This window comes from Ovis aries, chromosome 9, assembly GCF_016772045.2.
Source record: "Ovis aries strain OAR_USU_Benz2616 breed Rambouillet chromosome 9, ARS-UI_Ramb_v3.0, whole genome shotgun sequence".
NCBI lineage: Eukaryota > Metazoa > Chordata > Mammalia > Artiodactyla > Bovidae > Ovis > Ovis aries.
Window position 1 is genome coordinate 3,509,541 of NC_056062.1, and position 1,005,426 is coordinate 4,514,966.

Here is a 1,005,426-nt window from a genome sequence, read left to right on the forward strand (position 1 = left end):
CTAGAAACCATGATCACTGATATGTTTTTAAAACTATTTAAACAACAAACATCTAATCAATGAACCATGATCATAAGAGCAATTTTCCCTTAAAAACAACAGTATGATTATGAATAAGAATGAATACTTTGATAAACCCAGAAGATTATTCAAACTTATAAGTGAAACTTCTTTTAGTTAAAAATAAGAAATGAAAAGAAATACAAGAAAAAAGTATGGTACTTTAAATTCAGAACCAAGGAATGTCAAGATGAAAAAATGTGTGTAGCAAAAATACAGGGTGAATAATGCATTTACATTTTCCAGTTATAATGCACTTGGTATATTATTGCTTATTCAATTCAAAAATTTTCATATGTTTTTTTAAAAAACAATTATGGAGCATAATGAAATATGTTTTAACATATGCAAATGATATAAATTATAAAAATAGTTCACAAAGGTATAAGTTACACAATCACACTGTCCTATAAAGTTAATTAACATAGTCTATCCAATTATAAATAAAAATATACCTCTAGTATTCTGAAAATAAGCAACTGTTTTAGCTGTTCCTCTAGATAGTCATTTGTTCATTTATTAGCAGCAGAGGCAATAACACAATGCTAAAAATAAACATGCATCAATTTTACAATACATATTTACAAAAGCCTTCTATCACAACTGGTAAATGCAAATAGACCTATCTATCTATCCTTAGTGCATTATCATTTTCACAAGTAAAACAGGAAAGGAAAATAGTGAATTTAATGCTATTCAGCACCTTGAGTAAAGTCAAGAGACTTAACATCTCCATATATCAAAACATTTGCATCTGTGTCACCAAACATGTAAAGTTAATTATTTTGTTCCATGAATTATTATATTTACATTACTCTTTAGTTCAACAAATTTTAGCAATATTTAAAAATTATCTAAATTCATAAAAGTATTTCATAAATTTCAACATTTAATTATTATGTACATACAAGGAAGTCCATGAAAAATGTAAAGAAATGTACTCAGAAAGTTCAAGCAACATTACCAAATTCAGCAAAATTCCAACCAAATCAAGGCAGAGGGCATTCAAACATTCAAAAAATCTCTAGATGCTGCTAACATGAACATGAAAAGTTCCAGTAATAAAAGTCAATATGAGAAATAATGTTGAAATCACCTGTAGAAAATATATTTTAATAGGCATGACAGATGTTTACTAGCCACAGTAATAATAACTTTTTATAGAAAACTTTTATAACATTGTCATATATGAACTACCCGGTTTGAGAGGGCAAAATAGTTGATTTCAAAAAATATATTTTAGCAGCCATAACTTTATCTCCAGTTAAACATAGTAAAATGTTAAAAGTAAAATTTATGACTAACTAAATAATACCCCCATAGTAGAAAATTTAAAATCCCATGCTATTCTAGCAATTCAGTTCAGTTCAGTCACTCAGTTGTGTCTGACCCTTTGTGACCCAATGCACTACGATACACCAGTCTTCCCTATCACCAACTCCCAGAGCTTCCCTGTCTAGCACGTTGAGTCAATGATGCCATCCAACCATCTCATCCTCTGTCGTCCCCTTCTCCTCCTCCCTTCAATTTTCCTAGCATCAGGGTCTTTTCCAAGGAGTCAGCTCTTCACATGAGGTGGCCAAAATACTGGAGTTTCAGCTTCAACATCAGTCCTTCCAATGAACACCCAGGACTGATCTCCTTTAGAATGGACTGGTTGGATCTCCTTGCAGTCCAAGGGACTCTCAAGAGTCTTCTCCAACACCACAGTTCAAAAGCATCAATTCTTCGGCGCTCAGCTTTCTTTATTGTCCAACTCTCACATCCATACGTGACTACTGGAAAAACCATACCTTTGACTAGATGGACCTTTGTCAGCAAAGTAATGTCTCTGCTTTTTTAATATGCTGTCTAGATTGGTTATAGCTTTTCTTCCAAGGTGCAAGCGTCTTTTACATGGCTGCAGTCACCATCTGCAGTGATTTTGGAGTGATTCCAGCAATAATGGCCTTTAATATGATGTGTCTGATGTAAAGATTGCGGAAAGCCAATAATAAAACAATCACACATACATATGGGCTTAAAGTTTCACTGAAATACTTATGTAGCAAAATATATGAAAAAGTAATAGAAAAGTAAAAAGATGAAATTAAAAAATATTGCACAGGCACATTACCTAGAAAGTAAAGTTGATGTTTAAAAAGCTCTAAAGATGGATGATATAAATTATCTTCCATATAAAAAGGTATAAATATTTCTTAGAACTTATCAGCATCTATAGTTTATTATAATAGATTATCTAAATCATTGTTGAATGAGGTAATTGTCAAGTCTCTACCAATGTTTTTAATTCTATTGGAAATATTTGAGGGCAGCAACCAGAAAGAATTTCTCTAAAAATATTTCTGAATCCAGAACAGCTATATGTGCAGCTCTGCCAATGAGTGAATCAGCTGTATTGGGCAATGCATTGATGACATTATATCGAACCAAGTTACAGTCCTTGCTTTGCAGAACTGGGCGAAGTAAGTTGTGGATCATTTCTGAATAGATCTGTCCTATGGGACAAATATAAAAAAGGAAAATCAGTTCACAAAAAGAACTGAAAAAAATTCTTCTCCAACTTTTATATAATTTAAAACATTTAGTTACATTATTTCCATTTAAAGCAGAAAAATGTCTTTTAAAAGGATTTTTTGCTTGAATATAATTTTTGAGACTATTGTAGAGAAAATATAAATGATCACATTTTAGCCAACTAAAATAACAAATTTATTATACAGTTTTTATCAACTTGATATTAATTAAAAATAATGAATATAATAGAGCAAATAGTTTTCTTCAACATGAAGTCTCTTAACAACTGTAGAGCAGCCATGATGAGACATTCTGACAAGACTAAATTTAAAACCTGAGTCTAGAGCAAACACTTTAAAAAAGTTTCCATAGCAGTTAACATTATTCCATATATTTCCAAATTATTTTGAGAAAGAATAGTAACTTTCCATAATCAGAAGAACAATTTGAGTTAGCTCAAAGATCAAACAGAATTCTTTTTATTTTTTGGCCTGGAGGTTTATTTAATGCTTGGTTTTGGTTTTAATTTCAAAGCTGTGTTCCTTTCTCTCTTTCTGGTTAATTCTTACAATGGATTTATTGAGAGCATGCAAAGCATAAATAATAAAGTTTACATACATATACACATAAAAGCACAAACTGCCTTAAAAGGGGCAAGACCATTTTTAATGCTCATACATTACTTCATTATTAACAGATGAGTGCTAACATATATCCATCAAACATGAATTTTAGGGATGAAGGTATTAAATTTCAGAGAAGAGGAAGGATGTAGTCTGGAGGAATGATGAGAAGGGAATAGTATACAGAAGTATATTTGGAGAAAGAAGAGAGACAAGTGTTTAAAAGAGGGATTAATATCATACAGATTTACAAAAAAGGTTTTAAAAATTTCTTTTTAAAATTGAAGTATAGTTGATTTACAGCATTATATTAGTTTCAAGTATACATTGATTCTATATTTTCATAGCTTATACTCCATTTAAAGTTACTATAAAATATTGGCTACATTCCCTGTACTGTATATTACTGTGTCTTCTCAGGTAGTATCAGTGGTCAAGAAGCCCCCTGCCAATCCAGGAGACATAAGATACATGGGTTCGATCCCTGAGTCGGGAAGATCCCCTGGAGGAGGGTATGGCTACTCACTCCAGTATTCTTGCCTGGAGAATCCCATGGACAGAGGAGCCTGGTAGGCTAGAGTCCATAGGGTCACAAAGAGTTAGACACAACTGAAGCGACTTAGCATGCATGTATATTCTTATAGTTTGTTTTACACATAGTAGTTTGTATCTACGCATGTCTTGCCCCTCCCCCATCCTTCTCCCCAGTGGTAATCACTAGCTTGTTCTTTGTAGCTGTGAATTTGTTTCTTGTTATATTTAATCATTTGCTTTATTTTTTAGATTCCACAAATAAGTGATAACATGTTGTATATTTATCTTTCTCTGACTTATTTCACTAAGCATAATGCTTCTAGGTCCATCCACGTTGTTACAATGGCAATATTCCATTCTTTTAAATGGCTGAGTAATATTCCACTGTATATATGTATCACATCTTCTTTATCGATTCATCTGTTAATGGACACAGGTTGCTTCCATATCTTGACTACTATAAACAATGCTGCTATGACTATTGGGTGCATATATCTTTTGGAATTAGTGTTTTCTTTCTCTTTGGCAATATACCCAGAAGTGGAATTACTGGATCATATGGTAGTTCTATTTTTAATTTTTTGAAGAAACTCCATATTGTTTGCCACAATGGCTGAATCAGTTTACATTCCCACTACAAATATATAAGGGTTCCCTTTTCTCCACATTCTCACCAACATTTGTTATTGTGATCTTGATTTGCATTTCCCTGATGATTAGCAGTGGTGAGCGGCTTTTCATGTACCTGTTGGCCATCTGTATGTTTTCCTTGGAGAAATGTCTGTTCAGGTGTTCTGCCCATTTTATAATCGGTTTGTTTTTGTTTTTGATGTTGAGTTGTATGAGCTGTTTATATAATTTGGTTTACTGGTCACATCATTTGCAAGTATTTTCTCCCATTCAGCAGGTGGTCTTTTTGTTTTTTTGATGGTTTCCTTTGCTGTGCATGAGCGTTAACACTGAAAGTTTTATTTAGGTCTCATTCGTTTATTTTTGCTTTTGTGGCTTCTTTACCACTAACGCCACTTGGGAAGCCCATTGAGAGGAGACAGATGCAAATACTGCTATGACTTGTGTCGAATAGTGTTCTATTTTTTTTTTTTTCCTATGTTTTCTTATAGGACTTTTATGGTTTCTGATCTTGTATTTATATCTTTAATCCATTTTGAGTTTAATTTTTTATATGTTGTGAGAAAATGTTCTATTTTCATCTTTTTACATGTAGCTGCTTAGTTTTTCCAGTACCACTTATTGAAGAGATGATCTTTTCCCCACTATATGTCTTTGCCTCTTTTGTCACAGATTAACTGACCATAGGAGTGTGGGTTTATGTCTGGGGACTCTATTCTGTTCAGTTGATCTCTGTGGCTGTTTTTTGCCAGCACCATGGTGTTCTGAGTACTGTAGTTTTATAGCATAGTCTGAAGTCAGGGAGTGTGACTTTCCAGCTTGGCTCTTTTTTTTTTTCCCTCACGATTGCTTTGTTTATCTGGGATCTTTTTTGGTTCCATATATGTTTTAGGATTATTCGTTCTAGTTCTGTGAAAAATGCCACTGTATGTTGATGAGGATCATTTTGAACCTGTAAATTGCCTGGGGGCAATAAAATAGACATTTTAACAGTGTTAATTCTTCTAATCCATGGATATCTTTCCATTTCTTTCTATCATCTTCAACTTCTTCATCAGCGTTTCATAGTTTTCAGAATATAGGTCTTTCATCTCATTGGTTAAGTTTATTTGTAGGGATTTTGTTTTTGATGCAATTTCAAATAGGACTGTTGCTTTCTCTTTCTTACAGTTCATTATCAGTGTATAGAGAAAAGCAAATAGTATCATGACATCTGCAAACAGTAACAGTTTTACTTCTTCTCTTCTAGTTTGGATGACTTTTAATTTTTTTTCTGTCTGATTGCTATGAGTTTTACTTTTTAGTCGCTCAGTCATGTCCGACTCTTTGCGACTCTGTGCACTGTACCATGCCAGGCTTCTCTGTCCTTTATCATCTCCTGGAGCTTTCTCAAACTCATGTTCATTGAGTTGGTAATGCCATCCAACCATTTTGTCCTCTGTCATCCCCTTCTCTGCCTTCAATCTTTCCCAGCATCAGGGTTTTTCCCAGTGAGTTGGCTCTTCGCATCAGGTGGCCAAAGTCTTGGAGCTTCAGCCTCAACATCAGTCCCTACAATGAATATTCAGGATTGTTGTCCTTTAGCATTGACTGGTTTGATCTCCTTGCAATCCAAGGGACTCTCAAGAATCGTCTCCAAACCCACAGTTCAAAAGCATCAATTCTTCAGCACTCAGCCTTCTTTATGGTCCAACTCTCACATCCATACATGACTACTGGAAAAATCATAGCTTTGACTACAGGGGCCTTTCATCTGATTGGTTAAGTTTATTCCTAGGGATTTTGTTTTGGATGCAGTTTCAAACAGGACTGTTTTCTTGCTTTCTCTTTCTTACAGTTCATTATCAGTGTATAGAAAAGCAAACAGTATCATGACATCTGCAAACAATAACAGTTTTACTTCTTTTCTTCTAGTCTGGATGACTTTTACTTCTCTTTCTGTCTGATTGCTATGAGTTGTTGTTTCTCAGTCACTCAGTCATGTCCGACTCTTTGTCGGTAAAGTAATATTTCTGCTTTTAAATGTGCTGTCTACGTGCGTCATAGCTTTTCTTCCAAGGAGCAAGCATCTTTTAATTTCCTGGCTGTAGTGATTTGGAAGCCCAAGAAAATAAAGTCTGTCAGTGTTTCCACTGTTTCCCCATCTATTTGCCATGAAGTGATGGGACCAGAGGCCATGATCTTAGTTTTCTGGCCTTTCAATACTATCTGAATAAAAGTGGCAAGAATGGATTTATTCCTCTGAGAGGAAATGCTTTTAGCTTTCACCATTGAATATGAAGTTAGCTTTGGGTTTTGTTTCCCATAAATGGGCTTCATTATGTTGATATATTCTCTTTATACTCCCTGTGGCGAGTTTTCACCATGAATGGATGGTGAATTTTGTCACACTTTTTCAGCATCTACTGAGATGATCGTGTGTTTTTTATCATTTGTTAATGTGATGTATCACATCAATTAATTTGCAGATAATGAACTATCCTTGCATCCCTAGGATAAGTCCCACTTTTGATTTGTGATCCCTTTAATACATTGCTGAATTTGGTTTGCTAATATTTTGTTGAGGATTTTTGCTTCTATGTTCATCAATGATACTGGCTTGTAATTTTCCTTTTTTGTGGTGCCTTTGTCCAGTTTTGGTATCAGGGTGATGCTGGCTTTGTAGAATAATGTAAATCTTTCTTCACATTCAATTTTTAGAATAGTTTGAGGATAGCTATTACCTCTATTCAAACTTTTGGTAGAATTTACCAATGAATCTGTGTGATCCTGTATTTTTATTTGTTGGGAGGGTTTTTTTTTTCTGATTAAATTCCACTGCTCAAATTATGTTCATATTTTCTATTTCTTCCTGTTTCAGTCTGTGGAGATTTTACATTTCTAGAAATGTATCAATTTCTTTTAGGTTGTCCATTTTATTGGTGTATGATTGTTCACAGTCTCTTAGGATCTTTGTATTTTTGTGGTGTCAGATGTTGTAACTATTCTGCTTTCATTTTTCATTTTATTTGGTCCTCTCTTTTTTTTCTTGACTTGTCTGCTTGCTGCCAACAAGTATAGTTACTTTACTCTTTGACTAAAAGTAAAGCATTGCCAAACAGGCAGCATGACCTTTACTGCAACCACCAATCCCAAGAAACCAGAGGAAACTGAAGCATAAATTACTTCTGAAGCAGTAAAATGGAGAAGCATTTGTAATTATATGAAAAAGGGATTTCAAAAGAACAACTACTGTTGTTCTTACATCTTACATGGCAGAAGAAAACAAATGAAAGAAAATGGAGAAAGGATAGCTGTTACTATCAGCAGGTGGAAAAGGAAGTCAGAGGAAAGCAAGGACAAGAGAAAGCAGAGAGAACATGAATGCAAGAAAAATTTGGGAGAGACTCATATGTAGACAGAACTCTCTTAAATATTTCTAATTTACTTCATTACCTGACTGTTTGTCCTTCAAAGCTGTCTTGCACATTTCAATGCGGGCAGAATGATAAGGAACATAGCGATCTTGCAGAGATCCCACTAATACAACATTTCTGAAGTAGTGAAGCCCTGTGAAGAAAAAAATACTGAGTTACAGTGCAATAATTAACCAGATTTTAAGTAACTTACTAGTATCATATTAAGTGACCATACATGTACTTTCTCAGTAGTATTAAGTTTATGCCTTTTTAAGTACCTGATGAATTCCTTCTCCAAATTTCTAGGTATTCTCTATCAAAACTGCCAGTTTCATTTACGTAGTTTATGTGCTGATATGAGAACTGTGTGTCTGCACTGAGAGAGGGCAAGGGTTGTGGTATGGGGGTGAGGGAGGAACTGGATATGTGGACTGAAATTTTACCATAGTGTTCTTATTTCATAATCTTATTTCCAAAGGATATTCATCAATATTCAGAATTATTTCCCAAGGTAACAAAAGTACACTCTTCCATAAAAACAAAACACTCTGTACAAAATCATTTAAGCTGACTTTTTACTTTAAGTTTGCATTTGACCCTTGCCCAATATTACTTATATTTTCTCCTTATTTAAGCATGATGTCAAGATGATAAATACTTTGAATTTTTAATAAAAAATTTTATGATCCATTCAATAGACTTTTTAATTAGGTCTATTTAAATTTTTTAATTTTTCAGTAAACTAGGTGAATTTAGGGCTTTTGTCCTTGGGATGCTTTGCTAAATAACTCATTTAAATACTGAAACTACATTCCTGACCACTTTAATACTAGTGATGTTCTAATTTTACTATCTGGCTCAGATCAGTAAATACAAAATCAAATTTTATGTGATTAATTAAATAAGGTACAAATAGATATTAGTAACACATTATAATTGGTTATTTTGTACATAAAATTTTGTTTTGGAATGTTCCAGAATAAAATTTTGATACTTTTTGTGCCCTGAAATTCAGATTCTTAGAGACAGTCGATTGTGGGGACTACTGTGGATCCAGAATATAAAAAGCCTTCATAGAAGCTCCCTGTCTTCCCTGGAATTTAAGGACCCTAATGATGAGAAGAGTTTAGACTGACACACAGCCAGGTGAAATGGTATATACCTTCTGTGCCAAATGTAAGGTCATCATCCCTTCTTTTGTCTATGAGAAGATACTACTTTGTGGCCACTTGAATATATAAAATTCTAGGAATGTAAGTGAAATAACAGAATGGCTATAATAGGAATTAACTCAGTTGCATAAACATTTTAAAAATTATATTTTAGAAAGATTAAGAAAAAAATTTCCCCTTCATTCTCACATTTCATGAGACAAATTCATTTCCCTCTGACATTATTTGAAACCAGTGTCTTCACTGGCACAACTCTGGGAATCATCTGTGTGAACTAAGCAGAGGTCTTCAAGCTGGCATACACTTACCCTTTGGGGTAATTTAAGACTCCATGGGGCAGATGAACATTTACATCTTTAAGAAAACTGGTTTCTAGATCCCAGCTTCCATATGAGCACTTTTCTAAAAATGATTTTTCCTTCTCCTACCTTATGAGAGAAAGATATTTCTCCAATCTATTTCAGATCTTCTCATGGTACATACCCAGGGAGAATCAAGCCAAAAATGAATGAAGTCTTATTTTCTCTTACAAAAAGTTTGATCGATTGTTTGACAGTTAAGAAATGACTGTGTCAATTAGATGTCACGGCACATATTTCCCACAAATGAAATGAGCTAAATTTATAGCTCTAAATCTTTACATTTTTATGAAAATACAATTACAGTAAATGTATACTACCTCACATGCCAGAAAATATATCCCTCGCAACTATTTAAAATTATAGAAAATAGTTGTAGGTATCACTATAAATATATACAAGGGGATACAAACTGTTTCAAAATTCTTTTAAGGGGTCAACAAGCCAAAAAATGTGAAAGCCACCATCCCATGGCACATCATTTTCACTTCTAACCCAGTTAGGTGCTGTGCTTCCTAAATCTGACGCTCTGAACTGAAACTTTATCCTGAGCTGCATGAAACCAGCCATGTAATAGCACAGTTGGCTTTTTCTATTACCTAACATGTGTGTCCTCTATAAAGGCAACCACACTGCACAGCTCCGGGGGCATCACTCCCATCACATTGACAGGAATGATGCTGCACAGCCTGTGGCAGCCTTGCTCAATAACGGTCATTTCTGTACTTTTTCTTAAAACACCAGCATCTTTTAAATTTTTACCAGTATGTAAAATATTACATCTCTCTCATGTTAAAAAGAGTCACTCATTCAACAAATCTGTCCTTGGACTTTATGCTCCCTTCCAATTACCACCCCATTTACTGGCACTGTATTTCTATAGTTTATATTATAAAAATTATAGTCATTAAATTAAAATTTAAATATATTTTCCCACATAGTCACTCTTTGCAGAGATTCTGCTGTGTTTCTACAGAAATAATGGCATTCGGGCTCAGAATCACTGCTTTAGATGATTTAGATCCTTTAGAGGAGCGCTGGTGTCTCCTAGGTTCAGGCAGCTTGGTAGAGTGAAAGTATGCAAACCAAGAAAAGAAGAGGGGGTGTTCAAGAAACCCTTACGCTCTTTGATTCCATGATGATAAAATAAATACAATCAAAGACACTAACATTGATATAGATACACAATACTGTTGTATTTTAAAATGTGATTTCCAAGATAGCACTGTACTTTAAAAAGGCACTGTACTTTAAAAATGCATTTTAAATTGAATTATTTTAATAACATGTTTTCAACAACAATGTATTTTTTACTGATAATGAGCATCCTATATGGAAGGCCTGCTTTTTGCATTAGCCAAGTGAAACAGACTCTGGCCCCTTTTTTGAGTCTTCTGTTTCCATTCCTGTGTAGCAGTGTTGGCTGGAGAGGGCAAAAGCTCAAAGAGAAACATGCTGGTCCCCGAGGTGCAGTGCTGGTGGGAATCACTGCAGCACTTCATCTGAGCAAAGTCCAGCTGATGGACACATCTCAGGGCTGTGTTTGGGGAGCCTTGTACTGTAGGTTCATCCTCTGTGCACCTGCACTGACTCTACCTGCTCAAAGACAGCCTTGTCCACTGACCTTCACTCAGCTCAAGGTGACTAATTCTTGGTTGAAAAGTTACCTCTAACTTGGTAAAGTAATACTCTTTTCCCATCTGTAGAATGAGACAGTTTAACTAGAAACATTTCTAAATATTTTAGCTGCTTTTCAGGATTGCCATGAAAAAGATAAAAAGTAAATGTTCAAAATTTTTCTAGACTGTATAATTACATGACTTATGTATGAGTGAACATTGTAATAGTAAATTTCATCTTCATTATTTTAGTCTTCCTGATACTTTTGACTGCTCATTTGTTTTTCCTGAAAAATTTAATGAGCTTTAAAGCAATTCACTGGAGAATCCCATGGATAGAGGAGCCTGGTGGGCTATAGTCCATAGGGTCATAGTCAGATATAACTGAAGCGACTTAGCACTCATGCACAAAGCAATTCATATTGACTCATCTCTGTTTATTTTCTGGAATTGACAAAAATAGCTGTTTTGAACTGGTGGTTTTGCACCTCAGGGAACATTTAGTAGTGTCCAGAGACAATGCTGTTTCTCACAAGCAGGGGCTAGGACATGAGGGGCTAAGGTATGTGTGCACTATTTATTGGGCAGAGACCAGGGATGCTGCTAAATGTCCTACAATGCACAGGACAGACTGACAACAAAGAACATTCCACCCAGAACATCCAAAGTGCTGAGGGGTTGAGAAATCCTATGCTTTCTAAAGGGACATATTCTACACAATATTAAACTGTTCTTATTTTTACTCATTTATTTTAAACACATTTGAAAGAATTCACTTCTTAAAATGTGAGTTGATACTGATGCTTTCCTATACTTTCAGAAACAATACTAATGTTAATTACAAAGCAAATCATACCTATTATTACACGTCTCTGTAATCTGCTGTAAGAAAAAATTATTTTGTGCCAAAGTGGTACTGCAAGAGACTTCTTTAATTGTTACATTTTATTTGTCAGAATTCAACAGCTGGTAAAGAGAGTCTAAGCAGATGTATTTAGGAAGATCTTAAAATAAGGATATTTTGTTTCTGAAATTCTAACAATGGATAGTTTGTTCTTTGGCTATTTTTGAGGCCTCATCATGGAATGCTGGGACCATCCCAACTCTTCTTTCTCTGTGATGCTGACCATTCAGTACCACTGTCACCTAATCTACAGTTTACCTTCCACATTGCTCTAGTTCTAGCTTTTGATTAAGGAAAGTTATTACCCAATGATATGTTGCAGAGATAAAAAGACTGTTTCAAAATGAAGACCCACGGGGGGGGCCTTGCTTAAATAAAAAAGGGAAGAGGGTAGGATTTTGCTTTAGACAGGTGATTTTAGGCTTTCTCAAAAGAACAGGAAACTGGCCATTCAGAAGAAACAGAAGCAATAATCGGACCAAGGCATCCGAGACTTTGTATTTAGCTTTAGCAAAGTAAAGTATAACAGAACAGTTATCACCAGGGCTCCTGTTTAAAAATACCTGAGAATGGCATACTGGCTAAGTAAATCAGTTAAGTACATGCTGCTCTATGTTTTCCTGTTTATTAATATTTACTTAAAGTTTCTGATGTGAACCCATCTATTTCTATCTTGTGAATAAAGAATTATATGTACATATATAGGTGTAGAGGTTTCCTAGGAATTGACTACTCATATTTCATTGAGATGATCCAAAAAAAAGGGGGGGGGGAACATAGCTTGGAGAGACTTGCTCCAACTTCTATGACAATATTATAAGTTAAAATCAATTAATGAATATTTGTTGATATTTAAAACTAAAATTAGAAAAACCTTCTCAAACTCTTGAAAGCACACATTCCTGGCTTAGCATGCCTGCTCCGGCCATGTGGGCTGCTACTGGGTGGTGTGCAGCGGCAGGTGCTAGGCCACTTCTCGTGTCTGTGTCTCAGCTGCAAAGGGAGCAACGGGGCTCCTACATCACAAAGTTAAACACATTCACAGGTATGACATGCCAGTATTTTAATAAGGCATTTGAATAATTTTCTAGGTAGCAATATTGACAGTTCTGCTAAAAAAACTCCCCAAACAGATTTATCAATCCATAATACTATTTTAGTTCAGGTACTTCTTAATGTAGAGGTGTTTTTACTAATTAATATTTACTGAGTTTTGTATTATTCAGAATGCTGATTATTTTACATGAATTATCTTGTTTAACCTTTAACAGTCTTGTGAGAACAACAGTATTATTCCCATTGTACCACTGGAAAAACTGAGTGTTATTTAGATTAAGTAAACTTGTCAGTGTTTCTGCTAAAATTAGAATCTACGTGTGCTTTCAAAGTTTGGCTCCTAAACAGTGCTGGTACAACCAGAGAGGAGATGAAAGTCCTGCCACACATTATAAGGCAAATAATAAATCAGTAACTTGTAAGCAAAATTATAACTAATTCTTAGAAAAGAATTCAAGTGCAAAAGATCTATTCAGATCTACAAATAATTATGAAGTAACGTAAATATCTTTTCAGAGGGGAATGCTATAGGTTACAGAATGTTTACAGTAAAATTTTACAGTTATACTCTCTCTTGTGTTTTTATGTTGCTATTATTTTTCTTGTTTTCACTAAGTTGTGTCCAACTCTTTTGCGACCCCATGGACTGAGGCCATCAGGCTCTTCTATCTATGGGATTTCTCAGGCAAAAACACTAGAGTGGGCTGCCATTTTCTTCTTGAGGGGATCTTCCCAACACAGGGATTATACTTGCATCTCCTGCACTGTAGCCAGATTTTTTTACTGCTGAGCCACAGGGGAAGCCCTGCTATTATTACTATTGCTAATTACATGTTACTTTGTAAAATGCAGTATAAATACACAGACCCCAGGGAACATTTACATTCAGTTTTGCCTTTCATATATTTCCTACCCTGTTCCATCACTTCACGACAAATAGAAGGGGAAAAAGCAGAAGCAGTGACAGACTATTTTCTTGGGCTCAAAAATCACTGTGGATGGTGACTGCAGCCATGAAATCAAAAGACTCTTGCTCCTTGGAAGGAAAACTATGACAAACCTAGACAGTGTATTAAAAAGCAGAGACATCCCTTTGCCAATAAAGGTCCATACAGTTAAAGCTATGGTTTTTCCAACAGTCATCATGTACTGATGTGAAAGCTGGACCATAAAGAAGGCTGAGTGCCAAAGAATTGATACTTTCGAACTGCGGTGCTGGAGAAAACTCTTAAGAGTCCCTTGGACAGCAAGGAGATCAAACCAGTCAATCAACTCTGAATATTCACTAGAAGGACTGATGCTGAAGCTAAAGTTCCAATATTTTGGCCACCTGAGCCAACTCATTGGAAAAGACTCTGATGCTAGGAAAGATCGAAGGTCAAAGGAGAAGTGGGCAGGAGAGGATGAGATGGGTAGAGAGAACAACTGTCTCAATGGACATGAATTTGAGCAAATACCTCAGGAGACAGTGGAGGACAGAGGAGCCTGGCATGCTGCAGTCCATGGGGTCACGAAGAGTCAGACACAGCTTAGTGACTGAACAACAAACCTTGTCAGCAGCAGTAGGACAAACTCCATAGCTACACACAACGGTTCTAGTCAGTCTAAGTTTTTCCACATGAGAACTATGTGATCTTGTAAGAATATCTTGTGATTTTGTGAATCAAGCACACATTTCTGTATACTGTGAATAACTCATTACTTTGTACCCTTAGAAACAAAATCATAAAACTTCACCGAAAAAAGAATCTTTCTTTCACGGATTCTAATAACCAATAACACATGAAATAACCATTTCCAATTATCTTCCTCATATTCATAATAGTATTTAAGGCAGAATCCTGAAAAGGATAAAATAAGACTCAAATGAAGTGCACTGTATTCAATGACTAAATCTGCCTGGTGTTCATATCAGATGTTTCAAGAGCAGGAGGAGGACATGGTGATAGGGATGAAGATGAAAAATAGATTTAAAAGGCTAGGGCTTAAGTTTACTAGTTTAACTTACTTAAGAAACATGGGTTTGATTTTCAGCTTACCATACAACATTTGACCTGCTTTTGGATACTGAACATAACATTGAAAAGATCACTGATTTAATGGCTTTGTAGCCAACACCCTACTGGGAAGAACTATGCTAAGTGGTTCTTGAGGGTACTGTAAGTAGTATTGAGGGCACATGTAGGGGGGTGGGTGGGAAAGGGTTGTCATGACAGATCCCACTCAGGGAAAAAAGGCCAAGAGACATAAAGATGACTGACATGAGATAAGCTGTAATGAGTATAATAAAAGTGGTACATATGTAACGTTAGAGCAGCTCACAGATGACACTCAACTCGGGATGTGGTAAACACAAAGAAGTAGGATCCACCACAGATGACACTGAGATGTTTCACACCAAGTCATCCAGAGGACAAGTACCATTTAGAAAAGGTTGAAAGAAGAGGAAGCAGCAGAAGAAAACACGTTCAGTTTCAGACACATTTAGTTTGAAATGTAAGCACAGACATCTATCAGGTAAATGAGGACTGGAATGAGGGCTGTCCAGAGACAGAAGACTCAGGATATGAAGGTATATACTGGGTACTAGTTGTGCGTGACTCTCTGCAACTCCATAGACTTTAGGCCACCAAGCTCCTCTGTCCATGGAATTCTCAAAGCAAGAATACTGGAATGGGTTGCCATTCCCTTCTCCAGGGGGTTTTCCTAATCCAGGGATTGAACCTGGGTCTCCTGCATTGCTGACCGATTCTTCACCATGTGAGCCACCAGGGAAGGAACATTAAATCAGACAAGGCATCAAGGAAAGCTCTGGATAGGTGATGGTGTGGAGTATAATTTCAGAGAATGAAGACGATTAGTTCTGCAAAGATGTGCAGTCACAGTGAGGAATGGTGGTAGAAAAAGCAGGGAACGTGGGAAGCACAAACATGTATGACGTGACTACAGCAAAGGAAGAGTGTGTTCAAAGAAGACAGGGTATTACAGCGACAGAACGAAAAACTGGTTGAAATTTCAGGGTAGAGTGTAGCCACGTGTGGTTTCACAGTGGAGTGGAATGGAACGTTACCAGAGTTGAGAAAGGCTCTTTAATGCCTGATAAACCATTTAAAGAGCTGCTTGTGGAATTATCAAATTGATGCCAGGATTAAGCATATTAAGATCCCAAAAATATATTTTCCTAAAGCATAACTGTGCAGTTAATATTTGTCAATGAACTCCTACCAAAGTTCTCAATGACCATGCAAGGAGGGACCAGGCAGGAGGTCATCATAACTTAAGAAGGCAGCAGAGCCTGGGTGGGATAAGCCTCACAGGAAGCAGTTTCATGTGACGGTGGAGGAATAACTGCTGTGCTGGGATGGAGAGCAAGAGGACGCGCTCCCCGTCCAGGTGGGCCTCAGTAACAAGAAATCAGAAGTCCAGCTGCTTCTACAACAAAGGTGGTACAGTGTGGCCTGTGTGATCTGGACTGCTGCCTTTTTTACTTTTTTCATAAACAAAATTTGTTTGAAACGTAGCCACACTCACTCATCAGCTCATGTGTTGGCTATAGCTATTTTTGTGCTACAATGCTATGTTGAGTTGTTCCAACTGAGACCCCACGGACTACAAGCCAAAATGTGTACCGTCCAGCCTTTCAGCGAAAAAGTGCGCCACTCCTCTGCTCGGTCACCAGGGGGAGCAGGGAGCTGGGGACTGCAGGCTGGGGAACTTTCTGCAGGAAGCAGAGATCACAATCTGTGCAGAAGACACAGATGAATGCAGTCTGTTCTCTGCAAGTGGAGATTTCAAAGGACACTGGAAAGAGCGTGCCGGGAACACACGAGTACGAGGATAAGCCAGGGAGAGACGAAAGGTCAGAGGTGAGGTCACTTAGAGAGAGTGAGACTGGATGGGGAGAGACCAGCTGGGGACTTCTAGGAGTAAAAGTTTAGAATATTCATGCAAGATAGGGAACATATTTAATAACTAGTTAATGCCCCCTGATAGCTCAGTTGGTAAAGAATCTGCCTGCAATGCAGGAGACCCTGGTTTGATTCCTGGGTTAGGAAGATCCACTGAAGAAGGGACCACTCCAGTATTCTTGGGCTTCCCTTATGGCTCAGCTGGTAAAGAATCCACTTGCAATGTGGGAGACCTGAGTTCAATCCCTGGGTTGGGAAGATCCCCTGGAGAAGGAAAAGGCTACCCACTCCAGTATTCTGGCCTGGAAAATTCCATGGACTGTATAGTCCATGGGATCACAAACAGTTGATAGAACTGAGCGACTTTCACTTTCTTTCACTTAATGAGAGATGATTAACCAAATTCATCCAGTGGCCAGAATTTGCAGAACGAATAACTACTAATAGTTTGAAAGTGAAAATGTTAGTTGCGTACTCATGTCTGACTCTTTGTGACCCCACAGACTGTAGCCTCTATCCATGGAATACTCCAGGCAAGAATACTGGAATGAGTTGCCATTCCCTTCTCCAGGGGATCTACCTGACCCAGGGATCAAACCCAGGTCTCATGCACTGCAGGCAGATTCTTTACCATCCGAGCCACTGGGGAAGACCCGAGAATACTAGAGTGGGTAGCCATCAGTTTCTCACATTTTCCAGAAATACTTATAATAATAAAGTAAAAAAATATGTGGCAGTTTAAAACAAGGGCTGAAGATTGGGGTTGGGGGCACCTAGAAGCACATGAACCTAGTTCAAAAACTAACTCATGGTATGAATTATAAATGCTAAAATTTTTAGGATAATCTCAGACTAGCTGTGCAATGCACAAGAAATAAATACAATCATACAAAAATTAAATCATGCTATCAATTGTTTGCTTTTGTGAGTTAATTTCATTAAGAAATTACAACCAATTGATAGTTTTTTAATCACCAGAAACACATGTTAACTTATTTGCTAAAGGTTTATTTTAAAACAGGTTTTCAAGTGCATATTTTTAAAACTGTTACTATATACTTACCCGCTTTGTTACTAAGCTTGTATAAGAAAGTTTGGCGAGGGTCTGAATGATCACGACATGTCAATTGTAAAAGAGAACCTGATTTTTTCCACTTCTGCATAAACCACAGACCTAGAAAGTTATTAATGATATGAGATATTTGAGAGTTATAAACTGGAAAACATAGTACCATATAACAAGGTTAATTTTAATATACATATTTCACTTTAAAATGATATTCCTCAAATTAGCATTTTGTTGAATAAAAAATATATTTGCAAAATATTTCCATTTTCTAATAATAAACAAACACAAACACACTGAGGTTAACAATGGGTTAATGGTTGACAGAAGGCTTTAATGGTTGACAGAAGGCTTGCTATTTCTATCTCATTTACTAATTAAACAGGTAATGGTCTCTGTAGAACAAATTTGGGGATATTACACCTTTAGATATACTCGTTCAAATTAAGATGAAGTGAAGGGGGATAAAACTTCAAACACAGTCGTAGCGCCACATGCCTGAGCACCGAGGCCTTACAGCAACCACAGCTCAGTCCTGGGATCAGAAATTAGATGTTTTCTAATAACACAGATTATAATTAAATTTTCATATTTAATTGTATTTCTTTATATTATCAGTTTTCTGTATTTATTTTAAAATATTTATGTATTTATTTATTTTTGGCTGTGCTGGGTCTTCGTTGCTGTGAACGGGCTCTCTATTGTTGTGGCTGGTGAGGGGTACTTTTCGTTGAGGCATGCAGGCACTACAGCATGGGCTCAGTAGCTGTGGCACATGGGTTTAGTTGCTCTGTGGCATGTGGGATCTTCCTGGACCAGGGATCGAACAGGTGTGCCCTGCATTGGCAGGCAGACTCTTAACCACCAGACCATCACGGAAGTCCAATTTCCTGTATTTAAGTGCATCTTCCCCTTAAGTAAAATCTCAATCACCCTGGAGCTGGTTTTTAAGACTACAGACTATTCATTTGTACTTTTGTTGATTCTAACATTACTGAGGTGAACAAGGAAAAGAGGAAAAAACCTTTTAAATGATTAAAGCTGCTAACTACAATCCTATCTGGGGAAAAGTTTAGTGAAGGAATAAATTTAAAGGAAATAAATTTAAAGTACTGCATCTTATTCATGCTGGATTCTACTTTATATTATTTATATGTTTCATTTTTTTTTTCTCTTGCCCTCTTTTGAAACTGTAAAAATCTAGAACAAGCCAGATTTTGAAAACCACCCTTCAAAATGAGTTTCAAATGAAAATGTGGTTTATTTGTCAATGAAAGAAGTAGAGTAGAAAATAGAAATAAGAGTCTCAAGGCTTGAGGAAAGAAAGTCAGGATGAAACCTAATATATTCTTTCAATGAGAATCAACTGACTATACTAGAAAAGCCATTTAAAAATTCTAAGGGAAAAACAAAGCCAAATAAGCGTAAATCAAGTACAAGATCTTTTTAATGAGAATATTTATTCTAATTAAAATTGAGGTCTTAATTTTTATTTTAAAAAGTTTAGAATTTATTTTCTCATAATATTCCTTTACTGTTATCAAGTCAAAATCAGAGTTAACATTCTATATAAAATATTTTATAACTTTATAATATGTTAATTATAGATATATGTTATCTGTTCAACTAATAGAATAACAGAATAATCTGTTTATAATACTAACATTTACTGAAAATAATTGCGTAATGAAAACAAGAGAAAAAAATGCTCCTATGGCTTGACAAATATCTCAATAGAATGTCATTTTCTGAAATGAGTTTTATCAGCTTATTTCTTATGCATGATAAAATAGAAAAATAGCTGCATCTTTTGTTTTATGAAATTCTATGTATGTGACAAATTGGCTCTAAAATAAACACCAGAAAATATTAAATTTGGATTTAAATCTCCCCAGGCCATATTTTTTATACTGAACAATAAAAGTTGTTACCTGTATTAACAAGAGCACTGCTATTGTAGAGTGTACCAAGGTGAGGTCCAGAAAGTGAAAGAAAGGTATGAAGCCTGCTGAGGTAATATTTAAACCGTGGTCTTGTAAGCACTGAACGGATTATTAAATTGCCCAACGAATGTCCAATAAAGCTATAAGAGAAAAAAAATGACATTTCTCCCATAGTATTAGTTTTAAAAACAAAAGTCAAAGCTGCTATCACTATACAAAGATGTGAAATACTAAGAATATAAAATTTTCTAATACGTTTTAAAACTATGATATTCTGAAATGATGTAAGTACATTTTATAGGAAAAAAATGTGAGAATGTAGCAGAAAATTCCTATGATTATATAATTTATATATTTAATCTATAGAAAAAAGATATTACTTACCAGAAAATCTTTACTCCTAGTTTGCAACTGCTTAGAAATATATTTAAAAAGTAATAATACATTGACTACATGATAAATTTTCCTTTTTAAGTATACACAGCAATTACAATAAACTGTGGAAAATTCTGAAAGAGATGGGAATACAGACCACCTGACCTGCCTCTTGAGAAACCTATGTGCAGGTCAGGAAGCAACAGTTAGAACTGGACATGGAACAACAGACTGGTTCCAAATAGGAAAAGGAGTACGTCAAGGCTGTAATCGTCACCCTGTTTATTTAACTTATATGCAGAGTACATCATGAGAAAAGCTGGGCTGGAGGAAGCACAAGCTGGAATCAAGATTGCCAGGAGAAATATCAATAACCTCAGATATGCAGATGATACCACCCTTATGGCAGAAAGTGAAGAACTAAAGAGCCTCTTGATGAAAATGAAAGAGGAAAGTGAAAAAGTTGGCTTAAAGCTCAACATTCAGAACACTAATAGATCATGGCATCCGGTCCCATCACTTCATGGGAAATAGATGGGAAACAGTGGAAACAGTGTCAGACTTTATTTTTGGGGGGGCTCCAAAATCACTGCAGATGGTGGCTGCAGCCATGAAATTAAAAGACGCTTACTCCTTGGAAGGAAAGTTATGACCAACCTAGACAGCATATTAAAAAGCAGAGATGTTACTTTGTCAACAAAGGTCTGTCTGGTCAAGGCTATGGTTTTTCCTGTGGTCATGTATGGATGTGAGAGTTGGACTATAAAGAAAGCTGAGTGCAGAAGAATTGATGCTTTTTAACTGTGATGTTAGAGAAGACTCTTGAGAGTCCCTTGGACTGCAAGAAGATCCAACCAGTCCATTCTAAAGGAGATCAGTCCTGGGTGTTCATTGGAAGGACTGATGCTGAAGCTGAAACTCCAATACTTTGGCCACCTCATGCGAAGAGCTGACTCATTTGAAAAGACCCTGATGCTGGGAAAGATTGAGGGTAGGAGAAGGGGACGACAGAGAATAAGATGGTTGGATGGCATCACTGACTCAATGGACATGAGTTTGGGTGGACTCCGGGAGTTGGTGATGGGCAGGGAGGCCTGGCGTGCTGCAATTCATGGGGTCGCAAAGAGTCAGACACGACTGAGCGACTAAACTGAACTAAAGTCATGATTTAAAACAAAATAATGAAATCGTATCAGTGAGGATGATTTAGGAGACATTACATCTCCATTTCTCTTATTTTTGGTCCACACTCCACATTGGGGGAGTTCTTTGACTGAATGCATTTCAAGACACATGAAATATACATGCATTTTCCTACTTACGTATAAGATTATACCAAAATTATAACTAATACAGAGGACTTCATCTTTACTAAGGAATAGCTTAAATCAAAACAGCCTTTTCTGCTTCCCATTATTTTACAATAGACAGTACATGAATCCCTGGGGACAATTAACAGTGAAAGAAGAGAGCCTGAGAGCTGTCTCAGCAACGGGTTGTAGACAACGACTAGGGAGGAGCTGACAAATTTCCTGAAGCTGGGAAGGCAAGTCTGATATCAAATGGTTGTCAAACAGCTAGATCAAGCTTCTGGATTTTATGGCTCACTATAACTGACAATCTAATCTAAAAGAGGCATACTCTTGTGGATGAATTAAAAAAACTGAAACAACAGACTTACTTTCGCATCATAAAATAACAAATTAATAAAAGGAATAAAAGATGACTACAGAAAATTTAGCAAACAAATGAAAATCCATAAATGACAAAATTAGAAAAAAATCTCTTCTCCTCCACCCCCGACAGCATACTCACAATTCCCACCATATTCTAAGAGAAACATTTTTCTAAAATGACTTCAGATAAAAGCCTGCTTCTCTCTGCTCTTTGTCCCTACTCTATACTAACTGCAAATGGACTGAACAAAGGCCTATAGTATAAAGAGCTAGCCTCCTCCTCTCACCTACCTGGGATATGACAACCATCAGCTTATTCTACTCTTTTGAGTCAAGAAGATTACTTTTAGTTTTTTATTTATTTCTTACTGGAATAGAAGAAACAATCACTTTTCTCTCTCTCATTTCTACTCACAACATGTGATTAAAGAATGAGACATACTGGTTTCATCATCATCTCTTGCTTGGGTACTCTCAAAGTATAGTCATGACACTGAAAATATTCTTACAGTTTCATTTCTTTACATATATCTCCCTGCAACTTTTCTTTTTGGGAGCAGTTTTATTGCGATATAATTCATACACTGTACAATTCACCCACTGAAAGTGTACAATTCAATGGTTTTGAGTGTATTTACAGAGTAGTGCAGCATCACTATAAAAAATTTTAGAACATTCCACCACCTTTAAAGGAAACCCTACATTCTTTACTTATCATCGGCCCCCATCTCCTTCTCCCTCAGTCCTAAGTAATCACTAATCTACTTCTCTCTATATAATGCTGCCAATTCTGGCCAATTCACATAAACAGAACTATACAATATGTAGTTATTTCCCTAAAATCTTTTAATTTTTTTCTCTTTATATTAATTTGAATTGCTGTCTACTATATTTTAGAATAGGACAAAAAATTTCCAGACTGTCTGTGTAATTTTTCTATAATTCATAAAGACATAAAAGTAAGTTACATAAATTAGAAAAGTTACCTTATTTTTGAGACTGTTAGACTATATATCTGAATATATTGTATTATCTCATCCAGAAGGCGATCAGTCATGCTATCAAAATCAGCAAAAGTATCATTCTAAACAAAAGCAAAACATACACATTATATACACAGGAAAAACTGAATATAAACATTACCTTTAATTTGGGTACTGAAAATATGTTAAACACAAGTTTTTTTTAGAGAAGTTAGTGAATATAATATTCATTATACTAAAATGAACAAGCAGTGAATTTCCAGGAAAAAAGGCTCAGTTTTCTCATTAATACTTTGTTTAGACTGTTTAGCCCACTAATAGAACTGAACATAAGGTTATTTTAAATGGTTTAATTAATGAATTATTTGCATAGAAATATGAAATACTAGAAATTTTGCATATGTAAAGAGCTCAAAAACTGAGTTATAAATCATTTCAAATTCCTTAAGATATGCATGAATGTTAAATTTTATAGAAATCAGAAAAATTATTTCTACTATTACAGACATTTTGCAGTAAGCAATATTTAGGTAGAAACTGGTAGAAACATGTATGCTTTCACTGAAAACACAGCCATACTGTACCTGATTTCTTTCAGACATAAGAAAATCAATTCTTTCCCCAGGCAGCCCAAGTTCAATGTAAGTTTTTACTAATCGGAGATCTGCACTGTTACCTAGAAAATGAAGAAAACAGAAATTCTGTCTAAAGGACAAGATAAAGCAAAAGGTGCAGCACACATCCTCACAGGTTGCTAACCATTCTGAGGATAAGAGGAGGGCCTAAGTCAGCTGTGAAGAGACAAGGCCCTGTGCACCAGAACCCACTGTGTTCATGTCACGGCTGATCACCATCAGCAGACAATGTCCAACAGCCAACAGCCTGTGTCTTCAGAGGTCTGGATGTACGATGCTATCAACCCCTCATGCCCACTCCGGCTCCCCCTGTATCTGTCCCATGGTTAGCACATGCTGTGACCAATGGCGGCTGTGAGTGACCAACTGACCAACTTGTCACCATCACTCTCCGCATGAGCATGTAACCAAACTTGAGTGCATTTTCGATTTAATCTGTTGACTTTTTCTTTGGCAGTACTAGGTCAGACAAACAGAAATAAAAATCCATTTAAATAATCTAAAGTAGTTTAATTACTAACTTAAAAGATAGATATAAATATAAAATATTTATAATAGCTATCATACATAAATATAAATAATTAGTATATACATATATAATACATAAATATAAATAATTAGTACCTTTAAAAATTAGTTTAATGGCTTTTCAGTTAATTCTTTTGGCTTACTCAGGAATATACACATATTATCAATTGCTGAACTTTTACTTTATCCCTCTTTTTAGCTATGTCATGAACAGACAGAATTAACTGTTTTATTTCTGATTTTTAAAAGAAATGTCTCTAGCATCTCACTACTAGGTATATGTTTCCCATGAGCTGTAAGTATATATGCTTAATTACATTAATGAATTAGACTAGTGCTATTTAAGGTTTAAAGTTTGATGCTTACTTGTCATAACTGGAAATGAATATTGAATTTTATATTACTTGATTTACTAATATAGTATATTTTATTAACAAATTTCTTTATATTTACCTATCTTTGCATTCTGGGAATTAAATTATATTTGCTGTAGCTACTTTAATATATTGATTCATTTGCTGGAGGGTTTGGGGAGACATTTAATCAATTAATGAATTCATTTTTCTACAATGTTACTAGAGTCTTATTAAGTATATTTATGTTAGATTACTCCACTTTTTTTTGGAGTGTCAGTGTTACATCTTTTTCAGATTTAATAACAAGGTTAGGTTAACTTCAAGGAATAAAATAGGCTCCATTCCATCTTTTTTTCCTATTATTCTGGACCAATTTCTATAACATGGGATAGTGTTTCTTGGAAATTTCAAAGAGGACTATATCAGAGATTCTATTAAGCCAAGAAACTTTTCTTGGAGGATAATTCTTTGCAAATTTTATCAGGGGAAGAAAAGAGGTTAGTATTTGAGGCATTTTATTTCTTGGGTTGCAGTTTTTTTTTAATTAAAAATATCCAATTTAATGAGAATTTACTAGTTTAGACCTGTGGTGGCTCAGACAGTAAAGAGTCTGCCTGCAGTGAGGGAGACTGGAGTTGGATCCCTGTGTTGGGAAGATCCCCTGGAGAAGGAAATGGCAACCCACTCCAGTATTCTGGCCTGGAAATCCCATGGACAGAGGAGTCTGGCAGGAGTCTACAGAGTCTGTGGAGTCGCAAAGAATCGGACACGACTGGGAGACTTCACTTGAGCATTTTTATAATCCATAAAACCTTTTGTTACTTTGCTATTACAGAATCACATTATAACACAGCCCACTCCAGTATTCTTGCCTGGAAAATACCATGGACAGAGGAGCCTGGCAGGCTACAGTCCATGGGGTCGCAAAGAGTCGGATACGACTGAGCGACTTCACTTGACTTGACTCTGCTAGTCTAGAGATATCTGGTATCTTCTAACGCAGTTCCTAACCAAGAATAACCAAAATAGCTGTCTTAAAATTAGAGCAAGTAAAAACAGGTATTAACAATTTAAATTATACTCTAATTAATCAGTGAATCTTTTATTCTTAGGTATTGATTTTTCTCATCCATAAAGTTTAAAGCACCAAGTTAGACATTAGCAGAAAGACAACCAAAGGGAGACAAAATGATTGCCATGAATGACAGCTAATGCAAATAACAGTAAGAGAGCAGACAGAAAAACCCCAAGTTAATATAAGCAAAATGTCGGCATGTGGATATCAATTCCAAGGAAAATTTGCTTTAAAAAAATCTAATATTATTCTCAGCAAAATTAAACATACCTCTGCTTTAGAATGTATTTAAGATAATAATTAATATCAGCAATTTAGAAATCTTTCTTCAGGTCAATGATTAAATAGAACCAAACGAGATCTACTAGGAAAAGAAGATATTGAGTTGGTACAGGTTATATCCACAGATGTTACACACCATCTAGGCCGTGCACACAGACAATGAGATGCACTCCATTTTCACAATGGTCCTCCTCCTCCTCCTCCACGCAAAAATAAGGGACTGAAGATGCCAGCAGAGGAACATCGCTGTACATGAACCCGGGGAGTTTAAGTTGCTTCAATTCATCTTTTGCCTGAAGGAAGCTAGAGCAAAATGTTATAAAAGATATTCTTTACTAAGAATTACATTCAGTTTTTAGAAACAAAAAGATAATCTGCTGAATTTAGAGAACTACAGAAAAGGAAACCCAGAAATATTTGGTTTTGAAATACTGAAATATGTGGGATCACCTAAATGATTTAGAAATTACACAGTGATTTTCTTTACTAGGGCTTCCCTGGTGGCTCAGCTCATAAAGAATCTGCCTGCAATGCAGGAGACCTGGGTTCAATCCCTGTTTTTTAGTACATACTCTGATCAAATACAATGAGTAATTACACGCTGACGTCACTTAAAATATTCTTTTAAATTTGAAATCCACTAGAAAATATTAGGAATGGAGTTATGCTTTTTACAGAACTTTATATTGTATGCATAGAAAAGCTGGGAGAAGTACCACGAAGAGTAACAGTCTGATGCTGATCCTGTGACCAAATCTTACCCTCCTTGCTCCTTTTTGTGCTATATGTACTTAGTCACTCAGTCATGTCCGACTCTTTGCGACCCTATGGACTATAGCCTGCCAGACTCCTCTGTCCATGAGGACTCTCCAGGCAAGAATAGTGGAGTGGGTTACCATGCCCTCCTCCAGGGGAATTTCCCGACCCAAGTTTTGAACCAGGGTCTCCTGCATTGCAGGCAAATTCTTTACCAGCTGAGCTACCTGGGAAGTCCCTTGCTCCTTTTTAATCTTACATAAATGGGAAAAAAGGCACTATTCTACACAGTGTACTGGTGAGAACGGCAGGTATTATATTTAGTAGATTAAGTTATTTGTATTTTTCTCTAAAAATATCAGTAAAAAGGAATAGAACTAAGGGGGGATGTGATTAAATAAAATTGGCACAAACATATCTATTCAACTTGGGGATTGAGAACATGAAAAATTAAGAACTATTTTAATATTATATCATTTGGGCTGATGAAAGTAAAACTCAAGTAAGCTGCTGAACACTAAACTGAGGGGGACACACTGGGTGAGGAATACTGCTTTCATGTTTGATTCAGAAAGAGACTGAGCTGCCAGGAGGTGGAACAACCTTTAACTTCCTAGCACATCTGTCCTTGTTTAGTCACTCTGTGTCCAGTTCTTTGTAAACCCATGGACTATAGCCTGCCAGGCTCCTCTGTCCATGAGATTTCTCAGGGAATACTGGAGTGGTTTGCCATTTCCTTCTCCAGGGGATCTCCTGGACCCGAGGATTGAACCTGTGTTTCCTGCACTGGTAAGTGGATTCTTCACTGCTGAGCTACCAGGGAAGCCCCCTCCTAGCACATTATAATTCAGTAGGCTCTTCTCACCTGGTTCAAAATTGGGAATGACGTATGTCAAGGCTATATATTGTCACCCTGCTTATTTAGCTTCTATGCCGAGTACAACATGCAAAATGCCGGGCTGGATGAAGGACAAGCTGGAATTAAGATTGCTGGGAAAATATCCATATCCTCAGATATGCCGATGACATCACCCTTACAGCATAAAGTGAAAAGGAACTAAAAAGTCTCTTGATGAAGGCAAAAGAGAGTGAAAAAACTGGCTTAAAACTCAACATTCAAAAAACTAAGATCATGGCATCCAGTCCCATCACTTCAAGGCAAACAGATGGGGAAACAATGAAAATAGTGACAGACTTTATTTTATTGGGCTCCAAAATCACTGCAGATGGTGACTGCAGCCATGAAATTAAAAGATGTTTGCTTGTTGGAAGAAAAACTATGACAAATCTAGACAGCAATATTAAGAAGCAAAGACATCACTTTGCCGACTAAGGTCTGTAAAGTCATATATGGCTGTGAGAATTGGACCATAAAGAAGGCTGAGCACTGAAGAATTGATGCTTTCCAACTGTAGAGCTGGAAAAGATTCTTGAGAGTCCCTTCCAAGAGGTGAAATCAATCAATCCTAAAGGAAATCAACCCTGACTATTCCTTGGAGGACTAATGTTGAAGCTGAAGCTTTGATACCCAGGCCACTTGATGCAAAGAGCCAACTCACTGGAAAATAACCTGAAGCTGGGAAAGATTGAAGGCGAGAGAAGGGGACGACAGAGGATGAGATGGTTGGTTGGCATCACCAACTCAATGGACATGAGTTTGAGCAAACTCTGGAAGATCACGAAGGACAGGGAAGCCTGGCATGGTGTAGTCCGTGGGGTCACAAAGAGTTGGACATGGCTGAGTGATTGAATAACAATAAATTCTCATCTTAGTGGGTTCACTAGCTGTAGGCGCCATGGATCTCACTTATGTGCACATATCAGAATAATCTGGGAACTTAAAAAGCCACAGTAGACAAACCTAGACATTTTACTCTAGGGATTACAATTCCATTTGGAGTAAGGTAGTAGACAACTGTGCCATACTAGTAAATCTATGCCATCTTCAAATTTTTCTGGATTTTTTTTTAACTGGACCATTAAATCTCAATTCTGGAACCACTGACTTAGCTGAGGCAATCTGAGTCTGGTAGGCTGACGAAGTTTCTAGTAATTATCTAATGCTGTCCTTAATTGTTAGATGTCCTTATAAAACCTAAGTCTGGGAGTAAATGGGGGAGAAATGATGGGGAAAAAAGGGTTTTAAGCTCAACTATTCCACACTTTTACCACACAACTACCGATGAAAAGTTATATCAGGGATGTGTAGCCTATAGAACAGGACAATCATACAGGAACCTACAGGTCTGTCTCAGGCAGCATACTGAGTTCACTTCTCCATTTTGGACAACTAATCAAAGAAATACTTTCTGTATTACAGAAGTCAGAGAATGTGAAATATGCATGTTTCCAGAGAAAGATATACACGTTCCCTCTCTGGCAGCACGTGCCATCGCACTCCACTACTTACGCTTGTATCTGAGGCTTTGGCGAGTTTTCGTACCAGGACAGCGACGAGGTGCAGCTGTGGGAGGCGCTGCTCGGCTGCTTGGTAACAGCATCACACTTACTCTTAGAAGAGTACTTAACGCCACAAGGGGACTCTCGTGGTGCAGACGGGAAGGACAGACAGCCAGAAGTACAGACAGTAGGCACGGTGATGCCATCCCTCAGATAGTCGCCGGCCAGCCTTTCAGACTTGGCAAGTCTTTCTTCTCCCAGGTCAGCTCCGTCTGCACAGTGGGCATCTCCTGCAGCCTCCAGAGCGGAATAATCTGCCTCCTCATAATACCCGTTTTGAACCATTTGTTGATCCTGCTCTTCCTCTTCCTCATCTTTACCCTGATCCCGCTGAGGACTACTCATTTCTTTTCCAGAAGTTTCTTTCTGAGGGCTAACTGAATGGCTGTAGCTAATAGCGCACATGTCAGAAACATCTGTACTGCTTTGACAGCCAAAATAATTTTCCACAAGCCCTTGCTTTACCATATCAGGACTGGCTGAAAAAGCATCACCTGTACTCAGGTAAGTTTCATCTTTAACTGCAGGGGCTTCTGAACACATTTGTTTGGGATTTAATGCATCGCTGTTTTTTCTTTTCACAGTTCTATCTCCACTGCTATCTGCCCTGGTGGAAACGGAACCTGAAATGACACAAGGGGTGCCTGAACAAGCCAGTTCTGAACTTAATGGAACTGTGGTTCCTACAGAGTCACTGGATTTATCAGGACTCTGGGAGTCTTTACACACAGTGTCCAAGTTAGGTTTGGAGCTGCAACTATTTTTCACATCACTGGAAGTATCTTCATCTGAAAAAGCAAATTGTAAAGGGTCTTTAGTGCTTGAATTTAAGGAATGTATTTCTATAGTTTCACTGTCCGAATGCCCTGAAAATATGACACTCTGCTGCTGCAAAATAATACTTGACTTTTTCCTATCGTCACATTTTGGCACATCAGTTGTTCCTAGATTTAACACAGTTTTGCTATCACTTAGGTGACATTCAGATACAGCAGATTTCTTAGGATTTTCATCAGGTGACAGCTCGTCATCAGAAGGCAGAGAATTTATGGAGGTTAAGGACGACTGGATCTCACTGAAAGCACTTGTACTCTCAGTACAGTGACTGCCTAGTGAAAACTTTACATTACAGTCAGGCTTCATCAAAAGCTGAGGAAATAACCTCTCACTGATGTAAAGACCCTGCCCTGGTACAGTTTCAAAGACTATGTCAGGGTTTGGATGTGCTGCAACAGAACTTGGTTCACTTTCCACACCTGAGTCTGAGAACCGAGATGAGGCACACGTGGCACTAATGTCCGGTAACTTAATGGCATCTCCACTCACTACAAGGTGGTATTCTCTTGTAGAAGTAGGTTGATTATTTCTTAACTTAGCTAATGATTCTCCGACAGAACGACACTTAGCTTCCTGCAAAGCTTCCTTTTCAAGTGTTATTTCCATAGGTTTAGATTTACTGTTAGAGTCTAAGGACTCAAAGTTGGGCAGTTGTAAATTATCCACAAATATTTCATCTTGTTGAAGCTCTGTCCAAGGTCCTATTTTAATAGTTACTTTCTCTCCACTGAAACAGTCTTTATTACACGGCTTAACTTCAATTGTCCTAACTCCTGAAGTGGGGGCAGACTGACGATCATGGCAATCGTCTGATGAGCTTCTGGATGCCACACTGTGTTCCACTTGTGCAATTTCACTATCATCCTGGGAGATACCAAGTTTACCTGAAATGGACAAATTTGCACAAACATTTAGGCTGCCAGAGTTCAAAGGATCAAACAGGTCTGGTTGCATATTTTCAATATCTGGAGACTTTTGTTCAGTTCTTTCTGTATTAGCTGGCAAATAGCTAGCTTCCTTTTGACTTGTCTGTCTGATGTAGGTCTTTGGATCAAAATTATATCCATATATTGTGGGGTCCAGACCTTCCTTCTGCCTATGTGTAGGGTTGCCTTCAAAGCTTTTAAAGAGATCATTTGATGCTGTATTTTTCAAGCATTTGTAGCCTACCAAAACCACCAAATCCTTAGAGTTCTGTTTTATTAATTTTTTTGTGTTTTCAGGTTTCATTGTTTTCATGAGCTTAGTAACCTTAACCTTGGATTTATTTGATTCTTCATTCTTTCCTTTTAGAGACTTTGTTAGCTGCTTTTCACCTTCTGTAGACCAAACACTGGAGGTCCCAGCAGGTCTGACTTTCAACTCTGGGCTGGAAAGTCCAGCTAGAGCGCTTTCTTCAGTCTCACATTTATCCATTCTACTGGACTCTGATCTCTGAAGACTCTGAATTCCCATCCAGGGTGCATCTAAGTCTTTTATCCAAAGAAAAAGAAATTCAGATTTAAGACAAGGTGTAAGAACTTATATGATTAAGACTACTTTTTCTGACTATAACTTTCTAATATCCTCAAAAATAAATAAAACTGGAGGTGGAAAAAAGTCCCACATTAAGGAATGGCTTTATGTATAGTAGGTAGAATATACTGCCAATGACACATAGCTTACATATTATAGTTAGATTACACTTACCTTCAGTAACTGAATCTAAATACCTATCTTCAAAGATAATAGGTAACGAATTGAGATCTCCATCTAATTCACTACATTCAATAGGCAGGGGTGGGAGAGAGCTGCAGAAGGAAGTGTTTTTGATAGCGGTGCACATCTGGAGATGACTCTGAGCACTGAAAAACATGTCTCACATCAGACTGCAACCGAGATAATCTCACCAGCTCCACCTCATAGTCCCCCAGGCACCATCCCCTCATCAGTCGTACGCTCCCCACCACTCAAGACACAAGCACCTGACAAAGGAGTTCCTTGCTCAAGAGATAAAAACTGCTACAATGAAAATTATTGACTTATAAAAATTATGGTTTACTGACAAATGTTATTTCAAAGTGCTTTATCTGTACTCAATATATATGCACTTCTAATTAGCTGAGAACATCATAGAAGAGAAAGACCAAAAGCTCAAATGCCTACTAATGATTTGATGATAATGTTGAAAAAGTGTTCCGTTCCTACTGCTTACTTAACATATACTGATAAACACAACAGCTATTTTTAAAAAGGTATATACTTTTCTAATATAAAAGATTTTTTAAAAAACTTTTTCTTATGAAAAATTTCCTAAACAAATCAAAGTACACAGAATAGCATAATAATCCCGTCAGCTTCAACAATGAGGATTTTCCTTCTTGCTTTGTCTGGACCTCCACTCACACACCCTATGATTATTTACAGTTCTCTTTTGTGGTACAGTTCACAGGCACTGAAACAAATACACCTTAGCTGTATGGTTCTGATAAGTGGACACACAATCAGAACATTTCCACCTGTCTAGAGAGTATTCTGTCATCCCAGGCAAACTCTCAGCCCAAGTCAACACCAAGACAACCATGGTCCTGACTTTTACTTCACCTTAGTTTTATGTGTTCCAGAACTTCACATAAACAGAATCATATATAATTTATTCTTTTATGTCTCACTTCTTTTCACTCAGCATAATGTCCTCAAAATATTCTTTAAAGCCAAAGAAAACCAGATCTAAAAATACTCAGTAAGGAAAAAGGAAGGCATCTACTCTGGATATTTGAATTATAAATCTTTTACATAACGGCAAGAAGTGCCAATCAGACTACTTTTGAGAACCTGCAATACATAATCGTAAATGTAAGAGATTCTGACCTGTGAAAATAGAGATACAACTAGATGACCAAATGGAAGGCTGGAGCCAGGGCCTTGTGGGATGGGTAGATCTCATGTGTGGGATGGGATAATAGTGCAATGTGATCCTTTACGGAAGGCAGGGGTCTTTTGTGAAGCAATTCACAAGATTAAACACATCTGACTAAACAGGAGATTTCTGAACTTCAAATTCTCATTTCTTTTGCTGTAAATATTGTATATTCCATCATGATAAATTCTGAGATGATATCTTATATAAAAGGAAACAAAATCAGTTAAGCTTTGGATTTGTGCTACTCACTGAAGTTCCTGGTATGCAATGGCAGCTTCTCTTGGATGTTCAAAACAAAAGAAGGCCTCAGAAAACCTGCGCACCTGAAAAATTTCAAAAGGTAGTATGAATAACACGAAGCATCTAATAAGTCATGAGGTTTTAGGTGGTAGGAAGAAAAACACCCTCCGCAAGGGCCCCCATAACCGCCCCCATAACCACCCCCATGAAGATTAACCTCTCTCCTCAGTGTTGCCAAACCTCTGTATGTTGGTACTTACTGCATGAGTTAAAAGAAAGAACAGAATGCAGAGTAAGAAACTTCGGCTTACATTATGGATTCACCATTCATCCTCCTTGAAGATGGGGATTCTGTCCCTCACACCAAGAAGAGTGCCCAGCACACGAAAAAATACTAGGACCACCTAGCTCCTGCTCCATGCTATGTGCCAGGCAGCCCAGGACACATCAGGTGAGCTGATGGGTGGACTCACTGACACTGTGACCTCAGGCATTTCACCTTAGGAGCCTCGATGACTTGCTTTCAATTACACTTAATACTTAGTCTACATACGGGGTTATTGTGAAGAGTAAGCATAATTACATGTTTGATATTTCTTTTTTAAACTGGAAGGTATATGTAAATATAAGCTATGACAATTACTATTGTAGCATTCACCACATTTTTCCTTAAAATAATTGTTTATGTGAATTGTCTCCCCTCTTAATGTGTGATATTCTTTAGAGTAGGAGCTATGTTTGGGATGATCTTTGCTATCTATCTAAAATATATCTTGGTATGTTATAAAAGCAAGTGCTTCATAAATACTGGTCAAATCTAGTTGAGTATTTCTTCCATCATAGTCGTATTTTGACCTTTTCATTTCTAATTATTCAAAGGCTTTGTCAGCTACGGACAGCAACTGAAGCACCAGTAAGGGCACGGAAAATATATTTTGTTTGAAGGGTACGTGGGAGAGAGAGAAATCAGATTATAGCTAGGAATTACATTACACTGAAACTTTTTTCTAAAGGGAAAGAAGACTTGAGGTTCTTTGGTTTTAAATACACCGTGAATTGGAGAAATGCTTTATTCGTCATCAAGATACAGCCAGTTAAGTTTCTGATTTCCTCAGCCTATCTCCCTGAGTTGGTGAGACAGGATCTTCAGAGGGACAAGCGGAGGCATCTGTGAGGGAAGGATGTAACTGTGTCTTCACTTCAAATGCTGCAACTGCCACTTCTTGCTCTCCAACACTAGCGGAGAGATAAGGAAAACCATTTGCCTGTCTGTCAGAGAGGTTTTCCTGAGGGCTATAAAGTGTGAAGAAATCCAGCCTGAAGTGATCTGCGGCTGCAGCTGGGCCTGCCTTCTCAGACTCCTACGATAAGAGCCATCATTTCTGGACAGCAGCCACCCTCATAAGCTCTATGCTAAGCACTTTACTTTTTTATTCTTTGATTTAAACCATATGAAAACCCTATGAAGTGAACATATTTTCATTTAACAACTGAGAAAACAGGCAGAAAGAAGTTAATTACTTGGCCAAGACAACAGAGCTGGCCCGTGACATACCTGGGTTTTCAAATAAGGGCTCGAGAAAAAGCGTTGTCTTGTGCTCCAACCACTGAGCTCTTCCCTTCTGCATTAAGAATCCCTATTGCCAGCAAGTCTTTTCTTCCCTTTCCTCTCTGAGCCCAGATGGAAGTTCTGGTCTAAACTTTCTCCTGCCCTGATTTTCATGCAGTGGCAACACGTGATGAATAAGGCTGGTGACTATACTGAGGCCATGACTAAGGCATCACTGCCACCTGACGGCAACACAGCTTAGTTCTGGGCAAAAGGCATTCATAGAAAAAATGTTAAATTTACAAATTAAAACTCAGGATATGAGTAATAGATATTAATACTCTGGTATACATAGTTGTGGGCATCCCAGGTGGCCCTAGTGGTAAAGAACCCACCTACCAATGTGGGAGACATTAGAGATGCAGGTTTGATCCCTGGGTCAGGAAGATCCCCTGGAGGAGGGCATGGCAACCCACTTCAGTATTTTTGCCTGGAGAATCCCATGGGCAGAGGAGCCTGGTGGGCTACAGTCCATGGGGTCACAAAGAGTCGGACACAACTAAAGTGACTTAGCATGCATACATGATTGTAAAAGAAGTTTTGAGTATGTACCCTAAAGAACCTACTCATTTGGAAACATCAACTAGTCAAATTTAACCAGGAAGTTAAAAAAAAAAAATAGCCTTCAAGGGTTCAAAATGGGTGTTTATAGTGCTTTACAGAATTAAATGTTTATCTGTGTTCATCCTGATATGTTGCTTATAGTGCTAAATAATGTTTATCATGATAATTTTAACTAGTATTTGTTATCAGTGTAACTATGTTTATTACAGTTATTAAAATTAATTATAAAGTAAATTATTTTATTAAATATTATTCAATAAATAATTGAATATTTGTTATTAAATATAATATATTATATTAAACAGAATTATTCAATAAATATTTAGCAAATAATTATTAAAATATACTTTATCAAATATATTATTAAATATAATACTTATATTTTATATTACTAAATATCATATTTCACTAATTTTAAATTATTAAAACATTATTTATTAAATAGAATATGTTTATTATCATAAATGTAATACTGTATTAAATATGACATTTACATAATTTTATATCAAAATATACTTTAATATACATTATTATTAAAACATATTATTAAAAATAATTTTATACATCCACATCCAAGAAAGAGTCTAATTATTAGTGTAGAGTCTAAATATGTGATGTATTATTTATGTTGCTTTGAAGAAAAAACACATCTCACAAATGTTTACTGAACAATATTCTTTGCATTCTTGCATTGTGCTCACAGTAGGATACTTTAGAGTCCACTTTTTATACAAAATTGATTTATGCTTACTATTAGATACAATTTTAAGTTACCTGGTTTCCCATTCCACAGTACATTAAAAGAGCAAATGAACCAAGGGAAAAGGAGAGTTACAGAATATAGATTGTGTACAGAGGCATTAAGTGTATGTAAGTATATGAGCCAAAAGAAACTTGATGCTGAAACAAAAATGCCTCCCTACACAAGGTGCATAATGATAACTAACTCATTTTCAAAAGGCTAACTTAGGTTCCGTACACTCTACTTCAGAAGGTAGGGAACCATGAGGCACATTACAAAGTTTCCATGTAAAATGTTCAGAAATAATTTAAGAAAAAATTAGCCCTTTAAAAAGCACATATTGGATAAAAACAAAGTTCACTTTTGGTTAGACTTATTTCCTGAAAACCCCTTCATGGATTACTGCCTCGTCATGGTGAAGAGGCTTGTGTCTAACTCAGTGACGATATGAGGCATGCCAAGCACGGCCACCGAAGATGGACAGGTCACAGTGGAGGGTTCTGACAAAATGTGATACACCGGAGGAGGGAATGGTAAACCACCCCAGTATACCTGCCGTGAAAACCCCATGAACTGTACAAAATGGCAAAAAGATATGACACCAGAAGATGAGTCCCCTAGGTCTGAAGCTGTCCAATATGCTACTGGGAAAGAGCAGAGGACACCTACTAATAGCTCCAGAAAGAACGAAGCAGCAGGGCCAAAGTGGGAACAACACTCAGCTGTGAATGTGCCTGCTGATCAAAGTAGAATCCGATGCTGTAAAGAACAGTATTGTATAGGAACCTGGAAAGTTAGGTCCAAGAATCAAGGGAAACTGGACGTGGTCAAGTAGGAGATGACAAGAGTAAATAAACACTGAGATCTTAGGAATCAGTGAACTAAAATGGACAGAAATAGATGACTTTAAGTCAGATGACCATTATATCTACTACTGTGGGCAAGAATCCCATAGAAGTAATGGAGTAACCCTCATAATCAACAAAAGAGTTTGAAATGCAGCACTTGGGTGCAATCTCAAAAACAACAGCATGATGTCTGTTTGTTTCCAAGGCAAACCATTCAACATCACAGTAATTCAAGTCTCTGCCACAACCACTGATGCTGAAGAAACTGAAGGTTGATCAATTCTATGAAGACCTAGAAGACCTCCTAGAATTAATGCCAAAAAAAGATGTCCTATTCATCACAGGGATTGCGAAGAGTTGGACACGACTGAGTGGCTAAGCACAGCACAGCATTTATCATAGGGGATTGGAATGCAAAAGTAGGAAGTTTTGCATGGACTTGCCTGGAATAACAGGCAAGTTTCCCCTTGGAGTACAAAATGAAGCAGGCAAAGGCTAACAGAATTCTCCCAAGAGAATGCACTGGTCATAGCAAATACTCTTTTTCAACAACACAAGAGATGATTTATACATGGACATCACCAAATAGTCAATGAGAAAATCAGATTGATTACATTCTTTGTAGCAGAAGAAGCTCTGTATAGTTAGCAAAAACAAGACCTGGAGCTGACTGTGGCTCAGATCATAAGCTTCTCATAGAAAAATTCAGGCTTAAACTAAAGAAAGCAGGGAAAACTGCTAGGACAGCAAGGCACAACTTAAATCAAACCACCTATGAATATACAGTGGAGGTGACGAATAGATTCAAGGGACTACATCTAGTAAACAGAGTGCCTAAAGAACCATGGATAGAGGTCTGTAATATTGTACAGGAGGCAGCGAACAAAACCAACCCAAAGAAAAAGAAAAGCAAGAAGGCCAAGTGGTTGTCTGAGGAGGCTTTACAAATAGCTGAAGAAAGATAAATGAGAAGCAAGGGAGGAAGGAAAATGTAAACCCAACTAAAGGAAGAGTTCCAGAGAATAGCAAGGAGAGACAAGAAAGCCTTCTATGAACAATGAAAACAAATGGAGGAAAACACCAGAAGGGGAAAGACTAGAGATCTCTTTAAGAAAATTAGAAATATCAAAGGAACACTTCATCCAAAGATGGGCACAATAAAGGACAGAAACAGTTAAGGCCTAATAGAAGCAAAGAGACCAAGAAGAGATGGAAAGAATACCCAGAAGAACTGTACAAAAAATATCTCAATGATCTGGATAACCGTGATGGTGTGGTCATTCACCTACAGGAAGACATTCTGGAGTGTAAAGTCAAGTGGACCTTAGGAAGCACTGCTTAGGAAGCACTAACTGTCAATAAAGTTAGTGGAGATGATGGAATTCCAGCAGAGCCATTTAAAATCCTAAAAGATGTTGCTATCAGAGTGCTGCACTCAATATGTCAGCAAATTTGGAAAACCCAGCAGTGGCCGCAAAACTGGAAAAGATCAATCCTCATCCCAATTAGCAAGAAGGGCAGTACTAGAGACAATTGCACTCGTATCCAATGCTACTAAGGTTATGCTCAAAATCCTGCATGCTAGGCTTCAGCATTATATGAACTAAGAACTTCCAGATGTCCAAACTGGGTTTAGAAAAGGGGAACCAGAGATCAAATTGTCAACATTTGCTGGATCACAGAGAAAGCAAGGGAATTCCAGAAAAAAAATCTACCTCTGTTTCATTGACTACACTAAAGCCTCTGACTGCGTGGATCATAACATACTGTGTTAGAGAGATGGAAATACCAGACCACCTTATACCTGTCTCCTGAAAAACCTGTATGCTGGTCAAGAAGCAACAGTGAGAACTTTGTATGGAACAACCAACTGCTTCAGGATTGAGAAAGGAGTATAACGAGGCTGTTTACTATCACTCTGTTTACTTAGTTTATACATAAAGTGCATCATGAGACATGCTGGGCTGGATGAGGTACAAGGCGGAATCAAGATTGCTGGCAGAAATACCAACAACCTCAGATATGTGGATGATACCACTCTAATGACAGAAAGAGAAGAGGAACTAAAGAAACTCTTGATAAGGGTGAAGGAAGAGAGTGAAAAAGCCAGCTTAAAACTAAATATTAAAAAAACTAAGATCATGGCATCTGGTCCCATTACTTCACAGCAAATTAGAAGGGGAAAGGTGGAAGCAGTGACAGATATCCTCTTCTTGGGCTCTAAAATCACTGTGGATGGTGACTGCAGCCATGAAATCAGAAGACAGCTGCTCCTTGGCAGGAAAGCTATAACAAACCTACACAGTGTGTTAAAAAACAAAGACATCACTTTGCCAATAAAAGTCTGTATAGTCAAGGCTATGGTCTTTCTAGTAGTTACATACAGTTGTGAGAGCTGGACCATAAAAATGGCTGAGTCCAAAGAATTGATGCTTTCAAACTGTGGTGCTGGAGAAGACTCTTGAGAGTCCCCTGGACAACAAGGAGATAAAACCAGTCAATCCTAAAGAAAATTAACCCTGAATTTCATTGGAAGGACTGATGCTGAAGCTGAAGCTCCATTACTTTCACCACCTGATTAGAACAGCCGACTCATTGAAAAAGACACTGATGCTGGGAAAGACTGAAGGCAGAAGAGAGTGACAGAGAATGGAATGGTTGGATGGTATCACTGACTCAATGGACATGAGTCTGAACAAGCTCTGGGAGATGGTGAAGAACAGGTAAGCCTGGTGTGCTGCACTCCATGGGGTCGCAAAGAGTGGGACGTGACTGAGCGACTGAACATTTACATATGTGTATGTGTGTGTGTATTATCAATGGATATTACTCAGCCATAGAAAGAATGAAATAATGCCACTTGCAGAAACATGGATGCACCCCCGTATCACACTAAGTGAAGTAAGTCACAGAGAAAGACAAATACCCTATGATATCACTTATATGTGGAATCTAAAATGACACAAATGAATTTATCTGTGAAACAGACTCACAGAGAACAGACTTGTGGCTGTCAAGGAGGAGGAGGACAGGAGGTGGGAAGAACTGGGAGTCTGGGATTCACAGAGGCAAACTATTATACACAGAACAGATAAACAACAAGGGCCTACTGTATGGCACAGGGAACAATATTCAATATCCTGTGATAAACCATAACGGAAACGGAAAACAAACAGGAACCAAAACAAAAATGTACTCTTTCCACAGGCAGATACAACCTGCCTCGAGGGAAGACAGGCTAGATTTCAGTTTCCACTCCCCCTAGCAGAATCCTCTTATTTAGGGAAAGGCCTAACACTGTTCTCAGGGGACACAGTGGTAAAGAATCTGCCTGCCAAGCAGGAGACACACGTTTGATCCCTCAATCAGGAAGATCCCCTGGAGAAGGAAATGGCAACCTATTCTAGTATTCTTGCCTGGGAAATCCCACAAAAGAGGAGTATGGTGGGCTACAGTCCACGGGGTAGCAAAGAGTCAGACGTGACTTGGTGACTAAACCACCACTACCACCCAAACGTTAATCAATTAGAGAACTTAAAAAATTCTAGCCATGTCTGGGCCCCATTTAGCATTGGTAATTTTTACAGTTCCCAAGGTGACTCTAATACACAGCCAAAGTTGAAAAGCACTATTTAACTTCAGTGAGACCAGGACAGAGAAACTGGTATTGGATTGACTCTACTGGAAACAACTTACAAAACTGGACAAAATACATGGAGCAACTGCTTCAAGCCCTGAAGGATACCCACTGGATATGCAAAGAAGTGGGAAAATGTACCTTACAATCAGGAGATACAAGCAGTTTGTTGAAATAGACTCCACACTAACCCAGCTGCTAGAAATAGCAAGCAAGAATTAAAAAAAAAAATTAAAACTGAAGTTTTTTTAAAGAGCAGTTTTAGAGAAAAATTGATCAGAAAGTATAGAAAATTCCAATTATACACCAAGCACCCACGTTTTTCCTATTACTTGCGTCTTGTATTTGTTATAATTTGATGTTGTTGGTCAGTCGCTAAGTTGTGTCCCACTCTTTTGCGACTCCATGAATTGTAGCCTGCCAGGCTCCTCTGTCCATGGGGTCTCCCAGGCAAGAATACTGGAGTGGGTTGCCATTTCCTTCTCCAATAATTTGATGCATTTGTTATAACTGATGAACCAGTGTTGACACATCATCATCAACTAAAGTTCATCACTTCATTAAGGTTCACCCTTGGTATCGTGCATGGTATGGGCTCTGACAAACGTATAAAGACAAATACCTTCCATCACAATGTCACAGAGAACAGTTCCACTGTCCTAAAGATCTCTCGTGCTCTACCCATCTGACTCTCTCCCAATTTCCCTGAGCTCGTGGCAACTACTGATTATTTCTTTAGTTTTTCCTTTTCCAGAATGTCATACAGTTGGAATCATATAGTGGTAACTCTCTTCAGATTGGCTTCATTTAGCAAAAATAAATTATTAAGGTTTTTCTATGTCTTTTCATGGTTTGAGAGTGCATTTCTTTTTATTACTGAAAAAATTCCATTATATGGATAAACAAAGATTTATTCATTCATCTGATGAAGAACAGTTAATTAGTTCAAGTTTAGGCAATTATGAAAAAAGCTGCTATAATATATGTACAGGTTTTTGCATAGACCTAACTTTCAATTAATTTGGGAAAAAAATAAAAAAGCATGATAGCTGGATTGTAGTGTAAGAGTATGTTTGGATTTGTATGAAATTGCCAAACCATCTTCCAAACTGGCTGTACCATTTTGCATTCCCAACAGCAATGAATGAGAATTCCTGTTGGGTCCCCATCCTTATCAATATTTGGTGCTGTCAGTGTTTTTTATTTTAGTCATTCTTACAGGTGTGTATGGCATCTCTGATAATGTTAAGGTGAGAATCTTCTTTCCCCAAGTCAATGGCTAGAGAGGGCTAGAATTGGGTCCTCCAGGTCAGCTGGGCTCAGAAAGAGCTTCTGAGGAGGAAGGTCTTGTTAAGAAAGATAGAATGTTTTGAATGTATCTACAAATGACTATTTCCATCTCTCCCTGCATGAGGGGATTACTCTGATCATCATTATGCAAATCTGGTAGGATTCGAGCTAAAACTCATAGAAGTGTGGGTATCCCCTAAGATTGGGTCCTCTGGAGTTACTAACTCAAACTTGTCCAAACTGAGCCTCCAGAAATTTGTCAATTACAGTGTAAGTTCTGCTCCCCTGGTACTGGCTCCTGGTGACTTCTGTTCATGGATATGTTTCTGCTTTAGCAAGATGTGATTCTCTGTAATTGGCTATCTCTCTTTACAGTTCAGGTGAGATAGGCTGAAGTTTATCATGCAGCCTCAATTCTCAAATGGATATAAAAAGATGTGTTGACATTTGGTTTGTTCAGCTCTTTTTTTGTTGGTAGAAAGGAAGTGATGAAGTCCAAGTCTCTTACAAACCAGATCAGAAACCAGAACTCCAGGCAAGTACTTTTAGGCAATAATTATACACTACCAAATGACTGAGAGCAGCTGATCATAATGAAGGAAGAGATGAGGAACCTCAGCAGAAAAATGAAACCATTAAAAAAAATACCAAGGGGAAATTTTGGATGTAAGATAATAATGTCAGAAATGAAAATTTTATTAGATATAATTTAGACCAGATCAGACACTACAGAAATGAGTTAGTGAATTCAAAGATAGAATAACAAAAATTATTCACTCCAAACAACATAGAGAAAAAAAACTAAAGACCCCAAAATATCAAAAGTGTAACAAGTGATATGAGAGTGCCAGAGAGAGAGCAGAGGGAAAAACTGGGGCATAAAAAAATTTATAGTTATGGCTAAAATTTTGATAAAAATATCACACTGCAAATCTAGGAATTAAAGCAAACCCTAAGGAAGATAAATTAAGAAAATACAAGGCACATCAAAATTAAATAGCTAAAAAACAAAGATAAAGAGAAGATCCTAACAGCAGCTGAGAGAAAACAATGTAAATCAGTGTTCCCAACCTTTTGGGCAGCAGGGAGGGACAGGTTTAGTGGAAGACAATTTTCCCATGGAAGGGGGTGGTGGTGATGGTTTCCAGGTGATTCTCATAGGAGGAGCACACTCTAGATCCCTTGCAGGCACAGTTTCACAGTAGGGTTCCTGCTCCTATGAGAATCTAACGCCACTGCTGACCTGATAGGAGGTGGAGCTCAAGTGGTAATGTGAGTGATGGGGAGATGTAAACACAGCAGCAGCTCTGGTCACTCACTTGCCTCTCACCTGTTGTTGTGCAGCCCTGTCTGCGGCCCAGGGGTTGGGAACCCTGACATCAATGACTGATTTAATATCACAGAGTATGGAGGACAGATGATAACGGTATGTCTTTAAAATAGCAAAGCAGAGACGAAAAAAATGGCAACCCAGAATGCTGATTAAACAACCCTATGAATCAACATGACCCAAGTTAGATTTATAATATACTATACCTGTAAGTTTAGCAGGGTCATAGGATATAAAATCAATACGCAATAATCAATTGTACTTTTACAACTCTAGTAACAACCTTTAAAAAAATGAAATTAAAAGACCATTTATAACATCACATAATATAATGGCATAAAAGGGTTATAAATAAATAAAAGAGACTGAAAACTACAAAACACTTCTGAAAGAAATTAAAGACCTAAGTAAATGGGGAGCCAAGCCATGTTCACAGATTGGCTCAATATAACTAAGGGGAAAATTCTGTCTAAATTGATCTATAATTTTACTTAAACTGAAATGCCAGCATTATTTTTTTTCAGACTAAACTTTTTATTTTGTATTGGTTATAATATAGCCAATTAACAATGTTGTAGCAGTTTCAGGTTGGAGAAGGCAGTGGCACCCCACTCCAGCACTCTTGCCTGGAAAATCCCATGGATGGAGGAGCCTGGTAGGCTGCAGTCCATAGGGTCGCGAAGAGTCAGACACGACTTCACTTTCACTTTTCACTTTCATGCACTGGGATAAGGAAATGGCAACCCACTCCAGTGTTCTTGCCTGGAGAATCCCAGGGACGGCGGAGCCTGGTGGGCTGCCGTCTACGGGGTCGCACAGAGTCAGACATGACTGAAGCGACTTAGGAGCAGCAGTTTCAGGTGAACAGAGAAGGGAATCAGCCATCTATACACATGTATCCACTCTCCCCCAAACCTCCCTCCCAACCAGACTGGCATATAATGTTGAGTAGACTTCCATGTCCTTGTTGGTTACCCATTTTAAATATAGCAGTGTGTTCATGACCTTCCCAACTCCCTAACTATCCCTTCCTCCAGGCAACCATAAGTTTGTTTTCTAAATCTGTGAGTCTCTTTCTGTTTTGTAAGTAAGTTCATTTGTATCATTTGTTTTTAGATTCCACATATAAGGGATGCCATATGATATTTATCCTTCTCTGTCTGACTTACTTCACTCAGTATGACACTGTCTAGGTTCACCCATGTTGCTGCAAATGGCCTTATTTCATTCTTTTTAATGGAATAATATTTCATTGTATATACATACCACATCTTCTTTTTTTAAAAAATTAATTTATTTTAATTGGAGGCTAATTACTTTACAATATTGTGGTGGGTTTTGCCATACATTGACATGAATCAGCCATGGTTGTACATGTGTCCCCGATCCTGAACCCCCTGCCACCTCCCTCCCCATCCCATCCCTCAGGGTCATCCCAGTGCACCGACCTTGAGTACCATTTCATGCATCGAACTTGGACTGGTGATCTATTTCACATATGATAATATATATGTTTCAAAGCTATTCTCTCAAATCATCCCACCCTCGCATTCTCCCACAGAGTCCAAAAGTCTGTTCTTTGTATCTGTGTTTCTTTTGCTGTCTCATATATAGGGTCATTGTTACCATCTTTCTAAATTCCATATATACGCATTAATATACTGTATTGGTGTTTTTCTGACTTACTTCACTCGGTGTAATAGGCTCCAGTTTGGTCCACCTCATTAGAACCGATTCAAATGTGTTCTTTTTACAGCTGAGTAATAGTCCATTGTGTAGATGTAACACAGCTTTCTTATCCATTCGTCTGCTGATAGACATCTAGGTTGTTTCCATATCCTCGCTATTGTAAACAGTGCTGCAATGAACACTGGGGTACATGTGTTTCTTTCAATTCTGGTTTTCTCAGTGTGTATGCCCAGCAACACCACATCTTCTTTGTCCATTCCTCTGTCAATGGACATTTAGGTTGCTTCCATGTCTTGGCTATTGTAAACAGTGCTGCAATGAACACTGGAGTGCATATATCATTTCAAATCATGTTTTGCTCCTGATACATGCTGAGGAGGAGTGGGACTGCAGGGTCATACGCTAGTTCTATATTCCAGTTCAGTTGCTCAGTCGTGTCCGACTCTTTGCAACCCCAAGAATCACAGCACGCCAGTCCTCCCTGTCCATCACCATCTCCCTGAGTTCACTCAAACTCACGTCCATTGAGTCAGTGATGCCATCCAGCCATCTCATCCTCTGTCGTCCCCTTTTCCTCCTGTCCCCAATCTCTCCCAGCATCAGAGTCTTTTCCAATAGTAGCTCTATATTTAGTTTTTTAAGGAAACTTCATACTGTTCTCCATAGTGGCTATACCAATTTACATTCCCACCAACAGTGTAAGAGGGTTCCCTACTCTCCATGCCCTCCCCAGCATTTATTTTTTGTCAGTTTTTTGATGATAGCCATTCTGACCAGTGTGAGGTGGTATCTCACTGCAGCTTTGATTGGCATTTCCTTAATAACCAGCAGCATTGAACATCTCTTCATGAGTCTGCTGGCCATCTATATGTCCTCTTTGGAGAAATATCTATTCAGGTCTTCTGTCCATTTCTTGAGTGTTCTGTTGGTTTTGATGCTGTTAAGCATCACAAACTGTTTGTAAATCTGGAGATTAATCCCTTATCAGTTCAGTTCAGTTCAGTCGCTCAGTCGTGTCCGACTCTTTGTGACCCTATGAACCGCAGCACACCAGGCCACCCTGTCCATTACCAACCCCTGGAGTACACCCAAACTCACATCCGTTGAGTCGGTGATGCCATCCAGCCATCTCATCCTCAGTCGTCCCCTTCTCCTCCTGCCCCCAATCCCTCCCAGCATCAGTCTTTTCCAATGAATCAGCTCTTTGCATGAGGTGGCCAAAGTATTGGAGTTTCAGCTTCAGCATCAGTCCTTCCAATGAACACCCAGGACTGATCTCCTTTAGAATGGACTGGTTGGATCTCCTTGCAGTCCAAGGGACCCTCAAGAGTCTTCTCCACCACCACAGTTCAAAAGCATCAATTCTTCGGCGCTCAGCTTTCTTTATAGTCCAACTCTCACATCCATATATGACCACAGGAAAAACCACAGCCTTGACTAGATGGACCTTGGTTGGCAAAGTAATGTCTCTGCTTTTGAATATGCTGTCTAGGTTGGTCATAACTTTCCTTCCGAGGAGCAAGAGTCTTTTAATTTCATGGCTGCAATCACCATCTGCAGTGATTTTGGAGCCCAGAAAAATAAAGTCAGCCACTGTTTCTACTGTTCCCCATCTATTTCCCATGAAGTGATGGGACTGGATGCCATGATCTTTGTTTTCTGAATGCTGAGCTTTAAGTCAACTTGTTCACTCTCCTCTTTCATTTTCATCAAGAGGCTCTTTAGTTCTTCACTTTCTGCCGTAAGGGTGGTGTCATCTGCATATCTGAGGTTATTGATATTTCTCCTGGCAATCTTGATTCCAGCTTGTGCTTCCTCCAGCCCAGCATTTCTCATGATGTACTCTGCATATAAGTTAAATAAGCAGGGTAACAATATATAGTCTTGATGTACTCCTTTTCCTATTTGGAACCAGTCTGTTGTTCCATGTCCAGTTCTAACTACTGTTTCCTGACCTGCATACAGGTTTCTCAAGAGGCAGGTCAAGTGGTCTGGTATACTCATCTCTTTCAGAATTTTCCAGTTTATTGTGATCCACACAGTCAAAGGCTTTGGCATAGTCAATAAAGCAGAAATAGACGTTTTTCTGGAACTCTCTTGCTTTTTCAATGATCCAGCGGATGTTGGCGATTTGATCTCTGGTTCCTCTGCCTTTTCTAAAACCAGCTTGAACATCTGGAAGTTCACAGTTCATGTATTGCTGCAGCCTGGCTTGGAGAATTTTGAGCATTACTTTACTAGCGTGTGAGATGAGTGCAATTGTGTGGTAGTTTGAGCATTCCTTGGCATTGCCTTTCTTTGGGATTGGAATGAAAACTGACCTTTTCCAGTTCTGTGGCCACTGCTGAGTTTTCCATACTTGCTGGCATATTGAGTGCAACACTTTCAAAGGGTCATCTTTCAGGATTTGAAATAGCTCCACTGGAATTCCATCACCTCCACTAGCTCTGTTTGTAGTGATGCTTCCTAAGTCCCACTTGACTCCATATTTCAGGATGTCTGGCTCTAGCTGAGTGATCACACCATCGTGATTATCTCAGTCACATCATTTGCAAATATTTTCTCCCAATTTATGGGTTGTCTTTTCATTTTGTTTATTGTTTCCTTTGCTGTGCAAAAGTTTTTGAGTTTAAGTAGGTCCCATTTGTTTTTATTCCCATTATTCTGGGAAATGGACTGAAAAAGATACTGCTGTGATTTATGCCAGAGAGTGTTCTGCCTATGCTTTCCTCTAGGAGTTTTACAGTGTCTGATCTCACATTTAGGTCTTTAATCCATTTTGAGATTATCTTTGTATATGTTCTATACATATACAAAATGATCTAACTTCATTTTTTAAAATATGTATTGTCCAATTTTCCCAGCACCATTTGTTGAAGAGACTGTCTTTCCAACATACTTCATCATCAATTAACTGACCACAGGTGAATGGGGTTATTTCTGCATTTTCTATCCTGTTCCATTGATCTATATTTCTAGTTTTGTGCCAGTACCATACTGTTTTGATGACTGCGACTTTGTAGTATAGCCAGGGAGCCTGATTTCTCCAGCTCCGTTTTTTAAGCTTGCTTTGGCTATTTGGGATCTTTGTGCCTCCATACAAATTTTGATTTTTTTTTTTTTTGTTCTAGTTCTGTGAAAAATGCTATTGGTAACTTGATAGGGATTGTGTTGAATCTGTAGATTGCCTTGGGTACTATAGTCATTTTGACAATATTGATTCTTGCAATCCAAAAATATGGTGTATCTTCCCATCTGTTTATGTCTTCTTTGATTTCTTCCATCAGTATCTCACAGTTTTCAGAGTACAGGCTTTTTGTATCCTTAGGTAGATTTATCCCCAGGTATTTTATTCTTTTTGATGCAATGGTAAATGGAATTGCTTCCTGAATTTCTGATTTTTCATTGTTAGTGTAGGGAAATACAACAGATTTCTGTGTATTAATTTTCTAACCTGCAAATTTACCAAATTCATTGATGAGTTTTAGTAGTTTTCTGGTAGCATCTTTAGGATCTATGTATAGTATCATGTCATCTACAAATACTGATAGTTTAACTTCTTCTTTTCCAATTTAGATTCCCCTTACTTTTTCTTCTCTGATTACTATAGCTAGGACTTCCAAAACTATGTTGAATAAAAGAGGCGAGAGTGGACATTCTGGTCTTATTTCTGATCTTAGAGGGGATGCTGCCAGTTTTTCACTATTGAGTATGATGCTAGCTGTAGGTTTGTAGAATATGGTCTTTATTCTGTTGATTTATGTACCCTCTATGCCCACTTTCTGGAGTGTTTTTTTTTAAATCATAAATGGGTGCTGAATTTCATCAAAAGCTTTTCTAGCATCTACTGAAATGATCATATAGTTTTTATTCTTCAATTTGTTGATGTGGTATATTACCTTGATTGATTTGTGGATGTTGAAAAATGCTTGTATCACTGGGATGAATCCCACTTGATCACAGTGTAAGATCTTTTCAATGTACTGTGGGATACAGATTGCTAGTATTTTGTTGAGGATTTTCGCATCTATGTTCATCAGTGATACTGAATTATAATGTGTGTGTGTGTGTGGTATCTTTGGTTTTGGTTTCAGAGTGATGGTGGCCTCATAAAATGAGCTGGGGAGTTTTCCTTCCTCTGTGATTTTTTAGAACAGTTTCAGAAGGAGAGGTGTTAACTCTTCTCTAACCATTTGATAAAATTTACCTGTGAAGCTGTCAGGGCCTGGACTTTTGTTTGTTGGGAGGTTTTTTAAAACAGTTTCAATTTCAGTGCTTGAGATTGGTCTGTTCATGTTTTCTATTTCATCTTGGTTCAGTCTAAGGAGACTGTACCTTTCTAAGAACTTGTGCATGTCCTCTAGATTGTCCATTTCATTGGCATACAATTGTTCATAGTAGTCTCTTATGATCCTTGATATTTCTATGGAGTCAGTTGTAACTTCTCCTTTTTCATTTCTAATTTAATTGATTTGAATCCCCCCTCCCTTTTTTTTTCTTGGTTTCTGGCTAAAGGTTTATCAATTTTGCTTATCTTTTCAAAGAACAAACTTTTAGTTTCATTGATCTTTGAGATTTTTCTTTGTCTCTATTTCATTCATTTCTGCTCTAATTTTTATGATTTCCTTTCTTCTGTTAACCATAGGTTTGCTTTTTCTTCTTTCTCTAATTGTTTTAAGTATAAGGTTAGGTTGTTTGAGGTTTTTCTTGTTTCTTGAGGCAACTGCATATTGCCATAAACTTTCCACTTAGAACAGCTTTTGTTGCATCCCATAAGTTTTTGACCATTGTGCTTTCATTTTCATTTGTCTCTAAGTTTTTTTTTTTTAATTTCCTCTGAGTTTTTCAGTGATCCAATAGTTTCTGAGTAGCATATTGTTTAGCTGCTACGTATTTATGTTTTTAAGAGTATTTTCTTGTGATTTATTTCTAATCGCAGAGCTTTGTGACAGAAAAAATGATATAATTTCGATTTTGTAAATTTACCAAGACTTGTCTTGTGGCCCAGCATGTGGTCAATCCTGGAGAGTGTTCCATGTGCACTTGAGAAGAATGTAAAGTCTGCCACTTTTGGGTGAAACACTCTATAAATATTAATTAAATCCAACTGATTTAAACTGTCATTTAAGGTCCGTGCTCCTTATTAATTTTCTGTCTAGAGAAAGTGGGGTTTTAAAGTTCCCCACTATTATTCTCTTACTGCTGATTTCTCTGTTTATATTTGTTAGTATTTGCCTTACATATTGAGGTACTCCTATGTTGGGTGCATATATATTTATAATTGTTATATCTTTTTCTTGGATTGAACACTTGATCATTATGATGTGTCCTTATTTGTCTCTTAGAACATTCTTTGCTTTAAAGTCTATTTTGTCTGATGTAAGTATTGTTACTCCAGCTTTCTTATGAATTCGCTGTGTGTGGAATACCGTCTCCCATCCCCTTACATTCAGTCTGTAAGTCTGTGGTGGGTCTCGTGTAGACAACACATCTATGGGTCTTATTTCTGTATCTACCCAGCCAGTCTATGTCTTTTGGTGGTGTCTTTAATCCATTTACATTTAAGGCAATTATTAAGGCAATATGTATGATCCCAGAGGTCTCTTAGGCTGTCTTCATTTCTTTTCATTCTTTTTTCTACATTCTGTTTTGCAGCAGTGATTTCCACCATTCTATCTTCCAGGTCACTAATCCGTTCTTTTGCCTCAGTTATTCTGCTATTAATTCCTTCTACTGTATTGTTCATTTCTGTTTGTTTGTTCTTTTGTTTTTCTAGGCTTTTGGTAAACATTTATTTCATCTTCTCAATCTTTGCCCACCATTCTTTTTCTGAGATCCTGGATCATCTTCATTATAATTATTCTGAATTTTTTTTAAGAATTTTCAGAACTATTCTGAATTCATCTAAGACCAATAAATCAATATATTGAGATAAAAGAAAACTCCTTGAGAAATATAATTTACCAAAATTGATTGAAAAATAAATAAAATGTAGCATTCCCACTAATACTATAACATCTAAATCTAATCATAATGAAATTGAAGACCAGATTGAAGACTGGTCTAAAAATTACTGGCTAAAGTTGTGAAAGGCGAAGAAAATAAAAGGAAGAGTGAAGATTAAGTGAGTCTGAAGAGTTTAAGGGGATGTGATAACTGATTGCAATGTGTGACCCTGAGACTGATCCTGGTAAAGGTTGTCACACAGGGTTGTTATTAAGACAACTGACCAGATTTAAAAATGAATCATGTAGTAGGTATCAGTATTTCAGTACAGTTCAGTTACTCAGTTGTGCCTGACTCTTTGCGACCCTATGGACTGCAGCACACCAGGCCTCCCTGTCCATCACCAATTCCCAGAGATTGCTCAAACTCATGTTTATCGAGTTGGTGATGCCATCTAATCATCTCATCTTCTGTTGTCCCCTTCTCTTCCTATCTTCAGTCTTTCCCAGTATCAGGGTCTTTTCCAGTGAGTCAGTTCTTCACACCAGGTGGTCAAAGTACTGGAGTTTCAGCTTCAGCATTAGTCCTTCCAATGAATATTCAGGACTGATTTCCTTTAGGATTGACTGGTTGCATCCCCTTGCAGTCCAGGGACTCTCAAGAGTCTTCTTCAACACAGTTCAAAAGTATCAATTCTTCAGTGCTCAGCTTCTTTTTATAGTCCAACTCTCACATCCATACATGACTACTGGGAAAACCATAGCTTTGACTTGATGGACCTTTGTTGGCAAAGTAATGTCTCTGCTTTTTAATATGCTGTCTTTAACAGGTTGGTCTAGCTTTTCTTCTAACGAGCAAGTGTCTTTTAATTTCATGGCCGCAGTCAGAATCTGCAGTGATTTTGGAGTCCCCCCCCCCCCTCCCCCAAATAAAGTCTCTCACTGTTTCCAATGTTTCCCCATCTATTTGTCATGAAGTGATGGGACTGGATACCATGATCTTCGCTTTTTGAATGTTGAGTTTTAAGCCAGCTTTTTCACTCTCCTCTTTAACTTTCATCAAGAGGCTCTTTAGTTCTTCAGTTTCTACCATAATGGTGGTGTCATCTGTGTATATGAGATTATTCATATTTCTCTTGGCAGTCTTGATACCAGCTTGTGCTTCATCCAGTCCAGCATTTTACATGATGTACTGTGCATATAAGTTAAATAAGCAGGGTAACAGTATACAGCCTTGACATACTCCTTTCCTAATTTGGAACCAGTCTGCTGTTCCATGTCTGGTTCTAACTGTTACTTCTTGACCTGCATACGGGTATCTCAGGAGGCAGGTAAGGTGGTCTGGTATTCCCATCTGTTTAAGAATTTTCTACAGTTTGTTGTGATCCACACACGTTAAAGGCTTTGGTGTAATCAATAAAGCAGAAGTAGATGTTTTTCTGGAACTCCGTTGCTTTTTCGATGATCCAGCGGATGTTAGCAATTTGATCTCTGGTTCCTCTGCCTTTTCTAAAACCAGCTTGAACATCTGGAAGTTCACAGTTCACTTACTGTTAAAGCTTGGCTGGGAGAATTTTGAGCATTACTTTGCTAGAGTGTGAGATGAGTGTAATTGTGCGGTAGTTTGAACATTATTTGGCATTGCTTTTCTTTGGGATTGGAATGAAAACTGACCTTTTCCAGTCCCGTGGCCACTGCTGAGTCTTCCAAATTTGCTAGCATATTGAGTGTAGCACTTTAACAGCATCATCTTGTAGGATTTGAAATAGCTCAACTGGAATTCCATTACCTCCACTAGGTTTGTTCATAGTGATGCTTCCTAAGGCCCACTTGACTTTGCGTTCAAGGATGTCTGGCTCTAGGTGAGTGACCACACTGTCATGGTTATTTGGGTCATTTAAGATGTTTTTTGTATAGTTCTTCTGTGTATTCTTGCCACCTCTTCTTAATCTCTTCTGCCTCTGTTAGGTCCCTGCCTTTAGGTTTCTGCCCTTTATTGAGCCCATCTTTGCATGAAATTTTCCCTTGGTATCTCTGATTTCCTTGAAGAGATCTCTAGTCCTTCCTTTTCTATTGTTTTCCTCTATTTCTTTGCACTGAGGAAGGCATTCCTATCTCTCCCTGCTATTATTTGAAATTCTGCATTCAAATGGGTTTATTTTTCTTTTTCTCCTTTGCCTTTAGCTTCAGTATTAAATGTCTTAAAGTTGATCACTGTACTGTGGTTAAGTAAGAGGATATCTTTGTTTTTAGTCAATATGCCCTGAAGTATTTAAGGAAAAACGAGTATAATGTCTATAACTACCAAATGGCCCAGGAAAAAAAAAAAAAAAACAACGTGTGTGTGTGTATATTTATATGGGTGCTGCATCTGTCTAGTCAAGGCTATGGTTTTTCCTGTGGTCATGCATGGATGTGAGAGTTGGACTGTGAAGAAGGCAGAGTGCCGAAGAATTGATGCTTTTGAACTGTGGGTTGGAGAAAACTCTTGAGAGTCCCTTGGACTGCAAGGAGATCCAACCAGTCCATTCTGAAGCAGATAGCCCTGGGATTTCTTTGGAAAGAATGATGCTGAAGCTGAAGCTCCAGTACTTTGGCCACCTCATGAGAAGAGTTGACTCATTGGAAAAGACTCTGATGCTGGGAGGGATTGGGGGCAGGAGGAGAAGGGGACGACAGAGGATGAGATGGCTGGATGGCATCATGGACTCAATGGACCTGAGTCTAAGTGAACTCCGGGAGTTGGTGATGGACAGGGAGGCCTGGCATGCTGCGATTCATGGGGTCGCAAAGAGTTGGACACGACTGAGTGACTGAACTGAACTGTGCTGTGCTTAGTTGCTCAGTCGTGTCTGACTCTTTGGGACCCCATAGCTGTACCCCACCAGCTCCTTTGTCCATGGAGATTCTCTATGGAAGAATACTGGAATGGGTTGCCATGCCCTCCTCCAGAGGGATCTTCCCAGCCTAGGGATTGAACCCAGGTCTTCTACATTGAGGTGGATTCTTTACCACCTGGGCCACCAAGAAAGCTCCAGAATACTGGAGTGGGTAGCCTTTTCCTTCTCAAAGGGAATTTCCTGACCCAGGAATCTAACTAGGGTCTCCAGAATTGCAGAAGAATTCTTTACCAGTTGAGCGACTGGGAATGTGTATCTATTGACAAAAAGAAGGAATGATGAAGCAAATGTGCCAAAATGGTAACTTGTGATTTTGACTAAGAATATAAGGGAGTAAGTTGTACTACTTCTGCAATACTTCTGATAGTTCTCTACTATATTTTAGAAACTTTATGATTTTGCCTTTCATGTCTGTTTTTAGTCCATCTGGAACTGAATTTTATATAATACAGTTATATAATACCCAATTGTCCCAATATCATTTATTGATAATGTCATATCTTCCTTGCTGATCTGTACATATTATGTCCAAATACAGGTGTATCTCTGTCTGGCTTTTCTCCTGTGTTCCACCGACAAATTAAGGCCTCTACTTCATCAAAAGACACCATGAAGATAGTGGAAAAGATCATGAAATGAGAAAAGATTTATAAAACATTCAACAAAGATCAGTACTTAGAATACACAGAAAACTATTATAAATCAAGAAGAAAAAGAAAACTAATCTGACAGAAAAATGGGCAGCCAGTTTGGACACGTACTTCACAAACAGGAAATCTACACAGCCAACAGTCATAGAGAATGGTACTCAAGTCATCAAAAAATAGAAATAAAACCAAAATGATATACCATTTTACATCCATCTTATGAAAGTTTAAAAGTCTGCCAATATCAAGAACTGGGGAGGAGGTGGAGTAAGAACTTTCATTATGGTGCTTGTGGGAGTGGAAATAAGCACCACTTTGGAAACCAGGGTAGCATTATATAATAGAATTGAGATTATTTGTACCTTATGACACAGCAATGTCTTTCATAGGTAAATACATCACAGAAACTGTTATGACAGGAAATATGTATAAGAATATTCACAGCAGCTTGGTTTACAGTATCTACAAATCTGAAATAATCCAAACACTTATCAACAGTAAAATGGACAAATTGTAGGTATATTCAAATGGAAACATATTATAGCAATGAAAATGAGCAAGCTACAGCTACTAACAACAAAAAAATAGATTAATCTCCAAAACAAAATCTCAACTGAAAGAAGCAATATACAAAAGAATACACACTGTATGAATTCATTTATGTAGAATTCAGTAATATAGGCTGAACAACTAAAAGAGAAAGAAGGAACTTACTGAGAAGGATGGCGATTCCTTGTAAATGTCATAAAGGGGTAGAAATTGGAACAAATACATAGAACACATCTGTGGTATTGACAATATTCTATTTCTTGATCTGGGTGATCATTAAAAGGGTATGTACTTTTAACCACTTGTTAAAATGTGCATGTTTTATGAACTTTGCTGATTTTGATTATATATTGTGCTTTATGTAGTAGCTCAGATGGTAAAGAACCCACCTGCCAGCAGGAGACCCCGGTTTGATCCCTGGTTTGGGAAGATCCCTTGGAGAAAGGAATGGCAACTCACTCCAGTGTTCCTGCCTAGGGAATTCCATGGAGGGACCATGGGGTCACAAAGAGTTGGACACAACTGAGCGACTAACACTTTCACTTGTGCTTTATAGTTAAGAAAAGAAAAACCAGAAAAGAAAAGAAAATACACATGATGTTTTGTGGAACTAATTCAGGAAAATTAGTGTGCATACAGAGTACCTAAGGAGATAAGGCTAAAAAGACAGAGATTTAACACCTTGAAGCCTCTTGACACAATGAAAAATTGTACAAAATTTTCTGCATAGTGTCCATACCAGACCTATAACAACCCCCATGTCTAGATTACTCCCTCAAGCCTGCAAAGTTCATAATATATATCTCTAAATGAGGTGAAGGAAGGAGAGAGGAAAGGAGGGAGTATGAGGTTTGGAGAGAGATATTCTGTCTATTCTGAGATGGCTTTTTAGTTCTGGTTTCTTTTTCTTAAGAGATCTGGTAATAATTCCTGTTCCTGGATTCCAAGAGCTATCCTTTATTGTATATTTTATTTCATATAGGTGGTATCTGTTAGTATCAAGGGTTATAACTGAGATAGGTCATATATTCAACTGTATTCTTCTATTCTTAACTTTAGGAATCAAACAATAACACAGTGATAGATGTCTCTTTTCTCATTTAGGAACATATTAGATAAAAATCAGCATTTTTATTCATAAGAAATTTCTAAATATAAATGACAATACTCATTAAAATGTTCTAAATCACTTATTTTTATAACTTACCCTCAGAGTATGGTGCTCTTGTGCTAGTAATAGTCTTAGTTCCTCATGTAGTGTTATAACTTCCAGAAATTGTCCCCATAAAGCCATTAAAAGTGAGCAAAGTTGTGCAAGATTCATATTTATAAGTTCTGCCAGTTCATCAGGATTTTCTATTTTCTGAAATGACAAGAAAAAAAAAAACTGCTCTCTGAGAATTACCATAACACATATATTACCGAGAGTATTAATACAAAGGCAAATTTTTTCGTTTTAAAATATGTACATCTGTGCCCGCTTGCATGTGTGTGTAGAGAGAGACTAACTGACCAATGGCTTTTTTCCTATCTTGATAGTAACTTGGTAGTTACATTTTAGACAACTTAACCAATATTTCAATATCTGAAATATCAGATATATTCTAAAGTTACAAATCAGGATTCTATAGAACATGATCAAATTCAAACACTAAAACTAGGAATTTTAAGCACAACAAATCCTGATCAAAGTTATAAAATTTTTGAAAGACTGTGAAATCTTAAAATATGATTTATTTTCAATCAGTTAAGTAATTCAAAGGTCACGTGCTCCTCAGAAAGGATTGAGATTCTCGCTAAAACTGCTCTTCCTTCACATCTCTGCTCCTAGATTTTATTTTGCTCACAGAAACCCTTTCCCAGAGTTGTAAAATACTTCTTTCTTCTTTTCTAACAATTCATGCATCCAGTATTTATTGAGCACATTTTACATGCTAGGGGGCTACACTGTACAGACACCAAGATTAATATGAAAAGATCACAGTCTAATGAGGAGAGAAAAGTGGGTAAACAAATATATATTATATGTATATATATTATGAATGTTTAAATAGTGATATTAAGTTGTTCTGTTTATTTAAATATTCATCTTAATTGATGACAGAAATTAAGAGTACTGAATGAAATGTAGAATTTTCTTGAAGGCTTTTAGTTTTCTTCAATTGAAAAAGTAAGAACTTCTGAACAAAGAATAACAAAGACTATAAAGCAGAATGATGTTTCTCATAAGGACGTTTTGTCCACTAAGGCAGCAGTCAGTTTCTACGCAGACAGAATCTTGATGCAAAAATCTGTCTTTAATTATTAGTTAACATCAGGAAATCTACTTTAAATATATACATGGGTGCTGATTTCACTTTCCTACCGTAAATATGGGGAAGTCATGTATTCAGATTGAAGTTAACAGCCACAGCTCATCTCCACCTGCACACCAACCACCACTATATCTGTGTCTCTGGATCAAGTATCCCTGATGTCTAGACCCAACAACTATTGGACAACTGGGCTTGGACAATTCACCATGTCCCCAATTATACTCATATATGCACCAGTCCCCTTCTAAAAAACAAATGAAACCCCTAAATGTTGCTCATCATATATGATACTCTCAGGCTTCCCTGGTGGCTCAGAGGTTAAAGCGTCCACCTGCAATGCAGGAGACCTGGGTTTGATCCCTGGGTCGGGAAGATTCCCTGGAGAAGGAAATGGCAACCCACTCCAGTATTTTTGCCTGGAGAATCCCATCGACGGAGGAGCCTGGTGGACTATAGGCCATGGCGTCGCAGAGTTGGACACGACTGAGCGACTTCACTTTCACTTTCACTTTTGTTTATACAGACCCCTTTCCAAAGTCTGAAATTCAGCAGGCTTTTCTTCCCTGACCCAAACCACACTTCAATTTATCTTCTTAACTCAGAGAACACATAAAACAAAAACTCAGCAAAATAAGTAAGAAGGGGAGGGATCACGTCTTATTCACTTGTGTGACTGGTAACCAGTACACAGTAGTCACTCAATAGATATGTACCAAACGAATGAATGAATGAATGAATGAATAAGGAATTACAGGCTTCAGATAAGGAAAAAGTCCCCAGAATACAAGGAGAAATTCAGAAAATACCGACAAATTCCAGAATTACAGAATGGAAGCTAACGAGTCAACAGATGATAAATATTGACTCAACACAGAGAGAAATTCTACAGAAGGGTTTTGCCTCAGAGATGATGTATAAATATTATTAGAAATAAAGCTACCAAGTTTTTTATGTCTCTTAACACATAGAAGATTAAAATGGAGTATAAATAAGCTGAAACCTGTAGTATGGTTTCAAGAATGAGTTTAATGAAGTTAGGAAAAGAAGACTAGAGTAAGTATTTGACAGTAATTAAAGAGTACTGTGTAAGGCAAGCAATACTACAGCTGGTATAATCTACACACAAGTAAAAATAATTCCCCCCAGAAAGCAAGGCTGTCTAGATACCCTGTATTTATTAACTGTATTTCTCAGGGAGTATGGCATCAAGTTTCTGAGAAAGGATTTTTGGTATTTTCATTATTGGGAAAAGCATCCTATAAACAAATTACTCCTTTGGTTTATATAACTCTTCATGATAAGTGTCAAAATATAAATAATAATCCTTTTTTATATTAAAAAGAAAACTGGAATTAAGTTTGACAAGATTTTTATATATATAAATGTAGGAATAATAAGACATTTATACTTCTATACTATTTTTTAAATAAATTCATTATTTTGTTTTATATAGATGTATACCTTTTCATAGCATTCATTGACCTTTTTTGATTGAAAAAAAATAAAGTTCATTTTAGTATACAGTCTTCAATTATTTTCAGTTACAGAGAGGAAAAAACCAAAATCATATTTTTATGCCATTTTCACTGAATAACACAGTATGAGTATTTTCCTACAACATCAAATATTTGTTGAAAGCATCACTTTTAAGGTTGCACAATGTTTTTATGAGTGTCCCATGATTTGTTTAACCACTGTCTTATTGTTGGGTATTTACTTAGGTTAATGTTTTACAATATCACCAATTATGTTACACATGAATTTCTGATTGTTTATTTGGTATAAATTGAGAAGGAATATTTTTTATGGCGTTGGATACACACTGCCAAATTCATCTCTGAAAAAGATCTGCAAGGTATGGGAATCTGTATCTCACCATAACTCAACAAAGATTATATTGTTATTAAAAAAAAAATCACAGTCATGCAGAACACCAGCTGACAGAGGACAGGAGTACCTGACCAGCGGAAAAGAATATATAGAACCATGCAAAACTTGGTAGTACAAAGGGACTACCAGGAAAAACAGGAGTGTTAGTATGACTAGACCTGCCCTCAGCAGGTGAGGGAACTGAAGCAGGGGTCCAACCCCACATCGGGGCCATTGTCTGAGTCAGAAGAGAAGCATTTAAGGCTGAGAGTGAAACAGCTGATCAGTGGCATCCTAAATGGAATGAGAATCAGACAGTCCTTGCCATAGCCATACATACCCTGGACAGGGACACTGGTCCCCTGGAAGGTGAAGTGGCTGGGAGCTGGGATTTAGGGATTGCAGAACAATCCAGGGAGAGGGCTGCTGTGGACTGCAGAGAGACGGATTGAGGGGTTGTGAGGGTGGAGATCGTGGTGGGAAATGCCTGTGGAGGAAAGCCAGGCAGCCATGGAAGCAAGGAGATAATGCTGAGTCAGCATAGGGGGTGGAGCCATCACCATAGCCTCTCTCTCCCCACATGCCAGCAACAGCAGCTGAACAGTAGAGAGGTGGGCCCATCAAATGCCTGATGCACTGAACTACCGAGCAGGACCCCACCCAGGGTGCTCCTTTAAGTGCCTGATGCACCAACCTATAGAGTAGGACCACAGCAAGGGGGGCCCCTCTATGTGACTGAATGGGCAGAGCTACAGAGAAAGACTGGCCAAAGAGGCCCTCTGATTGCCAGCTACAGGAGGCTCGATAAAAGACTCTGATCAGGCCATAACTCCTGCAGTGGAGGCAGTCCGTGTTCCTGGAAACTTTGCACCGCCAGGGTCCCCGCAAACCAAGCAGGTGTGCCACCTTCATGCTCAACCTTCATTGGGGCATAGCTGCCACAGATAAAAGAAGTCTTGCATCTACACACACAGGGTTGCTTTGGTTGTGTCCAACTATTTGTGACCCTGTGGACTGTAGCCTGCCAGGCTTCTCTCTCACGGGGTTCTCTCCAGGCATGAATACTGGAGCGTATCAGCCAAATACAGGTTGCCATACCCTTCCAGACCACTATATTTCCTGCTGCCCTAGCTGCCAACTCCTGAGTACCTGGTGCTGCCAGGGCCCCTGTGACCCAAGCAGCTGCACGATTTCTGCACCTGGCCCTCACTGGGGCAGACCCAAGTCCTCCAGAGCAGCCTCAGGAGCAAACCCCAGTGGACAATTCAGTGGCTATCATCAAAAAGTCTACAAACAATAGATGCTGGAGAGGGTATGGAGAAAAGGGAACACTCTTGTACTGTTGGTGGGGATGTAAACTGATACAGCTACTATGGGAGAAGGTATGGAGATTCCATAAAAAACTAGGAATAAAACCACATGACCCAGCAATCACACTCCTAGGCATATATCCTGAGGAAACCAAAACTGAAAGAGACACATGTATCCCACTGTTTATTGTAGCACTATTTACAATAGTTAGAACATGGAAGCAACCTAGATGTCCATCAACAGACGAATGGATAAAGAAGTTGTTGTCCATATACACAATGGAATATTACTCAGCCATGAAAAGGAACACATTTGAGTCAGTTCTAATGAGATGGATGAACCTAAAACCTATTATACAGAGTGAAGTAAGTCAGAAAGAGAAAGATAAATATCATATTCTAACGCATATATAGAGAATCTAGAAAAATGGTACTGAAAAATTCATTTACAGGGTACCAGTGGAGAAACAGACAATTAGAATAGACACCAGGAGAGGGGAGGAGAGGGTGAGAAGTATGGAAAGAGTAACATGGAAACTTACATTACCATATGTAAAACAGATGGCCAATGGGAATTTGCCATATGACTCAGGAAACTCAAACAGGGGCTCTATATCAATCTAGCGGGGTAGAATGGGGAGGGAGATTGGGGGGGAGGTTCAAAAGGGAGAGATATATGTATACCTATGGCTAATCTATGTTGAGGTTTGACAGAAAACAACAAAATTCTTAAAGCAATTATCCTTCAATTAAAAAAAAAAATCACAGCCAATCTGATAGGTTAAAAATCATGTCAGAATATTTAAATTTTTGTTTTATAATTAAAATTTTTCACATACTTATTAGCATTTTATAACTGGATAACTGGGTGTCTAAGCTATATTAATACTAAAAATGAGATATTACAGGATTTTTTTTGCTGATTTATAAGACCTGTTTAAATATTATTCCATCATCTGTCTACTCTATCTACCCTAGTTTATATTACACTTAAATACTGAAATTAAGAGTACATAAAATTCATTAGTAATATCTGAGTACATATGTATTTTTTAAAACTTAATATAGATGGAAATAGAGTAAAGAACAAATATTATCCTTTAAGGCCTCATTCTTCATGGTATTCCTTTCTGTATTATTACTTATAGTTGAAATGTGTATATGTGTATGTATCCTTTCAAATATTTTATATGCAATCTAATCACATAAACATGATCAAATATTTACATAGCTTTTCTAACATATGAAAATCGTATTCATATTTTTCTCCAATTTATTTTTTCAATTAATATATCCTAAAGAGGTTTTCAGCATGGAAACAGTACCCTGCATCATAAAGGAATATATATTTCTTGAGTTAAAAAATCCATGTCAGTGTACAGAGATTCACCTGATTCTTTTAAATGGTTACATGGTAGTTGATAACGCTTTATATTTGTTTGTTGAAATGAACTGGCACTTTTTGTGGTATACATTTCTAAATAAAAACTATTTTGTGGCAGAGCATGTGAGTGGTTTTGGAACAGATGATGAACTGACCTAAAAAATGTACCATTTCTACCCTCACCAACAGCCTATGCAGACACTAGTTTCCTCACCACCTTACCAACAATGGAGATTAGCAATCACTTTCATTTCTGCAAATTTCATGGTTAAAAAAGCCCACTTTATTGCTTAAATCTACATCTCCTTGGTCTTCAGTAAGAATGAGTGTCACCTAGGCAGCAAATTTGTTCTAAGAACTGCATTTTGTACATTGCCTCTGTGTGTACCCCTTTTTCCCAGGGGTGATACATAAAAGTTCTTTATATATTTTCAGTATCATTTGTCAGTTTCAGGTACTGCAAATATTTTGTTCCAGTCTATTGCTTCCTTTCAATTTTATATTTTATTTTGTTTTAAAGAAGTTTTAAATCATTAATATACTGTTTACTGTTGCCCTGAAGAAGTTTATCTCATAGTCCAAGGATAGATTGCTTATATATACATGTATACATATATTTGTCTTACAGATTTTTTTGACATTTAACTCTTCAAGTCCATTTAGAATTTGCTTCTATAACATGTTATTTTACCATACTACTATGTAACTGAATGTTCATGAAATTTTATCACTCATTTCTTACACATATTTAACGACTGTTCCAGTGCTATTTAGTTCCATTGATTTGTCTTTCTGTTCTTTTAGAGAAATCCTACTCTATTTCCATTACTGTAGTTTTTAAATGTATTTCAGCATCCACTTGGGCAAGTCCCTCTATATTATTATTTTTTTCAAAAGTTTTTCTTAGTCATTCTTACCTTTCTTCAAGTGATCTTTAAAGTAAGTTTAATTTTGAAGTTTCCAACAGGATTTTGAATACAGATGCATTAATATCATTAACTTGTGAAAAACTGGGTAGCTGTCAATGACCTTTTCATCTGGGAGTATCATATGTTTATTCACTCAAATTTCCTTTAAGGTCAGTGAATAAGTCAGTAGATTTTTTCTACATTTATCACAAACATTATTTCTAAAATCCTTTGGGACAACTATTATAGTGAAATTAGTGATTTTTTTTTAAGAAGACACTTAGCTTACTTAAACCGTGGGGAAAGTTTCTAGAACGGGATATGAAAGTGTCTCATCTATGTATAATTTTACAAGGAGAAGGTAAATACCTTTTTCAAAAGGGTCAAGTTCTCATTTATATTTACATACAGAAATATATCCCAAAACATTTTAAATGGTAAAAAAAAAAAAGAAATATATCCTAAAGTCAAATATGTATTTTTGTTTGATTCATGTCTCTGATATCTCCCACTAACATAGCTAAACAACAGTGAAATACACAGGGCTCCTCAAATAGTCAAAACATTTAGTTCCATGGGGAAGAAAAGGAAAAACAAAGATCTATTCAATTTAATTGCAAGAATGAACTGGTAGAAAAATAGCCCAAGAGAAATTCATTTCTTGAAATTTTAAAATAAATTTCCATTTCTAAACAATATCATTTTATAAAAGTATGTAAATTTGGGCAATGCTTAAAAAAATTTGTCCAGAATGTTTTTGAGTTAACTAACAGGAGGAAAAAGCACACTTCTGATCAGTTAATTGTCTCTGCTATTTCATTTATATGCAGAATATCCAGAATATCCAAGTATCTATGGGCAATTTATCTTTAACAAAGAAGGTAAAAATATACAAAGGAGAAAAGACAGTCTCTTCAATAAGGGGTCCTGGGAAAACAGGTTAACTATGTGAAAAAGAATGAAATTAGAACACTTCTCAACACCATACACAAAAATGAACTCAAAATAGATTAAAGACCTAAATGTAAGACCAGAAACTATAAACCTCTTTGAGGAAAACACAGGCAGAACTCTCTTTGACATAAATCTTTGACAGCAGGACCCTTATAAGATCCACCTCCTAGAGTAATGGAAATAAAAATAAAAGTATACAAGTGGGACCTAGCTTTTGCACAATTAAGGAAACTATAGCAAGGTGAAAAAGACAACCCTCAGAATGGCAGAAAATAACGGCAAATGAAACATGTGACAAAGGGTTAATCTCCAAAATACACGAGCGGCTCAAGTGGCTCAATACCACACACACACAAAAAACCCAATCAAAAAGTGAGCGAAAGACCTAACCAGACATTTCTCTAAAGACATACATATGGGTAATAAACACATGATAAGATGCTCAACATCACATATTACTAGAGAAATGCAAATCAAATCTACAATGAAGTATCACCTCACACAGGTCAGAATGGCCATCATCAAAAAAGTCTACAGACAATAAATGCTGGAGAGGGTGTGGAGAAAAGGGAACTCTCTTACACCGTTGGTGGGAATGCAAACTGATACAGCCACTATGGAGAAGAGTATGGGAGATTCCTTTAAAAACTAGGACTACAACTGCCATATGACCCAGTAATCCTACTACTGGACATATACCCTGAGGAAACCATAACTGAAAAAGACACATGTATCCCAGTGTTCACTGCAGCACTATTTACAATACTAAACCTGGATGTCCATCGACAGATGAATGGATAAAGAAGTTGTGGTACATGTACACAATGGAATATTGCTCAGCTATAAAAAGGAATGCATTTGAGTCGGTTCTAATGAAGGGGATGAACCAAGAGCCTATTATACAGAATGAAGTAAGTCAGAAAGAGAAAGACAAATATTGTATATTAATACATATATATGGCAAATCCCATGGACGGGGGAGCCTGTCCCATGGGGTTGCTAAGAGTCGGACACGACTGAGTGACTTCACTTTCACTTTTCACTTTTATGCACTGGAGAAGGAAATGGCAACCCACTCCAATGTTCTTGCCTGGAGAATCCCAGGGACGGGACAGCCTGGTGGGCTGCCATCTCTGGGGTCGCACAGAGTCAGACACAACTGAAGCAACCTAGCAGCAGCAGCAGCAGCATGGACTCTAAAAAGATAGTGCTAGGCGGTCCTAAGATGGCGGAGGAATAGGATGGGAAGACCACTTTCTCCCTCACAAATTCCTCAAAAGAACATTTCAACGCTGAGCAAACTCCACAAAACAACTTCTGTAGGCTGGCAGAGGACATCAGGCAACCAGAAAAGCAGACCATTGTCTTCAAAAACAGGTAGGAAAAAATATAAAAGATGAAAAAGGAGACAAAGGAGGTGGGGAGGGAGCCCCGTCCCAGGAAGGGAAGCCCATCCCGGGAAGGGAATTTTAAGAAGAGAGGTTTCCAAACACCAGGAAACACTCTCCCTGCCGAGTCTGTGGCGAGCCTTGGAAACACAGAGGGCAACATAACAGGAAGGGGAAAATAAATAAATAATTAAAACCAAGAGATTACAAGCCCAACAGTAACTCCCCCAGCGGAAAAGCAGCACAGACGCCTGCATCCGCCACTAGCAAGTGGGGGTAGGGCAGGGACGCACGGGAGGCGTGGGCTGCAGTGCTTTGTAAGAATCAGGCAGGAACGCCCCACACGCAACCAGAACGATCTAACTTGGGCTAGCAAACCAGACTGTGGGATAGCTACCACGAGAAAAGCTCGAACATAAGACACCGCCAGGACCGAGCACAGAACAAAGGAAGGAATGGAAAAAGCCGGCTGCAGACCATCCCCCGCCGGGGACAGGCATCCAGAGCTGTAAGGACTAGAAAGGGGCAATTGCAGACCCGGAGAGACTTTACTTAACAAACTGCAAACAGGCTTCTTTACTAAGACTTCTGGGGGTGCTGGACAGTCACCATCTGCCTCACAAGGGGCGCCAGCGGTCCACCCAGAAAACTGAGCAGCAGAGGCAGAAAAGGCGACAAGTCGCAGCGATCGTGCTCGCCAAACTCCTGAGCTACTCGGACCCGGGAAGGGCACAAAACGCAGTCCCAGCCGAATCTGTGCTTCTGAGGGCTACCTGAGCGCCGAACCTGAGCAGCTTAGACCGGGGAAGTGCATGCAGCCTAGGGCTGGCCTCAGACGGTTCCCGGCTGAGCATCGTAGAGCCGGAGGGGACTGTATGCGCAAGAAGGGACAGGTCCAGCGGGGCTGAGACACTGTGTGCACATGAAAGCGCTATTTGTTTGCAGCATCCCCCCTCCCCACAGTGCGACTGAACTAGTGAGCCTAAAAAGCCAGCATAAAGAAGAAGTTAAACAGAGGGAACTGCCTTGGAAGTGACCCCACACTGCCCACAACATCAGAGAAGGGCTAGATATATTTTTACTATTTTTAAAATCATTCCTTTATTTTTTGTTGTTCTAATTTTTTTTAATAGTTAAGTCTTCTATTTCTCCTCTAATTTTTATTTCTATAACCTATTATTACTATTCAAAAAAAAAGACTCTTTTTTTTTTTTTTTTAAAGGCAAACACCATATATAGTCTTTGGGTGGGTATTGGTTTTTTTTTTCTTTTCTTTTTTTTCCTTTTTCCCTATTTCCTTCTGCTTCTTTTCCTTAATATTGTATTTTTGAAAATCCAACATCTACTCTAGATTTTTAATCTTTGCTCTTTGGTTTTTGTTGTCAATTTTGTACATTTAAAAACCCAAACTTCATTACCCAATTTTACCTGAGAGCGAGATTACTGGCTTGACCACTCTCTCCTCCTTTGGACTCTCCTTTTTCTCCACCAGGTGTCCTCTGTCTCTTTTCTCCCCCATCTCTTCTCTATCCAACTCTGTGAATCTCTGTGTGTTCCAGACGGTGGAGAACACCTAAGGAACTTGTTACTGGCAGGATTTGTCTCTCTCCTTCTCATTCCTCTCTCTTATCCTTCTGACCACCTCTGTCTACTTCCTCCCTCTCCTCTTCCCTGTATAATTCCGTAAATACCTCTGAGCGGTCCAGACTATGGAGCGCACATAAGGAAGTGACTACTGGCTAGCTTGCTCTCTCCTCTTTTGATCTCACTGCATCTCATTCCAGTCACCCCTAACTACCCCCTCCCTCTTCTCTTCTCCTTGTAACTCAGTGAACCTCTCTGAGTGTCCCTCCATGTGGAGAAACTTTTCATCTTTAACCTAGATGTTTTATCATCGGTGCTGTACAGATGGAGAAGTCTAGAGGCTACTGTAAAAATAAAACTGAAAACCAGAAGCAGGAGGCTTAAGTCCAAAGCCTGAAAACATCAGAGAACTCCTGAATTCAGGGAACATTAAGCAACAGGAGCTCATCAAATGCCTCCATACCTACACTGAAACCAAGCTCCACCCAAGGACCAACAAGTTCCAGAACAAGACATACCACGCAAATTCTCCAGCAACACATGAACACATCCCTGAGCTTCAATATACAGGCAGCTCAACGTTACTCCAAAACCTTTGACGTCTCATAACCCATCACTGGTCACTCCACTGCACTCCAGAGAGAAGAAACCCAGCTCCACCCACCAGAACTCCAACACAAGCCTCCCTAACCAGGAAACCTAGACAAGCCACTGATATAACTCCACCCACAGTGAGGAAGCTCCATAATAAAGAGAACTCCACAAATTACCAGAATATTAAAAGGCCACCCCAAACGCAGCAATATAATCAAGATTAAGAGACAGAGGAATACTCAGCAGGTAAAGGAACAGGAGAGTTGCCCACCAAACCAAACAAAAGAGGAAGAAGTAGGGAATCTACCTGAGAAGGAATTCCGAATATTGATAGTGAAAATGATCCAAAATCTTGAAATCAAAATGGAATCACAGATAAACAGCCTAGAGACAAGGAATGAGAAGATGCAAGAAAGGTTTAACAAGGACCTAGAAGAAATAAAAAAGAGTCAATATATAATGAATAATGCAATAAATGAGATCAGAAACACTCTGGAGGCAACAAATAGTAGAATAACGGAGGCAGAAGATAGGATTAGTGAAATAGAAGATAGAATGGTAGAAATAAATGAATCAGAGAGGAAACAAGAAAAACGAATTAAAAGAAATGAGGACAATCTCAGAGACCTCCAGGACGATATGAAATGCTCCAACATTCGAATTATAGGAGTCCCAGAAGAAGAAGACAAAAAGAAAGACCATGAGAAAATCCTTGAGGAGATAATAGTTGAAACCTTCCCTAAAATGGGGAAGGAAATAATCACCCAAGTCCAAGAAACCCAGAGAGTTTCAAATAGGATAAACCCAAGGCGAAACACCCCAAGACACATATTAATCAAATTAACAAAGATCAAACACAAAGAACAAATATTAAAAGCAGCAAGGGAAAAACAACAAATAACACACAAGGGGATTCCCGTAAGGATAACAGCTGATCTTTCAATAGGAACTCTCAGGCCAGGAGGGAATGGCAAGACATACTTAAAGTGATGAAAGACAATAACCTACAGCCTAGATTACTGTACCCAGCAAGGATCTCATTCAAATACGAAGGAGAAATCAAAAGCTTTACAGACAAGCAAAAGCTGAGAGAATTCAGCACCACCAAACCAGCTCTCCAACAAATTCTAAAGGATATTCTCTAGACAGGAAACACAAAAGGGTGTATAAACCCGAACCCAAAACAATAAAGTAAATGATAACGGGATCATACTTATCAATAATTACCTTAAACGTAAATGGGTTGAATGCCCCAACCAAAAGGCAAAGACTGGCTGAATGGATACAAAAACAAGACCCCTCTATATGCTGCTTACAAGAGACCCACCTCAAAACAAGGGACACATACAGACTGAAAGTGAAGGGCTGGAAAAAGATATACCATGCAAATAGAGACCAAAAGAAAGCAGGAGTGGCAATACTCATATCCGATATAATAGACTTTAAAACAAAGGCTGTGAAAAGAGAGAAAGAAGGCCACTACATAATGATCAAAGGATCAATCCAAGAAGAAGATATAACAATTATAAATATATATGCACCCAATATAGGAGCACCGCAATATGTAAGACAAATGCTAACAAGTATGAAAGGGGAGATCAACATTAACACAATAATAGTGGGAGACTTTAATACCTCACTCACACCTATGGACAGATCACCTAAACAGAAAATGAACAAAGAAACGCAAACTTTAAATGATACATTAGACCAGTTAGACCTAATTGACATCTATGGGACATTTCACCCCAAAACAATGAATTTCACCTTTTTCTCAAGTGCTCATGGAACATTCTCCAGGATAGATCACTTCCTGGGCCATAAATCTAAACTTGATGAATTCAAAAAAACTGAAATCATTCCAAGCATCTTTTCTGACCATAATGCATTAAGATTAGATCTCAATTACAGGAGAAAAACTACTAAAAATTCCAACATATGGTGGTTGAACAACACACTTCTGAATAACCAACAAATCACAGAAGAAATCAAAAAAGAAATCAAAATATGCATAGAAACTAATGAAAATGAAAACACAACAACCCAAAACCTGTGGGACACTATAAAAGCAGTGCTAAGAGGAAAGTTCATAGCAATACAGGCATACCTCAAGAAACAAGAAAAAAGTCACATAAATAACCTAACTCTACACCTAAAGCAACTAGAAAAGGAAGAATTGGAGAACCCCAGAGTTAGTAGAAGGAAAGAAATCTTAAAAATTAGGGCAGAAATAAATGCAAAAGAAACAAAAGAGACCATAGCAAAAATCAACAAAGCCAAAACCTGGTTCTTTGAAAGGATAAATAAAATTGACAAACCATTAGCCAGACTCATCAAGAAGCAAAGAGAGAAAAATCAAATCAATAAAATTAGAAATGAAAATGGAGAGATCACAACAGACAACACAGAAATACAAAGGATCATAAGAGACTACTATCAGCAGTTATATGCCAACAAAATGGACAACGTGGAAGAAATGGACAAATTCTTAGAAAAGTACAATTTTCCAAAACTGAACCAGGAAGAAATAGAAAATCTTAACAGACCCATCACAAGCACGGAAATTGAAACTGTAATCAGAAATCTTCCAGCAAACAAAAGCCCAGGTCCAGACGGCTTCACAGCTGAATTCTACCAAAAATTTTGAGAAGAGCTAACACCTATCCTACTCAAACTCTTCCAGAAAATTGCTGAGGAAGGTAAACTTCCAAACTCATTCTATGAGGCCACCATCACCCTAATACGAAAACCTAACAAAGATACTACAAAAAAGAAAACTACAGGCCAATATCACTGATGAACATAGATGCAAAAATCCTCAACAAAATTCTAGCAATCAGAATCCAACAACACATTAAAAAGATCATACATCATGACCAAGTGGGCTTTATCCCAGGGATGCAAGGATTCTTCAATATCCACAAATCAATCAATGTAATTCAACACATTAACAAATTGAAAAATAAAAGCCATATGATTATCTCAATAGATGCAGAAAAGGCCTTTGACAAAATTCAACATCCATTTATGATAAAAACTCTCCAGAAAGCAGGAATAGAAGGAACATACCTCAACATAATAAAAGCTACCTATGACAAACCCACAGCAAACAGTATCCTCAATGGTGAAAAATTGAAAGCATTTCCCCTAAAGTCAGGAACAAGACAAGGGTGCACACTTTCACCACTACTCTTCAACATAGTTCTGGAAGTTTTGGCCACAGCAATCAGAGCAGAAAAAGAAATAAAAGGAATCCAAATTGGAAAAGAAGAAGTAAAACTTTCACTGTTTGCAGATGACATGATCCTCTACAGAGAAAACCCTAAAGACTCCACCAGAAAATTACTAGAGCTCATCAACGAATATAGTAAAGTTGCAGGATATAAAATCAACACACAGAAATCCCTTGCATTCCTATACACGAATAATGAGAAAGTAGAAAAAGAAATTAAGGAAACAATTCCATTCACCATTGCAACGAAAGAATAAAATACTTAGGACTATATCTACCTAAAGAAACTAAAGACCTATATATAGAAAACTATAAAACACTGATGAAAGAAATCAAAGAGGACACTAATAGATGGAGAAATATACCATGTTCATGGATCAGAAGAATCAATATAGTGAAAATGAGTATACTACCCAAAGCAATTTACAAATTCAATGCAATCCCTATCAAGCTACCAGCCATATTTTTCACAGAACTAGAACAAATAATTTCAAGATTTGTATGGAAATACAAAAACCTCGAATTGCCAAAGCAATCTTGAGAAAGAAGAATGGAACTGGAGGAATCAACTTGCCTGACTTCAGACTCTACTACAAAGCCACAGTCATCAAGACAGTATGGTATTGGCACAAAGACAGAAATATAGATCAATGGAACAAAATAGAAAGCCCAGAGACAAATCCACACACACATGGTCACCTTATCTTTGACAAAGGAGGCAAGAATATACAATGGAGTAAAGACAATCTCTTTAACAAGTGGTGCTGGGAAAACTGGTCAACCACTTGTAAAAGCATGAAACTAGATCACTTTCTAACACTGTACACAAAAATAAACTCAAAATGGATTAAAGATCTAAACATAAGACCAGAAACTATAAAACTCCTAGAGGAGAATATAGGCAAAACACTCTCAGACGTAAATCACAGCAGGATCCTCTATGATCCACCTCCCAGAATACTGGAAATAAAAGCAAAAATAAACAAATGGGATCTAATTAAAATTAAAAGCTTCTACACAACAAAGGAAAATATAAGCAAGGTGAAAAGACAGCCTTCTGAATGGGAGAAAATAATAGCAAATGAAGCAACTGACAAACAACTAATCTCAAAAATATACAAGCAACTTATGCAGCTCAATTCCAGAAAAATAAACGACCCAATCAAAAAATGGGCCAAAGAACTAAATAGACATTTCTCCAAAGAAGACATACGGATGGCTAACAAACACATGAAAAGATGCTCAACATCACTCATTATTAGAGAAATGCAAATCAAAACCACAATGAGGTACCACTTCACACCAGTCAGAATGGCTGCAATCCAAAAATCTGCAAGCAATAAATGCTGGAGAGGGTGTGGAGAAAAGGGAACCCTCCTACACTGTTGGTGGGAATGCAAACTAGTACAGCCACTTTGGAGAACAGTATGGAAATTCCTTAAAAAATTGCAAATAGAACTATCTTATGACCCAGCAATCCCACTGTTGGGCATACACACCAAGGAAACCAGAACTGAAAGAGACACATGTACCCCAATGTTCATCGCAGCACTGTTTATAATAGCCAGGACACGGAAACAACCTAGATGTCCATCAGCAGATGAATGGATAAGAAAGCTGTGGTACATATACACAATGGAGTATTACTCAGCCATTAAAAAGAATACATTTGAGTCAGTTCTGATGAGATGGATGAAACTGGAGCCAATTATACAGAGTGAAGTAAGCCAGAAAGAAAAACACCAATACAGTATACTAACACATATATATGGAATTTAGAAAGAGGGCAATGATGACCCTGTATGCAAGACAGTAAAAAGACACAGATGTGTATAACGGACTTTTGGACTCAGAGGGAGAGGGAGAGGGAGAGGGTGGGATGATTTGGGAGAATGGCATTGTAACATGGATACTATCATGTAAGAAACAAATCGCCAGTCTAGGTTCAATACAGGATACAGGATGCTTGCGGCTGGTGCACTGGGATGACCCAGAGAGATGATATGGGGAGGGAGGTGGGAGGGGGGTTCATGTTTGGGAACGCATGTACACCCGTGGTGGATTCATGTCAATGCATGGCAAAACCAATACAGTATTGTAAAGTAAAATAAAGTAAAAATAAAAATTAAAAAACAAATAAAAAGATAGTGCTGATGACTCTATTTGCAGGGCAACAAGGGAGAAGCAGACATAAAGGACACACTTTTGGACACAGCGAGGGAAGGAGAGGGTGCGGTGATTTACGAGAGTAGCACTGAAACATATACATTGCCATATGTTAAACAGACAGCCAGTGGGAATTTGCTGTATGACTTGGAGAAGGCAGTGGCACCCCACTCCAGTACTCTTGCCTGGAGAATCCCATGGATGGAGGAGCCTGGTGGGCTGCAGTCCATGGGGTCGCTAAGAATCGGACACGACTGAGTGACTTCACTTTCACTTTTCACTTTCCTACAATGGAGAAGGAAGTGGCAACCCACTCCAGTGTTCTTGCCCGGAGAATCCCAGGGACTAAGGAGCCTGGTGGGCTGCCGTCCATGGGGTCGCACAGAGTTGGACATGACTGAAGCGACTTAGCAGCAGCAGCAGCAGGGAACCCAAAGCCTGTGCTCTGTGACAACAAGACAGGTGGGGTGGAGAGCAAGGTGGGAGGAAGGTTCAAGAGGAGGGGACACATGTATACCCATGGCTGATTTATGCTGATGTATGGGAGAAACCATCACAATATTGCAAAGCAATTATCCTCCAATTAAAAATAAAATAAAAATTTTTTAAAAAGATTCTAATCAATAATGATTAGGAAAAAGATAATTTAACTTCACACTCAAGTCAAATGTTGTTTGATCAACTAAGTTGTGTTTCTACCTAGAATCAACAATTTTACCTTTGCATTTGAGAAAGGAAAAATAATTTTCAATAAAGTATTTAAAAAGGAAACAGAATCCATTCAAATAATTTGGTAATGTGAATTTTAAAAATCCAAATACCTTAACTTCTTCACATAATTCAGTAAGTCGAGCTTCTACATCCATTTCCTCTGAAAGGAGTAAACAGTAATTAAAGTAAGTATTTCAATGTTATATATCTGAAAATTATTTTTGAAATTTTATAAGTAAATTACTTTTAAAAATCTAGGAGGTTACAAAATATCTGGACTATATTAGATGAATTGAATTTCAATGTAATATATTTCCATAAATACATTAAACAGGTAATGTGATGATTATTAAATTATATGTTCAGATTACCGGCATACCTCAAAAATACTGTGGTTCAGGTCCAGAACACTACAATTGGGCAAATACTGCAATAAAGCCAGCAACATGAATTTTTTGGTTTTTCAGTGCATATAAAAGTTATGTTTACACTATACTGTAGTATATTAAGTATACAACAGCATTATGTCTAAAAAAACAATGTATATACTTTCATTAAAAAATACTGTATTGATAAAAAAAAAAGTGCCAACCATCATCTGAGCCTTCAATGAGTTGTAATTTTTTTGGTAATAGTTATATAAAAAAAAAATCACTGATCACAGATCACCATAATATAAGGATAATAATGAAAAAGCTTGAAATATTGGGAGAACTACCAAAATGTGACACAGAGACACAAAATGGTGCCAACAGACTTGCGTGGGACAAGGTTGCCATATATCTTCAATTTGTAAAACCACAGTATCCTGAAGCGCAATAAAGTGAAGTATGCCTGTATTAAATTAAGAGTCAAACACTGTCAAGAAGTACTGACTACAGGCCTCAAGTAACCAGCACAACTGCATCATGGAAAAGATAAAACATATAACTAAAGTTTTACTGTATTTCACATATTAAAAATTCTAGTAATCTTAGTATTTTGTATTACATATACACATACTTTACCTTTTATAAAAGCTATTTCTAAAAAGTTCAAGTCAAAATAATAAAAACATACCTGGAATATAAGCTACTGAATGAAAATGAATGACAAAATTCTTTTCAACAAAAATGTAAGTTTATATCTTAGTTCAATAAATTTAGTTTCCTATAAGGCAGTCTAAAACCAAGGCCATTTTTTTCTATATAATCTTGATTTATATTTAATGTATGCTATAACCATTTACACAGAGGGGATGCAGATCAACTTACAATTAAAATGGTAATATTTACAAAGGAATACAGAAACCAACAGAATAGAATCAGTTATTTTTTGCAGGGAAAAGATTTTGCTAACGCCTAAAATATCACGTTTAGATACACTTACTTTTATCTGAAATCAAACTAAAATGAGTTTTTCTGGGACAACTCTAACAGCATAGTTACCAACACACAAGATTCCATAATCTTGCTGCTAGAGTGACTTTAATTGATCATTTTCACTCAAAGACAAGAAAACATTTTTGTGGTATCTTTGAATTCATTCCTCAGCTCACTTATCTCATAAGGTATACTAAATATTTACTTCTTGATAAAAGAATGGTAAACATTTAAATTTGATAAAATAAGCAGTTACACTGCTGAGAAAAAAAACAAACTATGATCTGAACAATAAATACTCCACTGATAACTAAAACCCGTAGGATACAAATGTTATATAATTCACAAAATATATATAAATAACCACTGATAACTAAAGAAATTTGCTTCAATTTCACAAATCATTTCACTATCAGATAAATCAGTGGCTTCTAATGTTATGTTAAAAAAAAAAATCTGCGACAGACCCTGTGTTAAAATCGTAACTTTCATATGCCAACATCTATTTTCATATCACTCATGATGTTTTCCTGAGATGGAAGAAAATCAGCAAAATTGATCTCAGTAGGTTACATATCCTATTAATGTTTTAAAAATGAGCATAAACTTTGTAGAGTTTGATACACTTTCGTCACCTTTACATACCAGAGCTTAAATGCAGAAACTGGTCTATGCATTATGATTCTTGAGAGCTACTTCAATGCAAACACCTTAAGGGATGCTTAAATGTAAAACTTAACTTCAAAATCTTTGGGTTGAAATGACTTAAAAAATAATTTAGGATTTTAACTGAGTTTAATTTTTTTTAATGCCTATATACCTATTTATATAATTTTCTAGAGATTTACATAAATTTCTAGAATAACAAAGGTTATTAATTTCTAACTTTTTTTTTTTTTTTGCCATGTCATGTAGCTTGTGGGATCTCAGTTTTTCCACCAGGTTTTGAACTCAGGCCATGACAGTGAAAGCCCAGAATCTTAGCCAGTAGGCCACCAGGGAACTCCCTACAAACTTTTTAAACTTGGCTCCTCTTGCTAATCCAAGATGGCAACCTAGAACACATCCTTCCATATTTTCAAATATACACATATATAAGATCTGGAGTTACTGTTTTATAAAAATGGGCTGTATTTTACAAACTTTCTGCATGATATCTCAGTAGTATTTCATACAAATCTGATATGCAGCTCTAAAACACTTTTTAAAAAATGGCTATATAATATTCCTTGGTGTAAGGACCTCATAATATTCTTCACACTCTATTCTTTGCTGAATGATGGACATTTATCTGTGTTTTCAGTGTTTTGTCACTAAGAATACTGTGATGAACATGCATGGACAAATACCATTACAAAGTAGTAATCCTTTCTATGCTACAAAAAACTAGTACTCCTTTCTATGAACAAAAGTGCAACTGCTAGAGGTCAAAGGGTAAATGTATCTTAAATTTATTTTCTAAATTTATTTACCCACTCATCTATTCATTCATTCAATAAATATCCTAATACAATGTCAGGAATGAAGGATAAAAGATATACACATATTTTTAGAAGAATTATTTAACTAAGTTCATTATGTTTTAGTTTTGAATCAAGTTTTTTCCTATCCAACCAAAAACTGGGCCCTTCTTTATAGAGAACTTATTAAATGAGCAGCATTTTAAAAAATCATTTAGAATGCTCACATGTAAACTGATAGGCTGGCAATGCAACAGGAAATGAGTAGTACAATTTTTTGCTAAAGAGAACACTAAAATATGTCATAAATGACCATAATTTCATACCATGAGTTCTTTAACTTTATACTTAAGTTACTTAATGAGAGGATTAAATTATGTTCCAAGACAATGATCATAAATAAATCTTCAACTTTTCTTTATTCCTTCCTGGTAAGTTTCTAGCTTAACAATTTTAATGAAAACTGACCCAATGGAAATATTTCTGAGCTAATTTTCATCTGAGAAATGTGGAGAAATATTTTGGCTTCTTAATTTCCTTTTGTCCATACTTTTGAAAACTGAGAGACAAATGCTGTGATTTAATTTTATTTTTTATTCTATAGCTTTTCATAACTTTTAAAAAATGTTAATTGTGATGGTCTACTCAAACTAAAAACTTTTAATATACTTAGGGAAAGATAATAAACTAAGTACTATTGTTATTCAAGAACAAAAGTCTAAAACATATAGAGAAATATACCAATGAAATAATGAAATCAGAATATCTCTTTTCAAATATGTAATATATCTGGGTAGCAGTGATTTGATATTCCTATATTTTGCTTTTTAAATTTAGAATAAAAAAATAAATGCAAACTGACTCAAAAAACAAAACCAGATATTAAAGATGTTTCTCTGTTTATTCTGTAATACATGAAATTAGCTTCAGTTTTCAAACCACATTTTATTACCTTTAGCCCTACCCAAAGACAAATTGACTTTGAACAAATTTAAGTCATTATCATTAAACTAACAAATTCTGGCAATGAACATAGTTTCTAAAAAGTGCTCTTTGCAGGAACTCTAAAATGAATATGGAAAAAAACCAAAGAAATCTTTGCATTTAACATTTCCAATTTTAAATGTTCCAAAATCCTGAACATACTAAGAATTAACCAAAGCTCAACTACAAATCAGGTTGATTCTTAAAGTAAGTTCTTAAGTAAGGGTGGCAGGAATATACAATATTAAAAAATACATATTTATGAAATTTGGTACTAAATTAAAGCAAAGTTTCTTATTGATTAAAAGGGATTATTTACTTAACCTATTTGTGAACGTACCTAGACAGGTGTCTTTCTGGGTTGCTGGCTGTTTTCTTCTGAGAAGGCGCTCATAAAGGACCTGCATGTTGGCTTTGGCTAGTTATAAGGATTGCACACAGCACTAGTTACTATACTCCTTTTACAACAAAATTTACTAGAATTTTCCACTTTGTGATTAATAGATTTAGTATTGACTCACTAGTGCAATTGGATTAGAACACCAAAGCAGAATCTTTCAGTTAGTTGATTAGCTTATTAGAATTACAAATGATGTACATTCATGTTTATGTTACTTTGTTCTTTTTTCTAAGTGCATGTGCCACTCAACATTTCATAATCCAATATTATTTTTATGTTTTACTATCTAAACTCAGAATTTTAAGAGTTGGCAGAGGTGTCAGATATCAGCAAGGTCAATCCTCTGCTTTTACAAGTGTAGAGACTGGGGCCAAAAAGGTTTCATAACTTGCTAAAGCCTAGATTTCAGAATTCATAATGCTCATTTTCAAAAACAGTTCTTTACCAAACCAGTATTTTAACTGAATGTCATTAAAAAAAATGTACATCATTCATCTATGAGAAAAGAAAAAGACACAAGCAAAATGGAATTCAAGGCATTATTTTTAAAAAGGGAATGGAGTTTAGATAAACTCTTCATAGCATGGCAGAATTTGAAGACTTTATTAGACTTATTTGAAATACAGACTTACTTAAAATATTGACTTTAGACTTATTTGAAAACCCGAGAAAAGTGCTAAATAGGAGAAGGAACCAGAATACACCCTCTAACCAAGAATTACTTTTTATAAACTTAATAAAACTGGTGGATATACTAATATTTAGTGAACAGTGTTTTACAGAAATATCTGGTATCTAACAAAATTTAGTTTTGCTAGGATAAAAATAAACAATGATAACAGTTTAGAAAGTGCAATAGTTTTATTCTGAATAGTTAACAAAAATTTTAGATTTTTTTCCTTGAAGACACATTCAAGAATAAACTAAAATTCACAACAAATAGAAAAGAAAATATAAATAATAATGAAAAGTTTAAGGATAACCCGAAGTGTTACTAATAAATATTTATTGAAGATGAATTTTGATTTTTAAAAATCCCTAGGAAACTACTATAAAGTATATGCTGATGCCTATGTACCTTTCAATTGTCAACAAAATCTTCCCCGTGCTATTTCATTCACTTATCTATTCAACAAATATATTTTGAGTAAATACTATGTGTAAGGTACTAATAATTTTAATCTATCACTATTATCTACTTATCTAAAATTTAAGTCGGGGTTTGCTTTAGAATTTTGTTTTCTGGTGAAATATTTTAAGCAAATAATTTGGAATAAAATTGATATTTACTCCTGAAATTAAATATAAGGGCTTTTTAAAATTATGATATTTTCTATATTATATTTATAAGCTCAAAATAATACATGTGTCATAAAAGCCATCTTTATCTGAGAGAAAGTTAAAAAGCATATAAATAAATGAATTATCAAATTGAGGTTAGCTAAGTTAGTGATAAAGTGCTAATACTATCTATGCTTTGAAATAAATCTTTGCCTTTGACAAGAGATGCCTGTTTAAACACTATTTCCTTCTGAAGAAAAATATTTTTTTCTTAGTTAAAATGTGGTATAAGTGTTTTTCATTTGAAAATATTACACGTTAAAACTATTTGACAATTACACAGGCATGGACAGGCCCACTTCACTTAGGGCGCTCTGTACTGAAACCACAAGGAACGCCCCTTAGCTGGGCTGCTTCTCTGGCCTCTCTCAACGCTGGACTGACTCCTCATTAAGGGAATGGGGAGGTCAAAGCTCTCCAGAGACAGAGACCTGCTCTTTCCTCAGCACCCTGCTCAGCCCGAGGGAATTCCTCCATTAACAACCTCTGCTTTCTGCATGCCCTCATCTTTCTTTCTGACACACTCTGCACATCTGGATCCCATCAATCCTCCTGCCCTTAGAGGAGAAGTCAGTTTGTATACTCAGCCCCAGTTACTTACCAGTAGTAAGGGACAACAGTGGTGCAAACATGCAGTCCTAAGTACTACATGACGGTGCCTCTGTGAATTCTACAACATTCAACACCTAAACTGTTCACAGATTCTCCTCAGAAATGGCATTACACGTGGCTTCTGTGTTACCCACTACTTTTCAGGAATATGGTATTGTCCTTTAATAATATTATGGTTTCACAGTTTTGTGGCCTGACCATTAAACCTAAATTAACCAAAATTCATCACACAGTTCTCCTAAGAAAATGTGTTTGAGCTCCAAAGGACAAAATTTAAAAATAAATGGAGTACAATTTACCCATTAATTGAGAACAAGTAATAGCCTAAATTAGTTCTATTCTACAAACAATTCTTTCATTTTCAAAAAACAACATTTTTAAAAGTTCACATTTGAGGCAGTAGTCTCTTAAAGAACTTTCCTAAGGAAAGCAAATGGATGCTAAGTATATAAAACAGCAAGGAAAAAGAATATTTTAGAAAAGAGTAACCAAAATGTTTCTGTGCTACTGTTTTTGTCTTGAGGAAGAACACATGAGCAAAAAAGAACAAACGCTTTCCTACTGCTTGTAAAGGGGCTACACTGAGACCCTTGAATGAAGCACTCTAAATAGTCAACTGAGTAAAATCTGTTTAATGGAATATTTGAATAATGGAATTATCAAACCCACTGGAGCCGCTGCTGATAAGTAGGGGTACAACAGCCAGCCTGTTCTCACAGCTGAATTTAAGTGAGGTACAGATCATTTCACTTTCTTTTAATTCTTTTGTAGCTCAAAGTAGGCAATTATAAAAGTGGGCTAGTTAGTCTCAAAGACAAGAATTATTTTCAGTAACAGTGACTATTTTGATAGTGCATCAATATTGTTAAAAGACTAAGATCCTTGAGAAACAAATAAATAAGAACAGTGATCAACTTCAGTAAAATTTAAAAAGCAATTTCTCATTCATTCAAGTATGATGAAAATAATTTATTCCAAAGAAATAATTAAAATATGCTATTGATGAGCTATTAGCTCATATTTGAAAATAAAAGCTTATAAAACTTTCATAAAATGTCTGAATAAAAACATTTTCATAAATCAATAATCTTGTGTGAAATGATATATGTATTTTGCAAACTATAAGTGGTATACAAAATCAACGCAAATGATTTTTTATTATGTGTTACAACATACAGGTATATACTGATGGACTAAAACTGAAGACTGATCTTTAGAAATTATTTAAATTATTTTCAAAATGTTAAAACTGAGTAATGTTATTATTTGCTGAAGTGAAATAGAAGAAAGAAGATCTGAGATCACCTAAAATCAATATATTTTACAAAAGGTTCCAAGTACATATAATCTGCTTAGACTATTAACTATTTGGAAGTATGGATTTAATTTATATTACCTAATCTATTGAATTTATCTTCCCTAATTTATCTTCCTATGCAATAATTCTATGGATAATTAAATTTGCTTTCTAGTACATTTTTCTGGTTATATTCTAAGAAGACATACTGTTAAAAAAATCTATCAAAAGACTCATCACAAACTTAGCACCAAGAAATTATTTCTCAATATCATAAAATTTTTTAAAATTTCAGTAAGTAATTATCAAAGCCTGAAAAAGACGGAGTTGAGAGAGAAGTAAAGGTGAAGCACATAAAGCAAACTAGCTATACTAACTAAGTACAGAAACTATGGCCAAGCTGATAACAGCAGTATGAGAATGAAGAGGTCCTGGCTACTTTCAACATACCCAGTTCTAGTTTCTGACAAGAGGGGAGCTCTTCTGTTACCGTAATGAAGTAGCTGTGCAGCCCCTTGAAGGCCAGCAGCAGGGCAGCGCAGAGGGTGTAGTGGAAACGGTAGGCGTGACGCAGGAAGGAATCTGCGATGACAAAGCTGCAGCCCTGAACAAAGAGCCGATTTGGGACACAATGTTAGTAACCAGGGTCTAAAAATAGCACACTGAAACTTAGAAAAATAAAGGATTTACTAATCACAGTTATTCTAAAACATGTAAGAAGTCTAGCAGCATCTTAGGAAGTTACTCTCATTCATACAGGTAACTTAAACACAGGAAATGTGATTTGAAAAATCTTAGTTTCATTGGACTTTAAAAACAAGCAGATCAAATGATGATTTTTGAAAATCTGACATTCAGATTGCATTTCAACTGAGGGACACTCTGTTCTTATAGTATGAACCCTCTCTTCCTTTAGGGGAGTACAGCTATACTTATACTGCTGCAAGTTAGGTCTCAACTCTGGCAGGGGTTCCTCACAGGCTCCTCTGGAATGATCCTACCAGCTCCATTAAGAGAGCAGGAGGTGACAGGAACAAGTTAAAAAAAGCAATGCCTGTCAAAGATCCCAATTCACAAAACCTTGTAAAATCTTGAAGCATCAGGTTCGTTTTCATAAAAAACACTGGAACCAATCAACTTGTGAAGATTATGTTTAATTAGATCTGTAAGTCGTTGAGCTCAAATAATTAATAAAAGAACTACTACATCCACAGATAACAGTGAAAACACATTTCATTCAAAACAAGAGAAAAGAGGCTTTATAAAAACATCAGTTCTTACGTCCGGTGATAACTGCTTTGTGTAGTTAATACCAAAGACCACACTTTCAAGAGTAGGAATCACAGAATCTTTGTTTTGTGCTGGTGCATTTCTGTTTAACCAAGTCGTCTTCACAGGACGAGGGAAACTGGAGGAACAAGCATCACATTATTGTTGTCATAACAGTCTATTTATAGAGTGCTAAGTTAAATGTTTACCAAAAAAAAGTCTTTGAGGAATAGAATAAAAAGCAAGGACTTTGCAAGATTATGATTTCTATTCTTTAAGTAATTCTACAATTTTTCCTTTAAAATCTGAATTATTATTAAAAAAAACCTCAAGATTAGATGCTTGAGACTACTTCTGTATTACTGGGCTCTGGGGAGGGATAAAACAGGGTGGGATCAAGAGTAGCTCAGGGACCAATGAGGGACCAGCTTTAATTTGGAAATACTAACCTGTCAGAACTGGTGACCAAATTCACAAAGTTAACAGTCAAATATAGGTGCTGCTTACAGAAATAAAGAGGTCCCACTTAAAGGCAGAAAAAGGAAAACCACGAGTCTACTTGTTCTCTCTCTTCTTCAAAAACAAGTTATTTCCTTTCTCTTCACTAAGTCTATAAACTCTAAGATAACCTAAGTAAGTGCTTCAAGGCACTACCTCAATCACATAGGGTATGAACCACTGCTGTTAGTACTAACATTACATTTAATATATCACAATTTCTACAGAATAAGAACCATATTCTGCTTGAATGTTTAAAAATCATAGACAAATTTTTTTCTAAGATTAAGTACTAGCTAATTATAAGAAGGCCAAAGCATTTGACTGTCTGGCAGTTTGGCAAAAGGGGTAAGGCAGGAAAGTGAATCAAATGTACCAAAAGCAGAGGGCAGCCTTTATGTGCAAAATCAATTTGCTTTGCAACAATGAAATCTCTAGATCCTAGCCAAGAGGGTGTAGCAAGGCAATGGTAAATTCCACCTGCTATGACAGAACTGAGTTTCTCAATATTGAGTCAAAGAAGCTGTACTTAAAAAAAATATCAAGTATAAGAAAAAAGTTATGCAAAAAAAGCAAAGAAAGAAATCCTAATCCCAGTTACTTAAAATAATTGATTTATATCTACAGTTGGGTTAATCATAGAAATTGTTTTATGTAAAAATAATGTTTAAAAGGTAATCTTATAAATTTTTTTTCATTTACTTTAGAGGATTAAAAAGTCCAGCCATAACGAAACTTCAGGGGAAACTTGTCTTCGCAGAAACACGGTGAGGAATGTTGCTGGTAACAGGGCCCTCTCCCACATGCCACCAGCAGACGGCCTTCTCCCCCTTGCCTTGCTTTCCTTCCCTACCCAACCATCAGGTGTGCAGGCCAAGAAGCGCAGGAAGGCACTGCTCCCTCTAGGGCACAGCTCCAGCGGCAAGAGAGGGGACTTCAGAGCCCAGGCAACAACGGAAAGAGGAGCAACCTCAGCTGTTACGGGCACCCCAGTCTCCTCTCCCATCACTAACCAGAGCCAACAGCTAATACTCTTGGCTTCTGATTCTGAGCCAAAAGTGTCTTCTCCTTCCAGCAAAAGGTCTCTAGGACACGAGCTGCCTCTTTCCCCTACTAGCTTGTGGCAAAAACAGCTGTGTTGCAAGAGGAAGCACACACTGATGTTACCAGGATGAGCTCTATATAACCAGGGACTAAAAAGCAGCACTAATAACCCGAGTGAGTCTCAACAAACAGTTCCTACATTTTTTCAGAAAAGAAACTAAGCCATAAATGTATTTATTTGTTATAAAGAAAAAGGAATGGTTGGAATAGTATAGTTCAGGATTCTTACTGAAATTATAAAAATAAATTCAGAAGACTACAGGAATGTATTGTATAAACAGATAAAAAGTTAATTTCAAAACCTAACACATAATTCATACCAAATATACTACTTATTCAAAAGCTATATTTCAAAAAATATACTTTCCTATCAAAGAAGTTTCACTGAGTTATCGTGCTATTAAATATTAATTTATTTAATCAACATCTAAAATTGTTTTGAAGATGTTTATAATAAAATTATGTATAATAATAGGAACATTTTCCTGTTTACAAAGTTATAGCAACTGAGAAGAAGCTCTCAAAGGTCTAATAGGAAAGACAAGACTTGCACAATAACTAGTTACAGATCTTACTACAGAATAAGGAAGGCAAAAGTGGGTCATCAGGAGAAACACTCTTCCTGGCCCCATGCTCTAAAGACATCACGGGACAACACAGGGGAAGATGTGCTCACAATTTTTACAGCTTAAAGATACGCAACAGGGTGTTACTACGGGGAAAATTTGTTAAAGTGTCTTGGTTTTCTATAAATTCGCAGGGTAATTCCCAAAATCACCTACTTAGTTTTCTGATAAGTCAGTTTAAAATCATAACCCTTGAGCATCATTCCTAATATCAGTTGCTGCAAAAAGATTTATGCCAGCAATCATAAAGTAGTTCAGAAATCAAGTCAATTTGGAATCTTTTCACATAAGTTACTGATTTAAAAGTGTCATTTCTGTTGCCCCTGCCATAAGGATGATGGTTTTTTGAGAACTAAAGAGTTCGAACTGTATCCTCACATTAACGAAAGACAATTCATCTCCCCATGGAAGTGAGCAGAAAAAACAATTATCCCAGTGCATTCATTATAATCCAGAATATTATATACCTTTAGGCTAATATGCAATAGTTTAAAAAGATCCATAAAATTGGTTAATAACTTAGAAAACAAGAACTATTGTATAGTACAGATTTAAGAAGATAAAACTAAGTCCATTCAGAGAAAAGACAAAAAAAAGCTATGAAAAGATGAATATACTTTCCCAGAGAATGAATAATTATAGTGTAGCATTACATAAATGCAATACTAAACAATGCTATATGGTTGCTTCCATATCGCATTATTTTTTCTGGTCAGCTTGCCAAAGATTGCTCCATATTTTTGCAATAAAAAAGTCATCAATTTAATATTTCTATGCTCTTAAATTTTACTAACACTTTAGTATAAAAACGAAAGTATTAAATAAGTGTGACTTTAGAAATTCCTATTTCAGTTATCTTCACCAAAGCATATGCTTTCATTATAAAAATAAAAGAAACTATATTAATCAGGTGTGGTGTTGGAGAAGACTCTTGAGAGTCCCTTGGACTGCAAGGAGATCCAACCAATCCATTCTGAAGGAGATCAGCCCTGGGATTTCTTTGGAAGGACTGATGCTAAAGCTGAAACTCCAGTACTTTGGCCACCTCATGCGAAGAGTTGACTCACTGGAAAAGAGTCTGATGCTGGGAGGGATTGGGGCCAGGAGGAGAAGGGGACGACAGAGGATGAGATGGCTGGATGGCATCACTGACTCGATGGACGTGAGTCTGAGTGAACTCCGGGAGTTGGTGATAGACAGGGAGTCCTGGCGTGCTGCAATTCATGGGGTTGCAAAGAGTCGGACACGACTGAGCAACTGAACTGAACTGATATTAATAAGGATCAGGGAGCTGGTTACATTTACCTTATCAGTGGCTGGTGTAGCGCAACCAGTGACGCATGGACTGTAACAGACACAACAGAAAGGTGGAAATAATCAAACATGACGTTAACGTGATGATGGAGGCCTCTCTGGAGGCTGAAGTGCAGCTTCAGCGTGCGGCTGCTTATTAGCTGCAAGGCGTTCAGATCATCTGCCCTATGAAAAGCAACCCGTCTGTGTGTTAGTACAGAAATTTAGTGAAGGCCAACGTTTTATAAACTATCAAAACATTTAATTACTTAACTAATTTTTAAAAACAAAATGAGAACAATTTTTAAAGCATCACATTTGCATTAGACAGCAATATGAAATCTAACAATAAAGAAATAACCAGATCTTACTTACAGTTTTCTATCTGTACTTACAATTTCCATGTTAATGGACTGTTTTTCACTACTGTGCCTACAAAATGAGTCTTTTTTTGATACTTTAGGAAATACTCTCATCCTAAAATTTTACTCGAGTAGGGAATACTGTTTATAGTGAAGCTGCAGTATCATGTAGGTCAAATCCTATTATGATAAATCCCAAAAGGTATGTATAGTACAAAATTTTGTTATTAAATGTTGCTCAAAAATAAGCAAGTAATTAGTATATACTCTATCATTGATATTTAGTCATTAGATTTGTACATACAAAAACTGAAACAATGCCATGAAAATTATTTCCAAATATATACATATTTTTAACCAATACGTACCTACAGCTATGAACTATGTACTCATTTCAGCTTACCCTACTTATAGAATTCTGACTTGGTTTAAGAAAGAATTCCCTCAAGGACTTTTTGCAATAAACAAGTATTCCAGAGAAGCAGCAGCTACCATGTAAAGACTCTTATTCCTCTGCAGTGGTAGAGGGCATCTCACATCAGACCTCTCAGTATTGTGGCTGCCTAGACATTTATGCCGTAAGCAGTCTGAATTCGTATACAATTTTCAAGAAGCATTTCTACAAAAGTAGAATAGTAAAATGGATCTCTGTTTCTTGTTTTAAATGGATACAAGCACAGCTTGTCCCTAAAATGTGTGACTACTTGTGCAGATGTGTGGACGAGTTTAGGGTTGTTTTAGTCACTAAGTCATGTGTGACTCATGGACTGTAGCCCGCAAGGCTCTTCTGTCCATGGGATTGCCCAGGCAAGAATGCTGGAGTGGGCTGCCGTTTCCCTGTTAGGGGATATTCCTGAACCAGGGTAGCCAGTCCGAAATCTTCCTCATGGACTCTGGAAACAGCTGTCAGGTCTAAGAGTCATGAGTCTCGGTAACTCTCTGAAGATCAAGAAGGCCCCACCTGAAGAGGGCATCACTCACGCCACCAAGAAAGAGTAGCCAGTGACGCAGTGGAACAGAGCTGAGGCAGGTTTAAAGGCCACAAGGCAGTGGTGCTGTGTCAACAGTGCAATGTCCAAGAGTCTCAGAAGCTGTTTCGTGTTTCTTCAGCTCATCTGGCTTTGCTACCTGCAGCTCCTGGAATCAGCATGAGCACAAAAAAGCAGGACTAACCATTCCCATGAGACTCTCCCAGGGGGGGAGAACTTCAAAATAAAGAAGAAGAGGGTAGGCTGGGTTCCAAGAAGAAAATGGGACTTTAATAGGGACAGATAACAGTCACACATGACTACAGACTTTCAACTGTTTGATTAGCCTACTCACGAATAATCTCCATCTGTGAAGTGTAGATCCAAGGATAACAGAAAATTCATTTCCTCAAGGGTTTCTTCAATCTGAAGAGAAATCAGACTATGAAATGCCTTTTGAATATTTTATAGAAAGTTAGAAATATGCCTTGAGGCTTCATGAAAATATGTATCTAAATATATATGAAGAAATGTTTACCTTTTTTTCATCCAACAACATTTTAACTTTGAAGATCATGACATCATTTAAAACAACCTCCTCATTTTTATATAGAATTTGAAATGTTTTACTGCAAATCAGAGAATCGTGAACTGAAGCTGGAAAGGCTAAAGTCACACCTAAAATAAATAAGATATGCAATTGACAGGTAAAAGGCAAAATACAGTATAATTAAAACTTGTGGTTACTTCAAAATACTATATGTTAGATTATACAACTGAACACCATTATTTTATATATTAGTATAGGAACATTTCTGAAAGTTTATTAATTACTCTGATAAAAATGAATAGATAAGAACATTATAACCATTACAGAACTCTTGTACAACTAATTTTAATCTGAGAAGGTAAATGAGAAACCTCAAGGTGGATTTTAAGAGTAAACAATTAATTCATTTGCCAGAGGAATCTGGTTGGCTTTTGTCCTGGTTGTTAGGAAGTAACTTCTAAGCCCTGGGAATAAAGAAGTTACCAAATTCTTTGGTAAATTCTTTCTTTTGGCTTTTCTCCCTAATTCCTGAGAGCTAGCCTCTAAATCCAGAATTTCTCAGTGACAGAAGTGTCTGTTATTCATGGTAGCCCAGAAGTAAATGATGAGGAGATGACTCAGGACGGGGACTGGCCACACCCGTAAGACAACTATGTGACTGGAAAGTTGGGGTTTTCAGCCGCATGCTGTACGCCCAACGTCCAAGAGGAAAGGGGGCTGGAGACCAAGTCATGTGGCTGCTGAGCCAATCAGTCATGCCCACGTAACGCAACACCAACAAATGCAAGACACTGAGCCATGGCCCCTTCTCTCTGTGTTATCACACAGGCTTCCTGGGCAGGAAATGTATTCCTGACTCCCTGGGGAGAGAACGATGGGAGCTTCACAGATCTGAGGCCCTTCAGACCTGGCTGAATGTATCTGTTCTCCTGGATGGCTCTGCTTTGTATCTCTTTGCTGTAACAGAATTTTAATAACAAGTAGAGTTGTGTGAGTTACTAGTCAATCATTGAACCTGAGGGGAGATCAGGACTCCCAACTTGCAGCCACATGATCAGAAGTGAGGGTAGCCTGTGGATCCTCCAGTCATAGCTGGTGTCTGAGATGAGAGCATCTTGCGGGAAACTGCTGGAAAGGGTGGTCCACCTCCAGGCTGTTGGTGTCAGCTCATCCCGTCAGCCTACTTGCTGTCTTATTACTCTATCCTCCAGAAATGGTGGTGGTGGTGGTGGTTTAGTCACTAAGTCGTGTCTGACTCTTGTGATCCCATCGACTGTAGCCCTCCAGGCCCCTCTGTCCATGGGATTCTCCAAGCAAGAACACTGGAGTGGCTTGCCATTTCCTTCTCCAAGGAAATACCCTCCAGAAGTAACATGATGGAAAAAGCAGTCATAGAAGCTAGAGTTGGTCAGTGGGCACCTCTGCGGGCAGAGAGCTCAGAGTGTGACACCGGAGTCCACCTAGAACAAGGAGGGTGTCCCCGTGGGGTGATGTTGGCGCCTCTGTAGGAAGGGATGGCGGTCCAGGCAGAGCAGGGTGCTGGGCACTCATGTGAGATGAGGGGGCAACTGCACGAGAGGGCACCTACGGCTTGCAGGGGAGGGGGTCCTGGCAGAAGGGCACCCTGGCAGAGCAGCTACAAAAGGATGAAACTTCCACCTGAGTGTAAAGGTGAGTGTGGGCAGTGGCAGCCTGATACACTCCAACAGGGCTGGAGAGAGGAGAACAGACTGCCTGCAGGAAGACAGAGAGGCTCAGTTAGGGTGAGGAGGGTCACAGGGACGGGAGCTTTGTGAGGGGCTGAAGCCCCAGAGGCGCGCAGACGTGTCCACGAGGGAGCAGGCACGGGGCAGCAGCCTGCTTATGGAAGGGGTTGACAGGGAACCAAGGACCTCAAGGACAGTGATAGCCAGCTTCCTCACGGAAACTTCCAGGCAAAGGAGGGACACAAACAGAAAGGAGACCCAACTGCAGAGTGAGTCCTGCAGCACTAGATAAGAATTAGAAACACTGATGCGAATTCAAGGTTTTCTATACGCCTAGATAAAGAAAAACAGGCGTAAACATGTCCATATATGTATAAATACATGTGTGTGTATACAGATCCTCACCAGCTTTGTCCACTCAAAGGGGCTGAGAACACAACCCCAGTACTGGCTCCTAACACTGTTCTCATTAAGAGGAACCAGGGCTTTGGAGAAATGGCTGACTCCAGAGCTGGGCACACACAGGACAAGACAAGCCTGGCCCATCATTTCACACCAGAAAGTAAGTGCTAGAAAAATGAGGGGACACATCAAAAGAACAGGAAGCGACTTCACTTTCACTTTTCACTTTCACGCACTGGAAAAGGAAATGGCAACCCACTCCAGTGCTCTTGCCTGGAGAACCCCCGGGACGGGGGAGTCTGGTGAGCTGTCGTCTATGGGGTCACACAGAATTGGACACGACTGAAGTGACTTAGCAGCAGCAGCAGGGCATCTACCCACGGACACCCCCTGGACAAGCTCCCCATTTCTCTGACCCCCTTTCTGGCAAACGCCTCAAAGGATTCTCTGCATTTAACATCCCTGCTTCATCTCCTCCCTTTCTCTTTTAGCCCATTTCATGACAGCTGGTCTTCAGGATGCCCCCACCCTGACTCTCACCTCATGGCTTTCACATCCTTGTGTCCGCTTCCCACAAAGTCTCTGAAGGATCTGTGTGGACACAGCAGAGGTAACAGACTGCAACCTCTCGAGACCCTGAGCCAGACGTAATCTGCTAAGCAACATTCAGATTCCAGATCCAAAGAAACTGCGAGATAATGCTTGTTGTTTTAAACTAAGTTTGGGGGTAAATTCTTACACAACGATAATTCATCCACACTTAACTAGACTTTGGGCAAGTAACTGCTCTTATCAAGACCAAAGAATGACCTCCACTTTGCCAAAAGGAATGCTCTGTTCTTACAGTTCATCTTGGTTGACTTACAATCCGCCTCTGATCAGTGACACAGTCCTTCCTGAAGGCATCCTGGATGTCCCACTTTCATGGTTTTGCTCCTACCTCATGGGCCATGCCCTTTTAGTCTTTTTTTTTTTTTTTGCTGTTGTTTTCTTATCCAAGAAGCATAGTCTCATGGTTAAGGACAGACTGGTTGAAATTCAGGCTCTGCCACTTATTAGCCCTAATTCGATCGTTACTAATCTCTTATGCCTACATCCGATCTTCAGTAAATCCCACTAGCTCTGCCAACACACTATGCACATCCAGCACTACTGAGTGACAGTCACAGGAGTGCTTGAACTGAAACAACCCCACTGTTAGGAGTGCCCTGAATGGGACCCTAAAGTACAGGGTAAGAAATTGCACACAGAATAAATTATCCTAAGCTGGCTTGGAATGACAGTAAGTAACCTTCTGTGAGGGTCACCTCTGTCTCAATTAACATCAATATTTAAAGCTTTCAAAAAGATGTACCAATGATTTACATAATAAACTTTTTAAATTTTATTCTCAAATCAGGAGCCAAGGGCAAAAGGTGGCACAATCCCATTCATTTATTCACTCATCCAGTCAGCAAGTGTTTACTGAATACCTATTACAACAGCGATTATTATAATCCATTAGTCATCACATAATACTTTCTAGGTGTTAAGAGATAAACAGTAAAATAAAAGAGATAAGAACCTCTGACCTTTTGGAGCTCACATCCTAATGGGAAGGGAGACAGAGAATAAAAATAGTAAATAAGAAAAATGATACAGTGTATTTGAAGGCAGTTAAGTGCTGCACAGAAAGGTAAAGAGAGGAAAGCAGGTGAGAAAGGCAGCGGTTTTAAACAGAGAAGCCAGGCAACACTTAATGGAGAAGCTGACCTCTCAGGAAGGAAGGGAACGCACTCCCACATCCTCTCCCTGCTATGGGCTCCCTTCACCTGAGAAGTCTAGAAGCTTGTTCCCTGGAGAGGGTGAAACAGAGCCCTCTGAATGGGCACACCTGGCAAAGCAGAGAGCATCAAGGTATGAGCAGAGGGATCCTGATCCTGGATGCAGAAGTTCGCAGAGCTCTTCCTCCTTCGGTTCCCAGAAGGCTGGCAGTTAGAGTCTTCCTTTCTAGGAAGGAGACAGGCTAGCCTTCTCTGGTATCTGAGGAACTGTGGTGAGTCTAAGATCTAACCCTACTTGCAAACCAATAAGCTAGCTGGCCACAGTGTCATGGTGCTGGCAGGAGACACGGGATTCCTGGGCCAGAGACACACAGCAACAGCCTGAGTTTCAAGTTCACCTCAGTTCCCCTGTTCTCACTCCCCAGGAACATGGGGGTGACACAGGTCAATACTATTCATGCAGTGAGGTTCTGGTCACAGTTGAGGAACTCTAAGCTTAGGAAACCTCAATCTTTTTTAAGGGGCTATAAGAAAAACCTAAAATTACTGCAGATGGTGATTGCCTCATGAAATTAAAAGATGCTTACTCCTTGGAAGGAAACTTATGACCAACCTAGACAGCATATTTAAAAGCAGAGACATTACTTTGCCAATAAAAGTCCATCTAGTCAAGGCTATGGTTTTTCTAGTGGTCATGTATGGATGTGAGAGTTGGACTGTGAAGAAAGCTGAGCGCCGGAGAATTGATGCTTTCGAACTGTGGTGTTGGAGAACTCTTGAGAGTCCCTTGGACTGCAACGAGATCCAACCAGTCCATTCCAAAGGAGATCAGTCCTAGGTGTTCATTGGAGGGACTGATGCTAAGGCTGAAACTCCAATACTTTGGCCACCTCATGCAAAGAGTTGACTCATTGGAAAAGATCCTGATGCTGGGAGGGATTGGGGGCAGGAGGAGAAGGGGACAACAGAGGGTGAGATGGCTGGATGGCATCACCGACTCGATGGACGTGAGCTTGAGTAAACTCCAGGAGTTGGTGATGGACAGGGAGTCCTGGTGTGCTGCGATTCATGGGGTTGCAAAGAGTCTGAGCGACTCAACTGAGCAACTGAACTGAACTGAACTGAAGAAAAACCTATGTAAACTTTGAACTGGAGCCAGACCTTATCTTTGTCAGTGTGTATGTGTGTGTCAGTTGCTCAGTCATGTCTGACTCCTTGTGACTCTATGGACTGTTGCCTGCTGGCCTCCTTTGTTTATGCCAGGCAAGAATACTGGAGTGGGTAGCCATTCCCTTCTGTAGGGGATCTTCCTGACCCAGGGATCAACCCCTGGGTCTCTTGAATTGCAGGCAAATTCTTTACTGTCTGAGCCACTACCTATACCTCCCAAAGCTCTTTACTACAGCAACATCTTTAAAAAGATGATTTGGAACAAAAGCCTTCCAGTGTCTCTGCTCACAAGATGTACAGAAACTGGGAAGCCATGGAGAATTAGTTTCAACAGCTTACAAGGTAACATCTGATTTTCCACAACTCTTGACATGGGGAATCTGACAAGTCGGTATAATAGATGTATTATGTAAATTTATTTTATTAGATAAGATCTGTAGATGCTGACTTCACAGATTCCTTAGCAATCAGCTCACCAACATCACCGTACTCTGAAGCTCAAAGACACAAGTCCCAAGTATGCTTTACCAAACGTCCAATCAGCTTCCTTGTCTCCTCCTGCAGACACCTGAGGACAATCAGACATCTGAAGAAGGCTTCTAACATGCAAGTCAGAAACCAAAGCAGAGGGAAAAGCAACTTGCAGAGAGAAATTTAAAAAAATCTATCAGTGTTGTTCTTAGAGAAAAGACATTGCATTCATGAAATAAGAAAACGCTGCTATAACTGGGGGGCGAGAGAGGGATGGATTTGGGAGGCTGGGGTTAGCAGATGCAAACTACTGTATATAGGATGCATAAACAACCAGGTCTTACTGTACAGCACAGGGAACTATATTCACTATCCTGTGATAAACCATAATGGAAAAGAATATGAGAAAGAATGCATATAAATACACATATATGTATGTATATATATCAGCTTGCTGTACAGTAAAAACTAACACAAGACTGAAATCAACCATAGTTCAATACAATAAATTTTTAATAAGGAAAATGTTGCTACAACAAAGGAACAGTCACACAACAAAAGAGCATTTGAATTTTAAAAGAAAAAATGGGGCAAGAAGGAGCAAGGAAAAATTGGGAAGTGAGGAGGGACAGAGAAAGAAAAAGGGAGAAAAAGAAAGCCAAAAAGCTAAAAAAAAAAGAGTTAAAGTTGAATTTAAAAAAACCTATTAAATGCAACAAAAAGACAGAAATAGAAAAAAAGTAAGAGGAAAAATACTAAAAACTATGAGAACCAGTGAAGGTGATCAACCATCTAAATGACAGAAGTTCTATAAAGAAAGAACACAGAAAACAGGTGGGAGAAAATAACAAACAGAACATTTCTCTGAACTGAAGTCCATGTGCTTCTGGAAGAAAAGGCCCAGTGAGCCTCAGAGACCACAGGGGCACCATCACGTGCACTAGGGCCGCAGAAAAAGAGAGAGGGTCCCACAGGATTCTTGACAGGGGAAGGATCACATCCCTTGACCAGCAACTAGAGCTTTGGGGTGCTCAACAGCTAAGCTGCAACCCCAAAACACAAGAGGCCAACATTCCCAAAATTCTGAAGGAAAGAGAATTCCTTTCCAACCTAGAATTCCATGCTCAGCTAAACACATGTAAGAGTAGAATAAAGACATTTTAAAGATTAAAGGTTTCAGTATTTATGTCTGAAAGAAAAGTATGCCACTTTTCCCGACAAGATGCTGGAGAACAGGCTCCACCAAAATGAGACAGAAAAACAAGAGGAAAAAACAGGTGGAAGGAAGAAGACCAATGCACAAGGGAGGCCGAGAGAATGGCAGGAAGAGGCTGAGGACGCTTCCAAAGACGTCCTCTGTCTTAGATAGAGGTGATGCAGCAAGATAGGATCAGTGTGCTCAGAGTAGACAGCTATCTGCTGCCATGTGCTTTTTTTTTTTTTTTTAATAACCTAAGGACAAATTAAAAGCTTGGCCAGATTCCTTTCAGCACTAGCTGTGTTTGTGGATATACTCAGGACATTTCTGCCCTATGAGAGGCTAGATCATACAAGGGTAGTCTTTGCACCTCACAGTGGCTTTCTGCTTTGCCTTACTCCTAAGAGCTTCAGGAAGGAAAACTGAGCGCTAAGTGGAGATGCACACCAGCCTATCTCATACACTGCACATCCAGTGCTCCATCACATCATAGCCTTGGTGGGAGCCCTGGATGTGTGAGCTCTGTGTTTCATACAACTCACTCCTGACCGTGCCTACTAACCCCCCTAGAGGTATCCTGAGGCCCCTGAGGATGCAGAAGCACACCACAACCAGGGACTACTTGGCTTTCTCATGGATGCTTCTTTTAAATAGCAGTGTGACTACAGCATCCCTTACACCAGGCTTGTGCTATTACTCAATTCTTCCAAACTCAACCAGACCTGTCCATGGCAGACACTTGTAGGCCATGAAAGCATAAACAAATAAAAAAGAATGATTAACACAAAAGTCAGGAGAGGTGTTCAGGATGCCTTTATGGTACTAGTAATATTCCATTTCTTAAATGAAGGGTTAGGTACCTGGGTGTTTATCACTTAATAAAATAACGTTTTATATTAGCTTCAAAAATGTCTGAACATTTCACAATAAAATTTTAAATGCTTATTGTAAAGGTACTCTATGTCATGCATTGTTCTAAGCTAAGTAGATTAAACCAAAAAACCACTCTCTCTGCTCTCACCTAATTCTGTAAATTGCATTTCCACTAAATTTTACAGAGGAGAGAGCCATGACATCTCATAAGATGAGGATGAACTTGGTCAGTGGAGTCAGGAAAGGCTTTAGTGGCAATATAGTATTTGAGTTAAAATATTTTTAAAAAGTTTGTCAAATCAAGATGGAAAAGAAGAAAATTTCAAGAGGAAGGAGCAGAAATTTCATGAAGGCAAGGTCCACAGTCAGCACTTGTGGAGAAATGGGAACTTGGGTGCATTGTTGGTGGGAATGTAAAATGATATAGCTATTGTGGAAGTAGTATAGAGGTTCCTCAAAAAATTAAAAATAGAACCACCATATGGTCTAGTAATCCTACTTCTGGGTATTTATACAGAAGATTTGAAGACATAAATATCTGCATTCTTATGTTCACTGAAGCATTGTTCACAGTACTCAAAAGGTGGAAACAACCAAAATGACCATCAACAGATGAATGGATAAAGAAAATAAGATATAAGACAATATTTTCAGCCTTAAAAAATAAAGGAAATCCTGTCATATGCTACCACACATATGAACGATGAGGACTTATGCTAAGTGCATGCAACAGGTCAGACAAATACTGCCACGATTGTACTTACACAAGGGCTCTCAAACAGTCACTCACGGAAGCAGAAAGCCGAGTGGATGAAAGGGCCTGGGAGTTGAGGGAGATGAGGAGTTTATGTTTCACCATGCTCAACTTACAGTTTCAGTCATGCAACAATGTATACAATTAGAAACACTTACTGAACACTGAAAAGATTGTTACTAGAGATTTCACGGTATGCACTTTAAAAAAAAAGCATGATTTACTCTGGAGTGTTAGTAACCTACATTGTTGTTCAGTCACTCAATCATGTCCCACTCTTTGCCACCCCATGGACTGCAGCACACCAGGCCTTCCTGTCCATCACCATCCCCCAGAGCCTGCTCAAACTCATGGCCATTGAGTTGGTGATGCCATCCAACCATCTCACCCTCTGTCGTCCCCTTCTCCTCCTGCCTTCAGTCTTTCCCAGCATCAGGGCATTTTCTAATGAGTAGGCTCTTCGCATCAGGTGGCTGAAGTATTGGAGTTTCAGCTTCAGCATCAGTCCTTCTAATGAATATTAAGGACTGATTTCCTTTAGGATGGACTGGTTTGATTTCCATGAAATCCAAGGGACTTTCAAGAGTCTTTTCAAACACCACACTTCAAAAGTATCAATTTTTCAGCACTCAACCTTCTTTATAGTCCAACTCTCACATTCATACATGACTACTGGAAAAACCATAGCTTTGACTAGATGGACATTTGCTGGCAAAGTAATGCCTCTGCTTTTAAATATGCTGTCTAGGTTTGTCATGGCTTTTCTTCCAAGGAGCAAGCATTTTTAATTTTATGGCTGTAGTCACCATCTGCAGTAATTTTGGAGCCCAAGAAAATAAAGTAATCTATGGCAATTTATTTAGACAAAAGCTTTGCGATTTCTGTCCTAATGTAAAGTGTTAGTCATTCAATCATGTCCAACTCTTTGTGACCCCATGGACTGTAGCCTGTCAGGCTCCCCAAGGTTAACATTAACATTTCCTGACATTGTGCTTTGGGCCTGGGGTGCCTGGCTGACTTGATTACAGACCTTTAATTTATCCCTGTTTTCAGGCCCCCATCTCACTTTCCTTTGTCTGCTATTCCTGTCTATACTCTTTGGGGGAAAAGTGTCCTGAAAAGGTCATTCCGCTCCCACTCTGCTTCCTGTCCTTCAAAACTCACTTTAATATTTTTGTTATTCCTTCTTATACTTCTCTATTGCTATTACCAAGAAGTCTCAGAAACAAGAAGACCCAGATATACACTGTACTCAAGTTCATTGTCTTGAATTAGAAACTTTCCCTACTTTTCAATACTTATTTGATAATAGCCTCTCTCCATGAGATTAGGAACCACATAAACATTTTTCATTGCTCTAATTTGTGAGTAAGAACCATGTCTTACACATAATAGATATTCAGCAAGTATTCATTGAATGAACTTTCATCAAACATCTTAATTTAGTGCCCTATTTCCTTGTTGAAATGATTCTATTTTCACTTTGCCTATCAGCCATCTAACCCCAAACATCAGTCCTACACTTTGAAAGACTTTATTTCCATTAAATCATGACAATTCAGATTTTATTCTTATCACCATCTTTGTGCATTTCCATTTCCTTTCATTAAATAGTGAGCATTTCTATCCCTTATTTATTCTATGAACAAGCGAACATTCATTCAACCATAATTTGCCTCTAAAATATCAGGAACTAAGAGATATGAACACAAATAAGAATACTGCTCTTGTTTTCAGAGTTCCCAATCTAATTTGGATAGAAACATTCAAGCAAATAATTGCAGTACAATGTGATAATCTCCTGACTCACTATTTCCGGAGACCAAAGCAAATGGTGTTGTAATTAGCACTCAACCAGGTAAAAAGACAGCAAATGGCAGTGACAGAGGAAGCTGCTGAACCCAAGGAAAGAATGTGGAGGCTTGTGCACCAAATGGATTCAAGTTTCACAATCTATGCAGAGTCTACTGCAAGATTTAACTTTATGCTGTTTTCCTTTCACAGTTGTTTCTTTTTTTTAATTTTTAAAATTTATTTATTTTATTTTTTCACTTTACAATATTGTATTGGTACAATTATTTGATTACTGGTAAGCTGGAATCAAGATTGCCAGGAGAAATATCAAGAACCTCAGATATATAGATGACACCACCCTTATGGCAGAAAGTGAAGAGGAACTCAAAAGCCTCTTGATGAAAGTGAAAGTGGAGAGTGAAAAAGTTGGCTTAATGCTCAACATTCAGAAAACGAAGATCATGGCATCTGGTCCCATCGCTTCACGGGAAATAGATGGGGAAACAGTGGAAACAGTGTCAGACTTTATTCTTTGGGGCTCCAAAATCACTGCAGATGGTGACTGCAGCCATGAAATTAAAAGACGCTTACTTCTTGGAAGAAAAGTTATGACCAACCTAGATAGTATATTCAAAAGCAGAGACATTACTTTGCCAACAAAGGTTCATCTAGTCAAGGCTATGGTTTTTCCAGTGGTCATGTATGGATGTGAGAGTTGGACTGTGAAGAAGGCTGAGCACTGAAGAATTGATGCTTTTAAACTGTGGTGTTGGAGAAAACTCTTGAGGGTCCCTTGGACTGCAAGGAGATCCAACCAGTCCATTCTGAAGGAGATCAGCCCTGGGATTTCTTTGGAAGGGATGATGCTAAAGCTGAAACTCCAGTACTTTGGCTACCTCATGTGAAGAGTTGACTCTTTGGAAAAGACTCTGATGCTGAGAGGGATTGGGTGTAGGAGGAGAAGGGGACGACAGAGGATGAGATGGCTGGATGGCATTACTGACTCAATGGACATGAGTCTGAGTGAACTCCAGGAGTTGGTGATGGACAGGGAGTCCTGGCGTGCTGCAATTCATGAGGCTGCAAAGAGTCGGACACGACTGAGTGACTAAACTGAACTGTACTGAACTGAACAGTATTGGAGAAGGCAATGGCAACCCACTCCAGTACTTCTGCCTGGAAAATCCCATGGACAGAGGAGCCTGGTAGGCTGTAGTCCATGGGATCACTAAGAGTCAGGCAGGACCAAGCGACTTCACTTTCACTTTTCACTTTCATGCACTGGAAAAGGAAATGGCAACCCACTCCAATATTCTTGCCTGGAGAATCCCAGGGACAGAGGAGCCTAGTGAGCTGCCGTCTATGGGGCTGCACAGAGTCGGAGACAACTAAAGCGACTTAGCAGCAACAACAGTAATGGATTAATGACATAGTATGAATTGCCTTCACCTATATATTTCTTTAAACTTCCTTCATTTTTAAAAGCATTTTTATTGAATGATTCTTACTGTTTGTTTGTATTAGAATTCCATTTATGAACTGGAAAAAATTTACAAGATGCTAAGCGCTGAAAGAGATCTATAGAAAGTGCTATGACAACAGGGCCTATCGTCACTGCTTATGGGAGTCATTTGCGGGTTAATAAAGGACACAATGAGGACGAAGGTGCACAGAATACAAGGGAGGTGAAAACCCAGCAAATTTGTTCCAGAGAATTCACAGGGACAATGGTAGGAAATAAAAGTCAGACATGTAGGATGGGGTCAAGTCATGAAAACCTTCACAATTTAGCAAAACTGTCACAACATTTCAGTTACTCTCAAAGGAAGGCCCTAAAAGGTTGGTGGGTAGGCAGAGCTTAAGGAGACAGCTAACAGGGGAGAGAGAGATGGTTCTTGTAGCAGCATTCCAAAATGCTGATGTTTTATTATAAGTGGTCAGTTAGCTGCTCCCAAGGCAAAGCACTGAGCCAACCCTTCCTTACTCTGATAACTAGCCCTCACTTCCAGACTTCCTTTGTTTCTTGACAATAATTTTTTTAACCACTATAAAAGCACTGGGTGGTAGTAGGTAGGAAGAAGAATGCAACATATATACACACAAAGAATCTTATCCAGAAGAGATGGCCTTAGAAAAACACCGGTCAAATATAAATAGCTGAAAATTTCCTTTTGTTAAACCAGGTTGGTTTCTCATTAGTACAAATGTTTATCTAGTTTTGAAGCTGCTATCAAATTGGAGAATATTCTTTTTTGGTAATAAGACTCCCTGCATATTACTGCTTGAATTTTGTACAATTTCCCTTTCTTCCTCCTCAAAAATGGCAGTCATACAGAAGAACTAAATTGATTTTTTTCCAAAAAGAATGCCAAAATGGCCAACAGTCACATAAAAAGATGCTCAACATGGTTAATGATCAGAGAAATGCAAATCAAACCCACAGTGAACCTCACACCTGTTAGAATGGTCATCATCAAAAAATCCACAAGCAGTAAATGCTAGAGAGGGTGTGGGGAAAAGGGAACCCTCACAAGATGTCAGTGGGAATGTACACTGGTCTGACCACGGTGGAAGACAATATGGAAGTTTCCCCAAAAATTAAAAATGAAAAAACAATCTGATTTAGAGAAATACAGGAAAAAAATTTAAAAAATAGATCTGCCATATGATTCAATTCTGGGCATATATCCAAAGGCAATGGTTGTGGGATTTTTAAAAATATAAATTTATTTATTTTAATTGGAGGCTAATTACAATATGCGGGATTTTGAAGAGATCTATGCACTCCTGTATTTACTGCAGCATCATTCACAATACTCAAGACATGGAAACAATCACAGTGCCCACTAACAGATGAAAGGATAAAGAAGGCGTGGTGGACATATACACAATGCAGTGTTATTAAGCCACAAGAAAGGAGGCTATCCTGTCACTTGCAACAACATGGATAGACCTTGAGCCCATTATGCTAAGTGAAATAAGTTGAGGGTAAAAATGAGTAGTAAATAAGTCATACAGATCTACTACACAATATAATGAATAAAGACAATATGCAAGACAGGAAAAAAGACACAGATGTGTATAACGGACTTTTGGACTCAGAGGGAGAGGGTGGGATGATTTGGGAGAATGGCATTCTAACATGTATACTATCATGTAAGAATTGAATCGCCAGTCTATGTCTGACGCAGGATACAGCATGCTTGCGGCTGGTGCATGGGGATGACCCACAGAGATGTTATGGGGAGGGAGGTGGGAGGGGGGTTCATGTTTGGGAACGCCTGTAAGAATTAAAGATTTTAAAATTAAAAAAAAATACTGTACTATAATTATGTAATGTGACAGATGTTATTACAATGGCAATCACAATATACAAATGTATCAAAGTAACTTGTACATAATGTTAAACTTGCATGTTACATTTATTCAATAAAAATGTTAAATTCATTCAATAAAAAGAAAAATAACTTACTTTTAATTACCTCTTATTTTTTATTCCTTCTCACTACAGCTACTAGCTATCACTGTTAGAGCACTTAGTATGTGTCAGGCACTGTGTTTTACATATACTGTTGTTAATCCTTCAGGCAATTTTACAGGGCAGGGATTAATTTCCATGTTATAGATACCAAGGCTCTGATAACATAAATAATTTGTTCAGGAAGTAAATGCCACTGCTGTTTGCTTCACAGGCTATGCCTGGCCTCTATGACGCACTGAAAAACTAGTTCAAACACGTATGTGCAGTTAACTCTTAATGCTTACCACAGAACACCCATGCTAGAAGGGAAAAGTAGTCTCACTGGGGAAGGAAAGACCCAAAGATGGTTCTAAAGAGGGCAAAACCATGTCAATCAGCTCCCCAGTGCACAAGCAAGACTGGCCCTTACACACGGCATAGGGAAAAGCAGGAAAATGGCCCCAGTCAGCTTCCTCTTCATTCAGGGACTGTCTCTCCCAACATCAACACGTGCTGAGATCCTAGAGTTTACCTCTTCCAGTTTTTTAACATCTAGGGCAATTAAAATAAAAAGAGAAGCAGGACAAAGGCATCCAATGTTCACAGAGCACCACACTGGGCCTCTCTACTGAATTTTCTCATTTAACTTTCAAAAGCAAACTATAAGACAGGGATTATTTCCATTTCACTAATTAGGAAAGGCTCAGAGAAACTGAGTAATTTGCTTAAAACTATACAGCTAGTAAATGGCAGAGTAAGACTTGAAACTAGTTATGTCTAAATTCAAATACTCTCTGCACATTAAGCTGGTTTTATATGAATAGAAATGGAAGCCCAAGGACCCAGATCTCCTTTGTAAGTCACAGAGTCTAAGGTCTTTCTGAGGTCTCTTCCTCCCTTGTGTTTTCCCTCCCTGACTTTGGTCATTCTGGTTCATACTTCTTATCTAAGAAATGGTTTATCAATTTTAAAAAATTAGATTTACTTATTAACATGAGATACGCTATACTGCATAATAGAAAATATAAAAATCATAGGAAAATATCAAATTAATTTTAATGTAAGTTTCAGCTCTTTGCAATATTATATACCTCACAAACAGCATTCTAGACAGCTTCTTACTTTCTTGTATTAATAGAAGTCCATTAATAATACCCGACATGTATATGGTCCTTCACAGTTTGCTATGAACTTTCACTTATTGTAAAGCAGGTTAACATTTTGCAGATGAGAAACGAAAACTCACAGAGGGTGAGTTTTCCAAGGTAACATAAAAGCAAGCTGGTATCCTGATTCCACATAACTACTTTCTTAACCACAACAAAGCTGCATCTCTGACTCCAAAACAGACCTATATAGCTATCTCGATGTCACAGGTGACCTGATCAATACCAAAACAGGAATTAGATTTGTCTTGTCTTGCCAGAAACTAAGACTCTTCTTATGTTGGAAACTCATTTCAATTTTTATAAACCCTTTCCCTCTTGTGTTACCATAAAAATGCAAATGTTGTTTACTTGTTTTTAAAATCTGGAAAAAACCCATAAACAAAATATATAAGATTTGACTACAGCTCCAAATCTGAATATGAATGTTAGCAATCTTGATAATGTAAAACAAAGGATATATCTAACAGGTTGAGAAATTGAGAGAAAAAGAAACTTTGAAAAAAGAGGTAAGATTATGTATATCTTTACTTTTCAAAATGAGGGGTCTGTCATATTTAGCTTTAAATGTATCATATGAAGTTCCAGTGATGATCAATGAGAGATGTGGGATAATGGCATCTCTTTTTAAAAAGCAGGAGGAGAGGAAGTTGTGAGTTAAATTGTCATTTATCATCACTGGATGTGGAATGTCCATAGAGAGGAAACCATCAGGACTAGAGAAACAGTTAAAAGTGGATGCATTTAGAGAAGCAGTTATGCTTTTCACTACTAATCTTTCTGGATTAACGGATCTTTAACTATTTGCATATATTATTTACAAAAAATTTTGTTTTTCAAAGAAAAGGGATGAATATCAAAAAGCAAATAAAACTATATATTTCTTTATAAAAAATACTATCACTATTAGAAATGGCTAGTTGTTACTCAACTTTTTATCAAAATTGCACACAGTCTTCTAACCTTTCAAGCTGGGGCCAGCTTCCATGAATCAGCAATGTCCTCTCTGTTGTAGAAATCTCTGAATGCACTGTTATTATTCCATTCCCAACAGCCCATAAATACGCATTGTCTTTCATGACTGATGTTACTACAGATGACAGCTATGTGCTGACCCAAACCTCTCCCTGTCAGCACAATCTCACGCTGGAAATAATTTAAATATGTTGCAATACAATTCCCAACCCGTCTAACCTGCCCTACTGCAACTCACAGACAAAATCATTTTTTCTCTTCTTTCCAAAAGTTTTCCAGAAATATACACAAGGTGTCAGATATGGTAAAATAAAAACCTGGAAAGAAACAGTCTTGAGATAAAACACAAATCTAAATTAGAAGAAAAATAGGACATGTTAATAAAAAGTACAGAGAAAATTCAAGCCCTTGGAAGAAAAAGTCAACTATTAAGGAACAGAAGTGAAAAGAGACTTAACATAAAGATATTTATGTTGTTTTCAAGGATGAGTCTAGAAGTGAGTGGTATATATTTATTAAAAGAAAGTCAAATACATAGGAGTAATCTCTGAAGGCAGAAAATTTTTGAAAGGATACATGTCCCTAATAAATTTACTAAAATTAAAAAGTTACAAAAATAAAAGGTACATACATTTCAAGGACTCTTAAAAATCATTTTAAAATAGAACAAATCTTGGAGGAAGAAGGATAGAAAGAAAGAAAAGAACCTCTTAGACTGGAATAAACTGGCAGGCTGCTATGCATTTTGCTTGTCAGATTGTTGGTGAGGAAACTCGCCTGAACATGAGAACACAATACTGCATCTACTATACCTGTAAGCCTCTAATAAGTCACCACACTGCATCAACCATCATTCTCTATAATTTTCATATTAACTTAAACATTCCACATAATAGGCTATTCTGAGGTAGCATGGCAGGAAATACAACTGGAATGACAGATTTATATCACCATGCAGGTTTCAGAGAATGGTTCAGGAGCTGTGGAACATGACATACACACGAAAGGTAACCATTTCCGGTACTAGGCAGGAAAAGCAGCATATCTCACAATGCATTCAGGGCTACTTTACTGGTAAATGTTGACATCTTTCTGTACCATAAAGAACAAAAATATGACATTCCAAACTAGAGTTAAAGAAAACACACTGATAAAACATTTGGAATAAAAAAGATCTTGTGTAATCATATTAGGTTCAACATTTCAGGAATGAGAGACAGAAGTTGGCTATTTTTTTAAAAAGTGACAAAAAAGTGTGAAAAAATGTTTACATATTTTTTTTTCTGCTGTCAAAAATCTAGTTCTTGTGTTTGCCATTTTGGCTGCTATAATTTAATTAAAAATATACAACAGAGGAGCCTGGAAGGCTACAGTCCATGGGGTTGCAAGAGTCAAACATGACTGAGTGACTAACATTTTCACTCTTTCATGCAACCTCTTAAAAATTTTCTGGTATAATGTTTTATTTATACATACATACATACATAATGTTTTCTCTATAGGTTAAAATTACATATCATGGATGTCTACTGTTTTCCAAATCCTGGTGTCTCTTTTAAAAACTGGTATTCTGCTATAAACAATTTATTTTTAAGATACTTTATTCTGAAAACTAGCAAGCTATCAGGCCATTGACATTTCACAGTCAATAATATACAGTTGACTGTATCAGAAACTTGAAACTGAATTGGTAACAATGACTAAATCTGGACTTATAACTAATAAAAATCAAAATAACAGTCCCTAGCAAAAGGCACTTAGAAAGAAGGCTCATCATTTAGGTATTTCTGAAACACAAATTTTCACAATGTCAGGATAACATTACTCTGCAAGAAATATTAATTACATGTAATATTTCTGTCATACCAATGATCTGGAAAGGTCTCAAACAACATAACCTCAAGAAACTAGGAAAAGAACAACGAAGCCCAAAGTTAGCAGAAGGAAGGGAATATCCAAGATCAGAGTAGAAGTAAATGAAATAGAGGTAAGAAAGATAACAGAAAAGATGAATGAAACTGGGTAGGTTTTTTGAAAAATAAACAAAATTGACAAATCTTTAAAAAGAGAGATGGCTCAAATAAAGTTATAAGTGAAACAGGAGATATTACAACAAATACCACAGAAATACAAGGAATAAAAGACTATGATGAACAATGACCCCAATCAGTTAGATAACTTAGAAGAAATAGATAAATTCCTAGAGATGTGCCTTACCAAGACTGAGTGATGAAATAACAGAAAATCTGCACAGACCAGTAATGAGTGAGGTATCTGAATCACCAATAAATGTCCCAACAAAATAACAGTCCAGGAACAGAAGGCTTCATAGGTGAAATCTACCAAACATATAAAGAATTAATACCAATCCTTCTCAAGCTCTTTCAAAAACTGACTAGCAAGAAACACTTCCAAACTAATTTACAAGGCTAGTACCACCCTGATACAGAAGCCAGACAAACACACTTTGGAAAAGAAAATTACAGGAAAAGAATCTGAAAAAGAATAGATATACACAGATGTTTTGGCAACCCATTCTAATATTCTTGCCTGGAGAATTCCCATGGACAGAGGAGCCTAGAGGGCTGTAGTCCATAGGATCGCAGAGTTAGACAGGACTGAGTGACTAAGTACAGCACATAAATATATGTTTAACTGAAAGGTAAGTCAGGTCCCTGTTACTTTATTTGGTCAGAAGTTCAAGTGGAAAAGAGTTATATTCTCTTGCGACCCATCATGAATTTCATAAAGACTGAAGAGAATACGTCATTCAGTGCTACAGGAAATGACCAGAGTACCACATCTGCAGCTTCAAAGATCAAGCCCTGAGCCTTTGGAGTGGAAACACTGACTCCAAGACCCTAGATCACCAGAGAACTAATCATAGGGAGTATCAAATAGTGAGAACTCATGCAAAGGAAACCACTAGAATACAAGACCTGGCATCACCCAACCACCAATAGCACCTCCTGCAGGATGTCTCATCTAAACAACAAACAAAACAAAAATACAATCCCAATCATCAGCAGACAGGATTACCAAATCACTCAGCCTTGCCCATCAGAGGAAAACAAACAAACAAACAGAAACTCAGCACAAATCTCACCCTATAAGAAGCTTACACAAACCACTGGACCAACCTTAGAGGGCAGAAACCAAAAGGAAGAAAGAATTCAACCTTGAAGCCTGGGAAAAGAAAACCTCAAACACAGTTAAGTTAAAAAAAAAAAAAAGAAAGAAAGGCAGAGAAATACTACACAAATGAAGGAACAAACTAGAAACACAGAAATCCAAATAAATGAAGAGGACTTAGGCAAACTACCTGAAAAAGAACTCAGAATAATGATAGTAAAAATAATCAAAAACCTTGTAGGCAAAATGGAGAAAATGCAAAAATCAATTAACAAAGACCTACAAGAATTAAAGAATAAACATGCAGGGACAAACAACACAAATACTGAAATTAAAAATACTCTAGAAGGAATCAGTATCAAAATATCTGAAGCAGAAGAACGAATCAGTGAGCTGGAAGATAAAATGGTGGAAATAACTTCTGAAGAGCAGAATAAAGTGAAAAGAATGACAAGAGCTGAGGATAGTCTCAGAGACCTCTGGGACCATATCAACCGCACCAACATTCAAATTATAGGGGTCCCAGAAGAAGAGAAAAAGAAAGGGTATGACAAAATTTTTGAAGAGATTATAGATGAAAATTTCCCCAACATGGAAAAGGTAATAGTCAGTCAAGCCCAAGAAGCACAAAGAGTCCCATACAGGATAAACCCAAAGAGAAACTTCCAAGACACATACTAATCAAATGAACAAAGACTAAACACAAAGAAAGAATATTAAAAGCAGCAAGGGAGAAGCAACAAATAACATACAAGGGAAACCCCACACGTTTAACAGCTGATCTTTCAGCAGAAACTCTGAAAGCCGGAAGGGAATGGCAGGATATATTTAAAGTACTGAAAGGGAAAAATCTACAACCAAGATGACTATACCTGGCAAGGATCTCGTTCAAAATTGATGGAGAAATCAAAGGCTTTTCAGACAAGCAAAAGTTAAGAGAATTCAATACCACAAAACCAGCTTTACAACAAATGTTAAATGGACTTACATAGTCAAGAAATATAAGAGAAGAAAAAAGATCTACAAAATCAATCCCAAACAATTAAGAAAATAGCAACAGGAACATAAATATCAATAATTACTTTAAATGTAAGTGAATTAAATGCTCCAACTAAAGACACAGACTGGCTGAAATTGAAAGTCTCTCAGTCATGTCCAGCTCTTTGCGACTCCATGGACTATACAGTCCATGGAATTATCCAGGCCAGAATACTTGAGTGGGTAGCCTTTCCTTTCTCCAGGGGATCTTCCCAACCCAGGGATCGAACCCAGGTCTCCTGCATTGCAGGCAGAATCTTTACCACCTGAGCCACAAGGGAAGCCACAAGCTGGCTGAATGGATACAAAAACAAGAGCCACACATATGCTGTCTACAAGAAATCCACTTTAGACCTCAAGACACATATAGACTGAAAGTGAGAGGATAGAAAAATATATTCCATGCAAATGGGAAGCAAAAGAAAGCTGGAGTACCAATCCTCATATCAGACAAAACAGACCTTAAAATAAAGAAGATTACCAGAGATAAGGAAGGATACTACATAATGATCAAGGGATCAATCCAAGAGGAAGACATAAAAATTGTAAATATCTATGCACCCAACACAGAAGCACCTCAATACATAAGACAAACACTAACAGACATAAAAGGAGAAAATGACAGTAACAGAATAATAGAAGAAGACTTTAACAGCCCACTCACACCAATGGACAGATCATCAAAACAGAAAATTAAACACAAGTCTTAAATGATATATTAGATGAGATGGATCTCATTGACAGTTTCAGGACATTCTACCCAAATGCAGAAGAACACACCTTTTCAAATGCACATGGAACATTCTCCAGGAGAGACCACATCTTGGGTCACAAATCAAACCTCAGTAAATTTAACAAAATTGAATTTGTATCACGCATCTTTTCTGACCACAATACTGAGACTAGATATCAATCACATGAAAAAAACTGTAAGAAACACAAATGCATGGAGATTATACAACACATTTCTAAATAACCAAAAGGTTACTGAAGAAATTGAAAGGGAAATAAATAAATTTCTAGAAACAAATGACAATGGAAACACGACAACTCAAAACCTACGGGATGTAGCAAAAGCAGTCCTAAGAGAGAAATTTATAGCAATAAAATCTTACCTCAAGAAACAAGAAAAACATTAAAATAGCCTAACTTTACACCTAAAACAACTGGAAAAATAACAAAAAAAATCCAAAATTAGTAGAAGGAAAGAAATCATAAAGATGTGAACAGAAATAAATGAAAGAAACAATAGTAAAGATTAATAAAACTAAAATCTGGTTCTTTGAGAGGATGAACAAAATTGACAAACCTTTAGTCACACTCATTAGGAAAAAATGAGAGAAGAATCAAATTGACAAAATTAGAAATGAAAAAGGAGAGGTTACAACAGACAATGCAGAAATACAAAGGATTATAAGAGACTATAATGAACTCTATGGTAATAAAATGGATAACCTGGAAGAAATGGACAGATTCTTAGAAAAGTTCAATCTTCCAAGACTAAACCAGGAAGTATGAACAACCCAAATACAAGCACTGAAATTGAAGCTGTGATCAAAAATCTCCCAAAAAGTAAAAGCCCAGGACCAGATGGCTTTACAGGAGAATTCTATCAAACATTTAGAGAAGAGCTAATGCCTATCTTTCTAAAACTCTTTCAAAAAAAATCACAGAGGAAGGAACACTTTCAAACTCATTCTACAAGGCCACCATCACCCTGATACCAAAACCAAACAAAGACAACACATAGAAAGAAAACTACAGGTCAATATCACTGATGAACTTACATGCAAAAATCCTCAACAAAGTTTTAGCAAACGAAAGTCAGCAAAACATCAAAAAGCTCATACACCATGATCAAGTTAGCAAGCATTCTTCAATGTACACGAATCAATGTGATACACCATATTAACAAATTGAAAGATAAAAACCATATGATAATCTCAATAGATGCAGAAAAAGCCTTTGACAAAATTCAGCACCCATTTATGATTAAAACTCTTCACAAAATGGGCACAGAAGGAACCTACCTCAACATAGTAAAGGCCATATGTGATAAGCCCACAGCAAACATTATTCTCAATGGTGAAAAACTGAAAGAATTCCCCCTAAGATCAGGAATAAGATAAGGGTGTCCTCTTTCATCACCATTATTCAACATAGTTCTGGAATTCCTAGCTACAGCAATCAGAGATGAAAAGAAAATAAAATCAATTCAAATCGGAAAAGAAGTAAAGCTCTCACTGTTTGCAGATGACATGATACTGTACGTAGAAAACCCTAAAGACAGTATCAGAAAATTACCAGAGCTAACCAGCGAATTTAGCAAAGTCACAGGATACAAAATCAATACAAAGAAATCATTTGCATTACTATATGCTAACAATGAAAAATCAGAAAGAGAAATTAAGGAATCAATCCCATTCACCATTGCAACAAACAGAATTAAATATCTAGGAATAAGTTTACCTAAGGAGACAAAAGAACTGTACACAGAAAATTATAAGACACTGATGAAAGAAATCCAGGTGACATAAACAGATGGAGAGATATTCTATGTTCCTGGGTAGGAAGAATCAATATTGTGAAAATGACTATACTACCAAATGCAATCTACAGATTCAATGTGATCCCTATCAAATTACCAATGGCATTTCTCACAGAACTAGAACAAAAATTTCACAATTCATATGGAAACATAAAAGATCCCTAATAACCAAAGCAGTCTTGAGAAAGAAGAATGGAGTTGGAGGAATCAACCTCCCCGATTTCAGATTATACTAGAAAGCTACAGTCATCAAGACAGTATGGTACTGGCACAAAAACAGTAATACAGACCAATGGAACAAGATAGGAAGTCCAGAAATAAGCCTATGCACCTATGGGTACCTTATTTTTGACAAAGGAGGCAAGAATATACAAAGGGGCAAAGACAGCCTCTTCAATAAGTGGTGCTTGGAAAACTGCACAGCTACATGTAAAAAGACTGAAATCAGAACACTTCCTAACACCATACACAATGATGACCTCAAAATGGATTAAAAAACTAAATTTAAGACTAGAAACTATAAAACTCTTAGAGGAAAACATAGGCGGAACACTCGATGACATAAATCAAAGCAGATCCTCTATGACCCACCTCCTAGAGTAATGAAAATAAAAACAAAAGTAAACAAGTGGGACCTGATTAAACTTAAAAGCTTTTGCACAGCAAAGGAAACTATAAGCAAGGTGAAAAGACAACCCTCAGAATGGGAGAAAATAATAGCAAATGAAATAACTGACAAAGGATTCGTTTCCAAAATATACAAGCAGCTCATACAACTCAATACCAGAAAAACAAACAACCCAATCAAAAAGTGGGAAAAAGACCTAAACAGACATTTCTCCAAAGAAGACATACAAATGGCTAACAAGAACATGAAAAGATGCTCAACATCCCTCATTATTAGAGAAATGCAAATCAAAACTATAATGAGATATCACCTCACACCAGTCAGAATAGCCATCGTCGAAAAGTTTACAAATAATAAATGCTGGAGAGGGTGTGGACAGAAGGGAACCCTCTTACACTGTTGGTGGAAGTATAAATTGATACAGCCACTATGGAAGACAGTATGTAGAATCCTTTAAAAACTAGGAATAAAACCACCATATGACCCAGCAATCCCACTCCTAGGCATATATTCTGAGGAAACCAGGGTTGAAGAAGACACATGTATCCCATTGTTCATTGCAGCACTATTTACAATAGCTAGAACGTAGAAGCAATCTAGATGCCTATCAACAGATGAATGGATAAAGAAGTTGTGGTATATATACACAATGGAATATTACTCAGCCATGAAAAGGAATGCATTTGAGTCACTTCTGATCTAGTGAAGTGAGTCAGAAAAAGAAAGATAAATATTGTATTCTAACACACATACAGAATCTAGAAATACAGTTCGGAAGAATTTGCTTACAGGACAGCAATGGAGAAACAGACATAGAGAATAGACTTATGGACATGGGGAGAGGGGAGGAGAGGGTGAGATGTATGGAGAGAGTAACACAGAAACTTAAACATTAACATATGTAAAATAGATAGCCAATGGGAATTTGCTGTGTGGCTCAGGAAACTCAAACAGGGGCTCTGTATCAACCTAGAGGGGTGGGATGGGGAGGGAGATGGGAGGGAGGTTCAAAAGGGTTGGGCTATATGTATACCTACGGCTGATTCATGTTGAGGTTTCGTAGAAAACAGCAAATTCTGTAAAACAATCATCCTTCAATAAAAAATAAATAAAAAAGAATGTGGGAAAAAAACACAAAATTGGTGAATTTTTATATAGTCATTTTAATACTGAAGATAAGAAAAAAGCAATATGTTTGCCATATTATGTTTATTTCAAGAAAGGTATAAATATAACTGAAATGCAAAGATTTGTGCAGTTTATGGAAAAGGTGCTGTGACTAATCAAATGTGTCAAAAATAGTTTGCAAAGCTCGTGCTGGAGATTTCTTGCTGGACAATGCCCCACCATAGGTTAGAGCAGTTGAAATTGATAGTGATCAAATCGAGACACTAATTGAGAACAAATTAATGTTATACCACAGCCAACATACTCAAAATATCCAAATCAAGCAGTGAAAACCATTTGCACCAGCTTAGTTAATCACTTTGATTTGGGGGTTCTACATAAGTTAAACAGAAAAAACCTTCTTGATGGTATTTCTGCATGACATTCTCTACTTAAATGTAATGAAAATGGTCCATTTTTAAAACAAATTATGATGGTGATGAAAAGTGGATGCTGTACAATAATCTGGGACGAAGAGATTATGGGGCAAGCAAAATGAACCATCACCAATCATACCAAAGGCTGGTCTTCATCCAAATGATCGATTCCAACAAATACTGCTAATTAGACAAACTTGATGAAAAGCATCCAGAATCAGTTAAGAGAAAACACATAATCTTCCATCAAGATAATGCAAGGCTGCATATTTCTTTAATAACCAAATACTGTTACAGCTTGGCTGGGAAGTTCTGATTCATCTGCCATAATCATCAGACCTTGTACTTTAATGTTCATTAATTGTGGTTTTTACGATATTCTCTTAACGGAAAAAAATTTCAATTCCCTGAAGACTGTAAAAGGCACTTGGAACAGTTCTTTGCTCAAAGAGATAAAAAGTTTTGTGAAGATGGATTATGAAGTTGCCTGAAAATTGGCAGAAGGTAGTAGAACAAAGTGGTGAATACATTGTTCAATAAACAAAAAATTTTCTCAGTGAAAATGAAAAATATGCCTTTTATTTTTACTTTAAAAATGAAAGGAAATTTTGACCAACCAATATCTAACAAACCAAATTCAAGAGCATATTAAAAGGATCATACACTATAATCAGTGAGATTTGTCCCTGGGAAGCATGGGTGGTTTGACATATGCAAATCAATAAACATATACCACATTAAGAAAATGATGATAAATGAAGGATAACAATCATATAATAATCTCAAAAGATGTGGAAAAATAATTTGACAACATTCAACATACTTTCATGACAAAAACTCTCAATAAATTAGGTACAGAAGGAATGTATCTCAATATAATAAAGGCCATTTATGACAAGCCCACAGCTATCATCCTCAATGGTAAAAAGTTGGAAGTGTTCCTTTCAACTCAGGAACAAGACAAGGATGCCCACTTTCATCACTCCTTTCTGACACAGTACTGGAAGTCCTAGCCACACACACACACACACACACACACACAGGAAATTAAATGTATCCAAATAGGAAAGGAAGAAATAAAAGTGTCTCTCTGTGCAGAAGACATGATCTTACACACAGAAAACCCTAAAGATTCCACCAAAAAGCTGTTAGAACTAATCCATGAATTTAATAAAGTTGCAGGACACAAAATCAACATACAAAAATCAATTGCATTTCTATACATTAACAATGAACTACTTGAAAACTCTCACACTAGCATCAAAAGCAATAAAATACTTAGGTATAAATTTAACCAAAGGAGATGAAACACCTGTACATTAAAAACTGTAAGATATTGAAGGAAGAAACTGAAGAAAACACAAAATAAATGGAAATTTAACCTATGTTCTTCGATTGGAAGAATTAATATTGCTAAAATATCCATACTACCTGAAGTGATCTACAAATTCAATATAATCTATCAAAATTCCAATGGCATTTTTCATAGAAATAGAAAAAATTATCCTAAAATTTGTATTAGACCACAAAAGTCCCTGAATAGCCAGAGCAATCTTAAGAGCAAAAGAACAAAGCTGGAGGCATCACATTTCTTAATTTCAAACTACACTGCATGGCTATAGTAACCAAAATAGTATGGTAGTAGTATAAAAATAGGCACATAGATCAATGGAAGGAAAAAAGAGAGCCAGAAATCAATCCACACACATATAATCAACTAATAACTGACAGGGTGCCAAGAACACATAATAAGAAAGTCTCTTTAATAAATCACACTGGGAAAACTGGATATACACATGCAAAAGAATAAAACTGGACTCCTATTATATATTACTCAGAAAAATTAACTCAAAATGGGTTAGACTTAAATTTTAAGACCTGAAACCACTAACTTCTAGAAGAAAACATAGGGAGAAAGCTCCTTGACCTTGGTCTTTGGTGATATTTATGTTTGACACCAAAGCAAAGGCAATAATAGACAGGTGGGATTACATAAAACTATAAGGCTTCTGCACAGTGGAAGACAGCACCAACAGAAGAAAAAGCAATCTACTGAATGGAATAAAATATCTGCCAATCATACATCTGATAGGGGATAACATCCAAAATCTATAAAGAACCAAGCAACTAACTAGCAAAAACAAGCAAGCAAACAATCTGATTTTAAAATGAGAAGAAGAAATGAACAGACTTTTTTTCCCAAAGAAACCATAAAGCCCTGGTGGTCCAGTGGCTAAGACTCCATGCTCCTAATGGAGGGGGGCCAAGTTTGATCCCCGGTCAGGGAACTACATCCTACATTCCACAACTAAGAGTTCACACAGTGCAACTAAAAGATCCCACATGCCACAAGGAAGATTGAAGATCCTGCACGCCGCTAACCAAATAAATGAATAAGTAAAAACACTAAAAAGGAAGACATACAAATAGCCAGCGGGTACATAAAATGGTGCTCAACGTCACTAATCATCACAAATTATTGATTTGTAGGGAAATATAAACCAAAAGCATAAGAGCTATCTCTTCATCCTTGTTAGATTATTAAAAAAAAAAATCCAGAGATAACATTTGTGAAAAGAGATGTTAGGATGTGAAAAGAGAACACTTGTGTGCACTGTTGGTGGGAAATGTGAATTGGTGCAGTTACTATAAAAAACGGTATGGAGGATCCGCAAAAAATTTAAAACAGAATTTCTGCATGATCCAGCAATCCCACTCCCAGATATATATTTGAAAGAAATGAAATCAGTATCTCAAAGAAAGTTTTGCATGCGCATTTTCATTGCAGCATTATTCACAATTGCCAAGATGTGGAAATGACCCAAGTGTCTGTCAGTGGATGAACAGATAAAGAAAATGCAGTGTATATATTCACAATGGAGTATTATTCAGCCATAAAAAGATGGAAATTCTGTCATCTGCAGCAATATGGATGAACATGGAGGGCATTATGCTATACGAAATAAGTCAGAGAAAAGACAAATACTGGCTGTTATCAGTTACATGTAGAAACAAAATAAAATCAATTTTGGGGACTTTTCCTGATGATCCAGTGGTTTAGACTCCTCACTCCCAATGCAGAGAGCTTGAGTTCAATCCCTGCTAAGAGAACTAGACCCTGCACATGACAACTAAGATCCAGCACAGCTAACTTTTAAAAAAAAAAAAGTGAATTTCAGAGACAGACAACCAAATGGTGGTTGCCAGGGGCTGGGGTGTGAGAGAAATTGTAAGATGTAGTTCAAAGGGTACAAACTTTTAGTTATAAGAAAAGTAAGTTCTGAGGATCTCATGCATAGCATTATAACTATAGCTAGTAATAAAGTACTGTATACTTAAAATTTGTTAAGAATAAATCTTAAGCCTTCTTTACCACAAACACACACACACAAAAAACAATGTGAGGTGATAGATGTGCTAATTATCTTGATTATGGCAATTTTTTCACATTGAATCTGTATAACAAATCACATATTTATATGTATTATATAGTATATATATGTAGATATATAAAACAAATCATGTTGTAAACTTTTAATATGCAAAACTGTTTAATTATTCCTTGATAAAGCTGAAAAAATAAGCAAAGAAAAAGTCCAGAAAAAAGAAGTCTTTCTAGCTTTTTTTCCAACAGACAACTTTAAGAAATACAATAGAGCAAGACATTTAGTTTACTAGATGAAGGAAGTTCAAAAAGGGAGGATCAATCCATCTTATAACACTAGTTGTTTTAAACTCTGTTTCCTAGAAAGTAGACTTACAAAACACCTATTGACAATAAATATATACATTAACATGTACAAAAGGCCAAGAAGAAAATTTATTTTTTCTTTTTAAAAGAAACATACATCTTTTTGGTCATAAGCAATATAAGCATTTTGACAGTCTTCAAAAACATAAACTTTTCATCACATGAAATTCATTAAATTTTTAACATTAACCAGCATTTTAGTATCCACAGTATGCTAAGATGGATAATCTTCAGCACATCAGGTTGCCAGAATATACTTTTAAATTTCAAAAATGAACTAAATTGTGCTCAACATAGCTTTATGCTGTTGTTGTTCAGTCAGTAATTGTGTCTGACTCTTTGCAACCCACATACTGCAGCACACCAGACTTCCCTATCTTCATTATCTCCTGGAGTTTGCCCAAGTCATGTCCATTGAGTTAGTGAAGCCATCCAATCATCTTATCCTCTGTTACCCCCTTCACCTCCTGCCCACAATCTTCCCCAGCATCAGGGTCTTTTCAAATGAGTCGGCTCTTCACATCAGGTGGCCAAAGTATTGGAGCTTCAGCATCAATCCTTCCAATGAATATTCAGGGTTGATTTCCTTTACGATTGACTGGTTTGATTTCTTTGCTTTCCAAGGGACTCTCAAGTCTTCTCCAACACCACAATTGGAAAGTATCAATTCTTCAGCCCTCAGCCATCTTTATTGCCCAGCTCTCACATCCCTGCACAACTACTGGAAAAATCATAGCTTTAACTAGACGGACCTTTGTTGGCAAAGTAATGTCTCTGGTTTTTAATAAGCTATCTAGATTTGTCATAGCTTTTCTTCCAGGAGCAATTATCTTTTAATTTCACGGCTACAGTCACCATTTGCAGTGATTTGGGAGCCCAAGAAAATAAAATCTGCCATTGTTTATACTTTTCCCCAGTTTATTTGCCATGAGGTGATGGGACTGGATGCCATGATCTTAGTTTTTTGAATGCTGAGTTTTAAGCCAGCTTTTTCACTCTCTTTCACCCTCATCAAGAGGCTGTTTTGTTCCTCTTCACTTTCTGCCATTAGAGTGGCATCATCTGTACATCTGAAGTTGCTGATATTTCTCCCGGCAATCTTGATTCAGCTTGTGATTCATCCAGCCCAGCATTCCACAGGATGTATTTTGCATAGAAGTTAAATAAGCAGGGTGACAATATACAGGCTTGACATACTCCTTTCCCAATTCTGAACCAGTCCATTGTTCCATGTCCAGTTTTAACTGTTCCTTCTTGACCTTCATACAGGTTTCTCAGGAGACAGGTAAGGTAGTCTGGTGTTCCTATCTCTTTAAGAATATTCCACAGTTTGTTGTAATCTACACAAAGACTTTAGTATAGTCAACGAAGCAGAAGTAGATGTTTCTCTGTAATTTTTTTTTTTTTTTTTTGTGAGCCAAGAGATGCTGGTAATTTGATCTCAGGTTCCTTTACCTTTTTAAAATTCAGCTTGTACATCTGAAAGTTCTTGGTTCACTAACTGCTGAAGCCTACCTTGAAGGATTCTGAGCATTACCTTGCTAGCATGTGAAATTAGCACAACTGTACAGTAGTTTGAACATTCTTTGGCATTGCCTTTCTTTGAGATTGGAATGAAAACTGACTTTTCCCAGTGCTGTGGCTACTGCTGAGTTTTCCAAATTTGCTGGCATATTAACTGCGGCACTTTAACAGCATCATCTTTTAGGGTTTGAAAGAGCTCAGCTGGAATTCCATCACCTTCACTAGCTTTGTTCATAGTCATGCTTCCTAAGGCCCCCTTGACTTCACATTCCAGGATGTCTGGTTCTAGGTGACTGACTGCACCATCGTGGTTATTCCTGTATAGCTCTTCTGTGTATTCTTGTCACCTCTTTTCAATCTTTTCTATTCTGTTAGGTGCCTGTAGTTTCTGACCTTTATTGTGCCCATCTTTGCATGAAATGTTCCCTTGGTATCTCTGATCTTCTTCAAGAGATCTCTAGTCTTTCCCATTCTACTGTTTTCCTCTATTTCATCACGTTGTTCACCTAAGAAGGCTTTCTCATCTCCACTTGTTATTCTCTGGAAGCTTGCACTCAGTTGGATATATCTTTCCCTTTCACTTCTCTTCTTTTCTCAGCTATTTGTAAGGCCTCTTCAGACAATCATTTGCCTTCTTGCTTTTCTTTTTCTTGGGGATGGTTTTGGTGACTGCTTCTGGTACAATGTTAAGAACCTCTGTCCATAGTTCTTCAAGCACTCTACCAGATTTAACCCCCTGAATCTATTCATCACTTTCACTGTATACTCATAAGGAATTTGATTTAGGTCATACTTGAATGGGCAAGTAGTTTTCTCTACTTTCTTCAGTTTAGGCCTGAATTTGGCAATCCAAGTTCATGATCTGAGCCACAGTCAGCTCCAGGTCTTGTTTTTTCTGACTGTATAAAGCTTGTCCATCTCTGACTGCAAAGAATTAATCAATCTGGCTTTTTGGCCAGAACTGCCATCTTCCAGTAATTCGCCAAAATGAGCAACACAAAGGGAAAGAGGAGGGGCACACGCTACATGATCTCTAGGCCTTTCAGAAAACATGGAGTTGTCCCTTTGGCCACATACATGCGACAAGAAGGGTGATACTGTAGATATCAAGGGAATGGGTACTGTTCAAAAAGGAATGCCCCACAAATGTTACCATGGCAAAACTGGGAGAGTCTACAATGTTACCCAGCATGCTGTTGGCATCATCGTAAACAAACAAGTTAAGGGCAAGATTCTTGCCAAGAGAATTAATGTGCGTATCGAGCATATTAAGCACTCTAAGAGCCGAGATAGCTTCCTGAAACGTGTGAAGGAAAATGATCAGAAAAAGAAGGAAGCCAAAGAGAAAGGGACTTGGGTTCAGCTGAGGCACCAGCCTGCTCCACCCAGAGAAGCATACTTTGTGAGGACCAATGGAAAGGAACCCGAACTGTTGGAGCCCCTTCCCTATGAGTTCATGGCCTGAGGGGTATAAAAATAAAGACCTGGGCTATACAAATGTTTCCCTTGAGTAGAGGTGGTGTGTCCAAATTCAGTGGGTGATGTCTTTCCAAACTTAGTGTTTTTTCTTCCTGAAAGATGTGAGATAATTTGTTGTTCAGTATGCTCCATTTTTTAATAAACTGCCAAATATTATTTTAAAAAAAGAATTAATCAATCCGATTTTGCTATTGACCATCTGATGATGTCCATGTATAGAGTAGTCTCTTAAGTTGCTGGAAGAGGGTGTCTGCTATGACCAGTATGTTCTCTTGGCAAAATTCTGTTAGCCTTTGTCCTGCTTCATTTTGTACTCCAAGGCCATACTTGCCTATTACTCTAGGTAACTTGAAAGTGGAAAGTTTCATTTCCGCTTTGGCCTAGCCTCTTCATTCTTTCTGGAGCTCTTCTTCTGTTCTTCTCCAGTAGCATACTGGATACCTACCATTCTGGGGGGCTCATCTTTCAGTGTTATGTCTTCTTTCTTTTCATACTGTTCATGGTGTTCTTGAGGCAAGAATACTAAAGTAGTGTGCCATTCTCTCCTCCAGTGGACCATGTTTTGTTCAAACTCTCCACCATGACCCATCTGTCTTGGGTGGCCCTGCACAGAATGGCTCATAGCTTCATTGAGCTAGCTTTATATTAGGTATTATTTAATGTTTTGTGATGCACTGAAAACTATTAATTCATATTAGAAAGGAAAACTCTCAGGTATGTTTCATTAATCACTGTATTTTCTAACTGCTTAATACAGTATACTGTATCAAGAAAGTTGAAAAAAATGCCCAGTGATTACATAGGGCCATTAGGTTTGGTTCAAATCCTTTAATGCTAGAGTGTCTCCTTAGAATATGAGTAAATAAAAGAGCTGTTATATCTATTTTATACTTTCTGACCCTTTCTCATTAATCAAGTAAAATAAAAGTAGGTGAAAAAACAATCTCAAAATGCATACTATAAAATTTTATCAGAAAACAGCTTTGTGATCATATGTCAAATTATGTGTTCACATTCCCTATGCATTTGTTAAAAGTACGTATTACATGATATAATTGATATCACCCTTACTTATGTTTGTTTCAGGAAATTTCACATACTTCCTTTTACTTGCTCATCCTAAGAAACCTAAGATGGAGACAAGGAATATATAATCAAGCCTGTTTTACTGAGGCCTCAAATATATTTCTTATATGAAGTATGAGAATGATGCTCTTTGGCATCTTGTGTTCATAATTAAAAGATAAAAACAAAACAAAAAAGATAAAAACAATTATGAAAAGTTATTATTGGTCATTATAATCTTGCTTCAGTTTTACTTTTTTGAATTAAGAATATTCCTTGGCTTACCTGCTGCATGCAGCAAACTAGCTTCTACTCTGTGCGGAACTCTTGGTGGAATTTTCATAGATGCACGAATCTGGTAAAAACTAAAGCAAAAGAGACAAAAGAAGTCACTTCGAAACATTTAAAAAATATGCAATGCCCCTATTTCTATATATCAATATGTATTAAAAAATAAGGTTCATCTGGTTTATCAATCTCCCAGTTGTTACTATTGGTGGAAAAGTGTACCAGATCCACATACAGATCAAACATTACAACTGCATTGCATATAACCCAAAGAGAAACAGGCACGTGTCAAGACAGAAACAATCTTACTTTAAATAAGAGAATATCATAATAGGAGTTACTGAGGATTCTAAGGATTTCACTGCTTGATCTGGTTTATTTTTTTTATTTAAAAGACAATAAAAATATTCTTAAGCACAATTTTGAGAAAACACAGGATTAATAACAAACAGTTTTAAAAATTGGTTTCATACATAAGACATGTATTATATTGAAAGAATTCACTTTCATTCAACGTCAATGCTACTCCATTTAGTTAATGTACTTTTACTTGCATTAGAATATACGTGTGTGTGTGTTATAAATCTACCAGTCAGTAACAATCAGTTTAAATAGAAAAAATTACAAGGTAAAACCAAATGCTTTTCTTTTAACATCATTACACTATAAGTTTGTGCATGTAATGGAGGATATATGTATCTACATATACAAACACACATACACAAAGGGTTCAGTTCAGTTGCTCAGTCGTGTCCGACTCTTTGCGACCCCATGAATTGCAGCATGCCAGGCCTCCCTGTCCATCACCATCTCCTGGAGTTCACCCAGACTCACGTCTTTCGAGTCAGTGATGCCATCCAGCCATCTCATCCTCTGTCATCCCCTTCTCCTCCTGCCCCCAATCCCTCCCAGCTTCAGGGTCTTTTCCAATGAGTCAACTCTTCACATGAGGTGGCCAAAGTATTGGGAATTTCAGCTTTAGCATCAGTCCTTCCAAAGAAATCTCAGGGCTGATCTCCTTACAGTCTAAAGGACTCTCAAGAGTCTTCTCCAACACCACACTTCAAAAGCATCAATTCTTCGGCGCTCAGCTTTCTTCACAGTCCAACGCTCACATCCATACACGACTACTGGAAAAACCATAGCCTTAACTAGACGGACCTTAGTCGGCAAAGTAATGTCTCTGCTTTTGAATATGCTATCTAGGTTGGTCATAACTTTTCTTCCAAGGAGTAAGCGTCTTTTAATTTCATGGCTGCAGTCACCATCTGCAGTGATTTTGGAGCCCTCAAAAATAAAGTGGAAACACTGTTTCCACTGTTTCCCCATCTATTTCCCATGAAGTGATGGGACCAGATGCCATGATCTTCGTTTTCTGAATGTTGAGCTTTAAGCCAATGTTTTCACTCTCCACTTTCACTTTCATCAAGAGGCTTTTTAGCTCCTCTTCACTTTCTGCCATAAGGGTGGTGTCATCTGCATATCTGGGGTTATTGATATTTCTCCCAGCAATCTTGATTCTAGCTTGTGCTTCTTCCAGTCCAGCGTTTCTCATGATGTACTCTGTATAGAAGTTAAATAAGCAGGGTGACAATATACAGCCTTGACATACTCCTTTTCCTATTTGGAACCAGTCTGTTGTTCCATGCCCAGTTCTAACTGTTGCTTCCTGACCTGCATATAGGTTTCTCAAGAGGCAGGTCAGGTGGTCTGGAATTCCCATCTCTTTCAGAATTTTCCAGTTTATTGTGATCCATTCAGTCAAAGGCTTTGGCATAGTCAATAAAGCAGAAATAGATGCTTTTCTGGAACTCTCTGGCTTTTTTCGATAATCCAGCGGATGTTGGCAATTTGATCTCTGGTTCCTCTGCCTTTTCTAAAACCAGCTTGAACACCTGGAAGTTCACAGTTCACGTATTGCTGAAGCCTGGCCTGGAGAATTTTGAGCATTACTTTACTAGCGTGTGAGATGAGTGCAATTGTGTGGTAGTTTGAGTATTCTTTGGCATTGCCTTTCTTTGGGACTGGAATGAAAACTGACCTTTTATAGTTCTGTGGCCACTGCTGAGTTTTCCAAATTTGCTGGCATGTTGAGTGCAGCACTTTCACAGCATCATCTTTCAGGATTTGAAATAGCTCAACTGGAATTCCATCACCTCCACTAGCTTTGTAGTCATGCTTTCTAAGGCCCACTTGACTTCACATTCCAGGATGTCTGGCTCTAGGTGAGTGATACCACCATCGTGATTATCTGGGTCATGAAGATCATTTTTGTACAGTTCTTCTGTGTATTTTTGCCACCTCTTCTTAATATCTTCTGCTTCTGTTAGGTCCAGACCATTTCTGTTATCGAGCCCATCTTTACGTGAAATGTTCCCTTGGTATCTCTAATTTTCTTGAAGAGATCTCTAGTCTTTCCCGTTCTGTTGTTTTCCTCTATTTCTTTGCATTGATCACTGAGGAAGGCTTTCTTATCTCTTCTTGCTATTCTTTGGAACTCTGCATTCAGATGCTTTTATCTTTCCTTTTCTCCTTAGCTTTTCGCTTCTCTTCTTTTCACAGCTATTTGTAAGGCCTCCCCAGACAGCCATTTTGCTTTTTTGCATTTCTTTTCCATGGGGATGGTTTTGATCCCTGTCTCCTGTACAATGTCACGAACCTCATTCCATAGTTCAACAGGCACTCTATCTATCAGATCCAGTCCCTTAAATCTATTTCTCACTTCCACTGTATAATCATAAGGGATTTGATTTAGGTCATACCTGAATGGTCTAGTGGTTTTCCCTACTTTCTTCAATTTAAGTCACTAAAAGCTAAATGATGATTATAAGTCAGGGATGAGTTTAGATGGACACTAGAGAGTTGAACATTTACTCTTCATTTTTTCTTTAATGATTTCCTAGGCAAGAGTATAAATCTGTAAATAATACAAAGATTATTTAAAATATATTTTTATTACTATGATTTCTAGGAAAGCATGGCACGGGAGAGAATATATGGACAATACCAGATTTAAAGAGTGAGAGAAAGAGTGGTCAATTAAATTTAGAACCTTTAAAATCACAATTTGGCCTTAAAGAGAACTGGCAAAATGCCACAGATAAAGATGCTGAGTTAAGATTAAGATGAGGTCACCCTGAAAACATGAGATGACTGAGAATAAAAATCAAAGTGGAAAAAGCAGGAACTTTGGCATTAGATAGGAAAGTTTTAATTTTAATTAAAGATTAAAAGAAACATTGATATTTTAAAATATTCAGGTATGCCATATAAGAGCTAAGAATAAACAACTGATATGTTTCATTTTAAACTTTTTAAACACAGGAACTATGACCTACTTATAAGTGTACACCCACAATTATAACAAATTTGTACACATTAGTTCAAAGACATTTAAACAACACTGCATTTACTGTATACCATTAGAGTATCTTATTTAAAATTTCCTGATCTTAAAAGTGCGTGTGTACATATAATACATACATGTACCATTCATTCATGACTTATAGAGGACCCACCAATGTGTTAGCCACTGGGCTAAGTACTAGAGACACAGGGAAAACAAACCACTGGTAGTAACTACATATGTTATTTTAAACGATGTTCCTTTTGCATTTGTAACAGCAGCCTACTATGACTCTAAACACATTTTTTAAATTAGAATTAATGGTACTTTAAGGTACAAATCTCCAAAAATGAGGAAAACTTTCAATTGTGTGTGTGTGTTAGCTACTTTCAAGACTGTGCATATGTTAACTATTTTTTACATAAAATATCAAGGAGTAAAATTTTTAAAACACAGGATAAAATAGTTCCTTTTTAAGGGCCATGGTAAGCTAGGCTATTTAGAACTTCTTGCTTAGAAAACAACCCAAACTGCCAAATAAAGATTATAAGATTATTGAAGAAATAACAAAATAGTATGGAATTATTAAAAAAATTCAGTCAGGCAGGCAAGGCAATGAAGCTGTTTCTGTCCTGAGGGAATCTGCTGATCCATTCAGACAAATCTTACTTTTACTTTTAAAAACCTGGCTTATATTCCTAATATATAAAGAGCATCTAAAAACAGAGACCAATAACCTAAAAAAAGGGGGAAAATATATTAATAAATAGTTTGCCAAAAAAGAAATGCATACATGAAAAAATGTTAAACCTTACTTATAATTTAAAAAACCACAAATTAAAACTTTAATGAGCTATCTTTCCTCATCTATCACACTGAGGGAAATTCAACAATTTGACAAAATACTCTGTTGGTGACAGTCTAGGCAAAAAGTAATTCTGCACTGCTGGAGAGGTAAAAGGGTGCAAGCCCATGTGGAATGGAATTTAGCCACAGAGACCAAAAACATCCATATTTACTCTCTGACCTAGCATCACACTTGTTAGAATATCTCCCAAGGATACTTTAGCAAAAATTTTCAATGAGGTAGCATAAGGCTATTCACTTAAGTATTAACTGCAACAAGAAAACTCGAGAAAAAAATGTCTATCAATAAAGGACTGGCTGAATAAACTACAGTGCAGCACCACACAGTTATAAAACATAAGCTTATATACATATATCTATATATGTGTGTGTGCATGCTAAGTCACTTCAGCTGTGTCTGACTCTGCAACCCTGTGTATCATAGCCTGCCAGGCTCCTGTGTCCTAGGGATTCTCCAGGCAAGCATACTGGAGTGGGTTGGCATGCAGGGGATCTTCCCAACCCAGGGATCAAACCCATGCCTCATATGTCTCCTGCACTGGCAGGCAGGTTCTTCACCCCTAGCATATCTGTATTTAGCATATCTATATATACTACAAAGCAGTGATCTCTAAGATACATTTTTTACAGACAAAATCAAGTATAGAATATGTATATTATGCTACCTTTCTTTGAGAATAAAGGATATGATTATGTATTTTTTGCCTTTTAAAAAAAGTAATAAGAAGGAAGGACATACACAAAACTAATAAAAAATAAAATGGCTTTTATAGGTGGGGAGACAGGGAAATGGGGGTGAAGAGAAGGAACAGGGATGAAAATAAGGTCCTTTTCAATAAATGTACTTCAGAGTTTTTATTTTGGAATCATAAAATCTTTTGATAAAAAAGCAAAATACATTAAAACACAATCCCTTAAACCACCCTAAAATAACTGAACTTAATGTGCATCTACTTAATTGCAATTTCACAGAGTACTTTCAAGTGATTTTTAAAACACAGCACTTTCAGTGCCTGTTCCTCGGGGATATACAATAAAAGAAAACCCCAAACAGGTTCCAAACAACATTAATAGTCTTGCTGGTTATGTTGCTACCATTATTTTGAAATTATCTTAGATATATCTACACATACATGAATAAAGCAATGACTAACTATGTTATTAGGAACCAAGACTTTCAGTGTAAGTGAAAAGAGACAGAAATATAAAATTTAAAAAAAATCAAAAGTTAGAACAGGAAAATAGTAAAAATTTATGAAGTATTTTTCTTTAAAAAAATTTGTGTCAACTGAGGCCTAGAAACAATGATTCAATAAAAATGTGTACTTTTAACATATATATTATGATCTCTAAACACTATTTCCCATCAAAAGGAACTAGAGCCCCTCGGCTGAGTCTAAATCTAGAACAGGGAATATCACTAGAGTCTGAAACAACTAGCAATAGTAGGAGACGATCACTGCCTGGATTATCCCAGGAGAAGTTTGCAGAAATCACCCCACAGGGCTCCTCTGAACATAAGAGTCATGATGCAGTATAACCCAAGTATGATAAAAATACTTTGCCCACCTGATTCGAAGAACTGACTCATTGGAAAAGACCTCGATGCTGGGAAAGATTGAAGGTGGGAGGAGAAGGGGACGACAGAAGATGAGATGGTTGGATGGCATTGCTGACTCGATGGACATGAGTTTGAGTAAGCTCCGGGAGTTGGTGATGAACAGGGAAGCCTGGCGTGTGGCAGGCCACCGGATCACAGTGAGTCAGACATGACTGAGAGACAACAACATCATTCACAGATATTTTATTTTTTAAAAGTTGAAGGTTTGTAGCAACCAAGTGTCAAGTGTCTATTGGCATGATTTTCTCAATAGCATTCACTCACTTTGTATCTCAGTGTTATATTCTGATAATTCAGGCTGTATTTCAAACTTTTTCATTATTATTGTATTTGTTACGGTGATCTGTGATCAGTGAACTTTGATGTTACTCTTGTCGTTGTTTTGTGGTACTAGGAACTACTCATATTAGGCAGTGAACTGAAACTTCTCTGACAGTCCAGTGGTTAAGAATCTGCTTCCACTGCAGGGGACACAGGTTCAATCTCTGGTTGGGGAACTAAGATTCCCCCATGCCACGTGGCCAAAAAGTATAAATAAACAAATTTTTAAAATTGGGCCAAATTTTTTTAACAGAAAATTAAAAAAAAAAAAAAGACACTGAACTAATACATACTGTGTGTGTTTTGAGAGCTCTACCAACTGGCTGTACCCCCACCTCTCTCCCTCTCCCCAAGCCTCCTAGTTAAGACACACAATATTGAAATTAGGCCAATTAACAATCTTACAATGGCCTCTAAGTGAAAGGAAGAGCTGGTTGTTTTTCACTTTAAATCAAAAGCTAGAATTAATTAAGCTTAGTGAGGAAGGCACATTCAAGGCAGAAAACTCGGCCTCTTGTGCCAAACAGATAGCCAAGCTGTAGATTCAAAGGAAAAGCCCTGACAGAAATTACAAGTGCTACTCCAGTGAACACATGAATGAAAAAAAAGAAAAGCAAACAACCTTACTGCTGATATGAAGAATGTTATAGTGGTCTGAAGAGAAGATGAAACTAGCTATACTATTCCCTCATGCCAAAGTCTAAAACCAGAGCAAGGCCCTGATGCTGCTGCTGCTGCTAAATCGCTTCAGTTGTCCGACTCCGTGCGACCCCATAGATGGCAGCCCACCAGGCTCCCTCGTCCCTGGGATTCTCCAGGCAAGAACACTGGAGTGGGTTGCCATTTCCTTCTCCGATGACCAAGGCCCTAAGTACCTTCAATTCTACAAAGGCTGAGTGAAGCAAGGAAGCTGTAGAAGGGAAGTTTGAAGCCAGCAGAAGCTGGTTCAAGCCATTTAAGCAAAGAGGCCAACTCCATGACAGAAGTGTAAGGTGACGCTGCAAGTCACCCAGGAGATCTAGCTAAGACAATTCATGAGGATGGCTACTCTAAACAACAGATTTTCAATGCAGACAAAAGTCTTCTGTTGGAAAAAGATGCTATCTAGAAGTTTCATAGCTGGAGAGAAGAAGTCAATGCCTGGCTTCAAAGAGTCAAAGAACTGGCTGATTCTCTTGTTAGGAGCTAACGCAGCTGGTGACTTAGCTTGAAGTCAATGCTCATTGACCATTCTGAAAGTTCTAGAGCTAAATCTCTGCTGGTGCTCTATATATGAAACAACAAAGACTGGATGACATAACATCTGCTTACAATATAGTTTACTGAATATTTTAAGCCCACTGTTGGAACCTACTGCCCAGAAAAAAAGATGAACTTGAAAATGTTACTGCTCACTGAAAATGTACCTAGTTCCCTAAGAGCTCTGATGAACAACAAGATTAAAGTTGTTTTCATTACTGATAACATAAGATCTATTCTGTAGCCTATGGATCAAGGAGTAAGGCTATAGCTTCCAGAGACAGTAATTCCTCTGGCAGATCTGTGCAAAGTGAATTGAAAACCTTCCAGAAAGAATTAATCATTCTAGATGCCATTAAGAATATTCATGATTTACGGGAAGAGGTCAAAACACCAATATTAAAATAGGAGTTGGGGCCTTCCCTGGTGAGCCAGTGGCTAAGACTCCTCGCTCCCAATGCAGGGAGCCCAGAGTTCGATACCTGGTCAGGGAATCAGATCCCACATGCTGCAACTAAAGATTCTGAGTGTAGCAACTAAGATCCAGTAAGGCCAAACAAATAAATAATGTTTGAAAAAAATAAGGAGTTTGGAAGAAGCTGATTCTAACTTTCATGGATGACTTTGAGGGGTTTGAAACTTCAGTGGAGGAACTAAGATGCAAATGTGGTTAAGATAGCAAGAGAACCAGAATTCGAAGTGGAGCCTGAGATATGCCTAAATTACTGCAATTTCATGATAAAATTTTAATGGAAGAGGAGTTGTTTCTTATGGATGAGCAGAGGCAGTGGTTTCTTGAGATGGAATCTACCAAAGATGCTGTGACATCTTTGACAATAAAAGATTTAGAATATTAAGCTTAGTTAATAAAGCAGGGATAGGGTTTGAAAGGATTAACTCCAATTCTGAAAGAGGTTCTATTGCAGATAAAACGGTATCAAACATTGTTAAATGCTACAGAGAAATGGTTGGTGAAAGGAAGTGTCAACCAATGGGGCACCCTTCACTATCTTATTTTGTCATATTACCATGCCAACCTTGAGCTATCATCATCCTGATCAGTCAGCAGCCATCAACACTACGGCAAGACTAGCAGCCAAAAGATTACAACTCCCTGAAGGCTCACAGGATGGTTGGCATTTTTTAGCAATAAAGTATTTTTAAATTAAGGTACGTGCATTGTTTTTCTAGACACAATCCTATTGCACATTTAATTTTTTAGACTATAGTATAAACAACTTTTACATGCTCCAGGAAATAAAAAAATTTCTGGGAATGTGTTTATTGTGAAATTTGCTTTATTGTGATGATCTGGAACTGAACTCACAATATCTCCAAGGTATGCCTGTACTAAATAAAAACTTAACTATATTTGAAAGATGCTAGGGCAATAACTTAGCAGCAGCAGCAGCAGCAGTAGGGCAACAACACAATATTCTGAAAACTAATAAATAAAGAAAGGAATAAAACATCTGCCATGCCTTTCTTTCTAAACTGTATTTCAAAGTAACCAAATAGTTAATGAGGTAAAATTCATCACAGAATTACAGCCAGTAAGTGCATAAGAAATAACAGAATATCATCATTTTGTAAGCCTTAGTAATATAAAACAATGACTCTGGACAAAAGTTATCAATACGTACCACCAATTAGGTGATTGGAACGCCATAATGGATGTATCAGGTTGACAACACCTTACTCAAATTTATGAAAAGAGACATTTTATGCCCTCAGGTGTAATGTAACAGGAAAAACACAGTATCACCTATGAACTGCTGCTGCTGCTGCTAAGTCACTTCAGTCGTGTCCGACTCTGTGCGACCCCACAGACAGCAGCCCACCAGGCTCCGCCGTCCCTGGGATTCTCCAGCCAAGAACACTGGAGTGGGTTTGCCATTACCTTCTCCAGTGCATGAAAGTGAAAAGTGAAAGTGAAGTTGCTCAGTCACGCCAACTCTTAGCGACCCCATGGGATTTTCCAGGCAAGAGTACTGGAGTGGGTTGCCATTGCCTTCTCTGCACCTAAAACTATTGGAATTTAATTAAGCCTAAACTGAGCAATTATAAATTTAAAAAAAAAAATTAAGAGACATTAACATTCAACTGCAACCTATAAATTTTGGTGGGATACTGAATCAAACATAAATTATAAAAATACATTTATAAGATGACTGAAGAAATGATAAGCCTGTTTTATTTGATATCAAGAAATTATTTTTAAAATTTCTTTAAGTGTGATAATGACTTTGCATATTTTCAAAAACAAAAGCCTTCCTACATTAAGATATCGAAAAAATAAATAAGGAGGTAAAATAAAGAGGAAAAAACTTTGATAATTATTGGCTAGATGGTTGGTTTATATGTGTTTACTGTACTTTGATGTATTTCAAAATTTTCCTTCAAGAAACAAAAGGTGGTCCTAGATTGCTATTTTCCAAGGGCCAGACATAAGAAAAGGAAAATCTCTCTCAAAGAATAAACCTGAATATCTCTGCAGAAATCAGAACATGAAAAAAAGAAAGAGAGAAAGAGATGGGGAAAAAAAATATAACAGGGTATATAAAAAGCACAAAATATAAGATAATGGATAGAAAAACAAACATTATCAACAATCACATTAACTATAAATGGACTAAATGTTCCAGTTAAAGAATGCTCTAAAGAATGAAAAAGGAAACACCACTGTATGTTGTTTACAACAGACAAAGCTAAAATACAAGGATAGAGAAAGTCTGAAAATAAAAGAATGGTAAAAGGTACACTTTGCAAATGCTAACCAAAAGAAAACTGATGTTACAATATTAATATTAGAACAAAGTTAACAGCAAAAAGCATTATTAGGATATAAAAGTATTTTCATAAATGATGCAATAAGTCATTTCAGTCAAGTCTGACTCTCTGCAATCCCATGGACTCCAACCAGGCTCCTCTGTCCATGGAATTCTCTAGGCAAGAATACTGAAGAGTGGGTTGCCATTTCTTTCGCCAATCATTTCCCTTCATAACGATAAAAGCTTCAATTCATCAAGTAAGAATTTTTAATTTGTAGGCATTTGTTCTCAAAACATGGGATATTTAAAATCCAAAAGTCTACCTTTACACAGGAAAACTTAAAACTATTTTGAGTTTTATGGTCACAATAATTTTAAATGTTTGTATTTGTCATCTTATTCTATAGTTTTTGATGTTACTGATGTTTTCCATTCTTTGCTTTGCTATGTTAATGCTGGTTAGCCTGCTTACTTTTTTTCCCCAATAACCACATTTAACCTTTAATTTCACTAGAAAGCAATTAAGTTTTTCAGAAACATTAGTATACAGGTATAAGATTTTATAGAAATACATTTTTTAAAATTGTGCTTTACATTTAGATAAGATGCCGAATTTAACAATTACTTTCCTACCATCTTTCTCCTTTTCCATTTTATTAATAACTCTAGAAAGCCAATTCAATAATCTGTTCAAAATGAGCAAAATTTAAAGAACCCTAAGATTTAACTTAACAAATGTATTATTTGACTTATTTTATCATTTTAATATGTTTCAAAGCCAATTTCCTATTACAACTTCCTTAGAGTTCTAAAGTTTTACTCCCTCTCCTGTTGTTCAGAACATATCACAAGTAATATATTCAAAAAGAGTAAATAAAGAGTATATTTTCTAAGATGCAGAATTTTCTTAGAATATCTTCCTACAGTTACTAAAGACAGAATACTGTGGTCACTGTATTTTTCCTGAAGGGGATATTGTGTTATTGTAGGATCGTGAGTAATTTTAAGAAAAAAGTTTGAGTAGATTCATATTTCTTTTTAGGTAAAATCTTTTGAAACCGGATACCTAGAGAACTCTTTTAATTTTTGAAATGCAAACTTTTTACCACAATATGTTAACATTTAAAATCTATCCTTTAATATTGTCAAGAAAATAAAGGGCTCACTTGTCGTCTCAAAAAAGTTTTTATTAAGATCAGGAAAGATTTATTCTTGTTTATTACTGAGCTGAATTTGTTGGTTACCTGTTTGAGAACATCTTGTTGTTTACAGGTGGAACTCTCATAAAATCCATACAGATAGTCCCTGGGTTAAATATTTGATCCATAAATAAATTCATCTTTGTGTAAACTGTTTCATACTTTAATTATTTGCAGTAATATGGGAACATTAAATTTGAATTTGTGAGTACACAAACTCATAAGTTTCATGTTTCTCCTCCCACAGGTGTTTGTTTGCATTGCATGAAAGTCATTTATGGTTTGATTTTCGTGTAGACATTTCTTATAATAAAAACTGTCCTTTAATGGAAAGATTTCCTTCTAGTTAGTTGACAACATTAACATTACACTATTTTTCTGTTTTCCATATTTTTTTCACAGTTCACAATTTAATTTTTCTGTTTATTTATACTCCAAACACAGGTCAATCAAGGCCAGTACTGGCTAATTTGGGGGATCCCAATCACTATCAAATTGTTATGATTCTTCAAAGAATGCAGATGTCCTGTTTCACACAGGTCACAAATGGCAGACCTATACCATGGCATCACTTTTTAAAAATGAGATAGGACACAACAATGAGAGAAATCTAAAGATTTAGAAATAGTCTAATAACTGATGCAAACTGCTTTTGAGAAAACTAACTTTCTGACTATAGAGTGGCTGATTCATTAATATGAAAAACTGATTAACTTCTTATAGAATATTCTCAGTTCTTATACCTTACTGAAAAAACAGACAATTTTAGACACTTTCGAAGGCCTTGAAGAAAACTTGAGGTGGTTTCTTGTGAGTCCCAATCAGTACCACTTAATCATAAGTCCCCAATTTTTGAAATTTACACAACATATACATGACATTATAGGCAAGGGATTATCTTTTCCAAGGTTGTAATCAATGTCAATAATCCAAAGAAATCAGCATGCAATTTTCTCTTTTGGCTGACAGTCATTTTAAAATCAAACTATAAACTTCTCATGAGTTCAACAACCTCAGAATCATAAATGGAAGGATTTAAGATTTATTTAGTTCAGAGCATTTAAAGACTGTTGTATGGAATCTAGTTTCTAGGGTTCCACAAACCTTTCCTAAGAGGATTTCAGTTCCACTATCTTGCGATGTTACTACAATTTAAGAAAACAATTCTAAGTCCATATCCTTGTTCTTCTTTATTTCCAGATCATAATATATTACTCATCTTGCAGTAATATAGCTTATGACAAGGAAATGGTGTAGGACTGAATGGGAAAAGCAGTTGTAGCTACAGGTATGTAATTAAACTGGTTTAGGAGAACCTATATACTAAAGAAAATAAAAAACAACAGTATTACTATCAACACTGTTTCAACTATCACACACTAGTTTCCCTTACTTGCTTTATGCCGATTACAGACTATCCCCAAAACACCTGCAAACAAATTGATAACATCTCACTTGCTTTTCAAAAGACTGTTACAACATGTTAACACTTTGTCATGGTTCTCACACTTGCTAAATATTTGAGAATACCTAATGCTAGTCCCAGTTTGCCAAGTGGTGCTAGTGGTAAAGACTCTGCCTGCCAATGTAGGAGACGTAAGAGATGTGGGTTCGATCCCTGGGTTGGGGCGATCCCTTGGAGGAGGGTATGGTACCCTCCTCCAGTATTCTTGCCTAGAGAATCCAATGCCGGAGAGCCTGGGGGGCTACAGTTCATGGGGTCGCAAAGAGTCAGACATGACTATAGCAACTTAGCACCATGCACGCATGCAAGGCTAGTCCATTTGCCTCCTTCTGAAATGAATTAAACTCAACTTCATTCTAGAAGCCATTCACTAATTCTAAAGCTGTGTTCTTTAAACTGTGGTATGTACACAGGTGCATCTTTGTGACATGTTATCAATCTGCAGTGAAATAAAGTAAATCAACCCTATCTCAGAGCACACAATTTTAGTTAGTCCTTTTTTTTTCTTTAAGCAAGACTTTCTCATTGAAGAAAGCAGTGCATTAATTTACATTTTGGCAAAAGTATTTCACCTTTTCTTGAATTAGTAACAAACTGTGCAGATGACTATGACAGATAGCAATATCCTAACGAATTCCAGAAAAAGAATGTTCTAATAATTTTGCAGTGGTCTCCAAAGAGAGGAAATTTCCCCTCCAGTTTAACACCTAACTTTAGTTGTTATATCTTCAATTTAATCCCACTTTCATATCCTTTATGCTGCTGAGAGCAGATGTCCAAACAACAATCTTCCACGTATATTTAAAAAGCAAAATTTCCTCTCCACTTTAAGCCCTTTTAAGAAATGAATTTTGAAAGAGTCATTTGGGAAGACCACCATCTTGAAATCATATACTGCTAGTAAATAAACTCAAAACAAGTTAATTATACTGAGCTCTCACAGCACTCATTTATAAGACATATATCCACATACCATTAAATAACATCAAATTTATAATCAATGCTTTAGAGTCTCATTTTGTTTTCAAGAGTTTACAATCTACTGTATTTTAAAAAAGAAAGAACAGATTAAAATGAAAATAAAGGCAGTTTTTCTTTATATTGTTAGTATCTTGACGATTTGTTTACCATTTAGGACACAATGATGTAATTACAGAAAAAAACAGACCTAATCAGATGTCACATGTTCTCTCTCTGTGCCTGCCTGGAGTTTCAGTTCAGTTCAGTTGCTCAGTTGTGTCTGACTCTTTGCGACCCCATGAATCACAGCACGCCAGGCCTACCTGTCCATCACCAACTCCTGGAGTTCACTCAGACTCATGTCCATTGAGCCGGTGATGCCATCCAGCCATCTCATCCTCTGTCGTCCCCTTCTCCTCCTGCCCCCAATCCCTCCCAGCATCTGAGTCTTTTCCAATGAGTCAACTCTTCACATGAGGTGGCCAAAGTATTGGGAATTTCAGCTTTAGCATCAGTCCTTCCAAAGAACACCCAGGACTGATCTCCTTTAGTATGGACTGGATGGATCTCCTTGCAGTCCGAGAGACTCTCAAGAGTCTTCTCCAACACCACAGCTCAAAAGCATCAATTCTTCGGCACTCAGCTTTCTTCACAGTCCAACTCTCACATCCATACATGACTACTGGAAAAACCACAGCCTTGACTAGACAGACCTTAGTCGGCAAAGTAATATCTCTGCTTTTTAATATGCTATCTAGGTTGGTCATAAGTTTCCTTCCAAGGAGTAAGCGTCTTTTAATTTCATGGCTGCAATCACCATCTGCAGTGATTTTGGAACCCCCAAAAAACAAAGTCTGACACTGTTTCCACTGTTTCCCCATCTATTTGCCATGAAGTGATGGGACCAGATACCATGATCTTCGTTTTCTGAATGTTGAGCTTTAAGCCAACTTTTTCACTCTCCTCTTTCACTTTCATCAAGAGGCTCTTTAGTTCCTCTTCACTTTCTGCCATAAGGGTGGTGTCATGTGCATATCTGAGGTTACTGATATTTCTCCCAGCAATCTTGATTCCAGCTTGTGCTTCTTCCGGCCCAGCGTTTCTCATGATGTACTCTGCATATAAGTTAAATAAGCAGGTGGCTAACTGCTTTCTTATCGTGTAAAAACAGTGGCAAAATTAAACACTCAGCCCTAGGGATGTGCAGGACAGGTACTGTCACCAAACATGCACAAATAGTGTTTATTCACACTTCACTTCCATTTAGTTCCTGCTGGGCTATGTGACTCCAGTGCTATTCAGGTATTGATGTTACTTTTAAAACACTGAAGTAAAATACTCCACAGGACTGCAGGCAGATCTCATTTTATCACATTTCAGTTACTGCACCTTGTGGATCATGTGTTTTTTACGAATTGAAGTTTTGTGGTAACTCTGTGCTGAGCAGCCTATTGGTGCCATTTTCCCAACAGCATTTGCTCACTTTGTGTCTCTGTGCCACAGAAACTGTGGTAATTTTCACAAAATTTCACTTTCATTGCTATTATATTTGCTATGGTGATTTGTGATAGGTAGTCTTTGACGTGACTACTGCAAAAAGATTATGCTTCACCAAAAGCTCAGATGATGGTTAGCATTTTCTAGCATTAAGGTACTTTTTACTTACAGTATGTACATTGTATTTTTAGACGTAACAGACTACAGTTTAGTATAAACATCACGTTTATATGCACTGAGCAACCACAAACTTCACGTGACTTCATTGTTATACCCACTTTCCTGCGGTATTCAGAACCTGAACCTGCAGTATTTCTGAGGTCTGCCTCCATTTCATTACTTGAATTTTTAAGTTTCTTATCTCAGTCTCCTAAAAAGTCATTTCACATACAGAACATAAACTGGAAAAGACATATTTTATTTCCTAGCATTTAAATATAAATTTAGATAAATGTATCTATTTATATACCAAAGCTGACAGTTACTTAACAGCAAACACAAGCTCCAAGTTAACTGACTTATATGGCAAAGGCAGTAAAGGCTCAATAAGAAGCATAAAGAAAAGATTTAAAAGGTAGGAACTAATTAAATCAGAATAGAAAAAAGACTAAATTATATCCTTGAAAACATTCTTACAAATAAACAAGTCAAGTAATATATCTAAAAACAATAAGCCTCTAATTTCTAGATTTTTCAAAGATCAGTAACTACATTCTTCAAGAGTCCTCAATGGATGTGGAAACTAGATTGCAGAATAACAAAAAATAAATGAAAGCAGCAATCATACATGCTATGCTTATGATGGCTGACAGTAAGATGGAAGAGCAATTCACTTAGACCGTATTTCCAGTTCCATATCTTCAATTATGAACTGTCTCTACTTGGATCTTACCTCACACCCAACCTAACAAAATGAACCAACCTTAAATTCCACACTACGATCCCTTGTAACTTCATTATGTACATCAGTATCACTAATATTGTCCAAGTCAATGTGATGCAAAACTTCAGCATTATCATTTAAATTTTTTATTAAAAATTCCAAATTTGTAAAAAGTAGAGCAGTGAACTCAACCCCCACTGCCCATTTTCCACCAATGAAAAAGATTTTGCCATATATGATTCATATGCAATTTTTTTCTTTGCTGAGCTATTTCAAAGTAATCCTCGACATCATTAAAGACATACCTCCACATACATATTTTTTAATGTTTTTTCTGTCTCTGTAATATCCTCCACATGGAATCAGTCATTAAATCCTACTCTTAATAACCTCATAGCTCAGGTGGTAAAGAATCCACCTGCAATGCAGAAGACCCCGGTTTGATTCCTGGGTCAGGAAGACCCATTGGAGAAGGGATAGGCTACCCACTCCAGTATTCTTGGCTTTCCCTGGTGGCTCAACTGGTAAAGACTCCACCTGCAAGGCAAGAGACCTGGGTTTGATCCCTGAGTTGGGAAGATCTCCTGGAGAAGGGAAAGGCTACCCACTCCAGTATTCTGGCCTGGAGAATTCTATGGACTGTGTAGTCCATGGAGTGACAAAGAGTCAGACACAACTAAGCAACTTTCACTTTCACTTAATAACCTCAGAAGGTCTCACAGAAATCAATAACAATCCCCAAAAAACATTAAAGTATGTGGGAGACTGACTTTTAAAGGTCCTCAATTTTTTTTTTTCACCCATCCTCGTATCCATGCCTCTCACAGTAAGATTTTCAACAACAAGTGGGTTGGAGGTCCCCATCCCTTTGGGCTGGCCTGACCACTTGTTTTAGGCAGTATGCTGTGGCAGAGAAGACAGTGAGCTAGTGCCAAGCCTAGGTCTTTTTGTAAGGTTTCTCTGTCTCTCTGGACTCCTGCCTCCTCGGTGATAACAACACTGCAGGATGACAGGTGACAGAGCAGAGCTGAGTGCACCCAGGTGAGTCCGTTCTATACCACACAGCTCCCTGCCAGCCGACTGCAAGTGAGCCCAGCCAACCCAGATCAGCACAACCATCCAGCTGGTCCACAGATCTGTGAACTGAAATAAATGTTTACCGTTGGGATGCCACTGAGGCTTTGGGTTTTTTGTTAGCTGCATTACTGTGGTAATAAATAACTAATACAGAAATTGGTACTAATAGAAACAAAATACATGTCATTGACTTTGGGACCAAAATAGTAGTTACAGTTACAAAGGCAAGAAAAATAATGAGGAAACTATATGAGACTTAAAAAAACAGTGACCCATGTTTTGCAGTGATAAATTTTTGGTGACTATGCTTTCAAACAATAACTTAAAAGAAGTTAGACTGTATCTAAAAGAAACTTTTTGGCTTGAGCAAGCTAATTTTCTGGCAGAATGCTGAAAATGTCACTTGGTTGCTCTGAGTCAAGTACAATAAGGTTCTGCAAGAAAGAGATGAGCTAAAGAAACACCTGGTCATTTTATAAGCTGAATCTAGAGAAAACAGAGAGGAATCAAGACTTCCTGGTTTGGAAAATAAAACTTCATACAAAGATCTAACCAAGGGTGTAGCTGTAAATCCCTTTCTTAAGATCTCCAAAAGAGCTAAGGGCAGTGTCTAAGTAGACATTTTCAGCCTGACAAACGGCTTTCAGGAAGTTCAAATGCAGGATCCCACAGAATTCTGATCTCCACACAGTAGTGATTCATCTAGAGAGCAGTCATGTCTCACTAAACAACTGTGGGTATGGGTTTCAGAGCATGGAATCAACCATACCAGACACGCAGAATTCCCATCAAGTTTTACAGAGGTTTCACTGGCCAAAGAGCCCCCAGCCAAGCCCTGGGAAGGCTCTGTGTCAGTGCGGGTCCCTGCACCTTCTGGTTGCTCTCCTGGATGGCCCCTCTGCCAGGGGGGCAACCCAGGCTGTTCTGCTGATGGGTGAGAGACCATGTGGAGCAGACCACAGCTGTTTTTGTTTTTTCAACAAGATGGCAAAGCCGAATAAACAATCAACAATAGGATTATTTATTTCATCATCTCCCCAGTCATGGCCCCACCACTACCATCCCCAGCGTAGAGACTCAGGTTTATGTCCTGAGATATTATGAGCCCCTCTACCCTGTCCCTGGGCCTCTGTTTCTTCTGCTGGACCATCCATTCAGTATCATCATGCTCTCCATATGCCAGTAAGTACTAACTGTAATAATGGTGACCATGTCATCCGTTCCTGGAAACCACCAGTGGCTACCCCAATCCCTGGTATCAACTCTTCTCCAGACAACAAAAGCCCTTCACAACATAACCTCTCCTCTGCTGTCTTTTCTTCTGCAGTTCTACCAGAAAATATCCAGCCTCTCAGGACTCTAAAATAACATGCTCATTCTTGTTTCCAGGACTGGATTCACAATGTTTTCTCCCACCAAGAGGGTCTTTCACCTTTCCCTCTCCTTATCACTCTTATCCATGCTTTGACCCTATCCCCCTGTCATGGGCCTTTCCTGATATGCTAGCCCAGAAAGAGGTCTTTCGCTTCTGATTCCTAGAGCACTTTCTATACATACTTTTTAAAGACTCATCATTTTGTATTCCTACTCAGCTATTTTGTGTATGTATATTGTGTGTGTATATTCCGCTTTTTTGAAAGCCCACACACTGTCATCTTTTAAAAAAGCAGAAATGAAATCTTTCTTATCAATTTTCAGTGAAGTCCTTGCAATGCTCAGCACAAATTCATAAACATAAGTTAAATATATCCAGAATCTTCATTAAATCCATAGGAATAATACTCATTTATTTAGAAATAACATTTCACTAAGAAAATCCTTGAACATAGCTCATTATTTTCTTTATATATGCTCAAACAAAAGTATGTACTTAAATTTAAATGAAAACTGTACAATGTATCTTATGCAAAATACATAATTTTCACATTAAAATACAAACCCTCTCTGAAATAAATCCACATTGTAGAACTTGTTTAGCTCCACGGAGAATTCTACCATTGCTTGAACTTCAGTCATTTTCAGTTTATACTCAGAAGACAAATCTGGTAACAGCACCTTGGTTAAAGTAGGGGAAAAAAATCATGAGAAGCACAAAAAAATGCCAACTTACAAAATCACTAACACTAAACATATTTCAGAGTATGATACACAGGCAGGAAATAAATATGAAGACAATTCATTTAGTGCTCCTAACTTAGCATGATCTGACTGTACAGAACCAGAATCTATACGTAGGTACTCACTATACATATGTACTAAGGAAATACTAAATAGCACTACCCTAGAAGATCTGCCCGGTTTGAATGCTTTTCTAAGATTTGTTTCTCTTTGTGACAACTATGCGATAATAAATAACACAGCAAATTGTTAAAAGTAACTCTGGACTTTATCATAGGTAAAAAGTAACTTTTTAAGAGAAAAATTAAGTTACCTAATTATTCTCTTCTAGTTCTACACTGCACTTCACATAAAGGCAACTCAGAGTCAAAAAAAGAATTGGCATTCTTTAATTCCCATTTAAACTTATGAAGCCTTTTATCTGTCAGGTGAAGTTCTTAAATGACTGCTCATTTTTTAATTAAAAACAATTTTCCCTTCATTACGAAAGTCTAAAGTGTTCATTTTCAAGAGGTCAAAAGAGAGAGACAAGCAAAAAAGAAAACATTTATAATTCTATCCATTGAAATACATACTTGGTATATATTCTTTATATGTGTGTGTATTTGTACAATTTCTATAAAAGTAGGATCAAATTACGTATACATTTAATTTAATCTGCTTATTTCATTTATTTTTACCAATATCTATGTTAATAACTATTATACTGTGATATTATAATTTAAACAATCTCCTATTGTTAGGTTTCAATAGTTTCCATCTTCACACCATTTCAAAAAGCATCACTGCAATCATCCTTATCAATAATACATACTTTAAAAAGCAATTTGATGTAGTAAGAAAGTGTCGAAAGACAGTTCTGAGAGTCCTTATGTTTCTGCACGTCTTGCAAGCAGAGACACTGACTGCCTTTATTTCAGACTATTTTTCAAGGACACGTTTAGCAGAGCATCAGGAATCAGGGACAGTGTCTCATACTGGAGTTAAGGGCAAATCTTTTTACTGTCCCGTGTGATAAAGTCTCCTCTGAGGCATAAATCAGCAGGCTCACTGTCCCTCACGAAAGATTCAGGTACCTCAGCTCAGGCGTCCTCTCATGTAACACAAACTACTCTGATGCAGGCTGCCTCATACTCTAGCCACTGCTACTGCCCCGCATACAAACTGTCCTTTTCTCTGACCCAGGAGGAGTCTTGAGTCTTCTGCTGACATCCGTGGTGCTTGGGAAGGCTAACTTGTTATTTGCAGGTGGGATAATATTGACCCTTCGCATTTCTTAAAACAGTTCTTCATCGAAATCTAGCAAATATTTTGATCTATTATGAATTAAATGCAAAAGAAATGCCATAGTCTTACCTCTGCTGATCAAAACTTCATTTTAATATCATTAAATAACCAATGCTGCACTTCCAGTTAGTGATTCTTGCTAAAATAATAGCGTTCCCCCTATGAGAAAGAAAAAATAACATCTCAAACAAAATAGGAGGCATGCAAATGTCCATTTTAAGGAAACCTATGCTTTTTTAGTTACTTAGTACTTTCAATTTATCCAAAAGATCCATATCCTCCGTAAGGCTTAGGAATAAGGGTTAGAGATTTGTTTTCATTCAGTTTCACACATCAATAGTAACTATTATCTTTGTTATGATTCACTTGTGTACACTTCAAAGTACAATAATAAATAGAGGAGTATTTTCTTAGTTCAGTGGTTCAGAAACAATCCTCATGAAATACCCAAAACAGTATAAGCTTTTCACTTTTTTAAGAATTTTCTGTTTATTTATTATTTTTGGCTGTGCTGGGTCTTTGCTGCTGTGCGTAGGTTTCTCTAGTTGCGCCAAGTGAGAGCTACTCTCTAGTAGCGGTGCACGGGCTTCTCACTGTGGAGCACAGGCTCTAGGCATGTGGGCTCAGCAGTTTTCACACATGGCTTAGCTGCCCCACAGCATGCGGAACCTTCCTGGACCAGGAACCGAGCCTGTGTCCCCTGCACTGGCAGGTGGATTCCCAACCACTGGAACCACCAAGGAAGTCCTAAGCTTATCAATTTTTAAGATGTAGAACTCATCATTTTAAAATATGTCATTCCCTTGGAAGAAGAAATGATTTCTGAAACTTCACACACAGATAAATAGATATGAAACGTGTGTGTATATACATACACACATATGCTATGAGCTATTTAAAATATTTTGACCAAAAAGGTGCCTGGATACACTGTGGATAGTTTTTTTCACTCCAAATATTTATTGCTTAAATTTTAAAAAAGTCTTTTGCCTTTGGTATAATTATTTTAGGTACTAAAAATGTTAGAATGAAGACCACATTCACACTTCACAGATTTTTTTCTTCTTTCCATCATGTATATATAGACTTTACCACCTTCCTTAATTGTTAAAGCTTAATAATCACATCAAAAGATTTTTACAGTAACTATTTGTAAGGAGATCAAAATGATACTGCCTTTATATATTTCCTGTTCATGGAAGTAGTCTCTTCTCTAAGACAGCTTCTCCTGTACATGTATTCTTGTGTTCTAGCCCTGACTGTGTGTCAAGTTTGGTTAGATCTCTATGCCTTAACTTACTCAGAAAAAAATAGGTATTCATTCATTCATTCATTTACTAAACACTTACTATAAGCTAGCAAATGCAAGAGGTCAAGGCCCAGGTAAGTTCCCGACACCTCAAAAAGCTCACTAGCCACCAGGAAGAGATTAATATAGATTAAGTACAGCACAATGACTAAAACAAGGCTTAGGATCTTAGTCCAAATGCAACATTTTGGTAGTTTACCTCTCACGTCTTCATTTCCTTCATGGAACATAGCATCTCTATCACCTCTACCAGTAGGCCTGTTACCTGAGGAAGAAATATATTTTTTCCTCATTTAAGCTATTTCACTTTTGTATCCCTTTACAGCAGCCTGTTCTTCAATACAGAAATTAATACCAGAATTAGAGAACTGTCCTAACAAAATTCTAAAATATGTGGCACTGGCTAAGTCACTGGGTAGCAGGCAACAGAGTCACACACAGAACTATTAAGAAAATAATGGTGACCCTGGTTATATTGGAGCAAAACATGCCAGAAACTGTTGCCGACAGTAACTTACAGAACGTGGTGCCCATAAAAACCTGAGAACTTCAAGGTAAGAATATGAAAAGAACCACAAGGTTCATGTGTGCCAGTGGTTCTTTGCTGCCTTTACTCAGGCAAGAACTGGCCAGTTGGCAATGAAAGATGGAAAAAAATAGAGTAGAAATGGGTCCCTGTACTCAACTCCTTCAATATTTGCATTATCAGGAGATAAGATTCCCAAAGACTTCTATTAAGACATTTCTTCCAAACAAACTTTTTATTGAAGTATAGTTGATTTAAAATGTATTCATTTCAGGCATACAGCAAAGTGATTCAATTACATATATATTCCTTTTCAGACTCTTTTCCATTATAATTCCTTACAAGATATTGAATATAGTTCCTTGTGCTATACAATAGGTCCTTGTTATTTATTTTATATATAGTGGTTTTTTTATCTCCTATCCCAATCTCCTAATTTATTCCTTTTCCCCCAACATTTCCCCTTTGGTAACGATAAATTTGTTTTCTATGTGAGTCTATTTTTGTTTCGTGAGTAAGTTCATTTGTATTTTTTCTTTTTTAGATTCCGCATATAAGAGATACCATATGATTATCTGTCTTCCTCTATCTGACTTACTTCACTTAATATGATAATCTCTAGGTCCACCCATGTCTGCAAATGGCATTATTTCATTATTTTTTATGGCATCACCAAGTCACTGGACATGAATTTGGGTAAACTCTGGGAATCAGTGATCAACAGGGAGGCCTGGTGTGCTGCAGTCCATGGGGTCACAGAGTTGGACACGACTGAGTGACTGAACTGAACCGCATATGCCAATGTATATATGTACCACATATTTGTCCATTTATCTGTTGATGAACATTTAGGTTGCTTCTATGTCTTGACTACCATAAACAGTGCTGCTATGAACAGTGAGTTGCAGGCATCTTTTCAAATTAAGAGTTTTCATCTTTTCCAGATGTATGTGCAGAAGTGGGACTGCTGGATCATATGGTAACTCTATTATTTTTAAGGAAACTACATACTGTTCTCTATAGTGGCTGTACCAATTTACATTCGCACCAACACTGTAGAAGGGTTCCCTCTAATCCATGCCCTTGCAAACATTTACTGATGATGGCCATTCTGACTGGTGTGAGACAATACCTCATTGTAGTTTCTTTCTATTTTTTATTGAAGTATAGTTGATTTACAACATTGTGTTAACTTCTATGGTATAGTAAAGTGACTCAGTTATACACACATATATCCACTGTTTTCCGTTATGATTTATCTCAAGATAATGAGTATTATTTGTTCCCTATGCCATACAGCAGGACCTTGTTGTTTCTCTACCCTATATGTAATCGCTTGTATCTACTAACCCCAAACTCCCAGTCCATCCTTCCCCAAACCCTCCCACTTGGTACACAAATCTGTTCTATATGTCTCTAGATAAGTTTAATTTTAAATTCCACATATAAGTGATTACCATATGGTACCTGTCTTTCTTTTTCTGACATACTTCACTTAGTATGGTAATCTCTAGTTGCATCTATGTTGCTGTAAATGGCCTTATTTCATTCCTTCTTATGCTGAGCAGTATGTCATCACATATATATGCATATGTATACACACACACATATATATATTAATATACACACACATACCACATCTTCACCATTCATTCATCTGTCGATGGACATTTAGGCTGTTCCCATGTCTTGACTATTGTAAACAGTGCTGCTATAGAACACAAAGATGCATGTATCTTTTTGAATTATAGTTTTGTCTGGATATATAGCCCAGGAGTGAGATTACTGGATCATATGCTGCTACTGCTAAGTCGCTTCAGTCGTGTCCGACTCTGTGTGACCCCATAGATGGCAGCCCACCAGGCTCCTCCGTCCCTGGGATTCTCCAGGCAAGAACACTGGAGTGGGTTGCCATTTCCTTCTCCAATGTATGAAAGTGAAAAGTGAAAGTGAAGCCACTCAGTCGTGTCCGACTTGTAGCGACCCCATGGACTGCAGCCTACCAGGCTCCTCTGCCCATGGGGTTTTCCAGGCAAGAGTACTGGGGTGGGTTGCCACTGCCTAGTAATTCTATTTTTAGTTTTCTGGGGAACCTCCAGCCTGTTTTTCATAATTGCTGCACTAAGTTACCAATCAGTGGGAATGCTTTCTCCACACCCTGTTATTTGTAAACTTTTTAATGATGGTCATTCTCATCAGTATGCAGTGGTATTTCATTGAGGTTTTGCTTTTCATTTCTCTAATGGCTGACAATGTTAAGCATCTTTTCATTTGCCTATTGGCCACCTGCATGGCTCCTTTGGAAAAATGTCTATTTAGGTCTTCTGCCTGTTTTTTGATTTTTTTTTTTTTTTTTGCTGTATCACATGAGTTGTTTGTATATTTTGGAAATTAGGCCCTTATCAGTTGCATCATTTGCAAATATTTTCTCTCATTTTGTAGTTAAATCTTCATTTTGTTATGGTTTCCTTTGCTGTGTAAGTTTATAAGTTTGATTAGGTTCCATTTGTTTATTTTTGATTTATTAGAGTGTTTGGTCTGTTTTACTCTAGGAGTTTTATAGTATCCAAACTTACATTTAGGTCTTTAATCCATTTTGAGTCTATTTTTGTATATGGAGTTAGAGAATGCTGCAATTTCATTTTTTTACATGCAATTGCTGTTTTCTCAGCATACTTATTGAAGGGATTGTTTTTTCTCCTCTGTATATTCTTCTTCCTCTGTCACTGATTAATTGACATAAGAGAAAGGGTTTATGTATAGGTTTTCTATTCTCTTTCATCAATCTATATGTCTGTTTTGCTGCTAGTACCATACTGTTTTGATTATTGTAGCTTTGTAGTATAGTCTGAAGTCAAGGAGTATGATTCCTCCAGCTCTGCTCTTTTTTCTCAAGATTTTTTTGGATATTTGAGGTCTTTTGTATTTCCATACACATCTTAAAATTTCTGTTCTAGAAAACCCTAACAATGCTACCAGTAAACTAATGGAACACATCAATGAATTCAGTAAAGTTGCAGGGTACTAAATTAATATACAGAAATCTGTTGCTATTTCTATAGACAAAAGTGAACTATCAGAAAGGAACAATCCCATTTATCATTGCATCAAAAAGAATAAAATGCCAAGGAATAAACCTACCTAAGGCGACAAGATCTGTACTCCAAAAACTCTAAAACACAGATGAAAGAAACACAAGTCAACAAAAACAGATGGAAAGATATACCATGTTCTTGAATTAAAAGAATCAATATTGTTAAAATGACCATCCCACCTAAGGCCATGTACAGATTTAATGCAATCCTTATCAAATTACCAATGGCATTTTTCACAGAACTTTTAAGACTTCCTCATGAAACAAAGAAATACAGCACTGTGGATAAGATTATATTAGGGTGCTGCCATCCCTCTCAGCAATGCCTCCTGTTTCAGATGCCTTCAAGACAAAGAGAAAGTGCTGCACAGGAAAGCAAAAAATAAGTCAGGCTTAAGAACCACAGCAGGAAAGAACTATTTTGCCATAGTGACTGGCACCAGAACTGAATGGAGACAAACACAAATGAATTCTACTATATTTTTGAGAGAATTGTATTTGTAAATGTTTGCTAACCTGCAAACACCTATGACTGTGTAACTTGTAGGATGGCAAGCGTACCATAGCACAAAGCTAACTATGAAAACTAGATGCCTTCCCAACTGCGAAAATTTTCAATACCAACTTCAGATGTGATCTCGGAGGTTAACATAAGGAAGAAACACCGGACACCAAAGATAGGTCAGAGTACAATGAATATAGGCATTCTTACCATAAGAGCTGCTACACCATTACTGCCCAGCATTACCCTCAACCAGTGACTTCTCTCATTGTCTGCTTACCCAAATAGAAAATTTTATTATTCTTTTCCTGTTTTTGATCCACCACTATATGTCAGGTGTATGAGGGAGGGGCAAGGGAGGAACAGTAACTGTGTTTTGTCTCCAGGTCACTGGACTTGCAGATCTAACAGGTGGATCTGCTCTCTCAGTTGGATTAATGTAACAGGAGGATGGATCCGGGGTTGTCTCCTTTGGCAATGGGAACTGGAGTATTTTCAATAGGCAGGATGAAGGATACACAAAGATACTTTAGTAGGTGAACTGCAAGACTGTGGTTGACAACTTGTCATTTCTGTTTTCCTCTTCTTTTCCTGCTGAATGATCAGCAATCCTAAGATAACATTTCCCAACCATCCCTGAGGTAAGTGTGGCCAATCCACCCTTTCTGTGGACTGCAAAATGAAGTCCACAGACAGATATGTAATGTCTGCCTCACTTGTTTAAAAGGAAATTCTTGGCTCTGGATTTATTGCTTCCTTTTTCTACAAGCTGTAATACCATCTTAATAGTGATCTAATATTGACCACACAGATTAAGACAGAACCTTGAAAAATGGTAAAACAGAAAGATGGAAAGATTCTGGATTCTGGAATGGTTTCATAGAGCACAGATGTCAAATTTATCTAGACTGCTCAGACTTTCATTTTATGACTCTTTATCACAGCAACTGTACCTAACCTCTACCCTAAGTAACATGTCTTCCCTTCAGGCTATTTTCAAAGAAGCAGGCAAATGATCCTTTATATTACATATGTTAATTAATAATCACATATTACATACAATAACAATAAAATGAAATGCTATATGACAATATACATGATTTGAAAATAATTCAAATCGTCTTACTTCCATTCCAAACCCCCAATGGCTTCCCACCATGTTCAGTAGCACTACCTTACAATGGCCTATATGACGACCTTACAGAACCTGGTTCTTCCACCACCTCTCTGACCTCATCTCCTAAGTCAGCCGACTCCAATCACACTGCTTACTATTTCTCAAACATACCAAAGAGATTATGCTTCGGGGCTTTTGCAGTTTTGCAGTTGTTGCCTCGGATATTCGTCCCTCCAGGATATCCAAATGACTCACCCATATACCTCCTAGTCTTGATTCACTGACTTCCCTGGTGGCTCAGACGGTAAAGCGTCTGCCGACAATGCGGGAAACCCAGGTTCAATCCTTGGGTAGGGAAGATCTCCTGGAGAAGGGAATGGCAATCCACTCTGGTACTCTTGCTTGGAATGGAAATCCCATGAACAGAGGCGCCTGGTAGGCTACAGTCCACGGGGTCACAAAGAGTCAAACACAACTGAGTGACTTCACTTCACTTTCTTCATTCACTGAGTGAGACAAGGCTGTGATCCATGGGATCAGTTTGGTTAGTTTTCTGTGATTGTGGTTTTCATTCTGTCTGCCCTCTGATGGATGAGGATGAGAAGCCTGTGGAAGCTTCCTGATGGGAAGTACTGGCTGTGGTGAAAACTGGGTCTTGCTTTGGTGAGCAAGGCCATGCTCAGTAACTCTTTGATCCAATTTTCTGTTGATGGGTGGGGCTATATTCCTTCCCTGTAGTTTGGCCTGAAGCCAAACTATGGTAGGGGTAATGGTGACTTTCTGTAAAAGGACTTAGGTCAGCACCCTAGGACTGTTGTAGTCAATGATACTGACCCTGTGGCAAGCCACTGTCAACTCACATCTCCACTGGAGACTTCTGGACGCTTTCAGGCAAGTCTGGCTCAGTCTCTTGTGGGGTCACTCCTCCTATCTCCTGGGTCCTAGTGCATAAAAGGTTTTGTTGTTCCCTCCAAGAGTCTGTTTCCCCAGTTCTGTGGAAGTTCTGTAATCAAATCCTGCTGACCTTCAAAGTCAGATTCCCTGGGGGTATGCAGTTCCTTTGCTGGATCCCAAGGTTGGGAAATCTGTTGTGGAGCCTAGAACTTTTGCAACAGTGTGAGAACTTCTTTGGTATAATTGTTCTGATCACATGGATCACAGCCTTGTGTAACTCAATGAAACTCTGAGCCATGCTGTGCAGGGCCACCCAAGACGGATGGGACATGTTGGAGAGTTCAGACAAAACGTGGTCCACTGGAGAAGGGAACAGCAAACAACTTCAGCATTCTTAATTACCTTGAGAACTCCATGAAGAGTATGAAAAGGCAAAAAGATATAACACTGAAAGATGAACTCCCAAGGTCAGTAGGTGCTCAAGATGCTACTGCAGAAGAGCAAAGAAATAGCTCCAGAAAGAATGAAGAGGCTGAGACAAAGCAGAAACAATGTCCAGTTGTGGATGTGACTGGTGGTAAAAGTAAAATCCAATGCTGTAAAGAACAATACTGCACAGGAACCTGGAATGTTAGGTCCATGAATCAAGGTAAATTGGAAGCAGTCAAACAACAGATGGCAAGAGTGAATTTTAGGAATCAGTGAACTCAAATGGACCAGAATGGGCAAATTTAATTCAAATGACCATTATATCTACTACTGTGGGCAAGAATCCCTAAGAAGAAATGGAGTAGCCATCATAGTCAACAAAAGAGTCAGAAGTGCAGTACTTGGGTGCAATCTCAAAATGACAGAATGACCTCAGTTCATTTCCAACGCAAACCATTCAATATCAAAGTAATATAAGGCTAGGCCCCAACTACTAATGCCGAAGAAGCTGAAGTTGAATGGTTCTGTGAAGACCTACAAGATCTTCTAAAACTAATAGCAAAAAAAAAAAAAAAAAATGTCCTTTTCATCATAGGGGACTGGACTGCAAAAGTAGGAAGTCAAGAGAAACCTGGAGTAACAGGTGAGTTTGGCCTTGGAGTACAGAATGAAGCAGGGCAAAGGCTGACAGAGTTTTGCCAAGGGAACACACTGGTCATAGCAAACATCCTCCTCCAACACAAGAGAAGACTCTACACATGGACATCACCAGATGGTCAATACCAAAATCAGACTGATTTTATTCTTTGCAGCCAAAGATGGAGAAGCTCTATACAGTCAGCAAAAACAAGACTGGGAACTGACTGTGGCTCAGATAATGAACTCCTTATTGCCAAATTTAGACTTAAATTGAAGAAAGTAGGAAAAACCACTAGAACATTCAGGTATGACCTATATCGAGTCCCTTATGATTATAGAGCAAAAGTGACAAAAAAGATTCAAGGGATTAGATCTGATAGACAAGAATGTCTGAGGAACTATGGACGGAGGTTTGTAATATTGTACAGGAGGAGGTGATCAAAACCATCCCTAAGAAAAAGAAATGCAGAAAGGCAAAACAGTTGTCTGAGGAGGCCTTACAAGTAGCTGAGAAAAGAAGAGAAAGGCAAAGGAGAAAAGAAGATATACCCATCTGAATGCAGAGAATAGCATTCAGTTAATAACTATTCAGAATAGTTCCAAAGAATAGCAAGGAGAGATAGGTAAGCCTTCCTAAGTGAACAATGCAAAGAAATAGAGGAAAACAACAGAATGGAAAAGACTAGAGATCTATTCAAGAAAATTAGAGATACCAAGGGAACATTTCATGCAAAGATGGGCACAATAAAGGACAGAAACCTAAAGGCTGGGACCTAACAGAAGCAGAAGAGATTAAGAAAAGGTGGCAAGAATACACAGAAAAACTATACAAAAAAGATCATATATGACCCAGATAACCACGATGGTGTGATCACTCACCTAGAGCCAGACATCTTGGAGTGCAAAGTTACATGGGCCTTAGGGAGCATCACTACAAACAAAGCTAGCGGAGATGATGGAATTCCAGCTGAGTTATTCATATTCTAAAAGATGATGCTGTGAAAATGCTGTACTCAATATGTCAGCAAATTTGGAAAACTCAGCAGTGGCCACAGGACTGGGAAAGGTCAGTTTTCATTCTAATCCCAAAGAAGGGCTATGTCAAAGAATGTTCAAACTACTACACAATTGCACTCATTTCACATGTTAGCCAAGTAATGCTCAAAATCAAGTTAGGCTTCAATAGTACATGAACCAAGAACTTACAGAGGTTCAAGCTGGATTTAGAAAAGGCAGATGAACCAGAGATCAAGTTGCCAACATCCATTGGATCATAGCAAGAGAGATTTCCAGAAAACTCAAGATAATTTTTTTCAAGAGAATTCCAGAAAAACATCTACTTCTGTTTCATTGACGATGCCAAGCCTTTGATTGTGTGGATCACAATAAAATGTGGAAAATTCTTCAAGAGATGGGAATACCAGACCCACCTTACCTGCCTCCTGAAAAACCTGTATGCAGGTCAAGAAGCAACAGTTAGAACCAGACATGGAACAACAGACTGGTTCCAAATGGGGAAAGCGATACGTCAAGGCTGTATATTGTCACCCTGCTTATTTAACTTATACGCAGAGTACATCATGTGAAATGCCGGGCTAGATGAAGCATAAGCTGAAATCAAGATTGCCAGGAGAATTATCAATAATCTCAGATATGTAGATGACACCACCCTTATGGCAGAAAGCGAAGAGGAACTAAAGAGCCTCTTGAAAGTGAAAGAGGAGACAGAAAAAGCTGGCTTAAAACTCAACATTCAAAAAACAAAGATCATGGCATCAGGTCCCATGACTTCATGGCAAATAGATGGGGAAACAATGGAAACAGTGACAGACTTTATTTTCTTGGGCTCAAAAATCACTGCAGATGGTGACTGCAGCCATGAAATTGAAAAACGCTTGCTCCTTGGAAGAAAAGCCATGACAAACCTAGACATCCTAGAAAGCAGACACATTACTTTGCCGACAAAAGTCCATGTAGTCAAAGCTTTGGTTTTTCCAGTACAGATGTGAGAGTTGGACCATAAATAAGTCTGAGCAGGGAAGAATTGATGCTTTTGAACTGTGGTACTGGAGAAGACTCTTGAGAGTCCCCTCAATTGCAGAGAGTTCAAACCAGTCTATCCTAAAGGAAATCAACCTTGAATTCTCACTGGAAGGACTGATGCTGAAGCTGAAGCTCCAATACTCTGTCCATCTGATGGGAAGAACTGACTCACTGGAAAAGACCCTGATGCTGGGGAAGACTGAAGGCAGGAGGAAAAGGGGACGACAGAGGACAACTGATTTGGTTGGATGGCATCACCAACTCAATGGACATGATTCTGAGATGGTGAAGGAGAAGGAAGCCCAGTGTCCTGCAGTCCATGGGGTCACAAAGAGTCGGACATGACTGAGCAACTGAACAACAATAATTCCATAAATACTGTTATTTTATATTTAAATCCAACCAACTTGAAGAAAGGAATTATTACACTGATAAACTGGAAACAGACATGAATGAACAAATCTTTATGATAAAATTAATTACCAGTATAAATCCAAAGTTTGTTAGTAATTTCCTTCACTTTTCCTTTCATATCCTGCTGTGCTTTTTGTTCTTTAGTTGCTGCCTAATTTTTCTCAATTTATCCCTTTTTACTGACTATTCCCTAAGTGGAAACATACAGCACAGGTACAGATATATACAGAGTAATACTAATAAATTTATTTTTCATCCCCCCACAAAAAAAATTATTTTTACATAATGGTAGAAGAAAAAAATTCAAAGAAGAGACTAAAGGAAATGGAGAGTAGACAAAAGAGAAAGGAAAGAGAAATTCAGAGGACTCTCAGAGTCCAGGGGCTCTATGGGACTCTCTCCTTTTCCCTATTTTACGGAAGGACTGCCACTCAGCTCGACACAGTCCTGGCTAGCCCAGCATGATCACAGGCTTCTAAATTTTCAAGTAGAAATTGAAAATGTTTTTTCTAAGAGTTTTCACCTAAATTTCTCCTAAATTTTAGATGTTGCCGACTAGTTAAAAAACAAACAAAACAAGCAAACAAAACCTGTGCAGTTAAAATCAAATTCCTCTACAGGACAAATTCATTCCAAGTTTGCAATCTTCGACTTTGCATAGGTTCTCATGCCACTCAGTTAATCAGGCAAAGATGTTTCATCAAACAGGGAAGTTCTGGCCTGTCTTCTCTCAAGAGTAAAAGAAGCTCAAAGAGAGGACTTCTTTCCTTTTACCCAGACGTGCCTGGGAAACTTTCCACTGTCAGGAACTCCCTTCACTACGGCCTCTTTCACAGTCTGCTGGCAGGCTCAGATCTGTCACTTTCATCTGAGCCTGTGAAGCTGTAGGAACCCTGACTTATCTGAGACTGATCATCCGCTCTATTATGTTGGCCCTGGCAAAGTGGCCTAAACAGAGCAATCTGAGAGGTCTGTTCAAGTAGGCCCCTGGGTCATTTCCAAGGTCCCTAAGAAAGAACTTAGCTAAACAGACTATAACCCTCAATCCAAAGATGTCACAGGGGAACCTCAAACAGGAACTGCCCTGATACGAAACGAGAACCGTTCACTGAATGGCTCGGAGATCTAAGGAGATATTTCTCTGACAGTCAAACCTGACAATCCCCTTGTAATACCTCAGGGAAAGGCAGACTGCTCCCAAAGAAGCAAGATCATCTGTTGGTGTGAAAGACAGTTGGGCCCTTGAGAGCCAGTCCATCCTACACCATGGCCACAAGCCACACGTGGTCAGTAATTTGATTTACTGCACAATCAAAACTCAACTAGTGTGACTGAAGAAATGCATTCAAAATTTTTACTTTTACATTTACATCCAAACACTGAAGCAGTGTAAATATTTTTTAATTAAACATAACTTTATTGCTGACAGGACTGTATTTTACTTAAACTGTTACAGATGTAGTTACTAATTGAGACATGCTGTAGATGTACACACTGGGTTTCAGAGACTTAGTACACAAAAGAATGTAAATATCTCATTAATGTTTTTTATACTGACTACCTCTTGAAATACAGAGAAGAGAATGGCAACTCACTCCAGTACTCTTGCCTGGAGAATCCCATGGACAGAGAAGCCTGACAGGCTACAGTCCATAGGGTCACACAGAGTCGGACACGACTGAAGCAACTTAGCATGCGTGCATCCTGAAATAATATTTTGCATACGTTGGATTAAATAAAATATATTATACAAATTAATTTTATCCGTTTGTTTTTATTTTTAAAAATGCAGCTCCTTGGACATGTTTTATTACACATCTCTCTCAGATTTCTACTGGACCTGAGCCTAGGAATGCCAATCCACCTCCCCAACCATTAGAGGGCACAGTAACTGTACCAGAAACAGCGCTGGGTGCTTAAACACTTGGCCTAGCTTCTAAGACCAGGGCTGTTCACTCGCATTGGATCAGTTGAGACCTCCAGTATCTGCAAGGGGAGTCCAGGCATGGCTATCTGGAAAAATATGGAAGATGCTCCTGTACCACCCACACCATCCTGAAACAACAGCTAACCATTCTGAACTTAGCCTGAACTCTGATTGTTTCAGAAACCTAAAAAGAGGACACGGACATGTCTGAAACTGAGAGGCACAGCTCAGAGGTTCCTTAAAATAGACTGGAGACCACAGGCAATGATGAGATCCTCTCTCAGAAATCAAAGAGTGAACAACAGCCTTGACTCTTGAACTACAAACCCAAAAAAGATATCTTGAGGATGTTCCTTCTCCTAAAGCTGAGGGTAAACAAGCTAAACAAACTGGAGATTTCAGACACTCCCTTTGTCAACCCAAGAAATAAAGGGACCAGTTCTGTCAATTATGAAGCCAATGGCTCCAGCTTCTAAATCCCATTCCCAGGTTAGCAGTCATGGGACAAATGGGTTCAGAGCCTGTAATACTGACAGTCCAAATAATAATGTCCAGCTGTATGCAGAAGTTAGGTACTAAAGACACCATATAAGGCAAAAATCATCTATGGACCCACTTATCTGTAGAACAGCTCCACATTAGCAATCAATACATCATTTCTCAATGAGTAAAGCGCATTCATTTTTTTCTTTCAGCTTTAGGAAAAAAATTCACTAGGTTTTTAGATGAACACTATATAATGTAGTAAACCTGCACTTAGGAGACAAAGTGTACAAAAACCTACATGTCTTTAAATGTTCACACTCAATGTAATGAGATGCTCACATTCAGACAGACACACAGGAACTGAAACCAAGTGAGGCAACATCAAGCTAAAGCCCAACCAGATAAGGGCTCACACTATGACAGACATCTAGGGACTGAGAGTGACATCGGGATCTGGGACCAGTGAAGGGAAGGGCATCTAACCTGACAGGCACATTTCAATTACAGTTTTTTAAATAGGAATACAATGGAACAAAGAGATCTTTTAGATCCTAAGATCATTAGATCCTTTTAGAAGGCTAACTCAATCCATTTAATAATACTCAATTTTGGGTCCATTCTGGGGGGGAAGGGGGTCTTCTCCCAATGAATAAGCAGGAAGTCCCAAAGAAGGGCACCCCAGAAGCCTTCAGAATGCTGTTCTCATAACTTTGTGAATAATATTTCTGTAACATCCAAGTTCTGTGTGAGAGTAGGAAGATCCATCTCTTGGACAAAGTATCCTCAGCCACCACCTTTCCTAAGTACCACTAACTGAGGGCACAGCAGAACTCCAATACACAAAAGTCAGGCCCTTCAAGGCCCTCAAGCCTTTGAGCTAATCTTGATCAAGTCAAACCAGACAGCCATAAACTGAGAATAACCAGCCAGTGACGTCTACAGAGTTGTGCATCTGTAATCCTGCTATCTGGTGTAACTCTGGCCACCTAAATTGATTAAGTTTGCATTGGTTGGTTCAGTCTAAATATCTAGCCTATGGTCCTGTTTCTGGATTTACATTCAGTTCCCTTTTGGATTGACTGAGGTCTTGACACCCTGATCAGCTCTGAAAGCTCCCTCTTTCTGGAGCTAAACACACTACGCCACTGGATTACATCCTACTCTAAAATGGCCAAGTCACCTGGCACTCTCCTGACTCAGGATCACCATCACTCAGGTGGCTTTTAACCTTTTTGCCTTCACAATTATTCACACATGCAACACCTTTTCATCAATAACATCTCTCATCTTAAAAGGTGATTTACAATGAAGAGGAGCTTAAAAGAATTGCTATGAATAAAGGGGACATGGAAAGTAAGGAAAATCACTGGTCTAGAATCTTTTGCTGTCATTTAATCACTCAACACAATAAACTCCTGAGGGCCAAACACCACACTGCACAAGTTATATTTAGAAATATTTAAGAAAAGAATAGAGTACTAAGTTCTTCTCTTCTAGGGCGAGGGTAAGAGGGAGATCTTCCAGAGGAAAGATAAGCAGAAAACACTGACAAACTATATTTTAAAAAGCTATGTTTCCCTGTTGATACCAAATGCAGACCAAATAGCAATATCAAATACAAACACTGAGAACTTGTTGGAGCCCTTACTTTTATACAAGTAGCTCTTATTAACATTACTTCATCTCACTCTCATAAAAATCTGAAAGACCTATTATTACTCCATTTTACATGTGAAGAAACAAAGGAGCAAAAAGTTTATAAAATTTATCCAAGGTCACATGGTTAGAAAACAATGGAAAAAGCACAAAACCTTCAAAAGTGTCAAACTTCACAGCCTATATTTAAACTTATATAATTCTAAAGTCTACACCTTAATTGTTTTAGGAAACAGATTCAATAGTCAACAAGCCATGAAATAAATATGCCCCTACTAAAAGAAAACCTGAAATCAGAATGCAGTGTTGATTAAAAATATATATATACTTGATAAATTAACTATATTCCGTTTTCCATGTAATTAACATTATTCCCTAATCATGAAAATTTCAAATTCCTCACACCCACAGATACAAAATCTGAAGTTTAAAGGCACTGACATCTCCTGTATGTGTGTGTGCTTAGTTGGGTCCAACTCTTTGCAACCCCATGGACTGCAGCCCACCAGGCTCCTCTGTCCATGGAATTTTCCAGGCAGGAACACTGGAGCAGGTTGCCATTTCCTCCTCCAGGGGATCTTCCCGACCCAGAGATGGAATCTGCATCTCCTGCATTGGCAGCCAGATTCTTTACCAATGCACACCGGGAAGCCCTACTATCTTCTAATTTCTTAAAAATCTGGGTTTAAACAGTTGGGTCTAATAATAGAGAAATATATTACTTCTCATCTTAGAACTGACACTTAATAACCGTGTTAATATGAGAAAATCAAAGTGTAAACCTAATGTAGAAAGAACGTCAGCAGCCTCTGAGATCATTTCGATGGCTGACTTACTGCAGGAAGCACAGAAAGCAGAGGAGAACCCCTCCTGTTCATTACGGGACACCTAATAAAAGGCGCCCCGGGAAGGGCAGGGCTATTGAAGAGCAGCTCACGTCAAGTTTTCGTGCTGTTCATATGCCATCAAATACACCTGACAGTGACGCAACACAGAATGCCTTTGAGTATGTCATGTTATTTTATACCTTAAAAATTCCAGAAGAGCCCAGAGAACCAGAACTAGTCACTCCTTTTAACATGAAAAGAAATTCATTATTTCACAGTCATTATCTGTCAGCCAGTTCCGGGATCTGCCCAGCATTTCTCAAAATATTTCATCAACAGAGAACAAAGCTCAGAACCTAAAACAAAAAGTACAATCCCCTGTCTAAAAAATATTCCAAGAAACAAACAATGTTTTCTTTAAAGCTTATGCTTTCATGCTTTCTTCAGTACATCATTAACTTGGTAGCAGATAGACCTGGATTCTAATTCAGACTCTCTAAGCCTCATTTTTCTCAAATGGAAAGATTTATAATTTCTACATTAAAAGGACCTGACATTTTTCATATTTCCATTAAGAAAAAAGAGGCTCATTGTTATCAAATTTAGAACATCACTGACAACCAAGTATGAACCTATTAAAAAATGCTAATCTTTAAAAATAAAACGGTAAAACCCACTGTGAAGATGTTTCACTATATTCCTTCTGAAAAATCTAGACCTGCCTAACAACTTTTGCTTCCCAACTTCTCTGAAAATCCACTGGGCCCATTAGGAATGCTTTTTCTGTACTACCACTTTGCTTCTTACTCATACTCATTTCAAAACCTCCTTCCTGACAAACAACTCAAGGAAAAAAAGGAAACAACATTACTCACTTCAGACATATCCTCCCATCTTCATTCATTTATTTATACACATAATAGAACATATCACAAAACTCACTTTTAATTATTCTTAATACTTCGAATCAAAGGAAATTCTTGGCTTTTCTATCCCCTAAAGAACCTCTACTCTCAAATGTCTATATCTACAGGAAACAAAGATAAACTGTAAGACAACAGAAATTCATGGAAGTTACCAAAACACTGTCAACTTTACATTTTCAGTGTCAAATTCTGGCAAACATAGGGCAAACATACTGAATGTGGCAGTGTCTGTTTCACTGCATATGAAGATTCATCTAAACTAGTCCACGTTTATAACACATGCTACTAAATTACACCTAAATTACAGTGATCTAGGATTTAAGCATTCAATTCTACTCTTATGACAGTCTAAAAGAGACAAAACCTAAGTGTTTTATATAGCAATTTTTGTCTGTGGTGGCCCTAAGCATGCTTAAATGATTAGGGTTTACTTTGCTTTTCAAAGATTAGTGGGTAGCCACTTGTTTACTCATATATTATAAGGAGAGACACTGGAGGCACACAGGTTAAGTGACTTCTACAAATTAATGTCATGAGTCATCCTAAGAGTGTAGATCCTCTGACATCCAGCCATGTGCCCACTGTCCGCCACGAATCTTTATTTTCGTTTTTAAGAGCACAAAATCAACTTACTATAAATACTAACAAAAATGTCTAAGCATTTACTTTTTAAATAAATAGTTACCTAGAAATAGAAAGACTCGCCTTTGAAAGACGCAAAGATTTCCTTCAGAAGCAGCAGTTATCTCTACCTGCACTGGAAACATCATTTTTAAAAATCTTAAAAGCTGAGTTCATCACCTCCTACCATACACAACAACTGCTGCTTCTTCCAAAAGAGGTGTGGTTTCACAACATCAAGTTCTACCTTTATACTAATATCATATCAAATAAGAAACTACACATTTTTGTCTTGGTGCTTCCCTTCTGTACTACAGAAACAGAAAAATTCAATTTCTACCTGACAGAGAAACATAAGGAAGAATTTACTGTTTGTGGGCTGCTTTGAGATTACAGAATGAAATACATAATCCAGTTGCTCCTTGGCCCTAGAATAAAGGCAAACTTCACTGAGAGTGACTGCTTCAGCAGATGCCTTCAAAATAAGATCCTACAGTGTTATTTAGAGAAGTTTTTTATAAGCCAAATTTTGATCACAATGAAATGGAGGGGAAAAACGTCCCCAACTGTTTAGAAAGTTCTTTTACCCAATTCACAAACTTAATACTTCTATCCCCTTACTAAATTTCTCCTTTAGTAAGGACACTAATTCCCTAAGATAGTAAAAATTGTTAGCACTTATTGAAGAGAACAGAGACCATCACAAAAACGATGCGGTCAACTACAATGGCAAATGTATAAAGTATCAAATTAACAACTAATTTTTTTAATTATTGATAAATTTCACTTAATATTTGTTCTTGGACAATTGTATTTCCTGGAGGACAATAAAATCTACAGAATTTAACCTTAGGTCTGGAGGTTAGCCTTTATATTTTCACCAAGCCTCTCCTCAAGTTGCTGCTTCTTGACAGGTCAGGTAAACACAATTCTTGAAAATTAAAGGTTCGATCAGTTAAGTGTAACAGGTTATGGCTACTGCCACTCCTGTTGGTACTTCCAGTCAGTGAAGAAAGAAAGATTTCATGAAACTGTCAACTGAACTAAGTATACTGAGGAGTTACCTAGTTTAGGTAGAAAGTAAAAGAGACTAGAACTCTTCAGAGATTTCATAAAAAGTAAAATGGACAGGAGTTAAGAGACTCTACCTATGCAAATGGGAAAAAAACAACAGTTTTAGTGATGAAAAAAGATCAAGGTTAGAGAGTTAAGGGTTGGGGTCAGGATGGAGAGAGGCGGGAGAAAGGGAAGGACCGTCAGACGGAGAGGCGGTTAAGTCAAGGCAGAGAGAAGGATTCGGGGCGCCGGGGCCTCCGAAGATGAAGTCCTGCGCCGAATGATGCTGAAGCAAAACCCTGTCAGAAGCTAACGCAAGACGGGGAAGGCAAGAACCGAAGGAGTGAAACGGACAGAGCGAGCCAAGGGAGGAATGACAGGGGAGCGGAGAAGGGAGCCGGCGGCGAGCGAAGAGCCGGCCCGGGGGGCGCCCAGAGGAGGGAGGGGACGCAGGGGCACCCCGCCTCCCACGGAGGAGCCGCCGGGGATGAGGGGCGCGGCGCGGCAGGGAGCAAGGCGCGAGGACGGGCAGGGGGCGAAGAGCGGCCGGGGGCTCGGGGGACCCGCGAGGGTCGGGCCCGAGGCGCGGCGGGCAGCGCGGTCCACAGCCCGAGCGCGCCCGCCGGCCGTCCCCGCCGACCTTCAGCGGCCCGGCGCCGGCTCCAACCCAGAGCGGCCGGGAAGGGCCGGAGCCGCGAGCGGGGACCGGGCGCAGAGCAGGCCGCTCCCAACTCGGCCGCGGGGAGGGGACACGAAGAGGGTCGCGAGGGTCGCGGGCCGGGACGGCCGGACGTCGAGAGCTCACCTCTCGCCCGGCTCGGCCTCCGCCGCCGCCGCCGCCCGTCGAACCGAGAAGCCCGCGGTCTCGGTTGAAGAAGGCGGCCCCGCCCGGGTCAGCACCATCCCGCCGCGGGCCCCTCACATCGCCGTCGCAGCACCGCAACCTCCGCCGCTGAGGAGCCGGCTCGTAACCGCCTCCCGGCGAGCAGCCCCGCGCGGCCAGCGAGCATGCGCAGTGCGCCGGTGCCCGAGGGAGCGCCGCGGGCCGCAGTACCTGCGAGCCACAGGTCCCGGCCGCGGCCCCGCCCCCTGGCCGCCCTGCCGGCCGCGCCCTCCCCTCGCCAGGCGTGGCCCCGCCCTCCCCGGCCTGCGCCCCGCCCCCCGCGCGCCGGGCGCTCCCGGGCCTCGGTTCCAGACCCAGCGCCGACTGAGATTTTGAGAGCTGCGTCCACCCTATCGGGCTCAGGCTCCCAAGCTCCCGCGAGAACGGGAAGTTGGCGTCAATAAAAGGCGCTGGCCCCTGGGATGGGTCGGATTGCGGGCGTGAGGAGGGTGAGAGCTACGGCTCGGGGTACGAAGGAGGGCGAGGAGAGCGACTGCTGGGCTGTACTTCTCGCTTTGTCGTTTATTCTTCCCTCTTCCTCACCTTCTGCCTCCGGTCCGGGGTGAAGAGCCTGGTCCTTGCGCAGTAGGAGGGGAAGGGACAGCTGCCGCTGGCGGGGGTGGTGGTGGGGGGGGGGGCGCCGCTCAGTTGCTGCGTTTGAGGGGAGGTATCTGTGTTGCTATGGTTGCTGCTTGGTGACGGACGCCTGAAGATGGATCCCGAGAAGTATAATCCTTTACTTCACTCTCCCTAGTTTCTGAACCTTTTGTGGTGCGGAAAGCTAAGTGTGTTACAAAAGCAAAGTTGAAAAGAAGGAAGTTGCGGCTGCAGCGTGTGTTTTACAATTGAGGGTGTTTAGTGGTTATGGCGCTTAATAACACTGAACTGCACTTTTTAAAGTGGTTTTAAGTGGGGGAGAGGGACGGATAAATTCGGCATTTTTGAGTAACAGGTACATACTACTATATATAAAATAGATAACCAGTTAGGACATGCTGTATAGTACACGGAATTATACTCAGTATTTTATAATAATCTGTAAGGGGAAAGAATCTGAACCACTTCACTGTAAACCCGAAACTAACACCACATTGTAAGTCAACTGTACTTAAATAAAGAATAAATTTGGTTAAAATGGTTGTATTTTATGTTACGTAATGTAGCAATAAAAATGGATTGGAAAGAAAAAGGTTTGTGCACCAATTTGGGAATAAAACCGATGCCTTGTAGTGTAGGCCATTTGGGGGGCAGGTTTTGAATATAGTTTAACCTCTGTTTTTTCTTCATCTTAGCCTGTGTTGTAAACATGCTTAAAAGTGCCTTTTTGTCCTATGATAACCAATACATTAGCATTTACGTGAAAGTCTTGCCATTGTAGTTCCTAATCACTGTCTTCTTAAAAAAAATTGCCAAACAGTGTTTTACTGTCCTTTTACATAAAAGTTTGTTTTGTGATTTGAATGTAGCCTCACAATTGAAAGCCTTTTTCTAGTTTTTTTTCAGTTCTGTCTTAGGAAAATATACTGAATATCCAATTATTTGCAGTTCCATATCTATACTTTCCTTAAACTTTACCCTGTGCCAAGATTCCTTCTCTATTAATGTATTCTTTTTGTTCAAATCCCATTTTAAAATCATCAGTGTGCCTGAGTGTACTAATCTTAGAGATTCCAACGTGAATAAAACAGAACTTGGGTGCAGTGTCTATGGAACTGCCTCATAATGTGATGTGTGTAGTGTAGAGATGCATGCACAAGGAATTACTGGAGCTCAGAATAGGATTAATCCAATTTAGATTGGGAGAAGTCATGAATCAGGAAAGACTTCCAGGAGGAAATGATTCCAGAGAGTTAATGCAGTGGAATATGTGTGTGTTTGAGGGCAGAGTGTGGTAGGGAGAGGTGTGGGTAAAAGGGTTGTTTGAACAAAACCATACAACCAGAAACTGATTGCGCAGAAATCTCATTGCACAGAATGAGATTAAGCAATTTTGTGCCACAATTTGGGGGTATAAAGCTAGAGAAGCAGGCAAAGTCCAGATCATGGTGCCCCTTTAAAGGATTTCAAGGAAAGATCAATTTAGTATTTTTCCATTACTTATTCAATGTGTGCCAAGCACTGAGCTAGTTACTAGGATGCAATGAGTAGCGAGTCATTCCCAACTCTCAGGGAATTTACAATCTAATAAGGGGACACAGGTACTTCACAAGTCAAAATATTGTATCAGAGTTAAAATTGGGGTAGGCAGAGGTCATCTGGGAGCCCAGAAGAAGAGCTCCTTTCTAACTAACCTAGAGGGTTAGACAAGACTTCTGGAAATGATTTGTCAAGAGAAAAATATAAAATACTCTCCTAAAAATTAGAAAAAAATGTATCTCCTGACATATTATTAGAGTGCAGAATGCCTTGATCTAGGTGTCAGATTACCTGGTTCAGGTTCTAGCTCTGCAGTACACTAATTTGAAGAGTCTGTATAATCTGTGTAATCCTAACTTCTCTAGATCTCAGTTTCTCTTGTAACAAGAGAATCAAATTATATTGTGTCTAAGGTCTTTTAGAAATTTTGTGACTTTCTTTTTTTTAATTATTTTTACTTTATTTTACTTTACAATACTGTATTGGTTTTGCCATACATTGACATGGGTCTGCCACAGGTGTATACAAGCTCCCAATCCTGAATCCCCCTCCCAGCTCCCACCCCATATCCTCTCTCTGGATCACTTCCCGTTTATCTCCCCAGGTTTTGAGTCAGTCTTTATGCTGATGATTAATGGTTTTGTGTCACACTTAACACGCTTACATTTAAACTATGTCATGTTATATATGTCATTTTCTATCCAAGCCATGCATCCTCAACGGATGCAAAGTTGGGATACTTTTTATCCCATGGTTTACTAGCTATGGTCTACATGATTTAGCTTTGGCATAGAATGTATTCAAACATTTCCTAAGTCCTTCTAACTGGAGTGTTCTCTTAAACTTCTACACAGTCGCACAATATTGGCTCAGCTGAAGACTGAGAGGTTAGAAGAAATGAATATTGTGAATCTGGAAATAGCCTAGTGGATAGATATCTATTTGTTGCTAGACATCAACTCACTCAGCAAGTAAACTTACTTTTTCCTTCTTGGGATTTATGATGACTAAAATACTCCTGTTGCTTTAAGGAGGTCACTATCAACTGTAAAATTTTAAATTAACGTTAAGATGTAGTCAAAATAATTCCACAACATTTTCCAGGAATGTGATTCTTTATGGCATTTTATACATGGAATTCTGACTTCCTTTAAACAATTTTTGTTTTAAGAATTGGATTATTTTCTTATAAGTAAAGTATTATAATATTAATAAAGTACTAAACCCCCTTCTGGGGCAACCATTCTTGAGTCTGTTTAAAATACAGATTTAATCATTTGCAAACACTGAGAGCACTCTCACTGTACTCAAGACAATTTTTTAAGGTTATATAATATTACCAAATATGAGATGGGGCAAAACAAAGTTTCATTATAAGACTTCCTTCATGGGTTAGTAACAACTACAAACCAGAAGGGCAAACGTATTACTTCATAACTTAGTGTCATAACATTTTTTCATGACTTAATAATGATGCAGGAACAATCACAATATAAAACTCAGTCTTCTCTGTAATACAATAGTAACCCCTCAAAAAAAAAAAAAGAGGCAGTTTTCTTTCTTTCCTTCTTTCTTTCTCTCTCTCTCTCTCTCTTTTTTACCAGATAATATTGGTTGCTTCTGATAGGGAAACTTGGAGGGCTGGGCTTTCGGTGAGGGAAGGGAAAGAAGAATTTCTATTGTATATTCGTCTGAGTTTGAACCTAGTGAGTATATTAAAGGAAAACGTGTTTGAATCTATATTAAACAACACAGTTTTTTAAATGTATGTAGTCTTTAATAATGATACTGCGCTGGGATGACCCAGAGAGATGATATGGGGAGGGTGGTGGGAGGGGGGTTCAGGATTGGGAACGCATGTACACCTGTGGTGGATTCATGTCAATGTATGGCAAAACCAACACAGTATTGTAAAGTAAAAAAAAAAAAACAACGCAATAACTACATAATGGATAAAAATGCAAATAAGTTTTTGCGATACAGTGTGAAAGGAGCAAACAGTGACTCCTTGGATGCAGCTCTGGTAATCTGGATTTCCTAAAGCCAGAGTGTCTGCTTGGGTTATTCAGAGAGACTCTGTTAAGATGTTCCTCCTACCACCACCCCCACTGAATCATTCCTATGAAGAATAATTATCTAGTACCATGTGACAGTACTGAAATGATTTCTGAATTATTCTCTTCCTCATGTGCTTAAAGCATACCATGATGTTTAAAAAATAATAATGTTTATATTAGTTACAATTTGATCTGTGATAGCAAACATATCAGGGCAACTGTCTCTCTCTTCTAGTGACTCACACAGTCTTATCTCAAGTCCCGATCCTTAACTCTAGCCACAAAGATTCTTTCTGCCTCCTATCAGACCTTGTCACAGAGCTCTCCTGCCAAAACTCCCTCTTACTCAACGCACCCCAGACCCATCTTGCTCTCCTCTCCCCTCACCCACAGCTCCATCTCCCTCGCCACCTCCCAGCATCTTTTAATGATCTTCCTCCCCTGCCATAAATATGGATTGAACACATAATCAAACATTCAAAATAGTATTCTAACATCTACAACATATATTTGCATAACTTTCTTTTCTAGCTTCTTGATCTGTAAGATGGGTATCATCATAAGAATCTACTTTATGAGAATGTGAAATTGTGTGTGTGCTCAATCATTAATTTATGTCTGACTCTTTTCAACCCCATGGACTCTATCCCACCAGGCTCCTCTGTCCATGGGATTTTCTAGGCAAAAATACTGCAGTGTGTTGCCATTGCGTCCTCCAGAGATCTTCCCAACCCAGGAATTGAATCCCTGTCTCCTGCATCTCCTGCACTGACAGGCTGATTCTTTACTACTGAGCCACCTGGGAAGCCCTATGAAATTATTACAAAGATCTTTTACCAAAAAAAAAAAAAAAAAAAAGAAAGGTGCATATTTATGATTATTCCTGGCACTGGAAGGAAATAATGATAAGTCATGGGACATTCATAGGTCAATTTAACTTATAGTAAGCATCCATCCGTAATTAGTATTTAATTTCCTCTTTAAAAAAACACATACAATTCTAAACTTCATTACAATTTGTGGACTGTAGAGAATGCAAAATCAACCTCTTATGTTTAAAATCTCTTCACCATAAAACTCTTCTTTCCACTTCTTAGTTTTTACATTGGAAAGATTGATGGGAACACAGTAGAAGGAAAAAAATCATTTTTCTATGTTACAGTTCTCATTATGTTTCCCCCCGCCCCTTGTCAAGTGGAAGTCTCTCAGTCGTGTCCAACTTTTTGTGATCTCATTGACTATAGAGTCCTTGGACTTCTCCAGGCGAGAATACTGGAGTGGATCCCTTCTCCAGTGAATCTTCCCCACCAAGGCATAGAACTGTGATCTCCTGCATTACAGGTTGATTCTTTACCAACTGAGCTATCAGGGAACCCCTTTTCCCTTGGGTAACTACCAAATTTATCTATCCTTAGATTTATTTAAAGTGTTTAGCAGTTGGCAAATTTCTCTCAGGTATTGAAAAAATAAAAGCTGCTTTCTTATTTATTTTGTTTATTTAGTATTTTCATTATGTTTTTAAAAGCTATCCAAACCACTATTTTTTAATTTTCAGGGGAAAAAAAGCAGTTTAAAGTGATCTGGGAGGTGAAGAAATAGTTAGCTTTTGGATGATTCTATTTGTAGAAATTCCTTGACAAGAACATATGCCCTTGTACTTGTTTTTACAAGTTAAGAAAAAATTTTCTTGGCAGTTGTTTTTCTTTTTTCTTGCTTTATCACCATGCAGAGTTTAAGAACTGAAAGCTAACAGAAGATTTTACTGTAACTCCTTTAAGAAAATATCTTCTACTCATTTTTGCTAGCAAAAAAGTGCTCAAAATCCTTCAAGCTAAGCTTCAACAGTCCATGAACCAAGAATTTCCAGATGTACAAGCCAGATTTAGAAAAGGCAGAAGAACCAGAGATCACATAGCCAACATTGGCTGGATCATAGAAAAAGCAAGGGAATTCCAAAAAAATCTACTTCTGCTTCATTGACTTTGCTAAAGCCTTTGTGTCAGTTCAGTTCAGTTCAGTCGCTCAGCCGTGTCCGACTCTTTGCGACCCCATGAATCGCAGCACGCCAGGCCTCCCTGTCCATCACCAACACCTGGAGTTTACTCAAACTCATGTCATCGAGTAGGTGATACCGTCCAGCCATCTCATCCTCTGTCGTCCCCTTCTCCTCCTGCCCCCAATCCCTCCCAGCATCAGAGTCTTTTCCAGTGAGTCAACTCTTTGCATGAGGTGGCCAAAGTACTGGAGTTTCAGCTTTAGCATCCTTTGTGTAGATCACAATAAACTGTGGAAAATTCTTCAAGAGATGGGAACACCAGACCACCTTACTTGTCTCCAGAGAAACTTGTATGCAGGACAAGAAGCAACAGGTGGAACTGGACATGGAACAACAGACTGGTTCCAAATTGGGAAAGGAGTACATCAAGACTGTATATTGTCACCCTGCTTATTTTACTTAAATGCAGAGTACATCCTATGAAATGCCTGACTACATGAATCCCAAGCTGGAATCAAGATTGGGGGGAGAAATATCAACAATCTCAGATATACAGATGACACCACTCTGACGGCAGAAAGTGAAGAGAAACTAAAGAGCCTCTTGAGGGTGAAAGAGGAGAGTGAAAAAGCTGGCTTAAAACTCGACATTCAAAAAACTAAGATCATGACCTCCAGTTCCATCATTTAATGGCAAATAGATGGGGAAACAATGGAAACAGTGACAGGCTTTATTTTCTTGGGCTCCTAAATCACTGCAGATGGTGACTGCAGTCATGAAATTAAAAGATGCTTGATCTTTGGAAGAAAAGCTATGGCAAACCTAGACAGCATATTAAAAAGCAGAGACACCACTTTGCCGACAAAGGTCCATACAGTCAAAGCTATGGTTTTTCCAGTAGTCATGTACAGATGTAAAGACTGGACTGTAAAGAAGGCTGAGTGCTAAAGAGATGATGCTCTCAAATTGTAGTGCTGGAGAAGACACTTGAGATGTCCCTTGGACACCAAGGAGGTCAAAACTAGTCAATCCTAAAGGAAATCAACCCTGAATATTCACTGGAGGGGCTGATGCTAAAGCTCCAATACTTTGGCCACCTGATGCAAAGAACTGACTCGTTGGAAAAAAAAAAAAATAAACCTGATGCTGGGAAAGATTGAGGGCAGGAGGAGATGGGGGCACCAGAGGATGAGATGGTATCACTGACTCAATGGACATGAGTTTGAGCAAACTCTGGGAGACAGTGAAGGACAGGGAAGCCTGGCATCCTGCAGTTCATGGGGTTGCAAAAGAGTTGGACACAACTTAGAGACTGAACAACAACAATTTTTTGGTGGCTTAAATTGATTATATAAATATGACATTGTCAAGATTGAGATCTGTAGATGAAAATTTTACAAGGTTTAAAGTGAAATTTTATTAGATTTTAAAATGGCTTATTGAGATAGAATTGACAAAAATTGCACTTATTTAACATGTACAATATATGTTGATGTTTGTAACATCATCAGAGTAATCAAGATAAGGAGCATGTTTAATGACCATGAAAAGTTTTCTTGAGCCTCTTTGTAACTCTATATCCTATCCCTTTCCCTACCTGTGCTAAACCCTATGCAAACCCAAAGCAATTTATTTCGCTATAGGTTAGATTTCATTTTCTAGAATTTTATATGAATGAAATCAATCATACAATGCCTACATTTTTTGTCTGGCATCTTACACTCAGTGCAATTATTTTGAGATTCATCTATATTGTTGTACATCCCCAAAATTTATTCCTTTTTATTATTTAGTACTACTCCATTGGATTAATCACCTCTGGCTACAACAGAACACCATAGATTGGGGGGCTACAACAGAACTTTAATTCCCATAGTTCCAGAAAGTCCACGATCAAGGTGCTGGCATGTTTGGTTCCCGATGAGAGCTATCTTTCTGGCTTGCTGAAGGCTGCCTTCTTGTTGTGTCTTCACATGACAGAAAGAGAAAGAGCAATATCTTCTTCTTACAAGATCACCAATGCTATTGAATTAGAGTACCACCCTTTAAACCTCATTTAACCCTAAATGCCTTGTAAGTCTTATCTTCAAATACAGTCTCATTGGGGGTTAGGGAATCAATGTATGATCTGGTGATGGCAGTAGTGGTGGAGTGGTGTTTCCAGTTTTGGATTATTACAAATTAAACAGCAGTGAACATTTTTACATGTATTCATATGAATATATACTTTCACTTTGATAATATCTAGGAGCGGAATGAATGGATCATATGGCAGGTGTATGTTTAATTTTTAAAGAAACTATCAAATTGTTTTCCCAGTGATTTTATTAACTTTCATTCCCACAGTGTTTAAAAGTTTCAGTTGCTTTAAATCCTCTTGAACTTGGTATGGTCAATCTTTTCTAATGTTAGTATCTTAATAAGTATATAATGATATTTTATTATGGTTTTAATTTATATTTATCTAATAACTAATGTGTGGAGAGAGACTTTTGTCATGAGTTCTTTGTCATCAGGTAACTTTGATGAAGTGTTTGTTTAACTTTTTTTCACATTTTGTTATGGGTTGTTTTCATGTTATTGAGTTTTGAGAGCTTTTTATATATTCTGGACATACTGATCTGAAGATCACAAAGATTTTCTCCTATGTTTTGTTATAAAAGTTTTAACATTTAAAGCTAAAATCTACTTTGAGTTTATTGTTATATGTAAGATATGGATTGACATTCTTTACTTTTTGCATATTGAAATCCATTTTTTTCAGCACCATTTGTTGAAAAGACAATTCCTTGTCCATTGAATTCCTTTTCACCTTTGTTGAAAAATCAGGTGATGATATATGACTGTTTATTTCTGAACTTCTATCCTATTCCATTGACCCATTGGCATATATTTATGCTAATATGGCTATGTTTTGATTAGCTTTATTTTTTACTTTCATAAGTCTTGAAGCTAGGTAAAAAGTTTTTCAACTATATTCTCTCTCAAAATTATTTCTGCTATTATAAATCCTTTGCATTTTCATATGCATTTAATTAGTTTGTCAGTTTCTACATTAAGACTTGCTAGAGTTTTGATTTGGTGGTATTTTGAATCATTAGATCAATTTGCAAAAAAAGTGACATCTTAATAATATTAGTGATTATCATATCTTCTCACTTCTTTGGGTCTTCTTTGAACTCTCTCAGCAATATTTCCAAGTTTCAGAGTCATACATATATTTGTCAAATTTATCCCTAAGAATTTCATATTTTGATACTATTGTAAATTTTATTGTTTTTATTTAAATTTCCAATTGCTATTTGTATATAGACATACAGTTGATTTTGTAAACTGTTATATCCTGCAACTTTGCCACACTCACTTAAAGGTTATAATAGCTATTTGTGTAGATTTCACTGGGTCTTCTATGTAGATGATAACATCATCTATGAATGAAGATAGTTTTACTACTTTTTAATCAGAAGGCCTCTCATTTATCTTTCTTGCATTATTGCACTAGCTAGAACCTCCTATACATTGTCGAAGAAAAATAGTAAGATCACCATCCTTATCTTATTATTAATCTTAGAAAACAATATTCCGTCTTTCATATGAGGTTTAATATTCAGTTCAGTTCAGTTGCTCAGTCATGTCCGACTCTGCAACTCCATGGACTGTAGCATGCCAGGGCTCCCTGTCCATCACCAACTCCCAGAGCTTGCTCAAACTCATGTCCATCTCATCAGTGATGCCATACAACCATCTCATCCTTTGTTGTCCCCTTCTCCTCCTGACTTCAATCTTTCCCAGCATTCAGGTCTTTTCCAGTGAATCAGGTCTTTGCATCAGGCGGCCAAAGTATTGGAGTTTCAGCTTCAGCATCAGTCCTTTCAATATTCAGGACTGATTTCCTTTAGGATGGACTGGTTGAATCTCTTTGCAGTCCAAGGGACTCTCAAGAGTCTTCTCCAACACCATAGTTCAAAAGCATCAATTCTTTGGTGCTCAACTTTCTTTGGAGTCCAGCTCTCACATCCATACATGACTACTGGAGAAGCTATAGCTTTGACTAGACAGACCTTTGTTAGCAAAGTAATATCTCTGCTTTTTAATATGCTGTCTCCATTGCTAAAAAGCCTCTTGATGGAAGTGAAAGAGGAGAGGGAAAAAGTTGGCTTAAAGCTCAACATTCAGAAAATGAAGATCATGGCATCCAGTCCCATCACTTCATGGGAAATAGATGGGGAAACGGTGGAAACAGTGTCAGACTTTATTTTTTGGGGCTCCAAAATCACTGCAGATGGTGACTGCAGCCATGAAATTAAAAGGCACTTATTCCTTGGAAGAAAAGTTATGACCAACCTAGATAGCATATTCAAAAGCAGAGACATTACTTTGCTGACTAACGTCTGTCTAGTCAAGGCTATGGTTTTTCCAGTGGTCACGTGTGGATGTGAGAGTTGGACTGTGAAGAAGGCTGAGCGCCAAAGAATTGATGCTTTTGAACTGTGGTGTTGGAGAAGACTCTTGAGGGTCCCTTGGACTGCAAGGAGATCCAACCAGTCCATTCTGAAGGAGATCAACCCTGGGATTTCTTTGGAAGGACTGATGCTAAAGCTGAAACTCCAGTACTTTGGCCACCTCATGCGAAGAGTTGACTCACTGGAAAAGACTCTGATGCTGGGAGGGATTGGGGGCAGGAGGAGAAGGGGACGACCGAGGATGAGATGGCTGGATGGCATCACGGACTCCATAGACGTGAGTCTGAGTGAACTCCGGGAGATGGTGATGGACAGGGAGGCCTGGCATGCTGCGATTCATGGGGTTGCAAAGAGTTGGACACGGCTGAGCGACTGAAATGAACTGAACTGAACTGAACTAATTGGTCATAGCTTTTCTTCCAGGGAGCAAGTGTCTTTTAATTTCAGTGTTAACTGAAGTTATTTGTTTGGTTTTGGCTTTTGTTTGTTTACTCTTTTTGGTAGATGTCATTTCTCAGGTTGAGGAAGTTCTATTCTTGGTTTGCTGAAAATTTTTATCAGGATTGAACATTGAATTTTGTCAACTGCTTTTTCTGAATCTATTGAGATGAATATATAGTTTTTCTTTATTAGCTTGTTAATATGGTGAATTACATTGAGCAGTTTCAAATATTAAACAAATCTTCCATTCCTGGATAAACCCCAGTTGGTCGTGATGTATCGTCTTCTTAAAATATAGTGTCAGACTCAATTTGCTGTAATTTTGTTTATATTTTTTGCATCTTTGTCAATGAGGGATATTGGACTATAGACTTTCTTTTTTATAATATCTTTATCTTATTTTGCATACGTGCTAAGTCACTTCAGTCATATCCAATTCTTTGCAGCACTTTGGACTGTAGTCTGCTAAGCTCCTCTGTCCATGGGATTCTCCAGTCAAAAATACTGGTGGGGTGCTGGGCATACACACCAAGGAAACCAGAATTGAAAGAGACACATGTACCCCAATGTTCACCGCAACACTGTTTATAATAGCCAGGACATGGAAACAACCTAGATGTCCATCAGCAGATGAATGGATAAGAAAGCTGTGGTACATATACACAATGGAGTATTACTCAGCCGTTAAAAAGAATACATTTGAATCAGTTCTATTGAGATGGATGAAACTGGAGCCGATTATACAGAGTGAAGTAAGCCAGAAAGAAAAACACCAATACAGTATACTAACACATATATATGGAATTTAGAAAGATGGCAATGATGACCCTGTATGCAAGACAGGAAAAAAGACACAGATGTGTATCGTGGACTTTTGGACTCAGAGGGAGAGGGAGAGGGAGAGGGTGGGATGATTTGGGAGAATGGCATTGAAACATGTATACTATCATGTAAGAATCAAATCACCAGTCTATGTCTGATGCAGGATACAGCATGCTTTGGGCTGGTGCACAGGGATGACCCAGAGGGATGTTGTGGGGAGGGAGGTGGGAGGGGGATTCATGTTTGGGGTCGCATGTACACCCGTGGTGGATTCATGTCAATGTATGGCAAAACCAATACAGTATTGTAAAGTAAAATAAAGTAAAAATTAAAAATTAAAAAAAAAAATACTGGTGGGGTAGGTTGCTATTCCTTTCTCCAGGGGATCTTCCCAACCCAGGGATTGAACCCCAGTCTCCTGCATTGCAGGCAGATTCTTTACCCTCTGAGCCACCAGGGACGTGCTTGTCTTGTTTTAGTATAAGAGTGATACTAACTTCATAAAATGAGTTGTAGAATACTCCTTCCTCATCAATATTCTGGAAGAGTTTGCATAGAATTGATATTTTTATTTCTTCCTTAAATGTTAGGTAGAATTCCCCAGTGAAGCCATCTGGGCCTGAGGTTTTCTTGGTGAGAAAAAACGTTTTAATGACAAATTTATGTTCTTAATTTTTTTATAGATTTAAGGCAGTTATGGGCTTTATCTTCAGTAAGCTTTGATAATCTGTGTTTTTCAAGAAAAATTTGTTAATTTCATTAAGTTGTCAAATTTATTGGCATACAGTTTTTCATAATGCTCTCTCAAGGCCCTTATAAAAGCAGCCCAAGAAGGCACCCTTTTCCTTCCCACAGTGCAAGGGCAGAGTGAAAGGATGCCATCTGTGAACCAGGAAGAGGGCGCTCACCAGACACTGAAGCTGATAGTGTCTTAGACTTCTAGCTTCGATAACTATGAGAAATAATTTTATGTTGTTTACAAGTTACCTAGTTTATGGTATTTTGTTATAATAGTCCAAACAGAGTAAGACAAAGACTTAAGGTTTTCTAGTCTCGTACTAAAATAACGGAACTTCCAGTTTCCTAGGTAACACTTCATATGTAGTGTCCTGAAACAGGAAGATGTTAATCTTCCTTTGAGTTTTACATGACTTAAAGATTCCTTTAAGGTAGAAACCATGTTTTGTTCTTCCTTCTATGACATAGTGCCTTGCACAGAATGGGCTTCAGTGAATGTTCTCTTTTGTATCTATGCTGTCACATACTTTGTTTCATTTCATGAAATAACTCATTAAGAATGTACGTTAAGATGATATTTACTTTAAAATTCTGGGCCTCTGAAAAAAATTGAAATAGAACTCACTTACCTATTTTTTAATCCTTAAGAAATTAATACTTAGCGGTAAAGAAACCACCTGCCAATGTAAGAGATGTAAGTCATAAGGTTCAGTCCCTAGGTCAGGAAGATCCCCTGGAGGAGGGCATGACGATCCACTCTAGTATTCTTATTTGGAAAATCCCATGGACAAAGGGGCCTGGTGGGCCACAGTCCATTGGGTCACAAACAGTTGGACACGACTGAGCACCTTAGCACACTGCACAGACACAGCACAATATCAGGGCAATAAAACTAGTCCTGCTTGAAATCAGCTAATGAATCTTTTGTAAACAAATGAATAATCTGGCTTTCTTACAGGTAGACAGAGAGCACAAGATTTTAAATTGAGGATTTTCAAATTTGATAAAGATACTGTTATTTAGCCCATCTCCTTCTTTCTGTCCACAAGCAAGTAAAAGAGCTTTGACATTCTGCAGCTGATATGTTCAAGGTCCCTTGAGTCATTTGTCCAAAACTGTCTCTATTTCACTGATACTAACAAGGCCGCTGATTAGCCCTTCTGTTTTTTCTTCTTCTGTTTCTTTTTGTTATTTTTAGTTTACTCTGAATATCTGCAGCTTTCAGTTGATGCCCCTTCAAGGCATCTCCCAGTGAATTTTCTAACGGCAAATTTCATTGTTGTCAAGCTTGTGCGAAAATTCTTTGGTAGCTATCTAGGGTCAAGTGTAGATTTCTTAGCAAGCCCTCTACAGACTTCTAAAGTCTGAATCACAGATGGGAATGATATAGGCAGAAGGAGCAAAAAGTGCCTGGGGCTCATGGGGTCAGGAAAGGTGTTTAAGGAAGGTGACTTTAGTTGGCTTTTACAGAGATGAGAATTACTACTCATCACCCAGTAGAGATCAAAGTTGTTTAGATATGAGCTTTTCGGTTGTTTGTTTCTTGTTCTTTTCAGCAGCAACCACCCTTTATAACGGCAAAAGAACCAAAATAATAGGATGAGGATGAAAAACAAAAAGTAGTTGTGTATATGAAGTGAAGCGCCTTGTTAACGCAGTGATGTATTGCATGTATATTTAAGGGAGGGAGATGGGAAGATAATTTGTCGTTTATAGGTGTTCAGATTCTTGTATATTTCAGGGAGGGAGATAGGAAGATAATTTATCATAATTTATAGTTGTTCAGATTCGCAGGCAGCATCTTTACCTGATGGAAAAAGAGCCTTGCTTGGAGATCCTTGATCCTGAGTTGGATACAGTGACTGAATGGGATTTTGAACTGTTTTCTTTTGGAGGGGTAAGTAGGGAAGACGAGTGAAAGACTATGTCATGCCCAGGTAGGATAGACCAGGGAAGGTTGCTTCGCTGTTTAATCCTATTTCTCTCTCCTCCTGGTACACGTTACTTCACATTTCCAGCCTCCCATAGTAGAAGCAACCATGTGACTAAGTTCTATCAGCAGGATGTTAGTGAAAGTGATGGGTACCATTTCCTGACCTAGCCCATAACAGAAGTTTCCCATGTGTGATTTTCTCTCTCTCCCTGTCTGCTGGAAAGATGTTAGTTCTCTGGTAGCCTCAGAGGTCACGTATGAAGACGGCAAAGGCCCGTAGTGATGAGGTGGACAGTACATCCCACGTTACCCCTGTGGTTACTCAAGGCATCATCAAGGTAAGAATTATGGCCAGAATTTTCGCCAGATAGGTATTGAGGGACTTACTTTTTCACAAATGTATTTCCATGTAAAATATTTCACACTTATATAAAAATACGGAGAGAAGTAGAAAAAATGCCTGAGCCTTCACATCCATTTTTGTCAAATCTTAATCTGTTTTTTTCCCCTTTGTGATTCTCAGTGGTTTGCATTTTGGCTACTATGAGGTTTTTGTGTAGTGGTCTACACGTGCATGTGTGTATACTTAGTTGTATCTGACTCTTTGCAACCCATGGACTGTAGCCCACCAGGCTCCTCTGTCCATGGGATTTCCCAAGCAAGAATACTGATGTGGGTTGCCATTTCCTCCTCCAAGGGATTTTCCTGACCTAGGGATTGAACCCATGTCTCTTGCACTTGTAGGCAGATTCTTTACCACTGAGCCACCTGGGATTGTTTTAAATTACTGATCTCAATTTCAAATCCATTTCTAAAACCACGCATTTGTACAGATGATTTTACTACTTATGTCTTTTAACTTCCCTCCTATCTTTGTGTGTGAAAGATTTCCTACCTTTATTGTGTGTTTCCTTTACCAGTGAGTTTTTAATTTTGTAATTTTATTCTTTCTAGGTGTGGCCTTTTGTTTTTTATCTAGAGAAGTTCCTTTAGAATATGTTGCAAAGCTGTTTTGCTGGTGCTGTATTCTTTTAGCTTTTGCTTGTCTGCAAAGCTTTTGTTTGAACTGAATCTTGATGTTGCTGGTATTATGAATTTTACCCATGTTTTGCGAGTTATTTCTTATTGTGGTAGAATATCTACTTTGAAAGTTTCATTTTATGGTTTTTTTAATTATAAAATTTTTATACCAAAATATGCTATTATATATATGTGAAAGTGAAAGTGTTAGTCACTCACTCGTGTCCAACTCTTTGCGACCCCATGGACTATAGTCTGCTAGGCTCCTCTGTCCGTGGAATTCTCCAGACAAGAATACTGGAGTGGGTTGACACTTCCTTTTCCAGGGAATCTTCCCAATGCAGGGATCAAACTTATGTCTCCTGCATTGCAAGTGGATTCTTTACCATCTGAGCCATCAGGGAAGCCCCTTATATACATATATATATAATACCGAGTAATTTTAAGCTTAGATATGCAGGCTGCATGCTAGTCACATTAGTTTTATTTAAACGGTTACTAATAGCAATATAATGCACTTGTCAATAGTTTTGGCTCTTAAAAACAAACAAAACTTTGCTTTAAATTTTGGCTCAGCTGTGGAACTCTGGGCAAGTTACTATCCAAACTTTTTTCCTCTGTAAAATGGTGAAAGAACAGCAACGTTTTGGAATTGTGAGCTTTGTTCATTGCAAAAGCATATAAGGTGTTTAGCTCAGTACCTACTGCACAATAAAGTACTGAACACAATTCAGGAGAATGTTTTTTCTGCAGAGGATTAAACTTCCCTCGTGTCCTTATATTTCAGAAGTGAGGTCCCCTTCATGGTGTTCTATGAATTACAAGCATCCTCAGGTCCTGAGCAGGTGAGCAATTATTGTGTTTGCCCTGATGATCAAGGAGAGGTGCTACCTTGCTGTTGTCTTCCTCCTCCTGGCCTCCAGGTTCTGCTCTGAGTCAGGTGTGTGCCTGGCTGGTGGGAAGAGTATCCCAGAGCTGTCTTGCCTGCACAGTCACACCGCAGGCTGCCGTAAGGAAAACACACCAGGGAGGCTAGGCTTTTCTCTGAGTGGAAAGAGGCAGATGCTCCCGGTGCTGTTTGTCTTCCAGGCAGAGGAGGCACTTCTCTGGTTGTGGTCCCACTTAAACACAGACACTCACTTCCTGTCCCCCACTCAGTGAAGGTGCTGCACTGTGCCTTATGGTAACAGCTCACAGCTTCATCAGTGGTGAGATGGACAAACACTTATTGACCCTTTATAACAAATAAGGCAATGCTGTTTAAAAACAATAAAACATAGTTCTGTTGACAATGTACTTTTCTCCTGTTATCCTCAGAGTTTGTGTCATGATGGAGACATGATGGCAAGGTTTCCAGGACATTCAGCCTTCAGCACAGTGCTCTGGGATTACTGGTTTGCTGAAATATGAATAGAAAAACACCTGACTCACCCAATTATTTCCTAGAATAGTTAGCTGGGTGGAGGCTCCCCCGAGTTAATAACTAAACCCAACCCTCAAATCTATTGGCAAAGGGCATGTTTAAGCTTAATGACTCTGTATCCACCCAAAGAGATAAAGGAGGCTTTGATATCCTACTCAGTAGGCTGGGGGAGGGGCATGAGTCATTAGGTACCTGGGAACTGAAGGTGTGGCCTGTACTGGGAATATTTTGAAAGGTGAGTTGATGTACTAGCCTAGTCCTTCAGAGACTGTCCCACATCAAGCCTGAGGCAGCTGAAGATTCAAGAAATAGGACTTGAACAAGAGAAGATCTTGTGCAAGAGGAGCATAGGGCAGAGCAAATAATCTCTGCATTATGACATGTGGGTCAAGAGTTATGCTGGCTCAGGATCCACGATCCCACTCCAGGGCATATAGCTGGACAAAACTGCAATTCAAAAGGAGGCATGCTCCTCATTGTTCACTGCAGCACTATTTGCAATAGCCAAGATGCGGAGGCAACCCAAATATTCACTGACAGAGGAATGGATAAAGAGGATGTGGTGTATGTATATATACACACACATACCAATATATGGAATATATACTGTTCCCTTGTATTTATATACAATGGAATATTATTCAGCAATAGAAAAGAATGAAATAATGCCATTTGCAGCATCTTGGGGGCCTAGAGATTGTCATACTAAGTAAAGCAAGTCAGACAAAGAAAAACAAACATCATATAATATTGCCTATATGAGGAATCTCAACTATGACAGAAGTGAACTCAGCTACAAACAGAAACAGGCTCATGGACATAGAGAAGAGGCTTGTGGTTGCCCAGAGCAAGAGGGATGGGGGACAGATGGATTGATTATTCGGGATTAGCAGATGCAAACTATTATACATAGGATGGATAAACAACAAGGTCCTGCTTATAGAACTCTATAGCATAGAGAACTAGTCAACATCCTGTGAAAAACCATAAAAAAGAATATGAAAAATAATGTATATATATATGTGTGTGTGTGTGTGTATAATGGAATCAGTATGCTGTACAGCAGAAATTAACACAACATTGTAAATAGACTATTAGTTCAATTAAAAAGAGCTATACAGGTTTAGAAAAAGAAAATTTCCACAGCTTAAAAAACTTCCTATCTAATCATACTGTTGAATGACCTACGGTATGTGAAGTGTCTAGCCTAGTATCTGGCTGGCATATAGTGTCACTCAATCTGTTTCTTCCCTTCATCTATGATCTTTGCTTTTTATTTTATTTTTTTAAGAGTAAGAGTACTTAAAGATGGTATCTCTAAAAGTCTTATGTAAGATCATATTTCTAAGGTATTAATTAGTACCTAAAGTCTAGCTCTCATTGGTTTCACTGTGAACAATAATGAAACATGAGAGCAAATTTAGTCATCTGTATCAAATTTCTGCCATATGGTTCAGAAATTATTTGGGGAAACATTTTGGAATGAAGACTCAGATCACTTTGGTATCTTACCATGGTCTTGCCAAAAAAAAAAAAAAAAACCCACAAAAACCCTGTACATATAGCCAAAATATGAATTTTAAAACATCACTGGTAACTCCATGTAGTTACTCATTTTTGAATACTAAACTACCAGAGTGACATTTTAAATTTAGGGCCAATCTTTCCAGTTCTTTTCCTGAGAAAACAAATTATGCTTTGAAGTATTAGTAAACTAGAGAAACTTTTCAGCTGTTCCACAATAAATTATTCCACAAACTAGAAAAAAAATCATTTCACAAGTCCTAGTAAAAGTCACTGTATTATACAAGGTCCTGTTATACAGCACGGAGACCTATACTCAATATTTTATAATAACCTATAAGGGAAAAAAATCTGAAAAAGAATATATACATATATTCCTAACTGAATCACTTTGCTGTATATCTGAAACTAATACAACAATGTAAATCAACTATATTTCTATTTTAAAAAGCCACTGTATCCTGAATAGGGTAACAAACACTCTAACATTAAAAACCCAATGTATATAAGGCATGGACAATATAAAATATTTAAGAGCATCTTTTTCAACTCCATCTAGTCACCTATTTCATGTTTTCTTAATGTGTCTATGAAATAATTCTATATATTTAAGACTTCATTAAACCTAAGTATATGCTGCTGCTGCTGCTAAGTCACTTCAGTCGTGTCCGACTCTGTGCGACCCCAAAGACGGCAGCCCACCAGGCTCCCCCATCCCTGGGATTCTCCAGGCAAGAACACTGGAGTGGGTTGCCATTTCCTTCTCCAATGCATGAAACTGAAAAGTGAAAGTGAAGTCGCTCATTCGTGTCTAACTCTTAGCGATCCCATGGACTGTAGCCCACCAGGCTCCTCTGTCCATGGGATTTTCCAGGCAAGAGTACTGGAGTGGGGTGCCATTGCCTTGGTATAAGAGGTAACTTCAAAATAATGTTTTTGTCAATAATAGTTAATCATGCATCTTTCATTTAATGATATTTTATTAAAGTCAAGTTTTTCTTTTCTAGAATATGCTAATATTATTATCTTCTAGAACAAAATATCAGTAAAAAAGAAAAAAGGATTTACTTGACTGAGTATTATGAAATTTTGATAGGCTGGATTTTAACTCCTTGAAAATTCACTTTCCTATTGCACCTCTCCCCTCCCCCACACCCCTCTGCTCCAACGCGTACCCTTTGGGGCAAGTTTCCTTTTAACAGATACAGCCTTGTTGTTGGGCCAGTCTGGCTACAGACAGGATGTAACTTGTAGGAAGGAGAAACCCTGGTGTCCCAGAAAGACTGAGGCTGCCAGTGGAGAGGCCAGCCTGCCTCTTCCCTTTGCTTTGCTAGACAGAGTGTGTTCTGGTTTTGGGAGAAGTGGCCCACTGTCACCCAGGAGCGTAGGGAGCTGTGACCCTGGCCAGGCTCTCTGCAAGGAAAAGGGGAGAATTTAGGACGCAGTACAATTCAAGGGCAGGACGTGCTTCCAAAGGAGGAAAGAAGAGCCAGAAAGGGTGATTTGAAGACTTCAGATAATTTGGCAACTTTTTACCTAGGGCCTGTGAGTGTGTGTGTGTGTGTGTGTAGGAAGGAAATAGCATTGTGAAACATCCCCACGTAACACTGGCCAGCCTCCCTGTCTTTGAAAAACAATAAAAAACAAACTACTTTGAACCCTTTCATAACAGGAAATAACATACTGGAAACTAGAAAATTGTGATGTAAAAATAAATCCAAGAACTTAGAACAATAGAGGCTAAATAATTTATTAAAGTGGTTTTTATAATAAAAGTTGGGAATAATAGAACAGAAGCACCCAGTTTAGTTGACAAGGCATCAAATAAGGTAGCGAAAGTAGCTGAGAGCCACACATTTGCCGGTTTTCAAACATATCCAAGGATTGTCAGCGCTCTCATCTCCAAATATCATTGTAAACTAAGTTGTCTTCGCATTGCAAGTTTCGTAAATTGAAATAATAGTAGTAAAGAACTGACAAAGGATCAGTTGCATAGATTTCAGAAGAACAAGTTTTGATTTCCCTCTAGTAAGAGACTCTAGTAAAGAAAAATGAGTTCTCATAGAATAAAAAAGACATGTTTCAAATTCCACTGTAGTCAAATCAGAGGGAGTTTCTCTATAACGAGTACAGGTGATGCATATGTAATGAGTTATTAGAGAGCCACTGGTATTTTGTGATATGATATCCACTTAGAACATGATTCTGAAAATTGTTTATACCCACATCTAATGCACATGGTGCCAGCCAGAAGCATTCAGAAGTCATCTCTCGCCACACAGGCAAACACCATGATGCTGAGGAGAAAGGGTCTTCCCCCGCCACTCCTAGCTAGTTTATTATCTTCTCAGTCTAGCTCTCTGGAGAAGGCAATGGCAACCCACTCCAGTACTCTTGCCTGGAAAATCCTATGGATGGAGGAGCCTGGTAGGTTGCAGCCCATGGGGTTGCTAAGAGTCGGACACGACTGAGCAACTTCACTTTCACTTTTCGGTTTCATGTATTGGAGAAGGAAATGGCAACCCACTCCAGTGTTCTTGCCTGGAGAATCCCAGGGACGGGGGAGCCTGGTGGGCTGCCGTCTTTGGGGTCGCACAGAGTCGGACACGACTGAAGCGACTTAGCAGCAGCAACAGCAGCTAGCTCTCAGGACCTGTGTTTCTTCTTCTAGACACAGAACACCTCTGCTCTCTTATCATGAACTCACCCACGTGAACCTTCACTGTTTTTCATTTGACCTGACTTGTTTTCAGATAAAGAGTCACAGAAGGGATGAAACGAAGAGAAGGGACCTAAAGGGGTGCTCCAGTTTTGGCCCTCTCTCTGGTGGAGAGCCCTCTGCGGCTTCCAGAGCTGATAGATGTGGGTCTGAAACTGATGTCCAGAGGTGGCTCTTCATATACTCATTGTTGAGAGTTTGTTTATTTTGCAGAAGTTGCCTTACAAGTTTGCTTATAAAATGCACCTCTTACTTGCATTTATCCACTTGCTATGACTAATCTTTAGTCTCATCTTTTTGTTTTTGGCCTCAGTTTGATTCATTGTACTTCAACAAATTGTTCAAGTGACCCATTTCTTTAACATAATTTTTTGTATACCCATTTTTAAACTTTTTTTTTTTTGTATAGACAACCAAATCCTTGAAAAGAGGTGAAGTAATGATTCTTTGATTAGAGAGCTCTACTGTCACTTTTATGCCCTAATGTTGTTTTGTGAATGATATTTAAAGTATTTAATAAATTGTGTCTTTAATATGATCATGGAAATGATTTCCTGGTTATACTCCAATTTACAACTACTGAGTGCTGAAAGTGAACAGAAATGCATTTATCTGTATAAATGACTTGAAATAATTATATCTAAGATGTCTTTTTTATGCTGTGTAGTGACATTTATGGGAGTTTTAAGCCATTCAGCTGAAGGATAAAAAATCCTCCAGACGTTTATACTAAGTATGAAAACCCAGGTATGAGACTGATGATTCTATGACTAAGCCTTCTACTTTATATAGCGTGTTATACAATCAGTTTTGGAATCTTTTAGAGTAACTGAGAGGATATTAAAACAATAATCGTTCCTTTTCCAATAACTCGCTTACATGTTAATCAGCATATTCAAGCTTCCTTCTCATTAGTTTTAAAAAATTCTAGGAAATACTTTCCATTGTATGTTATGAGTGATTTTATTAAAGGATTAAAATCCTTTCAATAGACAATAGGGATATGAAGCTGGATACAGGTATTTTGTTTTCTAAGCCAATGCTCCAGTTCCAGGTAAATCTTGAAAATGACTCAATTTAGTTATTTTAAACTTTGTTTTATGGCAAAAGTAGCCATGTAATAAATTTTGCATGCCACATCTTACCTCAAATTCTCCATCTTGGCTCTTGTTTCTACATTCAGAACACTGGAAAAATTGCTGAGGAAAATCTCTGGCCAAAAAAATTTTTTGCTTGCAATACTAGAGTTCATACTTTTCATTGCATGTCTGCTGAGTCCTTGATGAGAATTTTTTTTTTTTCCCCTTTGAGAAGGGACACCTCCGACCACCCTCCCATCGTTAGCTGACCCTAAGCTCCACTTCTGCACTGACTTCCTGTACGTGGCCACAGGTGGCCTTGCTCTTACTTTATAGACAAAACTGAAGCACCAGATGGAAACTCTCTTCAGCTTTACCAGCGACAGTCTACACACTTCACTTACCGGCTCCCACACATATCCTCAGGATTTTCTTTCTCATGGGAGGAGTGTCGTTCTTTGGATGGAGGTTAGTCATTTATCTGTGTTCCCGATCACAGGCTCTCCAAAGCCCCAGTGCTGTGTGGCATCACTGTCCGCCTCGTCTTTGTTCTGCTGCTGCTGCTGCTGCTGCTGCTGCTGCTGCTGCTGCTGCTAAGTTGCTTCAGTCGTGTCCGACTCTGTGCGACCCCACAGACGGCAGCCCACCAGGCTCCTCCATCCCTGGGATTCTCCAGGCAAGAACACTGGAGTGGGTTGCCATTTCCTTCTCCAATGCACGCATGCGTGCTAAGTCGCTTCAGTAGTGTCCGACTCTGTGCGACCCTATGGACGGCAGCCCACCAGGCTCCTCTGTCCACAGGATTCTCCAGGCAAGAACACTGGAGTGGGTTGCCATTTCCTTCTCCCTTTGTTCTCCACTGGCCCCTCATCACAGCCCTTAGCCCTCTGCCCAGGCCCCAGGTGAGGATGTTCTGCAGTTCAGTGCTTACCCTTTCCTTCTCTCCTGGGTGCCTCACAAACGAGATCTCACCCACATCCCTGGCTTCAAGCGCTCACTAAAGATGTCTGCATCTGGCTCTAGCCCTGACTGCTCTCCCAAGAGTGCTCTCCCAAGAGCTCTACTCATCTGTCCAAAGATGCCTCCATCATAAAATGTTCAAAATGAATCCATAGTTGGGGACACTTTTATAATCTTATCTTCGGTATTCTCCTTGATAATGAATGGGGCTATGAATATCCAGGCTTGAAGCCTAGAAGTCATCTTGATCTCTTCCCTTGCTCTGACTCTCTACTTTCAGAAAATTACGAAGTTCTGTGATTTAATAATAATTAATTGCGCTTAATATGGGCTGGGCATTTTTCTAAGAGGATTAAATATATCGTCTTAATCTTCATCATTACTGTATTCTGCGGGTGGCTATTACTTTTATTTATTTATTTTTTAAAGTACCATTTTATTTACTTATTTTAAAAGCACGTATTTATTTGGCTGCATAGGGTCTCAGTTGTGGCATGCAGGATCTTGTGTTGCAGCGCAAGGGCTTCTTTCTAGTTGCAGCCCTTGGGCTCAATTGTCCTGCAGCATGTGGGATCTTAGTTCCTCCACTAGGGATCAAACCTGTGTCCCCTGCATTGGAAGGTGGATTCTTAATCACTGGACCACCAGGGACCTCTGCCACCAACATCTTAAAGGTAAGAAAGCTGAGGCACAGAGAGGCAAAACAATGTCAGGAGACAGGGTAATAAAGGGTAAGGCTGGGGTCTAATTACACAGCCAGCTTTCAGGCTTTCAACAACCACTCTCTGCTGCCTTCCAACATGTTGCTGCTGCTTAGTCATTTCAGTCGTGTCTGACAGTTTGCGACCCTATAGACTGCAGCCTGCCAGGATCCTCTGACCATGAGATTCTCTAGGCAAGAGTGCTAAAGTGGGTTGCCATGCCCTCCTCCAGGGGACCTTCCTGACCCAGGGATCAAACCCAGGTCTCCTGCATTGCAGCCAGATTCTTTACCACTGAGCCACCTGAGAAGTCCACCTTTCAGCATGTCAGGACCCTAAATATCCTGAATTCATTTCCTCCTATTCTTTCTTTTCCTTTATTAATTAATTTATTTTTTATTGAAGGATAATTGCTTTACACAGTTTTGCTGTTTTCTGTCAAACCTCAACATGAATCATCCATAGGAATACATATATCCCCTCCCTTTTGAAACTCTCTCCCATCTCCCTCCCCATCCCATCCTGCTAGGTTGATACAGAAGCCCCTGTTTGAGTTTCCTGAGACATACAGCAAATTCTCATTGGCTATCTATTTTACATATGGTAATGTAAGTTTCCATGTTACTCTTTCCATACATCTCATCCTCTCCTCCCCTCACCCCATGTCCATAAGTCTGTTCTCTATGTCTGTTTCTCCATCGCTGCCCTGTAAATAAATTCTTGAGTACCATTTTTTTTAGATTCCATATATATGCATTGCTGCTGCTGCTAAGTCGCTTCAGTCGTGTCCGACTCTGTGTGACCCCATAGACGTCAGCCCACCAGGCTCCCCCATCCCTGGGATTCTCCAGGCAAGAACACTAGAGTGGGTTGCCATTTCCTTCTCCAATGCATGAAACTGAAAAGTGAAAGTGAAGTCACTCAGTCGTGTCCGACTCTTAGCAACCCCATGGGCTGCGGCCTACCAGGCTCCTCCATCCATGGGATTTTCCAGGCAAGAGTACTAAACTGGGGTGCCATTGCCTTCTCCGATAAATGCATTAGAATACAGTATTTATCTTTCTCTTTCTGACTCCCTTTACTCTGTATAATAGGTTCTAGGTTCATCCAGCTCGTTAGAACTGACTTGGATGTGTTCCTTTTTATGGCTGAGTAATATTCCATTGTGTATATGTACCACAATTTCTTTATTGATTCATCTGTCAATGGACATCTAGGTTCCTTCTGTGTTCTAGCTATTGTAAACAGTGCTGCAATGAACATTGGGATATATGAATCTCTTTCAATTTTGGTTTTCTCGGGGTTTATGCCTATGACTGGGGTTCCTGGGTCATATGGTGGTTTTATTCCTAGTTTTTTAAGGAATCTCTATACTATCTTCCATAATGACTGTATCAAGTTGCATACAGTGCAAAAAGTGCAAAAGCATTCCCTTTTCTCTACACCCTCTCCAGCATCTGTTATTTGTAGAATTTTTGATGGGAGCCATTCTGACCAGTGTGAGGTGATATCTCATTGTAGTTTTCATTTGCATTTCTCTAATAATGAGGGATGTTGAGCATCTTTTTATGTGTTTGTTAGCCATCTGTATGTCTTCTTTGGAGAAATGTCTGCTTAGGGTTTTTTTTTTTTCCCACTTTTTGATTGGGTTTTTTGTTTTTCTGGTATTGAGTTGTATGAGCTGCTTGTATATTTTGGAAATGAATCCTTTGTCAGTTGTTTCATTTGCTATTATTTTCTCCCATTCTGAGGGTTGTCTTCTCACCTTGCTTATAGTTTCCTTTGCTGGGCAAAAGCTTTTAAGTTTAATCAGGTCCCACTTGTTTACTTTTGTTTTTATTTCCATTAGTCTAGGAGGTGGGTCATAGAGGATCTTATTTGATTTATTTTGTTGAGTGTTCTGCCTATGTTTTCCTCTAAGAGTTTTATAGTTTCTGGTCTTACATTTAGGTATTTAATCCATTTTGAGTTTATCTTTGTGTATGGTGTTAGGAATTATTTTAATTTCATTCTTTTACTTATAGCTGTCCAGTTTTCCCAGTACCATTTTTTGAAGAGGCTGTCTTTGCTCCATTGTATGTTCTTGCCTCCTTTGTCAAAAATAAGGTACCCATAGGTGCATGGGATTATCTCTGGGCTTTCTATCTTGTTCTATTGTCTATATTTCTGTTTTTGTGCCAGAACCATACTGTTTTGATGATTGTAGCTTTGTAGTATTATCTGAAGTCAAGAAAGTTAATTCCTCCAGCTCCATTCTTTCTCAAGACTGCTTTGGTTATTTGGAGTTTTTTGTGTTTCTGTATGAACTGTGAAATTTTTTGTTCTAGTTCTGTGAAAAAAATGCCATGGTAATTTGATACAGATTGCATTAAATCTGTAGATTGTGTTTAGTAGTATAGTCATTTTCACAATATCGATTCTTCCTACCCAGGAACATGGAATATCTCTCCATCTGTTTATGTCATCTTTGATTTCTTTCATCAGTGTCTTATACTTTTCTGTGTACAGTTCTTTTGTCTCCCTGTGTAAGTTTATTCCTAGATATTTAATTCTTTTTGTTGTAATGGTGAGTGGGATTGATTCCTTAATTTCTCTTTCTGATTTTTCATTGTTAGCATATAGTAATGCAAGTGACTTCTGTGTATTGATTTTGTATCCTGCAAGTTTGCTAAATTCACTGATCAGCTTGAGTAATTTTCTGATACTATCTTTAGGGTTTCCTATGTTCAGTATCATTTCATCTGCAAACAGTGAGAACTTTAATTCTTTTCCAGTCTGGATTCCTTTTATTTCTTTTTCTTTGATTGCAGTAGCCAGGACTTCCAGAACTATGTTGAATAATAGTGGGCAAAGAGAGGATACTCTTGTCTTGTTCCTGATCTTAGGGGGAATGCTTTCAGTTTTTCACCACTGAGAATGATGTTTGCTGTAGGCGTATCATATATGGCCTTTTACTATGTTGAGATAGGTTCCTTCTATGCCCAGTTTTTGAAGAGTTTTAATCATAAATGGGTGCTGAATTTTGTCAAGGCCTTTTCTGCATCTGTTGAGATGATCATATGATTTTTATATTTCTGTTTGTTAATATGGTGTACTACATTGATTGATTTGCATATATTGATGAATCCTTGCATTCCTGGAATAAACCCAGCTTGATCATGGTATATGAGCTTTTTGATGTGTTGCTGAATTCTGTTTGCTAGAATTTTGTTGAGGATTTTTGCATCTATGTTCATCAGTGATATTGGCCTGTAGTTTTTTTTGTGTGTGTTGTCTTTGTCTGGTTTTGGTATCAGGGTGATGTTGGCCTCATAGAATGAATTTGAAAGTGTTCCTTCCTCTGCAGTTTTTTGAAAGAGTTTTAGAAGGATAGGCATTAGCTCTTCTCTACATGTTTGGTAGAATTCTCCTGTGAAGCCATCTGGTCCTGGGCTTTTGGTTTTTGGGAGGTTTTAAATCAAAGCTTCAATTTCAGTGCTTGCAATTGGGTTGTTTATAATTTCTATTTCTTCCTGGCTCAGTCTGGGAAGACTGAACTTTTCTAAGAATCTGTCCATTTCTTCCAGGTTATCTATTTTATTGCCATTTAATTGTTAATAATATTCTCTTATAATCCTTTGTATTTCTGCATTGTATGCTGTAACCTCTCCATTTTCATTTCTAATTTTGTTGATTTGATTCTTCTTTTTTTTTTGATGAATCTAGCTAAAGGTTTGTCAATTTTGTTCATCTTCTCAAAGAACCAGCTTTTAGTTTTATTAATCTTTACTATTGTTTCTTTCATTTCTCTTTCATTTATTTCTGCTCAGATCTTTGTGATTTCTTTCCTTCTACCAGTTTTGGGGATTTTTTCGTTCTTCTTTTTCCAGTTGATTTAGGTGTAAAGTTAGGTTGTGTATTTGATGTTTTTCTTGTTTCTTGAGGCAGGATTGTATTGCTGTAAATTTCCCTCTTAGGATTGCTTTTGTTGCATCCCATAGGTTTTGAGTTGTCATGTTTTCATTGTCATTTGCTTCTAGAAGTTCTTTGATTTCCCTTTTGATTTCTTCAGTAACCTTTTGGTTATTTAGAAACATGTTGTTTAGTCTCCATGTGTCTGTGTTTCTTACACTTTTTTCCTTGCAATTGATATCTAGTCTCATAGCACTGTGGTCCAAGAAGATGTTTGATACCATTTCAGTTTTCGTAAATTTACTGAGGTTTGATTTGTGACCCAAGATGTGGTCTCTCCCAGAGAATCGTTCATGTCCATTTGAGAAGAAGATGTATTCTTCTGCATTTGGATGGAATGTCCTGAAAATATCAATGAGATCCATCTCATCTAATGTATCATTTAAGACTTATGTTTCCTTATGAATTTTCTGTTTTGATGATCTGTCCATTGGTGTGAGTGTGGTGTTAAAGTCTCCTATTATTATTGTGTTACTGTCAATTTCTCCTTTTATGTCTGTTAGTGTTTGTCTTATGTATTGAGGTGCTCCTATGTTGGGCGCATAGATATTTACAATTGTTATGTCTTCCTCTTGGATTGATCCCTTGATAATTATGTAGTGTCCTTCCTTATCTCTGGTAATCTTTATTTTAAGGTCTGTTTTGTCTGATATGAGGATTGGTACTCCAGCTTTCTTTTGCTTCCCATTTGCATGGAATATATTTTTCCATCCTCTCACTTTCAGTCTACATGTGTCTTGAGGTCTGAACTGGGTTTCTTGTAGACAGCATATATATGGGTCTTGTTTTTGTATACATTCAGCCAGTCTGTATCTTTTGGTTGGAGCATTTAATCCATTTACATTTAAAGTAATTATTGATATATATGTTCCTATTGCCATTTTCTTAATTTTGGGGGTCAATTTTGTAGATCTTTTTCTTCCCTTTTATTTCTTAACTATCTAAATCCCTTTAACATTTGTTGTAAAGCTGGTTTGATGGTGCTGAATTCTCTTAACTTTTGCTTGTCTGAAAAGCTTTTTATTTCTCCATCAATTCTGAATGAGATCTTTGCTGGGTACAGTAATCTTGTTTGTAGGTTTTCCCCTTTCAATACTTTAAATATATCCTGCCATTCCCTTCTGGCCTTCAGAGTTTCAGCTGAAAGATCAGCTGTTAAATGTATGGGGTTTCCCTTGTATGTTATTTGTTGCTTTTCCCTTGCTGCTTTTAATATTCTTTCTTTGTGTTTAGTCTTTGTTCATTTGATTAGTATGTGTTTTGGAAGTTTCTCATTGGGTTTATCCTGTATGGGACTCTTTGGGCCTCTTGAACTTGATTGACTATTTCCTTTTCCATGCTGGGGACATTTTCATCTATAATCTCTTCAAAAATTTTCTCATACCCTTTCCTGTTGTCTTCTTCTCCTGGGACCCCCTATAATGCAAATGTTCATGCATTTGATATGGTCTCTGAGACCGTCCTCAGTTCTTTTCATTCTATTTGCTTTATTCTGCTCTTCAGAAGTTATTTCCACCATTTTATCTTCCAGCTCACTGATTCGTTCTTCTGCTTCAGATATTCTAATATTGATTCCTTCTAGAATATTTTTAATTTCAGTAATTGTGTTGTTTGTTTCTGTATGTTTATTCTTTCATTCTTCTATGTCTTTGTTAATTGATTCTTGCATTTTCTCCATTTTGTTTTCAAGATTTCTGATCATCTTTACTATCATTATTCTGAATTCTTTTCCAGGTAGTTTGCATATTTCCTCTTCATTTATTTGGACTTCTGTGTTTCTAGTTTGTTCCTTCATTTGTGCAGTATTTCTCTGCCTTTTCATTATCATTATTTTTTTAAGTTACCATGTTTGAGGTTTCCTTTCCCCAGGTTTCAAGGTTGAATTCTTTCTTCCTTTTGGTTTCTGTCCTTTAAAGTTGGTCCAGTGGTTTATGTAATCTTCTTATAGGGTGAGATTTGTGCTGAGTTTTTGTTTGTTTTTCCTCTGATGGGCAAGGCAGAGTGAGGTGGTAATCTTGTCTGCTGATTGTTGGGTTTGCATTTTTGTTGTTTAGATGAGGCGTCCTGCACAGGGTGCTATTGGTGGTTGGGTGATGCTGGGTCATATGTTCAAGTGGCTTCCTTTGTGTGAGTTCTCACTATTTGATACCCCCTAGGGTTAGTTTTCTGGTAGTCTAGGGTCTTGGAGTCAATGCTCCCACTCCAAAGGCTCAGAGCTTGATCTCTGGTCAGGAATGAAGATTCCACAAGTGGTTTGTTATGGCATTAAGTGAGATTAAAACAATATCCAAAAAGGAGAACCAAAGATGATCTCCAGACAAATGGTAGTTACAAAATCAGGCAAATAATAATTAAAATAATGGAATATACAGATACACATATACACCCATGAGCAAAGTGAAAATAGTCCAGCAAAAATAAAGTACAGTAGATTGACCCAGAAAACAAAGGAAATAAAAAATTATATTTACTAGTTAAGAACAAAACTGACTTAAGCACTAACTGGAAAACAAAGCTAAAGCAAGTTGCCGAGTGGGGAATAAAGCAATGAAAATGAACAAATATGTTGAGAGGAAAGGAAAGAAAGAATAGTTATGCAAAGTTAGATAGAGGTAGATAAAGAAGATTTATATACATTAAAGGTTAACTGCAAGGGGAAAAGAACAGTAGGAAAGGCAAAATATGTAGGGAAAATATGTAGGAAAAAATATAATAGGTTAAAAAAATTAAAAATTAAAACTGTAAAAAAAGAAGAAAACAGAGGAAGAAAGAAAAAAGAGAAACTCCACAGAAACACAAAAGCCCAGTGTAGAAGCAGAGGTTTATAACGGTAGAAAGCGTGACTGAATATACGTATATACATATACACCCATAAGCAAAATCAAAACAGTACAACAAAAATAAAGTACAATAGATTGACCCAGTGAACAAAGGAAACCAAAAATTATATTCACCAGAACAAAACTAATTTAAGCACAAACTGAAAAACAAAACTAAAGCAAGGTGCCAATTGGGGAATAAAGTAATGAAAATAAAACTAACAAATGTTTTGAGAGGAAAGCAGAGAAAAGAAAGAATAGTTATTCAAAGTTGGATAGAGGCAGATAAAGAATATTTATATACATTAAAGTTTAACTGCAAGGGGAAAAGAACAGTAGGGAAAACAAGCAAAGGAATAAATGTAGAAAAAATAATAGTAAGTTTAAAAATTAAAATTGAGAAAAGACAAAAGCAAAAAAAGGAAAACTCCACAGAACTGCAAAAGCCCAACATAGAGGCAGATGTTTATGACAACAATAAAAAATGTAACTGAGAAAAAAAATAGCTCAAAATCTTAATTGGATTTCTTGGTGCCAATAAAATTGACAACTACAATAGAGGAAGAAAAAAGGAGAAAAAGGAAGGAAAATAAATCCAAAAGAATCTACAGAGCAAGTTAAAAAATAAGAGTAATAAATGTTTTTCTTGAGTCACTGCTGTCAGAGTCCTTTCCCTCGCTGGGATTTACAGTCTACCTCATCTCCCTAGGATGCCCTCCAACACTGTGCTGATCTCTGGACCTGCTGAGGGGGCAGCTCAGATTCTAATCTGCTCCTACACCTATGTGTTCTTGCCTCCAATGTCCACAGCTATCAGAACAAGTGCATTTTCTTTTGTGGGAGCTCTCAGTGGCCTTTTATGTATTCCATAGACACAGAGTCTGCCTAGTTGATCATGTGGATTTAATCTGCAGCTTGTACAGCTGGTGGGAAGAGTTTGAGTCTTCTTCCTTACCCACACTGCCCCTGGGTTTCAATTGTGGATTTATTTCCACCTCTGCATGTGGGTCATCCACTGGGGTTTGCCCTTGAGTCTGCCTTGGAGGACTTGGGTTTGCCCCAGTGAGGGCCAGGTGTGGAGGTGGTGCGGCTGCTTAGGTCGCAGGAGTTCTGGCAGCACCAGGTACTCAGGGGGGTTGGCGGCTAGGGCAGCAGGAAATACAGTGCTCTAGAAGGGTATGGCAACCAGTATTGGCCCCTACACTCCTGTATTCTTGCCTGGAGAACCCTTCTCTGACAGAGAAGCCTGGCAGGCCACAGTCCACAGGGTTGCAAAGAGTTGAACACAACCAAAGTGACGCTGCGTGCATAGATGCAAGACTTTTCTGCCCTGTGTCAGCTCTGCCCCAGTGACAGTTCAATGTGATGGTGGCGCAGCTACTTGGCTTTCAGGGACCCTGGTGGCACTAACTGTACAGGGACATGGACTGCCTCCACTGCAGGGGTGATGGCCCGATTAGCGTCTTTTTCTGAGCCTCTTGTAGATGAGCAGAAGGCCTTTTCGGCCAGTTTTTCTCCATAGCTCTGCCCATTCAGTCACTTAGAGGACTCCCTTGCCTGGGGTCCTTCTCTGTTGTTTGGTGCGACAGGCACATAGTGGCTCGCCTGGCTGGGGTCCTTCTCTGTATGTCAGTGCATCAGGCACATAGAGGAGCCCCCTAACTTGGGTCCTACTCTGTATATCGGCACATCAGTCACTTATAGAAGTACCCTGGGTGGGGTCCTACTCTGTAGTTCAGTGCGTCAGGCGTTTGATGGGCCCACCTCTCTACTGTTCAGCTGCTGTTGCTGGCATGTGGGGAGAGAGAGGCTATGGTGATGGCTCCACCCCCTATGCTGACTCAGCATTATCTCCTTGCTTCCATGGTTGCCTGGCTTTCCTCCACAGGCATTTCCCACCACGATCTCCTCCCTTACAACCCCTCAATCCATCGCTCTGCAGTCCACAGCAGCCCTCTCCCTGGGATTGCTCCACAATCCCTAAACGCTAGCTCCCAGCCGCTTCACCTTCCAGCGGTCCAGTGTCCCTGTCCAGGGTATATATGGCTGTGGTAAGGACTGTCTGATTCTCATTCCATAGAGGCTGCACTGATCAGCTGTTTCACTCTCGGCCTTATTTCTCCTCTGACTCAGACAATTGCCCTGATGTGCGCGTAGGACCTCTGCTTAAGTACCCCCACCCGCTGAGGGCAGGTCCAGTCCGACTAACACTCCTGTTTCCCCACCAGTTCCTTCATCCTGCCGAGTTTTGCATGCTCCTATATATTCTTTTCCACTGATCACGTACTGTTGTCCACTCTCAGCTGGAGTTCTGCATGCACTTCTGTGTCTGAAGGTGTATTCCTGATGCATCCTTGGAGAGAGATGTTCTCCATGTCCACCTACTCCTCTGCCATCTTGTTCTCCCACACTCTCTTGTTCTTTCTTATTTTAGCTGATTTTCATGTGCTTCCTTATTTCTTGCCTGTGTAACTTACTACAACTTCCCTCCTCAAATCCATTTTCTGGGATATGTCTGATTAAGTAGTCCTAGTCAAATTTTCTGAAGTGTTGGCTTAGCTATGTCTTTGTAATTTACGGATTTGAATCTTTATTTCAGGAACATTTATTCAAATATATTGTTGATTCTCCCCCTATTTCGTGAGCTCTTTTGAGAACAGTGATAATTTTACGTTGTCCCATCCCTGTTTGCCATCTTCTTCCTTATTTTATGTTTGTTCTTTTTCATTTCATTTTGTTATTTCCTCAAGCCTATTGTCTTTGTTTCTGGATATGCTTTTATCCATGTCTGTTTTCCTTTTGTGGGGGTCTAAGGAGAAATTCATTTCCGTAAAGTGTGTTAGTCACTTAGTTGTGTCTGACTCTTTGTGACACCACGGACTGTAGCCTGCCAGGCTCCTCTGTCCATGGAATTCTCCAGGCAAGAATACTGGACTGGGTAGCCATTTCCTTCTCCAAGGAATCTTTCCAACCTAGGGATTGAACCCAATTCTCCTGCATTGCAGGCAGATTCCTTATCATCTGAACCACTAGGGATGCCTCAATATATTTTAACTATATTTTACTATTTTACAGTAGACCAAATAGTGCTCAAATTGACTGTGGTCATGGGGGCAGACGGGCTGGTAAAATTTTTGGATTGTCCCTCTGGGAAGGTGGAGTCTTTGTTTAATCTAAAGAGTCTGAAGGGGTAAAGAAAATTGCTAGAGTGGGGGCAGGAGTGGAGAAAGTTGGGCTCACCCTTCCCGCCCTGAATAATTTCATATTCAGAAGAGTTCATTCCTGAGATCCATAAGCTCATTTTTCATCCCTGTTCTCTCTTTATCTCTTGCTTGATCACCTGTTTTTCAGGCTTATTTTGTCAGGAAGGGCAACTTGGTTTTAATTTCTTTGAATATTAGATGCACTATTTGTTTGAAATTGACCTATTTTATAGGAAAGGCCCTGAAATTCTGTATTCTTCATTTCACTTTTGTTTGTTTTTTTCCTCTCTTTTTCTTCAGTATCTCTGCTTCCATCAGGGAGATGGATATTTCAGAAAGAATGAAGAATAAAAACAGGTGATAGCTTCTGAAATATAAAAATAGTGAAAAATGCTCAGTAAGTTTTGAGAGAGAATTTTGTGTGCTCAGTTGCTCTGTGACCTCATGGACTGCACGACACAAGGCTGCTTTGTCCTCTCTTCCAGAGGTGGCTCAAATTCATGTCCATTGAGTCCATGATGCTATCTAATTATCTTATCCTCTTCTGCCCCCTTTTCCTTTAACCTTCAATCTTTCTCAGCGTCAGGGTCTTTTCCAGTGAGTCAGCTCTTCACATCAGGTAGCTAGAATATTAGAGCTTCAGTTCAGCATCAGTCGTTCCAATGAATATCCAGGGTTGATCTCCTTTAGGATTGACTGGTTTGATCTCCTTGCAGTCCAAGGGCCTCTAAAGAGTCTTCTCCAACACCACAGTTCAAAAGCATCAATTCTCTGTCACTCAGCCTTCTTTATGATCCAACTCTCACATCCATACATGACCACTGGAAACACCATAGTTTTGACTATACAGATCATTATTGGCAAAGTGATGTCTCAGCTTTTCAACATGCTGTCTAGGTTTGTCATAGCTTTCCTTCCTAGGAACAAGTGTCTTTTAATGTCATGGCTTCAGTCATCAGCTGCAGTGATTTTGGAGCCCAAGAAAATAAATCTGTCACTACTTCTAGTTTTTCCCCTTCTATTTTCCATGAAGTGATGGGACCAGATGCCACAATCTTAGTTTTTTGATTATTGAGTTTCAAGCTGGCATTTTCACTCTCCTCTTTACCCACATCAACCAAGGGCTGAATCTGGATGACCCAGCACATAGATTTCTCATGGAGTTTTAAAAAGATACACCTTCAGCCAATGATGGCAAAAATCTTTATATCAGATAAGTAGAGGCCTGCTTTCCAACAGAAGGAAGATATGATATAGGTAACTTTCAACAAAAGGTTGCTTGTGTTCCAGCATAGAAAGGAGGAGAGAGAAGTGAAGGAGGGAAGAGATTTTGCAAGCATGTGTCCTAGCTTTGCCCTAATTACATGAAAGGGTGAAGGGCTTCCACCTCAGTTTCCTGCTTAGGATTCTGAAAGAAGCTTACCTCAGACTCTCCTGTGGAAATCTGGGTACTTCACAGTCACGCTTTTGGAGGATCTTATGTTTTGTTTCCCTGTTGTCTTATATACCCCTTCAGAGGCAAAGCCAAGGAAAGGATTTAGATACAGGAAGATTTACTTGGGGCATGTTCCCAGGAAACACCAATAGGTTAGTGGAGAAGTTAAATATAATGGAAGAAAGCCAATAAGGGTGCAGTGCTGGAATCCTCCATGGTCCTTCCCCTGTGTGTCTCCTTCACTTATCACACCGAACACTTCACTGTGACACTTCTGATCACCACACGTGTGGGGTCCTTTCCACATGCCAAGCAATTCTCCATGACACTAGCTGAGTGTCTCACAATTTAACTGAACTCTGACCCTGTCAACTGGAGGTGGTGTCAGATCCCCTAGGTTAAGTTCTTGGTCCCCCGAGACTGCCTGAGCCCTGTTCGAGTGCCAGTTACAAGGAGCAGATCCTCAGGGCATCCAGCACTTCTGTCTGACTTGGCCGCTAATCAAGGTTCCCATGATGCCCTCCTCAGATTCCATTAATTCTAGAGCAGCTCACTGAGTGGAGGGAGGCACGTACATTTACCAATTTGAAGGATGTTTTAAAGAATACAGGTGAGCAGCCAGATGAAGAAATACCTGGGAGGGTCCTGAGCACAGGAGCTCCTGTCCTGGCGGAGGTGGGCTGCCTTACACTGACCCCCCTCCAGGGTGGATGTGCTCACCAACCTGCAAGCCTCTAAACCCACAAATATTGGGGTTTTTCTGGAGGCCTCATCATGTAAGCCTGACCCATCATTAACTCCATTTTCAGTCCTTCTCCCTTCTCAAGATAATGTGGGGGTAGAGCTAAAATTCCAAGCCTCTAACTATCTAATTCCTAGCTTTCTTGTGACAAGCTCCACCAAGGAACCACCTAGGAGCTCACTCAGAGTTACCTCACTGGAACAAAAGACCCTCCAATCACCCAAGAAATTACAACAGTTCTCAGGAGCCCTACATCAGGAACCAGAATCAAGGACCAAATATTCGAGCAAGGGAGGTTCCCTTTGCTCTTATCACTTTTAGGAAATTACAAGGTTCTCGGGATCTCTGTGCCAGGAGCCAGAGGCAGAGACCAATATACAGAATTTCTATTATCTCACAGATGTGCTGTCAAACAAGTTACCACATGAGCAACTGGCATCTAACCTTGCTGGGGAGGCTGGGGAGTACATTAGAACACGTATCTCAGATGACCCACACCTCGGCAAAGGGGCTGAGGTCTTTATCTCCCAGACAGTCATTGGCACTGCTCCCAAAGGATGTTAATTGTCCAGTGTTTCCAGCCTGTTGTGTGCCTATGAGTAGCCACTGGTGTCCAGAGAAAGTCTTCAGCCCTAAAACCAAGTTGGCCAGTGAAGTCAGGCTGGCGTCCATGGGAATGGCAAGCATGCCTGGACAATGGTCTTTCACTTCCACGTGTAAGGATGCTGACTCCATGTGGTGTCCTGATGGTAAGGCTCTGTGACACCTAGGCTCAGGCAGAGAGGGTCCAGGCAGAGACTGGGGGACCCTTAGCCAGGAGGGCTGGGGCAGGGGCCGCCTGAACTGGAAAACAGAGGCAGGAACTTCAAGGCCCTGTGGGCTCACACTGCAGTGTAGTTATGTGGAAGGAGACGTGGCCTCTTTATTTCTGTCTGTAACAAGTCTTATCTGAAGCCTCTAGGTTCTGATTGGTAGGAAAAACAGTCCCATGTTAAGCCTATTACATTAAAAACCTACTCTGGCCCTAGAAGCTAAACAGTGTGTTCAAGTGAAGTTCAGTCCATTGAAGATATGCTCAAGCTGCCAAGTCACTTCTCTTCCCATGTCTGCCACTTGCGATGCCTCCACAAGTGACACCAGGCACCTGGAGAGAGGGGTGTCCCTTCCTTGGCTTCTTGCGGTGGAGGAGTCAGGGTGTGACAGGCGTGTCCTCAGGTGTGACATCCTGTGTGATACTTTACACGTCATGTAAGGTTTGGCTAAGGTTTATTCTATCTAGCCATCATCCCAGTTATAGTCATTGTTTCTATTTTACAGCAGTCATCAGCTCACCATGTCACCCCTCTTCCTTGATAACCAAGCTCCTAACTGTCCACCACATAAGTGGTCCTGTGACCCCATCAGAAGGCCTCACCCACTGGTCACAGGGATTATCAATCTAAGGAATGAGCTTGGACCCCAGGCTGGCTCAGTCCAGCTCTCATTAGGATTGTTCAGTCTGGAGCTGATACGTTGGAAGGAAGTGAATCTGGAATTACAGACGACAGTGTCCCTTCCTTGGTGGAGAAGCTGCTCAGAGAGAATGAGGCAGGCATCACTGGGAGGCAGAAATGAGAGCGAGAGGGACAGTCTTGATGGAATTAAAATTCCCACTTCTGGTCACACCTAAAGCCAACCTTTGGCCTTTCTGTAGCATGGTGTGAGCCTGACAAGTCGCTTCAGAGTTTGCTTCTATTACTTGTAAGCAAGAGAATCTGCAAGGGAAAGTTACTACTGCTGTGTAACTCATAATTGAGTAAGTGGGAGTGAAAAGCAAATTCAGACATTTAAGAATGTAACTGTGTACAACCACTTGGGAAAAACAATTTGACATTATCTGCTCAAGTTAAAGATATGTGTGCCAATGATCTAGGAATTCCGCTGCTAGAGATTCAATCATGAGAAACTTGCACGTGGGCAAAAGGCATGTCTAAGAATGTTAATAGCATCATTTTTGGTAACAGAATAAAACCCTCAAACTGGAAACAACCCAAATACCTTTTACATGAGAGTATGAATCAGTGCTTTATGATATATATTCAGAAAATTGCATATAGAACACTGAGAATGAATGAAGTAAGATACGCTTGTTGACATGGTAAATATAAAAACAAAGGAATGCTGAATAAATAAAATTTATTGAAGATGCTGCTACATGATTTCATTTATTTAATGCTTAAAACCTCTGGAGCAGGAACTGGCAACCCACTCCAGTATTCTTGCCTGGAGAATTTCATGGACAGAGGAGACTGGCGGGCTACAGTCCATGGGGTTGCAGAGTCAGACACGAATGAGCGACTAACACACATGTTTCAAGTAATTGTATGTACTACATACACTTGGTAAAATTTCAGAGAAAAGCATGGAGTGATAGTCATGAAATTCAAAATAGTGTTTCCCTCTTATGGACGAGAAAAGGAACAGAGATTTTGATCTATTTCTTAAGTTGGGTGGTAGGTACATGAGTGTGTGTTTTGTTATTATTTTTTTAAGTGTACATATAAGTTGTACTCTTGTTCATAATGATATACTTCATTAAAGTAAATCCAAATAATTAATTTTGAAGTACTATGTTAATAAGTTAGGTCGATTTTCAGATAGTAAATCACAGGAAATTAAAAAACATGTTAAGAATTCAGTTTTGTGGAAGCAGTTGTCATCAACTCTGATACCAAATTGTTTCTAAATATTCTATAACTTAAGATAGCACACATGGGCACACCGCCCAAAACTGTCTTATCTAGATGTATTAATAGTGTGAATCAATTCAAACAATGAAATGGTAAGCCATTGACTATAACTTCATCTTCTGACATCTTCAAGTTTTAGTTTAGTTCCTGGCTAATCACACCTAAATCAAAATAAATTCAAGATTTTTTTTTAAGTTGCAAAATGACAGCCATTGCCATTGTAAAGCTCAGAAAATTACTCATCTTCCCCTTTAGGACATATATTTATTTCTCCATGTTTGGTTGGGAATCATAGATACTACAGCTGAAAACATTGGTGGATCAAGTAAACATGACTATTTTAAAGATGATTTTTAATATGGTCAGCACGAAATGTGTAAGTCATATGGAATTAGATGGGCACTATATTTAGTGTTGAATGAATCCTGGCAACCTCCAATCAAATGCCTTCCAATTAAACATCATAAGACCTCTGTGGTGTAAGCTCTCTGGGCTGGTACACAGACAAATATTTACACTAACCGGAGGCACAGCTGGACTCTAATTTTAGCAATTCATGCAGAGATGCAACCCTACATCTATACTGGGAACCTGTATTATCTCCCTCAGGCTTTTGAAATCCTTTACAAATTTTTATTGCTAAATATTAGTATAACATATATTCAGAGAAACATACAACACAAAAAGAGACAAGTGTTTGAAAGGGGACACAGATGTAACCACCTCCCAGGTCAAGAAATAGAATACAGCCAGCATCCCAGAAGTCCCCCACGTGCCTTTCCTTATGGCGGCCCCCCACCCCATACTTTTTAGCTGGAACCAATATTCTGCTAATTTTTTTTTTTTTTTTTTGCTAATTCCTTGCTTTGTTTTCTAGCTCTGCCCTCCGACTATGCATGGCCAAACAATATAGTTTAATTGTGGCTGTCTTTGTTCAGCGTTACTTCTTTTACTTGATATTATATTACATGAGCTGCATTTGTGTTATTTTATACTGTTGTTTTGTCAATCAATCATGTCCAACTCTTTGTGACCCCATGGACTGCAGCACGCCAGCCTTCCCTGCCCATTACCATCTCCAAGAGTTTGCTCAAACTCTTGTCCATGGAGTCGGTGATGCCATCCAACCATCTCATCCTAGGTCATCCCCTCCTCCTGCCTTCAATCTTTCCCAGCATTAGGCTCTTTCCAATGAGTCGTCGACTCTTCTCATCAGGTGGCCAAAGTATTGGAACTTCAGCTTCAGCATCAGTCCTTCCAATGAATATTCAGAGTTGATTTCCTTTAGGATAGAACTGGTTGGATCTCCTTTCAGTCCAAGGACCTCTCAAGAGTCTTCTCCAGCACCACAGTTCAAAAGCATCAATTCTTTGGCACTCAGCTTTCTTTAGGTGCTCTCTTAAAACTTCTAAATCTTTCTGATATCCTCTATCTGCCCTAGTTTTTAATCTGTACAGCACTCTAGTGATGGGAAGGATCAATAATTTTACTTTGATGTGTTTGTAATTAGAATCTCCCTGACCTGCCTACCACATAATAATATTTTTTAAAATTATAACATTTTTTGAGTATCTACAGTGTGCCAGGACTGCATGAAACAGAGTTCAAATAATATTAGTATATTCTTGATAATTCTTCACAGTGTGTAGGTTAAGCGTATTGTTTTTACAGATAGGAAAGTGAAACTCAGAAAGATAAGTAAGTTCAGGTCTTTCCAAGATTTAGTCATCAGGAGCGCAAATTTTGTTTTTATTTTTTTTATAAAGTAAAGGTTTTTTTTTTTAAAAAAATCAAGACTAAAGGTTCTTTACTATATAGGTTATTACAACATATTGAGTAGAGTTCCCATTCCCAGGGGTATACAGTAGGTCCTTGTTTATCTGTTTTATATAGTGGTATGTATATGTTAATCCCAAACTCCTGATAAATCTCTCTCTTCCTTCCTGTCTGGTAACCATAATTTAGTTTTCTGTGTCTCTTATTTTGTTTCTGATTTGTAAATAAGCGCATTAGTGTCCTTGTTTAGATTCCACATAAGAGTGATATCATATGGTATCTGTCTTTCTCTGTCTGACAGCATAATTATCTATGGGTCCATCCATGTGGCTGCAAATGGCATTATTTCATTCTTTTTTAATGGCTGGATAATACTGATCCATGTCAAAGAATGAAATGAGAGCATTCTGTAACATTATACACAAAAGTTAATTAAAAATGGAGTTTTTATTTTTATTTTTTACATTTGTGCTCATGTAAAGTGAGTCATGAGTGAACTTGCCATTTCAGAGTGATCTCTGTCTGTCTCTCCAAGCTCCTGGCACTTGGCTTTAATGCTGTTCGGTGCTGGCATCCTTTGTCCACCCCTGAAGGTGAGAGCTTTTCTGCTGCTTTTGGCACAGAGGTAGATTCCTTCTCATCTGTGGCACCTGGAGAGAACTGGGAGTGTCCCTTCCAGGAAGCACTAGAGAGGCAATCGCTCCTGCCTTAGGGACCTAGCAGGGGAGCAGTCCAGACCGGCAAGGTATCGGGATGGGGAGCCCCGAGCTGAGAGTGAGGCTCCATCGCTTCTGCTTGGCCATCATTAGTTGTGATCCAGCTGTACAACCTTGGGAAAGTCCTTTAACCCCCCTGGGGCTCAGGTTCATCGTGAGTATGTGAAGAGGTCAGCCAGGAAGTTCCACCCTGAGCTCAAGGATCACCCTGAGCTCTTGTGTTAAATGCAGATCTGGGGATCTCATGAGAACCTTCCAGCTGGGGAATCTCCATGTGATTCTGCGGCTCGCCTTGAGCTGGAGCCGACAAAGTAAGGAATTACCTGATTCTTCTCTGATTTTAAAGTTTTAGGATAGAACTTTCTAGAATAAGTTTTGGTACCTTATTATCTTTCATTAGAGCCAAGTGCCTACTTATTTCAAAGAGCTCTGTTTGCTTTTGTTAATAAAAATAAACACAGGCGCATTAAAATTTAAGATGCTAAATAAATCCTGGCTCTGAGTGAATGACAATAATACATGCAGGTATTAGTCATCAAAACAGCTTGGGACTGTTTGGTATTCATAAACTGAACAAAAAATTATTGCTCCAGTGAAACTGTACCCATATCATTAAGAACTATTAACACAGCATAGCAGAAAACACAGCCAGCCTCTCTGGAGGACATGGTGGCCTCAGAATGATTGACAATGAGGAAGACACAGAGTTCCATGAAGTCACAGGAGGAAACAAAGTAGTTTAGACGCTCAAAACAGCTTTAAAGTCAGCTTATTTAATTATAAATATGCTAAGTATATCACCCAGCAGATTGGAGACAGGCTGCTGACTTAGTTTTCACTTGGATATTGCATTTCTTACATATTTTTAAAATTTTGCATGGCAGTTTAAGGGGAAAATTTCCTTATACTTTTAAATATCTTATGAGGGTTGTTCCTTATAGTCTGTGGAGCTGGAGTCACCCAATTAATTGCTTTCAATTTTCGGTGGGGATTCTCCTTATCACTGGAAATAACCAACCTGAGATTTTGTAAGAGGTCTGCTGTTTCCTACCCCTTGTGCTCTGTGGTGGGCTTCCCTGGTGGCTCAGATGGTAAAGAATCTGCCTGCAATGCGGGAGACCTGGGTTCAGTCCCTGGGTTGGGAAGATCCGCTGGAGGAGGGCATGGCAACCCACTCCAGTATTCTTGCCTGGAGAATCCCCATGGACAGAGAGGCCCAGCGGGTTATAGACCATGGAGTGGCAAAGAGTCAGACATGACTGAGCGATTAAGCACAGCACAGCATGCTCTGCAGTGATTCTCAAACCCATACAGGAGGCAGTGGTACATCCATCCATGAGAAGACTCACAAGCTAGGGGTTCTCAAGCAGCAGGCTAGCCCCCAAGGGAAGTGATAACAGAATCTTCAGGAGCTTGGGTAATTTCAAAAAGCTCCCCAGGTATTTTCCTCTAATGCTTGAATTGCAGCACTCGTTTCAAAACTTGCCAACTAGCAATTGTTCACATATTCAGCAGAAAGTTGGAAATGTTGAATCCAGGAGTTGCTATTTTACTAAAAAACAAGACATTACTATTTGAAGTAAATGGGAAACTTCAATATCAATAGCAAATGATTGCTTTCAAAAGTGTATAGTTACTGATCACTATATTCATAGAGACATTGTTAGTTATTTACTTAATCATTTTACCCTTCTCCTCTTTTAAAATTTTTATTTATTTTTTACTTTTTGCCCACGTAGCTTGTGGGATCTAAGTTCCCCAACCAGGGGTTGAACCCCTGACCCCTGTAGTGGAAGCATGGTCTTAACTGCTAGACTGCCAGCAAAGTCCCTACGCTTCTCTTCTTCCTAGACCACCTGTAAGGTAGAACAGACAAAATTTTTTAGTAATTATTCTCACTTTCTCTTCTTCCTCATTTCTCATAGAAGACTTGAAAATTAGCTTGGCTTAGAAGGACAGGTGCGGTTGATTACCTGAGAGGAGGCAGACGGGCAGGTGGTATCCCAGCCAGCTTAATGGATTGTGAGCACAGTGAGAAGTCCATCTCGGCTGAAGCAGGTGGGAGGTGGTTATAGGATGAATGGATGAGGATGATCTTGCCTGTCAAGTGTCAGATGGCAGGCTGAAGAGGGGGTAAGAATGAGTGAGAACTCACTGAGCTTGTGTGTGTGTGTGTGTGTGTGTGTGTGTGTGTGTGTGTGTGCAGAGATGTATTTTTATTGAGATACAAGTGACATGTATCATTATATTAGTCTCAGGTGTATGACCTCATGATTTGATACTCGTATATACGGTGAAATGATCATGCAATAAGTCACGTTAACATCATCAACTCACATAGTTATGAATTTATGTGCGTGTGTGGTGGGGGGTGGGTGGGTGAGAGGGAGACAGAGATGAGAGCTTTTAAGGTCTCCTCTCCCACTGGAGCTTTCAAATGGACAATCCCATGAGGTAACTGGCATTCTAGAAGATTAATCTGGCATTCTATTCACTTAACTGTCTCCTCACGCTACCAAATTCTAATCTATTCTAATTTGTATGATTGTATGATTTTGTCTTCCACAGCAAATCCCAAAGCTGCAGCTTTGCCACATGGCTCTCCTGAACCACAGAGCTATGTTTCCATTTTCTAGATGTCTCCACTTGGATGACTTATAAACATTTCAAAATCAACATGTTCAAAACTGAACTCAATATATCCTCCTCCAACACCTGCTTGCCCTTTTCCCTTCCCTGTCTCAGTTAATGATCTTGCTGTCTAACTGTTTGGCTAAGCTAAATCTATCTGAGCGTCTCCATTAATATTCACGCACAGTGCATTTTGAGTCATCCTGTGGATGCTACTTCCCTCTGGACCTTCCCTCTGCCTTTGTTCAGGTCCATGTTGTTTCCCAGGGAGACTCTTCCTCGTGCATCCCAGTACATCCAGTTTCTCTCCAGTCCAGTCCATCCTTCACATCATTACGTTGGAGACATTTTCTAAAACAAATCCAAATCTATATTCCACTGTATTCCAAGTGTGCTTACATATAGTGGCCAGCCTCTCTGTCTTAGCAGAGAACCCAAGCTTCTCGTTATGGTATTCAGGGAATAATCTGACCACAAACAACTTTTCAAACTTATCTCAACAATGCTCCAACGCTCAGTCTGTGCTTCATGGATGCTGGACAACTATGTGAACAAAAACCTTCCTTTCCTGCCCGTGTGGTTTTGCATATTTCATTCCTACAGTGTTCCTCCTGAATTCTTCAGCTAACAAACTCCTATTCTCTCATCAAAGTGCAGCTTGAATCACCCCACCACCTTTGCCAACATTTTAGGGTGGCATTGCCAGGGATTTAAAGTCTCCTCCTCAGTTTAGCAAGACATATTGACATTTTCTAATCATTCAGATTCAAGAGGATTGATTCACATCAGTTAGACTCACGGCATTCACACAAGTATGACTTTTTTTTAAAATTTATGTTTAATTGAAGGATACTTGCTTTAAAATATTGTGTTTTGTTTCTGCCATGCATCAACATGAATCAGATATAGGTATAATATGTCCCTTCCTTTGAACCAATTTATTAATTTACTATGAAAAGCATAGCTATCAAGTGAATTGCAACATTCGTGATATAGCATGGGCACTAATGCATAATGTTCATGTAACTAGTGTGGGAACTCACTGCTCCCAGGAGGCTACCTGGCTATCAGCTTGTTAGTTGGATGCAGAACCAGGATAAGATTAACATCATGATCCCAGTGGCAGCTGCCACCAAACCAAGAGAACTTGATGCATCCCTCTGTGTTATAAGGATATTTATGCCCTGCAACAGACTGAACGTGAAAATCGCCAAGAGGCTGCCTATCTGGGCTAATTCTGGAGACAGACCAGAAGAGCCTTGCCCCCTTTTCTAGACTGCACAGACACTATGTCCACTTTGCCCCTCGTCCTTTCTCCACGTCCAGGAACATTGGATATTTTAGCTGTGATTATGATACAGTCATCGTGGTCACATTGCCATAGATCTTCCTGCCTTAACCCCTGCTCCACCCTCCAGCCCCAGGAACTTCCAGGGGCGCTTCCTTGGGTTCATACACAAGCCTTGGACATCCCTGTGTGCCAGAGTCATCTGTGACCTTCAGACCTTGATGCTTCCCAAGGGGAGCAGGTCTGTTTTGGAATCCTGCCGCTTGGACACTGATGGATCGCACTTCTCCTACCTGGCGACTCCAACCACCATCCTTTCCTGCCTGAAGTATAACGTCTTCAAGTTCTCCCTTAGTCCAGGCGTGTCCTCCCAGACTCGACTCTCCATAGAGCTGCCAGAGTAACTGTTCAAAGTCGTGTCCAATCCCGTCACTCCTTCCCTTGAAACCTTCCACTGGCTTCTCACCTCGCTCAGAGAAAGACCTCTGTCCTTCTCTGCCTGGATGACTCTGCTCTAACCCCTGGCCTCCTTGCTCTCTGGACACACCAGGTACACCCTCACCTCAGACATTTATAGCTGCTGTTCCCTCTCCTGGTATTTCTCCTCCCCTGCTACCCTCCCAGCCCTCCCCAGCCCTGTATTTAAAGCAGCAGCCCTCTCTATCTCCCTTCCCTGCTCTGTTGTTCTTCATCGCACTTGCACCGTTGAATCCATGATACAGTAGTTTATTTGCCTATCATGTGTATCTTGCCACCGGATGACAAACTTTGTGAGGGCTGAGACTGAGTCTCTTTGGTTCTCTGCTGCACCCCCATGGGGCGGGGACAGTGCGGGGTCTGCTGTGTCAAAGGTGCTCCGTAAGTGCTCGAGTAAATAAATCCAAAAGCTTTCCCTTCATTCGTAAGGCAGGTATTAGTCTTCATGTCTCTCTCTCTTTTTTTTTAGGAGGAAAAAAACCCTGCTAAGGCAGGAGAGATAGTGTTTCTCTTTGGTGGTTGTATAATATATAAAGCATGAAAGGAAAAATGTTAGTTGCTCAGTTGTGCCCGACTCTTTGAGAATCCATGGACCACAACCCACCACATTCCTCTGTCCATGGGATTTTCCAGGCAAGAAACTGGAGTGGTTTGTCATTTCCTTCTACAGGGGATCTTCCTGACGCAAGGATCAAACCTTTGTCTCCTGCTACTGCAGGCAGATTCTTTACCGACTGACCTAAATAAAAAGAGAGAGATTTGGAGGAATTGACCCCTGTGATTGTATGGGCTGGCAAGTTCAAAGCCGCAGGATGGGCTGGAAACTCAGGTAGGGTTTCCTACCTGGGAAACCAGGTAGGTTTCAAGCTGCAGCTTGACTCTGAAGGCAGACTGCAAAGAGAATTACCTGTTCTTCTGGGGAACTTCAGTCTGGTCTCCGGAGGCCTTCAACTAATCAGACGAGGCCCACCTACCACCAGAGGATAAACGGCTTTACTCTAAGTCTACCAATTTAAATGTGAATATCATCACCCTGGAGGAGGAAATGGCAACCCACTGCAGTATTCTTGCCTGAAAAATTCCATGGACAGAGGAGCCTGGCTGGCTATAGTTCATAAGAGTGCAGAGTCAGATACAACTGAGCAACTAAACACACACATAAGCACATCATTAAAATAAAAATACCTCCTCGGCAATATCAAGATTGGCACTGGGTCAAATATTTGGGTGCTTTGGCCTCATCAAAATAGCACATAAAATTAACCATCACAGTTCCACAGTCCTGGGTCTTCAGGCTTCTGTGTGGACAGGGATGTGCTGAAGGAGAGAACCATTATGTATGCAACCAGATGTTGCTGGTACTTTGTATTGAACTTTGTGGTGGCTTTATTTTTCTGTATCAGTAGAAAAGTTATTCGTTTACCAGCTTACTAGTTTAATAATTACTAACTTGTTCCTGGGCTTCCCTAGTGGCTCAGCAGTAAAGAGTCTACTTGGAATGTAAGAGATGCAGGAGACATGGGTTAGATCCCTGGGTCTGGAAGATCCCCTGGAGGATCATGGCATGGCAACCCACTCCAGTATTCTTGCCTGGAGAATCCCATGGACCGAAGACCCTGGTGGACTGAGTCTATAGGGCCACAAAGAGTCAAGCACGATTGAAGTGACTGAGCATGCATCCATGCAACCTGTTCCTTCCTTATCTTCCCAATCTTTTTTGATCAATAGCTTATTTAAGATCCCATAGCAATGAATTCTTAACTCACAGAGTAGGAAAAACCTATTTTGATATAGATTACTTTTTGAAAGCTTAAACTTTGAAAATCCACAGAAGTAAAACTATGGGTTTAAAAACAGCAACTGAAAAAGCATTTTGGACATGATGTGAAAGCACAACTTGATCTTATACTCTGCTATTTGCTATCTGAGTCTTCAATAATATACTTTTATTTTCAGAAATACTGTTCATCTCATCATTATTCTTGAAAATGGCTTTCATCTTAGCCGTTATAATCTGCTGACTATAGCCTCAAGGATTTCAGAGTCATGAGTTCAGTGCGGACATGCTCCATCTAGCCCCACTTGCTCTGCGAGCTCCAGCATTTTCTAGGTGTCTCTACTGCTGTGCAAATGCTTGGTTTGGAGCCCACTGGGCACTATCTAAAAGAGTACAGGGTGCAACATTGTTAATGAAAAATCAGTTGGAAATCCATCACCCTGATTACAGTGGTTCAATGGGGTATACAAATGCACATTGCAAAAAAAGTGCTTTTTAAAAAATTGATATTTTCAAATTATTTATTTGTGTTTTTTCCCCTCAAAACAGAAGAAAAGAATTAAAGGAAATTTCCTTTTATATTCCTCCTCCTAGACATTCTGAAGATTTCTCTAACACGTCATGTAGTGGGTTGGCCCAAAAATTCATTCGGGTTTTTGATAACATGTTATGGAAAAACCCAAATGAACTTTTGGGCCAACCCACTGTTCTTTTTGAGAGTGACCTGTGATTTTCAAATGAATATCATAATCTCTCAGATTTTCCTTCTGAACACCTCCCATAAGGTTGGCAAGATGTCTATAAGGTACATAGAAAAAAATATTACTTCATCTTATGCTTCCAGAACATTTTTAGATTAGGTCATGCTTTTGGAAAACTTTGAGATATCTGGCATACAAATAAGTACATTTCTCACTATTCTTTTTTCTTATCTTTTCTTTTTTTAAAAAAGAATGTTTTGAAATTGTGATCTATATTCTGATAAGTGATTGCAGAAATTTTGGTGTGAGGTTAGAAATTTCAGTTATATATTGAGTATCTCCAGGTGGTTTGAAAGGTGATGAAGAAATGACAAGGTAGATGATGATTTGATATTTGATACCAGTGATTTTCCTGTTTGTTCACTGCTAACTTTTCACTTTTTCATGGAGTTCTCATTGGAGAAGAGCCTGATGCTGGGAAAGATTGAAGGCAAAAGGAGAAGGGGGTGGCAGAGGATGAGATGGCTAGGTAACAGCATAGACTCAATGGACACGTGTTTGAGCAAACTCCAGGAGATAGTGGAAGACAGAGGAACCTGTCATGCAATAGTCCATGGGATCTCAAAGAGTAGGACACGACTTAGTAACTGCACAGCAATAACCACTGCTGACTTATTGTACTTATTAGACTTTACGGGTTTGAAGTGAGGGTTCCCTATCAGTACTTCCACTGCAGTTAAGCTCTTATCAACTTTCTAACAGGCACATCTTTTCAGATTTTATCAAGGTTGCTGAGAAAGAGCTGAGAACAGTCCATCTTTTGTTGAGAATGGAAACTCTGCTGGAACCTAGCATTCTCTGTTGATGCAGCTTGCCCATGTAGTGGGTTTAGACACATCTTATCCCCTCCCACTTCGGTGAAACAATGGATGGCTGGGACCGCAGATGTTTTGCATCAGAATTTGGTAGCATGAATATGTTATCCTTTAGCCATGATTTCCATAGATTCACAAGTTGGTAACTGGGCAGTATCTTCCCTTGTCTTCCCGATAGTTTTCACAGTACCACAGTTTCTTATGATATATGTTTTCCCTTTCAAGCCTTTCTTCATATTTTCCTATGTGTGTAGAATAAACATATTTGGGAATATAGTCTGTGTGGGCATCTACACCTGAAAATATATCGTATTGTCCTTGTTTCTATTTTAGATTTTTTTGGTGCCCAGCGTATTTATTATTTGAGTTTTGCTGCATGTGGTGAGATTTATCTGTGGACTTTGTCATACTGCAGACTTCCTTTTCCTTACTTATCAGCTTCCCACACATTTCTAGTGATAACCTTTCACGTTTTCTTTTTATTTTTGGCCCCATGATATAGCACAGTGTGATAACGCCCTTGTAATTCTCATATACCATATCTTATCACCAAACGTAGTCTAATCTCAGCTAGCAGATGAGGGCTGGGTCAAATCAAATTGGCCAGGAACAATGCCTTCTCTTGCACTTTCCACTGTTAGTTTGGTGGCCATCACAGATGTTTTAAGTGGCCTGGAATGTCTGTTAGGGTTTTTGGAAAAAAGGAGTTTAGTTTCTACCCTTCTTTTCTTTCCTAGAGTCGTAGAGGATTTGAGGATGCTGGCAGTCAGCAACTGTCTTGAAAACCTCTCCCTGAAGCAGAATCATTGTTTCGTTCAAATGGAAAAGACAGGTCAGTTGTCAACAATACGCTACAGCCAGGCCTTGTAGTAGATTTGTTCTTGTGAGCATGCATACATGCTCAGTTGCTTCAATCATGTCTGACTCTGCAAAACTATAGACTGTGGCTGCCAGCCTCCTCTGTCTGTGGGATTCTCCAGGCAAGAATTCTGGAGCAGGTTGCCATGCCCTCCTTCAGAGGATCTTCCCAACCGAGGGATCCAACCTATATGTCCTGAGTCTCCTGCATTGCAGCAGATTCTTTACCTCTGGGCCACTGGGGAAGGCCCATATTTGTTCTTAATAAAAGTTAGATAAAGCCCAGCATTTGTAAACGGCCTCATCTTTAAATGGAGTAGAGGAGTGTCTCACCAGGAATTGTGATTGCAAGACACCCAAAGGATTGGATTTCTCTAATCCTGAGTGTCCATGGTCTCTTGTTCCTTCTTTTTGGTCTCTGCCTTCTCCTGCCTTCATGCTGGCCTTGCTTCCCATCTTCCCCATGCCAGCCTGAAACCCCCAGTTTCCACTCCCCTGGAACTAGAAACGCTAGGCTTTGTCTTGCTCTGTATGGATTTGAGCTCTCTCTCCACAGCCTCTCAGTCCCAGAACCAAGAACAAGTGGGCTCTGTATTCGTTCTGTCAACCCTTTGACCTGCCTATAAGTTAGCCAGCCCTGTGCAGTCTTGGCCCAGTCACCTGTGTCTTGGGGGTACTGTGTTATGCTTAGTCTCTCAGTCACGTCCGACTCTCTGTGACCCCATGAACTGTAGCCCGCCAGGCTTCTCTGTCCATGGGATTCTCCAGGCAAGAGTACTGAAGTGGGTTGCCATGTCCTTCTCCAGGGGATCTTCCTAACCCAGGGATTGAACCCAGGTCTCCCGCATTGCAGGTGGTTTCTTTACTGTCTGAGCCACCAGGGAAGCCCAGGAATATTGAGTGGGTAGCCTATCCCTTCTCCAAGGAAACTTCTGAGCCAGGAATTGAACTGGGCTCTCCTGCATTGCAGGCAGATTCTTTACCAGCTGAGCTAGCTGGGAAGCCTGTTTGGGGGTAGGATATGAAAAGATATGGTACAAACATGGATAGCTGGGCTGGTTCCTTGGGTGGGATTAAGGTAAGCGTAGTTTGCAGAGACAAAGGCTGAGGATGGAGTCGGCACCCCTAGACATGTTGGCCACTAGGAGCATATACAACTATTTAAAGGAAAAGTCCTTAGGCGAATCTGGCAAAATAGGTCATTTTTTTCTTTTTCGTGGAACAATTTTCTGTACCTAGAATCACCTGGTATGATTAAAATTGTTGGACTGCACAGTCTAATGTGATGATGGGAACATTCTCCAGAGGATGCAAGAGGGAAATGAAAGAGGGAGTTTTTCTTTCATTTTAATTTCAATTCTATTAGATTTACATTTTTTCTTCTGTTGTACAAAAATACACATCTGAATTATGCTGTGCAATTTAAGACCTTATCTCATGCATTTAACTCTTTTCTTTCTGCTACCTGTACAGGTGAAACTTCTGCAAGGTCTTTTGGTTCTACCTCTAAACTACGCCCTGAACCTGACCACTTGGGCCATATCCGCTGGCCGTGTTGTTCCTTTGCTTATGATCCTCTAACGTCGCCTCCCTGCTGTTAGAGGCACCTTGCCACAGCTGACGAGAGACTGCGCGACCCCAGACTTCCCCTGCGCACCTCCTTCCTTCCCCTCTGCGTCCCATCCCCTGAGCATCTTCCTCCAGCTGCTCATTCTCATCCCTGTGCATCTTCACTTGCTCTGTTTGTTCCTTTGACCTGAAACTCCCTCTTTGCAGATCTTGGCATAGTTGGCACCTTATCAATTTTTTTTTGGCATAAGTACAAATGTAACCTTTACATAGAGACCTTTTCTGACTCTCTGAACCATATTAACCCTTCCCTCTCATAACTCTTCATCATCCTTATAGCTTTTTTTACCATAAAAAATGAGCTTTAAAAAAATTTTTTTAGGTGCTCTCATCTGTGTCTATTCATTGCAAGTAAAGGCCCCAGGTGCAGGAATCTTGTGTTGATAATAGATGTGTCTCTGGTGCCTCAGATAATGTCTAGAGTTTAATCACCACTCTCTAAATAGTTGCTGAATGAAGGAATAAAAAGAAAAATAACTGAATAAGTTGTGTCAAGTTTCACATGGTGTTCTGTTTCTTACAGTTACATTCATATTACGATATTGGGCGGGCACATGTTTTGAACTAAAAAGTGTTATGTGTCCCTGGGTCTCCTCAGTGTTACCATTTAGATTGTAAATCTGAATCTCATCTATATGTCTGCATGCTAAGTGGATTCAGTCGTGTCCGATCCTTTGCGACCCCATGGACGGTAGCCTACCAGGCTTTTCTGTCCATGAGATTCTCCAGCCAAGAATACTGGAGTAGGTTGCCATGCCCTCCTCCAGGGACTCCTTCTGACCCAGGGATCAAACCAGCATCTCTTATGATTCCTGCACTGGAAGGCGAGAGCAGTACCACTAGCACCACCTGGGAGAAATGTTTATTTAACCCAAAAGTAGAATATTAAAAGGGGCTTTCTTGGTGACTCAGACAGTAAAGAATCCGCCTGCAATGCGGAAGACCTGGGTTTGATCCCTGGGTTGGGAAGATCCCCTGGACGGGGGCATGGCAACCCACTTCAGTTTTCTTGACTGGAGAATCCCCATGGACAGAGGAACCTGGTGGGCTACAGTCCACAAAGTCACAAAGAGTCGGACATGACTGAGCGACTAAGCACAGCATATTAAAAAACCAAAAACATTGCCCTTTGCTTAATTCCACTTAAAAACTACATATCAGTTGCCAATAAGATTATTCACGTGGTGCTCCATGCTATTTGGAAGTAATATTGTTTCAGTGATTTTGATGTATTTTCATATACAAATTAAAAAACTTTCCCATTGTAATTTTGGTTTTATGCACAAATATAAAGGTATGTTACAGTCCATGGGGTTGCAAGAGAGTCTAGAGACACATTTATTAAATGTCCATTGCTATCTCCAAAGGACACCTTGGAGAGGCCAAGCATGTTGTCCTTGGAGTCAGACAGATCTGGATTTGAATCCAAGTTCAGTAGCTTACTGACTTGGCCACTGTGGCTTAGCATATGTAAAATGCCTGGTCCAATGTTCAGTAATGGATGGTAACTGTCCTCATCACATTGTACATCAGTTTTTATTGAGTAAGTTCATAAGACATTCTGTGGGTCACCTGCAGGTGCTACTAGCAGATTGAGGTCAATTTTGAGAAACAGCCTTCTTGAGAAATAAAAATAAAATTTCAAGCAAACTCAAATTAGATGCTGTTTCAATGTAGGTAGTCTTCGAAAAAAGTTTATACTAACACCTTTATCAAGAGGCAAAATAAACAGATGCAAATAAGAATTTAGTGAATTTAACAGTGTCATATCTTAGACAATTTGAGGATTTTATAATTTGCAAGTAAAATGTACAAAATCAAAATGAAAAGATATATAAATTGGCTTTTGAAAATAGGAAAAGGCAAAGAGGTTTGTATGTTTATTCATTAATCTGAGTGTCTATTGAGGCTAGGCATGGTGATATGTTGAAATCACAAATTCATTTGAAATGTATAAATGAGTAGTAGTCTTTGTTTGAGCTTCAGAAAAGCATCTGGAGCAATATCCTTGATTTTGCTTCCAAATACATAGACATTATTTACGTTATAATATGTTGCTTGGACCAGGACAGTTCAACAGTTGGGCAATTACAGTCTGTTCAACAAATGGTGCTGAGACAACTAGATATTCACATGCAAAAGAATAAAGTTGGACTCAAACTTCACACACACAAAAATTCGTTCCAGATGAGTCATCAACCTAATGGAAGAGCTACACAATCAAAGTCTTACAGAAAAGCAGGAGTGAATCTGTGACCCTAAGTTAGACAATGGCTACTTAGATATGACACCAAAAGCAAAAGTGAGAAAAGGAAAAAATGGAAGATTAAGCCATGGGGCAAAGACTTTTGTGCTGCAAAGGGTGCCATTAGAAAGTGAAAAGGCAAACCTCAGCATTGGAAAAAACATTTGCAAATCATATATCAGATAAGGGACTTATGTCCAGGATATATAAACAACACACAGAACTCAATAATTAAAAAGACAACCCAATTACAAACAGGCAATAAATTTCAATAGATACATCTTTAAAGAAAGTATATAAATGGGCTAGTGGTGCTAGTTGTAAAGAACGCATCTGCCCATGCAGGAAACATAAGAGACCTGGGTTCAACCCCTTGGTCGGGAAGATCCCCTGGAGGAGGGCATGGCAACCCACTCCAGTATTCCGGCCTGGAGAATCCCATGGACAGAGGAGCCTGGTGGGCTACTGTCCGTGGGGTCACAAAGAGTCGGACACGACTGAAGCAGCCGGGCATTAGCACGAGTGGGAGTACGAAATGGCAGAGCCACTATGGAAAGCAGTTTGGCATTTCTGCAAAAGGTTAGACTTGGAATTATATGATCCAGGAATTCCACTCCTAGGTATAACCCCCTGAATTTGAAAACACATATACTTGTATGCCAGCGTTCACAGTAGCATTATCCAGAATCGAGAAAAGGTAGAAACAACCCAGATGTACATCAGCTGATTAATGGATAAAATGTGCTCTGTCTTATCATTATATAATATTATCAATGTGGAATATAAAATATTTTATATTTTCAGTAATAAATAGAAAGGAATAAAATTCTGATGCATGCTACATCATAGATGAATCTTGAAAACATTATTCTAAGTTTATGAAGCCAATCTCAAAAGACCACATATTGTTCGATTCCATTTATATGAAATATTCAGAACAGGCAAATCTATAGAAACACAGAGTAGATTAGGGTTTGCTGAGTTGGGGGCTGTAGTGACAGTCAGTGGGTACATGGGGTTTCTTATAAAGGAAACAAAATGTTCTAAAGTTAGATTGTGGTGATGGTTGTATAATTTTGTGGCTTTATTGGAAAATATTGAATTTACACAATAAATGGTTGAATTATACGGTATACGAATTTTTTTCCAGTAAGTTGTTAAAAAATGTTGTTTGGAGTGAAAATTACCATTATATTTAAAGACATTTAAGTCATTCGATATACCACCAGATGGTTTCAATTTAAATTCAGCCAAGTTGTTAATCTGTAAGTGTATGTTTCTAATAGTTGCAGATATATATTCTGTGTTCATTCCAAAGTGGGTGGAGGGGAGAATCATGGTTTTAACCTCTGTATTTCTCCCTTATGCTATTCTGTTATAATATTTATCATAGCTAAAAATAAACAGTTTTTAGGGAAAATATCTTTCTTTTCCTCCACCATTTTCTTCCCTTTTCCGATGTGTGCCAACTTGTTAAATTCCAGTATCCTAAATTTTCATATGGTAAATATGAATCTGGCATAAAGAAAGACATTAATTATTTGACCCAAAGTATTATAAAAACTTTGCTGTATGCCTACCATTCCCAGTCGTGCCCAACTCTTTGCGACCTCATGGAATTCTCCAGGCCAGAATACTAGAGTGGGAGCCTTTCCCTTCTCCAGGGGATCTTCCCAACCGAGGGATCGAACCCAGGTCTCCTGCATTGCAGGTGGATTCTTCACCTACTGAGCCACAAGAGAAGCCCAAAGAAAGGCAATGCCAAAGAATGTTCAAACTACCACACAACTGCACTCATCTCACACACTAGCAAAGTAATGCTCAAAATTCTCCAAGCCAGGCTTCAACAGTACATGACCTGAGAACTTCCAGATGTTCAAGCTGGATTTAGCAAAGGCAGAGGAACCAGAGATCACATTGCCAGCATCCGCTGGATCATCAAAAAAGCAAGAGAGTTACATAAAAACATCTACTTTTGCTTTATTGACTACATCAAAGCCCTTGACTGAGTGGATCACAACTAAATGTGGAAAATTCTGAAAGAGATTGGAATACCAGACCACCTGACCTGCCTCTTGAGAAATTTGTATATAGGTCAAGAAGCAACAGTTAGAAGTGGACACGGAACAACAGACTGGTTCCAAATTGGGAAAAGAGTATATCAAGGCTGTATATTGTCACCCTGCTTATTTAACTTATATGGAGAGTACATCGTGCAAAATGCTGGGCTGGATGAAGCACAGGCTGGAATCAAGAATTCTGGGAGAAATATCAGTAACCTTAGTTATGCAGATGACACCACCCTATGGCAGAAAGCAAAGAACTAAAGGGCCTCCTGAAGAAAGTGAAAGAGGAGAGTGAAAAAGTTGGCTTAAAACTCAACATTCAGACAACTAAGATCATCGCATCCAGTCCCATCACTTCATGGCAAATAGATGGGGAAACAATGGAAATAGTGAGACTTTATTTTTGGGGGCTCCAAAGATCACTGCAGTTGGTGACTGCAGCCATGAAATTAAAAGACACTTGCTCCTTGGAAGAAAAGCTATGATCAACCTAGACAGCATATTAAAAAGCAGAGACATTACTTGGCCAACCAAGTTCCATCTAGTCAAAGCTATGCTTTTTCCAGTAGTCATGTATAAATGTGAGAGTTGGACTATAAAGAAAGTTGAGCACTGAGGAATTGATGCTTTTGACTGTGCTGTTGGAGAAGACTCTTGAGAGTCCCTTGGACTACAAGGAGATCCAACCAGTCCATCCTAAAGGAGATTAGCCCTGAATATTAATTTGAAGGACTGATGTTGAAACTGAACTCCAATACTTTGGCCACCTGATGTGAAGAACCTACTCATTGGGAAAGACCCAGATGCTGGGAAAGATTGAAGGCAGGAGGAGAAGGGGACGACAGAGGATGAGATGGTTGGATGGAATCACCAACTCGATGGACATGAGTTTGAGTAAACTCCAGGAGTTAGTGATGGACAGGGAGGCCTTGTGTGTTGCAGTCCATGGCGTCACAAGGGGTCGGACACGACTGAGCAACTGAACTGAACTGAACTGAACTGAACCATTCCCAGAGTTTTAACTACTTTTAGACTAAGGCTGAGTCGCCAGGTCTCTGCCATCTAGTGGCAGTATTGAAGAGCTACTGCTGATTTCCTACAGAGCTCTGAGTGCACAAACGTTGGTAGACGTCCAAGAGACTGTTAAGAACCATCAGCAAATTAGTGACTGATCTTTGTGTTTACTCTTTAGATCAAAGTACTGAGCTATATGTTTACACAAAGTTTTTATGACTTTATCAGTCATATATTTTTTTGATGTTCAGTTCAGTTCAGTTCAGTTCATTTCAGTTGCTCAGTCGTGTCTGACTCTTTGCGACCCCATGAATCGCAGCACGCCAGGCCTCCCTGTCCATCACCATCCCCCAGAGTTCACCCAGACTCAGGTCCATCGAGTCCGTGATGCCATCCAGCCGTCTCATCCTCTGTCGTCCCCTTCTCCTCCTGCCCCCAATCTCTCCCAGCATCAGAGTCTTTTCCAATGAGTCAACTCTTCGCATGAGGTGGCCAAAGTACTGGAGCTTCAGCTTCAGCATCATTCCTTCCAAAGAAATCCCAGGGCTGATCCCCTTCAGAATGGACTGGTTGGATCTCCTTGCAGTCCAAGGGACCCTCAAGAGTCTTCTCCAACACCACAATTCAAAAGCATCAATTCTTCGGCGCTCAGCCTTCTTCACAGTCCAACTCTCACATCCATACATGACCACAGGAAAAACCATAGCCTTGACTAGACGGACCTTAGTCGGCAAAGCAATGTCTCTGCTTTTGAATATACTTTTTGATGTTAGCTGCCTGAAATACTCTTGCCTGAAAAATCCCATGGACGGAGGAGCCTGTAGGCTGCAGTCCATGGGGTCGTGAAGAGTCGGACACGACTGAGCGACTTCACTTTCACTTTCCTGCATTGGAGAAGGAAATGGCAACCCACTCCAGTGTACTTGCCTGGAGAATCCCAGGGACGGCGGAGCCTGGTGGGCTGCCGTCTATGGGGTTGCACAGAGTCGGACACGACTGAAGCGACTTAGTAGCAGCCTGAAATACAAAAACCTGGGACTTCAAGGCATGCTAATTTATTACTAGTTTCTAATCACTTATAATTTTAGGCAGATTAGATTTTACAAAGTCATTTCTGTTTGCATAGAATTGAAGAATTTGTTATTTCTTGTCAGTTTTTGTAATACCTACATTCAAGTTTAGTTCTTAAGTTCTGAAATTTTTCATATTAAACATCGGTTATGTTCACCATTTTAAATTGTTTTAATTTAATATACTTCCCTTCAAGTAATAGTGATGGATGTCTATAATATGGGTTATCTATAGGTTGAATAACCTTATGTTTGTCATGTTAAAGCTCAAAAATGATCCCTTATTCCTTTAGGATATGTAAAATCCATTGCTGGTAATGTGTTTATTGGCAATATTTAACAAAGTTTTTAAAAAGCCATTTTATAACAAGTATATTACATTGCTAATGATAAGTTTTGCTTACTTGAGAGTGGACTGCTTTTATAAAACTGGCAGCATAAAGTTTGATTTAGATCAGCTAATTTTATTCAATGACAGAAAAATCCTTCTTTATTAAAAGTGGAAAATGCCCAAGGTTAATTTTTAAAGTAAAATAAATTATGATTATATAAAATAGAAAAGAGATGATTTGTTTACCTCACTTCTGAGTAAATGTTAAATTTTTTTTTAAAAGAAAATCCTGTCGGACACGTAAGCAACACATTCAGTAATAACTTGGGTGAGGGTTTTAATAAATTCTGCTTCCAGATACTCAGTTATAGCATTTATATTCAAATGAACCAAAATCTCATTATTATGGATAGATTCAGAGAGGATAAGCTTAGAACTTAATCCTCCACAGATTATGGGGTTTAGAGCTGACACTGGCATGCTGTGAATCTGTCCATCTCTTTAGAAAATAGAATTAGCATACGTGTGTATATTTGTAATTATAAAGCTATTCATCTTTTGATGGGGTTGTACAGGGGAGGGGTGCAAAAGCTAGTGAAAACCACGTGGCTAGTGCTTTTTTCTGCCCGATAGCTGCTGAGTGGTTTGTAATATGTACATGGACCAAAACCCTATTGTTTTGGTTTGTGTATATGTTTGCCTGTTCTTTGAGTCTGATCAACCATAATTTTTCCAGTGCTGATGAATTTCCAGCAGAAGTTTGCTGGATGCACACATAGGGAGAAATAATCTAATCTTCTCAGAAAGATCTACACAGTTTGTCCCTTAAAACCTGGATCTTATATTTTTGTAATTCTAGGGCTGGGCCAGACAGCCCACTGAATGTTTAACTCCAGCCCAGAAATCTATAAATAAGAATTGTGAAAAGAGAGAGAAGGAACAATGCAGGGGTGGAGAGGAAAATGCAACACAGGTCTTGGAATGGAAATCTACCACTTCCGCTGAGGCTGTTGCTTGAAAATCTGTAAGGGGATGGTTTCCCCACGAGTGAATATATGAACAGAGAAGAGTCCTTGAACTGTCTCTTTTAAGACAGTCTTTATTAAGGAAGAAGAGGAAAGTCAGGAAAGGACTCACAAATGTCCACAGACATGTTAGGAAGAGATCCAGGAGAGATGGCTGTCCGTGAAGCCAGAGCACAAAGCGGGAAGACCTGCCCACAGTACAGAGGAATATGCCGAAGCCAGATTTCCGGGACCTCGGGTTCCCTCGTGGCTCAGATGGTAAAGCATCTGCCTACAATGTGGAAGACCAGGGTTCGATCCCTGGGTTGGGAAGATCCCCTGGAGAAGGAAATGGCAATCCACTCCAGTATTCTTGCCTGGAAAATTCCATGGACTGAGGAGCCTGGTAGGCTACAGTTCCTGGGGTTGCAAAGAGTCGGACACGACTGAGCAACTTCACTTGGAAACTGGTCCAGAGGATGGGGCCTGTGGAATCATTACCACTTTATAACAGGAGGGGGCAGCAGAGAGCCACAGAGTAGCCAGGTGGCTCAAAGTCAACTTCGAGGGGCCAAGGATGCAGAAGACAGAAGCGGGGCTAGAACTCTTCCCCATGATGGTTACAGGAGCTCCAGCGGGGCTGGCTAAGGGGTGAAGGCCTGCAGGCGACGCACCTGCACGACCCCCAGCCCTGGAAGGCTTTCCCTTAAAGGACCTTCAAACACCCACCCTAGCGGGGCTGCAAAGGCGTGGCCCAGGTCCTAAGAGACTCCGGGCTGTGTGGAGTGCTTTGCCTGGAGCCCGTCGGTCACACTCAGCTGTGTGAAGCCAGCTGTGATTTCACCAGAGCGTGAAATTGGCTGTGGCTGGAGACCTTCCCTATGGCCCCTCATGGCTCGAGACTGTCCCCAGGAGCCACCCTTGACCTCAATTTCTGCCTAATGGCCACTGAACTCCGTCTGGGAACTTGATCTCAGTGCTATTAATTTCAGGACAATGGAAGAACTGAAGCAGTGGAAATCTGGGACTTCCATTGAGGCTGTTAAGACAGTTTGTAAGGGGATGATGTCCCAGCTCTATTTGGGCCAGTGTTTAGGTCACTCTCGTCCCTGGAGTGTGATGAGACCCCGCTGTGAGGACCAAGGTCAAGTTCAAGGTCGTGAGCCAAGGTCAGAAGGAGCTGGCTAGTGCTCTTGCTTCTGGAAGGTGGGATTTAGTCTCTTTTTATTCTTCTAGGAAGCCAGCACTGGCTAGCAAAATAGATGAACTATCTTACTTTTTGCCATGGATGGGGAGCTCTGGCTCAACCAAGACTGAATGTGGGGAGGCTGAAGACCTTGCTGGTGGGCTGGTTGTAGGTGGATTCACGAGGGGCTTCCTTCCCCTTTTGTTCCTGACCCCAAGGGCCATTTCTGTTATTCCACATCCATATCCTGACAATTCCTGAAATGCCACGTGTGGCCACAGACCTAATTCTCTACCCACCTGAGCAGGGTGTTGTGCGGAGCGTTTGGAAATTAATTAGGGGAGAAATTGTACTTTCACTTGGTCCTTAGTGTCTATTGTCATGTCTGGAACAGAGAGGTACGCAGTGAATATTTATTGAATGAACACATGAATGACTAGGAGCAGAGCTGACCCAGCGGAAGATGTACTTAGGATGCAGATTTGATCTCACTTCTTGCAGGTTGAGTTTGGATTTTGCCCCTAGATTGGTGGTTCTCAGCCTTTTTTAAGGCCTCAGGGAGGATGTGGAAAAAAAAACTGGATATTCTTACCAGCAAAACAATACACAGCATAAAAAAGTTGGCCCAGAATTTCAGTGTCTTCCAGTTCAGTTCAGTTCAATCGCTCAGTTGTGTCCGACTCTTCGCGACCCAATGAATCGCAGCATGCCAGGCCTCCCTGTCCATCACCATCTTCCGGAGTTCACTCAGACTCACGTCCATCGAGTTAGTGATGCCATCCAGCCATCTCATCCTGGGTCATCCCTTTCTCCTCCTGCCCCCAATCCCTCCCAGCATCAGAGTCTTTTCCAATGAGTCAACTCTTCGCATGAGGTGTCCAAAGTGCTGGAGCTTCAGCTTCAGCATCATTCCTTCCAAAGAAATCCCAGGGCTGATCTCCTTCAGAATGGACTGGTTGGATCTCCTTGCAGTCCAAGGGACTCTCAAGAGTCTTCTCCAACACCACAATTCAAAAGCATCAATTCTTCGGCACTCAGCCTTTTTCACAGTCCAACTCTCACATCCATACATGACCACAGGAAAAACCATAGCCTTGACTAGACAGACCTTAGTCGGCAAAGTAATGTCTCTGCTTTTGAATATACTATCTAGGTTGGTCATAACTTTTCTTCCAAGGAGTAAGTGTCTTTTAATTTCATGGCTGCAATCACCATCTGCAGTGATTTTGGAACCCCCCCCAAAAAAAAAACAAACTCTGATACTGTTTCCACTGTTTCCCATCTATTTCCCATGAAGTGATGGGACCGGATGCCATGATCTTCGTTTTCTGAATGTTGAGCTTTAAGCCAACTTTTTCACTCTCCTCTTTCATTTTCATCAAGAGGCTTTTTAGTTCCTCTTCACTTTCTGCCATAAGGGTGGTGTCATCTGCATATCTGAGGTTATTGATATTTCTCCCGGAAATCTTGATTCCACATTGTGCTTCTTCCAGCCCAGCGTTTCTCATGATGTACTCTGCATAGAAGTTAAATAAGCAGGGTGACAATATACAGCCTTGACGTACTCCTTTTCCTATTTGGAACCAGTCTGTTGTTCCATGTCCAGTTCTAACTGTTGCTTCCTGACCTGCATACAGATTTCTCAAGAGGCAGGTCAGGTGGTCTGGTATTCCAATCTCTTTCAGAATTTTCCACAGTTTATTGTGATCCACACAGTCAAAGGCTTTGGCATAGTCAATAAAGCAGAAATAGATGTTTTTCTGGAACTCTCTTGCTTTTTCCATGATCCAGCGGATGTTGGCAATTTGATCTCTGGTTCCTCTGCCTTTTCTAAAACCAGCTTGAACATCAGGGAGTTCACGGTTCATGTATTGCTGAAGCCTGGCTTGGAGAATTTTGAGCATTACTTTACTAGCATGTGAGATGAGTGCAATTCTGCGGTAGTTTGAGCATTCTTTGGCATTGCCTTTCTTTGGAATGAAAACTGACCTTTTCCAGTCCTGTGGCCACTGCTGAGTTTTCCAAACTTGCTGGCATATTGAGTGCAGCACTTTCACAGCATCATCTTTCAGGATTTGAAATAGCTCTACTGGAATTCCATCACCTCCACTAGCTTTGTTCGTAGTGATGCTTTCTAAGGCCCACTTGACTTCACATTCCAAGATGTCTGGCTCTAGATTAGTGATCATATCATCATGATTATCTGGGTCGTGAAGATCTTTTTTGTACAGTTCTTCTGTGTATTCTTGCCACCTCTCCTTAATATCTTCTGCTTCTGTTAGGTCAGACCATTTCTATCCTTTATCGAGCCCATCTTTGCATGAAATGTTCCCTTGGTATCTCTAATTTTCTTGAAGAGATCTCTAGTCTTTCCCATTCTGTTGTTTTCCTCTATTTCTTTGCATTGATCACTGAAGAAGGCTTTCTTATCTCTTCTTGCTATTCTTTGGAACTCTGCATTCGGATGCTTATATCTTTCCTTTTGTCCTTTGCTTTTCACCTCTCTTCTTTTCACAGCGATTTGTAAGGCCTCCTGAGACAGCCATTTTGCTTTTTTGCCTTTCTTTTCCATGGGGATGGTCTTGATCCCTGTCTCCTGTACAGTGTCATGAACCTCATTCCATAGTTCATCAGGCACTCTATCTATCACATCTAGACAAAGCCTATCTGTTAATACCATGACATAGGCCCTGTAACACACAATGGGGAAACATGGAAAGATTTTAGGTCTGGGAAAGACATGGTGAAGATGATGATTCAAGGAGGTGTTCAGCGGGGACTGGAGGGAAGGAGCCGAAGACCTGGAGTATCTGAGTATAAGGTGAGGAAGGGCTAGGACAAAGTGTGGTACAGCGGGTGAGGAAACAGGTGCAGGAAGGGAAGGACAGCGGGGCTTGAGTGTGACTCATGTGGAGGAGCCACCTACCAGTGACTCTGTGCTCCTGAAGAAAGATCCCTGAAGCCTCATTTACTGACAAGATGACACAGTAATCATTGTGTTTAGAAAAGTTTATTTTATTGGCAGATGGTTAATTTAAAATGTTGTGTTAATTTCCACTGTACAGCCAAGTGATTCCGTTATCACATACATATTCTTTTCCCCACTCTTTTCCATCATGGTTTATCACAGGATATATTGGATACAGTTCTCTGTACTACCCAGTAGGACCTTGTTGCTCATCCATCCTATGTATAACAGTTTGTGTCTGCTGATCCCAAACTATTAATACATTCCTCAACCATACCTTGTTTTTAAAGAGTGATACAGGCACACGTGAATTATTAGTTCTATATCTGTTGACTCATGCATCGGGAACAGTGGGTTTGCACACTCCGTTATCCACTGCCTTGGGCATTACTGGCTTAGGAACTTAGTGGGAGAGAGCAAAATAGGAGACAGGGTGTCTTAGACAGCTTTCCAGAGATTTTAGAACTGGAGACTCTCCTGCCTTCCCTCTCTCCTCCTACCCCTCCTTCCCTCCCTTCCTTTCTTCTTGTCTCTTTAATATAAAGCAGAACACTTTTCTGTAGCTTACATTTTTCCAACCATTTTTTCTTTTCAAATTAAGCATGCCTTTCCTTCATGTTTGGTGTTTGACACAAACAAAAGACGCCTGCCTGCAACAGCTGTGGACAGTGACCTTGCGCTTCCATTGTCAGGCTGGAAAACGCTCTCCTACCCCACAGTTCCCAATCTAAATGTATGAAGTTGCTAGTGTGCATGGAGTAAGCATAGGAGTGACCACTCTGATTTGGGAGAAAGGCATTGAAATATGTATAATATCATATAAGAAATGAATCACCAGTCCAGATTCGATGCAGGATACAGGATGCTTGGGGCTGGTGCACTGGGATGACCCAGAGGGATGGTACGGGGAGGGAGGTGGGAGGGGGGTTCAGGATGGGGATGCACACGTGTACACCTGTGGTGGATTCATGTTGATGTATGGCAAAACCAATACAATATTGTAAAGTAATTAACCTCCAATTAAAATAAATAAATTTAAATTTAAAAAATTAAGAAAAAAACATGGAAGATTTAGAAGACATCAGGCTTAGAGTAAATTAAGACAAGGTATTATGAGTAGTCCATAGGGATGAAGCTGAATACATTTAAACACGTGAGACAAGATGAACACAATCTCAGCCATTTGGAAATTCCCTTGATTATGTCTCCATCAGAAGATGGGAGAAAGTGCTCCGTTTTGCTATTGTTAGGTTTTATTCCACTTTTAATCATTCCTTTTCTAATTTCTTTGTTTCTTCTCCAAACTTACTTTTGCTCTTGTCTTTGAGCAAACATTCCTTCCAAGACTTCTCTCTTCATTGGTGTCTTGAATGTTAGTCTTTCATTTCTTTTCACAATGACGACCTCTCCTTTCCTCCTGTCTTTTATTGCATCGCTAGTGTCTCTCTTTCTTGTCTCCTTCTCACCTGGATACAAACTCCAGTGGACTCCAACAGGCTTACTGTCTTCTCATGCAATCACCCTGTCTTTCTCTCTTTTTTTGCAGGGGGGTCAAACTCAGTGTGCTGTGCTTAGTCGCTCAGTCGTGTCTGACTTTTTGCGACCCCGTTTACTGTAGCCCTCCAGGTGCCTCTGTCCACGGGATTTTCCAGGCAAGAATGCTGGAGTGGGTTGCCATGCTGTCCTCCAGGGGATCTTCCCAACCCAGGGATCGAACCCAGGTCTCCTGCATTGCAGGTGGATTCTTTACTGTCTGAGTCACCAGGGGAGCTCCAAACCCAGTGTAACCTACGCCTTTTGCTCCACCTTGCAGTCTGTCTTTGCATTCATCAGGATGCGGGACAGGTGATGCTGTGATAGCAGACGTGCATGAACTCTGCAGGCTTACCAAACAGAGATAGGCGTCTGCCCACTGCATGGTCTGACCTGGGCTGTGCTGCGTGCATCTCTCCTGAGCCTGACCCAGAGAGCACCGCTACATCCCGCCCCTCGCTGCCCTGCCAGAGTCTAGGCCTCGGTTCCCCTTAGGCTCCGCCTTAGGAGAGCGCTAGTCCCGCCCCCACGCGGATGCACCGGGCTGGGAAACCTTGAGCGTTGAGTACTGATGGACGTGGTGAAGCCCGTTTCTCAAGGCCGTGTTTCTGTTCCACGTCTTTGAAGGAGAGAAAAGCAGATCGTGACCTGGCTACACACCAGGCCTTCAGGCTGCACGTGGCAGTGCTTGGGAAGATAAGGCCACGGATACTAAACTGAATATATTAATAAGACTGGAGAAGCACTTTAAGTTGAAGTATAGTTGATTTATAACTTTGTGTTAATTTCTGCTGTACAGCAAAGTGATTCACTTATACACACGCATTCTTTTTCGTATGATTTTCCGTCATGGTTTATTACGGGGTATTGAATATAGCTCCTTGTGCTATAAGATTTGTAGATCAGATTTTTAAACTGACCTAATCTGGACTGGCGGAGAAGGCAGTGGCACCCTACTCCAGTACTCTTGCCTGGAAAATCCCATGGGCGGCGGAGCCTGGTGGGCTGCAGTCCATGGGGTCTCGAAGAGTCGGACACGACTGAGCGACTTCACTTTCACTTTTCACTTTCATGCATTGGAGAAGGACATGGCAACCCACTCCAGTGTTCTTGCCTGGAGAATCCCAGGGACGGAGGAGCTTGATGGGCTGCTGTCTATGGGGGTCGCACAGAGTCGGACGGGACTGAAGCGACTTAGCAGCAGCAACAGCAATCTGGACTGGATGTTTAAATATCCAAAGGGAACCAGGAAGCTATGGGGTCTGCCTGAGATGTTATTAAGGGTCAGAAAAGAATTACAAAGTATATTTGAAAGCAGTGACTGGGAGAAAATGAACCAGTTAATATTTGTATCACACTGTGTCCAAGGCTGTCCAATACAAAACCTGTGTTTAGTTTGGAGAATAATATCAAATATAAATAAGACTATGCAATGATTTACTGTTCAATGTAAGCTACATGAAGAAACCAAAGATTAATATTCTTTTCTTTTTGAATGAGCTTAAACAATGACTTTACATCAGCTCAGATAACAGGAAAATGAATTTAATCACATTTTAAATTAAATTCAAAGATAAATCTAAAAATAATTGAAGTTTGGCGAATGCCTTTCTGCCAAGAGTGCTCTGAAACTCTCATAATTAAATTAGCATGTTTAATTCCCCTGGAGTGTTGCAGCAGGTGCGAATCAGCCCTGTTCATAAAGTACATCCCATTCAAACAAACTAAATGCCCTTTAATGTCCTTGCAATGACCTCTGGGTGGAGTTTTCCAGTTCTCATAAATTCTCATACATGATCTTAGCTTCTAGGGACTTTGGCATGAATTATGATTCAAAGATAGAGTTTGATTAATAATGCATGTCCATGGATAATTAAAAGAGCTCTTCCTTTATAGAAAAAAAAATACTTGAGTTCTGAAGAAAATGTCTCAGATGATGTTCAGAGAGCTGGGATGTGCCTGCCATGTCATCCTGTCATCCTGCTTTCTAAGTTGCCCCACCGCAACTGCTTTGTCTTTAAAGAGCTCCAGAGAAAGATGCTAACGCCACTCAGTTCAAGCGTCCTTCTGGCCACCGCCAAATCAGTACATTGTGAATCACACTGAACAGTCTTTATTACATATTTCTTAAAGCCAAGCCTTTTATGTTCTTACAAATTTTCTTATCACTTATTTGTGCAAATTCTTTATTCGAATATTTTCAAGTTCCTTCCTCTTTTCAAAGACACATCCTTTATTTATTATGAAACAACACATGGTTGGAATATAAAATAATGTTTGGATTGGAAAGACATTTATTGCATAATTTTAAAATTGGAAAGACCCTATAGAAACAACTATGAAATTGAAAGTCGCTCAGTCATGTCCGACTCTTTGCAACCCCATGGACTATACAATCCACGGGATTCTCCAGGCCAGAATACTGGACTGGGTAGCCTTTCCCTGCTGCAGGGGGTTTTCCCAATCCAAGGATCAAATCCAGGTCTTCTGCATTGCAGGTGGATTCTTTACTAGCTAAGCCACAAGGGAAGCCCAAGAATACTAGAGTGGGTAGCCTATCCCTTCTCCAGGGGATCTTCCTGACCCAGGAATCGAACTGGGGTATCCTGAATTGCAGGCGGATTCTTTACCAACTGAGCTATCAGGGAATATCTATGGTGCCACCTAATTTTACAGAATCTAAATTTGACAGTCTGCAAGTTCACTTAGTGGCAGAGCTAGAACTCAACTAATTTTGGGCTGGTGCTTTGTGCCTGATAAAATAATTTCTCCAAAAGGGAACCCTCTTACACTGTTGGTGGGAATGCAAACTAGTACAGCCACTATGGAGAACAGTGTGGAGATTCCTTTAAAAATTGCAAATAGAACTGCCTTATGACCCAGCAATCCCACTTCTGGGCATACACACCAAGGAAACCAGAATTGAAAGAGACACGTGTACCCCAATGTTCATCGCAGCACTGTTTATAATAGCCAGGACATGGAAGCAACCTAAATGTCCATCAGCAGATGAATGGATAAGAAAGCTGTGGTACATATACACAATGGAGTATTACTCAGGCATTAAAAAGAATACATTTGAATCAGTTCTGATGAGGTGGATGAAACTGGAGTCTATTATACAGAGTGAAGTAAGCCAGAAAGAAAAACACCAATACAGTATACTAACACATATATATGGAATTTAGAAAGATGGTAATGATAACCCTGTATGCAAGACAGCAAAGAGACACAGATGTATAGAACAGACTTTTAGACTCTGTGGGAGAGGGAGAGGGTGGGATGATTTGGGAGAATGGCATTGAAACATGTATAGTATCAGGTAAGAAACGAATCACCAGTCTATGTTCAATACAGGATACAGGATGCTTGGGGCTGGTGCACTGGGATGATCCAGAGAGATGATATGGGGTGGGAGGTGGGAGGGGGATTCAGGATTGGGAACTCATGTACACCCGTGGCTGATTCATGTCAATGTATGACAAAACCAATACAGTATTGTAAAGCAAAATAAAGTAAAAAAAAAAAAAAAGAAGAAATCCAATATGTTGTTCCTCAGAGATGTATAAACTTATTTGGTCCCAGTTCGGGGATGCCAGAAATCATTGTGGTTTAGATGATACCTGTTTATGATTGACACAAATAAACAGTCACAAGAGTACAGAAAAAAAAATTCTCCATTGTGTACAGCTCTTTACATACATAGAGGGGATGGTAAAGCTGATTTAAGGTTTAAGCAAGCAAGAGTAATAGCAATAGCTAAAAAGTACTATGGACAAATTGCTTAGAGAATATAGACAAAATAAAATCCAAATTATTGTTCATAGTTATGTACTAATTTATTTTATTATTCACTGAAGGGACTCTTGCTAAAACTGATGCTCCAATACTTTGGCCACCTGAGTCAAAGAACTGACTCACTGCAAAAGACCCTGATGCTGGGAAAGATTGAAGGCGGGAGGAGAAGGGGATGACAAAGGATGAGATGGTTGGATGGCATCACCGACTTGTCGGACATGAGTTTGAGTAAGCTCTGGGAGTTGGTGATAGGCAGGCCTGGCGTGCTGCAGTCTATGGGGTTGCAAGGTGTCAGACACGACTGAGCTACTGAACTGAACTGAACTGAATATCTGTTTGATCCACTAAATTATAAGTGCCAAGAGAGCAACAATTACATTTTTTAATATAAATTTATTTAATTGGAGGTTAATTACTTTACAATATTGTATTGGTTTTGCCATACATCAACATGAATCCTCCACGGGTGTACATGAGTTCCCAATCCTGAACCCTGCTCCCGCCTCCCTCCCCATACCATCCCTCTGGGTCGTCCCAGTGCACCAGCCGCAAGCATCCTGTATCCTGCTTCGAACCTGGACTGGTGATTCATTTCATATATGATGTTATACATGTTTCAATGCCATTCTCCCAAGTCATCCCACCCTCTCCCTCTCCCACAGAGTCCAACAGACTGTTCTATACATCTGTGTCTCTTTTGCTGTTTCACATACAGGGTTATCATTACCATCTTTCTAAATTCCATATATATGTGTTAGTATACTGGGTGTTCTTTGGAAGGAATGATGCTAAAGCTGAAACTCCAGTATTTTGGCTACCTCATGTGAAGAGCTGACTCATTGGAAAAGACTCTGATGCTGGGAGGGATTGGGGACAGGAGGAAAAGGGGATGACAGAGGATGAGATGGTTGGATGGCATCACCGACTCGATAGACTTGAGTTTGAGTGAACTCCGGGAGATGGTGATGGACAGAAAGGCCTGGCGTGCTGCTATTCATGGGGTTGCAAAGAATCGGACAGGACTGAGTGACTGAACTGAACTGAATGGATACTGTATTTTTAAATTATATTTTAATTTAAAATTTTGATAACAGGCATATAATTGTCCTTGTAAAAAGAGATATTTAATTTGATAACTTATAATTCCTCTTTAAATATTTCTCTAATATTATATGAACTGTTCTACGGATAATTTTCAAGGTCTGAATTTTGTGAATTTTATGTATATTTCTTTTTCATAAAGTCATCCTTTAAAGTAATTGCTGAACTTTATATATTTTTCTAAATGTCATCAGAAAAGCTACATTTCAGTACTTTCTTGAATTTTTGACATTGTTCTAAAGGATCTTTTCACGGTGATAGTTGTTAATTATGTCACTTTAATGTAGAGAAGTGAATCAGTGACAGTCTTCCAAATTGAGAGTGAATATTGATGAAACTGGGCTTCCCTGGGGCTCAGCAGCAACGAATCTGCCTGCAATGCAGGAGACCCGGGGTTTGATCCCTGAGTTGGGAAGCTCCCCTGGAGAAGGGCATGGCAACCCACTCCAGTACTCTTGTCTGGAGAATCCCATGGACAGAGGAGCCTGGTCGGCTGCAATCTACGGGGTGGAAAGAGTCGGACGTGACAGACATGACTGAGCATGCTCACAGGCACTGATGAAACTGACATGATGTCTTTCACCGATGGCTGGTTTGACCTGCAGCTGGTCTGCTCCTGAGTCTAAGAGAAAACTGAAACTATCACTGTAAGTGAGCTATAGGGCTCTTTCCCTGGATTTATTAAAAATAGCAGTTGCAGAGCGAAAACTGAAGTTCTTCCTTACAGCTGTCTTAGTCTGCTCAGGTTGCCATTACAAAATGCCGCAGACTTGACAGCAGACGTTTATTTTCTCACAGTTCTGGAAGCTGGAGGTCTGAGGCCTGGGTGTCAGCACAGCGGGTTTTAGTGAGGGCTTTCTTCCGGGTCTGCAGATGGCCGTTTTCTTGCTTTGTGCTCACAGGGTGGACACGGGAGAAAGCTCTCTGGTGTCTCTTCTTGAAGGACACTCATCCCATCGAGAAGGCCTGCCGTTATGACCTCATCTGAAGCCAACTACCTTCCAAGACTTCCTCTCCAAATTACATCACAGCAGGTGTTCGGGCCTCAATGTGTGAACTTGGGAGGGGAGACACACTCAGTCCATAGCAATAAAACTGGTGAACGTTTGTGTGTGTGTGTGCTCAGTTGCTCAGTCGTGTCCGACTCTGTGACCCCATGAGCTGTAGCTCTCCAGGCTCCTCTGTCCATGGGATTTCCCAGGCAAGAATACTAGAGTTGGTTGCCATTTCCTATTTCATGGGATCTTCCCAACCCTGGGATTGAACCTGCTTCTCTTGAGTTTCCTGCATTGGCAGCCGAATTTTTTTTTTTACTGCTGTGCTTCCTGGGAAGCCCCAAACACTCTACTTTCGTCCTCTCTCAGCCCTCACCCTTTCCAGATAAGCCTCGTCAGAGGTAACATGACCAGCGAGTGGCGTGAATTCTTCTAAGCCCACTTGTGGACTGTCTTGGGCTCTGTGTTTGGTGACTGGGTTCGTCAGGGGAGTGACGCTGTGGCACGGGGTATATGGAACGCGAACGGCTGAGCCTGCTGGACTGCTCTCCTCCTGGCATCTGCCCCCTCATGACCTCACTGAGGCTTACCAGGCTTGTAGGTTGCAACCAAGCAGCTCTTCATCAAGGAAGCCCCAGAGCCCCCACCCCTTTTGTTCTAGAGGGAAATAAATGAGACGTAGAGAGGCAAATGGATTTCCAAGAGGCTGTCTAGCTGTTTGGTATCAGAGCCGGGTCTGGAATTCATGCTTCTGAATCTTGCTGAGAGCTCTCCTCCAACACCACTTTGATTTTCTGGAACTCAAACTCCCCACCTAAGATTTAGGGGAGAAATTCATAGGATTTGTCTTGTGCTTTGGCTGATTTTGGAGAAGTATATTTTAGATCTTGAGTCTTTTAACTGACTCTTCCTAAACACAGCAGCAAAATAATAGAGACCATTTTAGTTTGGGGCGCAAGACACAAAACAAATGTTTGAAATTACTTTATGTGAAAGATGGGGTCATTTAAAATGATTTTTTGATTTTAGGTTCTATGAAGGTACAGAGGGACCATACTATTATTATGTCTGACTCTTTGCCAGCCCATGGACCATAACCTACCAGGGTCCTCTGTCCATGGGATTTTCCAGGCAAGAATACTGGAGTGGGCTGTCATTTCCTTCTCCAGGGGATCTTCCCAACCCAGGGATTGAACCCAGGTCTCCCACATTGCAGGCAGACGCTTTACTGTCTGAGCCACCAGGAAAGCCTTTAGAAAAGCAGACAGGATCATATCTTTATAACAAGTTAAATCTGACAGTGTAAGTGAATGTGTATTAGTTGTCTGTTGTTATCACAAACTCAGCTGCTTAAAATAGCACGAATTTATTACTTTGCAGTTATGTAGGTCAGAAGCCTGCCAGGCTCAGCTGGTTTCCCTGCGAAGGGTGCCACAGGCTGAAATCAAAGTGCTGGTCAGCCTAGAGTCTTACCTGAGGGAGAATCCACTTCCTTGCTCATTTGGCAGATTTCAGTTCCACATGGTACAGTACTGAGTCTCTCATTTCTGAACCTGTTGTTGGCTGAGGTTGTTCCCTGCCTCTGGAGGCTGCCTGCATCCCTGGCTTATGGCCTCTTTCTTCATCTTTAAAGCAGCCTTGGCAGCCCAGTCTGCATTTGTGACCTGTGGCCTCTTTCCCCATCCTTAAAGCAGCAATGGCAGTTCAGTGTTTCCTCATACTTATCTCTTGTGACTTCTCCTTTTGGCTTATCTTTCCTGCCTTCTTTTCTGTTGTATCTCTCTTATTAACTCTTCCATTTTCCTCTCCTGTGTTTAAGCATCTTGCTTAAGAGTATATTAGGTCCAGTTGAATAGTCCAGTATAATATGGCTATTTTAATGTCCATAACCATAACCACATTACAAAGTGATTACGCCTCCATTTTGCCACACAGAATAACGTTCTGGCAATTACTCTTTGGGGAGTAATTCCCAAATTTGGGGAGCTTACTCTTCTGCTTACTTAGCCTACCTTCCGGCACGCAAAGATTCACATCCGCCCCACATAACAAAATATAGTCATTGCATACAAAGATCCCCAACGATCTCTTCTCATTGCAGCAAATTTAAAATCTCATCTCCTCTAGAGTCTTAAATCTAATCACCTGACTCATCTAAATCAGCTATGAGTGAAACTTTCTTGGAGCACAGTTCCTCTCCATCTATATCTCTGCGGAACTAAACAAACAAGCTGTTTCCTCCAAACATAGAGTGATGTGATGGGCATCAGGCAACAGTTTCAGACATTCTGGTTGACAAGAAGAGAGTCACCGGTGACCCATAATTTTGAAATCCCTTCGTGCAAACTCCATTAGATTTCAAGGTTTGAGGGAACCTTGGTTCTGGGTTATACCCTCTGGGCTCTTGCTTCGTGCTTTCTTTTTCATGAAAGGCAGCCCTTGTTTGCACCTGAGTACTTTTATCAGTCTGTTTCCACAGGTAAAATTGTGGGGGTTTGCCAGCCCCTGTCAGTCCTATGCGGTGGTGTTTCTGCTGCCATAACACCCTTAAGGACTTTGTGTGTCTTCCATATATGTCATGGGGATTTGCTTGCACACAGATCTTTCCTGGATAATCTCATCTCTATTTATGGTTTCTGCTGGTCTGGCTGAAAGGATCTATGAATATAGAGACTTTTAGTCTCTTCAAACAGCCCTTTATGCAACACTCTGAACTTTGGAGATTTCTAAGGTATTAGCAAAAAGATTTTACATACACAGTTGAGCTTTTCCTCTGTATATGTCTTCTTGAAAAGAGGATTTCTTCAAAGCCAGCAGTGGTGGGTCAAACCCTCCTCAGGTTTTGATTAGCTCTTATCTCCCCTTCTGTCTCAGGCCTGTTCTGCTTCATCTCTCTGTCTGACTCCAGCCAAAGAAATCTCTGTACGTTGAAGTGCTCAAGTGATTAGAATGGGCACATTTTCCTAATCCAAGCGAATCTCCCTAATTCAGGATCCATACCATTATTTACATTTTCAACATCTTTTGCTTGAAGCGTAACAGTCACAGGTTCTGGGAGCTGACAGTGGAAATCTTTGGAGGATCGTTATTTTGCCTGCTACAGAGCATAACCCTACACTATCTATCATGTCACAGGTAGGAATAAGAGAGGGGAGATGGCAACTGAAGAGGAAACAACTGGAAACCAAAGGATGTGGGAAAGTGTCCAGCATTATTTGGACCACAGGTATCAGAGTAACCCAGACAAACTCTTCTGGTTTGAACCAGGAAGGCAAACTTAGGCAGCAAGGGAGCTCAAGGAGAAAAAAAAAGATTATATCTTTAGTCATCATGAACAAGTCTGATCAGGAGTCTGACTGTGAAAGGAGAGAGATAGGTTGACTTCACAGACCAACATCAAACTCATGTTATGGTAACTAAGTGTTTTAATTTAGTTCTGAGTCCAAATAAGCTTGTTTCATCTTGCAGACATTCTTGTGAATGTAAGAGTATGGATGAGTCATAAACCAAAAGCATCAAATTCTCTGAAACCATTTGCTAGGAGAGCTCTATATAGCAGTGGCTCAGCGGTAAAGAATCTGCTTGCAATGCGGGAGTCACAGGAGACGTGGGTTTGATCCCTGGGTTGGGAAGATCCCCTGGAGGAGGAAATGGCAACCTATTCCAATGTTCTTTCCTGGAGAATCCTATGGACAGAGGAGCCTGGAGGGCTACAATCCATAGGATTGCAAAGAATTGGACATGACTGAAGTATCTGGGCTCACGCACAGGAGAATTTCTATTAGGGTGTCAGAATTTTACCTGGTTAGAACACAGAGCCATAACAGCTACCATCACTTATCAGAGTAGCAATACGGTAGTTGGGTATTTTTTTCTGCAGTACACTCTTTCATCTGGGTCATACGAATTACCCACCCTCTGACCTGGCAGTTCAATAGCTGTAGCTGATACCCACAAGTAACTCACATTAAGATAGGCACTGGTACTCAAACAAGACAGTTCCGAATCCTGGAAGAGTGTGCAGGAATCTATTTAAGGACTCTGCCATTTCCTTCTGCTTAATTTAAATTACATTGCCAGTGTGACAGTCAAACTGTCTTGTACTAGAAAATTAATCCAAGAACCTCATTTGTGTCAGTTTGCTTTTCAGTGGCATTGGCTAGCAAACACAGAAGGATGATGAGATTCCATTGTTAGCCTAGCACTTAAATCAAGGCTACAGGCTCTCTTAAGTATAGATAGTGATTTTAGTGAGTTAATACTCCTTTCCTTGCCCTGACAGCTTGCTTTCTAAATGAGATTCTTTCCAAATCCCTTACATAGAGGGAACTCAAAGCAACTTAAAATTTGAAACAAGCCAATGTCTAGTAGTTCACGCAACATATTTAATCAGGAAGCTAAATCTTAAATGTAAAGAATTTCCGATTATCGTGAATGTAGACTTGGGCCACAGTAATAACTGAAAGGTTTCTTTTATTTTTGCTTTTGGTGGTGAAATAAAGACTGTGGTCTGGTAATAGAGTTATGCATGTGTGTGTAGGGGAGGCAGTTATTGGCCATTTTTCTCATTTATGTCTTTCATAATGCTGGTCTACACTTATTGTACTCAAACCCCATTCCAGCGCACCATTTAGTCTTACATGGAAGTGACTTTTCTTCATTGTGCCATGATCCCCTAGGACAGTGTGGAGCGGGGCTGGACAGTGGGAAAGAGTCTGCTTTTTCGCTTACCTAAATTTATGCCCATTTAATTTTCAGGTGACCTTTCCTCAAATGTGCCCACTCCGCCCCAACCCCTGCCATGGAAACTTTCAGTCTTTCTACTAACCATGTGAATGTACTTTTTTTGGGCAGGGGTGGGGGGGATGGAAACTGATGAAAGGTTTGTATTTTCTGTACAAATTGATGCCTAGTGAAATAGAGACACATCTGTGGATGCAGAAAGCCAAGGCAGAAGAGGTCTTGGGAATATTTAGTTCAGTTCAGTCACTCAGTCGTGTCTGACTCTTTGTGACCCCGTGGACTGCAGCACGCTTGTCCATCACCAACTCCTTTGGAGCTTACTTAAAATTTGGAGCTTACTCAGATTCATGTACATTGAGTCACTGGTGCCATCCAACCATCTCATCCTCTGCTGTCCCCTTCTCCTTCTGCCCTCAATCTTTCCTAGCATCGGGGTCTTTTCCAATGAGTTGGCTCTTCACATCAGGTGGCCTAAGTATTGGAGCTTCAGCTTTAGCATCAGTCCTTCCAGTGATTTCCTTTAGGACTGAATGGTTTGATCTCCTTGCAGTCCAAAAGACTCTCAAGAGTCTTCTCCAACACCACAGTTCAAAGGCATCAATTTTTTGGTGCTCAGCTTTCTTTGCGATGCAACTCTCACATCCATACATGACTATTGGAAAAACCATAGCTTTGACTAGATGGGCCTTTGTTGGCAAAGTTATGTCTCTGCTTTTTAATATGCTGTCTAGGTTGATCATAGCTTTTCTTCCAAGGAGCAAGTGTCTTTTAATTTCATGGCTGCAGTCACCATCTGCAGTGATTTTGGAGCCCAAGAAAATAAAGCCTATCCCTGTTTCCACTGTTTCCCTATCTATTTTCCATGCAGTGATGGGCCTGGATCTTCTTTTTTTCGAATGTTGAGTTTTAAGTCAACTTTTTCACTCTCCTCTTTCACTTTCATCAAGAGGCTCTTTAGTTCCTCTTTGCTTTCTGCCATAAGGGTGGTGTCATCTGTATATCTGAGGTTATTGATATTTCTGCCAGCAATTTTGATTCCAGCCTGTGTTTCATCCGGCCTGGCATTTCTCATGATGTACTCTGCGTATAAGTTAAAGAGTCACCTGAAAATCAGCAACATCCTGGGGAAGGCCTGGGCAGAACAGAGCACTTTCATCAAGAACTCAGGGAGTGGAGAGACCCCAATTACAATCTGCATGTCGCATGTTAGCTCGATAAAGCACTTAAAGGTCACTGTCAGAACCATTGTCATCAGACACTGGTGTCAGTTAAAAGTTCAGCTCAACAGAAGAACCATCCCTGAGAAGGCTTCCCTGGTAGCTCAGATGGTAAAGAATCTACCTGCAGTGTAAGAGACCCAGGTTCAATCCCTGAGTTGGGAAGATCCCCTGGAGGAGGAAATGGTAACCCACTCCAGTATTCTTGCCTGGGATATCCCATGGACAGAGAAACTTGGTGGGCTACAGTCCATGGGGTCGCAAAGAGTTGGACAAAGAGTCAAACATGACTGAGTGACTAACACTTTTGCCTTCACTTTCATCCCTGAGAAAGGACTCAGCACAGAGGTGATCCTTGCCTTCCTGACACTCAGCTCCAGACAGTGGAGAACAATCTGGCGAGACTTGGAAAATTGAACTCACGGCTTCTTCCTGGTGCGTCGAAATCAAATTCCAATCCTTATACCTTCGTCCTCTCACTCCGATTTGTACTTGAATATTACACAAAATGAGATGACCTTGTCTGCCAGAGGTGGAGTCTGATTTACAACTAACTGCTCATCCCGGGGAGCGGCCACGGCCAAGCATAACCACACGCTGCTATGCCTTTGGCATCGTGCTGGCAATTTCACAAACTGTCATCAGCACAGTCCTAAATATGCCAGGAAATCTGCAGTCTCAACACTGAAGGTCTGTTGTGTCTTCAGGATCTGTGAACACACATCTGGGAGGAAGGGGTCAGCCACGGGTTTGCTTTCGGGCAACTGTATGGTCAAAGTCGTTTTAAATATAAAGCGGGCTCTGAGTTGGTAATCTCTCAGTGAAAGAAAAGCTTTTTGCTCTGACCTACTTAGGCTGTACCAAGGAGACTGCGGGACAAACAAGAACTGTCCTTGTCTGCTGTAGAGACGCCAGAAAAATGATGAGAAGGGCACACCAGGTCCTTTCATAAAATAAAACTGTCTTAAGCCACAACTCGTAGAATTCCTATTCGGCTTTTCCAGACTTCACATACTTCTGCAACATTTGAAGAAACATTTTTAAAAATATGTTAAAAATTTCTCTAGATTTTAGCTGTTTTATCATTTGGTTCTGTAGCTAAGATATAAATAGAGAGTTAACATATGTGTGGGAGTTACTGGTTTATTTGAACACCATATTAAGAAATCTTTTGAGATGTATAAAGTCGTGGCTATAAATATGTTGTTTTTAGAGCCGGGGATGTCATTGATGGGTGCTACACATCTTGAAGTTACTTGAAATGAGATTTTCTGCAGTGATATATTTGTTCTACCTAACTTTCCTGTGCTATCAGGTACTGAAAATAAGGAAAGAGTAACACTATATGAGCAAAGATGAGAGAAATATATATTTTCATATATATATATACACATATAAACATACCTATTATGTAGAATATGCCTACTACATATATAATATAATATAATATAATATATAATACGTATTATGTATATGATATACATTTTTTTTTATATAATGAGGCTACAATAAGAAAAAGAAAAGTTGGCAGACCGTGTCAAGATGAATCTCATGTCTTTTGAGTCCTGGTGGAATCATTCTGGCTTTAAAGTCTTACATTTTGATGATGGACAGATTTGATTTAGCTCCCTATTTTTGGCTCATCCATTATAAATCATTATAACCTCATCTTGTTTTCTCCACTATTTTCTACAAGTTACAGAAATTTCTCCTCTTAAAATACGACTTCAATCCTAATTGAATAATAACATCTGACATGTATTGAAGGCTTCCATGGGCATATGCAAAGCAGTTTGATGTATTATTTCATTTAATCCTCAGAACAACTCCATGTAGGAGTATTATTAACCCTATTTTGCAAATGAAATTATTCATATTCTGTGAGGTTAGGTAACTTGACCATAAGGCTAGCAAATTGTTGAACTAGGATACAGTAATAGCAAATGTTAATCTCAAACTCCGAATTTATGCCCCCCTTTCCCCTTTGGTAACCATAGTTTGTTTTCTATGTCTGTGAGTCTATTTTTGTTTGTAAATAAGGTCTTTTGTATCATTTTTGAGAATGATTTTGGGATTAATAAATACACTCTGCTATAAATAAAAGGGCTTCCCAGGTGGAGCTGGTAGTAAAGAAACCTCCTGGCAATGCAGGAGACCTAAAGAGATGCGGGTTTGATCCCTGGGTTGGGAAGATTCCCTGGAGAAGGGCGTGGCAAACCCCTCCAGTATTCTTGCCTGGAGAATCCCATGGACAGAGGAGGCTGGTGGGTTACAGTCCATAGGGTTGCAAAGAGTCAGATATGACTGAAGAGGCTTAGCACACACCCATATGTAAAATACATAATCAACAAGGATCTATTGTATAGCGCAGGGAGCTATACACAATATCTTACAATAACTTATAAGGGAAAACAAGCTAAAAAAAAATGTGTGCGTAACAATCACTTTGCTGTGCTCCTGAAACTAACACAACATTGTAAATCAACTGTACTTCAATAAAAATAAACTAAAAACCCACAGTTGCTAAGATGTATATAGCATTTATGTAACACATAGAATCTTCACATCCACCCAACAATGGGGGAGAAAAGAGTAACGAGAATAACTCGTGAAGGCAGCTGTTTAAACCTTGTCAGTTTGACTTCAACTCTGAGTGTTTACTGTTTGTTACTATTAAGATATAAAGGTGTGCTGTCCACATGGTTGCCACTAGATTCACACCATAATTCAAATTTAAACTAACAATTTCAAACAGTCCCACTGTGTAGTGGTACTAGCTCCATTCAAGTGCCCACGGCAGATGCTACTGGCCCAGTGGAACCCATTCAAATCACCTTCTTCCCTACTTTTCTCTACTATGGAGCCTGGAAAGCGAAAAGTAATTTCTCTTGCTGCTGGGTATGGTCATGTTATTTATTCAGATCAATAGGTTAAAGGTAGATATCTGAGAAAGGCCTGTCTTCTTATCTCCCAAGGAGAAAATAAGGAAAGTTTTGTTATTTACACTACCCTTTCTTTTTTCTTCTTGGAACGTGGATATGATGCTTAGAGTGCAACAGCCATTTTGAGGACAGTGTCCACAAGCAACTGACAATACAGCAGGAAAATAGTAGAGACTTCTGGTGATTCTCATGACAACTTCTTCAGCTCTGAGCTGTCTGCTTTGGGAATTCTTATTGAGTGAGAAACATATGCTCCATACTTGTTTAAACCACTATTTGCGAGTTTCACTGTCACTGTTTGTGGTTGCCCTCCTAACTGATTTGAGATGCATATAAAATCTAGAATTAAACAACAGCAACAGCATCAAACAAGTGCCCAATAGCCATATGTGGCCTCATCCTGGATAGCACTGCTTCATTTATTTCCATCACCACACAACGTTCCTTAGAACAGTGCTGATCTATACTCTACACAATGTTTTCCTGAGGAAATTTTAGTCAAATAGTGTGAACTCTAGAAAGAGACTCAGACAGTAAATTGTTTGCCTGCTATGTGGGAGACCCAGGTTTGATCCCTGGGTCGGGAAGATCCCCTGGAAAAGGAAATGGCAACCCACTCCAGTATTCTTGTCTGGAAAATCCCATGCATGGAGGAGCCTGATAGACTACAGTCCATGGGGTCGCAAAGAGTCATACACGACTCAACGATTTCTTTTCTTTCTAAGTTTTATTGCCAACACATGAGCTCATCATCATTTGAGATGGATTAATTTAACTGATGGATTGTTTAATTTATTTTTATTCTTTTTATCATAAATTCCATATGGGAGAAATTTCTGGTTGTGTCCCTAAATTCTGGAAATTTTGTGTCCTTATTTCAAATCTGTGACTCCCCTTCCAGGGGCTATGTAACTCTTAATAAGTTTCCATTTCAGAATGTCAAGTGGTTAAACTATTTTCAAGGGGAAGAGAGGTGCGAGAGAGTATTAAGAATTGACTCTGGCCTTCCATGGTGGTTCGGGGTTAAGAATTTGCCATGCAACGCAGGGCACACGGGTTTGATTCTGATTTGGGAAGATCATACGTGCTGGGGAACAGCTAATCCCGTGCACCACAACATTGAGCCAGAGCTCTAGAGCCACGAGCTGCAACTCCTGAGCCCACATGCAGCAACTCCTGAGGCCCGTGTGCCCTAAAGCCGGTGCTCCTCAACAAGAGAAACCACCAAGCTGAGAAGCGTGCGCCCTCTAGCTAGAGTAGCTCCTGCTTACAGCAACTAGAGAAAAGCCCCTGTGCACCAGTGAAGATCCACCACAACCAAGATCAATCAATCAGTCTTGAAAAATTCACTCCAAAGATTGGAGTTCTCCCAATAAATAAATATACAGAATTCTTTGCTAAGGATAATGCTGTTTAAATGAACCATCTCCCCCACATTGCATTCCGCTTAGTTATTTTAAATATACCTTGTCTTCTCTGGATGGTGCGTATAGCTTTATTTTAATGCTATTTCAAGAATAAAATAATCAAGAAGAAATGTTCTTACTTTGACTATTTTTGGTATTTTTATGCATATCTCAGTTGGGTTCTTCTCTCTTCATTTTTTGACCTGAAAATGAGAAAACGCAGCTTGCTGCCTAAATGCTGAAGTTCTGGGTACCTGTTGGATTTGTTCCAGTTTATAACAGTGCTCTGAATGATAATTTCAGAATTGACTGGATGCATTTCAGATGGAAACCTGTTTCTATGGCAACATATTGGATTTACAGACTGAAAGACTATTCCAAATAGCATTAATTAAAACTGCACATGCATGACACAAGTCCCCTTCTTCCCTAGAAAGCTCATTAAAAGGAATAAAAAGCTAGAGCAGGCTGAACCCAATTATCCAGTTGCCTATAGGTTGTCCATCCTACCCAGCCTAGAAACAAGCAATTTCGTGGCCAGTATGTGCTGAAGGGAGGGTGTTCCTTACTAGGGCAGCTTGGGTGCCAGCACTAGTGAGGTTAAGGAAGCTGCCACTGGTTACTTGTGGGAGCAACTTGCTGGGGACATGAGCTAGGCATTGTTTCAGCAGGTGATGGAGCCTTGGGCCTTGTCTTCTTTTTTTAAAAATTTATTTATTTTTAACTGGAGGATAATTACTTTACAATATTGTGTTGGTTTCTGCCATACAGCAGCATGAATCAGCCACAGGTATACATGTGTCCCCTTCTCTCGAACATCCCTTCCACCTCCCAGTTGAGAGACTAGCAGTGCAACATATATATCACCGTACGTAAAAGAGCCAGCCAGCAAGAATTTGCTGTACGATGCATGAAGCTCAAATCCAATGCTCTGTGACAACCTTGAAAGATGGGACGGGGTGGTCCTTGTCTTTGAAGAAAGAACTCTACAAAGAGACCACGATTCTAAATTGAGCACAGAGTTTGTTAGAAGTACAGTACATGTGGGAGAGCACACAGAGAAGCAGTTTATTTAAGGGAGGAGTGAAAAGCCAACCAGTCCATCCTAAAGGAGATCAGTCCTGAGTGTTCATTGGAAGGACTAATGTTGAAGGTGAAATTCCAATACTTTGACCACCTGATGCAAAGAACTGATGCATTGGAAAAGACCCTGATGCTGGGAAAGATTGAGGGCAAGAGGAGAAGGGGAAGACAGAGGATGAGATGGTTGGATGGCATCACCGACTCAATGGACATGAGTTTGGGTGAACTCTGGGAGTTGATGATGGACAGCTAGGCCTGGTGTGCTGCAGTCCATGGGGTCGCAAAGAGTCAGACACAACTGAGAGACTGAACTAACAGAAAATCATACAGTCAAATAAGAGTGTGAGCATCCTCGTGAATAGTGGTACCTTAGGTTGTTAGTATGGGGTTAATCTTCCAGGGTTTGAGTGAGGGTGAGTCTCCTTTCCTTCCCCTAGGATTGCATCATCAGTGGTTCCTCATTTGGGCTTCTACCAGCCATCATTTTGAATCTTTCCTGTGAGCACCTAAACAAAACCTCCGTCGGCGACGTGTGGGGTGTGGGTGGGGCAAAACCACAATTCAAGTGATATTATGACATTGTAATGTGACCAAGGTTACTAGAGGATGGCTTGAGACCCCCTTCAGTGCTTGTGTCAGGCTGGGCAATCTGCTTGAGCCCAGAAATGAGGGGGCTGTGGTGAGCTGCTTTGTCTTTTAACCCCGTTATCAGCAACCTGTGCCTTTTCATTTGTGCATGTTCCACCGCTTCCAAGGTCAGAGTTTCTTGCTCAGATGCCACAAAGTTTCTGTTTTAGATGCCATTCTGTGCATCATGGCCTCATTAAGTGCTCCTCCTTCCCTTAATGCCTGTAGGTGAGGAGGCTGTCCTTGGTCCCCGCCCTGTCTTCATGCCTCAGGCAGGTGACTCAGAAGCCCGTTTCAGAGCTGGGGCTGAGAAGGAGGAGTCCAGGCACCAGAACAAAATTAAGGACTGGATTCAGTGCAGAGAAACCGCTGGGGAACAAAAGGAAAAACACGCGGCCATCTGGGACTGGAGTGGTGAGGAGGATGGTGCTATGCTCAGAGGCCTTGGAAGGCAGAGATACTTCTCTGAAGGAAAGCCAAGTCTGTTTGTAAAAGTGAAGTGAAAGTGAAAGTCGCTCAGTCGTGTCCGACTCCTTGCGACCCCATGGACTGTACAGTCCGGTGGAATTCTCCAGGCCAAAATACTGGAGAGGGTAGCCTTTCCCTTCTCCAGGGGATCTTCCAGACCCAGGGATCGAACAAGGGTCTCCTGCATTGCAGGCAGATTCTTTACTGACTGAGCTATGAGGAAAGTCTGTTTACCCTGCTGTGTAATAGGTGTGTCTCCCTCCAGGGTCAGGCCTGCCGGGCTGACTGCACGCTTTAACTGGGGTTTCCTAAGCTCTCCTGCAGCACGCTCCATCCCATATGCAGGCCTTGCCTGGCCATCTTCATGCTGTCTGTGGGAACTGGAGCTCAGGGCCCAACATAAGTGCTGGTTCTCTGGCTCCAGCCACGGAGAGTAAAGCTGTTGTGTGTCTCTGAGCCCGCAGTCTCCCGTCTCTGCCAGTATTGTCCTGTTAGCTTGCCAGGGGTTAGAATTTTAGACCCTTGACAGGTCTCAACAGTCAGTAGGGTTTGGAAGTGCTCTTCACCTTCCTTACCTTGAGCCCTGAAATACTTTAAAAGAGACTGCAGTCATTCAAGGCACCAACAGATGTGGCCTCAGGCTCTGCACGCTCTCCTCACTGTAGCGAGCATTCGGTGGGAAGAGCCTTGGCCTTTGTGAGTAGGTCTCTGGCATCCCTTGCTGCCCTGTTTCCCAGGGTCTCTAGCATAAAAGATGGAGAGATTTAATTTCTAGTTGCACACATGTAATCAGATTTTGGATTTGATAATGATGCCTAGTTTCAACCTTTTTTGTCATGTTTGTGCAGGATCATTGTATGATCATTTGGTTTAGATTGTGCAATTTTTGTCATCAGTGGTTACTACCATCTCACATGGATATTGACACCTGCTTTGAACTGGGTTTGACGTTTTCTGTGCTTCCTTAGATTTGGCTGCCATGAAACATGTCATGCATGTTTACGGCTTGCCTGGAGGTGACGCTTTGCATGACAAGCTAATATCCCTGAAAGCGAAAGTGTTAGTCACTCAGTCGTGTCCAACTCTTTATGATCCCATGGATTGTAGCCCACCAGGCTCCCCTGTCCATAGGATTTTCCAGGCAAGAATACTGGAGTGGGTTTCCATTTCCTATTCCAGGGGATATTCCAAATCCAGGGATCAAACTCCGTCTCTTGTATCCCTGCATTGCAGGTGGATTCTTGACTACTGAGCTACCAGGGACGTCTCATTTTTGAGAGAGTATAACATTTCAATGTGCTCTCCAACATAAAGCCTCTACAGGTTTTCCTCAGTAAAAGCGCTTTAAAAAAATGATACAAATGAACTTATTTGCAAAAGAGAAATAGACTCACAGACATAGAAAACCAACTCATGGTTACACAATGAAATAGGGGTGATGGGAGATATAAATCAGGAGTTTGGAATTAACATATACATATATATAAAATTGATAAACAACAAGGATTTACAATAGAGCACAGGGAACTATATTCAATAGCTTGTATAAACTGTAATGGAAAAGAATATGAAAAAGAAAACACACATATATAAAAATAACTGAATCACTTTGCTATACACTTGAAACTAACACAACATTGTAAATTAACTATACCTCAAAAAAAAAAAAAAAAAGATCTTTATGGAAAGCATGGAAATGTGCCATGTCCAGGATTTCTCTGAGAAAAATGTATCCTAAAGATGGATGGGAACGGTATTGTAAAGACATTTTATTAAACTTTTCCAGATGTCAGCAGCGTTTCATAACACACAGTATTGGAGAATTTGGAAATAATTGAGACCCTGACAATTTTAGGTCTGGTTGTTGATTCTACCACTTGTAACTCTGGTTATCTAACTATTTTTAAGATTATTTTAATTTTTTAAAGTCACTGAATAGCCTTGTTTAGCCACTAAGTCGTGTCCAATTTTTTGTGACCCCATAGACTGTAGCCCCCCAAGCTCCTCTGTTCATGGATTTTTCCCAAGTAAGAATACTGGAGGGGGTTGCCATTTCCTTCTCCAGGAGATCTTTCTGATTCAGGGATCTAACCCTTATGTCCTGCTTGTCAGTTGGATTCTTTACCTTGAGATGATGTAGCTTAGGGGCACACACTAAAAAATGAATTAAGGGTTAGCACCAAAAACTCTGCCTCTCTGCCAGTCTATTCAGAGAGTCACAAGGGACTCTACCACTGGTTGTCAATGGTCAAGACTCACTCTCATTACCACTGACAGATGCCAGTTCCTTTTCTCCACGTGTAGCTAGTAGGAGGAATTCTCCTTTGGTTTATGCTTTACCAGTGGTCAACTGTTAGGAAGCAGATGATAAGACTGACATATAGGGAGAAATTTGGAGTATAAAACATTGTTAAGAAAAAGACAGCAGACATGAATTGCTTCAGGAACATCCTTGCAATTATGCTGGACCCAAAATATGTGGTGCTATAACTTAGATTTAAATATATGCTGAGAACAAATACACACAGCTAAAATGTAAATTATAAATCAACAGTTTTTATCTCTTTCAGACAGTTCTTCATAGCAACTTTATGATTCTATTTTTCTTTGGAAATATATAGGACAAATTGAAATACCAAAACTTAAGCAACAAATCATATTTATACAAGACATTATTATTCACTCTAAGGATAAATAATTAGGAACAAAATATTTCATACATATGAATAGAACATCCTTTTTGCCTAAGGTCACAGTATTTATCTGAATACTTTCAAGGATATTATAAAGTTTATGAATTTGACTTGGGGCGATTTGTAATCCATCAATTAGCTGCAGGTTGTTTTGTTTATGCCTCACATTTGATTGAATTCATGTAGAGTCTAACACTTTGTTATTTCCACTCTTCCTCCATGTTTTATTACTTAGTTTAGCTTAACTCTTGTAAAATCTTCTCTATGTAATTCTTCAGATACATTATGCACGATGGGCTTCAGCCCACAGGAAACACCAGTGTGGTCTTAGGTTATTTGATTTATCAGAGCTTTGATTTCTTTACATTATAATATTGAAATTAGAACAGTTTTTGTGCAAACCACTGGAAGGATTCCAGATGATACATACAGAGCATGGTGGCAGCTTCCACGGTGGCGGTGAGGGTGGGCATGGGGGAGGCGACTGGTGGATCGAGCTACCCCCCTCTTGGGACCCCTCCCACCTGCACTCCTGGAAGAAGTGGGAAACTGGTCACACGATGTCTCCATCTTTAGCGAACGGACTCAACACGGGTCACAGAGGCCGATACTTGCCTTTCTTCCTCGCCCACAAAAGCTTTCTTCCGCGACTGGTCTTCCCGACAAAGCCCTGCAGGACCTGTATTGAACTTGGGAGTAAGTGCTTCTTATGAATGGACCTAGGAGTTCAGGCTTTCTTCCTTGAAGATTTAATGTATAGCCCTTAGGAAACCAAGAGGAACAGTTTTCATAGGAAGAGAGAGAAATATGAACTTCAGGGATGGGTTTGCTAAGAGGGAAGGAGAAGAAAGGAAAGAATACCAAAATACAGGAAAAAAGGCATTTTTGCTTTCTCTTCCCTAAATAAACAAGATCATCTACCAGGGTCCTGCCCTCGTTGGATCCAGGGTATCCGAAGCAGTTGGTGAGGCGAGAGAGATATTTATTTAATTAGAGATATAAAGAAAGATTAGGAAAGAATAGTGTAGTGGAGAAAATGGAGGAGAAAAGAGGCTGATGTTCCTTGGTTTACACAGAAAATCAATAAAGTCTTGAGGCAAGAGACTTGCACAGTCTATGTAGGCCGCAGGTGCCCTCCCGGTCTCCCGAGGGAGTGAAGATGCAGGGTGCCTTCCCGTTCAGATCTTAGAAGCCCAGGCAAATAAATAGACATGGCGGACCTCTGTGCTCCAGATGAGAACTAGCCTGAAAGAAGAGTAAGAAAGAAAAGATGACACGGGGAAACCAGACTTTCGAGAAACTGGCCTGTCTCTTTATTTTTCAGGAAAGCTTTTATACTTTAAGTTGTACGTAGAGATAAATGTAAGAAGCAGAGTCATGCAGGGTCAGCTGCTCTGACCCTAATCTAAAGACAGAGTGTTTTTTGCATACCTTTGTTCTTACAAGGGTCTTACGTTTGTTTACAATATCTTCTGGTCTGAAGACCGATTAACATTTTACGGCCCCATCTTTCTTTCTATTGATAAAGGTTAGTCAATCAGAAAACTTGTTTTCCCTTAAGATCTACTTAGTCTTAAGATAGTGATAAAGTTACATTCTTACATAGCAAGGATACAACGATTTATAACAAAGAAAGAGGAGTACAGTGATTTACAACAAAGAGAAAATTCATTAACTCAAAAGTCTAGTATTGCTAACATCAAAACTATTATACTTCTTTTTCTACATTCCAATTACATTGATTAATACACTCCCAGGTGCCTGAGGATATGGAGGCCTGGTGGCAATCATTAACTCAGCAATGAAACCATTCACCAACATGACTTTTATCTTTAGAAAAACCCTATGCTAACTAAGACTTTCAAAATACTCCAAACTCCCTGTGCTGTTTATGGTTGAGAGATTGTAAACAATCATGTGTGTAGTAGCAGGAGTGTGGATAATCCTGTCACACAACCTAGTCTGCCAGCAGAGAGGTTTGACCTAAGACACTCCTTTTATATGCAGGAGACTATTAACTGGAGCTCTAAGTTACTTTTTCCAGAGAAAGGTGGTCAGGGATAGCCCCTGTTAATGTCAGAAGAGTGTAGTATAACAGACAGATTTTGGTTTCAGGGGTAGATGCTCCAGCAGATCTAGGGACCTCTTGAGTCCTGATCTTGCCTACATGACCTTGTCATGGGTGGGGCTGGGGAGTCCCTTGAGTCCTGACCCGCCTTTGCCAGTCAGGGCTGTTCCTCATGACCTTTGCCATGGGTGGGATCTCCTGTGCTGGCTCCCGGCAATCATCAATAGCAACAGAATTTTTTAAATCAATAATTTGAAGGAAAGTTACATTAAGAGTGAATGTAAAAGAGTTCAAATTAATTAATAACTTAGCTTATGAAAATGACAAGTAAACCAGTATGATGGTGTAATCAGATTATTCCTTAGATATCCAGGTGATATTACAGGGCAAAGTTGTGAATCCCTAACACAGGAGAGCCAATGGCAGGAGACACATGCTACCCGGTGGTCCCAGAGGGATGTGGCTGTGTTCTAAGTCCTTAAGTGGTGGTGGTGGGAGATGGGGTAATGAAAAAGGGAAGGAAAAAGGGTTAAAGCATGTCCTAAAGGTACTGAAACCCTTCACCAACATGATTTTTATCTTTAGAAAAACCCTATGCTAACCCATCCGAAAAGACATAGGGTAGTTAACCTGCAGAGAGCTAAATCTGAGGCAATATTAACAGTGGTCTGAGTTTGGTTGGGTTTAATTTTGTCCCCTTTAAAAGATACACACACACACACACACACACACACCAGGTGTAGATGGTGGGGGAAAAGGAGAAATAAGACACCATTCCTACTCTCAGGATTTTAACTTTCTTGGAAAGCTTATTTTTACATAGAAGACATAAAGACTAATTAAAGACAATATAAATCAGTAACATGATTGCCTATTTTTGTACTGTTTAGTTTTCTGATTTCAAAGAACATAATGCCTATGATACAGAAGCTAGGAGTTGAAAACTGTGGAGAGGAAAATGCTGATCACCCCTAATCCCTGAGCAACCTCTCTTTTGAGTTCAGATAGCATCTCTGCTCTTTCTCTGGATTCTGACTCCTCCTTCTCAGCCCACAATTATGGTCAGACTTTTCTCGTCTCTACAGAGGGGACAACTGTATCCTTCTCTCTGTTACTGTGAGATTAAATACGTTAATACAGATAAAAAGAAGAGTGCTCAGCATGTAGCAGACACCACACACTTGTTATTTTAAAGTTATTACCATTTTTAAAAGTTTATTTATTTTTGGATGCCCTGGGTTTTGGTTGCTGGGTACAAGCTTTCTCTAACTGCAGTTAGCGGGGGCTTCTCTTGTTGCAGAGCAAGGGGGGCTTCACTAGTTGTGGTGCAAGGGCTTCGTTGCCCCACAGCATGTGGGATCTTCCCAGACCAGGGATCAAACCCGTGGCACCTGCTTTGGCAGGCAGATTCTTAACCAGTGGACCAACAGGAAGTCCTAAAGTTATTATTTATAAAAGAAGCAAACAAGAAATCTGTTGAGTAGATCCTATCATCCTGGAACCACCACCTTAGCTTCTCCATCCCTGATTCCCTGACTGTCTTGACACCATTCTCTTCCCTCCCCTCAGTGGTCAGGCAATGCAAACCCACTCTCATGCTTTCCCAGGGCAGCTGAGCCTCCATAGTTACCTCCACTCTCCCCTAGCATCTGCCTGCCTTGCTACCCTGGTCGGTCCAAGTCCACATCTGAGCCTTTTCACTTTTTCTGGGAAAAAAAAAAAACAACAACAACAACCAATCTTTAGCAACAATGCTCTGCCATCTCCTGTCAGACTTTACCCATGGGCATCTAGGCTTAAGCCCTGTCTGTCTGTCTGCCCAGACCTAATCCATGCCCAGTAAGCTCTTTCTTTATGAACTTTATCAACATCTGCTTGTACTGGCAGTGTCACTGTGTGCCTGCCTGTCCTGCCAAACAGACGACAGAGACTCACAGTGCTTACTTTTGTATCTCAAGAGCTTATATCATGGATGTTGGTCAAACTGAGTTAAAGTCATGGGGTATTGCTTAGGGAACTTACTATTAATATTTGTACTGGGTCAGGTATATAGTCTTCACTTCTCTGCTCCATTTTAAGGTTCTTTTTTTTTTCTTTTTGAGAGTTGGGAGTTTGCCTTCTTCAGTCGTGATTGCTATGCAGTGTTTAAAACTGTGGTCCTACATATCATAGGTGCTTCCTAAATATTTCTGAAACGATAATTGGTTTACCTTTGTAGGGCACTTGACACTCTCCTGCCTGGATGAGCTTGGGTCTCACAGTGAACCCCTGAGGGGGTCCTTACTGGACAGAAAACGAAGCCACCTCTGTGGTTTCAAGACCAGTGAAGGACATTACTGGTGGAACAAGGGGGTAGCAAGTCTAAGTCTCCTGATTTTAGGTGCTTCTGCCTTTTCCACTATACCCTCCTGCCTGGGGAATGGAGTGTGACATTATTCATTGCAAATAGCTTTTCCCATGAGCAATCAGAATGCAGAATACAGAAACAGCCGAAATGTCCAGTGACAGATGAATGGATAAAGAAGATGCGATGCATAAACACAATGGACTATTACTCAGCCATGGTGAAGAATGCAGTAATGCCATGGATGCAACTAGAGATTATCACGCTAAGTGAAGTAATCCAGAAAGAGAAAGACAAATGCCTTATGATGTTACTCATGTATGGAATCTAAAATACGACACAAATTAACCTACCTATGAAACAGAACCAGGCTCACAGAGGTAGAGAATAGACTTTGGTTACTGAGCAGGGGTGTGGGAGAGGGATGAACTGGGAGTTGGGGATTAGCAGATGCAAACTATTATATATAGAATGGATAAACAGCAAGATCCTACTGTACAGCACAGGGAAATATATTCAATATCCTGTGATAAAGTATAATGGAAAAGAATATTTTTAAAAGTATATATAGTTGTAAATATATGTACACATATATATATAATGGAATCACTTTGTTGTACAGCAGAAATTAACACAACATTGTAAGTCAACTATATTTCAATTTAAAAAATGCTCAAAAAGAAGGAGAGCAGAACACATGGCTAGAGTTTAGGGTAGAAGGAGCTTCATGTAGGTGGGTGGGCTTACTTGACAGGGACTCTGAAGGGTGCTCAGAGGGAAGATATATCCATGCAGGGGAAAGTCTTGTATTAAAATTGCTTTCACTATTTTTCACTTGATAAAACAATGGTACTTATTTGATTTATTTTTAAGTAAAATTTATTTTTAAAGGTGGCACATGAATGGCTAGTGTACAAATTACAGTTGAATTTGTTGCCAATGACTCTGAACACAAGAGTGACAGAGTGATAGGGCTTTGTAGGCAATGCAGCAAAACCCTGAGGCTTTTTATAATCTTTCCATTTCTTTTTTAAAAAATTTTATGATTATTTATAGTCCAGTGAGGGTCACCTTACTTGGTGACTTTTCTTTTTCTTGTAAAATAACTGCTCTCAATAACACACCAAGGAGCTGTCATTGAGCCTCTGGATATGACATCAAAGTTATTTATTTCTTGCTTTCTGTGTTTATAGTGTGTATTTATGGACAACTTTATTATAGTACAAATCTGTAGCCAAATGACATTTCCCAAGTATTGTACCACGAGACAGATTTCTAGTGGTTACTCCTGTTATTCTTTTAATAATGTTTTACACGTTCTTCTGACTTTCAACAGGGTCCTGTCAGATAACAAAGCTTATAAGAACATCTATGGTGATGAAAGCCTTGTGGGGCTGCAATTTCTCCACTTGTATTTCTGAAACCAGCCCTCTGTAGCAAGTTCTGCTGGAAGAGGCCAATATTTCTAGGTCATTTATTCTTTTATTGCTTCTTTGCTGTTTTGTTCTACTTGACAGAATAGGTTTTAGGAAATCCGCCATGGGCATGCTGATTTCCACTTGGGTTGCTCCGGCTATGCTGCATTTTCCTGGCCTCCCTTTTGAGCTACACTCCAGAACTCATTTCACTGTTCATAGCAACTTCAGTTTCAAATCTCCTCCCTGCACACAACACGTCTGGTGTTCTTGGCCATTTGCCTTCACTCTTGCAGCCTGAAGCCATCACTTAGCATGTACCAGGATTCTTTTAGGCTGTTATTTTTTTAAAGTAAGTGAAAGAGTACGTCTCTCAGTTGTGTCCGACTCTTTGTGACCCCATGGACTATACAGTCCATGGAATTCTCCAGGCCAGAACACTGGAGTGGGTAGCCTTTCCCTTCTCCATGGGATCTTTCCAACCTAGGGATCGAATCCAGGTCTCCTGCATTACAGGCAGATTCTTTACCAGCTGAGCCACCAGGGAAGCCCAAGGATACTGGAGTGGGTAGTCTATCTGTTCTCTAGGGGATCTTCCTGACCCAGAAATTGAACTGGGGTGTCCTGCATTGCAAGTGGATTCTTTCCCAACTGAGTATCAGAGAAGCCCTTTTAAAGTCATGTAGATCTTTATTTACTGATCAGCTTTTCCCCAAGGAAATGATGGCATTGCTAACTGGTTGTGCCATTGACCCTTCCTAGCCTCTGACTTCAGGCAGACTGCCTGACTACAGGCAGGCTTTGTAGTCTAATGCTGATACTAAAGGGAAAAAATAACTTGCAGTTGAAGTGGCAGCAAACACCTTGTGTGTCCTAGGGAAGGCATCATGCTTCCTTTACCCTGGCTCCTGGTATCAGGCACCTGGTGGTCCTCATGTCTTGATGGAATTTTCAAACTGAGAAGGCTTTGCGGACAACAGTTAAGTTTCTCCTGGAGCTGTGCCAGCCTAGGTCTTACTTCTACCTTCTCCCTGGCAGCAAATGGATTGCTGATTTATTTTCCAGTAAGGAAATATGAATGTGATCAGCAGCCTAATAAAACAGTCATAAACATTGTTAGAGTCCTCATTTATTTATTTACTAAATGTGTAAATTAGTTTTCCTAACCCCTAAGTCCATAATGACACACAAATCATATTTCAAAAAGTGAAGTCATTTTTTATATATGTACATGTATACCTGAAACTGTCACTACTATGTGCTGTGCTTAGTTACTCGGTTGTGTCTGACCCTTGGCGACCCCCTAGCTAGTAGCCCACCAGGCTCCTCTGTCCCTGGGGATTCTTGAGGCAAGAATACTGGAGTGGGTTTCCATGCCCTCCTGCATCGAACCCAGGTCTCCAGCACTGCAGGCAGATTCTTTACCATCTGAAGCACCAGGGAAGCCCAAGAATACTGGGGTGAGTAGCTTATCCCTTTTCTAGCGGAACTTTCTGACCCAGGAATTGACCCAGGAGACTGGGGTCTCCTGCATTGCAGTTGAGCTACCAGGGAAGCCCTAATTGACTATGCTGCTGCTGCTTCAGTCGTGTCCAGCTCTGTGCAACCCCATAGATGGCAGCTCATCAGGCTGGGATTCTCTAGGCCAAGAACACTGGAGTGGGTTGCCATTTCCTTCTCCAAGGCATGAAAATGAAAAGTGAAAGTGAAGTCGCTCAGTCGTGCCCAACTCTTAGCGACCCCATGGATTGCAGCCTACCAGGCTCCTCTGTCCATGGGATTTTCCAGGCAAGAGTACTGGAGTGGAGTGCCATTGCCTTCTCTGCTAATTGACTATAATGTAATGTAAAAGTTAAAAAAGGTGAAGTTATGCTTTGACATAATTCAATACATGCCTCTCATCACGATGCCTCTGAGGTTCTGTCCTCCTTATTCCCATTGTCTTGTCACTCCTTATAGCCTTGTCTGCCTATAAAATCTGATTCATTACTCAAGGTCAAGTTAAAGTGTCACTTTGTCTGTGAAATGTTCTAGAATCTTTCTGGAAAGTATCCATTACTTTTGCCTTTCTGTCTGTAGAGCACTTTCTGGTTCTACTTATTTTCATTGAAGGTTCCTTTAAGGCTAAAGTGTGCTTTAGCCTTAGTTTTAGGGTGTGTGTGTGTCCTTCTTCTTTGAGGACAGATAAGGCATTATTTGGCTCTGAAGGTTTCTTTAGTACTCAGCACTGTGATTTAAATATGCTGTTGGCTGAAGTGTTGACTGGTGATGAATATACAAGGCTGGCTGCAGGAGGTCATAAAGAAAGAGAGATTGTAAATAATCAAGTCCCTAACCTGTGAGAGCATAAAATTTGAGACAAATTTTGATATGAATAGAACCACTCGAAAATATAGAAAAGATCTTTACTACCACTTTTTGTAGTTTCAGCAAAAGCACCCCTGAAACAAATCTTTGGACACAGTTTGCTCAGTGAGGGCACCAAATTTGTGGTCTGTACAAGGACAAATTTTATCACCTCTTGAAGGGGTTTTTAGCTTGGGGATTTATTTATTCACTTTTTAATATTTCCTATATAGACCATACTTTTATACTTTTAAAATGTGAACAAATGAGTGAAACTGGGACGTAATTACACTACCATGGAAGCTTGGGGTTTGTGAAGAAAGGAAAATAATTGTGTAGGATTAGATGCACGGTAAGGTGAAAAATGTACTTAAGATCATTGCTCATGTGTGTGAGTGTGTGTGTGTGGACTCAGAAACAACAAATTATAGGATGGACATTGGCTCTGGTGTCAGATAAACCCAAGCCTAGTTTTGGCATCTCATCTGGAGTGTCCTTTAGCAAGTTTTCTAACGTCTTTGAGCCTCACCTCACTTATAAAATGGCGATAATGGTGAGCTGAGTAGACTGAGGATAACACATTTTCAAGCATGAAGCAGTTCCTGGCATAGCAGAGGGATCTCTTCTCCCACTCCCTCTTTATATTGCACTTTTATTTTTTTTTTTATTTTTTTATTTTTTTTTTTATTTTATTTTTTTTTTCACTTTATTTTTTTTTTATTTTTTAAATTTTAAAATCTTTAATTCTTACATGCATTCCCAAACATGAACCCCCCTCCCACCTCCCTCCCCATAACATCTTTCTGGGTCATCCCCATGCACCAGCCCCAAAGCCCTGGAAGCCTCGGAGAAGCCTTTCATGGAGACAGACTGGGGTGACACCAGTGGTCCCCCTCTTAGGCTCTGTCAGCATCATGTACTCTCCGCCCAGCAGTCCTGCTGGTCCATCCTGGATGGACATCTGCCTGGAATCCCTGAGTGCTGTATTACTAGAGCCCTTTCAGCTTGTGGGGGCTCTAAGGTCAGCCCTCGAGGACAAAGACTCTTTATCACCTGCCCACGTGTCAGTTGCCATTGCTATTCCTGGCATCAGTGGTGGCTCCAAGGGTATTTGAAATGCAGGGAAAGCAAGAGGCAGGGCTCCCCCGTGGTGGCCCTTGGTGCCTCCAGAATGTCTGCCACGCCTCTGCTGCTTTGCGGTTAGTCAGTTGGTTGTGCTTTTAAGGTCCCATGTGGCTTTGAGTGAGAAAAGGAATGTCTTTCAAAAAACTGTGGACTGCTGGAAGAATCTGCCCCAGTTACTCAAAGGTTCCTTTCTCTACAGTTATTTTCTCTTTCGAGGTTACTGCAGTTAGAATTAAAAGCTGTAATCTTGACTTCAGGGCTAAGTTCTTAAACTGGACTTTGCTTTCTATTCTGTACATGACACATCCTTGCATTTAAATTTTGGGAAAGAAAGTGTGTAAGTTCTTTGCAACGTGCGTTTACGGAAATCATGAAGCTGTGTAGAATATGACCACAACTTGCACATAGAAGAGGAACTGGAAAAAACATTCTAAATGGTAATAGTGAGTTGTCTCAATGAGTGATTTCCCCCCCTTTTTTTTTTCTTTCTCTATCTCTATTTTCTACTTTTCTATGTGTGTTGTGCTTAGTTGCTCAGTCATGTCCAACTCTTTGCAACCCCATGGACTGTTGCCGGCCAGGTTCCTCTGTCCATGGGGATTCTCCAGGCAAGAATACTAGAGTGGGTTGCCATGCCCTCCTCTAGGGGATCTTCCCTACCCAGGGATTGAACCTGGGTCTCCCGCATTGCAGGCAGATTCTTTACCACCTGAGCCATCAGGGAAGGCCTTTTCTATAGTAATCACATATTACCTAAAATGAAGAAACCAAATATATAGAGAGAGGGTAAGGAGAGAGAGTAAGCAGCAGTTTCACTGTTTCATGGTGATGGATGACATTGCCTTTTCTTTGTATCTGCTCAAGATTCAATCAATAGACTGGGGTACCTCTGTTGTCACCATGAACTTAGGCAGTTCCCTTCCACCTTCACCCATTTATTCAGCAGGAAAACAGGGCGGTCACATCTGTCTTGTTGGATTGCCTTGAGATACAAAAGATTATGATGATAAATGTTCTTGAAAAACCACGGTGCTTTATGAAAGACAAGGTTTTACTGATGCTCAAGTGACCTTATGGAGCTCATTAAGAGCAGTTTTGTAGGAGGAAGAATCATAAAAGTGTAGCAAACAGTCAAAGATGTGCATATGGAAGGGAAGAGGGGGCTTTCGATGGGTTTACTTTGATCATCGTGGGTGGATTTTCCACCAGTGGTATAGCATCTAGGAGTTTTTAGTTTCTAGCACAACCACACAACCCACACAAGGAAAGCTTTTCTAAGGTGATCTCAATGAGCCATCACTTGTCCCAGCAGAGTGGGACTGAGTGAGAGAATTAAGTAGAGGAGAGTGAATTACAGCAACAAAAACATTTATGGCTGAAATTTATTGTGTTCCAGTCACCGTGTTAAACTCTAGTTTAACTCTTATAATATATCTATTAGGTAGATGCTTTTATTATTCATGTTTACACATGGGAAAGCTGAGTTACAGGGAGATTAATGACATCTTCAGGGTTTCCCAGCTTAAAGAGGTTAGTGGTGAGATTTGAACCTAACTAGTTTGCTCTATAACCCACACTGTTAACCTTGAGGATGACTTGCTTAATGATAAGGCTCACTTTGGTGGTGGTGAGAGGTGGAGAGAGCAGATGACTCACCTTTTGGGGCAGAATTAAATTTAGTTTACTTAGTGTTTACTTAGTGTCTTTGTCCTTCAATAGACTTTCTGAACAATCAGCGTGCATTGTATTTGTACATTTACTCTGAGAGCAACTCCAAAATGGAATCAATTATAATACTCCACTGCATATATTTAGAAAATAACCAAGAATGGGATGTTTGCTTAAAATCAAAAGTTGTCTCCTTTAAGACTGGAAATTAGATCCTAGTCTGATGCCTTAGTTTAGGTTTCAAATTTCAGGATTACACTGCCATCTAGTGCAGACAAAACATTTTCCCAGAGTGTGGAAGCTAGTGAATATATATAAAATTTTGTGGGATGCAACATTAAAGGATTTTATTCAAGGGTTCTTTCATAAAAGAGAAAGAATGATTTCATAATCAAGGACCTTTCTATATATACTGATACAAGATAACATGGAATTCAGGGATACATTTTCTATTTAATAGGTGATAATAGTATAGAAGGGAAGGCTTGAGTTCCTTTACTTCATTTAATTTCAAGTAAATTTATTTAACATATACCCAATAAAGAAATTAGTGCAGTTTTTTTTCTCCCATGAGCTTGAAAGTTCCTGCAAGTCTTATGAGTTCAACTGATAATTATTTTAAACATTTATTCTGCAAATACTTATTAAATGCTACAGCCAATGTTAGCTGTGAAAAGGAAAAGTAGCTTAATGGAGCTGAGAACATTTCTTTTATGAGCAGCCTTTCTTGGCCAGTAGCACCAGTGGCACCCAGGAGCTTGTTAGAAATGTAGATTCTCATGCCTATCTAAAATCTCCTGAATCAGAACCCCAAGGCCATTCAGGTGGTTCTGGTATGCCTTTGGGAACAACTGTTAGAAAAGGAAATTATAGTATGTAGAAAAATATGCTGAGGGACCAGAATGTGAAGTTATTTGGAAGTAGAAGAAGAGGCTCAGGACGTGTATTAGCTTCCACAAACTGAGGACCCACAAGGTAACAGATATAGCAGTATGTATTGGAGGCACATATACGGTGGAGTGGAGTTGACTTTTCTCTTTCTTGGGGACATTCAGTTCAGTTCAGTTCAGTCGCTCAGTCGTATCCGACTCTTTGAGACCCCATGAATTGCAGCACACCAGGCCTCCCTGACCATCACCAACTCCTGGAGTTCACTCAGACTCACGTCCATCGAGTCAGTGATACCATCCAGCCATCTCATCCTCTGTCATCTTGGGGACATGGAAATGCCCATATTAATATTTCAGAGGAAGCAAAAGTAACATGCTGAAAGGCTTGGGGTGGGGATGGGGTTTGTGTTAAATAACACATTCTTGTATTAATGGTCCATGACAAGAACACATGTATTTGTGAGGGATTTCAGAGAGAAATGGCTTTCATCGTTGGGCTTGCTACATATGATTAGGCTATGATTACAAGTATAGAATCAAAATAAGTGGATTAAAAATAGCTCTTTGATTGTGGAGAAATTTCTTTATAGTAAAGGTAACCTAACTCAAAACTGTGGAGGTCCTAGTTTTAGCAACTCTCTGATTATTAATCACCTTTCAGACAGATTTCTATGATAAATTTCAGGCTCTCACTGTGGCTAATCTGTGGCAACCTCACACAACTGGTATGTGCCCTTAGGCATTTTGGGTCTTTTATTTTTAAAGACAAGAGAGATGGAAGAAAACTTAAACCTAGATACTATTTGGAAGCCAGGTTTTAAAGTGCCTCTTCTTCTTTGTTTTAAGGCTTCCCTGGTGGCTCAGAGGTTAAAGTGTCAGCCTGCAATGTGGGAGACCTGGGTTTGATCCCTGGGTTGGGAAGATCCCCTGGAGAAGGAAATGGCAACCCACTCCAGTGTTCTTGCCTGGAGAATCCCATGGACGTGGGAGCCTGGTGGGCTACAGTCCACGGGGTCACAAAGAGTTGGACACAACTGAGCGACTTCACTTCCTTTCTTTGTTTTAAGCTATAATGTAATTAAATGTGGGACTCGTGGCATCTTTAATGTTATAAGTTAATGGCAGTGTCACTTCAAATGGATACTTAAAAAATTTTTTTTATTATTTTTATTTTTTAAAATATACATTTATTTATTTTAATTGGAAGTTAATTACTTTACAACATTGTATTGGTTTTGCCATACATCAACATGAATCCACCACAGGTATACATGTGTTCCCCATCCTGAAACCCTCCCTCCTCCCTCCCTGTACCATCCCTCCAGGTCTTCTCAGTGCACCAGCCCCAAGCATCCAGTATCATGTATCAAATCTGGACTGTCAATTCGTTTCACATATGATATTATACACGTTTCAATGCCATTCTCCCAAATCATCTCACCCTCTCCTTCTCCCACAGGGTCCAAAAGGCTGTTCTATACATCTGTGTCTCTTTTGCTGTCTCACATACAGGGTTATTGTTAACATCTTTCTAAATTCCATATATATGCCTTAGTATAATGTATTGGTGTTTTTCTTTCTGGCTTACTTCACTCTGTGTAATCAGCTCCAGTTTCATCTACGTCATTAGAACTGGTTCAAATGTATTCTTTTTACTCTCAGCCGAGTAATACTCCATTGTGTGTATGTACCACAGCTTTCTTATCCATTCATCTGCTGATGGACATCTAGGTTGCTTCCATGTCCTGGCTATTATAAACAGTGCTGCGATGAACATTGGGGTACACGTGTCTCTTTCCATTCTGGTTTCCTTGGTGTGTGTGCCCAGTGGTGGGATTGCTGGGTCATAATGCAGTTTTCTATTTTCAGTTTTTAAGGAATCTCCACACTGTTCTCCATAGTGGCTGTACTAGTTTGCATTCCCACCAACAGTGTAAGAGGGTGCCCTTTGCTCCACACCCTCTCCAGCATTTATTGTTTGTAGACTTTTGGATCGCAGTCATTCTGACTGGCATAAAATGGTACCTCATTGTGGTTTTGATTTGCATTTCTCTGATAATGAGTGATGTTGAGCATCTTTTCATGTGTTTGTTAGCCATCTGTATGTCTTCTTTGGAGAAATGTCTATCTAGTTCTTTGGCCCATTTTTTGATTAGGTCATTTATTTTTATGGAATTGAGCTGCAGGAATTGCTTGTGTATTTTTGAGATTAGCTGTTTGTCAGTTGCTTCATTTGCTATTATTTTCTCCCATTCTGAAGGCAGTCTTTTCACCTTGCTTATAGTTTTCTTTGCTGTGCAGAAGATTTTAATTTTAATTAGGTCCTATTTGTTTATTTTTGCTTTTATTTCCAGTATTCTGGGAGGTGGGTCATAAGGATCCTGCTGTGATTTATGTCAGAGATTGTTTTGCCTATGTTCTCCTCTAGGAGTTTTATAGTTTCTGGTATTATGTTTAGATCTTTAATTCATTTTGAGTTTATTTTTGTGTATGGTGTTACAAAGTGTTCTAGTTTCATTCTTTTACAAATGGTTGACCAGTTTTCCCAGCATCACTTGTTAAAGAGATTGTCTTTAATCCATTGTATATTCTTGCCTCCTTTGTTGAAGATAAGGTGTCCATAGGTGTGCGGATTTATCTCTGGGGTTTCTATTTTGTATCATTGATCTATATTTCTGTCTTTGTGCCAGTACTATACTGTCTTGATGACTGTGGCTTTGTAGTAGAGCCTGAAGTCAGGCAGGTTGATTTCTCCAGTTCCATTCTTCTTTCTCAAGATTGCTTTGGCTATTCGAGGTTTTTTGTATTTCCATACAGATTGTGAAATTATTTGTTCTAGCTCTGTGGAAAATACCACTGGTAGCTTGTTAGGGATTTCATTGAATCTATAGATTGCTTTGGGTAGTATTCTCATTTTCACTATATTGATTCTTCCGATCCATGAACATGGTATATTTCTCCATCTATTAGTGTCCTCTTTGATTTCTTTCACCAGTGTTTTATAGTTTTTTATGTATAGGTCTTTAGTTTCTTTAGGTAGGTATATTCCTAAGTATTTTATTCTTTTCATTGCAATGGTGAATGGAATTGTTTCCTTAATTTCTCTTTATATTTCCTCATTATTAGTGTATAGGAATACAAGGGATTTCTGTGTGTTGATTTTATATCCTGCAACTTCACTATATTCATTGATTAGCTTTAGTAATTTTCTGGTGGAGTCTTTAGGGTTTTCTATGTAGAGGATCATGTCATCTGCAAAGTGGGAGTTTTACTTCTTCTTTTCCAACTTGGATTCCTTTTATTTCTTTTTCTGCTCTGATTGCTGTGGCCAAAACTCCCAAAGCTATGTTCAATAGCTTTGAACAGTGGGCACTCTTGTCTTGTTCCTGACTTTAGGGGAAATGCTTTCAATTTTTCACCATTTAGGACAATGTTTGTTGTGGGTTTGTCATATATAGCTCTTACTATGTTGAGGTATGTTCCTTCTATTTCTGCTTTCGGGAGAGTTTTTATCATGAATGGATGTTGAATTTTGTCAAAGGCGTTCTCTGCATCTATTGAGATAATCACATGGCTTTTATTTTTCAATTTGTTAATGTGGTGAATTACATTGATTTGCAGATATTGAAGAATCCTTGTATCCCTGGTATAAAGCCCACTTGGTCGTGGTGTATGATCTTTTTAATGTGTTGTTGGATTTTGATTGCTAGAATATTGTTAAGGATTTTTGCATCTATGTTCATCAATGATACTGGCCTGTAGTTTTCTTTTTTTGTAGTATCTTTGTCAGGTTTTCGTATTAGGGTGATGGTGGCCTCATAGAATGAGTTTGGAAGTTTACCTTCCTCTGCCATTTTCTGGAAGAGTTTGAGGAGGATAGGTGTTAGCTCTTCTCTAAATTTTTTGTAGAATTCAGCTGTGAAGCCATCTGGACCTGGGCTTTTGTTTGCTGGAAGATTTCTGATTACAGTTTCAATTCCCATGGTTGTGATGGGTTTGTTAAGATTTTCTATTTCTTCCTGGTTCAGTTTTGGAAAGTTGTACTTTTCTAAGAATTTGTCCATTTCTTCCACATTGTCCATTTTATTGGCATATAATTGCTGATAGTAGTCTCTTATGATCCTTTGTATTTCTGTGTTGTCTGTTGTGATCTCTCCATTTTCATTTCTAATTGTATTGATTTGATTTTTCTCCCTTTGTTTCTTGATGAGTCTGGCTAATGGTTTGTCAATTTTATTTATCCTTTCAAAGAACCAGCTTTTGGCTTTGTTAATTTTTGCTATGGTCTCTTTTGTTTCTTTTGCATTTATTTCTGCCCTAATTTTTAAGAAATCTTTCCTTCTACTAACCCTGGGGTTCTTCATTTCTTCCTTTTCTAGTTGCTTTAGGTGTAGAGTTAGGTTATTTATTTGACTTTTTTCTTGTTTCTTGAGGTATGCCTGTATTGCTATGGACTTTCCCCTTAGCACTGCTTTTACAGTGTCCCACAGGTTTGGGGTTTTTGCGTTTTCATTTCCCTTCATTTCTATGCATATTTTGATTTCTTTTGTGATTTGTTGGTTATTCAGCAGCATGTTGTTCAGCCTCCATATGTTGGAATTTTTAATAGTTTTTCTCCTGTAATTGAGATCTAGTCTTACTGCATTGTGGTCTGAAAAGATGCTTGGAATAATTTCAATTTTTTTGAATTTACCAAGGCTAGATTTATGGCCCAGGAAGTGATCTATCCTGGTGAAGGTTCCGTGTGTGCTTGAGAAAGAGGTGAAATTCATTGTTTTGGGGTGAAATGTCCTATAGATATCAATTAGGTCTAACTGGTTTATTGTATCATTTAAAGTTTGTGTTTTCTTGTTAATTTTCTGTTTAGTTGATCTATCCATAGGTGTGAGTGGGGTATTAGAGTCTCCCACTATTATTGTGTTATTGTTAATTTCCCCTTTCATACTTGTTAGCATTTGTCATACATATTACAGTGCTCCTATGTTGGGTGCATATATTTATAATTGTTATATCTTCTTCTTGGATTGATCCTTTGATTATTATGTAGTGTCCTTCTTTGTCTCTTTTCACAGCCTTTGTTTTAAAGTCTATTTTATCTGATATGAGTATTGCTACTCCTGCTTTCTTTTGGTCTCTATTTGCATGGAATATCTTTTTTCAGACCTTCACTTTCAGTCTGTGTGTGTCCCCTGTTTTGATGTGGGTCTCTTGTAGACAACATATATAGGGGTCTTGTTTTGTATCCATTCAGCCAGTCTTTGTCTTTTGGTTGGGGCATTCAACCCATTAACGTTTAAGGTAATTATGATCCCACTGTCATTTACCCTTTTGTTTTGGGTTAGAGTTTATACACCCTTTTTTGTTTCCTGTCTAGAGAAGATCCTTTTGCATTTGCTGGAGAGCTGGTTTGGTGGTTCTGAATCCTCTCAGCTTTTGCTTGTCTGTAAAGCTTTTGATTTGTCCTTCATATTTGAATGAGATCCTTGCTGGGTACAGTAATCTGGGCTGTAGGTTATTTTCTTTGATCACTTTAAGTATGTCCTGCCATTCCCTCCTGGCCTGAAGAGTTTCTATTGAAAGATCAGCTGTTATCCTTATGGGAATCCCCTTGTGTGTTATTTGTTGTTTTTCCCTTGCTGCTTTTAATATTTGTTTTTTGTGTTTGATCTTTGTTAATTTGATTAATATGTGTCTTGGGATGTTTTGTCTTGGGTTTATCCTGTTTGCGACTCTCTGTGTTTCTTGGACTTGGGTGATTATTTCCTTCCCCATTTTAGGGAAGTTTTCAACTATTATCTCCTCAAGGATTTTCTCATGGTCTTTCTTTCTGTCTTCTTCTTCTGGGACTCCTATGATTCGAATGTTGGAGCATTTAATATTGTTCTGGAGGTCTCTGAGATTGTCCTCATTTCTTTTAATTCGTTTTTCTTGTTTCCTCTCTGATTCATTTATTTCTAACATTCTATCATCTAATTCACTAATCCTATCTTCTGCCTCTGTTATTCTACTATTTGTTGCCTCCAGAGTGTTTCTTATCTCATTTATTGCATTATTCATTATATATTGACTCTTTTTTATTTCTTCTAGGTCCTTGTTAAACCTTTCTTGCATCTTCTCAGTGCTTGTCTCCAGGCTATTTATCTGTGATTCCATTTTGTTTTCAAGATTTTGGATCATTTTCACTATCATTATTTGGAATTCTTTATCAGGTAGATTCCCTATCTCTTCCTCTTTTGTTTGGTTTGGTCGGCATTTATCCTGTTCCTTTACCTGCTGGGTATTCCTCTGTCTCTTCATTGTGTTTATATTGCTGAGTTTGGGGTGTTCTTTCTGTATTCTGGCAGTTTGTGGAGTTCTTTTTATTGTGGAGTTTCCTCACTGTGGGTGGGGTTGTACAGGTAGCTTGTCAAGGTTTCTTGGTTAGGGAAGCTTGTGTCGGTGTTCTGGTGGGTGGAGCTGGATTTCTTCTCTCTGGAGTGCAATGAATTATCCAGTAATGAGTTATGAGATGTCAGTGGTTTTGGAGTAACTTTGGGAAGCCTGTATATTGGAGCTCAGGGCTGTGTTCCTGTGTGGCTGGAGAATTTGTGTGGTATGTCTTGCTCTGGAATTTGTTGGCCCTTGGGTGGTGCTCGGTTTCAGTGTAGGTATGGAGGTGTTTAATGAGCTCCTGTCAATTAATGTTCCCTGGAGTCAGGAGTTTTCTAGTGTTCTCAGGGTTTGGACTTAAGCCTCCTGCTTCTGGTTTTCAGTCTTATTTTTACAGTAGTCTCAAGACTTCTCCTTCTATACAGTACCATTGATAAAACATGTAGGTTAAAGATGAAAAGTTTCTCCATAGTGAGGGACACCCAGAGAGGTTCACAGAGTTATATGGAGAAGAGAAGAGGGAGGAGGGAGTTAGAGGTGACCTGAGTGAGATGAGGTGGAATCAAAAGAGGAGAGAGCAAGCTAGCCAATAATCACTTTCTTATGTGCACTCCGCAACTGGACCGCTCAGAGATGTTCATGGAGTTATACAGAGAAGAGAAGAGGGAGGAAGGAGACAGAGGTGGCCAGGAGGATAAAAGGGGAAATCAAAAGGAGAGCGACAGATCCAGCCAGTAATCGGTTCCCTAAGTGTTCTCCACTGTCTGGAACACACACAGGTTCACAGAGTTGGGTAGAGAAGAGAGGGGGTAGAGAGGAGACACAGGAGACCTGGAGAGTCTCAAGGGGGAGAGAGCAGTCAAGCCAGTAATCTAGCTCCCAAGTAAAAATGGGTACTGAAGATTGGGTTCTTAAAGGTACAAAATTGATAACAAATGCCAAAAAGCAAAGATTAAAAATCAGGAGTAGAGTTTGGAAATTTCAAAACTACAATATTAAAGAAAAGAAGAAAAAAAGAACACAAAATCACAAAAATTATAAAAAATATATATATATATGAAGTTTGCTTTTAAAAAATATGGTCTTTTTTTTTTTTTTTTTGCAAAGTAATAGTAGGTTAGAAAAGTGAAGATTAAAAGAGTAATAGAGGACTTAAAAGAAAAAGAATGATCGTAAAAATAGTAAAAGTATATCTAGGACTTTCTCTGGTGTTGTTGTGGGTATTGTGGGGTCAGTTCATTTTTGGATAGTTCCTTGGTCCGGCTTATATTTCTCAAGATTTATAGGCCCCTTCCTATGTAGTCGGTACTAATGACAGGGTTTTAATCTATTGCGCTTGTCACTTCCAAGGTGGTTCCCTCTGTGTTAGCTTCTTCTGTTTGCTGGTCTTTTCAGTGTCTGATTTCTGCTCTGACACAAAGGGGGTGGTGGTGGACACTTTTTTTAGGCTCACTTGTTCAGTCGCACTGTGGGAAGGGAGGGACACTGCAAACAAATAATACTGGTGTGTGCTCGCAGTGCTTCAGCCACTCTGGGCCTGCCCCTGCTCACGGCATGTGCACCCTCCCTGCCCACACTGCTCAGGCTCTAGGTTGCTCCCCCGGGAACCATCCAAGACTGGCCCTGGGCTACATGCACCTCCCACGTCTAAGCCGCTCAGGTTCAGGCACTCGGGTAGTCCTCAGAGGCACAGACTCGGTGGGGCCTGCGTTTTGTGCCCTTCCCAGGTCCGAGCAGCTCAGGTGATGAGGTTTTTGGTGAGCACGGTCACTGCAACTTATCGCCTTCCCCGTCCCTACTGCTCGGTTTTCTGGATGTACAACTGGCGCACCTTCTCAGGCAGATGTTGACTGTCCAGAACCCCAGGAAGTCTTAGTTAGCAAAGAAGCCTGCTTGCAGTTTGGTAGATAATGTCTCTCTGGGGCTGCAATTGCCCCCTTCCAGCTCTGGCTGCCTGTCACTGGAGGGGGATGGTCTGCAGCCAGGTATCTCTGCAGTCCTTTGTTCTGTGTGCCCGTCTGGTGGTGTCTTAGGGCTTTTCGCGTGGCAGCTATCCCAAGGTCTGGTTTGCTAGCCCAAGTTAGTTCGGTTAGATCGTCCTTGGGGCTATCAGGCCTGATCCTTATTCTAAGCAATGCAGCCCGTGCTTGCCTGCCCAGCCCCCGCTTGCTGGTGCTGCTTCTCTGCTGGGGGAGTTACCATTGGACTCATAATCTGTGGGTTTTAATTATTTACTTATTTTTCCTCCCTGTTATGTTGCCCTCTGTGCTTCCAATGCTTGCTACAGACTCGGCAGTGAGAGTGTTTCCTGGTGTTTGGAAACTTCTCTCTTTTTAAGACTCCCTTCCCAGGATGGAGCTCTGTCCCTACCTCTTTTGTCTCTTTTTTTGTCTTTTATATTTTTTCCTTCCTCCTTTCGAAGACAATGGGCTGCTTTTCTGGGTGCCTGATATCCTCCGCCAGCGTTCAGAAGTTGTTTTGTGGAATTTACTCAGCGTTTAAATATTCTTTTGATGAATTTGTGGGGGAGAAAGTGGTCTCCCGTCCTATTCCTCTGCCATCTTAGGACCGCCCCCTCCAAATGGATACTTTTTAAAAAGACATTCATGTAAAAAACTAGGAACTTGTCCTGCTACTCAAGAGTCTTATTGGGCATCTCAACTATTGTGCCCCATACCAGAAAATAAGAGGAAAGATACCTCATGGCATTTCTAGTGCTTACTATATCTTAATCCAGTGTTTTTCAAACCATGGGGTGCAACCCATTAGATGGTCCTGAAATCAGTTTATTGAGTTGATCATCATCACTAAAAAATGTAATAGGATAAAGCAGAAAACAGAACATACCACAATTACATATGTAAGTACTGTCTTCTGAAACTTCTGTTACAGTTGTGCATATTTATGCATATTTATCAAATCCATTCGATCTATCTTTCAAGAAATGCCCGAACCATCTTTCTGAAAACACACCTAAAAAAATTGTTCTTGTCCATAACCTCGTCACTCATTTGCTTGTGTGTGTGTGTGTGTTAGCTGCTTAGTAGTGTCTGACTCTTTGCAACCCCAGAGACCGCAGCCCACCAGGCCCCTCTGTCCATGGGATTCTCCAGGCAAGAACACTGGAGTGGGTTTAGAAAGAAAGAAAGTGAAGTCACTCAGTCCTGTATGACTCTTTGTGACCCCATGGACTGTAGCTTATGAGGCTCCTCCATCCATGGAATTTTCCAGACAAGAGTACTGGGGTGGGTTGCTTTTTCCTTCTCCATGTCACTCATTTGCTTAACAGCCAGAATTAAAGTCCAGACTCTAAGATTTTCAAGATCCCCTACTCATATCCTCCTCTATGGTCCTAATTGCATTTTAGAAAGTATCACCATCTACTCAGTTACTGAAACTTCTACTCCCTCATCCAGTCCTTTTCTAATGTACCGCTCATCAGTCTTATCTCTTCACTCTCACCTTGTCTGAGTCAAAATTTACCCTTTCAGATAAGACTTTTCTCACTCCTCAGTCTCAACCAGCCTCTAAAACAACCCCTCCCTTCCTCTAGCATACTTTGCCATCTTTTATAATTTTGAAAATGACAGTTCCAGCTGAAATTATCTTGTTTATTCTTGTAAACATATTTAGTATTTGTCTCCCCACAAGCTCAGTTGGTAAAGAATCCACCTGCAATGCAGGAGACCCTGGTTTGATTCCTGGGTTGGGAAGATCCCCTGGAGAAGGGATAGGCTACCCACTCCAGTATCCTTGGGCTTCCCTGGTGGCTCAGCTGGTAAAGAATCCACCTGCAATGCAGGAGACCTGGGTTTGATCCCTGGGTTGGGAAGATCCCATGGGGAAGGGAAAGGATATCCACTCCAGTATTCCAGCCTGGAGAATTATGTGGACTGTATAGTCCATGGGGTCTCAAAGAGTCAGACATGACTGAGTGACTTTCACATACACACATCCCCAAAAGCATGTAAGCTACCCAGGGCAGGGACCTGGTCTTGCTCTGTGCTATTTATGTGCTGAGGTCAGTTCAGGGCTCATGGTAGAAAAGTCAGAAACAAGTATTTACCAAGTGAGGAACTTCTCTGGTGTTCCAGTGGCTAAGACTCTTGTGCTTGAAATGCAGGGGCATAGGCTCAATCCTGACCAGGGAACTGGTCATATGCCACAACTAAGAGCTTGCACGCTGTAACTAAAGATCCTGCATGCTGCGATGAAGATCAAAGATCCTGCATGCTACAACCAAGACGTAGAGCAGCCAAATAAATAAATAGCAATATATATATATATTCACCAAGCAAAAGAGTTCCAGAACTAAACTAGCAAGTTTAGTTCCTGAAATATTATTTGACCTTTCTGTCATGATATCTATTGTTTCTTCTGCCCCAAATGTACTGTACTTGTTTGTTCTCTTAGTAGGCATCTATTCATCCTTAAAGATTTCATCTCCTTAAGAGTTCCTGGCTCAAGATAGCAGTGTAGGAAGATCTTGAGCTCACCTCCTCTGTCAGACACACTGAATCTGCAACTACGCATGGAGTAGTTTCCTCTGAAATAGACCTGCAGATTGGGTGAACAGAGCCTCTGCAACAAGGGGTAAAAGGGAAGCATTGAGATGGATAGGAGAAGCAGAGACACAGTCACACACACACACACACACACACACACACACACACACACACACACACCTCGCTCTAGGAGCAGTGATCCAAAATGGAGAGGTATCTAAAAAAAAAAAAAACAAATTTTCCCTAAGGAGTGAGGGGTTCATGTTCCACATTAGGAACCCCAAAATCTCATGTCCTGCAATAAGGGAGAAGAAGTCTTCAAATGGGATTGAAAAACAATGGGAATTAGGAAGACCACAGTTTTGTAGGGAAAGAAGAATCCATTCTTAAAGGGGTCATGCACAGATTCAGTCACCCTGGGATCCAGAGTAAGAAAACCAGTTTGAAAAGTGTCTGAACCATACATGAAGGAGCCTCACTTACTAATCCTAAAGCATCAGCTGTACAGACAGGGACCTGTCGTGACTCTCTCTGGGACAGAGACACAGGTGGGTATCATTTGTGATATCATTCTACCTACTAATGCAAGTTCTGATAGGAGCCACTTTGTAACTCTCTTTCCAATGTGCTAGTGCTGGGAAGTGCGCCTGCTGAGTACCCCCAAGCATGCCAATGCCACAGCTATGTCACAGCTGAGCTAGGTGAGAGCACCCTCCACGCCCACACCCATGCCACAGGAAGTAGGCATGCCCAGACCACACCGGGGATGCCCCTTGAGCACCCAGCTCTGGTGGCTAGGGTAGGTTGTACTTCTGAGCACCATGGGACTTTAACCCAAGGCCACTCCTTCAAGATTGGCTGAAGTAGCTGATTTGCCTAATACATAGAAACAAGTACAGAGAGTCAGGCAAAAGGAGGAAATACAGGAATAAGTCTTGAATGAAAGAACAAGGCAAAACTTCAGGAAAAAAAATCTTTATAACATGGAGATCAGCAATTTAGCTGATAAAGGATTCAAAATATTGGTCATACGGATGTTCACCGAACTTGGAATGGAAGAATGGATGGATCACAGTGAGAATTTCAACAAAGAGACAGAAAACATAAGAAAATAGCAAATAGAAGTTACAGAGTGGAAGAATACAATTACTGAACTGAAAAATACAACAGAGGGGTTCAACAGCAGACCGGAAAAATGGAAGAATAGATCACTGAACTGGAAGAGTAATGGAACTTAGAGCAGAAAAGAAAAAAATAATTTAAAAAAGTAAAGGTACTCTAAGGAACCTTTGGGACAACATCAAGCAGACTAGCATTTACCTTATAGTGGTCCAGAATAGCAAAGAAGAGAGAGGGCCATAAAACATTTGAATAAAAAAGTGGTCTAGCCCCACACCATAATCTTGGGAAGGAAATAGACATCCAGGTCTAGGGACCCCAGAGAGTTCCAAATAACTTGAACCCACAGAGACAGACTAAGACATATTATAATGAAAATGAAAAGAAATAAAGATAATGAGAGAATCTTAAAAGCAGCAAAAGGACTGCAGCATGCCAGGCCTCCCTGTCCTTCACCATCTCCTGGAGCTTGCTCAAACTCATGTCCATTGAGTTGGTGATGCCATCCAACCATCTCGTGCTCTGCTGTCCCCTTCTCCTCCTGCCTTCAATCTTTCCTAGTATCAAGGACTTTCCTAATGAGTTGGCTCCTTGCATCAGGTGGCCAATGTATTGGAGTTTCAGCTTCAGCATCAGTCCTTACAGTGAATATTCAGGATTGATTTCCTTCAGGATTGACTTGTTGGATGTCCTTGCTGTCCAAGGGTTTCTCAAGAGTCTTCTCCAATATCACAGTTCAAAAGCATCAGTTCTCTGGTGTTCAGCCTTCTTTATGATACAACTCTCACAACCAAACATGCTTACTGAAAAACCTAAAGCTTTGATTAGATGGGCCTTTGTTGGCAAAGTAATGTCTCTTCTTTTTAATATGCTGTCTAGATTTGCCATAGTTTTCCTCCCAGGGAGCAAGCGTCTTTTAAGTTCATGGCTACAGTCATGGTCCTCAGTGATTTTGTAGCCCAAGAAAATAAAGTCTGTCACTATTTTCATTGTTTCCCCATCTATTAGCCATGAAGATGTCCCATTAGTGATGGGACAAGATGCATGATCTTAGTTTTTTGAATGTTGAGTTTTAAGCCAGATTTTCCACTCTCCTCTTTTACTTTCATCAAGAGGCTCTTTAGTTCCTCTTTGCTTTCTGCCATAAGGGTGCTGTCATCTGCACATCTGAGTTTATTGATATTTCTCCTGGCAATCTTGATTTCAGCTTGTGCTTTTATCCAGCCTGGCATTTCTCATGATGTTCTCTGCATATAAGTTAAATAAACAGGGTGACAGTATACAGCTTTGACATACTCCTTTCCCAAACGAAAAAGAAACAGTACTAATAAATAATAAAAGACATACTAAAGTAAAAAAATCTTACCAGAAAAGGTAATTATATAGTAAATGTAATGGATTAATCACTTATAAGGGAAGTATGAAGGTTAAGAGACAAAATTACTAAAGTGAACTGAAACTACAATAATTAAGTGATGTATTAAATGAAAACATATAAAAGGTGATGTCAAAAATACAAAATCTGGTGGGGGAAGTAAAAATGTATAAAGTTACAGAACATGTTCAAATTTAAGTTATCAACTTACAACAGACCATGATATACATAAAATATTATAGGTGAACCCCACAGTGACCATAAATCAAAAATGTATAGTAAAAACACACAAAAAATGAGAATGCAAACTAAACATTATATTAGGAAGAGCGCTCAAACCCCAAGGGAAGAAAGAAAGAGAAGAAGAAAGGAACAGAGAAGAAATACAAAAATGGCCAGAAAAGATTAACAAAATGGCAGTAAGCACAAGTCTGTCAATAATTACTTTAAATGTAAATGCAGTAAATTCTCCAATTAAGACATAAAGTAGCTAAATGAATAAGAAAATAAAACCCATCTATATGTTGCCCGTGGTAGACTCACTTCAGAAGGAAAGCCACACTCAACTGAATGTGAAGGAATGGACAAAGAGATTCCATGACAAGGGAAAGGGGGAAAAAACTGCCAGAGATATATTTATATCAGACAAGATAGACCTTAAAACAAAGACTGTAATAAAAGTCAAAGGAGGGCATTGCATAATGATGATGAGTCAATCCAGAAAGAAGATATAACACGTATACATATATATGAACCTAATATAGGAACACCGAAACAGATAAAAGCTAGTGAACTTATAGGAAGAAATTGACAGCGGTACAAAAATAGTGGGGGACTTTAACACACCATTTATATCAATGAATAGTGATCATCATGACAAAAAATCAGTAGGGAAGATTTTGCCTTAAGTAGCACATTAATCAGATAGACTAAATATATGAAAATGAGGAACAGAGGAAGAAATACAAGAACTGATTAACGTGTATTCTGCTGCTGTTAGACAGCATGTTCTAGCAGAATACATATTCTTCTCAATTGCATATGGACCGTTCTCCAAGAGATCACATTACTACTGCTGCTAAGTCACATCAGTCATGTCTGACTCTGTGCGACCCCCTGGATGGCAGCCCACCAGGCTCCCCCATTGCTGGGATTCTCCAGGCAAGAACACTGGAGTGGGTTGCCATTTCCTTCTCCAATGCATGAAAGTGAAAAGTGAAAGTGAAGTCGTTCAGTCGTGTCCGACCTCAGCGACCCCATGGACTGCAGCCTATCAGGCTTCTCCATCCATGGGATTTTCCAGTCAAGAGTACTGGAGTGGGGTGCCATTGCCTCCTCCGAGAGATCACATTAGGTCACAAAAAAAGTTTCAATAAATTTAAGAAAATTGAAGTCATATCAAGCATCTCTTCTGATCACTATGGTATAAAATTAAAAATTAATTACAAGAAGAAAGCTGAAAAAAATGTGGAGATTAAACAATATGTTCTTGAATTACCAAAAGCTCATTCAAGAAATCAAAGGAGAAATTAAAAAATACCTAGAGAATAGTGAAAAGAGAAATATGACATACCAAAATCTATGGGATACAGCAAAAGAGGTTCTAAGAGGGAAGTTCATAGTGATATAGACCTATCTCAGAAGACAAGAAAAGATCTCAAATAAACAATCTAACTTTTATCTATTAATAAAAGATCTAGAAAAAGAACAGATGAAGCCTTAAGTTAGTAGAAGGAAGGAAATAATAAAGATCATAGCAGAAGTAAATGAAATAGAGACTAAAAAGACAGCAGAAAAGACCAATAAAACTATTAATAAAAGTTGATTCTTTGAGATGATAAACAAAATTGGCAAGCCTTTAGCTAGACAAAGCAATAAAAACAGAGTGACTATTCAAATAAAATTAGAAATGAGAAGTTATAACCGATACCATAGGTATACAAAGGATCGCAGGAGACTAGTATAAACAGTTATAAGCCAACAAATTGAACAACTTGGAAGAAAAGAATAAATTTCTAGAAATATAAAATCTACCAAAACTGCACCATGATGAAAAAGAAATTGGAATAAACTGGTTACTAGTAATGACATAGAAATCAATGATCAAAAATCTTCCAGTAAACAAAAGTCTAGGACCAGATCTCTTCACTGATGAATTCTACCAAGCATTCAAAGAAGACTTAATACCTATACATCTAAAATTCTTCCAAAGAATTTAAGAGTAGAGAATGCTTCCAAACTCATTTTATGAGGCCAGCATAACCTTGATACCAAAACCAAACAAGGACAACACAGAAAAGAAAATTACAGGCCAATATTTTAGATGCTGAAGAATGGATGCTTTTGAACTGTGGTGTTGGAGAAGACTCTTGAGCATCCCTTGGACTGCAAGGAGATCCAACCAATCCATCCTAAAGGAAATCAGTCCTGAATATTCATTGGGAGGACTGATGCTGAAGCTGAAACTCTGATACTTTGGCCACCTGATACGAAGAACTGACTCATTTGAAAAGACCCTGATTTTGGGAAAGATTGAAGGCAGGAGGAGAAGGGAATGACCGAGGATGAGATGGTTGGATGGCATCACTGACTCAATGGACATGAGTTTGAGCGAGCTCCAGGAGTTGGTGATAGACAGGGAAGCCTAATGTGCTGCAGTCCCTGGGGTCACAAAGAGTCGGATATGACTGAGCAACGGAACTGAACTGAATTGTTATAGACACATATATGGACAGTTAATTTATGACAGGGGATCCAAGGAGAAACGAGAGTCTCTTCAATAAAGGATGTTAAGAGAACTGGACAACCACACACAAAGAATGAGGCTAGACACCTGTCTTACATCACACACAAAAATTACCTCAAAATGGGTTAAAGAGTTGAATATAAGACCTGAAATCACAAAACTCCTAGGAGAAGACATATACAGTAAAACTCCTTTTGTGGATCTGATTTCAAAGGCAAGAGATACAAAAGCAAAAGTAATCATACGGGCTGTATCAAACAAAAAAGCTTCTTCACAGTGAAGGAACCCATCATCAAATGAAAAGATAATCTACTGAATGGGAGAGGGTATTTACAAATAAAATATCTGGTAAGGGCTTAAGATGCAAAATATGTAAAGAACTCATACAACTCAACAACAAAAGAAACAGACAACCTGATTAAAAGTAGGCAGAGGATCTGAATAGACATTTTCCAAAGAAGTCATACAGATGGGAAACAAATACATGAAAATATATTCAATATCAGTAATTATTAGAGAGATGGATATCAAAACCACAATGAAATATCACCTCACACCTATTAGAAAGGCTATTCTTAAAAGATAAGAAGTAACAAATGTTGGCAAGGATGTGGAAAAAAAGAAAAGACCCCTCTTAAACTGATGATGGGACTATAAACTGGTTGCAGCCACTAACTAAAAACATATACTTACCCCCGTGTTTGTTGCAGTACTATTTACAATAGTCAAGATACGAGAATAATCCATATCTATCAATGAATGAATGGATAAAGATGGTGTGTTACATATATACAGTGGAATATTGCATACTTAGCTATAAAAAGGATGAAATCTTGGCATTTGTGACAACATGGATGGACCTGGAAAGTACTATTCTAAGTGAAACAAGGAAGAAGAAAGACAAATACTATATGATTCACTCATATATGGAATCTGAAAAAACCTCAAACAAACAAAAGAAAAAAAAATCATAAATGCAGAGAACAAATTGGTGGTTACCAAAGAGGCAGGGGGTTGGAGGGTCAGCAAAATGGGTAAAGGGTCAATTGTGTATTTTTTTTTTTTTAAACTGAAAAATTTCTCAGTGCTCCTGGACTGAGTTCATACTTGTTTTCAGTGATGGTGCAGCCTCTTTCACTTGTTATTTTACAGTCATTCTTACACTTGATTCCACACTGAGCCATGATCTTCCTCAGGGCAAGGTTGTATTTATTCGTACTTTTGCTATCTTTAACTCCTGACACTTGGTAGCAGTGACATATACTTGGGGGTACACTTCTTGATTCAAGAAGTGTTTGTCAAAAGACTGAGTGAACAAATGAAGAAAGTAGATGATCAAGGAAGATGATTATTTGTGATGATATTCCCTAATTTAAACTGTAAATAAATGAAATTCTGGATTCATAGAAAGGAAAATATCAGTGTGTATATATGTTACGTAGAGCACAGTGTTTTGAGGGGGGGTGGTTAAGAGAGGTTAAAGTACAATTATTCTATATCAAATACTTTTGTTTTAAAATGGATCATTTAAAATATCAAGGTGTCTTGGTGCATTTACAGCCTGACATAAATAACCAGATTTCATTTCCATATGGTTTTTCAGGATTCGAACTATTAAGTATAGTGAGGCAATAGAGTTAATGATGAAAAAACTTGTATACCTATGATTTTAGGGTGCGGCATGACCAGATGGGAGTAGTGTAGGGTTTGTACTTCTCCCTTTGAGACCCTAATGTCGTTAAGAGTCGTTCAGTCGTGACCAACTCTATGTGATCTCATGGACTGTAGCCTGCCAGGCTCCTCTCTGTCCATGGGATTCTCCAGGCAAGAATACTGGAGTGGGTTGCCATTTCCTTCTCCAGGGGATTTTCCCGACCCAGGGATGGATCCTGGGTCTCCAGCATTATAGGCAGACTCTTTACAGTCTGAGCCACAATGATAGTAGTTAATGTCATATTAGGAAATATGACTAATAGAAAATGAGGGTGGGAGGAGGAGAGAAAAAGTGTCCTTAAATATGCGTGTTAGATAAAAATATCTTTTTATCTTTAAAAATATTTTATATTTATATATATTTTAAAATATATTTTTTCTCTGGATTTTCCTTTTTTTCTTAATATAGTAGTTGCTTGCTCTTCACCATCTTAAATAAAACTGCAAAGCTGGAAATACACCAAACCACTTATAAGCAAACCCATTTTCTTCTGTATTCTTATATCTTTTTATTAAAAGTTTGCCTTCAGATCCCAGCTATAGAAGATTGTTCAAAGTGGGATGGGGCAGGAGAGGTGAGATTTCTAAAACATTTAACAAAAGAATTTCTCAAAAATCATAATTCCATGGGGAACCCTGCCAGTTCTTTCCTGGAGTAATATATTAGAGGACTTGTTTAGCAAATAGATCATTTCAGTGGAGAGGGTGCCTGCGGGGGGCCAGCCCCGGTGGATCCAGGGAATTCGAAGCAGGGATGGCGTTGGCGAGGAGAACTTATTTCTTTATTAATATAGAAATATAAGATTCGATTAGGAAGAAATAGTGTAGTAGGAAAATTAAGTGGAGAAAGAAGGCTGAACAACTTGGTTTACATGGGAAGCCAATAAAGTTCCAGACAAGGAGCTTGCACCATCTACGTTAGGCCACCAGCGTCCTCTTGAATATTGGGGGGTGCCCCGCCTTGGGCTCCCCCTCGCCTGGATCTTAAAAGCCGGGACAAGTAAGTAGACATGGTGAGCCTCCACGCCCCAGATGGAAATTCAGCCAGAAATTAGAGAGGAGACATGGGGGAAACCAGTCCAGCGACTGGCCCCATCCTCTATTGTTCAGAAGGCCTTTTATACTTTTGATAAAACATGGAGATCAATGGGTAACACAAAGTTATGCAGCATTAGCAGCCCAGACTCTTATCAAAACCAGGCTTTTCTCTCTGCATACCTAGTTGTATACACAAGTCTTAGGTAATTTACATCATCTTCCGGCCAAAAGGGCCAATTAATATTTTACAGCCTTTTTTTCTGATAAGGGTTTGTCAACCAGAAGACTTATTTGTGTTGATCTTCCCAAAGTCTGGTGCCCCTCTCAGAAAGCACTAAATAAAGTTACATTCTTACATAGCAAGGACACAAGAGGAGTGCAGTGATATATAACAAAGAGAAAAGTAATTAACTCAAAAGTCTAGTGTTGCTAACATCAAAACTACCATATATCTTTTTCCATATCCCGTTTACATTGATTAACATCCTCCCAGGCGCCTAAAAGATAAAGAATATGGAGGCCTGGCAGCAGTCATTGAGTCAACAGTGAAAACCCTCTACCAATATGATTTTTAACTCTTTAGAAAAGGCTCTGTATCTTTAAGATGCTTTAAGCCTTGTGCCTCTCGTGGTTGGGGGGCTGTAAGCAATTCACAAGCTGTAAAGAGGTCCCGGGGAACCTGTTAGGCAAGCTAGAGAGCTATCAGAGGGGTTTTAACTGAAACATCTCTTTCAAATGCAGAAGACTAAAGCCCTGATTTGACTTTTTCCAGAGAATATTAGAAGAGTGGAAGAACAGGCAGATTCTTATTTTTTGGAGGGTGGATGCTCAGGAAATTCCAGGGGGGAAACCTGAGGTCTGATTAGTCTTACCATCAGAGCTCTGCCGCATGACCTTGTCACGGGTGGGATTCCTCACGCTGGCTCCTGGCAGGTGCCTTTGGAGAAAGCCCCTTTCCCTATGGATCTAGGGTTGGCTTACCTTGTGTGATTTTGGGATGTCAAGAAGTCTCCTTTGATGTCCTACCAGTAGATAGTCAATTCTTTTCTTTTTTAATCATCATTTTCTCTGAATTTTATTAAAGCAATTTAAAAGTTTCTTGGCAGCAGATAAAAGCTGATATTACAACCTGGTCTGTGTTGGTTTCTGCCATATAAAGGAGACCTAACACTGATTTTGTACAGGAAGCATATGCCCCCTGAATTACACAGAGCATAATTAGGTTACTAACAGGAGAACTGGGACTCATATGGCCCTTTAGAAGCAGAAGTCAGAAGGTAACGGAGAGGAGGATTTCTGTGCTTTCTAGCTGAGATGCGGTGCCATAGAAGGTTCTTTTTATAACTAGAAACCAGTGCAGAATTTCATCATTTCATTTGGCTCATTCAAAAGCTTTTTACATTGTTCTAAGAATGGTTGTGATTATGCAACCCCCACTTTGATCGTTTTGACCCAGTTTGTCATATTTGTGGAATAGCACTTACTGGATTGCATCTTGATGTCACTCTTTATTTGCTCATGGAAATATGGGCTCTTTTAGGTCAAGGGCTCCAGCTTATGCAGTGGAGTTTTTCTGTCCTCAGTCCGAACACACTCTTACTTAAGAGTGAGTCATTGTTCATGTCTCTAAAGACTACGTGAGGTTTATCTAGAGAGTCAGTTCTCTAGGCTAGTAAATGGCTCCATTTATGTAAGATAAGGCCTGGTTGACTTTTAAGAGTAAGGAAGCAACAGTTAGAACTGGACATGGAACAACAGACTGGTTCCAAATAGGAAAAGGAGTATGTCAAGGCTGTATATTGTCACCCTGCTTATTTAACTTATATGCAGAGTACATCATGAGAAACGCTGGGTTGGCAGAAACACAAGCTGGAATCAAGATTGCCGGGAGAAATATCAATAACCTCAGATATGCAGATGACACCACCCTTATGGCAGAAAGTGAAGAGGAACTAAAAAGCCTCTTGATGAAAGTGAAAGAGGAGAGTGAAAAAGTTGGCTTAAAGCTCAACATTCAGAAAATGAAGATCATGGCATCTGGACCCATCACTTCATGGGAAATAGATGGGGAAACAGGGGAAACAGTGGAAACAGTGTCAGACTTTATTTTGGGGGGCTCCAAAATCACTGCAGATGGTGACTGCAGCCATGAAATTAAAAGACGCTTACTCCTTGGAAGAAAAGTTATGACCAATCTAGATGGTATATTCAAAAGCAGAGACATTACTTTGCCGCCTAAGGTCCGTCTAGTCAAGGCTATGGTTTTTCCTGTGGTCATGTATGGATGTGAGAGTTGGATTGTGAAGAAGGCTGAGCGCCAAAGAATTGATGCTTTTGAATTGTGGTGTTGGAGAAGACTCTTGAGGGTCCCTTGGACTGCAAGGAGATCCAACCAGTCCATTCTGAAGGAGATCAGCCCTGGGATTTCTTTGGAAGGAATGATGCTGAAGCTGAAGCTCCGGTACTTTGGCCACCTCATGCGAAGAGTTGACTCATTGGAAAAGACTCTGATGCTGGGAGGGATTGTGGGCAGGAGGAGAAGGGCACGACCCAGGATGAGATGGCTGGATGGCATCACTGACTTGATGGACGTGAGTCCAAGTGAACTCCGGGAGACGGTGATGGACAGGGAGGCCTGGTGTGCTGCGATTCATTGGGTCGCAAAGAGTCAGACACGACTGAGCAACTGAACTGAACTGAAGGCAGGACCATCTGTAATTCTGTGACTCAGCCAAAATGGCTGCCCAAGGAAATCGTCTTGGATAGATGGAAGGAGAATGACAGGGATGCATGGGAAACTCCAAACAACATGAGGGAATGGATGTCCCAGCACTGTGGGGAGACGGGACTCCAACAGGCAGGTCACGAGTAGAAAAACAATGGAAAGCAAATGGGTAGTGGAGTTTGCCTAGCTCCCATCTCCTCAACCAAACCCTTCAGTGAGCTGAGGGAGGCAGAAGAGGAAAGGATTTTTTTTTTTTTGAGGTGGGCAAGGGGAACAAACAAAACAGAAGAAGAAACACTGCTTATTTTGCAGTGAAACAAAAATTTAGTTTATTTAAAAATTAGGGAAATGTCGAGGAAGCAAAACTACTTCATGCTAGATACCATGGCTCATTAGGATTTTTAGATCCTGTGTCCCTGAAAGTCCTTGAGTTTGGGCTGGACTGTCCTGAGTGGGTGGGGTGGGGACTCACTCGACCTGCTCAGGTTCTGGGAAAAGGTGGGTATGTCTGACACGGGACTGATAGAAATCTCTCTCTCCAGATCTGTGTTCCTCCTAACTTGCACTCAACTTGTTTTTGGAGCATAAAATGTTGCTGATTTCCAAGAATATTCTGCTCAACTCGTATTGTAACTATAGAGTTTAGGAAGAAATAAGACCTGGGGCTTGAGATTTTATCAGGCTCTCCAGACATCAAGTGTTGAGTAAATTAGCCGTGCAACTTTGCAGTTACAAGTTACTTCATTTTCTGTGCCTCAGTTTTCTCACCTCTAAAGTGGGAATAATTTTAGTCTTACCTTATAATGTCACGAAAACTAAATGTTATCAGGCTTCAAGTACTTTCAATAGAGGGGAACACATGGCGAAATATTAACTACAATGACAATGATGATGGGAATAATGATGGTTCTCCTGAACCAGGTGCAAGACTCTGCTTGCTATCCAGTCTAATTCTCTAAACAACTGTTTGGGGGTAGCTATTTTCAACTTGTTTTGCAGTTAAGGCCACAGAGCGACAGACGTATTAACTAATTTGCTGGAGGACATACAACTGAAGAGCGTCAGAACAAACGGAGATTCAGAACAAGGTTGACTGGGCACTGGGGCCCCTGTGAACCCCCACATCCCTACTTTCCTCTAAAAGCTTCCTCTGTATTCCTATAGCAGTTCTCAAAGTTTCCACTGTGTCCTTATAGCAGCTTGCCTGTGAACTTCTCCACATCCTGATTTTTTTTTTCTTTTTGGCAAATGTTCCCTTGCTAGTCCCTCCTTCAGTAGAACCTCATTAGCTTTGGGAGCACACCCCTGACTAGGCCTGGCCTTACTGGGCAGCATCTCCCCACCCCTTCCCTTTGCTCTGCCTTAAAGTAGCCCTGGATGCCTCTGGTCCACTTCCTTTGCTGTTAGCCCTCACAAGGGCAGGAGGGACCAAAGCCGGCCCAGAACTCAGCCCTGGGGTGGCGCTGAAGGGGTCTTGGGGGAGTATCGACTCCCCTATAGTCCCACCTTCACTGGGACTGTTGGCAACGAAGGAAAGCCAGTTGGGAAAATGAAGAGCTTATGGTAAGACTTTGAGATGGAAAGCAGTGGTGGGGAGACTGGACTGGGGGCGCTCAGAGCCAGGGGTCTGTGTTTTTACAGTAGAGGTAGGAGGGGAGGAGAGAAGGGGGAGAGGGGAGAGGAGGGAGACAGAGAGATAGATGAGAGAGCAAGAAAAGAGCGAAAATGAGAGAGAGAAGAGGGACAGCCGCCAAAATGGAGAGGCAGAAAAAGAAGATGAAAGAAAGCAGAGACAGAGATAGAGGTGTAGAAACAGCAACACAGGTAGGTATGGAGAAAGCGAGACAGGGAAAACCAGTCATCTCGCGATCATTTTAGGAGTTGGGAAATTGAGAATTCATTAACTCTCTCAATTGAATTTAATAAAGCAAATGGAAAAAAGTAAACTAGACTGAGGACCAGTCACCTGCATTCATCAGGTGCGCCGCTTTTAAAATAGTGCCATGGTCCCCACCTGGAAGGACTCCTGTTTGAGAAATTTTTCTTCTCTCCTCTTTAGGAAAATTCCAGTTCTCTTCGTTGTATGCAGTTTCCTGGGGACATGGGCATCAGTGACTGTCAAGCGTCGCCCAAGTAAGAGGTCCCAGTTTCTCGATTTCAAAATACTACTTGTTCCCTGAAAGGACTGGGCAGGCCTGTGGCTGAGTGAGGCAGCCAGGGTCCTCCACACCCTCCTTCAACCCTGCTTTGGCTGTGGGTATATTTTATGGCTGTGTTCAGTGCTGCCTATGGAGAAGTCCTGGCTGTGACCACAGTTGGGCAGGAAACCTAACCTGTGTCTAGCCCAGAAGCTACCTGGTTCAGATGGCAGTTGGTAATGTTAGATGGATGAATGGGTGGATGGATGAATAGATAGAAGCCAATAGTCTGAAGTCAGATGAGGTAGAAAGAGTGCATTTGATGTAGTGAAATTGCAGGCCAAAGCTATGTAACTGGAAAACGCTTTTTCTGAAATCTAGGAAGTGTCTGTCACCAGGTGAGTCCCAGAAGGGCACTGGGTTTGGACAGTTACAAGAAGCCTTTTGTGTTGTTGAAAAAAGTGGCCCTCCCTACAATCTTTTACTTACTAAGAAGCACCAAATTTCATTATAGGATTTTTCATCCCTCTTGTGATTGAGGGTTTAATTCGCATGATTTCTTTTCTTCTCCTCACTACTCTTCCCCATTCTAAGATGCTGGTAGTATTCTAGTTGGAACAGTTATTTGATCTCTTAGAAGAAATTTATGAAATCAAGTGCATTCTATTTATCTAGGCTTAGGGAATCCTCAGCTCCTTCCTCTACTTGACAAAGATTCTTAAGAACTGCACTCTTCAGAAGTACCATTGAATTGGCTCTGGATTCTCTCAGGATTTCTAAAATTTATGGTGCTTAAAGCAATATATCCTAGCCCAAACCAAATAAGCTCTGACACTGTGCCATTCAGAACATCATGAAGATGTGGTTCCAAAAAGAACAAATTCCAAACTTCCCCAAAGGGAACACTTTCCCAACACACGTTATTAAAGCAACTTTGTGTCTTCAACCCAGGATGGGTTGAATACGAATAAATTATAATCGTAGAGTTGTAGAGTTAAAGCCAAATATACTACTAGTAATGAAGCTGTTTAGTATAACATTGCACTTTAAATAGTTGCTCAGCTCTTATTATTATTGGTATAGTCCTATGATCTGTGTAGGGGTTGAGGTAAGATGACATGCTATCTCTTTTGCAGGGTTCCCTGTTAATTCAAATTCCAATGGTGAAAATGAACTCTGTCCAAAGGTTAGGATTGGACAAGATGATTTACCAGGTGAGTAGCAGTGTATCGTATTGACAATGTATGCTTTCTATAAATCTACCTGATACCTCTTTTATTTGGAAAGGCTCTGGAGAGGAATGAAACCAGTCTCATTTTACTTTTATCTTGTGTTCCCTTTCTGTAGGATTTGACTTGATTTCTCAGTTCCAGATAGATAAAGCAGCATCCAGAAGAGCTATCCAGAGGGTAGTTGGATCAACTGCCTTACAGGTGGCTTACAAGTTGGGAAATAATGTAGACTTCAGGATTCCAACCAGGTAATATAAAAAAAAAAATACTTGATTTAGTTATTTGCTTCAAACACAGTTTAAAAAATGAAAATCTATCCAATGTTAGAGAGTCTTTCCCAGCTCAATAATTCTTGGATCATGATTTTATTTAAAGATGAAGGAATTTATTTACCTACCTATCTTTAGTGCCCAAATATGTGAATGCTTTTCATGTTTTCAGTGTGTAATTTACTTTCCATTCCAGGAAAAAAAAAAAAAAATCACTGAGACTATTATACATTGATTCAGGACATGTTCTTATTACTTTGCTCTCTGTTTTTCTATAATTTGTCTGGTTTTGCCTGAAAGGACCCTCTGTGAAAAGTTCCAGGGGTTAAGCATAAATTTAACTAGAAACCACCCAGTGGTTAGAAGGCTCACAATGGCGCTGTTCAAGTATCCCGGTGCTGAAATAGATCCACACATCCAACGCTTGGCTCCTGGCAGGACCCAGACAAAACTAAAACTAGAATAATGATAAGAAAAACAATGGAAGCAATAATACTTTAAAAAATTCTGTATCTCCTTCTCTGGATCTAAGCTATTTCTTCTTTAAATAATTTATAACTGAGATGTTTTAATGCATGTGTAAGTATTGAGTCATGATATTGTTATGAATGAGCTTCAGGGCTTCAGCTTTATATCACCTAAATACCTTAAATGTGATGTTGATGCTAATGGAATGTTTTAGGTAAAAAATATGGTTAAGATTTCTTTAGTATATGAACAAGAAAATTAAGACATCGATAGAAATTAAGATGTAAAGGTAAATAATGACGAATTAGAATAGCAAAAGAATATCACAGAATTGCTAAGTGTTTATAATAATGAAAATTTTGGTAAAATTAGAATATTCTGATATAGTTCCAGATTGCATATAGAAATTCCTGTTTTGAACATATTATATTTTATAAAACAATAATAGTACACTGTATAAGCTCTTTTTCTAGTTTTACCAATCAACATCAAATTGCATCCTTATTACAGTTTTGTGGTGGGGACATTTTTATCCATATTTCATGGAGGAGCAAACTGAGGCCAGAAAGTTTAAGTTGCTTGCATAACATCACAGGGTGAGGAGGTGCTGAGAGGATTGAAATCCAGGCAGAATTGATTCAGGGGCTGTGCCTTTAACCACTACCCCATAGTGACTCTGGAAACCAGTTGTGTTTGGAAAGATCAACATTTGAATTTTCATATATTTTCTTTTCATGTACTGAAGAGATGGATGTATTCTTAAGTAAGCTTTAGAATACTCTGATTTTTATTTCTTTAATAAAATAATTGAACAGGACACCAGACCCTAATGCTGACCTTTCTTCTCTAAATTTAAGGTACTGTCTGGACTGTCATTAACTCTAAGTTCAGAGGTGAAGGTCATGCAGCCTTCCTTCCTCCTGCTTGTCTTGTTTTTCTTTAAGCACCTAAGGTGGTCACGAAATATTTTTCATAGGCTACAACTAATGTCCCATATTCTCTATCTTTCTGACTCCCTGTCCCCACAAAGACTAAAGGCTCTTGTTTTACTTATTAAGATATGAGGGAAGAAGGAGGAAGGAAGTAGAAGAAGACAGTAGGAGAAAGAAAAAAAAGGGAAGGAGGAGAACCAGGGCTGAGATGGATGGAGCCCCTTGGGCAAGTTGCTTAAACTGTCTTTGACCCAGTTCCCTCAGGTTAGAATTAGGAATAATAATAACAGTGCCACTGGTTGCCATGAAGAGTAAATGTTGCTAAACTGAGAGGGCTCCAGGAGAGCCCGGTGCACAGGGGCATTGGTGAAGTGTTTACTGTAATAGCGGAGAGCTCTAGAGGGCAGAGGTGCTGATGGGGTCTTTTCACCTTAGTGGACTCTTTCTTTTTGAGTTACCCTGCATCAACCAGCTGATGTAGCTCAGTCGTGTGTGACTCTTTGCAACCCCGTGGACTGTAGCCTATCAGGCTCCTCTGTCCATGGGATTTTCCAGGCAATAGTACTGGAGTGGGTTGCCATTTCCTTCTCCAGGGAATCTTCCCAACCCAGGGATCAAACCTAGGTCTCCCGAATTGTAGGCAGATGCTTTACCATCTGAGCCACCAGGGAAGTCCAAGCAGTCCTGCTTAAAAAAGGCAGAAACTGGAATTGTTCTCAAATCATGCATGCAGTAGACCATTCTGACTTGGATTTCTCTGCTGGAGAATGTAGGCCGATTTTCGTGGGAGAAAGACTATAGCACACGGAGCTAACATGATAGAATAATAATTTGTGGTTATCTTTTCAATTTTTTAAAAATATTCATAACCACATAATTTTGATGCTTTTAATTCTTTGTTTTAGGCATAAGAGTTTTACATTCTCGTCTTGTGCCTCAGGCATGTCGCGTTTGTTTGCAGCAACAAATACAATTTTTAGCTTTTCATGGGTTAAGGTCATAAACAAATGTTCCACGGTCCAAGGACTTATTTTTTATTCAAACTGTATGATTCTCCTTTTAAGATATTCTGTGCAGATTGTAACATAATGAAATTAATCATTTATAGACTCAGCCTCTTTTAAATTATGTATGCTGTCAAGTTTACTTACCGATGTGCATAGCATATTTTCAAGAACAGAATCTTAGGGATCTGAAAAAGACAATGGGACTAACTGTTCTATGAATTAGACTTGTGAGGACTCTTAAATGGTCTTAGGTATATACAAGCACATGTACATATATAACCAATTTGAACACTAAAATGAATTTTCTCTTCTTATATGTTTCTCCTCTTACCTTTTAATGCATTAACTTAGCCTGAAAGATTAATAACATTACAATCTTGATTATATTTGTATACACACACATTGTTTTCACATATATATAGAGAGAGTTGGATACACTTGACTTAATATGTCCATAAATGAATTGTTTTCTAGTGACCCCAACCATCTCCCATTAAAAAAAAAAAAGTATCATTACATGACCAAGTCAGAAGTAAATGAAAACATTTTATCATACCCTACCTTCAACATAACCTCTTTGCTTATTTAGCAGGAAAAATCTGATGAAGCACAAATTGGGAGAGATCCCTCAGTTAACCTCCTAATGTCTTTGTGAAGGAGTCATGTGAAGATGTTACTGTGACTTCTAGAATCAAAACAAATAGAGTTGTTTTCTTTGATGAAATTCTACAGCCTTCCCCAGTACATCTTTAAACAAATAATAGGTAACACAGAGTTTTTTAAAAGCCTAGGAAGTTAATGGTTTAAGTAAGAAGAGACAAAGCATGAGGGTTTATCCTTTTTCTTGGAAAACCTCACACCTCAACAACAACTATTTTTAACTACCTGCCCCAATTCTTTAAGTATCCAGTTAAATTCACATGAATTATTGAAAAGAATACTCAAAAGACTATATCTGTAATTTAAATTGCAAAATTGCCAAATTTCACTACTGAATAAAACTTTCAAAATGTATCTCCTAGTTCTAAATTAACTTAGTTGGTTAAATGAGATGTATAATGTTCTGTAAGATTTCATAATTACACAGTAGGCAGTATCTTAAACTGTCATTAGTGAACCTCTTATTTTAGAGGGCTCTCTGGAATAGGTATAGTCTGAAAAATCTTAAGTCAAAGGAAATAACATATTAAAAAATATTGAAATATGTATGTTAGACATCCCCATCTGGGGAAAATAGGATAGTGAATAGTTGCTGAATATGGTTTTTTTTCTTTATCTCCAAAGTGAATCTTTTTAAATGTGCATGTTTAAACCTCCCATGCACATGACAGATATAAAATATACGTAGAGAATTGAAAGCCTTTCAAAGGGAATAATAAGCATCATCAGTAACCAGTTAAAAACAAAAGCTACAAAGGAAATCCACCCAGTCTTATGAATAAAAGCCAGTCATGTTAGAAAACAATGGTTAAAAGAAGTACTTGGACGCTGCTGCTGCTGCTGCTGCTGCTGCTAAGTCGCTTCAGTTGTGTTTGACTCTGTGCGACCCCATAGATGGCAGCCCACCAGGCTCTGCCACCCTTGGGATTCTCCAGGCAAGAACACTGGAGTGGGCTGCCATTGCCTTCTCCAGTGCGTGAAAGTGAAAAGTGAAAGTGAAGTCGCTCAGTCGTGTCGACTCTTCGCGACCCCGTGGACGGCAGCCTAAAGGGTGCTCTAAAGAAAAGTTCCCAATTTTTGTTAGTTTTGTAAAACTAACAAAACAATGACATTTGTTGACCTAGTTGACCCATTTTATTGAAGATTTGCAAAAATATTTGAAGTGAAAAAAGTTATATGTTTGCTTATGCTATAATAACGATGATAACATTCTATAGCTAAAGACAGAAAATCATAGCGAGTTGAATATTTTCACTTATAGCTAAATATTCTTGGAACTGAGGTATTTTTTGGTTTAGGAATTTCTGACCCCAACAATATATCTTCATGTAACTGGCATTGCACCTATGGCAACACAACACATTTATACGTGTTGGGGCTTTCCAAGTGGCTCAATCGGAAAACCATCTGCCTGACATGCAGGAGACCTGAGTTTGATCCCTGGGTTGGAAGGATTCCCCCAGAGAAGGAACTGGCAACCCACTCCAGTATTCTTGCCTGGAAAATCCCATGGACAAAAGAGCCTGGCAGGCTACCGTCCATGGGGTCGCAAGAGTCAGACATGATTTAGCGACTAAATGACCACCACCATATTAGTTCGTAATAAATAAATCACTATCCACTTAGATATTTCTTCTTATCTTTTCTTCTTTACACAGAAGAGGGCTATAAACTGGAGTATGATCTGAAGGAAGGTTATCTGAGGCTTTGGGTCCTGGTCCATAACTGTTTTAAGCAATGTCAAACAAAATTAATTGGCATCTAGTTTTCCTAAACCTCCCTTGTGGCTCAGATGATAAGGCGTCTGCCTACAATGCAGGAGACCCAGGTTTAGTCCCTGGGTCAGGAAGATCCTCTGGAGAAGGAAATGACAACTCACTCCAATACTCTTGCCTGGAAAATCCCATGGAAGGAGGAGCATGGTAGGCTAAAGTCCACGGGGTTGCAAAGAGTCAGACACAACTGAGCGAGTTCACTTTTCCTAAGATTTATCCTTCGCTTAATAATTTTTCTATGCTTATGAGGAGCAAAGTAGAATGATACAACCTTGAAGATAGAGATGTGAAGGTGATATTTACATTTACTAGGTCCTGATTTTTAAAAGTGTGGTCTTCAGCCTTGAGCTGCTTGGTTTCAAGAGAAGACCACCCAAGTAGCTGATGGTGCTCCAGACGGCTGCCTCCAAAGATGAGGAGGATGCAGGAGGGACACTAACGTCTTACTGCTGCCACTTAAAGCAGTAAACTAGGAAGGCGCCACTGTTTTAACTGGCAGATTGGGGAACAACTGGGTTGCAATAGAGAAGTAAGAACTGGTCACCTTTCCCCTGTCGCACATCCACTGAGAAGCAACCAGCTGTCACTTTAACTTCATACTTTGAAGTTCCTGGAAAAGACAAACATGCTCAGTGTGAAGGGACTGATATCACTGGTCTGCAAGTGACTGGTCCTCAAAATGCTTATGTGAGTCTAGGTTATATTTGGGGAGGAAAAGATCCAAACAATTATGAAAATAACAATTAATCCTAACATGTTACATCAAAATAAAAGTTTAAGAACCTGCTTTAATTAAACATGTAAATTGGTAGAGCTGATTTGGATTTCAAATGTTCTCTTCTGTCATTTGTGGAAGAATGTCGCCAAGAACTTTGCAAGAATGTGTTTTTTGGCAGAATGTGTTTTTGAGGTGGGATTGCTGAACAGTAGCTCTTTAGGTAGCATAAATAGTAACATTGTTGAAATTATGTGGCATTTGGGGACCTTACTTAGCTATGAGGGAGTTTTGTATTTAATGTGTATTTTAAGATGGAACTTTAATGCACATGAATGGACTTCAGTAAAGGTCTTTATGAACAGTCATGAAAGAACTACTAGCACATGGGTTTCACACTGTGGTGTTTCCGTAGGTCTAGAATCTAAAATAGCATAACTAGGAAATATGGTAATACTCCTGAGTACAAAACACAAGAGTTATATTTACTGTCTTAAAATTTTACTCAGGCATTTATATCCCAGTGGGCTGCCTGAAGAATACTCCTTTCTAACCACTTTTCGGATGACTGGAAGCACACTTGAAAAGCACTGGAGCATTTGGCAGATTCAGGATTCCTCAGGGAAGGAGCAAGTTGGCGTGAAGATTAATGGCCAAACAAAATCTGTTTCATTTTCATACAAGGGGCTGGATGGAAGTCTCCAAACTGCAGCCTTTTCGAATTTGCCCTCCTTGTTCGATTCCCAGTGGCATAAGATCATGATTGGTGTGGAAAGGAGGAGTGCGACTCTTTTCGTTGACTGCAACATGATTGAGTCCTTACCTATAAAGCCAAGAGGTCAAATCGACGTCGATGGCTTTGCTGTGCTGGGAAAACTTGTGGATAATCCTCAAGTTTCTGTTCCGGTAAGTATACAGCCACGCACTAAGGGAGCTTAAAACGAATCCAGAATGGTGAAAATTAAGACCTCAGCATCTTTAAAAATCACCTGAATATCTTAAACAATGGGCAGTTATTCATTTTTAAAAATGTTTTTCAATCAGTTTTTCAAAATGTCTTTAATGCCTCTTTTGAGCGTAGTATGGAATGGGGGCAGAGCCAGTTGAGTAGACAGCTCCTGGTCTCGAGTAGCTGAAAGTCTACTTGGAAGATGCTACATGACCACCTGGAGCACCCAGAATCCTTTGAGGCAACCTGCAAAAACCCACACTGGTGTCATACATAGTATGTATAAATAACCAATGGCCATATTCAAAGTAAGGTTAAGATGAATGGTAGATTTAGTTAATCAAGAATCCCATTCTTCTCAGAAGCAATGGAGCTTGACATGGAAGGATTTGAATTGGTAAAAAAAAAAGAGGAGAAAGTGCATTCTAGCTGAGAGCAAAAGAAGGAAAGAAAAAAGAGATAGAGAGGAAATAAACCATGTTCAAAGATTGGGAGCTTGGATGGTTTGGAAGAAGTGTACATGTAAAACTGTATGGGCGTGAGGGGGGCTTAGAGAGGGTCAGAGGTAGTAATTGCAGCACGTGAGAGGTGAGGTTAGGAAGTCATATGGCATCTGACCCAGGAGATGTAGAAATGACATAGATGGCACAATATTTCTTTATTTAGAAGCAGTCAAGTCTCGCTTGACATATTATGAAAGCAAAGGATTTTAGAGCTCTGTTTGTGATTTTGCCATAGAGACATATGGACATAAGGATAAGGAATTACGTAAGGACACATACACTTGTGCCAACTAGTACCATATAGTTCTATCATTTTGAATTGTTAAACTTGCACTGAGTTATCCTTTAAAAGGATATTATATAATATTACAGAAAATTAAAAACGAAATCTTACAGGGCAAGTGATCTTTTGGAAAAAACTCAAGAATTTAGAGCTCAATAAATAAATGCTTGATCCTCATACTCTCTGCTCTCTCTCTGGTACAGAGTTGTTAAATTCTAGTCACAGAACTCACATCATGGAGTGTAGCAGGGGTGACACAATGATTTTGAATGGTTCCTGCACGCTTCTCCAAAGAAAGAAAGGTTATCGGGCACCTTAGTAATGGAATTGTTCAAATAACCTATTTTCAGGGGAAGAATTGTGATTAGTGTGAAGGGTAGTGTGAAATTTCTATATTCTGTGATGGACAGGAAGCAATTTATAACTGCCACATTACTGCTCTGGCTTGTAGACACTTGAGCAAGTATTTCTCCAGCTAATGATTTATCACACCTCAAGTGGCTGGGTTAGAAAGCCAATGGGACCACTGGGGCGCCATCTTGACATTTTGTGCAGCAAGATCTTTGCAATGGCACTGGGGTGGCCTTCAGACAACACAGTCTCTGCCATGTTTGTGTCACTTCTGGACCATAAGCAAGGGGAAGGAGACTTTAGAGTACATCCTCACTGTGATGAATATCAATCAAGCACTTGCATAATTGATTTAATTTACTGTTCTTGAAAAATATGTCATCATTATAATTCTGAAATCTACATGCTAGGATGCTATTAAGCTGGCTAATGGCCACAGCAGTAAAGTCGTAGTAGTATTAATTATGTTATAGTCTAGCCAGTCACAGCTAACTGTGGGTTATCTGCCAAGTATAGTCTCACCTCATGGTGGAGAACAGTTAGGACAAGTTATCTTTGATTTTATTCTGCCATGTGCAGGAATGCAACAAAATCACCTGGCAGCTGGAGTTACGTTTGCTTTTGGTCCACCAAGGAGCTTTTCAGAATCAGTACATTGTCCATGTTAAAAGTATTTGCAACAGGCATGAGCAATTTTTTCCTTTTATGCTGAATTCTGACTCCATCACAAGGAAACACAAAAGAGACTTGAGCGTAAAGTCTCATTAAAGTTCCATATTTGATGATGTGGTGTGGTGACTAAAATAGATCAAGGTTATAGGCCCTCCAAACCCTACTTACACCCAAGGATAGGCAGTGACAATGTCAACTTCAAAAGTGAAGGTGAAGTCACTTAGTCGTGTCTGACTCTTTGCGACCCCATGGACTGTAGCCTATCAGCTCCTCCATCCATGGAATTTTCCAGGCAAGAATACTGGAGTGGGTTGCCATTTCCTGCTCCAGGGGATCTTCCCAACCCAGGGATCGAACCTGGGTCTCCTGCATTGCAGGCAGACAGTTTACTATCTGAGCCACCTGGGAAGCCCAGAGTTGTCACCAAAATGTATTCCTCAATTTTTACCCTGTATAAGACAAAGAAGTAGAAAATTCTACATAAGTAAATCCTGTTTATGTGTTTTTAGCATTTCAATATCTCTAATACACCAATTTAAAGTTTTAAAAGTGCTTTTTTTCCCTCTCATTAACTTACTTTATCCTTTGAACAATTTCATAAGATAACAAGCACAGATAGGATTAGCTCCATTTTTTTAGTTGAAGACACAATCTCACATAGATCTCTTGGCTTGTGAGAAACAGTGATGGGCATAAAACTTCTCATCTTCCCTATTTTCTCTGTGCCAACTAACTTTCCTTTGAGAAAAATAGAAATATGTGTAACCATCTACTGTTCTTTGTAAAGGATATCATCATTTTCATTTTGGAAGGTATTTGTGATTTGCATAAGTTTTTTAGAATCTACTTGGCAGGACAGATAAGACTCTTTTCTAAAAGAAGGAAGTTTACACAGTGGAACACATGTCCTCAGACATCGGTCACACTCGTGCTCACTTAGTGAACTCTCACTGGGTGCGTCTATACTGGGCGCACGGCGTGCAAGCCACAGGTCTCCTTCTCCCGGTTCCTGGGGGGTGAGTGGCTGAGACGAGTGAGCAATGATAATGGAACTTGACTAGGACCAGGAAAGTGGACGAAGGGACAGTCTCCTCACTCATGTCAGGGCGAGCAGGCATAGGAGGGAAGTCCAGGGCTGTTTCCTAGGGGAGGGGTCTGTAAGAGGAATTTGGAGGTGAACAGACTTATCCAGGATAAGATAAATCCAGTGTTCTAGGGAAAGGGACTCTCACATGGGAATTCCTGTATTTATGAACTCTCCTCTTTTCTAGCTTCATTAATTTCCCTGCACTCCTCCTCACTCTTCTAGACTAAGAATAGTCAAATACTCATGCGAGTCTCCAGACGAACCCAAATGCCCATGAGTTGTCCCTACACTCTTGTTTTTATTTTAGTTTGTGGTCTGTGATTGTCTCCCTTTGCCTGTAATCTGAAGTTGCTGGCAATTACTGGTCCCTTGGAAGACTTACGGTGGTGAATGGTGCTATCTGACTGTACTGCTGGGGCACTTCCCTCTTGATTGGAGACAGTGAATATTCAGTGTTACTTACGAGAAATTTTGAATTAAAATGATATATGCCAATAGCATGAAAGCGACAAGTTGCAGAGTATTTTTCCATTTTTCTTCATGAAATTAGATTCCTTCTAATCTTTGACACTCTACATGAATTGAATACTTTTTTCAGGATCAGCACTTGCTTTTCTTTAGAAAAGCAAACATTCCTTCTAAAGGTATTAATTGATGTCAAAAGGTAGCCCTTGGAACTGCATAATGAAAATGCAGTGGAAAATGACATTTGATGGAGCGCTGACACTAAGAGACTCATTTATATTGCTCTCGTTTGTGATTTCTCCCAATCTAGCCCAACTTTTATCTCTTTCTCTTTTCTAAATTGGAAAAGGGAACCAATTTCAGGAGGTTTCAAGACAGCTGCTCACATGCACGACAACTCAAACGCCTTCACGTCATTCCATGGTTATTTAGTGGGCTCAAAGCGTTTATATTTTTCCCAACCTACTGCTATAATACATGGTTAGTTTGATTTCATAGCAATAAATTCCATATTTTCTATTTGCCTTTGTGCCCATATTTTAGGTTGGTGCCGTTTATTTCACTGCAAAGCTCAGTTTCCTGGCATCATACCATAAAAATATGTGATTTTATGGCAGGTTCTTTATTGTTTGTTGTCAGCAAGATTGCCCAGGAGAGTTTTTTGGCACAGCTCTATTAGAAAACAAAGTTAGCCTTTCTACCTTTTCAGGATGTACACTAGGGGTTTGGGCTTATTTGAAAGCCCAAATGATGAAAGCCCAAAGGATGAAAGTATATATGGCTTTATAAATAAATGATTCAAATCCTTTATCTTATGCATGTTTTGAATAAACCAATGCAGAAAACATGATTAATCAGACAGATACAATGCTTTTAAAAGTATATTTCAAATGGGTTGCACTACGTTACTTTTGTTAAATTCAGAGAAAATATGATTAGCAAAACTCGTGATGCAGAAGCCACATCCTTCTCTCTACCCCACAGAATTAAATCATACTAACTTCCCAACTGTAAAAACAAACAGAGCTTCATGAATGATAACATGGGAAAAATAAACTATGAGGTTGTGGTTAATATTATTTCTGGTGTTTGAAAATATTATAGGAAAGTTATGTTTTTAGTGGTTTAAGAAATGCATGATATCTACTATACAAAATATCTAAGCTATTAAGTTTGCTTATTATGTTGTTTTTGACAAATACTTTTAAAAAATCTTCTTTCAATTGGAAGTATTAAATACAAGAGAAATGATAGTGTTACTTGTACATGTCCATCAGTTCAGTTCAGTTGAGTCGCTCAGTTGTGTCTGACTCTTTGCGACCCCATGGACTGCAGCACGCCAGGCCTCCCTGTCCATCACCAACTCCCGGAGTACACCCAAACCCATGTCCATTGAGTTGGTGATGCCATCCAACCATCTCATTCTCTGCTGTCCCCTTCTCCTTCCGCCTTCAATCTTTTCAAACATCAGGGTCTTTTCAAATGAGTCAGCTCTTCGCATCAGGTGGCCAAAGTATTGGAGTTTCAGCTTCAACATCAAAATACTTTTTATAACACTTTGGTGTTGTGATCTGATGAGAATATTTTTGAATACTGTCAAGTTTTTTGAGATAAAGCCTGCTACACTATAGACCACATTAACAACATCAGCTAGATTTTCCACTAGGTGGCAATGAAACAGGAGGGACACACAGAAAAAAGAGCTGCTTACAGAGAAGAAGCCATGATGGGCAAAGGTGCTAAGGATAACTAGAGTAAAACCTAAATAATGGCCAAACTTGCTTTCAATGGAAAATTGAAAATATGAAAATTTTTACTGGTCTCAGCTATGCCCAGACTGTTGCAACTGAAAATAATCAGTGTTATTAGTATTTCTATTTTTCTTAAAATGTATACAGGCTAAGAACATACAAAAATCTTTGTCGTGTCTTCTGGGTGGCTAGAAGGCAAGATATTAATTCAATGACATTTTTTACTTCCCTTCATGTCAATCTCTGTGTGGTTAGTTTCTTAGGTTACAACATGGTTTCCAGAGAATCCTGATCTTTCAAAGATATATAAAACTAAGTCTATGACTAAGTCTATGTAGTTCAAACCTCTCAGTTTATACATGAAGGACTTGAAACCCAGACAGGGGAAGGGGCTTTCCCTAAGCTGTAATCGAACCAGAAGGCAAATACTACCAATTCTTTCTTCATTTTAAAAATCAATATCTATGTGTATATTTAATATTCAACAACTACTTATTAAACATCTGCTAAGTTATAGACGGAAATTGAAGCTACAGTGGTGCTTGTACTCATCCTAGAGAGAGGAGACAGAGATAGGTGAGTAAATGAGTACATTTATATTATTACCAGGTAGTCATAAATGGTATGGAGAAAAAAGCAGAAAATTGGACTTCTTGGAGAGAGGACCTCCTTGAGGGAAAAAAACCTTATTTAGTAGAAACCTGAAGGAGTTGGGGGAGTGAGCATATATATGTGGTCTAGGGGAGGAGGATTTCAAGGAGAGGGAATGAGTTAAAAACCTGGTGTTGGTGTTGTCCACTGTGTCTGAAGCAAGCCTGGATGCCAGCGTGTCTGGGATGAGATGGAGAGAAGCCAGCCCTGAGGCTGGAGAGGGACCAGACATGAGAGTGGGGAGCAGGTCAACACGCCGGCTTTTAGGCCTCGTGTGAGGTGGAGAGCTGGCAGATGATTTTGAATAGATAAGAAACCTGTTTTCTTCTTTTTAAAGCATCTCTTTGGCTGAATTTTGACAATGTATTGTAGGGGGAGGAAAGGACAGGGCATTTAGGGGCATCTTAGGAGAAGGCCCTTTTTTTGAAGTATAGTTGATTTGCAATATTGCATTAGTTTCAAGGGCGCAGTATAATGAGTTGGTCTTTTATTGAGATAGTCTTTTTTCCTCTATAGGTTATCAGGAGATGTTGGATGTAATTCCCTGTGCTGTACAGTAAATCCTTGTTGCTTATCTACTTTATGTATAGTAGCTTGTGGGCTTCCCTGATAGCTCAGTTGGTAAAGAATCCACCCACAATACAAGAGACCCCGGTTTGATTCCTGGGTTGGGGAGATTCGCTGGAAAAGGGATAGGCTACTCCCTCCAGTATTCTGGCCTGGAGAATTCAGTCCTATACAGTCCATGGAGTTGCAAAGAGTCGGACACAACTGAGCAACTTTCACTTTCACTGGTATTATATTTTTAGATTCCACGTAAAAGTTACATTTGTCTTTCTCTGTCTGACTTACTTCTAAAACCGTAACATTCTGTGGGCCCATCCACGCTGATGCAAATGCAATATTTCATTCTTTTTTGTGGCTAATATTCTATCGCGTGTGTGTATGTGTGTACCACATCTTCTTAAGCCAATTGTCTGTTGATGGGCACTTGAATTGTTTCCACATCTTGGCTATTGTAAATAGTGCTGCTAGGAACACTGGCTTTACACTTTTTCTGGGTATATACCCTGGAGTAGGATTGCTGGATCATGTGGTAGGTCTATTTTTGCTTTTTCAAAGGAAACTCCATACTGTTTTCCTTAGTGATCGAGCCACTTTACATTCCTACCAACAATGTAGGAGAATTCTCTCTTCCGCACACCCTCTCCAGCATATGGTACTTGTAGACTTTTTGGTTGGTGATGGTCATTCTGACCAGTGTGAAGTGATATCTAATTGCAGTTTTGATTTGCATTTCCCTAATAATTAGCGGCATTGAGTATCTTTTCCTGTGCCTGTTGGCCATCTGTGTGTTTTCTTTGGAAAAATATCAGAAGACCTAAGTAGACCAACTCATTTTTTGATTGGATTGCTTGTTTTTTCCATATTGAGTTACATGAACTGTTTGTATACTTTGGATATTAATCTCTTGTAAGTTGCAGTTTTTGCCAATGTTCTTTCCCAATTTCTAGTTTGTCTTTTCATTTTATGTTGGTGGTTTTCTTTCTGTGCAAAGGCTTGTAGGTTTGATTAGGTCCCATTTGTTTTCTTTTGTCTTGGGAGACTGATCTAAGAAAATATTGCTATGATTTTTGTCAAAGAATATTTTGCTTATTTTCTCTTCTAGAGGTGTTATGGTTTCAGGTATTATATTTAGGTCTTTAAACTATCTTAAGTTTTTTTGTATATGGTATGAAGGAATATTCTAATTTCATTGATGCTCATGTGGCTGTCCAACTTTCCCAGCACTGCTTGTTGAAAATACTGTGCTTTTTCCACTGCATTCTTACATTGTTTGTTGTGGATTAATTGCTTATTGACTGGTTTATTTCTAGGCTCACTATTCTGTTACACTGAGCTATGTGTTTGCCTTTGTGCCAATACAACACTGTTTTTATTACTGTAGCTTTGTAATATAGTCTGAAGTCTGGATGGGTTATATCTCCAACTTCGTTCTATTTTCTCAAGATTGACTTAGCACTTCTGTGTCTTTTATGGTTTCGTCTAAATTTTAGGATTACTTGTTTTAGTTCCATGAACAATGTCATGGGTATTTTGATAGGGATTGCATTAAACCTGTGGATTGCTTTGGGTAGTATGGCTATTTTAACAATATTAATTCTTCCAATCCAAGAGCTTGGGATATCTTTCCATTTCTTTGTATCACCTTCAATTTCCTTATCAGTGTTTTATAATTTTAAGAGTATAGCTCTTTCACCTTCTTGGTTTAAGTTTATTCTTAGGTATTTTTTCTTTTGATGCAATTTTAAATAGGATTTTTTACTTCCTCTTTCAGACATTTTATTGTTAATGTAAAAAACAAAAGATTTCTGTATATTAATCTTATGTCCTATTATCTTGCTGAATTCATTTCTTAACTCTAATAGATTTTGTGTAGAGACTTTAGGGTTCTCTATGCAGAGTATCATGTCCTCTGCAACTAGTGACAGTTTTACTTTTTCCTTTCCTAATCAGATACTTATTATTTCTTTTTCTAGTCTGATTGCTGTGGCTAGGACTTCCATTAATATGTTGAATAGAAGTCATGAGAGTGGTCATCCTTGACTTGCTCCTGAATTCAATAGGAAGGCTTTCAACTTTTAGCTTTTGAATATTGTGTTGGCTGTGAGCTTGTCATAAATGGCTTTTATTATGTTGAGATATGTTCCTTCTGTACCAAATTTGAAACACATTTTTTTCATGAATGGATGCTTAATTTTGTCAAATGCATTTTCTGCTTCTATTGAGATGATTGTGTTATTTTTATCCTTTGTTTTGTTAATATAGTGCATTGCATTGATTGATTTGTGTATGTTGACCCATCCTTGTGACCCTAGAATCAATCCAACTTGATCATGGTGTATGATTCTTTTTATGTGTTGTTGGACTTGATTTTTTAATATTTTGTTGAGGAAAACAAAATATTTTGTTTTTGTATATATATTCATCAAAAAATGGCCTGTAATTTCCTTCTTTGGTAGCATCTTTGTCTGATTTTGTATCAGGGTGATGGTGGCCTCAGAGAATGAGTTTGGGAGTGTTCTCTCCTCTTCAATTTCTTGGAACAGTTTGAGAAGGTATAAGTTCTTCTTTGTATGTTTGGTAGAGTTCCCCAGTGAAGCCATCTGGTCTTAGATTTTTGTTTGCTTGGAGTATTTTATTATTATAGAGTCTATTTCACTTCTAGTGATATATCTGTTCCAATGATCTGTTTCTTCTTGACCTAGTCTTGTCAGGCTTTATGTTTTTAGAACTTGTCCATTTTTTCTAGGTTCAATTTATTGATAATAACTGTTCATAGAATACTCTTACAACTTTTAGGATCTCTGTGTTATTGGTTGTTATGTCTCCTTTTTCATTTCTTTTTTGTTTAATTATATCTTCTCTCTTTTCTTCATGAGCCTGGTTAGAGATTTATCAATTTTGTTTATTAAGAGGAGCTGTTAAGAGACTACTAAAATAGTTCTGGCAGGGATGGTCTGGGGTTAGAACAAGCCTGTAGTGATGGAGGTGTTGCAAAGTGATCGGATCCTGATATAATACTTTTGGAGTAAAGCAGATGAAATTTTATGTGTAAGAGAGAAAGAGTCATGCACAATTCCAATATTTTTTGTGTAATTGGAAGCATAGAGTCTCCATTTATTGAGACATAAAAAACCGTGGGGGAAGAGCAGGTATCAGTGAGAATATCAGGTGTTGATTTGGAATATCTAAGTTTGATAAGGAGATTGATACCTTAGTGAAGATCCTGAGCAGGTAGTTAGATATGTTCTGGAGTTCAAGAGATAGGTCCAGCTGGGAATAGAACTCTGGGGGCTGTAAGTATATATGTACTTAAAGCCATGGACCAAATGAGAGTTGAGTGTAATGCTGCCACTGCTGCTAAGTCACTTCAGTCGTGTCCGACTCTGTGCGACCCCATAGATGGCAACCCACCAGGCTCCCCCGTCCCTGGGATTCTCCAGGCAAGAACACTGGAGTGGGTTGCCATTTCCTTCTCCAATGCATGAAAGTGAAAAGTGAAAGGGAAGTTGTTCAGTCATCCCCGACTCTTAGGAGACCCCATGGACTGCAGCTTACCAGGCTCCTCTGTCCATGGATTTTCCAGGCAAGAGTACTAGAGTGGGGTGCCATTGCCTTCTCCAGCTGAGTGTAATAGAGAGACTCTAAGGTTGAGGCCCCGAACGACCAACAGTTAGAATTTACTGAGGTGAGGATGATTCTGTCAAAGAGACCAATACGAGCAGCCCATGGTGGAGGGGAGAGCCAGGATATTGTGGTACTTGGAAAGCTGGTGGAAAATAGTATTCCAGGGAGAATGGAAAGGTCAACTCACTCAAATGCTGTAGATGGGACAAATAAGATGAAGACTTAGAGTTAACCACTGGATTTAGAAACCAATGGAACTGATCTTGAGAAAAGGTCCGCTGGAGTATTGGGAGTGAAAGCCCATCAGAAAGGGTTAAAGAGAGAACGGAAGGGAGAGGAATTGGAAGCAATGAACATAGACCACTCTTTCGAGCTCTGTATGAACTGGGGAAGGAAACAAGATGGTAGCTGAAGGGGCATGTGGCGCGAGAGGAGGATAGGCAGGACACCTCACCAGAACTCAGAGTGCAGCTCTTCTTGTTACTCTGCTACGGTAATCGCCTTAGGCTTCAAAGAACCAGCATTTATTACCACATCATCTCCCTCAAATGCCCTTCTAAATTAAGGCCACCTTCCCTCATCTCATCCCTATAGCAAAAAACTTTGGTGACAATCCCCTAATTATCTACTCAATAATATTCAAATCATTTTCCTTAGAATTCAAGGGGGAAAAATTCTTTGCTACAGCAAGTCTGTCCCTTCTCTCTGCATAACTTTCCTTGTACCTAATTATTGTCACCTCCTTCACCTTCCTGATCTCTGCTTAGGAAAACCTTACATGCCCTTTAGGTCCCTACTCAAGTATTCCAGATGATATGACCCCCCCTTGTTGATGGCCTTAGCCAGAAATATATCTTTCTCATCTCTACTACCATTGTATTTATTGTCAAAGCATTTTTCAGCTTAGTTAGTGTCCTATAGACTAAACGTTTTTGTGTCTTCCATATCAAAGAATGTGAAGCAGATGAATGAGTTATATGAAGATATGTTGAGTTAAAAATGAGCAAATGTAAAACATATTTAACCACATTCCAGCACTATGTCTGGAACTGCATGGCCTAGCCTACATAGACTTAGGGGGATTTTTGACTTCGTGGCAACTCAGAGCCTCCTGCTCAGTTGCCACAAAGCCTCACCTAGAGGAGTTCCCTTATGATGGTAGAAGCCAACATTTCTTCATAAACTAAAAAGAAGCGTGAAATCTGTGAATTCAAGTAATTTTTCTAAACCTTTTTTGTACTGTCTAGACAAAAATGTTAATGAAATATATCTCATGTTTAAGAATTTATCTTTGAAGAGCTAGTTTTTAGGCATTGTGTATAAAATTCAAGAATTCAGTTTGCAAAAGAAATTAAGCCTTGTTCCATTCTCTTTAATATTGAGCTAAGTCCTATAGTTTGTCATTAGAATTCTCTTTCAGGAGGAAAAGATAGTTGTCTGCTATTAGTTTTTGTTTAATTTTTATGAAAGGCTTAAGTACTTTATTAATATTTATTGATAGCCTAGCAAAATAAGTAAAAATCTCTAGCCCTAATAAGAGTTAAGAGTTGGGGCCAAAATTCCATGTTTTAATGTGTTGTCCTCTGGACCCTATTCTAGCTTAGGGGATTGAATTACACCTTTTATGGAAAAGAATTGGGTAATGATGAATTCAGGCAGATGTAAGGTACTTGCACTCACACAACTATTTTTCTTGAAACAATGCATAAGTATTTTATATTGAGAAAAATAGGTTGGCCTAGGGCACCTTATGTTCTGCTTAACAGATTAAAATAAAATAACAGATTAAAATTAAATTAAATTAAAATAAAAAGCATGTTACTTTTCTCTTCTAGAATTTTTTCTCAACTGTCACATTCTGTAATTCCATTGTGGAAAGGAAAATATCTGTGGTTTCTCTAGAATATTTCCTTAGTGCTTGGCTTCTACTGGGACTAAATTAAAATATTTTTCACACATATTTCATCCATGGGTATTCAAAGAGAAGAATGATTGCAGGTTTGAAAATGAGATGTGTGGAAATCAACATTTCAGATGTATAATGAAAGTGACTTTTACCAGGAAACTCTGCCAACTGCCTTCAAAATAATTAACATGGAAATTGGAATTAATATTGCATGCCCCCAAACAGTTATTGCATAGTGCGTAGGTGGTGGTTATGTGGAAGCAGAGATGTGTTCAGAAACCTCTGACCTGGGTGACACTCTGTCACAACCCGCCTGTATTCACAGATGAATTCCATCTCATTCCCTTTTATCCTGCATCACAACTGCCCCGGGCATACTTACACAGGTGTACCCATTTATCCAGAGAGGACTACACTTCTGAGAAAATAGCTTAATAAACTATTTTGCATTTGCAATAAGTAACTTAAATGAACTATCTATACAAAGAATATAGGTTTCCTGGTTAGTCATATAATTAAACTTTCTCAAGGTGTTTAAGGTATGAATTATTTTTGAGAATCAAAATATCACATGTATACAATGAATGCCAGTTTGGTATCAATTTCTGAAGGACTTAGTGAATAACATTGTATGAGTGGTCTCTTGTATTTTGAGAGTTAGGGATGGGGAGACACCTTTTCTTATTTTGGTGAAATACTTATCTGGTCATTAAGGAAGAAAAATCATGTTTCCTATATGTCATCTTTTGTCATACACATGAATATGTAACTGCATTTAGAAGCAGCTGCTAATTTGAGGAGCAACAGCAGAAATTTTGTTTCCGGATATATTTCTATAAGAAGCATGCAAATAGGGATTTTTTTTTTTTTGTCTTACGGAAATTTCTTAGTCTAGTTCTGAAGTTTTCTAGTACATGTTGGAAACAAATTTATGTAGTTTTTATTTCTAGATCTGTCTTTTCTATTCATCTTTAATGCAAATGTTCAATCACCAAGTGCTAGGGTTACCTGCTTAAAAAATCATACTTCATTCTGGAGATAGGATGTATTCTCCCAGGAGGCTAACCTTATTTTCAAGTCAGGCACATTTGGAATTCCAGTTCAGACATTTACTAGCTATGTGACCCGTGGCAAATGATTTAACCTCTCTGAGCCCCTTTACCCATATATGACTGGCCTCCAAGAGCTGTTGGAGGTGGTGCCTCGTGTTTAGCAATCATTAAGGGAAAGGCTGGTCCATTACTTCTTTTATCTTCCTTTTAAAACTTCCACTGCAGTTTAGAACAGAACCAAAATAAAATCCCTCCCAAGCAAACAAGACTAATCTGATTAAAAAGAAAGTGTTTGATTAAAGTGATTTCCTTAGCTGCAAGACACTGTGTGGTTTGGAAAGCAGTTCCTTTGTAGGATGTCAATATACTATTGAAAATAATTCACATCAAGAATACACAACTGTGTATGCTGATCTGTCATCATTTTCATACAATTCGTAGATACCTTTCCATCTCCAAATATGTCTTTTAGCTTTCTTTTCATCCCAATTAATTCATTTTCCTAGTTGGCCACCTTTTCTGGAGAAAAGGCATGGGAGGGTTGAGGGAAACAAGAAAAACAGGAAAAGGAGAACTCCAGGGCAATTAGAATCATGTGAGAAGGGGCATCAGTGTGGGAACATCAAAGCTTCATGTCTTATTTTCACCCCTTTATAAAATGAAAAGCCTCCTTTTGTTTAACTTTCCCTTCCTCTGTGGGCAGAAGGGAAGGAGTTCATCTTTCATTCTTTTCAAACTTGATCTTTCATCTAGTAACCTCAACTCTGGCAGCTTTTGTAACAATGGGAAAATGCATCTAATAATTCTAGATCCAGTACACTGAGTCCTTTTGGCAAGAGGGATGGAGGGCAAATCACTATTGGATGAGAGAAAAGAGATCACTTTAACTTATATTACTTTACATTTAGATGTATTATGTTTAGCTCTGGGACCTGCTCACTTTCTTAGACATCTGCATAATGCCAGGAGAATCAGCTGATCCAGAAATACAGATTTGATTGGAAATGCCTGGTGAGGAACTTCCTCAATGAGGAGGGGCCAGAGTAGTATCTAGTGGCAGGCTTCCCTTGGGTACACCAATTTTTTCTTTTATACCTTCTGGCTTGAGGCTTTCAGATTCAGACCTGGCCATTCTTTTTTCTATTTCTTTCCTGTCCTACTTTTCTCTCTCCCTTAGCACCTGCTAAAATGTAAGAAGCTGTCAGGACACACCTGACTTTTAGTTGTCTAGGAATTTTATCTCTCTTCAACAAATGAAAATGTTAGTATTATGCAAAGTTCAAGTATTTTTTATTTTCTTGTTTTTTTCTCTGGGTCTTAGATTTCTCTCATTCCTTCCACTTCTAGATCTTATTTGCATTTTAGGCAGAGACACCCCATGGCCAATATCTATCATGTATATTCTCCCAAGGACCAATTTCCCTTTTTCTATTTCATTCCTGGTGCCACCTCTTTGCTGTCTGTTTCTAATCTTTTCCTGAGTGAAATCTTATTGAATATGTCCTCTGTGAAGTTCAGTAGGCCTCGGTTCCCATCCAGACTCTGACATTTATTAGCTTGGGCCTACAACAGTTACCTCTTCTCTCTGAGACTCATTTTAATAGAATCTACCTCTTGAAGGCTGTGTGGGAACAGAAATAGGAAGTAAATATGCCTGGTGGGTTTCCTGCCTAGGGCTCTGCTGGAGCAATGCAAAGCTAAGTCATTTACATCCAAAGATAGGAGAAATGTGGGAAGGATTTCCAGCCCATTCCTCCTGGAAAAACTGTATTCAAGGAAAGAGAGTCCTAGTCCGCTGAGATGAATTGATGACCTGACTCAACAGTTGGACCGCATTTACCATCGCATCTCCCTTTTAAATGACCCACTTTTGTTCTCCAAAGAGACCTAACTGACTGGCTGCTGTCTTTCTCCAGTTTGAACTTCAATGGATGCTGATCCATTGTGACCCCCTGCGACCCCGGAGAGAAACTTGTCATGAGCTGCCAGCCAGGATCACGGTGAGTCCCTAGACAATCTGCAAAGGCCACTTGCAGCCAGCTTACCTCTCTACACCGCCGCAAACTCTCCCCGTCCTCACTGTTTGTCTAAAAGAGTCCAGGCTTTTGCTGCACAGACCAGATATTGAAGAAGCGCGGGTCCCACCCACAGTCTGGCGGGTAGAAACCACTTGCGCGGGGGAGGGGGGCGACTGAAGGGGTATGGATCCAGCTTGGGTGGCTTATGATCCTCCCCAGCCCCCGGACCCCTCACCTCCCAGCCTCTCTCCAGGAAAATGCTGGTCACTACTCAAGCCCTCGGTGGCACACAGGCCACCTGAGAAGACTCTGGGGACCGCGAGAGGTCCCCAGGGGCGGGTGGGGCGGAGGCGGGGAAAGGGTTAAGGGGGACTGTTGTCATTCTATCCGTCCTCTGGCCCGCCAGCTCTCCTCCAATCCCCGGGACCCTCTCGGGGGCGTTCATATACAGGAGGAACTCACCCTCCTGGGCCGGCGCCCCCTCGCATCCCCGGCTCCCGGGGGCGCTCCTGGCGGGGACTAGCGCCACTGCGCTCGCTGCGGGCATGGCCTGGGCGGCGTCGGGCCGCAGGGCCCTCGGGCTGCGACTGCTGCTGTCGGGGCTCTGCTTGTGCGCAGCTCAAGTAAGTTGTGCGCGGGTTTAGGGGGCCGCCTTCTCACTGTCTCCCCCCTCTTTTCTTTCCTCCAGACCATCGACCAGGTAAGCCGGGGGCGAGAAGCGCTGGCGTGTTCCAAGTGCGCTCAGGGCGAGGCGGGGGTGCAGTCGCCTGGGGAAGCGCGCGGAGATGCGGAGCATCCCGCGGGCCGCGCGGCTCCGTGCATCCTCGGGCCACGCACCTGCAGCGAGCAAGGTGGGAGGCGGGGGCCCGAGGGGACACCCCGAGGGTCCAAGAACGGGCGCCCCCTTACCGACCGGGCCCCACACTGCAGGCTCGGGCCGCGGAAGCCCGAGGAGGCTGGAGGCCGGGGCTTTAATTTTCAGCCTTGCTTCCCTCCGCACTCCGTCCCCTCCCCGCCCCTGGTCCTGGGCGGCCCGGCCCGGGGGAGGCGCGATCCCAGGCAACCTCGCATCCCGCCTGCGTGGACTCGGCGGCCCGGGCTCACCTCGGAATTTCGGCAGCACCGGGCAGAGGCGGGCGGGGTAGGGGGCGGCGCCGTTTGAGGTTTCACTTACAAAGACCTCATTGTAACCTGTCTGGTCACCGGGAGTTTAGAAAAACCAAGGTTTCCTTGATGAAAGAAGCCTTTTTTTTTTTTTTTTTCTTCCTTCCATTCAGAAGAGAAAAAACCTAAAATTCCCACATTTCCTAAAACGCGTCCAAACTTTCAGAGGCCAGCCTTCCATCGAGCGCCATCAAAGCGGAGCTATTTGCAACAGATAAAAGGGGTCACGCTCGGGGGTCCGCCTGAAATTTGGCGTCTTTCTGAAATGAGGTGCACAGACCTCCTTCAAGAGGAGGATCTGAAGAGGTCGGGCCCTCGCTGAGTTTCTCGGCCTCGCCTGTCTCTCCCTAAGAGGGCCCCCTAGTTTTCTTCTGAACGCAGACAGATCTACAAAACCATCCTGGAGTTGATCTGGTGTGGCTCGCCTCGGTTCTGAGCTGCCTCACTTTATCCAAAAGGCTGACCTGCATTTCTTGATTAAATTCAGGAATTCAGTGACCACCATCTTCATGATCCAACCCCATGAGTAAGAGGCCCCCTCTTCCCTACAAGCCCCGTTGGGTTGAAAGCTCCGTAGATGGGAGGATCCCACTCTGGGGGCCCAGATTCTGCTCTCACCTCACTGTCAGCCTCGTTCAGAACCTCGAGGACGGGAAGCAACTGCATTTCCTTGGAAGTCTGGTCTCAGCGTGTTATGCTGGGCTTGAACCCGGCCTCCACAGGCACTGACTTTGCGGGGAGGCGGCGGGCTCGGGCCCACCTTTTCGTCCTTGTTTCCCGTGCTCCCCTAACCCGCATGTGCTCTTTTGTCAGAGGGGCCCCCCAGGTGAGCAGGGTCCTCCGGGGCCGCCAGGTCCCCCTGGAGTCCCGGGCATCGACGGCATCGACGTAAGTGTCCACCTCCAGCCCCTGCCCCTCTCCCAGCGGCCCGGGTGGGGTTTTCGAGAGAGCCCGTAAGCCCTCTACCCAGAGGTGGGACGGGACGTGTGTGAGGGCTGGGAGTGGGGCCCAGACGCCTGGGGACTGCGGAGGGAGGCAGTCCTGCGTCCCGTGGCCCGGGCGGTTGATCACAGCCCCGCACCATCTGTCTTGTCCCTGTCCCGGAGGGGCCCCAGCACCCTCCACTCACCCACTGCCCTGCTTTCCCTCCTGCCTTCCAGGGTGATCGCGGTCCGAAGGGTCCCCCGGGCCCCCCTGTAAGTACATCAGCGCCTTGGCTCCCCACTTCCTTCCTTCCAATGTGGTCTGCAGACCACACAGCATCCGATGAGGCTCAACTTTGCCCCATTTTCTCTTCCTTTTCTCCCCCCTCCTCGCCCTCTCCCTGCCCAGGGTCCCCCTGGAGAGCCGGGGAAACCAGGAGCTCCAGGCAAGCCTGGCACACCGGGTGCCGACGTGAGTAGTGGGGGCTGGGGGCATGAAGCCAGGCCGTGTGTGTGTGTGTGTGTGTGTGTGTGTGTGTGTGTGTGTGTGTGTGTGTGTGTGTGTGTGTGTGTGTGTGTGTGTGTGTGTGTGTGTGTGGCGCTGAGACGCGGTTTCTGCGCGAGGGTCTGCGGAGCGTGGGGGGGCCCCGAGGAGAGCGGCACTGGCCTGTGCTCCTTTCTGCTCTGCGGGCAGGGGAGGGACAGAGTCCCCCTAAACCCCAAGGAGGAGATCAGAGAAAGAGGCTGGGGGAGAGCCTGCCCGGGAGGGAGTGTGGGGCAGGGCTGCTCCTACACCACACGCGCAACCACGGGTGATTCGTGTCACTGGATGGCAAAAACGCTACAGTATTGTAATTAGCCTCCAATTAAAATAAAAATAAAACCTAGAGAAATCCAGCTCAGAAGACTTGGACTTGATGGTTTCTAAAATGTAAGTAAAACAAACAAAAAAACAAACCTAGCTCTCTGTCTTTCCTCCGGTGTTTCCTTGGTTCGCAGTCACTGACAGAAACAAGCTGACCAGGGTTGCTTGAAGCCTGGGAACCAGCTGCCTCTCCCCAACATACCCAGCCACACACCTGCCTCTCCCCATGGGAGGCAAGCTCAGATGCTGAGCTGTGTGATAAACCCAACACTAGTCAACATTTCTTCAGGGAAAAGGACTTCAGGGCTCTCATCTCTTCTCTCCCTGCATTGGACTGTTGAGAGTTTACTGAGGGCCACTCCTTGACTTTCCGGCTGGGATAAAGTAAAGTGATATCCGGACCTCTGCTCTCAGAAAACAGTGCTGGGTTCCTCAAGTTATCCTTCAAGTTACCAGCTTATATGATTTCCCCAAACTAAAGACTTTTCTAAATCAAAGCCCTTGAAAACCTATGATTATAGATTCTGAGAACTTTTGGCTAGAATTTAAGACAGAGTCTTCATTTTGAGAAAAAGAAAAATAGCTAGATGTTAGTGATTATTAAGATGTGCTTTCTTTATCAAGATTAGTATAATGGGGATATTTGTCTATGCTAGGGACTAAACAGCAACAGCAACAACAATTCATTGCTTTAGGAGACTGACTTTGTTTTATACCTAAAAGACCCTAGTTTGAACTTCCTATGTAGGCAAAGTGGCAGTGCATGAGGTCACTAGGGACTAACGTTTGGACAACGCAAACTGAATATCAGCCTAATATTTGTATAATATGAACAGAAATTATATAACTTGTTTGCTATCAAACATCTCTTTGAAATACAGTAAATTACTTGGAACTGGCACATCCAAATAAAAAAGTCTGATGAATGCAAATAAACCAGTAGGTTAGATTTATTTCTGCATTCCTTTCAACCTTGGACCTTGTTTTATGTGAAAAGAAAATGGATGATTAAATGACTATATTATTATTAATTTTTGTCATGGTTGAAACATAAATGAACAACCTGAAGTCTTGTCTTACAACTGAGTTGCATAATCTCAGACAAAGGACTAGACTTGTCTGTGTTTGGGTTTCATGGTGCTTTTGTAGTAGGCTCAACAAATTATTCTTCCTCTAGTACCATAAATTCATAAAGGCAATGCCTGGTTTTACTTTATAAAGTAATTTCCACACTTAAACAGAAATAGGATAAAAAAGAAAATTGTTTAAAATCTTAAGAAGTACAATGTAACTAATAATTGCAAGTACTTTTTTTTTGTCTATAACTGCAGTATCATAGCATAGATTTCCATTTCCAAATAAGATTTCCAAAGTTAAAAGGTGTAAAATAGTAAGGCTTCTTACATCATAGAACTTTGACTCTGTAAGATCCTCAGGGAGGAACTGATGAGGGCATTGAATCAATTTTCTGAAATGGCAGAGAAAAGCAACAGAAAAAGAAAAAGAGAAAGGAAGGAGAGAAAAAAGAAAAAGAGAAAGGAAGGAGAGAAAAAAGTAAGAAGTTCATGCATGTGGCAGTATTTTAGACATTTCTTAGAACTAAGCAAAAAATTAACTATACTGATTTGCATTTGTGTAGAACTTCTTTTAAAGTGCAGTCACAAACATGCTGTATTTTTTTGGTAATGTTAACAAATGGTCAATCAGATGGTTTGTTTGGAAGAATCTGAAAAGAATACGGCTTAAAGGTTATTATCCTGAATTAAGTGGATTTTTGACAGAAAAGGTAAATGAGTCATGGCAGCTAGTCTTGTAGGATTATGGCTTGGGTCTCCTGAACTGAGTGGTGGAATGCTGGAAGGAAATTAATAGTGAGGGCTGCTTGCTTTGCCAAGCAGCAGTGAGAAATTTCAGAATACAGTGGGCTTTAATTTTATCCCATATAGAACCTTATCTTCATAAACATTCATATGAAAGCAATTCTTTCTGCCACTGGCAATATATTCCTCTGTCATTTCTTTGACAGATAATAATGATTGCAAATTGGATTTTTATGCGTATGTTTGTAAATGGAAGTTGTGAGAGACTTATATACATATATATAAAACTCTTCTTTTTTTTAGTTTAACTTCATTCTTTTCCCTTATAGACACATAACATTAAGGAAATCCAAGCTTGGTTGCAAGCTCTGTACTCAAAGGGCAACTGTGCTGTTATCATTAATAACTTATACTCTTACAGGCACTTATGCTGTGGCATGCTTAGTGAGCTCTAAGAGCTCTAAAAGAGTATTTTTTTTCATTCTTATAGCATCTAAGATACAGAAAAGAGGAATTACAATTAAGTACATGAATTATAGTTACGTTATGATATGTTTTATAGGAGAGAGATTAGAACATCCTCTGAATGTATACAACTATTATCTGTGATGTTATATGATTATTCTGAAAGGCACTGTAAGGGGAAATAGTTAGGCATCAGAGAAATGTGAGGGGGCTGTGAAGCACAGTGCCTGTGGTTAATACCCAGATTTTTTCCTTTTTTTTTTTTTTTTTTTTGGCAAAATCTCTTCTGAATGAGATTTTAAGCTCCCAGAGAGCAGGAAATGTTACTTCATTAGCTTCTAGGATAATCTGACTACATAATAATGATAATACACTCTGTGTACAATATCCCAGTGAACCTTCAAAGTTGCCATGTGAGGTAGATATTAACATTATACCTGTTTTACGGATTAGGAAACTGAGGCTCCATGCAGTTGAGTAACTTGCCTGCAGTGGCCTAATACTAAGTGGCAGAACTGGCATTTGAACTAAAAATAAAGATGATGTGGACCGACAGGTGTGAAATCCCTCCACCCAGTAGGCTAGCCCAAATCTTCTGTTCAGTAGCCTTTTGTAATCTTCTGTGCTGCGTGTGTTAGATGCTCGGGCAGTGTGCTCAGATTGTAATGGACATGGAGTCCTGTCCTCACAGAGCCTATGCTTTAATGCATGGCTGTGTCACAACAGAGTTCACTAGATCGGATGCCAGAATACATTTTCATTAACTCACAGCCTCCTCGTGATTAGATGTGGTTTACCATGTCTTACAGAAGACAGTTGAGACAAGAAGTATCTGGAAGCAGCCTCCAGGTTATCCAGCCACTGTGCTTCCTTATTATGCAGCTGAAGTTCTGCCCTCCAACTTTGCCAGTGGTTTTAGCCCCTGATTAAAGGTGGTTAGTTGGCAGTGTGTGTGGGAACTGACCAGGACGGATCTTGGAGGGCATATGTGTGAAGTGGGCATTGGAAGTCCCTTTAGTCAGACCTGCCCTGAGGTTTATAAAACCCTTGTGCCATATGTGTTTACAGAGAGCTCCTGGGGTATGGTTTATTTGCTCACATACAGAAGCCAGTGTTCCATTACCACAGGTGCTCAGCAACTAAGATGTTAAGGCCTGTTCCCAAGTTAGAGCATTGTAATTATACTAGAGAGACTGAAAAGCAAAGTCTGTCAAAAATCCTTCCACGTGTGTTTAGTAGCTTTCTTCTTTGGTAAATTTCCAATAATTAATATTGTCAGCTCACTCTTTTCTCCTTCCTTTGATTCAGTCTTTGGAGTTATGAAGGAAATTAATTGATGCAGAGAAATGTAAAAATGGTGGCTGGTGAAATAGTTTTCTATATAAGTTATATGAATGCATTTTATTGATATTTATGCAGACTGACAGATTAAATATGCACTTTGGTGATTCATTATTAATTCAGACTTTCATATTTTCAAGGAACTCCTTGATTAATATCATTTTAATTTTTTTCAAAATCTTGCTAATAGATTTTACAAGTTATATGCATGTGTATATACGTATGTGCATTAAGTATGTATATATCTACATATATAGGTACATATAGCTGTATTTTGTAGGGTATAATTTCAATATTGTATCATAAATGACAGCATCTAAAGTAAAGGAAAAACTAAAAAGATAAAAATGTGTCTTCATCCAATGTGGAAATTCAGATGTACATGTAGTATTATCATGGTTTGATATCTATTTCATATTATTTTATATTATATTTAAATTATTTTATATTAGGATGATGATAAAATAAGTACTGGTGGGGAAAGCAACAATGGTTGGAAGTGATGCTTGAATAACTACTTTAGCATTACATGTGACGTTATAAATGTGTTTTACAGTAATGGACTTAGAGCCTACATACTGAGTGGTACACATGAAAATGTATATTTAATTATAGCTATTTCACTAAAGGAGATAACCTACAAACATGCTCTCAAATGATTCAACTTTAAAAGTTAATGTTTTCCATAAGCAGTTGTCATTGCTAGGAGGTAACTGAGGGGCTTTAGGTGGCTAAGAGGCGACAATGAGATTGATTAGTTTTAATCACTATTGAAGGAACATTTTAACTCTCAAGATGTTATTTGAGAGCTACAGAGACATACACATATAAAACATTTTGCTTTATAAATGAAATCAAGAGATACATCACATGGCTAAGTGGCAAAGCCAAGTCCTGTTGTCCCATTCAGTTCAGTTCAGTTCAGTCGCTCAGCCGTGTCCAACTCTTTGTGACCCCATGGACTTTAGCATGTCAGGCTTCCCTGTCCATCACCAACTCCCGGAGTTTACTCAAACTCATGTCCATTGTGTCGGTGATGCCATCCAACCATCTCATCCTCTGTCATCCCCTTCTCCTCCTGCCTTCAATCTTTCCCAGCACCAGGGTCTTTTCAAATGAGTCAGCTCTTTGCATCTTCGCATCGGGTGGCCAAAGTATTGGAGTTGTCCCATTAGACTTATCTATTAGAACACTGTAATTATTACTTCCCATTTTTTCAAAGCAGAGACAAAAATACTAAATTATTGAATCCTGTGATAGTGCATTTAGTGGGAAGTTATGAACAGGGTACAATTTATTAACAGAAAGTAACTATAACAGTCAGATGTCATGTCAAACATTACCCTTGAGTAGGAATATAGAAAGGTTTTTCTTTATAAATAAGACTTGCACCATACATAGGTAAACTATCCTGCATGTAATTAATAAATAAAATGGAATTATCCACTTAGTGGCTTGCCTAAGGATGTTGTATTAGTTCTAATATCATTTTGCTTTGTTAGGGATTAACAGGTCCTGATGGATCCCCCGGCTCTGTTGGACCAAGAGGACAAAAAGTAAGTTAGCCACCTGGTATTAATTGCTGGTATCAATTAAATGCTGAAGCATAATTTTATTGTAGTATTTCCAAATCAATTAACAGATTAGTTGTGAAGTGGCTGAAATACACTTGTTCAACCAAAATCATGTTTTATAACAGTTGAACTAAATTGCATTCAAACACTAAGATGGAGTGTTTTAATGATTTTAATATTTATGCAGTTTGCATACTTACTTACTCATTCTAAAAAAGCGAAGTACAATGGAGCTATTTTTATTTTTAGGGAGAACCTGGTGTGCCAGGACCTCGTGGATTTCCAGTAAGTAAATGCGAAGTGATTTATAGTCTGTCTTTAGGTAAAATTCTGCCACTGTGAAATTTTTCAATTTAGTTTTCTACATAATATACAAAACAAAGAGATTATGGCTTTTCTGCTATGATAAGCATTCTGACTATGAGGAGACAATTTCAGAGCAATCTGAATGTATGATGCAAAATACATACATCTGTTTGCAGGTGGCATTTACCAATGGAAATAACCCTCTCTTTGTTCCCATTGACTTTCCCTGGTGGCTGAGATGGTAAAGCGTCTGTCTGTAATGCGGGAGACCTGGGTTCAATCCCTGAGTCGGGAAGTTCCCTGGAGAAGGAGAAGGCAACCCACTCCAGTACTCTTGCCTAGAAAATCCCATGGACAGAGGAGCCTGGTGTCCATGGGGTCGCAAAGAGTCGGACACAACTGAGCGACTTTACTTTTCACTTTGTTCCCATTGATGGAAATGGAAACTGTTTCTCATGTAACAGCAGCAGATCTAGGTGTTCGGTGTTTAGACCTCGGCATCACACCAGTTTCTTCACAACTGGTTTTAGGTCTAATGAAATACCAGCCATATTATCACCCACCTGCTCCCCCGGCGAGTCTTTTTCCACGTTGCGCAATCCACCAGACTTGGGTTATTTCTAGTCAGAGGAGAACTGGATTCTCAGCCTGCTTTTTTTTTTTTTTCTATCTGTTCTTCATTCCCTTTTTGTTCTTGCTATTAATCTGTGTGTTTCCTCTTTGTTTTCTATTTGCACTGTTTCCTTTGCCATATTTCATCTTTTCCATTATAGGCCTATTTTCAGAGGTGAATAGTTTGCTGGCTTCCTTCCCACATTTTTAACTCAGAGCTCAACATCTTATAGAGATGCCTTTTAAAAAATTCATCAAATCTCTAGGTCTCTTGATAATGAAATAACTTATTGATTACTTTGGTATCTTCAAGCATAACATTTATTTTCCATATTGATCCACATATTATAATGTTCAAATAGAAGTGATTTTTCAAAGAATGCCTTGAAAACTCCCCATTTACCATTGAAACATATTACTCATGTGAAATTCATGCTTGTTGTGGCTGCCTAAATAATTAGAAATAATAGCATCATTATCAGAGGATGTGATTCCCCTGGATGCTTCATATATGGATGGATATTTTAGAAAATATCTATCTTAGATATTTCTATCTAGAAAATACGAAGTCTGGAAGTACAAGCTGTCAGGAATATGGTGTCAGAGACAGCTGTGCATAAGAGGGATTCAAGCGCACAGAGGAGAGAGAGTGATGAGAAGGCCCAAGGCTGGGAGACTGCGTCCTGAAGGCAGTGGTGCTCAGTTTTATTAAATTCAACCAGCACAGAGTTAGAGCTCGTTGTGTGCTAGGCCCTGTGCTTGGAATTGAGGCTTGGAGGCTGCATAAGGCATCGTTTCAATCCCTGGTTACATGCAGTTTGATGTTGCTCAAGAGATAGTAAATGTAAGGGAGTGGGAGACAGAATGATTGGTTTTAAAATAAAATTCAGCATAAATGAGGATCCCACTGGAGGTCATTTCAGGAGTGACACTGTTTTGTTTTCCATTTCTACTGGATTTGGTGTCTGGATACATAGCCTTACCTGTCAAGGGGTATGTTCCTAAACACTTTGGTTCTCTCCTTCCTCTCTGTGCTAAATGTTTGGGCAATTTCCAAATATCATATTATAAATTTTAAAGCAATATTGTCTTACTTTTAATGTCACTTTCTTATAAAACACGACGAATGATATCATTTATATGTGGAAGCTAAAATATGCTACAAGTGAACTTCTTTACAAAACAGAAATAGACTCACAGGCATAGAAAACAAGCTTGTGGTTACAAAAGAGGAAAGGAAGGGAGGGATAAATTAGGAATTTGAGATTAACAAATAGAAACTACTGCACATAAAACAGATAAACAACAAGGACCTACGGTATAGCACATGTTCACTATTTTGTAATAAACTGTAGTGGGAAAGAATGTGAAAAAGTCCAGTTGTGATGTGCCTCTTTGTGAGGAATGGTAAATTCTCCTGACAGCAAGCATGGATGACCTCTTTACTTGCTGTGCTAAGTCACTTCAGTCTTGTCTGTCTCTGTGCGATGCTATGGACTATTAAAGTCTGCTAGGCTCCTCTGTCCATGGGTTCTTCAGGCAAGAATACTGGAGTGGGTTTTCTTTACTTTGCTTTTCTTTAAAAAAAAAAAAAAAAAAGTTTGAAAAAAATACTACCGGCTAGCTTAGACATCAAAAGAACATTTGAGGAGCTGAAGCAAGCTTCTTCATTTAGAAGTGGAGCCGAGTTTGCTTTCTCTACTGAGTCCGTTCTTTTCCAATGAGCATCTTGTGTTTATTTAGTGATAGACTTGGTAGTTTATTTTCGAACTGAGTTAGTTCTGTATTTACAGAAGTAACTTCGGTATTCACTTCTGTAACTACTGTATTTACGTGAAGTATGGGTCCTATATCGTAACAACTTTTATTTTAACCTTTTAGGGCCGTGGTATCCCTGGACCTCCTGTAAGTGTCGTCTCTTGGTTTGCGTAGTCTGTAAGAACAGCCTGTTTCTCAGATCCCAACCTTAGTCTCCAGTCAGCACTCTACCAGTGGTGTTGACAGTGTCCTCCCTTAGGGATCTTAGGTGGCTACTATGACAGCACCCCTATTCTACTAAAAATATTTTATTAATTTAAGAAATTTCTGTTAATTTAAGAAATTTCCATTTTAAGTACTTACTCTTCAGTCAGATGAGTTGTCTCATTGGAAGCCAAAGCTAGCACAGATACATCATTCTGAGTCAATTGTTTATTGTATTTGATATCACTTGTCATAAATTGTGAAAATGTCATAAATCACCATGTCCCTCTAATTTGTTGACTTCAGGGTCCTCCTGGGGGAGCAGGACTCCCTGGAGAGCTTGGCCGTGTTGGACCGATTGTGAGTACCAGACACACAAACACAGCACATTGGTAGATGTTTGCTGACTTAATAGGAGATGTTACTGGGGATGGCTGCCCTATGTGTGTTTCCTCCTGCAAATCCAAGACATGGCAGATAAGTTTAATTCCAGTTTATAATGCTGATGAGGACCAGGGTAATAATGCTATCTCTTTTTTGTAGAGAGATTTTACTTTTTTCCCCCAAAGTTCTCAGCTGAACTTTTTCTTCCCAACTTCTAGAATTAGTGATTAAGCCAAGAAGTGTCACCTTCATTTTACAGACTCAGCTGGGATTGGGGTCCAGTGTCTTTTGTATGAGTTTCTCTGTATGAAATGAGTGAATAGACTAAAACCATTCCCACGTGCCTTTATGTCAGCATCGTAAAATCATAATCGAACCGACAGAATTTTAGTCAATAGAGAGCTGAACTGCATGGGAGAAATTGATGTTAGTATTCAATAAATATTCCAAAAACTTGAAGTAGTGGTGTTATCTGAAGACTCGATAATAGTGAATCCATTGAAAGTGGGAGCCACATATATATACCTATCTAGCTTCTCTGTAGGTGCTGCTGTTTGGCAAATTTATTTACTGAATGCAAGAATGCATATAAAATGATTATAAAGTGGATTGTAAGATGCTTTTGGTTTATGATGGAATATTAGAGGGAAAAGTATGCGGGGAGGAAGCGCTGGTGATTAAGTCTAACTGGAATCCACTTTCATCTGAATGGCTTATTTAGCCATCTTTGCTCTTCTTGTCGCATTTGCAAGTGCGTGCGGTGACAGACTGAGGGACAGCTTCTGAGTGAAGAGTCCAGGGCTGACTGGCCCTGCAGAGCTTGCCTTCCTGTTTACAGTGTCAGGCAGGCGTGAGCTGCCCTTAGCTGGGCAGCACTGGCAGCAGTGACTGTTCTGATTCCCCTGAAAATCAACTAGAAAAATTCGTAGTGTTTCCAGAGTAAAGCGATCAGTGTATAGAGAAGAACTGGCTCTTTTCCCCAGGTCTCCCTCCACCTTCTCTTACTTTGATGAGGCTGGAACTCCTTTATTCTTCTAGCTTTGTGGAACTAATTGGATTGTGGGTCACCCATTGATTTTGGTGGCAGGTCTATGCAGGCTGAGTTCTGCAGGGTTTGTAGGAATGGCAGTTTCTCATACCTCACCTGTTTTGTGCACTGTGTTTTGACGTGTGTATAACCTCTGTGTCACAATTTTCAAATAACTTAGGGCGACCCTGGGAAAAGAGGACCACCGGGACCCCCTGGCCCCCCAGGACCCAGTGTAAGTTATTTGCAGTTTGAATTTCTCTGTGTCTGAAAGTTGGGATTATAGAACCCTAAGAACCAAAAATGAAAGGACTTTTAAATTGAATCATTGTCCTAAAATTTCAAAATGGCTGTGATATTTTCACTCATTCAGAGCTTGGTCTTTTAAGGCCAGTATAGTTGAGAAATCACAATAATTTGAAAGGTGATTTTCAAGGGAATGGTTTATGCATTATATTTGAAGTGCTTTGAGGCTTTTGACTTCTCAAATGCTCAAAACTTGGACATATAAAAGGAACACTTTCAAATGAACTAGTTTTTATGAAGGATTTACACAATGAGCAATTTAAAAAATGAGGTTAGTTGGGAGATAATCCATACTTTCAACTTATGATTCAGAATATTTTCTATCCTGTCATTTTACTTCTCTTCAATCGTGTGAAAGAAATAATGTACTAAAATTTCGATTTCTCCAAACAGAATAGACCCATGAGTGAAGTGTCTAGAATATTAGCATATCTTAGGCAACTTATTCCTTATAGCTTATTCAAAAAATACATTTACTGTATTTGTCCAATAAGCATTTTATTATTAGTAGGATGAATTAAATATTTCACTATATTCTTAACTTTAACATTTTCTTTACTTTAGGGAACAATTGGCTTTCATGATGGAGATCCATTGGTAAGACATTTTCCTTTGAATAAAATACAGTATTAAGTCAAAGACCAGGAATTCTCTTTAGAAGATGAATTTTCTTTAAGATGATCTTGATAGAATATGTTGTATTTTCATGTTTTATTTTACTCAGATGGCAGAGCAATTTGTTGGACTGATGGACTGGTCACTTAAACCTACTCACACTAACTTTTTCATTATAGAATTATCTTTCTTTTTCCATAATCTTTTTTACTTTATGGAGGAGACCTGCTTTTCACCAGAGCACTCCAATTTTAGAAGATCCAAGTCCAATAATACTCTCTGAGACTTGTTTTACTTATAGACTGATATTCAAACAGTGTAGGAAAACTGCACTAAATGCAGTTTTGGTCCACTTATTGGCGGGGTGGGGGGGATGTGACCTTTAGGACAGAGCTGTTGGATTGGAGGGGGAGAGGTTGGTCTGCAAATGTTTTATTTCTTGAACAAATTGAGTCTGAAATAATATGGCAAAATAGTAGTATTCATTAAATCTGGATGGTGGATACGTGGGGAAAGGGTTTGTTATGTTCTCTGTATGTTTTGTAAGCTAGGAATATTTCTGAGTTTACAAGTAAATAAAAAGGAAAGAGTAGCCAGAGTTATTTAATGAATAGACTTCCACTGGGGTTCTGCAGCTGGAAACCCTAAAAGATGTATCACTTTATCACGAAGCAGAGGCTCTTGGTTACTCTCTTTCTGTTTCTCTGGCAGTGTCCCAATTCCTGCCCACCGGGTCGTTCGGGACACCCAGGCCTGCCAGGCATGAGGGTAAGACAATAACGTCCGTGCTGTATTCTATCTTCAAGAGTACAATCCATACGAAAAACAGAGGCTTTCCCTGAAGCATTGGCCTTGCTCGTGCACAGACCCCACTCTGATGGGTTAGGCAAGTCTGTCGCTTATTCGGTGGCTTTGTCTGTGGTCCCTTTTCAGTCCTGGAGGTTCCCGCTGGTACGCTGACAGCTATTCCTAACAAGACGCAGATACTTGGCTATTCAGTGCTTCTGTTTCTCAGGGAAGAGATATCAATGAAACGTGCTAGATTGAGAGACTCTAGAACACAGATGAAGGTTCAGAAATTTACTCCAATAGTGACAGATGGGGGTCAGGGACTGTACATATAATGTATTTTAAACTGTTTTAGTCAAAAAGAAATTGGAAAAACTGTCCAAAATAGAGAAAAAAAAAAGTCACTTTCCAAATGTGTTTTTCTCTCACTCTGCCATCATAATTGCTTCAAAATTGCCCACTGGAATAAAGAAATAAATACCAAATGCTGGGGTAAATCGGCTTTCTCTCTCTAATCTATGAGTCTGAAATGATTTTGAAAAATTCCAGATCAGGGGAGCTGTGCCAAGGTCCAAAAGACTCTGAGGCACTGGGTTTCCCATTGCAGTTTTCTCTGAGGTTAGCTTGGATGTGCGCCCACAATGCAGAAGATGGGAGCCTGGATGGGTGTCTTATTTTTCATGGAAACTTGAACCTTGGAACAAGAAAGGTTTTCAGGACAAAACTCTGATAGACAATGTTTGGAATGTTTATTTCACATTTATTTCATGTTACTGATCCAAAGTGTTAGGACAGGTGTCCTGACAATGAAAGATGGGAGTTTCTTCCTGTGCTCTGTAGCCTTTGCTGACTGCTGTTTATAGCTGTCTATTTGCACTTAAAAAGCAGAGACATTACTTTGCCAACAAAGGTCCGTCTAGTCAAGACTATGGTTTTTCCAGTAGTCATGTATGAATGTGAGAGTTGGACCATAAAGAAAGCTGCTGCTGCTACTGCTAAGTCGCTTCAGTTGTGTCTGACTGTGTGTGACCCCATAGACGGTAGCCCACCAGGCTCCCCTGTCCCTGGGATTCTCTAGGCAAGAACACTGGAGTGGGTTGCCATTTCCTTCTCCAATGTGTGAAAGTGAAAAGTGAAAGTGAAGTCACTCAGTCGTGTCCAACTCTTAGCGACCCCATGGATTGCAGCCCACCAGGCTCCTCCGTCCATGGGATTTTCCAGGCAAGAAAGGAAGCTGAGTGTTGAAGAATTGATGCTTTTGAATTGTGGTGTTGGAGAAGACTCTTGAGAGCCCCTTGAATTGCAAGGAGATCCAACCTGTCCATCCTAAGGGAAATCAGTCCTGAATATTCATTGGAAGGACTGATGCTGAAGCTGAAACTCCAATACTTTGGCCACCTGATGTGAAGAACTGACTCATTTGAAAAGACCCTGATGCTGGGAAAGATTGAAGGCAGGAGGAGAAGGGGATGATAGAGGATGAGATGGTTGGATGGCATCACTGACTCAATGGACATGAGTCTGAGTAAGCTCCGGGTATTGATGATGCACAGGGAGGCCTGGTGTGCTGCAGTCCATGGGGCCACAAAGAGTCGGACATGACTGAATGACTGAACTGAACTGAGTTTGTACTTAAACTGTGCACAAGAAGGGGCAGAAAGTTGTACATCTGGGGAAGCCCTTCTTCTGCCTCGAGTAAAGCCATGGGTGCAGAGGAGGAAGAGGGTTTTCAGAGGAGGCTCCGGAGAGCAGGGGGCAGCTGGTCTGGTGGGTCAGCGGTCCACCTCTGGAGAAAGAGTTACTGATGTTGGAGGAGACCCAGCTGTGAGAGGAAGTTGGGGAAGAAGGGATCTAGACACCCGAGGGCAATGTCATTATCTAGTTACTGACCTAGGTAATGGAGAATTTGCTATTCCAGGAGAGAGTTTGCTAACTGAAACTGATACCTATTATATATGCTTGTGTAGTACACATGGTGTTTTAAAATTCTTCTAAGGCTGTCATTTCTTTGTGACATAACCTTTTCTCTTAGCAGCACGTTGACTAACATTTAGGGGAGCAAGGTCACTTTATGAGCCACCTGACCACTTTCTGTGTCAAATCCAGCACATTGATTTATTTCTTTACTTATGTATTTTTGCATTTGTTAGGGTCATAAAGGAGCTAAAGGAGAGATTGGTGAACCTGGAAGACAAGGTCACAAGGTAAGGACAAGGAATATTTAGTGGGTACATTGTGATTAAGAGGTTGTAATGACTTTCATTGTAAGGGCTTATAAAGAATAACAAAGCATGATTTTTGCCCCTTCCTTTTCCAGTGATGACTGACAAGTTCTCAGTAGATGCATCAATATTCTGACTAAGCATCATATCCTAAGGTTGTTCAGTTACAAAAAAAGAACAAAGAAAGCACCACCCACTTTCTTTCCTTCCTGCGTTGCTGGCCCTCGCTTTCCTTTTCTAATCAATAACACTCAGCTCTTTTCCTTGAGGCTTTTGATAGTCAAATGTTATTCAAGCTGGTTGTTCCACTCCACTAGACAAAATTTTATAACAAGTGTAAAATTTGATGACAAGTGTTGCTGAGACAAGCAAACAGGGAAGTTGATAACTGGCTTATAGCTTCTCAAGTTCTGAAATAATTTCTGTTTGTTTCTGACTTCATTTCAATATAACTTAGGCTTTGAGTCATCTGGAAGTTAGCAATAGCACTTATATTGTTTTTTGGGTAGAAACTTGGAATCCACAGCACAACTTATAGTGGAGCTAGTGTGTCCTGCAAGGCTGAAATTTAAAGTAAGGTGATCTATTTGTCTTTTTTCGTCCACCAGGATGAAATCGCCTTAAAGTAATTAAGAATTTGACTAAGAAGTCAAATGGTAGACTATACCTCTACTATGGTAGAATATTTGTCCCTGTAAATTCCATATTTTTACAAAGTCAAACTGTTCTTATTAATGTGGGCCATCTAGACTTTGTTGAATATGTCCATTTACACCTTTACAGGGTGGTAGAAGTCTGTCTTTCGAGGTTAAGAGCTTGAGAAGAGATTTTTTAATATCTTCAGGCACTAATATTCTTGAATTCCTTAGGAAAAACTATCGAACAATCTCAGATAATGAAGATAAATAAACCAATTTCCTGTATCTTATTACAGTGTGAACTTACATTTTAAAAGTTTTTTATTACTTAGGCTCTGAATAGTTGAGCCATTTTATTCATCTGGCATACCACAGGTGGATTCTTGATGACAAATTGGAGAAGATTATAAAAACATCAAGTACTTTGGATGTTTTTCTGTATGCCCGTTCCTCCATTGAATTTTTAAATTTGTAACAAAAAAATCAACAAATATTTATTAATCCCTGTTATGTGCCAGGATTTATTCTAAGCGACTGGAGTGGATTGCCATTTCTTTCTCCAGTGGATCTCCCCGACCCAGGGATCGAACCCAGGTCTCCCACATTGTAGACAGACGCTTTACCGTCTGAGCTCCCAGGGAAGTCCTGCTAAGGGCACAGAAATGAATAAATATGTCTGATGTGGCTAATTTGAGTATGACATATCCATATAATAGAATATCACCTAACCACAGAAACCCAATATTAAACCACACTGAAAGACACCTCGAGGTAGTACGTATAGTAAAGCAGATTTAGTGGACTTCTGCTGTTTTGATGCCCTGTATCCTTTTCTCTCTTTTTTTTTTTTGGTGACCCTTTCTCTTTGGGAAACTTCCACTCCCCCATCCCATGGGGTTTGGGAATGAAATAGTCAATCAGAGGTCTCACTACTCACCCATGAAACTAGTATTTTTGAGACCTATGCAAGCTAGTTATCTGGACTTCTTAAGTGGAAAACCTGCAAAATTCTTGGTGTGTTAAGCAACTGCCCAAAATTTTCATGAAAAACCTTTCCATAATTAAAATTGTTGACTGTTCCTTTATTTCGCATACATATGTCGCTTAAACTTTCAGTGGCTGTCTTTGAAAATTGATCTATGAAGATAATATAACTCCTTGAAAAATGAAACCTGAAAGGGCTAATGGATGCATTTAGTTGTGAACTGAAAACAGAATGATGAAGAATTAAGACCAGGGTCTTGAAGTTTGCTTTCAGATTCACAATTCTGCATTGAACTTACTCCACAAACTAGTTAATGAATATTTAAAAAAAATTGGTTATGAATCTAAGAATGAACCATCAGAAAAAAACTTTCAGTAAAATGATAATAAATTGCTCTTCCTAAATTTGTCATTTAGCTTTATGGTTATTGATTAGTTACTGTGTGCTATTCACCTGTTGGTAAAATATTTAAATCAACTATGTTACTCTACATTTTAACAAGAATCAGTGGGAAAATACCCCAAGCTCTGCTAATGAAAAATTATAATCAATGTTGTTTTTATACTTAGGTGGGAAAATACAAGTAGTATTTAATTATACATGTTTTGATTATCCACTCCATGAACTAACAAAAATACAGTATAATAGACTGTTAGAGTTTATTCAGAAATGAAGTGTAAATGATTTAGGCATAGCCTAGTTCTTTGCTTTGTGTGGCCAGATGTTCTATATTAATACTACTACTAATTTTTTTTGGTATTTCTTTGTGTATGTGTGGAAAAAAAAAATCTCCAAATACAAAGTTGCAGCCTGTGGAACAAGAAAATGAGTGAATTGAAGCATGTAATAAACAATAGAATTGGATTTTAAATCTACTATTATGTACATATATTAAAAATTAAGATATTTTTCTAATAACTAACTTCACAATTTAAGTTATTTGTTACCATAGCAAATGTAGGGTAGTGTATCTATTATAAAAAGCAAAATCCTAGTCAAAGAGAAAATGACTTTCTCAGAGTCCATAAAGTAATCTTTCTGTAAGAAATAGTAGTACTTGGATTTCTGTTTAGAATATCCTAACATTTAAAAATATATCAGCAGAAAAAAAAAAAATATCAGCAGGACTGCCCTGGGGGTCCAGTCCCCGGGCCCAGTGCAATTCAGGGAGCCTGAGTTTGATCCCTCGTCAAGGAGCTAGATCTCACATGCTGCAGCTAAAACCTGGTAAAGCCAAATAAATAAATAAAGTAAAAACACATGTATCAGAGATCATATAACTGATATAAAAAGTCAAAGGAATAGTTAAAAAACATGATGAAAGAAGAGTCCATTGGTAGTAGCCACCAGATAGTCAAAATACCTTAGAACACACTTAAGTATTCAATTTGAAGAAAAGAACAAAACTTTAGTGATGGAAAGAAAAAGGAAACATTTTGATCAAATCAGAAGATATACTGAGTTCCACAATGGAAAGATTCAGTATTGTAAAGATTGTTTCTCTATACAATCTGTTAATTTAATGAGGCTCTAATACAAAACAAAGCAAGCAGCCTTTTTTGGTGAAGAGCCGCCCAACAGTTGTAAAGTTCATGTCTAAGGGTACATACATTTAGGAAAACCTGAAAAATAAGAGTAACTGTAAATGAAAAAGAAGAGTAAATGGTACGGGGAGGGAGGTGGGAGGGGGGTTCAGGATGGGGAACACGTGAACACCCGTGGCGGATTCATGTTGATGTATGGCAAAACCAATACAATATTGTAAAGTTGCCGACTAAGGTCCGTCTAGTCAAGGCCATGGTTTTTCCTGTGGTCATGTATGGCTGTGAGAGTTGGACTGTGAAGAAGGCTGAGCGCTGAAGAATTGATGCTTTTGAATTGTGGTATTGGAGAAGACTCTTGAGAGTCCCTTGGACTGCAAGGAGATCCAACCAGTCCATTCTGAAGGAGATCAGCCCTGGGATTTCTTTGGAAGGAATGATGCTAAAGCAGAAACTCCAGTACTTTGGCCACCTCATGCGAAGAGTTGACTCATTGGAAAAGACTCTGATGCTGGGAGGGATTGTGGGCAGGAGGAGAAGGGGACGACCGAGGATGAGATGGCTGGATGGCATCACTGACTCGATGGACGTGAATCTGAGTGAACTCCAGGAGTCGGTGATGGACAGGGAGGCCTGGCGTGCAGCAATTCATGGGGTTGCAAAGAGTCGGACACAACTAAGCGACTGAACTAAAATAAATAAATTTGAATTAAAAAAAGAGTAAATAAATTCTCCCAACCAAAGATTAAAATGTATTATAGAATCTCAATAATTAAAATGTTGTGGTATTGACAACATCGTATAGTAAACCAGTAGAGCTTAATAGGAAGTCCACAAACAAGTATATTTATCAATTTAATATATGTTAAAGATGAATTTTCCAACCTATGTGGGGAGAATTTATTATTCAGTAAGTGATATTGAATGGAGTGCCAGTAAGAAGGAAAGTAGAAGGGAAAAAGGGGAAGCAATGACAGATTTTCTCTCCTTGGGCTCTAAAATCACTGCAGATGGTAACTGCAGCCCTGAAAATAGAAGATGCTCGCTCCTTGGAAGGAAAGCTGTGACAAACCTAGACAGCGTATTAAAAAACAAAGTCATCACTTTGCCAACAAAGGTCCATCTAGTGAAAGCTATGGTCTTTTCAGTAGTCATGTATGGCTGTGAGTGTTGGACCATAAAGAAGACTGGGTGCCAAATAACTGATGCTTTCACACTGTGATGCTGGAAAAGACTCTTGAGAGTCTCTTGGACAGTGAGGAGATCAAACCAGTCCATCCTACAGGAAATCAACCCTGAATATTCACTGGAAGGACTGATGCTGAAGCTGAAGCTCCAACACTGTGGCTACCTGATGCAAAGAGCCAACTCATTAGAAAAGACTGATGCTCGTGTTCTGTAAAGTAATTAGCCTCCAATTAAAATAAATAAGTTTATATTAAAAAAAGAGGGAGGGGACATATGTATACTTATGGCTGAGTCATGTTGATATATGACAGAAACTAACATAATATTGTAAAGCAATTGTTCTCCAGTTAAAAATGTTTAAAAATCTAAAAAATTAAAAATGGATAAGTAATAAACTGATTAATTTATTATTAAAAAAAGACTAATGCTGGAAAAGATTGAAAGCAAAAGGAGAAGAGGGTGGCAGAGGATGAGATGGTTGGATGACATCACTGGTTCAAAGGACATGAACCTGAGCAAACTCTGGGAGGCAGTGAGGGACAGGGAAGCCTGGCGTGCCTCAGTCCATGGAGTCACAAAGAGTCAGACACGGCTTAGCGACTGAACAACAACAACAAGAAGGAAAAAAGAGATTTCTACTTTGTTTACATCAAAATAAATTACTGATAATTGAAGATTTCTACATAAGAAATTAAATGATATATATATAAAATTACTAGAATAAAATATACATAGATGAATATTTATTTATTTTTGGGAGACAGATAAGGCTTTTCTAAGGGTGACACCAAAGGTAGAAGTCATGGAAGAAAAGACTGATTTAAATAAATTAAAAAATTGTGCATGGTATGAAAACTGTAATAAAAAAATTAAAATGAAAATCGTAGTAGAAAATAGTTTATGGAAAAGTTTGTGTAGTGTGGTCACACTTCCCTAATAATACACCCACAACACACACACACACACACAGAGTACCTAAATGCATACACACCCTTCCTCTGTGTCTCTGTGTCTGTCTCTTCCTCCCTCCCTCTCCTCCTCTCTCCCTCTTTAGAAAAATTTTGGAAAGGATAGCATCTAAAATGTTACTGGTGTTTATAGCTGAGAAGTGGGATTGGGGTGACTTTAATGCTATGCTTGTTTGTATTTTCTGAATAGTCTTCGATTAATATGGATTACTCTTATAAAATGATTTAAGAAAGTATAATAGACTAATTCAGGGGATGCAGAGTTAGACTGAGCCCACTTCAGGTCAATTCCTGGAATAGCATTTGATGCCCTACTCTGTGTTGCTTTTCAGGGTGAAGAAGGGGACCAGGGTGGACTGGGAGAAGTTGGAGCTCAAGGACCTCCGGTTAAGTATTTTTCAGTCTTACACTGTGTGATCCCAGTGGTCATTGGAGGATATCATTACTTCTGCAGTTTGGGAGAGGACACGCAAAAATATTTCTGTAAAATTCAGTTCTTTCACTTTTTATATAAAAAACAGCATCTGTCAAGGAACACACAGATTTGTAAAAAGTATGCTTTTTGGAATATTTATGCAAAAGCTCTCCTTGAGAGATAATACATGTCATTCCCATATCTCTGCTATTGACCCAGATATTTCTGGAATTCTTTTTGATTTATGTTCAGAGTCAGTCAGTGAGCCACAGTCAGTAAGGGAGCCTCTTTAATCTGATTTGGCCACGTCTCATTTTGTGTCCTGAGCTGGATCATCTTGAATGTATATTTCAGGGCATTCCTAACTGCTCTCCAGAGACTAGACTGGGACTGACCAGGATGTAAAACAGAGCTGGTTGTAGGGACAGTGAGAACACAGGGAAATGATTGGCCTAGAGCCCGTTTGTCCTAGGCCAGTGTGGACAGTTAGCAAGTTGTCTGGAAGTGGCCAGCCTGCTTTCCCGATGGCGTGTCTCCCCCTGTTGTTTCCCAGGCAGCATGTCTACAGCATCTGTTTCTGGATCCCTACAGCTGTGGGGCCAGAAGTCTAGAATGGTGACATTCAGGATTGAAGCGGATTCTAGAAATAACACCCTGCATCCTCAGTTTGAGGATTACCCACTGCTATGCCCGAGAAGGGATAAGATGGGTTCCTACTGCCCCAAACAGAAACTCAGAGTATCTTTTATTGTAGAAACAGTGTGACAAAGAGTGATGGCAAGTGGTTGATGGAGACCCCAGCTATATCTATAGGAAGAAGCTTTCCTGGGCTACCTTGGGAGCCTAATTGCCTTGGATGGCATATATTGGTGGGGAAAAGTTACTCCAAGGTTTAAAATCACTACCCTGTGACATGTAACCAAGTTACAAACCACAGAGAAGGCAAAGGAGGCAGTGAATTCTGTGTGTGAGTTAAAAGTCAAATACTTTATCATAATTCTTTTATGCTAATGGTATTTTCTTTTTGTGTTCAGTCATTATTCCAATTCCAGATTTGTATAAGTCTCCAGAATTAAAAAAAAAAGAGTTTTACCATCAGCAGAATTCCTTTTGGATTTTTCTTCTAAATTAGGAAAGTGTGCCTCTCTTCTCATTGTTACCTTTGGTTATGATAGCATCCTTCTTCTGGATCAGCTTTTGTGATGACATCAAAGCATATGTGCTTCGGCTCAAAGAATGTACTTCTCTCTCTTTTTGTTTACTTTTCAAGGGAGCTCAAGGTTTGAGAGGCATCACCGGCGTAGCTGGCGAGAAAGGGGAAAAGGTAAGATGATGATGCTGGTCGTCAAAATAAAAACACATAAATGTTTATGTTTGCGGCCATTTCAGAATATCTTATCTTCAACAGCATCACTTTTTATTTCTTACTGGGGGCTTTGTAGAAGTTCGGTTAGGTTCTTAACATTTCTGTTATAAACATAGGTGATAGAAATGAGTCATCCACAGGACATTTGTTATGTACTGCCTGCATCTTAAGTTACTGAGGGTGAGCAGGAGTCAGCAGGCTGTTGGATGTCATATCTTGTCACTGTCAGTAGTTGACACTGACACAGAACCTGGGGTGCAGGGCAGAGGCGGGGGAGGGTGGAGAAGGGTGGGGGAGGCAGAATGCCTGGCCAGGAGGTGTTGTCATTGGTGGAGAGGGCAGGGCAGGGAGTGCTTGGCTAGGTGGATAGCAAACGTGAAAACAGCTCAAACTTGAACCTTCATGATGAGCTCAGAAATGTTTCTTGCTCTGTGTGTGTGTGTGTTTACATGAGTGAGGGGGTGTGTCTAACCTCTCGGATTTTAAGAAAACCGTCTGCACTTTTTTAGAAAGTCTATTAAGAAAACCAATTTGCAGGGCTCCAGAAAGTTAAGAAGAAGGCACTTTGCCCATCACCCCGTCTGACCCTCACCTTATTCTTCACAAAACCTCTGAAACGAATCCTTGTTGCTCTAGACAGAAGCACACAGCCTGTCATTCACAACCAGAAAAGGAAAATGTGCACACTGCAGGCGCTCAGTAAAAGAACTCCAACTTTCTAAGAAAATAGATGCACAGTTTTGTGGATTGAAGGAATTGCTTTGTGAATAAGCAATTCATTGAATTATAATTCAGTGAATAATTCCTGCAGTGTCATTTTTTTTTTTCAACTTTTTCTCTGTCTCTTTAGGCTTTCTCATTGTCCTTGGCTCCCTCTTCCATCTCCTGTGGAGCATTTCTTTTCTAAAAGCATTGTGTTTTTAAAAACATATTTTTATATTTCTGTATTCATGTTACCTTAGGTCACATTTTGTCGATGCTGTTCTCTTACTAAGTTATGAATCCCATTTATTTTGAAGTTGCGGATACCCAGGCTTTTGCTTGTTTTCTGGGTTTAAACCATCTAAAATATGTGACCCTTATTTCGGAACCAGTTACCGTTGTTGACATGCTCTTTATTTGAGGTATTTTGCAACTTGATAGTTTCCAAAATTTTCTCGTTGCCTCTGACTGTGGTCAGGTTGCTTCAGTAAAAAGAAAAAAGCTCTTCTGGTGAACTCAGACCCATGCAGTGGTTACCTAGTAACAGCAGTTTGGGTCTGAGCTGCCGCTGAACAGCAGTGAGAGAGAGAGAGAAAGAGAGAGAGGCATCAAAGCCTTTCTGTAATACGAGGGCCGGCTCTGCTACCTCCCAGCAACACGAGCTATGAATTCAAAGGCTTTTTTCAGGTCTCCCAAACCTCTTCCTTCCTGGTGGATGGAGAGCACCTTCTGCTCTATTCCAGTTTTTAGGGATGAAAGACTTTCAAGGCTCTGTAGGTATCGCTGCTTCTTCTTTGATTCTACCCATGTCTGAACCTTCTATCAAAGGTTTTCTAATTTTTAATTCTTAATGCAGACACCATCCACCTGGTTTTCTTGGCTTAATATCTACCCAATACCTTTCTGACTTTTTTTTAAAAAATTTCTTTCATCATCTCCTCCCAAGCCTGTTCATTAGGAGAGGGATTATTCTCTTCAAGTGCCCATCTGCCTTCTCATACAAGTGGTAAATGAGAAAAAGATTTCAACAAGGGGAGGGGGCTGTATTTTGCCATGCAGCGTAGATGGAGAGCACTGAAATCCCCATATTTTTGTTTTGAAATCATGTTTTGATCCTTATAATGAAAATAAGGAGGGGATGTGTACCACAGATAAAGAAGTCAGAGATAATTTCAGGATAATTAGATTTATAAAGCTCTGTAATTTTTAGCCAGCATCACTTGGTAGGGTGAAGCTATTATGGAGAAAACAGATCATTTCACTTTACACAAACTGAACCTACTGTTTACTCAGGGTGGAGGAGGGGATGCTTACATCCTTTTTGCAGTTTCTTCCTCCAAATCACAAGTCTGGAGTCCTGATTATAAATCTGGGTGGGAATCCAGAGTCATGGAAATCTCTCTCCTGGGTGTGGCAGCTGCAGGGTCCAGGGCAACTGTTATTTAGGTGGCGCCTTGGTCTTCATCAGCAATGAATTCCCACTGGGGTCCTGGGAACCCCAGAGCATGATAATCAAACCTTCCCAATAGGCTTTCCAGGTTCTCTCAGTAAGTAGCTCACATCAGCAATTAGGAGTGGGTGTTGTGTTTGTTCATTTAGGATATCCAAGGTGGTATCAAAGATTGGGTGTAGTACTTTTGATGGAATGAGAAGATGTAAACCAGTGTTTTCACCACTGAGGTTTCTGATTAAATACTCCTTGGTTTCACTGATGAATATCAGTATATACTGCACCACAAGACACAAAGCCTCTTTCTTATCTGGCTGTTGAAATTCTTTAGACAGACTGAAGTACCCTTAGCATGCATCACTGATCTCAAGTTCATTTTCATTGTCTTGTTTATTTGTAGGGCGCTCGGGGCTTAGATGGAGAACCTGGGCCTCAAGGGCTCCCTGGTGCACCAGTAAGTACTTTTCTTGGGATCCACTGATAGATTTTTTAAGCAATGATCAGTGGTAGATTTTTTGCTATTACTATATATATGTATGTGTGCAGGTATTGTTTATATATGAATCAAGTGGAAAAATGGGCAATAGTTTTCATATTTATTAAAATTTTAAAAATTAAGTCAAGCACCTTTATTTTTTCTTTCGTACAGAGAAATGTTCTTCTGACTTGACATGGGTCTTGTTTTTCTCATAAGTTTAGTCAAATTGTTTTTTTTTGCTTGCTGTGTTTTTCCCTTTCACTCTGGTTGCCAGGATGTCAGGAGTCACAGTAACTCTCACTTTAATTTCTTGGGTAGTTCTATGCTTTTCCTCTCGTATGATTTCTGATCTCATTATTTGATATTTTAATGGCCATGTGTAGATGTGTCCTTAATGTGGACTGCCTCACACCTTTTCTGGAAGTAAATAAACCAAAAAATGGTTCACTGATACTCACTCATACCACATAAAAAGTAGAAAAAGTATAAGTGAAATAGAATTTCCAACTGTCAAGGTCCAAGGGGAAAGAAAGAATGTAATTGGAGGATAACATCATAAGATCACGCTGCAGACATGGTGTGCCAAGCAGACCTTAGAGGGAGGTGGACCTGCAAACATGTGTGAGGTGGGATAGAGCAGCGAGGGCAGGTGGGGAGCAGCCCTGTTGGGGTGATGGGGGCGTGGTGCTCTAGAGCTGCCACTGCCTGAGTGTGGAGCTCCTGTTAGAAGATGAGCTGGAATAGACAAGGTGGAAGCACGTTATGAAATGTTTTATGCCAATCCGGGCAATCGTAAGCGATCTGGTAGCAATCGGAAGCTGTTTGAGGTTTCAGAGCAGCTCAGCAATTCAACCAAAGCCATATTTTAGGAAGACACGTCCTCTCATCTGTTACTGCCTGACCATGTATCAGCATCAGCTGGATAGTTCTGACAGAAATCATTGTTATTGACTTGGAAAGTAAGTAAAATACAGAGAAAAGGTTAGCACCTCATCCAAACCTCAACCCACCATGATAGTCAGTGAGGATAGAGGATGTGTGGACAAAGTTCCTGATGTCAAGGCTACCTGCAGTGTGGACCTTGATTTTATTATACCTGTTTATCCAAAGAGTGCAGAAACATTATGAATTTACAGTGAAATCAATTGACATGTAAGTCTTGGTGATCTTTATGGTAATATCAATTTTTAGGACAATATAGTTTTTATAAAAAGGTTTCTTGAGGCATCCATGATAAATCAAAGCCATTGAGATGAAAGAGCAATGTAAGTTAATTTGGATAGAATTTTATCATTTCAAAAGCCTATCGATAAGTTACTTCTGCTCATATGAACACAATTTTATTTTCGTGCAGGGTGACCAAGGACAGCGAGGACCTCCAGGAGAAATAGGTCCCAAGGGAGAGAGAGTGAGTCGAATCCGCGTTAATCACCGCCAGCATGGAGGTCGTGTGGATCTCCTTGACGTGACCTAAGTACACGCGGTAACTGTCTCTGTTCTGTCTCCTCCCTCTGCCCTGCAGGGGCCTCAAGGTTCTCCAGGAATTCCTGGTCTCCCTGGGCCCAAAGGGGACACGGTAAGTCCTGAGCTGTAGTCATCAAGCTCATTCTTCAAAGTGGTTATTGTAATAAAACTTTAGAAAATAATGACAGGAAGAGGGATGTGTTTCTAAGGGACACTGTGTTTCTTTGTGCATCTTTAGGGCTTGCCAGGTGTGGATGGCCGTGACGGGATACCTGGAATGCCGGGAACAAAGGTAGCCGTGCAATTTAGTCTCAGGGTGATGGGGTGGTCTCCGCCCTGGCCCGCCAAGGAGCTTCCATCACTATGTCACTGGGACATTTATTGAGCTGGCTTCAGCTTTTTTCCCTCCTTCTAGTTTTTTACATCAAGGGTCAATTCAAAATACTTCTTAGAAGTCAGAAAGAGAAAGGCAAATATCATATAATATCACTTACATGTGGGATCTAAAATATGGCACAAATGAACTTATCTGCCAGCCAGAAACAGACCCACAGACATGGAGAACAGACTTGTTGCCACGGGGGAGGGAAGAACTAGCAGTTTGGGGTTGGTGGATGCAAACTATTTTATATAGAATAGATAAACAATAAGATCCTACTCTATAGCACAGGGAACTATATCCAGTCTCCTGGGATAAGCCATAATGGAAAAGAATATTAAAAAGAATCTACATATATGTATATTAGTCACTTTGTTGTACAGCAGAAATTAATGCAACATTGTAGATCAACTGTACTTCAATTAAAAAAGCACAAAAAACAAAAAGAATGTTTGCTTATTTTCAGAAGCTCAGTAAAACTGCCTTGTTGATGAACATAGGCAGAAGGAAATCACATATTTTGATGGCGTTTCCATCCTAAGTCCTATTCCACCTTCCCATCCTGAGCAAGGTAGTGTTATAAAAGTGCACGTAAGGTCAGCTATGCAGATAACCCTTTTGCTTAGATGGTTTTTGTCTTTCCTTTTCTTAAAAGAAAGACAATAGTTCATACAGGATCAACAAACACTGTTTTTTTTCAGGGGGAACCAGGGAAACCCGGGCCTCCTGGTGAAGCAGGTTTGCAGGGGTTACCTGTAAGTATTTGCGTATTTAAATATTGATTGGTTTATATACATATTTTGAACATATGCATTTGGGGTAGAAACATGTATGTTTTGATAAGTTCTGGGGAAGAAAAGATGCTTTAATTTTGTGTTTTTACAGTTGTACATTTTTGTACTTTTTCTCTGAATAACTAGTTATTTCTCCGATAACCACACCAACATTTAACTATATCTTTTACTTCCATTCCTCTGTTTAGTTCACTCAATTTTCTTTATATCATTTCACCAGCCCTGAGCCGTGGTCTGGGCTTTATACTTCCTCCTACTTTAACTAGTTGTGAAGCCCTAGGACCAGGGTTGAGCCATAAGGTTAAGAGTATGTTTGGGGAACCATGTGAGCTATAAGATTTCATCTTCAGATTGTGTGCTATTTTGAATTATTCAGATTGGTGTTTTCCTGCACTACTGTGGCAGGAAGTTCATGTAGATTATCCCATGTGTTTTCTTGGCTCTTTGGAGGCACATATTTCAAGTTAAAGGAGCTACTTGGTAATGTTGAGGACTGTCCTCTGGTTTATTATGATATCTGACACTTTAAAAATAATCAGAGAATATTAGGCCTCCAGATAGCACCAAATCTCAGTTAGGCCCAGGATTTTCCTGCCATCCTGTTTTTCTACTTGCAGCTGAGCTTTATTGACAGGTTCCTGTTTTGTATTCTGTACATGAGATCATGCCAGGAAGAGTTCCTGTTGACCTGAATATAGTACCAGATTCTAATTTGGAAGTTCATCCTTAAAAAGTAACTTTAGTTTAGAGCTAGAATTTGCTTCCAGGGTGTTCAGACATAACAAGCCGAAGTCTCATGGCTTGTGGATAGGTCTGTAGCTTGTAGATAGGTCTGTAGTCTGTGGCTTGTGGATATTGTGGATAGGTCTGTAAGTTCAGAATTGGGAATCTAGGGAGACTCTCCCCTACACTGCAGCTTTGAGGTTGTCATGATGCCCTCAGCCCCTTGGCAGTGTGCAGTGGGCTTGGCATCTCACTGGTTGTCAGATGAGATGACTGAACACATGTTCCATGTACATTCTTTCAGGGTATACCTGGAATTCCTGGCGCAAAGGGTGTTGCCGGTGAAAAGGTAAAAGATGAAAACTTTGCAATTAGTATTTTTCTCTATTTTTATTCTTTTACTGATCTATTTTGTTTATCATTTAAAATAGTTCCAACCTGCCTTTGAATTTATATTTGACCTTAAGGGGAAATCAAAGAGAACTGCAGCTGCAGAAAGAGTACTTTGACAAAGTGTTACTGATCAGACTTCCTCTTGAAAGAGTCATCCTTTGCCACTATAAAACAGAGGTTTCATTGCTCTTTACCACTTAAAATAGGGAAGGTATTATTAAGCCACAGAGGTTTTGTCAATTAATATTAAGATGATTTAGCTGAAACTTAAAGATATTAAGCATATTGTTCACAGAATAATCAGTGTTAGGTGCTTATCTGCAAGCACTTAAAAACAATAGTTGAAAGAAAAATTTGCAAAATATAGCTTTACTTTAAATAAAATACTCTGTGACTAATGTAGAAATTGGTTATGATTGAATTACGTGGCTCCAGCGTTTTGGTCATAGTGGCCCAGACAATCTTGGGCTGAGGTGCCCCCCCCCCCAGTAGCAGACCATGAGCAATTGATGGTGGAGATGGCATCCCAGATACCTGCTTTCCCCAGAGCTTGCTGGCACATCCCTTGTTTCCTCATGCTGGCATGATCCTTTACAATTTTAGTGGTGTCACTGTTAGGTTCAAATGGCTCAAAGAAGTGTATTGGAGGTGGAAATGATAAAGAAAGGCATATATAACTAATATTGTAAAAAAAGAAAAAGCCTCTCTTATTTTTGTCTGGCTAAAGACCTTTTTTTTGACATTTGACATTTGACTTTTAACATTTTTGACACCTTATCATATGTCCGGGAATGACAAAACAGTATCCTAAATCTAAAGAACTTTGATGTATACACCAAGAGAGTTTTCATTCTCCTAAGTTCTCAGTGTAAAATCAGGAAGTTAATGCTGTGTAAGTGTAGGGAAGACCCGGTCTGCACAAGTCAGGTTGATCATTCTGCTTATTTACTTTCTGAATTAGTCTGAATTGCTGTTTTCTACCTTCAGGGTAACACAGGTGCTCCAGGGAAGCCCGGTCAATTGGGGAATTCTGGCAAACCGGTAAGATGTCCTAAGCTCCCTGTTCAGGCCTAGTAACCTGTTGTCATGGCGAAGCAAAGGGTTAGGGAGTTTAACTCTTTCTCTGCCTGCCTTCTTCATAACAGGGCCGCCAGGGGCCGCCCGGAGAAGTGGGACCCCGAGGACCCCGGGGCCTTTCTGTGAGTATTCCTTCTCTGCAGACCCCTCCCAGACTGCCTCCTCTGCTCCCCCCTCCCTCCTTCCCTCCCTCCTTTCTTCCTTTATTCACTCCTCCAGTCACTCATCCACAAATGCCTCCTGACATTTGCTAATCCAGATTAACCAATGAAACAGGAATGCTATTTAGATATACAATATGCTTTTTTTCTCCAGAAAGTGGAAATAAAGATGAAATATTTAAAAAAAGAAACATGATGACCCTTTCTACTCTCATCCCATGTTGAAGGAAGTATTTTACCATAATATAAAACAGCTCTACTGAGATATTATTCATATACTATATAAGTCACCCATTTAAAGTGTACAATCCATTGAGGCTAGTTCATTTGCAGACCTGTGCAGCCTGCTCACCACAGTCTGTTTTAAAGTGTTTTCATCAGCTCAGAAAGAAACTTCAGATCCACTTGCAGATTTAGCATCTCCCCCCCTTCCCTTTTAACACTAGAAAACCACTCATCCACTTTCCATGGAATTGCCTGTTCTGGAAATTTCATACAAATAGAATCATGCAATATGTGGATTTTTTCCTGACTGGCTTCTCTGAGCATAATGCTTCACGGTTCTTCTATGCTGCACCGTGTATCAGTACTTCATTCCTTTTTATTGTCAAATAACTTTCAATTCTATCAGTTCTGTTCAGTTCAGTCACTTAGTCATGTCTGACTCTTTTCGACCCCATGGACGGCAGGACACCAGGCCTCCCTGTCCATCACCAACTCCTGGAGCTTACTCAAACGCATGTCCATTCAATTCTATAGACATACCTTATTTTATTCATCCATTCAGCCATTGATGGGCATTTGGATTATTTCCACTTTTTGGTCCTTACGAATAATGCTGCTATGAACGTTTTTCTACAGGTAGAAAATGTAGACTTTTTTGCCCAGACTTGTTTTACTTCTTTTGGGTACCTGTATAGGAGAGGAGTTTCTGGGTCATGCAGTAACTGTACGTTAATCTTTTGAGAACCTGCCACGCTTCTTTCAGTGTGAGTTTGTGCATTTATTTTGCAGCAAATATAGCTATGTATATTTTCTCACTAGATACATTCCTAGTGATCTTAGAGAGTGACCTTAACCCTTAGAGAGGAACTGATACACTCAATTTTAACTTTAAACGATTCCTCCTTGTCTTCATTTTAAGTTCTTGTTTTCAAAGCCTGCTGGGTAACAGAAACAACTCCAAGTGAGGACACAGAAATGTTTCCAGGCATCATTGTTGCTTTTTTCCCCACTTTATTTATTTTTTTGATCGAAGGATAATTGCTTTGCAGAATTTTGTGGTTTTCTGTCTACACCAACAAGAATCAGCCATAGGTACACCACCATTACATTTTGAAGAGCGTTTCTTGAGCATGTGAGTGAGGATTTTCGTGCTTCAGAAAAGTGAAATATCCCAGTTGAGAGTGGAGCTTCTATCAGGAGGTTTCTCTGCAGCCAAACAAGCTAGCTCCTGCCCCTCACGCCTCACTTCCCTTTTCTCCTCTGTTGCTGGAAGTCTGTGAATTTCTAATTAAAATACTTTCCCTAAATTGACAAAGGAATGAGGTCAGAGCTCGATCGCATTTCTAAAATCACAGGCAGATTGAACACTGTGGGGGAGAGGTGCTGGAGCTGGAGAAAATTGGACTGGAATGTGTCATATTCGTGCAGTACTGCTGATGGCAGGACCCCCTGCAGATGGTGGGCCCCTGACGATGGTGGGACCGCACACTAAACACAGGCCTCGCTGGTGGAGGGGGCTTGGCCCATCCCCAGCTCCGGGTTATGGGGTGTAGAAACCGATGGACTTAAGCTGGGCTGCAGAAGGAGATGGGTTGGGGACGGTGTTTCATCCTCCTATGGTGGGGAGGCAACGCAGAGGGAGTGATGGCTGTGTAAGTTTTCGAGCCTCACTGCAATTTTGATTGTTCAGTTTCTGTAAGCATCTGTATTCTTCCCACCATTGCCCTTGTGTGTGCATACTTAGACACTTCAGTCATGTCGGACTCTTTGCCATCTGGGCTGTAGCCTGCCAGGCTCCTCTGTGCATGGGATTCTCCAGGCAAGACTACTGGAGTGGGTTGCCGTGCCCTACGCCAAGGGATCTTCCCAGCCCAGGGAGCGAACCCGCGTCTCTTAGGTCTCCTTTGCTGGCAGGCAGGTTCTTTACTGTTCGCATCACCTGGGAAGCCCTGTCTCCTCACTGAGGCTCGAAGCTACGGTGTTCCTCCTTCATCACGTTCCCACCCACAGGAGGACCTGCTCATCCGACCACCGCGTCCGCCTCCCATCTGCCTCTTCTTTTGAAGCCCACCCGCCTCTCCCGGCTCCCGGCCCTCCCGTGCCAGCTCAGGCGGTTCCCCGCTGCTTGCTGACTTGCCTTCCCTGCTCACATCTTTCCTTCTCTGCCCGCGTCTCCCCGCGGGATGCTGTTGGTCTTTAGGCCAGGATAGTTGTTCCTGCTCCAGGACTCTGGCACAGGGCGGGAGTGTCCTGCATCGCCTGAACTCCAGTGTGTCCCCACAGTCCTGGGAGCAAACACAAAAGCCTGGAGAAGTGTAGGACTCCACATCTGCACGCACCTCCAGGATGATCTTTGCAAAGCACAGTTTCCGTCATCACTTCTCTCCTTCGTTTAAAAACCTTCAGTGGGTTTCCACGGACAATGAAAGAGTCTGAAATCCTACAGCGTCTGTTTGTCCCCTAGTTTTATTTCCCCTTTCTCCCTTGCTCAGAGCCCGTGTTCCAGCTAAGCTTGACTTTGCTAATTCCCAAACACTCTCCACGCTTCTTAGTCTGCCTGTTTATACTTTGTGATACCCTGCAACTGGGATGGGTTTTTCCCCTATTTTTCTAACTCAGCATCCCATGTGTCCTCCTAGATATGACTGAAGTGTTAATTCTGCAATGGAGTCATCTCTTATGATGCCCTATTCCTCTGAGAGACACGATCTCTCCTTATTCTGAACCTGTAATCCTTGGTCTCTTGTTTCCCCCATGGTGTGGACACTGCAGAAAGGCTGGGACAAGTCTGATCCCTGTTTGTGTTCCCTGTGTCTTTTTATTCAGGGCCCACTGTAAGGTTGTGCTCAATAAAGATTCCTTGAAATGCATTGGGTGGGAGGAATGATAACTCTTGCCATGCTGCTTCTGTTCATGATAACTGACTTCTCACCCACTATAACTTTTTCAGAAGAGTATTATGGGAGGTTATAAATATTATAGTTCTGGAGCAGAATTTTAACACCAAATCTACTTACTGAAAGAGGCATTTGTTCTTTCATTTTACATCATTAAATTCATTTTCATAGGTAAGTTCATGCCATGTCAACTATTTTTCACAAATTTGATCAGTTTTTCCTGCAAATCTCAAGTTGGGAAGCTGAGTAGAAGAAATGAAACCCACTTCTGATGTGTCCTAGTAAAGAATCAGGGCTGACTGAAATATGTCTTTGGAGTTAAGTTGTGTTTCCCACTTTCCTCGCCATTGTTCCACCAACTTCTGCCAACGCCACAGCAAAAAAATATTGGAGTTTCGGCATCTCTAGTGAGTACACACGAGCACACGTCTTTCCTACTTGGCTTGCGTTTCTGGCTTTTTCCATTACACTGCACTGCAGGGTCTACACCTGCATCTGGGGGACTCCTGGTTCAGAGCCCGCAGGTGGCTGGGACCTCTGCTTTGGTGTTACTGAGTAGTGGCTCCTGGTCCATTTTTCTCTTCCAGGCTCCTCAGAACTTGCCGGAGCGTTTGTCTAGTGGGTTAGGTTTGCTCTGCTCTTGTGATTTTGACTGGGATGAGTGCCATGCTGATCTGTCCCAGGTTTTCTGAAGTTTATGCACTCCTGGAGTGTGCGTAGAAGCCTGTCTCCTTTCTCTTGAAGTCCCCTACCGTGACCCCATCAGCTTCAACACAGAGGTCCCACTTGGTGTGCTGTTGAGTGATCTACGCCACCTTCCTGCCCCACCAGGCTCTGGAACACTCCAGAACATTCCTCTCAGTGCTTTATGGACCAGCTGTGATGGTTATAGTGTGAGCAGATTGTGGTCTGCCTCTGTGTGTGAGGAGATATTTAAACCTACATTAGAGAGAAGTATAAACTATCCAATGCGGTAAAATTGAATAGATTAAATAAATATTTTTATGGCAAAATTATCCTTGTAGTAGGACTAATATGATCTTCAAGTGTTACTATGAAAATGATTTGTAAAAGCAACAGTCTTTAGGAATCATAACTGATCTTCTAGGTTAAACATACTTTTGCCAGAAATCGGCACTTAGGGCATAATGCAGACTAAGTATAGCGATAGTTTCCCTCTTCTGAAACTGCAGAGGTACTGAGGATAATGTTCGTTCTTCAGCTAGTTAGCATTTTGGGTAATCGAGCAGATGTATCAACCAACACAGTCTAGAGCACAGCAGAGTAAAGCCCACTCTTCTGGTAAAATAATTATGACTGCCCAAATGTAATAAAATTGATTCTTTTCTGTGATATTTTAGAAGTCTGATAGTTCCATTTTAAAAGGGAGACTTCTTTATTGAAGTATCCATTTGTATTTATTGAAATGAGCTTTGCAAAGTAGCTGGTAGTGTTTGCTTATAAAAAGAGTACCTTCTTGGTGATCAATGGTCTTGACAGAAACTCAAAAAATGAGGACTAGAGACATTTTTCCCCAAGCACGACTTGTGCTTTTAAAGAAATTTGGGAGGTTTGAAAAGCAAAGAACATGTAATGAATCATTTGATTGAAAACCATAGTTTTGACTGATGTCTTTATTCCTTGGATAAAACCTTGGATGAGCATAGTAACTAGCATATCTGTGGTGCTTACTATGAGCTGGATATTGTACTAAGTGCTTCATGTATCTATTTAATCCTCTCAAAACCCACTTAACACATGAGGAAACAGATGAAGAGCTTCCCTGTAGCTTAGATGGTAAAGAATCTGCCTGCAATGCAGGAGTCCCAGGTTCGATCCCTGGGTCGAAAAGATCTCCTGGAGAAGGGATTGGCAACCCACTCCAGTGTTCTTGCCTGGAAAATCCCACGGACAGAGGAGCCTGGCAGCTACAGTCCACGGGGTCACAAAGAGTTGGACACGACTGAGCAGCTAACACTGTTGCTACTAGCACAGAAGGGTTGAGTTGCCTGCCTGGACTGAGCTGGTGCACAACAGAGCTGGACTTCAGACCTGGTGTCCAGGTCCTCACCTCCACCCTCCAGTGCCTCCAAAGTCAAGGCTCTGCTGGATATCTTTTGTTTAAAGTTAGCTTGGCAAATTCTAATAACACAAAACATATTTAGCAAATTTAAGAGTTTAGTGTTTATGGAACTTCTGCAGTGAGCAGTCAACAAAAGTCTAAGTAAAGCTGGTGAAGATATTCAAACAGAACACAACCCCCAACAGATTCCTGGGTCTTACCCAGACCTTCAGAATCAGGACTGGGGGCTGAGGAGTGGGCGGTGGAGGGGAATGGGGAGGTGGGGTGGTGAAGACACCAGTGAAATATATTTCTAACAATTCCTTAGGGGATTCCGATGCGCAGGCAGAGTTGGCAATTACTGGTAAAAGTCTGCATCTTTTTTAAAGCTTTGATTGCCTTCTTAAATAGAGATGAATTGGCAGATGTATCTTAACATGTTGGAGATACATACGGTGGCTCAGAGCACTCAAGAGAAAAAATAGAGCATTTTTTTAAATGGTCTTCACATTTTCAGTGGTAGGATTTTGCTTATTGTTCTGGTTCCTTTCAATTCTCCTGTTAAAAGCCGTGATTTTTGTCGTGAGGTTTGCAATATAAGCCATGTGGCAGAATAACTATTTCCCTACCAACCTCCCTGGCCACATCTGAAAATATGGTTTCACTACAGCTTTTGAAACATTAGAGATTTATCATTTATTTAGCACACGTGTGGTTACCAGGTTAGGGTGAATGGCTCCCTGCAGGATGTATTTATTTTAACCTGTGTTTTTAAAGATTACTGTTTCTATCTTGATTGCTCATGCTCATCTTAGTTACAGGTGAAATTAAAGAACTAAGGGGAAGAATATCCATGTTTTTAGAACACATAGAAATCTTCAGAATGGCCATGAGAATAACTTGCCCTAACATTTGTAGCTGTTTGGTCATTGTGAAAATAAGCAGTAACTTTTTTTTTCACAGTGAATTAATTTCTATAGAAATGCCTAAGTTCAGAATGGCAAAGGATTTATAGGACAGAAGTAAAATAAAACCAAAGACCCACATGCCATGTATTTGTGCAAGGGCAGGAGAGTGACTGCTCAACACTTCACCCAGCCCTCCCTTGGTCCTAGGTGTGTGGCCCTGTTGTGGCTGTTGGTCAGCAGAGTGGGCTACCTAGATTGGGTTCTGAGCTTTTCACTGGTTTTACCAAGGGCTGCCAGGGCTTGGAAAAGACTAGAAACTGAATAATACCAGCTCGTGAAAGACAGAGAAAATAAGATTCTAGCAGAGAATCTTTGTGTTTGCCTGAAAAGATGATTAATCTCTCCAAAAAGTAAGTGAAAGGTTTCATAATCCGTTATTTTCAATTAGCCCTTTGGTTTGTGGAAGACAAAAAAAGGTATATCAATCATCTTTGTCTTGGATAGGATGGCATAATGGTTCATTTACTTAGAAATGAATACTTGAGGTTGTGTCAAGAAACTTGCTTTCCCTTTCTGACACGATTAATTATGTTTTCCACCAGATTAATTGTTCTGTGAATTAAGGTCATTTTATCCCATTGATATTTAGGATCTTAATCAGGACGCAATTCAGAAATAATTAGAAAATGCCAGCAGAGCAGATATACCGAAGAAAATCTACCTTGAACTTCAAAGTGCTGGAGCAAAGTAATGGGGTGAAACCTTTATGTGTAGAGACACAAGAATCTATCATAGTGGCTGACTTTCACCTGACTTGACTCTTTCCAGCATCTGTCCTCATGAGGCACTGCTTTGGGCTTCCAGGCTGCTCACAAGGGTTAAGGACCAATGTGTCATTCAAACTCACACATTAGACAGAACATTCATATGAAAGTTTTTGTAAAGCACTTAACCGTCCTTCTCAATCTCTCAGAGTTTGCTCAAACTCATGTCTGTTGAGTTGGTGATGCCATCCCACCATCCTCTGTCACTCCCTTCTCCCCCTCTCCTCAATCCTTCCCAGACTCAGGGTCTTTTCCAATGGGTCGGCTGCTCTTCGCATCAGGTGGCCTAAGTATTGGAGCTTCAGCTTTACCATAAAGCGCTTAAGAGCATTTTGTTTAAATCACCTATAAGTCATAAGAAATGGCTGTCATGAAATTATAGCTCATAGAGGCTTGTAATTTGGGTGACATTTCTTGATCCTTTAGAGCAATTGGAAATGCAGAGAGTTTATGGATCTTGACATTTTGTTCTTTTTATAGATGAAGGAATAGCGTATGGGTCAGATCAGGATAATCTTATCAGGAGCATTTATAAATATCAAGCATTAATATGTTGTCATATCATTTTAAACACAAACAAACTCAAAAGACTACTTTCATTGTCATGTACCTCATCCAGGAAATGCAATTATTTATCCAGCAACCTCAATGTTCAACTTAGTTGAACATTCATTAGAAGTGAGACAAGCTTTTAGCAGATTTCAAAGAAGTGTATGAAATTCTCAGGGAAAGAAATGGAAGAGTTCATGTGATTCCTTTTCTCAAAGGGCTTAGCGTTTCCAATAAAAAAATTGAAATTAGTTCACAGAATGAAATTAGAGTGTTCTTTTGGTGCAACTACGTTATAAATTGTACTTTCCAAAGTCTTTAATCTTTTAAGACATATGTGGAATGAGTGGCGCAAAGAATTATTTTGGAAACTTTATGAGTTTCTTCTGCGTGTGTCCTTTTGAAGTCGCAGAGGTAATTTAAAGGCAAACATCTCTGTCCTGAGTCTTTTCACTCTTCTGAGGTTCAAGGTCATTTGCCAGCTACTGCTTTAAAATGTACTGTAGACCTGAGATTTACTCTGGGTTTTAGACAATTATGTGGAATTCAAAATGTTATTATGCCTATACCTCTAGAACACATAGTCTAAATGAGAGGATAAAGCATGTACACAAATAACCGTAATCTAAGTTGGAGGGTGATGTGCATGCTGAAAATTCCTAATTGTTACTTCCTGTTGATGTTTCAGGAGTGATGTCTATCGAACAGTCTCTAGTCACAATGAGCAGTGTTAGGCCTGTCAGAGCTCAGGATGAACACTGAGGAGGCTGCAAACAGTTTATATAAAGGTCTCTGCCTTCAGCCGAAGACGGGGAGAACACTTTGGTGACCTTTATATATGTGTAAACAAAAACCTAGGTAGCTTGGTTGCTTTGTTGATGTAGTAAACATACATTTGCATTTTGGCAGACTGCCTGGTTGACTGTCCTGCTTGTGTGTTTCTAGGGCAGCAGAGGTGAAGTAGGACCAGTGGGACCCCCAGGGCCACCAGGTAAACTGGTAAGTAGCATTTCTAGTCCTCAGCAGTGGATTTGCTTTATGCAAAACATAATAAAATTTTTAAAGGGAGCAAAGAGAGAAAAGCAATTTGCAACAGGTAATTGAATCATCCTTGTTTGGTTTCTGTTCCTATGTGAATGTGTCAAATGTAAATGGGGAATTTCAAATTAAATCTAGGAGACCCTCAGAGGGTATTTTATTCAGTGTGGTTTGTAGCATTTATTTTAAAACTGGGGGAGATACGAAGTGCTCCATTTGGCCATGGTTGTTCTTGGACTGGAGAGAACCATGTGTGAAGGCTGCCTTTCACTTCTCCAGCGGTGATGTTTACACAGCTGAGGAGGCAGGGACTCAGCTCAAAGAGCCCACTGTTGGGAAGGGGTGCAAACCTGGGAATTGGGGAGCTCAGAAGTGGGATGGAGGAGGGCCTGACTGTCTTCTCCTGAGATCTGGGAGAGTGGGAAGTCTGAGCAGCAGCGTTAAACCAACCGCAGCACTTCTTTCCTAGGCATGAGTTACATCTGGTGTGTGTGCTCAGCATCGCAGTAACAGTAGGTCTCGGGGATGTGTTTTATTTTAGGGTTCTCTTGGCAGCCCCGGCCTCCCTGGCTTGCCTGGCCCCCCTGGACTTCCTGGGATGAAAGGTGACAGGGTAAGATTCCCAGCCCTCTGGAAAGTTCCTTATTTGGAAGGGTGATTTCTACTATGTTGAGAAACCAAGCTTGCTTTTGGCCCAATGGAGTATTTTTCTAGACATTGCCATAGAGAACTATCAAGAAAGATTTCTAAAATTATGGAAAGCTGAGATTAAGAAGCAAACGAATCTATTAATCATTTATCAGATGGACGAAAAATAAAAGCCGAGTAAAGGAAAAATTTCAGCTGTAATCACACTTCTGATTCAGTTCTCAATTTCTGTTCTTACTCGTCACATTTTACATGAATGTGGTCAGAGGGCACTTCAGGTCACCAGTGATTTTGCACTGTTGTGAGTTTCTCCAGGTCTGATGTGACTCTGGCTAGAGAGTGAGGAGATGGAGAATATTCATCCTTGTTCCTGTTCACCAGCCCAGTAGTGGAGTTGGTTCACTTGAGACTGTATAGTTAAAACCCTCAAAAGACTGAAAAAGCGTATTTTATTCATTGCAGGGTGTAGTTGGTGAGCCTGGTCCGAAGGGTGAACAGGTAGGTCCCGGCATTGGAATCCTGTGAAATGTATGTTTAACTAATGTGTTTCACCAGCAGGGGGCACGGGCTGATCTGCTGGTGTGGGTAGACTGTGGAGGCTCCAAGGGCTTTATTTATTGATTTTAATTGGAGGCTGATTACTTTACAATACTGTAGTGGTCTTTGCCATACACTGACATGAATCACCCATGGGTGTACATGTGTCCCCCATGCTGAAACCCCCTCCCACCTCCCTCCCTCATCCCATCCCTCAGGGTCGTCCCAGTGCACCAGCCCTGAGCACCGGGTATAGTGAGTGAGACCCAGGGTCTAATTAGGTCTGTAACCTTATCTACTGTTTTAATAATCCAAGCTAACGGTGGCCCTGCCTTCCAGAATACACACTATCCTTCCTTTGAAAAGAGTGGCCCTCTCTCTCATTCACCAGATGGGTTTACTCCAGTCTGATGGAGCCTCCATAGCCTCATCACAGTGTTTTGGCTTTTCTTCACTAAGAACTTAGCAAATACAATGCACATTAATTAGAGTTAGTTTTCATCCTGAGGTTCCCCCCCCCCAACCCCCCGCCACCTATAAGAGCCGCTTTTAAGTCTTACCTAATTATCCAGTTGCTGACACAGTCATTCATCCTTAACTTTAGCTGAAATTCATCTTCTGGCTTTTCTCTGGTCTGTGTCCCGGGTTGGACTAGCCCCTGACAGCTAGACTGGAAAACCATTAAGGACATGTTGTATTTCTGTGTGACCTTGGGAGCACTGTGGGAACTTCTGAATTTTTTTCAGTGTTGACTGGGTAAATTTGAACCAAGGGACTAAGAACTTTTAAAATGTGACTTTTAATTTTTAGGGTGCCTCTGGTGAAGAGGGTGAAGCTGGAGAAAGGGGTGAACTCGTAAGACATTTTTCCTGGATGTTGGTGGAACCTCACTGGTTTTAAACTGTCTCAGATATATTTCCTTCTTCTTTCCTCTGGCCCTGCTATCCTGCTGACTTCTTTCAGGGCTAAGATGTTTCTTACATAAACTCGCAAACCACCCCTCAGAACTGAGCCACGGTCAAGCAAAAGGCAGGGGAAATACTCCGGCATTGGTAGACCTGGCCTAAAGCACTGAGAGGACCAAGTGTTCCCTTTACAGGGCACATTTGCTCATTTTTTTCCATCTAGAAATTCCAGGTGATTCTTATAAGACTGCAGAAAGTCTATGAATAGTGCCTATCATGGAAATAAAGCTAAAGCTTTATTGTGGTTTATATTAATAGTTTATTGTAGATAGAAAGCTGTGGCTCGAAAGCTTGACTGCGGGTGTTTTCCACGGTCTTTTGGAGTCTAAAACCAACTCCAGAGGAGGCTTCTGCTGAACCTCCAGGAAGGCAGGGAGAAGGAGAACAAATCGTCACTGCCTCCAGCACTTCTGTCTGTGGGCTCTTCCTTCCGGTTACAATGCAATCAAACAGGACCTACCTAATGTGGAAAGTCACATCTGGTCCTTTGCTGTGGGACTGACAGAATTCTCAGAAAGTAGTTTCAGAGGGTTTTTGGTTCAGGAGAAAATGCTGAATAATATTTTATTCAGGTTTTTTAGGATTTAGAGTTAATATAAATGTAACATCTGAATTAGACAAAGCTTCCTAACTATTAGATAAACTAGAAAAGGATGACTTCAATTTTATATTCTGTTGAAACTGTTCATTTTATAAGCTAAGAGAATGTTGAAAAATCATCTTGTTTTGTAATGAACATGCACCAATGTGCTAACGTGAGCTGAATTCATACCTAGAGCTAGTGGTAGGAGATATGCAAGCTTTTTTTTTTTAAAGCATGCATATTTGATTTGATAGACTTTGAGGGATTTTTAAGAACACTGCTAGAATTTAAAAAATGAAGTCATCTGATTTAAATGTCTATTATGTTTTATAACAGCATGCTAGTTTAATATCTTTTGACTTACATGTTTTAATTCTCAGCACTTAGCATTTTAGATCTGGATGGAACCTTGGAGAGCCCTGATTCAACCCTACTATTTAACAGATGAGTTAGCCAAAGGCTGGGGGTTTACAAAGTTTACACAGGGTCATGAAATTAAATAGTAGAACTGGGACCAGAATCCAAATTTTGACTCATATTTTTTTCCTGCAGTGTCAGGCTTCTTCTGTTCATGGTTTTCTATTGACTTTGGCAGCATGATAACCTTTTCAGTGTTTTTTAGTAAACTATCAAATGTGAATACATTGTTCTAATATGATTTCATTTTATTGATTTAGGGAGATATAGGATTACCTGGCCCAAAGGGATCTGTAAGTATAATGAATAGTAATGGTATAAAAATAAAATATCAACAAAGCTATAAAAACAGAATGCATTACTTTATGAAATCATTCTGTAAAATTCAATTCTAAAAGGACTTACCTTTAAGGAAGTTAATGTCTGAATTTATGCTTTAAGTAGTGAATTAGTTCAAAGGAGAAAAAACTCATAAGTGTAAATGGATCTGCCTTTTGACCTAACCACTCTAAAGGAAGTTTTTTTTTTTTCATATTGTAAATGGCTCACTGAGTATATATTGTAATCTCTTCCACAAATGGATTGTTTTACAAGAACTGACCTGTGCTTTGCAGTGACAAGAACATAACTGAATTTCATTGTCAGTCATATCGTTGCAAATATTTCAGTAATTTTCATAATATCCTGTGTGTTGGAGGATTTTCATAATATCCTGTCTAGTTGGAGAAGTAAGATATAGGCATGGTACACAAGAAAATATGGATAACTATTAGGGCTAGAAAATGATCAGCTCCTTCAGTTTATCACTTTTCAGAAACTAATCTGATGTTCATAGAGATTAGATATATTCAGAATTATATAATCAATTAATAGCAAACCTAGAATGACTTGCTACTTTGAAAGGAATATACACCTTAATACAATAACAAATTTAAGATATTACAAGGAGAAAGGATGAAGCTCAGACTTCAGTGTCAAGGGCATCTATCAGGAACTTCTGTTAATCCCCAAGACCTTCCTTTGTCTGGAATCCCTGCCGCTCCTCTCTGTCCAACAGATGACAGTCAGTGACATCTAGATTAAAAGAGAAAGCTTACACATCTATCCCTCCTGTGCTTAAAACCCTTCAAGAATAGCATTTGTAGAATAAAATCAGACTCTTGGCAAAGAATACAAAGCCTTCAATGAAGTGGTTGCAGCCTCCCAGCCTCATCTCTGACCTCTCTGGATCTCATCTCTTTGTGGTTCATTTTACTTGGCATATGCTGTTTAACGACATGTGCTGTTCTCCTAGTTTGGGGCACTCTTTCTCTTTCCTTAGATTACCAACATTTAGCCCAATCTTCTACCCAACCTTCTCTGGAAGGACACACCCCGCCTTGGTTACCATGCCCCACCCAGGGCTCTTCATGCAGCCTCGATATGGAAAGTTTTATATTATCTTTCCTGTGTGCATACTGGACTTCTCTGGTGGTTTAGACGGTAAAGAATCCTCCTGCAATACAGGAGACCTGGGTTCGATCCCTGAGTCAGGAAGATCCCCTGGAGAAGGGAACGGCTACCCACTCCAGTATTCTTGCCTGGAGAATTCCATGGACAGAGGAGCCTGGTGGGCTACAGTTCATGGGGTTTCAAAAAGTTGGACATGACTGAATGACTAACACACACACACACACACAAATGCACACACCTGTGTACATACAACCTCTAAACACCATGTGACAGTCAAGCTTCAAAGAACATCTTTATGCTTTAGAATCTTCGACAGAAATGGTTTAGGATTGAGAAACACTGTAAAGGGTAAGCCTGGATAGAATCTGACAGTGGAACTCCTCTTCACTGTCTAGAAATAATCAGTAATGTTTGAAGGTGAGAATTCAAGTTATAAAAGAAAAAGGATGAACAAGGCAGGTTCAAAGTGAGTTAATTTCATTTAAATTTGGATGCAGTACTAGGAATTAGCTCTTGATTGATCACCTCCCTTCCCACCCCATCTTTTCTGTCCCTACCCAAGGAATACTGATGAAATTAAAATGTAGCATCTGGGCTTCCCCGGAGAAGGCAATGGCAACCTACTGTACTCTTGCCTGGAAAATCCCATGGGAGGAGCCTGGTGGGCTGCAGTCCATGGGATCACTTAGAGTCAGACAAGACTGAGTGGCTTCACTTTCACTTTTCACTTTCATGCACTGGAGAAGGAAATGGCAACCCACTCCAGTGTTCTTGCCTGGAGAATCCCAGGGATGGCAGAGCCTGGAGGGCTGCTGTCTATGGGGTCGCACAGAGTCGGACATGACTGAATCGACTTAGCAGCAGCAGCAGCAGCAGTCTGGGCTTCTGAGGTGGCACTAGTAAAGAACTCCCCTGCCAATACAGGAATGTAAGAGATGTGGGTCCAATCCCTGGGTTGGGAAGAGCCCCTGGAGAGGGGATGGCAACCCACTCCAGTATTCTTGCCTGGAAAATTCCATAGACAGGGATCTGGCAAGCTATAGTCCAAAGGGTCACAAAAAGTTGGACACGACTGAGCACACACACACTGGACTTTTTTAGAAGTTGCTATATTTTGCATTCTAGTGACCTGACAATACCCAGCTTTAGTTCCACAGCACATCCTTAGCTTTCTCCCTTGAGCCTGACTCTCAGGAAATCTTTTTAAGCCATAATTTCTTCAAGAAGCAATCTTGACAAGTTGGCTTAGATGAATATCATCTTTTTTTTTTTTTTTTGTACAAAGAGATTGGAAAAAGCATACTCCTTGAGCTTTCTTAAGATGTGTCTGGTGGAAGCATTGCTTCATTACCATTTTTCCTTCAGGTTAAAACATCTGAGTGTTTGAATGAGTTGACTTTTCCTAGAGAAACGGTATGAAAAGGAAGCCGGATGGAGCAGCTTTATGAATATCAGATCTGGAGCAGTGGCATTCCCCCACGCTCTTTCACTTTTATCCTCTCATTTTTATTCTGTAAACAGCAGTCACTGTAACTATGTCACAAATTCCACTGGAGGTAGCTTAACAAAAAATGAATTAATTTAGTTTCTCTTTAAAACAGTTTTTGTAGTTGAGGACTATAAAGATGCTTTTAATGGTCTGCTTTCAGAAGAAAACTGTAACTGGTATATGGTTTTATTTTAAAGAAATAATTGATTTGCTTTTTTAAGCATCTTTATTTTTTTGATAACAGTTTTATTTTTATTTTTAAGAATTTTATTCATTTTAATTGGAGGCTAATTATTTTACAATATTGTAGTGGTTTAAGCATCTTTAATATTTAGATTTTTAACTTCCTGTATCCTTAGATAAATTATGGACTCACCCTTTTTGTTCTGGTATTTTAAATGCAGCATTTTAAATGTGTTGATTTAATTCACGTTAGTGTTTTATAATTCCTGGATACATCTGGCTTCCTTCCTCAGATTCTCCAAAGAATGTTATAAAGGCTAAATAACTTATGTTCTTGGAAATGTCTTTATTTTATGCTTTCGTATTGGTGATACACAGCATAACATGTCTTGTGAACTCTAGTCTTTCTGTGGCCCCAAAGAGGTAACACGTTTTATCAAAAACAAACTTGCTCTTAGAAATGGCTTAAAGTATGAAGAACGTGATTTTAAACTGTGTTTTTTCCATTAACATTTAGAAATAATATCTAGGCCCCAAAGAACGATCTTTAAGGTGTTTACTTGAATTGGAATTCTGAGAGACTGGAGAGTTAATTGTGTGGCATTACGTGTGTTCACCTTGAGGCTTTGTAACCTCTGAGCCAGCACCTATTGGTGCTTAGATTTTCAACTTGGGAGGCAGAGTGTCGGTGAACCTACAGTTTCACGTCAGTGCTTCTTTCAGCCTGAAGCAGGCGCCCTTCTTGGGTTCAGCCTGGACTTACGTGCGCCGCCCCTGTGTTCCAGGCGGGGAACCCTGGGGAGCCTGGCGTGAGGGGGCCCGAAGGCAGCCGGGGGCTTCCCGGAGAGGAAGGACCCCGAGGCCCGCCCGGCCCGCGCGGCGTGCAGGGGGAGCAGGGCGCCACGGGCCTGCCCGGGATCCAGGGCCCCCCGGTGAGTGCGGGCCGGCTCCGCGGTTTTCCCCTGGAGGTGCCGCCCCTTGGCGGGGCTGGGAGCTGGGGGTTGGGGGCTGGGGGCTGGGGACTGGAGGGGTCTGGGGGGCTAGGGGGCTGGGGGTGCGGACAGGCGTTTGGGAGGGACCCTACCTCTGCTCCGCAGCGAGCGCGGGGCCAGTTCTCCTGTAAGTCCAGCCACTGGTCCCGTGCCCAGCCTGTCGGTTTTCCATTCAACAATGCCCTCTTTGTGGGCTTCGTTCGTGGACAAACTGGCTTTTGTCTTTTCCGTCCCAGGGCAGAGCACCGACCGATCAGCACATCAAGCAGGTTTGCATGAGAGTCATACAAGGTAAATAAATCGTCATGGCTTGACTTTTTGTAGGCTTTAAAGGGTGGGGGATTTTGAATAGTGTTAATTTCACTTATGTTCAGTAGTTTGTTGCCATTTGCTTATAGCCTCAAGGAAAAGTAGTACATTTCTGGGTCAGCCTACACGCGCGCGCGCACACGCACACACACGCACTTTTCCCCTTCCTTTGGAAAATAAGTTCTCAGGCTCTTTCCCTTCTAAATGTCCTACCCCTTGGTGTGTCCCTGGCATTGACCTAGGCTCTCTTTGCAGATTATATGAGAAACGATCAGTAGACTTCTGCCCTTAAGAAGCTTAAGGCCATTATTTCCATTCATGCACCACATAGGTAGAAAATCTATAACTGGAATTTTGCCAAAATGGTGATATATATTTTCACATTTCTTAACCTTTATCTAAATTCATCTGTAGTTATGGCAATTCCTATTTATTGTCCGATTGTAGTTGGAACTAATTCTGTCATGAAGAAACACTTACCTTTTATGTGTTCATGAGATAGTCTAGCTTGTCAAGTATATGTAGAGTTTTCCAGGATGAAATTGTCACCTCTATATTTGGAAACCAATATTGAAGACATCTTATTTTGAAAGGATATTTCCATTTTAAGCATTTCATGTTGAGAAAAGTACGACTTCATGCTAACCCTCACTTAAATAACGCCCACCTAGGGTATTCACATGTGACCAATTTAGAAATTTTGGTGAGAAATATGTTTCAAATTCATTTTCTCCTTCGCACCCAAAGCTTTAAAAAATATTACACTAGAATATTTCCCTTAGAGTATTTTAATGGGAAAATGTTCTTATTCTCTGGTTTTAGTAGATGATTCTTGATCTATTTAATGGATCCTGAAAAAGCCTACACAGTTATAAATTTTTTAAGACAGATTGTGACCATTCCCAAGAAGCAGGCTCTCTTTAACATCTGGTGTATCTTCCAGGCATGAAAAAAACTCAAGAAGGAGAATTATTAGCAAGTCATGGATCCTCAGGATGTTTCACATAAAGTAGTATGTTCAAGCTAAGGACATGAGCCCAGGTCTCAAACGGTGTCTTAGTACTGATTCTGGACAATGTCCTTGGCTTTGACACAGCTTCAGGATGTCCACTTACAGCTGTGTTGCATCCTGGGTTTTCAGATAACCAGCCAGGTTCTGGGTGACACACTCATCCTTTTGGAAACGGCTGGGTCCTGAAGGTTAAGGTTCTCTATCTCCTCCCCTGCCTCAAGGCAGCAGGACCAGCTCTCCCCGCAGAGGGCTGAACACAGCAGCATCAGTGACACCTTGGGGCAGAAACCAGCCGAGCTTTATTCATCCCTCACCCCCAGTTCTGAAGCTCTGGTGACGCATTTAGAAAAAAGGCACCTGAAATAGTTCGCATTTCCCTTGAATAGCCTATGTGTTTCTGACTTCCCTGGGTGGTTTTGTTTACTGCCTTGTAGAGCACTTTGCTCAGATGGCTGCGAGTCTCAAGCGTCCAGACTCCGGAGCCTCGGGCCTCCCTGGACGGCCTGGACCCCCCGGCCCCCCGGGCCCCCCTGGAGAGAATGGCTTTCCAGGCCAGATGGGACTCCGCGGCCTCCCGGGCATGAAGGGTCCCCCTGGTGCTCTCGGTGTGAGGGGCCCTAAAGGTAAGGCCTTTTACTCACGTGGAGCCAGGAACACACACTGGCCTTTTTGTTTTTTAGGTGAATTCACTTGTCCTGGCACGTGCCGGGTGTCTGTGACGTGAAATTATCGTTCTGTTCTGTGGGGCTGGTGAAGATTAAAGCACCGTCATTTGGTATTTTCTTGACCTTGGTGTGTGATGGCAGTAGAACCAATACCAGAATTCAGATTCCTTGACTTTCACTCTTGATCTTTTCCACTCATGCTGCTTTGGTTGTAGTTCAAGATAAACTTCAGGATCGTTCAGATTTTTTGTTTGTTTTTTGAGACCCTGAAATCACTGTAGAGGTCTTCTAAGATGGCGACTGGCTCTGGAGTGTTTGTATCTATTACTTCAACTAATGAGGCTTGTTAGCAGTTCTCATCTCGAGTTAAAGCTGCCTCCCTCTTCTTTTATTTATTTGTTTTTGGCTCTGCCAAAAATATGCATATGGGGTCTTAGTTCCCTGACCAGGAATCACACCCATGCCCCTTACACTGGCAGAGTCTTAACCACTGGACTACCAGGGAAACCCCCCTCTCCTTTTAAAGAGTGAGATTGTATATCAGTTTTGATGGATTATTTTTTTCAGCTCTGAAGTACAACTGTATTCCTTATTTAACATGTTGAGAGCGTGTGAGAGAGTTTGTTTCTTCTTTTATTTAAAGCAAGTTAAGCTCTTGAAACCGGTGTCTTGTAGGAAAATAGGATTATGAGTGTGTTAGGTATTCTGCAGAATTTGCAGAAGAATGGGCTGCCTCAGATGGTGCTTGCTAGTTCAGGTGAGTAGGTCAGGTTGGGGGCAGTGTGCCCCAGATAATTTACCAAAAGGATGCAAAGTGTGGAGTTTCTGTATCACGATGAGTGACTGACAGCTTTCTAGGAACTTCAGAAAAACGTGGTGTCAAAAACAAGAGAGGTTTCTGAGCCATACAGCAAATTGTCATTAGCTATCTATTTTACATATGGTAATGTAAGTTTCCATTTGACAGAAAACAACAAAATTCTGTAAAGCAGTTATCCTTCAATAAAAAAACAAAACAAGAGAGGGATTTCTGTTTTTTAGACAGTGATACTCCAATTAGGGATAAATATGGTGCAAATGGTCAGAGGTCAAGCAAGCTGTCTTTCTGGATCTATAATTGAATGGGAGATGCATTTAGCTCACAACACCCTCAGCTGGCACAGTTGTTGTTCACTACTTTTTTTTTTTTTTTTTGGCATGTGAAAAGCTGCATGTTAAAAAAAAAAAAAAGAGCTCTAATTGGGGCCTCTTGTGAATTTGGCACAGTTGCCATGTTTTTGGAGGCTGGACAGGTCACCTATGCAGAGAGCTGTGAGTTCAGCTTACAGAGAGCTGGACCTCTTCTCTGAAAGGATCCTTAGCCATTCATCTCGGTCCCGCTCTGAGCTTCTGTTCAGGGATTCATACCAGAGGTACTCCCTGTGATCACGCTGCACTCACCCGCAAAAGTAAACCATTCTAGGGAAGCCCATACCGTGGTTGGCCCGTTGGCTTAGCTGTCTCTGTTGTGCCCCAGCCCACGGTGACTCCTCTGCCTACGTGCCGTCACTAAAGGGAGCCAAAGAGTGGTGATTCACAAGAGTGGTCCCCGTGGCCTCAGCATCACCAGAGACCTTGTTCAGAAGGCAGATCCTCCCGCCCACCCAGGCTCCCTGAGTCAGAGACTTTGGAGAGGGGCCCCCAGTGGAGATGTGCTCGTGCAGGGCAGTTGCCTGTCTTCCCTGGGAAGGACCGCCTTGTAGGGTGATGGGGATCACAGCCCTGTTTTCTCCGGCTCTAAGGAAGCCCCCATTTTGGGGGCTGAGCTTCACCTTGAGTTCATAGGTGCCGGCTCCTGAAGTTCCATCTTCCGTCTAAGGAAGCCTTCAACCCTGCCCATGTCTGCAGCCCCTTCCCAGATACTGTGATCCACTTGGCTTGGTTACTTGGTGCTAAGTCACTTCAGTCTTGTCCGACTCTGTATGACACTTCGGACTGTAAGCCCACCAGGCTCCTCCGTCCGTGGGATGCTCCAGGCAAGAATCCTCGAGTGGGCTGTTATGCTCTCTTCTAGGGGATCTTCCATACCCAGAGACTGAACTCAGGTTTCCTCCGTCTCCTGCATTGGCAGGCGGGTTCTTTACCACTAGCGCCACCTGGTTACTTGGTGTCAGACTTTAAAAATATTCTGCAGGTGATCTGAATGTGCACGCAGGACTGAGGAGCACTCCTAACACATGGGACATGACCTGAGAACTTTCCGGGAAGCTGGGAGTCGAAGTGCAGAGTTGTGTCCGGGTGGGGCTGGATGGGCCTCAGCACGTGAACCTTATTTTGGAGGAAAGAAAACTATATTTCTATATTTGAAACCCAAGAAGTGTCTCTGGCACTGAGTCCATCCATCAAGCAGAGTTTGACCGTATTTGGGACTTCCCTCTGTTTCCTGGGATTCATGACATAATTTATAAACTAGAAGTGAGGCTGTTCTTTTCTTTTTTCTAATGAACGTCCTCTCCCTGTCCTTCATGCCTTTCTTGGCATTGGGTTCCATTAAAGCAGCATCTTCTCTCAGTTTTACTTCTTAAAACTGGGATGAGGGCAGAAAGGAATAATCAGATTTTCTATATCATTCAGTGCTGACACATGTTTGAAGATGTACGGTTCTAGGTAGCTGGCCGCGACCTTTCTTGTCCTCCACAGACATTAATAGTCCTAATAGTCCTACTTAGTAGAAAACACATGGTGTTCTAATGCCCAAAGTTTAGAGCTCAAATTTTCCCTGAGAGTAAATACTCCGCTCTTGAAACTTTACCATTTTACTGATCAGAGAAGAGATGTGTTTCTTTGCCTTTTTCTTCATCCTTAATAAGAGAAGGGATGATGGGAGTCTGGGTTTGCCATAGTCATTTTGAGGGTATTTTCCAGGGAAATTCGTATGCAGACAAGTTTAACTATTAATAAATCAGTTTTACTAAGCTTTTAACAGTTCAGGCTGTATCTTAATCAAATTACTGTTTTCTTCCTTAAAAGTTACTTTGAAAAACACAGTGGAACATTTTTAACAGGAGCTGGTAGAAATAAGCCTCAGACCACACTCAAAGCTTCCATTGTGTTTGTATATTTTGTTTTTGTCGACATGTTTTACACACTTCTACACAAACGTTGTTAGAGCTGTGTGCTCCTTTCATGGAAGGTGACCCTTGACTGGACCTGGGTTCACTTTGCTTAGAATTAAATAAGTCTTTCTTGTCATAAATACTCTTTATAAATGTTTGTGGTTTGTTACTTTTAAGCCCCTTTGAGACAGGCTGTGTGTATCTTTAAATCTTTTAGTGGGCCTCAAGCAGACATGTCTCTGTGTTAGTGAAAGCTAGGGAAGGTATACCCGGCACACCTGAGGCTCACCTTTCCCGGTGTTGATCCTCACTTGAAGATGGAGCATCGATTATGGCTTCCAAATAGATGAATTCAGTAGCAATTTTGGAGCAATATGAATTTCTCTAGTTTTCCCCACTCTGAACATAAAAAGCTATTTTTCTACTCAAAGTGTCTATCCCCTTCATGCTGTATCCAAAGCATCTTTTATATGCTTTTTACATGTCCTTTCTGACACAACAGGCTAATAAAGGTGGGCTTTAGTTCCCAGGCCAGGTCTCCTACATCTTGGAGGCTGTGGCCAGTGTTTGCTGAAGCAGAGTAACCCTGCGGGTAGCAGAGCCCACACACCGTAGCTGCTGCAGGCTGCGGTGTGGCTGTGTCCTGGGCCTGTCGAGAACGTGTTTTTCCATGACTGACCTCCAGAAACAGCATCGAAGATAAGACAAGGGTCTTTAATTTGTAAAAGATTTTATTCTACATATCATACAGTGTTGTTAATTAACGTTACCACACTGTGTTCCCTTCATTCTGCAGTGTCCAAATATGCTGGCGGTTCCATCCAATGAGTTTTTACTTTCAGATCTTGTATTTTTCAGTTCTAGAATTATGATTTTTTGTTAAGGCTTTTCATATCTCTCCAGGAATGTCATATCACTTCACCCATTATATCTATCTTTTCCTATGACTTGGTTTACACACACATATATATATAAGTTGTTTTAAAGAGGCAGTGGTCTTATTCCTTGCAAACATTTTGAAGTTGGTGTGGCTTCATGCTGGAATGTGCTTAACTGTCACTATCGCTGTGAAAGTTGCATTTTAATTTGTAATCTTCATCTCGTGTTTTCAGAAAGTGTGGCACTTTCTCACTGCTGGCCTTGAGAATTACAGTCAAATAACATTTAAATTGCTGAGTTAACAAGAGAGCATAAGCTGTTAGTTTTTAAAATGCTAATTGTCATATCTTCCTACTATAGTAATGTTATATTGATGATGGGTGTAAAAAATAGCTAGTTTATATATATGAGTTCAAGCTGAGCTTGAATATTATGTATATCCTTACATAATATTTATAAAATTTAAATTATCTTCAAAATGTTGATTCATCATATAAATGTTCACACAAGGACATTCACAGCTAAAGTCAAAGTATGATTACTAAACGTTCATTTCTTAATTAGAGGCTTTTGACTATTTGACAGATGTACAGATGGCTGTACAGATATTCTTCCTGTTTTTTTTCTGTGCGTGATTTTGTTTTTTAAATTGTAACAAACCTGTCGGTATTTAATGAGGTTGGATTGATACGAATATTTGGATAAAAAGATGACGTACAGAACTTATTGTGAAATGCCATTGCCTCTTCTAAGGATATAGTATAATAATCGCATACTACTGTGCTAATGGGGTAATAGAAGTTGTCTTCTACTAGGTGTAGTCGATGTCATTTAACACCTGTTAACTAAGGTATTAGGGTGTTTTGTTAATGAGGCCAAGTTTCCAAGTCTGGCCTCTGCAGGGGCCAGGATAATGAATACAGGTTTTGTTCTGTGGCTGCTGAATTCCTGAATTCAATCAACGGTCTTGCAAAGGCACATGGTTGGTTGCAATCCAAAGGACATTCCCTATAAATAATGAGACAGAAATGAAATGTAGGCACTGTGACAGCACACTTTGCATTTTGAAACTTCATTAATTTATTTTTGGTGATGCTGAATTTACATGGTTCAAGAGTTTTTAAATGTATAAAAAAATACTTAGTGAAGAGTGTCTGTCCCATCCCTGCCTCCCATCTGCCTGGTTTTCTTTATCCTTCCATCAGGGAGTCGCTGTTCTTAGTTTCCTACATACCCTTACCAGTGACACTATAAAGGATCTATGAATATATATATATATATATTTTTCCCCATGTCCTTTTAGGAGCAAATCACATTGTCCTTTAGTAAGTCATCTGGGCCTTGCTTTTTACACTTAACAATGTCTTGGGCATCATTTCACAGACCTTCCTGATTCTTCTTTCTGTTGTTGTTTATATATATAATGAATATTGATTTCCATGCATTTTATACCTCGCTGAATTCTCTTATTGTCTATAGCAGGTTTTGAGTTGATTGTCTAGGGTTTAAGAAAACAGTCATATCACCTGAAAGCAGGGATGGCTCAAACCAAATAATAGTGATAAAGTGGGCATGTTTGTATTAATAATGTTCTGACTTCAGTGAAACTGCTGCTTGTGTTTCTTGTTAAGCTTTGTGCCAGCTTCAAGATTGAGATAGATGGACTTTATCATGTTAGGGAAGTAGCTTGGTACTTATTTTATTGAATGTTGTATCAGTGGCTTGTCAGCATCTACTGATGATCATTTGATTTTTTCCCCTTAGATATCTTAATATAATTAACTCGATTTTTGCCTCGCTATGTGCTTAGTAAGACCTAGTTTGTGACAACCTCATGACTTTTTGGTTTCTGAATGTGGGCTTTGCTTTAAGTTGAATTTATGTTTATGCTTTTTGTTCATTTTTATAGACATATAGAAAAATAACATTTCTTTAAATGACACACAGGTGATGCAGGAGAAAGAGGGGATCGTGGCCCCCCAGGAAGAGGTCCCAAAGGTTTGCCAGGAGCTCCTGGTCTCCCAGGTAAGGATGAAGGCAGGATGAGGTGGGAAGTGGTATCGAGCAGGCGGTCTGAACTGGATCACACTGTAAAGTATGGCTCTTTGATTACCTCTGTTTATCATGTGATAATAATGACCGGCATCGATTTTTGAAGACCACCTTTAATGAAGAGTTAAATAGTCTGTAAATCATGTCTGTATTCCTTGAGAGAAGAATACATGTCTTGAAATGTTACTTTCTTAAATAAATACTTTAAACATTGCTGTGGAGGTCCAGCCACAATGCACTTGTTATAAAACTCTGGATGAATGGGGCCCTGTCCATTTCTAGCCCAGTGGTAGTTTCCTCTTTTTTTTTTTTTTTTTTTTAAACTAAAACGTCAGAGCAACAGGAAGACGAATCCAAGTTTTCGGCTATTCATGTTGCACAGGGAATAACTGAAATTTTATTCTGAAAGCTTCTCCTTCAAACACCCGGACCCTCCAGAAACCCATATCCCAAAATAAATAAACCTGCACATTCCTACTCGCAAAAGTCACTCCAAGAATGTAGCCCAGCTGGGTAGACTGAGGTGACACAGTCGTGTCTGTGTGAGAGTGGGCACTCTCACTGGGTGTCTGCTCTCCTTACACACCGGCTACTCTGTGGCTGAGGTCCAGGCTGCCCCACGTGAATCCGCTGGATGCGACCGCCAAGTCCAAGCGCAGAAGCGGCCTCCTGGGGGCTGAAACCCAGTTCAGGTGAAGAGCGTGAATAGCCTGAGCCTCCAGTAAACGCTCTGAGCGCTTCAGGGCCAAGGCTCAGGAAGGCCCCTGAAGTCCCTGAGGAAACCGGTCAGGGGAGGGGACTTGTGCAGAAGGAGGGTGGCCCACACTCCCGCCGTGGATCTGAAAAACTTGGTTGAGGGAAATCAAGCAAAGAAATGATCGTTTTCTAATTCTGCCGGAGGCTTAGGTAGTCAATCATGGCTATAATTGCAGCCCCCAAACATCATTGCTTTCTAATTATCCATTTCATTACTCCTGGTGATCACTTTCTCATTTAAAAGAATTTTCAAAAGTATGAATGCATTTGGAGATAGCTCAAACGCTGTCTTTCTAAAATGGTAATTGGTGGGCCTGTCAAGATGTTTTCACAAGTTGATGAATTTTTGTGATTGGAAAAGGAAGCCTTTGTGATCAGAAAAGGAAAGAAAATCTGGCTGGAGTTGAATGGGACCCAGGGAAGATTTTAATAAACAGTAGTCTGGATTCACTGATGGACGTCTAGCAGAAAGAAAAGGAAAACAGACTTTACTGACGGCTCGTCTCTCTTATCCGTGGTAGGAATAGAGTGTTTGAAGGCTAATAAAATAACATCATTACGATTTACCTAATTATCTATGTATTTGAAGGAGATCCTGACAATTTCTCCTTCTCCCATTTTGTTGACAAATTACAGTTCCTGGATCAGCAGCTTGTACTACTGGCACAATTTACCAAAAATACATAATCATATCTGGTGACTTCTGCTTTCAAAAAAATCTGTTGATAAATCCCATTTTGCATTTAAAAATAGGAAGGTGGAGACCAGCTTGTATTTGTGCAATTTGCATGGTGCCCCGGGACCCTTGCTTGGCCTAGAAGGGGCTCCCTGGGTTTGCTTTTTAGAACACCAGCCATCCGTGTGTGGGCGAGTGGTCAGGTAGGGCAAGTCACCCCCGGCAGCTCTACATGACCCTCAGCTGGTCTTCCTTGTGAAAATGACTACATGTTGGTCTTGGAGTTAAGGCTTAAACCTGATTTGTTAAAGTCAGGTTTGTCCAGGGCTTGGAAGCCTGCCCTTCTCTGTTTCCTTGCTGCATTTTTCCAACCCTCGCCCCTCCCTTCCTGGTTCTACCCATCTGTGGTTTTCTGTGCTTTAGGTACATTTTCGTTGGGGGGATATTTGACATTACTTAGGGTGAAGTCAGTGGAGAAGGCAATGGCAACCTACTCCAGTACTCTTGCCTGGAAAATCCCATGGATGGAGGAGCCTGGTAGGCTGCAGTCCATGGGGTCGCTAAGAGTTGGGCGCGACTGAGCGACTTTACTTTCACTTTTCACTTTCATGCATTGGAGAAGGAAATGGCAACCCACTCCGGTGTTCTTGCCTGGAGAATCCCAGGGACGGCGGAGCCTGGTGGGCTGCCGTCTATGGGGTCACACAGAGTCGGACGCGACTGAAGCGACTTAGCAGCAGCAGCAGCAGGGTGAAGTCAGTTACAGATTAGTTTTTAAAGAATCAAGGCTCACTTTCCAGAGCACGCAGTTGGATCTGTGTCTACCATCCGCTTTGAGGCACCAGCTGGATCGTTGGTTTTGGGTTGGCTCATATCCCCGTGTTTCTGCCTAAACATACTCAGGAACAGTTTCCCAGATCCATCAGGTCCCTGAACAAGAGATTTTGGGGCCATTATGCCTCTAAATCGAGTCCTCTGAGAGTGGGCCCTTGGGAGTGTGGGCTCTGTAATTCAGATATCTAGCTTTACACCTTGACCGTCACTCCCGAGCTTTATGGCATTGGGCTAGTTCCTGACTGGCTCCATGCCTTGGTGTCCCCACTTACAAAAGAGAGATAGTAATCAACAATCCCATCTCCCAGAGAGTCTAATTCTGAGAATTAAAGAACAATCAATCCATGAAAGGAGCCTAAGACAGTTTCTGGCTATAGTGGATGCTCTAGAAATGCCAGTTATTAGAACTATTATTAATGTAACAAATGCAGTTTGTTATTTTGAGGTGACTGAAGTGCAGAGCTGGACCCTGGCTCAGCCTTTGTGGATTTTTCTTGACCTTCTGTCAGTCAGCACTGCCCCTAACACCTCAGACCCTCCGTCCGCTGAATTGCTGTGACTCCAGACCACAAGTGCAAAGCGCTGGTCCCAGGAAATCACGTCACTAAGTAGCTGGGCTGCTTTAAATATCCTTGGGAGAGCTTGGAGTGTGGGTAGGAACGTGATTTCTGGTCCCTCACAATCCTGATGGTGGGTGGACTTTAGGACCCTTCACCAGGGCTGTGTTCAGGGACTTGTCTGGAGCCTTGTAGATAACACACATCTTAAGTAAAGGAGGGAACTGGCAGAATAGGATATTCTGCGACCTGTTGTTGAATCTGGGACTTGGGTCCTTCTAAATGGAAAGAAGATCATTTGGTCATTCTTGGGCTTCCCTGGCAGCTCAGATGGTAAAGCATCTGCCTGCAATGTGGGAAACCTGGGTTTGATCCCTGGGTCAGGAAGATCCCCTGGAGAAGGAAATGGCAACCCACTCCAGTACACTTGCCTGGAAAATTCCATGGATGGAGGAGCCTGGTAGGCTACAATCCATGGGGTCACAGAGTCGGACACGACTGAGTGACTTCACTTTCACTTTCACTTTCTTGGTGCTAACATAGCTGATGTATTGGAAGACGTGCAATACCTTCATTACCGGTCAGTTGTCAGAATGGCTCTGCTCTTTCTGGACTGTTTCTGCCCGCTGTCTGCCCTCCTTCCCTCAGCATGTTCACTGTGAAGTACTGCGTGCCCCTTGGGGGTGTGATGGTCCATCGTCTGATACAGACCTTGGGTTCTTATCATGACAGTTGCAGGGACTGCCGTTTTGGCTGTAGCGCCCTGTCGTCTAAACGTGGACACAGATCGTTGAGTTTGAGTCTCACAGCCAGAGGTGGGCAGGGCAGGTGTGTAAGAGGGGCGGGCTGTGGAGCTGGGCTTCCCGTGCATGGATAGACCCTCCTCACTGAGGAGGATCTGTGGATGTGTTAATACCTGGAAAGCACTTAGCATAGCACCTGGCTTACGGCAACCATTCTGCACCTTTAGTTATTATTATTCCTCCTTTTATGTTTGAGGAAATACAGACTCATGAAGGTCACGGGCCTTGACAAAGATCTCTTGGGTAGTAAGTGACAAGGCCAACATTCACGTGTCCAGGTTCTTGCTGTGATGTGCTGTGATGTTCTTGAGTAACGTGCGGACGGTCCAGGTGTGTGCTGAGTCTGTCTTGCCATTCTGGCCCCTGACTTTGGCACATTTCCTTTTCTGCCGCTGTCCCAGAGCTGTGGGGACCACACTGAGCAAGGCCTCTGGGACCTTACACCCTGCCCCCTGCCCTCACCTCTCCTGTGTCTGTCTCTTAACAGAGACCTTTGGGGAGTGTCTCTCCACCAGTAACTCTTTGCCTGTCGCCACTGAACTTATTCACTGGGGACCAGTTGCTTCCCACTCTGGGGATTTGAAGAAAAGATATTTACGAGTGGGCCCTGACTTCGTGTATCTGAATGTGCTGGGAGAACGAGGACCTTAAATGATGGTTGTGTGTGAACACGAACCCGGATGTTAGACTGACTTGCACTTATTGCACCGGGTTTCCTGTTCAAGGTTTGCAGATAGATGAGCTTTGCCTGTGGATCCCGAGTGAAGAAGTTCCCAGGCAGAAAGAGCACACTCGCTTTAAGCTTAAGTCTGTGTGTGTGCTTTCTAAGTCGCTTCAGTCATATACGACTCTATGCGACCCCATGGACTGTAGCCCACCAGGCTCCTCTGTCCATGGGATTCTCCAGGCAAGAATACTGGAGTGGGTTGCCACGATCTTCCTGACCCAGTGATTGAACCCAAGCCCTTTACGTCTCCTGCGTTGGCAGGCGGGTTCTTTACCACCAGTGGCACCTGGGAAGCCCGGGCTTGAGTCTGGCATAGTCATTTACCCCTGTTCTGCGGCTGTCCTGTCTCCACTCTTTTACTGGGGTGTGGGGATCTTACGTAAACAAACCACTTTATACACGAGTTCCTGGAGCATATGTGCTTTGTCAAGCACTCAGAACAAGGTGAGAAATGTAAGAAATTCCCTATTGAACGCTGGAAATGATTTCCATGTTTTGTTTTGTTTTTAAAGCCTGTGTCTTAGTCCCTTATATTGCACTGCAGATGTTGTTAGGGCCGAGAGGCTGGGCCTCTGTGTGTGTAACACGACTGCCCTCTAGTGTTAATACAGAGAATTACACAGACATTCATTTTTTTAAAAATCATGAAAGGTTTGGCAGTAACATTTTATAGGTCCTTGAAATTTCAGAAAACTCTAAATATTAGGCTGCTAGTGTAGCTCAGACACCCACGAGGGAGGCAAAGCAGAGTGAGAGCAATTTCAGTTCGTGCTTTCTCTTCCCCGTAAGAGTTGAAAAGAGGTTTCTGCCGTACAACTATATATATATACACACACACACACACGTTGCGTATGTAAGCATATATATGCATATGTGCATAAGTATACACATACCCCCTCCCTCGTGAACCTCCCTCCCGCTCCTCCTCCCGTTCTCCTCCAGGTCGTCACGAGGCAGCCAGCCGAGCTCCGTGTGCTATACAGCAGCTCCTGCTGGCTGGCTGTTTAGCGTGGTCACGTTTGTGTCAATGCGGCTCTCTTCCTTTCCCACCCTCTCCTCCCCCTGCTGCAGGACCATGCTTTTTGAGCCCTGAGGGCCAGATGGCTTCTGCTGCAGCCCAGACCTGTGCTTTGTAGTGCCGAGCTGCCAGGGCAATGTGCAAACAGCGGACACGCTGTGTCCTGATGACACTGTTCACAACCCTGCCATTGGCTCATGGGCTGCCGTTTGTCCAGCCTGACCACTTAAAGGCATTTATATCTGGCCTCTCTTTGTAAGCCTTAAAAGACCAACTCAACCTTTAACTGTTTCTGTGCCAGGAAATCTGAACAGGCTCTGCTTAAAGGCAGGGTTCTGCTAAAGCCTTGTCAACAGAGGCTGTGGGTTAGGGGTAGACTTTGTCTTGAGAGGGAAACACAGAATTACCTGCTTCATCACTTGTTGTAGTCAAATGAAGGCTTATGAGATAAATGAAGGGAAATTACTTATATCTGCTTGTCTACAGTCTTGAGATGTATAAAGCTTCGCTATATTTTGTCCTGTAATGTGGCTATTTGTGGACCTAATAGTAAGTATAATGGGAAGAATGTTATGTGTAAAGCAGTGTCTCTAGTGTAGTTTCCTTCTAAAAGTATGTGGGCTGTGTAATAAGGCAGCTAAAAAAGACCAGATCACTGCAACAAGACCAACAGAAGGCAAATGGGATAAATAAGGTTTTTCTGGGCTCCAAAATCACTGCAGATGGTGATTGAAGCCATGAAATTAAAAGACTCTTACTCCTTGGAAGGAAGGTTATGCCCAACCTAGATAGCATATTAAAAAGCAGAGACATTACTTTGCCAACAAAGGTCTGTCTAGTCAAGGTTATGGTTTTTCCAGTGGTCATGTATGGATGTGAGAGTTGGACTATAAAGAAAGCTGAGTGCCAAAAAATTGATGCTTTTGAACTGTGGTGTTGGAGAAGACTCTTCAGAGTCCCTTGGACTGCAAGGAGATCCAATCAATCCTTCCTAAAGGAGATCAGTCCTGGGTGTTCATTGGAAGGACTGATGTTGAAGCTGAAATTCCAATACTTTGGCCACCCGATGTGAAGAGCTGACTCATTGGAAAAGACCCTGATGCTGGGAAAGATTGAGGACAGGAGGAGAAGGGGATGACAGAGGATGAGATGGTTGGATGGCATCACCGACTCAATGGACATGGGTTTGGGTGGACTCCGGGAGTTGGTGATGGACAGGGAGGCCTGGCATGCTGCAGTTCATGGGGTCGCCAAGAGTCGGACACGACTGAGCGACTGAACTGAACTGAAAATAGGGACAGAAAACTAAAAACTGCCAAGAAACAGGGAAAGGAACTAAATCTAAGTGAATATAATTGAACATATAGATTTTGTTTTCACCTTTTGGCTTAATAGCCAGGTTAAGACTGTGGACACGAGGAGAAATGAAAGTGTTAGTCACTCAGTTGTGTCCGACTCTCTGTGACCCCATGCAACCCACCAGCCTCCTCTGTCCCTGGGATTCTCCAGCCATGGCAGGTTGCCATGCCCTTCACCAGGGGATCTTCCTGACGCAGGGATCGAACCTGCGTCTCCTGCGTATAGGCAAATTCTTTACCATTGGAACCACCAGGGAAGCCCGGACCCAAAGGAGGATCTCTGTAAACACTGTGTTATCCTGGCACAAAGGATCCCTTTTACATGCCTCTGGTATCACCACCTTTGCAGGCATCGTGTGACAGCATGCTGGTGCAATGGAGAGAATGTTCGCAGAAATGTGTCTCTTTGTTATGGGGTCTGTGACTCCACGCCTCACTGGTTTAGGGAGGAACCAAACAATCTTTGGACTTGACAAAAGAAAGAAACCCCCACAAGAGCTTAGGGCACTGTGTCGTTCCTGTTGGGGTATAGCTCTGATGAGAAGGATTTCAGGGAGCTTTGTGGGGTGCATTGCACAGTCTTCTAAGAGATACGAAGCAATAATTTTCTAACAGTCATTCATCAGGTGCATTCAGGCAGAGAATATAGTTCTAAGGCAGGCATCATCCATCTTGTGGATGAGGAGACAGGGAGATGAGTGACTCGTATGGCAGAGCTAGGCCTTCCAGCCACCTGTCTGCATCTTCCAACCACCCAGGGGCACGTCTCCCTGCCTGGAACTTGATCACCCTCTAGAAATAAGGGTGGCTGCTACAGGAGCGTGGTCTGAAGAAATACAACGTGAGGCGCAAACGCGAGTTGGCGTGTATGATTTTAAATCTGCTAGTAGCCAAGTTAAGAAAGTCAGAATCAGGTGAAATTCATTTTAATGATTAATATACATATGATGATGGAATAACTGTTTAACCCACTGGGTCCAACATAATTTCATTATGTAATAAGTACAAACTGTATCGATGAATTATGAAGAGATTGAGGTCCAGGTGTGTTTGGCATCTGAGTCGGCTTGTTCCTGGGCTCAGCAGACGTCTGTGTGGAGAGGCTGCTGTATCTGGCAGATGGGAGAGGGGATGAGAGATTCTGGGGTCTCCTAACACTTTTAATTTTTCAGCGACTCAACTGCCATGAAGGGATCCTGTCCCACCATCCAGATCTGGTTTGGCCATCCCGTCGTTTCTACGAGCGTCTCTCCAGGCCCTCTGCAGACGCTGCTGGGCTGGGGAGGGGCCCAGTGCCTCCTGCGTCTGCGGGTGTCCTGCTCACAAGCACGCCCTCTGTGTGTTTCAGGTGACCCGGGTCCTGCCAGCTACGGGAGGAATGGCCGGGACGGCGAGCGAGGGCCCCCCGGGGCGGCGGGCATCCCTGGTGTGCCCGGCCCCCCAGGTCCCCCGGGCCCCCCTGGTTTCTGCGAGCCAGCGTCCTGCACCATGCAGGCCGGTCAGCGGGCATTCAACACCAAAGGTCCCAGTCAGTGAGGGGCTTGGTGGCACGCGGCTGTCGGTGTACACCACGCCTGAAGGAGGCGCCTGGGGGAGAGACGGCCCCTTCAGTGGTACCCTAGAAGTCCCATCTGAGCATCAGGTTTAGGACAATGGTGCTATTCAGCAAATCCTCTCTCCTTTCTCTTTGAGGGGAGCCACAGAGCAATGGATCAGACAGACAGACAGACAACACCCCTCCCTTTGAGTGAATCGGCAGTCCCGTCCCCAGGCGCTTGAACTCGCGTGTGCTATCTGTGTGTGGTATGTCACGGCCACTGTGCCAATAAACAGAGACCGCGGTTTGGTTTACCTCAGTTGCAGTAGTTCTTCCATGTTGCAGTGAGCGCGTGTCCTGAGACGCTCGTTCCAGCTCTGCAGGGATTTACCAGACTAGCTAAGAAGCGGCCCCATTCCTGTCAACAGAATTGGTGCTTAAGATCCCCATCACTGCGCTCCTGGGGACTCTGCAGTTGCTGTGCCACTTGAGGTGGTTTCCTTACACCCGTGGGGTTCTCAGCGTCAGCTTGCCTTTCTGCTGAACTGTCCTGTATCCAAACCCATTTGTATTTTGGGCTCGTCCACATGAAAGCAAAGAAAGAATCTTAATACCCCACCGTTCAGTAGTTTTATTGATGAGATTATTTATTTTCAAGGTTTGAGGTCACGTCTCTGGTTGTACCAAAGAAGCAATAAATATGGTTTCTTACTCTCTTGCATGTTTTTTTTTTATAGCTGTGTTCAATGAAAAGGAGTCACTTACAGTTGTTCAGATACGTAAAGCTTTTTCTGCAGGCCTGTGTTTATAATGTTAGTGCTTTGTTCTGCAGAGAAATTAAAAAGCCCTTACTGCTCCCCAGAGGGTGTGGCCTTGTGACAGAGTTCTTTGTGTGTTTGTGTATGGTGGGGGTGGAGCGTGGCGGGTTGGGGGAGGTGGTAGGGGAGGTTTCATGGACCTTTTAGAAATAAAATGAGAGTTCTGAACCCATCCTCCAGAAAAATGTACGAACGCACTTGCACAAATCTGCTTGCATGCTACAGCAGATTGCCCGGGCCCCCCAAGTCCAGCCTTGCTCGGGTTCTGGGGGAGAAACTGCTGCCTTCATTTCAGTGCTGTCCTGTTTAGAACGTCACTGCACAAATGACTTATCTTGTACTCAATTTTTTCTTATAAGCTGTATAAAGGCAGCTCAGCTAAAGCACTGTATTCTTATCAATAAGATAGGTATTGCCTGGCCCCTCCAGCACTCCGTTACTATGTACATAATCACACTGGCCTGCTGTTTTGTCAACATCTGTGTTGACTATCGACCAGCCTTAACATAGTTTGTGTCACAGGGCGTATGATTACCTGTCCCAGGCCAAGCACAGTGCGCCGGTCAGGATCTTCTCCGTTTATGGAACTATGTTCTCTCAAGTCAAGGAGAGTGAGCCCTGATAGGTGTGATGCCTCACCTCACTGGTGAAGCATTTCTTCCCTCAGCTGGACTCCCTCAGCATTTTAAAATCTTAGCCCCATTCGTTTGGTTAAATCAATCAACATGTAACATGTATTTGGGTTTCTTTAAAGCCACTCACAGCCTTGAGTCCCGTGCTCCTGGTGTGGACTGTGTAAGGGGAACAATTCCAGCTTGGTTGTGTAGGTCAGTGCCATCTACATGCCAGGGAGGACGGTCCTCCTCCTCATGGAAGAGAGAATCTTTGCAGACGAGACAGTGGTCATAACTACTTACATGATCTCCACACGGATGGCGAACCTTTTCAGGTGCTGTGACATGTAATCCAATAAATGCAAAGAAATCGCCTTTATTTTCACCAAGATGGTTTTATTTTAACTGGAGTGACACAGTCAGATACAACAAAAGAAAAATTAGATGAATAAATACATTTCTCAGTTCCGATAAATAGGTTTATCAGATTCATAAGAAAATTTAAAAAAAATAAAATTTCAAGGAAAAGTTGAGTCAACTGTTCTACAGACTTGATATACAAAAGGCTGTACAGCAAGCTCCATAGACACAGCAAACTGGAAACCACCACTTACAAAGCGATTGTGCGAAATGAGCACATCCCCAATGGTGGGAGTAATCCATCGTAAATCCAGTTCAGAAACAGCTTACAGAAGCAGTGTAGACTTGATGGAGAAATTGCAAAGAAAACATCTCACTGATCCTCTCCATGAAAGAATGTTGATAAATCCTGAATTAGACCAAATCTCTCTCTCCAGCAAAACAGAAATCCTCCAGACCTCAGGGAAGTTGGAAGGTGTCTGAGTTGCTGAGAAAAGTGTGGAGTAATTACAGGTGGTTAGAAACGTGCGTGTTACTTACTCAAGGGCTGATGATCTAATTCTAAGCCAGTGCGTCTGTGACACTGTGACCTGATTTCCATCCCACAGATCTGACAGGTTGGGTAAGAACTGTGGAAATCACTTCCCGGTGACTGAGCACATAAATTCCCCAGCACAGTCTGGGATCATTGACTTTGTCTAGCAGAAGGGGATGAATGAGTAGTTGTATCAGTTTCTTGATTGATTTTATTATTTATGAACACACTATTTCAAGCTAACTACATGAATATTGCTATCCTTAAACATCATAAGTAAAATCTAATTTACTTGCAACCTAAAATAAGCTTAATGTAAATCCCTGCTTTAGAAGATAAATCTCTGTATTCTTTAATTTTTGGCTGTTACAGCTTCTCTGATAATTAACATGTCTGAGTTTAAAAATAAACTAATACAGGGGGAAGATCACTAGGAATACATACAGTCACACTAAATATCAAGAAAATGGTTTTTAAACATTTTCTGGGAGCCCTGGCAAAAGGTGTGAAAAGCCGATATTAAGAAAAGCACTAGCCAACAAGTAATCCTGCTGTTTACAAACAGGGAATGGATGTAAATTATTTAAAATATCTTTTTAGAAAAAGAACATTTGTTTTCAATAAATATAGGTCAAGTCTCTCTCTCTCTCTTTTTTTTTTCCTAGAGTAAAATTGATACTTTTCAGCTATGTACTGACTCTTTGTTAGTGAGTTTGATCTGGGACATGGCAGTATTAATTCATATGGCTCAGTAAATATTAAATCAGAATTGGTTTACCATAAGAACATATGACTATAGATACACATGCCCAAATGCTCTTTAAAGAACTAACTAGAGGAAGTATAATGCATCAATTGGTCATACAGTTTAATGTATCTGGTTATCAGGAAGAGGATGCTGACTGATCCTAGTTTTGATCTTAATAAATGGGAATCCATGCTAACTTTCCCCATAACGGACCCTTCACATCTCGCTCTTGAGGCCAGATTTTCTAAGAATACCCACAAAGAAAGCGAATGATGGGAACTGGCTCCAGGGAACTTTCTTTTAAGGTTTGTCTGAATTTGTCTCTGGCCTCCACGTTGAAGATTTTTGTGCGAAAAGACTTCAGACTATCCTGTAGAGAGCACACGGCTACTTTACTCTTCATGATGGACCTGAGGGTGAAGATAGTTAAGAACTCTGTAAATCATTTCTCAGTCTAAGCAGGAATCTAAATCCGCTGGCAGGTTTTGATGGGATTCATTTCTGTTAAAGAGACATGCTGTGTATTTAACCTAATGGCCCATCTCTCAGGATGGAAGAGCTTATGTTTCTGAGAAAAGTTAACTCTGACATTTCTCATCTTGCTCAAGCCCACATGATTTAGTGAGGAAATCACCATGTGCGACCAAAGTCACAAAGGCCTGGATATTCTCTGGTTTCTGCTTTTAATTCTCATCCAAATTCATCAGACCAAGCTTTTTATGAGCTGCCACTGAGCTGGGCTGTGAATGTAATTCTTACAAGCTAAGTGTGGATTCATGTGACAAACGGAAGTATGATTACGAGCGTGGTATTGACATAAGCCCTGCAACAGGCCAGTCTGCACGCTTCTTGGCTCCCGTGGGCTCATGGTTGGGAGGTGAGAGTGCTTGCAGCCTCCCTGTGGCTGACCCCCGTCAGCAAGCCTGAAATGTGGAGCTTCAGCTAAAGAAGCGATGCTGCTAACAACCGCACCTCAGGACTCCCTGATCGAGGGTCAAATCCTTTATTGCTGATTAACTGACAAACTCATTCTGCAACCCAAAAATACAGGATTCAACTCCTCAAAGCAGTATAACAACGTGGGATTTAGCATAAACCTAGCGCCATTCCACTTAACAGCAGTATGTTGGATTAAACCTTACGTAGCTTGATGAGGTAAGACAGACAACAAAGAGAATGGACAAAATGCACCCAAAGTCTTATTTTAAAAATAAATAGTTTAAAAATATGTCATAAAACAATCTGAATTTAAATACATTAATGCACTGAAAAATATTTACCCCTAAAATGTACTTTAAATAAAAGAGCAAAATAAAATGTTGTGATGCAGTTAGCATCTTTACACCCATATGCTTATCCTTGTCAGGCGACACACACCCTTCTGATAAACTCAAATCTTACTAACTACCCCTAAATTTAGTGAAATCTCTTACTTTATTAGTATTCTCTTTTGACAAATTCATGAAGTAAGTAGCTAACTCCTGGAGCTGTAACCTATATCACTCACTATTGGCTCTGAAAATGAAAGTTGCTCAGTCATGTCCAACTTTTTGTGACCCCCTGGACTATACAGTCCACGGAATTCTCCAGGCCAGAATACTGGAGTGGGTGCTACTGCTACTGCTAAGTCACTTTAGTTGTGTCCGACTCTGTGTGACCCCACAGACGGCAGCCCATCAGGCTTCCCTGTCCCTGGGATTCTCCAGGCAAGAACACTGGAGTGGGTTGCCATTTCCTTCTCTAATGCATGAAAGTGAAAAGTGGAAGTGAAGTCACTCAGTCGTGTCCAACCCTCAGTGATCTCATGGACTGCAGCCCACCAGGCTCCTCCATCTATGGGATTTTCCAGGCAAGAGTGCTGGAGTGGGGTGCCATTGCCTTCTCCGACTGGAGTGGGTAGCCTTTCCCTTCTCCAGGGGATCTTCCTAACCCAGGGATTGAACCCAGAGTCTCCTGCATTGTGGGCAGATTCTTTACCTGCTGAGCCACCAGGGAAGCCCAAGAATGCTGGAATGGGCAGCCTATCCCTTCTCCAGGGGATCTTCCTGACCTGGGAATTGAACCAGGGTCTCCTGCATTGCAGGCAGATTCTTTACCAACTGAGCTATCAGGGAAGACTATTGGCTCTGAACAGGGCATTTTTTTCCATTTAGATTTTTCTTAGACAGCTTGGTTTTATAAGCCTGCCCTAAATTTGAGAGTCCCTTGGACTGCAAACTGATCCAGTCAGTCCATCCTAAAGGAAATCAGTCCTGAATATTCACTGGGAGGAATGATACTGAAGCTGAAACTCCAATACTTTGGCCACCTGATGCGAAGAACTGACTCATTTGAAAAGACCCTGAAGCTGGGAACGATTGAAGGCAGGAGGAGAAGGGGACGACAGAGGATGAGATGGTGGATGGCGTCACCGACTCAATGGGCATGAGTTTGGGTAAACTCTGGGAGATGGTGATGGACAGGGAGGCCTGGTGTGCTGTGGTTCATGTGGTCACAAAGAGTCAGACATGACTGAGCGACTGAACTGAACTGAACTGAAATTTGAGGTAAATTTTTGCTATTCTGGGTCTGCTCCTGTGGATGAGTTTTCTCTGTGTACACCTGGTTTTTCATCCAATTTAACTAACTCGAGCAGTTACTCTGGCACAATTTTGCTGAGTGAAGTGTTTGGGGTACTGCTCCAGCCACAGCACACAAGACTGAGGTCATTAATCTGTCTTATTTCCTGAGACTCCCAGTAGTTAAACACGTTTCATGTCATGAATGCTACCTTTACCAGTCAACTCATGAGTGAATACAATTCAGTGGGCTATTTCAGTTTGAAACAATAGGCATAAAAGACAAAAATTCAATTCAGTCTCTACCTCTCCCTCTTGGAAGGCTGTGTAAGCTGTATGAGAGAGGGCTATAACAGGGGGTCCAAGCCTCCACACTAGTGTTTAAGAATGGACACTGGGAAACAATGACATTAAACTGTGTGTCTGAAGAAGGTGGACACGGACAAATGTGAAAAATAACAACAAGAGCAATGAAAAAATGTGCAAAACTATTCTGAGACGTCACTGGAAAAACCTTAAGCATAACTTAACCTGGAAATTCTCAATATCAGGATATTGCCAATGTTAGGAAAGTTTAAATGGTATTTTGAAAACCCGTGTTTCTTATCTTAACTTTTGTAAATAGTGATACATTTCTAAAAATATATAATTATACAAATCTAATTGTAAACTTTTAAGTGCTTTGAACAATATGAAGATTTGGACATTGTCTAATTCTATGTATGGTCTACTTCTTGGGATAAGCTAAATTCTTTTATTTGCCAAAAGAGACTTTCTATCCTGTTTAATAGGTAGCATGATTACTCAAGTGTTTTCATGTTACTCACTAAAATATGAGGGTAGCATACAAACTGAAAATACTACATTTTCCAGTTAGCTAGCCATATAAATATACTTATGAAATAAAACTGAAACAGTCAACAAATCAAATGTGATTGTGCCTGCTTCATGAAGATACTTGAGGTGAGAAAAGCAAAAATTAACAAAAAAATTACAAAACATAAATCAACAAGTTATTTACAAAAGTAAAAAAGAGTAAGTGCAAAAGCAAAGGTTTTGATGGAGTTTTCTACTCAGCTGTTTCTAGCCTTTCGTGTTTCTGCAAATCTGTTCAATTCTTCTAATAGAAATTGCTTAAGACACCATCTTGTGGACAAAAAGTGATATATCACAGGTTCTCCGCAGTGGAGAAAGACTGCAGAAAAGCTCAATCTTATTTAACTCCTAAAACATACTCCTAAGAAATCATTTTAAAATCCAAACATCAAATGACATCTTTCACAGATAATATATCTTAAGATAATTACTGATGCTCTATCATAAAAGTGTCTAAAATTTTAAAGTTTCAACGTTATGAAACATAGAAATAAGCATATAGGATTATCAATACTTTAAAGTCATTAATTAAACTACTTTGATAACAAGGTGAAAATTTTCAAAGGTTAAGACTGGTTGTGTTTCTGTTACAGTTATGAAAAATGGTTAATGTCTTCAGCAGAAAAGAAGAATAACAAAGTCATGAATTATTCTTCCTTTTTCTAAAGGCCAAAAATATTAAGTGAAGTCAAATCTTATTCTTTGCACAGAAGGATTTCTATCTGACAGTGTTACCTGATCTTGACACAAAATGTTAGACTGGAATTCAAACATACTTCTGTAGGGCAAACACACAACTTGTAATTGCCATCATGTGTGTGCGTGCTAAGTGGCTTCAGTCGCGTCTGCCTCTTTGCGACCCCATGGACTGTAGCCTGCCAGGCTCCTCTGTCCATGCGATTCCCAGACAAGAATACTGGAGTGGGTTTCCATGCCCTCCTCCAGGGCATCTTCCCGACCCAGAGATTGAACCTGCGTCTCTTGTGTCTCCTGCATTGGCAGGCAGGTTCTTTATCACTTGTGCTACATGGGAAGTCTGTTGCCATCATGGCCTGCAATTACTTTGTATTTAAACATACTTTGTTGTGTGGAGTCCAGACAAGAGATAACTCATGAAATGCGGCCATTCTTTTTCTCTGCTGTGGACACTGCTGACTTCTGTGTGGAAGTGAACAAAGGTTCTGGAATGGAACAAAATGAGACAAGAGAGCTGGCCACCACCACAGCAGTTAGGGGAAGTCTTCGCACCCTGTTTGGGGCCTTAATTATCCACTTTCTTTTTGTTAAAAGAATCAGGCAACTGCCAGGTCTTCACTTTACTGGTGCTGTGTTTGCTGGGCGCAGCCCTTCTTGCTGCTCTTTGCTGCATCTCCTGCACAGGTAGCCAAGCAGAGTTCATTCCGTGTGATGCAGCTCTTTCCTCTGGTTATGCCCAAGTAGGACTGCATCACACATGTCACTTGTCTAGAAAGGACCTGAGTCACTGTGACAACTCAAGTTTATAATTGGCATCAACTCCTCAAATCACCTGACTAAATCCAGACCCTTGAAACAGGAATAAACCAGTCCAGCATTAATGGAATTTAGAAAAAGAAAGGTTCTGAAATACTTAATTTGTAAAAAGGACACATGAAATATTCTCTGGAATTAAAATGAGCAGAATTTGTAAAACAAGAAAATGAACTGAGTCTTCTTGCGTCTGTGAAGGGATCGACTCCAAGAAAACAATGCATTGATCACCATTGACAAGAGTTCACGAAAGCAGTAAAATGCTAAAATAAATACTTCTGGATTAACAAAGAAGCAAAACAATAAGCAAACATATGAAATATGAAAAAATAATCTTTGAAAACCTATAAAATGTTTTTAGCTTTATGACAAATTCAAGTAAATTAATAAATGGCAGAGGAGTTGTAAGCGTTCAGAAAATTCAACAAATTAAAGCTCCACAAATTAAAAGCTCAAGATATACACATAGCACCAGATTTTAGACCTCTGTACATTTTGTGGGGATAAATGATCATTTTACTAAGAAAATGTATATGTATATTCTGATTGTGTCAGTCTAAAACACAGCACCATTGTAGGTATTGCACAGGAAAGAAAATGAAGGAGAAAATAAATTTAAAATTAACAACACTTGAAATAAATAAAATGACCTTGGAAATGAAAATAAATAAACTTGGAAGTGAAATATACAGCATCTTTCAACATGAAATAACAAAAAGGTTGTACGTATGCACAGCCATGTACATAATACCTGACCATCAGTTCATCCAACTATAATGAAAACCAGTTCAAACCCCGGGTGCATTTGAACAAAGCTGCCTCCATGGAGGCATGCTGCCCACAAGACCACCCTCACAGCTTTTCACAATCTGCCCCAATGGCAGATGTCTGGGGCGGGGTGGGGGCTGGGAGGGTGGACACTCTCGGCATCCCTAGGACCCGCCACTCAGATTTCAACAACATCCTCCTGCCCGGCCCCAGGAAATCATTTTCAACCAACAGTTTCTCAAAATAATGTACGGCCGGGCCATGAAACTACCATTCGGCTGTTTGGTTGGCAATCACACGTTTTCATTCCGGGTCAGAGGATGTGGTCTGGGCAGTGTCTGTGCCCCTGAAGTGCGTGGACTCTCACTCGGTCTCATGGATTTCCTTCACGGCCCTGAACCTCTAGCTGCAGCTTCTGAGAAGCATCATTCTTCCTATAAGCTTCCAGGCTTCAGCTTGTTGATATGCATTTGTGGATACCACACGCTCACCTTCTAGCACAAGGAGGTTTCTTTCCAGTTGCTAGAAGTCCCATCCTTTGTTATGATGGATGGTTCTTAATGTCTGAGAGTCTTGAGATCAGAAGGCTAATGGACTTGGGCCCAAAGACTCTGCGAGGCCCTTTAAACTTTGAAAGTACTAAAGACAGCTGGGTGCCTTCGCCACCAGACACCTCCCAAAAATATCAGCTTTCCGTTTCCCAAATGAGAAACTTGGCAAAGGGGCCGCAGTGCTGGGCCTTGACTTCGCTTCTTCTTTCTTACGCAGGACACACTCATTCTGGTGGGACCACTTTGACTGGAGCTCATTACACAGGAGCAACAGAATCATTTCAGTAGTTGGCTCTGGTAGGATTTTGGGCTTCCTGATAAGACAGCCTCCTGAGTTTTCTTCCAGAATCTAAATTATGAAGGTCTTATTGCCTATCTATTTCTCTACATAAGTAGAATGGATAAAGGATGGTATAAGAATTCTTAAGCTATAAAAGTAGTCAAAAACATTCAGCAGGAGCAATGCACTATATCAAAAAAGTTAATGAAATTGTCAGCAATGATAGTAAATTTAAATACCAAGGAAACTTCCAGATAAGTCTGAAACGTTAAAATTCAGAAATGAAAGGCCAAATACAAGTTGATAAGACTACAAAACGTACATCACCATCAGTCTACTAAATCATAAGATATCACTTTCTCTTAAAGATGAACAAATGATAAAATGTGCTTGCATATTTCATAGAAAACCCTGAATAAAAATCATAATAATGGTGAAGCAAGACATGGAATGAATTTGGAAAAAATTCTAAAAAGGCTGATATCGCAGTTACTATAGGAATAGGATTTCAATTTTTGTTTTTAATGTCTGGCCTACACCAAAAAAAAAAAAAAAAAGAAAAAAGAAAAAGTCACCCACGATCACGAGGGTCTGACAGTATTTAGAAAGCTCCAACAGCAAGGAGAGGTGACTGGCATCAAGTCTTCCTGGGGTGTGGTTACTTCCCACCTGTTCGCTGTCGGGCATGTGAAATGGGATACAGGCAATCTTCTGGGTTACATCTTCCACTAGGTCCTGGGGGGCCCTGGGGCCCTGGGGCACCTGGTGAGCCTGGCAAGCCCGGAGCTAATGAAATAAAAGACCCCATCGGAATACAGGTCAACATACAGATCTTCCTCCCTCCCTCCAACCAACATGAGTCATTCAGTGTCAACTGGAGCAACACCAAAGGGCCACAAGGAGCAGGCATGGCTCCGATTTTTGGAGGCTGGCTCATGTTGCGAAGATAATATCACTATTACCTGAAGTCCCAGGAAGACCCGGGCTCCCTGGAAGCCCAATTCCCGGTTCCCCCCTTTCTCCCTTCTGTCCTCGGTAGCCTAAGGAGGAGATAAACAAAAAGAGAGACAAAAAAGTAAGCGTGTTCTCTGATTGATATGCATTCAGGAGATACTTTGAGGTGAACGTGGAAAATATACCCAGTGGAATATCTCCACACATTTATATCTGAAGACTATGCTACAGACACTCAGGACAATACTGGATGCAAAACAACAGTGGCCTGAACAATATCCTAAATTGATACATATTCAAATGTGGAAAGTCACCAGGATTTCTTTTCTATAGCTGACTTTCATCTAACATATGTGAACAATAAGGAAAAGTGTTTGTAGTTAGGTAGGTCATTTGAAAGTACTCTTCCAAATCTCTATTTAAACATTTCTGCAGTAAAATAACATTTACTACCTGGGGTGTATTTAATAGTTCCACCCAGTTCCCACTATTACAGAGACCTTGTTAAGCTGACTCTCACTAAGTCATCTCAGTGAGTGCTTAATATCACAGGCTAAAAAATTAGGAAGAAAGAAAAATAACTGAATAAATATGAACTTTTCATTAACAAGGATTAATAACATGGAACATAATTCCAAAAGAAGAATATATCTGCTAAAAGCTATGTATTTGGGGCTGGTGCATGGGGATGACCCAGAGAGATGTTGTGGGGAGGGAGGTGGGAGGGGGGGTCGTGTTTGGGAACGCATGTAAGAATTAAAGATTTTAAAATTAAAAAAATAAATAAATAAATTCAGTTCTCAGATTTTAATATAATGCAAAATAAGATTATTCCACATGAATCTCAGTGCATATGAGGTGTCATAAAACAAGAAAAAATAATTTATGCATTTGTAAATCACAGTAACATTTATATGTCTCCTGTCAAATGTTAAAATGTATTTGTACAAAGCTCTCATATCATTAGGTTAATACCGGCCTGCTATTAATAGATAAAGGTGTTGAACTGCACAAAGCACATGAGAAATTTTTACTCCAATTTCCTATTAAGATCCCAAGCTCATTCCTTATGAAGTCTTTCCCAAAGCCATAGGGTCTTATTTTATAATTGTTTCACAACAAAATTTCATACAGGAATGCTAATAAGGTCAGTAACAGCTTCCCCATTTTTCTAGAATATGTGTTTCACCCCTTTAGGGCAGGCCTCTTCTGAAATTTGGAACAGACTTGAAGGCTGGTCTGTCTGCAAAGAGACATGTGCCTGCATGGCCTGTCGGTGCAGGATGACAGTTTGGTATCAGTGTAGCTTCTGTAGGAAATCAGAAATAAAACAGCAGCAGTGTTCTAACCCAATGTATCTAGAGGGTCTCGTCACTGAAGAACTGTGTTTGTTGTAGTTTTTCAGGTGATAGCCTTGGAGATTTCCATTTTGACTCTCGGGGTTTATTTCTATGTAAGTCAGTGCATTTATATGCATGCTGGAAAAATGAGGTCAGATAAAGAGTGTTACTGGCATTTGGGAAGGATAATTCTTCACGCAGGGCCTTGCAAGCTGTTTGAAGGCCTTATGCGTTTTTTGTCCTGCCCCTGATTGACCACTGTGTCCTTCGTCATTTTGACACACACACGCCTCCCACTTCCTAAGGCCCCTACTGTTATCAACTCTGAAAAGTCAAATCCGTATCAGTCACATGAACTACTCTGTGGGCCAGTGGGTTACAAATAACAGAAGGTTTCCCTCATTATGAACCAATAACAGCTGAACTTTATAAGGTCAAAAGTAAGAACAATCATTCCCAATACTGTCCCTCCAATGTTGATAGAAGCTAGAAGGCAGGATCTGTTTTCTCCTGCTAACTCCACATCTGCTTAGTGTGGAAGGCTCTTCCTAAAATGGATAAGGCTTTGAAGTGGGCATCCATTCTTGAGGATTTTCACAGAGGTGGGAACTCAGCGTGTGTTTGAGAAAAGTTTAAGTAAAGTTCTTTCAGGATTCCTGATCAAGATGGTGAACTGGAAAGCCCTGAGCTCACCTCCTCCCATAGACACACCCAAACTACAACTGCATATGAAACACCATCTCTGAGGATGGATGGCCTGAAGACAGGAGAACAGATGTTCCACCCCCGAGGATCTAAAGGCAAGGCCAGGTCAAGACGGGCGGGAGGCACAGAGAGCGGTCCAGTCAGAGCCACGCCCCTGGCATGCTGACCACAAGGGGAGGGACGCCACAGACGAGAAGCTTACCCCGAGGAGCGGGGGTCCACGTCCCTTGTGGGGCTCGCCAGCCTTGGAGACCTGCCCTGGGAAGACAAATTCCCATAACAGCTGTCTGTGAAAGCCAGCAGGGCCTATCTCCAGGAGGGCCTGAGGGCTGTGGGAAGGCAAGCCTCCATCCTTAAGGGCTCCTGCACAAGCCCACTTGCTCTGAGTCCCAGCACACAAGCAGCAGCTTGAAAAGCACCTGGGTCTGCTTTTCAGGGGCACTGCATCCTTCTACTTTTTAATTTATTCATCCCATTAATTTTTGAGAGTTTGATATTGAAACTCCTACTAAAAATCTTTATCTGTTTAAAAAATAATTGTAATACATAGTGGAACTATATGTAACTTTGTTATACATTTTCCAAGTCTCCTATAAGTGTTTTATCATATTTTCATAATTTAAAAAATGAAAAAGAAAGAGAAAAAAACACTTTCTAACCTGAAATTGCCAAGACTTTGCTTTTTCTTTTTTAAAATCATGAACAGTGTTGAATATAATTAATTAAGTTTTTTTCTGACTCTATTAATATGATCATAAATAATTTCTTTCCTTTATCTGGTTATGAGGTATATTACATTAGTTGATTTTTAAATGTTAAACCAATTTTGCCTTCCTATAATAAAACTTGATCTTGAAAGAGTAGAAAAATAAAAGCATCTGGGTCATATGAGAAAGTGGTTCACTGACTGATTTTAGAGCCTGTGACAGAGGGGCAGGATGCAGTGGACACCGTTCTGAGGACAGATGTGCTGGTAAGTACTGTGTTCTCTCTCTTTCCATCTACTTGGCCCAGTGCCGGTGGGCAGTGTTCTGCCACTCCCCATCTGCCTAGCTACAACACTGTGTGCCTCTGCCCAGCATTCCTTGAGGAATTGCCCTGCCCAACGTGTGTGCCCCGGCCAGTCACTCCAAAGCAGCTCCTGTTCCACTCAGTGGGCAACCCCGGATGGCATGGGTGCCCCCCAAAACAATTCCCACTCTTAGAGTCTGGCCCCATATGTCAGTGTGTCTGTCACAGTCACGGCTGGGTCTTGCTAGGGACAAATCCCGCCCATCAGTGCCCCCAACAGCAATCATGACCCAAATACAGCAGGAGGCTGCATAAGTCCCACAGGGGATACCCTGGGAGCACCCTGCTCTGGGGTCCAGGGGGCATCGTGCTCTTGGACCCCACAGTACACCTTCCATGTAAGGCCACTTTTTCAGACCAGGAGATGTAGCTGATAAACCTAATACAGAGAAACAACCACAGGAAGTTAGGCCAGCTGAGGAGATAAAGGAATACCTTCCTCATGAAAGAATAAGATAAACTTCAAAAAGAGAAGTTTTTCTTGAGAAAAATGGAGATAAGCAATTAACCAGATAAAAAGTTCAATGTAATAGTCATAAAGATGCTCACCAAACTTGGGAGAAGAATGGATGAACCCAAGGAGAACTTCAATGAAGAGATAAAAAGTATAAAGAAGAACCGTTGCAACTAAAGAACACAATAACTGAAATGAAAACTACTGTAGAGGGAATCTATAGCAGATTAGAGGAAAGAATGAATCAGTGATTCAGAAGACAGGGTAGTGAAAATCACCCAGTCAGAGCAGGAAAAAAAAAAAAAAAGAGAGACAAAAACTGAGGACAACACAAAGCTTACTAACATTTACAATATAAGGGCCCCAGAAGGAGAAGAGAGAGAAAGGGCCAGAAAGCCTGCTTAAAGAAATAAAAGCTGAAAACTTCTCTAACCTGGTGAAGGAGACAGACCTCAAAGTCTAGGAAGCATGTGCATGTCTGCTAAATTACTTCAGTTATGCTTGACTCTTTGTGACCCTAGGCACTGTAGCTCACTAGGCTCCTCTGTCCGTGGGATTCTCCAGACAAGAATGCTGGAGTGAGTTGCTGTGCCCTCCTCCAGGGGATCTGCCCAACCCAGGGACTGAACTCACGTCTCTTACATCTCATGCATTGGCAGGCAGGTTCTTTACCCCTAGTGCCACCTGGGAAGCCCCTAGTAAGCATAGAGAGTCCTAAAGAAGATGAACCCAAAGCGATCCACACCAAGCCATATTATGAATAAAGATCAAGAGTTAAAGAATCTCAAAAGTAGTAAGGAACAAAAAACTAGTTAAGTACAAGGAAACACCCATAAAAATATCAGTTGATAGAAGAAATGGATGAATTCCTAGACACACACTCTTTCAAGACTGAACCAAGAAGAAATGTTACTTGAATAGACCAATCACTGTTAATGAAATTGAATCAGTGGTTAAAAAAAAAAAAAAGTGCCACAAAGTTCAGGACTTCACAGGTGAGTTCTACAAAACATTTTATGAAGAGTTAACAGTTTTCCTTCTCAAACTATTCCAAAAAATTGAAGAGGAAGAAACACTTCTAAACTCATTCTGTGAAGCATTACTCTGGTACCAGAATGAGACAAAGATGCCACAAGGAAAGAAAATTACAGACCAGTATCCCCCCAAAAACATAGATGTGAAAACTGCAACAAAATATTAGTGAACTGAATGTAACAAAATATTAAAAGGATCATACATCATGATTGAGTGGGATTTATTCCAGGCATACAGGATGGTTCAATATCCACAAATCAATCAATGTGATCTGTACTGTTCTGTCTAGCCACTCAGTCATGTCTGACTCTGCAACCCCATGGACTGCAGCACACCAGGCTTCCCTGTCCATCACCAACTCCTGCAGCTTGCTCAAACTCATGTTCATCGAGTCAGTGATGCTATCCAACAGTCTCGCCCTCTGTCATCCCCTCTTTCCTGCCTTCAATCTTTCCCAGCATCAGGGTCTTTTCCAATGAGTCGGCTCTTTGCATCAAGTGGCCAAAGTATTGGAGCTTCAGTTTCAGCATCAGTCCTTTCAATGAATATTCAGGACTGATTTCCTTTAGGATGGACTGGTTGGATGTCTTTGCAGTCCAGGGAACTCTCGAGAGTTTTCTCCAACACCACAGTCCAAAAGCATCAATTCTTTGGCACTCAGCTTTCTTTATGGTCCAACTCACATCCATACATGACTACTGGAAAAACCATAGCTTTGACTAGATGAACCTTTGCAGGCAAAGTAATGTCTCTGCTTTTTAATATGCTGTCTAGGCTGGTCACAGCTTTTCATTAAAGGAGCAAGCATGTTTTAATTTTATGACTACAGTCACCATCTGCAGAGATTCTGGAGCCCCATCAAATAAAGTCTCTCACTGTTTCTATTGCTTCCTTATCTATTTGCCATGAAGTGATGGGACCAGATGCCATGATCTTAGTTTTCTGAATGTTGAGCTTTAAGCCAATTTTTTCAGTCTCCTCTTTCACTTTTATCAAGAGGCTCTTTAGTTCCTCTTCACTTTCTGCCATAAGGGTGGTGTCCTCTGCATATCTGAGGTTATTGATATTTCTCCTGGCAATCTTGATTCCAGCTTGTGCTTCATCCAGCCTGGCATTTTGCATGATGTACTCTACATATAAGTTAAATAAGCAGGGTGTCAATGGAACCAATCCATTGTTTCATGTCCAATTCTAACTGTTGCTTCTTAACCTGCACACAGATTTCTTAGGAGGCAGGTCAGGTCATCTGGTCTTCCCATCTTTCAGAATTTTCCACAGTTTGTTGTGATCCACACAGTCAAAGGCTTTAGTGTAGTCAATAAAGCAGAAGTAGATGTTTCTCTGAAACTCTCTTGCTTTTTCTTTTTTACTTTATTTTACTTTACAATACTGTATTGGTTTTGCCATACATCAACATGAATCCGCCACGGGTGTACATGAGTTCCCAATCCTTTTTCTATGATCCAGTGGATGTTGGCAATTTGATCTCTGGTTCCTCTGCCTTTTCTAAATCCAGCTTGAACATCTGGAATTTCACAGTTCACATACTGTTGAAGCCTAGCTTGGAGAATTTTGAGTCTAGCTTGGAGAATCAATGTAGTACAAATGAATAAACAAAACTATGCAGAAACAGACTCACAGATACAGGGATCAAATTGGTGTTTGCCAGAAGGTAGGTGAGTGGGAGTTTGGGGGAAATAAATGAAAGGGATTAAGAGAGTCAAATTTCCAGGAATATAATAAATAACTCATGGGAATATAATATATAGCATAGGAAATATGGTCAATAACATTGTGATAACTTTTTATGGTGACAGGTGATTACTAGACTTGTGACTATAATGTAAATAAAGATTGAATCAGTATACTGTACACCTGAAACAAATATAATATTGTATCTCAACTACACTTTAATAAAATTAAAAAATTAAAACCAAAAAACAAATAAAACTAAGTAAGTGCTTTCTTATAAAACTCTTCCAAGAGGAAAGATCTAGAAAAATTTGCCTCTTAAATAAGAGAGGACCTCGGGAGACCTGAGGTATATGGGACGTCAGCTGGATCATGCTTCCCAGGACTTCTTTGATCCTAATGTGGTACTTGCTTATTCACTCCTGGTGGCAGGAACAAATTAGGCCCTACAGTGAGGACCTAGGTGGGAATGAAGGACACCAGCGAGAGTGCTCCGCTCAGTGCTCAATAGGAAGGCAATGATCAGAAACCCACAGGAGGCCAAAATCTAAAACTGTCTGGAAATGCCTTTGAATTTAAAATGGTGTTGACAATTACCTCTGTAAGGAATTTAGGAAAAATGCAAGTGAGGTGACCCAACTCAGAATCACACTGGCCTCTGTTCTTTCTGTAGGAGGATCAGGGTGCTAAAAGAGGGTCCACAAGTTTCATTATCAGAATCTTGGTAGGAGCAGTACCTCCCCCATTCAAATTATATTGTGAACTTCTAAAATAGTCATATGTGGTTTTACTGCACTTTGTAGATACTGAATCTTTTACAAATTGAAGGTCTGTAGCAACTCTGTGTCAAAAAGTATTGGTGTTGCATTTCAAATTTTCATGATTATTATATTTTTATGGCTTTTTAAATGGGACAACAAAGTCTCAATGACAGCACATCTGTTTACAACATGGTTTACTGAGCATTTTAAGCCAACTGCTGAGACCTATTGCTCAGAAAAAAAGGTTCATTCCAAAATATTACTGTTCATTGACAATGTACCTGGTCACCCAGGAGACCTGTCAGAAACATACAACAAGAGTCCTGTTATTTTCATGCAACACATGGACCAAGGAGTCATTTTGATTTTCAAGTCTCATTCTTTAGAAAATATATTCTGTAAGGCTATAGCTGCCATAGACAGTGATTTATCTGATGGATCTGGGGGAAAATAGAAAAACTGCCAGAAAAGATTCATGATCCTAGATGTAAAGAAGAACATTCATGATTCACAGGAAGAGGTCAAAATATCAACATTAACAGGAATTTGGAAGAAGTTGATTTCAACCCTCGTGGATGATGTGGAGGTAGTCAAGCCTTCAGTGGAGGAAGTAACTACAGGTGTAGTGGAAACAGTAAGAGAACTAGAATTAGAAGTGGAGCCTGAAGATGGGATTGAATTGCTGCAATTTCATGATGAAACTTGAATGGAAGAAGGGTTGCTTCTTATGGATGAGCAAAGAAAGCGGTTTCTTGAGATAGGATTTACTCCTGGTAAAGAGGCAGTGAAGCTTTCTGAAAAGACGACAAAGGATTTAGAATAGTGCATAAACTTAGTTGATAAAACAGCAGCAGAATTTTGAGAGGACTGATTCCAACTTCAAGCATGGATTAAAAAAAATACTATCAAACAGCATTGCTGTTACAGAAAAATTATTTGCGAAAAGAAGAGTCAGTTGATGCAGCAAAGTTCATCATTGGCTCATTTTAAGAAATTGCCACAGCCACCCCAATCTTCAACAATCTACAGTGGGTCCTACAGTAGGTAGGACCCTGATCAGTCAGCAGCCACCAACATGGAGACAAGACTCTCCACCAGGAAGAAGATTATGAAGAGCTAAAGGCTCAGAGGATGGTTAGCAGATTTCAGTAATGAAATAACTGCTAATTAAAGTATACATGTTGTTTTTTTAGATATAATACTATTGCATCCCCAACAGGCTACAGAATAGTACAAGCACAACCTTCATATGCACTGAGAAACCAGAAAATTCACAAGGCTTGATTCACTGCGATGTCTACTTCCTGGTAATGGCCTGGAACCATCCCATAACATCTGCGGGGCATGCTTGAAGTCTCATGTCAATTTCTCATTGCTCTCCACATGCTCCAGCTTCTCTGATAAGCCAAGAAAATTCTATAAAACCCCTTTAAATTTCTGTCCTTCCCTAAAGATAATGAGACAATAAAAGTCTCATTCTATAGTGCATGTCTCAAACCAAACTATGTCATTTCAAATGAAAATGGGTTTTTTTCTTAAAAAACACTGAAAAAAAATGTCCCTTTTAGAAATTTCCGAAAAGCCATCATCAAACAGAATTTGCGTGTGGGCAGAACACCTGGTGTCTCGCTCCGGCCCACGTTCTGCTTCTTCTGTGCTGGGTTTCTCACTTCAGCTTTCCTCAGACTCAGTCACACTGTGTCAAGAAGAGGACTAATCAGCTGACAGTCTCTGAGCTTTCATGGTCTCTAGGGTAACGGTACTTTTTATAATCATCCATCATGCACGGGGTAACAGTGTTACATGCATATTTTTTCCTTTTTGAGAAAACTTTTAAATTGAGCAGAGCAAAACTTTGAAGTAACTTCATAACTGCATATTCTGAGTACTTCATATCTATTTATCTGCCAGAGAAAAACCCTTCAGTTCCTGTCAGCTATGATGAGGCACCAAGAATTGACCAGTAACCCTTCTCTTTACTATAATAAGGTTTCCTGGTGTCTTTTGACAGGATTATCAATACAGCCTGACTACAGGCAAATATTTCTTAAAAACAAATCCCATAGTGCAAAGCTTTTTTGGACTGCCTTTCTGGAATGCAAAAGTAGGAAGTCAAGAAATACCTCCAGGAACAGGCAAATTTGGCCTTGGAGTACAAAGCAAAGTAGGTCAAAGGTTAAAAGAGTTTTGCCAAGAGAACGCACTGGTCATAGCAAACACCCTCTTCCAACAACACAAGAGAAGACTCTACACATGGACATCACCAGATGGCCAATACTGAAATCAGATTGATTATATTCTTTGCAGCCAAAGATGGAGAAGCTTTATATAGTCAGCATAAACAAGACCAGGAGCTGACTGTAGCTCAGATCATGAACTCCTTATTGTGAAATTCAGACTCAAATTGAAGAAAGTAGGGAAAAACACTAGACCACACAGGTATGACCCTTACGATTATACAGTGGAAATGACAAATAGATTCAAGGGACTAGATCGGATAAAGTGCCTGAAGAACTATGGACAGAGGTTCATGACATTGTACAGGAGGCAGTGATCAGGACCATCCCCCCAAATAAGAAATGCAATAGGCAAAATGGTTGTCTGAGGAGGCCTTAAAAGTAGCTGTGAAAAGAAGAGAAGTGAAAGTCAAGGAGAGAAGGAACAATATACTCATTTGAATGCAGAGTTCCAAAGAATAACAAGGAGAGATAAGAAAGCCTTCCTCAGTGATCAATACAAAGAAATAAAGGAAAAAAATAGAATGGGAAACACTAGAGATCTCTTCAAGAAAATCAGAGATACCAAGGGAACATTTCATGCAAAGATGAGCACAATAAAGGACAGAAATGGTATGGACCTACCAGAAGCAGAAGATATTAAGAAAAGGTGGCAAGAATACACAGAGGAACTATATAAAAAAGATCTTCATGACTCAGATAACCACGATGGTGTGATCACTCACCTAGAATTGGACATCTTGCAATGTGAAGTCAAGTGGGCCTTAAGAAGCATCACTACCAACAAAGCTAGTGGAGGTGATGGAATTCCAGTTGAGCTATTTCAAATCCTAAAAGATGATGCTGTGAAAGGGCTGCACTCAATATGCCAGCACATTTGGAAAACTCAGCAGTGGCCACAGGACTGGAAAAGTTTAGTTTTCATTCCAATCCCAAAGAAGGGCAATGCCAAAGAATGCTCAAACTACCACAAAATTGCGCTTATCTCACATGCTACCAAAATAATGCTCAAAATTCTCCAAGCCAGGCTTCAACAGTTCATGAACTGTGAAATTCCAGATGTTCAAGCTGAATTTAGAAAAAGCAGAGGAACCAGAGATCAAATTGCCAACATCTGTTGGATCATGAAAAAAGCAAGAGAGTTCCAGAAAAACACCTATTTCTGTTTTATTGACTAGGCCAAAGCCTTTGACTGTGTGGATCACAACAAACTGTGGAAAATTCTGAAAGAGATGGGAATACCAGATTACCTTACCTGTTTCCTAAGAAATCTCTATGCAGGCCAAGAAGTAACAGAAACAGACATGGAACAACAGACTCATTCCAAATTGGGAAAGGAGTACATCAAGGCTGTATATTGTCTCCCTGCTTATTTAACTTCTATGCAGAGTACATCATGAGAAAAGCCAGACTGGATGAAGCACAAGCTGGAATCAAGATTGCCAGGAGAAACATCAATAACCTCAGATATGCAGATGACACCACCCTTATGGCAGAAAGTGAAGAAGAACTAAAGAGCCTCTTGATGAAAGTGAAAGAGGAGAGTGAAAAAGTTGGCTTAAAGCTCAACATTCAGAAAACTAAGATCATGGCATCTGGTCCCATCACTTCATGGCAAATAGATGGAGAAACAGTGGAAACAGTGGCTGACTTTATTTTTTGGGGCTTCAAAATCACTGAAGATGGTGATTGCAACCATGAAATTAAAAGTCGGTTACTCTTTGGAAGGAAAGTTATGACCAACCTAGACAGCAGAGACATTACTTTGTCAACAAAGGTCCATCTAGTCAAGGCTATGGTTTTCGCAGTAGTCATGTATCGATGTGAGAGTTGGACTATAAAGAAAGCTGAGTGCTAAGGAATTGATGCTTTTGAACTATAGTGTTGGAGAAGACTCTTGAGAGTCCCTTGGACTGCAAAGCGATCCAACCAGTCCATCCTAAAGGATATCAGTCCTGGGTGTTCATTGGAAGGACTGATGCTAAAGCTGAAACTCCAATACTTTGGCCACCTGATGTGAAGAGCTGACTCATTTGAAAAGACTCTGTTGCTGGGAAAAATAGGAGGCAGGAGGAGAAGGGGACAATGGAGGATGAGATGGTTGGATGGCATCACTGACTCAATGGACATGAGTTTGAGTAAGCTCTGGGAGTTGGTGATGGACAGGGAAGCCTGGTGTGCTGCAGTCCATGGGGTTGCAGAGTCAGACCTGATTGAGTGACCGAATTGAACTCAACTGAAACTGAGATACTGTGCAAATTTTGAGTAGACATCTGAGTTAATAAGGATAAATAAGCACAGATTATTGCTGTTATTATCATAGCAAATTTATTAAATATATTTAGATTAGCAGATATGATCAGGTTTAAATTTGAATGAATAGTTAAAAATCTATTTCTGACATGTCAAATATTAATAAGATATCCTGTATTAAATGTATAGTACATACAAATTTATATAATATATACCAAATATATTATATATAATCTATATACATATTTTGTATGTATGAATACATGTTTTTAATATGTATTCTGGAGAAGGAAATGATGTTGCAAAAGAGTTGGATATGACTTAGTGAATAACAAAAATTGCATATTAATATACATAACTTATGACTTAACTGTGATTAGCATGTTATGAATACTGAGAGTGAAATAGTTGGTAAACAAATATTGTCCTTGAAGACTTACCTTGGGGTCCAGGGTCTCCTGGAGGTCCAGGTAACCCATCCTTGCCTGGAGGCCCAGGCCTCCCATGAGCTTGAGCAGCCAGCATTGCTGCTGGGAGCTTGAGCTGGGATAGGAACACGGCCATCCTCTCTTCATTGATGAAAGGAAAAATAATACATCATGTTACAGACACACATTTTATGTCAAAAGTTTTCAAATTTGTTTCTCATGAAATTCGACAAAAATTGACTTGGTTTTCAATTTACGCACATCTAGTTTACCAACTGGTCTGACTGCTAAGAGATTTTTTGATTGTTCAAGTAAAACAATTGTACAAGGTTGCTTCAACATGAAGACAGATAAGTTGTGACGATGAGAGGCTCTGAGGACCTTCAGCAGTTCAGAGATGTCGCTAACCTAGTGGGCAACATCCTAGAGTCTGATTAACCTCTGTGATGACTTGTAGAGAGAGCTCAGGTTCGTATTTAAAAAATGGTTGTTATAATAAATGTAAGCCTCTTTCCAGCAATGCTGTGGATGTACCTGTGGTGATTTAAAGTATGCTGATAAGGTCTTTGACAGTCCCTTCCAAGTGGAATTAGATGGAGCCTAATCCTTCTATTATGAACTGTGGGCTGGACTTCCTTTTACTTTTAATGAATAAGAAAAAGGCAAGTAGGAAGACTAATTCATAAAGGCTTGTGACTTCCTGGCAGTTCTCTCTTAGCTTCTCATTCTGTAGGGAAGCCAGCTGCCACATCCTGAGGACACAACCAGACTTACATAGGGGTGAACTGAAGCCATCTGCCGACAGCCACATGAGTGAGGCTGGACGTGGCTCTCCCAGCCCCAGCCAAGCCCTCAGGGGACGTCAGCTGGCACTCTGAACATAATTCATGACAGACTGAGTCAGAACCACACAACTAAGCAACTCTGGAAGTCCCCGACCCAGAAAAAATGTGTGATGATAACCACTGTTGTTTTAAGCCACTGACGTTTTGAGAAACTTTCTTATGCAGTGGTAGGTGACATTTTATAGCACTGAACAAAACTGCATTACTGGACTTCCCTGGTGGCACAGTCGATAAGAGCCCACCTGCCAATGTAGGGGATGGGGTTCAACCCCTGGTCCGGGAAGATTTTACAAACTGTGGAGCAACTAAGCCCGTGCGCCACAACTACTGAACCTGGGCTCTAGACCTCTCGAGCTGCAGCTACTGGGCCCGCAAGCCACAGCTAACGAGCCCCTGTGTCGCAGCTACTGAAACCTACGAACCTAGAGCCTGTGCTCAGCAACAAGAGGGGCCACGGCAATGAGAAGCCTGAGCACTGCAGGAAGAGTAGCCCCTGCTCTCCGCAACTAGGGAGGGCCCATGGGCAGCACCCAAGACCCAGCGCAGCCACAAATCAACAAATACAGCAGTGTGCACAGGTCAGAAAGCCACATTACTGACAAAGAGGTTTATTTATTGAAAGGATGCCCATCATAGTGATTTCATGGCACTGTTTAATTTCTGCTGCTGCTGCTGCTGAGTCGCTTCAGTCGTGTCTGACTCTGTGCGACCCCATAGACGGCAGCCCACCAGGCTTCCCCGTCCCTGGGATTCTCCAGGCAAGAACACTGGAGTGGGTTGCCATTTCCTTCTCCAATGCATGAAAGTGAAAAGTGAAAGTGAAGTCGCTCAGTTGTGTCTGACTCTTCGCGACCTCATGGACCGCAGCCTACCAGGCCCCTCCACCCATGGGATTTTCCAGGCAAGAGTACTGAAGTGGGGTGCCATCGCCGTCTTCAGTTTAATTTCTAAGCTGGGCTAATGTTTTACTTTGTCGAAAACTAATGTATACTTTAAAACTAAAATGTCTTATGATACACCCTCATTCTTATTTTTTTGTTTTTTTCTGGTTTGATTTTCAGTTAGTTCCATTATCCAGCCTAAGTCTCAATAGGAAGGATATCTCATTTGGCCAAAGGAACAAATACAGCATTGGTGCCGAGAAGCATGTGCCCAGGGAATGCCAACTGGAGACAGTGAAAACAGCAAAAAGCCTCTGTACATTTCTGTGAGCCTCAAGAAGATGCTGAAACTGAGAACGCACAAGTTGCAGGAAGCTGACAAGTTATTCAGAACATTGAAACATCTTTTGCCAGTGTTGAGTGATGTGACCGTTATGCACTGAATACATCCTAAATCTTCTCAAGGACACAGCACTGTCCTACGCTCATCTACCAGGCTGCCTGTCATTGGGACCTAAACAGAGAGGCAAGGGAGGGCAGTGAGGACTGTGCCTGAGTGCTGCCTCCAGAGAGCTTGGCTGGCGGGTCATGAGAGTATCCTCACGGGTGGAGTCAAACATCAATACACTATTGCATGTGAAATGAACAACCACGGACCTACAGTATAGCATAGGAACTCTGCTCAATGTTCTCGAACAATCTAAACAGGAACAGAATCTGAAAAAGAACAGACACATGTATACATGCACATGTACAACTGAACCACTTTACTGCACGCCTGAAACTAACACAACAGCTTTGATCAACTATATGCTCCAATATAAGATGAAAAGCTAAATGTCAGCAAAAAAGTGGCTATACAATGTAGACTACGGGGATGTTAATAACTCTTAATATTTAAACAATTTGAAAAATGATGAACTTCAAAAAAGGTAAATTTGAAAATATAAATAAGAATTTTCACTCTAGAATTCCTAAACGTCATATTATGAAACATTAAATTAAATGAAACGTTCTCCATAAACAGGGCCTAACATTTTCTGTATTCAGTGCTCTTGTTGTGGGATCATGGAGATAGCTTGAGAGATGATCATTTCAGTAACAACTATTATCCATGTTTTTATAAGTCCCATGCACTATAATGATTTTCTGCTGATAAGCTTTATTTTATGACTAGAAACCAGTCATATATTCTTAGAATTATTTTTCTAATAATCAAGTCACAGTTATACTTATTATTGGTTATTAATATCACATAGACCATTGTTTAAATTTCACCTCAGAAGCATATTCAATATTTTACCACTATGTCATTGGGAAGATCCCCTGGAGAAGGGAACAGCTACCTACTCCAGTATTCTTGCGAGGAGAAATCCATGGACAGAGGAGCCTGCTAGGCTATAGTCCATAGTGTCTCAGAGTCAGACATAACTGAGTGACTAACACCCTTACAAAGCTCATATTTAACAAATCTAACATATACACAACTAGATTTAAAACAGAAAACTGGAGGAGGGCATGTCCTTGCTATGGCAAAAAGAAACAGTATTCTTTTCACGTATTTTCTTTAAAAAGCAAATTTAAATGATTTCATTTGTAAAACTAACCACAATTTTTTGAAGATATAGCTAATAAGTATTAAGAAATGAATCTTTCATGTGAAAAATTCCAGAAAAGTGTTTTATTGATTACATTAGTGTTCATTTTGCAAGTAAGGACAAAATGACTGTAACACATTAGAATCCATAGCCACCAGCTGGGAAAAACAAGGGCCAAATCATAGAGACCTGTAAAGAGGTACCTCAACTTTTTCCAGACTTTTCACTCAGTGTAGTTTTATTTGAACTTGAAAGATACTTTTCACTTAAGCAGATATGTCTGTTTCATAAATTTTTGATGAAGTTACTCTTGAGAGTAACCTATTTTTCAACGAGCTTTCAATAAAAACTTTTGTTTAAAAAATGTAGGTCCATACACTGTTTAGGAAATAAAGCAAAATTATTTTCAAATAGAATTATTAAAGAAAAAACCCCAACAAATGTGGAGTATTAGCTGTGCTTATCAAAAGAGTAATCACCCTACACTCACATTCTGAAATCAAGAAGAAGCCAGAATGGAAACAGGACAGTGTCCACAGGACCAGAATCTCCAGTGAAGATTTACTGACTGTGATGATGGGGACCGATGAGGACTGATAGCTTATCTCCAAAAGTGACATTAAGTCACTGACTTTCCAGTAACACTTTTCATTACCTTTCTATCTGAGGCATGTTTGCTTGATGTGAATACATCTGTTTGAGTAACTGTATATAAAACAAATTTGCAAATCATCCCATCCCATTGAATATAGATAGAATATCTTTACATTAATTGTAAACTGAGTATTTTATAAAAATATGAAATTCACTGTTTACAGCTTGAAACTTTGCTTATTAGTTATTGTTTTGCACTTAAAAGATATATACTTCAGTACAATTTTTCTTAATTTGAGACATACCTCTTTGAATGCCTTCAATGTCTAAACAAAATATTCCTATCACTACTTTTTCCTCTTTAACACATGAATTGAATTTACAAGTACTTTGCTTTTGGTGCTTTTAAATATTTTCAGCAAAACAGTTTAAAAAAATTTTTTTAAATTAATTTAATTTAATTGGAGGCTAATTACTTTACAATATTGTGGTGGCTTTTGCCATACGTCGACATGAATCGGCCACGGGTGTATATATGTCCTCCCCCGATCCTGAACACCCCTCCCAACTCCATCTCCACCCCATCCCAATGTATTTTATTATTTTTTTTATTGAAAGATAATTGCTTTACAGAATTTTGCTGTTTTCTGTCAAACGTCGACATGAATCAGCCATAGGTATACATATATCCCCTCCCTTTTGAAACTCCCTCCGCTCTCCCACCCCATCTCACCCCGCTAGGTTGATACAGAGCCCCTGTTTGAGTTTCCTGAGCCGTACAGCAAATTCCTGTTGGCTATCTAATTTACATATGGTAATGTAAGTTTCCATGTTGACTCTTTCCATACATCTCACCCTTTCCTTCCCTCTCCCCATGTCCATAAGTATATTCTCTATGTCTGCTTCTCCCCTGTTGTATTCTAACACATATATACAGAATCTAGAAAAATGGTACTGAAGAATTTATTTACAGGGCAACAATATTTTTTAAATAATTACTTCTAGCTGTAAATTATCTAGCTTTAAGATACACTCAGGAACAGTCATTTAGCATAAGAGTAATTACTTCCTCTGAACCATACTCTAGTGCTCTATAATTCTAAATAATACATTTCTGAGCCAGTAAATAAATTATAAAGACCTGTATTCTTAATTGTTTTTCCTCTGTTTTCACGGATCTTTGGTCAATAAACTGTTTTTGGCTACGCTTTCTAATGAGGCAGGAACTAAAGAGTCTGGATAGGAGCTTGCATAAAGCAGACACACAGAGGCCATCTGCCAAAGCAAACCCACAGCAGTCACAGCAGTCATTCTAAGAGATGAGACCAGGGCGGGCCTTCCTTGGAGAAAGGGCTCGTTAATATCAAGCAGACATGAATATTAATGTGGTGATAAAGTACATCAGACAGAGATGGAAGGGACATTCAGACATCATCCAACCCATGGCCTACCTTCTATTTCACAGATAGAATTTGTAAATATTTTCAAAGAGAGACTCATCTTTTTCTCCTAAAGCCCATTCAAATGTTTAATTGCCCATTTTCTTGATAGAGCTTCAACTTATTTTCTTTTGTTACTCCATTATGGAAACAGAGACTAGTTACTGAGTGATTTCCCTTGGGAAATCAGTCATTAATTTGATAATATTGTTATGTCTTGGCCTTCAGGTTAACTTTTACTCATAGGCTTGGCAATCTGTTCTGTAAATCACTTTTTTGGTTCTACTATTCTGGGCCTTTCCATATATCTCTTGAATGTGGAAACCAAAATTAAATAGTTATCTCCTAATGAATAAAAATATCAGAAGAGCAATTTCCTTTCATATCTTAAGAATGATGTTCCAGTTTCATATTAACTGTTAATTCAGCAGCATCACTTGGTGGCTTCACATTTGCTTAGGTTGCTCATCATGACTCAAGGGTTGCTACTGCTACGTCTAACTCTGGCTCGATCTAATCCTTTGTTACCTTTGTTGCTTTGAAATGTTATTATGAGTAAAGACACATGTGTCTGCTTTAACTCCTTCTTATATCCCTACAAAAACAATAGTAAATTATTTTTAAAGGCATAAAACCATGAGAATAGGAGAATAACATCATGAAAGGAGATGACATTAAACTGTAGAAGCTCTCAGATGGTGGAGTGTGGATAACTTCGCAGACTCACAAAAACCAAATCTTTACACTGGAAGCTGAGGGACAGCCTGTGTCAAACCATAAAATCTTTAAAATATTCAGAATTGACTGCATGAGTTACATATGGAAGTGAGGGTGAAGGAGGGGAACTGAAATGAGGGAGACTGGTTGGAAGCCTGTTTAGGAAATGGTCATAAAATCCCTTTCTCTGCTTGTGCAGCTGGCTCACTGCCCCTTCCCAATTTCAGCCTGAAGGTTTATTATCTGAGAAGCGTAAACAGACCATCTCTGCATGGAAAACCACAGACTGTGTTGAGACCCAGGCTTCCAGACTGAGAAAAAGGAGAAGAGATGGAAACTGCAATGCTTGGAGCTGAGGCCCCAGCAGGAGTCTTCTACCCTGCTCCCCAGATGGTAGCAACCAGGCAGGTAATACAAATGTTTCCTCTGGGGAATCTGATCAGAATGAGACTTCAAGACACTGAAGTTGAGGGTCCTTCAATTAAAAAAAAACAAACCCAACTAGACTACCTACAATAAAGCTCATGGTTGGCAATCCCATCATTCACTCCTAATAGTCCATCAGTTTTTTCTAGAGCCCATGCTTTTGCATGATCAGATAGCCAAGGATGACTGGCACTGAGGAAACTCTAAGTTGTGTGGTAGACTTAAACAAACTGAAAGAAGCAGAGTGCAAGAAACAGAGACTATGATGTGGCAAATACTTTTTAAAATTACATCTCCAATTATGTCTACCTATGAGATGATATGCATATATACAAATTTGTTGCTGTTGTTCAGTCCCTGAGTTGTGTCCGACTCTTTGTGACTGCATAAACTGCAGCACACCAGGCTTCCTTGTCCTTCTCTATCTCCTAGAGTTTGCTCAAACTCAAGTCCATTGAGTCAGTGATGCTGTCTAACCATCTCATCCTCTGTCATCCCGTTCTCTTGCCCTCAGATTTTCTCAGCATTAGGGTCTTTTCCAATGAGTCAGCTCTTTGCAACAGATGACCAAAGTATTGGAGCTTCAACTTCAACATCAGTCCTTCCAATGAAAATTCAGGACTGATTTCCTTTGGGATTGACTGGCTTGATCTCCTTGCAGTCCAAGGGACTCTCAAGAGTCTTCTCCAGCACCACAGTTCAAAAGCATCAATTCTTCGGCACTCAGCTTTCTTTATGGTCCAACTCACATCCATACATGACTACTGGAAAAACCATAGCTTTGACTCTACAGACCTTTGTGGGCAAAGTGATGTCTTTGCTTTTTAATACACTGTCTAGGTTTGTAATAGTTTTTCTTCAAAGGAGCAAGCACCTTTTAATTTCATGACTGCAGTCACTGTCTGCAGTGATTTTCACTTCAGTTCAGTCACTCAGTCGTGTCCAACTCTTTGTGACCCCATGAACCACAGCGCACCAGGCCTCCCTGTCCATCACCAACTCCCGGAGTTTACCCAAACTCATGTCCATTGAGTCAGTGATGCAATCTAACCATCTCATCCTCTGTCGTCCCCTTCTCCTCTTTCCCTCAATCTTTCCCAGCATCAGGGTCTTTTGAAATGAGTCAGCTCTTAGCATCAGGTGGCCAAAATGTTGGAGTTTCAGCTTCAACATCAGTCCTTCCAATGAACACCCAGGACTGATATCCTTTAGGATGGATTGATTGGATCTCCTTGAAGTCCAAGGGACTCTCAAGAGTCTTCTCCAACACCACAGTTCAAAAGCATCAATTCTTCAGTGCTCAGCTTTCTTTATAGTCCAACTCTCACATCCATGCATGACTATTGGAAAAACCATAGCCTTGACTAGACGGAACTTTGTTGACAAAGTAATGTCTCTGCTTTTTAATATGCTGTCTAGGTTGGTCATAACTTTCCTTCCAAGGAGTAAGCAGTGATTTTGGAGCCCAAGAAAATAAAATCTGTTACTGTTTCCATTGTTTCCCCATCTACTTGCCATGAAGTGATGGAACTGGATGCCATGATCTTATTTTTTGAATGCTGAAATCTAAGCAAGCTTTTTCACTCTCCTCTTTCACCTTCATCAAGAGACTCTTTAGCTCCTATTTGCTTTCTGCCACTAGAGTGGTTATCATATGCTTCTCTGAGGTTGTTGATATTTCTCCTGGCAATCTTAATTTCCAGCTTGTGAGTCATCTAGCCCAGCATTTCATGTGATGTGCTCTGCAAATAAGTTAAATAAGCAGGGTGACAATATACAGACTTGATGTTCTCCTTTCCCAATCTGGAACCAGTCCATTGTTCCATGTCCAGTTCTAACTGTTGCTTCTTCTCCTTTATACAAGTTCCTCAGGAAGCAAGTAAGGTGGTCTGGTCTTCAAAAACTTTCCAGTTTGTTGTAACCCACACAAAGGCTTTACTATAGTCACTGAGGCAGATGCTTTTTTTGGCATTCTCATGCTTTTTCTATGATCCAGTGGATATTGGCAACTTGATCCCTGGTTCCTCTGCCTTTTATGAATCCAGCTTGTACACCTGGAAGTTCTCAGTTCATGTATTGTTGAAGCCAAGCTTGAAAGATTTTGAGCATTATCTTGCTGCTGCTGCTGCTGCTGCTAAGTAGTTTCAGTTGTGTCCGACTCTGTATGACCCCATAGACAGAAGCCCACCAGGCTCCCCCATCCCTTGGATTCTCCAGGCAAGAACACTGGAGTGGGTTGCCATTTCCTTCTCCAATGCATGAGAGTGAAAAGTGAAAGGGAAGTCGCTCAGTCATGTCCAACTCTTAGAGACCCCATGGACTGCAGCCTACCAGGCTCCACTGTCCATGGGATTTTCCAGGCAAGAGGACTGGAGTGGGGTGCCATTGCCTTCTCCAATTACCTTGCTAGCATGTCACATGAGTGCAATTGTACAGTAGTTTGAAGATTCTTCGGCATTGCCTTTCTTTGGGATTGGAATGTAAACTGACCTTTTCCAGTCCTGTGGCCACTGCTGAGTTTTCCAAATTTGCTGATATATTGAGTGCAGCACTTGCTTGGTCTTTTATGATTTGAAATAACTCAGCTGGAATTCCATTACCTCCACCAGCTTTCTTCATTGTGATGTTTCTTGACTCTGCACTCCCAGATGTCTGGCTCTGGGTGAGTCACATCCTCATGGTTATGCAGGTCACTAAGACCTCTTTTGTACAGCTCTTCTGTGCATTCTTGCCACCTCCTCTTCATATCTTCTGCTTCTGTTAGGTTCTTACGGGTTCTGTCCTTCCTTGTGCCCACTCTTGCATGTAGCATTCCCTTGATCTCTCTAATTTTCTTGAGGAGACCTCTAGTCTTCCACATTCTATTGCTTTCCTCTATTTCATTACACTGCTCACTTAAGAAGGCTTTCTTGTCTCTCCTTGCTGTTCTCTGGAACTCTGCATCCAGTCGGGTATATCTTTCCTTTTCTCCTTGCCTTTCACTTTTCTTCTTTCTTCAGCTATTTTCAGTCCTTCTCAGATAACCACTTTGCCTTCTTGCATTTCTTTTTCTTTGGGATGGGTACACTTTCTTTGGGTACGCTTCCTGTACAATGTTATGAACCCCTGTCCACAGTTCTTCAGGCACTCTGTCTATCAGATCTAATCCTTTGTATTTATTCATTACCTCCACTGTATAACCATAAGGGATTTGATATAGGTCATACCTGAGTGATCTAGTGGTTTTCCCTACTTTCTTCAATTTAAGCCAAAACTCTGCAATAAGGGCTCATGGTCTGAGCCATGGTCAGCTCCAGGTCTTATTTTTGCTGACTGAATAGAGCATGTATACAAATACACATACAAATTAACACCCCTCATTGTAGATATATTGAAAGAAGAGAACAGGATAATACTTACTAACATGTGTGTGTGAGTGTGGTGTGCTCAGTCATGTCCAGCTCTTTTTGACCTCATGGACTGTAGCTCACCAGGCTCCTCTCTCCAAGGGATTCCCTAGGCAGGAATACTGGAGTGGGTTGCTATTCCCTTCTCCAGGGAATCTTCCTGACACAGGGATTGAACTCAGATTTGCTGGACTGCAGGCAGATTCTTTACTGTCTGAGCCACCAGGAGCTTCCTCTTCTCAAGGTTCAGGGCTATTAAAGATGCACATGTTACATGAGGCCTCAGGTGTTCTGACTTCGGGGCTGTCTTTACAGATGTGCTACCTTCCACCCTCAGAAGGTTGCCCCTGCTTGATTTAATGTTCTGCTGTTGCTTTCTTATAATTCTTAATAATTTTTGAACAATGCACTTGCATTTTCCTTTTGCACTGAATCCTGAAAATTACCTGGTCTTGCCTATGCCTCTATTATTTTTCATTGTTTCCATGACAGCTTGAGATGTCCTTTTGCTTTTCAGATGTTTGAGGGATGCTTGTTGTGGGGGAATGTTTGGATTGCAAAGTTTGGAGCCTATTTCATGATGCTTGATTCCAAAGTCAAAAAAGTAAAGGAGATGCTAATATTTTAAGGGAAATGTTAAAATTACAAGGAGAAAACTCATAACTCAAAAGAAAAAAAAAGAGTGGATAATTGTATTAAAAACTATCAGGTCAGAGCAAGATAAAGATACTTAGTAGAGAGCAAGATGAAATCAGCAGCATGAATTCATGACCTTTGAAAAAACTGTTTTTTTTTTTTTTTTCTATTTTGTCACTGAAGCGACATAAGTCCCTGGGCTACTCTGCTCTCTCTCTATTGCTCACGTGAAATAAGATGATGTCCACTCAAGTGCTGACATTTTGTTCTGTCCTACTAATTTCTGCTTAAAATAATCAGGCTTCCTGGAGAGAGTAACTCCATGCTGGCAGTGAAAGCCTTAAGATGAACTTGGGGTATCTTGCAATCTTACTCCCTGGAAAATTCAACAATGCATTTTTAGCTTAGCAAAGAGGATGCTGTGCAAAAGAAGCAGGAATCATGAACTGATGAGGATTTATTTTCTAAAGACACTTCCCACCTTATTAAGCTCATAGTTGAGGGGAATGATCCTGACTTTTGCAAATCATTTGACAAAATTATGTAATATCCTTGTAAATAAAGAAATGTGGATTAGATTTTAAGACAACTATTTGGATTCAGAGCTTGCTAAAATAGATTAAATAAATGCTTTATGAATGGGCAGGAGGGACTCAATGGTGTTTAGACCTAATCCTTTTAACTCAACATTTCTATCAAAAATTATGACATGCCTATGAAATTTAGAGATGACACAAAGTTATGAGGGTCAGGCAACCTGCCCTACAACGAGACAAGATTCCAAAAGATATTTTCAGGTTGGAACAATGTATGCATGAGTATCACTTAAAGTTGAGTAAAAATAGACAAAAATCACACACTTACATTTAAAAAATGAACACAAAGCATAATGAGAAACATTCAATTTTTTTAAAGTTTCTATAAGGTGGATGGAGGGTTGTTAGCTCAACAGTGTGATATGGATACTTTTTTTTTTTTTTTAAAGGAACACTATCTTAGGCTGCATTATTGAAGTATCTAAATCAGGGGTCAGAAAGCTTTCTTGGAGAAGGGTCACAAAGTAAATATTTGAGGCTTGGCAGGCTACACAGTCCCTGTCATATACTTAACCCTGTTGTCCAGCATGAAAGTGAGCAGAGAAAATACATAAAGAAACGAGTGTGACTACACTCCTATGACACTATTTATGGACACAGATTTGAATTTCTGATCATTTCGCATGTCATGAAATATTATTTTGATTTAAAAAACATTTAGAAATGTATCCTCCTTCCACGGGCTTCCCGGGTGGCACTAGTGATAAAGAACCTGCCTGCTAATGCGGAAGACAAAAGGGACACAGGTTTGATCCCTGGGTTGGGAAGATCGCTGGAGGAGATAATGGCAACCCACTCCAGGGAAATCCCATGGAGAGAGGAGCCTGGCAGGCTATAGTCTATAGGGTCGCAAAGAGTCGGACATGACCGAAGGGACTTAGCATGCAAGCAAACACCTCCTTCCACCTGCCAAAAAGGTAAAAGCAATTCTTAGCTTGTGGCTGTAACAGCAATGAGAGGCAGGTAAACAGGGCTGGTGGCCATGGTTCACTGAGCCTGGTCCAGATCCCTAGACACTGTCCTCTCCCTGGTCACAATACCCCTGGGGAATGAGGGCTGTTTCTCCAGGGCGATGGCCTGGGGGAACCGGACATGCTCCATGGAGGAGAAGATTAAGGAGGGGTGCCGTGGGTGCTCACTCAGAGGGCTGTCATGTGAAGAGAAGGTTCTTTCCCCATGGTGGCTACAGACCAGGAATGAGGAGGGAACTTACAAGGAGGCAAACTTAGCTCCATGTGAGTAAGAAGCTCCTATCTGAGCTGCCCCCATCCTAGGACAGGTCACCTCTCAAGGCAGATGGTGCACAGCATCTTTGGACAAACGTTGCTGGAGAGACTGTCAGCAGCAGAGGGGAGGGAGGTAGCAGGGACAATGCAGAAATGTGTACTCAGCAAATCTCACCTTCAAAAATCCTCAGAACTTCTTGATTAATATACTTCTTTATTTCTTCAAATGAAACCACGTCAGCCTAAAGAAGAGGAAGAAAAGGTCTGTTAATACGGAACCTAGCACAAATGAATAAAGAATAGAAGTAGTGGGTTGGCATGCATGCTGGAAATATCTGTAGAGATTCATTGATCTAGCAAAATAGTTTCGTCCTTTGTAATAATCCCTGGATACTGGTAAAATCAATATTTAACCGATTCTATTATGTGTCTTCAAAGGATGAACACTCTAACTGGGTTGATTCTTTAACATGTTTCATTCATGAGCTAAAGCTTACTGAGTTTTACCCACTTCATGGTCAAGTTTATTTTGCAATTTACACACTGCAACCAAACCTGTATTAAGCAATTTTCTTTTCTTTTTAACATTTTTATTTATTTATTTTTGGCCGTATGCCAAAAACATTTACGGCTCCGTGTGGCCTTTCTCTATTTGTGGCGCTGGGGGACTGCTCCCGAGTTGCAGTGCTCAGGCTTCTCACTGGTAGCTTCTCTCGCTGCAGAGCACGGGCTCCAGGGTAGAGAGGCTTCGGCAGCTGTGCACACGGTCACAAGTGGTGGTGCATGGGTTCGGTTGCTTCGTGGAATGTGGGATCTTCCCGGACCAGGGATTAAAGCAGTGTTTCCTGCATTGGCAGGTGGACCCTTTGATGGATCACTGGAAGTCTGAAACTTTCTTGATACAAAATGCTGTGGAGTCTGGTAAAGGGAAGTAGGCAGATGATGCCACTTGACTTTTTAACCCCTTTACAAATAAATCTACATGAATTTGACCAAGAACCTAACATTCATAATAGCATTTAACATTTATAATAGTAATGTTTTATTTCAGTACCTTGATAGTTTTAAAAGGGGGCTATCATTTTTCACAGTGGTTAAGGCTTCAAAGTATGTTGTTACTCTTCTTTGTATTTGGTGGTTACTATCCAGGGATACATGTGTGGCTTTAAAGACAATATGATGGGTTCACACAGAGTGATAGCTTCTGTAGAACAGAATAGTTCTAATTTCAGAACATTTTATTTTCACTGTTTGAATGAATGCATCCAATACCACATATTGGCACAGCATTGAGAGTTCACTGCATAGGCTTGATTCAAGCAGAGCATAGCAAGAGTGGGTGAAACAGAGTATGGCAGGAATGCCCAGTTCGGCCCAATCTCTGGACTTAGCTATTTATCAGGGGACAGCATGTCCTTCATTCTCTGGCCTCACACTAGGACCGCCCGACTTTCTTCCTGACGAGGACATACTCTGATTCAGTTCCTCTGCAGGACGGCCACCCACCACCTCCTGAGGATGCTTATAAAGACACGGGCCCCCTTAGCCAGATAATCTCTTTGGCCAGTGGGTTTCCACTTCAAAGCACCACTCAGGGCAGATTCTGACAGTCAACAAAATGGAGTTTTAACATAAATAGGTGTGTTTTCTGTGTAGTGTAAGGGGACACCATCGATTGTATTTGAGGGCAAGGCTCTAGAGCCGGTCAGAGCTGGGTCTGTCTGACCCCTAGATCACTGTGACCCTGGAAAGGTCAAAGTTCGGCTTCTGCATTTGTCAACGTGGAAGGAGAGGTCATCTGTCCTCTCAGGTTAGTTGTGAGGATCTAAGGAGGGAATGTTCAGTGAGTATTCAGCGTGGGACCCGGCACATCACTTGAAATAAATAACAAGATTGCTGCACTTGTAGAGGCCAGCTTAGGTTCACTTTATCTGGAAAGGTTTATGACTTGCAGTCCCAGCCAGGAGCTCCAGGAGCTCTCTGCCCACTTACCGGGGAGCCAGGGAGGCCAGGGATGCCTGGGGGGCCCTGGTGCCCAGGGGATCCTGGGGAGCCCTTGTTTCCTGGGGGCCCCACAGGACCAATGGCCCCCTTGATCCCTTGAAGGCCTGGTTTTCCTTGTTCACCTTGTGGGCCTCGGTCTCCTGGGATTCCCTGATCACCCTGTTAAGGGAAAAAATGAGTTAGAATGATCTCTTCTAGAACCATGTTAGCAAAGGTTCTGGATTCATACTGGCATGTGTTAGCTGTGGAGCCTTTGGAAAGTGGATTAAACTCCCTGCACCCTGCTTCCTCTCCCTAAAGGGGGGCTACTAGCAGTATCCACCGAATAGATGATGCTGAGAAGTAACTTTACTCACTAGGGTGCCTAAAGCGGCACTGGCACGCAGAAAGCACTAGCTCAAAGTCAGTGATGAGCTTACTAGCACCCGGTGTCAGCCCAGAGTGATGACATTTCTGAAAGTCTACAGTGGCGCTGCCACTTCAGGCCTTGGTCTCCTTTGTGATGACAGAGGAAGAGGGCTGAGAAGATTTCATCACTGAAAGCTTTCATTTTTTTTTTTTTCTTTTTCGTTTTCTGAATGTTGAGCTTTAAGCCAACTTTTTTTTTTTTTAGTTTTTTATTTTTTAAATTTTAAAATCTTTAATTCTTACATGCATTCCCAAACATGAACCCCCCTCCCACCTCCCTCCCCATAACATCTCTCTGGGTCATCCCCATGCACCAGCCCCAAGCATGCTGTATCCTGCATCAGACATAGACTGGCGATTCGATTCTTACATGATAGTATACATGTTAGAATGCCATTCTCCCAAATCATCCCACCCTCTCCCTCTCCCTCTGAGTCCAAAAGTCCGATATACACATCTGTTTCTTTTTTGCTGTCTTGCATACAGGGTCGTCATTGCCATCTTTCTAAATTCCATATATATGTGTTAGTATACTGTATTGGTGTTTTTCTTTCTGGCTTACTTCACTCTGGATAATCGGCTCCAGTTTCATCCATCTCATCAGAGCTGATTCAAATGAATTCTTTTTAACGGCTGAGTAATACTCCATTGTGTATATGTACCACAGCTTTCTTACCCATTCATCTGCTGATGGACATCTAGGTTGTTTCCATGTCCTGGCTATTATAAACAGTGCTGCGATGAACATTGGGGTACATGTGTCTCTTTCAATTCTGGTTTCCTCAGTGTGTATGCCCAGCAGTGGGATTGCTGGGTCATAAGGCAGCTCTATTTGTAATTTTTTAAGGAATCTCCACACTGTTCTCCATAGTGGCTGTACTAGTTTGCATTCCCACCAACAGTGTAGGAGGGTTCCCTTTTCTCCGCACCCTCTCCAGCATTTATTGCTTGCAGATTTTTGGATTGCAGCCATTCTGACTGGTGTGAAGTGGTACCTCATTGTGGTTTTGATTTGCATTTCTCTAATAATGAGTGATGTTGAGCATCTTTTCATGTGTTTGTTAGCCATCCGTACGTCTTCTTTGGAGAAATGTCTATTTAGTTCTTTGGCCCATTTTTTGATTGGGTCGTTTATTTTTCTGGAATTGAGCTGCATAAGTTGCTTGTTTATTTTTGAGATTAGTTGTTTGTCAGTTGCTTCATTTGCTATTATTTTCTCCCATTCAGAAGGCTGTCTTTTCACCTTGCTTATATTTTCCTTTGTTGTGCAGAAGCTTTTAATTTTAATTAGATCCCATTTGTTTATTTTTGCTTTTATTTCCAGTATTCTGGGAGGTGGATCATAGAGGATCCTGCTGTGATTTATGTCTGAGAGTGTTTTGCCTATGTTCTCCTCTAGGAGTTTTATAGTTTCTGGTCTTACATTTAGATCTTTCATCCATTTTGAGTTTATTTTTGTGTGCGGTGTTAGAAAGTGATCTAGATTCATTCTTTTACAAGTGGTTGACCAGTTTTCCCAGCACCACTTGTTAAAGAGATTGTCTTTACTCCATTGTATATTCTTGCCTCCTTTGTCAAAGATAAGGTGTCCATATGTGTGTGGATTTATCTCTGGGCTTTCTATTTTGTTCCATTGATCTATATGTCTGTCTTTGTGCCGGTACCATACTGTTTTGATGACTGTGGCTTTGTAGTAGAGCCTGAAGTCAGGCAAGTTGATTCCTCCAGTTCCATTCTTCTTTCTCAAGATTGCTTTGGCAATTCGAGGTTTTTTGTATTTCCATACAAATCTTGAAATTATTTGTTCTAGTTCTGTGAAAAATATGGCTGGTAGCTTGATAGGGATTGCATTGAATTTGTAAATTGCTTTGGGTAGTATACTCATTTTCACTATATTGATTCTTCTGATCCATGAAGATGGTATATTTCTCCATCTATTAGTGTCCTCTTTGATTTCTTTCATCAGTGTTTTATAGTTTTCTATATATAGGTCTTTAGTTTCTTTAGGTAGATATATTCCTAAGTATTTTATTCTTTTCGTTGCAATGGTGAATGGAATTGTTTCCTTAATTTCTTTTTCTACTTTCTCATTATTTGTGTATAGGAATGCAAGGGATTTCTGTGTGTTGATTTTATATCCTGCAACTTTACTATATTCATTGATGAGCTCTAGTAATTTTCTGGTGGAGTCTTTAGGGTTTTCCATGTAGCGGATCATGTCATCTGCAAACAGTGAGAGTTTTACTTCTTCTTTTCCAATTTGGATTCCTTTTATTTCTTTTTCTGCTCTGATTGCTGTGGCCAAACTTCCAGAACTATGTTGAATAGTAGTGGTGAAAGTGGACACCCTTGTCTTGTTCCTGACTTTAGGGGAAATGCTTTCAATTTTTCCCCATTGAGGATAATGTTTGCTGTGGGTTTGTCATAGATAGCTTTTATTCTGTTGAGGTATGTTCCTTCTATTCCTGCTTTCTGGAGAGTTTTTATTATAAATGGATGTTGAATTTTGTCAAAGGCCTTCTCTGCATCTATTGAGATAATCATATGGTTTTTATTTTTCAATTTGTTAATGTGGTGAATTACATTGATTGATTTGCGGATATTGAAGAATCCTTGCATCCCTGGGATAAAGCCCACTTGGTCATGGTGTATGATCTTTTTAATGCGTTGTTGGATTCTGATTGCTAGAATTTTGTTGAGGATTTTTGCATGTATGTTCATTAGTGATATTGGCCTGTAGTTTTCTTTTTTTGTGACGTCTTTGTCAGGTTTTGGTATTAGGGTGATGGTGGCCTCATAGAATGAGTTTGGAAGTTAACCTTCCTCTGCAATTTTCTGGAAGAGTTTGAGTACGATAGGTGTTAGCTCTTCTCTAAATTTTTGGTAGAATTCAGCTGTGAAGCCTTCTGGACCTGGGCTTTTGTTTGCTGGAAGATTTCTGATTACAGTTTCAATTTCCGTGCTTGTGATGGGTCTGTTAAGATTTTCTATTTCTTCCTGGTTCAGTTTTGGAAAGTTGTACTTTTCTAAGAATTTTTCCATTTCTTCCATGTTGTCCATTTTATTGGCATACACCTGCTGATAGTAGTCTCATGATCCTTTGTATTTCTGTGTTGTCTGTTGTGATCTCTCCATTTTCATTTCTAATTTTATTAATTTGATTTTTCTCTCTTTGCTTCTTGATGAGTCTGGCTAATGGTTTGTCAATTTTATTTATCCTTTCAAAGAACCAGCTTTTGGCTTTGTTGATTTTTGCTATGGTCTCTTTTGTTTCTTTTGCATTTATTTCTGCCCTAATTTTTAAGATTTCTTTCCTTCTACTAACTCTGGGGTTCTCCAATTCTTCCTTTTCTAGTTGCTTTAGTTGTAGAGTTAGGTTATTTATTTGACTTTTTTCTTGTTTCTTGAGGTATGCCTGTATTGCTATGAACTTTCCTCTTAGCACTGCTTTTATAGTGTCCCACAGGTTTTGGGTTGTTGTGTTTTCATTTTCATTAGTTTCTATGCATATTTTGATTTCTTTTTGATTTCTTCTGTGATTTGTTGGTTATTCAGGAGTGTGTTGTTCAACCTCCATATGTTGGAATTTTTAATAGTTTTTCTCCTGTAATTGAGATCTAATCTTAATGCATTATGGTCCGAAAAGATGCTTGGAATGATTTCGATTTTTTGAATTTATCAAGTTTAGATTTATGTCCCAGGATGTGATCTATCCTGGAGAAGGTTCCATGAGCACTTGAAAAAAGGTGAAATTCATTGTTTTGGGGTGAAATGTCCTATAGATATCAATTAGGTCTAACTGATCTAATGTATCATTTAAAGTTTGCGTTTCTTTGTTAACTTTCTGTTTAGTTGATCTGTCCATAGGTGTTAGTGGGGTACTGAAGTCTCCCACTATTGTTGTGTTATTGTTGATTTCCCCTTTCATACTTGTTAGCATTTGTCTTACATATTGCGGTGCTCCTATATTGGGTGCATATATATTTATAATTGTTATATCTTCTTCTTGGATTGATCCTTTGATCATTATGTAGTGGCATTCTTTGTCTCTTTTCACAGCCTTTGTTTTAAAATCTATTTTATCGGATATGAGTATTGCCACTCCTGCTTTCTTTTGGTCTCTATTTGCGTGGTATATCTTTTCCAGCCCTTCACTTTCAGTCTCTATGTGTCCCTTGTTTTGAGGTGAGTCTCTTGTAAGCAGCATATAGAGGGGTCTTGTTTTTGTATCCATTCAGCCAGTCTTTGCCTTTTGGTTGGGGCGTTCAACCCATTTACGTTTAAGGTAATTATTGATAAGTATGATCCCATTACCATTTACTTTATTGTTTTGGGTTCGGGTTTATACACCCTTTCGTGTTTCCTGTCTAGAGAATATCCTTTAGAATTTGTTGGAGAGCTGGTTTGGTGGTGCTGAATTCTCTCAGCTTTTGCTTGTCTGTAAAGCTTTTGATTGCTCCTTCCTATTTGAATGAGATCCTTGCTGGGTACAGTAATCTGGGCTGTAGGTTATTGTCTTTCATCACTTTAAGTATGTCTTGCCATTCCCTCCTGGCCTGAAGAGTTTCTATTGACAGATCAGCTGTTATCCTTATGGGAATCCCCTTGTGTGTTATTTGTTGTTTTTCCCTTGCTGCTTTTAATATTTGTTCTTTGTGTTTGATCTTTGTTAATTTGATTAATATGTGTCTTGGGGTGTTTCGCCTTGGGTTTATCCTATTTGGAACTCTCTGTGTTTCTTGGACTTGGGTGATTATTTCCTTCCCCACTTTAGGGAAGTTTTCAACTATTATCTCCTCAAGGATTTTCTCATGATCTTTCTTTCTGTCTTCTTCTTCTGGGACTCCTATAATTCGAATGTTGGAGCGTTTCATATTGTCCTGGAGGTCTCTGAGATTGTCCTTGTTTCTTTTAATTCGTTTTTCTTGTTTCCTCTCTGATTCATTTATTTCTACCATTCTATCTTCTACTTCACTAACCCTATCTTCTGCCTCCATTATTCTACTATTTGTTGCCTCCAGAGTGTTTCTGATCTCATTTATTGCGTTATTCATTATATTTTGACTCTTTTTTATTTCTTCTAGGTCCTTGTTAAACCTTTCTTGCATCTTCTCAATCCTTGTCTCTAGGCTATTTATCTGTGAGTCCATTTTTATTTCAAGATTTTGGATTATTTTCACTATCAATATTCGGAACTCCTTCTCAGGTAGATTCCCTACTTCTTCCTCTTTGGTTTGGTGGGCAACTCTCCTGTTCCTTTACCTGCTGAGTATTCCTCTGTCTCTTCATCTTGGTTATATCGCTGCGTTTGGGGTGGCCTTTTTATATTCTGGTAATTTGTGGAGTTCTCTTTATTATGGAGCTTCCTCACTGTGGGTGGGGTTCTATCAGTGGCTTGTCAAGGTTTCCTGGTTTGGGAGGCTTGTGTTGGAGTTCTGGTGGGTGGAGCTAGGTTTCTTCTCTCTGGAGTGCAGTGGAGTGACCAGTAATGGGTTATGAGACATCAAAGGTTTTGGAATAATTTTGAGCTGCCTGTATATTGAAGCTCAGGGGAGTGTTCCTGTGTTGCTGGAGAATTTGAGTGGTATGTCTTGTTTTGGAACTTGTTGGCCCTTGGGTGGAGCTTGGTTTCGGTGTAGGTATGAAGGCATTTGATGAGCTCCTGTTGCTTAATGTTCCCTGAATTCAAGAGTTCTCTAATGTTTTTAGGCTTTGGATTTAAGCCTCCTGCTTCTGGTTTTCAGTTTTATTTTTACAGTAGCCTCTAGACTTCTCCATCTATACAGCACCGATGATAAAACATCTAGGTTAAAGATGAAAAGTTTCTCCACATTGAGGGACACTCAGAGGTTCACTGAGTTACAAGGAGAAGAGAAGATGGAGGGGGTAGTTAGAGGTAACTGGAATGAGATGCGGTGAGATCAAGAGAGGAGAGAGCAAGCTAGCCAGTAGTCACTTCCTTATGTGCGCTCTATAGTCTGGACCACGCAGAGGTATTTACAGAGTTATACGGGGAAGAGGAGAGGGAGGAAGTAGACAGAGGTGGCCAGGAGGATAAGAGAGAGGAATGAGAAGGAGAGAGACAAATCCTGCCAGTATCCAGTTCCTTAGGTGTTCTCCACCATCTGGAACACGCAGAGATTCACAGAGTTGGATAGAGAAGAGATGGGGGAGAAAAGAGACAGAGGCCACCTGGTGGAGAAAAGGAGAGTCCAAAGGAGGAGAGAGTGGTCAAGCCAGTAATCTCGCTCTCAGGTAAACTTGGGTAGTGAAGTTTGGGTTTTTAAATGTACAAAATTGACAACAAAAACCTAAGAGCAAAGATTAAAAATCTGTTTTTGAAGACAATGGTCTGCTTTTCTGGTTGCCTGATGTCCTCTGCCAGCCTACAGAAGTTGTTTTGTGGAGTTTGCTCGGCGTTGAAATGTTCTTTTGAGGAATTTGTGAGGGAGAAAGTGGTCTTCCTGTCCTATTCCTCCGCCATCTTTACAGTTCCCTGAAAGCTTTCATTTGGAAAAGCTTCAGGATGCTCAAAATCTCTCCTAAATCAAGAACTTTATTCTTTTTGTGCTTTCTCTTGTATGTTTGGTCTTTGTTAGTTTCTGTGGGTTTTTTCCTGCACTCATGTTTTGCCCATGTGTGCACTTGTCTGTGTGTGTGTACATGTGTGAGTGTATTCTATGTCCTAAAGGGACATGACTGAGGAAGGTGAGAAAAAGCCTTTGGGAATGTTCAAAGCAGGTGACTGGGGTGGAAGGTCATTACTGAGATCATTTATTCAATAATGTAAATGAACTATAAAAAAATCATTGAATGAGATGCCATAATGAATTAGATGTGCTTGAATCTGAGAAGTTTCTTTAATTCTGACTTTTTCTTGCAAGGTGTTTACTACCATATAAGTTTGTGTGTGAGAGTATGAAAGAGGGAGAGAGAGAGAGATGGAATATAAATGAATGAATATGTATTTATGTTGGCAGATATTTCAGTTTCCATATTTCAAATATTAGTCCCACAGCTCCAGGAGGTGATGATCACACTGAATATGAGAGATTGGTGCATTGACCTGCCCTGTATTTTACTGTGTTATTCTTCTATTTGTGAGTCTTCTGCAAAAGTACAAACCCTATTTTTCCTGATTTAAAAAATAATGAAATGAATGAATAGTTACTGAGATATATCTGATACTAAATGAAGAGATATAGAAAGAAGCCATGTACAAAGAAGAAAAGCATTTGAACCTAATTTAAATTCTACTGCCTTAGTTATAAAAATATGTCTCATACAAGTATATCAACCCGGGTCACATTTGGAAATATATCTGAGATGACTAAGACAAAATAAAAAGAAAAGAAAAGAAACAGAAGAACTACTAGCACACCTTGAGTAGGTGCAAAATAAACACAATTAGAATTATTTATAATTTAGGTACAAGTGAGAAAGTAGGGAAAACCACTAGACCATTCAGGTATGATCTAAATCAAATCCCTTATGATTATACAGTGGAAGTGAGAAATAGGTTTAAGGGACTAGATCTGACAGATAGAGTGCCTGATGAACTATGAAATGAGGTTCGTGACACTGTACAGGAGACAGGGATTAAGACCATCCCCATGGAAAAGAATGCAAAAGAGCAAAATGGCTGTCTGGGGAGGACTTACAAATAGCTGTGAAAAGAGGAGAAGTGAAAAGCAAAGGAAAAAATGAAAGATATAAGCATCTGAATGCAGAGTTCCAAAGAATAGCAAGAAGAGATAAGAAAGCCTTCCTCAGTGATCAATGCAAAGAAATAGAGGAAAACAACAGAATGGGAAAGACTAGAGATCTCTTCAAGAAAATCAGAGATACCACGGAAACATTTCATGCAAAGATGGGCTCAATAAAGGACAGAAATGGTCTGGACCTAACAGAAGCAGAAGATATTAAGGAGAGGTGGCAAGAATACACAGAAGAACTGTACAAAAAAGATTTTCATGACCAAGATAATCACAATGGTGTGATCACTCATCTAGAGCCAGACATTCTGGAATGTGAAGTCAAGTGGGCCTTAGAAAGCATCACTATGAACAAAGCTAGAGGAAGTGATGGAATTCCAGTTGAGCTATTTCAAATCATGAAAGATGATGCTGTGAAAGTGCTGCACTCAATATGCCAGCAAATTTGGAAAACTCAGCAGTGGCCACAGGACTGGAAAAGCTCAGTTTTCATTCCAATCCCAAAGAAAGGCAATGCCAAAGAATGCTCAAACTATCGCACAGATTCACTCATCTCACAAGCTAGTAAAGTAATGCTCAAAATTCTCCAAGCCAGGCTTCAGCAATACATGAACCGTGAACTTCCAGATATTCAAGCTGGTTTTAGAAAAGGCAGAGGAACCAGAGATCAAATTGCCAACATCTGCTGGATCATTGAAAGAGCAAGAGAGTTCCAGAAAAACATCTATTTCTGCTTTCTTGACTATGCCAAAGCCTTTGACTGTGTGGATCACAATAAACTGTGGAAAATTCTGAAAGAGATGGGAATGCCAGACCACCTGACCTGCCTCTTGAGAAACCTATATGCAAGTCAGGAAGCCACAGTTAGAACTGGACATGGAACAACAGACTGGTTCCAAATAGGAAAAGGTGTACATCAAGGCTGTATATTGTCACCCTGACCCTGCTTATTTAACTTTTATGCAGAGTACATCATGAGAAATGCTGGGCTGGAAGAAGCACAAGCTGGAATCAAGACTGACGGGAGAAATATCAAGAACCTCAGATATGCAGATGACACCACCCTTATGGCAGAAAGTGAAGAGGAAATAAAAAGCCTCTTGATGAAAGTGAAAGAGGAGAGTGAAAAATTTGGCTTAAAGCTCAACATTCAGAAAACGAGGATCATGGCATCTGGTCCCATCACTTCATGGGAAATAGATGGGAAAGAGTGGAAACAGTGCCAGACTTTATTTTGGGGGGGCTCCAAAATCACTGCAGACGGTGATTGCAGCCATGAAATTAAAAGACGCTTACTCCTTGGAAGGAGGATTATGACCAACCTAGATAGCATATTTAAAAGCAGAGACATTACTTTGCCAACAAAGGTCCATCTAGTCATGGCTATGGTTTTTCCAGTAGTCATGTATGGATGTGAGAGTTGGACTGTGAAGAAAGCTGAGCGCCAAAGAATTGATGCTTTTGAACTGTGGTGTTGGAGAAGACTCTTGAGAGTCCCTTGGACTACAAGGAGATCCAACCAGTCCATTCTAAAGGAGATTAGTCCTGGGTGTTCTTTGGAAGGAATGATGCTAAAGCTGAAACTCCAGGACTTTGGCCACCTCATGGGAAGAGTTGACTCATTGGAAAAAGACTCTGATGCTGGGAGGGATTGGGGCAGGAGGAGAGGGGATGACAGAGGATGAGATGGCTGGATGGCATCACCAACTCGATGGATGTGAGTTTGAGTGAACTCCAGGAGTTGGTGATGGACAGGGAGGCCTGGCATGGTGCGATTCATGGGGTCGCAAAGAGTCGGACATGACTGAGCGACTGAACTGACTGATGTTTAGTATAGTAAGTTCATTATGAAAACTAGAAAGAACCTAAATATCCCAGAAAAAGGGGCAAGGCATTTTCTAAATACCTTGGAAAAGGTATATTCAAATACTGGAATAACATACAGCCACTAAAAGTCCATGTGGATCTAGGTTTACTGACATGGAAAGATGGTCATCATATGTTAGGTGAAAAAAGTAATTTACCAAACAGTGTGAATGTATTTTTTAAAAAAGTATGTGCTCACTTGCATCAACGCGTTAAGCAAATGTGTACATTACCTTATGTATAACAGTGAGATGGAAATAGGTCCAAAATATCGATAGTGCTTATCTATGTGCAGTGACATAAGGTAGACTTTCTTCTTTTTCTTTATGGTTTCTCTATTTTTGTATTTCCTTCAGTTATCATAGATTATTTGTGCGGTGCTGGTGGTGGTTCAATAATCAAGTCATGTCTGACTCTTTGTGATCCCATGGAACCCTTGTGACCCCATGTGACCTGCCATGCTCCTCTGTCCATGGGATTTCCCAGGCAGGAATATTGGAGTGAGTTGCCATTTCCTTCTCCAAGGGGTCTTCCCAACCCAGGAATCAAACCGGGGTCTCCTACTTTGCAGGCAGATTATTTACCACTGCGCCACCAGGGAAGCCAGATTATTTGTGTAATGATAAGTAAAATAGACACCAGTACATAAGAACATGCCCCCCCCCCCCAACACACATGCACACAAGCCCTCACTAGAACCCCTAAATAACAATGCTCAAGGAATCTGTGGCTGAGTAATAAATCCAATTCTAGTAGAAAATGTTTAGGTTTCTTTGAGAAAATAATGGGAAGTTGCAATGCTGATATCAACAACCAAAACGACACTAAATGCACACACCCACCAGAACTGGCATTACTAGTAGCTCTGTGTGTCTTTCTCTACCTCTGACCCCAGCCCCTTACTCAACCAAGTATTATTCCCCCAGACTGGGGCGGGGGTGGTCTCAACAACACCTCTGCTCCCTGGGAGGCATGTGAAAATGCAAGGTGACAGTTCTGCAGTGAGGCTGATGGTACAGCATCTAGTGGGTGGGGCCAGGCATGCTGCTAAACATCTTAACAAAGCGCGGGATGGGCACCTACGACAAAGAATTATTGCCCCCAACCATCAACAATGCTGAGGTGGAGAAACCCTACTCTAGGCGAAAAGCACATGGGTGATGGTTACAGTGGGTCATGTATCTGACACAGGAGGCTCATAGGAGCTTTCCAAACTGGGATCACAAACCAGACATAGTTGTGAATAAAGGCCAAGCAGGTAGGTGTATCTGCCGTATTGCCTACTGCTGGGTCCTTGAATGGCCCTGTTTTATGCCTGGCAGAGATGTCAGTTCATGTACACCCTAAGGCTTTTCATATCAAGAGATTTTTAGTGGGCCTAAAAATATCACAGTGTAATTCAAATGATGGGGCAGTTGTGGAGATGGACTTAACAGTCATAGTAGGAACGTACATACCCGTTCTCCCTTGGGGCCTCTCTCTCCAGGCTTACCCATGATGCCCTGAAAAACAGACATCAGCACTAAAATCACTGCATGCCAAGATTCCTCATCAATCTACTCCACCAGGAATTCTGGCAGGTGATCTGGAAGTAGTTTTGTATTAGAACATACCTGAACACCTGGTAATCCATCTTTTCCATTTATTCCCTGTAAAGACAAATAGTGGTCAGTATTTCTGATTCTGCATTAACAGAAATAATTAAATGCAACAAAAGGGTACAGTTTCAAGGACTGTATCACATCTCCACTGAGATTTGGGTGAGGCAGTGTGGTGAAATAGAAAATAAAATCGACAGAATTAGCCCCAAGTTCAAATTCTGACTCTATAACTTACAAGTTCCATTTACTTCAGGCAATTTATTTAACCTTAATAGCATTAGCTTCTCCACTCACAAAGCGAGGATAAATAATGGCCTTAAAACTAGGGATTTAGGAAAATAACAGAAAAGGCCTAGCTCACTATAAACAGTCACCAGGGTTGTTTTCCTCCCTTATTCCATTAGGTTCATTCTGAGAAATAAGAAGTCTTCCCGTGGTGCTGGGTAGCCAGTATATGATATTCACTCTTCACTTTCAACAATTTTCCTACCAAAGAGAGTCATTCTCAATAAACGGCCTCTGTTGTTGCTTGAGAAATTTCATAACATGGCTAGAGCGTGATCCTGCTATGAAATAAACTGTCAGCCAGAGACAACTGCTATTTTTTAGTTGGAAAATAGGAAAGGACAGTGAGAAATCTGTAATTGTGCTTTCTGAGAGTATTAAATACTGGTTTCTACTTATTAAACTGGAAGCTTCTCAATCTCTACAAGGCAGTTCCATAGTTGGTAATAAAGCCTCATCCTGCTTGCAGATTTGTGAGCCCAGGAGAAGCCCCGGCTGATAGGTATAAGGAGGGAAAGCACTCAGGGTCACATCAGATACTGAGAGCCCCACAGCAGGTTTGTCTCTGAGATTTGATTTGAAGAGGGAGACCAAGGTGAGGAAGTGATTTCTCAGCAGCAGGTAGGTGCATGGACTCCCTCCTCTGCAAAGCCTGGGAGACTTTCGCTGGGCTGGGATGGAGTCTACAAGGTGGCTCTCCCGACAAGCAGTGTTTTCACTGCTGTAATCACACTGGATTGGGAACCCAGCCCAGTCCCCCAACCTCCCTGAACATCCTGGGAATTACCTAGAGCACTTTAACTAAGACCATGTTGCCGGAAGCATCGAGTTCTAAGGATTTATGCCATCCAGAAACAAGCAAAAGATAAAGCTGGTTAAGGAGAGGATGTGAAAGAAACAACCATATCATTTGAATAAGAGAAGATAAACCTGGTGTAAAAGTGTAATTCATGTTTTTGGTAACAATACAAGAAAATGAACAAACTTATAGATAATTTTTTGTCTTTTATAATTCATGAGTGACAGTCACATCTGCTCTCTTTTCTCCGCTACTGCTGCTTCATTGCTTCAGTCGTGGCCAACTCTGTGTGACCCTATGGACTGTAGCCCACCAGGCTCCTCTGTCCATGGGATTCTCCAGGCAAGAACACTGGAGTGGGTTGTCATGCCCTCCTCCAGGGGATCTTCCCAACCCAGGGATCAAACCCGGCTCTTCTGCTTTGCAGGCACATTCTTTATCACTGAGCCATCAGGGAAGCCCATCTCTTTCGTCTAGGAAGATGTTATTAACTTGTTCTTTATCACCAGTTGGGGGCGGGGAAGGTCCCAGTTTCAGAAATTTTTACAAAAACCTCAACGGATTTACCTTTCTCCCTCTCATTTCACTTATCTGAAAGACCCCTACTCTTCTTTCTAACTCAGGTGTCCATCTCCCACATGCCTGCCTCTAAACAGTGGCCTGAGGCTGCAGAGGAAGGGGGCCCTTGCTCAGGTGTTCTGGCCTGCACCTGTGGCAGCAGCCCCCAAGCAACCCCTCAGTATTTCTCGACTTGGCTCCTTCTTCCCAAAAGCACCTGTACTTATTTTCCTGTCTCATGAGACCTCAAGCGTTACCAGCATTACCAGCCCGTTCCTCATGGTCAGTGATGACTTGCATCCTTCACGGAGAACATAGCAGTAGGGGACCCACTCACTGTTCTGCCTCCAGCCCCACCTATCTGTGCTCATGAGAACTCTGACTTCTGCTCCTCGCTCCTCTTAAGAAGGAGGTTCTACCCTGTTCCTTGTGAAGACCAGTTTCTACTTGTGAGTCTTCTCTCCTGACTCAGAGCCACATTCTCTTGTATCGTCCACTTTCAACAGAGTCATTCTTTTTTTATATTTGTGGCTTAGCTGGTAAAGAAGCCGCCTGCAATGCGGGAGACCTGGGTTCGACCACTGGGTTGAGAAGATCCCCTGGAGAAGGGAAAGGCTACCCACTCCAGTATTCTGGCCTGGAGAAGTCCATGGACTGTATAGTCCACGGGGTCGCAAAGGGCTGGACACGACTGGGAGATTTTCACTTTCCATTCTTTTATGAATGGGTCTCTGCTGCTGTGTGTGGATGTTCACTGGTAGCAGTGCACAGGCATCTCATTGCAGTGGCTTCTACTGCTTCAGAGCATGGGCCCAAGGCATGTGGGCTCAATAGTTGTGGCCCACAGCGTGGGCTCAGTAGACGTGGTGCATGGGCTTAGTTGCTCTGCGGCACGTGGAATCTTCCCAGATCAAGGATGGAAGCCGTGTCTCCTGCATTGGCAGGCAGATTCTTCACCACTAGACCACCAGGAAAGTTCTCAAGCAGGTCATCCTTATCACGATACCACCATGCTGTACTCTCTCCCCCATTTCCAAACCCAGCGGAGAATTTTAAGCTCCCTTGATACTCTTCCATGCGGTTTCCTCTCCATTCTCTTAAACACTTGGCTTCCTCCACATACAGAAACTCTCCTTCGCCTGGCCTTCTTCACCTCTTACTGGCTGCCCCTTCTCAGTCCTTCGGCTAGAGCCTCTCCTAACAGCTCTGTTCTCTTCCCAGTTCACAGTGACCTCATTTCATCCAGGCTCAGGTTGAAAGACCCAAATCAGTCTCTGCAGTCCTGGCCTTTCCATTAATTCCAGAAGAATATATCCACCACTTACTTGACATTTCCACTTGGCAGTCTACTAGTGCTTCAAGATGAACATTTTACAGCAGACAACTCCTGGTTTTTCCCTCCAAATTCATCCATCTCCCGTCTTTCCTGTCTTACCAAATGTACCGCACTGACCAGGTTGCTCAGACTCCAAACCACAGCTTTGCTGTATCTCTTTCTCACATACTACATCTGGTCCATCAGCAAGTACTGATGGCTCTGCCTTCAAGACACATCATGGCAATGCTTCTTCAAGGCTCTTTCTGCTTCTACCCTGCTCCCTATGGTCGGCTCTCCAGGCATAGTCCTTGAAATGCAGTCCAGTCATTTCCTTACCTGCTACAAATGCTCCAGTGGGTCTCCATCAGACTTCAAATGAAACCCAAACTCCAACCCTGACTCAGAAGTTCCTCGCAGTCCGGCCACTGCCTGTCTCTCCCTCTGTGTCTTTCCTGCTCTCCTTCAGCTCACCTCACTCTTGACTTTGTGCCTTCTGCCCTTCCTTCAACACAGAAGGTTCTGCTAGCCATTCTTTTTTCTTGAAACAATGTCCCCTGTCCCCACCGCTGCTGTCTACCTGACCTCCCCACGGCTTGAGCTCTCCTATCATACAGGGTTTGCTCCAATGCTGGATGCTGTTTGACTGCCCTATTGAAATGCTACTCTAGGGCTTCACCCTGATTAGATCATCTTCTACCTGAATCATGTATGTTTGTTTCTGGTTCATATCCCTACATTAGAATATAAATCCAAGGAGCTACAAGCACCCAGAACAGTGCCTGGCATGTCCTAGGTGCTCAAGAAGCATTCACTGACTGAATAAATTGCTTTTTGCATAACTCCCTGGGAATGTGATGGCATCTGAGAGTGCCTTACAGGGGCTGGGCTGGGGAGTTGGCAAAAGGCAGGGGAGAGGAGGTAGAGATTGAGACTAATGTTAACGGATTGTCTTCCATGGCAGGCACTGGACATCGCACCATGTCATGTGACCTCAGTGACTTACAAACCCTTGGAGTTATATTGCAAACCCAGATTTCCCTGACTCTAAACTGCATATACTTCCTGTTTTTTCACGTTGTTTCTCTGGGGAGATGGTGACCAGGGGATGCCCCAACCCTGAGGTTTCACAGGGACCGATCAGCCCCCTGAATTCTGTGCTGTTTGGTCACCTTCAGCCCCCATCTCCTAACAGCAGCCCAGTCCCACCCAGTCCATGGCAGAGGGAGCTGGGACTTCTATAAAGAGCACCCTGTTTATTCCTCTATACACCCCTCCCTCAGGGCCCAGCACACCCTTAGCACCTAGCAGGGATGAGCGGAGTATATGTTGACTTGAACTGAATTAATCAGAATGACTATTACAATGTCACATCAATATTATATCTCAGTAGCCAAGAGCTCCTTTAGGACATGAGTGGGTGAGTGTTTGGCAGTAATTAACGAAGGTGTGAGAACAAGTCCACAGATAAAGGAGAGTACCTGAAGACAGAGCCTCTTTCTACTGTAGCTCCACACACAGGTGTTAAATCTGCGAGTCTGCATATTTCAGGAAATGACAGGCCATTTCATTTTTCACTCCGCTGAGAACATTAGACCTAAGAAATAATGAGTCTAATTTCCTGACACTTAAAATAAAAGGCCTCACTGTTCCCGTGGTGATTTAAGACATACTCACAGGGATCTGGGCCACCAGGGAGAACCACACCCCAAGAAGCCATCAGCAGAACTGCTTTCACTTCCTCAGAAACTCTGTATTCAAATCTCACTTTCTGAGGTGACAAGTAAAGAGGCAGTGCTCAGAACTTTTCTTAAACAAGCAAATTTTAAACAATGAAAAAGACTTACAGGCTTTCCTGAGGGTCCTTCTGGTCCAGGGAAACCTACGTCTCCAACAGGGCCTCTCTCCCCCTGTAGACATGTCCATAGACAAACATTAGTTGCCAAGAAAAGCATTAGAACTGCATGTAGTAAACACAAGGACAGTCACTAAGTCAGAAACAGGCAACTCACCGGTTCTCCTGGAATTCCTGGGGGGCCTGGGGCTCCGGGTTTCCCCTGAGGAACCAGATTACCAGGAAATGTTAGGAGCTAAATTACTGAATAAGGCCATGTGTTTTCCTTCCTCACTCGCATGTGTAGCACCTGTGCTGCAGGTGTGGCTCTACACTGATGCGCCATCCCGGCTGGTCAGAGTCTGCGGGCCACACTCCACTGTGCAGATAGGGAAACCTATCTGCACAGGTTTGAGGATAGTCCCTCAATCCATGTGTGGGTGTGTGGCGGGGGATGGGGGAAGGGAGGATAAGAATTATGAAAATGCTTTCATCAGTGTTTTATAGTTTTCTATATATTGGTCTTTTGTTTCTTTAGGTAAATTTATTCCTAAGTATTTTATGAATTTTCCTTGGAAGAAAAGCTATGACCAACCTAGACAGCATATTAAAAACCAGAGACATTGCTTTGCCAATAAAATTCCTTCTAGTCAAACCTATGGTTTTTTCAGTAGTCATGTATGGATGTGAGAGTTGGACTATAAAGGAAGCTGAGGGCTGAAGAACTGATGCTTTTGAACTGTGGTGTTGGAGAAGACTCTTGAGATTTCCTTGGACTGCAAGGAGATCCAACCAGTCCATCCTAAATGAAATCAGACCTGAATATTCATTGGAAGGACTGATGTTGAAGCTGAAACTCCAATACTTTGGCCACCTGATGCGAAGAGCTGACTCACTGGAAAAGACCTGCTTGCTGCTGGGAAAGATTAAAGGCAGCAGGAGAAAAGGATGACAGAGGATGACATGGTTGGATGGCATCACCAACTCAATGGACACGAGTTTGAGTAAGCTCTGGGAGTTGGTGATGGACAAGGAAGCCTGGCATGCTGCAGTCAATGGGGTCACAGAGAGTTGGACATGATTGAGTGACTGAACTGAACTGAAGTATTTTATTCTTTTCACTGCAATGGTGAATGGGATTGTTTCCTTAATTTCTCCTTCTGTTTTCTCATTGTTAGTGTATAGGAATGCAAGGGATTTTTGTGTAATCTTTCCTGGAGAATGTTCTGTGTGCACTTGAGAAAAAGGTGAAATCCATTGTTTTTGGGTGAAATGCACTGCAGATATTAATTAGGTCTAACTTGTCCATTGTAGCATTTAAAGTTTGTGTTTCCTTGCTAATTTTCTGTTTGGTTGATCTATCCATAAGTGTGAGAGGTGTATTAAAGTCCCCCACCATTATTGTGTTCCTGTTAATTTCCCCCTTCATACTTCTTAGCATTTGCCTTATGTACTGAGGTACTTCTATGTTGGGTGCAAATATATTTATAACTGTTATGTCTTCTCAGATTGATCCCTTGATCATTATGTAGTTTCCTTCTTTGTCTCTTCTTTGTCCCTTCTTTGGTCTTTATTTCAAAGTCTGTTTCATGTGATATGAGTATTGTTACTCCAGCTTTCTTTTAGTTTCCATTTTCATGAAATATCTGTTTCCAGTCCCTCATTTTTCAGTCTGTATGTGTCCCCAGGTTTGAGGTGGGTCTCTTGTAGACAAAAACAAAACAGGGGTTTTGTTTTTGTATCCATTCGGCCAGTCTTTGTCTTTTGATTGGAGTATTTAACCCATTTACATTTAAGGTAATTATTGATAAGTATGATCCTGTTACCATAGATGTAGAAATATAACATGTTTGTGGGCTGGAAGAATCAATATAGTGAAAACGAGTATACTACCCAAAGCAATCTGTAGATTCAGCACAATCCCTATATCAAGCTGCTGCTGCTGCTGCTGCTAAGTCGCTTCAGTCATGTTCGACTCTGTGTGACCCCATAGACTGGACTATGCAGCCCACTAGGCTCCCCCGTCCCTGGGATTCTCCAGGCAAGAACACTGGAGTGGGTTGCCATTTCCTTCTCCAATACATGAAAGTGAAAAGTGAAAGTGAAGTCGCTCAGTTGTGTCCAACTCTTAGCAACGCCATGGACTGCAGTGCACCAGGCTCCTCCATCCATGAGATTTTCCAGGCAAAATACTGTAGTGGGGTGCCATTATAACAAGCTACCAATGGTATTTTTCACAGAACTAAAAAAAATAATTTCACAATTTGTGTGGAAACACAAAAAACCTTGAATAATAATAACAAAAAACCTTGAATAGCCAAAACAATATTGACAAAGAAGAATGGAACGGGAGGAATCAATCTTCTTGACTTCAGGCAATACTACAAAGCTACAGTCATCAAGACAGTATGGTACTGGCACAAAGACAGAAATAATGGAACAAAATAGAAAGTACAGAGATAAATCCAAGCACTTATAGACACCTTATCTTTGACAAAGGAGGCGAAAGTATACAATGGAGAAAAGACAAGTGTTGTGCTATGAAAACTGGTCAACCAGTCAACCACATACAAAAGAATGAAACTAGAACACTTTCTAACACCATACACAAAAATAAACTCAAAATGGATTGAAGATCTATATGTAAGGCCAGAAACTATAAAACTCTTAGAGGAAAACATAGGCAGAACACTCTCTGACATAAATCACAGCAAGATCCTCTATGACCCACCTCCCAGAGTAATGGAAATAAAAGCAAAAATAAACAAATGGGACTGAATTAAAAGTTTTTGCACAATGAAGGAAACTATAAGCAAGGTGAAAAGACAGCTTTCAGAATGGGAGAAACTGATAGCAAACAAAGCAACTGACAAAGAATTAATCTCCAAAATATACAAGCAGTTCATGCAGCCCAATACCAGAAAAACAAACCCAGACAAAAAGTGGGCCAAAGAACTAAACAGCCATTTCTCCAAGGAAGACATACAGATTGATAATAAACACACAAAAAGATGCCCAACATCACTCATTATTAGAGAAATGCAAATCAAAACCACAATGAGGTGTCATCTCACGTGGGTCAGAATGGCCACCATTAAAAAGTCTACAAACAATAAATGCTGGAGAGGGTATGGAGAAAAGGGAACTCTCTTACATTGTTGGTGGGAATGCAAACTGGTACAGCCACTATGGAGAACAGTGTGGAGATTCCTTTAAAAACTGGAAATAGAACTGCCATACAACTCAGCAATCCACTGCTGGGCATACACACTGAGGAAACCAGAATTTAAAGAGATACATGTACCCCAATGTTCATTGCAGCAGTGTTTAAAATAGCTAGGACATGGAAGCAACCTAGATGTCTACTGGCAGACGAATGGATAAGGAAGTTGTGGTACATATACACAATGGAATATTACTCAGCTATAAAAAGGAATGCGTTTGAGTCAGTTCTAATGAGGTGAGTGAAACTGGAGCCTATTATACACAGTGAAGTAAATCAGAAAGGGAAACATCAATACTGTATATTAACGCATATATATGGAATTTAGAAAGATGGCAATGACAATCCTATATGCAAGGCAGCAAAAGAGACACAAACGTAAAGAACAGAATTTTGGACTCTGTGGGAGAAGGCCAGGGTAGGATGATGTGAGAGAATATCATTGAAACATGTATGTTACCATATGTAAAACAAATGACCAATGTAAGTTCAATGCATGAGGCAGGGCACTCAAAGCTGGTGCCCCTGGGACAACCCAGAGGGATGAGGTGGGGAGGGAGGTGGATGAGGGGTTCAAGATGGGGGAACACATGTACACCCATGGCTGATTCATGTCGATGTATGGCAAAAACCACAATATTGTAAAGTAATTATCTTCCAATTAAAATAAATTAATTAAAAAAAGAATTTTGAAAATACTAAACAAATATAATCCTCATTTCTGGGAATCCCTCTTGTTTGACAAGCAGCTCTTATTTACCTTAGGGAAAGGAGGGCACAAAGGGTCATAGAAGGCCTGCTGCTGCTGCTGCTAAGTTGCTTCAGTCGTATCTGACTCTGTGCGACCCCATAGGCAGAAACCCACCAGGCTCCCCCGTCCCTGGGATTTTCCAGGCAAGAACACTGGAGTGGGTTGCCATTTCCTTCTCCAATGCATGAAAGTAAAAAGTGAAAGTGAAGTCGCTCGGTTGTGTCCGACTCTTAGTGACCCCATGGACTGCAGCCTACCAGGCTCCTCTGTCCATGGGATTTTCCAGGCAAGAGTACTGGAATGGGTTGCCATTGCCTTCTCCAATAGAAGTCCTAGACCTTGAATTTCACAAGAAGTTTTTTGCATTCATAGTAAGATAGCCTGGAAAGAAGCATGTTTGATTTGCAAAACCTTTTTGTTGGAAAGGAGAGGACAAACTGGTCTGACTTTGACCAGTCTGGATAAACCTGTCAGGCAAGCTAGAATGCTAACAGTGGGGTTTGATTTGAAATATTCCTTTCATGTCCAGGAGACTTATTAGCTAGAGCCCTAAGTTGATTTTCTCCAGAGAAACGTGGTCAGGGATAGCACCCTGTTAATGTCAGAAGAGTTGGTGAAAGTCACAAAATAGTAAGACAGACAGATTCTTGTTATGGGGTAGATGAAGGTCCAGGGAGCCCCCCAAATCCTGAAGCCTTGCTTATCAGGCCTCTTCCACATGTCTTTGTCATGGGTGGGATCTCCCGTGCTGGATCCTGGCATCTAAAAAAGGACTGGAGAGCACCCGCGGGTCTCGAACTACCCTCAGAGAGAGTAATTTAATCACTTTGTAGTCGAAGGAACCGCTGAGCTACGGCCAGCCAGAAGTCCTCCAGCACAGAAGGCCTGGAGGACTGAGGACAGAGACATTGTGGACCAGAGAGACCTCTGAGACAGAGCAGAGTGGAAGATGGACCAGCATAGGTCACAGTGGGCATGAGCCCAAGTGTCCAGACCAGGCCCAAGGATCCTGTCCTTGAGGAGCCACCTCCTGCCCCTTGAATCTTATGTGGATGGGGATGTTGGTATGGGGCTGAGACCATAGAAATCCCAGAAGGTTTCCAGGGAGGGAAACCTGGGCTTTTTCTCTACTTGCTGTGTAGAACTCTTGGCAGGTCCTTTGGAGGTCAAAAGGCCCCTTGGCAGGTCAGCGATGGCTGAGTGGTGAAGCGAGGCAGACACAGGCCTGAGATGGTATCCTGGCTCCCCACTGCCCAAGTGCAGCAGGAGCTCCTGGAATCTCATGGACCTGAGTTAGGGCATGTGTTAGAGCTGAGAAAGCCAGTGTTCCAAAGGGTCTTGGCATGGACTCAGCACCTGGAGCTCCAGATGAAGATCCCAAAGGCCAGGCAGTGCCAGCAGGGATCTCAGAGGACCTGGGGAGGGCATGGTGCCCCGGGGACCCACCTGCTATCCCAGAAAGGAGCAGAGGAAGAGCCAAGGGAAGGCCCTGGATGGCCTGTTTACACACTAGAAAGGGACAGACTTCTAGGCGGAGTAGGACTGGGCCTTCTGATTCTCAGCAAAGATCTGTGATGTGCAAAGCAAGTGAACATCCCTGCTTCAACCAGAACCATCACCTTAAATTTTTTACTTTCATTGTTGTGAAATATACATAGTGTGCGGAGAAAGGCAATGGCACCCCACTCCAGTCCTCTAGCCTGGAAAACCCCATGGATGGAGGAGCCTGGTGGGCTGCAGTCCATGGGATCACTAGGAGTCAGACACAACTGAGCAACTTCACTTTCACGCATTGGAGAAGGAAATGGCAACCCACTCCAGTGTTCTTGCCTGGAGAATCCCAGGGACGGGGGAAGCTGGTGGGCTGCTGTCTATGGGGTCACACAGAGTCGGACACGACTGAAGCGACTTAGCAGCAGCAGCATACATAACTTGAAATCCACCGTTTTAACCATTTTATGTGTACAATTCAGTGGCATTAAGTATACTCACACTGGTGTGTAGCTATTTCCAGAATCTTTGAACTATTTCATTGTCTGAGCCACAGTAAAGTCCAGTAATAAAAAATAAAGTAACAGTTTTAAAACTTTTTTTTATAGCCAGTTTTATATACACAGCATGCCATTTTTTAACCCTTCCTCATTTTTGTAATTGTCAGTTAATCTTCTTAATGATGAGATATGAAAACTGCATTTTAGGTAAGTGTATTAGATTTACCCAAACAAGTAACAGGGCAGCCTCTAGTTTCAATCATGCTGCATCCTTCAAAAATATTCTTGGAATTATTCATTTGGATTGTCTTTTGAGTCTGTCACTGATCTTTTAAATACTCCAGTGGTTGCTAGTATTTTTCCTTTTATGGCAGACTTAGTTGAACATAATATATAGTCCCACCTGGATGAATACAGTAGGGCATTACATTTCACCATACCATATGGAAACAAAAATGGGGCGTGAATATGAGAGACGCAGGTTGTAAGGGGACCCAAGGTGATCCCAAAGGCAGGTGCAAATATATTGCTAGGAACAGTAGGGAGCTGGGGAGAGTGGGGAGGAACGGGATTAAGTGTGAGCCAGTTTTCAAGAAGAATGCTTTCTGGTATAAAATCTCCTGGATGGCATCACTGACTTGATAGACATGAATCTGAGCAAACTCCAGGAGATAGTGAAGGACAGGGAAGCCTGGTGTGCTGTAGTTCATGGGGTCGCAGAGTTAGACAGGACTTAGTGACTGAACAATAAAAACCCTGCAGTGCTTGCTAAATAAAATATTTTCATGTGACTTTTACAATCATACTAAGACTAGACTTGACCTAAAACAGCTAAAGAAGGGGGTGTCATCCTCCATACAGGATGCCTCTCTATGGAGTGTGTTAGTCAGTCAGTTGTGCCCAACTCTTGGCCACCCTATGGACTGCAGCCCACCAGGCTCCTCTGCCCATGGGATTTTATAGGCAAGGATAGTGGTGTGCCATGTGGATGAGTCTTTATCTTTTCTTATTAGGTTCAGCAATGAAACAGAGGGAAGAAGACTGGCTGCTGGCCTTTTGAGGGATGGAGGTGGGGGGATTGTTGGGAGGCTCTGGGTGCTGGTGGGTGTTGGCAGAGGTCAGTGGGTGGTGCAGAGATGGTAGGGCCCTTTCTTGTTTTCCTCATGTTCCTGTGATTGAAGTACAGGGCTCCCACTGACTTTCCTACCCTGGCTCACCCTGCAGGACACCTGGTGAGGATAAATGGGCTCTTATTCATAAAGCCTGACCACAAAATTTTAATTAGAGCATCATGAATGAAGATCAAAATGATCCCTAGGGCTCTGAGAAATGATTTTAACCTTTCCTGGAGCACTTCCTATTCATTTGAAAAGACCTTGATGAGATTTAAAACATTTGACACCAGAGAGCAACAAAAATGATTGAGAGGCTTAAAGGGTTAGTTTATGAGGAAACATTAGCAGCAATAAAGCTCCGCTAATAACACCAGGCTGAGGGAAAACTCGGGCAGATGGCAGCTTAATACGAAGATACTGAAGCACATTGCCTGAGGATGAGAACTTTGCCTTCTGAAGATTAAGAAACCTTGAAATATTACAAGAATAGAGAAACCCAACATGCTTCTCAGAGCTGTGTGGTGCTGATGCGCTGGCACAGGTAATGGGTTTTCCCTCCCCACGTGAAAGTGAGTTGGGAAGAAAAAACAAAGGAAAAAGTTTAAAAGATGAAAATAAAGACAGGAGCATTTTTGAGGTGGGAGAGGAACAGGTGGGTTTAAAAATACTTTTTTTTTTTTTTTGGTTTTGTTTCTTAAACTGGGAGTTTCAGGAGTCACCCTGCGCTCCCAGCCCTTTAGGCGGTTGGTACCTGTGAGAACAACGTGAGATAAGCTGAACTCACCGAGATTCCTGCCGCTCCCGGGGGGCCTGCTGGCCCTTGATCTCCCTGAAAAAAACATGTACTGCTTAGAATCAAACCCATTCAATCCCCACTGCCAAAACTGATGCTCAAATAACGATTTGGATTTGGTAAAGCTTCTCTTCGGAACTTATAAATGTTGTTGATATTAGCTGGTGTGAAGCTAAAGGCCAGATGGGGAAAGGACAAAATAAGAACTGCAGCCAGCGGAACCTACTAAAGACTTTACTCTCTCTTTTCCCCCAGAATACCAAAGCAAATAATAATACCAATGAAAATAAGCATTCATGGTATCATTTCTGTTAACCTATTCTTTAAGACAGAACCCCATAATACTTACAGGTAAAATTAGCCAATACTTTTCTTCCACATATTTAAAAGTAACTTATTACCAATAATTAAAAGACTAAGACCTTGAATGTCTTCTGAAAAGCTTTCAATAGACGTGTCTCATTGGATGTTGGGTTAAAATGGATGTGTTTAGAACTAAGGATTTTGTAGTTTTTCCTCATGAGGCCCATAAGAAGACCCCTGGAATTTCTCTGAGCAGTGGAATGACTCAACCTTTTTTCCAAAGGCAGTGTGGTATTTTAGATAAAGCTGACAAGGCTAAAAATACTTATGGTTATATATGGGGCAATAAAATGGCAATTTTTGTTGGGCAGAATCGACATTAAAAAACTCCGTAAGTTCACTGAGGGACATAAAAGAAGATTTGATTAAACGGAGAGAGATGTTTTGTTCTTGGAGGGCAAGACAGCGCTGTAAAGGTGTCATTGTGCCCAAACTAATTTATAAATTTAATGCAATTTTTACAAATTGCAGCTTGATCAAATGATATTAAAGTTCACTTGGGATAATAAATATACTTGAGGATAAGAGAAAAAGTAAAAGAAGAATAATAAAGACATTAGCAATACCATATTTCAGCATGCAATAAAGCTATAATAATTGAAATATGGAATATTGGCCCAAGATTTAGCAGTATATCAATGCAATATAACAGCAACTTCAGGAACAGACCAACATTTACAATAGGGTTTTAGTAAAGAAAGGGCTGTATTATTCAACAAATAGTGCTAATAATTGAATAATTTCTTTGAAAAAGTCTAATTCCTCTCTTTATATTATACTCCATATAAATTCTGTAAGACTAAACATAAAACTGAAAGGCAAGGACCAACTAGGATAAAGCCTCCATCATATAATATAGAAGCAGTGTCTTCAGTATATAAACCATAGATAGCCACAGTTTGAAAAAAAAAAAAAAAGAACTAGCAGAAAAATGGGTGAAGGACCTAAACAGACAGTCCTCAGTTCCACTTTGCTCTTTTAAACTGTGGGGTTTTTTCCCTGGAAATGAATGTACTGGGGCTTTTAATTCAATGGAAATATTTGCATATCTGATAAAGATGAAGTTAAGAGGGCTCCTGTCTGATAATATGGTCCTTCCAACACAGTACTTTGAATCAGTCTAATTTAATTATCTAGCAGAACTCTTATTTCCATAATTATACCTGAGACCTAATCAAAAACAATATCTCTCTGTAACCTCCACTGCCTGCATTCTAATCTTGGACCACCATCTTCCCTCATTGTAAATCACTCCCTTGAGTAGCTTGAACCCCCCCTCTCCCCCCCCAAATTTTGATGTCACAAAGATCTCTCTACCATCCCTGGTAGAAAAGTTTTCATGCTCCTTCACTCCCTAGATGGCCCCTCTTGCTCATGTATCTAGTTTAGATCCCATGGTCACTGGTTATAATCACTCCCTATATACTGCTGGCTCACAGTCCCATCCGCGCTTCTCTCACTTATTTGCCAAAACGGGAACTCGTTTAAACCCAGATCCCCTCCTGCTCTGTGCTCATGGACACAGTCTCGCTGACTGGTCTCATTTCATTTCACGACCATGAGTCTCGAGGGGCTTCTGCTCAGCCACCACACTCTGTGGTTCCTGGACTTGCCCTCTCATAGAAGACCTTTTCCTCAAACTTCCAAACTCTTCTCCCTACCTCACCCTCAGATGAGACCTTGATCCTCCATCTCTGAGAAAACAGAAGCAATCAGAAAAGAACTTCTATAGATTCCAATCAATTCATGTGCCCGTGTCCCCACTCCTGTACCCCTGTACTTCGGTTCCAACCAGCTCCCACAGATGAATTATCTGGGCTCCTCTCTGAAGCCAAGCCCTGCATTTATGCCCCAGGTTCCTTCCCTCTTAGCTACTAAGGATGCCGTTCCAGCACTTTTCCCCTCTCTTCCTATCTCATCGCTCCTTCCCCTTTACTAAACCAGACCTTTCCTTTAGCCTAGAAACAGTCCAGTTCCTCTGTGGTCTTAAAATCTACTTTATGGAACCTAGCTTCCTCCGGTAGCTGCTGGCCTGTTTCTTTACTCTCTTAGCAGCAGAAGTCCTTGAGCATTGTTTTCGCTTTGTCTAAATCTTTTTTTTTTTCTTTGTCATTCTCTCTTAGACCATTCAAATCCAGAAATTTTTCCTACCACCACAGTAAAACAGTAATCATTTCTCTGATGAACGGTTCCTATGTGGCCATCCTACTCAACCCATTTGCAGGATATGAGACAGATGATCACTCTTCTCGATACACCATCTTCGCTTTCCAGGGCACCAACATTTCCTCTTATTTCTCTGGTCCCTGCATCTAAGTCTCCCTTGCTCACCCCCTGCTTTCTTCCTGATCTTAATATTGGAGGGCTTCAAGGCTCAGTCCGTGATCCTCTTCTCTTAAAACAAAATCTATTGTCATTCTCTTGGTGATCTTATCCAGCCTCTTGACTTTCAGATAGCACCTATAGGCTCACACAATCAATGTATATCTGCACTTAACCTCTTTTTAAGCCCCATACTTTTCTACTGTACCACCTACTGCAGTACCCCCACTATGCTCTCTAGTAGATAATTCCCATAATTGGTCCCACGTCCAAAATTATACTATGGATCATTCTCATCCTACCCTCTCTGAACAGACTCTGTGTAGTGCCTTCCTCATTTCTGTTGATAACATGCCATCATCTCAGGTGCTCAGGTCAAGCACCTTGGAGCCATCCCTGACTCTTCTCTTAGACCCACATCCCGTCAGTCTTATTGCCCTTCCTTCACAACATGTCCAGAGCCTCAGCCTCCTCAGGAGCTCCACTGATTCTGCTTCTGTCTGAGCCAACACCACTGCCCCATATATGGGTATAGTCTGTGTCTTCCTTGTCCCATTGGGCTTCCAGGTGGTGCTACTGGTAAAGAACCCGCTTGCCAGCACAGCACATGTAAGAGACATGGGTTCGACCCCTGGGTCAGGAAGATCCCCTGGAGGAGAGCATGGCAATCCACTTAGTATTCTTGCCTGGAGAATCCCATGGACAGAGGAGCTTTCCTTACACTCCAGCTGCAGGTCCATCACTTTTCTGCTCAGAAACCACCACTGGCTCCGTATTTCACTCAGAGTGACAGAGAAAGTCTACGATGGCTGATAAGCCTTTTTATTAATTAGTGCTTCTCAAACTACCTGTGGTGAAGGAGCAATTTACTTGCTTATTTATTTTCTAATGCATCACGAGCCAATGTGGGTCTCATGTTTGGATATTATGGCAATGTCAAAAGTCAAGTTGTTTACATGCTTGCTCTCCATCTATGTGCTTACGCTGCCTCCAAACCCATGACAAAACTTGCAGACTGGCCCTGGTCCTCCACGGGCCAGCAAGCAGCACTGCTGGGCAGGGCTGGCCTTCACCTCCACCCCACCTCTCTGACCTGATCTCCTGGCATGCTCCCCTCATTCACTCCCCAGGTCTCCTTGAATGTACAGGAATGCTCCTGTCTCAGGGCATTTAAAACCTTCTTTTTCTAGTTGTATATATTTAAGGTGTACAGTTTGACGATGTGATATACATATATATCGGCAAATGATCACCATAATCAAGCTAATTCACATCTCCATCACCTCACACAGGTCACTGTGTGTGTGTGTTGAGAACACTTAGCGAATTTCAAGCATACAGTTTAGTATTGTTACCTAGCATCACCCTGCTACACATTACATCTCAAGAACTTACTCATCTTGCTGGGAACTTTCTTCCTTCTGGCTTCAGGGGCTTAGCTAACTGGCCATCCCCCCAGCCCTTCCAAGTCCGCTTAGTTCCTGATTTCTCAGACCACCTGATTTAAAATCACACCCTCCCCTTCCGCACTCCTGATGCCCTTTAATCTCCTCTACTTTTTCTTTCTTTCCACAGCACTTACTAACAATATTATTAGTTATTTGTATTTATTCTCTTAGTTTCTGTATTCCCTGCTTAGAACATAATTTTCACAAAGACAGAGATTTCTGTCTATTTTGTTCTCTTAGGTATCCCCAAACCTAAAACAGCTCCTGGTCCAATGGTAAGTGCTCAGTAAACATTTTTGAATGTTGAACTGGTGAACACACGCTTAACCTTGCACTTACCTTTATACCAGGAAAGCCTTCTAGTCCTGGCAACCCCATTGCACCAGGTTCTCCCTGTTAAATATGAACATAAGAACACAAAAGCAACAATCAAAGGTTTTTAAATCATTGATTTCAAAAGCAAGGATTTTTTATTTTTTTGCCTAGAAAGTACTCTCTCAAACACTGATTGGTAATTTAGCAAGTAAACAGTATGCTCTATTTTTAAGCATCTGTATTCTTGCATTTGGTATTTGAAAACAGTTAGAAAATAAAGCTATTTTTTGAAGTATGAGTATTTTTTTTAAATTAACCATTTTTAATCTGATTAAGAATCTGCTCTGAATGAATTCCTCTAATCAGTGATAACTCCAGTTTCAGTAAGAGATAGAAGAAAAGGCTGGGCTTTAATAAACATTGCATTTGTGAGGTACCTAAGGCTTCCAGATTGTCAGAAAACAAGACTAAAGATGGAGCTCTCAAACCAAAGTTTATCATCCCTTAATATTCCCTGGAGCTGGACATGAACTTTGGCGCTTCAGAGGACAGCCCCAGAGGCAGTTACTGCTGATGGGTCACTGAGAGGAGATGAATAAGCCTTTCTGTTAAAAAAAAATCTGTTACATATGCTGCTGTATGGTCACAGCTGACTGTAAACTTTAGGTCCTCAAGGAACCCATTTAGAAAGGTTAGGGTGAAGGAAGCTGCTAACTTATAACAATAAACATTAGGGGTTTTAAATTAAGAGAGACTAAGTGGGTTGATTGTTGTTGTTCAGTCACTACGCTGTGTCCAATTTTGCAGCCTCATGGACTGTGGCATACCAGGCTTCCCTGTCCTTCACTGTCTCTCACAGTTGGCTCAAATTGATGTCCATTGAGTCAGTGATGCTATCTAACCATCTCATCCTCTGTTGCCCCCTTCTCCTTTTGCTTTCAATCTTTCCCAGCATCAGGGTCTTTTCCAAAGAGTCAACTCTTCATATAAGGTGGCCAAAGTATTAGAGCTTCAGCATTAGTTCTTCCAATGAATATTTAGGGTTGATTTCCTTTAGGATTGACTGGTTTGATCTCCTTGCAGTCCAGGGACTCTCAAGAGTCTTTCTCCAGCAACGCAATTTGAAAGAATCAGTTTTTCAGGGCTCAGCCTTCTTTACAGTCCAACTCTCATATCCGTGGCTCAGACGGTAAAGAATCCACCTTCAATGCATGAGACCTGGGTTCGATTCCTGGGTTGGGAAGATTCTCTGGAGAAGGGAAAGGCTACCCACTCTAGTATTCTTGCCTGGAGAATTCCATGGACAGAGGAGCCTGACAGGCTATATATAGTCCATGGGGTTGCAAAGAGTCGGACATGACTGAGCGAGTTTCACTTTCACTTTCACTCATATCCGTACATGACTACTGGAAAAACCATAGCTTTGACTAGCAAAGGATCTTTGTCAGCAAGCTGATGTCTCTATTTTTAAATGTTGTTTATGTTTGTCATAGCTTTCCTTCCCAGGAGCAAGATTCTTTTATTGTCAAGGCTGCAGCCACTGTCCACAGTAATTTTGGAGCCCAAGAAAATAAAATCTGTCACAATCAAATCTGTTTTTTCCACCTATTTGCCATGAAGTGATGGGACCAGATGCCACGATCTTAGTTTTTTGAATGTTGAACTTCAAGCTAGCTTTTTCACTCTATTCTTTCACCCTCATCAAGAGGCTCTTTAGTTCCTCTTCACTTTCTGCCATTAGAGTGGTATCATCTGCTTATCTGAGGTTGATATTTCTCCTGGCAATCTTGATTCCAGCTTGTGATTCATCCAGGCTGGCTTTTCACATGATGTACTCTGCATGTGAGTTAAATAAGCAGCCTTGATGTACTCCTTTCCCAATTTTGAACCACTCCATTGTTCCATGTCCAGTTCTAACTATTGCTTCTTGATCTGCATACAGGTTTCTCAGGAGACAGATAAAGTGGTCTGGTATTCCCATCTCTTTAAGAATTTTCCACAGTTTGCTGTGAACCATGAATTAATGTTAACTACAAATATGTTTTCAGGACACTGGATGCTTTCAACATAATCATATAGAAAATGTAGCTTTCCAAGTTCATTCTCTATAAATGTATTTTTGCATGCCTAATGCTAATCTACTTCAAAAATACTACCAACACTAACTTCTATTATGAATTATGATATTGTCCTTATTATGAGATGCTTAATGAGAAGCATATGATCTGGATACTTTCTTTGCTCCAAAAATCTTTTTAGACATCTACCAATAGGTAACCTGCCAATCAGGAAAAAGATGTTTAGATTCTATTCTGCATGAAGCTCTGTAATAGAGGCCATTGACAAAGGAAATAAGCTCTTTGATTCTCTTTGTTTATATTCTCAGTTATCCTTAAGACAGAAGAATTGGTTGAACAGTGCTCAGCCAATCAGTCGACATTTGTTTGAAAGTAGCTAATAATAAATATTCAACTGAAAACCAATTATAAATTGAACACCAAGGGAATGAAATGGATCACCTCAGGAAAGAATAAATTCAATTAAGGGTGATTTTTATCTGCACAGTTTCACTGAAAAGATTAGAGACAGTGATGTAGATCTGGTGGCCTGGGGTTTGAAGGAGGCTGGAAGAGTAAATCTTCCCCCAAGCCCCAAGGGGAGTTTCCATTGTCTATTCAGTGACCTGGTAGCTCAGCTGGTAAAGAACCCACCTGCAAGGCGGGAGACCTGGGTTTGATTCCTGGGTTGGGAAGATCTGCTGGAGAAGCAATAGGCTACCCACTCCAGTGTTCTTAGGTTTCCCTAGTGGCTCAGCTAGTAAAGAATCCACCTGCAAGGTGGGAGACCTGGGTTCGAGCCCTTGGTTGGGAAGATCCCCTGGAGAAGGGAACAGCTTCCCACTCCAGTATTCTGGCCTGGAGAATTCCATGGACTGTATAGTCCATGGGGTCGCAAAGAGTCAGACACAACTGAATGACTTTCACTTCACCCTATTCAGTGACCTGTGAGTCCACCATTCTTGGCTTATCTCTGTGGTATGAGGTAGTATTTCTCTACTTAGGGGCAACTGGTAACATGAATTCCAAAGGAATAATCTAAAGTTTTATCTAAGATAAACCTGAAGGATTACACAGTAGTTAATTTCATGATTTCACATTTTATGATTCCAATTTTGTACTTCACCCACTTGATTCATGTCTCTAAAAGCAAGGAACACCCTTCACTTAGTGTTCATTCTTTATCCTTTGTTGCAACTAAGAAAAATCAAAGCCTCATCTCTTCAGATTCTACTCACATCTATCTACATTTTTGTTACCACCCACTTTCTAATCCAAATGAATTATAACTTATCCTTTATTGTTATACTTTTTTCTCACCTAATGAAAAAACTTTGGTGTTTCAGGGAAGGCAGTGAGAAACCTGTGTGCTCCTAAATGATCCAGAAGGGATGTGTGTGTGTGTGTGTGACAGAAGGAAATACTGAGAGGAAATTTTTATCAATAACATGTAAGAAGATTGAAATTGGAATGAAGGATATAGTGGATGAAAGCATTAAAAATGTTACAGATAAAGAAAGCACAGCATGAGTAACAAAACAAAGGAAACTCTCACATGACATATTTGGAAAATGCTTCTAACTGGGTTAAATCATGATTTTAGGGGAAAACAAATCAGTTTTTAATTGCCTAATAACAACAACAAAAAAAGCTCTTTCATGCATCTCCTTTGAAAATGTATTTAGATGCGAAAAGATTGCTTTTTATGGCTGTCCTGCTTGTTTAAAATTTATCCATCTAGTTTTATCAAACTCTACTGTAACGAAAGGGCCTTCAGTCTCTTCTCACAGCAATGGAAAGTGCTTTGAAAATTTATATCAGTTTCAGGTACATCTGAGTTTCAAGCATATATCCAAAGGTCAAAGTACAGAGAAATGAAATATGAAGGATAGAGTATCTGCTTGTAAAGGACATGACAGAAAAGTCAGCCAGGGAATAAAAGTAATCTAACTGCATTTGGCAGAACTTTTCCAGGGACGCCTCGTGGTTGAGGAGGATGCCTGACCACAGTCATCATCCTTCGGGGGCTGGAGGACAGGATCTCTCCCCAGGCGAAGGGTTAACCTCCCGACACATCACTCCCAGTAAACGAGGTTATCACAGCTCACCAAATCTCCTCCAGAAAAACTGCCTCTGACTGAAAGTAAATAAACTGCCCCTATCTCTGTTGTCGTTTTGGGAGATATGGCAGACATCTTAAAGAATTTCTTTTCAATAAATACTTTTCTTTCATGATCCACTTTTCTTTCATGATCCACTAATATTTTTCTTTCATGATCTACTTTCACGATCATCAAAATAGTTCTCTTGGAAGACAGTGCTCTATTTCTCAGGAGCTTTATATGTATCTCTTTCCAGCCCAGGGTGATTTCTACAAATGCACTGATGGGGGAATGTCAAGGGCAGTGACATCAGGACTGAGGCTTTCTGAGATGAGGAGTGGGCCTGCTGCCTTCATGCTCACTGACAAACATCTCAGAAGGCAGGCATCCCTCCTGAAGCTCTTCTTAACACTGATAAAGATGTATTTTCTAAATGACACAAAACATGGGAATATACATACCACTGGGCCAGGATCTCCTTTGGGGCCCTATAAGAAAAATATGAGAAGTCACCTTGAAAATAATGACTGAAGCAAAATCACAAACTATGAAGAATTTTGTCCAATTTGCTTTAATACATGTAAAAATATGTGCAAGCCTTGCTTTGTTACCGTTTGGATTTGAAGCATAAGATGAGGAAATATAACTTGATAGAACTCCCATGATGGCAATCACCTGGACATTGACTTAGTTCTCAGATTTCCAAAATATGACATCTCTATGCATAATGCAATTTTTCTTTATTTTGTGTACAATCTTATTATTATTGGTTTCATTTATTTCCTCCTGCAGAACATTTTGGTTATATTTCTAATGCATAATTTTCAACGAACTTAGGATGTCTTTTTGTTGTGTATATGTGACTGTTCAGTGAAAATATGCTTCATGATAAACAACTATACTCACAGGGGGGCCGGGTGGCCCTGGGTAACTGGGAGCGTTCACACCTCCCTTCAAAAGAGAAAGAAAAAGGTGAGAAGAACTTGTAGTAACCTGGAACCAGAAAGTGACTTTACATAATTAGAAAAGTAAATACCTGGATTTTATATAAACTGCTCATTCCATTCCCTTCATTGAATGGTACACCCTTAGAAGAGAAATGAGATACGGAATTATTATTTTACGTTAATAGTGAGAGTCTCTACCTCTGTTGTTTTATCAAATGATATTTTTCCTATTCTATTTTAGAAAATGAGCTTAATGCTATCAGTAAAAATAACAGTGTTTCCATTTTTGGTTTTTCTAAAGAAATGTAGAGGAAAAAAACCCAAAGGCATGTGAACTCCACCTGGAGTGCACACACACACACACTTTCTGCAGGACTGTGATGAATGTGCTGATTTGACAGACGAGACACTAATGTATTCAGAGGAAAATATTATTTGCTCATTAAAATTCAGTTTCTGAATTGCCAATTTATGCTAACTGTTTACAGCCTGCTGACCTGCAGGCCATAATACAGGAGTGCTGATGAAGATGTGAATAGGGAACAATTTGGCTACTGAAAGGTAATTTTTTTCCCATAGTCTTTTCATACTGAATAGAAAATTAAGAGAAACAGGGGATATGATTTTATTCACAACCCTGTGTGATGTACTACAAGAATATATACTTTGAAACAATAGGGAATAGAAACTTCCTAATAAAATTGATTTGTGAATCAAGTCCCAGGGTAACACTTTAAAGAGAACTCATTTGAGAGGCTTTCATAATCATACATTTTAGCATTCAGGAAAAATTTGCACGTGAAAATTTTAGTTCAGATCTTTTAGCCTTTTTTTTAAAAAAATCCCCATAGAATCAATAACTTGCATTTTCCTTTATTGTAATTTCCACATTTTAGCTGCAAAACTGAAGGTCCCTCATTGCCCTGCTTTTGGAACATGCTAGCCAGAGGTGCTCAGGGCACATGACCTACGTGCATCCTGTAAACACTTGTGAAGGAAGGAAAAAAGCTTTGTTCATTTATTCCCTTAGTACTTCACTCATCCATTTAACAATTCAATTCAGCAGTTTGACAAATGCTGGATGTCTACTGTATACAGTCCTGGAGGGCAAAGGATACTTTTGTCTGAGATTTCTAGTGCCAGGGTGGGAGGGTTCCCAGGAGAGACAGCATTTAATTTGTTTTGAAGAATAAATAGCTATGCAGAATCTGGGTGGGAGGAGGGAGGGCGATTTCTTAAGTCCATCGTAAAATATAGGTCCCTTTTGTGGGCTCATGTTGCACTTTGCTGTGCTGTCCACTAGGGAGGGAGTGCATTTTAGTGTTTGAGCCTCAGGTGCTGCCTGCCCTGCTCCCATGTCAAGGGAGAAGGTAAGTAAAATTAAGAGCAGGTTTAGGAAAACAGATGCCGATGTCTTCACTGAAGTGTGCAAAGCACACAGACACGCAACCTATCTTTGTTGTCTTCGGAATCTCAAGAAACTTACCAATGGAGAAAGCTAAGAAGTAAATCTGCACAACACACACTTCCTTTCTTTTGCTTTTTGGTGAAGATGGTATTTCAGGTGATGACTTGGGCCATTTCAGGGAGTTACCCAGTTTTCCTGGATGTTTCCCTTGCATATAAGAGGTGCACGTGTTATTAAACTTTCAATTATTTTTCTCCAAAAAAAGTCACAGATGACTTCTGCTCCCTTTGGGTGAGTTTGGCTTCTTAAACTCTCCCTCTGAGGCCAGCGGGAAAGAACATTCGGCGAGATGGAAGCTGTGATGCTGTTCAAGAGAGATCCCACTTGAGGGCAGACTTGCTCCAGGGAGAGACACCTGTCTTCTCCCCAGCCTCCTGACAACATCTGTCTCAGCCCTGAGGAGAACACTGATGGCCCTTGTACATTTCATTCACTAAGTGCTGTATAAATAGAGTTTCCTAGCATCTCAGGCATCATGGATAGTAATAAACACACACAGCATAACACAATTTTTCTACCAACTCACACTGCTGGAAGGGATCTCCTTATGGCCCCTCTATTTTCCGTGAACGAGGCTCATTGAGGTTAAATGACTTTCCGAGCGTCCCCCAGGCGGGAAGTGGTGAGTCAGGCACCGCCAGGTGAACTGAACCCACAGCAGGGAGGCCCACAGCATGCAAACCTGAGCACTGTGCCTCAGGGCTGAGCTCACAGGGAGTCAGAGTTGCCCAAGCCATACCGGCTGCCATTCAAATTCATACATAAAACTCAGCCGACTTTTATCCTTGAAGGCACCTAAATGTAGTCCCACCCCTTTACGAAAGGCTTTTCTTCCCCCTTTTCCATTATGATACTTTTATTACAGGATACTGAATATAGTTCCTTGTGCTAGACAATAGGACTTTACTGCTTATAAAAAGCCTCAAGTAGAAGCATGCATTTATGTTTTAAACATGAAACAACTCACAGGTGGCCCAGGTGGTCCAGGTGGTCCAGGTCTCCCAGGGGGCCCCTCACTGCCCTGCAAAGGGTAGACAGACCAACATCAATGACAGACGTTTCTACCCCAGGTTTATGAACCAGACATTCTGAAATTGATATGACTTGTCATTTTGTCAGCCTTGCAAAGTCTTATTCAGCTCGGCTTTTTTCTTCACCTGGGGAATTACTGGACCACAGGAAAGCTCAATGTCTTTTCCCACAGGCATTCAGATCTTCAACGTTTGACCCTCAGGGACAAAGCTTATTTTCAGATGGAGCCAGGCAACCAGGCGATGAGGTCCTTGGGCTTTGAGCATAATTAGGGGAACTCTCCCCACCTTGGGGTGCAGAGCAGACTTCCTGCAAGTGGGGGTGGCTCAGGGACTCGGCTCTCTGGGGCAGAGCCTCACCCCACCACCTTCATCTTTGGGGAACCAGAGGGGGCATCCATATACTTTAACTAAAGTGGAAAATAACAATCTGAGTTGTGTCTGCAGGGGGAGAAACCTCTCTCACTTCCTAAGTTAATGACAGGCATGTCCCCTTGAGCAGAGGTGACCGAGGGACCGTGCTATTTAAAGGAAACATTCTATGCAACATAAACAGCCTCAGACATTCTGCTTCCAGGCAAGGCAGACTGAAAATGACATCTGTGAAAAATGAATTCAAGCTGAAATTTGAAACGTGGGATTTGACTTATATTTTTATAAAACATAGGCTGGTTATTAGTCCATGATAAGCAGAGGCATGATACTTCCTTTGATGTTTTAACCAGTTTTTCCTGTAACTGCCTTTTTTTTTTTTTTTTTTTAAAGAATAGCCTCTAACAGTCTCCTAAGTCTCTTGATTATCAGGGGCAATGGCAAGAAATGGTTAATTAAGGAAGAATCAGAGAGTAAATTCTTACTTATCATGCTCAAGAATTTTGAGGGAGTTTAGTCCATTTTCACAAAGTTGAAGGGGTGTCATTCCAATCTCCCCATTTTTTTCAGTAACCAAATAATCATATAAACCTCCTGATTGTGTCTTTATCAATAAAGACCAACTGCAAAGATTTTCTTGCCATGTATCTCCCTGAGGCTGAGTAACAATGGGCGTACTGTACGTTTCTCTCTAAGACAAATCAGGTCCTGTGAGCTGCCGGCAGAGTCCTTCAGAGAATTATGGCATGGTTCTCCTGAACTGCAAGAGGACAACAAACAAGGAAAACATGTGCCCACTGAAAGGACTTTTTTTTCTGGTACAATTTTCATTCTCGACTGTGGCCCAAAACTCCTCTCTGTGTGGAATTCCCATTAACTTCAACAGGCAAATCGCCGACAGAATAATTTCCATCAAGAACACGGAAAAAAGGCTGGTGGGGTTGGGTAAGCTCCCTGGGATGCTATCAGAGAAGAATGTGAGACTGTCTAGAATACACACACGGTTGCCTTTCAATTTGGGGGAGGGGGATTCCTCTGCTCCTTGATGCGATTATGCCCATTGTGGGCATTTCGGGGGTACGAGCCACTGAAGCGGCTCATGGATTCCTGATTCTTAAATTTCTTGAATCTGAATAGTTAGTCCACGTGACTCAGGCGCTGGCTCTATCACACTGACGGGTGGTGGTGGTGGTGGGGGGCTTCAGATATTACATCGGGTACCCTGCGGGCTTCCTCCTGAGTCCCCTGTTTTGCTGCCCTTCCCTGCTGACTCATTGACTGGACTCCCCACGAAGCAAGCTGTGATGGTTCTTTAGAGGCCTTCCCCTATGACTCTCAAAGGATGGAACTTCCAGATTTCCTCAGCAAGCCCATCAGTTACTGGAATCCTGATGCTGAGAGCTGTGAGCTGTTGGGACCCTTGGCACCTGTGGCTGTATGCCCCAATACTAGCCACCTTCCTGCATCTCGTCAGGAGGTGGCTCTCGCCCTGTCCTTCCACACAGTGGATGCCCAGCCTGGAGCTGGCATGTGGTACCCACATTCTATTCATCCTTTTCCCTGGGAGCATATCTCTTGTATTCAGACCAATTTCGGGACCTGTGACCTTCCAAGCCCCCTTCCCTGACACCTGTCCTACTTTGAAGCTTTGCTTGATTTTCCAGACTTTCTCTAAAAGTGGTCTCGCCTTGCACCCACCCCAAACCCCAATTTGGACAGTAAGTGAGATTTTCCCTCTGTACCTTGTCACCTTTTGTTCCCATGGGGCCAGGGTGTCCCGTTCTTCCTAATAAGCCCTGTAAAACACAAAACTAAGTTTGTTACTGAAACAACAAGAAAAGCCAAGCATATTGAGAGTTGGTTGCTCAAACTGATACATTTTGAAGGTCATTTGATCATAATTAAATCAGTCCTATAAGCGTATATTTCTTCAGGCTGATACTGCAGCTGTATCCTGCTGATAAGCCCTTGGAAGGAAAAAATGTGTATCTGTGGTCGCTTTTTCACCTTGGCCAACCACATTTAATGACCTTAATTGGAACCTTTTAATACATTTAAAAATTTAGCCTTGCTGTTTAAATGGCAATTTACATAACATTATGCCTTCCTAAATGAGCTATAATTTTGGTAGTGATCAACATTTTAATACTTCATAGAGCAGAATTAACAAGGTGCATATTGAGTTATGCGATCTGCATTTTACCAATGGAAAATAAAATTTAATTTAAAATCGTCTTTAAGAACAGTTAGCTATAATTTCCATGATTCCTTTCTCAAATTTTGCTCTTAACTTTTAATTTTAGCTACAATTTAGACTCAGGTTTGTTCATATAACTGGTGAAAGCATAAATGGTAAAATTTTCATTATAGCAAATCCATGATTCAAAATATTAAGGAATATGATTACATTCCTACATACCATTTGCATAGGAACTCTAAGGAAAGGAGGACTGCAAAAATTGAGGCTTGAATAGGATTGCTAGATTTAACAATAAAAATACAATATTTGGGACAAACATGCTATGAAACTATTTATTTATATGAAATTAAAGTTTAACCTTATATCCAATATTTTAACCAGCAACCCTAGTTTTGCGCTCTGCTTTAAGGAGAGATTGGGTTTAACAGGCGGGAAAAGAAAAGAGATTTCTGTTTTAAGAAATCAGGATACCTGAAGACACAAAGAATGGGATTCTGTGCTTGAGGGACAGTGAAAAAAGGTGCCAACTAAAGCAGAGCATATTTCAATTCATAAATCTGAGTAAAATGAAATTGAATCTGATAATCCCTGATCCATTTTTTTCCATCTAGAGAATAAATTCTTAGTTTATGGTACTTAACATGTAAGGTGTAACCATCTGAGTATCCCAAAGGTCAATGCCAAAAAATTACAACTAAAAGAGATAACGTTCTCTTCTATATCCAACTTCTTTTCAAATTGACTGCTTAATCACAGACAAGTCTCCACAACCCCTAGTAGCCTCACGTTACACTAACAAAAATCCTAGACGTTAGATGCTACTTTTCCAGGCAATGCTTGAAAAATTTACATGGAGGAATGGAGAACAAAAACGCAAGGAGGAACATTAGTTCATTTGGCATCATCTCAGCAGACACGAGTTGTGAGTGAAACAGTTTAGCAAATACTTACAGGCGGTCCTGTGGGGCCAGGAACACCTGGAAGGCCTGGAATTCCTTGAAGACCCTAGAAGAGATAGTTCCTACCATAAAATCTGTTATATCATTGAAGGCAAAGTATTTTAGTTCAGCAAATATTTTGACTACTGAAAACAAAACATCTATGTTGGCTAATCAAGAAACAAGGTATTTGTCATGTGTAAAAACCCACTTTTTAAGAATAAGGATGTTGAGCTAAAATGCTGTGGCATGCATGGCATCTGTAATGAACATAATTTAATGTGTTTGGTGATTCATAGAATACTTTTGATCTCACATTTTACATATCCTCAGAATCATCAATAGCATCTTTGAGAAGCCGGCACTGCTAAAGCATGAAAATACAAATTTCAGAGGAGCAGAATGCCATCAAAGAAATACATGATTAAACGAACGCTTCATTCAACTAGTGGAACAATGGAATCTGCGTTATGATATAATATTTTAGTTTAGCTGGCCAGTTCATTTTAAGAAATTTGGCTCATCACTGAATTTAAATTTGGAATCCTTTAGTGGCTTAAGCATAAAACTGAACACAAAGCCTCTCTTGCTCTGTCTTAGATTTGTAGCATCATGCCAGTTACAACTGGATACATTTATATATTCAAGGAAGAATTACTAAGATTAACTGATAATTTATGTAATTAATTTGTTCCTTTATCAGATATGTCAGCAATAAGCTCATAATATGAACTATTTCACAACTATTAAAATCATGTTTCAAAAGCTATTGAATAGTCTAGAAAAAGGGAAAGTCACAAAATCTTACATAGGGTAAGGTCCAAATTATTAAAAAAAATAGAAATGCAGTTCCTGAGAGATGAGACTGATGGAGGCTCATAATGTCTTATCTGGAAACTTTATATCAGATGTGCTTCAGAGTACTGAATTTTCAGATTTGTTTTAAAGGAAACACATGTGCTTATACTGGTATTACATAATACTCCCAGTGGCATCTAAGGCAGCACCCACTAATGAACAGGCAAATATTTCTATTGCAAAACACATGATATTGTCACCAAATGGGATACATAGATTGGCTCCATTTGATGTCAGGTCAGATTTTTCTGCCTAAGAAATTTAATCCAAACTTGGGAAAAATTTCTCAGGTTTTCAAAGGCATTTGAGCTTTGGAATTGTGGATCCGAGATTGTGGACCACAATAGGACTTTTACCAACAGTCTGAGAAGCACAAATTGGAGTAACTTTTACTCTTTTTAGTGTTTTTGTATATTTCTCAGATTTCCCGTAAGAATCTCAGATGACTTCTTTGATGAGAAAAATATACTTTAAAATACCCATTTATTATCTCAGATAACCATATGATGTATCGAGTTCTATTTTGAATGGTTCCACTTAAGCTTTTTTTTTTTTTTTTTTTTGAGAGCTCTGTCTCGTATTTGGTTGTCCTTCAACAAAGAAAGGGCTTCTCATAGCTCAGTTGGTAAACCATCTGCCTGCAATGCAGGAGACCTGGGTTCAATTTCTGGGTCGGGAAGCTCCCCTGGAGAAGGAAATGGCAACCCACTCCAGTATTCTTGCCTGGAGAATCCCATGCACAGGAGCCTGACAGGCTACAGTCCATGGGATCGCAAGAGGCGGACACGACTTGGCGACCAAAGCACTACCACCACCACTTTTTCAGGATTCAATTTTCTTTACTAAATAATCTTTTCATAGTGCCAAATCATTCATTGTTATCGTAAGTTCCCTTACCTTTTCCTGTGCTGACATACACATGTGGTACACATTGTAAATATCAGATAAAGTGACCATGGTTGGATTGTTACATAGCGAATTGCTACGTAGCTAGTTATGGGAACCCTAGAGGAGCAGGGTTCCACACGGTCAGGGTTCACTGCATTAATTGGATCAAGGATCAAGCTCTACGGAATATGTCCAGCTAATGCTTAACGGGATCATACATTCCTTCAGGTTCTTCGTGTGATAGGAGGTGAAGAAATGCTGGAAGAAAAGAAGCAGCCCTTCTTGGGAGTGCTGAAATGCCTCCTGTAATAAGAGTCTTGGGTAAAATCTTATGCACACTTGCATTAAAGAATGTGGATCGAAATTTTCTTCAAGATGGGTTTGTCCTCACTGGCAATGCTCTGTGTGTGTGTGTGTGTGTGTGTGTGTGTGTGTGTGCACGCACATGTGTATGCATCTGCGGTGGTACACATTAGCATGCTGTTTTGATTCTTTTTATTCCCCCATTATTAACTTGTCTATAGGGCTATAAGTGAAAAGGGAAAAAAAAAACAAACCCACTTCTTTTGGAAATGGACCTCTAAGTATCTGGAGATTATAAATGGTATACCACAAATTGCTTTATCTCAAAATAGCCACATTTCCATAAAATTCTCTCTATATGTACATGTATAAGATATGTATGTTCTTATGTATTCTTCTTTTTACTACTTTTAGTCTCGAGACTGAATCAGTCTATAGATGCTGAGTCTTTAGGTAGTCTAATTTATAAGCTTGGGACTCATTAACCTTTGATGACCACATTAAACTTTAAAATAAACCTCAGTCCATAAATAAAAAAATCGTTCTCAGCAGTCTTTCTCTGAACAAGCTGAAATTCTGTACTAAGGGTAAAAGTTACTGTGGATGTATAAAGGGCAAGAAGATAATTTTAGAAGACAAGAACGTCATTAAAGAAGACAAATACATATTAAAGAGTAGGACAGTCGATTTAGCATATTGTACCAAACTAAAATACAGATTAAAGTTTATTGCCTAGATAGTCAAGTATCATTAGAACTAAGTTCTTCCCCTGTTCTGATATTCTGATTTTACCATTCATAGCTCAGTTGCTATCAAACATATTTATTTTTGTACTGCTGCAATTTATGGCTGAAGATATTCTGCAAGTCCCACTTATTGATTATTGTTCTAAAATACTGTAAAAAAGATCTGCATTCCAATCAAGAATCCCCTCTGACTATAAGAGGTGGGTCTGTGTCCTATCAGTATCTGCCAGTTTGTTACCTTGAGCTGTGGCAGAGCATCTGTAATGACTGGACAGAGGGCAATGTCCCTTTTGTTAAAGAAAGAACAACTCTTAAGTTTCCAAACGGACTACGATCATTATTAAATAGGAATCGGGAATTCCTCAAAGAGAGAGTGTGATGTCATTCTATATCTTTTCCAGCAAGGGTAGGACAGACATCTTAGATCTTGTATAATTAGATATTGGTGGTGGTGGTTTAGTTGCTAAGTCATGTCCAACTCTTGCGACCCCCATGGACTGTTATGTGTGTATTAAAATAGGATAATTTATTGGCCAGTTGGCAATATGTATGTTCTTGGGCAAAGTTTCATTCACTTAAACAAATCAACAAATTAAAATTTCAGGGAGTGTCTGAGTCCAAGAAGGCAAGATAATATTCAGTATTTCCCATCTATCAGAAAGGGACAAACTGCATTGACCCATACCTCCCGAAAGGCCCAACTGAGTTGTATATTACTTCAGGTGTATTCATATTTTCATGTGATGTGAAGAAACAATGAAAACAATCTCCTTATGAACTAGCTGGAATTGAATGTCTAAGAGTCTTGTACAACATCTGTGTACCCTGTGTTAAAGAAATCTACAAGTTGTACTTAAGCAAAAGCACACTAAAATAGTGGAGGAATTAAGGAGGGGTTCAGTTCACTGCAGAATCAATAAAAGTTAACTTCTAATAAATTTAATTTAGAGTCACTTATAAAAAAACCTGAATTCCAATTATTTCCTGATCTTTTTGCTATTACCTTCTCAATTGCCTTTAAAGCCTACTTCTTGAACCTAGGCAGTTTAAAGCTGTTAGACTATTAACATCAGATACTGTGCTTGTACTTTAGTGCAACTTTCTGTGGAGCATGAAGATGCAAAAGCTCAATAACTCTTCCTTATTTTGAAAATAAAATGCCTTTACTCTTTTATTTATGGATGAAAATAAATGTATTTCTTTGCTCTTCAATTTTTAACTTGGAAAAAAACAAGCCAATCCTTACTGTTTTCTTGAACAGAATCAACATTAATTAAAAACAATAACATGGTAATTTACAATGTGAAATATATAACTCCAACTCAAAAATAGATCTACTTGTATTGTCATGATTTTCTACACTAACATCAAGGTTAATATATGCCAGATGGCTTTCTTACTTTCATTAAGAATTATTAGTATCAAAACTGTTTAAACTAACAACAATTCATCATCCTAATTGGTTTTTCTTAGAGTTAATGTGAATTATGCAGGAAAGAATGCTATCCTGAGATCGGCATGGCTGAGAGTCAGAAAATTATATCACCATCTCAAAAGCACATTTGACTTTGAACTTTAGTGGGAGGGTGAGCGGATGATTAAAGCAGTCCAGGCAGACCCTTTTGATGTGTGTGTGTGTGTGTGTGTGTGTGTGTGTGTGTCTGTGTGTGTGTGTATGTTTTCCTCCCAAGAGTTTGAAAGTTGAGCAGAGATACAGACAAACCAAGGTCATTGAAACTGAGTCCTGTTAATGGCAGAGGACCAGGAAGTTCTATTGAGCTCTGGAGCTGCCCTTAGCCTTAGGCTGGTTGCTAACTAGCCTTTCAATTCTATGAGCTCCTTTAGGATTCTTTTCAGTAAGATTCCTCTTTCCCCTTGCTTTTGTCTTGAGAGACATAGAATTTTTACCTCCTGCATGAAAACATATCAATTAACTGATAACTTTGTGCTTAATTTTCCTTGTCCCCAAAACTGGACCACTGACAACAAACATCAACGTATTATTTAAAATGTGCTAACATTTGGGAAAAAAAAAAAACACTGTTTTTGTTTTTATTTGTTTAGCATCAGACATGAGCTATAGGGAAACTGATGTCCTTTTGTTGTGTCCTGGGTATGAAGGCTCAGCAGGAGGGTTCCATGGTCAGAGGAGTTTGTTACCTCGTCACCTTTCTCCCCAGGCACACCAGGGTAGCCCCGCTCGCCTTTGCTCCCCTAGAAAGACAATACATTAAGTTAGTATGCTCAGTCATTTTGTCATCTTTGGAAAAATGAAAATATCCTTCTAAGGACACTTGGGCCTGTTGTTTGGACAGAACTGGGAAACAAATAAATGACATATGCAGATGGCTTTTCCAAGATATTTTTAGGAAAGGTACTGTATTTTAAAATGGATTTTTTTTTTTTTACCCCAAACTGAAGGTTGCACAGAAGAGAGATTTCCCTACCTTTGGTCCCTCTCTGCCTGGGATTCCTGGAGGACCCCGTGGCCCTAGATCGCCCTAGAGGACAGAGCAGTCGCAGGTAAGCGAAGGCACCATGGAGGACTTCCAGGGTCCCCTGGTCCACACTCAAGCCTTGCCTTCTTACCTTCCGGGCTGCAGAATCAAACTTTCCAGGCTCACCAGCACCTGATTCTTCTCCTTTGTTGCTTTTTAGCCCAGGGACACTGGCTTGGCAGTTGCCACAGAAATTCTAATGAGGATAGAGATAAGATCACTTAGAGGTTCATCAAAGTAATGTATAAAAGTGAGCTCTGATTGGATTTGAACTTCTATCTGAAGCTTTGTGAGAGCTGAATGACAACCACTGCTATGTCATTCTACAATTTAATCGGTTAGAATGACTACTTTTGGGGGGGGGGCAAAAACTATCTTAAAAGATAAACTCAGTGCACTCCCCTCATTGTCCGGTGGTTAAGACTCCATGCTGCCAATGCAGGGGGCACAGGTTTGATACCTGGTCGGAGAACTAAGATCCCACGTGTCTCATGATGTGGCCAAAAAATAAAAAAGATAAACTCATAATTCAAGGATATAGAGTTCCAAATGCTTAGCAGCATGTTAAAAAAGAGGTGGCGACAAACTTTGGAATAATCAGCAAGATCACAGAGCTCATACAACCAAGAGCATAAATCCTTAAAAAAGAAAGAAAAAAAGAGAAAGCTGTGAAGAAAGGATTTTTCCTTCTGAGAGCCCAATCAGTTGGAAACCTACACACAGCTTTCTAACATTTTGTTAGTTGAAGCACTCATGTGGGAAGTAATTACTTGAGTGACTTGGACTTGACTTCTAAGTCAAATCCAAGTGCAGATAGGAAATCTAAGTGGAATTACCTTTCCGTCCCCTTCTCTGTAATCTTTAGCTGATCTGGAAAGGCTTGAATTTAGGTGTCTGAGCTCACAAGATAAACTTCTTATCATGTAAAGCTCTACAGAGGCTTATTTTTAAATACATTGTTATAAACATATGATCAGGAAAGGCATAAAATAGGGACCACTGAGTGGGGGAGATAGTTCCAATTTAACAACTGACCAGAGGTACAACAATAGAAGTCTCTATTCTTTCATCCTTTTAACCAAGTGGAAAAATCTTTAAACACTAAATGGGAACTGAAATTTGCCATTGATGGGAAATTGACAAGAAAGCCCATATTATTCAAGTTCAATATTTTGACGCAGTGTATATGAGGACAGGTATGGTTTCCAAACATATGCTCCATGTAAGACTAATTTTGTATGGTATTGAAAAGGTTCTGAGGCAATTTGCCTAAAAAATGCTGGGTTAGAAGAATTCTCTTTATGGTGGTCCTTCTTAGTGCTGGAAAACATTAGGAGGAGCTGGAGTGTGCAAAGTTTTCCAAACCAATTTGACCACCAGGATCATTTCATTTAGTTAATGTGCTGGTAAGGAGTTAAGAAACACATACCTAACTGTAGGACGACAACTATTAAATCTGAAAATCTATGAAGGTAGAAAGATGCTTGAGGACTTAGGAGAACCAAAAAAGCTTTCCCTATTTTAAAAAGTATAAAGAGGGTGAATTACTGTATCTGTAGACTTTGGAAATAAATAGTAACATTTTAGAATGGATTATTCAATTGATTTTTTAAAAACTGAAGTATAGTTGATTTACAATGCTGTGTTAATTTCAGGTACATGGCAAAGTGATTCAGTTATATGTAGATATATATCTTTTCAGATTCTTTCCCACTATGCTGCTGCTGCTAAGTCGCTTCAGTCGTGTCTGACTCTGTGAGACCCCATAGATGGCAGCCCACCAGGCTCCTCTGTCCCTGGGATTTTCCAGGCAAGAATACTGGAGTGGGTTGCCATTTCCTTCTCCAATGCATGCATGTATGCTAAGTTGCTTCAGTCATGTCCGACTCCGTGCAACCTGGTGGATAGCAGCCCATCAGGCTCCTCTGTCCACAGGATTCTCCAGGCAAGAAAACTGGAATGGGTTGCCTTTTCCTTCTCCAGGGCTAAATACTAGGAATATAAAATAAATCACACATATATACATGTTGCCCATGTGAAAGTGAAAGGCACTCAGTCGTGTCCAACTCTTTGCAACTCCATGGACTATACAGTCCATGGAATTCTCCAGGCCAAACTGGAGTGGGTAGCCTTTCCCTTCTCCAGGGGATCGAACCAAACCAGGGATCGAACCCAGGTCTCCTGCATTGCAAGCGGATTCTTTACTAGCTGAGCCACCAGGGAAGCCCTGTAGCCCATGTGTGTATGTGTATAAATATACTGTCCATTCATATATTGACAGATACTGCGCATGAAGTTAAGTGAAATGTAAAGGGTTCAATCTTAGCATTCCACAAAGAAACAGGCAAATACGTATCCTACATATGTTCCATTATCATCCTCCTCCATCTGTTTTACAAATAAAATAAAGGGAAGTATTACAGAAAAAAATGGCAGTGAGATTAATTCCCTAGGAGGTGGATAATAGGTAGAGATTATTTTTATTTAGTAGAGTCACAGGTGTTAGGGTAATTGTCAGCTTTGGAATTTTGTAATGCACTTTATAAAATCCCATGACATAAAACTCAGCCTTCAAACTAGCTGTTTCTTGAGCAGCTTTACCTTCTGGACTGGCCAGGGCAGATACTGTGAGGAGGACTGGGTTTTACAGTGGAGAGCCCAGGGGGTGGTGACCACCATTAAGAGAAAGCTCACTCCAGGGAGAAAATGGTCCCCTCAGGGTGTTAATGGCACTCTTCTCTCATCGCTCACCTCAGAACTACCCACTCACCTCAGAACTACCCACTCCTCCCTGCGCCCCGGCCCCCCACCCCTCCAGTCCCAATATGAGAGGCCAGTAAAGAAGAGAGTCAGGGGATTAGTACCAATGGCACAAGATACAGATTGGATCCATGTTCCTTTTACTGTCTGAAAGATGCTCTACCATTAAAAAAAATAGAATTTTAGTTCAGGCTAACTCAACCTCTGGTAAAGATTTCCTTTCTGATTTTTTTTCTGGAAATTAGCACACAATTTCTTACACGGCAACAGAATACCTTGAACAAGGCCCCAATGTCTCCCAAGAGAGGAAGTGCAATCTGTGGATAAGGAGAAAAAACCAAATATAGGTATTTAGACATGTATTGGCACTTATAATACAAACATGAAACAAATGTAGATATTTTCCCTCAAAATGCTGAGCAGCTGAGATTTCTCATCATAAAGCTTCTAAGAGCCTCCCATGGCCATCACAATGGTTGGCTAACATGAGGCTTCCTATTCAGAAACAAATACAGGACACTAACAGAGTTCATAATCATTTTTGAGAAATAGAGAAACACCATTTCTTTACCATGAACATGGAATCACACACACGTCATCATTTCGATTCTGAGTCATGCCGGGCGACCATCATGCCAACCTTAACATATTATTGGTTTAAAATTATACATAAAGACAAATCATTTGTTAAAAGGAAACCATTCCTCTGCCAAGCAAATCATCAGGCTATTGAGAAATATGGAAAGTACAGGACGTTTGCCTTAAAGCTGTTGCTCATTGAATTCAAAAGAGCCAACAGGTGGCTTAAGTGATAGGCAAAATAGATACTGGGAGACTCAGGCAGAGTCTCCCTCATGTCTTAAAATGTCCCTTCAGAGAGACACCATAAATCCCAGTAACGCTTTAGACTCCCAGACAATGCATACATGATTCACTACATTGGGGAGTTAAAGGCCAAAATACCTCGCTGCACATAGCTTATGAAGGCATATAAGGCCTGCATAGTGTGAGAAGCAGAAGGATTTGTGAGACTTAGAACTGAGAGGCTAGATTTGGATTTTATTATACAAAATTCTTAATACGATGTCATGTAACATACGGCTTCTTAAATCATAAGTGCCGATTCTGAGGCTATTTAAAGGGATTTCACTGTCACTCAAAGCAAAGTTTAACCTGAAATAAAACTGGACACACATTTAGTGCCTAAACCCATTTTGAAAGAGCCTACTCAAGGCAGTTTTGTAATTTAATCATTTCAGCATTTTTAAAGCCACAGAATCAATAGATATGTACCATATTGCAGGAAACTTATCCGCAAACATTCATTTAGAAAAATGAAATTCATTTAGTCATTAGCATTAGAAAGAACAGAATCTGTGGCTATGTATTTTAACTCAGTTTTCCGTGGGATTGAGACACTATATGCCAAGGTTCAACTTGAGGCAAAATTGTATAACTGCATTATACTCTCAGGAAGTAAGTATTCACCACACACACAAGAATGCTGATGTAGCTTGAATTTTTTCCCTCTAGAAAATAGTGGGGATAAACAAAATCACCAAGCAGTCACTGAGCATTCTAATTGGTTTGGACAGCAAAACTTGCTTGGTAGGCTGTTTGGCTTCTGGGTGCATTAAAGATACATAAATCAGGCACAGTCTGTCAACATACCGGGTCACCTGGGGGACCTGGCAGACCTGGCTTTCCATCCCTCCCTGGAGCTCCCTGAAAACAGAAATATGATGTTCAAATCTTTGCACCTTGGAAGAAGAACAGATTAAAACAGGTTGGGGGAGAGGGGAAGCAGGTAAAAATTGTTCTTACATCATTCCCTGGGGTCCCTGGAGTTCCTGGCAACCCAGGGAGACCTCGAGGACCCTGCAAAAGGGGGAAAATAGCTACTTACAAGGACAGTCCTTTAGTAATTTCCCCCCAGGTCAGCAAAGTGGATTTGCGTGCCAAATAGCTTGGTTGAGTAGCTTACCTGAATCCCTGGCTCTCCAGCTGGTCCTTGGGAGCCCTGAGTAGAAGGAGATTCAGCGATCATAATTCTGCTGGGAATGTCCATAAATTATCCACAAGGGATAAAGGAACAAATACTGTCACGTGCTTAGTGGAGCAGCGGGGCTCGCCACCACACACAACCCTGAAAACTCTCTGCAAAGTTGGCTAAGAGTCCTGGGTGGCAGGTAGACCCCCAACCAAATGCAGTGCTGGAGGTACCACCATGACTGCGCTTGGATGCCTGGGACGTTCATCTTGGCCCTGCCATCCTGCACACTCATAAGTGTACAAACACCACCCCTGAGTTCTGTCTGTCAGACACTGACCGTCCACAGGGTAACCAGCTCAGGCTTCCTTCCTTCCTGCTTTTTCCTGTGAGTCCTTTCTCTGAAGAAATTGTCAGAACCAGTTTTCAGTGAGAGGAGTAGGAAATAAAGCTTCAATCAATTATTCTTTTCTGTGTTAGGAAACTGGAATTTGGGGGACGCTAAAATGGGCTAGAAGATTATCGGTGAATCTAATGATGACAGACCCTTCCCTACTGCATGACTGTGGGCCTCTGGCTGAGGAAGTGACTGACTACCTGGGTAAGCAACCAGCTGGGGTCTCAGCACCTGACTTCACTACCTGCTTGCTGCCTTCTCTCTCCTTGTTTTGAAATACATATTCATATTGTCGAAGCTACTTTTTTTGCTCCTTTGCTATTTATTCTGTGTGTTTAAGTTATTTTTGGTTTGTTGGTTTATTATTTTTTCTTGCTTCAACCTCCTTCACCCCCCTAATAATTTCCTAAACTACTTTTTTACTATGTTTAACCTCCCATCTCTAGTGGTCTTTACCTTTTCTCCCTGGAAAATCAAACAGCAGTCAAACACAGTACAACCATTCACTATTTACATCTTCTTTTACCTCTCAGGATAATTTCATTTCAAGGCCAATCCCCAAATTAATGTCATTAGAATAACCATTTATCTCACTTTTCTTGTGCAAAAATCTGTTAGTTTTTTCATAGTAAATATAAAGTTTTATCTCTTACTGCTATTTAGTCCACAAGCATACATACAATGGTCATTATTATCCTTATGGCTATTATTTGTCTTAATGATTATCACAAACAATTTTATTATCTCTTCTTTAAGATAATACATAGAGATTTTTGATATCTCACTTATATGCATGCCATTAAAATTAAGTTTTCATTTTATTCTAATTGAAAATAGCAATATAGAATAACCTTATATTGGGGCATTCTCATAATCTTGTAAACATGAGTTTGTACTTTTTAATATATAGAATGGAGGAATAAAGGGTTAAGTCCACGTTTTCTAATTCAAAAAAATCAGTGTATGTGTGATTAGCATCTGTAAGTCAATAAACAGTGGCTACCTTCTGTGTTAGGATGTAACTACAAGGCCCATTAATTCATGCCCTCTAACTAGCATTTTTTTGTATTTCTTCCTCTGACCATTTCATTCTTTTCTATTATTCATATATGTCACAAGATCTTATTTCACAATAGCAGGTCAACCAGGTTTCAGGAACTTGACTGAATTTCACTTACAGTTCGGCCAGGAATTCCTATCCCTGGGGGGCCTATGTCACCTGGCGAGCCTTGGACACCTGGCAGTCCTCTTTCGCCCTGTGCAATGAGATGCTTCTATTAGTGAGAGGTTCGAGGGACATGAATTTTCTGGGCACATTTTGCAAATTATTAATTCTTTAAAAATTATCTTTGATATTTTACCTTTGGCCCTCGTGGACCAGGTGCCCCAGGACTTCCATCTAATCCCTAAAGAAAGAAAAGAAAATCAGGTTAATATATTTTCTTTTTCTGAAAAGTTTACTTACATCTAAGAAGTTATAACTCAAAAATATTTCATTGCTCCTCATCTTTTTTGCATAAACTGTTTTCTGTAAAAGAATAAGGAACAGGGAATACAAATTTTACTACGTTATAAGTTTTGTATAGTTACTTTAAAATATAAAATGTTTTCATCTTTAAAATGAGGCATCTGGTATTGAGAACTGTTTATTATTATTATATAAAAGGTCAAAGGGGATGAGGAAAAAAAGGCATATGAAATAAGCATATGGTTTAGATTTTCCATAAAATGTCCTGGGATTAGCCCAAGCCACAAAGACTTTTTTTTTTTAATAGATGACTGCCTATGGCCACATATGCAGAGCCTCTAGAAGGGAAATTTCAAGCAGTTTGTTTAAGACTGTCCAAGGAAGGTTCATGCTTTAAAGATAGTATACTTTACTAGGCTTCTTTGATCCCTAAAGAGGATTCAGGGGGTGGGGTGGGGCTATAAATCTTCCAAAATTGTATGTAAAATGGTATGTGTTATGTGCGTTGTCTTCAGAAGAGAGGCCTTTGTATCAAATTTCCAAAAAGATTAGACCTCTGATCTAAAGAACAAGATAAAAGCTTCTTTTTTCTCAGACCTAAACTTATTCCTATACCTGTGATCAGAAACAGGGAGTACACAAACAGTTATTCATCAACTTTCAAAGGAAATATCAGCAAAAGGGTTACTACTTACTGGTTCCCCTGGCAGGCTTTTTCCTGGAGGACCAGCCTCACCTTTTGGACCTGGAAGTCCAGGAGGGCCTGTAATCCCACCTGGGTCTCCCTGAGGAAACAAGGTAAGATTCTCACTTCACAGCTCAGGTTCATGGTGGGTGGTGTGGCAGCAAACATACTTTAAATTGCCATCACAGTCAGTCACACTGCATTCTCTCATTCGCTTATTTCACAGTGTATACTGAGTGCCCAATCCACACAGACACTGTTCTCTTAAGTGCACTTGGATCTTGTGGAGAGCTATGTTAGAATAAGTTTATGGTCTCCTGAAATGTATGTAAGTGAATAGACAGATGCACAGAAGGGAAAATCTATTCTTCATATAATTTTTACATTTTCTTTAAGTTATTCTCAAGTAATGGTTCAATATGAATATACTATTTTCTTGTAGACATCAAGAAACACGTCATGAGATTGAGACTTCTTAGGTCTAAACCTGTGCTGTCTATAACTATAGCTGAGCGTGAAACAGACTTTTCAAATTCTGAGATCCTCATCTCCAAAGCGGTTCATTTTGTCACATTTTGTTTCAGTGCCAGCACCCGGCTGCCACAGTGAACAACTCCAGAGAAGCCATTCCTGCATAGTCCATGTGAACATCTATCCCCTGTGAAACCTCAGCTGCCAGGTCCTGTCCTTTCACTCCTCCAAAGCCCTTATGATCCTGTCTCATACTCATCCTCAGCTACTTAACATACAGAGTGAGTGAAACAGAAGCGATACCTTTTCTCCTTTAATGCCTTGTTTGCCTGGGATACCGTGTTCTCCTGGTAACCCCTAGAAAATTCAGAATTAAAGGGCAAGACATATTAGAACATTTCTTATTGTAAAAACATTTCTATCTCTGAGTCTTTGTCAGGAGAACTAAAATTTAACATATGGGAATGTGCTGATTTTGGTCTCCTGGAGAGAGAAAAACAGTAATGAAAGTATGTGGCTTATTGTTTCAAGTGAGGAAACCTGGATGTAATGGAAAAATAAATAAATAAATAAGGGAGAACTGAACCAAATGCCCAACCATATTACTGCCCCAAACGGGATAAACAGAAAATATACTTTTACTTTGACTTGGCAACAGAGGCATTTTCTCTTTTTATTTTGTTCTCTTTTTTAGCCTAGTCCCTATCATGTAACATCATTGTCTACATATCCTGTGGTTCCACCTGTGCCACCAGCATTTTGTTCTTTTTTTTGTAAGATCTCTCCTTTAGGCTCACCTGCAATGGTTCACTAAATGGCTTGGGGGATGCAACAAAAAGTTTTGCTCCATAAACTGAATGTTCAAAGTACCAAATGACCAAATGTGCTGAAGGATCAACCTTGGAAGCTCAGCCTGGGAGCACTGATAATAGAGCAGGGTGTCAAGGGGATGCTCCCAAAATGATAGGAAAAGGAGAGATTCTAACAGTTTCATGGAGCATAATAAAATTGCCAGACAGAGGTCAGTGTCCAAGAAGCATTTTCCTTGTTTTGTTCAAGTGAGGACTGATGTAGAGGTTTTGACTCCCAAGATGTTAGAAGGCCAGGGAATTTGTCCAAGGGACACAAAGCTGACATCAGAGAAAGAATAGAAAAGTGAATTTACTCAATCAAAAAAATAGCAGAGTACACATTCTTATTCTTTACAGGTGCACAAGGAATGTTCTCCAGCTAAATCACATGCTAGGCCACAAAACAAGTCTAAATAAATATAAGAGAGTAGAAATTGTATCAAGCATTGTTTCTAACCAAAATGGTATGAAATTAGAAATCAATTACAGGAATAAAAATGGGATAAACACAAAAACAACATGCTATAAAAAATCAGCATGAAAACTAAGAAATCAAAAGGAAATCAGAAAACACATCAAGACAAATAAGAATGGAAACACTACTTTCCCAAATCTACAGGGTACAGCAAAAGCAGTTCTAAGAGGAAAGCTTGTAGTGATACAAGCCTAACTTGAGAAACAAGAAAAAAATCTCAGATAAAAAACTGAACCTACCAACTGAAGGAATTAGAAAAAGAAGAACAAGTGAAACCAAAAGTCTGCAGAAGGAAATAACAAAGATCAGAGAGGAAATAAACAAAATAAAGACCAAAAAAACCACTAAACAATAGAAAAGATCAACAAAACAAATATCTGTGTTTTTTTAAAAGATAAACAAAAGTGGTAAACTTTTCATGAGAGTTCATCAAGAAAAAAAGTGAGAGGATACACTTAAACAAAATAAGAAACGAAAGAGGAGAAATAACAACCATTACCATGAAGATACAAGAAGATAATAAAAGAGCACTACTGTTATATGCCAACAAAGTGGACCACCTAGAAGAAGTAGACAAATTGTGGAAACATAAAATTTTCCAACAGTGAATCAGGAAGCAATAGACAATCTGAACAGGCTGGTCACTAGTAGTGAAATTGAATTTATAATAATATGAATAAAATTACAGAAAGTAAATAACTGGAACTGGACAGCTTCACAGGTGATTGCTACCGAACATATAATGAAGAGCTAATGCTTACCCTTCAAGATTACTAAAAACTGAAGAGGAAGAAACACTCCCAAACTCACTCTATGAGGCCACCATTACTCTGATACCAAAACCAGAGCAAAACAGAAAATTACAGGGCAATTCCACTGATGAAGGACTTCTCTGGTGGTTCAGTGGTAGAGAATCTGCTTGGCAAGCATAAGGCACAAGTTTGGTCCTTGGGTTGAGAAGATCCCCCGGAGAAGGAAATGGCAATGCACACCAGTATTCCTGCCTGGGAAATCCCATGGACAGAAGAGCCTGTCAGGCTATAGTCTATGGGGTCTCAAAAGAGTTGGATGTGACATAGCAACTAAATAACACAACAACATCTCTGATGAATACAGATGTGAAAATCCTTCTCAAAATATTAGTAGTGAACTGAATTCAACAATATATAAAAGTAATCACATAGCATGATCAAATGGGATTTATTCCAGGAATGCAAGGATGTTGCAATATCCATGAAGCAATCAATGTGATATACCACATTTACAAAAGAAAGGATAAAAATCATGATAATCTCAAATGGTACAGAAAAAGCACTTCACAAAATTACACATTCACTCATGACAAATGCTCATCCAAGCTGGTATAGAGGGAACATATCTCAATATCATAAACACCATTTGTGACAAATTCAAAGCTAACATCATACTCAGTGGTGAAAAGCTGAAAACTTTTCCTCTAAAATCAGGAAGCAAACATGTACGCCCACTCTCATCACTTCTATTTAACACAGTATTGGAAGTCCTAGCCATAGCACTCAAAAAAGAAGAAATAAAAGGCATCCAAATTGCTGTGATTTGCATCAGTGTTCTGCCTGACTCCTCTGAGTTTTGTAGTTTCTGATCTTACAAGAAGGTGGAGTGCTGAAGAATTGATACCTTTAAGCTGTGGTGCTGAAGTAGACTCCTGAGAGTCTGTTGGACAGCAAGGAGACCAAACCAGTCAATTGTAAGGGAAATCAACCTGAATACTCATTAGAAGGACTGATGCTGAAGCAGAAACTCCAGTATTTTGGTCATCTAATGCAAACAGCTGACTCATTGGAAAAGTCCCTGATGCTAGGAAAGATTGAAGGCAGAAGGAGAAGAGGGCATCAGAGGATGAAATGGCTGAATGGCATCACTGATACAATGGACATGAACTTGGGCAAACTTTGGGAAATGGTGAGGGACAGAGAGGCCTGCTGTGCTGCAGGCCATGGGGTTGCAGAGTTGGATATGACTGGGTAACTGAACAATGACAACTTTTCTTCATTGTAAGGGCAACCAAATTGGAAAGAAATAAGTAAAACTGTCATTTATTTGCAGATGACATATATATAGAAAACCCTAAAGTCTCCACCAAAAAAGCTATTAACTAATAAATGAGTCCAGTAAAGTTGCAGGATATGAGGTTAATATACAGTAATCTGTTGCTTTTCTATATATTAATAATAAACCATCCAAAAGATAAAGCAAAACAATTCCATTTAAAACTGAATGAAAAAGAATATAATACCTAGGAATAAACTTTACCAACAAGGTGAAAAAACTATATTCTAAAAGCTATAAAACACTGATGAAGAAAACCAAACAAGATATAAAGAAATGGAAAAGTACCCTGTGTTCATGGATTGGGAGAATTAATACAGTTAAAATGTCCATACAATCCAAAGCAATCTACAGATTTAATGCAATCCCTACACTGAACTAGGATAAATAATCCCAAAATTTATTGAAAGCACAAAAGATCCCTAACTGCCAAAGCAATCTTGAGAAAGAAAAACAAAGCTGGGAATATCATACTCTGACCAGACTATACTACAAAGCTACAGTAATCAAAACAATATGGTATTGGCACAAAAACAGACACGTAGCTTAATGTGACAGAATGGATAGCTAAGAAATAAACCAATTAATGGTCACTTAATTTATGACAAAGGAGGCAAGAATATACAGTTAAGACAATATTTTCAATAAGTGGGAAAACTGAACAGTTATGTATAAAAGAATAAGTTAGAACATTTTCTCACACTATATATAAAAATAAACTCAAACTTAATGAAAGCCTCAAAGATAAGACCACCATAGAACCCCTAAAAGAAAAAACAGGCAGAACACTCTGACATAAACTTTAGCAATATATTTGAATCTGTCTTCTAAGACAAAGGAAACAAAAGCAAAAATAAACAAACAGGGTCTAATTAAACTTAAAAGTTTTTGCATGGCAAAGGAAACCATGGACAAAATGAAAAGACAGCCTACTGAATGTGAGAGAATATCTGCCAATGATATGGCTGAAAAGAGGTTACTATAAATATAAATATAAATATATCATACAACTCAGTATTAAGAAAAACAAACAACCAGCTTAAAAAATGAGCAGAAGACCCGAATAGACATTTTTCCAAAAAGACTTACAGATGGCCAATAAACACATGAAAAGATGCTCAGTATTGCTAATCATCTAGAGAAATGCATATCAAAACCACAGAAAGGTATCACTTCACACCCATCAGAATTGCTATCATTAAAAATTCCACAAATAACAAATGTTTGAAAGGATGTTGCAAAAAGGGAACCTGAACACACTGTTGGTAGGAATGAAAATTGGTTTAGCCACTAGAGAAATCATTATGGAGGTTCTTCAAAATCTAAAAGAGAATCACCTAATGATTCAGCAACCCCACTCCTGGTTATATATTCAAAGGAAATGAAAACAGTAATTCAAAAAGATACATGCACCTCAGTGTTCCTAGCAGCATTATTTACAACTGCCAAGATATGGGAGAAACCTAAGTGTTCATCAACAGATAAATGGATAAGAAGATATCATATATATTTAATGGAATGCTGCTGCTGCTGCTGCCCAGTCGCTTCAGTCGTATCTGACTCTGTGCAACCCCAGAGAGGACTGCCCACCAGGCTCCCCGGTCCCTGGGATTCTCCAGGCAAGAACACTGGAGTGGGTTGCCATTTCCTTCTCCAATGCAGGAAAGTAAAAAGTGAAAGTGAAGTCGCTCAGTCGTGTTTGACTCTTAGTGACCCCATGGACTGCAGCCCACCAGGCTCCTCCGTCCATGGGATTTTCCAGGCAAGAGTACTGGAGTGGGGTGCCATTGCCTTCTCTGTAATGGGATGCTATTTGACCATAAAAATAAAAGAAATTTTGTCATTTGCAATAGTGTAGATGGACCTAGAGAGTATTGTTCTTTATGAAATATCAGAGAAAGACAAATATTGCATGTTATCACTTATATATGGAATATAAAAAATAAAATGAATGAATATAACCAAATGTAACAGACTCACACATATAGAGAACGAACTAGTTACCCGTGGGGGAAAGGGAAGAGGGGAGATAGACGAAAGGGATTAAGAAATACAGACTATTGTGTGTAGAATAAATAAGCAGGAAGGGTTTATTATGTAACACAGGGATTTTAGCCATTATTTTGTAGTCACTTTAAATGGTGTATAATCTATAAACATATTGAATTATTATTATGTACACCTGAAACTAATACTGTAAATCAAGTATAATCCAGTAAAAGAAAAAACAGTGCATTTAAGGGGTGTGAGGATATATATGTATGTGTGTGTGTGTGTGAGAGAGAGAGAGGGAATTGCGAATCTGGTAAAGCTAGACTATAATGCAACCTGAGGACCTGTCACCAATTGCATTATAGAAGTATTTTCAGCCAAAAGATTTGCCCCCTTTTTGGAGACCTTTGCAAGAATACAACAACAGAAGCTTTGGAAATGTCTTTCTTGAATGGAGAATTTAATCAAGAGCCATGTATAACGATGTATAACGGAAATGCTAACTTGGGTTTCAAAGACTGATTTGTTAGGTTAATAATATTCAAAAGGATCTCATATAACTAAATGGAGACATGAGCCTTCTCAACAGTCTCTGACATTAGGTGTGATCAGTTTCAGTGGCAGAGATGACCCCTGCCCTTGGAAAATGCAGTATAACTCATTTGCATGAACAGATGCTGACAGTCTTTAAAATGACACATGCATCTACTATACATACAATATCTCCTGGTGGTCCTCTGGGTCCCACAGAGCCTGCAGGTCCTTGCTGACCCTAAAATAGAAGGAGATATATACTTCACTTGTGCTAAAAATATAGTCTGTACCTGAATATATGTAAAACACGGTGTAACCTTCATCTATAGAAAAGTATCCAGGCTCCTCTGTGTAACACTGAAATGTGCTTTGGGCTTACAGTTTTAAGACGTTTTTATTTAAATGAGTCTGTTCTCATGCAGGTTTGATGCCTGGGTTGGGAAGACTCCCCTGGAGGAGGAAATGGCAATCCTTTCCAGTATTCTTGCCTGGAAAATCCCATGGACAGAGGAGCCTGGTGGGCTACAGCCAATGGGGTCTCAAAGACTCGGACACGGCTTAGTGGCTGAGCACACAGGCATGTGCCCACCAGCAGATGAGTCTGGATAACCTGCTGTACACATGGATAGGGGCACATTACATGAATCCTTCTAGTGCCTCCTAGCAGTGGGTCTCCTTTGGGACAGTCCTATAGCATCCCGTGTGGGAAACTCAAGTGCCTGTGGGCTGCAGAATTTGGGCTTGGGAAACTAAATCCTGTTTTCTTTAAGGAAACAGGGTCATAGATGTGGCTCATATTTTTTACTTTTAAAGCTTTCAGAGATGCTATTGTGAATATGGTCTGAAAAGTGCTTAAATATCCTATTGTGATCCAAAAGACAGAGGCACCATATGTGTAATAAATGCAGCCAGTATGGGAGTGTGTCTGTGGGAGAAATCACTATGAAAACATGATAAAGTCCCCGACAACATTTGTGATGAAAATGAGTGGTACATCAGAGCTCCTTGTTTTACACAGAAATGGCTATACCTTCAAAACAATGTCCATATTTCCCTGAGTTATTTCTTATGTACCTTTAGTCCTGGGCTTCCAATTACACCAGGTGGACCAGGATCTCCAGGCTCGCCCTAAACACATGGGTGGGATAGAAATGGTTACTTTAATTTTCACAGTCTCATTATGTTGGAGATGCAACAGAAGGGTGTCAGGGGATTACCTTTATTCCTTGTGATCCTGCTATTCCAGGTTCTCCCTGTAAATGAAATAATCACCATACATGTGTTTACATTCAGATGGAGGACAGCGTCTCTAATGCTGCAACTCATTTACACTTTCAGTAGCTGACGTGATAAAAGAGGAAATTATGGAAGACATGATGAAGTCAAGAAGGGGTCATCCTAAAATATGACTTAAAATAATAATTGCTAATAAACCATTTCTTATTTTCCTTTCTTCTCTGTAACAGTTTTTCCCCAATGTCACTTTTGACACTGTAATCATCATGGTCCATTAGCAATTACTGTGTCCTCTACTCAACTGACATTGTTATTAGCTGGTTTGTCACCAGCTAATCCTACAGCTCAGAGAAACAAAACTGCAGATAAGGGCAAAAAAGAAAGAGTAAAATCTACGTTGATATGTCATGGAGGTTCTGCTTTTAGGTACGTATTTAATGAAACAAAAATCACACAAAAATTAAAGGACACAAAAGAGTACAAAGTTGGCCACAAAGAGTTCACTTTAATTAAATTATCTTCCACGACTTAATCACTGATTCTTTTATTTATTTATTTTTTGGCTGTTCCGCAGGATCTCAGTTTCCAGAGTAGAGATTAAACTTATACCCCCTGCACTGGAAGCTTGGAGCCTTAACCACTGGACCACTAGAGAGGACCGATCATTGATCCTTTTGATAAAACCATCCTGTCTGGTAAATCCAATTTATATCAACAAAAATTTTGGAAAAACTATCTTATACAATAATTTTGTACCTGAAATATCCTTGGTGTATATCTTTCATTACATTCATGTCCAATCACAAATAGTAATGTGTTACAGAAAATAAACACTGCTTGTAACAAGGTTTAAAATTTCATACTTATCAAAATAAAAGAGTCAAAATTCACAGAGGAAAAAGCAGAATGCTCAGGGAGTTTATCTTATCAAATCTGTTAGGCTCTAAAGTAAACATGATAGAAATCGGAGAGGAGGAAATCAATGAAACAGAAAACCCAAGATAGTGATAAAACATCTACTTACTCTATCTCCCTTTTCACCTTTTGCAAAGCGTTCCCCCTAGGAAAATGCATAGAAAAAAGAATCAAATATAAACTCTTTTAAAAACAATCTCTCCAAACCTGGATGTGAACAAATCCTGCAGGTCAAACTCAGTCCTCCACTGCAAACATGTAATGATCCAGAATGTCACATTGTCTACCCGTGCAGCTTAGAAGACCAATATGCAACTGAATTAGAAAACCCTTTCATATTCCCAAATGAACAGTAACTTAATCATCTTAATGTTATTTTGAGAATCCTGAGTGGTTGACAAATTAGAATATGGTCCAAGGCCAAAGCTTCCTCTGGTGTGGTTCAAAGAGATGGTCACACACACACACACACACACACACACACACACACACACACACACACAAGCATCCAAACAGAGGCAGAATGAATGTGAAGATGCTGGAGTGATCAGTGGAAAGACATTCATTTGAATTCTTCCAGTTACTTAAGTTGGTGCTTAAAAGATACAGCTAGAGTTCTAAATTAGTGTTTAAAATTACAAAGTCATTACTGTAAAAATACTAATTTTCACTTTCCTTTTAATGAAAATGACATGAAGGAGTTAATTACTGGGTGAATAACAGTACAAGTCTATGGAACTGATACTAGTTCTTGCTGTTGGGTTTAGGCTTGAAGGTTCTGGTGGGAGTCAAAGCTTTGAAGGAATGCCTCTTACGATGCAACACTTTCCCCATGGTCACTGTGTTACTAACAACACAACCCTTCCTACACACACACACACACACACACACACACACACACACACACACACACTCACACACAGAGATAGAGAGGCTTCCCTGTATTAGCTTCTGTTCTTGAAGGTACATATTGTGATGTCATTTAACCTTCACTACACTGCTGTGAGGAAGATATTGTCCCAATACCAGAATGAGAAGAGATTCAGAAAGGTTCTGAGTAAACCTAAGTTATTAATGTTTCTCCTAAAGCAGCATTCACCCACTGTATGTTCCCTGTTCCCTTGCTTGTCTTGCCTACAAACTCTGTGAATGAAGAAATATAATTCACCTTGACTATCATAGCATCTCCAGGGTACACTTCTGCTGTCCCATGAAATTTATTAAATTAGGGAACTTAAAGTTTTACAGATAAAACAATAATTGCTGACATTTATTGAATTATTTCAATGTATTAAACCCTGTTTTAATCACATTATATACGTTAATACAATTAACCTCTTGGGTCAACAGGGTAGTACATTCATTTACAGAGGGGGAACTGAGGCACAGGGAAGTTAATTCATCTCCCCAAGGTCACAAAATCAATAAGAAGTCACTGAGGATCTAAACCCAGGCAGCCTGGCTTCAAAATCAGACTTTGCTTACTCAGTCTGTTTGATATTATTTACAATTTAATTGCCTTATTATGCGAATTGAGTGAATGGATAATAAGATGGAAACCATACATTTTAAAACGTTTTATTTTGCATCTGAAAGTCAAGGGAAAGGCTGAGGACCGCTATGCTAGGCAGTGCCACTCTCAAAGGTGCTGGTAAGGATTTGACCTTCAGATCACCATAGGCGGTGAGTGGTTACCGAAAAAACTTCACACCTCATGACCCGGGGAATTCTGGGGGCCCTGTCTTCTCCCCCATGTCTCCAACCTCCCTGCAGTTACGTGGGGGCAAGCGGCTGACTCTGACTGTGAAATGTGTTCGGCAGGGCTGCAGAGCACGTGAAGGCTGAGGCGTGCGAAGACCACTCACCATGCTCCAGTCCTGCCGTCCTGGCAGTGGTGGCTGAGAAGTTTGTGCCTGTCAGAGGGCATAGCTCCCTGGTGCTTACCAGCCTGCTGACTGGTTACTAAGGGTCATGTGGAGCAGGATACCCACTCCTCCCAACCACACTCCTGGGCAGTATGAGTGAGAGAAAGCTTTTCTTGGGGGTAAAACCACAGAAATTTCAGGGTTAATTTGTTACTTAGCATAACCTACCTACTCTGACTAATATGGCCCATATCTATCCAACATAATTAAATCTCTTACTGGATAATTTCTATATATTAGATATATAGAGATCTTCATTTATATTCTTGTGTTTCAGTCTTAATTCTAAAAATTAACTCGATTTTTAAGATAGGAGATGAAGTTAATGAGATGTGAGCAATGGGCTGCGTTGCTTTTGTAACTGCTTGTTTCTATTACATTACTTATGTCACTGGTTATTTAGAACCTCTGCCAAGCTACAGTGACTAAAGTAACTTCTAGTTGGGGCAGAAAAAGAAAAACCAGGAGCCTGGTTGTCTAGAGAGCTGATATTTTGTTTTAATTCCAGTGGCTACTATCTGGGGCAAGTCATTTACATTTTGGAGCCTCTTTTTCCTTATCTATAAAATCCTGGGGTTCAACTAGATGACATTTTCACTCCGATATCTAACCTAGTCATGTAGTAAATGTTCTGTAACAGGGGACAAACTGCCATTTAAACTACTCAGGCTCAGAGTTCAGATTTGGATGAAGATTATTTTTCTGTTTGGACCTTCTGATTATTATGTTACGTTCAGATCCTGTTCCAGAATAGAAAGGCTGAGACCATAGAGAGCTAGACTGCTTTACTAATGATGTGAAATTTGTGTTTTTTCCTGTGGGAAGCTGGGAGAAAGGTAGGCGAAGATGTATTAATATAAGGAAGGTGGGATAATTTGCAGATTTGACAAGAAGAGCTGGGAGGGTAAGGTAGATGGGGAGAAAAGCGGTCTCAGGGGGTGGGCCTTGGTAACAGGACAGAAAGCTAGAGGAAAATCTTCAGGAAATGTGAAATCCTCCAGTTCTTGCTACTCATAGCACAGCCCAGGATGCACAGCAGGAGCATGGCCTGAGCGCGTTGAGAAATACACCTGCTCAGTCTGAAAGCAGCTCTTTTGCCCCTTTCCTGTTCCCCTCTGAACTTAAAAGAACCTAAATATAAAAATGAGATCACCAAGCAATTGAAACTAACTCCTGACTTATGCTGTCCTGAATGCATGCCATGCCTTACCTAAGCTATTGATTTTTTCCTAGATAAAAAGAATGAAGAGTTAAACCATTAAAAGATGACTAGCTCTCTCCCTCAATGGCCCCCTTAGTAATCCTACCGGAGATCATGCATCAAGATTACATTTGAAGACAGAGTCAGCCAGTCTGCACTCAAAGGAAAGAAAAAAAGATTCAGATTCCAACCTCTTGCCTCAATGACTCACTGAGATTCTTGCCATTCCCGCATCCTCCACCCCCATCATTTTTGCCTTTAAAAACTGTCCTGGCTGAAAAGAAACTTGGGAGTTGGTCTCAGGACATGAGTCCCCCTTCTCCTCAGGTTGCAACCTTTTCTGATTAAAGCACCTTTCTGCTGACACTTGCCTCTGCAACTGTTGACTTATGAGCAGTGAGCAGCTGAACTGAACTTGGATTTGGTAATAAACCGCTACCCAGACCTGCTGAACTAGGATTAGCATTTCAAAAGGATCTTCAGCAACTCAAGTTCACATTTAGTATGAGAGGCACTGCTCTAATCCATTCAAATCTCTCTGCTCTACAAGTCCCAGATATGCCAGTAGAATTATAGTAAATCTTAGGTCCTGGTTTGTCAAGCAGCATGTGGAAATTAAGAGAAGGTGTCAGTGCTCCAGTGTGGAGGGGAGATGGGGTGGGGGGCAAGGGGCAGATAAGAGCTGATGAGAGGTGCCCATAAGTGTGGAGTTATAGGAGCCAGCTGGCAGGTGGAAGGCACAGTAGACCTTGGGCTGATTTGCGGGAGAGAGGAGATTTCCTAGAGAGGCTTGGAAATCCTCAGGTGTGGAACCCCAGTAAGGATTGTTACTGGTTTGAACAGAAAACCAAAGGCAAGAGTGACCTCTGAAGGAGGAGAACTTCGGAGCATAAGGGGGACAGCATGAACTCTAAAGCTGTCAGAGAATGACTGTCATAGCCAAAGATGCTTCATTTTTAAAGCTGAAGCACAAGGAGAATTTGACTCTGTGATATTAAATACTCTTTATATTGTTCCCATTTGGCAGGCATGCAGGCCTTTTAGTGACCTCTTCATTTTTATCTCTGGCCAACCAATATTCTCTGTTCATCCCAGCAAGGGAAGAGGAAAAAGTAAATTTATTCAAAGTGTTACATTTTTTTTTTTTTTTAACAAAGATGAAACATTTGTTAAGTCATTCTTGCTGATTCTTGAGGGCTGCTGTGGGTTTTTTATTTTTTTAAGCAGAATTTAAAATAATTATTTTTGTAATTAGGATTCATGTCATCTCTTTAGGTAGTCCCATTTGAATATAAATGATACTGAAGGTACTTTTTTCTACCAAAAGAACTAAATTTTGGAAGAACGTGACCTCAGTAATATTTAAGAAGTCATTTTGATCTTATAAAAACCTAGAATAACTTCAGAGACTATGCTGAGAGTAGTTGTTTGAACAAAGATAAACTTCTCTATTTTGGGGGGATAAATTAGCTCTTTTGATATACTGATTTTATTATTCATTTTAGCTATTATCTCAGAGAAGGCGATGGCATCCTACTCCAGTACTCTCGCCTGGAAAACCCCATGGATGGAGGAGCCTTGTAGGCTGTGGTCCATGGGGTTGCAGAGGGTTGGACACGACTGAGCGACTTCACTTTCACTTTTCACTTTCATGCATTGGAGAAGGAAGTGGCAACCCACTCCAATGTTCTTGCCTGGAGAATCCCAGGGACAGGGGAGCCTGGTGGGCTGCCGTCTCTGGGGTCACACAGAGTTGGACACGACTGAAGTGACTTAGCAGCAGCAGCAGCAGCTATTGTCTTTAGCTATAGCAGGGTAGCTTAGTGATTTTTAAATCCTGGGTTCTGGAATCAGCCTATCTAGGAGTGATTCATGGTTTCAGTATTTCCTAGCTTAGGGACCTTAGGGAAGTTACTTAACCTTTCTGTGCCTTGGTTTCCTCATCTGAAGAATTTTTTTTTTTTTTTAATGAACTAAGTGAGGTAATACTTGTAAAAACTTAGTACCTCATTTAGAGAACATGACCAAATATCTGATCTATTGTTCCTTATGCCAGGGGCAACCAACATACATGGAATTGGGGCTGATTAAGAAAAATATCTTAACTCTATCTTTTGGATATTCTCCCGCTGCTCTCAAAGCTAAAGTACTTACAGAATCTCCCTTTTCACCTTTAGGGCCAATAGATCCTGGAAATCCTGGCGATCCAGTTTCACCCTTTCAAGAAAAGCAGAAGACAATTTTTGCATGAGGCTAGGTAAGTCCTTGGAGAAGGCAGTGTTCTTGCTTGGAGAATCCCAGGGACGGGATGGCCTGCTGGGCTGCCATCTATGGGGGGTCGCACAGAGTCGGACACGACTGAAGTGACTTAGCATTAGCAGCAGCAGATAAGTCCTGTTGCGACCCTCAGGGTGACAGCACAACCTGTACCCTTCTAACAATGGAATTTATCTGTTTCCCCCAAGGGGCAGTGGGAAGCTCTGAATCCAATAGGTTATTTGCATAACAATGTGTTTATAAGCACTCCACAATGCCTTTAGGTCTTTTAGAAATCCACAATATTCATTATGATCTTTAAAATTAATGTGAGACAAAGCCAATTATTTTTCAAGCAAAGAACATTTAGAGAAAATAATTATAATTATGCTCTGCTGCACCAAAAGAAATAAAAGAATTTTTGTGGCCTTAAAGACATCACATTAGTTAACTGACACAGTAATCCAAATTCATTTTATTTCAGATATTTCTTTCTTTTTGCAAGTAGGGGGAGATATGGGAAGAAAAAGATGTCTCTCCACTGTTTCCAGCACTCATTCACCACGGTTTGGTTGCAAAGAAGGCCTTCTTGATGTGGGGATAGCAGTGGCTTAGAAAAGTCTGAGTTTCTGATGAAAAATCCAGAAGAGGGATTTGTATGGGACATATAAGGAGTATTTTGAGAAAATAAAATTTTAGAAATAATATTGGTGGCAAGGAAGTGTACCACTAATTAAACGATAGAGATATCTCAGTGCTTCCGTTTACTGTTAGCCAACAACCCTGAATACCACACAGTTGTTAAGTGCAGCCACTAGAATGCTGTAGGGCTTTCCCGGGGCCTCTTGCCAATGCAGGAGACATGGGTTTGATTCCTTGGTTGGGAAGATTTCTTGGAGAAGGAAATGGGAGCCCACTCCAGGATTCTTGCATGGCAAGTCCCATGGACAGAGGAGCCTGGCAGGCTGTAACCATGGGGTTGCAGAGTTGGACACAACTGAGTGACTGAACAACAACCAGAACTTATATAATGCTGGGTTGTTTTCCAACCCTAAGAGCATTTCTGCAAAACAATGTTCATCATGGCATTTCCAAGCATATAGCTTTTCTGCTCCATGTGTCTTTTTTATTAAAAAAAAAAAATACAAAATAGATAAAGTTGAATATGTCAAACCTCCATGGACAAGGCACCCAAGGAGGAAAAAAAAACCTTATGTCAAAGAGGAAATTTCATATTCCCTCTCTATTTCTGTGCCAGAGAGAGTCACTGTTATGAATTTAGTACTTACATTTTCAGTCTATATTTTTGTACTTTTACTGCATATGTGGAACCATAAATAGTATGTTATTTTGGATATTTAAAACAACTTTTATAAAAGCCACTGGTTAATCTTGTATATGACATTCTGTGACTTTCCCCCCAACTCAATGTTGTTTTTAATATCCATCCTCTATTGATGGATATTAAACATAGAGGTCTAGTTTATTCACTGAACCTTTGGATAGTATTATAGTGTGTTAATGGATCGGGGTCATCTAAGCCCCACTCATGGGTATTTGGGGCTTCCCATGGGGCTCAGTGGTAAAGAATACGCCTGCCAATGCAGGAGATGCAAGAGGCATGGGTTTGATTCCTGGGTCGGGAAGATCCCCTGGAGAATGCCAGCCCATTCCAGTGTTTTTGCCTGGAAAATCCCATTGACAGAGGGGCCTGGTGGGCTACAGTTCACGGGGTTGCAAAAGAGTTGGGCACAACTGAGACACAGCACAAATGTGCATTTTGTTGTCTTATAAACAGAGTTGCAATGAACATCTCTACACGTGTCCCCTTGTGTGGATATGTTTATCTGTTTCTTTTGAAGCCTCAGATAGTCAGCCCTAAAGACACTGGTTTACTTTTATGTTTCTATCCTAATCAGTATCTTGTGATTTAGCTTAGAGGAAGAGGGAGTCAGTCATTCATAACGCATAGACAATGTCATGGTTTTTTTTTTTTCTTTTTTAAGGAGCCTTCTAGATTTGTGGAATATTATTTAATCTTCATTTATTAATACAAGTATTTTCCCTTATAGTGTACCATCTAAACATACAATGTAACATCAGTTTTAGAGTTATCATATTGTAGGAGAATCCATTCTCCTACAGATAGTAAGTTCTATCCATAATGAAAAGAGGAAGAAATTGGTGGAGACATTAAGGGACTGATTGCTGTTGGTTTGATAGACTAAACAATTGGCCTTGTACAAGTGTTAGACTGTATAGAGTGTTGGCCTTCTTTTAACATCTGATAGATGTTAAAAGCCTCAGGCACTGGGGAAAAATATGCCCAGTAATTCAAGCCAGCTGCATAAAGTAAATGTAGAAATAAAGGGACTAGGAGTTACTATAAAAGTCACATCTGCTTGATATCAAAAGGTAAGGGGAGAGGAATATGCCTGAAGGAAGAGTAACCATATTCACAGCTGCTAAGTATTTAAACCAATGTATATAAGTCTCCACTGAAATACAGAGGAAGGACCAGGCTGAGGCTTTGGTCCACCTCTGTTTGGTATGGAAGTGTGGCTGGGCTTGGAGGAAGTCTTAGAGACTAGATCCTTGATACAAAAGTCTACAAACAAAAGCATTTTCCCACCTGAATCTTAAACACATATGGAGTTGTTCTTCATATATAAAATGAATATTCAGTAATTTATCACTGTAATTATGGGTTGAAAGATCAGTGATGGATTTACTTAGCTTTGGGAAAGGCAGTCATTTAATTTGACACTTCGGATGTTATTTGAAAGGTCTGGTGGTGTTGCGCCTCCATTTTTTTCCTCTGACAACTGCTCTAAAAGACACCACTAATTTCTCAGGGTTCCTTAGATATTCCACCTCCTGATTCTTCTGTCTCTATAAAGAAGCAGCTACCCCCAATCAACTTGCAGATACATCATCATCCCATCACTGTATCCTGTCTTTCTCAGGAAGCTACAGAGCAGGGGTCATCATTTCAGCCCTGGTAGGTGGCTTGCATGGATGCCTGGGTCTCTGTCATATTTACCATTAAAAGCTGGTAGTATTTGTTGTCCTTTCTTCCTGTATCCTGAATCAGAATGAGGCTGCTAACCTAGGAGTGATTTGTGTGTCAATTCCATTGCTGTTTGTATTGACTCTGGTGTTTTACTAGAAGTGTGTGTCCATGCTAAGGCACTTCAGTTGTGTCTGACTCTGTGTAACCCTATGGACTATAGCCTGCCAGGCTCCTCTGTCCACAGGATTATCCAGGGAAGAATACTGGCATGGATAGCCATGCCCTCGTCCAGACGATCTTCCCGACCCAGGGATGGAAGCCCCGTCTTTTACCTCTCCTGCATTGGCAGGTGGGTTCTTTACCACTTTGGGTTCCAAATGGTAGGCTGGCTTTGTGATTCTATTCTGCCAGCTGGTGCATTGAGAAGTGGAGTATGATAGAGCAAAAGTCATGTATATGTTGAAATTGTACTTCTGGCTCAATCCTACAACGTAAATTGAATCTCTTCTTCATCAAAATTATTGTGGGAGAAGCAAAGATGATCAAGACCGGAGGTTAAGTATGATAACTATGAATACCAAAAAGACATACATGATACTCCACGAGGAGAAAGAAAGTTTAGAATGGATGAACAGTGAGGAACGAAGTGCTAGTGAGGGCTTAATATATGTCAGGCATTGTGCTTTGGGTAAGGGCATCTCATCTCATTTGATTTTAATCTTGCCATCAACTCTGTGTAGATATAATTTTGCCCATTTCACAAATGAATAAATGGATGACCAGAGGATTGGAGTGTCTTTTCTGAGCTGTTAATGGCACAATCAGCTTTTGACCCCAGAGCCCAGGTTCCTTCCATCACTCAACGCTGGCTGCTGGGTAGAATCATCTGAAACTCTTTTAAATAAAGCAACATGGACCTCACTCCAGATCAACCAGAGACATGAGTTCTGCCCCACATCAGAGTCCTGGAGATGGGGCCCGAGACTGGTACTTTCTAAAAGCCCTCAGGGGACTCCAATGTACAGCCGAACCACCGGGGTCCATCAGGGGTGCAAGCAAAGGTCCAAGGGAGCTGGTTGACGGGGCCTTAAATTCTCACTCCAGTGACCTCTGAACAGCATCACGAAGAATGGAAGTATAGACTCAGCCCAGGTACTGAGTGTGCACAGGTAGAGGTGATTCTGCTTCTCCAGCAAGGGTGGCACTTAGGTTTTAGAATTCACCCTATGCATTTTTCACTGGGAGAGCCTTTTTCCTGTTAATTAAAATTCCTACAAATCACTTCACATGGGCATTTATATCAGGTACTGTATCCAGTTCTCTGTAGACTCCTCTGGGTTATTTCTTTGGGTGGGAAGAGGGAACAGTTATGCCACTGGCTTTTTTCTAATTCCACTTAAGATTCTGAAGCAATTAGAAAAGATTTTGAGCCATAGAAAGTGTCCTTAGAGTTAGAAATACACCTGTTTTACAGAATCAAATTTCTCAACATTGAGGTCTTCAGAATTCCTAAGTAACATGTGTTTCCTAATGAACAGAGGAAAATGAGAGCCAGCTGCTTTGTTTCAAGGAATGAATCATAATTTAAATACTTTAAAAGTGCCACAGCTCTCTTTGCTCAGCTGTCCTAAGTGACAAGCTCTTTTTTTTTTTTTCTCCTTAGTCTGCATGTGTCCTGCAGTAATTGCTTAAAATATAATGTGTTCGTTATGGTGGTGTAGGAATTCCATAAGCTATTTGGTTACAGGAAATAATGTTAATGTACCAGCAGTGCAATCCAAGACACATAAATGACATTACTGCTGTATAATCAATTTTTAGGGATGTCTTTTTAAGAATGTCAAGGTTTTTATTTTTATTTTTTGCAGGAAATTTCATTTGCAATGGTCAGTCTATAAGAAGCTCCCCATTCTGCGGAGACTATCTCTTAGCAGTTTTTTTTTTTTCCTTTCTGGTGATGGAGGTATGATCCTGTGAATAGATGGGTTGCACGGATTTATAAGGCATGGAAGTCATATTTTCTTGGATTCATGTTGAAATACCCTGCCCTCAATCATGAGAATTTTTACTGGGTGAATGGCAGAAGGGAGCACTTACAGGCCATGTTCCTGCGGAGTATTTTCAGTCCTACTCATCTTGTCTGTGGATTTGATGTGCATTGTTTCTTTCGTCTTTTTTTCTTTTTAAAATTGAAGTATAGCTGATTTACAATGTCATGTTAGTTTAAGGTGTACAGCAAAGTTATTCAGTTATACATACAAGTATATATATATATATATATATATATATATATATATTTTTTTTTTTTTTTCAGATTCTTTTCCCTTATAGGTTATTACAAAATATTGAATATAGTTTCCTCATTGTTTTTTTTTTCTTGACAATGGCAATTTCCCACTGAATCTAAGGTCATCACAATTGCAGGATCAAACAGGAGTGAGACATCTTTTTTGAGAAGGCAAGTGTATTTGTCATCTTCACAGCTAATTAATTAAACTCATGAATGATGACAATGAGAAGGCAATGGAAATTCACCAGTGTTTTAATTTTAAAGCTGTTTTGAAATAACTATTTGGTTAAACTGTGACTGTACATGATAAAAACCCACCCAAAAATGCTCCCATGACAGCTTATGCGTGGACACTTAAGAGGACAGAAAAATAGCAAGCCTCAGGCATCCTGTCACAGGGCTTTTCAGATTGTTGTTGCCACCTATGCGGATCCAAGAAACATCTAACTATAAACTGAAACATGTGTCCTAATTTCATTTACCTGTGACAGTTATGTGACAGTTATTTCCCCTCACTGTGGAAGTGTTCCCTTCCTGTGGTCAGCTACTCAAGGCTTCCAGGGGAGGCTGAGCTCAGTCCTGCTTGGTCAGGAGGCGGGGAGAGTAGTGCTCCCTGAAGGCTGACGTGGAACCTGCGGGGCAGTGAGGCTGCCCTGACATGTGAATGTGTGAATTGGTGTAAAAATCTAGATGTCTCTACTCACTCTGCAAATTTGATTACCTTCTCTCCTTTTAGACCACCAGCTCCATGTTCACCATTTCCCTAAGTAAACATGAAACAAAAATTTTTTAAAAATCCATTTATTTTTGAAACAGTCCCTACTTTAACATAAAAATAGACAATAGCACTGTAACAGCTTTTATCCCATTGCCTCTCTCACACTCTGTCAAACATTCCTGAAAAACTCTCACTTTTGAGACCCTATTTGTCCCTGCTGTGACTTCCACCCTACCCCGTCAGGAGGTGATGCTGGAGAAATAGCACCGCTCCAGGGGTGAATTAGCAAAACTCCAAACTAATGCCTGCCAGCCTCGTTTGGTTTTGATACAACTTTCAACACTAGTAGTGGCATCTTTGTTGCTCAGTATAATGGATGTTCCATTATCGACCTTTTGGCTGCACTTGGCACGCTCATGACTTGTATTACATGTGCTCTGCTTCTTCTTCCTGTCTCTCTGACCTCTCCTCTCCAACCAGCTCCTCACTGGTCAACCCTGGGCCTCCTCAGGACTACATCCAGCTCTCTTCTTGTGATTCAACCTCTTGTCCCAGGTACACTTATCAATTCCATGGCTGAGGCATTATGCATATGAGGACAGACAAATATGTAAACCCAGCGCATGTTTCCCTTCTGGGTTTTGACCCCTATGTCTACTTTTCTACTTAATGAGTTCACTTGTAAATTCTAGAAGAGAGTTATATTCAACAAGTTCAAAACAGAATTTAAAAATAAAAAAATGCAGCTATATATGAGTAAGAAAGACAAGAGAATAACTCATTGTTAACAGGTATTAGTCCAGAAGTGGGAGGATGATAATTAACTTCTTCCTAACATATCTCTGCAGTTTGACTTGTGAAAATGAGTGGTAATTTCATTTTATAATTGAAACAGAGTACATAAAGAAAGAAAATCTGCATCCAACCTCTCCTGTCCATAGACTCTTTCTTCTTCCATCTAGGTGTCACCATTAACACTGGCCTCCTCTACTTCCCTGGTGGCTTAGATGGTAAAGCGTCTCCCTACAATGTGGGAGACCTGGCTTCAATCCCTGGGTTGGGAAGATCTCCTGGAGAAGGAAATGGCAACCCACTCCAGTATTCTTGCCTAGAAAAATCCCATGGACAGAAGAACCTGGTAGGCTACAATCTATGGGGTCACAAAGAGTAGGACACGACGGAGCGACTTCACACACACTACCTACTGCTTAAGGACAACATCAGCCAGTGCGGTTGCCTCTGCCCCAAGTCTCTTCACTCCAGCTATCTCCACTGGAAGGCCACCAGCACTCTTGCAGGATCATTGCAAAGGCTCCCTCATTGGCCCCTATGACCTACTCTTGCTCCTCTGACACACATGTTCTCCACAGATCAGAATGCAATCTTTAAATGACGTTCTGACTTCCTTTCTTCAAAACCTCAGCAAAGTCATGGAAAGGGTCTTCTCTCAGCCCCTCAAATGGACCAGGATCCTTCTTGTCTCTCCCTGTAGTCCCCTACTCTGTCCTCCCCTCTTCGTCTGGTTAGCAATGACTCAGATCACAGCTATTACCAAATGCATTCTGAGGGTCTCCAGACAGGTTCCCCTCACATCTTCTCATTGGACATTGTGTTTCTCCTTAATACTAACTAACATGTACAATTTTGTATTTCTTCAAAAATTCTTATGTTAGCATGTAAGACCTATGAGGCCTGGAACCGAATGCCCACCCCATGCCTATAGCAGTACCTAACATATAGGAAGCACTCAATAAATATTTGTTGAATAAAGAAGCCAATCACTGTTGTTACAGTTTGACATTTTAAATGTGCCTTCATATTACTCATGCTACTTCAGTTAAAAAGAAGTAGTTTAGGGGATTCCTTGGTGGCTCAGTGGTAAAGAATCTGCCTGCCAATACAGGAGACATGGGTTTGATCCCTGACCTGGAAAGATCCCACAAGCTTCAGAGCAACCAAGCTCATGAGGCACAACTACTGAGCCTGGGCTCTGTAGCCCACAAACCACAGTTGCTAAAGCTTGCCCGCCTGGAGCCCTTGTTCTGCAATGAGAAGTCACTGCAATGAGAAGCCACTGCAATGAGAAGCCTGCACATGGCAACTAGAGAAGAGCCGACACAGCAGTGAAGACCCAGCACGGACAAAGACAAATACATAAATAAAATTATTTCCAAACATTGAAAAATTAAAATAAAATTTGAGGAGAAAGAGACTAAAAATTCTATAAAAAATAAGTAGTTTATAACTGGTGTTATAAATATTACTGGTCCTGTGATAGTCTCTCATTTTCCCTACCTACCTTTGATCTCAGATATCTAGATTGAAATAAAAATTTTAGTCCCCAAGTCTTCAGTTATAAATCATTTGCTCTTGTTCAGTCTCTCAGTCGTGTCTGACTCTTTGCGACCACATGAACTACAGCAGGCCAGACATCCCTGTCCTTCACCATCTCCCAGAGTTTGCTCAAACTCTTGTACATTGAGTCGGTGATGCCACCCAACTATCTTGTCCTCTGTTGTCCCCTTCTCCTGCCTTCAACCTTTCCCCAGCATCAGGGTCTTTTTTAATGAGTTGGTCTTCACATCAGGTGGGCAAAGTATTGGAGCTAGCTTCAGTATCAGTCCTTCCAATGAATACTCAGGACTTATTTCCTTTAGGATTGACTGGTTTGAACTCCTTGCAGTCCAAGGGACTGTCATGAGTCTTCTCCAACACCACAGTTCAGGAGCATCAATTCTTTGGTACTCAGCCTTCTTTATGGTCCAACTCTCAGATCCATACATGACTACTGGGAAAACCACAGCTTTGACTGTATAAACCTTTGTTGGCAAAGTAATGTCTCTGCTTTTAAATATGCTGTCTAGGTTTGCCATAGCTTTTCTTCCAAGGAGCAAGCATCTTTTAATTTTGTGGCTGCAGTCATTATCTGCAGTGATTTTGGAGTCCCCCAAAATAAAGTCTGTCACTGTTTCCATTGTTTTGCCATCTATTTGCCATGAAGTGATGGGACTGGATGCCATGATCTTAGTTTTCTGTATGTTGAGCTTTAAGCCAGCTTTTTCACTCTCCTCTTTCACTTTCATCAAGAAGCTCTCTAGTTCCTCTTCTCTTTCTGCCATAAGGGTGGTGTCCTTTGCATATCTAAAGTTATTGATATTTCTCCTGGAAATACTGATTCCAGCTTATGCTTCATCCAGCCTGGCATTTTGTATTATGTGAAACATATAAGTTAAATAAGCAGGGTGACAATATACAGCTTTGACGTACTCCTTTCCCAATCTGGAACCAGTCTGTTGTTCCATGTCCGGTTCTAACTATTGCTTCTTGACCTGCATACAAGTTTCTCAGGAGGCAGGTAAAGTGGTCTGGTAGTTCCATCTCTAGAAGAATTTCCCATTGTGATTCACATAGTCAAAGGCTTTGGCATAGTCCATGAAGCAGAAACAGATGTTTTTTTTTTCCCCTGGAATTCTCTTGCTTTTTCGATAATCCAATGGATATAGGTGATATGATCTGGTTCCTTTGCCTTTTCTAAATCCAGCTGGAACATCTGGAAGTTCTCAGTTCATGTACTGTTGAAGTCTAGCTCAGCGAATTTTGAGCATTACTTTGCTAGTGTGTGAGATGAGTGCAATTGTGCGGTAGTTTGAACATTCTTTGCCATTGCCTTTCTTTGGGATTGGAGTGAAACTGCCAAGTTTTCCAAATTTGCTGGCATATTGAGTGTAACACTTTAACAGCATCAGTCTTTAGGATCTGAAATAGTTCAGCTGGAATTCCATCACTTCCACTAGCTTGGCTCCTAGTGATGTTTCCGAAGACCCACTTAACTTTGCACTCCAGGATGTCTGACTCTAGGTGAGTGATCACACAATCATGGTTATCTGGATCATAAGATCTTTTTTGTAGTTTCTTCTGTGCAAGGACATATATGAAAGTGAGTTATGACACTCTGAGTCACATACAGAAAGAATGAGCAGTTATGAAATGGTAAGCTGTTTGAATGCAATCTCCACAGAAACATAAAACTTTAGGAGTTTCCTGAAAATACTGCTATCTGGGCCTGGAACCAATGGGCTCCAATGGGCTCTGATGCACAGCCCATCACAGTCTTTGCCTGGCTGTGTTTGTCCTAAGATATGTGGGGAAGGTGGAACATGCTTGGTCTAAGACAGTGGCTCCCAATCTTTTTGGCACCAGGGACTGATACTGTGGAAGATAATTTTTCCACAGACAGGGTAGGAGGATGGTTTCAGGATGATTCTCATAAGGAGTGTGCAACCTAGATCCCTTGCATGCACAGTCAACTGTAGGGTTTGCACTCATTGTGAGAATCTAATGCCACCACTGATCTCACCACTGGAGGGGAGCTCAGGTAGTAATGCAAGTGATGAGGAGTGGCTATAAATATAGATGAAGCTTTGCTCGCTTGCCTGCCCACTGCTCACCTCCTGCTATGTCGCCTGCCCACTGCTCACCTCCTGCTGTGTGGTCCAGGGGTTGGGGACCCCAGGTCTAACACACAGGTTGTCCAGGGATGGTTTTGGACTGGGATGCCCTGTGCTTTTGACTTTCAGAGCAGAAGAGTGCTCAAAGGACATCTGCTGAGAGCATCTCCCTCCCTAGCTGGTCCCCCAACAACCTAAAGGGCATCACAAATGTTGTGAGACGAAGAGATGCTTCTGCAGCATCAAGTCATATTATTCTATCCATATAGTCTATTGTTCTAAAATCTTGACTTTTCTGGAGGTTTTCACATCCAGAAAAACAACATGGTATTTACTGCCAAGCAAAGTATCATATGGTTGTTTCATGCAATAGCTATTTCAGGAAACTTGTCTAAATAAGGACCCTCAGTGGCCTCTGTAGGTGTTATCCACTCTTTGGCTAACAACACTCAAGGCAGAGGCAAACCTGAACTTCATTTGCATTGATTTGTTGACATGTGAGATTCTCCTCTCTGCTTTCTCCAAGCTAATTGTACCAGATAATTTCTTGACTCTATAGAAATAATATGGCTTCCCTTGTGGCTTAGTGGGTAAAGAATCTGCTTGCAATGTGGGAGACCTGGGATAGATCCCTGGGTTGGGAAGATCCCCTGGAGCAGGGCATGGCAACCCACTCCAGTATTCTGGCCTGGAGAATTTCATGGACTGTAGAGTCCTTGGGGTTGCAAAGCATTGGGCATGACCGAGCGACTTTCATACCACATAGAAATAATAAGAGATTTGTTGTTGCTCAGTTGCTCAGTCATGTCTGACTCTTGGTGACTTAGTCGTTATGTTTCTGGAACCCACAGTTCTGCCTCAGATGCTATTCTAATTTTGCCAGGTCACTTTGTGCCTTGCTGCCATGTTATTTGAATGGTTCTCAGAAACCTTTTGAGTAGCTTTAATAGATGAACAATTTTGAATATATTGTTGAAAGGTCCCTGTGGTGCAGTGATGAGGGGTGTTTTGTGTGGGGTGATACCCAGCCTACACATTTCAGGAATTCTTGGGAAATCAGGAAGGCACAGTAGGCGGCACTGAGTTCACCTCGCCCTTTGAACACAACAATAACACATCCATGCGTGGAGCAACTCACTGCAAACAAACCAGAAACTGACAGAGAAACTCTTACACAATCAAGACTGTAAGAGAGGTGCAAACAAAATCAGGTAGGAAGGGAAGAGAAGCAGTAAGGTTAGGATTGTGCCTGTAGTGAGGGACACAGATGAGAAGGGGGGTTACACAGGCTCAAAGATTCTCCCTGGGGAGTGAGCAGTTCGAACCACATTTGGGCATGCCAGTCTCAGGGACTGATGTCAGGAGACATATCTCCTTAGCTGGGTTGAAAAGCAGTGTCACTGACAGTGAGTGTGTAAGAAACCTAAGGTCTGCTTGTGAAGAGAGAGCACACACTGGCTTATCCCCAGGAAGGAAGGAGAGCAGATAAAAACTATCTGAACTCTGCATGGTTTCCTGCGGCTACCTCAGTGTGTGTCTGGCCCAAGTTGAGTGCCCCGTCCAGCTCGCTTGCTCTGTGGCACAGTACCACACTAGGATTAGGACTGCCATGGCCAAGGGAGGTATACAGTAGTAGGGCGATGAAGACCTGGCACAGCATCTGAATGGGGGGCAGCAGCCATTGCTGTCACTCCTGGGGGCAGCAGATTGGGAGCTGTCCAGAACTCCAATGGTCTCAGGACCTCTACAGCCTGAATGCTGACCCACACCAAGCGCCCATTCCAGGACCTCTTGCTCCAGCACTGCTTCCTTCTAAGGCAAGGGTGCTGGTCGTGGGAGAGGCAAGAGCACACACACTGCGGGAATGGACTCATCTCAGGCCTGACCTTCGTGACTTCTGCTCCAGCAACTGGGAACCTGCCCCCACCCCCAGTGGGGTGGTGATGGTCACGAAGCATGGGAGAAGCCCTGAATCACGCCTGGATCCAGCTCTCATGCCATATCATGCTCCATTTTCTACCAAGGTGGTAGTAGTCAGCACATCCTAGGTGAAGACATGACCCAGGCTCAGGTCAGCTTCAGCTCTCTCACTGGGCACATACGGACTATATAGGGATGCTCCCACTAAAGGACACTCCTTCAAGACCATACAGGTAACTGTTTCACCTAATATCAGAGACAGAGAAAGTCAGCAAAATGAGAAGGCAAATTTGATTCAAATGAGACAAAAGAAAACTCTTAAGAAAACAAGCAATAAAACAGAAATAAATAATTCATCAGTTAAAGAGTTCAAGGCATTAGGAATAACAATGATAAGTAATTTAGAGAAAAGGATAGATGAATACACTGAGAATTTAATAAGGAACTAGAAAATATAACAAAGAACCAGGAAGAACTGCAGAATGCAATAAATAAGCAACACACACACACACACACACACACACACACACACACACGCACAGACACACGAAAGAATGAACAGCAGACCAGGTGACACAGAACACATAAATGATCTGGAAGATATAATAATGACAATCACCCAATTAGAGCATAAAAAAGAAAAACAAATTTAAAAAATGAGAAGTTTAAGGGGGCTCCAAGACAACATCAAGCATATCACTCTTTGTGTTATTGGCAACTCAGAAGAAGAAGAGAGACAGAAAGTAGTAAAAAAGTGCATTTGGTGAAATTATGTCTGAAAACTTCCCAAACCTGAAGAAGGAAATATTATCCAAGTCCAGGAAACATAGAGGGTCCCAATAGGATGAACCCAAATAGACCCACACCAAAACATATAATTAAAATGGCAAATGTTAAAGTGAATTCTAAAGGTAGCAAGAGAGAAACAAAGAATCAAATACAAGGGAACCTCCATAAGGCTATCAACTGATTTTGTAGACACTCTGTAGACCAGAAGGGAAAGTGCTGAAGAGGAAAAACCTACAACCTAGAATAATCTACCCAGAAAAGTTATCATTTAGTATTGAAGGAGAGATAACTTCTCAGACAAGAAGAAACTCAAAAAGTTTATCAGTACTAAAATTACCATAAAAGAAAAGTTAAAGAGTCGTCTCTAAATGGAAAAGAAAAGGTTAGAGTCAGAAGGAAGAATCTATGGAAGGAAAAAAATCCCACTAGAAAAGGGAAAAATATAGAAACAGCTGTGAATCAACTATTTAAACTAGTTACAAAGATTAAAAGGAAATAAAATTAGAAGGGAGGGAAAGATGGCGGAGGAATAGGACGGGAAGATCACGTTCTCCCTCACAAATTCCTCAAAAGAACATTTCAACGCCGAGCAAACTCCACAAAACAACTTCTGTAGGCTGGCAGAGGACATCAGGCAACCAGAAAAGCAGACCATTGTCTTCAAAAACAGCATCCCCCCTCCCCACAGCGCGACTGAACTAGTGAGCCTAAAAACCAGCAAACAGAAGAAGTTAAACAGAGGGAACCACCTTGGAAGTGAGCCCACACGGCCCATAACATCAGAGAAGAGTCAGATATATTTTTAATTTTTTAATATTTTTTAAAATCATTCTTTTTTTTTTTGCCTTTTTCTTTTTTTTTCTTTTTTTTTCCGAGCTTTTTTTAAATTGTTAAGTCTTCTATTTCTCCTCTAATTTTTATTTCTATAACCTAGTATTACTATTTTTTTTAAAAAAAAGACTTTTTTTTTTTTTAAGGCAAACACCATATATAATCTTTGGATGGTTGTTGGTGTTTTGTTTTGTTTTTTTTTGTTTGTTTGTTTTTAATAATTCTTTTTTTCCTTTCTTCCTTTTTCCTTCTGCTTTTCTTTAATATTGTATCTTTGAAAATCCAACCTCTACTCCAGATTTTTAATCTTTGTTGTCAATTTTGTACATTTAAAAACCCAAACTTCACTACCCAAGTTTACCTGAGAGCGAGATTACTGGCTTGTCCACTCTCTCCTCCTCTGGCCTCTCCTTTTTCTCCACCAGGTGGCCTCTGTCTCTTTTCTCCCCCATCTCTTCTCTATCCAACTCTGAATCTCTGTGTGTTCCAGACGGTAGAGAACACCTAAGGAACTGGTTACTGGCAGGATTTGTCTCTCTCCTTCTCATTCCTCTCTCTTATCCTCCTGGTCACCTCTGTCTACTTCCTCCCTCTCCTCTTCCCCGTATAACTCTGTAAATACCTTTGAGCAGTCCAGACTATAGAGCGCACATAAGGAAGTGACTACTGGCTAGCTTGCTCTCTCCTCTCTTGATCTCACCGCATCTCATTCCAGTTACCTCTAACTACCCCCTCCATCTTCTCTTCTCCTTGTAATTCAGTGAACCTCTCTGAGTGTCCCTCAAGGTGGAGAAACTTTTCATCTTTAACCTAGATGTTTTATCATCGGTGCTGTATAGATGGAGAAGTCTAGAGGCTACTGTGAAAATAAAACTGAAAACCAGAAGCAGGAAGCTTAAACCCAAAGCCTGAAAACATTAGAGAACTCTTGAATTCAGGGAACATTAAGCAATAGGAGCTCATCAAATGCCTTCATACCTACACTGAAACCAAGCTCCACCCAAGGGCCAACAAGTTCCAAAACAAGACATACCACGCAAATTCTCCAGCAACACAGGAACACTCCCCTGAGCCTCAATATACAGGCAGCTCAAAATTATCCCAAAACCTTTGATGTCTCATAACCCATTACGGGTCACTCCACTGCACTACAGAGAGAAGAAACCCAGCTCCACCCACCAAAACTCCAACACAAGCCTCCCTAACCAGGAAACCTTGACAAGCCACTGATAGAACCCCACCCAAAGTGAGGAAGCTCCATAATAAAGAGAACTCCACAAATTATCAGAATATAAAAAGGCCACCCCAAACACAGCAATATAACCAAGATGAAGAGACAGAGGAATACTCAGCAGGTAAAGGAACAGGAGAGTTGCCCACCAAACCAAACAAAAGAGGAAGAAGTAGGGAATCTACCGGAGAAGGAATTCCGAATATTGATAGTGAAAATGATCCAAAATCTTGAAATCAAAATGGAAACACAGATAAATAGCCTAGAGACAAGGATTGAGAAGATGCAAGAAAGGTTTAACAAGGACCTAGAAGAAATAAAAAGAGTCAAAATATAATGAATAACACAATAAATGAGATCAGAAACACTCTGGAGGCAACAAATAGTAGAATAACGGAGGCAGAAGATAGGATTAGTGAAATAGAAGATAGAATGGTAGAAATAAATGAATCAGAGAGGAAACAAGAAAAACGAATTAAAAGAAACGAGGACAATCTCAGAGACCTCCAGGACAATATGAAACGCTCCAACATTCGAATTATAGGAGTCCCAGAAGAAGAAGACAGAAAGAAAGATCATGAGAAAATCCTTGAGGAGATAATAGTTGAAAACTTCCCTAAAATGGGGAAGGAAATAATCACCCAAGTCCAAGAAACACAGAGAGTCCCAAATAGGATAAACCCAAGGCGAAACACCCCAAGACACATATTAATCAAATTAACAAAGATCAAACACAAAGAACAAATATTAAAAGCAGCAAGGGAAAAACAACAAATAACACACAAGGGGATTCCCATAAGGATAACAGCTGATCTGTCAATAGAAACTCTTCAGGCCAGGAGGGAATGGCAAGACATACTTAAAGTGATGAAAGACAATAACCTACAGCCCAGATTACTGTACCCAGCAAGGATCTCATTCAAATACGAAGGAGAAATCAAAAGCTTTACAGACAAGCAAAAGCTGAGAGAATTCAGCACCACCAAACCAGCTCTCCAACAAATTCTAAAGGATATCCTCTAGACAGGAAACACGAAAGGGTGTATAAACCCGAACCCAAAACAATAAAGTAAATGGCAACGGGATCATACTTATCAATAATTACCTTAAACGTAAATGGGTTGAACGCCCCAACCAAAAAGACAAAGACTGGCCGAATGGATACAAAAACAAGACCCCTCTATATGCTGCTTACAAGAGACCCACCTCAAAACAAGGGACACATACAGACTGAAAGTGAAGGGCTGGAAAAAGATATACCACGCGAATAGAGACCAAAAGAAAGCAGGAGTGGCAATACTCATATCCGATAAAATAGACTTTAAAACAAAGGCTGTGAAAAGAGACAAAGAAGGCCACCACATAATGATCAAAGGAACAATCCAAGAAGAAGATATAACAATTATAAATATATATGCACCCAATATAGGAGCACCACAATATGTAAGACAAATGCTAACAAGTATGAAAGGGGAAATCAACAATAACACAATAATAGCGGGAGACTTTAATACCCCACTCACACCTATGGACAGATCAACTAAACAGAAAACTAACAAAGAAACGCAAACTTTAAATGATACATTAGATCAGTTAGACCTAATTGATATCTATAGGACATTTCACCCCAAAACAACGAATTTCACCTTTTTTCAAGTGCTCATGGAACCTTCTCCAGGATAGATCACATCCTGGGCCATAAATCTAAACTTGATAAATTCAAAAAATCGAAATCATTCCAAGCATCTTTTCTGACCATAATGCATTAAGATTAGATCTCAATTACAGGAGAAAAACTATTAAAAATTCTAACATATGGAGGTTGAACAACACACTTCTGAACAACCAACAAATCACAGAAGAAATCAAAAAGAAATCAAAATATGCATAGAAACTAATGAAAATGAAAACACAACAACCCAAAACCTGTGGGACACTATAAAAGCAGTGCTAAGAGGAAAGTTCATAGCAATACAGGCATACCTCAAGAAACAAGAAAAAGTCAAATAAATAACCTAACTCTACAACTAAAGCAACTAGAAAAGGAAGAGTTGGAGAACCCCAGAGTTAGTAGAAGGAAAGAAATCTTAAAAATTAGGGCAGAAATAAATGCAAAAGAAACAAAAGAGACCATAGCAAAAATCAACAAAGCCAAAAGCTGGTTCTTTGAAAGGATAAATAAAATTGACAAATCATTAGCCAGACTCATCAAGAAGCAAAGAGAGAAAAATCAAATCAATAAAATTAGAAATGAAAATGGAGAGATCACAACAGACAACACAGAAATACAAAGGATCATAAGAGACTACTATCAGCAGTTGTATGCCAATAAAATGGACAACGTGGAAGAAATGGACAGATTCTTAGAAAAGTACAATTTTCCAAAACTGAACCAGGAAGAAATAGAAAATCTTAACAGACCCATCACAAGCACGGAAATTGAAACTGTAATCAGAAATCTTCCAGCAAACAAAAGCCCAGGTCCAGACGGCTTCACAGCTGAATTCTACCAAAAATTTAGAGAAGAGCTAACACCTATCCTACTCAAACTCTTCCAGAAAATTGCAGAGGAAGGTAAACTTCCAAACTCATTCTATGAGGCCACCATCACCCTAATACCTAAACCTGACAAAGATGTCACAAAAAAAGAAAACTACAGGCCAATATCACTGATGAACATAGATGCAAAAATCCTCAACAAAATTCTAGCAATCAGAATCCAACAATACATTAAAAAGATCATACACCATGACCAAGTGGGCTTTATCCCAGGGATGCAAGGATTCTTCAATATCCGCAAATCAATCAATGTAATTCACCACATTAACAAATTGAAAAATAAAAACCATATGATTATCTCAATAGATGCAGAGAAGGCCTTTGACAAAATTCAACATCCATTTATGATAAAAACTCTCCAGAAAGCAGGAATAGAAGGAACATACCTCAACATAATAAAAGCTATCTATGACAAACCCACAGCGAACATTATCCTCAATGGTGAAAAATTGAAAGCATTTCCCCTAAAGTCAGGAACAAGACAAGGGTGCCCACTTTCACCGCTACTATTCAACATAGTTCTGGAAGTTTTGGCCACAGCAATCAGAGCAGAAAAAGAAATAAAAGGAATCCAAATTGGAAAAGAAGAAGTAAAACTCTCACTGTTTGCAGATGACATGATCCTCTACATGGAAAACCCTAAAGACTCCACCAGAAAATTACTAGAGCTCATCAATGAATATAGTAAAGTTGCAGGATATAAAATCAACACACAGAAATCCCTTGCATTCCTATACACGAATAATGAGAAAGTAGAAAAAGAAATTAAGGAAACAATTCCATTCACCATTGCAACGAAAAGAATAAAATACTTAGGAATATATCTACCTAAAGAAACTAAAGACCTATATATAGAAAACTATAAAACACTGATGAAAGAAATCAAAGAGGACACTAATAGATGGAGAAATATACCATGTTCATGGATTGGAAGAATCAATATAGTGAAAATGAGTATACTACCCAAAGCAATTTACAAATTCAATGCAATCCCTATCAAGCTACCAGCCACATTTTTCACAGAACTAGAACAAATAATTTCAAGCTTTGTATGGAAATACAAAAACCTCGAATAGCCAAAGCAATCTTGAGAAAGAAGAATGGAACTGGAGGAATCAACTTGCCTGACTTCAGGCTCTACTACAAAGCCACAGTCATCAAGACAGTATGGTACTGGCACAAAGACAGACATATAGATCAATGGAACAAAATAGAAAGCCCAGAGATAAATCCACACACATATGGACACCTTATCTTTGACAAAGGAGGCAAGAATATACAATGGAGTAAAGACAATCTCTTTAACAAGTGGTGCTGGGAAAACTGGTCAACCACTTGTAAAAGAATGAAACTAGATCACTTTCTAACACCGCACACAAAAATAAACTCAAAATGGATTAAAGATCTAAATGTAAGATCAGAAACTATAAAACTCCTAGAGGAGAACATAGGCAAAACACTCTCAGACATAAATCATAGCAGGATCCTCTATGATCCACCTCCCAGAATGCTGGAAATAAAAGCAAAAATAAACAAATGGGATCTAATTAAAATTAAAAGCTTCTGCACAACAAAGGAAAATATAAGCAAGGTGAAAAGACAGCCTTCTGAATGGGAGAAAATAATAGCAAATGAAGCAACTGACAAACAACTAATCTCAAAAATATACAAGCAACTTCTGCAGCTCAACTCCAGAAAAATAAACGACCCAATCAAAAAATGGGCCAAAGAACTAAATAGACATTTCTCCAAAGAAGACGTACGGATGGCTAACAAACACATGAAAAGATGCTCAACATCACTCATTATTAGAGAAATGCAAATCAAAACCACAATGAGGTACCACTTCACACCAGTCAGAATGGCTGCGATCCAAAAATCTGCAAGCAATAAATGCTGGAGAGGGTGTGGAGAAAAGGGAACCCTCCTACACTGTTGGTGGGAATGCAAACTAGTACAGCCACTATGGAGAACAGTGTGGAGATTCCTTAAAAATTGCAAATAGAACTACCTTATGACCCAGCAATCCCACTTCTGGGCATACACACCGAGGAAACCAGAATTGAAAGAGACACATGTACCCCAATATTCATCGCAGCACTGTTTATAATAGCCAGGACATGGAAACAACCTAGATGTCCATCAGCAGATGAATGGATAAGAAAGCTGTGGTACATATACACAATGGAGTATTACTCAGCCGTTAAAAAGAATTCATTTGAATCAGTTCTGATGAGATGGATGAAACTGGAGCCGATTATACAGAGTGAAGTAAGCCAGAAAGAAAAACACCAATACAGTATACTAACACATATATATGGAATTTAGGAAGATGGCAATGACGACCCTGTATGCAAGACAGGGAAAGAGACACAGATGTGTATAACGGACTTTTGGACACAGAGGGAGAGGGAGAGGGTGGGATGATTTGGGAGAATGACATTCTAACATGTATACTATCATGTGAATTGAATCGCCAGTCTATGTCTGACGCAGGATACAGCATGCTTGGGGCTGGTGCATGGGGATGACCCAGAAAGATGTTATGGGGAGGGAGGTGGGAGGGGGTTCATGTTTGGGAATGCATGTAAGAATTAAAGATTTTAAAATTTAAAAAATAAAAAAAAATAAAAAAAAATAAAAGGAAATAAAATTATAAAATATACTATAATAAACAGTGAGGGGATAAACTTGAAGGTGTAAAATATGACATTAAAAACACAAAATGTGGCTGAAAATAAAAAAATATAAATATTTTAGACTATGATTGCACTTAAATGACTACCAGTTTAAAACAAAAAGAAATAGTTACAGGTCAACATACATGTAACCACAAATCAAAAATCTAAAATACATACACAAAAAACTAGAGAGAAAGTAATACAAGCACACTGCTAAAGAAAGTGATCAAACCACAAGGGAAGAAACTACAACAGTAAGAACATAACAGAGAAGAATTACAAAACCAACCAGAAAACAAGTAAGAAAAGGCAGCGAGTACATTCCTATTGATTCACTTTAAATGTCAACAGAGTAAACGCTCCAATCAGAAGCAACAGTGGTTGACTGTATAAATACAAGACCCATCTGTATATTGTTTATAAGAGATTCACTTCAGAGGTAAAGAGAAACAAACTGAAGGTGAAGGGATGGAAAAAGATAGAAATACCAAGAAAGCAAAGGCAGCGTTAGTCATATCAGACAAAATAGACTTTAAAACAAAGTCTAGAACAAAAGACAGAGCATTATAGAATGATAAAAAGATCAATGCAAGAAGAGGTATTATACTTGTCGATATATATGCACCCAATACAGAAGCACCAATATGTACAAAGTAAATATTAACAGGTATAAAGGAAGAGATTGACAATAGTGCTGGTGGACTTTAATATTTCACTTACACTAATGGATGGATCATTCAGAAAAGAAAGCAATAAGAAAACCGTAGTCTTAAATGACACGCTAGACTAGTTGGACTTAATAGGTAAGTCCTGTTGGGCTTAACAGGACATTCCATCCAAAAACAGCAAAAGAAACATTCTTTTCAAGTGCCCATGGAATGTTCTTTGGGATAAATCACGTTAGGCTGCAAAATAAGTCTGAGCGATTTAACAGGACAGAAAATATGTCAAGCATTTTTTCCAAGTACAATACTGTGAAACTAAACATCGATTATAGAAGAAAAATGGGAAAAATACAAACACGTGGAGGCTAAACAACATGCTACTAAAAAAATAATGGGTCAATGTAGAAATCACAGAAGAAATCAGAATAGCACTTGAGACAAATGAAAATAGAAACACAACTTTCCAAAAGCTGTAGGATTTAGTAAAAGCACTCCTAAGAGGGAAGTTCATAGTGAGACAGACCTATCTCAAGAAACAAGCAAAAAAACCTCAAGTAAAAAATGTAACTTATCATATAAAGGAATGATAAAAGGAAGAACGGTGGAAGGAAATAATAAATATCTGAAGGAAATACATAAAATAAAAGCAAAAAAATAGAAAAGATCAGTGAAGCCAAGAGCTGGTTGTTTGAAAAGATAAACAAAGTTGATAAGCCTTTAATGAGGCTCATCAAGAAATAGACAGGATCCAAATAAAATAATAAATGGAAGAGGAGAATAAGATAATACTACAAACAGTTATAGGCCAACAAATTGAACAACCTAGAAGAAATGGGCAAATTTCTAGAAACATACAATCTTCCAAGACTGAATAAAGAAGAAATAGACTATCTGAACAGATCAATCACTAGCAGTGAAATTGAATTTGTTGAGGGGCGGGGAGAAGTTCAAGGCCAGATAGCTTCACAGGGGAATTCTACCAAATAAATAAAGAAGAGTTAAAATCTATCTTTCTCCAACTATCCCAAAAAATTGAAAAGAAAGAAACACTATAAAATTCATTCTATGAGGCTACCATTACTTTGATGCTGAAACCAAAGAAACTACAGAAAAAAAAGAAAATATCTCTGATGGAAATTAGAAAACTGAATTTGACAATATATAAAAGGGATCATAAATCATGATCAAGTGGGATTTATCCCAGGGATGGTGGTTCAATAAACACAAATCAATCAATATGATATAAAACATTAACAAAGGAAAGATAAAAATAATTGGATAATCTCAATAGACACAGAAAAAAGCATCTGACAAAATTCAACATCCATTCATGATTAAAAATGCTCATCAAAGCTGGTGTAGAGGAAACATATCTCAACAAAGTAAATGACATTTAAGACAAACCTTTAGCTAATATCTTACTCAGCAGTAAAAAGCTGAAAACCTTTCCTCTAAAATCAGGAAGAAAACATACATGCTAACTCTTGCCACCTCTACCTAATGTAGTACTAGAAGTCCTAGCCACAGTAATCAGACATGGAAAATGAATAAAAGGCATCCAAATAGGAAGGAAAGCAGAAAAACTGTCACTTTTTGCAGATTACTTGATACTCTATATAGAAAAGCCCAAAGTCTCCAACACAAAACTATTAGAACTAATAAATGAATTCAGTAAAGTTGCAGGATATGAGACTAGCATACAGAATTATTGCTTTTCTATACGCTGATAATGAAATGTCTGAAAGAGAAAGCAAGAAAGCAACTGTTTAAAATCAAATCAAGGCTAGATTTATGGCCCAGGATGTGATCTATCCTGGAGAAGGTTCTGTGAACACTTGAGAAAAAGGTGAAATTCATTGTTTTGGGGTGAAATGTCCTATAGATATCAATTAGGTCTAACTGGTCTATTGTATCATTGTGTTTCTTTGTTAATTTTCTGTTTAGTTGATCTATCCATAGGTGTGAGTGCGGTATTAAAGTCTCCCACTGTTATTGTGTTATTGTTAATTTCCCTTTTCATGTTTGGGAACGCATGTACACCCGTGGTGGATTCATGTCAATGTATGGCAAAACCAATACAGTATTGTAAAGTAAAATAAAGTAAAAATAAAAATTTTAAAAAAAGTCTCCCACTATTATTGTGTTATTGTTAATTTCCCTTTCATACTTGTTAGCATTTGTCTTATATATTGCGGTGCTCCTATGTTGGGTGCATATATATGTATGATTGTTATATCTTCTTCTTGGATTGATCCTTTGATCATTATGCAGTGTCCTTCTTTGTCTCTTTTCACAGCCTTTGTTTTAAAGTCTATTTTATCTGATATGAGTATTGCTACTCCTGGTTTCTTTTGGTCTCTATTTGCGTGGAATATCTTTTTCCAGCCCTTCACTTTCACTCTGTATGTGTCCCTTGTTTTGAGGCCGGTCTCTTGTAGACAACATATATAGGGGTCTTGTTTCTGTATCCATTCAGCCAGTCTTTGTCTTTTGGTTGGGGCATTCAACCCATTTACGTTTAAGGTAATTATTGATAAGTATGATCCCACTGTCATTTAATTTATTGTTTTGGGTTCAGGTTTATACACCCTTTTTTGTTTCCTGTCTAGAGAATATCCTTTAGAATTTGTTGGAGAGCTGGTTTGGTGGTGCTGAATTCTCTCAGCTTTTGCTTGTCTGTAAAGCTTTTGATTTCTCCTTCATATTTGAATGAGATTCTTGCTGGGTACAGTAATCTGGGCTGTAGGTTATTTTCTTTGATCACTTTAAGTATGTCCTGCCATTCCCTCCTGGCCTGAAGAGTTTCTATTGAAAGATCAGCTGTTATCCTTGTGGGAATCCCCTTGTGTGTTATTTGTCTTTTCTCCCCTGCTGCTTTTAAGATTTGTTCTTTGTGTTTGATCTTTGTTAATTTGATTAATATGTGTCTTGGGGTGTTTCGCCTTGGGTTTATCCTATTTGGGACTCTTTGGGTTTCTTAGACTTGGGTGATTATTTCCTTCCTCATTTTAGGGAAGTTTTCAACTATTATCTCCTCTAGTATTTTCTCATGGTCTTTCTTTTTGTCTTCTTCTTCTGGGACTCTTATAATTCAACTGTTGGAGCGTTTCATATTGTCCTGGAGGTCTCTGAGATTGTCCTCATTTCTTTTAATTTGTTTTTCTTTTTTCCTCTCTGATTCATTTATTTCTACCATTCTATTGTCTACTTCACTAATCCTATCTTCTGCCTCCGTTATTCTACTATTTGTTGCCTCCAGAGTGTTTTTGATCTCATTTATTGCATTATTCATTATATATTGACTCTTTTTTATTTTTTCTAGGTCCCTGTTAAACCTTTCTTGCATCTTCTCAATCCTTGTCTCCAGGCTATTTATCTGTGATTCCATTTTGATTTCAAGATTTTGGATTAATTTCACTGTCATTATTTGGAATTCTTTATCAGGCAGATTCCCTACCTCTTCCTCTTTTGTTTGGTTTGGTGGGCATTTATCCTGTTCCTTTACCTGCTGGGTATTCCTCTGTCCCTTCATCTTGTTTATATTGCTGTGTTTGGGGTGGCCTTTCTGTATTCTGGCAGTTTGTGGAGTTCTCTTTATTGTGGAGTTTCCTCGCTGTGGGTGGAATTTGTGGAGATTCCTTAAAAAACTGGAAATAGAACTGCCTTATGACCCAGCAATCCTACTGCTGGGCATACACACCGAGGAAGCCAGAATTGAAAGAGACACGTGTACCCCAATGTTCATCGCAGCACTCTTTATAATAGCCAGGACATGGAAGCAACCTAGATGTCCATCAGCAGATGAATGGATAAGAAAGCTGTGGTACATATACACAATGGAGTATTATTCAGCCATTAAAAAGAACACATTTGAATCAGTTCTAATGAGGTGGATGAAACTGGACCCGATTATACAGAGTGAAGTAAGTCAGAAAGAAAAACACCAATACAGTATACTAACACATATATATGGAATTTAGAAAGATGGTAATGATAACCCTGTATGCGAGACAGCAAAAGAGACACAGATGTATAGAACAGTCTTTTGGACTCTGTGGGAGAGGAAGAGGGTGGGATGATCTGGGAGAATAGCACTGAAACACGTATAATATCACATAAGAAATGAATCACCAGTCTAGGGTTGATGCAGGATACAGGATGCTTGGGGTGGGTGCACTGGAATGACCCAGAGAGATGGTATGAGGAGGGAGGTGGGAGGGGGGTTCAGGATTGGTAACATGTGTACACCTGTGGCAGATTCATGTCAATGTATGGCAAAACCAATACAGTATTGTAAAGAAAAAACAAACACTAAAAAAGAAAATCAAATCAAAAAGAATAAAACACCTAGGAGGAAACTTAACTGAGAAAATGAAAGATTTATGCTCTGAAAACTCTAAAACAATAATTAAAGAAATTGAAGATGATACAAAGAAATGTAAAGATCCATATTCATGGATCAGAAGACTTAATATTGTTAAAATTTTATGCTACCCAAAGCAATCTACATATTTAATGTAATCTCTATCAAAATATCCATTACATTTTTTTTCGCAGAACCAGAACAGATAATCCTAAAATTTATATGGAGCTGTAAAAGACTCTGAATAGCCAAAGTCATTCTGAGAAAGAAGAATAAAGCTGGAGTTATTACACTCTCTGGCTTCAGATTATATTAAAAAGTCAAAACAACATGGTACTGGCACAAAAACAGACACACAGCTCAACAGAACAGAATAGAGAGCCCAGCAATGAACCCACACACCTATGGTCAATTAGTCCATGACAAAGGAGGCAAAATATACAATGGAGAAAAGACAGTCTCTTCAGGAAGAAGTGCTGGGAAAACTGAACAGACACATGTAAAAGAACCAGATATTGAACAATGGACAGGTTCCAAATTCAGAAAGGAGAACATCAAGGCTACATGTTGTCACCCTGCTTATTTAACTTATGTGCATAGTACATCATGTGAAATGCCAGGCTGGATGAAGCGCAAGCTGGAATCAAGATTGCCAGGAGAAATATCAATAGCCTCAGATATGCAGATGACATCACCTTTTAAAAATTTTTTTATTTTAATTGGAGGCTAATTACTTTACAATATTGTGGTGGGTTTTTCCATATATTGATATGAATCAGCCATGGGTGTACATGTGTTCCCCATCCTGAACCCCCCTCCCACCTCCCTCCTCATCCCATCCCTCTGGGTCATCCCAGTGCACCAGCCCTGAGCACCCTGTCTCATGCATCGAACTTGGACTGGCGATCTATTTCACACATGACAATATACATATTTCAGTGCTCTCAAATCATCCCACCCTCACATTCTCCCACAAAGTCTAAAAGTCTGTTCTTTACATCTATGTCTTTTCGCTGTCTCGCATATAGGGTCATCATTACCATCTTTCTAAATTCCACATATATGCGTTAATAAACTGTATTGTTGTTTTTCTTTCTGACTTACTTTGCTCTCTATAATAGGCTCCAGTTTCATCCATCTCATTAGAACTGATTCAAATGCATTCTTTTTAATAACTAAGTAATATTCCATTGTGTATATGTACCACAGCTTTCTTATCCATTCATCTGCCGATGGACATCTAGGTTGCTTCCATGTTCTGGCTATTGTAAACAATGTTGTGATGAACACTAGGGTACACGTGATACCACCCTTATGGCAGAAAGTGAATAGGAACTAAAGAACCTCTTGATGAAAGGGGAGAGTGATAAAGCTGGTTTTAAACTCAACATTCAAAAAACTAAGACCATGGCATCTGGTCCCATTCCATCATGGCAAATAAATAGGGAGATAATGGAACCAGTGAAAGACTTTATTTTGGGGGGCTCCAAAATCACTGCAGATGGTGACTGCAGCTATGAAATTAAAAGACGCTTGCTCCTTGGAAGAAAAGCTATGACCAACCTAGACAGCATATTAAAAAGCAGAGACATTACTTTGCCTACAAAGGTCCATCTAGTCAAAGCCATGGTTTCCCCAGTAGTCATGTATGGATGTGAGAGTTGGACCATAAAGAAAGCTGAGCACTGAAGAATTGATGTTTTTGAACTGTGGTGCTGGAGAAGACTCTTGAGAGTCCCTTGGACAGCAAGGAGATCAAACCAGTCAATCCTAAAGGAAATCAGTCCTGAATATTCATTGGAAGGACTGATGCTAAAGCTGAAGCTCCAATACATTGGCCACCTGATATGAAGAACTGACTCACTGGAAAAGATCCTGGTGCTGGGAAAGACTGAAGGAAGGAGAGGATGGGGACAACAGAGGATGAGATGGTTGGATGGCATCACTAACTCAATGGCTATGAGTTTAAGCAAGCTCTGGGAGTTGGTGATGGATGGACAGGGAAGCCTGGCATGCTGCAATCCATGGAGTCACAAAGAGTTGGACACGACTGAGTAACTGAACTGAACTGAGAACATTCTCCAACACCATTTACAAAAATAAACTCAAAATGGATTAAAAACTAAATATAAGACTGAATGCTTCTAGAGAAAAACATAGGCAGAATACTCTTCAACATAAATCATAATTTTTTGGATCTGTCTCCTAAAGCAAAGGAAACAAAAGCAAAAATAAATGGGACCTAATTAAACTAAAATTTTTTTGCACAGCAAAGGAAACCATCAACAAAACAAAAAGCAACCTACTGAATGGGAGAAGATATTTGCAAGTAATATGAATGATAAGGTGTTAATATCCAATATACATAAACTGCTCATGTAACTCAACATCAAACAAACAAACAAACAAACAAACACCTAATTAAAAATGGGCAGAAGAAATGAATAGACATTTTTCCAAAGAAGACCTTCAGAGAACCAACAGTCACATGAAAAGATTCTCAAGACTGTAATCATCAGAGAAACGGAAATCAAAATCATAATAAGACATAACCTTATACTCGTCAGGATGGCTAATTCCAAAACTCTACAAATAACTAATACTGGCAAAGATGTAGAGAAAATAAAACACTTGTACACTGCCGGTGGGATGTAAATTGGTGCAGACACTGGAAGACAGTATGGAGTTTCTTCAAAAAGCTAAAAATGGAACTATCATTGATCCAGAAATTCTACTTCTGGGTATATATCCAAATAAAACACACTGATTTGGAAACGGTACATGCACCCCAGTGTTCATACCAGCACTATTTACAATAGCCAGGCTGTGGCGGCAACTTAAGTGTCCATCAACAGATGAATGGATAAAGAAGGTTTGAAGTATATATAATGGAATACTCCTTCATCATAAAAAATTATGAAATTCTGACATTTGCAGCAAAATGGATGAGCTGATAATGTATTAAGCTTAGTGAAATAAGTTGGGCAGAGAAAAAAAATACTGTATGTTATTGCTTATATGTAGAATCTAAAAAATGAGGCAAGTAGATGTATATATAAAAAAGAGAAACAGACTCGCAGATATAGGGAACAAACTAGCGGTTGCCACTGGGAAGAGGGAAGAAGAGTGGGCAAGATAGGGGTATGGAATTAAGAGGTACAAGCTATTATGTATAAAATAAATAAGCAACAAAGATATATTTTATAGCACAGGGAAGATAGCTAACACTTCACAATAAATTTAAATGGATATAATTTATAAAAATATAGAATCACTATGCTATATACTATACCTAAAATCAGTATAATATTATTAATCACCTATGAAAGTGAAAATCGCTCAGTCGTGTCTGACTCTTTGTGACCCTATTGACCATAAAGTCCATGGAACCAGGCCAGAATACCGGAGTGGGTAGCCTTTCCCTTCTCCAGGGGATCTTCTCAACCCAGGGATCACACCCAGGTCTCCCACATTGCAGGCAGATTCTTTACCAGCTGAGCCACCAAGGAAGCCCAAGAATACTGGAGTGGGTAGTCTATTACTTCTCCAGCAGATTCCCCAATCCAGGAATTGAACTGGGGTCTCCTGCATTGCAGGCAGATTCTTTACCAACTGAGCTATCAGGGAAGCCCATTAATCACCTATATGTCAATAATTTTTTTTAAAAAATTTTGTAAAAGCATTCTTGGATGTAAGGACATGTCCTTTGTTTCCTTGTGGGAAATGGCTAACGTAATCTATAGTCAGGCAGGTGGAAGACTCAAGGTATTTCAACTGCCCTCTGGAGGGTATTCTTTGGAAAGATGGAAGTTTCCAGAAATCTGCAGGCTGCACAATAGGAGACAGCCATCCCTACAGGCTTCCAAGAATCAAATGTCAGCAATTTCCTACGGCTCAATCTAATAAAAGAGACCAAGGACTTGAACCCCCTCACAGGACATGAGGTAATTAAAAATTCCACAGATTAGTCCTTAGAAATTTAATTCTAAGCATAAGGGTACATAAGGTTAAAAAAAACCTGGTTATCTATTATGTACCAAATTGTGTTCACCCCCGTCCCCTCAATTCACATGTTAAAGTCCTAACCCTTAGTACTTCAGCATGTGATCTCACTTACAAGTAATTTTTATTTTTTTTCAGAAGTAGTTACTTCAGGTGAGGTCATATTGGAGCAGGGGGACCCCTAACTCAGTGTGATGGTGTCCTTATAAAAATAAACTTTGAACACAGAGACATGCACATGGGGGAACTCCATGTCAAGATGAGAGTTATGGGGTCCCAAGGCCAGTGAGCCAGAAGGAGCTGAAAGCAAGGCCTGGGATGCACCTCTCCCGGAAGCTTCAGAGATGGTGAGGCCCTGCCAGTACCTCTGGAGCTCTGAGGTTACACGTTTCTGATGGTGAAGCCATTCAGATTGTGATGCTTTGTTAGAGCAGTTCTAGAAGGCAATGGCACCCCACTCCAGTACTCTTGCCTGGAAAATCCCATGGGTGGAGGAGCCTGATAGGCTGCGGTCCGTGGAGTCGCTGAGAGTTGGACACGACTGAGCGACTTCACTTTCACTCTTCATTTTCATGCATTGGAGAAGGAAATGGCAACCTACTCCAGTGTTCTTGCCTGGAGAATCCCAGGGATGGGGGGAGCCTGGTGGGCTGCTGTCTATGGGATCGCACAGAGTTGGACACGACTCAAGTGACTTAGCAGTAGCAGCAGCAAATTAACATGTGGCCTAAGAGGGCTGTGCTCATTTGGAAAGAAAGCCCAAGGCTGGCTCTACATCCAGCAACTCAGGGCCTCGTAGAAACATACTTCACCTGAGCGTGGTCTGAGCGTGGTTGTCCTTGGAGGGGAGGAGCAGACCCAGGTGGGTGTCAGGATTCTCTTTGATAATGCTAAAAATCCAAAAATCCATGTCTGTGCCCAAATCATGTTTTCCAAAGCTAATGGATCCTATGGCACTGGGAGGGGTAAGGCAAAAAATTCGGACTGAAATTATATCTCTAAATCTTCTAGGTCCAGAAGGATTTCCTGCAGTGCCTCCTAAGAAGCCTTCACGTTCTGTGCCATCTTTGGGTTTAACTCACTGCTAGGAAAGCTCTTGAATATTTTATCTTGGAGAAGTGTTTTTTGTCCTTGCTAGTCTGTGCATGTGAAAATGAAGTGATTTGATACTCAAAAGGAAAAATAGATTATTTTGCTGGCAAATTGGTTTTTTTGGATCAATGATTTGGAGACCTGAAGGCTGGAACTGGTTGCCAGGAGGCAGAGCATCCATCTCCAACAGATGAGACTGATTCTCTGCAAGCTGCACTGAGTGTGATGATGCTAAGATAACCAACTACACATTTTCCATGTGGATCTTTAAAAAACAATATCAAATATAAAATCAGCTTATACGTGGCCTCCAGAGAGAACAAGTTTTTTTTTTCCTTTCCAATCTAGATTGTTGTAAGGAGCTCTGGTTCCGACGGCTTTACCAGTTGACAGAGCCTATCAAATTTTTATTACAATCCCCAGAGCTGGAGACAATGCAGAGCAGTTTGCTGGATTGTGAGCAGATTTTCCTTGAGGGGAAGAATATGCTCAGCATTGTTGCTTCTTTGCAAACAGTCTTGCAGGATGGGAGCAGCTGTTCTTCAAATTATTTTTCTGATGGAGAGGGAAGTCTACCTTTCACTCATTGCATCCTCAAGAGAGCATGCAAAAATGCATAGAAACACACTTTTAGAATTGTCCCCATCTCCCTCTTTGGGCTCTCTGTTCCTCGCTTCCTTTTTTCTTCCCTAATTCAATTTTTGATTTGTGCTGTGAGAGGAGAGGGCTTCTTAGGCCTGAATTTCTTCCTCTGATGACAAGGAAAATGTAGAGGAAAATATCAACTCTCGTACAGGGGCCAAAGGCAGTTCCTTTGCCTTTGAGGATTCCTGGCACGAGGGAAGGAGCCAGGAACTCTTTCAGGTGAGAAGACAGAGGGGAGGTGTCTGAGTGGTTTGCCACTCATCCCTTGGGGTAGCTGCTTCAGCAGAATCCTGGCTGCAGGATGGCTGGAGCTACTGCAAGATGAGGTGCCGAGGCCCAGGACTCAAATGCAGATGTTACATCAGTCGATGCCAATTGAACCAGGAAGATTATTTTAACCTTGGAATGTCACTTTATGTGTTTCAACACATGGTTCATTAGTTAATCTCCAGGAAAGTTTCACTCAGGGCCCCCTTTGTCTCTGTGCTTATTCGGACAGCCAGACCATCAGGCATGCGATGAACTGCAGATTGAAACAACCTCAGCATCCCCAACAGATGGGGGTGGCATGCGGTGGGTGTGGACACACCAGGTGAAAACCACAAATCACTCACCGTGGCATGTTTGCCCCTTTATTTTGTGGAGCTGAGGGTGAGGAGGTGGTGGTTACAACCCAGAAAGGTAGTCAGTGTAGGTGTAGGTGTTGGGAAGGTAGGCTACACCTCTTCCATTCATCCTATAGGCTGACCTCAGTAGAACAGCCTGCTCTCAGTGGAAGACCCTTAACTATTCTCAGAAGGAAACAGTCAAGCATTTGAAAGTTACATTTCCAGGTGGGTCTAAAGCCTTCTGCTGTTAAATGGTAACAATGTTTCATCTGGGGAAGAGACGCTAAGGTCTCCCCTGTTGACACAGTCATGCTCTGATTCTGAAGTCATCTTCTGAGCACAGGTAGACTAAATACCTTGAGCCTCAGTCTTGTAATGTTAGTAACAACAGCCAGAGTTCTTCTAGGTGTTGCTGTTGTTTAGTTGCTAAGTCATGTCCAACTGTTTTGCGACCCCATTGTAGCTCTCTAGGGTCCTTTATCCATGGATTCTCCATGCAAGAATGCTGGAGTGGGCTGCTATTTCCTTCTCCAAGGGATCTTCCTGACCCAGGGATCAAGCTGTGTCTCCTGTGTTGCAGGCAGATTTTTTTTACTGCAGGGCCACCAGGAAAGCCCTCTTTTAGGTGAGGCAACAGCTAAATTCAAAGAACTGGTTTGCTGTCAGAAAGACTCTCCACTCACCTGCCCTGGTCAGCCCTATTTTGGGGGAAATAAAATCTCAAAGTTAAAAGATTTATGCTCTCAACTTTAAACTCTAAAATATAAATGCACTATATATCTTCATTTAAGGGAAAACTGACTCATTGGCAAGATAAACTATATACAGAAGTGGTATTGAGAGACTTGTGTACAGATATAAGCATTAAAAGTTGTGCAAGAAACAGCAAATATTCAAGTAGCTAAGTAGCAACTTGGTAAATTTTATACTAAGGGTGGTAGTAATATATTGTAGTCCTCAAGTTTTCTAGCCGACACTGTGACATCAGAGCGAACTCATTATTTTGAAGCATTTATAGTAAACCCTACTTTGTACCAATAGATATCATTACAGAAACATACCATATCCTAATTGATTAATTTAGATATGCTTCTCTTACTTTATTTCATGGAGGCCAAGGCTTATAGTTTTGAAAAGCTAGTATAGATAGATCTATCCAGAAAATCTTTACAAAAGAATCATAAAGTATACCTCAAACATTCTCCCTAATATACATTAGAATGTAATAAACATTCCTTTCCATTTTCCCTGGAAAAATCCAAGTAAATGAGAAAATTTAAGACAGGATTATTCAGGAAGTGGAAAAGACTTTCCATGCTTTTGATTTTAAATTTATCAGCCACAAACAATCCATGTCTTCATGGTGAACTTAATCTGATGAAATAAGCATTGGGGCTTTGAATTAATTAGCTTGTCATTTAATAAGCACTTTTCTGATCACCTGCCACTTTTGAGGGCCCTGCTGGCATGGGCATCTTGTTTCTTTGGGATTTTAAACAAAGGAGCAACAGTAGTCAGCAGGAAGGGAGACCAGGAACACAAGAGACACACAGAGGCAGTGTCTCCAGATCTGCAGCTTATCAATGATAAAGTGTGATGTTACCAGGGATCTGAGTCAGTGGCTGGAATGCCCCACACAAAGCGATCAGATCCCAAACATGTGATGGTTGATGAGTCACTCGATGGTCTCACTCGGGTGTCTGAGTCCCACTCAGTTGCTCACACTCATTTTTCTCCATCTGCTGTGCTTCCTTGTAGAATTGGGGGCAAAATTCTTGGGTCCTTCCAGGTCACATTCCATCCAAACTAACTGTACTTTAAAACCTTGGAGAAGTTAAGGTGGCTCCTTCCTAAAAGGTGGGAGATTTCAGTCTTGACCTAGAGCATATCAACCTTCGTTTGAGATTTTAGTGTAGCAGCCGGTAGTTTGGTAAGAAATCTATCACCTGTTGCACTATGCAGAGTTCCCAGTCAGTCAGTTCAGTTCAGTCACTCAGTTGCGTCCGACTCTTTGCAACCCCATGAATCCCAGCACGCCAGGCTTCCCTGTCCATCACCATCTCCCGGAATTCACTCAGACTCATCCATCGAGTCAGTGATGCCATCCAGCCATCTCATCCTCTGTCGTCCCCTTCTCCTCCTGCCCCCAATCCCTTCCAGCATCAGAGTCTTTTCCAATGAGTCAACTCTTCACATGAGGTGGTCAAAGTACTAGAGTTTCAGCTTTAGCATCATTCCTTCCAAAGAAATCCCAGGGCTGATCTCCTTCAGAATAGACTGGTTGGATCTCTTTGCAGTCCAAGGGACTCTCAAGAGTCTTCTCCAGCACCACAGTTCAAAAGCATCAATTCTTCAGTGCTCAGCTTTCTTCATAGTCCAACTCTCACATCCATACATGACCACGGAAAAACCATAGCTTTGACTAGATGGACCTTTTTTGGCAAAGTTAATGTCTCTGCTTTTCAACGTGCTATCTAGGTTGGTGATAACTAGGAGTAAGCATCTTTTAATTTCATGGCTGCAGTCACCGTCTGCAGTGATTTTGGAGCCCCAAAAAATAAAGTCTGACACTGTTTCTACTGTTTCCCCATCTATTTCCCATGAAGTGATGGGACCAGATGCCATGATCTTCGTTTTCTGAGTGTTGAGCTTTAAGCCAACTTTTTCACTCTCTCTTTCACTTTCATCAAGTGACTTTTTAGCTCCTCTTCACTTTCTGCCATAAGGATGGTGTCATCTGCATATCTGAGGTTACTGATATTTCTCCCGGCAATCTTGATTCCAGCTTGTGTTTCTGCTAGCCCAGTGTTTCTCATGATGTCCTCTGCATAGAAGTTAAATAAGCAGGGTGACAATATACAGCCTTGACATACTCCTTTTCCTGTTTGGAACCAGTCAGTTGTTCCATGTCCAGTTCTAACTGTTGCTTCCTGACCTGCATACAGGTTTCTCAAGAGGCAGGTCAGGTGGTCTGGTATTCTCATCTCTTTCAGAATTTTCCACAGTTTATTGTGATCCACACAGTCAAAGGCTTTCTAAGAAAGTAAATAATCTCTTTCTGCCCTCAGGGAAACTAAACATATGATACTATCACTGGTGAAACATGGTTTTGCATTGTTTTTTACATGAAGTTTTACAAACTTTGAAATGAATTTTTAAAAAATCCTGGTTTTGTAAAAAGATGCTGAGCAAAATAGTTTTTTGGAAATATATTTTCATTATAGAAAGATATTAAGCACATGTGATTATGCTTCAAGGTCTGAGCAGTTAGCAATTATTTTTCAAATATAACATCACATGAAATCTCTGTATACAAGATGTGAGTTAAAGAATCCATACCTTGTGATAATATCCATCAAGAGTCTGTTGCATTCCTTGTACTCCAGGGGGTCCCTGTATTAGAAACAAGTCAAAGGCATATGTAAACATTTATCAAAGCAATGTATATTTAAATAATGTGCCTAAGAATTCTGAAAATCTTACAGGTAAGAAAAACGAAGAGTCTGTTTAAGTCAAGTATTCTAATTAATAGAGAATTACATGGACATTAACTTATCAGGTTCCCAAATATATTTCTAAGTTAAATCCTACATGAATCCAAAGAAAGGTCCTAACTGGGAACATGTAACATATTACTAGACAGTCAGCCATCAGCATATTCTTTATTGAAAGGAATTGTTCCCATGAAACTCCTCAAGGGAAGAGCTGAAGGGCTCTAGTTTATTGTTGACACTTCTTAGAAGCCTTTGATCAACATGTTACAGAAATAAATGTGTGCTGTCCATGAGTCATCAACTTAAAAGTTAAAGGAAAAGCAGTTTTCCTTTTTCCTATTGCTTTACTCTTCTTGAATTAGTTGGGTAAAAATGGGCTGCCCATGAGCCTTCAGGCCACAAAAAGATATTTGCTGTGTAATGTCAGGTTTGAGACATTTAAGTACATGTGGTTTTCAGTTGATATGGGGATATTCATGAAGTACTATGCTGAGCTGCAGGCAGATACAAAAGAAGTAAAGAAACCTGTCTCTCCCTAAAACTTTCTGAGTTTTTCAAGGATTACATTTTGGGGAGAGGGGCATAAGAAAATGCAAAGATTAGCATGATTTTAATTCAAGTAGTTCAGGCTAAGGTATATTCAGTTATCTAAGAAAAGAGACTGCATATTTCATCTATACTTTGAAAGCTTCTCAGTTCAGTTCAGTTCAGTCGCTCAGTCGTGTCTGACTCTTTGCGACCCCATGAATTGCAGCACGCCAGGCCTCCCTGTCCATCAGGAGGAGAGAAAATGTTAGAGAAGCGAAGTTCTCACAAGGTAAGACGCTAAAAGACTGAGCGTCTTTGTGACTGAACAAACCAAAGTCACTATTATACAAAGATTATTATTTTAAAAAGGGAACAAAAGCTTTGAAAAGTGAAGAAACATTTTAAGAGGCAAGCATTATGGAGAACAATATGGAGGTTCCTTAAAGAACTATATATAGGGTTGCCTTGTGATCCAGCAATCCCACTCCTGGGCATAGTTCTGAGGAAAAAATATAATTCAAAAAGATCCGTGCCCTGCAATGTTCACAGCAGCATTTTTACAATAGCCAAGGCATGAAAGCAACCTAAGTGTCCACTGGGCTTTCCTGGTGGCTCAGATGGTAAAGAATCTGCCTGCAACGTGGGAGACCCAGGTTTGATCCCTGGGTCACGAAGATCTTCTGGAGAAGGGAATGGCAACCCAAGTGTCCACTGACAGGTGAATGGATAAAAAGGATGTGGTACATTACAGTAGAATATCACTCAGCCATTGAAAGGAATGAAATAATGCCATTTGCAGTGACATGGATGGACCTAGAGAGTGCCATACTGAGTAAAGTCAGAGAAGGACAAATATCATATGCTATCCCTTATTTGTGGACTCTAAAAAATGACACAAATAGACTTATCCATAAAACAGAAACAGACTCACAGAGAACAGACTTGTGGGTGGCAAATGGGGAGAGGGCTGGATTGGGAGTTTGGGATTAGAAGATGTCAACTATTATATACAGAATAGATAAATAACGGGTCCTACTGTACAGCACAGAGAACTATATTCAATATATCCTGTGATAAGCCATAATGGAAAATAATATGAAAATTATAAAAATGAATCACTTTGCTGTACACCAGAAACTAACCCAACATTGTATATCAACTACAATTTAAAAAAAAGAAATAGTTTAAGAAACATTTGCTATCTGCACTCACTGATATGGGTAACACCTTAAGTATATTGAAAAAGATTAATATTGGTCAACACCTATGACAGGTATTCCTTATGAACGGCCTGTGACATCTCTTCTAACACGAAGCCTTTGCTTTGTGTCATTAAACGTTGAGGACAGGAAGATGTAATGACGGATGATGGAATCAGGGTGGTGTAACTTGTGAGAAAATAATAGGCCTTGTGAGGAATGGAGCTTACTGCAGTTGGAAAGACAAATGATGCTGTTACCTTGCTGGAATCAAAACAGAGCTAATGTCAGAAAAGAATTCTCAAGGCATTATATATTTTTCAGGTTCTCTTTGCATCAGCCAGCTTTGCGTGATGTATTCTAGGTCAGGTAGTTGAAGTGAGAGGAGAGCAATCACTGAGTTGGGGTTATTTCACAAAGTGTCCAGCCAAGAAGGTGTGGGTTAGGAACTCATTCTTGAAAGTCAGCAGACAGGAGACTCCATTGATCCTTCTGCAACCATTTTTAATGGGGCAAGCAGAAATCTTAAATATCATATATATCTAGTAGTAGCCACAACAGGTAGCTTAGGAGTATATGCATGGTAGGCATTTGGTGAATGGTGAATGCGTGTTGATCATAAGTCCAATTAGATCAAAGAATAGTGATGTGGTGGGTAAATTTAGCTTCAGACATATTCATCTTAACCAAAAGTGAAAGGCTGAACAATTTAGGTGCCGAATATAGCAGAGCAATTAATAACATCTCTCAACTAGAGCATAAGAATCAATCAAATAATAATAGCAGGCATTTATATAGTATGTATTGTGTGCCAGGCATTACACCAAGGGTTTCAAATAGACTAACTCATTTAATCTCTACAATGACACCACAAGGTACCTACTCTCATTATTTTCAATTCAAAGGAACAGAAAATGAGCATTTGGAATGGTTTGCTGGCCGAAGGTTACACCACTGGTAATCGGTAGGGCTAATATTAAATGGAGGCAGCCTGGGTCCAAACTCACTTCTTATTTACTCTACTCTTTTAACATAAAGCAGATTCTCAGCCTAAAATAACTTTGGGGGTAATTTTTCTGTCATGCTGACCATGACCTGAAGAATACAGTGTCTGATTGCGCTTTCCTGTTTTACTTACAATACTGAAATTGAAAATAAAATAAGCAAAACTGGACTTGGCACTTCATATGAGCCGGCAGTGTCCCTGACACACTGTCTCTGGAGGCAGTGCTACTGGAGGGCTGAGCAAGGCCTCTCTCTACGTCCCAAATCTGTCTTCAAAAATTCTCTCCAGTCATGATAGGGAGATTTTGCCTGGCTAGCCCCCAGATACCTCCCTATCACAACTATACTCAAAATGCATCTTATCTTCCTTTGCAGAGCTTGACCGAGGAGGTGGTCAGAGGGCACACGCAGAGGGCCTCTGGAAGGGTCTTGCAGGAAGCAGCATGGTAGGGCCTGCACAGCACAGGTGTCATGGTGGATGAGGACAGTATAAATGATGGGATGGGGCTAATCCTTTAAAAAGTTGGGTGAGAACTGGGTCTGGTCTCTCACAGACTGGTTATCTGTCTGTGGCATGCACCTGCTTTCCATGAATACAGAATGCATTCTTCACCCAGAAGCCTGTGGGTGAGCACACCTCCCAGGACAAAGCAGGGGAGCCCAGGGCCACTCTTCCCTCTAAAAACAATAGCAAGAGCAGAGCCAGCTGAACAGGGTCACTGGTCAACAGAAAAGTCTGAACAACGTTATTCAGATACCCACAAGATTGATAAACCTATAAAAGTTACTTCCAGATTCTCTCATGTCCTGTTCTTGCCATAAAATGCCAGACTCATAGAGCTGTATTCCAAATGAGGCCAACCAGAAATTTTAGGCTCTGGGGCTTCATCTACTGATGAGCATTTATGATGACTTTTTTCTTTCTTGTTCTTTCAGTCCCTGGGATATGTTGGGTACCACAAATTCCACACATAATGTAACAGAGATTTACAGCGAACAGTCTAGCCTGCAGGCAGCACTTCTCACAAATTCTTCCAATGCACAGAAAAACCCTGTGGGGACTGGCAGAAGAGCCGGGACTGGGGCCTCCATCCTGCCGGACTACAGCCAGGGCTCTGGTGCCTCCATGCGCTGCTCAACCTCCATCAAGATGGGGATAGTGACCACAGAGAAACAGGGTGCACGTAAATGCCAAAGGCAGTTCTCTGCTTATTGTCAGAAAAACAATACAGACCCCGGGGTCTTGGGATCAGTGTTTGCCCTATAGCCACATCCCCTAGAGATGTGCTATTTTTCTATTTTCCATGCTGATACAAAGCATGGCTAGAGGAGATCCAGACTCATTTGTTTCCAAGTTTATTAAATGCTGTCAGCCCTGTAGATCATCAGCAAAGCATGAGGAGGAAGACTTGAAAGACATGTATGAGCGACTAATCCTCAGGCATCACATGGTGTTAGTAGATGCTCCTGGGTGCTCAAGAGGTGACTTCCTCTGAGGAAGATCCCCTGCAGGAGGGCATGGCAACCCACTCCAGTATTCTTGCCCAGAGAACCCCATAGACAGGGGAGCCTGGCGGGCTACAGTCCACAGAGTCTCAAAGAATCGGACACGACTGACATGACAGCACACACACATGGCAAGGAGATATGCTTAGATGACTCAGGCCCAGGAGAAGAGAGGCCAGCCACGGAGGGCATGTCAGCCCTGGCTAACGTTCTCAGGGGTTCTACTAGGAAGACCAGCTGAAGGTTTATGGAGAAGAAACGTGTCCCGATATCCTGTCCCTGACAATGACCCGCAGTGCAGCTGTACGGACATCGTGTCTACATAGTATCTGTCTCCTATGCTGCTCTGCTTCACTCTTTGTGTTGGCTTGGGATACACAGGACATGTGGGCTAACGTGATAAGTACACAACCACACAGCAGTTTTAAAACACTCATGAACTCCAGCGAGACACACCTGTTCAGAACCCAACTGTGCTCACGTGTTACTTATCTGAGCGGTTTATCAGCCTCATGTGGGGAGAGACCCAGATGCTGTTTCGTGTTGCAAAGAATTGGATCTGGTGTGAAGAAGTGAATGAAAGCTGCATTCAACTTGGGAACACAGACTGTTAGTGGTAGTTTAAAGCTTTTTTTTTTCTTTTTTTTTGCTAACACCTTGCTAGAGGTGGAAGACAGAGAAAAACATGATGTCGGCCACCAGCATCACTGGATGCTAGTGTGGAAAATGATGAACTGTTGGCCTTATCACTTCCTCAGAATTCAGTCTGGGCTATAGATTCCCAGTGTTTGAAGGATGGACGGGTTCTCTGTTAAGGCTTCTTCAGTCCTGGTCTTGGCTGCACTTTTGCTTTTCAGCAGTTCATGCAGTATGTGGAGCTTGAAGAATCCACTTTTGCCCTTTTTCCCCTCCCTGGCCTTTGCTGTGAGCCCTCTGTGCCCACCAGGGCTGGGCCTTTGGGTTAGCTTCAGCGCACCCTCAGTGCTCTGAACTGAGGCCTCTGCAGCTCTTCAGTCACTGTGCTCCCTCCCTGGCCCTCTCCTGAACTGTTTCCTTCCTCCCTCTTCTCTGAAAGCATCCTTCAGTTTACCATAACTGCTGACGGGGCCTCCGTGCACCATCTGGGTACTACTCATCTCTGCACACCAGAGCTCTTCAGGCTCTCTCATCAGGAGCTCCTTTCAGGATTCACAAACACATATTTTCAGGTTGTGCTCAACTGCTTTCTGGCCTTGTGGGTTTCCGACTAACTTCACTAACAACCTTTGAAATATCAAAACCCTAACTATGAAAAAAGTTGTACTGATCAACTTTCTTCAAAACATGCTAAAAAGGCAACTTTGCTATAAGGAGAGATATAATAGAAAGTTTGTTACTGAAAACTCATTTGAGTTAATTTTCAAGAAATATTTTAAATTTTCTAATGGCTAGTAGAAAAGGCAGAGATGGCTAATTATTTTTCTGATATTAAAAAATTAGGGAGGGAGGGAAAGATGGCGGAGGAATAGGACAGGAAGATCACGTTCTCCCTCACAAATTCCTCAAAAGAACATTTCAACGCCGAGCAAAATCCACAAAACAACTTCTGTAGGCTGGCAGAGGACATCAGGCAACCAATAAAGCAGACCATTGTCTTCAAAAACAGGTAGGAAAAAATATAAAAGACGAAAAAGGAGACAAAGGAGGTGGGGAGGGAGCTCCGTCCCGGGAAGGGAAGCCCGTCCCGGGAAGGGAATTTTAAGAAGAGAGGTTTCCAAACACCAGGAAACACTCTCCCTGCCGAGTCTGTGGCGAGCCTTGGAAACACAGAGGGCAACATAACAGGAAGGAAAAATAGATAAATAATTAAAACCAAGAGATTACAAGCCCACCAGTAACTCCCCCAGCGGAAAAGCAGCACAGACGCCTGCATCCGCCATTGGGAAGTGGGGGCAGGGCAGGGACGCGCGGGAGGCGCGGGCTGCAGAGCTTTGCAAGAATCGGGCAGGAGCGCCCCACGCTCCACCAGAACGATCTAACTTGGGCTAGCAAACCAGACTGTGGGATAGCTACCACGCGAAAAGCTCAAACATAAGACACCGCCAGGACCCAGCACAGAACAAAGGACGGAACGGAAAAAGCCGGCTGCAGACCATTCCCCGCCGGGGACAGGCAGCCAGAGCCGTAAGGACTGGAAAGGGGCAATTGCAGACCCGGAGAGACTCTACTTACCTAACTGCAAGCAGGCTCCTTTGCTAAGACTTCTGGGGGTGCTGGACAGTCACAGTCTGCCTCACGGGGTGCGCCAGCGGTCCACCCAGAGAGCGGAGCGGCAGCGGCGGAAAAGGTGACAAGCCACGGCGGTTGCGCTCGCCAAACTCCTGAGCTACTCGGACCTGGGAAGGGCACAAAGCGCAGTCCCAGCCGCATTTGTGCCTCTGAGGGCTGCCTGAGGGCCGAACCTGAGCGGCTTGGACCGGGGAAGTGCACGCAGCCTAGGGCCGGCCCCAGACGGTTCCCGGCTGAGCATCGTAGAGCCGTAGAGCCGGAGCGGTTTGTGCGCCGCGAGGAAGGACAGGTCAAGCGGGGCAGAGATACTGTGTGCACACGACAGTGCTATTTGTTTGCAGCATCCCCCTCCCCACAGCGCGACTGAACTAGTGAGCCTAAAAACCAGCAAACAGAAGAAGTTAAACAGTGGGAACCACCTTGGAAGTGAGCCCACACGGCCCATAACATCAGAGAAAAGCAAGATATATTTTTAATTTTTTAATATTTTTAAAATCATTCTTTTTTTTTTTGCCTTTTGCTTTTTTTTTTCCGAGCTTTTTTAAATTGTTAAGTCTTCTATTTCTCCTCTGATTTTTATTTCTATAACCTAGTATTACTATTTAAAAAAAAAAGACTTTTTTTTTTTTTTTTAAGGCAAACACCATATATACTCTTTGGATGGTTGTTGGTGTTTTGTTTTGTTTTTTTTGTTTGTTTGTTTGTTTTTAATAACTCTTTTTTTTCTTTCTTCCTTTTCCTTCTGCTTTTCTTTAATATTGTATCTTTGAAAATCCAACCTCTACTCCAGATTTTTAATCTTTGTTGTTAATTTTGTACATTTAAAAACCCAAACTTCACTACCCAAGTTTACCTGAGAGCGAGATTACTGGCTTGTCCACTCTCTCCTCCTCTGGCCTCTCCTTTTTCTCCACCAGGTGGCCTCTGTCTCTTTTCTCCCCATCTCTTCTCTATCCAACTCTGTGAATCTCTGTGTGTTCCAGACGGTAGAGAACACCTAAGGAACTGGTTACTGGCAGGATTTGTCTCTCTCCTACTCATTCCTCTCTCTTATCCTCCTGGTCACCTCTGTCTACTTCCTCCCTCTCCTCTTCCCCGTATAACTCTGTAAATTCCTCTGAGCGGTCCAGACTATAGAGCGCACATAAGGAAGTGACTACTGGCTAGCTTGCTCTCTCCTCTCTTGATCTCACCGCATCTCATTCCAGTTACCTCTAACTACCCCCTCCATCTTCTCTTCTCCTTGTAACTTAGTGAACCTCTCTGAGTGTCCCTCAAGGTGGAGAAACTTTTCATCTTTAACCTAGATGTTTTATCATCGGTGCTGTATAGATGGAGAAGTCTAGAGGCTACTGTGAAAATAAAACTGAAAACCAGAAGCAGGAAGCTTAAACCCAAAGCCTGAAAACATTAGAGAACTCTTGAATTCAGGGAACATTAAGCAATAGGAGCTCATCAAAAGCCTTCATACCTACACTGAAACCAAGCTCCACCCAAGGGCCAACAAGTTCCAAAACAAGACATACCACGCAAATTCTCCAGCAACACAGGAACACTCCCCTGAGCCTCAATATACAGGCAGCTCAAAATTATCCCAAAACCTTTGATGTCTCATAACCCATTACGGGTCACTCCACTGCACTCCAGAGAGAAGAAACCCAGCTCCACCCACCAAAACTCCAACACAAGCCTCCCTAACCAGGAAACCTTGACAAGCCACTGATAGAACCCCACCCAAAGTGAGGAAGCTCCATAATAAAGAGAACTCCACAAATTATCAGAATATAAAAAGGCCACCCCAAACGCAGCAATATAACCAAGATGAAGAGACAGAGGAATACTCAGCAGGTAAAGGAACAGGAGAGTTGCCCACCAAACCAAACAAAAGAGGAAGAAGTAGGGAATCTACCGGAGAAGGAATTCCGAATATTGATAGTGAAAATGATCCAAAATCTTGAAATCAAAATGGAAACACAGATAAACAGCCTAGAGACAAGGATTGAGAAGATGCAAGAAAGGTTTAACAAGGACCTAGAAGAAATAAAAAGAGTCAAAATATAACGAATAACACAATAAATGAGATCAGAAACACTCTGGAGGCAACAAATAGTAGAATAACGGAGGCAGAAGATAGGATTAGTGAAATAGAAGATAGAATGGTAGAAATAAATGAATCAGAGAGGAAACAAGAAAAACGAATTAAAAGAAACGAGGACAATCTCAGAGACCTCCAGGACAATATGAAACGCTCCAACATTCGAATTATAGGAGTCCCAGAAGAAGAAGACAGAAAGAAAGATCATGAGAAAATCCTTGAGGAGATAATAGTTGAAAACTTCCTAAAATGGGGAAGGAAATAATCACCCAAGTCCAAGAAACACAGAGAGTCCCAAATAGGATAAACCCAAGGCGAAACACCCCAAGACACATATTAATCAAATTAACAAAGATCAAACACAAAGAACAAATATTAAAAGCAGCAAGGGAAAAACAACAAATAACACACAAGGGGATTCCCATAAGGATAACAGCTGATCTTTCAATAGAAACTCTTCAGGCCAGGAGGGAATGGCAAGACATACTTAAAGTGATGAAAGACAATAACCTACAGCCCAGATTACTGTACCCAGCAAGGATCTCATTCAAATACGAAGGAGAAATCAAAAGCTTTACAGACAAGCAAAAGCTGAGAGAATTCAGCACCACCAAACCAGCTCTCCAACAAATTCTAAAGGATATCCTCTAGACAGGAAACACGAAAAGGGTGTATAAACCGAACCCAAAACAATAAAGTAAATGGCAACGGGATCATACTTATCAATAATTACCATAAACGTAAATGGGTTGAAAGCCCCAACCAAAAGACAAAGACTGGCCGAATGGATACAAAAACAAGACCCCTCTATATGCTGCTTACAAGAGACCCACCTCAAAACAGGGGACACATACAGACTGAAAGTGAAGGGCTGGAAAAAGATATACCACGCGAATAGAGACCAAAAGAAAGCAGGAGTGGCAATACTCATATCCGATAAAATAGACTTTAAAACAAAGGCTGTGAAAAGAGACAAAGAAGGCCACTACATAATGATCAAAGGAACAATCCAAGAAGAAGATATAACAATTATAAATATATATGCACCCAATATAGGAGCACCACAATATGTAAGACAAATGCTAACAAGTATGAAAGGGAAATCAACAATAACACAATAATAGTGGGAGACTTTAATACCCCACTCACACCTATGGACAGATCAACTAAACAGAAAATTAACAAAGAAACGCAAACTTTAAATGATACATTAGATCAGTTAGACCTAATTGATATCTATAGGACATTTCACCCCAAAACAACGAATTTCACCTTTTTTCAAGTGCTCATGGAACCTTCTCCAGGATAGATCACATCCTGGGCCATAAATCTAAACTTGATAAATTCAAAAAATCGAAATCATTCCAAGCATCTTTTCTGACCATAATGCATTAAGATTAGATCTCAATTACAGGAGAAAAACTATTAAAAATTCCAACATATGGAGGTTGAACAACACACTTCTGAATAACCAACAAATCACAGAAGAAATCAAAAAAGAAATCAAAATATGCATAGAAACTAATGAAAATGAAAACACAACAACCCAAAACCTGTGGGACACTATAAAAGCAGTGCTAAGAGGAAAGTTCATAGCAATACAGGCATACCTCAAGAAACAAGAAAAAAGTCAAATAAATAACCTAACTCTACAACCAAAGCAACTAGAAAAGGAAGAGTTGGAGAACCCCAGAGTGAGTAGAAGGAAAGAAATCTTAAAAATTAGGGCAGAAATAAATGCAAAAGAAACAAAAGAGACCATAGCAAAAATCAACAAAGCCAAAAGCTGGTTCTTTGAAAGGATAAATAAAATTGACAAACCATTAGCCAGACTCATCAAGAAGCAAAGAGAGAAAAATCAAATCAATAAAATTAGAAATGAAAATGGAGAGATCACAACAGACAACACAGAAATACAAAGGATCATAAGAGACTACTATCAGCAGTTGTATGCCAATAAAATGGACAACGTGGAAGAAATGGACAAATTCTTAGAAAAGTACAATCTTCCAAAACTGAACCAGGAAGAAATAGAAAATCTTAACAGACCCATCACAAGCACGGAAATTGATACTGTAATCAGAAATCTTCCAGCAAACAAAAGCCCAGGTCCAGATGGCTTCACAGCTGAATTCTACCAAAAATTTCGAGAAGAGCTAACACCTATCCTCCTCAAACTCTTCCAGAAAATTGCAGAGGAAGGTAAACTTCCAAACTCATTCTATGAGGCCACCATCACCCTAATACCAAAACCTGACAAAGATGTCACAAAAAAGAAAACTACAGGCCAATATCTCTGATGAACATAGATGCAAAAATCCTCAACAAAATTCTAGCAATCAGAATCCAACAACACATTAAAAAGATCATACACCATGACCAAGTGGGCTTTATCCCAGGGATGCAAGGATTCTTCAATATCCGCAAATCAATCAATGTAATTCACCACATTAACAAATTGAAAAATAAAAACCATATGATTATCTCAATAGATGCAGAGAAGGCCTTTGACAAAATTCAACATCCATTTATGATAAAAACTCTCCAGAAAGCAGGAATAGAAGGAACATATCTCAACATAATAAAAGCTATCTATGACAAACCCACAGCAAACATTATCCTCAATGGTGAAAAATTGAAAGCATTTCCCTAAAGTCAGGAACAAGACAAGGGTGTCCACTTTCACCGCTACTATTCAACATAGTTCTGGAAGTTTTGGCCACAGCAATCAGAGCAGAAAAAGAAATAAAAGGAATCCAAATTGGAAAAGAAGAAGTAAAACTCTCACTGTTTGCAGATGACATGATCCTCTACATGGAAAACCCTAAAGACTCCACCAGAAAATTACTAGAACTAATCAATGAATATAGTAAAGTTGCAGGATATAAAATCAACACACAGAAATCCCTTGCATTCCTATACACGAATAATGAGAAAGTAGAAAAAGAAATTAAGGAAACAATTCCATTCACCATTGCAACGAAAAGAATAAAATACTTAGGAATATATCTACCTAAAGAAACTAAAGACCTATATATAGAAAACTATAAAACACTGATGAAAGAAATCAAAGAGGACACTAATAGATGGAGAAATATACCATGTTCATGGATTGGAAGAATCAATATAGTGAAAATGAGTATAGTACCCAAAGCAATTTACAAATTCAATGCAATCCCTATCAAGCTACCAGGCACATTTTTCACAGAACTAGAACAAATCATTTCAAGATTTGTATGGAAATACAAAAAACCTCGAATAGCCAAAGCAATCTTGAGAAAGAAGAATGGAACTGGAGGAATCAACTTGCCTGACTTCAGGCTCTACTACAAAGCCACAGTCATCAAGACAGTATGGTACTGGCACAAAGACAGACATATAGATCAATGGAACAAAATAGAAAGCCCAGAGATAAATCCACACACATATGGACACCTTATCTTTGACAAAGGAGGCAAGAATATACAATGGAGTAAAGACAATCTCTTTAACAAGTGGTGCTGGGAAAACTGGTCAACCGCTTGTAAAAGAATGAAACTAGATCACTTTCTAACACCGCACACAAAAATAAACTCAAAATGGATTAAAGATCTAAATGTAAGATCAGAAACTATAAAACTCCTAGAGGAGAACATAGGCAAAACACTCTCAGACATAAATCACAGCAGGATCCTCTATGATCCACCTCCCAGAATGCTGGAAATAAAAGCAAAAATAAACAAATGGGATCTAATTAAAATTAAAAGCTTCTGCACAACAAAGGAAAATATAAGCAAGGTGAAAAGACACCCTTCTGAATGGGAGAAAATAATAGCAAATGAAGCAACTAACAAACAACTAATCTCAAAAATATACAAGCAACTTCTGCAGCTCAACTCCAGAAAAATAAACGACCCAATCAAAAAATGGGCCAAAGAACTAAATAGACATTTCTCCAAAGAAGACATACGGATGGCTAACAAACACATGAAAAGATGCTCAACATCACTCATTATTAGAGAAATGCAAATCAAAACCACAATGAGGTACCACTTCACACCAGTCAGAATGGCTGCGATCCAAAAATCTGCAAGCAATAAATGCTGGAGAGGGTGTGGAGAAAAGGGAACCCTCCTACACTGTTGGTGGGAATGCAAACTAGTACAGCCACTATGGAGAACAGTGTGGAGATTCCTTAAAAATTGCAAATAGAACTCCCTTATGACCCAGCAATCCCACTTCTGGGCATACACACCGAGGAAACCAGAATTGAAAGAGACACATGTACCCCAATGTTCATCGCAGCACTGTTTATAATAGCCAGGACATGGAAACAACCTAGATGTCCATCAGCAGATGAATGGATATGAAAGCTGTGGTACATATACACAATGGAGTATTACTCAGCCGTTAAAAAGAATTCATTTGAATCAGTTCTGATGAGATGGATGAAACTGGAGCCGATTATACAGAGTGAAGTAAGCCAGAAAGAAAAACACCAATACAGTATACTAACACATATATATGGAATTTAGGAAGATGGCAATGACGACCCTGTATGCAAGACAGGGAAAGAGACACAGATGTGTATAACGGACTTTTGGACTCAGAGGGAGAGGGAGAGGGTGGGATGATTTGGGAGAATGACATTCTAACATGTATACTATCATGTGAATTGAATCGCCAGTCTATGTCTGACGCAGGATGCAGCATGCTTGGGGCTGGTGCATGGGGATGACCCAGAAAGATGTTATGGGGTGGGAGGTGGGAGGGGGGTTCATGTTTGGGAATGCATGTAAGAATTAAAGATTTTAAAATTTAAAAAATCAAAAAAAAAAAAAAAAATTAGGTTAAGAAGCCTAATCTCATCTGCAGGAATGGTAAGATGAGGCAATATTTCAATAATACAATAATTTTGGGAAAGTTAATGTTAAGAGTGAGTTTTTCTCATATATATCAATATATTTCCATTTATAACTTTATATATAACTTGGTGAAGCACCTTTACACTGAATATGGTGTTCTGAGTACATGTCGATCTTTGCAGCTGGAATGAAACATCCTTGAAGATGAGGAGTTTCCATTTTTAAAATCTTATCATACACATAGTACCTCCCCTCCTGCCCCTGTATGCTGAATTTAACAGAGTCTTTTGAAAGAAAAGTTTTGAAGGTATAGCCAGTTTCTCACTTGTTGGTTTTCATTTCAATTAGAAATGGTAGCAAACTGAGCAGTGGTCTTGCTGCTTTCAAACTTGCAGAAGACAAGGCCAACAGATTCAGATTAATGTAAGAATATGGCTAAATTATTGAAAACAAAGTTGCAGCAAGCTCCACTTAAGCAGAAAAGAGCTCATGGATGGATTTTTGACCAGAATTACAACATGGAAAGTTGTCTCCTAACACTGAGAGAAAAATCGATAATACTCTTTAGAGAATCTTTGGGAAATCAATTTCTTTTTCTTTTAAACACAGATCCTTTTATTTATCTAAGTATTTGCTCTAAATGAGTTTTTTCATTTGCTTGGAATTTAATTAAGTTAAACAGTGGTAATTTTAGAGTAGATTATTTTTCTGAGAATGCTTCTGCAACAAATTTTTAGTGGCTAAAATGATAACACTCCAACCCCTATGCCCCTTCCTCCACCAAACTGCAAAGTATGATTTCTGAAGCAAGGAGGGGATTCATTAAATGTTTATACTATAGTTCTATTTTAACACAGAGACCTCAAGTTCTCCTTCATAGGATTAAAATGGGAATGTGGGTCAAATAGTACATATTTGGTGAAATGTAAGGTTCCTGGGAAGGAGTTCTTAATTCTGAAAATGTCTCACCCACCTTCTGGTTTCTGCCTAAAACTCCATAAGGAAAGATTGGTTTATTCAGTGTTGGGTTTCTTCATGGACTCAAATATGAATGTTCTTGGGAGATGTTTCATATTCACACAGCTCAGGATGATGCTAAATAAGTTTTCACTTATATGTTCTTAGATGGTAGGGTCATGTGACTACAAAACATGTCACCTTATTTGATTCTCATAAAAACTGAGATGGATATTTTCCATCTGACATGAAAAAACAGAGGTTTACCCCCAAATCACACAACAAACAAGTGGTAGAACCAAGTCTAAGAGTTGTTCTACTATTGCTGTTGAATATGTTCTTATGGATCACTCAGGAAATACTTCCTGAGAGCAAGCTGGGTGGGACAGAAAAGGAGGAGTGAAGGGCTGGTGTGTGGAGGTGGGACGGTGGAGATGGTGGGGCTGGTGGGGCCGATGGGGGTGGTGGGGGTGGTGGGGACGGTGCATGGGAGGAGAGGGCACAGAAAGTGGGGCAGATCCTGAAGACTGCAGCTTCTCAGCCCCCAGCCTTGGGGCTCACCTTCTGGCATGAGGTTCTGAGAAATGGAGTTAAGTCTTAAGACAAACTTGGACTGTCAGAGGTGGGACTCAGAAGAAAATCTACATGAGAACTATAATCAAAGAACCTGGCAAAGCATCAACAGTTTTGCTTTAGAATTGGGAGGTCCTGGATTAAATCTGGGAAAGAAAGTAAATAATAATGAGCAGATGGCAAAGAATGATAAAATGGGATAATGACAATAATAGTCATAAATAACAACAGATATCCTCAGAAAGTAATAACTGTGTGGCAGGTATATATGCTATGGCATTTTACTCTCACAACAATCCAATGAAGTAGAGATTAACCTTATTTTTCTTATAATAAAAAAGTTAACTAGCTTAACCCAAGGTCATACAACTAATAAACAAGAGCTAGATTTCAACCCAAGTTGGCCTGACCCTATGCGGGTCAGTTTTGATATTTTAACTCCTCTATCAGCTTCACAGTGAGAGGAGGGATGACAGGAAAAAAACCAACAACAATCTCCTTAAAACTGGTTAAAAATATCAAGTAGGGCATTCAAGCATAAGAGATCACAGATCTGTTCGTGAGAGACAGACTCTACAAGCACCAAGCACAGGGAGCTGTGGGGCGTGGTGTGGATACACATTTTCAAAGATGTGAATGACAAGAGGAGATGGAGAGGAAAGTGAGCAGAATGGGAGGAAGGTAGGCATAAGAGAGAAACCACAGGCAGATACAAGGAATGTTAAAATCAAGGAGAGCTTAAATTAGAGGGGGATAAGGAGAGGCAGATTTCTGAGAAGAAAAAGGAAAGAAGCTGGCAATCTTGGTCAGCATCGTAAGTCACTTTTAAACATCGAATGACACCAAACGCGGAGTGGAATCTTGGCATGTATGAGACGGTAGAAGAAGACTCTGAAAACAGTCAGAGTTGGTGGGAAAACACTACCTAACCAAGAGATAAGACTGCTTAGGGACCATTTTGATTGGCTGACCATTCCTATGAGCATGAAATTGCAGTGGAGAACAGTCATGGGAAAGAAGTCACACTTAGTAAGAAGATGAAATACCCCAGACTACAATCGTGCTATTGTGTTTTTGTGGAAGAGAGATTTGTGTATCAGCATGTGGGAATGGAAAGGATTCAAGTGATGCGGCAACACACTGGTTCAAGCATTTGTCAAGGGTGTCTTCTGGGGGCTGCCCCTACAAGAAGGTGAGAGCAGCTTTGTTAGAAGTCAGCAGCCAATGCTTATTCTGGGTGAAACTCTGGAATGCTGAGAAGCAGTGATCTTCTCTTGCCTCAGCCACGTCCCTGCCGTCCCCCACCCCCTGCCACCGGCTCAAGTAGCATATACCTGCATTATACTTAGAAAGATCAACAGCTCCTAAGTGTCTATCTAAGTTATTGCCAGCAGCCCTGGTTCAGAAGTTCAGAAGCAGCAGGATTAACAGGTGAGGGATTGCAGTAAAGGCAGTTTCTGGATCTTGAATGAGAATTTTTCACATCTGCTGCTTTGGACATTTTTCAAACTCATCCCTCTGTGTATTCCAGGAGTGCTCACTTGAGCTGGGCTCGTCTCTCTGGCCTGCACACTGAGCTGTGTAATTGAGGGAACTCAAGCAGAGGCAGTTTATGGTTGTATGAATAAGCAAAATACTCAATATGTGACCTGACTGTTTTCCAAAATTGCACAGTCCCTGGTTTTACTTGTCATTCTGGAACAGGAGTGGGAGGATGAGGCTGTGACAGTGAATGCATTCAATGGGTGTAATTAACCCATTTCATAAAAGCAGATTTTCTAAATTATGCTGTGAAGCTAGGGAGGTTTTAACGCTTTACTTTCCAAGGGAGAAAAAAAGATCATTTTTAAAGGAGTTTATTTTCACTGATACCATGAAACAAATCCATCTAAATGGTAGAAAGCCCACTGCATTCCTGATAAAGTGCATTGTTGGGAAATTGTTGGCTGATTTCTATGCAGTGATAGATGGAAAAAAAAAATGATTCCTTCCCTAATGCTGTGATTCTGCTTATCCATCCATAAAATGTGTCTTACTCATCTCTCCTCAGTGTGTTCTGCAAAAGCAAAAATATTATTTGTCAGCTTCCTGTAATCTAAGGAGCAGCAGGGGTCTGGAGAGTGGCTTGCCTCCCCACAGAAGCAACATCACTGACCCCGCACAAGGTGATGAAAGCCACAGGGGCAACGATCTGCATCCGGTGATGCATACCCCAGTGTTCACCATCAACAGAAACCGTATGTGGGGGACAGCGGTGCCTCCACTATTCCCTGCTCTGACCTCAGGAATCTCCCAGGGTGCCTCTCAATTCCAAGGAGGGGTTGGCTTCCACAGCCTGCACCTATCAAAGCTTTGAGTTTCCATTTGCTATAACTGGTAATATTCACTCTCCTTTTAAAAAGGCTAGTGCACGTCAATCCCAAACTCCCTAACTATCCCTCCCCCAACTCTTCTCCCCATAACCCTAAATTTGTTCCCTAAGTCCATGCTCAATGTTATGCAAAAACCTAAATGGGAAAAGAATTTGAAAAAGAATAGAAAAAAGAATTGATACATGTATACGTATAATTGAATCATTTTGCTGTACACGTGAAAATAACACAACACTGTTAATCAGCTATATTCTGAAACAAAATTAAACTTTTTTTTTAAGTGTTGCTGGAATGACAATGCTTCCTATGCAGAGAAAACTGTGATTTCCAAGGCAGACTGCTGAGACTTAACCATAGCCAGGCAGATGACACTGGCTTGGGCGCTACCAAGCTGCTGGAGAGCAAGGGTATGTGCCAAACTCAGATGGTTGTGGACATCCTGGACAAAGCAAAGTGAGGTTTTATTTTGGGGGTGATCGTAGCTTCCACTTTCAGCTCAAATGTGTGACATCAAGGTTTCTTTCTGATCTGTAGGTTGTACCGATGCTAAATCTGCAAATGACATTTTTTGGCTCAACTGAACTGTGTGGTTACAAACAATACATGAAGGGAAGTTCTAGAAAAAAATACTTGAAGATTTCATTTTTGAAACACTTGGCCCCATTCTACAAAGGATTTTGGGCAAAGAGAAGATGCTGACACTCGAGGCCACTGAAGAAGAAATTAGTGGTACTAACCTCATTCTGTCCCACTGGATGCATTTCCTGTTTTGTCAAAGAGATCTGGAATATTTCAAGCATGCTAACATGTACAGAATTTAATATGGTAAATCCCATGAATCCACAATCCAATGTTGTTGACTCATACCACCTGCCATATTTGCTTTAGATCTTTTTACTTTTTAATGAAACTACAGATATAAACGAAGCCCCTTCAAGTCTTCTTTTCTGTAGAACTTCTTCCCATGTTTCAGGTCCCCCGGGTAATGCTGAAAACTTGTTGCTTCTCTACTTATGTAACTTCTTTTTTCCTCTCCTTTGATGGAAATAATCTCCTAGCAGGTTGTAGTTGCTGTGCAGAGAAAACCAACTAAATGGATTTAGCTAAGCCCCTTCCTTCCCAAAGTGCAGACTTTCCTTATTGTTAAAATGAGATAATCTTTTCTTGCCTGTTTCATAGAGTTATACAGCAGTGAAATTAAATACTGTATGGAGATACTTTTGGAAACTATATCATCAAACACAAATTATAAGATATTTAGGAAACAAGCCTCCCTTTCTGAATATTTCTCAAAGGCCAGTCAGATTTATTAAATCCTTACTGTTTACCTACCACAAAGAAACAGTATTTAATCCATGCACCGAGCCAACTAACAACAAGTTTGGTAACCATATAGCAAGGATTTCAAACATTCTGTCCCATCATTGCTATACACAATGCATGTCACTCAGAAGTCTTACTAGTTGGTTTCAATAACATGACCTGGAATGAAAAAAAGGAGTCAGTGGCTATAAGAACATAAAATCCTTTTCTTCCTGATTGTATTTATAATTAGTAAAAAGAAAAAAAAACTCAGGCAGTTAGAAATGGCTAATAATGTCTCACTAATGCTGTTCATGGGGAGAAAAAGAAGTAATTAGGATATGTGACCCACATGCTAGTTTTCGCATTCTTAACCTGAGACCCCAGCTGCCTCACATGCATGTCTATGGACTCTGTGGCCGCACAAGGTGACCGTGGAATTTTAGCAATGTTGGCAACAGCTGTCTTGTCTGGGACCATGACCCTGCTGGGGACAAGTGGCAATAAAAATGATTAAATGACCATGTCTTCATTTTATAGGTCTTTATTTTTAAATCCGAGGAAGTCATCTTATTTTTATTAAGAATAAAATTACTATTCCCAATGACACAGATAAGTGGTTAGGTTCATTTCCTCTGAAGATACTATCATTACAGTACATGGCCTTTAGTTGTTTAATAGGCCAAAGAAAGAGACTAAGGTTCTTTGCTGAAAGGGAAACTGAAAAATGGAAAACCCTGGTTAGTTCAAGGTTTGTAGATGAATGTTAAGATCATGAACTGGATTCCTGTTGAGATATGGATCTCAAAATGCCCATAGTCACACACAGAGTGTTTTAATAAGTGAAATGTTTTAATTGGACACTTTTGTCACCCACTTCATTCAGCGGTCCAAAGTATGTTTGGGGTACTGATTTCTTACAGAGGGGACCTTGCTATTGGCTGAGACATTAACTTTGCACCTTGAGTCCTCAGTGTATAGGAAATAAGGTTGGACGTGAAGACAGAAAAGGTGGGGAGACTGATAAATAACAGGGCACAGATGCAGGAAGGCACTGGGTTCACGGTTTCCAGAGCATGTACTTTCATAGTTACAGTGCTCATCGCTCCGAACCTGGAGCCTATCAGGAAGCAAGCCTTAGGTCTAGGTGTGGGAAGAGGGAAGAATGACTTCTCTGCGAAGACAGTCTCCATCTTGGAGACATGGTGTCTCCTGGATTTAGGCTGGGCAGAAATGAAGTGGGCTACTCTCAAAGCTTTGTCCATTTCCTTGTTTTCTCAGCAGACAAATCTATTACTTGTCCATGCAAAGACTGGAAATGATGCGCTACAACGATGATGCCTTTTGTGTTATCAGTAGGGATAATTGCATCACATCAAAATAAAAATCTAATCCCCTAAGATAAAAACACATACAAAGACCTAGCAGAGGGAGATGTGACTTGTTGATTATCTTCCTTATCAACTGATTGCCCATCCCTCAGCGCCTCCCTCATAAGGCTAAGCCACTCAACTCCAAAGCGCCCTCTGACGCCATTCTTCTGCCAGCTCCTTGCTGCTTATTGAAGCTGGCAGCCTCTTTGGCACCTCAGGCCCTCTGCACATCCTGGTCTTCCCAGTTGGAAGGTTCTTGATCTGGGCCTCAGATGGCTGGCTCCTTCTCAAGTAAGGTCACTTAGATGCTCAGAGATGCCATCTGGACCACCTTAACTAGAGCAACGCCTCTTCCTTCCAAACCACTTGCACATTACCCTGTTTATTTCCCACAGCACTGCATATTAAGCTGACATTGCTTTGTCTACCTATGGAATTGTCTCTTAATCATCCCCCATCCCACCCACGTGCTAGATGTAAGTTACACAGAGGCCTTGGGTTTGTTTGTTGCTACATGTTTGTTTTTAAAAGTGTGTCCTCAAGGTTTGTAATAGTGATTAACACATTGGTAGATGATCAATAAATATTGTTGGATAAATGAATTCAATTTCACACCCTAAATTTACTCCTTTAACCATGTCTAAAAGATTGGATCTGATAGAGTGCCTGAAGAACCTTGGGCAGAGGTTTTTTTAATTGTTTAGTTCTTTTTTATTTTATTATTATTTTTAATATAAATTTATTTATTTTAATTGGAGGCTAATTACTTTATAATATTGTATTGGTTTTGCCATACATCAACATGAATCCACCATGGGAACATTGTACAGGAGGTGGTGACTACAGTCATGAAATTAAAAGATACTTGCTCCTTGGAAGAAAAGCTATGACAAACCTAGACAGCATATTAGAGACATTACTTTGTCAACAAAGGTCCATATAGTTAAAGCTATGGTTTTTCCAGTAGTTGTATATGGATGTGAGAGTTGGACCATAAAGAAGACTGAGTGCCGAAGAATAGATGTTTTCAAACTGTGGTGTTAGACAATACTCTTGAGAGTTCCTTGGACTGCAAGGATATCAAACCAGTTAATCCTACAGGAAATCAATCCTGGATATTCATTAGAAGCACTGATGCTGAATCTGAAGCTCCAATCCTGTGGCCACATGATACAAAGAGCTGATTCATTGGAAAAGACCCTGATGCTGGAAAAGACTGAAGGCAGGAGCAGAAAGGGACGACAGAGGATGAGGTGGTTGGCTGGCAGCACCGACTAAATGGACATGAGTTTGAGTAAACTCCGGGAGATAGTGAAGGACGGGGAGGCCTGGAGTGCTGGAGTGCTGCAGTCCACGGTAGCAAAGAGTCGGAGACGACTGAGCGACTGAACAACACCAAGTGCTGTGTGACCATTAACCTTCAGGACTGAGCTAGGATCCATACCCTAAAGGTGAAAGAAGTTCTACACTGAAGTTAAGACGAAAATAAAAACAACATGATTGTATATGTTTTAAATCATATCGTTGCTTTAGAAAAAAAAAGGATAAATTCCACTGGAGTCAGCTCCCACAAAACTCAGGCTGGAGTTTTATAAGTATGTTACAGTAGGTCAGCATTTTAGAGATCCATGAGCTAGGGGCTTTCACTTCAAGAGGGCATCAAGTTGACATTGAAAATGCCTGTTGATGAACTGGTGCATGCGTGCTCAGTGACTTCAGCCATACCCAACTCTTTGCGACCCTATGGACTGTGGTGTGCCAGGCTCTTCTGTCCATGGGATTCTCCAGGCAAGAAAACTGGAGTGGGCTGCCATGCCCTCCTCCAGCGGCTCTTCCTGACCCAGGGATTGAACCTGAGTCTCTCATGTCTCTGGCATTGGCAGGCAGGTTCTTTACCATTAGTGCCACCTAGGAAGCAGGTATTTGCATGAACTGGTATTTGTATTTAAAATATAGGATAAGCGTAACGTGTAACAAAATCCTGAAAATAAAGTTTGAAAATTGTGCAGCTTTATAATTAAGCCTCATACACTGAACAGTTCAGACATTGGCTCAACATTCTTTTCCTAGAGCTCTTCCAGTGGAAACAGTAGAGGAGCTGCTGCCCCATGTTACAAATTAGGTGAATTTCTCTTTTCAAACAAATCGCTGTGCTGAAATGTGACACATGTGAGCCCACTGCTCAATTCTCTTACCACAACAATGAAACAATGCACAAAGACAATACCAGAAAAAAACAGAAAAGAAAAGAAATCAAGACTCTGCTTGCACCCGAGAGGAATAATAACACATTTTCAAATTATTGCAGTTTTTAATAAACATGTTTACAGTGATGATGAATGAGAAGTGAGGCAAATGTCAGAAGGGTGGGCTCAGAAGTACGGCTTTTAATGGCTCATTAGTTAAATGCTCTGCTCCGCCTCACTGCCAGCTCCTCTGCTCTTACTTCTAAAGGAACAAAAACCCAGAGTACTTGGAAATAAACCAAGGCATTTTACGTCCTGAGACTCTCCAAGCCTCATCCTAACACAAGACCACTATTTTCCATTCTTTATGCTGCTGAGACGACTGGAAGGCTTGAAAGACAAAGAAATGTGTGTGTGTGTGTGTGTGTGTGGTTTTTTTTTTTTTTGGGAGAGAGTAAGTGAAGATGGCCGGGACTTAGAGAACATGACATCTAATAAAATTCAGCAGCTCGCCACAGATGAGCAAGTCCATGAGGACATCAGTCCCATGAAATAAACCAGGGGAGAAGAAGACATCCTGTCTATGTGCTGATAGCATCGCCTGATGGGAGTAACTTGTGTGTGTCTTCAGGAGCAGGTTTATACACCCAGACAAGCTATTACATACTCATTTACAAAACATGCAGTCTTGTGCTTGAGCAATTCACTGACAGACATTTCAGTTTGGGTTAACTGGATTTTGAACAGAAAAGTTCAAAATAATATGAGTGTATTTAGGGTATACTTAGATAGATATTTACATTTCCAGAAAGTTCTTTCACATACATGGCAGGTGGCTCTCACAGCAACTGTGGGAGGCAGATGAAGCAGGTGCTATCATTTCAAGTTTAGGGAAAAGGAAGCAGAGACCTGGAAATGTCCGATGAAATGTCCCGGAACATCTACTCAATCCCAAGGCACCGCAGTGCTGAGCTTTCACGTGGGAACATCAAGTCCTGTTCTGGGTTTGCTTAAGTAAGGCTGACCCTAGTCCAGCTGCAATGCAGAAGCTTCACACCTGGGATCCAGCAGAATAAAGGCAGGTTTAGGGATCCATTCCTGGGTTTCAACAGCTACTTATACTTGGGGAAGATCCCTGGAGAAGGAAATGGCAGCCCACCCCAGTATTCTTGCCTGGGAGATCCCATGGACAGACATGCCTGGTGGGTTACAGGATGGGGTTGCAAAAGAGTCTGACAGGAATTAGTGACTAAACCACCACTTACACTTGAGCCGTCCCAGTCAAGTTACTTGATGCCTCTAAGCCTCCTTTACCCCACTGTAAATCGAGCATCGTTTATGCTCTCACAAGAGCTGTGGGGATAAGGTGCTGGCAGTGGAGCACCGCACACAGAGCTAGTGCTCTGTCAATCTGTCCCGACTCATCTTGCTCTGTCTTTAGAGCTGTTTCCTCGGGTTTCTGCTCTTTCCTTCCCCAGGCAGATGCTTAAGGGTCTCGTGCTTCCTCTCTGAAAACCTGCTTTCAATCATACTCTTAGTGGAGAAGGATATGGCAGCCCACTCCAGTGTTCTTGCCTGGAGAATCCCATGGACGGAGGGGCCTGGTGGGCGACAGCCTACGGGGTTGCAAAGAGTCGGACACGACTAAGCAACTAACACACACACACACACCAACCCAAGACATCACGGCATACTGGTTTCCCTCCAATGAAGAATATTCATTCAAACTAAGACGAGAGAAGTCACTTGAGGGAATTTGGGAGCTTTCCTTTGTATAGGAAAGATCAGCTCTGCTTACTAACAGGAAACTGGACCAACATTTTATAAAAGGTATATTCATCATGAAAGGTTGTTGCCAACTCTAAAATTGAGTCAGTTGCTCCTCAATTACCAGCACTCCAAATGAGAATAATTTTATTATATGCAGATTACATGCATGTAAACTTCAACTAAAGCTTCCTCAAAGAGAAAAAAAAAAGCTATTAAGTAGGGAAAGCTAACGTGGAGTAATACACATGACTGTGACGAAACAATAATCTTTTTTTTGATGAAAGAAAAATCTAATAACATTAGTTCAAAAAATCTACTTTTAGTAAATATTCCTTTATTAGAATTTTTTTCCTCTAGGAAATGTACTTTCTTACGGTGAAAAAGATTCCTTCCACACACACGAAGTGGTGGGAAATCCTTTTTTGTAAAAAGATAAGTTTCTTAAGAAAGTGAAATGTACTTTCTTACAGTGAAAAAGATTCCTTCCACACACACGAAGTGGTGGGAAATTATTTTTTGTAAACAGATAAGTTTCTTAAGAAAGTGAAAAAACACAAATTTGGCCTCAGAACAAAGAATCAAAAATTGAATGGTTGGTTAAAACGTTTTAATTATATGAGATGCTTCAGGCCATTCAAGATTTCTTTCTTTAATTTTCTAAAATCTTCTTTGACACTCCCCTGAAATAACAACACTATCTCTGATTTAGGGAAGAGTTAGGGAACATCTCCTAAAGCCTTGGAGGGAAAAACATTTTCCTGAAGAAACTGAGCAAAGTATGCTGTTCTCCAAGGGTCCATGCCTTCTGAAAACTCCTATTCCTTGGTTCTTTTCAGACATTCACACTGATCAGAATAAATCAATAAAAGAATTTCCCCTAACTTTTCTGAAGGCTAATTGCTCAAACACATGTGTCAAAATAGTATACTACACTATTCACTCATTTGAGGGACACTGCATATTATTTGATTATTGTTTGATAAGAGAGAGAGTTACTAGTTTTTCTATTTCACGCTGTCATAAGACACTGTAACACGCACTTTAGGAATCTCACGGCAGCCAGCAGGGTCAGTCAGATGCCATCTCCCAGGCTCAGTCAGAAGGGTCTTGGCTCTATGAACCTTCCCTTCTTTCTCTTGTTACCTTCCTTCCTGCTGTGAAGTAGGGCTCAAACCACATCCAGTATAATGTGGAAAAGACAAATAAATGAAAACCATTTTGATCTAAAAATGCCCACAGGTAATGTGAAAGTGAAAGTCGCTCAGTTGTGTCCCACTCTTTGCGACTCCATGGAATACAGTCCATGGAATTCTCCAGGCCAGAATACTGGAGTGGGTAGCCTTTCCCTTCTCCATGGGATCTTCCCAACCCAGAGATCAAACCCAGATCTCCCGCATTGCAGGCAGATTCTTCACCAGCTGAGACACAAGGGCTTCCTGATAGCTCAGCTGGTAAAGAATCCACCTGCAATGTGGGAGACCCCAGTTCAATTCCTGGGTTGGGAAGATCCCCTGAGAAGGGATGGGCTACCCACTCCAGTATTCTTGGGCTTCCCTTGTGTCAGTGTTGGGGCCACAGCTGCCCGACTCCCTGGGGCTCAGCACCTGTGCTTCTGTTGAGATTACGTCCCTCTGTCAGCAGCACCCAGCTTGCTCTCCCCTTCCCTTCTATTTGCTTTACTGGACGAATCTCCCCAATTTTAATATTAACAGAAACAGCTTTGTAGAGGCATCTGCTGTGTGTGTGTTCGGGTACTCAGTTGTGTCCGACTCTTTGTGGCCCAGTGGACTGTAGCCTGCCAGGCTCCTCTGTCTATGGAGTTTTCCAGACATGGATACTGGAGTGGTTGCCACCTCATACTCCAGGGGAACTTCCCAATCCAAGGGCTGAACCTGCATTTTTCGCATCTCCCGCACTGGCAGGCGGATTCTTTACCACTGACACCATCTGGGGAGCATAACTGATATACACAGACTTGCACATATTTCATGTGTACAATGTGTTGAATTTGGACAGATGCAAACACCTGTGATCCAATCCCTGCAACCAAGATAACTGATATATTCAGCACCTCGCAGGGTTTCCTCGCGTCCCTTGTGTGTGTACACGCATGTGTATGTGGTAAAACATTTCACGTGAAATCTGCCTTCTTAACAAGTTTTGAAACGCACATTTCTGTGAGGGTACAGTGAGAAGGCAGCCATCTGCAAGCCAGGAGGAGGGCCCTCACCAAAAGCCTGACAATACTAGAATCTTATTCTTTGACTTCCCAGCTTCCAGAATTATGAGAAAATAAAGAGGGCCTAGAGGAGCTATCCCACGTTGAAGGTCAGGAACGGTGGCGGTAAGGAGATACCCCTCGTCCAAGGTAAGGAGCAGCGGCTGTGCTTTGCTGGAGCAGCCGTGAAGAGATACCCCCATGTTCAAGGTGAGAGAAACCCAAGTGTTGCAAGAAGGCATCAGAGGGCAGACACACTGAAACCATACTCACAGAAAACTAGTCAATCTTATCACACTAGGACCACAGCGTTGTCTAACTCAGTGAAACCAAGCCATGCCTGTGGGGCAACCCAAGATGGGTGAGTCATGGTGGAGAGGTCTGACAGAATGTGGTCCACTGGAGAAGGGAATGGCAAGCCACTTCAGTATTCTTGCCTTGAGAACCCCATGAACAGTATGAAAAGGCAAAATGATAGGATACCAAAAGAGGAACTCCCAGGTCATTAGGTGCCCAATATGCTACTGGAGATCAGTGGAGAAATAACTCCAGAAAGAATGAAGGGATGGAGCCAAAGCAAAAACAATACCCAGCTGTGGATGTGACTGGTGACAGAAGCAAGATCCGATGCTGTAAAGAGCAATATTGCATAGGAACCTGGAATGTCAGGTCCATGAATCAAGGCAAATTGGAAGTGGTCAAACAAGAGATGGCAAGGGTGAATGTCGACATTCTAGGAATCAGCGAAATAAAATGGACTGGAATGGGTGAATTTAAGTCAGATGACCATTACATCTACTACTGCGGGCAGGAATCCCTCAGAAGAAATGGAGTAGCCATCATGGTCAACAAAAGAATCTGAAATGCAGTACTTGGATGCAATGTCAAAAATGACAGAACGATCTATGTTCATCTCCAAGGCAAACCATTCAGTATCACAGTTATCCAAGTCTATGCCCCAACCAGTAACGCGGAAGAAACTGAAGTTGAACAGTTTTATGAAGACCTACAAGATCATTTAGAACTAACACCCAAAAAAGATGTCCTTTTCATTATAGGGGACTGGAATGCAAAAGTAGGAAGTCAAGAAACACCTGGAGTAACAGGCTAATTTGGCCTTGGAATGCGGAATGAAGCAGGGCAAAGACTAACAGAGTTTTGCCAAGAAAATGCACTGGTCATAGCAAACACCCTCTTCCAAGAACACAAGAGAAGACTCTACACATGGACATCACCAGATGGTCAACACTGAAATCAGATTGATTATATTCTTTGCAGCCAAAGATGGAGAAGCTCTATACAGTCAACAAAAACAAGACTGGGAGCTGCCTGTGGCTCAGATCATGAACTCCTTATTAACAAATTAAGACTTAAATTGAAGAAAGTAAGGAAAACCACTAGACCATTCAGGTATGACCTAAATCAAATCCCTTATGATTATACAGTGGAAGTGAGAAATAGATTTAAGGATCTAGATCTGATAGATAGAGTGCCTGATGAACTGTGGAATGAGGTTCATGACATTGTACAGGACACAGTGATCAAGGCCATCCCCATGGAAAAGAAAGGCAAAAAAGCAAAATGGCTGTCTGGGGAGGACTTACAAATAGCTGTGAAAAGGAGAGGCAAAAGGCAAAGGAGAAAAGAAAAGATATAAGCATCTGAATGCAGAGTTCCAAAGAATAGCAAGAAGAGATAAGAAAGCCTTCTTCAGCAATCAATGCAAAGAAATAGAGGAAAAGAACAGAATGGGAAAATTAGAAAAAAAAGAAAAATTAGAGAAATCAAGAAAATTAGAGATACCAAGAGAACATTTCATGCAAAGATGGGCTCGATAAAGGATAGAAATGGTCTGGACCTAACAGAAGCAGAAGATATTAAGGAGAGGTGGCAAGAATACACAGAAGAACTGTACAAAAAAGATCTTCACGACCCAGATAATCATGATGATGTGATCACTCATCTAGAGCCAGACATCTTGGAATGTGAAGTCAAGTGGGCTTTAGAAAGCATCACTACGAACAAAGCTAGTGGAGGTGATGGAATTCCAGTTGAGCTGTTTCAAATCCTGAAAGCTGATGCTGTGAAAGTGCTGCACTCAATATGCCAGCACATTTGGAAAACTCAGCAGTGGCCACAGGACTAGAAAAGGTCAGTTTTCATTCCAATTCCAAAGAAAGGCAATGCAAAGAATGCTCAAACTACCACACAATTGCACTCATCTCACATGCTAGTAAAGTAATGCTCAAAATTCTCCAAGCCAGACTTCAGCAATACGTGAACCGTGAACTCCCTGATGTTCAAGCTGTTTTTAGAGAAGGCAGAGGAACCAGAGATCAAATTGCCAACATCTGCTGCATCACGGAAAAAGCAAGAGAGTTCCAGAAAAACATCTATTTCTGCTTTATTGACTATGGCAAAGCCTTTGACTGTGTGGATCACAAGAAACTGTGGAAAATTCTGAAAGAGATGGGAATACCAGACCACCTGACCTGCCTCTTGAGAAATCTGTATGCAGGTCAGGAAGCAACAGTAAGAACTGGACATGGAACCACAGACTGGTTCCAATAAGGAAAAGGAGTACATCAAGGCTGTATATTGTCACCCTGCTTATTTAACTTCTATGCAGAGTACATCATGAGAAATGCTAGGCTGGAAGAAGCACAATGTGGAATCAAGATTTCCGGGAGAAATATCAATAACCTCAGATATGCAGATGACACCACCCTTATGGCAGAAAGTGAGGAGGAGCTAAAAGCCTCTTGATGAAAGTGAAAGAGGAGAGTGAAAAAGTTGGCTTAAAGCTCAACATTCAGAAAATGAAGATCATGGCATCTGGTCCCATCACTTCATGGGAAATAGAGGGGAAACAGTAGAAACAGTGTCAGACTTTATTTTTTGGGCTCCAGAATCACTGCAGATGGTGACTGCAGCCATGAAATTAAAAGACGCTTACTCCTTGGAAGAAAAGTTATGACCATCCTAGATAGTATATGCAAAAGCAGAGACATTACTTTGCTGACTAAGGTCCGTCTAGTCAAGGCTATGGTTTTTCCTGTGGTCATGTATGGATGTGAGAGTTGGACTGTGAAGAAGGCTGAGCGCCGAAGAATTGATGCGTTTGAACTGTGGTGTTCGAGAAGACTCTTGAGAGTCCCTTGGACTGCAAGGAGATCCAACCAGTCCATTCTGAAGGAGATCAGCCCTGGGATTTCTTTGGAAGGACTGATGCTAAAGCTGAAACTCCAGTACTTTGGCCACCTCATGCGAAGAGTTGACTCATTGGAAAAGACTCTGATGCTGGGAGGGATTGAGGGCAGGAGGAGAAGGGGATGACTGAGGATGAGATGGCTGGATGGCATCACTGACTCGATGGACGTGAGTCTGAGTGAACTCTGGGAGATGGTGATGGACAGGGAGGCCTGGCGTGCTGTGATTCATGGGTCGCAAAGAGTCGGACACGACTGAGCGACTGAACTGAACTGAAACGCACATTACTATATCGGTAGCTATAGGCACCATGCTGTATAAAGGATCTCTGGAAAGTGATCATCTCACAAAACTGAAACTTTATACTCAGTAAATAACAACTCCCAGTACCCCCACCCCTCAGCCCTGGTAGCCACTACTGTATTCTCTGCTTCTACAATCTGACCATTTCAGAAATCTCGTAAAGTGGAATAAGGTAGTTTTGTTTTGTTCCTGGCTTATTTTACCCAGCATAACATCTTCCAAGTTTACCCATGTTGTCATGATGAGCAGGAGTTCCTCCATGTTTTTAAGGCTCAACATTTATGCCTTAGTTGTCAGTTCCAGAAAGAAACCACCTTGGCATTATCTTTGCTAAGTTTTTTTCCTCTAGTTCAATTTTCTGTGAGTTAAACCTAAATATGTGAAGGGCAAGGACCATATCATATCCATTTTTGCAAATCCAGCTCTTAACAGGGTGTTAGGCACAGAGTAGGCCTTAAATAATTGTTTAATCGTTTGTAGAACTATTCAACAATGTGAACTAGGGACAGTTTAATTTTTATAAGCTCATTTTCTGAAAATATTAGTTAATATGATCATGAAAGGACTGATTTGGGAAAACTCTTATCATTTCTAACCAGTTGGGAAATAAAAGTTCTATTGCTAAAGTACATTATGTTTAGAAAAATTAAACATGAAGATGGCATAGAAAAATATGGGGAGCCAGGTATTTCACCTCTATTTTCAATGCTACTCTTAATTAATTCCTGCAAGAATGACCAGGTGCTTCATGGGAATTTTTACAGTATGGTGGCATGCATGACATCAATTCAACCAACCATGTAAATAACTTTAAAAATTCAAAAGCTGATTAAAAAATGCACCCTAAGATAGAGTTTTGATAATACTTGTATTAGAGAAAAGATATTTTAATCAACTAGAGGAGTTATCCTAGAATTAAATTCATGTTGTGAATTGTATGGCAGAAACCAACACAACATTATAAACCAATTATCCTCCAATTAAAACAAAACAAGACAAAAGACAAAGAGTCTCCATGAACCACAATTCTTAAACAAAAATGAGCTGATGGTATATCTAATACTTTTAAAACAAAAGCTAATTGTGAATATAAACCTTTTGAGGGGCATAGATTCTTCTCCTTATTTTGCAGTTTAACAAATTGATATTTTCATATATTACAAAAGATAGTAAACCATTTTCTTTTTAAATCCCATGTACTCAGGATTTAATGAACACTGTGTATCAGACCCATAGCTGAGTTTATATTCTAAATCCAACACTTGAAATAAAATAACTACCTGTCTCTCCCAAACACTCTGACAATAAACTAAAACCTGTGGAATTGAATATTATAAACTTTCATATGGCTGCATATTCCTTACTCTTCTAAATTTTTCAGTAAAGTCATTTGATCTATAGCTGAGAACTCATTCCAGGATTTGGTATAATCCTCTTCTCTCCTAGACATTTGGCAAGCTTGTCATAAAGACCTTCATCATTCAAATTCCTCCTCTGAGACAACAATTATCTTGTCTTGAAAGCAGTGTCATACATTTAGAAAACTATGTGATGGTCTAATCTTGCCTGTTAGCTTGTACCAGCTTTTCTTGTTTATAGCAGGAGACAATTACTGAAAATCCTACAATGTGTCCTCTTTTGCTAGAAAATTTGGAATAACAAAGCTGATTCCTTTAAAGACTGGATTCTAGGATGCCCAATTTATGTCTCCCCCTTCCTCCACCACACTTGTTTCATAACAATATCAACTGACACGAGTACATTGCTAACAGAACAATTTACTTGAATGGCTAAATGGATGAAACGAAACCAGGATAGAGTGGCAATCTTGTCCATTTCTGGCACATGACCACACCCTAAGTGACTCCTAGGAGGTCTAGTCTAGAGCCTTCTAGTGGTGGTACAGGTGCTTCTGGTCTTTGAAAAGAGACTCAATTCACCATCTTCATTTTCTCATCTACAAAGTACATTCATTTGTTGACTCATTCATTGAATAATTAACAGTCAAATGCTACATGCCAGAAACTGTGTTACACAATTATGCCTCAATATGCCAGCAAATTTGGAAAACTCAGCAGTGGCCACAGGACTGGAAAAGGTCAGTTTTCATTCCAATCCCAAAGGAAGGCAATGCCAAAGAATGCTCAAACTACTGCACAATTGCACTCATCTCACACGCTAGTAAAGTAATGCTCAAAATTCTCCAAGCCAGGCTTCAGCAATACATGAACTGTGAACTTCCAAATGTTCAGAGGAAGAGGAACCAGAGATCAAATTGCCAACATCTGCTGGATCATGGAAAAAGGTAGAGAGTTCCAGAAAAACATCTACTTCTGCTTTATTGACTGCCAAAGCCTTTGACTGTGTGGATCACAGTAAACTGTGGACAATTCTGAAAGAGATGGGAATACCAGACCACCTGACCTGCCTCTTGAGAAACCTGTATGCAAGTCAGGAAGCAACAGTTAGAACTGGACATGGAACAGCAGACTGGTTCCAAATAGGAAAAGGAATACATCAAGGCTGTATACTGTCACCCTGCTTATTTAAGTTCTATGCAGAGTACATCATGAGAAACGCTGGACTGGAAGAAGCACAAGCTGGAATCAAGATTGCCGGGAGAAATATCAGTAACCTCAGATATGCGGATGACACCACCCTTATGGCAGAAAGTGAAGAGAAACTAAAAGCCTCTTGATGAAAGTGAAAGAGAAGAGTGAAAAAGTTGGCTTAAAGCTCAACATTCAGAAAATGAAGATCATGGAATCTGGTCCCATCACTTCATAGGAAATGGATGGGGAAACAGTGGACATAGTGTCAGACTTTAATTTTTGGGCTCCAAAATCACTGCAGATGGTGAGTGCAGCCATGAAATTAAAAGACACTTACTCCTTGGAAGGAAAGGTATGACCAACCTAGAAAGCATATTAAAAAGCAGAGACATTTCTTTCCCAACAAAGGTCCATCTAGTCAAGGCTATGGTTTTTCCTGTGGTCATGTTGGATGTGAGAGTTGGACTGTCAAGAAAGCTGAGTGCCAAAGAACTGATGCTTTTGAACTGTGGTGTTGAAGACTCTTGAGAGCCCCTTGGACTGCAAGGAGATCCAACCAGTCCATTCTAAAGGAGATCAGTCCTGGGTGTTCATTAGAAGGACTGATGCTAAAGCTGAAACTCCAATACTTTGGCCACCTCGTGAGAAGAGTTGACTCATTGGAAAAGACTCTGATGCTGGGAAGGACTGGGCACAGGAGGAGAAGGGGATGACAGAGGATGAGATGGCTGGATGACATCACCAACTTGATGGATATGAGTTTGGGTAAACTCCAGGAGTTGGTGATGGACAGGGAGGCCTGGCGTGCTGCGATTCATGGGGTCTCAAAGAGTCAGACGCGACTGAACTGAACTGAAAGGTTCAAAATAAATTCAGAGGCAGTGGCTAGAAAGATAAGAAAAATAAGAGTTGAGTTACAAAACAATGTGCTCTCTATGCAGGAGGTTTAAGCTCATAGGATCATGGAAGATGACCCTCATGTGCTGAAAAAAGCTGAAAGGGCTACATAAGGAGCCCGACAGGTGGGGAGCTCACCTGGACCTCAGGGAGAGCATTCACAACCCATGGCATTTTGAGATTGTAAAGAAAGATGACATTATAAGTTGCAAAAGTAGGAAGGGCACAGAGAAGGGTAGACAAAGAGAGGCAAAGGGCAAACTCTGAAGGGGTTAGAATGGACTGTAGAAAATGTGGAATCCATCTAGAAGGAAAGGGATATTATTAAAGAGTTTTCCACCACAGACCTACACAATCAGAGTTATGATTTAAAATATGACTCCAGTTGTAGAAAGTAGAGGCCAAGAGACCAGCTGGGAGAAGGCTACAGAAACAGATACAAGTTGACAAGGGCCTAAATAAGGCAGTGGCATGAAGAATGAGAGCTACTGGGACATAGCATTCACATGATTTAGGAACTATTCGGATGTGGACATCGAGAGAGACAGAAAATATCTAGGATCATTTTAGAGTTTAGCTTTGGACAGACGACGTTTGTAGCATGCAGGAGACTTCCAAGTACAGATACTGAGCAGGTGGTAGGGTGTAGGAGTCTGGAACTCAGGAGGATGTCTGGGTAGAAAGAGAAGACTGGGATTCTTTAAACCATACAACACAGAAATAAGGGAAGAGGGAACAGCTTTAAGAAAGGAGACCAAAAGGATGGATCCAAAGATAGAAAAATATCAGCATCAATGAACCAAGCAAATAGAAAGTTTCAAGGATGACAAGTCAACAGTGTCAATTACTATGTGTGCATTGTGTTGTGTGTTTAGTTGCTCAGTTATGTCTGACTCTTTGCGACTCTTGGGACTGTCGCCTGCCAGGTTCCTCTGTCCATGAGAATTTTCAGGCAAGAATACTGGAATGGATTTCCGTTTCCTCCTCCAGGGGATCTTCCTAACTCAGGGATCGAACCTGCATCCCTTGTGTCTCCTGCATTGTAGGTGGATTCTTAATCTGCTGAGGCATCAGGGAAGCCCATACAGCAGTGAAATAAAGTGAAGCCTTAAAAGTGCCCGAGGAATCTTGTGACTCAGACACCCTGGTGACCACAGAGGATGCAGGGCAATGCAGTCGTCTGGACACAAACCAGAGTCTATGGAGTTGGAGAGTGAGCAGGAGCACAAGAGATGGAGTATTTCTTGTAGAAGCTTGGGATAAAGGACAAGATCAGATAACTGGCTATGAGGTCTTTATGGCTATCTTTAGCAAGAACATTCTATGAAATTTTACTGCAATGCAGCTGTATCAAGTTCCACAGACACCTAACTTGCCACCAGGCTGGATGTTAAGACACTGAGGAGATGGGGCTCAGGTGGGTCCAGCACGGGATTCGCTGATGTGGGTCTTGGCTTGGGTCACCCGTGCAGGTGGTGTACTTACTCATGTCCAGGAATGAGGTGGGTGGGAGCCAGGGCAGCCAGCGTCCAGCCTCCCTGACCTCTTGTTTGTGATGTGAAAGGCATAGGGAACACAACCATTTTAAACAGTAGAGAGATGGCAATGATTATCTACAGGGGATTTAAGTGACCCGTAGATGAACACACAGACATACGGAGAGGCTTTGATGAAACACGCTACCGTCTACTCACAGGTGGTCCTGGAGGCCCTGGTTTTCCTGGAGGCCCTGGTTTTCCTCGTCTTCCCTGGAAACCAAAGAGAAACAGATAATAAATACTGTGATTCCATTTTAAGATGAGACAGTATGAAATGGAAGTTTAAAGACAGTACCAATTAACTCAAAGTTAAAAAACAATCCCAAGTCCACATGACCTTTAAAGGTCAGTGAAGTCTAAAAGCTATGGGACAATTTTTAACAATCAAGATGAGAACAATAGTGCCGGGAATGAATAAATCGTGACTCTTATTAGCAACCCTTTAAAGGCTGTCTACCTTGACTCTCTAGCAAAGTGATATAAAATATCTGAAAGGTTGGATAAGATTAGCATTTTATCTGATAATTCAATGGGTTCAGGAGCAAAAATCAATGCATTTATCACCTTAAATTGGTATTTTCAGAGAGTGATCTGAATTTCAATTTTAAAGGAATTTCCTAAGGGTGAGATTAAGTATTCAAAATATATTTTTCTGGGCCCCAGCCTGGAATTACTAGTTTAGAATCTCTGGGAAAGGGATCCATGAATCTGCATTAAAAAAAAAAAAAAAAACCACTTTAGGTAATTCTCATGTTCACAAAAGTTTGAAAAGTACTTCACAAAGCTACATTATAATTATATACATTGTGTAAATCATATTACCTAGCTCTTTTCTTCCCTTTGGATGGTTATGCTGTTTTATAAGTGAACTAAAATGTTCACTCCTTGCTTATTAATCTTCATTGCTGTAAGTGAATATTAACTCACCAAGTTTATAACTAGCTAAATTACATTAGCAAGAGTCAGCATGACAGTTCTAAGTATCTGTATATTTGATAGCATTTGAAGAGCATTTATTTATTATACATTTATTTTCTTATTTTTTTTCCTTTCTAATAGAAGGAAGCAAGCTTAGGTATGGAAAGCATACATTTTGAATGAGAAGCATTTCTAAGTCTGGTTTCTAAATATGATAATTCTCTTTTGTTATTATTAATAACTTCATTTTATTACCATATTGGTAGTATGTTAATATATATTAAGGCTTGCCATTTCAAATGTAAAAATATTAGTGATCTTTCAACTCTTTTTGAGGAGAATTGTGAGCACAAGCTCTCACAAAATTGCGAGAAAGGCCCAATTTCACTGATTAATTTTCTCACTCTGAAAGCGTCAGGCAAAGTTTCCTGATTTCTTTGGTCTTCAATGAGGCTTGGAGTGGGGTAAGAAATCCAAGATAAGCTGAAGCATCAGAGCAAACTTTGGAAGGTAGGTTAGCACATAAGACACTGGGATTGCATGGGGAGTGCAAGTTAAGTTCCTACTATCAAAGACTCTAATGATAGCAGCTGTTTTCAGAAAAAAAAAAAAAATCCTGGTTAACATCTACAGAGCAGATTTTAAAATAATTTTATTAAAACCAGAAATATAATTAGTAGTATTTTCATGTATCTTCTGTTTTAAAGTTCTGAACCCTGGAGTTCTTTTTAGGGGTTGTAAGATTGGAATGAATATATAATATTCTGTATACTGAATAAAAGTTATACATATGTATATACTTTATTAGTCTTGCAGTTTACATATTCTGAAAATCAATATATTGCATCTTTTCCATCTTTGTATATGCAAGTCAATCAGCCCCTGAGGATTAATCAATGATAAAAAGTTGACTTAGAAAGTGGAAGCGCAGAGAGCACAAAGAAACAAAATCAGTGACGTGGAAGGGGGTGGCCAGTTCTTTCTTTTAGGCTGAGGTAAGTTAAATCCACAGGACCAACTTCTGGTGCAGTCTCTTTTCCTTAAGGAGATATATATGTTGCTTGGGGCAGAAGTGGGGTAAAATGAAGCTACCTTTTATCCCAGCGTTCATATTGAAGATAAACCAACACTCAGATATTGTAACACAGCATTGGCATGGCTTAGGGTGAGGAGGAAAAAGCATTCATGATTCCATATGGTATGGGCAAGCTTTTGAATTCTAATTCATCACTGCTGACTTACACCATCATTCAAGTCAGCCTTGCAATTATCGGAGTGTGCAGTGTGTCTCCGGAGGAGCATGGGGGAATGCTGATTCTCTTTACGTCTCCTTGCTAAGAGTGGACAAGCAGGCAAAATGTTTTTGAGTGGGGGTCCCCAGTCTTTCTGGCACCAAAGACCAGTGTCATGGAAGTCAATTTTTCCCCGGATGGGGATGAGGGGCAGGATAGTTGAGGCAGTGATGCGAGAAATGGGAAGCCACAGCAAGTGGCTGATGAAGCTCCGTTGGCTTACCCACTGCTCACCTCTTGCTGTGAGGCCCAGCTCCCCAAACAGGGGTCAAGGACTGCGGTTTTTGAGGACTGTCAAATTATCAGAACATATACATAGCAACTTCAGCCAGCATGTATATGCAATTTAAATGCCTGAATTTCTAATAGCATCCCAAAGCAGACTTGAATATTTTCTTTTCCAGTTTTACTGTGATATACTTGACATGTACCATTATATGCGTTTCATATGTACAAACTGATGACTTCATCCACTTCTATATTATGAATAAAGTTAGTGAATACTTCCATTGCACTACATAATCATCATTTGTGTGTGTGTGTGTGTGTGTGTGTTGAGAATATTTAAAATCTACTCTCTCAGCAACTTTCATATATAAACACAGTATTGTTAACTATAGTCACCATGCTGTACATCATAATTTCCCAAAACATGCTCATTTTTTAGCTGGAAGTTTGTGCACTTTGCCCGTCCTCAGCCTCTGGCGGCCAAAATTCTGTCTCTGCTTCTGCGAGTTTGGCTTTTTTAGATTCCATATTCTGGGGCTGGGTCTAGGAGTACCCCCCTGATGAAGATGGAGGAACCATTTTTATGTATTTGTTTCAACTTCGTTCTTATGTCAGGCCCTTCATTACAGGGCTCACTCTAGACCCCTTGTAAAGTGAGACAAGAATGGAGACTCAGATGTGGATTGGGATGAAAATCCCAGGAAAAAACAGATAAATGCTGAGCTGGGCATGGCCGTACTGACCAGGACACCTGGTAACAGGTGGCCTTTTGTTCAGGGGTAGCTCTAATCAGCTGGAGTCTGGCTGAATCTCCAAATGGTTGGGGACATACTCTTTCAGCATAATTACAAGTGGACTAATCCAGTACTTCTCTTAAGATTGGAGTATGAAGCATAAAATGCAGATTTGCCATACCAGGGGCCCAGGACACCTCAAAGTGCTCAGCATGTAACTTTCCTGTTTGGCAACAGTGTGAAGGTTATTAGACAGTGGTTTCCATGTTTGTCCAATGATTTAAACCCAGTGGTGCTCTAACCTTATCACACATCAGCATCCTCAGGGCCTACCTGAATCCTCAGGAGGCCTAGTAGATGGGACTTCACATTTATAACAAGTTCCCAGCAATGCTGCTGCTTATGCCTGGAGACTACACTTGGAGAACTCCTGTCCTAAGCCTCAATCTCCTATTTCAAACTCAGGTGATCTTATATAGCCCTTCATTCTAATAGCTTAGAACAGAAGTGCCGGGTTGGTTCTGTGATTGCATGTCTCTTTAAGAATAAAAACCTCCCTGTCAATTTCAGGACCACTTGGATTGGAATCCCAGCCTTTTCTCTTATGGAAGCTTATCGTGTCAAGATGTCACACTGTAAAATTGGTACTTATACTTAGTAGCCCATTTGTTAATTAAAAAAGAGATCATATGGAAAACTCCTACCACACAACACACACTAGAATAGTAAACAGAAAAAAGTGTTGGCAAGGATCTGGAGACACCAGAATGCTTATCACTACAGGTGAAATTGTACAGTGGAGCAACTGCTATGGAAAACACTACGCAGATTCTTAAGACTACCATGTGATCCAGAAATCCCACTTCTGGGTCTGTATCCAAAAGGACTGGAAATCAGGGTCTTGAAGAGATATTTGCACACCCATATTCATAAGCAGCACTATTCAGAATAGCCAAGAGGTGGAACCAATCCAAATGTCCATGGATGGTTGAGTAGATAAAACAAAATGAGGTGCAGACAATGGGATATTATTCAGTAAGGAAAAGAATTCAGTTACATGCTACAACAGGGGTAAACCTTGATATGTGTGTGTGTGTATTTAGTCGCTCAGTCATGTCTGACTCTTTGCGACCCCAAGGACTATAGTCCACCAGGCTCCTCTGCCCATGGAATTCTCTAGGCAAGAATACTGTGTGGGTTGCTAGTCCCTTCTTCAGGAGATCTTCCCAATCCAGGGATTGAATTTGGGTCTCCTGCACTGCAGGCAGATTCTTTACCATCTGAACCACCAGGGAAGCCCAAACCTGGATGACATCATGCTAACTGAAACAGACTTAGTGAAATAAGTCACTAGAAGACAAATATGGTATGATTCACTCATATGAGGTACTTAGAGTTGTCAAATTTATAGAAACAGAATGTAGAATGGTGTTGTCCAGGACCTGGGGGTTGCCGGATATAGGAACTTATTTAATGGGAACAGAGTTGTAGTTTTACAAGATGAAAAGTTCTGGAAATCTTTTCACAGCGATGCAAATATATTTAACACTACTGGACCATACACTTGAAAATGGTTAAAATGGTAAATTTTATGCTACCTGCTTTTTCCCACAATTAACAACAAAAACAGTCCTACTATAATATCTGATAAAATAGTAATAATAAATGTTAGTTCATTTTTGCCCTGTCCTTCTACCATCCTTTAGCCAATTATCCATTTTTTAATTTAAAAATAAACAAAGTAAATTGTAGATTATTCATACAATGTAATACAATATAGTGATGGAAATTAATGGAATATAATTGCATGCATCAATATGGTTGAATTGTGTAAACATAATGTTCATCAGTTTATATAAGGAATAAAAGCAGGCAATACTAATCCAAGTTGTTAGAAGCTGCAACAGGTCACTGATGCAGGAGTTGGGAGGAACTAGGAGCATTAGAGGGCTTACAGGGTTGGTGATGCTGATGTTATATTTCTTGGACCATGTGCTGGTGACAAGGGTGTTCATGCTTTGTGAAAACTCAACAAACTTGTATCATCAGGATACATGCATCTTTCAGAATGTATATTTCAATATATATATATTTTTAAACAGGAGATTTCTACAAAGGAATGATTTTACTTGAATTATCAAGTGACTTCACCCATCTGCATTTGCTGCATGGGTCAATATTGGCAGAAGGGGGAAAAATCCAAGTCTATTTAAATAAATGACATCTACAAATTTTCAACAGTAAAAATAGCCTGATGCTTCCAGGATGACTTGCAGAATGGGAGCACATGGATCTTAAATTAGCTACTTGATTTATAAACACTTGGACATCCAAGAGCATTAAGAAGGCAAGAATGCAAATAATGGATGACTGGTACTTATCTGACAGATGGTTTTGTTGTTGATAATGATGATGATGAGAAGGATAAGTTACAGAAGTAAGCAGACTGAAATAAAGGGCGACATGCAGACCTCAAGCCCACAGAGGAGACATGTATAAGTAATCTCTCTAAATTGCCAGGTCTTACTAATGCAGCTGGCTACTCTCCAGAATTCCCCTATTCCCATGTGTGTATGTAGCACACTCTTAGGCATCAGCTCAGCCTGAACAAGGTACCAAGGAAATGTCAAGGAAGAGGAGACAGGCCCTTGAGTGGCATCCACAACTGTGAAGGAGGTGTTAATTACACAGGAAAACATTACGGGCTATCTTGGAAGTTTAGTTTTCCTTTTTTACATTGTGAACGGAAATAAGATTTATGACTGATGTAAAAAGTTAGCACATTTTGAAATCAACAGTATGTGAAAAAATGGGAGAATACTTGTATGAGCAATGCATAATAGCCTAAGTGAATTTTATGTGTTAACATCTTTAAACATACATCTAAGACAGCAACAAGACTAGTCATAAAGGTCTCATTATTTCAGGGATCAGACAAGTAGCTCTTGTAAGGACATGGGAAGAGGATATAATTCAGCATGAACAAAGAATCTGATATAGGCTCAGAGCTAAGGAAAGCTGAATCCATATTGCGGTGCTATTCCCAGCGCTGCTTTTCTTATTTAAGTTGGGATCTTAAAATGTCTAAATCATATCACAATTTCCCCATCTCTCTGTTCCCTTCCTTTCTTCCCCTTGGATGGAATCTACCTGTAACTAATGTGGCTTTTCAAAAACAAGATAGAAATGTGACAGTATTAACTAACCCCCTCAGCTACAATTGAATAAATGATAATCTGAGTAAACAACACTTCACTGAAGCATTGGCCTGGGCCAAATGGTCTGGTCTGTGGGCAACGCTGTCTATAGTCACTGTTTAGTATTTATGGTGTTACTAATTTGATCATGAAGATAAGTTAGTCTGACCTCTTAAGTACCCTCTGATTGGATGAAACCAAAATCAACTTTTCCTGTGTGCTCCAAGCTGTCCATGTACGAAGAAACATAAAAGTCGATGACAAATGATTCTTAAAATGGTTACCACTGATGAAATGCTTGCCATGGTCCAGTCACTGAGTGCTATACACATGCGTTCATGCTGAGTCGCTTCAGTCATGTACAACTCTTTGCGACCCCATGGACCATAGCCCACCAAGCTCCTCTGTCCATGGGATTCTCCAGGCAATTATACTGGAGTGGACTGCCATGCCCTTCTCCGGTGATCTTCCCAACCCAGGGATCAAACCCGCATCTCTTGTGTCTCCTGCATTGGCAGGCGGTTCTTCCACTAGTGTCACCTGGGAAGCCCCTTAACATTATTTCCTTTAATCCATCCAAAACCACTGTGGGTGGGTGATACTGTTCCCATTTTACACAGAGAGACATGTTAAACACTGAGCTCCAAATCACTCTCCTTTTAATTGGTGGGGCTAAAATTTAAACCCTAATGTATCTGATCTTAACACCCACAATCCTCAGCATTAAGGTTTCCTTAGGGGCACGCGGTATCCTGGTCATTCACAATTTTGTTACTTTGCTGCTCTAACTGTTGAGGTTCTCTTGTTTTCTCACCACCAAGCCAGACTTTCAGATGTCCCCATATCTTGTTACTTTGCCTTTTGGAATTTAGGTCTCCTTGGTTCTCACCCACTCCCATGATGGCTGTGCACCCCTGCCTGCTGCCAGCAGGCCGACCACAAGCTTCCATGTAGACTTGTCTGGACTCCTGAGCATCTTGCCAAACCACCAGCTCTTTCAGTCCCAATCATGAGCTCTGTTTTCTGTGCCTGCCATTGCCAATCTCTGCCAAGGCATTTTGTTCATCTCAGTTCACAGGTGGGGCAGCAGTAGGCTATGCCTTAACTGCTTCCTGACCATCTGTGACACATTTTATCATCTTTGAGCAGCAGTGAGAGGGTGGGTGCTGGAGACATTCCTCTCCCCAAATCTGGAAGTTCACACAGGCTGCTCACAGACTGGAGGGGAAGAACCAGGCTTGGACACTGCCTTCCTTGTCCAAGAGCTATGCTCTGAGAGCCTCATCTCTAAGGACTCTCAGAGCCTCAAACATCTTCCACTTTTATTAAGGGAACTGTCCCACTTTCTAGACCTAGACTAGGTAAAATAAACACGTGGAGGGACAAACAATTGCACATAGATCAATAGAGTCTTATTTAGAGAAACGTTAATAGGAAAGCAACAAGATGTGATTCTTTAGCACACTTCAGTCAGGCCAGAGCCACAGCCCTTAAATAAGAAGGAACTCAGCTCTATCAGTCAGCACTGGAACAAAGAAATCATTTATGACATGATGACACACTTTAACATATGAAATGTACCCTCAAGGGGTGGACTTTCAGCACTGCAGTTTTGATGAGAAGGACTGCATTGACCAGCACCAAAAAAATACGTGGAATACATTCTGTAGCTATGCAACAACTGCCTGTAAGCAAAGAGAACTCCTGAGGATCCAGAAGATGAAACTATGAGGGTCATCCCATTTTGAGACACAAGAATTTTTAGTGCATAATTCTCAATACGCCAATTTGAATTTAAATTGCACTTAGAAATTTAAATTGACTTCAAACCCTATCAAAAAGATGAGTAAATTTATTCAGTAGAAATGTACTGTGTCTTACATACTCTTCTAGGGGGAAATAGGGCTTCTCTCATGGCTCAGAGAGTAAAGAATCTGCCTGCAATGGGGAAGACCCGGGTTTGATCTTTAGGTCAGGAAGATTCCCTGGAGGAGGGCATGGCAACCCACTCCAGTATTCTTGCCTGGAGAATCCCATATAGTCTGTAAGGTCTCAAAGAGTCAGACACAACTGAGTGACTAACACTAGGGGAAATATATTAATGATTAAGGCCTGGATCTTGCCTTCAAGGTAGAAGAGGAGAGAGTTATTCACAACAGCTGTTTGGAGAGTGCTGTTCATTTGTTGTAGGTAAACTCAGGAGTTCCTGGGAGGGATGGTGAGACTTCAGTTCCTTCCATCAATAACTCTCTCCAGCTTTTAGTTTGGCAGGGGAAGTATGTGCGGTGGGGGTCACTGGGATGGAACAGAAATGTTGGGGGAGAAAGCTACCTGCACACCCTTGGCAACGAGAAGGGGCTAGAGTCCCTCTGACAGAGATGGCTTTCCTAGACACTTGTGCCCTGACTCAGATGCGTGTCCTCTGATACTTACTGCCAACTTTTCAAGCAACTGTGCTCAGAAGGCATTTCCCAGTCCACCACTACTTGCTCTTTCATAATCGACTTAAGTATTGGGACTACATATTGATGACCTTCAAACATTGAATGTCATTATGTAAATACTAAGTATGATTTTTCTTGAATAGTCTTTTCATTTCCTTAAACCTAGCATCCAAGGTCACTTGCCAGTGTGACTGGGTAAAGGGAACTCTGAATCTGACCTCATCCATCAGCCTTCCCACAGTTTCTCCTTCAGACCCAACCTTTCCCCAGAATAATGTTAAGGTGCCTGACAAAGCTGGTACCTCAGTTAGCCCTGCAAGAGACAGCTGTGGGTCACTTTCTGGATTCTTTTTATGTTCTCCTTTGACTATTCCATCCCCTTTAGAGAAGTATTCTTCGGGGAGAAACCCCAGATTCATCTTATCCCAAGCATCCTGCTACACGGTATGTACATACATATATATACATACACACATAAAACCTAATGAACTCTGCTTTTTCAACCACTTGATAACTTTTAACTCATCATTTGCTCACCTGTGTGCAGTCAGGTCACTCAAGATGGCTGTTCTCTTGCTCTCTGTACAGCCCCTGCCCAACCAGTGCCTGCTTCACCTACATCAACTGACATGACTGACCTTCCTATGGACTTGCTCCAGGCCCCAGCTGTGATTTTTCTTATCAAAGGGAAGTTAGGGGTCTCAGAGCCCTTTGTTGGTTTTCCTGGAAACTAATGAGTCCACCTGTCAGCAGTTCAGTTCAGTTTAGTTGCTCAGTGTTGTCTGACTCTTTGAGAGATCAATTCCCCCATAACTGGTAATGGCCCCAGGACCTTGCTTCAGCCATGTAAGTTCCCCATCCATTAAACCACCAATGCCTCTGTTGCTGACTCTGGCTCTTTCTTTGGTCTTTAAGCTGGGCAAGTGCAGGCCTTATAGGCCTGTGGAGTGCAGCCCACCACCCTGCCACCTCTTCACTGCATTTTTATAATACAGCATATTTCCCATTCTCAGCTGGCATGTGCCCAGATTCAATCATTAATTCATTCAACAAACATTTAATGAGTTCTTACTGTGGGCCAGATCCTTCTCTGCACTCTGGAATTACCTCAAATCCATTCTGTCCTCATGGAGCTTTTATTCTAGTGGGAACACTGATGTAATACATAACACTAGGTTTTTTCTCTTGCCAGACATCATTCAAAACAGTTTACATACCCATTAAATCCAGCCACAGGACTGGAAAAGGTCAGTTTTCATTCCAATCCCAAAGAAGGGCAGTGCCAAAGAATGCTTAAACTACTGCACAATTGCACTCATCTCACACACTAGCAAACTAATGCTCAAAATTCTCCAAGTCAGACTTTAACAGTACGTGAACTGTTAACTTCCATATGTCCAAGCTGGATTTAGAAAAGGCAGAGGAACCAGAGATCAAATTTCCAACATCCGCTGGATCATGGAAAAAGCAAAAGAATTCTAGAAAAACATCTACTTCTGCTTTATTGATTACACCAAAGCCTTTGACTCTGTAGATCACAACAAACTGTGGAAAATTCTTTAAGAGAAGGGAATACCAGACCACCTTACTTGACTCTTGAGAAATCTGTATGCATGTCAAGAAGCAATAGTCAGAACCGGACATGGAACAACAGACTGCTTTCTAATTGGGCAAGGAGTACATCAAGGTTGTATATTGTCACCCTGCTTATTTAACTTATATGCAGAATACATCATGAGAAACGCTGGGCTGGATGAAGCACAAGCTGAAATCGAGATTGCTGGGAGAAATATCAATAACCTCAGATAGGCAGATGACACCACCCTTATGGCAGAAAGTGAAGAGGAACTAAAAAGACTCTTGATGAAAGTGAAAGAGGAGAGTGAAAAGCTGGCTTAATACTCAACATTCAAAAAACTAAGATCATGGCATCCGGTCCCATCACTTCATGACAAATAGATGGGGAAGCAACGGAAACAGTGACAGACTTTGCTTTTTGGGGCTCCAAAATCACTGCAGATGGTGACTGCAGCCATTAAATTAGAAGATGTTTGCTCCTTGGAAGAAAAGCTATGACCAACTTTGATGGCATATTAAAAGCAGAGGCATTACTTTGCCAACAAAGGTCCGTCTAGTCAAGACTATAGTTTTTCCACTAGTCATGTATGGATGTGAGAGCTGGACTGTGAAGAAAGCTGAGCACTGAAGAAGTGATGCTTTTGAACTGTGGTGTTGGAGAAGACTCTTGGGAGTCCCTTAGACAGCAAGGAGACCCAGCCAGTCCATCCTAAAGGAGATCAGTCCTGGATGTTCATTGGAAGGACTGATTCTGAAGCTGAAGCTCCAATACTTTGGCCACTTGATGTGAAGAGCTGACTCATTAGAAAAGACCCTGATGTTGGGAGGGATTGGGGCAGGAGGAGAAGGAGACGACAGAGGATGAGATGGTTGGATGGCATCACCGACTCAATGGACATGAATATGAGCAAACTCTGGGAGTTGGTGATAGATGGGGAAGCCTGGTGTGCCACAGTCCATGGGGTCGCAAAGCGTCGGACACAACTGAGGGACTGAACCGAACTGATCCATTAAATCTTCAAAGTCTTCAAAATATCTTTGAGGTGTCTGTTTTACAGGTGAGATCACTGAGTGACAGAGCAAGTTGCCTGAGGTCACATGTCTAGTAAGCAGCCGAGTCGGGACTTGCATTTAGGAAACTCAGCTGGGTCATGTCTGCTCATCACCATTGTGCTGTACTGATAACCGTGCTGTACTATGCAAATCTGGTAACTACACGAGTAGAGAGATAAATCCTGAATAGCAATATGAATCATGAAAAGTAAAGCAAGGGCAAAGGGATACAGAGTTAGAATGTGTGCAGCTTCAGAAAGAAAAATCAGGGGAGGTCAGCAGACACCTGAACCAAGCGGGTCTGTGGGCTGTTCAAGGGCTGAAAGGGACATGGAGCAGAGGCAACATTGAGAATGCAGCCCTGAGCGCAAGTGATTGAAGACTCAGCAAGAAACAGGGGTGGCTGGAGAACAACAAGCCACTCGATGGGTGGTTGGCAGAGCAGATTAGCACTTTGATTGTGGTGGGAAACCATTGGGAGTTGTTGTAATCGGGGCCACATAATGAGCCTGACCTAAGTACTTGCCTGTGCAGATAACACAGGAGCAACTGCTGCAAACTCATCATTTAATTCAGAGGCTCAATAGAACCGCCTGTAGGTTATCTGATTTAGATTGCTGAGGGCAACATTTCCTTCCATTTGTGCAGATAATCAGGAGTTGATTATCTATATAGCACTTTGTGATGGTTAAGTTTACGCCTCAAATTGTCTGAGCCAGGGTGCCCAGGTATTTGGCCGAACATTTTTCTAGATGTTTTTGTAAAGGTGGTTTTCAAATGAGATTAATATTTAGACGGTGGCCTTTGAGTAAAGCAGGCTGCACTCAGTAAGGTGGGTGAGCGTCAGTGCAAAGCCTGAATGGATCAAAGACTGGCCTCCCCAGGCAGGAAGGGACTCTGCTCACAGACGGCCTTGGACTTGAACTGCACCTCTTCACCGGGTCGCTGCCTCGCACATTTTGGATTCACCAGAACTCGACAATTGTGTGAGCCAATTCCTTAAAATCAGTCTCTGTCTCTCCGTATATGCATCCTGCTGGTTATGTTTCTTTTTTCTAGAGAACTCTGACTAACACCCATTTCCACTTATAGGTACAAAGGATTTTTTACCTTCCTTTAACATTACTGACCATAATATCTATTATTCTCTGATATTTCCCCAGGCCATTGTGTTTGACTAAAAAAAGATATGAGGAAGTGAGATATACTTTATCCTTCACTGGGAACCATGGTTTGAAATAGAGAAAGCTGTATTATTTAAGTAGTGTTGCAAGACTTACATAAAGATATTAATAATTTAATGAACTTGTACTCAAGGGAAAAAATGTTCTTGAAACATGTCAGGATGAATTTTCAAGGGATAGACCTAATTAGCAGTGTCTGAAGACATGTCATCAGATTTAGAAAACAAGAACTAGTCCCCGTGGACAGAATGGTGAGTTAGACTTTAAAGCTTTAACTACTCCCATTAATATGTATGATTAATGAGCAATATATCAGTTGGTTGGCCTCAGTCAAGTGAAAGACCTTGCAGGGGGAAAAAAAAAGGATGTTTAAATTAATATACATGGAGATATGCAGAAGCAATTTATAATCTTTTTTATATTATGATTAACTAATGACTTAGAGTCTCTATTGAGAAAGGATGCCATAGCTTGTACATCTTTTAAAATATAGAATCAAAGCTACAAAGATGTCTGAAAGTAACAGATGACCAAAGGTCCCAATGACTTCATGAATGGGAACTCCGGGAGGCTGTGCAGCAATAATTATTTGTTACATTACTCTTTTTATATATGTGCAAAAAAAAAAAAAAAGCTCTCAATGTTAGATCACAGTTGAAAAATCAAAAGCTAGGGGAAAAAGTTTACACTGAAGTACTTATGTCATTTGGAGAAGGAAACAGCAACCCATTCCCATATTCCTGCCTGGAGAAATTCCATAGACAGAGCAGCCTGGCGGGCCACGGTCCATGCGGTTGCAGAGAGTCGGATACGACTGAAGCGACTGAGCATGCACGCAGTTATGTCATTATCTTTTCCTTATGTATGATAAAGTACTTTTACCAGATGGTTATTTGGAGAAAATCACAGTTAAGACATAAGAGTTAAGTCCATTTACAGGAGAGAGCATGTGAGGTGGGGTCCATTTGATGTCAAGATCTTCAAAGGCAAAGAGAAAAATCTGAGCATTTGTTTATGTGATTCTAAACATAAAACTATTTGGTAATATTTGCACGTTCATCTGGATGTCTGGGTTTCTAAAGACAGAACCTTAATTTAAGTCCTTCAGAAACACCGATAGCTAAAACTACAAGAGCCAGAGTTGAAAGCGATCAAAATAACAGATCTATTTGGAACTATAATGAGAAATCAACTGCCAGAAGAACACAATAAGTGGAGAAATGCAGTAAACAGATAATCTTCATCAATGATAAGCACAGCTGCATTTAACTGCTTCAGTTCAGTTCAGTTCAGTCGCTCAGTCGTGTTCGACTCTTTGCGACCCCATGAATCCCAGCACGCCAGGCCTCCCTGTCCATCACCATCTCCTGGAGTTCACTCAAACTCATGTCCATCGAGTCAGTGATGCCATCCAGCCATCTCATCCTCTGTTGTCCCCTTCTCTTCTTGCCCCCAATCCCTCCAGCATCAGAGTCTTTTCCAATGAGTCAACTCTTTGCATGAGGTAGCCAAAGCATTGGAGTTTCAGCCTCAGCAACAGTCCTTCCAATGAACACCCAGAACTGGTCTCCTTTAGGATGGACTGGTTGGATCTCCTTGCAGTCCAAGGGACTTGCAAGAGTCTTCTCCAACACCACAGTTCAAAAGCTTCAATTCTTCAGCACTCAGCTTTCTTTGCAGTCCAACTCTCACATCCATACATGATCACTCACTGGAAAAACCATAGCCTTGACTAGATGGACCTTTGTTGGCAAAGTAATATCTCTGCTTTTTAATATGCTGTAGGTGTTGGAGAAGACTCTTGAGAGTCCCTTGGACTGCAAGGAGATCCAACCACTCCATTCTAAAGGAGATGAGCCCTGGGTGTTCTTTGGAAGGAATGATGCTAAAGCTGAAACTCCAGTACTTTGGCCACCTCATATGAAGAGTTGACTCATTGGAAAAGACTCTGATGCTGGGGGGGATTGGAGACAGGAGGAGAAGGGGACGACAGAGGATGAGATGGCTGGCTGGCATCACCGACTCAATGGATGTGAGTTTGAGTGAACTCTGGGAGATGGTGATGGACAGGGAGGCCTGGCATGCTGCAATTCATGGGGTTGTAAAAAGTCAGACACAACTGAGAGACTGAACTGAACTGAACTGAACTAGGTTGGTTATAACTTTCCTTTCAAGGAGTAAGCATCTTTAATTTCATGGCTGCAATCACCATTTTCAGTGATTTTGGAGCCCCCCAAAATAAAGTTTGACACTGTTTCCACTGTTTCCCTATCTATTTGCTATGAAGTGATGGGACCAGATGCCATTATCTTAGTTTTCTGAATGTTGAGCTTTAAGCCAACTTTCTCACTCTCCTCTTTCACTTTCATCAAGAGGCTTTTTCGTTCCTCTTCACTTTCTGCCATAAGGGTGGTGTCATCTGCATATCTCAGGTTATTGACATTTCTCCTGGCAATCTTGATTCCAGCTTGTGCTTCTTCCAGCCCAGTATTTCTCATGATGTACTCTGCATAGAAGTTAATAAGCAGGGTGACAATATACAGCCTTGACGTACTCCTTTTCCTATTTGGAACCAGTCTGTTGTTCCATGTCCAGTTCTAACTATTGCTTCCTGACTTGCATACAGGTTTCTCAAGAGGCACGCCAAGTGGTCTGGTATTCCCATCTCTTGAAGAATTTTCCACAGTTTGTTGTGATCCACACAGTAACTGCTTACTCTATGCTGAATATCGGAGATTGAAGAGAAAATTGACATGTATCTTATCTTTGGCATGCCTTAATTTTGTGCTGTGGTCATGTTTCTCTATGCATAGGTGGAAGTGAATATGAATTTTAACTTATATATTTATGACAAAATAATTGATCACTGACAAACAACAAAAACAGGATGGAAAAGTATACAATGTACTGAGAAGGTAGAAACTTGACCATTAGTACCTTTTCTTGTGTTTATCAGCTAAGCAAACCTGGTAAATATGAGAATATATATATATATATATATATAATTGTTGTTTAGTCACTAAGTCATGTCCGACTCTTTTGCAACCCTTTGGACTTAGTCCACCAGCCTCCTCTATCCATGGGATTTCCCAGGCAAGAATACTGGAGTGGGTTGCCATTTCCTTTTCCAGGGGATCTTCCCACCCAGGGATGGAACTCATGCCTTATGCATTGGCAGGCAGATTCTTTACCACTGAGATATCTGGGAAGCCTATATATATATATATACACACATATACACACACACACATATACACACACACATATATACATACATATATGTAGTTTTTACTGGAGTACAGTTGCTTTGCAATGCTGTGCTAGTCTCTGGATTTCTCTTCTATACAGAAAAGTGAATCAGCCCTATGTACACATACATCACCTCCCTTTTGGATTTCCTTTCATTTAGGTCATCACAGAGCCCTGAGCGGAGTTCCTGAGTTATGTTCTCATTAGTTATCTGTTTTATGCACAGCACCAATAGTTTATATATGCCAATCCCAATCTCCTAGTTCATCCCACCCCTCCTTTCCTCTTTGTTGTCCACACATACGTTCTCCTCGTCTGTGTCTCTATTTCTGTTTTCCAATAAGATCATCTATACCATTTTTTCAAAAGGACTAAAAATATACCTGCCTAAAAACAATGGGCTGGAATATATGAGCACTTGAGAAATGTTTACTTTAAGAGAAATATCAAAGTTTTAAAGAGCCTTCTGTAATCTTTCCCCATAATCAGCCTGTAACCTCCTTGAACGCAGGGACGGTATCTGGCATCAAGCAAGTTCTCCCCTGGTGCCCATCCATCCTCCTGAACAGGACGATCTGAGCTCGTTCAGAGGGAGGGGCTACACTCCATGGAACAAGGGGAAAGTGGTCCAGCACATTCAGGTACACAGCTGGTGGATCAGCTACATTCTTGGCAAATAACAAGAAACAATATATCCCGAATACTCATTTTGAAATTTAGTATTATTGAGGTTCATCTCCTGGACCAAATCAAAGCCTTATAGAGGACACATTGACACTAGTATGTCAGTGTGGCTGACTCAATGGATAAGCCACGTGTGCAGGAGTGTATTTCAAATGTGATAATATCCAGCCAAATCAGCTCGCCTGTTCTCGTCTCCAAACACTGGTCAGAATTGACAGGATGGCCAAGAGACTTAGAGTTGAAATTTTCGAATGTAAATAGCGTGTTGCCTAAAAATGTGGGATCCATAGTTTTATCCTCAGTCTTTGAATGAAATTAATATTCTTGATTTTACAAAGGATGGACCAAGGCCCTTACTCAAAGTAAGAGCCCAGCTCCCCATAGCAGCCTGCAGGGCTTGGTTCCACATCCACTCCTCTCACACCCAGCCACACACAGCTCCCTGCAGCTCCCTGAAATTCCTACCTCAAGCCGCGGCAGCAGCTGCTTCCCCCAGATTGCCGCAGTCTGTCCCTCTCTTCCTCTTATATCTTTGCTCCTATGTCCTCTTTGCGACTTGGCTTTCTGCAACCTCCCCACAACACTCCCTAACCCCTTCTTCTGCTTCTTTATTCTCAGCTGCATGTGTCATCACCAATCATTCCAAGATATTTATTTTCTTACTGTCTGCCTGCAATAGACTGAGCTCCATGGAGGGAGAGGTTTTTGTCTATTGCATGGGTTGGCAAGGTTTTCCTGTGAAAGATAAGATGGTAAATACTTCACTCTGGCATAGTACTCTGTTGTTGAACAGCCATATACAATACGTAAGCAAATGAGCATGGATGTGTCCCAGTAAAACTTTATTTACAGAAACATTTGGATCAGATTTGGCCTGAGGGCCATAGTTTACTGAGTCTCAGTCTACTCTTTTCATTGGCTATCTTCAGTGGCTACTGCTGCTGCTGCTGCTGCTGCTGCTGCTAAGTCGCTTCAGTCGTGTCCAACTCTGTGTGATCCCAGAGACCACAGCCCACCAGGCTCCCTCATCCCTGGGATTCTCCAGGCAAGAACACTGGAGTGGGTTGCCATTTCCTTCTCCAATGCATGAAAGTGAAAAGTGAAAGTGAAGTCGCTCAGTCGTGTCCAACTCTTAGAGACCCCATGGACTGCAGCCTACCAGGCTCCTCCGTCCATGGGATTTTCCAGGCAAGAGGACTGGAGTGGGCTGTAATTGCCTTCTCAATGGCTACTAATGCCTGGCAAACAGTAGGTGCTCAAGAAATGTTTGTTCTGATTCTGGTCTGAGCTAACAATTAAAATAGGATTAAGCATACTGCTTTGAAAAGATACCAGACAAATGAAGATTCTGCACTAATGAGGAAACAGCATGATTTCATTCATTAATTCATTACTGTACTTTTAGACAAGGATCAACACCAAAACTGTGGGATTACATCTCAAAAGTTCTTTAGGATCTGCTGGTGTTTTTATTATTATTGTTGTTAATGTTGTAGAGAACACAGGACAAAAACTCCATTAGTTTGAAATCATTTTGCTGAGAATATATAAAAAGAGCAATATAACAAATATTTCTGCACAGCACAGAATTAACAACTGGTGGCAATGGCAACCCACACCAGTTCTCTTGCCTGGAAAATTCCATGGACGGAGGAGCCTGCTAGGCTGCAGTCCATGGGGGTCTCTAAGAGTTGGACACGACTGAGCGACTTCACTTTCACTTTTCACTTTCATGCATTGGAGAAGGAAATGGCAACCCACTCCAGTGTTCTTGTCTGGAGAATCCCAGGGATGGGGGAGCCTGGTGGGCTGTGGTCTCTGGGGTCGCACAGAGAGAGTCAGACACAACTGAAGCAACTTAGCAGCAGCAGCAGCAGTATTTTGCAATATGTTCTTCAAGTCTTTCTAAAAGTAAATAAAATGTTACAGATTTAATGGGAATAACTCTCAGGAACTGTCTGTTATTCTTCTGGTTCATGTATTTGATAAACACACATACATATGTTTATGTATATGAATAAATAAATAGTCCCAATATTTTGAAATTTGTAAAAATTATTTTTTGTATGTATCCTTTAACAAAATATTTTGTACTCAATATTATGTTTCTAACTATGGTTTTTCCAGTGGTCAGGTATGGATGTGAGAGTTGGACTGTGAAGAAAGCTGAGCACCGAAGAATTGATGCTTTTGAACTGTGGTGTTGGAGAAGACTCTTGAGAGTCCCTTGGACTGCAAGGAGATCCAACCACTCCATTCTGAAGGAGATCAGTCCTGGGATTTCTTTGGAAGGACTGATGCTAAAGCTGAAACTCCAGTACTTTGGCCACCTCAAGCGAAGAGTTGACTCATTGGAAAAGACTCTGATGCTGGGAGGGATTGGGGGCAGGAGGAAAAGGGGACGACAGAGGATGAGATGGCTGGCTGGCATCACCGACTCAATGGATGTGAGTCTGAGGGAACTTCGGGAGTTGGTGATGGACAGGGAGGCCTGGCGTGCTGGGATTCAGGGGGTTGCAAAGAGTTGGACACGACTGAGCGACTGAACTGAACTGAACTGAAGATCTATTCTTGTTGGAAATGTTTGAGTGTGTGTATATAGATAACATTTGCAAATAAAGCAAAACCAATACAGTATTGTAAAGTAAAATAAAAAACTAAAAAAAAATTTTCAAAGTAGCAAAATACAGAAGTACAAAAAGTACAACACTGTTTATTATAAGGCAATCTCCACTGTTTTTTCAGATTTTCTGTGTTGAGGTTTAGTGTTGCTTAAGTCTTTCACCCAAGAAAAGAATGAATGGCCCAAGGAATCCAGGAATTCAGCACAAATTTACTTATCTCTGCTGGAAAAATTTTATCCTATAAAGCTTTAATTCAATACTAACATACAGTCAGTGTGGCAAGAGTATAACTCACTTCTAATATTTCAATTTATGCAGCTAAATTTTAAAACACCTAGTTGGGGATAAAAAAAAAAAACAAACTTCCAGTTACACAAAACAGTGATCTCTGTAACAGCACAATAATGGCAAATATTTTAAATGGGCTTTAAAGTGTAAACTGAGTAAGCTGAAATCAAATCTGGGTCTACTGATCCCAAGTATCAGTTTCTTTAGAGCTTTGAATCAGAGTATTCATTTTCAATAAGCTAGATAAATGGTGACCTTAAAAAAGCCTCTGTCATATTTCATAACATCAAGGAATGGGAGGAGAAAGAATGAAGAATCCTTATGAAACATCTGTAGTCCATAAAACACTTCAAAAATATTCTATCAACCTGTGCTATAAATAGTTATCTCTGATGTGCTGCTTGATGGTGTGATGTCTGTGTGATGACAATGAATCTCTCACAACTGTTCTGAACACCATGAGAAGTACAAATATTGGGGGGGGGGAGGAACCAATTACAGTGAAACTATTCATCTGGCACTTTATTATTGGAAAAGGCCACCGAGTGGCACTTCCAGCTCCCACACATGAGTGCTAACTTTGATGACCCAGAAGATGGGCCATCAGTGAGCTGATCCATGCTCTTGTGAAAATGAGGAAAAGGCACCTTCCTCTTGCTGGAAGCAGTCCCACACTGGGCACGCAGCTGGTTAGTGGATTTCAGCCCCTAAACACCGATTGACTTGCTGCCATGCTTCAGGGCGACTATGCTAGGTGAAAAGTCCACAAACGTTTCTGGCATTCTCAAAGAAGCACTAAATGGTTCCCAGGGTTTCCGTGCTAGTAGATTTTGTTGTGCTGTAATACTTGGAAATTAATGTCGAAAGTATGACATCATAAATAACAGTCATTGAGCCCCTGCTGTGTGACAGGCCTGTATTTTTCTAATCATCATATATTTTTCCAATCATCACTTTGGGATAGGTGTCATTAACATCATTTTGGTTGTATAACTGAAGAGAGAGGGGCTCAGAGAGGCTGGGTACCATTCCCTGGGTCACAGAGCCAGGGCTTGCCCAGGAATGTGCATCACTCCAGGACCCTGTGACCTCTGAGGGCTTTCACTGATGCAGAGGTTGACATTTTACTAATAAAAAGATCAGGGAACTATTTCCCATATGGAGTATGAGCCACTCAAATGTTGAATGGTCCTTCTGTTGGCTAGCTGCTATCACCCAGGCCACTCTACAGCAGGAGAAGCATCTCCACTCACCAATTAGTATTTATGTGCACAAGTGGGAGTTGGGAGGAGCAGGAGAGGCGACAGGGTAGGGAGAGAGGGAATCAGGCCAGCCCAGATGGAGGGGGGCCGGTGCTGGGCAGAGGAAACAGGCAGACAAGCTTCAGACATCACCCATTTCCCTGAGACTGAGTAAACTGTTTTGTATATTCTATAGTATCTGTCTAATTCTGAAAAACAAACAAACAAAAAGACCGAATGTGATCCATGAAGCTGATTTCTGACCTGTTAATGAAAATTATACAATTATACAATCTGAAAATACAATCTGAAAAAACAGCTATTGTGGGACCAGGGTTTGGCATCAGACTTTGGTTGAAACTTGACTCTAAAAATGTTTTGCTCTGTGGCCCTGAACAAATCACTTTAACTTTGCGAAGCCTCAGTGTCTTCATCTGAGAAGTGGAGAGATTAATCCTTAATACAGAAGGATGTTGTGAGTAATCAGGGTAATATAGAATTACCATACATATTATTTTTACTGCTATAATAACGCATATATTATTGTTATCACTGTAATATAGTACCCACAACTGATAAGATGGTCCAAAATCTGGCAGTTAGGGGACCAAGCCATCTTTAGCCTTGTAAAACTTAGGCACTGTCTTACCAAAAAAGAGTGATCAGCCTGAGCCTAAAATGGGCATGAAAGTTGGTTCTCTTCACAGACCCTTACTTGGATGCCTTCAACTATATCTTCTTGTTTGCCTATATATACACCTATATCCATCACATTGTGTAAACAATCCTCAGATCTTAAAAAGGTAAGTCAGGGGCTTCCCAGGTGGGAGGATATTAAGGAAGATAAGTGTTCACACTTTATCCATAACTTCCTTTTCTTCTTCGCAGGCGGAAAAGAAAGAGTGAGAGAGGAAAGCACCCTCCTCTTAGAATACTTTTTCAGTGACTCCATTTACAAAAAGACTTCATTTAAATCACTTTTAGCCCTACTAGTTGTCTTGAGCTGCATAGAGATTCCAGGAGAATTAACTTAGGCAGCAGGAATAAAGCAGAGCAGACAGTTAAACATGTTACCCCCTCCGTACTTTATATATAATATGGCTGCTAGCATATACTGCCTAGCTAAGAACTCACTGTATATTTTAATAGTTAATTTCTAGAGTTTACCAGGCTATGTGCACATTTCTCTTAATTATCACAAGGTTGAACTATTTTAAAAAGCTTAATTAGCATTACTTAAATAAATTCTCTCTGCTGGTAATAAAGTGTTTGTTATTATGGTTTTAGCCTATAATCAATGTAACTCACTACTCTGTAGTGGAGAACTCGTTTTTAAATTTCCATTTTGTTGTAGACCAGTACTTTTATAAACTGCAGTTAACCTAAATTACTAGGAAAAAAGAAATAAGGACATAAAGAGCGTAAGTCCCAACATTTATCACTGGATTCAACTGACATAAGATTATACTTTAGTAAATATAATCAAACCAACAACAGATGAAGGAAGGAGCAAAGTACAAAACTGTCCACATTGCTGAAAATGTGTATACATGCTAATAAAAAGATTCACTGTTATATTTGGAACTTTCTGTTGTTTTGCAATTACAATAGAAAATTTATGAGCAAAATAGTGATTCCCATATTAAATGTCTATATATATATACTGTTTGAACAAACAAACACTATTGTATTGGATTTAAACTTTTAACATGAGAAAATGAGCTTGCTTCTTGTTTGTTGACATATCAAGACTACTTGTGTAAATCAGCCCTTTCCTACAGGATTGTCATATGGATCACTGACAGTGAGGAACTGTAATAGGGAAGAACAGATCTGACTCCATACTAGGTCTGTTTCTTTTACTTTAACCTCTGTATTCTATTGTTTTCGTTACAAGTGAAGAATGTTGCCTACTGCCTGAAAGGTACAGGACAGCCCATTCTCAAGGGCCTGACCTTTAAGGGCATAAAATTTTCCTATTCATACAGAGATACAAAACTGCAGAACAGAGGATAACATCTATCTCCTTGGAGGTTTACAGGAACACGGTGACCAGACCTACATGGACAGCTATAGGAACAAAGGATTCTGGCACTAAGACGTTTACAGCAGCCCACCATACCCCTCCCATTTTAGTATAAAAGAAGCCTGAATTCTTACTAGGGGACAATGGTTCTTTGAGACACTACGTTCAAGATCTTGGTCTGCTGGCTTTCTGAATAAAGCTGTTATTCCTTACCCCAACTCATCTCTCACTTTATTGACCTGTTTTGTGGTGAGCAATATGGGTTTGGGCTCAGTAACACTTGTAGGACACAACTTTTATCCATAGCTCAGTTTGTTTTGTTTGAATGAGATTCAGTATAGAAATCACTTTAACAGAGGTATGTTGAAAGGAATGGACTAAGACCTTTCAAACTGGCTTCAACAAACCCAGAAGAATATAAAAATCATAATTTCTTTGAGAACTATTGTGAAACTAAGGAAATATATTGTGACGATCTGTAGAAACTTCAGTTTTTGCTCTTCAATTTTTTCAGTCATTGAAAAACACTGCATGGAAGTACTGATACTACTGGGCTTTCCTAGTGGCTCAATGGTAAGGAATCTGCCTGCCAAAGCAGGAGATGGAGGTTCAACCCTGGATTAGGAAGAGCCCCTGGAGAAGCAAATGGCAACCCACTGCAATATTCTTGCCTGGAAAGTCCCAGGAAAACTGGAAGGAAAGGAGACTGGAAGGTAAGGGTCCATGGGGTCACAGAAGACTCGGACACCAACTTAGTGACCAAACAGCACTGATACTATTAAAAAATACTGAAGATGTGAGACAAATAAGCATATCTACCCATCAGACTGTCCAAATTACATTTGTTCTAAAAGGTGAAAAGCAACTGGCTTCTGCTTTTTTTTTTTTTTCAATTTCCCTCATCTCACAGTCCTCAGTAATCACCATTCTAGTCTGTTTCTATGAGTTTGACTGTTTAAGATTTCTCATATAACTGATATACAGTATTTGCTTTTCTCTGTCTGACTTATTTCACTTAGCACAATACCTTCAAGTCCATCTGCGTGGTCTCAAACAGCATAATTTTCTTCTTTCTCATGGCTGAATAATATTTTATTGTATGTGTTATATATATATATATATATATATATATATATATATATATATATATAAAATCTTTATCCATCTAATTCATTGACACACAGATTACTTCCATGTCTTGGCTATTGTGAATATGCTGCAGTGAATATGGGTGCATATATCTCTTTGAGATCCTGCTTTCACTTCCTTTGGATATATACCCCAAAGTGGAATTTCTGGATCAAAAGGTACTTCTGTTTTTAGTTTTCTGAAGGACTTCCATTCTGTGTTCCATTGTGACTGCACAAATTGACAATCCCATCATAAGTGAATCAGGGTTTCCTTTTGTCTCCATCTTCTCCAACACTTGCTAGTGCTTAACTGTTGATAACAGCCATCCTAACAGCTGTGATGTGACATCTCATTTTGGTTGTGGTTGTGATTTACATTTCCCTGGTAATTCGTGACTGTTTTTTTTAACTGCCAGAAACAATTATTTGATTCTCTAATGTTAACATTCCTAAGTTTTTCTCCTTGATAACCATCAAAGAACCTCATAATACAATAATCATCATTTTGACCATTTTCCATATTATCTCAGAAATTTTAAATCTCATGTTTAGCATATTAACCTTTACAAATTCACAATTTTTGCCATGTCACTAAGCCTCTTGTTTAGTTCAGCTGACATTCTTTTGCGAGCAGGACTTCTCAGTGAAGGAAGCAGGGTATTGGTTCACATTCTGGCACAAACTCCTGCACATAACTTCCTATAATTTAATACTTCACCTTCAATTAACTGAATTCAGTATATGAGTGATCATACTTCCTAGTAAAATCAGTGTTAATTCTTTTGCTCTTCATTTATTTGCAATCACTTCCATGGACATCAGGCAGTTCATTTCCATACTGAAAACATGTTCAAAAAATCCTATGAAGCTTGTTTTACTATTAATCTTCATTAATGATTAAAAATAAATGATGTAAATTTTACTTCTGTAACTTAATTAAAATTTAAAATAATAAAAATATAATTTAGAAAGTAAATGATTCAGTTCAGTTCAGTTCAGTCACTCAGTCATGTCCGACTCTTTGTGACCCCATGAATCACAGCACGCCAGGCCTCCCTGTTCACCACCATCTCCTGAAGTTCACTCAGACTCACGTCCATCGAGTCCGTGATGCCATCCAGCCATCTCATCCTCGGTCGTCCCCTTCTCCTCCTGCCCCCAATCCCTCCCAGCATCAGAGTTTTTTCCAATGAGTCAACTCTTCACATGAGGTGGCCAAAGTACTGGAGTTTCAGCTTTAGCATCATTCCTTCCAAAGAAATCCCAGGGTTGATTTCCTTCAGAATGGACTGGTTGGACCTCCTTGCAGTCCAAGGGACTCTCAAGAGTCTTCTCCAACACCACAGTTCAAAAGCATCAATTCTTCAGCGCTCAGCCTTCTTCACAATCCAACTCTCACATCCATACATGACCACAGGAAAACCATAGCCTTGACTAGACGGACCTTAGTCGGCAAAGTAATGTCTCTGTTTTTGAATATGGTATCTAGGTTGGTCATAACTTTTCTTCCAAGGAGTAAGCATCTTTTAATTTCATGGCTGCAGTCACCATCTGCAGTGATTTTGGAGCCCCAAAACAGAAAGTCTGACACTGTTTCCACTGTTTCCCCATCTGTTTCCCATGAAGTGATGGGATCAGATGCCATGATCTTTGTTTTCTGAATGTTGAACTTTAGGCCAACTTTTTTACTCTCCTCTTTCACTTTCATCAAGAGGCTTTTTAGCTCCTCTTCACTTTCATAAGGGTGGTGTCATCTGCATATCTGAGGTTATTGATATTTCTCCTGGCAATCTTGATTCCAGCTTGTGTTTCTTCCAGTCCAGCGTTTCTCATGATGTGCTCTGCATATAAGTTAAATAAGCAGGGTGATAATATACAGCCTTGACGTACTCCTTTTCCTCATTGGAACCAGTCTGTTGTTCCATGTCCAGTTCTAACTGTTGCTTCCTGACCTGCATACAGATTTCTCAAGAGGCAGGTCAGGTGGTCTGGTATTCCCATCTCTGTCAGAATTTTCCACAGTTTATTGTGATCCACACAGTCAAAGGCTTTGGCATAGTCAATAAAGCAGAAATAGATGTGTTTCTGGAACTCTCTTGGTTTGTCCATGATCCAGTGGATGTTGGCAATTTGATCTCTGGTTCCTCTGCCTATTTTAAAACCAGCTTGAATGTCAGGGAGTTCACGGTTCACATATTGCTGAAGCCTGGCTTGGAGAATTTTGAGCATTACTTTACTAGCATGTGAGATGTGTGCAATTGTGTGGTAGTTTGAGCATTCTTTGGCATTGCCTTTCTTTGGAATTGGAATGAAAATTACAATATCTCAAATTTTTATTTGATTACAACTGACAAGCTAACTTAAAATGTCATGTGTTATAATATTGTAAAGTAAGTAGCCTCTAATTAAAATAAGTAAATTTATATTTTTTAAAAATGTCACATGTTGGTAGTGTGGCCCTGCTGTTTGTGACTTGCAGCCAGCTGGCACTCTTACAACTCCCAGCATGCCAACACATCCACAGCCTGATCTACTGGATAAACCTAATAGTCACATGATTGTTAACTTGTGATAAAACTTTCTAACACATATTATCAATTTCTCTGTTTATCATGGTTCAGTAACACTCTGAGTACCACACTTGAGCAACATTGTGCTACACAGCACCTCTGGTTTATTAACCCCTATCTCTTGTGTAAGAGCAACTATCTCCATTCTTCTGCTTTCATTTAGATCCTTTTAACGAGGTGGACAGTAGTCTATGCTTTAATAAAAAGCAAACACAGGGCTAGGTTAGAAGAAAATGCAGATAAGGTAGGGTCAGTTTTCTCTAACTGTGTCTCCTTTCCTCTTTCTCCATCACACAGTCCTCCCAGGGATGCTGTGGGCACAGGGTCCACGACAGTGTTGTTTTATTGATTGACTCTTCCCCATCAAATTAATCATCTATCTCAGTGTTGGTTTAGCTCATCCTGATGTCTCTAGAAAGTGATGCTGTTGATATTTTTGTATCAAATCAAATGATTGAGTGAAACAATTCTAAGTCAGAATGTTTTCCAAGAGTGTTCTAATTTGGTTTTTCAAGGAAGACTTTCAAAATCTGAACATGAATGGCAATAAGATCTGAGAAAGTTTCATAGATTTGTTTAACTTTGTAATTATGTTATTGCTAGAAAATGTCTAATTGTTGGAAATGATGTGGTAGAAAAAGAAAGCAAATCAATTGTTTTTGAGAAAACTCATTATAGGTAATTAGATTTAAAACTGAATAGCAAGATATAAAGAAGGAATATGGAGGTGGAACATAAGGCAGATAATTAGGAATCTGTAAGTTTCAAGAAGAAAATATTTAAAATGAAAGTTTCAACCCACTGAATGCTGTGGGGAATTCATCTATTTCATCTTTTTGTTTGTTTTTAGTTCTTCTTATATGTGTGTGCTCAGTCATGTTTAACTCTTTTGTGATCCCATGGACTGCCAGGCTCCTCTGACCATGGGATTTTCCAGACAAGAATACTGGAGTGAGTTGCCATTTCCTCCTCCAGGGGATCTTCTCGACCCAGGGATCGAACCTGAATCTCCTGTGGCTTCTGCATTGGGAGACGGATTCTTTACCACGGAGCCACCTTGGAAGCCGTGGCTCCTCTAACACTGCTGCTGCTGCTGCTGCTGCTAAGTAGCTTCAGTCGTGTCCGACTCTGTGTGACCCCATAGACGGGAGCCCACCAGGGTCCCCCATCCCTTGGATTCTCAAGGCAAGAACACTGGAGTGTATTGCCATTTCCTTCTCCAATGCATGAAAGTGAAAAGTGAAAGTGAAGTCGCTCAGTCGTGTTCAACGCTTAGCAGCCCCATGGACTGCAGCCCACCAGGCTCCTTCATCCATGGGATTTTCTAGGCAAGAGTACTGGAGTGGGGTGCCATTGCCTTCTCCCCGTCTAACACTAGATTTATCTAATAGAAATACATAGGACACACTCTAGCCTTGCAATTTTGATGAAATAAAAAAGAAAGTGAGTAGGGCACCATTTTCAATATTAAATTAGAAGCATAACTTCTTTTGAATTAGTAATTTTTATGACATCCTTGGTTTACTTTGGAAAAGTTTTATATCTATGGAAAGGTGACTGCAGAGAAATATACCATGTTTATTTCCATCAGCTCCCAATGAAAAAGATTTTAAGCCTATAGAAAGTTAGCAGTATAGTATACAAAAATTTATAACTATAACCACAAGAATTTATTGACAAAAAGACACAGGCAGAAATACTTAGATGGTAAACCATTCCCTTGAAATATTCTAGCTTAGGAATTATACTTAATTAGCATGTTTCAGAAATTTATATCATTTGAGGAAAAAAGTGAATGGCAAGCTCCAGAATGTGTACAGAGATATAAAAGTTAAAATTTCCAATAAAGATAAGAACAATTTAATTTTGGTAATGTTTTACACTGTCATCATTTATATTATATCAATAAAGCGAAGTTTTCCAAGGAGTTAGGATTGCATTTTAGCCAAATGTATTCTAGTTATAAAACAAAATAAATAAATTCAGATCAATGGCTGATAACAGAAATGCTCTTCTAAGATACCACTGGTAATTTACAAAGCAAAAATGTGGGGATAGGAGTAAAATGAGGTGCCTGCATTTTACCAGTCACTTGAGGAATCCAGTAAAACTCTGAAATTACAATAGGCCTTTCCTTCTCCCAATGCCCTATGCCTCCTATCCTATTTTTCAGTTCAGCTTCCTCTAACTTTTATATTTCTCTCTGCTTTTACTTGGCTGAATTGGGCTTGCTGTTCATGAAAGAAGATAGTAGGTGTACATTTTAGTGGTCTGGAAACAATGCACAGTCTTGAGATCCTTGCCTCTTCTTGACAGCAGAAGTCTCATGAAATTGTATCTACACTGGAAAATCCTTCCGCTAAGAGACACATACTGCCTTGATTTCTGCTTTGTCCCCAGAGTGTCCACACCTCTCCTCTCTTCCCATATGTTCTCACCCCGTGTCTTATCTTTCAACCTCCTCTGGTACTTCTAGATTGCTTATTATTATGAATAATGATCTACATTGCTTGTAACTTAAGTTTCCCCCTATTTATTGACTTCCTGGCCTCAGTTTGCAAACGGACTCAAATAAAAAATAATCTTTTCCTTGACCTCTCCAAATGTGATCTTACACCATCCCTCTTTATAGCCCAGCTTCTGAAAAGAATAGTCCATAATCCTGTGGATGGGCTTTCCTGCTAGCTCAGTCGGTAAAGAATCCACCAGCACCACTCCAGTATTCTTGCCTGAAGAATCCCCATGGCCAGAGGAGCCTGTTGGGCTACATACAGTTCATGGAGTTGCAAAGAGTTGGACATGACTGAGAGACTAAGCACAGCAATCCTGTGGATAAAGAATGCTGCCTCTATTCCAATAAACAATCAACGTTGCATGACATCAAGCCATCAGCCACTGTAGCCACTCCCTTCCCCTTCCAACAGTGTGTCCTGAGGGGAGTTCAGGATGGAGAAAAACAGGAAACATTCTGTGCTGGATACTGGTTCCAGACAGTTAAGATGCATATCTTAGTAATTTTAATGAGCCTAGATTCTTGCATCGTCCCATACATGGAAAAGCAGTAAAACCAATTAACTTTAGACGTCTGTTCTTTGTAATTAGCAGTAATATTTTGACATTTGCCTACATTTTAATTTTTTTTCAGCCAAAACTCCTATATATCCTGGTTCCTCCCTTATCTCTTGGAACAGTTCCTCAGAGTTGTCTGAGAGGCTGTCTCCCAGAGTATAGTCCTCATATAGAGTTCTTATGTTTTAAGGCACCCAAAGAAAACACAACTCACAATTTAGGTTGTATGTGTTTTTTTCAGTCCATACTCCCTTTTTCAATACGTACTACACTCCCAAGACCTTTTCCCAAGGTGTGAAAAGTCATGCCTACCCATGCACAGCACAGTTACTCTTAGAGACCAGCCTCATCCAAGGTCACCAATGGCATTTCCTTAGCCCTCATCTTCCTTCATGCCTCAAAAGCATTTCCCATCAGGTGACCACATCCCTCCTGCCTCAAAACTTTCCTCTATTTCTATTTATCTATACTTTTTAACTCTCTCATTCACCTACACACTCACTCTTAAATATGTGCTGTGCTAAGTTGCTTCAGTAATGTCCAACTCTTTGCAACCCCATGAACTATAGCCTGCCAGGCTCCTCTGTCCATGGGGATTCTCCAGGCAAGAATGCTGGAGTGGGTTGCCATGCCTTCCTCCAGGGTATCTTTCCAACCCAGGGATCAAACCCAGGCCTCCTGCATTGTGGGTGGATTCTTTACTGCCTGAGCCACCAGGGAAGCCCAAGAATACTGGAGTGGGTAGCCAGTGGGGAGCTGAAATGGCAGAAACTTCAGTACTGCAGGGGAGTGTGAGTGTTTCCTTCAATGGTGTTTAGGTCTTTTCATTGTATTTTTAGGGTTAATTTTAATAAGACATTATTATTATTGAATTAAAATGTATTATTATTACTATTGAATGTGTAGAAATTTTATGTGCATTCAAGACATGAAATATACTTTCAGATACTCTTCTTCGTTATTCCATGGACACAATGCTAACATCTCTGACAATACAAATACAAGCAACAATTCTTGCTAGCATTCAATGTATGCCACTATTTAGAGACTTTAGTACCACAAGTGACAAGGAACATAGTGTAACGGTCTGAGCACATGCATACACTTAGGAATTTTAAAGCACATAGATAACACTCACACATACATACATGTAAGCATATGCTTCTGTTGAACATATTAAAAAGCCTCAAATGTGTGTCAAATGTATCTATAAAGATTCATGCTGCTGCTGCTGCTGCTGCTGTTGCTAAGTCATGTCAGTCGTGTCCGACTCTGTGCCACCCCATAGATGGCAGCCCACTAGGGTCCCCCGTCCCTGGGATTCTCCAGGCAAGAACACTGCAGTGGGTTGCCATTGCCTTCTCCAATGCATGAAAGTGAAAAGTGAAAGTGAAGTCTCTCAGTCATGTCTGACTCTTAGCGACCCCATGGACTGCAGCCTACCAGGCTCTTTGGTCTAAGGGATTTTCCAGGCAAGAGTACTGGAGTGGGTTGCCATTGCCTTCTCCAACGATTCATGAAAAAATCCAATTAAAAGTTTACCACTTTTAAAGGAAAATTAGGAAAAGTGGTTCTAAGCTATTTTTGTGGAATTCAAGAGCTATTCTGAATATAATTTCAAATTTTCAATCCATAAAAGAGAAATTTCTAACTTTTCTTAGAATTGTTATACCATATTTATTTTGCTATGGCTCTATTCTCCCCTGAGAATTGAAATATAACATACTCAAAAGACTAAAGAGCTAGAAAGTTAAATTTGCTGTGAGAATTCTGTACTAACACCTAAAGTATCTCAAGATACTATGGAATTTTACAAAGTCAGAGCCTTGTGAGGCTTATTAGAAAGAAACATAATTTGCTGGTTTTCAAGTCATTAGGCCATAAAAATGTTTCATGTTCCAAATGTTTTGCATTTTTGAAAACATGTATGTTTATATTTCCCAAATTAATTTAATGTGCGTGAGCTTGGTTGCTCAGTCATGCCCGACTCTTTGCAACCCTATGTACTGTAGCCCACAATACCTCTGCCTATGGAATTTTCCAGGCAAGAATACTGGAGCTGGTTGCCATTTCCTAATTCCCATTTCCCATTTCCTATCAAGGGGATCTTCTCAACCCAGGGATGGAAATCATGTTTCTTGCATCTCCTGCATTGGCAGGCAGATTCTTTACCACTGTGCCAACAAAGAGTGATAAAGAGCTATAAGGGGTTCAGCATGATGCTCTGAAAAAAGATACTGATGTACACTCAAGCACTAGCATGTCACCACCCTGGCAGAAAGTGCCTCCTTCTTTTCCATTCTCTTTGAGTGTTTCTGTAGCTGAGTAGGCAATATTTATAAAACTCTTTTATAGAACATGGGGTTTTCCTGGTAGCTCAGACGGTAAAGTGTCTGCCTGCAATGCGGGAGACCTGGGTTCGATCTCTGGGTCGGGAAGATCCCCTGGAGAAGGAAATGGCAAACCACTCCTGTACTCTTGCATGGAAAATTCCATGGATGGAGGAGCCTGGTAGGCTACAGTCCATGGAGTCACAAAGAGTCACTTTCATAGAACACAAAGTGAAAGTGAAGTCACTCAGTCGTGTCCGACTCTTTGCAACACTGTGGACTATAGCCTACCAGGTGTCTCCGTCCATGGGATTCTCCAGGCAAGAATACTGGAGTGGGTTACCATTTCCTTCTCCAGGGGGTCTTCCTGACCCAGGGGTCGAACCCAGGTCTCCTGCACTGGGGGCAGATGCTTTAACCTCTGAGCCACAGGTCACCAGAATTCACTCAGTACTTCCAGCTTAATCCTATAATCTACCTGAGGGCTAGACCATGATGAACTAGATTAGAATCTTGAGTGATTTGCCTGGAGTCACAAATTAATCCAATCCTACAGCTGGAAAAAGAGCTGCTCTGATTCCATCCTAATCTCCCAACCCCACCCCCTTGCTGGCCAGGCAGTGCTGTCCCAGCTCTTGGTGCAGGATAAGCAGTGTTTGGGGCTGAAAGTGCAGGCTTTACACCTTTTGCGTGGAGACGACAAAAGGACCAATTGTACCTATTCACATTTGTCCCTTTTGATGTGTGGCCTTAATTAGAGAAATAATGTTCAGTTCAGTTCAGCTCAGTTGTTCAGTCGTGTCTGACTCTTTGCGACCCCATGAATTGCAGAACGCCAGTCCTCCCTGTCCATCACCAACTCCTGGAGTTTACTCAAACTGATGTCCATTGTGGTTGATGATGCCATCCAACCATCTTATCCTCTGTCGTCCCCTTCTCCTCCCATCCTCAATCTTTCCCAGCATCAGGGTCTTTTCAAATGAGTCAGCTCTCCGCATCAGGTGGCCAAAGTATTGGAGTTAAAGCTTCAACATCAGTCTCTTCAATGAACACCCAGGACTGATCTCCTTTAGGATGGACTGGTTGGATCTCTTGGCTATCCAAGGGACTCTCAAGAGTCTACTCCAACACCACATTTCAGAAGCATCCATTCTTTGGCACTCTGCTTTCTTTATAGTCCAACTCTCACATCCATACATGACCACTGGAAAAACCATAGCCTTAACTAGATGGACCTTTGTTGGCAAAGTAATGTCTCTGCTTTTAATATGCTGTCTAGGTTGGTCATAACTTTCTTTGCATGGAGTAAGTGTCTTTTAATTTCATGGCTGCAGTCACCATCTGCAGTGATTTTGGAGCCCAGAAAAATAAAGTCAGCCACTGTTTCCACTGTTTCCCCATCTATTTGCCATGAAGTGATGGGACTGGATGCCATGATCTTAGTTTTCTGAATGTTGAACTTGAAGCCAACTTTTTCACTCTCCTCTTTCACTTTCATCAAGAGAAATAATGTGGCTTTGGTTAAATTCTGCAAATCTGGATTTTGGCATGAGGCCACAAAACAGACAGTGGGTACTTCTTATCATACAGAATAATGAGATTAATAGTCCTGCAGCCTTGGAAGACTGCCAAATATTTCCCACCCTCATTTTCCTTTACTGGTGGATTGGAATGACACAACCACCTGCCTTGTACCTCTAAAATTTGACCATTTAATGTCTCTGAAATGCACCCCCCCAACCTATTTATCTGAAATGGCTCCTAGCTTTTCTATGCCTCAGGGTCTGAGTGCCTCCAGTTTGGAGGAATCCCCTTGAGACAGTGGTCTTCTTCCACAGCAGAGACCAGCTCTTGGGCACACTCACATAATAAGCCATTCTGGGTCAAGATCCTATTGGGAATACATGAAACCTTTCCTCTTTACCAATCCAAATAACAGAGACATCTTATAAAGCCATGCTGCTACAATCAATAGTGTCATCTGACCCTTTGGTTAAATAAATAAGAACCTAAGCTGGTTGTTTAATGATCTATACAAGGATCACTGGAACAAAACCACTGATTACAATATAATTCTTGTCGCAGCCTTTCTAGGGCACTTTGGGTCTTGTGCTTCAAGGGCACTGCAGAGACTCCCTAATTAGAGTGAAGTTCAACACAGTGGACCACAGGCTCACCGTCATTAACAAATATGATCTTTAACTTTATCTAAGGGGTTGCCTGGTCTCACAAAGTCAGGGTTACATCTCTACTGTGTCTCTCTTTTCCACCTGATTCTAATTAGACTGAGCTAGACACTGTCTTGCAAGATTTTGTTCCTTCAATTTATCTTTCATTCCAGTCCAAGTGTGAGCAAAAGTGGAGGATTCCTTTCCAGGTCATATAACTATTCCTTTGGAGATATTTGTTTGACATCAACATATATTAGCCTCTTTTTCTTCTTTCTGCCTTACTCCATTGTTACAACAACTATATTTGAGGCAGTTTTGGGGGAAATCAAGCTATAGTGAGCAGGAACACCTGGGTGGCAGGATACTAGAAGAAAATTGTGAAGTACAAATTTTACCAATGTCATTCTTTACAGTCTTTTTCAAAGTTCTCTAAAATCCTTATTCTATATCTTGAAGAACATGTAACTGACAACTCCAAAATACTATTAAGAAATCTCACTAGTATTTAATCATATCTTATCATGTGAACCAGTTGATGGTGAAGTCAAGTGTGTCTCTGGCCATGGGGGGCCACCACGGACCCCACCCTGACCCGTGCTGAGTACCCACCCCTTCTCTTTTTCCAGCACAGCTCCCTCTGGGGTGAGGCTGTTGGTGCTGGGAGTGGAGACAGCACACACTGGAAGGGACCTAAACCTCAAGGTTCCTGCTCTAGCAACTTGAGACCTGACTCCACCCCCGATAGGGTAATGAAGATCACTGAGCAGAGGGGAAACACGGGTTCAAACCTGGTTCTGACTCCAGCCCCACCATCCAAAGCCTCTCCTCCTGTTAAGCGAATGACTGTCATCATACCCTGAGGCAAGATACAGCTTTTGTTCACATCAATCCAGCAATCCCACCAAAGTCACAGGGTACATGCAGACTACACAGGGACACTCTCACATAAGGACATTTCCCCAAGACCATCATAGGCAATAGTTTCACCTAATTTCATAGAGACAGACAAAATGAGAACTACAGGGATTTGTCTCAATTGAGAGAGGAAGATAAAACCCCATATATATATATATATATATATATACACACACACATACATATATGTGCATATATATAATGAAACAGAAATAAAAACTTACCAGATAAAGAAATCAAAACATTAGCAATAAAAATGCTAACTAAATTAGAGAAAATAATAATTGAACACAGTAATAATTCCAACAAGGAACTAGAAAATACAATAATCAGACAGAAGTAAATAATTCAATAACTGAATGAAAAACACACTAGAAGAAATGAATAACAGACTAAGTGATAAAGGAAAATCACATAACTGATCTGGAAGACAGAATAATGAAGATCACTCAAATAGAAGAGCAAAAAGAGACATATATTTTAAAAAGCACAGTTTAAAAGATCTATGTAACAACATCAAGCATACTAACATTGACAATATAGGGGTCCCAGAAGGAAAAAAGGGAGTGAAAAAGGGGTCAAAAATATATTTGCTGACATGATGACTAAAAAATTCCAAAAGATGAAGAAGGAAAGAGAGTTTTTAGATATGGGAAGCACAGAGAGGCACAAACAGGATGAAGCCAGAGACTCACACCAATCTATACAATTAAAATGGCAAAAGTTACAGATAAATAGAACTTCAAAGGCAACAAGAAAGAGAAAAAGAGTCATGGGGAGTAACCTTAAGACTATCAGCTGATTTTTCTTCAGAAACTTTCCAACCAGAAGGGAGTGGCATGATATATTTGAAGATTTGAAAGGGAAAAATCTACAATCTAAAAGCCTACCCAGCAAGGTTATCATTCAGAATTTTGTTTTTGGTCAGTCGCTCAGTCATTTCTGACTCTTTGAAACCCCATGGACTGAATTAAAGGAAAATTCAGAATTAAAGGAGAGATAAACTTCTAAGATGAGCAAAACACTAAAAAAAATATTTATCAAAACTAAACCGACTCTACAAGAAATGTTAAAAGATCTTCTCTAAGTGGAAAAGACTACAATAAGAAGTAAGAATTAGGAAGAGAGGAAAAAGCCCACAAGTAGAGACAAATATATGGTAAATGCTATGGCTTCCCTGGTGGTTCAGATGGTAAAGAATCTTCCTGTGATGTGGGAGACCCAGGTTCGATCCCTGGGTCAGGAAGATCCCCTAGAGAAGGAAAGGACAACCCATACCAGTACTCTTGCCTGGAGAATTCCATGGACAAAGGAACCTGGTGGGCTACAGCCCATGGGGTTACAAAGAGTCAGATATGACTGAAGGAACAGTGCACACATGGATTAGCTCTTAAGGAGGCAAGTATGAGGATTAAAAGACAAAAACTTTAAAGTCAACTGTAACTAACACAAACATGGGAAAGAGAAGTAAAAAATGAGAAAGGAGAATTAAAAAATGTCTCTTAGAATATGTTTAAACTTAAATGATTATCAGTTAAAAATACATAGATATAGTTATAGGTCAACATATGTAAACCTCACAGTGACCACAAATCAAGAACCTACAATATACCTGCACCCTGAACCCCATGGCCTGCACCCCACAATCCATGTCAGGCCTGAGTCCTCCACCACTGTCTCTGTCTGCACCTGCTATAGTTCCAGGGAGGCAAATCCCAGTGCCCTGGCATGCCTGCCATCCCACTCTCAGATCCTACAGAGAACTGGGATGGGAAGGAAGGTGCAAGGGAAGCCCATGAGGTGTGGACTAAGGGGCTTTTCATCATCTCTAACCTGGGTGAGACATTCTTTGAAACTAGCTGGAAGGAGATGTCCACAGCTAGCTAAGTTTAGGGAGCATCATCTCTGGCCTCCTTGCCCTCCAGTCCCCCAGGGAAGACACAAGGTGAGGAATCTCAGGGAAAACACTGAAAGACACTGCCCACAGTAAGTGAAGCTTGGGAAGGATTGTCTCTACCTTTCCTTTCCCTCTAAGGTAAGACCAAGGGTTGAAAACTCCATGAAACAGACAAACAAAAAGGAACATACAACAGACATACAAAAACCTGGAACACAGGCATACCACTAAAGGCAATTATCAAACCAGAAGAGAAGGAACCAGAGGAAGAAGAAAAGAACAGAGAAAATGAAAAACAACGAGAAAACAAATAACAGAATGGCAATAAGTACATACCTATCAATAGTCACTTTAAATGTCAATGCACTAAATACTCCAATAAAGACATAGGGTGGCTGGTTAGATTGGAAACAAGACCCATCTATATGGTGCTTACAAGAGACTTACTTCAGAGCTAAAAGTATATAGACTGAAAATGAGGAGACGGGAGAAGATATTTCATGCAAATAGAAATGACAGGAAAGCAAGGATACCAATATTCATGTCAGATAAAATAGACTTTAGAGCAAAGTCTACAATGAAAGACAACAAGGACATTGTATAATGATAAAGGGATCAATACAAGAAGAGGATATCACTTGTTAATATATAAGCAACCAAAATAGGGGCACTAAATATATAAAGCAAATATTAACAGACATAAAGGAAGAAACTGACAAAAACACAGTAATAGTAGAGGACCTTAATAGCCTACTTATATCAATAGGCAGCCCATCCAGACAGAAAATCAACATGGCAGCCTTGGTCCACAATAGACCAAATGGGTTTATAGATATCTAGAGGACATTTTACCCAAAAGCAGATGAGCAAACATTCTTCTCAACAGCACATGAGACTTCTCTAGGATGGATCACATGCAAGGCTGCAAAACAAATCTAAATAAATTGAAAGCATAGAAATTATAACTAGCATAATTTTGCAACCACAGTGGTATGAAACTAGAAATCAATTACAGGAAGCAAAATGGGAGGAATACAAACAAGTAGAGAATAAATAACATGCTAGTAAAAAACCAACTGGTCAATGAAGAAATAAAAGAGAAAATAGGAAAATACCTTAAGGGAAATGAAGAGGGAAACACAAGACTCCAAAATCTATGGGATGCAATACAGGCCTACTTCAATAAATAGGAAAAGTCTCAAATAACCTAATCCACAAATAACCTAATCCACTATTTAAAGGAATTAGAAAAAGAACAAACAAAACCCAGAGTCAGTATAAAGCTGGAAAGAACAAAGATCAAAGAGGAAATGAGTAAAATAGAGACCAACAGTCAACAGAAAAGATCTATGAAGCCAAGAACCATTTTTTAAAAGATAAGCAAAACTGATAAAACTTTAACCAGGTTCATAAAAAAGAAAAGACTCAAATGAAATAAATAAAAAAAGAGAAAAACAGCTGATATAGAGACACAAAAAGTCTTGAGAATACTATAAACAGTTATGTACCAGCAAACTGGACAACTTAGAGGAAATGGACAAATTTCTAGAAAAATACAACCTTCAAAGACTGAATAGGAAAGAAATAGACAATGTGAATAGACTGATCACTGAGTGTTAAGTTGCGTCAGTCATGTCCTACTCTTTGCGACCCTATGGACCCCAGGCTCCTCTGTCCATGGGATTCTTCAGGCAAGAATACTGGAGTGAGTTGCCATGCCCTCCTCCAGGGGATCTTCCTGACTCAATGATCAAACCCAGGTCTCCTGCACAGACTGATTATTAGTAGTAAAACTGAATTTGTAATTAAAAAAATACTCCCAGCACACAAAAGTCCAGGACTGGATGGCTTCCCAGGAGCATTCTACCAAACATACAAAGAGGAGGTAATAGCTATCTCCTTCCACTATTGTGAAAACTGGAGGGGAGGGAACACTCCCAGATTCATTCTATGAGCCCAGCATTACTCTGGTATCAAAACCAGACAAAGACATTACAAAAAACAATCACATGCCAATATCTGTGATGACTATAAATGTAAAAAATTCTCAATAAAACATTAGCAAATCAATTCCACAAAATGTGAAAAAAGAATCATACACTATGCTGAAGTGTGATTTATTCCAGTGAGGCAGTCATAGCTCAATACTCACAAATCAGTCAATGTGACACACTGTATTAACAAACTGAAGAATAAAATCACATGATGCTCTCAATAGATGCAGAAAATGATACCAAGAAATGGAAAGATATTTCATGTTCTTTAATTGCAAGAGTTAATATTGTTAAAATGTTGATACTATCTCCAAAATCTACAGATTTAATATAATCCCTATCAAAATATCCATGATATTTTTCACAGAAGTAGAACAGTTCAGTTTAGTTGCTCAGTTGTGTCCGACTCTTTGCGACCCCATGAATCGCAGCACACCAGGCCTCCCTGTCCATCACCAACTCCCGGAGTTCACTCAGACTCACGTCCATCGAGTCAGTAATGCCATCCAGCCATCTCATCCTCCGTCGTCCCCTTCTCCTCCTGCCCCCAATCCCTCCCAGCATCAAAGTCTTCCAATGAGTCAACTCTTCTCATGAGGTAGCCAAAGTACTGGAGTTTCAGCTTTAGCATCATTCCTTCCAAAGAAATCCCAGGGCTGATCTCCTTCAGAATGGACTGGTTGGATCTCCTTGCAGTCCAAGGGACTCTCAAGAGTCTTCTCCAACAACACAGTTCAAAAGCATCAATTCTTCAGTGCTCAGCCTTCTTCACAGTTCAACTTTCACATCCATACATGACCACAGGAAAAACCATAGCCTTGACTAGACCGACCTTTGTTGGCAAAGTAATGTCTCTGATTTGAATATGCTATCTAGGTTGGTCATAACTTTTCTTCCAATGAGTAAGCATCTTTTAATTTCATGGCTACAGTCACCATCTGCAGTGATTTTGGAGCCCAAAAAAATAAATTCTGACACTGTTTCCTCTGTTTCCCCATCTATTTCCTATGAAGTGATGGGACTGGATGCCATGATCTCCATTTTCTGAATGTTGAGCTTTAAGCCAACTTTTTCCACTCTCCTCTTTCACTTTCATCCAGAGAACAGATAACCCTAAAATTTACATGGACCCACAAAAGACCCTTAATTGTTATAGCACTTTTGAGATAAAAGTACAAACCTGGAGTTACTATGCTCCCTGACTTCACACTATACTGCAAAGCTCCAGTCATCAAAACAGCATGGTATTGGTACAAAAACAAACACAAAGATCAATAGAACAGAATAGACAGCCCAGAAATAAACCTACACCTCTGTGGTCAATTAATCAATGACAAAGGAGGCAAGACTATGCAATGAAGAAAAGATTGTCTTTTCAGTAAGGATTGTGGGGAAAACTGAACATCTACATGTGAAAAATGCCACAGTACACATTCTTATGCAGTACACAAAAATAAACTCAAAATGTATTAAAGACCTGATTGTAAGTCTTCAGGCCTGAAGACCATAAAACTTCTAGAAGAGAACAGGAGAATACTCTTCTACATAATATAGCAATATATATTTTTTGGTCTGTCTCCTAAGGAAAGGAAACAAATACTAAAATAAATGTGACCTAATTAAACTTAAAAGCTTGTGAACATCAGAGAAAACCATTGCCAAAACAAAAGTGCAGCCTACTGAATGGAGAAAATATTTACAAATAATATGACTGAAACAGGTTAATATCCAAAATAAATATACAGCTCATGCAAATAAATGTCAAAAACCCCTCAAAATCCAATTTAAAAATGGGCAGAAGACCTGAATAGATATTTTTCTAAAGAAGACATAGAGTTGGCAAATAGGCACATGCAAAGATGTAATCATCACAGAAAGGCAAAATCAAAGAAATATCACCTCACACCTGTTAGAAGAGCTATCATCAAAAAGACAAAAAATAACAAATGCTGGGAAAATGCAGAGAAATGCAGATGCCTCACTTATGGTACTATTGGTGCAGTTCTTATTCATGAGGACTCTCAAAAACAACTTCAGAATGATCTCAATTTCACTCCTGGATATATAGTTAAAGAAAATGAAAACACTAATTTGAAAAGATACTGGATGAGCAGAGCAATGGCTAATGGCAAGAACTGTCCACTAACAGATGAATAGATACAGATGAATGGAGATGTTAACATACACATAAATTGGAATTTATATAACCATAAAATGAATTTAATTCTGCCATTTTCAGCAATGTAGATGAAGAGTATTATGCCTAGTGAAATCAATAGTACAGAGAAAACCAAATATTGTATGTTGTCACTTGTATGCAGAATCTAAAATATAAAAGAAACAAATGAATATAACAAAACAGAAACAGATTCACAGGTATAGAGAAAAAACTAATGGTTACCAGTGAGGAGAAGGATGGGAGGAATCCCAAGACTGGGATATAGGATTAAGGGATACAAGCTATAATAAATAAAATAATAAGCAACAAGGATATATTATACAGTACAGGGGAATACAGCCTTTATTCTGTAATAACTTAAATGGAGTATGAGCTATTAAAATGTCAAATCACCACACCGTATAACGGAAACAGATATAATACCAACTACATTTCAATTAAAAAACAAAATAAACCAACATATGATTTATTATATTGTAGAATTCATATCACAGTATATTTTCTCACCAATATTAATTAACTTAATAAATGTTTTCTCAATTATTGACCTTTTATAAGTGTTAATTTTGATAGTCTTGTAGGTAAACTGTGGATAACTGCTGCTCCTGCTAAGGCGCTTCAGTCATGTCCGACTCTGTGCGACCCCATAGACGGCAGCCCAACAGACTCCTCTGTCCCTGGGATTCTCTAGGCAAGAACACTGGAGTGGGTTGCCATTTCCTTCTCCAGGAAGGTGAGTTTCTGGAAAGAGTCAAGTAAAGGCAAAGTTGGCAATATTAGGTACTGGAGCAACAGTAACAGTTCCCCAAAGTTGTCTATGGAGCCCTGCAAACAGGAGTGCTGGAACATGTGGAGATTTGATGGATTCCATCCTCTGTGCCTCATGTCAGTTTTGCGCATTCACAGAAGCCATTAGGGGAAAGAGGCATAGCTCTCTGGGCCTGCACAGGGTACACACTTGCCCAGTTTCCCATCTAGACAGCAGATAGGCTCAAAGATGGGTATCTCTCCAAAACCCTCAAGGTAATCCTTAAGGAGAACTCTTCAGGAAATGTCACAGGAAGTAAGTGGAAAAACATGTCATCAGAAGTTTAACATGTGCAATATTTATATATGGGTCCAAGCAAACAAACAAACAAACAAACAAACATGCTTTCCCTTTGTGTTTATATGGAGGGTGAATCCTCCATGCTGTTTAGGACATAAGGAACCTTGACCCCAGATGCAGGCTGCAAGGTGGCTTGGAGCAAGCACTTCAAGAGAGAGTAAAAAGTAAAATCTGCAGAAGAATGTTAAAAGGAGACAATTAAAGGGATGGCTGCCTGGAGGGGATTAAAATGAAAAAACCAGACAGGCACAGGCAGAGAAGCTAAATTGAGAGCAAGACAGACGGTGACTTGGTTTAGTCACTTCAGTTCAGTTGCTCAGTCGTGTCAGACTCTGCAACCCCATGGACTACAACACACCAGGCTCCCCTGTCCATCATCAACTCCTGGAGCTTGATCAAACACATGTCCATTGAGTTGGTGATGCAATCCAACCATCTCATCCTCTGTTGTCCCCTTATCTTCCTTCCTTCAGTCTTTCCCAGCATCAGGATCTTTTCAATGGGTCAGTTCTTCTCATCAGGTGGCCAAAGTATTGGAGTTTCAGCTTCAGCATCAGTATTTCCAATGAACACCCAGGACTGATCTCCTTTAGGATGGACTGGTTACATCTCCTTGCAGTCCAAGGGACTCTCAAGAGTCTTCTCCAACACCACAGTTTAAAAGCATCAATTCTTCAGTGCTCAACTTTCTTTACAGTCCAACTCTCACATCCATACAGGGCTTTTCTTGTGGCTCAGTGATAAAGAATCTGTCTGCCAATGCAGGAGATGCAAGAGACCTGGGTTCAATCCCTGGGTCAGGAAGTTCCCCTGGAGAAAGAAATGGCAACCAACTCCAGTATTCTTGCCTGGGAAAATCCCATGGACAGGGGAGCCTGGCAGGCTGCAGTCCATGGGGTCACAAAAGAGTCATACAGGACTATGACTAAACAACAACACATCCATACATGACCACTGGAAAAACCAAAGTTTTGACTAGATGGACCTTTGTTGGCAGAGTAATGTCTCTGCTTTTGAATATGCTGTCTAGGTTGGTCATACATTTTCTTCCAAGGAGCAAGTGTCTTTTAATTCCATGGCTGCAGTCACCATCTGCAGTGATTTTGGAGCCCCAAAAAGCAAAGTCTGTCACTGTTTCCAATGTTTCCCCAATATTTGCCATGAAATGATGGGACCAGATGCCATGATCTTAGTTTTCTGAATGGTGAGTCTTAAGCCAACTTTTTCACTTTCCTCTTTCACTTTCATCAAGAGGCTCTTTAGTTCTTCACTTTCTGCCATAAGGATGGTGTCATCTGCATATCTGAGGTTATTGATATTTCTCCCGGCAATCTTGATTCCAGCTTGTGCTTCATCCAGCCCAGCGTTTCTCATGATGTACTCTACATAGAAGTTAAATAAGCAGGGTGTCACTATATAGCCTTGACGTACTCCTTAGTTGTGTCCAACTCTTTGTGACCCCATGGCCTGTAGCCTGCCAGGCTACATGGGATTCTCCAGGCAAGAACACTAGAGTGGGTTGCCATTTCCTTCTCCAAGAAGGTGACTTATATGGCATTTAAAATATAAATTCTCTATTCAGGATTGAAATTGAGATCCAGCAGCAGAGAAAGTAAGAGTGTGGTGTCACCTAGGTCCAACCAAACAATCTTGTGTTTGGGGCAGTTCCTAGCTGATTCACCAATAAATGTTCTTTCAGAGACCTACAGTGACTAACAATGGGCCCTGGTTGTTTCAAACCAAGAGGTTGTTCATGCACTTAATGTGACTGTAAGGAGAAATCCAAGGACACATAAAATGATAATTATTTTTTACATTTTTGTAAAATTTATGAAGAAAAATAAAAGTGAAAATCTCTCAGTTGTGTCTCACTCTTTGTGACCCCTTGGACTATCCAGTCCATGGAATTCTCCAGGCCAGAATACTGGAGTGGGTAGCCATTCACTTCTCCAGGGGATCTTCCCAACCCAGGGATCGAACCCAGGGCTCCCACATTGCAGGTGGATTCTTTACCAGCTAAGCCACCAGGGAAGCATAAGGAATCTATATGTTAGAGGGAATTTGTACAAATGCCAGTTCTTTTGAGGTGTTTCTTATAAACTTTCACAGACATGCTCAGCCGTCTGAAATATTCCCCTTTTCACTAAGATATCTCCTTGGGCTCCCATGCAGTTCCTATCCTTTTCTCCCCACCAAGATTCCCCATCGCTGCCTTTCCTTCCTCACAATGTACCCCCTAATCCCCTCATATCTTTTCTCGCAAGTTTTGTTTCCAGTGCTCTCCCATTTATTCAACCAAACCTTCTCTCTCAGTTGGCACCAGTTCCAGTCATCTCTTCTTTTAACCAGTATCTCTCCTCCAACTTTGTTCCACATTTTAATGCTGCTGAATCCGCTATGCACCCTGAAACTCTCTTCTGCTTACTTCCTGGCCCTGCAGCATCCTGGTCACCCTCCTGGGCCTTCTCTGTCATCACGGCTGGACATCTCCTTGGTCTCCAGACAAGTGTTCCCAGCATGCCCTTCTCTACTACTCCCTGATAAACCCTCGTTTGAGGCTTAGGGTCAATATTTAACATTTGTTGAATTTTAAAAACTGTGTTAATCTATAAAAGATGTTAGACCCAAACAGGTGTCAGTAAAATGTTTTACTTATAGGACTTCAAAAAGATAACAGAGGGAAAAAATAATGGTCTATAAAAGATTCAAAGAAGAAATAAGGAGGTTAAACAAAAGCAGAAAACCACAAATCTCAGATATACATCACCACCAAACATTGTTAAGGTTAACAGCAGCTCTTAAGTACAAGAAGTACACTGCTACTATGTTTTATTAGATGAACACATAATCTGAAATTTAGTAGCTTCTAAGACAGTGAAGAAGATAAAGTCAACTAATGAAAATTTAAACAGAATTTTTGGTGTGGTACTTGTGAAAAAATAATGTTCTTACTGTGCATATAGAAAACTACACAAAGGGTTAAACAGAAAAATAACAGGAATTTATCAGTCAGAGTCCTTATGCCTTAATAGAAATAACAGTAGTATTATTAACATTTTTCTATGATGCTTTATAGAAACATAATTTTTTTAAAGGTATGTTTCCATTTGACACTTGTGTTTGATATTGTAGAATAGAAGACACTCTCTTTTTAATCACTGAGAAAAACTAACAAATCGACGATTTCTTCTACTTTCCTTAAAGACGTTATACCTAGGAGTAAGGTACATAAACTTGCACATATTATATATTTCATCTCAATAAACTTAGTGATAGTCAGCTCCTTCCTGATCAAACACCTGTAAAAAAATATGGATTTGCTTGAGAATAGGTTAATAGAAAAGAATGTTAAATTCCTAAATTTTTCTGTTGTTTTCTATACAAATTTCAGAGAAATGAAATCTTATTGGTCTTAGATTTCAGTGTGTATGTCTGTTTGTGCTTATGTACATACACATACTCACACACAGACATGTACATTTGTGTGTCCAAAAGAGCTGTGCACAGCTTAACTCTTGAGCAGAGAAGAAATAATGGCAGTAAGTTGGCCCTAAATGAAAATATTTAAGACTACTTATTTCTTTAATGTGCTTCCCCTTCAAGTAACTGAAAAGCAGAATGAATCATTGAGCACATTTGGAAATAATCATTTTTAAATGTAACTAACATCAATAATACCTGACCTAAATGTCTTCCTTTAACTATACGGCATTTGTGAAAAAGCAGTAGTAATAATAATAAAGCAGGCCTAACATTATCTGTAAAATTCTACTACATTCTTTAGTTTCTGACACTGTTACTCTTGATAAGATAGAATAAAAAGTAATATAAAATTACCTGGACTATATATATTTATAAATGGAGTAAATTTGCATAATATAGTGGTTGGACTTTATAATTTGAATATGTTCCTTCATAATTATCATGAAGAATACATAAGTTTGAATTACTGGTTAATTCACCTTCTTCTGAAATGTAAGCTTTGCTAGGGTGTACGATTTCAATTTGAAGCATCATTATTTTTAAAGAACCTCATTTGAATATTTTTCATTTCAGCTAGTCTGACAAAGACTCTCATAATTATCTTACAAGACAGATTAAGAAATGTGGGTGGGAAGGAAGGAGAGGTCAGATGTATTTGTACATGATTTGTATCATGCCATACAAACATCAATGGTAGACAAGGTGTTACATGGAGTCAGGCCTGTCCTGCTCAGGATTCATTAGTGATATGAATGATGACTCAGAGGGTAGGCTTATCAAAATTTAAGGTGGTGTAGAACTAAGAGTCAGACATGACTGAGCGACTTCACTTTGACTTTTCACTTTCATGCATTGGAGAAGGAAATGGCAACCCACTCCAGTGTTCTTGCCTGGAAAATCCCAGGGATGGGGGAGCCTGGTGGGCTGCCATCTATGGGGTCACACTGAGCTGGACACGACTGAAGTGACTTAGCAGCAGCAGCAGCAGAGCTATTTCACTGGGAAACACCTAACAGAATGGTGTTAGAAACTAAAACCCAGAAGGTGAAATTTAATGACGACAAGGATCAGTTCCTACTCTGTGATTCAGAAAGGCCACTGCACAGCTGTAGGAACGGCAAAGATCTGGCTGGGAAGAAGTTTTCGTTAAAACAAAGGAGGCAGTGCCTTGAAATGACCACTTGTCAGTCCAAGTTGGAAGTACAGTTTCAATGTAAACAGAAACAGACGCAGGGATATACAGAACAGGCTTGTGGTTGCAAGGGGGAGGGGGTTGGGGGAGCCATAGAGAGGTAGGTTGGGGTTAGCAGATGCAAGCTTTGATATATAGAATGGATAAACCACAAGCGCTTATGCTATAGCACAGGGAACCATGTTTAATATCCTATGATAAGTCATAATGGAAAAGAATATTAAAAAGGAATGCCTATGTAACTGAGTTACTTTGCTGTACAGCAATAATTAACCTGACATTGAAAATCAACTATACTTTATTTTTAAAAAGAAGTACAATTTCATCGTATACTTAAAATTTGTTAAGAGAGTAGACCTCATGGTTAAATGTTCTTACCACACAAATTTTTAAAAAAAACTGCTGCTACTGAGGGAGGAAGTCAGACACTCTGCCTACCTTCACCCACTTAGCTCCATAATTTCCATCCCAAACCACCCAGGGACTATAAACTACTTTCTGGAGTTGAAATGAAAACCCGGTTTCTTAGTTTTATTATTCTACTTTATTGAGTCATTGTTGAAAATTAAAACTGCGTATATTGAAGGTATACAACCTGACCTGATATACTTAACACATCATGAAATAGTTACAATAATCAAGCTAATTAACAGATCCATCTGCTCACAAATAGTTGCCTCTTTGTGGTGGAAACCCCTAAGACTTACTCTTTCACCAAATTTCAAGTATGCAACACAGTATTAATTACACTCTCATTGCTGTACATTAGGTCCCCAGAACTTATTCATCTTGTACACCTAAAACTTTGTACCCTGTGATCCACGTCTTCCCTCTCCCCCATCCTATAGTAATCACCACTCTACTCTCTGTTTCTATGGATTTTTACATTTTCAGATTCCGCATATAAGTGAGCATTTGTCTTTCCATGCCTGGCTTATTTCATTTAGCATAATGTCCTCCAGGTTCATCCATTTTGTTACAAATGGCAAGATTCCCTTCTTTATTAAGGCTGAAATAATATTCCACTGTATGCTTGTGTTTAACTGTATTTTCTTTATTCATTCACCTGTCAATAGATATTTAGGTTGCTTCCATATCATAGGAGTATGCATATTTCTTCAAAATACTGGTTTCATTCCTTTAGACATGCACCCACACGTGAGACTGGTGGCTCATAAGGTAGTTCTACTTTTTGGAGGAACCTCCATACTGTTCTCCATGGTGGCTACACCAATTTACATTCCCACCAGCAGGGAGCCTGGGTTCCCTCTTCTCCATAACTTTGTCAATGCTTATCTCTTGTCTTTCCGATACTGGCCATTCTAGCAACTGTGGGGTGATACTCACTGTGGTTTTGATTAGTTTTCCTTAATGATTAGCTACACTGAGCACTTTCTCATACAGCCACTGGCCATTTGTATGTCGTCTTCTGAGAAGTGTCTATTCAGGTCCTTTGTCAGGTTAAAAACTGGATTATTGCATGTTTTGCTACTGAGTTGCATGTGTTCCTTACATATTTCATTATGTGTTCCTTAATTACTTTGTTCCTTATATATTAACTAGGGGGTATAACTGATCACTCAGTTTCCATGAAGGGGTAGTTACTATGAGCAAAGTGTACCCTGGACGCTGAAGACAGAAGTTAATTAGGAAACATGGTCCTAAATGGAACAACCATCTTGGCCATGACTGAGAAAATAAGAAGCTTAGGCATAACTACACAAGGTCATTTCATCTAGTCCTCTGCCTCCAGTGGGTAAAATGCTTAAGGCAGCCTCAAAAGCACAGATCTAGGGAAGTAATCTTCAATTTTTTCTCTAGACTATTTACAACTTTGATCAGGTGGATTAATGAACTCTTGGATAGTGAGCTGGAGAGCTAAAAAGAGGAAACTATAATTATACACATAGGTGTTGAGAATAGAACCCAAATGTGCCTACTTTGTAGATAGTTTTAAAATATCCACATAATCTACTTAATAGTAATGTGTTCTATTCAGGCTCCCGAACAAACTCTGTTTCCCTATGAGCACTGTAGTAGAATCTACCTCACAGAGCTATTGTGAGAAACAAATAAAATTAAATAGGTACCCCATAAATGTTAGCTATTATTCACAACATTTTTCTTCTGTTTTTTTCATCATCCAAACTTATTAAGCCCTATTATGTTCACTGAAATAGCCACTGGGAAAAAGAACTGGATACAGAATTTTTTAACTGAACAAACTTCGATGTCATCTAGTTCATTTTTTTCCTAATAAACTTTTAATTGTAACTCTGGAAAACAAATTGTGAAAAAGAGAGCTGCTCTAGTAGAAGGAGTTAGGAAAAACAAAGTGTGATGCCATTCAGAGGAGCATTGGCTCATCTTAGGTTGCAAGAGAAGCCTGTGGTCATAGGCACAGGGCATATTTGCCACACTTAACTCTGCCCTGAATACCATTTATACCTCCAGTTCCATTACTGACACCTTCAGAAGGTTCATGAGTGTTTTCTGGGAAAGACCGTTGGCATGTTAGGTAGTCAGTAATCTAGACAAGAGGAAGAGCTTAGAGAATGTGGATTTTATTATCAATCTGACAAAAGGTAAACCTTGGTAAAAACACCATAGGTCTTCAAATATTTGAAGGACTCATGTATCTAAGGCAACAGACTTATTTGCCAGGGGGCAGAACAAGGAATAATAAATTTAAATGACTAAGAAAGAGTTCTGGGGTTAATATGCTGAGACAGTAAAAGAGAACATGAAATCCAAAGTCAGAAAGCCCAAATTCAAGTCCTAGCTTGATTTTTCATTAGTTCTATAACTTTAGGCAAGGCATCTACACTCCATGAGTCACACAATTCTCATCTATAAGGTGACAAAAGTTAAAAATACTACTCATATAAGAAAGCACATATAAAATGTTTGTAATCTTTAGCATGATTTCAAAATAGTAACAGTTAGCCACAGGAATGGGGTACCCCACTGCAGAGAGTGTTCGTGGAGGGCTGGCCAAGTCTCACTGCAGGGCTTCCTTTTACTGGGAGCCAGTAAGCCTAACTGAACTGGAAGTTGACTGCTATACTCCCTCGGCAAGTACGATGTGTTCACGTGATACATACATATCTCAAAGGTAGGAAAAAGTTAACTACAAAGAGTCACCAATGTCAATAATTTAATTTGGCTAAAGAATGCACTTAATATCCACAGTCTTTCCAGAATTCATGAACAGGCTAAAACTCCGCAAAGATAACTCATTAAACTTAAATCAGCAAAGATGAGCTTAACTCAAAACCCCCAAAATAGGACCACGTGTTCCAGATCAAATTACAGTTAATTCATTTCACCCAAACAGTATGTCCACACTTGTGCTGCCAATCTGGAAAATATATAGAATTTTCTGGATTGTAAAAGCTCTGTCAAAATCTCAAATGTCGGGTTTCAGATAGTTGATATTTTCCCACTGGCCATTTGCCTGCTGTATTCCAATTTATTTTTATAAGTGTTCAGAAATAAGTAACCTCTGAGATAGTATGCCTGCCAGCTGTTCTGAGTTTACTTACCCTCTGACCTTCTTTTCCAGGTGGACCTTGGGGGCCTTGTATCCCCAGGGAGCCCTACAAGGCAAAAGGACACATATTAGTAGATTGCTTTAAGCATGCCTGCCTTACAAAGAATGCTGTGAAAATTAATACTAATTTTATTGATTACACAAAAACTTTTTTGTGATTTATTTATTTATTTTAATATAAATTTATTTTAATTGGAGGTTAATTACTTTACAATATTGTATTGGTTTTGCCATACATCAACATGAATCTGCCACAGGTATACATGTGTTCCCCATCCTGAACCCCCCTCCCTCCTCCCTCCCCATACCATCCCTGCCAGGACATGGAAGCAACCTCGATGTCCATCAGCAGATGAATGGATAAGAAAGCTGTGGTACGTATACACAATGGAGTATTACCCAGCCACTAAAAAAGAATACATTTGAATCAGTTCTAATGAGGTGGATGAAACTGGAGCCAATTATACAGAGTGAAGTAAGCCAGAAAGAAAAACACCAATACAATATACTAACGCATATATATGGAATTTAGAAAGATGGTAACGATAACCCTGTATGCAAGACAGCAAAAGAGACACAGATGTATACAAAAACTTTTAAAGTGATCTGAGCGCTTCCAAGCTTAGACTATACAATACATTAATAATGGTGAACTGTCCTTTAACTGGTTTATCTTCAGAGTTGACACGACAAAAGAAAAGAAAGATTCTTAACCAGTGATCACTCCCAGGGATGACTCTTATTTGATTGGAACCATGTCTTTTTTTTTTTTTTAATCAACCTGCCATCAATTAATGGTAACAATATTTACAGGCAGAAAAAAATGCCTCTTCATGTATTCAAACTTTATAAATGCAACAGCATTTTTGGTTGAGAGTGGCTCTGTAGCTTCCTTCTGAGAAAACACCTGGTTATGACATCAGCTTCAACATTCACCTATTCATACCACTTAATTTTTAGCCTCATAGACATTATTTAATACTTTCTCATGAAAAGTATTCTTTCAAGTGGTAGAAAAAATAACCTTTTTTTTTTCAATTTTACAAAAGGCGCAGGAAGTCCCAGGTGCACTAATCTGAATCTCCCAATTCTCACAGATAATTACTATTACACAGAAAATCTCAACACAAAAACCAGAATGATGATACCACTGCTGTGTAAAGTCTTTGGGCTTGATGGCTAGTTGTTACCCCTCTGGAGGCTCCTCAGTCTCTCTAGCTGCTTCCTCCTTCCCTATAACGCCTTTCAGTGTGAGGGTTCAGGCCCATTTTCTCCCCGTTCTCCTGCCATGATCTCGTATTATACCATGGACTTTGGATTCTCCAGGCCAATGATGCCAAAATTTTTATTCAGTTTATATTTGAGCTTGTAGGTCCACACATCCAACTGCCTGCCTGATACACCCACTCTGCTCTCACCAGCATGTGAATTTAGCACAGCGACACCACATTTAGGGCCCTCCCACCAAAACTGGGCCTTTTCCAGCACCCCAACTCTGCAGACCCACGCACCATCCTGCTAGAGCTCTTGCTGGGAACCTAGAACTTGCCTTCCATACTTGCCTCTCTCACTTCTCTTTCACATCCAGTCCCCAAGTCCAACTGATGTACCTCCAAATAGGTGGATTTGATCCATCTATTACTCTCCTCCATTGTTCTGCTTCACCACCTGCTTACTTGCTCATCTGTAAGAGCTTTCTAGGTGACACTAGACACAGACCCCTCCATTCCCCAGAGCACAAATTGACCTCAAGAAAAGACAGCCTGACCTCCCTGGATTGTCCACTTAAAGAGATGAATGCCTATTGTATTAGTCTTAAGGTGCCTGTACTTGTCCTTTAAATTATTTATCATAATTCCATTTAAGTAATTATTTAGGAAATGATCCACCAGACTGTAAGGACAATGGTAGAATCACTGTCTTATTCAACACCAAGCACCTGTTTATGACTGAAAAAAAAATCATAATGAGAAATCAATCCACTGTTTAAAAAAAAAAAAAAGCTTTTGGGTAAAGCCAGCACTTTCAATGGGTTTTTAGAATATGTATGGTTAATCTATTATATATTAAATGCCTTAAGCTCTTTGGAATATGAGAAATCTAGTAAAGACACACTTGAACATCTGAATTCACCTTCATCCCTTCAGGAGAGGCATTATTATCTAATTTTTAAAAATTAGGATTCATTTTTATAATGTAACCATTTTCTTTAAAAGTCATAACTACATTTAAAGTAAAACATCAGGTGTGCTTGTGAAGATGTATTTACTATGTATATATATTTTTTGGTTTTTCATAGAAATTAAATTTTCATAAATGTCATGTCATGGTAATTTCACCATCCAATTTTATTTAGAATAAAAATATCACAAATATATTTAATTTTTTACTCATAGCTTTTCTTTGATTAAAATTGTCAGAATTTAGTATAAATGCCTGTAACTAATTTTGAAAAAGCATTTATACAAAAAATTCTACATGTATCACCAATGATTGTGTGCGTGTGATCAATCGCTCAGTCAAGTTCTAGTCTTGTGACACTATGGACTGTAGCTCGCCAGGCCCCTCTGTTCATGGGATTTTCCTGGCAAGAATACTGGAATGGGTTGCCATTTCTCCCTCCATAGGATCGTCCCGACTCAGTGCTCGAACCCATGTCTCCTATGCCTCCTGCACTGCAGGTGAATTCTTTACTGTTGATCCACCTGGCAAGCCATCAACAATGCTCAGTGTTAGCCAGATCTTCCTGAGTCTTCCTCCACAAAGTATTCTAAAATGTGGAGAAGGAAATGGCAATCTACTCCAGTATTCTTGCCTGGAAAAATCCCATGGACAGAGGAATCTGGTGGGCTACCATCCATGGGGTCTCAAAGAGCTGGACGTGACTGAACAACTAGCAAGCATTCATAAAATATACGTATTTATTCTTTTACCTATTTTTGGAAAAATTAATGTTACAGGGACATGTAGAGCCTATGTTTTATTGATTTCAGTTCAGTCACTCAGTTGTGTTCGACTCTTTGTGACCCCATGCACCACAGCATGCCAGGCATCCCTGTCTATCACCAACTCCCAGAGTCCACCCAAACCCATGTCCACTGAGTCGGTGATGCCATCCAACCATTTCATCCTCTGTCGTCTCCTTCTCTTCCTGTCCTCAATCTTTCCCAGCATCAGGGTCTTTTCAAATGAGTCAGCTCTTTGCATCAGGTAGCCAAAGTATTGAGGTTTCAGCCTCAGCATCAGTCCTTCCAATGAATACCCAGGACTGATCTCCTTTAGGATGGACTGGTTGAATCTCCTTGCAGTCCAAGGGACTCTCAAGTGTCTTCTCCAACACCACAGTTCAAAAGCATCAATTCTTTGGCACTCAGCTTTTTTTATACTCCAACTCTCACATCCATACATGACCACTGGTTAGACAGACATTTGTTGACAAAGTAATGTCTATTCTTTTTAATATGCTTCCTAGGTTGGTCATAACTTTCCTTCCAAGGAGTAAACGTCTTTTAATTTCATGGCTGCAGTCATCATCTGCAGTGATTTTGGAGCCCCAAAAAAATAAAGTCAGCCACTGTTTCCACTCTTTCCCCATCTTCTTGCCATGAAGTGATGGGACCGGATGCCGTGATTTTAATTTTTTGAAGTTTGAGCTTTAAGCCAACTTTTTCACTCTCCTCTTTCACTTTCATCAAGAGGCTCTTTAGTCCTTGTTCACTTTCTCCTTAAGGGTGGTGTCATTTGAATATCTGAGGTTATTGATATTTCTCCTGGCAATCTTGATTCCAGCGTGTGTTTCTTCCAGTCCAGCATTTCTCATGATGTACTCTGCATATAAGTTAAATAGGCAGGGTGACAATATACAGCCTTGACATACTCCTTTTCCTATTTGGAACCAATCTGTTGTTCCATGTCCAGTTCTAACTGTTGCTTCCTGGCCTGCATACAGGTTTCTCAAGAGGCAGGTCAGGTGGTCTGGTATTCCCATCTCTTTCATAATTTTCCATAGTTTATTGTGATCCACATAGTCAAAGGCTTTGGCATAGTCAATAGAGCAGAAATAGATGTTTTTTCTGGAACTCTCTTGCTTTTTCAATGATTCAGCAGATGTCAGCAGTTTGATCTCTGGTTCCTCTGCCTTTTCTAAAACCAGCTTGACCATCTGGAACTTCATGCTTCACATATTGCTGAAGCCTGGCTTGGAGAATTTTGAGCATTACTTTACCAGCATATGAGATGAGCACAACTGTGCAGTAGTTTGAGCATTCTGTGGCATTGCCTTTCTTTGGGATTGGAATGAAAACTGACCTTTTCCAGTCCTGTGGCCACTGCTGAGTTTTCCAAATTTGCTGGCTTATTGAGTGCAGCACTTTCACAGCATCATCTTTCAGGATTTGAAATAGCTCAACTGGAATTCCATCACCTCCACTAGCCTTTTTTGCAGTGATGCTTCCTAAGGCCCACTTGACTTCACATTCCAGGATGTCTGGCTCTAGATGAGTGATCACACCATTGTGATTATCTGGGTCATGAAGATCTTTTTTGTACAGTCCTTCTGTGTATTCTTGCCACCTCTTCTTAATATCTTCTGCTTCTGTTAGGTCCAGACCATTTCTGTCCTTTATCGAGCCCATTTTTGCATGAAATGTTCCCTTGCTATCTCTAATTTTCTTGAAGAGATCTCTGGTCTTTCCCATTCTATTGTTTTCCTCTATTTCTTTGCATTTTTTGCTCAGGGAAGGCTTTCTTGTCTCTCCTTGCTATTCTTTGGAACTCTGTATTCAAATGGGTATATCTTTCCTTTTTTTCCTTTGCTTTTCACTTCCCTTCTTTCACATCTATTTGTAAGGCCTCCTCAGACAGCCATTTTACCCTTTTGCATTGTTTTTTTTTTTTTTGAGGGGGGCGGATAGTCTTAATTCCTGTCTCCTGTACAATGTCAGGAACCTTTGTCCATAGTTCATCAGGCACTCTGTCTGTCAGATCTAGTCCCTTAAATCTATTTCTCACTTCCACTGTATAGTCATAAGGGATTTGATTTAAGTCATGCCTAAATGGGCTAGTGGTTTACTCCACTTTCTTCACTTTAAGTCTGAATTTGGTAATAAAGAGTTCATGATCTGAGCCATAGTCAGCTCCCAGTCTTGTTTATGCTGGCTGTATAGAGCTTTTCTATCTTTGGCTGCAAAGAATATAATCAATCTGAGTTTGGTGTCAACCATCTGGTGATGTCCATGTGTAGAGTCTTCTCTTGTGTTGTTGGAAGAGGGTGTTTGCTATGACCAGTGCATTCTCTTGGCAGAACGCTATTAGCCTTTGCCCTACTTCATTCCGTACTCGAAGGCCACATTTGCCTGTTACTCCAGGTGTTTCTTGACTTCCTACTTTTGCATTCCAGTCCCCTATAATGAAAAAAGACATCTTTTTTGGGTGTTAGTTCTAGAAGGTCTTGTAGATCTTCATAGAACTGTACAATTTTAGCTTCTTCAGCATTACTGGTCGGGGCATAGACTTGGATTACTATGATATTGAATTGTTTGCCTTGGAAACGAACACAGATCATTTTGTCGTTTTTGAGACTGCGTTCAAGTACTGCATTTCAGACTCTTTTGTTGTCTATGATGGCTACTCCATTTCTTCTAAGGGATTCCTGCCCACAGCAGTAGATATAATGGTCATCTGAGTTATATTCATCCATTCCAGTCCATCTTAGTTCGCTAATTCCTAGAATGTCGACGTTCACTCTTGCCATGTCCTGTTTGACCACTTGCAATTTGCCTTGATTCATGGACCTAACATTCCAGGTTCCTATGAAATAATGCTCTTTACAGCACTGAACCTTGCTTCTATCACCAGTCCCATCCACAACTGGGTGTTGTTTTAGCTTTGGCTGCCTCCCTTCATTCTTTCTGGAGTTATTTCTTCACTGATCATCAGTAGCATATTTGGCACCTCCTAACCTGGGGTTGGTATTTATTGATTTAGGCAGGAATAAAAACCAGGGTGGCCTTGGACTGCAAGGAGATTAAACCAGTCCATTCTAAATGAGATCAGTCCTGGGCGTTCTTTTGAAGGACTGATGCTAAAGCTGAAACTCCAATACTTCGGCCACCTCATGTGAAGAGTTGACTCATTGGAAAAGACTCTGATGCTGGGAGGGATTAGGGGCAAGAGGAGAAGGGGATGACAGAAGATGAGATGGATTGATGGCATTACCGACTCGATGGACATGAGTTTGGGTGAACTCTGGGAGTTGGTGATGGACAGGGAGGCCTAGCCTGCTGCGATTCATGGGGTTGCAAAGAGTCGGACACAACTGAGCAACTGAACTGGACTGAACTGAAAAAACCAGGGAATTAAAAATGTGATCAGTTCTTTTTGTTTGTTTGACCAAAAACACCTGCCAAATGATAAACAACCAAAGAAAACTGCCTAATTAGGTCAACTTTAGGAGCGTAAATTTCTGATATGATAAGAAAACCAAATTTTCAAATCAAAATATACCAAAGATTAATTACAAGATAATCACAAGGGCTTGTGTCATTTTTTTAAGATTGACACAATCTTGGCTTCAGATAAAACTTTTCCCCTTTCCCCTTGGAAACTATTATAATTTCATGAATAGTTAAGCTTACACATAACATTTTTGATATACATCCAAATATTGACAGATCTTTCAGTGGTTTTAAATGTGAGCTACTAAAACATACACATACTGAACATTCAAGAGAGTATAGTTAGTTCTGAGCCACATGTAATAAAAATTCCATTCCCTTTACTAGTTAAGAAAAATTACATAGCAAAAGCCTACATAAGATGAAAATATTAAACTTGACTTGGAATGTATTCAATGGATTAAAAAAATTTATGAGCAACTTTTTGTTAGAAGCCCCAAAATAAGATATGGTATACTCACAGATAAACCCACCAAACATGACTCCCAGACAGTCATGATTCTAAGTACTCCCCCATTCCTGACCTTTGCTAACTCTAGGACCCAGCAAGGATTTTGATGAAAAAGTGGAGTTATTTTTCATCTCCAATGATATTTTTAATCCAATTCACTATTTGGATTATCCATGACCAAATTTTAATCCTAGCTCTATTACATTAATATTCAGAATATTTATTAAATATTATTAGTTGATTTACAAAGAAAAATAATATTAATATTATTAGTAGTAAAACATAGGTCAACAAAGTATAGAAAAATCATATTTTTTCCTGAATTAGGAAATTAAAATTTGAGGATGATCCAACCAGTCCATCCTAAAGGAGATCAGTCCTGGGTGTTCATTGGAAGGACTGATGTTGAAGCTGAAACTCCAATACTTTGGCTACCTGATGAGAAGTGTTGACACATTGTAAAAGACCCTGATGCTGGGAAAGGTTGAGGGCAGGAGGAGAAGTGGACGACAGAGGATGAGATGGTTGGATGGCATCACCGACTCAATGGACATGAGTTTGGGTGGACTCTGGGACTTGCTGGTGGACAGGGATGCCTGGTGTGCTGCAGTTCATGGGGTTGCAAAGAGTCGGACATGACTGAGCAACTGAACTGAACTGAACTGAATGTTATTTGCAATTCTCCAGCTAACTATTCTTTGCATTTAGTAAAGTCAAACAATGGATTAACCTATCACTTAGCAAAACTCATAACGAGCTGAAGCTCCTCAAATTAAACTTGGGCAGAGCTCAGAATTTGCCTCAGAACCCTTCAATAATTCCTTCTTACTCTAACCTTGTAGATGCCATTATATGCATGTTTTACTCATCGTCTTGGTTGACTATGAGTTTTGGAGGGCAAAGAATCACTTTTTTCCTTTTAACATACTTACAGAAGAGAATTAGTAAGTACTTACAAAACTAGATCATAAAAAAAAAACTAGATCATAAGGAACTAAACAGAGATAAAATAATACTGAGCATCAGTGGTAGGTAACAGATTCCTGGTCTACATATAATTATATTTATTTTCAAAACTTTGCCTTGGACTTAAATACCACATTGGAGGACTTTCAGTCTTGTCTCTATTTCTCATCTGAAGTGATCATTCCACTCTCTGATGTCTAAGAGTAAAACTGCCTTACAGTTTATCTAAGAATTAATAATCTACTCTTATCGTAATAGAATCAAAAAACCATGAGCGCTTGCTCTGATTCTTGATCTGGATTTTGGTATCATGGGTATGTTCAACTGCTCTTATTCTTGATCTGTATGTTGGTAATGTGGATATATTCAATTGTGGATATATTAAAAAATATTTTTAACTACAACTTGTTATATATACTCTTCTGTATATATGTTATACTTCAAGAAACAAACAAACAAACAAAAGAAACTCTAAAGTCTGTGAAAGCTCAAATTAAAAAAAAGAATTAATCATCTATTATTTGTGACATCATCTTTATTATGATTATTTAAATCTTTGGCTACTATTGATGTTTTACATGTTTACCATTTTCCTATTTGGAGAATCATGTCTTAAGTATCTTTCTGCATATAGAATCTTTGCATAATCTATGCATTATTTTCTTCTTCAGTTTAATTTGGTGAAGAATAATTTCTATCCTTTTTTTTACTTTTTCCGTCTACTTAGGCTTTATGAAAATAACTGTAAACTGAGTTATTCCTAAAATTTTATAATCATAAAGATTTATTGCCTTACTGAAAGAGAAACTTAAGACTGTATTTAGGATATTCATGATGTAAACATACCCATACAAGCATTCATTTTATTTTGAACCAATAACATCTTTCTGTCATCCCCATACTTCACTCTGTATAATCGGCTCCAGTTTCATCCATCTCATCAGAACTGATTCAAATGAATTCTTTTAACTGCTGAGTAATACTCCGTGTATTGAGAAATGCAAATCAAAAACCACAATGAGGTACCACCCCAATGTTCATCGCAGCACTGTTTTATAATAGCCAGGACATGGAAACAACCTAGATGTCCATCAGCAGATGAATGGATAAGAAAGCTGTGGTACATATACGCATTCATTTTAAAACAGAACTCTGGACATAAGAAATGTAGACAAGGAAAGGCATTCCTAAAGCTTTTATCTCTTTTAGCTAGGATAAAACTATGCAAAAATAGTCCAACCAGCTAAACCATTTTAAGTCCTAGTGAGTTGCTATTACAGTGTGCTACACTGGACAATCTGCTGATATTTAAGACAGGCGAGAGATTATCATCATGAAAGCCCATGTAAATATTTAACTGAGAAATTACTTAGAATTAACTGGTTCACAGCAGAATTTTGAAGTGTTTAACAAATACAGACAATGTTTCATAGAGTTAATGTGGTAGATTAATTGCATTTTAACACATTTTCATTTGTGAAATGAGGGTAAAATATATTCATAACTTCTCAATCAAAAAAAGGAGCTAAAGTAAAAAATGGAAGTTTCATTTAAAAATATTCTTTGTACTCTCTTGCCAGAAATGTTGCAGAACATATAATCCCTAAAACCCACTTCAACAAAAATGTTATGCAAGTAGGTGTATTTTAAGTGTTATGATTATTACTTTAGAATATGCTTCATAGGTTTGAAACACAAAATTAAGCAGAATCTGTAAAATTCTTTGGCTACCACCATGGCATTCTCTGTCTTTCTAAGAGTGTGTACAAAATTAAGATGGAAAACAAAGTTATGTGTCTTTATAGAAAATTTCATGCCTTTAATATGAGAATAATGGGAACAAATTTCATAAGTTGGAGGTATCAGAACAAAACACAAAAACGAGTAAGTAAAAGTATAATAAAGTCCACAATCATGGGAAGTGATTTTCATATAAGTTCTGAGAAGCGGCATTTAAGAATGTTTATGATGAGAAAGGAGTGGCCACTTTTATACTATTTCACCGAATTATTAGGACTAACATAAGAAAGAATTTCCCTTAGGGTGTGTAAGTATTCAGCAAAGGAATTCTATACTACACATAAAAAGCCTATCATTTTATCATAAGCAGTTGTCACACACTAAGAAATAGATACTTTTGAAAGAAAAAGAGTAGAATCTTTTCTATATACTAAAAAAACCCTTGCAAACCTTTTCAGCAACACTGACAACGGAAGGATAAGAGCTGTCACCAGAAAGAAAACTTTAGGACAGATTTTTGTGAACAGGAATGTTTCAATCATTCTCAGTCGCAGTAAACAGGTTCCATAATTGGATGGACAATTTTATCTTACCTTCAACAATTTAAAAAATGGAGGTCATTTGCTGTGCTTTCAAAACTTAACTATTTCATTCGAAAGCTTTGGCAGCAGTTTAGACATGAAACGTAATGAATTATTGTTCTTTGTGATTGCAGGGTAAATTTTAACACTAATCTTTTTCTATGTTTTCTGAACTCAGAAATCACATTTCTTTTTATTATATAAATTTTGAAATAGCATTTCTTCAGTCACTATTGTTTCAACCAATAAAAACTAGAAATATTCTAAATTAAATAATAGAACCTGGTCTTTGACTCTGGAATGCTGTGGGACATCTGTATGTCCCACAGGTTTTTCTCTAACAGTGAATTTTCCCTCTATGATGAGGCATTCCACTTCAAAAGTGTTAGATAGATAGATAGATAGATAGATAGATAGATATCCTCAGTTCTATTTCCCTCTGCATATTATCTAGCAATATGGACTGTATTTAGGTGTTGAATGGATGAATGACTGCTAAGATTCTGATTCTTTACACTTCTCCTGGTACTTCTGCTCTACTGAGGATATTAATTGCCATAGCTACAGAAATTCCAATTTAGAAATCTATATTCTTCACCCTCAAATCCCACTTGGTACCAAAATAATCCAAGTTATTTAAAATTCTTATGTGGTAGTACTGCAAAGTAGATGCTACACTTCTATTTGGAAGAGTTTGCCCTTCATCAGAAGAAGAAATATAAGCTTCTTTCTTTAATTTATCTCACACTGATGAGGATTAAGTATTTACTTTTTGAAAATACAACATGAACTACAGAGATTAAAGTATCCATGTAAACCATTAATTACAAAGCAGTAGATCCAATTGAGTTATTATCATCTAAATAATGTAGTTTCCTATTTGGCAATTATTCTTGACTCACTTTTATTGATTAGTCATAAGCAATTTCATATTTTAGTAATTTCATATTTGTAATTATTCTTGGCTAAGCAAATCTTTATGTTGGCCCTAAATTAATACATGAAACAGCTTGATTTCAGTTAAACTCAAGGCTCTGTTTACAAGTAAGGAATTAGTGGGCCATGGTCTGTCAAATCCATTTGTATCATCTGCTTTAATGATTTGTGTGAGGGAGAATATGATTGATTAGTTTTAATGATTAGTTTGATTCTCATAACAATCTGTACCTTGGGCTGGCGTTGCATAGCTCAGTGACCACAGGAAGACATAGTTCTACTGCAGAAAGAGGGAGATTCTGTACATAGGCTGTTTTCATATATATTCCAATGTCTTCCTAAGAATAGACATCATGATAGAAATAAAATTCTAAATGTAATAGTATCAATAATGTTTGCATTTGGGCTATGCAACATAAATTACTAGGCTGAAGGAAATAAGATAGTAAATTTAGGATTAAAACAGAAATAAGTATACAGAGATATCCATGTACTATATAAAAGATCTAAGAGTTTAATCAGATAACTGAAGATGGTTTATACAATATGAGGTTAAGTAAGCTGCAATTGAGTCAGATGGTGAAACCAAACTTCCAATGGGGAAAATGTTCCATACTATAACAAAGAAAAAGTTCTAAATATTAAAATATACATTGAAAAATGTATATAAAATTAAAATATACAAATGAAAATGAAAACACAACAACCCAAAACCTGTGGGACACTATAAAAGCAGTGCTAAGCATACCTCAAGAAACAAAAAAAAAAGTCAAATAAATAACCTAACTCTACACCTAAAGCAACTAGAAAAGGAAGAAATGGAGAACCCAGGGTTAGTAGAAGGAAAGAAATCTTAAAAATTAGGGCAGAAATAAATGCAAAAGAAACAAAGAGACCATAGCAAAAATCAACAAAGCCAAAAGCTGGTTCTTTGAAAGGATAAATAAAATTGACAAACCATTAGCCAGACTCATCAAGAAACAAAGGGAGGAAAATCAAATCAATAAAATTGGAAATGAAAATGGAGAGATCACAACAGACAACACAGAAATACAAAGGATCATAACAGACTACTATCAGCAATTATATGTCAATAAAATGGACAATGTGGAAGAAATGGAAAAATTCTTAGAAAAGTACAACTTTCCAAAACTGAACCAGGAAGAAATAGAAAATCTTAACAGACCCATCACAAGCATGGAAATTGAAACTGTAATCAGAAATCTTCCAGCAAACAAAAGCCCAGGTCCAGACGGCTTCACAGCTGAATTCTACCAAAAATTTTGAGAAGAGCTAACACCTATCTTCCTCAAACTCTTCCAGAAAACTGCAGAGGAAGGTAAACTCCCAAACGCATTCTATGAGGCCACCATCACCCTAATACCAAAACCTGACAAAGATGCCACAAAAAAAGAAAACTACAGGCCAATATCATTGATGAACATAGATGCAAAAATCCTTAACAAAATTCTAGCAATCAGAATCCAACAACACATTAAAAAGATCATACACCACGACCAAGTGGGCTTTATCCCAGGGATGCAAGGATTCTTCAATATCTGCAAATCAACCAATGTAATACACCACATTAACAAATTGAAAAATAAAAGCCATATGATTATCTCAATAGATGCAGAGAAAGCCTTTGACAAAATTCAACATCCATTTATGATAAAAACTCTCCAGAAAGCAGGAATAGAAGGAACACAACTCAACAGAATAAAAGCTATATATGACAAACCGACAGCAAACATTATCCTCAATGGTGAAAAATTGAAAGCATTTCCCCTAAAGTCAGGAACAAGACAAGGGTGCCCACTTTCACTGCTACTATTCAACATAGTTCTGGAAGTTTTGGCCACAGCAATCAGAGCAGAAAAAGAAATAAAAGGAATCCAAATTGGAAAAGAAGAAGTAAAACTCTCACTGTTTGCAGATGACATGATCCTCTACATAGAAAACCCTAAAAACTCCACCAGAAAATTACTAGAGCTAATCAATGAATATAGTAAAGTTGCAGGATATAAAATCAACACACACAAATCGCTTGCATTCCTATACACTAATAATGAGAAAATAGAAAAAGAAATTAAGGAAACAATTCCATTCACCATTGCAATGAAAAGAATAAAATGCTTAGGAATATATCTACCTAAAGAAACTAAAGACTAATATATAGAAAACTATAAAACACTGGTGAAAAAAATTAAAGAGGACACTAATAGATGGAGAAATATACCATGTTCATGGATTGGAAGAATCAATATAGTGAAAATGAGTATACTACCCAAAGCAATCTACAGATTCATTGCAACCCCTATCAAGCTACCAGTGGTATTTTTCACAGAACTAGAACAAATAATCTCACAATTTGTATGGAAATATAAAAAACCTTGAATAGCCAAAGCAATCTTGAGAAAGAAGAATGGAACTGGAGGAATCAACCTGCCTGACTTCAGGCTCTACTACAAAGCCACAGTCATCAAGACAGTATGGTACTGGCACAAAGACAGAAATATAGATCAATGGAACAAAATAGAAAGCCCAGAGATAAATCCACACACATATGGACACCTTATCTTTGAAAAAGGAGGCAAGAATATACAATGGATAAAAGACAATCTTTGTAACAAGTGGTGCTGGAAAACTGGTCAACCACTTGTAAAAGAATGAAACTAGAACACTTTCTAACACCACTCAAAAAAATAAATTCAAAATGGATTAAAGATCTAAATGTAAGACCAGAAACTATAAAACTCCTAGACGAGAACATAGGCAAAACACTGTCCGACATAAATCACAGCAGGATTCTCTATGATTCACTTCCCAGAATACTGGAAATAAAAGCAAAAATAAACAAATGGGATCTAATTAAAATTAAAAGCTTCTGCATAACAAAGGAAAATATAAGCAAGGTGAAAAGACAGCTTTCTGAATGGGAGAAAATTATAGCAAATGAAGCAACTGACAAACTACTAATCTCAAAAATATACAAGCAAATTATGCAGCTCAATTCCAGAAAAATAAATGACCCAATTAAAAAATGGGCCAAAGAACTAAATAGACATTTCTCCGTAGAAGATATACAGATGGCTAACGAACACATGAAAAGATGCTCAACATCACTCATTATCAGAGAAATGCAAATCAAGACCACAATGAGGTACCATTTCACACCAGTCAGAATGGCTGCGATCCAAAGGTCTACAAGCAATAAATGCTGGAGAGGGTGTGGAGAAAAGGGAACCCTTTTACACTGTTGGTGGGAATGCAAACTAGTACAGCCACTATGGAGAACAGTGTGGAGATTCCTTAAAAAACCAGAAATAGAACTGCCTTATGACCCAGCAATCCCACTGCTGGGCATACACACTGAGGAAACCAGAATTGAAAGAGACAGGTATACCCCAATGTTCATCACGGCACTGTTTATAATAGCTAGGACATGGAAGCAACCTAGATGTCCATCAGCAGATGAATGGATAAGAAAGCTGTGATACATATACACAATGGAGTATTATTCAGCCATTAAAAAGAATACATTTGAATCAGTTCTAATGAGGTGGATGACACTGGAGCCGATTATACAGAGTGAAGTGAGCCAGAAAAAACAACAAAACACCAATACAGTATATTAACACATATATACGGAATTTAGAAAGATGGTAATGATAACCCTGCATGCAAGACAGCAAAAGAGACACAGATGTATAGAACAGACTTTTGGACTCTGTGGGAGAGGGAGAGGGTGGGATGATTTGGGAGAATGGCATTGAAACATGTATACTATCATGTAAGAAACGAATTGCCAGTCTAGGTTTGATAAAGGATACAGGATGCTTGGGGTGGGTGCACTGGGATGACCCAGAGAGATGATATGGGGTGGGAGGTGGGAGGGGTGTTCAGGATTGGGAACTCATGTACACCCGTAGCGGATTCATGTCAATGTATGGCAAAACCAATACTGTATTAAGTAAAATAAAAAATAAAATAAAATAACAACAAAAAATAAAATATACATTGAAGACTTTTTCACTTTTTAACTCCTTTTGACCTCCCTCCTTTCTGCCAAAGGCATTAATTTTACTCAGGAAGACTAAGGTAATAATAGTATAAATGTAAAGACGTTGGAAGAGTCTACATAGATGGGTGTTGAAAATTAGACTCTATCAGCAGAAGAGTGTTTCTAAATGTCATCACCATCTATTGGGAGATGTTCCCATAGATCATAAAGTTTAACCATAAGTTACACGGCACAAAGGGTATGTCTATCCATTTGGAAAGGGAATGGAAAAGAGTGTCTTCCCCCTCTGTTTCCCTGAGTGAAGAGTTTCAGGAGAAGAATGGTGAGGTAATCAGAAAATAGAATTCTTGCTTTCTCTCTTCTTAGAAAACTAGGAAGAAAAAAGAATTCATAAAACATTAGATTTCTCAGCAATAACACAGATGCTAAAAGACAATGGAGCAAAACTTGTAATTTTGATGGAGATAATTCTAAATCTCGAATTCTATACCAAGACAAACTATCAACCAAGAATATGAGTAGAATAGAAACATTTTTAGGCATGTAAAAACACAGAAAATTTACCTCCTTTTTACATTTTCTTAATAATTTTCTCAAGGATGTGTTCACATAAATGAAAGAATAAAATGAAGATAGATGACAAGGCAAAGAAACATTGGAATCAACCCAGGAAAAAGAAGGAATCACAGAATGAGAATTTCATAGTTGGCCTAGAAAGCTTGTGGCTAAGGATGAGTAAGAGTTCTGAAAGGGGCTCCCTCAGGTGAGAGCATTTGCAAAGTATGGAAGATAACTGCAGGGGAAACAGATAACTAGAAACACCAGAAAACAACAATAAAACAATTCAAGAAAGGAAAGTACACTACTTGGATCTGCAAATACTAATATTCATGCAGCCATAAAAATGTGAACATTTTATATTTTTACAATAAGAATAATACTATAACTCCTTTAACCCTTCATCTGTGGTGGGCATCTAGATTGTTTCCATTCTTTTACTATTTCAAAAACACTGCTGAAATTTTACCCTTGTATATGCATAATTTCATAAATGAGGGAGACTATCTGTAGCTATATTTTCTGGTTCAGAGAAAATTTGAAATGTTGGTAGGCAGAATCAAATCTTCATCCACAGAGACTGCATGCTGGCATTCATCTCTCAGAATATATGAGTGCGTTTCTTTACATTTGTGTACATATATTGTACTATCAAACTCTTAGACTTTTACTGATCATTTTATTTTATTATGGTAAGAATTTTTATCATGAAATCTACCCTCTTAATAAAATTCTAAGTGCACAACAGAGTATTGCTAACTTTGAGCACAAAGACATACAGCAGATCTCTAGAGCTTATTAATCCTGTATAACACACACTTTCTGTTTTTTATAGCAGCTCCCTAATTTTCTCTCCTCCCATCTCCTGGAAATCATTTTACTCTCTGTTTCTATGAGTTTGACTGTTTCAGATACAAGTGGAATCAGATAGTCTTTGTCCTTCTGTTGAGTGGCTTATCTCAGTTAATGTCTTTCAAGTTCATTCATGTTGTAGAATAGGGCAGGGTTTCCTTCTTTTTTAAGGCTGAATAATATTCCACTGTACATAGACACCAGGCTTCCCAGGTGGCTCAGTGGTAAAGAATCCACCCGCCAAGCAGGAGACATGGGACTGATTCCCGGATAAGGAGGATCCCTTGGAGAAGGAAATGGCAACCCACTCCAGCATTCTTGCCTGGGAAATCCCATGGACAGAGGAACCTGGCAGGCTACAGTCCATATGGTCACAAATACTTGGACATGTCTTAGTGACTAAAACCACAAGCACCACATATGGATCACATTTTTTTATCCATTTATCCATCAATGGACATTTAGGTTATTTCCATATCTTGGCATAGACATACAAAAAGATCCTCAGCACCACTAATCATTAGGGAAATGCAAGCCAAAACCACAGTGAGATACCATCTCACACCTGCTAGAATGACTACTGCTGAAAAAAAATGTTAACAAAGATGTGGAAAATTGGAACACTTGTACACTGTTGGTGGGAAGGTAAAATGGTACAGCTGTTATGAAAAACAGCGTAAAGGTTACTAGAAAAACTAAAAACAGAATTACCATATGATTAGAAACCCTACTTCTGAGTATATATCCAAAGGAACTGAGAGAAGTGCCAAACTTGCAGGTGAAAACTAGTATTTCAGAGTCATTTTCATTTACATAGATCTATTATAAGTGAATTAAGATGTTTTAAAATATGTTGAAGAGTGACCTTATTCTTCCTTTTCTAGGAAATCTGTTAACACACTTTTAAAAATCATCACTTTGTCTTAGGATTCAGCTTTGTACTTCAATTCAGTTCAATTCAGTCACTCAGTCACGTCTGACTCTTTTTGACCCCATGGACTGCAGCATGCCAGGCTTCCCTGTCCATCACAAGCTCCTGGAGATTGCTCAAACTCATGTCCGTCGTTTGGAGAAGGAAATGGCAACCCACTCCGGTATTCTTGCCTAGAGAATCCGGTGGACAGAGGAGCCTGGTGGGCTGCTGTCTATAGGGTCACACAGAGTCGGACATGACTGAAGAGACTTAGCAGCAGCAGCATGTCCTTCAAGACGTGATGCCATCCCACCATGTCATCCTCCATCTTCTCTTTCTCCGCCTGCCTTCAATCTTTCCCAGCATCAGGGTCTTTTCCAATGAGTCAGTTTTTTGCATCAGGTGGCCAAAGTTTTGGGGTTTCAGCTTCAGCATCAGTCCTTCCAATGAATATTCAGGACTGATTTCCTTTAGGATGGACTGGTTAGATCTCCTTGAAGTCCCAGGAACTCTCAAGAGTCTTCTCCAGCACCACACTTCAAAAGCATTAATTCTTCAGCACTCAACTGTCTTTATGGTGCAACTCTCACATCCATACATGACCACTGGAAAAACCATAGCTTTGACCAGATGGACCTTTGTTGGCAAAGTAATGTCTCTGCTTTTTAATATGCTATTAGCTTTTCTTCCAAGGAGCAAGTGTCTTTTAATTTCATGACTGAAGTCACCATCTGCAGTGACTTTGGAGCCAAAGAAAACAAAGTGTGCCACTCTTTCCATTGTTTCCCCATCTATTTGCCATGAAGTGATGAGACATGATGCCATGATCTTCGCTTTTTGAATACTGAATTTTAAACCCACTTTTTCCACTGTCCTCTTTCACTTTCATCAAGAGGCTCTTCAGTTCCTCTTCACACACTGCCATAAGGGTGGTGTCATCTGCATATCTGAGGTTATTGATATTTTTCTCAGCAATCTTTATTCCAGCTTGTGCTTCATCCAGCCCAGTGTTTCACATGATGTACTCTGCATAAAAGTTAAGTAAGTAGGGTGACGATAAGTAGCCTTGATGTACTCCTTTTCCCAAATTGGAACCAGTTTGCTGTTCCATGTCCTGTTCTAACTTCTGCTTCCTGACTTGCATACAGATTTCTCAGGAGGCAAGTCAGGTGGTCTGGTATTCCCATCTCTTGAAGAATTTTTCAGTTTGTGGTGATCCACCCAGTCAAAGGCTTTGGCATAGTCAATAAAACAGAAGTAGAAGTTTTTCTGGAACTCTCTTGCTTTTCCGATGATCCAACAGATGTTGGCGATTTGATCTCTGATTTCTATGTCATTTCTAAATCCAGCTTGAACACCTGGACATTCTCAGTTTATGTACTGATGAAGCCTGGCTTGTAGAATTTTGAGCATTACTTTGCTAGCATGTGAGATGAGTGCAATTGTGCAGTAGTTTGAGCATTCTTTGGGACTGGAATAAAAACGGACCTTTTCCAGTCCTGTGGCCACTGCTGAGTTTTCCACAATTGCTGGCATACTGAGTGCAGCACTTTCACAGCATCATCTTTTAGGATTTGAAAGAGCTCAACTGGAATTCCATCACCTCCACCAGCTTTGTTCGTAGTGATGCTTCCTAAGGCCCACTTGACCTCGCATTCCAAGATGTCTGTCTCTAGATGAGTGATCACACCATCGTTATTTGGGTCATTAAGATCTTTTTTGTATAATTCTTTGGTGTATTTTTGCCACCTTTTCTTAATATCTTCTGCTCCTGCTAGGTCCATACAATTTCTGTCCTTTACTGTGCCCATCTTTGCATGAAATGTTCCCTTGGTATCTCTACTTTTCTTGAAGAGATCTCTAGTCTTTCCCATTCTATTGTTTTCCTCTATTTTTTTGTATTGATCACTGAGGAAGACTTTTTTATCACTCTTTCCTATTCTCTGGAACTCTGCATTCTGATGGGTATAGCTTCCCTTTTCTCCTTTGCCTTTAGCTTTTCTTCTTTTCTCAGCTATTTTTAAGGCCTCCTCAAACACCCATTTTGCCTTTTTGCACTTCTTTTTCTTGGAATGGTCTTGATCACTGCCTCCTTTACAGTGTCACACACCTCTATCCACAGTTCTTCAGGCATTCTGTCAGGTCTAAACCCTTGAATCTATTTGTCACTCGCACTGTATATTTAAGTGATTTCATTTAGGTAACAGCTGAATGGTCTAGTAGTTTTCCCTACTTTTTTCAATTTCAGTCTGAATTTTGCAACAGGGAGTTCATGATCTGAGCCACAGTCAGCTCCCGGTCTTGTTTTTGCTGACTATAGAGAGCTTCTCCATCTTTGACTGCAAAGAATATAATCAGTCTGAGTTGGTATTGACCATATAGTGATCTCCATGTGTAGAGTCATCCTTTGTGTTGCTGGAAGAGGGTATTTGCTATGACCAGTGCGTTCTCTTGGCAAAACTCTGTTAGCTTTTGCCCTGTTTCATTCTGTATTCCAAGGTCAAACTTGCTTGTTACTCCAGGTATCTCTTGACTTGCTACTTTTGTATTCCAGTCCCTTATGAAGAAAAGGACATTTTTTTTTTGGGTGTTAGTTCTAGAAGGCCTTGTAGGTCCTCATAGAACCACTCAACGTCAGCTTCTTTGGCATTAGTGATGGGGGCATAGACTTGGATTACTGTGATACTGAATGGTTTGCCTTGGAAAGGAACAGAGATCATTCTGTCATTTTTGAGAATGCGTCCAAGTACTGCATTTCAGATTCTTTTGTTGACTATGATGGCTACTCCATTTCTTCTAAGGGATTCTTGCCCACAGTAGTAGATATAAAGGTCATCTGAATTAAATTCACCCATTCCAGCCCACTTTATTCATTCTCTCTGGAATTATTTCTCCACTCTTCTCTGGTGGCATATTGGGCACCTACTGACCTGGGGAGTTCATCTTTCAGTGTCATATCTTTTTGTTTTTTCATACTGTTCATGGGGTTCTCAAGGCAAGAATACTGAAGTGGTTTGCCAGTCCCTTGTACTTACCGATGACAGAACAAAGGAAACGGCCTTTACAGATTGCACAAGCCTAGTTAACTCTGTAGAACACTTGAAGAATGCCAAGGTGGCTGCTTAAATATTGAACAGATAATTCTTAATTCACAAAATCACTGAGAACTCTCTGTGAATTAAGAATGAACTATATGGTGCATTTTGGTGTTTTATGCACTAATGGGTAAAGTAGTTGCCTTATCTGTTTATTGATTTTTTGGTGAATGTTAAATGAGAAAATGCATGCTAATGGTTTTTTATATTGACCAAAAAGACTAATCCTTGAATAAATATCAGAATCCTGAGACTTCGTTAAATACATTTGAGAGCTTAACTCCATTTCTGTGGAAATTATATTGAAGTTCAATGGACTAATTAGTCCATATGTAAGTATTGTTTTAAACACAACCTTTTAGAAATGGGGTCAAACCTTACCCTATATACTCACATTTATTTTATAGAGTGAATGAATTAATGCCTGTCTGTGTACCTCCACTTCAGTGCACATAACATCCATAAGATTAGTTTCAATGTGTCACATACACCCTCCAGGATGCTGTTCCTGTGTCACTTTTCAACCTGCTGGGTTGATAAAATGATGTATCTTCCAAATAGCCAGGATGTTATTTATTAAAATGTTATCTATGAAAGCCAGGAAAAAACACTTTAATTTTCAAGCTACCAATCAAACACTAGAAAGTTGGCATGAAAGTAAATTATAATTGATGTTTTCTTAATATTTCAATGAAATGGAGCATTCAGAAAGTTATTTTCAAGCTTCTAGTGTATCAAGTGAACAAATCGAGGTAATTTGAGTCAGTGTACTAACAGAAAGCTGTAACAAGCAAACAAACAAACAACAGTGAGTAAAAACCAATGTGAACAGGGTAGAAAAAGACTCTCCTATTAGCACAGAACCAAAAGGCAGATGATCTAGTGCAAAGGTCCTTAATCTCTGGGATCTAATACCTGATGATCTGAGGTGGAGCGGATGTAATAGTAATAAAGTACACAATATATGTAATGGGTTTGAATTATTCTGAAACTGTCCTCTTCACCCTGGTCCATGGGAAGAATAATGTCTTCTAGGAAATGTCCCTGGTGCAAGGAAACTTGGGGACTGCTGCTCTAATCCAACAGTTCATCATCATTTCAACAAACCCTTTGATGATGTTCACACACTCACAATCCAAAATAGAAACAAGATAGGAACTGACACTACTGAGTACCTGCTATCATGTCGGGAACTCTACTAACCACTTTACATGATTTTATTTAAGCCTAATAACTTTAAGAAATATAATTTTCCCTTTTAATAGGTGACAAAACAAACTTCCTGAAGATAACACCGAAAATAAGTGAGGGACCTGAGGTCTAAACTCAAGTGTGTCTGACCCCCAAGCCCTATTCTACCTTGATAATATTCTACTTCCACTTCCAAAGAATTATTTGGAACTTATGATTTATTTGAATATGCATAGTCTTAAACCATGGATTGCATTTCAGGTCAATCTTATATTTAAAATCCTCAACATTATTGATATATGAAGATATTAAAATTTCCAGAATATATTATACTGGGAAATTAACAGTGGTTGTGAAACAGGATGATGTTCTATTTTAAAAAATGAAACTAAAAGCCAATTGCATAGCCTGAAGGGAAGTTAAGAACAGCAAAGCTGACATTTGAGTATTAGAACTGGTTAGAAGCTGAATGAGGCAGCAGTATAGCTAGCAGTAGTGTGGTAAACAAAAAAGCAGTTATTTGCTAAGATTTGTTTTGGAGACAATTCTCCATAAACCTTTTGCATTTCTGCCTGTGTTGTGAGTAAGCACTAACTGCTCTATGCTCTGAACTAACCTGCAGGTGGCAGCCTAACCAGAAGGCGACCTAGAGAATTCAGATTTAATTCTAGCTCAGTCACCTAGATGCTCTTGTTGGCTGAATGTGGTCCTAGATCGAAAAGATAATGGCCACTTGGTTTATAACACAGATCACTCAGCACCCTTACAGCAGCCCACCTGGCGAAAGTGAGAGACAGAATGGGTCTCTGTAAGTTGTGTTAAAAATTTGTATGTCCTTACTGATGCTCCTGGTTTAATGTTTCAAGTCAAGGAGAAAGGTCAGTTCAGAAACTTGATAAAATCATCTGGTTTTCTAAACAGTGTTGGATGTTTCAGGTGGTTTGCTCAGCAGGTTGGGTGTGGGATTCTGGGGAACATGGTGAGATCAATACTAATGGTTCGCTTCAGGTTGCTTGGCATCCTATTAATAGTGGCCCTTGTTAAATGCTAGATGAGACAAGTTGAAAGTTTGGTTCCAGCCTCTTTTGGCGAGGCTAATCCGAGAGGCTGAATGAGCGGCACACTCGTGGGAAAATTTCTCTTTTAAAGTTCAGACAGCAGAGATAGGAGAGGTGGGTGTTGTGGGAGATAGTGGGTCTTTTGATGGCCCTTGTATATTTCTGTGTATCTCGTGAGGGAAGTACAAATTGCTTTTTAATTCTGAACTATCTCTTTAAGGATGTTTAGCATCTCCTCCTGAGGCTTGGCTGCAAGGGCAACCCACAGAAACATGAAGCTCGTGCTGTCTGAGTCTATGAACAATAACTTTATTTCTGACCCATGAGTCTCATGTCCTCTGCCAGGACCCATGAAACTATGGCAGGCTAAATTGTAAAATTTCATACCCTTCACAGTTCTTGAGACTGGTAAGTCAAACCCTTTCTCTACACTTGTGATATACCTCACTTTATTATTTATATTTAGTCTTTATACTTAACATAATGTGACAAAATAGAGTTTAAAGAAAAAACATTTTCAAAGGGATAGATATTAGATCATGTGTGAAAAGAAAGTGAAAAGTGAAAGAAAGTGAAGTCACTCAGTCATGTCCGACTCTTTGTGACCCCATGGACTGTAGCCTACCAGGCTCCTCTGTCCATGGGATTTTCCAGGCAACAGTACTAGAGTGGATTGCCATTTTCTTCTCCAGGGGATCTTCCCAACCCAGGGACTGAACCCAGGTCTCCTGCATTGTAGACAGATGCTTTACTGTCTAAGCCACATGTGTAGCTAGACAAATTAGAATCCCTTAGGAAATGCAAAAGAGGAAATAACAGAATTTTAGAACGTGGAAATTTTAAAAACCCGTAATATTAGTAAGTGACATGCCCAAGGTAAAATAAACAAACAAATAAATAAACAAAAATAGTTCCACCTTTCAGGATAAATTAGGTTTCTAGTCTCCATATCCATTGTTTCTTTATTTACAAAAGCTGACTTTAATAATGGATTAGAAAATATAAAGCTTCTTTTTATGACTACAATATAGTAAACAAAAGGTAGGATTCTTCAACTAAGAAGATAATCCTAGTTTCCCCCAAACATGATTCTCAAACTGATTTTTAACAAATCAGGGACAATAAGTGACATCAGGACTGCCATTGTTGAAAAATTTCAAAGTGGGAGAAAGAGAACCCCCGCCCTAAATTAATTAGCTTCAGCTGGAGAGCATCTACTTTTCATTATGATGTTCAAGTTCAGTGATTTTAATTTTTCCTATTGACATTTTAGGACTTCCCTGGTAGCTCAGCTGGTTAAGAATTTGCCTGCAATGCAGGAGATCCCAGTTCAATAGGCTACACACTCCTGTATTCTTGGGCTTCCCTGGTGGCTCAGATGGTAAAGAATCTGCCTGCAATGTGTGAGACCTGGGTTCAAACCCTGGGTTGGGAAGATCCCCTGGAGGAGGGCATGGCAACCCACTCCAGTATTCTTGCCTGGAGAATTCCCATGGACAAAGGAGCCTGGTGGGCTACAGTCCATGGGGTCGCAAAGAGTCAGATGCAACTAAGCACAGCACATCATTGACATTTTAACTGTAGTATTTGGTGATCTTTTGTTTTCATAGCATTTCAGCTGCACAGCGCTGGAGTGGTGAGTAGCTGAAAGGAGATACCCCACGTCCAAGGTCAGAAGTAGGGGCTGTGAGGAGATACCCCAGGTCCAAGATCAGGGGCACCAGCTGTGTTTTGCTGGACCAGCCATGAGGAGATACCCACATCCAAGGTCAGAGAAATCCCAGTAAAACAGTAGGCACTGAGAGAGGGCATCAGAGGGCAGATAAACAGAAACTACAGCCTTGTCTAAAAGAAAGAAACTATGAGCTATGCCATGTAGGGCCACCTGAGACACACGGGACATGGTAGAGGGTTGTGACAAAATGTGGTGTGCTGGAGAAGGGGATGGCAAACCACTTCAGTATTCTTGCCTTGAGAACCCCATGAACAGTATGAAAAGGCAAAAAGATAGGATATTGAGAGATCCACTCCCCAGGCTAGTAGGTGCCCAACATGCTACTGGAGATCAGTGGAGAAATAACTCCAGAGATAGTGAAGAGATGGAGCCAAAGCAAAAACAACACTCAGCTGTGGATGTGACTGGTGATGGAAGCAAGGTCTGATGCTGTAAAGAGTAATATTGCATAGGAACCTGGAATGTTAGGTCCATGAATCAAGGCAAATTGCAAGTGGTCAAACAGGAGATGGCAAGAGTAGATGTTAACATTCTAGGAATCAGCGAACTAAAATAGACTGGAATGGGTGAATTTAACTCAGATGACCATTATATCTACTACTTTGGGCAAGAATCCCTTAGAAGAAATGGAGTAGCCGTTATAGTCAACAAAAGAGTCCGAAATGCACTACTTGGGTGCAGTCTCAAAAACGACAGAATGATCTCTGTTCGTTTCCGAGATAAACCATTTAATATCATAGTAATCCAAGTCTATGCCCCGACCAGTAATACTGAAGAAGCTGAAATTGAACGATTCTATGAAGACTTACAAGATCTTTTGGAACTAACACCCCCCAAAAGATGTCCTTTTCATTATAGGGGACTGGAATGCAAAAGTAGGAAGCCAAGAAACACCTGGAGTAACAGGTAAACTTGGCTTTGGAGTACAGAATAAAGCAGGGCAAAGGCTAATAGAGTTTTGCCAAGAGAATGCACTGGTCATAGCAAACACCCTCTTCCAACAACAAAAGAGAAGACTCTACACATGGACATCACCAGATGGTCAATACCGAAATCAGATTGATTATATTCTTTGCAGCCAAAGATGGAGAAGCTCTCTATAGTCAGCAAAACCAAGACCAGGAGCTAACTGTGGCTCAGATCATGAACTCCTTATTTACAAATTCAGATTTAAATTGAAGGTAGTAAGGAAAACTACTAGACCATTCAGGTATAAACTAAATCAAATCCCTTATGAGTATACAGTGGAAGTGGGAAATAGATTTAAGGGACTAGATCTGATAGAGTGTCAGATGAACAATGGATGGGGTTTCCTGACATTGTACAGGAGACAGGGAGCAAGACCATCCCCAAGAAAAAGAAATGCAAAAAAGCAAAATGGCTGTCTGAGAAGGCCCTACAAATAGCTATGAAGTGAAGAGAAGCAAAAAACAAAGGAAAAAAGGAAATATATACCCATTTGAATGCAGAGTTCCAAAGAATAGCAAGGAGAGAAAAGAAAGTTTTCCTCAGTGACCAGTGCAAAGAAATAGAGGAAAACAACAGAATGGGAAAGACTAGAGATCTCTTCAAGAAAATTAGAGATACCAAGGGAACATTTCTTGTAAAGATGGGTTCAATAAAGGACAGAAATGGTCTGGACCTAACAGAAGCAGAAGATATTAAGAAGAGGTGGCAAGAATACACAGAAGAATTATACAAAAAAGGTCTTCATGACCCAAGAATCATGATGTGATCACTCACCTAGAGCCAGACATCCTGGAATGTGAAGTCAAGTGGGCCTTAGGAAGCATCACTGTGAACAAAGCTAGTGGAGGTGATGGAATTCCAGATTGAGCTGTTTCAAATCCTAAAAGATGATGCTGTGAAAATGATGTACTCAATATGCCAGAAAATTTGGATAACTCAGCAGTGGCCACAGGACTGGAAAAGGTCAGTTTTCATTCCAATCCCTAAGAAAGGCAATGCCAAAGAATGCTCAAACCACTGCACAATTGCACTCATCTCACATGCTAGCAAAATAATACTCAAAATTCTCCAACACAGGCTTCAACAGTACGTGAACCGTGAACTTCCAGATGTTCAAGCTGGATTTAGAAAAGGCAGAGGAACCAGAGATCAAATGGCCAACATCCATTGGATCATTAAAAAAGCAAAAGAGTTCCAGAAGAACTCCTATTTCTGCTTAATTGACCATGCCAAAGCCTTTGACTGTGTGGATCACAAGAAACTGTGGAAAATTCTGAAAGAGATGGGAATACAGACCACCTGACCTGCTTCTTGAGAAACTTGTATGCAGGTCAGGAAACAACAGTTAGAACAGGACATGGAACAACAGACTGGTTCCAAATCCGGAAAATAAGTACATCAGGGCTGAATATTGTCACTTAGTATGTCACTGTATACTGCTTAGTTAACTTATATGCAGAGTACATCACGAGAAATGCTGGGCTGGATGAAGCACAAGCTGGAATCAAGATTGCCGGGAGAAATATCAACAACTTCAGATATGCAGATGACACCACCCTTATGGCAGAAAGTGAAAAAGAACTAAAGAGCCTCTTGATGAAAGTGAAAGAGGAGAGTGAAAAAGTTGGCTTAAAACTCAAGATGCAGAAAACAAAGATCATAGCATCCAGTCCCATCACTTCATGGCAAATAGATGGGGACACAGGGGAATGACAACAGTGACAGACTATTTTTTTGGTCTCCAAAATCACTGCAGATGGTGACTGCAGCCATGAAATAAGAAATCGGTTACTCCTTGGAAGGAAAGTTTTGCTCAATCTAGACAGCATATTTAAAAGCAGAGACATTACTTTGCCAACATAGATCTGTCTAGTCAAGACTATGTTTTTTCCGATGGTCATGTGAGAGTTGGACTTGAGAGTCAGATGTGAGAGTTGGACTGTGAAGAAGGCTGAGCCCCGAAGAATTGATGCTTTTGAACTGTGGGGTTGAAAAAGACTTTTGAGATCCCTTGGTCTGCAAGGAGATATAACCAGTCCATTCTAAAGGAGATCAGTCCTGGGTGTTCTTTGGAAGGACTGATGCTGAAGCTGAAACTCCAGTACTTTGGCCACCTCATGCGAAGAGTTGACTCATTTGAAATTACTCTGATGCTGGGAGGGGGCAGGAGGAAAAGGGGACGACAGAGGATGAGATGGCTGGATGGCATTACCGACTCAACGGACGTGAGCTTGAGTGAACTGCGGGAGTTGGAGATGGACAGGGAGGCCTGGCGTGCTGCGACTTATGGGGTTGCAAAGAGTTGGACACGACTGAGCGACTGAACTGAACTGAACTGAAAACCAATGGAATAGGTAACTGGAATGAATATAATTAGAATCATTTTAGAGAATGACCATTTTAAGGTTCTACTTTATAGATCAATATAAAGTTTCCACTGAAAATTTTTCTAATACTTAAACAGAATCGAATTGAACTAGTTTCTGTTCAGGTTTGTGACTTAAGTACTTGTTTTCTGCACATAATTTTTCAAAAAATATCTCCATTTTATAATTTTCTAATGGTATTTGAGATACATTTAAATGCATTTTTCTAGGTTGCTGAGTATCTCAACCTGAAATAAAATTGCTGTTTTTCATAAAAGTCTTAAATTGCCAATGAATAGCACTTTTAGGAAAGAAAGTTTTACTATTGAGTTTTAAGAGGCATCATTTTGAATTTTGATGGAAACAATTTGAAATGTCGCTTGAAGTAGAAGCAAACTATAAACAAAGGGCAGAAGGAGCTATTCTCAAATCATTCACCTAATGAAAAATATATAAATCACCTCCTTATTAAATGAGCTGATGGTAAGTTTTTGCAAAACATAAATCTTCTCTGAGACTAAGCATAAATCTTTCTAGGGCCTTAAGCAGCAACTCCCCTATATTTCTGTATAGAGTCAATAAAATAGGCTTATAATACAGAAAAATCCTCTATTTTAATTAACTAATTCATTTACATAAGTCTTTTGCCCATAAATTAATTGCCTTCTTTCTACTGACATACTAGTACCCTAAATATTTCAATAATCTCAATATTGGCCAGCTAATAAGAATTAAATATGAGTTATACAACTTTATTAGACTAATAGTATTAAGTCAAATTCAGGCAATTCATAGAAAGACTGTATAAAGGATTTTGATATGTAAAGAATTCAAAATAATCTGAAATTTAATTGCCTGTCAATTACTATGCTATAACACATATTTCTTAGGTATATATAAATATGTAAAAATGCTATAGAGCATATATTTATTCTCATAAAAGCAGAAAGAGAAAATATGCTTTATGGACATTTAACAAGAATTTCTACTTCATTTACCTAAAAAGAGACAGCTACAATTCTTTGGGAATGTTAATAAGGAAGCATCATTCAGTTGTTGAGGCTGTGATTTAAATGTATTCAAAGTAAATAATTAAATTAGAGCATAAAAATTCTAGTAAAAAATTTCTTTTGAAAAAACAGTTGTACCGATATTTGTACACTATTTGTATCCTAATCGCAAGTGACCAGTTTATAAAATGATCAGCTTTAACTAACTGGTAGCTTCCAGTACTCTTGCCTGGGAAATCCCGTGGACAGAGGAGCCTGGTAGGCTGCAGTCCATGGGGTCGCTAAGAGTCAGGCACGACTGAAGTGACTTAGCAGCAGCAGCTTCTTCTTAAGCTATACAGGTCCTGTGAAGGCAGTGACAGAGAATGTTTATCTCTGTGTCCCCAAGATCTAGCATAGTAACTGATACATAGTTAGCATTCGAATAAGCAGAAGTAGGTAAAAAGGAAGGGAGGAGAAGGAAAGGGACCATATCACCCACTAAACTGATTTGTACACACTACTTGGGGGTCCCTGGTGGCTCAGTGGTTAAAAATCTGCCTGGAATGCAGGAGACACAGAAGATGCAAGCTTGATCCCTGGGTCGGGAAGATCTCATGGAGGAAGAAATGGCAACCCACTCTTGGATCCTTCCCTGGAAAATTCCAGGGACAAAGGAGTCTGGTGGACTACAGTCTATGGGGTTGCAAAAAATCAGACATGACTGTGCACACACGCAAAACAATGCAGCACACTACTGTAGAGAAAAGCTTATGCCAAGGCTCTCACTAGCTGAGCACTATATGATCTCTGGTGCACTAGGGCCATCTGTCAATCTGTGCCATTTGATTTACAAAAGACCAGCTGGGATCCTCCCTCAGTCACTTTCGGTATTTAAGGTGGTTATAGGGTGAAGTCTGTGTCCCCTCTGTGCCTAAAACTCACATAAGCTGGATTTATCTGACCCCAGGACTGCATTTAAAGTGTCATTTAGTGTGCATGCCTGAGACATTTCTGCTGTTGATTAACCTAGCTTCTGGCTTCTGTGTCAACATTTGTTGCCATCTGGGTGAGAATTTAATAACTCCCCAAAGGGACAAGGCTGGAGCCACACCGGCACTTTCCTGGGAACTGAAATTCGTGGATATACTATACGAGAGGGCACTGTCCCACCTTCCTTTGCCTGGCCCTCCTGACACAGGAGTAAGGGCCAGAGGAAGAAAGCAGGAGGGTGAGGGGCAGCAGCTGACTGCCTTATTTCAGAACACTTGCTGCCCGGCTTCTAAAGCTCCTGTCGGGGACTTTAGCAAGGCTTCAAGGAAAAATACTATAGTAGTATATTATCTGGCTGAGGAGAATCTCCTAGTAATAAGAATATAAGACATATACAACAATTTTAAAAAGTCATGTATATAAAGATACACTACATTTACACAAAGACTTTAACAAATGACAAATAACTTTAATGACTTTAACAAATGACAAAGAATAAAGAATGAGCTGTGACTACTCTCAGGCATGTCAATTATTTGCAGGGTATAGGAAATGTTCTGGGAATAGAGGCCATGATTCAACAAACCTGTGAATATACTAAAAGCCACTAAATTGTATATTTTAAAAAAGTTGAATTTTATCTCAATTGACAAATAAAATTAAGTAAATCTTCGCTCCAAAAAAAAAAAATTTACTTATCATATCTGAATATTTAAATGTAAAGGATTTCTATTTAATATTTAAACATAAAAAGTTAGTGTAAGATATCATAATTCAACTAATTAAATAAAGCATAAAATATCTATCTTTAATAAAAGATTATTAGGTCAAAATCTTCATGATTACAGAAAAATTTATCAGAATCTTTTAAAATATAAATTCAAATTATGATCTCAGAATAAACTGTATTTTGAGCAAACAAATTTGGATGTTATTGTTAATATAATAAGCTTTCTTTATTGAATTTTAGTTTTAGCTTACAGAAATAAATATCTTCTTTGTAAGTTATAAATATCAACAGAAGAGACATTGCAAATTTATCAGTAACTCATGTTTTTCCTGGATTTATTGGGATATAATCTATACATCAGACTGTGTAAGTTTACGGTGCACAACTTGCTGATTTGAGATACATATATGTACAGTGAAATGATTACCACAGTAAGGTTAGTTAACACCTCCATCACTTCATGTAGATTCCTTTCTTTTATATGTGTGGTGACAATGTTTAGACCCAGTCTTTTAGTGACTTTCAGGCATATAATAGAGCACTATTAACTAGAGCCACCACGTTGTAAAGTAGATTTCCAGAACTTATTCATCATGAAATTAGAAGTTTGTGCATTTTGACCATTTCCCTATTTCCCCTGCTCTCCATTCCTCCCAACCACCCTTCTATTATGTTTCTATGAATTCAGCTTTTTCACCTTCTGTATAACAGTAGGAACATATAGCATTTGTGTTTCTGACCATTTCATTTAGTATATCAGCCCAATGGCTCATCCATACTGTCACAAGTGGCAGGATTTCTTTTTATGGCTAAAAAATTGTGTGTGTGTGTGTGTGTGTGTGTGTGTGTGTGTGTGTGTGTGTGTGTGTATCTCCATGTTCTTTATCCACTAATCACTGTTAGGTTGTTTCCATGTCCTGGCTATTATTAAGAACACTGCAACAAGTATGGATATGTAGATATTCCCTTGAAGTACAGTTGACCCTTTAACAACACAAGGGTTAGGAGTACAGTAAAAAACCTGTGTACAACTTTGCAGCCAATCCTCAGTATCCATGGTTCCACATCCTTGGATTCTACCAACCATGGGTCATGTAGTGAATCTGCAAATAACGGGGACTGTGCAACTCAAATCTGTGTTGTTCAAGGGTTAACTGTACTGACTGCTTTTCTTTTGGATGTATCCTAAGAAATCAGACTGCTAAATCATATGATAGTCTTATTTTTAATTTTTTAGAAGAACCTCCATACTGTTTTTCATACTGTCTGCACTGATTCACGTTCCCACCAGCAGTGCATGAGGGTTTCCCTTTCTCCATACCCTTGCCAACACTTGTTATCTCTTGCCTTTGTGATAACAGTGCTTCTGACAAGTGTGAGGGGATACTTCACTGCGGTTTTGATTTGCATTTCCCTGATGGCTGGTGATGTTGAAATGCCTTTCATGTACTTGTTGGTCAACTGAATGTCTTTGGAAAAAATAGCTATTCAGGTCCTTTGCTCATTTAAAAATGTGACTATCTGGGATTTTGCTATTGAGTTTCTTATATATTTTGTATATTAAGCCTTTGTCAGATACATGGTTTGAAATATTTCTACCAGTCCATAGCTGGCTTTTTATTTTGTTGATTGTTTCTTTTGCAGTACAGAAACTTTTAAGTTTGATGTGGTCCCACGTTTTTATTTTTGCTTTTGCTACTGGTACTTATGGAATCATAGCCAAAAATTTATTGCTAAGACCAATGTCAAGTAGATTTTCCTTTAAATCATTTCAAGCTAATTTTTGTGAGTGATGTAAGATAGGGACCAATTCAATCTTTGGCATGTGATTATCCAGTTTTTCCCCAAACCATCTGTTGAAGAGACTGTATTTTCTCCAGTGAGTATTGTTGGCTCCCTTATCGAGTATGAGTTGACTGTATACACATGGATTTATTCCTGGGCTCCCAGTTAAGTTCCAGTGGTGTATGTGCCTCTTTAACAACAGTTAACATACTGTTCTGATTAATATAACTTTGTAATACAGTTAGAAGTCAAGAAGTGTGATGCCTCCAGCCTTGTTTTTCTTTATCAGGATTGCTTCAGGATATTTCATGATTCCATAAGAGTTCTAGGAGTTTTTTTTCTATTTCTGTGAAAAAATGCCATTAAAATTTGGATAAGGATTGCACTGGATCTATAGATGGCTTTGGGGAGTATGAATATGTTAACAATATTATTTCTTCCAACTCATGAAGACAGCATATATATTTATTTATTTGTGTTTTCTTCAATGTCTTTTACCAAAGTCCTGTAGTTTTCAACAGAGATCTTACTATTTCCTTGTTTAAATTTATTTCTAGAATGTTATTGATGCTATTGTTAACATGATTGCTTTATTTCTTTTTCAGTACTTTGTTAGTGTACAAAAATGAAACTGATGTATCCTTCAGCTTTCCTGAATGTGTTTATTAGTTCTAAGAGTTTGTTGTTAGAGGCATTGAAATTTTCTACATAAAAGATCATAAAATCTGCAAATAAAGAAAGTTTTACATTTTTCCTTTCTGATTTAGATGTATTTTATTTATTCTTCTTCCTTAATTTCTCATGCTAAGACTTCCAGTACTATGTTGAGTAGGAATGGGAAGAGCAGGCATATTGCTCTTATTCCTAATGCTGTTGTTCAGATGCTCAGTCAAGTCTGACTCTTTCCGAACCCATGGACTGCAGAATGCCAGGCTTCCCTGTCCTTCACCAACTACTGGAGTTTGCTCAAACTCATATCATTCGAGTCAGTGATGCCATGCAACCATCTCATCCTCTGTCCTCCCCTTCTCCTTCTGCCTTCAATCTTTCCCAGCATCAGGGTCTTTTCTAATGAGTTGGGTCTTTACATCAGGTGGACAAAATATTGGAGCTTCAGCTTCAGCATCAATCCGTCTAATGAATATTCAGGATTGATTTCTTCTAAGATTGACTGGATTGATCTGCTTGCAGTCCAAGGGAATCTCAAGAGTCTTTCCCAACACCGTAGCTTAAAAGCATCAATTCTTTGGCACTCAGCCATCTTTATGGGCCAACTCTCACATCCATACATGACCACTGGAAAAACCATAGCTTTGACTAGACAGACCTTTGTCAATAAAGAAATTTCTCTGCTTTTTAATATGCTATCTAGGTTGGTCATAGCTTTTCTTCCAAGGAGTAAGCGTCTTTTAATTTCATGACTGAAGTCACCATCTGAAGTGATTCTAGAGCCCAGGAAAATAAAGTCTGTCACTGTTTCTACTGTTTCCCCATCTATTTACCATGAAGTGATAGGACTGGAGGCCATGATCTTAGTTTTTTGAATCTTGAGTTTTAAATCAGCTTTTTCACTCTCCGCATTCACTTTGATCAAGAGGCTCCTTAGTTCCTCTTCACTTTCTACCATAAGGGTGGAGTCATCTGCATATCTGAGTTTATTGGTATTTCTCCTGGCAATCTTGATTCCAGCTTATGCTTAATCCAACCCAGCATTTCTCATGATGTACTCTGCATAGAAGTTAAATAAGCAGGGTGACAATATACTTGACATACTCCTCGCCCAATTTGGAACTTTGTTCCATATCCAGTTCTAACTATTGCTTCTTGACCTGCATACAGGTTTCCAAGAGGCAAGGAGGGTGCTCTGATTTTCCCATCTTTTGAAGAATTTTCCACAGCTTGTTGTGATCCACATAGTCAAAGGCTTTTGTCTAGTCAATGAAGCAGAAGTAGATGTTCTTCTGGAATTCTCTTGGTTTTTCTATGATCCAACAGATGTTGGCAATTTGATCTTTACTTCCTCTGCCTTTTCTAAGTCCAGCTTGAACATCTGGAATTTCTTGGTTCACGTACTATTGAAGTCTGGCTCGAAGGATTTTCAGCATTACTTTGCTAGCAGCTGAAATGAGTGCAATTGTATGGTAGTGTGAACATTATTTGGCATTGTGTTTCTTTAGGAATGGAAAGAAAATTGACCTTTTCCAGTCCTGTGGCCACTGCTGAGTTTACCAAATTTACTGGCATATTGAGTGCAGCACTTTCACAGCATCATCTTTTAGGATTTGAAACAGGTCAGCTGGAATTCCATTAACTCCACTAGCTTTGTTTGTAGTGATGCTTCCTAAGACCCACTTGACTTCCCACTCCAACATATGTGGCTCTAGGTTAGTGATCACACCATCATGGTAATCTAGGTCACTACGATCTTTTTTACATAGTTCTGTGTATTATTGCCACCTCTTCTTAAAGTCTTCTGCTTCTGTTAATTTCATACCATTTCTATCCTTTATTGTGCCCATCTTTGCATGAAATGTTCCCTTGGTATCTCTAATTTTCTTGAAGAGATCTCTAGTCTTTCCCATTTTATTGTTTTCCTCTATTTCTCTGCATTGATCACTGAGAAAGGCTTTCTTATCTGTCCTTGCTACTCTTTGGAACTCTGCCTTCAGATCGATATCATTTCTTTTCTCCATTCCCTTCACTGCTCTTCTTTTCTCAGCTTTTTGTGAGGCCTCCTCAGAGAACCATTTTGCCTTTCTGCATTTCTTTTTCTTGGGGATGGCTTTGATCACCACCTCCTGTACAATGTCACAAACTACTGTCTATAGTACTTCAGGTACTTTGTCTGCTGCTGCTGCTGTGAAGTCACTTCAGTTGTGTCTGACTCGCAACCCCATAGACGGCAGCCCACCAGGCTCCTCCGTTCCTAGGATTCTCCAGGCAAGAACACTGGAGTGGGTTGCCATTTCCTTCTCCAATGCGTGAAAGTGAAAAGTGAAAGTGAAGTTGCTCAGTCGTGTCTGACTCTTAGCAACCCCATGGACTACAGCCCACCAGGTTCCTCCATCTATGGGATTTTCCAGGCAAGAGTACTGGAGTGGGGTGCCATTGCCTTCTCTGCCTTCTCTGTCTACCAGATTTAATTCCTTGAATCTGTTACCCCACTGCACTGGTTTCAAATTGGGAAATGTATGTTCCAATATACATTAAGGCTGTACATTGTCACCTTGCTTCTTTAACTTATATGCAGAGTACATCATATGAAATACCGGAATGGGTGAAGCACCAGCTGGGATCAAGATTGCTGGGAGAAATATCATTAACCTCAGATATGCACGTAACATCACCTTTATGGCAGAAAGCCAAGAGGAACAAAAGAGCCTCTTGATCAAAGTGAAAGAGAAGAGTGAAAAAGCTGGCTTAAAATTCAACATTTGGAAAACAATGGCATTCCGTCCCATCACTACATGGCAAATAGGCGGAAAAACAGTGACAGACTTTATTTTCTTGGGCTCCAAAATCACTTCAGATGGTGACCGCAGCCATGAAACTAAAAGATACTTGCTCATTGGAAGAAGAGTTATGACCAACCTTGACAGCATATTAAAAAGCAGAGACATTACTTTGCCAACAAAGGTCTGTCTAGTCAGAGCTATGGTTTTTCCAGTAGTCATGTATGGATGTGAGAGTCAGACTATGTGAAATAGATCACAAGTCCAAGTTCGATGCACGAAACAGGGCACTCTAATCTGGTGCACTGGGACCACCCTGAGAGATGGGATGGGGAAGGAGGTGGGAGGTTATTTTGGGATGGGGGACACATGTACACCCATGGCTGATTCATGTCAATGCATGGCAAAAGCCACTACAATATTGTAAAGTAATTTGCCTCCAATTAAAATAAATTAACTAAAAAAAAGAAAGCTGAATGCTGAAGATTTGATGCTTTTGATGCTTTTGAAATGCAGTGTTGGAGAAGACTCTTGAGAGTCCCTTGTAATGCAAAGAGATTCAAGCAGTGCATCCTAAAGGAAATAATATTCCTTCTGAATATTCATTGGGAGGACTGATGCTGAAGCTGAAACTCCAGTACTTTGGCCACATGATGCAAGGAACTGGCTCATTTGAAAAGACCCTGATGCTGGGAAAGATTGAAGGTGGGAGGAGAAGGGGACGATGGAGGATGAGATGGTTGCATGGCATCACTGCCTCAATGGAGTGAGTTTGAGTAAGCTCCAGGAGTTGGTGATGGACAGGGAAGCCTGGTGTTCTGCAGTCCATGGGGTTGCAGAGAGTCGGACCCGACTGAGTGACTGAACTGAACTGAACTGATCTGAGCTACAGTCAGCTTCCAGTCTTGTTTTTGCTGACTCTATAGAGCTTCTCCATCTTGGACTACAAAGAACATAATCAATCTGATTTTGATATCGACCATCTGGTGATCTTTATATGTAGAGTCAGCCCTTGTATTGTTGGAAGAGGGTGTTTGCTATGACCAGTGTGTTCTCTTGGCAAAACTCTGTTAGGCTTTGCCTTGTTTAATTCTGTATTCTAAAGCCAAACTTGCCTGTTACTCCAGGTATATCTTGACTTCCTACCTTTGCATTACAATCCCCTATGATAAAAAGGACATCATTTTGTGGTGTTATTTCTAGAAAGTCTTGTAGGTCTTCAGAGAGCCATTCAACTTCAGCTTCTACAGTATTAGATGTTGAGGCATAGGCTTGGATTACTGTGATAATGAATGGTTTGCCTTGGAAATGAACAGAGTTCATTCTGTCATTTTTGTGATTGTACCCAAATACTGCATTTCATGCTCTTTTGTTGACTATGAGGGCTACTCCATTTCTTCTAAGGGATTCTTGCCCACAGTAGTAGATGTAATGGTCCTCTGAATTAAATTCACCCATTCTGGTCCATTTTTACTTCACTGAATCCTAAACTGTTACTGTTCACTCTTGTCATCTCCTGTTTGATCACTTCCAATTTAACTTGATTCAGGGACCTAACATCCCAGGTTCTTGCACAATATTGTGTACAGCATCAGACTTTACTTTTACCACCAGACACATCCACAACTGGATATTGTTTTTGCTTTGGATCAGCCTCTTCATTTCTTCTGGAGCTATTTCTCTGCACTTCTCCAGTAGCATATTGGGCACCTACCAACCTCAGGAATTCATCTTTCACTATCAAATCTTTCCACCTTTTAATACTGTTCAAGTATGCATTTTCATACTTGTTCCTGATATTAGAGGAAAAGCTTTCAACCTTTTACTGTTGATGATGTTAGCTCTGGACTTGTTATGTATGCTGTTTGTTATGTTGAGGTATGTTCCTTCTAGACTGAATTTGTTGAAGGTTTTTATCATTAAAGGTTTTCTGAATTTTATCAAATGTTTCTTTCTGTATCTATGAAGATGATTATATAATTTTTATCTTTCATTCTTTTAATGTAATGTATCACACTATTTGACTTTATATGTTGAAATATCCTTGCGCTTTAGGGAACACAGTGTATAATTCCTTTAATATGATTCTGAATTCAATTTGCTAGTATTTTGCTGAAAAATGTTGCATCTAGGATATTTGTCTTGAGTTTTCTTATAGTGTCTGTATCTGACTTTGATATCAAGGCAAGGTAATGTTGTCCTCATATTATGAGCATGGAAGTGTTTCCTCCTCTTAAATTCTTTGGAATAATTTGATAAGGACAGGTATTAATTTTTCTTTAAATGTTTGGTGTAATTCATCCATACAACACCTTGTCCCAGACTTGTTTTTGTTGAAGGGTTTTGATTACTGATACAATTTTTTCACTTATTATTAGCCCAATAAAATTTTCTATTTATTCATGATCCATCTATCTGGTTTGTTGGCGTATAATTGTTCATAGTAGTTTCTCATAATCCTTTGTGTTTCTATTGTATTATTTATAATGTTTTCTCTTTTATTTCTGATTTTATTTAGTTTTTTTCTCTGTTTTTCTTGGTTAATCTACCTAAGTTTGTCAAAAACCAACTCTTAGCTTAATTGATCTTTTCTACTGTTTTTCTATTCTCCATTTATGTCTGCTCTGACAATTTATTTCTTTTTTGTTTTTTAAATTCTGCTGCCTCAGACTTTGTTCTTCCTCTCCAAGTTCCTTTACGAATAAAGCTAAACAGTGTTTGAGATCTTTATTTTTCTTAATTTAGGAATTTATAGTTATTTATTAGTTATAGCCAATTCTCTCAGAATTGCCTTTGCTGCACCCCATAAGTTTTGGTATGTTTTGTTTCCACTTTAAGATATTTTTGTGTTCCCTTTTAATTTTTGACCCATTGGCTGCTTAGGAGTGTGTTACTTAATTTTCACATATTTTTGAATTTTCCAATTTTTCTGTTTTTATTGATCTCTAGTTTCAGATTGTCTTATTTCATTTGAATATTTTTGCCTCCTTCGTTGAAGATTAACTGACTGTAGGTGTGTGGGTTTATTTTGAGGTTCTTTATTCTTTTCCATTTGCCTATATCCCTGTTTTTGTGCCAATACCATGATGTTTTGACAACTAAAGTTTTGTAGTATTATCTGAAGTCTGGCAGCACTATGCCTCCAGTTCTTCTTCCTCAGAGTTGCTTTGACAATTTTGCCTTTTGTGGTTCCATATAGCTTTATGAATTATTTGTTTTAGTTCTGTGAAAAATGTTATGGGTAAATTGATAGAGATTTCACTAAATCTGTTTATTTCTTTGGGTTATATGAACATTTTAACAATATCCATCCTTCCAATAGAAGAGAAATGGATAACTTTCCATATTTTTGAATCATCTTCAATTTCTTTTATCTATGTCTTAATAGATTTCACCATATAGGTCTTTCATCTTCTTGGTTAGAAGTATTTTACTAAGTATTTTACTATTTTATGTGATTTTGAAAACTTTCTTTTTCTGGTATTTCACTGTTAGTGTAAAGAAATGCAGTAGATTTCTATATATTAATCTTGTATCCTGCAACCTTGCTGAATTCATTTATCAGTTTTAATAGTTTTTGTGTGAAGTGTTTAGGGTTTTCTATATAGAGAATCATGTCATGTGCATAATGACTATTTAACCTCTTCCCTTCCAATTTGGATACGCTTTATTTCTTTTTCTTGTCTGATTGCTATAACCGAGTCATCCAAAACAATGGTGAATATAAGTAGTGAGAGGGAGCTTCCTTGCTTGTTTTAGAATGTAACAGGAAGAGTTTCCTCTTTTTGTTGGTAAGTACAGTGTTGGCTGTGGGTTAGTCATAAACGGCTCTTATTATGTTGAGATATGTTCCCTTTATACCCACTGTGGTGAGAGGATTTTATCAAAAGTGAATGCTGAATTTTATCAGATGCTTTTCTGTGTCTATTGAGATGATCATGTGGTTTCTGTCTTTTCCTTTTCTAATGTGATGTATCACATTGGTTGATTTGAGCATGTTGAAACACTCTTATGACCCTGGTATTTGTCCAGCTTGATCATGGTGTATGATTCTTTTCAAGTATGCTGCTAAGTCACTTCAGTCGTGTCCGACTATGTGTGAACCCATAGACGGCAGCCCACCAGGCTCCCGCATCTCTGAGATTCTCCAGGCAAGAAAAATGGAGTGGGTTGCCATTTCCTTCTCCAATGCATGAAAGTGAAAAGTGAAAGTGAAGTCGCTCAGTCATGTTCGACTCTTTAGCGACCCCATGGACTGCAGCCTGCCAGGCTCCTCTGTCCATGGGATATTCTAGGCAAGAGTACTGGAGTGGGGTGCCATTGCCTTCTCCGAGTGATCCCTCATCTTTAATTTTTTGCAATTGTTTAAGAAGGATGCATATAAATTCTTATTTTTATATTTGGTGGAATTCCCCAAAGACCCATCTGGTCCTGGACTTTTGTTGGTAGGAAGTTCTTTTTTTTTCTATTACAAATTCTACTTCACTTCTAGTGGTCAATCTTTTTCAAAGATTTGTTTCTTCTTAACACAGTTTTGGAAGGTTGTATGTTTCTAGATACTTGTTTATTTCTTCTAGGTTGTCCAATTTATTGGCATATAACTGTTCACAGCATAATGTTATTTTTGTTTGTTTGTTTTTCTGTGGTATTTGTAGTTATTTTTCCTCTTTCATTTCTTTTTTTGATTATTTGGGTCTTATCTCTCTTTTTGATGGTGAACGTGGCTAGAGATTTGTTGATTTTGTTTAAAAAAACCCAGCTCTTAGTTTTATTTATCTTTTCTATCATTTTTATCTAAATTTTATTTATCTTTCTGATATTTATTATTTCCTTCATACTATTGACTTTTTTTGTTCTTCTTTTTATAATTCTTTCAGGTGACAGTTTAGGTTGTTTATTTGAGGTTTTCTTGTTTCTTGAAGACAGCCTGTATCACTATGAATTTCCCCATTAGTACAGGTTTTGCTATATCCCCTAGATTTTGTAAGAGTAGGTTTTCACTGTTGTTTGTCTTGACTGATTTCCTGTTTCATTTTACCGTTGATCCATTGTTTTTTTCATAGTGTGTATTTAATCTCCATATTGTTTCTTCTTCTTCTTCTTCTTCTTTTCTTTCTATGGTTCATGTCTAGTTTCTTACCACTGTGGTCAGAAAAGATGTTTGAAATAACTTCTACCCTTTTAAATTTGTTGAAACTTGCTTTGTGTCTTAGTATGTGGTCTGTCCTAGAGAATGTCCCACGTACACTTGGAAAGAATGTGTATTCTGGGTTTTTTGGATGCCGTTTCCTGTAGATATCAATTAAGTCCAGCTGTAAATCTATTGTGTCATTTAGGAGCTCTGTTGCCCAACTGATTCTCTGTCTAGAAGACAGGTCTTCTGATGTCAGTGCAGTGTTTAAGTATCCCACTATCATTGTATTCCTGTTACCTTTTCCTTTTATGTCTATTATTATTTGCTTTATATTAACATTATTTACATTTAAGTGCTCCTACATTGGCATATATGTTCAGTTCAGTCACTCGGTTGTGTCCGACTCCTTGTGACCCCATGGACTGCAGCACGCCAGGCCTCCCTGTCCATCACCAACTCCCAGGCTCACTCAAACTCAAGCCCATTGAGTCAGTGGTGCCATCCAACCATCTCACCCTCTGTTTTCTCCTTCTCCTCCTGTCCTTAATCTTTCCCAGCATCAATGTCTTTTCCAAAGAGTCAGTTCTTTGCATCAGGTGGCCAAAGTATTGGAGTTTCAGCCTCACCACTACTTGTTCCAATGAATATTCAGGACTGATCTCCTTTAGGATGGACTGGTTGGATCTCCTTGCAGTCCAAGGGACTCTCAAGAGTCTTCTCCAACACCACAGTTCAAAAGCATCAATTCTTTGGTGCTCAGCTTTCTTTATAGTCCAACTCTCACATTCATACATGACTACTGGAAAAACCATAGCTTTGACTAGACAGATCTTTGTTGACAAATATTTTAATGAGTCTAACATCTTCTTGTATGGATCCCTTTATCAGTATCTAATGTCATTCTTTGTCCTTTGTTATTCACAGTATATTTTGTCTGATATGAGTATTGCTATCTTTGGCTTTTTGTTGCTTTCATTCTCAGGAGACATCTTTTCCCAGCCCCTCATTTATCAATATAGCATCTTTAACCCTAAAGTGAGTCTCCTGTAACAACATACTGTAGATACTCGGGTTTTTTTTTTTTTTTTTAATACAACCTTTGAGTCAATGTCTTTTGATTGGCGCATTTAGTCCATTCACATTTAAAGCAATTACTTATAAGATGTATTTATTTTCATTTTAAACCTTATTTTCTACTTGATTTTTCAGTTCTCTTTGTTTCGTTCCTTTTGTGGTTTGATGGTTTTCTCTTGAATTAACTTGAGTTTCTTTCCTCTTGGAGTTTTGTGAATCTGTTGAATGTTTTTGATTTGTGATCACTCTGGCTTTCAAGTACGATAATCCAGAATTGTATCTGCTTGCATTAGACTGATAGTTGTATAAGTTCAGGCATATTCTAAAAAAAAAATCTAGTCTTTACTTCCTTCTTCTGCATTTTGTGATTTTTATATCCTATTTTACAGTATGATGTTTGTCTTTTTGCTGTTAACTGTAGTCATAGTTGCTTTAATAAAATACTTATTGTTTTAAATCTATGTACTAGTTTCTTTGAGGGATGTTTAATCCTTTTTTTTAATTGGCCTATCCTATTGTGGTTTTACCCTTTCTTACATATTCTTGCTTCTTTTCTATTTAAAGAAGATCTTCAATATTTTTTAGGAAAGACTTAGTGCTGTATTCTTGTAGCTTTTGCTTGTCTGAGAAATTCTTTGTTTCTCATTCTAAGTGATAATCTTAATGAGGAGAGTATCCTAGGTTGCAAGTTTTCCTCTTTCAGAACTTTGAATATATATTGCAAAATATATATTCTCGTTTGCAAATTTTCTGTAGAGAAATCAACCTGAGGGGGTTCCCTTGAAACTGACTCTTTGTTTTTCTTTTCCTTACTTTTGAATCCTCTTTAACTTTTGTCATTTTAATTATGGTATATTTTGGTGTAGGTCTACTGGGTTCATCTTGTTCAGGACTCTCTATACTTCCTATACCTGGATATCTGTTTCCATCTTTAGGTTTGGAAAATGTTCAGCCATAATTTCTTCAAATACATTTTTGATCCTCTTCTTTTTTCCCTTTTGGAATCCTTATTGTGTGTAGGCTGGCAGATCTCATATGCTGCTTTCTTTTTTTCCATCCATTTGTCTTTCTATCTGTTGTTCTGGTGGTGTTATTTCCATTATTCTATCTTCCAGATCACTTATTTGTTCTTCTGCATTATTCAGTCTGCTTTCAGTTCTATTTTTCTCTCAGCAGTTGAGTTGTCTAACTTTGATTGTTTCCCTATAGTTTCCAGTTCCTTGTTACAGTGACCTGAATTTCTATTGAAAGTCTTTCTTAATTCCTTTAACATTTTTATTACTTTTTTCAACTCAAGATCTAGTATACTGAAGAGGTCTGTTTCATTGATTATTTTTAGGGGATTTTGCTTGTTCTCTTTGTTGAGAGTAGTTCCTTTGCTTCTTCATTTTACTTACACTTCTGTGACTCTACAAATTTAGAAGAAATAGTTACTACTCTGGTCTTGAGGGCTGTTTTTATGTGGGATCATCCCTATATAGACAATGTGAGTCTAATATCTTTGTCTTAATAGCTGTCTCTGTTATGGATGCCTGTCACATCTTCACCCAGAGTGTGCTGGCTGTTATCCCCTTGATAGAGGTTATGACTGGTGTTGTGTAGAGATCCTGCACTGGATGTTGGGCAGCACCTCCTCTTCTCTCTGTGACTGTCACAGCCTTGTTGGGGATTGGGTCTTCTTCCCAGTTGTTGCAGCAGAAGCCCTGATGTTTGTGTGTGAGAAGGCTCTGCTGCTCTTGAGTTTGTGCTCTGTAGCAAGGAGATGAGTGCTGAAGCAAGAAGCTCGTATGGTCACAGCAAATGTATGTACCACCTCACAGGCATCCAAGATTCTGTTTAGAAGCAGCCCATGCTGCATTCCTTTCTCTGTTGTGTTTGTCCCTGACCTAGTGTAAGGCAGGCCCTGAGGATCAGGGCATTGTGGCTACAGAAACTGAAGTGGTTGAGCTGCCACCTGAGACCTGAGCTGCCTCTGTAGTAGGGCTCTTCCAGGGCCTGTCCCCCCAGATTCTAGCTTCAGGCTTTGTGTGAGCTGGGTGGAACTGGAGCACTTCTGCTGGGAAAGGAACCAGTGCAAGCTTCTCCCTAGGGCCTGTCCACTGGAGACATGTGATACTGTGGATTATGTCCCTCACCTGATGTGCACGCCAACAAAGTCTGCTGCTGCAGGACCTCCTGACCCCCACATGTCCCTGATGTGACAGCGCTGATTATGGGCTCAGATATCATCCTCTTCCCCATAGTGTGTGTACTCACAAAGCCTACCAATGGAGCTGTGCCCTGCCATGAGCAGACTAACAGTGGGCTTTCTAATGGTAAAGCCACACCCTGCCATGTGTGTGCCAACAACAGGCTCTGCTCCCCAGTTGTTGCAGTAGAACCCTGAAGGTTGCATTTGAGAAGACCCTTAAGTTTGTGCTCTGTCCCAGGGAGGCGAGTGCCAAAGCAACAGAGACCCACGTGGTCACTGTGAACCTATGCACAATTTATGCAGCATCCACGGTTCTGCTCAGAAGCAGTTCAGGTCACATCCCTTTCTCTGTTGTGCTTGTCCCTGACCTAATGTAAGCCTGGCCTGGAGGTTAGGCCTGCACTACACTCCTGCCCTCTGGGCTGTTTCTGCATATCTAGGCTGAGTCCTTTCCCAAGATCCATCCACATAAGCCCAAGTTTCAGCAGCTGTCCACTCAATGTACTAGCAGCTCCACCTGAAGGACATTTAAGGTTAGGAAGTGTATTGAGGTGGCAGCCATCAGAGCCAGTCTCTCTCTGTCCTGACAGCTAACAAGCCAGCACATGCAGACCTCCTCACGGGCAGAGTCCAGGCCCCTCCAGATCCCCTATCTAGCCAAATGGACCTCCCAGCCAGTGAAGGGGGTTCACAAGGGGAGGGGTCATCTGTAAGGGTTTTTCTTCTTTCACAGCTCCCTCCCAGGGGCGCTGATCCTGTTCCAATGCCTTTTTGTTATCCTACCAGTTGTGTGGGGATCTTTCTTGCAGCTTTGGCTGTGTAAGAGGTCTTCTGCTAGTTTTCAATGATAATTTTACCACATGTAGATGTCTTTTTGATGTGTTTTGGAAGATGGTAAGCTGCATATCCTTCTAATTCACTCTCTTAACCTCCCACTTTGGAGCTTCTCTCATATCTTTAGATAAGTATGAAAATCAGTTTGTACTCCTTTAGTGTCTGGCCACTGAATAGTGCAAAGAGACATCTAAAGGGTGTTACTTGGCAGAAAGATGTCAGTTGTTGCTTGACATTGACATAATCCAATATAATATTCTGGCTGAGGGGCCAACTTTGCTTATCAGGCGAAAGGATACAGACAGATTGCATTTTAGTCTTCAAACACAAGTTGCAAATGACTGTGTAATCAGATAACTACATGGAATGATTGAGCACATAACTCAGTTGAGGAAAAATAAACATGTTATTTAAATAAAATGAGCAAACTTTAAATCATTGCCAAATAATTTAAGAAATAAACTCCACAAATTATAAAAAATGAATAATATGCAGTTAAAGCCTCCTCTCAAATAGTTTTTATTCCCATCTTGAAAATCAAAGCTTCAAGCACAGAATTCCACCCTAATTGAATTTGTCTATTCCTAAGAAAGTCATTTGTTTGTTTCCTTAGATTTTCCATTTATGAAGAAATATTTGCATTCTAAGTGAGCATTGCAAAGATTATTTGTGTAAGATAGCATTAACATAGTGTTCAGAATGATATTTTCAAGTACAAAGATAAATATAAATGTTATCAAAGCTACATAGTCTTTGCAAGTCCTGTGCTGCCCTAATGGGAGGACCCTCATTCAGATGCTAGAAGATTTCTTTAAACTTGGCCTTCTATGATCAGCATAGGTCTCAGGAAACTGAAGATTTAAATTCTTAATTTATGTCATTAGCTAATATCAACATAAAATTTGAGAGGCCTCAAGCTACACATGATCTTAGTTAAACATCTTTCTTCTTTTCCATTAAGCTTAGTGTCATTCTCAGACCAAATCTTTAACTTAAATGAGAAACCTTAATGGCCTATGAAGAAAATCTATAACAGCAAATCGTATCCAAATATGAAAGCATTACATATTTATGACTAAATGTTTAATAAATGATGAGCCATTTAATTGAGAGCAATGCCATTATGTGGACATTATAAACTTTTCTCATAAATCTGTAACTGAAATATCTCTATTTTATCATTTTCAAATCTTAGAAGCAACTCACATTGGCAAAAGCAATGGGCTTGAATGGGTTTCGGAGAATGTAACAATCAGTTTAAACAGGTAGCTATTTTTACACATTGGGTGTTATAGTTTATTCTTTTATAGTTTTTAGAGTAAGAAGAACTGTCTCTGCTTTCATTAACTTTAAATGTCACGTTAAGAATGTATAATCAAACCCTGAAGGGGAAAAATTATGAACCATATGGAGGGTGGGGAAAATTGCTTAGGTTAAGTACTGCTTCCAGACTTTTCCAGTAACTACCTGCATGACCTCAGGTTAAGCCCTTCACTGCTGTGGGTAGAAGCTCCATCTTTAAAATCTGGAGGTTTGCTTAGATCTACTTTGAAGTCACTTTCAGTTCCCAAAATATCTGATGGCTTAAATTCTGTATAGTCATGATATACTGTGAGCAGTCAACAGGGTAACATATTTCAGTTACGAATTTTGATTTCAAAACTACTTACAGTTAGGGTTGGTGGTCCTGGTGGTCCCATATCTCCCTAAAGGATGAAAGAAAAGCTGCAATTACCAATAGTCCCTTCTTGCCCACATATTTACAAATTTCAAGAATGGATCAAAGCAATATTTAGATAAATCTGGATGGAAAGAAAAGTAGAATTTTATCTTGATAAAAGTGTCTTCACAATGAAAAATTTATTTTTTTTTTGGTTTTTTTTTTTGTTTTTTTATTTTTTAAATTTTAAAATCTTTAATTCTTACATGCATTCCCAAACATGAACCCCCCTCCCACCTCCCTCCCCATAACATCTTTCTGGGTCATCCCCATGCACCAGCCCCAAGCATGCTGCATCCTGCGTCAGACATAGACTGGCGATTCAATTCACATGATAGTATACATGTTAGAATGTCATTCTCCCAAATCAATCACATGCTTTAAGCTATCATGATATAAAAATCACCTTGTGCATCCCCATGCCTTCTGCAGCAGCAGAACTTGTTTTGAAAAGCTAAAATAATCTAATTTCTATTCTTTTGTCTACTAATCCAAAATTAGAAAGAGTATCTCTTCAAATATGGTTACTTGCCAATGGAGCAGCTGGGAAATGTCACAATGACAGATTATATTTCTGACAAAGTTAGCACAGTAATAATAAGTGGGTCAGCAAAAATAATAAGTGGGTCTCCCCACTTCATGCCTTCAGCAGCCCCATTGCCTCTTTTAAAGCTTTGCTGAACTGGCCTTGCACTTGAGAACACTCGTAAGAGGTTTTGCCTATAGTCATGAAATTTTAAATACTAACGTTGCTTTACTGACAATTACATGAATACAAATTACCAGGTAGGTATATTGAAAAACTATTCAAAATCTAAAGAATATGGTTAATCTAAATGTTTATTATTTTTCAACTTATAAATATGTCACCTATATGCTTTATTGTATCACCGTATGTATTTACTTCATGGGAACTCTTGGTCATTAAGATCAAGCATCACAGAGAGAGGTAAGACAGGGGTAGAGAATTAAGAGGTACCAACCACTATGCACAGAGTAAATAAGCTACAAGGACATACTGTACAACACAAGGAAGATGGCCAATATTTTATAATAGCTTTAAATGGAATATAAGCTATACAATTTTTGAATCACTATGCTGATTCAAAATGAATCACTATGCTGATTAGTATTCCTGAAACTAATAAAATACTGCAAATTAAACTACACTTCAATTGAAAAAAAAAAAAAAAGGCTTTTCTGGTGGCTCAGAAGGTAAAGAATCCACCTGCAATGCAGGAAACCCTGGTTCAGTCTCTGGGTTGGGAAGATCCCCTGAAGAAGGCAATGGCAACCCACTTCAGTATTCTTGCCTGGAGAATGTCATGGACAGAGGAGTCTCATGGGCTACAGTCCATGGGGTAGCCAAGAGTTGGACACAACTGAGCAACTAACATTTTCACTTTTTCAATAAAAAGTGAATACCTTTTAAAAAGGTAAGTCTTAGAATGTTAAATTTGACAATTAGAGACCTTCTATTTCATCAAATTCCCTCATTTTGTAGATAAATATACTGAACCCCAGAGTGCTGATGGTGAATTAAATAAAGTTATCGCATAAGGAAAAAAAAATCAAGTATCACTGCCTTAACCCCTCTTCAAATGGACATTATGGAACCAACACTGGGTGGCAGGGGGCACTGGATATTGTATTCGTATGTGGGAGTATCTCTACAACATTCTCTTTTCTCATTTAACAAAATCACCTGAAAAGTGAACACTTAGCCTTGTGTAATCATTATATCGGGAACAACTGAATAAAAATAACCAATAGTTGTTAAAAAAACATTGATGAAATTTAAATCAGTCATTGGGGACCAATTTGCAGGCAACTTTATTGAGAAGGTAAATACTAGAGACAGACAAAGATTTCCAAATATGTTGAGAATGAAGAACAAAATACAGCGCAAAATGCCCGTATGTACAATTGTCATCAAACTAGGATCAATGACCTCACTCAAAACAACTCTTGCTTTGACTATCTCATAATTTTCAAGGTCCCTGCTGATGGACCCCTATAAAATGACATGAGAAAATGTGGCAGGAAGAAGGGCATTCAGATTAAGACTGAGATGCACCGTTATCCTTTTCCCCCACAAAGGCCACCTGCTTCACCATGGCAGCATCTCAGTGCTACTGGCGAAGTTCCCCAGTGCAGGACATCGGTGCAAATTTGTGATGGAATGAATACCTAATGGTGCCGAGCGAGGGAGAAAAAAGGGAAATCTTATAAACACAAATTACTGTTGACTAGCAATTGTGCATTTAGTCTCTTCAAACTAATTGAATGAACCAAAAGGCTTTTCTTGTTTAGTTTAGTTTTTTTTTTTTTTAAAACATAATAGCCTTTGGCTAATTTTAACAAAATTACATTTTGGCTGTTAAACAGGATCAGTGAAAAGTCACTGCATAGGTTCTCAGGGTTTTCTTGAGAACAGACCAGGTAAATACTGTACCTTTTCTCCTTTTGGGCCAGGTGGACCACGAGGACCCAAGTCACCTTTCACACCCTGCACAAAGAACACAATCGATGTGATTTCTATACACAGTTCACAGAAAGCTTCAATTTCTAACAAGTCACTAGTCGAAATTTAAAATCATAATTTACTGTACTCCCAAATCCCATTCTTCAGTGTGTGGTATAGAAAAACTGGCAGTAAAATGATATACAACATCTGTGCTGTGATGGGTACAGACACATTAAGTCAGTGCGAGGCCGCAATACTGCATATTAGTGCAACTTTGCTTCTTGCTAAAATTACATTAATTCACCATCTGGGAGAGCATCATCTAAAGATCTATATGAGCTTTTAAGTATCCACTTTGGCTTAAATTTGTCAATCTTGTAAATACCTCTGATTTAGCATTGATTTGGCTTTTTTAAAGCTTGCCCTTAAAATTCAAGGTTTAAATCAAAAACATTTTTTGTTGTCTCTATAGAGAAATCTAACTGGAGGGGAAAAGGGATGAAGAATCCATTGTTTTCCTATCCCTCATAAATTTGGAGCTAAACTGCAGTCTCTCTCCTGTTTTAAAGCCTGGTTTGTTTCTCTAATTATTATTTGTTTTTTTTTTTTTTTTTTACCTGGATTTATAAAGACAGCATGGCACCCCACTCCAGTACTCTTGCCTTGAAAACCCCATGGATGGAGGAGCCTGGTAGGCTGCGGTCCATGGGGTCACGAAGAGTCTGACACAACTGAGCGACTTCACTTTCACTTTTCACTTTCATGCACTGGAGAAGGAAATGGCAACCCACTCCAGTGTTCTTGCCTGGAGAATCCCAGGGACAGCAGAGCCTGGTGGGCTGCCGTCTATGGGATCGCACAGTTGGACACGACTGAAGCGACTTAGCAGCAGCAGCATAAAGACAGCAGTTAAAACTATATAAAACATATCTGATAAACATATTCATGAGTCTTCTGAACTGTTGGGTGTTTTAGTGGGTATATGGTTGATCTGATTCAGAATTTGACAGCTGTCAGGAACACCGCAATAGATTTCACTGGAGATCAGTGCTACAGCTGAATGTTTTCAGTGTAAACAGGAAGAAAAGACAGACATGTCCTATGTGGTAAATAGGAAAAATACTTTTCTTAACACATTGGATGAGGGAAGAACAATAACAGAAAAAATATTCTGAAGCCACACAATGCACAGTAAATCCTCTTACTGTTCCCAATTGAGGAATCCAGCTCTTACTGCTCTGACATTTTACAGTGAATAAACAATGCCAAATGCTACCACTTGTAGCTACCCAGTATAGAAGCTGATGATGAATTTAAAGGAACAAAAGAAAACCAGATATTTAAAATAATCTTGATAAAATTTGTTATCTCATGAAAACTGCAGTCTTATATTTTAAGAAAAAAAATTAATAGATGAAAATACCTAATTGGTTAAAAAAGAAAAAATCAAAACACCTTTGTGGTTGCATAAACTCCTTCGTGGATAAAATTCATAGCTATGCTTTCCTCCTTTATTACCTCTGGGCATTTATAAAACAAAGATGAGTGAAGAATTAAATTATAATTGAAAGGTGATATTCTCTTATTATTTGAAATATCCATTCCTTCCCATATCAAGCGACACATACTGTTTATACATGTCTCTGGAGTAAAACTTGGCACCAACATATTTTGAACACTTGCAGAAAGAAAATGGCCATTTCTGTGAATCAAGTTTATTCTTAGTTCACTCATCCATTTATTCAGTGGACATTTATTGGATACCCTTTGTACAGTCACCACTACAATCATCAGATCTTCACTGCCCAATATGTAGCCCAGGGCCACATGCAGCTGTTCATCCTTGAAATGTGACTGGTCTGAATGGAGATATGCCATGAGTGTAAAATACCATTGGGTTTTCAACATTTGGTACAAAGAAATGAATGTGTTAGTATACTGTATTGGTGTTTTTCTTTCTGGCTTACTTCACTCTGTATAATCGGCTCCAGTTTCATCCATCTCATCAGAACTGATTCAACTGAATTCTTTTTAACAGCTGAGTAATACTCCATTGTGTATATGTACCACAGCTTTCTTATCCATTCATCTGCTGATGGACATCTAGGTTGTTTCCATGTCCTGGCTATTATAAACAGTGCTGCAATGAACATTGGGGTACATGTGTCTCTTTCAATTCTGGTTTCCTCGGTGTGTATGCCCAGAAGTGGGATTGCTGGGTCATAAGGTAGTTCTATTTGCAATTTTTTAAGGAATCTCCACACTGTTCTCCATAGTGGCTGTACTAGTTTGCATTCCCACCAACAGTGTAGAAGGGTTCCCTTTTCTCCACACCCTCTCCAGCATTTATTGCTTGCAGATTTTTGGATCGCAGCCATTCTGACTGGTGTGAAGTGGTACCTCATTGTGGTTTTGATTTGCATTTCTCTAATAATGAGTGATGTTGAGCATCTTTTCATGTGTTTGTTAGCCATCCGTATGTCGTCTTTGGAGAAATGTCTATTTAGTTCTTTGGCCCATTTTTTGATAGGGTCGTTTATTTTTCTGGAGTTGAGCTGCAGAAGTTGTATACTAACACATATATATGGAATTTAGGAAGATGGCAATGACGACCCTGTATGCAAGACAGGGAAGGAGACACAGATGTGTATAACGGACTTTTGGACTCAGAGGGAGAGGGAGGGGGTGGGATGATTTGGGAGAATGACATTCTAACATGTGTACTATCATGTGGATTGAATCACCAGTCTATGTCTGACGCAGGATGCAGCATGCTTGGGGCTGGTGCATGGGGATGACCCAGAAAGATGTTATGGGGAGGGAGGTGGGAGGGGGGTTCATGTTTGGGAACGCATGTAAGAATTAAAGATTTTAAAATTTAAAAATAAAAAACTAAAAAAACCAAAAAAAACAAAAAAAAAACAAAGAAATGAATGTACAGTAGCTCATTAGTAATTTTTATGTTGGTTATGTATTGAAAAGGTTTCCCTGGTGGCTCAGAGGGTAAAGCATCTGTCTGCAAGGCGGGAGACCTGGGTTCGATCCCTCGGTCGGGAAGAACCCCTGGAGAAGGAAATAGCAACCCACTCCAGCACCCTTGCCTGGAGAATCCTGTGGATGGAGTAGCCTGGTAGGCTACAGCCCACAGGGTCACAAAGAGTCAGACATGACTGAGTGATTACACTTTCATTTTTATGTATTGAACAGATAATGTGCATATGAGATTAAATAAGATATATTATTAAAATTCTTTTCATCTGCTTCTTTTTACTTTCCAAAATGTGGCTAAGAGAAAGTATAGCATATTTATATTTGTCTTTTGAGTCCTCTCCTTGACTAGGCCTCAACCCTGGCCCCTGTCCATCCATGGCCTGCCTAGCCCAGTTTTATCAAGAATCTTGTTAACTTAGTTTAGAGAGAATCCCCTAGCCTTAATGTCTGTTCTTAGCAATATTCCATTCAATGACCACCTCTCTCTATTCCTTGGCTATACATCCCCACTCATCCTTGCTGAATTCAGAGTTGAGGCCAATCTCTCTTCCTTATTGTAATACTCATATTGTGATAATCTTGACTAAAAATTCTTCTTTACCATTTTAGGGCTTCTCTGTTGGCTCAGAGAGTAAACAATCTACCTGCAATGCAGGAGACCCAGGTTTGATCCTTGGGTAGGGAAGATCCCCTGGAAAAGGAAATGGCAACCCACTCCAATATTCTGGCTTAGGGAATTCTATGGATAGAGGAGCCTGGCAGGCTACAGTCCATGGGGTTGTAAAGAGTCAGACACAACTGAGCGACTACCACTTTCACTACTTTTTCACCATTTTAGCAAGTGTCAGAATAATTTTTCCCTTAGCAAAGTCAGATTTCCTGCTGCAGTGGAATTCATGGTGTAGAGGAGGGTGACTGACAGTGACTGGGTGCACAGGCTGAATGTGCTGAATGCAGGGCAATGGGGGTAGCGGCTAGAAATGGGCTCTGTGTAGAGGGAGTGTTTGTTGTTGTATAGGATCCAGTCTTGTACCGATCCTGGGAAACGGTGTTGGGGGAGAGGTAAGGGACTAGCAAGCACAACAGCCCCCGGATGGAAGGAGTGTCATGAGCAAGTGAGGAGGTGAGGAGTGGGACGTGAATTCAAGGGCAGTCAGGGGTCATGGCACATAGAGAACTGTAGGATGTGGAGAGAAGGCAGGGTTTTGATCTAGGAGCAAGGGGAAGCCATTTAGGGCTTGACGGTGTTTCCCGAAAAGGAGAATTTTGGCTACAACATGAAAATAGATTGCAGGCAGCAAGAGTAGAAGCAGAAAAGGGCTCTCACAGCTTTGCAGGCAAGAGAACAAGATGGCCAGAAGTGGGAACGGAATTGCAGAAATGCTGGAGGTGGGCCCTGGGAAAGGAGGGACTGAGGCTGGCTTGTACTTGCAAAAAAGCAAAATGGCTGTCTGGAGAAGCCTTACAAATAGCTGTGAAAAGAAGAGAGGCAAAAAGCCAAGGAGAAAAGAAAGATATAAGCATCTGAATGCAGAGCTTCAAAGAATAGCAAAAAGAGATAAGAAAGCCTTCTTCAGCGATCAATGCAAAGAAATAGAGGAAGAGAACAGAATGGGAAAGGCTAGAGATCTCTTCAAGAAAATTAGAGATACCAAGGGAACATTAAATGCAAAGATGGGCCCAATTAAGGACAGAAATGTTATGGACCTAACAGAAGCAGAAGATATGAAGAAGAGGTGGCAAGAATACACAGAAGAACTGTACAAAATGGATCTTCATGCCCCAGATAATCACGATGGTGTGGTCACTCATCTAGAGCCAGGCATCCTGGAATGTGAAGTCAAGTGGGCCTTAGAGAGCATCATTATGAACAAAGCTAGTGGAGGTGATGGAATTCCAGTAGAGCTATTTCAAATCCTGGAAGATGATCCTGTGAAACTGCTGCACTCAATATGCCAGCACATTTGGAAAACTCAGCAGTGACCACAGGACTGGAAAAGGTCAGTTTTCATTCCAATCTCAAAGAAAGGCAATGCCAAAGAATGCTCAAACTACCACACAATTGCACTCATCTCACACGCTAGTAAAGTAATGCTCAAAATTCTCCAAGCCAGGCTTCAGCAATACATGAACCATGAACTTCCTGATGTTCAAGCTGGTTTTAGAAAAGGCAGAGGAACCAGAGATCAAATTGCCAACATCTGCTGGATCATGGAAAAAGCAAGAGAGTTCCAGAAAAACATCTACTTCTGCTTTATTGACTATGCCAAAGCCTTTGACTGTGTGGATCACAATAAACTATGGAAAATCCTGAAAGAGATGGGAATACCAGACCACTTGACCTGCCTCTTGAGAAATCTGTATGCAGGCCAGGAAGCCACAGTTAGAACTGGACAAGGAACAACAGACTGGTTCCAAATAGGACAAGGAATACATCAAGGCTGTATATTGTCATCCTGCTTATTTAACTTCTATGCAGAGTACATCATGAGAAACGCTGGACTGGAAGAAACACAAGCTGGAATCAAGATTGCCGGGAGAAATATCAATAACCTCAAATATGCAGATGACACCACCCTTATGACAGAAAAGTGAAGAGGAACTAAAAGCCTCTTGATGAAAGTGAAAGAGGAGAGTGAAAAAGTTGCCTTAAAGCTCAACATTCAGAAAACGAAGATCATGGCATCCGGTCCCATCACTCCATGGGAAATAGATGGGAAACAGCGGAAACAGTGTCAGACTTTATTTTTTGGGGCTCCAAAATCACTGCAGATGGTGATTGCAGCCATGAAATTGAAAGACGCTTGCTCCTTGGAAGAAAAGTTATGACCAACCTAGATAGCATATTCAAAAGCAGAGACATTACTTTGCCGACTAAGGTCCGTCTAGTCAAGGTTATGGTTTTCCCAGTAGTCATGTATGGATGTGAGAGTTGGACTGTGAAGAAGGCTGAGTGCTGAAGAATTGAGGCTTTTGAACTGTGGTGTTGGAGAAGACGCTTGAGAGTCCCTTGGACTGCAAGGAGATCCAACCAGTCCACTCTGAAGGAGATCAGGCCTGGGATTTCTTTGGAAGGAATGATGCTAAAGCTGAAACTCCAGTACTTTGGCCACCTCGTGCGAATAGTTGACTCATTGTAAAAGACTTTGATGCTGGGAGGGATTGGGGGCACTAGGAGAAGGGGACGACCAAGGATGAGATGGCTGGATGGCATCACTGACTCAATGGATGTGACTCTGAGTGAACTCCGGGAGTTGGTGATGGACAGGGAGGCCTGGTGTGCTGCGATTCATGGGGTCACAAAGAGTTGGACATGACTGAACAACTGAACTGAACTCAGGACTGGCTTGGAGGCTGGGCTGTTTACTAAGCTGAGAAGTGTACTAAAGAGTGGTCTTTTCTCTTCATGCTGGTAGAACATTATCCAGAGGGGTGCGGGAAAACAAACACAAAGAAAGGATAGCTGAGAAAGACAGTGAATATTCATTTCTGCAGCAAATATTATGGAACACCCATACACATGCAAGACAGAACCCTGTATTACCATAAATAGATGAGTAGGAAGAAAATGTTTTTAATAATGGGAAGGAATATGAAACACAATATTCAGGAAAATGATTAACTCTGGAGTGGGCATGGCATTATGTCGAGTTCTGAGTATATTCTACGATTCATAATCAACATATATGTTACACATTACAAAAGTACTATTTGAAGTATAAACTAATACATTAAAAATTTTCAACAGTCCTACCTGACAGACTAACTGTAATCACAACTTCTAGAAAAGGGAGTTACTTGTTGATGTGTCAAGCAAGTACTTGAACTATCTCTGGTTTAATCATCTATGGTCAGGGACAGTTCAGTTCAGTTCAGTTGCTCAGTCGTATCCGACTCTTTGTGACCCCATGAACCACAGCACGCCAGGCCTCTCTGTCTATCACCAACTCCCAGAGTCCACCCAAACCCATGTCCATTGAGTCGATGATGCCATCCAACCATCTCATCCTCTGTCATGCCCTTCTCCTCCTGCCCCCAATCCCTCCCAGCATCAGGGTCTTTCCCAATGAGTCAACTCTTTGCATCAGGTGGCCAAAGTATTGGAGCTTCAGCTTCAACATCAGTCCTTCCAATGAATATTCAGGACTGATCTCCTTTAGGATGGACTGGTTGGATATCCTTGCAGTCCAAGGGACTCCCAAGAGCCTTTTCCAACACCACAGTTCAGAAGCATCAATTCTTCAGTGCTCAGCTTTCTTTATAATCCAACTCTCACATCCATACATAACCACTGGAAAAACTATAGACGGACCTTTGTTGGCAAAGTAATATCTCTGCTCTTTAATATGCTGTCTATGCTCAGGGACAAGGTGTGGTAATAAAGCAACCAGCCACAGGCAGACGTAAACACTGAGGGCTATGATAAATGTGCCAGCAGGCATGAAGGGGGCAGGTCCTGGAGATGCCTAACTCTCCTGGAGATGCTCATGACTTCACACATGTGGAGTTCAGAAGAATCAATAAAGGATTCACGCATTTTTTTCTCAAATAAGTCATTTCAGTTTCCCTATAAAATAGGTATAAGTAATAGTTGTCTTTATGGAAACAGTCTAAATGTCTTTCGACAGATGAATGAATAAAGATGTGGTGCATATATATAATGGAAGACTCCTCAGTCATAAAAAAGAGTGAAATAAGGCCATGTGCAGCAACATGGATGGACGTAGAGATTGTCACACTGAGTCCAAAACAGAAAGACCACTACTGCATGATGTCACTTATATGTGAAACCTAAAATATGACACAAATAAACCTACCCATGAGACAGAATCACAGACACAGAGGACAGACTGGTGGTGGCAATGGAGAGGTGGCTGGAGGAGGGAAGTTAGCAGATATAAGCTTTTTATATATAGAATGGATAAAAAAACAAGGTTTTACTATATATACAGAGAACTATATTTCTATGATAAACCATAATGGAAAAGAATATATATAAATAAGAATGTATGGATGCATATAACTGAATCACTTTGTGCAGCAGTAATTAACAGAACATTGTGAATCAACTATACTTCAATAAAAGATAATATCTGTCTTGAAAAGTTGTTCTGACACTCATCTGTTTAAAAATACTTGGCCCATCTAAGGCACTTGATAACTGTTGCTTGTGCTTTTCAAGCTGAATTCCAAGGGATACTTAATTGTTCTGTTCAGTTTTGTAGTCAGTTTGATGGACATGTAACAACTGTCTTTTAACTCACATAGAATAAAATGCCATTGGGAAGTACTGCACTCATCAAGCCTCTACTTTTGTCATTGGCCACTGAAGTGCATCCATGGAGCTCGTGTACCATGTTGTTAAGGTCATGGCATCATAACAGGCTCTAAGAAGCAGATCAGTCATGCTTTTCTCAAGTGTAATTTTTCTCCTCATGGGACACTAGTGTTGCTATCAATGGCTATTCAGTATTGGAGAAAAAAAGACAGCACTCACCAAAAAGCATACAGAATTGAATGAAACAGACTCCGAATTTAATAATGAATAAGACAGGCATCTATTACCACTGTTCTCTATAAAATGTTTGTATATAAAGATGCTCAGTAGTGGGCTCCATATGTTATGAGAGGCAGGTACTCTTATCCAAATGCAAGATGAACTTACTTACAAAACAGACAGATTCAGAGACTCACAGATATAGAAAACAAACATGGTTACCAAAAGAGAAGGGGTGGAGGGATGAATTAGAAGTTTGGGATTAAAATATATGAAGTAGATAACCAATAAGGGCCTACTGTATAGCACGGGGAACTCCACTCAGTATCTTGTGATAACCTATAATGGAAATGAATCTAAAAAATAATATATATCTGAATCACTTTACTGGATACCTAAAACTGAGACAGCATTGTAAAACCATATTTCAATAAAAATTTTAAATGCACAATGAAAGCTGAAGGACAGTATCGCAACTAGAGTTATAAAAGCAGGTAGATTATGAATTAATTTTCATTGCAAGAGCTACTTACTAACAATATGTAGCAGCTTTAAAGACCATTTGATACAAACTAATGGTATTTGTTAAAAACATTTACCCATCTATTCATCATTTTCCTCATCCTCTATTGACTACTTCTTTTTCCCTAGCAATGGCACAGCTGTCAGCAGCCAATATTGCAGCTTTGTGATTCCAACATTTTTGTATTCAGTATACAGATTGCATTGGTATAAGGAGATTAACGTGACAATTTTAGAAACATCAGATGCTATAATTCTGATAAGAGTTGTTTGAAAGATAATAATAAAGTTGCAGAGGAAGAGACTAAACTGAATGATTGAAATTCACTTTTCCAAGATTACATAACTCCACAAAAAATAAATGAAAAGATCTATCTATATGTATTAGAGAAAATGTGTTTTCTAACCCTGTTTCTAATAACAGCAAATGTTTATATAGCTCTTCTGGTATGCAAGACTCTGACTTAAATGCTTTATGTTTGATGATCCCTTTAATCCTAAAAAAAAGGACTATGAGTTAACTGCTCTTACTATTATCATTCCATTGTGCAAATGAAAAAATAGGCACATAGAGAATAAAGAATGTGCTAATTAGTACACCAGGTGGGCAGTGGCAGAGCTGGAATTTGAGCCCAGATTGTTGGTTTCAAGGATCACATTAACTTTATGAGATGCTCCCTCAAGAGTGTTCTAAGATGCCAATGTTGAACATATCTCATGGTAGGTCATAGTCAAAATCATTTAATTATAAATTAGAATGCGTGAAAAGCTGAGGCCTTATATTTTGAAGGCTAAATTCTAGGAACTCAAAATTTTGATAATTTCAATATGTTTGATATGCATTATCTAAACTATTAGGTAAATATGAATCCAATATCCCAGTACCATGAGGATCAATCAAAGTTCACACACACACACACACACAGAATCAAGAATGCATTGAGAAAGATATCAAAGCAATTTTTTGCCCTAATGACTAAGAGTTGTTACTGCTGAGCATGAAGGATGCTATACATTCTGCTTTTGCAAGACAATCCCATGAGGCAGAGTACCATCTTGACCAAAATGTAAGAGTGTCCCATTAAGAAAGCTGAACTGCTGCATACTTCCCTTTAAAGGAGGTTTACATTTTCCAAAGTGAGCTTGTCCACTACATGGGAAAGCTGGCACAGAAGAAATTATTACCAAAAGGTACATTTACATCAATATATGTTTAATATATAAGAATAAAGACCATAAAAAGGCTCTGAATTCATTTCATGGGAATATTAAATTCTTTAAATTTTCTCTGAGGTGTTAAGTAACTGCAGTGAACTGACGTATTGAGGTTATTCAGTCTGTGTTCCAACAGAATATTCCTGAAATTATGATCTCCATCATGGCTTGACTTCAGTACAGACTGAGATAGCTATTATAATGCCTTTCATTCCCTAATAATGTGTACCTACACTTACTGAAAGGCAGAGTGAGCTGTCATAAATGCTGAGTGATTTTGGTTTGTGGAGTCAGTTTATTTTAGCATTTAAAAATAGACAATGAGAAATGTGGTGTGACTTAGTGGGGAAATAGACTTTTCGGTCAAACAAGGGATAAAGACTCACTTTACCATTTTCTAAAAGAAAATTTCTTAGTTTCCTAAGCTTTATTTCTTTACTCTGGAAATAGGGATACTCTCACCTCCTGCAGTTTCTAGCCATAAAATTGAGGTAAGGATTGAATTTCAAATTCCTCATGAAACCAGTTTTTGAAGTATGGCACAATGTTTAAAACCACCACCACCACCAATGGAATAAATAACAGCATATGATTCTTTACCCCTACTCAACATTCAAAAAACTAAGAACATGGCAACCAGTCCCACCACTTCATGGCAAATAGATGGAAAATAGTGGAAACAGTGACAAGCTTTATTTTCTTGGGCTCCAAAATCACTGTGGATGGTGACTGCAACTATGGAATTAAAGGACACTTGCTCCTTGGAAGTAAAGCTACGGCACAGCTAGATAGCATATTAAATAGCAGAGATACTACTTTTCTGACAAAGGTCTGTATAATCAAAGCTATGCTTTTTCCAGTAGTCATGTATGGATGTGAGAATTGGACTATAAAGAAAGCTGAGCACTGAAGAATTGATGCTTTTGAACTGTGGTGTTGGAAAAAGCTCTTGAGAGTCTCTTGGATATCAAAGAGATCAAACCAGTCAATCCTAAAGGAAATCAACCTTGAATATTTACTGGAAAGACTGGTGTTGAAGCTGAAGCTCCAATATTTGGCCACTTAGTGCAAAGGGCCAGCACATTGGAAAATACCCTGATGCTGGGAAAGATTGAGAGCAAGAAGAGAAGGGGGTGACAGAGAATGAGATGGTTAAAGGGCATCACCGACTCCATGGACATGAGTTTCAGCAAACTCTGAGAGATAGTGAAGGACAGGAAGCCTGGTGCTTTGCCATGGGATCGCAGAGAGCTGGACATGTCTGAGTAACTGAACAACAGCAACGTGCTTTTGTAATAGAAGGGAAAAAGAGAACTGTCATTACTTTTTCTTATTCCTCCTTAGCCATGACTCCTGAATAACTTTCACAAAATTAAGGAAAAGAAAATGAGATCAACTACATGTTAATTAACTAACCAAGTGAGCAAATGTGCTTTGTCGTGCTTTATAATGTACCTAATGAGCTATAAGAGGCAGTGATACTGCTAAAGGAATAACACGCTTATGGCTGGGGGTATGTGAAGGACACTTCCCAGATCCCTGTCAAAGAGGAAAGGTCACACTGCTCACGAGGCTGGGAGCTCTCTCAGCAAGAGCATTTTAGACCTGAGCAAATAGAAAGCATGCAAATATGTGTGTAAAACTGATTAATTTTGAAAAGTCAAATCACCTTACTTTCAGACCCCATGGAAAAAGATTCCAAATCTCTTCAGTTAACATGAATATATTTCAGGCTCCATTTCCTCAAACCTCCTCTCAGTTTTGACTGCTTGGATAAATTCTTTCTCTATTTCTACTCTAATGCTATCTTAACAAACTTCTAGAAATCTTTGTTTTGCTCCTCTATTCCAGGGAGCTGCCATACATATAGTTTGGTTACCTTTTGCAAGTGGAGTTAATCTCTCTCAACATGTTTACCAGAAGATAACATCCTTCCATAATGAATGGTCAAAATCTTGGGCTATTTTTTGCTGCAGTCAAGCACCAAATTGCATATATTCAACCTCTGCAATATCACTGTGCCCTCTCTTCCATCCGTTTCCCTGGTTTAGGTTCTAATTACTTGTATTTTAGACTATTATAATAATATCTTAATTTTTAATATGAAAATTTAACAAACAACTACTCCTTTCTCACTCCAAACATTTACTAAGTAATAGCAATTCCAAAAAAATGGTCTTTGTTCTCATGAAGAATATGATAGAAAGAACAGAGCCACAGGCAAAAGCTTCAGTTCTATCCATTTTGCAGAACACACTGTGAAAGGAATCTTCATGTGAACACAGCATGAGTCCCTTCAGAGGAAGGAGGGACACACACACAGCACTGTCCATGCCCAGCTCCAGCTGGACTCTCACTGTGTTCTCCCTGCATGCAACTGGAGTCCCAAAAGCCCGAATGAAGGCTTCAAATTTCATCATACTTCTCAAGACTCTAATCCTAGCCAGTCTTAATGATCTCTTTGTATTAGATGAGAAGACATTGCAGTGATGGGGACTTCAGAATCCAACAGGCTCTGAGAAGTGATTTTCTCAACAAGTGACAGAAGGGACACACATTGAGCTCTGCTTTCCACTCTAGAACTCTGATACCAGGTATCTCCAGTGACAGGGCAATGGGGAATTAGTAGCTCTATTACCTGTAGGGGCCAATGGCCAATGGTTATCCAGCACCCTACTGTGCTGTAAAGAGGCGGAGAGATGCAGACTCCCCTAGCTCCAAAACAGTGGTGCTAACTCTCTCTCTCTGGTGGAGAAAAATCCTTTTAAGAAGATAGGAACAAGAAGCATGTCATATTAAAGGTGCAAATAGGGCTTCCTAGGAAGTGAGAGAAGAAAGCTGTGGAGGCCAGAGCCTCAAGCTTGGGTGAATTAGTAGGATTAGCTTCTGGGATAGTTCTCTTTGGACCCCTCCCCATCCAAGGGAAGGAAAACCATGACAAGTCTAGACAGAATATTAAAAAGCAGAGACTTCATTTTGCTGACAAAGGTCTGTATAGTCAAAGGTATGGTTTTTCCAGGAGTCATGTATGGATGTGAGAGATGGACCATAAAGAAGACTGAACACCAAAGAATTGATGCTGTTGAATTGTGGTGCTGGAGAAGACTCTTTGAGAGTCCCTTGGACAGTGGGAGATTAAACCAATCAATCTTAAAGGAAATCAACCTTGAATATTCATTGGAAGGACTGAAGCTGAAGCTCCAATTAGAGTCACCTGATATGAAGAGTCGACTCATTGGAAAAGACCCTGATGCTGGGGAAAACTGAAGGCAAAAGGAGAAGGAAATGACAGAGGATGAGATGGTTGGACGGCATCACTGACTCAGTAGACACGAACTGGAGCTAACTCTGGGAGACAGTGAAGGACAGGGAAGCCTGGCCTGCTGCAGGCCATAGGGTCGCAAAGAACAGACACGAATTGGGAACTGAACAACAACAAGAAACCCTCCAGGTCTTACTTTGTTCACAGGCCCTAGGATTACAGTGTTCAGCCTCCCTTCCCACTGTGCTGCAGACCAAATGGATTTCACAACATCTGGGCATTAGGGAACCCGATCTAGCTTATTCCTTATTCCTCTGTCCAAAAAGTAAGTAGTATAGCCCTTCAGAACCTTCTTAAAACATTTTTATGAAGTGAAGAAGGGAAACCATGGGAAAAAAATAATTCTCATTGTGGATACTTGCCTTACTAAGGACTATATCTACAGTAAATGGTGAATCTTATGGCCTGAAAGGGGAATAATCTGCATTTAGAGGAAAATGAAGATTTTATCTACCCTCCAAATTCCATCATGAGAACACAAGTGAAGTTCTGGGGGGTTAATTGCCTTGGGGCGAGAGGGCAGGTGGGAGGACTTGACATTACCTGGGACAGGAGCCCTGAGCTTGGGGAACAGGTGCAATGGAGGGGGAGTGACACAGATACACAGGGTCCCCTCCCTTTTTTCTTTTCATCCCTGAGATATGACCTCAACAGACCCCTCAGCAGAGAGAGACTGAGGGTAAGATGAAAAGCGGGGCCTGGGTCATAACACAGGTCACAGCAGCATATATGTAAAAAGAAAAAAGACCGAGAAAGGAAGAGAGACGAAATGGAAGCCAGAATATCAAGGAAGAAGGGACCGTGAAGAATGAGCATAATACGAGGTATATAAAACCAGGGAACTACCTGGTAGTTTCAACAGTAAAAATATGGGGCCTGCTTGGCACTGGCATCGCATGTGTCCTTCAGCCATTCCCGGAAAAGGTCTTCAATTTTCTTTAGCACCAGAAACTGACCAATGATCACATAGCCCTCTCCACTATTCCCTGGTCTGTTTTATGCTATTTGCCCTCTTTTTGGCAGAACAGTCACTGTCCTTGTAAAGCTTTTTAAATCAATAAAGTCAGTGGCCTTCAAAAAAAAACAACAACAATAACAAAACTGGGCCTCTACTGAGCCACACACACAGACACACAAAACAACTACCTTGATTCTTACTTTGCAATACTTGAATAATTGCAGCTAGTTCTTCCAAGGATAGTCAAGTCTCAGTAGCATTAGACAATAAGCATATTTCAGTGGACAAATGCAAACACTATGTTAGAGAAAAGAAAGTTAGGCTTACATCTTGTCCATTAACGCCTGACAAACCTGGATCTCCTTTCTCTCCTGGTTCACCCTAGAAAGAAACAATTTATACAGTGAAAAATGTTATATCTGAAGAGCTTTACTAAGAGAAAATAAAAGAGTTACATTGTTTGGGTATTTATAACAACATGATTACTTTGCTAATCCCTTGAAAGAAACATTTATTAAAACACAATTTGGAGTCCTAAAACCAAAAAGAAGTTTAAAAGGTCAAAGAAAAGCTGCACAAAAATGATTAAAGTGTATAAATAGAACAAGGATTTTTTTTTTTCTATAAGCAACAAAGAACTTTCTGGAGGGCAATTTGGTAATATATAACAAGGGTCTTAAATATGTTCATTTTATTGGGACCAGTGATTTTACTGCTAAGAATGAATCCCAAGAAAATAAACAGAGATTAAAAGATTTAGGCACTAAGATGTAGAGCGCAGTGCTATTCATAGTAGTAAAAAGAGAAACATTCTAAATGTTCAGTAATAGGGAACTGGGTAAATTACAGCATAGAGATATAATGGAATATGCTCGAAACCATTACAATCATGTTTATGAATTTTAGTTTATACTATAGGAAAGCTCTTATGATATAAAAAGATACAATTATTTAACAAATTTAGTGAATAAATGGAGAAGGCAATGGCACCCCACTCCAGTACTCTTGCCTGGAAAATCCCATGGATGGAGGAGCCTGGTAGGCTGCAGTCCATGGGGTTGCCAAGAGTCAGACAGGACCAAGTGACTTCACTTTCACTTTTCACTTTCATACATTGGAGAAGGAAATGGCAGCCCACTCCAGTGTTCTTGCTTGGAGAATCCCAGGGACAGGGGAGCCTGGTGGGCTGCCATCTATGGGGTCGCACAGAGTCGGACACGACTGAAGTGACTTAGCAGTGGCAGTGAATAAATGTTAATGAATACCTGTTTTTATTACTGTAAAGCTACAAGTGTTCATAATGGCCACTAATAACATTGTTGATGACACATCTCATAGTTGCCTGTATTTTTGTTTGATTACTATCTGAAAGGTATATGCTTTTATTGGTATACCCTGCATATCTATGGTGGGCTTCCCAGGTGGCACAGTGGTAAAGAATTCGCCTGTCAATGCAGCAGATGCAAGAAATGTAGGTTCAATCTCTAAGTTGGGAAATTGCTTGTTGGAGGAAATAGCAACTCACTCCAGTGTTTCTGCCAGGAAAATTCCATGGACAAAGGAGCCTGGAGGGCTGCAGTCCAGAGGGTCACAAAGAGTCAGATGCAACTGAGTGCCTGTGCATGCATGCGGCATATCTATGGTATAATTAAAAAAAATTTTTTTTTAAGTCTGTCTACCTAACCATCCACCTATCTACCTGTGTCTAAATCTACCTACGAGTCTCAGAAGAACTAATGAAAGCAAACAAATCAGCAAATAAAAGTAAATAATCTATGCATTCTATGACTACAGGCAATTTTATTTTCTTCAGTATATTCTTCAATGTTTTTCAATTTTTAAATAAACATGTGTTATGCATATAATTTGTACAGTGTTTAAGAGTAAGAGAATATGCTGTGTGTAGAAAGAACTCTGTCTGCCCTAAGTGCATTGCACATTACTCTCTGTGTGTAAAGTAGTAATAGTATTAGCAGCAGTAGTATTAATAACTATCTCTGCTTTGTGCCACCAGGTGATTTTTATTCTTTTCTTTATATGTCCTTTTGCTCTTTGCTTTTTAAGACAATAAACATTATTTTTTTCATCGGCAAGAAAAGAAGAGCAAGTGCTTCCTGGGCCAAGATGGTGAAGTAGGAAGACCCTGAAGTTACCTGCTTTCCTAGATACACCAGAATCACAACTATTTATACAACACCTGCCAATGAAAACTAACAGAAGGGCTCTTCTACAACTAAAGATACAAAGAAGAAACCACACAACAGGTAGGTGGAATGGAGACGATGTACAGTCAAATCTTATACCCCGAGGTGGGCAACCCACAAAGGGGAGACTAGTTACTACTGCGGAAGTTCTCACAAGAGGCAAGGGATCCAAGCCCCACACTGGGATCCCCAGCCCTGGGATCCTGCCCTGGAAAGATGAACCCCTAAAATATTTGGTTTTGAAGGCTGGTGGGGATCACTTTCAGGAGACACAGAGGGCTGTGGAAAATACAGACTCAGCACTTAAGAGGCACACACAAAGACTAACATGATTTAGTACCCAGGATAGAAGCTTTAATTTGAAAGGAGCCTGGAGCAGACCCACCTGCTGATCTTGGGGAGTCTCTCAGAGAATAAGGAGGCAGGCAGACCTCACTCTGGGGACACAGACACCAGCAGCAGCAATTATGGGGAGCTCATTCTACCACGTGGACACTGGTGCTGGCAAGTACAGCTTTGGAATCTTCTCTAGCTTATTAGCCCTAGAGCCCAGACCTCCACTAACTCGATGACGTGTAGGTGCCTGTGCCGGATGTCTTAGAACAAGCAACTAACTGGGTGAGGACAGAGCTCATCAGGAATCAGGCTGCCTTAAGACTCCCTAGATTTTGTTGTTGTTGTTGGCAAGGCAAGGAATAAGACTTGATTCAGAAAATTGTCTGAGAAGACAGCAGACTAATGTTGCACAATAACCATCTTTTGGGGTCTGAATGCCAGGTTCTTTTATAGAACCAAAGAGAGAAGCAGTGAGGAACTAAAGTCAAAAGGCAGAGTAGAGAGGGACAGGTGATGGGGAAGGAAAATAAGACTCACTGGTCTTAACCTGAGCCCACAGATGCCCCTGGATACATCCCTGCCTACCGGGGGACTGAGGACCCGGTTCACACACACGTGTGCACACACTGGACCTGGGATGTCCAGCGCCCTGTAGCCAGAGACCTATGGCCTGGGCCTACCATCCAGCCTGCTCTAGACTCAGTGCCAGCCTCACCTACCAGTGGGCAGGTGCCAGTTACAGGACACCCTGGGATTCAGCTCCACTCACCAGATGGCCAACATCAGCTTTGCGACGCCTTGGGCCACTCAGCCAGCTGCCCTGGGACCTGACACCACTCATCACTAGGCTGAAACAAGCTTCAGAACACCACAGACTTTGCAGCTAGCTATGTCAGGAATCAGGCTCTTCTACTAGTGGTCCCAGAGTAGCTCTGGAACTCCTGGGCTCTGCACCTAGAGACCCCAGGATCTGGCTCTGTCGGCCAGTTGCAAGAGATACAAATCACTATGGGTAAAACGGAAAAGCAGCATGAATGTAGTGTACAGTACCGGAAAGTACATCCATTATTTTGTGATAGCTTTAAAGAGAATATCACCTGGAAAAATACTGAATCACTGTATTATACACGTGAAACTAATAAAATATTGTAAGTCAACTATACTTAAATTAACAAAAAGGAAAGCTGGAGTAGCAACAATTTTTCAGACACAATAGATTTTAAAACTGTAAACAAGAGACAAAGAATGACCAAGGGCTCAATCTAAAAAGATATAACAATTGTAAATATATATGAACTCAACACAGTAACACTTCTATACATAAATGTTAACAGACAATGAAGAATTGTAACCAACACAATAATAGCAGCGGCACATTACCATCCCACATACATCAATGGGCAGATCATTCACACAGAAAATCATTGAGGCTTTAAGTGACATATTAGATCAGATGAGTTAAATATATAAACATTTCAGTAAAAAACAAAGGAATGTACATTATTTTCAAGTGCACATGGAACATTCTCCTGGATAAATCACATTCTAGGCCACAAAACAAGTTTCATTTTTAAGAAAACTGAAATTATATCAGTCATCTTTTCTGACCAGAATAGTCTAAGATTAGAAATCAACTACAAAAAAAAAATTTCAAAAAATCCCCACAAACATGTGGAGGTTAAACAATATGCTACTAAACAACCAATGAATCCCTGAATAAATCTGAGAATAAATGAAATTTTAAAAATGAAAACACAATAATTAAAAAACCTATGGGATGAAGCAAAAGCAGTTCTAAGAGGGAAGTTTATAGTGATATACAAGACTACCTCAGGAAACCAGAAAAATCTCAAATAACCAATCTAATCGTATATCTAAAGGAACTAGAAAAAGAAAAATGACCAGAATCTAAAATTAGTAGGAAAAAAAAACATTAAGATTAGAGGAGAAATAAATTAAATAAAGACAAACAATATAAAATAATAGAAAATACCAATGACATCACAGCTGGTTCTTTGAAAAGATAAACAAAATTGACAAACCTTTGGCCGTACTCATCACAAAAAGGGGAAGGGGAGTCTAAATCAATAAAATCAGAAATGGAAAAGGAGAGGTTACAACCAACACCAACTGAAATACGAAGGACAATAAAAGATTGCTTTGAACAACTACATGCCAATAAGATAGAAAAGCTAGAAGAAATGGACAAATTCTGAGAAATGTACAATTTCTCAACCAGAAAGAAATACTAAATGCATTTACGACAAAAACTCTCCACAAAGTGGGTAGTGAGGGAACATACTTCAACATAATGAAAGCCATATATAATAGGCCCATAGCTTATATCATAATCAATAGGGAAAAGCTGAAAACATTTCCTCCAAGATCAGAAACTTGCCAAGGATGTCTTTTATCAGAACTTAAAGTCAAATTGTATTAGAAGTCCTACCCATAGCAATCAGACAGAAAAATAAATAAAATCATCCAAATTAGAAAGTAAGAAGTAAAACTGTCACTTTTGCACATGATATAATACTATACATAGAAAACCCTCGTGAACTCTGGGAGATGGTGATAGACAGGGAGGCCTGGCGTGCTACGATTCATGGGGTCACAAAGAATCGGACATGACTGAGCGACTGAACTGAACTGAACTGATACCACCAAAAATCTACTAGAGCTCATCAATGAATTCAGTAAAACTGAAGGATACAAAATTAATATACAGAAATCTGCTGCATTTCTATACACTAATACCTATGACTAGAAGATCAAACTTTCCAGACTAGAAGATCTAACTTTCCAGACTAGAAGACCTAACCCTCAAATTTATATAGAATCTGACATGACCCCAAATTGCCAAAGAAATCTTGAAAACAAAAGAAAACAAAGCTATAGGTATCACAATCTCTGACTTCAGACTTTTCTACAAATCTACAATAATCAAAACAGCATGGCACTGGCACAAAAAATAGACATAAAGATAAATGAAACAGGAAAGAAGCCCAGAAATAAATCCATAAGCCTATGCTCAATTAATCTCTGACAAAGGAAGCAGGAATATATAATGGAGAAAAGACAGTCTCTTCAATAAGTGGTGCTCAGTAAACTGGATATGTAAAAGGATAAAGTTAGGACATTTTCTCATATTATATAAGCTCAAAATACTATACAAACAAAACCCTAAAAACACCACCAAAAATTTACTAGAGCTCACAATAAATTCAGTAAAATTGTAGGATACAAAATTAATATACAGAAATCTGCTTCGTTTCTATACACTAATGAACTATCAGAAAAGTGGGTTAATACATACTGGGGAAACCAGAATGGAAAGAGACACATGTACCCCAATGTTCATCGCAGCACTGTTTATAATAGCCAGGACATGGAAGCAACCTAGATGTCCATCAGCAGACGAATGGATAAGAAAGCTGTGGTACATATGCACAATGGAGTATTACTCAGCCATTAAAAAGAATACATTTGAATCAGTTCTAATGAGGTGGATGAAACTGGAGCCTGTTATACAGAGTGAAGTAAGCCAGAAAGGAAAACACCAATACAGTATACTAACGCATATTGTGGAGGGCTCCAAAATCAGTGCAGATGGTGATTGCAGCCATGAAATTAAAAGATGCTTACTCCTTGGAAGGAAAGTTATGACCAACCTATATAGTATATTGCAAAGCAGAGACATTACTTTACAACAAAGGTCCGTCTAGTCAGGGCTATGGTTTTTCCAGTGGTCATGTATGGATGTGAGAGTTGGACTGTGAAGAAAGTTGAGTGCTGAAGAACTGATGCTTCTGAACTGTGGTGTTGGAGAAGACTCTTGAGAGTCCCTTGGACTGCAAGGAGATCCAACCAGTCCATTCTGAAGGAGATCAGTCCTGGATGTTCATTGGAAGGACTGATGCTGAAGCTGAAACTCCAGTACTTTGGCCACCTCATGCAAAGAGTTGACTCATTGGAAAAGACCCTGATGCTGGGAGGGACTGGGGGCAGGAGGAGAAGGGGACGACAGAGGATGAGATGGCTGGATGGCATCACTGACTCGATGGACGTGCGTTTGAGTGAATTCCAGGAGTTGGTGATGGACAGGGAGGCCTGGTGTACTGCGATTCATGGGGTTGCAAAGAGTCGGACACGACTCTTGAGTGACTGAACTGAGCTGAATGCATATATATGGAATTTAGAAAGATGGTAATGATAACCCTGTATGAGAGACAGCAAAAGAGACACATATTTATAAAACAGTCTTTTGAACTCTGTGGGAGAGGGCGAGGGTGGGATGATTTGGGAGAATGGCATTGAAACATGTATAGTATCATATGTGAAATGAATGGTCAGTCCAGGTTCAATGCATGATACAGGATGCTCGGGGCTGGTGCACTGGGATGACCCAGAGGGATGGTATGGGGAAGGAGGTGGGAGGGGGGGTTCATGATGGGGAACACGTGTACAACTGTGGTGGATTCATGTTGATGTATGGCAAAACCAATATAATATTGTAAAGTAAAAAGTAAATAAATAAAAAGAAAAAAAAAAGAAAAATGGGTTAAAAGCCTAAATGTAAGTGTGGAAACCATGAAATTCCTAGAAGAAAACGTAGAACACTGACATAAATAATAGCAAAGTTTGCACATATCTGTCTCCTAAGGCAAAGGAAACAAAAGCAGGAAAAGAACTAATTGGAACTAATTAACCATAAAAACTTTTGCACAGCAACAAAAACAAAAAGACACCATAATGAATGGGGAAAATATCTTAGAAAATGATATGACTAATAATGGGTTAATATCCAAAATACATAAACAGTTCATATAACTGTTCAATAGCCAAAAAAAGAATAAATAAATAAACAATTCAATTGAAAATGGACAGAAGACTGAACATTTTTCCAAAGAAGACAAACAGATATACATCAGTCAATAAAAAGAATGCTTAATACTGTAATTTTCAGAAAAATGCCAGTCAAAAATACAATAAGATATCATCTCACACCTGTGAGAATAGTTATCATCTAACAGACCCGAAATGATAAATGTTGGCGAGGATTTGTAGAAAAAGGAGCCCTTTTACATTGTTGGGGAGAATGCAAATTTGTGTAGTCACTGTGAAAAACAGTATAGAGGTTCTTAAAAAAAAAACAACAAACAAAATAAAACTACCATATGACCCAGAAATTCCACTACTGGCCATATATCCAAAGAAAACAAGAACACTAATTTGAGAATGTATCATGCACCCGGATGTTCACATTATTATTTACTATAGCCAAGATATGGAAGCAATCTAAGTGTCCGTGAACAGATGAATAGATAAAGCAGATGTAGGGTACACACACACACACAGACCACACACACAATGGAATACTACTCAGCCATAAAAAGAATGACATTTTGCCATTTGCAACAGTATGTGGAGATGTGGAGGGCACTGTGCTTAGTGAAATAAGTCATACACAAGACAAACACTCTATGTTGTCACTCACATGTGGGTTCGAAAACATAAATCAAATGAACATAACACAATAGAAACAGGCTCATAAAGACAGACAGCAAACTAATGGTTATCAGTGGAGCAGGGAAAGGGCACGATAGAGATATGAGATGAAGAGGTACAAACTACTATACATAGAATAAATAAGTTACAACAATATATTATATAGCAAGGAATATATAGCCATTATTTGGCAGTAACCTTAAATGGAGTATACTTTATAAAAATACTGAATCACTATGTCGTACACCTGAAGCTAATGTAATACTAAAAATCAATTATACTTCAATTTAAAAAGCAAGCACTTGATAAGATATAATATTTTAAATATTCTACACGTAGAAATACACAGGTGCAGTCCCAATTAAGTGGCAACCATACACGCACCCCAAAATGTGCTGTTTGTATGTGGTATGTGGACTGTTTTGCGCTAAAGGCAAATAAGCCACCATAAATCTCAGGAACAGCTTTGTTCTCTCCCTTAATTGCCTAAAAGAATTTACTAGGGGGCTTGGCGCAGAAACTACCAGAGCTCACCTTTTATCCAAAGACTTAACTGCATGGCAGGCAAACATCTGATTATACACATATGCCCTTCTCATCCACCTGTGAATCGTCTTCTCTCTGAAGCCTGGCCCATCGCACTCCTTAGCTCCCAGGGCAGATAAGCCTTAGCTTACCTTTAGGTGCCATGTTTTTATAGGGCTCTTATACTAAAACTTTTTCTCCTGCTAATCTGTCTTTTGTTGATTTAATTATTAGACCAAAGACCAAGAAGGGAAGAAGGGAAAAATGTTCGACCACTGAACAATCATCTAAGACTACACATTATTACCCTATTGAAAAATGCAGGAAATGAAGCAAAAAATAATTTGGTCATACTTGGAATATAAGAAATACGTATTATATATAGGGCAAACGAAAGGCCACATGAACACATTCAGTCATTCAGTGAAATAGGGTTAAGTTAGAATGAAACTGAAGATGTTGAACTGGAAATGGAGGGTAAAGAGATGCCTGTAGAGTGGTTTCTCCAGGATGGTAGCCACTGGCCACACATGGCTATTTAATAAAATTTAAAATTCAGTTTTTCAGTTACCCTAGCCACATTTCAAGTGCTCAGTAGTGCTGAGTATATTGGACTGTGCAGGTTAAAATATTTGCATCACCATAGAAAATTCCATTGTACTATGCTAATCCAGAGAGTGGGATTATGACAGAAAACAAAATAGGAATTAAGAGCTTCAGAAATACCCAGAGGAAAATATTTAGTAAGAGGACCCAAAACAACACATGTTTACATATTGATATGAAATGTGTTCAATACGAGTCAATAAAGTGAAATTTTTGACACTACAAGACAAATATAATTCCTTAGATATAATCATCAACTTACAGATGCAAGTAAAAAATAAATACAGTCTTTATTCAAAATTAAAGGCTCTGATAGAAAACATAAGCAACTCTATATACTAAAGAGATAAGTGTCTATGAGAAAACCTTCAACTTGACAGTAGTAAAAGCTAAATAATAATAATGATATGAACAATAACATAGAGAACAGAGTTGATATTCTGATGGGGTTTACATTGCATGGGAAGAGGACAAGAGATACTGCAGACAGCTGAAGAAGAAATGTGCTGCTTCAGATTAATCAGTGGCAAAAATTGGCAATGAATTTTTAAAGTATTACTTTTAATGTAAAAACTATGTATATAGTTATACTTAGGGGGCCACTGTGATCAAACAAGGTTCATAAAAAAGTCATTTACTTGACTATTATCATTGCTACCAATGTTTCTATAATGTTTACTATGTGCCAAGCACTGCTTTAAGCATCCTGCAATTCTATGATGATCTAGAGTAAAGATACAATTATTAGCCTCATTTTACAGATAAAAAGGAACTGAAAACAGAGAGGTTAAGTAACTTGCCTAGGGTCACACAACTTAAAAGGGGTAGGATGCCATTTCAGCCCAGGCTCCATAGCCTGCGCTCTAAAACTATTAAGCCCATTCGTTTTAAAACAGACCAGGGAAAACTGAAAATGCAATGTAGAAATCAGGATTTTGGCAAAGCAGGAGGCAAAGTCTCCAACAATGCCTCCCACAGGCATCAGCCAGGTAACATCACTATTGAGCTTGTAACTGGCAAAGGTCTCTCTCTTCTCCTCTCTCTTATCAAGCTCTTAAATCTTGGCATTATTAACAATTCTTCCTTGTGGGGGCTGTCCTGTATGTTACAGGATGTTTAGCATCATCCTGGCCTCTATTCACTATTAGCCAGAAGCCAGTATCTTCTACTGGAGAAGGCGACGGCACCCCACTCCAGTACTCTTGCCTGGAAAATCCCGTGGATGGAGGAGCCTGGTGGGCTGCAGTCCATGGAGTCACTAAGAGTTGGACACGACTAAGTGACTTCACTTTCACTTTTCACTTTCACGCATTGGAGAAGGAAATGGCAACCCACTCCAGTGTTCTTGCCTGGAGAATCCCAGGGATGGGGGAGCCTGGTGGGCTGCCGTCTATGGGGTCACATAGAGTTGGACACGACTGAAGCGACTTAGCAGCAGCAGCAGCAGTCTCTTCTACACCCTCTCTGTTCTCAGTCTTGACAAACAAAATGTCTGCAGATATTGCCAAATTTTGCATGGATGGTGAAATTGTTTCCACCTCAGAGCTATTGATATGTATTATGAATATATATTATATATAATATATATAACATTTCATGATATGAAATGTTACAGCAGGCTGAAACAATATGCTATAATAAACACCATGGACTTGATTAGGAGTAACTGTGCAATTTTGCTTCAAAGTTAATTCTGCATGGGTTAGAGAACCCACTTAAAAACAAAAACATTAAAGGATCAGAAGGAAATATATGTGAAACATAGCTCAGAGCTCATGGTGAGTAAGGTGTTTAAATGTAGAGACAAAAGACGTTCATAGTAAAAAATAATATATTTTACAAAATATTAAGTATAACCTTGTAAGGCAAAAATATTATAAACTAAAGAGTAAATGATAAAATGGGAAAAGCATCATATGATGGTTTAAAGTTTAACATCATTAGTACACAGAGGCTTTATCATTCAAGAAAAACAATGATATACCAACTGGAAGTTGTGCAAAGGACACATCAGGCAACTACCCACAAGGAATACAAAAGAAATGCTAAATGACAATTGTGAATATTTTAACAGGTTCTAATTCAACAGGTTATATATTGGGACTAAGTGAGCTCTAAAGCTTCTTTATTGTAAATTCTATCATTCTTTGAAAGCAGTGGGAGTTCTACATCCAGACAGAAAAAAAAAAAAGATATTCAAGAATTGCATACTTAATAAATCCCAAACAAAAGAAAGTTGACAATAGTAACCAGCTGTTTCTTTCTTCCTCCATTGAGAAGAAAATGAGTGAAAACGAAACTATGGCTTTAATAAGCTAGAATTAAAGGAAATTTATTTGACACCAGAGGTTGTTAGACAGTAGTTCCATTTATATTTTTTCTCAGTGTTTAGATAAGTTCAAAAGCAGAAAAGATTCAAGAACAAAATGAACAGAACATCTCAGGAGATTTCTTTGAAAATACAATAAGTCATTGTAGTCTGACAAACCATAAATGTGATCCCAATCAAAGGAAAGAAGACAAATGAAAATTAGATTACATGAAAATTTTTCCAATACCCATTCTTTGATGAAACTATTTTCAAAACTATACCAAAATTTATGAACTAATACCTTTTGCAGCAACATGGATGGACCTGGAGATTATCATATTAAGTGAATTAAGTCAAAGACAAATATCATATATCAACCTACATGTGGAATCTTTAAAAATGATGCAAATGAACTTATGTACAAAACAGAAATAGACTCACTATTATAGAAAATAAACTTATGATTACCAGAGGGGAAAGCACAGACAGGGATGAATTAGGACTTTGGGATAAACATGTACAATCTCACTACATATAAAAAGACAAACAACAAGGACCTACTGCATAGAACAGAAAATGATACTCAATACCTTGTAAAAACTTGGAAAAGACTGAAAAAGGATATATATATATTCTTTTTGCCCACCCAATATAATATATATATATAATATGTAATATATATATAATAATATCAGTTCAGTTCAGTTCAGTCGCTCAGTCGTGTCCGACTCTTTGCAACCCCATGAATTGCAGCACGCCGGGCCTCCCGGTCCATCACCAACTCCTGGAGTTCACTCAGACTCACGTCCAGTGATGCCATCCAGCCATCTCATCCTTGGTCGTCCCCTTCTTCTCCTGCCCCCAATCCCTCCCAGCATCAAAGTCTTTTCCAATGAGTCAACTCTTCACGTGAGGTGGCCACAGTACTGGAGTTTCAGCTTTAGCATCAGTCCTTCCAAAGAAATCCCAGGGCTGATCTCCTTCAGAATGGACTGGTTGGATCTCCTTGCAGTTCAAGGGACTCTCAAGAGTCTTCTCCAACACCATAGTTCAAAAGCATCAATTCTTCGGCGCTCAGCCTTCACAGTCCAACTCTCACATCCATACATGACTACTGGAAAAACCATAGCCTTGACTAGACAGACCTTAGTCGGCAAAGGAATGTCTCTGCTTTTGAATATGCTATCTAGGCTGCTCATAACTTTTCTTTCAAGGAGTAAGTGTCTTTTAATTTCATGGCTGCAATCACCATCTGCAGTAATTTTAAACCAACACAATTTCATTTGGTTATATATATATATATAATATATATTAATTATATATTAATATTATATATTATGTATATATGTGTGTGTATATATATAACCAAATGAAACTGGGTTGGTGAAGATTTCATTTGGTTTTTCCATAAGATGCAATGTCAAAAAATGCTCAAATTACCACACAACTGTACTCACCTCACATGCTAGCAAAGTAATATTCAAAGTTCTCCAAGCCAGGCTTCAGCAATACGTGAACCATGAACTTGGAGAGGTACAAGCTGGTTTTAGACAAGGCAGAGGAACCAGAGATAAAATTTCCAACATCTGTTGGATTATCAAAAAAGCAACAGAATTACAGAAAAAGAAAACTATTTCTGCTTTATTGATTACCCCAAAGCCTTTGACTGTGCATATCAAAACCAACAGTGGAAAATTGTTCAAGATGTGGAAATACCAGACCACTTGACATGCCTCCTGAGAAATCTGTATGCAGGTCAAGAAGCAACAGTTAGAACCAGACATGGAACAATGGACTGGTTCCAAATTGGGATAGGAGTATGTCAAGGCTATATATTGTCACCCTGCTTACTTAACTTATATGCAGAGCACATCATAAGAAATGCTGGGCTAGATGAAGCACAAGCTGGAATCAAGATAGCCAGGAGAAATATCAATAACCTCAGATATGCAGATGACACCACCCTTATGGCAGAAAGTGAAGAGGAAGTAAAGAGCCTCTTGATGAAAGTGAAAAGGAGAGTGAAAAAGCTGGCTTAGAACTCAACATTCAGAAAACGAAGATCATGGCATCCAGTCCCATCACTTCATTGCAAACAGATAGGGAAACAATGGAAACAGTGACAGACTTTATTTTCTTAGACTCCAAAATCACTGCAGATGGTGACTGCAGCCATGAAATTAAAAGATACTTGCTCCTTGGAAGAAAGTGAAGTGAAGTGAAGTGAAAGTCACTCAGTTGTGTCCAACTCTTTGTAACCCCATGGACTGTACAATCCATGGAATTCTCCAGGCCAGAATACTGGAGTGGGTAACCTTTCCCTTCTCTAAGGGATCTTCCCAACCCAGGAATCAAACCCAGGTCTCTCACATTGCAGGCGGATTCTTTACCAGCTGAGCCACATGGGAAGCCTAAGAATACTGGAGTGGGTAGCCTAGCCCTTCTCCAGCAGATGTTCCCAAACCAGGAATCGAACTGGGGCCTCTTGCATTGCACGCGGATTCTTTATCAACTGAACCTAGACAGCATATTACAAAGCAGAGATATTACTTTACCAACAAATGTCTGTCTAGTCAAAGGTGTGGTTTTTCCAGTAGTCATATATGGATGTGAGGGTTGGACTATAAAGAAGGCTGAGCATCAAAGAATTGATGCTTTTGAACTGTGGTGTTGGAGAAGACTCCTGAGAGTCCCTTGGATGGTAAAGTGATCTAACCAGTCCATCCAAAAGGAAATCAGTCCTGAATATTCATTGGAAGGACTGATGCTGAAGCTGAAACTCCAATACCTCGGCCACCTGATGGGAAGAACTAACTCATTCGAAAAGACCCTGTTGCTGGGAAAGATTGAAGGCATGAGGAGAAGTGGACAACAGAGGATGAGATGGTTGAATGGCATCACCGACTCAAAGGACATGAGTTTGAACAAGCTCTGGAAGTTGGTGAAGGGAAGCCTGGCCTGCTGCAGTCCGTGGGGTCGCAAAGAGTCGGACACGTTTGAGGAACTGAACTGAGTAGCACTTAGTTGTCTTTAACTTAATTCATAACAATTTTGTTATATTGTATTGTGACAGTTGTCATATCAGTGTGCCTTAATAACTTACCAAAATTGGTGAATTTTTGTGTAGTCATTTTAATACTGATGAGGGAAGGTAAAAAAGCAACATTCTGGCATACTATGCTTTATTATTTCAAGAAAAGTAAGAATGCAACTGACAGGGGAAAAAAAAATTGTTCAGTGTATGGAGGTGGTGCTGTGACTGAACAAATGTGTCAAAAGTGGTTTGTGAAGTTTTGTGCTGGCAATTTCCCACTGGACGATGCTTCACCGTCAGGCAGACCACTTGCAGCTCATAGTGAACATATTAAGACTTGAGAACGATCAATGCACACATATGTGGAAGACAGTTGGCATACTCAAGATATCCAAATAAAATGCTGAAAGTAATTTACAACCAGCTTGGTTATGTTGTTCATTTTGGGTTCCACATAAGTAAAGGGGGAAAAGAAACCTTCTTGATCATATTTCTCCATGTGGTTCTCTGCTGAAACATAAAGAAAATATTCCACTTTTAAAACAAACTGTGATGGGCAATGAAGTGGATACTGTACAATAATGCGGAACTGAAGAGATCACGGGGCAAGTGAAATAAATCACTACCAACCACACCAAAGGCTGGTCTTCATCCAAAGAAGGTTTTGTTGCATATGAGATGGGATTAGAAGGGAGTTGTCTATTATGGGCTCCCTCCAGAAAACTAAAAGTTTAATTCCAAGAAATACTGCTCCCAATTAAACCAACCAAAAGCAGCACTTGACAAAAAGCATCCAGAATTAGTCAACAGAAAATGCATAATCTTCCATCTGGATTATGCAAGACCTCATGTCTCTTTGATGAGCAGTAAAAATGGTTACAGCTTGGCGGAAGTTCTGACTCATCCTCTGTATTCAACAGACACTGCACCTTTGAATGTTCATTTATTTCAGTTTTTACAAAATTCTCTTATGAAAAAATTCAATTCCCTGGAAAGGCTTCTGTAAAACATCTATAACAGATTTTTGCTCAAAAAGATAAAAAGTTTTGGGAAGATGGAATTATGAAGTTGCCTGAAAAATGGAAGAAGGCAATGGAGCAAAGCAGTGACTACACTGATCAATAAAGTTCTTGGTGAAAATGAAAAATGGGTCTTTTATTTTCACGTAAAACTTGAAGGAACTTTTTGGGCACCCAAATACACACACACACAAAGGGCTTCCGAATACACACCCACCCCCACCCCCCCATCCCCCCCCACTCCCCCACCCCCACACACTGGGCTTTCCTGGTGGCTCGGCTAATAAAGAATCCACCTGCAATGCAGGAGGCCTGGTTTCAATCCCTGGGTTGGCAAGATCCCCTGGAGAAGGGAAAAGCTACCCACTCCAGTATTCTGGCCTGGAGAATTCCATGGACTGTATAGATCAGGGGGTTGCAAAGAGTCGGACACAACTGAGCAACTTTTACTTCAATACACACACACAAACACACATACCCATAACTGAATCACTTTGCTATACATCTAAAGCTAACACAATATTATAAATTAACTATAATTCAATTAAAAAATTAAAAAAAAAAACTATACCAAAACTTAATGTACTTTGAAACAAAAATTGCAGTGCAGTGCCAAAATACTGCATTCAGGTAAGTAGTGAAGCTCTTTTAGAGTTTGAATTAATCTATTATTTTCCATAATGCAGATAGTTATTAATGTTACTGATATTTTAATAGATAGTAGCAATATTACACTAGCTTCCATTCTATGTGCTTTCCTATTCGCCAGGCTCCGTGCCAAGCACTTTACATAGAGAGGGCTCATGTTAATTCTAGAAGTAACTCTGCAAGTTCCATGTTCTCATCGCCTTTTCCTAATGACAAATCAACAGCTAACAGGACAAATGTAACTCTCACACAGCCGAAGAACTCCTCCTATCATCCCAAGTTATTTGCTCAGTTACTTTAGTTTCATGGGGATTTCATTCACTTGCTATAATTTACCTTGTACCACATGCCCTAGGCTCAGCTCTCAGCTGAAGCTGACTTCAGTTCCTATGGATTCCTAGATGCTGTCAACATTTAAGAGGGTGGGAGGATTTAAGACCCCTTGAAGTAATCCTCTACCAAAGAATAATAGGAGTGAGTAGATTAATGTGTCAGCTCCTCAGGGGTCCCCAGCAAGACTCAGCCTCAGTTGCCTACAATGATAAGCAGCTAAAAATGTTCCTTTTTTTATTATATATTTCTTGTTTCTTGACTTATTCTCCCCATCCCCTTACTCCTGTTTCTTGAGATCCCTCTTAAATAAACTACCTGCTTCTAAGAACTCAAGAGAGAAAAAAGTCTATTAGCCCACAATGTCTTAATTTTTGCCCACATCCGTGATCTCTCACTTCAATTGCTGTTACCACCACTCTGAACACACTTGTTCTTGTCCCTTTGCCAGAGCCATCCTCAGTGAGTCCAACTGTCCACCTTCGCTCTTGTTCTTTGGCTGCTGACTAATCCTAGAGAGAGTCACACAACTGGGCAGGTAAGTTCCACCATAAAGCCATGATCACTAACCTCATTCTAGGTCCTTAAACTACTGCTTCCTTCAAACCCTTGGTATGAAGACTCCTGCTTTTTCTCATCAATGACCATGCTTCCTACAGAGGCTGCCACACAAGCGTTCCCTTAATGCCTTGAAATCCATGAATTCACTTACATCTATACTGTCCTTTCCTCTATTCTAAAGCATGGAAGAATTCTTTCACCCTCTGTTCCACCTTCATTGAAACAGGCTGTTGAATCTTCTGTTAAAACAAAAATCTCTCAATTGCCTCTCTCCTGTCAGTTTCTGCTTCATCTGCTCCTTCCATTTCCAGATAAACTATTGGAAACAAGTTCCCATACTTCCTGTCTTCATTCTGTTACCTCTCATTCACTTTGCAGGCCACTCCAGCTGACTTGGAACCTCCCTGACGCTCAAAAACCACTCATGCTAAGGTCTTGTCTGACCACTGAATATCTTTCAGTCTTTTTCCTCCTTTGATCCATCAGTAGCATTTGATATATTTTTAACCAGCTTATTTGCTTGTGAGACACTATATTCCTTTCATTGTTATTCTATGTCTGTAGCCACAGTCTTTTTTTGCTGCATCGTCTAAATACTGCTATTCTACAGGGATCTGTAGAAAACAGTTTCTTCTGTTTCCCTTTTGAGCAGACTTTCCTGTGTCATCTCTACTTCTAAAGCTGGAGTCATCTAGATGCTGGTGAGCCTCAAATTTCTGCTTACAGGCTAACCATCTTTTTAATAGTTTTATTAAGGTATAATTTATATACCATAATATTTACATACTTTATAGGTACAGTTGGTTTTTTGCAAATTTATATATTTCGCCACAATTCATAAAATGCCCTCCTGTAGGAAAGTTCTCTTGTCCCCATTTGTTGCCAGTTGCCCCTAACAGCTGCAGCCGAGGCAACTACCAATTTGATTTTAGTCTACAGTTTTGCCTGCTTCTTAGAAATTTCAAATAATAGAACAACATAATAAGGAGCCTTTTTTTTTTCAGTCTGGCTTCTTTGATGCAGTATAATTCTGTTGCTACGTGGGTAAGTAGTTCATTTCATACTTCTGAGTAGTGTTCTTTGTATGCATATATCACATTTAGTTTATTCACTCACCAGTTTCCCATTTTTCAGTAATTCTAAAAAAAAAATAATCTTCTATGGACAATGGCATAAACATCTTTGTATGGACATGGATTTTATTTCTCTTGGGCAAATGCCTAGGTGTGTAATAGCCAGGTCACATTGTAAGTGTATGTGTAACTTTTTAGGAAATTTCCAAACCAATTTCCAAAGTAGCTGTATCATTCATCAATGTAAAGGTGTCAAATTACTACTGCTTCTCACCAGTAGTTGGTATTTTCAGTCTTTTTAATTATAGTCATTCTAGTGAGTGCATAGAGGTATCTCACCGGTTTTCAATTGCATTTTCTCAATAATTAATGATTTTTCATGTGCTTATTACCCATTCTCATTATCTTTTTCAATGAAGTGTCCATTCAAATATTTTGCTTACTTTTAATGTTTCTCTTATTATTGAGCTTTAAAAGTTTTTTGAATATTACATCAGTTGTTCAGTTGCTAAGTTTTGTCGACTCTTTGCAACCCCATGGACTGCAACATGCCAGGCTTCCCTGTCCTTTACCACCTCCTGGAGTTTACTCAAACTCATGTCCATTGAATTGGTGATGCCAACCAACCATCTCATCCTCTGTTGTCCCCTTTTCATTCTGCTGTCAATCTTTCCCAGCATCAGGGTATTTTCCAATGAATCATCTCTTCGCATCAAATGGCAAAAGTATTGGACCTTCAGCTTCAGCATCAGTCTTTCCAATGAATATTCAGGGTGAATTTCCTTTAGGATTGACTGGCTTTATCTCCTTGCAGTCCAAGAGACTCTCAAGGGTCTACTCCAGCATCACAATTCAAAGGCATCAATTTTTCAGTGCTCAGGTTTCTTTATTGTCCAACTCTCACAACTGTATATGACTATTGGAAACCACAACTTTGACTATATGGACCTTTGTTGGCAAAGTGATGTCTCTGCTTTTAATATGCTGTCCAGGTTTGTCATAGGTTTTCTTCCAACAAAACCTTTTAATTTTGTGGCTGCAGTCACCATCCGCAGTGATTTTGGAGCTCAAGAAAATAAAATCTGTCATTGCTTCCACATTTTCCCCCATCTATTTGTCATGAAGTGATGAGATCAGATGCAATGATCTTACTTTTTGAATGTTGAGTTTTAAGTCAACTTTTTTCAATCTCCTTTTTCACCCTCATCAATTTCACCCTCTTTAATTCCTCTTGGCTTTCTGCCATGAGAGCTGTATCACCTGCATGTCTGAGGTTATTGATATTTCTCCCCTCATCTTGATTCCAGCTTATGATTAATCTATCCTGGCATTTTGCATGTTGTAATCTTCATATAAGTTAAATATGCAGGGTGATAATACATAGCCTTGACGTACTCCTTTCCCAATTCTGAACCAGTCCATTGTTCCATGTCTGGTTTTAGCTGTTGCTTCTTGACATGTATAAAGGTTTCTCAGGAGACAGGCTAGTTGGTCTAGTATTCCCATCTCTTTTAAGAGTTTTCCACAGTTTGTTGTAATCCACACAGTCAAAGGCTTTTGTGTAGTCAATGAAGCTGAAATAGAGGTTTTTCTGGAATTCCCTTGCTTTCTCTAAGATATAATGAATGCTGACAATTTGCCTTCTGGTTCTTTGGCCTTTTCTAAATCTAGCTTGCACATCTGAAAGTTCTCAGTTCACATACTGCTGAAGCCCAGCTTCAAGGATTTTGAACACAACTTTGCTAGCATGTGAAATGAATGCAATTGTATGGTAGTTTGAACATTCTTTGGCATGTCCTTTCTTTGGGATTGGAATGAAAACTGGCCTTTTCTAGTCCTGTGGCCACTGCTGAGTTTTCCAAATTTGCTGACATTTTGAGTGCAGCACTTTAATAGTATCAAGTTTTATAATTTTAAATGGCTCAGCTGGAATTCTATCACGTCCACTAGCTTTGTTCATAATGATGCTTCCTAAGGGCCACTGGGCTTTATACTCCAAGATGTCTGACTCTAGGTGAGTGACCACACCATTGTGGTTATTCAGGTCATTTTGTTGGCTCAGACAGTAAGGAATCTGCCTGCATTGCAGGAGACCCGGGTTCAATCTCTGGGTTGGACAATCTCCTAGAGAAGGGAATGGTTACCCACTCCAATATTCTTGCCTGGAGAATTCCATGGACAGAAGAGCTTGGTGAGCTACAGTCCACTGGGTCTCGAAGTGGTGGACACAACTGAGCAAATAACACACTGACTTTACATATGCATGTCATTTATCAGATATGATTAGTCAATATTTGCTCCCAGAATGTGGTTTGGTTTTTTACTTTTGCAATGGCATTTTTTAAACTTAAAAAAAATTTAACATATTCACAGAGGTATAATTGACATACTGCAGATAATAAATATATGCAATTATGAAACCATCAAACTAATTAAAATTATACCCATTTGTATAGTCTTTTAAAATTCGTTGTTTTTGCATTTCCATAGTGACTACGTTGAGCATTTTTCCACGTTTATTAGTGATCTCTATTTTTTGAGTGGTTTACTCAAATTATTTATTAATTTTAAACTGGATTGTTTAGCATAATTCATATATTTTGGATAAATGCTCTTCACCTTATATGTGATTTGCAAAGATTTTATCCAGTGTGTGGTTTGTTATTTCATTCTCTTCAGTTCAGTTCAGTTGCTCAGTCGTGTCTGACTCTTTGCGACCCCATGAATCACAGCACGCCAGGCCTCCCTGTCCATCACCATCTCCCGGAGTTCACTCAGACTCACATCCATCGAGTCAGTAATGCCATCCAGCCATCTCATCCTCTGTCATCCCCTTCTCCTCCTGCCCCCAATCCCTCCCAGCATCAGTCTTTTCCAATGAGTCAACTCTTCACATGAGGTGGCCACAGTACTGGAGTTTCAGCTTTAGCATCAGTCCTTCCAAAGAAATCCCAGGGCTGATCTCCTTCAGAATGGACTGGTTGGATCTCCTTGCAGTTCAAGGGACTCTCAAGAGTCTTCTCCAACACCACAGCTCAAAAGCATCAATTCTTCAGTGCTCAGCCTTCTTCACAGTCCAACTCTCACATCCATACATGACCACAGGAAAAACCATAGCCTTGACTAGATGGACCTTAGTCAGCAAAGTAATATCTCTGCTTTTGAATATGCTATCTAGGTTGGTCATAACTTTTCTTCCAAGGAGTAAGTGTCTTTTAATTTCATGGCTGCAGTCACCATCTGCAGTGATTTTGGAGCCCAAAAAAATAAAGTAAGGCACTGTTTCCACTGTTTCCCCATCTATTTCCCATGAAGTGATGGGACCGGATGCCATGATCTTATTTTTCTGAATGTTGAGCTTTAAGGCAACTTTTTCACTCTCCTCTTTCACTTTCATCAAGAGGCTTTTTAGTTCCTCTTCACTTTCTGCCATAAGGGTGTGTCATCTGCATATCTGAGGTTATTGATATTTCTCTGGCAAGCTTGATTCCAGCTTGTGTTTCTTCCAGTCCAGCGTTTCTCATGATGTACTCTGCATAGAAGTTAAATAAGCAGGGTGACAATATAGAACCCTGCGTCTGAGGCCAGTGGCGGCCTGGAGGAGATACCACGCGTCCGAGGTCAGAGGCAGCGGCCGGGAGGAGCTATTCCGCATCCGAGGTCAGGGGCGGCCGGGAGAAGCCGCCTCGCGCCCGAGGCCAGGGGCAGTGACCCTGAGGAGCCACCCCGAGGCTGAGGCCAGGGACAGCGGCCAGGAGGAGCAACCGGAGGAGCAGTGGCAGCGCAGGCACAAGAGGGCCTAGAGGAGCTATCCTACGTTGAAGGTCAGGAACGGTGGCTGTAAGGAGATACCCCTCATCCAAGGTAAGGAGCAGCGGCTGTGCCTTGCTGGAGCAGCCATGAAGAGATACCCCACGCCCAGTTGTTCCCATAGTCTTGTTGAAAAAATCATCCATTGACTGAATTGCTTTTGTAATTCTGTTGAAAATAAGTTGTACGTACATATTGGGGTCATCTCTGGATTCTATACTTTTCCAATTGTCTGTTTGCCTGCTATTACACTAACATTACCCTTTGTGATTACTTTATCATAAACGTTGAAACCAGGGAGTTGTAGTCACTTAGTTTTGTACCCCCACCAAAGTTGTTTGTATACCAGGTCACTTGTATTTCTGCATGACTTTCAGATCATGTTTAATGTAATTATTGGTACAGTGAATACCCATGTGCAAAAAATGAACCTCGATCCATAATATTATGCCCTACTGAGAATTAACTCAAATGGATTTTAGACTCAAATGTAAAATCCAAAACTATAAAATTTCTAGAATAAAATATAGAAGAAATCTTTTGTGATACTGGGCTAGAAAATGACTCTGTTTTGTGTTTGACTTCAATGTTTCATTCATTCACTCATTTGTTCTCTCTTTACTGCCTTAACTTGCTCAAAAGCATTTTTAACATAATATTTTAGTTTTATGTGAAATCAGATTGGTTATACTCTTTGCAGCCAAAGATGGAGAAGCTCTATACAGTCAGCAAAAACAAGACCAGGAGCTGGACTGTGGCTCAGATCATGAACTCCTTACCACCAAATTCAGACTTAAATTGAAGAAAGTAGGGAAAAACACTAGACCATTCAGGTATGACCTAAATCAAATCTCTTATGATTATAGAGTGGAAGTGAGAAATAGATTTAAGGGACTAGATTTGATAGAGTGCCTCATGAACTATGGATGGAGGTTCGTGACATTGTACAGGAGACAGGGATCAAGACCATCCCCATGGAAAAGAAATGCAAAAAAGCAAAATGGCTGTCTGGGGAGGCCTTACAAATAGCCGTGAAAAGAAGAGAAGTGAAAAGCAAAGGAGAAAAGGAAAGGTATAAGCATCTGAATGCAGAGTTCCAAAGAATAGCAAGGAGAGATAAGAAAGCCTTCTTCAGTTTTCAATGCAAAGAAATAGAGGAAAACAACAGAATGGGAAACACTAGAGATCCCTTCAAGAAAATTAGAGATACCAAGGGAACATTAAATGCAAAGATGGGCTCGATAAAGGACAGAAATGGTATAGACCTAACAAAAGCAGAAGATATTAAGAAGAGGTGCCAAGAATACACAGAAGAGCTTACAAAAAAGATCTTTATGACCTAGATAATCACAATGGTGTGATCACTCAACTAGAGCCAGGCATCCTGGAATGTGAAGTCAAGTGGGCCTTAGAAAGCATCACTAAAAACAAAGCTAGTGGAGGTGATGGAATTCCAGTTGAGCTATTTCAAATCCTGGAAGATGATCCTGTGAAAGTGCTGCACTCAATATGCCAGCAAATTTGGAAAACTCAGCAATGGCCACAGGACTGGAAAAGGTCAGTTTTCATTCCAATCCCAAAGAAAGGCAATGCCAAAGAATGCTCAAACAAACTACCACACAATTGCACTCATCTCACACGCTAGTAAAGTAATGCTAAAAATTTTCCAAGCCAGGCTTCAGCAATATGTGAAGCATGCACTCCCAGATGTTCAAGCTGTTTTTAGAAAAAGCAGAGGAACAAGAGATCAAATTGCAATATCCGCCAGATCATGGAAAAAGGAAGAAAGTTCCAGAAAAACATCTATTTCGGCTTTGTTGACTATGCCAAAGCCTTTGACTGTGTGGATCACAATAAACTGTGGAAAATTCTGAAAGAGATGGGAATACCAGACCACCTGACCTGCCTCTTGAGAAACCTATATGCAAGTCAGGAAGCAACAGTTAGAACTGGCCACGGAACAGACTGGTTCCAAATAGGAAAAGAAGTACGTCAAGGCTGTATATTGTCACTCTGCTTATTTAACTTATATGCAGAGTACATCATGAGAAACGCTGGGCTGGAAGAAGCAAAAGCTGGAATCAAGATTACCGGGAGAAATATCAATAACTTCAGATATTCAGATGACACCACCCTTATGGCAGAAAGTGAAGAGGAACTAAAAAGCCTCTTGATGAAAGTGAAAGAGGAGAGTGAAAAAGTTGGCTTAAAGCTCAACATTCAGAAAACTAAGATCATGGCATCCGGTCCCATCACTTCATGGGAAATAGATGGGGAAACAGTGGAAACAGTGGCTGACTTTATTTTGTGGGCTCCAATATCACTGTGGATGGTGATTGCAGCCATGAAATTAAAAGATGCTTGCTCCTTGGAAGGAAAGTTATTACCAACCTAGACAGCATATTCAAAAGCAGAGATATTACTTTGCCAACTAAGGTCCATCTAGTCAAGGCTATGGTTTTTCCTGTGGTCATGTATGGATGTGAGAGTTGGACTGTGAAGAAAGCTGAGTGCTGAAGAATTGATGCTTTTGAACTGTGGTGTTGGAGAAGACTCTTGAGAGTCCCTTGGACTGCAAGGAGATCCAACCAGTCCATTCTAAAGGAGATCAGCCCTGGGTGTTCTTTGGAAGGACTGATGCTAAAGCTGAAACTCCAGTACTGTGGCCACCTCATGTGAAGAGTTGACTCATTGGAAAAGACTCTGATGCTAGGAGGGATTGGGGTAGGAGGAGAAGGGAACGACAGAGGATGAGATGGCTGGATGGCATCACTGACTCGATGGAGGTGTCTGAGTGAACTCCAGGAGTTGGTGATGGACAGGGAGGCCTGGCGTGCTGCAATTCATGGGGTCGCAAAGAGTCGTACATGACTGAGCGACTGAACTGAACTGAACTGAATGTGAGTTTCCATGTTACTCTTTCTATACATTTCACTCTTTCCTCCCCATGTCCATAAGTCTATTCTCTATGTCTGTTTTCCATTGCTGCCCCGTACATAAAGTCTTCAGTACCATTTATCTAGATTCCATATATATGTGTTCAAATACGGTATTTATCTTTCTCTTACTGACTCACTCCACTCTGGATAATAGGTTGTAGGTTCATCCACCTCATTAGAACTGACTCAAGTGTGTTCCTTTTTATGGCTGAGTAATATTCCATTGTGTATACACATCACAGGGTGGGAGACGGGATGGAGTTCTAAAAGGGAGGGGATATATGTGTACCTATGGCTGATTCATGTTGAGCTTTGACAGAAAACAGCAAAATTCTGTAAAGCAATTATGTTCTAACACATAATATGCAAATCTGCTGCTGCTGCAGCTAAGTCGCTTCAGTCGTGTCTGACTCTGTGCTACCCCATAGATGGTATCTCACCAGGCTCCTCCATCCCTGGGATTCTCCAGGCAAGAACACTGGAGTGGGTTGCCATTTTCTTCTCCAATGCATGAAAGTGAAAAGTGAAAGTGAAGTCGCTCAGGGGTGTCTGACTCTTTGCGACCCCATGGACTGCAGCCTACCAGGCTCCTCCGTTCATGGGATTTTCCATGCAAGAGTACTGGAGTGGGTTGCCATTGCCTTCTCCAATATGCAAATTTAAATTATCACAATTTATTGTAGCAAGAAAAGTTATCACCAACCTAGATAGTATATTCAAAAGCAGAGACATTACTTTGCTGACTAAGGTCCGTCTGGCTATGGTTTTTCCTGTGGTCATGTATGGATGTGAGAGTTGGACTGTAAAGAAGGCTGAGCGCCGAAGAAGTGATGCTTTTGAACTGTGGTGTTGGAGAAGACTCTTGAGAGTCCCTTGGACTGCAAGGAGATCCAACCAGTCCATTCTGAAGGAGATTAGCCCTGGGATTTCTTTGGAAGGAATGATGCTAAAGCTGAAACTCCAGTACTTTGGCTACCTCATGAGAAGAGTTGACTCATTGGAAAAGACTCTGATGCTGGGAGGGATTGGGGGCAGGAGGAGAAGGGGACAACAGAGGATGAGATGGCTGGATGGCATCTCGGACTCGATGGACGTGAGTCTGAGTGAACTCTGGGAGTTGGTGATGGACAGGGAGGCCTGGTGTGCTGCAATTCATGGGGTCATAAAGAGTTGGACATGACTGAGCAACTAAACTGAGCTGAACTGAACTGAATCTTGACTTAATTTCAGTGAACTATAGCACATTTGCTCCATTTCCTCCCCCTTTCTGTGTACCGTTATTGTCATATATGTTATATCCATATGTTATAAACCTAACAGTACAGTATTATAGTTTTGCTTTAAAATATGCTTTTAAAAATTAATAGAAAAGGATATAAACAGATAGGTAGAAATAGCTATACACAAAATATTTTATATTTACCCATATATTTATAATTTTCAGTTGAAGCAACATGGCCGCTGAATGAAAATCCAGCTTTCTTATTAAAGAACCTGAAAGCAAGCCCTGCAGTAGACTGCTGAACTGTAAAAGTGTAATTTACGCAACATCCTGAGAAAGAAAATATAAGGGACACTCCAGTTTTCCTGAAAGTTTGAAACCTTCTGAAACTTTAAAGCAAATGAATAGTATGATTCAGCACACACCTTCTTAGATGTAAAGCATCTCAGAGAGTTGCTAAAATGATTTTAAAACTCTAAGCCTTTCATTGCTTCTATGGACTTCAGTCCACAGGTATCTGGTATCACTTATTTTATTTTTCGAAAAGTGTCTATTCATTTGTTTTTGGCTGTGCTGGGCCTTTGTTGCTTCGCACAGGCTTTCTCTAGCTGCAGCAAGTGGGCTTTGTTGTCATGTGCGGGCTTCTCAGCACAGAGGCTTCTCTTGTTGCTGAGCCCAGGCTCTAGGCATGCAGGCTGCAGTAGCTGGGGCACACAGGCTCAGCCATTGCAGCTTGAGGGCCTAGTTGCTCCAAGGCATGTGAAATCTTCCTGGACAAGGGATCAGACTCATGTCCCCTGTACTGGCAGGTGGATTCTCATCCACTGTGCCACCAGGGTAGTCCTGATACCATTTATTTTAAACTTGAAAGACTTTCTTTGGTAACTCTTCTAGTCGTGTTTGCTAGCAAATAAGTAATTTTTGCTATTTATTATCTTTACTTTTGCTTTCATATTTAAAATATAGTTTCACTGGATATAGAATTCTTGGTTGATATTTTATTTTCGAATATGTCATTTTATTGCCTTCTGGTCTACACTTTTTCTGAAGCGGTATTAGCCATTATTTTTATGGTGGTTCCATATACATGAGTTGTTTCTTGGTGCTTTCAAGATTTACTGCTTATCTTAATTTTTCAAAAGTTTGACTATGATGTGTCCAGACGTGGTTCTTTTTGTATTTATCCTACTTTGGATTTACTGAGCTTCTTGGGTCTCTACCTTCATATTTTCCATCAAACTTGGGACGTTTTTGACTCTTGCTTCTGGCTTGTTTATCCATCGCTCTTCATTCTAGGATTCTCCTTACATAACTGGCTGGTCTCGCTGAGATCACTCCTCTGCCCAAATAGCTCAGTCATCATTCAGTGGTCTGAAAAGAGTTACATTCTAGCACCTCAAGCCCATGAGGCTCTCATCCTTTCCTGATGGATACTTTGGAGAATGTATTCAAAGCTGTAGTCCTTTTTCAAGTCTTCTTTGGATTTTTCTTTTTATTGGGCTTATTTGGATTTCTCCTACGTATGCACAGAGTTTCACAACCATCCTTCCACCTTATATATGTATTTTATGTTTCATATTTTCATAACCTTGAACAACAAAGGTTTGAACTGCAGGGGTCCACTTATACACAACTTTTTATCAATGGTAAATATGTACAGTACTACAAATTTGTGGTTGGCTGAATCTGTAACTGAGGAAACACATGTCTTTTGTGAAGAGACCTTAACAACCTTTCTCGTTAAGGTTTAAAGCTTTCAAATAAGTTTGCAACGTAATTAATTTTTCAGTAATTTAAACCATTAAAATATATTGTTTTCCATTCACCATTAAGAATCAATAAGTTAAGCAATACCATTTTAAGCAAAATTCTTTTGCCTAAATATTTCAAATTTGAAAACTGAAAGAATACATCTGTAGTATACAGTTGACTATTGAACAGTGAGGGAGTCAGGGGCCCTGATCCTCTCAGCAATTGAAAATACATATATAACTTATAGTTGGCTCTCCGTATCTGCTGATCCTCCATATCCAAGTTTCCACCTCCATGGATTCAACCAACCAAAGATGGTGTAATACTGTGGTATTTACTGTTGAAACAACTCATGTAAATGACCCTGCACAGTTTAAAGGTAACTGCATTACTAACCTACATATGCATAGATTAGTTAATGAAAAACAGTTACAAAATAGAACTGTTATTTTCCAAAAAAGAACTTCGTTTCTAACTTAAAATATCTGTGACTTAGCATCTTAAGATAGCTTACAATGGGTACCAGTTTTGTGGTTTGTTATTAGGGATAATGATGATGATAAAGATGTGACTAATTATGTCTCCACAGCATATTAAAAAGCAGAGACATTACTTTGTCAACAAAAGTCCGTCTAGTCAAGTCTATGGTTTTTCCAGTGGTCATGTACGGATGTGAGAGTTGGATTGTAAAGAAAGCTGAGCACCGAAGAATTGGTGCTTTTGAACTGTGGTGTTGGAGAAGACTCTTGAGAGTCCCTTGGACTGCAAGGAGAGCCAGCAAGTCCATCCTAAAGGAAATCAGTCCTGGGTGTTCACTGGAAGGACTGATGTTGAAGTTAAAACTCCAATACTTTGGCCACCTGATGTGAAGAGCTGACTCATTTGAGAAGACTCTGATGCTGGGAAAGATTGAGGGCAGGAGAAGGGGATGACAGAGGATGAGATGGTTGGATGGCATCACTGACTCAATGGACATGCCTTTGGGTAAACTCCAGGAGTTGGTGATGGACAGGGAGGCCTGGAGTGCTGCAGTCCATGGGGTCACAAAGAGTTGGATATGACTGAGCGACTGAACTCACTGAACTGAATTATGTCTCCAGCTAGAAACATGATAGATTCTCAAAAACTGCTGAGCCAGAGTTTAAAGTTTCAGCTGTTATCTAGTGAGGTGAGTTTGGTGCTGGGAAGTCAAAGGCCTGAATCTAATCACGAGGGTCTCCTTGTTTTTTTTTAGTCGCTAAGTTGTGTCCTCCTCTTTGCCGTCCCATGAACTGCAGCATTCTAGGCTTCCCTGACCTTCACTATCTCCTGGAGTCAGCTCACATTCATGTCCATTGTGTCAGTGATGTGATCTAACCATCTCATCCTCTGCCCCTCCTTTCTCTTTTTGCCTTCAATCTTTCCCAACATCAGGGTCTTTTCTAACAAGTTGGCTCTTTGCATCAGGTGGCCAAAGTATTGGAGATTCAGCATCAGCATCAGTCCCTCCAATGAATATTTAGGTGGATTTCCTTTAGGATTGACTGGTTTGATCTCTTTGCTGTCCAAGGGACTCTTAAGAGTCTTCTCCAGCGTCACAATTCAAAAGCGACAATTCTTAAGCACTCAGGCTTCTTTATGGTCCAACTCTCACATATGTACATACTGCTGGAAAAACCATAGCTTTGACTATACAGACCTTTGTCAACAAAGTGATGTCTGCTTTTTAATATGCTTTATGCAAGACAGCAAAAGAGACACAGATGTAAAGAACAGACTTGTTGGACTCTGTGGGAGAGGGAGAGGGTGGGATGATTTGGGAGAATGGCATTGAAACATGTATACTATCATGTAAGAAATGAATCGCTAGTCTAGGTTCAATACAGGATACAGGATGCTTGGGGCTGGTGCACTGGGATGACCCAGAGAGATGATATGGGGAGGGTGGTGGGAGGGGGGGGTTCAGGGTTGGGAACTCATGTACACCTGTGGTGGATTCATGTCAATGTATGGCAAAACCAATACAGTATTGTAAAGTAAAAACAAACAAACAAACAAACAAACAAAAAACAAAGTGATGTCTGCTTTTTAATATGCTTTCTAGATTTGCCATAGCTTGCCTTCCAAGGAGCAAGCGTCTTTTAATTTCATGGCTACAGTGACCATCAGCAGTGATTTTGGAGCCCAAGAAAATAAAATCTATCATTGCTTTCACTTTTTCCCCTTTTGTTTGCCATGGAGTGATGGGACCTCAAGCCAGAATTCTCCTCTTTCACCTTCACTAAGAGGCTCTTTGGTTCTTCTTTGCTTTCTGCCATGAGAGTGGTATTATCTGCATATCTGAGGTTGTTTTCTCCCTTCATATTTCTCCCCTCAACCTTGATTACAGCTTGTGATTCATCCAGCCCGGCATTTTGTATGGTGTAATATTCATACAAGTTATAATAAGCAGGGTGACAATATAGAGCCTTGACATACTCCGTTCACAATTTTGAACCAATATGTTGTTCCATGTTCAGTTCTAAATGTTGCTTCTTGACCTGCATAAAGGTTTCTCAGAGATAGGTATGGTGGTCTGGTATTCTCATCTCTTTAAGAATTTTCCACAGCTTGTTGTGATACATACAGTCAAAGACTTTAGCATAGTCAATGAAGTTGAAATAGATGTTTTTCTGGAATCCCTTGCTTTCCAATATAGTGAATGTTGGCAATTTGACCTCTGGTTCTTTGGCCTTTTCTAAATCTAGCTTGTACATCTGAAAGTTCTCAGTTCACATACTGCTGAAGCCTAGCTTCAAGGATTTTGAGCATAACTTTTCTAGCATGTGAAATGAACTCAGTTGTACGGTAGTTTGAGCATTCTTTGGCACTGCCCTTCTTTGGGCAGTCCTCTTTGCAGTTCAAGGGACTCTCTAAAGTCTTCTCCAACACCACAGTTTAACTAAGAGAAGCAACTTTAACTAAGAGAAGCAAATAACTTCTCAACCTTCCTGAACAGTGTTCTTGCAATGATCTTAAGAAAGAGTTTATATGTAAAGTGCTACATTATGAGTTACATTCCCAAGGTTCTTTTAAAATAATGATTTCCTAAGACTCAAAGAATGAATAGAGATAAATCCTGAGACAACTTTGTATTCAGAGACAAATATCCCTGCTCTTTGAAGTCTCAAAGAGAGTTTGTCTTGATAAACTTATTTGTTATGTCACAAATTGTTTGAAATTCTTTTATCTAAATGGATAGGAGCCAAGATTGCTCACCTAATTGCATTTGTCACATAAACCTAATTATGTTATCTCTCCAAGAAGGATGAAGAACTTAACTTTTAAAAAATCACTTTATATCAAATTCCTTTAATAACTAAAAATGCAGATCTATTGATAATTATAGATTGTAAACTTAATTGTAAACTTAATTTGTAAACTAAATCCTTTCAAGAAACACTTTTACTGATGTCTCACTAGTGATTTCCTCAGATCTAGTTGGCAGTCCATTACTGGACTGTCAAATAACTTTAAACACAAAATGTAAGGATACTTAAAGAACTTAGATAGTCCTTGGAGTTCAAATTAGGAAGAAGTGGTCTATGCTTTGATTTACTCACTAAACAATGGCATGTTGCTAAGTCACTTCAGTTGTGTCTGACTCTGTGTGACCCCATAGACGGCAGCCCACCAGGCTCCCCCATCCCTGGGATTCTCCAGGCAAGAACACTGGAGTGGGTTGCCATTTCCTTCTCCAATGCATGAAAGTGCATTGACATAATTCTGGTTAAACAAACATAACATATAGTTTTACATAAGCTTAAGTCAACCATTGTCAAGTTTCCTTAGCTGTGGCTGACCAGTTAGCTGGCTAATTGCTGTGAAAGGAAAGAAACCCAACTGATATTTGCATGAGGTCAAGATTCTCTTCTAGAAAGCTAAGCCTCTGGAAAATCTACTATTAGGCAGTGGTGTTTTATGTTTGCTAATGTAGCCTCTGAATTTCCACGCTTCTTAGAAACTGATTCTACAGTACAGGGACAAAGGAAACATTCAAAGAACTGATGCTGTAACTTCTATAGAAACTAACATATGACAGTAAACTGACGCATCTGCAGAGATGGTCCCAGTGTACCATGCTGACAAGCTAGTATGTTACAGCCCACTCTCTTCCTTTGCCTAAAATTGTGGTGGCTACATTAGGAATGACAAATAAAAAGACACAGGTTATTTTTATACTGACCGAGGGGAGAGAAAGATAGAAAGAATATGAATGAACCAGACTTTAAAAAGGAGGGAGCCACAACAGCAGGAATAATCCTAAGTCTTTGTGGAGGCCAGGCCTAAGGTGATGTGTGAGCAGGTTGACCGAGCCTGGACAGGGCATGAGGTTGGGAAGGATGTGAGATGTGCTCATGCCTCAGCAGCATGGGTTTGTCTGCCTCATCTCAGGTGCCTGCAGGCAGAGGCACAAAGTAGGCCTTCCCAAATGTCCGCTGTATGTAGTGTCATCAGCAAGAATTCTGAGTAAAATAAAGGCATTTTAAATGACAGTCTCGAAGGCTTATTTGGAGTACATGTAGAATGAATTCTCAAAACTACCAAATCATCTGTGCATTTGTGTGAAAATATTCATATTATAGCAATGTCGGTAATAATATTTCAGGCCTGTGCAAAATTCTCCATTTCATTTCATTTTGCTGATGAGGAAAAGTGCTGAAACCTTATACTCAAATGCGAGAGACAGCTCAGTCCACTGCAGCTGCTTCCTGAGAACCCAGGGAGAATGACAGATCCTCAAGGAAACTCTCCACAGTCATCAAGGGCAAATCTCAACCAGCCCGATGACTCACTCTTCCCACGGCTGCCAGCTCTTGGCCTGACGAGGATGAAACTCCTCCTTGCTTGTTTTGAAAATAGACCTTCTATAAACTTTTCTATGAAGTCTCACTTTAATTAGAGTTAGCAAGATGTAAAGAGCCAAGAACTTAACCTCAGTAAAATCACAGCCTTTGTAGGCTTGTATCTTTATAAATGTGCATACGTGCTAAGCTGCTTCAGTCATGTCCGACTCTGTGCAACCTCATGGACTGTAGCCCACCAGGCTCCTCTGTCCATGGGGATTCGCCAGACAAGAATACTGGAGTGGGTTGCCATGCCCTCCTCCAGGGGATCTTCCCGACTCAAGGATCAAACCCTCATCTCTTATGTCTCCTGCACTGGCAGGTGGGTTCTTACCACTAGCACCACCTGGGAAGCCCTAAGATGTCTTAGGACACCTGAAAAGATGAAAGACTGATTGAGACTAGTGGAAGAGGGTGACTGACATTAGGAAAGTTAAGTAATTATGGCAATAGATTGAATGAAGAGAATCAGGGATCAGAACAGACTTAGTCTAGTAATATCTTTTATCTCTTGGCTTGATGTTGAGCTGCTGCCTGTGAAAGGTGCTTACAACCTGCCCACAAATGTTACTTTTTCATTAAATATCAAAACATGTAATAAAGTAATGTAAACTTATGAAGCTGATAATTGTACTGTGGTTATATAAGAGAATAGCTCTATTCTTAGAAAATACACAACCAAGTATTCAGGGTTAAGAGGCCATGATTTAAATAACTTATTTTCAAGTCATTTGGAAAAAGAACTATATGTAAACATGATTATATAACATAAATAGTATAATATACAAACATTTTATATATTAATATTTATATTAGAATTATATTTACATTATAAAACAATCTTTTATGTACATTTCACATGTAATATATTATGTATATTATGTAATACATGATATTAAATATGTTACATACATTATATATATATATATAATATGTGTATTTGATAGATATGAAGAGGGAGGGAGAGAGACATTAAGAGAGAAGAAGAATACAAATAACCTACCATACGAGGTAAAGAATATATCAGTGTTTTCTGTAATATATTTTGTTTATAACTTTTGCTGATATTATTTTTATGAAGTTTGTCATTTAATTTTACTCATTGAATCTTGACTGAAGAAAGATTGTACACACAAGATCAGGATGTCTTAAACTACCAATACTTAAGATTCTCAAACCCTATAATAAGCAAGATTATTTCCATTAAATTCTTGAAGGCTTATGTATTTTAAGCCTATGTAACTAGAGAAAATGAGGTAATCAAACTGATTCCATGATGACTACAATAGAGAAAAACAGGCCCACAAAACTGAAAAGCAAAACAAAAAATAAGTGGTAAACACGGGAAGATACTAGAGAATCAGATTATTATTTTGAAAAAGGGTATAGGAATGGAAAGAATCAAGCATTTAGCAGGACTTCGCTGTGTGAGCCACACCACTGAGAAGTCAGAGAGCAGATGAGGGGAAGTTCCTCCCTATAGAAATATTCCAGCCAATAAATGTGGAGGGGATGAGGAAATTAAACTATTACCATTGTACAACCCTAAATGAATTAATGGCATAGGTATTGATGATAAGTGGCTGCTATCCCCACAAAAAGAGGGATTTGCAGAGATTAGGTCCCTTCTGATAGAATGCCACACCACTTCTGAATTTGTCTTGCCCCGAACAGCATGCCTAAGGCTGACCTAAGGCTCCATTTAAAGGAAACACACAGGGGATAGGAACATATTAAATTACACCACGGAGATGTAACCAAATCCCCACTGGAAAACTTTTCAGTACAAACAGCTCTGCTTCTTTAACAAATAATATAATGAAAACAAAATGACACAGAGGGAGGAAATGACAGATTAATAGACACCTTAAAGCATGGTAACCAACTGGAATGTGTGAGTCTTCATTTAGATCCTGACTAAAGAAAACTGTTTTTAAAAACTTTATGACTTTTATTACATCCTTGGAAATCTGAACAACAAATGATGACCTAATGATGCTAAGAAATTATTGTTTACAATTTTAAGTGTGAAAGTAGTATAGTGGTTATGTTTTTTAAAAGCTCTCATTTGAAGACACTTACTGAACTGTTCATAGATGAAACACAGGGATCGTCCCACAATAACAAAGAGCTGAGACAAGATCAGCCAGGAGTCAAAGCCAGCTATGTACACAGAGGGATTCATAATCCTCTGCTATTGACTTTTGTGATTGTTTGAAATTGTCCTTAATAATTTCTTTAATATGCCTGAGTACTGGTTCTATATTTTACATAAAGATATGTGAAGTGTATTTTTTCACACCCATGAACAGTAACTGCAGCCACAAAATTAAAAGATGCTTGCTCCTTGGAAGAAAAGCTATGACAAACCTAGACAGTGTATTAAAAAGCAGAGATAACACTTTGCTGACAAAGATCTGTATAGTCAAAGCTATCGTTTCTCCAGTAGTCATGTACTTATGTGAGAGTTGGGTCATAATGAAGGCTGAGTGCCAAAGAATTGATGGTTTTGAATTGTGGTGCTGGAGAAGCAAGGAGATCAAACGAGTCAATCCTGAAGACAATCAACCCTGAATATTCATTGGAAGGACTGATGCTGAAGCTGGAACTCCAAACTTGGCCACCTGATACGAAGAACTGACTCATTGGAAAAGACCCTGATGCTGGGAAAGATTGAAGGTGAGAGGAAAAGGGGCTGACAGAGGATGAGATGGTTGGATGGCATCACTGACTCAGTGGACATGAGTTTGGGCGAACTCTGGGAGATGGTGACGGACAGGAAGGCCTGGCATGTGGCAGTCCATGGGGTAACGGGGACTTTGACACAAATTGCTGACTGGAAAACTACAGCGATAAGTTATATACTCATACATATTCATAATTAACCTTTCTGATACCTATATGAGAATTTGCTTAGAAGGTAAAGTTCTACAAATGAAGATTACAGCTACCCATTCACAATTGGTGTCTAGAATTTATAGAAGATCTTACATGCATGAGACACTATTCTTAGAGATTTAACTTCGAGTAACTAATCTTCACCAGAGCAGTTAGTACTATTGTTTTCCCCATATTCTAGGTAAGGAAACTGAAGTAGAGTAAGATAAAATATCTTGGAGAGCTAGGGTTTGAACTCCAGCAGTTCCATTCTAGGGCTCAGGTTCTTCAATTTTACTCTATATTCAACTCTGTACCTAATATCTGGGCAAGTTTGCATGTTTTAGGCATGGTCCAGATCACAATAGAACAGGGAAAGCTCTTTCAAAACAAGGGAAAGGTAAGAATAAGGCAGAGATCTAAAGACTAGCAGCTTCCTAGGTTTGGGTGAAGCACAGGATTCTGCACAAGATCAATGCTAAGAAATGAAGTCAGAAGACAGGGAGGATTAAGTTGCAAAGGTAAGTTAGGGAATGAGGACGTCCTTGGGTAGCCATGGTGGAGGCAATGAGTTTCTGAGCAGAAGATGGGCACTGTATTTTATGGAGATGAAGAGAGAGAGGCCTGTAGGACACATTCCTGCAACGATGCAGGAATGAGAAAGCAGGGAAGCTGTGAGAAATGAGATGCCACTGAATAAAGAGAAAAAAGTTAACAAAAACTAGAGGTTCGGGCCTGCACAAAACTTAGGAGGATGGTGAGGTCATTACTGCAAGCACAGAAGAGCAAGCGCAGGAAGAGATGCAGATGGAGAGGGACGTGGAAGGGTTTTGTCTGGGGCACTGATACCCAGAAGGACAGGTCTATTTGGAAAGTGGACCAAACTCCAGGAGAGAACTCAGGTGCAGGGCATAGATTTGGGAATCATCCTCCTGAGAGGTGATGGCTGAACTGATACTGAGTCTACCAAAGGGAAGCAGGGAGGTAGTTTGGTTTGAATTTCCAACAGTGTTATGAGTTTCCTGACACACAGAGTTTTTCCTTCAATATTTTTTATGGAAAGAAAGACCAAATTCTACACTGTTTTACAATTTTCAAAAGTTTTACACACATGATTTCATATAATTTCATAGCAATTTTTTCCTACCCTGAATTTTGGTTCTTTCCCTTCTTCTGACTGGTAACCCTTAATTTGTTCTTTACATCTGTGTCTGCTACTTTTTTATTCACTAATTTGTTGATTTTTTTAGATTCCACATATAAGCGAAATCACAGTGTTTTCCTCTGACTTTTTCACTAAGCACAATACTCTCCAAGTCCATCCATGTTGCTGCAAATGGCAAAACTTCATAGTTTTTTTTTTTATGGCTGAAGAGTATTCTGTTTTGTGTATGTGTGTGTATGGTATATATGTGTAATATATATGAAAGAAAATGAAAGTGAAAGTGAAGTCACTCAGTCGTGTCTGACTTTTTGTGACCCCATGGACTGTAGCCCTCCAGGCTCCTCTGTCCATGGGATTCTCCAGGCAAGAATACTGGAGTGGGTTGCCATTTCCTTCTCCAGAGGATCTTCCTGACCCAGGGATCGAACCCAGGTCTCCCACATTGCAGGCAGACGCTTTAACCTCTGAGCCACCAGGGAAGCCCAAGTAATATATACTACATCTTTATCCATTCATCTGTTGATGGACATGTAGATTGTTTCCATAACATATATTTTTTTACAACTCTCCTGAATCATCTAGCATAGGACTCAGAAAAATCTCTTGTTTGATTCATAAGGAGATATGAGAGGTGCTAGGAGTCTTTTCATAAGCAGAGTTCTAATCTCCCAAATGATCTCAGTACAGCATTTATTTATCAATAGTGAGGGTGTTTGTTTTTTTGTTTTTATTTTTTCCTTACTCTTTCATCTGGGAACCAACTAATAGGGAAAGGCCAATCCCAAAACCAAACCTGTAGTGCAGGACAAAGAACCCTTTCCAGATCATTCAGATATACAACTCTACTCTATATGGAGCCATCTTTATCTTCTGGCCATTACTACTCAAAAAGTGATCATGTCAGGATTCACTATTGAATTGTTGGTCAAGTCTCATACATCATCAAGTAGTTGCTCAGTTATGTCCAATTCTTTGCGACCCCATGGTCTGCCAGGTTCCTCTGTCCATGGGATTCTCCAGGTAAGAATACTGGTCAAGTCTGCTACTGCTACTGCTAAGTCACTTCAGTCATATCCGACTCTGAGCGACCCCATAGATGGCAGCCCACCAGGCTCCCCTGTCCCTGGGATTCTCCAGGCAAGAACACTGGAGTGGGTGCCATTTCCTTCTCCAATGCATGAAAGTGAAAAGTCAAAGTGAAGTCGCTCAGTCGTGTCCGACTCTTAGCGACCCCATGGTCTGCAGCCCACCAGGCTCCTTCGTCCATGGGATTTTCTGGTCTAGAGTACTGGAGTGGGGTGCCATTGCCTTCTCTGACTGGTCAAGTCTAGCCAGTAGGAAAAGCAGAGGAAATGATACAAGTTTTCACCTGTCTCTAACATAACAAACCACTGACAAATAAGGCTGCAGTTAGTTAAGAATGAAACTACAGGAATGAGGAGAGAAAACTGTAAGAACTCTATGCTTTTGCACGTTTAAATAATTGCTAATTTAAGTTTAAAATCTTTAAAAACTAAAATAAAGGCCTGTTTCTAACAGCAAGGCCAACAGCAAATCACTTCTGAGTGTTTCCCAGAATTTATATGTCAGATACTTAGTTTAAAGCTTTAAGGGATCCAAATAATATATTTTTTGAACTTGGTTTATTCCTCCCATGTCAGAACTTGATGTTCATACTTAACTTCAAACTTTTCACATTTCCATTTATTGCAACCTTGGGTTGTGAAAGCCCACGACTTCACAAGATTTTATGGGGCAATTTTATGCTGTTAACAACTCTGATAGGGGTTCTCCACAGGGGAAGGAAGAGTATTATTCAGAGGACTCCTAAGTAAGCACAGGTGGGAATCCTTCTCCACAATCAAGGACCATCACCTCCCCTCCAAGGCAGTTAAGCACAGTCAGGAGGCATTTTGTTTGGTCCTGGTCCTAGAAGCCTATGAACTGAAGAACTTTGATACCAATGGTGGTGCTTACAACTCTAACTTTTAGAAAGCTTCTCAAGCACATAAGTACCTCTAGATGATTTTCTCCGTTACAGCCACTTTACTGTGAGTGAAAGCAGGAACCAGGGCATCATTTTAAGGACTTTAAGCCATTAGTGTGAAATTTGTTTCGAATTTATTCCAGCCATCAGAGTTGATGCATCTCAGTAGCAAATGAGGAATTTTCCTTCAATGTAGCCCTGTAGCTGGGCCACAGATAAATGCAATTTTCACTGGTGAGAGGCTATTGCTTGTACTTCTAAAATAAGAGAATTAAGTGAAAAAATATAGAGATAGAGTTATTTGTTATGAATATAATTCAATTTCTGAGGAAGATGACAGAGTGAGGCAACACAACAGAGGTTTTGCTCATTGTGTCTGATGTTGGTGGGTCCAGTGGTATGTTATAGATGAGAGTCAGTGCCATCGCTGGACATCCTTAGGGCTTGAGTGGACACCTCTGGAGTGGTGTCTTTTGATTTTTAAGATTCAACATGCTATGTATCCTGTGAAGAATGTTTAAGGCGTGATAGAATACACTCTGAGGTCCGAGTGCATGTGCAGGTATCAGGGTTCAGTCCAGATAGGACTCCAGGATTGGACTACATTATAGGTTTGTAGATTAAAATAACTGCTGCTCTCAAATTTTTCTTAATGTGCAAGAATCTGTGAGGGAACTGATTAAAATGCAAATTGCAAGGCATATGCCTAGACTTTTGATCCAGTAGACCTAGCTTGGGACTCAGAAGCAGGCATTTTAAGCACCCAGGAGGCCCTGATACAGGTGGTCTGAGGATCACATTCTGAAAAACACTGGATATAATTTACACTCAGTAATTTCATTAAATATACCCAATGATAAGTAACAATTAATAATCTCAGATTAACCTGAAACACAGATACCTTCACATTTCTGACACACAGAAGGAAGACTTTTTTATACATAATAATAAAACTTTTACTGTCAGCTATTATTTTCAATTGACCCTTTTCTCTGTACGTGATTTGAAACTAAAAACAATATAGCTGTTTGCAAAATTTGATTTCTTCTTGACTTAGACTGTTTCACCGAAAAAAAATCTTACATTTCAATTTTTATTTTTAACTCAGCAAGACAGACACATTCAAGCTCTTGGTTACTAGAACAAATTCCCTAAGTAGAATATGACACCAAGAGAAAATATGTTTTAATAAGACCCTGAACTGTGTTTTTACAAAGACCCTAATATCCCCACTGTAGTTGTTACAATTTATTAAATTTAATTTATGTAAGTGGAAAAAGCCCTTAAATATACATTTTATGATAATATCGTTTAAGATGTCCCCTGATATATACTATACATACTGCTAGACTATAAAGGCTGTTAACCCAGTAAAATTAATAATATGCATTTTAAATGACCTGAACTTTCAAAGACTCCCAGAAGATATTTAAGTGAAATTTTTGAAATAAGGTACATTATTACAATTCTGCAGACAAAGAAATGTTTTAGGAACTTTTGAAGATGCTCAGTGATGGTGAAGAAACACAGGTTCCAGGGTCCCTGTGTGTCTCCACTTCCCATTGTCTTCACTCACTTTCCAGTGGTCCTGGCTTTTTTGGATTAAGCTTTCTCTCCAACAGACCTAACTGCAAAGTCTCTGTGTCTCCTCTCACCCTCATCTTCTTTTCTAACAGTGCTGAACTCACACTGCACCCTGGAACTGGATGTCCAGATGGGTGTTTCTACTCAGAGGAAACAGTAAAGAAGTGATTGCTATGCCTCCATGTTTGGCATTAGTCCTTCTCCACTGATTCACTTGGACTCTCTTCTGCTGAAAGTTAGAACCTGTTACAAGTGGAATCAGTAAGCTAAAGAATCCAAGACCACCCCACACAATAAAACTCAGGTTAAATATAACTTTTAACCTTGTACTGTCAGAATTTCAATAGTGAGAAACTCTTTTTCAAGTATTAAAATGCCCAGGGGAAAAAATCTCTTCCCTAAAAGGCATGTTTGATGTATATTTTATATTTTGACCCTAACTTCTCAGGTAGGGAGACTTTTTTACTCATACTTATACAAATTAAGTCTAAAAAACAATCAGTTACCCTCAAGTGCTACCAGCTCTTAAATGAAGCTCTTAATTTGGTTATTGTATTTGCAATAACTCTTTCTTTAAAGTGAAGAAAATTATCAATGTCTTATGAAAAGGTTTTAGGGTGGTCTCAGATAATATCACAGCAGCATTTTTGCACTGTTTGCAGATGGCATGACACTATGCGTAGAAAACCGTAAAGATAGTATCAGAAAATTACTAGAGCTAATCAGTGAATTTAGCAAAGTCTCAGAATACAAAATCAATACACAGAAATCACTTGCATTCCTATATACTAACTATGAAAAATCAGAAAAAGAAACAAAGGAATCAATCCCATTCACTGTTGCAACAAAAAGAATAAAATATCTAGGAATAAACCTACCTAAGGACACAAAAGAACTGTATACAGAAAAGTATAAGACACTGATGACAGACATCAAAGATGACATAAACAGATGGAGAGATGTTTCATGTTCCTAGGCAGGAAGAATCAATATTGTGAAAATGTCTATACTACCAAATGCAATCAACAGATTCAATGCAATCCCTATCACATTACCAATGGCATTTTTCATAGAAGTGAAACAAAAAATTCACAGTTCATATGGAAACACAAAAGACCCCAAACAACCAAAGCAGTCTTGAGAAAGAAGAATGGAGCTGGAGGAATCAAACTTCCTGACTTCAGATTATACTACAAAGCTACAGTCATCAAGACAGTATGGTACTGGCACAAAAACAGAGATATAGACCAGTGGAACAAGATAGGAAGTCCAGAAATAAATCCACACACCTATGGGTACCTAAATTTTGACAAGGAAAGCAAGACTATACAGTGGGGCAAAGACATCCTTTTCGATAAGTGGTACTGGAGAAACTGGAGAGCTACATGTAAAAGAATGAAATTAGAACACTTCCTAACACCATACACCAAACACAAATCTATTAAAGACCTAAATGTAGGACCAGAAATTATAAAACTCTTAGAGGAAAACATAGGCAGAACACTCGACATAAATCAAAGCAAGATCCTCTATGACCCACCTCCTAGAGTAACGGAAATAAAAATAAAAGTAAACAAGTGGGACCTGATTAAACTTAAAAGCTTTTGCACAGCACAGGAAACTATAAGTAAGGTGAAAAGACAACCCTCAGAATGGGAGAAAATAATAGCAAATGAAACAATCGACAAAGGATTAATTTCCAATCTACACAAGCAGCTTATCCAACTCAATACCAGAAAAACAAACAACCCAATCAAAGAGTGGGAAAAAAACCTAAACAGACATTTCTCCAAAGAAGACATATAGATGGTTAGCAAACACATGAAAAGATGCTCAGTATCACTCATTATTAGAAAAATGCAAATCAAAACTACAATAAGATGATCACTTCACACTAGTCAGAATCAAGTCTAAGTCAAAGTGAAAGTGGCTCAATCATGTCTGACTCTTCGCAACCCCATGGACTGTATAGCCCCTGGAACTCTCCAGGCCAGAATACTGGAGTGGGTAGTCTTTCCCTCCTCCAGGGCATCTTTCCAACCTAGGAATTGAACTGGGGTCTCCTGCACTTCAGGCAGGTTCTTTACCAACTGAGCTATCAGGGAAGCCCCTAGTCAGAATGACCATCATCAAACAGTCTACAAACAATAAATGCTGAAGAGGGTGTGGAGAAAAGGGAATGCTCTTACACTGTTAGTAGGAATGTAAATTGATACAGCCACTATGGAAGATGGTATGGAGATTCCTTTAAAAACTAGGAATAAAATCACCATATAACCCAGCAAACTCACTCCTAGGCATATACCCTGAGGAAATAAAAATTGAAAAACATATATGTACCCTAATGTTCATGCAGCACTATTTACAGTAGCTAGAACATGGAAACCACCTAGATGTCCATTGACAGATGAATGGATAAAGAAGTTGTGGTACATATAGACAATGAAGTATTACTCAGCCATAAAAAGAAACACATTCAAGTCAATTCTAATGAGGTAGATGAACCTAGAGCCTATCATACAGAGTGAAGTAAGTCAGAAAGAGAAAGAAAAATATCATATACTAATGCATATATATGGAATCTAGAAAGACGGTACCGAAGAATTTATTTTCAGGGCAGCAATAGAGAAACAGACATAGAAAACAGACTTTTGGACACGGGGAGAGGGGAGGAGAGGGTGAGATGTATGGAGAGAGTAACATGAAAACTTACATTACCATATGTAAAATAGATAGGGAATTTGCTGTATGTTTCAGGGAATTCAAAATTCAAACAGGCTCTGTATCAACGTAGGGGTATGGGATGGGAAGGGAGATGGGAGGGAGGTTCAAGAGGGAGGGGTCATATGTATACCTATGGTTGATCCATGTTGAGGCTTGACAGAAAACAAAAAAATTCTCTAAAGCAACTATCTTCAATTAAAAAATAAATAAAATTTAAGAAATTTTAAAAAACCTAAAACATATGGAAATTTTATATAAATTCCTAAACATGATCACATAAAATATATTTTAGATTTTAAAATGTTGTATAAAATATTTGACATATTCTCAAAAATATATGTATCTGTAAATTTATATAATAGGTAAATATTTATATATATATGTTAGTATAAAATTTATAAGTACGATATATTTATAAATACAAAATGTTTCAGATATAAAATATTTTAAAATATAAAGTATACATATATAATGGAAATAATGAAATATAACAATAAATAATATTCCTTTTCCCACACTTTTTTGTTTTTATTCCTTCTCTGAATCTTTGCTATCAACTTTGTAGGTAACCTTCCAAACTTTCCATCCAAACTCATATAATCATTGCTGGATACACACACACACACACACACACACACACAAGGGATTACATACACTATGAATGTCATATCTCTTTTTGCCTTAAAATTGGTTATAATATACACATTTTATACAACTTATTTTCTCCCCCAACATTGCTTTCTTTTTCTTTTTAGATTTTATTTTTTTTACTTTACAATATTGTATTGGTTTTGCCATACATCAACATGAATCCACCACAGGTATACACGTGTTCCCCATCCTGAACCCCCGTCCCTCTTTCCTCCCCGTACCATCCCTCTGGGTCGTCCCAGTGCACCAGCCCCAAGCATCCAGTATCATGCATCAAACCTGGACTGGCAATTCGTTTCATATATGATATTATACATGTTTCAATGCCATTCTCCCAAATCATCCCACCCTCGCCCTCTCCCACAGAGTCCAAAAGACTGTTCTATATGTCTGTGTCTCTTTTGCTGTCTCGCATACAGGGTTATCATTGCCATCTTTGTAAATTCCATATATATGCATTAATACACTGTATTGGTGTTTTTCTTTCTGGCTTACTTCACTCTGTATAATGCTGGAGAAGGTGTGGAGAAAAGGGAACCCTCTTACACTGTTGGTGGGAAACTAGTACAGCCACTATGGAGAATAGTGTGGAGATTCCTTAAAAATCTGGGAATAGAACTGCCTTATGACCCAGCAATCCCACTGCTGGGCATACACACCGAGGAAACCAGAATTGAAAGAGACACATGTACCCCAGTGTTCATCGCAGCACTGGTTATAATAGCCAGGATATGGAAGCAACCAACATTGCTGTCTATAAATCAATTTAGATTACCCAGTACAGTCCTAATATATTCTCTTCAATAGTTCCATAATATTCTCTGATACAGATGTACCATAATTTGTTCAAGTGTTTTCCTATTAATGGTTATTCTCTGTTTCCACCTTTCTACCACAACAAATTACACTGCAATAAACATCATACAGACAGTATACTTTACCTAGATCAGAGTCTTAAGATTAAGCATTAAATGTCTTTTAAAATAGATGTTGCCAAATTGCTTTCCAAAAGAGTCTGCAGCTCTAAACATACCACTAGCAATGTATGGGAATGCCTTTGTCTTTGAATCACATCCAGCAACAGGTGCCAGGCTATCGTGTAAAGTCATAACTCAAAATTGCTTTAAATTACATACTGACTACTAGTGAATCTGAGCCTTTTATATGTTTGTTAATATTTTGAGTTTTCTCTTTACTCAACAACCTGTTAATATATTTTCTTCACTTTGAAAATGAAATTGTTCATCTAATCTCATCCATTTTTAAAAACTTTCTGAAAAGTTACATGTGTTAACAGGTTGCCTTTTAATTACAATATTACCAGAATAATTATTTTCTAATTGATTCTGACTACAATCCTTCACCATTTAAATGTTTAATTTTTGTCTAATATATTTATCATTTACTTTACAGTTTTTGGCTTCACAATCATGGTAAATATATCCTTATCCTTAGATTGTACAAATGCAAAATATTTACTCTTTTGTTTTGATTTTTCCATAAAAATGTTCCATCTGGAATTTGGTCCATCTGGAATTTATTTTCGTATGGGGTATAATATATTTTTCATGTGTAGAGTCAGTGGTACCAGCACATCTGTGGAATAATCCATTCATTTCTACTGAACCGAAATACAGTATTTATTAAATTCTCATGAAATCAGAGGTTAATTTCTAAATGCTCAGTTTTGTTCCACCTATATTTTACTACATATTACAACATTTATTTTATTATGGTAACTTTATAGAGTGTTATAATGTCTGGTAGAGCAAGTCTCCCCTTACTATTCTTAATTTTTTTTTTCTTTTTAGTATTTCTAGGTATTTATTTGGCCTTATAAATTTTAAGCAATCTTATCCAATTTCAAAACAAATACAACTTTAAAACATCTCAGCATTTTTATTTGTATTGTATCGAGTTTACATATTGACTTTGAATTACTGAACTTTTAATACTTAAACTTTTAAGGAAATTAGATCTTTTTCATATGCTTTTTCTTTGTATATACCATATTCCTTTCTTAATCAAAATTCCCCAATTCTTACTTCATTTACAACTTATAATAATAGAATATTTCCTATTGACCCTTGTGAATGTTTGTGGCTAAGATAAAGAAAATCTATTGCTTTTTCAATATATCTCTGATAGCTAACCAATTACCCAAAACTCTTAGAAATCAAATTTTTTTTCCCCACCAAAGTCTCTTAGGCTTTCTACATATGCAATCCAGATTTTAGTAAAAAAAGGTAGAGGTTCATCTCTTTTCTCCAAAGTATGCATGCTGTGCTGTGCTTTGTAGCCATGTCCTACTCTTTCGACACCATGGACTCTAGCCTGCCAAGCTCCTCTGTCCATGGGGATTCTCTAGGCAAGAATACTGGAGTGGGTTACCATGCCTTCCTCCAGGGAGTCTTTCCAACCCAGGGATCGTGGATTTTTTACTATCTGAGCCACCAGGAAAGTCCTTCCAAAGCATACAAGTTATTTTATTTTCTTGTGATACAATGGTGATGACAATTTAACTCCTTTGATCTTAACTTTGCTTGTTTAATTTCTAATATAGTTTTCCCCATTTTATTTATTTATTTTTTTGCTGTTGGAGTTTAGTAAAAATATTCCATCAATTCCTATTTTACCTGGAGATTTGATTATGAATGATTATTGTATTATTATGTATTATCCAAAGATTCTGTATCCATCTATATGATCACATAATTTTTACACTTTATGTGGTTGATATCATGTAGTATGTTGATAAAATCCCTTAAATTGAACCACCCCTGACCTTCTAGTATTGAACTTTCTTTTACTGAATTGTTGAATTCTATTTTCTAGCATTTTATTTTTAAAATATGTATCTATAGTATACTCATAAATAAAATTCAGTTATAGATTTTTTTATTAGGCTTGTTATTAAAATTGTGCTGACCTCTTAAATTCCGTCCACCTTTTCTTTGGTTTAAAATAGTTTGAATAACATGAGCTAAATAAACCCTGCTAAGAAGTAAATTAGTCCTTGTCCTTATTTCAATGGTAGATCTTAAATCATCTCTTCAATTTCTTCCACACAATTAATGAAGTCTTAATTTCCAACTATTCTTGATATTTTTTGTATTTTGTGGAGAAAATCATACATTTTTCCAGGTCATAAAAATCCTTTCTTTAGAATTACATATAGTAGTCTCTCAGAATTTTTTTAGTCCACATGGTATCTACTGTCAAATTTATATTTATACATTTTCTTTCTTATCTCCAATTTGTCTCATTTCTTTTTTCAAATTTTCTATTTCCTAACTTAATTTTATTTATTTATTTTATTGGTCATTTTATTAAACTGGATTTTGGATTTGTTTATCCTTTTAGCAATTTAAAAAAAAATTCTGTTGGGATTAAATTCTGCCATTTGCAGCAGTGTGTACGGTCCTAGAAGACATTATACTTGGTAAAATAAGTTGCCAGATATATAAGTATTTGCATCTTATACCTTATATCACTTACACATGGAATCTAAAAAAATAATATAAATGAATATATATAGAAAAACACAAGACTCACAGATATAGAAAACAAGCTAGCTGTTACCAGCAGGGAGAGGGGCAGAGGGAGGGACAAGTTACGGGTATGGAATTAACAGATACAAATTACAAATCATTCCAAGCAACAACGATATACTGTATAGCACAAGGAATTATTATCTTTTAATAACTTTTTACTGGTATATAAAGTATAAAAATACTGAACCACTATATTGTACTTGAAACTAATATAATATTGTAAATCAACTATATGTCAATAAAAATTCTGTTTTATTAATTTTAATGATTATACTTATTAATTTCTTCTGCTCTTTTATTTTGATTTGTTGCTCTCATTATCTTATAAAAGTTTATTCTCTTTATTTTTATATTTTCTCCTTTATACTTAAACATGTTTTGCATTGTATATTTTCACCCATATTATAGCTTTTTCATGCTCCATAATTTTGATATAAAGTATTTTCTTGTTCATTAATTTCTATGAATTATCCTTTTTACTAACTCTTTGGCTCAAGGGTTATATTTAGGAGTGTTTTTCTTCATCTCCTAATTCATTATTGTTTATATCCAGGAATGTATCTTTCAAAATGTCTGCCTTTTAAACTTATTTTTCTCCCAAGGAATCATAATTTTTACTAAACATTCTATGAACATATAAAATGACTGTTTATTGGATAACTGATTCTCCCCCTTTGTCTCTCTGGCTGTCTCTCACTCGCAGCAATCAGTCTAAGGGAATGGAAACACAGAGAAACCTGCAGGAGCCAGCTCACATTAAACCTGAAATTTCTTCCTCTTCTTCTCAAGAACCAAAAGAGGGAAGGGCAGCAGCAAGACCTACTGACTCACACAGTGATCAGAGGTGACATGCAGAGAATTCCTGAAGGGGCTAGTGACAATTTTAGGAGGGAGATTACAAGAAAAGTCTCGACATCTGGTTAGTAATCACTGAAATTTAGATCAGTAATTGGATTTGTCTATAAATATGACCATGGCTATTTGTTAGCATGGGAATTCACCCCTTAGACTTTATGTTCAAAGGCTAAAAACTCATTTGATTCATAAACGAAGTGGCAAAATTTCATGACCTTTTCTTTCTTTAATTGAATAAAGGATAAGCTAACTTAAATAGCCTCAGAACCACAAATAGCAGAATAAACCTAGATTACAGGTCAAATCCATTGTTCCTCTTAGGCTAAAACTGTTAGTTTTTATAAATGGCAAGAACAAAGAAATTGGAGAGCTTCAGAAATTCCTGGGGCATGCCAAGCAAAAGGCTGAACTAGTCTTAATAAATCCAGCCTGAGTCTTTCATAGGGACACCAGCCTTCAGACGGGTGTCCTGGAGGGAGGGTTCTCTAAGAACAGCAAGGCTCCCCACTGTACTGACTGCCTGCCTGGGATCAGGCAGTGCTCCCACCAGGTAAGAGCGAGCTGAACTGGCCGCTCAGAGGGAGTCTCTTGCTAGTCTCTGCTGACAATTCTCCTGCTTGAGTGCTCTGCCTGAAGCTGTGCTTTGGTCAGTTTTTCTTTTTTCTTAAGTTCTTTTCTTTGTTTTTTTCTTCCTGGAGGTCCTTGCTTTTCTTCTCTCTTTCTCTCTCTCTATTTTTTTTGGTACAATACACTTTGTCTGGTTCCCCATTCAACTGATATTATTTGCTCCACTCTTGCCCTTTCAGTTTACTTCAGTTCAGTTCAGTTCATTCCCTCAGTCATGTCTGACTCTGCGACCCCTTGAACCGCAGCACTCCAGGCCTGCCTGTCCATCACTAACTCCCAGAGTCCACCCAAACCCATGTCCATCGAGTCAGTGATGCCATCCAGCCATCTTATCCTCTGTCGTACCATTCTCCTCCTGCCCTCAATCTTTCCCAGCAACAGGGTCTTTTCCAATGGGTCAGCTCTTCACATCAGGTGGCCGAAGTATTGGAGTTTCAGCTTCAACATCAGTCCTTCTAATGAACACCTAGGACTGATCTCCTTTAGGATGGACTGGTTGAATCTCCTTGCAGTCCAAGGGACTCTCAAGAGTCTTCTCCAACACCACAGTTCAGAAGCATCAATTCTTTGGCTCTCAGTTTTCTTTATAGTCCAACTCTCACATCCATATATGACCACTGGAAAAACAATAGCCTTGACTAGATGGACCTTTGTTGACAAAGTAATGTCTCTGCTTTTTAATATGCTGTCTAGGTTGGTCATAACTTTCCTTCCAAGGAGTAAGCATCTTTTAATTTCATGGCTGTAATCACCACCTGCAGTGATTTTGGAGCCCCCCAAAATAAAGTAAGGCACTTTTTCCACTGTTTCCCCATCTATTTCCCATGAAGTGATGGGACCAGATGCCATGATCTTCATTTTCTGAATGCTGAACTTTAAGCCAGATTTTTCACTCTCATCTTTCACTTTCATCAAGAGGCTTTTTAGTTCCTCTTCACCTTCTGCCATAAGGGTGGTGTCATCTGCATATCTGAGGTTATTGATATTTCTCCCGCCAATCTTGATTCCAGCTTGTGCTTCCTCCAGTCCAGCATTTATCATGCTGTACTCTTATTCTTTATAAGTGGACTATTCCATTTTCCTCTCCCTTGTTCTGGAGAATTCCTACGTATGCATCAAGACTCATTAGTGAGCCTTCCCTAGCTTACTTCTGTCTGCCAGGCAGAGTTTTCTCTCCCTTCTCTTCCTTCCACAGCGTCCTATACAGATCATCCAGCACTTCACATATGCTCTCTGAATATGCATTCTCTTTTGTCTGTTGTACTAGTGCTGAACACAGTGTCCAGAATACAATAGATAATATACAATCAAGTATATGGACAACTGAACAAACAAATGTGGTCTAAAATCTAGCACGTATTTTGAAGGAAACCAGTATCAAGTTGGGTTCCAGTCGCCATCAAATTAGTTTGAAAATAAATTGAAGGCTTATTAATTCATTGATTCTAAACAACTACCCTTGAGACCAAGACTGACATTAAGGTACAAGAAGATAGATTGACAACAGAAAACTAACAGCTCATGGGAATAAGCCACTGACATGAATTTTTGAGAATCTGGGAAAAAGAAAGAAAAAATCTAGATCTAACAATATTTCCTCATTTTAAAAATATCAATGAATAACGAAAAGATGACTATTGATTCTTGGCAAAATTCTAGAATTAGTTATTAACAAAATTGGTTTTGTGCTCTTAGTAAAGAATAAGATGATTATCAGAAGATATATAATATCTAGAAACAAAAACCATGAACCAAGAAGTTCCAGATGTTCAAGCTGGATTTAGAAAAGGCAGAGGAAGCAGAGATCAAATTGCCAACATCCGCTGAATCACTGAAAAAGCAAGAGATTTCCAGAAAAACATCTACTTCTGCTTTATTGACTACACCAAAGGCTTTGACTATGTGGATCACAACAAACTGTGGAAAATTCAAGAGATGGGAATAACAGACCACCTGATCTGCCTCCCAAGAAATCTGTATGCAGGCCAAGAGGCAACAGTTAGAACTGGACATGGAACAACAGACTGGTTCCAAATTGGGAAAGGAGTATGTCAAGGTTGCATATTGTCACCCTGCTTATTTAACTTCTATGCAGAGCACACCATGTGAAATGCCAGTGGATGAAGCACAAGCTGGAATCAAGATTGCTGGGAGAAATATCAACAACCTCAGATATGCAAATGACACACCCTTATGGCAGAAAGTGAAGAAGAACTAAAGAGCCTCTTGATCAAAGTGAAAGAGAAGAGTGAAAAAGTTGGCTTAACGCTCAACATTCAAAAAACTAAGATCATGGCATCTGGTCCCATCACTTCATGACAAATAGATGGCGAAACAATGGAAACAATGACAGACTTTTTTTTTTTTTGGGGGGGGGGGCAGTTCCAAAATCACTGCAGATGGTTACCGCAGCCATGAAATTAAAAGATGCTTGCTCCTTGGAAGAAAAGCTATGACCAATCTAGACAGCATATTAAAAAGCAGAGACATTACTTTGCCAACAAAGGTCTGTCTAGTCGAAGCTGTGGTCTTTCTGGTAGTCATGTATGGATGTGAGAGTTGGACGATAAAGAAAGATGAGCACCGAAAAATTGATGCTTTTGAATTGTGGTGTTGGAGAAGACTCTTGAGAGTCCATCCAGTCCATCCTAAAGGAGATCAGTCCTAAATATTCGTTGGAAGGACTGATGCTGAAGCTGAAATTCCAATATTTTGTCCACCTGATGGGAAGAGCTGACTCATTGGAAAAGACCCTGATGTTGGGAGGGATTGGGGGCAGGAGGAGAAAGGGGCAACAGAGGATGAGATGGCTAGATGGCATCACCGACTCAACGGACGTGAGTTTTGGTAAACTCCAGGAGTTGGTGATGGACAGGGAAGACTGGCGTGCAGCAGTCCATGGAGTCACAGAGTCAGAGATGACTGAGCAATTGAATTGAATTGAGTAACCGAAATTAGTCAATGTTAGAAGATTGGTTTATTTCAGGATTTTGACTTAAGCCACACTGGGCCTGTCCCCGCCCATGGCACACATGGGATGATTTGGGAGAATGGCATTGAAAGATGTATAATATCATGTAAGAAATGAATCGCCAGTCCAGGTTTAATGCAGGATACAGGATGCTTGGGGCTGGTGCACTGGGATGACCCAGAGGGATGGTACAGGGAGGAAGGCGGGAAGGGGGTTCAGGATGGGGAACACGTGTACACCTGTGGTGGATTCATGTTGATGTATGACAAAACCAACACAATATTGTAAAATAATTAGCCTCCAATTAAAATAAATAAATTTAAGAAAAAAAGATTGGTGTATTTCATTCAGTAAGACATTTAACATAATTTCTTGGGATGTCAGATAAATGTGGGTTAAACTGCAGTGAGGTAAGTGTTTAAATAAACCAATTTTATATCCATTTATGTTTAGTTGTCATAGAAAGAGTACTCCAAGAGATTGCTACAGAGCTGTGCATCAGGCCTCGTCTTATTCAATATTTATATCAGTTACTCAAAAACTCAGAATTCATGTATGCAAAATTAATGGCTGAAATTACAAAATTACAAAGTTGAAAAGTGACTATTGAATTGAAATAGATGTCAGAATCAAGAGTTAAAGTTTAAAAGTAGGAAAATCAGGGGGAAAACCCAAAATAAAAACACATATAAACGCTTACACTTTGATGCAAGCAATAGTACAGTATCACAATTACGATTGCCTGACAATAGTACAGATCTTTTATATTTTGAGGTTCATTCTAGCTCTATACGTTTGTGGTTCTTAGAGGTAATCTTGCTTCATCCTCTTCTTTAGCAGATGAGATTCTGGAACAGCCATGCAATCAGCTAGAGATGGAGCCAGGATTAGGACTCACCCACACTAAACCCATGTTCCTTCACTCTGTTTTACAGCCTGTATTACCCACTCCACGCACACATCAGAAGATCTTGTCAACTTGTAAGCATCACAGCAACAGTACCCTGATAAGCCACAGAAACACAAGGTGAAGGCTATGAGGGCTTATGGAACCATGAGGTATGAAAGAAAAACTTGAAATCCTGACGTAGAGTGTTTAGGACAAGGCGTACACCACTGTCAATTCTTCAAAAGCCTGTCAGTCTCTTGAAGAACAGTCTGAGAATGCTAAGGGCATAAATTGGTCAAACTGGGATAAACTGATTAAAATAACAGGGAATACCTTTTGACTTAAAGAACTTAGAATTGTCTGTTATTACCATTAGTGAGCAGAGCCTGGAAGTTGCCAAAATCCAAACAAAGACTGAGTTTCCCCTAGAAGAAAGAGACCTTGGTTTGACCTCTGTCTACTGGGTGCTATTCGGGGACTTGGCCCTCAGTTTTCACCAGGACCCAGCTCCATGAATACACACAAGTACACCTTATATAGGAGGAAGACCACTACCCGTGAGCCCCGGAACCCAGCCAGCGGGTGACGCCATCTGCCTTGCCAGAGTCCACCCCAGGATGGGACAAGTGCGGGACTTAAAACAGCATTCCACAAAACGCCTGTCCAAAGCATTCATGCTTTACCATTTTGTCATCATTTTTGATCTCACGGTATGATTTGCAGCAGAACATGAAGAACATCAAGGAAGAACGTAGAAAAGACAAAGCCAGTATTGATTGCTTTCTGTAGCTTCTCTCATTCATCCTCTATTGTTATTAGAACAGGTGATAGGAGTTACTTTTATGTCCTACAAAAAGACTGTGAAGATTAGCAAGCAAAATAAAAACCAAAACTAAATTCTTTAAGATATTAAACTCAGACGCAATAGATGATCATAAGCCCAGGCAATAATTTGTCATATAGGCAGTTGTTTGTACAATGTCCACTAAGACAGCAGCTGCTTGAAACCTCTGCTTTCTGCGCAGTGGAATTCTGCTACGTCAGGCTGGCAGGACACTTGTTCAGTGAAGACTATACAGCAAATTGCTTTTACATTGACTGTGAGAGAAGCTCAGATGCCACTGGGTTCTAAATAAAAATGATGCACCTGTCATGTAATATTTGGTGACACTGAATTAATTATTTCCCTACCATCTGGAATCACCTCCAACAAAGAGATGTAATTAATGAGGTATATTTATTAACTGAGATTCAGTGCAAACAGTGAGACATTTTGAATATTTGATGATTATATTAAGCAGAAGCAATTGCCAGATTAATTTTTAAGTCCGTTTATTTTTCTAATTTGTAAAAACCACATCTTTCTTATATACTAAAATCTGTTACCTTTACCTTCCTCTTAATTTAACACCTAGTTTGATTAAGGAATGCTCTCATATGAGAAGAGTCCTACATGGCAGATTTTTTCCTTGTTACTGAATCCACAAAATACTCAAGTCACCAGTTCATGAATTTATATGTTTATATTAAAATTTATCTTCCCTTCTCAGAGCTACCTGAAATAAAAATGGAAAGAAAGGAACTGGAAAAGAGACTCAGGCGAGGATGAAATGAAAGCAGAAGGGGTGGGAAAGAAAGCTGGAGCTGGAGATGGAGATATTGTGGGAAAAGGAGCTGGGGAGAGTGGAGGAGACTGAATCTATGCAGAGGGTGACCCTGAGCAAGGGAGGGGGAGGGCTGCAGCAGAGGGATGGACGCCTGAGCCAGCACCGGAGCCAGGACTGAAGAAACAGGATAACTGGAATAAAGGTCAAAACAAAAGCAAACTTCAAACAGTAAACCACCCCTTCAGAATACTCAGCTCCTACTAATGTGAAGAACTATCCAAAGTCAAGTTGTCTTAATCATCATATAAATGAGGATTGTGGCTTGTCTACTTATCTTTCATTATGTGCCCCAAATTTCCATATTTCTTTGTCCTTAAATTACACAAAATAATTATTGAATAAATTCCCTTGCAAAACCAACCTAAGGTCACTGTTATTAACAGTTCCAGAATTCCACTGTAATTGCAACTAAAAATTATGACACCACACTCAACAGACCACCCTTAACACCACCACGAAGTTAAAAAGACACTGGTATTAAAAGAACTGTATTATTTTGTCATTTTAGAATAAGGAGCTAAACAGTGGCTGCCAAAGGCAAGGAGTGAAAAATGGACCTATGTTAACTGATTCCTTCTCTGCACGTTTTAGTATACTCCTAAATATAGCTATGTTTTATATACTGTCTTTTTTGAAACACAATTTCTTTTTTAAATTTATTTTATTGAAGTATAGTTGATTTACAATGCTGTGTTAGTTTCTGGGGTATAGCAAACTGATTCTGTCATATATATATATATATATATACCCTTTTTCATATTCTTTTCCATTATGGTTCATCACAGAAAATAGTTACTTATCCTACACAGTAGGACCTTGTTGTTTATCCATTCAACACACAACAGTTTGCAGCTGCCTAATCCTAATCTCCCTTGCTAACCCTTCCCCTACCCACGGCTTTGGCAAGCACAGGTCTGTTCTCTACATCTCTGAGCCTGTTTCAATTTCATCAATAAGTTCATTTGTGTCATACTTTAGACTCGACATATAAGTGAATACCATAAAAAACAGAATTTTAAGTTTCAGTTCAGTTCAGTCCAGTTCAGTTGCTCAGTTGTGTCCGACTCTTTGCGACCCCATGAATCGCAGCACGCCAGGCCTCCCTGTCCATCACCATCTCCCGGAGTTCACTCAGACTCACGTCCATCGAGTCCGTGATGCCATCCAGCCATCTTATCCTCGGTCGTCCCCTTCTCCTCCTGCCCTCAATCCCTCCCAGCATCAAAGTCTTTTCCAATGAGTCAACTCTTCGCATGAGGTGGCCAAAGTACTGGAGCTTCAGCTTTAGCATCAGTCCTTCCAAAGAACACCCAGGACTGATCTCCTTCAGAATGGACTGGTTGGATCTCCTTGCAGTCCAAGGGACTCTCAAGAGTCTTCTCCAACACCATACTTCAAAAGCATCAATTCTTCGGCGCTCAGCCTTCTTCACAGTCCAACTCTCACATCCATACATGACCACGGGAAAAACCATAGCCTTGACTAGATGGACCTTAGTCAGCAAAGTAATGTCTCTGCTTTGGAATATACTATCTAGGTTGGTCATAACTCTTCTTCCAAGGAGTAAGCGTCTTTTAATTTCATGGCTGCAGTCACCATCTGCAGTGATTTTGGAGCCCAAAAAAATAAAGTCTGACACTGTTTCCACTGTTTTCCCACCTATTTCCCATGAAGTGATGGGACTGGATGCCATTATCTTCATTTTCTGAATGTTGAGCTTTAAGCCAACTTTTTCACTCTCCTCTTTCACTTTCATCAAGAGTCTTTTTAGCTCCTCTTCACTTTCTGCCATAACTAACTTTTATATCCACTTCACAAATTCAGTGGATGAAATCTGAAGAGGTAAGGTTTGATACTGACCTGAATAAATCAAAATAACCATTATCAAATACTTCAGAAGGTTGAAAGGAAACACTAAGGCTTGTCTACGCTACTCTCCTCCAGCACTGAATTAACCAGCTGAATTTTTCTATGTACTCAGCATTATGTTGGTTGTCTGAGATAAAGATGTAAACAGACATGGTCTTTCTCTTATGAAGCTACTGTTCTACTGGGGAAAATAGAAAGGAAAAAAACAAACCCACATGAGTAAATTTATGTGGTATAAGGGTGAAGTGTAATATCCAAGGTATAAGGAAAATTAAACAAGAGGAGCTGGTTTTCACTGGCACATCAAGAAAGCCTACCCTGAGAAAGCAACTTCAAGGATGTGATAAGTAAAAGAGTGTTGCAATAGACGGTTCTGAGGCAGAAGGAAGATTGTCAAGTTCAAAGAACTGAAACCTGGTCAGTGGCTGCAGCAGGAGAAAAGAGGAGTGAATGAGCGATGAGAGACAACCACAGGAATTTGGGGGTTTTAACTTAATGAGAAGCAACTAAATATTTCAAGCACAAAGGGCCCATGAGTAGCCTTGTAAGATCTGACTCTATGATCAGAGGATGGATGAGAGGAGAGCCAGAGTGAAAAGAGATTAGCCAGGGGCTGATAAAATAGGATTACGCCTCATTGGAATCGGGGCCTATGGAGAGAAATGGATAGAGTCAAATTTGGAAGGGAAATCAACATTTGCTGAAGATTTCAGAACACTGTTACATAATAATGGTGCTACCTTTTTCTTCTTGATTTTCATGGCAATTTCTTAGATATTATATTATTATTGGCATAAGTCCACTATTCTTCATGAAATGTAAGACATTTACAGCCATCAGCATGAGTGAGCTTGGTCCGTACTATTCTCCTGGGTTCCATCTTCATCAAGCATATTTTCCTCTCAAGTTCTCATGCTTTGTTTGGATCCTAGTGCATTAAAGTTTCTTCTTCCATAATCCGCACCCCTTGGCTACTGCTGTGCCCCCTTCACAGAGGGTTTTCTGCATGTTCTCTTCACTTTTCCACCTGTGACTTATTCTTCGACAAACTGCACTTGAAGTCAGTCCTTATTTTTCCCCCGAAGTCACCAGTGCCCTATAGGGATGATTTCACATGCTCATCTAGGGAAGCAGTGAGTTAGAGCTCTGGTGTTTCCTCTATGTTCTGCCCCTGTTTTTTCATCTGCAGAATGGGGATAATAACAGCAGAGAGCTGTTGGGAGGATTAAATGAGGCAATAAGTCTTATGAAGCTCATAGAAGAAAAATGCCCATGTATAGTAAATGTTCAATAAATATTAGCTATAGATAGAGTACAGTCCCCTATGTATGAATGAGTTCCATTCTGAGGGCACGATCATAAGTCCAATACATTTGTAAGTCCAACAAAGTTATTCTAGGTACCCAACTAACACAATTGGCTATATAATACTGTACTGTAATTGATTTATAAGACTCTTCACACAAATAATATGCAAAAAACAAAAGACACAAGAAATAAGGCATCTTTAATCTTAGAGTACAATGCCTTGAAAAGTACGGTAGTACAGCCCAGTGACTGGCATACAGGGGCTGGCACTGAGTGGACAGGTAAGAAGAGATACTGACTGGAAGCTGGAGAGGATGTGATGAAGGTAGAGCTGAGGGGCCCTCAGCAATAGGAGACAGAGGGTAAGCTGCAATTTAACACACATCTGACACGGACGGGATGCATGTTCACATCTTTGAAAGTGTACAACTTGAAGGTTCGTACTTGGGGAACTTACTGTATTGCGGTCCGATATGACTGCTGAGCAACATTTTGAACATCTAAACACTTTTTTTCTATGTGGTAACATAATTTACTGATTTTCCCTGTACTTCCCCAGATGCATCTTCCCCATGCTTTCCTTCCTCTACTCAGTTTCTGGATGTTTAAGCTTCTTGGTTCACAAGCACAGGATTTCTACTTCCAACTCCTTTCCTTATGCAATCCCATTTCTACAGCCTATCACCCCCCATTTTCAGCTGGAGTACAGATTCCTTTTTTCTGAATGCCAGGCTCAGATTTAATTAGAGGCATCACACACCTAAAACTCATGGTATAAACCATCACCCAAATTTGTTCATTTTCCAACATACAACGGGCAGAATGTGACAATAATCTCTTACCACCATCACCTTCTTTCTCATTCCCATATCACCAAAATCAGCTGGAGCTCTCTCCAAGTTATACCTGAAATCAGTCTACTTCTCTCCACCTCCAGAAAAATTACTAGCTCCAATTATCTCTTGCTTGGCTACTGCAGAATCTCCTAAGTATTCAGCCTACATGTATTCTTTGCATCCTGCCTTTTTCACCAGTCTATGGAAAGACATGAAACATGAAGGGAATGAAAACAGTTGGAATAAAGAAGCTAAAATACGTATTCTCTATGACACTGTCACATACAGCCCATTGCTTTCAGTGGAAAAATTAACAGAATTAATAAAATGATCAACTAGAATCAATAAGATAATTGGGTAAAGTGACTAGAGAGTAAATAAAGATACAAAAATCAAGAGCTTTCCCCTAGGTCAGCAATACTCAGTCCCATGACTGCACATTACTCTCTTCTCACCTCACACCCCTTCTGGAAAATTATGTGCAGGCTCTGTAAGCTGGCAGTAGGGCTTTCCTGACTCAAGTGATGGAACCAGAGGTGCATCACCTAGAGTCTCCATACTCAGAATATGGGCATGAGACCCAGTGATGGCAGTGCGTGATTGGCATGGGCTAATGCAGGAGTGCAAGCCGGGGAACAAGGCTGCCACTCTCCCATCTACTACTAAGTGTACCAACGAGCAAGCAGAGTCAGGCTGTAAGACGAGCAGGAGAACAGAGCAACTTCACACAAAAGGAGAGATTGTGCAGCCAGAGAAGAAAGTGGAGGAAGAAGTGTCCTGGGTCTTAATGGCTCTTTAGTTGCTGATGCCAACCAAATCCTCTGAGGCTCAGCACACTCTGCTCTATCCCAAAGCAATGTGTATAGTTAAAATAAAACCAATAAAATTACCAATAGTTATATTTTGGAACTAGGAGAACAAAATTAAATTCATAAAAAAGACAAAAATAAAAGCAAACACTTTTTCAACATTTTACTCTATGCCAGGCACTGATTAGGATCCTTTGATGATAACATAATTTAACTTTGACACCAATAAAATAAGTATTATTATCATTCTCTGTTCAAGGATGAGGAAATCAAAGAGTGGGTAACCACCCAAATTTAAACATGTAGCAAGTAGCACTATAAATGGGTGAAAATATACCAAAAAAAAATTTTTTTAAAGAAGAGTAATGAAACTGCAGTGTGTATGTTAGCTCCATGACCCCATGGACTGTAGCCCACCAGGCTCCTCTGTCCATGGGGATTCTCCAGGCAAGAATACTGGAGTGGGCTGCTATGCGCTATCTCCAGGGGATCTTCTTAACTGGAGCATCAAACCCACGTCTCCTGCCTTGCAGGCAGATTCTTTACCGCTTGGGCTACACGGGAAGCTCCTTTGTTTGCAGTGTTAAAATGCATCATAAAAGTTAAAATAATGTGGCAGAAATATAGCAGTTAACAGATAGATACCCTTAACATGATCTTCGTAAGTAAGAATTAGTATATGGAAAAGAAAGCATCATGAACAAATGTGTAAGGAAATTATTGTCAGACAGGTTTTGAAGGAAAATTTGTTTCATTTTCATCTCAGTAAAGTCAACAAAATACATTTTAGGTGGAAGAAAGAGTTACAATGTGTAAAAGGAAAACTAGAAGGAAATGTGAGTATTTAATCGATTTCTTGAAAGCATGGGATATCAAAACATAGAAGGAATTAAAGAATTAGAAAAGAAACACCATCAAAAAATCTAGAGTTTCTGTATATCAATTAACAGTAGATACTAAAGGCAAACCTTATGATGCAAACAATATTCATAATATATCTGATATAGAATTGTATGTGTAAATGCTTAATCTGATGTCATTAAAGGAATAAAAATGTAAAGGGAAATAATGTTTATCGATTAAAAAATTGAAAAATGCAATACTTAAAGCTAGTTTGTAAACAGATTGAATAAAACTCTGGTGAAATTAATTTGAGTACACGTACCAAGAATCTTAAAATTTTGCATATTCATCAACCCAATAATTCCCATTCCAGAAATCTAATTTAAAGAAAGAACAAGAGATATACTTAAAGATGCCTGTCAAAGTATGCTGATTCTGCATTACATGTACTAGCTGAAGCAATCTAAAAAAATACAAGCAGGAAGGATATATTTCCAACAAGGCATTGGTCAAATAAAATATTATATATCCAAACAGTGAAATATTAAGCAGTTATTAAAAATAATGTTTTAAAAAGCTAATAGTCATGAAATAGAAAGCCCCGAATGGTTATTCTTCTCTTTTTCATATCTTTCATATCTTTTTTGATATTTTACTTTTTCTATAACCGCTATTAAAATATACAGCAACATATTTGATATAATCTAGAGTTATTCACTGGCCCTATAAAGAATGAAGAAAATGATATGTGATCAGTGGAGACTAATGTTAAGCCTCCAGCTTGGCTGTGGGATTATCATTACACTTCCCCACTGCCTGCTGCCACGGCTAATTGAAAATTGGCATGGTTGCTCTCGTACCAATTGGCATTGGCCACAGATAAATTGCTGTGTATTTTGAAATCATAGTTTTATTCTGCTCCATCTGTTCTGCTCATTTTTCAAGTCAGCTGTCAAATTAAACAAGTAAGCCCTTCCTAAAAGTTGCAGAAATGTTATGTTACCAAGGTAAATGAAACCATTGTCCAACATCCAACATGTTCATTAGATTCTACAAGAGGAACCAAGAAAAAATTCATAGGAAATGAGAAGACACGTTGACAGTTGCTTTAAAGTGATGATAGGCAAGTACTATACTTATTAATAACGGTATTTAACATTCTTGCTCTAGTTTGAATACTAGGCATAATGGCCAAGAAAGCTTTAATGGTGAAATGTTACAAATACATTTTAACTCTGATCTGCTTTTTCCAGTTGTTCTGGTTTTAGTATTTAGCTAAAATTGATAACCACACGAGACTATGTAAAAAAGTGCTAAGTCATTTTTAGAGAGAATGAAAATTCTTAAAGAGATGGGAATACTAGACCACCTGACCTGCCACCTGAGAAATCTGCATGCAGGTCAGGAAGCAACAGTTAGAACTGGATATGGAACAATAGACTGGTTCCAAAATGGGAAAGGAGTATGTCAAGGCTGTATATTGTCACCCTGCTTATTTAACTTATATGCAGAGCACATCATGAGAAATGCTGGACTGGATGAAGCACAAGCTGGAATCAAGATTGCTGGAAGAAATATCAATAACCTCAGATATGCAGATGACACCACCCTTATGGCAGAAAGCGAAGAAGAACTAAAGAGCCTCTTGATGAATGTGAAAGAGGAGAGTGAAAAAGTTGGCTTAAAACTCAACATCCAGAAACCAGAAAATTAAGATCATGGCATCTGGTCCCATCATGGCAAATAGATGGCAAAACAATGGAAACAGTGACAGACTTTATTTTCTTGAGCTCCAAAATCACTGCAGATGGTGACTGCACTGAAAGATGCTTGCTCCTTGAAAGAAAAGTGATGACCAACCTAGACAGCATATTAAAAAGCAGAGACATTACTTTGCCAACAAAGGTCCATCTAGTCAAGGCTATGGCTTTTCCAATAGTCATGTATGGATGCGAGAGTTGGACTATAAAGAAAATTGAGCGCTGAAGAATTGATACTTTTGAACTGTGGTGTTGGAGAAGACTCTTGAGAGTCCCTTGGACTGCAAGGAGATCCAACCAGTCTATCCTAAAGGAATCATTCCTGAATATTCATTGGAAGGACTGATGCTGAAGCTGAAACGCCAATACTCTGGCTGCCTGATGGGAACAACAGACTCATTGGAAAAGACCCTGATGCTGGGAAAGATTGAAGGTGGGAGGAAAATGGGACGACGGAGGATGAGATGGTTGGATGGCATCATTGACTCAATGGACATGAGTTTGAGCAAGCTCCAGGAGTTGGTGATGGACAGGGAAGCCTGGCGTGCCACAGTCCATGGTGTCGCCAAGAGTTAGACATGAGTGAGTGACTGAACTGAACTGATCTCAACTAAGTTATTCCTTGACTTAGTTATTTGATACATTGTAACTCTCTATTTCCATTCTAATTATGAATACATTTTCTATAATATTTTCCTATTATACATAAAGCATCTGTACGATTTCAAATATGGAAATATCTTTTGACACAGTCTCCAAGTCCCACTGTCTAAACATAACTTAAGAATTATACTGCAAGTCAGGGGAGAATGACAAGGTAAAGGAAGTCAGTAAATATCTATTCATCCATTCTGCTCTGAGGTAGAGTTCAACTGTTATCCTCAGACAAGGAATCTTTATTCATTTGTGTTCAATTTACTACAAAAATGACCCCATTTTTCATCACTCTAAGTATCCATACCCTTTGCAATGAGATTTTTCAGCTGTCAAGGGGTGGCATCTGTTTTTCCACCCGTTGAATCAGGGATGGATTTGGGACTTGCTTTGGCCAACACAATGTGGCAAAGGTGATGGCATGCTGTCTCTGAGCCAGGCACCTCAAGAGGCCTTAAATGCTTCTGCCTGCTCTCTTTGGTGAACCTTTACCTTGAGAACAAGACCAGGATAATTGCTGGAGGATGAGAGACCATCTGGAGTTGCATGTTGTCCATCAAAACCCAGCCTACACCAGCCATCCTCAGCCAACCTGCCAGCCAAGCAGAGCTCACGAGCAAACCTCAACAAGACCAGCTGGGAACAAACTCACTGAGCTAAGCCCAGTCTAAACTGCTAAACCAAAGGTGCATGACCTAAACAAATGAATGTCATGTTAAGCTACCAAAGTTTTCAGCAATTTATTACACACATATATTAGGTAGCTAATATATCCTCTTGTCTTTTGTTTACTTATTTAGAATAGGAAATAATACTAGGCAAGTAAAAATTAGACCATAATTATATCAAATCTATTTCTCTCAAATATCAGTATTATCATTTTTTCCACATTTTGGCTATTGGGGATATAAATATTTCCTGAACACCTTTTATTTACTTATTTTACTCCTACAAAAATAATAGCAAATGAAGCAACTGACAAACAACTAATCTCAAAAATATACAAGCAACTTATGCAGCTCAATTCCAGAAAAATAAACGACCCTATCAAAAAATGGGCCAAAGAACTAAACAGACATTTCTCCAAAGAAGACATACGGATGGCTAACAAACACATGAAAAGATGCTCAACATCACTCATTATTAGAGAAATGCAAATCAAAACCACAATGAGGTACCACTTCACACCAGTCAGAATGGCTGCGATCCAAAAATCTGCAAGCAATAAATGCTGGAGAGGGTGTGGAGAAAAGGGAACCCTCCTACACTGTTGGTGGGAATGCAAACTAGTACAGCCACTATGGAAAACAGTGTGGAGATTCCTTAAAAAATTGCAAATAGAGCTGCCTTATGACCCAGCAATCCCACTGCTGGGCATACACACTGAGGAAACCAGAATTGAAAGAGACACATGTACCCCAATGTTCATCGCAGCACTGTTTATAACAGCCAGGACATGGAAACAACCTAGATGTCCATCAGCAGATGAATGGATAAGAAAGCTGTGGTACATATACACAATGGAATACTACTCAGCCATTAAAAAGAATACATTTGAATCAGTTCTAATGAGATGGATGAAACTGGAGCCGATTATACAGAGTGAAGTAAGCCAGAAAGAAAAACGCCAATACAGTATACTAACACATATATATGGAATTTAGAAAGATGGCAATGATGACCCTGTATGCAAGACAGCAAAAAAGACACAGATGTGTATAGCGGACTTTTGGACTCAGAGGGAGAGGGAGAGGGCGGGATGATTTGGGAGAATGGCATTGAAACATGTATACTATCATGTAAGAATCGAATCACCAGTCTATGTCCGATGCAGGATACAGCATGCTTGGGGCTGGTGCACGGGGATGACCCAGAGGGATGTTGGTGTTGGACAGGGAGGCCTGGCATGCTATAGTCCATGGGGTTGCAGAGAGTTTTACATGACTGAGAGACTGAACTGAACTGAACTGAACTGAACTGCCTGAGGCAGGCAAAATCAATTATTTGTGGTACTAATATAAAAAAGTTCAAGCTGGTTTTAGAAAAGGCAGAGGAACCAGAGATCAAATTGCCAACATCCACTGGATCATGGAAAAAGAAACTTCCAGAAAAACATCTATTTCTGCTTTATTGACTATGCTAAAGCCTTTGACTGTTTGGATCACATAAACTGTGGAAAATTCTTCAAGAGATGGGAATACCAGACCACCTGACCTGCCTCTTGAGAAATCTGTATGCAGGTCAGGAAGCAATAGTTAGAAGACATGGAACAACAGACTGGTTCCAAAGAGGAAAAGGAGTACCTCAAGGCTGTATATTGTCACCCTGCTTATTTAACTTATATGCAGGGTACATCATGAGAAACACTGGGCTGGAAGAAGCAAAAGCGGGAATCAAGATTGCCAGGAGAAATATCAGTAACCTCAAATATGCAGATGACACCACCACCCTTATGGCAGAAAGTGAACAGGAGCTAAAAAGCCTCTTGATGAAAGTGAAAGAGGAGAGTTAAAAAGTTGGCTTAAAGCTCAACATTCAGAAAACTAAGATCATGGCATTTGGTCCCATCACTTCATGGGAAATAGATGGGAAAACAGTGTCAGACTTTATTTTGGGGGGCTCCAAAATCACTGCAGATAGTGATTGCAGCCATGAAATTAAAAGACACCTACTCTTTGGAAGGAAAGTTATGACCAACCTAGATAGCATATTCAAAAGCAGAGACATTACTTTGCCTACAAAGGTCCATCTAGTCAAGGCTATGGTTTTTCCTGTGGTCATGTATGGATATGAGAGTTGGACTGTGAAGAAAGCTGAGTGCCGAAGAATTGATGCTTTGGAACTGTGGTGTTGGAGAAGACTCTTGAGAGTCCCTTGGACTGCAAGGAGATCCAACCAGTGCATCCTAAAGATCAATCCTGGGTGTTCTTTGGAAAGACTGATGCTGAGGTTGAAACTCCAATACTTTGGCCATCTCATGCGAAGAGCTGACTCATTTGAAAAGACCCTGATTCTGGGAGGGATTGAGGGCAGGAGGATGAGGGGACGACAGAGGATGAGATGGCTGGATGGCATCACCGACTCAATGCACATGAGTTTGAGTGGACTCCTTGAGTTGGTGATGGACAGGGAGGCCTGGTGTGCTGCAGTTCATGGGGGTGCAAAGAGTTGGACATGACTGAGCGAATGGACTGAACTGAACTGAATATAAAAATAGTTAATTTCTAACTTTTGTTATCAGTTAAATATAAAATTTAAATCAACCTATGAGAAATAAATCCATAAAATACTACTAAAGAAATGCCCATCATTCTCATTGTTTGTGTTCAATCACTCAGTCGTGTCTGACACTTTGCGACCCCATGCACTGAAGCATGTTAGGCTTCCCTGTCCTTCACTATCTCCCGAAGTTTGCTCAAACTCATGTCCATTGAATCAATGATGCCATCCAACCATCTCATCCTCTGTCTCCCCCTTCTCCTCCTTCCCTCAATCATTCTCATTCAGTTCAGTTCAGTCACTCAGTCATGTTCAACTCTGCGAGCACATGGACTGCAGCACGCCAGGCCTCCCTGTCCAACACCAACTCCCAGACCTTGCTCAAAATCATGTCCATTGCATCTGTGATGCCATCCAACCATCTCATCCTCTGTTGTCCCCTTCTCCTGCCTTCAATCTTTCCCAGCATCAGGGTCTTTTCAAATGAGTCAGTTCTTCGCATCAGTTGGACAAAGTATTAGAGTTTCAGCTTCAGCATTAGTCCTTCCGATGAATATTCAGGATTGATTTCCTTTAGGATTGACTGTTTGGATCTTTCTCATTAGCCTAGCATTTATGTATCGAGACAATATATGATGTGTCATGGATATATTTTTGATATTTAAAATGTTGCTCTTCAATATTCACTCGAGTGGAAACCAAGAGTTCATGAGCTATGAAATAGATAGGAAGGATATTTTCTCATAAGCATTTTCCATTTCTCCTATCACATCTTTAGAAGCACCCATCAAAGGCAAAATGCTGAACATCATACATAAAATCAACATTATGTCTAAATGCATATTTTATTCTAGGCTGGCCTACGAAAATTTGAGCTATGTCATCTGAAAATTAAGAAATACAAATGATTGGATGCAGAAAATTCTGGATTAATAAAGCATACTTAACTGTACATTGCAATAGGTATTTTAATAATTTTATTTATTTGACTATCACTTTTTCTACAAAAGAAAATTACAGATTATATTACTTATATGATGGTAATATAATACAACAATATGTGTTAAATAAATTCACTAAAAAAAGGCAACAGTGAGGCTTTTTCCAGTGAATTTCTGTCAGATAAAATATTTACAACAGCTATAAAACCAGAGTAATAAATATTTAAATGTGATTCCCTAGTTTAAACAAATTTATTTTAAGGTACTTTAGGACCTATACAGCATTCTTGTAAGAAGAAAATAAAAATCACAAGTAAGTCACTGGAAATTTACAGCAACCTGTTTTCCAAAGTTTTAAGGGATGAATTAAAGCAGGAATCTTATGCTTTTGTTAGTTTTGCAGTTATTGCTATTAGTTTAACTCAGAGTAAAAGAAAATATCATTGATCAAGATGCTGCCTGTAATTTTTAAAATGAGTTAGAACCTGCTGAATCACGAACACTCTGGGCTTCGGAATATGTCAACTCTTGCTGTGGACAAAAGTAATTTGGTGGTTCTTTTCCTTTCCACTAAACTTACAAGATCTTGAAGAGATCAAATAAGTTTAATATCAAATGGAAAAGTTTCACACTTGCTGCAGCATCTGAGATCCTTGTAAGAATCTGCTGCTAGGTGTGCCCATGTTGGGCTTCCCAGGTGGTGCTAGTGGTAAGAACCCACCTGCCAATGCAGGAGACGGAGGAGATGTGGGTTTGATTCCTGGGTGGAGAAGATTTTCTGGAGGAGAGCATGGCTAACCACTTCAGTAATCTTGCCTAGAGAATCCCATGAACCAAAGAGCCCAGAAGACTATAGTCCATAGGGTTGCAAAGAGTTGGCCATGACTGAAGTGATTTAGCATGCACACATGTACCCATGTTATCTTAAATGTCACTGTTGAATAAACCAAAATGGGCAATATTTTAGCTACAAAATATCAGGAACACTGTGACATGAGTAACAGTTGCTACTGCAGGCTTTTCATGATTAAATTATATTTAACAATAAAGTACAACAGAATCAAGTTTAATGCTGAAGAAATTAGTTTTTAAACTTCAGTTAAGGTTTGATTGACAATATAAAAATGATAATTTTAAAAGCAAACTAAATCACACGATCTGAAACAACTGTTTACAAATATTGAATTCTGTTTTAAAGAGGATGCTTACATTTGCTTTTCTGTTTACTCTTTCCTTTCATCAGTGCAGCCAAGTAATATTCCTATTTTCACAAAGATCGAAAGTAAAGACTGGGATCAAGGTTTAGGAATGAATATGACCTCACTGAACCTCTGCCAAGTGGTCTTTTTCTAAGGTGATATTCATAGTCTAATTCTTGCCTTTATTTCTGGTCGTATAACAAGAAATGATTTGGCTACATCAAAAGACTTGGCGAACTCTTCACTACCTCATACCAGTTAGAAAGCTCATCATTAAAAAAGTCTACAAACAATAAATGCTAGGGAGGGTGTGGAGAAAAGTGAAACCTCCTGCACTGTTGGTGGAAATATAAATTGGTGCAGCCACTAGGGACAACAGAAAAGAGGTTCCTCGAAAAATTAAAACTAGAAACACCATGATGGTAGTTTAGTCGTTCAGTCATGTCCGACTCTTTGCAACCCCGTGGACTGTAGCCCACCAGGCTCCTCTGTCCATGGGATTCTCCAGGCAAGAATACTGGAGTGGGTTGCCATTTCCTTCTCCAGGGGATCTTCCCAACCCAGGCATCGAACCCAGGTCTCCTGCATTGCAGGCAGATTCTTTACTGACTGAGCTATCAGGGAAGTCCAAAGCAATCTTGCTCCTGGACATGTATCCAGAGAAGACTATTAATATAATTCAAAAAAGATATATGCACCCCTATGTTCACCACAGCACTATTCACAAAAGCCAAGAAGCCTGGAAGTAACCTAAATTTCCATCAACAGGGGAATGGATAAAGAAGATGTACGTATATACAACAGAATATTACTCAGCCATAAAAAAGAATGACGTGATGACAGTTGCAGCAGCATGGATGGACCCAGAGGTTATCATACGAAGTGAAGCAGATCTAAGAGAGAGCTAAATAAAAGTAAGAGAAAGACACATGCAATCTCAAATATGACAGAAGGGAACCTATCTACAAAACAGAAACAGGGCCACGGACAGAGAACAGACTTGTTGCTACCAAGGGGAGGGGCTGGGGGAGGGATGGGTTAACAACTGGGATTAGCAGATGCAAGCTTTTACACATAGGATGGATAAACAGTAAGACCCTACCACATAGCACAGGGAAGTACAGCGTCCTGTGGAATTTTCCACAATGGCAAAGCATATGAAACGGAACATATATATCGGAGCCACTTTGCTGTACAGCAGAAATTAACACAACATTGTGAATCAGCTATACTTTAATAATATGAATTTTAAAAATAAGAGTGCACTCTTCCCTTTGTTTTTTGCTAGCAGCAGCCACGTAACATCTATGGTAATACTGAAGGAACCTAAGGAAAATCTCTCAAAGAAGGGATGGTTATGGCCACTCTGACAGAAACAGAGAAATTCCAAAGTAGACCTCAGCTGGGAGTCAATTCCTCAGCCAGAATACAGACCTCTCCCTTCCTGTCTCCTGGGCCATGCTGTCAGAGATCCAGGGATCCCTGGATGATGTTCTAACCAGGAACAGGGCGGTGAGTCAAGGTTGTCCCTAAGATAAACCAAAGCATGGTGACTCTGAAGAGGGCTGTCTTCTGGGAGAGTCCTACCAGTTCCATAAACTAACCTCTGAGGGGAAGAATGATTCTCTCAAGCAATTTTCGCTTCGGGACTGACTTGTCTGGTCCATGTCCAGGTAATGAATTATTTATGTTTCTGTCATGTTATAAACTGCAGTAGACTCAGGAATATGCTTTCAAATGAGGTCCTTTATACATGTTCAAGTTTCATTGTGTGTGTGGTGTCTGAACTGAGGGCAGCATCTTCAATACGTTGAGGAACCATGTGACAGGTTTGGACTAAGCCACCCTGAAAGCTCCTTTTCTAGCCATAAAGAAAAGCAGCAGATTTCTCTACTTGGTTTATTATATTAGGTGCAGAAACGTCACCTGAAAACCATCATGTGGCATTTTCTTTTAGTTGGTAAACTTTTCTTCTTTTGGTCAGTAGCCATGTGGCTGTGGTAGATATGATATCTCTAACAATAACTCCCTGAATTATTTCACTTTGCAACTAATTTTAAACACATTAACTAAGGAAGAAAGGTGAGTCTTATTTTCCCTGCATACTCAGTTTTCCACAAAGAACTGAAACTCAAATGAGATTGACTTTGTTCAGAAAACAAATTGTGACAGAAGCAGTCCAAAACTTTCATTCTGGCTTCACACTGAAATGAGTGCTGCACATAATGTTCCTGTTGAACTAATACAGAAACACAAAGTTACTAATCTAGACATGAAGGCTTGATATCAGTCATTTATCTTATGGAAAATTATGTGTGGTCTTGTATCATAATTAAATAGCATTAACACTGAAAAAACTAAAACATCCCACAAATGGTAAATAATAATCAAAGCAAACACATTTTCTAACGTAAGGATTGTTATGTAAATCTTACATTTGACCATAAACCACTTGAGTTGTGCTTATCATTCAAGATATTGTCTTTTCTCTTTGGTGCTTTCTTTCTGATATCTCAACCATATTCTCCATAAATATTTTCACTCTTGGTGAAATGGACTATTTGAAGGCAACAGTTAACAGATATAAGGAATTAGAAGGGAAATCTTTGAAGCCAAATGTATCTAATGTTTTTCTGTAACTCATAACCTGTGAGAAACTATTTATTACTGAGCAACACCAATTCTATATGTAAAATATCAAAATAGCCACCAAGAGTTTAGTGAGACGGTGACTTTAAATTACAGAGAATATATCTGTTTTTCTTGCTCATTCTCATTTATTCCTATAGGTAAAGTCCCATTAATAAAATAGGAATATATGTAAATAAAGCATTCATTTAATGCCACGGTCTTGCAATGACAGTTATTCTAAAGCAAAAATGTTCAAGAGACTCCTAAGAAAGAAGATTCTTTTAAAAAACAATCATCACTCAGTGGACTCCTCCTCAGTTATAGGTTTATTATATGGCTGTCCTGGCTCCCTCTCACTGTTTTGTGAGGAAATGTAATTACCAAATAGCTTATAACATGCATAATTTATCTTATAATTGTAATAGATGCTCATTCTCTCTATAAATACCTAATGAAGAAGCAAGTTATTGACCACTGCCCAGAAAACTCAACACAGGCCACCCAGTCTAATTTGAGATGATCTTTTTCCCCCTTCCAGCCTCCGTTCTGGCTGTCTAATTACATGGCATTTTATTAAACACAGGAATGGTGCTGTTTTTGTTCTATCTGAAAATAAAGCTAGACATATGAAATGCAGAAGAATGCAAATGATGTGTGAAGGGAAATTCTGGATGACCAAGACACTTCTATCCTATATAGTGGCTCAGTGGTAAAGAAGCCACCTGCCAAAGCAAGAGATGCAGTTTCAATCCCTGCCTCAGGAAGATCCTCTGGAGTAGGAAATGACAACCCACTCCAGAGTTCTTGCCTGGAAAAGTCCCCTCTTACACTGTTGGTGGGAATGCAAACTAGTACAGCCACTATGGAGAACAGTGTGGAGATTCCTTAAAAACTGGAAATAGAACTGCCATATGACCCAGCAATTCCACTTCTGGGCATACACACCGAGGAAACCAGAATTGAAAGAGACACATCTACCCCAGTGTTCACTGCAGCACTGTTTACAATAGCCAGGACATGGAAGCAACCTAGATGTCCATCGCCAGACAAACGGATATGAAAGCTGTGGTACATATATACAATGGAGTATTACTCAGCTATTAAAAAGAATCAATTTGAATCAGTTCTAATGAGGTGGGTGAAACTGGAGCCTATTATACAGAGTGAAGTAAGCCAGAAAGAAAAACACCAATACGTATACTAACGCATGTATATAGAATTTAGAAAGATGGTAATGATAACCCTGTATGAGAGACAGCAAAAGAGACACAGATGTATAGAACAGTCTTTTGGACTCTGTGGGAGAGGGCGAGGGTGGGATGATTTGGGAGAATGGCATTGAAACATGTACATTATCACATATGAAACAGATCGCCAGTCCAGGTTCGATGCATGATACATGGTGCTCAGGGCTGGTGCCCTGGGATGACCCAGAGAGATGGGATGGGGAGGGAGGTGGGAGGGGGTTCAGGATGGGGAACACATGTACACCCGTGGTGGATTCATGTCAATGTATGGCAAAACCAATACAATATTGTAAAATAATTAGCTTCAAATTAAAATAAATAAATTTATATTAAAAAAAAGAAAATTCCATGGACAGAGGAGCCTGGTGGGCTCCAGTCCATAGAGTCACAAAAGAGTCAGACATGGCTTGGCAACTAAACAACTAAAAGACACTTCTATCTTCCACGCTTTCAGTTCAAATTGCTTTGAACTGAAATTCAAATGATTTCAGCTTGAATTGATTCAGAAAGATTGCTTGAACAGAGGGGTTTACAACCTGCCTCGGCTCCAATCTGCAGCCCTTTCCACATGAGTTCTCTTTACCTCTGAGTCTGGTAACCAGCAGTTTGAGGGGATTTCAGGAGTTCCCTATGTCTGATCTGTGATATCACACAGTCTTGGTTTTCCAAAACATTGCCTCTGCCCTTTAAATATTCCCTTTATTCAACTCTTTCACATTGTTCTGTTTTGAATGTGCCACCCATTTTCTGTTGGATCCTGTATATTACAATTTATTTAGTTCTACCTATTTATTTCCTCAGGGAAAATTCCGCTGATGGCATATAAATTAAGCATTTATTTAGAGTTGGACACGTCACCATCCATCAGTGCTGTTATGACACAAAAACACAGTAAATATTTGAATCATTTCTGTATCAGTGGAATGATTTCACTAGAAATGTGTAAAAATAACTGCCCCCTAAACAAGTTTAGAAAGATGTCTGACAGTCACTGATTTGGTAAGTCTACTCTAAGTGAGACAAATATTTTACAGAATTTCTATAAAATCACTGAACTGATTTTATGGAACGCACAAAATCAAATTAGATATTCTAGTTCAGAACGTTTTCAAGAACACAGCTTGTTCTCACAGTTAAGCATGAAAAGTGATCTTTACCTTCTCGCCAGTCTCTCCTTTGCTGCCTTCAAAACCTTGTTCTCCCTGTAGAAGAGGAATATGATGTGTATAATAATAGGTACACTTCTTTTAACACATATAATTATTACAATAAAATAATAGTTTCTAAATTTGAAAAATCAATAACTGTATATATTGTTTCTAAAATATAAGCTGAAAACCAATATTAAAGTTACACAAAATTTTAATTACTGACTGAAGGAATAATTTTCCAGGGTATAAGCTCTAGTTTCACTACTTCCAAGGCAATTTGAGGGCTTCCTGGTGGCTCAGAGGTTAAAGCGTCTGCCTGCAATGCGGGAGACCTGAGTTTGATCCCTGGGTCGGGAAGATCCCCTGGAGAAGGAAATGGCAACCCACTCCAGTATTCTCGCCTGGAGAATCCCGTGGACGGAGGAGCTTGGCGGGCTACAGTCCACGGGGTTGCAAAGAGTCGGACACGACTGAGTGACTTCACTTCACTAATGCAATATGATACCCATAAGCCTGAATTTCTCTATCCATAAGACCTTTCTCATAGGTTTTTTGACAATTGAATGCATCAAATAGTGTGCCTGGCAAAGACTGTCAGTCACCATTGCTATTATACTCTCACTGTTTATGCCACTAGACCCAGTAGGAACGTCCTTCTCAAGCTGACTTCCATGAAGGCCATTCCAGCAGAGGTGTGTGATGAATGAGCCGAGAGTTCTGGCTCCAGCTCTGAAGCCAGCGCCAGGCTCTTTCCTGCCCAGATGGCCTGCCTCTCCAGCACAGAACAGGGTGGGCTCTCACTCACCATATTGACTCTGAGAGGTAGAAACCCCCTGTTCTTCAACTAAACCTCTCTGATCTGACAAGCTTATTTTCCCACTTAACTCTGTATAGCTATTTAGAGCACTGATGTTTCATTCATACAATCAATAACTATTCATTGAATGCCAAATGTGTGTCAGGCACTCATGACAGTATAGCCAGCAAGGAAATGTTGAGGAGGGTCATACATACCCTTCCACCTACAAGAAGTGCTCAGTAAACATTTCCTGAGTGCACCAAGACAAGGGGATGAAGGGGTTTTTATCTCCAGTTTTTTTCTGCAATTCTTCAAACAAAGTGACACAACATAATTTACATTCATACATTAGAATAGAAATGCAGCTATTTTATTTATTTATTTATTTTAAATTTTTATATTCACTTTATTTTACTTTACAGTACTGTATTGGTTTTGCCATACATCAACATGAATCCGCCACGGGGGTACATGAGTTCCCAAACATGAACCCCCCTCCCACCCCATATCATCTCTCTGGATCATCCCCGTGCACCAGCCCCAAGCATCCTGTATCCTGCATCAAACATAGACTGGCGATTTGTTTCTTACATGATAGTATACATGTTTCAATGCCATTCTCCCAAATCATCCCACCCTCTCCCTCTCCCTCAGAGTCCAAAAGTCCGCTCTACACATCTGTGTCTCTTTTGCTGTCTCACATACAGGGTCATCATTATGAAATGCAGCTTTTTAATATGTGTATATATAGTCTGTATATTATATATAAAATCATATGTATGTGTGTATATGGACACATATATACATGATTAAATAATTACTTCTGCTTCATCTGGTATCCCATACAGTAAAGAATCTGCCTGCAAGGCAGGAGACCCAGGTTCGATCCCTGGGTAGGGAAGGTCCCCTGGATAAGGAATGGCTTACCTACTCCAGTATTCCTGCCTGGAGAATTCCATGGACAAAGGAGCCTGGTGGGCTACCGTCTATGGGATCGCAAAGTGTCAGACACGACTTAGCCATTAACACTTTGACTTTCTGCTTCATCTACCCTCACAAAAGGTACCAGGAAAGAAAGCAAGTTAGATGTGAGTACATTTGCCACTGAATGTGTGGTCTTTTTTCTGCCCTTTTTCCTAAAATACAGACTTTAACTCGATCTGTTGATTCAAGCTGACACGAAGCTGCTAAATGGCCCAGTACCCCAGCTACAATGCCAGCACGAGGCAGCCACCACAAACAACTGCTGGAAAGTCCAAAACTGTTTCCCAGCAGATAAATCTACACGTCCCTTGGCTGGCAACTCGACTCACAGATGCGGCGCATGCTGTATTACTAGGTTTTGTCTAGAACTGCTGGGAAGAAATGCAGAGGCTTGCTATTTCTTCTCTGCCAAATCAATCTTGGTATTTTCATCAAGCAAGTAAAGGAAGATTTCTTCAAAAGCTATAACTATAGATAACTGCCTGTCTTTTTATGGTAATTTTTTAGCTACAGAGCAAAACCTAGATGCTATAGTAACTTTTGACTTCTGGTTGCTAAAGTCTGTGAAACATCTCCAGAGCATAGAAATGACATGACTGGTGGGCATTTAATATAGCATCAATAATGCTCTCCCCTGTGGTGGGTTATCTGGGTGGTATCATGACAGCTGGCCCCACCCAAAGTGGCCCCTCATCTCTTCAGAAGAAACTGGAATAAGCCAGTCTCCGTGTTTCCAACAATGCTGGTCACATCCAATCATATTTCTCCCCAGGAGAAGAAACCAGCCTTTGGACAGTAAAGGATGAAATGAAGTTCACCTTGGGGAGAAGAAAGATTCTAGGCCCAAAGAATCTGGCCAGTGCAAAAGTCCTTATTATTTACAAATTTATCATTCTGAAACATTTTTTGAGGAGATCAGTTGCAACATCTTTGCAATATTTAATATTGTATGCCATTGTAACTATTACATTTAGCTCAATCTGGGAAATAACAAAAAAGGAAAAAAAGTAACCACAAATAGTCAAAAGCAGTCAATCCTGTTCTAGACTTCATTTAGCTTCCCTGGGGGCTCAGCAGTTAAGAACCCACCTGTCAATGCGGGAGACCTGGGTTTGACCCCTGGGTCAGGAAGATCCCCTGGAGAAGGAAACAGCAACACACTCCAGTATTCTTGCCTGGGAAATCCCATGAACAAAGGAGCTTGGCAAGCTACAGTCCATGGGGTCACCAAAGAGTCAGACATGACCGAGTGACTAAATATCGCCAAAATTTAGACTCTTGGTGAAAACATTCCCAGAGCAGCTGTCACACTCCCAGGCCTCAGAAAGCACCACTACCCATTCTCCAGAGAAGCATGTACCCAAGCCCCTCTCACAAAGCTCTCCCCTAGAGTAGCTCCTCTGAGAAGGGGTCGCTACCATGGGTTCTCTTTGAGAAGAAAGATCAAGTGGTGGTCGAGTCAGGGGACTAATTCAGTCTCACCAAATTTCCTGTATCTTCATTATATTATGTGCAACTTCAACTTTTGAGATGTTAAAAGTTCTTAACTAACATGAAACATTAAAAAAAACTGTTTACCTTTTGACCAGGTAAGCCTGGAGTGCCACGTAAACCATTTTCACCCTAAAAGAAACTCACAGAATACATTTCATTAGTCACCAAACACAAACGAATGAAGAATTTCTGCATTTCTAACCATCTGTTCCAGTGTTGTGGGGCAAGGCAGCCTAACGCTGAATGTTCAGTGAGTACAAGGGCTTTGCATCCACCCCTCAGCTGCCAACTCCAGGACTAGCACTTTCGTTTAGAAAATAAGAACGCGGAGGCTCTGACAGGTTTCTCCTAACTAGGAGCATCACCTAAGATTTGAACGTAGGTCTCTCTGATTAGACAGCCCATGCATTCCATATACTTGTGCTTCATTTTATTTTCCCTTTCGAATCTCTGGGCATAATGTTCTAGTCTGACACAGGTTCTCTACAGGCCAAGTACTGTTCTGACAACAAACTGTTATGACCATCTTCTTACAGGTGATTATACAATCAGGAGATAGAACTGGAATTAAGTTCACATAATTCACTTCTGTACATCTAACTGCCCCTCTTCATCGTCTCATGGAAAAGGTTTTGTTCTGGTGACCTCTTATCTAAAAACTTATGTCTGTGTATCTATGTGTGTGCCTGTGTGTTTGTATATATATATATAGCACCACCGACTCAATGGACATGAATTTGAGCAAACTCAGGGAGATAGCAGAGAACAGAGGAGCCTGGAGTGCTACAGTCCATGGGGTCACAAAGAGTTGGATACAACTTAATGACTTAATAACAACAGCAACAACTATATATATTCACACACACATATATACGTATGTGCATCACCTCAGATACGCATGTGACAGAAAGTGAAGAACTAAAGAGCCTCTTGATGAAAGTGAAAGAGGAGAGTGAAAAAGTTGGCTTAGAGCACAACATTCAGAAAACTAAGATCATGGCATCCGATCCCATCACTTCATGGCAAATAGATGGGGAAACAGTGGAAACAGTGGCTGACTTTATTTTTCTGGGCTCCAAAATCACTGCAGATGGTGATTCTTTTCCTTGGAAGGAAAGTTATGACCAACCTAGACAGCATATTAAAAAGCAGAGATTATTATTTTGCCAACAAAGATTTGTCTAGTCAAGGCTATGGTTTTTCCAGTAGTCATGTATGGATATGAGAGTTGGACTATAAAGAAAGCTGAGCGTAGAAGAATTGATACTTTTGAACTGTGGTGTTAGAGAAGATTCTTGAGAGTCCCTTGGACTGCAAGGAGATCCAACTAGTCCATCCTAAAGGAGATCAGTCCTGGGTGTTCATTGGAAGGACTGATGTGGAAGCTGAAACTCCAATACTTGGCCACCTGATGTGAAGAGCTGACTCATTTGAAAGGCTCTGATGCTGGGAAAGATTGAAGGTGGGAGGAGAAGGGGACGACAGAGGATGAGATGGTTGGATGGCATCACCGACTCAATAGACATGGGTTTGGGTGGACTCCGGAAGTTGGTGATGGACAGGGAGGCCTGGTGTGCTGGGGTCACAAAGAGTCAGACACGACTGAGCAACTGAACTGAACTGAACTGAATGTTCAGTAGACATATACATACATATACATATATATGCATATATATATATATACACATACACACACACACACACATAAAGAGCATATACTTTCTTGCTCGTTCCTGTCGATTGTCTTTAGATCAGTTTTAAAGACATGCCTGATGCTCTTTTATTTGAAACAATTACTTGGGAGAATTTTCCATTTTTCGCAGTCCATCTGGTTCCTGTGCTGGGTCTGAAGGTTTTCAGCAGAGGCCTATCAGTTTCCATTACTACAATTCACGGGCCATCTCTTTGACAAGCCTGCTTTGCAAACAGCACACAAGCTACAATGAGATACCCCGGGAGGATGTGCACATTCCCAGTGGAGCCTCAGGAATTCAGCTGCTCCAAGGAAGTGATTCAGGCTCTCGTGTTTCCAGGTTTAGAAAGCTCAAGACAAACGAGCAATTCTATTGACCACTTTATTTCCAGCAAACATTTTTAAGATTTTTTAAAGTATTGTCTAGAATGAAGTTAGATATCACTTCTTAGAATTTTTAAAATAGAATTCAAATATATGAAGAAAAAAAGAATGTCTTCGATTTTTAAAATAGCAATAATATATTCTATTTAAGCCTAAAAAGATCTTTCTCATTTCATCAATTAGTACATTTCTGGAAAGGTTCCATCATTTTTAGCAGCAGCCTAGTGCTCTATGTGTGTGCTCACGAATTCATGTCCAATACTTTGTGACCCATGGGTTGTAGCCTGCCAGGCTCCTCTGTCCACATGATTTTCCAGGCAAGAATAATGGAGTGGGTTGCCATTTCCTCCTCCAGGGGCTCTTCCTGACTCAGGGACCAAACCCACATCTCCTGCGTTGGCAGGTAGATTCTTTCATCACTGAGGCACCTGGGATGCCCCATACTGCTATATACACACACATAATTTTAAAGATGAAGGCTTTTCTTCAGTTAAATTACATTATCTGAGTTGCACAGTAAAACTGCTATTATCACAGAATATACTGGAAAAGCAAAGGCAAAACTTTGTGGCTAAGTTTAAGAAGTGTTGAAGCCACAATAAAATACAATGTACTTATTTATGTAATAAATTTATATTATTTAAAAAGATATATAGTTTTAGACCTCAGGCATCCCACAATTACATTAGAAACTTCCCATTTTGTTTAATAAAGTGATAGTCAAAGCACATTCTGATTTGACCCCAGGGTGCATTCTATGGAAATAGCTTCTGTTACTCATCACAGAACTATGCCCATTTGTCCATGAGGAACACAATTATTTTCATTGGTTGGTTCAATATAACGTTTTATGTCATATTAGAAGTTACACATGATAACAAGATATGGTATGTAATCCAGTGAAGCTTGCTGACAGTGCGCATTGCCAAAAATACTTTTTGGAAAAAAGAGAGTAGTACTAGTAGCTCCCTGCTTTCTCTGCTCACGGCTCATGCTTATATGCAATGTGCTGTGAGAACTGGCACCTAAAGAACCACCTCTGGGGTTATGTCAGCTTAGGGTCACACCTGGATGACCTGGCAACTGGGCACCAAAAGTCCTTAAAAGGAAGAATGCGTCTCTTTTTGATGGACGTTGGTCTTATGACTGTTATAATGAAAATGTTTTCCTATGGCCAGTGTTAATTGATCTCTGCTCTTTCCTGACCAAAAATTTGTTTCGTAAACATAGTTCTAAACTCCATGATGCCCCAATTGACAGCACTGATCACTCTCCAAGGAAGTGAGTTGGCTTCATGTGACACAATAACGTGAAAGATTTTGAGATATCAGGAAACTTTTGATGCTTAAAGTGTGCAACTCTGGTATTCAGAAACATTTATTTTCTCCTCACAGATTTTCTCAAAGTTACCAGAGAGGTCTGACATAGAAACTTATAATCATTTAAAACCATTTGGCATTTTTCCAGTCCCTGAGGGACAAGTTAGCATATTGTTTTCGACTCTATCCCCAAATAGTATTAAGTAGCATAACAACTGGCCTTTCCTGGTGGCCCAGCTGGTAAAGAACCCACCTGCAATGCAGGTGACCTCATGTGATTCCTGGGTGGGGAAGATTTCCATGGAGGAGGGATAAGCTGCCCGCTCCACTGTTCTTGGGCTTCCTTGATGGCTCAGAAAGTAAAGAATCCGCCTATAATGTGGGAGACCTTGGTTTGATCCCTGGGTTGGGAAGATCTCCTGGAGGACTGGATGGCACATGGTAACCCACTTCAGTATTCCTGCCTGGAGAGTCCCCACGGACAGAGGTGCCTGGAGGGCTACAGTTCATGGGGTCACAAAGAGTCAGCCACGACTGAGCGACTAAGCGCAGCATAGCATAACAGCAGAAGGAAATAATAGTCTTAAAGAGCAAAATTTTGTTTGAGAGATTAACAGACCATTTTTCTCCTGTCAAGATTTTATTTAAAACTTAATTTGCGTCAATAGAATGAACTTCCTAACTCTGAATCACAGTTTCAAAACTCTTGTGCCCATGCAGCTTGGGATCTAATTGAATTCTATTCAATGAATGCCTGCCTGAAATTACTGGAGGAGCTGACAGCTGTTTTTTCTAAACTCTTGCTGTCCCTCGGTGTTCCTAGTCTCAGCACAGGAAGAATTAAGAAACTTCTTTGGCTTCCCATCAATATTTTAGCCCATTATTGAAAGAAAATTATAATAAATGCTTCTTGTCTCTACTGTAATGTTCAAAGCTTATTTCTGTGGCATGTACTTTGTACTTCAGGTTTTTCCATCAAAGGGCCTGTGCTCCTTTCTCATTATGAATTCAAGGTCCAAATGGGCCACAGATGAATATGAGTAATGAAAAGCAGGGGGAAAAAATCTAACATTGCTGCTGAGAGCACTGTCACTGCGTTATTACTGCAATACATAGCGTGTCTTCAACTTCACAGTTCAGTTCAGTCACTCAGTCGTGTCCAACTCTTCATGACCCCATGGACTGCAGCACACTAGGCCTCCCTGTCCATCACCAACTCTCAGAGCTTACTCAAACTCCTGTCCACTGAGTCAGTGGTGCCATCCAACCATTTCATCCTCTGTCGTCCCCTTCCCCTCCTGCCTTCAATCTTTCTCAGCATCAGGGTCTTTTTCAATGAGTCAGTTCTTTGCATCAGGTGGCCAAAGTATTGGACTTTCAGCTTCAGCATCAGTCCTTCCAGTGAATATTCAGGACTGATCTCCTTTAGGATGGACTGGTTGGATCTCCTTGCAGTCCAAGGGACTCTCAAGAGTCTTCTCTAACACCACAGTTCAAAAGCATCAATTCTTTTGTGCTAAGATTTCTTTATAGTCCAACTCTCACATTCATATATGACCACTGGAAAAACAATAGCCTTGACTAGATGGACCTTTGTTGGCAAAGTAATATCTCTGCTTTTTAATATGCTGTCTAGGTTGGTCATAACTTTCCTTCCAAGGAGCAAGTGTCTTTTAATTTCATGGCTGCAATCACTATCTGCAGTGATTTCGGAGCCCAGAAAAATAAAGTCTGACACTGTTTCCACTGTTTCCCCATCGATTTGCCATGAAGTGATGGGACCGGATGCCATGATCTTCGTTTTCTGAATGTTGCACTCTAAGCCAACTTTTTCACTTTCACTTTCATCAAGAGGCTCTTTAGTTCTTCTTCACTTTCTGTCATAAGGGTGGTGTCATCTGCATATCTGACGTTATTGATATTTCTCCCGGCAATACTGATTCCAGCTTGTGTTTCTTCCAGCCCAGCATTTCTCATGATGTACTCTGCATATAAGTTAATTAAGCAGGGTGACAATATACAGCCTTGACGTACTCCTTTTCCTATTTGGAACCAGTCTGTTGTTCCATGTCCAGTTCTAACTGTTGCTTCCTGACTTGCATACACGTTTCTCAAGAGGCAGGTCAGATGGTCTGGTATTTCCAACTCTTTCAGAATTTTCCACAGTTTATTGTGATCCACACAGTCAAAGGCTTTGGCATAGTCAATAAAGCAGAAATAGGTGTGTTTCTGGAACTCTCTTGCTTTATTTATGATCCACTGGATGTTGGCAATTTGATCTCTGATTCCTCTGCCTTTTCTAAAACCAGCTTGAACATCAGGAAGTTCACGGTTCACGTATTGCTGAAGCCTGGCTTGGAGGATTTTGAGCATTACTTTACTAGTGTGTGAGATGAGTGCAATTGTGTGGTAGTTTGAGCATTCTTTGGCATTACCTTTTTTGTGACTGGAATGAAAACTGACCTTTTCCAGTCCTGTGGCCACTGCTGAGTTTTCCAAATTTGCTGGCATATTGAGTGCAGCACTTTCACAGCATCATCTTTTAGGATTTGAAATAGCTCAACTGGAATCCCATCACCTTTTCCCACTAATTAATTCATATTCATTAATAGAAAATTTACTTAAATTGAGTATTGAGTGAAATAGCTGGAACATATATCTGAAGTGAAATGCCAGAATCCTAACATGAAAACCAATAAAGGAGGAAGCCAAAAGTAAATCTGATTTTGATTTTGTGTATCACTAACCTGACCTCCGGAGAAGGCAATGGCAACCCACTCCAGTACTCTTGCCTGGAAAATCCCATGGATGGAGGAGCCTGGTGGGCTGCAGTCCATGGGGTCACAAAGAGTCAGACATGACTGAGCGACTTCACTTTCACTTTTCACTTTCATGCACTGGAGAAGGAGATGGCAACCCACTCCAATGTTCTTGCCTGGAGAATCCCAGGGACTGCGGAGCCTGGTGGGAGGCTGTTTATGGGGTTGCACAGAGTCGGACCCAACTGAAATGACTTAGCAGCAGCAGCAGCAACCTGACCTCTGCATTTCCGACAACAGTCCTGCTGTATTTAGACCATAATTTTTCATGATTGAATTTTTATATGGTTCTTACATTCCTGCCACTCAACTAAATATTTTAGGAAATAAAACATATACCTCCTATGTTTTTTTCAGATATTTCATCCAATCAGAGTCCTTTTATTTCAGGGAGGAGTATTTTTTCCTCCTATGTGTGAAGACTTCATTTCAAAAGCTAAATTGTTAAATTAAAAAAGCTATATACTGCATAGGATTGAAAACGTCAAACTTTTTTAACTCGTATTTGTTGGATCCTTTATGCAGCTAACACATGGAGATATATTCACATGAATGTTCAGAATAGGGCAAATTTAAAACATTCTTAATAAAAAAATGAATGAGATCCTATTGTTACTTATTTTTGTGAATCTTTCAAAGAAGAGAAAGCCAGCCCACCAAAAGTAATACATGGTCAGCACGTGTCTTAATCACAGTAATATAAACATGGGGAGTTAGTAACAGGTGAACTCAACATCTACTGTTAGTAGAAACTTTTAACCTGGTCTATGTGTGTGCACAGTATATGCAGAGGAGCACTCTAGAAAACAAGCAGGGGGAGTATTCTTAAACACAGGGTCAGGGGTAAATTTGTACATTTGTATCCACCAGTTTCACCAAAGAATATTAAGGTACTGACCCTATTGAAAGTTCTTTAAAGTCAGGCATGTTCGCAGTTTACTTTGTATTGTGGACAACAAAACAACACAGTTTGATGTGTGGATACTGAAACAGTGTCTTCTGAGCCCTAAATTTCTGCCCACTGGTCTTTTTTCACACAGGACAAATATCATATGGGTCTTACACACGACACCCCTTTCTGTCAGCATGAAGCTTATTCAGCAAGTCAATCATTTTTCAAATGAGTGTTTGGAGTCCTTCTATGTCACTGTAACTGTCCCCTGGGCACATACACTCCTTTAAAATGTGGCACTGAGAACTCAGCACATTATTTATTCCACACATAATCTCAAGTGTAGAGTAGAGATTAGGACTCACACACACACACACACACACACACACACAATCTTGTTCTGGATATTACACAATACTTGCATTACTATGACTTGCTTTTTCAAGGCTAAATTGCTTGCATATACAGTAAATGTGTAGTCAACTAAAACTGCTAAGTTCTCCTTTCAAAGAGGATATTTTTACAATCCTTTTTCAAATTACTGGAGTGCAAATTACACTGGAAAAAAAGAAAGAAAGAAAGTGAAAGTCACTCAGTCATATTCAACTGTTTGTGACCCCATGAACTGTAGCCCGCCAGGCTTCTCTGTCCATGGGACTCTCCTGGCAAGAATACTGGAGCGGGTAGCCAGCCTTTCCGTGCTCCAGGGGATCTTCCTGACCAAGAGATCCCGTCTCCTGCACTGCAGCCGGACTCTGTACCATCTAAGCCACATTATTCAAATAAAAAAACAAAAAATTTTGAAATAGTTTGGGGAAGTAAACATCTCTTTCCATTTATAGCCAAGTTAGGGATTTGAGTTTTGGCCAATGTTGCTGACCTCATTACAAAATCTGCGCTCCAGATTTATGTCATCAGAATGGCTTTCTTAAAGTGGATCTGTTAAGAATGAGTGTGTGGATGTTTCACTTTCCTGTGAGAGCAGCTGGAAGGCAGTCTTGACGTGATCTTGAAGCATCACAAAAGTACCAGGGAAACAGAAGACAACCGAAGTGAATCATCCACTGAAATATCTGGAGAGGAGTAGCAGACATCTGAATCACATATTCGAACACATGGAAGACAACTGAAGATATAACGAGGGGGCAGTGTCATCAGTAAGCTCCTGTTGGGGACAGTGAGACACCCGTAACTGCAAACTACTTCCGGTCCGCCATGTTCGTGTTGAGTAATTTATAGTTCTACTCCGTATCAGTTAATTCAACTGAAGGCACCGAAGGCACCAGTTCCTTATCCTTAGTCCTGAGGGAAATGGTTGTGAAAGTCTGGAGGAAGAACACACCTTTGCAATGTTGTAAGAAAGTCAGGAGATTTCCAAACCTAACACAGAGGACAAGACAGCAAGATCACCTGGAGACTTCTGCTTGAGAGAGAAGGGACAGCCTGCTCGCTCCTGGGGAGATGGGAAGCCAGTTCTAGGGCTGCACACTCTCCCCTCCATTCCTGCTTCCCCAAACCCCACTTCTGCAGACAGTACCAGAGACTTTCACTGAAGACTTTCAGCATCCAGGGGCCTTTCCAATCCTCCTCAGAATAATTTTCTAACAATCACCTTGTGTTTCTCTTCTTTATTGTCCTGGAGCTAAGTCCCCCTGAGTTCTGAACAACTCAACATGCATTAGGCAGAACCAAGCAGGTGCCACGTGCTGGCCGGGTGATGGGGTGACAGGTACGAGGGGCACCCCTACCCTTGCTCTGCAGGAGCTCACCCGGGGGACCAGGACACAGACTATGTGGGTAATGCAAATAAAGTGCTATGTGAGCAGAGTCCAGGGCTGCTAATTCTGCCTCGCAGCCAAGAAGGCTTCGTGGAAAAGATGCAACTTTTCTCGTGTTTGAATTCAGTAATCTGTGAAAATGCAGTGACGGTGGGAGGAAAGAAACATACTGACTGTCTGTGGCTATTCTCTAGAACCTTCTTCTCTTACCCAGCAGGCTCAGGAAGGACCTTCCATGGGCTGTGACGTCCCTGACCTAGCTGCTAAAATCTCGTTTAGACCCATCCATATCAAGAAAATCCTAATATCTGAGCTTGTAGACATCTATAGAAAATACCAAGTGCATCTCTAAACCCACTACTGCATATCTCAGAAATCTACACCAGGAATAAAATAATGAGGACAAAACTGCAATTAGAAAAGATACACGCATCCCTATGTTCAAGCAGCACTATCCACAATAGCCAAGACATAGAGACAAGCTAAATGCCCACTGACAGATGAATGGAGAAAGAAGATGTGGTGCCCATATAGAATGGAGTATTCTGGTGTTTGTTGTTGTTTAGTCTCTAAGATTTATCTGACTCTTTTGCAACCCCGTGGACTGTAGCCCACCAGGCTCCTCTGTCCATGAGATTTCCCAGGCAAGAATACTGGAGTGGGTTGCCATTTCCTTCTCCAGGGGATCTGTCTGACCCAGGAATCAAACCCACACCTCTTGTACTCTCAAAGAAATGGCAGGCAGATTCTTTACCACTGAGCCACTATGGAAGCCTCAGTAATAAAATAAATTGAAATATGAAATAATGTCCTTTGCAGCAGCATAGATGAATCTAGAGATGATCACACTAAGTGAAGTACGTCAGACAAAGGAAGACAAGTATCAGATGCTGTCCCTTTTATGTGGAATCTAAAAGAATGACACATGGGAAGATATCTACAAAACAGAAACAGACTCACAGACGTAGAGAACAGACTGGTGGGGGCAGGAGGGCAGGAGGCTGGGGTGGAGTGGGAGGCTGGGACAGCAGATGCAAACTGTTATATAGGAGGGCCACACAACCAGGTCCTGTACCGCACAGGGAACTGAATTCAGTACCCTGTGGTAAACCACAATGTGGAAGAATATGAAAAAGGAAGTATATGTGTGTATGTATATATATAGGTATGTATATATATATATTATCTGTATAACTGAATCAATTTGCAGCAATTAGCCCAACATTGCAAATCAACTATACTTCAATCAAATAAATTCTAAAAAAGAATAAAACAATGTGCCACTAAACTACGCAGAGAAACAGAGACTGTGTAATCTTTTTTACGGCAATGTTTTAATATTTGTGTGCTAGATTCTCACAGTGCATTAAACCAAACAGGAACATTAGCAGACTAGCGTCTTAAAATCTGGCTAACTGTTTAGCAAATAAAAGTCGAGTGCATGGGTGCCAGAGAGACTGCATGTGTCGAGCCTGTCATCCATCTGTTGTGTTCTCTGCCAACTGCTCCACTTGGGGTGTGAGTGGAAGGCATTAGGAGGGAATAAGAAACCATTAAGAAATAAAATCAACTGCAGAGTGAGCAAGTTTCTTTTTCTCTTTCCTGTTCTTCTATTACCTCTGTCCTTCTCAGGTTTCTGTTTATTTTGGTGCTAGCTGTATCAATATACTGCCCGCAGATAAGACAATTAAATGAGACTCACGCTAGGTAAAGGCAGTCGCTTTTCACTGATCATTTAAGTCTCATTCTTGTAACTTTAGTAAGTGAAGCTAACAAGTAGTCTGACAAAACTATTTTCTTTGTGGTCATTTTTTTTTCCATAAATAGACATTGCTTATGATAAGAAGTTCAATCCCATGTCCAGATTTAACTATACCTTTATTTACTGCAAAATTCTCTGAAATACAAGAGTATACATGTGATTCTCTGGTAAGAAATATTTTCTCTAACATAGAGCCCGTACCAGTTTTATAAATCTTGACAATTCACAGAACGGAAATATCCCATTTTTAGAATAAAGCTGTGTTGCACTTTTTTTCTCCTTATTTAGTTTGCAATTCAGACAATAAGTTGTCACATAGAAATAGATATTTTAACTTTTTCAACTTGAAAATTCTTGATTTCACTGGCAAGCTGGGTAAAACCAGATAATACAGGGCAAAAGCCAAATAACAAAAATTCTGTAGTTTTCTTAAAACACTCCTGTAAGTTTCAGAGTTTCTCAGACATTAATGCTACATCTGGACCAGGGCTGCTGCAGAGTTCATTATAATTCACAACAGCTACCACCCTTGTCTATGCTTTCATAAATTGTAACAGCATCTGCCTTTATTTCCTGAAGCTGCAGTCTTCTCATAAAATGTCTTTTTAAGGGAAAATTGAGATGCAAAGATCAGAGTCATTTCATTTTCCAACAGAAAAGAAATACAAAGACAGTTAGGGAACAATGGGTTTGCCCAGTTTAGTTTCATCCTGCTACAAATACTGGGGGCTTCAGAGTTTATGGTGAAAAGACCCATCACGCAAAACAGATCACAAGGAGGATAGTCAGTCTGGCTATTTTTAAGAAGTGCAACTTGGCAACTCTCACCACGTTATCAGATATACTACTCTGGCGCCTTAGTGCATGTGAATTTTTACCTCTAGAAGTTTGATTTTTTTTTTTAATAAAGTCATGACACTAAGTGAAACACTTGTATTTTTGATCAAATGAATATCTAAATCTTTTTGGTCAAGTGAATAAAAAATATACATATTTAGATATCAAAAGCATATTTGGTGGAGAGCATAAAGAGAGAATTTTTTGGTTAGATGTTGAGATTAGGTTAATCTGGAGAGTGTTCCCATGACTGGCCTGCCCCGAGGTGGACGTGCAGGACAGACAAGATCTCCAGAGAATCAGGTGTGGCAAACTTGAAAGAATATTTCAAATATAACTTGAATCTGGAAACCAAACAAAATAAAACTGTATTGTTTTCATAGTAGTACTTATTTCAGAAGGTAAAGCTACACAAAATCCTTTCACGTGGTGAAAGACACGCTGATGATTTTCAAGAGGTGGACACAGTTTTCTGAGGTTGGGAGAGTTATCTCTAAGGACAGGTAGATTATTGACATTTCTCAAAAGAAGTCATACAAATGGCCAACAGGTACATGAAAAGGTGTTCAGGATCATTAACTTAAAGAAATGCAAACAAAACCACAAGGAAATATCATTTAACATCTGTTAGAATGACTTTTATAAAAAAAGACAAAAGATAACGGAGAAAAGATGCCAAAGATGCGGAGAAAAAGGAACACTTATGTACTATTGGTTCAAATGTATTTTAAATAAGCAAACTAAATTTCATTTTTTCCTACTAAATCAAAATATTGAGCCTAAAATAAGGGTCTATAGACTTCACATTTAATTTCCAAATACATGGGGTTTCTAAAGTATACTTGATATTTATTTCTCATTTTGATGTTAATTTTTCATTTAAATGTTTTTTCTCTGCAATCACCCTCTGTGTTTTGTCAGTCTTTTAACTTTACTGAGGCTTTCAATGGCTAAGTCAAAGATCTCTCTCAGAAAATGTCACATTGCACTTTAAATTATGTGGGCTATTTTCAAATATCTTTTGATATTGAATTTCTATAATAACATAATTCCACGGTAATAAGAGAACAGACTCTATGTGATTTCAATACCTTTAGACCATGAAGTTTTTGCACCTTGTTTTGTCCCCCTGAATATATTCCAGTGTCTCTTAGTCTATGGGAACTTAGACAGAATTTGTATCTTACTGTCGTATGAAAATTGTATAAATCCTAGTTATGCTGAATTGGTTCATAGTGCATTTCAGGTCTACTATATCTTCCTACTTTTCTGTCCATTCTATAAATTTTTGAGAGTTTGATATTGTCCAATTAAAATCTTAATTTATCTACTTAAAAAGTAATTGCAATATACAGTTGAATTATATGTAACTTTGTTCTGTATTTTCCAAGTCTCCTGTAAATATGCTATCATACTTTCATAATTTAAAAAAGAAAAAAAAAAGGATAAAAAAAAGGAACCCATAGACTTGAAGACAAGGGACACTGCTCTCCCTGGAACAGGAAGGAGGAAAGCCCCCTATGCACTTCCCTCTCGAGGCTGCAGGCAAACAAATTTAAGATCTAATTTGGAACTGTCTGAAAAAAAAAAAAATGTGAGCAGCTCAGGGGCACTTCAGAGAAGAAAACATGGTAAAGGTGCAAGAACCATGGGTCCATGTGGGTAGAGATTCAGATTCTGATTCCACTATTTATTCAGTTCAGTTCAGTCACTCAGTCATGTCTGACTCTTCGAGGACCCCGTGGACGGCAGCATGCGAGGCCTCCCTGTCCATTACCAAGTCCCGGAGTTAGTGGCGAAAATTTGGGGAAATTTCTCCATCTATGAGACAATGACAATAAATCATACCTCATAGAGATAGAGTGGGGAATTAACGAAATAATGTAAAGAAGTCTCTTGACACATAATAATGTTATGTGTTATTAGTTGACACATAATAATATTATGTGTTATTAGTTAACACATAATAATTTAGTTAATGGCTACTATTATTATTATTGTAAAAGTTTGTACTTGTGAAATTTTCAGTTAGGTTGAAAATTCATTAGAGTCCTAATATCTAGTTTGTTTCAAGAAGTCAAAGTTATCTAGGATATGCAACTTTTATTTTAAATTTTCCACTCAATATATTTTGAATAAATAATATATATTCCCTCAAATGAGTTCTAGTTTATCTAGTCTTTTAAATAACAAAATAATCAAACTGCTTTCTTTTAAAATTATTTCTATTGTTTACCAAATATTTATATATCAGGTCCTGAGCAGGGACTTTCATGAATTATTTCAGCTCATCTTTCAGACAAAATTGGAAATTGATACAATATAATTTTTATTTCATAAAAAGAGAACTTGGAAACAATAAGAGACATGCCCTAAATTACACAGAGCAAGGCTTTGAGCTGGGATTCAAACCCAAGATGTTTCTAACTCTGGGTATTTAATAACTGAATGGTAGAACAATGATGGCTATCACTTACTGCACACTTGCCCCATGAAAAGTAAAATTAACATTCTAAAAGTTTTCCCTCAAAAATAAACATTTTAAGACAAATTCCAAATAATTCAGAAGATTAAAAAATTGGCTTTAGCATAAATTAGGCTCTATATTATTCAATTTTTTACTATCACATTATTAGGATGAAGATTATAATTATTCATATTTTCCTATCTGATACATGAAATAGGGAGTGAGGCAGTTTTTTATCTGCAATACTCAAGTAATGAAGGCAAGCATGTTCTGAGTGAGATGTCTGGAGGTAACACAGAGGGCAGGATTTGCTCCCAGTGTCCAAATCTCATTTTCCCACTGCATATCATGAGGATGTGAGTTGTGAGTACATGTATGTGTGTGTGCAGGCTGTATATATGTACATACATACTTGTGTGATCTTATTAAACCACTCACTCTTCCTGGAAATCAAACCATCCAAAGTCCTCGTTTTGAGTAACAGTGGTTTCTGTCCAAGTAAGCTTACCAGAAGTCCTTAATGACTAACATCTAAGAACATTTGCTACATAGAGTAGATTTTCTTACATGAACCCAGAACAGAAAGCTTATGAAATCTCTTATGCAAAATCCTAGCTAAGCTGAATAATTGTAAAGGGAACAGTTATTTTCCTGCCATGTGTTGGCAGTAAGGTCACATATATTATCAGGTTAGAAAATCTATTCAAATCTGTGCAAGGTGATACATATTATAATTACAAAAGAACATAATTAAATATTATAGTTCTTATCTTTAAAGTCCTCATGATTCCATAATCCATCAACTGATTTCATAATATAGTGTTCACTATACTATTTTTCTCCTGGGCCCCAGAAGAAAAATGCCACCTCAAGAAACTAAAACTTTGTTCAGGGCCTTGATTTAAAAATATTTACTGCTAGCAAACTTCAAAGTATAGGTTTATTTTAGGATAATGGGATTTACCTGCAAATCACTGAATTTAATACAATGTTTGACGGGGAGCCTGGTGGGCTGCCGTCTGGGGTTGCACAGAGTCAGACACGACTGAAGCGATTTAGAAGAAGCAGCAGCAGCATCACACTGTACATAAATGTAAAGTGCAGTTATTATACAAATTCTACTCTGTGCTGCTGAGGGTAGGCTTCCCTTCATTAATATGACTAAGGTTTCTAGTTTAAATGTTAAACCTTAGAAAACTTCACTTTGAGAATATTATACCTGAGATATATGTTCTATGGCACTTTGAATATGTTCTCATTCCGAGTGAACCAATTCACCTTGTTTTATTTTGCCTTGTAGCAGAACTCTTAAGCACTTCTAAGGCAAGAACTCCAGAGAATCACAAACGCAGAGAAGCAGAGTCCAAGATGAGCTTGGAGATGCTGTGTGGTTCCTTCAGGTGACGCGTTAAGACTGTGGGAGCACACCTTTGAGGATACATGATACTTTAGGAAGGATTTTTCTTTGGAAACTTAGAATCAAGTGATTTTCATTATAAAACAATGGAAATATTTTACCCCAGACATAAGTACCCATCTTTACAACATAATTTAAAATTTCTGAAAGTTTAAAATAAAAAAAAATGATATATCTTCATTGGAGTCAAATATTTAAAATTTATGAATCATGCCATCAGATAACACAGCAGCTTTATTGCTCTTTTCATTTTGCATATATTTATCAGAGATATTTTAGATAAATGTGGATTACAGAAGTGAGAAAAACACTCTTGAGGTGACATTTCTTCACTGATGAGTGTTATAGCCCTTTAACAGCTACACACACGACTGAGCGACTGAACTGAACTGAACAGCTAAATGAATGACACATTAGAAGCAGACCTGGCCCCATCAGCGGCTGTGTGACCTTGAAGAAAGGCTATGGTCAACAACTTGATGATTCTACAGTCACCGTGAAGGTCCCGGAAGATGCGGGAAACCAGGAGCCAAGAGCTGAGCGCAGCCCAATACCATGTTCAGCACCACAGGAGGCTTCACAGGTTCTCTGCTTGTCTGTGAGGCTCTTTGAGAGCAACTCAAGTAAGTCTGAGCCAAGCAAACCGCTGTAGGAAACATGAAAACGGGTTTGCCAGGACAACTGCACCAGGGCTACGACTCCTCTACCACGCTAGGTTTTAAGTTTCCGGGAGACAGTGTCTTGACCCAGATCTTGTGAGACTCACTCCTGTCATCTTTTTGACCAAATGGGCCCCTGGGGCTGAATATTCCTGTTCCCAGAAATACCAGGTCCAAATGAATCATCTCCAGCTGGAATGTTGTCTTGTATCTATTGGGCTCTTACTATGGGTAGAGTGTAGGATGAATCATCACATGACATGTTCTCTATAAATTTGAGCTTCTAAAAAAAGCAGTAGCATATTGAATTCTGAGTCGTGTTTGTCTCTGTAACACCACATTTTGCTCCAGTTCCTTCGCTCAGCCTAAAATGTCCTCTCTTTTCTAAGAAACCCTGTAGTTTTCTGGAGAGTTTCTTGACTTGCGTTCTTAACTTCCTTGTCTGCTGCTTTCTTACTCTCATGGCCCTTGATGAAGATGGATTTGATCAGCTTCTGCCAGGGTTGAGCCTCTGAAGCTCTTGTACTGAGCTCCATCTGCTGAGAGCACCTTTTCAGGAGTTGAGAGCCTTCTTCACAGACAACCTTATACCTAGTTTTATAAGTTTTGGAGTTTCTACAAAGAGGATCCAAGAAATGTCATCTTGGTGCACAGAATTCAATTAACAGTATTCAATACCAATCTTAGTAAATTATGTTTTAGAGCATAACAGGTGCATTTTATCTGCTTTCCCATCATTCATCATGTAAACACATATAAATCTTACTTTACACCCCGCAATAAAGAAGTCTAATCATCTATTTTATAGTCCAAGCTCTCCAGTGATTCTGTACTTGGCTTAAAAAAAAAGTTCGCATATTCAAGTAATTTTTAAAACCCCAATGATCTGAAATCTTAACAATCGGATTATTATTTTAGGAAGAGACTGGTGAAATGAATGTACAAAGCAAATGTGGATGGAGCAATCTCTTTAAAGAGTTAGGAAATTCTGTAGGGTTCTCTGGAGGATACTGCATTTTGAAGGAATTAGACCTTTAAACAGGTGTCTGAAGGAACTTTTACTTATTGAAGAGCCTTCGTTTAACGACAGCAGCCCAAATACCGTGCAGCAAGGTATCACTGTTTGACAAAGTTTGTTAGGTTTTACAGAGTTTGACATTTACAAGAGCAAATAATTTGCATATTAGACTGGATAATTCCTAAGAAAAACAAAGCAGCAACAAAGACCCATTCAGACATCAGAAACATGCTTAAGAAGCACTCAGAAAGTACCTTCTGAACCTCCTAGCACTTCAGCTTCACTCTAGTGACAATGTTAGGTTAATAACCACAGGGTCACAACCATCTAGATAATGAGGCAGTAATTAGTGCAGCTAGAAGAGCTATGGAAATTTACGTTAAATTTATTTTACTGAAGAAGAGAATTTTCTTAGCATCAAACATGTGAACTCTAATAATTTAACAATTTAAGTGAAAAACAAGGCAAGGTAATTGCAGTTTAATTTACAAATATAGCATTTTTTTCAAGTTTGCTGAATAAGCATGATAACTTCTTGTGAGTAGATTCATTATTTAGAATCATCTTTACAATATTAGGGAAGACAATGTAAAAACTATTTTACTCATGGATTAAAATAGATTTCTTGTATTGTTATTTATCATATCTCATATGGTACTATATTTTTAAATGTTTAGTTTATGTCTGCAGTGAAATGCATATTAAAAGATGCTATATCATATGGTTGCTTATTTGAGGATTCTAAAAAAAAAAAGATATAAATTAACTTATTTCCAAAACAGAAATAGAGTCACAGATATAGAAAACAGACTTATGGTTTCCAAAGAGGAAAGGAGGGGAGGGATAAATAAGAAGTTGGGGATTAACATATACATACTACTAGACATAAAACAGATAAACAAGGGCCCACACACAGCACAGGGAACTATATTCAATATCTTGTAATAATCTGTAGGAGAAAAGAAGCTGGGAAAGTGTAGATTTATTTTATTTATATATATCTATATAAATAGATATATCTATAAACATATAGATATATATCAGTGTAACAGAATCATTTTGCTACATACCTAAAACTAATATAACCTTGTAAATCAAACAAAAAGAAAGAAAGTGAAGCCCCTTAGTCATGTCTGACTCTTTGAGACCCCATGCACTGCAGCACACCAGGCTTCACTGTCCATCACCAACCCCCGGAGCCTACTCAAATTCATGTCCTTTAAGTTGGTGATGCCATACGACCATGTCATTCCGTGTCGCCCCATTCTCCTTCTTCAGTCCTTCCCAGCACCAGGGTCTTTTCCAATAAGTCAGTTCTTCGCATCAGGTGGCCAAAGTATTGGAGCTTCAGCTTCAACATCAGTCCTTCCGATTAATATTCAGGACTGATTTCCTTTAAGATTGACTGGCTGAATATCCTTGCTGTCCAAAGGACTCTCAAGAGTCTTCTCCAACACCACAGTTCAAAAGCATCAATTCTTCGGTGTTCAGCTTTGTTTATAGTCCAACTCTCACATCCATACATGACTACTGGAAAAATCATAGCTTTGACTAGATGGACCTTTGTTGGCAAAAGTGTCTCTGCTTTTTAATATGCTGTCTAGGTTGGTCATAGCTTTTCTTCCAAGGAGCAAGTGTCTTTTAACTTCATGGCTGCAGTCACCATCAGGAGTGATTTTGGAGCCCAAGAAAATAAAGTCTGACACTGTTTCCATGGTTACTCCATCTATTTGCCATGAAGTGATGGGACCAGATGCGATGATCTTAGTTTTCTGAATGTTGAGTTTTAAGCCAACTTTTTCACTCTCCTCTTTCACTTTCATCAAGAAGCTCTTTAGTTCTTTGCTTTCTGCCATAGGGTGATGTCATGTGCATATTTGAGGTTACTGATATTTCTCCCAGCAATCTTGATTCCAGCTTGTGCTTCATCCAGCTTGGCATTTTGCATGATGTACTCTGCATGTAAGTTAAATAAGCAGGGAGGCAATATACAGCCTTGACGTATTCCGTTCCCAATTTGGAACCAGTCTGTTGTTCCATGTCCAGTTCTAACTGTTGCTTCTTGACCTGCATACAGATTTCTCAGGAGGCAGGTCAGATGGTCTGGTATTCCCATCTCTTTTAGAACTTCCACAGTTTATTGTGAACCACACAGTCAAAGGCTTTGGCATAGTCAATAAAACAGAAGTAGGTGTTTTTTCTGGAACTCTCTTGCTTTTTTGATGATCCATCAGATGTTGGCAATTTGATCTCTGGTTCCTATGCCTTTTTTAAATCCAGCTTGAACATCTGGAAGTTCATGGTTCAAGTATTGTTGAAGCCTGACTTGGAGGATTTTGAGCATTACTTTGCTAGTATTAGATGAGTGCAATTGTACAGTAGTTTGAACATTCTTTGGCATTGCCTTTCTTTGGGATTGGAATGAAAACTGACCTCTTCCAGTCCTGTGGCCACTGCTGAGTTTTCCAAATGTGCTGGCATATTGAGTGCAGCACTTTCACAGCATCATCTTTTAGGATTTGAAATAGCTCAACTGGAATTCCATCACCTCCACTAGCTTTGTTTGTAGTGATGCTTCCTAAGGCCTACTTGACTTCATCTTCCAGGATGTCTGGCTCTAGGTGAGTGATCCCAACATCATAGTTATCTGGATCGTGAAGATCCTTTTTGTACAGTTCTTCTGTGTGTTCTTGCCACATCGTCTTAACATCTTCTGCTTCTTTTAGGTCCATACCATTTCTGTCCTTTATTGTGCCCATCTTTGCATGAAGTGTTCCCTTGGTATCTCTAAAGTTTTTGAAGAGATCTTTCCCATTATACTGTTTTCCTCTATTTCTTTGCATTGATCATTGAAGAAGACTCTCTTATCTCTCCTTGTTATTCTTTGGAACTCTGCATTCAAATGGGTATATCTTTCCTTTTCTCCTTTGCCTTTAGCTTCTCTTCTCTCAGCTATTTGTAAGGCCTCCTCAAGGCAGCCATTTTGCTTTTTTGTATTTCTTTTTCTTGGGGATGGTCTTGATCACTGCCTCTTGTACAATGTCACGAACCTCTGTCCATAGTTCATCAGGCACTCTGTCTATCAGATCTAGTCCCTTGAATCTATTTCTCACTTCCACTGTGTAATCATAAGGGATTCGATTTAGGTCATATCTGAATTGTCTAGAGGTTTTCCCCACTTTCTTCTTCTTGCCTTCTCCCCCCTTCCCTCCTACTTCTCCTTCTCCTTCCCCGTGAACCCAGCAGGGCCAGAGAGACTGACAGGTGGTTGTGACGAGGCATAACTGGAGGTCATGGCTTGGGGATGGGTGAGGGCTCGGAGCTACCAATGCCAAACCAGGACCAGGGAACCTGGGAAACACACTTGAGTTCACAGTTGGCCTGTGGGTTTTACATCTCATCAGAGAGCTCTCCCCATGCACATCGTGGATTAGAAGGACATGTGCTCTTCTCCTGCAAGAACTCCAAAATTACACCTCGCTGCTGAACAACCATCTACAGGAGAATGTTGGATCCCACCAAAAAAATATACCCCACATCTAGGGGCAAAGGAAAAGCCACAGCAAGATGGTAGGAGGGGCAAAATTTCATTTAGAATCAAACCCCATACCTGCCAGAGATGCTCAGAGGACTCAACAGAACCTTGTGTGTACTAGGATACTCCACAGACACTGAGCCAGACCTGCCTTTGCGTGTCTGAGTGTCTCCTGTGGAGGTCTAGGTCAGCAATGGCCTGCTGCAGGGACAGGGGCTCTGGGTGCAGCAAATCCGGGTATGGCATAAGCCCTCTTGGAGGAGGTCGCCATTAAACCTGCCATAGAGCTGCCAGAACTTAGAGAGGACTGGGGAAACAGAGTCTTGGAGGGCACAAACAGAACCGTGTGCACACCAGGACCCAGGAGAAAGGAGCAGTGACCCCACAGGAGACTGACTCAGACTTGCCCAGGAGTGTTCAGGAGTCTCCGGTGGAGGTGTGGGCCAGTGGTGGCTTGCTGCAGGGTCGGGGGCACTGCAGGCAGCAGTGTGTGTATGGGACCTTTGGAAGGAGGTGGCCATTATCTTCAATACCTCCACCACTGGTCAAGAAACAGGGAGGGAACACAGCCTCGCCCATCAACAGAAAATTAGATTAAAGATTTACTGAGCATGGCCCCGCCCACCAGAACAAGACCCAGTTTCTCTCTCAGTCAGTCTCTCCCATCAGGAAGCTTCCATCAGCCTCTTATCCTCATCCATCAGAGGGCAGACAGAATGAAAACCACAATCACAGAAAAGATACTATACCAAACATAAAATAGTGAAATTAAGAAGCCTTGGGTCTCTTAGAATAATGGCCAGTGTTCTGGAGCAACCGTTTTTTTCCAAAGGACCAGACAGCAAACATTTTAGAATCTCTGCTACAATCACCAAATGCCGTTGTATACCGCAAAAGCAGCCTTAGCCTCTATGAAGACACATGAGCATGACTATGTTCCAGTAGAACCTGATTGACAAAATCGCACAGCAGGCATTTTTGGCAGCCCTCTGGCAGGGCCACAGTTTGCTGACTCACTTCCACCTCCTCCCAAATACCAGACTTTTCTGGGCACTTTCCCTTCCTATGTGATACAGCTGAGTAAAACAGCCACAAAGTTTAATCAAGTAGCAATTCAGCATAGCTTTTCCCCAGGAATTCCAGGAGTACCCAATTCACCTTTAAGACCAACTGCACACTGAAATATAGGAATAGTCATTTGGAGTTTTTCAAATGTGTACTAACTGCTCAGGTTGTCATAGATGAGTTGTTTTTGCATGTACCAGAGAGTATACCTTAAGTTCTTTCTTCATATTATAAACAAATTATTAAATTACACTGCTGACAATAACCAATAGAAAGTTAGCAATAATTATCAAAGTGCTAATCAAAATGCAAACATTCTCCACACAGACATAAACAATTTAGCTTTGTTATTTCTTTTACATTTATCAAAGATAGGGAATGATTCTTTCTCTGTTCCTTCAACTAGTACCTGGTGCTTTCAAATCAAGTAAGTTAGGAAATTTTAGACTCCAAGATACCTATATTTTTATATTAAGTGTGCCTGACCTTCCATTGCATCCTCCAGGAAAATCTCCAAAGCTGGGTTACTCCATTTGTCTACTTCCTGCCCTTCCACCTGCCTGGAAAAATTTGGTCAGTGAAGCTGATGAGCTACCTTTAATTGCTTTGATGGCTCTTCCACAAATTCAGTATAATAAACTTATCCTTGAGACAGTGGAAACTAATGTAAACTCTTTGAATTTCTCTATCATTAATGCTTAGTAAAGATTAATAAATACATCAGAATTTTATGAGTATATAATACCATTATTACACTGATATTACATGTTTATTTAAGGTACACAAATAAATGTCACCTTCAAGTTCCTACAGATTAGATGAGATTATATCAGATGCAGTTAAATTGCAAAAACAAAAAAGAACTTGTCAGTTAATCTGATACATTCAATATTGGATTAGAAAGGAGGAAAAAATATTCTTTACTTCCATAATGACATAGACAAAAAGTCAAAACCATAAATATTAAATCCTACTTCTCTGAGGTTATTACTAAGGGGAAAATATTCCTTTTTTAAATAGCATGAACATATTTTGATTCAATTATTTATTATTGGTGTGGTGTGTCTTTGGAAGGGCCATATAAGTAATGCTGGATCAGAAATAAAGGGAATTTCACTAGTAATCTTTGGGTTAACAGACTAGAGCACTCAGAGTGGAAACTTTCATAGACTGAGATTAGAGGGTAGGGGTAGTAGAAAAAAATCAATACTAAAGTTTTTCATTATAGAGTCAAGTAAGTTAACTTATTTCAGCTTAAATTACTTTGATTTTCTCTCAAACTATACCAACAAAGCAATTATTTCATAAAGACTATACTTTGAGGGAAATGAACTTGATATGGAAGATAATAATACAAAAATAAACTGGAAAATTATTCCCCAAATAGACCTTAGATCATACTTCCCCTTAGGCTCAAGAACATTGAAATTGAGCTGCTCTTTTATAAAACTGAGGGAATTTCAACTCTGAAGTGGGTGAAGGTATTAACAAGGGTCTTAAAAAACTGAGAAAGTAAAGTGGTTGCTAAGTAATTAGGTTGCTAACTATACTTGCTAAGAAAAGGGAATTAAAAGATTTCACAAAATTACAATAATTGAGTCTAAATGAAAGAAAACCATTAATTATTATTTCATGTAATGTCATCCAGAGTTTAGTCTTGGAGATAGGGCATGGTTAGAATGCTTTGATTAGGTGACCTGACACAGAACGCTCACCACAGCTACGTGTCTTATGAGCAGTGGTTGAATCTCAAATCACCTTTCTCCATGAGAGCGGGTCATCAGCTTTATGAAGAGAAAAGCAGCCGTTACTCAGACTAATGAAGCTTCACAGTGTGGAGGAGAAAATAGGCAGTACAGATAAACATTAAGTCAAGCCAAAATTGGGGGCATTTTTCCAAATATTTCTGATTCTTCACTAACTAGTTGGCAATATCAAGCTAAGGCTATGTAAAAGTCTTTTCTAAAGCTTTTGCTTTTTAAAGGAAAAAGTGTAGTAGAACATTAGTGAATAATACCTCGATCTTTCTCTACAACCTGACTCTTCACCTTGCCTGTCAAGGGCCCCTGGGCAACTGGGCACAGAATTCACAGGTTCTAGAAACATCTGAGTTGATGACTTAGACTTTCTTTGTGGTATAACGTTCATTCATTCATTCAACATATTTTTAGCTCCTATTATGTGCTGTTCTATGTATGGTGCTTGCAGAACTCATATTCTAGTGGGGAAATAAACAGAGGCATAATAATAACATGGCAAGTAACAATAAAAGTGCTAAGAAAATAAAGAACATAGAGGTAGAATGAAAGGATTCTTTTTACATAGCAATGTCAGAAAGACATTTCTATTTTAAAGTGATTTATGAGACAGAGCCTAAATGATGTGATGGAAAAAGCCAAGTGAAAATCTAGAAGAAAACTCCAGGTATAAGTAGCCTGGTATGTTAACCCTGGAACAGACGTGAACGGGGGGAGTGCAGGAGAGACAATTAGTGGGATAGGACGGGCTCGACTCATTGTGGGGAACACTGTGGCCCATGGAAAGAGCTTCAGTACTACCTTGAGGGCAACAGGAAGCCACTGGTGGGTTTTGATCCATGTGAAACAAGATTTACTTACAGGACTATTCAGAACAGTCTAACTCATAGCAAGCTGGCATAAATAAAAGTAAAATTTGCTCTTTATGAAGCAGACACAGATTACAGTAAGGATTCTCAAAACTTAACACCTTTAGGAACATTGTAATGAATAGTACATAAGTTGGAAACAGATTTAGAAACTGTGTTCTCAAAACCTGTTTCATTTTATCTCCTTAGGCCAAAAGTAAAGTGCACCAAAAGACTAGTAACATATACCTTACAGTTAATGAAAAAAATTAAATTACAGTTACCTCTGGATGGTTCCTAACCAGCATCATCTAAGCATAACAATGTAAGAAATCTCTTGAAAAACTAGCACACTATATTTAAGAAAAGTCTTGTCAAATAATATTGGGAACAAAGTAAACACAGATTTGAATGAATGACTTAAATCATTGATCTTTGAAGAAATAACTTTCATTAAATTATTAATATTTATTATAAGTAGCCATATAATAAGAGCTCAAAATTTTTATAACCTAAAACATTTAATCAATTGAAAATTCTAAGGGACTCTTTCACAGAGATTTGTTTGCTTTTGATCAAGCCACAAAAGAAACTAAACTCAACGTAAAAGGATTATCTCCACCTCTCTTTCAACATGTAAGCAATTATACTATAGATAGGAAAGCAGAGAAAGCATACATATATTAAGTATCTACTCTGTGCCAGTTCCTAGTACTAAGTATTTCTTCTTCATAATAAGCTGCTGACTCAGCATTATAAAGCATCAGTGTCAAAGCAAGTAAGAGATAGACAGGATTGAGTCCCAGATGATTCAGGCTCCAAAGTAGTACTCCTGCTAATACACTGCCCCACCAACCTCAATATCCTTTCTTGGTCTTAACAGACCAAAAGGAAAACTTTGAGAATACCATCTGGTTGCCTCAGTAACACTCTACTTCTGATCATTTCACAAAATTGACAATTCAATATGCCTAGGAGCAAAAATGACTTCTGCTCTTCAAACTATGCAGGCACTGATTTGAGCATCTACTCTAATAATGAAAATTATACACAAGACTCAAACACAGATGGAAAGCCATCTTTATTTACTGCACATTAAAGCTGCAGAATCAGAAAGTACAACAAGAACAGAAATTTACTCATAATCAAATCCTCAAAAGAAAACAATACACCTATGTTTATTACAAGTGCAAAGAAAGCTGATAACATTCATGCTATGGTCATCTGAGTTCACATTTGCACAGCAAGGGCTATGCTGGCTTAATTAAAGGCTGGTGCACATACTGAAACAATAAAGTAAGTATATTGTTTACTTATTTGCCTTGTTCTCCAGATTATCAATATGTTTTATCCCATCTGTTTTTGCCTTGCCACAAAAATCTCTTGTCATTATGACTTTTGAGTAGTCTGGAAGTTAAAACAAATGTTAGTAATTTTTTAATGTATCATAAATGGAAAATTATTTAATACATTATAACTCATACAGTTTTGTATATTTTATAGGCTTGACATTTAATAAGCCTGCTAATAATTATCATTTGTATTTCTGTGATATCAGTTGTGACATGATCTCTTTCATTTTTTATTTTATTTGAGTCCTGTCTTTTTCCTTTGTGAATCTAGCTAACTATATAGGCAGGTCAATTTTTTTATCTCTTCAGAAAATCAGCTCTTAGCTTCACTGATTTTCTCGATTGTATTTTTAATCTCTATTTCATTTATTCCTGTTCTAATTTTTATTTGCTTCCTTCTACTAACTTCAACTTCATTCATTTTTCTTTTTCTAGCTTGTTAAGGTAGAAAGTCAGGTTATTTATCTAACCCTTTCTTGTTTCTTGAGGCAAGCACCTATCACCTCCCTTCCTGGAACTGCTTTTGTTGCATCCCACAAGTTTTGGTATGTTATATTTCCAGTTTTATTTGTCTCAAGGTACTTTTTAATTTCTTTTTTTATTTTTTCTTTCATTCATTGATTACTCAGTAGCTTGCTGTTTAATCTCAACATCTATGAATTTTCCAGTTTTCTTTGTGTAATTAATTTCAAGTTTCATACCGCTGCAGTCAGGAAAATATGCTTGATATAATTTCAATCCTTTTAATTCATTAAGACTTGTTTCATGGCCTAAAATACAATCTATTCTAGAAAATGTTCCATTTACACTTGAGAAAAATATATTCTATTGCTTTAAGAGGGAATATTCTATATATATATCTTAAATTCATCTGGCTCATCTGTCATTTAAGGCTAATATTTCCTTATTGATTTTCTGTCTGCATGAGCTATCTATTGATGTAGTGGGGCATTAAAATTCTCTACTATTACTGTATTACTTATTATTCCTCCCTTTACATATGTTAATATTTTCTTAATATGTTTAGCTTTATATATATTAGGTGCATAAATATTTACAAATGTTACATCCTCTTGTTGGGCTGATCACTTTATCATTATATAAAAGCCATCTTTGTCTCTTTAAGGACATTCTTTAAGGACTGTTTTGTCTGATTAGTATAGCTAACTCAGCTTTCTTTTGATTTCTATTTGTATGAAATACCTTTTTCCATCCCTTCACTTTCAGTTTGTGTGTGTATTTATATCTAAAGTGAGTGAACTATAGGTAGTATTTAGATGGATCTTGTTTTCAAACCATATTATAAAGCTATAGTAATTAAAACAGTATGGTATTCACACAAAATAGACATATAGGTCAATGGAACAGAATGTTGCTATTGTTTAGTTGCTAAGTCACGTCCACCACTTTTGTGAACACGTGGACTACAGCCTACCAGATTCCTCTGTCTATGGGATTTCCCAAGCAAGAATATTGGAGTGCCTATCATTTCCTTCTCCAAGGGATCTGTCAAACCCAGGGATCACACCTGCACCTCCTGCATTAGCAGGCAGATTCTTCATCACTGAGGCACCAGGGAGGCCCATGGAACAGAATAGCGAACCCCAAAATAAACCCACACATGTATGGTTAATTAATTTATGACAAAGGAGTCAAGAATATACGCTGAGGAAAGGACAGTCTCTTCAATATATAGTGTTGGCTCCTTGCAACTGCTAAGACATGGAAGCAGCTTAATCTGTCCATCGACAGAAGAATGGATAAAGGAGAAGGTCTTACTGTATAGCACAGGGAAATCTGCTCAATGTTATGTAGCAGGCTGGGTAGATGGAAAGTTTTGGGGAGAACGGATAAATGCATATACATGGCTGAATCCCTTTGCTGTCCACTTGAAACTACAACAACTTTGCTAATCAGTTATACTCCAAAATAAAATGAGGTTAAAAAAAAGAAGATATGGTATGTATACACAATGGAATATTACTCAGTCATAAAAAAGAATGCAATAATGACATTTGTAGCAACAGGGATGGACCAAGAGATTAGGTCCACACTAAGTGAAGTAAGCCAGAGGGTGAAAGACAATATGATATGATATTGCTTATACATGAAATCTGAACGGAAATACTATTTGCAAATCAGACATCTAGTAAGGCATATATAATTTTATATCCAAAACGCATAAAGAGGCCATACAACTCAACGGGAAAAAAAGCACACAATCCTATCCAAAGTGGGCAGAAAATCTGTATAGATATTTTTCCAAAGAAGATATACAGAAGGCCAACATCACTAATCATCAGGAAAGTGCAAATCAAAACCACAATGAGATAACATCTCACAACTGCTAGAAAGGTTATTATCAAAAAGACAAGATATAACAAGTGCTGGTGAGAATGGTTTGGTTGAAGCTTCCTGTGCAACTTTGATGGATCAGTCATTTAGCCAACTTCAGTCTCTTATCTTTTAAAATAAGAAGTCCATGTAGATTATGCAAATAATTTAAAACCACGGACTTCCAAGTTAAGACATGAAAAGAACTTAAGTCTGCTTTACCTTGGAAAACAGTAAGAACATAATCAATTCCTAACCTTAGCAGGAATTAATCTATCTAGTAGTTAGCTAAAAAAGATGTGACTCAGAGAGTGGGGCAGAAGATAGCTGCATTCTGAGAAGGATGAGGAGAAGGGAAGGTAAGTCTCTAAGCATGAATCCTGGCTAGAATCAGATCCACACCCATCTGGCTGTTACCATCTCCTCCAGCACACTCTCTCTCCAGTCTGCAGACTGTTCTCTTAGAGTCCCTGTAATCCTCTACAGGACCTACTGCTTATGGCCTTGTAAGGTCTTCTGTCTCCTTGCAGATGTAAAACTCCTTGCGAACAGGGAACATATCCTATTCTTTCCATTCCCTATAACATCTAGTACTAGGCCTCATGCAGAGAAGGTGTTCAACAAAGGTAAGCTGTTTGAATAAAGTGATGAAAAATCTCCAGGGGAAACCTGTCAGCAAACAGGAGTTTGTCAAGTATCTGAAGAAGAAAATGCTAAAAAAGGGTAAACCCAAGCTAAGAAACAGAATTTCTTGCTTCACAATTTTGCTTGTGGTTTACAGGTACATTTTGAAAGTGAAATCGCTCCAACTCTTTGCTCCTCCATCCGTGGGATTTTCCAGGCAAGAGTACTGGAGTGGGTTGCCATTTTCTTCTCCAGGGGATTTTCTCAACCCAGAGATAGAACCCAGATCTCCTGCATAGCAGGAGAATAGACCAGCCTAATTAGGAAGGCAAAAACAGATTTACATGCTGATACAGTCTTCCATATTTCAATAATCAGCACTTAAATGTATTCAATAGATTTTTACAGAAATGCACATTTGTGTGGGATGCAGAAAAAATCAGATGGAAACAATTTTGAAGTCACCTTTGAGCACTTCCTCTTTCATCCTGACAGCATCCAGTGGGGTCTTACCTGCTCTCCTTTCTGTCCAGGTGAGCCTGCTTCTCCCTGAGCAGAAACGAATTTCGTGTTAACACATATTCTGTCACATTGAAGTAAATACATATAGTTTATAAATCAGCTGACAATAGTAAGACAAAGCTGTGCTCTCCTGGGAGTTGATGCAGACCCCTCTGCAGGGAGTCTCTTCTGCCCTCATCAAAGGCTCACTACCCACCTCTTCCAAACACCTGCCAGCATCATCTCCTGGAGACCTGTCATGGGCTGGGATATGCGCTCTCCTCCATGCCCCCTGTACCTCATATAGCCTTTCTCATTGAGCTCACACTGTAGTACTGGTTGCTAGAGGAAATGTAAGGTTCCTCTAAATTTCTAACTTACCCTCCTCCCCACTCCTTCAGCCAGGACAGGAAGCCCTGAGCTTGAGCATGCAAGAAGTCACAGCACCTCAGACCTCTAGGAGCTAGGGCAAGCTTTCCTACTCTTGGGTACTGGTATAGAGGGAGGCTGTCCAGAGGTCACTCAGCCTACTTCAAGGACAGTTGTCACAATGCCATAAACATCCACAAAAGACATTCGTGTCCCTCAATGGACTCGCGCTTCCTGGCCAGGGAAGGGCAAGCAAAATAAATTCTTTGGGCAACAACAGCCCTTCTGCATTCCCCATACAACTCACAGCAGAGGGGAAATCTGGGTGGGTATTTGGAGTAGTGGACAGATACAGCATCCACAAGACAGAAACACAGCATGTGGAATACCTTTGGGTATGTGTTGAAGGGCAGGCTCTGTGTTTCCCTCAACTTGTGAATTCCCATAAGTGAAAGTGAAGTGCTCAGTTGTGTCTGACTCTTTGCGACCCCATGGACTCTAGCCTACCAGGCTCCTCCATCTATAGGATTTTCCAGGCAAGAGTACTGGAGTGGTTGCCATTTTCTTCTCCAGAATTTCCATGACTGAAGCCTATTCCTGGCGTGTGTTTCATCCTCATACATAACTTGTCATACAAGTGGTTCCTCCCTTTATTTTCTTTTCATTCTACTTCCCACCCAGGAAAGAAGGTCAGGTGGCCTCGGAACTATCCAGATTGAAATCCAGGGAATCCTAAACCCAAGCCTTTCTCTTTAACTCACCCGGGGACTGAGGGGCCCAGGAGCCTGATTCAGCTCTCATTAGAGGGCAAGCTGCATTCTGTGCACCAGGGCCACACATAGGTCTGGCTCACAGTGTGGAGTGGCTTTCCTGTGGGCACAGGTGAAGACGAGCATACCTTGTACGGCATGCACTGGCACTGGTCTGTGAGTTCCTGCTTTGCTGGCAAAAATGTAGACATTCTGCTGGCATGAGCAGGTGCTGGTGATGCTGCAGTACCTCCAAAGCCAGGCTGCTCTGGGCACTGAAATTCAGAAAGAGGCTTTAAGAAACAGAGTCAATTCCTAACACCATGACATTCCCAGCACTGACTCCCACCAAACTAGGCATGGTTGAGTTTACCTGCAAGAACTTCCTTCTAACAACCAAAAGCTCACACCAGTGTGTGAAAGTCCATAATGACTTTGCCCTTTCACTAGCCTCCTAGTATCTATTAAAATGACAACACACTAAAACTGTATTAAAATGCCAGGTTTGGTGAGAAATTCTAAAGCTATTATGTGTGAATTTATGACAAGTACAGCAACATCAAACATTTATAAGAACTGAATTGTTACAGTAAAATGCTTTACACAAAGAACACTGATATATGTGTTCTGGAAACAAATTTAGGAAAAAAGAATGTAATTTGAACTTTTAAAACATTTACTTCAACAAGATGATGATAAAGACCTGTAGAAGTAAAAAATAAACTCTTTTATGCTCTAAGGTGGTATATATTTACTCAAAATATGTATATCTTATTCCATTCCATTGTTCTATAAAGTTATTAAAATCTTCCCTGTAACAAAGTGATGACTTTCATCACTTCTCCACTTGGTTCATAACATGCGGGGCCACATGAAGTAAAATTTGGTTTCAAAGCAATGAACTTTTTTCCTAACAAAAAATAAACCCAGATGGAGCATCTGAAGAAGATAAGTGTTACCTTTCCCCTCAACATCATCTACAAGAGTCCGAATCTACATTCAAGGTTGTAATTCTGAATCTGCAATTTCATGAATTTACAATTTCATATCTCTAAATTCACAGTTTAGGAGGAAGGCTTCACACATTACTGTATATACTACAAGTTATATATGCCTGGGAAAGTATTGTCAGGATACAAAGTTAAAATATTGTCTGTGGTTATTTATGGCTGTGAGATCAGAGTTGATATTTACTTTCTTCTGTGAATGTGGCTATATTTTCCAAATTTTATATAGTAAACATATATTGCTTTTCAAACAAAAAATATTTGAAAAATGGGTAGCATTCTAATGCTTTTGAGCACAGTAAACACTATAAGAAAATAGCTCCCAGAAAAACTATAATTAGTTTCCTGTCTTTATCACTAGTTCTATCAAATTTACTGTCTTCAGATTTAATGATTAGCTATTTAGTGGTTGACATTAAATTTCCAAGTCTATAATCTAAAAATTACATTAGAATTAAATATTCAGGATTATCACTAAAACAGTCCATTTATCTCATATGATTTGATACAGTTTTCCAGCCAAGTCCTGCCCTGTGTCCCATGGGTTCAGTTAAGGTAATTGAGATGCAGTCAAAGCTCACAGTTTTGCTCTGGATAACTGATTCACTACTTTACATTGGGGATTTAAATGACTTTAAAAACATGTCTCAGGCTTCACTATAAAGCTGCCCACACATTTCAAAAAGTGCCAACATGGAACATAAGACATACAAGTAAGATCCCCTTTCTTCATAAAACCTCTGGTTTTCATTTCAGTTAATTAGCCTTCAACATTTTAATAATCTCTCTCATTTATTTTCAACAAATGTTGCTGATTTTCTCTTTCTCTCCTTATTTATTCTTCATTCTCTCTGTCTAGGTCTGTAGTCATGAAACTTGACTGCTTTAGAAAAAGAAAATCTAATTAATAGCAGCAAGGAAATATATTTTTAGATTATCCTGAATAATTTCACTTTTGAAATATGCTATAAAATATTAATAACAGAAAAGATGTCTGAGTTAAAATTACAGGACAAAATTAGATTTTTAAGCAAGTACATTAAAACTTCCTAAGTTCAAATATTAAAAAAATATATAGTTGATGCCAGAATTATAGCAGATGTACTGAATTAGCTTTCCAAAACATACATTTCCATTAAATGTAAATGTAGCATGTTCTATTTCCTGTTTAACATGAATATAATGGATGTGAGTCTGAGTGAACTCTGGGAGTGGGTGATGGACAGGGAGGCCTGGCGTGCTGCGATTCATGGGGTCGCAAAGAGTTAGACACGACTGAGCGACTGAACTGAACTGAATGGTAATGTTGCCCATAAATACTTGTGAGCAGGAAAAGAAGAAGTCTTGTATTATTTTTTCCAAGCTTGGAGATGAATTCATACCTTATTTTCTACTCTTTAAAACTAAATCTGTTTAAAACATGATTTTTTCATGTGTGGGATCATGTCACTGCTTTTAATTATCAAATCATACCATTGAATGCATTACCTATTTCTTTAAACAATTTTCTTATAATTCAAGATGGAGTGATTGCTGGTCAAGAATATAATATTTAGGTACATCAAAACATAATTACATGAAAAATCAGAAAGAGAAATTAAGGAATCAATGCCATTCACCATTGCAACTGAAAGAATAAAATATCTAGAAATAAACCTACCTAAGGAGACAAAAGACTTGTATACAGAAAACTATAAGACACTGATGAAAGAAATCAAAGACAACATAAACAAATGGAGAGATATTCCATGTTCCTGGGTAGGAAGACTCAGTATTGTGAAAATGACTATACTACCAAATGCAATCTACAGATTCAATGCAATACCTATTAAATTACCACTGGTATTTTTCATAGAACTAGAACAACAACAACAAAAAAATCACAATTCATGTGGAAACACAAAAGACCCCAAATAGCCAAAGTAGTCTTGAGAAAGAAGAATGGAGCTGGAGGAATCAACCTTCCTGACTTCAGGTTATACTACAAAACTACAGCCATCAAAAGAGTATGGTACTGGCACAAAAACAGAAAGAAATATAGACCAATGAAACAAGATAGACAACCCAGAGATAAACCCATGATCTATGGGTACCTTATTTTTGACAAAGGAGGCAGGAACATACAATGGGGCAAAGACAGCCTCTTTAATAAGTGGTGCTGGGAAAACTGGACAGCTACATGCAAAAGAATGGAATTATATCACCACTTAACACCATATACAAAGATAAACTCAAAGTGGATTAGAAGACCTAAATGTAAGATCAGAAACTATTAAACTTATAGAGGATAACATAGGCAGAACACTTGATGACATAAATCAAAGCAAGATCTTCTATGATCCACCTCCTAGAGTAATGAAAATAAAAACAAGTGGGACCTAATTAAACTTCAAAGCTTTTGCACAGCAAAGGAAACTACATACAAGGTGAAAAGACAATCTGCAGAATGGGAGAAAATAATAGCAAATGAAACAACTGATAAAGAATTAATTTCCAAAATATACATGCAGCTCATAAACTCAATACCAGAAAAGCAAACAATCCAATCAAAAAGTGGCAAAGGGACCAAAAGAGACATTTCTCCAAAGAAGACATACACATGGCTAACAAACGCATGAAAAGATGTTCAACATCACTCATTATCAGATAAATGCAAATCAAAACTACAATGAGACCTCACACCAGTCAGAATGGCCGTCATCAAAAAGTCTACAGACAATAAATGCTGGAGAGGGTGTGGAGAAAAGGGAACACTCTTGCATTGCTGGTGGGAATGTAAACTGATACAGCCACTATGAAAGATGGTACAGAGACTCCTTACAAAACTAGGAATAAAACCACCATATGACCCAGCAATCCCATTCCTTGGCATATACCCTGAGGAAATAAAAACTGAAAAAGATACACGTACCCCAGTATTCACTGCAGCGCTATTTACAATAGCTAGAACATGGAAGCAACCCAGATGCCCATTGACAAATGAATGGATAAAGAAGCTGTGGTACATATATTCAATGGAATACTACTCAGCCATAAAAAGGAACACATTTGAATCTGTTCTAATGAGGTGGACGAAACTAGAGTCTGTTCTAATGAGGTGAATGAAACAGAGAGAAGTAAGTCAGAAAGAGAAATATAAATATTGTATACTGATGCTTTTGAACTGTGGTGTTGGAGAAGACTCTTGAGAGTTCCGTGGACTGCAAGGAGATCCAGCCAGTCCATCCTAAAGGAGATCAGTCCTGGGTGTTCATTGGAAGGAGTGATGTTAAAGCTGAAACTCCAATAATTTGGCCATCTGATGCAAAGAGCTGACTCATTTGTAAAGACCCTGAAGCGGGAAAAGATTGAGGGCAGGAGGAGAAGGGAATGACAGAGGTTGAGATGGCTGGATGGCATCACCAACTCAATGGACATGGGTTTGGGTGGACTTTGGGGGTTGGTGATGGACAGGGAGGCCTGGTGTGCTGTGCCTCATGGGGTTTCAAAGAGTCAGACACAACTGAATGACTGAACTGAACTGATACTGACACGTGTATATGGAATCTGAAGAGATGGCACTGATGAATTTATTTTCAGGGCATCAGTGGAGAAACAGGCAGAGAACAGACCTATGGACATGGTGGGAAGAGAGAAGGGGAAGGGGAGATGTATAGGGAGAGTAACATAGAAATTTACAAATACGTAAAATGAATAGCCAGTGGGAATCGGCTGTGTGACTCAGGGAACTCAAGTGGGGCTCTGCAACAGGCTGAAGGGTGGGATGGTGAGGGAGATAGGAGGGAGGTCCAGGAGGGAGGGGACATGGGTATACCTATGGCTGATTCTTCTTGATGTATGACAGAAAAACACAAAATTCTGTAAAGCAATTATCCTTCAATTAAAAATTTTTTAAAAAAGAAAATGAAGCAATAATTTAAAAAATCATTACATTACTTTTCAATCAAGGAAAATTATTAGTTTTAAGAGCTCTCATATAAAATAAGCATAATTAATTAAAGAAAACTTTTGGAGAATTCACATCTTCAAGATTTAAATGTGTGGCTCCAGGAAGTCTAGGTATTTCAAGTCTGTATATTGGCATTCTAAATTATCTTTTCAGATATTTATAGACAGATATTTGGCTGGCTTTCATTGAAATGAGAGCCATGAACTAGGTTGAAGATACAATTTATTAAACCATGTTACATAAGCAAAATATACAATTTTTAGAGATTTAGCTATGCTTTGAGTCAGTTGGTCACATTATTATTCTACTACCCAAAGTGAGTGATAAAAGTTTAAAACACTTTTAATTATGAAATTATTAATAAAATTTTATTTTCAATGGTTTAAGTGTGGAACTTCTGGGAAATCTGACACAAAGAATAATATTTTCATGTTTTGCTTTTACTTTTTATATGTTCTTTCTGTTAAAGACTTGTTAGAATTAATCCCTTTCAAACCACAGTCAAGAAACAATGTTTTGACCCCTTTTACAAGCAAAGCACTAGGAATCATAAAAGAAGCATACAAAAGTATAATCCCGTCAATGAATTTAAAAGGTAGTTGAATAAACTAAAAACAAATACAAGTATATCTAATTATATAAGGTGCACACGTGGCCATTGCAAGTAGAGATACCTCAAGTACTGAATTGAGTACTTTTTGAATGAAAGGTTCGTACAAGAAAGCAATAGTTGTAGAGTTAGGTGGAGGATGTTAAGAATTAGAGGCTAAGAAACTGAATGTATAACTTGTGAACAGACAGTGACCAAAGGCTTGGACAGTGGGATGAGTCAGGGATGAGAGGGCAGGGAATGCGCCTTATTCATGTTAGCTAGCCTTGTCCCTTAGCACAATGCCCAAAAGATCAATGCTTTCGAATAACAGATGCTCAGTGGAAGAATGTAAATGAATCTACAAAGCAGTGATTTGGAGACTTATTCTGGTTGTACTGGGAATGGGAAAGGCTGGTGGCATGAGAGTGTAACAGTCTAGGCACGAAGTAAAGGCAGAAACAGGAGCAGGGGAAGATGCACTGGAAAAAATCTCTCACAAAGGAAAACTGCCCAGAATGGGTGGCAGGCTAGAAGAGAGAAGTGAGTAAGAATAACATGATCACAGATGTAAAACCCCTATAACTGGAGAACGATGATCCTTCCGTCAGAACATGTCAGAACATGGTTTAGGAATAAAGGCATGGATGGATTCTCTTTTACTCATGTTGGGTCCAAAGTAAGGCCATATCATTCCTGAAGTTTGAGATAAAACACTGGGATTAAAATGGTGGCCAAACATGATGGGAAGGCCTCAAGACGGGTCTCTGGCTCGGAACTATTTGCTTAACTGGTTTTAACAGCACACATTCTGGGCTGCTCTACCCGTGACTCTACAGCCCAGGCAACTGGCCTTCTATGGTCTTCACACACCAGAAAATGCACTTACCTTAATGTCTGATATCTCGCAACATGTTTCTTGGGCTATGAAGTTCCAGTTACAGTAGACCTGAAGTTGGTGAAGTTCAATCTATTAAAAAATTAGTAATAAGACATATCATTAATGTTGTTTGAAAATCACATTCGGGCATTTGAGAATGATGTTAGCTGGAAAGAAAAAAATAAGTTAATACGAATAAATCACTGGAAGATATTTTGGGTTTTATTTTATTTAGGATTCATGATTTTATGGACCATTTGAGAAACAGTAATGGACCCAGTTTTTGAGACAGATCTATATGTAAAGAAAATCACTTAATAAGAGCAATTGCAACTCTTTGCTCCTTGTTTCAAACCATGAAAAAAGAAGTATTTAATTAGAGACAATGCACTACAATAAAGTATGCTCACAAAGTGAGGAATATTTCAAAGTAAAAATATTCTGGAGAAAAAGTAAATAAAAGGTATGAGCTCATGATGGAAAAGCCTTTATCTGTAGTTCCAGACCTCCAACTTGAGAGACTAAAGCAGATGCTCACTTCCCAGTGTAGGGAAAAAATGGTATTTAGTTTTATCTATTTTTCATGGATTCTGTTTAATACCTATGGGTTTTATGTTATATGGCATACTCCTGACCAAGACTCATAATCTTTTTGCAAAAATAATTGATTCTTCTCTTTGCTCAGCAAATTCACATTTGTTGGCATTTGGAAATTAAAAGTAGTTTCAGGAAAGTGCAATCATTCCTGTAAAGGCAAGGTCAAATAACCACATCGGAGAAAGCGAATGGTACAGACTATTGACAAAATTTCAATATGATAGATGGGCAGAGGCACTGTTTTAAATTAGTCTATGGTTTCAAATTTAATAATTTATTAATAATTAATCATATGATGATTTGACATGTAATAAAGGCCATAAACAACCTCTTCCCTCCTTGCCTTCTCTTCCTCCTCCCCATCTTTCTCTTTCTCTCCTCTCTTCCCCCTCTTTCTCTGTATCCTAATGTAACAGAGGAAGATTATGTATTTCTTTGAGATCATTATTTTCTACAGTGAGACCCAACTGTAATAACATAACAGCTAATTCTATGATAGCAGAAAGCAAATATCTGTGGTTAGCTCTGAATCTCTACCCCAACACCAAAAAAGCAAGAAAGGAGGAAAAAAGCCATAACTACTCTCTACACTGAAATGAACAGAATCATTTCAGCTCATAAAAAGCATTAAGAATGCCAGACATCTTTCAGCTTCATGAGCAGCTTGAGATTTGCAGCCAATGCAAAATTCTGAGATGAAATGAAAAATGAAACGTAATGATTTCTTCTCTATAACTTTTCCCAAGGTTATTGAAGTAAGCTTTTATTTATAAAGTTTAAATACACTGTCTTGCATAGTCTAATGAAACATCAGGCAATAATATACCCATTATATACAATGAAGAATGAGGAGACTCCCATTAATATTTTCCTTAACTAAAACTAATTTATCATCAACACTTTTGCCCGAATAGTCAATAAATACTGAAATTCTATTATGTATCATCCACTGTTCTAGAGCCTTCACATGAGTTATTTTACTTAACTGAAGATAGATGACCAATTTTTCATGGATTAGAACCTAATAAAGTACCTATGACACTGAAACTACAATCATACTAGTTTAATTGTGCTTTTTTTAATTCATTAGTTACTTTAGAATCCTTCATTGACACAGTGCTTTAGAATAAGAATACACTGACTCAGTCACAAGGAATTCTAAAACATACTTTTTTTTTTAAATCAGTTATGTCACCTATTTCTCTACACAAAAGCACATGGGTAGTACCCGTGCAATAAAATGCAATCACTAGAAGTTTTTTTTATCAATAAACTACATTCTGAATAAACAAAACATTTTCACATTACAACAGATCTTATAAATCACAGAGTTTGTATGGAGACGATAAAAAAAATTAGTTCACTTACAGTTTTAGTAGGATTAACAATCTTTGAAAAATAAAATTTATTTTACTTGTCCAACTTAAATAGTGAATATCTCTTTTAAAAGCTCCATCATTGTGATAATGGCTTAATATTATTCTTAAGTGAACTAAGATTCACTTAAGATTCACTAAGATTCACTTATGGTTTATGAACACTAAACCATAAAACCATTGTAAAACTACAATATTCACACTGTGTCTTTTTATCAGGACACACAGAGATATTCTTTAGTCTCAGATTGTTCCCTTAAGTAAGAAGTTAATGAAACACGGGACACAATACTCAATCTCCAGAGCAGAGGTCTGAGCCAGAAACCACTCTTGCAATAACTTGTTCTCTCTCATTGCAGCCTCTCCCTTAAAGGCTAGGCATTTATATCCTAATCCTAAAGCTCTTTGGTTCCCGCAGTTACCTACTTTTCCCTCACTAGCCATCAGGAAATCAGATTCCACTCAACAGCAGTGTTTCCAGCAAGAGCAACCATCACTCCCTACTACTGTCCTCAGAATTCCCTGAGGATCATTTCCTATCTATCTACACTGCTCCCACTGCTGGAAGTCATGTCTCAGGTTTAGCTGCCGAGACCACTTCCTCCTCTGACTTTGAAGAGGTCTGCCTAGGACTGTTGTCATTCAGTTCAGTTCAGTTCAGTTGCTCAGTCATGTCCAACTCGTTGCAACTCCATGTCCCACAGCACGCCAGTCCTCCCTGTGCATCACCAACTCCCAGAGTTTACCCAAACCCATGTCCATTGAGTCGGTGATGCCATCCAACCATCTCACCCTCTGTCATCCCCTTCTCCTCTTGTCCTCAATCTTTCCCAGCATCAGGATCTTTTCAACTGAGTCAGCTTTTCGCATCATGTGGTCAAAGTATTGGAGTTTCAGCTTCAAGATCACTCCTTCCAATGAACGCCCAGGACTGATCTCCTTTAGGATGGACTGGTTGGAACTCCTTGCAGTCAAAGAGCTTCTCAAGAGTCTTTCTCAACACCACAGTTCACAAGCATCAATTCTTTGGGGCTCAGCTTTCTTTACAGTCCAACCCTCACATCGATACATGACTACTGGAAAAACCATAGCCTTGACTAGGCGGACCTTTGTTGACAAAGTAATGTCTCTGCTTTTGAATATGCTGTCTAGGTTGGTCATAACTTTGCTTCCAAGGAGTAAGCGTCCTTTAATTTCATGGCTTCAGTTACCATATAAAGTGATTTTAGAGCCCAGAAAAATATACACAGCCACTATATAAAATATAAAATTAAAATATAAAAATATAAACAGCCACTGTTTCCCCATCTATTTGCCATGAAGTGATGGGACTGGACACCATGATCTTAGTTTTCTGAATGTTGAGTTTTAAGCCAACTTTTTCACTCTCCTCTTTCACTTTCATCAAAAGGCTCTTTAGTTCTTCTTCACTTTCTACCATAAGGGTGGTGTCATCTGCATATCTGAGGTTATTGATATTTCTCCTGGCAATCTTGATTCCAGCTTGTGTTTCCTCCAGTCCAGCGTTTCTCATGATGTACTCTGCATATAAGTTAAATAAGCAGGGTGACAATATACAGCCTTGACATACTCCTTTTCCTATTTGGAACCAGTCTGTTGTTCCATGTCCAGTTCTAACTGTTGCTTCCTGACTTGCATACAGATTTCTTTGGAGGCAGGTCAGGTGGTCTGTATTCCCATCTCTTTCAAAATTTCCCACAGTTTATTGTGATACACAAGTCAAAGTCTTTGGCACAGTCAATAAAGCAGAAATAGATGTTTTTCTGGAACTCTCTTGCTTTTTCCATGATCCAGCAGATGTTGGCAATTTTATCTCTGGTTCCTATGCCTTTTCTAAAACCAGCTTGAACATCTGGAAGTTGATGGTTCACGTATTGCTGAAGCCTGACTTGGAGGATTTTGAGCATTACTTTACTAGCGTGTGAGATGAGTGAAGTTCTGCAGTAGTTTGAGCATTCTTTGGCATTGCCTTTCTTTGGGATTGGAATGAAAATTGACCTTTTCCAATCCTGTGACCACTGCTGAGTTTTCCAAATTTGCTGACACATTGAGTGCAGCACTTTCACAGCATTATCTTTCAGGATTTGAAATAGCTCAACTGGAATTCCATCACCTCCACTAGCTTTGTTCGTAGTGATACTTCCTAAGGCCCACTTGACCACATTCCAGGATGTCTGGCTCTAGGTGAGTGTGAGTGATCACACCATCATGATTAACTGGATCATGAAGCTCTTTTTTCTACAGTTCTTCTGCGTATTCTTGCCACCTCTTCTTAATATCTTCTGCTTCTATTAGGTCCATACCATATCTGTCCTTTATTGAGCCTTTTTTTACAGGAAATGTTCCCTTGGTATCTCTAATTTTCTTGAAGAGATATCTAGTCTTTCCCATTCTATTGTTTTCCTCTATTTCTTTCCATTGATCGCTGAGGAAGGCTTTTTTCTCTCTCCTTGCTATTCTTTGGAACTCTGTATTCAAATGGGTATATCTTTCCTTTTTTCCTGTGCTTTTCACTTCCCTTCTTTTCACAGCTATTTGTAAGGCTTCCTTAGACAGCCATTTTGCTTTTTTGCATTTCTTTTTCTTGGGGATGGTCTTGATTCCTGTCTCCTGTACAATGTCACGAATCCCTGTCCGTAGTTCATCAGCCACTCTATCAGATCTAGTCCCTTAAATCTATTTCTCACTTCCACTGTATAGTCATAAGGGATTTGATTTAGGTCATACCTGAATGGTCTAGTGGTTTTCCCTACTCTTCAATTTGAGTGTGAATTTGGCAATAAGGAGTTCATGATCTGAGCCACAGTCAGCTCCTGTGCTTGTTTTTTGCTGACTGTATAGAGCTTCTCCATCTTTGGCTGAAAAGAATATAATCAATCTGATTTTGGTGTTGACCATAACAGTCAATTAATACTGTGATTACTATTGGCAGCCACCATTTACTGATATAGACTTATTCCATCTTTACTGATACAGACTTACTTTAAGACCTTTGAGAGAGGAGTGGTAGGCTTTGTTGTTGTTGTTGTTCAGTCTTTTATGCCAGGATTGAACAGCGTGTGTTGTGCTGTGCTGTGCTTAGTTGCTCACTCATGTCTGACTCCCTGTGATCCCATGCACTACAGCCCGCCAGCTCCTCTGTCCATAGGATTCTCCAGGCAAGAATACTGGAGTGGGTTGCCATGCCCTCCTCCAGGGGATCTTCCCAACCCAGAGATCAAATCCAGGTATCCTGCTTTGCAGGAGAATTCTTTACTATCTGAGCCACCAGGAAAGCCCATTGAGTGTCATGTCAGGCCCTAAATAAATAAATAAATAAATAAATATACAAAGAACTGATCAGTTCAGTTCAGTTCAGTCGCTCAGTCGTGTCTGACTCTTTGCAACCCCATGAATCACAGCACGCCAGGCCTCCCTGTCCCTCACCAACTCCCGAAGTTCACTCAGATTCACGTCCATCGAGTCGGTGATGCCATCCAGCCATCTCATCCTCTGTTGTCCCCTTCTCCTCCTGCCCCCAATCCCTCCCAGTATCAGAGTCTTTTCCAATGAGTCAACTCTTCACGTGAGGTGCCGAAGTACTGGAGTTTCAGCTTTAGCATCATTCCTTCCAAAGAAATCCCAGGGTTGATCTCCTTGCAGTCCAAGGGACTCTCAAGAGTCTTCTCCAACAACACAGTTCAAAAGCATCAATTCTTCGGTGCTCAGCCTTCTTCACAGTCCAACTCTCACATCCATACATGACCACAGGAAAAACCATAGCCTTGACTAGACGGACCTTAGTCGGCAAAGTAATGTCTCTGCATTTGAATATGCTATCTAGGTTGGTCATAACTTTTCTTCCAAGGAGTAAGCGTCTTTTAATTTCATGGCTGCAGTCACCATCTGCAGTGATTTTGGAGCCCCCCAAAAAAAGTCTGACACTGTTTCCACTGTTTCCCATCTATTTCCCATGAAGTGATGGGACCAGATGCCATGACCTTCTTTTTCTGAATGTTGAACTTTAAGCCAACTTTTTCACTCTCCTCTTTCACTTTCATCAAGAGGCTTTTTAGTTCCTCATACTGCACATACTCTATGAAATTTATGGCACATACTCTATGAAATTATAACTAGTGAGTCTACCAATATTATTTTATAACTAAGGATTCTGAGACTTAGAAAAAATAATAGGAACAAGATAAATTACCAGGTCAAAAAAGCTAAGAGGATGAGCTACAATTTAAAACCCCATCTTTCTGATCCTCAAGCAAGCTCACTCTCTCTGATGCCAAAATGTCCTATCTCCAGAACTGGCCTCTGCTCTATCCTATTTTAATAATCATCAGTGAACCCTAGTTAAGACATTCTCACTGGTTTGTTCATTGTCTCTAAGAGAAGACAGTTTAAAAATAATATTTTACTTGAGATATATACATATGTAATATCTGTCTATATATCTATCCGTCATCTATCTCTGATGCCTTCCACAGAAACTTTTAAAAATAATATGCTAGCGAAACATGTACTTGCACAGAATCATACTTTTTAAATAAAACCTAACTGTGAAGTGCTTTGTGTTAACAATTCCTTTTGGTGGTCTGCTCTCAGATTATTTGTATGGGTTTTCCCATCATTCCACCCATAAGAACACATGAAGTCATCAAATTTAGATATACCTCCCCTCCCCTTTTATCCAACAGAACTCTGAAAAACCATTATAAATTAATGAAAAATAGTCTGCAATACAAACACTTATGAATCTGAGGATGAATAAATAGCCTATTGTTCTTGAATGTAAACTTCAGATAATCTGGAACCATTTAACTTCATCTTTTTCCAGTCTTTCTATTCAAAGCATATGAACTTGGATCAAACTTAGGTATATGTATGTGTTAGTCGCTCAGTCATGTTTGACTCTTTGCGACCCCATGGACTGTAGCCTACCAGGCTCCTCTGTCCATGGGATTCTCCAGGCAAGAATACTGGAGAGGGTTGCCATTCCCTTCTTCAGGGGATCTTCCCAACTCAGGAATCGAACCCAGGTCTCCTGCATTGCAGCCAGATTCTTTACCATCTGAAGTACCTGGGAAGCCCAGATCAAGCTTAGTTTTGTATAATATTTTCAATTTTTACTAACATTTAATTTCAATAACTTTATTTTAAGGCACTACCTAGTTCATTCAAATTCACAGGCTAGAGAAAAATAAGTGAAAACAAATAGAAAATAACATATGTGAAAATATGACTGGAAATACATCGCTATGCTTCACACATCTGATAGCAAATTAAGCAGTGTTGAGAAAGAAATATCTTGTATAGCTATTAAAGGCAAAAGGTTTTAATAAGACATTTTCTTTAAATTTATAAGTTACTAGTTCACGACTCACATCCACAGGTTTGCCATCTGAAGCTCGGGCAGCAATAAGAGTCCTTCCACGGAAGTCCACGGTGCCCTTTCTGTCAGTATGCCGACTTGCAACTAAGTTACAGTCCACATAGAGTGAAATGGCCTGGGATTGTATACCAAAGCCAAGTTTATGCCACTGACGATCAAACAAAGGACGGAGTTCTTGATTTTTAAAAATGTAGTTCAACACATCTCCCTCGGCAGCTTGGAACATCAACTCCACCGCCTTCCTTCCACCATCAACTATTACAGAAACCTGCAAAAATGCAAAGTATCTTTAAATGTTTGAAATTCAGTTTTAAAAATTATTAAAAATACAAATAAAAACTCAAGTTTCACGTTAGTAGAACTGGGGCACTCAGTAAAATGTTCTAAATGACATTTGTTTCCATCAGATTTCTTAACATAAAAGAACAGTAAACGTCCAGCTACAAAAATGATTTAAATATGTGGTATTTGGTGAGTGTAGTATGCTCCTTTTGTAAGAGGACATCTAGGAGTATATATGTGTGTGTGTGTATATAAAAAACTCTGTATAAGTAATTCAAGAATTAAATGTTACTAATTTAAAAAGAATAAGAGATGATCACTTCCCTTAGCATGGAAACTGAGATCAACCTCTTTAATCTTTGATGATTTGCATGGTGCAGAGAAAATACATTTTCAGAGTGCATATTCTTCCTGTTCAAGTCATATTTCCATCATAAAACTGTGACTATAATAACAGATATAAAAGATCAGTAAAATGAAAAACATTATATTGTAGTGGGTTTTGCCATACATTGACATGAATCAGCCATGGGTGTACATGCGTTCCCCATCCTGAACCCCCTTCCCTCCTCCCTCCCCACCCCATCCCTCTGGGTCATCCCAGTGCACCAGCCCTGAGCACCGTGTATCATGCATCGAACTTGGAGTGGCAATCTATTTCACATATGGTAATAAAAACATTCTGATGGATATGTACAGAAATAAACACAGATAGATGATGCCCATCAGTAACCGTGATGTTTACCTTCACTCCCTGGAGTACCTGCTCCCTTCCTTTCTGACCAACCTCTCTCACAAGTGTTCCTAGATCCCTGCTCCCTTCATGGCCCATCTGGGGGCGTTGTCTCTTCCACACGCCCACAGTTCTCACCCAACTCCAAACTGTCCTCAGCCACCGCTACCCTGCGATCGTGCTCCAATGTGGCATCCCCAGACCTTAGGCTCCCTGAGAACAGGAATCATGCTTTGCCAATTTCTTATTTTGTCACTAACTAGCATCTAGCATGTGTTCAATTATTTTCTATTGATGGAATCAATATTTATATCTCATTCCCTAATTCATTAGGGACGTCAGATGAAACAATTAACAGCTTTTAAATATATAATAGGAGATATCAGAAATGATAGGAGATAAAGTTGTTAGTGAGATGCACGTGGTGTCAATGAAGCAGTTGTAAAGAAAGGGCAGTCAGTTTGAGTGTCTTCAGACAAAACAGGAATCCAGAAAAAAAAAAAAAACAAACAAACTCTAATCTTGTCTCTCCCACCAGGCTAGCCAATTATGTATCTCAGTGAGACACCACCCACCACCCCGAACTCTAAGAATACTTGTATTTCCTGTGGATGATTCCTCTAAAAGAATACTCCGATATGAGGTCTGCTCCCAAATTTATTTCCAGTTTCAAGAGAGAACACTCATCAGCATACTTCTCTGGTTCCGCCCTTACCTGTGGCATGTTACGCTGGTTTAAAACCTGCCACAGGAACCACCGTTCCTTCTTTGAGTTCCTTCGCACCCGAAACATGGCAGCTATGGCGAACTCCTCAGGAAGACCTTTGGGAAATATCTTACTGTGGGAGGAAAACAAAGAACCACTGTGTGGAAACTGAAGGAGGCAAGGACAGAATATCTCAGTGTGAAGGTTTCTACAACTCAATATCTCAGCTGCATTTTCTCAATGAATTTATAACTCATTACAGCTATCTACCTAATGAATACGGAAACAGTCACACCTGCAGTTACCTATGGTATTTTTATCCTGTTCTGTCTCTTTTTATACATTTCCTGATAAAGTGTTGCTAAAGCTTGAGGTATGTAAAAGTGAGCAACTTTCAGACTGTTGTACTGTGGGGTGATATTCCTTTACTCAACAAGATATTCCCATAGAATCTTGGAATTCACTGTAGTCTTGCAGACAGTAGACACTTATAAAGAAAATAAATAATACCTTGGTTTTATCAGTAGAGAGAAGTACAGGGGATTTTAAAGAGCACTATTAACAATTACATGTATATTATTCCAAAGAAGTTTCACCACATTAAACTCTTGCAAAATAAATTCCTAATTCTGACTTTCTAGGTATCAATTTAAGACTGAAACTAAATATCATAAAGGCATTTTAGTTCATTTTTTTATTCTTACAGGAAATAAAATTTCACAAATTCTTCCTAGGTAGCAGAGAGAAGCCTAAAGACAGTCTAAGTATACTTTTGCCTCAATCTTGTTTCAAAATACTGGTCTCACTGGATCTGTGAAGAAACTTTGGGGAAAAAATTCACAGTGAACACACATCATATTTAGATTTTCATTGGAAAACATGGAGAAACACATTCCTTCATGTTGACTTTTAAACTTATCCACATTGTATATAAACACTTTGCAAGGCAGGAATCTTGCTTTTCTTTTAAAAAATCATGAGTAGCAGATACAAATTCTCTCGAGGCTTACACAGCCAGAGGTTGTTTATATAGATAAAATATCATATATTGAGATAGTAACTACTAACTGGGACTTCCCTGGTGGCTCAGATGGTAAAGAATGTGTCTTCAGTGCAGGACACCTAGGTTCAATCCTTGAATCAGGAAGATTCCCTGGAGAAGGGAATGTCAACCCACTCCAGTATTCTTGCCTGGAGAATTCCATGGACAGATGATCCTGGTGGGCTATGGTCCATGGGGTTGCAAAGAGTCAGACACTGGGAATATCACACGAAGCTCCACTGAAACTGCCAACCAAACTTATGCAGAATTCTGAAACTTTGGTTTTACACTTTGTGTTAGAGACAAAGTCACATGTAGTAAGGAAATCAGGAAAAAATATGAAAAAGCTATGCTGGCCTAAAGTTCTTACTTGGTTAAATACACGTACACGCATATTATGCATATATGTATATGTTCATACATGTGCACAAGCATACCTCAGGAACATTTCAGGTTTGGTTCCAGATTCCTGGAATGAAGTGAATATCACAGTAAAGTGGGTCACACAAATTTTCTGGTTGCCTAGTGTATGTACAAGTTGTATTTACAAAATACTGTATTATATCTGGCATTCTATCTAAAAATGCACATAAAATGTTATTGCTAAGAAAAAATGCTAGCCATCATCTGACAACACACATATGTCACAAACCTTCAATGTGGAAAAAAAGAAAAACCAGCAATATCTATGAAGACAGGAAGGTGAAACACAATAAAAGGAGGTTGGTCTGTATATAGACAGATACAGATATAAACTCTAGTTTAACCTTCTTCACTAATCTGCTTACCCCCAGCCTGGAGGCTATCTGGCTCTCTTGTCTGGCTGGATGATGAATGAGGAAGTAACGCAGAATCTCATTTTCATCACACACATGTGCACGTGCACAAGCGCACACACACACACACACACACACATCCTTTCCAGCGTCCACAGAGGCTCCTTGATTCCTCCCTGGGCTGAGCCTCTCCCGGTGCCTGGGGAAGCACCCTGGCCTATGTGCCAACAGTGCCCACCTAGCAGTTTCCTCCTCTCTGTGCTTGTGACTCCACTGCTTCCTGTCTTCCAAGAATGTATCATCTCTTTCTCTGTTGCTTCATCGCCCATTCTACAGCCATTTTTGTACTTTAGATGTTCAAACTCCATTTATGTCTCCCACCTCTCCCTCACCAATACCCCTCTTATCTTCGTTTACAAATATATGCATATATTCATCCTCTTCCCTGCTGTAAAACAGACAAAGCTCTCTCCATCCTCACTACAGCATTATATTAATGTTACCTGTATATATCCATCAAACCTCGTAAATGAGTACTGGGAACACCTACACTGTCATAGGCCTCAGTTGTCAGCTGTCCTGCAATCTGGGAGCATCGCTCTCTGCTCTCATGAGGATGCTCAGCCCACTCCTTTCCACAATGACCATCATGTGATATAGCCTCACCAAATCAGCAGGTTGCTGTGTTTTCAGCCAAATCAAAGGACTCTCCTCAGTGAACCAGCAAGTGGCAGCAACCTTCTGAGGTGAGCTCCAGAGGAGCTGGAAGCTGCCGCATCCACCAACGGCAAAAACAGACCAGCCTGTTCATTCAACTGCCATACAACCCAGCAGTCCCACTGCTGGTCATACACAATGAGGAAACCAGAACTGAAAGAGACGCATGTACCCCAGTGTTCATCATAGCACTGTTTACAATAGCCAGGACATGGAAGCAACCTAGATGTCCATTGTCAGATGAATGGATAAGAAAGCTGTGGTACATATACACAATGGAATATTACTCAGCTATTAAAAAGAATGCATTTGAATCAGTTCTAATGAGGTGGATGAAACTGGAGCCAATTATACAGAGTGAAGTAAGTCAGAAAGAGAAACACCGATACAATATATTAACACACATATATGGAATTCATAAAGATGGTAATGATGACCCTATATGCGAGACAGCAAAAGAGACATAGATGTAAAGAACAGACTTTTGGATTCTGTGGGAGAAGGAGAGGGTGGGATGATTTGAGAGAATAGATGATTTGAGAAACGTGAAGTAGATCACCAGTCCAAGTTCAATGCATGAGACAGGGTGCTCACGGTTAGTGCACTGAGATGACCCTGAGGGATGGGATATGGAGGGAGGTGGGAGGGGGGTTCAGGATGGGGGACACATGTACACCCATGGCTGATTCATATCAATGTATGGCAAAAACCACCACAGTATTATAAAGTAATTAGCCTCCAGTTCAGTTCAGTTCAGTCGCTCAGTCGTGTCTGACTCTTTGTGACCCCAATTATCACAGCACACCAGGCCTCCCTGTCCATCACCATCTCCCAGAGTTCACTCAGACTCACGTCCATCGAGTCCGTGATGCCATCAGCCATCTCATCCTCTGTTGTCCCCTTCTCCTCCTGCCCCCAATCCCTCCCAGTATCAGAGTCTTTTCCAATGAGTCAACACTTCTCATGAGGTGGCCAAAGTATTGGAGCTTCAGCTTTAGCATCATTCCTTCCAAAGAAATCCCAGGGCTGATCTCCTTCAGAATGGACTGGTTGGATCTCCTTGCAGTCCAAGGGACTCTCAAGAGTCTTCTCCAACACCACACTTCAAAAGCATCAATTCTTTGGCGCTCAACCTTCTTCACAGTCCAACTCTCACATCCATACATGACCACAGGGAAAACCATAGCCTTGACTAGACGGACCTTAGTCGGCAAAGTAATGTCCCTGTTTTTGAATATACTATCTAGGTTGGTCATAACTTTTCCTCCAAGGAGTAAGCATCTTTTAATTTCATGGCTGCAGTCACCATCTGCGGTGATTTTGGAGCCCCCAAAATTAAAGTCTGACACTGTTTCCACTATTTCCCCATCTATTTCCCATGAAGTGATGGGACCGTATGCCATGATCTTCGTTTTCTGAATGTTGAGCTTTAAGCCAACTTTTTCACTCTCCTCTTTCACTTTCATCAAGAGGCTTTTTAGCTCCTCTTCACTTTCTGCCATAAGGGTGGTGTCATCTGCATATCTGAGGTTATTGATATTTCTCCCGGCAATCTTGATTCCAGCTTGTGTTTCTTCCAGTCCAGCGTTTCTCATGATGTACACTGCATATAAGTTAAATAAGCAGGATGACAATATACAGCCTTGACGTACACCTTTTCCTATTTGGAACCAGTCTGTTGTTCCATGTTCAGTTCTAACTGTTGCTTCCTGACCTGCATACAGATTTCTCAAGAGGCAGGTTAGGTGGTCTGGTATTCCCATCTCTTTCAGAATTTTCCACAGTTTATTGTGATCCACACAGTCAAAGGCTTTGGCATAGTCAATAAAGCAGAAATAGATGTTTTTCTGGAACTCTTGCTTTTTCCACGATCCAGCGGATGCTGGCAATTTGATCTCTGATTCCTCTGCCTTTTCTAAAACCAGCTTGAACATCAGGGAGTTCACGGTTCACGTATTGCTGAAGCCTGACTTGGAGAATTTTGAGCATTACTTTACTAGCGTGTGAGATGAGTGAAATTGTGCGGTAGTTTCAGCATTCTTTGGCATTGCCTTTTTTTGGGATTAGAATGAAAATGGACCTTTTCCAGTCCTGTGGCCACTGCTGAGTTTTCCAAATTTGCTGGCATATTGAGTGCAGCACTTTCACAGCATCATCTTTCAGGATTTGAAATAGCTCCACTGGAATTCCATCACCTCCACTAGCTCCACCTCCATCACCTCCACTTGAAGTCAAGGCCCACTTGACTTCACATTCCAGGATGTCTGGCTCTAGATTAGTGATCACATCATCATGATTATCTGGGTCGTGAAGATCTTTTTTGTACAGTTCTTCCATGTATTCTTGCCATCTCTTCTTAATATCTTCTGCTTCTGTTAGGTCCAGACCATTTCTGTCCTTTATCGAGCCCATCTTTGCATGAAATATTCCCTTGGTATCTCTAATTTTCTTAAAGAGTTCTCTAGTCTTTCCCATTCTGTTGTTTTCCTCTATTTCTTTGCATTGGTCGCTGAAGAAGGCTTTCTTATTTCTTCTTGTTATTCTCTGGAACTCTGCATTCAGATGCTTATATCTTTCCTTTTCTCCTTTGCTTTTCACCTGTCTTCTTTTCACAGCTATTTGTAAGGCCTCCCCAGACTGCCATTTTGCTTTTTTGCATTTCTTTTCCATGGGGATGGTCTTGATCCCTGTCTCCTGTACAATGTCACGAACCTCATTTATAGTTCATCATGCACTCTATCTATCAGATCTAGGGCCTTAAATCTATTTCTCACTTCCACTGTATAATCATAAGGGATTTGATTTAGGTCATACCTAAATGGCCTAGCGGTTTTCTCTATTTTCTTCAATTTGAGTCTGAATTTGGTAATAAGGAATTCATGATATGAGCCACAGTCAGCTCCTGGTCTTGTTTCTGTTGACTGTATAGAGCTTCTCCATCTTTGGCTGCAAAGAATATAATCAGTCTGATTTTGGTGTTGACCATCTGGTGATGTCCATGTGTAGAGTCTTCTCTTGTGTTGTTGGAAGAGGGTGTTTGCTATGACCAGTGCATTTTCTTGGCAAAACTCTATTAGTCTTTGCCCTGCTTCATTCCATATTCCAAGGCCAAATTTGCCTGTTACTCCAGGTGTTTCTTGACTTCCTACTTTTGCATTCCAGTCCCCTATAATGAAAAAGACATCTTTTTTGGGTGTTAGTTCTAAAAGGTCCTGTAGGTCTTCATAGAACTGTTCAATTTCAGTTTCTTCAGCATTACTGGTTGGGGCATAGACTTGGATAACTGTGATACTGAATGGTTTGCCTTGGAGACGAACAGAGATCATTCTGTCGTTTTTGAGATTGCATCCAAGTACTGCATTTTGGACTCTTTTGTTGACCATGAAGGCTACTCCATTTCTTCTGAGGGATTCCTGCCCACAGTAGTAGATATAATGGTCATCTGAGTTAAATTCACCCATTCCAGTCCATTTTAGTTCGCTGATTCCTAGAATGTCAATGTTCACCCTTGCTATCTCTTGTTTGACCACTTTCAATTTGCCTTGATTTATGGACCTGACATTCCAGGTTCCTATGCAATATTGCTCTTTACAGCATCAGATCTTGCTTCTATCACCAGTCACATCCACAGCTGGGTATTATTTTCGGTTTGGCTCCATCCCTTCATTCTTTCTGGAGTTATTTCTCCACTGATCTTCAGTGGCATATTGGGCACCTAATGACCTGGGGAGTTCCTCTTTCGGTATCCTATCATTTTGCCTTTTCATACTGTTCATGGGGTTCTCAAGGCAAGAATACTGAAGTGGCTTGCCATTCCTTTCTCCAGTGGACCACATTCTGTCAGACCTCCAATTAAAATAAATTAACTAACTTTTAAAAGAAGTTAATATAAGAACTAGATGCACTTATCTCCAAATGGAATAACTTTGGGATTTGTACTGTTCACAGAACCCATTAGAAATTTCTCCTTTGAAATTCTAGAAATATCCCTGCTGTGAAAGCTTGCCAAATTTTTTGTTTGTTTCATTTTTATTTTTTGTCTCTGCCTTTAATTGGGGTGTTGTAAAACAATGAAATAAGGAAAAGATAACCCCCTTTTAAACTTTATTACATCCTTCTCACCCAGACATTGGCAAGCTGGTTATTTTGGAGCATGTGGAATATTGAAGCACTATCTGTCACTCTATACTTGCACTAAAAAGATGACCTCCTTCTCTTTCGGTTTCCACCATTCCTGTGCCTAAATCTCCTCTAGTAAGAAAACTGACAACCCTGGGCACTCTCTTTGTGCACCCCTCCATTGAGTGCCCAAGTCCCGAGCGCCTTTGAGCCACTTGAGGACCAGCTGTCAGGTGGGATCTGACAAAGATTTTAGGCCGAATCTTGGCCTTGGGAAGGATTCTTTAGGTAACTATTGAAGAAGGCAAGTTGAAAATGCTGTGGGCAAGGCCATGGTCACCATGAGGTCAAGTGACCCACCAGCACATTGGTTGCAGTGAACTGAATTCCGCAGGAAGATGTCACTGGGGTCACAGGAGAGGCTAGAGGTGCCATGGCAGCTGAAGGCTATGCAGAAGGCCTGGCTGACATACCCTGAGAAGGCCCTTTTACACTCGATGCAGACCGAGGAGGGAGCAATGATCGAGGGAGTGGAAGAGCAGGGTCTTTCCCAAGCTGCCCGGGGCAGAGACTGCGCTCAGGGAGGACTGGCCAGAATGGAGCGACATACGTCCGAGGGACAGGGCGCGTGGTGGTTCTGTGGGATGCCCTGGCGACCCAATCCTGGGGCTTGTCTCCTTCCTCCGCACTCCAGACCCGGCATGCTTGGGACGTGGGCTCTGGCCCCAGAGGACAGTGACCTGAGCCACTGTCCCCAGAGTCCAGCCCCAGAGAAGTGTGTCCCAGGGCGTGGTCCTTGAGCTCCTCCTCCCCACCCAAGCTCCCACATGGCAGGACTGCAGCCCCTGCCACTTCCCGCCCCCATGCACACCCAGGGTGAGTACCCCCTCCAGACAGCAATGCTGGAGTCCAGACGACTCAGAGTTCCGTTCCTCACTCTTCACCCAGGGACACTGTCACCCAGATGGCTAGCGGCAAGGGAGTGGAGCCGCAGGCCATTTCCTATGACTTCTGATGCAGAGTTCTTTCTGACTTGGAAAGTCATTAGGAGCTTGCAATCTTTGTGTACATGGCCATGTGCTGGTGGTTCTGCGCTGGTGCTGCCCAGGTAGCCTTGTTCACATCTAAGTAATGGTGCCAGTCACCTTAGCCACATAGTGACTGATGGGTGTCAGAGGGTGGCTGGGACCTTTAGCTCCCTGCACATCACCTATTCCAACACAGACTGCAGGGCTGTCACTAGTAAGCAGTCAGTAAGATTGCTGAAGAGACTGCAAGACAGTGGGAAGAATAAAAGGGGACACTCTATAGGGTCAGCTCTGGTCAGCATGGCTGCCCAATTGAAAAATCTCACCCAGAGTGAGGAGGACAGAAGGAGAGACCTAGCATCATGTTTAAGAACCCACACTGTTGACTTCGAAAGAGTCTGTTTCTGTTACTAGCTTCTGATCAGCACGATGGCAGATGTCTCTGTGCTGATCTGTCTTTAATGTCCTTTGAGTAAAACTAATCAAATCAGTCAAGAACCAACCCCCCTTCCCCCCACCTATGAAATAAATCATTCCCAATCACCTAACCCACTGGTCTTTTCTCAATCCTCACTATCCTCCATCCTTCTGAAGTTTTAAACACTGAAGACATCCTTCCCTCACTGATATAAACCAAGAGTCACAACCACATGGCTTTAGAGCCCAGCCAGGAAACTAGAATGTAAGCTTCCTGAGGTTCTTTGTCTATCCTATTCACCAGCATCTAGAATAGCAGGCAAGGTGGGTGCTCAGTAAATATTATTAAAGGAGTCAGTTTATGAACGTAATTCAGATTTAAATATCTGAAAACAAAAGCAACACATGGCCCCTTCTAAGTCTAGCTTTAGATTTTCTAGCATGAATAAAATTGTGCATATAAGAAATTTTCACTTTCTTCATAAGAATTCTATAAGAAAAGTAAATACAGAAAGTGAGTTGCTAACAGTATTGGTAGTTGTCCTCATGTAGAGGACACACATGTAGACTAAGGGAAATGTAGAGCCCAGCCCATCCACAGGAACAGTTGCTAATTAGCTTCAGCCAGCTCTTACCATATAGGGAAACAGGTCCAGTATTGCCAGTTCAGCCCACTTTTTTAAGACAAGCCAAAAACCCAGATTTGTTTTTCTGAAAAGCTTAGAGTTTTAATTTTGGCAACTATTTCTGATTGTTCATAAACACTGTCCAGACCAACATCGTGCAAAACCAAATCAACGACTGCTAGTTAGCAAAGTTTGGATATGCACAAATGTTTCTTGAATGCCCACAGAGGTTTATAAAGATGGTAAAAGGGAATTTCATGCCCAAATTGGTTTCAACGTGGAAGAAATGGACAAATTCTTAGAAAAGTACAATTTTCCAAAACTGAACCAGGAAGAAATCGAAAATCTTAACAGACCCATCACAAGCACGGAAATTGATACTGTAATCAGAAATCTTCCAGCAAACAAAAGCCCAGGTCCAGATGGCTTCACAGCTGAATTCTACCAAAATTTCGAGAAGAGCTAACACCTATCCTCCTCAAACTCTTCCAGAAATTGCAGAGGAAGGTAAACTTCCAAACTCATTCTATGAGGCCACCATCACCCTAATACCAAAACCTGACAAAGATGTCACAAAAAAAAGAAAACTACAGGCCAATATCTCTGATGAACATAGATGCAAAATCCTCAACAAAATTCTAGCAATCAGAATCCAACAACACATTAAAAAGATCATACACCATGACCAAGTGGGCTTTATCCCAGGGATGCAAGGATTCTTCAATATCCGCAAATCAATCAATGTAATTCACCACATTAACAAATTGAAAATAAAAACCATATGATTATCTCAATAGATGCAGAGAAGGCCTTTGACAAAATTCAACATCCATTTATGATAAAAACTCAGAAAGCAGGAATAGAAGGAACATATCTCAACATAATAAAAGCTATCTATGACAAACCCACAGCAAACATTATCCTCAATGGTGAAAAATTGAAAGCATTTCCCTAAAGTCAGGAACAAGACAAGGGTGTCCACTTTCACCGCTACTATTCAACATAGTTCTGGAAGTTTTGGCCACAGCAATCAGAGAAAAAGAAATAAAAGGAATCCAAATTGGAAAAGAAGTAAAACTCTCACTGTTTGCAGATGACATGATCCTCTACATGGAAAACCCTAAAGACTCCACCAGAAAATTACTAGAACTAATCAATGAATATAGTAAAGTTGCAGGATATAAAATCAACACACAGAAATCCCTTGCATTCCTATACACGAATAATGAGAAAGTAGAAAAGAAATTAAGGAAACAATTCCATTCACCATTGCAACGAAAAGAATAAAATACTTAGGAATATATCTACCTAAAGAAACTAAAGACCTATATATAGAAAACTATAAAACACTGATGAAAGAAATCAAGAGGACACTAATAGATGGAGAAATATACCATGTTCATGGATTGGAAGAATCAATATAGTGAAAATGAGTATACTACCCAAAGCAATTTACAAATTCAATGCAATCCCTATCAAGCTACCAGGCACATTTTTCACAGAACTAGAACAAATAATTTCAAGATTTGTATGGAAATACAAAAACCTCGAATAGCCAAAGCAATCTTGAGAAAGAAGAATGGAACTGGAGGAATCAACTTGCCTGACTTCAGGCTCTACTACAAAGCCACAGTCATCAAGACAGTATGGTACTGGCACAAAGACAGACATATAGATCAATGGAACAAAATAGAAAGCCCAGAGATAAATCCACACACATATGGACACCTTATCTTTGACAAAGGAGGCAAGAATATACAATGGAGTAAAGACAATCTCTTTAACAAGTGGTGCTGGGAAAACTGGTCAACCACTTGTAAAAGAATGAAACTAGATCACTTTCAACACCGCACAAAAATAAACTCAAAATGGATTAAAGATCTAAATGTAAGATCAGAAACTATAAAACTCCTAGAGGAGAACATAGGCGAAACACTCAGACATAAATCACAGCAGGATCCTCTATGATCCACCTCCCAGAATGCTGGAAATAAAGCAAAAATAAACAAATGGGATCTAATTAAAATTAAAAGCTTCTGCACAACAAAGGAAAATATAAGCAAGGTGAAAAGACAGCCTTCTGAATGGGAGAAAATAATAGCAAATGAAGCAACTGACAAACAACAAATCTCAAAATATACAAGCAACTTCTGCAGCTCAACTCCAGAAAATAAACGACCCAATCAAAAATGGGCCAAAGAACTAAATAGACATTTCTCCAAAGAAGACATACGGATGGCTAACAAACACATGAAAAGATGCTCAACATCACTCATTATTAGAGAAATGCAAATCAAAACCACAATGAGGTACCACTTCACACCAGTCAGAATGGCTGCGATCCAAAAATCTGCAAGCAATAAATGCTGGAGGGTGTGGAGAAAGGAACCTCCTACACTGTTGGTGGAAGGCAAACTAGTACAGCCACTATGGAGAACAGTGGAGATTCCTTAAAAATTGCAAATAGAACTACCTTATGACCCAGCAATCCCACTTCTGGGCATACACTGAGAAACCAGAATTGAAAGAGACACATGTACCCCAATGTTCATCGCAGCACTGTTTATAATAGCCAGGACATGGAAACAACCTAGATGTCCATCAGCAGATGAATGGATAAGAAAGCTGTGGTACATATACACAATGGAGTATTACTCAGCAGTTAAAAAGAATTCATTTGAATCAGTTCTGATGAGATAGATGAAACTGGAGCCGATTATACAGAGTGAAGTAAGCCAGAAAGAAAAACACCAATACAGTATACTAACACATATATATGGAATTTAGGAAGATGGCAATGACGACCCTGTATGCAAGACAGGGAAAGAGACACAGATGTGTATAATGGACTTTTGGACTCAGAGGAGAGGAGAGGTGGGATGATTTGGGAGAATGACATTCTAACATGTATACTATCATGTGAATTGAATCGCCAGTCTATGTCTGATGCAGGATGCAGCATGCTTGGGGCTGGTGCATGGGGATGACCCAGAAAGATGTTATGGGGAGGGAGGTGGGAGGGGGTTCATGTTTGGGAATGCATGTAAGAATTAAAAATTTTAAAATTTAAAAATAAAAAAAAAATAAAATCAGTAGAGGAAAAACATTCACAGAAAATAAAAGGAAATGATATAAATTGGGAGACAGTAGGTAAATACAGTGCCTGGACAAAATTAGAACTCAAGGTTATGAATGGAGAAAGTATTATTAAGAATGGGATCGCTTTTAAAATCCTATAACAGTGGGAAGGATTCAGTCCTTTTAAATCATTGAGCCTCGCTTTTTCATTATTTTAACATTATATATGGCTTACTCTGGAGAAAGTGCAGTTGAGAAAAATATGTATTGTTCTGTTGTTGGGTGGAATGTTCTACAGTCTGTTAGATCTAATTGGCTTGTAGATTTGCTCAAGGCTTCTATTTCCTTACTAATCTCTGGTCTAATGTTCTATTGATTTTTAAAATGGGGTATTGAAGTCTCCAACTATTACTGTTGAATTGTTTATTTCTCCCTTCAGTTCTGTGAGTTGACTTGGTGTACAGTATAAGTTATATAGTTGACGTACTGTATATCTTGCTTGCTTGCTTGCTAAGTCACTTCAGTCGTGTCCAACTCTGTGCGACCCCATAGACGGCAGCCCACCAGGCTCCGCCGTCCCTGGGATTCTCCAGGCAAGAACACTGGAGTGGGTTGCCATTTCACAGGTGTGCAATATAGAGATTCCCAATTTTTAAAGGTTATAATCTTATTATGGTTACTATTATAAAATATTGGTTATATTCTCTGTGTTGTACTTATTCTTATATAATAGCTTATTTTTTCCATTGCCGTCTTTATTTTTTATTTTATTGAAGTATTCTTGATTTACAATATGGTGTTAATTTCTTCTGCACAGCAAAGTGACACACTTACATATATATGTGCGTGTGTGTGTGTGTTATACAATATGTATATGTATTATACATATATTTATTCTTTTTCACATTCTTTTCTGTTATGGTTTGTCATGAGATACTGAATAGAGTTTCCGGTGGTATGCATTAGGACCTTGTTGTTTATATATCCTATATATAATAGGTTGCATCTGCTGGTCCAAAACTCCCAACCTTTCCCTCCCCTACCACTCATCTGCCTTGGCACTACAAGTCTGTTCTCTGTATCTGTGCATATGGTTTTATTTCATAGATACACTTATTTGTGTCATATTTTAGATTCTGCATGTAAGTGACATCATAAGGTATTTGTGGTTCTCTTTCTGACTTACTACACTTCAGTTTGGTTTAGTTCAGTCACTCAGTCGTGTCTGACTCTTTGCAACACCATGCACTGCAGCACACCATACTGCCCTGTCCATCACCAACTTCCAGAGCTTGCTCAGACTCATGTCCCTCGAGTCAATGATGCCATCCAACCACCTCATCCTCTATCACCCCTCCTCCTCCTGCCTTCAATGTTTCCCAGCATCAGGGTCTTTTCCAATGAGTCAGTTCTTTGCATCAGGTGGCCAAAGAGTTGAAGCTTCAGCTTCAGCATCAGTCCTTTCAATGAACACCCAGGACTGATTTCCTTTAGGATTGATTGGTTTGATCTTCTTGCAGAAAAAGGACTCTCAAGAGTCTTCTCCAACACCACAGTTCAAAAGCATCAGATTTTTGATGGTCAACCTTCTTTACACTCCAACTCTCACATCTATACATGACTACTGGAAAAACCATAGCTTTGACTAGATAGACCTTTGCTGGTAAAGTAATATCTCTGCTTTTTAATATACTGTCTAGGTTGGTCATAGCTTTTTTCCAAGGAGCAAGCGTATTTTAATTTCATGGCAGCAGTCGCCATCTGCAGTGAATTTTGAAGCCCAAGAAAATTAAGTCTGTCACTGTTTCTATTGTTCCCCATCTATTTGCCATGAGGTGATGGGACCAGATGCCATGATCCTCATTTTTTGAATGAGTTTTAAGCCAGCTTTTTCACTCTCCTCTTTCACTTTCATCAAGAGGCCCTTTAGTTCCTCTTAGCTTTCTGCCATAAGGGTGGTATCATCTGCATATCTGAGGTTATTGATATTTCTCCCAACAATCTGATTCCAGCTTGTGCTTCATTCAGCCCGGCATTTCACATGATGTACTCTTCATATAAGTTAAATAAGCAGGGTGACAAGATACAGCCTTGATGTATTTCTTTCCCAATTTGGAACCAGTCTTGTTCCATGTCTGGTTCAAACTGTAGCTTCTTTACCTACATACAGAATTCTCTTTAAGAATGTTCCACAGTTTGTTGTGATCCACAAAGTCAAAGGATTTTAATGTGGCCAATGAAGCAGAAGTAGATGCTTTTTTGGAATGCTCTTGCTTTTTCTATGATCCAGCGGATGTTGGCAATTTGATCTCTGGTTCTTCTACCTTTTCTAAATCTAGCTGGAACATCTGTAACTTCTCAGTTCATGTACTGCTGAAGCCTAGCTTGAACAATTTTGAGCACTACTTTGCTAGCATGTGAGATGAGTGCAATTATGTGTTGGTTAGAATATTCTTTGGCATTGCCTTTCTTTGGAATTGAAATTAAAACTGACTTTTTCCAACCCCGTGGCCACAGGGGAGTTTTCCAAATTTGCTGCCATATTGACTGCAGCACTTTCACAGCATCATCTTTTAGGATTTGAAAGAGCTCAACTGGAATTCCATCACCTCCATTATCTTTGTTTGCAGTAATGCTTCCTAAGGCCCACTTGACTTCACACTCCAGGATGTCTGGCTCTAGGTGAGTAATCACACCTTTGTCATTATCTGGGTCTTGAAGATCTTTTTGTATAGTTCTTCTATATATTCTTGCCAACTCTTAATATCTTCTGCTTCTGTTAGGTGAATACCATTTCTGTCTTTTATTGTGCCCTTCTTTGCATGAAATATTCCCTTGGTATCTCTAATTTTCTTGAAGAGATTTCTAGTCTCTCCCTTTCTATCATTTTTCCCTATTTCCTTGCACTGATCACTTAGGAAGGCCTTAAAAAAATTTTTTTTAATCTCTGCTGAATAGTCTTTGGAACTCTGCATTCATATCTTTCCTTTTCTCCTTTGCCTTTTGCTTCTCTTCTTTTCTCAGCACTTTGTAAGCCCTCCTCTGACAACCATTTTGTCTTTTTGCATTTCTTTTTCATGGGGATGGTTTTGATCACTGCCTCCTATACAATGTTATGAACCTCCATCCATAGTTCTTCAGGCACTCTGTCTATCAGTCTATCAGTTTGAATCCCTTGAATCTATTTCTCACTTCCACTATATAATCATAAGGAATTTGATTTAGGTCATACCTGAATGATCTAGTGGTTTTCCCCACTTTGTTCAATTTGAGTCTGAATTTGGCAATAAGGAATTTATGATGTGAGGCACAGACAGCTCCTGGTCTTGTTTATGCTGACTGTATAGAGCTTTTCCATCTTCGGCTGCAAAGAATATAATTAATCTGATTTCAGTATTGACCATCTGGTGATGTCCATGTGTAGAGTTGTCTCTTGTGTTGTAGGAAGAGGGTGTTTGTTATGTTCAGTGCATTCTCTTGTCAAAACCCTGTTAGCCTTTGCCTTGCTTCATTTTGTGCTCCAAGGCCAAACTTACCTGTTAATCCAAGTATCTCTTGACCTCCTACTTTTACATTCCAGTCCCTGATGATGAGAAGGACATCTTTTTTGGTGTTATTTCTAGAAGGTCTTGTAGGTCTTCATAGAACCGTTCAACTTCAGCTTCTTCAGCATTAGTAGTTAGGGCATAGGCTTGGATTACTGTGATACTGAGTGGTTTGCCTTGAAAACAAACGGAGATCATTCTGTTGTTTTTGAGATTGCACCCAGGTACTGCATTTTGGACTCTCTTGTTGACTTTGAGGGTCACTGCATTTCTCGTTAGGGATTCTTGCCCCCAGTGGTAGATACAATGGTCATCTGAATTAAATTTGCCCATTCTCATTCATTTTAGTTTGCCGATTCTTAAAATGTTGATGTTCACTCTTGCTATCTCCTGTTCGGCCACTTCCAATTTACCTTGACTCATGGACCTAACATTCCAGGGTCCTATGCAGTATTGTTCTCACAGCATTGGACTTTACTTCCATCACCAGTCACATCCACAACTGGGTGCTGTTTTCATTTTGACTCAGCCTTTTCATTCTTTCTGGAAGTATTTCTCTACTGTAGCTTATTGGGCAATCTGAGGAGTTCATCTTTCTGTGTCCTATCTTTTGCCTTTTCATACTGTTCATGGGTTCTCAAGGCAAGAGTACTGAAGTGGTTTGCCATTCCCTTTTCCAGTGGACCACGTTTTGCCAGAACTCTCCACCATGACTCATTCGTCCTGGTTGGCCTTACATGGCATGGCTCATAGTTTCATTGAGTTAGACAAGACTGTGATCCATGTGATCAGCTTGGTTAGTTTTCTGTAACTGTGGTTTCCATTCTGTCCACCCTCTGATGGATAAGGGTAAGAGGCTTGTGGAAGCTTCCTGATGGGAGGGACTGGCTGTGGGGGAATCTAGGTCTTGCTCTGATGGGTGGGTCCATGCTCAGTAAATCTTTAATCTAATTTTCTATTGATGGGTGGGGCTGTGTTCCCTCCCTGTATGGCCTGAGGCCAAACTATGGTGGGGATAATGGGGTTAAAAGGACATATAGAGTCATAACTCTTTCCAAAGGATTTATGCCAGGACTGTTGTATTAAATACCCTGACCCCATGGCAGATCACTGTTGACCCACATCTCTGCCAGAGACTCCTGGGCACTCACAGGCAAATCTGGCTCAGTTTCTTGAGGGATCACTGCTCTTTTCTCCTGGGTCCTGGTGTGCACAAGGTTTTGTCTGTGCCTTCCAAGAGTCTGTTTTGCCAGTCTTACAGAAGTTCTGTAATCAAATTGCACTGGCCTTCAAAGTCAAAGAACCCCTGGGGGTTCTTTGTCCCTTTGCAGGATCCCCAGGTTGTGAAATCTGTTGCGATTCCTATAACTTTTGCAACAGTGTGAGAACTTCTTTGATACACTTGTTTTCCAGTTTGTGGGTTGTCTGCTCAGTGGCTGCATGGTGGGGCTCACACGCCGCCCCTCCCAAGTGTGCTTCAGCGAGAGCTCCTGTCCCGCAGCAGACCACTACTGACCTGTTCCTCTGACGGAGATACTCAAACACTCAAAGGCAGGTCTGCTCAGTCTCCTGTGGTGTCCCTGGGTCCTGGTGCACACAAGGTTTTGTGTGAACCCTCCAAGAGTCTCTGGCGGGTATGGGGTTTAATTCTAAATGTGATTTTGCCCCTCCTAACATCTTGTTGGGGGTTTCTCCTTTCCCCTAGGATGTGGAGGATCTTTTTGTGGTGGAATCCAACATTCTCCTGCTGATGGTTGTTCGGTGGTTAGTTGCATTTTGGAGATTTCACAGGAGAATTAGCACACGTCCTTCTACTTTGCCACATGTGAGTTTGCTCAATTAGTATGATTTACTTCACTTAGTGTGATAATCTAGATAGGTCCATCCATCTTGCTGCCAAAGCAAAAACAACACCCAGTTGTGAATGGGACTGGAGATGGAAGCAGGGTTCAATGCTATAAAGAGCAATATTGCATAGGAACCTGGAATGTTAGGTCCATGAATCAAGGCAACTTGAAAATGGTCAAACAGGTGACAAGAGTGAACATAGACATTCTAGGAATCAGTGAACTAAGATGGACTGGAATGGGTGAATTTAACTCTGATGACCATTATATCTACTACTGTGGGCAGGAATCCCTTAGAAGAAATGGAGTAGCCATCATAGTCAACAAAAGAGTCCGAAATGCAGTACTTGGATGCAATCTCAAAAACGACAGAATGATCTCAGTTCATTTCCAAGGCAAACCACTCAATATCATGGTAATCCAAGTATGCCCTGACCAGTAACGCTGAAGAAGCTGAAGTTGAACAGTTCTATAAAGACCTACAAGACCTTCTAGAACTAACACCCCAAAAAGATGTCCTTTTCATTATAGGGGACTGGAATGCAAAAGTAGGAAGTCAAGAAACACTAGGAGTAACAGGCAAATTTGGCCTTGAAGTACAGAAGGAAGCAGGGCAAAGACTAATAGAGTTTTGCCAAGAGAATGCACTGGTCATAGCAAACATCCTCTTCCAACAACCAAAGAGAAGACTCTACACATGGACATCACCAGATGGTCAACACCAAAATCAGACTGATTATATTCTTTGCAGCCAAAGATGGAGAAGCTCTATACATTCAGCAAAAACAAGACCAGGAGCTGACTATGGCTCAAATCACGACCTCCTTATCGCAAAATTCAGACTTAAATTGAAAAAAGTGGAGAAAACCACTAGACCATTCATGTATGACCTAAATCAAATCCCTTATGACTATACAGTGGAAGTGAAAAATAGATTTAGGGGACTAGATCTGATAGACAGAGTACCTGATGAACTATGGATGGAGGACATAGTGACATTGTACAGGAGACAGGAATCAAGACCAATCCCAAGAAAAAGAAATGCAAAAAAGCAAAATGGCTGTCTGAGGAGGCCTTACAAATAGCTGGGGAAAAGAAGGGAAGCGAAAAGCACAGGAGAAAAAGAAAGATATACCATCTGAATGCAGAGTTCCAAAGAATAGCAAGGAGAGATAAGAAAGCCTTCCTCAGTGATCAATGAAAAGAAATAGAGGAAAACAACAGAATGGGAAAGACTAGAGATCTCTTCAAGAAAATTAGAGATACCAAGGGGAAATTTCATGCAAAGATGGGCTCAATAAAGGACAGAAATGATATGGATGTAATAGAAGCAGACGATATTAAGAAGAGGTGGCAAGAATACACAGAACTGTACAGAAAAGATCTTCATGACTCAGATAATCATGGTGGTGCGATCACTCACACTCACCTAGAGCCAGACATCCTGGAATGTGAAGTCAAGTGGGCCTTAGGAAGCATCACTACAAACAAAGCTAGTGGAGGTGATGGAATTCCAGTTGAGCTATTTCAAATCCTGAAAGATAATGCTGTGAACGTGTTGCAACAATGTGTCAGCAAATTTGGAAAATTCAGCAGTGGCTGCAGGACTGGAAAAGATCAGTTTTCATTCCAATCCCAAAGAAAGGCAATGCCAAAGAATGCTCAAACTCCCACACAATTGCACTCATCTCACACGCTAGTAAAGTAATGCTCAAAATTCTCCAAGCCAGGCTTCAGCAATATGTGAATGGTGAACTTCCAGATGTTCAAGCTGGTTTTAGAAAAGGCAGAGGAATCAGAGATCAAATTGCCAACATCCGCTGGATCATCAAAAAAGAGAGTTCCAGAAAAACATCTATTTCTGCTTTATTGACTATACCAAAGGCTTTGACTGTGTGGATCACAATAAACTGTGGAAAGCTCTGAAAGTGATGGGAATGCCAGACCACCTGACCTGCCTCTTGAGAAACCTGTATGCAGGTCAGGAAGCAACAGTTAGAACTGAACATGGAACAACAGACTGGTTCCAAATAGGAAAAAGAATATGTCAAGGCTGTATACTGTCACCCTGCTTATTTAACTTATATGCAGAATACATTATGAGAAACGCTGGGCTGGAGGAAGCACAAGCTGGAATCAAGATTGCTGGGAGAAATATCAATAACTTCAGATATGCAGATGACACCACCCTTATGGCAGAAAGTGAAGAACTAAAGGGCCTCTTGATGAAAGTGAAAGAGGAGAGTGAAAAAGTTGGCTTAAAGCTCAACATTCAGAAAACGAAGATCATGGCATCCAGTCCCATCGGGGCTTCCCTGGTGGCTCAGAGGTTAAAGTGTCTGCCTCCAATGCAGGAGACCTGGGTTCGATCCCTGGGTCAGGAAGATCCCCGGAGAAGGAAATGGCAACCCACTCCAGTATTCTTGCCTGGAGAATCCCGGTCCCATCACTTCATGGGAAATAGATGGGGAAACAGTGGAAACAGTGTCAGATTTTATTTTTCTGGGCTCCAAAATCACTGCAGATGGTGATTGCAGCCATGAAATTAAAATGTGTTTACTCCTTGGAAGGAAAGTTATGACCTAATTAGACAGTATATTCAAAAGCAGAGATATTACTTTGCCAACAAAGGTCCATCTAGTCAAGGCTATGGTTTTTCCAGTGGTCATGTATGGATGTGAGAGTTGGACTATGAAGAAAGCTAAGGGCTGAAGAATTGATGCTTTTGAACTGTGGTGTTGGAGAAGACTCTTGAGAGTCCCTTGGACTGCAAGGAGTTCCAACCAGTCCATCCTAAAGGAGATCAGTCCTAGGTGTTCATTGGAAGGACTGATGTCCTTCCAAGCTGAAGCTCCAATACTTTGGCCACCTGATGGAAAGTACTGACTCATTGGAAAAGATCCTGATGCTGGGAAAGATTGAGGGCAGGAGGAGAAGGGGATGACAGAGGATGAGATGACTGAATGGCGTCACTGACTCGATGGAAATGGGTTTGTGTGAACTCTTGGAGTTGGTGATGGACAGGGACGCCTAGTGTGCTGCAGTTCATGGGGTCGCAAAGAGTCAGACACGACAGAGTGACTGAAGTAAACTGATGGCTGAGAAGTATTCCATTGTGTGTGTGTGCGTGTGAATGGATAACAAAGTTCGCTATCCATTCACCTGTCTTTGGACACGTAGGTTGTTTCCATGTCTTGGCTAATGTAATTAATGATGCTTTGAACATAGAAGTGCATGTAATTTGAATTATAGATTTGTATGTATGTACATCCAGGTGTGGGATTGAGGGATCCTATGGCAACTCTATTTTAGTTTTTTGAGGAACCTCCATACTGTTCTCCATAGTGACTGCAACAATTTACATTCTCACCACATCCCCTCCAGAATTTGTTGTTTGTAGACTTTTCATGATGGCCATTCTGAGCAGCGTTGGGTGACACTTCATTGTAGGTTTGATTTGCATTTCTCTAGTAATTAGCATGTTGAGCATTTTCCTTGTGTCTGTTGGCCATCTATATGTCTTTGGAGAAATATCTATTTAGGTCTTCTGCTCATTTTTTGATTGGGTCTGTTTTTTGTTGTTGAGTTGTATGAGTTGTTTATATATACTGTAAATTAATCACTTGTTGGTCACATCATTAGCAAATATTTTCTGCCAGTCTGTAAGTTGTCTTTTTTACTTTGCTTATGGTTTCCTTTTGGGCTTTCCTTTGCTGTGTAAAAGCTTATAAATTTTATTATATCTCATTTGTTTATTTTTGCTTTTATTTCCATTGCCTTGGGAGACTGAACTAAGAAAACACTGGTAAAATTTTTATGTACCAGTTTTATGGTGTCTTGTCTTATATGTAGGTCTTTGATCCACTTTGAGCTTATTTTTGTGAATGGTGTGAGGGGGTGTTCTAACATCATTGATTTGCATGTGGCTGTCCAGCTTTCCCAAAACCACTTGCTGGAGAGACTGTCTATTCACCATTGTATATTCTTGCCTCTTTTGTTGAAGATCAATTGACTCTAAGTGTATGGGTTTATTTCTTTGCTCTCTATTGTGTTCCACTGATAGGTACGTTCGTTTCTGTGTCAATACCATACTATTTGATTACCATCACCTTATAGTATAGTCTGAAGTCTGTGAGAGTTATGCATCTTGCTTTGTTCTTTTTCCTCAGGATTACTTTGGTAATTCTGGTCTTTTATGATTCTATGTAAATTTTAGGATTACTTGATCTATTTCTGAGAAAATATGTGTAATTTAATAGGGATCACATTAAATCTGTAGATTGCTTTGTGTAATATGGCCATTTAAACAATATTAATTCTTCCAATCTAAAAGCATGGGATATCTTTTCATTTATTTAAATCATCTTTAATTTCCTTTACTAATGTTTTGTAGTTCTCAGTATATAAGTTCTTCACCTCCTTGGTGAGGTTTATTCCTAAGTATTTTTTTTTTGGGGGGGGGGAAGGGTGTGATTTAAAAGGCATTAATTTTTTTACATTCCCTTTCTGATATTTCATTGTTAGTGTAAAGAAATGCAACCAAATCCTGTTAATCCTGTTAATCTTGTATCTTGTATCTTGCTACCTTGCTAAATTCATTTATCAGTTCTAATAGCTTTTATTTGGAATCTTTAGGGGTTTCTATATATATTATCATGTCAACTGTATATAATGGCAATTTTATCTCTTCCTTACCAATTTCAATACCTTTATTTTTTCTTGTCTGATTGCTGTGGCTAAGAATTCCAATACTATGTTGAAGAGATGCCATGAGAGCAGGCATCCTGGTCTTCTTTCAGATTTTAGCAGGGAGGCATTCATATTCTCACCATTGGGTAATATATTGGCTATGGGTTTGTCATAAACAACTTTTATTATGTTGAAATACATTACTTCTATACCCACTTTCATAAGTGTTTTATCATGAATGGGTGTTGGATTTTATTGAATGCTTCTTCTGCATCTTGATCATGTGGTTTTTGTCCTTTCTCTTGTTGACTGGTGTATCACATTGATTGACTTGCGTATATTGAACCATCTTTGTGACTCAGATGAATCCAACTTGGCCTCGGTATATGACCTTTTTGTTGGATTCAGTTTGCTAATATTTTCTTAATAATTTTTGCATCTATATTCATCTAAGATATTAGTCTATAATTTTTTTTTTAGTAGTGTCTTTATCTGGTTTTGGTATCAGGGTGATGGTGACTTCATAGAATGTCTTTGGGAGTGTTCCTTCCTCTTCAGTTTTTGGAGCATTTTGAGAAGAATCAGTATAAGCTATTGTTTGTATATTTAGTAGAATTCCACAGTGACGTCATCCAATCCTGGACTTTTGTTTGTCAGGAGCTTTTTTAAAATTTATTTTTAATTGAAGAATAATTTCTTTACAATATTGGGTTGGTTTCTTCCATACATCAACATGACTCAGCTATAGGTATACATATGTCTCCTCCCTCTTGAACCTTCCTCTCATCTCCCAACCCACCCCATCTCTCTAGGTTGTCACAGAGCCCAGTTTAAGTTCCCTGAGTCATACGGCAAATTCTTACTGGCTTTCTATTTGACATATAGTAATGTATATATTTCCATGCTTATTACAGTTACTATTTCATTTCTATTGATTGGTTTGTTCAAATTATCCATTTCTTTTTAATTCAGCTCTGGTGGCCTCTGTGTTTTTAGAAAGTTGCCCATTTCTTCTGGGTTGTCAAATCTTTTGGCATACAATTGTTCATAGTATTCTCTTAAGGTGTTTTTAGTATTTCTGAGGTATCAGTTGTGATTTATCCTCTTTCATTTCTTATTTGGGTCTTCTCCCTTTTCTTCTTGGCGATAATGGCCAGAGGTTTGTCAATGTTATTTACCCTTTCAAAGAACTAGTTCTTGGTTTTATCCACTTTCTATTTTTTAAATCTCTACTTTAATTCCTCTCTGATCTTTATTATCTCCGTCTTTCTGCAGATGTTACGTTTTGCTTGTTCTTCTTTTTCTAATTCTTTTAAGTGGTAGATTAGGTTGTTTGAGATTTTTCTTCTTTCCTAAAGAAGACCTGTATCCTTATGAGCTTCCCTCTAGAACTGCTTTTACTTCATCCCAGAGAATTTGTATGGTTGTGTTTTCAATGTCATTTGCCTCAAGGTATTTTTTAATTTCTTCTCTGATCTTTATCATTGACTCATTGGTATTTTAATACCGTGTGGTTTAATCTACATGTAATTGGGGGTTTTTTTGTTCCTTTATTTTTCCGTGATTGATTTCCAGTTTCATATAATTGTGGTCAGAAAAGATACTTGAAATAATTTCTATACTCTTAAATCTCTTCAGGCTTGTTTGCGCCCTAGTATGTGGTCAATCCTAGAGAATCTTTCATGTGCACTTGAAAAGAATGTGTATTCTGAATTTTTTTAGATGTAATATATTTTGTCTATATGAGTATTGTGACCCCTATTTCTTGTTATTCCTATTTGCATGAAATATCTTTTTCCCTCCCCTCACTTTTAATCTATGTGTGTCCTTTTCCATAAAGTGTGTCTCTTGTAGGCAGCATGTTGTATGCTCTTTCTTTTTTTTTTAATTCAATTTGCCACTCCATGTCTTTTGAATGGAGCATTTAGTCCATTGACATTTAAGGTAATTATTGATAGATGTGGCTCAGCAATAAAGAACTGCCTGCAAGGCAAGAAATGCAAGTTTGATCCCTGGATCAGGAAATTCTCCTGGGGAAGGAAATGGCAACCCACTCTAGCATTCTTGCCTGAGAGGATCCCGTGGACAGAGGTGCTTGGTGGACTACAATCCATGGGGTCACAAAAGAGTCAGACATGACTTGTGACTAAACAACAACAGTGTATTTGTTGCCATTTTAAACCTTGTTTTCCCATTGACTTTACATTTCTTTTCTCTTTTTCCTTTGTGACTTGATGATTTTCCTTTTGTATTATGCTTTGTTTTCTTCTTTTTGTCTTTTGTGAATCTACTGTATTTTTTTTATTTGTGGCTATCCTGTTTTTCAAGGATGTTAACCCCTTCTTATATCTGCTTGCTTTTAGATTGGTAGTCATATAGGCCCAAACATGTTCTAGAAAAAATGTCTACTTTTTCTTACTCTCCTCAAACACATTTTATGATTTTGAAGTCCTCTTTTGCATCCTCATGTTCATCTTTTTACTGTTCACTCTTGGTATCATCACTTTCCCAGAATTTTTTTGGTTTTTGTTTGTTGTTTTTTAAATCTGTATACTGCCTTAAGTGATTTAGTTCATAGTTGCAATTTTCTCTTCCCTATGTATTCTTACTTCTTTTCTACTTATAGAAGACTTTTTTCAATATTTTCTTTAGGGTAGATTTAGTATTGCTGTATTCTTTTAGTTTTTGTTTGTCTGAGAAATTCTTTTTTTCTCCTTCTATTATAAATGTTAATCTTGCTTGGTAGAGTATCCTAGATGGCACATTTTTTCCTTTCAGGACTTTGACTATATCTTGTCACTTCCTTCTGGTCTGCAGCATTTCTGTAGAGAAATCAGCTGACAGCCTTATTGGGGCAGGGGGGGGTCCCTTATAATTGACTGTTGGTTTTTCCTCTTGCTAACTTTGGAATCCTCTCTTTAACTTTTGACATTTTTATTGTAATACGTCTTGATGTAGGTCTGTTTGGATTTATGTTGTTCAAGACCTACTGTGCTTCTTGTTTCTGGATATCTGTTTCCTTCTTTAGGTCTGGGAAATTTTCAACCACAATTCTTTCAAATACATTTTCAAGTTCCTTTTTTCTTTACTCTCTTTCTGGGATCTTTATTTCATGTAGATTGCAATGTTCTGTATTATCCCATAAGTCTCTGATATTGCTTTCAATTTTTTTTTGTTTGGTTTTCTGTCCGCTGTTCTAATTGGCTGATTTCCATTGTTATGTCTTCTTGATCTAGAAGATTATTCTAGATCACTTTTCATCCTTCTGCATTATTTGCTATATTATTCATAGTCTTTAGTTCAGTTTTTGTCTCTTCAAATTAATTCTCTTTTTTTTCTGGGCTTCTCCTTATACTTTCTATTTCCTTTTTACAGTCATCTGCAGTTCTATTGATAACCTTTCTTAATTCTTTCAGCATTTTCATTATCTCCGTTTTGAACTCAGTGATTATTAGACTGAAGACGTCTGTTTCATTGTTCTTGATCTTTTAACTGGGAGTGGTTCCTCTGCTTCTGCATTTAACTTATATTTCTCTTATCTATTAACTTAGGAGAAAAAATTATCTACTGTAATCTTGGAGGGATTAATCTTGTAATTTTTTTTACATGGGAACACCCCTGTGTAGCCTGCCTGAGTTTAATATTTTTCGATGTGAGAGCTGTTTTTAGTATAGATGCCTGACACCTCTTTCCTCAGTGTATGCTGACCATTATGTCCTTATGTGACTGATATTATGGTGAGCAGAGTCTGCCCTGGATATTGAGCAGGACCTCCTTTTTGCTCTGCGGTTATCACTGCCCCGTCAGGAGCAGGGTCTGCTCCTTGGTTGTTGGACTAGAAGCTCCTAGATCCATTTCTGAGCTGCATTTCTGCTCTGCAGTACTGGGTATGCATGACTGGAGTGCTCCCACAATGAGAGGAGCCACTGAGTATACCTCTGCTAGAGTGGTGAGTGTGCTCTTCTGTGTCAGCTTTCAACCTTTTTGTGGGCTAACTTATTTTATGTACAGTAGTTTGTACCTCTTAACCCCCCCACCCCAGAGTTGCTCTTCCCCCTCCCCTCTTCCACAGGTAACCGCTAGTTTGTTCTCTATATCAGTGAGTCTGCTTCTTTTTTGTTTTATTCACTAGTTTGTTGTATTACTTAGATTCAATGCATAAGTGATATCACGCAGTATCTGTCTTTCTCCGACTTATTTAATTTAGCAGAATACCCTCCAAGACCATCCATTTTGTTGCAAATAGCATTATTTCATTCTTTTTATGTCTAAGTAGTATTCCATTTTATATATACACAACATATTCTTTACCCATTCATCTATTGATGGACACCTAGGTTGCTTCCATACCTTAATAACTGTAAATAATGTTACTGTGAACACTGGGGTGCATATATCTTTTTGAATTAGTGGCTTGGTTTCTTTGGCTATATACCCAGGAGTAGAATTGCTGGATCATAGTGTTTTGAGAAGCCTCCAGACTGTTTTCCACAAGGGCTGTACCAATTTACATTTCCACCAACAGTGTATAGGAGTTCACTTTTTTTCATGTCCTTGCCAACATTTTTCATCTGTGGGTTTTTTTGTTTTTGTTTTTTTGAGGTTGGCCATTCTGACAGGTGTGAGGTGACATCTCATCATTATCAAAACACCTTTCCTTGTCTCTTTAATATTTTCTCCTTGAATTCATTTTGTCTGATATTAGTGCTATGAACTGTATTATGTCTCCTCTAAATCACAGTGTTGAAGCCCTAACCCTTGATGAAACTGAATTTGGAGATGGGGCCTCGGGGAAGTAATTAGGTTCATAGAGATCATGTACTAATGATGGGATTACTGCCCTCATAAGAAGAACCTAGAGAGCTCTTCCTCAGCCTCTCTCTCTCTCTCTTTCTGTGCCATGTGAAGACGCAGACAGAAGGTAGCTATCAAGTGAGTCTTTACCAGAACCCAACCATCTAGTACCCTACTCTTGGATTTCTGGCCTCCAGAACTGTGAAAACTATATTTCTATTGTTTAAATTACCTAGTCCATAGTATTTTGTTATGGCAACCCAAGTGGACAAAAACAAATAGCGTAGCCACTCAAAGATCTTTCAGTTTCTGCTTTCATGATATATGTTTTTTTTTTCCATTTACTTTTAATGAATCCTTTTTAGTTTCACTTTGAATCTAATGTGTATCTTTTTTTGATAGTGCATAGTTAAATTATGTTTTCTATTTTAATCCATCCTGCAAATCTTTGCCTTTGTGTTTAATATTTACATTTAATATAATTGCTGCTAAACTAGGATTTGTGTTTGTTATTTTCCTATTTGTTTTCTACATCTTTAATGCCTTTTTTTTTTAGTTTCTTTGTTCCTCTCCTATTGCCTTCTTTTGTGTAGATATTTTCCAGTGTGCCATTTTTATCCCTTTGTATTATCTATGGTATTTTCTTTTTCTTAGTTATTTCTCCAGTGGTTGCCCTGAGAATTACAACTGACATTTTAAATTTACAGCCATCTAGTTCAGATGAAAACTAACTTAATTCAATAGTATACAGAAATGTTGCTCCTAAAAAGTGGTTTCCTCTTCCTCCTTTTGTGCTATTGTCATACAAACTGTATCTTTAGACTTTATATGCCCATCAACTTAGATTTATAATTACTGTTTTATTTATTTTTTGTTTTTTAGACAACTATATTTTAAATCTGCTGGGAATGAAAAAGTTAACAAATAAAATACATTTTGTTTTGTATACAAAATGCATACTGTTTTTTAAGTCTATCTATGCAATTGACTTTATTTCTTTGTGTGAATTTCAGTTCCCATCTAATTTCCCTTCATTCAGTCTGAAGTAATTCCTTTAATATTTCTTGTATGGCAGATTTTCAGGTGGTGAATTCTTTCAGGTTTTAGCCTAGAAATATCTTAGCTTCATCTTCATTTATGAAGATTTAGTTTTCATCCATTACCATACAGTTGCCCTCCTTCACTCACTTGCTTCACTCACCCCCCTGCCCCTTCCCCTTTAGTAACCACTACTCTGTTTTCTGTATTTACATGTTTTTGTTTGTTTGTTTGTTTGGTATGTTCATTTTATTTTTGTTTGTTTTTTATAGTACTAGTACACATATGAAGGAAATCATACAGTATTTGTCTTTATCTTACTTATTTCTCTTAGCATAATATCCTCTAGATCCATCCATGTTGTGGCAGATGGCAAGATCTCATCTTTCTGTGGCTGAGCAGCATTCCATTGTATATATAAATATGGGCCACATCTTCTCTATCCATTGATGAGCACTTAGGTTGCTTCCATATCTTGGCTACCATAAATAATGCTCCAAAATAAACACAGGCGTGCATATAGCTTTGCAAATTACTGTTCTTTTTTCTTTGGATAAATACTCAAAAGTGGAATAGCTGGATCATATGATAAATCAACTCTTTCGGCAATCTCTTTACTGTTTTCCACAGTGGCTGTGCTAAGTTACATCCCTACCAACAGTGTGTAAGCATTCCCTTTTCTCCACATCCTCACCAATACTCATTATTTTTTACCTTTTTGATAATAGCCATTCTAACAGGCATAACGTGATATCTTACTGTGGTTTTGATTCGCACTTTCCAAATAATTAGTGATGTTGAACATCTTTTCATGTGCCTGTGGGCCATCTGTATGCCATTGGAAATGTGTCTATTCATCTTCTCTGACAATTTTTTAATCAAATTCTGTTTTTTGTTCTTGCTGTTGAATTATATGAATTCTTTATACATTTTGAATATCAACCCCTGATTGGATATATGATTTGCAAATACTTTCTTCAATTTTTAGGTTGTCTTTTTTTGTTTGTTTTGTTGATAGTCTGCTTTGCCGTGTATAAAACTTTTTGTTTGATGCCATCCTACTTGTTTATTTTTGTTTTTGTGCCCCTTGCCTGAGGAAACGCATCCAGAAACTTATTGCTACTACTGATGCCAAAGAGCACACTGTTTTCTTCCAGGAATTTTATGGTTTCAGGTCTTATATTTAAGTCTTTAATTCACTTTGAATTGATTTTTGTGTGTCTTTTGCATGTGGCTGTCCAGTTTCCTCAGCATTAATTATTGAAGAGAGTATCCTTTCTCCATTGTATATCCTTTGCTCCTTTTGATGAGACTCCATATTTATAATTTCCTTTAGTTCACTAGACAATTTCCTTTTGTTATTTGAACATGTTTAAATAGCTGATTTAAAGTCTTTACTAAATAAGTCTAATAACTAGGTTTCCTTAGGAACAGTTTCTAGTAACTGCTCTTTTCTCTGTGTGTAGACCATATTTTTTTATTTGCATATTTTTTATTGAAAAGTAGAAATATTAAATAATATAGTGTGGCAACTCTGGGAATCAGATTATTCTCCATCCATCGGTATCATGCTATTGTTGGTATTTGTTAATTTTATCATAGTGGTGGTTGTGGTTGTTTGTTTGCTTAGCCACTTTCCTGAACTAATTTTGTAAATTGTGCATTCTTTGTGATGTGTGACCACTGGAGTCTGCTCAGTTAGTTTAGTGGCGCTAATGATCAAATAATTAAGTGACTTTGATCTATAAGCATTCCAGCCTCTGTTGAGGTGCCGTGTGTGCATGTTGAAGAATCCCTTCAACGCTCAGGCAGGCAGCTTACCCATTCATCTATTGATGGACACCTAGGTTGCTTCCATACCTTAATATGGAAGCCTCTTCAGCCTTCTTTATTTGCGTGTGCAGAGTTTCAGAATCGGTCAGGGCAATGAGCATAGGGCCTTTTCAGATGTTTCCTGGGTTTCCACAAATCCCTATGCACGTACATAGGTATAGATTTGAAAAAATACACTGAAGCTTTCTAATGCTTTCTATGGATATCTCTTCCCCCAACTTTTCCTTTTAAATGTTTTGGTCATCTTCTCATTTGCCCCAGTTGTAATTGCTGTCTTCGGAAGCTGCAATGTTAAACAATTGCTATTGATTATTTTCAACAAATGTCAGGGGGAAACGGCTGTTCTTACTGTGTAAGCTGAGTAAGGTCAAGTAAAGACAAACACTGTGAGTAGAGGTTTCCAAGAAACAACTAAAATAGGTAAAATAATGTCAATAATGTCAGGTAAAATAATGACAACTCTCTAGAAATAGGGTTTTATTGACCTCTAAACTCATTCTCCTCCCTTCAATAACTGCTAGGTTGCACTCGTGATTATAGAGCTGTTGGTTTTCAAGCCTACTATTGTGTTGGAGAGGCATGTGAACAGGAAAAGTTTAAAATGCCACAAAGCTATTCTATTAACAGTCAGTGTCTTTCTTAAATAAAACCTATTCATTGTTGCAAGTCCTTGGTTAATTTCCAGAGTTCTGAAATATTGATTTTGAATGTTTATACTATGTTCTCATTGTTTTTATGAATAAGTACATTTTCTGAGCTTTTTTTACTTTACCATTCCTGCTGACATCATCAGTAATCTTCTTGCACCTTCCAGTTCAGACCAATAGCAAGCTTAATGCTGCTCAGTGACCTGAGTGAACAGCTCAGGAAGCAGAACCATGTAGATAAATGCTGGGCCTTTTCTAACTTACAAAATCATGAGAAATAATAAATTGCTTGTTTAAGCCACTTGGTTTTGCAGTGGCTTGTTACAAAGAAAAAATAATGAAAACACCTTTTCCCTCACTTTCTACTCAGGATTATAGTCACAGAGGTACCTGTCACATTTCATCATGAGATTACAATTCTTTGAAGGCCAACACAGCATTTAATCTATCTTTATATCACCCACAAAGCTTAAGTACAATACCAACAGGGAACTCTATAACCGTTTGTTAAATAAGTGGTGTGAGCAATCCAGCAAATGAAGCAGCTATTTTGACATGATTCTTTAATACTTCATAAATAAAACTAAATATAATTATTTCAAAAAATTAAAATATAACTCAAAAATTAAAAATGTTTTATATTTAATGAAAGATTTCTCCTGACAAAAATAATAAAACAAAATAATATTAATAGAATCAATAATGTTTATAGTAAATATAGTTTTAAAATAATACATTGAAATAAATTTAGTTATATTTAGAGAAAATTTATTTTTTCTTAGCCTAAGTTTATAATGGATGGATGAAAATCTTTATAATTACTATATTTACCTTTCCGGCTTTCAAGGCCAAGTGTGATTTGCTTGCCAAGACTTTAATTTTTGAAGAAAAATATTTGCATTTAAAAAATAATAAGTTACAAAATGTATCAACTCTTAAAGACTACAAGAAATGCTTTTTGTTTATATCACACATGTACAGACACTTAATGTGAACAGAATAATTTTGCTGCATCCTGCCAAAGTTTCTGTTATGAATGAGGATTGGGTTACTGGGCTGTTACCAGAGAGATATAATGACAGTTTGCAATGTCTAAGATATCCATGCTTGAATATTTTTGAATGGAGTGTAATTTCCTATAAGAAATTCTATCCATTGCTTATTCAGTGATATGCCCATTAAGAAAAAGATTGTTGAGCCTTGCTTGCCAAAGTCATTCATAAGGATATTAGGCTAGAAATTCTCAATGGAATATTTTCTACCTTCTCTCCATTTTATAAACATTGGATCTAGTTTAAAGTTGTAAATGAAAAATTCATCCACAGAAATTAATATTGATCTATTTTTAAAGAGCTCAAAATTTAGTGAAATTTAAGTATAGTTCATCTTTTGTTTTTACTTTTCTACTTTTTTTCCTACTGTTATTCACATAAATGAAAGTCACTTAAATATTCATAGACAGGTGCAGAAGTATACCAAATTAACAAAATGTTCAATCTGAAATCAATTTTTTAAAAATATGAGTAAGTAAAAGTCATAGAGAGGCAAAATAAAGTCATTTCAAATTACCCAAAGATGCTCAAGAAACTTACTGCCTCTGAAGTCCTCTTTACACCAGCTCCTGAGAGTTCTAGATATAATCTGGAGTGTCTCTGAAACCCTTTGTATTTTACATATTTTAGGCTCTTTTGAACTTGCAATTTATTAGATTGTTTAAAAAAAACCTCTAAAATTTAGTTTTCATCTGCTTTCTGATATTCTCTATGCATAGCAGCCTTCAGGTCAATCATAATCTTGGAGGAAATGCTATAAAACTGTAGGGGAAGTGGTGGAAGATCAGAAGTGGGACTCCTTATAATGACCAGCTATGGCAGAAGGCAATGTCCAGATCTGAGACTTTGACCTCAAAATTGATTTCATGAAGATATTTACATTACAGTGCTTCCCTCTTGGTATTAAAATTAAGAGATTTTTATTCTTCTTTGTATCTTCTCTACTTTCTCAATTTTTGCAATGAGCATAAATTATATGAGTGACCATTGTTTTTCAAAGTACTATTTTCAGTTTAGGAAAAAATAATCCTAACCTTAAATGACCTATAAATTCACCTCATATTCTTCAAGGATAGAGATGAGGAAGAATTAACACTAACCTTATTTTTGCTACTATGGGAGGTATTTTTGCTACTATGGGAGGTAAAATATGAGTCATAAAATCTACAAATCCAATCCCAATTCATAGCTTTCATGATAAGTAAGTCACTGAGATATTAATAGAAGGTGAGAAACCTCAAATAAAAATTCACTTTTTCCAATACTTTCTCCATATGCTTTATATATATTTAATTACAAAGTACTAATAACCATATTTGTGGAGTTAGATAAAAAAATATCATCTTATTAATCATAAGGGACTTATAGGACTTTAAAAATGGATAATATTTGTCTAAATAGCATGATAGCTACATTTTCTAGGGAGCTTCCCAGGAAGTTCAGTTGTAAAAAATCTGCCTGCCAAAGCAGGAGACATAGGAAATGGGGCTTCAGTCCCTGAGTCGGGAAGATCCCTTGGAGGAAGAAATGCTTTCTTCCCACTCCAGTGTTCTTGCCTGGAACATCTCATGGACAGAGGAGCCTGGCAGGCTACAGTCCATAGGGTCACAATGAATTGGACATGACTGAGCAACTGAGCACACATACACTACATTCCCTGGATCTTCCTTCCTGCTTGACTAGTGAAAAATCCTCTCTTGTTCAGAATTTATTTAAAATCATTTAGTTCAGTCAGTCATGTCCAACTCTTTGTGACCCCATGGACTGCAGCACGCCAGCCTTCCTTGTCCATCACCAACTCCCAGAGCTTACTTAAACTCATGTCCATTATGCTGGCGATGCCATCCAGCCTTTTCATCCTCTGTCATCCCCTTCTCCTCCTGCCTTCAATCTTTCCCAGCATCAGGGTCTTTTCCAGTGAGTCAGCTCTTCACATCAGGTGGTCAAAGAATTGGAGCTTCAGCTTCAGCATCAGTCCCCTTCCAATGAATATTCAGGAATGATTTCCTTTGGGATTGACTAGTTTGATTTCCTTGAAGTCCAAGGGACTCTCAAGAATCTTCTCCAACACCACAGTTCAAAAGTATCAATTCTTCAGTGCTCAGTTTTCTTTATATAAGGTCCAACTCTGACATCCATACATGACTACTGGAAGACCCTTAGCTTTGACTAGACAGACCTTTGTCGGCAAAGTAATGTCTCTGCTTTTTAATATGCTGTTTATGTTTGTCATTCAAAATCATTAGAAAAAAGAAATTAAATTATGATGTATAAGGCATTTGTATTACAGGGAAAATATTGGCACAGGATGAAGCATTTAATCACCCTATGTGTATACAGTTGTTTAGTAACTAAGCTGTGTCCAACTAATTGTGATCCCTGCACTGTAGCTCACCAAGCTCCTCTGTCCATGACGTTCTCCAAGCAAGAAAGGTGGAGTGGGTTGCCATTTCCTTCTTCACGGGATCTCCCCGGACAAGAATCCAACCCACATCTCCTGCACTGGCAGGCAAATTCTTTACCACTGAGTCATCTGGGAAGTCCCTGTGTGTGTGTATTTGTTATTATATATTCAATGGAATTCTTCACTCACTGTCTTTTGTATGTGCTGTGCTAAGTAGCTTTAGTCATGCCAAATTCTTTGCAATCCTATGGACTGTAGCCTGCTAGGCTCCTCTGTCCATGGGCATTCTCCAGGTAAGAATACTGGAGTGGATTGCCATGCCCTCCTCCAGGGGATCTTCCCAACCCAGGGATCAGACGCTCATTTCTTTCGTCTCTTGCATTGACAGGTAGGTTCTTTACCACTAGCACCACCTGGGAAACCCTGTCTTTTGTATATATTGTATGAACTCAGAGATACTGACATTCTCCCTAACTGTGAAGTTCTTTCACTGAGAAGCCAAAACACTTAATACTCTACTATGAGGGAGCTTTCTTTCTCTCTGGAAAATGCATTTTATAAACAGAAGCTCTGTTATCATTAAAACAGTCCCCCAGAAACCAGACACATTACTATTAATAACAAACCATCTAATAATTAATTCTCTCTTTGGAAAGCATGGATCCAGGATCCACAGGAATTGTTATAAAGCACAGAAGTTTAAATAATGCAGGGAAAAGGCAGGAGGAATAAATCCAGAGCAGGAAATGCCCTAAGTTAGCCAGACCCAGATGAGATGCCCTGGGCAGCAAAAGTGTCTTGTGAAAGGAGTTTAGGAGGAAAGTTCCAAAGAGAAGGAGTGAAACCAAAGAGTAGATGCGACCAAGATAAACCTTGACTATTTCCCTTACCTGTACTGTGAACTCACACACCTAAACTCCTACATGTCATCTCTACTTGGATATTAAAAGAATCTCTGATTAAATAACTGAAATGAACTCTTTGTTTTCTACCAAACACATCCCTTTATAAGGACTGCCCATCTCAGTAAAACACATGACCATGCACCCAGGGGCTCTAGGCAAACACCTAAAAATACCTGATTGTTGCCTTTCCCTTATACCCCCCACCCCATGCCCGTCACTGGCAAGTGCTTCCACCGTGTAGTGGATCCTGACTCTGTCCACTTCTCTTCATCTCCACCTTCACTCCCCACTGCAAGCTGCCACCTCTCACCCTGGATTCCTGCTGCACATCTTGATTGTTCTCTCTCTTTTTCCTCCTGTGACGTATAGCCAGCACACAGTAGCTAGAATGAGCTTTTTAAGTGAAATCAGACCAGGTCCCTTCCTTCCTTATCACCTCCCTGCTGGGCCCCATGGTTCCTAGAATAAAATGCACATCACTGATCATAGCTCACAAAGCCTAATGCTCTGATCCTAGCCTTCCTCTGACACATTGCCTCCTATTCCAGTGTCTGGATGGCAGCTACACTCCAGTGATAGTGATCTGAATTTTGTTCCTGAACACACCATTTTCATCGAGGTCTTGGGCCTTTGTACTTCCTGATTCTTTCCTAGGATGGTTGTTCCCAGGAGTCATCCCAAAGATGCTTCTCCTCACTATTCAGATCTCAGCTCTAATGTCCCTATTCTGAAAGGTCTATATAATATAAGACTTAACCTTTGTTTTATTTTCTTCATAGGCTTATAACAATCCAACTTTTTTTTTTAAGAAGTATTAGTTTACATATGTATTGCCTGTCTCCACCCAATGTTATTTTCATGACAACTGGGGCTCTGCCAGACTTGTTGCTCTAAATCAAGAAACTAGACCAGCCCCTAGCATATAGGAAGCATTCATAAAAATATGTCCATTTCTCCCAAATCATCCCACCCTCTTCCTCTCCCACAGAGTCCAATTAAAATAAGTAAATTTATATTTTAATAAATGTGTTTATTTCCATTCATGGAAAATCCATGACGATGCCTATTTTATTCAGTATGCAGTCTGTGTTACTCTGCACAATGCCTTGAAAGCCAAGGCCTTCTAAGACTGGGCCGTGTCACATTCATCATGAAAAAAAGTGCAAGAAGAAACAAACCTTATGCAATCCTAAAGCAGGTTAATAAACACATTTGACACAAAACAATTCCCGGAAAAAACACAATCAGCATTCTTACTTTCGAAAAGACGTTTAACATCTCTATAGACTATAACAAAATAAAATATCTGCTTCAAGAAGATTTCTCAGAAAGTGTCCATGAGCAGAAGTCTCCTTGTCCTCGGAAATATTTCAATTATAAGAAACCACACATGAGGGCTTCCCTGGCGGCTCAATGGTGAAGAATCGCCTGCCAATGCAGGAGACATGGGTTCAATCCCTAATCCAGCAAGATCCCACAGGCCACAGAGAAACTAAGCCTACACACCGCAACTATTGTGCCTGCACTTTAGAGCCTGGAAACTGCAATTACTGAGCCCATTTGCCATGCTGCAATTACTGAAGCCTGCGCGCCCCAGAGCCCAAGCCCCACAAGCGAAGCCTCCACGATAAGAAGCCTGTGCACCAACCAGAGAGTGGCCCTCACTCACTCGCTGCAGCTAGGGAAAGCCCAGGCAGCAACAAAGACCCAGCACAGCCAAAAATAAGTAAACACAATTATTTTAAATTGTTTTTTTTTAAAGAAATCACAATGACAATTTCCTGTAGCCCTCCACTTGTAAAGCTGAAAGGGACCTGAACAGTGATTTAGAGCAACCATCTCACTCGACAAATGAGAAATTAAAGCCACAGAAGTGAAATAACGACCTCTATTAAATAACAGAAGTCAGGATGGGACTTGAACTCGGGACTCCTAATTCCAAGGTCAGATTTTTCCAGTATATCAAGTTGCTTGCATCCTCTAGGCTAAAGTTTCCCTTATCGTTACTGACCTGACTTAAAAGTAATGTTTGAGGACTATAAGGGAGAAAAAATTATTTTTTTGAGTATTGGGTGGGGGCAGGGTCAGTGTAAATAAACGTAAAATATTAATGTCAAGAGATGAGTAATTAATTAATATGTTTACCATCATACTATAATATTAATAACAACAATAAATCATATTTTGGGCTCTGAGTAAGGATTCATCATGACAGTTGCACATCCTAGGTGACCAGTAGTCCTGAGGGGTAGATTATTACAGCTCCTTCTTCTAATGATATTTTGAGCACATATCAGGAAGTATCACAAACCACACAGTAATATCTTTAAAATAGTGTCTGTTGGGTTTTAGCAAGACATGCATGCTACAGAAGATGATAACCAACCAGGAATATTCTCTCTGTGTTCCTTAGAGACCGTTTATTAGAAAAATATAAGATTTCTCACCAAGCATTTCCTTTAAAATGAGTACAATTTGGGGGAAATACTGAAAAATGTGAGAACAGTGTATATACTAAAAACCATGTAATGTGAAGAAAAGCATGAAATATTCTGATATCCTCCATTGTTTATCCTACTGGTGAGAAGTAATATGTTGGGATTTTAATACCTTAGGAAAAAGATTACTAAAATGGTTACCAAACTAAAAAGACATGGAATTCCCTGAGGTGTAAATTAAGGATCCTTAATGTGACTATTTCAAGAGATTATGGGAAAAAAGAGAATCCTGAGCACTGACCCTCCATTAATGCTTCCCTGGCCCAAGAGTCAATGGAAGCTTCCATTCCATTCATCCCCTGAGCTGCGGAATCCATGACTAACAGAGCTGTACATAAAGTTACTTTAGGGAAGGAGAGGCATCTGGTCTCTCAGGGACAGGAGGATGTCAACTGAACAAGTAATGGGTGGTCCTGGAAGTCCAGTTCATGAGACACCAATAAGCACTGTTTTATGAGGATAAAGTGCTTTTCCTTACTCCCTTCCAGATGGAGAGCACTGCAAGCATGCAAAAGTCAGGTAAAATCATTAAATTTAAAAAATAACTCATTCTAGGGAGTTCCCTAATGGTCCAGTGGGTAAGATGTCACCTTCCAGTGCAGGGGGTATGGGTTTGATCCCTGGTTAGGGAGCTAAGATCCACATGCCTCATGGCCAAAGAACCAAAAAAAAAAAAAAAAAGAGGAAGCACTATTGTAACAGATTCAATAAAGACTTTAAAAATGGTCCACATCAAAAAAAATCTTCAAAAATGCTAAATAATGCACTATTGTAAAATACATGGAAGTATTTATTGACAAAGTCGTTTTATGGACAGATGGAACTAGGGAGTAGATCTTAATTTTTCTCACTATACCCTGGTGGTTTCTGTCAAGAAAAATAAAGACCGTAATGAAACTTACAAATTTCTTTACATATTAGAAAAGTAAGTAACTGGCAATTTCATTGTACAAGTTTGATTTGATATATTTGGTCAGTATTCCTCAAAGAATCTCAGTTTTTCATGTGGCAAGTAATATCTCTATTTCATGTATAGGAAAATAAAGGACAAAAGCAAACTACAGAATAAGAGAAGATGAGAAAGAAAAACCCATGACTACCAGTTTCTTTTTTACTCTTTCACCTAACTAAATAACAAGGAGTGTAAGGCAATGATTCCAGGGGCAATTCTACTAGCTCATAGCACACGCCTCGAAGCAAAGCCTGTTTTTAAAAAGTCTATTTTGGTAGAGCTGAAGTTAGTTTTCCAGATCATATTTAGTAAGACCAACTTTTATTATTACTTTTTTTTTGCTTTAAAAATGAAATGGCTAAATGGAAAAAAGTCTATTTTTAAATATCAAGAACTGGCTTCCAAATTAATTCTTCCATTCTAAATAGGCGTGAGGCAGGGTTTATGAAGAACTTCCGTATTTACAAGTATCAGTGGAGCCTTTGACTTGCTGAATATCTTCCAGGAAGAGAAATCTGATACACGTTACATTTCCTGAGAGTGAAGTGAGAGATGCTTGGAGTTTATAGTAAGTCATTTCTTGTCCAGCTGACATCCACCATCACCTGTCACGTTACAAGCAATTTGGCTCATGGGGCTGAGGGTTTGTCTGAAATGCCTTCTCCCCAAGCTGGGGGATGATGCTTGAGTTCCAGAGCCACAGAGACTCTGAAATCTTAGCCTTTTTGTGTTTGCCGAGGGGATTCAGGCAGATAGGTTGTTAATGGGAAAACAAAGCTTGGGTGGCTCTCTAATATTACGGCTGTTACAGTTAGCACTTGTTCTTTGTGACATTGTAAATGACTTCCCCTTGAAAACAAGCCCTCCTTTTAGAGGATAACAGAAACAGGATGGACCAGGGAACCTACCTTTCAGAAAGTGTTTTTTAAGGGTCTCCCACCCCCCAAAATAAAGAACAAATCCCGCGTCAAACCCAACAACCCCCTCAAAAGATCCTCTGAATTGTGAAGCGTCCTGAGTCTGGAGGTTTGGGTTCTGCTTTCGAATCAGCCTGGGAGCCCCAGGTCATTACCAAAGCTCTCATTCTCCCAGTGGTGTATACTTAGCTTTTTCTAGAATAGAACACTATTGTTTCCCTTTCACTGTTTTGGAAACATGTCTTTGTTGAGGTATAATTGATTTCTCTTCAGAGTCCAGACATCTTTCACCTTTCCTTTCCTTTTTTTATATGAGTGAAGTTCAAATCCCTTAGCCTGACCCAGAAGGCCTTTCAGAACAGCACCTCAGGCACCCTTCAGCCTCCTTCACCCCCAGTCTCCCTGCAATGTTTACTAACCATGTGGGATTTCTCACCAGTATGCAAATTACATTGACCTCTAAATCCACCACAACACCTCCTCCAACTATCACCTGGTAAATTTGTGCTTATCCTCAAGCGTCTACTTTTCATATCCCCTGTGAAGCTTTTCCTGGTTCCCGAAGGCTTCTCTGACTCTTCCAACATCTGCTATACTTAATATCTAAAGACTGTTACAATTCTATAATTCCCAGACAGAAATAACCAGGACTTTTATTCTCAAATCCTTGGTGCTTGGCATATAGTGAGTATTCAGTATTATTTGGGAATTGGGTGAAATACTTCATTAGAATTTCTTCTTTCATTGACATCAAATGTGAACTTGAAAATAATGGGGACCATATCATGGAATACTTTTGCTTACATAGCTCTCTTAAGCAAAAGGAATTTCATATTCTTATCATGGATAAATGGGAAGAGAGCTATTGTCTGTGAAACTACTAGAGAGGATTGCCTAGTATCCATATCAATGGGCTTTTGAGCTCCACAGAGTTGGTTGCCAAGAGTTAGTTGAATTATCTTTGTTAAATACACTGTGAGAGGGAATTCCTTGGGAGTCCAGTGGTTATAAATCAGCGCTTTCACTGCTGTGGCCTGAGTTCAGTCCCTGGTCCAGGAACTAAGATCCCACAAGCCTCGCCACACAGCCGAACAAAATTTCACTATGAAGCTCTGTATGCAAGCAGCACTGCCTTGGGATCCACAGGACAGCTAAGGGTCACAGAGCCCATGCCACTGTCCTCCAAAGCACACACAAGCCCCATTTAGCCACAGACTGCTGAGCAACTTTGGCTTTGAAGGCTGATAATAAGCAGTCATGAGTGGAGGTTGACTAGGTCCTAGGGAGAAGCCTTTTCATGGAGGGGACCAGAGCAAAGGCAGAGGTGACAATCACTTAGAAGGAGATTAGGATACAGGAACAGAAGCACACTAAGTGATATAAGCCAGACCCACAAGGACAAGTGCTGTAGGATTCCACAACCCTAGAGGAGTCAAGAGACAGAAAGCAGAATGATGGCTGTCAGGGGCTAGGGGGAGAATGATGAGGAGTTAGTTATTGTTTTATGGGGATGGTGTCAGTTTGGGAAGGTGAAAAAATTCTGGGAGTGGCGGCGGTGATGACGGCACAACAACATGAAGTTACTTAACGCCACTGAACTGTACACTGAAGAGTGGTTAAAATTGTAACTGTGATGTTATAAGAAAGCAGCAAATCACACACACACAAAGAACAGAGACACGCTTCCTTCTGACCATGAGTGCGTGTGCAACACTCATGGAGATCCCAGAAATAACAAGCACAGCCTTTCAGAGGGAGCTGAGGTTCTGCAGTTGTGCGGGTAGAAAGTAGGACTCCTAACAATGTAGGCACTCATGTTACTATGACATGATTTGAACCCACACAGTAATGAGTCCCGGGAATATTTAGATTATCTGAGCCAGAGTGAGAGCTCAGCATTATATAAAAAGTATTTTAGAAGTATACTGGATCACAAAAAAAGGAGACTTGCTTGTGAACATCAGTGAGGGCAGTGTAGAAGGTCAACTTTCTAGAATGTGTAGGATTTCATTGTGCAGAAATGGTGGACCACTGTGACAGCGAGAAATGAATCCGCAAAGGCAGGTCTGAGCCACACTTAGGTCACTGGCATTGGATGCAGGACAGTGGTCGCCAGTGACTTGGAAAGAAACATTTCCACAGTATTCAGGAGTCCTAGTCATATCTGAATGGGTTACGGGGTGTGTGAGGAAGTGAAAGTGGTCAGCTGCATTCTTCCTTTGGGCAGTTTGGGAGGAATAGGGACTGTCAAGGGAACATGTTTCTAGAACAAGGAAGAATTAAATATGTATTTGCAGATTAAAGGGACAGGATCCTTGTGAAGAGGGTATCAAAAACAAGAGCAAAGGGGAGCATGTATGGATCAAGGTTCTTAAAGGAGGTTGACAAGGAGAAGATTAGGAGCACAAGTGAAGGGGGTTAACCTTGGAAACTGGAGGTTCCCCTTGGAAGAGGACAGCTGAAGCAGAAAAATTCCAAGGTGGAAAGCCCAAATTGAGATGGTTCAATTAGGAGAAATAATTGTTAACACAACATCTGGTCAATTCAGTCTCATAGTCAACCAACCAGATGTTAATTCTACATGGCATGATCACGTGTGTCCACATAAGTTAAAAGTTTAACTGAACCTGTGATTGCTTCCAAATTACACAGCCGGTGTGAGAGAAGTTATTAAAGTCAATTATTTGAATATAATGCTTTTTCATTTAAAATGATAAAACCTTTAACCTAATCTGGAAAATGTATTTTAGGAAATGTTAAGTGCTAATTAAACCAAGGCATGGACAAGGTATTACCATACTGGTGTGAGTCACATAAAACAACACAAGAAGCTTTATGACTTCCATGCTTATTTTCTGATTAGCCTTTATGGTTAAGTTGAAAGAATGGAAGTGATAATAAATTAATGACTTATTAGTTGACACAATGATTTTTCTTGAATTGACATAGATTTCAAAGTTTATCACTGAAATCATAATTGTATCTTCCTATCTGATTCTGTGTCTGAGAATGAGGATTAGACTGTCCAGTGCTATTTCATGAAAGAGGAAGTCCTGTCAATCAAAAAAAAATCTAAAGCTATTCTCAAGCACTAGTATAGCAAAACATCATATATTACTACAATCAGTGCTCTGGTTAACTCATAAATCTAAGGTCATGCTTAAATTTGGGTTTATAGCCATCGTAAAATCAGTACATTTGCCACCACTAAAGATTAATAGTGAATTAATCTTCATAGCACTTTTATGGGGCAAATAAGATTAAAGATGACCCAAGGATGTGCCTCGATGCTTTCTTTCCTTTATATTCTGGAAACCTGCAGTGCGCATTCCACAGATACATATATATAACCCACACCCAGGCAAAGTCTCTTTGCTGTTGTCCCTTATAAGATTTAATTCATAGGATAAAAAGACAGGTGAAGTAAAAAATGTAATATATAATCCAACCATACAAGTACATTTAATTAATGACTGTCAAAGTGGCCCAAGTAATTACCAAAATAGGACACCTTAATTTTATTACTGTGTGCTAAAATCTGCATTATTATGACTCCTAAGTAGTAGATTTAACTGGTACTTCACTATTCTCAAGATAAGTGGCATAAGGATATTTAAGATAATTTACATGTAATTATCTATAATTGAAAAGAAGATAAACTCTAGAGATCTGCTGTACAACATTATACCTCTAGTCAGCAATGACATATTGTTCACTAAACATTCATTAATATAGTAGATGGGTCCCTGGTGGCTCAGATGGTAAAGAATCCACCTGCAATGCAGGAAACCTGGGTTCAATCCCTGGGTGGAGAAGATACCCTGGAGAAGGGAATGGCTACCCACTCCAGCATTCTTGCCTGGAGAATTACACAGAGGAGCCTGGTGGGCTACAGTCCAAGGGGTTATAAAGAGTTGGACATGACTGAGTCACTAACACTTTCTTTCACTTCTTTCAAGATGGTAGATATGATAAATGATGTGTCCAAAATAAAATAAAACAAAATAAATTAGATATGAATGTTGTAGAATCTATATGTGCTCGCCAGACTCCTCTGTCCTTGGGATTCTCCAGGCAAGAATACTGGAGTAGGTTGCCACACTCTCCTCCATGGAAAGGTTGTCTTTCCCAACCCAGGTAGAATCTATATAGATATGATCAATTTTTACCCCCAAATATTGAATTATATAAAATTATATAAAAGTCAATTATATAATTACATAAAATCTGAAGGAGGAAAATCCTTACTTAAATTGATGATAATAATAAATGTTTCTGTTAAGTGGACATACAAAACTGATATTTCACATTATATTATATTTTAGAAGTGTTGGAAGAGGTCATTGACAGGATTTGCCCACCAGATGACCTGTGAGCTGGTCCCGGGCAACCAGAGGGACCACCAGAGGCAACCCTCTCCCCTGTCCTTGGAATGTACTTTTCTGCCTGCCGTTTCCATGGTAGAAGTTCTTTCAAGGGTGCAGCCTTGAGAGAGTAATGTGTGACTGAGACCATCTGGAGAGTGTACATGACTGACCCCCATGAAGCCTCTACATAAACTGTGATTCTGGCCAGTGGCTGTAGAGATCTACCGCTGTTGTGGCATGCAAGAAAAGCCTCACATGTAAGTTGCCTTGCTCAGTAAACCTGCAGACTACCCATCTGGGTTGCTCTGCCCTTTTTTGCAGTCTCTGTTTGCCCACTGTGTACAGGAGCCAATTTCAGATTTCATCTGGGGAATATCTGTGGTTGTGAACCAATAAATAACCATCTCAACATAAGCTGTTAATGGAATGTACTAATACCCCTTAGCAGATGACACCACACTTATGGCAGAAAGTGAAGAGGAACTAAAAAGCCTCTTGATGAAAGTGAAAGAGGAGAGTGAAAAAGTTGCCTTAAAGCTCAACATTCAGAAAAATAAGATCATGGCATCTGGTCCCATCACTTCATGGGAAATAGATGGAGATACAGTGGAAACAGTGTCAGACTTTATTTTGGGGGGCTCCAAAATCACTGCAGATGGTGATTGCAGCCATGAAATTAAAAGATGTTTACTCCTTGGAAGGAAAGTTATGACCAACCTAGACAGCATATTAAAAAGCAGAGATATTACTTTGCCAAAAAAGGTCCGTCTAGTCAAGGCTATGGTTTTTCCAGTTGTCATGTATGGATGTGAAAGTTGGACTGTGAAGAAAGCTGAGTGCCAAAGAATTGATGCTTTGGAACTGTGGTGTTGGAGAAGACTCTTGGGAGTCCCTTGGACTGCAAGGAGATCCAACCAGTCCATTCTAAAGGAGATCAGTCCTGGGTGTTCTTTGGAAGGACTGATGCTAAAGCTGAAACTCCAAAACTTTGGCCACCTCATGCAAAGAGTTGACTCATTGGAAAAGACTCTAATACTGGGAGGGACTCGGGGCAGGAGGAGAAGGAGATGACAGAGAATGAGATGGCTGGATGGCATCACCGACTCGATGGACATGAGTTTGGGTGAACTCTGGGTTTGGTGATGGACAGGGAGGCCTGGCGTGCTGCGATTCATGGGGTCACAAAGAGTTGGACACAACTGAGCGACTGAACTGAACTTAACTGAATATCCCTTAATTTTCTAGAAAAAGATAAGAAGCTCTTGTGATAGAGAAGCAAATATTTCCATGCATTCTTAAAATCTGTATAATACTCTTAAAATTATTTTCTATCTAATATATAAGATTTGACTAAATTGCATTTAAAAGAATGAAATAATGCCATTTACAGTAACATGAATGGACCTAGTGATTATCATACTAAATGAAGCAAGTCAGAAAAAGAAAGACAAATACCACAGAATATCACTTATATGTAGAATCTAAAATATGACACAAATCAATTTACCTATGAATCAGAAAAAATAGGCTCACAGACATAGAGAACAGACTTGTGGTTGCAGAGGGGGAGAGGAAGGAGAGGAGGGATGTATTGGGCATTTGGGATTAACATATATAAACTATAATATATAGAATGGATAAGCAGCAAAGTCCTGCTAGATAGCACAGGAAACTGCATTTAATATCCCATGATGACTCATAAAGGAAAACAATGTGAAAAAGAATTTAGTAATATATATGTATTACTGAATCATTTTGTTTTATAGCAGAAACTAACCCAATATTGTAAATCAACTATACTTCAATAAAAGAAATTATAAAAAATAAAATAAAATTTGGATAAGTTGTATGATTTTTAAAAATTTATTAACTGTAAACCTATCAGCTTTTTCCTTTGTCTTAAGAATGTATGATTTAATGACTCACTGCACATTTCTGGTATGCCAATCTATAGTTTAGGAAATACAGTGACAGAAAAATTATAATAGAGCAGAACAAATCTGACTCTACATTGGATCTGTTTCTTTTACTTTAACCTTTGTTAAAGGTCCTAATGCTTTTGCTGTAAGTTAATATATTTTTTTTTAAAATGTTACCTATAGCCTGAAATATACACAATAGCCCATTTTCATGAGTCTAACCTTTAAAGGTATAGTGCTTTTCCATTCATACAGAGATAAAGAAGTTGCAGAACAGAGAATAACATTTGCCTTGCTGAGGGTTTATAGGAACACTATGAAACCAGACCTATGGACAAGAACAAAGGATTCCAACACCAAGAAGTCTGCAACAACCAGCACCACTCTCTCCCTTTTCAGTAGAAAAGAAGCTTGAACTCCACCTCAGGTAAGACGGTTCTTTGGGACACTAGTCCACCGTCTTCTCTCACCTCATTGGCTTGCTGTGCAGCGAGCAGTACGAGTTTGGACTGGTTAACAGACTTATGTGCAGCTGTCAGTCAATCTCATGTAAACAGCTGGACAGCTTGTTGCTAAGTCACATTTCATTACATGGGAAACTTCCTATGTAGAATGCCCCAAATGAAATCCAAGGAATGCATAAATATTCATTTTCTATAGTTTAGTGAAATGATGCAGTAATCCTCCCAAAATTTTCAGCAATGAGAAGCTTCAGTATCTGAACATAATTTTGAGATTTAGAATTTAACTGGTTTTGAGAACTTGGAGAGGTCCCAAAGAGTAATAAAAATTAAACATGGTTGGAAAACTGGCTCTTATGAGGGAAGGAATGAAGATACTGAAAGTCAGCCTGGGTGTGATGCTTAAGGAAGCATAGCTTTTACGAGAGGAGTTGTGGGCTTTGAGTCCAGCAGCCTATGCTCAAATGAGAGAACACAGCTCAGTTTCTTCTCAGGTCAAGGCAAGAACAAAGTGTAGCTTTTCTTTGCATTGTGTATCTTTCCTTTGCATTGTGTATCTTTCCAGCAGGCTCTGGGAAGGCAAGATTACACCTGCATCCTTCTCCAGGGCAATCCCAGAGCCTGAGGAAGTGCTCAGGCCACTGTAAGCTAGTAAATGTTAAATGAAAGGATGAGCTTTGGACTAGACTGGATTCATTTCAGTGACTTATTAAATGCTCCCTCTTATTCAACCCTTAGCAAAAAAGAAAATTTCAGGAACTCCTAAAATACTTTTTATAGTAAGCTACAACTTTTATTTATAATTGTTACAAGTTTTGAGTTAAAACACAGAACTTAATAACAAAAAATCTAATGTCACTGAAGAAATTGGGTGATATCTGCATATCAAATGCAAACAGATGGGTAAAAATGATGGAAAATAATTATAAGTATAGAGAAAGATCTCTAAAAACAAGCTTGGATTTCTACTAGAAAAATAAATCTTATGGATTTTTTTGGCTCAATAAACATTTACTGAATGAATGAACACGTGAAAAATAAACAAGGAGGCAATGAATGAGTAAGTGGTGGGTCTTAACTGGCCTCTTTAGTTAGAAAAACAGAGGAAACAACCTTCCGCTACGTTGTAGTGTTATTTAATATAATACAATAATAAAAGTCTGAGCATAATGTGAAGGTTTGTGTAGAAAAGATATACCCATAGTGTAAATCACTCAATACTAGCAAAGACTGGGGGCTGATGATGCTCTGCAATACACATAACAGTTTTCCCATATTTAGGAATATTTCCAAGGGAACTGTTAAGGCTTAAGATGCCAGAACAACTTAAAAAAAAAAAAACAACTGAAAATCTTCTTTAAAACTCTGTACATTTTCTATGTATATAGTGTGGGGTTTCCTAGTTGCTGAAGATTATTATGTATTACAAAACGCAAATGAGAAGACCTTCCTCCAGCTCATTTTTTCCATGTAAAGCTGTGAAATTAAATAGACCTTTACTTCCAGAATGCAACCACCAGTTTAATGAAAGGGACAGAGAGACAACTCCTCTTCACTGGAGATGTATTTGTTTGTAACAAAAGCAAAGAGGACCATATCAATTATTCCAACTGTTTCTAGCTACACTATCCAAGTTCATAAAATCTTACTAATCCGTGCTGATTATTTTTTTCACACATAGCCTCATTCCCGCCCCCCCCCCCTCCTCTTGGGCACTGTTTCAGTAGCAAAAGCCACCAACTCACATGAATCATCCTAAGTTAGAGAAGCTACAGACTTGAGACATATGTGAACCCTCCCTTCCCCCCTCTTTTTGCTAATGGGCCATAACACTCCAACATACTGAACTCAACAGGGCCTCAGAATCCTTTTCAACACATTATTCTGGACAGACACAAAACCTGAGAGATAAGGCTGTTAACCATCCTTGAGTTCAATAATAAATCAGGAAATTCACTTTTTCTGTTACATTTTAAATTTATGTATTCAACTACTAAGACATTTTTATTTAAAAACATGCTTATATATAAGCAACTAATGAAAGAATCGTATTAAACCAAATAAATAAGGTGCTTCATACCATATGCATGTTTTATGAAATTTCCTCTCAAAACTTCACCACTTTCCCTGATAATTGCCAAAACACAATTTAAAGATAATCAGAGCATGATCATCTGGAATATTGCTCTCAATGTGTATAGAAATCATTATTTCTTCTACATAACCAGAGATATGTAACTTGTAGATAAAAAAAAAAGTGGGAATTTCCTCCAGAAAGATGATTCTAGAGAACTAGGTAGCAAGCCCCAAATACTTATCATTTCCTATCTGAAGGAACACTGAAGATGGACATGAATTGAAAAGAAAACCAAACAGTTCATCAGATGTTCTTGCACCTGTGCGACCTTTCTGGGGACAACAATGTTTACCTGAAGGACCCTTGCAAGAGCTGCCTTTGGGTCCCCAGGTTAAGCCTGGCTAAAAGCACAAAGTGTCCATTGGGTAGTGACCAACAGTTCACAAGATATCTCCCCTCCTAAACCTGGAAGATGCCAGAACAATAAAAAAAAAAAAAAAAAAAAAACAAGCTCAGGCATAGAAAAAGTCCCAATTTCCATGTGAATTAGCATCTGCCTTTTCACATGCTGATTCTGCAAGACAGCTCATTTACAAATATATAAATAGCTGCAACTTTACTCCAGTCTCATTGAAAAATCAAGATGGCATCATGTGAGGGAAGCATCCTAACATCTTTGGCTCACAGAGCAAAATGTAAGTGGAGATGAGCCAAGCTACTTGACACTCACTAGTCAGCTTAACCAGATCCCCTCCAGTTTCCTGCAGTGGAGGGACCAGAGTTCTCCTGTGCGGAGCTGGAGAATTAACTTACATTGATTGCCCAGCAGTTGCACAGTGCTTTAGAGCCCAAAATCAAAAAATAAATTTCAAGTCATACATAGTATTTATTACCACACATACTCAAAAGAGAATGGCACTGTCTAAATGTGGCAACAATTTTCCAATGTAGCTACTTCAAATTGTCACTCCTATACTTTGGCCACCTGGCCAGAATTAGAGGGGTTTAAATTATCAGGAGAAGGTGAGAGAGAACATGTATTTTAATTTTTGGAAAAGGATTTATTGCCTTTCTTAAATTCATTAATTAAATTTATGTTTAAGAAACATCTAAAGCAATATATATGAAATACAAGAGACACAAATGGACTCTTCTTTACTGCATATGAATACCCAAACAGGGAGCTGTCACGCCCTGAGGGTTTAATGCGTGCGTGTGAAGCCACTTTCAGGCTTGAGACACCCACAAGAGCACCGGTCTGTACAGTGACATCTGCTGAAGTTCTCCAGCAGACAATCACCATTACATCCCCTGATATCAAATTACCCTCTTCCTTAGCCCTCTGATTTCTTACCAATTAATGAGCAGTTTACTTTTAAGGAACCATATCATTAAACTAAAAGTATCTAAAGGATCACAAAATAGAAAATTTAAAATAAAATTTTCTCAAGGAGTTAGGAACCTGGTTAACATGATACTTCTGAGGATGGGCAATGAGATAATTAATGCTATTTCTCTTTGAGAATTTCAAAGCTGAGATTCTCAACAACTCTACCTCGTAACTCAAATATTAGAATATTCATCAGGAAGTGGATGAGTCCATGTGTGTTTTCACACAAAAACATCTGTGTTGCATATTAAACCAAGCAGAATTTTATGCTTTACTCATTGCAGTGTAGTCATACACTGGAATGTTCATCTTGGACTCAAAGGCTGAATATCAGAACCATATATGTTCTATCTGCCTTCTTGATGACTCAGGCTTTCTGATTTACTGTTGATCCATCCTCCAGTTACCTATAGTCAACCATATGATGAATTATTGCCTTGTATAATTGCTGACCAATTGGCAATATTTAAATGGAAAGTGATTCTTTTTAGTCTCATTTATCAGAAGTATAATAAAGATAACTAACAATAAAAAAGCCTTAGGTAAATCCATTTTGAAATAAGTATCAAGATAAAAAAGAAGAAAAAGTTTTTTTATCCTACTGTTTATACAACATATACAATGAATAAGGGGTAAATTCTTTTAATTTATCATAGAGGTTATCTCTATGCATGAAGCATGTGGAAACAAATATAATATCAGTCTTTTGTCTCTAAGTCTACGTTGGTCTTATGTTTCAAATTCACATTTTAAAATCTATTTTTGGTTAGTCTACTTAAACATAAATAATATTTCTTCAAAAATAGATTTAATTACTATTTTATAATAATCATGCCTCTATCTATACATGTAAATTAACACCACAGAACAAGATCAGTTTGCAAAGATTATTAAAAACCACAGTATAAAAATATCACATTTACTACAGCATTCAAATGATTGTGATACTGTCAAGATAAATTTTTATTTTTAAACAAGCTATTTGGAATCTCTTTAGAGAGTAATTTATATGGTATTAAAAAACATAAAGAAAAATTATTATTTTACTTACATGGTGTCTCTAATAAGAAGTGAACTTCCCAATTTGAAACAGGTTTTATCACCTTCACAAAACACATGTCTCAGAGAAAATCGCTCTGCTAGGTCAAAACCTGTGAAGTGTGACAAATGATTTAATCCAGCAGTTTTATTAAACATAGTCAACTGACAGAGATACTAATTTTTAAATAGGATTCTTTTGTAGTCATTATCTGCAGATTGATTATTTCAGGTTAAATCATAAATTTCTTGATTTCCATTTCCTCTCTTTAGGATATAGGAAGACAAAATATATTTCAAAAGATTCAAGCATTAATTTTCTTTGATCTAGGAATGATTCTAAATAATCAGAGTAGGTTATTGTACCAGCTCTGATAGCTAAAGATAGAAAACTAGTTAAATAAAAATACTATACCCATACAATTGAAATCTAAGCAGTCTTTTTAAAAATATTATGCTTTAGAAAAAAATATGTTGGTGTGGGAAATGTGTGGATTTCATATGCAGTATATAGATTGTGACTACGTGTGCATGAGTCAGAGTGGAGGGAGGGTGGAGAGAGAAAACGGAGGATTAAAGGGAAAAAGAAAGAGAAAGAAGGGTAGGAATGTTCCAAAATGAGAGCCATCGGCATCTTCTTTCCCATACATTTTCTTTATTTCACATTTTCTACAATAGATACGACTTTTATAATTTCAAATAACTTTTGTTCTCCAAGAGGTTGAGTTGTTGGTCATCAGGTTAAACAATGCAGAATTCTGCTCTCAGAAATTTTTGTATATCATCTGCCTGCTTTGCTCTTAATTTTATTGATATTGGTCTTATCATCTTAAATTACAATGTCAAGGAGTCACCTACAATACACAACATGTTTGGTTATAATTTTACACAAAAATGCTTCCTTGTGAAAGATTATCATGCTTACCTGAAACTTCAGGTTTATCTCTGTTGTCTTGTGTAAACTGGCGTCCCTCTGTTCTCAGTATAGGACATTGCTTTTCTATTTAAAAAAAAAGATTGAGAATTTTCAGTACATCGCCTATTGTTTTTCTTTGAATAAATGTGAATCATTTAATACAATCAGAAATCTAAGATAAAATGGAAAGAAATTAAATCCTTTTATTAAATTTCTTTTAAACGAGGATAAGAGTATTACCCACTTAATTGCATGTTTATGAGAATTACACGTGGTTATATATATGAAGAGGAGAAGGCAATGGCACCCCACTCTAGTACTCTTGCCTGGAAAATCCCATGGACAGAGGAGCCTGGTGGGCTGCAGTCTATGGGGTCGCTAAGAGTCGGACACGACTGAGCGACTTCACTTTCACTTTTACTTTCATGCGTTGGAGAAGGAAATGGCAACCCGCTCCAGTGTTCTTGCCTGGAGAATCCCAGGGATGGCGGGCTGGTGGGCTGCCGTCTATGGCGTCGCACAGAGTTGGACACGACTGAAGCGACTTAGCAGCAGCCGCAGCAGCATATACATCAAGTGTCTGGAATACAGACAATGCTTGTTAGTCTTAGCTATTGTTAGAATTTTATTGCTCTAATATTATAATTGCTACAATGTATTTGACAGTAGGAAATTAGCTAGTTTTAATATTGTTAAATTTTCATATTCAAAGTATATTCTAATATTAGAACAAGTGAACTACTACTATTTTAACACAACTTCTATTCAGGTTTTGGTATTAGTGATATTAAACTTTAGAGCAGAAGGAGACTGTAATGAACTAAATGTGTCCCTTTCCAAATTCCTACACTGAGGTCTTAATCCCCAGTCTGATGGTATTTGGAGGTGGAGCCTTTAGGACGTGATTAAGTTTGGATGAGGTAATAGGGGTGCAGCCCTCATGACAGGATTCATATACTTTACAAAAACTGGAGAAATAGGAGTTCTTTCTCTCCACCTTGTGAGGAATTCAGGAAGAGGGTTCTCACAAGAACTTAGCCAGGTTGGCACACTGATCTCAGACTTAGTCTCCAGAACCGTGTTAAATAAATGTCTGTAGGTTAAGCTCCAAACACTATGGTATTTTTGTTAAAGCAGCCTGAAATAAATTATTAAAATAAAACTAAATAGCAAAAGCAGACTCTGCTATACTAAAGTGGTCTATAATGAAAAATAAATGAGATAAAAATCATTGCTGCTGCTGCTGCTGCTAAGTAGCTTCAGTCATGTACAACTCTGTGCAACCCCATAGACGGCAGCCCACCAGGCTCCTCCATCCCTGGGATTCTCCAGGCAAGAATACTGGAGTGGGTTGCCATTTCCTTCTCCAGTGCATGAAGGTGAAAAGTGAAAGTTAAGTTGCTCAGTTGTGTCTGACTCTTCGTGACCCCATGGATTGCAGCCTACCAGGCTCCTCCCTCCATCCATGGGATTTTCCAGGCAGGAGAACTGGAGCGGGTTGCCATTGCCTTCTCCAAAAAATCATTGAGAAAATACTAATTATGTGTTGAGGCAATTAATGATGTTCAAAGAAATGATCAAGTTTGCTTTCACTCACAGTGGATTCATTGCATCCCTATATACTAATATAATACTATACATGTATACACTAATTTCTTATTATCTGGGGTATATTTAAATTTAATTCAGACTACGGTGACTGCAAAAGTGAGTTAAAGTGACTGTAAAGAAAGCTGATCGCCGAAGAATTGATGCTTTTGAACTATGGTATTGGAGAAAACTCTTGGACTGCAAGTTGATCAAACCAGTCAATCCTAAAGGAAGTCATTTCTGAATATTCATTGGAAGGACTGATGTTGAAGCTGAAGATCCAATACTTTTCACCATCTGATACAAAGAACTGACTCACTGAAAAAGACCCCAATGCTGGGAAAGATTGAGGGCAGGAGGAGACGGGGACGACAGAGGATGAAAATGGTTGGATGGCGTCACTGACTCAATGGACATGAGTTTGAGTAAGCTCCAGGAGTTGGTAATGGACAGGGAGGCCTGGTCTGCTGCAGTCCATGGTCCATGAGATCGTAAAGAACTGGACATGACTGAGTGACTGAACTGACTGACAGCAACTGCAGTCACAATGTTAAAAGATGCTTGCTCCTTGGAAGAAAAGCTATGAGAAACCTAGGCAGTTTAGTAAAAAGCAGAGACATCACTTTGTCGACAGAGGTCTATATAGTCAAAGCTATGGTTTTTCCAGTAGTCATGTATGGATGTGAGATTTGGACTGTAAAGAAGGATGAACACCAAAGAACTGATGCTTTCGAACTGTGGTGCTAGAGAAGACTCTTGAGAGTCCCTTGGGCAGCAAGATCAAACCAGTCAGTTCTAAAGGAAATCAACCCTGAATATTCATTAGGACTGATACTGAAACTGAAGCTCCAGTACTTTGACCATATGATGCAAAGAGTAGACTCATTGGAAAAGACCCTGATGCTGGGAAAGATTGAAGGCAGGAGGAGAAGGGGACGACGGAGGATGAGGCGGTTGGATGGCAACATCAAGACAATGAACATGAGTCTGAGCAAACTGTGGGGGACAGTGAAGGACAGGAATGCTTGGTGTGCTGCAGTTCGAATCAGACATGACTTAGTAACTGAACAACAAGATTCTAGGAAATTAATAGCTATTTCAGGCATAATTCCAGCCAGTTTTTATAATAAGCCAACTGTATAACTAGAAAATTCTTAACCTAAATTGATGAAATATTTTGTCATCTTACAATCACAACCTTATTTTTCCAAAAATTCATGTTTTCTGAAATTCATGTTTGGGTTTAATGACCTCAAAGTTTTTATGACACTGAGATGAACTGCAGAAAATCAAACTTTCCATGGAAAGTGGAAACTACTCATTCTCCTGGTCAACTGCTCAGCCTCTCAATCCTTCACTTAACAAATGCGTCGTAGACTTCAAGGGTGGTGACATGGCCTCAGCTTAATATACCTAACCAGAAGGATAAATCAAGTTATAAATAGTGGAGAAATATCAATAACCTCAGATATGCAGATGACACCACCCTATGGCAGAAAGTGAAGAGGAACTCAAAAGCCTCTTGATGAAGGTGAAAGTGGAGAGTGAAAAAGTTGGCTTAAAGCTCAACATTCAGAAAACGAAGATCATGGCATCTGGTCCCATCACTTCATGGGAAATAGATGGGGAACAGTGGAGACAGTGTCAGACTTTATTTGTTTGGGCTCCAAAATCACTGCAGATGGTGACTGCAGCCATGAAATTAAAAGACGCTTGCTCCTGGAAGAAAAGTTATGACCAACCTAGATAGCATATTCAAAAGCAGAGACATTACTTTGCCGACAAAGTTCCGTCTAGTCAAGGCTATGGTTTTTCCTGTGGTCATGTATGAATGTGAGAGTTGGAAGAAAGCTGAGCACCGAAGAATTGATGCTTTTGAACTGTGGTGTTGGAGAAGACTCTTGAGAGTCCCTTGGACTGCAAGGAGGTCCAACCAGTCCATTCTGAAGGAGATCAACCCTGGGATTTCTTTGGAGGGAATGATGCTGAAGCTGAAACTCCAGTACTTCGGCCATCTCATGGGAAGAGTTGATTCATTGGAAAAGACTCTGATGCTGGGAGGGATTGGGGGCAGGAGGAGAAGGGGACAACCGAGGATGAGATGGCTGGATGGCATCACTGACTCGATGGACGTGAGTCTGAGTGAACTCTGGGAGTTGGTGATGGACAGGGAGGCCTGGTGTGCTGCGATTCATTGGGTCACAAAGAGTTGGACACGACTGAGCAACTGAACTGAACTGAACTGAACTGAACTGAACCACTTAATCAGAAGTATAAGATGTGACACACACAATTAAGACATATAGCACTGAGTACTTTTAAAGAATATTTAGCTACTTTGGAAACTCCTATCTCAGAGATCTTAACATGATTACAAGCCCTACATAATAACAAAACTGGATATTTTGTAAATGCTGCCCATTTTTTTAAGAAAATTGAAGTCATATCCATTTTTATCTGAGTTCATCATCATTTTTATAAAAACTAAATATCCCATCAAGATCTCTGCACTGAAAACTAGACGGTGTTGTAGAGAGAAATTAAAATCCTAAATAACCTAATGGACTAACCAAGTATTTAGACTGAAAGACTCAGTATTGTTAAGATGCCAATTCTCAATTTTATCTCTAGGTGTAGTTCAGGACCAATTAAAATCCCAGCAGGTTGTGTGTGTATTCCAATGTGAATGTGTATGTGAAAACTGACAAGCTGATTCTCAAATTTAAGTGGAACTGCAGAAAAACTAGAACAGCTAAGACAAAACTGAGGAAGAAGAAGCCAGAGGATCTACAGCATTGTACACCAGGGACTTTTATAACATAGTGCTGGTGCACATATAAACAAATCAGTAGAACAGAGAGTCCAGACGCAGACCTGTACACACATGGTCTCCTGATTTACCACAAAAGGGCTAGTGCAGTTCCAATGGGAAAGGGATGGTCTTTTCAATCAATGATTCTGGATCAATGGAATGTCAGTGTGGAACAAAACTGAACCCTTACCTCACACCATGCACAGAAATTAACCAGAGATTCTCTTAGACATAAATGTGAAAGGTAAAACAATAAAAGAGTACAGAAACATGTAAAATCTTAAGGAACTGAGGGTAGAAAATGTTCATTGATAGGGACACAGAAAGCACAAAAGGTTGACAAACTGGCCTTCATTGAAATCTTAATGATCAAAAGACAATGTTAAAAGAGTGAAAAGGCTATCCAGTGACTATTACAATATGCATATCCAACAAAGGATCATATCCAGAACATACAAAGAATTTTCACAACCTGATTAGGAAAAGTTTGAAAACCCTATCATGATAATGTGAAAAAAAAAAATAAATAAATAAGCAGTTCACAAAAGAGAATATTCATATTGCCAACCTGCACAGGAAAAGGTGCTCAACGCCATTAGTAATCAGGGAAATGCAAAGCAAAATCACAGCGAGACCACTAAACGCCTAAAAATTAAAGAACAGCACAAGTGCTAATGAGGATGAGGAGCAGGAAAGACTCCCTGTGTTGCCGCTGATGGGAGTGGAAATCAGTACAACCACTTAAGAAAACTGGTAGCATTTCTTAAAGCTAAATAATCATGAACTCAAAGACCTGGAACGTCAATAACCCAGGAAAAAGGAGTACAGAAATGGTGTAAAAGGCTCTTTTAGAAGGGAATATTCCTCGCAGCATTAGTCATAAGCATCTAAAACTGGAGACAACCAAATGCTCATTGACAAGAATAAATAAATTGTGGTATATACAATGAAAAAGTGTAGCAATAAAAAAGAATGAACTACTGCTGTATGCAATGACCTGGATGAATTTCATAGATATAATAAGTGGAAAAAAACACCATTCTCCAAAGAATACAAACTTTAGAGTTCCATTTATATGAAGTTCAAGAGATTGTATGACTTATCTATATCAGAGTACTGGTTATCTTGGTAGGGTGTCAGCTGGGATGGGATCCAGGAAAGTCTTCTGCGGTTCTGGAAAGTTCTATAATTGGATCTGAGCGGCAGTTTCACAGATGTATAAATACATTATGCAAAAATTCACTGCACTGTGCACCTAAGATTTGTGGACCTTTGTGTGAGTAATACCTCAACAGAGTGAGGAAAACAGCTTGTCTTTGAGAAAGCACTGTAAGCTAAAAGTAATTTTTATAAAACAAAACACCAAAATTGTGATCAAATTTTTTACAGTGACCTTGAATGACTATATGACTATCGTAAATGAGGTTAACTTTAAATTCTTCACAATGTATATAGGGAGACTCCAACAGATGATTGGCAAGCACATATCCAGACCATGGAAGGAACTTCCTACTATGATGCATTGGTAATGAGTGGAAGGTATGTTAGCTTATTGCCAAGTTGGAAACAGTATATATCTTATTTAAATTCTTCTGCAGACTTAATGAATATATGATGATGCCAAGATAATACACCTGTCACTTTGAAGTAAATAAAATTGAACATTTCCAGTAATATTTATGAAAATGCTTTTCACTAAAGTCTTCAGTTTATAAAAATCAAATACAGCTTTATATCTCTAGTATGTGTTCTGTTATGAAAAGCTGAACAAAAAAAAATGAAAACTAAATGTTAATTTAAGTGAAGTAAGTCAGACAAAGACAAATATCATGATATCACTTTATATGTGGAATCTAAAAATATGATACAAATGAGCATATTTACAAAACAGAACTGACCCACAAACACAGAAAACAAACTTCTACAGTTACCAAGAGAGAAAGGTGGGGAGAGATAAATTAGAAGTTTGGGATTCATATATACACACTACTATATATAAATGGATAAACAACAAGCACCTACTATATAGCACAGGGAACTATACTCGATATCTTATAATAACCTATAACGGAAAAGAATCTGAAAAAGAATATGTATATATATGTTTATATATATATGACTTTTCTGTACACCTGAAACTAACACAATATTGTAAGTCACCTATATTTCTGTTGAAAATAAAACAACTAAATGTTAATTCCTTGGGTGTAAGACTCAAGGTACAATAAGTTGTATGCATGGGTCTCATGGTTCATTGCATAAAAAAGGCAATCCAATAGAAGCAGATATTAAAAAAATTGGATATGTTAATTTCTTTAAGCAATGACACACTTTAATAGAAAGTAAATCATACTTTTGGGGTAAATGTATCTTGAAGGACTACTGATAAGACCCAAATATCCAAGCATTCTATCAGATAGACAGAATTTAGGCAGGTTGTAGCGTTTCAGGGCTCGTGGTAACCTTTCAAAAGTAATTACTTAAAATTCACCCACAAAAGATGCACGACTTGGGGGCCCTTAATCAACAGATCTTTTCAAATGTTAATGCAGAAGTCTTTGGCAGATTTATCTTAAGATGCTGTCGGTGACTGTCAGACCCCCTTTCTGTCTGACTTAGCTTGAAGGACCCGGGCAGTTCCTAGGGTTGGAAGGATACTGCAAGGGGGCAAAGCATCAGACAGGAAGGTTAGGTCAGATTTGGGAAAGATTATCTGATTTCATTGAGATTATCTACAAAAATTACATATATTTTAAAAAGATCTTTATCCTTCTCTTCCTCTAAAAATTAGAAACCTGAGGGCCTGAGAACTAGTCATTTAAGAGAAGTTATGTGACTTCCCCCCAGATTACACAGTGACTTGATGGCAGTGATTAAAAATTCATTCCCCATAGTCCTGTTTTCCCCCTGTGTTGTACATGCCTCTCAAAATCACATTCCAGACAAGCTGAGTACCTATGATATTCTCTTTATTTAGTAGAAATGTATTTTGTCCTCGCTCTCAGTTTGAAACATGTGCTTGAAAAAAATCACTTGTTCCCTTAATCTCTAAATCCTTTTCCTTGTTCTCACCTGCTGACTTGGCCTCCTATGCAACTGGTAAGCGTTCTAGTCCAGAAACTAGATCACATGCCTTTCAAAACATATTTTTCCTATCATTGCTCTGGTCTTTCCATGCCCACTTATATGTAAAAGTCGTCAGTTTGGTATTCATGAAAGGCAGTTTGTATTCCTTCTTTCTCCTCTCAAATAGCACAGGGATGGAAGGGATTACATGGGAGCAACTTGTGCAACACAAGAAGGGAAGGAGGGCATCAGCTGCCTCCTGAGAAACTGCAACATCTCTCTCTCTTGTCTGTTTTGACTGCTTTATTTTTTCTATTTCTTCGCATCTTCAGGAGTACACATACTGTGTTATGGAATTGTGTGTGTGAGTTGCTTAGTCACGTCCGACACTTTGCAGCCCCATAGACTGCAGCCCACCAGGCCCCTCTGTCCATGGGATTCTCCAGGCGAGAACACTGGAGTGGGTTGCCACCTCCTTCTCCAAAAGGAATTATAGAAAGAAAGAAAGTGAAGTTGCTCAGTCGTGTTCAACTTTCTGTGACCCCATGGACTGTAGCCTACCAGGCTCCTCCATCCGTGGAATTTTCCAGGCAAGAGAACTGGAGTGGGTTGCCATTTCCTTCTCCAGTATTATGGAATTATTACCTCTATAATCACAGTTGAGTCTGTCCAGTTTCACAGGCGTTCTGTTTATCACTCTTCTTTTTTATTGAGGTATAGTTGATGTACAATGTTATATGTTTCAAGTGTACAACATAGTTGTATAATTTTTAAAGCTTATATTCCATTTATAGTTATTATAAAATATTGGCTATATTCCAAGCACCAATGCTTATACTTGTAGCATATTTTATACATAATAGTTTGTACCTTTTAATCTCCTACCCCTGTATTACCCCCTCTCTCTTCCACTGGGAACCACTAGTTTGTTCTCTACATCTGTGGGTCCGTTTCTTTTTTGTTACATTCGGTAGTTCATTTTGCTTTCCTGATTCTGTCTTTCTCTGTCTGACTTATGGGCTTCCCAGGTGGCGCAGTGGTAAAGAATCTGCCTGCCAGTGAAGAAGATGCAGGCTTGATCCCTGGGTCAGGAAGGTTCCCCAGAGAAGGAACCGAAAACTGGCTCCAGTATTACTGCCTGGAGAATCCCATGGACAGAGGAGCCTGGCAGGCTACAGTCCACGGGGCATATCATTTAGCATAATACCCTCCAAGGCCACCCATCTTGCTGCAAATGGCAAGTTTTCATTCCTTTTTATGGCTGAGTGTTCCATTGTGTGTGTGTGCACGTGCTTGTGTGTGCGTAACTGCTTTATCCTTTATTCTTTACCCATTGATGGACACTTAGGTTACTTCCAAATCTTGGCTACTGTAAACAATGCTGCTATGAATATTGAGGTGCATGTATCTTTTCAAATTAGTGGGGTTTTTTCACATATATACCCAGGTGTGGAACTGTTGGGGCATGCGGTAGCTCTGTTTTTAGTTATTTGAGAAACCTCCACACAGTTTTCCACGACAAAGTTACATTCCCACCAACAGCGTACAAAGGGTCCCTTTTCCCCACACCCTCGCCAACATTCGTCACTTGTGATCTCTTTGAGGGTAGCCATTCGGACAGGCGTCACTCTTGTTTTCTAACAGGTATTAAGGAAAGTTGTTCTCTTTACCTTTACTGACAAAACTCATGACACAACATTTGTCTCAGGATTACAGTTGAGGAGAAGAACAGCAGTTTACCACAGATGCAGAACTAGCTTGTATTTTTTTCATAAATGGATCAAAGTAAGAACTTTCAGGTGCTTTGCATTTTTTTAAGGCTGACAGAGGCCTTTCTTTTGATTGTTACTAGTTGTCCTTAGGACCCCTGTACACTATACTTGGCTAATACCTCTGATAAAGGATTATGGAGTATCCTAGGTTGGGAGAGAAACAATGGTTAACAAAAAGAGGTAAAGAACATCAGACCAGAATATAACCAAAGAAATATGGAAGAGTGACCACACAAGAAAAAAACCACAACACAACTATTTTAGCAAAGAGGTAACAAAGGGGTCACAGAACCTTCGCTGTTTATTTTTCGTCCAGAGCTGTTCCTCCAAAGAAGAATACTTGGTTAGAAGCTATAATCTTTATTTAAAAATTCTGAAGCTTTATTTAATAATTGTGGTTAGGAGCCATAATCTTTATTTGATAACTGTGAAGCTTTCCAGCACTTTAAAAATTGAGGCGTTACAAGGTACATTTATCAGCAGTAGGACTTGTGTGTGTGTGCGTGTGTGCGTATGAAAGTCATTCAATCGTGTCTGACTCTGCAAACCCACGGACTGTAGCCCGCCAGGATCCTCTGTCCACGGAATTCTCCAGACAAGAATACTGGAGTGGGTAACCATTCTCTTCTCCAGGGGATCTTCCTGACCCAGGGATCGAACCCATGTCTCCTGCACTGCAGGCAGACTCTTTACCCTGTCTGAACCACCAGGGAAAGACTCTTAACCTCGTACCATATGGAGTATGAGAAATTCTTCAAAACATAAAATAGAATTCTCTATATAATAGCATACCTCCTCACCTTGTTTTCTGTTTTTATTACTTTTGATGGTAATTAGTACACTTGCCTGAGATTAAGGAGCGTGCCTGCGTGAAGTCCCTTCAGTCGTGTCGGACTCTTTGCGACCCCATGGACTGTAGTCCACCAAACTCTTCTGCCCATGGGATTCTCCAGGCAAGAATACTGGAGTGGGTTGCTATTTCCTCCTCCAGGGGATCTTCCTGACCCAGGGACAGAACCGGTGTCTGCTACTTCTCCTACATTGGTGGGCGGGTTCTTCACTACTAGCCCTGGTCACTCAGAGGGTAAAGAATCCGCCTGCAATACGGGAGACCTAGGTTTGATCCCAGGGCTGGGAAGATCCCCTGAAGAAGGGAAAGGCTACCCATTCCAGTATTCTTGCCTGGAGAATTCCATGGGCAGAGGAGCCTGGCAGGCTATAGTCCATAAGGTTGCAAGGAGTTGGACACAGCTGAAGCCACTTAGCACAGCACATCACTGAGAAGCTCCTAGATTAAGGAGAGTGGAGGAGAAAGAGGAACCATATGACACATAAGCTTCTATCATAGAGGAAATTTTTAAGAAAGTGATTAAAGCCAGTCTGGAGCTAATGCATGCAATATATATTTGTTAACACAAGTCTCTTCCCCACCATTTTTTGACAACTGAGCTGAAACGGCCACCTTCAAATTGTTTATCTGCTGTGTGAAAACACTCAAGTATGCCTTATAATCTCAACATAATGGTAACACTGTCCAAAGACTATGAAACCACTAATTCTGAATAGCTTCAGGATTTTAATTTTCAAGGTGTTATTGAATCTTTCTGTATTATTCTTGATTCCACCCCAACTGGGCCAATATTGCAGGTAACCTTTAAGTACTCCATTGAGTTCAGTAAAGCAATTAAAAGACTCGAATTATCCTTCGTATATTTAAGTTTAACAGCAGACTGTTGACAACTTCACAGGCTCCAGAGTTGAAATCCTAGCCTCTCCCTCAGATTTGCTATATTTTATTTTTAGCTGTAATCACTTCCCTCCGGTAAATGGTTAGTGACCACACGCACAGGTCTGCACATGAGGAAACTAAAAAGGGAATCTTGTGTGTGAATCAGACACACGAGACACGAGAAGAGCCCCTGTCAGGCCAGGCTCAGAGTGTCATCCTCTCCAGTAATCCTCATGACAGGCTGTGCTGACGTTTTCAATTAATGCAAATTATACTTTCAATCAAGTAACTTCCACGGCACTTTTAGGGTGAGTTGTTTCACGAGCACCTCCTACCAGACAGTCTAATAAAATCAGCTCTTCATCTTTAGTCATTTCCCTCCATGCTTCAAGTTACATAAAGCTTACTAGACTTTCGATCAACTTGTAATTCACACCTAGGAAAATCTTTCAGAAAGATTAATTTCGTAGAGTAAATTGAGCCAGAACATATGCATTCCAATTTCCCCATATACAGTAAACCTGATTAAAGAATTGGGATAGCAAAGTACAGGAGCATCACATTCAAGGAAATCCCAAGGTTGGGGAGCTTCAGTTCTGCAAGATGATTACGTTCTAGAGATCCATAGCGAACAATGCTGTATTATACACGTAGAAGTGTGGGGCTCCCTGGTGGTTCAGTGGTAAAGAATCTGCCTGCCAATGCAGGAGACACGAGTTTGACCCCTGATCCAGGAAGATCCCACACGCCGTGGAGCAAAGCTCCTTGCAGTACAACTACTGAGTTTGTGCCCTGGAACCCATAAGCTGCAGCTGCTGAGCCCACGTGCCACAAGTACCGAAGCCCATGCGCCCTGGAACCTGAGTTCCGCAGCCAGAGAAACCTCTGCAATGAGGGGCTCGTGCACCGCAACTGGGGCACGGCCCCCACTAGCCACGACTAGGAACAACCCTTTGCAACAACGAAAACCCAGCAGAGTCAAAAATCGATAAGTAATAATACATTTTAAAAATAAATAAATGGAAGGTCACATCAGCTATAAAAATAAAGAAATGTTTTACCGGGGTAGAGCTCATGGTAAATGTTCTTACCCCTCCAAAAAGAGTTATTAAAGTGTAAATTAATAAGTAAACAAATAAAAAATGAAAGGAACCTGGCAGCATAAGGTACAAGAGACAATTATCAAAAAGGTGAGTGTTTCTTTATTTTCCTAAAATATAGGGCATTAGATTCACCTGGGAAGCTGGTTAAAAATGTCAATTACTGAATTCCACCCCTGGCTGCCCTGCATCATAAGTGTCTCTGGAGTGGGACCAGAGAATAAATACTCCAGATGATCCTTATTCACACTAAACCTGGAAAATCATTTGTGTAGATCCTTCAGATCATCATCAGGAACACTTGTTACACACTAGCATGTGCCTGGAAACTGATTCACTCACCTTTCTAGCCAAAAAAGTCCTATCCCCTCTGCTTAAGTAATTACTTGCATTACCTGCTATGTCTCTTAAAATGAAGAGACATTATTAAAAAATTCAGGAGAGTAGCAACATTATCAGGATAAACTCCCTGCTCTATGTACTACTTTTTGCCATGAGTCATTCCTGATTTTTCTGACAATAGAAAGTGCTCCCCCACCCCAAAAACGTAGGAGAGCCACAGGATGCCCTTGGTATGGTGTTAGCATATTCAAACTCCCATGCAGATTATTTTATGAAATGTACCCCCTGCCAAATTAGTGACAAATCATAAAGACTTACAAAATATTCAAGAGACATAGATGTGTTATATCTTTATAATAGATTGTTATAAAAGTCTCAAAAGTCTCTACTGGGGTGCGTCATAAACCTGTATATACCTTGTTAGCCAAAATTCTGAAAGAAATATTCAAACGAATAAGCACAAGACAACTCATACTCTCGGGACATATCATCATATGTGACTATTGTCAGAATTCATCATGTGTGGTCATTTGCACAAAAGTCAAGTCAAAGCTTCTTTTTGCTTAACAAATGGCCTTTCAGCGTATCTAGTTAAACTTTATAATATAGAATGCATCTAGTTCAGTAACTTACACATACTCAATGTTCAAGAAAAGGTTTCCAAATTAGCCACTTGATCATTTCTAAAAATCAGAAATGGAAATAAATATTTCAAATTGCCTTCAAATCCTTTGGAAATATTATGAGGTTGATAATTTAACAATTGCAAGTAAATATTAGGGCTTCCCTGATGGCTCAGTGGTAAAGAATTAACCTGTCAATGCAGGAGTCATCCCCTGGAGAAGGAAATGGCAACCCATTCCAGTATTCTTGCCTGGGAAATCCCATGGAAGTGGAGCCTGGCGGACTACAGTCCATGCGGTTACAAAAGATCGGACACAACACAGCCACTAAATAACAACAATTATTTATTTAGGTCAAAAAGTGCTCTAAGACTGTTATTTTCCTGTTCACTTCATCTGAGACACTACAAAACTGACATATAATTAAGCTACGTTTCTTTTTCTATTTTAGTCTTTTTTCACTTTTCCCTAATTAACATTAGATACATCCCTTAATACTAACTGGGAATGAGTTTCCATATTATCATCTGAATAATTTAAGTAACATCATTTAAAGGCGAAAGGGAGAAACAGACACATGGATGCCAAATGCATACTTATATTTATAAACATCAATGAGATAAACAAAAGCTATTTAGACTACGACATATTGAAAAATGTAAATCTAGGCATTCTCAATGTGTGACTTGAAGGTCAACGGGGAAAACAATAAATTCTTATCTGTTTTTTACTTGTAGATTTAATCTGTCCTCTTCAACCATAAGATTTTAATATTTTTTTAAAAAAATAAAGACTACAAATAACATTTGGAGACTGGACACAAAGGTGACCTGGATACCTGGCTTGTCCCTGCTCATCACGGAAGCGGAAACAGGAAGCAGGAACGTTGCGGCCCAGAGCCAAAGCCTCCAAGAATCAGCAAGCCTCATGGCGCCTCTGAACCATGGGAACCAGTGGCCACAGATCTGCAACAGAACAGAACGTCTGAATTGAGCTCGTGTATACAGTTCCTTTCATTATCATTCCCAGAAAATCCTCCGCACCAAGGAGAACACAAGAGATTTTTACATTACACATAATTATATAATTGGATATCTGATTATATATAATTTGCTGTTGCTGTTCAGTCACTCAATCGTGTCTGATTCTTCGAGATCCCATGGACTGCAGCATGCCAGGCTTCCCTGTCCACCACCATCTCCTGGAACTTGTTCAAACTCATGTCCATTGAGTCAGTGATGCCATCCAGCCATCTCACCCTCTGTCGTCCCCTTCTCCTCCTGCCTTCAATCTTTCTCAGAATCAGGGTCTTTTCCAACGGGTCAGTTCTTCGCATCAGGTGGCCAAAGTATTGAACCTTCAGCTTCAGTATCAGTCCTTCCAATGAATATTCAGGGTTAATTTCATTTAAGATTGACTGGTTTGATCTCCCTGCAGTCCAAGGGACTTTCAAGAGTGTTCTCTGACACCACAGTTCAAAAGCATCTATTCTTTGGTGTTCAGCCTTCTTTAAGGTCCAGCTCTCACATCCATACATGATACTGAAAAAGCCATAGCTTTGACTAGATAGACCTTTGTTGGCAAAGTAATGTCTCTGCTTTTTAATATGCTGTCTATGTTTGTCATAGTTTTTCTTATAATTAGACACTATATATTAATGTAGACTTTATTATGCATGAGAAAGCTCTGAAAATATTTTCAGATTAGTTCCTATTTATTAATGCCATACACCCCCTCATTTCTCATCTTTGAAATCTTTTTTAAAACCACACCACTTATACAATGATTTGTATATATATATATATATATCTTTATTGGGGGTGGCAGCAGGGGAGCTTCCCTGGCAGCTCAGATGATAAAGAATCTGACTGCAGTGCAGGAGACCTGGGTTTGATCCCTGGGTCAGGAAGATCCCCTGGAGAAGGAAACAGCTACCCACGCCAATATTATTGCCTGGAGAATTCCAGGACAGAGGAGCCTTTAATCCTAGTAAAATACAAATATTAAAATTTACCATTGTAACCATTTTTAAGAGTATAGTTCAATGGCATTAAGTACTTCACATTGTATATTCACCACCACCATCTATAACTTTTCATCTTGCAAAACTGAAACTCTGTATCTATGAAACAATAGCTCATCATTTCTCCCACCCCCAGCCCCTGGCAAACACCATTCTGTTTTCTGTCCCTATTAATCTGACTGTCCTAAATCACATATATGGGGAATCATGCTATACTTATCTTTTTGTGACTTTATTTCACTTGGTGTAATGCCGACTAAGGTCTGTCTAGTCAAGGCTATGGTTTTTCCTGTGGTTATGTATGGATGTGAGAGTTGGACTGTGAAGAAGGCTGAGCGCCGAAGAATTGATGCTTTCGAACTGAGGTGTTGGAGAAGACTCCTGAGAGTCCCTTGGACTACAGGGAGATCCAACCAGTCCATTCTGAAGGAGATCAACCCTGGGATTTCTTTGGAAGGAATGATGCTAAAGCTGAAACTCCAGTACTTTGGCCACCTCATGCGAAGAGTTGACTCAATGGAAAAGACTCTGATGCTGGGAGGGATTAGGGACAGGAGGAGAGGGGGACGACTTGATGGACGTTAATCTGAGTGAACTCCAGGAGTTGGTGATGGACAGGGAGGCCTGGCGTGCTGTGATTCATGGGGTCACAAAGAGTCGGACATGACTGAGTAACTGAACTGAACTGAACTGAATGTCCTCAAATTTCGATCATGTTGTAGCATGTGTCAATATTTTCTTTCTTTTTAAGACTGAATAACATTCCACTGTATGTACATACCACATTTTGTTTATCCATTCCTCCACTGAGAGACACTGGCTGCTCCCAGCTTTTAGCTATTGTGAATAATGCTGCTATGAACATGAAGGTGCAAAAATCTGTTCAAGTCCCTGCTTTCAATTCTTTTGGGTACATACTCAGAAGGGGTCATATGAAAATTCTACTTCTAATTTTCTGAAGAATTCCCATACTGTTTTCCTTAGCAGCTGCAACATTTTACATTTCCACCAACAGTGAATCATGGTCTAATTTCTCCAATCCTTGTTAACATTATTAATTTCTGGTTTTTTGCTTTGTTTCTTGGTTTTTTTTGCTTTTTTTTTTTTAAACAGCAGTCATCCTAATGGGTGTAAGATGATATCTCATTGTGGTTTTCAGTTTCATTTACCTAAGGATTCATGATTTGAACATCTTTTATCTGATATTTGTAAATCTTCTTTGGATAAATGTCTACCTAAATCCTTTGCCCACTTTTTAATCTGTTTTTTTGTTTTTTGTTTTTGTTGCATTGTAGAAATTCTTCGTTTATTTTGGAAATTAATCCCTTATCAGACATGCGTGTTTGCTCAGTTGCTTCAGTCATGTTCGACTCTGCGAACCCATGGACTGTAGCCAGCCAGGCTCCTCTGCTCATGGGATTTTCCCAGCAAGAATACTGCAGTGGGCTCCTATGCCCTCTTCCAGGGGATCTTCCCGATCTAGAGATAGAACCCACATTTCCTGCATTGCCACCAGAGAAGCCCCCTTATCAGTCATAATGATTTGCAAACATTTTATTCCATGTTGTAGATTATCTTTTCACTTGGTTAATTGTGTCCTTTGCTACAGAGAAGGTTTTTTGTTTTTTTCATGCAGTTTAATTTATCTGTTGTGGTTGTTTTTTGTTTTTTGTTTTTTTTTTTGCCTGTCCTTTAGGGCTTCCCTTGTGGCTCAACTGGTAAAGAATCCGCCTGCAATGCAGGAGACCTAGGTTCAATCCCTGGGATGGGAAGATCCCCCAGAGAAGGAAAGGCTACTCACTCCAGTAGTATTCTGGCCTGGAGAATTCCACAGACTCTACAGTCCATGGGGTCGCAAAGAGTCAGACACAACTGAGTGATTTTCACTTGGCCGGTCCTTTTGGTCATATGATTTATGTTTTAAAAATAGAATTATATTTTTCACAATTTTTTCCCTTCTGAATAGTAATCTTTCCTTCTATTTAAAGAAAAAAAAAAGGATATATGTAATGTCTGCCTTATCTGAGCCTGACTTGGCATCATTTTTAACTTTAGTGGTTACCTCTCATAATTGTTTATCTTTCTGATGTAGGTTACTACTTTGTACATATTACAATAAAGATTTTAATAAAACAAATCCCTGTAATGGAAAACATAAACATTAATTAAGTTTTTTTATATTAAAGTAACTACCATGGAAACATGTTAGAATTGGACATGGAACAACAGACTGGCTCAAAATTGGGAAAGGGGTACATCAAGGCCTCTTATTGTCACTCTTATTTAACTTCTATGCAGAGTACATCATGTGAAATGCCGGGTTGGATGAAGCACAGGCTGGAATCAAGATTGCAGAGAGAAATATCAACAACCTCAGATATGCAGATGACACCACTCTTATGGCAGAAAACGAAGAGGAATTAAAGAGCCTCTTGATGAAGGTGAAAGAGGAGAGTGAAAAAGCTGACCTAAAACTCATCATTCAAAAAATGAAGATCATAGCATCCCATCCCATCACTTCATGCATAGGGGAAACAATGGAAACAGTGACAGATGTTATTTTCTTGCACTCCCAAATCACTGCAGACAGTGACTGCAGCCATGAAGTTAAAATATGCTTGCTCCTTGGAAGGAAAGCAATGACAAACCTAGACAGCGTATCGAAAAGCAGAGATATCACTTTGCTTTGTCATCATCATCTAGTCGCTCAGTCGTGTCCGACTCTTGTGACCCCATAGACGGCAGCCCACCAGGCTCCTCTGTCCATGGAATTCTCCAGGCAAGAACACTGGAGTGGGTTGCCATTGCCTTCTCCTTACTTTGCTTACAAAGGTCCATATAGGCAAAGCTATGGTTTTTCTAGTAGTCATGTATGTATGTGAGAGCTGGACAATAAAAAAGACTGAGTGCTGAAGAACTGATGCCTTTGAACTGTGGTGCTGGAGAAGACTCTTGACAGCAAGATCAAACCAGTCAGTCCTAAAGGAAATCAACCCTGAATATCATTGGAAGGACTGATGCTGAAGCTGAAGCTGAAGCTGAAGCTCCTGCTTTGGCCACTTGATGGGAAGAGCAAACTCATTGGAAAAGACCCTGATGCTGGGAAAGACTGAAGGTAGGAGAAGGGGATGACAGAGGATGAGATGGTTGGATGGCATCACCGACTCAATGGATTTGAGTTTAAGCAAACTCTGGGAGATAGTGAAGGACAGGAAAGCCTGGCGTGCTTCAGTCCAAGGGGTCTCAAAGAGTCAGACTCGACAGAGTGACTGAAAAACAACAAAAACATGGAAACAGAATGCAAGTTAAAATATAAGGGCCCTCTCAGTATATTTAATTGCAGTATTATTAGAATAGCTATGGTAAGAGTTTTAAATATACAAATCATATTATACCACTTTTGTCATAATTCAAAGTTTATTCAAGTCAGATAGAAAAGAATGCATGACACCAAAGGCTAGATGTTGTCAATAGACACTCTTTAGGAAAAAAAAAAAAAAAACCTAAAGCCACCATCTTTGATATTCTGCCTGTGCCAAATACCTAGATCAGCATTTTAAAATTAATTCAAGATTTAGATATTTCTGCATGAATAGCTAGAAGCAGTAATTTCAATATGAAAACCACATGTGTGGTTCTAAAAATCAAACAGCTGGTTTTATGCTTATTTCTTTTGAACTCTTTCATCCATCTATAGTCATAATCCTCATATGACTTTACAAACTTATCCCAGCTATTATTTCAAGTCAGTTGGTAGCTGTTAAAACAGTTTTATTTCAAATAAATTAGCTCACAAATATTGATCTCAACTTCAGAGGAATGCTTGACTATTTGCATTTTAACCAAAGTGATTTTTATGAGTTGAAAATTAGCAGTGTAATACAGTGTTTAAAACTTCATGCCCAGACTCTGCCTGCTTATGGACATTATGTAATTTCATCAAGACTTCATTTATTCATCTGAAAACTGAGAATAATTCTACAACTATATCACTTAATACATGGAGAAAGTATATCACAGGGCACTGAACCCAGTAAGTGTTCAAAAAAGTTTCTGCTATTACAATTATTTACTCCACATACTCATAAATAGCAAGTGAAAATTTACAATCATATTTATCTATTCAGCCTGAGATTGATAGCGATAACTGAAGAATGGAGAAGTATCAAAGCATCCTAAAAATCTGTGTTCATTGACGCTTTGGTCCCTGTTTTAGCAACAAAAAAATCAGAGAGCTATAGGCATAAGCATATGAGTTCAATCTTGAGGTCTATCAAAATATTCCAGTCACTTGGAGGATAATAGTACTTAATTTCAATCTCACTTATTCAAAATGTTTGAAGAATAGACGTTATATTTAGTTGGCTAAATGTTCTAGTTACTAAAGAATTGCTGTTCCACCACTCTATTGAAATGTTTCTGGCCAAGTTCAGCAAAAACTTGAAAGAAGACTCCTTTTCTCCTGGTGTCTTAACTCCACCCTCCATGACATTTTCAACAGCTTACCCCTCCCTCCTTCTTGAAACCCTCCCTTCTCATCAGCCTCCCTCCCTCCCCTTTGCTGATACTCCGTCTAAATCCCCTTCTCAGATCTTTTTTCTACCTGATTTATTAATGGTGGTTATCTGCGGGCATCTGAGAGTATCTGAAAGGCGGTATCTTCCTCTCCTCTCTCTTTATAATGTCTCCTTAGGTCATCTTACCAATTCTCTCTGCTTTAAGTAGTATCTGTCAGATAATGAGTCTAAAATTCACGGCTCCAGGCTAGCCCTCTTCTCTGAACTTCGGATTGTGCATCTAACCACCCACTCAGTAATCCCTCTCAGACACAAGCATCTCTATATATCTCAACACCAAACTAAATGCTTGCTTTTTGACCATGCTCTTCCTCGCCTCCATAATTCACCCTCATCAAGACGCTCCAACGAGAATCCTAAGCTTTCTTCTGCCTTCACTACTGCCCTCTCATGCATTGCCGTCCAACAAGTGGCATCAGTGCTACTCCAAACACCTCTGAGAGCCACACACTGCTCTCTACACCTCTGCCACTTGCCTGGTGAAGACTCCTCCCCAGCCTCCTCACTATTCCCCTCCACTACAGGCTCCTGACCAGGTTTGCGCTCTACATACACCGGACAGTGTTCCTTAAAATCGGAGTTAGATCACGTCACTGCCCATCTCAAGCCCTTTCACGGTTTCTCATCAAATTTGGAGGGCTTCCCTGGTGGCTCAGGAGTAAAGAATCCACTTGCAATGCAGGAGATGTAGCAGGAGCCGTGGGATTGATCCATGGATAGGGAAGATACCCTAGAGAAGGAAATGGCAACCCACTCTAGTATTCTTGCCTGGAGAATTCCATGGACAGTTCAAGGGGTCTCAAAAGAGTCAGACATGACTTAGCAAGTAAATAATAGTGGTCAAACTTGGAATGTAATCCAGAAGTCTTTCTATGGCCTAGAAAAAAGCCCCGAGTAACCACCTCTCCAGCTGATGTCCAGTACCTCAAATTCCTTGACTTTTTTTAACTTCAGGGCCTTTGCACATGCTATTTCCTCATGCAGGAATGTGTTGGGTCCTGTTCATCCTGCATCTTTCAGTTTAAATATTACTATGCGGAAGAGCCCTTTCCTGACCAACAGATGCTCTGGCCCTGCTATTCTTTAGCTCAGACTCTTCTGTCTGTACCCAAGTTTATTGCCCTCACTCTACTCTAAACTCCTTCAGGGCAGGGACTCTGTGTCTTGTCCATCACTGTATCTTGGTGCTGAGCATAATACCTGGAAAAGTGGGGCCTCAATAGATATTGAGTTCAAAAGTACTGGAAACTGCCAACTTGCAAATCTTGAGACACAGTGAATTACACTTAACATTTGAATCTCTAGTAACAATGACTGAATATTTTATAATTATTAAGGCATTTCAGAATCTTACACAATTTCAAGGGCTATTATACTAAGCATCATTCCTTTTTGCATGCTTTTAATGTGTTTGTTGCTGGGGGTTTCTGTTATTCCAGTCCTGATTAGAGATGTACTCCACTCAGCCAGGAAGATTTGAAGAAACTTTTTATCAAGGTCTCAAAATGAATCCTTGTACACTGAGACACGCACACATACACCTTTCCTAGATCTTAACCCTCTGCTGCAGGCAGTTCCAAGGTCGACTCCAATACAGTTCTCAAGAGTGCAACCCCCACTGAGGTTTTCCTGGCCCTCTCCCCCAGCTCCTCCCCACTGTCCCCAGACACATCGGGGGTGCTCCTTGCTGTCTTCCACCTGCCTGTGGGGCCTTTCCTGGATCTCTCAATTCATCCAAAGGTTTCCTTCCTCACTGAAACTTGCCTGTTTTCTCTGCTGTTCCCTCAACCCCAGTCTGCTAACTATCAAGATAGTTTCACAAATGCATCCAGGCCAATGTTATCATAGTTGAATGTGTTACTCTTCCCAGCTAAGATTTAACCTTTCATCTTCAATATAATGCTTTACTGATCGAGTGACTTCCCCAAATCACTTTTTTTCAAACTTGTACAAAGATGGCTTTTGACGCATTTTAAGAAAGATATCGAAATTACTGGTCAGACACATGGTCTCGTTTTCTGAAGCAGAATTTCTTTTATATATGATATTTTATTTAATACTCATAATTAGTTGAGAGCCAGGCACACTGGCTCTTAACATTAGCAGGGTGTAAGGCAAGAAATTTATATTCCATATGTCTAAATGTTTAAAAGTCAAAACTAAAGCTAATAAAACTGATAAGAAATGTGTGTTTCCTCCTTTCCTCTTAGCACATGTTTCATGAAGACTAAAAGTCAAGGCCGCATTTAGAACTGAACAGAGCAGGCTGCAAGGATGTGCTGGCCTCTGGCCTGGGCCAAAGCCCCCTCTGCATTGTTCCCTGTTCCTGCCTCCACGTCATTCACTTCATGACAAATAGTTGGGGAAAATGTGGAAACAGGGTCAGATTTCCTTTCCTTGGGCTCCAAAATCACTGCAGATGGTGACTGCAGCCACAAAAGTAAAAGACACTTGCTCCTTGGAAGAAAAGCTATGACAAAACTACCCAATGTATTAAAAAGCAGAGACATCACTTTGCTGACAAAGGTCTGTATAGTCAAAGCTATGGTTTTTCCAGTAGTCATGTACGGATATTGAGGGTTGGACTATAAAAAAGGCTGAGCTCTGGTACTGGAGAAGACTCTTGAGAGCCCCTTGGACTGCAAGGAGATCAAACCAGTCCATCCTACAGGAAATCAATACTGAATATTCATTGCAAGGACTGGTGCTGAAGTTGAATCTCCAATACCTTGCCCACCTGATGAGGAGAGCTGACTCACTGGAAGAGACCCTAATGGTGGGAAAGATTGAGGGCAGGAGGGGAAGGGGACGACAGAGGATGAGATGGTTCAACGGCATCATTGACTCAATGGACATGAGTTTGAGCAAGCTCTGGGAGAGAGTGAAGGACAGGAAAGCCGGACGTGCTGACGTCCATGGGGTCACAAAGAGTTAGCAACTAATGATAACCTGGCTCCATCTGCACCATGAGGGGCTTCACTCACACGTGTGAGAGCTTGCCAGAAAGCTGAGTTTTATCTGCAGCACCTGCAGACACCTTTCCTTGACTGCCTCTTTGGCCTAGAAGTATTCACCCTGTGCTTAGTCTGTCTCTGAGAAGGGGGACCTGAGGAGGAGGTTGCCAGATTCTGCAAGAGGACTGAAGGCCAGTTGGTCAGGGGATGCCAGGATCTTAGGTGCCTAAAGCCTGGTCTAAAAGCTCTGGCTTTGGGTAAGGGCGGGGTCCCTGATCTCTGCGGACTCTTGCCCCTGAAAGCAGATGCACAGACAGAGCCTTCTAAAATGTAGGGCCCAGAGAAGGAATTTTCTTGCCTGGCACAGACATGAAACTTTAAATGTCATAGTGAGGCTCCTTGAGTTCAAGCCTAGGTCTGCTTAGTGGGAAACCCTCTGCTGATACACCATGATGTTTACTATCAGGATGTAAGGCAGACCTATCACATCCCTATATGCATCCTTCTCAGATTTTAGCTCATCTCCATCAAGATTCTAGCCAGACCCTTCACAGTTTCTTCCCAGCACTGCAGAGTACCAATGTCACCACTGTACGTGTGCCCAGCACAGGGCATCTTGGGCAGACAACACTCCTGGAGACCAGGAGCCCTCTCACATCATCCAGACAGCCCTGCCTGCAGCGGATTTCTCACTGCCTTAACAGCAGAGAGATGACAGCTGCCTGAAGGCTGGCCTGTGACCTCCACCCACATCCCTTGTTCTCACTCTTCTTTGCCAACCAGAATTATTTGCAGAGACTGGTTGGGTTTAGGGAACTTCAAAAAGCCACTGTCCTTTAAACTTCCATAATCCAGGTCTTGAAATCCTAGAAAGCAGCTATCGAAACCAAGAATATTTGAACTAGGACATAGATTTTTTTTTAATTCCTTATTAATCCATACTGGTGTACAAAGAGCACAAAGACAGTAGGAACACTGGGAAATCTTAATCTTTCATCCCATCAACAGGATGAGGCCCTACTATGTGCCTGTGTGGATACAGCAGTGAGCCAAACAGTCCCTGGGTCACTCTGGTCAGGGGGATTGCAAGTAAATAAACTCTTAAGTCCTCTTTGAGAAACAGACAGTAGGAAGCAAAGGAACACAGAATATGTAGACAAAATGACAGAATGGAACCTTGCTGGACTGCTTCAAAGGAAACCAAAGCCAATCTTCCTACAATGGAACATGAATATTTTACTGATGTTGTCAGTGTTCAGTCGCTGAGGCGTGTCTGACTCTTTGTGACCCCATGGACTGCAGCACAGCAGGCTCTCCTGTCCTTCACCATCTCCCAGGGTTTGCTCAGACTCATGTCCACTGAGTTGGTGATGCTGTCTTAACCATCTCATCCTCTGCTGCCCCCTTCTCCTTTTGCCTTTAGTCTTTCCCAGCATCAGGGTCTTTTCCAATGAGTCAGCCCTTCACACACGGCGGTACTGGAGCTTCAGCATTGGTCCTTCCAGTGAATATTCAGGGTTGATTTCCTTCAGGATTGATGGGTTTTTTCTCCTTGCAGCTCAAGGGACTCTAAAGAGTCTTCCACAGCACCACAATTCCAATTTTAAACGTTTTGCCATCTAACAGTTAACGATGCTTGTTTTACATCTCTGAAATTTGGCTTTAGCTAAAGGTTTAAAGAGTAGATCTAACACCAAAATAGAAAATAATACAGCAAAGACAAGTGAAAGAAAAAAAAAACAAAGGAGAAAATAGAAAGGAACACGGATTCATTTTACATAAGCTGCTAAATGAGCAACACAATATTTTGACATAAAAAAGCAGGTTTTGGACTTGCCTGGCAGTCCGCTGGTTAAGGGAACCTCCTGCAGGAGGCTTGGGTTCAATTTCTGCCTTCTGCCCATACTTGTAGAGCAGCCAAAAAAAAAAAAAAAAGAAATCATGGCTGGATTTGTGAAATGACTGAGAGAACCCCTGTTTTCAGAACATTCATTACAAAAAGAAATGCCATGTGAGTGGGGAGCGGGTTGATTTTTAAATCAAACCTTCTTGACTATGCTCCAATATGCCTATACATAGCTCCAACCAAGGAAATCTGGCCATACTGTTATGAAGAGACACATCTTGTAAATAAGCAAAAGCAACAGGTGTTACACATTTGTTCTTTTACCAATCTTTAGACTCTATCTTTACTGAAGCTATAGCAGAGCCTATAACCTATTGTAGAAAATTGGCTGGAAAGTCATGCCTATACGGTTAAAATTCCAAGTCCACAATAACACACACACATACACACACAAAATCCTCAAGAGCTTAGGACTCATTCTAGCTTATTTCATAATTTTGCCATCGACTGTAGTCATGAAATTGAAGTGAGTTTGCAGAGTGTAGTCATGAAGTTGAAATGAGTTTGCAGAGGTCTTTTGGGGCTCTGGCAACATCTCTGCCCTTCTTACATTCGACGGAAACCTCTTGACATTTTTAATTACAAGCATCATCTTTTAAAAAATATATATATATATATTTATTTTAATTGGAGGTTAATTACTTTACAATATTGTATTGGTTTTGCCATACATCAACATGTATCTGCCACAGGTATACACGTGTTCCCCATCCTGAACCCCCCTCCCTCCTCCCTCCCCGCACCATCCCTCTGGGTCGTCCCAGTGCACCAGCCCCAAGTATCCAGTATCATGCATTGAAACAAGCATCATCTTTAACCTAGGAATTCAAGTAAGAAATTTCAAAATCATCTTGAATTAATTCTCCATCCCTCATATCAGATCTCTATCACAGTCTATAAAGGCTACTTTCTAGACATTTTTTGAATGCATAACAACTTCCCCATCTTCCCAACAGCTGCTTTAGTTCACATCCTCACCATTTTGATTCTGGAAAAGTATGATAGGCTTCAGTAATCTCCTCTCTTCCAGGCCTTTTCCCCGGAACTCCATTGCCCTACTGCCCAAAACTTCTATGTCTAAAGCAAAGACCTGGCTTTTGTGCTCTGCCATCTGAAAGTCTCCTAGTGCTTTCCACGCCTACTCCTCAGGGAGGCAGGCGCTCAGGGTGGTGTTACAGCTGGGCCTCAGCTCATCCGACCAGGCTCATGTCCTGCTACTTCCTTCCAACACACTCTATTCCATCAAACTATTCCCAGTTCCCAAAATGTTCCAGGCTTCTGAACATGGTGGCATGTTATTCCAAGTTTTTCTCCACCTACTCTGCCCTCCACATGTATTTCAGGCTCTACGTCCTCTCTGAAGTCTGCAAGTCCCATCCTGGAGCTCATCACCCTGCGACCCACTGGCACTCAGGACCCAGCCCTGATTCAGCTCGGGCTACACTCCTTTGTGGTAACTTGTGGGCTTTCTATCTCCTCTCTGTACTGAATACCTTGAAGAAAACAGATTGCATCTGATATCAGCATTTTGTTTCAACTTGGCATTTGATGGATCCTTATTTGATCAGTTTGTAGGATGAATACAGTCTAAGGCAATACATGTGGGCTAAAACTAAACAAATGAAAGGTTGATGCCAAGTAATAAATATATCCGTGTAGAGATTTAACAATTACAGCAATATATGGATAAAGTGAAGAGTTACAGAGAAGAAAAAACTACTAAAAAGAAGGCTCAGTGAACATAATTTCAGTTATAAACCAGTGAGATTTTATAATTTCAGTGAGACAAAAAAAAAAAAAACAAAAAACCTTTAAACTTGTCTTCCTTTACTGAAAACATACTCCCTGGTTCTTAATGTTTATATTTCTTAAAGCTGATCAACTCTATCACATTTTTTCAAAGTTCTGTGATTTCTCCTGTCACTTCAAAACTAGTGCCAACTTTCCAGGGGATCTCCAGGCCTAGGTTACCCTTCAGCAGGTTTAAGCAACTCTCTCCACCCTCAATAACTGTTTCTTTTATTGACTCACTTCTCTGAATGACAGTTGTCGCCATCAACTCTCTAGATACTATTCTCAATTTGACCGTCATGACCAATCTGGATTTTGTCAAATTTTAATTCTCTAGCTCTGCCTGAAACAGGTATTTATATATCAGTGACCCAATGCCACTTCAAATTTTAAATAAATATATTAATGTTGGGGGGGGGGTGGGACTTTCCAGGTGGTACAGTGGTGAAGAATCCACCTGTCAGTGCAGGAGATGCAAGAAATGCGGGTTGGATCCCTAATTGGGGAAGATCTCCTGGAGTAGAAAACAGGAACCCACTCCAGTATTCTCGTCTGGAGAGTTCCGCGGAAACAAGAGCCTGGGGGACTAAAATCCATAGGTCGCAAAGAGTCAGACATGACTAGCAATTGAGCACATGATGGTTTTGCCTAATCTATCAACTTTTCTTGATGTTTCCATTTGGAAGCCTCAACCAACATTCTGATCAACTACTCTCGCATCTCAAGATTATCTTTGATTTCTCCCAGAGAGAGATCAGAGGAGCTTTGGGCCTCCCGAGGCTTGCATGACAGGCCTGATGTTCCACTCTGTTCTTTTTTTTAGTATCACTGTTGCATCTGCCTTCTTTGTATCATTTCTAAATGCAGTGTGCAGCTTCCTTACCTGGTTATCTCACTCACTGCCTGCAGAGTCACACCCTGTGCGCCTCTGGCCTCTCAGGCCTCCCTTTAGTCTCTCCTGGGCAGGGGCTCTCTGCTCTCCTCATCTCAGGTTTCACCCTAGCTTGGATTCTCCATCTTACCAGGCAGATGACGGCTGGCTGGCCCCCACCTCTAAGCCTCCACGCATGCCTTTCTCTCTGACTGGAATGTCCTCTGCTCTATTCTGCTAAGCCTCCTTATTCTCTGCTGCTTTAACATATACTCCACAAGGTGACCCACCACAAATATTTTTTTTCCAGCATCCTCTTCAGGTTCTATATTAGCATCTTACTAGCTTTATTTAGTTTCTACTCCTGCTAATTTTTCATTCTTCACTTGAATTTGTACTTATGATCCCAACTGGCCATACAACCATGGTTTCTATCTCCTTATCTTCTCCTGCCTTTAAGACATCCATTCTGTGTACCCCTCAGGCCTTTCTGTCTGCTGGGGAAATAAATGAACTAAAATTGCAGCAGGAAAAAAATTAAACTGAAGAGCCTGAAAGTAGATGGGAATTTTCCATTTCTGGAGACTAGCAGGGGCTTCCATCCATCTTAGGTGGTTTCCTTCCATGATGATGATTCAGGCACAAAGATAATGTCCCAACTGAGAGAATAATCACACTGGGTTTTCTGTCACCTTTTTGCTCTTTCTCTGACCTTTTCTTACCAGGTTCAGGCTCTCCCCCCTGCTCCATGGTCCACCTTCCCTCTCCTTTCTCAGAAGACCCCACTTAGATTCCTGGCCACTTTTCACAGAAGCACCTACCTGTTAACTTTCTGCATTTTCTATCCCCCTAGGGAGAGAATGAACTTTCCACCCCTGAGGATCACTGTCCTCCTTCCCACTCAGAAGAGAGATATTCCTGAGGAAGGGACTTTTAGGGGTATTTCGCAGCATCTGAGGACCTAAACATCTCCAGCTCTGCTTGCCGGGATCAAAGATCTCTACTTAGGGAGGGTCCCACCGTTTTCTCTCTATGGACCAGAAGATGCTGAAAGGCTCACTTAGTTAAGAGGTTATTTAAATCCCTTAAAGAAAAAGAGCGGCGCTCGTTTTGGGCAGAAGCAGCAACTTTGGTCGGTCCCTGTTCGTGTGTGTGTGTGTGTGTGTGTGTGTGTGTGTGTGTCTGTGTGTGTGTGTGTCTGTGTGTGTGTGTGTGTTTGGTTTTTTTGTAAGGATGGGTGGGAAGGGGGCTGATGAAGAGGGTCTATCTCTATTATTGGGTAGATTTAAAATCCTTTTCCGCGTACAAACCATCCTCCCATCTGGTTGCTCCGCAGCCTTCTCCTTCAGGCCAAAGAGGGAACAAGGTACTCTTGGGATGGGGGTGGCGGGGGAAGGCGTGGGGCGGGGGTGTGTGTTGTGAGCGGGAATGGAGGCACCGCAGTGTTTTCCTTTAAGCTCCCAGTTCCCAGCCTCAGAGGACTCGCCGGTGCAATCCCGGGATGGCGCCCTTCACACTCCAGGCATCTGCAGGATGCGGGGTCCCCCGCAGCCCGCTGTTCCCTGCGCCTGGGTTCCGGAACCCGGCTCCTCGCATCCTCCCGCAGTCCGCGTCTCGGCGCCGCCGGGGCTGCCGCATGCCGGGCCCGACCCCCCGCCGGTCGGCCCACCGACTCGCCTTCGCCGTAACCCTCTCGGGGCAGCTTTCGCTTCCAAGCCGCGCGCTCCGGATGAGCTGGGCTGCCCGCGGCCGCGGCCGGCTGGGTTCCGAGCCAACAAACTTCTCTCCGACTCCGCAGCGCGCGGGCGGCCGGCCGGGGCCGCGGGACCATCGGGGCGCCGAGCCGGCGCTCCGGGACGAGCGGGCCCGGGGAGCCCAGCCCCGGGACCCCTCCCCCGGCCGCGCCGCAGCCCTAAGAGCCGCGCTCGGAGCAGCAGCCGCAGGGCAGGACCGGTAACCGCGCGGGGAGCCGGCGCCGCAGCCCCGCGCCCCCCAGTGTACGCCCCTTCGCTGTCTCCTCGCTTTCTAGGCGGGGGACGTCTCTAGACAGAGGTTTTAAAAAAAGAAAAAAAGAGCTCTAACGGCACGGGTTTCTTTTGAGTGGATTTGTTTTCTGCGTTTCTCCCCGGAGATTTTTTTTTTTTTTTCCCTTCTGTATTCTGTGTCCTGACCGCATCAGCAGGGCTCTCAGTTCTGCTCCACAGACACACAGATCCCGGCAGAAGCACCTAGAACTAAAGTATAAAGCCCGCAGCCTGCAGGGTGGGCACACACGAACACGACCCACCAGCATCTACGCAGCGCGCTCGGGCGGCCCAGCCGTGCCCACAGGGCGGCCTCCCGGGCTACGGCTACCTACGGGAATGCGAAATGGCAGGTGTGCGTTCCGTACGCACCCCGACCCACCGACGAGCGGAGCCCCGCGTTCCGATTTTCTGGGGAAACCGGTGCGGCGGAGACGCAGTCCCGCGAGGGAGCGTGCGCGCTGGGGAGCGGGCGGGCGCGGGGTCGCGGCGCCGCGCACTTACCTTGGCCGCGTGCGGGGCTCGCCGGCCGGCGGGCGGGCGGGCGCGAGGCTGAGCACCGCGGCACGGAGCGCCCTGCGAGTGGGGCCGGGGCGCGCGCCGCTGCCCTTATTAGTCTCTCCCCGGGTGACCCTCCCACTCGTCGAGGACGAGGACTCCGCAAGACGGGACTCCGCCAACTCGGGCCCGGGTTTTCCTTAATTACGGCTACGTCGCCCCAGAGCCTTGCAGGTTTCCGCTTTATCCGCTGTTTCCCATCACATAGAGAAGGCTGGTTGCAAAGGCTTCGAGTTTCTCACTTTGTGAAGTGTCATCCAAGTATGGTATGCGGCGGACATTCGAAGGTAGACAACTGGCTTTTTAACAGATGGACTCTGAAGGGACATAATTTCTGTTTCATTTTGTGCTGCTATATCAGTTTAGATAAAGTTAATCAAAAGAGGCTGTTCCGATCATGCTTGGATGTACAGAGTTGTGTGGTTTTGTCTCAGACTCCACAGAAGTGTTTTGTGATTTTAAATATTCTATCTTTCTATAGATCGGCGCTACAAATCCTGAACTCTTTGGGGCCCCTTATAACATGTGAAGGTGGCATTTTTTAGCATATTCAGTGTAGGGGCATGTATGTAGAGTATATATATGTGTGTGTATATATATATATATATAGAGAGAGAGAGAGAGAGAGAGAGAGAGTAGGTATACATATGTATTGTAGGTACATATATGTGTATTTGAAAGAAAAGTTAAACCGCTATCGAATTCAGAAAAGTCAGGCATTAGAAAACAGATAAATTGGTTTAATGTTCAGCATTGCTACAGTTGACGAAATAGAATAAATTGTAGTATTGATCCACAATGGTGAAAATCATTAAAGTTAAAAGTTATTTTAAAACCATAGCAATAGGTTTTGTAAATGTCTGGGTTCACAGGTCAGGAAATTAAATCAGGCTGGGGGAAAAAAAAATTAAATGTTAAAAAAAAAATTAGAAGATAGCTCCTTTCCATTTCATTGAAGTGCAACTATGAAGAGTCAACCAGGAGTTTTTAAGCCTGTCTCTCATCCTGATCAAAACCCCTGCTGCAAGTTTTAGTCTGGCATCCCTAATGATGCAAACCGTGTTTCCATGTCAGAGCTTGAAAGCTCCTGATGTTTTGCTTTCCTGTGATTTTCATCGCTGGCTTCTGGTTCACTGTGGAAAGAGGCCAAGGAGGGAAGCTGCTGCATGAGTCACACTGCTCAGATGGCCACCCAAAACGCAGGGTTCCCAGACCTGCCTTAGACTTGCGGTGACCTGTCTCTAAGTTTTTAAACAGTATTACCCCTTTTTGACTATTTTGTTCTCCCAAAGCAATTGTACTTTACTTTTAAATTGAAATAAAAGCATCCAGGTTTTATTTCTCCCATAGACCATTAACTTTACATTTACATTTAATTAGTACCATTTCTTTAATAAGGCTTTAAGACTCCTTAACAGGAAGCTTGAAAATTTGCCTCTAATTTGTTCTTTAGTACAAGTAAATCATCCTCATGTTAACATTATTTTCATAAATATTTTAATAATTTCATAACCTTTAAGAGGTTTTAAAACTAGCCAGACAAACTTATATTTTTGTTTCTATCTCACATTTCTCATTTTCCTACTCAAGTATTAAACTAAGAGTTTGGAAAAAAATGAAAAATAAATACAATTAAAAATGGTTATCTGTCGCTTTCTTTGTCCCTAGATATGCCAGCATCCCCAGGTCAATAAATCCTCCTGGGTTTGTTTGTTTGTTTGTTTGTTTGTTTTCAGGCAAGTGTTTGACTCTGGGCTGCATTTTGTGATCACAAACTATCATACCCCTAGGTTTAGGTCCTTTATCCAATATTTTCACTGAATTTTAAAGTGACTTCAAGTCAAATAAGATCCCTTAACCAGGCACCTTTTATTTATCTAACCCCAGTACTGTTATAAACAATCAGTTTTCCCATTTGGTTCTGAAGCTACCGCTGGTGAAAGAACATCTGAAAATAATAGGAGAATCTGACAGTACTTTGAATTTTGGCAAACAGCTTATGGGGTTTCTAATACCCAGTTTAGCTGTATGCATGTGTGACAAAAATTGTTTTAAAGATTTCAAAAACAAACTGTTTTCGACATTTATGGCCCATGGGAGACATGTTTAACCAGTATTTTTATGCCGTAAGAGAGCTAAATTCACTTGAAATGCATTTTTTACAGAAAGCTCCATATTTTTAACTCCCCACCTATGTAAATGAAACAATTTAACACTGAACTATATTTTGATGATTGCCCCATAATAAATGTAGAGATTATGTGTTTTCTAAGCCTAGCTTATCAATCACTTCTGTTTTCTCATGGCTATTTCTTTTTCCGTTTCTTCGTTTCTGTGTACTTCTATACTCCCAGCCACGTTGCTTTGCTTTTTCCCTTTTGTAATTTATTTCACTTTTCTCCCCTTTTATGGTTTCCATTTTCTAAGAAGAATTTCAGTATTGCCCCCAGCTAACTTCTTAGTTACCACACCATAAGTGTGTTCATTTTCTATTGAATGGAGTGCCCCAGCCATACATGACTCCCCTACCTACCCCATGGAATTCTTCAATGCATCCGTAGAGGAGGGACAGACGTCACTGTCAGCTGTAATTACCAACTCTAACTTGTCACCAAGAGTCTGTACTTCCCTTTCTATTCCTTTTCAAGCCAGTACTATGTATGATATTCATATCATACAAATAAGGGTGAAAAGAAAGTAGTCAGATTAGTTCAAAATTTTTAGTAATCAGCAAAAGATAGGGCATTTAAAATTTTTTCAATGCTATTTTTATCATTGTTTCAGAAAATGTCCTCATAGAGAAAATAATATTCCGCTGGTGGTTGCTATGTTTGCTTCCGTTTCTGGAAGATGTTTAGCTCCTGACATTGACTCAACTTAGAAATGAGAGGAAGAGGTGATCACGGGTCTGACTTTTCACTTAGTTTATTAGACCCTCTTCCTAGGGATCGGTGACGCTGAAAGGAAATATGTTAAAAGACAAACGCCTGACTGGAGAAAATGTTTATTAATACACACCTGGCTCTCAAAATTAATTTTTTTTAAGAGAGAGAGAGAAAGAATCCCAATAAAAAATAGGCAAAAAAAATTAGAAAGAGACAATTCACAAAGGAAATACAAATGGTCGGTGAACACATGAAAAATTATTCAACTAAATTACTATGCAAAAGAAATGTACATCAATAAAGGAGTGATTTTTGCTCCCCTCATTTTGACAGGATTAGTATTCTCAACACCAAAGGCAGGGACACAATATAGTTGCCCTTTCAAAAGGGCAAATTAGCCACGTGTATTAAATGCTTTAAAAAATGCGCATCAATTCTGCCTCACAAACTCCTCTGAAACAGTAGCTGTGGTTACTTCTCGGTTAGGATTATGGGAGATTCTGATTTCTTCCTTTTGCTTATCTGTAATTTTCTACAGTGAACCTGTATTACTGTTGTAATAAAAAATACAACATGAACAAACTGGTGTTTTATATATCGCCGACAAATTAACAAAGCAATGGGGTTAAGAGAACTGAGAAATTTTCTTACACTTAGCCTAGTGATTTGACTAGGAAGCAAATATTAATTAAACCATGTATCCATTCAGCATGTATTTTTGAACTCCTCTTAAGCTAAGCACTGTAGGATATACAAGGATAGGTTGGACATGAGCCCCACCTCCTGGGGTTGAACATTGGGTAAGAAAGGGAAGATGTGTATATGTACTTACTGACAATATGAAATAAAAATATAGCATGTAATGAGCAAAGTAGATCTAAAATATGGGGGAATTTAAAGGAAGGGGAAACTATGTTCACATGTGGAAGCATCAGAGTCAAAAGATTTCAGTGAACAAAATACAGTTGACCCTTGAACAATGGGGTTTTTAACTGCATGGATCTACTTACACATGGATTTTTTTCACCAAATACATACCACAGTACTACAGAATCCCATAGTTGGTTCAATTTGTGGTCGCAGAACCAGACATTTGGAGGACTGACTGTAGAGTTACATGCAGATTTTCTGCAGAAAGGAGGTTCAGCACCCTTAACTCCCCCCCCCCAACGCTCCACCCCAACACACGTGGTTCAAGGGTCAACTGTACATCCATTTTTTGTCCTTCACAGTAAATATACTGGCGAGTCATCCCAGCATCCGTAAATAATTATATGTGAAAGGATGTAATAAATAATTATATGTGAAAGGATGTAACTATTTCTGTAATAAAGATCTGTAGAAAGAACCAACAGGGAACAAGCCCATTTCTCTCCTTTTCAGATGAAGGATGTGAATTGTTTTGTTTCCTACTGAACTTTCCTGAAATTCAAGGCCGTCGACAGTGTAACCTCCATCTTCTTACCTCATTTCCCTTAAATGCACATGATGCCCAACCTGATCAATGACCTGTGACCACAGAATGAATGGCCAGTGCTTTCTCACTGTCTCTAGTTGCTGCAGCCTACCAAAACGCCAGGTCACTGTTGGAATCCTGCTTATTTGAGGTTGTTCTATAATACAGTTCCTTCCCTAACCTCCCTAACCTTCCCCTTCCCTAACCTCCTGCCCACCAAACAGACCCTCCCCTGCCCCTATACAGCAGAGTATAATTTGCACTTTTTAAGACACCCTGGCTTCCTAGGTGGCGCAGTGGTGAAGAATCTGCCTGCCAACACAGGAGACTCAAGAGCTGTGGGATCAATCCCTGGGTCGGAAAGATCTCCTGGAGAAGGAAATGGCAACCCACTCTGGTATTCTTGCCTGAGAAATCCCATGAACAGAGGAACCTGGTGGGCTACTGGTTCACAAAGAGTCAGACACAACTGAACAACTGAACACACACACACACAATTACACTCTACTTGACACTTCGTTTCACACACTTTTCTGTATTTGGTCCCGACTTAATTGTAAGTTCCTTGAGGGCTTGGACTGTGTCTTCTTTTTACTAATACCCACAGCATTTAATACAATAAATTATTTTTCCTTTGTATAATCTTCAATTATTTCTGGAAATGGTGCCTGTGGTGGTTAAGTAACTGAGAGCATCAGTTCAGTTCAGTTGCTCAGTCATATCCGATTCTTTGCAACCCCATGAATCGCAGCACGCCAGGCCTCCCTGACTATCACCAACTCGCGGAGTTTACCCAAACTCATGTCCATCGAGTCGGTGATGCCATCCAGCCATCTCATCCTCTGTTGTCCCCTTCTCCTCCTGCCCCCAATTCCTCACAGCATCAGAGTCTTTTCCAATGAGTCGTCTCTTCACATGAGGTGGCCAGTGTATTGGAGTTTCAGCTTCAACATCAGTCCTTCCAATGAACACCTAGGACTGATCTCCTTTAGGATGGACTGGCTGGATCTCCTTGTAGTCTAAGGGACTCTCAAGAGTCTTTTCCAACACCACAGTTCAAAAGCATCAATTCTTCAGCACTCAACTCTCACATCCATACATGACCACTGGAAAAACCATAGCCTTGACTAGATGGACTTTTGTTGGCAAAGTAATGTCTCTGCTTTTTAATATGCTGTCTAGGTTGGTCATAACTTTCCTTTCAAGGAGTAAGCGTCTTTTAATTTCATGGCTGCAATCACCATCTGCAGTGATTTTGGAGCCCCCCAAAATAAAGTCTGACACTGTTTCCTCTGTTTCCCCATCTATTTCCCATGAAATGATGGGACCAGATGCCATGATCTTAGTTTTCCTGAATGTTGAGCTTTAAGGCGACTTTTTCACTCTCCACTTTCCCTTTCATCAAGAGGCTTTTTAGTTCCTCTTCACTTTCTGCCATAAGGGTGATGTCATCTGCATACAATTTTTTACTGAGAATTGATATAGGCTGACTCTCCAAGTTGGTATGGGAAAATGATGGGTTCATTTGGTACTTATTTCTAAGAGAATTAAATTACCACATTGACAAAATAATTGTAGGAGGGACTTCCCAGATGGTACAGTGGTTGGGAGGCTGCCTGCCAATGAAGGGGACATGGGTTTGATCCCTGGACTGGGAAGATTTCATGTGCCTCGAAGCAACTGCTGAGCCTGTGCTCTTGAAGCCCACGCTTTGCACAAGAGAAGCCACTGTAATAAGAAGCCCATGAACTGCAATAAAGAGTATCCTCCACTTGCTGCAACTAGCGAGAGCCCGTGTACAGCAAAAGAAAACCCAACACAACTAAAAAATGAATATTTTTTTAAATGGATGTCTTAAAAAATAGCAATAATTACAGAATAACTTGTTTTCATGTGTAAAGACTCCAAGCACAGAGACTCTGAGTGCAGCAAGATATCAACCCAATAGGTTCTTATTAGTTGAAAATGTCTTCATCCTGTCTTCTTCGCTCCTTTTCTATACCTCAGGGAAATTTTCATTATTGAAAATGAGAACACTCATTATTATTCTTAAAACATGAAAATGACCTCTAATTAAACTTTGTTCTAACTCCTGAATGTTTTAAAATAGCCAAGCCTATAAACAACATCTGAAAAAAAAATCAAAGTTGGTACATCATAAAATGATTAGTTAGCTAGAACATTATGTCAAGTTAATATCTGTAAAATTGTGATTATTTTCACTGTAACCTCTTTCTCAAACGTTTATTTTCAACTCAATTTATTTAGCTCATTTTATGATTCACATGGAATCACTTTAAAAAATCACCACATACTAGGAAGTGATTCACATATTTTATTTTTTTTAAATCCTTTGAAAATCCTGTTGCCCAGTTTTTACAGCTTAGGACTAAGACTCTGAACCAAGCCCTGACAGAGCCAGGATTTGTAGCTAAGTCTGTCTCAATCCACAGCCCAAGCTCTCAGTCTCTGTGCTCTGGCAACTTTTTTTCTGAAAATGCCTGTTTAGTTCAGCCAGTTCAGTCACTCAGTCATGTCTGACTCTTTGTGACCCCATCAACTGCACCACACCAGGTTTCCCTGTCCATCACCAACTCCCAGAGCTTGCTCAAACTCATGTCCATTGAGTCAGTGATGTCATCCAACCATCTCATCCTCTGTCATCCCCTTCTCCTCCTGCCTTCAATTTTTCCCAGCATCAGGGTCCTTTCCAATGAGTCAGTTCTTCACATCAGGTGGCCAAAGTATTGGAGTTTCAGCTTCAGCATCAGTCCTTCCAATGAATATTCAGGACTGATTTCCTTCAGGATGGATTGGTTGGATCTCCTTGCAGTCCAAGGGACTCTCAAGAGCCTTCTCCAACACCATAGTTCAAAAGCATCAATTCTTCGGCACTCAGCTTTCTTCACAGTTCAACTTTCATATCCATACATGACCACTGGAAAAACCATAGCCCTGACCAAACGGACCTTTGTCAGCAAAGCAATGTCTCCGCTTTTTAATATGCTGCCTAGGTTGGTTATAACTTTTCTTCCAAGGAGCAAGTGTCTTTGAATTTCATGGCTGCAGTCACCATCTGCAGTGATTTTGCAGCCTAAAAAACTTAAGTGTCTCACTGTTTCCATTGTTTCACGTCTACCTGCCATGAAGTGATGGGACTGGATGCCATGATTTTAGTTTTCCAAACTGTTTATAAAACTGTTTAAAGAGCTACCTAACAGATGGCTAACAGGGAATGCAAGACCAAGCAGAGGCCTCAAAGGTGCATGGCGACAACATAATCCCCTTACAAGATAACTTGAAGTAAACCTACGTCTCTGTTTTAAGACTGGAATCAATTACAATTAAGATAAAACCATGAGCAAAACAGTTGGTCCTAAAATTATTTTATGCATTCAGATGCTGTGTTGCAACATGCTTTAGTCCTTGTTGACTTGGAAAAGAAATTCCAAGACAGTGAACTAGGCAAAGTACTAGTGAACTAAGGCAATGTAAGATAAATTTGAATAGACTCTGTTCTCTATCAAAGGTGACAGATTTACCTACTTTTCTGATATTCAAGAACATTCTTGCTGTTAAATTATTTTACCATAAACCCACTTTTATCCATCTTAAATATAAACTTCTATGTTTATAAAGTCCCTTTCAAGTAATTATGAGAAGTCATAAAACATAGCTAGTGAAGGAAATAATGATAGTTCATAAATCTATACTTATTTTTAAGCACTTCAGGTGTTAAACTCTACAAAATATTTTTTTCTTTTCCTGTGCAGAACTATTCTTTATTTTTATAAAGTCCTCACAATAAATTTCAGTGTTTTGATAGCCGTATTAAAACCTACTCTCTTTTATCTAAAGACTTGCTTGCATGGGCTGCCAGACAGATGTGCTTGTTCTAATCTTGTCCCTAGCTGAGGTCATGGCTCAGCTGGTTCTGCATTTTGACCGCAACCCTGGAGATGTTGGTTCACCAGGAGGCAGGTGCCATCTGAAGTAGAGGAATGGTCTGTTTTCTCCATCAACGTCAGTTTCATGTCAATGGTTGTCAGGGGACGTTCAACTTTAAGGGACCCAATACGTTTTCTTCCTTTGTGTGCCATTTCTCAAGGACTCGCTGTTCCTTATCAGGTCCTGGGAAACAGGAATGAGCAGAGCTGCATGCAGTTCTCAGGACTGAGATCATGGGAAAGGGCACCTGTTTGGACTCCCTTCAGTGACTCTCTTCAGGTACCTTGTACTTAAAGGACTATCCATTTTGTTGCAACTGGTGAAATTTCATTCTTTTTAATGGCTGAGTCATCATTTTATTGAAGATATATAAGCATGCATTCATGCAAATAAAGTACCCTTGTTTCACTCGAGACTTGGGTCTCCTGTATCCCTCTTCCCGTTGACTCTAAGGTCGCGGTCTACGAAGACCATGACAAGTGGTTTCTGTTAAAATGACAGTCACATGGTAGCTGGCACAAATGGTATCATCAGGCAGATCTGAAGAAGATTCGCTGGTAGTTGGTGATTCAGCTGGCACAAGTCATCTCTCCTCTACATGTCTTCTCATCCTCCAACGAGCTAGCTGATCCAGGAGGTCACAGGAATTCAGGACCAAGTGGAAACCACAGGGTCTCTTGAGCTTAAGCCCAGAATTGGCCTTTGTCACTTCAACCACATTCTATTGGACAAAATGAGTCAGGGTCAAGCTTTCATCCCTTGATGGGAAAAGCTTCGGAGTCACATTGCCAGGAGCACCAATATAAAAAGCCCTGGAGCCACTGGTGATCTTTCATAGCTAGGAGGACGCACAAAGAGCGTCTTCACTCAGTGCACAGTGATACATCCCTCATCCTCCCGTGGGTCCCTGTTCCCCTAGAAGTGCCCCTATCCAGCTGTCCATGAAGCTCTGCAGGAGGCCCTGTTCAACCCAGGGGCCAACCCAGCCCCTCTCCCTTGGGATCATCTCCAGAAAGTCTGACTACACCTCCAGGAAGACAGACCAAGCCTCGCAACAGAGTGAGGAGGACAGTTTGTCAGCCCTTTTTTCCCTCTCTTCCAGAAGAAATCCTCTTTCTTCTGTAGCTCCCATGACTTTGCTGGTGACAAGCTGTCAAGTCAAGTGAGCCTTCTTCAAATTGAGAAGGACTCAGGAAGCTAAGGGACCACAGCCTTTCTCCCTTCGTACCTGGCCTTGGGAATTTGGCATATTTTTAAAACTTCTGCTCTCTCTATAATAATATGGAGGTAATGTGATTTAAAAAAAAAAAAGTTACTGTGGGAGAATACAAAGGACAACTCTAGGTATAATAATCTTTGGAAGCATCCCTAAAGGGTGATATTAGAGCTGAGACCTGAATGTCAACTCTGCAAAGATCAGCAGCAGGAGCAGCTGGTACAGAGGCTCTGAGCAGGTTCAGATGGTTCATGAACTTTAAAAGGCCTCCTTGGCTAGAAAGTGAAAAGTCACCCAGTTGTGTCTGACACTTTGTGACCCCATGGACTATACAGTCCATGGAATTCTCCAGGCCAGAATACTGGAGTAGATAGCCTTTCCCTTCTCTAGGGGATCTTCCCAAACCAGGGATGGAACCTACGTCTCCTGCATTGCAGGCAGATTCTTTACCAGCTGAGCCACAAGGGAAGCCCAAGAATACTGGAGTGGGCAGCCTATCCCTTCTGCAGCGGATCTTGCCTGGAAGGGGTGAGCTAAGGAGGGAGTGGTTAGAAATGTCGGGGTCTAGGGTCAAGTCCTGTAGGACCTTTTATGCCCTGGTGACCGATGACAAGTGCTCAGTCATGACTGACTCTCTGAGACCTCAGGAACTGTAACTGGCCAGGCTCCTCTGTTCATGGAATTTTTCTATGCCAGAATACTGGAGTAGATTGCCTTTTCCTTCTCCAGGGGGTCTTCCTGACTCAGGGATTGAACTTGAGTCTCTTGCATCTCCTGCACTGGCAGGCAGATTCTTTACGACTAGCATCACCTGATCGTTGGTCTCTGGCTTACCCATGGAGAATGGGAGTGCAGCAAGGTGAGAGTAAAAATGAGGAGACCAGTTCTCAAGTTGTTGTATCTAGGCAAAGGAGGATGGTGGCTGTAATGATGGGGCTAGTTTTAAAAGGAAAGAATTCAGCAAATTCAAGACACATTTTAGACGTGAACACAAGAGACTTTTAACATAGCTTGGGCCAACCATGTGTTGATATTCATTTTAGTCAAGACAAATCATATACAAAGTTGCTTTGTTTTCAAAAGCTCATTCTTTAAGGAAAAGGGGAGAAGGGAGAACTTCCTAGTAAATGACAGATAAGCCTCATGTATCACAGTTTGTATTTGAGTGCTGGAGACACGAGTCCTCCTAAGTGAGTCCCCGTCACGTCACAGGGGAGAGGGGGTCAAGAGAGGGAAGGGATGACCCAGAATCATGTGGTCGTATCTAAGATTCAACAGATGGGAGCCGCAGATTCTGCCCTTGAAACCAGATTTCCCCCACAGAAGGTACAATGTTCATAGCCATTTTGTTCTTTGAACCTGGATGGAAGTTGCTATCGATCTGGATGATTCCTGTCCAACCTCTTTGGAGAAACTGAGGGAATAAGGGGAGAAGGAGGCAGTGGGAAGGAGGAGGGTGTGCTGGAGAGAGAGAGAGTCCCAGAAACAGACTGCTTTCATTTCATGGACCCTAATTATCTTCACGCAGCAGAGATGCTTGTAGATATAAAGAGTGAAAGGGAAAACTAAACACTGTATTTTATGCGTTTTATGGGCTTGGCGAAATAAATCAAACTTAAAAATTCTGTGTTGAGCTAGTGTTTAGGTTTCCTAACGCAAAACTTGGCAAAACATTGTTTTAATAATCCAGTGATTTAAGCCTTGGGCTTCGCTCTTTAAGCTATGTAAACGCCCACATGCAGTCACACAGCAACCTGATAAAGCAGAGAAGTTGGGTGTGTGACTGGCTGAGCCCAGGCCACGGCTCAGCGCAGCAGCCTTAGTGATCTTAGAAAGATGTGGTCCATTCCATGGCACGCTGAGGTCAGTGGGAAAAAAAACCATAGGACTGACTCGAATTCCTGATATTTCCTCCTTTGTTTAATAATCCTTCAGTATTTTGGAGGCTGTGGGTTTATTTTGGGGAAAGAGAAGGAAAAAATAACCCTGGTTTAAGAAACTGGCACGCACGTAATTTTTTTTTTTTAATATTGAAGTCACATTCGGTTCATATAGTTCAGTTCAGTTCACTCGCTTAGTCGTGTCTGACTCTTTGTGACCCCATGAATCAAGCACGCCAGGCCTCCCTGTCCATCACCATCTCCCGGAGTTCACCCAGACTCACGTCCATCGAGTCCGTGATGCCATCCAGCCATCTCATCCTCTGTCGTCCCCTTCTCCTCCTGCCCCCAATCCCTCCCAGCATCAGAGTCTTTTCCAATGAGTCAACTCTTCACATGAGGTGGCCAAAGTACTGGAGTTGCAGCTTTAGCATCAGTCCTTCCAAAGAAATCCCAGGGCTGATCTCCTTCAGAATGGACTGGTTGGATCTCCTTGCAGTCCAAGGGACCCTCAAGAGTCTTCTCCAACACCACAGTTCAAAAGCATCAATTCTTCAGTGCTCAGCCTTCTTCACAGTCCAACTCGCACATCCATACATGACCACAGGAAAAACCATAGCCTTGACTAGACGGACCTTTGTTGGCAAAGTAATGTCTCTGCTTTTGAATATGCTATCTAGGTTGGTCATAACTTATCTTCCAAGGAGTAAGCATCTTTTAATTTCATGGCGGCAATCACCATCTGCAGTGATTTTGGAGCCCCCCAAAATAAAGTCTGACACTATTTCCAAAGTTTATAAGTTTTAAGATGGCAGGCTAAAGCACAATTCTGTTTTATTCCCATTCCCCCCCCATTTTTTTTTTGTTGTTGTTGTTGTTCATTGCTCACAAGAAATGGAATAGTTAACTAACGATCTTACCTACAAGGGGTCAAAATAACTAGGTGATTTGGTCTCTCTTTTAGAAATTAAATATAACATCAGTTAAATTGACCAGTCTGATAGTTTTGTGTGTGTAATTGGCAATTTAACAATGAAGCAAGAGCTACTCAATAGTTTCGTGAGAAGAATTTAGGGGAAAAGAGGAAAATCTGCAGTGGTAAGAAAATTGTTCTCTCTACAATTTGCTGCTCTGAATAAATTACTGATGGAATGAACAGAGTGACTGTGGGTATATCAACATTTAACCCCTGCCTTATTGTCTTCTCTATATCGAAAAGAACCTATTCATGTATTGAACCATTTCTTTGTGTATTCAGGATTACAAAACTATCTAATAATCATTTACAAAAGCATCTATGAGGTTGTGTTACAAATTTTTTCTATTCTTTGCTTATGTTAGGACTTCCCTGGTGGCTCAGACGGTAAAGCGTCTGTCTACAATGCAGGAGACCTGGGTTCGATCCCTGGGTCAGGAAGATCTGCTGGAGAAGGAAATGACAATCCACTCCTGTACTATTGCCTGGAAAATCCCATGGACAGAGGAGCCTGATAGGTTACAGTCCATGGGGTCGCATATAAGCAGGGTCTAATTTGAGGTAAAATTATTCACATTTTTAAATCATTTATATGCACACATGAAACCATAATTTTGAAATTATTTACAAACAGCAAGATATACTCTTGCTGATCAAAAGTAAATCAGTTCTTAGGCCTTTCTCTGCCTTTCGTCTCAGTGAATCTCCTCAAGGGTGTGGTCTACAAAGGGGCTCTGAGCAGATACTGCCAGAGACAAGGAATCTTTTCACTTGATGCAGATGGGTTTGAATAAGAGGACCAGATCATTTCTTTCCAAGCAGGCACACTTTCAAGAGTGATAGGAAGTTCTGTGACTATTATAACAACGGATATAAATGCCTGTGAGACAGCCGCAGATTTGGTGTGTGCTCAATAAACAAAACAAAATATCAACAAAGGGACAGGCCTTTATATATAGATATTTATATTTAGGGTTGATTTCTAAGAATCAGACTGGGACCTAAGTAACTATGGCCCGGTGAAGGCCCCTGATCGCTGCTCCAGCACTGTAAGCTTTCCTAAGAGCCGTGTTAATTGGCCAGCTTATCTCCAGGGCCTGAGCTGTGTATCTTCCCGTTCTAAAATAACTCTTGGGATGCTTGCAGAAGATAATGTGCTTCTCTAAGCGCCTTTCACCAGAGAGTGACCTGTGTTGTGTTCTAAGCAAAGTGCGTCTTTAGAAGAGATAGCTAGTGGGAATCTCCCATATAGCACAGTGAGCTCAGATCTGCTCCTGATGACCTAGATGGGTGGGATGGGGGTAGGTGGGAGGAAGGTCCAAGAGGGAGGGATATAGGTGCCCATATAGTTGATGCACTTCATTGTATAGCAGAGGCTAACACAGCATCATAAAGCAACCATACCCCAAGTAAAAAAAAAAAAATCAGAGTCTCCTATTGTACCATGTTTGTGTTGTCCCATTTCTTCACGGTTTTATATTGACACCCATTTAAATGAATTAATTAGTATCACAGGTACTTTTTATAAATAAAATAAAAACTTCAGTCCTATATTATGTCACCTCATGCTGTGTAAACATAATGGATTTTTAAAATTAATATACGTGTGTGTGTGCGTGTGTGTGTGTGTGTGTGTGTGTGTGTGCAAGCTTCAGAGAATGTTGAAAGCATTACTGAACCTTAGGAGTCCTCGTTAAGTTAGATTGTGAACTATAAAAAATGAATGCATGACCTAGAGAGATCAAGTGCAATGCAATACTTAAGGAGAACACATGCTCCAACTGACTTTTCATAAAAAGCTGCTGCTGCGAAGTTGCTTCAGTCCTGTCCAACTCTGTCCAAAAAGGGGCGTTTGTAAATTGCAGCTGGCTTTGGTTAATACTTTGGTAATTTACAAGGTTGGAGTATTTGGCTTTGTGTTTTAGTTGAAGATGAAAGAGAAAATAGAATCTTTTTTCATGAAGAATCAAGAGATTCTAAAGACCGAAAGCTTTGTATACAGTAGGATGATACATAATATGTATGTGTATGGATTCATGCACATATATATATTCTAATAAATATATGTTTTAATACAATAAATATTTACTAAGTTCCTCCCACTGTTTTTACTCCTTGGGAAACAATCACTAACAGGGCAGATAAGATGAATTGTGATGGAAAGTTAATTGAGATGGAGACAGCTCCAAATGTTTCCATCAATACTCCTGGTTTAACAGTTGCAGATGTGTTTAACAATTCTTCCAGGTGAGAGGAACACATAATAGTTTTTCATGCGCCAATGCTATGTTCCAACAGGAAAACTGAATTTAATTTCTGTGAATTATTATCTCCTAATGGTTAAAAAAAACTGAAAGCCTTCTGAATATGCTTCCTTATTGTGTATTCAACATTCATCGATTCAACAAATATTTACAGAGTGCTACCATGTCCTAGGCACCGTCGAGACACAAAAATGAACAAAATGATTTTTCTTCTTTCATACAGCTTCTATCCCTAAGGAAGTGATAGATAGTTACTTCAGAAATGTATGACTAATGAGTGGAAAGTCAAATGGTGACATATGTGATGGAGGCAAATAAAGCTAGGAAGGAGTTACATTTTAAAAAGAGGGGTCAGAGGGCTCGCTGGAAAGGTAACATTTGAACAGAAACCTGAAAGAAGGCCCAGAGTGAATCGTGGAGACACAGTGGTAAACTGGAGATATTGAGGCAGAAGGGAACGTGTGCAAAAGTCTTGAGTTTGGAACATATTTAATATATTCAAGGAAACCACAAGTGCCAGAGGTCCTGATGATGGGAAGTGGAGTGAGAGAACAGAGCTGAGAGCTGGACCGCCTTTAATTGCTGGGTATGGTCATGTGGGAAAGATGCACTGGCAATAAAAAGTCACTCATCTGAAGAAGAGTGGATAATTTAGAAGAGACTGCCCGACTCTCTTTTAGTTTGTTTATCCTATTAAATTCTTTCTGGGCTTTTCCTTTCTCATCCTTGAGATAAAAATATGTCAGCTTCAGGCTATGGCTGTAAAATGAGATTTCTGAAATAACTTTGCTTTCCTGTGGGTTTTTTTTTTTTTTTGGGGGGGGGGGGCAAATACAACATCCACTCCCTGAACTGTCATTCAAAAAATAATTTATGAAAAATAAAGCAATAACATTTATCCCAATTCTGGAAACCATATGTTAATTTACTAGACAAATAAAAGATGTTCTGGCCTGTCTTCTGTATGTGTAACTATGTATGTGTAATATGTATAATTGTATTTTAAAAACCTGTTCATAGTACATGAAGAACCTAGCCTCATTTCAAATTGCATAAAATCTTTAAACACTCATTACTCATTGGCAAGTGGGTTATGGACTGGTGGGGAAGATACTGAATACTTTCTCACAGTGTTAGCAAAAGTACCAAAGAGGAAAAAAGTAAAACCTCCAGAAGCAAGGAATAATTCTGTTTTATATATGTTAAATGTATATTTTCATCTATCTGTTGCAACCCCATGGACTGTAGCCTACCAGGCTCCTCCGTCCATGGGATTCTACAGGCAAGAATACTGGAGTGGGTTGCCATTTCCTTCTCCAGGAGATCTTCCCAACCCAGGGATTGAACCCAGGTCTCCCGCGTTGTAGGCAGACACTTTACCATCTGAACCACCAGGGAAGTCTGTATATGTATATAATTAGGTTCATAGATTTTTAATTGCCTATAAAAATACATTTTTCTTTCCTCATGCTTTTTATGTCCATATGATGCTTAGGCATCATAGAATAATGGTTAAAATCTTTGGAGTTTATACTTATGAGGAAATACCTTATATGTATCGATCCATGTAAGAAAAATAGAGTCCCTGTTTACTGTCTCTCAAGAAATACTCTCATAATCTTGTGAAAAATAGTTCCTTGCAAATTGTGCATGTATAACTATTACAAACAAAAAGCAAGCAACAACAATTCACCAGAAATTACAAATTAACCTCAGTCTGTCATGTCATTTCAAGTGCCAAAAGTCAATATTTTTGCTACCTCAAATGTAAATGAAAGTCTAGGGATAGAAATTACCACATTAACAGGAATAGTTTACTACAATATTTTAAATATGATGGTAAAATGTAAGTTACATTTAAAATATGACTGATGACTTGAAAGTCTTATTTCACGTAATACTTGCTTGCAAATTATTTTAAATATTATTCTAGAGCATTTTTATATATTCCTAGAAGATTATGAGCCAGCCTATTAACTTTTAACAGAAGCGACAACATTTAACCATTATTTTAAAAATGGCCTTTGTCAGATTAGAGTTTCTATAAATTCTGTAAAAGTCAAGATTTTCATTTTCAATAAGCCATCATAAAGACATGTAGGACATCAAGATCATAGATGTAACTACCAGCAAAATGTTAGGGTTCAGAAATAATTATACCTATCTTAAAAATAGACCATGTTTTCTACCTTTGGGGATTGCTTTTGCAGGGCGGGGGAAGTGGGGTAGGGATATAGTATATCATTATCAATTTTTTCACATTTATTGTGTAATTGTAAGAGATACATAATATATTAAACCATGTCCACTCTGTTTTGAAAATTAGATATGCTTGACCTCACAAAGTCTGCTTTGTACAAAACAGTTCTGAGTAGTCTCATTAGGAACAAAAAGAAAAATTTTCATAGCTCTTTATTGCTATTTATATTTTCAAAAGATAACAAAATAAGTCAAAATGTCAATAGAGACTAGTATGCTATCATCAAAATTTAAACATAAGAAACCTAGTAGCATTATAAAAATAAACCAAGTTTGAAACTCAGCCTTTTATTATTTCAAGAAATATTTGAGGCATGAGGCAGGGTGCTCAGGATTGGTGCACTGGGATGACCCTGACGGATGGGATGGGGAGGGAGGTGGGTGGGAGGGTCAGGATGCGGGACACGTGTACACCCATGGCTGATTCATGTGAATATATGGCAAAAACCACCACAATATTGTAAAGTAGTTATCCTCCAATTAAAATAATAAATAAATAAATTAGATGAAAAAAAATTTGGACTAAACATTGAATGTCAGAATTCATTAAGAAAGAAAGATACTGCTTTCTTTTTATTCCGTGCAATTCAATCAGCAAAGTGTGACCAACAATAAATAGCTTCATATCTTTCTTTAATAAAAATTAACTGTCAAACATGAAATTTTCTTTTCATTAATAATCATGAAAAATGCTGGGCTGGAGGAAGCACAAGCGGGAATCATGATTGCTGGGAGAAATATCAATAACCTCAGATATGCAGACAATACCACCCTTATGGCAGAAAGTGAAGAAGAACTAAAGAGCCTCTTGATGAAAGTGAAAGAGGAGAGTGAAAAAGTCGCCTTGAAGCTCAACATTCAGAAAACTAGAATCATGGCATCCGGTCCCATCACTGTATGGCAAATAGATGGGAAAACATTGGAAACAGTGGCTGACTTTATTTTTCTGGGCTCCAAAATCACTGCAGATGGTGACTGCAGCCATGAAATTAAAATATGCTTACTCCTTGGAAGGAAAGTTATGACCAACCTAGACAGCATATTAAAAAGCAGAGACATTACTTTGCCAACAAAGATCCATCTAGTCAAGGCTATGGTTTTTCCAGTGGTCATGTATGGATGTGAGAGTTGGACTGTGAAGAAAGCTGAGTGCCGAAGAATTGATGCTTTTGAACTGTGGTGTTGGAAAAGACTCTTGAGAGTCCCTTGGACTGCAAGGAGATCCAGCCAGTCCATTCTAAAGGAGATCAGAACTGGGGGTTCACTGGAAGGACTGATGTGGCAGTTGAAACTCCAATACTTTGGCCACCTGATGCAAAGAGCTGACTCATTTGAAAAGACCCTGATGCTGGGAAAGATTGAGGGCAGGAGGAGAAGGGGATGACAGAGGGTGAGATGGTTGGATGGCATCACCGACTGGATGGACATGGGTTTGAGTTGACTCTGGGATTTGGTGATGGACAGGGAGGCCTGGCATGCTGCGGTTCATGGGGTGACAAAGCACTGGACACGACTGAGTGACTGAACTGAACTGAACTGATATAAACCACTTTGTGATTAACAAAGTATAATCTATTGATGCAGCAAAATTACTACTACCTCACATTTTAAGCTTTAAAAGAAAAATTTAGAAAATATAATAAAATGTAGCATTTTGTGTTTTTTGGACTTTTCTGTGTGTTTTAAACACTATCTTGAGACTTCTAATATAAAGAAATCTACCTGATTGGTTTATATCCAAGCCAAAATGTTAAATGAAACTCAACAGTTCAAGCAATGCTTGTTTCCTTGGCTGCACTCAGCAGAAATGTAAAGTTAAAATATCTATTTGTCTAAGATGTTGACAGAAATTTTGTGTACAGAAATTTTCCTGATGTGATGTAATCTTTTAATTACAGGACTCTCTCTGTCAATGTATTCAGAGCAGGGAGCTGGAAATCCTCCCTCACCAGTATCACTATCTGCTTCCACATTCATGTTCTTCATGTGATGTTTAATTTCTTTTGTAATATTACCACATCATTTATTTATTTATTTCAAATTTCATTTTATTTTGTTTCGAGGTATAGTTAATTTACATGGTTGTCCTAGTTTCAGATATGCAACGAAGTGATTCAGGTATACATGTACATAAATTCACTCTTTTTCAAATTCTTGTTCCACATAGATTTGTTGTAATCCACACAGTCATAGGCTTTAGCATAGTCAATGAAGCAGAAGTAGATGCTTTTCTGGACTTTGCATGCTTTTTCTGTGATCCAGCAGATGTTGGCAATTTGAGATCTGGTTCCTCTGCCTTTTCTAAATCCACCTGTGTCTCTGGAAGTTCTTGGTTCACATATGTTGAAGCCTAGCTTGAAGGATTTTGAGTATTACCTTGCTAGCACGTGTGCATGCGTGCTCAGTGTCGACCCTTTGTGACCCTGTGGACCGTAGCCTGACAGGCTCCTCTGTCCATGGGATTTTCCAGGCAAGAATATTGGAAATGAGCAAAATTTATGGTAGTCTGAACAGGCTTTGACCTTGCCTTTCTTTGGGATTGGAATGAAAACTAACCTTTTCCAGTCCTGCAGCCACTGCTGACTTTTTCAAATTCCCTGACATATTGAATGCAACACTTTAATAGCATCACTTTATAGGAATTTAAATAGCTCAGCTGGAATTCCATCACCTTTACTAGCTTTGTTCATAGTAATGCTTCCTAAAGCTCACTCGACTTAACACTCCAGGATATCTGGCTCTAGGTGAGTGGCCACACCTTCGTGGTTATCCAGGTCACTAAGACCTTTTTTGTATAGTTCTGTGTATTCACAACACCACTTCTTAATCTCTTCTGCTTCTGTTAGTTCTTTACCATTTCTGTCCTTTATTATGACCATCTTTCCATGAAATGTTCCCTTGGTATCTCCAATTTTATTGAATAGATCTCTAGTCTTTCCCCTTCTATTGTTTTCCTCTACTTCTCTGCCTTCATTAAAGAAGGCTTTCTTATCTCTCCTTGCTGTTCTCTGGAACTCTGCAATCAGTTGAGTATATCTTTCCCTTTCTCCTTTGTTTCTTTTCTTTTCTCAGCTATTTTTAAAGACTCCTCACACCACCATTTTGCCTTCTTACATTTACTTTTCTTTGGGATGGTTTTGGTCACTATCTCCTGAATAGTTACAAACCTCTGTCCATACTTCTTCAGGCACTCAGTCTACCAGCTCTAATCCCTTGAATCTATTCATCACCTTCACTGTACAATAATAAGAACTTTGATTTAGGTTATCCTAGAGGATCTAGTTGTTTTCTGTACCTCCTCAATTCAAGTCTGAATTTTGCAATGAAGAACTCATGATCTGAGCCACAATCAACCCCATGTCTTGTTTTTGCTGACTGTATAGAGCTTCTCTATCTTCAGCTACAAAGAATATAATCAATTTGATTTTGGTATTGAGCATCTGGTGATGTCCATGTGTAGTCATCTCTGATGTTGTTTGAAGAGGGTGTTTGCTATGACCAGTGTGTTTTCTTGGAAAAACTTGTAACATTTGCCCTGCTTCATTTGGTACTCCAAGAACAAACTTGCCTATTACTCCAGGTATCTCTTGACTTCCTACTTTTGCATTCCAGTCCCTGATGTTGAGAAGGACATCTTTTTTGGTGTTAGTTCTAGAAGGTCTTGTAGGTCTTCATAGAACAGTTTAACTTCAGCTTCTTCAGCATTAGTAGTTGGAGCATAGACTTGGATTACTGTGATATTTGAATGGTTTGCCTTGGAAATGAACAGAGATCATTCTGTTATTTTTGAGATTGCACGCAAGTACTGCATTTCAGACTCTTTTGTTGACTATGAGGGTTACTCCATTTCTTCTAAGGGATTCTTGCCCCTAGTACAATAGTCATTTGAATTAAACTAGCCAATTCCCACTTATTTTAGTTCATTGACTTAAAATGTTGATGTTTACTCTTACCATCTCCTGCTTGACCATGTTCAATTTACCTTGATTCAAGGACCTAACATTTCAGGTTCTTATGCAATATTGTTCTTTATAGCATCAGACTTTACTTTTACCACCAGACACATCCACACCTGAGCATAATTTCCACTTTGGCCCAGCCCCTTCATTTTTTCTGGAGCTACTTCTCTGCTTTTGCCCAGTAGCATATTGAACACCTGTGGGGCTCATCTTCCAGTGTCATATCTTCTTGCCTTTTCATACAGTTCATAGGGTTCTTATGGCAAGAATACTGAAATAATTTGTCATTCCCTTCTCCAGTGGACCATGTTTTGTCAGAATTTTCCACCATGATCCATCCATCTTGGGTGACCCTGCCCCACATGGCTCATAGCTTCACTGAGTTACATAATGCTATGACCCATGTGATCATTTTAGTTAGCTTTCTGTGATTGTGTTTTTCATTCTGGAGGCTATGGGATTTTAGTTATTGCTTATTCTGTCTGCCCTCTGATGGATAAGGATAAGAGGTTTGTGCAAGAGCTTCCCAATGGGAGGGACTGGCTGTGGGGACAACTGGTTCAAAATTGGGGAAAAGAAGTATGTCAGAGCTGTGTATTTTCACCCTGCTTACTTAATTTATGTGAGTGGTACCTCATGTGAAATGCCAGACTGGATAAATCACAAGCTGGAATCAAGTTTGCTGGGTAAAATATCAATAACCTCAGATATGCAGATGACACCACTCTAATGACAGAAAGTGAAGAGGAACTAAAAGCCTCTTGATGAAGGTGAAAGAGGAGAGTGAAAAAGCTGACTTAAAACTCAACATTGAAAACATGAAGATCATGGCACCCATTCCCATCACTTCATGGGAAATAGATGGGGGAAAAGTGGAAATAGTAGCAGCTTTTATATTCTTGGGCTCCAAAATCACTGTGGACAGTGACTGTAGCCATGAAAAGACTCTTACTCCTTAGAAGAAAAACTTTGACAAACGTAGACAGCATATTCAAAAGCAGAGATATCACTTTGTTGACAGAAAGTCCTTTTGTCAAAGTTATGATTTTTCCAGTAGCCATGTATGGATGTGAGAATTGGACCATAGAGAAGGTGAGTCACCAAAGAATTGATGCTTTCAAACTGTGATGCTAGAGAAGACTCTTGAGGGTCCCTTGTACAGCAAGAAGATCATGACAATTTATCCTAAACAAAATCACCCGTCAATACTCACTGGAAGGACTGATGCTGAAGCTCCAATACTTTGGCCACATGGTGCAAAGAGCCAACTCATTGAAAAGACCCTGATTCTGGGGAAAGATTGAGGACAGGAGGGGAAGGACAGAGGATGAGATGGTTGGATGGCATTACTGACTCAATGGACATGAGTTTGAGCAAATTCTGGGAGATACTGAAGGACAGGGAACCCTGGCGAGCTGCAGTCCATGGGGTTGCAAAGAGTTGGACACGACTTAGCGACTGAACAGCAACAACAATGTTTTTTTACAGAATATTGAGTAGAGTTCCCTGTGCTATAGATACGTTCTTGTTGTGTATCTATTTAATGCATAGTAGTGTGTACATTTCAACCCCAAACTACTAACATCCCTCCTTCCCACATTTACCCTTTAGTAACCATCAGTTTGTTTTCAAAGTCTGTGAGTCTTTTCTGCTTTATAAACAAGTCCATTTGTATCATATTTTTAGATTCTACATACAGGTTATATCATCAGATATTTAACTTTCTCTGTCTGACTTACTTCAACAGGTATGATAATCTCTAAGTTCATCCATGTTGCTGAAAATGACACTATTTCATTCTTTTTTTATGGTTGGGTAATATTCAATTGCATATACGTACCACGTCTTCTTTATCCAGTCATCTGTTGATGGACATTTAGGTTGCTTCCATGTCTTAGCTATTTTACACAGTGTTACAATGAATATTGGGCACATGTGTCCTATTGTACCATGTTTTTCTCCAGATATAGGCCCAAGACTGGGATTGCTGGATCAGATGCTAGCCCTATTTTTAGTTTTTAAAGGAACCTCCATACTGTTCTCCATGATGGATGTAGCAATTTATATTCACATCAACAATGTAGGAAGGTTCCCTTTTATACACATCCTCTCCAGCATTTATTATTTGTAGATTTTTAAATTATGGTCTTTCTGGTAATATCTCATATAATTTTGATATGCATTTCACTAATAATTAACAATGTTAAACATATTTTCATGTGTTTCTTGGCCATCTATGTATCTTCTTTGGAGATATGTCAGTTTAGATCTTCTGCCCACTTTTCAAATAGGTTGTTTCTGTTTTTAATATTAAGCTGCATGAGCAGTTTGTGTATTTTGGAGATTAATCCTTTGTCAGTTGCTTGGTTTGCAAATATTTTCTCCCATTCTGTGTGTTGTCTTTTCATTTTATTTGTGGTTTACTTTGCTGTACAAAAGATTCTAAGTTTAATTAGGTCCCATTGGTTTATTTTTGTTTTTATTTCCATTACTCTAGGAGATGGATCCAAAAAGATATTGCTGCAATTTATGTCTGAGAGTGTTCTGCCTATGTTTTCTCTAGAGTGGTAGAGTATCTGGTCTTAAATTTAGATCTTTAATCCATTTTAAATTTATTTTTGTGTATGGTGTTAGAGAATGTTCTAATCTCATTCTTTTCATGTAGCTGTCCAATTTTCTTAGTGCCATGTATTGAAGAGAGTGTCTTTTCTCCATTGTATATTCTTGGCTCCTTTGTCATAGATTATTTGACCATAGGTTGCTGGGTTTATCTTTAGGTTTCAATGCTGTCCTGTTGATCTGTATTTCCATTTTTGTGCCAGTACCATGCTTTTCTATTTATTGTAGCTTTGTAGTTTAGTGTGAAGTCAGGGAGCTTGTTTCCTCAAGATCCATTTTTCTTTCTCAAGATTGCTTTGGCAATTCAGGGTCTTTTGTGTCTCTATACAAATTAAAACAATTTTTTCTGTTCTAGTTCTATGAAGAATACCACTAGCAGTTTGATAGGGATTGCATTTAATCTGTTGATTGCCTTGGAGAGTGTAATCATTTTGACACTATTGATTCTTCTAGTCTAATGACATGGTATATCTTTCCATCTTTTTGTAATATTATTTTTCTTTCATCACCATCTTACAGGTTTCAGAGTACAGGTCTTTTACATCTTTAGGTAAGTAGGTTTAGTCCTAGGTGTTTTATTGTTTTTATTGCAATGGTAAATGGGATTGTTTTCCAATTTTTTTTCTTCTGATCTTTCACAGTTAGTGTATAGAAATGCAGTGGATTTCTGTGTATTTATTTTGTATTCTGAAACCTTACCAAATTCATCAATGAGCTCTAGTAGTTTTCAGGTAGCATCTTCAGGGTTTTCAATGACTAGTATTATATCACCCACGAACAATAACATTTTTACGTATTCTTATCTAATTTACATCCCTTATTTCTTTTTCTTCTCTGATTTCTGTGGATTCCAAAACTGTGCTGAATAAAACTGATAAGAGTGGGCATCCTTGTCTTGTTCCTGATCTTAGAGGAAGTGCATTCAGTTTTTCACAGTTGACTATGGTACTAGTTGTGAGTTTGTCACATATGGCCTTGTGTTGAGGTAGATTCTCTCTATGTTCATTTCCTGGAGAGTTTTTATCATAAATTAGTGTTGAATTTGGTCAAAAGATTTTTATGCATCTATTGAGATGATCATACGGTTTTTAACTTCAATCTGTTAATGTGGTATATCACACTGACTGATTTGCAGATATTGAAAAATTCTTGTATCCCTGGGATAAATCCCATTTGATCATGGTATATGATCAATTTAGTGTATTGTTGGATTTGGTTTTCTAATATTTTCTTGAGGATTTTTACATCTACGTTCATCAATGATATTGGCCTGTAATGTTGTCTTTTTGATGTATCTTTGTCTGGATTAGGTATCAAGGTGATGGTGGCTTCATAGGATGAGTTTGGGAGTGTTCCTCCCTCTGGAATTTTTTGGTACAGGTTCAGAAGGATAGTTGGAGAAGGAAATGGCAATGCACTCCAGTACTGTTGCCTGGACAATCCCATGAATGGAGGAGACTGGTAGGCTACAGTCCCTGGGGTCGCGAAGAGTCGGACATGACTGAGCAACTTCACTTTCACTTTTTATTCTCATGCATTGGAGAAGGAAATGGCAACCCACTCCAGTATTCTTGCCTGGAGAATCTCAGGGACAGAGGAGCCTGGTAGGCTGCTGTCTATGAGGTCACACAGGGTCGGACACGACTGAAGCGACTTAGGAGCAGCAGCAGCAGAAGGATAGGTGTTAACACTTTTCTAAATGTTCAGTAGAATTCACCTGTGAAACCATCTGGTCCTGGACTTTTGTTTGTTGAAAGTTTGTTAATTACAGTTTCATTTTCAGTATGTGTGATTTGCCTGTTCATATTTTCTATTTCTTCCTGGTTCTTAGAAGATAGTAGCTTTCTAAGAATTTGTCCATTTCTTCTAGGCTGTCAATCATATTGGCATATAGTTTCTTCTTTTTCATTTCTAATTTCATTGGTATGTGCTCTTTCCCCTTTACCAGCTATGGGTTTTGTTTGTTATTTCTCTAGTTGCTTTTTGTATAAGGTTAGATTGTTTATTTGATATTTCTCTTACTTTTTGAGGTAATATTGTATTGTTATAAACTTCCCTCTGAGAATAGCTTGCTGCATCCCCAAGGTTTTTGGATCATTGTGTTTTCATTTTCATTTGTCTATAGATTTTTTTCTTTCCTTTTTCTTTCCTCAGTGATCCATTGGTTGGGTGGTAGCATATTTTTTTAGCCTCCACGTTTGTGTTTTTCATAGATTTTTCCCCTATATTTCTAATTTCACTTGATTTCTAATTTCATAGTGTTGTCAAAAGATACTTGATATGATTTTAATTTTCTTAAATGTATCGAGATTTGCTTTGTGGCAAAGCTTGTAATCTATCCTGAAGAATGTTGCATATGCACTTGAGAAGAATGTGTATTCTGCTGCTTTCAGGTGGAATGTTCTATAATAGCGTTAGTTACTCAGTCATGTCTGACTCTTTGTCATCCCATGAACTGTAACCCACCAGACACCTCTGTCCATGGGATTTTCCAGGCAAGAATACTGGAGTGTGTTGCCATTCTCTTCTCCAGAGGACCTTCCTGACCCAAGGATCGAACATTGGCCTCCTGCATTTCAGGCAGATTCTTTACCATATGAGCGACAAGTGTCAATTAAGTGTCACCTGCTACAAGTGTCATCTGCTTTAGTGTGTCATCCAGGGCCTATCTTCCCTTATTGATTTTCTATCTGGATAGTCTGTCCATTAATGTAAGTGTGGTGTTAAATTCTCCCACTATTGTTTTACTGTCTATTTCTTTTTTGTTGCTGTTATTTTGGGTGTATACATATTTATAATTATCATTGTTATATCTTTCCTTGGATCTATCCCTTAATCATTATGTAATATTCTTCTATGTCTCTTGTAACAATCTTTATTTTAAAGTCTATTTTGTCTGATATAACTATTGCTCCTTCAACTTTATTTTTATTTTCATTTTCGTTGGGTACCTTTTCCCATCACCTCTCTTTCAGTCTATATATGTCCCTGGGTCTGACGTGAGACTCATGCAGACAGCATATATATAGGTCTTGTTTTGTATCCATTCAGTCAGTCTGTGTCTTTTGGTTGTAGCATTTAATCCATTTACATTTAAAGTAATTATAAATATGTATGTTCTTATTGATATTTTGTTAATTGTTTAGGATATATTTTTGTAGGTCTTTTTTCTTCCCTTCCTCTTGTTCTCCTGTGATTTGATAACTATCTTTAGAGTAGTATTTGGATTGCTTTTTCATTGCGTGTGTGTATATATCTATTTCATTAATAGATTTTTGACTTGCAGTTACCATAAAGTTTTGGCTTAGCAGTCTATATTTATATATAAGATTGTTTTAAATTGCTAGTCTTTTAATTTCAAATGCATGTCCAGTGTTCTGCATTTGTATCCTCCTTTTCTCACCTTTCCTATATGTGTGCATTTACTACTGAGCTTTCCTATTTTTAATTTTCTTGTTTCTAGTTGTGACCTTCTCTTTTCTGTCTAGAGAAGTTCCTTTATCATTTATTATAAAGCAAGTTTGGCAATGATGAGTCCTTTTAGCATTTGCTTGTCTCTAAAGCTTTTGACTTTTCCACCAAAGCTGAATGAGAGCCATTCTGGGTAGATCATTATTCTTCATTCTGTTCTGCAGCAGTTATTTCCACCAATCTCTCTTCCAGCTCACTCATTCATTCTTCTACTTCATTTGTTCTGCTAATGATTCTAGTAATGATTTTTCACTTAGTTATTGTATTGTTCATCTCTGTTTGTTCTTTGAATCTTCTAGTTCTTCGATAAACAATGTTTGCTTCATCTCGGTCTGTATCTCCATTCTTTTTCCAAGTTCTTGGATCATCTTTACAATCATTACTCTGAATTTTTTCAGGCAGATTGCCTGTCTCCACCTCACTTAGTTGTTCTGGAGTTTTATCTTATTTCTTCATTCAGAACATGTTTCTCTCTCATCTCACTTTGTGTAACTTTCTGTGCGGTCACTGTTTCTCAGGCTGCAGATTTGTAGTTTCTCTTGCTTCTGGTGTCTGCCCTCTGGTAGATGAGGTTGTTCCAGGAGCTTCTGCAGGCTTCCTGCTGGGAGGGACTGGTGCCTACCCACTTGGGTGGGGGAATGGTTCTCATCCTTCTGATAGGCAGGGCCATATCAAGGCTGTGTTTAGAGGCAGCTGCACACTCAAGATGACTTTATGCAGCATATGTGTTAATGAGTGGGGCTGTGTTCCCACCCTGTTCATGGTGGTTTAGCCTGAGGTGTTCCAACACTAGAGCCTGCCAGCTATTAGGTGGGGCAATGTGTGAAACTTAGGTGTGGAAATGAGGACACTCAGGAGAGCTCATGCAGATATTTCCACCACCAGTGTCCTTGCTTCCACAGTAAGCCAAAACTCACCCCCATCTTCTCAGGAGACTTTCCAAGACCTGCAGGTATCTATGGCCCAGACTCCTGTGGAACCACTGCTTTACCCTGTGGCCCAATGCATGTGAAATCCTGTGTGTGCCATCTAAGAGTGGAGTCTTTGTTTCCCAACTATTGTGGAGCTCCTGTGATGAAACACACTAGTCTTCAAAGCCAGATTCTCTGGGGCTCCTCTCCCCATGCCAGCACCCCCAGAGGTGGCCAAAGTACTGGAGTTTCAGCTTTAACATTATTCCTTCCAAAGAAATCCCAGGGTTGATCTCCTTCAGAATGGACTGGTTGGATCTCCTTGCAGTCCAAGGGACTCTCAGGAGTCTTCTCCAACACCACAGTTCAAAAGCATTAATTCTTCGGTGCTCAGCCTTCTTCACAGTCCAACTGTCGCATCTATACATGACCACTGGAAAAAACATAGCCTTGACTAGATGGACCTTTGTTGGCAAAATAATGTCTCTGCTTTTGAATATGCTATCTAGGTTGGTCATAACTTTTCTTCCAAGGAGTAAGCGTCTTTTAATTTCATTGCTGCAATCACCATCTGCAGTGATTTTGGAGCCCAGAAAAATAAAGTCTGACTCTGCTTCCACTGTTTCCCCATCTATTTCCCATGAAGTGATGGGACCGGATGCCATGATCTTCATTTTCTGAATGCTGAGCTTTAAGCCAACTTTTTCACTCTCTACTTTCACTTTCATCAAGAGGCTTTTTAGTTCCTCTTCGCTTTCTGCCATAAGGGTGGTGTCATCTGCATATCTGAGGTTATTGATATTTCTCCCAGCAATCGTGATTCCAGCTTGTGTTTCTTCCAGCCCAGTGTTTCTCATGATGTACTCTGCATAGAAGTTAAATAAGCAGGGGGACAATATACAGCCTTGACGCACTCCTTTTCCTATTTGGAACCAGTCTGTTGTTCCATGTCCAGTTCTAACTGTTGCTTCCTGACCTGCATACAGGTTTCTCAAGAGGCAGGTCAGGTGGTCTGGTATTCCCATCTCTTTCAGAATTTTCCAGTTTATTGTGATCTACACAGTCAAAGGCTTTGGCATAGTTAATAAAGGGGAAATAGATGTTTTTCTGGAACTCTCTTGCTTTTTCCATGATCCAGCAGCTGTTGGCAATTTGATCTCTTGTTCCTCTGCCTTTTCTAAAACCAGTTTGAACATCAGGGAGTTCACGGTTCATGTATTGCTGAAGCCTGGCTTGGAGAATTTTGAGCATTACTTTACTAGCATGTGAGATGAGTGCAATTGTGTGGTAGTTTGAGCATTCTTTGGCATTGCCTTTCTTTGAGATTGGAATGAAAACTGACCTTTTCCAGTCCTGTGGCCACTGCTGAGTTTTCCAAATGTGCTGGCATATTGAGTGCAGCACTTTCACAGCATCATCTTTCAGGATTTGAAACAGTTCCACTGGAATTCCATCACCTCCACTAGCTTTGTTCGTAGTGATGCTTTCTAAGGCCCACTTGACTTCACATTCCAGGATGTCTGGCTCTAGATTAGTGATCACATCATCATGATTATCTGGGTCGTGAAGATCTTTTTTGTACAGTTCTTCTGTGTATTCTTGCCACCTCTTCTTAATATCTTCTGCTTCTGTTAGGTCCAGACCATTTCTGTCCTTTATCGAGCCCATCTTTGCCAGAAATGTTCCCTTGGTATCTCTCATTTTCTTGAAGAGATCTCTAGTCTTTCCCATTCTGTTCTATTCCTCTATTTCTTTGCATTGATCGCTGAAGAAGGCTTTCTTATCTCTCCTTGCTATTCTTTGGAACTCTGCATTCAGATGCTTATATCTTTCCTTTTCTCCTTTGCTTTTCACCTCTCTTCATTTCACAGCTATTTGTAAGGCCTCCCTAGACAGCCATTTTGCTTTTTTGCATTTCTTTTCCATGGGGATGGTCTTGATCCCTGTCTCCTGTACAATGTCACGAACCTCATTTCATAGTTCATCAGGCACTCTATCTATCAGATCTAGGCCCTTATATCTATTTCTCACTTCCACTGTATAATCATAAGGGATTTGATTTAGGTCACACCTGAATGGTCTAGCAGGTTTTCCTACTTCAATTTAAGTCTGAATTTGGCAATAAGGAGTTCATGATCTGAGCCACAATCAGCTCCTGGTCTTGTTTTTGTTGACTGTATAGAGCTTCTCCATCTTTGGCTGCATAGAATATAATCAATCTGATTTCGGTGTTGACCATCTGGTGATGTCCATGTGTAGAGTCTTCTCTTGTGTTGTTGGAAGAGGGTGTTTGCTATGAGCAGTGCATTCTCTTGGCAAAACTCTATTAGTCTTTGCCCTGCTTCATTCTGCATTCCAAGGCCAAATCTGCCTGTTACTCCAGGTGTTCTTGACTTCCTACTTTTGCATTCCAGTCCCCTATAATGAAAAGGACATCTTTTTGGGGTGTTAGTTCTAAAAGGTCTTGTAGGTCTTCATAGAACTGTTCAGCTTCAGCTTCTTCAGCGTTACTGGTTGAGGCCATAGACTTGGATTACTGTGATATTGAATGGTTTGCCTTGGAGACGAACAGAGATCATTCTGTCATTTTGAGATTGCATCCAAGTACTGCATTTCGGACTCTTTTGTTGACCATGATGGCTACTCCATTTCTTCTGAGGGATTCCTGCCTGCAGTAGTAGATATAATGGTCATCTGAGTTAAATTCACCCATTCCAGTCCATTTTAGTTTGCTGACTCCTAGAATGTTGACGTTCACCCTTACTATCTCTTGTTTGACCACTTCCAATTTGCCTTGATTCATGGACCTGACATTCCAGGTTCCTCTGCAATATTGCTCTTCACAGCATCGGATCTTGCTTCTATCACCAGTCACATCCACAGCTGGGTACTGTGTTTGCTTTGGCTCCATCCCTTCATTCTTTCTGGAGTTATTTCTCCACTGATCTCTGGTAGCATATTGGGCACCTAATGACCTGGGGAGTTCCTCTTTTGGTATCCTATCATTTTGCCTTTTCGTACTGTTCATGGGGTTCTCAAGGCAAGAATACTGAAGTGGCTTGCCATCCCCTTCTCCAGTGGACCACACTCTAATATCTCATAGCTGCACGAGGATAAAACTTCCTGAAATTAATATCTTTTCTATCTTGTTTATCTTTATCTGTTTTCTAAACCTATCTGATGCCAATAATAAATAAATTTGTGCTAATAATAAATAATATGATTTGAGCTCTGGGAATGGGCTTCCATTCTCAGTGGTAAAGAATCTGCCTTCAAGGCAAAACATGTGTGTTCAATCCTTGGGTCAGGAAGATCTCCTTGATAAGGAAATGGTGAGAGTCTCCAGTATTCTTGCCTGGAAAATTCCACGGGCAGAGGAGCCTGGCATACTACAGTCCATGGGGTCACAAAGAATCAGACATGACTTAGTGACTAAACAACAAAATCGAGCTCTAGGAAGGCAGATCTCATTCAGGTGTTTATATCTTCCCTACTGATTGCAGATGGGCTTCCCTGGTTGCACTAGTGGTAAAGAACTCACCTGCCAATGCAGGAGATGTAAGAGACTTGGGTTCAATTCCTGGATAGGGAAGATCCCCTGGGGGACACTCCAGTAATTCTTGCCTGAAGAATCCCATGGACAGAGGAGCCTGGCAGGCTACAGTCTGTGAGATCCCTAAGAGCTAGAATGAAGTGACTTAGCATGCACACACAGTGATTGCGGGTGATACCGATTCAACACCTGTTTCTAAATTATTAAAGAAGAATCAACTTAACCTTTTTTCTTGCTTATTTTATAATTTTTTAACCTTTAAAAATTTTCTTTTTCCATTGATATTGCTAATTCCAACTATTCAAAGATCCTACACACTGAATCCATAACTCTATCAGTAATATAAAATTTTAAAATTTAAATGCAGATAAATACTGACTCATAAGCCTTGAAAATAATAATTATCTACTTGCCTAAATCAAATATAACAACATAGGATGAATAATTCTATTTTGGTACCTAATTCTTGCTTTAGCATAACTAAGCCTACACACATCTGCTATTCACAGATGAAAATATAGAAAATGATTATAAATGAGTGAGGAAATCAAGAAAAAAAATGTGAGAAGAAATTCAAGTGGAAGAATTAATACAACATTGTCAATTTTCTTTTAAGATTAAAAGACCTAAAAAGACATCTATAGTAAAGAGAGAAACATTACAGAAAAAAATTGACTCTCTGAGAAAGAATAAAAAAAATATTTCTAAGGCCTAACCTTAGAAATCTAAGCAAATATTGGAAATAATTGCCTTACCTCATTTTTTTCTTTTTTTTTATGTATCAAAGAAATCAGAAGATGTGAAAATATTTGGGGTTAACTAGTAGTCAGTGATTCTGAAATATCTCTAAACACTGGTTCTTAATTAAAATGGGGGGAAAAAACTTATGAGGATGTCCTGTTAATGGAGCTACTGACCAACTGAGAAAAGAGAGTGAGAAAACTAAGAGAAATAGGAATTTTCAGGGTATATGGAGAAGTTCAAAGTACATGACCTCAAAGTCAGGGATGTGCAAGGATGAGAATGCTTTCAACATATTTAAAAACTGAGGTTGGAGATGAGGTAGTTCTGTGAATAGCAGGTTGAAATGTAAGTAATTTAGAGCTTGGCTGGTGCAAAAGGAGAGAGAGAGAAAACGACAGATTGAATGTGGCAGCCTGCTTATATTATGGAAATAGAACAAACAAACAGAAGAAACAGGAAAGAATTCATCCTAATAAAAATAGGTGGAAACTCAATAGAGAGTTTAGAGCACAGTGTCACCAAAATGACCTTGTGGAAAGATCTTAGGTCTCATGCAAATTCAGAGGGCCTGGATTTGAAGTCTCAGCCCCAAACTGAAATAGCTGAGTGATCATGTGCATGCATGAGTGCTAAGTCAACGGGCAAGTTATTTATTGTTGAGGATCATTCAGTGATATACACTTCAGCTTGTATTAATTCATTTCTGAGCCAGGCACAACCAAGACGGGGAGGAGCATGGTATGAGTGAGGTCCGACTTTGCCCTCGGCTTCTAGTGGTGGTGGTTTAGTTGCTAAGTCGTGTCTGACTCTTACATCCCTGTGGACTGTAGCCCGCCCGGCTCCTCTGTCCATGGAATTTCCCAGGCAAAAATACTGGAATGGGTTGCCAGGTTCTAGAGGAATAGGCAAATGTGACAAGGGTTTTCTGGTTCAGAACAGAAAGATATGTTGACTAACACACTGTGAGTCTTCAGAAAAGAAATGCTTAATTATCCCATTGGAGAGCATTGGGAAAAAGATGTTTAAACTGCCTTAAAATACAGCATAAGCAAAGGCTGAAAAGGAACAAAGTGCGTAGTTTTTCCATGGGCTCATGGGCAGACTGACTTCACCTGGAGTGTGGGTTGCGGTGCAGATGAGTCTGGAAAGTTGTCAGAGGTCAGGCCTTGCAAGAACTGTCATGTTTTATGCTTTTGGCAACTGATTGCAACTACAAATTTTTTGCAGCATGTGTAATCTGGTCTAACCATCAATCTCAAAAATATTTTTCAAAATTGGCGATTTCAACAGCTAAATGTGTATCTCTAGCTATTTCAAAGGCCATTTGTTAATTGTTCAGTTCAGTTCAATTCAGTTCAGTCACTCAGTCGTGTCTGACTCTTTGCAACCCCATGAATTGCAGCATGCCAGGCCTCCCTGTCCATCACCAACTCCCGGAGTTCACTCAGACTCACATCCATTGAGTCAGTGATGCCATCCAGCCATCTCATCCTCTGTTGCCGTCTGAAAATTGAATAGTAACAGAGCACATTGTTTAAGGGCAAACACCAGGGTTAGACACTTGGGTTCACACCTCGTATCTGTCACTTACTAGCTGTAGGAATTGGGTGTGTTACTGAATCCTTTTGTGCCTCAGTTTCTTCACCTATGAAATACATGTGCATGGCAATCATTCCACACCCATAGGCTGCATGAAAGGAAAGACAGTGACCATCACAACGATTATGAAGGAGAAAAAGAATAATGAGGATCATGTGCAAGTGAAAAAACTCACTGGGACTAATCAATAAATCCAGTAAAGTTGAATGATTTGAAATTAACATAGAAGTTGTGTTTCTATATAGGAACAATGAAATATAAAAAGAATTTTTTAAAAAATCTCATTCACAAAAGCTTCAAAAATAATAAAATACTTAGGGACAAGTTTAACTAAGGAACTGAAAGATTTGTACAATGAAAACCAGAAGACATTAGTGAAAGAAATAAAAGAAGACATACACAAATGGAAAGATATCCCTTTTATGAATTGGAAGAAGTAATATTGTTAAAATGTTCATCTACCCAAAGCCATTTCTAGATTCAGTGCAATTCCTATCAAAATCCAAATGGTATTTTTCACAGAAATATAAAAAAATCCTAAAATGTACATGGAACCACAGAAGATGTTGATTAGCCAAAGTAATTCTGAGAAAGAAGAATAAAGTCAGAGGTGTCACTTTTCCTGATTTCAAAGTACAGTGATATAGCAATTAAAGTAGTACAATACTGGCATAAAAATAGACATATAGATCATGGAGCAAAATAAAAGGCCCAGAAATAATAAAGAAAGAAATAAAGAATAAATAATAAATAAATAATATATAAATGTATTTATTATAAATAAATAAATTTACTTTATTAATAAATAATAAATAAAGGCCCATACATATATGGTCAACAAATACTTGGCAAGTAAGCCAAGGACACTCAGTGTCCAAGCGGTGTTGGGAAAACTGGTTAACCACATGCATAAAAATGAAATTGGACCTCTGTCTTGTATCATTCACAAAACTCAACTTGAAATTGACTAAAAACTTAAGACCTGATACTGCAAAACTTCTAGAAGAAAATCTAAAGAAGTTCCTTGATATTGGTCCTGGCAATAATTTTTTAGATATGGCACCAAAACCACAAGCAACAAAAGCCTAATAAGTTAGGCTACATCAAACTGAAAAGCTATAGCAAAAGAAATAAGAAAATTAAAAGGTAATCAATAGAATGGGAGGAAATATTTGCAAACCATATACCCAATGAGTTTAGTCACTCAGTCGTGTCCAACTCTCTGCTACCCAATGGACTGCAGACGCCAGGCTTCCCTGTCTATCACCAACTCCTGAAGCACTGTTCAAACTCATGTCCATCAAGTTGGTGATGCCATCCAGCCATCTCATCCTGTGTCATCCCCTTCTTCTCCTGCCTTCAATCTTTCCCAGACTCAAGGTCTTTTCCAAGGAGTCAGTTCTTCGCATCAGGTGGCCAAAGTACTGCAGTTTCAGCTTCAGCATCAGTCCTCCCAGTGAATATTCAGGACGGAATTCCTTTAAGATTGACTTGTTTGATCTCCTTGCAGTCCAAGGGACTCCCAAGAGTCTTCTCCAACACCACAGTTCAAAAGCATTAATTCTTTGGCACTCAGCTTTCTTTATAGCCCAACTCTCACATCCATACATGACTACTGGAAAAACTATAATAGCTTAGACTAGACAGACCTCTGTTGGCAAAGTAATGTCTCTGCTCTTTATTAAGTGATTAATATTTAAAACATATAAAGAACTCATACAACTCAATAACAAAAACAAACAAGCAAACAAACATTTTAAAAAATGAAGAGGGGAACTGTACACACATCTTTCCAAAGAAAAACAACTGCACATCTAAATGGCCAACAAGTACATGAAAATATGGTCAGTATCACTAATCATTGGGAAAATGCAAATAAAGACCACAATGCGATATCACTATTAATTGTTTTTTATCATTTTAAACGTGATTTCTCATCAAGAAAAGCAAAAAATCAAGAACATATATATCATATATATTTATAATTCATATATATAAATATAATTTAGATATATGTATATGTACATATATTTTTTGATCAAGGGCAAAAAGGTAAATAGCCCTCTTTGCATGTATGAAAGCAGTGATTCTTGAAGTGTGTCCCCCATGGCAGCAGTGATAATATCATCTGGGCCTCATTAGAGATGCAAATTCTCTTGTCCCACCTCAGACTTACTGAATCAAATGCTCTGGGGTGTGGGTTCAGCACTAGGTGGTTTAACAAACTCTTTGGGTGACTCTGATACACACTAGCGTTTGAAAACCCCTGAGAACTAACGTTTTGCTCTAACTTGTAAGCAGTCTCCAGAGGTACTCAGAGAGAGAATCCCTGCCCCTTCACTGCAAAAGTTTATGTAACCCAGCATAATTGGAGTAGGCAGAACTTCATGATTTGAGAACCATTTGAGAATCCATCTTTTGTCCCAGTGAGGGGGTACCTTGGTTGCAAGGGAGGACCTTGCAACCTGGGGGTTATGTCAAGTATTTTTACATATCACCTTCCCTGGGAGATAGGGCAAATTTTTTCAAATGCGAATATAATTTTTATCATGTATGTTCTTTTTAAGCTCTCAGTTAAGTTCTTTTTAAGCATTCAGCTAAGTTCCTTTTAAGTTCTCAGCTAAGTTACTTAGCGTGCTAAAGGGAACTTGAGATTTGTGCTGGGAATGAGAAAATGTTAATGAAAAATAAATCCATAATGAAGATAAACAAAAAAAAATATTAAATGACCTTGATAGGGAAAAAACTCTAAAAGTCAGCAAAATAAACCAACTTAAAAAATCTCTCCTGCCTTTTGCATCTTAAGACACATGTGGAATTTATTAGCTAGGAGATACTGGAGCAAACAGTCTTGTAAGAATGAAAAAATGGTAATACAGTTATATAGCTAAGAATAGAAAAGCAGTTACAGTTACAAGGACTGTAGATAAAGTTACAAGGACTGTAAATCTTTATCCTTTAGGGTACACTCCTCGGATTAGGAAGAAAATCTACTTATGATTTATACTTTTTAATAGTCCTAGATTTCTAAGGGTCTTTTCTTTTACTCCTTGTATCTAGTTTGCCCAACCTTTCTACAGCATTTGGAGGATAAATTCTATGGTGAAAATACGCCATATAAACATGATACATGGTCAGTGTCTCGGTAACAACTAAATCCTATTAAATGCCTATTGTCAAGATACAGCCCTAAGTATTTTAGGGCAAATAGCATCAGGAGGTGCAAGAAAATGAGGTAAGCTATGATTTTGGACTGGAGGGTTTCACCAGCCTGCTGAGACTTGGTGGGTTCGTGAAGTGTTCCTAAACACGATAGCCAAGCAACATCTGTGGCGGCAGGTTAATATATAGGCAGCATAGCAGTATTTTAAGAATACAGTGAGAAAGAGGGACACTTTCTCTGAAGAAAGGGAAAGTCTGTCAGTCATGTCTGACTCTTTGCAACCCCATGGACTATACAGTCCTTGGGATTCTCCAGGCCAGAATACTGGAGTGGGTCAGTCAGTTCAGTTCAGTCACTCAGTTGTGTCCGACTCTTTGTGACCCCATGAATCGCAGCATGCCAGGCCTCCCTGTCCATCACCAACTCCCAGAGTTCACTCAAACTCATGTCCATCAAGTCGGTGATGCCATCCAGCCATCTCATCTTCTGTTGTGCCTTTCTCCTCCTATCCCCAATCCCTGGCAGCATCGGAGTCTTTTCCAATGAGTCAACTCATTGCATGAGGTGGCCAAAGTACTGGAGCTTCAGGTTTAGCATCAGTCCTCCTGAAGAACACCCAGGACTGATTTCCTTTAGAATGGACTGGTTGGATCTCCTTGCAGTCCAAGGAACTCTCAAGAGTCTTCTCCAACACCACAGTTCGAAAGCATCAATTCTTCAGAGCTCAGCTTTCGTTACAGTCCAACTCTCATACATGACCACGGGAAAAACCATACATGACCACGGGAAAAACCATAGCCTTGACTAGACGGACCTTTGTTGGCAAAGTAATGTCTCTGCTTTTGAATATGCTATCTAGGTTGGTCATAACTTTTCTTCCAAGGAGTAAGCGTCTTTTAATTTCATGGCTGCAGTCACCATCTGCAGTGATTTTGGAGCCCCCCAAAATGAAGTCTGTCACTGTTTCCACTGTTTCCCCATCTATTTCCCATGAAGTGATGGGACCAGATACCATGATCTTCGTTTTCTGAATGTTGAGCTTTAAGCCAACTTTTTCACTCTCCTCTTTCACTTTCATCAAGAGGCTTTTTAGTTTCTCTTCATTTTCTGCCATAAGGGTGGTGTCATCTGCATATCTGAGGTTATTGATATTTCTCCCGGCAATCTTGATTCCAGCTTGTGCTTCTTCCAGCCCAGTGTTTCTCATGATGTATTCTGCATAGAAGTTAAATAAGCAGGGTGACAATATACAGCCTTGATGTACTCCTTTTCCTATTTGGAACCAGTCTATTGTTCCATGTCCAGTTCTAACTGTTGCTTCTTGACCTGCATGCAGGTTTCTCAAGAGGCAGGTTAGGTGGCCTGGTATTCCTATCTTTCTCAGAATTTTCCACAGTTTATTGTTATCCACACAGTCAAAGGCTTTGGCATAGTCAATAAAGCAGAAATAGATGTGTTTCTGGAACTCTCTTGCTTTTTCCATGATCCAGCAGATGTTGGCAATTTGATCTCTGGCTCCTCTGCCTTCTCTAAAAGCATCCTGAACATCAGGAAGTTCATGGTTCACGTATTGCTGAAGCCTGGCTTGGAGAATTTTGAGCATTACCTTATTAGCGTGTGAGATGAGTGCAATTGTGTGGTAGTTTGAACATTCTTTGGCATTACCTTTCTTTGAGATTGGAATGAAAACTGACCTTTTCCAGTCCTGTGGCCACTGATGAGTTTTCCAAATGTGCTGGCATATTGAGTGCAGCACTTTCACAGCATCATCTTTCAGGATTTGAAATAGCTCTACTGGAATTCCATCACTTCCACTAGCTTTGTTTGTAGTGATGCTTCCTAAGGCCCACTTGACTTCTCATTCCAGGATGTCTGGCTCTAGGTGAGTGATCACACCATCGTGATTTTCTTGGTCATGAAAATCTTTTTTGTACAGTTCTTCTGTGTATTCTTGCCACCTCTTCTTAATATTTTCTGCTTCTGTTAGGTCCAGACCATTTCTGTTCTTTATCGAGCCCATCTTTGCAAGAAATGTTCCCTTGGTATCTCTAATTTTCTTGAAGAGATCTCTAGTCTTTCCCATTCTGTTGTTTTCCTCTATTTCTTTGCATTGATCGCTGAGGAAAGCTTTCTTATCTCTTCTTGCTATTCTTTGGAACTCCTCATTCAGATGCTTATATCTTTCCTATTCTCCTTGGCTTTTCACTTCTCTTCTTTTCACAGCTATTTGTAAGGCCTCCCCAGACAGCCATTTTGCTTTTTTGCATTTCTTTTCCATGGGGATGGTCTTGATCCCTGTCTCCTGTACAATGTCATGAACCTCCGTCCATAGTTCATCAGGCACTCTATCTATCACATCTAGGCCCTTAAATCTATTTCTCACTTCCACTGTATAATCATAAGGAATTTGATTTAGGTCATACCTGAATGGTCTAGTGGTTTTCCCTACTTTCTTCAATTTAAGTCTGAATTTGGCAGTAAGGAGTTCATGATCTGAGCCACAGTAGCTCCTGGTCTTGTTTTTGCTCTCTTCTCCAGGGGACCTTCCCAACCCACGGATGGAACCCAGGTCTCCCACATTGCAGGCTGATTCTTTACCAGCTGAGCCACCAGGGAAGCCCACTTTCTCTGAAGAGCCATGAAGCTTCATCAGTAGAGAACCACAGGGCTGAAGAGACAAGGATCTGGAAAGACTGAGCAATAAAATTTTAATTTTTAAAAGTTACTTCAGCCTTTCTTATCTCCTTTGGTTGTTTATATTGACAAGATTCACTGGGTAATCACCCAGTTACCCAGGCAGCTTTGAGTTATAAATGTACAGAAGCTTTTCACCCAGGACAAAGAAAGGTGAGTTTTCCACTGGGGGACCCACCTGGGAACCAAGAATGGAGTTAGTCAGAATTAAACATCTTTAAAAACTTGATGTAAAATACTGTCAAAAGTCGCTGTGACACCCAAGTGGAGATGATGCCAAAAACATTTAACACAAAGAGGAAAATGAATCTCTTAGTAAAATTTTGTGGAATCTGAATGGAAAATTTTTTTTAAGTTTCACCATAAGACTCTTGAATTTCCAAGTAGGCCATTTATAAGCCAGTCTTGATAAGAAGGTGACTATTCAAAAACAAAGCCAGGGGCGGAATAAACTGATAATAATATAAAGTATTAATGGAAGTCTTTTCCAATGAGTCAACTCTTCCCGTGAGGTATCCAAAGTACTGGAGTTTCAGCTTTAGCATCATTCCTTCCAACAATATCCCAGGGCTGATCTCCTTCAGAATGGATTGGTTGGATCTCCTTGCAGCCCAAGGGACTCTTGAGAGTCTTCTCCAACACCATAGTTCAAAAGCATCAATTCTTTGGTGCTCAGCTTTCTTCACAGTCCAACTCTCACATCCATACATGACCACAGGAAAAACCATAGCCTTGACTAGACGGACCTTTGTAGGCAATGTAATGTCTCTGCTTTTGAATGTGCTGTCTAGGTTGGTCATAGCTTTTCTTCCAAGGAGTAAGCGTCTTTCAATTTCATGGCTGCAATCAACATCTGCAGTGTTTTGGAGCCCCCCCAAAAATAAAGTTTGTCACCGTTTCCACTGTTTCCCCATCTATTTCCCATGAAGTGATGGGACCGGATGCCATGATCTTAGTTTTCTGAATGTTGAGCTTTAAGCCAACTTTTTCACTCTCCTCTTTCACTTTCATCAAGAGGCTTTTGAGTTCCTCTTCACTTTCTGCCATAAGGGTGGTGTCATCTGCATATCTGAGGTTATTGATGTTTCTCCTGGCAATCTTGATTCCAGCTTGTGCTTCTTCCAGCCCAGCGTTTCTCATGATGTACTCTGCATATGAGTTAAATAAACAGAATGACAATATACAGCCTTGACGTACTCCTTTCCCTATTTCGAACCAGTCTGTTGTTCCATGTCCAGTTCTAACTTGCTTCCTGACCTGCATACAGATTTCTCAAGAGGCAGGTCATGTGGTCTGGTATCCCATCTCTCTCAGAATTTTCCACAGTTTATTGTGATCCACACAGTCAAGGCTTTGGCATAGTTAATAAAGCAGAAGTAGATGTTTTTCTGGAACTCTCTTGCTTCCTCATGTGTTACTGGGAGGTTAAAAAAGTAAAATCTCACAGAAGGATAGTTTCTCTACAGAATTTTGATTGAAAAAAAAAAATCTCACTGAGGTGTCCTGAAGTTTTGGTGGGGATAAAATGTGTCATCTGTAAGAGTAAAAACTGACCAGGGTAGTTCAGGAGTTTTGGTGTCAGAAAGCAAATGTCCACATGCGATGCTGACCGACGTAGACAGCCAGCTCACCCACTATGACTCTGGGAATACTGTCCAGATTGGCCCAGTAACACACGATTGTAAAGCCGATCCAGATCCATCAGGTTAACAAAGCTGCACCTTCCACAGACAATCAGAATATTAAACATTTCATTTTTTACACAATAACCGTAGCTTTTCATTTCAGTATGAGTGTCATTCCCACTTGTGTGATAAGACGATAATCAAATGTTGAGAAAAGCTAGTGGAATACTACAAAATGTCAACTGTAAAATTAATTTTAGTGAGTCAAATTTGACAAGTAAGAAGGGGAAGTTGCTTAGAAGTAAGTTTGTCCTGATAATTAACCACAAGAAAGGTCTCATTGGGCATAACAGAGGTGACATAGAGGTTAGCTGCTAAACTTCTGAGTAATCAGAAAGTGAAGAGTATTCATAAATCACTGAAGAAAGTAAAGACTTTCATCTATGCAACATAAACAACAAAAGTCTACACTTAGATGATAAACACTTTCTTCACGTCTCCAAATACATGGCAATCGTGACATGCCCTGCAGGCATGGCTGATAGGTTGAGGAAAGAAGGAAAACACAGCTTGACATCTGGAAAGGGGCAATTTAAAGGGACCCTTAAAATTGCCCCTTTCCAAATATGGGTTTCTTCTAAGCCAGGCATGAAGTGAAAGTCTTATCCCAAGGCCAGTGGCATTTCTCCCACCTGGAAAGTGACTTCCCCAGGACTGTGTTCAGAGAAATGCATCCGTGGTTGGATGTGTGGTTCCTGTCCAAGGGTCCTGTCCTACAGTCTTCATTGTCAAGGACTCTGACCACCTGCAGTACCTACCTTGGATGTAGCCATCAGTAAATAAATGTGTAATGAGTATATCTTTATATATGCTTTACCCAGTAATTTAAAGAACATATAGGAAGAATTCATGTCTTCTATTTCTTTATACCTTTTATAGTGCATAACCAGTCAGTCCTGAAAGAAATCAACCCTGAATATTCATTGGAAGGACTGATGCTAAAACTGAAACTCCAATCTTTGGCCACCTGATGCGAAGAACTGACTCATGTGAAAAGACCCTGATGCTGGAAAGATCGAAGGTGGGAGGAGAAGGGGATGACAAAAGATGAGGTGGTTGGATGGCATCATCAACTCGATGGACGTGAGTTTGAGCAAACTCTGGGAGATTGTGAAGGACAGGGATGCCTGCAGTGCTACAGTCCGCGGGGTTGCAAAGAGTGGGACAAAACTGAGTGACTGAACAACAATAGTGTATATGGCATAATAAAGATAATTGTAAAAAAACTGTTAAAATTTGATTGAAGATCAACAAGGACCTACTGTATAGCACAGGAAACTATACTCATTACTGATGACATATATAATATGTTAGTGATAATATATATCAGTAATATATAATACTTTTGTAATAACTTATAAGGAAAAGGAATCTTAATAAGAATATATGTATGTGTGTATGTGTGTAACTGACTCACTGTGCTATACACTTGAAATTAATACAACATTGTAAATAAACTCCAATACTTTGGCCACCTGATGTGAAGAACTGACTCATTTGAAAATACCCTGATTCTGGGAAAGATTGAAGGCAGGAGGAGAAGGGGACGACAGAGGATGAGGTGGTTGGATGGCATCACTGACTCAATGGACATGAGTTTGAGTAAACTCTGGGAGTTGGTGATGGACAAGGAGGCCTGGCGTGCTGCAGTCCATGGGGTCGCAAAGAGTCAGACATGCATGACTGAGTGACTGAACTGAACTGAAGTGAAATCAACTATACTTCAATAAAAAAGAAAAAGATTAATGAGTTCTATTTGTGTGCCTAAGAAATTATTTTATGGTCATAAAAGATTACTGATTGCTCATTGACTGGTAAAACTGAAACAAGATAGTTTATGAAGCAATTATAATAAATAAGGCAAACAGCAAAGATATATGAGTTGACCATTTTCATGTGCTTTAATTTTATGTTAAAACAGAAATTAATTTTTAAGGGACTTGTATTCTTACCTGGCATTACCACTGACTGACAATCTGAGCTTCGAGATTTCACTGTCTATTCATAGCCCAATAGACTTGACTATTATATTGAATTATCTAATAGTTAGGATTGTACAGTATACAATATTGACCTGGAATTATGGCATACTGACTATAGACAGACTCTAGGAAAGAGACAATGGTCAGTCTTCTTGATGCCTTATTTGCAGCGGTGGAAAATCCCATTGATAATCCTTGGCAAGCCATTTATTGACCTTGGGGAGTTGTTCACTTGCAGTGCCAGATTTCTGAGAGATCACTCATCCATATCTCCTTTGATTACTTCAAAAAATAAGTAAGGAAACACACATCAAGTGCTCAGCTTTTGCCTGGCGCACAGAAAACGCTTCTCTGCGAGCTATTTCTAGTCCTTTCCTCCTGCTCTTCCTCCGCTCCTTCTACAACAGATCCTCAGGGTGGAGGACAGGAGACCCTGACGTTATTCGGAGAAAGGAGCCAAAACCGCCACGATGACGCCGGAACAGCAACAGCAGGTCTCATCTGGGCTTGTCTAACTTCTTCCCATAAACGAATTCAGTGCTTGTCAGGGAAGTGGCTAGTCTTGAGAGGACAAAGACAGGAACGTTAATTCTAGCCAAGAGTTTGGCTAGCTGTGCCACGTGAATTTTCCCCTGAAATATTACTGCAGGGCTTAATTTCTTTATCAATACTAATACGTCTCATAATTTTACAGGTGTTAAGACTCAGAAGTGGGGCAAAGAACAACTAAGGCAATAACTGGGGGTAAAGTATACCTCTTATTCCCTAAGTAAGACTGAGTACCGAGGGAACTATACTCAATATTTTGTGGAACTATACTCAATATTTTGCACAACCAATAAGAGGAAAGACTCTGAAAACAAAGATAGATATGCATAACTGAATCACTTTGCTGAACACCCGAAACTAACACATCATAATTCAGCAACACTTCGATTAAAAAAATTAAAGTTTAAAAAAATCCCAGAAGAAGGAAAGGAGAGAGTCAAATCTGAAACTCATCCTGAAACTCTCAATTCCAATGACAGTAAACCTCTGGAGATTGATCTGAAGCACTCATAATTGTAGAGCACCACCTAGTACTGTCTACTAGAACTGCAACGGAGTTTTCAGATTCCCTAAGGCTGTGTGAAATAAATTCTCTGGTGGGTTGTTGCTGTGCAGCGGCTCAGTCATGCCTGACTGTGACCCCATGAACTGCAGAATGGCAGGCTTCCCTGTCCTTCACTACACCTGAGTTTGCTCAAACTCATGTCCATTGAGCCCCCTTCTCCTCCTGCCCTCAAGCTTTCCCAACATCAGGGTCTTTTCCAGTGAGTAGGCTCTTCGTATCAGGTGGCCAATGTATTGGAGTTTCAGCTTCAGCATCAGTCCTTCCAATGAATACTCAGGGTTGATTTTCTTTAGGATTGACTAATTTGATCTCCTTGCTGTCCAAGGGACTCTCAACAGTCTTCTCTCTGGGGGGTGGGGACAAAGAAACTTACATTTTGGTGTTTTGAATTTTTTAATTATTACAATTCTAAATTACAGCCTTCAATTCTCTATTGCCTCAGAAGAATAAACATGTCTTGCAGTAGCTCTTCTTCGATGTACTAAAAAACAAACAATTTCTAACAAAAAACTAAATAATACATAGGTAAATATGATATACAAAACAGATCATAATATCAAAGATTGACATATGTTTTAGACAATGCCAGTGCTTCCAGTATGAACTGCTTTTTTTCCAGAGCTAATGGATCAGTTGCTTTAATTTACAGTGAGTGTAGTTTAAAATGAACTTAACCATATTTTAGGAAAAAATCAAGTTTTTAATAAAATCAACATTTTATTAAAAGAAAAAGATTTCACTGAACAGTTTTGATTTCAAAAGTTTGTTTTAATCTTTAATGGAAAATTAAGTTGAGCCTCTCTGAAAATATTTTAAAACAGAGAATGCTGTGTCTTCATCTTTCTGTGGCTTAGAAATTACATTATTCATTTCAGCTAATAATATATACTACCCTTTAAGGTCAACTTAAATACTCTTCCAGTTAGGTTTATTGTACATATGTAAATAGTTGGAAATAATTTAAAGAAATGCAATGACATTTTTATAAAGAAAGACTTTTTTTTTAAAGAAGGAGAATGCAGATTGATTTGGTGAAGATGAATTCCATTAATAAAAATATGCCCTTCGTGTTGACAACTCACCGCAATATCCATGCTATACTTCTACATAAGCTTTAAAACTATTCATTAGCTACAATGAGGATAATCATTTGCAGTCTGACAAAAACCTTTCAAAAACAAAGATTGACATAAGAAAGATGTAGTAATCAGTGCTTCAAAATCATAATATTTTGAATTCATATAGCATTGTTGTATCTTAAAGCAATGTTTAATAAATCACTCATCAAAGAAAAAGGATTGATTTTCTGACAAAACAACAACTTATTTTACATGAGAGACCACTTTAAACTTTATCTTTTCTATTCTTCAGTTATTCTATCTATAATTAATAAAACTCTAGACATAAGTTTTTGTTATTGTAGTTAAAAGTGTGTTTGTTTCGCCATGAGAGTATATAGCTATCTGACACTAGTATTCAGTGGATATCGGGAGAAATGGAGTTCCCAGTATTCAAGCTATGCAATTTTGAAGCTTCTCAGAAGCTGAAACTGGTTCTGATGAGAGGTTAAGTAGCTTCTCCAGCATCAATGAATTGGATTCACGCCTCCTGAGCCAACTGTGCTTTGCTCTAAAGAGGATACAACACTCAGTCAGTTTTTCTTAAATAATCACCTTTAATTAAGTGTCAACCCTTTGAGACCATATCATATTTTTAGTTTCCATGGAAAAAAAGATTTCCGATTTTCTCCCAAATATTGTTTGGAATTCCAAAGCAAGTATTACTGAGACAGTTTGGGGTAAAAAAAATTATACTTATCAGATGAGCAGGAAGTAAATTCACAGGGAAAAGTAAGAAGAAAATGGCCAAATCACTGGCTTTCTTAATAAGACAAAAACTTGTTTATTAAGGGACAAAATGTGGAGTCATCAAGTTTGTCAAAATAAAACCAGAATGTTTTGGACCTCTGGATGAAGTTTGCAGATGGTTACATTTTTATTTTCAAATTTACTTTTGATACTCGGCACAAATATTTGAAATGTCAAGGACTAAAAGTATTTTTAACCACTTATTAATGATACCACAGACATATAGCTTACTTTGCAAAGAATTAAACAATTTTTGAAAATAACATTTAATTTGCAAATATTTTTTTCTCCAAAATAGAATTGCTCTCATCTTATGTTTTTTGGCAGTTCAGGAACTGTCATTGAACATCTAGCTGCCTAAAAATTATTAATTAAAAATTTTATTCATATAGATAGAAATTTTAAAAATAATACATGGACTGCACTATAGTATATCTGTGTAATGAGTGCTCCAAAGGAGTATGTTTCTCAGAATCTGCAGAAATATGATTTTTTTTTAAAGTCTTATATAAGAAATTTGGAAAAAAATTCTCACCTTTATGGAAGGACTACAGCAGTTGGTAATAAGACAGTAATGATCCATCAATCGAATCAAATGTACAAGGCACAGATTTTGGTTAGTTTCCTAAGACTGTTTCTCTTGGACCATGATGCATAAGCTTATATCATCAGACCAGAAAGAATCCTGAACCAAGGTTTATGTTTTGGGAACTTCTTCCTTTTGCTTTATATTTTGTAAGTTGGATCATGTCCCTGGTTATTGCTGTAAGGAGTCTTTCTCTAATTCAAAATTTCTCCTGGGAGAGCAATAATCTGTTAGAGAAAGTGAAAGTGAGGTCGCTCACTTGTGTCACTCTTTGTGACCCTGTGGACTGTAGCCCACCAGGCTCCTCCGTCCATGGGATTCTCCAGGCAAGAATACTGGAATTGGGTTGCCATTTCCTTCTCCAGGGGATCTTCCTGACCCAGAAATAGAACCCAGGTCTCCTGCATTGTAGGCAGACACTTTAACCTCAATTAATTGTTAATGATACCATGAAACTAAAGGTGTTCCATAATAAATGTGTGAATTTTATAATGATATCACCAATCAAGTCTTTAATTATATGGAATCTTGTCATTTAGTGTTGATTTGATATCAAAAGGTGACCAGACAGTGAGAAGAGGAAGAGGTAAAATTGGGAAGAAGGAAATAGCTAACGTAGAATTGTATATGATGCAGTGGCCAACCTGAGCCACAGGACAGAACGGACAGAATGGGTAAAGTGCTGGCTCGGCAGGATGCGGCTCACCTCTCACATCTCCTGAGAAGTACAACAACCCTGTAGTTGTAGTCTTAGTTTCCTATTGACTTTATTTTTTTTTCTCTTTACCTAGAATTGTTGTCTAGTCACTCAATTGTGTGTGACTCTTTTGCAACACTATGGCTTCTCTGTTCGTGGGATTTTCCAGGCAAAAATATTGCAGCGGGTTGCTATTTTCTTCTCAGGGGATCTTCCCAACCCAGGGACTGAACCTGCATTTCCTGCACTGCAGGTGGATTCTTTACTGCTGAGACACTGGGGAAGAATAGAGCTGTAGTATTTGATCAAACATTTTCCCTATGATATTTGTCATGAAAATCAGTTCAAGGATAAAAAATAATCCACAAACACTGAGGTTAATGGACAAAGTCAAATCTATCAAGTGAAATATAGCCCTTTGTTGGTTTATATTCCATTTGCAACTATTGAAATGCTCAGTGGTTCCAGAATTTAGGCTGCCCTGGGATTTCTTTGGGGGGAATGATGCTAAAGCTGAAACTCCAGTACTTCGGCACCTCATGCGAAGAGGTGACTCATTGGAAAAGACTTTGATGCTGGGAGGGATTGGGGGCAGGAGGAGAAGGGGACGACAGAGGATGAGATGGCTGGATGGCATCACTGACTCGATGGACGTGAATCTGAGTGAACTCCGGGAGCTGGTGATGGACAGGGAGGCCTGGCATGCTGCGATTCATGGGGTCGCAGAGTCGGACACAACTGAGAGACTGAACTGAACTGAACAATGGCAAAGAGATCAAGCTAATTCCCACATTATCTCTACGGTATTTTTGATCCATTCCTCTATCATTTAAAACTAGAGACCACAGTTTCTCATTTTGTTCTGTTATAAATGTATACAACAGATAGAGCTTCCCATTAATTACTGAATCAGATATGTCATTCAAAATTAATATGTGCACAAATGTATACTTTTGAAGAATGTAGCCCAGTTATAGTTTCTTTTATCTGCCATGGTACAAGCTGAAGATAGTAGACTGGACATTTTTATTCTCTTTGGCCATCCAACACATGAATTCCTTTTCCATGTTTGGGGAATTCCCATGATAGAGGCTAAAGCCTCTTCTCACTGTGAAAGCTGAAAATATGAGCTAGTCTCTCCCAGCTAAGTGCACAATGAGGATATCTTTACCAGACTATTTTTGTGGTGTGATTTAGTCATTATTCCTTGTTATAAAGCCTTGAGGAAGCTGGGTAAGTTATCCAGTATCTATTTAACAAGGGAATTTCTGCTTCCATCCTTTGCTGAATGATTGATTGAGTGAATGAGGAGGCATGTTTGCAGAACATAATCTAGGAGGGGGTAGTTGAGAGCAGTGAAAATCCAGCTTAGATTAATTGATGGAATTTCAAGAACTCAGAGCATCAAATTATTTACTAGGTTATTGTGATAAAATACCCACCAAAGACAAGGCTTTGGGAAATTAAGTGGTCAATCTCCTGGAGCGGAATGAAGGGCTTAGAGAATTAAAGGGCTGTGGGAAGGGACAGTTATTTCTAATGGCACCATAAAGTTTTTACATAGAGAGAATGACAAGGTCAAAGCAGATAGCCAAGGATAACTCTGCTTCACATTTATGGAGCAAGTTTATGCGTTTGTCTGACTTAGTCCCCTGGACATGTATTTCTCTCAAGGAAATTCACAGCGGGATGTGGGATAAAGCATTAATACTCATCTAAGTCAACTCCTTTCACAAAACCTTTAACTTGTATTTTTGCATTATTTTCTCCTTACACTGAAAAGTTAAATGATACCTTTAAATGATAATTCAATCAAGCATAGGTGAAGAAGTAAGAGTACATATAAACTGTATGGGGTTTATATATCCAGGCCCAGACAAGTGAATTAAATCATTTGTTAGGCAGATTTCAGTCCCTGAAAATGCAGGGAGGGACAGAGCAGTTAGGAGCAAGCAGTGAGTAGGAAGCTGAATTTGAGTATTCCGAATGTGAACACTGGAGGAAGCCAACCTAACAACCAAGATAAGCCCCGGTGAGAGGAATAAGTGTTCAGAATCGGTACCAGCAAGACACCAGACAATTTAACTTCAGACGCAGGGTTAAGTACAAGGAGTCTGAATATTCATATTTGTCCAATTCAGAGGTGAGCAGAATCCCCACCCCTTGGCATTCCTTAGGGTAGGAGGACTTAACAGTAATTAGCAGTGTTCAAGCTGATGTCTCAAGAGACTGTATTATTTAAGAAAACAAGAGAACTGAAATAATCAAAGGCTAATATACAAGAAAAGAAGACCGGGACCCAGCCTGGTAATCTAGACCTGTACAGAAGCTGAGCAGGGAATATAAAGATTTAATATTGCCATGGGTAACCGACGGCACAGTCACAAAATAACACAGGAGTTATGGCAGTGCAAGCAGATACTTGATAAAGAAAACAAGGCCATTTTCAGAGTCCCAAATGACAAAATTCACTGCCTCAGAGGTAAAAACTGATTCTTCAGGATATAGATCGATACTGACTTTTAAAATTGGCTAGTATTGAGATGACTGCAGAAAAGAAAACAAAACATGCTTTGAAAAAACTACCTCACAGATAAAGCTTGAGAGTTCATCATCATATTTTAGAGAAGAGAAGAAACTGAGATGAGTAAATTTAAAAAAAAAGATAAGTCACTTAAATTTTTTTTTTTTTAGTTTGCTGGCCTGGGAGTTGTTTAATTGCTCTCTCTTTGTAAATTTTAATAGTATTATAGTACATGGTATGTTTTACTATGAAAACATTTAAATAATACAGTTGGTAATGTTGTAGCATCTCTCTTTCCCTTGCCTCTTTCATCCTTTTCCCTCAGTCTGTCTCATTTCTTTCCCCACCAATATTTACAGACTTTTCCTTATGTATTGACGTACGTATATATGTAACAATGGATTCCTGAAAATCTGAATGGAGTGAATTCACCAGTGAGATTAGGGAAAAAACAAAAACTTAGACTAGGCTTATGTTGATACAAATATCTATACAGATCAATAACTGGGGATACCTGGTTACTATTACCAGTAGTGGCAAACAGTTTACTACCTGAGTAAGCATAAGCAAGCTACTTGGTAGTTTATTTATTAAGATAAGCTAGACAATGCTAACCCCCATAAATCCCAAAGGCTTAATTCAATAAGAGCTGGTTAATAACAAATCCAGTGTTCTTCAATTTGTTACTAAAATGGAGGAGCTCTTCCATTCCAGCTGTCTAGACTATGAAGAAGAGAGAGCAAAAGATGGCACATGATATATCACGGTTAGGTCTGGAAATGATGTACATACTTTCTGCCTCCATCCCATTGGAGAGAATTCAATAGCAAGTATGTTCAAGGTGGGCTGTCAAATTCATCATTTTGTGTGCCCAAGAAAAGTTTAAAATAGTTCAGTGAATTCATATCATTTTCTCTGCCCCACGTTTCCTTACCTGTGAGGTATGTAGTCAACTAGATGATGATAACAGCTTCACATTTCTATCCTTTTATGAGTATTACATTCAATGAAAGAATCCGACCTCACTTTAGCATTCAGGTGGACTGACTTTATTTTACTTTTAGTCATTTTTGTTAAAACTTTTGCCTACTTGTCACTATGTTGCTGTCATATCAAGTTAAGAGAGTATCGGATATGAGGGTAATCTGGCTACAAAGGCTGTCACCTCACTGAGAACCAGGGTTGGTTTGGCTGACTAGGCCAGCATCCCCTTTTCCCTCGCCTCTCTGTGTGTGTTCCTCCTGAAGGTGTACACACAGTTGAAGAGGATGATCTTCTCGAACAGAGGATATACAAATAGCTGCCCTCTGCTGCTAGAACCTTCAAACAAACTCTCAAGGTCCATTTGTATGAGGAATGCATAGTGATCAAACTTTCAAGACTCCAGACACTTATAACTGATGTGCTGCATGTGGCATTCTGCCTTTTTTTTTAATTAAGTTTTTCCATTTATGCAGATGTCTATCCTTTCATCTCATATTATTTATCCTACAGGTGCTGTACCATTCTTACCTATATTTTAAATTTTTTGTTGATGTTATCAATGAAATGTTTTCCCATTTCCATGTCTTTTTTTTTTTTTTACTTTACAATACTGTATTGGTTTTGCCATACATTGACATGAGTCCGCCACGGGTGTACATGAGTTGCCAATCCTGAACCCCTCTCCCACCTCCCTCCCCATATCATCTCTCTGGGTCATCCCAGTGCACCAGACCCAAGCATCCTGTATCCTGTATCGAACTTAGACTGGCAATTCGTTTCTTACATGATAGTATACATGTTTCAATGCCATTCCCCCAAATCATCCCACCCTCTCCCTCTCCCACAGATTCCAAAAGTCTGTTCTATACTTCTGTGTCTCTTTTGCTGTCTTGCATACAGGGTTATCATTACCATCTTTTAAAGTAGATTTTAAAACAGAAGTATCAAGAGAATGGAAAGACAGGCCACATACTGGGAGAAAAATATTTGTAAAAGACATATCTCATAAAGAATTGTTATTCAAAATATAAAAAGAGCTCTTAAAGCTCAACAACAGGGAAAAAACAAAAAGCCAACTCAATTTAAAATGGCCAAAGTCCTCAACAGATATCTCACCAAAGAAGATATACAGAAGACAAATAAGCATATGGAAATATGCTTCACATCATATGTCATCAAAGAAATAAAAATTGTAACAACCATGCATACCACTATATATAGATTAGAATAAGTTCAGTTCAGTCACTCAGTCGTGTCCTATTCTCTTTGACCCCATGGACTGCAGCACACCAGGCCTCCCTGTCCATCACCAACTCCTGGAGTTTACTCAAACTCCTGTCCATTGAGTCGGTGATGCCATCCAACCATCTCATCCTCTGTCATCCCCTTCTCCTCCTGCATCCAATCTTTAGAATATACTAAATCTCAGAATATTAACAACACCAAATGCTGACAAGGACATTGGGCAACAGAAACACTTATTCATTGCTGGTAGGAATGCAAATGGTACAATCACTTAGGAAGACATTTTGGCAATGTCTTACAAAACTTACAAATATATTCTTACCATACACTACCCAGCAATCATGCCTCCTTGTATTTGCCCAAAGTAGTTGAAAATTTTGTCCACACAAAAACCTGCTTTATCAAACAAGATGTCCCTCAGAAGGTGAATGGATAAACTGTGGTATACCAAGATAATGGAACAGTATCAGCTCAAAGGAAATGAGCTTCAAGTCATGAACAGACATGGAGGAACCTGGAATACATATGACTAAGTGACAGAAACCAATCTCAGAAAGTGAAAAGCTGTATGATTCCAATTATCTGATATTTTGGAAAAGATAAAACTATAGAGATAGTAAAAAGATCATGAATTGGAGAGTTAAGGGAGAGAAGAATAGGCAAACACAGAGGACTTTTAGGGCAGTGGAAATTCTCTACGTGATACCATAGTAATGTGTACATGTCATTGCAGCTTTGTCCAAATCTACAGGATATAAAACACCAAGCATGAACTCAAATGTGAGCTGTGGACTTTGAGTGATAATAATGTATCAGTATAGGTTCTTCACTCTAACATTGTAAAAATGAACCACCTGATGGTAGATGTTGATAATGGGAGAGGCTCTTCATGTTGGGAAAGACAGTTTATGAGAAATCTCTGTACTTTCCCCTCAATTTTGCTGTTGAAGTGCTCAAAAAACAAGTTGTAGTAAGAAAGATATTTAAAGTAAATCTTGGAAGAAAATAGAGGTAGACCTTGCTGCCAGGGGAAAAAATGTTCATTAGATAGAGGAATTATAAACTTTGGGTAAGTTGTGTATGAAATACTAAATGAGTTAGTGAGTCAGTTAGATAAGACATGCCAAGATAATACATTTTCTTTAAAAAAAAAAGCGTATCTAGGCTGGTGACAGATAGATTTAAAACCAAATGTACAGTGAAAGTGGAATTGAGCCAAAGTGTTTGATTCAAGCCTTTCTTGATAGGCCCTTAAGAAAAAATAATGAAATGATAATTGACATAAAAGTGTAGATATTAACGGCATAACTTGTTTGGAAAGAGCTTTCACATTGAATATGAAACTTTTTTCTGGTTATAAAGTGTCCTTAAATGCCAGGGTCCAGCCCCGGTGGATCCAGGGAATTCAAAGAGTGGATGGCGTTGGCGTGGAAAGACTTGTTTATTGATTGATATAAGATTAGATTAAGAAACTATAGTGTAGTAGGAAGATTAAGTGGAGGAAGAGGGCTGAATAGCTTGGTTTACGCGGAAGACCAATAAAATTCCAGACAAGGAATTTGCACCATCTACATTGGGCCACCGGTGCCCGCTTGAATATCTAAGGGTGCCTCACCTTAAGCTCCCTTTAGCGCGGGTCTTAACAGCCAGGGCAAGTAAGTAGACCTGGTGAGCCTCCGCGCCCCAGGTGGAGATTCAGCCTGAAATTAGTAAGGAGCAGAGAGAGGGAAAGGGAGAGAAGAAGAGAGAGAGAGAGACACGGGGGAGCCAGATTCCCAAGAAACCAGGCCGAGAGACTAGTTCGAGAAACTGGTCCGAGAAGCTGGTCCGGTCCTTTATTGTTCAGAAGGCCTTTTATACTTTTGATAAAATATGGAGATCAATGGGTAACACAAAATTACGTAGCGTTCGCAACCCAGATTCTTTCCGTGTATCATTTTGTATACAAAAGGTCTCAGGTGATTTACATTATCTTCTGGCCAAGAGGCTTGTTAACACTTTTTGGCTCTCTTCCTTAATGAATGTTAATGTTTCCCCTGAAGTGTTTTTTTTTAATCTACATCTCCTTAAAGCGCTAAAGTTACATCTCTATAGAACAAAGGCGCAGTGGGTTATAACAAAGAAGGTACTTAACTCAAAGATCTAATGTTGCTAATACAAGGTCTACTACTTGTTTTTCTATATACCAACTATATCTAAAAATAAAGGATATGAAAATTCAGCAGCAAGCATTGACTCAACAAATGAAACTTTTTATCAGTCCTATTCTAAAGATTTTGACTCCTCCGAAGCTCCTACATTCCTAGGATGTTTTAAGCTTCCTTTGCCTCCTGCGGTCAGGAGGCCTCAAACAATCACATGCGCAGCTGCAGGCAGGCTAGAAAGCCATCAGAGGGGTATTTGGATTGAAACACTCTTTTAAATGCAGAAGACTAAAGCCCTGAATTGACTTTTTCCAGAAAATGTCAAAAGAGTGGAAAAGCAGAGCACAAAAACCGGCAGATTTTTTGGGGGTACATGCTTAGGAATTTCCAGAGGGGCCCCTGAAGTCTGAGCACGCCTTGCGTATGTCAGCTTCCTTCCTCATGACCTTGTCACGGGCGGGATTCCTCACACTGGCTCCCGGCACTTAAATATTAAGGATACTAATTTTTAAAAATTGTAATGGAAATATGACTTAGATCAGGTGGCCTAAGATGGAGCTAATGCTCTGAATTTAAAGTATATATGCTCATCAGATAGCTTCATATTTTTCCATTTTATCATTTTTACTTCTTCATCACAGTTAGTTCTGTCAATAGGCTTTGATGGGGGAGAATCAAATACAGTTGAGATTTTTATCTTGCCTTGGCCTGCATTTCATGGCACCCTGTGCTCTTCTTGTTAGATGTGACATAATGGATAACACTTTTTCCAACATCCTGAAATTCCTCTTCTGAAAACAGGACCACCTCAGGACACCTGCTTCCTCTTTTCACAGGTTCTGATAAGAATGAACTTTGATGGCACCTTCTCTGTTTCTGCAGATGGTTTGTGACCCAGCTGCTCCTCTTGCTTTGATGTCTGGACATTCATCTTGAGAAGTACATCTGGGATGCAGAACTTTTGGTACGTGGGGCTTTCCTAAATTTTTGTTACTCTTGCTTTCCAATCTCCTAAAAGGTGGGCCTGCCCCAGGGAACTGCCCTTTGCTCTCATTTCCCTACTGGCCAATCTCTGCTTTGAGGAGTTTGTCTGATCTCATGTCTCCCACCATCTCCTCTGTGAGAGTGAATCTCACTTCCCTTTTCTAGCCCTGACCTCTTCTAATCTCCAAATTCACAGTTTGAATTGCCTGGTCAGCTTTACAGAACATCCAACTTAACACTTCCAAAAATTATTCTTTACTCCCATGCTCTCACTTCTCAGAAATAAAAAAGAAAGAAATTTTGCTTTCACAGTTAAAAAAAGAAATGTTAGAAGTACCATCACTAATACTATATTCCCATTCATCAATCATGAAAGCTCAGCTCTTTATTCTTTACTTCCTTATTGTTATGTTGCCTGCAATAATACATTTTACTTTAAAAATTATGTGTATGTATATATATATGTGTATGTATATACACACATATTACTCATGTTCACTCTAAAGCTACTCTGTAGTTCAGCCCCATTTTGCTCAGACTGTTACAATAGTTTTCCACTGGGTTCCCACCTAGAAGGCACGGTACATATCGTTACAACACAGATTCTTAAATCATAGGGGTAATCAAGTCGCTTTCTTACCGATAACTCTGAATGTCTTCTCAGTTTACAAACTCAGTATAAAATCTTGTCTGACATCTCGACAGCCCCTTTTGGCCTACCGTTTAAATTTTTTTTAAATTTTTTATACAAATTTTAAAAGTTCTTTCCATTTACAGTTTTTATAAAATATTTGCTGTATTTCCCATGTACAATATATCCTGTAGCACTGACTAGTTTGTACCTCTTATTCCCCGTCCCTATTTTACCCCTAACTCATCCCCACTGGTAAACACTAGTTTGTTCTCTATATCTGTAAGTCTGTTTCTTTTTTATTACATTCACTTGTTTTTGTAGTTTTCTTCAATTCCACATATAAGTGAGATCATATAATATTTGTATTTCTCTGTCTCACTGATTTCACTTAGCATAATATCCTCCAAGTCTATCCATGTTGCTGCAAATAGCAAAATTTCATGATTTTTTATCATGTGGAATATTCCACATGTGTATACACCACACTTTCTTTATCCGTTTCTTTCAGTGGACACGTAGGTTGCTTCCATGTCTTGGCTATTGTAAATAGTGCTACAGTGAACACTGAGGTGCATGTATCTTTTCAAATTAATGCTTTGTTTTTGGGGGACCCCCTCCTTTTGCCTCTTGACCTCATCCTCCACCATTCAGTCCAAAGATTAATGAGGATGTCCCTGCAATACTTGCGCCTAACCAAATCTCTGGATGTTTTGTCAAAATTTGTATTTCTGAGGCCCAGTCTATTTACTGAACCTAAATCTCAAGGATTACAGGCTTGGAGTCTTCAGGTTAAAAAATCTTATTATATATTCTAAAGTGTTAGAACTGTTGTCCAAAATTCAGACTAAATGGACTGTTTGTGCCTCTTCCCCTCTGTCCGTGCTCCTCGCCCTCTCTGAATGCCCTCTTCCTTCCGAAGTCTTCCTGCTAAATCCTACCCATTCTTTGAGAAGCACATACTGCATGCCAGGTTCAGGATAGGGGAGTAGGTCGATGGATACACTTACTAGAGGTCAACAAATACATCACTTCTTTCTTGGCAAGTTCTCAACTTCTCTAAGTCACAATTTCCTCAAAGGCAAGAAGAAAATGTTGAAGAAAATGACCCCGAAAGTAATGCTAACCATCTAAATGATGATTCTTATTTTTATACTTCTATTGATGCTTGTCACAATCTGTCTAATATATTTGTATACTTGTCTTTTCACCTTTATACTCTACAGGTCTTAAGAATAAAATCTATATCTGTTCTTATCTATGCCCTGAGCTGCTTTGCAATATCCTTCCACACAGGTGACATTCAAAATGTAACAAATCCATTGCATTGCATTTCAAGGAGGTAAATAGATATTTAAACTTTTGCCTTGTCTTTGTATCCTGGGCTTTCCTGGCTTGACTATAATAATTTAGGCATATATATTTGATTTATATAAAAAAGAATCTGAAATTATTTAGTATTTATTAAACATTACAGTGTTAATGGCCTTCATTGTTGTATTAACATAAAAGACTGTGAAGTGTGAGACATGGAAATCAATATTCCATTAAAAGAAATGACATTTTTAAGTTCTCTTCAGAAGTGTTTTGATAGTTCAGTGTGTTTATGATTCTAGTGGTTCCTTAATACGCATAATGATACAACAGCAATGCAATGTTAAAAAGAAAAAGCTTTATTTGAAAGAAATTTACACATATAAGTTAATTACATTGAGTTCTGAAGTGCAAAGATGCCAAAAGAAATTCACATTTTATATTAAAGTATTTTGGGAAATGTGTCTGAAATTTAGCCTGCAGATAGAAAGCTATCAAGGGATTTGACTTTTTCTGGAAAGATGCAGATGTATTCTCTGATAATGAGTAAAGATTTCCACTGGAGTAATTCAGGAAACAATTAAATAAACTGCAGCAGAAAGAACGATGGGCAGATGTGAGGAGCAACTTGAGAGCATTCTGAAGTCTAATTTATAAAGTCTGAGCAGCAAAATTGGAATAAGAAAGTGTATAGGTTCTTCACAGAAAAAGGCAAAATTGCTGTCTTTTCAATACGGTTTATGAAAAGGGATCACAAACATACACCACCCAAACCATGCACACAGACATAAAACTGGGCTTGTTAGGGGGAAATGTGGTGGTCAAGAAATAGTGGAGGGCCCAGACCACTGGGCTCCTTATCCCAGGACGTGTGTCAGTGCAGCCTACCAGTCCAGAGGAGACTCTCCTCTCAGCTGTTGTACAGAGCCGTAGGGCAGGGATCAGGGGACCTTTCCATGAGAACATAAGAGCAGAGGCCTCTGTCTGAGTGGGTGGCCTTGGCAGAACAAGGTCACCTTGGAACCCAGGCTTTGGCATCAGCTGCGCTAACTCTCCTTGCTGGCTGATGAGTCACTTAAGGGGGAGGTGATCAGCCTCCAGGGCCAGTCAGGTGGCTCCTCCTCAGCCACTGCCTTGGCTCTTGGGTGTCATTATATCTGCACCCCCTCTCCACTCCCAAAGGCGCCGGGTGTGGTGTTTGCACAGTGGCCTTGGGAGTGTGGGCTCTTCAGCACAGTCTGTAGAACAGGTGTTATTGCAGAGTCTGTGGCAGGTGCCTGCCACCCAGATGGAGCCACCATGCTCACTCTCGTGGATGAGAGCCAGACGTTGGACGAAATTAATTAAAGAAGCTCCCTGATTACTGAACAGCAAGCAGCTTGGAGAAGACAGATAAAATAGAAGAGTGGTTGGAGCCGTGGGCAAGTTTTCTGTTTTCTTTTTCTTCTCTTCCTTCCTTTCTTTCCTTCTTCTTTTCCTTCCTTCCTTCCTTCTTTTGCCCTTTCTTTCTTTCCTCTTTTATCTCCTGGTTTTTGATCTAGGAATGGGCAGAATCAAGTGGAAGCCAAACCAAAAACTTTAAGAGAAACTGTCCTTCCACCCACAGGGCCAGCAAACTGGTGAGCCCAGAGGATGGGGGAGATCTCTATTTATTTCCCCCTCTCTTCTTTACCTCCCACCCTTCTGAGACCACCCTTGTTGCAGAACTGAATTGCCATTACTAGGAATCTGTGACCGTGAAGAACTTCCTGTCACTGTGCAGTTCACACTTGTGGTAACAGCGGGCACCCACATCCTGAGAATCTGGACAAAGGGTCTGGGAGAAGGGCAGGAAGGGTGCCTGCTGTACAAAGACTAGAGGGTGGACATCTTGGTTATTTTTTTTTTTGTCTCTGTTCTCTTGAAACCTCTCACCAAGGCTACACACAGATTGCACAACAGCATGGGGGACTAAAACTCTGAGAGAATCCAAATTTTTTGGCCAGAAAAACCAGGTATCCTTGTGAGCCAGAGAACAAGGGACAAATTCCAAAGAGTAGAGAGCTGATGTCATTTGCAGGCTCCCTCCCAAACTGAGCGTGACAGAACACAGCCAGAGCAGCAAGAGCTTGGAGAGCTCAATTAGAAGCTAAGCCACCACTCAAGTCCCAGACTGGCCTCTGAGTGACTCAGACATGGGGCTAGAGCTTTGCTACTGGACCAACATTGCATTCATGTTGATTTACAAACTTGGGAGCTTCCTGGTGACATCTGAAACTGACCCCTGTACCCAGAGGGCAAAGAGAGACCAAAGGAAACATGTAGAGCAACCCAGATGAGTAGGTAGTAGGTTTACTGAGCAAAGAAACTTACTTCCAAGGCTTCTCCTGGACACTGCAAGACCAGTAGACCTCTGCACCTGCCTGCCAGCATCACAGAAGTTTATATAGAGACCTTAATTTATACCACACAGGGAGTCTCAACACTGCATTTCTATCCCAAGCCTGCATCCTTGAACTGACTTCTAACATGGAATGGTGAGTGGAACACACCATCTAAGGACCCAGGAGAGGTGAGGAGCCTCTGATCACCTGGGTCCAACTCAAGAGTCAACCACGGATCGCACCCTCTCAGTGTCCTCCAGAAATAACACAGGTGATGAGCCAAAACTGATCACTTGTGAAAACAACCAACAAAATCAACGTTCTTCAGAGATTTGTAACAAGATCCAGAGTTTCATACATAATGTTCAAAACGTTCAGGATAAAGTGCAAAATTACTTGACATATCAAAAATATGATGCCTTTTCAAGGGAAAGTCTTGGTGCCCCAAGTGGTATTCACTCAGTCATATCTGACTCTTTGTGACCCATGGACTGTAGCCTGTCAGGCTCTTCTGTCCATGGAAGTCTCCAGGCAAGAAATACTGGGGTGAGTTGCCATTTCATTCTCCAGGGAATCTTCCTGACCTGGGGATCAAACCCAGGTCTTTCGCATTGCAGGCAGATTCTTTACCCTCTGAGTCACAGGGAAAAGACAGTTGACAGATGGAAACTCCAAGATGCTCTAAATGTTGAAATTATTATGCAAAACTTTATGGTAGCATTTATAACCCCCCTCAGTGGGCTTCCCTGGTGGCTCAGAGGTTAAAGCATCTGCCTGCAATGTGGGAGACCTGGGTTTGATCCCTGGGTCAGGAAGATCCCCTGGAGAAGGAAGTGGAAACCCACTCCAGGATTCTTGCCTGGAGAATCCCATGGACGGAGGAGTCTGGTGGGTACAGTCCACGGGGTTGCAAAGAGTCGGACACGACTGAGCAACTTCACTTCACTTCACTTCACTGAGGTAAAACTGAACACATATTGGAATGAGTGGAAAGCTAAAAGTTCCAGAAGACACAATTTTGTGAATGTGTTTCCTATGTGTTTAGAAAGACACATATTTTGTGTTTGTTGTTCATCATGTTCTGTTTGTGTCCATTTGGTCAAATGTATTTTCTATATTCTTGAAAATTCTGTATCCTTGTTAATTTTTTTGTTTGTATTTTATAACAATTGCTTAGAGAGATCTGATGATTTTACAGTTTATAGCTTCTTGTGAATCTACCCATTCTTATAAATTTTAAATTCTATTAAGTAGATACCCATTTAATTGGATCAGATGGTAAAGAATTTGTCTGCAATGCAAGAGACACAGGTTCAATCCCTGTCAGGAAGATCCCCTAGAGAAGGGAATGGCAACCCACTCTAGTAGTCTTGCCTGGAGAATCCCACAGACAGAGGAGCCTGACAAACTACAGTCCATAGGGTTGCAAAGAATTGGACATAACTGAGCAACTAAGCACACACATACACTCACACATTTAATATTTGATGTCGTGTTTATAAACATTTATTACTATGAATTTAGTCTCCTTTCCTTAGTAAATAATTTAGAATTAGTCTTTTGTATTAATATACAATATCAATTATACTAAATATATTATATATATTTTGCATATTAAATATATAACCTATCTTTCCTTTAAAATGTGTCTGTTGATGGATGTTTTCCTTCATTTTTCACATTAAACTTATCTGTAACTTTAGTTTTTATGTATATCTGTTGTAAAGAGAATTTAACTAGAATTTTTAAAATTCAATTTGGGAATTCCCTGGTGGTTAGGATGCAGCACCTTCATTTCTGTGGTCCTAGGATCAATCCATGGTCAGAAAACTAAAAACCTGCAAATCACACAGCATGCAAAAAAAAAAAAAAAAATCCAACCCGACAATATTTATCTTTCACTGAAGCATTTGGCCGATGTACCAAAAAGAACAGTTAGGCTTTAGTCTTCCATCTTATTTTCTGCTTTTTTTTTTTTGCTTTCGTTTCCGTGTTTCTTTTCTCTTGTTATTTTCAATTATTTTTAGCATTTTTTTTTCTTACTGCTAGTTTGAAGAATGTATATTGTTTTTGCCTTTTCAAGATTCTACTAGCTATTACAATTATATATTACTTCTCTAAGTGTACAAGAATATTTCTAATTCTCTTCACAAATAATACCAAAATTTATGACACTTCAATTACATTTATCTGACAAATTACATTTCCTCTAACATAACTGGTAATGTCACTTACAGTTCAAGTTGTTGTTTGCATTACTTCAATAGACACTGTGTATTTTTTAAACTATCTTATAATTATGAAATATATCAGACATAGGTGAGTATGCGTAATGCCTGAGTGCATTTTAAAGAGTGATAACAAATTGAGCACTCAAACATCATTGAGACTATGAAACAGAACTTTAAAAATCTGTTGAAGCTTCCTGTGTGCTATCCACTCACAACACTTTTTTTTTTTTTCCACAACAGAGGAAACCATTATTTCTGTATTTACCAATCTTCAGCTTTCTTGGTAGCTTTACTATGTTTGTAAACTTGAAAAATATATATTGCATAATTTTAATCACTTTAAACTATTATATTAAGAGAATTAGTCTGTATGTATTTTCTGATAACTTGCTTTTTTGCTCGACGTTAATTTCTGAGATCTTATCAAAGTAATGTGTAACAGTTTATTTTCATCACCATGTGTATTATTTCATTGTGCTGCTAAGTCGCTTCAGTCTTGTCCAACTCTGTGCGACCCCACAGACGGCAGCCCACCAGGCTCCCCTGTCCCTGGGATTCTCCAGGCAAGAACACTGGAGTGGGTTGCCATTGCCTTCTCCAATACATGAAACCGAAAAGTGAACGTGAAGTCGCTCAGTCGTGTCCAACTCTGTGCGACCCCATGGACTGTAGCCTACCAGGCTCCTCCGCCCATGGGATTTTCCAGGCAAGAGTACTGGAATGGGGTGCCATTGCTTTCTCCAATTATTTCATTGTAAATGCTCTAGTATTTATCTATTAGAGGGAAGAAACATGGGTTGTTTCCATAATTTTTGTTATTATTAAATAGTGCTGCTACAACATTCTGATATGTGCCTTCTGGTGAACACATGAAGGGATTTCTCTTAGGTATAAACTAAAAGTTAAAATATCAGTTGTATGATATGTGTGGGTTTAACTTTACGTGGAGCTTCCCAGGTGGTGCTAGTGGTAAAGAACTTGCCTGCCAATGCAAGAGACATAAGAGACATAGGGTCAATCCCTGGGTTAGGAAGATCCCTTGGAGGAGGGCATGGCAACTCATTCCAACGTTCTTGCCTGGAAAATGCCATGGACAGAGGAGCCTGGCAGTCTATAGTCCACAGGGTCCCAAAGAGTGGGCCATGACTGAAGTGTGTTTGTAGGCATGCAACTTTACATAATAATAGCATTATTTTCCAAAATGGTCATGTTTTCCAAGATACCTCTAGAACAGTTGCCTCACATTCTTGTTGCACTGAATTTTTCAGCCTTTAAAATGTCTTCCCATTGGGTGGTGTGAGTCATTTCTCAATCATTGGTTAATTTGTATTTGCCTCATTACTAAAGATCCAGAGCATCCTTTCATATGTTATTGGCCATATGTACTATGTGGGTCTTTAAATATTGTCAAAAATAGGCAAGATTAATCTGTGGTGACAGAGGCCAGATTAATAATTACCATAGTGATGTGGAAATGAATGGTTGTTGATTGGCAGAGGCTGTAGGAAACTTTTTGAGGTAACATATATGTTCTACAGCCTAATCTGGGTGATGGTTACAAGGAGTAGTCAAGTGAAAAATCATCAATATAAGAACTTAAAATTTGGGCACTGTTTTATAGATGATAGCAATAAAAATAAAAAACTCTCCAATGAAAAGTGAAATGTACATATAATTACAGAATTTCTAAAACAACAATAAAAATACTATATAAAATATTTTTAAGGTAAATCGAAACAGCAATTTGAGGCAAAAATTATAATCTTCATACATATTATAGAAAAATCAAAATATAAAAGCTGAAATTAATGGAATGGAAAAACAAAACAAATAAATCAAAATATTGGTCCAAAACTCAACAAAATAAACAAATATCAAGAACACAAAATAAAAATAACCAGGAGACATTAACCACTGAAAGAAAGGCTATTTTTTAAAATTAGACTGAAGTCAAGTGAAGTGAAGTCGCTCAGTCATGTCTGACTCTTTGCGACCCCATGGACTGTAGCCTACCAGGCTCCTCTGTCCATGGGATTCTCCAGGCAAGAATACTGGAATGGGTTACCATTTCCTTCTCCAGGGTATCTTCCCGATTCAGGGATCAAACCCAGGTCTCCCACATTGGAGGCAGACACTTTAACCTCTGAGCCACCAGGGAAGCCAAAATTAGACTATTGTACACTAAACTTTGGCAAACAACTTTTCTTCACAGAAGTAAAAGATGTATATCAGTTTTCATAATTAATAGCCAGACAAAAAACAAAAGATAATTACAATTGCAAGCCATAATGGTAACATGATGAATTTAGCAATATAAGTAAGTAAATACAATTTGATGTTGTAGAATGATGTGGTAAATAGAAGAGTATACAAACACATGTAAAAGACAGACTATGTCTCTTGGTTGGTTCATTTAATCCATTTACATTTAAGGTAATATGTATGATCCTATTACCATTTTCTTGATTGTTTGGGGTTTATTTTTCATAGGTCTTTTCCTGTGCTTGCGTTTCCTGCCTAGAGAAATTCCTTTAGCATTTGTTGTAAAGCTGGTTTGTTGCTGCTGAATTCTCTCAACTTTTGCTTGTCTGGAAAGCTTTTGATTTCTCCATCAAATCTGAAGGAGAGTCTTGCTGGGTAAAGTATTCTTGGTTGCAGATTCTTCCCTTTCATCACTTTGACTATATAGTGCCATTCCTTTCTGGCTTGTAGAGTTTCTGTTGAGAAATAGCTGAGACGGTCTGATGGGAGTTTCCTTGTACATTATTTGTCACGTCCCCCTTGTTGTTTTTAATATTTTACCTTTGTCTTTAATTTTGTCAGTTTGATTATGTGTCAGCTTGATTTTGTGTCTCTGTGTGTTCCTCCTTGGGTTTTTCCTGCCTGGAACGCTCTGTGCTTCCTGCACTTGGTTGACTATTTCCTTTCCCATGTTCAGGAAGTTTTCAGCTATTATCTGTTTAAATAATTTTTCAGATCCTTTCTCTCTCTCTTCTCCTTCTGGGACCCCAATAATGCAAATGTTGGCGCATTTAATGTTGTCGCAGAGGTCTCTTAGGCTGTCTTCATTTCTTTCATTCTTTTTTCTACATTCTGTTCTGTGGCAGTGATTTCCGCTATTCTGTCCTCTGGGTCATTTACCCTTTCTTCTGCTTCAGTTTTTTTGCTATTGATTCCTTCCAGTGTATTAGTCATCTCTGTTTGTTTGTTCTTCAGTTCTCCTAGGTCTTTGGCAAACATTTCTTGCATCTTCTTCATTGTTTTCCCGAGATCATGGAGTGTCTTCATTATCATTATTCTGAATTCGTTTTCTGAAAGGTTGCCTGTGTCCACTTCATTAGGTTGTTTTGGTTCAGTCTCCTATGGGGTCACCACTGCTTTTCCCTGGGTCTTGGTGCATGCAAGATTTTGTTTGTGCCATCTAAGATTGGAGTCATTTTTTCCCCCAGTCCTGTGGAAGTCCTATAATCAAATCCTACTGGCCTTTAAGGCCAGATTCCCTGGGGATCCCCAGTCCCTTTGTCATGTCCCTAGGCTGGGAGGCCTGATGGGGGTTCAGAACCTTCACAACAGTGGGAGAACTTCTTTGGTATTATTGTTTTCCAGTTTGTGGGTCATCCATTCAGTGGGTGTGGGATTTGATTTTATCATGATTGTACCCTTCCTACCGTCTCACTTTGCCTTTTGAAGTGGGGTGTCACTTCTTGCTGTGTTCCAGCATCCTCCTGTGGCTAGTTGTTCAACAGCTATTGGCAATTTTCATGCTCTCACAGGAGATGAGCACATGTCCTTCTATTCCGCCATCTTGAACCAGAAGCCAAATAATTTTTGAAGTATGAATTACTTAATTTTATTTAATTTTCTAGGAAATGAAAATGACCAGCATTGAAAGTAGTTTATACAGAAAACTTTAACATGCAATTTTCCATGGCTTAGAAAAGTTGTTTTAGGAGTCTCTACTAGCTAGACATGCATGTACCTTGAAATCAAGTTTTTGTAAAAAAAAAAAAAAACCTACCACAAAAAATATAGTTTTTTTTCAATAAGAGAATTTTATAAAATCTTTGAAATTAATAATTGAGGGCTACTTATTTTAGAACTTAGAAAATATAGAGAAAACTTTCAAATTATTTATATGAAACATGTAAAATGCTAACAAGTAGCCTTAAAATGCACACACAGTAATCAGTTAAAATATACAAGGTAAGAGAAAACCCAAACTGCAATCAAGACAAAAAGGATAAAAATACTTAGAAGTAAACTCAACGAGAAATAGACAAAACTCTGTATAAGAAAATTTAAACATTCCTAGAATATCAAGTAGATTTGAAACTTAAACACATAGAAGCATATTTCTACATAATTACCAACACGTTTTATTTTCTGAAGTCAATTTAAGTTCTCAATTTTTAAGTTTATACAGAAAGTTAAATATTCAAGAATATCTAGGATAATCCTGCAGAAGGAGGGCAGTGGGGGCTGAACTCATTTGCTAGAACAGCTGTAACAAAGTAGCACAAGACAGGTGGCTCACAAAATAGAAATGCACTGTCTCAGTTCTGGAGGCTGGAGGTCCAAACTCAGGTGTCAGCAGGATGCTTTCTTTCTGAGGCTGTGAGGGAGGATTTGTTGCAGGCCTGTCTCATTGTATTACAGACGGCTTTCCTCCCCTGTGCTTCTCATTGTCTTTCCTCAGTGCACACCTCTGTGGCCAAATTCCTTGTTTCTATAAAGACATCATTATGTTGGATTGAGACTCAGCTAATGACTTTAACTTGATGCCTCTGTAAAGTCCCTATATCACTATAAGTTCATGCTCTGAGGCCCTGAGGATTAGGGCTACAACAAATTTTGGGAAGACAAAATTCAGTGTGTAACAAGTGGGAACTACCATTATTGCTACCATTGCATGTTACACACATTACCTGTGTGATGCTGATTAGAATAGTCTGACCTATATGACAAAATAGTACAGAAATAGACCCAGGTACATAAAAAAATTGGTATGCGATAAAAGGTGAGATCTCAAGTCACAAAGGAAACAATGGTTTTTTAATAATTGTTATTGGATAACTGATAGCTATTTGGAAAAAGATAAAATTGAACTTATATCTCATATCACATATCACAATAAACTATAAAGGGATCTGAGATATAAGTGAAAAAGCCAAATCTATACAAATACTAGAGGAAAATATGGGGGAATTCTTTTATAACTAGAGTATGGTGATACCCTTATAATTCTGACTTAAAACAAGGAACTTAATTAATTCAACTACATAAAATTTTGTAAAATTTACTTGGCAAAAAAATCACAATAATCAGGGTCAAATAAAACAGATTGAGAAAATAAAAGGTAAGCCTGTGGGCTTCCCTGGGGGCTCAGCGGGTAGTCTGCCTGCAGTGTGGATGGCCTGGCTTCCATCCCTGGATTGGGAAGGTCCCCAGGAGGAGGACATGGAAACCCACTCCAGTACTCTTGCCTGAAGAATCCCATGGACAAGGGAGCTCGGGGGATGACAGTCCATGGGGTCACAAAGAGTCGGACACGACTGAGCGACTAAGCACAGCACAAGGAAGAGAAAAGTATTACACCTTCTACAGTTTGGCCAGTATCTTAAAATATCAAGTCATTATGCTGTACACTGAAAATTAATATGTTATATGTAAATTATATCTCAATTTATAAGATCAATGGAGGGAAAAAAAGACCAAAACCAATAGAAAATGGGTGCCAAGTAAAACAAAGCCCAAAAAGATCTCCAGAGAAATTAAAACGGCTTTCAACATATAAAAAGAAAGCTCAATCTCAATCATAATAAGAGAAATGCTAATGAAAATTGTATTGATATATTTCTTACTTAGATTTGTAAGTATTCAAAAAAGCTTGAACACATTCTGTTGAGAAAGCACTCATTCATTGCTAATGGGTTATACATTCTCTCTGGAGGGAAACTTGTATTATTTAAGGAAAACTGAATATGGATTTTTTACCCCGAAATTCCTATTTGGAGAATTTACTGCAAAATTAACTCCTACAAAATTACACCAGGTTATTCATCATAGAATTATTTGTGAATGAATGAATAGTAACTCAATAGATTAAGGGGCAGATTCTGAGAGAAAATTATGAATTCAGATTCAAATATGCAACCTTGAGATGGAGATACTTCAGACAGAATACCCACAGTATATTCCTAGAACATCATGTAATCTCTAGAGATTGGTGCCAGTTGCCACAGAGCTTGGTGCCCTGCACTGAATTTTAGAGTATGACAAGTATAGTTGTTATTGCACTTCTGCCCTCCAAATCTCATGCAAACTGTCTTATGTGCCTGACATATAACTCTGAAAAGTTATGGGATACTGCTGCTGCTGCTAAGTCACTTCAGTCATGTCTGACTCTGTGTGACCCCATAGATAGCAGCCCACCAAGCTCCTCTGTCCCTGGGATTCTCCAGGCAAGAATACTGGAGTGGATTGCTGATACCTAAAGATGTAATTCCTGCCTAACAAAGGCAACACTGCACGAGACCACAAACAATAAATTGAGCCTCTGAAGATGTTAGTTTTATATGCAAGGGCCCACTGAAAGTGGACTATATGCTATTTGATTCTAAAACTGATGCAGTTTATGCTGTATTATATTCAAATTTTTACCCAAGACTGCTATACATGAGTAGGGGAGGAAGCCCTGAAAATGGAGACACTTTCTTTGTGTACATTCATGCAGGAATGCACACATTGCTTCTCTGTGTCAATATGCAGCAAAATAGATGAGATATGGTTGGAAATGCTACCAGTGAAGATGCTGGAGAGCCAGTGGCTTATTGCTCACCCAGGACAGACACCTATGCCATCTCTGCTCTTTGTTTCTGGAAACGTTAGTTGCTCAGTTAAATCTTTTGATTTTTTTCCACTTTTATAAAGAAATAGTTGACATACATCACTATAAGTTTAAGGCATACAACGTGATGGTTCAGTTTATATATATATATTGCGAAATGATAATTGCAATAGGTTCAGGCGATGTCCATCATCTCATATAGATACAGCAAGAAGAAAAGAATGGAGAAAAGAAAAAAAGAATTAAAATGTTTTCCCTGTGGAGAGAACTCCTAGGATTTAGTCTCTTAACTTACCTATAGACTATATAGCACCATTAACTACAGTCATCATATTATACGTTACAATCTTAGCTCTTAATTGTCTTATAATTGGAAATTTGTGCCTTCTTACAACCTCCCTTCAGCTCTCCCTCCCTCACCCTCTGCTTCTGGTAATATGTCTGATTTCTTCTTCTATTAGTTTATCTCTTCAAGATTCCACATATAAGGGAAATCAAACCATATTTGTCTTTTTCTGTCTTATTTCAGTTTGTATGATGCCTTCAAGGTCCACCCATGTTGTTACAAATTATAGAATTTCCTCATTTTATGGCTGAATACTATTCCATTTTTCCATTTGTGTGTGTATGTCTGTGTGTGTATAATCTCACAACTTCTTTATCCATTCATCTATCAATGGACACTTAGGTTGTCTCCATGTCTTGTGTGTGTTAGTTGCTCAGTCGTGTCTGACTTTTGGCAACCCCATGGACTGTAGCCCACCTGTCTATGGAATTCTCCAGGCAAGAATACTAGAGTGGGTTGCCATTCCCTTGTCCAGGGAATCTTCTTGACTGAAGGACCAGACACAGGTCTCCTGCACTGGCAGGTGGATTCTTTACCATCTTAGCCACCAGGAATTCCCTTCCATGTCTTAGCTACTGTGAATAAGGCTGCTACGAACATGAGGGTGCAGATGTCTCTTTGAGTTGGTATTCTTTCCTTTTAATATATTCCCAGAAGTGGAACTGCTGGGTTATATTGTACTGAGAATCATTTTCTGAGGACCCTCTGCACTATATCGCTTAGTGGCTGCATCAATTTATAATCCCACCAATAGTGCACAGGGGTTCTTTCTGTGGGATCACTTTCATAAGATCACATATTCCATTCCTGAGGGCTCCATCATCAGGACTTCATCACCTCCCAAAGGCAGCCTCCTCCTAACACTATCACATTGGGCATTAAGTTTTCAATATGCGAACTGTGCAGAGACACAGCTCTTCAGACCATAACTGGCAGAAAGTGGGATGATTCCCAAGTACTGCTGGCACAGGGAAACCATCATGGACAAGTACTTGTCCTTGAACTTCTGTTTGGATGGATAGGATCCCAGAGAACTACAATATATTTTATCTGTTAATCATCTTTGATATAGAGAGACTTGCAATTTCTGCCAGGCAGATAAATGGACAAACAAAATGCTACTAAAGTATATAATCAGGGTCAGCTTCATGGGAATGTAATCATGTGGATGAACTCATGCTTGGTTTAAAGATCTATTGTCATTATTTTGAAATTATCCACAATACTTTCAATTTGTTTGAAGTTCAACTCAAAAATTGTACTTTTGAATTTTTAAAGTAACATCCAATGGGGAAATGAAAGCATATGAATTAGGAGAGGAGAGAAGTGGAAGAAATATAAAAATCTTCATATTTTGGTATCTTTAACTATACTTTCATCCTGCTTTTAGAACAAGGAATCCTTTCTTCTCATTTTTCCCTGGGTCCTGAAAATTATGCAACCAGTCCAAAGTATAATGGTAATAAGGAACTTACTCCCTCCAAAATGATTGAAATATACACTTAATGTATGTGTTAAAGTTGATATCAGTAATTAGGAGTTGAAGGGATGTGGTCAATGTGGTAGAGCAGGAAGAATCTGAGCTCACCTCCCCCAGCAGGCACATGGAAATTACAGCAACTACAGAATAATTTTTGATGAGAATGATTTAAAGATTAGCAGAAAACATTTTTCAAAACTAAAAATGTAAAGAAGGAGATGGGGCAATGACGTGGTCTAGTCAGGACCCACACTCTGTGTTGCGTGTGCATCTGTGTTCAGTCTTGACTGACTCTGCTACCCCATGGACTGTAGCTGCCAGGCTCCTCTACCCATGGAATTTTCCAGGCAAGAATAGTGAAGTGGGTTGCCATTTCCTACTCCAGGGAATCTTCCCAACCCAGGGATCAAACCCACGTCTCTTGCATCTCCTGCATTGGCAGGTGGATTCTTTACCACTGTGCCACCTGGTAAGGCCTCACCCCTGGGTTGCTGCTGCTGCTGCTGTTAAGTCGCTTCAGTCTTGTCCGACTCTGTGAGATCCCATAGACGACAGCCCAACAGGCTCCCCCATCCCTGGGATTCTCCAGGCAAGAACACTGGAGAACCATAAATAGGAGGAATATCACAAATGCAGAGGTTCTCCTCAAAGAGGGAGAGGTCCGAGCCCCATATCACTCTCCCCAGTCCAAGGTCTTGACTGGGAGATGAACTGCTTGAACATCTGGCTTTGAAAACCAGCAGAGTTTGTGTTCAGGAGAGTCAGAGGGCTGTGGGAAATAGAGATTCCACTCTTAAAGGGCTCATGCAAAATCTCACAAGCTCCAAGCCCCAGTGCAGACCCAGTAGTTTGAAATGAGCCTAGGTCAGACCCACTTGCTCAGAGAGCCTCCTGAAGTCATGAGACAGCTGGAACTCCCTCTGGGGACAGAGACACTGACAGCAACCACTGTTGGGAGCTCGTTCTACCACAATAATAGCAGCTCTGGCAAGCATTATTTTGGAATTCTCACTCTAAAAGCACCAGGGCTTACCCTCCCCACTACTGGGACAGCACCAATTCTTTGAGGAAGCCACATGGAGACCAGGTCCCAACCACCTAAAGGCAGGCAAGAGCCCTGTGGACCCACAGCCCATGCAATCAGCTGTGCTGGGATTGAGTCCCACACTCTAGCAAGACCAAGGTCATGGAATGTGGCATATCCTTGTAGGTAACCAAGCCAGAGGCCAGCCCCACCTGCCACCGGCCATCTACAGTAGTTAGCACTGCCACAACATAAGAGGAGACACAGCCCATGTAGGGGAACCCCTAGAACTTATACAGCTGGTGACCAGAAGGGAGTGTGCTGAATGGGCCCCATGGGACCTCTCCTACATAAGGCTCATTTCTCCAAGATGGGAAAAGTAGCAGATCTTACCTAATACATAGAAGTAAACACAGAGAATTAGACAAAATGAGAAGACAGATGAATATGTTCCAAATGAAGGAACAAGAAAAAACCTCAGAAAACAAACAAACAAACAAAGTAGAGATAAGCAATCTACCTGATACAGAGTTCAAGGTAATGACCACTGGGAGTCCCCTGATGGCCCAGTGGTTAAAACTTGGCACTATCATTGCCAGGGTCCTGGGTTCAAATCCTGGTCAGGAAACTAAGAGCCCATAAGATCCCACAAGCTGTGTGGTCAGAAAACTAAGATCCCACAAGCTGTGTGGCATAGGCAAAAAAAAGTCATGACCATAAATATGATCGGCAAACATGTAAGAATGAATGAATGAACATAGTGAGAATTTCAACAAAGAGAAAATGTTAAGAGCCAAACAGAGCTGAAAAACATGATAACTAAAATAAAAAGTGCACCACGAGGAACTGAGAGTAGATTAAATAATAACAGAGGAATTGATCAATGAACCAGAAGACAGAGAAGTGGAAAGAACCCAACCTGAGCGGAAAAAAAGAAAAAGAAAAAGAGGAAATAAGTATAACTTACAAATCACTTTCTTTTTGGTGGGCTCCAAAATCACTGCAGATGGTGACTACAACCATGAAATTAAAAGATGTTTACTCCTTGGAAGAAAAGCTATAATCAACCTAGACAGCATATATAAAAGCAGAGACATTACTTTACCAACAAAGGTCCATATAATCAAAGCTATGGTTTTTCCAGTAGTCATGTATGGCTATGAGATTTGGGCTATAAAGAAAGCTGAGCATGGAGGAACTGATGCTTTTGAAGTGTGGTGTTGGAGAACACTCTTGAGATTCCCTTGGACAGCAAGGAGATCCAGCCAGTCCATCCTAAAGGAATATTCAGTCCTGAATATTCATTGGAAAAACTGATGCTGAAGCTGAAACTCCAATACTTTGGCCACCTGATGCAAAGAACTGACTCACTGGGAAAGACCCTGATGCTGGGAAAGATTGAAGAAGGGAGGAGAAGGGGATGACAGAGGATGAGATGGTTGGATGGCATCACTGACTTGATGGACATGAGTTTGAGCTAGCTCTGGGAGTTGGTGATGGACAGGGAAGCCTGGCATGCTGCAGTCCATGAGATCGCAAAGAGTCAGACATGACTGAGTGACTGAACTGAACTGGCTGAACCTGGTAAAGGAGAAGAAGATTACATCTAGGAAGCACAGAGAGTTTCAAAAAAGATTAACTCAAAGAGGTCTACAGCAAGACACATCATAACTAATGGCAAAAATTAAAGAAACCCTTAAAAGTAAGAAGAGAAAAGGAACTAGTTATGTACAAGGGAATTTCCACCAAACTAGTGGATTGTCGGGGTCCAGCCCCAACAGGATCCTGGGGTACCCTCAGGATGGACGGTGCTGGTGAAAAGAGAGAGAGAGTGAGTGACACGGGGAGACCAAGCTTCAGTGAGTGAGGCCCATAACTTTATTTTCAAAAGGAGCTTTTATACCATGACTTGTACATAGAGGGAAATGAAGGATGCAAGGTCATGCAGAATCAGCCCAAACACTCCAGCAGTTTTGGCCTTGTCGAAACCAGGATTTTTTTTCTGTATGTCTTTCCATAAACAAGGGTCTCATGTTATGTACATTATCTTCTGGCCAGGAGGTCTGTTAACATTTTATGGCTCTTTCCTTGATAAATGTTGATCAACCAAAAAACTTGTTTTCCCTTGAAGTGGTTTTTTCTTTATATTTCTAATCTGCATCACCCTCAAAGTACTAAACAGAGTTACATTCTTATGGGTCAAAGGTACAGTGGGTTACATCAAAGAAAGAACTTATTAACTCAAGGTCTAATGTTGCTAACGCCAAGGCTACTGCTTATTTTTTCTATATACCAATTATATTAATTAATGCACTCCCAGGCACACAACAAATAAAAGATATGGAAACTTGGCAGCAAGCATTGGCTCAATAATGAAACCCTTCATCAGTGCTATTTTAATAGTTTTTTAACTCCTCAAAAGGCTCTATATTTTAAAAATGTTTTAGGCTTCCCATGCCTCTCATGGTTGGGAGACTGTGAATAATCACATGCGTAGCTACAAGAGTCTGGATAAACCTGTCAGACAAGCTAGAAAGCCATCAGAGGGGTTTGAATTGAAACACTCCTATCATGTCCAGAAGACTTATTAGCTAGAGCCCTAAGTTGACTTTTTCCAGGAAAAGGTGGTCAGGGATAGCCCCCTGTTAATGTCAGAAGAGTTCGCATAAAATAGTAAGACAGACAGATTCTGGTTTGGGGGTAGATGCTCGAGCAGGTCCAGGGGGTCCCTCAAGTCCTGATCCGCCTTGCTCGTCAGGTCTCCTCCGCATGACCTTGTCACGGGTGGGATCAGCCCAGAGAGTCCCTCGAGTCCTGAAGCCTTGCTTGTCAGGTCTCCTTAGCATGACCTTGTCATGGGTGGAATCTCCGATGCTGGCTCCTGGCAGTAGATGATTTTCAGCAGAAATTTTTCAGTACAGAAGGGAGTGATATATTCAAAGTGATAAAAGGAAAACAGCTACAACTAAGAATACTTATTTATTAAAATATTTTAAGGAAAGAGAGTTTCACAGAAAAGCAAAAGCTAAAAGAATTCAATACCACTAAACCAGTTTGACACAACATGACAACATGTTAAAGGGACTTCTCTAAGCAAAAAAGAAAAAAAATTATGAGAGGAAAAAAATCTCACTGGTAAGGGTAAACATCCAGTAAAGATTAATGAAATATGTATAAAGCTAATAAAAAGGTTGAAAGACAGAAATACTTAAATCATCTATAATCACAATAAAGAATTAAGGATACACAAAACAAAAATATGTAAAATATGATAGCCAAAACATTAAACTTTGAAGAAGGATTAAAGTCAAAATTGCTAAAATGCTTTCAAACTTAAGAGATCATCAACTTAAAATAATCATATGTATATATCTGTCCCTAGGTACCATGAGGGTATAGGTTCCAGGACCCACTGATTATCAAAGATAATCAAGTTATTTACAATTGGTCCTCAGTATCCACAGATTCTGCATCTGCAAATACAGAAGGTCAACTGTATGTTTATCATTTTTTAAAAAATCTATGTATATGTGGACCTGTGCAGTTCAAACCGATGTTGTTCAAGGGTCAACTGTTGATAGGTTGTCATATAAGAGTATCATGATAGTTTCAAACCAAAAACCTATAATAGATACACACACAAAAAGAAGAATCCTAACCTATCATTAAAAATAGTCACTCAATTACAAGCAAAGAAAGCAAAAGGAAAAAGAAACAAAATATATATATATAGATCAATATCACTGGTGACCTTAGATACAAATATCTTCTACAAAATATTAGCAAATCAAATTCTATAATACATTAAAAGAACCATACTCCATAATCAAGTAGCATTTATGCAAGGATGCAGGGATTGTTCAATATCTGTAAATCAGTGTAATATACCACATTAATAAATTAAAGAATGAAGATCATATGATTATCTCAACAGATACAGGAAAAAGTTTTTACAAATTCAACATTCATATTTTTAAAACTCTCATCAAAGTGCCTTTAGTGATAAAAAACCTCAACATAATAAAAGCCATATATGATAAGCCCAGAGTCACATCATACTCAATGGTGAAAGCTGAGAATATCTACTCTAAGGTCAGGAACAAGACAAGGAGGCCCACTCTCATCACTTTCATCCAACATAATTTTGGAAGTTCTAGCCACAGTGATCAGAGAAGAAAAAGAAATAAAAGGAATCCAAATCATAAAGGAAGAACTAAAATTGTTAGTGTTTACAGATGACAGGACTCTATACATAGAAAATCTTAAATATGCCACCAAAAAACTATTAGAACTAGTAAATGAATTCAGTAAAGTTGTAGGATGGTAAATTAGTATACAGAAATCTGTCGCATTTCTATACACTAGTAACTCTCTGAAAAAGAAATTAAGGAAATAATCCTATTTATAATTTCATCAAAAAGACTAAAATACCTCAGAATAAATCTATCCAAGGAGGCAAAAGACTTGTACTCTGAAAACTATAAGACATTGATCAAAGAAACTGAATACTACACAAATAAATGGGGGTTTCCCTGGTGGCTCAGAAAGTAAAGAATATGCCTGCAATGCAGGAGACCTGGGTTTGATCCATGGGTCAGGAAGATCTGCTGGAGAAGGAAATGGCCTGAAGAATTCCATGAACAGAGAGCCTGGTGGGCTACAATCCATGGTGTCACAAAGTGTCAGTCATGACTGAGCCACTACCTGTTTCACTTTCACTTCAAATAAATGGGAAGATATACTATGCTCATGGATTGTAAGAATTAAAACTGTTAAAGTGATCATACTACCCAAGGCAATGTCCAATCAATGCAATTCCTATAAAAATACCTATGACATTTTCCAAAGAGCTAGCAAAAATAATTCTACAATTCATATGGAAACACAAAAGATCCTAAATAATCAAAGCAATCTTGATAGAGAAGAAGAAAGCTGAAGGAATCATACTCCCTGATTTTGAACTGTATTAAAAAACTACAGTAAACAAAACAGTATTGTACTGGCACAAAAACAGACAAATAGGCCAATGAAAAAAAAAATAGAGAGCCCAGAGCTAAACCCACCTTTACATGATCAATTAATCTATGACAAAAGAAACAAGAATGTACAATGCAGAAAAGAGAGCCTCTTCAAACAATGGCACTGGGAAAACTGCACAGTTATTATGGAAAAGAATCAAATTGGACTACATTCATACACTATTTACAAAAATAAACTTCTGAAAACTTTAGAAACCTGAAACCTAAAACACTTAGAAAAAAATATCAGCAATGTGATTTGACATGTGTCCTAGCAAAATTTTTTTTGGCTATGTCTCCTCAAGCAAGGGAAACAAACTAAATTAAAGTAAAAAATCTTTTGCACAGTGAAATAAACTAACAACAAAATGAAAAGGCAACCTAATGAATGGGATAAGATATTTGCAAATAATATATCCAAAAGGAGTTAATATCTAAAATATTACCCAAAACCCCCAAACAACCCAATTTAAAAAGTGGTCAAAGAACCCAAACAGACATTTTCCCAAAGTAGATGGTCATTAGACATATCAAAACATGCTCAACATCACTAATCATCAGGGAAATGCAAAACAAAGCCTCAATGATAAACTACCTCGTATCCATCAGAATGACTATTGTAAAAAAGATAAGAAAAATTAGGTGTTGGCAATTATGTGGAGAAAAGGGAACCCATGTGCATTGGTAGTCCTGGTGCTGTAACTTGGTGCAGCCAGTAGGTAATATGGTATGGAAGTTCCTCAAGAAATGAAAAATAAAACTGCTATATGATCCAATGATTCCACTTCTGGGTAGATACCTGAAGAAAAGAAATATACTAATTTGAGAAGATATAATCATAGCAGCATCATTTAGAATAGCTAAAGTGTGTAAAATCCTAAGTGTCCACTATAAGATGAATGGATAAAAAAATGTGGTGTATATATATATAGATAGATAGATACAGATATGTAGAACATTCAGTTCAGTTCAGTCACTCAGTTGTGTCTGACTCTTTGCAACCCCATGAATCGCAGCACGCCAGGCCTCCCTGTCCATAACCAACTCCCAGAGTTCACTCAGACTCATGTCCATCGAGTCAGTGATGCCATCCAGCCATCTCATCCTCTGTCATCCCCTTCTCCTGCCCCCAATCCCTCCCAGCATCAGACTCTTTTCCAATGAGTCAACTCTTTGCATGAGGTGGCCAAAGTACTGGAGTTTCAGCTTCAGCATCATTCCCTCCAAGAAATCCCACGGCTGATCTTCAGAATGGACTGGCTAGATCTCCTTGCAGTCCAAGGAACTCTCAAGAATCTTCTCCAACACCACTAGAGATCTATTCAAGAAAGTCAGAGATACCAAGAGAACATTTCATGCAAAGATGGGCTCAATAAAGGACAGAAACAATATGGACCTAACAGAAGCAGAAGATATTAAGAAGAGGTGGCAAGAATACTCAGAAGAACTGTACAAAAAAGATCTTCACGACCCAGATAATCACGATGGTGTGATCACTCACCTAGAGCCAGACATCCTGGAATGTGAAGTCAAGTGGGCCTTAGAAAGCATCACTACAAACAAAGCTAGTGGAGGTGATGGAATTCCAGTTGAGCTATTTCAAATTCTGAAAGATGATGCTGTGAAAGTGCTGCACTCAATATGCCAGCAAATTTGGAAAACTCAGCAGTGGCCACAGGACTGGAAAAGGTCAGTTTTCATTCCAATCCCAAAGAAAGGCAATGCCAAAGAATGCTCAAACTACCACACAGTTGCACTCATCTCACATGCTAGTAAAGTAATGCTCAAAATTCTCCAAGCCAGGCTTCAGCAATATGTGACCCGTGAACTTCCAGATGTTCAAGCTGGTTTTAGAAAAGGCAGAGTAACATTACTCAGTCATAAAAAATGAAATCTTGTAATTTGCAACAACATGAATGAATCTAGAGGGTATTTTTCTAAGTGACGTTAGTTTGACAGAGTAAGACATGTACCATATATCTCACTTATATGTGGAATCTAAAAACAAAAATGAACAAAACAAAATAAAAACAGACTCATAAACACACAAAACAAGTGGGTGCTTTCCAGAGGGTAAGGCAGTGAGCATTGTGTGGGGGCAGATTAAGAAGTACAAACTTCCGATTTTAAAATAAATAAGCCATGGGGATGTAACATACAGCATAATGAATATGGTCAATTATATTGTAATTACTTTACATGGGACAGGTGGTTACTAGAGTTGTGACAATTTAATAATATATGCAAATGAAATCAAAGTCAGATTACTGTGCTTTCAGACCATGCTTTTTTCTAGATATTTGCCCAGGAGTGGGACTGCAGGATCATATGGTAACTCTATTTTTAATTGTTTTTACAAGTTTTTTTTTAAGACCTGGTTTTATTTTTTAAACTTTTTGGCCCCACGGCTTTTTGGTCAGGATTTTGGCTCCCTGACCAGGGATCAAATCTGCATCCCTGCATTGAAAGTAAGGAGTCTTAACCACAGAGCCACCAGGGAATTCCCTTTTTAGTTTATTAAGGAAGCTCCATACCATTCTCCACAGTGGCTGGCCAATTTACTTTCCCACCAACAGTCTAGGAGGGTTCCCTTCTCTCCATACCCTCTCCAACATTTACAATTCGTGAATTTTTTGATGACAGCCATTCTGACTGGTGTGAGGTGATAGCTCATTGTAGTTTTGATTTGCATTTTTCTAACAATTAGTGATGTTGATCATCTTTTCATGCATCCCAGTGTTCATTTCAGCACTATTTAAAATAGTGCCAAGGCATACCTAAATGCCCATTGACAGAGAAATGGATAAACAAGATGTAGTACATATATTCAATGGAATATTACTCAGCCATTAAAAATAATGAAACGATGCCAATGTTTCAGCAACATGGATGGACCTTGAGATCGTCATACTGAGTGAGGTAAGTTAGAGAAAGACAAATATCGTTCTGGTAACGCTTACATGTGGAATCTTACATGTGACAAATGGAGAGAGTAGCATTGACATATACACACTGTGTGTTCAGTCGTGTCCAACTCTTTAACCATGCATAAAATAGACAGCTGGTGGGAAGCTGCTGTTTAGCTCAGGGAGTTCAGCTCAGTGCTCTGTGATGACCTAGAGAGCTGGAATGGAAGGGTGGGACATGGGATGGAGGTTCAGGAGGGAGATGTATGATATGTACAGCTGATTCCTAGGCAGCACTAGTTGTAAAGAACCTGCCTGACAATGCAGGAAACATAAGAGATGAGAGTTCTACCACCAGGTCAGGAAGATCCCCTGAAGGAGGGCATGGCAACCCACTCCAGTTTTCTTGCCTGGAGAATCCCCTGGGCAGAGAGGCCTGGTGGGCTATGGTCCATCTGGTTGCAAAGAGTCCAGCTTGACTGAAGTGACTTAGCATGCATGCATGTTCTTGTTTTGGAAAAGGGAATGGTTACCTACTACAGTATTCTTGCCTGGAGAATTCCATGGACAGAGGGGCCTGGTGGGCTATACTCCATGAGATCTCAAAGAGTCAGACATGACAGAGCAACTAACACGACTGAGCAACTAACACTTTTTTGGGCTTCCCAGGTGGTGCTAGTGGTAAGAATCCACCTGCCAATGCAGGAGATGTAAGAGACGAGGTTTGATCCCTGGGTCGGGTTGATCCCCTGGAGGGCATGGCAACCCACTCCAGTATTCTTGCCTGGAAGATCCCATGGACAGAGGAGCCTGGCGGGGGTGGGGGTGCTACAGTCCATAGGGTTGCACAGAGTCCGACACAACTGAGCCACTCAGTACGCAGGCAGGCACAGCAGAAACTAACACAAAGCTGTAAGAAACTATTATATTCCAATAAAAATTTTTAATGACACAAACAAACTTATTTACAAAACAGAAATAGACTCATAGACTCAGAAGACTAACATTGTTTCTAGGGGGGAAGGATTAGGAGGAGGAATAGTTAGGGAGTTTAGGATTGACATGTTCACACTGCTGTATTTAAAATGGATAACCAACAGAGACCTACGGTATACCTTAGGAACTCTGCTCAATATTATGTAACAACCTAAATGGGGAAAGACTATGAAAAAAAGGAGGTACATGAATATGTATAACTGAATCACTGCATTGTGCACTTGAAACTAACACAGCATTGTTCACCAACTTTACTCCAGTAAAAAATAAAAAGGTTTTAAAAATCAAATTATTGTTAATACACCTGAAACCAATGTAATACTGTATGTCAATGGTATTTCGATGAAAACAGGTTTTGAAGAGATCATGCTATCATGAAGCAGGAAGTGTCTTTAATTCATAAAAAATGCTACTGAACTACAAAATAATATTTTTAATTACCATCTAATTAATCTCTGAAATGTAGTGTTAAATCCAATGTTAAGGTTACTTGGTAATAGGAAATCTCTCCTACGGCAAAAACCACACAGCACTAGAGACTGCTATTATATATTATTAAGGAAAACCTGAATTATGTGAAGCAGTTGCTTTTGGACATGTTTGGAAGCAAACATCACTTGTGGCATGCTCAGAAGTAGAATGATTTGATAAAATATCCAGATTAGAATGCCTTGGAGTTTGGCATCTGGATGCTCCCAACCTGTTCCTTAAGGCCACTGGATAAAAACATGGAGGTCAGGTAAATGTGCCTGCAAGTTCTGACTCCAAGCATATGTCTCAGAGAATTTAAAAAAAAAAAAAAGTGGCAGCTGGAGTATTCCCAGGAAAGGCAAAATGGAGCAGATGGGTGTGTGACTGGAGTAGGGTCCTGCAGTGGGAACTGGCGGCACGTGCCCCACGTGCCCTGCCCAGGCTGCGTGGGCGGGACGAGCTGGCCCACACTGCCAGCAAGAGAGATGGTACTCTCTTCCACAAATAGGTTTGGAAACAAAAGAGAAGAAGCAAAAGAGACTGAGGGGGAAATAAAGGACCAATCTGTTCATAAAAAGACAAAAACCGTACAAAGAAATACATGACACCCTTCACAAAATTGGGGTACAGTATACTCACGTTTCTTTTATTGTTAAAAGGAATGATTAAATCTCCAGAGAATTAGGAGGAGGTTTAGTCTCACCCGCTGAGGCAGTCCCCATCCACCCCACCCCACTCACTGTCGTCCAGTACCCGTTGGGTGGAGACTCATTGTGAGAGCGTTCAGTAGGTCCACTTGTGAGCCGGCACCTCAGGCGCAGGATTGGGGTGGTCCATGACCATGTGACTTGCTCCTGTTAGGCGGTGCTGCCCTTAGACTCTGGTTTGGTGTGGCTCCTGAGTCCTGCCAGATGCCTCAAGGATGCTTTTCTGGTCTAAGTTTGTGCATAAGGCCACAATGATGCTCATATGGGGAACCACAGTGGCTGCTTCTTTTCATTAACCTTTCCTTGACCAGCTGTTATTCTCCAAAGGCCACCCACTAAGCAGAGTCAGGAGATACCTTTCCTATCTAGTCAACGTAAATCCTCACATATAGCTTGGGGACCTACTTAGGTTATGTTATTTAAGGGGCCAGATTTTCCCAAAATGATTTTACTTCAAAAGTTTCTAGCTTTTCCTGGAACCTCCAGATCTAATGGAAACCATAGTTGAGTTTCCCAGCATCATGTCTCAGCAGGTAAGTGTGGGGCTGATTTGCTTGCCTTCTAGAAGGCTTTGGGTTCTTTTCCCCAGTAACCAAGACTTCAGAGACGGGCAATACTGAAGAAATGATATACGTTTCTGGGGCACCTTTCCCATGGCCCATCACTAGTGAGTGTCATCCCTGTTGTATACGTGAGGGAGTATATGTGCTCAGTGACTCTTTGTCCTCAGTGACTCCCATGGGACAAACATCTGCTTTCTGTCCTGACTTTCTGAAGTTGCCAGAAGCAGCACTACTCCTTATTAAAATGTGTGTGTGTTTATATGCATGTGTCATGTAGCTGCCGTACCAGCCACTGTATTTTGCACAAATAAAATAGACAATACATAGAGGTGATTAAAGACTAGTTTATGTGTTTGTCATTATTGAGAGTGGCTGTTTCATTCACTCATTCGGTAAGAATTTATGGATGACTTCCTACATGCCAACACTGAGCATGTTGATAACAAGGCCCCAGGCCTAGAGACTCAAGTGGGAGAAATTGATAAATAAATAGATCATTTTAAGTAAATAAGTGCATATGTGGCTAATGAGTACAGTATTGTGCAATTATAAAAAGGTTGCATTCATTAGGCATCTTTGTTGTTGCAAAGACAGAAATTTCCTCAGAATGTCTTATGTCATGTGGAATTTATTACAAGGCTCCATGTGGAAAAAAGAAATAGAGAAATCTCCATCATGTATCCTAATCTCCTGGGAATCCAGGAAGTGCTCCAAACCAGGCCTCACAGGAAGAACTGAAATCTTCATTGGTGGGGCTGGATTTCATGGACTTCAGGAGTATAGATAATTATTCAGTATCTAGCCAGTTCCTAGCATTAGTTCCCCTGCTATGGAAGTTTTTGATGCTTTACCTTACTTGCCACTCCTGATAATAACTTTTCTCTTATCTCCTTTCTGAGATATAGGCTGTGTTTCTACCTTCTCCTGAGTTTTGGTAATTCGTTGCTTCTGTCTTGTAACGTATATTGCCAGGTAAAGGCTCCTGCCTTCTTTCCATGTGCCTTTCTCCTCCTGCTCTCTGCTAACTGGCCAGCTCTCTGATTTCAAAACTTACCAAGTTTACATTCACTGTATCCCACTGTCATTGTTGGGCATTTACCTAGCCCACCTCTCTTATTTTCTTCTCTCCAATTTACAGGCAGATGGCTGCCTCCCTCTTCCCCAGTATCATCAACTGACCACAGAACCAGAATCACACAGCACATGACACAGATGCTAACGTGTTCTGATCTCTCCTGTGGGAAGGGCTTGTGGGCATGATGTGTGCTTTGAGGCTAGATTTGCACAAGACAAAGGTCAATTTCAATATTTATAAGAATTTATGAACTACTTATACAACATTCAAATTACCAATCACAAAATCCTGTGGAAATATATTTTTTACAAGGGTGTCAAGATACCCTTAGAAAAGCTTTGAGACTTCTATGTTGCAGATTCCAAGATCTTGACTTGAAGCCACAGATTTCTGTGTGATTCCAGAGTTATAATTTTTGGTTGATCCAGCGCTATCATCTGCCTTATGGTTTTATATACAGACCACACATTCATAAATATATAAATAATTGTCTGGGAGCCTATAAGATAGTTAAGTGTAGCTGTCATAACAGACTAAACTGAGTCATAATTTTAGTAATAAACCTTTAAAATATTTTAATAATTATTTATTAGTAAAACTAACAACAACTACAGATTGAGACCTCTGTAGGTCCATTATTTTTATTCTGTGCTTTTGTCTTCATGAAATCTTACAAAAACAATTTGAGTATATACTGGACCATCCTGTCACCAGCAGACTGGCGATTTCCTTAATTCTTGCTCTTCTCAAGGGGAAGAATTCAGACAAGAGACATAGAGCAGCTTAAAGTAGCCAGAGTTTTATTTAGCAAGGCAAAAATACACTCCTGAAAAATGATGGAAACCAGAAACAGCTCCACAGTGGGGTAGGATTGGGTTTGTACAGTGGTGGAAAGTGCCCCCCTGCATCCTGAATCATTTAACAAGTTGACTGACAGCTTTAGATTACAAAACTTTTCTCTTTGTGTGCAGGTGCTTACTCACAATCACCCAAGTGAAACCATTAGGGGCCAAAAATCCAAATGCTGATTTATTGCAAATGCAAGCATAGTGAACCCTGAGTTACTCTGAGTCACCTTTTAGCTCTTGGCGTACCTATGCCCACCTGTTTTGGCGGTTTTATCTTGTTTGGTCCTAATGTGACTGGAAACCTAGTAGTGGTTCTTAACCACAAGAAGGAGGCTCTCCGGGCATGTTTTGGTCACCAGTATCCAAGCAGGTGTTGTTGTTGAAAGTGTTAGTCACTCAGTCATGCGGGACTCTTTGTGACCCCATTGACTGCAGCCTGCCAGGCTCCTCTGTTCATGGAATTTTCCAGGCAAGAATACTGGAGTGGGTGGCCATTCTTTGTTCCAGGGGATCTTCCCTGGTATCTTCCCAGGGATCGATCCCAGGTCTCCTGCACTGAAGTAGGAGAGGGAAAGACAAACCATTCAGGATGGGGTGGTACCCACTCATGTCAGACTAGCTACATAATAATCCAAATCACTTGAAGCCCCTGATAACTGATACTGTTTTGCAGTTTATGTCTACTGCCCCATTTGTACCCAGTAAAGCTCCAATGATACGTGAAACTGAATGTGTTAATGTGGTTCATTGGTTGGAATAAGAATTTGATGATAGGAGAAGTAGAAGAAGACGGTGGAGGAGTAAGATGGAGAGATCACCAGCCTGCCCACAAACACATCAAAAACTCATCAAGATATGGAACAACTACTACAAAGGAAACCTTTAGGCAACAACAGAAGACCCCAGAAGTGTAAGCTTCTGGACAGGAGCTTATGCCCCAAGGGAGGGAGGGAGTCCTGAAACAGGAGTTCCCCATGCACAGAGAAGCTCTCTCACAGTGGGGCCCAGAGAGGAGCCGCAGAATCCCAGAAAGCAGGGCAAAGCAGGGACTCAAAGGGAATAAAACAGACAAAGCTGCACTTCTCAGACATGGTCTGTGACTCTGACCAGTCAGTGAGCTCGGGAAACAGAAAGAAGCCCATAGAAGCCCCGCAGCTCAGAGGGCAGGCCCAAAGTGTCAAGAGAGGGGTGGCATACAAACTTCTCCAGAGCACACAGCCCTGTGGCACAGATATCAGGCCTGGGGAGCCAAGAGAAGGGAGGCATAGAAGCCTCTCCAGAGCACAGAAAACACGGGGTACAGAGGAGCTGGGGAGCCAGAAACAGAACACATAAGCCCCTTGACACAGAGGGAGGGTTCAGGGAGCCAAGACAAGTGCACACAAGCCCAGCGACACAGAGCATGAACTCAGTGGGCTGAGGGAAGCCCACACAAGTCTCTGTGATGCAGAAGACAGGGTTGGGGAGCCAAGAAAAGATCCACGCAAGCCTCTACCTAGCACACTTTGGCCTTCAATGTAAGGTTAGGGTCACGGTGGGACTGGGGAACAGAAGCACCAGCAATGATTCCAGGGACAGGTAGGGGGCTGGTGGCAGTAAAGATATGCCGAGAGGTCCACTTTGAAGTGACTGAAGAAACAGACGTGTATAACTGTCTCTCCCCAACATAGGGGAACTACTACCTAGTGATAAATTCAGTACCTTGACTTCTGCTAAGGCTTCCTGACCTGCCTCTTGAGAAACCTATATGCAGGTTAGGAATCAACAGTTAGAACTGGACATGGAACCATAGACTGGTTCCAAATAGGAAAAGGGGTACATCAAGGCTGTATATTGTCCCCCTGCTTATTTAACTTATAGGCAGAATACATCATGAGAAACGCTGGGCTGGAAGAAGCACAAGCTGGAATCAAGATTGCCGGGAGAAATATCAATAACTTCAGATATGCAGGTGACACCACCCTTATGGCAGAAAGTGAAGAGGAACTAAAAGCCTCTTGATGAAAGTGAAAGAGGAGAGTGAAAAAGTTGGCTTAAAGCTCAACATTCAGAAAACGAAGATCATGGCATCTGGTCCCATCTTTTCATGGAAAATAGATGGGAAACAGTGTCAGACTTTATTTTGGGGGGCACCAACATCACTGCAGATGGTGACTGCAGCCATGAAATTAAAAGACACTTACTCCTTGGAAGGAAAGTTATGACAAACCTAGATAGTATATTCAAAAGCAGAGACATTACTTTGCCAACAAAGATCTGTCTAGTCAAGGCTATGGTTTTCCAGTAGTCATATATGGATGTGAGAGTTGGACTGTGAAGAAAGCTGAGCGCCAAAGAATTGATGCTTTTGAAGTGTGGTGTTGGAGAAGACTCTTGAGAGTCCCTTGGACTGCAAGGAGATCCAACCAGTCCATCCTAAAGGAGATCAGCACTGGGTGTTCATTGGAAGGACTGATTTTGAAGCTGAAACTCCAATACTTCGGCCACCTCATGTGAAGAGTTGACTCATTGGAAAAAACTGATGCCGGGAGGGATTGGGGGCAGGAGGAGAAGGGGATGACAGAGGATGAGATGGCTGGATGGCATCACTGACTCGATGGACATGAGTTTGAGTGAACTGCATGAGTTGGTGATGGACAGGCATGCCTGGCATCTGCGATTCATGGGGTCACAAAGAGTCGGACACGACTGAGCGACTGAACTGAACTGAACCAAACTGAACATTGCCAAACCAGAAGGACTGCGCAGAGACACACCAAACCCACAGACACCCCAAGACCTATTATGCCACTGCCCTTCAGACAGATGAGACCCAGCTCCATCAACCAGAACACAGGCACAAGCTCCCTCAACCAGGAAGACATCACAGGACGCCAAGCCAACCCCATCCACAGGGGCAGACTCCTCAACCAAGAACTATGAACTTGAGAACATTTTTTTTTCTTCTTATAAATCACATTATTTACTCCCCCTACATATTTCTACTTTCACATTAGCCTTGTGCGGTGCTATACAGTTTTCCTCTTTGTTTTTCTTGTCCAAATTAAAAAAAAATCATTTTAAGATTTTTTTTTCATTTTTTTCACCCTTCTTTGGGATGATTTTTCTGATTTTGTTTTTGGCATATTCAACTGCTTTTCTTATAGTTCTTGACTAGCTATATCTATTCCTGAATATATATATGTCTTTTCACGTACATCTATTTACCTTTGCTTTTCTATTTTTTCTTTTCTCTCTCTCACTTTTTTACCCTCTTTTCCACCCCTTCCTTTCCTCTTTTCTCTCCCTTCTCCTCTTTATATTTTAGTCTCTTCTCCCTTTTTTTCAGTTTTCCAGACTGAGCATTAGCTAGATCTGCTTTTAACTGGTCAATATCACTTATATATCCCTTGTTCCCAAATCAACTTTTGTATTCTTTTCTTTACAATACTTTGGTTATAACTGTGGGTGTGGAAGTGTGTGCATATCTCCCATTATTTCTGTAATTATTTGTTTGATCTCCCATTACACACACACAAGTCACCCCTAACAGGAAGTCAACACAAACCACTCAACTAACCTTTCCCTCCAAGGGCAAAAACCAAAACGAAGAAAGAATACAACCCTAAAATCTGGGAAAAGGAGACCTCAATGGAGCAAGTGAAAAGACAGAGAACTACAGCACAAATGAAAGAACAATGTTGAAACTCACAAGACTAAATAAACCAAGAGGAAATAAGCAATCTACCTGAAAGAGAATTCAGAATAATGATAGTAAAGATACTCCAAAGACTTGAAAATAGAATGGAGAAAATGCAAGAAACATCTAACACAGTTAATACAATCTCCAAGGACATAGAAGAAATAAAGAATAAGTAAACGGAAACCAGGAATAAGAAACCAAGAATAAGTAAACAGGAAATGGCAACCCACTCCAGTAGTCTTGCCTAGAGAATTTCATGGACAGAGGAGCCTGGCAGGCTACAGTCCATGGGGTCACAAAGAGTTGGACACAACTGAGTGATTAACACTACTACACCAAACAGACATGAATAACACAATTACTGAAATTAAAAATATTCTAGAAGGAACCAATAGGAGAATAACTGAGGCAGAAGAGTGGATAGGTGAGCTAGAAGAAAGAATGGTGGAAATAACTGCTGAAGAGCAGAATAAAAGGAAATGAATGAAAAGAATTGAGGATAGCCTCAGAGACTTTTGGGACAATATTAAATGCACCAACATTTGCATTATAGGGGTCTGAGAGGAAGAAGAAAAAAAGAAAGGCACAGATAAAATTTTTGAAGAATATATAGTTGAAAGCTTCCCCAACATATGAAAGGAAACAGTCAATCAATTCCAAGAAGCACAAAGAGTCCCTTACAGGATAAACCCAAGGAGAATCACATCAAGATGTATATTAAGCAAGTTAACAGAGATTAAGCACAAAGAAAGAATATTAAAAGCAGCAAGGAAAAGCAACAAGTAACATACAAAGGGGAAACCCATACAATTAACAGCAGATCTTTCAGCTGAAACTCTGCAGGCCAGAAGGGAATGGCAGGATATATTTTAAGTACTGAAAGAAAAAAAAATCTACATCAAGATTACTACACTCTGAAAAGATTATATTCAAAATTGATGTAGTAATCAAAAACTTTACTGACAAGCAAAACTTAAGGGAATTTAGAACCACTGAACCAGCCTTACAACAAACAGTGAAGGGACTTACATAGCCAATAAGCACAGGAGAAAGGAAAGACCTACAAAAACAAACACAAAACAATTAAGAAAATGCCAATACAAACATATATCTAAATAATTACCTTAAATGTAAAAGGATTAAATGCACCAACCAAAAGATACAGACTGACACAGAATGACTGAATGGATACAAAAATAAGGCCCATATATATGCTGCCTAAAAGAGACCCGCTTCAGACCAAGAGACTCATACAGACTGAAAGTAAAAGGATGGAAAAAGATACTCCATGCAACTGGAAACCAAAAGAAAGCCAGAGTGGCAAGCCTTCTTTCAGACAACCGAGACTTTAAAATAAAGAATAGTAAAAGAGACAAAGAAGGACACTATATAATGATCAAGGGATCAACCCAAGAAGAAAATATAACAATTGTAAATATTTATGCACCCAGCATAGGATACATAAGGCAGACACTACAGGCCTAAGAGGGAAATCTACAGTAACACAATAACCATAGGGGACTTTAACTCCACTTACACCAATAGACAGATCATCAACTCAGAGAATCAATAAGGAAACACAAATCTTAAATGAAACATTAGACCAAATGGACCTAACTGATATCTTCAAGACCTTCCATCCAAATACAAAAGAATGCACTGTCTTCTTGGGTGCATGTGGGACACTCTTCAGGATAGACCATATCTTGAGTCACAAATCAAGACTGAATAAATTTAAGAAAACTGAAATCATATCAAGGATCTTCTCTGACCACAATGCTATGAGACCAGATATCACCTACAGGAAAAGAACTGAAAAAAACACAATGCATGGAGATTCTATTCAGTTCAGTTCATTTCATCACTCAGTCATGTCTGACTCTTTGTAACCCCATGAATTGCAGCACACTAGGCCTCCCTGTCCAACACCAACTCCCGGAGTTCACTCAAACACACATCCATAGAGTTGGTGATGCCATCCAGCCATCTCATCCTCTGTCATCCCCTTCTCCTCCTGCCCCCAATCACTCCCAGCATCAGAGACTTTTCCAATGAGTCAACTCTTCCCATGAGGTGGCCAAAGTACTGGAGTTTCAGCTTTAGCATCATTCTTTCCAAAAAATACCCAGGCCTGACCTCCTTCAGAATGGACTGGTTGAATCTCCTTGCAGTCCAAGGGACTCTCAAGAGTCTTTTCCAACACCACACTTCAAAAGCATCAATTCGTCAGTGCTCAGCTTTCTTCACAGTCCAACTCTCACATCCATACATAACTACTGGAAAAACCATGGCCTTGACTAGACAGACCTTTGTTGGCAATGTAATGACTCTGCTTTTGAATATGCTATCTAGGTTGGTCATAACTTTTCTTCCAAGGAGTAAGTGTCTTTTAATTTCATGGTTGCAATCACCATCTGCAGTGATTTTGGAGCCCCCCAAAATAAAGTCTGACACTGTTTCCACTGTTTCCCCATCTATTTCCCATGAAGTGATGGGACCAGATGCCATGATCTTAGTTTTCTGAATGTTGAGCTTTAAGCCAACTTTTTCACTCTTCACTTTCACTTTCACCAAGAGGCTTTTTAGTTGCTCTTCACTTTCTGCCATAAGGGTAGTGTCATCTGCATATCTGAGGTTATCAGCATTTCTCCTGGCAATCTTGATTCCAGCTTGTGCTTCTTCCAGCCCAGAGTTTCTCATGATGTACTCTGCATATAAGTTAAATAAGCAAGGTAACAATATACAGCCCTGATGTACTCCTTTTCCTATTTGGAACCAGTCTATTGTTCCATGTCCAGTTCTAACTTCTGCTTCCTGACCTGCATATAGGTTTCTCAAGAGGGAGGTCAGGTGGTCTGGTATTCCCATCACTTTCAGAATTTTCCACAGTTAACTGTGATCCACACAGTCAAAGGCTTTGGCATAGACAATAAAGCAGAAATAGATGTTTTTCTGGAACTCTCTTGCTTTTTCCATGATCCAGCAGATGTTGGCAATTTGATCTCTGGTTCCTCTGCCTTTTCTAAAACCAGCTTGAACATCAGGAAGTTCACAGTTCACGTATTGCTGAAGCCTATTGGAGAATTTTGAGCATTACTTTACTAGTATGTGAGATGAGTGCAATTGTAAATAATACTAAATAACAACATTACTGAAGAAATAAGAAGGAAAATCAAAAGATTCCTACAAACAAATGACAATTAAAACATGACAACCAAAAACCTATGGCATTCAGGAAAAGCATTTCTAAGAGAGAAATTTATAGCAATGCAACCCATCAAGAAACAAGAAAAGCATCAAACAGACAATCTAACACTACATCTAAAGCAGCTGGAAAAAGAAGAACAAAAAACCCCAAAGTCAACAGAAGGAAAGAATCATAAAGCTCAGAGCAGCAATAAATGAAAAGCAAATGAAGGAAACAATAGTTAGGATTAATGAAACTAAAAGTTGGTTCTTTGAGAAGATAAACAAAATTGACAAACCACTAACCAGACTCATCAAGCAAAAAGGAGACAAAATCAAATCAACAAAATTAGAAATGAAAAGGGAGAAGTTACAACAGACAACACAGAAATACAAAGGATCATAAGAGAATATCATGAAGAACTATATGGCAATAAAATGGACAACCTAGAGGAACTGGACAGATTCTTAGAAAAGTTCAACCTCCCAAGACTGAACCAGGAAAAAATAGAAATTATGAACAAGACAATTACAAATATTGAGATCGAAACTGTAATCAAAAATCTCCCCAAAAGACAAAAGCCCAGGGCTAGATGGCTTCACAGGGGAATTCTATCAAACATTTAGAGAAGAGCTAATGCCTATTTTTCTGAAACTCCTCCCAAAAATTGAAGAGGAAGGAACACTTCCAAACTCATTTTACAAGGCCATAATCACCCTGATACCAAAACCAGGTAAAGACAAAAAAAATTAAAAAAAGAAGAAGAAGAAGAAAAAGAAATTTATAGGCCATATCACTGACTAATATAGATGCAAAAATCCTCAACAAAATTCTAGCAAACACAATTCAACAGCATATTAATAAGTTCATATACCATGATCAAGTTGGGTTTATTCCAGGAAGGCAAGGATTCTTCAATATATGCAAATGAATCAATGTGATACACCTTATTAACAAATTGAAAGATAAAAATCATATGGTAATCGCAATAGATGCAGAAAAAAAACTATGACAAAATTCAGCACCCATTGATTATAAAATTTCTTTAAAAAAGAAGGCACTTACCTCAACATAGTAAAAGCCATGTATGGTAAGCCCACAGCAAACTTTATTCTAAATGCTAAAAACTAAAAGCATTCCCTCTAAGATCAGGAACAAAACAAGGAGGTCCACTCCCACCACTATTATTAAATATAGTTTTGGAAGTCCTAGCTATGGCAATTAGAGAAGGAAAAGAAATAAAAGGAATCCAGATCAGAAAAGAAGTAAATGCTCACTGTTTGCAGATGACATGATACTATACATAGAATACTCTAAAGATACTATCAGGAAATGACTAGAGGTAACCAGTGAATTCAGCAAAGTTGCAGGATACAAAGTCAATACACTTGCACTTGCATTCCTGTATACGAATGGTGAAAAATCAGAAACAGAAAATAAGGAATCTATCCCATTCATCACTGCAACAAAAAGAATAAAATATCTAGGAATAAATCTATCTAGGGAGAAAAAAGAACTGTGTATGGAAAATTATAAGACACTGATGAAAAAAATCAAAGACAACATAAACAGATGGAAAGATATTCCACGTTTCTGGGTAGGAAGAATCAATCAACCAAGTGAAAATGACTATACTACCAAATGCAGTCTATAGATTCAATGTGAACCCTATCAAATTACCAATGGCATTTTTCACAGAACTAGAAAAAATTTTTCACAATTTCTATGGAAACACATAAGACCCCAAATAGTCAAATCAGTCTTGAGAAAGCAGAATGGAGCTGAATGTACTACAAAGCTACAGTAATAAAGACAGTATGATACTGGCACTAAAACAGAAATATAGATCAATGGAAGAAGACAGAGAGCCCAGAGATAAACCATGCACATATGGGTACTTTATTTTTGGTAAAGGCACAAGAATATACAGTGGGTCAAAGACAGGCTCTTCAATAAGTTGCTGGGAAAACTGGATGGCTATATGCAACAGAATGAAATTAGAACACTTCCTAACCCCACACACAAAGATAAGCTCAAAACGGGTTAAAGACATAAATATAAGACCAGAAACTATTACACTCTTACAGGAAAACATAGGTTGAACACTAGGTGACATAAATCAAAGCAAGATGACCCACCTCCTAGAATAAAGGAAAGAAAAACAACAACAACAAAAGAAAATAAGTGGGGCCTAAAGAAACGTGAAAGCTTTTGCACAGCAAAGGAAATTACAAATAAGGTAAAAAGACAGCCTTCAGAATGGGAGAATATAATAGCAAAAGAAACAACTGACAAAGAATTAATTTCCAAAATATACAAGCAGCTCATACAACTCAATACCAGAAAAAGAAACAATCTAATCAAAAAGTGGGGAAAAGAGAGAGAGGGTGGGATGATTTGGGAGAATGGCATTGAAACATGTATACTATCATGTAAGAATTGAATCACCAGTCTATGTCTGATGCAGGATACAGCATGCTTGGGGCTGGTGCACGGGGATGACACAGAGGGATGTTGTGGGGAGGGAGGTGGGAGGGGGTTCATGTTTGGGATCACATGTACACCCGTGGTGGATTCATGTCAATGTATGGCAAAACCAATACAGTATTGTAAAGTAAAATAAAGTAAAAATAAAAAAATTTTTTTTAAAAAAGGAGGAAAAAAAAAAAACACCTTTATGCAAAAGTTGCACACACACAAAAAAAAAAGGTGGGGAAAAGACCTAAACAGACATTTCTCCAAGGAAGACATACAGATGGTTAATAAACACATGAAAAGATGCTCAACATCACTCATTAATAGAGAAATACAAATCAAAACTACAATGAGATACCACCTCACACCCATCAGAGTGGTCATCATCAAAAACTCTACAGACAATAAATGCTGGAGAGGGTGTGAAGAAAAGGGAACAGTCTTCCTGGTGGGAATGCCAACTGATACATTCCACTATGGAAAATAATATGGAGATTTCTTTAAAAACTAGGAATAAAACCAGCATATGAACCAGCAATCCCACTAGTAGGCATATACTCTGAGGAAACCAAAACTGAAGCTCAAATACTTTGGCCACCTGTTGTGAAGAGCTGACTCATTAGTAAAGATCCTGATGCTGGGAAAGATTGAAGGCAGGAGGAGAAGGGAATGACAGAGGATGAGACAGTTGATTGGCATCACCAACTCAATGGACAGGAGTTTGAGTGAGTTCTGGGAGTATGTAATGGACAGGGAAGCCTGGCGTGCTGCAGTCCATGAGGTGGCTAAGAGTTGGATATGACTGAGTGATTGAACTGAACTGAAATTTTTCTATTCCCAGTTTTTGTGATTGCATTACAAAACCATTTAACGTGTGCTTCACTGGTCCCAACACTCGCATTATTTGCAAGTGAAGAAGAAAATTCATACAATTATCAAGTGACAACTCTAAATTGCTTACTAGCAGGGATTTTAGTTAAGCATGAAGCCAGATTATATTTAATTAGCAAACAAAGACTTAATACCATTAATACCATTGTGTACTAAATAGTTCTGGATATAGACATTTTCTAGTTTTGAATACTGAAATCAAAATGCAAAAATGGGTTAATTATATACACCAGACTGCATTTTCTTACTATTAAGCCCAGTACTAGGTGATTTTGTTTCAGGAAAACACTATCCAGTCTCACATAAATATGCTATTAACATGGATTTCATTTTCTTCATAAGTTTTGCTTTATTTTTATTTCTAGATTTGTTTTTAAATCTATATACATTTTATAAGTTCAAGCATTAGCATCATGAAAATAACTTGTTAACATTGGATCTCCCTAAGAAATTTCCCTTGATGTATGGCAAAACCAATACAATATTGTAAAGAAATTAACCTCCAATTAAAATAAACAAATTTATATTTTTAAAAAAGCATCATTAACCTTCAAAATAAATAATAGTCATAAATAAATATTTTGCAACTTCAAAAAAATAAAAAGAGATCTATCCATTTATTTTTCAAGTTTGGAAAACATGGCTTACTGATGTAAAAAATGGGTACTTTTATTTACATTTAATTTCAAAGCAGACATCTACTTCTCAAGAAAAGAGCAGTCAGAAGCGGGGAGGGGGGAACAAACCCAGACATTTAGCAGTTTACTGAAGTGGAACCAGTGCACATAGAAAAACAGTATGGAGCTGGGAGATGTGGGGGAGAGGCACCGTTAAAGAGGGGGGTGGAAGTTAGCACAGAAAGCCAGCCAGTGTGGGTGTCAGGTAAGTTTTCTGGGGAGTAGACAGAGAGAGGCAGAGAATGAAACTGAGAAGGACCCTGTGGAGCTCCTGGGCATGGAAGCCTTTCTGTGTCCCCTGTTCCTTGTTTGTAGGGAACAGATTTCAGCCTCCTCTTTCCTGAATCCCAAAATGCAGGTCTGAACAGTTGTTAATCAGGGAAGGGAGGGGATGCAGAGACGTGGGAGGTGCAGCCAAGAAACAATAGTGCAGCCTTGGGGCAGGGTCCAGGTTCTGCCTCAAGAGATACACAGGACAATAGAATTAAAACCCGGAAAATGGAAGATGTCAGCGTTCTTCATACCAGAGAAGACCACCTGAAGTCAGACTAAAGGAACCAGAGAAACACATCAGGATAACCTGAGGTGAGATTAAAGGCTGTGGGGGTGGTGTGTGCGTGTGTGTGAGTGTGTGTGTGTGTGGTAAGTTGCCTTAGTTGTGTCCAGCTCTTTGCAACCCTATGAGCTCCTGCCAAGCTCCTCTATCCATGGGATTCTCCAAGCAAGAATACTAGAGTAGGTCCTCTAGGGGATCTTCCTGACCCAGGGTTCGAACCTGTATCTCGTATATCTCCTGCACTGGCAGGTGGGTTCTTACCACTAGCACCACCTGGGAGGCCCATTAAAGTCTCTGCACACAATCTAATCTTATAAGCAACTCCACCCTTAAACCATTGCTATAAAACACCTCATCAGATCCTGCTGGGTTGGGAACACAGTTTTGAGAGGCACAAGCCCACTATGTCTCTTTTTGCCTGGCAAAGCAATAAAGCTATTTTCTTCTGCTTCACCCAAAATTCTGTCTCCGAGATTTTATTTGACCCCAGTGTACAGAGGCTGAGCTTTTGGAATCCAGAGGAGAAATCTTTTCTTACCTGCAAGGCAGATCCAGGGAGTTGAAAGTTTCAACTTTGGAGGAGAGGTTCCTTTTAAAGAATACAGAATTATGAATACAAAGTTAGACTTTCTAAGGAGGAAGGAATTTTTCTCTACCAGTTTGGTTCTTCTGACTGGTCTAAAAATTAAATTGACATTAGATAGATTAACAGTAGAAAATCAAACAACAGACTAATACCATGGGAGTTCCCTGTTGGTCTTCAGTTCAGTTGTGTTCAGTCACTCAGTTGTGCCTGACACTTTGCAACCCCGTGGACTGTAGCACGCCAGTCCTCCCTGTCCATCATCAACTCCTGGAGCTCACTCAAACTCATGTGCATTGAGTCAATGATGCCATCCAACCATCTCATCCTCTGTCGTCCCCTTCACCTCCCATCTTCTATCTTCCCCAGCATCAGGGTCTTTTCTGAGTCAATTCTTCCCATCAGGTGGCCAAAGTATTGGAGTTTCAGCTTCAGCATCAGCCCTTCCAATGAATAGTCAGGACTGATTTCCTTTAGGATGGACTAGTTGGATCACCTTGCAGTCCAAGGGATGCCCAAGAGTCTTCTCCAACACCACAGTTCTAAAGCATCAATACTTCAATGCTCAGCTTTATTTTTAGTTCAAGTCACATCCATACATGGCTACTGGAAAAACCATAGCTTTGGTTAGATGGACCTTTGTTGATAAAGTAGTCTCTGCTTTTTAATATGCTGTTTTGGCTGGTCATAGCTTTTCTTCCAAGGAGCAAGCATCTTTTAAATTCATGGCTGCAGTCACCATCTGCAGTGATTTTGGAGCCCCCCAAAATAAAGTCTGTCACTGTTTCCATTGTTTCCCCATCTATTTACCATGAAGTGATGAGACCAGATGCCATAATCTTAGTTTTCTGAATGTTGTTTAAGCCAACTTTTTCACTCTCCTCTTTCACTTTCATCAAGAGGCTTTTTAGGTCTTCTTCACTTTCTGCCATAAGGGTGGTGTCATCTGCATAGATGAGGTTATTGATATTTCTCCCAGCAATCTTGATTCCAGCTTGTGCTTCCTACAGCCCAGTGTTTCTCATGATGTACTCTGCATATGAGTTAAATAAGCAGGGTGACAATATTCAGCCTTGACATACTCCTTTCCCCATTTGGAACTAGTCTGTTGTTCCATGTTCAGTTCTAACTGCTGCTTGTTGACCTGCATACAGATTTCTGAGAAGGTAGGTAAGTTGGTCTGGTATTCCCATCTCCTGAAGAATTTTCCGCAGTTTATTGTGATCCACACAGTCAAAGGCTTTGGCATAGTCAATGAAGCAGAAGTTGATTTTTTTTCCGGAATTCTCTTGCTTTTTCGATGATCCAACGGATATTGGCAGTTTGATTTCTGGTTCCTCTGTCTTTCCTCAATCCAGCTTGAACATCTGGAAGTTCACACTTCACGTACTGTGGAAGCCTGGCTTGGAGAATTTTGAGCATTACTTTACCAGTGTGTGAGATGAGTGCAATTGTGTGTAGTTTGAGCATTCTTTGGCATTGCCTTTCTTAGGGATTGGAATGGAAAATGACTTTTCCATCCCGTGGCCAATGCTGAGTTTTCCAAATTTGCTGGCATATTGAGTGCAGCACTTTCACAGTATCATCTTCCAGGATTTGAAATAGCTCAACTGGAATTCCATCACCTCCACTAGCTTTGTTTGAAGTGATGCTTCCTAAGGCCCACTTGACATTCCAGGATGTCTGACACTAGGTAAGTGATTACACCGTTGTTGTTATCTGGGTCATGAAGATCTTTTTTGTATAGTTCTTGTGTGGATTCTTGACACCTCTTCTTAATATCTTCTGCTTCTGTTAGGTCCAGACCATTTCTGTCCTTTATCGAGCCCATCTTTGCATGAAATATTCCCTTGGTATCTCTAATTTTCTCGAAGAGATCTCTAGTCTTTTCCATTCTGATGTTTTCCTCTATTTCTTTGCATTGATCACTGAAGAAGGCTTTCTAATCTCTCCTTCCTGTTCTTTGGAACTCTGCATTCAAATGGGTATATCTTTCCTTTTCTCCTTTGACTTTTCTTCTCTTCTTCTTTCAGCTATTTGTAAGGCCTCTCCAGACAACCATTTACCTTTTTGCATTTCTTTTTCTTGGGGATGTTGTGGATCACTGCCTCCTGTACAATGTCACAGTTCTTCACAGAAGAATCCATAGTTCTTCAGGCACTCTATCAGACCTAATCCCTTGAATCTATTTGTCGCTTCCACTGTATAATTGCAAGCGATTTGATTTAGGTCATCCCTGAGTGGTCTAGTGGTTTTCACTACTTTCTTCAATTTAAGTTTAAATTTGGCAATAAGGAGTTCATGATCTGAGCCACAGTCAGCTCCCAGTCTTCTTTTTGCTTACTGTATAGAGCTTCTCCATCTTTGGCTGAAAAAATATAATCAATTTGATTTCAGTATTGAGCATCTGGTCATGTCCATGTGTAGAGTCTTCTCTTGTGTTGTTGGAAGAGGGTGTTTGGTATGACCAGTGCATTCTCTTGGGAAAACTCTGTTAGCCTTTGCGCTGCTTATTTCTGAAGTCCCAGGCCAAATTTGCCTGTTACTCCAGGTGTTTCTTGACTTCCTTCTTTTGCATTCCAGTTCCTTATGATGAAAAGGACATCTTTTTGGGTGTTCATTCTAGAAGTTCATGTAGGTCTTCATAGAACTGTTCAACTTCAGCTTCTTCAGCATTAGTGGCTGGGGCATAGACTTGAATTACTGTGATATTGAATGGTTTTTCTTGGAAATGAACAGAGATGATTCTTTCATTTTTGAAATTGCTTCCAAGTACTACATTTCAGACTCTTTTGTTGATTATGATGGCTATTCCATTTCTTCTAAGGGATTCTTGCCCACAGTAGTATATATAATGGTTATCGGAATTAAATTAGCTCATTCCCATCCATTTTAGTTCACTGATTCCTAAAATGTCGATGTTCACTCTTGCCATCTCCTGTTTGACCACTTGCAATTTGTCTTGATTCATGGACCTAACATTCCAGGTTACTATGCTTTTCAGCATCAGACTTTACCTTAGTGCTTTCATTCCCATGGCCCTGGTTCAGTCCCTGGTTGAGGAACTGAGATCTAGCAAGCTGCATGGAACAGTCAAAAAAAAGGAAAAGTTTAATAACACAAAGATATGGGAGAGACCCAGGGAAATTAAGTCTATGAAATGGCTTTAGCCTTTTTTATATTATTAAGTAATTTATTTATTTTTGGCTGTGCTAAGTCTTGCTTGGTATGTGGGCTTTCTCTAGTTGCAGTAAGTCGGGACCGCTTTCCAATTGTAAACTGGTTTCTCGTTGCAGTGGCTTATTTTGTTGCAGAGTATGGGCTTTAGGGCTCTGGGGCTTCAGCGCTCTTGGGCTTCAGCAGTTGCACTACAGAGGCTCAGCAGCTGTGGCTCTTAGGCTTCAGAGCACAGGCTCAATAGTTGTGGCACACGGGCATAGTTTCTCCCCAGAATGTGGGATCCTCCTGAACCGGGGGTTGAACCTGAGTCTCCTGCATTGGCGAGTGGAGTCTACTGAGCCACCATTGAGACCCCTGAAACCCTTTTCTTAAACACTATCTTCAGTTAAAGATAAAGGAGGATGTTGCCGGGCATGGGAGTCCACTTTGGGACTTCAAAGGAGAAGAAGGCAATTCTCACATGCAGGTGGGAAAGTACATGTTTAGTAAACAAGTGCTTTTTCTGAGCCACCATGGACAATGGGTAACAGAGTGGACTCTGGTCTTGGAGTCCAGCCCATAGTTTTTGCAGAGATCTTTGGTGACAACTCTACTTAAGAACAGGCCCTCTATTCAAATTCTTTTTTTTTTTTAAACTGGTACCAAGTTTATTATTAGAAACACAGCAGTGTGAGAGCACATGGGTGCATGCTCAGTCGCTCAGTCATGTCCAACTCTTCGTGACCCTATGGACTATAGATCGCCAGGCTGCTCTGTCCATGGCATTCTCCAGGCAAAAATATTGGAGTGGGTTACCGTTTTCTACTCCAGGGGATCTTCCCAACCCAGGGATCCAGCCCACATCTCCTGCATCACCTGCCTTGCAGGCAGATTCTTTACCGCTGAGCCACTATGGAAGCGTGGGTAAACACACAAAGAAGCAATTTGTTTATTTAAGTCAGCAGATAGGCAGAAATACACACTCGGAGAGAAAAGATATGGGAGTCCTCTCTAATGAGGAGGGGTGAAGTAAAGAGGTGATTTAAATCACTCATATAGGATAATCCTCCTGGGTCTTCATTTACTTTTGGCCAGTTATCTTGTTTCTTTTTTCACACCTGACAGGTCCTAGGACCCTCCCCAAGATACACGCACAACTTCTTGTTACGACGGATCTTACAACAGATGCTTATAGGTGCATGTGGTCCCCCACACACCTACTTATTATGGGCCCCCTTCCTTTTTGACGCCTCCCCACAATGAGCCTTCCTTGGGCAGACAGGGAATTTTTCCTTGACCTCGAGTGGTCATCTTATCTCTCTCTCTCTCTTTTTTTTTTAACTTTACAATATTGTATTGGTTCTGCCACACATCAGCATGAATCCACCACGGGCGTACACGTGTTCCCCATCCTGAACCCCTCTTCCACCTCCATCCCCGTCCCATCCCTCCAGGTTATCCCAGTGCACCAGCCCCAAGGATCCTGTATCGAACCTGGACTGGCGATTCATTTCTTATATAAGCCATTGTGGGGGAGCTCACAAATTCCTCCTGGAATTTTGAGCCTGGATTGCTTTCAGCTCTGCTTGCCAAACAGATAGATTTTGGGGTGGCAATTTTGCTCCCTAAAAACTCAAATAATAATTTTCATTAAAATGAGGGGAAACAGGAAAAGAAAATTTAATCGCTGACAAATGTCACAGTTCAATAAATCCCCAAACAAACAAACACATCCTGGACTTAATTCTGGCTTCATACTTTCAAAACTGTGTCTCCCCCACCATTCAGAAACTTCTGGTACTAGGCAGAAGTTTTTTCCTATCACAACACAGAACTCTGGTCTTTGTCTTTGTGTGTTTGTGTCATTAAGTTGTGTGGTACTTACTAACACCTGCAACCAACTCTCCAATCTTCCTGACTCCAACCGGGTGTCCAACAATTCAGTTCAACTTTGACACCATCTACCTGGAATTGGCATCAGATCTCATCAGTTAAGGGACTCAGTCCCACTTCAATGCCAATGGGCCATCTGTACTTCTGAGTGACTGAATCTAAGTCTCGGTTTCCGACAACTCCCTTGATAATTTGCTAGGCTCCATAATTTGCTAGAATGGCTCATAGAACTCAGACTAGCACTTGACTTATGTTTGCCAGTTGATAATAATGAACACTACTCAGCAACAGCTGAATGAAAGAGGGGTAGGTGAGTCCATGGTGCTTCCACACCCTCTCTGGACACAGCACCCTCCCAGCACCTGGATGTGTTCACCAATCAGGAAGCTCACAAATATGGTTTAAGAACTTTTTTCAGAACTTGATTTCCAATCCCGTCTGATCTTCCAGAAATCTATAAGTGGGGCTGAAAATTCTAACCCTCCAATCTCAGGGTCTTTTTGTGACCAATCCCATTCTGGGGCTATCTAGGATCCCTCCCCAAAGTTACTACATAAGTATCAACTTAGGAGTGATGAAAAGGAGCTCATTATGAATAACAAAAGACAGTCCTATTACTCAGAAAATGCCAATGGTTTTTAAAAGGAACACTATGCCAGAAATCAGGGGGAAAAAAATGTATTTATTATCACATCACAATGGAATAGTGTGCAATGAGAGGGTTCCTGGAAGCCATTGCTACCCTTGTATGCCTAGTTATAATTTGATGATGTGCAAGGATAACTATGAACCACACAAATACATTCTGCTAAACCCAAACTAAATGGAACTCTAACCCCACTCACCCGGAACTGGATCCTCAGAATGCCTTTGACCAGCATTCATGTAAGGTGAGCGTGATGAAAAGAAAGACTAGATGGAAAGAGATAGTGGTGTCAAAAGATGACAATGAAAACACATTATTTTTCAAAAAATTTACCGAAAAACTAAGATCTTAGGAACCATTACCAAAGCTTCTTTCAGGGACTGTGGGACATGCCTGTGCAAGTGGGTCACTGAAGTTTAAGCTTCATTAGCACTGCTGTAACTCTCTCCCTGCTGACACGTGATTGAAAATGAGAGTAAGGTTTAAATAGGACTTTAAACAATTAGGATTATCCTAATTATCCTTTGGTGATTTTCTAATTAGACTTTTATGCCCAACTGGTAATTCTTTAAAGGTGAGTCCATAAGACTGGATTATGAGTATCCCTGGAATCACAGAGGTTACAATGCCAAAAACTCGGCCTCTGTCCACTGGTGCTGAATTAAATCTTGGAAACAGAGTTTTGGGTGAAGCAGGAAAGAATGAGACTATTGTTTTGCCAGGCAAAGGGGGACATAGTGGGCTCATGCCCCTCAAAACTTTGTGTCCCAACCAGGGAGAATTTGGTGAGGAGTTTTATAGCAATGGTTCAAGGGTGGGGTTGCTGTAAGGATCAGGATGTTTGCAGGGCCTACAATCCTATAACCTGGCCTCAGGTGGTCTCCTGATAAGCTTCTTGAAGTTATCAACCTGTGATCTTCTCTGGAATGAAGAATGATGACACTTTCTGTTTGTTGGGGGGTATAGCTCTGCAAAAGAGCTCAAAGATTTTATTATTTATATCCTCTGAAGACCCTGCCCCAAAGCTGCACTATTTTTTCTTGGTCCTCTTCCCTTGTCTCCACATCCACTCCCTTTCCTGATTAGCAACTGTTCAAATCTGCCCTTCAGAACTCAGGGAAATTCATGGAGGCTGGAAACTGTTCTCTACAAAAAGAAATAAGGGAGGGAATACAGAAAGGCTTCCATGCCTAGGAGTCCCACAGGGTCCTGTTCAGTTTCATTTACAAGATAATTAGATAAGAATAAACAGATGTGGGTAGATTTATAAAAGGTAAAGACTCTATGATTCTCAAAAAAAGAGTTGTGAAAATTTGAATTTGCAATCTTACTTGAGGAAAAAGTTAGCTGTAAATGGGAAATGTGACAATTCCTTATGTTCTACAAACCTCCATATTCCCTTCAAAACTGAGCATATTATTGAATTGACCAGAAGCTAGTTGGTTTTTAAGGCTTAGCAAAGAAAGAGTAGTGGGATTTTTTTTTTTATAAAGTTTTGTTAGGTAGCTAGAATAGGAAAGAGGAGTCCAAAATGGTGGTGGCTAAAAGACAAAGAAAGGGAAAAGCCCACAAAAATGGAACAAAAGAAAATCCTTGGACCAGTGTGAGAACTTCAGGTGAAACAAAACATGCCACCTTCTTGGCTAGCCCAATTTGCATAGGGCAGGCTCAGTGGGGAGGAGACAAAAACATATAAAAAGAGGAAGCCAAGATGGATTGAGGCCTTTCCTTTGGGGTCAGCTTGCCCTCACGCCTAGAGGGTGTACTTTCTTTTGCTTGGCCTAATAAAACTGAACTGTAACTGAGCTGTAACTCTGGTACAGCATTTTAAATCTTTGCTATGGCAAGACAGAACTGAGGAAATTACGCACTTCTCCAACATATCTGCTACCATGACCTGAATGTAATCTGGATGAAGCAACATCAGCTCAGCCCCAGAGAGGTGGAAACCAAGCATAACAGAAGCCCAACTTGGCAAAAGCTCACACTGTGGAAGCTGAATGCAAAGGAAACCCAGCACAGCGGAAGTGACAAGAAGCCTAGCATGCTGAAACTGAGACAGCAAAAACAAATTCAGCAGAAAGCTCACACGGCTCAGTCTCAGATTTCAGAAGACCTCTGGTTAAGGTAGGAGGTCCTCATCCCATTGGCTGGAAGGACATATGACTAACAAAATCTTAATTCCTTTACAATCTCTCATTTCTTGTTTCCTCGAACCCCCCCACGAACAAGCAAGTGGCAGTGGGTACAACTGGGGAACTCTGGCAGGGGCCACTCCCCAGTGTATCTCAAAGGCTCCAATACCCTCTGGGTCTTAGTAGCTGTTGACCAAGTGGGTGAGGGTTCTGTCCTTAACCTCCTTTGTGCCAAGGATTAGGCCAATGAAAATTATGGGCACAGGTCAGGTATTTAGCAGATTTGCTGGCAAGTTATGAAAGGGGTTCCTTGACGCACATTTCCCATTGCTTTTTCCTCCTGTCCTTCAGCTCTTCTCTCCATCTCTGCCACTGTTTACAAAGTATTGGGCAGGTCATCATCTTTCCATTTCTAAAAGTTGTGTTTGAAACTGTTTACCTAAGATTGGGACTCAAACCCATGTGGCAGGGACTCTGTGCTATGTTTAGTTACTCAGTCATGTCTGGCAGGGACACAAACCCAGCCAAAATCCATGGTGCCTGGTTTCAAGCCTTAATGAAGCTCAGGTTCTTGATGTTTCATTGAAGAAAGAATTCAGTGAGAGACACAGTGGTAGGTAAGAGGTAGATTTGTTTAGATTCAGAGAAAAGCACATTCCAGGAGTGTGGGCCATAGCAAAGTGTGACCAAGGCAGCCGTGAAATGTGGTATGGGTAGTTTTTATGGGTTGGCCAATTTAATATGCTAATAAGTGGGAGGATGATTCCAACAGTTGGGGAATCACCACTCCTTGGTCTTTTGATAATGCCTTGAAACTGTCATGGCACCTCTGGGTGTACCATTTAGCTTGCAGATTGAGAATCAAAGTTTAGTTGAATCTGATTTGTCTGCCTTCTTGGAACCATTTGATTTTAATTGGCTTATGTTATGTTCTCAGGCATTAAGCACGGGTGGCTGCGACCCGGCGCACTAAGCACGGCTGAGAGGAGTTACCCCATGTCCGAGGTCAGGGGCAGTGGCCGAGAGTCCCAGGATGTGACGGCGCAGGAATGGCCGAGAGGAACTACCCAAGTCCGAGGTCACGGGCGGTGGCCAGGAGGAGCTACCCTGCATCCGAGGTCAGTGGTGGCCAGGAGGAGACACCCCACGTTCAAGGTCAGGGGCGGCCAGGAGAAGCCACCTCGCGCCCAAGGCTAGGGGCGGCAGCTGGGAGGAGCAACTCCAGGAGCAGTGGCTGCGTGGGTGTAGGAGGGCCTAGAGGAGCTATCCCACATTGAAGGTCAGGAAGAGTGGTGGTAAGGAGATACCCCACGCCCAAGGTAAGAGAAACCCAAGTTAGATGGTAGGTGTTGCAAGAGGGCATCAGAGGGCAGACACACTGAAACCATACTCACAGAAAACTAGTCAATCTAATCACACTAGGACCACAGCCTTTTCAAACTCAATGAAACCAAGCCATGCCCCCAGGGCAATCCAAGACGGGCAGGTCATGGTGGAGAGATCTGATAGAATGTGGTCCACTGGAGAAGGGAATGGCAAACCACTTCAGTATTCTTGCCTTGAGAACCCTATGAATAGTATGAAAAGGCAAAATGATAGGATACTGAAAGAGGAACTCTCCAGGTCAGTAGGTGCCCAATATGCTACTGGAGATCACTGGAGAAATAATTCCAGAAAGAATGAAGGGATGGAGCCAAAGCAAAAACAATACCCAGCTGTGGATGTGACTGGTGATAGAAGCAAGGTCTGATGCTGTAAAGAGCAATATTGCATAGGAACCAGGAATGTCAGGTCCATGAATCAAGGCAAATTAGAAGTGGTCAAACGAGAGATGGCAAGAGTGAACGTCGACATTCTAGGAATCAGCAAACTAAAATGGACTGGAATGGGTGAATTTAACTCAGTTCAGTTCAGTGCAGTGGCTCAGTCGTGTCCAACTCTTTGCGACCCCATGAATCACAGCACACCAGGACTCCCTGTTCATCACAAATCCCGGAGTTCAATCAGACACACCCATCAAGTCCGTGATGCCATCCAGCCATCTCATCCTTGGTCGTCCCCTTCTGCTCCTGTCCCCAATCCCTCCCAGCATCAGACTCTTTTCCAGTGAGTCAACTCTTCTCATGAGGTGGCCAAAGTACTGGAGTTTCAGCTTTAGCATCTTTCCTTCCAAAGAAATCCCAGGGCTGATCTCCTTCAGAGTGGACTGGTTGGAACCCCTTGCAGTCCAAGGGACTCTCAAGAGTCTTCTCCAACACCACAGTTCAAAAGCATCAATTCTTCGGCGCACAGCCTTCTTCACAGTCCAACTCTCACATCCATACATGACCACAGGAAAAACCATAGCCTTGACTAGACGGACCTTAGTCAGCAAAGTAATGTCTCTGCTTTTGAATATACTATCTAGGTTGGTCATAAGATGACCATTATATCTACTACTGTGGGCAGGAATCCCTCAGAAGAAATGGAGTAGCCATCATGGTCAACAAAAGAATCCAAAATGCAGTACTTGAATGCAATCTCAAAAATGACAGAATGATCTCTGTTCGTCTCCAAGGCAAACCATTCAATATCACAGTTATCCAAGTCTATGCCCCAACCAGTAACACTGAAGGAACTGAAGTTGAACGGTTTTATGAAGACCTACAAGACCTTTTAGAACTAACACCCAAAAAAGATGTCCTTTTCATTATAGGGGACTGGAATGCAAAAGTAGGAAGTCAAGAAACACCTGGAGTAACAGGCTAATTTGGCCTTGGAATGCAGAATGAAGCAGGGCAAAGACTAATAGAGTTTTGCCAAGAGAATGCACTGCTCATAGCAAACACCCTCTTCCAACAACACAAGAGAAGACTCTACACATGGACATCACCAGATGGTCAACACCGAAATCAGATTGATTATAGTCTTTGCAGCCAAATATGGAGAAGCTCTATACAGTCAACCAAAACAAGACCAGAAGCTGACTGTGGCTCAGATCATGAACTCCTTATTACCAAATTCAGACTCAAATTGAAGCAAGTAGGGAAACCCACTAGACCATTCAGGTATGACCTAAATCAAATCACTTATGATTATACAGTGGAAGTGAGAAATAGATTTAAGGGCCTAGATCTGATAGATAGAGTACCTGATGAACTATGGATGGAGGTTCATGACATTGTACAGGAGACAGGGAACAAGACCATCCCCATGGAAAAGAAATGCAAAAAAGCAAAATGACTGTCTGGGGAAGCCTTACAAATAGCTGTGAAAAGAAGAGAAGCAAAAAGCAGAGGAGAAAAGGAAAGATAGAAGCATCTGAATGCAGAGTTCCAGAGAATAACAAGAAGAGATAAGAAAGTCTTCTTCAGTGATCAATGCCAAGAAATAGAGGAAAAGAACAGAATGGGAAAGACTAGACATCTCTTCAAGAAAATTAGAGATACCAAGGGAACATTTCTTGCAAAGATGGGCTCCATAAAGGACAGAAATGGTCTGCACCTAACAGAAGCAGAAGATATTAAGAAGAGGTGGCAAGAATACACAGAAGAACTGTGCAAAAAAGATCTTCATGACCCAGATAATCATGATGGTGTGATCACTCATCTAGAGCCAGACATCCTGGAATGTGAAGTCAAGTCGGCCTTAGAAACTAGGAACAAAGCTAGTAGAGGTGATGGAATTCCATTTTAGGTGTTTCAAATCCTGAAAGATGATGCTGTGAAAGTGCTGCACTCAATATGCCAGCACATTTAGAAAACTCAGCAGTGGCCACAGGACTGGAAAAAGTCAATTTTCATTCCAATCTCAAAGAAAGGCAATGCCAAAGAATGCTCAAACTACCGCACAATTGCACTCATCTCATATGCTAGTAAAGTAATGGTCAAAATTCTCCAAGCCAGACTTCAGCAATACGTGAATGGTGAACTTCCAGATGGTCAAGCTGATTCTAGAAAAGGCAGAGGAACCAGAGATCAAATTGCCAACATCTGCTGGATCATGGAAAAAGCAAGAGAGTTCCAGAAAAACATCTATTTCTGCTTTATTGACTATGCCAAAGCCTTTGACTGTGTGGATCACAATAAACTGGAAAAATTCTGAAAGTGATGGGAATGCCAGACCACCTGACCTGCCTCTTGAGAAACCTGTATGCAGGTCAGGAAGCAACAGTTAGAACTGGACATGGAACAACAGACCGGTTCCAAATAGGAAAAGAAGCACATCAAGGCTGTATATTGTCACCCTGCTTATTTAACTTCTCTGCAGAGTACATCATGAGAAACCCTGGGCTGGAAGAAACACAAGCTGGAATCATGATTGCCAGGAGAAATATCAATAACCTCAGCTATGCAGATGACACCACCCTTATGGCAGAAAGTGAAGAGGAACTAAAAAGCCTCTTGATGAAAGTGAAAGTAGAGAGTGAAAAAGTTGGCCTAAAGCTCAACATTGAGAAAACCAGGATCATGGCATCCGGTCCCATCACTTCATGGGAAATAGATGGGAAACAGTGAAAACAGTGTCAGACTTTACTTTGGGGGGCTCCAAAATCACTGCAGATGGTGACTGCAGCCATGAAATTAAAAGACGCTTACTCCTTGGAAGTAAAGTTATGACCTACCTAGATAGTATATTCAAAAGCAGAGACATTACTTTGCCAACTAAGGTCCGTCTAGTCAAGGCTATGGTTTTCCCTGTGGTCATGTATGGATGTGAGAGTTGGACTGTGAAGAAGGCTGAGCGCCAAAGAATTGATGCTTTTGAACTGTGGTGTTGGAGAAGACTCTTGAGAGTCCCTTGGACTGCAAGGAGATCCAACCAGTCCACTCTGAAGGAGATCAGCCCTGGGATTTCTTTGGAAGGAATGATGCTAAAGCTGAAACTCCAGTACTTTGGCCACCTCATGCAAAGAGTTGACTCATTGGAAAAGAGTCTGATGCTGGGAAGGATTGGGGGCAGGAGCAGAAGGGGACGTCAGAGGATGAGATGGCTGGATGGCATTAAGGACTCGATGGACATGAGCCTGAGTGAACTCCGGGAGTTGGTGATGAACAGGGAGGCCTGGTGTGCTGCGATTCATGGGGTCGCAAAGAGTCAGACATGACTGAGCAACTGAACTGAACTGATATTCTCAGGCTATCTCATTCTTTCAAAAGTTGTGCCCTGCCCTATTACCTCCTATTTCATGCTCTTCCTGAGCCCCATCCAGGGCCACAATGTTGCATCTACAATCTTCTGGAAGGACAAAGAGAAAATAGCTGACCTTTGGGAGGTAAATACTGTATAATATCCAATCACTCTAGAAATTCAGGCCTTCATCTTCCATGTTTTCCACAACATGTGCGACAACAGAACCTCTCATTGGACCTGCTAGAGTGGGTGACAGGCACACAAAGCCTGCTAGAAGCCCATCTGTTGGTGGCATCCCTTTATGGGCAACTGGGCTTCCAGGGACAATGTTTGCCACTTTGGGAGTTAGCCCTGCAGGCTTTTTGGACCAAAGCCCTTACCACCCTTATCCTAAAGCTACAAACATATCCCTGGATCAAATCTCCACTCCACTTTTATGGAACATCTAGTCTGTTGCCTCTTATAATTTTTCCCTGAAGCCACTTACTAACTCCTACCACCTACAACCCTGCGCCCTCTATAGGGCTCCACCCAACATCGCTGCACCCAGCTTATTATTAAAAGACACTTAACAGGACCAGATAACCCATTCTTTTGTCATTACTTCTGTTACTACCTAGAGCAGGTCTTTGACAATGCAATGCTTACCATTGGAAATACCCTAAACTTCTCTTATGGAGGACTAGGGGAGGAACTCAGTGACTTATATTGCCTCAAGAGGATAAGGCTTATGGCTTTTTGCCAGGTTCCCAGTCTCAGGGCACAGGCTTGGATTGCTTTACAACATGGTATCTATGCCCATCTGTGGTGGACAAACCAGCAATGAGTTAAGATTAAAAGCCCTTAATCCTACCCAGGACTAGTCATGCTGGAGACCTTGGGGATGCCCAACTCCAGCCTGGGGATCCCAGGTAGTCAACCTGCCTAGGGATCTGGTTCTCAGGAGGTCGTCATTCCTCAACCTGCTTGGGGATCCACCAGTCCAGGGGTCCCAGGACGTCACCTTGCCTTGACCTGCCCAGCTAGCCAATTCTCACAAGGTCAACATGCCTCAACCTGCCCGGGGATTCGATCTCCAGGAGGTTGTCGTGCTTCAACCTGCCTGGCGATCTGCACCCTGACCTGGGGACACCGAGCTCTCAGGTTGCAACAGTACTGGATAGGATAAGATTCAGAAAGACTCACCCCTAAGGAAGTCTATCCATGGAAATAGAAGGAAACCTATTATTGCGGGACTGTGCCCAGTCTCAGCAATAACCCGGGAGCCCAGTGAGAACCACATTGCCTTTCTGGAAAGGCTAAAAAAGGCCCTCCAAAAGTTAACCAGTCTGGACTTAAACTCTTATGAGGGGCAGGTGACTTTAGAGGACAGGTTCCTGTCCCAATGTGCATCAGACATCAGATTAAATTACAACAGCTACAGTAGCAGGACCCTGCTGCCTCTTTAGATGACATGGTCCAGATAGCCACCAATATCTTTTATAAAAGAGAATAAGAGAAGGAGGCCAAGGCCCAGGAAAGGGTGAGAAGGAAAGAGACAAGTCATACCCAGATTATGGCCACCCTCCAAGGAAGCCCTATGGCAAACCCTGAGTTCTTGAAGGATAGGCACGAGGTAAATGCCTAACCTGTAGACAGGTGGGATATTGAGCCAGAGAGTTTCCAAACTGGCAAGTCTGCTAAAACAGCTTGCTTCAAATGGCATCATTTGGGACATTGGTCAGCACTCTGCCCTCAGGACCCAAGAACCTCAAAGTCAAGCTCCAAGCCTTCCCTCATGATGGTTCAACAAGACTGAAGGGGCCCACTTCATCCAGCCCACCTGTCACAGATAACCATCATGGGGCTGGAGCCAAGGGTGCAACTGGATGTGGCAGGTAGGTCCGAGAACTTCTTGGTTGACACAGGGACTACATACTCTGTCCTGACCTCCTACTCCAGAGCCTTCTCCTCCCAAACCTGTAACATTTTGGGTGCTACAGGAAAAACAATTACGAAAAGATTCACCCAAGCACTTCTTTGTTGCTGGGATGGACAAATATTTTCCCACAAGTTTCTGATGATCCCTGAGCACCCTATTCCTTTATTGGGAAGAGATCTTTCCCTGCCTTCGAAATCTTGCTGCTATTGCAGTCCTGATAGAAGATGCTTTAAAACTCTCTCTTGGGGGCAAACTAACTATTTTTACCAGCCACCAAGTGAAAAAAACTCCTGAATGTGAGATGTCATTTATGGATGTCTGATCAAAGGATCCTCATATATCAAGCAGTGCTGATGGAAAATCCATCAGTGACTATATCCTCTTGTGACTTTCTTAACCCAGCTACCCTTCTGCCCACCCCTGAGGGCTCTCTCCCCTTTCATTCTTGCCTAGAAACTTTGGATCATTGGATAAAATCCAGAGAGGGTTGTCAGAAGATTCTCTGACTAATCCTGAGGAAATTTGGTACACTGATGGAAACAGCTTTGGCTTAGATGGAAAAAGAAGAGCTGGATATGCAGTAGTCTCCAACTTTGAGAACACTGAGGCTAGGCGTTTGCCACCAGGTACTTCAGCCCAATTGGCTGAGCGCATAGCCCTGGCTTGAGCTTTAGAGCTGGGAAAAGGGAAAAGAGTAGCCATTTACACTGACTCCAAGTATGCCTTTCTGGTGCTACATGCGCATGCTGTTTTATTTGGAAAGAAAGAGGTCACTTGACCACACGAGGGTCTCCAATAAAGTACAGTGATCAAATCCTTAGGCTCTTGGAGGCTGTGCATCTGCCCCCTGAGGTTTCAGTCTCCCACTGTAAAGGACACCAAAAAGGGAGCACAGAAGTGGCACGAGGGAACCAAGCAGCTGATCAGGCAGCTAAGAGAGCAGCATTACAGAACAATGACCTAGTAGGGGTTGCCACCTTAGTTCTGCAGACTAATTTGCCAGAAACTCCTTCATATACTGAAGGTGAGACACTTAAAGCTAAGAGTGAGGGCTTTCAAGAAGATCATATGGGGTGGGTTCCAAAAGGAGGGACTCCTTCTTCTGCCTGGGAACCTCCAGTGGAGGTTGGTTAACTTCTTACATGCCACCACTCATTTAGGGGAGAAGGCCCTCCAAAGATTACTAGAAAAGTCCTTCAGAGGAACGGGCCTCCAGACAACTATAAGGAAAATGGGGTCCTCTTGTCCCACTTGCCAGTTAAACAGCCCCCAAGGCTCTCAAAGACCTCAGCTCACCCAGTCTATCCAATGGTATGGGATCTACCAAGGAGAGTACTGGCAGATGGACTTCACCAGGATGCCAGTTTCTCAAGGGTATAAACACCTACTAGTCATGATACATTCACAGGAAGGATTGAAAGTTTCCCACCCGGACTGAGAAAGCCGAGGAAGTGGTTAAAAAAAAAAAAACTGCTCCATAAAATCATTCTGAGATTTGGCCTGCCTAGGTCATTACCCAGTGATAATGGGATATCGTTTATTTCTAAGGTCACCCAAGGGGTCTCCAAAGTATTGAAAGAAAGTGAAAGTGAAGTTTGCTCAGTCGTGTCTGATTCTTTGCAACCCCATGGACTATACAGTCCATGGAATTCACCAGAATACTGGAGTGGGTAGTATTTCCCTTCTCCAGGGGACCTTCCCAACCTAGAGATCAAACCCAGGTGTCCAGAACTGCAGGCATTGGGTATTACTTATTACCTCCATTGAGCTGGAGACCTCAGTCTTTAGGAAAAGTAGGAAAAGTCAACCAATTCTTAAAATCAGCAAAAAAAAAGATAACCCAGGAGACCTCCCTGGGATGGAAGGAGGCTTTACCAATAGCTCTCCTCCACATCCATATTGCCCCTGAGGAACAGATTGGTCTTAGTCTTTATGAGATGCTATATGTGAGACATTTCACTTATGTCAACAACCTCTTCCCAGAGGCTCAGACCCTTTGGTCTTATAAGACCCATGGTCTTATACATGGTCATTGGGCAGTTCAAGCAAGAAATATGCTTGTGGGGTGTCAACCAGGTCCCAAGAGATTCTAAAGAGCCACCACTATATGCCTCAGTGACTCAAGTCATAATTAAAGTCTGGAAAGATGGGTCCCCAAAAGCTCAACTCCAGCCCACATGGAAGGGCCCCTACCCTGTAATACTTTCTACCTCCACAGCAGTCAAGGTACCAGGGCATGAATCCTGGATTCACTACTCATGAGCCAAGCCCTGGAAGAAAACAGAAGAGGACACTCAATACACCTGTGAGCCCTGGGAGATCTCAGATACCTAGCCAGGACTACAAATGAGTGCCATTCTAATGAACACCCCCAAAATTAAGTTTCTGGGGATAAGATTTCTCAGGACAGCTCTAAAGAGCCAACACAGCTTGGCAGAGGTTATACTCCAAAATAGACAGGAGATAGATCTCCTGACCCCTGAAAAAGGAGGGACTTGAGCCGTCTTGAATGAAATGTGTTGTTTCTGGGTAAATACTTCCAGCTAAGTTAAAGAAAGGCTCACAGTCCTCAAGAAAAACTTTCATATCCTATAGGATCTCAAAGAATGAGGTGGAGAGTCCTCAGGGTGGCTACAATCTCTCCTTGGGGGTTCCTTCTCCTGGTGAAGGGGAATAGTTGGCTAATGCCCCAACTAACCCCTGTCATCACCATATTGATACTGCTTATGATTGCTTCATGTGTTATCAATTATTTAACCCATTTTGTCTCTGCCCAAGTCAACAAGCTACAAAATGCAGCGCTAGTTCAACAAGGAAATATAAAACTCCACCTGACCATGGAAAATATCACATGCCCTTAGATGGACTCCACTATAAGGACTCAGGCTTGAGACTAGCAAGAAGGGGAGGCCCAATGCCCCTCGCAATCCCAGATCAGCAGGAAGTAGCCAGAGAGACTTCAACAACCCTATTCCCAAAGAATTGGGCCTTCCATTACTTGAGGGGGGGAATGTCAGGTAGTTAGAATAGGAAAAAAGAGTCTGAACTGGTGGTGGCTAAAAGACAAAGAGAAAAGCCTGCGAAAATGGAACAAAAGAAAATTCATGGACTGGAGTGAGAACTTCAGGTGAAACGAACACGCCTCCTTCTTGGCTAGCCCAATTTGCATAGGGCAGGCTCAGGGGGGAGGAGACAAAACATATAAAAAGAGGAAGCCAAGGCCTTTCCTTTGGGGTCACCCGCCCTCATGCCTTGAGGGTGTACTTTCCTTTGCTTGTCAGATAGAACTCTGAGCTGTAACTCAGCTGTAACATTAGTCCACTGTTTCAAATCTTTGCAATGGTGAGACAGAACTGAGGAAATTACACACTCCCCTGACATATTTGATTTCATATTTGAAAGTTATGAAAGGAAAATTTCCTGAGGATTATTTACAAATTTATTACCAACTCTGCCTTCCACATTAATATCAGAAAAATCTCTGAATAATAATGAGTTATAAATCCAGAAAGTCCAACATGCATGTGGACAGGTATGTTGATGAAAGCAATTTTAAAAATGCAAATTTGAAATCTGTCAGTTCTAAGTACTGTTTCTCTAAGGTCTCACATTTGTAGAAACTGGATTGGCTTATCTGATAAAATAAAATAGGAAAGACTAGAGATTTCTTCAAGAAAATTAGAGATACCAAGGGAACATTTCATGCAAAGATGGGCTCGATAAAGGACAGAAATGGTATGGGCCTAACAGAAGCAGAAGCTATTGAGAAGAGGTGGCAAGAATACACAGAAGAACTATACAAAAAAGATCTTCATGACCCAGATAATCACGATGATGAGATCACTCACCTAGAGCCAGACATCCTGGAATGTGAAGTCAAGTGGGCCTTAGAAAGCATCACTACGAACAAAGCTAGTGGAGGTGATGGAATTCCAGTTGAGCTATTTCAAATCCTGAAAGATGATGCTGTGAAAGTGCTGCACTCAATATGCCAGCAAATTTGGAAAACTCAGCACTGGCCACAGGACAGGAAAAGGTCAATTTTCATTCCAATCCCAAAGAAAAGCAATGCCAAAGAATGCTCAAACTACTGCACAATTGCTCTCATCTCATATGCTAGTAAAGTAATGGTCAAAATTCTCCAAGCCAGGCTTCAGTAATATGTGAACCGTGAACTTCCATGTTCAAGCTGGTTTTTTAAAAGGCAGAGGAACCAGAGATCAAATTGCCAACATCTGCTGGATCATGGAAAAAGCAAGAGAGTTCCAGAAAAACATTTACATCTGCTTTATTGACTATGCCAAAGCCTTTGACTGTGTGGATCACAATAATCTGTGGAAAATTCTGAAAGAGATGGGAATACCAGACCACTTAACCTGCCTCTTGAGAAATCTGTATGCAGGTCAGGAAGCAAGTTAGAACTGGACATGAAACAAGAGACTGGTTCCAAATAGGAAAAGGAGTACATCAAGGCTGTATATTGTCCCCCTGCTTATTTAATTTATATGCAGTGTACATCATGAGAAACACTGGGCTGGAGAAAGCACAAGCTGAAATCAAGATTGCCAGGAGAAATATCAATATGCAGATGACACCACCCTTATGGCAGAAAGTGAAGAAGAACTAAAGAGCCTCTTGATGAAAGTGAAAGAGGAGAGTGAAAAAGTTGGCTTAAAGCTCAACATTCAGAAAATGAAGATCATGGCATCCGGTCCCATCACTTCATGGGAAATAGATGGGGAAACAGTGGAAACAGTGTCAGACTTTATTTTTCTGGGCTCCAAAATCACTGCAGATGGTGATTGCAGCCATGAAGTTAAAAGACACTTACTCCTTGGAAGGAAAGTTATGACCAACCTAGACAGCGTATTAAAAAGCAGAGTCATTACTTTGTCAACAAAGGCCTGTCTAGTCAAGGCTATGGTTTTTCCAGTAGTTATGTATGGATGTAAGAGTTGGGCTATAAAGAAAGCTGAGCACAGAAGAATTGATGCTTTTGAAGTGTGGTGTTGGAGAAGACTCTTGAGAGTCCCTTGGACTGCAAGGAGATCCAATCAGTCCATCCTTAATGAAATCAGTCCTGGGTATTCACTGGAAGGACTGATGTTGAAGCCGAAATTCCAATATTTTGGCCACCTGATGTGAAGAGCTGACTCATTTGAAAAGACCCTGATGTTGAGAAAGATTGAAGGCAGGAGGAGAAGGGGACAACAGAGGATGAGATGGTTGGATAGCGTCACCAACTCAACAGACAGGAATTTGGGTAAACTCCGGGAGTTGGTGATGGACAGGGAGGCCTGGCATGCTGTGGTTCATGGGGTTGCAAGGAGTCGGACATGACTGAGCAACTGAACTGAACTGATCTGATAAAATCTTAAATTGTCTGCTAGCTTAAGTTGTCTATAATGATACTAAAAATGAAATAGGTATGGAATCAACATTATTGATGTCACTTGGTCTGCAAGACCTACTGGAAGTTTTAACACTGAATTTTTTTTCAGGGCTAAATCTAATCAGTTTCAGTAATTTTTCTAAAACATAAATTTGTTCAGATTTTTAAAGGAGAAGCATCCTCTTAATAGAAAGTTGTATTTTATTATAAAGATAAAACATTATGTCAGTAATTTATTTCTGCAGCAGAGAATTAGAAACGTTTTAAAACCATATGTTATTGGTTGTTTTCATTATATACAATACCACATGAGCAACAGAACTGAATTAAGACAAGAATATTGGGGCTGATACAAACTGATACAAATATCAGTTTCTCATTTACTAGGAAAAATTAGAATAGCACTTTTTTGTCACTACTGCTAGAATACATCACAGATTCTTTTTGTCTTCATGGGGAGTAACATTGACCCAGGTTGTCTCCCATTCAGAAACAGCTCTCCTCTGCTGAGTACCTTCCACTTGCTCCATGAAATCCGCTCATTACCCTTCTCCACTCTGCTCTGTGCTCCAGGAGGCTGATTACTATGCTTTTCATCAAATAGACTATCCCCTGTCTCCCTGCTAAATTCATTCAAAAGGAGGCCCCATGAGAGGTAAGAGGGCAGAAGGAGGGGAGGTCAGAGAATTCACACCCACTGCTCTCTCCCTAGGGAACTGTGGCATCTCTCTCCAAAGCTTACCAGTCTTTCCAGATTCCAGTAACTTCTTGTCCTTGTTTTTTGAGAAGTCACGGCTTCCACCAACCTTATATTTAGTTTCCCTGTATCCTGCTCACATCTTTGTAAATAGTCTAGTCATTAAACTGTTGAATCATCTCTCTTGGGTGAGCCCTGCCTAACTGACTGGCTTCCTCCCTCTCACCTTTGAGCACACTTTGTTAGAGTTCAAGCTGTCAATCAAATGATCTGATAACCAAACTTAGCTTGATGTGTTAGCCAAGGCCCACATCCTTACTATTGATCCTAGAAACACGTTAAAGTCTGAGTCACTTCCAAGGAAACCACCTTTGACCTTGTCCCTTCCATTTAGTTTCTTTTATCAGTCTATTCCTCCTTAGCTAAGTTTCCTTAAAGAATGATAAGTTTCTTGGCATTATCAAACTGACCTTCTTTGAAATGAAGAATGCTAGCACCTTCCATTTGTTTGGGATTTTATTTCTATAAAACAGCTCAAAGGTATTGCTGTGTGCATCCCTTGAGGCACCATTGTATCCCCAGTGCTGCTCTACTCTTTCTCGGCTGCTCCTTCCTTGTCTCTGAATCTTCTCCATTTCCTGATTAGCAACTGTTCCTGCAGCATCCTGATCAGCAGCAGCGTCTGTGACCCCTGCCATCCTACTTCTCTCTGATTCCTCAATCCAGTGCACCTGACTTCCTTCTCCCCACCCCACTGAAGTCATACTGGAAGTCATTAGTTACATGCTCAGTGGGTACTTACTGGTCCTCTCATTACATTTGACATCAATCATCTTTGCCCTATATTTAAAGTTGTCTGCTCCCTCTGCTTCCGTGACTTTCCTTTCCTTTTTCTCTAGTTCCCTTCCCTTTGTTCCTCCCTTAAGGTTGGGTGTTCTTTAGGATTGACTGTTCCACAGACTATTCTCACTCTACCTGCTTTCCCTGAGGATTTTATCCATTTCCATTGCTTCAACATTCAGTTGAATACAGGTGACTTTAAAAACTCTATCCCCATGGCAAGACTCCTAGCTGAGTTTCAGTAAGTTTTCAACCTATATGTTCTATGAACTAGCACTATCCATGTGCCTCAGGCATCTCAAATTAAAGGATGTTTCCTTTAATATAAGGTGAGAGAGTCTATATAAGGTGTGAGAGAGTCTATTCTTAGGCAGGTTGATAGGAAACCTGAGGTCCCTGAGGAGGAGAAAGGAGTCTAGTCTCTTGTGTCCGACTCTTTGTGACCCCATGGACTGTAGCCTACCTGTCTCCTCCGTCAATGGGATTTTCCAGGCAAGAGTACTGGAGTGGGTTGCCATTTCCTTTCCCAAGGAGGAGATAGGGGTCTATAATTCTCAAGGAGGAGGAAAGGCCAAACTTTTTTCTACATTCCTTAGTCTTAGTCACGTAAAAGGCTTTTTTCTTTAAGCCTGGAGCTGATGATTATACAACAAAACAACTCAGTTTAAACTTTGTACTAAGGATTATAGAACAATAATGTATCCTACTTGAGAACAGTTTCTCCTTCTGGAAAACCTTCTGACTAATCCAACTATCTTAAAATGTATATTATGAGAGTGGGCCGTGGGAGTGAGTCTAGTAAGATCTTTACAACCTTGAGACATTCTTTTTTTATATATAAATTTATTTATTTTAATTGGAGGTTAATTACTTTACAATACTGTATTGGTTTTGCCATACATCAACATGAATCCACCACAGGTATACACGTGTTCCCCATCCTGAACCCCCCTCCCACCTCCCTCCCTGTACCATCCCTCTGGGTTGTCTCAGGGTACCAGCCCCAAGCATCCAGTATCATGCATTGAACCTGGACTTGCAATTCATTTCATATATGATATTATACATGTTTCAATGCCATTCTTCCAAATCATCTTGAAATCAAAATGGAATCACAGATAATTAGCCTGGATACAAGGATTTAGAAGATGAAAGAAAGGTTTAACAAAGACCTAGAAGCAATAAAAAAGAGTGAATAGATAATGAATAATGCAATAAATGAGATCAAAAACACTCTGGAGGCAACAAATAGTAGGATATCAGAGGCAGAAGATAGGATTAGTGAAGTAGAAGATTGAATGGTAGAAATAAATGAATCAGAGAGGAAAAAAGAAAAACAAATTAAAAGAAATGAGGACAATCTGAGAGACCTCCAGGATGGTGTTAAACGCCCCAACATTGGAATCATAGGAGTCCCAGAAAAAGAAGACAAAAAGAAACATGATGAGAAAATCCTTGAGGAGATAATAGTTGAAAACTTCCCTAAAATGGGGAAGGAGATAATCACCCAAGTCCAAGAAACCCAGAGAGTCCCAAACAAGATAAACCCAAGGTGAAACACCCCAAGACACATATTAATCAAATTAACAAAGATCAAACACAAAGAACAAATATTAAAAGCAGCAAGGGAAAAACAACAAGTAATACACAAGGGGATTCCCATAAGGATAACAGCTCATCTTTCAATAGAAACTCTTCAGGCCAGGAGGGAATGGCAAGACATACTTAAAGTGATGAAAGAAAATAACCTACAGCCCAGATTATTGTACCCAGCAAGGATCTCATTCAAATATGAAGGAGAAATCAAAAGCTTTATAGACAAGCAAAAGCTGAGAGAATTCAGCACCACCAAACCAGCTCTCCAACAAATGCTAAAGGATATTCTCTAGACAGGAAACACAAAAAGGGTGTATAAATCCGAACCCAAAACAATAAAGTAAATGGCAATGGGATCATACTTATCAATAATTACCTTAAACGTAAATGGGTTGAATGCCCCAACCAAAAGACAAAGACTGGCTGAATGGATACAAAAACAAGACCCCTATATATGTTGTCTACAAAAGACCCACCTCAAAACAGGGGACACATATAGACTGAAAGTGAGGGGCTGGAAAAGATATTCCATGCAAATGGAGACCAAAAGAAAGCAGGAGTAGCAATACTCATATCAGATAAAATAGACTTTAAAACAAAGGCTGTGAAAAGAGACAAAGAAGGACACTACATAATGATCAAAGGATCAATCCAAGAAGATATAATAATTATAAATATATAGGCACCCAACATAGGAGCCCCGCAATATGTAAGACAAATGCTAACAAGTATGAAAGGGGAAATTAACAATAACACAATAATAGTGGGAGACTTTAATACCCCACTCACACCTATGGATAGATCAACTAAACAGAAAATCAACAAGGAAACACAAACTTTAAATGATACAATAGACCAGTTAGACCTTTTAGGACATTTCACCCCAAAACAATGAATTTCACCTTTTTCTCAGGTGCACACGGAACCTTCTCCAGGATAGATCACATCCTTGGCCATAAATCTAGCCTTGGTAAATTCAAAAAAATTGAAATCATTCTGAGCATCTTTTCAGACCACAATGCAGTAAGGTTAGATCTCAATCACAGGAGAAAAACTATTAAAAATCCCAGCATATGGAGGCTGAACAACATGCTGCTGAATAACCAACAAATCACAGAAGAAATCAAAAGAGAAATCAAAATATGCATAGAAATGAATGAAAATGAAAACACAACAACCCAAAACCTGTGGGACACTGTGAAAGCAGTGCTAAGGGGAAAGTTCATAGCAATACAGGCATACCTCAGGAAACAAGAAAAAAGTCAAATAAATAACCTAACTCTACACCTAAAGCAATAAAAAAGGAAGAAATGAAGAACCCCAGGTTTAGTAGAAGGAAAGAAATCTTAAAAATTAGGGCAGAAATAAATGCAAGAGAAACAAAAGAGACCATAGCAAAAATCAACAAAACCAAAAGCTGGTTCTTTGAAAGGATAAATAAAATTGACAAACCATTAGCCAGACTCATCAAGAAACAAAGGGAGAAAAATCAAATCAATAAAATTAGAAATGAAAATGGAGAGATGACAACACAGAAAAGGATCATAAGAGACTACTATCAGCAATTATAAGCCAATAAAATGGACAACGTGGAAGAAATGGACAAATTCTTAGAAAAGTACAACTTTCCAAAACTGAACCAGGAAGAAATAGAAAATCTTAACAGACCCATCACAAGCACAGAAATTGAAACTGTAATCAGAAATCTTCCAGCAAACAAAAGCCCAGGTCCAGATGGCTTCACAGCTGAATTCTACCAAAAATTTTGAGAAGAGCTAACACCTATCCTACTCAAACTCTTCCAGAAAATTGCAGAGGAAGGTAAACTTCCAAACTCATTCTATGAGGCCACCATCACCCTAATACCAAAACCTGACAAAGATGCCACAAAAAAAGAAAACTACAGGCCAATATCACTGATGAACATACATTCTTTTTTTAATTAATTTATTTTTTATTGAAGAATAATTGCTTTACAGAATTTTGCTGTTTTCTGTCACACCTCAACATTCTTTTGATTTATTGTAACCACCAATTTAAAAAGTATATAGCTCATTGCTAAAACTAGCTATCAACCATAAGCTATCAACTGTAGAACACACCATCTTATTATAAATTATAAGAAAAAAGTCAATTATAGTGCTAAAAGTTCATCAGTTATGAAATGTACCCTAATTTCAGAAACATTAAAATGTAAAGAAGAAAAAGTGCATCTTAGGGTCTATGAAACACTGTCAATTTTCCTATCATTGTTATTTCCAGTGGGCTCTTCCTCATGTGTTCTGTATCTCAATTAGTGTCACAGCCACCATCCACATCTTGTAACTCAGAATTCTAAACACACACACACACACACACACACACACACACATATATATATAATGGTCAGTTTTATGAGTCAGCTTATCTAGGCTCAGTTCAGTTCAGTTCAGTTGCTCAGTCATGTCCGACTCTTTGCGACCCATGAATTGCAGCACACCAGGCCTTTCTGTCCATCACCAACCCCCGGAGTTCATTCAGACTCACGTCCATCGAGTCTGTGATGCCATCCAGCCATCTCATCCTTGGTCGTCCCCTTCTCCTGCTGCCCCCAATCCCTCCCAGTATCAAAGTCTTTTCCAGTGAGTCAACTCTTCTCATGAGGTGGCCAAAGTACTGGAGTTTCAGCTTTAGCATCATTCCTTCCAAAGAAATCCCAGGGCTGATCTCCTTCAGAATGGACTAGTTGGATCTCCTTGTAGTCCAAGGACTCTCAAGAGTCTTCTCCAACACCACAGTTCAAAAGCATTAATTCTTCGGTGCTCAGCCTTCTTCACAGTCCACCTCTCACATCCATACATGACCGCAGGAAAAACCATAGCCTTGACTAGATGGACCTTAGTCGGCAAGGTAATGTCTCTGCTTTTGAATATGCTATCTAGGTTGGTCATAACTTTTCTTCCAAGGAGTAATCGTCTTTTAATTTCATGGCTGCAGTCACCATCTGCAGTGATTTTGGAGCCCCCCAAAATAAAGTCAGCCACTGTTTCTACTGTTTCCCCATCTATTTGCCATGAAGTGATGGGACCAGATGCCATGATCTTTGTTTTCTGAATGTTGAGCTTTAAGCCAACTTTTTCACTCTCCTCTTTCACTTTCATCAAGAGGTTTTTTAGCTCCTCTTCACTTTCTGCCATAAGGGTGGTGTAATCTGCATATCTGAGGTTATTGATAGTTCTCCTGGCAATCTTGATTCCAGCTTGTGTTTCTTCCAGTCCAGCGTTTCTCATGATGTACTCTGCATAGAATTTAAATAAGCAGGGTGACAATATACAGCCTTGATGTGCTCCTTTTCCTATTTGGAACCAGTCTGTTGTTCCATGTCCAGTTCTAATTGTTGCTTCCTGACCTGCATACAGATTTCTCAAGAGGCAGGTCAGGTGGTCTGGTAGTCCCATCTCTTTCAGAATTTTCCACAGTTTATTGTGATCCACACAGTCAAAGGCTTGAGCCCTTAATTATTCAATCCAGTACTAACTAGATGTTGCTGGGGAGGCATTTTGTATTTGTGATTAATATCTACAATCAGTTGACTAAGTAGAGGAGATTATTTTCTATAATCTGGATAGGTCTGATCCAGTCAGCTGAAAGGCCCTGATGTAAGCAGATAAATTGGGGGATCCCTGGAGAAGGAGAATCAGGAATGATTTTCTTGACAAAGAGAAATCATTTTGGCCTAAACCATTTTGCGATCTAAGCCGGGGACAGTGCTTGCCTTTGAACAGGTCTCAATTGTTTAATGACCTTAGGGAATATAGGAATAACAAAGGAATACAGGAACAGAGAAAAGGAAGAGTACAGTCATTAAGCAGAGTCCTAGTTCCTCTCACGGAACATAGTACATAATAATATATCTTTGACTTCTGCAGGAACTAAGACTCCCATCCAGGTGGAGGATGGGAGGATATTGACCCTCCTTTCTTCAGTTAAGTCAAGCTTGGATTCTGTCAATCTTTGCCACAGTCCTATGCTGAATTATCTTTTTGCTCAAGCCCCGTTATGAATATGCATGTACCCTTCACTTAAAACACCCCCAATTTTGCAGTTCAGAGAGACACTGCTTTGGGAAAGATCCTCAGTGTTCTCCTTACTTGGTGCAAGTAATAAACCTTTCCTTCTCCTGATCAGTGGCTTGACTGTGTCTGTTAGCTCAGAACCCAACAAGAAGTGAAGCCAGTTTTTGGGTAACACTAAGAGCAGAATCGAGGCTTCCCTGAGAAAGAAGAAATTCTCCCTGTAGATCGTCAATGTCGTTTTCTGCCTGAGAGTTTCCAGTCTGCCTTCTGAAGGCCTGCTCTATGGTATTTCAGACTTGTCTGGACAGCTCTCACAATTGCATAAACCAATGCCTTGCAATAAATCTTCCCCTTTCCTGCTCACTCTACACCCTCCACACTTAGACACCACATTTGAAAATGAATCTTTACTCATAAATTTAACTCCTCCTTTCAAGTTGACACCCTTAGTTAGCTTTCTTCATCTCTTGTTTTGACTGTAGCAACAGCATCTTAACTGAAATAAATCCCTGCTTCAAGGTTTCCCCCTCCAACCCGAGCATTCAGATTGTCGTAGAGGGAACTTTTTAAAATGCAAGATTTATTCTATTTCTCTTCTGTTTATAATACTTCACTGTTCTCACCAGGAGCAGGATGAAGCCCAAGCTTCCCAGTAGGAAACATATATCCACTCAAGATCTATTCTCTAAATAAGCTAATTCCTCTCACTCCCATCCCCATTGCTTAAGCAACCTGAACAAGGTACCTCATGCTCTAGCCTTTATGCATTCTGTCCCCTTGATTGAATGTTTGCTCACTCTTCTTGTAAGCTGTTTGAAAAATTCTTTTTCATTCTTTAAATCCTAGCCTGGAGAAAAAGATGGCAGAGGAATAGGTGGATGTGGAGTGCAACTCTCTCCATGGACACATCAGGAATACACCTTCTGACACAGAAGTCCAGATAGAATGTGTGGCCACGCGTTCTGGGAAACAAACTCCTTCAGAAGGACAATGCAGATAGTGGAGTGCAGTTTATTACACCAGCGGGCCCAAGGCAGAGTCTCCTCTTAGCCAAGGACCCTGACCAGTTTTTCTGAAAACCTTATATACCCTAAGTGTGCATGCCCAAACCCACCTCCCCAAATTCCCTGAAACTAGTCTGAACAAAGGAAAAGAAAGATACAATCAAAGTTAACCTGTGATTCATATGACTTAACCCTAGGTAGTTAACACTGGACAATTATCAAAAGGCCTGTGGTCATACCCCAATAAGCATAATAGAATTTATGATTCTATTTGGTTACACAGATAATTAGGGTATTCTTTTAGGCAACAGAGAGTCTAGGTACGAGCCCTGGGGCTCTTCCATCCAAGGGGCCTGGTTTTCCAGTAGGTATGTCGTTTCCATAGATACTGGGATATAGCTCAAAGTCCACAGTCCAGCCCAAGATGGAGTCCTGCTTTCAAAATGGAGCCTGTTCTGTCTGTTTCCTCCTTCATTCCTCCTTCTTGATGCTCTTAACTCATAGTATGAGTATCATTCATCAGGATATATTGCACCCTGACTCTCCGACCTCCAATTTGGGAGAACGACATCATCCTTTGGGTTACAAATTTCATAATACATTGTAAAATAACGACTCCACAAAGCAGAACTATCAGTTCAGTTTAGTTCAGTTCAGTCACTCAGTGGTGTCCTACTCTTTGCAACTCCATGAATCACAGCACGCCAGGCCTCCCTGTCCACCTCCAATTCGCAGAGTTCACTCAAACTCATGTCCATCGAGTCGGTTATGCCATCCAACCATCTCCTCCTCTGTCGTCCCCTTCTCCTCTTGCCCCCAATCCCTCCTAGCATCAGGGTCTTTTCCAATGAGTCAACCCTTCACATGACGTGGCCAAAGTATTGGAGTTTCAGCTTTAGCATCAGTCCTCCCAATGAACACCCAGGACTGATCTCCTTTAAAATGGACTGGTTGGATCTCCTTGCAGTCCAAGGGACTCTCAAGAGTCTTCTCCAACACCGCAGTTCATAAGCATCAATTCCTCGGCACTCAGCTTTCTTCACAGTCCGACTCTCTCATCCATACAGGACTACTGGAAAAACCATAGCCTTGACTAGACGGACCTTCGTTGGCAAAGTAATGTCTCTGCTTTTGAATATGCTATCTAGGTTGGTCATAACTTTCCTTCCAAGGAGTAAGAGTCTTTTAATTTCATGGCTGCAGTCACCATCTGCAGTGATTTTGGAGCCCCCCCAAATGAAGTATGTTACTGTTTCCACTGTTTCCCATCTATTTCCCATGAAGTGATGGGACCAGATGCCATGATCTCAGTTTTCTGACTGTTGTGCTTTAAACAAACTTTTTCACTCTCCACTTTCACTTTCATCAAGAGGCTTCTTAGTTTCTCTTCACTTTCTGCCATAAGGGTGGTGTCATCTGCATATCTGAGGTTATTGATAGTTCTCCTGGCAATCTTGATTCCAGCTTGTGCTTCTTCCAGCCCAGTGTTTCTCATGATGTACTCTGCATATAAGTTAAATAAGCAGGGTGACAATATACAGCCTTGATGTACTCCTTTTCCTATTTGGAACCAGTCTGTTGTTCCCTGTCCAGTTCTAACTGTTGCTTCCTGACCTGCATACAGATTTCTCAAGAGGCAGGTCAGGTGGTCTGGTATTCCCTTCTGTTTCAGAATTTTTCACAGTTTATTGTGATCCACACAGTCAAAGGCTTTGGCATAGTCAATAAAGCAGAAATAGATGTTTTTCTGGAACTCTTTTGCTTTTTCCATGATCCAGCAGATGTTGGCAATTTGACCCCTGGTTCCTCTGCCTTTTCTAAAACCAGCTTGAACATCTGGAAGTTCACGGTTCACGTATTGTTGAAGCCTGGCTTGGAGAATTTTGAACATTACTTTACTAATGTGTGAGATGAGTGCAGTTGTGCTGTAGTTTGAGCATTCTTTGGCATTGCCTTTCTTTGGGATTGGAATGAAAACTGACCTTTTCCAGTCCTGTGGCCACTGCTGAGTTTTCCAAATGTGCTGGCATATTGAGTGCAGCACTTTCACAGCGTCATCTTTCAGGATTTGAAATAGCTCAACTGGGATTGCATCACCTCCACTAGCTTTGTTTGTAGTGATGCTTTCTAAGGCCGACTTGACTTCACATTCCAGGATGTCTGGCTCTAGATGAGTGATCACACCATCATGATTATCTGGGTCGTGAAGATCTTTTTTGTACAGTTCTTCTGTGTATTCTTGCCACCTCTTCTTAATATCTTCTGCTTCTGTTAGGTCCAGACCATTTCTATCCTTTATGGAGCCCATCTTTGCAAGAAATGTTCCCTTGGTATCTCTAATTTTCTTGAAGACATGTCTAGTCTTTCCCATTCTGTTCTATTCCTCTATTTCTTTGCATTGATCGCTGAAGAAGGCTTTCTTATCTCTCCTTGCTATTCTTTGGAACTCTGCATTCAGATGGGCATGTCTTTCCTTTTCTCCTTTGCTTTTAGCTGCTCTTCTTTTCACAGCTATTTGTAAGGCCTCCCCAGACAGCCATTTTACTTTTTTGCATTTCTTTTTCTTGGTGATGGTCTTGATCCCTGTCTACTGTACAATGTCATGAACCTCTGTCCACAATTCATCAGGCACTCTGTCTATCAGATCTAGGCCCTTAAATCTATTTCTCACTTCTACTGTATAATCATAAGTGATTTGATTTAGGTCATACCTGAGTGGTGTAGTGGTTTTCCCTACTTTCTTCAATTTAAGTCTGAATTTGGCAATAAGGAGTTCATGATCTGAGCCACAGTCAGCTCCTGGTCTTATTTTTGCTGACTGTATAGAGCTTCTCCATCTTTGGCTGCAAAGAATATAATCAATCTGATTTCGGTGTTGACCATCTGGTGATGTCGATGTGTAGAGTCTTCTCTTGTGTTGTTACTGTAAAGAGCAATATTGCATGGGAATCTGGAATGTCAGGTCCATGAATCAAGGCAAATTGGAAGTGGTCAAACAGGAGATGGCAAGAGTGAACATCAACATTCTAGGAATCAGTGAACTAAAATGGACTGGAATGGGTGAATTTAACTCAGATGACCATTATATCTACTACTGTCAGCAGGAATCCCTCAGAAGAAATGGAGTAACCATCCATGGTCAACAAAAGAGTCTGAAATACAGTATTTGGATTCAATCTCAAAAACGACAGAATGATCTCTGTTCATTTCCAAGGCAAACCGTTCAATATCATGGTGATCCAAGCCTATGCCCCAACCAGTAATGCTGAGGAAGCTGAAGTTGAAAGGTCCTATGAAGACCTACAAGACCTTTTAGAACTAACACCCAAAAAAGATGTCCTTTTCATTATAGGGGACTGGAATGCAAAAGTAGGATGTCAAGAAACACCTGGAGTAACAGGCAAATTTGGCCTTGGAGTACAGAATGAAGCAGGGCAAAGTCTAATAGATTTTTGCCAAGAGAACGCACTGGTCATAGCAGACACCCTCTTCCAACAACACAAGGCGACTATAACAATGGTAAATATAGTTTTCCACCAATCACCCTTCACCCAAGATAGGACCAAAGTCCAAAAAGGAAGATTATTATCAGATATAACTTTTACCTGACCTTTCATATCATCTAGGGTGGCTGATATATAGCCAGATAGATCAGGAATATATACACCTCTTTGTACTGAAACTATGGTTAGTCTCAAGATGATACCAGCAAGTCCTTGTAGCAGCAGTTGATTGTAGAGCTTCATGTCTTTTTCTTCTTTAAGATTGTATTGGTTTCATGGGGATCAATGGTGTCCTTTTGTGTAGTGCACTCGGCGTCCTCCAGGTCTGCGTGGTATGCTCTCTTCACCCTCATATGATGGATCCAGGGAGTGACACCTGCAAATTTAACTGCAGTAGGGCTGGTTATAACAACAGTATATGGACCCTTCTAATGCGAGGCCAAGGAGTCATGTTTCCAGTCCTTGACCACACCTGATCCCTGGGCACAAATTCGTGAATCTGTTCCCCAAGGAGGAATGGTACCCTTTCTTGCACAAAGTTAGTTACCTGATTTATTAGCTTACCCAGTTGTTCCATCTGCTGTGAAATCTCATCTCCCCTTACCTGAGGCAAATTTGTTGACACCTGTTTTATTATGGGAGGGAGCCTCCCATACACAGTTTTGTATGAAGAAGAGCCATGGGACTGTGGGGTCATCCTGAGTCTGAGAAGAGCCATCGGAAACAAGTCTACCCAGGAACAGTCAGTCTCTAAGACCCACTTGGAGAGTGTCTCTTTAAGTGTCCGGTTGGTTCCTTCCACCATCCCAGAACTCTGGGGCTTATACATTGTATGTAATTTCCACTTGATATTTAAAGTTTTGCTTACTTGTTATGCTAAATCAGCTACGAAAGCCAGGCCATTGTCCTATCCAATGCTGGTAGGAAATCCAAACTGGGAACTATCTCCCTAAGCAGGCACCGGGCTACTTTTGATGCTCTTTCAGTCTGGCTAGGAAAAGCTTCTACCCATCCCGAGAACATACATACTATGATGAGCAGGTAATGGTAGTGTCAGTGAGGTTTCATTTCAGTGAAGTCCACTTCCAGGTGTTCAAAGGGCAGCTTGCCTTTTACTGGAATCCCTGGAGGTTTCTGTCTGTGCTGAGAGGCAGTATTGACCTGTGAGCAGGCAGTGCAGTTCTGAGAGTTTGTCCTCCATAAAGAAGAAAGGCAGGGAACCAAGAAATATTTTCAAATTAGCTCTTCCAGTTTATCATGGCCTAGATGGGTCGCTTGGTGTGTTCGACTTACCAGAGTGGGTGCCAGCTGGCACCAATAATTTGCCACTTGGCAATTCCCACTATCCCTTTTCAGTCTTGATGGCCCCTTCTGCTTTTGCTAGTTGGTTTTAGGCTTCAGTGTATTTTGGAGAGTCTAGCATTAGCTCAGGTAGCTCCGCCAATATGAGAGCTTTAATAGGGGCTTCACTTGTCACCCATAAGCCCTCGGCTGATTGTTTAGCAGTCTTATCTGCCAGTCTGTTCCCTGAGCCCGGGGGGTATCCTCTTTTTGACGTCCTCAGCAGTGTATGGCTGCAACACTTTCTGGTTCCCAGGCAGCATCTAATAGGGTCTTAATTTCTTCCTTATTTTTAATATCTTTTTCACTAGCTGTCAAAGGCCTCTCTCCTTATACAGAGCCCTGTAGTGTGACAAAAGCATACCTGAAGTCTGTGTAAATGTTGTCTTCTTACCTTTTGACAGCTGGAGGGCCTGGATTAGAGCATATAGTTCAGCCTATTGAGCAGACCAGTGTGATGGCAGAGAGATAGCCTCAACGATGGTTTCTTCCATGACTACTGCATATCCCAACAGTTATTGTCCCTGTTTCACCAGGCTGATGTCATTGGTGTACAGGATCAAATCTGGGCCCAGGATTGGCTGTCATGTCTGCTGGCATATTTCCTTGCAATCATGTGAGGGCCCACCTTCTCCCACGAGAAAGAGAGTGGCCAGATTCAGGGCCTGACAAGGCTCAGTAGTAACATGGGGGTTCTCACATAACAGTCCCTAGTATTGAGTTATCTGGGATGTTGACAGCCATTTACGGGGGTCCCCTCGCAGGAGAGTGTTGACTTCATGCAGGACTTTTACGAAAAAATCTTGGCCCAAAGTCAGCTTGGTTGCCTCCCAGACCAGTAAGGTAACTGCAGCAACTGCCCATAAGCATCCTAGCCATCCAGTGGCAACACTGCCCAGCTTATTAGAGATAAATCACTGGTCTGTCCCATGTGCCCATAATCTGGGACAACACTCCCATAGCCACCTTGTCCTTTTCAGTCACGTAAAGAGTAAATGGCTTATCAAGGTCTGGCGGGCCCAAGGCAGGTGCTGATGTAATTGTACCTGGTTTGAGTTCTATTACCAGTGGGACTTGTTTTGCAAGCCTAAGGAGGGGTGTCTTCCACCCAGACCTCAGGGAATTGTTAAGTTAACTCTCTCTCTTGACTGTTTAGCCTGTCCAGTTTCCTTTCCGGGAGATTGTGCAACCTCCATTCATCTTGAGGGGTTACTGAGAGGAAGAGTAAATAGGTGGTTGAGCCCACTCGAACAGTGGGTCTTTCATGGGGGGAAAGGTCACTTGTGCCCCCAATTTTGACAGCAAGCCTCTTCCTAACAGGTACTGGGCATTCACGGATGTATAAAATTCATGAGTCACTTGGTGTGCCCCCATCTGACATTTTCAGGGTAAGCTAGAGACACAAAGGCTGCATTTATCACCATCTAAGACCCAGCAGCCTCTGGCTGGGTCTATTGGATTATAAAGTCTATAGGCCTCGTACAATCTTTCGCAGAACTCAGAGGGTGATTCACTTTCCCTTTGAATCACTTCGGAGGGTTTTGTGATACTCATAGCTTTTTCAGGCCCCCTTCTTGAGACCTTGCAGAATAGTTGCCCAATATCTTTCCAGGTGGCCCCTCCCTTCCTCTGTGTTACAGTCCCAATTGGGCCTCTTATTGGGGGTGGCTAGTTCTGCCCACTGCTGTGGGTTTGCAGTACCTTCAGGTGCCATTACTCTTAACCATTTTCTGGCCTCAGTTAGGATCCTGTGTCTGTCCTCAGTGCTGAAGAGGGAGACTAGTAGTTGGATTATGTCATCCTATGTAGGGCGGTGGGTTCGAAAAAATAGTCTCCATTAGCCTAATCATGGCTTGTGGCTCCGCTGAGTATGGTGGAGCATGTCTCTGCCAGTTTAATATATCCGTAGAGGAAAATGGCTGGAAATAATAGGCTACAGGGGCTGATGATAGTGTCCCATGCGTCCTGAACTGGAGGCTGTTGTAGCTCTCTGAGGGGCATCTGTAGTGGGGTTTGTTCCCCCTGTTCCTTGGCAGAGCGCAGCCTCTGTCTAATTGCTGTGTTTTCTTCTGTCTTCCCATCAGTACTCACCAGGAGAGGTGGATACAATCTAGGAGGTCCAGCTGAGGTGGGATTCTGGGGGTGTTGACCAGAGGTCTCCACTGCTGGGATTGGATCCTGCTGAAAGGTGGCTCTACGTACTCCAGGGGAGCTGGTAGAAGAGCAGTGGCTGCTGCAGGAACTTTACCTGGCCCTGGATTGGGCATTAAGTCGGCCTCCTGTCCTGGTGGAGTACTGGGAGGCAGACGTGTCATTATTCAGTATGGGGGAAGGGTCAGGTCATCCCCATTCAAATCCTGTAGCATCAGTCAATTTTTGTGCTCTTAATATTTTTCCCTTTCCCTTCTGGATACAGAACCTTGTCCAACTAGGAGGGTCTTGAGCTAACCCTAGCCATGAGTCAATACATGGATATTGATCCAGGTGTCCTGGCTCTCCTGTGACTACTGTAGAGACTGTTTCCACTATTTTTAAGTTCATGGTGTTCTCTGGTGGCCATCCTACTCTCATAAGGGGCCATTCAACCTCACAGAGTACGTGGAGGCGATTAGGCTTCATCTTCACCCCATAGTCTCCTCCAAATCCCTTCTTTAAAATCATGCACTCCAATACAGTTGCCTTAGATTGACTTCCCCCCATCTTGCTTACCTTCTCAGACCTCCTACTTTTTCTTTTTATTCTGTCTACAAAGTTCTTAGTACCCTATGTACTTCTGATATTTCCACTAAATGACATTTAAATTGCCATTTTGCCTCCCTCCTAATTGGGATGAGAAGAGCCTTACCTGCCAGATCCCAGAGGGGGAAGGGGGATCATTGTGTCTTCACCTGCTGGGCAGCACAGCTGAATCAGAACACCACGTGATCCAAGACTGTTTCTCCCTTAACTTTCAAAGTCCATTCTGCCTTGGTGGGCTTGATCAGGTGTGGATGAAAATACAGATGGGTTAAATATCCCACGTCCCAGACCGTCTCCAGAAAAGCCAATTCGTACTCACTTATGTATCTCCCTCCTTCTAGCCTGACAATTCTGAGGGGGTCAAGAATTTCATAGCAGATGGGACACCTCCTTGGGGAGGGCAGAATACGAGCACACAAAAACCAAGTTTCTTCTCCTAAAAATCCCCTGGCAATTGCTTGGTAATAATTTTCCCCAAGACGGCATGCACACCACCTCCTAAATGACCTTCACAAATTTCCTTCCTAGCCCTAACATGCTTGTAAACCTGTGTACCATGCAATCTTTGCCACCTGCCTATTCCAGGCTCCTGTGGGTCTGTGCCCCTTCTAATCCCTCCCAGGGGAGTGATCAGGCCCCCTCGTCCACCCTACCAGGTGGGTTCCTCCTCACCTGAGTGCTCAGTTCCCCTGCTGCTGTCCACTACCTGCTAACGTGAAAGGTATGGGCATTGAGAAGCAGAATCCTTCCAGAAGAGCAAGGCTCCTTCCCCCCACTAGAAGATTCGAGCTGCAAGGCCTTGGAGTAGTCCCAAATGGGACTTGTCTCCTCAAAGTGAGGAGTTTCCTGGCCAATGCACCAAATGTTGTAGCCACGCATTCTGGGAAACAAACTCATTCAGAAGGACAATGCAGATAGTGGAGTGCAGTTTATTACACCAGCGGGCCCAAGGCAGAGTCTCCTCTTAGCCAAGGACCCTGACCAGTTTTTCTGAAAACCTTATATACCCTAAGTGTGCATGCCCAAACCCCCTCCCCAAATTCCCTGAAACTAGTCTGAACAAAGGAAAAGAAAGATACAATCAATGTTAACCTGTGATTCATATGCCTTAACCCTAGGTAGTTAACACTGGACAATTATCAATAGGCCTATGGTCATACCCCAATAAGCATAATAGAATGTATGATTCTATTTGGTTATGCAGATAATTAGGGTATTCTTTTAGGCAACAGAGAGTCTAGGTATATGAGCCCTGGAGCTCTTCCATCCAGAGGGCCTGGTTTTCCAGTTGATATATCATTTCCATAGATAATGGGATATAGCTCAAAGTCCACAGTCCAGCCCAAGATGGAGTCCTGCTTTCAAAATGGAGCCTGTTCTGTCTGTTTCCTCCTTCAAGAACACCAGCTGAGAGCAGACAGGAGTACCTGACCAACAGAAAAGAATATATAGAACCACACAAAACTCGGTTCAAACCCTGAATCTTTGGAGTGGGAGCACTGACTCCATGACCCTAGACTACCAGAGAACTAACCCTCAGTTCAGTTTAGTCGCTCAGTCGTGTCTGACTCTTTGCAACCCCATGAATCGCATCACACCAGGCCTCCCTGTCCATCGCCAACTCCCAGAGTTCACTCAGACTCATGTCCATCGAGTCCGTGATGCCATCCAGCAATCTCATCGTGTGCCGTCCCCTTATCCTCCTGCCCCCAATCCCTCCTAGCATCAGGGTCTTTTCCAATGAGTCAACTCTTTGCATGAGGTGGCCAAAGTACTGGAGTTTCAGCTTCAGCATCATTCCTTCCAAAGAACACCCAGGGCTGATCTCCTTCAGAATGGACTGGTTGGATCTCCTTGCAGTCCAAGGGACTCTCAAGAGTCTTCTCCAACACCACGGTTCAAAAGCATCAATTCTTTGGTGCTCAGCTTTCTTCACAGTCCAACTCTCACATCCATATATGACCACTGGAAAAACCATAGCCTTGAAGACAGACCTTTGTTGGCAAAGTAATGTCTCTGCTTTTGAATATGCTATCTATGTTGGTCATAACTTTTCTTCCAAGGAGTAAGCGTCTTTTAATTTCATGGCTGCAGTCACCATCTGCAGTGATTTTGGAGCCCAAAAAAACAGAGCTGACACTGTTTCCACTGTTTCCCCATCATTTCCCAGGAAGTGATGGGACCAGATGCCATGATCTTAGTTTTCTGAATGTTGAGCTTTAAGCCAACTTTTTCACTCTCCTCTTTCACTTTCATCAAGAGGCCTTTTAGTTCCTCTTCACTTTCTGCCATAAGGGTGGTGTCATCTGCATATCTGAGGTTATTGATATTTCTCCTGGCAATCTTGATTCCAGCTTGTGCTTCTTCCAGCCCAGCATTTCTCATGATGTACTTTGCATATAACCCTAGGGAGTCTCAAATAGTGAGAACTCCCACGTAAGAAACCACTTGAATACAAGACCTGGCATCACCCAACCACCAGTTGCACCCTGTGCAGGAAGCCTCATCCAAACATCAAACAAAACAAAAATACAAACCCAGTCATCAGCAGACAGGATTGACAACTCACTCAGCCTTCCCCATCAGAGGAAAAACAAACAAAAAGCTCAGCATAAATCTCACCCTAGACAAAGCTTACACAAACCATTGCACCAAACTTAGAAGGGCAGAAACCAAAAAGAAGAAAGAATACAACCTTGAAGCCTGGGAAAAGGAGATCTCAAAACATAAGTTAAAAAATAATAATGAAAAGCAGAGAAATACTGCACAAATGAAGGAACAAACTAGACACACAGAGGTCAGAATAAATGAAGAGAAAATAAGCAAACTACCTGAAAAAGAATTGAGAAAAATAATAGTAAAGATGACCCCAAATCTTGAAAACAGAATGGAAAAAATGCAAGAATCAATTAACAAAGACCTAGAAAAATTAAAAAATAAACATACAGAAATAAACAACACAATTACTGAAATTAAAAATACTCTAGAAGGAACCAATAGCAGAATATCTGAAGCAGAAAAACGAATCAGTAAGCTGGAAGATAAAATGGTGGAAATAACTGCTGAAGAGCAGAATAAAGTTAAAAGAATGAAAAGAACTGAGGATAATCTCAGAGGCCTCTGGGACAATACTAAATGCAACAACATTCAAATTATAGGGGTCCCAGAAGAAGAGAAAAAGAAAGGGTATGAGAAAATTTTTGAAGAGATTATAGTTGAAAATTTCCCCAATATGGAAAAGGAAATGGTCAATCAAGTCCAAGAGGCACAAAGAGTTCCATACAGTATAAACCCGAGGGAAAACACACCAAGACACAAACTAATCAAACTAACAAAGATTAAACACAGAGAAAAAATATTAAAAGCAACAAGGGAAAAGAAACAAGTAACATACAAGGGAAAACCCATACATTTAATAGCTGATCTTTCAGCAGAAACTCTGCAGGCCAGAAAGGAATGGCAGGATATATTTAAAGTACTAAAAGGGAAAAATCTACAACCAAGATACTCTATCCAGCAAGGATCTCATTCAAAACTGATAGAGAGATCAAAAGCTTTACAGACAAGCAAAAGTTAGGAGAATTCAGTACTACCAAACCAGCTTTACAACAAATGTGAAGGGACTTATAAAGGTAGGAAGAATCAATATTGTGAAAATGACTATGCTACCAAATGCAATCTGCAGATTCAATGAGATCCTTATTAAATTACCAATGGGAATTTTCACAGCACTATAACAACAAATTTCACAGTTCATATGGAAACACAATAGCCAAATAGCCAAAGCAGTCTTGAGAAAGAAGAATGGAACTGGAGGAATCAACCTTCTTGACTTTAGATTATACTACAAAGCTACAGTCCTCAGGACAGTATGGTATTGGCACAAAAACAGAAATGTAGATTAATGGAACAAGATAGAAAGCCCAGAAATAAATCCATGCACCTCTAGGTACCTTATCTTTGACAAGGAGGCAAGAATATACAATGGGGCAAAATTATCCTTCAATTAAAAAATAAATAAATTAAAAAAATACTAGCCCAACATCACCACCTTCTGAAATCCTTACCAAACCTCAATGAATACTTTTCTTTAAAAAAAATATTTTTTTAATTGAAGGACAATTGCTTTATAGAATTCTGTTGTTTTCAGTGAAACCTAAACGTGAATCAGCCATAGACATACATATGTCCCCTGCATCTTGAAACTCCCTTCCATCTCTCCCCATCCCACCCCTCTCGGTTGATACGGAGCCCCTCTTTGGGTTCCATGAGACATATCAAATTCCCATTGGCTATCTATTTCACAAAGTTTCCATGTTACTCACTCCATACAGTTCACCCTCTCCTCCCCTCTCCCCATGTCCATAAGTCATTTCTCTATGTCTGTTTCTCCACTGCTGACCTGCAAATAAATTCTTCAGTACCGTTTTTCTAAATTCCTTATATATGCGTTAGTATATGATATTTATCTTTCTCTTTCTGACTTACTTCACTCTGTATAATAGGCTCTAGGTTCATCCACCTCATTAGAACAGACTCAAATGCATTCCTTTTTATGGCTGAGTAGTACCCCATTGTATACATATACCACAGCCTCTTTATCCATTCATCTGTCAGTGGGCATCGGGTTGCTTCCACGTTCTAGCTATTGTAAATATTGCTGCAATGAACAATGGAGTACGTGTGTCTTTTTCAATTTTGCTTTGCTCAGGGCATATGCCTAAGAGTGGGATTGCTGGGTCATATAGTGGTTTTATTCCTAGTTTTATACGGAATCTCCATATCATCTTCCATAGTGGCTGTATCAATTTGCATTTCCACAATAGTGCAAGAGCATTCCCTTTTCTCCACACCCTCTGCAGCATTTATTGCTTGTAGACATTTTGATGATGGCCATTCTTACTGGTACAGACTTCCCTGTAGCTCAAAAGGTAAAGAATCTGCCTGCAATGCAGGAGACCAGGGTTCAATCCCTGGGTTGGGAAGTTCCTCTGGAGAAGGGAATGGCAATCCACTCCAGTATTCTTGCCTGGAGAATTTCATGGACAGAGAAGTCTGGTGGGCTACAGTCTGTGGGGTCGCAAAGAGCCGGACACAACTGAGTGACTAACACACACATAACACATTCTGACTGGTGTGAGGTGATATCTCATTGTAGTTTTTATTTGCAGGGGCAGGAGGAGAAGGGGACAACAGAGGATGAGATGTCTGGATGGGATCACCGACTTGATGGACATGAGTTTGAGTGAACTCCGGGAGGTGGTGATGGACAGGGAGGCCAGGCGTGCTGCAATTCATGGGGTCGCAAATAGTCTGACGTGACTGAGTGACTGAACTGAACTGAACTGAACTGAATAATGAGTAACGTTGATCATCTTTTCATGTGTTTGTTAGCCATCTGTATGTCTTCTTTGGAGAAATGTCTGTTTAGGTCTTTTTCCTACTTTTTGATTTGGTTTATTGTTTTTGTGGTTGAGTTGTATGAACTGCTTGTATATTTTGGAAATTAATCTTTTGTCAGTTGTTTCCTTTGCTATTATTTCCTCCTATTCTGAGGGTTGTCTTTTCACCTTGCTTATAGTTTCCATTGCTGTGCAAAAGCTTTTAAGTTTAATCAGGTCCCACTTGTTTACTTTTGTTTTTATTTTCATTACTTTAGGAGATAGGCCATAAAGGCTCTTGCTTTGATTGATGTCACTAAGTGTTCTGCCTATGTTTTCCTCTATGAGCTTTATAGTTTCCGGACTTATATTTAGGTCATTAATCCATTTGGAGTTTATCTTTGTGTATGGTGTTAGGAAGCATTCTAATTTCATTCTTTTACATGTAACTGTCCATTTTTCCCAGCACCACTTATTGAAGAGGATTTCTGCCCCATCGTATGTTCTTGCCTCCTTTGTTAAAAATAAGGTACCCATAGGTGCATGGATTTATCTCTAGGTTGTCTATCTTGTTCCATCAGTCTATATTTCTGTTTATGTGCCAGCTCCATACTGTCTTGAGGATTGTAGCTTTGTAGTATAATCTGAAGTCAAGAAGGTTGATTCCTCCAGTTCCATTCTTCTTTCTCAAGACTGCTTTGGCTATTCAGGGTCTTTTTGTTTCCATATCAATTGTGAAATTTGTTGTTCTAATTCTGTGAAAAATGCTGTTCGTAATTTGAACGTGATTGCATTGAATCTGTAGATTTCATTTGGTAGTACAGTCATTTTCACAATATTAATTCTTCCTACCCAAGAACATGGAATATTTCTCCATCTGTTTAAGTCACCTTTGATTTCTTTCATCAGTGTCTTATAATTTTCTGTATATAGTTCTTTTGTCTCCTTAGGTTATTCTTTTTATTGCAATGGTGAATTGGGTTGATTCCTTAATTTCTCTTTCTGATTTTTCATTGTTATTATATAGGAGTGCAAGTGATTTCTGTGTATTGATTTTATATCCTGCAACTTTGCTAAATTCACTTATTAGCACTAGTAGTCTTCTCAGAGTATCTTTAGAGTTTTCTATGTATAGTAACATGTCATCTGCAGACATTGAGAGCTTTATATCTTCTTTTCCCTTCTGAGTTCCTTTTATATCTTTCTCTTCTCTAATTGCCATAGCTGCCGCTGCTGCTGCTAAATCACTTCAGTCGTGTCTGACTCTGTGTGACCCCATAGATGGCAGCCCACCAGGCTCCCCCGTCCCTGGGATTCTCCAGACAAGAACACTAGAGTGGGTTGCCATTTCCTTCTCCAATGCATGAAAGTGAAAAGTCAAAGTGAAGTCGCTCAGTCGTGTCCGACTCTTAGCGACCCCATGGACTGCAGCCCACCAGGCTCCTCCACCCATGGGACCATCCAGGCAAGAGTACTGGAGTGGGTTGCCATTGCCTTCTCCAATTGCCATAGCTAGTACCTCCAAAACTATGTTGAATAATAGAAGTGAGAGTGGACACCCTTGTCTTGTTTCTGATCTTGGGGGAATGCTTTCAGTTTTCACCATTGAGAGTGATGTTTGTTTTGTTCTTATTATACATGGCCTTTAAAATGTTGAATTAGGTTCTTTTTATGCCTGTTTTTTGAAGAGTTTTGATCATCAATGAGTGCTGAATTTTGTCAAAGACTTTTTCTTCATCTATTGAGATTATCATATGGTTTTATCATTCAGTTTGTTAATCTGGTGTATCACATTGATTGATTTGCATATACTGAAGAATCCTTGCATCCCTGCAATAAACCCAAGTTGATCATGGTGTATGAACTTTTGAATGTGTTGTTGAATTCTGTTGTTAGAATTTTGTTGAGGATTTTTTCATTTCTAATTTTGTTGATTTTATTCACCCGCCCCCCCTTTTTTAATTTGATGAGTCCAGCTAAAGGCTTGTCAATTTTGTTTATCTTCTCAAAGAACCAGCTTTTAGTTTTATTTATCTTTACTATTATTTCTTTCATTTCTTTTTTATTTATTTCTGCTCTGATGTATATGATTTATTTCCTTCTGCTAATTTTAGGGGTTTTTTTTGGGGGGTTGTTGTTCTTTTTCCATTTGTTTTAGGTGTAAATTTACATTGTCTATTTGATGTTCTTCTTATTTCTTGAGGTAGGATTGTATTGCTATAAACTACCCTCTTATATTTCTGTTTCTCTTAGAACTGCTTTTGCTGCATTTGGTAGGTTTTGAGTTGTTGTGTTTTCATTGTCATTTGTTTCTAGGAATTTTTTTAATTTCTGCAGTAACCTGTTGGTTATTTAGAAATGTATTGTTTAATCTCCATACGTTTGTGTTCTTTACAGTTTTTTTTCTTGTAATTGATATGTAGTTATGGTCAGAAAAGATGCTTGATATGATTTTGATTTTCTTAAATTTACTTAGGTTTGATTTGCGACCCAACCTGTGGCCTATCCTGGAGAATGTTGCATGTGCACTTGAGAAGAAGCTGTATTCTTCTGCATTTCATGGAATGCCTTGAAGATATCAATGAGATCCATCTCATCTAATGTATCATTTAAGACTCATGCTTCCTTATGAATTTTCTGTTTTGATGATCTGTCCAGTGGTATGAGTGGGGTGTTAAAGTCTCCTACTATTATTGTATTACTGTCAATTTCTCCTTTTATGTCTGTTAGTGTCTGTCTTATGTATTGAGGTGCTTCCATGTTGGGTACATAGATATTTGCAATTGCTCTGTCTTCCTCTTGGATTGATCCCTTGATCATTATGTAGTGTCTTTCCTTATCTCTTGTAATGTTCTTTATTTTAAGGTCTATTTTGTCTGATATGAGGATTGATACTCCAGCTTTCTTTTGCTTTCCATTTGCATGTAATATATTTTTCCACCCTCTCACTTTCAGTCTATGTGTGTCTTTACATCCGAAGTGGTTTTCTTGTAGACAGCATACATATGGGTCTTGTTTTTGTATCCATTCAGCCAGTCTGTGTCTTTTGGTTGGAGCAATTAATCTATTTTCATTTAAAGTAATTATATATATTATATTAAATATATAATTATATTATATAATATATTAAATATAATATTATATATATTATATATATAATGGGTTTATTTTTGTAGATCTTTTTCTTCTGTTGTATTTCCTGACTGTATAAATCACTTTAACATTTGTTGTAAAGCTGGTTTGGTGGTACTGAATTCTCTTAACTTTTGCTTGTCTGTAAAGCTTTTGATCTTTCCATCAATTTTGAATGAGATCCTTGCTGTGTAATGTAATCTTGGTTGTAGATTTTTCCTTTTCAGTACTTTAAATATATTTTGCCATTCTCTTCTGGCCTACAGAGTTTCTGCTCAAAGATCAGCTATTAAACATATGAGGTTTCCCTTGGATGTTGCTTGTTTCTTTTCCCTTGCTGCTTTTAATAGTCTTTGTGTTTAATCTTTGTTAGTTTGATTAGTCTGTGTCTTGGTGTGTTTCTCCTTGGGTTTATCCTATATGGAACTCTTTGTGCCTCTTGGACTTGATTGACCATTTCCTTTTCCATATTAGGGAAATTTTCAACTATAATCTTTTCAAAAATTTTCTCATACCCTTTCTTTTTCTCTTTTCTTCTGGGACCCCTGTTCCTTTTGGTTCCTGCCCTTGTCTAATGTTGGTCTAGTGCTTTGTGTAATCTTCGTGTAGGGTGAGATTTGGACTTGTGCTCTAGTGGGAGGAGTTGAGGGTTTTTTTTTTTTTTTTTTTTTCCCCTCTGATGCACAAGGCTGAGTGTTTGCTGATGACTGAGTTTGTACTTTTGTCTTTTTGCTGTTTGGATGAGGCATCCTGCACAGGGTGCTACTGGCAGTTGGGTGATACTGTCTCTTGAGTACTAGTGGTTGCCTTTGTGGGAGTTCTCACTATTTGGATAATCCCAGGGGTTAGGAGTTCTCTGATAATTTAGGGTCTTGGAGTCAGCACTCATACTTCAAAGGTTCAGGGCTTGATCTCTGGCCAGGAAAGAGATTCTACAGACGGTTTGTTATGGCATTAAATGGGATTAAAACAAATACCCAAAAATGAGAAACCAAAGACAAAGCCAAGACAAATTGCAGACAAAATCAGGCAAATAATAATTAAAATAATGGAATATACACATGTACACCCATAAGCATAATCAAAATAGTCCAACAAAAATAAAGTACAATAGACTGACCCAGCAAACAAAGGAAACCAAAAATGATATCCACCAGTTAAGAACAAAACTAACAAAAGCACAAAGTGGAAAACAAAACTAAAGCAAGATGCCAACTGAGGAATAAAGCAAGGAAAACAAAACTAACAAATATTGTGAGAAAAAGGAAGGAAAGAAAGAAAAGAAAGAATGGAATTGAAAACTTAAGTAGAGGTAGATGAAGAATTATATATAATAGATATTTAACTGCAAGGGGGAAAGAAAAGTAGGAAAGGAAACAAAGGAATAAATGTAGTAAAAAGTAATAGTAAGTTTAAAAAATTTAAAAACTAAAATTAAAAAAGAGGGGAAACAAAGGAAAACTCTACAGACCTGCAAAAGGCCAATATAGAGGCAGAAGTTTATAATAGCCATAAAATGTGTGTTTGAGAAAAAAATCTCAAAAGTTTAAATAGATTTCATAGTGCTAATAAAATAGATTACTGCAACAGAGGGTAGAAAAAGAAAAAAGAAAAATATCCAAAAGAAACTGCAGAACAAGTCAAAACATAAGAGTAATAAATGTTTTTTCTTGAGACTCTGCTGTCAGTGTCCTTTCCCTCACTGGGAATCACAGTCCACCTCGCCCCCCTAGACCCCCTGCGTGGGTCTCTGGATCTGCTGTGGGGGCAGCTCGTATTCTAATCTGGTCCTATTCCTGTGTGTTTTTGCCTCCATTGTCCATAGCTGTCAGACCTAGTGCGTTTTCTTTTGTGGGAGCTCTCAATGACCTTTTAAATATTCCACAGACACAGAGTATGACTAGTTGATCATGTGGATTTAAGCTGCGGCTTGTATGACTGGGGGCTTCCCTGGTGGCTCAGACAGTAAGGCGTCTGCCTACAATGTGGGAGACCTGGGTTCAATCCCTGGGTCGGGAAGATCCCCTGGAGAAGGAAATGGCAATCTACTCCAGCACACTTGCCTGGAAAATCCCATGGACAGAGGAGCCTGAAAGGCTACAGTCTGTGGGGTGGCAAAGAGTCGGACATGACTGAGCAACTTCACTTTCACTTGTATGACTAGTGGTAAGGTTTTGGGTCTTTTTCCTTAGCCACACTGCCCCTGGGTTTCAACTGTGGTTTTTTCTCCACCTCTGCATGTGGGCCATCCACTGGGGTTTGCTCCTGAGTCTGCCCTGGAGGACTTGAGTCTGCCCCAGTGAAGGCCAGGTGTAGAGGTGGTGCAGCTGCTTGGGTTGCAGGGGCCCTGACAGCACCAGATACTCAGGGGGGTTGGCAGCTGGGGCAGCAGGAAATATGGTGCTCTAGAAGAGTATGGCAGTCCACTCCAGTATTCTTGCCTGGAAAACCCCACTGACAGAGAAGTCTGATAGGCCACAGTCCATAGGGTCGCAAACAAGTGATCCTGCGTGCATAGATAGAAGACCTTTTTATTGCCTGTGGCAGCTCTGCCCCAGTGAGGGTTGAGAGTGAAGGTGGTGCAGCTGCTTGGGTCACGGGGACATGGACTGCCTCCGCCACAGGAGTTATGGCCTTATCAGAGTCTTTTTTTGAGCCTCTGGCAGCTGGTGATCAGAAGGCCTCTTTGGCTTGTCTTTCTTTGAATGCCACCTGGTCAGGCATTCAGAGGGCTCCCTTGGCTGGAGTCCTCTGTTTTTCAGGCATATCAGGCACATAAAGGTGCTCCTCTGGCTGGGGTCCTACTCTGTTTTTCAATGCATCAGGTACCCCGGGTGAGGTCCTACTCTGCTGTTCTGAGCACAGGCGCTTGATGGGCCAGCCTCTCTATTGTTCAGCTGCCGATGCTGGCTTGTGGGGAATCGGAGGCTATGGTGATGGCTCCACCCCGTACATATGACTCAGCAGTATTGCCTTGCTTCCATGGCTGCCTGGCATTTTCCACAGGCATTTCCCACCACAGTCTCCTCCCTCCTGTCTCCTTGGTCCATCTTTCTGCCCTCAGGCTCTGTCAACAGCAGCCCTCATCCAGGGATTGCTCCACAAACTCTATACTCCCAGCTCCCAGCTGCTGAGTCTTCTAGGGAACCTGCATCCCTGTCTAGGGTATGTATGGCTGCAGCAAGGACTGTCTGATTTTCATTCCATTTAGGCTGCCAAAGGGCAGTTGCTTCACTTTCAGCCTCAAATGTTTCTCCTCTGGCCCAGACAATTGTCCCAATGTGGCAATCGGACCCCTGCACTTCAGTTCCCCCACCCAGCGAGCTCAGGTTCACTCCTACTAAGACTCCTGTTTTCCCCCCTAGTTCCTTTGCCCTACCGAGTTTTGCCTGGTTCTATATATTATTTTTCTGGTGGTCAGGTACTCCTGTCCACTCTGTGTCTCCAGGTACAGCTACTTCTGTGTCTGAAGGTGTATTCCTGAGTATCTGTGGAGAGAGATGTACTCCACGTCCACCTATTCCTCCACCATCTTGTTCCACTTTCTTATTTTTAATCACAATATTTTTAAAAGGAGAATTTTATTATAATGGTTGAAACTCTCTATATCATTAAAAAGACAAAGAAAAGATATAATACATATCTGGAAACAAATGAAAATATAAAGATAAATCTCTTTAGCCTATTAATTGTTTAAAAACTTAAATATCAATTTTAAATTGTTTCCACATTATATTTCAGGTGACCTTACCAGATGGCTCAGCCATAAAGAATTTGCCTGAAATGCAGGAGATGTTGGTTCAACCCCTGTCAGAAAGATACCCTGGATGAGGGCACTGCAACCTACTCCAGTATTCTCGCCTGGAGAATCCCATGAATAGAGGAGTCTAGTGGGCTACTTTTGACTGTGTGGATCACACACTTTTGACTGTGTGGATTACAATAAACTGTGGAAAATTGTTCAAGATATGGGAATACCAGACCATCAGACCTGCCTCTTGAGAAACCTATATGCAGGTCAGGAAGCAACAGTTAGAACTGGACATGGAACAACAGACTGGTTCCAAATAGGAAAAGGAGTACGTCAAGGCTGTGTATTGTCACCCTGCTTATTTAACTTCTCTGCAGAGTACATCATGAGAAACGCTGGGCTGGAAGAAGCACAAGCTGGAATCAAGATTGCCAGGAGAAATGTCAATAACCTCAGATATGCAGATGACACCACCCTTATGGCAGAAAGTGAAGAGGAACTAAAAGCCTCTTGATGAAAGTGAAAGTGGAGAGTGAAAAAGTTGGCTTAAAGCTCAACATTCAGACAACAAAGATCATGGCATCTGGTCCCATCACTTCATGGAAAATAGATGGGGAAACAGTGGAAACAGTGTCAGACTTTATTTTTTTGGACTCCAAAATCCCTGCAGATGGTGACTGCAGCCAGACGCTTACTCCTTGGAAGAAAAGTCATGACCAATCTAGATAGCATATTCAAAAGCAGAGACATTACTTTGTCAACAAAGGTCCATCTAGTCAAGGCTATGGTTTTTCCTGTGATCATGTATGGATGTGAGAGTTGGACTGTGAAGAAGGCTGAGTGCCGAAGAATTGATGCTTTTGAACTGTGGTGTTGGAGAAGACTCTTGAGAGTCCCTTGGACTACAAGGAGATCCAACCAGTCCATTCTGAAGGAGATCAGCTTTGGAAGGAATGATGCTAAAGCTGAAACTCCAGTACTTTGGCCACCTCATGCAAAGAGTTGACTTATTGGAAAAGACTGATGCCGGGAGGGATTGGGGGCAGGAGGAGAAGGGGACGACAGAGGATAAGATGGCTGGATGGCATCACTGACTCGATGGATGTGAGTCTGAGTGAACTCCGGGAGATGGTGATGGACAGGGAGGCCTGGCGGGCTGAGATTCACAGGGTCGCAAAGAGTCAGACACGACTGAGCGACTGAACTGACTGACTGACTGAGTGACTGAGTGGGCTACAGTCCATAAAGTTGCAAAGAGTTGGACACAAGTGAAGCAACTGAGCACACATGCAGACTTCACGTATGGTTAGATCTAGATCTATGGTAGATCTAGGCTCCTTTAGCCCCGTAAACACTATGAGGACCAAGTGGCCTTGCAAAATCTTATAACCAATAAATCATTAATATGTGGGAATTAAACACTAACAGTTATACTTTGGTTTCAAACATAATCTGAGAACCTCTGCCCAGAAATGAAGCAAACAGACTCCAATGATGAAAAAGAATAGCTATTGGAGTCAGGAAAGGAGCCCTATTGTTAGCAAAAAGAGAAATACATATGTTACAAATGAAAAAAAACAAACAATGCTTCCTTTGTTAAAGTTATTGAGAGTGTTCTGGATCATTTTTAAATATCATACATTTAAAAATCAGTTTTTATTGTAATTTCTACTCATAAAGTGATTTCAACATTACTTTAAGTTGTATAATCACATTTATTTTTTATACCTTGAAGTACATAAACACCAGATTTAGGAACTGACACAATGAAAAACACTTGAAGGTTTTAAATGATAATTTAACATGTCTAGACTATGAATAAATCATTTCTTGCATAGCCAGAAGAAAAAGCTTAAGAAGAAAACTAACTTGTGTCACTAGCTCATGTGGGAAATTTGTTCCATTAGGAGAATTATATAAACAGTATCCATTAAGAGTTTATAATTGCAAGAATATGGAAATGCAAATTTTACAATTCACATGATGATACTGTGTGCAGTTTAATTTTAGGATGAGAAATTAGAAAGTCGCTTCTGTGTCTGCAAGTCAAAAACACTCAGGTATTAATATTTCAGCATCATTTTATTGTCAGTTTTCTACACAACAAAATAGGTGAACTATGTTTTTTAATATAACTTATATTTTGGGACTCAGATAAAAGCTATTTTGATTTTAAGTGAGAAAACGGAGTGCTCAGACATTTAGTTTTTCATGGACTGGCTCTTGTGCAAAAACTTCTAGCCTCTCCACTGAGTTACATACAAATGAGCAAATGTGCCAGCAGAACCAAATGGGCTCTCAACCATATGTGCCAATTTCCTTATAAACACATCGTAAGCTCTTCCACAAAGAGAAGAAGAACTTAGGGTTGTGAAGATGCATTAAGTTGGTTGACAATGGAAGGACTGGTGCGTGGGGGGGCGGGGCAGAAGTGGAGGGGGTGGGGTCAGGGGTGATGATGTAGATTTCAGAAGAAAAGGCATGCTCAAACTTCCTCAGGCACACGGTAATGTTCACCATGGATCATTGTTAAATCCTTTGGACAGAAGATTAAGTGTAAGCAGAACACAGAGCACAACAGACAGAGAAATTCTAAATCAACAAATAATGGAGCAGGACAGACCCTAGGATCTGAAGCCAACAAGGCTTAACTGTAACCTGACTGAAGGTATTAAAATTGCTAAAGAAGAATTTGTAAAGCTGAAGGAGGATTATCAGTTGGTGAGGGAAGCACAAACAAAATGACAAAAAGACAGATTTTGACGCTTTTCAAGTGTCTTATTTTGGGGCTTCCCAGGTGGCCCAGTGGTAATGAATCTGCCTGCCAATACAGGAGATGCAAGAGACATAGGTTTGCTCCCTGGGTTGGGAAGATCCCCTGTAGTAGAAAATGATTAATCCACTCTGGTTTTCTTTTTTTTTTTTTTCACTCTGGTTTTCTTGCCTGGAAAATTCCATGGACAAAGCAGCCTGGCGGGCTACAGTCCAAAGGGTCGCACAGAGTTGGACACAACTGAACACATAGAAAGGGCATTATTTGGAAGGGCAATCTGATATTTTAAATTTCTGTCAAGGTTAAAAAAAAAAATTAAGTGATGTATAAAAGTCAGCTATTTCTGAAACATAACAGGCTAAAATCCAGTGGTATAACACACAGTTAATCTGGATCAATCATTAGATTTTGCTATAATCTAAATGTAATTTCAGG

General features: G+C 39.7%; 3 protein-coding genes, 1 long non-coding RNA gene and 1 pseudogene across 14 annotated transcripts; 3 read left to right on the forward strand and 2 right to left on the reverse strand.

Annotated features, from left to right (window-relative positions):
* Positions 1-298: 298 nt before the first annotated feature.
* FAM135A (family with sequence similarity 135 member A) lies at positions 299-160,034 on the reverse strand. 11 transcript variants are annotated; one of them, XM_060419929.1, is made up of 24 exons: positions 159,836-160,034; positions 145,541-145,571; positions 142,073-142,138; positions 140,634-140,723; positions 139,099-139,214; positions 119,911-119,990; positions 87,173-87,312; positions 86,990-87,060; positions 85,317-85,490; positions 81,796-81,922; positions 80,965-81,118; positions 77,205-77,282; positions 73,170-73,219; positions 55,852-56,007; positions 32,904-32,977; positions 31,442-31,596; positions 28,866-30,636; positions 25,836-26,002; positions 23,408-23,499; positions 22,827-22,924; positions 19,778-19,929; positions 17,844-17,954; positions 7,800-7,913; positions 299-2,558 (listed from the first exon to the last, which is right to left on the reverse strand). In XM_060419929.1, exons 5-24 carry the CDS (start codon positions 139,173-139,175, stop codon positions 2,353-2,355), a joined length of 4,047 nt encoding a protein of 1,348 aa, XP_060275912.1. In that variant the 5' UTR covers positions 139,176-139,214; positions 140,634-140,723; positions 142,073-142,138; positions 145,541-145,571; positions 159,836-160,034; the 3' UTR covers positions 299-2,352. The 11 variants fall into 11 exon arrangements, with proteins under 11 accessions (XP_060275912.1, XP_012038786.3, XP_060275913.1 ...); XM_012183396.4 differs by having other exon boundaries at positions 28,866-31,224; XM_060419930.1 differs by lacking the exon at positions 145,541-145,571.
* Positions 118,069-118,546, forward strand: LOC105612566 (large ribosomal subunit protein eL21-like; annotated as a pseudogene).
* Positions 160,035-173,385: 13,351 nt separating the features above from the next.
* On the forward strand, positions 173,386-178,800 carry LOC132660270 (uncharacterized). Its single transcript, XR_009601689.1, has 3 exons — positions 173,386-174,463; positions 174,724-174,837; positions 176,307-178,800. It is a non-coding gene; the product is annotated as an uncharacterized LOC132660270 (long non-coding RNA).
* Positions 178,801-280,854: 102,054 nt separating this feature from the next.
* COL9A1 (collagen type IX alpha 1 chain) lies at positions 280,855-368,403 on the forward strand. The gene is made up of 38 exons (XM_015097693.4): positions 280,855-281,031; positions 281,528-281,601; positions 282,743-282,820; positions 282,954-283,086; positions 289,174-289,570; positions 304,442-304,525; positions 304,867-305,166; positions 306,521-306,595; positions 306,868-306,903; positions 307,040-307,102; positions 312,624-312,677; positions 312,945-312,980; positions 315,495-315,518; positions 315,882-315,935; positions 317,168-317,221; positions 317,857-317,889; positions 318,619-318,675; positions 320,847-320,900; positions 326,571-326,624; positions 327,924-327,977; positions 330,572-330,625; positions 332,004-332,057; positions 332,172-332,225; positions 332,352-332,405; positions 333,194-333,247; positions 334,314-334,358; positions 335,390-335,443; positions 335,548-335,601; positions 344,051-344,104; positions 344,685-344,756; positions 345,254-345,289; positions 346,139-346,183; positions 347,554-347,586; positions 351,203-351,349; positions 351,646-351,700; positions 353,165-353,353; positions 359,317-359,394; positions 367,499-368,403. The coding sequence occupies exons 1-38, from the start codon at positions 281,018-281,020 to the stop codon at positions 367,684-367,686; spliced, it is 3,048 nt and encodes a 1,015-aa protein (XP_014953179.3). The 5' UTR covers positions 280,855-281,017; the 3' UTR covers positions 367,687-368,403.
* A 1,091-nt stretch (positions 368,404-369,494) lies between these two features.
* Positions 369,495-857,666, reverse strand: COL19A1 (collagen type XIX alpha 1 chain). The gene is made up of 51 exons (XM_042253848.2): positions 857,587-857,666; positions 841,775-841,901; positions 827,912-827,986; positions 827,000-827,099; positions 776,820-776,943; positions 775,082-775,357; positions 767,728-767,808; positions 761,443-761,568; positions 760,188-760,223; positions 731,199-731,243; positions 727,844-727,888; positions 655,404-655,457; positions 640,560-640,613; positions 638,055-638,090; positions 591,305-591,358; positions 541,138-541,191; positions 506,131-506,184; positions 476,961-477,002; positions 470,835-470,897; positions 465,664-465,699; positions 464,621-464,656; positions 464,478-464,531; positions 463,588-463,641; positions 457,767-457,820; positions 457,003-457,092; positions 456,201-456,245; positions 456,018-456,095; positions 454,437-454,472; positions 454,277-454,330; positions 454,124-454,177; positions 452,728-452,769; positions 449,784-449,888; positions 449,642-449,695; positions 449,355-449,408; positions 444,413-444,466; positions 443,004-443,057; positions 440,826-440,879; positions 438,480-438,530; positions 438,350-438,394; positions 437,905-437,931; positions 433,309-433,362; positions 428,828-428,872; positions 421,142-421,186; positions 420,977-421,039; positions 416,185-416,220; positions 416,029-416,073; positions 404,571-404,741; positions 402,754-402,820; positions 390,247-390,375; positions 378,267-378,344; positions 369,495-378,090 (listed from the first exon to the last, which is right to left on the reverse strand). Exons 2-51 carry the CDS (start codon positions 841,863-841,865, stop codon positions 377,963-377,965), a joined length of 3,402 nt encoding a protein of 1,133 aa, XP_042109782.1. The 5' UTR covers positions 841,866-841,901; positions 857,587-857,666; the 3' UTR covers positions 369,495-377,962.
* Positions 857,667-1,005,426: the final 147,760 nt, after the last annotated feature.

Bases quoted from the DNA above. Each gene is read 5' to 3' on its own strand.
- FAM135A (XM_015097684.4), bottom strand. From the start codon at position 139,175: ATGACTGAAGTTCAAGCAATGGTAGAATTCTCCGTGGAGCTAAACAAG. The intron at 87,313-119,910 runs GTAAGCCAAGGA...TATTTATTTTAG, and splicing joins TAGTTTGCTGCATGCAGCAG to GTGTGACTTTAGCCTTTCCA. The intron at 26,003-28,865 runs GTAAGTAGTGGA...ATTTTGCTCTAG, and splicing joins CCAAAGCCTCAGATACAAGC to CTTCCTTCAGGCAAAAGATG.
- COL9A1 (XM_015097693.4), top strand. The intron at 344,757-345,253 runs GTAAGATTCCCA...TATTCATTGCAG, and splicing joins CTGGGATGAAAGGTGACAGG to GGTGTAGTTGGTGAGCCTGG. The intron at 345,290-346,138 runs GTAGGTCCCGGC...TTTAATTTTTAG, and splicing joins CTGGTCCGAAGGGTGAACAG to GGTGCCTCTGGTGAAGAGGG.
- COL19A1 (XM_042253848.2), bottom strand. From the start codon at position 841,865: ATGAGGCTTGCTGATTCTTGGAGGCTTTGGCTCTGGGCCGCAACGTTC. The intron at 731,244-760,187 runs GTAAGACCCCAC...AGTTTCTTTTAG, and splicing joins CTGGACAGAAAGGAGAGCAG to GGTGAAAATGGTTTACGTGG. The intron at 727,889-731,198 runs GTAAACAGTTTT...CCTCTTCTACAG, and splicing joins CAGGCTTACCTGGTCAAAAG to GGAGAACAAGGTTTTGAAGG.